Raw genomic sequence first — 1,153,433 nt, forward strand, 5'->3', positions numbered from 1 at the left:
TCTGTTTGCATAGCTCTACAAAGTGGGGTTTACAAATGGGGAAACTTGAGGCTCAAAAAGGAGAAATGAACCTCCCCAAAGTCACACAGTAAGTAGTAATGACCAGAGTCAAACCTAGTCCTATCACACCCGATAAACCCTTATTACTTCAGAGTAAGAAATGACCATTGGATTTTAGTTCTGCTAGTATTCAATGATGTATGAGAAAGGACAAAAATGAAAAAGGCAAGAGAGGAAGAGACTACAGTTCTGTGCTACATTTGTTCTCTGCCAGCAGGGTGAGGAGTAAATTGGCTCTAAGACAGAGAAGATCAGGCAAAGTTTGGGAATTTTCCAAAACAGTAAGAGTGGTTATTAAATAGGATTCAAGTGTGGTAGAGGGTGGGTTTTCTAAGTGGGGGAGAGTATACCTAAGAAAGAGAACTTTTGTTTCTAAAGAAATCTGAGATCTAGGAGGGCAGAAGGCAGATAAATGGCATAAAATTTTACATTGAGATGTTCCCAAGAGCCTGAAGGATTGCCTTCAACTGAGACAGAAGGTTGTGTTTTCACCCTTTTCCCCAAGGATAGATATTAGAGTTGTGACGTTCGTGGGGAAATTTTACCAGATTAGTAACACAAGTTAAAATAAACACCAAGGAAGAAACATGGATTTTCAGATAAACAGTTAAGCAGTCCAGGATGGGGGTGGGTAGAGGGGGCTGATAAAGTGGGAAAAATCAGGGTCTAGTTCATCTCTGTGAAACCAGAATCCCTTGCATAATAGGAAGCTCTGATAAACGTGTCTGCACTGAATGCCGGACCTCTTCCCTCTCTACTTAGCTACTACCTGGATTAGGAAACAGTGACTCCAACCTCTCCTGAAACACAGGCTCCATAGTTACTGTCAACGGTAACAATGACAGCACTTGCCCGTCTTTTTTACCTTTAGCATTTAGTTTTTTCCATTTTTCATTCCTGTTATTCTTACAAGTTGTCAGGTTTTTCCCCCTCATATAGTCAGTAGCTCAGGACAGGCAACAGTTCCATCTAAGTTCATCAAAATGTAAATTTCAAATATACAGTAGAACCCTGTTTTCTTCCCCAGTGCTCAGTATGGCCCAGCATGTCACAGACAGCAGTCCAAAACATCAACAGAAATGGTGCACGTTGGTGAAAAATGCTTTGGCGTACTTAGTATTTTGTTCATACCTATAAACAAAGCAGGGAGATACCCAACACAAGTAATTTTAACCACGTAATCTCATCCATTGCATATAAATAGAGGTCATTTTTGAACATTAAAGACTAGTTTCAAATCTTAAATGATATGTAAAAAGCATTGCAGGCCCCCGAGTGTTATTTAATTTCTACATTTTCAGGTGATGGAAAATGAACATGATTGAAATATGAAAGTCTTATTTTTTAAAACTTTCATTTTTCAAAGGTTAATTGACAAGCAGTTTGAGCAGAGGGAATGAGCTGCAAGTAAGTTTCCAATTACCAGAACTGGGACATGGGAGAATGTATGAAATATATAAGTCTTGAAATGCTAACAGAACTTCCGTTTACTAGGTTGAGGAATGAGCAACATAGATTTGAAGACATTATGGCTCCCTTTATATAGCTATAACTATCTATATAAAGATAAAATAAAATAAATATCTTGATTTTGATCTCAAGGAAAAATTACTTAAAATTTTTCCACAGGAAGCATCAATGACTAATAAAAATGAGACTTTTTTTCTGTTAATGAAAACACATGGGTACTGTTGTATGACTGTGTGAATCTCTGTATATTCATATATAGACACAGATATGTAAATTCACTGCCAAATAGATTAGCAAAATGCTAGTAGTATGGCAATCTTGGGGAGAGTCTATCTTGTTGCAATTTTTAAATTTCTCAATCCATCAGTTAAATGTAGATTCAGGGCACAGACTCATATTTCCTTGTCAAATAAATTATGTCTTACATCAAAGACCACACAGATTCCTACTTAACAAAACAGGAGAATGTCTGAATAGACCATAAATGTGAAATATGAAAGAGAACAAAATGAGACAGCCAATAAAATAAAAGATTTGTTAGTCAGCTAAAAACTATCTACAAAATGGTCCTACTGACAATCAGAACTGGCGATTAAAGAAATGTTCCTTTAAACAGATGCTAATTTTTTTCCATGAGAAATGAGCTCTAGTGATAATGCAAAATAGTAAAATTGCTATGCATAAAAAGTTTTTAATTAGACAACAAAGACTGAGATGGTGCATGTATCTATTCTGCTTAACTATCAAAATGTTACATACATAGAATAGAATGAAAGAAAAGAACAAGTGTTTTCAGTCTTTAAGAAATAAACCAGGTACTAAATTATGATATAGTTGTAAATCCATGGGTCAATAATATTTGTTTTATTAACTTGATATTCTTCCCTTTCCAAGTAATTTATAGCAATTAGTTCTTGTTTATAGATACGTTTTCTTCTCTGGTTTTTCCCAAAGATAGTATTAAAAGCGCCGTCCCCATCTAGAAGCCACTACCAGAGACGTTATTTGGTTTAATGATTTTGGTAAATTAAATTGTTTGAAGTCCTTAGATTGGAACTGTCTTGAAATGTAATAGAATATAACAAATTATAAGATAAAGAAATTACTTACAACTTTTCTTTAAATCAGCTTCACTATAATATTGAGTTTCTTAGAGAAGTCTGACCTCCAGAGGATTTCAGAGGATTTAGCTTAACAGTTAAATGAGATGATACAGGTAAAGTGCTTGGCACAGTATCTAGCACATGGTAAGCACTCTTAGGAGCACTATATAATTAGATGGACTCAATTAATACTCCAGAGAATTAAGAGCCTTTTGTTTTGCAGGACTCCATCATGTAGTATTAGTTTGCTAGGGCTGCCATAAAAAAATACCACAGACTAGGCGACTTAAAGAAGAGGAATTCATTCTCTCACAGTTCTGGAGGCTTGGAAGTCAAAGAATAAGATGTCATCAGAGCTGGTTTCTCCTGAGGCCTCTTTCCTTGGCTTGAAGATGGCCACCTTCCCCCTGTGTCCTCACGTGGTCTTTCCTCTGTGCACTAGCATCCCTGGTGTCTCTTTGTGCGTCCAAACTTTCTCTTCTTACAAGGACACCAGCCAGATTGGATTAGGACTCATCCTAAAGACCTCATTTAAACTTCATCACCACTTTAAAGGTCCTATCTCCAAATACAGTCACATTCTGAGGCACTGGGGGTTAAGGCTTCAGCATATGAATTTGGAGAGGAAGTAATTCAGCCCATAACAATGTAATAAGATCATAAGGGAGGCACCTCCCAATCCTGGGCGAGGATGTTGGGAACCAAAGTGCACAGAAAAGTGGGATTTAGGGCAAGCGTAGAGGAGAAGGGCTGATGTGGTGGAGTTCCAGCAACCTCTCTTATGCTTTTTTCGTCTCCTGGACATGCTCACCTTCTCTTCTGCTGCAGCATCTTTGCATTTTTTCTATATCAGCATCAAAGCATCTTCACCCCAAGTCAGGTACTGATTTGCTTAAATAAATACTATATGAAAGTGAACAAAAAGCTTAGCACTCTGAAGAGGTGCTCTGTATCCCCACAGAGGACCTGTTGATACCAAAAGAAGCTCCAGTTAATTGACTGGGGGAGGGAGAGGAGTGAGTAGGGAAGACTCCCTGCTGTCCTTAAACTGCCTGCTCAGGATGCTTTCATCCTGCTTCCTGACTTTTTTTTTTTTTTTGCAAGTGGCTCTGTGCTTCTATGGAGTGAAGGAAAACCAAGTCGTGGGGTGGGGAGGGAAGGGATTATTCCAAATAAGGAGGGGGCCGGTGGAGTTGGGGTGGGGAAGTGAAATAGGGAAGGGGAGGGCAGGGAGTACCGTATATTTAAAGGGACCTGAAGAAACTTGAACAACAGATACTTGTCTCAGTGTAAGCAAAGTGTTATTTTACCCTTGTCGTTTCATCCGTGTGATAACTGCAATTTATGAAACTATATTAATGTGCTAATCAGGAAAGAGTCCTCTTTTCCTTAACAGAATGTCATTGATAAGAAAGAACGTCCTGGCGTGAAATCATTTCACTAGAATATGGAACTAGCTACAGTATGAACTTTAAGGGGAGGGAGGAGATAAATATCTCTTCCCTCTTTCCCTTCCCTCCAAGTTACAGGAAGGAGGGGGTGTGAATCTGAGAGTGTCTGCAGTTTAAGCCCTGGCATAATGTCTAGTACAGTGCTCTGCTCTGTGTTCAATAAACAGATGTTGTCAATTGACAACCCCATTGTAGAGTAACATTTGTTTCTTCAGCCAAATTCACTGTATCTGCATAGTTCCATTGTTCTTTGGGGCTCTCTCCTTAAAATGATGGATTGCCAAGTAATAAAAATGCTTTCACCTTTATCTCCACCTATCTCACCAACTTTACCTCTTCTTTTATTGCCAGGCTCCGTGTCACGTGATCCATCCCCCCATCTCTCATTGGCTTCCTGGTCTCAGCAGCTCAGAGCCCTTCTGGTTTTAAAATATCAGCAAACCTTGCATTATAATCATTGAGGTTTGCCGATTAGAGATGTGGATTGTGTTTTAATTGTTCAGAAATAATAGCATCCTGACTGGCATGAGTCAGGAAAGTCTTCCCTGAGCAAAGGTGACCCAGCTGGGAAAAATTAAGAGGCAAATTTAGCAATAAAATCAGGAGGACTAACAGGGGGGTTATCAGCTTCTTTGCCTAACCCTGAGATTAATCTCCAAAAACAGAGTCCTAAGATTGAAAGGGGTCACTTATTCTTTAAAAATACCTAGGAAATTAATGGTTTTGGCAAATAACATTTTTATCAAAAAAGGAGATGCATGGTTTCTCTTGTCTCTCCATGTACCATCTATTATCATGGTGCTTTCTGTGACCCACGTTTCCCTCTATCTGCAAATCAGAACCTGAAAACACGCAGCACCTGGAGGAAAAGGCACTCGAAGAATAACAAGTAATGTTTGTCTTCTCTGCATAATTGCAAAGTAGTATGAATGTTCCCCATGATAGAACCAGAAAGATATTACACATAAAATTCATTGAAGAACTTTGCAGCTCAGGATCACGTTTAATCAACGAGATGTGACCTGTACGAATTCCATTTCCAAATGGGTACCCAGGAAGTTTAGGACTGTTAAATTAGAAATCTGAGTCCATGATTTTGTAATTTTCCCCTGCATTTTATAACCGTTACAATTTATGTATCATTTATGTTTAAGGTTAGTTAATATTAACTTTGTTCTTCTGACTTTTTGGCTAAATTATAACTCAGTAGAGTTACTAGCAGACATTGTGAGTCATAGCACAGTTACCGTCACTATCGTTTTTGAACCATAAAGTTTTAAATCGAGTCCACTTGGACCTGTCCCCGCACCCCCAAAAATAGTCACAAGTCCCTACAAGGTGGTGTAGTAGAAAGAGCCCTAGAAGAAAACCCAAGAGATCAGGATTCTAGAGCCTGACTGCTCTTTGGATATTGTTACTTCACGAGTATGAGCGCAGGGACACCATGGGTTATAGATGATCTCCTTGTAGAATGCAGCAGCACATGAATAAAACAAAGTAAACAAGTTACGGAAATTTCTTTAGCAATGTGCCGCTTAATTTACTTCAACAAAATAAGGTTTGAACTTTTTCCTTTTTACAAATATTTTACTAAGAAATATGAAATGTGAGGCTTTTATTTCCAGCAATTTATCTGAGGACTTTCCAGCATTACTTACAAAGAAAACTCACAAATATCCATTCTGTACGGCATTAGTTTCAACTTTGCATATCTTGCCTTTTTTTTCAATGGAACGAAATCATATGATGGAATCCTTCATTTTGCAAAGCCCAAATCAATTCTTTATTTATAACAAGCCAACTCAAAAACATACTCAAGGCTTTTATTCCACCGTGAAAGAAGCAGCCAACTGGCTGACATTACACTGTCATTGCAATTTTTTCCAACGAAGTGTTTAAGTGAGCTAAGCTACTATACATGTGACTTTATTTTGAGAGCTTCAGTGAACACATAGTTTTCACCTTGAAGTGAACTACATTTGAAGGGACCAGTCGTTTTGGAGTCCTGGGTTTCAGAGCTGGGACGGCTGAAGGAGGCGTGGCTCCTTCCTCCTCCATCAGCTCGGTGCTCGCCCCTCTGTCAAAGCACACAGCGCGCTGAAGCCCAGCCGTCTTTGTTCTACGATTAGGGGAGCTCCTTGAGGAGAGGAATATCTTATTTCTTTTGTTATCCTGATATCTAACTTGTCTTTTCAAACGTGATCAATAAATTGTAAGTGAATAAATAACTCCTGACCCGATCCCCTCTTGTCACAGACGATAAAAAAGAAACCAATAAAAGAACAATGATATGTGTTAGGTCGCACAGTTGATTTGAATCGGGACGGGACAAAAACTCAGATCTTTTGATTTTCATGCTGTGGAAATCTCAGCCGGCAAGTCGAACGCAGGTACCAAAGTATAGAAAATGGATTGAATGTAGTTTGCGGCTTGTGATGACTGACTTCTATACCTTTTTATGAAGCTGTTGCCCTAAGTCTTATGAAAGTAATAAATTATTATTGTCCTAGTCCATAGAGATGTCTAGCATGAAAGTCCAGTGCTTCAGAGCACAGTAGATTCAAATTCCAGGTCAGACACGAGCTAAGTGAACTTGCTAAATTCCTTAGCCTAATCCTCGGATCCTCCTCTGTGATGTGGACAGAATAGTAGCTATCTCTTAGAAGTTATAAGGACCAGACAAAATAATACATGTAGAGCACAGAGCCCAGGGCCTGCCGCATCGTTATCAACATGGCAATAATTTACTTTGTAGGGATTTGTTAAGCCATCACTTGAATGGAGGAGAAAAACAGATCCCACCAAAATATATATTTAAAATATGTACATGTATAAATGCATACCTTTAAACATATCATTTAATATGCATATACTTTTATATTTTAAATACTTACATATGTACAGTATATATATATATACACACATACACAGAGGGGAAAATTCTGGAAAATGTACAAAATATTAAGATGATTGTGTCTGAGTACTGGAATATTTTTTATCTGTATTTGCATACACTTACTACAATAAGCACGAGTAATAAGTGTGTAAAATAAATTTAATATATTTTTAAACAGAAATATTGGCTTTTATCAATCTGGTTTAAAATCTCATTTACTGGGGATAAATTCTAAAATCACTTTCCAATGTGAGCAACAGCTAAAGCCAAAGTTATTGGAATTTTCCCCAAAAATATTGCTGGGGTTTTTGATTTTTGATTAATTTTTACAGTTACTTATTTTACTTAACATATACCATGTGCCAGGTCCTGTTCCAAGTGCTTTATAAATATCAACTCAATTAAGAAAGAGCAATAACATCTTACCTGAGGAGAGAAATAGCTAAGTGTAGAGGTAAAAAAAAAAGCTGGAATACAAATTTTTTTAAAAGATGGTCTAACTTCTGTCTTTTAAGATCAGAGTAATGAAAAATACAGGAAAAATACAAAATTCCTATAACTTGCTTTACTCATATATACATAATAGCCACCAAAATGATCTAGCTTAAGTATATTCTGCTAAGAAATTAGTAATGATTTTCTAAATAATTTGGACATGGTTTTATAAGACATAATTTTACAAGGAAATCATCAAAAACTACATAAACCATGTAACAGTCCCCTAATGTATATTATTCTCTCTCTAACCAAATCTACCAATTGCTGTTCTCTAAGTGAAATTCAAGTACGAAATTACAAAGATGATAATAAGATGAAGAACTAGTTCTCATTATCTCCCCATCATCCTCTTCTCTGCGCACACAAGGTCCCCAGGAAGCCAGCAGGCAGGACTCAGTAACTGTGGAGGTCACAGAGGGGGCACAGCAGTGGGTAAGACTCGAGCTGGTAGTCAATATGATATACCTCTAGAATCAGTATAATCACCCTGAATAACGCGGGAACATCATGGTAATATATGGTGGGCTATCATTTATCCTTGCTGTTCCTTATGTAGCTCTGATGACCATAACTCAACAACAGATTTGTCACAGAACCATCAAAAGGGGCAGGGGGCCCGGGGCCCGGGGCGGGAATCAGCTTGCATACGTCTGTTCTGGGAACATGAGATTTTTTCTAATATAAATCCAAATATATTCATAACCATATTTGTTTCCCGTGTTGAAATGGCTACTCTTAAATAGCGGTGCTCCAAAGGCACCAAACTTGCCGACTCGGACATCTGAATGCGGAGCAATAGAAAGGAGGCTGAAGCCCCCTAGGAACAGGAAGAATCATCATTCGTCTTCCTTAGCTGGGTGCCACCGAAAAGCCACAGCGAAAGTCAGCGGCCAAAGCCCAACCTGGAGAGGGTAATTGTTTCCCAACCTGCCCTAATGTTCATTTAGCACCAGAAGATGTGCCTGTGTTCAAAGCTTTAAACTATAAGTATTTTGATTAATGAAACGGCAGAGCCAGCCTTAGTTTTCCCAATGCTCACTTTCTCTGTGTGCGTGTGTGTGTGTGTGTGTGTGTGTGTGTGTGTGTGTGTGTAGGAGCGAATGGCTGCACTGGTGATTATTTTCACATTGAGAAAGAAGAGAGCAGAGAATTATTAAGCCATCTCTTTCTAGGGGTAAGACAAAGGAGCTTTTGCAACTCCATAGAAAAAAGCAGAAATTCTTAGAAAGTTTTTCTTAAATTTCTTTGAAAATCTGTATACATGCCAGAAAATATGCCATAGTTCAAAGACCCCTGAGTCTGCAGAGGAGTAAGGGCTCTGAAAACAGAATAATAATGGAATAGAAAATAGGAGCTCGTGTTTAGAATTCACCACACCAAACCCCCAACCTTCTAACCCATTACTGACAAGGAAACAAAGATCCAGAAAACGATCCCAAGTCTGACAGTGAGTTTCAGGCACAGCCAGGATTAGAAACCTACTGCATTTCCATGGTAGTCCGTGCTGTTCCAGGACCCAGCCTGCAGACTCTCAGCCCAGTGTTCCTTCTGCTACAAAGGGCTGTGTCATAGTAGGGAATGGGGAGCCACTGAAGGTTTTTGAGCAAAGGAATGACATGATTGTCTCTGTTCGGGGGAAGATTGATCTGGCAGTCCCTTATGTAAACTGGGTTAAAAGATCAGTATTAGCACAACATAGCATTAGTGCAGGGCCATTGGAACAGGAGCTAAGGGAGTAGAATGGAAGGGGCAAGAAGCAAGAGATATTCCAGACCTGCTTGTCTGCTGCACAAGAGCAGGGCCAGTTGTATCCCCAGTTCCTAATACAGCCCTGGTGCATGAAAGGGACATAGCAGCTACTGTTAAATGAAGAGATGAATTAAAAAAGTAGAAGCAGTCAAAAATTACCTCGAGTTTGTGGGCTACATGACTGAGAGAATGTTGCAGAAATTGGAACAGAAATTGGTGGCTGAGCAGTGGGGAGAAAGTGGAATGTTGGGGATCATCCAGGGTGGACCTAGAAAGGGCTTTCTAGAACCACTGACACAGAAGTTATCGATGAAGCCCTAGAATTAACGAGAATGTCATCGAATTACAAAAATGGAAGGAGGGCTGGAGACATTCTTGGGGTTAATCTGTGAAGCTATAGTGTGCGCCTGGGTCTGGTGTTTTAGACTCATGGTTCTCCACAGATGGCTGACCGATAGAACCATTGAGACGGTGTTTCGCAGAAACAAGAAGCAGCGCTTCAGACCCAAACTCAGTGTCAGTGTGAGATTTTCGAACAGGAAGACTCAAGCATATGCTTGCAATAGCAGTGAGAAAATTTCAACTTGAACTTGGAACTTGTCCAGAATTTTACAATGAGGAAAGCTTAATAAAAAAAAAGAACACAGTTTTCATTTTAGAATGTGTAAATTTTGAGTTTCATGTAGAGGAGGTATTTTAATTTTGAAATACGTACAAAGATGGGGGTGGGGCAGGGATCATAATCTTTGCAGTGATTGAGCCAGATGGCAGACAAGCCCTGACATCCCCCTACCCACCCCACACACCTCCAGAAGTGGCAGTGCGTATATATGCATCCTTTCTGTAGGAGCCCTGGGGGGCAGTCACCTACATACCTGCTGTTGGCCACAGCAACCTCCTCAGTGTAGCTTTTCTGCTCCTTCCATCCACCTGGCCCATCAAATAGAGGCCAGACCTTTGAAATGGGCCTTTCATGTTCTGTGGTTACTACTTCTTAAGGTTTTATACTCCTAGAACCATAAAAATCAAAATTCATCCACTCTTAGATCTGAGCATGACCTTGGAGGTGAACTAGTTAAATCTCCTTGAGGGAACTGGGAACCAAGTCTGACCTCCCCTCCAAAGATAGAATGGCCAGCTTGTTGGCCAAAGCTGGCCTTCCAGGATCTGAGGCTGAAAGTGGGACTGAGTGTGGATCCTGCTGTAGAGCGTTCAATCAGGAGGACAGCGTAGGGCAAGGAGCTCGAGAACCAGTTCCTCACAGTTGTCAGACACAAGTACAAACAGGTTTCAAGTAGGAAGTGAGACCTGGAGAAGCATGATAAGGTGACTGGACAATCTCTGGCGTGTGTGTGTGTGTGTGTGGGGGTGCTTACAGACCCTTGAGGGTGAAGTCCCCCCCTCCCCCGCAGTAACCTGGTTCTGCTGTGAGCTAGGGGCACCCACTTCCCCTGGAGAGAGATTTCTCCAGCACTCTCAGGATACTAGAGTTAACTCCCATCATTAGTGGACATAAGGGTTTTGGAATAAAGGGGAAAAATACAAAAAGATCACAAGTATTAGCTAAACATGATGGAACTATGCGCTTATTATAAAGGATTGTAATATTAATTTGCCGAAAAGGAAAATTGGATCCATCAACTTGTGTTGGATATGTATAAAGGTATCTAGCTAGCTTTCAATTATTTTTTCTATTTGCTTACTGACTTCTCTACCCACCTCCATTTCAAAAAATTCTGTATTCATTTGTTCATTGTTTACTCAGCAAATCAGCATTGTTTGCCTAATATGTGTTAGACCCTGGATATACAATAGTTCCGTTTTCAAAAAATGATTTTAGTCTACTACTAATATGAATCCATCTCATTTCATCATTTATTCTTTCTTTTCCTAAGAACAACTCTACTTTCATAGGAGAAGAGTCATTTCACTTAAGCTGAAGTATCTCTTTTTGGGAAGAGTATCACTGACATTTCATGTACATTCATCCTCAGAGTAAGCAGGAATTTATAATCTGTCCCTTAGGAATCATCAAAAATAATTTGAAAATCACCCTAGCTTATCTTCGCTTCTGACAGGAGTTTGTTTGTAATATCTTTATTTTCCCTGTTCAGTTTGCCTTGGGTTTCAACATTATTCAGTCCTTACACTCGACGCCTTCCCAGCCTCCGTTCCATACCACCTTCTTTCAACACTTAACCGAACCGTGGATGGTGATGTTACGTTGACTTATTCTCAATGTGATCTTCAATAGGGTCAGCAGGCAGTATTTTCTGCAAAAGGCATTTTCTCCTAACTGAAAGAAGAAAGCTAACTCTAGTTTCCTGTGGGCCAAGTCCCTTGTGAATTCCGAGAGGGAGAAAAAGGTTAATTGTTAACAGGTCTGTGCCTGTGTCGCTTACAACTCACCACTGGATCCCTTCAGTCTCACACCCTTTCAGCAGTAGCGTTTAGCACAATGAGACCAGACTGAGTTTTTTATTGCTTTCTTCAGTAAGATACAGGGTGAGCTTAAAGAAGGCGATCTTTAAGATTTATCTCTGGGTTCTGGCGTAAGAGTTCAATAATTCCTTTAATCTGTGTTGTCATCTCCCTTGGCCTTTTGCTTTACTTTAGTCTTTTAACATCTCACCTTACTTTAATAGCAATTATCAGAATCCATATACTAATTCAACCTAACAAGAACTCTAGTAGTATGAACCTAGTCTAAGAAAGGCACTGAACCTGGCATGCACATTAGACTTCATAATGATACCATATTTCACAGGCAAATGATCTGTCTTCAATAACTACAATTTAGCTGTAATTTATCTTTAGAAGATCTCTGACAATAAATCAAAAGAGTTAATTGGATTAATTTTCCTTAAGAGAGAATTAGAGTCTTATAACATCCCTTAGTACTAGTTGAAGCAGTGGGCATAAACTTGCAAATGTACCATAGAAATAATTTAAATTTAGTGAACAGGATCAGCAGAAGTAAAAGCCAGGCTTTAAATGGAATTCATGTATTCTAAATTTCTTCTAGAATCTTTAAAACTATATATTCATCTAGCCATCAGTCTGTCTCTTATCTATCTCTATATATCTGCAGATATATTTTTAAATACACCTAGTTCTTAGAATTGTCATTGATTTTCTATTTCAAGAGGCACTACACACAGACTGTATTTCTAGGATGTTTTGGGTTAGAGCAACAGCATAGCATTTCTTGAAATTTCACAAAATCTCTACCTATCATAACTCTAGATAAACAGCAAAAGAGATGTGAACATTTCAATACTTGTATCTTCACCATCCTGGAAATAAATCAGCAGAATCACTTGTCTTCATTTCATAGGTTTATCCTGTGAAATGGGATAGGACCTCCATACATCATGTGGTTCGTCCTATATCTGAAATCATAACCATCTTTAGAATCATATACTTGGTATAATTTTCAATTCAAAAGTTTCTTAGAAATCCATTCGTCCATTTTTTCTGAACCATCTTCCAAAGAATATTCACATACTTCAACATACTAATAGGTGTTTGGGGAAAAAGCTTCTGTGTGGAAATAGTTGGAAATGTCCCCTCTGAAGGCTCACAGTGGACATTCGCATATTAAAGGCTCAGCAGACCTGCAGTAAAAAAAAATAAAAACAAAAAAACTGCAGGTTGGGGAGGGTGGGGACTTCTTTATTTTATTCTCTAAATATATTTTTACTTTTTTCCTATTTTATACAAAAATATATGGTGTGCTATCTGAGAAAGAAAGGAAGAAATAGATGGCAAAGAAAGTGGAGAAAAAGAAGAGAGATAGGGAGAGATTTGATCAGTCCCAGTGAGGAATGGAACTTTAAGGATTAAGAGACGTGTCTGAAGAGCATTTTTGTAAAGTTTTGTAATGTGCGGTACTGTATATCTCTAATGTGACAAGAGTCACATTACTTGTCAGGGCAAGAGAAGGAAGAAAGGGAAAAAGGAGGGAAGAAAGGAAAGAGGGCAGGAGAAAAAGAAGGGAAAGAGGGGCACAGAGAGGAGGAAGGAGAGAGAGATGGAGAAACCTTGTGTTTACAAAACCTATTTGTAGAACTCTTGATTCAAAGAGTTATCTACAAAGGCTAGCGGAGTGCTGGTAAATGTTTAACAACCAGCTCTTGGGAAAAGGTGGGGCCCTGATTTGGAGCATTTACCAACTGCCACGGTGTGAACACTTCCTCCACGGCCAATGTCAAACACAACGTGCACTGCCTCACAAGCTTCTGGCTCCAGCACACCCCTGCCAGTGAGCCTCGAAACAGGGTTTTAGAAGCACTGAGCTGGCAAAACTTCTCCTTCTTCCAGTCTCCCTCCTGGACATAAACATTTTCAAGAGGAGCAAACTAGGCCTAGAGAGGTTATTTGACTGTCGAAATTATACGGCTACTCATCTTTAGTGGTATCTAAGCTCTAATTTCTAAATTCGATGATGATTTCATACTATCTAATGTAAAAATCTAGCTATGTGAAAGGAAGTATAGTATCATAGAGCCCAGTGATAAGGAAGACCCTTCCCTTAGAAATACAAATGATATCTTTTAGCCGCTCATCTCCTCTGCCTGCAGATGGCATAATTTGGATACTGTGTGTCTATTACCCATACCTTTTAAGAGTAATAATAAATGTGGGTTCATTCATTCATAAATACTTTTAAATCCTTAGTCAAAAGCAGCTGTATGACAATTTAAAATGTTCTGAAGTCATTCAAGTCTCATTCAAATTGTGAAATCTCTCAGATCTTGGTCTTGAACTGAGGTCAGAGGAAGGACGCTATTTTAGAAACAAAGGAAAGTTAACTGTAACCTTTCAGTGCTTTTGTTGTTCAGCTTTTCCTCTCAAACCATAATTCATCTTATATTTTTTACTTGCCTCATCATATTTTCAAAAGACAAAGATTTGTTGAGATACAGGCTTTTAAAACATAGAATTGTTTTGATACATATTTACACACATATATATAAATAAACTTGATTTTGTCTGTGGAAGATGATGCTTCCTTTGGGTTCAAAGATGAAAATATACATTTGCTTGTACTGAGAGTCATTATCCTTTGTGGCAGAGACATCCCTGTGAGCCCTTCTATAAAAGGATTTGTTATGTAAATCCCAGATTCTTCCCTGACTGGCCTCCACTGATCTTAGACAAGTCCCTTAATCTCTTATAACTTTGATTTCCTTATTCATGAAAAGAATGGGATAATAGTAATCTATACTTTATGGGGTAGTTGGTTTCAACTGCACAAATTTTAAGAACTGGTTATTAAGTTTGTGAATTTCACTCTAACTTTTGGCCATTTTACAACATTCTGACTCTTTTCGACAAAAGCTTGGTGAGAAAAAGAAAACTAGAGCTAAAATTTGTTTTCTTTAAATTGTCTGCAGATTGAAATCAGGCTCTGGCTGAACCACATTTTACACCTCAAGGAATGATATGTTTAACATTTTTCTGTGGTCCCTTTTCCATAATGATGCATTTCTGATTTTTCAGAGACTCTAATGAAATTCTGCAAATTTTCAGAGGTTTTTAACTTGAATTTTCCTTTCGCTCCAAGTTTCTCCATAGTTGCAAAGTGATTGGTCCTTTGACAATGCATATGCATCATTCAGGAAGACAATTTCCTGAGAGTTACCTAGCTTTGCTGGAAAATTCTGAACAAAATAGGTAACTGTAGGTACAATGAGCCCTCCTAGGATTGATATTCTGTGATCATAGTCATTGCTCCATTCATGTGTACTCAAGTAAGTTTATTAGGCAGCTTGTGAGTGCATATATTTTAGAAGAGAGAATTTTGGTGAAAATTCTGTAAATGATGTTACATTAAGAAGAAGAAAAACTGTAATTAGTATTTAAATAGGACTTTATGGTTTACCCAGTATTTCCCCATGTTGTCTCATTAAATCCTCACAACAACCTCCCTAAGGCATATCATCCCCATTTTATGGATAAGGAAGTTGAGGTTTCAAGAAGTTGCCTTATTCAGGTCAGTGGAAGCCTGTCAGGGAAGTTTGGGACTCAAATGCTGTGAGGACTAAATGGGGTTAAATACAAAAAGCAGTTAGTACATAGGAAGCACTCAGTAAATTCTAGCTTTAAAAAAATAGATTTGTGTGGCTATATGGTCCCCTTTGTTGACTAAAGGAATTAATCAGACTTAAAACTCTGCTCATGCAGCAGAGGTAACAAATTAAACATATATGAAAATTCCACAGTCTCTACCATCTCTGACACCAAAAACACTATTGTCAAACAGTGTTAGAGTATTGGAAAGTATATGTATAAATATGTATAAAATTCATGATACTTGAATTTAAACATTAATCCCTAAGACTCCAGTCCAAAAATTCTATGACTCTATAATAATTTGGTACTAGATATTTGATATAATGAGTTTACCAAAGACAATTACTCAGATTAGTTATCTCGGTTTTTTTCCTTTTAATCTCAACATAAACCTAGTCTAAAATTAAAATTTCTACGTTAACTCCAGGCACACACAGAATGTCCACATAAGGCCCATCTCTTGGGGCTTAACCGTTCACTCCTGTCTGCAGAAATCTACAGGCCACCCCAGGCCACCAACTTAATTATAACCAGGATGCGCACCAGAGGTGAAAAACCTCCTAGAGCAGTTTTTCAATCATCATCTCTCCAACTGACCTGGACTAGTGACACGAAAACCAGCAATTAAAAGCCTCAAGTTCAGAAATACATTCAGTTTCCCAAGTCCCCAAATGGCAAAGGTTAAGTGAATTATGTGGAGATAATTCGCCAACATCCCAAGGGAGGGTCCTGCTGACTTCAGATTGCTGGCTGTTTCAGTCTCATTTTTCCTTCCCAACTGATATGCTTCTTGCAGTAGTGCTGCCAATGTAAATATCAGAAAAATGAGAAAAGTTGCAGACAGGGAAAATAAAAACCCTACAATATGTTTTCTAGGAGGGGCCATGTGATTAACACACTGTGTTTCAGTTAACACTGAAGGCTTTTTCCTCTAGCTGTTTTCAAGAATAATAGTGAGTAAATTTACACTCGCCTCCATTAAAAATATTTAAGATCTTTATGGTGTTGCTTTGCTACTTAAATTGGAGAGCGTCGCCAGGCATCTTACTGTGTGAGACCATAACGGGAGCCGCAACTCTCCTTCAGGCTGAATTAGAAGCACCCATTACACCTCGAGTTGTGTGGTAACACCTCCACAGTGTTTCCAATTAACTTTGTAAGTTTTTAATCAGTGACAAATGCATCTTTGTAAATTCAATTTACCTTTTATTGCAGCGCTATAAACCGTCTTGCTGCATTCCGGTACTTTGTGAACATTTTACTTGCTACTGACATAAGACAGCTGTTGGACCTACAACAAAGGCTAAGCTTTATGAGTTACCTGAATTAGGATGTAGGTAAAGTAATTAAACCCCAAAGAGAAAGAAGGAGGAAACAGATAGCCCTCCACAATCCACACACACCAATACGAAGGCAGGAACTCCTGAAACAACTGTGAAGCTGAAACATTCAAGATTAAATTCCCAGAAACTCCCTTCTTTGATTGTGAGTTGAAACTCACGTTATGTTGAAAGAGGTAGATAAGTGAAAAGGTCAGGCACATTTTATTAATAAATCCATACTGATATTTGTTTTTCTTTTTAATCAGATTCAAATGCATCCTGTTAAAGGGCCACGGGTGATTAGGTCATAAATCTGAACAACCTTGAAGATGATGAAGGAAATGCTTGTCTGTAAAGCGATCATCATGCTGCCTGTTTCATCATTTACACATTTTTACAGGTGCAGGGAAAATGTTTAATTTCAAATTGCTTGCAAGACTCAGAATAAAATATTACTTTATAGGATCTTCAGATAATAAAGTAAATGAGCTAATAGCACACCTGAAAATACAGGTTTTTTTGTTTGTTTCTATCTTTGTTCCTAAAATAATAAAACGGCAAAAAATTAGGGAAGGATTAGTGTGTTTGACCTCAGCTATACTGACTTAAGGATTCTAGCTTAGGTTTTCTTTTGTGTGAATATTACTAATGACACATTCACTCACTGCCCCTTGATGAAATTATGTCATAGTGAGTAATACGGTCATGAGACATATCTTTTGTTTCATATTTAATCAAAAGTCTGCATTTTTATAAAGGCAGGAAATTTATAGATGACATTTACCATTTTTTTCCTTAAATACTGAAGAATTCTTTTGTCTTATTTTTAGATTCATCACTCAACCATGAGACATTTACATCTGTGGCTTTCTATTATCCCATTGAAAATATTGTAAATGTTGTAATTTGTCAGGAGTTTTTGGACCCTGGCATTATTCTAATTTATTTATTCATTCATTCATTCATCAATTCACTTATTCATCAAGTATGTAATCTCTGCCTAGGATAAGCAGTGACTGAAGATGTGGCCCCTCTCCTGAAGATCAAGGATTATAAATGAGCCTTTTGGCTTCCGCTTCTGGCCCATGTGAGATACAGGCTGGTGAGATGAGCTCGAGTCGGGCTGCGAAGAGCAGCCTTCTGGCTTTAAACCAACAGGAAGAACTAGAGGATTTGCCAAGAGAGTACCCCTTGAGCACCAGTGAAGATGAGGGGGACAGTGATGGAGAAAGAAAGCATCAAAAGCTTCTGGAAGCAATCAGTTCACTTGATGGAAAGAATAGGCGGAAATTGGCTGAGAGATCTGAGGCTAGTCCGAAGGTGTCAGAGTTCAGTGTCAGTTCTGAAGGATCAGGAGAAAAGCTGGTCCTTTCGGATCTGCTTGAGCCTGTTAAAACTTCATCCTCATTGGCTGCTGTGAAAAAGCAGCTGAATAGAGTCAAATCGAAGAAGACTGTGGAGTTACCCCTTCACAGAGAAGAGATTGAGTGGATCCACAGAGAAGCGGCATTCGATAAAACCTCACAAGTCCTCTCTAAATGGGATCCCGTCGTGCAGAAGAACCGGCAAGCAGAGCAGCTGGTTTTTCCCCTGAGCAAGCAGCAGTCCATCTTTCCTCCCATCGAACATGTGGTCGGTGGCTGGAAGGCAAGAACTCCCCTGGAGCAGGAGATTTTTAATCTCCTCCATAAGAACAAGCAGCCAGTGACAGACCCTTTACTGACTCCCATGGAAAAGGCCTCTCTCAAAGCCATGAGCCTGGAAGAGGTGAAGATGCGCCGAGCAGAGCTTCAAAGGGCCCAGGCCCTGCAGTCCTACTATGAGGCCAGGGCTCGAAGAGAGAAGAAAATCAAAAGCAAAAAGTATCACAAACTTCTGAAGAAAGGAAAGGCCAAGCAAGCCCTAAAAGAGTCCGAGAAGCTGCAGAAGGTCAATCCTGCTGCAGCACTGGAAGAACTGGAAAAACTCGAAAAGGCCAGAATGATGGAGCGAATGAGCCTTAAGCACCAGAACAGTGGGAAATGGGCAAAGTCAAAGGCGGTTATGGCCAAATATGACCTGGAGGCTTGCCAGGCTATGCAGGAACAATTGGCCAGGAACAAAGAGCTGATGCAGAAGATCCAGGTGGCCTCCGAGAGTGCGGAAGAGGAGGGAGGTGCGGAGGAAGAGGGTTCCTTCCTCCAAAGGGTTCTTCCAAAGAACCCTTTGTCCCTGACGTGGTGAATGAGGTGCAGGTGAAGGCAGACAGACCGAACCCCTGGATGTTCAGGAATCACTCAGGTGACACAAAAGAGGCTGAGGTCCAGGGGGACCCTGAAGAACTTGCAGAGCCTGCAGCCCGGAGGCTCCTGAAAGTGAGGAAGAAGGACCAGTGGTGGCGGAAGAAATTCTGTTGAAAGAATTTGAGGAAAGGCGATCACTTTGACAAAAGTCTGGGCTCAACCAGATCGCCAAGCCGGTGGGCAGTCAAGAAGCAAAAGATCTTAGCAGCCAGGAGGTGCTGTCTGAATTGAGGGCACTGACTCAGAAACTCAACAGGGAGAGCCATCAGTCCAGGAAGCAAGAACTGAGTTCAACGAGGAGAGTTCTGGCGGTCCAGAGAGAGGAACCTGCCGGGGAGGAAGAGGAGCCTCTGTTGCTGCAGAGGCCGGAGAGAGCACGAGCTCTGGAGGAACTGGAGGAACTGGGCAAAGAAGGATGTTTTCAAAACAAGGAGCTTCCCAGAGCTGCGGTAGAAGGGCAGCAGTTGGAGAGGAACCCAAGTAATCATCTTGGTGTCCCCAAGGAGAAGAAAAGGAAGGAGCAAATGATTGATCTCCAGAACCTCCTGACCACAAAATCTCCTTCCATGAAGTCCTTGGCAGTTCCCACGACAGTAGAGGAGTTGGAAGATGAAGAGAGAGATCAAAGGCAGATGATAAAGGAAGCTTTTGCTGGGAATGATGTCATCAGAGACTTCTTGAAAGAGAAGAGGGAAGCTGTGGAGGCGAGTAAGCCGAAGGATGTGGACCTGACTCCGCCTGGCTGGGGCGAGTGGGGTGGTGTGGGCCTGAAGCCCAGTGCAAAGAAGAGACGCCGGTTTCTCATTAAAGCCCCTGAGGGTCCTCCAAGGAAAGACAAGAATTTGCCAAATGTGATTCTCAATGAGAAGCGCAACATCCATGCAGTGGCTCATCAGGTGCGGATGCTTCCATATCCATTCACACACCATCAGCAATTTGAAAGGACCATTCAGACCCCTATAGGATCTACATGGAACCCCCAGAGGTCCTTCCAAAAGCTGACTATGCCCAAGGTTGCCACCAAGCCGGGCCATATCATTAAGCCTATAAAAGCAGAGGATGTGGGCTGCCGGTCTTCCTCAAGGTCGGACCTCTCTGTCGTACAGAGAAATCCAAAATGACTCTCCATACGTCACAAAAAACAGCTGAAGAAAAACTCTGTAGATTGAGTTGCTGGAGTAGTGACACCTTGGTGCCCGTAACTGGGAGCCCTGACTGCGCCTCCATCGGCCCGGTTTTACTCCGAGCTGCAGGATCAGTTCCAAAACTGGCTTAGCACACCGCGGGTGTAGTTAAGCCACATTTTAGAAATAAAGGCGTTTTTTTAATCTAAAAAAAAAAAAAAGGATTATAAATGAAAGAAAATTTTCAGACCTATATATATTTATGTGTTGTTTATTTCAGATGTTGATTTAGACTTTATATGTTTTTTAAATGTTTTTAAAAATCAGCCACAACCTAAAACTTTTCATTGAATCCATACATTATTACCATTTCTAAACTGTAGGCTTGTCTTTCTTTGACCTTTTCTAAAGGGCATACTCTTTGAATACTGTGTTTATTCTTCTGTATGTATCGTAGACACTTTTGATAGCATATGATTTCTTTCTAATACATCTACAAACTAGGCAGAACACAGTTTTGATTTCATTACCCTATTTTTCCCCATTCTTTATTACAGGTATTAAAGAAAGAATAAAATTCTTGACAGGTTACTGTATAGCTACTTTAGAATGTAGGAACTAGACATGAAAAGGGCCCTTTCAACTTGCTATCAACTGATCATTAGTTTCTCACCATTTCTTCTGGGTGCTCAGAAAAATATGGCCAGGTGTAGGAGAGGAGTTTTAGCAGACAGTATTGAGTTTATGTTCTATATCCCACAATATGATTTTCACCCAGTTGCAGGAGCACTCCAGTGATAGTCCCGGGACATGGAGGACAAGAAGATTTATGCCCTAGCACAGCACAGTCCTTAGATAGGGAGGCCGTCAAGGGGGTTACTAAGCGTGGTTCCCCACCCTCAGTTCTCAGCCCAACCCTAACAAAACCAACCCAGGGATGTTCCCAAAGAGGTGGAGAGACAGGTGGCCTCCCAGAACTCAGGCTTTCATGATCATCTCCCAGGATGTCATCTGACACCCCAACGCGACACCAGAACATGCCTTAAAGTTGGGGCAAATCAAAGACGAGATTCAAAGGCTTTGCAGAGGTGCCCTGGTGCAGTGAGCAAACTGTAAAAAGCTGCCGCTTACTGATAGCTTGAAATACACAAGCAGGCATGGCGCTGTCACAACAGCCCTACGTGGTTGATAAGGAAGCAGAGGCGCAGTGATTTACCTGGAGGGAACAAAACTCTGGAGCTGGAATTCATACCCGTGTTGGCCATGAATTCCACAGTTATGGACAGTATTGTAGACAGTATAACAGCCCATACTCTTAACCACTATACTAACCTGCCCACCAGATGCCAAAATGTTACACCAACTCTGAAGCCTAAATCCTTATTCTTTAAAATAAAATTTTAAATCTATGATATCTCTTGAGTAACAAAGTTTACACCCCAGAAACCCATCCTTATGTGAAAACTAAATAATTGTTGCTATAGTTCAATGCCATTTCTTTTTACTTTATGCTGCCAAGCTATGTTCGATAGACACTATTACCGCTGTAGTAAGTATGCATTAGAATTAAAGACGCTCTGTAAAACAGCAACGAGTCTGCCCTGTTTCGTTGCAAAACATGCCTCTATTTTAGAAAAGTAGATTAATTTTCCCCCCACTGGATTGTTTCCGTTTAAACCATCTTACAACCAAAGCTACCTTACCGTAATTTATGTTTAGCTTTTTTAATAAAAGCCTTCTAATAATGTCTCTTGCATATGAAGGACTTTATAGTATTGTATGTGATATGCAAATTGTTTCCACCAAAACAAACTAAAAGCAGGTTTGTACATATTCTGTATTATTTAATGATGTAAAACTCTAGCTCTTGAAGTAATTAATTAGGGATCATTAGGAATTATCATTTTGGATCATGGTCAGGGAACATTTTAAAAATCAATGAACATTGAAGGCTTCACTCTCTCCACACCCCAAAAAACAAAAATGATTAAGAACAAATTCCTCGGGTATTGTCAGCACCCTCGGAACACTCATGTCTGGTATCTTCTGCAACAGCTCAATCAATAGGGAAGAGTAATGTAATAATTGCTGCAACATTTTCTGTAATTCCTCATTGTGATAGCAACAGCGTTTCAGTGATATTCAGAGAGACTATTTATGGTGCTTAAGGTAAGAAGATTCTGCCATGTGCAGAATAACAAGTAGATCAGCGTGGATATTTAACCCTTAATGTGAAAAACTCAGTGAAAGTAAAGAAGCAGTTGAGCACTTATCGCAAACTTAAGTTATCAAATTCTCTCTATGCCAGACAATAGTCACAGGACATGGAGCCACAGGGCATTTGAACAGGCAGAATAGTATTTGATGACCATTAATTAATAGAGGACCAGTTGAATAAAATATGGTATATCCACACAACAGAAGATTATGCAATTGTTAAATAAATTGTTAAAAGATGAGGAAGCTTGCTGTGTACTGATATGAAAACTTCTCCAAGATATTTTATTGAGTGGACAAAGCAAACTGCAGGATATTTTGTATATACTAGTCTACTTTTTACATATAATCGGAAGAAAATTAAGCACATACATTTGTATTTACTTCTATATCAGTAAGGAAACTCTGAAAGCTATATCTAAAACTAATAACGTTTTTACCTGGGCGTATTTGTGGTAAGGTGAGGGTACTGGGGTGGATGGAAGACATTAATGAATGCAAGCTGTTTATATAATTATCTTTATATAAATATCATTATATATTTTATATATATAAATTATTTATATACATGTAATGAACATGGGAATGTATTACTTATTCAATAAATTTAAAGTTGCTTAAGTGATGTATGTACCGTCAACAGGAAACTAGTTAAGTAAATATGGCAGATTCATAGAGTGGAATATTATGTGGCCATAAAACAGAATAAGGAAAGTCTTTATGTGTTGATAGAGAAAGATCTCTCAGATGTGTTACTGTGTTTAAAAGGATATTCACGTGCAGAATAATGTCCTCCACATGCTACCATTTTTTTGGAAGGAGGAGGAATATAAACTTGTACTTGCTTGTGGATGATTAATTAGCTCTAAAGGGACATACACAGAATGAATATCTGTGGTTGGTTCTGTTGAGGGAAACAACTTTGTGGTGTAGCTTGAGGGTAAAAGGGAGACTTTTCACTGAATAGCCTGTTATGCTTTTTTTAAAAAAAACCATTTGACTGTTATTATCTTTTTATAAATATAAAATTCAAGCATTTAATTTTTAAAACAGTATTTAATTATAATTACTGCTTTTTCCTAAAGAAAGAAAAGAATGAATCAATAAATTGATCTCAAAAGTACAGAAAAGAAGAAAACCAAGCTCTAATTTATCAAACTAATTTATCAAATTATTAATCCAACTACTATCAAACTACTAATATTTCTCCTAATTTTCTTCTATACTAGTTTGACTGTAGTGTACTACTTTGATTCAAACTTATCTTAATAAACTTAACTGGATTCATATTTTCTAGACATGTAAATACATGTCATATTTGTCTCTCATCCACCCCACCTCCCACTCCAGGAAGGGAAGACTAAACGGACTGAGATTGCATAATTTAAATTTTACCTGGTTCATTATCACTTTCAAATAATTTATGCATATTAAGCAGCTGCTTTTCTTCTCCTATGTGTCAATCATGCAAATTAGCAAGACCTCAAAGAAACTAGCCCATAATAAATCAGTTGTTAAGCTAAGTCTTTCACAGGGTTATCTTTCCCTGTGCAGATGTTAACAGCTGTAGAGCACCCACACTTCCACATTGGAAAGTAGTGGAATGATCATGAGTTTATAGTTAAACACATGTAAGGTTTAATCTTGCCCTGCCATTTATAATCTACATGTCCTTGGACAAATCATTTAATGCCTTTATGCCTCGGTTTTCCTTATCTGTAGAATTGGAATGCAAATGCCTATGCACAGGGCTGTCATTTATATAAGGTAGGAGACTAAAGTGTTTAGTAGAACTTTTGTTACTGGGATGACCAATTGTCCCAGTTTCCCTGAGACTTTTTCCTTCAGCCCTGAAAGTCCCACATCCTGGGAAACTCCTTAGTCCCAGGCAGATCAGGACAGCTAGTCACCCTATTTGCTACAAAAGGAATATTCAGTGTGAATTAAAATTTTGAGTGCCCAAACCTGGGAGGGCAGTAGTGTCCACAGTAGATTATTTTTATTCCTTCTTGAGAGGCTTCAGTGAGGACACAAAAAGTCAGTTCTGAAAGTTTTAGGCAATTAAAGTACAAGATTGGAAAAAAAAGAAATTAAGATTTCACTACTTGTGAAGGCAATATGTGGTTCTATGATAATAGAAATACTGTAGGACATTTGATGAGCGCTTATATATGTGTATGTGTATATGTATATATGTGTGTGTGAATGCATATGCCAGACACTGTTCTAAGCACTTCACATCCTTTATATCATTTAATGCTTACAATCCTATAAGGAAGGTACTGTTACTCTCATTTTACAGATGAAGACACTAAGGCACAGAGATGTTGAGAAATTTGCCCATAGTCACCAAAGAGGAGATGATCAAGGTGCGATTCAAAAACAGTAGAATGGTTCTGGAGCCCATTCTCTATTAAACGTGCCTCTAAAGGACCCTCAATATTGAGAACTTCATCGTTCATTTCTATTGTAAATGCTATAAACAGAAGTTCATCAGAGAACATTGAGGTAGGAACTCCACAAGGAGTTCTCAACTGAGCAGGAGAGAGATGCAGCTGCTGCCTCTGGGAACCTTAGGAAACTCTGAAGAAGAAGGTGGAGCAGCCTCAGCTATTCATCATGGACACACTGACACTTTTGAGTATTGGAGGGTGACAAGGGGGAGTCAGACTCCTAGTTATTCCCTTTTTCCCCTGCTTCCCTCAACTTCTAGGAGACCTTAGCAGTTAGCTGAAGCAGTTCACAGAAAAATCCACCCACGTCTTTGACCACGGCAACACTATGAAGATTAAAGGGAGAAGTGTGTCCATTACAAAATGAAGACCCACCTTCCCAAAACCTACTTCTTTGTTACCTCCTGCCACTAAGCATGGACTCTGCTGAATCTCCTGTCCCCAGTATGGAATGGACTGGGAAGAGCACTGGCCTGGAGAGATTTTTAAACAACCTGTCCAAAAGCACTACCTCTTAGCCATTCTGTGCCTCGGTTTCCTTGTCTGTAAGATGGGTCTTATAACATTATTCCTGTCTACATCACTCACATTATTGTGAGGATCATGAAATCTTGGTCTGTATAGCAAATATTTGTGGAATGCCTAATACGTACAAGGTTATAAATGAGAGAAGACAACAATAACAACAAAAAGAAAGTACAAGATAGGCAGGGAGAGGTGAGTAGTGATTTGACTTGGGAGCCAGATGGCCTGCATTTTAGTTCTGGTTTTGTTGGAGACCAACTATGTGTCTGGCCTCAATGCCACTGGGCCTTGGGTTCATCATCTATAAGTGAGAAATTTAGATCAGCTCTTTCTTAGCTCTAAAATTCTATTTTAGGGATAGTCAGAAATCCCCAACTGCTGTGAAAAATCTCTGCACACCACTAAGAGGAGATGAAAAAGCTCAGCACCCCTTGTCTTTTCAGTCCCTCCAACGCTATGAGCATGTATCGAGCACTATCTACTGTGTGGAAAACTTTCTGCTGAGTAGGAACAAGGTGAATGAGACCCAGCCCGTGCCCTCCATTCACATAGGACTGAGTGAGAATTATTTTTGCCTGCCAAAATCTGAGAAATCTCTGGCAGGAAGTGGGTTACCAGCTGGGGCTGAAGGTTGGGTAAATCTTTAATGGGCAGTAGATGACCAGGCACTGAGGGCAGAGGCAGCAGCCTGAACAGGGCAGGGAAGTGCTAGTTGTCTAGAATCCTGCTGCAGACTGCAAAGAGAGGTCACGGGGCTTGGTGAGAGCAGATAATAAATATTACAGAGAGCTCTTCTACTAGGGTCACAGCTACCCAGACTGCTAAGTGGGAACGAAATACCACCCAGACTGCTAAGTGGGAAAGAAAACGGAGGCCGTGGGTAATACGGGGGAGCAGAGAGAGGAGAACCTGAAGTGGAAGCCTAAATGCAAGGCCCAGGAAAGGCTTCTTTAGAAAAGGCGGGGGTGGGATTTGAACAGGTTTGTGAATATATGACAAATTAGCAGCCGAAAGAGAGCAACATAGAAAAGTTCACTTTGGGAAGGAGCAGGGAATTTTATTCTTTCCAGACTTCAGCTACGGAAAGAAAAGAAAACTTCAAGAAAATGAAAATAGTTGATAAAGGGTGGGGAGAGGTGGAATTGGAGGAAGGTGGTCAAAATTCCAGTCATAAGATAAATAAGTGCTAGGGATGTAATGTACAACATGATGACTACAGTTAACACTGTTGTAATCATATATAGGAAAGTTGTTAAGAGAGTAGATCCTGACAATTCTCATCACAAGGGAAAAAACATTTGTTTTTCTAAATCTATGAGACGATGGATGTCGACTAAACTTATTGTAATAATCATTTCACGATATATAAGTCAAATCATTATGCTGTACACCTTAACCTTATACAGTGCTATATGTCAATTACATCTCAATAAAAGTAAAAAATAAGTGCATTTAATAATAATACTACCAAAAAAAAGAAAATAGTTGGTGGAATTTGTGTTACATGGTCTCAATCAACAGAGTAAAGTAACAGTCAACAACACTGCACCAGCCCTTAGTTGACTCCATTTTCACCTCAGTTTGGTGAACTGTTCTTCATGTTTCTATAACAAGGACAGTGGTACTTAATTAGTGGGATAATTAATGTTTTGGTTAACTGAAGGCTTATTGAAGATTTCAAACAGAAATTCTACCTTTGTTCCAACTTCTGTTTTTAAATTTTGTAAAAGTCTATTATTCTACTCTCCTTTCTTGGAAATTAAAATGTAAAAATGGGCTTAAAGTTAGGATTTATTGGGTTTTTTAATAAAATATTCTCAATTTTAAAATTGATGATTATAGAAAATATGGAAAATAAGAAGAGTGTGAGGAGGAAAAATTTTCACATAGCCCACAGCCCAAACATTCCTAATACTTTGGGGCTAGTATTTCCCTCTAGTTTTTTTTTTCTAGGCATTTTTAACTGTTATGGTCTGATGCAAATAATATATATTGGGTTTTTTTTCCATTTAATCATAGAAAACAGGAATTTTCTCATTATTACAAACTCTGTCAAGAGTTTGCCTACACTCTTCATTTTAATATCTGAATTCTATGATGAAACTATGCCATTAATTATTTAGTCACTCCTCTATTTGGACATTTGGGTTGTTTTTAATTTTTCACCATGACATATAATGCAGCAGTATGCAAATTAGAAAGGAGTTTTCTAATTTATTTAGGATAATTTTCTTAACTTTGATTCACATACCATACAATTCATCCATTCAGAAGTGTTTTGAATTAAGTTTTAATTCTGTGATTAAGGATCTGGCTGTTACTAATGGTCAGTTGTTTCCCTGGGAACAATGATGTCCCAAAGTAAAAGCCCAGGACAGTGTTGTCCAATGGAAATATAATGCAAGTTATATAGGTAATTTTAAATCTTCTAGTAACCACATTTTAAAAAAGTAACAAGAAACAGGTGAAATTCATTTTAATAATACAATTTTATTGAACTTATATCTAAAATATTTTCAGCCTTTTTTTTTTTGGCTGCAAAAAGCTTTACTGTTCCCATTTGGCCCAAGGCTTGGGAGAGGGCCCCAGGGTGCTTACAAAGCTGCCTAGTGGCTGCAGAGACGGGCTTCAGGCAGAAGCTCTGACGCCAGAGGGGCTCCTCAGACGCCGCTGTGGGACAGGCTGGGACCTGGGACCTGGGACCTGGGACCCTTTACTGGAGTGCTTGCACCTGGACAAATGTCTCCTCCAGCAACAGAATACAAAGAAACTATAAGGGACTAAAAATAACTGCCTGCTTGCACAGTTGGGGCAAATTATGAACAAAGAGATACAAAAAGGCCAAAACCCAACTGACACTTCAGAGGTGTGGGGAGCAAAAGCAGGATACTAGGCATGATCCCTGCTCACAGCACCACCAAAGGGATGGGCAGACCACCTAAGCCGCCCCTCCAGCCCCACCCACCGATCTACCCCTACCCTCACCTCATTTAAGGGACCAGTGCAACGCATCCTAGCTATTCCCAGGAACGAACGAGGGCACCTGTTACTTGCTTTTGCTCCCTCATGCTGCAGCATGAGTCCCAATAAAGCCTTGCCTAAATTCCCCCTCTGGCCTCTTATCAATTTCTATTGATTAAAGAGTCCAAGAACCCAGGTTGGTAACAGCTGGGCTCCAGAAGGCCATGCCTGAGGGTGAGTGTTTGTAAGAGAACTCGCCCGGCCCAGCCTGGGGACCAACCAGCTTGCAGAGGTGAGTCACGTGGTCCTCATCTTCTCGGTGAGTTTCAGCTGCTCAGCCAGGTCGCGGCTCTCCGGGAAGTCACAGAGCGGGGCGTCTGGCGGGCAGCTTCCACAGAGTCCTGGGTTTTACCCCACTCATCTTGGGGTGGCTTCTGCACGTCCAGGAAGGGGGCCGGCCCGCTGGCTTTGCATTTTCAAGAGACGGCTGGGCACCCTCGCGCTTCTCCTCGGCCAATTCGTGGAAAAAGTGGCCCACGCTCTCCAGAGCCACGTCGTCTCGGTGGAAATAGGAGCCCAGAGAGAGGTAGGTGTTGAAGGCCTGCAGATGCAGGTTGCCCGGGCCGTGGACGGTGACCTCCACCTCGGAATAATTGTGACGAATCTGGGAGCTCATGGTTGATTGGTAATAAGGCGCTAAGCTCAAAAAATGGTGTTGGTTGGTCCTTGCGGCTGAAGATAGCTCAGTGGTTGGTTCTGAAGGCTGCGACTGGAAAAAGGTTGGAGCTTGGTCGGAGGCTGGAGCAAAGGGCGTCCCTGGGCCTGTTCTGTCCAAATACTGTTGAAGCAAGAGACAGATCCGCGGACCACCAAGCTCACTGCCTCAGACTTTAATCAATATAAAAAATTATTACTGAGATACTGTCTTTTTTATCCACCTTCAGTTTCCAAAAATCTAGTATGTATTTTAAACTTTAGCAAGTCTCAATTTGAACTAGTCATATCTCAAATACTTGACAGCCTCATGTGGCTAGTGGCTACTATGTTGGACAGTGCTTCAGGTCTAGGAGTTTGGCTGACCAAATCTTTGGAAGGTAGCAGAAAGTTGCTTTAAATATATCTTCTGATTTATTTCCCCTTATCTTCCTTTTTTAAATTAAAAAAAAGTGAAGCAGGAACAAAATTTAGGTAACTGAAAAATCCTCCTAGAGAATGGTTAACTAAGTACTTACTGTTTTCACATACTACTTCATACTGAATATTTCTACCTCATGAGTAACAATTTATAATGTGTGAAAAAAGATGGTTTTAAAATATCTACTCTGTTATTCCAGTTGGAGGCTGGAGCTATTTCTGTTTATAGAATCTATGTGATTGTGCTGAATGCTAAAGATCAGTGCTAACGTTCTCCCCAAGTGGTAAATACTTTCCTTTATTGGGTCTTTAATGATGAAATAAACAGGAAAGAAAAAAAACATAAATGGATTTCACTATTCTATGCAGGTGAAAACCATGTTTTTCAATGTATTCTTTTCACAATAAGTATTTGATCTGAGGGCCTCTATAATCCCAGGACGCACAACCGTTCTCTGTTGTATGACAACTTCCTGCCATGAATAATTATTTTCCAAAAGCGTATCAGGTCAGAGATGAAGCAGAGAGTGGGGGAAAGAGTCCATGGTGACCTCAGGCAGATTTTTTTACTAGTAGGAATCAGTCGGCTAGTTATTACCACCTGGCGCTGCTAATGAGTCTAGTTGGGGAAACAAAGCTGCTAAGCGTTCCACAGCAGGCTGTGCTGTGGTCCAGGTCTGGGGAGTCCTTTGGGGTCTGGTGAGCATGTGAAGATACATTTTAAGGTGTTTTGATTATTACAGAAATCGAACTCTTAGTTCTTCAGTTTTAAAAGAAACTTGTTGGGAATTCCCTGGAGGTCTAGTGGTTAGGACTCGGTGCTTTCACTGCAGAGGGCAGGGGTTCTATCCCTGGTTGGGGAACTAAGATCCTACAAGCCGCACAGTGCAACCAAAAAAAAAAAAAATGTTGCTGAGAAAACATTATCAGTTATTGATTCATTTATGCTTCTGTAACCTAAGTATTTTACTGTATTCACAATATAATTTAAAAAACTTAAATATATCTGATACATTAAAACCCATTTATTTGTAGTATTCTCAGAGGAAGTATACTAGCTCTTCCAAGAAAGTATTTCCACTACTAATTCAAATTGCCTCTGACAATCTAAATAGACAATATAGTGCAGTTATCCAGAGCAGGAAGGCTATTGTCAGGGAATCCTAGATTCATATCTGACCTCCACCAGTTACCAGCCCTGTGACCTGAAGAACATTATTTTTCTGTGCATAAGATCTTTTCTAAAAATAGGAATAGTGAGAGTTATTTGAAGGCTCAAGTGAGATAATGCATATGTGGTACTTAGCCAAATGCCCATCACTGCTGTCATTGTCGTAGGGATTTTGGGGGGAAAAGGGGTTATTATTATCACATACATCTCACGTATTCCAAGGTATCACAGGGTAGAGAATAGCAAATAAAAAAGCCAGGGGAATAGCAAATAATCAAGCATCAATTATGTGACCCAACTGCTGTGCTACATGAGAGGAAAGCATGGTTATCCCATAAGTTGTGAGAATGAGGGGAAAAAAGACTGGAGTGATGGGAAGAGGAAGTAGTAGGAAATATTAAAGTAACTTATTTACCAAAAAGATGCTTTACTAAAACACTTCACATGTTGTTAATTAATGAATTCAATATATATTTGTTGAACGGTAACCATATGCAAAACACTGTGCTTGGTATTGGGGTTACAAAGATTTAGATAAGTTCCCTGCCTTCAGTAATTTCAAAGCCCAGCAGTGTGTTGCCTTTATTATTGTACTGCAGTATGTACCACCTTGCCTTGTAGTCCTTGACTTGTTCGTCAGTGTTGGCCTCTTGATTGCTGTCTCATTCACATTTGTACCTCTGCACTCAGTACCGTGCCTGGCTCATAATGGGTACTCAGTAAGTGTTTGCTGATGTGAATTCCTTAGCGTGAAAAAGGGATTCAATCGCTATTGAATTTCCAGCTGTAATAGATAAGCTCCTTGAAGGCAAAGACCCATGCTTGTAAACGTCTTGATGCAAAGAAACTTCTTGATATTAGGTTAGCAGTTATGCCAAAATTAAAATACCATTATTAAAATGAGTTTGTGTAATATTAAAATGCAGTTACTGCAGTCTCAATTTTCAGCAGGTTCGTTTAGTCACAGGTGCATAAAATATACAATTGCATTGCACTCTTACCTAATTAAGGGCAATAAAACAATGCAAATATGCTCTCTGATAAATAGGTTATACTTGAAGTTTGGAAAAACTTTTATTTTTCAGTGAGATGCTGTAAATAAGCTTTTCGCTGAATCATAAATGCTGGGACTTCATCATTTGTTTTCCCTTCAGATTACTTTGGTCTATTTCCTATTTTTAAAAGTAATAAAATTTAAGTAATAAATATGTTTAAATGAGGAAAAACTGATTACATCATATGTGTGTTTTCCAATTCTCATGTGGATGTTATGTAGTCAATGAGAGCAATTCATAATACTGTTGCAGTGTATTTGATAAAATTATGTTTTGAGAGTGCATCCTTTCTGATGTCCTGTGAAGTTGCGCATTGTGATATCATTACTGAACTTTGATAGATTGTGGAAGTTTGTAACTGATGCCTTGATAGGATGAGCAGAGACAGGCTATAGATATTCCTAGTCTATTAAAGCTCATTATAATCAGTAGTCAAATCAAATTGTAATCTACAGCCTAATCCAAGAATGATGACTTTCCATTAATCTGTGATGGATTTTTATTTCTTTATTATGAGCTAAATGTGTAAACACAGAAGAATTAACAAAGCCATCTTGGCACAATCTAATTCTCAGGGCTCCCTCTGCTGGTAGTGAAAGACAACAAATTTACAGAGAGTTTAAGAATAAGGGTATTATCATTATTACAATTTTGCCATTTATATTAAAGCTAAATTTAATGTTGGACCCTTATGCAATGAAACCAAATGTTTTGGTTTACAGCTAGCTAATTTTCCCACTAAAGATTAAGTGATATTTTTGTGGTTGAATTAGTCTTTTCATCATAAAAAATTGAACTATTTTGTATCTAAAATAAATATTCACCAGAGTTATAAAGTATAATTTATAATATAACTTACACAAATGATTACCAGCAACTTACATAAACAGGATCAGAACACTTAACAGAGACATAGTGAAGATTTAGTAGCTACCCAAACTACTTCATCCTCCCCTATATAATTTCTATAAAACGTAAATACATACCCCACGTACCAGCTGATAAAACAGTTACGTTCTGGGCCATAATATCTCAACATAATACATAAAAATACAGTTTAAATGGAAAAATATATTTAACTTGCAATTCTCTGAGACCAAGCAGTTGTATATAGAGTGCCCTTTTTACTTTGAAAAGTACATTCACATTTATCATCACATTTTATCCTAACATCCCTGAGATGGAGCAGTTTCTATCATCCCTATTTAACAAGCATAGTAACCAAGGTCAGAGAGGTTAAACAGTTGGCCCCAAATTACACACTAGTTAGTGGAAAAGAGCCTTGGGCTCTTTCAATAAGGCCTCAGGCCTCTCTCTCTTGAGGACTACTTAATTAAAAGCACCAAGAAAATTATGTAAATTATCTCATTTTTTATTAACCATGTTGTCTTGAATTGCCTGCCCGTATTTATGCTTCACAGTATCCTATTCAGACTATCTCTTAATAAACCCATATCTGAGGGCTGTAGACAATTTTCAACTAACCTTCTGGCGGTGAATTAGAAGAGAACTGGCGAGGAGAGATCATTTCAGCGTTATCCACTGTGTTGGTGATAAAGGGTGAGCTGTGTTCTCCTGGCTCTGAGTTCCCAGATTATTTGGGAAGTGGTGAGAGTTCTGCCATTTTATGGGATCATAATCTGGGTTCTAATTGGGTCAACCTCAAGATGAAGCGAATATTCAAGTTCCCAGGAGTCACCCAGGCCTAGAAGCAGAGGATCTTTTGAGACCAAATCACGAACTTAGCTTTTTTTCCATGCATAAGTGAACAACGTTTCAGCAAAATTTAATGACAGAGTTGAGACCAAAGATTATGGTCTAACTAACAATCCTCAATGAAATAGGTTTGATGGTTTCAGTTCAGTGCATATCATGAAAGCATTCTGGCACAATTGATAGGATGTTCATGAGGAGGTAATATACAGATCCACAGATTAAATTACTTTTCACCCCAAGAGATGTTTATAGGGGTGATCTATCAAGGTTACAGGGAAGAGCAGTGACATGACAGTAAGAATGCTCAAACTAAGCTTATATGCTGGAACATAAAGACACCTGCAATTGTGTCCTTGTTAACTACTGCAATGTGTCCTTGTAAACTACCACAATTGACAACTTTTCATTAAAAAGTGTTTTGGGGGCTTCCCTGGTGGCGCAGTGGTTGAGAGTCCGCCTGCCGATGCAGGGCACACAGGTTCATGCCCTGGTCCGGGAAGATCCCACATGCCGCAGAGCAGCTAGGCCCGTGAGCCATGGCCACTGAGCCTGTGCGTCCAGAGCCTGTGCTCCGCAACGGGAGAGGCCACAACAGTGAGAGGCCCGCGTACCAAAAAAAAAAAAAAGTGTTTTGGTGTAGGAATCAGTTCTAAAGATTTATACTTGTTTTTCAAGTTGAATAAAAATGCAAAAATATATCTATTTTATTATAGAAACTACCTACCACTTAAGATATATGGAATTACTTTTTCTATAGCAAAAAAAGGTCAATTTATTTTATTATAGAACAGATGCTACTTATATCTTAAAATAAGGAGTAAAGACCAGAAATGTAAAATTAATATGTTTTCACAACCATAAGTCCATTCAATTGCAAAACATCATTTTTCTGAATAGAAACTTTAGGAAACATTTTGCCTTCAGAAAGGCAACTGGATTTCAGTGTTAGATGGTACAGATAGATGAAACTGTCATCTTCTACCCCACAAACTTTACTCCAGTAACTCTTATTGTGATGAAATGTGGTCCACCTGACCTTAGAATTCACACACACATTGTATTATTTCCTTGACCTTGTCAACAATTGAGAAAATAAACCTAACTATGCTTTCAAAAGTACAGTAACACTTAAACTATATGTCATGTATCTGATCACTTCATTCTTCAGAATACAACACCCAAGGAACTAGAAGAAAACTGAAAAGACATCTAAGACATAAAAATAAAATCAGGCCAAAGTTCATCCCCTTTCTTCCTGAGAAAATTCCTTGACCCCTCTTTTAGAGTCTATTTACTCTTTTATATATATTCCAATAAGCTTGGTTACCCTGGAAGAAAAGTATTTCTAGAGGTGGGCAAACTGACATTAAGAACAGCATTATGCATATGCACATATATATACCAGATACAAATCAAATTACCACTCAGGTCCGGACAAAGGGAGAATTGTGAAATGCACGCCCACAAATCCATCTCTAGTCTAGTCATAATATCAGAGAACAAGATTGAAATGTATATTTTATAATCTCTAATGAATGATGAGCTGAAGAATCTATATTGCCTGCTAACTCAAATAAGGAGTATAGGCTGTATAGGCTGTCACAAACCCAGAAAGAGACCCCTGAGAAGATTTACACTAGGGAGGGAAGGACAGGCCTCTTCCTCCATGCCTGAGTGGAAGCCCAGACCAGGGCCAGCCAGGGAGGGGAGCAGCCAGAGTTGGCAGCCCATATAATAGGTATTCATGTCTCTAGGTAGGGCCACTTCTACAGGGTCTCCATGGTAGGTTCTTCTGCCCTACTTGTATTTCAGCACAGAAAAGCTGTGTCCCCTGCCATTCCTGGGCAGCATCTAACGGGGGTGGGAGTGAAGGAAGATTTCTTTCTTCTGGTTTTGAGGTATTCTGACAAGAGCAAGAAACGGAGACTCGGGGTCACATACTTGGTGACCAGTGGTTCTCCCAAAGCGATAAATCATGGTTAAAACAGAAAGTCATGTCAAGTACATTTTGCCAATCAACCTTTCAATACTGAATTGAAGCCCCATTTTTCCCTGCATAAATATAACCTTGATTTGAGGAAGTCATAGGTCCTGTATTTCTTTGGTTCTCTCCCGAATTGTTGAGCCCAACAAAAATCGAGATATTCTACAAAGACTATAAAATTTGTAATTTTGAGTGGATATCTTGAGTCTCTTTAAGTGAACATTTGAAAGTAGTGATTATCTCAAAGCCATCATTTGAAACTCGGTTTTTAACCTTCTTAAGTATGAGAATCCCTTGTTGAAAGTCCTTTAACTTTTAGTATCTGCTGATTAGGAAGCTACATAATGATGACAGGCTACTGCCAGGTTAATGATTAATTTAATTTTAAATTAACTTACATTCACTCAATCACAACATATACATATATTTGGAAAGTAGCAATGCCTATATGTGGGAGACACAAATTCAGAATCCGTTCACACACCTTTTACAGTAACTCCAAGGGCTCCTAGAAACTAAGATCCATAGGCTGGAAACTATTTCTTTAGAAAAACTAAACTTATGAAAATAAGTAACTGAAGGAACATCTGACCATTTTGAATGTGGGCATATTTTAATTTGGCAGGAATCTTAAAACAGATCAAACTGAGCACACTCCCCTTTTTCTAGATCAAGTGCATTTTGAATATGAATAGGATAAACTGAAAAAATGAATATTTGGCGCTGAGACAAAAGAGACTTTATATTTTAATACAGGAAGGGATGGCAGTAAAAACCAATCGTTGTGTGAAAAAAGAGTTTAGGGTTTTTGGGGTTTTTTTTTTTTTTCCTTTTTCTCTTTTAATCCAGAGGGGGAAGGGAAAAGGCAGAAACATGTAGTGGCCAAGCGCTCATTTTTCAGAGCCAGATAAACCAGAGTGTGAAACCAGGCCTCACCCGTAACCAACTGTGGAATCTTGAGTCTCTTCACACCTATTTTTCATGTGTAAAATGGGAATAGTACCTACATTAGAGAATGTGATAAGAGTTGAATGAAGTAAATGTCAAGTGCTTGGTCCATAGTAAGAGCTCTAACAGTGGTGGCCATTGGTATTACAGTGAATTTTGCATGGAAATGGATGTTCCAGTGAGGTTTAGCTTTAGAAATCTAATATTTTTTAGTACACCCAGAAAGGACAAATTGCAGACAGATCTAAAAGCTAGATCTCCAAAATGCAAAGAGAGGGCGCTCAGGTAGGTATCATCACTCTACTAAGTCAACACTAGGAGATGAGAAAACGAGAGCAGGAATTTTTATCACTGTTTATTCTGTGCTTGGGCTCTTTGCTGAGGCCACAAGTACTAAATGGTCTCTGTACTCTTGGTATTATGGGTACCACTTGCAGAAGAATTAAAACCATTTCCTTGCTAAAAACAAAAAAGCCCTGTAGATTTAACAGAATATCTGAGACAAGGGTGGATTATGACAGAGACATAGCTTTCAGACATTCTTATTGTCTGAGTGAAATTTATAATCGTCACTTGTGAGAGGAAGCCAGGTTTCCATGTTTAGATAGGCATTGTGTATCCCACTGCTAGGTTTAGACATTGCTTATTGTCACAAAGGATCTTAGGTGGGCTCATATGCTGACACTGCATTTTTTCCTTAATAAAACATTAATTCCATGCCACCACCCCTTCAGAAGAACAGGTGTAAAAAACTACAGATCACAAATATGCTGTGGCTTTAAGTTGGAAAACCGAACTTCCACTTCTCGTATGACTCTGAATATTATGCATTTCTTTTACCCTGACAATAAATAAAGATCGATTTCTTTGCATTTGGTGGTAAGGGGGCAAGGACTCTCAACTTAGAATACTCTTTTTTCTTGAAACTTATTAAAGTACTCAGGAGCCAAACATTTAGCTTCAGTTGAAATAAGGATTGTAACACCAAGAAAGTGTCTTTGGCCCTTCAGGGACTTTCTTGAAGTCTGCGAAAACTCATCCTGATAGCACCTGAAGGACGAGGAGGGGATAGTTCAATTACAGCCGGAAGGTGCTGCAAAGAACTGCACATAATTCGCACAGTGCTCATTACCTCTGGCTTTCTGCCTTAGCAACCGCCATGTACTACGTCAAGCGTGTAAATGTTCTATGCAGAACTCTTTTTTGTCACAGCCTGTGGGCCCCTGGGGCACAGACGGAGCTAAGAGAAGATTAGCATAAGACATTCAGGACCCAGTTCCCTAAAACTCTTCCAAATATTGAGGTGTTAATCATGAAACCTATGATGAATAAAAATATCTAGATGTACTAAGCAACAATTAGTTGGCTAAATCGTACAACAATTTCGTGAAGGATATAAACACCGTTACCATCTTAATCTGGGTTTCTTTGATGGGTTGCTTTCCCATATAAGGTTTAAGAATTCTTTCAGTATCGCCCATGAAATTAGGCCCACATGTCCTAATCCATGTAATCTGTTCCTGAAGTCATATAAGGTCCGGGCATCAGAATTCTATCACCCAGAATCCTATCAAGTTCTCAGTTTCCTGTTCGGTCCCTATTCATAAACCCATTCATCCATTCCACAAGTATTTCTTTTTATGCTAGGCACTAAGTATACATAGGTTTGTACTCCCTGCCCTTGGGTAGGTTACAGTCCGTGGGAGAGACCAACGATACACAAATAGATACACAGCTACATGCTGTGAAGGAAGCAAGTAGGGAGCGGTGATGGTCAAACAGAGAGGGCCTCTCTGGGATGACACTTAAGCCATAATCTGTAAGAAGTGCCCAGAGCTCTCCAGGGAGGAGGAACAGTGTTCCAGGATTCCTGGGTGTTCCCAGAAACACAGAAGGCCCGTGTGGCTGAGGCAGAGCAAGGGAGAGGCAGTGTGGGAGCAATCGCCTTGGAGAGGGGTTGGGGCCAGATCACGTACGGCTTATTAATTTGGGTTTTCTGAAGTGTGATGAGAAGCCTTTGAAAGGTGTTAAGCAAGGGAGTGACGTGTTTAAAAGCCCTTTCTCTAACTGTGTGTGTAAGGAGGCATTTGCAATCCGCCATGCGACTGTGGTGGTTCTCTTCATTTTGACTTCCAGAGAAGGTATAACTGCAGATGGAAGGTAAACTCCAAGGCAAGTCGGCACTGTGCTGCTGAACAAACTTTGTATAACACTTATAAGCTATGTCTAATTACTTTATTTCCCTGAGCACTGGTTTTTCTGGAGAAACTCGCCAACCTTGAAGCGTTAGATTGAGGATTCAGAGACATAATTCATGAATGTGAAGTCTCTAATACCATGCCTGGCACAGAGCAGGTACTCAGTAAGTTATATTGTTATTTCCATAAAGTAGTACCTTCTTATGACACATAAAATATCCATTTACTAAAATCATCAATATCTTCATTTCTAAACTTAAGACATAGAAATTACCTCATTTAAATGGTTTTCTATCTTCTTTCTTTTCCTTTTACATCTTGGAGTAGAAGCTGATTTTGAAAATGAATAGTCTACTAAATATATGAACACCCATCAGTTCCTTAAGAATGCAAAGTATGTTCGAAGCCATCCTAGTAGTGACTTTCTTTTAATTTCTGGTTAACATGTAGGACATATTTTATATTCCCATCTCTGTTTATATACAAATGGAGAAAAAGTATTTCAAAGATGAATTCATATCCTATTTAAAATTCTGCTTCCTATTTTAAGCAGTTGTTCACTAAATCTGAATTATATTTTGAGTCAGTATTTGTCATTTAATAACAGTGCATTTGAATTTGATGTCATGGAGTCAAGTTCAATTAATAATTTAACTCACTAATATTTATAATTAAGATATTGGTGTGTCCTTGTCAGCAAACGATTATCCTTTACAATAAAGAAATATAAACAGTATTCTCACATTATCCATATTCTTTCTTAGTGCTTTAATCTGTGTTCAGTTTTTAGCTATATGAACAGAAAGATACTTGGCCTGATTTCAGGAAAAAAGGTAAAATTCTGAATTTGGGAATGTTGGATCAAGAATAGCTTGAGGAGTATCTGGAAAGCACTCCAAGAGGATTTGTGGCCCAGTCATAAGAGAGAGAGTCAGAGAAGCCTGTAGCCACACAGGGCCCTAACCTGACGACATCCAATCTTTAGATTTTCTCTGCATCTTTTCCCCCTCAACTGAGCCACACGCAAAGAGAAAGGCCAGTTTGTGGTTGGGCAGATGTTTGAATCTAGTGCCAATTATAGGGTCTTCTATAAAGGAATATGTTATTAGGTTGATAGAATATAAGTCAGATCAAAAGAGGCTCCCACAAATATCTCCAGAAAAAAATTGGATTAAATTATTGTTGGTGAATAGCAGGTTCTAGTTCTATTCCCCAGCACTATTATCCCTTTTTAATGAAGAGGCTTTTGCTTCTAATGTTGACTCATGAATCAGGTCAATCACAGGATTCCCATTAACATCGAATGCAGGTGAAATACGGAATCAACAAGCACTGCAGAGAATAACCGCAGCTTGGCTCAATCTTTCTTGGAAAACGACTTCAGAAAATGAAGCGGAGATACTAATGATGCATTTCCTCTGGCTGCAGCCCTGCAAGGGAACAGGGACTTTGTCTTTCCCCTTCTCCCTCCCTGACAGATAGAAGTTGGGTCTTCCAAGCTCCAAAATACAAGCTGTAAGCACCTCCAAGGTGTGAATAGTGAGAGGTGATGGGACTCTGAACCACAAGAAGGAGCTAGAAGCATAAGAAGTAGTGCTTCTTCTTTGTAGGGGAAATGGAGGCAAGAGAGGGGTTTATAAAGAGGGAAATGCGGAGAGGTTCCCACATAAACTCTTTTTTTTTTTTTTTTTTTTTGGCGGTACGCGGGCCTCTCATTGTTGCGGCCTCTCCCGTTGCGGAGCACAGGCTCCGGACGCGCAGGCTCAGCGGCCATGGCTCATGGGCCCAGCCGCTCCGCGGCATGTGGGATCTTCCCGGACCGGGGCACGAACCCACGTCCCCTGCATCGGCAGGCGGACTCTCAGCCATTGCGCCACCAGGGAAGTTCCCCACATTAACTCTTAAAACCTCTTACCCCAACCCCTGGGAAAGCTGGCGAATGATGGCAAGTGACCTAGTTATGTCCCAGGTAGAGGCAAGAGTAAGATGAGGGCAGAAGTAAGCTTGATCACAGAGAGAGGGGAAAGGAAGGGGAAAAGAGTAAATGCTTAAGGCCAACCACCCAGTGAGGTGTGTCCCCAGGTCCACATGACAGTAATTAATGCAACGTAAGCTAAAGTAAGAAAAACTGGTGGCTTATCATGTTTTTTATGTTGGTTTTAGATGAGATGTTAACTGCTCAGTTTCTGTGCTTCTCAGAGGTTGGCAGCAACATGGATTGATTCTCACTGCTAAATGTGATTTTCTAGACTCTGGTACCCTCATGAAGAAAATAAGGAAAAGCTTATGTTTCTACCAGATTTATGTACATTATCTTTGAGGATTTTTAAGGGATTTTTTTTTTTTTTTTTTTACAAATTTAAGATGCAAACTATATCTCAGAGTTCCAATAGTGAAGGTTGGGAATTATCCAATGCTCTTTTCCTGTCTTGACCATATGTCTCAGCCCCCGGTACAGATCTGGCATGTGGATAGCTCTCAAAAAATACCTGCTGAGAAGATGATGATAATTCTTGCAATTAGCACCTCTAGACTTCACAAGTATAATAATCTTACTATGACTATAATGGGCACCAACACATTCAGAGAAGAAGAAACTGAAAGATTAGATTGGCCATACCCATGATCGCAGGACTACTAATCCAGATCATGAAAGAAAACAGATCACAGAAAATATTTTGTTGAGAGAAAGATGTTTTTTAAGTTTTTAATAAACTTTATTTTTTAGAGCAGTTTTATGCTCACAGCAAAATTGAACAGATTCATTGCTAATTCATTACTGGTAGGAATTCAAAATGGTGCAGCCACTTTGGAAGACAGTTTGGCAGATTCATACAAGACTAAACATACTCTTACCATTCAATCCAGCAATTTCACTTCTCAGTGTTTACCCAAATGAACTGAAAACTTATATCCATACAGATACCTACACACAGATGTTTATAGGAGCTTTATTCATAATTGCCCAAACATGGAAGCAACCAACATGTCCTTCTGTAGGTGAATGGATAAACAAACTGTGGTACAGCCAGACAGTGGAATATTATTCAGCAGTAAAAAGAAATGAGCTATCAAGCCATGAAAAGACATGGAGGAAACTTAAAAGTGTATCACTAAGTGAAAGAAGCCAATCTGAAAAGGCTACATTCTGTAGGATTCCAACTGTATGACATTCTGGAAAAAGAAAAACTATGAAGACAGTAGAAAAGATGAGTGGTTGCCATGGTTAGGTGGGGAGGGATGAATAGGCAGAACACAGATTTTCAGGGCAGTGGAACTACTCTGTATGGTACTGTAATGGTGGATACATGTCGTTATATATTTGTCCAAACCCATGGAATGTACAACAGGAAGAGTAAGCCCTAAGGTACTCTATAGTCTTTGAGTCATAGTGATGTGTCAGTGTAGGTTCATCAGTTGTAACAAGTGTCCCTCTGGTGGGGGACGTTTATAATGGGGGAGGCTGTGCAGGGGTTATGTGGGAAATCTGCTAAATTTTGCTGAGGGCTTTTGATAAGTAGCTTGCTCACAGTGTCTTACTATTTGATAATTGCTGACTGCTGAGTTCTTGCTATGTGTCAGGTACAGTTATACACCCGGTCACATTTAATCCTGAACACAACTCTGTAAAGTAGGTACTATTCTTATCATCCCCACTTCATAGAGGAGGAAATGAAGCTTGGAGAGGTTGAGTAACTTGCCAAAGGTCACAGTGTCACAATGGATAGAGCCACACTTGTCATTAGGCCAGGCTTTCTCAGGCCACAGACGCTAACTGAAGTCAGTGCTTTGTCACAGGGACATTGTGACATGAGGCACAACTCATAACTGTGATGGGGTAGGAAAGACTGGACCGAAATTTCGCACAAAGCTATTTATAAATAAGTTGTAAAGATCACATAGATTGCCACCATGTGAGTGATCCAGGGAGGATCTTTGCACGATCCACTTAGCATCTGCGGCCTTAGCACCAGGAAACACGCAGATGCATGCGTTTGTGTGTGTGTGTGTGTTGAGGTAAGATTTGCGAAGGTTTGTCTGTCAAAGAAAAGCAAAGCAGTTAAAAGTCTTCTGGTGGCAAAGTTGAAATAGATTCTAATGATTTATGCTCTGACCAAGAAAAAATGTTCTGCTCCTTCATTATGCCTAGAATAAAGTAAAAGATGACTTTCTCACTTTCTAGTGATTTATAGGCCGTACCCCACACTGTGCCCTCACAGGGCATGTACAAAGGGAAGACTGAAATCATTAATAATGTAAAGGACCTCCACATCTGGTTGATCCTCCCAGGTGAGTGAAGCCGAAGCCTGATTTAACAGATGGACATTACACTCTTTCCTGATGGTAAAATCGCCAGATGTTTAGAGATTCTGGAAGTACAAAGGCAGAAGGAAGTGCGCTAATGATGAGGTTTCTAGCATACCTTTGAATTTTCTTACTTTTCACACCACACTTTCTTGCACATCGGGTATATGTGCGTGTCATGCTATTATTCAAATTTTAATTAAAATAGAATTTTACTCCAGAATATTTTATGCTAAAAATAAGGAACAAGGGAAATATTCTTACATACCGCCACTAGACAATACCAAGCATTATTCACAGCTTGGAAAACTCAGTTGTTTTATTTCCCATTGATTTTTTCTTTTTTTTTTTTGCAGAAGCTCTTGAAGGGGCTTGGGCCCTTGTGACAATGGCTTGTCTGTTCCTCCCTGGCTTTACCTCCCTGGCTATGCAGGGGGACCATAGCAGATTTGCTTAGGTTGTGTCCATTATTTTTAAGCCTCTGATCCCAAAGGGAAGTTGAGCCCACCCTCACTCAAGAAGGGGAAATCATAATCCCCATAATCATAGGGAACTGAGATGAAGACCTTGGTGCCAGTAGCGCTGCAGAGGGAGATTATTCCACTGTGGGGAAGAACATAACAGCAATAGCTGTGCAGAGAATGAGACCTGAGTTCGAGTCCTGGCACCCACATTTCCCAGTCATATGGCCTTATCCTTGGACCAGTTCTTAACCTCCCTCCGTCTTGGTTCTCAGTTTTCTCCTCTGTACAATGGGGATTATAATGCGTACCTCATAGGATTGTATTGATGATCAAAGAAGATAAGGAATGGAAATGGTCTTTGCACACTACCTGGTAGAGAGTCAAGTCCTTAAATAAGAAATCAAAGAGAGAGAGAGAGAGAAGCTGTGCATCATGAATTTCCAGGTACACTGCCTCTGGTAACACATCCTTCCTTCCTTTTGCATCTGAGTATTTCCGAATTGATGCCTAGGATGGACTAGCTTCAGCTTGTTTGTTCCAAACCTGTCTTGATCATTCCAGTAATCAGAATTCTGGGTCCTATGCGTGGTGTAGTTTATATGGATAACAATATTGTATTATAATCATCAAACTTGCTAGGAGACTAGATCTTAATTATTCTTACCCAATTATTCCCACAAAAAAGAAATTATGCCACGGCAGAAGGGACTAACCATCACTACAGTAGCAATCATTATTACAATATATGTATGTATCAAATCAATGTGTTGTACACTTTAAATTGACACAGTGTTATATGTTAAATATATTCCATTAATAAATGAATTAATAAAGAAAAGCTCAGGGCCCTGGACTTTCCGCAGATGGAGCTCCTTATTTCAGAACTGAGAGCAGGCTAAGGGGCCCACCCAGCACTACTCACTGGTCATGGTTCCTCTTTCAGATGCTCAGAAATTTGGCCTTCTGAATCCATCTGGATACAAACTACAAAAATAGAAAACAAGACAAAACAAGTAGCTTTCTCTAAGAATCTTTTCTGTGTGTTTTCAACGGGATGAAGCTGCCCTAGGGTTAAGTACTGTGCTATCAACTGACCAAAGACCTGAAAGAGTAAGGCCCAGCTTCCCTTTTTCAAATTCTCTCTCAAACTACCTGCTGGATGATTGTTTCATTAGTGGGCAAACAGCAGTTCCCAAAAATGATGGGGTCTTTTAGTGTTCACAAGCATATAGTTCCTGATGTTTCTTCCCAGCAGCATATACAACCGTTTCCTACTATGAAATAGTAGACTAATCTGAATATTAACTATCTTCCGATTTCAACACACCTCTCCTATAAACATTCCCTTCCTGGGCAGGGAGGAAGCCCAAATGATGTGGTCCTGTGTAGTTCTTTAACTTTCTTTTTTAAGATTTGTGCAGAACATCTGATTATTTCCAGGTGTTTCAGATTTTCTCGTGGTCTCCTTGTTATTTCTCCCCTCTTTGAGCTCCTCTGGCAATGAACGTGACCATGAGGTCCAAAGCCATAAAAGATGTGTTCACCACTTCCCTCTTATGTCTGTCTCTTTATTTAACCACAAGTTCAGTGTCTTTATCCATGTTAATTCCCCGAGGTATTCACACAGCGTTTGTGTCGACTGCCTTAATTTTGACCTTCTCTAATCATTCCCTGCCAGATGGTAGTTAAAGTTTAATGGCCCCCGTAAAAATAGTTCCCTTTCTTCTTTCATCAGTCATGTGTGTTTACTTAGCTAACTGCTGGATGTTCAGAATGAACGCAAAGTGACCACCAACAAAATGAAATCAGCAAACACATTGGCTTAATACTTTTCATGGTAGCAAAAGATGTTGCCTGCCATTATCCACTCAGCCATTAACCTTACCTTTTGTTGTCTTTCCTTTCCTGTTTTGTTAGTTTTCTTTCCTTTTTACCTCCCTTCTCAGGTTGTTGGATGGAAAGCCAGAAGACCATGGGGCCTGGCAGTCATCTGTCGGCAACAATTAAAGTGTGTGGATAGGTCCGGCTGCAGTAGCGTTAAGTGCTAGAGAGATGGCATTTGGCAGAGCCGGAGAGCTTTCCTTGCCACACCCATGCGAGGTGGGTAAGCACCCTTCCTTGCGTTCAGATAAAGAAGCTGCGATGACTCTCAGTGGGCCACACAAGAGGCTGGTGTAGAAACTTGGCATTCTTGAGAAGCAAAATAAAGAAGCAGATAGATAGAACAAATTCATCTCGAGATACATGATATGCCCTTTGTATCTTTTGTGCATCCAACTATCATTCCTGAGCCAGCTGGTTCAGAAAAAGCAACTAAATAAGGATGATACAATAAGCCGTGCTACAGATGAGGTAACTGAGCTGAGTCGTATTACACGACTCTTGTCAGGACACTCACATCTCTAGAAGTATCCTGTCACTTAGATTTACATTCAACATATTAAAATATGTAGGAGCTATTTTAAAAATAAATAAAACTAACCAAACTAAAGATTATTAGCATTTTTAGAGCAAGCATTCTGGGTGACTTTATATACACACACCACTTAAAGCCTATAAAATATAGGACTCTAGGGCAGGGGTCTGCAAACTACAGCCTGAAGGCCAAATTCAGCATACTGCCTGGTTCTGTAAATAATGTTTTATTGGAACATAGTCCCACTCATTCCTTTGCATATTGTTTATGACTGCTTTCACACTGCAATGGCATTGTTGAGTAGTTTTAACGGAGACTATAGACCTGCAAAGCCTAAAATATTTACTATCTGGCCTTTTACAGAAAATGTTTGCCAAGCCCTGCTCTAGACCTTTGCATTATGGCATTGCATGTTATTTCTACTTAAATAATTTATTTCTTTTTATGAGTTAGGAATGCTATTTGGTATTGTTGCTGAACATGGCTTAAAATGACGTGGCTTTTAAATAACATTTCAAATGCAGAAGGATTCTAAAATCATCTACCAAAATGTCTATCTCAATCGTACTAACCACCTTGAAGAGTTAGGAAACTATAAGTGTTCCACAACTTCTTGGTAATTTGGGAAGCATCCGATGACCACTGTGCATTCTATAGCTGGTAGTATTTTAGAATGTGGGCAAAAGATATCCCAACTTACTATTAATCAAGGAAAAAGTCAATGTTAATATTTGGCCAGCTTTGTAATTTGCGGCAAGAACCATAATCTCTCTGGACTTCTGCTGTTTTATCTGTGAATTGATGCTGTGTGTTAAATCATCTCTAGCATCCCTTTAACACTTCTGTTCTATTGTTCATATTCTCCCCAAAGTGTAAGTGACCTCCTACTCCCCCAGCCCCCTCCAAAACTAAGCTTCTAGGCTCTCATGGGAATCTAGTTAGTCCCAGTTTTTAAACATCCCCTGCAGGAAGATTTTAATTCTAAGCAACTTTAACCTGAATCTCAGGGGAGTGAAGGAGAAGTGATGCTCTGAAATGAAGAGCATTAAGTTACTCTCATGCCAAATATCTTAACTATGAGTATAAAAATGGGAAACTTGGGGACTTCCCTAGTGATCCAGTGGTTAAGACTCTGTGCTTCCACTGCAGGGAGCACGGGTTCGATCCCTGGTAGGGGAACTAAGATCCCACACAGCGTGCGGCCAAAAAAAAAAAAAGGGAAACTTGTACCCTTGTGGACCTGAGGAAGTGTATCCAGACACAGGACAAATAAGGCATCAACTTTCCACAAAGATTTTGAATGGAGACTTAAGAAATTTAACTGATGACTTAAAAGATTCTTTTTATGTTAAAAGAAGTAAAGCCATGTTGTAGGGTAGCATGCAAAAATCAGCAAGAATTTTCAAAGTAAAATACAACCGTTCAAAGATATTTTGCTCATGAGGCAGGAGCTTTAGATTTTACACCCAGAACCCTTCTCTCACCTTGTCCCCTCACACAGAGAGCTTGGTCACTGGGGAACTGCAAAGGAGAAGTTGGAGAGGCATTGTCTTATGGAAAGTAAATGCTCATCTTCCAGGGTGAAGAAGAGCACTCATGCCTTTGAGTCACTGTACCAGAATTTATAATCAGACTTATTACTGTGTCTCGAAACTTCTAACTAGCTCCGAGAAGTTTATTCCAACAATAATGTGCGTAAGTGAACATTCAGAGTGGCCCATAGTTATAAATTCCCAGGAGCGTGTGTATCTTTTCCTGATGTTTCAATAAATTACTGTGGGCAGAATTGAAGCATCATACATCAACCAAATTATCTCTAAGCTCCCTTCCAAGCAAGGGAGGCAGTGGTAGGAGGTGAGGAATGAAGTAGGAATGAACCAGGAGGCTCTGCCACTAATTCACAGTGTAAACTTAGCCAAGTACAATAACTTTGGACTGTGGTTTCTTTCTCTTTTTTTAATTGAAGTATAGTTGATTTGCAATGTTGTGTTAGTTTCTGGTGTACAACAAAGTGATTCAAATATACTATATATATATTTTTTCATTTGCAAATTCTCCTCCATTATAGGTTATTACAAGGTACTGAACAAGATCTTATTACAAGATACTGTTCCCTGTGCTATACAGTAAGTCCTTGTTGTTTATCTACTTTATATGTAGTAGTGTGTATCTGTTAAGCCCAAACTCCTAATTTATCCCTCCCCCTCCTTTCCCCTTTGGTAACCATAAGTTTGTTTTCTATGTCTGTAAGTCTGTTTCTGTTTTATAAATAAATTCATTTGTATCATCTTTAGATTCCACATAAAACTGATACCATGATATTTATCTTTCTCTGTCTGACTTACTTTGTTTAGTATGATAATCTCTAGGTCCATCCATGTTGCTGCAAATGGCATTATTTCATTCCTTTTTATGTGGGCCGTGGTTTCTTAATCTGGGAATGAGAGGTTGGAACTAGAGGCAGGCCCACATGGGCCAGATATGAAATTCTTAGTAAATTATAACTGCTGTGAAAATGTTGTTTGTATAATCTTCAATTCACTATCCTCTATCTGGCAGTTACAAAAACTTACAGTATTTTCTTTATTTCCTAAATACGAGTGAAAATTACTATTATTTTATACTTACTCCTAATCCCTTAATTAATAAATATAGTAATAAACACCATGAACAATGCAGGTACTAGAAAAATTTGGAACATAAGAAGTGAAAAAAAAAGATGATTACAGATCTAAAGGAGCTGCCATAATGAAACTCAATAACAAAAAGGCTTAAGAAATAAGGAAGTTGATTTCTCTCTCAGGTAACAGTCACAGGTGGGTGCACGGCTCTGTTTGGAGACTGTGGCTGATGACAGCTCTCCCTCTGCCACATGTGGCTGCCAAGGCCATATTGGTTGTTGCCATTCCAGCCACCAGGAAGTCCAGAGCCAGGAATCTGTGAGAGGCAAGTTGCTCACCTCACTTCTGCCCACCTTCCATTGGCAAGAGTTTAGTCCCACACCCAGTGGCTGCAAGGGGGACTGGGAAATGGGAAGTCTCACCCTCGCCACAGCTCCATTATTATGGAAGAAGAGGAGGACAGAGAATCCCTTAGGATCATTGGAATGAAAGGAGGCTGAAGAGGCAGGCTAGCCAGTTACTCAATGTATAAAAGGTATATATTTATAGAATTTTAAAATATTTTAATATTTCATATTTGATATATGAAATACCTAGACATGGATAAAAATTCTAACAATAAAACAAATTAGTGATACTTACCCAAGCTTTAACAGCTCTTAGAATGTGTATCATGGAAGACCTCGAAGCCTCTCTCCTCTCTTACCAGGGGGAACACACACCTGAATTTAGCGTGAAGTCTTCCCTTCTGTGTTTTTTTAAATTTTGCTACATTTTTAAATCAGTAAAGAATATTTCTGTGTTCCTTTAACTTTACATAGAGTGGTGTCACACTGTATCTAAGATGATACAGCTTGCCTTTTCCCTCCAAATTGTGTTCTTTAGATTTATCCGTGTTGATAGTATAAACTCAATTCCTTCATTCTGACTGCTTTACGGTATTGTTTGCGTGACTACAACTTGTTTCTGAATTTCTATTAATGCAAATACTGCTGTAATGTGTATCTTTGTGCACAAAGGCAAGCATTATGCTAGAGTTTTGCTGTTCAATAAAGAGCCACTAGCCACTGTGTAGTCATATGGATACTTAAATTTAAATTAATTAAATTAATTAGAATTAATCACATACAATTTAATTTTAATTCCACAGTCACACTAGCCACATTTCAAGTGCTGAGTAGCCACACATGGCTAGTGGCTAGCATATTGGAGGGCACAGTCATCATCGTAGAAATTTCTACTGGACAATGTTGCTCTAAAGTATATATGCAGCAGTGGAGTTGCTGAGTTGTAGGGTATATACATAGCCTCAGTTTTAATAGACATTGCCAAATTGCTTTCCACATCAGTCAAGAGTCTTAGTTATAAGCAACGGAAAGCCATTATGGGTCATTTAAACAAGAAAAATAATTTTTAAAAGAATGTCAGGTAGCTTACAGAATCTCAGGAAGGGCTTGAGAACCAACCTGAAGATAAACTACCTAACATCACACCATGGAATTGATCTAATAAGGACAATGCTGCTCTGCTTAAAGGCACAGGTACTGCCCCTTTTATTTCCAAATGACACCTGCTCGATGCTTGTGCTATTTCTAGGACTGTACTCATTGCCGACTCCAGAAATTGTACAGAGGTGCTGTCTCTGCTGCCACCTTCACGACAGGGGTTCCGCTTGGAACCCCTGTTTTTTGATAAAAAAAAGCTTTTTGATAAAAAAGCTTTATTGAAATATAATTCACATACTATATAATTCACCCTTTTTTTTTTTTTCTTGTGGTACACGGGCCTCTCACTGTTGTGGCCTCTTCCGTTGCGGAACACAGGCTCTGGACGCACAGGCTCAGCAGCCATGGCTTATGGGCCTAGCCGCTCCGCGGCATGTGGGATCTTCCCGGACCAGGGCACGAACCCGTGTCCCCTGCATCAGCAGGCGGACACTCAACCACTGCGGCACCAGGGAAGCCCACACCCATTTTTTTTTTTAACATCCTTATTGGAGTATAATTGCTTTACAATGGTGTGTTAGTTTCTGCTTTATAACAAAGCGAATCAGTTATTCATACACATATATCCCCATATCTCTTCCCTCTTGCGTCTCCCTCCCTCCCACCCTCCCTATCCCACCCCTCTAGGTGGTCACAAAGCACCAAGCTGATCTCCCTGTGCTATGCGGCTGCTTCCCACTAGCTATCTATTTTACATTTGATAGTGTATATATGTCCATGCCACTCTCTCACTTTGTCACAGCTTACGCTTCCCCCTCCCCATATCCTCAAGTCCATTCTCTAGTAGGTCTGTGTCTTTATTCCCGTCTTGCCCGTAGGTTCTTCATGACCATTTTTTTTTTGGTTTTTAGATTCCATATATATGTGTTAGCATACGGTATTTGTTTTTCTCTTTCTGACTTACTTCACTCTGTATGACAGACTCTAGGTCCATCCACCTCACTACAAGTAACTCAATTTCGTTTCTTTTTATGGCTGAGTAATATTCCATTGTATATATGTGCCACATCTTCTTTATCCATTCATCTGTTGATGGACACTTAGGTTGCTTCCATGTCCTGGCTATTGTAAATAGAGCTGCAATGAACATTGTGGTACATGACTCTTTTTTTTTTTTTAAAGAAGATGTTGGGGGTAGGAGTTGATTAATTAATTAATTTATTTTTGCTGTGATGGGTCTTCGTTTCTGTGCGAGGGCTTTCTCTAGTTGTGGCAAGCGGGGGCCACTCTTCATCGCGGTGCGCAGGCCTCTCACTATTGCAGCCTCTCTTGTTGCGGAGCACAGGCTCCAGACGCGCAGGCTCAGTAGTTGTGGCTCACGGGCCTAGTTGCTCTGTGGCATGTGGGATCCTCCCAGAACAGGGCTCGAACCCGTGTCCCCTGCATTAGCAGGCAGATTCTCAACCACTGTGCCACCAGGGAAGCCCACATGACTCTTTGAATAATGGTTTTCTCAGGGTATATGCCCAGTAGTGGGATTGCTGGGTCATATGGTAGTTCTGTTTGTAGTTTTTTAAGGAACCTCCATACTGTTCTCCATAGTGGCTGTATCAATTTACATTCCCACCAACAGTACAAGAGGGTTCCCTTTCCTCCACACCCTCTCCAGCATTTATTGTTTGTAGATTTTTTGATGATGGCCATTCTCTTGGTCCCTACTTTTTAACGTCATTTTCAGATTCAAAGTTTGGAGCTGATGTATCTGTTTGGCAGACTGGGTCAGACACTTGCATCCCATCTTTACCGAAGGTGAAGAAGGCAAGTGTCTTGTAATTTTTCATTTCTGGGAGATGTGCAGATTTTCAGACTTACTGTTACCTAGTTGGTCTCCAAAGTGGATATAAAAATTTTAATTCCTACGAAGGCAAGGGACAGTTCCCATTTCTCCACAAAGTTTCCGGCATGTGGTATCATCTAGCATTTTAATGTTTGCCAAACTAATAGTTGTGCAAAGATATCTCAATGTGATTTTAATTTTCATTCTTTTGATTAGTGGTAAAGCTGAGCATCTCTTAATGTGTTTCAGAATCATTAGAGTTTGTTCTGTAAACTGCCTATTCATATCCTTTGCCCAATTTTTAAGTTGGAATTTTGGCCTTTTTCTTATTGATATTAATAACTTCTTTTTATATATTTGTTTTTTTTAAGTTCTAGGCATTAAATATCTCTTCCCAGGTGGTAGATTGTCTTTTCAGTTAAAAACAAAGTCTTATTATGGAAATCTTCAAGCAGATACAAAGTAGAATGATATAAGGAATCCCAGTGTACCCATCACTGAGCTCATCAGTTTTGTTTCAGCTACATCACCACCCTGCACTCCCCACAGGTTATTTAGAGGAAAATTCTCAGATATCATATTACTTCCTGCGTAGACTCTCCGAAGGAAAGAACTCTTTGTAAAACCAGATCCATAATGCCCTCATCAACCTAATAATATGTAGAAAATATTGTCCTAGTATCAAAATTCTCCAGTGAGTGTTCACATTTCCCCAATTGCTTTATAAATGTTTCCAGTTTGTTTGGGTCAATTTCCAAATAACCAATTACAGTCAATATCCAATAGTCAATATTCAATAAGTGTTAAAATTGGTTGATATGCCTCAAGTACATTTTAATCTGTAGTTTACTCCTCCTTTCCATACTTCTCTCTTTCTCTCTCTCCCTCTCTCTTTCTCTTTCTCTTTCTCATTCTCTCTCTCTCTCTCTTTCCCCCTCTCTCCCTCTTTCTTCTCACCCCCACCTTTTGGAAATGTTTTTGTTGTTGTTGAAGAAGTCAGGTTTTGGTCATATAGGCTTCCTAAGGTTGGATTTTTGCTGTTTGAATGTCTGTGGTACAGTGTAACATATTCCTCTGTCCCTTATATTTTCTATAAATTGGTAGTGATAGTGAGACACTTGAATGGACTCAACTGTTTTGTGGCAAGATTACTTCACTGTTGGTGTAGTCTGATTCCATCAAGAAGTACATAACATCTAGCTGTCTCTCTTTTTGAGATGCTAACAACCATTGGTGATCATTGCCCAGGTCCATTAATTCAAAACGGAATGGAAAATAGTGATATTCTAATGATACCAGTCCATCTTCTTTTGTTAGTTGAAATACTTCTATTGAAAAACAAAACACAGAACAGAAAAACTTCCCCTTATGAACTGTTGATATCTTGAGGTACAGTTCAAATGGAAAAGGCAATATAAATGCTATTTTCCCTGTAACAGTTTTCAATATAAGTTAGTTCCCTAGAATCTTACAAAGGGGAAGAGGTTGTGGACTCCAAATATTGTTTTCCACTGAACAGACCAAAGATCCTTGGGGAAATAGCTGTCTCCTGATTGGAACAGGAAATGTACAGGATGAGTCTACATATCACAACTGAAAGTGAGGAAGCTATAGAGTTAGAGTTGCATCAACAGTTCTCAGGAGCCAACCTGAAAGGTTTCCACTGACCAAAGACAGGGTAATATGAGCATTCAGAAGAATAATCATTAAATGTTTAAAACACAACTTATATGTAAAAATTCACATCACAATGACACCAGACAAAACACTCTTTTTATATTTCTAATGGCATTCTTTTTTGACCAGATTTTTTTTTAACCTGAATCTAGTCAGAATCATTTGCATTTTTCTAATTATAACTTCCAGACTCCTGCCTGTTTAACTCCACCACTAGAGATGAATGAGACTTCTCTTTCTAGATCCTATTTGAAATATCCCAGCCAAAGGCTCTGATTAGCCATGCTGAAGTATTATTCCCACTCTTCAAGCCAATCACAGTAGCCAAAGAGATGAAGAAATTATGATTGGTCAAGTTTTGGCAGGTGGAGTAAGGTAGGGGAAAGGCTGTTACCATAAGGGAAAGTAGAGAACAAAAAATAATAACAAAGAGGAAGAGGCGGAGGAGAAGAAGAGGAGGTCTGTTCTGAACGCACAGTTTACCTATAGCCCCATCCTTTAAATAATGTGTTTAACTCACAGCCAAGAATCTTATTCAAACGTTCCTAACCAAAAACACTTGACCCTGAGTGATGATAGACTAGGCTCTGGTTCACAAGTCAACATACAGGTGCCCATCTTTAAATGAGTCTGGCCAGCTATCTCTTAACACAAACCTATTATAAGTCTTGTGTTCCAGTGGGGACTATTCCTGTTGGGTGGTACAAGATACAAAAAGGTTACACAATTGCATGATTTTGTCTGACTTGATCGTGACGTTTATGTGATTGCTTCTTGACAATGACCAGGGCCAGAGTCCCTCCAATAAATTAATTTCCCTTTATACCATCCTTAATCATTCTCTTCAGAGGCTCATGTACTTCAGAATTTACTTGTATTAATTCACCTCCATAAATTTTTTTTTCTTTAGCTTCACATTCATTGTGCTTCTTAAAGTCAATTTTCTCATCAGAACTTCTGCAGTTGCCAAAGTACAGAGATGAATGTCAGAATGTCAAGGGTTTTTTAATGAATTCTGACAAGACAGAAAAGGTCAAAGCAGATTTCTTCAACATGTTTTTATAAACATGTTGATTATAAAGGTTTTTATGAGTATTTAGGCTATTCCTTAAAATGACTGCAGTGTTCTGCTATACTTGATGGGTTAAATTTTGCCTGGAACGGTCTTCTGTCTGTGGCCCCCACCTTCTGCCCTGATCACCTCCCCATCCTTCCGCTGTTGGATGAGATATTCTCTTGCAAGAAGTCTTTCCAGGACCCCCAAGATATAGCCAATTGCCACTTCTAATACCTTCTTCATGCTCAGAGTTTACCTCTATTATAGCACTGTAGTGTAATTACACTAGATTGTAATTACCTGTTAATTTGTACATCTCTGCGCCTCTTCACTGTAAGACCAGCTTCCTGGGGGCAAAGACTGAACCTAGACTCAGGCACCCCAGAGACTAGCACAGCTCCTACAAAAAGTATCTGCTATGCATTTGTAAGATGAAGGGACATTCTTCAAAACAATTGCCCTGTACTCTGTAAAAGTGTCAAGGTCATTGAAAGACTGAGAAACTGTCCCAGATTGGAAGAGATTGAAAAGGCATGACTCTGATCCTGTATTGGATCCTGGACCAGAAAAGGAACATTAATGGGACAATTGGCAAAATTTGAATAAGGCCGGTAGGTTAGTGAATAGTTCTTGATAAATATTGATTTCCTGGTTTTGATCACTGTACTGTGGTTTTGTAAGATAACATTTGAGAAGCTGCATGAAGGGCATATGAAAGTTCTTTGACGTGTGCAGTCTTTTTTGTAAGCCTGAAATTATTTCAAAATGGAGAGTTTTTAAAATTTTTAATAGGAAAAAACAAGCATATGTTGACTCAGGGATAAAATGGAAGGCAGGAAGGGAGGGAGGGAGGGAAGGAAAGAGAGTAGGAGAAAAGAAAGAATGAAAGCTTAAAAGCTAGCTGGCTTTTGGAAGTATAGCTAGGATGATAAAAGGATACATTTGAGAGCTTTTATAACCATAGGCACCTCAAACACCAAATTATTACCAAATTCTTAGCAGTTTAATTAGGAAATGCTGTTCACGACCACAACCTTATGTAATCCTTTCTTTGCTGTTTACTCTTGAGCTTGGTTCCATCTGCTTTCAGATTATTCAGTTAGATTTAGCAAGCACTCCCTGAGTGCCTGCTATGTGCCAGGCACAGTGACGAGCACTGAGGGTAGATGCCAACGTGGTAAGATATGTTCCTCGTCTTCTCGATCCACAGGCGAAACCAAAGCAAAAGGCAGACGAAGAATGGCGATACAGGGAGAAACGTGCAACTGTTCCCCAAATACCAAATTGAGGCAAGACTTTGAGGGCGTCATGCTAAGTAAAATAAGTCAGATAAATACAGTATGAGCTCACTTATATGTGGAATTTTTTAAAAAAAACTTATAGATACTACAGAGAATAGATTGGTGGTTGCCAGAGTGCCAGAGGCAGGGGTGGGGGGTGGCGAAATCAGTGAATGGGGTCAAAAGGTACAAACTTCCAGTTATAAGATCAGTAAGTCCTGGGGATGCAATGTACAGCGTGGTAACTATAGCTAATAATACTGTACTGTTTATTTGAAAGTTACTAAGAAAGTAGATCTAAAAAGTTCTCATTTTCTCATCAATGTGTGGTGACAGATGTAACTAGACGTATTGTGAGCACTTCACAACATATACAAATAACAAAACATTATGTTATACACCTGAAACTAATATATTATATGTCAATTATATCTCAGTTAAAAAAAAGAGGCAGCCCGGAAAAGTGCTTACTTTCCTGGGAGGACTGAGGCTTCCCAGAAGAGGGGATGTGCAAACTGGGTTTTGGGAATAAATCAGGATTTACCGGTGGCAAAACTGGGGAGAACATTCCAGGCACACTATGTATAAGATCTCAGAGGTGGGAAACAGCAAAGGGAGTTCAGCACAGCTAAAATAAAAAGCATTCACAGAAGAATGGATTCCTTTTTCGCAGCTTTATTGGGATATAATTCACATCTCATAAAATTCACCCATTTAAAGGGTACACTTCAGTGGTTTTTAGTATAGTCACAAAGTTGTACAACCATCATCACTGTCTAATTTTAGGATATTTCATCAGCCCCCAAATGAAATACCATGTCCATTACCAGTCACTCCCCATGCCCCACCCCCAGCCCTAAGCAACCACTAATCTATTTTCTGCCTCCACAGATTTGCCTATTCTGGACATTTCACATTAAGGAATCCTACAGTATACGGTCTTTTGTGATTCTTTCATTTAGCATAATGTGTTCAAGCTTCATCCATTTTGTAGCATGGGTCAGTACTTTATTCCTTTTCATTGCCAAATAATATTCCAGTGTGTGGATACGTCTCATTTTGTTTATGGACATCTGGGTTGTTCCCACTTTTTGGCGTTATTAAGAATGCCTCTATAAGCACTAGTATTTTTATCTGGGCATAAGTTCTCATTTCTCTTGGATATATATTTAGAAGTTGAATTGCTGGGTTTCATGGTAACTCTGTTTACCTTTTGAGGAATTGTCCAACTGTCTTCCAAAGTGCCTGCACCATTTTACATTCCCACCAGCAATATATGAGGGTTCCAATTTCTCCACAGTTCCACACTTCTTACTGTCTATCTTTTTTATCATAACCATCCTAGTGGGAGTGAAGTGGTGTATTAGCTTATCAGGGCTGCTATAACAAATTAGCACAAACTGGGTGCAGTAAGTCTCCTATGTATGGACGAGTTCCGTTCCGAGAGCACATTCGTTAGTCCATTATTAGTTAAGTCCAACAAAGTTAGCTTAGGTGCCCAACAAACACAGTCGGCTGTAATAGATTTATAATACTTTTCATACAAATAATACATAAAAAACACAAAAAATAAAACATTTTTAATCTTACAGTACAGTACCTTGAAAAGTGCAGTAGTACAGTACAACAGCTGGCATACAGGGGCTGGCATCAAGTGAACAGGCAAGAAGACCTACTGACTGGAGGAGGGAGAGGAGGTGGGAGGTGGTAGAGCTGAAGGATCGTCAACAATAGGAGACGGAGGGCAAGCTGCAATTTCACTCATGCTTGACATTCATGACACAGGTTCTGATTCCTTGCTGGAACCAGATGCACGTTCGCATCTTTGAAAGTTCCCAATGTGAAGGTTCATATGTAGGGCACTTACTATAATTTAAAACAGGAGAAATTTATTCTGAGGTTGTGATAAGGAAAAGAATGAACAAACCAAGATTGTATTCAGGAAGGAGTATCACTAAAGATGAGAATAATTAGCTAGAAGGAGGAAGTCTAAAGTGACTCTTGGGATTCTTAGGGCAGTGAAACTGCTCTGTATGATACTGTAATGGTGGATACGTGCCATTATACATTTGTCCAAACCCATGGAATGTACACCACCAAGAATGAGCCCTGATATAAACTATGGACTTTAGATGATAGTGCAATGTAGTGTCAATGTAACAAATTTCTACTTTGGTACAGGGTACTGATAGTGAAGGAGGCTATGAGTGTGGAGCGGGGGGGGAAGGGGAATGGGTAATATTGGAACTCATAATTTTGCTATGAACACAAAACTGCTCCAAAAAATAAAGTTTATTTAAAATGAAAACACTGTTTAAATAATAATAAAATGACTCGTATTTGAGACTGGAGTGACTAGATACATGCTGTGACCCAATTTGGGCCAATCAGGGTCTTGCCTCCTGGAATTTGAACCTTGAAAAAGCAGTGAGCAAAGCAGTGAGGGCTGACCTACACTTCCACCATGCCTCAAAGAAACTGGCCTCCTACTTAGAACCCAGAGCTGCCCCAGTTTTTCATCCAGACAGAGCCTGGGGGTGAAGTAAGCGAGGCACTGACCTGGAGCACAAAATTTAAGAGGTGCTCCAAAAAACTCAGTAGTCAATATAAATAATAATTTAATGCAATATTTTTAAAAATCAAAATTCATGCAAATTTCCATGATGAACAAAATACCAAAATCTTAAAGATAGGATCAGTGTTACTGATTTTTTTCTTTTGCCTCAGGCTTCAATATGGCTTGAAATGGCACTACACGGTCCTGGTGGTTCACATTTTCCTTTTTTTCCATAAGCCAATCCTATCTCTCCAGTAATTCCTCCTTTCTGTAAGTTAACCAGAAAATGTCTCCTTTACTCACAACCCAAAACCCAACTGAGATGGACTCTGATATTATAAATAAATGTGACTGCCTGCTAATTCCTTGGCTACACGGATTCCAACTTACAATTCCAATTGATTGGCCTTCTATTGGACAGAGCCTATGTCATCCTAATGCAAAGCTAAATCTCACTTGACCTAAAGACTATTTGAAATCAGGGATAAAAAGCCACCAACTGAGAAAGACTCTCAATAATTATGCTGAGTGAAAGAATTCAGACAAAAATGAGTACACACTGTTTGGTTCCATTTATATAAAACTCCAGAAAATACAAACTAATCAGTAGTGACAGAAAGGCAGATCAGTGGTTGCTTGAGGGGAGGGGGTGAGGGTGGGCAGGGAGGGATTACAAAGGACATCAAGGGAACTTTGGAGCATGATGGATGTGTTCACTGTCTTGAAGGTGGTGTTGCATTCAGGTGTATACATATGTCAAAACCTACCAGAGTATACACTTTAAATATCTGCAGTTTATTGTACGTCAATTATACCTCAGTAAAGATGTTTTCAAAAAGCCACCAATTGGCCTTTAGACTTTGCAACTTTACTATAAAATAATTTTTACCTTTTGAAATTTTAAAAGTTTTGCTTGAATACTACATAAAATGTTTTAAATTGATGTTTCAGATGTTTGATATATTTGGCTTTTTCCATTTCTTCCTTTCTCTATACAGAAGTGGATTTATTCAGATAATTAGAAATTGTTCCAAGAGAATGTTTCCCTAAGGTTGCAATGGAATAGTAATTTAGTCTCTGAAGTGCATAACATCCCAACTGAGAGTGTGTGAAAAGTATACCGAATGTGCTGACTTCCTATTGAAAACCTCCTGTGTGCAGATGATTCTCAACTTTTGAACAGATTGTCTGCCCAAGATTTTTGCTCATTTCTAAGCTGTGTACTTCTCTCTTGGATCATACTTTCTCAGAGGAAAGATGTTGTACAAGCTAGATGCATCCGTAGGCACATTCCCCAAATCCTATTTGAGTTTAGCCACAAATCCAATCTTGAAAGTACAAAGGAATAAAAAATTTTTCTTGAAAAATAATTACTAGTGAAGAAGATAATATTTAATTATAATAAGGCTTTTTTCCCTTAATTTAACTTCAAAACTTGCCCTTGAAAGGAAGTACTTGTATACAGAAGTTGGAGGGATGGTCAATGGAGACTTCAGTGGAAATTCTGAAGGAAACGTCTAGACCCTTCCAAGGGCTTTAGAGACTAATAGGGGCCTATCATTTCTAAATCCAATTTCCTCATTAAATTAGGTAGGAACAGTTGATAAAAATGATTTTCCATAGTCACAATTCATTATTCTGCCTTGCTTTAGGTCTCATGGCCAGAGGTTCCTTCCCCTGGAATTTGGGGTACATAATGCTTCAGATCCTGACTGCTCTTTCTAGCCCACTTAATCAAATATAACATCCAAACCATAGGGCTTCCCTGGTGCCGCAGTGGTTGAGAGTCCGCCTGCCGATGCATGGGACATGGGTTCGTGCCCTGGTCTGGGATACCACATGCCGCGGAGCGGCTAGGCCCGTGAGCCATGGCCGCTGAGCCTGCACATCCGGAACCTGTGCTCCGCAACGGGAGAGGCCACAACAGTGAGAGGCCCGCGTACCGCAAAAAAAAAAAAAAAAAAAAAAAAAATCCAAACCATGGTAAAGAAAGAGGGCTGTCTCTTCTCATTTTTCCTTGCCCCTTCATTCTCCCAGCCCTAGTTTCCCTTGTATAATCCCAGCATAATCTGTATGATTTCTTAAAAGATTTTGCAGAAATCAGCGGGTTTCTTTCTTATAAATCAATGAATTTCTTTTTTCATTGTTTTACTTTGTATTTATTTTAAAGTGGTCAAGGAATTCTTAATCTGAAAACTAATGTTTTAATCTAAAAATGTTCAAAGATCTCTTCAAAGCCCAGGTTTGATCGTGGGACAAATGAAATAATAAATACACTTTGATTTATAATCAATGTAATCGATTTATAATGTAATTGGAATTCTGCAGCAGAAACTCCCCCACTCCCGGTTTAACTTTTTAATAAGACACTTCCATACTTTAAAAGTCAAATCAGAGACTTAAGAAAACTGGTGATAAAAGGGAAAAAAGCCTAGCTCAGAAACAGAGTGAACACCTTTATTTAAAAACAAAGAAAAAAGATAAAGAGAAATAAATTTTAAAATTAAGATAAAGAAAATTTTAAATAAAGCAAAAAAAAACCAATGATGACATTTACAAACAAATACATGCAGTTCATCCAAATCTTGCTGTTTTCAAGCATTACATATGTAAAGTACTTAGGAATGGCTTCCAGCTCACCGAAGGGAGAGTGCTTCTCTACATGCCAAATTACAATACTAAGGCAGATTGAGGGAGAAATATAATCAACCATTTGTTGATTATTTTTTTAATCATGTCCTCAAGCACCTACAGATGTAAGGAAGCATGAGGCCCCAGACTGGAGCTGTTTGCAAACAGCAGGATTGCCTGGCCCAAGAAACGGCGCTCGCTGTGTGCTGAAAACCATCCCTACACAACCGTGTTTGGTTAGCACCTATGCCCTGCTGAAATTGGCATAGCACATTCTCTGTGGGCATGCTGCCAGCCTAACAGATGGGCATGAATGTAGCCCTGCCAAAGAACCAGTGTGTGCAGTGAGCTCACAACTGTGGTTAGATTCCTTTCCAAGGATGTTGCATCTACTTAAGCTGCCCAGCAAAAAAATTTATGACTTACATGTCTTCAGATGGCATTAATGAATATGTAAATAATTCTCCAAATCAGTGGTTCTCAAAATGTGGTTCCCTGGACCAGCAGCATTGGCACCATTTGGAAGATGGCTAGATCTACTAATTCTCAGGCCCCACCCCAGACCTACTGAATCAGATACTCTGGGGGTGAGAACCAGCGAGCTATGGTTTAACAAGCTCTCTAGGTGATCCTAGTGCAGCTCAAGTTTGAAAACCACTGCTCTGAACAATGTTCTCAAATGTTCAGATGACTTGAGAAATTTTTTAAAAGACTGATGCCTATGTCTCAGGCCCAGAGATTCTGATTTAATTGGTATAGGGTACAGCCTGTGCCGCAAGAGTTTTAAAAATCTCCTCACTTGATTCTAAGGGACAGCAAGTTTGAGAAGCCCTGTTCTAACTACCTGGGATATGTGGAGCGGGCTTTGAGGAGAAATACTTCAGACCTTCTCAAATGCAGATAAGTCTTTATTGGAAGAACATTTGTATAGATCTTTGCATAAATAATTCTTTGGTTGATTGCTTTCAGTTCTTGGCTAAGATAGAGTTTATGTAATCTGGATTTTTGCAAATTCCTGTGTGCTCTGTGAGTCACTTACCTTCAAGATCACCCTCTCGTGCAGCACCGTATTGAAGTTTACTTCCAGTTTCAATGTGCTTTTTTTTTTAACATTTTAACCATTTTTTAAAATTGAAGTATAGTTAAATTACAATGTTGTGTTAGTTTCAGGTGTACAGCAAAGGGATTCAGTTATACATATATTCAGTTATATATATTTTCAGATTCTTTTCCACTATAGGTTATTACAAGATGTTGAATATGGTTCTCTGTGCTTCCAGTAGGCCCTTGTTGTTTATCTGTTTTACATGTAGTAGTGTGTATATGTTAATCCCAAACTCCTAATTTATCTCTCCCCCCACCTGTGTGTTCTTTTAATCTCAATGAACTCAACACCTTCTAATGTAATATCCCAAAACTCTATTCTACTGGTATCTCACGCCTCTGTGTCTCTTAAATACTGAAACCTTGCCTTTTTCCAAGCCAGGAAAAAATCTAATTTCAGAAAATTAAAACTTCAGATGGTCTAAATTGAGATAATAAAAAGAGGGAAAAAAGCCCCTTTAAGCCGCAAACTTACCCAGCACATTTAGTATTGAAGTATTCAACAAAGAAGGCAAGAGCAAGAAAACTTGAAACACCCATTAATTTGCTGTGCTTTCACTACCAGTGTCACATCAAGGCACCCGTAGGCATGATAATATTTGCACATTCCACTGGAGTGAATGGGAGAGGTTACTGCCAACTAGCCAGTCTGAGGGCAAGAGATCAGGATCTCACACAGACCAACTTCACTGCTGGGAAGCTCTGAATCAATGAAAACACAGATTCAAGGATGAAATCAATATAATTCTTTGGAAAATGAGACTTATCCAACAAATATTTGGTTTCCCTTCCATTTTTCAGCAACTAATCTGTTGTAAGATGATAGTGATGGCCCTTTGCACCACTCGGGACTCTGTTGAAGTCCATTTAACACTGAAAAGAAACAATGTTAAGGGGAGAAGTTAAGTGATGGGACTTTTTTTTCCTGTGGTGGAATCTCAATTTGGGCAAGTAACTTAATTGTGTTTTACCTCAATTTCCCTACCTATAAAATGGAGGAACGATAGCATCTGTCTCATAGGGTTGTTATGAAAATTAAGTGAGCTCATTAATGTATGGAAGCACATAGTAAGTCGTGATTAAGTGGTCACTATTCTTATTAACAATAGTTACATCTAACGATGCTGTTGTGTGGACCTATTCTTAGCGCTGGGCCTCATTTCCCTTGTCTCGGTCTCCCCTGGCCCCAACAGATGGACCTACTGAATGAGTGGCCATTCAGCGATCCTAACGGATGAACAGAACAGAGCACAGCAACAAACAGGGAATTGGTGAGGCATGCTCTGCCCTCGGACAACGAGGTTCCACTCTGCGTTCAGCACGAAGTCCGGCACCCTAGGAAGGTGTGCAGACAGGGTGGTTTTCAAGTAGAGTGGCACGACAAGCTTGGGGGATTGGAAATATTTGGAAACATTTCTGGCTGTGCGCAGCTGAGGAACGGTACTGGCATTTAGCCAGCGTTGCTCAGTGTCCTGAAATTAATGGAAAGCAAATGGCAACAGCAACCGCATAGAGAACGAATCAGAACAGGACCAGCCCCCAGTGTGATGACTGGGGCATAAGACAAGTCACCAGTACAGGGACTTGAGAACAAGAACTAAGAATGAGCAGCAACATATAAACTGAGGCCCATGGCAAGGAGGTTTACAAAGGAATACCCTCGAGGTGGGCACCTGAGGAAGGAAGGGGGCTATCTTAGTCTGTTCGGGCTGCTATAATAAAGCACCACCAGATGGGTAGCTTATAAACAAAAGAAATTTATTTCTCACAGTTCTGGAGACTGGAATTCCAAGATCTAGGCACCAGCATGGTCACGTTTTCTGGTGAGAAGCCTCTTCCTGGTTCATAGCCAGAGCCTTCTTACTGTGCCCTCACATGACAGAAGGGGCTAGGGAGCCCTGTGGAATCTCCCTGTAAGAGCACCAGTCCCCTTCATGAGGGCTCCGTCTTCATGATCTAGTCACCTCTCAAAGGCCCCACCTACTAATACTATCACTTTTTTTTTTTTTTTTTTTTTGCGGGACGCGGGCCTCTCACTGTTGTGGCCTCTCCCGTTGCAGAGCACAGGCGCCGGACACGCAGGCTCAGCGGCCATGGCTCATGGGCCCAGCAGCTCCGCGGCACGCGGGATCCTCCCGGACCGGGGCACGAACCCACGTCCCCCGCGTCGGCAAGCGGGCTCTCAACCACTGCGCCACCAGGGAAGCCCAATACTGTCACCTTTGTGGTTAGGATTTCAACATATGAACTCTGGGGAGACACAAACATTCAGACCAGAGCAGGGACAGAAGTAAAACTGGGCAAAGGGAGAAATCAAGCTGCCTCAGGTGACTCTGTGGGAAGTGCCGGAGCTAGAATAGCCCTTCAGAGTTGCCTCAAGTTGGGCCAAGATGTCAGTGTCTTTATATTCCCCATTGGTCAATCATTGGATATGGGCTGTCTCAGAAAGGGTGACCTCAGGCATGGCTGTTTCTCCTTTGTTAGGTCATTCATGAAGGGGCTGGCAACTGAAGGCTGTCTGCTGACAAGGCTCTTAGCAGCTCGGTTAACAAGATCCACTAAAGGAGGATCTGAATGCCGTGTAACAGGGATGGACAAAGTATGCAGAATAACATGGAATCCCAGTGGCCAGTGCCACAACACCATCTTCCAGGTCAGCTTTCAGCATGAGTGCCTTGATCAGACACATTCGTTCTATGTCCGGAGTTTGGTTGCTGGTCTACGAAGTAGGGAATTTGCACGTTCTCAGGACAATGCCTGCTTAGCCTTACTTGGATGGTCTGAAAGAGGGGATCAATCAGTAAAGCCATGGAACTCCTCTAGACTCCCGGGCAAGATGCTGATTGTCACACTCTCTGTTTTGTGTGCTCAAGCCCAGATATGGGCAGTTGACATGTTCAACCTTCCGGCTCAGTCCCACCCTGTCGTTATGCTAAAGAGAACCAAACATAACTATAATTAGGTTCTGCTTCTCTCTCCTTTCATCAGTCTTACCTGGAAGGGAGGAACAGCAGCCTTCTACACGAATCCCTGTCATAGATATTCAGTTTGAAGGAAGAGACTATTGACACCAGTTCTGGTTTATTCACTGGTCCAGCACTGCCTTGAATGTGTTTGTCTGGCTGGGACTCTATCAGTCTACCTAGTTCTGGTCAATCTATTTTTCCCAGGATTTGGACCATGTCCTGATCCCCCCCCCCATGCTGTCTAGGATCCTGTTTTCATGAGAACCAAAATGACATCAGCCATTGAGTATCATCAGCATAGCTACTGCTCAGGGAATCTAGCTGCAGGATCCCAGCTCCCCTTATCTGATACCTTAATTTGCATTTTGTGATTTGGACTTCTGGACCAGCTTCCTCAGAAACTGGTCAGGTCGATCCCCCCAAACCCTTGTTCCCTAAAAGCTTAAGCTTACTCTCATCTCCTCATAGACCCACACTGTTGAGGGTCCAGGACAACCACTGGCAAAATATATAGTCTATGACACCTTGAAGCCTCTTAGAAGGATGTCTCCAAAGTAGTCTTCAGGAATCAAATTGGTATAATAATTCTATTCTAGCCGTATAGAGATGGCCGACTTTAACCCACAATTTCCTTGGCCTCCTTTCTTCCCAGATCTCAGTCTTTCCCTCCCAAGGAGGGTCATTTTGCTTCATACATCAAGGAGTGTTCCTCGAAACATACCAACCCCTTTGCTAGAACATGGCTAAAGACATTGCTCAACATCCTAGACACTTTCCTGTGTGATTTGTATTCCTTATGCAGTTAATTGCACACAATCAATAGTCTAAACATTCCAGGCTATTTGGGATAACTCCAGCTCCCCCAAAACTCGGGGCAGTGGTTTTGTCCAGATAAATAATATCTTAGCCGTTTAAATAAAATAAATATCTTAACCATAAATAATACGTATACATGTATTATTATAACAGATATATTAAATATATGTACTTAACTATTTAATACCAATAATATAAGTAATATCTTAAAAATCTGATACCAATATTTTAAATGAATCCTAACTAATATAAATATAATTTATATAAATTATAAATAATAACCATTTACTACCAGTATTATTCATTCAAAAGGGACTCTGCACAAATTCATACAGACAGAGGTAGAGTAGTAGTTGCCAGGGGCTGCACAAGGGGACAGGGGGAGTTATTGTTTAATGGGTACAGAGTTCAGGATGATGAACAAGTTTTGGAGATGGGCAGTGTTTATGGTTGCACAACAACATGAATGTGCTTAATGCTTCTGAACCGTGTACTTAAAAATGATTAAAGGGGTAGATTTTATGTATATTTTACCACACGTTTTCAAAAAGGACTCTGGAAGCAGTAATACTTTTCTCTCCCATTACTCCTATTCTGGTTAGTTTGGTTAGAGAGAGACAGATATTCACTCAAGTTTGCACAATTAACGGCTGTTTATTATAAGACTCAGGATGGAGCCAGGATCTCATGGCAGTCAAGGAACAGGGACCAGACTGGACCAGAAACAGGGATCAGACTGTTCCCAAGGACCCTCGGGAACAAGAGCCATGACTCTCCTCTAAAGTGCTCCATTTCCACATGGCTCAGCCTCTCCCTGTCTCTGCTTCTCCTCAAACTTCTTGCTACTCCTCCCGCAAATGACTGGATTTCTCTTCTCTGTCTTCTCCTTCTCACAGCTTCCACTTAATTATTCTCATCTTTTTCACAGCTTAGCTTCCTCATACTTGGCTTTGCTCTTGGCCTCTATTCTACACTGTACCCCCCTCTATACTCCTTCCACATCAGTTCCTACTGTTACCCACTTCGTGTTTCAGTTTCCCAAATCAGATTCCTGCAAGCGAGCACATGATTGGTCCAGTTTGTCCCTCTTTGAGTAGTGCTTTTTGAGCCAGATCACCCTGCAAGCTGCTCTCCAGTCGATATTTTGGCCCCCTCTAGTGCAAGGCAGATTTATATGGTACGAAACATAGCCACCTTCATCTGCCTCTTTAGCAGAGGCGGTGGGTATAAAAGACACTGTGATAGCCACGTCCAGTAGAATCTCGTTTTCCATATCTTCTCTCCTTATGTTCTAGAATAATAATCCCTTTCTAGGCAGTCTTGGCAACTACATCTGGGTCAATGACATCTTTGACAGTATATTTCAGGAGCATCTCTACTATCTGATACAGCTGAAGACCAAATGACTGACCTAGAGATTATATTAGCAGTAACACCTGTAGAAGCCCTCCATGCTCTAGAGATCACCAGAGAGCATGCCTCAGGTGAACACACATGCAAAATCAGTTTGAAACATTTAGCTTGATTTTAGGACACATTTTTACCCCTGCTGTTTATGTTTACCCCTGTTAATTATTATGTGCCTAATGTTGGCATAGCATAAATCCAAAAACCCCTTTGGACAAATATATCATTTTTAATCAGCAATTATTTTTAGGTCTTGGTCGTTAAATCCTAATAACGTATCTAGTACATTTGGCCTGTAGCAAATGCACTAATTATTAATGTTTTAAATAACACATAACAATGTATTGTTCAGGCAACAGGCTAAGGAAGATATTCTCCCCACTTGGAGATACAGGAGACACTTCCTTGAGACATTAGCTCCTGCTGTCTGAGTCCTGTACAGCAGCCTGAGCTCATCAGCTAGCTCAACTCCAGCTCTGCAGGGCTTAAAGCTTCTGGGCAGGAGAACAGGCAGAAAAGCTGCATTGTGGGTGCCCCCAAGTGGGTACATTTTGATGTGCACGCCGAGGATTTTCTGGCCAGTAACTCTAGCATTAGGTCATGTCTGTGAAGCATTTTTAAAGATGGAAAAAAGCTATACAAAAGTGTGAATGTTTTTCAGCATGTACCTCTTATTATATAATATCTACTGAAACAATACTTAATATTTCAGGTTATCACAGATCATTTATTTTCTAGAAAATATCTTACGGGAAAATGTTCAAGTAATGCTGCCATATAAAACTGTGGAACTGAAGAGGGATGGACTTTAGTGTCAGACACAACTTGACTTTGAACACTCAGCCCCATATTAGTTGTGTGACCTTGGGCAAGCCACTTAACCTCCGTAATCCACAATCGTCTCATTTTCAAAATGGGACTCAGGAGTATTTGAAAGAGTATCTTATAGGGTCATGTTTTGGGTAAGACAATACTTATAGTGTAATAGGGACAGTAGCACATTAGAAGTGCTCAATAAATATCACTATTTTGTGTGTGTAAACAATATGGTTTGATGTATATATATATATATGCAAAATAAAATGTATTTATTGAGATATGTCAGGGAGCTCCCCAATACCTTTTTAATAAATTCCTTTCCTGCTCAGTCAGCCATAGGCAATTTCTGTTATTTATGATGAGAACTGAGTAATGTATATGGTTATGGCAGGAAAAAATGAATGAAATTGACCTGGATTCCTCAAAAATGTCAGTGTCATGACAGAGCAAGAAAGGCTAAGGAAGTGTTCTAGATGATAACAGATTAAGAGGCACAGTGACTAAATGCAGTAAGTGACTTTGGACTGGATTCTGTATTAGAGGGGAAAAATTCTCTAAAGGACCTAATTGGGACAACTGATGAAATTGAAATGTGGGCTGTAGGTTGAATAAAAATATTTTATTAATGATAGATTTTCTGAATTGATAACTGTGATTATGTAAGAGAATCTTCTTGTTCTTAGGAAATATGCACAGAAATATTAAGGGGCATGAGGCATGAAACCTACCCTCAAATGGTTTAGGAAAAATAAATAATATATATAACACCTGTGTACAGATGTGGATAGAGAGATATAGACATATCTATGTATAAAGACAACACCATACATACACATACACCATACATGTGCATGTGTGTGTGTATACAAACAGAGGGAATAAGAGAGAATATGAAAAAGTGTAGAAAAATGATAGAATTGGTGAGTAGGGTAAAGGGCAAACAGTAGTTCTCTGCACTCTCCTTGCAATTTTTCTTTGCTTAATATTTAAAGTTTAAAACTATAGCTTAGGGCTTCCCTGGTGGCGCAGTGGTTGAGAGTCCGCCTGCCGATGCAGGGGACGCGGGTTCGTGCCCGGGTCCGGGAAGATCCCATATGCCGCGGAGCGGCTGGGCCCGTGAGCCATGGCTGCTGAGCCTGCACGTCCGGAGCCTGTGCTCCGCAACGGGAGAGGCCACAACAGTGAGAGGCCCACATACCGCAAAAAAATATATATATATAGCTTAAATTTTTTACATAAAAATTTTAAAGATAATGAAGTAGTCCGCCAAAAAATATCAGCTAACTCTCCAGTACTTTGAGATAAACCCACAAAATTATTGCCAATTATTTGGCAAATAAATTATGCTATATGTTAAAGGAATGTCTTACACTCTAAAGAACATTAGAATATATTAACTAATTCTTTACAAAATTAAGAAATAAAGCATAAATGTTTTTCACGAATAAGAAAAATTTTGAGTTCAGACGGACCTTACAGGTCACCTAGAACAGGCTTCTTTCAAAGACAGAAATCATCCAAATTTCCTTAAAGATATATCCCCCACTCTAAATCCATGGGCTAAATCACTCTTGTATTCATTTCCTGATGGTTTAAAATTACCTATGACTCATTATTCTGAAAACTGTAATAAAGGGAAAGAATCAACAATTTCTTCTGCCTTTTCTGTCCTAACTAACACAAGATAATAAAAATAGTTGATATGGAAAAGTTTTTCTTTGTAGAATAATTCCAGCTAAGTGAAGAAGAAATAATAGAAAAAGAATATCGCCATATTTCAATCCTAATGAAATAATCATCAATGAGCACTAAACTTGTTTAGTAGGAAGCTGATGGGGAGCTTTATAATGGATAAATCAAGCTGAACTCATTGATCAATTTTAATATCAGAAAAAAGACAACCAGACATCATGTGCCTCCAAAATGGTGCACATAGGAAGTACACAACACAACCTACAAAAGCTATAAGAAGGAAAAAAAAAAAAATGACCAAGCCTCTAGGTCTATCTACCAATTTTCAGGAAATACAGAGTTCAAATGAACATGTTCAATGACACCATGAGGATAAAATTAGCAAAATCCAGATTATGGGAAACACTACGTAACAAACAACTGAGTTTCTTCAACTAATAAAGGCGAAAGAAGAGTGATGGAGAGTCTATAGATGAAAAGCGACTTAAAAGACATATAACTAATTACAATGTGTAGAACTTGTACAGAGTCTTAATTTCAACAAACCAACTAAAAAATATTATAATACAATCAGGCATATCTGAACACTGGCTGCATATTTGTTGAGATTAAGGAATTATTAAATATTGTAGGTGTGATAATGGTATTGTGGTTATGTTTTTCAGTAAAGAGTCCTTATACAGATTCATACTTAAACATTCATAATTTAAATATTATGACTTCTGGAATTTGTTTCAAAATAACATGAGGTAGAGCAGATAGAGGGGAAAAGGAGTAGATGAGAGGGAGAACAGAAGAAACGAGACTAACCACGCTTTGATAACCATTGAAGCTGGGTGATGGGTGGGAATTTAGTATACTATTCCCTTTGCTTTTTAATATGTTTGAATTTTCCGTTATAAATTTTTTAAATTTATTTACGTATTTATTTTTGACTGCGTTGGGTCTTTGTTGCTGTGCGTGGGCTTTCTCTAGTTGTGGTGAGCAGGGGCTACTCTTTGTTGTAGTGTGCAGCCTTCTCATTGTGGTGGCTTCTCTTGTTGCGGAGCACGGGCTCTAGGCGTGTGGGATTCAGTAGTTGTGGCATGTGGGCTCAGTAGTTGTGGCACTCGGGCTCTAGAGCGCAGGCTCAGTAGTTGTGGCTCGCGGGCTCTAGAGTGTAGGCTCAGTAGTTGTGGCACACGGGCTTAGTTGCTCCGTGGCATGTGGGGTCTTCTCAGACCAGGGCTTGAACCCATGTCCCCTGCATTGGCAGGCGGATTCTTAACCACTGCACCACCAGGGAAGTCCCTCCATTATAAAATTTTAAACACTATTTTTAAAAGATTGAGGTAACTGTGTGTTCACTGAAATTGAAATAATACTAACAGGTATTTGTTGAAAAAGCAAGGTATAATTTGGGGGGTTGTTTTATTATATTTATCATTATATATTATACTTATTTAGTTAAAATGTACATAATATAAAATTTTATATACAAATTTATATTAAAAATTATTTCATTTTAAAGTGTGCAGTTCAATGGCATTAAGTAAATTCACATTTTGTACAACAATCACCACTATCCATTTCCAGAACTTTTTCAGCATCCTAAAGAGAAACTCTGTACCGATTAAACAGTAACTCTCTATTTCCCTTCCCTTCAGTCCTGGTATCCTCTATCCTACTTTCTGTCTCTATGAATTTGCCTATTCTATGTATATCATATGATATTCATCCTTTTGCATCTGGCTTATTTTAATGTTTTCAAATTTCATCCATGTTGTAGCATGTATCAAAAAAATGTTTTGCTGAGATACAATATTTTTGTCATAATTTTTGTTTTATTAAAAGCTCACTTTTCCAAAGCCTGTTTCTTATTTTTTTTGGAATTGAGTATAGTTGATTTACAGTGTTTCAGGTGTACCTCAAAGTGATTCAGTTTTATTTATATACATATACATATATTCTTTTTCAGATTCTTTTCCATTATAGGTTATTACAAGATATTGAATATAGTTTCCTATGCTATACAATAGGTCCTTATTGTTTATCCATTTTATAGATAGTAGTGTGTATCTGTTAATCCCAAATTCCCAATTTATCCCTCCCTCCCCCTTTCCCCTTTGGTAATCATAAGTTTGTTTCCTATGTCTAAGAGTCTGCTTCTGTTTTGGGGGTTTTTTGTTTTTTTTAATTTATTTATTTTTGGCTCCGTTGGGTCTTCGTTACTGCGCGCGGGCTTTCTCTAGTTGAGGTGAGCGGGGGCTACTCTTCTTTGCAGTGCGCAGGCTTCTCATTGCGTTGGCTTCTCTTGTTGCAGAGCACGGGCTCTAGGTGCGCGGGCTTCAGTAGTTGTGGCATGTGGGTTCAGTAGTTGTGGTTTGCAGGCTCTAGAGCGCAGGCTCAGTAGTTGTGGCGCGCAGGCTTAGTTGCTCCGCAGCATGTGGGGTCTTCCCGGACAAGGGCTTGAACCCATATCCCCTGCATTGGCAGGCGGATTCTTAACCACTGCACCACCAGGGAAGCCCCCTGCTTCTGTTCTGTAAATAAGTTCATTTGTATCGTTTTTTGGATTCCACATATAAGTGATATTATATTTGCCTTTCTCTGTCTGACTTAATTCCACATGTAAGTGATATCATATGATATTTGCTTTTCTGTGTCTGACTTAGTTCACTAGTATGATAATCACTAGGTCCATCCATGTTACTGCAAATGGCACTATTTCATTCTTTTTTATGGCTGAGTAATATTCTAGTGTGTGTGTGTGTGTGTGTGTGTGTGTGTGTGTGTGTGTGTGTACCACATCTTCTTTATCCATTCATCTGTTGATGGACACTTAGGTTGCTTCCATGTCTTGGATATTGTAAATAGTGATGCTATGAATATTGGGGTGCATGTATATTTTCAAATTAGAGTTTTCTCCAGATATCTGCCCAGGAGTGGGATTGCTGGATCATATGGTAATGCTAGTGTTGGTTTTTTAAGGAACCTTCATACTGTTTTCCATAGTGGCTGCACCAATTTACATTCCCACCAACAATGTAGGAGGGTTCCCTTTTCTCCACACTCTCTCCAGCATTTATTATTTATAGACTTTTTGATTATGGCCATTTTGACCAGTGTGAGGTGATACTTCATTGCAGTTTTGAACTGCATTTCTTTAATAATTAAGCAATGTTGAGCATCTTTCCATGTGCCTGTTGGCCACCTGTATGTCTTCTTTGGAGAAATGTCTATTCAGGTGTTCTGCCCGTTCTTTTATTGGGCTTTTTTTTTTTGATATTGAGCTATATAAGCTGTTTATGTATTTTGGAAATTAATCCCTTGTCAGTTGCCTCATTTGCAAATATTTTCTCTCATTCTGTGTGTTGTCTTTTCATTTTGTTTATGGTTTCCTTTGCTGTGCAAGAGCTTTTAAGTTTAACTAGGTCCCATTTGTTTATTTTTGCTTTTGTTCCCATTATCTAGGAAACGGGACAAAAAAAACTATTGAAGCAATTTATGTCAAAGAGTGTTCTGCCTATGTTTTCCTCTAGGAGTTTTATAGTATCTGATCTTACATTTAGGTCTTTAATCCGTTTTGAGTTTACTTCTGTATATGGTGTTAGAGAAGTTCTAATTTCATTGTAGTGTGTATTTTGTTGTAGCATGTATTAAAATAATATTCATTATTTTTAAGGCTGAGTAATATTCCATTGTATGTATATACCACACTTTGCTCATCCATTCATTGTTGATGGACATATATGTTGGTTCCATCTTTTGGCTATTGTGAATAATGCTTCTATGAACACTGGTGTGAAAGTATCTGTTTGAGTCCCCGCTTTCAATTGTTTTGAGTATATATACCTAGAAGTGGAATTGTTGGATCATATGGTAATTCTGTATTTAACTTTTTGAAGAGCCATCACATTGTTTTCAACAGCAGCTGTACCATTTTACATTCCAACTATTGGTGCACCAGGATTCCAATTTCCTTACATCCTCACCAACAATTTTTTCCATTTTTTGGATAATAGTCATTCTAATAGGTATGAAGTGGTATTTTGTGGTTTTGATTTCCATTTCCCTACTGACTAGTGATGTTGTACATGTTTTTATGTGCTTATTGCCCATTTGTATATCTTATTTGGAGAAATGTCTATTGAAATCCTTTTTCATTTTTGGATTGGGTTGTTTGGGGGGGGTTGTTGTTTAGTTGTAGAAGTTCTTTACATAGTCTGAATATTAATCCCTTATCAGATAGATGATTTGTAATATTTTCTCCCATTCTGTGCGTGTGTCTTTCACTCTCTTGACGGTGTCCTTTGATGCATACAATTTTTAATGCTGATGAAGTCTAGTTAATCTATTTCTTGTTTTGTTGCCTGTGCTTTTGGTGTCATATCTAAGAAATCATCATCAAATCCTTTGTCATGAAGATTTTCTCCTATGTTTTCTCCTAAGAGTTTTATAGTTTTAGATCTTACACTTAGGTGTTTGATCCATTTTGAATTAATTTTTGTATTTGGCATAAGGTAAGGGTCGCACTATTTTGCACATATATATCCAGTTTTCCCAGCACTATTCATTGAAAAGAAGATACACATTTTTATTTAAGAAAATGTAAAACTATATTCATAAATTTGTATACTACTATGTAAAAATGCAGTGAAAGATTTAGAAAGGTATACACTATGTGGTTAATAATGGTTACTTTGAGAAGGAAAACAATATTGGGGAGGAGGATATATAAGAGCTATAATTTTTATTGTCTATACTTTTATACTGTTTAGATTTTTACAAGCCTGTAGTCATATATTATATAATTTTAGAAGGATAGTTTTGGTGGGGTTTTTTTTCTTTTTGTTTTTAAGAGAAAATTGGTTAGATGTCAAAGCATGGGATGTGTAAGCCAAGGGTCTATATTCTGGTACGCTAGAGGTCCAAATTAAATCAGAACTCCAAGGCAGGTGCACTGTAATGTGGCAAGGAATTAGCAGATCTCAGGGGAAATGCTGTTTGTCCAGATATCTTGGAGCAACAATAGCAAATAGAGACAGTTAAGAAAACTTGGTCCTAATTCTTAACATTCCACCTAGCCTGCCCCCTATTTATTTTGTTTTAACCTTCACTTGTATTTGCACAGCATATGTTTTGTTGACATATGTAAGAGGTAACTGAAGAGGTCCCTGTGAGCTTTGCCAAAGCAAAGCAGCCAGTTACAAAGAGGCTCTTATGCAATGGCTGTTTGGAGGATGGTTGTTTGGCCAGACCAGAGGATTTTAATAGCAGACTGAGTAGCAGGGTTCCAGAAAAAAATGAAAGCTTTTAACTTTACATTCATTACTATATATTTTATTCTAGAATTCTCAGCAAAGAAAATATCTATGGAAAGGAGTCTCACAATTATACATAATAAATAAAATGCTTGTTGAATGAATGAATGAATAACGTATGAATCTGAAGGACCAAAAATGAAGACAAGTAGACTAGGTAAGAGTAATATGGGAGTTCCCTTGTGGTCTAGTGGTTAGGATTCGGCGCTTCCACTGCTGTGGCCTGGGTTCAGTCCCTGGTTGAGGAACTGAGATCCCTTAAGCCGTACAGCCAAAAAAAAAAAAAAAAAAAAGTAGAGTAGTACTAGTGAGGTATTGGCCTAAATAGGGTAGTCTCAGTGGGGGAAAAGAAGAAAGGAAGGAATGTGTCTAGACTTAGTTCATAGTACCACCTAGATCAGACCTCTGAATAGTCAAAAAGTATGAATTAGGAAGCCTGTGACTTTTACTGTGCAATAAGCTATCAATGACCCTGACTCATCATTGAATTGACACTGGCCCACGTTTCCTGACCCTCCCTCTATTCCCTTTCTGGCCAACAGCCTATCATTAGTGATTCTCCTGTAGCTGCACTCTTGCTGCAGGTTTTCTAACCCTAAGAGCAACTTGGAGGCCAACCTGGAAAGCTATTTCTAGTCTTCTAGAAGTCACTGTGGTTCAGAAAGTATATTTTGTTGCTTTATGCTCAAGAGCATTTCAGCAGCACTGTTATATACCAGCTTCCTATATCTGCCTGCCTAGAGATATCAGTCTTCTCTTTTGATATACTTCTGTCCAGTTTCTTGGGTACCTGGCTTTTTTTCTGTCCTCCAGTAAGCTGGCTAGTATACCTACTATGCTCTTGGAGATCATGTCCTCTTCTGTCAGAGCACACCCCTGCTATTCATCTCCCAGGCCTTGTACTAAACTAAGATCCATAATGAATGGCCCATGCCACATAACACTGGGCACCTTGGCTGCCTGGATTCCAAAGTCAAGGCCCCATCCCATCTCCTTGATTTGACCCATGCCTGGAATCACCACAATTTGACCTCTGTATTAGTTTTCTACTGCTGCTGTAACAAATTACCACAAACTGGGTACCTTAAGAAAAAACAAACACAAATTTATTATTTTACTGTTTTGGAGGACAGAATTTTGAAATGGGTCTCACTGGCCTAAAATCAAGGTATTGGCAGGGCTGCATTCCTTCTGGAAGCTCTGGGAGAGAATCCATTACCTTGCCTTTCCAGATTTTGGAGGCTGCCTGAATCCCTTGGCTGGTGGCCTTCTTCCATTTCCTCAAAGCCAGTAACAGCCAGAGTCTTTCTCATGCTGTATCACTCTGACTCTGCTTCTAGGGTCATATCTCCTTCTCTGACTATCCAGCCTCCCTGTTTCACTTATAAGGACCCTTGTGATTACATTGTGCCTACCCAGATAATCCAGGATAATCTCTTCATGTCAAAACCCTTAACCTAACCACATCTGCAAAGTCCCTTTCACCATCTAAGGTAACATATTCACAGATTCTGGGGTTTAGGACATGGACATCTTTGGGGAAGGGCATTCTGCCTACCAAAAGCACCCTCCAAATTTATCTGAAAAAGTCACAGCCTTTGTATGGGGGAAGAAGTTACCACTTCAGACCCTGAGTTTAACCTGAACTCCTTATACCTGGTCCCTCCCTTCCAGTTCATTCCCCAGAGCTCTCAACATGCTGTCGTGCTGTTGATCAGATGAGGTTAACTGATGCTGATCAGACATAGGATGTAATGTAAGAAACACTAAGATATTTTGCCAAGAGGTTGAAAGATAGTGAGGAAACAGTGTAGTGGAAGGGTTTGATTGAAGTTAACTCTTGAGAAATTAAAATTGTTAGGATCTTAATAAAAGGATTATATACAATTTGCCAGTTTAGTTTTCAGAAAGGTGGACTATCTACCTGGTATATAATACATACCATATTGTTGTGTATTAGCGTACCCTCTGTTAATGTACCCATGGCCACAGGCCATGGGTTGAGCAGACCAGAAAGAGGAAGGTCTGACAATAAATCCTTCCTCCTAAAGCTGAGGTCCTTGCAATCTTGAAGTAGGCAATGGTTGGGTAAGAAGTGAGCAAAACCATGCTTTCCTAGCACGACCTATCTCCTGGTACATCAGTTTCACTGAAGAATAATAAAGGGGAGAATTAAGTAATTTAATTGGTAATTTAAAGCATTTTAAATTATCTCAATTTCTACAATAGAGTATCATATAAACATTGCAGGATTTTTTTAACATAAAATAGAACAGGGCCTTTTGAAAAGTTTCCCTGATCCTTTAAGGCTGTACTCCTATAGCGGGTCTGCTTGTATTCCTCAGCTGGTAGGAGTTCTCTGGTAGAACAAGCTGAGAGAACTCCCTTAAATGGTCAAGAAAGGCAGATGGAATCTCACCAAAGAACAACCTGGAGCAACTGGTAGAATCTGCAGTTCAATAACCTGTGTCTACCATGAATATATGGCCATTCTCCTGAATGATTGACCAGCCCCATAATACTGTATAAGACTGAGCAGAAAATATGACCAGATAAAAGAAGTTCCACGTGTGACTTTCCAAACTGGAATGTTCTCATCACAATGAGGGAATAGGACCCTCTAAATTAAAGATTTTATCTACTATGAACTTTGCTTTTCCTATAGCTATTGACCACTGGTGTTTTTCTGGCCATGTTTTCCACTTCAAGTTCAAATACAAGTTGCTATATTTAAAACGTACACATTTTGCTTATGCTCTCCTCTAGTTCAAATCAAGAAAGGCAATTTCAGCAAGCCCTGTAACTTAATCCTTGAGGTTTAAATGAACCTTAAGGTTTATAGACCCCATTTTGTGAAATGTGTCTCCTTGATATTTTGCCTCTGAAAACAATGCTTCCCTTAAAATTAATACAGAGCCCTCACTACTTTAAGCCAAGTTCCCTGGCTTGGGGACATGACATAGGAAACTAACCTTGGTAGTAAAGCCCATAGATCAGAAATGCTTAGATAGGTGAGATTGGTAAGGAAAAGCCTGAGACTATTTGTCTGAACAAACTGGAATAACTGACTAAAGTAATGGAATAACTGACTAAAATCAGTGATGTAAGAGGTGGCCAAGGAGAGTGACTCGTGCCGTGTAACCATATTATTCTTACACAGAGCCACGATAATCCAAAGGTGGAAAGAAAACAAAGCATTACTCAGCATGGGGCACTTGTACCATATGGAAACCCTGTAATTCCCTAAATTGATGTAAGACCTTCATTTATCACATAGCACTAGGACTAGAAATATGACCCTTAAAGACCTCACTGAGGCTAGAGTAGCAAAAAAATTGATAAGCAAAAGTCCTCTCAAACATTTTGTTAGTGTTGTGAAATCTCTTATCTCTTAACAGTAAGTTCAATATCTGGGTCCATTGATTATGAATGGATTTAATTTCTCGAAGGAGAATAAAGACTTACATTTGCATTTGGTTGTCTTAAAATATAGCCGAGGGAATTCCCTGGTGGTCCAATGGGTAGGACTCAGTGCTTCCACTGCTGTGGGCCCGGGTTCAATCCCTGATCAGGTAACTAAGATCCCACATGCCGCGCAGCACAGCCAGAAAAAAAAAAATTATACACACACACACACACACACACACAGCTGAAACTGACAATATACTTTCCTATCACATACAGGAAACTCCAGCCAACATATAGATAAGAAGGTATACACACCCACACCCACACCCACGTGACGCTTTAAAACAGGAATAGCCTTACCATGGAGAGGTTAGAGTTTGAATATAAAAGTACACCAAAGCCCATCACCAAAAACTGAAATTCAACATTTAATAATGCTTCCCTTTGGTTTCATTAATACAAGTGCCATAGAAGGGATAATATAATACATTTATCAATTATTATGAAGTATTAAAACTTTCCTAACATATTGGTTTTTTACATTTTAAAGTAATGCTTATGGTAACATATCAAATAATACAGAGGTATGTGAAGAAAATTTAATAGTTCCTTCCAACCTCATTGCTCAAAAATGTACTGAGTACCTATTAGTGGGCCAAGCAAGTTCTAGGCTATGTGGATACAGCAATAAACGAAACGAAGTCCCTGTCCTCATAGACTTAGAGTCTAATGTGAGCTACAAACAAACAAGCAGTAAATAATGCCAGGTAGCAATAACTGCTATGGAGAAATATAAGGTTAGGTAAGGGATCCAGGAAGGTCTCTCTTAAGAAGTGACTTGAGCAAAGACTTGAATGAAGTGGAGGTTAAACCATAAACATAAGGTGTTCCAAACTAAAGGAATGAAAAGTGCAGTTCTGTCAGGGGATATGGTTGGCAGGTTGCAGGAATAACAAAGAGGCTGGCGTGCATAAAGCAGACGATCTAGGAGTTGCTTGTCTTTTTATCCATTTGTAGGCTCTTTTTACTTACCAAAAGTAAATGTGTGGTTATGTTACCGACTAGATACAGTTAAATTCAGTTGTTTCATTTACTTTCAATTTGTAGGGATTTAAATTTTTTTTACTTCTATAAATGGTTTGCATGGTTCCAAATTCAAATCCAGAAAGCAAAGCATATTCAAAGAGGTTTAGCTTCTATTCTTGTTCTCTCTAATCTATTCCTTCCACCATAGGTAACCATCGATAAACCTTCTATTTTTTAAACACAGGAAATGCATTTGTAATTCTCTCCCTTTCTTAGATGCATTCACATCCCTCCCCACCTGTGAGGGAAATGGTAGCAAATTATTAAAACATGGAATACGTGATAAATTTGAGTGTCATCCATGCACAGGTGCCATGTTAGTCTTCTCTGTATCATTATAATTTTCGTATATGCACTGCTGAAGCAAGCAATAAGTTAGATTTTACATGGATAAGAGTTCAGAAGCTGGACACTGCCTGGAAAGAGATGGCTTCAGTAGGTGCCACCATGGAGAGCCTAACATAGCCAGGAGACACCAAGAAGGTACGAGGTGCCGGCAGAGAGAGTAAGTTGCCGAAGGATGGACCAAAGGCATTGAGAAAAGAAGTGAAAGTTTGACCACAGACAGACCTTGCCTACCTCACAACCCAGCCCAGGGCCTATTATGCTTCAGCTGATGTCCCATTCCTGCCAATATTCTATTGTATCATAGAACAGGTCAATAAAGGGCTTTACTGTTTTGTTTTTTAATGAATTCTTTAGGCACATGAGAATATACACACAGAATCCTTCTTAGGCACAGAAAAAATGTTTGTTTGAACAAATTCATGCCACAAAGCAAAAATATGTTCCTCAAGTTCTCTAAGTTTGAATTTTGCAGTATGAGCAAGAAAAAGAAATTCTAGAGGTCATTCCAATTTTTCCCAACAGCCTAAAATTTTAGTTAAAAGAGAAGAATAATAAAGTTTCTGCAAATTACTTCGAATATACTAAGTACCCTATTTATTACTGAGCAAACTTTACTGAGTGACTACTATGTTTAATACTCTACATTAGGTGCTGTGGAAGACATAAATACAAATTAGACCTAATCCCTGCCCTTGAGAATCTTACCATCTGTGCTAGTTAGTAATTTATGACTTCTCCACTAGAAATCCATCTTTCTATGCCTTGTTTCTGTTCTACAACTGGACCCAATAGGCATTTCTGCTATGACAACTGGCAAAATGTTAGGCTTGGCCAATAGAGGGCACTGGAAAGACACTGTGAGGCCAGAAGAGGAGGAAGGACTTTCCTTTCTCCTTCAGGTGGGTTGGCTTGCAGCAGAGGCCTGGTTGTGTTCACCTCGGCAATCCTCATGGTTCACTTGTGGCCCGTGCCTTCAGCAAGTTTCTTCACCACAAGTGAACTTCAAGTTCCTGTGACAGCCATGTCCTCTCCTCTAAATTTCTAAGTTTTTCGTTACTATTCACTCTTACTCAGCCAAAGGTAGTAGCTATTCCTATAGTTCCTATGGTTTATCTCTAGGCTTTCTATCCTGTGCCATTGATCTATATTTCTGTTTTTGTGCCAGTACCATACTGTCTTGATTACTGTAGCTTTGTAATATAGTCTGAAGTCTGGGAGCCTGATTCCTCCAGCTTTGTTTTTCTTTCTCAAGATTGCTTTGGCTATTCATGGTCTTTTGTGTTTCCATACAAATTGTGAAATTTTTTGTTCTAGTTCTGTGAAAAATGCCATTGGTAGTTTGATAGGGATTGCATTGAATCTGTAGATTGCTTTGGGTAGTATAGTCATTTTCACAATGTTGATTCTTCCAATCCAAGAACATGGTGTATCTCTCCATCTGTTTGTGTCGTCTTTAATTTCTTTCATCAGTGTCTTACAGTTTTCTGCATATAGGTCCTTTTGTCTCCTTATCTAGGTTTATTCCTAGATATTTTATTCTTTTTGTTGCAGTGGTAAATGGGAATGTTTCCTTAATTTCTCTTTCAGATTTTTCATCATTAGTGTATAGGAATGCAAGAGATTTCTGTGCATTAATTTTGTATCCTGCTACTTTACCAAATTCATTGACTAGCTCTAGTAGTTTTCTGGTGGCAACTTTAGGATTCTCTACGTATAGTATCATGTCATCTGCAAACAGTGACAGCTTTACTTCTTCTTTTCCAATTTGTATTCCTTTTATTTCTTTTTCTTCTCTGATTGCTGTGGCTAGGACTTCCAAAACTATGTTGAATAATAGTGGTGAGAGTGGACATCCTTGTCTTGTTCCTGATCTTAGAGGAAATGCTTTCAGTTTTTCACCATTGAGGATGATGTTTGCTGTGGGTTTGTCGTATATTGCCTTTATTATGTTGAGGTAGGTTCCCTCTATGCCCACTTTCTGGAGAGTTTTTATCATAAATTGGTGTTGAATTTTGTCGAAAGCTATTTCTGCATCTATTGAGATGATCATATGGTTTTTATTCTTCAATTTGTTAATATGGTGTATCACATTGATTGACTTGCATATATTGAAGAATCCTTGCATTCCTGGGATAAACCCCACTTGATCATGGTGTATGATCCTTTTAAGGTGCTCTTGGATTCTGTTTGCTAGTATTTTGTTGAGGATTTTTGCATCTATGTTCATCAGTGATATTGGCCTGTAAGTTTTCTTTTTTTGTGACATCTTTGTCTGGCTTTGGTATGGGACATTCCATCTTATCTTCTCAGACTGGGATTTATATCATTGGCCTCCTTGGTTCTCAGGCCTTCAGATTCCAATTGAATTATACCACCAGCTTTCCTGAGTCTCCAGCTTGGAACATCAGCTCATGGGACTTCTCAGCTTCTATAACCACATAAGCCCATTCCTCATGGTTATCGTGTCAGTCTGTCTGTCTCTCTCTCTCTCTATAAACAATAGTGCTCTGTACTACTCAGGGTTCTCCACAGAAGCAGAACCTGTAGGATCCTACTGAGGGAGGTCAGTTTTTCTTCCAGCTGGTTCTGTTTCTCTGGAGAACTCTGACTAATACAGAGCATTATTGTTTATTCTACTTTAAGCATCACAGGACATCTTACCACATACTTCAGGCAAGAACTGAGTACTTGAGAAAATATACTAATAATTTCTCTTTGAACTGCACGTATGCATTATCTCTATTTTATGGGCTAAAGATTGAAACTGGGGACTTCCCTGGTGGTCCAGTGGTTAAGAATCCGCCTTCCAATGCAGGGGATATGGGTTTAATCCCTGGTCCGGGAAGATCCCACATGCCACAGGGCAACTAAGCCCACATGCCTCAACTAGAGAGCCAGCACGCTGCAACTGGAGAGAAGCCTGCGTGCTTCAACGAAGATCCCGCGTGCTGCAACTAAGACCTGACACAGCCAAAAATAAAAATTAATTAATTTTAAAAAAGAGATTGAAACTAAAATGATTAGCTCGTGTGTGATTTTGAAGCATTTGTCTGTGAAGTTAGATCAGTGACAAAGTCTTATTCACTCTTCAAATTTTAGTTCTGAGGGCTTCTCCCCAGGATTACTGCTAGATGATACTGCACCTTTGTGCCAACTAGAAGAAGAAGTGATCCTCTGGGTCCATGTTGTACCAGGGCTCTAGACCAAGTGGGTAGGATTTCAGTCCCCAGGCATCCCATCATCTGGGCACACTAGATATTTATTCTTTTATGTTGACTTGTATCACCTCTGATAGCCACTTGTTAGAACTATTAAGTCAGATTTACAGAATTCAAGGACTTAACAGAAGTCCAGAAAGAGCCATTTTTCTGAGACATTTCTGTATTCATCTGAAGTCCAAAGTTACCAAAAACAAGTGTTAAAGTTGGGTCAGTTTTGAAAAAACTCAGACTTTCTTTAGTCCCTGGCCCTACATGAAAAAACATTTACAATCCCTTAATTCTCCCAACCATGGGTCTGGGATTGAAAAACCGACCTGCCTCACTTTACCAAGAGGCAATTTTGTGCCCAAGTCACTAAGCTCTTAGATCTATTCATTTGCTTATTCCTTTGTCCCAGTAGGTCAGGCCCACTTTCACCCAAAAGATTATTCCAGACTCTGGAACCTTTTCCAGATTCCTTTAAAGAAATGTATTTTCACTTTGCTGGGAACCCTAATTGCTTCTGCCAAGCAGAGAATGAACCGTTTCCCCACACTGAGTCCCATTTCACAGAGGAGAATGACCAGGAAGGGAGCTCCTCTATGAAAGGAACCTAGAAACTGATAAAAGGCCAAATCTCATCAACTGAAAGACAAAGTCCCACTATCCTCCGACCAGCCTAGATCAAAGGCGAAACAACTTGTTCGGTTCTCTCTGCCTGGGCTGGTCTTTATTTCTTCTTTTTGTCTCCCCGCCACCCTCTGCTCCTCAGTCCGTCTCCGGGCGGTTGTCGCTGCCTTTCCCGACTGGTTACCAATAAAGTTGTTACACAGTGACCTTGAGCGTCTTCCCAGCTGTACCCGATTCCCCGCCTTCTGCATCCGGGTGCCGCGGCGCGGATAAGAGCCGGACCGCGCCTGCGCACCCAGCCCCATTCCTTCGACCTCTGCTGACTCGGCCGCTGCCACCTCCTGGGAAGGTAAGCGGAGGGTGCGGGAGCCGGACCTGGCCGAGGTGGAGCCGCGCCCAGGAGGGACCCATTCATTCTGCTGTCGCCTCGCTTGGCACGGGACCCGAGCTGACCGCGTGCACGGGAGCCCGCGGGACCTGGGTGGAAGGACGGGCCCTCGGAGGGCACTTGACCTTAAGCCTCTTTGCCTCCGCAGAGAGGAAGCGGGAGAGGAGCCCTAGCCGCTTGTCACCCAAGTCCTCCAGCCGCGCCGCCCCGAAGAGTGCAAGATGTTCGCCTGCGCCAAGCTCGCCTGCACCCCAGCTCTGGTGCGTAGCCCAGGCTGGGCCGGGGGCTCGAGGCCCCGACCACTTGGCCCGGGCGTCCACGTTGTTGAACGGGTCACCTCGGGGCAGGACACCCCGCCCTCTCGGGACAGCTCTCCCTAGCCCCATAACCTCTGTGTCCTTTTCTCCCTTTCCTCCTCTTCCTGGGGCTTCTCATTCCGCTCCTTCCCTCCACTCGCGGGGTGGAGAGCCGCCGAGGCCTAGCTGTCAGGCCCAGCTCGGTGTAGGTCAAACCCTCCTTGCCCCTCGTTCCGGAGCGGCCCCCCACCCCACCTCCTCCGACACCCTGTTGGATCGCGGCCTCGCGAGGGTTGGGGTGCAGTGGAGGGTGGAGGGGGCCCCTGAGGCCTAGCGTTGCGGCTGCACTCTCACTTGCTGATCTGTAGGTCAGTCTCGCTGCTGCAGAGGGAGGGACTTTCCTCACCCTGTGTGGGCGGAGGCGGCTGGTGCAGGACCCGAAAATCTCTCCTCCTGCTTCTGGGATGTTATTTCCAAAACCATTTTGGACACTTTTGATGACGTGAAGATCTCGGGGGTTTGTCTTAGAGAATCAGGTCTTGGTTCTGAAGGGGTTTTCTGTGACCTTAATTTAGTGGACACTCAAGGGCGGAGAAGGTGGACTGGAATGTGTCCTTATGGTCAGAGTATTTCAACGATTGTTCTTCCACTGATGTGGAATTGCTTAAGCTGCTTTTTAATTCTGTGATTAATGGACATATAGGAATATCCTAGAAATAGCGGGAGCTCATGTTAACTAATGGGCTATTTAAAATGACACGCTGTTTATAGTGCTGTTGTACCTACTTGTTGATCCACTTAAACTTAACCAAAGAATGTGGGGTGTTTATTGCTGGTTTTCTGATCTGAATTGTGGCGCTACAATAATTGAAATTTTAAAAGCAATACTTATTCTTTTTAACTAATTGTTCTTAGAAGTTTTGTTCAGGATATCACAAATACATTATGAAGCAAGCTTTAAAATTGCATTAACAATTTTATTAAAATTGCTTTGTGCCTTGAAAAATGACCAAACAGACAAGATAAGAATCAATAGAGGAAAGTCATAATTTTTCTTACTCATTTTTGCAGTTTGCCTTTTTAGAATTCATGGTGCAAGAAGGGTCATTGAAGTTTTATCTGTATTTTTACTTAATACATGGAATCTTTTTTCATTAACAGATCCGAGCTGGATCCAGAGTTGCATACAGACCAATTTCTGCATCAGTGTTATCTCGACCAGAGGCTAGGACTGGAGAGGTAAATGTAGTAATAATAGAAATTAAGTAACACTACCAAATAAGCCTTATGGTTTCGATTAAAGTGAAGGGGAAAAACCTCATTAATGAGTGGTCTGAGAGGGTCCTTTCCACCCTTTCATCCAAAAAATTTGCAGAGAATGAGCCAATGAAAGAAACTTCTGTATCCAAAACTTATCCACCTGAATTGGCTAAGAAATATAGTCAGTATATATACTTAAGTATATGGTTTTGAGTTGCCTGTATTTAAGATTATGATAGCAACAGTTACTGAACAGCCTACTCTATTAAAAAGCATATGCAGGGCTTCCCTGGTGGCGCAGTGGTTAAGAATCTGCCTGCCAATGCAGGGGATATGGGTTCGAGCCGTGGTCCAGGAAGATCCCACATGCCGTGGAGCAACTTAGCCCGTACACCACAACTACTGAGCCTGTGCTCTAGAGCCTGCGAGCCATAACTACTGAGCCCACATGCCACAACTACTGAAGCCTGCACACCTAGAGCCCGTGCTCTGCAACAAGAGAAGCCACTGCAATGAGAAGCCTGCTCACTGCAACGAAGGGTAGCCCCTGCTCGCCACAACTAGAGAAAGCCCATGTGCAGCAATGAAGACCCAATGCAGCCAAAAATAAATTAATTAATTCAAAATTAAAAGCATATGCACGTACACCGTTTCTTAATTTTCAAAAACTTTATGCAGTGTGATATTGCTGTTCCTATTCTGCAAGACGGGAATTGTTCTAAGCCCCAGATTTTTCTGTTGTGCCACACCACCTATTCAAACTCAGCTACAAAAATAGAGAAGTGGTTATCATTTTGACAGTACGGTAATTAAAATAGGTAACTGTGATTGCTGATTTGACCTTTGCCTTTATTTCCTGTTCTCTAGAGCTCTACGGTATTTAATGGGGCCCAGAATGGTGTGTCTCAGTTAATCCAAAGGGAGTTCCAGACCAGTGCAGTCAGCAGAGACATTGATACTGCAGCCAAATTTATAGGTGCAGGTGCTGCAACAGTAGGAGTGGCTGGTTCTGGTGCTGGTATTGGCACAGTCTTCGGCAGCCTCATCATTGGTTACGCCAGGTAATTCCTGTTGCCGAATAAACTAGTTTAAAAACATGCTTGAAATAATTGGAAACTTAGGAAACTAGTGAAATCATCATAGCTACTTTGTATTAAGTGCCTGTCTGTGTCTTGCATTATACTTTGAGGTCTTTGCATGCAGTTATCTCACTGCTCCCAACACGCCTTGGAGAAACACTGGTTTACCTGTGAAGGACTAGAGACACAGAGGTTATACGGCTTGCCCAAAGTCAAAGCCAGTGTCAGAAAATAAATTATAACTCACTTTGACTTCAGAGTCTGCACTCTTTAATTTTTAAGTTGTAGTGGGAATATAATTAAGAGAGCTCATGCTTTAAAAATATCAGCTTCCGTTTTATTACTTAAGACCTTATTTTTAAACTAACAAATCTTAAAAAGTATAGAACATACTTTCATGGGAATAAGAAGAATGTCAGAATCCCTCAAAATGGATGAAGACTAACCACTTATATTGATATAGAGAGACAGTGCCTCCCTTTCCCCATATGATTAGGAATGAGGAGAAAGGAATGTCAAAGGCAGAACCAAAAGAGAACTAGGCAAAACACTGTTCCAGTACTTTCCAATTTACAAAGATCCTCATGCTAGTAATCTGGTTTTTTAACATTTACCAACCATGTTAAAATTCAAATAATATTTCAAAGTAACAATGATATGTGTTGTCTCTTTTAGAAACCCTTCGCTGAAACAGCAGCTGTTCTCATATGCTATCCTGGGATTTGCCTTGTCTGAAGCTATGGGTCTCTTTTGTTTGATGGTTGCTTTCTTGATTTTGTTTGCCATGTAACAGAAATTACTGCTGGAAATGTTGGCATTCATGTTAATTACAGATGTAATTCTGTGTATCTTACTGTGACTCCAAAAACTGTAGCATTGGTGTCATGAAAATGTACGTTATTTCCAAAGTCATTAAAGATGAAAACTTTAATTTTTGCTGTGATTTGTACTTACCTAATTTAAATTTAGATCATCACAAAGAAGAACATGTATTCAGGCAGAGGCTGTACAAGTCAGAGGAAACTACTGCAGTTGCCCTGGTGATGGAAAAGATCCTAATGTAATTTTTATGGGAATTCTTTTATATAGTGTTCTGAACATTGTAAATTATAGGGCTTTTGTTTATTCGTGTAAAGGGGAAATGTTTGAGTGCTTTGAGCTTCTATGAAATATGATTAATTAAATCAAGATATTAATTACTCAAGATGGTTTTGTGTTTTTAAGGGCTAATAACGTGAATTACAATACTTGGAAGCAGGATCACCTTCCAGGACTAACCTGGCTGGTCTTAACACAGCTGGATCTAAAAATAAATCATGTCGGGTTTTTAGGAATTGAAGCCTTATTAAATGGGTGTTGGGATTAGGGAGGTGATTTTTACTTTTCAGTAGGTCTCACGTTAAGCAGTTGTGTGTCTATAGTGAATCTTATCTGTCTTCTAAGAAGAAACTCAATCTAACTAGCAGCTAGTTTCTTGCTTAAACAAGGCTCTCATTAAAAACCAAATATCAAAAAGTAAACTGAATTTAAATTTAAAGCCAAAAGTTGCTAAAGCATTGCTCATCTTTGATACCAACAAATGTTTATAATAGCCTTGGGAATGACAATTGGTTCAATAGTATTCTGTTTCTAATACTACATGTTGCTTATTGGTCAAATTTTGCCTATTAAAATGAAGAAAGGGGTGCTACTATAGAAAGACTGAGCTTTCCCCCTAGCAAATATATTGTACCATTACATTATTTGTCATCACAGTTTCAGGGTTTCTATAAAAGGTTAGGCTGACAGTTGGAAAGCTTCATTTTATTCCTTTAATCCCTTCTGCCTAATTTGATTTCAGTTAAGAGCCGTCAGCTACAAGGGTTTGTCAAAGTGCAGTGGGAAGACCCATCTCCATCAGAATCACCTAGGATGTCTAAAGTACAAATCCCTACGCTCCAGACCTACTGAATTAGAGTCTTTGGCCTTGAAACTCAGCCATCTGCATTTTTAAAAAGGTTTCTCAGGTAATTTTTGAGCACATTATTTGAGGATCACTAACTTATCTGTATCCTTCCCACTCTCTATAAAGTGTCAGAAACACTAAAGAGCTAGAGCTACTACCACTTTCTGGTTGGTTAATCACCTAGTCTATGTTACATAATTTCCTGGAACCTTCACCTTTTTCTTAAAAGTACTACTCAGTATTTGAATTTAGCAATGTAAAGAAGTATTACATGTATTATATGACCTAGCAATTCCGCAGCTTGGTATATACACAAAAGAATTACAGGCATTCAACAAAAACTATATACAGATGTTCATAGCAGCACTATTCACAATAGCCAAAAGGTAGAGACAACCAAACTGATGTTTGGATAAACTGATGATAAAATGTGGTATATCCATATAATGGAATATTATTCAGCCATAGAAAAGAATGACGTACTGATGAGCGTTACAACATGAGTGAACCTTGAAAACATGAAAGTGAAAGTGCTTTCACTTGGCTAAGTGAAAGAAGCCAAGCACAAAAGGCTGAATATTTACATGAAATATTCAGAATACACAAATCTGTAGAGACAGGGGAATTCCTTGGTGGTCCAGTGGTTAGGACTCTGCGCTCTCACCACCGAGGACCCAGGTTCAATCCCTGGTTGGGAAACTAAAATCCCACAAGCTGCGCAGTGCCACCAAAAAAAAAAAAAAAAGTCCATAGAGACAGTAGATTAGTGGTTACTAAAGGCTAGTGGGAGTAGAGATTGGGAAGTAACTGCTTAATAGGTGTGGGAGGTCCTTTTGGGGTAACCCGTGTTCTGGTGATGGTTGTACAACATTGTGAATGTACTGAATTGTACACTTTAAAATGGTTAAAAGAAAATACATATCTTACTACAATTTACAAAGAAGTACTGCACAATTAACACAAAGTCCATAGTGTAAAATCATATGACATTTTTTAAGTCCTAGGGAAATACTTAGATTAACCAGTCCTCTGTTACAAGTTCATTTTAGGCCAAACAAACAAAAAACCTGCTCTTACTGCTGGTTTGGTGTTTAAAGAGGCCTGAAACATTGATTCTGGAACAGGTTTCTTATAAGACATGCCCTTAGCTGAGGATATCCCCTGAGAATGAAAAGGAAATTGTGCTGTGGCTGCCTGGCTTCCAAGTTACTGAGGAAAAAAGAATTCTTTAGAAAATCAGTATAACTTAGAAGTATAACCACAGGCGATCTTACCTTACTTGGAGTAACAAGTTTCTGACGTTGAAAGTACATCACTAGAATACATCTATTTGACAGCAGAAATGTTTATTGTACGCCATTTTTGCAGCAAGTACTACCAGCCTTATAAGCAAATATTAATGGTGTATGCTTTTCACTAACTTCTTAGTTTCTGAACAGAGGCCAATAAAGATATTTTTGCATTGAAGACCAAATGAGTTTTCCATGTTGATAAGTTTGGTCTGTTTAAAAACTCCAAGAGACAAGAGCACCCAAGAGTGGTAGAGTGCTAATTCATCTATTTATTTAGAATACCTAAAGGTATTTCAGATTTCCAGGCATACTTCTTATTTGGTAACATGTTGTTACCTTTCTTCATTGCAGGAATGTGGTATTTTTAATGCCTTTGGGATTAACCCAAAATACAGATTTGAGTATGAAGTGTATGTTTGAACTAAAGAAAAACTTGTCATCTAGCCCCAAACACTAGACATGTATGGAAATAACTAAAACTCAAAGTAGAATGGTGAGTTCCAGAAGAGTGGCAGGAAGTACTAAGATGTTCAGGGGAGTAGAAAGAGTTTTCTAGCAATGGAATCACATGAAGAAGAGTTATTTTTCTACAAATTAATACAAACCTTGAACTGGTGGAATGAAGAAAGGCCAGAATAAGAGGGTATCTTAGCTAGTGAAAGCATGTGGTAAGGTTCGGGAGAAACAAGGAGCTGCCTGGGTATGGAAGGGAAATAGTGTAAGATAAGGCTGCAGAGGTAAACAGGGGCCAAATTATGTAATTTGTCAGATGTAAAAGTGTGGGTTTTATTCATTTGACCACAGCCAGCCATTGAAGGTCCAGAGCCAAGGAAGTTTAATACAAGAACAGTGTAGGATAGACCGGAGGCAGTAATGGTCAGTGGTTGCTATAGTAGCTTTGCTGAGAGGCAACGAGGGTCCAGTCTAGGATGGCGGCAATGAGTACTTTTTTTTAAAAGAGTCTACAAAAGTTGTATCAGTAGGATTTGATGGGAACCAGTTGGAGGAGGAGAGGGTATGTGCATCAGATAAGTGCCATTCCCTATCCTAGTGACTTTGTATACTATGTCATTTAACTTTCATGACAACCATGCAAAATTGGGATTGGTTTCCAAGATGTAGAGTAAAAAGGCTGAGAGGAGTTAAACAGTTCCCCAAATTACATAGCCATTAAGTGGCAAAGTCAGGATCCAAATTCAGGTCATCTTTGATTGCAAAGCCCATGCTTTGATTTTTAGTATGATTATCTTAGGGATGACAAGGAAAAAGTTGATTTGGGGGAAATTGGTATGTTGTTTTGTTACAGAATTCTAATACAAGATTGAAGCATACTCCTGAAGAGAGACTTGTGGGCTTGAAAAGGGGAAAGGTATGGTATATGATACAGAGTACATGTGAATAAAAGAAGTGCAGAGCAGGAGTAAGGACAGTGACCACTTGTGCCCAAGGGAAGTCAAGGACTCAGAAAAGACCTGAGAAGACCTTATGTTTACACATCAGGTTGATCCTTAGCACAGAGACAGCCTACAACAATAAATAAAAATAATAAAAAGTGCAAATCTTGGGGAAGAAGGAGAATCTGATTTCCAGAGATCCCACATTATTAGATTCAAATGTCCAGTTTTCAGCAAAAAATATCACAAAATATTCAAAGAAACAGGAAAGTGTGGTTCGTTAAAAGGAAAAAAAGATCAACAGAATCTGCCCCTGAAAAAGACCTGATGGCAGATCTGCTAGGCAAAGACTTTTAAACAACTGTCTTAAAGATGATCAAAGAACTAAAGGAAGATGTGGAGAAAGTCAAAAAAAGAAAAGTATGAACTTTCTGATTTCAAAACTTACAAAAGCTACAGTAATCAAAGCTGTGTGGTGCTGGCATAAAGATAGACATAATAGACCAATGGAATAGAATAGAGAGCCCAGAAATAAACCCTTGCATATATGGCCAAATAATATTTTTACTCTTTTTTTTTTTGGTATAGGATAGTTGATTTACAATATTGTGTTAGTTTCAGGTGTACGGCAAAGCGATTCAATTATTTTTTTCAGATTATATTCCATTATAGGTTATTACAAGGTATTGAATATAATTCCATGTGCTATATAGTAAATCCTTGTTGCTTATCTGTTTTATGTTCAGTAATTTGTATCTGTTAATCCCATACTCCTAATTTGTCCCTTCTTCCCTCCCTCTCCCCTTTGGTAACCATAAGTTTGTTTTCTATGTGAGTCTGTTTCTGTTTTGTATGTAGATTCATTTGTATTGTTTTTTAGATTCCACATATAGGTGATATCATATAGTATTTGTCTTTCTCTGTCTGACTTCACTACGTATAATATTCTCTAGGTCTATCAATGTTGCTACAAAAGGCAATATTTCATGCTTTTTTATGGCTGAGTAATATTTTTTTGTAAAATAATTTTTGACAAAAACGCTAAGACCATTCAATGGAGAAAGGACAGTCTTCAGCAAATGATACTGGGAAAACTGGCTATCCACATGCAAAAGAAAAAAGCTGGACCCTTATTTAACACTGTATACAAAAATTAACTCAAAGTGGATTAAAGACTTAAATGTAAGACCTAAAATTATAAAACTCTTGGAAGAAAACAGGGCAAAGTTTGCAGGACATTGGATTTGGCAATGATTTCTTGAATATGACACCAAAGGCACAGGCAACAAAAGAAAAATTAGATAAATTGGACATCATGAAAATTTAAAAAAATTTGTGCAATAAGAAAACCATCAACGGAATAAAAAGGCAATCCACAGAATGGGAGAAAATATTTGTAAATCATATATCTGATAAGGGATTCATATCCAGACATATAGAGTACTCCTGAAACTCAACAACAAAAAAAACAACCCAATTGAAAAATGACCAAAGGACTTGAATAGACATTTCTCCAAAAAAAAAGATAGTCAAATGGCTAACAAGCACATGAAAAGATGCTCAACATCACTAATCATTAGGGAAATGCAAATCAAAACTACAATGAGATACCACCAAGCACCCACTAGAATAGCTACTATCAAAGAAAAATGGAAAATAACAAATGTTGGCATTGATATGGAGAAAATGGAACCCCTGTGCACAGTAAGTAGGAATGTAAAATGGTATGGCTGCTGTAGAAAACAGTATGGTGTTCCTCAAAAAATTAGAAATAGAATTACCATATGACCCAGCAATTGCACTTCTGGGTATATACTCAAAAGAATCGAAAGCAAGGTCTTGAAGAGATACTTGTACACCCATAGTCATAGCAACGTTGTTCACAATAGCTAAAATGGCAACCCAAGTGTCATCGATGGATGAATGGATAAACAAAATGTGGTATATACATACAGTGGAATATTTTTCAGCCTTAAAAAGAAGGAAATTCTGACACATGCTACACTGCAGATGAACCCTGAGGACATTATGCTAAGTGAAATAAGCCTGTCACAAAAAGACAAACACCATATGTTTTCACTTATATGAGGTACTTAGAGTAGTCAAAATCATGGAGACAAAAGATAGAATTGTGGTTGCTAGGGGCTGAGGTGGGGGAAATGAGGGGGACGGGCAGCTATAGTTTAATGGGTATAGAGTTTTGTTTACTAGATGAGAAGAGTTATGGAGATGGATGGTGGTGATGGTTGCACAACATTATGAATATATTTATTATAATATGACTGAAATGTACACTTAAAATGGTTAAGATGGTAAATTTTGTGTGTATTTTATCAAAATTTTTTTAAAAGAGGGGGGATCAAGGGCTCAGAGGTTGCAATAAGGTTGAAGATCCATTTCAGTAAGCACCAAAAACTAGACAACTTTTTTAAATTTCAGAGTTCAGATCTTAGAAGTAAGGTAGGTCCAAGGAATGACCAAATTTTGTGGTCAAGTTGTTAAGCGGCTAAAGTTGGGTAGAAATTAATGTCCTTGAAGTTAAGTTTAAGGAGAGATTGTAGAGAAATGGGAAATAACATTTAATAACCAAATAAACTATCTCATGCTTCTACTGCAAGTTTTAAAGTCTGTTTGATAGGCTTCCCTGGTGGCGCCACTGGTTGAGAGTCTGCCTGCCGATGCAGGGGATACGGGTTCATGCCCCGGTCCGGGAAGATCCCACATGTCGCGGAGCAGCTAGGCCTGTGAGCCATGGCTGCTGAGCCTGCACGTCTGGAGCCTGTGCTCTGCAGCGGGAGAGGCCACAACAGTGAGAGTCCCGCGTACCGCAAAATTGTGTTTGATAATTTTAGCCAATATGGTTTGTTTTGCATGTTAAGTAAGGAGAAGTTTGTATTATTGCAGTACTATCCTCACAAAGCCTTTTAAAATATGATTTCTACACATGAAATTATAAATGAGTTGTTGAATTCTCTACATGCTGAGCATATATAAATTGCATAATTTCATGCTGTTGCTCTACTGCTAATACTATGGACTTAAGACTCTAACACATAGTTCATCAATTACTTGCCCAATCCTTTACATTATTAGGGGAAAAAATTATTTTTTTTCAGATCTAATACCATTCTCCTCTGCCTCAACAAACATAGCAACATTATGCCTTAGTTTGCTTTGCTGGTTGACAAGTAGTAGTGAAAATTTGTCATAGTATAGGATTTATAAAAAACGATAGTATCTTTTAAATAGTTTTTTAAAAAGTATTGGTAGATAGCATGCATTTATTTATACTTCTCTCTTTCCTCCACCTATCCCTATCCTACACTTCCCTCACACACACACACACACACACACACACACACACACACACAAGCTTACTTGTGCATTCTCCTGTAGGTTTTCTGGTGATGTGTATATCATAATTTACTAGAGCATTGCTACTCAAAGTGATGTCCATGGATCAGCACCATTGGCATCACCTGGGAGCTTGTTAGAACTATAGGTTCTGTAGCCTCGCATCAGATCTTTTGAATCAGAATCTGAATTTTAACAAGGAACCCAGGTGATCTGTATATACATAAAACTCAAAGTTTACAGTGCTTCTCAAAGAAGTACTACCAGAATACTATGATTCCCGGCATGTCATGACTCAGACTCCTTATCTTTCAAAAAGCTGTCAACTCGTTCATTGGAAGACTTGTTTCCTCCTCCCTATTGCAATGTACTGCTAATCCAGTGATTCTTAAAGTGTGGTCTGAGAATTCTGAGGGCCCCAAGAGCCTTTCAGGGAGTTCATGAGGTCCTCCCTTTTCCATTTACATAGTTCTGTGAGGCTAGATTTTCATCATACACTTCAACCAAAACATATTGCAGCAGATCAAATGCAGAAGCAGATACAATAATGCAACTATCTTCTACTAAGCCATGACATAACGATTTGCAAACATGAAAACAATGTCATTCTTCTGTTTTTGTTTTAGAAAATATAATTATTTTTCCCCAAAGTGTTATTTATGTTAAGATGTTGTTATCAGGTGTAGGGTCCCAAAGTCAAAAAGTTTGAGAACCACTGGTCTAATCTGTCAGTGAGAAAACAGGCTGCAATACACATCTCACTTACAAATCAATAGAAATGTCAATTTTGTAAATTGAGGGTAACCTGTCTCCCTAGGTCATATCCTTTCAGCTATCAATCTGTTTATAATCTCTAAAAATTGGCACAGGTTCTTGGCAAGAATCTGTACTTCTTTCTCCCAAATGATTTAAGTACTCTATCTCCTCTTATATGTTTTGTAACTTAGAGCTTCTTTCTCAAAGGAGCTTAAATTTTGAAGAGAGAGGGCTTCCCTGGTGGCGCAGTGGTTGAGAGTCTGCCTGCTGACGCAGGGGACACGGGTTCGTGCCCCGGTCCGGGAAGATCCCACGTGCTGCGGAGCGGCTGGGCCCATGAGCCATGGCTGCTGAGCCTGCGCGTCCGGAGCCTGTGCTCTGCAACGGGAGAGGCCACAACAGTGAGAGGCCCGCGTACCGCAAAAAAAAAGGCCTATCTACTTTGAAATGCCATGACATTTATAACTCATTTGCGCACATTTTAGTGAATATATTCTAGACCGAGCAATCTGTGATCTGTCAGTCACACGTTTTGTCCATCACCATGTTCATCATCAGTAATCTGAACTGCTGAGGTTTTAATAATCAGTGCTACACTACACTAACACTACTACAATGTTACTAATGTTATGTAGAGATGGTACTTTCATTTTAACTTGAGGCATAAACAGTGTCAATTCGGCTTCTTTCAGGGCTCTTGAGTAATGAAATTAGTTTTAAAAGAGGGGTGAGTTGGCTCACATACATGTATAGAGGCCAGAAACCTGCTAAAAGGTCCAGTGCCATTACAATGTCACTTTTATGGCAGATACCATTATTGAACTGTAGGTTCATTAACTCTCAAATACTATGCCCCACAATCTAACAACAATTTCAGTTTCATTTGAGTTTGGAGATAACGTTTGAGTGCATTTAATGTTCATATGTAAACTTAATACATAATTTTGCTATAGACTAGAAATCATCACTTAATAAGTGGAAAACAAGGCACTGAAAAAAACGTGCTTTTTTAAAAAAATAATTAATGCAAATTTTCGCAGGGTCCCCATCATACTTTTCAAGGGCGCTAGGGTGTATTTATTGAACAATCAATATCCCTACCTTTAACATTCGAAACATTTAAGTTGTAAAGAGAATCATAGAACAACATTAAGAAATATTTTCAGCACTTCTCTTTGTTTGTAGGAATGTATCTGTGTCAACTGAAGAGCAATAAATACGGTCTTTTTTGTCCTTTATGTTAATCAAATGATTAGCTCCCCCGCCCCGCATTCTTTTTAAACAGCTACTTTCAAAGCTTGACAGTTATTTCCTAGGCATTGCATCGGCCTATTAAGCAGTAGGACAGTATTACGGAAAGAGTGCTATTTCTACGCCGTATTAATTTGGTGTCCTTTGGTCCTCTCAAGTGTTAATACGGAGTTGCTGATGTTTTAAAGGTTTGGAATTCTCTCTACTAAAATTGATATTTTTTATCTATAACTGCTAAGTAAAGGAAAATTGATAAAATAGGATACACCATAATATGGAGGATTTTCCTCTTGCACTATTTTAAGTTAGGGAGATATAGTGGAAGGCACTGTATTTCCTTTTAGTAAGTTACTTAGAACATAATTGTATGCTAACATCATACACTGTACTGGGCGCTGAGAGCCGGAGGAATCAGTTCCAGCTACAGCTTAGTAAAATTCGAACAAACGCCATTCATGGTAAAGGCTTATTTCATTTATTTCGGAACTGACATCTTGCTTCCCCGTTTCAGGCGCGTAGGGGGCTTAGGGGGTAATTTCCAGCAAACTCCGCGGCTTCTAAACCGAAGCTCTCCTTCTCAGGCTTCAGTGCAGCCGGAAGGTGGGTTTCGGTGCGCGCCTCCCTACGCTTTACCCTCCTCCCTACCAAGGGCCGGGAAATGACAGCAACGGAAATACCAGGTTTCCGGAGCTGGGCTCAGAGGATTCCTCCTGCTTTCTCTCCCGCCACCGGCAGCCTTCCCAGAGTTCACCTTTCCTCCCTGCACACCATCAACCTCCTCACGCGACCTCAACATCCACCTGCTCCAGCGCCCTACACTCGCGCCCACCTCCAGCCGGCTGCCAATCACAGCCTTCTGCAGCTCCCGGGTACAGAGACGCCACTCTACTAACTCCCTGGTCCCGCCCCCTCCAGAACTGCTTCCCGCCCTTCGGGTTCTGTATCCAATAACCAGCGCCCGAGTATTCTTTGGTTCCCGCCCCCTTCCTTAAGCCTGACTGAACCACCTGATCCGGAGGCGCTCTGTCAGAAGGAAGGCAAGAAGGGGCGTGTGCGTGGAAAGGAGGGGCGCGAGAAGAAAGGAGGGATGTCGGGAGGGGGGCGGAGAGAAGGGTTGTCAGTCCGATCTCGCGAGAGAGGACGGAAGCCTGTGGGAGCCCGTGGCCTTTAAAGTGCGGTTCAGTCCTTTCCTCCAGGGGTGGTTTGTAAACACCGCTGAGCTCGGGTCTCCCCAGCGACCGAAAGAAGCATGAACTAGTGACCTGGAAAGGTGAGTAGTGATGAGGAGAGGGCCGCAGGACTGGAGACTGTAGGGATACAGAGAAAGAAGGCACTAACATGGCGACGTCGCTCACCATAGTCCCCACCCCCCGCTTCCCATCACCTCGGGCGCTCCTGCCCGTGCCTGGCCCTCGGGGCGGCTGTGGCTGTGCTGCAGCTTTAGCGGCCCGCGCGGCGTCGGCTTCGGAAGCCCGGCCGAACAGGCCGGACCGTTAGGTAACTGGCATTTGTTGTTCCGGCCCCTCCCCGCTCGCGCGCTTTCCTGACGAGGAGGAAAAGGGAATAACGGCTCCTCTTAGACCCCTCCCCCTGCTATATCGTCCCCTTGTCTGGTCAGTTTGGAGATCCCTGGGGCACACGTCGGATTTGCCGAGGGTGCAAGGAGAGCCCCCTTCAGTCCTTGGGTTGAACAGGAAGAGGGCCGGCTCTGGTCTCCCCACTCAGTGGTTGGGAACTGTATGTGATGGTGGCGAGGGGGAGGATCAGGAGGCGCGGCAGAAAACAGGGTCAGGGTCTCTGGCTGCGGTGGGAGCTGATGGAACAAATGGTATGCAGAACCTGGGAGCTGGAAGTCTCGGCCTTTTCTGTCCTTTCTGCCCCTTCACACTCCCGCCACCCCCCACTTTTTCAGATGGGGCGGGGCTGAGGTGCGGGTGCAGATTGATTCTGGTATTTTACCCCCTTTTTTTTTTTTTTTTAACCTTCCTGGGTGGACTGCAAACGTTCTGTAGGGAAATCACCTGTGTTTTTTTTTTTAATTGATATCTTGGGGACCAGAGCCGAGAGTGTGTTTTCTGTGTTCGCTGGTTGAACTGACGCTAGAAGGAGGCAGAGGACGGAAGAGATGGGGACTATTTTTGTGCCTTTAAGTGGTATAAAATTGTCTTTGTTTAATGAAGAGTTTTAAAACTGGTCAGGCCAAGAGCAAAACTATTGTGAATATGATGGAGTAAAAGGGGTTACTCCTGATGGACCTTAGGCCTGTTGACTAATCTGTAAATTATTATGTGAAAGTTACAATTTCTTAGGAATTTAAAATTTTGGAGATAGTAACAGTAAATAAATTTAATGTCTATATTTGAAATCAGATCAAAAACTGTTCCTCTGAGCACGTTTTTTGTCCTATCTGAAGAAATTTATAACCACTGCCAGTAATAGTTTTTCTAGGCATAATCGGAAAGCCTATATGCTTGGTCTGTTGTACCAAAACTGTGAAGGTGAGAAGCTTGTTAAAAAGTCATCCCAGTACGGTTAAGTGCCCTGAAAGACAAATGCAATAGCAATGATATTTTGTAATTAAATTTAAATTTGTTACAGTGACTTGAAAAATCCACTGTAAACACTTTTCAAAACTGCAGGAACATCGTCGTAAAGTGTGTTCAAAAATAGAGATGCCCTTCTTCAGATCAAGAAATAAAAAAGTTCATGGGTCTTTAAGGTCATTGATAATTGAATCCTAATCTTTGTAAAATAGTTTGTAAGAATATTCCAAATTTACAGTGCTGTGTATGCTGCTTTCCTAAGACATGTTTAATCTTGTTCTGAGAGGATGCTACTGCCATTAAGTTTTTAATTATTTAAACTATAATATTGTGGTAATTTAGAACATAGGTGTTTGTTTTTTATTGATTTGTTTGTTTATTTATTTATTTTTGGCTGCGTTGGGTCTTCCTTGCTGCACGCGGGCTTTCTCTAGTTGCTGGAGAGAGCGGGCGCTACTCTTCTTTGCGGTGTGCGGGCTTCTCATTGAGGTGGCTTCACTTGTTGCGGAGCACGGGCTCTAGGTGCGCGGGCTTCAGTAGTTGTGGCACGTGGGCTCAGTAGTTGTGACACATGGAATTAGTTGCTCCCCGGCATGTGAGATCTTCTCAGACCAGGGCTTGAACCCGTGTCCCGTGCATTGGCAGGCAGATTCTTAACCACTGTGCCACCAGTGAAGTTCCTAAAATTGCCTCGATTTTAAAGGTCCAACAGGAAAATAACTTTCAGTTTCTGCCTGTTTTAACATTGAATTAAGCATCTCTGTGCATAGATCTTTTGTTTTGAATTATTTCTGTAGATACCAATCTCTATTGAGATTCTAGGTCAAAGGATATAAATGTTTCTACAGTTGCCAAATTTTTGCCTCCCCAAAGAGTTGAGCAAGTTTACACTGTCATCAGAATGTTACTGCATCAACTTTGTCATAATTTTACCAACTTTGGAGTTGTGCTTATTAAAAAAAGTAGGATTACTTAGCTAGGAATTATTATTTTTTTTTGCGCGCTATGCGGGCCTCTCACCGTTGTGGCCTCTCCCGTTGCGGAGCACAGGCTCCGGACGCGCAGGCTCAGCGGCCATGGCTCACGGGCCCAGCCGCTCCGCGGCCTGTGGGATCCTCCTGGACCCAGGCACGAACCCGCGCCCCCTGCATCAGCAGGCGGACTCTCAACCACTGCGCCACCAGGGAAGCCCAGGAATTATTAATGTAAGTGACATTATTTAGAAGTTTTATTTAGTTGACTATATCAGTCTGTAGTTATTTGTCTGCCAGTGATCTGTGTGCTGGGACAGATATGTATATTTCATATTTTCTGTCATTTCACTGATTTTATTTCTCTTAAAGATTACTGAAACTTTTGACATCCAAGTAGCAATAATCCTTAAATTTTCTGCAGTTTTACATAGTTTACACATTGGATGTCTTATGCTAGTTTGTTTTAATATAAGAGCTTCTTTCTGAACTATACATTTGTGAATTATTAAACTTCATAATGACATTCCATATAGGTAACCCTTCAAATAAGGAATGTGTATGTTACAGCCAAATTGACTGTGTTTTTTCCTCAGTATTATCTTCTGGCTCATTGTAAGTATATAATCAATGTCATAGGGTAGTTACTAATCAGGTTGTCATGAGTCTACCACTTATTATCTGGGTCACCTTGGGCAAATCATATAACTTCTCTGTGCCTCAGTTTCCTTATCTTTAAAGATAATACTTAACTCATAGTCTTGTTGTGAACATTCAAATATTTAACGTATATACAATGCTTGAAACAGTGTCAGGAACTTAATGAGTACTCAGTATATGGTATGGTAATTATAATTGTTAAAGTTCATTCAAAAATAATAATAATCCATCACAACCCCAACAGGCATGCATGTGGTGTGGCTTGAAGACTACAGCAGTCATCTATTTGGTAGCTTTGGCAATAATGTTGAGTTTTCCCTAGGAACTTACAATTTGTGGTGGAACTTATAATACTACCTCAGAATTTTCATAAATCCATGTGAGAGAATAGCTTGTAGTTTTTGTTCCATATACATCCCTTCTTCCCAAGTGAGACTTTTTCTATATAAAACTCGTGCAGTATAGCATATCCACATTTTGAGATGGTAAAGTCATGATACTGTGATTTGCATGCATTCCAGTTGTCATTTTCTTCTGCTCCACCAATCCCACTATAAACATTTCTGTGAGACCTTTCATTTCTTCCTCTCTATAGTGGAAGAGATGATTAAATTAAAACATCATACTTCTAATGTTTGTTCTTTTGATTTCTTTACTAATTATTTAATATAAGTATAGCATCATTTCTCAGTCATGGTGTTGAGAGTCACTAGTATCTGTTATCATTGTAAGATAGGTTTTAATGATTGTTGAAGTGTGGATGTTGGATTGAGGGTTACTTCTGAGGTAATATCTCTTTCATTTACCTGAATTTTGATGGACTTTGCATGGTGTGGGGGGAGGTAAGCTTACTAGTGTTGTAATGGGAATTGTACATAATCTGTATCTTATTGCCTTCTTCATGATGAGAAATTATTGATGTACTCCTAAGCGGTGATTATGAATTATTGTAATTCTTGGTGAGCTGTGAGTTTCTATATTACTTTTACAAAGACAAGTTTTTAGTGAGGAAAAGCAATGATCAATAGGTACATTTTATACATCTACCTTGAGCAAAATTAATGCTATGGACACTGTTTTGTATAGCTGATATGATTACCAAATCTAAAATGATGTTATTAGTAAAAACTTTCATTAGCACTGTTCATATTCATAACCATTAATCTGTAAATTCTGTGTATTTATATATTTCTAATGTTCTGTTGTAATTTTAAACTATAAAACAAGAACTTGCTTACCTTAATTCACCTAGGAATTAAAGGTCTGGGAATAATCAAGACTCACGTGAAAAAATGAAGTTTGACTTAAAAATTGGACTACTGATATTATTAAATAATATTTTGATATATTGGGCTGATTTCACTATTCACATACAGTCATCCCTTGGTATCTGTGGGGTTCGGTTCCAGGATCCACTGCAGATGCCAAAATCTGTTGATGCTCAAGTCCCTTATATAAAATGGCACTGTATTTGCATATAACCTAAGTACATCCTCCCATATTCTTTTTTTTTTTTTTTTTTTTGCTGTACGCGGCCTCTCACTATTGTGGCCTCTCCCGTTTCGGAGGACAGGCTCCGGACGCGCAGGCTCAGCGGCCATGGCTCACGGGCCCAGCTGCTCCGCGGCATGTGGGATCTTCCCGGACCGGGGCATGAACCCGTGTCCCCTGCATTGGCAGGTGGACTCTCAACCACTGCGCCACCAGGGAAGCCCTCCCATATTCTTTAAATCGTCTCTACATTACTTATGATACCTAATACAATGTAAATGCTTTGTAAATAGTTGCCAGGCAGGAGGCAAATACAAGATTTGCTTTTTGGAACTTTCTGGAATTTCTTCCCCCCAAATATATATATATATATATATATATATATATTTTTTTTTTTTTTTTGCAGTACGCGGGCCTCTCACCGCTGCGGCCTCTCCCGTTGCGGAGCGCAGGACTCTCAACCACTGTGCCACCAGGGAAGCCCCCCGCCCCCCCAAATATTTTTGATCTGAGGTTTGTTGAATCCGGAGGGCCAACTGCACTCATAGTGTACTTTCATGAATACAGTATTGAGAAAAGTCTGTGATGCTCTTCATGTATCCCATCAACTTTGAGGAATATCATCAAAACTTTGGTATATTCTTGGGAGTTGTGATATGTATGAAGAACATCTGTCATGTCTCCTGTGAGTAGCGAACAATTAAAAACTGCTGCTTTCCTCATTAAAGCGGAACTTATATTTTTCTCACTTTCTTACATTGATGAAGTAAAACATTATATACCAAATAACCTTATGGGATAACATCAAATTCATGGGTTAAAGATTAATGTAAAAATCTTCTGTCTAAAAGTTAAACTATGTAGTGCTCAGCTTCTGGCTTTAAAAATAAAGAAGGTAGTAAGATTTAGATTAATTAAATATTAGGAAAATGTACATTTAAAGTCAAAATACAGTAAAACTTCTAATAAACTGAATAGATACTATATGAGTGCCATGCACTGTACTTGATATATTTTACATATACAGTATTGTTTTCTATTATTATTATTTTTGTGTGTGTGTGTGTGTGTGTGTGTGTGTGGTACGTGGGCCTTTCACTGTTGTGGCCTCTCCCGTTGCGGATCACAGGCTCCGGACACGCAGGCTCAGCGGCCATGGCTCACGGGCCCAGCCGCTCCGCAGCATGTGGGGTCCTCCCCGACCGGGGCACGAACCCGCGCCCCCTGCATCAGCAGGCGGACTCTCAACCACTGCACCACCAGGGAAGCCCTCAATTATTATTTTTGACAATCCTGAAACTAGTATATTTTTTCTTCCTGGAGAGGATAGGAGGTGAAATCATACCATTTAAATTTTTCCTAATTTAGAAACTCAAAGGGGAATGAATTCCTACTGGCTTATAGCTACAGGTTTTCAACTTCTTAGGTTTAAGTTCGTCATTATGACCATATTGCTCTTCCTAGTGTGAGCTCTAGGATCATTTCTTGGCATTTTGTGGCACTTACCAAGATATGAGAAGGAAATTAGAGCACAGAGAAAACTCTGAATCTGTGCGGTTCCTTGGGCTACAAGCCTGTCCTCCTGAGTACATTAGCATTTTTGCTTACTTTATTTTCTATTCCTGTTTCACAAATCACTACAGACTTTGCATCATAAAACAACCCAAATTTATCTCATAGTTTTTGTTTGTCAGAAGTCCAGGTGGGCTCAGCTGGGCCCACTACATAAGGTCTTACTAAGCCAAAATCAGTATGTTAGCAGAGCTGCATTCTTTCTTTCTTTTTGGAGTCTCTGAGGAAGAATCCATTTCCCAGTTCATTTGGATTGTTGACTGCATACAGTTTTAAGACTGAGGTCCTTCTTTCCTTGCTGTCAGCCAGGGCTAGTCTTCACTCATAGAAGTTGAAATGCTTTCAGTGCTGCCCCCTCCAGTAATGTCAGGCAAAGTCTCTCTCATGCTTATCTCTGACTTCTGCTACTGCCAAAAGCTCTCTGACAGAGAAAGTTCTTCACTCTTACTGGCTCATGTGATTAGATTGGCCATCTGGATAACCCAGGATAATCTTCCTATTTTAGAATCTGTGATGATTTTTACATCTGCAAAGTCCATTTTGCTATGTAACATAACCTATTCATAAGTTCCAGGGATTGGGGTGTGGACATTTGTGGGGGGCCATTCTGCCTAGTACACTCATATATATACTCCTGAAAAGAAATTTGATAAACTATGTACTCTTGCACATTTCTAAGTTGATTCCTAAAATATTTCTTCATAAGTTTAGATAGTTGAAAAAAATGTAATTTCTGGCTTTTCAAGATACACCATTCTTTTATAAGTACAGTTGATCCTTAAACAACATGGGTTTGAACTGCATGGATCCACTTATATGTGGATTATTTTCAGTAGGAAGTACAGTTATCCCACAGAGCCATTTGTCCTTTGGATTGCTGCTCCATTCATAGTCCCAAATTTACATTTGTCTAGCTAAATGCCCTGTTCTGGTCCCTTTTCCTTTAAGGAGCAGTCTGTATATAAGACAATTTCGTTGCCAATTTTGAAATGAGAGTCCTTATAGCTTTTGGTATTTGCATCAAAAGTTTTAAACATATTAAGGCTGTTTTGGCCAACCTTATTCAAGGTAAAGTGCAACTCTTCTTTTCAACAGTCTGTGCAATAAGGAAATCTCCAAGTTCCTACTTGGCCCTCATGCATGGGAGCTCAGCCCTCAGGTAAGGGAAGGTCAACTTTCCCTTTAACATCTTGCTCCTGGGATAGCTGCCTTTTCCTAATGCAATTGGTAACTGAACTTTCTGCCAAGTTCTTACCCAATCTCACCTTAGGCACTCCATTACTTACCTAACGGTCCCATGTAATCATTCCTAAGTTTTGTGGACTGCCTAGTGAGTTTATCCTCCTAAACTACAACTATTTAGGTTGTTGCTTTACTCTTATATTGTTACTCTGGTCTTCAGATAGTTTTTCTTCTTCCTCTGTCACCTACAGATTGGTCTTGCATATTTAGAGAAGTCCTTATTAACATTGGTCTTGCTCCTTGGCCACTGGCAGGAGTTTCTGCCTTTGAAAGCTCCCTTCAGTGGACTGATAAGACATCTCTACAAGATATCCAACCATCTTACATTTTAGAATGAGCTGCATATGATGACAGAAACAACTAATTGTCCACCAATATTCATTCTCTTCTTTTTCCTTATTGTAGATGCTCCAGTTTTTTTTTCCAAGCATGTGGTGAAATAAAGAATGTATTTCTCAGCTTCCTTGCTAGCTATGGCCATGTGATTTAAGTTCTGGCCAGAATAGAAGTTTCCTGTAAGATTTCTGAAAAGTATCCTTAAAGGGAGGGTATCTCTCATCTCACCATTTTCCTTCCTGCCATTGATGTGATGGCTAGACCTTGAGCAGTTATTTTAGACTGTGAAGGGGACGCCACATGTTGAGGATGGAAGAACAACAAGACAGAAGGAGCCTGGGTTCCCAATGATCATGGTTCTGGACTGCCTGTGTTCTTGTGAGAGAAATAAACTTCTGACTCATTTAAGCCATTGTTATTTTGAGTTTTCTCACAGCTGAACCTAATCCTAACTGATACAGGCATAAAAAAGTCATTTCCAAATAAGAAGCACATAAACAGTTGTGTGAAGCACACTGGCACAAGAAGAGCCATTAACCTTCACTCTTAAGAATTTTGACGCTCAAGATTCAGCGCTGCCGTTTCGCGGATCAGCTGTGACTACCTCTTCCTTCTGTTATATTAAAAAGTTTTATTTTTCCCTTTTCACCAAGATTCCATTGCCGTGCTTCCATCTTTGAAACTGTTACACATCTGATAGGTGGCAGTGTGCCAGGAGTTTTGGGAGGCCACAAGGTAAACATCTTCCTGGAGCATTAAAGATTTTGCAGGGAACCTTAATTTTTATACTAAAAAATAATGGAATAGAAGGCAAAATACACATGCATTTTAAAATATAAAATAAACATTTACAAATTTTTGTAGTGGAGTTATTTATTTAAATTTATTTATTTATTTTTGGCTGTGTTGGGTCTTCGTTGCTGCGTGTGGGCTTTCTCTGGTTGTGTTCATTGCACTGCGTGGGCTTCTCATTGCCATGGCTTCTCTCGTTGCAGAGCACGGGCTCTAGGCGCGTGGGTTTCAGTAGTTGCAGCAGGCGGGCTCAGTAGTTGTGGCACCCGGGCTTAGTTGCTCCACCGCATGTGGGATCTTCCCAGACCAGGGCTCGAACCCATGTCCCCTGCATTGGCTGGCGGATTCTTAACCACTGCGCCACCAGGGAAGTTCCTGGAGTTATTTAGATTTTGCAGAGTAATGAATTTGCTCTTTTCTGCTTCTCCTTTGCGCTAGGGATACTTAGATGGAAACTTGAGAAGCACTGCTTACTTGATTGGAGTTGAGGGATTCCTGGCAGAAGAGTAAATAAAGCTCATGGCCCACCAGCTAGAAAGGTAAGAAATTTTAAGCTTTTGCTGCAAAAGTGGTCTTTTATTTTGTGATTGTCTCTCAAATATTATTAAGTTCAAGAGGTGTTTCCATACGGTAATCCTCAGAATGCTAGTTGTCCTACCATATTGATAATGTTCAGTAAAAGAAATTTCTAAGGTTCAGCAAATTTGGAAATATCCTTTTGGAGCTACAGTGCATAACAGCATGTAAAAGCACACTGAAGACTACATAAAAGTATGTAATTTTGTTTAACTCAGAGGGTCCTAAACTTGTCTGACTAGGGAGCCCTCTGTAGCAAAGAGTTCCAATATGAAAGTCCCAACTCTCCTAGGATTTTGTAAGGATTAACTCCTACCCTCTTGCATGTGCTCGATAAATATTTATTGACTGAATAAGTAAATGAGACATCCGAATTTCAGGGTAGGGGGATAGTGGATGGAGGAAGATCAGAGGTGAGTGGTATTAACTAAGAAAGGAACAGATGAGTGGGAAGTAAGAGCACTCTAGACTGAGAGAGGGAGCTGCCTAACTACAGCCAAGAGATCAAGGTATCATTAAGACTGGGGTGGGTGTCAGAGGTCAGTCCACGCAAGGGTCTGCAGACAGTGTTAAGGATTAGAAGCCTTATCATAAGAACATGTTTTTCCGTAACTTGTCCTTTCCTCTGATTTTGACTGGCACTGCTTGAGTATAAACCATCATTCTCTTTCCTGAATCTAGTTGTAACGTGTACTGGTTTTCTTATGCATAGTGTTACTCTCACCAATCCATCCTCCACACTTCCATTAGAGATGTTGCAAAAATGCCCCTTTGATTATCTAATTCACCTATTTAAAATCTTTCCATTTTTTACAGCAGGATTAAGCAAACTTTTTCTTTAAAGAGGCATATAGTAAGATTTTTAGGCTTTATGGGGGTCACATATAGTCTCTGTTGCTGCTTCTTCCCTACCCACTGACCATTTAAAAAATGGAAAAACTTTCTTAGCTCAACATTTTGGTGCAGGACCATAGTTTATAACCTCAGGGTGCGGGTGGGATGGGGGAGTGAGGTTGGACTTCAGACTCCTTACTGGGGTATTAAAGGCCCTTAGAGATATGTTTCCTTCTCTGGCCTCACCTCTCTTCCCTTCAATCATATATCCCATGCTTTAGCCATCAGAAGTTCTTAGAGATCCTTCAGTGTACTCTGCTTTACTGTGCTTCTACATGCTGTCTCCTCTGCCCAAAACATCATCTCTTATTTCTTTGAGAAGACTAAGCTGAGGCATTACTTCCTTCAGTACCCTTCACAGACCCTCTCTTCAGGGTTGGCTAGGTACTAGTCTTAGTTAGGGGGTAGAAAATCAGATAAATTCAACCTAAATAAAAAGCTCATAATCAGGATACAGAAGATTCTCAGATGACCCAATCACAGAAAGCATAGTCAGGCATTGCAGAAACTTCTTTCCTTCATCTTGGCTACATGGTTTCTCGTCCCTGTTTTTCTGTGCCTACTCCATTCTGGCTTTCATTAATTTTTTAAAATTAATTAATGTATTTACTTTTGGCTGCATTGGGTCTTCGTTGCTGGGCGCGGGCTTTCTCTAGTTGTGTTGAGCGGGGGCTACTCATCGTTGCGGTGCGCAGGCTTCTCATTGCGGTGGCTTCTCTTGTTGCAGAGCACGGGCTCTAGGTTTGCAGGCTTCAGTAGTTGTGGCTCACGGGCTCTAGAGTGCAGGCTCAGTAGATGCGGTTCACGGGCTTAGTTGCTCCGCGGCAGTGGGATCTTCCTGGACCAGGGATTGAACCCGCGTCCCCTGCATTGGCAGGCAGATTTTTAACCACTGTGCCACCAGCGAAGTCCCTCATTAATTTCTTATCAGTATGAACGTGGCAGAAAATGTCTGCCAGTCCTGAGTATGATTTTGAATGTCTAGTGTATACCTCTGTTTGGCTGATTTATTTATTTTTTTTTTCTTTTTACACGTTTCCTGAAGAGGTAATCTGATTGGCTTGACTGTTCAGGTGTCTCCTCTGGTTCACCTGAAACAGGTATGTCAGGCCATGGAGATACAGGATTGCCCTTTACTGACAGTCTGGCTCTAAGAGGGGATTATGGCTGCGGAGGAGAGATGACCAGCTCCAGTATACCCTTTATTGCCCTATGTTCCCATAGCACTTGTGTATATCTATTATTATATGTATATCACTGAATTAGTATTACTATTTTCACTTATTTGTTTTCCTTACTAATCTGATTTTGAGGTCAGGGACCACCTTTCTTATTCTTAATGTAGTATCGGGTACAAAATAGTCAAATGTCTTCCAAATAAATTTCATAAAATAAATTATTTGTATTAGAAATGTTTGGGAATTCTGTACATTGTGTGTAACATTTAGTAATATCCATATTTTAAAAATCTGCTTTGAAACTTGAGTACATGCTTTAAATGTAAGAGGTTACAGCATTTGTAGTTCTATAATTAACTAGAAGATCAGTCAAATTTATATTTTAGACTCTAGTGATTTCTGAAATTAGTCACCAGAAATTGTTTCATTTCCCCCACCCCTATTTCCAAAGATTCATTTACTCACACTATTTTCTTTTTTTTGGTGGATGGGGGGATTAAAATACCAGCTGTAATATATTGTTAAATGAAAAAGCAAAATTCATAACAGCATGTATAGTATGCCACAATTTGTATAAAAATGTGATATACACATATATAATATACTTGTAAATACATGGATTATCTCTGGAAAAATACATAGTAACTGGTAAGAGTGGTTATCTTTGGAAATTGGGACTGAGGTCAGGGATGGGAAAAAAGGAAGGAGACTTACTTTATACTGTATATCCTTTTGTACTGTTTGATTTTTACCAGGGGCATGTGTTTTTGTCCAAAAATGATTTATATGTTAAAAATTTTAAAAGAATAAAAATAGATACCAGCTTTATTGCTGATAGGTCTGGACTGGAGAACATGTTTTGGACCTAAGCCTGAAATGAACTTTTACCCCAAGTGTAAAGACAGTGGATGCCCCACCCCAGAGGGTTAGGGAGGTCTACAGATTAGATGTTTACCCAGCCATGTAGTGAAGGACTGTAGTCTTTCCCATATATTTCTGTGAGAAATGAACTCAGGAGCCAAGAGGGCCCTAAGTTACATATCCATAATAAGCCTTTTCTCAAGTTCACCAAGTTATTTCTCCTCCTATTTGGGAGACTGAATGAGTGGATAGTGGAGATGGGTAGAAATTTTCTTCCAAATATTTTTGAGAGTCACAAGTCCTTTGTTTCTTGGTCAGAAACATGGAGAGAGGCAGAGGATAGATCCTATCATACCTTTGGACATTTTTGTCCACATTGTCAACACCCAAGACAGACAGGGCTTGGCTGTCCACTTCGGGGGAGACCAGCAGTATCTTAGGAATGTCCTGCTCCCACTTGACTCGCACTGTTTTCTGTGAAGTGAATTGGTTTCCTGCCTACTTGTTTTTGGTGAGATGTAAGAAAAGCACACATTTTTATCAGCTGCATCATTTGAATGATATAATTCAAAATGGCATGGGAATAGTGATACTACAGCCTAAAGGATTGTTTATTTTGTTTAATAGGTTTAACTCACATTTCAGATTTTAAACAAAGGAGTTACCTATAGGACAAATAATTGTCTAACACTACCCTTTGAGTCTTTATTCAGGTACAGAAATTGTTCTACTAAGTTTGCTCTTAACTTTTCAGTACAGAACAGTTTTTCTGTTCTTTGACATCTCTCTCTCTCTCTTTTTTTTTTTTTTTGGCCACATGGTGAGGTATATGGGATCCTAGTTCCCCGACCAGGGATTGAACCCGTGCCCCCTGCATTGGGAGCACAGAGTCTTAACCACTGGACCACCAGGGAAGTCCATGTTCTTTGACATCTCATAACATGAAGGTTATAAACTGGAAGCAAGCAGAGAATTGTTAGAGAATCTGTGTGTTTTAGTATTTTTCTCAAAACTACTGCTAAAAACTACGTGATACTAATTATATAGTGGTTATATATTGAATTATTACAGTGCATGTTATTTATATATAATTTAAATTCATTCTGTAAGTTTTTTTTTTAATTTATTTTTTGGCTGCATTGGGTCTTCGTTGCTGCGTGCAGGCTTTCTCTAGTTGTGGCGAGCGGGGGCTACTCTTCGTTGCAGTGCACGGGCTTCTCAGTACGGTGGCTTCTCTTGTTGCGGAGCATGGGCTCTATGCACGCAGGCTTCAGTAGTTGTGGCACACAGGCTCAGTAGTTGTGGCACACGGGCTCAGTAGTTGTGGCTCGCGGGCTCTAGAGTGCAGGCTCAGTAGTTGTGGCGCACGGGCTTAGTTGCTCCGTGGCATGTGGGATCTTCCCAGACCAGGGCTCGAACCCGTGTTCCCTGCATTGGCAGGCGGATTCTTAACCACTGCACCACCAGGGAAGTCCTTCCCTCTGTAAGTTTTTCCTTTTTTATTTTTAAGTTGTTTAGTCCAGACCCTTTTAAGAGTAAGTTGCTAGCATGATGTCCCATTCGCCCAAATACTTTACTTTCTACAATAAGACACTCTCCTCCAAAACCATAATACAACCATGAAAATCAAGAAATTAACTTTGAAATATTGCTACCATCTAATCTGCAGATTACATTTAAGTTTTGCCAGTTATTCCAATAATGTCTGTCCTTTATAGCAAAAGGATTCAGTCTAGAATCTCATGTTGCAGTTAGTTATCATGTCTCATTGGTCTTTTTCAATCTGAAGCAGTTCCTCGATCTTTCCTTGACTTTGATGACTTGGACACTTTTGAAGATTATGGCCCAGTTATTTGAGGAGTTTACCTCAATTTGGTGTTCTGTAATGTTTCTTCATGATTAGACTCAGATTATGTATCTTTGGCATGACTATTATGAAAGTGATGCTGTGTCATCCTCATTGCAACCGAAGGGTTGCAATGATATTGATGTTGATTTTCCTGATGTTTAGTGTTGTTAACTTGGATCACTTGAGTAAAGTGATATTTGCCAGGCTTTTGTACTGTATATTACTGTTTTGCCTTTAGTAATTAAAATGTATTTTATAGGGAGATACTTTGAGAGGATGTAAACATCTTGTCTTATCAAATTTTCATTTCTACATTGGTATGCTTTATATCAGATTAATGGAATCCTATTTTATTCACAGTATGATCTATTACTATCATTTATTTTGAATCTCAAGTTGTCTGAGATTTGGCCACTTTCTGGCTAAATCCATAAGTCCTTCTTTACTTTCTTGCAGAAGGTATTCAAGGCCCATCCTGTATTATTCCTGCTTTAGCCTTGGAATCAGCCAATTCTTCAAGGATCCCAGGTTCCTTTTGGTGGAGAATAGTATTTTGACATCAAGGTCTAGAGGGCTTATTGCTATTGGGGTATCAGTGCTCCCAGGCCTTCTCAGTGACACAGCTAAGGAAGTATTTGAATATATATGCATGTATATACACATATTATCATCTGTATTTCTATATCTGTATATTTACATTGAAAGTCGTCAGTGCACATGAATATCTCCAGATCTCATCCAGTACCAGAGTTCATTCTGTGTAATTACCTTCACCTGTAGTGTGAATTTACCTTCATCTACTATATCCTTGATAAATTCACTTATTCAATTAATACCTGCATGTATATGTAATGAATTGCCTGTTGCCACCAGACCCCCTCCTCCTCATCAAGTAGACATCTTCCTGCTTGGGCCCTGACATCCTGTCCTGGGCTGGTGCCATCCCTATTCTTTACCTCATGTGGGTGTTATGCAAAGATTTGTCCTCAAAGATATTCACTGATGATAAAAATCCAGTGGTAAAGAATTAGTTATAAATATGTCATATCTGTATTGTGGAATACTATATAGCCATAAAAATGACATCTAATATTTGATGATGTGGCAGAATTTAGATAATTGTGTTTTAAAGGAAGTTATAATGCTCTTTTTACAATTAAAAATTTTTTATTTATCTTTATACATTAATAAGACTGAATATGTACTCTGGAATATTAGACAGTAGTTATCTCTGAATGATAGTATTTTGGGTGGCTTTTTTTTTTCTTCTGTATTTTTTCTGGGAGCAAATTGAAAGTTCCTTACAACATCTTAATTCAGTAAGCATAATCTAGTTCATATTATCCAGAAATAACAATGACCTCTTTCTGAACCCCAATTAAACTTGAGCTTTAAAGGTTTTTTAGAATTATGTAAGATTGATCATTTATGTGGGATACCTAGTGGTGAATGGTTCTATGGCTATGTTATAAAAAACAAAATTTAAAATATACCTTTAACCAAGTTTGGAGTTCTAAAATAAAATGCCTATAGCAATGAAATAGAGAAAATATGAGGAACATACACGTGTTTATATGTGGAATTGTCTTAGAAACTGGAAAGAGGAGTCTGAGCTGGATGCTTGATTAGCTAGCATAAGCTCCTTCACAATCCGGGAAGCTTCTTGAGGGCAGAATCTATATAATTCACCACTGCATCCCTAGCATGTAGCATAGTGCAAAGCACAAAGTAGATACTCAAATATTTGTTGGTTGAAAGACAAAAGGGGGAACTTTGGCACTAAATCATTAGGGTAGGGAAGATGAAGGAGTGTTAGAAGAAGAGTTAAGAGAGATTAGAGAAACCAAAGAAACTGGCTTCTTTTAAATCTTGCCTAGAACCCTCCTGTGTATTCTTCATGACAGTGATTTTCCTACCAGTATAGGTTGTGGATGCTTGCCAGAGAGTGGTGTGGTATAGTAACAGTTCACTATCTGCAGTCATTGTCTTCTCTGAGTTTATAGTTGAACAAAGCCTCCTTCCCATGCTTTGCTAGGAGCATATTTCCACCCTTGATGTAAAAGGGAGATAAACCTCGATTTAGAGGCTTGAGATTCAGTTAGTTAGCTTAAAAATGCTATCTCTTTGTTAATCCTCCCAGAAGAACTCTCATCATTTATGTGCCAAGGTGCTTTGACTTATATTTACAGACCTCAGCTAGGTATTAGGAAATAGTATAAGGAATGGGAATTTTTATTGGTTGGCTAGGAAATAGTCTAGTTCCTAGACTGTAGGAAAGGAACTATAGAAGTTGCCTCCTGCAGGTAAGGAACACCTTTTGTAGAAGAATGGGACAATGGTAGTCAGGGGGGTGTGGAAAAGATCAGAGAGGAGGATACGAAGAGTTAATTCCCTCAAAGCTTTTCTAGAACTATCGGATTGGTCCCTGCACTACCTGTATATTTTTATTTATTTATTTTTTATTTTTTTGCGGTACACGGGCCTCTCACTGTTGTGGCCTCTCCCGTTGTGGAGCACAGGCTCCGGACGCGCAGGCTCAGTGGCTATGGCTCACGGGCCCAGCCGCTGCACGACATGTGGGATCCTCCCGGACCGGGGCACGAACCCGTGTCCCCTGCATTGGCAGGTGGACTCTCAACCACTGTGCCACCAGGGAAGCCCCTACCTGTATATTTTTAATATTTTAACTGTTATTCTTACCAAATTGAATTGAAATTATATTTCTGTATTCTTTCTTCTGCTTGACTGGAAGTTTCTCAAAGTGGAGGGACTGTTTGTTTTGTTTTGGTTTTTTTTGGACTGTTTGTTTTTTCACCTTTGTGTCTTGGCATGAGTTTGGTGTTTAAATGTTTCTTGAACTTAACTGAGTTTAAATATTGCTTTGATTTTTCAAAGCAATATGAACTGCATTTATTAGTTTTAGAAATTTTTTGAGTTAGATAACTTAAACTAAATTTATCTGACTTTTTCATATCATATGGCTGTTTATTCATTCCTTAATATTTAATGAGTAAATGCTACTATAAGCTAGGCACTGTTTCAGGTAGTTAACCCAAAGATAAGTTCCTTGTCTTCATTGAGTTCACATTCTACTGGTAATGACTGAAGCATAACTTTTATAGGTTTCCTTTGGATTATTCCAGTGCTTTTTCCCCCTCTTCTCACAGGCAACATGATAAAGTTGAATGTGAATGATGAAATGTAACCTTACCAGATAGATAGAAGTTTTGCCTGGGACCAGGAAAAGAACTTTCTTCTTCCTTTCTCCTATATCAGACCATCTCTGACTCTAGGACTCAGAAGTGTAGCTATTTACACATTTCCCCACAGGAATTACCCAATTTTCCTGAGCAGGACATTCTTGACACCACATTTATAAGCAAAATTATGTAAAATAAAAATTTTCTCTGTGTACCATTGGTTTATTTGCATAAGCATATAGTTAACTCTGTTTGCCACTACATGGGGTTTCAGTGAATGTAATGGAGGATTAGCAGAGTTTAAAGATGAGGCACTGACCCTCATAGTTTAAACATAGTTTAAGTATGTTGTACTTGTCCTTAAGCTAATGTCAAATAAGTAAACTATAAAGTTAGGGAAGAGGGAACTTCTTATAAAGATCAACTATCATTACATTATGGGACAAATAGTGATGAATTAGGCTGAGAACCAGACCATCACTGACTACATTTTTTAAAACTTAAAGCTTTCTGAATAGATATTTTGAAATACTAGATCTCATCTTTTCATCAGACGTCAAAAGTCAGGATTTTCACTTTTTTAATCACTGCTCTTCAACCACAGTCCTAAAGGCTAAGTTAAATGTTTCTCTTTTACCCTCTTTATCGTGGAGTTGGATATATTAATACCTATGTTTAAGACATTTATATGGGTGTTCATATTTTAGGAGCAGTGCTCTATTATAAAGATTCTTAATAGTGAGTGGGTTTTTGGATGACAGTAGTGTTACAAAGAGTGTAATTATTTGAGTGTTTTTATTGTTTTACTATGTTTCAAGAAATGTTTCAAAACTATATTTAACAGTGTGAAACCACTTCATTTTTCAGTATCCTTGCCATGAAAAAGAGGACGTGATAAGTTGTACAACTTATGAAATTCAAGTTACATGTGAATTCTGCCAGGTGTGTATGCAATATTTGGTATTTTGTGCTTTTTTCATATTTTAGATTATAAAAATTCTCATAGGTTATTTCTAAATAAATATTTCAAGTGTTTTTCATAAAAAAATACTTATCTAGTATGTAGTTTAGCTACTACTTCTATAGTATTTTAAAGTTATCAAATAGAGTATCAAAATACACTTAACTATGACAAGCATAAACATATTTTAGGGTTTTGATTTCTCCTAAAATGAGTTCCAAATAATACTAGTCCCATGAGATGTTCTAGTATTGTTCTAGTGAAAAAGGTTCAAATAGAAAATGGATGTGGCAAAAATGCTGTATTCTAGGTGCTCTTCTGGTCATTTCTCTTGAACATATAAAGTCTGAAAAGTCCTGCCCCTAAAAAACAGTATTCTAGCATTTCCCAAATTTGGCCATAATAGTGATTGTCATCTCTGTTCCTGAAGAGAAACTTATTTCCGAAAGGTTAACACACTAGTGTTGAAAAAGAAACAATGTTACAGTATTTTTAGTTGTCAAATATAGTTCATATATGTAATTTCTATGAAGAAAGCAAAAACAAAAACCTACAAGTTAACGGAAGGAATAATTGGAAACTTTAAGTCTATATCAAAAAGTAGGAGAACAATCTTGACTCAAAAATGTCTTTTTGTAGTTGTTTGGTTCAAATCTGGATCCAAGAAAGTCCCCATATTGCATTTTGTTTAGTATGTTTATTAGACCTCTTTTAATCTAAAACAGTTCCCCTCTACCTCCTCTTTTCTTTAGTTCCCCATGACATTTATTTCTTGAAGAAACCAGGTCTTTTGTCCTGTAGAATTTGGCTAATTCCAGCTTGGTGATGTTGTTTGACATGTTTTTCTTTTCTTTTTTTTTTTTTTACGTTAGAGGATTCTTTTTAAAATTTATTTTTTTATACAGCAGGTTCTTATTAGTTATCTGTTTTATACATATTAGTGTATACATGTCAATCCCAGTCTCCCAATTCATCCCATCCCCACCCCCACTTTCCCCCCTTGGTGTCCATACATTTGTTCTCTACATCTGTGTCTCTATTTTGCCTTGCAAACCGGTTCATCTGTACCATTTTTTCTGGATTCCACATATAATATGCATTAATATATGATATTTGTTTTTCTCTTTCTGATTTACTTCACTCTGTATGACAGTCTCTAGGTCTGTCCACATCTCTACAAATGACCCAATTTTGTTAATTTTTATGGCTAAGTAATACTCCATTGTATATATGTACCACAACTTCTTTATCCATTCGTCTGTCGATGGGCATTTAGGTTGCTTCCATGACCTGGCTGTTGTAAATAGTGCTGCAGTGAACATTGGGGTGCATGTGTCTTTTTTTTTTTTTTTTGGCGGAACGCGGGCCTCTCACTCCTGTGGCCTCTCCCATTGCGGAGCACAGGTTCCGGACGCACAGGCCCAGTGGCCATGGCTCACGGGCCCAGCCGCTCCGCGACATGTGGAATCCTCCCAGACCAGGGCACGAACCCATGTCCCCTGCATCGGCAGGTGAACTCTCAACCACTGCGCCACCAGGGAAGCCCGCATGTGTCTTTCTGAATTGCAGTTTTCTCTGGTTATATGCCCAATAGTGGGATTGCTGGGTCATATGGTAATTCTATTTTGAGTTTTTTAAGGAATCTCCATACTGTTCTCCATAGTGGCTATATCAATTTACATTCCCACCAGCAGTGCAAGAGGGTTCCTTTTCTCCACACCCTCTCCAGCATTTGTTGTTTGTAGATTTCCTGATGATGCCTATTCTAACTGGTGTAAGTGATACCTCATTGTAGTTTTGATTTGCATTTCTCTAATAATTAGTAATGTTGAGCAGCTTTTCATGTGCCTCTTGGCTATCTGTATGACTTCTTTGGAGAGATGTCTGTTTAGGTCTTCTGCCCATTTTTTGATTGGGCTGTTTGTTTTTTTAATATTGAGCTGCATGAGCTGTTTATATATTTTGGAGATTAATCCTTTATCCATTGATTCATTTGCAAATATTTTTCCCATTCTGAGGATTGTCTTTTTGTTTCGTTTATAGTTTCCTTTGCTGTGCAAAAGCTTTTAAGTTTCATTAGGTCCCATTTGTTTATTTTTGTTTTTATTTCCATTACTCTAGGAGGTGGGTCAGAAAAGATCTTGCTGTCATTTATGTCAAAGAGCATTCTTCCTATGTTTTCCTCTAAGAGTTTTATAGTGTCCGGTCTTACATTTAGGTCTTGAATCCATTTTGAGTTTATTTTGGTGTATGGTGTTAGGGAGTGTTCTAATTTCATTCTTTTACATGTAGCTGTCCAGTTTTCCCAGCACCACTTGTTGAAGAGACTGTCTTTTCTCTGTTGTATATCCTTACCTCCTTTGTTGTAGATTAGTTGATCATAGGTGCGTGGGTTTATCTCTGAGCTTTCTATCCTGTTCCGTTGATGTATATTTCTGTTTTTGTGCCAGTACCATATTGTCTTCATTACTGTAGCTTTGTGGTATAGTCTGAAGTCAGGGAGTCTGATTCCTCCAGCTCTGTTTTTTTCCCTCAAGTCTGCTTTGGCTATTCGGGGTCTTTTCTGTCTGCACAGAAATATTAAGATTTTTTGTTCTAATTCTGTAAAAAAAAAAAAAATGCCACTGGTAATTTGATAGGGATTGCACTGAATCTGTAGATTGCTTTGGGTAGTATAGTCATTTTCACAATGTTGATTCTTCCAATCCAAGAACATGGTATATCTCTCCATCTGTTGCTATCATCTTTAATTTCTTTCATCAGTGTCTTATAATTTTCTGCATACAGGTCTTTTGTCTCCCTAGGTAGGTTTATTCCTAGATATTTTATTCTGTTTGTTGCAATGGTAAATGGGAGTGTTTCCTTAATTTCTCTTTCAGATTTTTCATCATTAGTGTATAGGAATGCAAGAGATTTCTGTGCATTAATTTTGTATCTTGCTACTTTACCTGATTCATTCATTAGCTCTAGGAGTTTTCTGGTGGCATCTTTAGGATTCTCTACGTATAGTATCATGTCATCTGCAAACAGTGACAGTTTTACTTCTTCTTTTCCAATTTATATTCCTTTTATTTCTTTTTCTTCTCTGATTGCCGTGGCTAGGAATTCCAAATTTATGTTGAATAATAGTGGCGAGAGTGGACATTGTTGTCTTCTTCCTGACCTTAGAGGAAATGCTTTCAGTTTTTCACCATTGAGAATGATGTTTGCGCTGGGTTTGTTGTATATGGCCTTTATTATGTTGAGGTAGGTTCCCTCTATGCCCACTTTCTGGAGAGTTTTTATCATAAATGGGTGTTGAATTTTGTCAAAAGCTTTTTCTGCATCTATTGAGATGATCATATGGTTTTTATTCTTCAATTTGTTAATATGGTATATCACACATATTAATTGATTTGCATTATACTGAAGAATCCTTGCATCCCTGGGATAAATCCCACTTGACCTTGGTGTATGATCCTTTTAATGTGTTGTTGGATTCTGTTTCCTAGTATTTTATTGAGGATTTTTGCATCTATATTCATCGGTGATATTGGTCTGTAATTTTCTTTTTTTGTAGTATCTCTGTCTGGTTTTGGTATCAGGGTGATGGTGGCCTCTTAGAATGAGTTGAGAGTGTTCCTTTCTCTGCAAGTTTTTGGAAGAGTTTGAGAAGGATGAGTGTTAGCTCTTCTCTAAACATTTGATAGAATTCACCTGTGAAGCCATCTGGTCCTGGACTTTTGTTTGTTGGAAGATTTTTAATCACAGTTTCAATTTTATTACTTGTGATTAGTCTGTTCATATTTTGTTTCTTCCTGGTTCAGTCTTGGGAGGTTATACCTTTCTAAGAATTTGTCCATTTCTTCCAGGTTGTCCATTTTATTGGCATAGATTTGCTTGTAGTAGTCTCTTATGATGCTTTGTATTTCTGCAGTGTCCATTGTAACTTCTCCTCTTTCATTTCTAATTTTATTGATTTGAGTCCTCTACCTCTTTTTGTTCATGCGTCTGGCTAAAGGTTTATCAATTTTGTTTATCTTCTCAAAGAACCAGCTTTTAGTTTCATTGATTTTTGCTATTTTTTGTTTGTTTCTATTTCATTTATTTCTGATCTGATCTTTATGATTTCCTTCCTTCTGCTAACTTTGGGGTTTTTTTGTTCTTTCTGTAGTTCCTTTAGGTGTAAGGTTAGAGTGTTTATTTGAGATTTTTCTTGTTTCTTGAGGTAGGCTTGTATAGCTATAAACTTCCCTCTTAGAACTGCTTTTGCTGCATCCCATAGGTGTTGGATCATCGTGTTTTCATTGTCATTTGTCTCTAGGTATTTTTTGATTTCCTCTTTGATTTCTTCAGTGATCTCTTGGTTATTTAGTAACGTATTGTTTAGCCTCCATGTGTTTGTGTTTTTTGCGTTTTTTTTTTTTCCCCTGTAACTGATTTCTAATTTCATAGCATTGTGGTCGGAAAAGATGCTTGATATGATTTCAGTTTTCTTAAATTTACTGAGTCTTGATTTGTGACCCAAGGTGTGATCTATCCTGGAGAATGTTCCGTGTGCACTTGAGAAGAAAGTGTAATATGCTGTTTTTGGATGGAATGTCCTGTAGATGTCATTTAAATCTATCTGGTCTAAAGAAAAAGCTTGTGTTTCCTTATCAGTTTTCTGTCTGGATGATCTATTAGTGTAAGTGAAGTGTTAAAGCCCACCCTATTGTGTTACTGTCAATTTCCTCTTTAATAGCTGTTAGCAGTTGCCTTATGTATTGAGGTGCTCCTATGTTGGGTGCATATTTATTTATAATTGTTGTATCTTCTTCTTAGATTGATCCCTTGATCATTATGTAGTGTCCTTCCTTGTCTCTTATAACATTCTTTTTTTTTAAGTCTATTTTATCTGACATGGGTATTGCTATTCCAGCTTTCTTTTGATTTCCATTTGCATGGAATATCTTTTTCCATCCCCTCACTTTCAGGCTGTATCGGTCCCTAGGTCTGAAGTGGGTCTCTTGTAGACAGCATGTATATGGGTCTTAATTTTGTATCCATTCAGTGAGCCTGTGTCTTCTGCTTGGGGCATTTAATACATTCACGTTTAAGGTAATTATCGGTATGTATGTTCCTATTACCATTTTCTTAATTGTTATGGGGTTTTTTCCTAGGCCCTTTTTCTTTTGTGTTTCCCTCTTAGAGAAGTTCCTTTAACATTTGTTGTGGAGCTGGTTTGGTGGTGCTGAATTCTCTTAGCTTTTGCTTGTCTGTAAAGCTTTTGATTTCTCCGTTGAATCTGAAAGAGATCCTGCCGGGTAGAGTAATCTTGGTTGTAGGTTCTTCCCTTTCATCACTTCAAATATATCTTGCCACTCCCTTTTGCCTTGTAGAGTTTCTGCTGAAAAATCAGCTGTTAAGCTTATGGGAGTTCCCTTGTATGTTATTTGTCATTTTTCCCTTGTTGCTTTCCATAATTTTTCTTTGTCTTTAATTTTTGTCAATTTGATTACTATGTGTCTCAGCATGTTTCTCCTTGGGTTTATCCTGCCTGGACTCTCTGTGCTTCCTGGACTTGGGTGGCTGTTTCCTTTCCCACGTTAGGGAAGTTTTCGACTATAATCTCTTCAGATATTTTCTCGGGTCCTTTCTCTCTCTCTTCTCCTTCTGGAACCCCTATAATGTGAATGTTGGTGTGTTTAATGTTGTTCCAGAGATCTCTTAGGCTGTCCTCATTTTTTTTCATTCTTTTTTATTTATTCTGTTCCTCAGCAGTGAATTCCACCATTCTGTCTTCCAGGTCACTTATCCGTTCTTCTGCCTCAGTTATTCTGCTATTGATTCCTTCTAGTGTAGTTTTTTTTTTAAACATCTTTATTGGGGTATAATTGCTTTACAATGGTGTGTTAGTTTCTGCTTTATAACAAAGTGAATCAGTTATACATATACATATGTTCCCATATTTCTTCCCTCTTGCGTCTCCCTCCCTCCCACCCTCCCTATCCCACCCCTCCAGGCTGTCACAAAGCACCGAGCCAATATCCCTGTGCCATGCGGCTGCTTCCCACTAGCTATCTACCTTACTACGTTTGTTAGTGTGTATATGTCCATGACTCTCTCTCGCCCTGTCACAGCTCACCCTTCCCCCTCCCCATAACCTCAAGTCCGTTCTCTAGTAGGTCTGCGTCTTTATTCCTGCCTTACCCCTAGGTTCTTCATGACATTTTTTTCCCTTAAATTCCATATAAATGTGTTAGCATATGGTATTTGTCTTTTTCTTTCTGACTTACTTCACTCTGTATGACATACTCTAGGTCTATCCACCTCATTACAAATAGCTCAATTTCGTTTCTTTTTATGGCTGAGTAATATTCCATTGTATATATGTGCCACATCTTCTTTATCCATTCATCCGATGACGGGCACTTAGGTTGTTTCCATCTCCGGGCTATTGTAAATAGAGCTGCAGTGAACATTTTGGTACATGACTCTTTTTGAATTTTGGTTTTCTCAGGGTATATGCCCAGTAGTGGGATTGCTGGGTCATATGGTAGTTCTATTTGTAGTTTTTTAAGGAACCTCCATACTGTTCTCCATAGAGGCTGAACCAATTCACATTCCCACCAGCAGTGCAAGAGTGTTCCCTTTTCTCCACACCCTCTCCAGCATTTACTGTTTCTAGATTTTTTTGATGATGGCCATTCTGACTGGTGTGAGATGATATCTCATTGTAGTTTTGATTTGCATTTCTCTAATGATTAATGATGTTGAGCATTCTTTCATGTGTTTGTTGGCAGTCTGTATATCTTCTTTGGAGAAATGTCTGTTTAGGTCTTCTGCCCATTTGTGGATTGGGTTGTTTGTTTTTTTGTTATTGAGCTGCATGAGCTGCTTGTAAATTTTGGAGATTAATCCTTTGTCGGTTGCTTCATTTGCAAATATTTTCTCCCATTCTGAGTGTTGTCTTTTGGTCTTGTTTATGGTTTCCTTTGCTGTGCAAAAGCTTTGAAGTTTCATTAGGTCCCATTTGTTTATTTTTGTTTTTATTTCCATTACTCTAGGAGGTGGGTCAGAAAGGATCTTGCTGTGATTTATGTCATAGAGTGTTCTGCCTATGTTTTCCTCTAAGAGTTTGATAGTTTCTGGCCTTACATTTAGGTCTTTAATCCATTTTGAGCTTACTTTTGTGTATGGTGTTAGGGAGTGATCTAATCTCATACTTTTACATGTACCTGTCCAGTTTTCCCAGCACCACTTATTGAAGAGGCTGTCCTTTCTCCACTGTACATTCCTGCCACCTTTATCAAAGATAAGGTGTCCATATGTGCGTGGGTTTATCTCTGGGCTTTCTATCCTGTTGCATTGATCTATCTTTCTGTTTTTGTGCCAGTACCATACTGTCTTGATTACTGTAGCTTTGTAGTATAGTCTGCAGTCAAGGAGCCTGATTCCTCCAGCTCCTTTTTTCGTTCTCAAGATTGCTTTGGCTATTCGGGGTCTTTTGTGTTTCCATACAAATTGCAAAATTTTTTGTTCTAGTTCTGTGAAAAATGCCAGTGGTAGTTTGATAGGGATTGCATTGAATCTATAGATTGCTTTGGGTAGTAGAGTCATTTTCACAATGTTGATTCTTTCAATCCAAGAACATGGTATATCTCTCCATCTATTTGTATCATCTTTAATTTCTTTCATCAGTGTCTTATAATTTTCTGCATACAGGTCTTTTGTCTCCTTAGGTACGTTTATTCCTAGATATTTTATTCTTTTTGTTGCAGTGGTAAATGGGAGTGTTTTCTTGATTTCACTTTCAGATTTTTCATCATTAGTATATAGGAATGCCAGAGATTTCTGTGCATTAATTTTGTATCCTGCCACTTTACCAAATTCATTGATTAGCTCTAGTAGTTTTCTGGTAGCATCTTTAGGATTCTCTATGTATAGGATCATGTCATCTGCAAACAGTGACAGCTTTACTTCTTCTTTTCTGATTTGGATTCCTTTTATTTCCTTTTCTTCTCTGATTGCTGTGGCTAAAACTTCCAAAACTATGTTGAATAAGAGTGGTGAGAGTGGGCAACCTTGTCTTGTTCCTGATCTGAGTGGAAATGCTTTCAGTTTTTCACCATTGAGGATGATGTTTGCTGTGGGCTTGTCATATATGGCCTTTATTATGTTGAGGAAAGTTCCCTCTATGCCTACTTTCTGCAGGGTTTTTATCATAAATGGGTGTTGAATTTTGTCAAAAGCTCTCTCTGCATCTATTGAGATGATCATATGGTTTTTCTCCTTCAATTTGTTAATATGGTGTATCATGTTGATTGATTTGCATATACTGAAGAATCCTTGCATTCCTGGGATAAACCCCACTTGATCATGGTGTATGATCCTTTTAATGTGCTGTTGGATTCCATTTGCTAGTATTTTGTTGAGAATTTTTGCATCTATGTTCATCAGTGATATTGGCCTGTAGTTTTCTTTCTTTGTGACATCCTTGTCTGGTTTTGGTATCAAGGTGATGGTCGCCTCATAGAAGGAATTTGGGAGTGTTCCTCCCTCTGCTATATTTTGGAAGAGTTTGAGAAGGATAGGTGTTAGCTCTTCTCTAAATGTTTCATAGAATTCGCCTGTGAAGCCATCTGGTCCTGGGCTTTTGTTTGTTGGAAGATTTTTAATCACAGTTTCAATTTCAGTGCTTGTGATTGGTCTGTTCATATTTTCTGTTTCTTCCTGATTCAGTCTTGGCAGGTTGTGCATTTCTAAGAATTTGTCCATTTCATCCAGATTGTCCATTTTATTGGCATAGAGTTGCTTGTAGTAATCTCTCATGAACTTTTGTATATCTGCCGTGACAGTTTTTACTTCTCCTTTTTCTTTTCTAATTCTATTGATTTGAGTCTTCTCCCTTTTTTCTTGATGAGTCTGGCTAGTGGTTTATCTATTTTGTTTATCTTCTCAAAGAACCAGCTTTTAGTTTTATTGATCTTTGCTATTGTTTCCTTCATTTCTTTTTCATTTATTTCTGATCTGATTTTTATGATTTCTTTCCTTCTGCTAGCTTTGGGGTTTTTTTCTTCTTCTTTCTCTAATTGCTTGAGGTGCAAGGTTAGGTTGTTTATTCGAGATGTTTCCTGCTTCTTAAGGTGGGCTTGTATTGCTATAAACTTCCCCCTTAGAACTGCTTTTGCTGCATCCCATAGGTTTTGGGTCATTGTGTCTCCATTGTCATTTTTTTCTAGGTATTTTTTGATTTCCTCTTTGATTTCTTCAGTGATCACTTCATTATTAAGTAGTGTATTGTTTAGCCTCCATGTGTTTGTATTTTTTACAGGTCTTTTCCTGTAATTGATATCTAGTCTCATGGCGTTGTGGTCAGAAAAGATACTTGATACAATTTCAATTTTCTTAAATTTACCAAGGCTTGATTTGTGACCCAAGATATGATCTATCCTGGAGAATGTTCCATGAGCACTTGAGAAAAATGTGTATTCTGTTGTTTTTGGATGGAATGTCCTATAAATAAGTCCATGTTGTTTAATGTATCATTTAAAGCTTGTGTTTCCTTATTTATTTTCATTTTGGATGATCTGTCCATGGGTGAAAGTGGGGTGTTTAAGTCCCCTACTATGAATGTGTTACTGTCGAGTTCCCCTTTTATGGCTGTTAGTATTTGCCTTATGTATTGAGGTGCTCCTATGTTGGGTGCATAAATATTTACAGTTGTTATATCTTCTTCTTGGATCGATCCCTTGATCATTATGTAGTGTCCTTCTTTGTCTCTTTTAATAGTCCTTATTTTAAAGTCTGTTTTGTCTGATGTGAGAATTGCTACTCCAGCTTTCTTTTGGTTTCCATTTGCATGAAATATCTTTTTCCATCCCCTTACTTTCAGTCTGTATGTGTCTCTAGGTCTGAAGTGGGTCTCTTGTAGACAGCATATATAAGGGTCTTGTTTTTGTATCTATTCAGCCAATCTGTGTCTTTTGGTGGGAGCATTTAGTCCATTTACATTTAAGGTAATTATCGATATGTATGTTCCTATTCCCATTTTCTAAATTGTTTTGCGTTCGTTATTGTAGGTCTTTTCCTTCTCTTGTGTTTCTTGTCTAGAGAAGTTCCTTTAGCATTTGTTGTAAAGCTGGTTTGGTGGTGCTGAACTCTCTCAGCTTTTGCTTGTCTGTAAAGGTTTTAATTTCTCCATCAAATCTGAATGAGATCCTTGCTGGGTAGAGTAGTCTTGGCTGCAGGTTTTTCTCCTTCATCACTCTCAGTATGTCCTGCCACTCCCTTCTGGCTTGTAGGGTTTCTGCTGAGAGATCAGCTGTTAACCTTATGGGGATTCTTATGTGTTATTTGTTGTTTTTCCCTTGCTGCTTTTAATATGCTTTCTTTGTATTTAATTTTTGACAGTTTGATTAATATGTGTCTTGGCGTATTTCTCCTTGGATTTATCCTGTATGGGACTCTCTGTGCTTCCTGGACTTGATTAACTATTTCCTTTCCCACATTAGGGAAGTTTTCAACTATAATCTCTTCAAATATTTTCTCTGTCCCTTTCTTTTTCTCTTCTTCTTCTGGGACCCCTATAATTTGAATGTTGGTGTGTTTAATGTTGTCCAGAGGTCTCTTAGACTGTCCTTAATTCTTTTCATTCTTTTTTCTTTATTCTGCTCTGTGGTAGTTATTTCCACTATTTTATCTTCCAGGTCACTTATCCGTACTTCTGCCTCAGTTATTCTGCTATTGATCCCATCTAGAGTACTTTTCATTTCATTTATTGTGTTGTTCATCATTGTTTGTTTCATCTTTATTTCTTCTAGGTCCTTGTTAACTGTTTCTTGCATTGTGTCCATTCTGTTTCCAAGATTTTGGATCATCCTTACTATCATTGTTCTGATTTCCTTTTCAGGTAGACTGCCTATTTCCTCTTCATTTGTTAGGTCTGGTGCATTTTTATCTTGCTCCTTTATCTGCTGTGTGTTTTTCTGTCTTCTCATTTTGCTTATCTTACTGTGTTTGGGGTCTCTTTGCAGACTGCAGGTTCGTAGTTCCCGCTGTTTTTGATGTCTGTCTCCAGTGGCTAAGGTTGGTTCAGTGGGTTGTGTAGGCTTCCTGGTGGAGGGGACTGGTGCCTGTGTTGTGGTGGATGAGGCTGGATCTTGTCTCTCTAGTGGGCAGGTTCACGTCTGGTGGTGTGTTTTGGGGTGTCTGTGGCCTTATTATGATTTTAGGCAGCCTCTCTGCTAATGGGTGGGGTTGTGTTCCTGTTTTGCTAGTTGTTTGGCATAGGTTGTCCAGCACTGTGGCTTGCTGGTCGTTGAGTGAAGCTGGGTGCTGGTGTTAAGATGGAGGTCTCTGGGAGATTTTCGCCGTTTGATATTATGTGGAGCTGGAAGGTCTCTTGTTGACCAGTGTCCTGAAGTTGGCTCTCCTATCTCAGAGGCAGAGCCCTGATTCCTGGCTGGAGCACCAAGAGCCTTTCATCCACATGGCTCAGAATAAAAGGGAGAAAAAGTAGAGAGAATTAGTAGAAGTATGAGGAAAGAAAGAAGGAAAGGAGGGAAGGAAGGAAGCAAGGGAGGAAGGAAGAAAGAAAGAAGCAAAGAAGGAAAGGCAAGAAGGAAAGAAAGGAGGGAGGGAGGAAGGAAGGAAGGAGGGAAAGAAGGAAAGGCAAGAAGGAAAGAAAGGAGGGAGGGAGGAAGGAAGGAAGGAGGGAAAGAAGGAAAAAAGACAGAAAGAAAGAAGATACAGTAAAAATAAAGTATAATAAAGTTATGGAATTAAAAAATTCTTATTTAGAAAAAAAAAGGGACGGATAGAACCTTAGGACAAATGTTGGAAGCAAAGCTATACAGACAAAATCTTACACAGAAGCATACACATACACCCTCACTAAAAGAGGTAAAGGGGGAAAAATCATAAATCTTGCTCTCAGAGACCACCTCCTCAATTTGGGATGATTCGTTGTCTAAAGGAGGGAAGGAAGGAAGGAAAGAAAGAAAGAACGAAGGTAAAGTATAATAACGTTATTAAAATTAATAAGAAAAAATTTTTTTAAAAAACCATGGACGGATAGAACCCTAGGACAAATGGTGGAAGCAAGACTATACAGACAAGATCTCACACAGAAGCATACACATACACATTCACAAAAAGAGGAAAAGGGAAAAAAAATCATAGATCTTGCTCCTAGAGTCTACTTCCTTAATTTGGGATGATTGGTTGTCTATTCAGGTATTCCACAGATGCAGGGTATATCAAGTTGATTGTGGAGCTTTAATCCGCTGCTTCTGAGGCTGCTGGGAGAGATTTCCCTTTCTCTTCTTTGTTCTCACAGCTCACCGGGGCTCAGCTTTGGATTTGGCCCTGCCTCTGCGTGTAGGTCGCTGGAGGGCGTCTGTTTTTTGCTCAGACAGGACGGGGTTAAAGGAGCCACTGATTCGGGGGCTCTGGCTCACTCAGGCCGGGGGGAGGGAGGGGCACGGAGTGCGGGGCGGGCCTGCGGCGGCGAAGGCCGGCGTGACTTTGCACCAACCTGAGGCGCGCCGTGCGTTCTCCCGGGGAAGTTGTCCCTGGATCCCGGGAACCTGGCAGTGGCGGGCTGCACAGGCTCCGTGGAAGAGGGGTGTGGAGAGTGACCTGTGCTCGCACACAGGCCCCTTGGTGGCGGCAGCAGCAGCCTTAGCGTCTCCCGCCCGTCTCTGGGGTCCGCGCTTTTAGCCGTGGCTCGCGCCCGTCTCTGGGGTCCGCGCTTTTAGCCGCGGCTCGCGCCTGTCTCTGGAGTTCCTTTAAGCAGCGTTCTTAAACCCCTCTCCTCACGCACCAGGAAACGAAGAGGGAAGAAAAAGTCTCTTGCCTCTTCGGCAGGTGCAGACTTTTCCCCGGACTCCCTCCCGGCTAGCCGTGGTGCACTAACCCCTTCAGGCTATGTTCAAGCTGCCAACCCCAGTCCTCTCCCTGCGCTCCGTCCGAAACCGAAACCCGAGCCTCAGAGCCTCAGCTCGAAGCCCCGCCCGCCCCGGCGGGTGAGCAGACAAGCCTCCCGGGCTGGTGAGTGCCGGTCGGCACGGATTCTCTGTGCGGGAATCTCCCCGCTTTGCCCTCCGCACCCGTTGCTGTGCAGTCCTCCGCGGCTTCGAAGCTCCCCCCTCCGCCTCCCGCAGTCTCCGCCCGCGAAGGGGCTTCCTAGTGTGTGGAAACTTTTTCTCCTTCACAGCTCCCTCCCACTGGTGCAGGTGCCGTCCCTATTCTTTTGTCTCTGTTTTTTCTTTTGCCCTACCCAGGTACGTGGGGAGTTTCTTGCCTTTTGGGAGGTCTGAGGTCTTCTGCCAGCCTTCAGTAGGTGTTCTGTAGGAGCTGTTCCACGTGTAGATGTATTTCTGGTGTATCTGTGGGGAGGAAGGTGATCTCCGCGTCTTACTCTTCCGCCATCTTCGTCTCATTCCTAGTGTAGTTTTTATTTCAGTTATTGTATTGTTCATCTCTGTTTGTTTGTTCTTTAATTCTTCTAGGTGTTTGTTCTTTAATTCTTCTAGGTCTTTCTTCAATATTTCTTACACCTTCTTCATCTTTGCCTCCATTCTTTTTCCGAGGTCCTGGATCATCTTCACTATCATTATTCTGATTTCTTTTTCTGGGAGGTTGCCTATCTCCACTTCATTTAATTGTTTTTCTGGGTTTTTATCTTGTTCCTTCATCTGGTACATAGTCCTCTGCCTTTTCATTTTGTCTGTCTCTGTGAATGTGGTTTTCGATCCACAGGCTGCAGAATTGTAGTTCTTCTTGCTTCTGCTGTCTCCCCTTTCGACATGTTTTTCTATCTCCTGTATTTCCTGTAGTTGGATCTAGAGAGGCTTGATTAGATTCAGGCTTGACTTTTTTCCCCCAAGAATCCTTTGTGTGCTTTCTAGCATCATATCGGGGGCACATAATGTTTGTCTCACTTTTAGTGATGTTAATTTAAGACTGACCTGTGAGTTCAGATGCTGTCACCCTGACCCAGCCATTATAAAGTTCCCATCACCTTTGTTCCTGATTGTTTTATCAGACACTGATGATAGTTACCTAGTCCATTATTTCATTGGGGTTTAAAGTGGTTATCTTCTCATTATTTCATTTCTCTGCACTTATGCTACTGAACAGGAAAGATTTAGACTGATAGATCAGGGTTCCTAATATTTTTTTCTGTAGTGTAAAATCTGCATGTTACATGTTTCTGTTCGTAATAAGAAAATGGAAGGTGGGGTTAAAATGTCAGTAAAAGTGTTTTACTTCACATTCAGATAGAAGGTGATAAGCTTAGTGAAAATCAAATAATATTACATTTTAAGTTGTTCTTTATTTGAAAATCTATACTGTGAAACATTTAGCCATTTCTTAATGTTTTATTATAGGCAATACAAGGACCTGTGGAATATGAGTGATGACAAACCCTTTCTATGTACTGCCCCTGGATGTGGCCAGGTAATATATAAATTGTTTTGTATATTCATATTTAGTAAAACACTTATGACAATATATGTTGTCATTAAAAGGATTCTTTTACAATGTTTTGTACCATTTTGGAGTTAGAATGAAAATAACCCAGAAAAATTTGGGGAAGAAATTAATTTTCCTCAATAGCACATCTGAGTTTTAAAGAATACAATCTAATATGGAAAAAAAAAAATTAAGTCTTGTAAGGGAAAGATGGAAAACCTGGAGAAAATCCAAGATTTAAAAGTATATTCATTTGACCATTATTGGTTGAAAATCATTGTGAACTGCCTAATTGGAAATCAGATATACATTATCTTTTATGAAAATTAGTTTACTTGCTGAACTCTTATGAAAAAAACTAATGTTTACCTCTGAGCATATCACTAATAATATATTAATGTTCTTAAGTATAACATCTTTAATATAGAGCATGTGTGGAAGCATTTTTAGAAAATAATATTTTAGCGTTGTTACAGAAAATAATATTTCAGTGTTTTTTAATAGGCCGTTAAATTATTAATCTGTTACTGTTATAATAATCTTAAAATAGCTATAGACACTAAGGAATGAAAGAATAAATTTAATGTGTAGTAAAATTACAGAGTACTTAAATATACAAACTCTAAATCATAAATAAGTATTAAAGTGTTTCTTTGGTTCTCATTGTTTTCTTTAGCTGATATTTTAAATGGAGGTATAATTTATATACAATAAACTGCACATACTCATAGTGTACAGTTTGATACATTTTAACATATGTATGTATCCATAAAACCACCACCACAATTAAGATAGTGAACATATTCATCATCCCCAAAAGTTTCCTCATGCTTATTTGTTATACCTCCCTCCCATCCCTGTCAACCATTGATCTGCCTTCTGTCACTATAGGTTAGTTTGTATTTTCCAGAATTTTATGTAAGTGGAATCATACAGTATGTACTTTTGACTGGATTCTTTCCTTCCACATAATTAATTTACAATTTCTGCATGCTATGTGATTAGTAGTTAATTCCTTTTCATTGAGGAGCAGTATTTCCTTATTTCACCATTAGTTTATTTATTCACTTGTTTATGGACATTTGTCTTATTTCCAGTTTTTAGTTGTTACAGATAAAGCTGTTGTGAATATTTATGTATAAGTCTTTGAATGAATGCATGCTTTCTTTTCTCTTGGGTGAGTACCTAGGAGAGTAGTGGTGGGATCATATGTAATATATAATAGGAAATTGCCAAACTGCTTTCTAAAACAGAGGTGTCACTTTGCATTTCCACCAACAGTCTATGAGAGGTCCTGTTGTATCATATCTTTGCCAACATTTGGTGTCAATCTTTTAATTTTAGCCATTTTCATTGTGTGTATACTGATATATAAAGTGTTACTTTGCATTTCTTTGTTGACTGATGAAAAAATGAGCACTTTTTCATGTGCTTATTGGCTATTCGTATACTTTATTTTTTGTGAAATATCTTTTCAAATCTTCTACTTGTTTTTAAAAATTAGGTTGCCTGTCTTTTAATTATTGAGTTGTATGAGCTCTTTAAATATCCTAGGTACCAGTCTGTCATCAAATATTTCTCCAGGTCTGTGGTTTCCAACTTGATTTTCATAATAGTATCTTTTGATGAACAGATGTTTCTAATTTTAATGAAGTCTAATGTATTAATTTTTTCTCTTCTTTGGTTGTTGGTTTTTGTGACTTATCTAAGAAACTTTTGTTTAACCTTAAGTCACAAAGATATTCTCCATTGCTTTCCTCTGAAAGCTTGGTTTTTCATTTCGGTCTCTTTTGTATCTTGAATTAATTTTTGTGTATAGCGTGAGGTAGGAATTGAAGCTCGCTTTTTTTTCCATATGGTTTCTCAGATATTCCAGTGTCGTTTGTTGAAAAGATTTCCCTTTCTCCATTAAATTGCTTCATCCCCTTTATTGAAAATCAAATGATTTGTGTAAGTGTGGATCTATTTCTTAGCTTTCTATTCTGTTCCTTTCATCAGTCTGTCAACTTTTATGCCAGTACCATACTGTCTTGATTGCTTTAGCTTTACAGTAAGCCTTCCAGTCAGGTAGAGTAAGTTCTCCAATTTAGTTTTTTTTCAGGATTGTTTTGGATAGTCTTTTAATTTTAATCATTCTGGTGAGGGTATAGTGGTATCTAAAGATTTTAATTTACATGGTGTCCATGATGTTGAGCAGGGTAAAGGTAGGAGTTACCAGGGTTGGTGATATTTTAGATAGGTTGGTCAGGGAATGCCTCTGTAATAAGGTGACATTTGAATAAAGATGTGGGAGCAAACCCTGCACATACCTGGGGGAAGAGTTTTCCAGACTGAAGGAACAGCAAATATAAAGTCTTGTAGGGAAGAAATGGATTTGGTGTGTTTAAAAACAGAAAGATGACTGTTGCAGCTGGAGCATATAGTGATTAATGAGGATAAGGGTAGGAGATGATGTCAGAAAGGTAGGGGAATAAAAAGAGTCCATAACCTGTAGGGCTTTTGTTGACTGTGATAAGGTATTTGGATTTTATTCAGAGAGCAAGGAAAAGCCATTGCTGAGCTAATAGTGAAAGTAGAGACTGGCAGCAGTCAGAGAGATAGTGGTGGCTTTGACTAGGTGAATAATGGAAAAATAGAGAAATAGACTGATTTGACATATATTTTGGAGACATATTTTGTATACATTTTTCTATAAATTCAGGAAAGCTAAAAATTGCAATTTCTAAAATCCTTTTCAGCTAGAATTCTGGATATGATTTTAGGTTCCACCAACCAGATTTACTCATTCTGGTAAATTACATTTACTCCTTGGATTTGGGACCAAGTTGAATGGAAAGGTGGTATTACTCAAGTCCTCCATTTTGCTGGAATGGATTGGACAGACACAGTATGAATCTTTAATCCCTGGATTACAGCTAATACAATATGTTTCTAGAGCCAGCCTTTGGACCATGACCAGTTTTGCTGTGTTGTTCTAGGAATCATTCGTGGAAACTCAGTCTCAAACTAGTCCCTAATTCCTTGTCCTATCCTTTTCTGCTTAAAATAGTTGGAATTGTTATTTTGTGATTGAGTCTTTAGTAACATACATGCCATTTTAAATAAAAAGAATTACATTTAAATTCACTTAAGAGAGCTTCCAAATGAAGCCAACAAAAGATCAGGGGGGATTTGACTTCAGGATGAATCCAAGAAGTCGAATTAGTACCATCCAACCTTCCCCGTTTTTGGTGCCTCTGCGCCAAAACTATCCCTTCCATCTTCTGCCTCCACCCCAACTCCCAAGGCCAGGCTGTCGTTTCTCCCTATCTGGGAGATAGAACCAGTGAAAGAATGACTCAGTAAAATTAGGAGAAAAAGGCAAATGGAAATGAGATAGTCTTTAGGTCAAGAAGATATTTTAAAATTGCTGAGAAAAATTACACAATCTGTTCAAGCATATCCAGACTGTTTCTAGACACTATTAATGGTTTGCTTCCTTAGCTGATGGGGTGAGGCAAATGGAACATTACACAGTACATCCCCGGGGTAAAGTAAGAGTTTATTCACCTCAACACCAGATCCAGAAAGTCTGGGAACTTTTTAATATTCATTGTTTAAGTTCTCGCAGCAGACTGCCTTGCACATGCCCAGTCCGTGTCCATGGCACAAATGGCCAAGAGACTGAGAGGTAGACTACCTCTTAGCCAGCCAAGAAGAGACCCTTCGTAGGGCTAAGGTCTTCTATGAACATAACAAGGGTGTTCCAGCACTTTATCAGGCCCCAAAGTCACCCATTGTTCTTCCTCATAATATATATCAGCAACATTTCCATCTAATGATCCTGCCTATAAATCAATCTGTGCTTATTTTGACATTTTCTACCATAAGAATGTTTATACTTTCGGCAAAGCAGCAACCATTTTACTTCAGTGATATTAAAAGTACTCTTGCACTCTTATTCATTGCTGGTAAAAGTGCAAGATGGCACACCCCCTAGAGGGAGTTTGACAATATCTAGCAAAATTACACATGCATTTACCCTTTGACCCAACAATCCTACTTCTGGGACTCTATCCCAAAGGTGCACTGTCAAAACTATACAAAGACATATGCCCAAGGTTATTAGATATATGTTCAATATATTTTGTTACTTGTCAGTCTCTGGACAGTAGTATTCCAGGAGAATAGAAGCAAAAGCTATAAAGCTTCTTGAAGCTTCAGTTTAGAAGTGACAGGTCATCACTTCTGCAGCATTCTGTTGATCAGTGCAAGTCACCAGACCAGCCCAGACTCAAGGGGTGGGGAAATAGATACCCTCCTCCGGATGGGAGAACCAGCCTTACCACATTGCAGAGGAAGGAGGGTACATATCATAATGGAAGGAATTTGTGGCCATATTTTACAATCTAGCACAGACAAATACTGAAATACTTAACAGGTAAAATAATTTCTGGGGATGGCCTCAAAAAAATCCATTGGGTGAATGGTGAGTAGAGATGAAATGAGATGGATCATAGGTTGATAATTGCTAAAGCTGGGTGAATGTGCAAAGGGGTTTATTACACTATTTCTTTTTAATTTACTAAAATGCAACAGAAGAAAAAGAAACCTATTGCTGAATGTAAGAACATATGTATGTATGTGCATCAGAGATTGTTTAAAAGACCTAATATTTTTTAAAAATATGAAAAACATTAAGAAGTTAGAATTGTTTTTTAGACTCCCTGTTATGAAAGGAGTTAACATTCATTTTTCCTCCTACTTCTTTCCTCTCCCTTGATGTCTGATAATAATTTTTCCATTGTCAGGGTTTGTAATACATTTTGTCTGATAATCTATAATCCCCATATTTCTTTAGTTTTACTTCTGTATTTAAATAGTATAGATAGAGAGGAAGGGTGAGAGCTAAGCTTTAAGGCACTCCAGTGTTCAGAAGTCAGAAAGAGGGGGAGGATGTAGCAGAGGAGACTGAGAAGCAAGCAGACAATGAAGAAAATTGTGTTCTGGAAGTCAAGTAGAAAAAGTATTTCAAAGTGTGGGGGAACAATGTAGTCATATAGTTGGTAGGGTAAGGTGAGAATTCAGTATTTATTATCGGATTTAGAAAAATGGGGATTATTAGACACCTTGCTAAGAGTAGCTTCAGTGAAGCAGCAGTGACAACAGTGAGATTGGAGTTAGCCTGACAAGTAAATGTGGAGAACCAGAAGTGGAGACATCATAAGATACCTTTTTCTTGGAATTTAGCTTAAAGGGAACAGTAAAATAACTGCTGGAGGAGAATTGAAGATGGAGTTTTTTTGTTTGTTTTGAATTTTAAGGTGGGACTATCACAGCATATTTGACACTGCAGAGAGAGGGACTATTGCAGGAATGGGGTCCTTAAGAGAGGATGGGATCCGGTGTTCAAGTGAAGGAACTGGCCTTAGAAAGGACCATAGACAATTTATCCATAGTAACTGAAAGTGAAAAGGCGGGAAGAGGTGTGGAAGGTTTGAATAGAGAAAAGGAAGCATATCAAAACTTAGACATACAAACATTTCTTCGATATGGTCACCATAAAAAACTACATTTCTTTTCATTCCATTACACAAAAGAAATCACCTTTAGAAGCTATGGCACATTGTTTTAAAGAGACTTGTATTACTTAGGATGCTGGCTGAAACAAAGACTCAACCTTAATAGATTGAGCAGTTTGTTCTTTATGTAATAACTGGGAAGTAGGAGTCCCAGGGCTGGCTGATTCTATAACCCTCAACATGCTACTTCCATTTTTAGCTCCATGATGACTGTTCCAGCTCCTCACTCAAGTCCATATTCCAGCAATAAGAGAGGGAGAAGGGGAAGCAAAACACAGCATGTATACACCCATCATTTTAGGAGCATTAACTGGAAGTAATGCATATAATTTTCACTCATTCTTTTGGTCCCAGCCCAATCATATGCCCACCTAACTGCAAAGAAAGCTAGAAAATGTGGCCTTTGTCCTGGGCAGCCAAGTGCTCACCTAAAATTCAGAAGTTCTTTTATTGAAAGAAAAAGGGTAATACATATTGAGGGACAGCTGGCGGTCCTTGTCATAGTTTTCAGAGATGATTTTGAATTTGGTAACCTAACAAAAAGTCATTTGGAGTCTGAGTCTGGTTAAGCTGGGTAATACTGAAATTACCAAAGTCTTGAGTTTAGTTAATAGTAATATATCAATGTTGGTTTCTTAGTTTTGATAAACGTACCACAGTAATGTAAGATGAGAACATTGGGGAAACAAACTGAGTAATGAGTGTGTGAGAACTCTCTGTACTATTATTACAACTTTTCTGTAAACTTAAAGGTTTTCCAAAATAAAAAGTTTATTCAAAACAATAACAACAAAAAGCTCTACCTGAGAAACACAAAAAAGTTGCTTATGAACCACAGAATAGAGCTTTCAGATATTTATCAAGTGTATATATACCATGTCTATTTATTTGTGTTCCAGCTTGTTTCAAAAAGGATTTGAGGAATTAAAGTTTCATATAATAGTTGTCATAGTAATAAAAACAGTTATAACAGTAGTAACATTTTTTAACTTAGCCAGTCACTGTGCTAAGAAGCTTATGTGGGATATGTCACTTAATCCTGCAAAAGCCCTATAAAATAGGTGCTACTGGCCTCATTTTATAAGTGAGCAGTTGAACTTAAATATACTACTGAATGTCTCTCAGTCACAGAGCCTGAAAATATTGAAGATAAGTTTGAACCCAAGCCTGCTCTTGTGTTAACATTTATAGCGAAACATCCCTAAATAGAATGTTCAGGCTTCAAGGTATATTTGAATACAGGTCTTTGTATATGTTTTTTTTTCAATTAACATTAAAGGTTTTTATTTTCTCATAATTACAAAAGCATCACTGAAAATGTTGACAAAAGGAAAAAATAAAATCCAGAGAGGACTTCTGTTAACATTTGGTGTATTTCCTATATCCTTCCCCCCTTTTATTTATTCAAACAAAATTGGGATCATACTGCACATATAGTTTTGTATTCTATTTGTATGCAGATGACACTATATGTATTATGGGCATTTTGTGTGTTAATTGAAAACATGGGTTTGAGTTCCTGTGTAGTATTCTGTTGCCAGAATGTGTCCCATAATCTATTTACCCATTCCTCTTTTATGACCTAAAAATTAATTATTATGGCCTTAAAAAATCACAACATTGTGATGAGTATTCTTCTGTATTACCCTTTATATGCATCTCTAATTAATTCCTCAAAATACATTTTTAGAAATCAAATTATTGGGTGAAAATGTATACACATTTTTAAGGTTCTTCATACATTTTGCATATTGTTTTTAAAAGCTAAAACAATTTATTTTCACTAGTAATTTATCTAAGCACCGTTCTCATCATGAACACTCCAATCCTAGGTATTATTAACTATTTTTTGGCTTATATTTGTTCCCTAAGATACTTAAAATAGTCTAATCTCTATGTTATAATAATACCTTGTAACTGTTACTGGCCAAAATGATAATCTGGCTAAGGTCAGCATCATCCATTTGTTAAATCTTGCTTAGAACAGAAATGGTATAATCTCTCTCTAGATTCAAATAGTATTTCCTAGGAAATCAGAAGTTCTAATAAGAATTGATTTTAGAAACACCAATTTATTGGTGGTATTACAAATTATTTTTTGTCACTAGTAGGTGATAACATTATTCCAAATTTGAATTTCACCTTTAAAAAACTTAATGGACTTAAATTTTCAAATAGGTTTTTAAAATTTTTAATACATTTTGTTGATAATGTCATTTCAGAGATAGAGACTTATAGAATTCAATGCAGAGGATTTTAACTTTTGACTCTTTATATTACAATTTTTTTCATATGCTCGCTCAGTCACTATTAGGTATTTCACAAAGAGTCCTGTTCATTTCATTTGTTTTAACATGGTGTTCCATTGAATTCAGTAAAAGAGACAAAGTTGAGATAATTTAGTGAAAGATTCATTTAACATTGAAACTCATATTTTATTGATAGTATCTTTGCTTTTGGTGATACTCTTATTGAAAATTCTTTCTTTGGTAGAATGTTAATACATTATAAGCTGTTTTACAAAGGAGATAATCATTTTATTTAACCTAAAGTTTCAGTGAAGGTGTGAGAGTGGGAGTGTGTATGTGTGTGTGTTTAATTAGTAACTTCCTGATGTTGAATAAAATAATTCAGCTAGTTAGGGCTTCCCTGGTGGCACAGTGGTTGAGAGTCCGCCTGCCGATGCCGGGGACACGGGTTCGTCCCCCGGTCCAGGAAGATCCCACATGCCGTGGAGCGGCTGGGCCCGTGAGCCATGGCCGCTGAGCCTGCGCGTCCGGAGCCTGTGCTCCGCAGCGGGACAGGCCACAACAGTGAGAGGCCCATGTACAGCAAAAAAAAAAAAAAAAAATTCAGCTAGTTAAAGAAGTAGTAAAATGGGCTATTGGCCTGATGGCTTTATAACTTAGTGCCTATTTAATCTATTTTAAATAGGAATAATAATCTATATCATAGATATGAATGCATGTATTAAATGTAGAATGACTGATTTCTTAGGAAGTTAATTCTGGTAAGAGTGTTCAAGTCTTGGAAACACAGATTTCTCAGATACCAGAGCTTAAATTAATTTATTATGGAAGCAACTATTTCACCTCCCTCCTACCTGTCAGGTTACCCATCCTTTTTAACCTTTTAAGAGAGATGGTTGGCCTATCCTACCTTTCTTGACTGCCTTTCCCATTGTTTATTCAGCTGTATGCTCAAAGTCTTCTTGTTTAACAAAACACTACACATCAATAACATTTTGCATTGGAGTTGTGCTCTCAATTGCCTGGAAGAAAGAAATTGTATGAATTCAATGTGTTATCACTAGCAGTATCATTATAATTTTTCTACGAAGCTTATTTTTAGAATAAAATTCTTAATTTGTCTGGGAAAGCAGTTCAAAGAGATTCTGCAAAAATGTTAGCTTGTAATAGCTACTTTATGTGTTTGTTGAAGAAAGAATGCGTTTTACAATATATATGTTCCTGGTGACTGCCTTTTGACACTGTCTTTTTAAGTTTCTTGTTAGAGATAAATAAGTTTTCTCAGATGATAGCCAAGGTTAAACTCACCTGTATCAAGTGTCAATTTCAGTGTATTTTACCCGTGTATATAAATAATATCATTATATGATCAACAATTCCTTTATAAATAGCATTCAGGTAAATTTGATCTGTACATTCTCCATGAGACTTTGTAAATTCATATTCGCCGCATTTCTCCTCTTACTATTCATATGATCCTAAATGTTTTTTAGGATCCTTTTAGCTGTTTCTTTTCACTTAGAATCAATCTCGGTGCCGTTTTCACATGTTTTGTATAAAGCATAATGTTACTTATTCTATATGTAGTTGCTGTTTGATTTGGATATTTGTGTTCAAACCAGAATCTAAGCAGAGGATACTGTTAGGATAAAAAATTCTTAGCACATAACTATCTGTTAATTATGCTGACTGCTGTTTTAAAATCTAAGACCTCTACCAAAACGCATTCATTTGCAAATGTTTAATGATTGCCCTCAATGGAGAAAGCCACGTTGTTAGGTTCTTTGGAACATAAAGTGAACCTTGCTTTAAGATACCTGTAAGACATTCAAGCAAAAAAAAAAAAAAAAAAAAAAAAAAAAAGATACTTGTAAGACATTCAGAACTGTAAAGTAAAAAGCAATGAAGTAACACAAGTAAACGCTATAGCTATGTTCATTCTCCAAGAGCTTTGTTATTCGGTCTATCAAAGGATGACTATTTCTTATTTCTCCAATTTGTTTTTTTTTTAATAAATTTGTTTTTTTATTTTTGGCTGTGTTGGGTCTTCATTGCTGCGTGTGGGCTTCTCCTGATGCAGAGCACGGCCTCTAGGCACTTGGGCTTCAGTAGTTGTGGCTCGCGGACTGAGTAGTTGTGGCTCGCGGGCTCTAGAGCGCAGGCTCAGTAGTTGTGACGCACGGGTTTAGTTGCTCCGCAGCATGTGGGAATCTTCCTGGACCAGGGCTCAAATCTGTGTCCCCTGCATTGGCAGGTGGATTCTTAACCACTGCGCCACCAGGGAAGCCCTTATTTCTCCAATTTGGAAAGGATTCTTACAATGATGAAGCAATAGGAAAATAGCACTTGAGTGGGGAGGAGCTGGATTATGATCCCATTGCCTATAGTTGGTACTCAATAAATGTTTGAAGAGTAAATGAATAAGTCAAGGGGTAGAGGTACTGTTTGCATCTGGACACTCACCTACAATGGGAATACAAGCAGGTTTTGAAGAGGGGTCATATAATAATAATTTTCCACTGGTGTACAGTAACTTAAAGACTTAATGGTAAGCATACTTACATGAGAGCACTATACAGCCAAATTAAATTAAAGGCTTAATTCATCTTAAGGAGCAGTCTGTGGTTTGGTGGGTTTTTTGTTTTTCCTTTAGACTGAGCTTGAAGATTCAATTCTTTAATTGTAAGGAGTTCTTTCTTTCAATTGGCATTTATTGACTACTTACTATATGCTAAATTTGGGAGAGCTCAAATAGTAGGAGCTCAGCCTACTTAAAAGGAAATACAAAAATATCAGTATCATATTGATAGGTGCTATAACCAGGCACTGTGCAGAGCAAGATGGGGTATATATGAGAGGGATTAACTTTTACAGTGGGCTTGTGGGCTGGCCTAAGTATGATATAGGTCATACTTTTAATATTTAGAATAAAAAACATAATGGAAAGAAATATTTCATTCTTTTACGTAGTTTTAAGGTTACCCTAAAGCTATTATCATTTGTTGCATGAAAGGATGTAGTGAGTTGGATAGTGGGGTGGTGAGACCAAAGAGAAAGAATCCATTTTTGGTGGTTCAGAGGAACCAAGTTCAAATATATATAATTTTAACATCCCATTTGTAAGGATATAGACTAGAGAGTGAGTTTAGATCTCTTAATTTGGCATTTTATAATTATTGCTCTGAAATAACAAAAAGTAAGTGCTCTCTATTTTCAGTTATAAATGTTACTAAAGATAAGGAAGCATCTTCATAAAGATTGATGTCCAGACACAGTCAGGAGGTATTTAAACAATGCATTTATTATATTGTAATCATAAATGTCACCTTTGGCAGGCAGGATGTATCCACACTAAGTGTAGTTTTAAAAATAAATTTGCTTCATTCTTTTATATAAGAATGCGATAATAAAATGAAAAATCACTTTATTCTAAGTTAAAATTTTAATTTTATTTTATTTTACTTTTAAAAAATTATTTATTTATTTACTTTTGGCTGCGTTGGGTCTTCCTTGCTGCGTGCAGGCTTTCTCTAGTTGTGGCCAGCAGGGGCTACTCTTCATTGCGGTGCACGGGCTTCTCATTGCAGAGCATGAGCTCTAGGCGCATGGGCTTCAGTAGTTGCAGCGCGTGGGCTCAGTAGTTGCAGTGCGCGGGCTTCAGTAGTTGTGGCTCTTGGGCTCTAGAGCGCAGGCTCAGTAGTTGCGGCGCACGGGCTTAGGCTTAGTTGCTCTGCGGCATGTGGGATCTTCCCGGACCAGGGCTAGAACCCGTTTCCCCTGCATTGGCAGGCGGAATCTTAACCACTGTGCCACCAGGGAAGTCCTTAATTTTATTTTAAAGTAATTAATTGCTTTATTATTGTACTGGCCACTATTTCTTTGCTGGATTATAATCGAGGCATTCTTTTTTTTATGTGATAACATAAAGAACCTGATTCATCTCTTAATTTGTCCAGGAGCAATATTTTTATAAGAAAGTTTTCGTTTTAAAAGTGGTAAGTAACCTGAAATCTAAGTAAAATACAGTGCTTTCTTCAAAAGTCATTATGCCATGGAGTATATATTTCTACTATGATATGGCAAAAATTAATAGTGGTCTATTTTTAGTGTCCAAATGAAATTTATATAAAGTTTCTTTGCCTCAGGTTTTGTTTTTAAATGCTCTAAAATGAGTTATGTGACCTAGTATTACATCAGAATTGCTTGTTCTTGGGTAATGTGTTTCTCTATGATTGTTTGAGATCTAGTATGTTTATCTATACTAACAGTAGGTTCTTTATAGTTAACAAACTGCTATTTCTTTTTTAATGGTGGTTTTACATGTTGTGGAAATGAATTTCCTTATCATTTAACTTATTTGATCAAATTGAAAATCTTAACTATATTTTAAAACTTTTTGCCACAGCGTTTTACCAACGAGGATCATTTGGCTGTCCATAAACATAAACATGAGATGACACTGAAATTTGGTCCAGCACGTAATGACAGTGTCATTGTGGCTGGTTAGTATATGCTTTTATTAATAGCTTATATACATATTTCACCTGGAATGTGCACAATTTTTGTGTATTCTCTGTAAATAATATAGTCTGGTGATATTCCAATGACTTCATTTACAATAAATGTTGGCAACATGTATTTTACCCATTACATTTTTATGTTTCCTTCTGACCATTCATTTCACTCTTTTTGTGTGGTTTTCAAATGTAGATTTTAATGTCATTTTTTGTGGAAGTTAATTAGAAACCTGGGAACATTCATACCATTTCCAAAATTTACATTTAACTGATAGTTGAACTAATGTGATGTTTAGTCAATGTTTCTTTTAGCTGTTTACACCTGCTTTACAATGCTATGCGAAGCTAGATGATGATCAAGCTCTTCCTGTTGGAGAAAGAGCAATTAGCAGACTTGTTCATTAGGATTTTGTTTGTTTCTTTTTGGACTAAACATCTGTGTTAGTAAAATACTCTCAATAAAGGGGGCTAAAATTCAGTCAGTGCTTTTATTTTTGTATGTTGCTCCTATGAACATGCAGTATCACCTAAGCAGATGATTATCTTACAGTATGCAAAAAGAGAAACCCAATTCATGCATTGGTTTATTGTCCTTCCATGCTATATCAGCTACCCCTTTTTTGGTATTTAAATATATATATGTACATATCTCTGTATATGTACACACACATAACATTTAATTTCATTGCATTTTGTATATTTTATAAGTAGTGTGGTAAGAAAACAGTTTTATATAAAATTTAATATACTTAAATACATTTCAGTCCTTCTTGTGTCATAACCACAGATTCACATAAATATTCAAATTAACTTAATTTTTTTCTCTTGTAAAGCTTAGGTTATACTATTTGTAAGTCTAGAATTATATACCTGTATACTGAATATTATTAATACTTTTAAATTATTACCCAACATAGAGATCAAATTGTCATATGCAGTGGTTTGGAGAGATAATGAGGAAAAAAGACGGTTCTTGTCATTCGGTATCAAGATTTTTGCATTGAAAAAACTGGAGGTAAAAATGTTGATAATTTACCAAAAAACAATTTGTTTAGGAAAAATGTAGGGTAGCATTCAACATATCTTCATTTCTGTAAGTAGAAGGAAGTAGACAAGAGTGAGGTATGCATTTCTTTAAAACACTATACATCAGATACTAGGAGAGAGAACCAAAAACACAAACAAAATAACAACAGCCTGAAGTTTCACTCTCCTAGGCACGAAGGCCTTTGCTTCTCTAGAATTTCTTGCCTTAGAGCCATATCTCTCTCTGTAACATTTAACTCAAAAATATTTTAAGATTGGTTTCTAGAACTTACTTTCCTATCTGTTTACATTTAATGCAATAGAAAAGTAGAACACACTCAAACATAGCACTTGACCATTTTTTTACTAATATATATTGAGATGAGTAGTTTAGCATTACTGTATAAATATAGTGCATGATGTGTATGGTATATATTTGATGATCAATAGCCATAAGCCATGTGCATGTTTAAACAATTGTGCCTGTGTTGACTTTTCTCTTTTCAAGCCTGATCATTATAGTAATCACTGATAAAAGTGATTTTTCCATACGTATTTTATTTTTAAGACTTCTCTCCCTTTAATACAAAATAGCCTTCTCTTGGGCTTAGATAGACAAACCCTTTGGGCATGAACAGAAGAGTCAAATTTATGTTCAGTTTACTAATTCAGTCATGATGGACCTAGGTTGATACAAGTATGCTGGGCCCTTACTATAATACCATTTTGAAGTCTTTTTTGGGGTAGAGGTTATATATGTTGCAGACTAACTATTAGGTAAAATGAAGACAAAATAAAAGTCCTTCAGTAATTTTGATAATACTAATAGTGTCTGAGGTAGGCCTACATTATATCTAATGTGTATGACAAGTAGGTCATTTTAGTGTTAAATATATTTATATGTAGTAAACATATTAATACTCTGGGAATATGTTGAGGTGAGGGTGAAGATAAAACAGTAAGTAATGCCCACTCTGGGGACCCAGTAGTTAACAGAAATATGTGAATTTTAATTTCACAGAAGGTTTTATGAGTATTTTATCTTAAACCAGGAGTCATCCTTATACTTTCATTTAGTTAAAGCTTGATCCCTGATATAACCTATAAAATTGATGCCCTAAAATATATAAAATGTGAATAGAATTTGAATGTGCTACGAACTCTAATCAATCTGAGTAAATAGCCTTGAAAATAATAAGACTAAACAGGCAAAATTCATAAATTTGCTCTTTCAATTCAACGTGGACCTTAAGTGGCACTTGTTCTGTAACTAATACATGCTCACATGTACATTCAGTACATGTTTTAATGCACCTAGTGTGAGTACATATTCAAATGTAGTTAAAATGTTTCAAGTTTCCAGAAAGCAGAGTTTGACTAATTCTCTCCTGCCTAGGAATTAAGCTAGAACGTTAGACATATAACTCTTACATAGCCCCTCATACCAAGCTTGAAAAATGCTTTAAAATAGAAAATTAGCTTTAAAAAGGAGGGTTTTGTTTTAGTTTTCGTTTGCGGGGGGCTCTTGTTTTAACCTTCTTTTTCTTCTAGTATTTTGATCTACCTACTAAAGACTGTTTTATCTTAAGCTTGCTTTCATAATAGATTATGAACACTAGTGGAAGGGCAAAGTTAAAGCAAATATACATGCTGTTGTCCTAGTTTTCCCCAAATTGCATGTATTTTATGCATTTGTAAGTTTTAATAGTGTAAATTTTTTTTTAATTTTGTGTTAGATAACGACAGTAGTTGATCTCTGAGTAGCGGGTGTTTATGTCACTCAGAGAGAACGTGTGGCCTAAGGAACAAGAAGTACTTCTTTTCATACTTTTATGGTTCATAAAGTTGGAGGAAATACCTTAAACTGCAACAAAGACTTAACCAGATTTTGTTTGCTTTAAAGGAAGAGGTCTTTCCAAAGAGAATTAACAGCTGACTGAACCAGTCCTGCTAATTTGTTAATTTACTAGCTATATTTTAGGGTCCTATATGATATTTAAATATATGTGTTTACTTCTTGACATTTATTTCAGATCAGACCCCAACACCAACAAGGTTCTTGAAAAACTGTGAAGAAGTGGGTTTGTTTAATGAGTTGGCAAGTCCATTTGAGAATGAATTCAAGAAAGCCTCAGAAGACGACATTAAAAAAGTATGTTGTTAACTATGAAATTAAAACAGTGCTTCTGACAGAACAGTAATCATAGTTTTCACTCCCTGCTCTCTTATTTTAGATATACTGATTGGCTATTTTTAAACTCCTAACATTTTCTTTAACGTTTGTGTTTTAGATGCCTCTAGATTTATCTCCTCTTGCAACACCCATCGTAAGAAGCAAAATTGAGGAGCCCTCTGTTGTAGAAACAACTCACCAGGATAGTCCTTTACCTCACCCAGAGTCTACTACCAGTGATGAGAAGGTTAGAAATTTGTATTTATGGTAGAAACACAAACTAAGTGGAAAAAAAATCAGCTAAGTCTAATATTTGATCTACATAAAATGTTAATGTAATAAATTATACATAAATCAGTGTCAGGTTGTAATAGTCTTATTATATGTGAAAGCCTGTGAATACTCAGAAATTTCAGGGAAAGAAGACTGTACCTTTATAGATAATTCGTTTTTTGTTACACACAGAAAAATTATTGGGGAGAATAGAAGAGCCATGGCAGAGGAGCTAGAAGTAAGGCAGAAAAAGTAACTATTTACCTAGGAATAAATGCTTTGACCTTAGGTGTTTTGTGTTTTTTTCATTTCCTTGTTATAAAGGTACATTCTCATTATAAAAAGTTTAAGAATATAGAAAAATACAAGAAAGAAAAAAAAACTACCTTTTAGCCCATAATTGACTGATAAGAATTACTAGTATTTTGAAACGTTTTTCCTAGATATATGCATGCATTTATACATAAAAATATACATATATAAGTGAATAGTTATAGGATACAAAGAGGAATCTTGGTTTTTTTTTTTTTTTTTTTTGGCTGCTTTGGGTCTTCCTTGCTGTGTGCGGGCTTTCTCTAGTTGTGGTGAGCGGAGGCTACTCTTCATTGCAGTGCACAGGCTTCTCATTGCACAGGCTCTAGGTGCGCATGCTTCAGTAGTTACAGTGCGTGGGCTCAGTAGTTGTGGTGCGCGGGCTTCAATAGTTGTGGCTCTCAGACTCTAGAGCGCAGGCTCAGTAGTTGTGCACGGGCTTAGATGCTCCGCAGCATGAGGGATCTTCCCGGATCAGGGATTGAACCTGTGTCCCCTGCATTGGCAGGTGGATTCCTAACCACTGTGCCACCAGGGAAGTCCCAGTTTACTTTTTTATATCATGCTTTAGACATTCAGCATTAATGTACATTTTCCCATGGCATTAGAAAATTTTCCAAAGTCATAATTTTTAATGTTTGCACTTTATTTTATCATTACCTTAATGTATTTACTTACCTTGTTCTTGTTGGACATAAAGGTTGTTTCCACATTATCACAATTATAAGAAACGCTGTTAAATCTTTGATATAAATATCTTTTTCCTAGAAAGTATTTCAGTCCCTTCACACTCAGCAGTTTTTTCCTGTTGATTGCTGCTTTAGCCTCTTTTAGGGGTATTTCTTCTTCCTGCATTCCTCAGTCATTAGTTCCCCCTGGGCATGGCATAGTCATTCCAAGTTGTAAAAAGCAAGTTCTGGGCCCCCTTCTCTTTTCTTTCTCAATTTTTTTCTTAAGTGCTCTCATCCAGACTCATAACTTTAAAAACCATCTTTGTGGTTTTCAAATTTATATCAACCCGGATATTTCCCAGATTTCCATATTCATATCCAGCTCCATCTTGACATTTCCTTTTCTGTGTCTAATGGACATCTTAAACATAGTATGTCTAAATTAGAGCCCTTGATTTTTTTTCCCACAGTTTTCCCTGTCTCGGTAAAACAGGGAAAACTTCTTTCCATCCATCTAGTTGCTCAGGCCAAGAATAAAGAATACTTAATTCCCTCTTTTCCTTCACACTGAAACCAGTAACAAATCTTACTAGACCTACTTCCTGAATATATCCTTAATTTATCTCTTTTATCTTCAGTGTCACCACTTTAGTCCAATCCATCATCATCTTTTACTTGGATTGTTAACGATTACCTTCTAATAATTGTTAACAATTATTATTTGTTAAAATACAAATAATATTAATATAATAATTTTAATATAATTAATATATTAATAATGTTAATATAATTTTTAACAATTACCTGGACTTTCTACTTCCATCTCCAACCTATTTTCCATAGGCTATTTTATTTTTAATACATTATGTCACTTCCCTGCTTAAAATCCTTCAATGGTTTGCCATTGCATTTAAGGTAACACACTCCTTCTATAAGTCCTCATTGATCTGGACTTACCTACCCATCCAGCCTCACCTCATGCCATTCTCTGGGATGTTCATCAGGTATTCTAAGCTTTTTCCTACCTCAAAGACATTGCTCTTGGTATTGCTTCCTTTTCCTTAGAATGCTCTCCTCCTTATCTTTTCAGTACCTGTTCAAATGCTGTTTTGCAAAGAAGCTCACCTTACCTCACTATGCTATCAAAGGAGCCAACTCCAACCTTCCCTCAGTTGATCTTTCATGATTTCTTATGTTTTGCTGTTAGTCTGTAACACATTACAGTCTGAAATTTTCTTGTTTGTTTTACTTGTTTATTGTCTCTCTTCCCACTAGGCCTTGAGGGTGTGTTGTAAATTCTCAAACTTGTCAAATAAATGAAGTCCCAGTACTACTAGTTTATCTTTCTTCCTGTATAGCTTAATAAGATTTTGATAATAAATGGCAGTATAAAGGCCAATTCAAAGAACATAGTAGACCCAATTTTTACAGTAACTAGTTACAGAGTCCTGGATAATCTCTGTTTTCTAATCTGTAAAACTGGGGAAAAGACCATCTATGAGGTTCTGTGTTTTCCTTTACTTTGGAAAGATGTTACTCCAATAGTTATTTATTTTTACATTCAAGGTATCAATATTACTCGGCCTTTTGATACTGAGAAATTATTGATAATGTAGAGATAGTTACCTGAAATTAGCAAATATTTGTATTAAAAAATTTTTAACATTTTTGGGCCCTTACTATAGTACCATTTTATAAGTATTCTATTATTGAATTTGTATCAACTATAAAACAGTCTCCTGGACCTATTTCTTCTTTATACAGTATAATGATGGAGTAGGACTAGGCAATCCCTTCTGGATTTTAAGTTCTATGCTTCCATGAGAATGGAGTTGTATTTCTGTTTTTTAACTTAAATTCTCATGGAGTTATATAGCCAAGTTGCCCAGCCTAACTTATTTCTAGATTGATGGTAAAATAAATTGTACTGAAAAAACCACTCAAGATGTTTTTAAATTAAAATATGAACATTGCATCTGAAACTTTACAGTGGCTTCTACAATTTTCTTTTAATTAACTTTAAATATTAATATACTTTGGGGTATATTAAGTATTATGTTTGTTTTTAAAAATGTGTTATATTCTGTTGACTTGCATTTTTAAATTACATTCTTTCTCTATCTCATTATTAAATAGGAAGTACCATTGACACAAACTGCACAGCCCACATCAGCTATCGTTCGTCCAGCATCATTACAGGTTCCCAATGTGCTGCTTACAAGTTCTGACTCAAGTGTAATTATTCAGCAGGCAGTACCTTCACCAACCTCAAGTACTGTAATCACACAGGCACCGTCCTCCAACAGGCCAATCGTGTAAGTGATTTGGGCCAATCATTGAATTATATGAATTGTTAAGTTTTTCTTGTTATGATTTGTCCTAAGATATTTAATTATTCTAATTGTGGCCTTTGTGTGTGTGTTAATAGTATTTTGCATGCTTTGATTTTCGGAAAAAATGCTTGGGTAGTCTTTTTAATAAATATAAATAGTATCTAATAAATTAGAAAATAAATATCTAAAACTTAATTTGAAAAACAAATCAACATAGAATGTGATTTTAAGATGGTCTCTTATTTTCATGCTATTTCACACAAAACACATAAGATTATTTTTATCACCAGGTAACATTTCTTTCATTTCTTACAGGTAGTTGATAAGAATTTTTCTCAACTAACATGTTGGAGATTGTCCTAAGTAAATTCATAACTTTTTCCATTTTTTTCCTCTTTTTCTCTACACTGCTTACGTACATTGTGCATTTAAGATGCAATTAAAAACAATTAAATATTACGATGTGCTTTGCAGTGATTGGAAGATTTTTGTTTTGTTTTTAATTACTTGAGTGGTGTATATATACCATGAATAATTTTCTGTGGGTATTTTATTCATGTTATGAGAAAGATGGTATCAAGTTTCCATCTGTCACATAGGCATTTTCTTGGGCTGGAGCTGCAGTTCTTTTTTCTTTTTTTTCCAGTTTTATTGAGATATACAGTGGACCCTTGAACAATACCAGTTTGAACTGCGTGAGTCCAGTTACACACAGATATTTTTCAACAAGTACATACTACCACACTACACAATCCACAGTTGGTTGAATCTGCAGATACAGAGGCTGACCATAAGCTACACTGGGATTTTCGACTCTGCATAGTGTCAGTGCATCTAACCCTCTTGTTCAAGGGTTAACTGCAATTGACATACAGCACTGTATATATTTAAGGTGTATAGCATAATGATCTGACTTACATACATCATGAAATGATTACCACAGTAAGTTTAGTGAACATCCATCATCTTGTACAGATATAAAATAAGAGAAAAAAATATTTTTTCCTTGTGATGAGAACTCTTAGGATCTACTCTGGTAACAGCTTTCATATGTAACATACAACAGTGTTAACTATATTAATCATGTTGTACATTACATCCCTAGTACTTATTTATCTTATAACTGTAAGTTTGTACCTTTTGACCACCTTTGTTACTGTACAAAGACATAACATTATTAATGACTGTATTCCTCACACTGAATTTCATCCCTGTGACTCCTTTATTTTGTAACTGGAAGTTTGTACCTCTTAATTTCTCTCATCTCTCCAACACCCTTCCCTCTGGAAACCACCTGTCTGTTCTCCGTTTCTGTTTTGTTATGTTTGTTCATCTGTTTTGTTTTTTAGATTCCACATATAAGTGAAATCATACAGTGTTTACCTTTCTCTGGAAAATTTACTTTTAAATGATATAATAATAGGAGTAAAAATACTTTTGTATTTTTAGAGATTATTGATAGGGATTTCTTTTCTCTAATTGCCCTACTTTTGTTTTCCATAGTCCTGTACCAGGCCCATTTCCTCTTCTGTTACATCTTCCTAATGGACAAACCATGCCTGTTGCTATTCCTGCATCAATTACAAGTTCGAATGTGCATGTTCCAGCTGCAGTCCCAGTAAGTTTGAAATTTAGACTATTAAAATTTTTTCTTTATAGTAAAACCGATCTTTGTAATCAGAAAATACAGCCCAAGGGGGGGCTGCTTGATTAGTTTATGAAACTGAATTCAACAAAATACTTAGTGGTGAGCAATATTTACTCACTGATATTTATTGTGATAGCATTTACCTTTCAAGGCAAACACAATTGGATAGAAAACATTTTTCCATCCTAAAAATCTTGTTTTCCTTTTATTTTTAGTATTAAGAACTTTATTCCATATTCAACCCATTTCAATTTGCTAGATTTGTAGAATTCAAATATTAACATAGATTTCTATTCTTTAAGAAGACATTTATACTGGAACACTTATCAGGTAACTCCATGTTATTTTGATTACTATAGAAATTGTTTATAAAAGCACTCTGTGAAATATTATGGTCAGGTTGGGTTTACAAAATTCCTTTGCTGTCCCAAGCGTGTGAAAATCTAAATGGTCTAGTAGAATGGGCAATAGATAGTCCCCACTTTCCTAAAGAGAAGATGCATAAGAAAAGTTTTTTGAGGGCATGTTAAATATATAAATTTTGAAAGACATAGACAGTAGTTAAATATCTACTTACAATATTTAATAACATAGTGAATATTTAGAAGCACATTCTTTGGAATAATATGTTAGAAATAATCCTTTTTTCCTGTTCTCACATTTCGTAAGTTTATTCAGACTCTTCAAATGTGTCTTCAACATTCAAGTTTTCATCATTAGAACCACTTTTTAAGAAATCTCACACAATTTTCCAAAACACATTGTTTTCATCCTCACCCAAGTAGTTTCAGTATAACACTTTTGTGTTAATCTATTAACACAATCTATTAACACTTGTGTTTAATCTATTATTGTAATCCTGGGAATCTTACACCAAGTCCTAATATTCATTCATGTAATAAAAAGACAGTTTCTTCTTTTACCTTGTAGATAGTTGTTTCTGATCAGTACAATATAATCACTTATTGTATAGCTTTTAAAAATTAGTTTTAAAAGCCTCTTTACAGTAACATCTAACACTTTGGTGAAATTATATCCTCAGAAATAATACTAAAATTAATGTTAAATATTTACTTTTTTATTAACTAGTTCTTCCAAAGTGACCTTTCTAAGTATCCAAAATTAACATTGATTGAAATAATTTCAAGATAATATGTTGTCTTCAAACAGAACTTTGTTGTTCAGAATGAGATATTTTATAAGGACTCGAATATAAGGTGATTACTTCCTCTTTTCTCAGGATATTTTCAAGGGGGAAACATCCTTGTCCTGTATCTGGGATTGTATGGTTATCCCGTTAAATGTAACTGTGATGAGAGAAACTGAAATGAAAAAGAGGTATACTTTAGGTACATAATAATTAATCATTCAGTGTTGATATTAGGTTTTTTAAAAAAGGCAAAAACCAGAAAAATCTGTTACATATTATTATTATTAGAGGAATTATTAGAGGTAATCAGGTTCTTCTTTGTCATACTTTATATTAATATATCAAAGAACTTTCATTGTATATTTTAGAAATTTTATATGTATATATTTTAGAAAAGCAAAGTTCATTGTTGAAATTACTTTCTATGCCTAGTTATACATTTTATAACTTATATTTATTTATTTATATAACTTTATTTATTTATAACTTTATTTATAACTTTATAACTTATATAAGTTATAAATTAAGTTATATAAATATAACTTATATAAGTTATAAATAAAAAAAAGTTATAACTTTATTTATAACTTATATTAACTTATATTTATAACTTATATTTATAACTATAAGTTTTAACATTCTTTCCTTTCACATTCAAAATGGAAGGGTGACAGATCTGTGAGAAATCCATCACTTTAAATATTATTTTCTATAAGAAGTCATTTAAAAAAAGGAATTATGAAAATTGAAGATTAGGAAAGTGAGTGTCTCAGAACAACTGACAACTTTTTTTCTTTTTTTTTTTTTGCGGTACGTGGGCATCTCACTGTTGTGGCCTCTCCCGTTGCGGAGCACAGGCTCCGGACGTGCAGGCTCAGCGGCCATGGCTCACGGGCCCAGCCGCTCCATGGCATGTGGGATCTTCCCAGACCGGGGCGTGAACCCGTGTCCCCTGCATCGGCAGGCGGACTCTCAACCACTGCACCACCAGGGAAGCCCCAATTGACAACTTTTGAAGGATAAATCAGGATTAAGATCAATAAGGGTTCAGACAGAGATACAGTTTTCTAATTCTGAAGTCTCAAATAATTATACCAATTATATTTATATTAATATTAATATACATTTTCTATTAATGTATAATATATTGTCATGTAAATGTTAATGCATTATATTGATTATAATATGTAAATTATTATAGCAGCCATTGTGCAAATAAAAGTACAAATCTCATTTTGAATATATTCTCTAGCAATTATTTTTCAATATCTTCTGCATAGCTTGTTCGACCAGTCACCATGGTGCCTAGTGTTCCGGGAATTCCAGGTCCTTCTTCTCCTCAACCAGTACAGTCAGAAGCAAAAATGGTAAGCAAGATTTTATTTGTTCTATACATTTCTTGAGCCTGTTTCGAATTAGTTTTTTCCATTAAAGCCCACTTCAAATGCACAATTTAGATCAAATTTTATAAAATCGTGGACTGTATTACATTACAGAAGAACCAGAAAATTTGGACAAGGAAAGCTTTCATTAGCATAGTGACAAGCTACTGATACTTTAAAGCAAATGAATGGATTGGGAGTAAAGTTCTAGTTCTTGTCATTGGTTTGTCTGATTTTTGGTGTGGCTTTTTAGATAAATCCTCCCCCTGCTGGAGGCTAGAGATATTGCAGCTGAAACTAGAAGTAATCATCTGAAGGCAGTGCTGATATAATGAGTGGTTGTATACAGTCATACAAATGAGTAGAACAGAATTAACTAGAATTCTGAAATAGTATATGAGTTAGTAAACATTACACATAATATATAAACGAAAACCATATTTTTGAGTTATGTTTCAGACACTAAGAAATTGGTGGTAAGGGATGAACTATAGAGTAGGAATCAAGAGACGTATTTTCATTTTAATCCTGATTCTGCTATTCAGTACCCCTAATCAACCCACTTTAACTTTTCTGAGACTCATTTTCCTCATCTGTGAAATAAAGGGGTTAAACTTTGATTTCTGGGGTCTCTCTTAGCCCCAAATCCTACCAACTTGCTAATTTTCTTGGTAGAAGATCTGAAGCTGCTGCTGTGGGATGGGGAGTGTGGGGGGTTGGTTTTATTCAAATAAGTGTAATTCTCCCTTCTATAGTCTAACACACTTTAAAGCTAATTCTTCTTAACTACAACCAATGAATCGATAGATAGTTTTCAGACACCTATTATTTGTTTCAGTTCTATGCTAGGCACTATACTAATAATATAAATCTGTACACATGAAAGCCATTATGTATCAATATTATCGCAAGGCTTTAAATTTTTTACTGCTATTCTCCATTAATGCAAATAATCAATCTGAAATTGGCATGGGATAACTTTTTTTTTTTAACAGCAAAACTTATATACCATCTGAATGAATAATAGTTGGTTGAAGAGTATTAAAATTAGCTGGTTATTGATTGTGGTGAGGGAACTTGAAAACCCAGGAGAGGAATTTTTCACATACCAGCATGTTTAGGTCAAAGGCATGGAAATAATAACTAAGATGAATCTTTTCCACTTAATAGCAGAAGAGCTTCACTGGGAATGTGTTTTACACTTCCTACTTTAAACATAACTGTTACAATGAAAAGTTCAATTAGTGAAACTGAGTAGAGTAGAAATAGAAGTTAAAGAGATCCTGTTGTTGTACACTGTATCTAAAAATATTTTTACATATTCAGTGGACTTTTTTTTCCCACAAATTAATTCCAATGGAAAAAATCAGATTTAAAGAAATACTTTTGGCTATAAGAGATTAGGCCATATTTGTAGAAACTAGTAAACTTCCCTGAATAACTTTTTCTTTTAATCACTAAGAAATTTAATAAGAATAAAAGTGTTTTGTATGCTTGTATATTAAAAAAAATACCAAAGCTATATTTCATAAATTTATATATGAAAAAGTTATTGGTTGAAAGCCCCAAAATAGCATGGGGAGTCACAGATTGCCCCACTTAAATTTAACAGTCCAATTAAATTTCTTACTAGAATATTGTTAACATATAAAATAGCCATATTTAGGTGATTGCCTATTTTAATTGGGATAGTAAATAAGATTGTCCTGTTTTTAATTTGAAAAGACTCAGAAATTAGTCCATTTCCTTTTTTTTTTTAAGCTTTTTGTTATGGAAGAATTCAAACACATACAAAATAAATAGGTTTCTATAATGAACCCCCATGTACCCATCATCCAGCTTCAATTATTAGCGATATAACTGCCATTCTTGTTTTATCTGTACCTCAGACCACTCCCTACCCTCACTCAATTTTTTTTTTTTTTTTTTTTTGCGGTACGCGGGCCTCTCACTGTTGTGGCCTCTCCCGTTGCGGAGCACAGGCTCCGGACGCGCAGGCTCAGCGGCCATGGCTCACGGGCCCAGCCGCTCCGCGGCATGTGGGATCTTCCCAGACCGGGGCACGAACCCGTGTCCCCTGCATCGGCAGGCGGACTCTCAACCACTGCGCCACCAGGGAAGCCCATAAGGCTTTCTTAATGTAAAATTTACATAGATTGAAATGGACCGATTTTATCTGTACAGTTTAAGTGCATTCATGTAACTCACACCCTTATGGTATAGAACATTAACATCTACCCATCAAGTTTCTTTATTTCCCTTCCCAATCAGTCCACCTCCCCCAACTGTTCTTGCATTTGTCACCAGCAATGTAAATGGAATCAATATATACTCTTGTGTTCAGCTAAGCATATGTCTATGTGATTTATCCATGTTGTTGCGTGTATCAAAGTTTGTTTCTTTTTATTGCTGAGTAGTTTTCCATTGTGTGAGTATACCACAATTTCTTTATCCATTCTCCTATTGGTGGACACTTGAATGGTTTTTAGTATTTAGCTGTTGTGAATAAAGCTCATATGCACATTCTTGTATAACTCCCTTTGTAGATGTATATTTTCATTAAGTTTATCTACCTAAGAGTGGAATTCCTGAGTCAGAGAGTAGGTATACATATAACTTTATAATAAATTGCCAGACCTTTTGCCAAAGGTTTACATTCCTACCAGCAGTGTATGGGAATTCCAGTTGTTCCCACATTTTTGCGGACATTTGGTTTTATCTATTGTTTTCATTGTAGACATTCTAGGAGATTGTGGCAGCATCTCTTGGTTTCAATTTACATTTCCAATCAGCCAGACATTATTTGTGATATTTTTTGCTCATTCTTTAAATTTGGTTACTTGTCTTTTACTATTGTGTTATAGGAATTCTTTATATATATTCTAGATACAAATTTGTATATAGATATGTATATATATATATCATGAATATTTTCTCAGTCTGTAGCTTGCCTTTATTTTTCTTAATGGTATACTGTATTACCGTTGATTGCTACTTTTATCTTTAATATTTTCTTTGTCTACTTAATTGGGTTTAATTTGCTTATCTTTTTTTAGCTTCTTAAAGTAGAAGCTTAGATTATTGATTTAAATCTTTTTACCTTTCTCATATAGGCATTTAACGCTATAACTGTGCACAAATTTTGATATGCTGTACTTTTATTATTTATTTTCTAATTTCCCTTGTGATTTCTTCCTTGAACTGTGGGTTATTTAAAAGTGTAGTATATAATTTCCAAATATTTCAGGGCTTTTTATCTGTTTCATATTGATTTCTATATTAATTAAATTACATTGTGGTTTGGTAATGTACCACCTTTAGTATATTTGATTGTCCAGTGAATCAGTTTGATTGAAGAATTTTCAGTGCTTGAATTTCATTATCATTATCAAGTATACTTATATATTGGTATAAGTACAAAACAAATCTACCAACCTTTGGGAATAACCCGGAAATAGTTTGGGTTTTGTAGTTTAATTCATGTTCATTTATTTTGCATCAGCCTCATTTAACAGTTATTTCTAATGATTGCTGTTTATTTAACAAACATTTCTTGGGTACTAAGAAATTCATCAGACGTGATCTTAAGTTTTGAGATTTTTCTTGCAAATGTTTCCAATGATCATCAAGAGAGTAAAAAAAAGTCTTCTTATCTTTTTAATATGCCATTATTGATTTTTTTTTCCCAACAGGTATGGCAGTTAGGATTATATTGTATCAATGAGGTGTTTGGCTCTTGTTTTCAGTTTTTTGATACCCTTGATGGTGACTTTTGTGCACAAAAACCATTATTGAGAGTCTCCTTTTTAAAAATAAAGTTACAAATTCAAAAACTTATTTCTTCCCTAAGTTCTCAAGGCCAATTTATAAATCGAGTTGTACAGCGATCACTTTTAAAGGGCTTAAAATAAAATTAAACATACTAAACTTCATTTTAAACTTAATATATCCTGTTTTCTCTATAGGTACCTCATTGTCTAACAAACTTCCCCAAGTACTTCAATAACTGAAATAATTAAATTATAGATATAATGAGGGTTTGGTTCTCTTCAATATTCCTGTATTATTAAGAGGCTTAGTAAGATTATCTTAGTTCTTCCAACTAAAATCACAGGACTAAATCAATCTCAAACATTTAAAACTAAAATCCAAGGGCAGTCTCTTACTCTATGTGGCAAGTTATTTTAGATACATTTGTAACATAAAATACAAAATAGTTACAGATTGTTTCTAAATTTAGATTAAAATGTCAGTGTCATTGATTACTTAATTAAACATCAAAGGGCTAAAAAAAAGATTTACTAAATAAATAATTGTATAATTCTAACTGGAGAAAGTTGAGACTAGGTTCATATCCCATTGCACAGAGGTTTCTTAATGATCAGATAAACGATCATGGGACTTAATTCTTTCTCTATCAGTGATAGAATTCCAGTTCCATGCTCTCCAAATGAATGGTTCCCAGCTCACATCCCCTAGATTCACATTACACATTAAATAATTTTTCTGACTGTTTACCAGTCTGTAGCACCCCAGCAAAACTTATAATTTCTTCTTTCACTGCTTCAAGTGGATTTTGCTTTGTTGTTTTCAACTCTTTGAAGATATTTTAAATATCCTCCCTGCTTGATTCTGCATTTCTGTTAAGGATTTGTTGGACTTTTGTGGTCACAGTCTGTTAACGACATGCTAAATAGTGCAGCAATGGTGATTATGCTAAATAGTGCAGCAATGGTGATTGTGCTAAAATGTGGTTAAAAAATAATGTTTGAGAAATGGCAGCATTGGAACACATAAGAATGGGTAGCGCACTACAGCTGAAGAGAAACTTATTTGTATCCTAAGATAGCCAAGGATGCTTTTGTGGTGCCCTGATTTTCAGATGCCCAGTGCTCACAGGAAGATTTATATGCATTGTGTTTGTGTCTACTATAAATATTTAAATAAGATCCTTCTTTTTTGCTAAAGAAATTTCTTCAGGACAAGTTGTGTTTGTTATGTTTTGTTTTTTAAAAACGTTAAGTCTTTGGAAAAGTAAGCACGTAGTTTTTAAAAATATATATATATGGTGGTCCACAAATACAAGATTACCTAGTATTTTTTAATACTCTAGGAAAATTCCTATTATCTACTATTTTCACAAAATTTCACTGGATCTCACCAGATTTAGGTTTAGGGGTTTTGTTGGTCATTAAGCACATTAAACCACAGATATTTGCTATCTGTGTTACTCTTCTAATAAAACAAATTTCCTATGTAATATTTGTAATCAAAAAGTAACTTCTGGGGCTTCCCTGGTGGCGCAGTAGTTGAGAGTCTGCCTGCCGGTGCAGGGGATACGAGTTCGTGCCCCAGTCCGGGAAGATCCCACATGCCGTGGAACGGCTGGGCCCGTGAGCCATGGCCTCTGAGCCTGTGCGTCCGGAGCCTGTGCTCTGCAGAGGGAGAGGCCACACGGTGAGAAGCCCGCGTACTGCAAAAAAAAAAAAAAAAAGTAACTTCTAAATAAGAAAATGTTAACCATCCAGGAGTTTTGTTTAAGAAGATTTAGTAAAGTATTTGAGTAGTATTCCCCAGAATCATTCCTTTAAGACTTGTGTGACAAACTGAGAGAGATCTTTGCACACAGTGGGTAGCCAGTAGGGTTTCTGCAGGGGGTTTCTACTGAGCGCTGACAGAGGGCATCTTGGCAAATGTTCAGAAACCTACATTAACTTAGTTGGGCCCTGCATGGAACCTCATGTTCAGCAGAATTCTTCTGACCTGCCTCTGCACGCCAAGCTAATCAGCAAACACCTAACGAGCCCACTCCAAAGAAACAGACTCTCTCCCAACGTACTTCATTTTCATATGTTCTCTGGGGGTGGGGAGACAAGATTTCACGAGGACTGATGATGCTGCAAAGACTACAATAATGATAATTAACTTGCTGAATTTAGAAGATTATGCTGTTAATTAGTTGCAAAATAAAGATAAGTAATAGAGCAGCAGATGGTAGGATAACACCCCAGAGAAGGAGGGTTATTACTCTGATGAGCTTTTGTGGCACATATGAAATATGGATCTGACTTTTTCATACATTGTTTCTAGAGAACATTGTGTTTTTTCTTTGAACTGTGATAGAGTAGTTTCTTCCTACCAAGTTCTGACAGATGTGATAAAATTTGTTTTCAGGGGTACAACATATAACATAGAATTTGAATAACAAATTATTTTTAGCAGATTACCTCTTAAGATGAGTGTCAGATTGGTCAGCACAACAGACTATTTACTCTTTAATTGACACAATCTCTAAGAAAAAAGTTTTCAACATAGTAGTTGAATTTTACAACACTAAAATTTTAACTCTAAACATTAAAGCACTAAGTCTGCTTAGAAATGTAGTAATAAAGATTTTAGTTTTCTTTCACTGTATACCTTTAGTTTAAAATTAAAATTATGCCTAGCTTTTATTGTACATGTTAGAGAATATAGACTTGTTAAATCTTACTTTCTCTGAGTATTCAATCTTTATTTACTTAACTAGATTTCTCTATTGATAGAAATTTTGATCTTAGTAATGGACTGACCAATGTCTAATACTCTTCTTAATGATTATTAAAATATACTTAGAATACTTAATATTAGACAAAAGCTCTAGTTTGGAAAAACTTTTATTTAAAATATGTTTGTTCAGTGAAGTAAGAGTCAACAGACAGAATTTCTGGTCCTAGCTCTGTTTCTTTTATAACTACCTCTGTGCTTCTGGGAAGTAACTTCACTCTTTGGGCCTTAGTTTCTTTATCTGTAAGATGGTAATTGGACTAATTGATTAGCTCCAAATTTCTACTGTAAAATAAATATTATATTTATATGTTTTCATTAATTTGGGGGAGGACCAAATAGTTGCCCTTCTTTAAAATATCTCTAACATATATGTGGGTGGATTGTAGATATCCTTATTGTAAAATGTATATGAATAATGACAACTTCCTTCACCTAACCCACTGTAATTTCTTTTAGTGTATGTGTGTTTTTGTTGCTGTTTTAAAAAAAAAATCTGCAGTTCAGAGCAGTGTTAATTAACCCTTGAAAACCTTTTTCTTACATTTTGTACCCAGTGGCACACTTTTCCAAGTAAGACCCATCGTAATCAATGTAACAGCATGGAGTAAACATTAGAGCTTCCTCCCTGGATGAGTACTGTATACCCTAGGGCAGTCAAGAGAGGATAATGAATGCTGCTTTTAAGTGCTCTATAAGGTAGTAACTTGCCCTACTAAAGATTATTCAAGAGAGTGATGTTTATGTACTTCAGACTCCCCTAGGTGCAGTTACTGTATTTCATTAATTCTAAGAGTTAAGCTCTTCACTATAAAACTTTAAATGCTCTTCTTTGTTTTCTACCTAAGGACTTAAAAATGTTTTACCAACACATAATTTACCAAGCTTCACATCTCAACCAATATGTATATTTATGTACATTTTATATGCAGAAATGGAAGCCCACCTAACGCTATAGATTGGTGGGTTTTGTTTTGTTTTGTTTTGTTTTTTTCCGGTACGTGGGCCTCTCACTGTTGTGGCCTCTCCCGTTGTGGAGCACAGGCTCCGGACGCGAAGGCTCCAGACGCGCAGGCTCAGCGGCCATGGCTCACAGGCCCAGCCGCTCCGCGGTATGTGGGATCTTCCCGGACCAGGGCACGAACCCGTGTCCCCTGCATCGGCAGGCAGACTCTCAACCACTGCACCACCAGGGAAGCCCCATATAGATTGGTTTTTAAAAGATATAAGTATGCACACTCAGATCCTCCTCCTTCTGTTTATATGACCCATACCTTCAGACTCCTCTCTTTTTACTTTAAGTTCTTTGACCATTTAGCCTAAGTATTCCTACCTGATTACAGCCAACTACTGCTTTGGTCACCTACCTAATTTTTAATCCATCCACTTCCACATTAGCCCATCAGTTATGAGTGTCCCAATTTCCTGGATCTTAGCTGCTAATGTGGTCATTTCTGCTTGTTTAAAAAAGAAGGAAGAAAAAAAGCAACCAGGAATCTGACCTGGATTCTGAAAGATGCAGTGTGTCACATGGTCTTGAGAATATATTTTCCATAATAAAATATGTCTGAAGCTAAACCAGTCCTTAAGATGAACCCCTAAATACTTTTTTTCCCTCTAAGTGTATTTTGAAAATACAAAAGTATAGGAACTTTCCTGATTCTTTGGTGTCCTCACCCTGACACCTGTGCTAAAAAAATAGAGGCCTCAATAGCTGTTTTTGAAAAAAGTAAGGAAGGGACTTCCCTGGCGGTCCAGTGGTAAAGAATCCGTCTTACAATGCAGGGGACACGGGTTTGATCCCTGGTCAGGGAACTAAGATCCCACATCATGCCTCAGGGCAACTAAGCCCTCACGCCACAACTACTGAGCTCACGTGCCTCCATTAGAGCCCGCGTGCCGCAAACTACAGAGCCCACGCACTCTGGAACCCACACATCACTACAGAGCCTACGCACCCTGGAGCCTGTGTGCCACAACTGGAGAAGAGAAAACCCACATGCCACAACTAGAGAGAAGCCTACACACAACAACAAAAGATCCTGTGCGCCGCAACAAAGACCCAGTTCAGCCAAAAATAAATAATTGTTTAAAAAAGAAAAAAGTAAGGAAGTTGATACTTAAGAAATCCTTTTATGAATCAGGTAATTTTGCATATTATATTTAATCTTTACCTTATCCCTGCAAGGAAATTACCATTGTTCCCAATTTTACAGACAAGGAAACACAGACTCAGAGATTGAAATGATTTGTTCAGAGTCACACAGGTTGTTTGAGGCAGAGTTAAATTCTAAACAATAAAGTGTCTTCTCAGCTGTATACATTATGTATGCTAATATGTATACAGTATACATTACATATACTAACCTATTGTGGTGCTATTTGCAATTCATAAAGAAGTATTCAGTCAGAAAAGATGGAAAAAACATACCTGATCCTGGAGTGACAGGACTTTAGCAGTTGCAGTATCAGACTTGGCATTCCTAATCCTTTGTGATTGTCTTTCATGCTGCGTGGCTTGCGAGATCTTAGTTCCCGGACCAGGGATTGAACCTGGGCCCATGGCAGTGAAAGCATGGAGTCCTAGCCACTGGACTGCCAGGGAATTCCCTTGTGGTTGTCTTCTGAATCATCAAGCCATCCAGCCTTAATTTCCTTATCTTCCTTAATTTTTAATCTTAATTTTTTCCTTTTTCTTTCTTGATTTTTCCTTTTCCGTTTTTTTTTTTTTTTTTGGTAGGATAACATATGTAACATGGTGCCATGGAAAAACTGTGCACTTTGAAATTAAGGAGATCCATGTTCAAATGTAGGATTTTAACTAGCTTAATGGCTGTGTGACCTTGGGCAAATGATCTCTAGTGTCCTAATCTGTAAAATTGGAATACTGTTTATTAGAAACTCATTGAAAAACTACTGATAATGCAACAACAGGGATGGATCTCAAGTGCATTATGCTAAAGGAAAAAAGCCAGATTCAAAAGGCTATATACACTGTATGATTCCATTTATATGATACTCTGGAAAAGGCAAAACTTTGGGGATCAAAAAACAGACTAGTGGTTTCCAGGGGCTGTGGGTGGGAGGAGAGTGACAGGAAAGAAGCATGAGGAAAGTTTGGGGGGGGTAATAGAACTGTTCTGTATCCTGATTGTAGAGGGTGGTTGCACGACTGTATGTGCTTGTTGAAACTCACAGAACTGTACACTAAAAAGAGTTCATTTTACTGTATGTAACTTATACCTCAACAAAATATTTTTTATACTACTGACTTTGTTTTTAAAATCATACCCAGATCTACAATGATTAGCAGTAGAAAATGTCCATTAACACTTGTCTAGTTAGAATTACTGCTTCATTGGAAATTTTGATCTTTTCTTGTATGCTTGTTTTTTTTTTTAATTATTATTTTTTGGCTGTGTTGGGTCTTAATTGCCACGCGTCACTTTCTCTGTTTGCAGCAAGCGGGGCTTCGCTTGTTGCGGAGTACAGGCTCTAGACACGCGGGCTTCAGTGGTTGCAGCACGTGGGCTCAGTAGTTGCGGTGTAAGGGCTCTAGGGCACGTGGGCTTCGATAGTTGTGGCTTGTGAGCTCAGTAGTTGTGGCTTGTGGGTTCTAGAGCACAGGCTCAGTAGTTGTGGTGCACAGGCTTAGTTGCTCTGCAGCGTGTGGGATCTTCCCAGACCAGGGATTGAACCCGTGTCCCCTGTATTGGCAGGTGGATTCTTAATCACTGTGTCACCAGGGAAGTCCTGTGCTTCAGTTTTTAAGGGATCTGGATCAATTATAGATGGTAAGAAGATATGTATAGGTGAAAATAAAGAAATTACAAATTTTCTAAATTGTTCTTAGTTGGAATAAATGAAAACAATTGTAGTAGAATCATTTGGGAGACTTTTTCTAAAGCTCTTCTCTACTATCTACCCCTTTATGCTATTTCCAGGGAAAGAAGAGAGGAAAGGTTGCCAAGAATCTGTTTTTAGCATGTGATACCAAGGCAGTTAATTGACTTCTAGGAAGTGTGGGAAGCACTGGGTAGACTGCAGCATAGTTCTTATATCAGTATTTGTAACCTCCCTCCCTGCCACATGTGCACCTGAGTGTGGATCTTAGGAAAATGTAATGACATATCTCTTCACCAGATTTTGTTATAAAACTATATTTTGAGCTCAAGGGCTACTTCTGAGTTATTAAGAACAATATCATCAATAATAGTCCCAGGTCTCTCAGATCCCTGAGATCCCTTTCATTGCTAAGATACTATAATATGACTATTTTGTGTTAATTATTTCATATTTATAGAGCATAACAATAAAACACCCCAAAGATCCCATGTGCCATTTTCAAAGAAACCAATTTCTGTCCATTAGCAAATATATTTGTTGTCCATCTCTGTAGCAAATCAATGTACCAGTTGCTAAAAGGAATGCAAGGAAATAAAAGGCAATCTCTGCTCTTAAAGAGCTTACTGTTTGGTTGGGGAGATAGGATACTCATATATTTTTGCTGATAGAATAATAAGCCTTACTCAAATGGTGTTTTTTTTGTTTTGTTTTAAAGAAGTAGCCATAAATGTCTAGAGCTTCATTGTAACGCTAGATCTGCCATACTCTGACAGTGAGTTGGGTGCAGTTCACTGGCAAAATGGAACATAGTAGAAGGGATAGACTTGGAGCTAGGTCTGCTTACTGGTGACAGGGAAGACCTAAGGGAGGCAAACCCAGCTGTGGGTTCTAGCAGGAGGTTCAGTCTGACAGTCAGTACAATGGCCTAAAAAATGCAACATCAGGTCATTGTCCAAGTAAGCAGTGACATCAAACCTGCAAGCAGAGATCAAATGGACTCAAATCTGAAAAAGAAGATATTTAGGTCTAAGAATCTAGGCAGAGCCTGAAAAGACTGGGATATGGGATATAGGAATGGGGTAGGAGAAAATAGGTGAAACATGCATAATTAACTTGTTTTGCTTATTTTAGTTGAACAAATCTAGTTATTTTCAGTCAACAGTGTTTTTAGTTTCCACTCTTTTCTCAAAATTGATTAATTAGGAATAGCAAAGTATAGAACCCTCTAGTAGTACTAGACAAAAAAGACTCAGGCAAACTTTCCAAAGGTCCTGTTCGTCTTACTGATATTTAGGAATGCAGTGGAATATGATAAAGCAAAACTAATATTAAAGCCGAATGTATTTATGTATTCCTTAACAAATAATTTCTTTTGGTTAACCAAAGAGTATGCTGGGAGTTGGATTTGGGTGGAAAGCAGGAAACGTTTTTTTTAAATTGGTGTTTGCATTTCAGAGATTAAAAGCTGCTTTGACCCAGCAACATCCTCCAGTTACCAATGGCGATACTGTCAAAGGTCATGGTAGCGGACTGGTTAGGACTCAATCAGAGGAATCTCGACCACAGTCATTACAACAGCCAGCCACATCCACTACAGAAACTCCGGTATGTGTGTTGTTTTTATCATTCAGTGTTCAGTTATCCTTAAAAACAAACAAACAAACACAGTGTAACTTAAATGACTATATGCTTTGAAAAAAATTTTCTGGTAAAATTTTATTCCAAAAGTGTATAAAAAGCCTTAGGAAAAGGTAGTTCAATGTAAAAGTATTGATACAAAAAATAATCAAGCAATTGTTACTGCTCATGGCACCCTGTAAATGTTTCTGTGAGTGTCTGTATGTTGGTTTGACATGGCATAATGTCCATCAATACTTTTTAAAGAAAACTTTTTTCTGTTGATTGTATTCAACAAGAAATGTATATAGGTATTATATTACTAATATAAGTCAAACGATTCTTGAATTAACATTTGTGAAATACACCAAAGGAGCAGATAGGCTTAATGGCAGCTATTTATACCAGAGGCCCTTTTCACTTATCTTTAATTTGTTACCGCCCATTAGATGATTGATATTTCTATATGTCTGCAGTATATTTCTACAGTAAGCATTACTATATTTCTGTTAAATGTTTCAGAGCTCTATTTATACCTTTTATCTTCTCTACTTAAAGAATATTCACATTTAAAAGTAAAACTTTCCAATTAAAGAAACACAGTTACACAGCAACTTTTAGACTGCCTACTAAGCATAGGTATTTAGATTACTGTATTTTATCTTTGTGAAACTTAAGATAAAGTGGAATGTAGTTGTGGTTGTCATCCACTAAGCAACTTTACTTAGGGGCCAAGAGAGGGGAAAAGTGAGTATGTTCTCATGTCATAATTCAGGGGTTAGCAAACTAGCTCGTGAGCCGAATGAATGCAGCTTATGGCTATTTCTTTGTACGGCCTGTAAGCTTAGTATGGCTTTTACATCTTTAAATGTTTATTTAAAAGAAAATAAATGAATATAATTTATTTTCTTATACTAACTGTAGTTTCCCTGGATCTAGTTTTCATCTATAGCTTTATATTTTATTGTATTGGAATGAAGCTCCATGAGGGCAGGACTTTTATCTGTTTGTTCACTGCTGTATCACTAGCATAGCTCCTGTATTTTTTTCAATGAAGTGGAATGAATGAATCACTGGAATGAGGGAGAGAAGGAGAAATATATGCTTCTAAGTAGCCTCAAATCCTTGTTAGGGGTAATGATATACAAATATAACTCTGTAATAGTTTCTGCTTACAATACCTGTGATTAGCCTTTGCTGTAGTAACCAAGTTGTCAATTAAAAACAAAAACTGTTCTCCCCTATTCAGTAAAATTTTAAAACCTGCTATTAGTAAGTTAAGAGGATAAAAGAATATATTTCAAAGTTACCATTCTTGAAGCCAGCCATAGAAAGATTTTTCTAAAAGATTAATTGCAATTATATAGGTAAAAGAATCTGATTTAATTCTTGATCTTAATTACAATTAAAATACAGTATAAATGAAATAACCCTCACAATATTTAATGCTAGTTACTTGGAAAAGGAATGATAACTTTGATTTTTGGAGTTTGTAGAGTGAGAACTAATTCAGGTTATTTCCCTGCAGAACTTATCTTAAGTTTTTAAGATTTTTGTTTATTGTATAGATTAAGAGAAGACAGAAGTTTTTGTTCACATCGTTTTAAAATACCATTAAGTAGAGGTTTTTCAGGCTGCTTCTTTGGATCATGTGTCTGTGGCCACAAAGTGCTGTTTCTTTTGCACTATTTCTAAGGGTTCATATACTGTCTCCTGTATTCAAGTGTTGTGTGGCACAATTTTGGGATTTGTGAGAAGCTTGAAGATGTTATTCTGTAGTCCTACACACTGGACTGTATCACTAGTGACTGAAGATTCCTGTCTCTGGCTGATCTGGCAGGGCAGGGGGACCAATTAAAATGAAAATCTAGACTCTGGGATTCTACCCACCAGGAAAATGAGCATTAATAATTATATGAACCTGACCCTTAGAAAAAGACTGATCCCAAATTTCAAAAACTGAAGAAGAGCTGAATACACTAAAATATGTATGTACTCTCAACTCCTTAATTTTAGAGAAACCAATTTTTAAAGAAAATTTAGAGATTTAATGCTATTTTTTATTTCAAAAATATCATAGAAAACATGGTTTCTCATAATGAATTTAAATAGGAAGTTATTTTTATTTTAGTACCTTAATAATTATCAAAGGATTGAATAATACCACAATGTTTGCTTAAAAGTACACTTGGAAAAATACAAGATGGAAAACTACAAGATCTGTACATGATCATTTGTATTGCATTTTAAATTTCTTTGTATTATTTCTATAAAAATGAAAATACTATACAAACTTTAAAGAATACATTCACTGTGATAGTTAATTAGTGAGAATCGTGTTTTAGCAATGCTCATTTATTTCAAGGAATTTGTTAAACCACAGGGTGATTTTCACATTGCTCTACAATATTGATGTATACAATGAGACTTAGAAAATAAAATTAGTGGCTCTCACCTTTGCCACCCTTTACTGCCTGTGTTAATTTAACCACTAGGTACAAATATAAAAAACTTTCATTTGTGTCTATTATAGGCTTCTCCAGCTCACACAACTCCACAGACCCAAAATACAACTGGTCGTCGAAGAAGAGCAGCTAACGAAGATCCTGATGAAAAAAGAAGGAAGTTTCTGGAAAGAAATAGAGCAGCAGCTTCAAGATGCAGACAAAAAAGAAAAGTCTGGGTTCAATCTTTAGAAAAGAAAGCAGAAGACTTGAGTTCATTAAATGGTCAACTGCAGGTATGGTGCATATATGTAAATTGTTTTATTTATTTATTTTTAATAATTATGAACACACATTTTCCCTATTTTTTCCTAGTTAGCCATCCAGGCATTTTAGGACACAATATTGGGTGTGTATGGAATCTATAGTAAAGCGCAGATTTATAAACCTATTTGAATACCGAGATGAAGTAATATAAAATTTTCAACACTGATACAGTGAAGAAATTTTTAAATATAAGTGTTTACTTGTATAGTACAAAAGTACCTAAACTGTCTGGCTTAAACTTTATAAAGTTGTGATATAGCGTTCAAACAAAGAATCTCAAAATGTAAGATATTACTGGTATTTTACTTTTCTTATTTGTTGGTTTATATCACAACTATAAAGTTGCTGCAATTTGTAGTTTCTGTTTTTAGTTCTTTTGTTCTTTGAATTATAAATTTTGTTTTGTTTGTTTTATTTAAAGTGAATATAGTGCTCGTGAAAGGTGCCAGATTGACAGCTTTGGAAACTGAAGGACTCTAATTATCCACAGAACAGGTACAATATGGCCAGTGGCAATAAAAATCATTTCATAACTGCCCTGCCAGTGTGCCTCAGATACATTTCTTAGGAACCTTATGGGGTATAAAGGTTTAAGGCTCCTTCCTGTTCAGTCTTTGGTAAGATTTGCAATGATGGTATTGGGCAGCACTAAGTCTGTTTCCTTCCTTCTGTTTTTTCTTCCTTTTTTATTGTTGTTGTTAATGTTGTGAATATTCTCAAGTAAAATCTTCTAAAATACCAACTGATGAGCATCAACTAGAAAATTGATGTTAATGGACTGTAGTTGTTATTGGTCAACCTTCTGAGCTATCCATTCCTAGTTAAAAATGAATCTTCTGTGTAATCAGAATTGATGATGAGACCTGCTCTCTTCTTATATCTTTAAAGATGTCACCAATATAAGTGTCTTGTTAAATGCTTAGGAAGAAGCTTTTTAGCACCAGGTGTAGCATTTAATCTAATGTAAATTTTATAACAAAATTTTTTCATACGTGAGGCTGACATCTTTTAAACTCTATGTTGGGGGCTTCCGTGGTGGCTCAGTGGTTAAGAATCCGCCTGCCAATGCAGGGGACATGGGTTCAAGCCCTGGTCTGGGAAGATCCCACATACCGCGGAGCAGCTAAGCCCGTGCGCCACAACTACCCAAGCCTGCGCTCTAGAGCCCAAGAGCCACAACTACTGAAGCCTGAGTGCCTAGAGCCGTGCTCTGCAACAAGAGAAGCCACTGCAATGAGAAGCCCGTGCACCGCAACAAAGAGTAGCCCCCGCTCAAGGCAACTAAAGTAAGCCCACATGCAGCAACAAAGACCTAATGCAGCCAAAAATAAATTTAAAAAAAAACTGCTGTGCTTTGAATATTGACATGTTAGCTTTAGGACAAATATTATTATTTCGCAAAATTTACTTTTAACCATTTAGAACAAAATTAAACATGATTTACCATATCACAGAAACTTCAGATATGTACTTGTATACTAGGATATGTTAAGAAATAATATATTATCTGACAAATGAATTCTTATTCAAGAACTGTTTTCATAATGTTTAAGAAAAAAACTTGAATTTTTCTTCTTAAAGTGAAACAGATTATAGATACCAATTTATTTATATACTATAAATATGTCTATTATTTACCAGATTTCTCTGTTAGAATATTAACTATCATCATTTAAATTTTTAAATGTTCATATTACATTAACAAAGTGATTTAGGAGGACCTGTTTTTTTCTTTTCTGTTCTTAACTAACAAAATCATTCTTCTGAATGACTCGGCTATTTTACAGTTACGTGATGTTAGAGATATTTTTGTTAGCCTCAGTTATCTTATCCATAGAATAGAGATAATAATACTTGCTGGTCCTACTGCTGTGGGTTGTTACATACATCAGTGGAATTAGAATGTTTGCAGATATTTTTAAATATATTGATTTTAATAGGATAAATGTATCAGTATTTTAGTAATTTGGCTTATTATGCCTTTTTAAGAAGTAAAAATGTTTGAAAACTATAAAGTGGTATATAAGTATATGGTATTATTTTCATGGTATTGGACTTTATTTAGGTTGGGCCAGTTTCTGTTTTGACCCAAGGCATAGCAGTGTTAACAGCTTTTAATTAGACATTGCTATTTCTTTAATTATACTGCAGCACTGGTCACCATTATGAATAGCAGCAGTGCTTTATTATTTCAGAAAACCTTGGAAAATTCAGCATTCAAAATAAATGTAAAATTTACTTCATTGATCTCTTGCTTTTTCTACCATCCAAACTGATTAAAATATCATTATTGTAAATTGTGTTACATTTTTATATTTCCTAATTTGGGTAGAAATTTCTTGATTAGAGGAATAAAGGCAAGATTTATCACCTAGGTAAAAGTTACCTAACACTTTAGTTTTGAAGCAAGTGTGAAACTTTTACTTTTTTTTTTTTTAAGACGTTATTTATTTGGCTGTGTCGAGTCTTAGTTGTGGCATGTGGGATATTCGTTGCGGTACGCGGGATTTTTCCTTGCAGCACACGGGCTTTTCTAGTCGTGGCATGTGGGCTCCAGAGCATGCAGGCTCAGTAGTTGCAGCACACAGGCTCTCTAGTTGTGGCGCGCAGTCTCTAGAGCTTAGTTGCCCCGTGGCATGTGGGATTTTAGTTACCTGAACAGGAATTGAACTTGCGTCCCCTGCATTGGAAGGCGGATTCTTAACCACTGGACCACCAGGGAAGTCCCAAAATTTTTAAATGGAAGTCAAATTCAAGAAATCACTAAGTTAAACTCTACAGTTGAACATAACTTTAGTTAATACCTCAAATTACAAACAGAACCAGTAAAGTCAGTATATGTTTTAAATTGAGGTATAGTTGATGTATAATATACACTTATATAAGTTTTGGTGTACACATCGTGATTCACAATTGTTAAAGGTTATACTTCATTTACACTTATATAAAATATTGACTATATTCCTTGTGCTGTACAATATATCCTTGTAGCTTATTTATTTTACATATAGTAGTTTTTACCTCTCAATCCCCTACCCCTATCTCGCCCCTCCCCTCTTCTCTCTCCCCACTGGTAAGCTCTGTTTTTCTCAATATCTGTTTCTTTTTTGTTATATTTACTAGTTTTGTTTTTTAGATTCCAGATATAGATGATATCCTACAGTATTTGTCTTTCTCTAATTTATGTCACTAAGCATAAAAATCAGTATTTTTAATCATTAATAATTGAGTGATGATGGCATCATGGTTAGATAAGAAAGTGTTCTTAGTTTTAGAAATGCATACCAAAATATGAAGATAGGTGAAATGATGTGTTATCAGGGATTTTTTTAAAAAAAATACTTGTGCAAAAAAGAAAGAGAATAAGGTCCTTCTGCATGTATTAACCTGGAAAAATGTCTGTAATATATTATTATGGGCAAAAAGAAAGTTGCTGGAAACCGTCCAATGTCCATCAATAGATAAATTGTGGCATATACATCCAATGGAATATTTTTCAGCCATAAAAAGGAGTGAAAGTACAATGTGGATGAACCTCAAAATGTTATGCTTAAGTGAAAGAAGCCACACACAAAGTCATGAATTATATGACTCCATTTATATGAAATATCTAGAACAAATGAATCCATAGAGACAAAATGCAAATGTAGTTTCCAGAGACTGGTGGGGAGGAGGAAATAGGCAGAAACTGGTTAATGGATAAGGGGTTTTACTTTGAATGGACAGATAGAGGGTGGTGGTAACCCAACATTGCAGATGTACTAAACCGTACTGGTTCAGTGTACTGAACCGTTCACTTTAAAATGGTTAATTCTATATTATGGAAATCTCACCTCAATAAATTAAAGTTGCATACTAAAATGTGTAACATAATTCTTTTTCATTAATGAAAGGTTTATAGTTAGATGGATAAATGTGTAGGTATGGAAGTCAGTATAGAAATGATTCTTTAAATAGAAGTAAAATTTTAAGAATGACATGTACCAGCTTGTAACAGTGAGGAAGAGGGGGTTGGAAAGCATGGGTGGTTTGGGAAGAAAGGGTACCTCAATTATGACTTTATTGTTTCAAGTGGATATATGATTTTTTTGGTTGTTAGTTATTTGTCAAATAAAATAAAAACAGTTCTTAAAGAGTAAGTGACACATTCTAGTTTTCAGAGTATGAAGAGTTAATGTGCTTATAATAGATTCTGGAGAAAAATTTCATTCGGTTCGCCAACAGCAAAACGGTTAACTGTGAAGAACAGAATGACTTGTAAAGAAAATTGAATGTCAAAGAAATAATTAAACTCTATGTGAAAACATTCATCAATTCTACATTTCCTTAATAATCCTTCACGTGACATACAGGCTTAGCTGATCAGTGTAGTGGGCAGTAATGACCCATGGTTGCTTACATATTATATATAATAAAAGGTTTAATGAGTGTTGAGGTGTGACTCTTCATATTTTTACCAAATATATATTAGGTTTCAAAGAAAATACTAATTATTCAACCTTATTGCCCCACTCACTGAATTTAGTTATATTTTAGCTTTCTAGAGTCATTGCTTTAAAAGAGCAATTTTATCAAATTGTATTAGATACATTTGTGGTCATCTAGACGAAGAATTGGATACTGTTGGTTATAAACTATTATATTTTTAAAGGTAATATATGATTTTTGTCTTTTACTTGAAATGGTTTTAACCTCGTTATGTCTTTGTCTTTCAGCTATACTCATCTTGGGGGTTAGTTTTCAGTTTAGAATTTCAGCGTTTCCTTTATGAACAAAAGGCTGACTCGTCTCTTTACTAATAGGAGCTCCTTAACAATCTGTGGATAAAACTTGGAGAGTTTGTTGTGGATTTTGCTTTTAAAACTTAGGTATTGCAAAATGTGTGTGGAGTGGAAGCTCAGTAAATTAATGGAAGCATTCTTTGATAGCAGGATATGTGAGGAGTTTTCATTCATAAGATAATATGGAAAAGGTTTTGCTTATTGGTCCATTGACTTAAGGGGAATGGGATCAAATATTTTATTCCTGGTACCTAAACGATATTTAACTTTAGTATTTATCACCCGAAATAGAAAGGAATGGCAGAAGTTGGGAGATGGTATACAATATCTGTTTAATTCCTGAAAAAAAATAGAACTGTTTTCCTTTTCCCCCCTGAGTTTTTCACTATATTCTAGAGGGGGAAAGGTAATAGTGATGCCACCTCTACCTCATGCATTTTATTCTGAGTACTTCTTTTTACTAGCCTTTACTAAAATCTTCCCAAGCCTTTACTTCCCCATCTGTCAAACTCATAGAATAAGTACTATTTTTGAAGATCAAACGAGAGAGGTAATAGAAAAGTATGTTGTAATTACACTATGCAAATGCTAATTATTTATTATTCATTCTGTCATTAAGCATCTATTGTGTGCAGGGCATGTTATTAGACACAGGATAGAACTGAAAAAAGACATTGTCCTTAACACTTGCAGAATTTGTGGTCTGGCAGAGAAGACAGATGTGAAACAAGTAATTAAAGTATGAGAATAGGAAAAGAGTCATTCCCATTAATTTTGCAGAATATTTGCAAAATATTATGAACCCTGTCATCTTTTTTTCTGTTGTTGAAAATAAAAATTAAAGAACTATTCTGTTTTCAAGTATAAGGTTTTGCATCCATGACAACCCTTAAAACTTGTGGTGGGAAGTTAAGATATTTAATCATTGATTTTTGTGAAGACTGGCTTATCTTTAGCAATGAGAAATTCCCCAAAGAAGAAACTATCCAATATTATTTCTTTAATTTGGGGGGTAGTAGCTGAACTAGAAAGTCAAAGATCATGAATTTATGGAGTACCTGGTCATCAATCTGTGGCCAAATATCAGTGAAAAATTTTGACTGATTAATCAATTAGCTATCCTGTCATTATTTCATCAGGCTGATGTGCTTCAGACAGACTGTTAAAAAAATATATTATTTGTTCATCAGTATGTAATTAACCTTTGACTAGATACAAATAGAGTAGAGCAATGGTATAGACAGTGCCAAAATAATTACATTTTCTTTTAGACCATAATAATAATTTTCTTCAGCATCTACTTTATCTTACCAAATACACTTTTCTTTGACAAAAATAGCAGTAATTGCTCACATCTGAATGGGACTTTAATGTTTTCCAAATGTTTCCGTGTCTCTTATTTCACTTTATCTTCAGAATGATCCAGGAAGACAGTTAACATATTCTGCAAATATACTAAATAACAAACTAACCAGAAAGGCTTTGGAGGCTAAATCCAATTATAATCCAATCTAAAATAATCCTCAGATAGTAGAGGTATAAATATTTCTTTTTTCATTTAATATTAATTCTGTTTATGGCTTAACATGTATCCCCTCCAGATTCACTTTGGCTTAAGCAAACTGGTTTTATATATTTATATAAATACAAATATAGATAGATAGATAGATATGGTCTGTTACGGCTTTCTTTTTTTTTTTCATTCTGAGGTCTCTCCATAGACTCTTCAGGACTCTTATTATATGTATTGAGGCTTTTGTCTCTGATTCTACCTGTCTTCCGATCTTTCTTTGTCAAAACATTTCAGAGTTAAAGTCATGATTTATGTAACTACCTTATCTAAATATTGTCTATATTTATGTTTAAGTCCTTTCCTTTATACATACGGGTATGAGACTATAATTCTTGAATGTTTGGATTAATTTGTTGAATTTTGCTACATTTTATCAAACGATTTTAAAAATGCTGGCCGGGCTTTGGCAAACTCCTACAATTCTGCCTAATGTAAAGGTTATATACCATAATGAGCCTCCTGTTTTCAACCTCTGCTTGACCTGATCTTGACCACAAGCTTATGCTCACACTTAGGGCTCTACAGCTCAACTAAATCCACTTCCTTCAAGGTTTGGCCTTCTCTTATTCCTAATCAGCACTCTACCTGTGTGCTTTGCAGTATTTCTAACAGTCCCAATTCTTTGCTAGCAACCATGTCCCATTTGCTGCTTTCAGTCTAGTGCTTGATACCAGTTTTTAAAGAAATTGAATATTAGGATACAATAATAATACAAACTATTGATTTAATTTAACCTTTCAATCAAAAATCACTTGAGCTTCAGGATTACCATTAGGAAAATCTCTTACCATTGTACAACATTTTAGATCAGGATGATGTAAAAAATTAGACTAAATTTGTATTGAGCATAGCTTGAGTTTGTTGGGGGTTTTTTTCTTACAATTTCTGTCATTTAAAAGGTGTAGGGGGAAAATTGGGTTTTTGAATTTTGGATGAAGACTAGCATATTTGTGTACTGTTATCACTTAGGTATTATATAAATTATAATGTTAAAACGGTTTTATTTTCAATTTCCTCCTCTCTTCCAGTTTTTTTCCTTCCCCAAGTTGTTTGCTCTGTTAAGTGTGACTCCAATTAAATTCAGTTAACACAAATATAAGTAAGTTGTTGTAACAGGAATCAAATACCTTACCTCTGAAGTCCTTAATGTTCATTACCCATTGTTAGCTAGTGGCATCTTTAGTTTCTTCACTTGTCAATGGACCAGGAAGTCTAATTAGATGAACAACCAAAACACCACCAACTGTTGTTTGAATATAGAAACTGATATTCCATTCCATCAGTTTCAAACCTGTCATTTAAAGAGAGATTTTAAATGTATACATTTAATTTTGAGTGCATAGGAATATTGTTTTATTGGTTAATCCCCAGAATTATTTAAATCAACTATTTTGTCTCAGTTAGATTATCAACTTGTAACTGCTCAGCAGTTTTATCTAATACAGCATTTTGTTTCATAATATGGTTTATAATGAATGTCCATATAGAGTATTTAGTTGAGAAGGCATTTGTGATTTTTAAAATTCTGTAATTGAGGTGATGCTATTAAACACGCCAATTTTCATTTTCTGACTGAGAAAATTAACAGTGTGACTATGTTGGTGAGGTTGTTGGCAATAAATAATGAAATTAGGACCCCTGACCAGTTTTATATTATTCAAGCTATTTCATTTCACCTTCTTTGGTGTTTTTTACTCCCTGAAAATAGATTTTAGAGAAGACCATGGTAATTCTGTGTACTCAGTCTGTGCCAGGCTGTGGGCTATGCTCTGGGGATACAAAAAGCAAGATAATCCCTGCCCTTGAGAAACCTCAGTCTGGCAGAGGTGGCAAATAAGTAAACTAAAAATTACAATCCAGTGTGATAAGTACTATGTAAATACACACATACAAACACACATACAATACATACATGTATATACGGCTGTGGGAGCACAGAAATTGACACCTAACTTTTCCTATGCATATTTGTACTGAGTTGACGCTTAAAGATGAGTGAAATAATTAGCAAGGCAAAAAGGTTTTCTAGATGGAAGCAACAGTATATATTTAGTTAGCCATATGAAATTTCTATTTTTATAGGTCAAAATGATTAAATATTGATTATTAGGTTCAAACTAGTGAGAAGGGTGGTCACAGTTACCAGATTATAAAAGATTGTGTATTCTTGACTAAAAATACATATCCAGCCCTATTTCATATTATAAAAATTAATGAGCGAAACTTGTAGATGTGAGTCTCAAAATCAAGCTGACACAGCAGAGAGAGAAACTTTTTTTTTGGATAATATACGTTGGATTATTCATAATATGGGTTCCCATAAATAGTGTCATTAATAAAGAGCTATAATTAGCGGTATTGACACTAATGACAAGTTCAGTATTCCATAGAAATTAGTTTTCTAAATAACAGCTTGTTTTTTAAAGCAAACTTTTAACCTTTTCTTTTTGTACTTTAATCACTATACACCCATTTTTGTCTCAAATACAATATTCTAAACATAATTTAACCTTTTTATGAATGGTTCAGAGTTCTTGTAAGCATCAAGAACAAGCATTTGTTCTGTGCTTTAATACAGTGTTACAGTTTATTGTTATTGGGGTGTGAGGAACTATTTGACCCGACAGACTTGCCTTTGGATTGCTTAACTTTTATTCTTTTGATTTGTATGTTTCTGTCATTGATCACTTAAGGAGGCGTAATGAGTCTAATCTACTAAAGTATTTTACCTTCAGCTTTCTGGTTAAGAGACTGAGGGATGGAAAAAGAAGTGCTTGAGCTTTTATGTACACCTTTTTTGCTGTATTTCATTTAGTTTTGGGTTCATGGATAAAATGTGAATGGTTAATGTAAGTCCAAATAAGTAGAGGTGTTTGTAAGTTAAGATCTTTTAATGTTACCAATTTATTAAATTCATATTATTTCTATCTCTTGAGTATTGGTAATTATCACTAATTTATGTGTTAATATTTGGGGGTGACCCAAAGGAATTAATTGGACTCTCTCAATTTGGAACTTTTACATAGAATCTATCAGATTAATGCATCCAAAACAAAGACTGAACTGCTCATTCTGTGATAAGGAGTAGGATAGATCACCATTGATTTACCAGATTTAAATTTAGATGTGTACAAATGGCCTAGGTCAAAGGCAGTTAAGCCATTTCAACATTACATCTGCTTTCACTGGTTCCGTGTCCAACACAATGCCTTGCGATGCATTTTAGGTATCCATGATTCTTTGGTTGTTTGTGTTTTCCCCTATGGAGCTTTTCCTAGTTTCTAGAAAACTGCTTAACTTAGTTTCCAGGACAAAATTTTTACTTCCAAGTGAATAGAGTCAGTGAAATTTTATTCTGACTCCCCTTATACTTCTAATTGTTCAAATAATCAAAAAGAGCATGTGGGCTTCCCTGGTGGCACAGTGGTTGACAGTCCGCCTGCTGACGCAGGGGACACCGGTTCATGCCCCGGTCCGGGAAGATCCCACATGCCGCAGAGTGGCTGGGCCCGTGAGCCATGGCCACTGAGCCTGCGTGTCCGGAGCCTGTGATCTGCAACGGGAGAGGCCGCAACAGTGAGAGGCCCACGTACTGCAAAAAAAAAAAAAAAAAAAAAAAAAAACAGAAAAAAAAGAGCATGTAACGTGTAAAAAATACCTTTGATAGGTAACCTGTAGTATATAAGCAGTCACAAGGCAAATGATAATGTAAAAAGTAACTTTGAAATATGCTATCCAGTTGTGGTGTTAAATTTTTATGTAAGTTTCAGGGTCTATATAAATGCTAAAATATAAAAGCTAATGTATAATGATTAAACATTTAAACAGCATATTTTGTTTATTCCTTGGTGTTCTTTTAAAGATGTCCAATTTTCATATCTTAATCTTCACTTGTGTTAAACAGTAAAAATTGTTAGTCTGAGGCTGGTAAGGTACATAAGTTGTTTCTTCCCCAGAGTGAAGTCACCCTGCTGAGAAATGAAGTGGCACAGCTGAAACAGCTTCTTCTGGCTCATAAAGATTGCCCTGTAACCGCCATGCAGAAGAAATCTGGCTATCATAGTGAGTAATGTTCCATTACCTATAGCCTTAGGCTACATCAGTGAAATACTGCCAGAGTGAACCAAGCTACCATTAAAAAAGTGGAGACTGCAGTTCTGATATTTAATGTTAAATATCAGAAGTTCTGCAAGTTTATTATGGAATGGGGGATATACTTAGAATCTAGAGTTTTAAAGTTTTCCTACTTCTAGCTTTTTTCTAGAGATTACTATAAATAAAATGGGTTGGTTAATAATTTAAAGTATAGTGTAAGTACTGATGATACTTTGTTTATATTCTCAGAGTAATACTTTTCTTGGACTGACATAGTGAAACACTACTTTTCTAGCCTCCGTTTAGTAATTTTTTTTGTCTTCACTTAATCTGTAGCACATCCTATTGTTCTTTCTTAGATATCAGCATTGTGCAATTTTATTGTTCTGAATCTTTAGATTGAGTCTTCTAGTTAGTCATAAAAATGCTAAAATAGAACAGTATTTAAATTATTTGCTTGTAAGTTTCCTTTTAAATATTTACCTTCAAAATGAGGTTCTTCTGTTTTCAGCATTTTAGAAGTTAATTGTGCTTTTCCTTCTTGTAATGTCCTTTTTTGATAAGGTGCACAATGTTGGAACCAGCTGTTACTCTTGAATAAATGGCCAATTCTGTCCATCGTACACAAATTTGTAACAAATAACAGAGCTGGGAATGCATTAGGCAACATTCATAATATATAACCCACAGCTTTCATTTTTATGATTTAGTGATATTTCAGGATATTTGTAAATGTGAAAATTGTTTCAACCATATGTATCCACTTCGTTTTAATTTGCCAGTGTCAGTAATTCAAAAGAAAGAAACATTTTGTATTGGATGCAAACAGTTCCTCAGGTGCTCACGATAAAACTTAATGGCCACCATCTTTACTTGTAGTCATTGTAAGCAGTTTCATCAGAATGGGCAATATTTTTTAATTTAAAAGATTCAGTAGATTGAGCAACTCTCTGTTGCCATATATATTTAGAACATTGATTTTTGTCAGTTTTGAGCAAATAAATCTCAGTCCTTTGATATCTAGTCATTTTGACAGGATTGTGAAACACATTGTGGAGTAAATTGAAACCGTATAGAAATATGTTTGGGGTTTGTATTAACAATGATTGCTGCAGGGATGAGGCCATTATGGCTCCCATCTGACTTAACAACATAATTTCCTTTAGAAGTTACTGAGTTCAGCATTATGCATACATGATTTTCTTAACAAGAGAGCTCTCTTGAATTTTGATAGTTCAGAAAGAAATATACAAGTGATACTATAAAATTAGAAGGAAAATTCACTCTTAAATTGCATTCAGTTTTAAATTATCTTCAATTTTTTAATCTTAGTTAATTTATTGGATAACCCCAACAGTTTTATCCCTGTTATCCAGGCAGTATATGCTCAGCAAATGCAAGCCAATTTTTTATTTTAAGCAATAAAGATATTTTTAAGTGTATATGTGTATGGTTTTATATGCTACATCCTCAAACTGACTGAAAATCTAGATTAATAAGTTTTTAGTGAAGGTATACGAGGTTGTGAAAATGTAAGAAATGAATAAGACATTTTTGGGTTTGGGAACAGTTCCTATCTTTTATCCTGTCCGGTTATCTAGATAATCATATTGACTGAGGTAAGTATAGTTCTTGCATAAAATTAGTTCTCTTCAGCTCTTGGGAGATAATTGGACTTTGTAGAAATTTCAAATTTTTTATTTTCAAATTTGAAGTCTTTGGGAAAAATCTGACTTCTCTGTTTTTAATAGTCAAGGTAAATACAAAGATTGTTTAAGTAAATGTTTAAATCTTGGAGAAAATGTGGAGAAATTCACAAATACCTAACACTATTCATCACATTGTAGCACATAGCAGTTGCTAATAGTGGTGAGCTATAATACTAGTTAACTCAAAACATTGTATATAGAAAACTAAGGTTTAGTAGAAACTAAGGAATCTTACAAAATCTTGCAGGTAAAGGTGACAGTATAAAGTCACACAGTCATAGGGTCTCTTTTTTAACACTGGGAAGTCCCACGTCCTAGGAAACCCCTCAGTCATGGGAAAACCGTGACAGTTGTTGACTTTAAGGGTCAAGTAGTATATAAAATGAGAATGAAAATATGAAAACATTTTTAATGTTTGGGTTCCTTGAAGAGTAAAACATAAGAGTAATCTTATTGCCATTAATTCATATTCTGTAGATCTCTGGGCATAATTAACATTGTATTATAGTTGTTGCTGTAATCCTAAATGGGAAGAAAAGCTTATTGGGCCCAAAATTGTGAGCTTATATTTTCATTAATGAAAATATGTATAAACATTGGTGGAACTTCAGAGAGAGTGAATTGTCAAACAGCTGATTTCTTTTAAGTAGGGCCAAAAATGACTCTGTGAGTGCAGTAAGATCTCTTGTATCTTTCTAGAGCTTGTGATTATATTAGTAATTTTTCTCCCCTTACCATCTAGAACTGGACATAGGTGCAGCTGTATCACATTATAAAGGTATTTTATACATAAAATTTATAATTACATAATTTATAAGTGAGTACCTGCTTCTTTGTACAGCCTAAAGATTTGTTTTACCAAATTCTGAAAGCCTGGAGGTAGATAAGCACTTGTCCCTTACAACTTAACTGTTTCATTTTGAGTCATCGCCTCCACAATATATTTACATTTCCTTATACCGCTCATCACAGATCAGCCTCTTTATTTCTGAAAGCTGTTATATCCCTAGAACGTAACATTGAAAGGGCATTTTGTTGTCATGTTGAATAGTGGTGAAATAGAGGGCTTTTTACTGTTCTCTCTAGTTAAACTGTCATTTGCCAGTGTTTTCTGTGAATGTATAACAATTGTATTGGCTATATAACTGAATTGTAAATATTTTATAACATTCATTATTGCTTGATCAGAACAGTATCCTTTCTGCTTTATATAATTTTAAAAAGGATTACTGATTGTGCTTTTTTTTTTTAACTGCATCTTGAGGTCAGATTTTTATCCAGTGGTGTAGTTTTGCATTTAAAGCAGAGTTATAGAGAGGGTGAGATTCTATCACATTAAAATTCTGTAAGAGCTACTATATTTCAGAAAACCCTCAAAATGAAGAATTTTATTTGAACTAGAGTTGTACTTGCCAGATTCCTCCCCCTCTATCTTCTACATTACAAATCATGGGGTAAGTCCTACTTCATGGGGTCCACAGTCTTTTAATAGTTGACTTTCAGAATGAGCACCTGGCCATCAGTAAGCAGGCCAGTATGTATTGTCAGATTTGATAGGAAGCCAGCTTATTATACTTCTAAACACTAAATAAAAATTATTTTAGAGTGTTCAGAAAGAAACAAAGCTAAACAGTACTGTTTAGGGATATATACCTATTTGGTAAAACTTCAAAGAAAAAACAAGGGAATGGTAAAAGAAATACTTATCAGAATGGTGATTGCCTTTGGTGAAGAGAGGAGCCTCCAAGAAGCACGAGTGTTACTAGCAATTTTCTCTTTAAGTTGAGGGCTGGGTTCACAGGTGTTCATGCTATCATTGTGTCTCATAACTTGCGTACACTATAATTATTTGTGTGTGTTGTACTTATCAGATTTTTCACTAAATGAAATTATTGGATTAATAAGAAAGTTGAAGATTTGTTATTAAAGCCTAAACAATGGTAGATATATTTTCATTAATATTTAGAATGCCCTTTCCTGAATATCTTTTCAATTACAGTATCTTGAGTTTTATATGGATTTTTATTTGAATCTCAATTAATTCATGCAACTATAACAGCTGGTGGCATTTAGATTCTAAATATTGCTTATTCTCAAGTGTATGCATCATTAGAATCAGGTGTTATAATCATCCATTGCTGCCTTAGATGGAAAGTCAGCCAGAATAAAAATAGTTCTGCAGAGGGAATTATTTGAAGATATAATTTGTATGTTAGCATTCATTTTGTTTATGCATATGGTTATAAATTTTTTAATCTTTTAATAAGAATGGCGTGTAGGCAAACAGACTGGTTTTGTTAAATGTGTTGCTGGGGTAAGTGTTTGATTATATCTATAAGAGACCTATCTCCCAAATTCCCACCCAATTTTCTTCCTTAACACTATTTAGCAAATAATTCTTCAGCTCTCTTTTATGTGGCACTGGGCATTGAGGTGTTTCCATGTGCATGCTTGTGCCTTGTTTAGCCTGTACAGACAAAATTGCCTACTTCGTGACTTCTAGCCACCTTTCAGTTACTCAATTCCAGTCATACCAACTTCTCTAAACTGATTCTGTAAAATGCCATCTAACTTTTTATTCTGTGCATTGACTCAACCTGATAAATTCTTACAACTATTTTAAGAAACTGAGTAGTTTCCTTTTTTCCACTCAGCTGCTGATAAAGATGATAGTTCAGAAGACCTGTCAGTGCCGAGTAGTCCACATACTGAAGCTATACAGCATAGTTCTGTCAGCACATCCAATGGAGTCAGTTCAACTTCCAAGGCAGAAGCTGTAGCCACTTCAGTCCTCACGCAGATGGCGGACCAGAGTTCAGAGCCTGCGCTTTCACAGATTGTCATGGCTCCTTCCTCCCAGTCACAGCCCTCAGGAAGTTGATTAAAAACCTCAGTGCAGCAGTTTTAGATACTCATTAGTGACTTCAAAGGGAAATCAAGGAAAGACCAATTTCCATTTATGCGAAGTCTGTGGTTGTAAATTTTTTTTTTTACTTGAAATTAAATTTGGCTCTAAAGTTGGTGTAGCAGCAGTTGATGATCAGACTGAACAACAACAGTTTTTAGTCTCTGGAAAAAGACTGATTTTGCTTTTTTTATAAATATTGTTAGATTTATTCATTTTTCTGTGCTCAATGTGTAAATTGTATTATAATTCATTGTGGTTTATTTCACTTTTAATTTTGTGGTGTTTTAATAAATGGGGGTGTTACTGAATCTCTCTTCCCACTTCCATTTCTTTTGACCACCTCTTAACCCTCAACTGTGATGGTAGTATTGTTATATCATTTATACCAAAGTTCTGCATAGTCCCTATTGACTTTGTAGTGTTAACAAGGTCATAAAGCACTAGCAAGAAAAATATAGAAATTTGCTTTTAATCTTTTTGCCTTTTATTTTGCACATTATGCAAAAGGAAGAACATTATCGAACACTTTTTAAGTGAGTGAAACATGGTAAAAGACATACAGTGCTTTTATGCACACTTAAACTAAATGAAGATCAGTAACAGTGCGTTTCCTTTTTTTTTAAGATTTTAAGTAGGCATGAATTTTGGAATCCTTTATCATTTCAAAAATGACTTTTTTAAGGCTTAAATTCAGTATTTTAAACCCTATGTTTTGAGACTAACAAAATATGAAATTATATGATGTACAATACAGGGTTATCAGATATCTAATAATTTTTTGAAATTAGTTTTTTGTTTTGTTTTGTTTTGTTTTGTTTTGCAGATTTCAGGTTTCAAACTGAGAAGTTTATGCATAATCAAGTAAGGTATGGTTGCCAGAAAAGCCTAAAAATTACTACTTAGAAAATTTAAGACTGTTTACCCCCATTGTCTTGTACTTGCAAGTTAACTTGTACTTATTCTTGTGAAAGCACTGTCATCTTTTAGTAGCAAATTTTGATAACGTTTCTCGTGGGAAAAAAATCAGTATCTATCTTTAGAACAATGTAATTATAATATGGGAAACGAGTGAGTGAGAGAGAGAGAGTGTGTGTGTGTGTGTGTGGCGTGTGTGTGTGCGTGTGTGTGTGTGTCTTTCAATAGTTCATGCCAGCAATCTTTGCTTGAATGTTTAACGATGCCTTCAGTGTGATGCTGGCCAATAGATGATTGCAATTTAAGATGTCATTACTGTGCAGGCTTGGATAACTAACATTCCATGATGTAGTTTGTTTCTGATGAGATGATTGTAGGTACACTTTTCTCATTATCCAGTCATCTGTGGGATACTGAGTTTTCTAATGTGCCATTATCTATTTTTATTCTGCAGTTATGTTCAAAATACAGTACAATATTTTAAAATAGACAAAATTGTTAAAAAATAAAAATGTAGTAGACGTGTGTAAGAAAACTTTGTAAAATAGTTATGAGTCCTCCCCAGTAGCAACTTCTGGCATTCGAGCAGGATCCATTATGTAAATATCTGTCATGCATTTATAATAAGTTGTGTAGTTTGTTCTGCATCCATACTACACTGTTTGCTAAAGTCTCAGTGCCATCTCCTAATGAGACTGACATTTTAAAAACCGGTATGGAATATCCTTGGTAATTCAAGGAAATATTCCACTTGCCTAAGTTCCAAACTGGGAAACGTTCAGATTATACAAATGACATTTCAGGACTTTTAATTATGAAGATAATAGGAATTTTATTGTTTGGCTTATTAAAAATACCATTTTGGGTTGATAATCCTACTTCTAAAATTTTTTTATTTTTAACTGATTTTATAATTTTCCAGTAATCAATTTCTAATCATGATTTTGCCATAGTTATGCTAAGGAGTTGATCTCAAAGGCACAAAATATGAAAATATATCTCAAAGGCTGTTTTTTATTGTAGTTTGGATGGATTAGGAAAAGCCTCTGTTTATCACTCTCCTGGGTCATTCAGTGCATTTTCCTTAAATTTTATTATTTATGCAAGTTAAAAGTTCTTTGGTAACAGGAATTCTTGCAACTGTAAAATAAAACTACATAGATGTAAGAAGTTATGTAAACAGTTAATGAGCTTATTACCAAGGTTAGCAAAACTTTCATTGTAAATCAGTCTGTACTCAGCAAATAAAAGTCATTATTAGTTGTATAAACACAAATTCCATTTTGACTTTCAGGATGTCACACTACTTCTGTACCTAGCATTTTGAGTCCTTATATTTGCAATGTTACCCAAACTGTACTATTTTCTTTTATGTGCAGTTTGCATGAGTAAACCATCAGAGAATAAATTTTATCTTTAAATTATGTTCATAATTTGCTTGTTCTTACCTATCCTTCATAAGGTAACATCACCTGATAATGATGTTTTTCTCCTTCAGGGTGTTTATTACCTGAGAAGAACCTGATATTCTTTTTATTTCTGTGATAAAATTCATTCCTTCTCAAAGAAGACCTTTCAGCTGCAAGGGTGTTCAGGCCTCTTTCCTCTTCTCTGAATTCACTTTAAGCCTCGTTCATACAAAATGAACCTTTAATCTATGTCTCCAGCCCAGAATATTGCCTGAGCCACACACGGATGCACCAGCCTTCGGTTTATCTTAGTGACTGCCTGACAAAACATAGAGTATCTTCAATACTGAACTCTAATCTTCTCTCACCCTACCTTCAAACACACTGCTCCCATAATGTTTCATAAATCAGTTGATTACAACTCTGTCCTTCCAGTTGCTTAAATCAGAACCACCTTGATTCCTCTCTTTTCTCACAACCCGCGTCCAAGACATCGGGAAATACTGTTTGCTTTACCTTCAGAGTAATACAGAATTCAGCCACTCCTCACCATTTCCAGGGCTGTCACCCTGATCTGTGCCCTCATCGTTCCTCACCCAGATCCGTCTCCTTTCTCCACCCTGCCTACTACAGCCCATCCTCAACACAGCAGCTAGAGTGAAGCTTTTCAAACACGTATCAGGTTATGGCACTCCTCTGCTCCAAATTCTAGAATGGCTCATTGCATTCAGAGCTGGAGTCATTACAGTGGCCTACAAGATGATCTGTTCCCCCATCCACATCTCTGACCTCATCTATCAATCACGTTGTTTTATTCAGTGAATATTTGAGCACTACTAAGTGTCAGTTTTTGTTCTAGGCACTTGGAATACACCAATAGCCAAAAGACAAAAACCCCTGCCTTTGTGAATCTTACATTCTAAGTGGGGAAGGGGGGGTGCTGGGAAACACAATTAACACAGTAAATAAGTACATCTTACTATGTTAGAAACGATAAGAAGTGCTAAGTAAAGAAACAGACATACCAGTTGTGGAGAGCACTGGAGTGATGTTTCAGTCTTCTCTCTCAGATAGATAGAACCAAACTGAAAAGATGTAAAGAATCACATGGTTATTTTTTATTTTAAGGTATACATTTCAACAAATGTGCTTAATCTAACTTACATGATATTAGATAAAAGATTTCACGAAGACAAACTGATGTGTTTCTGTAACAAAGTTTGACTAATGATACACTGAAAGACCACATCTGCTTTGACTTATTGCAGAGGACAGGAAAGATAAACTCTTGTCTATGGCATGTACTTACCGTTAAGTGTAGTTTTGCTAATTCTCCATCTCTGAAACTATAGAGTTTGATGCTTGACATTAATAATTTATTTGTGAGACTAATTATGGGAGAATCCTATTAACTGCTGGGACTTCATCTTATAAAAATATACACATGTACAATCACACAGACAGACACACACAAAATACCTAAAGAACACAGAGTTATCAAAGCAATTCTAAAATAAAGACATTTAGAAGAAAATTTTAATCTGACATTTCTAAATAGATTACCTTGACCACAAGATAATACTTTTGAAGCAATTAAAATTTTATTACCATTTTATGTCTGATATAATTATGAAAAATCATTTCTTTAAACTATCAATAAATACAAATAAATTTTTTCTGTAATTCTCATACTTTTTTTTTAAGTGCAGGTCTTTCTGGCTATGTGTAACTGTAGATTGAGATGGGTTTTCACTGAAGCAAAGTATTAAGATCCTTCTGTGTGGGAAAAAAAAATCATAAAATGTAGAATAAAGATTTTTCTGGAGAAATAAATAGCCCTACCATTTAAGTAAATGGTGAGTTGCCAATTATACATTGCCATAGAAAAAGTACAATCAGTGAAAATGTTTCTAAAACTAAAGGATTTATTAGTTCTGAAATAACCAAGGCCATGTGACATTGGAACTTACAAGAAAAACTATGCATAGTTCCATTCTACTGTAGCAATCCGAAGCACCAAATGTTAATTGTAAAATTATCAAATACGTCACAGTACTCTACTCAAACTAGGAGGATTCTGTTACTCAACAATGGGCCAGTGAGTTGTATCTTTTTCCTCAAATGCACATGCAAATTTTTCCAGTGGCTTTATGAGAAGAGAATGTCATTAGTACACTCTTGTCATGGTCACAGTGCCTTCCTTGCCTCATTTTGCATTAGATTTTACATTTAAATAATTCATTGAGCTAGAATTTTTTGAACCATGGTTTTATCATGTGTTACCTCAATTATTTGAGAAAGTATTTCTCATTGTGAATTTCATTTTTAACTATCAGTTAAGTCAAATAAAGGTAGGTTTACTTTATTCACTTAGTTTTACAGTAGATTTTGCTTTCTATGAAAGTAGACAGGAGAGAATGTTCCCTCAAAAGAGCTCTTTTAAAATTATTTTTGCTTTAATAATTTTTTAAAAGCATGTAAATTAAATGCTATTTTCTATAACTTCACACAAAAAATATTTAATAGCATTTACTTAGCAGAATTTAAGATGAAAGAGTTGTCTATAATGAGCTTCTCATAACTGGGAAGAAATGCATTATGTGATGTTTGAGGAAATGAGAAAATCTGTGAATACCATTATCCTCAAAAATAAACCCTTTTGCACAATACAGTATTAAATGGATAATCAATTTTGTTTATTTTTTTCTCAACAATAACTTTTTTTTATCTCTGTGTAATTAAACATGTAGCTAAGTTCCTCTATTTTGGGGAGGTGTGCTTGTTAAAATTCTTTGTTATAGGGTCTAATAACATCAGTGAAAAATAAAATGAGTTAGGTAATACAACTATCCTAGCATAATTAATTTGAACATTTAAAAATTATTCAACAAATAATTATTGACTTTCCCCAGTTATTAAATTTTTAGAAAAATACTTCCAACATTACATCTTAATTTATTTGACTCAGCTAATGTTTTCTGAGGTAATTGACTTCCAGCACTGTGAGGCAATCTGCTAAATTATGAACAATCATGTTAATATAGCCTACGTTAACATATTGCAAGCAAAGATCTTCAGATCTTTTTCATGACACTGAAGACCAATTCAAATAAAACTGATCGCAGTTCTTTTCTATGGACTAGAGTTTGTGACAAGGTAACACTAGATAACAATTTTGAAAATAAGATTTGCTTCCACTGTCATTTTCATTAATGTGTCCTATTTATCTGTAGAAGCTGTTATAAGTGCCTCAAAAGTAGTGAGCTATTGAAAATATTATTGATCTATAATTTAAGAACTTGCATAAAAGGTAATTGTTGCTGTAACTAGTAGTACATAAAATTATGTATAATTTTAAATTATTTATAATTTAAAAATACTTTAATCTCATGCTTAAAGTTTTCCCCCAATTTTTTATCAGAATTCCTAACATAAAAGAATTAATTTAGGTGTCTCTTGCTGGTGAAAGTACTTAGGAGTATTGGCCCACTAAAATGACAGGCCATGGATGAGAATTTGGTTAGTAAGTACATAGTAAGCACCTACTTTGTGCTGAGGTGTTGGACTGTAGGGACCACAGTAAAAATAAAAAGACCAGGATCTTACCCTCAAGTAGGATTCATTTGGAAAGACAAAATACTTGTTACACCTGTGACAGGAAATAATCACAATCTACAACTTCTGAAACAGGTTTTATAAGTTCACCAAAGGAGACAAACCACATATTTGAACTTCACCTTAAATTATGAATGAGATTGGGATAGAAAGGAAACAAAGGTAAAGACGAAAGATTAGTAAACAAATGTATTACGTTCATAAGACAGTGGAAAGACGGGAAGAAGAGGGTTAGGAATGAGAAAAATTGCATAGCTAGAATAGGGCTAGATTATACAGGGTCCTAAAAGTTGATTTAGACTAGGAAACGGGAAACTACTGACTTTCACAAGAGGGACATGAGAGTGGCTTTAAAAATGTGCAGCAGGGCTTCCCTGGTGGCGCAGTGGATGAGAGTCCACCTGCCGATGCAGGGGGCACGGGTTCGTGCCCCGGTCCAGGAAGATCCCACATGCCGCGGAGTGGCTGGGCCCATGAGCCATGGCTGCTGAGCCTGGGCGTCCGGAGCCTGTGCTCTGCAACGGGAGAGGCCACAACAGTGAGAGGCCCGCGTACTGTGCAAAAAAAAAAAAAAAAAGTGCAACAATAGGAAGGCTGGCCCACATGGAAACCAGCCTACAAATTGCACTAATCCAAGCATGAGTTGTAACCAGCACTAAGGAAGGAGAGCCAATTAGGAGCAAAAGGAATAGGTGGAAGGAATGTCTTTTAAAAAATATCTGTAGAATTTATAGACTAGTAAGGAAGATGATGAAAAGCAAAAAGGTCAGAAGACTCCATTTTTCAGGCTTGACAGACTGGGGAATAGTGGTTATCACTTGTAAGAACAAGGAAGCTGGGAAAGGAAGCCAGTTTGGGAAGGAAAGATGATCCATATTTCGAAGATAAATGCAAATGTCCAAGAAGCACATAAAAATGTAATAACAGCCTCTATTGAGTATGTATTATTTACTAAGTTGCCTGCATTTATTTAATCATCATCACAACCTATGATAGTAGCATTGTTTTAGTAAGAAGAAAGAAATGATGAAAGATTTAGAAGTTGGTCATTAAAGTCATGAGACTGAATTATTTGAAAGGAGATGTAATGGGAGACAGGCAGAAAATCACGTCTTGAATCATACCAAATGATTATAATAAAAAAGGCATAATGGTCAGAAGAGAACGAAGATCGTATGATAATTTCTATAGTGGTCTATAATTTATTAAGTGCTTTTATAGATATTAACTTATTAGAACCTCTGAATGCTATGAAGATGGCATTATCCCTATTTTAGATAAGAAATCAAACTCAAAAGTTATTTGACCAAAGTCACACAACCAGTAAGTGGCAGCAACATGCACACCCATCTCCTAACCCAAATGAATGTGTTGTGTACACCACAAACAAGAAAAGCAAAATTTAAAAGAGAAGTGGTTTACATGCAACAAAAATGTCAAGGGGTGTAAAGATTTAAAATGCCACTTAATCTGGCAATATAAAGGTCTTTCATGACCTTTGGGAACATTTTCAGTACAATGATTGAGGTAAGTGACAATAACCTGTATAGGCACTTGGATTTTATTTCTCATCTGGGGATAGGAGGAAAGTCTTGGGCTCTCTGATTTCTGGAGCTAGACCCCTACATTAAAGTGGGATTGTACCCACAAAGAAATACAAAAGGAAGCTTGTTTGTTTCTGCCTAAGTTCTGAGTTAAAAAAAATCTCCCCTGAAAAGTGGAACCCTCCTGGGACTTCCGTGGTGGTCCAGTGGGTAAGACTTCACACTCCCAATGCAGGGGGTGCCCAGGTTCGATCCCTGGTCAGGGAAACTAGATCCTGCATGCATGCTGCAACTAAGAAGTCCTCGTGACGCAACTAAAAAAAAAGATCCCGTATGCCGCAACTAAAAGATCCCACATGCCACAACAAAGAGCCCATGTGTCACAACTAAGACCTGGTGCAGCCTGAATGAATGAATGAATGAATAAATAAAAATATGTAAATATACACGCACACACACACATATATATATATATACACATATATATATGAAAAAAAATGGAACCCTCCTGCCCTGTGCAGTTCAGTTGCAATGTGTTGGGTTTTTAAAATAATTTATCTTTTTATATTTGGCTGTGTTGGGTCTTCGTTACTGCACACGAGCTTTCTCTAGTTGCAGCAAGCAGGGGCTGGTGGCTTCTCTTGTTGCTGAGCATGGCCTCTAGGCACGCAGGCTTCATTAGTTGTGGCACGTGGGCTCAGTAGTTGTGGCTCACGGGCTCTAGAGCACAGGCTCAGTAGTGGTGGTGCACGGGCTTAGTCGCTCCGCAGCATGTGGGATCTTCCCAGACCAGGGCTCGAACCCATGTCCCTTGCATTGGCAGGAGGATTCTTAGCCACTGTGCCACCAGAGAAGTCCCTGGTTGCAATGTTTTAACGTGCATTATCCACATGATCTAGGAATCCAAGCTGAAAAATGAATGGGATAGCTTTGGGGCACAAATGCAGAGTCTCTACAAGCAAACATTCCCACAATCCAGGTCATACTTAAATGTCACAGGAAAAAAGTTTATCCCACTAAAAATGAGTATATGTTTTAAAAAAAAAACTATCATAAACCAGGATTAACAAACAGGAGGATTAGAGCACCAGGAACTTGAGCTAATAAAACAATCAGAAAAAATATATAAGTATGTTGAAATGATTAACAAATAAAAGAAGAAATCAAAACCCTAAGGAAAGAATAAGATACAGCTGGCCCTCCATATTTGCAGGTTCTGCATTTGTGGATACAGAGGCCTGATTATGCTATGGCATTTTATTTAAGGGACTTGAGCATCCATGGATTTTGGTATTCAGGAGGGGCCCTAGAACCAATACTGTGGACTGGACTCCAAGGGATGACTGTACTGTGAAATATGAACAGGGAGATTTGAAAAATAATCAACAGAACTTACAAGTGAAAAATAACACACATTGAAATTGAAAGGTCAATTAATATGTTAATTGTAGACTAGAACCATAGAGAATAGTAAACTCAAATTAGACCTGAAGAAATTACACAGAATGTAGGAAGGAGAGACAAAGAAGGAAATATAAGAGAAAAATTAAGAGACAGTAGAATAAGAAGCTCCTACATGTGTTTAACAGGAATTGCAGAAGGAAGGACTTTCTAAAATGGGAGAGATTGTATTAAAAAATAATGATTGAAAATTATCTAAAATAAATGAAAAACATGAATTCTCAGATTCAAGAAACAGTTTACATAAAACTAAATCTCTACCTGAACACATCATGTGAATACTGTAGAACTTCAAAGACAGAGAAAATCTCAAAAGCAGAGAAAAGATACTAATACACAAAGGACTAAGAACCCTCCATCCCCCACCCTCCCCAAAAAAAACCAAACAATGCTAAAGAAATACTGATAATTGTTAACCCTGCATTATTTTCTCTACTTAGTGTTTTTTGAAAATTTCCCCCGAAAGAGTGTATATTAAAAACCTTTAAAATCACTCAGGGAAAACTGACAGTCAATCCAGAATTCTGTTATTTAACTGTTGTTTAACAGTGAGACAAAGACAAGAGATTAAAAACCTGACATGTCACGGGACTTCCCAGGTGGTCCAGTGGTAAAGAATACGCCTTACAATGCAGGGGACGTGGGTTCAATCCCTCGTCAGGGAACTAAGATCCCACATGCCACAGGGCAACTAAGCCCAAGTGCCACAACTACTGAGCTCGTGCATCTCAACTAGAGAGCCTGCATGCCACAAACTGCAGAGCCCACGCGCTCTGGAACCTGCATGCCACAACTACAGAGCCCATGTGCCCTGGAGCCTGCACACCACAGCTAGAGAAAACCCGCACGCCACAACTAGAGCAAAGCCTGTGTGCCACAACAAAAGATCCAATGTGCTGCAACTAAGACCCGGTGCAGCCAAAATTTTTGTAAATAAATAAATAATAAATAAACTTTAAAAAATAAAAACCTGACATGTCAAAACATGTACAGAGGGAATTTCATAAACTTAAATAGGAAAGGAAGAAAGGCTGAAAATGAGCTAAGTAACTCAAAAAGTTACAAAAACAATAACAAAAAACCAAGATAATAGAAGATTAGAAAAAGGAAAATACAAGTAGAAATTAATATTTAAAAAGGACAGGAGAGAGGAGCAATAACACCCCAAATTTGGCTTTGAGGAAGGAAGGGAGGGAGGAAGAGAGGGAGAGAGGAAAAGACAAGCTCCTGAGGGACAAATGATTTAAAAATTAAAAAGAAGGGATATGGTCAGCATGATTTTCTATATGTAGTATTTCAATAAAGTTTTAAAATTATAACCAAAAAAGCACAAATAAACAGGAAGGGGGATTAAATTCAACAGAGACATAAGACACAGTAGAATACCAACTTCACAGTGCTAACTTAAAACTTGATAAAAAGAGAATTTTTAGAGAATTAACATCAAAATACACAAATATATGGAAATTAAACAACACGCTACAGAAAAAATAGCAGGTCAAAGAAGAAATCTAAAGGAAATGAACAAACAACAACACAAAAAACCTTGAGACAAAATGGAAATGCAGCATACCAAAATTTATGAGATACAGCAAAAGCAGTTCTAAGAAGGAAGATCACAGTGATAAATGCCTACATCAAGAAACAAGAAAAATCTCAACCTAACTTTATACCTCAAGGAACTAGAAAAACAAGAACAAAAGAAGCCCAACATTAGTAGAAGAAAGGAAATAACAAAGATCAGAGCAAAATACATACTAAAAATAAAATAAATCAGTGAAAGAAAGAGCTGGCTCTCTGAAAAGATAAACAAAATTGAAAAAACTTTAACTAGACTCACCAAGGAAAAAGAGAGGACCCAAAATCAGAAATGAAAGAGGATATGTTAATACTGATACCACAGTAATACAAAGGATCATAAGAGACTATATGAACAATTATATGCCAAAAAATTTCACAATCTGTAAGGAATGGATACGTTCCTAGAAACATACAACCTACCAAGACTGAATCATGAAGAAACTTAAAATCTGAAGAGACTGTTTACTAGTAAGGAGATTGAATCAGTAATCTAAAACCTCCTAACAAACAAAAATTTACGACCAGATGGCTTCACTGGTAGATTCAACCAAGTATTTAAAGAAGAATTAATACCAATCTTTCTCAAACTCTTCCAAAAAATAGAGGAGGAGGGACTACTTCCAAACTCATTTTACAAGGCCAACATTACCCTGATACCAAAACCAGACAAGGACGCCACAAGAAAAAAAAAAAAAATTACAGTCCAATATCCCTGATGAGCACAGCTGCAAAAATCCTCAACAAAATACTAGCAAACTGAATTCATCAATACATTAAAAGGATCATATATCTTGATCAAGTGAGACTTATTCCAGGGATGGATGGTTCAACATCTGCAAATCAATAAATATATTATGCCACATTAACAAAATGATGGATAAAAATCATATGATTATCTCAATAGCTGCAGAGAAAAACATTTAACAAAATTCGACATCCATTTATAATTAAAACTGTCAACAAAGGTGGGTATAGAAGGAACATACTTCAACATAATAAAGGTAATATATGATAAGCCCACAGCTAACATCATATTCAGTGGTGAAAAGCTGAAAGCTTTTCCTTTAAGATCAGGAACAAAACAATGATGCCCACTCTTGCCACTTTTATTCAATATAGTATTGGAAGTCCTAGCCAGAGCAATTAGGCCAGAAAAAGAAATAAAAGGCCTCCAAATTGGAAAGGAAAAAGTAATCTGTCACTATTTGCAGATAGCATGATATTATATATAGAAGACCCTGAAGACTCCACAAAAAAATTGTTAGAATAAATGAACTCAGTAAAGTTGCAGGATACAAAACCAGTATACAAAAATCTGTTGCATTTCTATATACTAATTATATACTATCAGAAAGAGAACTTAAGAAAACAATCCCATTTACAGTTGCATCAAAAAGAATAAAATACCTAGAAATAAACTTAACCAAGGAGGTGAAAGACTTGTATACTGGAAACTATAAGATACTTATGAAAGAAGTTGAAGATACAAATAAATGGAAGGAAGTTTCATGCTCATGAATTAGAAAAATTAATGTTAAAATGTACGTACTACCCAAAGAAATCGACAAGAGTCATTGCAATTCCAATCAAAATTCCAATGGCATTTTTCAGAGAAATGGAACAAACAATCCTGTAATTTGTATGGAACCACAAAAGGCACCAGATAGCCAAGGCACTCTTGAGAAACAAGAACAAAGCTGGAGGCCATCACAATCCCTGATTTCAAACTACACTTAACTCTTGAACAACACGAACTTGAAATTCATGGGTCCACTTATACACGGATTTTTTTCAGTAGTAAAAACTGTGCTACTAAATGATCTGCAGTTGGTTGAATCCACAGGTGCAGAACTGTGGATATGAGGGACCCTGGATACATACGGCCAACTGTAAGTTATATGTGAATTTTTGCACAGAGGGTCACTGCCCCTAACCCCAGTTTGATCAAGGGTCAACCATATACTACAAAGCTATAGTAATCAAAAGAGTATGGTATTGGCATAAAAATAGACATATAGATCAATGGAACAGAATAAGGAACCCAGAAATAGACTCATGCATGTGTGATCAATTAATTTACAACAAAGGAGTCAAGAACATATAATGGAGGGGGAGGAGTCAAGATGGCAGAGTAGGAGGACGTGGAGTTCACCTCTCCCCACAAATACATCAAGAATACATCTACAGGGATTTCCCTGGTGGCACAGTGGTTAAGAATCCGCCTGAAAATGCAGGGGACACGGGTTCAAGCCCTGGTCCAGGAAGATCCCACATGCCATGGAGCAACTAAGCCCGTGCGCCACAACTACTGAGCCTGTTTGCCACAACTACGAAGCCTGCAAGCCTAGAGCCCATGCTCCACAACAAGAGAAGCCACCACGATGAGAAGCCCATGCATTGCAACTAAGAGTAGTCCCTGCTCGCCACAACTAGAGAAAGCCTGTGCACAGCAACGAAGATCCAATTCAGCCACAAATAAATAAATAAAATTTTTTAAAAAAGAATACATCTACAAATGGAACAATTCTCACAGAGCACCTGCTGAACAATGGCATAGTACCTCAGACACCTAAAAGGACAAGAAAGATCGCCACGTAACTGGGTAGGATGAAACAAAGGAAAAAAAAGAAAGGAGGAAGCAGGATGGGACCTGTGCCCCTGGGGGTGGGGAGGTGAAGGACAGGAGAGGTTCCTGCATCCGGGGAAGCCCCCTCACCAGCAGGGAGATCAGCTGGGACAGAGGGGAGCTTTGGGGGCCCAGAGGAGAGCACAGCAACAAGTCTGTGGCAGGTAGCACAGAGTGACACCTACACAGATAGTCCATGCCACAGCCCGGCACGCCCCAGCCTGAGACATGTGTCTGCTGGTGTGCATGGGGGCTGGGTGCTGGAACATGAGGTTTGGAGAGTAGATCTGGGAAAAGCACTACTGTTGGCTGTGAGGAGACAGCCTAAAGGGACAGGAATGAGGAGCTCTGCAACCAGAAATAGTCGTTGGAGAAGCACGGGGTGCCATAGAAGTGAAGCACCATTGTTGAGTGACACGTGAGAGGTGGGGCTGCCACTGCAGCCTCTTTCCCCACATGCTCTCCCCTGCCTCTGTGGGCCCTATGAGGGGCTCCCACCAGAGAGGGTTCACGTACCCTAGGTCACCACATCTGCCCCCTCCTGCTTGGGCAGGCTCGTGCTCTGGGACAGCATCAGGAGCAGATGCCGGTGGGGGGCCCACATGCACATGGAGGCTAAACAATATGTTACTAAACAACCAATGGATCACTGAAGAAATCAAAGAGGAAATCAAAAAATACCTAGAGAGAAATAACAATGAAAACATGACGATCCAAAACCTATGAGATGCAGCAAAAGCAGTTCGAAGAGGGAAGTTATAGCAGTACAATCTTATCTCAGGAAACAAGAAAAATCTCAAATAAACAACCTAACCTTACACCTAAAGCAGCTAGAGAAAGAACAAACAAGACCCAAAGTTAGTAGAAGTAAAAAGAATCATAAAGATCAGAGCAGAAATAAATGATACAGAGATGAAGAAAACAATAGAAAAGACCAATGAAACTAAAAGTTGGTTCTTTGAAAAGATAACCAAATTTGAAAAACCTTTAGCCAGGCTCATCAAGAAAAAAGGGAAAGGGCTCAAATCAATAAAATCAGAAACGAAAAAGAAGTTACAAGTGACACCACAGAAATACAAAGGATCATAAGAGACTACTACAAGCAACTATACACCAATAAACTGCACAATGTAGAAGAAATGGACAAATTCTTAGAAAGGTACAACCTTCCATGACTGAACCAGGAAGAAACAGAAAATATGAACAGACCAATCACAAGTATTGAAATTGAAACTGTGGTTTTAAAACTTCCAACAAACAACAGTTCAGGACCAGATGGCTTCACAGGCGAATTATATCAAACATTCTGAGAAGAGTTAACACCTATCCTCTGAAACTATTCCAAAAAATTACATAGGAACGAACACTCCCAAGCTTATTCTACAAGGCCACCATCACCCTGATACCAAAACCAGACAAAGATACCACAAAAAAAAAGAAAATTACAGGTCAATATCACATGAACATAGACACAAAAATCCTCAACAAAATGCTAGCAAACCAAATCCAACAGCACATTAAAAGGATCATCCACTATGATCCAGTGGGATTTATGCCAGGGATGCAAGGATTCTTCAATATCTGCAAATCAGTCAATGTGATACACTACATTAACAAATTGAAGAGTAAAAACCACATGATCATCTCAATAGATGCAGGGACTTCCCTGGTGGTACAGTGGTTAAGAGTCCGCCTGCCAATGCAGGGGACACGGGTTCAAGCCCTGGTCCAGGAAGATCCCACATGCCACAGAGCAACTAAGCCATGCACCACAACTACTGAGCCTGTGCTGTAGAGCCTGCGAGCCACAACTACTGAAGCCTGCAAGCCACAACTACTGAAGCCCACGCACCTAGAGACCATGCTCCACAACAAGAGAAGCCACTGCAATGAGAAGCCCGTGCACTGCAACAAAGAGTAGCCCCCACTCACCACAACTGGAGAAAGCCCACACCCAGCAATGAAGACCCAACACAGCCAAAAATAAAATAAATTAATAAATTAATTTTTTTAAATCACTTCAATAGATGCAGAAAAAGCTTTTGACAAAATTCAACACCCATTTATATAAAAACTCTTCAGAAAGTGGGCATAAAGGGAACATACCTCAACATAATAAAGGCCACATATGACAGACCCACAGCTAACATCATTCTCAATGGAGAAAAACTGAAAGCATTTCCTCTAAGATCAGGAACAAGACATAGTTTTGTAACTCCTAGCCACAGCAGTCCGAGAAGAAAATGATATAAAGAGAATCCAAATTGGAAAAGAAGTAAAACTGTCACTGTTTGCAGATGACATGCTACTACACATAGAAAATCCTAAAGATGCTACCAGAAAACTACTAGGGCTCATCAATGAATTTGGTAAAGCTGCAGGATACAAAATTAATACACAGAAATCTCTTGCATTCCTATACACTAACAATGAAAGATCAGAGAGAGAAATTAAGGAAACAATCCCATTTACCATCACGTCAAAAAGAATAAAATACCTAGGAATAAACCTACCTAATGAGGCAAAAGACCTGTACTCAGAAAACTATAAGATGGGCTTCCCTGGTGGCGCAGTGGTTGAGAGTCCGCCTGCCGATGCAGGGGACACAGGTTCGTGCCCCAGTCCGGGAAGATCCCACATGCCATGGAGCAGCTGGGCCCGTGAGCCATGGCCGCTGAGCCTGCGCGTCCGGAGCCTGTGCTCCGCAACAGGAGAGGACACCACAGTGAGAGGCCCGCGTACCACAAAAAAAAAAAAGAAAACTATAAGATAACTGATGAAAGAAATAAAAGATGATGACACAAACAGATGGAGAGATATACCATGTTCTTGGACTGGAAGAATCAATATTGTGAAAATGACTATACTACCCAAAGCAATCTACAGATTCAGTGCAACCCCTATCAAATTACCAATGGCATTTTTCACAGAATTAGAACAAAAATATTTACAATTTGTAGGGAAACACAAAAGACCCTGAATAGCCAAAGCAATCTTGAGAAAGAAAAACGGAGCTGGAGGAATCAGGCTCCCTGACTTCAGACTATATTACAAAGCTACAGTAATCAAAACAGTATGGTATGGACTTTTCTGGTGACGCAGTGGTTAAGAATCTATCTGCCAATGCAGGGGACATGGATTCAAGCCCTGGTCCGGGAAGATCCCATATCCTGCAGAGCAACTAAGCCCGTGCACCACAACTACTGATCCTGCACTCTGGAGTCCACGAGCCACAACTACTGAGCCCACGTGCTACAACTACTGAAGCCCATGCCTGTACAGCCCACGCTCCGCAACAAGAGAAGACACTGCAATGAGAAGCCTGCGCACTGCATTGAAGAGTAGCCCCTGCTCACTGCAACGAGAGACCCCACATGCAGCAACAAAGACTCAACGCATCCAAAAATAAAATAAATTTATTTATTTTAAAAAAACAGTATGGTGCTGGCACAAAAACAGAAATATAGCTCAATGGAACAAGATAGAGAGTCCACAGATAAACCCACGCACCTGTGGTCACCTAATCTATGACAAAGGAGGCAAAAATATATGATGGAGAAAAGACAGTCTCTTCAATAAGTGGTGCTGGGAAAACTGGACAGCTACATGTAAACAAATGAAATTAGAACACTCCCTAACACTATACACACACAAAAAAAAACTCAACACGGATTAAAGACCTAAATGTAAGGCTGGATACTATAAAACTCTTAGAGGAAAACATAGAACATTCTTTGACATAAATCACAGCAAGATCTTTTTCAATCCACCCCCTAGAGTAATGAAAATATAAACAAAAATAAACAACTGGGACCTAATTAAACTTAAAAGCTCTCGCACAGCAAAGGAAACCATAAACAAAATGAAAAGACAACCCTCAGAATGGGAGAAAATATTTGCAAACGAAGCAACTGACAAGGGATTAATCTCCAAAATATACAAACAGCTCATGCAGCTTAATATCAAAAAAATAAAAACCCAATCAAAAAAGGCAGAAGAGGGCTTCCCTGGTGGCGCAGTGGTTGAGAGTCCGCCTGCCGATGCAGGGGACACGGATTCGTGCCCCGGTCTGGGAAGATCCCACATGCCGCAGAGCGGCTGGGCGCGTGAGCCATGGCCACTGAGCCTGTGCGTCCGGAGCCTGTGCTCCGCAACGCGAGAGGCCACAACAGTGAGAGGCCAGCGTACCGGAAAAAAAAAAAAAAAAAAAGGCAGAAGATCTAAATAGACATTTTTCCAAAGAAGACATAACAGATGGTTAAAAAGCACATGAAAAGATGCTCAACATGACTAATTATTAGAGAAATGCAAATCAAGACTAGAATGAGGTATCACCTCACACCAGTCAGAATGGGTATCATCAAAAAATCTACAAACAGTAAATGCTGGAGAGGGTGTGGAGAAATGAGAACCCTCCTACACTGTTGGTGGGAATGCAAACTGGTACAGCCAGTATGGAGAACAGTATGGAGGTTCCTTAAAAAACTGAAAATAGAGCTACGATATGATCCAGCAATCCCACTCCTGGGCATATATTCAGAAAAAAACCATAATCTGAAAAAATACATGTACCCCAATGTTCACTGCAGCACTATTCACAATAGCCAGAACATGGAAGCAGCCTAAATGCCCATCAACAGAGGAATGGATAAAGAAGATGTGGTACATATATACAATGGAGTATTACTCAGCCATAAAAAAAGAACAAAATAATGCATTTGCAGCAACATGGATGGACACAGAGATTCTCATACTGAGTGAAGTAAGTCAGACAGAGAAAGACAAATATCATACATCACTTATATGTGGAATCTAAAAAAAAGCCTACAAATGAACTTATCTACACGAAATAGAGTTACAGATGTAGAAAATAAACTTATGGTTACCAGGGAGTAAAGTGGGGAGGGATAAATTGGAAGATTGCGATTGACACATACACACTACTATATATAAAATAAATAACTAATAAGGACCTATTGTATAGCACAGGGAACTCTACTCAATACTCTGTAATGGCTTATATGGGAAAAGAGTCTTAAAAAGTGGATATATGTATTTCTATAACAGATTCACTTAGCTGTACACTTGAAACTAACACAACATTGTAAATGAATTATACTCCGATAAAATTTTTTTAAAAAAACTACAATGAGGTATCTCCTCACACTGGTCAGAATGGCCATCATCAAAAAATCTATAGACAATAAATGCTGGAGAGAGTGTGGAGAAAAGAGAAACCTCCAACACTGTTGGTGGGAGTGTAAATTGGTACAGCCACTATGGAGAACAGTACAGAGGTTTCTTAAAAAAACTAAAAATAGAGCTACCATATGATCCAGCAATCCCACTTCTGGGCATATATCCGGAGAAAACCATAATTTGAAAAGATACATGCACCCCTATGTTCACTACAGCACTGTTTACAAAAGAGAGGAAATGGAAGCAACCTAAATGTCCATCAACAGAGGAGTGGATAAAGAAGATGTGGTACATGTATACAATGGAACTTACTTAGCCATAAAAAAGAATGAAATAATGCCAATTGCAGCAACATGGATGGACTTAGAGATTATCATACTAAGTCAGAGAAGGACAAATATTATATGGTATCGCTTAAATGTGGAATCTAAAATAATGGTACAAATGAACTTATTTACAGAACAGAAATAGAGTCAAAGATGTAGAAAACAAAGTTATGATTACCAAAGGGGAAGGGAGGGGGGAGGGATAAATTAGGAGATTGGGTTTAACTGTAAATAAAATAGATAAGGACCTACTGTATAGTACAGGGAACTCTACTCAATATTCTGTAATAACCTATATGGGAAAAGAATCTAAAAAAGAACAGATACATGCATGTGTATAACTGATTCACTTTACTGTACACCTGAAACTAACACAACATTGTAAATCAACTATATGCCAATAAAAATATTTTTTAAAAAAGAACATATAATGGAGAAAGGATAGTCTCTTCAATAAACAGCATTGGAAAACTAGATAGCCACATGCGAAAGAATGAAACTGGACCACCATCTTATACCATACACAAAAATTAACTCAAACTAGATTAAAGACTTGAACATAAGACCTGAAACCATAAAACTCCTAGAAGAAAACATAGGTGTTAAACTCCTTGAAATTGGTCTTGCCAACAATTTTTTGAATTTGATACCAAAAGTAAAGGCAACAAAAGCAAAAATAAACAAGTGAGACTACATCAAACTACAAAGGTTCTGCACAACAAAATGAAAAGGCAACATACCAAGTGGGAGAAGATATCTGCAAATCATATATCTGATAGGAGATTAATAGTCAAACTATATAAAGAACTCATACAATTCAACAGCAAAAAACAAGCAAACAAATTCAATTGAAAAATTTCATACAGAGGAAAATGATAAGAATCACAGCAGACTTCTTGTCCACAACTAAACAAGCCTCCTTAGTGTCTCCTTAACCTGCTGCAGAGAAAACTGATGAATCTAGATTTCTATATTCAATGAAAATATTTTTCAAAGTTGGAGGAAAAATAAAGACTCTTTTAGACAAGCAAGTACTGAGAGAATTTATTAACTTCAGAATTGCACTGCAAGAAATGTCAAAGGAAGTCCTTCAAGAAGAAGAAATATGGTCTATGAGGGAGGGAAGGCGGAAGATGGCGGAAGAGTAAGACGCGGAGATCACCTTCCTCCCCACAGATACACCAGAAATACAACTACACGTGGAACAACTCCTACAGAACACCTACTGAAGGCTGGCAGAAGACCTCAGACCTCCCAAAAGGCAAGAAACTCCCCACGTACCTGGGTAGGGCAAAAGAAAAAACAGAGACAAAAGAATAGGGACGGCACCTGCACCAGTGGGAGGGAGCTGTGAAGGAGGAAAAGTTTCCACACTCTAGGAAGCCCCTTCGCGGGCGGAGACTGCGGGAGGCGGAGGGGGGAGCTTCGAAGCTGCGGAGGAGTACACAGCAACGGGTGCGGAGGGCAAAGCGGGGAGATTCCCGCACAGAGGATCGGTGCCGACCGGCACTCACCAGCCCGAGAGGCTTGTCTGCTCACCCGCCGGGGCGGGCGGGGCTGCGAGCTGAGGCCGGAGCGCAGGGAGAGGACTGGGGTTGGCGGCTTGAACATAGCCTGAAGGGGTTAGTGCACCACAGCTAGCCGGGAGGGAGTCCGGGGAAAAGCCTGCACCTGCAGAAGAGGCAGGAGACTTTTCCTTCCCTCTTTGTTTTCTGGGGCGTGAGGAGAGGGGTTTAAGAACGCTGCTTAAAGGAACTCCAGAGACGGGCGCGAGCCGCGGCTAAAAGCGCGAACCCCAGAGACGGGCGCGAGCCGCGGCTGAAAGCGCGGACCCCAGAGACGGGCGCGAGCCGCGGCTGAAAGCGCGGAATCCAGAGACGGGCGCGAGCCGCGGCTGAAAGCGCGGAATCCAGAGGCAGGCGCGAGCCGCGGCTGAAAGCGCGGAATCCAGAGACGGGCGCGAGCCGCGGCTGAAAGCGCGGAATCCAGAGACGGGCGCAAGCCGCGGCTAAAAGCGCGGACCCCAGAGGCGGGCGGGAGACGTTAAGGCTGCTGCTGCCGCCACCGAGGGGCCTGTGTGCGAGCACAGGTCACTCTCCACACCCCTCCTCCGCGGAGCCTGTGCAGCCCGCCACTGCCGGGTTCCCGGGATCCAGGGACAACATCCCCGGGAGAGCGCACAGCGCGCCTCAGGCTGGTGCAAAGTCACGCCGGCCTTTGCCACCGCAGGCCCGCCCCGCACTCTGTGCCCCTTCGTCCCCGCCGGCCTGAGTGCGCCAGAGCCCCCAATCAGCGGCTCTTTTAACCCCATCCTGTCTGAGCAAAAAACAGACGCCCTCCAGCGATCTACACGCAGTGGCAGGGCCAAATCCAAAGCTTAGCCCTGGGAGCTGTGAGAACAAAGAAGAGAAAGGGAAATCTCTCCCAGCAGCCTCAGAAGCAGCGGATTAAAGCTCCACAATCAACTTGATGTACCTGCATCTGTGGAATACCTGAATAGACAACCAATCATCCCAAATTAAGGAAGTGGACTTTAGGAGCAAGATCTATGATTTTTCCCCCTTTCCTCTTTTTGTGAATGTGTATGTGTATGCTTCTGTGTGAGATCTTGTCTGTATAGTCTTGCTTCCACCATTTGTCCTAGGGTTCTATCCGTCCATGTTTTTTTTTTAATTTTTTTTCTTAATAATTAATTTTAATAACCTTATTACACTTTACCTTCGTTCTTTCTTTCTTTCTTTCCGTCCTTCCTTCCCTACTTTAGACAACGAATCATCCCAAATTGAGGAGGTGGTCTCTGACAGCAAGATTTAGGATTTTTCCCCATTTACCTCTTTTAGTGAGGGTGTATGTGTATGCTTCTGTGTAAGATTTTGTCTGTATAGCTTTGCTTCCAACATTTGTCCTAAGGTTCTTTCCGTCCCTTTTTTTTTTTTTTCTAAATAAGAAGTTTTTAATTCAATAACTTTATTATACTTTATTTTATTTTTACTGTATCTTCTTTCTTTCTGTCTTTTTTCCTTCTTTCCCTCCTTCCTTCCTCCCTCCCTCCCTCCCTCCTTTCTTTCCTTCTTGCCTTCTTTCCTTCTTTGCTTCTTTCTTTCTTTCTTCCTTCCTTCCTACCCTCCTTTCCTTCTTTCTTTCCTCATACTTCTACTAATTCCCTCTACTTTTTCTCCCTTTTATCCTGAGCCTGTGGATGAAAAGCTTTTGGTGCTCCAGCCAGAAGGCAGGGCTCTGCCTCTGAGGTAGGACAGCCAACTTCAGGACACTGATCAACAAGAGACCTCCCAGCTCCACATAATATCAAACAGCGAAAATCTCCCAGAGACCTCCATCTTAACACCAGCACCCAGCTTCACTCAACGACCAGCAAGCCACAGTGCTGGAAAACCTATGCCAAACAACTAGCAAAACAGGAACACAACCCCACCCATTAGCAGAGAGGCTGCCTAAAATCATAATAAGGCCACAGACACCCCCAAACACACCACCAGACGTGAACCTGCCTACTAGAGAGACAAGATCCAGCCTCATCCACCACAACACAGGCACTAGCCCCCTCCACCAGGAAGCCTACACAACCCACTGAACCAACCTTAGCCACTGGAGACAGACATCAAAAACAGGAGGAACTACAAACCTGCAGCCTGCAAAAACGAGACCCCAAACACAGTAAGATAAGCAAAATGAGAAGACAGAAAAACACACAGCAGATGAAGGAGCAAGATAAAAACCCACCAGACCTAACAAATGAAGAGGAAATAGGCAGTCTACCTGAAAGAGAATTCAGAATAATGATAGTAAGGTTGATCCGAAATCTTGGAGATAGAATGGACAATAGATTGGACAAAATGCAAGAATCAGTTAACAAGGACCTAGAAGAACTAAAGATGAAACAAGCAACGATGAACAACACAATAAATGAAATTAAAAGTACTCTAGATGGGATCAATAGCAGAATAACTGAGGCAGAAGAACGGATAAGTGACCTGGAAGATAAAATAGTGGAAATAACTACTGCAGAGCAGAATAAAGAAAAAAGAATGAAAAGAACTGAGGACAGTCTCAGAGACCTCTGGGACAACATTAAACGCACCAACATTCGAATTATAGGGGTTCCAGAAGAAGAAGAGAAAAAGAAAGGGACTGAGAAAATATTTGAAGAGATTATAGTTGAAAACTTCCCTAATATGGGAAAGGAAATAGTTAATCAAGTCCAGGAAGCACAGAGAGTCCCATACAAGATAAATACAAGGAGAAATACGCCAAGACACATATTAATCAAACTGTCAAAAATTAAATACAAAGAAAGCATATTAAAAGCAGCAAGGGAAAAACAACAAATAACACATAAGGGAATCCCCATAAGGTTAACAGCTGATCTCTCAGCAGAAACCCTACAAGCCAGAAGGGAGTGGCAGGACATACTGAAAGTGATGAAGGATAAAAACATGCAGCCAAGACTACTCTACCCAGCAAGGATCTCATTCAGATTTGATGGAGAAATTAAAACCTTTACAGACAAGCAAAAGCTGAGAGAGTTCAGCACCACCAAACCAGCTTTACAACAAATGCTAAAGGATCTTCTCTAGGCAAGAAACACAAGAGAAGGAAAAGACCTATAATAACGAACCCAAAACAATTTAGAAAATGGGAATAGGAACATACATATCGATAATTACCTTAAATGTAAATGGACTAAATGCTCCCACCAAAAGACACAGATTAGCTGAATGGATACAAAAACAAGACCCTTATATATGCTGTCTACAAGAGACCCACTTCAGACCTAGAGACACATACAGACTGAAAGTAAGGGGATGGAAAAAGATATTCCATGCAAATGGAAGCCAAAAGAAAGCTGGAGTAGCAATTCTCATATCAGACAAAATAGACTTTAAAATAAGGACTATTAAAAGAGACAAAGAAGGACACTACATAATGATCAAGGGATCGATCCAAGAAGAAGATATAACAATTGTAAATATTTATGCACCCAACATAGGAGCACCTCAATACATAAGGCAAATACTAACAGCCATAAAAGGGGAAATCGACAGTAACACATTCATAGTAGGGGACTTAAACACCCCACTTTCACCCATGGACAGATCATCCAAAATGAAAATAAATAAGGAAACACAAGCTTTAAATGATACATTAAACAAGATGGACTTAATTGATATTTATAGGACACTCCATCCAAAAACAACAGAATACACATTTTTCTCAAGTGCTCATGGAACATTCTCCAGGATAGATCATATCTTAGGTCACAAATCAAGCCTTGGTAAATTTAAGAAAATTGAAATTGTATCAAGTATCTTTTCTGACCACAACGCCATGAGACTAGATATCAATTACAGGAAAAGATCTGTAAAAAATACAAACACATGGAGGCTAAACAATACACTACTTAATAATGAAGAGATCACTGAAGAAATCAAAGAGGAAATCAAAAAATACCTAGAAACAAATGACAATGGAGACACAACGACCCAAAACCTGTGGGATGCAGCAAAAGCAGTTCTAAGGGGGAAGTTTATAGCAATACAAGCCCACCTTAAGAAGCAGGAAACATCTCGAATAAACAACCTAACCTTGCACCTCAAGCAATTAGAGAAAGAAGAACAAAAAAACCCCAAAGCTAGCAGAAGGAAAGAAATCATAAAAATCAGATCAGAAATAAATGAAAAAGAAATGAAGGAAACAATAGCAAAGATCAATAAAACTAAAAGCTGGTTCTTTGAGAAGATAAACAAAATAGATAAACCACTAGCCAGACTCATCAAGAAAAAAAGGGAGAAGACTCAAATCAATAGAATTAGAAATGAAAAAGGAGAGGTAACAACTGACACTGCAGAGATAAAAGAGATCATGAGAGATTACTACAAACAACTCTATGCCAATAAAATGGACAATCTGGAAGAAATGGACAAATTCTTAGAAATGCACAACCTGCCAAGACTGAATCAGGAAGAAATAGAAAATATGAACAGACCAATCACAAGCACTGAAATTGAAACTGTGATTAAAAATCTTCCAACAAAGAAAAGCCCAGGACCAGATGGCTTCACAGGCGAATTCTATCAAACATTTAGAGAAGAGCTAACACCTATCCTTCTCAAACTCTTCCAAAATATAGCAGAGGGAGGAACACTCCCTAACTCCTTCTACGAGGCCACCATCACCTTGATACCAAAACCAGACAAGGATGTCACAAAGAAAGAAAACTACAGGCCAATATCACTGATGAACATAGATGCAAAAATCCTCAACAAAATACTAGCAAACAGAATCCAACAGCACATTAAAAGGATCATACACCATGATCAAGTGGGGTTTATTCCAGGAATGCAAGGATTCTTCAATATACGCAAATCTATCAATGTGATAAACCATATTAACAAATTGAAGGAGAAAAACCATATGATCATCTCAATAGATGCAGAGAAAGCTTTTGACAAAATTCAACACCCATTTATGATAAAAACCCTGCAGAAAGTAGGCATAGAGGGAACTTTCCTCAACATAATAAAGGCCATATATGACAAGCCCACAGCAAACATCATCCTCAATGGTGAAAAACTGAAAGCATTTCCACTAAGATCAGGAACAAGACAAGGTTGCCCACTCTCACCACTATTATTCAACATTGTTTTGGAAGTTTTAGCCACAGCAATCAGAGAAGAAAAGGAAATAAAAGGAATCCAAATTGGAAAAGAAGAAGTAAAGCTGTCACTGTTTGCAGATGACATGATCCTATACATAGAGAACTCTAAAGATGCTACCAGAAAACTACTAGAGCTAATCAATGAATTTGGTAAAGTGGCAGGATACAAAATTAATGCACAGAAATCTCTGGCATTCCTATATACTAATGATGAAAAATCTGAAAGTGAAATCAAGAAAACACTCCCATTTACCATTGCAACAAAAAGAATAAAATATCTAGGAATAAACCTACCTAAGGAGACAAAAGACCTGTATGCAGAAAATTATAAGACACTGATGAAAGAAATTAAAGATGATATAAATCGATGGAGAGATATACCATGTTCTTGGATTGGAAGAATCAACATTGTGAAAATGACTCTACTACCCAAAGCAATCTATAGATTCAATGCAATCCCTATCAAACTACCACTGGCATTTTTCACAGAACTAGAACAAAAAATTTCACAATTTGTATGGAAACACAAAAGACCCCGAATAGCCAAAGCAATCTTGAGAATGAAAGAAGGAACTGGAGGAATCAGGCTCCCTGACTTCAGACTATACTACAAAGCTACAGTCATCAAGACGGTATGGTACTGGCACAAAAACAGAAAGATAGATCAATGGAACAGGATAGAAAGCCCAGAGGTAAACCCATGCACATATGGACACCTTATCTTTGATAAAGGTGGCAGTAATGTACAATGGAGAAAGGACAGCCTCTTCAATAAGTGGTGCTGGGAAAACTGGACAGGTACATGTAAAAGTATGAGATTAGATCACTCCCTAACACCATACACAAAAATAAGCTCAAAATGGATTAAAGACCTAAATGTAAGGCCAGAAACTATGAAACTCTTAGAGGAAAACATAGGCAGAACACTCTATGACATAAATCAAAGCAAGATCCTTTCTGACCCACCTCCTAGAGTAATGGAAATAAAAACAAAAATAAACAAATGGGACCTAATGAAACTTCAAAGCTTTTGCACAGCAAAGGAAACCATAAACAAGACCAAAAGACAACCCTCAGAATGGGAGAAAATATTTGCAAATGAAGCAACCGACAAAGGATTAATCTCCAAAATTTACAAGCAGCTCATGCAGCTCAATAACAAGAAAACAAACAACCCAATCCAAAAATGGGCAGAAGACCTAAATAGACATTTCTCCAAAGAAGATATACAGACTGCCAACAAACACATGAAAGAATGCTCAACATCATTAATCATTAGAGAAATGCAAATCAAAACTACAATGAGATATCATCTCACACCAGTCAGAATGGCCATCATCAAAAAATCTAGAAACAATAAATGCTGGAGAGGGTGTGGAGAAAAGGGAACACTCTTGCACTGCTGGTGGGAATGTGAATTGGTTCAGCCACTATGGAGAACAGTATGGAGGTTCCTTAAAAAAGTACAAATAGAACTACCATATGACCCAGCAATCCCACTACTGGGCATATACCCTGAGAAAACCAAAATTCAAAAAGAGTCATGTACCAGAATGTTCATTGCAGCTCTATTTACAATAGCCCGGAGATGGAAACAACCTAAGTGCCCGTCATCGGATGAATGGATAAAGAAGATGTGGCACATATATACAATGGAATATTACTCAGCCATAAAAAGAAACGAAATTGAGCTATTTGTAATGAGGTGGATAGACCTAGAGTCTGTCATACAGAGTGAAGTAAGTCAGAAAGAAAAAGACAAATACCGTATGCTAACACATATATATGGAATTTAAGAAAAAAATGTCATGAAGAACCTAGGGGTAAAGCAGGAATAAAGACGCAGACCTCTTAGAGAACGGACTTGAGGTTATGGGGAGGGGGAAGGGTGAGCTGTGACAGGGCGAGAGAGAGTCATGGGCATATACATAGTAACAAACGCAGTAAGGTAGATAGCTAGTGGGAAGCAGCCGCATGGCACAGGGATATTGGCTCGGTGCTTTGTGACAGCCTGGAGGGGTGGGATGGGGAGGGTGGGAGGGAGGGAGACGCAAGAGGGAAGACATATGGGAACATATGTTTATGTATGACTGATTCACTTTGTTATAAAGCAGAAACTAACACACCATTGTAAAGCAATTATACCCCAATAAAGATGTTAAAAAAAAAAAAAAAAAAAAAAGAAGAAGAAATATGATGACAGACAGAAACTTGTATTGACAAAAAGAAACGTTTTCCAGAAACGGTTAAAATGAAGGTAAATATAAAAGACATTTTTTTCTTATGTCTAATCACTCTAAAAGATCATTGGCTGTCTAAAGCAAAAATAATAGCAATGTATTGTAGGTTTATAGCATATGCAAAAATAATATATATGACCGCAACAGCACAAAAGATGGAAGGAGAAATTGAAATAATACATTGTAAGGTTCTTATACTGTATATGAAGTAGGATGACACTGTTTAAAGATACAGTGTGATTACATAAAGACAAATGTTATAAATCCTAGGGCAACTACTAAAAAAAATGTGTAAAATCCTCTTTAAATAACTTCTATAAACTATAAATTAATAGGAAAAAACAAATGTTACAACAAAAAGTAGACAAGGACAAAAAAAGACAAACAAAAGGAAATCCAAACAGCAAACAAATACAGTATGTTTTAAAAGATTCAACCCAATAATAACCAGGGAAATTAAATAAAAACAATGATATAAAAATTTCTCATCAGATGTGACCAAGTATTGAGGGAGCATGTGAGAACACTGGAACCCCCACACATTGCTGGTGGAAGCATAATTGGTACCATGACTTTGAAGAGCAATTTGATAACACTTTTTTTTTTTTTTTTTGGTGGGGGGCTGGTATGCGGGCCTCTCACTGTTGTGGCCTCTCCCGTTGCGGAGCACAGGCTCCGGATGCGCAGGCTCAGCAGCCATGGCTCACGGGCCCAGCAGCTCCACAGCATGTGGAATCTTCCCAGACCGGGGCACGAACCCGTGTCCCCTGCATCGGCAGGCGGACTCTCAACCACTGCGCCACCAGGGAAGCCCTTGATAACACTTTATAGAGCTGACATCCTACTGCTCAGCAATTTCACTTCTCTTGTCTAATTTTCTATAAATGTTTAATAATGTAAAATAAAATATTACATAAAAACAATTTTACTAAAATTGCACTGAACTTTTTGGAGTAGCTCATTGCCAATTTTTCTCATAACAACCTGCTTTTTAAAACACCATGATCAAATCCCAGTCCCTGTGTGTTACTTCTCTTGAGGCTATTCAGAATCTTAAATATAGGCAAATATTTACACCAAGAGCAGATTTAGTTGACCAGTATTTGAAACAAGTAGCCAGTGATTTATACCCTAAAATGCCACTGCTGACCAGTTTTTCGCATATCCATTATGCTTCTGAGATTCCAGGTCATACATTTGCGTGAAATACTCTTTTGGATAGAGAAAAGATATTGATATACTCCTTCAAGACAAACCAAAATGGACCCAATTTAAGCAATTCATCTTCAATATATACCAGAACCTCTTTCTGAAACTAAAAGAACAAATATTGTATCTTCCCAAATGGAAAGTCTATTAAGAAAATTGTATTTAGAAGAAAAGTCATAGTTAAGAATTTTTACAATTTTTTTTAAGATCTTACCATCAGATGTATCTGACGGTAAATTAGTGTATTATATTTATGTTCTACTTGATGAATAGCAAGCAGAGGCCACTAAGAAATTCACTACAAAAATATTGTATGGAACCTAATGAATGTTATGCAAACATTAAGATCATGATTTATACGGTAATTACAACAATGTAAAGAGATGCATAGGATAAGGTGAAATAAATATATTTTAAAGAATAATAAATAAAATTAATGCTTCTAATTCCTCAATGATTTAATTCAACATTTTTGGAACTTTGGAATTTATTTTTTGGATGTTTGCTGTTGTTTGGGAGAACTTTAGGATGGCAGACAGAGCTAATGTGGAATGCAACCCTACCTCCTCCAAACACATAAAAATGCTATATATAATATTTGAAATATTTTAATATATAGCTGAGGTATAAAGCAAGAGGAGTGCCATAAATAAAGAGGACGTCCACAGCACAGTTGGATTTGAAGTTAGATTTCCTTGGCAGTGAGAGGCTGCCCTGGGCTTCTCTTATAAAGCCAGAGCCAGGAAAGCATAACCCCAGTAAAACTCATGCCTGGCAGAAGAACTGATTCTACGTCTTTCCAGCAATATCTCTACACTATGGAGATAGAGCACAATTTTCAATGGGAGGTGGCCATCTCTACAGCAGTCCACCCCTTTGGCTACCAGATATTGGGCACACTCTCCTTCCCACACTGAACATGCTGTCATCTCCCAAAGGAAGAAAAACCAAAGTCCCATCAAGTTACTGCATCCAGTTCAAAGTCCAGGGCTGATGAGGCACAGACCTCTTTAGATCTGGATGTGCCTCTGTGGGACCTCACAACACATGAACTAATGGACATGCTATCTTCCCTCAGACCCCTAACACTCCCACTGTACCACTGCAGATCAAGGAGAGGATAATTATGACAGGAACTTCCCTCCAGAAGAAGGCCTGATGGAGGACACACAGCAATCATTGGTCTGTAGCAATTATGAAATCTGATGGGACAGGCATTATGAGAATTCTCTTTTCTGCCAGTTGGGGAATTTCCTTGATTAGACCTGATTCCACTTGTTGAAGAATTTCTCGATTCTTTGTGGCCCCTGCATCACCTTTCTGGAGGTTCTTCCACGTCCGTTATCCTCCTTGGCCACATTATGGTGTGTGTTAGAGATTATGTCCTCCTTGGGAGCCTCAAGATTTCACAGCCTACTTCCTGCCTATGAAAGATTGGGGGCCAGAGATTGTTTCAATCTGTTTAAAGCATTTTAGTCTAGGCTCACGGATTCTTCTGCAATAAAACTTTCTCAAACTCTCAATTGGCTTATGTTCTATTTGCTTCTTTAGTGTCATGAGCCAGGAGGCACACTCAACTTTCATTACTATTCATACCTTTCCAAAGACATCAAGTCTAGTTTACTATATTAATGTCTCATTCCCAGGCCTCTCTCTAATCACTGGCAGTTTGAAGCCATCAGACTTAAATGAGAACTCAATCCTTTATTGCTGGGTTTATTACTGATTGGCCTTTGATATTCAAACCTTTTCTTAATGTCTCTTACTCTTTAAAGTTTAGGAGCAGGTGGCTTCTCCAACTCTGCCACTCTAGTTCCCCCAGACCTAGACAGGAGGAGCTACTGCCCTTAGCTCCATATTTTAGAGAGCCTCTGTGTCACTCAAGATCTGATACTCAGCCCTGGCACAACACAAACAGCTGCTCTCATATCTTACACCATTCAGGCCCCAGGAATACACTTCTCTATATCTCTTTCATATGTCATCAAAACAAAATAACTAGGGAACTCCCCGGCAATCCAGTGGTTAGGACTCCACATTTTCACTGCCGAGGGCCTGGGTTCAATTCCTGGCCAGGGAACTAAGATCCCGCAGCTGTGCAGCGCAGCCAAAACAAACCAACCAACAGAAGAACAAAGTAACTACATTGGAGTGTAATGTACCTTCATAGCCCACAGGCTGTCACTGCTGATGTCAGAGATGAACACTAATTTGTAGTGGATGGAAGACTGGAGTAATTGAAGTGAAAGAAAAAAGACTAATTTGTCAAATCTTTTCTCTCAACATGAATGCAGTAGATTCTTGCACAACAAAGTATCATTTCCCAGTAATGTCAAATGCCCATTTTCTTTTCCTGTTCCAATTTGTAGTATTGTCAAAAGTTGCACATACTGTCAGAGAAACATTTTAAAATATTAATAATTCATATTACTCTTGAATTTGTAAATATAAGGTCTAGATGCATGCATAAAGTGATACCAATATCCTTTATATTGGCAACTAGATGGAAACTGAACACTAAAATTGCAATAAAAAGTATAAAGTATCAATAATATTAAAGTTTTGAAATATTAAATTTATGCTTATTTAATTTTGATGTATAAGTTTGATATTCATTAATTATAATTTTATTTTACCTTTTCATAGATAATTTTACTATTATGGGAGAAAATGTTTTTTGAAAATAAAATAATTTTAATTTTTGATTTTGCATCTATAAAATTTTCCATTTTGATAAAATTCTATTTAAATTTTGTATACTTTGAATAATTACTTTGCTTTTAACACTTAATATCACTAATGTCAAGAGAACAGAATGTAAATTCTTATATTCACATAATTAGTGATTTCATTAAAATAAAATTATATCAAATGTCATAAATTTTGTTTCTTAATTTTCTTACTCATGTAAATATTACTGACCCACCAAAGACCACCTAAAATATGTGCAGTAATTATTAATACAGTCATCTGTGATATTTTGTTGATTCTCAGTCATAAAAATAGCTTTACATTATTTTAATTTTTTTGTTATGGAAATATATTTGTCAAGGCAGGAGGGTAGAACAGATTTTATTTAATATTTTATCTCAGTTTATAACTTTCAAATATCTAGACAACTGTATACACACCTCCTTTGTGCTCTGGCTCCAGACCTCAGAAATGTTATGGGCAGGCCTACCCACAAGGCCTCAAATTTCAGATGCTTTTTTTTTTTTTTTTCCAGATGCTTTTTATTCCCTTTCATTTGTGTGTGCAAACTGGACAACTCTTATCATCTTATACATTGTTTATCACCATGCCAAAGTGGGGAGGTCGGGGGAGAGAACTCTTGAGGGTCTCAAACCAGCAATTCCAGATATCACAAATGTCATTTCTACTCACAACCAAGAACTAGTCACCTAGCTTAACCCAGGCACAAGGGGACCAAAGCTGGATAACTGGAAAGATGTGGTCAGCACAACTGATGTGTTATTTTCCCATTTTACAGATGAGGCAATGAAAGTTTAAGAAACCAAGGTCACATGGTTACACAAGCAGCAGAGTCAGAATTTAAACACAGGCAGTTTAGGTCGTGAGCCTATTCTCTTAAATACGACATGAATCCCCTGGGAATCTAAAGAAATCTTGGGTACTGCTCTGGACATGCACAAGATGTGAAATCAGGGTTCAAGTTGATCTCAAGGACGTAAGAAACCCTAGCTGATATCTAAGAGTATTCTCACCCTAGAACTGCACACCCAGCCAAATTATCTTTTACAGGTGTTAGTGCCAACATTACCAAGAAGATAAACATCCAAGGGCTCTGGAGGTTCATTCCCTCACCTCTCCCAGTGGCTTAACAAGAAGTCCATTCAAACGGTAATCACATCTACAAAATACCTTCACAGCAGCAACATCTAGACTGGTGTTTGACCAAACAACCGGGCACCATAGCCTAGCCAAATTTACCATAAAAAACTCACCATCACATTGGTTCAAGATGGCAGAGTAGAAGGACGTGCTCTCACTCCCTCCTACAAGAGCACTGGAATCACAACTAACTGCTGAACAATCATTGGCAGGAAGACACTCGAACTCACCAAAAAAGATACCCCACATCCAAAGACAAAGGAGAAGCCACAATGAGACGGTAGGAGGGGCGCAATCACAATAAAATCAAATCCCATAACTGCTGGGTGGGTGACTCACAAACTGGAGAACACTTACACCACAGAAGTCCACGCACTGGAGTGAAGGTTCTGAGCCCCATGTCAGGCTTCCCAACCTGGGGATCCGGCAACAGGAGGAAGAATCCCTAGAGAATCAGACTTTGAAGGCTAGCGGGATTTGATTGCAGGACTTTGACAGGAGTGGGGGAAACAGAGACTCCACTCTTGGAGGGCACACACAAAGTAGTGTGCGCATCAGGACCCAGGGGAAGGAGCAGTGACCCCACAGGAGACTGAACCAGACCTACCTGCTAGTGTTGCAGGGTCTCCTGCAGAGGCGGTGGGGGGTGGCTGTGTCTCACTGTGAGAACGAGGACACTGGCAGCAGAAGTTCCAGGAAATACTCCTTGGCGTGAGCCCTCCCAGAGTCCACAATTATCCCCACCAAAGAGCCCAGGTAGGCTCCAGTGTTGGGTCGTCTCAGGCCAAACAACCAACAGGGAGGGAACTCAGCCCCACCCATCAGCAGACAAGCAGATTAAAGTTTTACTGAGCTTTGCCCACCAGAGCAACAGCCAGCTCTACCCAGCACCAGTCCCTCCCATCAAGAAAACTGCACAAGCCTCTTAGATAGCCTTATCCACCAGAGGGCAGACAGCAGAAGCAAGAAGAACTACAATCCTGCATGGAACAAAAACCACATTCACAGAAAGATAGACAAGATGAAAAGGCAGAGGGCTATGTACCAGATGAAGAAACAAGATAAAACCACAGGAAAACAACTAAATGAAGTGGAGATAGGCAACCTTCCAGAAAAAGAAATCAGAATAATGATAGTGAACATGATCCAGGACCTCAGAAAAAGAATGGAGGCAAAGACCGAAAAGGTGCAAGAAATGTTTGACAAACACCTAGAAGAATTAAAGAACAAACAAACAGAGATGAACAATACAATAACTGAAAGGAAAACTACAGTAGAAGGAATCAATAGCAGAATAACGGAGGCAGAAGAACGGATAAGTGACCTGGAAGACAGAATGGTGGAATTCACTGCTGCGGAACAGAATAAAGGAAAAAGAATGAAAAGAAATGAAGACAGCCTAAGAGACCTCTGGGACAACATTAAACACGCCAACATTCACATTACAGGGGTCCCAGAAAGAGAAGAGACAGAGAAAGGACCAGAGAAAATATTTGAAGAAATTATAGTAGAAAACTTCCCTAACATGGAAAAGGAAATAGCCACCCAAGTCCAGGAAGCACAGAGTCCCATACAGGATAAACCCAAGGAGAAACACGCTGAGACACATAGTAATCAAATTGGCAAAAATTAAAGACAAAGAAAAATTATTGAAAGCAGCAAGGGAAAAATGACAAATAACATACAAGGGAACTCCCATAAGGTTAACAGCTGATTTCTCAGCAGAAATTCTACAAGCCAGAAGGGAGTGGAATGACATATTTAAAGTGATGAAAGGGAAGAACCTACAACCAAGATAACTCTACCTGGCAAGGATCTCATTTACATTTGATGGAGAAATCAAAAGCTTTACAGACAAGCAAAAGCTAAGAGAATTCAGCACCACCAAACCAGCTCTACAACAAATGCTAAAGGAACTTCTCTAAGTGGGAAACACAAGAGAAGAAAAAGACCTACCAAAACAAACCCATAACAATTTAAAAAATGGTAATAGGAACATACATCAATAATTACCTTAAGCGTGAATGGATTAAATGCTCCAACTAAAAGACACAGGATTGCTGAATGAATACAAAAACAAGACCCATATATATGCTGTCTACAGGAGACCCACTTCAGACCTAGGGACACATACAGACTGAAAGTGACGGAATGGAAAAAGATATTCCATGCAAATGGAAATCAAAAGAAAACTGGAGTAGCAATACTCATATCTGATAAAATAGACTTTAAAATAAAGAATGTTACAAGAGACAAGGAAGGACACTACATAATGATCAAGGGATCAATCCAAGAAGAAGATAACAATTATAAATATATATGCATCCAACATAGGAGCACCTGAATACATAAGGCAACTGCTAACAACTATAAAAGAGGAAATTGACAGTAACACAGTAATAGTGGGGGATTTTAACACCTCACTCACACCAAAGGACAGATCATCCAAACAGAAAATTAATAAGGAAACACAAGCTTTAAATGACACAATAGACCAGATAGATTTAATTGATATTTATAGGACATCCCATCCAAAAACAGCAGATTACACTTTCTTCTCGAGTGCACACGGAACATTGTCCAGGATAGATCATATCTTGGGTCACAAATCAAGCCTCAGTAAATTTAAGACAATTGAAATCATATCAAGCATCCTTTCTGACCACAATGCTATGGAATTAGAAATCAGTTACAGGGAAAAAAAAGTAAAAAACACAAACACATGGAGGCTAAACAATACACTACTAAATAACCAAGAAAACACTGAAGAAATCAAAGAGGAAATCAAAAAATACATAGAGATAAATGACAATGAAAACACGATGATCCAAAACCTATGGGATGCAGCAAAAGCAGTTCTAAGATGGAAGTTTATAGCAATACAATCCTATCTCAAAAAACAACAAACATCTCAAATAAACAATCTAACCTCACACCTAAAGGAACTAGAGAAAGAAGAACAAACAAAACCCAAAGTTATTAGAAGGAAAGAAATCATAAAGATCAGAGCAGAAATAAATGAAATAGAAACAAAGAAAACAATAGCAAAGATCAATAAAACTAAAATCTGGTTCTTTGAGAAGATAAACAAAATTGATAAACCATTAGCCAGACTATTAAGAAAAAGAGGGAGAGGACTCAAATCAATAAAATTAGAAATGAAAAAGGAGAAGTTACAACAGACATCACAGAAATACAAAGCATCCTAAGAGACTACTACAAGCAACTCTGTGCCAATAAAATGGACAACCTGGAAGAAATGGACAAATTCTTAGAAAGGTATAAGCTTCCAAGACTGAACCAGGAAGAAATAGAAAATATGAACAGACCAATCACAAGTAATGAAACTGAAACTGCGATTAAATATCTTCCAACAAACAAAAGTCCAGGACCAGACGGCTTCACAGGTGAATTCTATCAAATATTTAGAGAAGAGCTAACACCCATCCTTCTCAAACTCTTCCAAAAAATTACAGAGGAGCACTCCCAAACTCATTCTACAAGGCCACCATCACCCTGATACCAAAACCAGACAAAGATACTACAAAAAAGAAAATTACAGACCAATATCACTGATGAATATAGATGCAAAAATCCTCAACAAAATACTAGCAAACAGAATTCAACAACACATTAAAAGGATCATACACCACGATCAAGTGGGATTTATCCCAGGGATGCAAGATTCTTCAATATACGCAAAGTCAATCAATGTGATACACCATATTAACAAACTGAAGAATAAAAACCATATGATCATCTTAATAGACACAGAAAAAGCTTTTGACAAAATTCAACACCCATTTATGATAAAAATTCTCTAGAAAGTGGGCACAGAGGGAACCTACCTCAACATAATAAAGGCCATATATGGCGAACCCACAGCAAACATCATTCTCAATGGTGAAAAACTGAAAGCATTTCCTCTAAGATCAGGAAAAAGACAAGGATGTCCACTCTCACCACTATTATTCAACAAAGTTTTGGAAGTCCTAGCCATGGCAATCAGAGAAGAAAAAGAAATAAAAGGAATAAAAATTGGAAAAGAAGAAGTAAAAGTGTCACTGTTTGAAGATGACATGATACTATACCTAGAGAATCTCAAAGATGCCACCAGAAAACTCCTAGAGCTAATCAATGAATTTGGTAAAGTTGCAGGATACAAAATTAATGCACAGAAATCTCTTGCATTCCTATATACTAATGATTAAAAATCTGAAAGAGAAATTAAGGAAACACTCCCATTTACCATTGCAACAAACAGAATAAAATACCTAGGAATAAACCTACCTAGGGAGACAAAAGACCTGTATGCAGAAAACTACAAGACAGTGATAAAAGAAATTAAAGATGATACCAACAGATGGAAAGATATACCATGTTCTTGGATTGGAAGAATCAATATTGTGAAAATGACTATACTACCCAAAGCAATCTACAGATTCAATGCAATCCCTGTTAAAGTACCAATGGCATTTTTTACAGAACTAGAACAAAAAAATTTTATAATTTGTAAGGAGATGCAAAAGACCCCAAATAGCCAAAGCGGTCTTGAGGGAAAAAAACTGAGCTGGAGGAATCAGACTCCCTGACTCCAGACTGTACTACAAAGCTACAGTAATCAGGACAATACGGTACTGGCACAAAAACGGAAATATAGATCAATGGGACAGGACAGAAAGCTCAGAGGTAAACCCATGCACCTATGGTCAACTAATCTATGACAAAGGAGGCAAGGATATACAATCGAGAAAAGACAGTCTCTTCAGTAAGTGGTGCTGGGAAAACTGGACAGCTACATGTAAAAGAATGAAATTAGAACACTCCCTAACACCATACACAAAAATAAACTCAAAATGGATTAGAGACCTAAATGCAAGACCAGACACTATTAAAACTCTTAGAGGAAAACACAGGAAGAACACGCTTTGACATAAATCACAGCAAGATCTTTTTTGATCCACCTCCTAAAGTAATGGAAATAAAAACAAAAATAAACAGATGGGACCTAATGAAACTTAAAAGTTTTTCCACAGCAACGGAAACTACAAACAAGACGAAAAGACAACCTTCAGAATGGGAGAAAATATTTGCAAACGAATGAATGGACAAAGGATTAATCTCCAAAATACAAAAACAGCTCATGCAGCTCAATATTAAAAAACAAACAACCCAATCCAAAAATGGGCAGAAGACCTAAATAGACATTTCTCCAAAGAAGACATACAGATAGCCAAGAAGCACATGAAAAGCTGCTCAACATCACTAATTATTAGAGAAATGCAAATCAAAACTACAATGAGGTATCATCTCACACCAGTTAGAATGGGCATCATCAGAAAATCTACAAACAACAAATGCTGGAGAGGGTGTGGAGAAAAGGGAACCCTCTTGCACTGTTGGTGGGAATGTAAATTGATATAGTCACTATGGAGAACAGTATAGAGGTTCCTTTAAAAACTAAAAATAGAACTACCATATGACCCAGCAATCCCACTACTGGGCATATACCCAGAGAAAACCATAATTCAAAAAGACACATGCACCCCAATGTTCACTGCAGCATTATTTACAATAGCCAGGACATGGAAGCAACCTAAATGCCTATCGACAGACGAATGGATAAAGAAGATGTGGCACATATATACAATGGAATATTACTCAGCCATAAAAAGGAACAAAATTGAGTCATCTGTAGAGACATGGATGGATCTAGAGACTGTCATACAGAGTGAAGTAAGTCAGAAAGAGAAAAACAAATATCATATATTAATGCATATATGTGGAACCTAGAAAAATCGTACGGATGAACTGATTTGTAGGGCAGAAACTGAGACACAAATGTAGAGAACAAACGTATGGACATCAAGGGGGGAAAGTGGCGGGGGTGGTGGTGGTGGTGGGATGAATTGGGAGACTAGGATTGACATATACACACTAATATGTATAAAATAGATAACTAATAAGAACCTGCTGTGTAAAAAAATAAAATTAAAATAAAATTTAAAAAAAGAAGTCTCTTCAGCAGGCTTAAGTGAGCCCAGTAGAAGAACAAGTTAAAACCGAACGCTGAGCTCTGGAGGCTTTTTATCAGCCTCCCCAACCAGGAAACCCCACTGTTATACCCACTAAGTGTTCCTCACTTCCTCCCATCTTCCCTATAAATATACAAAGTACTTTGAGGCCTCCCCTCCTGAAAACTGGTCCATATGCATGCAGTCCACCTTTCTGTGGAGTAATCACCCTTCTGTGGAGTAATGAGTGCTCAGGGCACTGGTGCCCTGTGCTACTTCTCTTTAAATTTTTCTCAATAAAATAATCTTAAATCTATATTACATGACACTAGTGACATGTGGACCCATTCACCATAAGACACATTTTTGAATACCCAGGAATCCAGAATGTATGCTACACACATACATTTTTTTCTAAAAAAATATTACCTAGGGAAGGAAAAAGAATAATAAATAACTTACAAAACACGAAGATCTGTTATATCAAAAAGAGTTATGAAAAATAAAACCAATAAAATGTGTTAAGTCCAAATATTGATACTATGTCTGTGAATTTAAGTAGAACTGTTTAAAGAAGTCTTTAAATGTTATAGGCATAAACTACAAAAAAAATTAATCAACTGGAACAAAAGCTCAACATGGTTTCAACAAATCTTGAAAGCTACGGTGGGGTTATGCACCCACAAGAATGAAATTGTACTAAAATTCTTGTTTTGTTCTGAAGACTGATAGTTCTCCCCAGTATCCATTCTCCCCGACTTAAATAGCATTAGAATTTTTAGTGGCATTTGGCCATTAAGCTACAGATTAATATATCAGGCAGGGTCCATTCAGGAAAGCTGAAACCATACTAGGTATTTAAACAAAGAGAATTTAATATAGGGAATTAGTTTAACAGATGTTGGAAGACTGAAAAGTCAAAGAGGGAATGTGGCAGTAAAACAGAGGTAATAACTCCAGGAAGCAGCTACAAGTCCTTGGGCTGGAGGAACAAAGAGAAGAAATTGAAGTTGTAGAACCTAAACGTTCAGAGAAAGGGTCCCCTGGAGCTGTGACTCAGACCTCTGAGGTGAGGGCGATGAGGCTGGTTCTGGGAGTGGCAAAAGAAGTTGGAGATTAGAACCAATTGGTGCTACTGGGGTGCATGACCATTCCCAGAGTGACATGAAAAGGATAGCCAGCAAATAAGGAAGAAACACTCCCCTCTCCCCTTCTCCTACCTTCCAGCGTCCCTGCACGGCATCCTCTTGGTGGAACTTATCACAAAGTCAGCTGACAAAGAAGAAACGTAGTGTGCAGAGTCCCAATCCCAGCATCAAAAACCAGAATTTAGGGCTTCCCTGGTGGCGCAGTGGTTGAGAGTCCGCCTGCCCATGCAGGGGACACGGGTTCGTGCCCCGGACCGAGAAGATCCCACATGCCGCGGAGCGGCTGGGCCGGTGAGCCATGGCCGCTGAGCCTGCGCGTCCGGAGCCTGTGCTCCGCAACGGGAGAGGCCACAGCCGTGAGAGGCCCGCGTACCGCAAAACAAAACAAAACAAAACAAAAAAAACCCAGGGGCCTCCGTGGTGGCGCAGTGGTTGCGGGGGGGGCCCGCCTGCCAATACAGAGGACACGGGTTCGTGCCCCGGTCTGGGAGTATCCCACGTGCCGCGGAGCGGTTGGGCCCGTGAGTCATGGCCGCTGGGCCTGCGCGTACGGAAAAACTCCAGAATTTAGAAGGGTGGAAATGGATCTGAGAGACAAGCATTCAATAGGCGCACAATTGCTTTTCCCAGCCTCCCTTGCTACTGGGGCGGGCAGGTGAGGACGTTCTGGTTCACTGAATGAATGGAAATCACATGTGCATTTGTTTGGTCATGCCCTTCCTTTTTACCCTTTTCCCTGGCTGCGATTTTCACATGGAGGTGAGCCATGAGGACCATGCAGATGAGGTTAACAACTTACAGGTGGTGGAGTAATAAATTAAAAGGGGCTGAGTCCCTGAAATCACAGAGCCATAGTACATTAATGCAGAAAAATGTTAATTCAGCAGAAATCGTGAAATTGAGTGAAAAGGGAAAAAAACAATACTACATAATAGACAGAAAGTTGGGTGAAATAGCAACCAACCTCCAACTTTATTCTCTGTACAAGAGATGCATATAAAACAAAAAGAGAGAAGGTTGACAATAAAGACATGAAAAAAAAGGTATGCTAGGGAAAAGCAAACTAATAAAATTGGGGGTTGGGGAATGTTCAAAGTCTAAAGTATTAAATGAGACAAAAACATTTAAAATAGTAAAAATTTATCAAAACTATAAATAAGCCTTCTATTCTGAGCAACACATCACCAAAATATGTTGTAGCAAAGTGAACCATGGATAAACTGGATCCCAAGAATTTTTTAATTCTTGAAGAGAGACTGCAAAGGAATTGGATTTCAGCTTTTGAAATCCAATTCAATTCAGCTTTTGATGTTCCAAACATACTCTTATATTAGATAAAACAGTCCAGAATTTGAGAAATGTATTCATAATTATCGGGTAATTATTCATTTGAGTCTATGAAGCCTCTGTGAGGAGACTGGGTTTTGCCTTGATCGGATGGATACTTTCACTGTCAGTCATTCTGGGAACAGCTCAGCCCACGCAGAGACAAAGCTTTGGGTTGGAGAGAGGAGGCCGTGATCTGTGGTGTGGAGATGCCTGGTGTGAGCTACTCCTTGCTCAGGTGGTCTGAGAGTGAAGCAGGCTAGGGACCCTGGGAAGATCTGGCCTATTTAGAAGTTGTTGTTCCTTTGTGCTTTTTTATTTCTGTATGGTACTTTTTCCATGATCCCTGTGGGCCTTTGGGACCGTCTGGAGTCTTTTTAAATGTTCCCCCTGACCTCAGCTTTCACTGTGGGTGATCGAGGCAAAGCTGGCGCAGGGAGATCAGCAGCCTGAGAGCACACTCCAGCACAGCAGGCTGGTGGCCAGTGACCATCCGAGTGTCTGTTCAGCCTCTCGGTTCCCACACCACCTCAGCACTCTTTGGGCTCCTTAACCAGATGTGGTTGCCACTGGCAGCTGGCTGGGCCTGTGTACACTGGGTCTGCAGTTGCCTGCCATCACCCTGGCCAACGAGGCTCCAGGCCCAGGACCTCATTACCAGCCCACCTCCTACTCCAAGAGGAAGGGCCCCCAGGCTAAGTGCCCACAGTCCTGGGCTGGGGCTCCTCCTGTAGCCAGATTTTGTTCTTTGCTTATATTGCGGGGAGGTGGGGGAGGGTAACCTTTAATCATCGATTTGGAGGAGCTCTTTAAACTGTGTAAAAGTGGCTACTGGGTTCACGGGAGGGAAAGCCCCAAGACCACCAAGCTGTGGTCATCAAGTAGAGTCCTAGGTTAAACGCTTGGTTCCCAAGGTTCTTTGGTTTGTTTCTTGCCAACTGATCCCAAATTGCCCCCTGCTCCAATGTCTGCTGTGGGATCTTAGGGGGATAACTGTCAGTGGGGTTAGGTAGGGAGTTGGCCTAAATGTGGAGCCCACTGGGTGACTTCAGGACTTTGTTGAGCCTGTTTGTTTTCCCACGGGTCACAAGATGAGATGATTTTGAGCTGTGATGGGTGCTCCAATCAGAGAAACACTGGGAGCAGGTGAGGTGGATGACGTGAGATGAGAGTTAATGGGGGCTCATTTGGGAGCAGGACAGGTGTTGGGAGGCAGTACAGATGGCTGAAATCTGGGTGGCATGCTATGGGGTCCCTGCTGTGTCACTCTCACTCTTCAGCAAAGTCAAAGAGCATCACACAATATCGAACGTTTTTGGAGTCCTTAGGACAATGCAGAGGGCTGGAGCTTCACGTGTGGGTCTGATCCACACCTGAACCAAGGAGAGCTGGACTCATGAGCACAGAAAGCAGCAGGAGAACATAGTGGAAGTAGTGGGGAGGCTTTCAAGTACTCATAGTTTCTCGAATTTGGGTTCGGTCCAAGTTTCATCAAGATTTCTGGAGAAACACAGAGGCCTCAAGCAATGAAGAGTCTAAGGATATTTCTTGTAGTGGCCTCCAAATTAGCAGAGGTCCTGGATCACAGAGACCCAGCAGGAAAAAGACGACACACTTAAATTACGTAATGTGAGGAGCATTTAATAAAGGAATTATATACAAAGAGCAGGGCGTGGAGGTTCTGCAAGTTCAGTGACTGGGGCTAGTCACTGTGAGGGCAAAGACAGTGAGTAGTTACTGAAACCCAGAGAAAGAGAGAGAGCTGTGTGGTGAGGGCTGCCTGACAGATCCTGGGAAATTCAGTTGAGAGCTGCAGCCAGCCCCCAATGACCCCACAGGAAGGGACCTGGATGAACAAATATCCCAACCTCTTTTTCCACCTCCCTCCAATCTCCTGTCCACTGGCCAGACTCAAACGGAAGCCAGAGGACAAAGGAAACTGTCCATCCAATCTACACAAGTCAACTCCCCGGGGCACAAACCAAGATGGAGACAAGATGGAGACAAGGTGGACATTGGGCCTGGGCTGGGGGAGGGAGAGCCAACAGCAGATGTCCTGCACAACTCCTGTATGGTATTTAGTTTTCTAACAGAAATAGCAATGAACTTGAAAGAATGCACTTGTACTTAATCTCTGCTATTTATCAAGCATTCTGTACCAAAACTTCACAACATTAAAAAAAAAATGTTCTGTTTGCCATAACAACCCTGGGGGTAGGGGTGGGGGGCAGATACTGGTATTACAGGTGAGATAGCCAACGTTCAGAGAGGTCAAGAGGTGTGCCCAAGGTCACAGAGGTGATCAGTAGCAGGATTAGTGTTCAAACCCAAGATGCATAGAGAGCAAAAGGAAGGCTTTGGGTTGATACATAAAATCCTATCTTACCGCTTCTAATGAGAAAGAAAAAATGTATTTATTTTACTTAAATAGCTGTTCTATTAGCTTGGAGTATCATAAGAGATTGATAATTTCGGTTGTTAACAGAGTGTTTTTAGTAATGAATTTGCAGAAGACCTGGTATGTCTAGCATAGGAGTGATAGGCACTATTAAATGGGACTAAAAAAGGCTAGTAAGCACCTTTAGTTTAAAGGGGAATTTGATTATGTTTTAAATATGAAATTTTAATTTTTTTAAAAAAGGTGCAAGAATTGCAAATACAAAGTGACTTCTCAGTCAGGCAAACATTCATACTTCTCTCTCGCATAGGACCTGCTTCCTGCATCACTACCTTCCCCAGGTCCTTTTGAGGGGAAGAAAAGAAAGACCTACTCATCTCCATTTCGTTCCAGGACAAGCAGGACATTATGTAACACTCAAGAAAAGCAAAGTTTTCATTTTATACCATAGCTGGTCTAGAGAATTGGAATGAGTTGGAAAGCAAATATTAGGACTGAACTGCAGCTGGTAGCATGTTTACCTTACAGTACATTTCCTTCTGAAAAGGTGAATCAAAAGAATTTTACTTTTGCATGAATTGAACAAAACACCACCTAGGGGCAGTCAAAAATATTTTAAAAGTGAAGAGAACATAAGTTCCTTGTAGAAAATTTGGATTCAATTCACTATCAGCTTATTTTACCAGGTAACTTTAGTTAAATATTAAAAAAGGGCTTACATAATTCGGGTTTTGGGGGGCTATAACTGTAAAATGTTGGGCAGATAAATTCCTGTTGCACCCAAATATCCCTGAATACTCCTTTCTTAATGCATGTGTTCCAGTGCATATACACAGGCAATGGGACACAGTCTCTGCTTGGAAGCCCAGAAAAATACCCTCCCCACATTTCAAATTGTTCATTTTCAAAACTAGCAGGCGATGATACTTTGCTTCACTGGATGTACCAATGAGCCCTGCAGTGTCCCTTCTCTGTGTAGCCCCAAGAGTCACCTCCACTCTTCTCAAAACTTTTATCCATATGCCCACCTCTCTGAAAGAGATCCTCTGCCTACGACTTCACAGAGAAAAGGGGAGTCGTCACATGCGAACTCACTCGACTTCCTGCCACTGAAGCTACACACTTCCCTCCTGCCGTGTCCAGGTCCCTCCCTGCTGACTCATTCCCAGCCTCGTTACAATGAGCTGTCTCTCCCATCCTATAAGCAGACAAACCTCAAACTTATTCAGTGACTGCCTCTACCTTTAGTCCTATTTTCCTTCTTTACAGGCTATCTGCCTTTGCTGTCCCCAATTCTTTATCTGCCATTTGTTCCTTAACCAAATGGAATCTGGGCACTTAAGGCTTCTCTGCAGCATTGACCTCCAGTGGTCATTCCTTCCTCACTGAAGTGATTTTTGTCCCTTGGCTTCTATGGCACTGTCCTGGTTTCCCCTCCACACTCACCTCCCACTTTCCTCTTCATCTGCTTGCCCTTCAAACGTTGGTGTGCCCTGGGGATGGCCTTCAGCTCTGGGTGTTTAACCCACTTCCTTGGCTTAATTTTCTGGTGGACTGAAGGAGTCTGCCACCCAAACACCTACCTCATTGTTGTTCAAAGTATTTAGTACATTCTTTTAATTGTTCATTTATACTCTGCCTTGTTGCAAAATAGAATTGAAGTGTAACTATGTGTCTATAAAAGCAAGAACTATGTGCTATGTATTATGCCCAACAACTTTAAATGATTTATCTCATCTAATTCTCACAGCAAACTCATGAATCAGGTTCTACTTCTTTCATCTATTTTGCAAATTAAAACACCAAGGCTCTGAGCAGATAAATAATTTTTCCAAGGTCATACAGTTAGAAAGTAATAGAACTAGGATTCTACAATGGGGTAACGTTTTAATATTAAATTATACAATTTTTATTTCTTTACCTACTCCTCTCACCCCAACCATTAAGCAGTCATTGTTTTCTAGGTGCATGACCTATGGAAACAGTCTACAACAAAGAAGTTATAGCTCAATTTTGCCTATCAAAACAGACATTTCTAAAGCCTGTGGTAGAAAAAAAAAGTAATGAGAGGCCTGGCTTTCTACTGTAAGAACTAAGCATTTGAATGAGACAAGGATTCTTGCTGTACCTCCAAACACTGAGAATTAAGCTTGGAAATTTACAGAATGTACCAAGAACCACCGAGAAGAGAAACTGCAGAATGTGACATACAGGTCATGCTTCCTGAGTTGGGGAGGAACTTGGGAAGATTTGGGGGGATGAGTACTTAAGACATGTGAGAGCCTGTTCCTTGAACCCCACTTTGGGGCCAACATTCTGATATAAGGGAGTGATGATGTCCAGGAGACAGATGTGGGGAAATTCAAAGCAGATGGGCTTGTTTCCTGCTTTTTAGTACATGGCAAAGAAAGTCTGCAATTCTCCCAGAGATGCCCTGTGTTGGAATGGTGCCAGAATAACACGACCCCAGGAGCTGGATTAGCAGTGCATGTGAGAGCTGTTTAGATGGATGTGTCCCAGGATAGCTTCACAGAGGCCTGGACCCTCCAGAAGGGGACAGGGAATGCAGCTAAGAGATCCTGGACTCCAAAGGAGGGGCACAGAAGTGCTGAGAGACTTGGGAGCCTGGAAGAGATATAGGGTCAGGACAATGGGGTCTCAAAAAAGCTGGAGGCAAGACTCACCAACCTCAGCAGCGAAGCCTGTGTACAGCGATCAAAACCCAGGTGGCTCTAGCCCACTAGAGGGACTAGACTTCAAGGGATACCGCAAAGACAGAATGACAGCTTGGGGTCTGGGCCACCCTTCCTCATTGCTATTATGTAATTTGAGGTTCCCTCTGAGCCAAAATGTCACTGGGGAAGAACAGAATGGAAGCAGGCACATCCCCTGAAAGATGGAATACTCACACCAAAGAAACATAGTAAACTTAGCGGAGACTGGGGCTTAGGAGAGAGGAATTTAGGAAAGAGTGAGGTGAGAGTCTAGGCACAGAACTGTCAAGTCATGGAAAAGTTCCCCATGTCACATGTCCCCCGGAGTTGTCTCTGTTTTTCTGCTTTGTCCCTTGGAGTGACTGGTCACAGCAAGCCTGGTGGCCAACTGGCCTGGACGTAGTTGGAATGGGACTCTCATCACTGCTGCTCATATTATTTTGGCTTTTTTCCTCATTTTATTCGTTTGGCAGATTGGGGGTCAAAAATACTTTGGGGAGTAGTAAGAAATAAAGTTTAAAAGCTAATTAATTTGAAACCATGGTTGTGAGAGTTTGTCTTTGCTGAATATTTCTGGATATAATCAAACAACTCAGGATAAAGCAGAAGGGACAGGCTCCTTCTCTCGGTGCCCATGGAGTTCTTCCCTAAAACACGAAGTTTCTCTTCTAGTTATGTTCTGGGGTACCCTCACCAAATTTTTCATTAATGTGTGTAATCTGTGTGTGTGCATTCCTCAAGACCCAGTGGAACCTGAGTGATGAGAACAACGCAGAAACCAGTATACTGAACAAGTCATAAGGAACAGACCCCTCAGGCGGTGCAGCAGACACCAAGGTTTTCTCCCCACTCGCATTCCAACCCTCTTCTTGGTCCCTTCAGTCCTGACTTTGTTCAGGAATCAAGCGTACGTGTGCTTCAGGGAACTCTGGTCCCTAGCTAAATCAATCCCTATAGTCCCAGGCCTCTTGCCAGTGATTAGTGTAGTGATGGACTAAATTCTTCCCAAGAATACAGAAAGCAATAGCTGCTGAGTAGGTCCTGGGAGAGCTTGGGAAGGGCATCTATTCATTTGCCAGGGCTGGTGTAACAAATTACCACAGACTGGGTGGCTTAAGTAACAAAATATATTGTCTCACAGTTCTGGAGGCTGGAAGTCTGAAATCAAGATGTCAGCAGGTCTGGTTCCTTCCTGGGGCTGTGAGGGACAATCTGTTCCCGGCTTCTCTCCTTGGCTTGTAGATGGCCGTCTTCATGTTCACATGGCTTTCTCCCTGTGTCTTCACGTTGTCTTCCCTCTGTGTGTTTCTCTGTGTCCAGATGTTCCCTTTTTATAGGAGAAGACATAGAGATAACAGAGAGGGAGGCCATGTGAAGCCGAGCCAGAGTGGAGTGTTGCAGCTACAAGTCAAAGAATGCCAAAGACTGCAGTAAACCCAGAAGGCAGGAGAAAGGCACGGAACAGATTCCCCCCTCAGAGCCTCCAGAAGGAAGCAACTCTGCTCATACCTTGTTTCAGTTCTGGCCACCAGAACAGTGACAGAAGACATTTCTGTGTTTTAAACCACCCAGTCTGTAGTAATTTGTTATGCCAGCCCTATCGCACAACCTGTGTGGCCAAAAGCACTGCATTCACACAAACAGAAGCTCCTCTGAATTGGCTGAAAACTGTCATACCTGCGATAAAATCGCCAAAAAGTAAGCTGAACGCTGACTCTCAGCAGACATGCAGGAGTCACCAGGAAAGCCAGCTCCTGCACAACCAGGCTCAGCCACCCACAGCAGGATCGACGTGCTGGGTGCAGAGCCTGCTGTAGCAGTGATGACTGCTGTCCCTGGGACCTGGGGAAAGGAGCCCAAGTCTCACAGAAGGGGAAAGTGGACAGAAAGCACTAAAGTGGCCAGAGGAGACCAAGAACAGAAACTAGCCCTGGCTAGTTAGCTGACAACATCACACTTTAGGACAATGGGGCTAGGAAGCTGCCACAGGTTCTGCTACCCCTGGACACTTAACACTGCACTGTTGTCCCAGTAAATAATTTCTCATTGGTCCCTTCATCTTTGAATTATTGCACAAGAGTTAAAGCCGCAGGTGGCAGCATCTGACTGGCTGAGCCCAGGTCCCGAGATGCCCATGCTAACTCCTGAGGGATGGAGAGAGAGAGAGGTTACCTGTCGGCTCCCGGTTCTGTCGTGGGAGGGAGGCCTTTTCCCACCCAGCCTTATGCAGTGGAAGACTCACCCAACATAGAAATAAAGTTTGGATGCTGAGTGGGCAAAGGAACTAACAAGCAGCCCCCACAGTGAAACTACGCAATGGAAGCATCAGAAATAAAACCGAGTAGGAGCTGGAACCAGAAATGCGGAGGTCTGCTTCTCAGCTGAAATGGTCTGGGAAATGAAGGGAAACTTCATTGATTTAGATAGGAATGACTGTAAATTTGTTTCCATTTCACTGGGCAAGGGCGGACTGAACAATACCTTGTAGGGAGCACTTGAATGAAAAACTTCAGGTTTGGCAACGCTCCCGAGGCCCCGGACAGCACACGCAGCTCTCAGAACTCGCGCGGCCGGGAAAGGGGCAGGCAGCGGTGCGCATGCGTACCGCGGGGCGTGGACTCGGAGTCCCCCTGCTGGCGCGGATTTTCTCCAACTTCCCTTTCGCTGAGCCTTCAGTGCGCAGGGCTCACAGTGCCCAGCAGCCTGGGGATTAGTAAAAGTGGGCCCAGCTGCAAAGTCTAGTGTGGGTTCCCCAAATAAGAGTGGAGAAGGGGTGGTTAATCAAGAACGCAGTTCTTGGTGGGTCGGGATGGGGACTGGAAGCTGGGTGTTTTTTCATTTCAGGATGCAGAAGACACCTCAGGGCTGAAGCAGAGAATTTCTGTGGTCCTGAGACTGGGTGCAGAGCTGACACTGTGGCTCTCAGGAGTCTGCCCCTTACCCCGATGGCCAGGACAGGGGACAGATGCCTGCTAGACGCTGTGGCCCTGCAGGGCCCTTCCTGGCCCATCTTCTTCCTCCCCCTTTCTCACGCTCCTCCAGCATCTGTCAGCAGAAGAGAGGCTGTTCTCAGCAGGTCTGTTCTCGCCACTTGTGTGACTCATGGCTTTTTGGCCACGTCTTCTCTCTTGCCCAAGACTTGTATATACGTGTAGCCTGGATCAGCTGAGTTTTATCACTGCTTCCTAGATTTCCCCTGCTTCCCTTCTCCAGCTTGAAAGCCCAGAACTTCCTCCCACCTGCTGCCAGGTGTCACGTTAGGGCTTCCTGTGTCTGTGCCACACATCTCGGAGACATACACAGGATGATACGGAACAAGTTTAGATTGTTGCCTGGGGACTAATTCACTGCTAAGCAATGTCAATAAGTCCCTTTGGGGTTGCTGTGAACAGGCCTCCTTGGCTGCGGGTACCATCTAGGGATCACTGGTTAGAGAACAGTGCTTCTGTGGCCACGGTCCCTGGGTCTGACACCCTCATTTATGGGGACAAGCCCAGCCCCAACCAGCCTTCTTAGAAATACAGTTTGGCTGTGAGTTAAAAGAAAAAAAAAAAATCTAGGCCTAATTAAATCCACAAATCTTAAGTGTACAGGAGAGTTTTTATGAATTTATGTCCCTGTGTAACTGCCACCCAGCTCCAGATACACATGTGATTGGACTTGAGAGGGTGAGTCAGAGCCAATTCCCCATTGGGTGATGGGGCAGCCTAAGGCAGTGGTTCTTAAACTTTAACAGAATCACCTGGAAGACTTGTTATAACACGGATTGCTGGGCCCCACCCCAGAGTTTCTGATTCAGCAGGTGTGAGATGGGCCGAGAATCTGCACGTCTAACAAGTTCCCAGAAGATGCTGATGCCGTTCTTCAAGGCCACACTTAGAGAACACCACCCCAAGCCAGGATCAAGGATTGCCAGTAAGTGTTAGTTAAGCATACAAAGAAGGAAAGTCCATTAGCAGAATAATTTTGATTAAAATGAATCAGCCAGGTGCTTAGCAGGTGGTTTTTAAATTCTGGCATTCAGTTGTCTGGCCCAGAACACTTTGATCCAATCTTTGTTTCCAGCAAAGGGGTCACCAAAGTTATAAGCATAGATTGCATCAGCACATTACCTCTTGAGACTACTTACCAGGGAATTAATCAGTCCAAAGAGCTCAAAGGATCGTATGCTTTTTCTTTTTTTTAAATTTATTTTATTTATTTATTTTTGGCTGCATTGGGTCTTTGTTGCTGCACACAGGCTTTCTCTAGTTGCAGCGAGCAGGGGCTATTCTTCTTTGTGGTGCGGAGGCTTCTCATTGTGGTGGTTTCTCTTGTTGTGGAGCACAGGCTCTAGGCACGTGGGCTTCAGTAGTAGTGGCATGTGGGCTCAGTAGCTGTGGCTAACGGGCTGTAGAGTGCAGGCTTAGTAGTGGTGGTGCACGAGTTAGTTGCTCAACGGCATGTGGGATCTTCCCAGATCAGGGCTCGAACCCGTGTCCCCTGCATTGGCAGGCAGATTCTTAACCACTGCACCACAAGGGAAGCCCGGATCATATGCTTTTAAAATCTAGAAGACTCACTATACCCTTTTACAGTCAGAGAAGGGGTATTGACAAATTGCTCTGAGATCCTTAGAAGGAGATTAACCAGTCAGTACCTACTGTTAGGGCATTTAAAACATTTTTTAAAGGAGCACTGTGGCATAATAAGAAATATATATCAATATTTGGTCTTCGTCTCCATTTCCTGACACACAGTTCCTAAAACCCTTGGAAACTCTGGAGAGGGATAAGTATCTTTTGTATGCCCATGAGATGACTGGTACCTGGAGCCCCCTAGATGGCTTCTGGATGGAACTCCAAGGCACGAGGAGAGGGTTGGAACTTTTAGTTCCACCAACCTCCCCTCCCATGACTGGAGAGGGGCTGGAGATGGAATTCATTCACCAGTGGCCAGTGATTTCACCAATCATGCCTACATAGTTAAACTTCCATAAAAACCCCTAAACCAGGGGTTTGGAGAGCTTCTTGGTTGATGAGAACATTGAGGTGCTGGGAGGGTGACCTAAAGAGAAGGCATGGAAGCTCTGTGCAAGATCTTGCCCTATGCGTCTCTTCCATTCAGCTGTTCTTGAGTTGTATCCTTATAATAAACCAATAATAGTAAGTAAAGTGCTTTCCTGAGCTCTGTGAGCCATTCTGCCAGATTATTGAACCTGAGGAGGGGGTATCATGAGAATCCCCTATTAATAGCCAGATGGTTAGTCAAAAGTACAGGTGACAGATAGTCTGGGATTTTGCCTGGGCAGTCCTATAGGGTCTGCATGCTAACTCTGAATAGTTAGGGTCAGAACTGAATTGAATTGTAGGACACCCAGTTGGTGTCTGGAAAGCAGAAGAATAGATTGGTGTAGAGAAACATCCAACACATCTGGTGTCAGAACTGTTGTGATTAGGCTTCCCTGGTGGCACAGTGGTTAAGAATACACCTGCCAGTGCGGGGGACATGGGATCGAGCCCTGGTCTGGGAAGATCCCACATGCCGCAGAGAAACTAAGCCCGTGCGCCACAACTACTGAGCGTGAGCTCTAGAGCCCATGAGCCATAACTCCTGAGGCCTGCACGCCTAGAGCCCGTGCTTTGCAACGGGGGAGGCCACCGCAATGAGAAGCCCTCACGCCACAACGAGGAGTAGCCCCCGCTCACTGCAGCTGGAGAAAGCCCACACACAGCAACGAGGACCCAACGCAGCCAAAAATAAATAACTTAAAAAAATATTTGAAAAAAAGTGTGATTAAGGACAGCTCAAGCACATTTAATAAATGTGACACCAACCACCTAAAATGCACATTTCTTTGTTTTCATTATCATTTTTCTGAACCTAGAAAGTTTTTCAGGACTTTCCATATGTTCCAGATTTTTAAACAATGATTATATATTGCTTTTATAATCAGAAAAAAACAAACCCCTGTCAACAAAAATTCAATTAACTATAAAGAAGAAAAAAGGGAATTTTGTTCAAGCCAAACTGAGAATTATAACTTGGAAAACATTCTCAGAAATCTCTGAAAACTGTTCCACCTGTTAGAAGTCAAAGGCATAGTCATATACATTTTTGAGACAAAGGATCGTACATCAAAATGACACACTGATACCTTACATAAAGGTCACCAAGGGTACATAGTCCAGGTAAGCTTGTGAAAAGTGAGCAGCAAGTCACCATGACCCCCTACAGAGCTGGGAAAGAACACTATTCTTTTAAGAAGTTACACTGCTAGCCTCACAACAAAGAACAAAAACTGATCTTTATGGTTGAGCAGACTCTCCCATCTTTGAGGAGCTCTGGTTAATGAGTAAGGCAGATGCACACGGCACATTACGGAGAGAGGAGGCCCAAACAAACACACAGAGAGAATTTTATGTTTAATTTTTTTCTTGTCCTGCCTTAAAATATAAATTTCATTTCATCACCCCCAGATAAAAAATTTCCAGGGAAAGCAACAATAGAGATCCCAGGAGTTTAAATGATTCGCCGACTGACACCTCTTGCTGCCTCTATTTGGATAAACAGCTGTATTTAAGAATTTCTGTGTTACAAGACATTTACTTTTCTTCCTACAAACACATATATATGAAAGTGTCCACGGGCTGTTTCTCAGTGCTATTTGAATCTACGATGTAGAAGAAATAGGTTTTTAAACAATAGTCGTTTTTTAAAATACACCTTTACTGGAGTATAATTGCTTTACAATGGTGTGTTAGTTTCTGCTGTATAACACAGTGAATCAGCTATATGTGTACATACATCCCTATATCCCCTCCCTCTTGAGCCTCCCTCCCACCCTCCCTATCCCACCCCTCTAGGTGGTCACAAAGCACCGAGTTGATTAGTCTTTTAATATACTATCTTTCTATAGATTTTTCTTTTTGAAAAAGCAGCATGGAGGTAGAGCAGTGTTTAGATATAGAATGAAAGTTTTTTTTAAAGAAAAAGTAAACCACCGCTTTCACTGTGGAGTAATTCTGGTCCCCCTGATTCATTTTAATCCCGTGTTTACTTAGTGTGGGCTCTGCTTCAGCCAGTAGCTGTTCTGTGAGCAAGCCTTCTGGCAACTTTTTCTTTAGAAAGAAATGCACTTGCAGACAGGATCTGCACAATCAACCCTGTCTTCCAGGCCTCCAGGGCTGAAAAGGAAGTGACCAAAGTGAGAAACTACACTCAGATGGATTCGCAAGTCCTCACCTTAACATCACACTGGGGCGGGGCTTCCTCTGGGTCCTTCTGAGGCTGTGGCCACAAGCGTCAGCGGCGGGGAAAGCAGACTCCTTGCTAACCACACGTCATGGTCCTGAAGACAGGACCAGCTGGGGGCAATCTGCCGTGGGGGGCAGGCGTGGCTCTTCCCACTCCCATTAGGGCAAATGGCAACCAATGTATGCAGCTGCTTCTACTTTTCCAAAATCGCAACTCATCGGTCGAGTGTTTGATCTCCTTTAAATCTAAAAAATAAACTTAAAAAAAAGGCATGTTTTTTCAGAATGTGAAATGAAATAGCGTAGTTATGGATGACCCATCCCTCCTTGGGTTCTTTGTTAATATGTCCCTAAACTCATGTTCGCCCGGCTCCTCTCAGGGGCAGGGGCTTGTAGCTTTGCAAGGCGGCGCTCTCCATCACTAGACAGCTCTCCTGGGTAAAGAGCGTGTACTCACTCTGAGCTGGGGTCTGCCACCGGTGCCTTCCCCAGCCCCCCAGGCTTTCGGAGCACGCCGGATGCAGTCCCATCCCTCCCAACCCTCCGCCACAGGACAGCACTTCAAGTCTCTGTTATTTCATTTTCTCTGAGTCTCCTGTTTTTCAGAGCAAGCATTTTGAAGGCTCTCAACTGTCCTTCAAATTCTCGGGTTGCTACGTGCCTCACTTCGGGCTCGCTCTCCACCAGACGCTCTCCAGCCTGTTCAAGTGCTGAATCTGTACTCCTACTTGAACGCTGAATGAAGACCCAAACATTGTACTTCCTTAATTGACATTGCTGATAGCAAGGCTGTCTAATCTTTGAAAGTTTTATGACAGCCTTGCCTTTCTTCTAGCTCAAAATGAGCTTGTGGTCAGCTAACCCCATGCCACTCCCCAAACTCAGGGTCTGTATTATATGAACTTCTGTTAAATCACCTGTGTTTAATTATTTGAGCCAGAGTAAGGGACTTTCTATATGCCTGGTTAAATAGTTAAAAACGGATTCTCAGGGAAAGTAGCCATTTCATCTAAGATTCCAACTAGTAACTGAGGTGTTAGCATATTATTCCTTGAGAGCACATCAACATCTTTTTCATTCCTGACTGTATCATTCAAAAGACTGTCAGCATCAAAACAAAACAAAAATGTTTTAGAACACTTGCATGTATCAGGCATTGTTTAAACGCTTTTTGTAAATTAACTAATTCAATCCTCATAACCACTTTATGAGATAGGTTCTATTATCATCCACGTTTTATGGATGAAAAAGCTGAGACACAGAGAAATTAATAACTTGCCCAAGGTCACAGAGTTGATACGTGGCAGAGCTGGGATTCACATTCAGGCAGTCTGGCTTCAGGAGAGGTGTGCTTAACCCCTGTGCTGTGCAAAGAAACATTTCCACTTTTCTGTCATCTGCAGATTTATAAAAATGTCTTGGATTTTAAGAATGTAGTAATTTATTTACTCAGCACTTGCTGACTCCCAGGCTTCATGCTTGGCACTTGATACGCATACACAGAACAGACAAAGGGGAGGTTGGGCACAGGGTGATTTCAGTCATAAGTGACAGAAAGCTGGCTCAGGCCAGCCAAAAAGGAGGGTCTATTGGCTCATAAATCCAAAGTGTAAGAGGAGTAGATCTTGGTTTACAGGTGATAGAATCTAGAGGCAAAGTGGTTAGAGGATGGGTAGGATTTGTTCCCAATAGAAGATGAGAGGCAGCCAACCAGGCAGAAGTAAACAAGAGCCACCTGTAGCAGATGGAGGTCTTTGGTTACAAGCAACAGAGGCCTATTCTAGCTACCTCAAAGGCAAAGGAAGTCTTAGAAGGCATGGGGTAGCTTTTAGATCTGTTCTTTTTTTTTTAAATTAATTAATTAATTTATTTATGGCTGTGCCGGGTCTTCATTTCTGTGCGAGGGCTCTCTCCAGCCGTGGCAAGCGGGGGGCCACCCCCCATCGCGGTGCACGGGCCTCTCCCGTTGCGGAGCACAGGCTCCGGACGCGCAGGCCCAGCAATTGTGGCTCACAGGCCCAGCCACTCCGCGGCACGTGGGATCCTCCCAGACCAGGGCCCCGAACCCGCGCCCCCTGCATCGGCAGGCAGACTCTCTCAACCACTGCACCACCAGGGAAGCCCCTGGGGTAGCTTTTAAAATTATAAAATCAACTGAAGATCCAGGCTGACCACGAACAAGAACTAGGGCAGCTCGAGGGATCCCAGTAGCATGAGATTAACTGACACGCATCTTCCCTAGATGAATCTGCACCAATCTTTTTTTTTCCCTTCATGTCTCTCCACCCAAGATTAATGAGATTAATGAGATACCTCTGCACACCAATGGCTAAAATTGAAGATTGTACCACGTGTTGATAAGCATGTGGAGGGATAGGAACTCTCATACATTATTAGTGGGAGTGTAAGATTGCACAACCACTTTGCAAAAGAGCTTGTTTTTTTTTGTTTTGTTTTGTTTTTGCGGTACGCGGGCCTCTCACTGCTGTGGCCTCTCAGGTTGCGGAGCACAGGCTCCGGACGCGCAGGCTCAGCGGCCATGGCTCACGGGTGCAGCCGCTCCGCTGCATGATGGGATCTTCCCGGACCGGGGCACGAACCCGTCTCCCCTGCATCGACAGGCGGACTCCCAACCACTGCACCACCAGGGAAGCCCTAATTCTTTTTATTTTTGACTGTGTTGGGTCTTCGTTGCTGCGTGCGGGCTTTCTCTAGTTGCGGCGAGCGGGGGCTGCTCTTCGTTCTGGAGTGCGGGCTTCTCACTGCGGTGGCTTCTCTTGCTGCGGAGCTCGGGCTCTAGGCCCGTGAGCTTCAGTAGTTGTGGCTCTAGAGCGCGGGCTCAGTAGTTGTGGCGCACGGGCTTAGTTGCTCCCCAGCATGTGGGATCTTCCTGGACCAGGGCTCGAACCCACGTCCCCTGCATTGGCAGGTAGAGTCTTAACCACTGCGTCACCAGGGAAGCCCTAAGAGTCTGGTTATTTCTTTAAAAAGTTAAACAGGCATCTATCATCTGATCCAACCACTCCACTCCTAGGCATTTACCCAAGAGAAATGGAAGCATGTGTGTCTACTAAGACTTGTATACAAATGTTCCTAGAACTTTGTTCATAATCACCCCAAACTGGAAACAACCCCAAAACCCATCAAAAAGTGAATGGATAAACAAACTGGAGTATTCATACGATGGATGCTACTCAGCAATAAAAAGGAACAAGCTGTTGATACACGCGACATGGATAAATCTAAAATAATTACGCGAAAAAAGGAGGCAGTTAAAAAGGGTTACACTGTGTATTAGCCAATTTATATAAAATTCTAAAAAAATGCAAACAAATTTATAGTGACAGAAAGGATATCAGTAGTTTTCCAGAGGGAGGAGCTAGAAGAAGAAATTACAAAGGAGAAGAAGAAAACTTTTTGAGGATGATGGATATGTTTATTATCTTGATTATGGTGGTTTCACAGGTATATACCTGTGTCTAAATGTAGCAAACTATACATTTTAAATCTGTACAGTTTGTCATATGTTAATTAGACCTCAAAAAAGCTGTTAACAACGTTCTCTACAAAGTCTCCACTAAAGATTGGAAAAGAGATGATAATTCCCCTCCTCTCCCAATCACCACTATTGGATAAATTATTAAATGTACGCTAATTTCTTAACGTGTCTTTGGTAAGTTAGTCTTTGGCGGTGTTGGTTATAGTGGATGCGAAATGCCTTGGGGGAATACAGCATTTTATTAATGGTTTCATACAGCCCAATACATTTGTACACAGGAAACTAGTAAATTAGTAAATCAGAATTTTTAGATTTGTAGGAACATTAGAAATCATCTAGTTCAACTGTGACGTTTAGTAAGTGAAAAAATTCAGATTAGAAGAAAGAATTTGCCTTTAGTTATTTGTCTAGTTTAAAAAATCATGATACAATTAATTAATTTAAAATTTATCTTACTGGGCAAATGATAATCCCCCTCAAAATAAATACTAACATTAATCTTGCCAGATGTTTTCATTTGTTTGGCTGGTTTCTGCTTCTTCAATAATCTGTGATTTATCCAATCTAGAGACACTCCATTTCACAGAAAAAAAGCATGGGAAAGATGTGGCAGTCATTTGACTGCCTTTCTGAATTCAACTGTTTCCCCACCAAGGTCTGGAGAAGATACATGCCTTTCTGTGTATTGTGATGAAATCTCCGCCATCCTGCTCCGTGCTGCTCAGTCCTGCCTGGGACAGGAATCATCCCTTTGTCCAGCATATCCCACCTGTTAGTCACTCAGGAGCTGGCTCACTTATCAGATCAACTGTTGGGATATCGCAGTGCTTGTGTCCAGGTCTCCCTTATCTTCCTTAATAAGGTCCCAAAGTGCAAAGGATGCTGGCAATTTGGATATGTCAAAGAGAAGCCATAAAATGCTTCCTTTAAGTGAAAAGGTAGACGTTCTCAACTTAATAAAGAAAAAGAATCATATGCTGAGGTTGCTGAGATCTATGGTAAGAAGGAAAGAAAGAAATTTATGCTAGTTTTGCTGTTGCACCTCAGACTGCAAAGTTGCAGCCACAGTGTATGATCGGTGCTAAGATAAGATGGAAAAAGCATTAAATTCATACCATAAGATATTTTAAGAGAGAGACTACATTCACATAACTTTTATTACAGTATATTGTTATAATTGTTCTATTTTATTATTGGTTATTGTTAATCTCTGAATGTGCATAATTTATAAAACTTTATCCTAGGTATGTATGTATGTATAGGAGAAAACCCAGTATATATAGGGTTCAGTACTATCCGCAGTTTCAGGTATTCACTGCGGGTCCTGGACCATATCCCCTGAGGATGGTTGGCCGGGAAGCGGGGCCGGCGGGGGGCGGGGAACTGTAGTCTTTTCTTTGCACAGCAGCCAGAGGGCGCCTTTTGAATCATACGTTGAAATGTGTCACTCCTGTCCTCCAATCTCTCCAGTGGCTCTCCATCTTGTCTAGAGGAAGCCACAATCCCTAGGACCACATAGCAGCTCCCATTACCTCATTAACCACACCTCCTCTCACTCTCCTCTTTGCCCCTCCCACCTTCCCTGCTCCAGCCTCTGACCTGGTTGTTTGAACATACAAGTATTATCCAACCACCAGAACTTGCTGTTCCCTCTGCCAAAAATGCTCTTCCCCCAGATATCCCCATGCCTTGTGTCTTCACCGCCTCCAAGTCTTTGCTGAAAAGTCACCATCTCAGTGGATGACTTCCCTGACCACTGTACTTGAAATGGACAACCTTACCCCCTGCACTGTCTTCCCCTTTCCCCTGTTTTCTATGTCTCTGTAGCACTTAACCACTTTCCGGTATACAATACAACTTACTCACTTATTTTGTTAATTGCCTATCTTTTCATACCTAAATGCAAGCTTCATGAGGGATTTATCCTCAGCCCTCAGTACATAGCAGGGCACAGAGCAGGCACTCAATAAACATCTGTTGAATAAATGAATAAAAAGAATATCAGTGTTGTGCAGAGTCTGGGAAATGATTGCTTCCATATACTATCGATGAAACTGTAAATGGTGCAATGTTTCTGAAGAATGATGTGGCAATAGGGATCAAAAGTCTTAAAAATGTGTACCTCTTGTGTAACATTAACTTTACTTCTAGAAATTTATTATAAAGAAATAATATATTACCTTAGAACCCTTTGGTTACAAAAACCAAGAAACCACTTCTAGGTCAAATAATAATGATGGAGTGATTTATTACAAGGATGAAAGGGAGAATATGTTATGTGGAATGTTTAGACATCTCTGCCACACCCACTGTCTTAAGTTAGGCTCCCCAGGAAACAGATGGAGATAGGGCTTTGCATGCAGAAAGTTCAGCAGAGGGTGCTCTTTGAATCAATACCTGTAAGGGAGTGAGGAAAGGAGGATTGGGCAGAGGGCAAAGTTGAACTGTGAAGTTATAATCAATGCCACAGTCAATGCCATGAGAGCTCTGGAGTTGTCCCATATTGAGGCAAGGAGCCCAGGCCTTTACACCCACATATCAACCAATCATTGGATGTAGGCTGCCCCTGTGTGGAGAAGGTGTGTGACCTTGGTCCAAGCAGCTCTTTTAGTCCAAGGACAGGTCCTGGGATTGACTCAGCTCTGAGCCATCAGCAACAGACATTCCTGGCATCTGAGGGAATGGGTACTGCACTCCTGATGGGAAGGATCTGGTCAGCACACCACAGCATCTACTCTACCTACAGAATTTAAAGAAAGTTTATGTTCTTCCAAGACTTAGAATAATTGGAACCAGACACGTGGATGCTGTCAGGGTCTCTCTTATCTTTTTTTTTTAATGCAACTCTTAAATGCTGTACTGTTTTCTGTTTCTTATTCTACACAGTCAAAGATTATTTCCAGCAGCCCCTAATTTAAACATTTTAACTTCATCCTCAGAGAGAGGGTAATTCTGAATGACCCAGCTTGGGTTGGTGTTCATCCATAGACCTACCAAACAGCTATGGTAGAGGGTAAAGTCACACGGTACTAACATGTTGTAACCATTTGCATTCCAGGAGGCAGAGAATGGTGCAAATCCATGCTTGCACGTGCCGCATCTATAAAGTCACAGAAAAACATTTTCAAAGAATATAAACTAAAATGTTCGTGGCTATTTTTTGCTAGTGGAATTAACAATGGTTTCTCTTTCCTCTTTTTCTTTTTGCATATATATCTTTGTAATTGTTATATGTAGAAAAACAATATTTTTGTAACTGAAATATTTTTTAAAAGGAAAAAGTAGGCACCTGTCTCTGGCCCTCTGTACAAAAAAGGCCACTAGGTGTAGGGTATAGAAAGACCTCATATAAAGTAAGATTTTCCGAGAACTGGTATGAAGAAAATCTGGCTTGACTTTGCAAAGCTTATTCCACTGAACTGCAAACAAATGAAACATGGAAAAGCCAAATATTCAGCAGTTACAATTAACCTTCTTACCTTCTGGTGCTCCTTAATCCTCCATCATGAGTCTATGCTGTAAGTGCAAACTTTAAACAAAACCGTCCATTTGCTTTTGCCAAGATACAGCATGGAGCACGGCAATGTACACCATTGACAAGAATGTCATCAATATCCTAGCATGCTCCCCACCAAGAGGTCCAGCATGGAGGAAGCCTATTTGAAATCATTGTACTAGCTTTTATATTTACATTAATATATGCAACTGACGTTTGCTGAGTATCTATGTGCTGGGAAATATAAAGAAAAACACAACAGAACCCTACTCTTAATGAACTAAGGATCCAATGGGTAGAAAGGTAGAATATGTGTGTGTGTGTGTATTATTCTCAAATATATATTCACAAGTACCTATTTTATATATTTGCATATATATATTCAAATAATTATAATAAAATGTAAAGTGATTTTAGACCCACACTTGAACTTAAAGCACAGAGTTCTCTGGAAGTAAGGATTGTTACTTCTGGTTGGGATGACTTCATAGAGAATTTCAGTTTAAATGACTGTTTTGAGACCTCAGCTGAATAATTTCATTTTATATATATATATATATATATATATATAATATTATTATATATATTATTATTATTGTATTTAATGTATCATTATATAATTTAACATTTATATATACACACACACACACACACACACACACACACACACAGGTTTTGCTTTCACCAAGCGTCTGTATTAGCGTATCCCTATACTGCCATGGGCTACACACACTTGAAAACTAATAGGAGGCCCTAAAGAAGAACTGGTATTAAATATGTTCAATTAAATGAATCTCTAACTCCCAATTTTGGGGGAGGAAAAGGACGCGTGCAGTTTCAAGGCCCTGAAGGTCTGGATGGCCGGGAAGGACCATAGAATGTACATGCAGTGCAGCCCGACCCCCTCACTCTAAGAGGTGCCTGAGTCTGACCCTGATTGCAGTAAGAGGAGCAAACACCACTCCTTCCCTGAAGGAGATTATATTGTTAAAAAAAGGAAAAAACAGCTGGAGAAGTCAATTAGTCATTTTGTGACATTAAGTAATGGGATAAAAATGTATGTTGAATGGTAGAAAGCCGAATATTTCCCATTGTAGTTTTTGGGGAAAAGGCTTTTTGGACTTTGGGAGACTTCGGTTGAAATTGGAGGGACAAATTTACCTTAGTGCTCTGAGACTGGAAAGGGGTGGAGAACACAGAGGCAGGGTCAAGCTGAGTGAAGACCGGGTATGAGAGCTTTTTCTCATTCTGGATGTTTTCTTCTCTTTGTTAGGACTAGCACTTTATTTCACCCTGTCTCTGGAGGTTATCATTCTCCAATTTGCATTGTTCCTCAGAAGAAACACAGGAAACACAGGAAGACATACCCTAAGACAGCTGGTTTCCCTTAACAGCTTAAAAGGTACTGGGCACTTCCAATGTTTTTAAAGCCTAGGAATCAGGCTAACCCAAGCCCAGAAAATAAGGAGTATTAACGAAGTCACTCATCGCTACAATCAATACTCCACAGGAAGTTGATTATTCTACCTCAGGTTGCAATTTTAAAATCTTGTCAGTAAAATAAATTTCTTCCTGGCACTCATCTTCTGAAGAACCTATTATATTTCGACCCCTTGCAATTCCTGGGCGAGCAGTGTCTGGGCACTGTGGTGGCACTGATTGGTCCCATGACAGGAAAGTTCTAAGGACCTTTTCCCTTTCCTCTTCCTCTCTCTCCTGCTTAGCCAGCTGTCTCCCCATAGAGATTTGATGGCAAGAACTACAAGTTCACCCACCTCCAGCATTTAAAAAATTTAACCCCACTCTAATTCAATAATATTTCTTTTATTTGGTCTGCCCCAAATACATATTAAACAGCTATGTGTTTTATAAGGCTATGCTTCCACTCATTATCAAGAGTAAACAAAATATTTAAAAAACACTTTCTTCTACCATGCTTAGTTCCTTAGTTGTGGAAGGGTCCACTCTAGTGCTAGTCTTTCATCTTTTTATGGCTAGTGTTCTCTCTCTGTTCTCTAAGGCCTCTCTCTGAGGCCTAACTCTCTAAAGTTTAGCCTCATTTCCCCTGGATATTAGGGGTTTTGAGTGATATCCCCTGGAACTTGCTGAAAGCTAGGCCCGCTCAAAGTTGAGACCAGAAATCTTAGAAGTTGGAACTGACAATTGCAATATCAGGTGGGTAGAGCTTGAACTAGGAGCCACTCTCCTCTCTCTGTCTTCAGCCTATTCTACACACAGATCTCAGATTCATCCTTCTGAAGGTCAGCACTGACCATAGCACTGCACAGATATTTGCCCTGGTTTCCCAGTATCTATACCAGCAATCTCCAAAGTAGAGTGTGCATACCCCAAGGGATATGCAAGACTTCCACTGTCTCATGGAAAGAAAAAGTAGGACTTCTATGTATAGGTATTATTTTTCTAAATGAGGAGAAAATTAAGCTTTATTAGTATTTTATGTACAGAGTAACACAGATTCCCTTACTCAGTTTGTATGTTGGAAAACCCCATATCACATGCATTATGTGCAAGTTATCTTGAGGGAGGAAAGGGAGTTCCATGATGAGGTGGGGTTGACAGTGCAGTTGACTCATCTTTTCTCATTTGGCTCATTGCAACTTACTACTATTTACGTGACCAAGTTAATTGGATTTATGGGTTTGTTATATGCTTTTTAACTAATCTTTACCAAGTGGACAGCTGTCTTAAAAAACCCTTTCAAAGAAACCATGCTTTGAAAATCATACTAACAATACTAGCACAAGTAAACATAAAATAAACAGCAGAACCTACATGACTCCTATACTTGGTGCAAGCCCTTTGTCAGCCAGAAGTAAAATAATGATGACATAGTAAGATCTCACTGGAAGTTGACCAAAAAATCAGAAATTATCAAAAAGACTTTATTTATTTTTAATTTTTATTTTTGGCTGCATTGGGTCTTCATTGCTGTGTGTGGGCTTTCTCTAGTTGCGGTGAGCGGGGGCTACTCTTTGTTGCGTTGAGCAGGCTTCTCATTGCAGTGGCTTCTCTTGCTGCAGAGCACGGGGTCTAGGCGTGTGAGCTTCAGTAGTCTTGGTGCATGGGCTCAGTAGTTGTGGCACGCGGGCCCTAGAGCACGCGGGATTCAGTAGTTTCAGAGCATAGGCCCAGTAGTTGTGGCTCGTGGGCTCTAGAGTGCAGGCTCAGTAGTTGTGGCACATGGGCTTAGTTGCTCTGTGGCATGTGGGATCCTCCTGGACCAGCGTTCAAACCTGTGTCCCCTGCACTGGCAGGGGGATTCTTAACCACTGCGCCACCAGGGAAGTCCCTCAAAAAGACTTTAAAATATGGATTTATATCATTAATGATAAACCTCACCTTAAGAGTAAATTGTGCTATTACGCCTTAAGTTGTAAGCTTACAGCAATATCACACACACACACACACACACACACACACACACACATTGGTGGGTACTCAATTTGTTACTGGAAAATAAGGCAATAAAAAATTTGAGACCAGGGACTTCCCTGATGGTCCAGCGGTTAAGATTCCATGCTTCCACTGCAGGGGACACGGGTTCCATCCCTGGTCGGGGAATTAAGATTCTGATCCCACATGTCATGCGGCGCCACCAAAAAAGTAAAAAAAAAAAAAAAATTGAGACCAGAGTTTTACATAATGCATTTAAACTTCTTGTTGCCTCAAGTTCTTGTAAAAAGCTGGCAGGATTCAGATAACATAATAAGCATCAGTGCAACAGCTTGGCCTTCTACGTATGTCTCTAGCCTCTTCTCCCGTGAGTCCTTGCTACAGCTAAACTGTCCTGCCTGCCATTCTTCTCTTATGATTGCCTACCTCTTTCCTCTTATCTAAACCTCACCTCTCCCTTTCTTTCTTCTGGTTGCCTAATTCCTGTCCATACCTCAAAGCTTCATTCCTCACGAAGACTTCATCTATCACATCAGCTGGAAATAATCTTTCTCTCTTCTGAACTCCCATGATATTTTATCTGTACACCTCTTGTGGCCCTGTCATTGTCCCATTTATGACTCATCCCCAGGGGCTGCAAATTTTTAAAGATCTAGATACATGTTTGATACATTGTTGACTCCTTTGCTAGGATCTAGCATAATGCCTGGTATATCACAAGTACTCAGTAAATATTTGTTGATTGGATGAAGGATGGATGGATAAATTCCAATCAGTACATTGTCTTAAATGTTTAATACAAGTCCTATTTTACAATAGTATACAAAGGAGCTTTGCGAAAAATCCATCACTGGGGTAGACAAGGTTTGAGCCCAGACTGTGTTTTTAATCATGGAAATACACTTCCCTCTTTTTCAGCTCTGTTATTCAATTAGAGATTATGTAATTCTCACCCAGAGTTCATAGCTATTTTGCTGATTTATAACTCACAATGTAATCAACTTGAATAAGTCATCTTATTGTGGACACCCACATTAACCCGAAAAACCATGGCCATGTTAGGGATATGTGATTTGTAGCCGAATCTTCTTATACCCCCTTGAAAACAAAATTTGGCAGAAATCCAACTGCTCAAGTCAAATAGACTTTTAGCTACACTGTGCATTAGTTATGCCTGGTGACCTCGAAAAATACACACAAATGGAAATGCTAGCTTAAAGTACTATAACATGATTATAGTTCAGAACAAAAACTTTTACTTGAGAGGAGCCATAATTGCTGTACTTTTTATCTGGTGTGTATTGGAAAACGTATTTGACTTTAAACCCATAAAAAAATTTCCAAAAGCTCTGCTATACTATTTACCAGGAAATAAGTATTCTTTTAAACGTGTTTTCAAAACAAAAACAGACCTCTTTTACCCTTTCTTTTTTCCTGATCACTTGAAACCAGTGGTCACTTTGATCTGTCAAAATAAATTCTACCACAAAATTTAAAAAATAGGACCAGTGGCTTTCAGAAGATTCTAACCTAGGGTTCACGGTAATATCTGTGGTCCTATCACCTACTGAACTAAAATTTCCTCTTCAAGCTGAGCAATTAACAAGAAATCCATTACCCAGGGTCAGGGATAGAAAACCTTTTCATTCTGCTTTTGAATTTCAATTTCCTCTCTCTTCATACCCTTACACACACACACACACACACACACACACACACACACACGGCCCTTCTACAACATTGGAAGTGATATAATGAAGACTGAGCAAACACTGTTCTGTAATGTGCAACTCTTCAGTAATATGCAATTCCAAACTGGTGCCCCACCGGCCAATAGCCACCTCCCCCTTTTAGCATAATTTTGGTGGGATTATCTTCTGCTACTATAAGAAGCACTATGGAGGGGAACTGAAAAAGTTTTCAATTCATAAGGAAACTTATGTATTTTTCAAATTTTACTTCATTTCTAAGATCCAAAATTACTCTTATGGATAAAATTTAGACACCCTCTGGTGGTCAGTAGAACACAATTAACTCTCGTAAACATTAATTTGAATTATCTAAGCTTGAAGGCCAATTTTACAGCTTATGACATAAATATTCTTTTTTTTCCCTAAATAGCTTCATGGTCTCAATCCTTAAATTCAGAGTAAATGCTGCCTCTGTTACAAAGCAAATGGCCTTGCCCAGTGAAAGTGCTATTTATGAATCATGAACTTCCATGCAAACATCAGGTAAGCCTCAGATAAAAGGGGGGGGGGGTTCATCCAGATTAAGTGTTTAAGGAAAACATTATTAAAAACAGACCAGGGGGCTTCCCTGGTGGCGCAGTGGTTGAGAGTCCGCCTGCCGATGCAGGGGACACGGGTTCGTGCCCCGGTCCGGGAAGATCCCACATGCCGCAGAGTGCCTGGGCCCGTGAGCCATGGCCACTGAGCCTGCGCGTCCGGAGGCTGTGCTCCGCAACGGGAGAGGCCACAACAGTGAGAGGCCTGCGTACCGCAAAAAAACAAAACAAAAAAACAAAACAAAACAAAAAACAGACCAGGGCTTCCCTGGTGGCGCAGCGGTTGAGAGTCCGCCTCAGGGGACACGGGTTCGTGCCCCGGTCCGGGGAAGATCCCACAAGCCGGAGCGGCTGGGCCCGTGAGCCATGGCCACTGAGCCTGCGCGTCCGGAGCCTGTGCTCTGCAACGGGAGAGTCCACAACAGTGAGAGGCCTGCGTACCGCAAAAAAACAAAACAAAAAAACCCAGACCAAATCTACTCTAAATGAATCTACACTATGGAAATAAATACTTCAACTGGTAACATAAACATAGGAGAGAATGTCACATCTTGTGAATTTTTTATTTTTTAAATTTTTTGGCCGTGGCTCATGGCACGCGGGATCTTAGTTCCCTGACCAAGGATGGAACCCATACGCCCTGTAGTGGAAGCTTGGAGTCTTGACCACCGGACCGCCAGGTTAGTCCCTATAGTGAATATTTTAAATAAATAATTTAAACCTTAATCAGTATAACTGAGGAGGAATAGAAGAATTTTCTATCACAGCAGAAATACACTAATTTTTTCAACAGCAAACCTTCTGCACTATTTTGGGAACTGTGCTAATAGCACTGGTATTCCTGGTGCTTAAAGCTGTGTTGACATGATAAAGTGCTATAATTTTAACTTGTTATTGTGAGGCAGAAACTGCCTAATTAATTTCTGTTTCATTCAAAACTGAGGAACAAATCAATGTTTACCAATGGGAATGAAGCTAAATGAGTAACAAAAAGAAAACCCAAAACACTTGTGATAAGTCATTAGTTTAAAATGTAGAAAAAAATTTTCAAGGGTTGTCTAAGTTCTGTTTAGTCAACAAAACTTAAATAAAAATGAGAAACCGTTTTTAGTAGATTTGAAATGGATTGTTTGGTGCATCTTTTTAATTTTAATCTTGTTAAACCTGAAAAAAAGTTGCTCTCTATACAATAAATATAACATCGGTATAACAGTGCAGATGAAATCACAGTATCAGTGTTTTAATAAAATATAACTTCTTAGTCATACTAGGTATTTATGAAACTGTAACATAAGATGCTTAAATTCAGTAGATATACCAACACTGAAATATATTGAATATTCAAATAAAAAAGTCTTCTTCTGTTTTATCCATAATCCAGTTGATTTATATATTTTTAAAATGTCATAGAATGACAGCCAAACCTAAAAGTCCCATTCCTTTATTTTACAAATGAGGAAGATAAGAAAAGTATAACATAGGTCTGAAAATCGAACAACTATTTAGCAACAGAGCAGACAAATCTGGCCCTTCTAGATGCTTACATTTTAAGCACAAAATTAAATCTTTGAATGGAAACATAAATGTTTTGAAAAGTCCATTCATTTTTTGCCCTGTTAATAAACAGTCTAAGGCACCACCCATTATAATCACCCCCAAGTGGTTAACACCCTTCCTTACATTGAATCTGTAGCAGAAAGCCTACTCCTTAATTTCCAGCTAAGTGAGAATAGAAACACACTCTATTCCTCATTGGATAATACAATATTATAAAAATGAATACTATTTTCAAGACATAGCACTTTGATCAAGTATAGAAAGCATTTTGTTAGAGGATAAAACCATTAGGAAGTCAACTGAAAGAAAGACTTGTGGAAAGCTAGATGCTTAAAAAGGGAAACACGGCAACATTCAGCTGTATTGTTTTAAATAGTACAGTATCCTAAAAACATCTTGGGGTGTGTGTGTGTGTATGTGTGTGTGTGTGTGTGTGTATGTGTTGGGTGTGGGGGTGATAAGACTTGTATGGAAAAGAGGAAGGGGAGGGGAAGATGGTCCCCACCTGAGCCCAAGCTGAGACTGTCACTAGGATTCAGCTGTGATCAGCCATAACTAGTGAGTGCAAAGGTGGTCCAGCCAAAGCTTGGCTGTACAATGGGAGGCTAAGTCTGAGCACAGGACTGTTAATTTCCCTCTGACTCACCCCTAGGATATCTCTCCAAAGCATAGAGAGAATTACCAACAAGCTGAGCTGTAGCATCAAAACCCTGATGCTCTGTTACCTCTCAAAGAGAACTTAACAAAGAGGAAGAAAAGCGTCTCTTAGCCTGATTGGGCACATGGTTGGGAGTTGAAGAGCACATGAAGAAAGATTCTTTTGGACAAAATTCAACTTCCCAAACTACAAGAAGACCCAAACATGTAAAATGGTTGAGGAAAAAACACCCCCCTTGCAACTCTGCTTCTAATACTAAACAGATTTTTCTTTTAAAATTCAAACCATGTACCCTGTATATAGGTGGGGGGTGGAGAGTGGGAGAGGTGGTCAGGGAGAACACCAGATGCCTAAGATTTTCCTATTAGTTTTGCCACTATATAGGTGTACACATCTGGGAAACTCTTTTGACCACTGCACCCTCAGATTCCTTACCTGTATATTGGGGGGTTTGGTCCCTTTCTGTTCAAAATTCCATGCTTCTATATGAAAGGGGAATTTTTAAAAAATTTAATTATAAAGGCAAAAACTTTCCTAGATTAAAAAGGGTATCTGGAAGCTAACCTAAGGTCCCTGAATAGTCTATAATCCCCCTGAAATTGTGTGAAAAAAGTTTGGTGGCTGTATGTATACACATAAACATTTTTCTAGGAAGAGAGACAGTATTTTCATTGACCCTCAAAGGAAAATTAGGTACCCAAAAGTCTGGGGACCTCTGATTGAGAGAGTAAATGGTGTTTTTAGTTTTTGCTTTATCTAGTTGTGAGCAGATCAGCAGCAATCTTTACACGGTTCTAAAGTCTGTCCCACAAAGCCTTCTTGAGTGTCTCATTTATCTTCATGAGCTGTGTGTTTGTAATTTTTCACGAGCAGAAAGCCTGTTCAAAATCGAGTCCTTTTCATTAAAGATTTAAAATTCTGGGGATTTCAAGATTTATTCTGATATTAGTGGCTAAAGGAGAGCCCTTTTACTACATCAGAAAATTTCAGACATATAGCATCTTAAATATTTGCCCACTGATGTTGAATTATTTTACTATTTCTTTTTCTCTTGAGGTAACTGACGTGAAACAAAAGGCTGGCTCCTCCTTCCAACCTGCTTTTCTTTTTCTTCTGATCTTTGAGTCTGCTGTGAAAGGATGATGAATTAACTGTGGTTCTATTTGAAGTAGTAATTTTCATTTTTATAACGATTTTGATCCTCAAGACGAATTAAATAGAAGATATTGATATAATATTCTTAAAAGAATTAGTTGAAAAGAATTAGAGAGAAGAGGAAAATGACATTAGGGAACCTGAGGAACTAAAAGAGGAAAGATGCAGCCAGGAAGAAATGGGAACCAAAGAGAAAATCTACATGATTAGATGCTGAAATAGTATCAAATCCCTAAGCAGAGAAACAAGAAAAAAGGAGGGTTAAAAACAAAAACAAAAGCAAAACAAAACCCCCCAGGAAACAATCATAGCAACTAGGGAATACTGAATTTTTGAATACATTCAATGAAAACGACAAAAACCATCATAACCGAGCTTTTCAGTAACATCTTTTGCCTGATAATCTCAAGGCGTTATATGGCTTCTCGTTTAATTAAGGCAAGGACAGAGGCGATCAGAGAACATCACAGAAAGAGGGATGCTGCCAGTGATTAACAGATAAATGCAAAAAGCTCAGGGGAACAATCTTTTGTGGTAAAGAAGTGCCAATCGGCGAGAAATGTTGATTTTTCCCTGAGGCAACATCAAAGAGGTGTAAAGTAAAAAGAAGGAAATTAGGTTTAAACACTTAAATGATTTTAGGTATTCTCAGATGCTTTTTAACCGACGACAGTCTGACCAGAACTACTCTTAGTGACTCCTAAGTCCAAATGGAGAGGAAAGCAACATTCAGTGCTTCTGTTCGACTCTAGGCTCCCTTCCCGGAGTCCTATAGCTTCACGTCAAGGGCTCCAGACTCTCCGTTAACCCCGGAGGCGCCGGGGGAGAGAGATATCCTCAAACGAACCCGATCCCCAGATGACCCTGGCTGGGTCCTTGTGTTCACGGAGCATCCTCCAGTGACTCTCCTTTCGAGTAACAGCTCCTCTCTGCGCCTCTACAAATCCCATTCAAGAAAAAACCGGGGATTTCGGCTAAAACGCACACCGCCCCGCCCCTCCCTGGCTCCAGGAGGCCGCCTCCCGGGCTGCTCAGGCGGCTCCCAGCGGCACGGGGCAGGAGGGGCGCGCGCCCCCGGCGCCCGCGCGCGCCCGTTGCCATGGGAACGCACGGGGCTACGCCGCCCTAGGGGGAGACGGGAGGAGGCGCGGCGGCAGATCCTGTGGGAGACGCTATCGCAAGATGGCGTCTGCGAGGCCGCGGGATGCAGAGTGAGCGCGCCCCGCCGGGCGCTCTGCGAGACTGCTCCTCTCCCCACCGCCGCCGCCGCCGCCGCCACTGCGGCGCCGCCTCTCCTCCTGCCATTGCGCCGCGGCCAAGCTTCCCCGCCTCGCAGGTACCGGCGCCCGCGCGCGCTCCGCGTAGTGCACAGATGGCAGCGACAAGTGCCGGCTCGCCGAGGGCTAGCGGGTCCCCCCTTGTCCGGGTGCGCCTGACAATAACGCGTAAATAACTTTTTCTTGCAGCGGTGCCCTGCCTCCCGGCCTGCAGCCTCCTCGCGCGCCAGCGCCCCCACCACGCCCCTCCGACTCCCCGCTCCCTCCGAGGTGTGAGCGCATCGGGCCGATGCGGTGATCTCCGGCCGGCCTGGGAGGAGCGCGTGGACCGGCGGGCGGCGGCGAGCAGTTGCCAAGCGCCTTTACAATGGCCCTGACCCTGTTTGGTAAGTGCAGCCCTTTGGCCGCGCCGCCGCAGGTGGGCGGCGCCGCGGGGCTCGAGGGCGGGGGCCGGGGCGCCTGGGGAGGGGACGCCACAGGCGGTGTCGGGCGCGGGCCGGGGCCGCGGACTTGGGCCGCTCGGGGCGCCGGGCTAGCTCCCTCGCGCCTCTCCCATTGTTTCCTCTCCAGGCAGGGCCGATGGGCGTGTGCTCCCCTTGCCAATTCTGGGCAGGGAGGCTCTGAGGTCCTGGGTGTTTTGTAAACGGAAGATTCTCTAAGATGCCAACTTGGGAGCGAAGTTAGCTGGTTGTTTCCAAACCTATGTTTCTCAAGTCTGTAAATAAAGGTCCTGGAAAGTTTATTCATTTTGAACAAGATGTCTGTGCATCCCAACCTCCCTGGAATTGTCAAATGCCTGTGTTGATTCCTGTTGGATTTTGGGGGAAGTTTTTGGACTCGGTATGTTCCTTTGGAAACAAGAATGAGTGGTGAATTTATTTTAATATTTGCTAAAATTGAAAATGTTGCTCTAACAAATAGAGTAGACAGAAGAAAGTTGGTACCGAAGATAAGTAGTCTCAGGTGAATAAGTAGTCTCAGGTGAATATCTTTGAGTATTTTACGAAAGTGTTATTTCTGTGGTGTAATTACTGTAACATTATTTCAGTGATTAAGACTTAAAGGTTTTTTTGTTTTGTTTTGTTTTTCCCCAGAGTCTGTAATGACAATGGGTTGGAAAGAAGGACTGAAAAAATTATTTTCTTTTACAGAAACAAACTGTGGTACTTACGTACTTTGCTTTAAGAAAACTCAATATGTGAAAATTTAGATGATCAAAGTATTCAGTTTTTCAAAGGAGGAAAGTCCAATGATATGTACCTGATAGCTACAAGGACAGTCTTAGTGAGTTACTCACAATATCAAGTTTCCAGTTACATTTTAATAATGTCATTTGATCAAGCACTTTACAGGCATCACATACCACAATGCTTTTTGATGTAAATACTTCAGAGTGAATTAATCTGCTGAAATTAAAGAATTACTTTTAGTTAACAATCTTATTTTTCAAATTAAATTTAGACCCAGAGAGGTTATTTCCCAAGGTCACATGGCCCTTTTGTGGCAAAACTGAGCCTAGGACATAGTCTGTCAATCTTCAGTCTGGGACTATGCTTACTTGGCCCAAATACCCACAGTACTAGAAATGACATTTCTTATTTGGTGGTTCTCCATGAGTGTTTTAAAAATGTTTCTTCTTTCTCTGAAAGAAATAATAAAAATCTCTTGTTTTTCAATACCTTGTATCAAATATGCATTACTTAGTAGAAGCATTTCCTTAAGTGTGGACTTTTTTGGTATAGAAGTTAAAAATGATGGCTTTACTAGTAGTTGATATTTTCTTTTGAAGAAGCATTTATCTTACATTGTTGTAGCTAATACATAGTAGTAAAATCTACTGCAGTAAATTCTCTTTAAAACTGTTTTTGACTTTCCTTCCTAAAGAGAGTCTGCATTTTCAAGGTTTGTTTTCAAAGATAAGATTTACAAATCAACGACTTTTAAAAGACTGACATTCTCAATGAATAAAACAGATAAATTGGGGAGACATGGAGTATGTGATGAGGCTCTTTTAAATGGATTCCTAAATTATTAAATCTTTAACTACTGAGGTAGAGGTGAGGAATGGAAGAGCATGGAATTTGACCTCTAGAAGAAGGTATAAGAAACCACTCCCACCCCTCAGGATGAATAAAATATCTTTAAAATTTTAAAGTCATCTTGTGGGAATATAGAATTTAGTTTGCAAAATCCAATTTGGTTACAATTTTTAAGAACATTCCTCTGTTGTAAAGCAAAGTATATCTGTGTGCAGAGGCTATTTTCTCAGTAATGATAGAGCAGCAGTTGATCTCAAGAGTGTGGCTGCACACCACCATCAGTCATCTGAGATGTCGGTTAAAAATGTAGATTCCTTTGCCCAGAGACCCACGGAATCTGCATTTTTATTTTTATTATTTTTATTCATTTTTTATTTATTTTAACATCTTAATTGGAATATAATTGCTTTACAATGGTGTATTAGTTTCTACTGTATAACAAAGTGAATCAGCTATACATATACATATATCCCCATATCTCTTCCCTCTTGTGTCTCCCTCCCTCCCTCCCTCGCTGTCCCACCCCTCTAGGTGGTCACAAGGCACTGAGCTAATCTCCCTGTGCTATGCAGCTATGTATATATGTCCATGCCACTCTCTCACTTCCGTCCCAGCTTACCCTTCCCCCTCCCCGTGTCCTCAAGTCCATTCTGTACGTCTTCGTCTTTATTCCTGTCCTGCCCCTAGGTTCTTCATAACTTTTTTTTTTTAGATTCCATATATATATGTTAGCATACGGTATTTGTTTTTCTCTGACTTACTTCACTCTGTATGACAGACACTAGGTCCATCCACCTCCCTACAAATAATTCAATTTCGTTTCTTTTTATGGCTGAGTAATATTCCATTGTATATATGTGCCACATCTTTATCCATTCATCTGTTGGTGGACACTTACGTTGCTTCCATGTCCTGGCTATTGTAAATAGAGCAGCAATGAACATCTCTGTGTCATTCCAATTTTAGTATATGTGCTGCTGAAGTGAGCACGAATCTGCATTTTTAGAGGAAGGGGATTTTAAAGGAACTCCTCTGTGATTCGAAGGCCCATTCAAGTTTAAGGACTATTATATTAATGATAAATACTAGATTTGCTCAAACTTGCCCAGTTCAAAATAGCTTTTTGAATATGTTAAGAGCAGTCCCCAAGGACTGCTAGAAGAAATAGATTTTATTTTAGATATTACTATTTAACTAATTGGTCTTAGTCAGAAGTACCTCATATCCCTTCTTAATAACCAACCTAGAACCGAGGAACAATGAAATAAAGTTCTAAGAGCTGGTGAAGAGAAGGTAGGAACAAGAAACTAGACAGGTGTGACTTTTCAGCCATCAAGGTCAGAGCTCCATAGAGTTTCTACCTAAGCCTCCCCAAAGTAACCACTGCCAGAGCTGAGGAAAAAGCATCCTGTCGGGTCATCCCTTGGCAGGAGTTTCTGTCATTTATAGCTAAACAGAGCTCTGGTTTATAGCCCAGCCAACTGATGAGATTGGGAACTCAGTTGCACTTCAGCTAGGCTAGCTAAACCTGAATAACTCTCTTCTCCACCTGGGTAGAATTGGCTCTGACATTGCCCCTGCTCCCTGCCTTTTTTTCTTCTTACCATTTATTTACCGTCATCACTGCCATAGATCACTTCTAATATTTAGGATTACACTGTAATTTCTTACATTCTTTCCTCACACTTTTCTACTGCCATGGAAACCTTTCATTATGCTGCTCTTTTTGGCATCTTTCACTATCCTGACACACCTGCCTATGGGCATCTTGGCAGAGATCCTTTGGAGCAGTTAAATGGGAATGGAGTATTCTTTGTGGTACAGTTAGGAAATGTTCTGATTTCCATTACTGTCCTGGCATTAAAATGTATTTTTAAAAAGACAGCTGTATATTTTCAGTATGATTTATTTGACAAAAAGCTAATTTTATAGGGAACTCCCACTTGAATACACTCTCTGCTGAAATTTTAATTTTTCAGACGTTGCTCATCAAGGAATATGAGAGGGAGTTACCTAAGCAGCAGGGTGCTCCGATGGTGAGAGCCCAGCTACTTTTTTTTAGAATGTTTCATCTTTTCAGCTGTCATTAAAATCACCATCCTTATTTAAGTACTTGTGCATATTCCTTCTTTAACTGGTGTCAAAAAGTTAACATCTCAGCTTAAATTTTTTTTCTTTTAGTGTTTGCAGACTTGGCACTATGTAAGAGAGATAAAAGAATTATAGTTGTTATACCTCTGATAGTCACCATCTGTGTACAGTGTAAGAGGAATGTTGGTTATGCAGTCTTTTGAGGCACATCTGCCCCTGCAAATAACCATCCTACAAGCATTCTGATCTTTGAAGATAGGAGATAGTGATATGTGTAATTACAAACATTTGACACAGTTGTCAAGAAGAGTTTCAGTTTCTTTTAGATCAGTGTTTTTCAACCTTTTTTTAAAATCACCCTCTGTAAGAAGCCTTTTAGACATTTTTTCTTAATTGTTCTCCCCATGAGACTCTGTTTATGGACTGTATGTTTGTCTGCTTTATGCATAAAAAGAGTCAAGTTTTTTGACTCCCAGAAGCTAAGTTTTGCTCCCTTGAGGGCAGTCTTACCCCCATTGAGAATACATGTTTTAGACTAATCTAAAGCAATCATAAGATAGTTAGGCAGAAAAATACTGTTTGGTTGTGCTTTATATGTCATATAATAATAGTTCTGAAGGAATGACTTAAGGACAGTAAGCTATATGTTTTTCACCAGATTGATTTAACTTCAGTATTAGCAGTTTGGTCCATCTTTTTTTTTTTTTTTTTTTTTGCGGTAAACGGCCTCTCACTGTTGTGGCCTCTCCCGTTGCGGAGCACAGGCTCCGGACACACAGTCTCCGGACGCACAGGCTCAGTGGCCATGGCTCACGGGCCCAGCCGCTCCGTGGCATGTGGGATCTTCCCGGACCCGGGCACGAACCCATGTCCCCTGCATCGGCAGGCGGACTCTCAACCACTGCGCCACCATGGAAGCCCAGTTTGGTTCATCTTGAGAGCAGCCGTGACACAGAGTTCCTTGCTGAGGCTGGGGTTTGTGTGCAGCTTTTCTCAAAAGTCCCTCTAGTAATGATAATATCCTTTGATATGGGTAATTGATGTTTTCTCAATCTTATAAAGTATCAGTAACAGCACCTTTAAAGAACTTTTTATCTGCAATATATAATCTAAAAGAAGTCAGTGAACTTGCTTTGCAAACCCGATGAAAGACAAATTCTCGAGTCTGGCCTTAACAACCAATTACCGGTCATAAGTCATTCTTACATAGAAAATGATTCCCATAAACTTTGATTTTTTTATTAATATCCTACTGTACTTAAAAAACAGAGTAGGAGAAACTAAGAAAGCAGAATGATGTAACCATATTTTATACTGAAAACTGATATTAAAAAAAGAATCATGTCTGTCAAAATAAAGTTACAAATATACATTCCTAATTTAGCTCCTTATATTTAAAAAGCAGGATGAGTACTTTGTGAACATACTAAAACCACTGCTTTGTGTACTCTAAAAGGGTGAATTTTATGGTATGTGGTTTCGTCTCAATATAAGATTGTATTAATAAAATGATGGGGGAGGGTAGGAAATCAGGTTGAATAGAAGGAAAATTTACTTCACTTAAACTGTAAAAACAGAAAATACTATTTTTATTTATTTTTAATTTGTTGTTATTGTTGTTGAGTAACAGCTAATTTGTTCAGGATATAAGGTGATCACTTTTGTTCCAGCATCTTCTTTTGCACAGAATCTTGCACACATTAGGCAGTCAAAAGATACTTGCCAAATTGAATTAATGCTTCTCTTGTAACTTTCTATATTATATTCAAAACCATAAAATAATGTCTGACGCCAAACCGTTAGATTAAAAGAGCCAGACACCATGGATTGCAAATAGAAAAAACTTCATTCAGAAAATACTATTTTTAAAAGAGTGGTTTTACAACAGGAAGCTTTAGAACTCTCCATGTTTTTAGAAAGTTTTTTTTTTAATTTTTATTCCCCAAGGAACAAATAACAAACTTAAAAATTGATACGTTAAGATACCCCTACCTGTTTTGAATGGTTGTTTTAAATTTAGAAAAGCAAGCACTTCTTGGAAAGACTTATTGCCAGACAATGGAGTAGTTTGGGGAAGAAGGGAAGATGAGTCAGGCCAGGCCTGCCGCCAGCAGCTTGGTGGCGTGGGACCACCTCATTGTGTTTCATCCAGCTGTGCTGAAAGTGGTTCCTTTCCCTTTCCACTGGGACTTTTTACCTTTGGATTTCATTGGACCTTGTATATTTCATGGTGTAAAGCAAGCAGAAAAAGGATGTTGTCCAAGAAACATGATCTCCACTGGAATAGATTTTTATGACCACAAACTTGACATTTCAGAAACGGAATGTGTCCTCTTTAAACTGCTAATCTTTCCTGATTTTCCCATTTCTGCGATTAACACATAGCTTCAGCCTTTATTCTTTCTGTCATATACTTTTTATACAGAATGTTGTTTTTCAGCTCCTTAATGGCTGTGAGATTACTTTGTCAGAGATGATTTTAGGATTTGAAGTAGCTTGTAATAGGTGGGACAGACAACAGGTATGTGGATAGATGTGCATTTGAGGGTTATGTAAACATCTGCCTGACTGAAATATTTCCCCTGCAGGCCTTTTATGGTGAATGAATTTTACACCATTATATTAAAATTAAAGCATGTTTTTTTAGCCTATTACCTGTAAAGAATAACATGCTAAATATAGATACTTATCTTCATATAGCATGGAAGAATGATTTTAATTTATGGACTGAAGATCTTAAAGTAGTAAGACAAACAAGTGATTTGACCGAGGGAGCTACACTGTAAGAGAAAAGAAAGTGGTGGAAGTGTTTGTTTGGAGGGTGGGGCACTACTGAGAGGGACTTGTGTTGTAGGTGGTGGTGTAATAAGCAAAGCAGTATAAAAGCTCAGGACATCTGGGGTGAGGGCGAAAGAGTGGATGATACAGTGGGAAAAGGAAGCAGAAACAAGAAGCCTACTCTTTCATAATTTTCCTAAGGAGTAGCTGTGTAGCCTGGGGTGTGTTTTCCTATTTAGTGATTCATTTACTCATCTGTTTGATGAATCGAGAGCCTAATATGTGCGAGGTATATATTAGTTCCTGTCCTCAAGGAACTTATATATGCAGTGGATGGTGACAGAGAAAAATGTATAATGTGCCAGGGGGCTAATGCTGTGAAGAAAAATGAAGCAGGGTGAAGAGGATGGGGCTAGCTATGCAGCAGAGTGGTCAGGGAAGGCCTCACAGCAAAGGTGGATTTTGAGCAGAGACTAGAAGGAAGTAAGAGAAAGAGTCCTGTGAAAATGGGGAATCACCTCGTGGAACAGGATTTAAGGCAGGGATGTGCTCAACAGTTTTGAGAAACAGGAAGAAGGGCAACGTGGCTGGAGCAGAGTGAGCTGGGGAAGTGCTAGGAGGTGAAGGCAAAGAGACACCTGGGGGAGGAGGAGTGTTGGGGTCACAGATTATGTAGGGCTCTGTCCGTAAAGCATGGTAAGGACTTCAGATTTTACTCTGAGTGAGATGGGAAGCTCGTGGAGGATACTTCCGTAGCATGAAGTGCAGAGGAAAGGGCTTCGATTTTGGAGTAAGAGAGCTACGTTTAGTCCTTTCTCTGCCAAGTGTCAGCTCTAAATCCTAGTCTCATTTTCCTTATTTGTAAACAGGGGCTATTAATTCCCTTAACACGGTGGTTGAAGATACATAGTAGCTAATATTGTTACTAATATTATTATGATAACTATTAGCAAAGATCCAAGATACCAACAGAGTTTCTCTGTTTTTTTCACAAGTCTGTTGACCCACTTGAAAAAGTGGTTCTGCAATATTTCTGTTTGTATGTGTGGCTAAATATATGTCACATGCCACTGTAGACTTTGTCTGAGAATGCTCTGGTAGAGATCTGGTTCAGGGAGGTACAGGGAAGAGCAGAGAGATTTCTGATAGTGCTGGGCACTTGGTACTTTCTAGTGCACTCTGAAAATGTAAAAAATACACTGGCCAAGGCTTACTTCTCTCTTGGGAGGTAATCCAGAATATAGTCAGGTCTAGCCCCAGCCCCCATGACACTTAAAGTATATCAAGGACTGTGAGCTCAATGGCTGGCACATAGTAGGTGCTCAATCCAAGTTTATTGAGTGAATAAGTGAATGAGCGAAGAATAAACATGTGACAGTGGACTGTCACTCTATACACTTATCCTGTAAACAACCTTGAATCAGTTTAAACACTTATCTTTTTTCTTCCTCTATTATTTTGGGTTATTCTTGCTTATTGTATTAGCGTCCATAATTGGAAACTCAAACCTGCCTCTTAGAAATTTATTAGTCTAGCAATTCACTTCCCTACCTGAAATCCTCCAGCGAGTACCCATCACCATTAAGATTAAGTCCAAATTCCCTAGTTTGCATATAAGGCTGTCAGGATAGGACTGCTGCTGGGAGTTCCCTGGTGGCCTAGTGGTTAGGATTCCGGGCTTTCACTGCGGTGGCCTGCGTTCAATCCCAACCACAAGCCACTCAGTGAGGCCACAAAAAAAGGTAGGACTGCTGCTTATCTACTTATTTGGCCTCATATCTTATCCCCTCCTCAGAGGCTGTGCTTCAGGCATGCTGAAGGACTTGAAGTCTCCAGAAGGGACTGTACCCAACGTGGCTTTGGCATCATTGCTCAAGCCCTTCTTTGCCCCACTCCCCTCTACACATCTCGCAAAACTCAGCTTGAATAGTCATCTCTCCTGTGTGGTCTTTGTGAGTTAGTTACACCTTTTCTGCATCCATAGTGCTGTATATATGTCTCTGCCCTGCCACTTTTCATGTGGTGATATAATGGTTAGTTTATATTGTCCTATCTTCCCCATTAGGTGAAGTTCTTTAATGGGAAAGCTATGGATTTCTTTCTGTCCTTAACAACTGCCACTGTGATGCAGCCACTCAAGAGCTAAACAATAAAGGTTTCAATGAATGTATGATGTCACAGTAGTCTACTGTATTCCTTAAATTTGGAAGTTAATTTTAAGGCCCAAATCCGTATGGTATATGATACACACTCTCTAGTTTTCATAATTCTTTTGTTCATTTCTTCATTTTTAAAAAACTTTGGTAAATGTGCCATCATACCATCCCTTGGTTCCATGCTCTAATATGGAGCCCCAGCTGGAAGCTCGCAGAAGCCTGAATAAAACGGGAGCAGATTCTTTGAGGTTTAAATATAGTATTACTAAGCACCCGCAGATGTTTCTAAATTATTTGGTATAATTAGATAACAAATTCCGCTTCATTAAACTATTGTTCCTTTTCATTTCAGTATTACAAAGGAATTGCACATAAATTAGCTTGGTTTGTTTGTGCTTTACCCTCACAGTAGCGAAGGTAATCAAATTGAATAGGAATTCAGTATGCAAATGGCTAACTTAACCTTTTAGAGGTCAGAAAATAAAAACAATATAATCCTTCTCTCATAATAATAAATTTGTGTGCTACATGAGCATTCCTATTAGTTTTCGTATATTCATTAGAAGAGCAGATATAAGCAACAGTTTCAGCATTCATATTTTTAAGTGGAAAGAAAAGGAAAATTTTACTTATTAACACCTCTCATTGTTCCAGAAAGAATCTGAGGTGGTTTCCAAAAAGATACAATGCAAGAGGATTAAAAACAGTTAAGCGTGGGAATTCGTTTTTCTCTGTCTTGTATCATTAGTTCCTTCCTCTCCCCTGAATCCTGGATCGTTTCCCTCTGATTACAGCCATGCTTTCCTATTCTATATGAGGGCGTTAGAACCCTCTCATGCCATCCTGAGTTATTGGTGGCCCTCTTCTTACCAGAGGTTTGTTGAAATGGCATTCTGTATACACCCCCCCCCTCCTCTACACTCTCTCTTCTCAGCCACCATATTTTATCATTATTGGTTATGAGACATTTGTGAATGTCATTAATCTCTAGTGAAAAAAAGATTGACAACTGTGAAAGGAGAAACTTTTCTGACGTTTGTTGAAACAAGGAAGACTTTCTTCAAGACTATTGCAATAGGTGTCAAGACCTATCACAATAGGAGAGAGAGATCAGGCTTAACTCCAAATATAAGAACAAGTGGGGATTTATAGTCAAGGAGCAGATTGGTGGGGGGGTGATCAGTGGATGGAAAATTACTAAGAGGAGACAAGGATGGGGGAGTTCTTGTTAAACTGACCTAACAGGATTCTTGCTGAGGGCAGGCCAGGTGGTCAAATATCAAGGGCCGGGGGTGAGGATTTTTTTTTAAATTAATTAATTAATTTATTTATGGCTGTGTTGGGTCTTCGTTACTGTGCATAGGCTTTCTCTAGTCTAGCCCTCTCTTTGTGTTGAGTGGAGGCTACTTTGCGTTGCGGTGCGAGGTACTCTCATTATGGTGGCTTCTCTAGTTGTGGAACATGGGCTCTAGAGTGCAGGCTCAGTAGTTGTGGTGCATGGGCTTAGTTGCTCCGTGGCATGTGGGATTTTCCTGGACCAGGGCTCGAACCTGTGTCCCCTCCATTGGCAGGCAGATTCTTAACCACTGCGCCACCAGGGAAGTCCCGGGGTGGGGGGGGGGGTGAGGAATTTGATTAGGTATCAGGAGGGATCAGGTATCAAAGGTGTGGGATTCTTTCTAAAGTGACTTAGAATTGCTAAAACTGGGCAGTGCAGGCCTGGCAAGGCCAGGGGTCAAGGTTGAGCCCTTTAGAAATGGGATTAGAGGAGCCTAACTAAAGTTTGGTCAAGAAGAGCCTCCATTCTGCTTCTGTTTGGAAGTGCTTTATCAGTTCACAGCCAGTAGACAGTGGCTTCTCCATTGTTGTCATGTTTGATCTTTTTGCACTATTTGCTATTTTTGATTGCCTCTTTCTTCTTGAAACTTTTTTCTCGTCTTTCAGACATTGTATTCTCTAGCTATTCTTTTCTTCCCTTTCACTGTTCCTCAGTTCTCTCTTGTTCGCTCCCCTGTTACTGCTTTTCAGGAATGGACCTTCCTTTCTCACTTGGGAATATATAGGCTTCAGCAGTGAGTACTGTGTGGGTGATTCCCAAGTCTCCATCTCCAGCTCTGCCCTTCCATGCCCTCCAAATCGCTATCAGGATTTCCTGCGGACATTTCTGACTCCACACATTTCCAGCCCCAAATCCTTAGCTTTTGTCCTTCTGTCCTCCCTCCCCTTGCCTCTAGTACCCAGTCAGCTGCTAACTCTTGCAGCTTGATCTCTGCAATAGCTTCCGTTCTGTTCCTTTCTCTTATTTCCAGCTCTTGCTCTGCCTTTCGTTTCAGTACCGCAATCCATACCCTCCGCCTCCTGCCACCCATTCAGAAGGAATCCCTTCATCTTCTGAATTCTTTATCATTTTATCCATGAATCTCCTGTGACATTTGTCAATGTGTTCCTCTCACAGTAGTAATGTATCTTTATCATATGTTTTCTAGGCTGATGGTTCCTATAAGGGAAGAGTCATTCTCATTTCTGTACTTGGCACATGTGCTTCACATATAGCAGGTGCTCAAAAAATATTTAAGTGAATAAAAGAGTTATTAAACCACAGTACTTCCATAGTTGAACAGTTTCCAGGGTAGAAATATAAAGCATTCTCTAATTTTTTCTATAACTTTATAATACTTTAAACAAGTTAACAATAGTAAGCATATCTCAAAATCTCTCATATATTGTTTTTGTTGTCTGATGATCTTATTTTCAGTCTTTAAAGGAAGAAATGCATATATTCCTGCAGTATTGATACATGTCAAAGGCAGATATGTCATTTACTTTGTGATTGGTTGCTTTTGTTAGCTTGACTTTTTCCAAAAGTTTCTGGTGAAATTCTGGTTGAATTTATACTGCTTTTTATTCTGTAGAAATCCTCTTAATCCTGGAGAAGGGGCACTAAACAGTAGATACTACACACACAGGGCTTGTTAATTTAGGTTGTTTTGCTGGTCCCTTTAATGTTGCATTGTGTCCAGTATTCACCTGAAAACAGAATACTCTCCCTCCTTGTGGAGAGACCGTGCTAAAAGTAAGAGAAATGATGGGTTCTCCTGATTTCATACACGTTCTCTGCTCTTTTAGACTTTCTCAGGCCATTAGCAAGGAGATGGTGAAGAGCCCTGCCTTGTTCAAGCTCCCTTTCAGGACTCGGTGGGTTAGCCAAGTTCATAGGACATTTGTATATTAGTCCGCCATTTGGAAACTGGCTTATGAAGTGTTTCTAAAGTTGCTGAATAGAAGTCACTAAGCAGTGGACCAAAAAGCTAATGCTAGTGATTGTTTTTCAGAGTGTGCTGAAACCCAAAAAGAAAGATGAAGTCTGTGGTTTATAGAACATTTCATGTATTGACAGTAATACTTCATTTAATTGTGAAAAATTTTTTTATGAAAATGATTTTGCCACTCCTATAAGTTGCTTTTGGTGAGCCTACCTATTTAAGTCTTTGGATGACATTTGTTAATATTCTCAGATTTAGATGTTATAAAAATGCTCATTATATATGTGTGCAAAATATGTAGTTAAAGATGAGAGCCATAAAAGCAAAGTTCGTGTGTTTTTTCTTCATTATAACGTTGAAAAGTGAACCAGAGACTTTTAAGTTATATTCTTTGAATGAGAAATGATTCTCAACTTGCCAGTTCACTCTTTTAGTTGAACTTAAAAGGATAAATTATTTCTAAAGAACAAGAAAAAAGAACAAGATGGATTAATTATACAGTAATAAAAAGAAAGGAGGAAACAGACGTTGCTCTACAGTAGGGAGACTTGCAGAATACTTCGAGGCCTGTCATCCTGAATTTTCCAGACAGATGGCTCTGCAGTTCTCTGGAGAGACAAGAACCTCTTTCTTGGGCTGCCCCTGCCCCACCTGCTGTTCTGCGTCTCTCCAGACAGAGGAGCTCTTGCTCTCTCTTTTTTCTCAATCTTTCACACAACCTGGGGAAGGATGGGAGGGAAGGAGCAGTGATTGCACACGCAGATCCCTTGTTTCTCTGGGGTGAGACCTCATTCAGCTCCAGGTGCCTTTTGACTTCACTCCTCTAATCAAAACTTTTCTCCTTTCATCTTGTTTTTCAGTTATCATAATTGACCTTAGGGAAAACAGAGGCATTTGAAAACTTAAAAATGATATTTTGAAGTAATTTTCACTTAATCAAAAGTTAATAAAAGTCTCTACAGAAAATATCCAATGTTTCAGGTCCTGTAATAAGCTATTTTCCGTTACCAGGAGAAGAAGGAACATTAACGTATGCTACGTGTATTAATGTTAGATAATTTGCAAAAGATCTGTCCCAAGTAGTCTTTTTCATTAGTAAGGTTACATTTAAAATAAATGGGCACTTTTTTTTTTTAACCAGGAAATGAGAGAGATCTTAACAAATGTAAACTACAACTCTTTGATGAAATAAATTTAAAAAAATTTTATTTTATATTGAAGTATAGTTAGTTGATTAACAATGTTGTGTTAGTTCCAGGTGTACAGCAGAGTGATTCACTTATACATATACATGTATCTATTCTTTTTCAAATTATTTTCCCATTTAGGTTATTACAGAATACTGAGCAGAGGGATAGATTGGGAGTTTGGGATTGACATGTACACAGTGCTATATTTAAAATAGGTAACCGCAAGGACCTACTGTATAGCACAGGGAACTCTGCTCAAAATGGGCACTTTTAATATGTTGCTTACTATGTATTTTCAGCCGCCATAATTAGATGGCAAGGTACAATTTTTATTTATTTTAAAATTTAAACAGAAGGCTTATGGAAATATAATTAAGCTCCATTTAATTAGTAATCCCTAGATTGAGAGATCAAGAATTTATAATATCTAAATTTTTTTTATTGAGAAAATGCAGCCACTTTTAATAATAAATTCTCTCAATCAGCACTTTTTCAAACTTACGTTATGATTTTAAGGCAGACTTAGAAATGGTAATATAAACTGAAATGAGTGAAGTCTACCACTTTAAACTCTCATGTTCTATATTTCCGATCTATTTCCTTAAGTTATATCCATCTGAAACTTTTTCCTAATTATAAAAATACACTGTTAATGCTGAAAACTTGAAAGAACTGGTATATTTAACACCGTATTATCATTTTACATACTCTTTTCTAAAGAAAGCAAACCAAAGATGAAATTTAATAGTCTTCACGTTTTATTTTCCAGTGCCTTATTATAAAAAGATGCATAGCTCCTGAGAAAGCTGCTGTAGAAATAATGTTATCTATCATATTGTCACAAGGCAACTAAAATATTATGGTGGTTATGTTGTAAATAGTCATTTATAAAACTCTAATAAGAAAGAAGTCATTGTGGTGGGCCAAAGAAAACATATTTTGGGGTTGGTGGTGAGGCAACTCTAGGCCACTATGTAAATTTAGAATATTAATATTTCATCTTTAATATTATATGAAAAAATAAAACGATGCTGTTTCTAAAGTCTAAAGAGGATCATATGAGCATGACCCTGGGCCATCTTCACATACTACGTACCTTAACTCCTAACTCAGCTTGTAAACTTTTGCTTATAAGACACACACACACAGGATCTATGGATGTATCTATTTATTAGTTCCACTAAACTTTAGAATTCTTGTTAACTTTGCAATTGAGTTTTTATAAACAACAAAAGGCCTCTATTTTGCAAGGTACTATCCTAAGACTATTTGCTACATTACAAAATTAGGAGAATTATTCTAACTTCTCCACTGACTAAATGCTCGTAAAATCCTTTTGGTATATAAGATTCTCAGGCTTCATAGTTGCATAATATATCTTACCAGCCTAACTCCTGAGGATGCTCTTAAGATCAAATGTGATGGTTTGGCTATAAATATTCCAAGTGCTTTAGAAGAAGGATCATAAATTCACAAATGTACTTCATTACAGTTATTGGTATTTGGGCCCTGGAAAACTGAATACTTTGATTTAAATTAAAGTAACATTTTGAATATTGAGAACATTGTATTGAATATTAGAATGATTTGCTTCTGGAACTGTACTGATGAATAGAGTGAAAACATTTTCTAGGGAGTCCACAAGATGGCGCTTGCCAACCTGTTTCCTTGGTTTTTCCTTATCTTAAGGAAATTTGGCAACAATTTAAGAAGGAATATCTAAATATTAATGTATTTTAAATGCTAAAGCTTAGATTTCCAGAAAGCTTGACTCCTTAAAATTGATGAGCTTCAATTTAACGTTTTGAAAAGTGCTCATTTCTAATATCGGAACTAAGAGTCTTTGCTAAAGTTTAAGCTTATTTTGAAAACACACTGGGATCTGTATAATACAAGGGCTGCCTCCATTCACCTCTATTTTTATTCACACCTATTTTTAAAGAATATGTGATTCTTTAATATGTGATTTGTGAGACATCTAGTCTAGACATCTTAAGCGATTGATGTTTATAAGGACCTGGCCAGTAGTAATTGTTCTAAAATAAACAGGAAGGTGTAGTTGGAATATAGTTTAGAATTTCTAATTATGAATGAGATTTAATAAGTGGAACAGTAATGAAGGGTAACAGGAATCCACCCAGTCATAATATGGATTACATTAGGCTTCATTTTTACTCTTGTGCCTTTAGCATTTAATTAATACTGTTTTACTTGTTTACTGTTTACATTAACATTGTTAGGGAAGGGAATCGTATTAAAATTATGTTGGGGTTGGTAAGGGAAGTTTTATATTTGTTTATTGTTTTGTGAAATCCTGTGCATAATTTCAAAGAAAAGAGCTATATTCATAAAAAACTTAAGAAAGTATATCCAGTAAAATTTAGAGCAAATTAGGTTTAGGTCTGTAGCATTCCATAAGTCTGATTTTTTTTTAGCCTCATCATAAAAGTAGTCAATAGAATCAGAAGAGTCGTCAGTAGGATCAAAGGCCTGTCATGAAATAAGAACAGTAAAAGGAATTTTCTGTTGAAAACGAGGTCAAACTTGGAAAATCTAAATTAAAGCTTACAATCAGATATTTTAGATGATTGGGAAAGTAGTCATTTTTCACCATTCTTATGAAGGTTTGTGGAAAAAGAATCTTGTATATATGGAGAAAGAATCACTAAGGGTTTCTTTTCAAAAACAATTATCATAAGTGCTGGCTGCTAAGCTTGCATAATGAATGTGTTCCGTGGGTAGGCTGCACATTGAGACCATTCCTTTGTCAGCTTTCCCTTTCCTATATCAAGGCTTCAGTGTTCGGTTTCAGGTTGCCATCATTTACATCATACTGTTTTGCACAGGATCTCCTTTAAAAAGGCTTATATAACACAATCTCTTTAAAATTCAGTAGTTTTCATTGAATTTACGTAAACATTGAATCTAAGCTAAATTAGTTTCTGAGCTAAGGGGCTTCCTGAGAAACGTTGGTCAGAGAAATGTAACATGGGAACAGATGTAGGGGATGTACACATAGCGCACAGGGCTGATTCATCCATTGGCGTCTTTGAATGCTGAGATCTTAAGATTTCATTTTTAAAGTGCTTAGATTGTTTTTCCATTGATAAAATGAAGATTGTGCTTTCAAGTGTGCCTGTTTCCACGTTTTTTCCTAGAATTCTAAAAAAGTTCTGAAAAAAAATCAAGCAATAAAATTCCTTTCTTTATGTCTTTAAATTCACAGTCCACATTTGAGACCAAGTGAAAATGAAATAGCTCAAACTGAAATGTGTTCTTTGTGGGTCTTTCCCATCACATCTTTAGAAAATGTAGACATGGATATAATTGTCAAGGAAAGGATTTGTCTTTTCAGTTGGTTGACTGATTGACTTTTTTTTTTGTTTCTAGAACACATGAGTTCTAAAGCTTGATTTAGACTTAGATACATTTTACTCATTTCTTCTTCTAATCTCTTAACAGTGACCTGTTAAATTTGAGATTTTTGGCCCTGAGATTTTTTGGCCCATGACAAACACTATTTGAGATAATTATTGCACCCTCTGATCAAGTTGTACTTTATCAGCAGAACTACTGACGTTATCCTAATAACAGTGGAACTGTAAAGGAGCCATATTTATTTATTCCCTAAGGATTATTTTTCATTTTAAAGTGTCATATACATACAGAAAAATGTACCATACATAAGCATATTTAAGTAAAATACACAAATATCAATAAATAAAAATAGTAAAATATAGATGTCATAAGCTTGATGAATTATTACAAAGTGAACATACCTGTGTAACGACTACTCAGGTCAAGAAATACAACATTGCCAGCATCCTAGATAGTCCCCTTTGGAACCCTTCCTAATCGCTATCCCCTCCAGCCTCCCCAAAGTTTATTACTATTCCAATGTCTAACACTATAGATTTAATTTTGCCCGTTTTTTTTTTTTTTTTTAACAGCATTTTTTCTTTTTGGTGGTGAGGATGAAATGCTTTTTCATACTAGAGTCTTTAGTAGAGTCCAATTCAACCTGGTAAAATGCTTCTGAATCTCATAGAAGGGGAGGGAATTGTGTACGTGGGGAAACACTGTATTTTTAAAATACATTTTAAATTATAAATTTAAAAAATGAACATGGTATTTCCTGGTATATAACTATCTATTTTAAATTTATTTATTTATTTTTGACTGTGTTGGGTCTTAGTTTCTGTACGAGGGCTTTCTCCAGTTGCAGCGAGCGTGGTCCACTCTTCATCGCGGTGCGCGGGCCTCTCACTGTCACGGCCTCTCTTGTTGCGGAGCACAGGCTCCAGACGCGCAGGCTCAGTAGTTGTGGCTCACGGGCCCAGTTGCTCCGCGGCATGTGGAATCCTCCCAGACCAGGGCTCGAACCCGTGTCCCCTGCATTGGCAGGGAGATTCCCAACCACTGCGCCACCAGGGAAGCCCACTATCTATTTTAAATTGCTAAAAGATGTCAATGGCAGGTGAAGGTATGTGCCGTTGCCAGCAGAAAAAGGGACCTACAGTAACACAACCTCACATTTGTTTTTCACACTTGCTGCCAAAGGCAGAGGAGAATAAATAGGTGGGGTTAGGGATTGCTGGGGGACATTTGAGGGTCATAAACTGATATAACCATAAGCGTGGCATTTCTTTGAACTCAGAAAAAATTATTTATTACTGCTTTGCTTAGTTAATGGACAGAGTGCTGATGAACTGAGATGTCACTTTTGGAAAACTGCGTTGAATTAAGGAGTGTCGGACTCATAAATTCTTTAACACAAATGGGAAGAATTTTTTTTATTACTTTGGGAGATATGTTCAGGCAGTCATAGAAAAGATGCTGAATAGCCTGGGCAATGTTTTTGTACTTCACTTAGTGGGAGTTTCAGTAGGTGTGACCTTATTGAGAAGTTAAATTGCTTTGTCATATGAAAATATTTGTTAAAGGGACGTTTTCAGTGACAAAAGATAATGGTCCTGTGAATGATACAGTAGCTTCTGCAGTGCTTTATAGCCTTGATGCTGAGAATCTTCACATAATTTTACCTGTCTTCTTTTTAGCCCAGTCTCTTAGATATATGCCTGTGGAATTTTTTTTATTTTTATTTTTTTTCCAGTACGCCAGCCTCTCACTGTTGCGGCCTCTCCCGTTGCAGAGCACAGGCTCCGGACGCGCAGGCTCAGCGGCCATCACGGGCCCAGCCGCTCCGTGGCACGTGGGATCTCTTCCCGGACCGGGGCACGAACCCGTGTCCCCTGCATCGGCAGGCGGACTCTCAACCACTGCGCCACCAGGGAAGCCCCACCTGTGGAATTTTTTAGTTTATCTCAGAACTCTTGCTTTATCATCACTTTGCAAAATGACATGTCTACATAGATGTTATTATTATAAATATATGAACAAAGGCCAAATTATTAGAATTCTTATCCAACTTGAAGTTAAAGAGCCAGGTTAGCTTCCTCAGCCAGTTGCTTAAACAGATCTTAGAGCACATTAAGAGGCATCATTTGATGATGGCACCTTTCTCCAGTTGGGTCCCTCCTCTTGCCGGATGTGGATTAGCCTATATCCAAGGTGCAAAATTTGGCCAAATTTCACATTCCAAGATGATTCTCAAACCAACCTGTATGGAACTTTTAAGCTTTTTTTCAATTTGCAAATTAGTTTGAAGTCGAGCTGCTTACTTTACTGTTCCCACCTAGGACGTGTCTTCTTTTTAGTTGCAAAATATATTTGGGGCTTTTCCTTCAAATTTTACATGATTACAAATCACTGGAAGAGTGATAATTTCATTACAGGTATTTCTTATATAAAAAATATAGGGGCTTCCCTGGTGGCGCAGTGGTTGAGAGTCCGCCTGCCGATGCAGGGGACACGGGTTCGTGCCCTGGTCCGGGAAGATCCCACATGCCGCGGAGCGGCTGGGCCCGTGAGCCATGGCCGCTGAGCCTGCGCGTCTGGAGCCTGTGCTCCGCAACGGGAGAGGCCACAACAGTGAGAGGCCCGCGTACCGAAAAAAAAAAAAAAAAAAAAGAAAAAAAAATATATAAAGGCTTAGGTTCATTTGCTAGTTCACAACAGTTAACCCATTAAAAAAATAATTATTTTAGTACATGATATGCTTTTTGGATGATGACTGCTAATTGTTACTGATTCATTAGTTGTGGTTGAGGAAAAACAGCATCCTAATCACTTTTAGAAAACCAGGTATACCTCATGTGAATTTCTTTTTTTTAAATCATTTGTACTTTCCAATGTACTTTAAGCTTGATTATTCAGCCCTTTTCTTTTAAACCAATGATGCATGCTCCCATTTGGAAACAGTTTTAAAATCATAATAAATAAAGGCTGTAAAATTTCACATGGAAAGAACACGACATCAAGTATTTTTATGTTATGGAGACTCATAATGTCAGAAGAAACAGAACTAAATGTAGTGCTTACAAATGTGATCAAATACAACTACAGCAGGAAATTTAACTGATATGTGGGGGGTTGTGGCCTTTTTTTTTTTTGCATATCAAGTAAATAAGCAAACAAACCAAACATTTGTTCCTAGGGTGAAAGTTTTTTTTCCTTCTAAATCTTGATGTTGGATGTTTCTCCCTTCTGGGTGAAATGAAGATTGCAGAAGTTGTGTTGGTCAGTGTTACTAGCCTGTCTTTTTCTCAGAGCATTAGCTAAAAAGCATTAACTTTTATTAAGTGTATTTAGACTTGACAATAAGAATAATGTCCTAATAACATAAAAGTTATGTTATGCTAGTAACAGCCAACAGTTCGAGTTTTGTTTTTTATTTTTTTGAGTAGAAGCATTTCTACTCTTAGGGCTTTCATAACTTCCCCATCCCAGAGGAAAGCGTGAGTCAGCTGGTAATACAAAAATTCCAGAATTTTAAATCTTGGCATAAAATTGCTGTGAAAGGATGCGCCATGTTAATCCTGTGTGCATCCTAAGTGTTGCTTTGTACCCCTTGGGCTACAGGTGGCCAGAGCCTGCCACTAGACAGGTTTCCTGGGTTGACTGTAGGAAAAAAGGAATGGAAGACTGAGATTCTGGCTTGAGTGATATTATTAGGTTGATCTTGCCTTCTTTTAACTTAAATACTTAGCTTATAATCCACAAAACCTCCCATTGCTCATGAGTATTTTATCAAATGAAATAATTACTGTGTGTATCAGGAACAAGTTATTATGGTTGATAATAATACCTCTCATTTTTCTACATCACTTAATAATTTTGTTTCCAAAGCTCTTTCTCTTTCATTGTAACTCCACTGAATCCTCTGTGAAATGTGCTGTGGGTGTTCATAAAATTTAGTAAATGGCAAAGTCTGGGCTTGAAATTGGCTCTCCTGGTATCCATTAGCAACTCTATTCTAGCATTTCTCATACTGCTTTATGATTTTTGTAATGTCTTTCTTCAGCCCTCAACTATGGAATTCTCAAGTACAGGGACAGTGTCTTACGCCTGTTTATTTCTATATAACGAAGTCCAAGGTCCCATCGATAGTTGGTACTTGATACATGTTTGGTGGGTGGATGAATAGATGAGATTTTATCTGATGGTAATATAGATTTTCATCTTTGGAGTCACTAAAAGTTTACATACCATGTTGATTTCCAGGGTATTTTGAAAACATTTTATTGTTGTAGCCAGTCTGTAAGGATAGGAGATATTATTCTGGAAACAGTTTCGAATTAATGTGTATCATTAACTACATTTCCCACTAGCTAGAATTTATTTGAGATATATTTGAAATCTAGACTCTTTATTGTATTTTGGCAAATGCAAATGCAAGAAGAACCAGAGGTAATGATAAACTAACACTAATTAGAGATGTATTTGAAGCCTGGAATTAGCATTTACAAAATGGTATGTGTCCTCATGTGGTGCAGTGGGAAGTATGAATCATCATCTATGTAGTAGGCTTGCAGAAATGTTTAATCTGAATCAAGGCTGGCTTCATGGGGGTGTGACCCATGTGGTCACACAGGATTTGCGGTCAGAAAAACCTTGTTTTTAGTTTAATGTTCCGCTGTTGCCATGTTGAAATTCTTAATAACTTTTTAACAAGGGACTTGAAAATTATGTAGCAGGTCCTGACCTGAATCATGGGGAAATAATCACAGAAATACAGAATGTCAAAATTCTGTAAGAAAAATTCTCCTGATTTTTTTTTTAATGTCATTGTCATGGAAGCTTTTTTTTTTTTTTCTTTTTTCTTCCTTTGCGGTACACGGGCCTCTCACTGTTGTGGCCTCTCCTGTTGTGGGGCACAGGCTCCGGACGCACAGGCTCAGCGGCCATGGCTCATGGGCCTAGCCGCTCCGCGGCATGTGGGATCCTCCCGGACCCGTGTCCCCTGCATCGGCAGGTGAACTCCCAACCACTGCGCCACCAGGGAAGCCCCCATGGAAGCTTTTTAAAAAGGTAGAGGAGCAGGAAATGTTCTCAGTTAAAGAATACTAAGGAGAGATGGCAACCAAATGTGGTGCATGAACCTTCATTGCATCCTGCATCAAAAAAGCAAAACAAAACAAAACAAAAGGACATTTTCCACATAATTGGGGATATTTGATAGCATGTTTAACCCTAGATATACCATGAGGGTCCTTTTTTACTCGCTATTGATTTTTGAATTTCTTTTTTGAGCAGTTCTAACTATTTGTGATAGCTAATTTTTTAAATGGAACAGTATCTTGCAATTATCATATAGTTTGTTTCTTTATAAATCTAAGGTACATTAAGGGATTTTTATGTTTTTACTTTTCCTGTATCTTGAAACGTTTTGCCACTTCATCATTCTGGGAATTATTTCATTATTACTTATCAGTTATTCCCAATTATGCTAAAAGAAAAAAACTAAAATAATAAGAAAACAGAAGAATGCTGCAGTTGTGAAATACATGATCTCTATTTTGTCATCCTTCAGTTTTCTTATTGCATTGTCCAAAGTATTGAAACTGAGCAGGACCCTGCAGGGCCCTCCTGGGTACAAAAGCCCCTCTTTGTCCCCCATTTCTTATTTGTAGAAAAAGGCTTTAGTCTCCTAGGCCTTCCCAGAGTTCCAACGAGCAGACTGAAGCAATTACTAATTAGAGAAGTGATGGAATGCAGGAACAAAGGAAAAGCAGAGTCCTAGTTCCTTCTCAAAGGGTATACACAACAATCTGACACATATCTTTGAGTTGTTCTGCATAGATTAAGACTCCTACCCAGGTGGAGGATGGTGACTACATGCTAACCACAAGCACTAGACCCCAGACTGGTTGGAACCAGAGGTTGATGATTAGGATTCTGGAAACATCATCTTGTAACCTCACCACCAACCAGTCAGAAGAAAGTCCACAAGCAGCAGCCCTCACCCCAAATACTGCCTTTAAAAAAAGCCTTCCCTGAAAGCCACTGGGGAGTTTAGGCCTTTTGAACACTAGCTGCCTGTTCTCCTTGCTTGGTGCCCTGCAATAAACGCTGTGCTTTCCTTCACCACGACCCAGTGTCAGTAGACTGGCTTTGCTGTGTGGCAGGAGAGTGGACCCAAGTTTAGTTAGGTAACAGTATTGCATCATCTTCAAGAAGGTATAAAAGAAGCTCAGAGACACTATCTTTGTAGTTGGTTTTATTAAAATTCCATTGCACACATTTCATTGAACACAGTTGAAAGTTTAGAATATTTTATTTTCAGCCTATAATGGCAAAGATTTTTCAAAATCTTTTTATTTTGCCAGAGGAAGACGTATCACAATTATTAGATAAATCAGAAGATGAACAGATAAAAGCACTCTAGACTCTAATGATGACAGTTAAATTTATCATACAGAAGAAGTCTCAATATAAATCATTAGATGATGATAGGTACAGGGTCAGCGAGCTGGCTTACCTCCTGTTTTCATAAGTGAAGTTTTATTGAAAGCCATGCCCCCTCATGTACATATTGTCTATGTCTACTTTCCCACTATAATGGCAGAGGTAACTAGTTGAGAGAGGTGGTTTGGCTTGTAAAGCGTAAAATACTTACTGACTCCTTACAGAAAAACTTTGCCAGCTAATGTCTTAGGTGAAGTTTCTCAACCTCAAAAGCTGACAGTGAACAATTTGTCTAAGGAAAAAAGGGAATAATGTATTTAAATTCAGTTAGTCATTCAACAGGAAGGATTTCATGGCATCATATTTTGCAGCAAGAATCTGGACCATCTTATTTTACTAATTTTAAAATAATTGACATTATTTTTCCATCTTTCATGATGTTTTTGTACCAAAATATGACTGATACAGTTCTTAAGTGGACAAATGCCAAAGGCAGGTATGTTTACAGAAGTGACAGGCAGGAAATAGGTGACGTAGAAGTGAACAAATTTATTGGCTTGGCCATTTTAATTAGTTTCTGTAAACCTAAAAATGAAAATGTTTTGCAATTATGGAGCAAAGAAGATGGCTGTCCTCTCTTTGACAAAATGTATGAGCCATCCAAGTTTTCAAGTGTTATGTTTTGAAGATGCAAGTGCAAGACGAAAAACCAGAAATAACAATAAGCTAGGACATTAACAAAATATTTTTGAAATATGAAATATTTATTGCACTTAGACAGTATAAGTGCAAGAAGAACCAGAGCAGTGATAAGCTAGAATCCATTAGAGATGTTTTTGAAACCTGAAATCAGTACTCACAAAATGGATATGTCGCAGGTTCACGCACGACAGTTGGTGAGCAGTTGGTTGCATTCAAAAGAATGCTGCCTATTTTGGCCATATTATCTTCAAAAGAGAAAAATGCAGGATAGAATTTGGGCTTGCATGTTTAAATTTTTATTAAACTTCTAATACGTTGTTTTTCCACCATCCTTTTATTCCTACATCTATAAATTATTCATACAGTGACTTAAATATACAAAAATAAAGTTTCATGGACCTGGGTAGTAAACGGTGTTGACTTTTTTCCTGGCTCACAGAGAGTTAATTTCTCAGGTGTGATAATGATCTTGTGGTTGGGTGGGGGAATGTTTTTATTTTTAGGAGACACATGCTGAACTACGTATGAGTGAAGTTTTGTGATACCTGCAACTTACTCTGAAATTGTTTTGGGGCTGTATATAGAGAGACGAGGGAGAAGGAGGTAACAGAGGGGCAGAATGTTAACAATTAGTCAGTTTAGATTAATGATACAATGGTGTTCCTGTACTGTTCTTTCAACTTTTTTGTAGGTTTGGATATTTTCAAAATAAAAAAACAGAGAAAAAAGTCACAGAAGTGAAAATTTGGCTTCCAGATAGGTGAAAAAAGGAACATTTTCCCCTTAATACACTTTCCTTTTAGAGGGGACACTTGCATTTATACTATAAATACATATTTTTTAATGGTTAGTTTAGCTTGCTTCTGACTGTATCAGCATTTTACTGCTGAGCAATAAAGGAATAGAATGGTGAATTTAATAATATGCATTCGTTTGCCACCAGGGCTTTTCTTAGAATTTCTCGTGCTTTCAGAAAATACTACATTTACCAATAAAATGCAGAAATTATTTTTGTTATGTATTAGGCAAGTTTGTTGGAACAGTTAACCCCAGTGGGTGATCCAGATTGCGTCAATATGTTCTGTGTCATTTTTATCATTTCTTATGGCCTGTTTACATAGAAAATCAAGAGAATTTCATCTAAAATTGCAGGCATATGTTTTGTACTGAGAACTCAAGTTTTCTGAAATTGTTTACTTCCCATATATATATTATATGCATGAAAGAAACCTGTCTCATGTATGTGTAGGTATTAATGATGAATGAAATTATATTACTTTACCTCTGTTTTTGGCATTTCATGGTTGCTGGGAAAACATTTACTACTAGCATATTTGCATTGACTTTCAAGAGCACACTATATTTAAAAATTTATGAGGAAACAATTTGATCTAATTGTTACTCATGAACTGTAAAAATTCGTTTATTTTTGTTATGATATATATAAGAATTTTAAGTCTGATTAGAGATAAATAATTCTCTCTTATTGACTGATAAAGGCACATGAAAATGTTTTTCCATTGCTGTCATTTCTCTGTGGTCGATGCTGGTTTGAATTTGATAAGTCTTTTTTCATTTTCCAGTGACAATGACCTTTTGTTCTCCAATTGTAGTATTCAGCATCCTTGAGGGCATTCTAACAGTGTTAGTGCAGTGAAGCATGCAGACAGTACTTTAAACAAAATGCTTGTTCACAGCTGCATGACATAAATCACTCAGTCTGCTTTTTGAATAACAAATATATTGCTTATTAGTAAGGTGCATCAAGTCTGGAGTTAAACAAAAGAAAACTCCATTTAGATGTCTTAAGTAAACTGATTATCTACCTTTTTATTTTGGTAGAACTATTGGACTGTAACATTTCATGTCTGAAGTATGTTAGACATTAGTACAGCATTCTTTCTGAGTACTGAAGTAGAATTGGGGAAAAAAAGAATTGATGTCTTTTAAATAAGGATATTTTGGAACATTCTTTAAAGTATGGCCTCTTGAGAGACTTCTAGATATTCTGTTTACATGGTAGTCCTCACTTCCCATTAGAGCTGGTCGGACTTCATAGAGCTCTAGCTATGTTCATGTGAGAGATCTCTTGTACTGCTTTAACTCATATACTTCTTCATAAGGCTTTAACCAGTACCTTTTTTCCCACTGTTCCCCATCCCATGCTTGATATTTTATACATATATATGTGTATATATATGTATATACATAAACGTAAAATTGTCAGATATGCCATGTATTTATATATATATATATATGTCATCTCTATATAATTGTTATGTGCATGGGGGATAAATGTTGGCTGGAATCAAATTAGACAACTTTGACTCTACATCAGTCACTCTTATTAAACTGTTTGCCATTCATTCTACAGAAAATGCTTAGTAGCATAGGAAATGCTCATTGTGGAATGACAAAAAAAGAATGTTATTCTGTAATGGCTTAGGTTATGGCATATAACATGTTCTGAAGAATGTCTTTGAAATGTCTTACTAGTGATATCTACATTTCTTTCCCTGGAAATTTCTTTAATGTCAAGTACCTAAGGAATCAAGTTAAACATTTTTTTGCTAATAATAATATCAGATTACTATGTGAGTTGACTTGCCCAAGATGAGACTCACAATTAGTAAGTGCTGCTAGAGGCAGGTATCCAAACCCCCAGAGCCCACGCTTGTAACCACTACCCTGCACTGCCAAAGCTAGTAGTACAGAGTGGGGCAGGTCCTCACAGTCAGTCCTAAAACTCATGCCAGCCTGGCACACAATGTATCATTCATCTTCCTCCTAAGAACCCAGGGGTAAAGCACTCGGGCATCCTCGTTCTTTCACTTGTCTGATATGTTTACAGAGACATATCCCAGAACATTGTTTCCATCATTAATTTTTTTGACCCAGTTGGATATATTGTCAACTTCTGCTCTAGGTTTCTGCCCTTCTTAAGAAAATTGTGTTCCGGGCTTTGAGTGGTCTAAGTTGGTGCATTACTGCCATGCAGAAAGACCACGGGACACTGAGGAACCTAAAACACAAATAAATGTGTTTCATATACATGTTTTCTATTTTATGATCTAGCAAAGTGTTGAGTCACTGTAGTTGGGTATACCATATGTCAAAGCATGGGCTGCGGTGGGAAGGAGGCATGCTGATCGGATGACAGCCTGCTCAGCTCTGGAACCTACCGGAGAGCATAATAATCCTCACCTAGCATTCTCTTTCTAAAACCTAGACTTTTACTTCGATGACCCCGTGTAGGAGAACTTGTGGTTGAGCAACTTAAGGGTTCCAGGCAAAAATAGCGTTAGGGTAATCCTGGATCACTAGTGGAGCTATGAAAGCCCTTATAGTTTTCTTTTCATATTCACTGATAGAAAAAGAAGACAGAAGACTAGAGAAAGAGAATGTCGGTAATCATTTATCATTCCTTGTATATCAGAATCTTTTCAGAATTTCCCTCATCCAAAGTTTTGAGACTGTGCTTATAAATTCATTTTTTCCATTGCCACAGTTATTATGCACACCAAGAGGTTATATTTTCCTATTTCTGACCTTCTGTATGCATAGCTGAGTCAGAATTTTTCTCTGATAGGGTTATACAGCCTAACTCCTCATGGTCTCAGCACTGAACACATTACACTTAGGTGAACACTCTAACCTGACGTTATGGCCTCCCTCTCAATAGCGTGAGGAGAACGGTTCCAAGATCTCACTTTACTTCCTTTGCCCTAACTTCCATTATTTGTCTGAATGGTGCATTGCTAAAACTAGGATTACTGCTCTGCCACCTACTTCATCTCCTTTTTTTTCCCCAGTCCCATATCGCTCATTTTTAAATCATCCTTAACAACAAGAGTGAGTCATGGTTTAAATATTACAGGATGTAGAAACTTCAAGCTTGAGAGGTATGTCTGCATATTCTAGCAGGAATTTTTAGCTTAGGGAAATTTGAAATTGGAAAGGAATTACTGTTCTTGACCTTATAGGACTCCTTCGTAAAATGCAGACATCTTAATATCTTAATGCCCTTCTTGTCACTAATCCAGTCAGGATGATGAAGCTTCAGGGTATCACCCTACTGTGGGCCAGAGAGGAGCCACTTCTTAGAGTGGGTAGATTTAATGAGGTGGAAGCTCTCTTTGGACATGGGAACCGCAGAATTTCATTGAAGGTTATACTCAAGCTTGAGATACAGGGAAACCAACAGCAGCAAGAAGACTTTAACAGCATCATGAATGAACCTGACCATAAGGGATATCAGCTTGCCTGTACTATCCTTGGAAGCTGGTCTTGAAGCTAAATAGACATCTTAGGATTTTTATTGTCTGTTCTTCAGCCTAGTGGTAGTTGTTGTAACCTTGTGAGCTATGCTTGGAATATTTCCTCAAACATCTGATTCTGCCTCTGAGAAGTTGTTCTGGTCTTTCTTCTGCTCACATGAACCTTCTGAGATTGCCTTTCTTCAATCCCCACACCATTTGGCTTTGTATTTTGGCTCCTTCTTATGCCTTGAAAGTTTTAAAATAGTCACCTGGCTTTGCACCGTTTGCCTTGTTTCTAACCCAGCATGCCTTTATCATAGTGTCAGGAGTGGTTAGGAGCGTGCGATCTGGAGTCACCTGATCTCAGCTGCTGTTTGTGACTTTAAACAAATGCCTTGATCTCTTTCAAGTACCAGTTTCCTTACCTGTAAAATGGTGATAGCAATAATACTTACTTGATAAGATTGTTGTGAGGCATAAATCAGTGTAAAAGTATTTAACAAGAGCCCAGCACATGGTAAGTGTTCAGGATGACAAAATTTACTACTATTTACTAGTTATTGTTTTAGGCCAGTGGTTCTCAGACTTTTTTTTTTTCTTTTGTGGTACGCGGGCCTCTCACTGCTGTGGCCTCTCCCGTTGCGGAGCACAGGCTCCGGACGCGCAGGCCCAGCGGCCATGGCTCACGGGCCCAGCCGCTCCGCGGCATGTGGGATCCTCCCAGACCGGGGCACGAACCCGTGTCCCCTGCATCGGCAGGCAGACTCTCAACCACTGCGCCACCAGGGAAGCCCAGTTCTCAGACTTTTTTAATCTCAGGACCCATTTACACTCTTAAACATTATTGAGGAACCTAAGGAGCATTTGTTTATGTGGGTTATATATATTGCTGTTTATTGTATTTGAAAATAAAATTGAGAAATTAAAAAGCTATCCGTTGATTTAAAAATAAACCATTGCATGTTAGCATAAATAATGTATTTTATGAAAAATAACTATTTTTTAAGGTAGTGAGAAGAGTGGCATTCTTTTACATTTTTACAGTTCTTTAATGTCTAGCTTAAAAGAAGAAAGCTCAGGGGCTTCCCTGGTGGTGCAGTGGTTGAGAGTCCGCCTGCCGATGCAGGGGACACGGGTTCGTGCCCCAGTCTGGGAGGATCCCACATGCCGTGGAGTGGCTGGGCCCATGAGCCATGGCCGCTGAGCCTGCACGTCCAGAGCCTGTGCTCCGCGATGGGAGAGGCCACAACAGTGAGAGGCCCGCGTACCGCAAAAGAAAAAAAAAAAAGATTGAACACAATTAATATTTTTTAAATTGCTTCATCAAGGACATTCCTAAGTGAAACTGAATTTTTTAAAAAAACTATAAATGTATGTTGGCTAATGACAGTTAAGACAGTTTGGTGCCACTGCATCTTTCTGTGCTGAAGCACCAGCAGTTTTACCCACCAGAGCTTTGGCACTACCAGAGCAAATGTCAGTGCAGTGAAAAAGGCAAATTTCTTAGTATAGTTATGAAGATAGGCTTGACCTTGTGTACCCCCCTGAAAGAGCCTCAGTGAGGCACAGAGGTTCACAAACCACACCAAGGGATACAGCAATGTGAAAAACAGACAAAAGAATCCCTGCCCTCGTGAAGTTCACATCCTAGCGGAAAGAGACAAACAAAAACCAACGTAGTTTGGCAAAATGTTAGTATTTTAGACAGTGATATGTACTAAAGAGAAAGAATACGATGACAACTAATGAAAACAGAGGAGAATATGAATTGTCAGGGGGTTTTGAGCATTTTAGTTCGGGTGACAGGGAAGGCCTCATTTTGAGTAAAGAACTGAAGCAGGTAAAGGAGCAAGTCAACAGAGATTCTTGTGGGGAGAACATCCCAGTCCCAGGGAACAGCTAGGTGAGAATGTTTCTCTTGTGTCTCATGAATGGCAAGGAAACCAAAGAGACTGGCAGAGTGGGTGAAGGGGAGAGAAGTAGGAGGTGAACTCAGCAAAGTAAGGAGGACAGATCAGCTAGGGTCTTAGAGGTCAGTGCTTCTGGAAAATCAGGTACATGCACATCACCTGGGGATCTTGTGCAACTGCAGATTCTGATTCACAGGTGGGATTGGGGCTTGCAGTTCTAATGATTACCAGGTGATGTCAGTGTTGTGGTCCTCTTTGAATAGCAGTTTTGTAGACTGTTGTAAAGAGCTTGGCTCTAATTCTGAGTGACATAGGAAGCCATTGGAGAGAATCTAGCAGGAGAGTGTTGTTATGTTCTGACTTAACGTTGTAACATGATCAGCCATAATATTAATAAGAGTAGTGGGTTTGGAATCCTTTATCCAAAACCCTTGGTAACAAATGTATGTTAGAATTCAGAATTTTTCAGATTTTAGAAAGGTAATACGTTTCATGTATACATATATACTTATATGTATAACACCCTAGCAGTGACTGACACATCACTTTATAATCACACATTAATATTTCTTCAGTGAAATGAAGTCACATTTCCATATAATAAATAAGGACTAAATATTCTCACATCCATTTAGGTGAGGTTTTTACCATCAAACGAGTTATACAAAACTATAAAGATACTCTCAGGTTCAGGTCAGACTAGAGTTTGCTGCCAGATGAGTTATAAAAATGCTTCTACTCTTGAAAGCATTCAGATTTTGAGAACTGAGAAAAGTGGGTCTTTGTTGCTATTATACTTTCAGTTAGTTGCTCCTTGTGTCCTCACGCTGCAGGAACTTCTTTAAAACAAAGAAGTCCATTACATGTTCATTTTAGGCATTGCTGGATGCAGTTGTTGGCAAGAGACACCACAGCCCCAGATCTTTCATGCCCTGGGTTCTCCTCTCAAAGGAAGAAACATAGGTAACCTATCAATTTGGAACACAAGTTCTCATTTGCAAAGAGTTTTTGCCTCTTGGCAGTCCATACTGTCATGTGCGCAGTCAAAGCACAGTTAATTAAAACATGCTGAGTGTTTTATTATACCTTGGGACAGTTAGCATGTGCTTAGAATTATCCCAACTCTGCTCATTTGTGGTTTATACAGTATTACTTCCATATCTGACTCTGTTTTCTTCCTACAGCTGTGAGCTGCCTTATTCCACATTTGGCTCCACATCTTGTAATCTAAAGCAAACTTTTTTGTGTTCTTCAGAATCTACTTGTGTGTGTGAGAGAGAGAGAGAGACAGAGACAGACTTTGATTGGTTTTCCCAGAGAAGTCCAGTTTAAAAGAAGCACATTTGGAAATTATCATGATAAGATGAGGAATGTTGTGACCTTTTCCTGTCTCACTTACCTGTGATGTCAAACTATTAGTAATAGGAACATTATCCCTCTTTTTCCCCATAGAGTTAAATATAAGGGTTAGTATATCCTATTTTCTGAGTAGCTGTCCTCTTGATAAAGCTTGAAAACGCTGATGTAAGGCAAGACTTTGAAAGGTAGCTTGTTGGCATGGGGGAATCCTAATTATTCTATGAATCTGCGTCAAAAAATAATGTACATTCTAATAAACACATTCTACTGCATACTCTGAAGCCTGAGATTCCTTTTCCAAGGGCAAGGATCCAAGCGAGACATTGCTATAAAACTATGTAGCAATGGGAAATGTACGGATTAGGAATAATTTGTCCCAAAGGATGAATAACAAGGAGAAAAAACATTGTTTGCAACTTTTCCTTTAAGAAAAGAACAAGGAGGATACTGAAGGAGGTGAGGGCATTTGAGACAACTGAGTTATAGTTCTTAAATAACTGACTAAGAAGATCCCCACTAAAAGTGTAGTTTTAGTTGATTATTTTCTAGAACTTGTATTTATAAAAAGTAAAATTGGCTGTGAAGAGTTTTCATGGTTACATTTTTAATATCTGTAATTTCAAGTGCTCTGGAGTTGTTGGATTTGGAAAAAGTGTTCCCCAGGTGTATTCTTTTTTTGTGTGTGGTAAAATGTATATACCACATGATATACTCTTTTAAGGATGTAGAATTACAAGGATTTCTTAATTTATTGCAGTTTAATTTTAGATATGTGAGATGCAGAGAAATCAAGTAGAAGGGTCTATATTGTATTCGTTGAGTTTTGTGTATTCTAGTTTTTTTGTGGTAGAGGGTTTTAGGAACTATCATGTTAGTAAAGCTGAATATTTTTACTTAAACAAAATCCAAATGGGAGCCATTTGGGCATGTTGAGAGGCTTTATAGGAGCTAAATCTCTTCTTGAAGTTTTCTGTTAGAAACCTTGTGTTAAGTGGGCCTGAGGACTTTCTGTTAATATGCCAACATGTTGGGCTTCCCTGGTGGCGCGGTGGTTAAGAATCCGCCTGCCAGTGCAGGGGACACATGTCCAAGCCCTGATCCAGGAAGATCCCACATGCCGGGGAGCAACAAAGCCCGTGCACCACAACTACTGAGCCTGCGCTCTAGAGCCCGCGAGCCACAACTACTGAAGCCCGCATGCCTAGAGCCTGTGCTCTGCTGGAAGAGAAGCCGCCACAATGAGAAGCCCGCGCACCACAACGAAGAGTAGCCCCAGCTCACCGCAACTAGAGAAAGCCCACACGCAGCAACGAAGACCCAACGCAGCCAAAAATAAATAAATAAAAGTTATTAAAAAAAAATGCCAACATGTTAGGATAAACATGATCAGAAATGACCAAACCTTTTAAAGAGAAAACTTCAGAGACATATGACTTGTCTAGAGGAGAAATAGTAGGTTGGAAAATGACAGCCCTTACCTTTGAATTGAGCTGAATGACCCAGTTCCTGTGTATAGCTTTTTGTTCCAGGAGTACTGTATTGTGAAAAGACTTGAGTAAGCAGAAGGCTTTGTTTGTGTAGTCTGTTTGCTGGGTCTGCCAAGTTGGTTAGAGGAACCATTGCTTAGGTCTTTAATTAAAGGCCAAGCTTGAGTTTTTGAAAGAAGAGATTTCCAAGTTTGGCTCGCATTTAATTTAGGAGGCTTTGTTGGCCTATGCTGTGGGTCCATGGTGAAGAGTTGAGCACTGCACTTGCAGAATATTTGTTTTGGGAGATCTTTGATGAAGTTACATGTGAGCACTCTAGTTGCACAGTCTCAGAAGTTCTTTTTCCCATGTATTAACAGTTCTGGGTCACTATTCTCTGAAGAATTAAAAACAATTATCTTTGGTTTTAAAAATAGTTTATTTCTGTCAGAATTGTATCATGACACATCACTTTTCAACTTGGAGCAGTTTTAAATGACTTTGTTTCTTCTAAGGTTGAACTTAACTGACCTGATTTGGCCATGACTTTGCAGAGTGAATATTAATTATCTTAGTTAAAATGCTTATTCACTGTGTTTTGGAGCATCTTCTAAGAAAGAAATGTACAGATATGAGTTACCTAGAAACCTAGCAAAGCTCTTTTTTACTTGGTTTCTCCTTAGTTTAGAGTTGTGAATGTTATTATGAGCCTTTTAATTTTTACTGTGAATTTTTGTTTTCCAAGAAATGTATTTTTTTTAGAGTGAGAAGTTGGTTTGTTTTCTTTATGACTCTTGCAAATATTAACTGTAGTAATTGTTTGGTTTTTATTGTGAATTTTATGCCCTTGTTCTTTTAGAAGATCACTTTATAGTAAAATAGAGTTTTATGGTCACAAGCATCTCATTATTTTGGTATGCCAAAATTTGGTACACAACAGGTGGGGATTAATCATTAATGCCTTGTATTTTCTGATTAAAGCAGGGCAGGGAATCTCATGCAAGTAGGTTGAAAGTAGAGTCTTCATTTCAAGGGAAAAATGGCTTTGTCTTATCAATAAACGTCAATTTTTTACAGAATTCTAAATTGTTAATTTTCAAACCAAAGGCAATCTGAAACATGCTTTAAAACATTAATCACATAGTTTTTGAGTGTGAGTATGTCATTAGTCTAAACCTCATTTAAAATGCAACATAATCCTTTTTAAGAAAACTCATCATATTGTTAAAAAGTTGTAAAAGCCTTTTTGTTTTGAGCCTAAAACAATGAACAGCTTAAATTTAACATTCTAGTCTGTTCTAGAATGAACTATTTATTTATTTTTATTATTTTTTAATATAAATTTATTTATTTATTTATTTTTGTTTGTGTTGGGTCTTCGTTGCTGCGTGTGGGCTTTCTCTAGTTGTGGCGAGCAGGGGCTACTCATCGTTGTGGTGTGCGGGCTTATCACTGTGGTGGCTTCTCTTGTTGTGGAGCACAGGCTCTAGGCACGCGGGCTTCAGTAGTTGGGCACACGGGCTCAGTAGTTGTGGCTCGCGGGCTGTAGAGTGCAGGCTCAGTAGTTGTGGCGCATGGGCTTAGTTGCTCCGCGCCATGTGGGATCATCCCGGACCAGGGCTTGAACCAATGTCCCCTGCATTGGCAGGCAGATTCTTAACCACTGCGCCACTAGGGAAGCCCTATTTATTTTTTAAAATAAAAAGTTAAGCAGGTTTAAACTTCGTCAGTGGAATATTATCCTAATCAAAGAATTTGTAAGACATAACTATATAATGATACACAAAACTGTATAATAGAAAGAAGGAAATAAAATTTTTTCTGTTTTCAGAGGTCAGTTGTTTTCAGTGACATCCATAGCTAGACTGGACCTAAATAGGATCTAATTAGAGAAAGCGTAAACATTTACTCAATCATACAATGTTTTAAGTTAATCTAAAAATTCAGAACATTAGGGTATTTATGAGCAGATTTAACCTTGTGAATCAATAAGTGAATGCTTTGAGTACCTCCCAAATAGTCCTAATAGTATACATTATAATCTATCATATCTAAGATATTATCCTAGATATATTTTACGAAGATTTTTAAAGTCATTGCCTAAAGGTACAGATAAGTGTCTTGAAGTTTTTAATATTCAAGGAAAAAATGAATGTCCTGAAAATATTAGTATTTACAGAAAAAAGTAGCATAAGGGAAACTTATAGGCAAAAACAAGTTTAACACTAAATCATGCTTAAAATCTTTATCTCTGAGTTTAAAAAAAAGCAAGAAAAAATTGAAATCATTTTCATAAACATGATAAAATATGTAAAAGTAAGATTTTCTCGGCTCATAATTCTTTTTTTTAACATCTTTATTGGAGTATAATTGCTTTACAATGGTGTGTTAGTTTCTGCTGTATAACAAAGTGAATCAGCTATACATACACACATATCCCCATTATCTCTTCCCTCTTACATCTCCCTCCCACCCTCCCTATCCCACCCCTCCAGGTGGTCACAAAGCACCGAGCTGATCCTGTGCTATGTGGCTGGTTCCACTAGCTATCTGTTTTACATTTGGTAGTGTTTATATGTCCATGCCACTCTCTCACTTCGTCCCAGCTTACCCTTCCCCTCCCCGTGTCCTCAAGTCCATTCTCTACGTCTGTCTTTATTCCTGTCCTGCCCCTAAGTTCTTCAGAACCATTTTTTTTTAGATTCCATATATATGTGTTAGCATACGGTATTTGTTTTTCTCTTTCTGACTTACTTCACTCTGTATGACAGACTCTAGGTCCATCCACCTCACTACAAATAACTCAATTTTGTTTCTTTTTATGGCTGAGTAATATTCCATTGTATATATGTGCCACATCTTCTTTATCCATTCATCTGTCGATGGACACTTAGGTTGCTTCCTGTCCTGGCTATTGTAAATAGAGGCAATGAACATTGTGGTACATGACTCTTTTTGAATTATGGTTTTCTCAGGGTATATGCCCAGTAGTGGGATTGCTGGGTCATATGGTAGTTCTATTTTTAGTTTTAAAGGAACCTCCATACTGTTCTCCATAGTGGCTGTATCAATTTACATTCCCACCAACAGTGCAAGAGGGTTCCCTTTTTCTCCACACCCTCTCCAGCATTTATTGTTTGTAGATTTTTTGATGATATTCTTGGCTCATAATTCTTGCAGTTAACCAGTAGTGAAAAACATTTAATTAAGAAGCTGTTCTCTTTTCCATTCAGCAAATTCATTTAGAACAGGGAGAAGAGGTAAATGAAGACCTCCACAGAGGTTCTCAGGGGGAATTTGAGGACTTTAGAAGAGGTGGTGTTATTTATATGTTTGCCACAAAGCTTGGGGATATTATTTCTCTGGTAAGGTATTTATTTCAGGAGCCCATTCAAAACAATTATAATTTCCTGTGGAGTTTGTTAAACGGTGCTTTTCTCTATCTGAATCAGTTTCCATGTTTTTCTCTTCTTATAAATAGTTAACTTATACTTTTAAAAAAATTTATAGGTGATTTACAATATTGTGTTAGTTTCAGGTGTACAGCAAAGTGATTCAATTATACACACACACACATTCTTTTTCAGATTCTTTTCCATTGTAGGTTATTACAAGATACTGAGTATAGTTCCCTGTGCTATACAGTAGGTCCTTGTGGTTTATCTGTTTTATATATAGCAGTGTGTATCTGTTAATCCCAAACTCCTAATTTATCCCCCCCCCCCGTTTCTCCTTTGGTAACAGTTAATTTTCTATGTCTGTCTGTTTCTGTTTTGCAAATAAGTTCATTTGTATCATTTTTAAGATTCTACATACAAGTGATATCATATATTTGTCTTTGTCTGATTTACTTCACTTAATCTGATAATCTCTAGGTCCATCCATGTTGCTGCAAATGGCAATATTTCATTCTTTTTTATGGCTGAATAAGATTCCTCTGTGTGTGTGTGTGTGTGAAGATGTGTGACCACATCTTCTTTATCCATTCATGGATAAAGTTGAAGGACACTTAGGTTGCTTCCATGTCTTGGCTGTTGTAAATAGTGCTACTATGAACATTGGGGTGCTTATATCTTTTTGAGTTAGAGTTTTCATCTTTTCCAGATATATGCCCAGGAGTGGGATTGCTGGGTCATATGGTAATTCTATTTTTAGTTTTTTAAGGTACCTCCATACTGTTTTCCATAGTGGCTGCACCAATTTACATTCCCACCAACAGTGTAGGAGGGTTCCCTTTTCTCCACACCCTCTCCTGCGTTTGTTATTTGTAGACTTTTTAACAATGGCCATTCTGATCCGTGTGAGGTAGTATCTCATTGTAGTTTTGATTTGCATTTATCTAATAATTAGTGATGTTGAGCATCTTTTCATGTGTCTGTTGGCCATCTGTATGTCTTCTTTGGAAAAATGTCTATTTAGGTCTTCTGCCAATCTTTTGATTGGTTCGTTTATATACTGTTTGTTTTTAGTAGTTGTTTTTTCCCCCTTAGCACAAATGAATCTATGCATTATATAATTTTTAAAAATACACAGATATATAAGAAAAGTAAAAATCACCATCAAGAGAATGCTTTCTCCTGGTTCTGGGGAAAGAATGATGTCCCAGTGGCCCAGCACATCCACTATATGTAATAAGTTAACTTCTCTCCTGCTTCTAGAAAGACTCTGGTTATCTACCATACATGGGAGAACTGAGAAAATACCACTCAAAACATTTTATGTGCTCTGTGGTTCAAGTGAGGAGCCTGGGTGAGGAGGGCCGACCTAGAGATCACTACTATTACTTAAACTAGCGTATGTCATTCTGAATCTTTCATATTCTCTCTCCTTGTCTCTGTGCCCCTCCCAATGTACACATTCACATACACATTTATATCTTTTGTTTAAAAAAATGAGATTATACTATATGTGCTAATCAACTAGGCCTTTATTTATTTTCCATATAGTTTAACAATCTCATTTTTTCTTTTGTTTTCCTGAATTATTTGTTTAGATTTTTACTTAGAGTCACAGAAGAGAATGTCTCAAACAGAACCCGCCTTTTTACCTCCCCAGTTGATTAGACATAGAGCCATGTCTCCACCTTCCCAGGCCTTGTCCACCACCTGTGATTTTTGAGTCCATTACTTCTCCTCCTCCGAGTCTTTGCTCCATCAATTTTTTCTCTTACCTTTGGCCTTCCTGCTGCTTGGCTTGTTTTCTCTGACTCATGAGAATTGACCTGGGCCTAACATAGTATTCCTCTCAGACATCTGAGTATTTAATACACAAAGCAGAGGAAAACACATGGTGCATTACTTATGGATGCCTCCTGGACAACACAGCCCAGGTTCCCTCCAGGACCTGAATCTCAAGCTTTCCTCAACATGTCTTCTATTTCAACCACTCTGCATTTTTACTGTTCCTCAAATACATTCTGAACTTTCTTGTTCCTGTGTCCTATTCACTGTGTTCCCTCTGTTTAGAAAGTTGTTCTGTCTTTTATTTCCAGTCTTCTTCCCTTGGCCCCTGTACTTTAAAAATCATCCGTCCTGGGCTTCCCTGGTGGCACAGTGGTTGAGAGTCCGCCTGCCGATGCAGGGGACACGGGTTCATGCCCTGGTCCGGGAGGATCCCACATGCTGCGGAGCGGCTGGGCCCGTGAGCCATGGCTGCTGAGCCTGCGTGTCCGGAGCCTGTGCTCCACCGCAACGGGAGAGGCCACAACAGTGAGAGGCCCGCGTACCACACACACAAAAAAATCATCCGTCTTTCAGAGCCACTGTCAGATGATATCACCTCTGATTTGTCTTTCTTGACATTCTGGCCAAAAGTGATTCCTTCTTCCCTTCCATTCTTTCATCAGCTCAGCAAATACTTATTGGGGACCTATTCTTGTCAAGCATTTTGACAAGATGATGGTTTATGAAACTCTCATTATGTGGAAGAGTATTACGTATTACTCTTATACTCTTATGTATTACTCTTATTATATTACCTTGTTAGTAAGTAATCACATCCATCTTATTTTTCTTACTGCCCTTAAAGGTGTAAACTACATCTGGACCCACCTTGTAACTGACATTCTTACCCATAGAAGGTGTTTAATACATATTTATTGAATGAATGGAACTTTCTGATTGTTTTAACGTTTCTGTATGGCAGCATAATTTTGATATTTATATAAAATTCTTTTGTGTAGTGAATGAAAAGTATTACTGACACATAAAGGCAATGGAGAAAATGGATTTTGTGGGTATGTACTTAATTTAAGCACTCATCTATACCACGTGAAGATTATTTTAAGCAGCTGTCCCTGAATTTAAGTTGGTTTTAAAATTAGCTGTCACGGAGTTATAGGTTGTCAGGCTGTCGTTCTCAGTCATGCTCTAGAGATGGAAGTCTGTCATGTTGATATGCTTGGCTTGGGTGGATTTTCTGACAGAATCAAAAAGAAGTGATGGGAGTCCTTGAGACCTCTAGCTGAAGGCTCTTGCTAACGTCCTTTGAACGAGCTGAAAGGACTTCGTTCTGCTAAAGGAATTCATGATTTCCTCTCTTTTCCTGTCTTAGTTAACTTTTGTATTTCTTCTATTAGATGAAATGTATCTTATCCCACCTTACCCCATACCCTAAATGTGCCAAGGAAATCATGGTTTGAAACAGTTGTTCTCACAGCATGTTCTAGGGACTCCTGGAAGTCTCCAAGTTTTTTCAGAGTTTCCACGAAGTCAGAACTATTTTAAGTAATAGTAGTAAGACATTATTTGCCTTTTTCACTCTCATTCTCTCACAAATGGCTAGTTGGATCTTCCAGACTGTACATGGCATGTGATATCACAACAGATTGAATGCAGAAGCAGATAGGAAAATCCAGCTGTCTTCACTTATACCGGACATTAAAGAGATGTACAAAATTTAAAACAAATGTTTTGTCTTGAAAGCTAAAGTTATTTTTTCATAAAAATGTTAAGATATAATCGGTTTATTATTTTTAATAAATTAACAAATATATACTATTAAAATTTCTGTTTTAACTTCTAATATGGTTAATATCAGTAGATATTAAAAGCTCTTTAGAATCCATGTTTTTGAAACCAAAAAGTTTGAGAGACACTGTTTTAAAAGATTAAAAATATTTAAAATATCTGTCAGACTTTCTAACAGATTAAAAGGTGAAATCTTCTTGATGTAGTCAAGGTGTCTTCAAACTGGAATCTATCATCATTGATTCTATCAGTTTCTAATTGTTAGGCATTTAGGTTGAATCCAGTTTTTTAGTTTAAAAAGAAATATTTCAGTGGTATTCTTCTATATTAATATTTTTCTAATATCCTTAATTATTTTACAATAAATTCCTAGCAATAGAGCTGCTGGGTCAAAAGTATGCAGAAGGAACTGAAGACCTGTTACATAAATGCAGGAGCCAAATATGCTCCCACACTTTCTCCTCTTAATCACTGCCCCAGTTAGCAGGAAATTTAGTACCTTCCTCTTCAGGCAGTCTCCTCCTCCAAGTTTGAACTTCAGGAGACTTACTCAGTCCCAGAGTAGTCCCATTCTCTTACAACTACCCAGAAGAAAAGTGCAGTAAGTATAATTGTACACTGTTTATCCTTCTTCTCTTTATCACTTTCTGTCAGTGTTGAAGACCAGCCCTTTGTTGATAGTTGCTTGTCTGAGTGCTACTAGGATACCCGTTTAGGTCAGACCTGGCCCAGGTCAAAGTAGTGACCCCAGTTGGAGGTTAAGATTGCAGTTTATTAGTTCACACGCTTATACTCAACGATTCCATGTGCCAGGGAGGCTGAGGTCAGAGACGCTTCTGGCCTCTGCCTCATGCTGGGCCAGAATCTGTCCTTCCTAATAAACGCATAAGCCCTCTGTATGACCCTGGATCACCAGTTTCAATTAATCCATCTTCAAAGTCATTTTCTTTCAGGAGTGTTTCTGCCTGTTCTTGCCAGTGGAACTTGGTTTGGGCTATAAGTTTTTTCTATGACAGAACTCCTTAAATTTGAATCTGGGGAATCAAAGATTGGGGTAATGTTTCTTCCCTTCCAGAAGGATTTAGGGTACTGGAAAATTGGTCTCAGCAACTCTAGCAATTAATTTTGCACATCAAGAGTGTAAGGTATGTTTTTCTAAGCCATGCAACTTCCCCCTCCCAGTGAGCCCCTTTTCCCCGAGTCCTGAGGACGGTGGAGCCTACCCTTTGCCTAACTTGTTCAACAGAATGGCCCATACCAAGGTGACCTCGGGTCTCCACCCCTAAACATAAGAGAGACTGTCATAATTTTTAAACGTTCCCTTCCAAAGAGCATCTCATTTAATCTCTGCCTTAACAGATGCCTGTTACACACTTTTAAGGCTTATGGTATGTATTGCCAGTTGTTCTCTAGAGAGGTTGCACCAGTTTACACTTCCACCAGAAAAAAATAGATTGCTAGGAAAAGACTTTTAAAAGCCAAACTGTGTTGTTAAATGTCACTGATAATTAGAATTGTTTTAATATTAAAGGAAACACAAACTTAAATCCCAATATTTCTTGGTTATTTGCCAGATACTCATTTTATTTGGCCACAGAATTGTGATCTGTAGCATCTCAAATAATGTCAGTCAGTCAGTCAGTCAGTCAGCCAGTTATTTATTTATTTATTTATGGCTGTGTTGGATCTTCGTTGCTGCGCGTGGGCTTTCTCTAGTTGTGGCGAGCGGGGGCTACTCTTCACTGTGGTGCACAGGCTTCTCATTGTGGTGGCTTCTCTTGTTGTGGAGCACGGGCTCTAGGCGCGTGGGCTTCAGTAGTTGTGACATACAGGCTCAGTAGTTGTGGCACACAGGCTTAGTTGTTCCGTGGCATGTGGGATCTTCCCAGACTAGGGCTCGAACCCGTGTCCCCTGCATTGGCAGGCAGATTTTTAACCACTGCGCCACCAGGGAAGTCCCTCATTGTGTTTTTAAATTCGCTTTTGGTGAGGACAGGAGAGGGTACTCATTTACTAAAGGTCTCCTGAGTGCAAGGTGCTTAATGTATGATACCTAATATAATCCTCACAACAAACCTGTGTTGTTACTATTCCCATTTTAGATGATATTGTTACTCTATTTTATAGATAAAGAAAAGAGAGGTAGTAAATTTCCTAAAGTCACACAGCAAGTAAAGGTTGATGTTCCCCTAAGAAAGCCCTATCTAGGACTAGATGAACAATCCCCCAGAGAAACAACTTTGATTATTAGCCTTTTACTCTCTTACCATCTCCAAAGTGAAAGCAATCTCCAGGGCCTCCTGCTCATAGGTGCAGGCTTTGCGCAGAGTTTGCAAGGAGTTAGGGCCAACTGCAAAGGGAGAGGGCACAGTCTTATACACTTCTTTCACTTCTGACACCAATTGCAAGTTGGAAGGGGTTCCCTCAAATCACGCTTGGGTTCGATGATTCTCTAGAAGGACTCACAGAACTCACTAAACACTGTTATCCTGAGAGTCATGATTTATTACAGGGAAAGGATACAGATTAAAATCAGCCAAGGGAAAAGCGCATAAGACAGGGTCCGGGAGAAGTACAAAACGCAGAGCTTCTCTTATCCTCTGTGGAGTCAGGACGCATACTCTTCCGGCATTGATGCGTGGTGATACACATGGAATACTTCCAACCAAGGAAGCTCTCCCAGTCCTGAGTTCAGAGTTTTTAATGAGGGCTTTATGATTGATGGCCCACATGGTTGATCTCATTCTCCAGCTTGACTGACACTGTGACCCAAAACCCCACCCTAAGTCACATTGGTACTCTCTGGCTAGCCCAAGGCTCCCAGACAAAGAAAATTACCCCCTAGGAGCTGGAGGCAAAAGTCAGACCTCTTCTGGGGCGCAAGATTAAATTCTTTTCTACACTGGGTCTCAGCCTTGTTGAGTGCCCTTCCTCTTCTTGGCCGCATGTGCCATCTTCCGCGTGGTGGGTCGCGAGGTGCCTGGTCCCTGCAGCTTATGCTGTTTGGACGCTGGCAAGGAGGCTGAGACACACATGTGAATATGGGTGAGTGCCAGGAGAGTGAACGTCTACTCTCCTGTTAAACCTGGAACTGTCCTGGGATTGAATGGCAATATAGCAGCATCCACATGGCATCAATGAAATCATTAAATGACTTGAATGCTTAGAGGCAAATTTTTCCTCGTATTAAAAATATATAATTCAATTAACTTATTAAGATAAACATCAGTATAATTAACCCTCCAAACATACACACACCCCACCCCCACGCAAAGTAAATATGTATATATCTATATGTCACTGTGCTGAGGTCATATTTCATCCTAATGTTATATCATTCCTATGTGAGTTTACCTGAGTTGGTAGTTTTCCTAAATAATTGCTCATTCATATACCGACAGTCCTCATTATTCTTGATTCTGTTTGTGTTTGCAGATTTGCTTACTTGCTAGCATTTATTTGTAACCCTTTTAAAATAAATACCTGTGACACTTTCATAGTCATTCGCTAACATTTATAGAGTGGCAAATTGAGTTGCATGACCTGAATATTCCGGGCTGGGGTTGAGCAAGGCCACTCTGCCTTCTTTGTTTTAGCTTTTATACTGTTAACAAGTGTTCTTTTCATAGCCTATTTAGTGCCACATTTTTTGCATTTTTGTGACTTTTTATTGGTGATTTTACTTTTTAAAATGGCCCCTAAGCATAGTGTCAAAATCCTGTCTGGTGCTTCTAAGTGCAAGAAGACAGTAATGTTATCTTGAAGACAGTAATGTTATCTTGCAGAGAAAATACATGTGTCAGGTAAGTTTCACTGAGGCATGAGTTATAGTACAGTTGGCTGTGAGTTCAATGTTTATGAATCAACAATATATACTAAATAAGGTGTGTTTAAACAAAAATACACAGAAAACAAAGTTATGTATTGATTGGTTGATGAAAATGTTGTGACCAGAGGCTCACAGGAACCTAACTTGTGTTTCCCCAGGTGCAGTGGTTCAGTATTGGTTAATTCAGTGTTTATGGTGATGTTGTAGAATATAACTACTGTGAATAATGAGAGTCAGCTGTATTTGCTGCATTACTTCATTCATTTATTCATGTAATCTTTTATTCATTCTTTGAGAAAACATATATGAAAACTTCTCCTGGGTGCCAAGCAATTTCTACATGACATAGAATTTCCCTTTTATGTTCTTTTGCCCATCATCAGTAGTCTTACTGTAGCCCTCTGACTCAAAGTATTTGTGTGGTTTATGATAACACATCATAAATGAAGTGTGAGATTGCATTTTAAAGGTTGGGGGTTGGGGGCTGAATGTTTCGAGTCTGTGACCATTTTAATGTGAGCTACCTATACAAGAAATCACCCTCCTCAATAAACTTCCCAGTTTTCTTGCCTCCTTGGAGACCACGATTTTTAGGATCAGATTCCTCAGTGGGTTTCTGTTGGATGCCAGCAGAGCCAGGTGATGTGTCTGGCCACACCTCCCCACACCAAAATGCTGTGTCTGCTGGTTTGGCTACATGGCCTTGCAGGCAGGGCTTTGTGCTGGCAAGATTATTCCTCAGCTGTGCTTCACAGATGAGAAGCCAGACCACGCTGTCCCGTCTCCTTTCTCCACTTCCCCCGTCTCCCTCGTGTGCTTGTATTTCCATCTCTCTCCACTGCCTCTTCACACTGTCTCCTAACTCACATTCAAGCAGAGTGAGGGGAAATGGACCTGGAGAGCACATGTTCACCTCATGTTCTTTGCGGCTCTCTAGATACACTGTCCTACATTGAAGTGCTGCTCATTTCCTGGTTTTGATTGTCCAGGATGTATGAGGACTAAGGTCTGTACCTTGCTGTTCTTCTCTCTTGATGTTAGTAAAAGTTTCACTGGACTCCCCCAAATGTGATGGAGGGAAATATAGAAAAGTTCCAATGATTTCAGGGATCTTTCAGTGGAATGATCATAGAATTAAGCCCAAAGACCTTGTTGATATTACCTCAGTGACAGCAGTAAAAATTAAGCGTGATGTTTTTATGTGATAAGCAGTTGAATAAATACAGTAACTTTCTTTGAACATCTTTGTGAAATTGTCCTCCAAGGAAGGGAGGAGCAAGATTAAAAAACCTTTGAATGCCCTTTAGTGCCTAGTACGATGCCTAGAACAAGTAGACCTCAACAAATATGTACTAAATGAATTAATGATTAAAATATCTCATTTAAAATATAACTATTCAATAATGTTAATTTGATGTTTATTCTTTCAGATACAGATGAATATAGACCTCCTGTTTGGAAATCTTACTGTAAGTATACAAATAAATTGGGTGGGTTATAGTGCTTTATAAGTAATATAAAAATATCAGGAACATTAGATATGAAGAGTCATTCCATTTTGTGTCCATTATTGAAAAATTAATTCACAACAGAATTTGTGAATAGCACAGAAAAAGAAACTGGGGAAATAGGAGCATTTCCACAAAGTCTGTCATGGTTTGCATGTCAGGAATGCATCTCATCCCTCTGAACTCGCATGGAATTCCGTGTTATGGAACTTGAGACCACTTGTTGACAGTGGCTGATAAAACTAATGCAAGGAGAAGCTAACTAAGAATTCAAGGAATCTACTATTCTTAGATCCTGTTTTTTATATTAAAAAAGGAATAAATAAATAATGATAAGTCAGGAGCCTATCTTACTAGAAAGAATGAGTAAAAAGTGGTCTTCTTTTTTAGGAATTGCCTTCCAAAATATAAAAGAGAGACACTGAATCTATATTGTTCTTTAAACTTGGCATTAGAATACAGATTTTTTTCTGAAGAGTCTAGGTTCTCAGTCCTTTATTTCCCCTTCCTTGTTGCCTAGAGAATATTATTGCATCAAGTAAAAGCTACTTCAGAATTTTAAAAAATGGAAATAGGGTTAATATAATCAGAGTTGTTTTTTAAAAATCCATGAATGCACTGTTGCAGAAACCAGTACTGTAAACTTTTGTTTGTTGTCTGTAGAGTCAAATAAGCAACCTAAAAAACCTGTACTTTAAATACAGATTATTAGCATCTTTGTAAATGTTGAGTTATTCTGAATTTTGATATTTGTAAGTTGCTGAAATCTGCTGACTGAAAGAGCAGCAATTCAGATTCTTACTTGGTTTTATGTTCCCAGAGCAACAGAGAGTTTATTGTAATAGGTTGCCACTGGGGGCTAATTATAGTAAGCAAAATATGAACAGTCTCTAAAAATATTGCCATAGATGCGTTTTCCCCCACCCCTGCTGCTTCTGTTTTGATTCTGGGGAGTATAGTTCAAAGAATGTATAAAAATGACTGATGATCTTTACCTCTCAAAGATTTTGTCTCATAACCTCATTGGCGGGAAGCCTGTTTAAAATTCTTCTCTGCATTTTCTGGTTTTCAGTTTACCTTTATTCTCTTTGCTCTGATTTGTGCCTTGCACATTTTAATGTAAGAGCATTTATAAAACCTCAGACTGTTATTGAATCATGGTGGTGATTTTTCCCCCGAAGAATATTGATTACTAAATGTGGTGTATGCAATTTGTATTTTCTGTATCTTCCTATGTCTTATAGTAGCTACCATTTGTCTTAAAAATGGCATATTTCTTTTTTTTTTTGGTGATAATACTGAGTTTTATAGTTTCTTTTAGTGACTTCAGTGCCTGAAGAACACTGCCACCCCCCATCATTTTAACAGTAGAAACAGGGAGGAAATTATTAGAATAGACTTTATTTTCTGACCATCAAAGGCAAAAACTTCCAGTTCAGTGAAATTTTATGATTAAACTGTGCTAAAGCCACGCAGAAAGGTCCATATTTAAAACTGGTCATGTGAAATTTCCTTATGACATCATGATGTTGTCTTCTAAGAATTTGTATATGTGCAAATTTTAACTAACGAGAAAACATGTAAAAGTTACATTGTCACATTGAAATAATTGTTGCGATGATCATTTAGATTGTTAAATGTGTTTGTCAAAATTCTGATCCTAGAAAAAATTGGGATTGAATTTTTTTTTGAGGTTGGATTCTTTTTTCTTTTTGTTTGTTTGTTTTGCCTTTACCACTCAGTCAGTTTTATAGTTTTATGTCTAGCTAGCGGTAAATAATCTCCAGTAAGGTATTTATTAATAAAATTCATCTTCATTAATGAAGTTCATCTGTCCCAGAGTCTGTACGTTTTAATAGGAAAAAATTTTTAAACTGACAAACCTGTGACACCTGTATTTCATCAATAGTGACTGAAATTTTAAGTTACTGGAGTAGTAGGCCCTGCCCAGTACCCTCTGTAATTGAGCCATGACATTTTGTTTAATTCCTATATATGCCTTGATCAGAGTTGATAGTTAACAAATTCTGTTTGATCGTCTTTGGGACTGACAAACCATAATGCATTCGTCATCTTCTCTGTATTGTGACTTAAATTTTTGTAATTAAAATACTCCTCAAAATGGTGATAAAATCTAAATGGATTGAGATTTTAAAAAAATCAGGTATGTCAGTCCACATAAGGAGATACAAGCAGAATGAAAGCTATTCAGAATGTTCTGATTGTTCACTTCTATTCTGTACTACATCTGTAAAACTGAAGGGGACAGTTACATTTTCATGTCAAAAGTTGCAGCATGTTAAGGATTTTTTTTTTTCTGTCTTTAGCTTGTTGGGGTCTGAACAGCTTTTCACAGTGTGATTCTATGAGAAACTTATTTTCACTGTGATTCTATAAGAAACTTATTTTACCCATGCCTCTCTTGTGCTTTCTGATTTTGGTTTAGTTGAGCTTGTGAAAACATAATTCTAAAACCTTACAAGTTGAAACCAATAATTAAATAGAATTAGCAAGATTCTAAGTTGAGAACTCTTTTAAGACAAGTACAGTTTTGTTGCTTTTCAATATGTATTGCTTGAATTAAACCAGGGGCCAAACATGTAATAAATGAGACAAGTGAGGCAGGTGGGGACTGTGAGAAAGCAGAGAGAGGATGCCCTGTACGTAGGGAGTAGCTCATAGTTAGCTCCCCTTTACTGTGGGTATCTAACACTCTGAGTCCAGTGCTGTCACATCTTCTAAGTTTTCAAGAGAAGCTGGAATTCTCTTTTGCTTTTGTTGTTAAATCTCTTAATTTTTAAATGTTAAAAACAAATTTGAATTTGGAAAACAGCAAACCAAACAACACATGTGAGCCAGTTTTGACCTCAAGATACCAACTTGTGATCTCTGAACTTGATTAACAATGTATTGTCTCTAGATACTGAGAATTTCATTAATAAGTGCATAAACATTGACACTTCTAAGGTGATTGAAAAATGTTGAGTACTTTAATTATATGTCTTCTCATCTTGAAGTTAGCTATTAATTTTTGGTGAATCATTTAATGATTGTGCAATTTAAATTTTCAGCTGAGTTCTGGTTTAAATGACAAAAAAACTATAAATTGAGAAGGGCCTGAATTAATTACTCTTTATTACAATGTATGATTTTTTAATGATCCTTTTGATGGGTATTCCCTGAATTCATGTTATATTCAGTTATACAATATCCAAAGGCCCTCCCTTTATATATATTTTTATTAAAAGTGAGTCTTAAAGATAGACTAACCATTGGTAGCCAATAAGGAGGCATTTGTCTAAAAATTACTCCTCTCCATGAAATAGAACTATACTCGTTGAAACTCTGATTAAAACAAAGGGTGAAATTCTCACGTGATGATATTTCACTCTTTTTTTCATACTGGCTTATCTTAATATTTGCTTGCTGAATAGGTATATGCATTATTGGTGATAACCAGATACTACAGTATTTGTGCTTTGAATCAAAATCAACATTTTACTTTCTGTAGTAACTTTTAATGTCCTTCTTGACCACCATTCAGTTTTCGTAATTCAGTTTCTATAGGTGACCCTACTTTCCAAAGCATTTGCTTGACAAAGGGAAACAATTGATCTTTTGAGAATTGCTGGTCAAAACAGAAATGTGAACTGGATTTTCACATCTTAGAGTTATAGTTACCAGCAGGGAGGAATGGACCTGAAGCATGGACCTTTTTGCATATCATGATTTGCTTCTCTTGGGAGGATGGAGATTTACAAATATCTCTGAGTGGTACACATGTGCTCTCCCTGTCAGGGCCAGACAAATTTAGTTTCAGTGCTTTCCTTCTTCCCTTCCCCATCTCAAAATTATTCCCTTCATATCATCTCTTTAATCCATACAAATATATTCACAGTAGTATTTTTGAAAAACTAACTCTCACAGTAAAATATGGGTATCTAAAACTATTTTAATATGTTACGTCTCGTAGGGATTTTTGCAACCAGGAGGATAAGGCAAAGGAATACATTTCTCTCAGTAGATTCCAAACATTATTAAATGAGAAGTGGTTTGTTTATTTTTTGATTCTTAAACAGTAAAGCTGTATCTTCTTAGCACCTTTTAAATTATAGCATTACCATGTTGTTATGTTTTGGTGATGAACTGTGGATGCATCCTGGTACCCAAATATCATTGTAAAGAATTTTATGTATTAGTATCAGTCACCTACATATAATAATAGCTAGTCTTTATTGAGTGTTTACCATGTGCCGGGGACTATTTTAAGTCTTTCACATATAGTATTTAATCCTTTCAGTAATCTATGAAGTAGAAACTATTTTTATCCCCATTTTCAAATGATGAAAGCCGAGGCTCAGTATGCATTGTTAGAGGCAGAGCCCCAGTGTTCAGACCCCAGGTGGTCTGGTTCAGGAATTCAGATTTGCAACTGTAGTACTCTGTTGCCTTTACATAGCAATACAGAACAGTGATGTGTGTCTGTGTATGTTCTCAGTATATTTAGTGTATGTATACACACATATACATATACATAGTCTAATTGTATATGTTTATATATGTCCCTATACTATATATGAATGAATATGATCAGAGGTGGAGTCTATATAATGACAGTTGAAATGTGAGCCATACATTGTCTGACAACCCCAGATGCTGGGTAGTTTGATGTTATATTGACCAAATGTCTATGTATTTAAATACAGTATTAAATTCAATTATATGTGATTATATGTGTAGAAATAGAAAACAGATTTTCTCCAAGAGATAAACTCAGACCTACGTAAACACAGTTTCTCTGATAACTACACGTTCTATTCATTTTTTCTTTATTTTAAGCCAAGAAGCCTGAAGTGAGTCTTAGAAGGACATGGTATTGGTATAATTTTCACCAATCCATTTTCAGATACCCTAAAAATTATCCTCTGGCAAGCTATTTAAGTGTCTGAATTCTCTCTTTTGCTGCATTTACCCTAGTTGAATAAGTGGTGGTAACTTTGGCTCAGAAATTTTGTTTCTAGGGGAGATTATCTTTGAAGATAGATGTTCACAATATAAATAGGGGAGAAAAACAGTGTATGTGTTACATCTAGCCTATAAATCCTAATTTTAGTTTCAAGTTTGACACTTAATAATGTACTTTTAACTAGTTAATGTACTTTTAACTAGTATTTGTTTATAGCAGAGGCATGCTTTATGTAATATATCCACAAAAATTGGGGAAACTAAATGACCAGATTATGGAGAACAGAGCCAAATATCCAATACTGATTTGTTATAACACTTCTGTGGATTATGATTTTCTTATTTGTGTTTGCTCCTGGGCTTTCACTAAATTTAGTTTGGTTTACTTTCTTTGCTTCATAGCAAAATTTAATTTAATAACAAATAGGACTGTACCACAGTTTTCTTATGAACATAAAAAAGCAGGCAGGTTTTGATTCCTAATATATTCAGATGCTCTACATAAGGGAAACTGACATGTTTTATTTTCTAACTTCCCAGTATATCAACTGCAACAAGAAGCCCCTCATCCTCGGAGAATTACCTGTACTAATGAGGTGGGTGTAATGAAACCATTACAACGAAATGTCTCTCAATCATTTGTTTCCCAAACTTTGACCTTCCTCAGTGACATGGTTATTTGTGGGATTAACTTTTGATGCTACTTAGCATCATAAAATTGTAACTTGAATGCATTTTTCTTAACATTCTTCTCACTTGAAATAACTACCACTTTTTAATGGACTGTTTGGAACACAGGATAGAATAAGACAGTATAGTTTTAAGTGACGTTAGTATTCTTTTCAGTGAATTTTTACATTCTTCCATTTTTTAGTGTTTTATTCTTTACTTTTTAAAACAGAGTTTGAAGGCATCATTGTAGCATTATTGAAGTAATTTTTCCATTAAAAAAAGATCTAAATCATGATTTTAAAAAGCAAAAGTCAAAAGCAAAATCATGGACAGTTCACCAAAAGAGATATGACATATATGACATGACAGTATATGAAAGGATGTTCAACTTCATTAATAATAGAAATGCAAATTAAAATACACAGTGAAAATTTTCACTTTTCAGATTGGCAGAAGTTCAAAAACATAGAATATACCCCTTAGCTGGTAAACCTGTGAGGAAATAGGCACGCATATATTGCTGATGGGAATGTGAAATGCTACAACTTTATGAGAATTTTGTAATATCTAACATCTGCATTTACCCTTTGACCTACCAGTCCAAATTCTAGAGATTTACTCTGATGAATTGCCTGTACAAATATGGAATAGCATGCGCTCAAAGTTTTTCATTGTAGGATTATTTGTAATAGCAGAATATTGGAAAAAATCTAAATGCTCATAGGCGACTGATTGAATAAATTATAATACTAAAAAGAAGAAGGAAGATTTCTACGAGCTGATATGGAATGATTTCCATATGCAAAATGTATATATAGTAATTATGGTCCCTTTTTAGTAATAAAGAAGGGAAAATAAGAGAAAAAGCTTATTTTTGCAAAAGAGAAACAGGAGAGTTAACCCAGATACGAGTGAAATAGTTTTCCATAAGGAGTGGGTGAGGATCAATGTAGAGGGGATAAGGATGGAAATGAGATTCCTCTGAGGGTGTGTTTTTATATAGTTTTGACTTTTGAACTATGCAAGTGTTTCACATATTCAGATAACCAAATTAAATAAAAATGATTTTTAAAACCCTAAAATTGAATACAAATAGAAACAAATGAACCTAACAAATTCATAACATAATCACTCAAAATTAATTTAAGTAGTTTTTAAACATATTATTTTGGCTATACAAATACAGAGGGAAATATTCTAAGATCCATAACCTACAAAAAGATCTTTTAACTATAGTTATTAGATTTGTTGTTTTTAGTGGTACTTGTTTAGAAATTCTGCAGTTATTTTGTTATAGGACAGAGCAAATAAGTAATTATATTGGATTTTAGGGAACCAAGGTTTTTAGGAGATATTAATATGGAATAGGGGAAATTGAGAGGCACACTGGTATTGAATTTGAATTGGAGGTATTAATAAATACCTATGACATCATAGATTTTTAAAAATGTATTTTCCATCTCAGTTTATGGGAAGGACTTAGAAGCAGTGATGCCCCAGTAAGAACGAATAAACCCAGTGTCCAAATTTTAGTTTCCAAATACTGTTTGCTACTAAAAGGAGCCAGTGCTCCTTAGAGAAATTCCTGATTGTAGAATATGGAGCAGAGAGGTCCAGGAACATCTTATGTCAGAAAGCAAGAAGGGCTCAAAAATGGATGAGGATGTGTCAAAAACACATAGGAGCCCACTTGAAGAGTTCCCAAAAGCAAAATTTGGGACCATTTGACATCAAAAAGAATAATGATAGTAATGAATTACAACACATTGAATGAAAAAAGAATGTGTAAGTCTATAATGATACTTACAAAAAAAACCTATCCCAATACAAAGAGGGAAAAGAAAGGGGAGAAAGTTGTTCTTTCCAGCACTAGTGCCTAAAAATGTAGAAAGAATGATAATGATTTGCACTGATAATTGAGTCAGGCAAGGATCACCACTAGACGTTAAAACATTGAATAAAAGGTTGTAGGTAAACAGAATAATCACATGGTCTTGATTATTTATGAACTGCAAAGAGAAAAATATTTTCATCTTTATAGTGGAGAAGTCTAACAGTCACACCTTTAGTCAGGTGATCAAATTTAGCATTACCTGCAATGGGACAGACTGACACGTGTCTCCTAAATGATGCAATGAAACATACACAACATCATTTATGTAGTATTTCTGCCTAAAATGTTTAACTTAAATCTGTTTATGAAGTATAAGTCAGACCAATCCAGAATGTGTACATTCTGTAAGACAACTGTTCTGGGCTTTTAAATAATTTCATTTTCATAAAAGAAATAACAGTTGTGGGACGATTCTAAAGTAAAGGAGACTAAAGAGGCATGCCAACCAAATGCAATGCATGCACCTTGATAGAGTCCTGGTTTTATACATATATATATGTTTTGTTTTTTTTTAAAGCTACACATTCTGGGTACAGTTGGAGAAATTTGAATGTGGACTATATATTAGGTAATATAAAGTCGTGGTAACTTTCTTATGATACACTGTTGAAAAGAATTGCATCTTCATTGTTTAAAAAAATGTTGAAATGGATTTTGTTATTGTGACATCTGGTTTAAAAAAACATTAAATAACTCTGAAAGCACATAGTTAGTCACAAAGGAATGAATTTACAAAATTAGGCAGGGATTTCATGAGATTACCTTTTATTTATTTATTTTTGGCTGCATTGGGTCTTCGTTGCTGCGTACAGGCTTTCTCTAGTTGCAGTGAGAGAGAGGCTACTCTTCATTGCGGTGTGTGGACTTCTCATTGTGGTGGCTTCTCTTGTTGCGAAGCACGGGCTCTAGGCACGCAGGCTTCAGTAGTTTCAGCACGAGGGCTCAGTAGTTGTGGCATGCGGGCTCAGTAGTTGTGGCGCATGGGCTTAGTTGCTCCGAGGCATGTGGGATCATCCCGGACCAGTGCTCAAACCCATGTCCCCTGCATTGGCAGGCAGATTCTTAACCACTGCGCCACCAGGGAAGTCCCGAGATTACCTTTTTTTTTTTCCCCCCCCTGCACCTACCTCCTTAACCACGCCTTCTCAATCCTGGAAGGGCATCAGAATCACCTCTAGATCCTTTAAAAACATACATATGTTCAGGCCCCTTCTCAGACCTTTTGAAGTATGATCTTTGGTAACGGAGCTCAGAAATCTGTATGTATAGGAAGCCCACAAATGATTCTGACCTACAGAGATGTTAAGTCAGCACACTTTTCTTTAAAATCTTTGAAAAAAGAGGATACTTCATGCATGCCCTGGTATGGAGTAATCTCCTGGAGGGAGACCTGGAGTACTCAGCCCTCCCACAGAGGAGTCATCACCAGCTAGGTACTGAGGCAGCACAGAGACCAGACTCCGTTTGGCCCTTTACTCATCTTTGAAGATTCAACTGTGTTGCCCACTGCTGCTGAGACTGGTATATGTTTAGCACTGCAAGTCTTTAGTTATGATATTGCAAAAAATAACATCTTGAAGATGTTTTGACAAATAAATTTGACTTTTGAGTTATTCCTGAGAGAGTTAAAAAGAAAGTTCCAAGGAGTTTCTGAGGAGAGATTGTTCAACTAAGCTTCTACATTGCTGATTTTGCTTTAGGTAGTTACTTGTCCTACTACTTTATCTGCTTATTAGCAAATTGAAGTTTTTCTTCTTCACTTATCCTTGTCTGCTATGCTTGTCATTTTCCACCCGTACAGGTTCTGATGACTTCACTTTACTCATCCTCTCAAATATTCATCTTTGAACTAAGATGAGCTCTTTATTCATGGGCATAAAGAGAGACGATTAGTAGAAATGGACTCGTGTTTTTCTGTTACATTTCTTTTTTGTTTGTTGTTTGTTTTTGCGGTACGGGGGCCTCTCACTGTTGTGGCCTCTCCCGTTGCGGAGCACAGCCTCCGGACGCGCAGGCTCAGCGGCCATGGCTCACGGGCCCAGCCGCTTCGCGGCATGTGGGATCCTCCCGGACCGGGACACGAACCTGTGTCCCCTGCATCGGCAGGCGGACTCTCAACCACTGTGCCACCAGGGAAATCCTCCATTACATTTCTTAATCATGTCTTAGTTCACTATGATGATCCACCATTTTCTCTGTTTCAGAGAACTGTCAAAATTGTCAACTATCATGTATTGAGGGCTATGATTTGTATAGGACAAGTTTAGAAGCTTGAATACCAATAGTTTGTCTAAGGTCCTGTTTCAGTAGAATCATAGGATGTTTTAAGAGACCATCCAGTCCAACATCTATACCGTATCTCTGAGATAGCTTTGTGCCTTCCAGGGGAATTAATGACTTCGTTGTAGCCATTCTGTCTTCAAAGAGCTCTAGCTGAAAGAAGGTTTGTTCTTCAGCTGTATTAAATGCTCTCTCTCTGAACCTTCTAGTTTCAATTCTAGTTTTGTCCTTGGACTTTTGCAGAATCAGTCAAATCCTTCCCCACATAACAACCTTAGGAAACTTTAACTTCAACCTTCAGAAACTTGACGCTACACCTAAATTTCTCTTCTCAAGCTACAAAATGAGTTACTCATAAGCATTGTTTTCCAGAATAGACATACCAATCACAACCACATACGTTATTGAGAGAGTTGGCAAAGACCTGAATCATAATCACTTGTCTGAAACTGGGTCTTTTCCTGTTTCCTTTCCCCTCTTCTAGTGCCAGTTCATTTAATTCTGTTCTGTTCCTGGCCTCTTAGATAAACTTAACTTTACATTTTATTTTATTTGATAAGAATACTGGTGAAAGACAGCAGAATCTTCTAAGAGAGTTATTTAAAATAACTAGAAAATAATATTTCTGAAGGACGCTTTAAGGTCCAAAAGCCACCTTTAGTAAATGAGTGCACAAAGGCATCCTGCCAAGCATTTAGGGAGATCCATAACTGTTGCAGTGCTTTAAAGCAATTCTGTGATTAGTATTACAGAAAGATAATCTATCCTGAAACTACATCATTAAAATAATCTCTGCCTTATCTTGTTTCTGTATTAAAAGTTATCTGTGTTCACTTCAAGATGCTCTTAAATCAAAGATCTTTCTGAATCTAAAGGCTTTTGTAGGCAGTCTCGTCTCAGTAATTATAAAGTGTTTCATGTTACTAATTTTATTTTTAATTTATTTTTTTAAATTTTAAACATTTTATCAAGAAGGCACTTTTTTTTTTAAATACAGCAGGTCCTTATTAGTCATCAGTTTCATACACATCAGTGTATACATGTTAATCCCAATCTCCCAATTCATCCCACCCCCGCCCCCCTGCCGCTTTCCCCCCTTGGTGTCCATATGTTTGTTCTCTACATCTGTGTCTCAATTTCTGCCCTGCCAACCGGTTCATCTGTACCATTTTTCTAGGTTCCGCATATATGCGTTAATATACGATATTTGTTTTTCGCTTTCTGACTTACTTCACTCTGTATGACAGTCTCTAGATCTATCCATGTCTTAACAAATGACCCAATTTCGTTCCTTTTTATGGCTGAGTAATATTCCATTGTATATATGTACCACATCTTCTTTATCCATTCATCTGTCGATGGGCATTTAGGTTGCTTCCATGTCCTGGCTGTTGTAAATAGTTCTGCAATGACCATTGGGGTGCATGTGTCTTTTTGAATTATGGTTTTCTCTGGGTATATGCCCAGTAGTGGGATTGCTGGATCATATGGTAATTCTATTTTTAGTTTTTTTAAGGAAACTCCATACTGTTCTCCATAGTGGCTGTATCAAATTACATTCCCACCAACAGTGCAAGAGGGTTCCCTTTTCTCCATACCCTCTCTAGCATTTGTTGTTTGTAGATTTTCTGATGATGCCCATTCTAACTGGTGTGAGGTGATACCTTATTGTAGTTTTGATTTGCATTTCTCTAATAATTAGTGATGTTGAGCAGCTTTTCATATGCTTCTTGGCCATCTGTATGTCTTTAGAGAAATGTCTATTTAGGTCTTCTGCCCATTTTTGGATTGAGTTGTTTGTTTTTTTTTTAATATTGAGCTACATAAGCTGTTTATGTATTTTGGAGATTAATCTTCTGTCCATTGATTGCTTTGCAAGTATTTTCTCCCATTCTGAGGGTTGTCGTTTCGTCTTGTTTATGGTTTCCTTTGCTGTGCAAAAGCTTTGAAGTTTCATTAGGTCCCATTTGTTTATTTTTGTTTTTATTTCCATTACTCTAGGAGGTGGATCAAAACAGATCTTGCTGTGATTTATGTCAAAGAGTGTTCTTCCTATGGTTTCCTCTAAGAGTTTTATAGTATCTGGTCTTACATTTAGGTCTCGATCCATGTTGAGTTTATTTTAGTGTATGTTGTTAGGGAGTGTTCTAATTTCATTCTTTTACATGTAGCTGTCCAGTTTTCCAAGCACCACTTATTGAAGAGACTGTCTTTTCTCCATTGTATGTCCTTGCCTCCTTTGTCATAGATTAGGTGACCATAGGTGTGTGGGTTTATCTCTGAGCTTTCTATCTTGTTCCATTGATGTATGTTTCTGTTTTTGTGCCAGTACCATACTATCTTGATTACTGTAGCTTTGTAGTATAGTCTGAAGTCAGGGAGTCTGATTCCTCCAGCCCTGTCTTTTTTCCCTCAAGACTGCTTTGGCTATTCGGGGTCTTTAGTGTCTCCGTACAAATTTTAAGATTTTTTGTTCTAGTTCTGTAAAAAATGCCATTGGTAATTTGGTAGGGATTGCATTGAATCTGTAGATTGTTTTGCGTAGTGTAGTCAGTTTCACAATATTGATTCTTCCAATCCAAGAACATGGTATATCTCTCCATCTGTTGGTATCATCTTTGATTTCTTTCATCAGTGTCTTATAGTTTTCTGCATAAAGATCTTTTGTCTTCCTAGGTAGGTTTATTCCTAGGTATTTTATTCTTTTTGTTGCAATGGTAAATGGGAGTGTTTCCTTAATTTCTCTTTCAGATTTTTCATCACTAGTGTATAGGAATGCAAGAGACTTCTGTGCATTAATTTTGTATCCTGCAACTTTACCAAATTCATTGATTAGCTCTAGGAGTTTTCTGGTGGCATCTTTAAGATTCTCTAGGTGTAGTATCGTGTCATCTTCAAACAGTGACAGTTTTACTTTTTCTTTTCCAATTTTTATTCCTTTTATTTCTTTTTCTTCTCTGACTGCCGTGGCTATGACTTCCAAAACTATGTTGAATAATAGTGGTGAGAGTGTCCACATTAGTGGACAGAGTTTTTCACCATTGAGAATGATGTTTGCTGTGGGTTCGCCGTATATGGCCTTTATTATGTTGAGGTAGGTTCCCTCTATGCCCACTTTCTGGAGAGTTTTTATCATAAATGGGTGTTGAATTTTGTCAAAAGCTTTTTCTGCATCTATTGAGATGATCATATGGTTTTTATTCTTCAATTTGTAAATATCGTGTATCACATTGATTGACTTTGCGTATATTGAAGAATCCTTGCATCCCTGGGATAAATCCCACTTGATCATGGTGTATGATCCTTTTAATGTATTGTTGGATTCTGTTTGCTAGTATTTTGTTGAGGATTTTTGCATCTATATTCATGAATGATATTGGTCTGTAATTTTCTTTTTTGGTAGTGTCTTTGTCTGGTTTTGGTATCAGGGTGATGGTGGCCTCCTAGAATCAGTTTGTGAGTGTTCCTTCCTCTGCAATTTTTTGGAAGAGTTTGAGAAGGATGGGTGTTAGCTCTTCTCTAAATGTTTGATAGAATTCATCTGTGAAGCCATCTGGTCCTGGACTTTTGTTTGTTGGAAGATTTTTAATCACAGTTTCAATTTCATTACTCGTGATTGGTCTGTTCATATTTTCTATTTCTTCCTGGTTCAGTCTTGGAAGCTTATGCCTTTCTAAGAATTTGTCCATTTCTTCCAGGTTGTCCATTTTATTGGCACAGAGTTGCTTGTAGTAGTCTCTTAAGATGCTTTATATTTCTGCGGTGTCTGTTGTAACTTCTCCTTTTTCATTTCTAATTTTATTGATTTGAGTCCTCTCCTGCTTTTTCTTGATGAGTCTGGCAAATGTTTTATCAATTTTGTTTATCTTCTCAAAGAACCAGCTTTTAGTTTTATTGATTTTTGCTATTGTTTTCTTTGTTTCTGTTTCATTTATTTCTGCTCTGATCTTTATGATTTCTTTCCTTCTGCTAACTTTGGGTTTTGTTTGTTTTTCTTTCTCTAGTTCCTTTAGGTGTAAGGTTAGATTGTTTATTTGAGATTTTTCTTCTTTCTTGAGGTAGGCTTGTATAGCTATAAACTTCCCTCTTAGAACTGCTGTTTTTTTTTTTTTTGCATCTTTATTGGAGTATAATTGCTTTACAATGGTGTGTTAGTTTCTGCTTTATAACAAAGTGAATCAGTTATACATATACATATGTTCCCATATCTCTTCCCTCTTGCGTGTCCCTCCCTCCCACCTTCCCTATCCCACCCTCCCTAACCCACCGTCCCTATCCCACCCTAGAACTGCTTTTGCTGCATCCCGTAGGCTTAGGATCGTCGTGTTTTCATTGTCATTTGTCTCTAGGTATTTTTTGGTTTCCTCTTTGGTTTCTTCAGTGATCTCTTGATTATTTAGTAACATATTGTTTAGCCTCCATGTGTTTGTTTTTTTTACATTTTTTTCCCTTTAATTCATTTCTAATCTCATAGCGTTGTGGTCAGAAAGGATGCTTGATGTGATTGCAATTTTCTTAAATTTACTGAGGCTTGATTTGTGACCCAAGATATGACATATCCTGGAGAATGTTCCATGTGCACTTGAGAAGAAAGTGTAATCTGCTGTTTTTGGATGTAATGTCCTGTAAATATCAATTAAATCTATCTGGTCTACTGTGTCGTTTAAAGCTTCTGTTTCCTTATTTATTTGCATTTTGGGTGATCTGTCCATTGGTGTAAGTGAGGTGTTAAAGTCCCCCACTATTATTGTTACTGTTGATTTCCTCTTTTATAGGTGTTAGCAGTTGCCTTATGTATTGAGGTGCTCCTATGTTGGGTGCATATATATTTATAATTGTTATATCTTCTTCTTGGACGGATCCCTTGATCATTATGCAGTGTCCTTCCTTGTCTCTTGTAACAGCCTTTATTTTTATTATTATTTTTTTGCAGTATGCGGGCCCCTCACTGTTGTGGCCTCTCCCGTTGCGGAGCACAGGCTCCGGACACGCAGGCTCAGCGGTCAGGGCTCACAGGCCCAGCCGCTCCGTGGCATGTGGGATCTTCCCGGACCAGGGCACGAACCTGTGTCCCCTGCATCGGCAGGCGGACTCTCAACCACTGCGCCACCAGGGAAGCCCTTACAGTCTTTATTTTAAAGTTTATTTTATCTGATATGAGTATTGCTACTCCAGCTTTCTTTCGATTTCCATTTGCATGGAATATCTTTTTCCATCCCCAGACTTTCAGTCTGTATGTGTCCCTAGGTCTGAAGTGGGTCTCTTGCAGACAGCATATATATGGGTCTTGTTTTTGTATCCATTCAGCAAGCCTGTGTCTTTTGGTTGGAGCATTTAATCCATTCACGTTTAAGGTAATTATTGATATGTATGTTCCTTTGACCATTTTCTTAATTGTTTTGGGTTTGTTTTTGTAGGTCCTTTTCTTCTCTTGTGTTTCCCAGTTAGAGAAGTTCCTTTAGCATTTATTGTAGAGCTGGTTTGGTGGTGCTGAATTCTCTTAGCTTTTGCTTGTCTGTAAAGCTTTTGATTTCTCCATCGAATCTAAATGAGATCCTTGCCAGGTAGAGTTATCTTGGTTGTAGGTTCTTCCCTTTCATCACTTTAAGTATATCATGCCAGTCCCTTCTGGCTTGTAGAGTTTCTGCTGAGAAATCAGCTGTTAACCTTATGGGAGTTCCCTTGTATGTTATTTGTCATTTTTCCCTTGCTCCTTTCAATAATTTTTCTTTGTCTTTAATTTTTGCCAATTTGATTACTATGTGTCTCAGCGTGTTTCTCCTTGGGTTTATCCTGTGCTTCCTGGACTTGGGTGGCTATTTCCTTTCCCATGTTAGGGAAGTTTTCGACTATAATCTCTTCAAATATTTTCTCGGGTCCTTTCTCTCTCTCTTCTTCTGGGACCCGTATAATGTGAATGTTGTTGCGTTTAATGTTGTCCCAGAGGTCTCTTAGGCTGTCTTCATTTCTTTTCATTCTTTTTTCTTTATTCTGTTCCACAGCAGTGAATTCCACCATTCTGTCTTCCAGGTCACTTATCAGTTCTTCTGCGTCAGTTATTCTGCTATTGATTCCTTCTAGTGTAGTTTTCATTTCAGTTATTGTAATGTTTATCTCTGTTTGTTTGTTCTTTAATTCTTCTAGGTCTTTGTTAAACATTTCCTGCATCTCCTTGATCTTTGCCTCCATTCTTTTTCCGAGGTCCTGGATCATCTTCACTATCATTATTCTGATTTTTTTTTCTGGAAGGTTGCCTATCTCCACCTCATTTAGTTGTTTTTCTGGGGTTTTATCTTGTTCCTTCATCTGGTACATAGCCCTCTGCCTTTTCATCTTGTCTGTCTTTCTGTGAATGTGGTTTTTGTTCCACAGGCTGCAGGATTGTAGTTCTTCTTGCTTCTGCCCTTTGGTGGATTAGGCTATCTAAGAGGCTTGTCACCTTTTATTTTTATTTAGGAATTTTTTGTTCTCCTCATTTCCCATTTTTTCTACCCATGATATGCTATCATAAAAGAAATGTTACCTACTAAATATAGAAAATTAGAGAAAGCAAAGCATATAATTCAGCACAAGTACTAATGTAAAATCATGTCTTACTTAGTCATATTGACTTCAACCAGTTTTAATCTGAAAAAAGTTCATTGACTGTTATTATGCACTTTAAAAACTTAGAAATAAGCATATTAATGTTTATATGCACATAGCATAGTTTTATTATTGCATATAACATTTAAATTCCCAGTTTGATCTATTTGCAGGTAAACTCGTTTGTGATCATTCATAATCATTATTTGTATGATTTCAATTGAATCAATTTCAAATTGGTTGTAAGGTGGTTATATTACTGACTAATCCTTTATTTTGATTATTAGTGTAATGCTGCACTGTCTGTGATTTTGAAAAGACTATTCCAAGTCAGTTCTTAAATAATGATATCTAAGACATCCAAATGCTGTAGTTGGGGAGGAGAAACTTCTCCACCCTCTTAAGTTTAGTGGCTGGGGCCTACAAATTAAACTTACAAAAGAGACATTAACAGGAGAAAAGATTTATTTCATGTGCATTTGGGTAAGGAGGGGCTCACAGCAGGTAAATAAAAGCCCCAAAGAGGCAGTTACACCCAGGGGCTTTTATGCCATTTTAATAAAGGGTGATAAAGTGTGCACAAGAGACAAAGGAAAAGGGAGTCTAGGCTTCTGAGGGAGGTGGTAAATTGTGGGAAGGTGATTAGGTAATGTATAGTAAATAAGGGTTGTTTAGTAAGGGTTATTATGCAGATTCAAGTCATCTTGGGTGTCTCTCAAGTCCTTCTGTTCTCCTCCTTCTGCTTTGGGAGAGGAGGACACCTTTACAAGGGGAAATTAAATCTATGCCCTACTTTTAGGCCGAAATGTGGAGGGCAGATTGCTCCTCCTGTGTTTGCTCTTTCTTAATTGCCTTCAGCTCAAAATAATCCTTATGCTAAAGAGGCATATCTTGGGGTGGCATATTCTGATCCCCTTCACTATCTAGATATGAGAAAAAAAGAATTATTTTAAATTGGAGTTTTATTTGACATTCCCGTTATAAAAATGCAGAAAAGATATAATTGGTGTGTGAATTTTATTTTGGACTTACTGCTTATTGTAACAGTACTGTATTAATCAACAATGTTTACTTAATTTCTTTTAATTCAAGATTCTTTTGCGTAAAGGAATATAATTATTCAGCAATATAAGGCCAAAATCAATTGTGTCATCAAGATGATTACTTAGGTAATCAATGGAAACATATTGTGGACCAATGCAGGAGTATCAAATAAATAATCAGTATTTGTCTTGGGTTGTAACACTATTACTGAACCAAACTTGGGTCCACTCACCCACATAGCAAAGCCACCTTATTGACACTGGGTTGTGGTAAAGAGAAGTACAACGTTTACTGCACGGCCAAGCAAATAGAACGGGCACCTCATGGTCAAAAGAACTGAACTCGCTGATGGCTTTCAGGGAAAGGATTTTAAAGGCAGCATTTTGGGTGAGTGCTGCAGGGTGCATGGCTTTCTTTTGATTGGCTGGTGGTGAGGTCATGGGGCGGTGTTTCAAGAATTTTAATCATCAACCCTCTGATTCCAGTCAGTCTAGGGTCTGCATGCTTGTGGTCAGCACATAGTCACCATCCTCCATCTGTGTATGGGTCTTAGTTCCTGTAGAACAACTCAAAAATATATGTCAGATTGTTGTGTATATCCTTTGAGGAGGAACTAGGACTCTATTGCTGAACTATGTTTGTTGACTGCTTTTCCTCTGCATTTCTTCACATCCCTAATTAGTAACTGTTTGAGTCTGTTCCTTGGAACTCAGGAAAGGGCCTGGGAGACTGAAGCCTTTTTCTACAAACAAGAAATGGGGGTTATGGAGAAGCTTTTGTACCTGGGAGGGCCCTGCTCAGTTTCAACACCATTGGGCTGCCACACACCACTTGGGGCCACCACCAGCCCCTCAGCCTTCACTGCTTGTCCAGGATTTTCATCAATGAGTAGAGTGTATTCAAGAACTTTCCTCTTTTTACCTCAGTCACATAGGCCTGATAAAGTATTTTACCTTCAACCACCTGCAAAGATCTCGTGATTTGACGGAAAGGCCATGATCTCGTCTTCTCAAAATGTTGGGGGCCCCCATCCTAATGTGTCTGAGACTCCACTGTTAGGTTGTATGGAAGTTAATCTTGATTTCTGTTTTTTTAAAGGTGACGTTCTTTATTAAAAAAATTTTTTTACAGACACTACTAAAGTCCCTTTTTTACTATTCCCTTGGGTCCCTCAGTTCAGTTACCTCCCAGCTTCCTATAGGTACCATTTGAATTTGGTATATATTTTTCCAGATATCTCTCTATGCTATAAATATATATTATTGCATGTGCATGTGCTTTTCCTAAGTGGTGTCGTACTGTATTACTTATTTTATAGCTTATAACTATACTATTCAATAGTTTGTCTTGGTGACCTCTTCATGTTAGTTCCTGTAGTTCTACATCATTCCTTAAAACCATGCATGTTATTTATACTATAAAGCAGTTTAGTTATTCCCCTATTGGTATATATTTACTTCCATTTTTAAAATGACTGTGAACAGTGCTTCAGTGAACATTCTCATATATGTTTACATGTGTACATGTGCGAGTGTTCCTGTACAGTAAATACTGAGGGTTTGCACATTTTTAGTTTGAATAGACACTGCAAAATTGTTCTTCTGGATAACATTTCACCATATAATACTGTAGAACCGTAAATTAATTATTTAAGACCTAAACATTGAATTTTTTTCTCAAAAGCAAAAGTTTGCTTTCAAACAAAAGTAGATGCATGACCCTACTCTAATAAGCTCTGGACCTAAAAATAGAATAGCCATCCTCTGTAGCTATAGGGACCAACTGGTATATTTTTAGTACACTGAGTTTTATGAGCAGAGAAATTATGCAATAAGACCAAATCAGGTGGAATTTACTTTGAGAATATAAATAACCTGACTACAACCTCAGCAGACAACAGAAGATTCCTGAAGGGTAAAGTATTATTTAAATATAACGTTCAGGAAGAGGTAAAGTCGTGTCTCTCCTACAGAAATGAAGATGAACATGTGTTAAAACTGTATTTTCTCACCACAACAAGAGAGAAGCCCGTGAGCTGCAACGAAGACTCAACGCAGCCGCCCCCGCCATAAAAATGTATTTTCTCATGTGATATGAGGGAACCAGGCAGATGTTAATAATCAGTTCAAAGGGAAAAGTCAAAATAGCGTATATTTATAGGAATTCAAGGAATGTTGAGATGAGTTGTAGTTAAAGACAAAACCTGTTTTTCCCCTGAGAAGAAGTCAGTAAAACCACTACCACACAGGAAAAGTGTGTGTGTGTGTGTGTGTGTGTGTGTGTGTGTGTGTGTGTCAGTTACCTACGTCTTACAGAGTTCCAAAATAGCTCAAAGACAATGATCTGGGCTACATAAGCCAGCAGTGTATGCTATATATCCTGCATTTCATTGAAATACAAAATTTATTTATTCAAGACGAATAAATATCTCAAGTTTGCTGAAGCAGTACCAGACCTTGATGACCTGTGGATAGGTAACCTAGACTTGGTAGTCAGGCTCTGTGTAGAGGTGAAGGGAAGACAGTCACTGAAAGGATAGACTTTGAGTTTAGCTTTGGGAACTGCCATATTTAACTAATTCAGATGAGTCAGTGTCAAACAGACAAAGGGTTTGGGCCCTTCTTGCTATTCCTGAATAAGAATCCCAGTTTTACCTTAGGCTCTACCAAGAAACCTTGAACAAGTTCTCTAACCTCTCTGATTCTCAGTTTTCTTCATCAATAAAATGAGAATGATAATACTATCTTAATGAGGATGCAGTAGAATAATTCATCTCATTGTGAGGATTAAGTGATCTCCAAATGTAATTATAGCACAAAGCACAAACTCAATAAATGTAGTGCATGGTGTCACCCAGGTACCTCCTCGGGAAAGCTTATTCCATTCCTGTCAGGACCCAGTTTAAATGTCGTCTCAGAGAGGTCTTTCCTGACCATCCAACTTAAATACCTCGTTAGTCCTCACTTTTCTGTTACTCATTCTTATTTTCATTACAGCACTTATTTGTGTTCGTTTGTTTTATTTCTTTAAACTTATTTATTGTCTGTCATCATTAGAAAGTCTCAAAAGAGTAATGACTTTTTGTCATATTACAAGTAGGACAATGCTTATCACTTATTTGCCACTAAATAAATGTTTCTTGAATGAACAGGGCAAATATTTTAAGTCTACCCTAGTAAAAATTCCTTAGAATCTATTCTCCTGGACCTTTCTTTAGGTACAATGAGCACACCAGCCATGAAAAGCTATGGGAGATAAACTGTGGTGAGGGAAGAGCTGATGGGAGAACAGAAGGGCAAGATTATATGGAGATGTTAACAGAATGGAGAATATGGTGTAACAGGAAGGGAGAGGATGGGAGAGAAAGCCACAATCTGTTCTGACACAATCGTGGCATTAAGTTTATGGATGTTTCATTTTACCTTTTGGATAAAGTGATGTAAGTATTTTTTCAGATTCATAAAATCCTAGAAATGAAAGATAATTTAGTCTGACTCTTTCTACACACACAGTGTTTTGTAGATAAGAAAAAGGTCTGAGAGATGAAGTGACCAGTCCAAATGGCACAGTCAATCTGCTGATAGGACTGGAACCCCAGACTCTGATTTTTCTAATCTTATTCTAATTCTTTTTCTTAATATATGCTTTAGTTTGTCACATATTCAGAATGTTGAGTTATGTTCTGAACATTTCCATTTTCACAAATATCCTTTCTTCTCTTTCCCAATAGGTAGAAAATAGACCAAAGTATTACGGAAGAGAGTAAGTATGGATTATCAGAAAACATTTTGTAGATTGGAATGTATAAGAGAGACAGGTAAATGGATGCTTTTAGTAAAAAAATAAAAGCAAGAGGAAGGAGGTATTCAAGTTTGAATGAGTTAAATTATTTTTCTGATTATAAATGTAATTGTTGTAGTTGGTGAAAATATAGAAAATAAAGATAAGTGTAGAGAAGAAAATAGCATGGGAAAATGTGTACGTGATAATGTTAAAGATGCAAGCCATATATGTAAATAAATAATGCTAGATGTATATATATGAGGAAAAGTATATATTTGATTGTATGTGTTTATTAAGCATATAGATACATATACATACATGTATGCATGTAGTAAGGTATGGTGGTTTATTCTACATTTATACTTTTATTTTCCAAATTTTCTGTAAGTAAATTCATGCTACCCAGAAATAACTAATGTTAACAGTTTGAAGTATTATCTTCTGAAGATCTATTTTCTTACTGGTTTTTACAAAATTGAGTTATTATACATATACTTTTTATAGCCTGACTTTTCCATTTAATATTAATAATGAGCATTTTTCTATTTTATGAAAAATGTAATAATTTTTAAAGTCCTTAATTCTTCTGATTATTTAAAAAAAATAGAAATATAACCCTTCGAGGAAAAGTATAAAAATCACCTATAATCCCATCATTCCCCAAATAAAATCATTTGTTTTTCATGGCTGAAGATCATATCAGATAAACAATAATGTATATAACAAATATTTTTAAATTATCTAAAATTCTGTTTGAGTTTTCAGGACTCTTATGAGTAGAACCTAGGTGCTTAGGAGTTGAGGGGAGCCACTGGTGTTCTTTATGGTTATACCATAATTTAGTCATTTCTCTGCTTTTGGCATATAGGTTGACTTTAAACGATAGTATTAAAAGTAACACCGTAAGAAATACCTTAGTGCATTAATCTTTTTCTGGGGTGGAAATTTTGGGTCAGCTGGTATGAATAGTTTTAAAAGTCTTTAAATACCATCATCAAGTTGTGTTCCAAAATTTGTTTCCTTGAATGAGATTTTCTTCTGAATTAATTGGGTTTTTAAAAACAAGGAGATATTAAATTTTACTAACTTTATTAGTTGGTGTCATGTAAACTTAAAATAATATACCAATATGCTAATCTAATATATGTGTTATTACCACAGATAGGTTACTGTCTTCTTACTCCTACAGAATCAGAGTGGACCTGGTTTTGAAAGATTGAGGAATTTAAGGAGATAAGAAATTCTAGGAGCCCATTGTTAAACCTCCTTGTTCTAATTATCATGATTTGAGCGTATGTACTACAAACTGCTTTAAGACTTAAATTGAGAAAGACCGAACCTTTCCCATGAGAAAAATTTCAAAAAGTTGCCACTTGAGCCCTCGTAAAGTTCTTAAATTATTAAGGTGCTATTTCAGGGCCTTTTCAAAATATCATTCCAAATTCAAGGGACTGTTGGGTTTTTTGTACCTTTAAAAGCTACGGTCTCATGTGAGCAGTTGTTCAATTCAGTTTTCTCTGAGTTAATGAACGGACATAATATTTGTGTAAGTTCTTTATAAACTGTACATCACCATACGAATATAAGGTGGTTTTATATTTTTAGTATTAATCATTAGTTACCATGGCTGTTTTTTAATTTTTCAGTGTTTTATGTCAGAATGTTATAGGTTGAATCTACTGTTTGTATAAGGAGTGTGTTATTTTTGTTTACTCTTCTTCTTCCTTTTTACTCTGTTAATCAAAAATAGGGTTTTAGCAGGGAGTGAAAGCAAGTATTACAGTTGTTTGCTTTTGGCTTGAGTATGCAGTGATGCAGATTATGCACATTATTGAGCAATCATGCCAATTAAGGGCAACCCAGGGTACCTGGAAAATTGCCAACTTAGACTCTGAGCCAGAATTTTTGGAGCAATGCCACTGGTGTGAAGAAGGGAAGTGGGACACATTGCTGAGTGTTTTTTAGCATGTCCATATGGTCAGGCAGCTACATAAGAAGGGAATTGTCCTCTTGAGACAGGTGGTTGGTCTTCGGTAGATGGATGTGAATTTTGATTCCGTGATTGTTAAATGGATTGGAGAGCTACTTCGGTGCTGTTCTTGTCACCACAGAGAAGCGGGCCCCGGGCCAGGCCCAGAGAAACACAAGCATAGTTAAACCCAACTGCTCCCCTTCAATTTTATGGCAGTACTTTGTCTAGAAATCAACAAGAGAAGGTGGGAGGTTTTGTTTTATCTTGTTTTATTGAAAAAGGTGGAAAGCATGCAGTTTCTGAATTGACTTTGTTTCTTAGGTTTCATGGCATGATCTCCCGAGAAGCAGCAGACCAGCTCTTGAGTGTAGCTGAGGGGAGCTACCTCATTCGGGAGAGCCAGCGTCAGCCAGGAACCTACACTTTGGCTTTAAGGTTGGTCATGGACCTGTAATTATAACTGTGCCTCATTTAAAACCCTCTTAATAGAGGGCTTTCAATTTTAAAAGCATCCAGCATGTAATTGAATTGGTTCTTGTTTTCTTGGGACCTAATTACCATTTTAATAGCTTTGAGACTCTTAAAAAGTTCCTCATGAATGGTAGACTCAGTAATTAAGAACTGAAAAACTTCTAAGGCATTTTTATTATAGCTGCTTTCTTCTATGTCATCTTACCCATTCCCTCCCATCTGTCCTGCTGTATCAGCTCCCATCTATTTCTTGAATAAGGAAAGGAACTAAAGAGAAAAGACCTTTGTAACTCGTAAAATTAAAGCCGATGTCATTTCTCTTGGGTTGGCTTTTGGTTCAAGCAGCTTTCCTTGGGAACTCCTGGCTCTTTCCTATCTACTGAACTTTGCCTAGCATTTTGGCTGTTCTTAGCTTACAACACAGTGGCCAGAAACAAGTATTTCCATTAACCCTGCAATAATAACAGAGCAATAATACAATAGCACGCTTATCCATTGGGCTAACCTCCTTCCAGGACTCTAACCTCATTTAATCTTCACAACAGGTCTAGGATGTGTGTACAATTTCTATCTCCACTTTACAGATAAGGAAACAGAGGACCTAGAGGTTGAGTAACTTGGCCAAGGTTATACATTTAATAATTCGTGTAGCTGGTATTTGAACCCAGACAATTTGGCTTCAGAGTCTATGCTCTTAATCACTCTACATTGCTGCCTCTCTAGTTTTGGAATAATTATCCATTGTCTTTGTTCATTCCTTCATTTGTTAATTCATGCATTCATTTATGCATTGTTTGGAAAAGATTTAAAAGTAGAAACTTTGAATAAAGAGGTCAAAGAAATAACATTTCTTTTGGTAGCCACAGAGAGAGAAGAGAAAGGTAATATTATTGCTTAGGACTCTGATATGACCACGTCCAACTCCTTCTCCAATCACTTATGCCTGGGTGAGTGAGCAGGGACTGTTCTTACTCCCATCCACCAGATTCATTATTAATCTTTCTGGCAAAAGAATGGTATAATTTAGTATTTCTTCATGCTGAATTCTGAATCAATAGCATACTTGGACAATAGAGCTTGTTAACAGTTCCTGGAAATCTGCTTTTATGGAAAATTATAAAGCGTAAATCCCCCTTCAGTTACTTAATTATGTTGCTTTTTCAGGTTTAAATTGTGGTATATAGGGGAAAAAATCTGGGCTGAGAACTTAAATACCTATTCATTTTGCCACTAAATGAGCTAGACGACTAATTTGGAGCAAATCACAGGTATTCTTGAAGCCAGCTGCTTCATCTTTCTATTCCTAACATTTTATAATTCTAGGATTCTACAATTCCACATATCCAAATAGATGGTCATCTGAGTGTCTGGGGTAGATAAGCCTTGATGTACAGGCTAGTGGGCCAAGATAAGCAAGAAGGAGGTGGGGTGAAAGGAAACAAAGCAATCTGTATACTCTCTTCCTTTTCCCTTTGTTGCCGTCTCCCCACCTTCTTCTGAGATCACTGGAATTTTAACTCAATTTCGCCTCATTGCAAAGTTCAGGTACTTTCTATTATACTACATCGCCTCATAATGTGGTCATCACGCTGTTTTTTACTGAATAACACCAGCAAACGCCCTAGGGCCAAGGATTCAATGTGGAGAAAAGTAGCACCCAGATCTTCCAAATTCTTCCTCATTCCCACCCTCTCACCCTCTCTCATGCTACTCATGACTTTATAATCACTCACTGTCCACTTTGGCCCAGGAAATCCTAGAATTGGATTGAAGAATAGAGCAACATGGGATTGATGACAGTGCTTTTAATGTATAAGTCTGGGGTAACATGCAGCTTTCCTTTTGTTTTTGAAAATCATCATAAAGTTTTTACATGGAATAGAAATAGTAAAAGGGCTTGTAGTGGAGGTAGGGAATTTGTGAGTATGCGTGAGTAATTTACATGCTGAAATATGATTTTCTTTGTTTTGAACTAGATGTATGGTAGGGAAGTGTTAAACAGAATGTGAGATAGAAGTTGTATTGATATATCTCTTAATCTTATCTGATATTCCCCATTTCAACTAATGATTCTCCCAGTTAACATCAGTCTGTTTTTAACAGAATTCATGATCCACTGCGGTAGGGAGGCAGTTGAATTTACAGCCATCATTGTTTATTATGCATTTGCTGTGTTAAACAAAGGCCCTAAAATTAGGAATAAGTCCTTGATTTCAAGTTGTTCCATAGTCACCTCAACCTCACAATACGTCCAAAACCGAACTCGATCAGTTTTCCTCCCAGATACGCTGAAACACCTGTATCCCTTTAATAGCTGGTGACGCTGTTATTTAGCCAATTCGCAAGACCGAAAACAAGACATCATTTTTCTTTTATCTCAGTTCTGTTTTAAGATGTTTGTAGGCCTGGCCTTATTCATTTCGAGGCCTCCATCTTACACCATATCAAACACTATATCCCATATCAAATATATATATTTTGCTGTTAACTTCGTTTTTTTAAATATAAATTGCTTTTGAAATTAACTGTAGATTTCCTTTTATGTTTTGGAGCCACATCTTTTTATTCATATTTTATACCTTTTCATAGACTCTGGAAAGCCCAAGGTACTGTACCTATATTATCTAATGGTTAAAAGAACTTTTTCTTCTTGCTCATCTCACACAGCCAAGCCCAACAATCTTTTATTTCTTAAGTAATTTTCAAAATTTCCCCTTCTTGGGGCTTCCCTGGTGGCGCAGTGGTTGAGAGTCCGCCTGCCGATGCAGGGGACACAGGTTCGTGCCCCGGTCTGGGAAGATCCCACATGCCGCAGAGCGGCTGTGCCTGTGAGCCGTGGCCGCTGAGCCTGCGCGTCCGGAGCCTGTGTTCCACAACAGGAGAGGCCACAACAGTGAGAGGCCTGCGTACCGCAAAAAAAAAAAAAAAAAAAATTTCCCCTTCTTTTCAAGCAAGCCACCTCCTGGATTAGTTTCATGAGGAGGTTACCTGTATCCAGCCTTACCCCTCTAATGTATCTTCCATGGTATCATGAGTGATCAGTCTTAAAATCTGATGCAGTGATCAGCAAAGTCGTAATGTTGAGTAGGACACAAGGTTTCAAAGGCCACACCTCCCTCTGTCACTGGCATCTCCCCCATACCTGGGGAAGCCTAACCTTTACTGATGATCTTTGTGTATAATGTGAGGTATCAGTTCGGCAAGGATGTATTGTATATGTGGTGTCACAGTATCAATTGTTTGCAGTCAGCAAGGAGATTTTCATTGCATGGCATGGAAGGTCGTCTGTGGTTGACATCTCACTTTCTTCTTCACCATCTTCTCTTACACGCCATCTCAGCCTGAATTTCTGGCCAGGCCTTGTCCTGCTTTTCTGCCTTGCCCACATGGACCCCTTGGTTCAGAACAAATGATTGTTCCTCAAAGTCTTTTATACAATGAAACACTAGACAGACATCCACATAGTTGGAGTGTGCAGTTGAAGATAAGATGCTCTCCCAGGCACTAGATTATTCCTCATGAAGCATGAAATGTTTCCTATGACTTCGGGGTTTTCTGTATGTTGATTTTGACAACATTTGTATTAGTTATAGTTTAATGAGGTATCATGGCAAGTAACCTAAAATAATTTAGCTGCAAGTAACCTAAAATAATTTAAGAAGTTTTGTAGAAAACATTTTTCTTTGTATGATTTTCATAGTTTTAGAACTAATTCTTTTTAAAAAAAATTTTATGTCGTTCTGTAATTTTTCTCACTAGAAGGAAAAATTGTTCAGTGTTGTACATATGGAGTGACAAGTGAAAAAGATAGGACTGTGCATGTTTTGTATTATCCTTTTTATTAAATGTTAAGTGTATACAAAAGAATAGTTATAAGAAATATAAAATTATTAAATATCATGATACTATAACTGTAGGTTTATTCATCATAAATTATTTCCTGAATTTTCCAAATTTTTTTTCCTCTGAGCTTCTCACTTCCTGACTTTCATCTCTCTGAGCTTCAATTTGGACATTTTCTATTGACCTGTCTTCCAGTCCACTAGTCCTTTATTCTGCTCTTTTTGATCGGCTGTAAATCCATTCATTGAGTTCCTAATTTCATATACTGTGTTATTTAGTTCCAGAATTTCCATTTACTTTTTTTTTTTTTAAGGTTCTAATCCTCTGATGAAATCATTTCCTGCATTTTCTCCATCTTTTCCTATATATTCTTGAACTATAACCTATCAAAACAGTTGTTCACTATAAGTAACTGTTAGAATTACATAAGCACCCCATGAATTCTTGGAAATAGTGAAATAAGAAGGTAAAAAGACTAGTGGAGAGCTAGTGTAAGTGGTCATGTGAAATGACCTTTTAAATATTTGGTATCTGTTTTCTCATTGCCACCACTGTACCTGATAAGAATCTGGTTCTTATCAGATAAAAATCTGGTTTTCTTTTCCTGTTTTAAAAGAAGGAAGAAGGTTGGAGTGAGGAGGGAAAATGGATACCAGTTACACAGTATAGCATCATCAAAAACAACAGCACATCATCCCAAAATATTTACTTTGTAACTATGAAAATAGGAATTTTCTTCACATGGTAGAAACTATAGCAAAATCAAATAAAAGAGAACCTGTTATAAAAGAGAACCCATACAGATTGAAAACATCAATAAGAAATAATATTACATATGATTTAGGAGCTTTTGTTGAGCTTTTGAATTCTGCCAGATATTATCCAGTGGGTCAATAAAGGAAGACGTTTAAGCTGCCTCATAAAGGTAGAATATAGGTTTGCCAGGTAGAGGATAGGATGTGATTATAAAAAAACGAGCATTTGGGGAAGAAGAAAAAGCCAAGGAAGGAATATATAGAACAGCATGGAACATTTGGTGTATGGCAGGCTGCTAGGACTTGGGGGTGCAGGAAGTTTTAGCAGTAAGTATGCCAGGAAAGGCTGGTATTTCATGCTTAAGAACTTGGACTTTATCTGTAGGAAATGGGAGTCACTGAAGACTTTTAATAGAAGAGAGTAATGGTTGAACATTTGTAATTTTAAAAGATCATTGTGGGAGCAATAAGAATAAATAAGTGGATAGGGTGGTGGGAATTAAGTTTTACCAGAATTATTTGATAATTAATTTAGTAAGTAGTTTTCCTTGGGCAATGGAAAAGTGATCTTCAAAAGAGATTCTAGATACCTTATAGATTTTAAAGGGTTCCCTTTGAGGAGAAATGTTAACTCCAAATTTGGCAACCCTAGGGACATTTCTGTTGAGTCTGACTCATTTTAGCTTCTCTAAACTTGGAGAAGAGCAAGATGACACACGTGTAAAAGAGTCTTGATAATCTCCAAGTCCTGTGTCTAGATATTCCAGAACAGATTTTGGAAATATTCCAGAGAATGTTTCATACCCACAGTGCTTGGCACTTCCTGTTGATTTTATGCTGACCATAATGATAAGAATTATTTTGAAAAATTTTAGGTACTGGAAAACAAATGAGAATTAAAAAACTGAGAAAGCATGATGTTTGGACATATATTTTCTTTAAACAATATTTCTTATTTGATAAGTTCTGAAGTATACCCTATGTTAATCTACAAAATAAAATTCATTATACAGGACAGTATGTAGAGTATCATACTATTTAATATACGTGTGTGTGTGTGTGTGTCTGTCTGTATGTATAGGGTATATATGTAAGTAGACAGCTGTCTAAAAGAATGATTGCCAGTGTTCATAGTGTTGTCTCTGAGTTTTAACTTAAAGGTGATTTTTGCTTCTCTGTACCTTTCTGAGTTGCCTGATTTTTTTTTCACAATGCCATGTGTATCATTTTTACAATCAGACAAAAAAAATCAATAGGGTTATTTTCATTTTGGGAAAAATTGAAGACACTAGCTGCAACCTTGGGTCAAAGTGAAAGACAGTACCTCCTAAGTCTTTGAAGATATGACTCCAAGTGAAATGTGTCACCTTATTTAAATCATTGATCAGAAGGAGAGGGACAGCCTTGGGGGCAATAGAAAGGGAAGTCACAGAGGTGTGTTCTAGAGTCCAGGGTCTGTGGGAGAGGGGAGTCTTGACCAACATTGGCAGTGCTATCTCTAGTATGGAGATGCTCATAAAGGAGCTGTGTGAGTCTCCCTGCCACTAACCATAATCAGTTGGGTTTCTTTGATGCAGTATTTCTCAGAGCCTGTGAGCATTTTTAATAGAACTATGCTGCATTTCCCAAACTCATTTGATTATGAGACCCTCTTTTTGTGGAATCTCTCTGTGAAACACTCTTTGAGAAATAGTCTATTAAACATTCGATTCACTCAGTTCCTCTTGCTCTGGACTCCATGTTCACCAAGTAACTTTCTTTTCTCTTCTTTTCTTTTTTTTTGAGGGTCTTTTTAAACTATTTTAAAAATTGAAGTATAGTTAATTTATAGTGTTGTGTTAGTTTCAGGTGGACAGCAAAGTGAGTCAGTTTTATATATATACATATATATATATTCCTTTTCAGATTCTTTTCCATTATAAATTATTACATGATATTGAATAGAGTTCCCTTTGCAATACAGTAGGTCCATGTTGTTTATCTGTTTTATATATAGTAGTGTGTATATGTTAATCCCAAACTCCTAATTTATCTCCCCCCATAGCCCCCACTATCCCCTTTGGTGACCATAAGTTTGTTTCTGTCTGTGAGTCTATTTTTGTTTTGTAAATAATTTCATTTGTATCATTTTTTTAGATTCCACATATAAGTGATATCATATGGTATTAGTCTTTCTCTATCTGACTTACTTCAAATCTATCCTGTTCCATTATCTGTATGTCTGTTTTTGTGCCAGTACCATACTGTTTCAATTACTGTAGCTTTGTAATATAGTCTGAAGCCAGGGAGCATGATTCCTACAGCTCCATTCTTCTTTCTCAAGATTGCTTTGACTATATGGGGTCTTTTGTATTTCTGTACAAATTTTAAAATATTTTGTTCTAGTTCTGTGAAAAATGCCATCGGTAATTTGATAGGGATTGTATTGAATCTGTAGATTGCCTTGGGTAGTATGGTCATTTTAATAATGCTGATTCTTCTAATCCAAAAACATGGTATACCTTTCCATCTGTTATGCCATTTTTTTTTTTTTTTTTGCGGTACGCAGGCCTCTCACTGTTTTGGCCTCTCCCGTTGCGGAGCACAGGCTCCAGACGCGCAGGCTCAGTGGCTATGGCTCACGGGCCTAGCCTCTCTGCGGCATGTGGGATTTTCTTGGACCAGGGCACGAACCCGTGTCCCCTGCATTGGCAGGTGGACTCTCAACCACTGTGCCACCAGGGAAGCCCTGTTTGTGTCATTTTTAATTTCTTTCATTGTATCTTACAATTTTCAGAGTACAGGTCTTTTGCTTCCTTAGCTAGGTTTATTCCTAGGTATTTTATTCTTTTTGATACAGTGGTAAATGGGATTGTTTCCTTAATTTCTCTTCCTTATATTTTGTCATTAGTGTATAGGTGCAGGATTTCTGTATATTAATTTTGTGTCCAGCAACTTTACTGAATTCATTGATGAGCTCTAGTAGTTTTCTGGTAGCATCTTTAGGATTTTCTGTGTATAGCATCATGTCATCTGTGAACAGTGACAGTTTTTACTTCTTCTTTTCCAATTTGGATTCCTTTTATATCATTTTCCTCTCTGATCACTGTGGCTAGGACCTCCAAAACTATGTTGAATATAAATGACCAGAGTGGGCCTCCTTATCTTGTTTCTAATCTTAGAGGAAATGCTTTCAGCTTTTCACAATTGACTATGATGTTAGCTGTGGGTTTGTCATATATGGCCTTTATTATGTTGAGGTATGTTTCCTGTGTGCCCACTTTCTGAAGAGTTTTGTTTTTCTTTAATCATAAATGGATGTTGAATTTTATCAAAAGCTTTTTATAATCTTTTGAGATGATCATATGGTTTTTATTCTTCAGTTTGTTAATGTGGTGTATCACATTGATTGATTTGTGGATATTGAAGAATCTTTGCATCCCTGGGATAAATCCCACTTGATCATGATGTATGATCCTTTTAATGTACTGTTGGAGTTGGTTTGCTAGTATTTTGTTGAGGATTTTTACGTCTGTAGTCATCAGTGATGTTAGCCTGTAATTTTCTCTTTTTGTGGTATCCTTGCCTGGTTTTGGTATCGGTGATGGTGGCCTCATAGAATGTAACTTTCTGATTAATGGCTTCTGATGTGGTTCATCTACAGGGAGAAAAAACTTAAAATGTATAGGCTGACTCTTAAGAGCCTTTGAGTTATTTCTCACTTTCAGTTAATAAATTAGAACTAAATGTTGGGATTAAAGGAGAGAAAAGAAGGATAAAAATTTACCAGGTTTCTTCTGTTTGGTAAGTCAGATAGACACCCTCCCCATTTTTTTAAATATTTTTTTCAGACCCCTTTTGGATAAATGAACCTAAAAGACTTCTTGTTAAAGTGTTCAATTGATAGAGGAAAAAAATTTTAAGACGTAGTTACCTCACCAGTTCTTTTTCTTCCTGTTTTCTGATTCTTTCCCCTGTACCAAAAAAGGTTTACCTCCTATCCTAAGAGTGTTCTGAAACATGTACTTATGGCAACCAAGCACTGTTTCTCTGTATTAACAAAAATTCAGCCTTTTTCTTTTTTTCTAACTTTATTCCCAAGCTTGGCTTTTGCATGTGTTGTATCTTAGTCTTTTTTTTTTAACTTTTCCCTTCTTTTAGTTATAAATAACATACCAATTCACCCATTTAAAGTGTACAAATCAGTGGTTTTCAGTGCATTCACAAAGTTATGCAACATAATCAATCTTAGGACATTTAATCACCCTAAAAAGAAACTGCATACCCATTTACAGTCATTTCCCATTTCTCCCAACCCTCCCAGCCTCAGATAACCATTAACCTACTTTTTTATCTCTGTAGATTTATACATCCTGGATGTTTCATAACTGTGGAATTGTGTATAATATGTGTTCTTTTGTGAGTGGCTTCTTTCCCTTAGCATATTTCCAAGGTTCATCCATGTTGTTGCACATATCAGTACTTTATTTCTTTTTATTAATAAATATTTGAATACTGTTCCAGTATTTGGATATATATCATGTTTTGCTTATCCATTCATCAGTTGATGGACATTTGAGTTGTTTCCACTTTTTGGCTATTACGAATAATGCTACTATGAATAATGCTGTGTACAAGGCTTTGTGTGTACATATGTTTTTATTTCTCATGGGTATATACCTAGGAGTGAAATTGCCGGATCATATTGTAACTCTGTGTTTAACATTTTGAGGAACTGCCAAATTTTTTTCCAAAGTGGTTTTACCATTTTATAATCCCACCAGCAATGTGTGAGGGTTCTAATTTCTCCACTCCTCGCCAATACCTGTTATCATGTCTTTGATTTAAACAGTGGGTGTGACATCCTAGTGGGTGTGAAGTGGTATCTCATTGTGGTTTTGATTTGCACTTTACTCTCAAATGGTACTTCATTTTTCAGATTTTATGCACAGCATGGTTTTTATTAACTGATGTTCTTTCTATTCAAACTTCAGTTCCCTCTCAAAAAGTATGCATCTATAGCAATGGGTTTAAAGCAGAAGGTAGAGAAATCAAAAAAGCGGATTTCAAGATATTTTTGGGTTTTGCATTTTTAAGGCACAGCATAAGGCAGATTCCACCAAGCAGTTCTTTTAGGGTGGAATTGAGTTTCAAGTACATTTTCTGGCTAATCAACAGGAACTTTGATATAGGAGATAAAATTCCAACTCTGGCTGTCTACTCTGAAAGAGAAACTGGAATCTGACTTGTATATCTATCTACTTTAAGGTGCAGTAGGAGACATACCAGGTTCTTTTAATGTAAGGTCTGTTTCTTGGTAACCGGAGACAGCTCCAGAATATGTTGATAACATGCCTCCTTTCCTATGAACGAGTTGCATACCCACGTATTTTATTAATGGGCCTACTGGGTTTTTTTTGTTTGTTTTTTTTTTTTTGCGGTACGCAGACCTCTCACCGCTGTGGCCTCTCCCACCGCGGAGCACAGGCTCCGGACGCGCAGGCCCAGCGGCCATGGCCCATGGGCCCAGCCGCTCCGTGGCATGTGGGATCCCCCCGGACCGGGGCACGAACCCGCATCCCCTGCATCGGCAGGCGGACTCCCAACCACTGCGCCACCAGGGAAGCCCGGGCCTACTGGTTTTATACATATGATAATAGTTAATGTTTACTGAATATTTACTGTGTCATGCACTGTGGTAAATACCTATGTGGATTATCTTTCAGTATTTTCTAATGCTTTTTCCTGTGTGGCACCCATTGAAAATTATGCTGTTACGTGGCACACTGAGAGTAAATGCAGGGGGCTGACTGTGGCCAAATGTGGCCAGTGCCAGGACTTGAGCTGCATTAGACCGTCCCGGCCTCTGAAAGGGCTGACAGATTTGATATCGTGTAGCCTCTAACCTCTGTTCCTGACAAACAGGTTGGAAAACTCAGTTTTATCTACAAAATAAGCCCATGGAGTAGATACTATATTTTCTGCGTTTTACAAGAAAACTGAGGCTTAACTTGCTCAAGAAGAAAAAGCTAAGAAACAGAAAATATAACCTGTTAAAAACAACATCCAAAATAATAATAAAACATGTAGCACTATGTAAGTTGAAAAGGGGTGTGGCACAAGAGTAAACCCGTAGCTTTTAAGTCAGTAAGTTTTTAATAAAGATTTTTAAGTTATCAATACAGTACCATTTTTAAGCAGATAAACCTTTGTTTAAAGCCTTTAAGGATGAAATTTCCTCCAACTAATTCTCAAGGGTTAACTTTCTACCCCTCTCTCTCCAAAAAGAGAAAAGCCAAATTAAGTATATGTAAAGTTTAATTATTTAAGCTAAAATTACATTATAAAATCATTTGGTGATCATATGTGCTTATAAAAATAATTTTGTAGTGAGTTTGGACAACTTTTCAGAGAAAAACAGCAATAATAATCTGTAAAAATAATAGTATACTTGCATCCATGTCATTTACCACATCTCTATTATGACTATGAAAACAATGCATGGCTGTTGTAAAAAAATATTTTTTTCAAATAAGAGAATTGTATATAATGATAAATTACATTACTTTCCCTCCACATACTTCTAGTTCCACTCCATAGAGATAATGCCATTCACAGTTATTTGTCTATCCTTCCAGAAATTGGTTGTGCATAAAATATACATATATTTTTATGGCATGTATGTACATTGTATTTTATTACATGTGACAGTTATTTGGTAGTGGCTAACCATAGCAGCAAAGATCATCTCTAGTCTTTCCAGAAGTTTTGCCCTGTTGTCTGCCTGGCTGTATAGTTATGTAATAAAAGCCATCAATACCTTGTTTATTTAGTCTTAGCTGATGGTTGGTAGTTTAAGAACACATTGAGCTACATTCTGTGAGTTTAGCTTCAGTTTCTATGATAGGGGTTGATGATTGGTAGTAGAATGGGCAACAAGATGATAAAATGGGCTCCTTCCTATTATGTAAATGCATTTGTGATTTAATTTATTATGGCTTTGAGTTTAGAATGCTGGTAAGATTCTATTAAGGAATTCCTGAGAGAATGTTACTTAATCTTTACAACTCTGAGATTTAGTATGAAGAAACTATTGCTACTGTATTAGAAAATGATAAGATGCCATGAAGTAGGAAATGTAATTTGCTAATGATTGAAAAAAACAATTTCTAATTGAATCTCAGATCATTAGGTTGACTTTTAAAGTGAACCCAGCCAAAGAATTCCTGGGTAAAGTCATGGTACAGGGGCTTTCACATTTTTAAAATATGAAAATTAGTTGAAAGCTTTTTTCATGTTTAGGAAGAAGGATCAAAAGGAACTGGGGAAAGATTATGCTTCTGGTAGGCGTTGACGTGTAATGTACTATGTGTTCTCTTGATCTGGTAGCTCATGATAGGTTTAGTTGTTACCATGGTTTCATTTCATTTCCTGCAAGCCTCTTTGTTGTGCTATTTGGAATAAGTGGAAAATAGTGTTCTGCAGAATAATTTTTCGAAAATGCTTTTCTGCTTCTCTTAGTTAAGCTTGTGAATCACTTTGGGGACATTTTCTGAATATAAGAGTAGGTGACAAAACACATAACAACCATAGAATTTAGTAGTCCTGCAATGTCAGAAAATTAAAATTGATAAAAACAATAGCATGATTTACTTTAAAATGCAATACCATGTTGTCAGTGCCATAAGCTTTAAAAAAATATTGGTGTAGTAATTCTTATCAAGGACCTTCTGGTCAAGTAGGCTTTAATAAAACAAATTATAGAAAGTAATTGATATGGCACAGTAGGGAATGGGTAGTTTAATATAAAGCATCCCTTACTTGAAGAAAATAGGTGTATTCCTAAAAATGGGTTGCAAATTGAACCGTATTGTAAATCCACAAGAGTGCATAGCTGTTTAAAGAGATTAGTTTTCCCTAACATATATATATAATACAGAAAACGATATTTGGGAAAAAACAGAAAAGCAGAAAGAAAAGCAAAAAATCACCTCTAATCCCACTAGTCAGAGATAATCACTGTTAAAATTGAAGTGTATGAAATTCTAGTACTTTTCTGGGTTGAATAGAAATGGTTTCATACCAAGTACACTATTTTATGGCATATGTTTTCAATTAGCTGTATATCATGAACATTTTCCATGTCAATAAATATGTCAGAAGTTTGTTATTTGAATTAATTCTTCATAAGGTCTGGTTTCACCTCCTGATTTTTTAAAACTCTGGTTTTCATTAGTTATATTTGTTTATTTAAATTTAGGTCCATCATAAACTTTTGTTTTTTATTAACATGTATGCTACAGAAAATATGTAAAATGCAGAAAAGTAAGAAAAGAAAAATATTACCTGTAGTCTTACTGCCCCCAAAATAAATAACATTTTTGGCATTTAAAAAAATGTATTTTGTTATTGTTTTGTTTCTAAAAAAAATTGTAATGTTACTCTTCTGGGTGCTGGAGATACAAGGCTGAACAGGACAGTCAAGATCCCTGGCTTAAAGAGTCTGTCAGATGGTGAGAGGGTTAGCCTTTAACGAAATTGTCCCACAAATATAGAATTAAAAACTGAGGTGAGCACTGTGGAGGGAAAGCACAGGTGCTATCACTGTGTAAAGGAGAATCTGATTTAAATCCAAGGAATCACAGTCAGGGAAGGCTATTCTGAAAAAATAGAGTCTGATTTGGAAACTGAAGGATGTCTGAGAGTGAAACAGGGTTTTTGTTTGTTCTTTTTTCTCTAGTTGCTTTAGGTGTAAGGATAGGTTGTTTGAGGTTTTTTCTTGTTTCTTGAGGTAGGATTGTATTGCTATAAACTTACCTCTTAGAACTGCTTTTGCTGCGTCCTGTAGGTTTTGGATTGTTGTGTTTTCATTGTCATTTATCTTTAGATATGTTTAGATTTACTCTTTGAGTTCTTCAGTGATCCATTGATTGTTCAGTAACATATTGTTTAGCCTCCATGTGTTTGTGTTTTTTACAGTTTTTTTCCTGTAATTGATCTCTAATTTCATAGCGTTGTGGTCCGAAAAGGTGCTTGATATGATTTCAGTTTTCTTAAATTTACCAAGGCTTGATTTGTGACCCAAGATGTGATCTATCCACATAATCACTCATATTGTCTGGAATATTATCTAGGAATAGGATTGCTATGTCATAGGTATGCATGTATTAAATTTTACTAGATATTTTAAAACTATTTTGTTAAACAGTATGCCTGGTGTTGGTTATATTAGTGGCTCTGTATCCTTGCCAGTTCTTGGTATTGTCAGACTTGTAAAATTTCATCATTCTAAAGATATAATTTCTATTTACTGGACTGCTCTTTGAGCATCTTTTCATGTTTACCCTCTTGGTGTGGGCCTATTTTTGTCTATTGTATAAACTTATAGTCTTCAATTGTGATAAATTTTCTTGAATTACCTTTTAGATTTCTTCCCCTTCTGTTTTCTCTTTCCAGACCTCCTATTATCTAGATGTTGGACTTCCTGGATCGATTCTCTATCTTTTTTTTTTTTCCTCTATTTTTCATCTTTTTGCTCTTCTTAAATATTTTCTCAACTTTATCTTTCGTTTCTTCATTAACATTTTCACTTATGTTATATTTCCTTTTTTTAACTTATTTTTCTATGTATTCTATATTTACTCCTTTTCTTATAGCATCCTAACATTTCTTGCTGAATCCTATTCAAGAATAGAAATAGGAAACATCCCATTTTTGTTTCTTTAAACATCGATAATTTAAAAAAATATTGTCATGTCTTTGCATGGTTTGTTTCCTTCAGCTTGGTTTAATTCTGTTTGTTTATCTATCTTTGTCCTTCATGAGAGAGATTTTCCTCAGATGTCAGGTGGTCCTTAGCTGCTTGCTCATATTTAAGTTTATTTGGCACTAAATGGATAGAACTAGACAGATCAATAAGAAAAAGAAGGACTTGAACAATGTTATACGTCAGTTGGACCTAACAAACATATACAGAACACTCACCCAACAGCCCCAGAATACACATTCTTCTCAAGCACACATATGGTGTGTGTGCATTGAGAAGAGGGGAGCATTCACATTGGTCACAAAACAAGTCTTAATATATTTAAGAAGATTGAATCATATCAAATATCTTTACCAATCACAATAAAATAAAATTAGAAGTCAAGAGCAGTAGGAAAACTGGAGAATTCACAGATATATAGAAATTAAACAATACACTCTTGAATAACCAATGGATCAAAGAAGAAATCACAAGGGAAATTAGAAAATTTCTTGAGGCAAATAAAAACTAAAAAGTTGACTGGTAGTTCTGGGAGCTTGAGAGAAGCCTCCCAATTATAGGGCGATGTCTCTATTCTTGTCTTTTCAGTTGAGCTGATAGGATTTCCCAGAGAAGAATCTCCCACTCTTATAAGGAAAGGTACTACAAGCCTTCTAACCTGGTGGTGTAGAGAGATGAAGTCTCAATCTTCAGTATTTAAAACTTTCACTTAGTTTTCAGGATGGTATCTCTGCCTTCAACTCTGTCTGGCATTCCTCAGTTCAAAATCTCCTTGATTTACTATCCAGAGAATAGAGCTCAAGTCTTCCACCAGAGTGGGGAAGGGGTTGCACTGGGGACAGGATTAGGGAGTGTGGGGGGATGTCTAACTGTTTCTTAAACAGACTTTCTTCAACTCTTCTTCCATATCAGTTCCACCTTGCAGAGCTGCCTGGTGCCACCTTTGAAAGTTTAATTAGGTACATTGGTTTGCTTCTTTCCTGAAGATGATTTATTTTGCCACGGGAATATCATCATGAGTTCACATATTTTAATATTTTGCCCCATTTTGCCATCCAAAATTATACAGCAAGATAGAAAAAAGTAGTATCCTAACAAAATTTTAGATGGAGAAAATATTGTGAAATTGTATATAGCTAAGTTCTGTCTCCCTTAGCCTTTCTTAGTCAATCTAGATTCATTTTTTAGTATTTAAGTGAATGCCTCATCATATTCTTGTCTCTGTTTTAACCCTTGTTCCGAGAGTTTGTTTATGATTAGAAGAATTTATGAAACATTTTTATTTCACCACTAGGTTAGGTTCTTTGACTCTGCTAAACAATACACAAATACATATTTGTGATAAATAAAATTGTTTTCCTGTGTTGGTTTCTGGAAATAGTTCTAACATTTTATTGTTAACTTAGACAAGTGTGTTGTATATGTTTTGTTTTCAGTTTGTTGACAGAAAACCTCTGTTAGCTTGGAGCTTTCCTTTGGAGATACTTCCAAATACTTTGGCCTCAAATCAGAACTAATTCTTGGTTTTAGAAAAAGAAAGGAGGATCCCAAAGGTTATTCTCTGTATATATTTTCATCACTTTGTACCTCTGGATTGAGTATTTATGAGTGCGATTTACTTGCTAAAAAATAGAAAGGATGGTATTAAGAGTTTTGTTCACTTTTTAAAGCTAGCTGTTAGAATTATGTATTTTGAAATTCATTTGAATGCAGCTGGGCACAGCATTAAACAGTTTTTTAAAACATGAAAACCAAAACCTGGAATCACTGGAGAAAAAGACATTCTTTGTAGAAAGTGGTAATTATATACAACAGTAGCAGTTCAGAGCAGATTATCCCAGTCTTTCTATTTGTTAGCTACAGTACCACTTTGGAGAAAATGAATTTTCATCTTGTTGAACTCTATCTAGGTGAGGGTTGGACCTATACCTATACAGCTTCAAACATATTCATCAAAAGAATGAACAGATATGTAAAAGAAAGGGCAGAAGCAGGAAATAAATATAAGAAAAAGTGAAAAGAATATTTTCCTATAAAAATGCAGGGAAAATGGTTTAGCATTAACCGTTTTTACAAATCAGTACTCTGCCTTCAAGAGTTCAGTAGTCGTCACTAGATCCATTTAATATGTCCTGCTTTCAATACAAGTATATTTACTGACCTTTCTTCCTTGAAATCAGAAACCTGACTCTCAAGCTCCTGTGGAAGGACTCTCCCAGCTTCTCTCCTCCCCTCTTTGCACTCTGTTGTATTTCCACTCAGTTAACCACATGGTATAAACATACTCAGGGGTATCCTGAGTAAAAAAAAGTCACAAAGAACTCCTTGTCTTTCACTGACTGTAAAGTCAGCCCGCGCAGAGATGTTCCTATACAACCAGCATTACCAATTATTTATTCAGCTGTCTTCAGTGCATATTTATCGAACATCTTTTGTTTTACTTTATTGTTTGGTAATCATTCTGTAATTCTCTGCAGAGGTCTAAGCTAACAGAGGAGAAAGGGGACTACTGTTGAACGTACTATATACAGTTGACCCTTGAACAGTATGGTGGTTAGGGGCACCTACCCTCTGCACACTGGAAAATCCGCATATCACTTGTAGTTGGCCCTCTGTATCCATGGTTCCAGATCTGTGGATTCAACCAGCCACAGATAGTGTAGTGCTGTAGGATTTACTGTTGAAAAAACCCGTGTCTCTAAGTGGACCAGTGCAGTTCAAACCTGTGTTGTTCAAGGGTCAGCTGTACTTAGCTTTAACTTAAATATTCTTATGTAATCTTCACAGCCGTGTAATGTTATTATTGTATAGGGTAATGTTATTCCTCTTTTCTAGATGCAGAATCTGAAGAATAATATTCCCAAAATCACGCAGCTAAGTGGCAGATCCAGGATTTAAACTTAATTTGTCTGATGCTGAAGCCTGAGGTTTTCTGTTAAACACATAGGACCGGGGACTTGCCTGTCCCTGTCCAAACCGTATTTCAAGACTGCAAAGGTCTTTTGTACTGGGACATAAACAGTAGCTCTGAGATCTTATGTAGGCTTAAGTGTAATATGTCAGATCTAGTTAAACAGTGAGTTTCTTGGTTTTCTTAATGTGAGGGAGATACTGGATTTACTTGGTTTCATGTATCACTGTAGAGAAATGTAACTTTTCTGTATATGAACAAGGCTATACACATTATTATAATCATTTTTTAGAAATCAATCTAAAGATGAACTTTTTAAAATTCAGCAATTTCATCTTGTCTTTGTATTGACTTGTTTTTATGTTTGTTTATTTCCCATTGAGGTTATCGAGGAAACAGGAACTTTATTATGAACTACCTAACATTTAAGAGTTCCTGGGTGTCTTGTTAAATGTTGTATAAATGACAGTCTGTGAGTGATAAGTTTTATAAGGAAGGATTCTTTATTTGCCCTTAGATTTGGCATCTCCTTTTTATGGCTCCTTTTTGTAGAATAGACACACTCATTCCCCACCTTGCTCAAAGATTCTCTGTCATGCCTTTTCAGATCAAGGAAGGGGAGAAATCTCTCTGTCAGTCTGTAGGGCGATGCTGTTTTTTATGTAGCTTCCAAAATAAAAGAGAGGGATGTTCCGAGTAGGCTTACAAAGCTTACAGTTCCTTTAGTAAAAATAATGCAATTTTTCTTAAAAGTTCAATCATAATTGTCATAGTTCCAAAATGGAAATTCATTTTCTTGTCCTTTGACATTGTTTTAATCAACCCATATTATGAGTTATTTTAGTTATCTGATCAGCTTCCTTAAGGCTGGAAGCTTGATTGGACTGGAAGTCTAGAGCTCAAGTACAGGCTGAAGAGGAACTGGGAATTGTGCATATGGTCTCTTAAAGTCACTGAGTTGAGAAAGAGAAACGGACAAACTTATTTAGACTTTTTTGCCCAATAACCTAGAGGTAGCCAGGAAACTCTCTTCTTGGATGGCTTAGAAACAGCTCCATTGTCAAGTGCCAAGAAATCTAACCTTAGATTTCCACTCTTTTGATTAACCATCCCAACCCATGTAGGCCAGTTCAGCCATCTTCCCTTCCACCCTCTGCTCCCATACTTCTCAGATTTCAGAAGACAGTTGAGTGACAAATGCCTGCCACCATTACTTAGATAGTCTTTATTTTAAGTGCCATACCCATTGTGAAACTGCTTATTGTAAAATCTTAAGCCCCTGCAGGAGTAAAATGGTCTAAATCCCTTGCTGAAATGCCTCTGAATACAACTGAAATATAAAGGAACTTAATGTTAAACAATGTTGTGTTTATTGCTATATGAACCTTATAAAATGTATGAAGTGGCTATGTTTATTTCTCAATAACAAATGATGAAAATTAGTGAAAAGGAAATAGCAGTATATTAAACTGACAAAAAGTTTATGTTTAACTTTGGTGTAGAAATTTTACCTTCCAACTTTTTAGACCTGCATTATAATGAAAATTTACTTAGGAGAAATGTGTCTTTAACATTAGAGGAAAATGAGAATGGGAAAGTGGAATTATATGGATCATTCACTTGAGTATAAATCAAAATTTAATTGCTTTTAAAGAACCAAAAGGTAGATCAATTTTATTTTAGAAGAAGGACCAGCATGGATAGAATATTGGGTTCTAGATTAAATAACTATTAAAGTCTAATTTGAACGACAGAAACAGAGATACCTCAGGCCACTATTAAAAATTTTTTTTGTTTCCCTTTTTTAGGGCACATTTAAAGTGAAATCTTAAGAAGGTTCTAACTCCTGTCCTCCTGAAATGTAACCTATACCAGAATAGTATTGTTGCATAAGTTTGCAGTTCTATTTAAACACTTTACTTAAACAGCTATTAATTTAGTATTTTAGTTCATCTCTGTTCTGTGTATTTTTAACAGTGAAATTAAATATATCCTGTCTGATTTGTTTAGTTTTAAATTAAGCTCACTCGGAGCTAGCTTCCAGAGACTGTGACTTGGCCCTTGGTGCCTTTTGGCATCAGCTTTTATTAAAGTCAGTGCATGTTCTTGTCTTTGTCATCTTGGAAGGACGCTGATGCTAGTCATGCCAACTTGGATCCATTTCCAAGGTTTGCCACAGGAAGCAAAATACTGAAATTATCATAAAAGTAAATCATTCTTCAGGTTTTTAAAAATGTCACTGAAAGATGACTCGAAAGTGAGAACAGAATTTCTAGAGTTTAATAGTTGATAACTTATATGCCCTATATATATTGCAAGCATATCTTGCCCAAACTCAACAAGCAGACAGAAGAATGACTATGTAAGAGGGAAGAGCAAGTCCTTGACCCATGGCTAGAAATAGCAAAAGTGTGTTTGTGTGCCATCCTGCTCTACTGTATAACTCAGGTTCTGGAATCAGCTCTGCTTTAAATGATTGCTGGCATCACACTCAGGTGAGCCCTAAAGGGAGCTTTCCCATTGAAAGACATGAATGTTGGGGTCTGAAGTACATTGAATACTTTTGTTGATCAACTTGGAGAGAACATGCTAATATAGAAATTTCATACATTATGTAGTTGACCAGTTGATTATTGAATGTGTTCTAATAGTATATGAGGTTTATTTTCCCGTGTTTTTCCTACAGGCGTAATGAAGTGGCTTAAAAAAGATGAATAAGAGCAAGGTTTTCCTTCTAGGGTAGGCATGCTTTTGGCTAGTTATCCCTAGTTGTTGCAGATTCATTCTTTGTGTTCAAAAGTGTAATTTTCCATATTCCAGACGACTCATAGAGATTAGCCACAGTTTGTTTAAACAAAGAAGACACACACAAAGCAATAGTTTTAAATATTTTTTCAGAAAGAATTCACTTGCTTACTTTTCTTAAAAACATCTTTCCCATTTCATTGAGGCAGATTTGGAAGTCAAACCAGAAACTTCAGGCTCTACTACGATGGAAAGCACTTTGTTGGGGAGAAGCGCTTTGAGTCCATCCACGATCTGGTGACTGATGGATTGATTACTCTCTATATTGAAACCAAGGCAGCAGAATACATTGCCAAGATGACGATAAACCCAATTTATGAGCACATAGGATACACAACCTTAAACAGAGAGCCAGCATACCAAAAACATATGCCAGTCCCGAAAGAGACACTTGATGAGAAAGATTCTACAGGCCAGGATGGGGTATCAGAGAAAAGGGTAAGCTACCATGAAACCACACTTTGTCTTCTTCTGTTTGGGGTTCTTATAAGAAAACCATTATTGCCAGAAGAAATTGACTTCTCCACAGTGCTTTGGAAAGGATATGCATTTTCCTTAATGTCTAGTTTCTGTGATGCTGAGCTTTGATATATCTAATTCTTGTTAAGTTAAAATATGTCAGGTATATCTTTGTACTCCTGATTATTTCCTATTTTATCAGTTTCACAGTTTTAAAAATTTGTTGGAAAAATGACTCCTAGTAAAGAAGTTCAGGGGTTTTGGTCAGAAGCATAACTTACACTAGCTATATTACATAAAGAATTAAGGGCGTCACATTATCTATCAAACTTACTTTGTTTCCCTTAAAGATAATTTACTTTATGAAAGTTCTGTTCTTTAGCAAATTGATAGATAATATGTATTCTCAAATACACATGATTGAATTCAGTCTATCAATAACTGTTATACTGTTTTGAGAATCAGTCAGTCTTGAGTAACAGGAGAATTTATCTCTTTATGGACTTATGAAGTAACTGAATCCGGAAGATATACTTTTCTTTCATTATGAAAGACAATTTAAGTTTTTCATTTGTCATATTTTAATTGTAATGTGTTTAAGGTTAACATCAGAAGTTTTAATTCCTTGGCATTAAGATAATTTTACTTTGAAAATTGTCCCGAGCCTCCCTTTCATCCCCCAAGAAAAAGTGAGAATTTTCTCATGTTTTATATCGTGTGGGATTTAGTTGGGATAATTTTATGTATTTTAATTGTAATTGTGTTAGCTAATTCTTATATTCTCGAGTATCTTAAGTTGCCATATTAAAGAAATGTAGTATTATATAGTCATTGGAGCTTGATTCTGTCACCAAATAGATTTGTGCTCAAATTCTATCATTTTACCAGCTGAGCGACTTCATCAAGTTACAGAGGCTCTGTGCTTTAATGTTCTTATTTGTCAAATTGTAATAACAATCAACTTCTGAGGATTGACTGAATGAGATAGTATGTATAAAATAATCAAAGAGGGCTTGGCACAAAGTAAGCACTCAATATGAGTTTGGTGGTAATGTTACTGTGACAGTCATATTACCTCATGGTAGCATCCTAAAATACTTCCCATTATCTTGGAGTATTTAGGTACAGAATGGAAATTTCAGATGTTCATTGTCCATTTCAAATTTTAGTTTCTGGCAGATCTTACTTAGAGTGGCATTTTGTGGCTGCAGAGAAACCAACATTTTAAACTATAGTCTGTAGCAAATAGTTTTTCATCCACTTAAAGTTGTTAGGAACTACACATCTTTTTTGGAAGTAACCAGAATTTAGAGTCCTAAATGCATGCTGTATTTAATATTGTTCTTTTCACTCTAGTTCCCATTTTCTCACTTTTGGTTATTTTTCATTCATGGCATTTTTCAGTAATGCTTGTATTTAAATACCTAATACTGATATTATATGTTATGAAGATGTGCCTTGAATATTCTAAGTTAACATCTGTGAAATATTGTTTTAAATACGTACCTGTGAGTCTTTCAAATTTGATCAGCCTAATGATAACCTTTGCTAATGTGTTCTGTATACATTTTTGTACGTTAAGGGACTCAAGCTACAGACATTTAGCTATTTAACATTGGGCTAGTCATTTAACCTCACAGGGGCTTAGTTGTCCCTCCTACAAAATGAAAATAAATATTCACAGAGGCAAGAGACTGAGGTAGCTAGTGCCTAGAGGACGCTTTTAACTCTGGGATCCATGATGCCCTATGTATTCTGGCAACATTACCCGTTAAATTACCTGGATTTTTTTGTGCTGAAGGCCAGTGACATAGAGTGAAGTAGCTAGCCCAGAAAGTGTTTCTCTTCAGCAAGCCTTGATTAAGAATCATCTCTTAAAAACTACTCTTTGCTTTAAACTGCATGCATCTTAAATCTAGTTGGCTTAAAATCTACTCACTCAAAACTAGATTTATTTTATTTACAGGTGTCATCCAACAGGACAGGGATGATGACCTGTTCAACAGCTTGAAACATTGATTCCCTGTCACAGTGGATGACATTTGTAAGTAAAGACAATCATGTTTAACTGATTTAAGATACCTACTGACATTTATTAAAAATATTTAATAAATATTTTACTGGGTCCTGCATAGCTAAATCCCCTCTCATTCATCAGTCCTTTTCCTCAGAGGCAAAAAGTGTTGGCTTTCCAGGAGCTAGTATGCTGTTGTGGAAAGGATAGTAGCATTGGAATTAAGAGCTGGGTTCTACTACAGGCATTGATTTTTCTGTGTCACTTTCTTTTTTCCTTCTCTGTCACTTTTCAGTCTCTCTGTGGAGACTGTTTCCCACCTTTAAATAGGAGGGCTTTGGACTAGATGACATCCAAGGTCTGGTTTATATAGTCTGTGATCCTTCAGGGAATGCAGGTTTTGTAGGAGAGAGAACACAGCACGAGGAAGAGCACTGAGGTGGGGTCTAGAAAGGAGAGATCTGTTTTTTCGTATCTACTAAGTGTATGACCTTGGGACAATCCCCTAGCCTGTCTGGACTTCACTTCCTCTGTATATAAGACAAGGGGTTTCTACAAAACATTAATTTTACAGGATTTTAATAAATACTTACTGCAGAAAGGGTTCTGTGCTCAAATAGGTTTGATAAAAATTAAGTTTTTTTTAAAAAAACTTAACCATTTCTTTTCTGTAGGCTTCTCAGCTTTGCTGATGCCTAATGTACATTACGACTCTCAAGAGTGCTCCCAAACTTATCTGAATCACCTCGCCACTATTCAGAACATTTTGGGAAAATAATGTTTCACGAAACCAACTTTGGGAAATTTTGAACCAGATGATCTCTTAAGGTCTTTCCTTGTTATAAAATCTAGGGATGAGAATTCTACGCATATTTTTTTTTTCAGTCCTTAAGGTATAAGTTGAGTGTCTGAGCTTTTGTGGAAGGTTGGCAGGTTTTATGGCCACAAAGTTTTTTTGCCACAGAAAGTGAATCCTGAAGACTCTTTGTTGTCCCTAGGAAATCTGGTGGCCTGTTGTGTGGGGAAAAAAATTTTTTCCAAGAGTTATCTATCATTTTTCTCATTAACTATTTTTTTAAGATTTTTTTTTGATGTGGACCATTTTTTTTAAAGTCTTATTGAATTTGTTACAATATTGCTGCTTCTGTTTTATGTTTTGGTTTTTTGGCCACGAGGCATGGTATCTTAGCTCCCCAACCAGTGATCGAACCTTCACACCCTGCATTGGAAAGCGAAGTCTTAACCACTGGACCGCCAGGGAAGTCCCTCTCATTAACTGTTAAAGTTGCTTCTTCAGCTTCAATATCAATTAGAAACTTGTGTGTGTGTGTGTGTGAACGCTTTTTTCAAAACATTCTTCTCTTGTTTACTCATAAAATTTGTTGTGATTCCTAATCATAAATCAAAGAATCATGGAGTTGGAAGGGGCCTTCAAGGTTACCATGTTTCAGAAGCAATTTAAGCATACCCTCTGATGTTGAAATTCCTTCTTTGATATCCCTCTCTCTCTTTTTTTTTTAAACATCTTTTTGGAGTATAATTGCTTTACAGTCAATTAGGAAGTTTAAATGTCTCTCAACATTTTTGAAAATATTTTTTATTCATGAAGCTGTAGCATGTTGAAAAGCCAGACTTCCTTCTCTTCTAGAACAGCTTACCTTTGGCAGTCTAGATTGGCCAAGAGCCCAACTTTTATTAGTTAATTTTTAAAAATTTATCTTGGAACTGTATTTGAATAGTTTCTTCCAAGTAGTGAAGATAGTACACTTGCTTCAACAGATACTGGACCTATGGCAGGATGCAATGGTTTTATGATAATTTTACACTTATTAGTAACGTAACTTTAAATCTGCCAAAACCATGCTTTTGAAAATGTCTCACGTGACTGTTAGCAATATAAACTGTCAAATAAAATATATAATTTGCATTTCAGAAACCATACTGTGAGTCAGAACTCTGACTCTAGCCAAAACCTCTTTACTTTCAGACTTAGTCCTCCAAGCTCCAAACCTGACTCACGTGTAAGAATGGCCTGTGATGCCGAGGGGCGGCAACATCAGCTTGTTGGTTTTATGGAAGTTCACCAAGCTAAATAAGCTACGTGTGCCTGTGTGTGTGTGTATATATGTTTTGTTTCCCTGGAAGTTTGGAGTGAATGCAATTCTTGGCATATTTTCATATTAATTTATTCTTAAGGAGTTTCCTGTACATTTAAATTTCCTTCATCAAAGACTTCTTTGGGGATCGCCAGGCTGCGTATGTATTGAAAAGCCTTGTGAAACTTGAAGTTGAAATGAAAGCCCTGCCAAAAACTGCCATAACTACTGGAATTCTTTGGTTACCTCCATAAAATGACAGGAGTCTTCGTCCCTGTCAAAGGAGCACGGGCTGTCTGTCTGCTAATTGTCTTAGTCTCCCACAAAGCCACTCTTCTAAATGTTTTTACTTTGCTTAAAAATACATATAACACGTTTTCTGTTTCTGTATCATCTCAATGTAGAAATCAGCAAGAAAAATACTTAAATTTAATCATTATAAAAATAACAATACCAGAGGAGTGGGTAGCATGAAGCAGTCTGAAGAGAACTGTGTTTGGTTTCTGGATTTTGTGTTTTCCCAGTCTTTTGGGCCTTTTTTTTCTCCTTCCTTGTTCCTCCCCGAGCTGTGCTCCGCTTGTTCTCCTTAACTCTGCCTTTATCCACATCCATCCCTCTTGCCCTTCGTCAGATTTACATGCCCAAGTCTCTCTCCTCTGTGGCTTGTTCAAGGTTAGGATCAGTTGTTCAGGGTGAACAGGCCCTTAGAGAACTGCTAGATGTGCCCAAGTTCACTTATTTGTATTAAAAAATCAATTTAGTAATTTATGAGGAGACTACAACTTCCATACAGAACTTCTAATAGTGGGTTTGTCCTCCTCTGTAACTGTCCTTCTTAAGAAATCAAATACAGTTTAAAAAAAAAGAAAAGCCTACATGGTCAGTACATAAGTACATATTAGTCTGTGTGCTCTTAGCAAGCCCTTAACCACCCTGGGTCTCAGTTTGCCTCATCTCTAAAATAAGGTCTATGGATTCCATTGCACTGGTGGTTATGAGTATTAATGAGATTTTGTAAAGTGGCCTTCCTTGTATGTGATGCATTATTGCACTCTAGGCTCAGAGCGATCACCAACCAGATGTCCCTTCATGGGTCTCAGTACTGTTCCCCCGCCTTCGCTAGAAACAGCATATTCAGGTTTCTCTTCAAGATCTGTCTTTTCAGTGCTTCAGTTTCCCTCTGAGTTCACAAGATAACATCAAAAGGTTCCTACTTGCTTCATCAAAAAGTGGAGTTTCTCTTAACAAAGACTGTGATACCTCTAATTGTGTCCAATTAAGAAGCATGTGTCTTTGCCCAATAATGTGCTAATGACTTTTAAGGCTAAAATATGTTATTTGCCTGTCATATTTACATTTTAATATTGACCAGTATTTTAACTCTACTTCCCCTAATTGTAAGACAAGTAAAGCCTTCTGGTCCTCTTCCTGTTAGTGAACTATTATTGAACCTGCACTCCTTGTTGAGACTGTTAGGATCTCTCAAATCTCCCCTAACTTCTAAGTCTGTTTATTTTCTTAACTCCAGCTGGGTAAACCCTCTCCTTCTTTGCCTTAATGTCTTCACACTTTATTTTCTAAGTAGTCTTTCACGAGCTATCTATATAAAGAAATTCTGTTAGTCAAAAGTTGTCTTGGAACTTAAGCAAGTTAAGAGCACAGCAGAATATCATCCCCATTTCTTCTTTGGTTTCCATGAACTAAGTCATCTCCTGTCAAAATTAATTGCATTTAATTCAACCTCCTATTTGTAAGGAAACAGGCCAGGCTCTGGAAGTAAGAAAAGATGTACAAGATTTAAGCCCTGCCTCAAAGAGCTTATATTTTAATGTTTTCATTGTTTCTACCCTATTTAACACAGACATCCTGATAGCAAGAGGCAGGCCACCTGTATAATCTATGTAATATTACAGGTGTTCATCAAATATTAAGTTGGACTTACTCTGATTTGAGCTTGCTACTATAATAGCCCAGCAGATCACCGGAAACACTTTTGTAGATAAGAATGCTAATTTTTCAGAATCATGAATCAGAAATTAATATGACATTCTGGCATCTACCCCGGTTTCAAAGGCTTTAATCCCTCAATATTGTTTCACTTCTGAATCAGCACCTTGAGTTTTACATAAACAGTTGTTGACTAAATGAACAAATGAATAAATTACTATATTTTATGAATTCAGCCAAATCCAAGGCCCTAATATAATTCAGTCCTAAGACTGAGAAAGAAAAGTGTACTAATTCAACTTGATACTCTATATTTTTCCCTTTAAGAGCTAAGAATCTTTAGAATGTCCCTGTGAGGCAGGGAGGGCCATTCCTCTTTCCACAGATATACCATTTGAGTTACAGAGAAATTATCTTTGTGATATGCAATAGTTTGTGAAGGGTGGTGGGTAGCTGCACCTCCTTAGGGATATGCTCAAAGAAGCCAACGTGGCAGAGGGCATCTCCCCAAACTTACATTGTCAGTCGTGTGTCAGGACAACCTAGACCCCATCAGAGAATCATACTTGAAGTGATTAATGAAGACTCAAATGGGGCCCAGGAAATTGTTTGCATGAATCTCAGCTGTCCTTCCATCTTATCACCCACAGAAAGGATTAGTAATTGAAAGCCATTAGGGAAAACCAGATGGAAAGAGGAAGATGGAAGATAAACATCAGTTCCTCAGCTCCAAAGAACCAGGCCAACGGAAGACCAAATCGTAGTTTTCCAAGCCAGCCGCAGTTTTGGAAGATTTCTGTATATGAGCCAATTAAATAAATAACTCTTAATTTACTGGTTTGAGGGTTGGAAAAGGAAGCTGTTAGAAATTCTTTCATAGTTGCTATTTCAGAGCCTTTAGCATTTTGGTGGGAAAATAATTGATGGCAAGATCCCCGTCCATTAACTTTGTGAAACAGAAATAAACTCTAGTGGCTTTATGATGGTAATAGCATTTTGGGGTCCCAAGCAAGTAGAGACTATCAAGCAATAATCTGGCCTTCCATGTTGCTCACAAACTAACTTTGTGGGCAATTCTAAAAGAATCAGCTCTCTAGTTTTAGTAAATCCTTACATTAGATCTTATGCTTAATGACTTGGACCTATAATTTTCATCTTCTGCTTTTTGCTCCATATTTCCCCCTTATATTTGGAGTCATTTCTCTTTCCCCCTAATATTTAGATCTCTCAGAGACTGATAAGTCAAAGCCATGCCCTGAGCCTTTTTGTAAGTTATGAAAACTTAATGGTATTTTTTTTTCTTTTTTTTTTGCGGTACGCGGGCCTCTCACTGTTGTGGCCTCTCCTGTTACGGAGCACAGGCTCCGGACGCGCAGGCTCAGCGGCCATGGCTCACGGGCCCAGCCACTCCACGGCATGTGGGATCCTCCCGGACCGGGGCACGAACCCGTGTCCCCTGCATCAGCAGGCGGACTCTCAACCAATGTGCCACCAGGGAAGCCCAACTTAATGGTTTTATCTGGCCTCATAAGTTAGTCCTGAACTCTTCTTGGGTTTCCTTCAAGTTACTATAACTGGTCAAAAATGCTCAAACCTGAACTTTATATTGCAATAATTAGATTCTTTCAGTAAGAAATTATAGACATCTCTAGTGGCTACTATTTGTACCTTTATTTATATGTCTCCTTTTAAGTTTAGTGCTGCTACGTTATTTTCACTGTGGTTTGTTCAGTAACTTGAATGAATCAGCCCTGTTATCCTCTATTTCCTTAGCTTCTGAAACCATCCAGTGAAAATCCACTGATGCTGTAGGTTTGCTGATGACCTATTTTATATTATTAAATTTTACATCTCATACAGCTTAAACATTTTCCTTGATAATTTCTAAGTTACTATACTTACTTACCAGCAGTGTTTGATAAAAGTTCACCTTTGCTGTAAAATTTCCCTCCAAAAGCAGAAGCTTTTGTATAAGCTGCAGATTGTTTAGCACGTTGTTAAGAGATTTACACCTCCCTTCCTTTTGCCCACTCAGCAGGAAGAGATCCCTGATTGTGGATATAGTTTGCTTCATAACTTTAGAATGATTTTGGGCTGCTGCCCAAGTTCATAGTAAGGAAGAAACTGGTGCCCTATCCCTTGAGAAAGTTCTGTTTTTCTATATAGCGGGGAAAACTCTACAAATTAGCCCATACCTGTTTATAGGTTTGTTTTCCGAGAATTCTTTATAAGTGAAATTTATTGAGTATAATTTACATACAGTAAAATGTATACAGTTACATGTACAGTTTGATGAGCTTTGACAAATGTATGCACCTGTGTAACCACCGCGTACAATCAAATATAAAACATTTCATTACTCCAGAAAGTTCCCTAGTGCCCCTTTGTAGAAAATCCCACCTCTTACCCCCTGCCTAAGGCAACTACTGATTAGATTTCCATCTGACAAGAAATTTGTTTAATGGTTGATATGACAGGTGACATCCTATCTAATGTTTTAACTTTCTATATTTATAGCACTTCTGACCTCCATCTTTTTTCTTTTTATTTATTATAAACACATCATCTTAATATCTTTAAATACCTATCTTCATTATCCCTGATTTTAGATGTAAAATTTCTCAGGTCATGTATTTTTAGGGAAATATGAGCAACAAAGGAATTGTTGGTATGTAGTAGTGCTCGCAAAATACTATAACTTGTTGAAGTTAAGCCCTATCACTGGACTCTTCACTTTTTAATCTGTATTAAGGACTTTAATAAATTTGGGTGCACAATGAAAGAGGGTTCTTAGGTGCAGGGAGAGAGATCTGCTGGGGTCTTGGACCTGAGCCAGAAGAACTCAGTCAGCCCTCCTTTAATCACTGGCTGTTCTCCTTGCCATTCCTCTCTGACCTGGGCTAGGTCCCATGGCAGGGTGTTAGTCACGGTCAAGTTGATGGAAAAGAAGGGTGTCCCCTGCTCTCTGAATGTGAACTGTTACTACATGGTACCAGATATCACAATGAGAAAAACTACCATTTCTGCTTCATCCTCCCAGTCTACTCCAAGGGAAAAAGGCATTCTTTGTGGCAATGATATGATTCCAGAATTCCCTGTGGAACACCACTAAAGCATTTTTTTTTCAGCTTCATTGAGACCACTAAAGCATTTATATTTCTCTCCCTGTAATCCTTGAAAGCATGCAGGTGCAAGCCACTCAGGAATCCTGTAGACCAGAGTTCTCTGCCCAGTCCCAGGTGAAGAGGGACATTCTCTGTGTAACAAGCTCCCATGGGAGGACTATGGGTCGTATAAAATTCCTGGAGAAATGGTTATAACTTTTCTCCTGTCTCCCTCAAAAAAGCCTATTGGAATGTGAGTGAATGAGAAAACAGTGGAAAACAATAAGAACATAAAAATCCCACCAAATCCTACTATTGACGGATAACATAACCAATAATATTCTGCTGTTTATCCTTCTAGAGTATATGTGTGTGTGTGTGTGTGTGTGCGCGTGTGTGCGCGCGCGCGCGTGCATGCGCACGTGAGAGAGCAAGCGAGAGCGCACACCAAACTTGTTTATCATTTACAGTTACCCAGTTCTAAATTAACAAAGCTTTTTGAGATGAAAGGATTTCCATAAGTTCCATCTGCAGCGTACACAGAGGGACTTAGTTGGAATTATTATTTAAACCAGAAATATTTTGCTATCTTGTGGACGTAACGTTCTAATTGCCACTTATTTCAGTGTGAATAGTAAATTTCCATTGTTTTCTTTTAGATAAAGCCCCCTCACCAAAATGCGTTTGCCTAATTAACGATTATGACAGATACTTTTATTTGGAACAGGGTTCATAGTTATTGCAAAGGGGCTGATTTTTTTTTCATATTTTTAAATTCATAGTGATATTGGATTGTAAACAAAGGATTTTAATCTTTCACTTTGAGTTTCATACAGAAATATTCTAAACTTTTAAGCTAAATTAATTTTTTTGCTCTAGGACAGAATGCGTAAATAATAATGGATCTTTAACATTTGATCTGGTCTTAACTCATAAAAGAAATTCTGTACCCCTCTGGGCTAGTGTTTGGTCATTCCTTTGGAGCAGTCCACAGCATCTAGTTCAAATGCTCTCTTTAGGCTACTCCCTTTCTCTCTTAATTCCTTATTTTTTGAGATTTGTTTTCCACAAAGATCCACCTTTACTCCGCAAATAAAAGCACTTCAAAAGGAGCTTTGATTATCACATGTTGTCTCTTATTTATTCAGTCATTCCCACACACACCCCCAAAACAATTTTTTTTAATTGGGCATCTCCTTGGGAAAGATCAGGATCCTCATCTTATGACTTTAAGTAATGATGTCACTTTCAGCATGTCATCAACCTCTCTGAGCCTCAGTTGTGAAATGAAGGACTCAGCTTCACATGTGGCATTCAGGTCCCTTCTAGCTGTCACCCATAAATTTTCGTTAACCCTCAAGAGGTTTCTCAGACGTAAGATTCTGTACTTCTGAGAACTTATTATTTAAGAAGTAGAACAGACTGAAAACATGCAGATTTTTAAAAAATTTTATTTTATATTATAGTATGGTTGATTTACAATGTTGTGTTAGTTTCAGGTGTACAGCAAAGTGATTTAGTTATACCTACACATATATCTATTCTTTTTCAGATTCTTTTCCCATATAGTTTATTACAAGTATTGAATAGAGTTCGCTGTGCTATACACTAGGTCCTTCTTGATTATCTATTTTATATATAGTAGTGTGCATATGTTAATACCAACCTCCTAATTTATTCCTACCCCCATCTTGACCCTTTGGTAACCATGTTTGTTTTCTAAGTCTGTGAGTCTATTTCTGGTTTGTAAATCAGTTCATTTGTATTATTTTTTACATTCCACATACAAGTGACATCATAATATTTGTCTTTCTCTGTCTGATTTACTTCACTAGGTATAATAACCTCTAGGTCCATCCATGTTGCTGCAAATGGCATTGTTTCATTTTTTATGGCTGATTAATATTCCATTTGTGTATATGTGTGTGTGTGTGTGTGTGTGTGTGTGTGTGTATACCACATCTTCTTTATCCATTCATCTGTTGATGGACATTTACATTGCTTCCATGTCTTGGCTATTGTAAATAGTGCTGTAATGAACATTAGGGTATGTGTATCTTTTAAAAGTATGGTTTTCTGCGGATATATGCCCAGAAGTGGGATTGCTGGGTCATATGGTAACTCTATTTTTAGTTTTTTAAGGAACCTCCATACTGTTCTCCATAGTGACTGTACCAATTTACATTCCCACCAACAGTGTAGGAGGGTTCCCTTTTCTCCACACCCTCTCCAGGATTTATTGTTTGTAGACTTTTTGATTATGGACATTCTGACTGGTGTGAGGTGATACCTCATTGTAGTTTTGATTTGCATTTCTCTAATAATTATCAATGTTGAGCATCTTTTCACGTGCGTTTTGGCCATCTGTATGTCTTCTTTGGAGAAATGTCTATTTAGATCTGCAAATTTTTCTATTGGGTTATTTGCTTTTTTTTTTAACATCTTTATTGGAGTATAATTGCTTTTCAATGTTGTGTTAGTTTCTGCTGATAACAAAGTGAATCAGCTATATGTATACATATATGCCCATATGCCCTCCCTCTTGCATCTCCCTCCCACCCTCCCTATCCCACCCCTCTAGGTGGTCACAAAGCACTGAGCTGATCTCCCTGTGCTATGTAGCTGTTTCCCACTAGCTATCTATTTTACATTTGGTAGTGTATATATGTCCATGCCACTCTCTCACTTCGTCCAGCTTACCCTTCCCACTCCCGGTCCTCAAGTCCATTCTCTATGTCTGCGTCTTTATTCCTGCCCCTAGGTTCATCAGAACCGTTTGTTTTTTTTTTTATTCCATATATATGTGTTAGCATGCGGTATTTGTTTTTCTGACTTACTTCACTCTGTATGACAGACTCTGAGTCAATCCACCTCACTACAAATAGTTCAATTTCGTTTCTCTTTATGGCTGAGTAATATTCCATTGTATATATGTGCCACATCTTCTTTATCCATTCATCTGTCAGTAGACACTTAGGTTGCTTCCATGTCCTGGCTATTGTAAATGGAGCTGCAATGAGCATTGTGGTGCATGTCTCTTTTTGAATTATGGTTTTCTCAGGGTATATGCCCAGTAGTGGGATTGCTGGGTCATATGGTAGTTCTATTTTTCGTTTTTTAAGGAACCTCCATGCTCTTTGCCATAGTGGCTGTATCAGTTTACATACCCACTAACAGTGCAAGAGGGTTCCCTTTTCTCGACACCCTCTCCAGAATTTATTGTTTGTATTTTTTTTTTTGATGATGGCCATTCTGAATGGTGTGAGCTGATACATCATTGTAGTTTTGATTTGCATTTCTCTAATGATTAGTGATGTTGAGCATCCTTTCATGTGTTTGTTGGCAATCTGTATATCTTCTTTCAAGAAATGTCTGTTTAGGTCTTCTACCCATTTTTGTATTGGGTTGTTTGGGGTTTTTTTGATATTGAGCTGCATGAACTGCTTGTATATTTTGGAGATTAATCCTTTGTCAGTTGCTTCGTTTGTAAATCTTTTCTACCACTCTGAGGGCTATCTTTTTGTCTAGTTTATGGTTTCCTTTGCTGTGAAAAAGCTTTTAAGTTTCATTAGGTCCCATTTGTTTATTTTTGGGTTTATTTCCATTTCTCTAGGAGGTGGGTCAAAAAGGATCTTGCTGTGATTTATGTCATAGAGTGTTCTGCCTTTGTTTTCCTCTAAGAGTTTTGTATTGTCTGGCCTTACATTTGGGTCTTGAATGCATTTTGAGTTTATTTTTGTGTATGGTGTTAGGAAGTGTTGTAATTTCATTCTTTTACATGGAGCAGTCCAGTTTTCCCAGCACCACTTATTGAAGAGGCTGTCTTTTCTCCATTGTATACTCTTGCCTCCTTTATCAAAGATAAGGTGACCATATGTGCATGGGTTTATCTCTGGTCTTGTTATCTTGTTCCATTGATCTATATTTCTGTTTTTGTGCCAGTACCATACTGTCTTGATTACTGTAGCTTTGTAGTATAGTCTCAAGTCACGGAATATATATATATATTATAGTAGACTATATAGATTATTATATAGACTATATAGTAGACTATATAGATTATTATATAGACTATATGGTATAGTCTCAAGTCACGAAATATATATCTGACACATATTTCTCCATTTTTCTTTCTCAAGATTGCTTTGGCTATTCGGGGTCTTTTGTGTTTCCATACAAATTGTGAAATTTTTTGTCCTAGTTCTATGAAAAATGCCATTGGTAGTTTGATAGGGATTGCAGTGAATCTGTAGATTGCTTTGGGTAGTATAGTCGTTTTCACAATGTTGATTCTTCCAATCCAAGAACATGGTATATCTCTCCATCTGTTTGTATCATCTTTAATTTCTTTCATCAGTGTCTTATAGTTTGTCTCCTTAGGAAGGTTTATTCCTAGGTATTTTATTATTTTTGTTGCAGTGGTAAATGGGAGTGTTTCCTTAATTTCTCTTTCAGATTTTTTTGTCATTAGTGTATAGGAATGCAAGAGATTTCTGTGCATTAATTTTGTATCCTGCTACTTTACCAAATTCATTGATTAGCTGTAGTTTTCTGGTAGCATCTTTAGGATTCTCTATGTATAGTATCATGTCATCTGCAAACAGTGACAGTCTTACTTCTTCTTTTCCAATTTGGATTCCTATTGTTTCTTTTTCTTCTCTGATTGCCATGGCTAAAACTTCCAAAACTACGTTGAATAGTAGTGGTGAGAGTGGGCAACCATGTCTTGTTCCTGATCTTAGAGGAAACGGTTTCAGTTTTTCACCATTGACAATGATGTTGGCTGTGGGTTTGTCATATATGGCCTTTATTATGTAGAGGTAGGTTCACTCTATGCCTACTTTCTGGAGAGTTTTGTTGAATTTTGTCGAAAGTTTTTTCTGCATCTATTGAGATTATCATACGGTTTTTATTCTTCAGTTTGTTAATATGGTGTATCACATTGATTGATTTGCATATACAGAAGTTCCTTGCATTCCCGGGATAAACCCCGCTTGATCATGGTGTATGATCCTTTTAATGTGCTGTTGGATTCTGTTTGCTAGTATTTGTTGACGATTTTTGCATCTATGTTCATCAGTAATATTGGTCTGTAGTTTTCTTTTTTTGTGACATCTTTGTCTGGTTTTGGTATCAGGGTGATGGTGGCCTTGTAGAATGAGTTTGGGGGTGTTCCTCCCTCTGCTATATTTTGGAAGAGTTTGAAAAGGATAGGTGTTAGCTATTCTCTAAATGTTTGATAGAATTCACCTGTGAAGCCATCTGGTCCTCAGCTTTTGTTTGTTGGAAGATTTTTAATCACTGATTAAACTGATTTTTAATCAGTTTCAATTTCAGTGCTTGTGATTGGTCTGCTTATATTTTCTGTTTCTTCCTGGTTCAGTCTTGAAGGTTGTGCTTTTCTAAGATTTTGTCCATTTCTTCAAGGTTGTCCATTTTATTAGCATATAGTTGCTTGTAATAATCTCTCATGATCCTTTGTATTTCTGCAATGTCAGTTGTTCTTCTCCTTTTTCATTTCTTATTCTATTGATTTGAATCTTCTCCCTTCTTTTCTTGATGAGTATGGCTAATGGTTTATCAATTTTGTTTCTCTTCTCAAAGAACCAGCTTTTAGTTTTATTGATCTTTGCTGTTGTTTCCTTCATTTCTTTTTCATTTATTTCTGATCTGATCTTTATGATTTCCTTCCTTCTGTGAAGTTTGGGGGTTTTTTCTTCTTTCTCTAATTGCTTTAGGTGTCAGTTTAGGTTGTTTATTTGAGATGTTTCTTGTTTCTTGAGGTAGGGTTGTATTGCTATAAACTTCCCTCTTAGAACTGCTTTTGCTGCATCCCATAGGTTTTGGCTTATTGTGTTTTCATTGTGATTTGTTTCTAGGTATTTTTTGATTTCCTCTTTGATTTCTTCAGTGATCTCTTGGTTATTTAGTAGTGTATTGTTTAGCCTCCATGTGTTTGTATTTTTTACAGTTTTTTTCTGTAATTGACATCTAGTCTCATAGCATTGTGGTTGGAAAAGATACTTGATATGATTTCAGTTTTCTTAAATTTACCAAGGCTTGATTTGTGACCCAAGATATGATCTATCCCGGAGAGTGTTCTGTGAGCACTTGAGAAGAAAGTGTATTCTGTCGTTTTTGGATGGAATGTGCTATAAATATCAATTAAGTCCATCTTGTTTAATGTATCATTTAATGCTTGTGTTTCCTTTTTTATTTTCATTTTGGATGATCTGTCCATTGGTGTAAGTGGAGTGTTAAAGTCCCCTACTATTATTGTGTTACTGTCAATTTCCCCTTTTAAGGCTGTTAGCATTTGCCTTATGTATTGAGGTGCTCCTGTGTTGGGTGCATAAATATTTACAATTGTTATATCTTCTTCTTGGATTGATCCCTTGATCGTTATGTAGTGTCCTTTTTTGTCTCTTGTAATAGTCTTTATTTTAAAGTCTATTTTGTCTAATATGAGAATTGCTACTCCAGCTTTCTTTTGATTTCCACTTGCTTGGAATATCTTTTTCCATCCGCTCCCTTTCAGTCTGTATGTGTCCCAAGATCTGAAGTGGGTCTTTTGTAGACGGCATACATACAGGTCTTGTTTTCGTATCCATTCAGCCAGTCTGTGTCCTTTGGTTAGAGCATTTAATCCATTTACATTTAAGGAAATTATTGATATGTATGTTCCTATTACCATTTTCTTAATTGTTTTGGGTTTGTTTTTGTAGGTCCTTTTCTTCACTTGTGTTTCCCAGTTAGAGAAGTTCCTTTCGCGTTTGTTGTAAAGTTGGTTTGGTGTGCTGAATTCTCTTAGCTTTTGCTTGTCTGTAAAGGTTTTAATTTCTCTGTCAAATCTGAATGAGATCCTTGCTGGGTAGAGTAATCTTGGTTGTAGGTTTTTCCCTTTCATCACTTTCAACATGTCCTGCCTCTCCCTTCTGGCTTGCAGAGTTTCTGCTGAAACATCAGCTGTTGACATTTTGGGGATTCCCTTGTATGTTATTTGTTGCTTTTCCCTTGCTGCGTTTAATATTTTTTCTTTGTATTTAATTTTTGATAGTTTGATTAATATGTGTCTTTGTGTGTTTCTCCTTGGATTTATCCTGTATGGGACTCTCTGTGCTTCCTGGACTTGACTATTTCCTTTCCCATATTAGGGAAGTTTTCAACTATAATCTCTTTAAATATTTTCTCAGACCCTTTCTTTTTCTCTTCTTCTGGGACCCCTGTGATTTGAATGTTGGTGTGTTTAATGTTGTCCCAGAGGTCTCTGAGACTGTTCAATTCTTTTCATTCTTTTTTCTTTATTCTTCTCTGGTAGTTATTTCCACTATTTTATCTTCCAGGTCACTTTTCCATTCTTCTGCCTTAGTTATTCTGCTATTGATTCCTTCTAGAGAATTTTAAATTTCATTTATTGTGTTGTTCATCATTGTTTGTTCATTCTTTAGTTCTTGTAGGTCCTTGTTAATTGTTTCTTATATTTTCTCCATTCTATTTCCAAGATTTTGGATCATCTTTACTATCATTACTCTGAATTCTTTTCCAGGTAGACTGACTATTTCCTCTTCATTTGTTTGGTCTGGTGGGTTTTTACCTTGCTCCTTCATCTGACACATATTTCTGTCTTCTCATTTTGTTTAACTTACTGTGTTTGGGGTCTCTTTTTCACAGGTTCGTAATTCCCATTGTTTTTGGTGTCTGCCCCCAGTGGATGAGGTTGGTTCAGTGGCTAGTGTAGGCTTCCTGGTGGTGGGGACTGGTGCCTGTGTTCTGGTGGTTGGGTCTTGATCTTGTCTTTCTGGTGGGCAGGACCGTGTCCAGCAGTGTTTTTTGGGGAGTCTGTGAACTTAGTCTGATTTTAGGCAGCCACTCTGCTAATAGGTGGGGTTGTGTTCCTGTCTTGCTAGTTATTTGGCATGGCGCGTCCAGCACTGGAGTTTGTTGGCCATTGGGTGGAGCTGTGTCTTAGTGTTGTGACGCAGATCTCTGGGAGAGCTTTCGCCGATTGATATTATGTGGGGCTAGGAGGTCTCTGGTAGTTCAGTGTCCTGAACTAGGCTCTTCCACTTTGGAGGTTCAGGCCTGACACTAGGCCGGAGCACCAAGACCCTGTCAGCCACACGGCCAGGTCCGTGGGGATTTTCTTGCCTTTTGGGAAGTCTGAGGTCTTCTGCCAGCATTCAGTAGGTCTTCTGCAGGAGTTGTTCCACATGTAGATGTATTTTTGATGTATTTATGGGGAGGAAGGTGATGTCTTACCCCTCCGCCATCTTGAAGGTCCCCCTACAATAGGAAACTCCACTGAAGACACCAACCGCCTCAAGAGCTAGAGGTACATAGGCATTTTTTCAGAGGGTTTACAACTTGATTTTTTTTCTTTTCCTTTGTGCTTTGTCTAGTTTCACTTGTTCACAGGGTACCTCATGCAGAGGCCTCGCACCCAGCAGTTCACATTAGAGTGCCTAGTGAGAAATGGCTGCCCTGCCACCTCAGCTCGGTGGGTCGAGCCCTGTGCAGAAGCGCTGCCCCGACACTGCAGCTCAAGATGGCAGTGGAAGGCCTGGGTTGTTTGTTTTTTTTCTGCATGAGCTGTTTGTGTATTTCGGATTTAATCCCTTGTTGGTCACATCGTTTGCAAACATTTTATCCCATTCTGAGGGTTTTCTTTTCATTTTGTTTATGGTTTCCTTTGCTGTGCAAAAGCTTTTAAGTTTAAACATGCACATTTAAGTATAGGCTTGACTCTGCTACTGACTAGGATTTTAAGTCTTTGAGCTGGTCATATAATTTTTTTTGGCCTCAAGAAATTGAAGGTCTCCTCTTGCTCCTCAGTATAGATCCTCTAAAAGTTGTAAAACTAAGAATAATAACAGTAGTAACTAACGTTTATTGAGCCTCTTTATGTGAGAAAGTCAGCTAAGTACTTTACCGGATTATCTCCTTTAATCTTTGTAACAATCCTTTTGAGAGTAGGTATTATAGTAACATGGGTATCTTTGGGGATGATAGGTTTATGGTGAGTTATCAAGGGATTCTATTGGTGTGTTTTAATAGTGCATCCTTTATTTTTAAATATGAAATCATGGAGGACAACCAGACCCTTCCACAAGATGCCCTTTGGTGTCATTGTGGAGACTGAACACTGGACTGTGTTAGTATTTAGACTAAGTGGATCACTGTATTTTGAGTAATTGGCTTACTCAAAAGAGAGAAGTTAAAACATCCTGGAATCTGTCCAAAGGAAGTTGCAGCATAGTTCAGATGGGCCCTTCACCCATTGAGGCATGCCACTCTAGAACTGCAACTCTTATGTTCAGTGTTTAAAATAAACCCTTATCAAATATTAAAAGAAGTTTCCAGATTACAGAATAAGAAAGCCTATGTTCAAATTTTAAATATAAAAAACTAAAACAAACTATCTTTTCCTATAATGTAGCTTAGTTCTCTAATGGTTGCTTGTATCAAATGCTACCCTCCCTTCTTTAAGTACCACAGAAGTGTACAAATCCAAATAGTCTTGTTCCTTTCATAGGGACAACAACACCACAAATAAATAAGAAAGGATTTATACTTATGGGATGGTGTAAATTTTACATAAATGTGCAAAGCTGCCAATAATTTAGCATGTATATTTTCTTTCTTTCTTTCTTTCTTTTTAATCTGTAGGCTTCTTTATAAAAATTTATTTATTTATTTTTGGCTGCATTGGGTCTTCCTTGCCGCGTATGGGCTTTCTTTAGTTGCGGCGAGTAAGGGCTACTCTTTGTCACGGTGCATGGGCTTCTTATTGCGATGGCCTCTCGTTGCGGAAAACAGGCTCTAGGCGCGTGGACTTTGGTAGTTGTGGCACGTGGGCTCAGCAGTTGTGGCACACGGGCTTAGTTGCTCCGCGGCATGTGGGATCTTTCCAGACCAGGGCTCGAACCCGTGTCCCTTGCACTGGCAGGCGGCTTCTTAACCACTGTGCCACCAGACAACCCCACAGCATGTGTATTTTATTTTATTTATTTTTTTATGTGGGTGAATAATTATTTTATTTTATTTTTTAACATCTTTATTGGAGTATAATTGCTTTACGATGGTGTGTTAGTTTCTACTGTATCACAAAGTGAATCAGCTATACATATACATACATCCCCATATCCCCTCCCCCTTGCATCTCCCTCCCACCCTCCCTTATCCCACCCCTCTAGGTGGTCACAAAGCACCGAGCTGATCTCCCTGTGCTATGCAGCTGCTTCCCACTAGCTATCTATTTTACATTTGGAGGTGTATTTATGTCCATGCCACTCTCTCACTTCATCCCATTTTACCCTTCCCCCAACCATGTCCTCCTGTCCCCATGCCTAGGGGCAGGACAGGAATAAAGACGCAGACGTAGAGAATGGACTTGAGCCATGTGTATTTTAAATCGCAGTACACTTAATAGAATGAGATCTGGATTAATTTCTTTAAAGTTTTTACAATGGAACCATATTAAACGATTAACATAATTTATCTAAGTATTAATGATATATAATGGTAACTAAGATTTATAATATAAAGCATATATATGCTTATATGTATATAATATAAAACATTTATAATGATATAAATTAATTATATTTAAGATGTCAGCACATTTAATACATTTTCAATAGTTGACTTAAATTTAGGTTGACATCTTCAGGTTTTCATCATTTCAGTCTTCAGAGTGCTTATTAGCATTTTATTGTCAAAGTTGAAGCTTACTTAGCTCTTTGAAACTGACAAAAGACCTCTGAGTTGACAGTCATCTCCTAAATAAACAAGATTTTGAAGGCAGTTGAAGTGTCTTTCAAATCAGTACTCCAGAGACTATATGTAAAACTTACTGAAGAGAATTTATTATGATTTAGAGGCAAAATGAAAAATAAACAAACAAAAAACCCTCTCAGCTTTTTAACACAATTCAAGTTTACCATTTTTCATGGTATCTCTCAGAAGTAGGGAAACCAATAACAATGAATAAAGATTTGCTTCAGAACTATAAAAGGAAAAAATCAAAGATACTATTACTAATGTTAGTACTTTTGAGAAATAAAATAATGAAGAAAATTTTTAAAAATAACTTTAATGTAAAATAAACTTTTGGGAAAGTTCTAAAATATGCAGTCATAGCGGCATGGATGTATATACACTACCAAACGTAAAATAGCTAGCTAGTGGGAAGCAGCCGCATAGCACAGGGAGATCAGCTCTGTGCTTTGTGACCACCTAGAGGGGTGGGATAGGGAGGGTGGGAGGGAGGGAGATGCAAGAGAGAAGAAATATGGGAACATATGTATATGTATAACTGATTCACTTTGTTATAAAGCAGAAACTAACACACCATTATAAAGCAATTATACTCCAATAAAGATGTTTAAAAAATAATAAAATAAAATATGCAGTCATGAATAGTTTTTTTATTAAAGGGCCAAGTCAGATCAGTGTGCTCACCAATTATGCTTTATATACAATAGAGATACCTGCAGAAATTTTGATTCAGTAGAATCAACACAGGGCCCAGACATCTATTACTATAATTGTCTTTCTGTGTGTATGTGTGAGATCCTGTTGTAAAGGTTACAACTAATGGATTAGATCCATGATTCTCAAACTTTTTGGACTTAGATCCCTTTACACTTTAAAAATTGTTGAAGAGGGCTTCCCTGGTGGCCCAGTGGTTGAGAGTCCGCCTGCCGATGCAGGGGACACGGATTCGTGCCCCGGTCCGGGAAGATCCCACATGCCATGGAGCGGCTGGGCCCGTGACCCATGGCCGCTGAGCCTGCGCATCCAGAGCCTGTGCTCCGCAACCGGAGAGGCCACAACAGTGAGAGGCCCACGTACCAGAAAAAAAAAATTGTTGACGATCTCAAAAGAACTTTTATTTATGTGGGTTATATCTGTGATATTTACTATCTTGTAAATTAAAAGATTTTTGAAAATACCTATTAATTCATTTTAAAAACAATAATAAACCCATTACATGTTAACATACTAGCATTTTTATTAAGATAACCATATTTTATGAAACATATATAGAAGGGTGGCATTTATACATTTCTGTAAATCTCTTTAATGTATGTCTTAATATTAAGAAAACTGGATTCTTGTAAATGCTTGTGTGCATTCAGTCTCTGGTAGTATCTTATTTTGGTTGAAGTATATGAAGAAAATCTGACCTCATACAAATACACATTTGGTAAAGAGTATCTTAAGAGACTTTTCAGATAATTTGGTTGTTTTTTTTTTTGCGTTATGCAGGCCTCTCACTGTTGTGGCCTCTCCCATTGCGGAGCACAGGCTCCAGACGCGCAGGCTCAGCGGCCATGGCTCATGGGCCTAGCCACTCCGGGGCGTGTGGGATCTTCCTGGACCGGGGCACGAACCCGTGTCCCTTGCATCGGCAGGCGGACTCTCAACCACTGCGCCACCAGGAAAGCCCCTTTACAGATAATTTGGATATTTCTCTTTGCTATCACACCAAAACTGGTTAAGTGGTAGTTTCTTAAATACTACTTGCAATGTAGAATCTGAAATGTTATAAATAAGCATTTCGTATTCTGTTACACTGAAATCCATTGGTCTGTCTTGAACTCTGAATGGATCTTTCAACTATGCATTATTCTGTAACATCATGCATTGGTCATTTGGAAAATCTTGGTTCAGTGAGTTATTTAGGTCTTTCAAACATTGAAACATTTCTGTAAATGATGAAAAAAATCACATTTGTTAGTATCATCATTAATTTCATCAGAAAACTCATCTAAGTAGTGGGAAGCTGTCGCGTTCAGGGTGGCAGATACAGAATTTCCAAAATTCTTATTTTCACATGAAAGTTTGGACTTTATCACTCACTGGCAGTTATTTTCCTTCAGGTGGCAGGCTCAAGTTTGTTCATTTTTGAGCAAATGCCCAGTCTCAATAACCAGAATTTATGTTAGCTGTTCTTCCAAGAAAAAAAAATGGTATTCCATGGGAAAAGCCGCCAGCTCAGCTTTCACCTCAAACAATACTTCTCCTAAAGAAAACGATCCCCACAAGGATCCCAGATGTCTTTTACATCATTTGGTATGACGCTAACGCTTCCTCTTTTGGAGAGTTTTTCAAATGTGGAGGTGCACATCTCTAAATGTAATCCAGATTAGAAACAACAGAGGAAAACAGAGTTAGGAAAAAACTGTCTAAATATGTGACCCACAGTAGCTAATTTAATATGCCATTGTTCATTAAAAGCAGTACCACTGGTATAAAATAATGCATTAAATTCTATACTTAGTATCTGAAAGACCAGGTTCTTTTGAAACTGAAAACAACAGAGAAACACTGTTCAACTGATGATGTGATTTAATATTTCTGACACTGAAAAATGCAACCAGAGCATCCACTTTAAAAAATCTACAGCTGATCCTGCAGGAGGAGATATTTTAGGCAAGTTATTTTTTTAACATCATACTTCTTATTTTAATGTCTTCCTTATTAATTCATGCATTTGAAAATAGTTTCATCTTGGAATTTTACAGCAAGTTATGGTTTGAGTTTATGGGAAGAAAAATAATCAAACTTTAGGCTTACAAATGGTAGATATAACCAAATTCCCTTTTCCTTCTAACATTTTCTTGAAACTCATCAACACAGAGAGTTTTTATTCATCCATAAATTTTCATGGCACTTTGCACTATTCCTCCCATAATAGTTGTTTTGGTCCTGCATATTATTTTAAACCACGATTCAACAATCTTTAGAATTGGAAACTGCAATTCATGAATCCCAAGCATCCTTTGTATTTCAGGTGGCACCTGTTCTCTTCACACAGCAAATGCTTTCAATTCAGTCTCATCCTTTAGTCCGCTATGTTGCTAAGATGCCTACGTTGTCACACATTTTCTCTTTAACATGTTTTCAGTTCATATTTGCATACATTTTGGCCATCAAATGAGGAAACAATATTTAAGATGCACTGCTTCCTTGCACCTCTGCCCAGCCGTTACTTTTTTTAAAACCATTAAGACATTTTTAAAAGTGGCCATTTTCTTTGTATTGATATTAAATCTATTCTGACCATATCATAAGAGCAGGAAGCTGGAGCCATTCAGACAGGCATTTGTCTATGAGTCTGAAGAATTCAGCAAGGCTTGCAAATGTGCCATGACTTTGTGAGCTGGTTGCTTCAACATTTAGCACCTACTTTGTTCCAAGCATTGTATTAGGTGATAAGACTGATGCAAAACAAATGATGTGAGCAGTGTCAACATCACTACCACCACCTGGTCTTTGAGAGCTTTGAGAGCTCTCTGTATGCTGGGTACTCAGGATAGGGGTTTACATATATTCCATTCATTATCTCATCCCTATGAGGTAGTTTTTATTATCATTCCAGTTTTACAGATGAAGAAACTGAGACTTCTCCTTAGATCCTGGAACTAGTAAGCGAAGCTGAGATTCTTTTACAGAGGAGACAAGCTCTTAACCACCTAACTATAGATAACAATGAACTTTAAGTTTTTTTTAATTGTTTTAAGGCTTTATGGAAAGGGTGATTAGGCAGACTGAGGAGGAGAGTTTATAAACAACAGCTCTCTCTTTTTTTATTTTTTTATTGAAGCATAGTTGATTTAAAATGTTGTGTTAGTTTTGGGTGTACAGCGTAGTGATTCAGTGATACATATATATATTCTTTTTCAGATTCTTTTCTCTTATATGTTATTATAAAATATTAAGTATAGTTCCTTGAGATTCTTGTGCTACATAGTAGGTCCTTGTTGGTTATCTATTTTATATATAGTAGTGTGCGTATGTTCATCCCAACCTCCTAATTTATCCCTCCCCCACCACTCTCCCCTTAGGGAACCATAAGTTTGTTTTCTATGTCTGTGAGTCTGTTTCTGTTTCACAGATAAGTTCATTTGTGTCATATTTTAGATTTCACATATAAGTGATATCATATGGTATTTGTCTTTCTCTTTCTGACTTCACTTAATATGATGATCTCCAGTTCCATCCATGTTGCAGCAAATGGCATTATTTCATTCTTTTTTATGGCTGAGTAATATTCCATTGTGTATATATACCACAGCTTCTTGATCCATTTATCTGTCAATGGACATTTAGGTTGCTTCCATGTTTTGGCTATTGTAAACAGAACAGCAGCTCTCTGTGTGCATTATTTCTGATAAAAAAGACTATATGAGGTGTTCAGCAAAATTCCCTGTGGTTTGGGCATTAGAAGGCTTAGGAAGGCACATCCATAGGGGAAGGAGAGCAAGAGAGAGCTGGAATGGAGAGTGTAGAAGTCACCAGTTAGAGTCTCAGAAGGACCATGAGAGCAGGAAATAGCTTGGAAAGAGGGCATAGACATAAATTTCATGAATTAATTCCACCTTTGTAAGAAAATGTGATTGTTAGGATTAAAAATACATCACCCATCCACCACTTAATTATTATTAATTCAATAATATATATCTATTTGTTTAATTACTGGTCCTGTTGAAAATAGCATAGTGCCCTATTCTCTGGTGTTCACCAGTTTCACTAATGTGTGGAACATAGTAGATACTCAATAAAATATTTATTGAATGAAAATTTTTTGAGAGTCTGTAATGTACACGTATGCATTGACCATTCTGTACTTTATTCTATTTTTTTTTTTTTTTTTTTTTTTTTGCGGTACGCGGGCCTCTCACTGTTGTGGCCTCTCCCATTGCGGAGCACAGGCTCCGGATGCGCAGGCTCAGTGGCCATGGCTCACGGGCCCAGCCGCTTCGCGGCATGTGGGATCTTCCTGGACCAGGGCACGAACCCATGTCCCCTGCATCGCAGGCGGACTCTCAACCACTGCGCCACCAGGGAAGCCCTCTGTACTTTATTTTAATGAATTTGTGGGCTATATGAAGTATTTACACTTTTTCAGACCACATGTCCAGAACCTCAAATTCTTTTAAAGATAAAATGCATCTTAATTATGTAGTTACTCACTGCATCGGCCATTCTGGAATCTCTGTTATAAATACAAGGCTTAGTTGATTGTTTACCCATGAGATTGGAATGGCTTTCCACCTTGTAAATTATGTTTGTCTGGTGAATTTTAATGGAAAGTTTAATTACCTGTTTCTAAAGACAGCTTAATTAGTTGCTCAAGAGACCCCTCTCTCAATTCATGTTTGGAGGATAGTTTTGTTGATTTGTTTTTAATTAAAAAATATATATAAAAGGAAAAGTCAATGCAAAAACAAAACCAGGCATGCTGCTCAGTAACTTTCCTTGAAGCCCTGGTAGGCATTTGATGAAGGAGCTGCACGTATCTAAGAAAGAGCATAATATCATTTTACCCACTACCCTCAAAATAATTAAAAAGGCTTTTAAAATGCCAGAAATTAATCACCAGGGCTGACCTCACTTCTCTGGATGTTGTAAACCATTTGTCAGGTTTAGCACTGAATTGGGGAAGGTCATTTTCAGCTGCGAATATTTCTGCTTGCTGATGGTCCCGGGTCTTTGCAGCCCCGGGCCTTACTAAAGTAAGAGTCAGTTTCCTCACACTTCTAGTAATCTTATTTCCAGGTCCCAGGAAAGCAGGTGGAGTGGACAGAGGAGTAGGTGTGAAGTCTGGAGGCCTGGGTTCCCACCATTGCTCCTTTGCTTAATGATTTCTGCCCCTGATCAAGTACCTTAACACCTTTGCACTGTCATTCTGAAGAAAGGGAATGTGAGGATACAGTGAAATAGTGTATGTGACAAAGCAGTTTGTAGAATCTAAAACTCTGACTAAATAAGTGCTCCTGATTTGGAGGCAGTGAAAGAGTTGGGCCTGGGTGGTTTTTTTTTTCTAAACAAAACAAGTAGAAGAATACAGTAATTAAAACTATTGTAAAGTAAGACTGGAACAGGATTATGAAGCCATTTACCTCACAGATTACTTCTTGCTGTGCACCATGGTGACAGAATCAGGCCTGCTGCTGGAAGGGATTTTGTAAGACTCCCCCAGTCACCCAAACCTGCTTTCCTGAAACTAGATGATAATTTCCTGCTAATAGGCAGGGACATGCTAAACCTAAAGATTAACTGTGACCCATCTTCCCAGAGCATCGATCTTACTCAGTGGTCATTGATCGAAAACATTTTTATTTTAAACATTTTATATGGGCACATTTAGGGGAGCTTGAAGAGCCACCCCTGGATCCCTGCACACCCCTGTTCACTGTTGGTTGCTATTGGGGACATTTTGGTAGAAAGGGTGGTAAAGCACTAGCTGAAGCTGGCCAGATAGCCTTAAATAACTTTTTTTTTTTTTTTGCGGTACGCGGGCCTCTCACTGTTGTGGCCTCTCCCGTTGCGGAGCACAGGCTCCGGACGCGCAGGCTCAGCGGCCACGGCTCATGGGCCCAGCCACTCCACGGCATGTGGGATCTTCCCGGACCGGGGCACGAACCCGTGTCCCCTGCATCGGCAGGCGGACTCTCAACCACTGCGCCACCAGGGAAGCCCCCTTAAATAACTTTTGACCTTATCAACCGAAGATCTTCAATTGCTCCTTAAATTATCTCCCATTAACCTATCCTTTGTGGAGGAGGAAAATGGCAAGGTAGATCCCTCTCAATACATTAAAATGTCACTCAGAGATAGATGTTAAATCATCCTTTAATCTTTCCTTCTTCCTTCTTAAAGGAAGTTGATTGCAGTCTGACTTTCTGTGTCTTATTTTCTAATGTGCTAATCATTTGTGGGCCTGGTGGTCTAGATGCCTCAAATCACTCATAAGATATCAAGGTTCAAATGGAACACAGTATATATATATGGAAGAATCTAATTATATATAGATTTCATATATATCATATATATGTATGATATATATATGAAAGAATCTAATTATCTCTTCTATGAAAAAGAACGTTCAAGTTAGGGGAATTTCAATTTCATTAGGAACCTTTGAACTAACAGGAATTTCATAAGATGAAATACTATGGACACGATATAAAGTTTATATTAGAAAAATGCCGAGATGCAAGCTATTTTTACTTTTTCAACCTCATTATCTTAATGTAAAACATTCCATGTGGCAGTGTCATTACAAAGAAAAGACAATATTTGGCAGTGAGGTGAACAATTAACACATCTATGAATAATTCTCATGCTTATACTTCTTCTCAGGGAAATTATTTATGAAAGTTAAATCTGTTACCTTCAGGCCACTATTGCCATTTTCAAACATTAAAAATAGGCTTTCAAAAGTATGTTTGAACTTCACAAGTACACTTTATACTGTGAGCCCACGTTGCCATTTTCAAATATTAAAAATAGGCTTTCAAAAGTATGGTTGAACTTCACAAATACACTTTATACCATGAGCCCACGTTTATCTTTATTGAGCCTTAAAATAAATTACATTTGGAATATTCTAGTCAAATTACACATATAGGAAATAGCTTTTATAACTTAAGTTTTAAGAAATTCGGTAACAGGTCCTTTTTAAAATAACCACATCACACAGACTTCATCTTATCCTAATCAGTTGAAGTCAGTGGTAGAATGAGAAAACTGAAAATATAGTGCCTGGCTTTTATTCTGATTCACTGGCTTGCTTTTGTTAAATTGGTGATTGTGAAATGTTCACTGAACTGCAATAACTTGAAATAACCTCTAGTGGCAGTTTAAAATCTGAAAATACTCCTAATGTCAGTCTGAAGCTGCTTTTCAATATGTATATATATGCATATGTGTATACATATACATACATATGTATATTACAGTGAAAAGCTCTCCAAACAAGTGAAAACATCTATGATCCCAGAGTTTTGCACTGGATTTAAAGTCTCTAATTGTTGATATAGTGTTAGAGCTTCTTTAATCTCATCTCCTCTATTGTTACAGAACAATAAGTGTTTCTTTAAGTCGTGCAAGTAATAGGTATCAAAATTTTGGGTAAAACAAAAACCAAAAGGTAATGACATATTTCCCTAATTAGCCCTCAACTTCACTTAGGGGGGAAAATTGAGAAAAAGTTCCTGTGGGGGCCAGTTTCAGCTTTTCATTCGGAAGAGCTGAGAAAGAATGTTATGATCATGATCATACAACCATCACTGCGAATGGCCAAATACTGGAGTGTGTTAGACTAGAATACTTTACTCTTATTATGTAATTTTATATATAATTACATGTATATATTAACTTGTTAGATGATTCAGGGCAGGAAAACATCTGCCATTTATTTTATTTTATCTTCCCAAAGCACTTATTATATAAATTGTTATCAGTACACCAGGGCTACAATCTAGTATCCATTAAGAACTTGTAAATGAAAAAATAAGACTGTGTCCTATGAGTTAACTTTAAGATCACCACCTGAGATATTTGGACAGAGATATGCAAAATCATCATAAAGAGACACCTGGAAAAAGGAGACTCAAAGAGCTCAGAGCTGCTTATGCCCATCTAAGCACTGACTGAAAATGAAGGTGCCTCTCACTAAATGGGCACGGAGCATTCTAGTCCTGTGGCAGGGCCATCCTAATTGTAGAGGACTCAAAGGATGTCTTAATTCTATGCGTTAAATATTCAGTTCATCTAACACACTCCACTTGTCTGATTCCATTCTCATCTGCTTCCTAATTATTTTTTGTTTCCAGTGTAGATATGCTGCCCCAAAAAGGGCATGTTGGTCACCCACTTTATGGTAATTATATCTCATATCTTAGTATAAACTAGACAGCCATCATTCTGCTTTTACTTGTCAGTTTCATGAGCGTGGTATTATAATGTCATTCTCTCCCCTTGAGAAATAGACATGATCTCCTTGCTGACAAATTAAGTTTCTGAGCCTGCAAAACTGAGTACCACACAAAAGCCTGTAGTAAATTAGCCAGAGCTACCTTGAAGGGACTCACTCCTAGCCAAGCTGGCCTCTCCTACTTAGACACACTCACATCTTCACATCCCTATGTGCTAAATGAGTGTGAACCTTCCTTGTTTGTTTTGAATTTCTGTTAAAAATATAAAGAAGACCATGGAGTTCATTTAGTCCAGCTGGGACTTACAAAAAGTTCAGTGACTTCGTTGGTATCTGTCAGAACCAGGCTTGGTAACCGGGCTGTGTGCCACTCTGCCCCCTCCTCTCTGGGTCTGATGTGCATAACACTTCCTCAAACTGTTGCTCGGAGAAGTTGATCGTTTCTTTTGTTTCTTGAAAGGGTAAGGAATGCGGGGCTGTGCTTTTTTGTTCGCATTGTGTTTTCAAATGTTTTCTGTTTATAATTATTGCATGTAAGTCAGGGAACATGTTAGAGTGTACAGAGTTTGGTAGTGTGAGTGTTAATATAGAGTAATTTAAATTTATTATACACTGAAGTGAATGCATTGATGTGCCTTATTGTTACCTGTTTAGAGAGACGTTACGTTAAGGCTAGGGCAGCTATGTAATGAAGACTGAGTTAGGAATTATGATGTGACTGATGCCAGGAGCATAAAAATTTAGAGCCCTGGCCGGATTTAAGAGTTTCCTATGCAACATAAAAAGTTATTTATCCCAATGTTAACTTAAGGAATTTATAGAGTTCTGTATAGAAATCTCTAATGTTTGACTTAAAATGCATTTGAAAATTTTGAGGAGGTGATTAATCTGGAAGATGCTATAAATTAAATATAAGCAGTACTAAATTGGCTAGTGATCAGAGAGGTATTAGAATATAAATGATCCAGAAACTTATTCAAATGATAGCCTTTCAAAATTGCATGTTAACTATAGGTAATATGAGGGGCAGGAGAGTCTAGAGGAAAGACACAGAATTTGAAGTCACGTAGACCTGGGTTCAGCTCCTATTCTCACCACGTATTAGTTAGGTGACCTTAATCTCTCTGAGCTTTTGTTTCTTTATCTATAAAGTGACACCGGCCCTATTGTTTTAACAACTAAACTACATCATACATGTATAGCATTTACTAGTATAGTGCCATGTAGTTGTCAGTTAATAAATGTAAACTGACATATTGTTGTTAAGTACCTTGAATATATTCTACTTTTGGCTCTAATGGTGAGAAACTAGGTTACAAATGATAATTCAGGGGACAAATGTATGAATAATCTGTGTATCTAGAGTGAGCTGAATTTGCTTGGATCTACAAATTTTGATAGTGGAAGAGCTGGGTTTATATCTCAATTTTAGCATTTTATAGAAATTGCAGGATTTGCTAAACCTGAACCAGTGACGCAGATCACCCAGTAGTAAGTAAATCCAGCTACTCTTCTTCTCCCGGAGCCTCAGGGCCATGCCAGCTATAACAATCCTTTATGGTGCTTTTTGGATGGAATGTTGATTTAGCTTAGTTAACTGGGGCATTGAGATCATGAGTCTGTGATGTCATCATGATGGTACAAAGGAGGTGGCTGTTTGCCTGAGGTCCCTCCAGTTAGAGAACACTCTTACTATTAGTGTGTCCTGACATTCAATAATTGGAGATTTATTCTTTTGACTTAAGTCTTGGTCCCATATTAAAAACCAGTTATTCATAGAGAAGGAAGTGTAATCAGTCATTTGCACCTTAGTGTAAGTGAGTAGATAAGACCCTTCCCTGTAAGCAGGGTTTGAGGCAGGAAGGAGGAGAGGACAGGGATTACTCAGAGTTTGAGCCCAGGGGTTTAGGTTACCAGGACAGGGGAAGCTAAAAATTGCAGAACGGTGATGCCTATGGTGTGTCCCTAAACCACCTAGTTACAATTTGACCTGAAGCTCACATTGCTTAGGACAGTGGCCTTGGGCCTTTAATGTGTATCACTGTCACATGTTATACTAACGCTGATCTTGGAAAGATGGGGTCTTGGAAGGGAAGCAGGGGAAACTTCTATTTATTGATTACTTTCTGTGCTGGGAATAATGCAAAATACTTATTTAATTCTTAATAATTCTGTAATGTAAGTACTTCTAATCCATTTTACACATAAGGAGACACACAAATTAGTAGCTTGACCAAGGACACACCACAGCCAATAGGATGTGATTTTAGATTTTGTCTGGCCCTGGTGCCCATGATCCTGTTGTGCTACACATGGTGAAAATGAGAGGCTAACTCAGCACAAATCCAGTATTATTACTAGACAGACAACAGGGTAGTAGGGTCAGTGGTGGAAACTTCTTTATTCGAACAACAGCAAATGCATTCCTTTCCAAGGTCACCTATTTCCCCCTTCTTTTCCTTATTCCTCACACGACACCCCTCCCCCCCCATCATTTTCCCGGTCCTCTTCTCTGTACTACAGATGGTATGGATGAAGGTGGAAACAGAGAGCGTTGTGGAATCTGCTCCTTCCCCATCTCTTTTTCCAGGCCAGTTAACCCTCATCCAGGCAAACAATACAGAAGTGATACCTATATGGAGGATGGCAAGAGTCAGGTCCAAGACAGGCCAAAGATTCCCAGTCAGAATAAAAAGCTAAATACTGCTGGTGTTTCTAGCTAGAATGACCTCGTGGGACATGTACCCTGCCAGTTCAGACCCCCACCCACTGAAGCCGTTTTCTTCTCTTTTATAGAACCAGAACACAAGGGGGCTCTATCTGTAACACCTCGGGTTTATCTCCTACTCTCATTACAAGGTAGCAGAAAGAGCTGCCAGGCTTTGGGGACAAAAGACAGGGATTCAGACCACAGAATTTCCACTTCCTGACTGGGACCTTGAGCAGTTCATTCTGTGAGTGTTTCTTCGTCTATAAAATGTCCATTATACAACACATCTCAGGATATATGACCAAGAAATAGAACAACGATATGAAGTATTGCACATTGTTTCTGGTTTCCTATGCTGATAATCTTTCCTTTTCACCCTGTCCCAACCCTGCTCCCTCAGCTAACATTAGGTGTCATTCTAGGCCTTTTAAAAGATAGGATCTGAACTAGAATTGGGGGAATTTGGTAGAGACCATAATATAAAGGGAAGGGCAGGCATTTCTAGGCATGTGTGTATGTATAAACCAAAAGCAGATTAGTCTACTAGCTCCTTGGACAGGAGCCTATGTCTTATACTACACAGCGTGACCTGCAGCTATACAGCGCCCTGTAATAATATCATTTATTGAGTGCCCACTGTCTTTTCCTCTTTTACATATCATCCCCTCTAAACTGCCCAGTAGTAACCTATAAGCGTTATTGTCCGTAGTATGTAAATGAGGTAATAACCAAGGCAACAAACAAATCTCCCAAGGTCAGGATTCAGATTTCAGTGTCTGTGATTTCAAATCTCACTTTTTATTATAACACACTGCCCCCAATAAAAATAGCTGCCTTCATTTGGTTTTATTTTTATTTATTGAACCTTTATTTGTACAAGCTACTGTGTTAGATTCAGGCTTTATACTAAGATGTATAAGACCCAGTTCTATATAAACAGCTACGCAGGCAACTGTGATATGAGGTAGAAGGTGATACATCTCATAATCAATGAACAAGTGAAGGACTCCGATGTTCACAGGTGGATGAGGTCACGTCTAATTGCCGCAAATGGTTAAAGGCATCATGAAGGAGGGCGTGTCTGAATGGAGCCTGAGGGCTGCATTTCCTACTGCAGGTTCTGCGTGGTAAACTTGAGATCTAGATATCTTAGTGCCTGTTACTTTTTCTTACCATCCATTGTTACTCATTGCTTACTGTGTCTTACTATCTATTGCTACTCTTCAATATGAAAGAAGATAACTAGAGAAACCACCTTGAATAGAATCAGACTACCCTCAGACTGCATGGTTTCCTCTCATTTTCTCATCTGAGTGGATATAGCATAGTGTTTAAGAGCCTAACTCCTATCCACCACCTAATGTAACAGCTGTACAATTTTGGGAAGTTAACTTCTGTAGGCCTCAGTTCTTCCAGCTGTAAAATGAGGATAGTATATGCCTCACAGACATTTTTCTGTGGAATTAACGGGATTCTGTATGTGAAGTGATTAGCTGGGTGCTTAGAGCATAAGTGCCTAATAATCAATGAACGATAGGCATAATTAATAGATGCTGTATCTATCTAAGTAGATAGATATGGCCAGAAAAAATATAAGGAAGTGTGGTATACATTTGTCTGGAATGTCAGAACTTTGATACTGGTTCTGAATTCGAGAGTTAGCAGTTCTGACTTGAGAGCTCCTCAAAATTAATGCAGAAATGCAGCTGCAGTTATGGAAGGCGTAATAGTGACCAAACCCCCAGCCACCTGAGGGGAGCTAAGAAGTTTTTCATCCTAAACCATTGTTTCCTGTCTCCTTAGTGCCCTAGATTGTTGCCCAAGTTGTAATTATTCCAGTATTTCTTGCTTAGGTAGAAAAATTACTCAGGAAAGACAGTATGACTCTGCAGAGTCTGCAGTAGACCTGGCCTCTCAGTGACAAAATGTTCACTTTTACTCAGCCATGAATTTTCTGGATAAATCTACCATGAATATTTTTATGCTTTGGTTGAATTTTAGTTACTACAGCTGAAGGACTGGGGTGATATATAATAAAGGACCTTGATCAGAAATACTCGGGAAAAAAAAGTTAGTTGGGTTACATGGGTGATTGTTTTCTTTAACTTAGTCACTTTAACATTCAGTGTTAAACGTTGTGGAGAAAAAAATTACTGTTAAATTTGCCTTCAGAATCTGTTTTTTTCTGGGCCCACTGAGAATCAGATAAACTTCACTTTAGGTTGTTTGTGACTAAAGAGTTGGCTGGCCTTTATATTTTTAGTCATCATGTGACAAACTAAGTCTAAGCTGAAGAGTAATTTAGGTTAGGCAAGGAAAGTTCTTTCCATCGTATTTCTTCTTGGGAAAAAAAATTTTTTTTGTCTCATACTAATCACTTTAGGATATAAATTTGTGGAAATGAAACATCTGTAGATGTATATATTAACTTTTGCCTTCTATTTTCTTAGAAATGTTTTTAAAAGAATAAACCGTTTTAAAAGTTGGAACTATATACTCAAAATATTTGGGGGTGTTTAGAAAATCAGTCATTCAGTATCATCAATATCTAGCATGGTTTAAGGACCACTTCATGCCCTGATTAAATGAGAATCTGCATTGGGCCCATAACCCCTGTAGATTATGAAATCTGAGATAAAATCTTTGCAATTACCTACGCAAATAGACTGAATTCATTTCAATATAGAGTTTTAGATTCTTTAAATACAGTGTAACCTTAGAATCATAATGGGTTAAACTTAATTACTGTAGCATGAGGAAACAGATGGGAGGTGTTTAAGGAACCAATATGAGAAAACTTAAGCTTATATAGCACCTTAGTAAAAAAGTATTGTATAGGTATTGCTCTTAAATGAAGCTGGATTTGAGTCTCTTGCCCTGCACCTGCCTTTCTACATCAGCAAACAAACACCTAAGGTCCAACAAGCACAGTTACACTACATCTGGGACCTGTGAACATGAGGAATTATTCCCAACCGGCTTGCACTGTGACCTGGCTTGAAGCTCTTTGAATGAAGAATGTTGAGACTAAGAATGAAAATAGTGGTTGGACCTATTTAAGCATAGATCCACAACAAAACTACTCACGGCAGGAAGTCAGAACTGACCACCCCAGGGTGTTGGCAGCATTATGTACATGCTTCTTGCTCTCCATGAAAATAGAATGATAACTAGTTAAACTCCTTTTCTTTTTCATCAAAATACTTATCAGCTTTTGCTCATCTTTAATAAAATGGGGTTTTAGTTAACTAACCTCAGTCCATATGCACAGAGGTAGATTATAGATCAGCCTTTCATAATTTACCTGGCAGTGGTGCACTCTTTTCAAAGCATTCTTTTTAAAACCTACTGTTGTATGTGTTAATTTTCCTTTACTTTTAATAGGTTAAAAAAAAAATCCATTTTGTAATGATGCATGACTCATTCAGTGTTCATTGTCTTCCCACTAATATTTTTTTTTTTGCCTTGAGCCAGCAAGAAAATCTTACATGAGAGGAGGGAGAAACAGACAGTGAGTTGAGGAATACAGTACTTAAATACTGTTGCTTGATTTTCATTGGTTATCTCCTTTCTTAACGGTGACCAGTCTAATCCAGACTTCCTTGTCAAATCCCTCCCCTCCCCCATCCTCTGCCAGGGGCTTCACAGGGTGTCAGTTGCTAGAAACTGACTGCAGGCAGTATGTAGGCATCTTTCATTTAGAATGGACATTAATATATTGACTAGAAAAAAAAGCTTTTAGAAATGTGTCATTTGTCAAAATTGCATGGCTTTTTAAAAAGGATAGAGAAATGCTGAATGTTTTGTATGTTAGCATCGACTCTATTTCTGTTCAGACTCTTAAGTTTTCAGAAGCTTAAATATAGAGCCCTTTAAAAAAAAAAAAGGAAGAAAGAAGAATTTTTCTGGTTAGTCGACCTCTTTTTAAGAAGTGCTTCATCATCCTCCTCCACCTCTCCGTGATGTTTCTCTGCAGCTCTCTGTAGGGTAGGGTTCTGTGCTGGCTGGCAGAATGCTCATTTGTTAGCTGAATAGAGTTCATCGACAGACATAGATCAATATAGGTTTTCTTTATTTCCTGTGAATTCCAAAATGCCATCCAAAGAGTCTTGGTCGGGTAGGAAAACTAATAGAGCTACAGTTCACAAATCAAAACAAGAGGGCCGTCAGCAAGATTTATTGATAGCAGCCTTGGGAATGAAACTGGGTTCTCAAAAGTCGTCTGTGACAATCTGGCAACCTCTGAAACTCTTTGCTTATTCGCAGTTGACATCACTTGTTAGAAGAGCAACTCTGAAAGAAAACGAGCAAATTCCAAAATATGAAAAGGTTCACAATTTCAAGGTAAGAATATTTATTTTTAACCTTTTGTTATAAGAAAGGAAATGCACATTTCTTGAAATATACAATATTAAAGTGTGTCTTTTTAAAACTAGGACGACTGGACTAAAATGTTCTTGCTATTCAGGGAATGAAGATGTTTTAAGCAAGATTTTTTTTAAGGAATAGCTTAATAAAGGTGATAGAATCCAACCCCATTTTCTCTGATGCTGATTTAGTATTCTGTTTGATCAGTGTATACTGAGTGGTAAAAGTCTTGACTGACATTTAAAAGATCTCATCTAATAATGATTTGGGTGTTATATTTATTTGTGATGCAAATATGTCTAACTACCTTCGTGGGATATTTTGTGAGAGGATTAGATCTTATCTCCTTCCGTTTCTGGTAAAAAGCTTTGGCTATAAGAGGCATGTGCTGTTGCCTCTGGATTGAGCAGATGGTGTGCATTTCCCATAGTTTCTGTCTTTTCTCCTCTGCTAATGAATTGACCATGATGAAAGGAGGATGGCTACCATGGGACCGTTATGCTGCTGACACTAGCAGCTTCTCTTCACTTTTTGAGTATTTTCTTTCACTCTGTGTGTGTGTGTGTGTGTGTGTGTAGTTCTTAATTATTGTGTTACTGTGTTTTACCAACTATATTTTTCATCAAGATGTGTGTGTGTGTGTTGATTCAAGCTGTGTGTAGATCTTTCCTGTATTTAGTAGCATGATATAAGACCTTGAAGTTCAGTCCTTTGCAACCTAATTCAGAGAACATACAATGTGAGGTTGTGCGTAAGGAGATCCAGTTACACTTCATGGGTAGATGCACTAGCATTTCTATAGTAACTTCCCAATAGTTATACAACTTTATGATGAAGTTCCTGAGACATGAATATTGTTAATGTAGACAAAATGGCATTAGTTTTGATGTTAGCGGGTATCTGTTTTCAAAAGATGATAAAGCTGGAAACCCTGATCTTCCTTTTATTTATTAATTTATTCAACATTTATTCAGCAGATAGAATGCACCAGGCTCTGTAGTAAGACATTTCATTCCAAATTTGCAATTTATCCTGATTTTTAACACTAGCATTAATTTTACTCAGATGCTAAATACCCAGCCCCCAATATGCTCTGCTTTTTCCATAGTGAAAAAGATTTTTATGAACTTCCGATTATTTGAGGATAAAGGATACATTCCAAAATGTATGGGCTGTGTAAAGATTGCTAATATTTCAAGGTAAACCAAATAGAGTTTTCTTTTCCCTCTCTAAACATATTATTAAAGACTTGATCTTTCAACCAGTATCTTTGATGTAAAATGAAATTGAGACCATTCAGTGTGTGCATCCAGTCTCAACCACCTCTTCCATTTATGGACCTAAACAGTCCATGCGGTACTAGTCCTCAGTGTCTTCTTGCATGATATACAACCTGGTCTAACAGGATTTTTATCAGGAAAATGGCCCCAAATACATCCTTTTGCAAATATCAAGTTATGTGCATGTTCGGACTCAAAAATAGCCGTTTAGGTTCCTAAGCAGGAAACTGCAAACTTTTTAGAAATGGCTGAGATTTTAAAATATATCCCTCTGGTATGTTAAGCAGGAACAGATTGACCTATTAGGGATGCCATTTTAGTGCTAAGTTCATTGTACATGCTTTCTGTCAATATTGATAAAAAGCAAAGGGTAGAGCTGTTCAAGGATTTGCATAAACAAACACATTCTCTAATTTTTTTTGGTTGTGTCTTCCAGTAATTTCTCAATTTTAATTTAACACATGGCTTTCATGAGCAAATTTTGTATAACCAGAAAGTACTGACTATGGGACCAATTGTGACTCATAGCTTGGTACCCACGCTGTTTTAAAGATACTTTTTTTTTTTTTTTAAAGAGGCGTGTGAAACAGTAGAAGCCTGCTTCCTTCTCTGGAGCTAAGATATTAAAACGAGCTTGGGCTCACTGTTTAAAAAAAAGTAAAATATTTATGCTCAGGAAGAGCTCATGTTGGACAGTGAATTGCATTACATTTTTTTTTAGAGTTGCTAATAAGGTCAAAAGTCTTTGACTCTCAAAACGATTTGACTCTTTCCATTGAAATTACTCTTTGTTTCTTAAAAACTGTTTCTGTGGGGTGGCATTATAAAAAAGAGAAGGAGGGGTCATACTTGACTTCCGGGCACATCCCTAAAAGAATTCAGACTCTGTGGCAGGAGCAGTGCTTTCCCACACAAATGCTCACTTAGAAGGTCACTGCCTGTGATATGTAAGTATGTCCAGTTCAGAGATTTATTGTAGGAAAAATCTGGAGCATTTACAAAATGATAATTGTTCACGTGGCCTTGCCATTGACTATTTTCTATGTTGGTGAAAGTGTACTCTGCCTAACCACCAACCCACTCACCAAACTCATTTCAATGTGGTTTTCTTTTTTGCCTCTTGAGCTGCCTTGTTATATAACGTTGCTCTGTGGTGTCGAACAGCTGTCAAGTCTCATTTCAGAAGGTGAAACCATGAGTGTCATATACCTTTGGTGAAAGCATTCACCAAGGTGAAATCCAAAAAAAATCAACTGGGCCTAACTCCAGACTCCAGGCAGGTGTTTGTTTTTTGTTGTTTTTGTTTGTTTTTAATAGAAGGAGAAAAAAAACCCAGGAAGTCTTCCCATTTTGCTGTGTTATATAACACAGTCTTTTTTTTCCCCCCTCTTGTTACTTACAAGGATTTGATAAAGCATCTATCACAAGAAAGATAGTTGTTTCTCTCAGGGAGGTCATCATTTTAAAAATAAATGTACCACATCCTTTAAAAATGATTACCCTGTAAGTTGTCAATGTAACTTAGAGTAAAAGTAATTTTAACTGTCTCCTGGATCAACCTCTCATTTTAAGAACTGCCCCATCCTAACACAACAGAGAGAGTGAGCACACAAGTGCTAATTTCTTAAACCAACTTAAAAACTAAGCAAAATAAGACAACCTCTGCCATTAAAAGTCAGACACAGGCACCCCACCAACAGTGATTGCATCCTACATCTGAGGCTCTCCAGATAGGATGATAACTAAGAACCAGCCCTTGCCCTGAGGAACTTGCTTGCTATTTGTATGACCTTGGGCAGACTGCTTCATCTCTCTGAACCTCTGGTTCTGCATCAGAAAAACTGAATTCCTGGTATGTGTAGGTACTTGGTACCCACTGTTCTTGTTATTACAAATTATTGTAATTGATAACAATTATTATCTTGTTATTACAAATTACCCCTAAGTGGATTTCTGAATCCATGTCAAGACTGTTTCTTGCCCAGTAGCAGAGAGCATGATGCAGTTGAGAACCCTGGCGTGATTGTGGTGCTAAAGAAAGCTCTTGCTTCTTTCTTAGCTCCCAGGCACAGTTAGATGTTATGTAAGAGCAGTGCATTTTCACGCACCACAGAATACAGTGAAATCCTCTGTATTTCTTTTACTCCCTTCAAATTATTCAGTGTTCCATTTGGTATGTTTAATTCAAACAGCTCTATAAAACAAAATCAAGATTACATATAATATAATAATAATAGAAACCTGGCCACTTAGGCAGATTAAATAAGTAAAAGACATGAATTATAGACACTTTATTTTTTTAATTTTTATTTTATATTGGAGTATAGTTGATTAACAACAATGTTGTATTAGTTTCAGGTGTACAGCAAAGTGATTCAGTTATATTGCATACGTATATTTTACATGTATCTATTCTTTTTCAAATTCTTTTCCCGTTTAAGTTATTACAGAGTATTCAGCAGAGTTCCCTGTGCTATACAGTCGGTCCTTCTTGGTTATCTGTTTTAAATACAGCAGTGTACATGTCAATCCCAAACTGCCAATCTGTCCCTCCCCAGCACCCCACACCCGTAAACATAAGTTCGTTCTCTAAGTCTGTGAGTCTGTTTCTGTCTTGTAAATAAGTTCATCTGATCCTTTTTTTTAGATTCCACATATAAATATCATATGATATTTGTCTTTTTCTGTCTGACTTACTTCACTTAGTATGATAATCTCCAGGTCCATCCATGCTGCTACAAATGGCATTATTTCATTCTTTTTAATGGCTGAGTAATATTCCATTGTATATATGTACCACATCTTCTTTATCCATTCATTTGTTGATGGACATTTAGGTTGCTTCCATGTCTTGGCTATTGTAAACAGTGCTGCAATGAGCATTGGGGTGCATGTATCCTGTCAAACCACGTTTTTCTCCAGATATATGCCCAGGAGTGGGATTGTAGGATTATATGGTAGTTCTATTTTTAGTTTTTTAAGGAACCTCCATACTGGCCTCCATAGTGGCTATACCAATGTAAATTGCCACCAACAGTGTAGGAGGGTTCCCTTTTCTCCACACCCTCTCCAGCACTTATTGTTGGTAGACTTTTTGATGATGGGCATTCTGAATGGTGTGAGGTGATATCTCATTGTAGTTTTGATTTGCATTTCTCTAATAATTAGTGATGTTGAGCATCTCTTCATGTGTCTCTTGGCCATCTGTATGTCTTCACTGGAGAAAGGTCTATTTAGGTCTTCTCATTTTTTTGATTGCGTTGTTTGTTTTTTTGATATTGAGCCATATGAGCTGTTTTTAAATTTTGGAGATTAATCCCTTGTCAGTCACATCATTTGCAAATATTTTCTCCCATTCTGTAGGTTCTCTTTTTGTTTTGTTTATGGTTTCCTTTACTGTGCAAAAGCTTTTGAGTTTAATTAGGTCCCATTTGTTTATTTTTGTTTTTATTTCCATTACTCTATAAGACAGATCAAAAAAGATATTGCTGCGATTTATGTCAGAAACTGTTCTGCCTGTATTTTCCTCTAAGCGTTTTATAGTATCTGGTCTTAAATTTATGTCTTTAATCCATTTTGAGTTTATTTTTGTGTATGTGTATGGTGTTGAAGAATGTTCTAATTTCATTTTCTTACATGTAGCTGTCCAGTTTTCCCAGCACCATTTATTGAAGAGACTGTCTTTTCTCCATTGTATAATATTGCCTCCTTTGTTGAAGATTAATTAACCATAGGTGCATGGGTTTATGTCTGGGCTTTCTGTCCTGTTCCATTGAGCTATATTTCTATTTTTGTGCCAGTACCATACTCTTTTGATGACTGTAGCTTTGTAGTATAGTCTGAAGTCAGGGAGCCTGATTCCTCCAGCTCTGTTTTTCTTTCTCAAGATTGCTTTGGCTATTCGGGGTCTTTTGTGTTTCCATACAAATTTAAAACTTTTTTGTTCTAGTTCTGTAAAAAATGCCATTGGTAATTTGATAGGGATTGCACTGAATCTGTAGATTGCCTTGGGTAATATACTTATTTTGATCATGTTGATTCTTCCATTCCAAGAACATGGTATATCTTTCCATCTGTTTGCGTCATCTTCAGTTTCTTTCATCAACATCTTACAGTTTTTGGAGTTACAGATCTTTTGCCTCTCTAGGTAGATTTATACCTTGATATTCTTTTTGATGCGATGGTAAATGGGATTGTTTATTTCTCTTTTTGATCTTTCGTTGTTAGTGTATAGAAGTGCAACAGATTTCTGTGTATTTATTTTGTATCCTGCAACTTTAGTGAATTCATTGATGAGCCTAAGTAGCTTTCTAGTAGCATCTTTAGGATTTTCTATGTATAGTATCATGTCGTCTGCAAACAGTGACAGTTTTACTTCTTTTACAATTTGGATTCCCTTTCTTTTTCTTCTCTGATTGCTGTGGCTAGGACTTCCAAAACTATGTTGAATAAAAGTTGTGAGAGTGGACATCCTTGTTTTGTTCCTGATCTTAGAGGAAATGCTTTCAGTTTTTCACCATTGAGAATGATGTTAACTGTAGGTTTGTCATATATGGCCTTTATTATGTTGAGGTATGTTCCCTCTCTGCCCATTTTCTGGAGAGTTTTTATCACAAATGTGTGTTGAATTTTGTCAAAAGCTATTTCTGCATCTATTGAGGTGATCATACGGTTTTTATTCTGCAGTTTGTTGATGTGGTGTATCACACTGATTGATTTGCAGATATTGAAAATCCTTGCATCCCTGGGATAAATCCCACTTGATCATGGTGTATGATCCTTCTAATGTGTTGTTGGTTTCAGTTTGCTAGTATTTTGTTGAGGATTTTTATGTCTATCCTCATCAGCTAGTGGCCTGTAATTTTCTTTTTTTGTGGTATCTTTGTCTGGTTTTGGTATCAGGGTGATGGTGGCCTCATATCATAGAATGAGTTTGTGACTATTCCTTCCTCTGCAATTTTTTGGGAAGAGTTTGAGAAGGATAGGTGTTAACTGTTCTCTAAATGTTTGATAGAATTCACCTGTGAAGCCATCTGGTCCTGAACTTTTGTTTGTTGGGAGTTTTTAAATCACGGTTTCAATTTCAGTACTTGCAATTAGTCTGTTCATATTTTCTATTTCTTCCTGGCTCAGTCTTGGGAGATTGTACCTTTCTGAGAATTTGTTCATTTCTTCCAGGTTGTCCATTTTATTGGCATATAGTTGCTCGAAGTAGTCTCTTATGACTCTTTTTATTTCTGTGGTGTCTGTTGTAACTCCTCCTTTTGCATTTCTAATTGTATTGATTTGATCCCTATCCCTTTTTTTCTTGATGAGTCTGGCTAAAGGTTTATCAATTTTATCTTTTCAAAGAACCAAAGGAGTTTCATTGATCTTTTCTGTTGTTTTTTTCATTTCTATTTCGTTTATTTATGATTTCCTTTCTTCTGCTAACTTTAGGTTTTGTTTGTTCTTCTTTGTCTGGTTGCTTTAGGTATAAGGTTAGATTGTTTATTTCAGATTCTTCTTGTTTCCCGAGGTGAGTTTGTATTGCTATAAACTTCCCTCTTAGAACTGCTTTTGCTGTGTCCCATAGGTTTTGTATTGTCCTGCTTTCATTTCCATTTGTCTCTAGGTATTTTTTGATTTCTTCAGTGATCCATTGGTTGTTCAGTAGCACATTGTTTAGCTTGCACGTTTGTGTTTTTTACATTTTTTTTTCTTGTAGTTGATTTCTAATCTCATAGTGCTGTGATCGGAAAAGATGCTTGATATGATTTCAATTTTCTTAAATTTACCAAGGCTCACTTTGTGGCCCAGTATGTAATCAGTCCTGGAGAATGTTCCATGTGCACTTGAGAAGAATGTGTATTCTGCTGCTTTTGGATAGAACGCATTATAAATATCAAGTCCATCTGGTCTAATGTGTCATTTAAGGCCTGTGTTTCCTTATTGATTTTCTGTCTGGATGATCTGTCCATTGATGAAAGTGGGGTGTTGAAGTCCACCACTATTATTGTGTTACTGTTGATTTCTCCTTTTATGGTTTTTAGTATTTACCTTATATATTGAGGTGCTCCTATGTTGGTGCATATATATTTACAATTGTTATATCTTCTTGGATTGGTCCCTTGATCTTTATGTAGCGTCCTTCTTTGTCTCTTGTAACATTCTTTATTTTAAAGTCGATTTTGTCTGATATGAGAATTGCTACTCCAGCTTTCTTTTGATTTCCATTTGCATGGAATAGCTTTCTCCATCCCCTTACTTTCAGTCTGTATGTGTCCCTAGATCTGAAATGGTTCTCTTATAGACAGCATATATACGGGTCTTGTTTCTGTATCCATTCAGCCAATCTATGTCTTTTGGTTGGAGCATTTAATAGATTTACGTTTAAGGTAATTATTGATATGTGTCTTCCTCGTGCCATTTTCTTAATCGTTTTGGATTTGTTTTGTTTTTCTTCCCTTCCTCTTTTGTTCTCTTCTCTTGTGATTTGATGACTAACTTTAGTGTTGTGTTTGTATTACTTTTTCTTTTTTGTGTATCTATTGTAGATTTTTGGTTTGTGGTTACCATGAGGTTTTGATACAGCAGTCTGTATAAAAACAAGATTGTTTTAAGTTGTTGGTCTTTTAATTTCAAATCCATTTCCAGTATACTGCATTTGTTCTCTCCTCTTCTCTCAGTTGGTCATTTTGATGTCCTATCTGTGTACAGATGATTTTCTACCTTTACTGTATGTTTGCCTTTACCGGTGAACTTTTCCATTTTAATTTTTTGTTTCTAGTTGTGGCCTTTTCTTTTGTGCCTAGAGAAGTAAGTTCCTTTAGTGTTTCTTGCAAAGCTGGTCTGATTGTGCTGAATTCTGTTAGCTTTGGCTTGTCTGTAAAGATTTCTCTGTCGAATCTGAATGAGAGCCTTGCTTGCTAGATTATTCTTGGTTGTAGATTCTTCTCTTTCATCACTTTAAATATATTGTGCCACTCCCTTCTGGCTTGCAGAGTTTCTACTGAAAAATCAGCTGATAACCTTATGGGAGTTCCCTTGTACATGATTTGTTGTTTTTCCCTTGTTGCTTTTAATATTTTTTTGTTGTCTTTAATTTTTGTCAGTTTGATTACTGTGTGTATCGGTGTGTTCCTCCTTGGGTTTATTCTGCCTGGGACTCTCTGCGCTTTCTGGACTTGGGTGACTGTTTCCTTTCCCATGATAGGGAAGTTTTCAGCTATTATCTCTTCAAAATTTTTCTCAGGTCATCTCTCTCTCTCTCTTCTTCTGGGACCCCTATAATGCAAATGTTGGTGCATTTAATGTTGTCCCAGAGGTCTCTTAGACTGTCCTCATTTCTTTTCATTCTTTTTTCTGTTCAGTGGCAGTGATTTCCACCATTCTGTCTTCCAGCTCACTTATCTGTTCTTCTCCCTCAGTTATTCTGCTATTGATTTCTTCTAGTATATTTTTCATTTTAGTTACTGTATTGTTCATCTCTGTTCTTTAGTTCTTCTGGGTCTTTGTTAAACTTTTCTTATATCTTCTCAATCTGTGCCTCCGTTCTTTTTGTGAGACCTTGTATCATCTTTACTATCATTACTAGGAATTCTTTTTCAGGTAGATTGCCTATCTCCACTTCATTTAGTTGGTGTTCTGGGGTTTTATCTTGTCCCTTCATCTGGGACATATACCCTTACCATCTTATTTTGTCTAACTTTCCGTGATTGTGGTTTCCGTTCCACAGGCTGCAGTGTTGTAGTTCTTCTTGCTCTGCTGTCTGCCCCCTGGTGGATGAGGCTAAAAGGCTTGTGCAGGCTTCCTGGTGAGAGGGGTGGTACCTGCCCACTAGTGGGTGGAGCTGGGTCTTGTCCCTTTGGTGAGCAGGGCTGGGTCAGGGGGTGTGTTTATCAGGCAGCTGTTTACTCAGGAAGACTTTAAGCAGCCTGTCTGCTTATGGGTGGGGCTATGTTCCTGCCCTGTTTGTTGGTTGTTTGGCCTGAGGCATCCCAGCACTGGAGCTTACAGGCTGTTGGGTGGGGGCCAGGTCTTGGTGAGAAAATGGCAGCCTCCAAGAAGGCTCACACCTATGAGTACTCCCCAGAACTGCCACCACCAGTGTCCTTGTCCCTGCAGTGAATCACAGCCTCCGCAGGAGACCCTCCAATACTAGCAGGTAAGTCTAGCCCAGTCTCTTATGAGGTTACCGCTTTTTCTTCTGGGTCCTGGTGTGCACGAGACTCTGTGTATACCCTCCAAGAGTGGAGTTTCTGTTTACCCCAGTCCTGTGGGATCACACACTGCTGGCTTTCAGTGCCAGATTCTCTGGGGTCTCCTCCTCCCATTGCCAGACCCCCAGGCTGGGGAGCCTGATACAGGCCTCAGAACTTTCGCTCCTGTGGGAGAACTTCTGTGGTTAATTATTTTCCAGTTTGTGGTTCGCCCACCCGGCATGTATGAGATTTGTTTGTATCACGGTGTGCCTCTCCTACCTTCTCCTTGTGGCTTCTTCTTTGTCTTTTTTTTTGATAGGTTCCAGCATTTTTTGGTCGGTGGTTATTCAGCAGTTAGTTGTGATTTTGGTGTTTCCATAAGAAGGGGTGAGCTCACGTCCTTCTACTCCACCGTCTTGTCTCCTCTTTTTTTTTCTTTTCCTTCATGCTGAGTCTAGTGTCACTTGCTCATTGGGGGTGGCATGAAGAGGCTTTGCGTGCTTCACTTCAGACCAGAGTTCCTCGGGCAAAAAGGCTGCTGAAGAATTACAGATACTTTAAAATATGAGTTTAGTTCTTTTCTAAGGTAGTCTTGATGTGGTGACTGGTTGAATTTAGAGTTTCAGACACTTGCATTCTACACAGAGATGAAAGATGTGACATATTAATAGATTTAATGTTGCCAAGATAATAGGTAAGCAATGAATCCTGAAATATTAATTGATAATGTAATTAAATTAACTCTATAACATGAACCTTATAATATTTAAAAAATTACTGATTCAGGACTTGGAATATAGTGGTAATAGTTAACTTGTCAATCCTGGCCACCAGACCAGATGTTCTGCTCTTTGATAAACTGAAGGTTAGAAATGGCAAGCACTCCTGTGGAAAGTGGTCCTTCCTTTCCTTCAAAGGACACAGACAAATCTGAGCCCTATGGTCTTCATTTGATTCACATTTGAGAAAAAAATACAAGATGAAACAACAAAAATAGATTTAGTATAAAATGTGGAGTTAAACTACGTGATCTGTAAGTTCTCTAACAGCTCTTAAATTCTCTGATTAAATTATATTGAGAAGTATTAGATTTGTTAATGTAATTATTCTCTTTTCCACTGTTAAAAAAATATTCTTTCATATATAGTTTAACTAGTTATATTAACAGTGAAATGTCATATTCCAGGACCGTTATCTACCATGTCCTTTGTATTATTTCCACCAACCATCATAACACCACCTCCTGCCATCTTTTCTCCCTTTGTTCTTCCTTCCCTTGTCCCCATATCTAGTAACATGACTTGTAGATGCTCAAGAAGCATCCACTGAATCACTAAATAAATGAGCACACAGTGTGAGATGGGGGACCGTTGTTGTGGTGGTAGTAGTTATTTTGAAACTACTTTCATGCAGCAGGAAATTTTGACACAAAAATAGATTTTTCTAATGACCTTAAAACCTATATTACAAAATTTTTTAAATCAAATTCACGTGAGTTTTTAAAATGAAATAAAACCCAAAATATCATGTTATATTTGACTGGAGAATGTTCACATTTTAGGTTCTCAGAAATTTGAATATTGTTTTGAATTAATAGTAATTTAAAAGAAGTTAAATGCAACATGACAAAATGGAAATGGTAAACCTGGAATGTCTCATAATTAACCTTCAGCAATAATGTCACTCACCATTGCTTCTCCCGTGGATAGGAACATGGAGTGCCCAACAAACATTTTAAAAGAATACATAATGTTTTTCTCCAAGTAGGAGATTAAACTGAATTATATTATAAATTTCTGTATTATACAGGGATATGGATATGTATACACACACAGAGTTCCTGATTCTTAATGTGGGCCCATTGCAAGGGAAGATAAAAATAAATATCAGAGCATAGTGGGAGGTTCTCTCTGTCTAGGGCAGTCAAACTTGTAAAGGGTGATGGAGAGAAACTAAGAGATTAGACAAGATCATCTGTAAAGTCCCTGTAGGCACTGTGTTTCTGTTGCTATCCAGTACAGTACTTACCAGATGATATGGAAGCCAAAAAAAAAAATGAACACACATTGCTCCACTTTTTACTTCTGCCGCTGCTCGTGGTGAGTAGGACCACAGAGACTCATCATGCACTTCCATCCAGGCCTGTACACTGCACCCCAGCACTGTGGCCCTCTCGACCTCAGTCCTGTCTATCCTTCTTGTGTTTTGTAATGCTGGCTGGGGAACTGGTTATGACACCTTGAGTGTAGATCTAGATCGTTAAGGTCATTGGAAGGGTTCCTGCCTAATATTAATACTCCAAAAGGAAACATTTCACAAGGTTTTTGTTGGTTTGCACATAGTTGCTTATACTTCTTCATAGCCACTTTATGGAGCTAGAGAACTTTAAATATTGTACTTAAGAGAAACTCATCATTTCATGGATTAGAAGAATATTGCTAAAATGTCCATACTACCCAAAGTGATCTACATATTCAATGCAATGCCTATCAAAATCCCAATGACATTCTTTACAGAAATAGAAAAAGACATCCTAAAATTCATGTGGAACCACAAAATATCCTAAATAGCCAAAGCAATCTTGAGCACAAACAACAAAACTGAAGGCATCACCCTTAATGATTTCAAAATATATTACAAAGCTCCAATAATCAAGACAGTATGGTACTGGCATAAAAACAGACCTGTAGACCAATGGAATGAACTAGAAACCCCAGAAATAAATCCATACATCTGCGGTCAACTGAACTTCAACAAGGGTTCCAAGAACACTAAATGGGGAAAGGATAGTCTGTTCAATAAATGATGTTAGGAAAACTGAATATCCACATGCAAAAGAATGAAATTGGCCCCTATCTCACAGCATTTATAAAAACCAACTCAAAACAGATTAAAGACTTAAATATAAGCCCTGAAACCAAAAAACTAGTAGATGAAAGCATAGGGGAAGAAAACGTTCTTAACTGTGGTCTGGGCAATGATTATTTAGATATGGCACCAAAGCATAGGCAGCAAAAGAAAAAATAGACAGGTGGGATTACATCAAGCTAAAAACTTCTGCACAGTAAAGGAAACAGCAGAGTGAAAAGGCAACCTATGGAATAAGAGAAAATATTTGCAAATCATATATCTGATAAGGGGTTAATATCCAAAATATATAGGGAAGTCATACAACTCAATAGCAAAAAAACCAAAAACGAACAAAAAACTCGATTTAAAAATGAGCAAAGGACCTGAATAGACCTTTCTCAAAAGAAGATATACAAATGGCCAACAGCTGTATGAAGAGGTGTTCAGCATCACTGCTCATCAGGGGAATGCAAATCAAACCACAGTGAGATGAGATATCATCTCACACCTGTTAGAATGGCTGTTGTCAAAAAGACAAAAGATAACTGGTGTAGGCGAGGATGTGGAGAAAAGGGAACTCTTGTACACTGTTGATGGCAATGTAAATTGGTACAGCCATTATGGAAAACATGGAGGTTCCTCAAAAAGTTAAAACTTTATTATGATCCAGCAATGGGTTGACTTTTCACTGTTGATTATTTCCTTCGCTGTGCGGAAGATTTATCGTTAGATATAGTCTCACTTGCCTATTTTTGTTTTTGTTGCTTTCAAATTTGGAGGGAGGTTTGGAAGTTTTTCTTACTTGGAGACTGTTAGTGGAACTTATTAGGTGTCCTATTTCTCTTATGGAATTAAGAAACAAAAAATATTAGAGAGTAATTTAACATTTGGGGAGAGATTTGCAAGTTTGTTTTCACTAGGAGACTGTTAGTGGAACATACTAGGTGTACCATGTCTTTTATGAAATCAAAAAACAAACAATTTAAAAATAAAACAAAACCTGAGGCCACCCTTTAAGATGTTAGGGTTGCCACTTTTAAACACCTTAAGGAGGAGCCTGGCACTCTCTCTCACCAGCACCTATCCTAGTTCTTATTTTCAACCAGTATCCTAATTTGAGACCCTTTGGTAGACAACTGCCTCTAATGTGGTATTGATGATTTCCATCATGTATGTATATCCTGCTGATTTAATGTTTTAGAAAATTTGGTTTCTCCAAAATTTATCCCAAAGTAGAGAATCAGCCTGGCATGTGACTCCTGACACAGTAACAAGCTAAGGATGTAAATAAATCCTTAGGAAGAACACACAATTTTAAAAAGTCACCTCCTCCAGAATTCTGTTCTCTTAATACTTTAGTTTTTGTTCACACAGTAATCTAACCTTCAAGGATTTGGGACATGTTAGTACTTTAAAGGCAACTTTTTACAGTCATTTGTATCATATATCCATCCCCCCCCAGATTTAACTGAGGATTAAGTCTTAATTCTATTCTGCTTATTTTGTAAGTTAATAGGAGAGATACATGTATAATATTTCATTTCTGTTTTCCAAAACCTTGTTCAACAAATTATACTTTTATACTTCATCATCTTTGTGACACACTATCAAAGTTCCTCGGAGGACAAAGAGTCTTAATAGTGAAGCCTATTGTGGCTTTAATAAAATATTCCTCAAGCACATGCTTTGACTATGTACATTTCATAACATCTTACTTCCCTGTATCTCAGTACAATTATTATCATTATTAGTCAGCATTCATTATTCGTATGTAATAGTATCTGACACAAAAATATCATTGCCCAGGGCTTCCCTGGTGGCGCAGTGGTTGGGGGTCCGCCTGCCGATGCAGGGGGTGCGGTTTCGTGCCCCGGTCCGGGAGGATCCCACGTGCCGCGGAGCGGCTGGGCCCGTGAGCCATGGCCACTGGGCCTGCACGTCCGGAGCCTGTGCTCCGCAACGGGAGAGGCCCGCATACCGCAAAAAAATATGTATATCATTGCCCAAAGGGCAGAGAAAAAAAGAGAGACATGCATAAACACTAAAGGAAGTGGAATATAAATCTAGGAAAGAATTTTTTAAGTGAAGAGAACACATGCAGATATTGATTTTTCTTTCTTAGATATTTTACCACAGCACTGCTGGTATCTGAAAACCACTACAGATTATTTTCCTGATAAATACCATACCAATAGCTTTTTTTCAGGTTTACTAACTTCTCATATTAAATTATCTTACTATTCTTCTGGCTGCAAAATAGGAAAGCTAAAAAGAAAAGGGGAAATAGCCCAGTGGTGTTACACTTCTGAAGAACATTGTCAACTGCTTATTTTCTACATGTTTATATTTTGGGGGGAGCAAAAGTAGAACTGGGTGTTTTTTTTAAAGTGTCGTCCAGACAAAAATTTAAAAGAAAAGAATATATTCATTTTTAGGTCATGGGAGCCAGAGGATTCTCGACATGGTAGATGATATCCTACAGACTGTTGTAATAGAGATGACGTTTTTGGCTATGTGAATGGATTTGCCCAGATCAGGCCTGAAATGTCAGGCTCGTTCTTTCTCTGTTGTAGAACTCCCTTTTCTTGGAGTTCTAGCCCTTACATGTTCCACACCCTGATGGCTGCTTGTGGCTCTGCCTTACAAGCTTGCACAGTGCATTCATAAAGAGAAGGTCCATCTCTTGGAGGTATGTGATTTTGCTTTGATGGTTTGCTATTACAGCTCATTACTCCACAATTGCATGACATTGCTTCAGTGTGTCTTTTTAAAAAATCCACTTGGAACCCATGACTGATATTTACCATTTGATGGAACAGATGGGAAACTTTACATTGCAAGTGTCAGAAAGCCCAACCCATGCTCATGGAGGCAAAATGGGAAATTATTAACTCACCTAGTAGGAAAAGTTCAGTGTTACTTGAAGGTATCCCTTAGCCCAGGGGCTTAAAATGCTACCAGAATCCTGCCTCCCAGCTCTGTCTTCATTTTTTAGGCTCCCTCTGGTGACAAGATGGCTGGCAAAGGCTCCAGCTGTGTATGTTCTCAGATTCTAGTCAGCTCCAAAAAAGAGACTATTTGAGCAAAAGGTCTAGGCCTGGTAGGCATTCACACAGTTATCTTATATGCCCATCTGTGAACCATTAGCTATGGTTTAGGAGAGTGGAATGTGCTTATTGGCTTAGATCTAGGTCACATACCTTCCCCTGGAGCTTGGAATAGGATCAGCTCCATACAGTTCACATGGATTGAGGACCGTTATCCAAAGACAAGACATCTATTCTGCATGGCTAAAAAATAAGAAATGCCCACTACAGCATTAAATGACAAATGAAATCACCAGTTACAAGACCCTACTATACAGCCTACTGAATACAACAATGTTAATGTAACATTTTGCTGAGAGAAGCATGCTTGTAGAGCATGAGAGTAAAAGAATCCTGAAGCTGTTCAGCCTATATAAAGGGCATTGAGAATTGCTGATTAGGTTAACGTCAGGTTCAAGCTCACATGAAAGATCAGTTTTAGAAACAAGAATATAATCTGAACTCCCACTTTCAGCCATGATGGAAGAAATAGATATACCTTCCCATCTTACACAACTAGCAAACCATAAAAAGTATATAAAACAACAGTCAGACATTGAACAACAGGTGTTACAGTTCTGTGATACCTAAAGAAGGAACACAAACAAGATGAGTCTTAAGAGTGCTCTCACTGCCTGGAGGCAGTTTCTAGGCCACAGCACCTGGAGCGGGAATCCAAAGAGGACCTGCTGGTCTAACCAAGTTGAGGACACAGAGACTGGAGTTTGGCAAGACAAAGCAGCTAAAATTTCTGGGGCAGGGTACCTGGGGGACAGAGATGTACACAGAAAGTGCTCTGGAGATCTGCATAGGAGTCTTCATGAGTCTTTGGTACTTATCTACACCTGCATGAGAAAAAACTATCAGAAAACCACCAGAAAGCAATAGGCTGAATAATTACTGAAATTGTCCCTGGGCTGCGTATAGTTTTGCCCACCAGTCAGAGTAGAAAGACATCATAAAACATAAGGCATTGTTTAAAAGTCCTCAAAATGGTATCATCATCTTACTAACATGACTGAATTAGCAGTAAACTAAAGGTTGCAGTGAGGAAAGAAATGGAAACTATTTAAAACAATCCAAATGGAATCTCTAGAGATGAAAAATATACCTGAAATTTAAAATACATTGGATGGTATTAATGGCATATTAGGTACCACAGAAGACAAGATTAGTGAACCAGAAGACATAGCAATAAAAAATAAGCAAAATGGAAGACAGAAAGAATCAAAAGTTCACGGTGGGGGGGGCACAGCATCAGTGACCAGTGGGACAATGCCAATCAATCTAACTTCAGTGTACTTGGAGTCAGAAGTACATTTTTATAAAAGAAGAAAATTACACTTTTTTATTAACATCTTTAAGTAAAGATTATTTCAGTGTAGGAAAAATATGTCAACAGAGAAACATGGATTATTTTCCTTTGTCACTGGTACTCTTACATATTTTACAAAGTTCTTTAAAAAGCAGCAGGGGAAGTGGGAAGAATACTTGTTATATACAGATGAATAAAGAATGAGAGCAGGACTTCCCTGGTGACGCAGTGGTTGAGAGTCTGCCTGCCGATGCAGGGGACATGGGTTCGTGCCCCGGTCCGGGAAGATCCCACATGCCGTGGAGCGGCGCCGCTGAGCCTGTGCTCCGCAACAGGAGAGGCCATAACAGTGGGAGGCCCGCGTAGCGCAAAAAAAAAAAAAAAAAAAGAATGACAGCAAAATTCTCATCAGCAACTATGCAAGACAATGGAATAATATTTTCAAAGTACGCAACGACAACAACAAAAACTATAACCTAGAATTCTATATCCAGCAAAACTATCTTTCAAAAATGAAGACAAAATAAAATATTTGTTTTTTAAACAAAGAAAAACTGAGTGAATCCATTACCAAGAGACCTATGCTATAAGAATATTAAAGGAAGTTCTTCAGACAGAAGAAAAATAATTTCAGATGGAAATTTAGATCTGTACAAAACAATACAGAATGCCAGAAATGGTAAACATATAGGTAAGTGTAAAATGTTTCTTTTCCTTCATTTTAGTGTTTTTTAAAACATAAGTTTACTGTTTAAAGCAAAAATAGTAATATATTATGTAGTTTGTACAAGTAAAACAAATAACAATATCATAAAGTACAGGGTGGGAGGAGTGGAAATGTACTGTTGTAAGATACAGTACACGTGAAGTGGTATAATATTGAGGGTAGACTATAATATTGTTAAAGATGTGTACTGTAAACCTTAGAAGTCTAAAGAATAAAATAGTTATAAGCTAATAGAGGAGGCAAAATGGATTCATAAAAAGTATGTAATTTATCCAAAAGAAAAGAGAAAAAAGAGAAAAAAGAACAAATGGAATATATAGAAAGAAAAAGCAAGATAACAGATTTAAACCCAATTATACTGATAGTTACATTAAATGGAACTAGACTAAACACTCCATTGAAAGATAGAGGTTGTTGTCAGATTGGATTTAAAAACCAAGACCCAACTATATTCTATCCACAAGAAACCCACTTTAAAGACACAGAGAGGTAAAAAGAAAAAGATAAACCATATAGACAGTAATTCAAAGAAAATTAGAATAGCTATATTTAAACATAGTAGTTTTCAGAATAAATATTATTGGCAGTAAAAACATTAAAATTCATTAAGAGGGGACTTCCCTGGTGGCACAGTGGTTAAGAATCCACCTGCCAATGCAAGGGACACAGGTTCAATACCTGGTCCGGGAAGATCCCACATGCCGCAGAGCAACTAGGCCCGTGTGCCACAACTACTGAGCCCGCATGCCACAACTACTGAAGCCCGTGCACCTAGAACCCGTGCTGCACAACAAGAGAAGCCACCGCAACGAGACACCCTCACACCGCAACAAAGAGTAGCCCCCGCTTGCGCAGCTAGAGGAAGCCCGCGTGCAGCAATGAAGACCCAACACAGCCAAAAATAAATAAAATAAAATTCATTCAGAGGACATAATTTAAATTTTATATGCACCTAAAAACAGAGATTCAAAATATGTAAAGCAACAACTGAACTGAAAAGTGAAATGGACAAATCCACAATTATAGATGGAGATCTCTACACTTCTCTCTCAGACATAGGACAAATAGACAGACAAATACAAATGGAAAATTAGTAAGGGCTTAGAAGACTTGAACAACAGTATCAACCAATTTGACCTGATATTTGTATTCTACTTGGCAACAGGCGAATACACATACTATTCAAGTGAACATGAAAGATTCACCAAGATAGACAATATTCTGGGCCATAAAACAAGTGTCAATAAATGTAAAAGGATTGAAATCACACAAAGTATATCCTCTTACCATGACAGAATTAAATTCAAAATCAATAACAGATATCTGAAAATGTTCCCACATATTTGGAAATTAAACAACTTACTGTTAAATAACTCATGAATTAAAGAAGTAATCACAGGGACATTGGAAAATATTTTGAACTGAATAAAAAGAAAAATACAACACATCAAAATTTGTGGAATGTGGCCGAAGTAGTGCTTAAAGTGAAATTTATACCATTAAGTGCTTATTTGGGGAAAGAGTAAAAAGGTCAAATCAATTAGCTTCCACCTTAGGAAACTAGAAAAAGACCCAATTAAACCAATAGAAAAACAATGGAGAAAATCTGGATCTCTTTTACTAGAGCTTTAAAAAGGGTTTGAACTACATAGTTTAATAATTTTTTTGCACATTTTAATCAAACCTTTTTCCAGGTGTATTAGAGAAATACTTTATTCATAATATAATATGTTTTAACAGCAGACTGCTTTAGATGACATTTTTACAACCAAACCAAAGAGAAATTGAAATCTGGTTTTGTGGAAATGTTAATATTAGTACAGGCTTGGAGCTTTGTGGAATTATGGATCATAAGATAATGTGGATTAGTCTGAGGCTTTTTTTGTCTCTCAGTGTTCAGTTTACATACTGCAATGTGGTATAGAGATTATCTGTCACTCAGCTGTGTATTATACAGTGGATTTTATTGCACAACCAGGTTGATTCATTGATTTTATTTTCCTGTTATATCAATACCTTCATAATACAACTTTAGGAGACTGGTATTTTGAAGTATTGATTCACTGTGTCTATATTTTTTTATTACTGGTATTTGAATGCAAACATTATTCCAAGTAATGAAACTAAACTGTCAAAGTAGAAGTGTTTTAGGTATGGCATGTGACATGTTGAAACTTTAACAGTTATTCACTTTAGAGGTAAAGCTCTCATTAGAGCTCCGATGAAAAGAAATTAAAAAGAAATTTGCTTCTGAAACCTGGAAAATGGCTAAACATTTTAGTTTTTTTTAATACTTTAAACACCCATATTTTGAAATGGAAAGTGTTTTTTAATTACTGGGTGATATTTATTGTTATATCATTTATTATACAAACTGTACCTTGCAATGTGATAAATAAATAAAATAAATACCTTGATTACTTTGGTGTTTCCACTGCCTGATGCCTGGATTTCAAGTCGATGGTTTTGTGCAAGGGGCCACTCTTGCAGCTTAGAACAGAACCTTGACACCAGAAACTGCGTTCGTGTTCCGGTGTTAATGTGGTTGTGTACGATTCTGAGCAAGTTCATTTGCACCACATCAGCTCAGCTGTAACTTATTTATTTATTTACTTTTGGCCGCACCACAGGATCCTGACCAGGGATCGAACTTGTGCCCCCTGCAGTGGAAGCGCAGAGTCTTAACCACTGGACCTCCAGGGGAAGTCCCTCAGCTGTAATTTTAGAGATATTTCCCCTTCATTGGGCTAGTGTTGATAGGGAAATGTAGATCATGAAGGAAGCCATAAAGAAATTTAAACTTTGTTAATAAGGCCCTGTATAGGATTATGGTGAATGGACTGTGTGAGTAGAATTGATAATAATTCATTATTTTTTCTGTGCATGTTGAAAGTACTGTTTTATATGCCAATTAATAAAAACCATTTTTATGTTTTTCATGTGGAAGAAGAGTTAAATTATTAATGTTGTCCTAGTAATTGCTCTACTAGTAAAGTAGGACTAGTGTTGTCATAGCCTGACCAGGTTATATCAGCTTTTTCCTGTAGTTATTTCTCATATTTAAGGGGATACCACTTATTTGTGGTATGACCATGGTATGTCCAGCAGGCTTTTATAGTTATCTCCCTCAATTTTGAACAGTTTTCTCACTCTTGAAACATTAGGTCACTGAGTTTTCTATCATTTGTCATGCTTTTCACAGTAATACTTCTGATGGTGTTAACTACTTGTGAGGTGAAGTCTGTGCCTCACAGAGTCCCTGCACAATCATGTGTAGCAGCCAGTTGTAGAAGCTGTTATTAGCACCTGCGCCCCTTCGCCAGCTGTCCAGTGCCCCCAGGCACACAGAACCTCCTAGATTCTGTCTGCCGCTGGCCAGAGGGTGTGCCCCTCCTATACCAGGCACTCACCAGCCCCAAGTACTGCTCGAAGCCATGTTTCAGCAAGTGCTCCGGGCATTCCTTCTGCCTTTCCTGCCGTGGGCACCACCTTTCATGTCATTCCATCAGGACAAGAGGGGGAGGCATAGTCAGCGTGATATCAGTGCTGCTGGCTTAACCGTACCCAAACCTTACTGTTTGTTATAGGTTTTTCCTGAAGAATGTTAAGGCCACTAATAGTTTAAATAACAAGGCAAAAAGGTATTGCTTTGATACTAAAGATACTCCTATTTTTAAGTTCCCCCTCCCTACCTTTTTTTCCTGTAGGGAACCTCTATACAATTTTATGTATTTGTTGTTAATGATCATAGCCAATGTTCTACATTCTCTTCTCATTATGTAGTATAAATCAACATATACTTTAACTGAAGAGGTCAAATTAGGACCCAAATTCTAAATTCCAAATCTTTTGGATCAAAATCAAGCCATCTTGGTGAGGCTAAAATTGGTTACTTAAAAGAGTACATTCTGGTTGCCCTAAAGATAAAAATGGAAAAGAAAAAAAAAAAAAGAGAGAAAGCCTTTCCTGCCCAGCTGCCTGCCTACCTATGTTCCTTTCGTTTCGATTTGGATCATCTGTTCTCTCCCTTCATTGCCCAATACCACGCTGGAGAACTGACTCATCAGGGCCTCCCAAATTAAGAGCAGCAGCTGAAATGTCATTCCCACCTTTTCAAGCACAATTTCATTTCCCCCAACGTTCTTACTGCGTCCAACGGAGTTTCCATTTGCAGCAGGCTTTGCAGGAATGCTGCTTGGCTGTTTGCATTCATGCTTATTTCTACAGGTAGTGTTATGGCCTGGAAGGGATAATGAAGATATGCTGGATTTTTCTTTCTCTTCTAATAGCATGGAATTCTTTTCCATTGTTTCTGTTACTGACATTCAAACTGGAGATGTGAACATCAGAAACATGAGACGCAGACATGCTGGTTTTCTTATAGAAGCCAGGGTTTGGGTCAGTATGACAGTAGGCCCAGTGAGCATGGCTTCAGTTTTTACCTAGGTCAGTACACCAGAGATACAGGACCCTTGGCCTGTGCCACGTGGGCCTCTCCGTAGCCCACCCATCTCCCTCACTGTCTGTCCTTTTCAGCCTGCTTCTGACCAGTGCCCTCCCTGTAACAGACTCTTTTGGGTCCATTAGTTAATCCAGTCTTTCATCCCCAGTTTTAAGGTGATTGATGTGACAGGAGGTATTCACAGGTGAGAGCAATCTCAGATGCCACGGTAATAAAGTTGTCCTTTTTCCAGTTGCAAAAGGGAAGAGGTCTTTAAAACAAGTTGCTATGCCCTTTGTTCATGAAGGTATAATTCAAGCCGTGTACTCTGTCATTTTCATTTGTCGAGATGTACCAAAAGCTTTGGAGGTGGCCTAGAGAAAACATACTTGTGGCCAACTTACGAGGTTACTTTTCTCAGGACCATCTCTGACCTCACTGATACTGTTATATGATGATGCTGATTGATACCAAAACATCCCCCAGAGGAATCCCTTTTTTATAAAATGATCAAGTGATTTGTTTAAATAACTCTAAGGAAGAAACAGTCCTCTTTATAAAGGAATTGGTTATTTTCCCACCTTATGAAGCCAATGTATGTCATTATGGTCATACAGTAAACAGCAGAAACAGAGGTGGCTTCTGCTTATACGAAACAGTAACTAGAGACTAAAGAATGTCACAGAATAAAAAGCAAGGTGCTAACACCTCCTTTCTCACAAGACCACCGTGCCTCAGCCTCAGCTACAAGAAACACAGACAAGGAACCAGAAATTCGGTGGGTTTCGTTTGGTTTGGTTTCTTAACACCTTCAAGAGGAAGACAGATGACACATTTTCTTGATTTATATCCAGTGCTAGCAAAGTTATCAGATTTCCTGGTCCATAAATAAGAACTGGTGGATGGAGAAGGGAGAAGGGTTAGGAGGAACGAAAAAGAGCCAACAACTTTGGAGAATAAGAAGAGGCAGGAAAACTAAAACACAAACTTACAAAAACATAAAAATCTGGGGCAATTTAGAATTGAAATCCCCTAAAAATGGAAAATGTCACTTAATGAGTGTTCGTTGTGTTCTGTTATGAAGACATCAGTAACCTTGATTCCCTGGGTGTTGACCTGTGCAGATGTCTAAGGGCGTCTGCTACACTACAGGGAATCACAGGCACAGGTCACTCTGTCTTATAAACCAGGACTTGGCCCAAGCTGCACTCCTTGTGAACCACTCAGGCCTCCTTTCTACCAGATCCCACCCTAGCTCTTTCTTAGCATTCTCCTAAGCAGAAAGAACCCCCAAGATGCAACTTTTGACCTTTTAATTGTTGCGTTTTGAATACCTGTTACATTCTAATTTGATCATTCTGAGATGGGTAATCAAAATGCAACCATATCTAGGAAGCAGAATTATCTGCAGGTGTCAGTGCCCTAGAGCCTCATGTGCAGGAACAGCGCCCTGTTTCCATCGTGCTAGGTAGAGGACAACAACTGCAGAGCTATTCTAAGTTGTACAATTTGTGCAACTGACTTGTTAAAGATACCTTTTTCTGAATTGGTAAAATATGTGATAAAAACATCACTGATAACGTAAAACTGCATATAAAATAAAACATTTAGGTAAAGCTCAAATATAACACAACCACCCTTTTTAAAAGAAAGTATTTGTCACTTTTTCTTTAATGCACTTGACACTGTTATAGTATGATTGTAATGACATCCAGGAAAGAAACTTGCTTTCAAGTCCAACAGCCCTTCTCTGAATTTCTGGCCAGTTCCAGTTCCTATTCCCCACTTTTTCTAAACTCTTCATTGGCTCCATGACTGAACTTACTTCCTAACACACAGAAACTAGACCATTGGGTATGAACTCCCTTAGCCTTCTGCCTCCAGGCCCCCACCACTCCTGCACTGCACAGCCATCCTCTTCCCCTTCCCCTTGGCGCTGCCAACACAGGGAAGGGGAAGAGTTGAGTTTTCTTTTATTCAAAACTAATCCCTCTGCCCTGGCTCCCATCTCCATTGGTTGCCCTCAGGAACCTTACTCCATGGGTTACCTCCTCTTTCTCAGGAATCTTCAATCAGCCATTTCCATCTCTTCCACTGTTTCCCTCCCACCTCACTTCCAAACCTGTTCTGCTACTTCTCTTCCCCCTGTTAATGCCATCTTCCCCCTAAGAGTTAGCCCTCGTTCTTCCTCTCTCCTTTGCCTCCGATTCAGTTAGTCACCAAGTGCTGTCGATTCTGCCCCATGTTCTCCATCGGTACACTCTGAGTTCAGATCCGTGTCATCTGTTACCTGGACTACTGCTGTAGCACCCTCGTCTGTCTTCCTCCAGCCTTGTCCCCTCGACTGTGTCACTTTCCTTAAAAATCTTCAGTGGCCCTGCATTGCTGACTGAACAAAGTATACATTTGTAGGCGTGGAAGAGGCCCTGTCTGCCTCTCAACTCCTGCCACGCCGGTCATTAGCGTCACCTAATGCACCCCGCTCCAACACGCCTACCCCCATTCAGGCCTGTTCTGCTCACCTGGCTGACCCTGCTCATCCTGGAAGCTGCAGCTCACGCATAATACCCGAGCAGTGCCCACCCCAGCTACCCTCACACTTTGCAGACACTTTCAGAAGAGGCTTTTCACGTTATATTTAACAGGAGAAACCTATGGTGAATTCCTTGAGCCAATATTTGGTTTAATCTTTGTATATGTCATCACCTAATAACTGTTTATGAATGAATAAAAATAATTAATGAGTGATGTCTATTTGTTTTGATGACCTCTAGGGGAATAAAAAAGACAAAAAGACTACAATACTCCATTTTTACAAATACAATCCAGCCTCATGAAAGTCACAAAATAAAATTTAAGAAGTAACAAATTTTAGATACAAAAATTCAAAAGGGAATCCAGTAAAATCCTGTTATACAAATACAAGTTTAGTAAGCTTCCAGGGCTTCAAGGCCTACTTCTAGAACCATTTCCTGGAGAGCTACATAACCTGCCTTACAAACAGTTTAAAAAAACGAAAGTAAAAACACCACCACCACTAAAACCAGCCCCCAAGATGCCTTTATAAAAACCTGTCCAAGAAGGAAATGTATAAAGAACAATTTCCTGAAGATTTACTTTCTAAGATACGTGTGTGATCCTCTGATTAGAGAACATTGGGCCGCTCGGACAGTGAAACCCTTCCTTCAGCATATGTAATATGAAGAAATGCCCCAAGGTTTTCAAAAGGCCACATTCATTACTACTTTGTGAAGGTGAGGAAGGGAATTGGTTCTATCACAACATCTCAATACCCAGTTGTGTTTGCCAAGAGCCCTTCTCTGTTTCAGTGGTTTACATACCAGTAGAACTTTACACCCTTTATCATGAGTAACTGGCAGGTACAAAACCAGACTTCCTCCACACTTCTAATCCAATTTATTAACCTTACCAAGTTAAGTAAAACTGGATTATCCTGAGACTTCCCCTAAAAATAACTTCACAATTCTCTAGCTATTTCATGATTATATAACTTTTAAAATATGAGTCAGTGCTATCTATTTCACTCATTCACCTCAGATTAAAAGCAAGATTACATACTTTATCCAGTTTTATTCACTCAGAGGAACACAGAAGAAAATAAAGACATCACAGACTGTCTGAAAGTTGATCTTGAGCTCGGCTTCAGGAACTCCAGGAAATGCTTTCAGTTTACAGGCTGCGAACATCATTAACAATCCAGAAGCAACTGTATCTGCATTCCTGACCCTTTTCCATAAAAGACATAGAAGGGATTATGGCTGCCTTTTCAAAATCAACACAACATTTTGTACTTGAGCTTACTTGGCAGTGATCAGAGTCACAAGCACATACCTGCTTGGAATGAACCCTGGGTTATTCACTGCTACCATATATGGATATTTTGGCCAGTAGTAGTATTTCGAATTCTGATATACCATATTTCATTGATTCTACTATATGCTTTTTTTTTCATTTTAACATCTCTGAAATTGGGATTAAGCTTATAATCAGTGGCATGTCATAAATTAATTGGCATGGTTTTTCTAAATGGAATATATGTATCTTACATTCAGGGTAAGTCTTATGTTCAGTAGCCTCTTAAATTTGAAGTACGTTTATTTATTTATATATATATTTATATATATATATATAAAAAACCACTTACTAATATACAAATAAGACCTAATTAAACTTAAAAGCTTTTGCACAGCAAAGGAACCATAAACAAAATGAAAAGACAACCTACAGAATGGGAGAAAATATTTGCCAACTATGTGACCGACAAAATATACAAACAGCTCGTATAGCTCAATATCAAACAAACTATCCAATCAGAAAATGGGCAGAAGACCTAAATAGACATTTCTCCAAAGAAGACATACAGATAGACAAAAGGCATATGAAAAGATGCTCAACATTGCTAATTATTAGAGAAATGCAAATCAGAACTACAGTGAGGTATCACCTCACACCGGTCAGAATGGCCATCTTTAAAAAGTCCACGAACAATAAATGCTGGAGAGGGTGTGGAGAAAAGGAAACCCTCCTATACTGTTGGTAGGAATGTAAATTGGTGCAGCCACTATAGAGAACAGTATGGTGGTTCCCTAAAAATCTAAAAATAGAACTACCATATGATCCAGCAATCCCACTCCTTGGCGTATATCTGAAGAAAACCATAATTCAGAAAGATACAAGAACCCCAAAGTTCATTGCAGCACTATTTACAATAGCCAAAACATGGAAGCAACCTAAATGTCCATCAGCAGATGAATGGATAAAGAAGACATACACATACACACACACACACGATGGAATACTACTAAGCCATAAAGAAGAATGAAATAATGCCACTTGCAGTAACATGGATGAACCTAGAGATTATCATACTGAGTGAAGTAAGCCAGACAGAGAAACACAAATACCATATGATATCGTTTATATGTGGAATCTAAAAGGAAGGAAAAGACACAGATGAACTTATCTCCAAAACAGAATGTTTACCAAAGAGGAAAGGGGAAAGGGGGAGGGATAAATTAGGAGGCTGGGATTAACATATACACACTACTGTGTATAAAATAGATAAGCAACCAACAAACAAAAAATCACTTATATAAATAGAACAGTAGTAAAAATGACGGTCTTAGCTGTGAATTTCATTATTTGCCATAGCTGTTTTGGCAGATATTTATGTTGAAATCAAATCGTCACACTTTGTGATTTTCACTCTCTTGTATTACTGTTTTCTGATGGAGGAAATCATATATATGTAAGAAATTATCTCAAGCAAATGCAATTTGATACAGATCAGTAACTTCCTTGTTCCCTGTCCCTCCCTTTTCTTTTGACGATGACTTTTTTTTTTTTTTTTTTTGCGGTACGCGGGCCTCTCACTGTTGTGGCCTCTCCCGTTGCGGAGCACAGGCTCCGGACGTGCAGGCTCCGCAGCCATGGCTCATGGGCCCAGCCGCTCCGCGGCATGTGGGATCTTCCCGGACCGGGGCACGAACCCGTGTCCCCTGCATCGGCAGGCAGACTCTCAACCGCTGCGCCACCAGGGAAGCCCTGACTTATTTCTTGAGTACATTTTTAGCCAATATTTGCTCAGAAGTCTTAAAGTGTTACTGATAATATTCAAGATATTTTTTCTTTTATTCTTTAATGTTTGGGGTTTGGATTTATTGCTCTATTCTACCAATATTTTTTCATTTAGGTTAAGCTAGAATGGCTTCTCTTTCCTATCCATAAAGTCTATAGGTATCTTGGCATTTGAATCCTTCTTCTTTGGAGGTTCCTTTCTTAGGGATAAAAGAATCAAATGTGGTAAAACCTTTATGAGCTGGAAAGATGAGTGAATAATTACTGTATTCAAACAGGGTTTCTGATCAACTGTAGCTTCTGCAGTTTCTAAAATATATTCATTTTCTTTTGCTAACATAGTATCAAATGGTTCTGAACAGATATTAGCCCTTTTTGATGATTCTTTTGTAACCAGCCACTAAATACCACCTTCACCACCCATGGCCCTGACTGTGGTCACAGAGGACAGGAGATGGATCATCTGACAAAATCCTTATAGACAGATTCTGTCTACATCACTCCTCATCCCCATGCATGCCGCAGCGCTCAGAATATGCCCGTACTTGTATAGCGCATAGATGAGACTGCTTCCAGCTGGAGGGGACCAGTTGGAAAATTCCACTGTAGAAATTGTTTTCAAAAGTAAATAGCAGAATATTGGTTTGATTTATCACCATTTCTAAAACAAAGAGGAAATCAAGCTCTGAAGGAAATTGTAACTGCTTGGCAGTTCCACTCAACCAAGGTTTTTCTAACTGTAACCATATTGTGCCTCTTGATACTGACTATGGCTTGTGTATGACTGCTTGGAAGGGAAATAATCTCGTCTGTAATCTCCCCTCGGGCCACTTTGTCACTACTCTTTTTCAGGTCCACACATTCAGGGGGCCGCACTGGTGTGAATACTGTGCCAACTTCATGTGGGGACTCATTGCTCAGGGAGTGAGATGTGCAGGTAAGAGCTCTTCCCTTTTCGCCTGATTGTGTAAGTTATGAAGCTATAAGGAGTAACTCATGAGGAGCTTTGCTCTTCTGCACATATAATGGGCTGGACCCCCGTTTGCTCTTAACATGCAACAGGCTGGATTTCTCAGGCAGCCAATTTGACTATTGATATTTTATCTGCCCTTCACCTTCTTGTACTTAATGGGCAGCAGTCTGGTCCTTTAAAAAGAGAGAAGTTGTCTTGTTCAGAAAGTCTGATAAAAGGAGATAAAAGTAAGGCAGTTATATTTGCCTTGCCTTTGATGTTGCAGCAACTAAATTTATAAGAATGATTTTTTTAAAGCAGTGTACAGGGACCTATGATTGTTGCCTTAGAAACTGAATTTTAAAGATAACTTGTTAAGCTGAATTGTCCTTACTAACTTTTGTGAAATCAAATTGAAGCTTTAAAAATCTGTGAATTTATCTTAAAAGATGATTACCAAATTCTGAAAAACCACTTAGTCACTAATATTTTGTTTGTGACATTTTAAAATCTTGAATATGCCATATCCTCTTTATAAAATATGACCATAGTATTTTAGATTTAAATTTAGAAACTTGAAGGTTTCCACATAAAGAAATAACCAACTCAGGGATTTATTGAAATGCTTTATGAAATAAGTAGTTATTCGCATAATGTGAAATTCATTTGTATAGAACAACTATACTGAGTACTGGCCACTTATTCAAACTGCTCTAAATTCTGGTATAGGCTTAAAAATAAGTATTTAAATTTCAGATGTGTAATGTTAGGTCATAGAAGTTTCTTTCTGCTATTTAAATTGTAAAACTAAAAGATACCTTCTTACATGTCTTTTTGCCTGAAGCTTAACTCTAAAAATGTATGTGAAGAGTAAAGTATTTCAAAATGGTAACTGAAGTAATTCTGTCAAATTTAGCACTGTAAAAATCCACATTTCTTTTGTGGCATGATTCCTAATGGAATATTTTCGTTGTCCATTATGTGCAGAAACTTCTGGGGTTTGATTTTTCTTATTTCTAAATTGCCTTTTCTTTGAATAGCAAGGTGTGGTATGCGTTGCATGTGAACGTTCCAAGTCGCCCTTCCTTCAGTTATAACTCCCTTAGCACCACTAAGGCATGATAAGATTCCAGGCATGTATCACTAGCTAGATCCATTCAGGGACCTCGCTGCCATGAGGAGGGGGAAGAATTCCTCACGTCTTGACTTTGAACTGTGCAGAGGTGTCCGTCAAGGAGAGCCTCAGCTCAGAGCCAGTCTTATTCCTCCAACATCCTAGAGGGCTGACAGCCCCATTTGCAGTTCTCTGCCCAGAGAATAAATGAGGACAACAGTGTCTTTCTGGCTGGTGGTTACCCAGAGTCAGGATGAGGACCCATCACTAGGAAGGTTGTGGTTGAGCCTTTGAACTGGAGGAAGGTTGTGGTTGAGCCTTTGAACGGAACGTAGTCGTGTAGTTAAGAACATCCACATCGTTGTGGTGTTTCAAAGGCAAATGGAGTACCCTTTCCAAAGCACAGATCACCTGCTCGAAGAATGGTCGTCTTCATAAGCCTGGTTTGCCTTTATGACATAGCCTTGACCAGCTGAGACTGCAACGGTTTCTTACACATTTTAAGACTGTCACTAATTCAAAAGCTTTTCTTTTACTAGAGTGATGATGTTTATCGTTTACATTTTGAAAGAGTGAAGGCCACCTACATGGAAATTCTGAGTCAGCTATTAGCAGAGAACTAGCACAGCACATGTGAATAATCTTTGGCCATATGCTACAACCCCATATCATGTTTAGAAGAAATGTTTTGGAATGTTTATGATAGTGATAATGTGAAGGAAAAGAAGAAAGAAAATGATTCACCCCATCCCATAGCCACCCACTTGAATAGCCTCCACTTTTTATTGTGAGTAAATGTCAACAATGTAAAGAAAAGCCTTTTCATTTTATGTTATATCTTGTCTTCAAAAGCGTTATATTCTATGTGATTGGAACCCGATTACTGAGCAATATAAGAAGAAGTCAACCCATTTTTTTGAAATACGGAAGGTTAGGATTTGAATTACTTCTGTTTTCTATGACAACTAATTACATTTAGATTGACGGTGGGATTCTTTCATCTGAAGTGGCTCATCCTGACCTTTGAGCCATCTGCTTTATATAAAACAATGCAAAGAATTAAGAACTTCGAGAGAGAGAACTAACTGTGGTAGGGTGAACGTTGGCTCCCCAAAGAGGTCTACTTCCTAATGCCTAGAACCTGTGACTGTTTCCTCTCATGGCAAAGGAGAGTCTGTGATTAAGTTAATGAAGTTGAGACGGGGAGATTACTGTGGACTGTCAGAGTGGCCCAGTGTAATCACGATCAAAGCGTCCCTGTAAGAGGGAGGCAAAAGAGGCTGAGTCAGATAAAAGGTATAAGAACAGAAGCAGAGGTCAGAAAAGAGCAAAGATGCTATGCTGCTAGCTTTGAAGATGGGGGAAGGGGGCCATGAGCCAATGAATGCAGGCAGCCTCTGGAAGCTGGAAAAAGCAAGGCAAGAAATAGATTCTCCCCTGGAACCTCCAGAAGGAGGTCTTAGGCTTGCTAAGGCCTTGATTTCAGTCCAGTGAAGCTGATTTTGGGCTTCTGACCTCCAGAACTGTTAGATGACACACTCATGTTCTTTTAAACCACTGAGTTTACGGTTATTTGTTACAGCGGCAACAGGAGACTAATACATTAGCCACTAAGCATTAAAGCTTTTACTTCCAAAGAAAAATGGAAGTAACACTGCCTATCAGAAAAGAGATGTATTTATCTGCTTTTGATCCCTAAGACAGCTTGCTTTGTTCTGGTTTCTTTTTTCAAAATCCACCAAGGCAGAAGAGAGGCTGTCCGGAATTTTTAAAAGAATGTTTGCCAAAAGCAGCAGTTTTGTATCCCACCACCCCCCTCTTTTTTTTTTTTTTTTTAACATTATGCGAAGTGTTGGGTGATGTTCCAATCACCAGGCTGGTGGCAGAGTAGCTGAAGGAATCAGACTGAATCCAGCTAATAGCAAGCAAGCTGTCCCTTCAGTACTGAAAGCTCTAGGCTTGCTCAACACCCACCGCTGACAAGGACAACTGAGGGAGCAGCAGGGACAGTCATGGGGATGCAGTCATTGCAGACATGATCTTCCCAAAACTCCACAACATGAGGTTCCACAGTCGGCATTAAATGTCTCACCTACCACAGTCTCCCTTACGTTAGGCTTCTATAAGTGAGTAAAATTACGTTGCAAGAGACCAGCTAACTGCAGCTTGGGAGTGGTGCTCCTTTGCGAGCAAAGTAAGTGGCCTTCAAAAGTTAAGTGCAAAGGATCATTGTTGTTCAGATGGAATAATTTTCCCAGACCATTTTTCCTTTCTTTATGAAATTTAAGCTTATAGGTTAAAGTAATCTATTATAAGATCACCAAACATCTCTCTCATGAAAAAGACCATTATTCCACCAGCATTCCTGAATTGTTTTCATTTTAGCCTTCCCAAAATATTCTAAGAAGTTAAGCCGGATAATAATTGTAAATCAGACACATCAACTTAGTGTTGGTTATTTATGAAAGTGACTTCATTTTTCCAGTGTATCATTATCATTGCTGCCGGCCCCCAAAAGGAAATGGCAGCAGTTTTTTTTCCTAATAATAAAATGTATTTATTGCTTTGCATATACAAGCACTTAACTTTTAGGTTGGAGAAGGGGAAGTAATGTCTTCGATTTTAATTACTGCTTTGATTGTACCTAAAAAGTTATGTTTGTCCTTGTAACCCAATGAGAAATTGGTTAGACTTGCTTACGACTTTCATGTAGCTCCTTTTAATTGAAAGCAATGTTTTCATAAATATCCCAAAGAACAAAGTATTCTTCTTAATTTTGCTTCTGAAAATAATGACTTCTGATGCATGTTAGAAATGGGCTAGTCCCACTTTTCCTGGGTGGGCGTGGAGGTGGAGGTAGGGACAGCTAAGAGACATGTTTTAAAATAAAACTTCTATTTGCAATTAATTTAAAATAGGAACACTCATAGAAAAGAATGAATGATTACCTTTCCTTTCAAAACACACATTGACATTACCCCTTAATCCTATCAATAGAATATAAATAATATCAGCTATTTATTTCAAAAAATAGGTTTCTGTGCTTTTTAGATATAAACCATGCATGTTTTTTAGAGAAATCAAGCCCAGAAAATCTGAAAGTAACCTCAAGTTAGTATTCTAATAGGAATACTTGATTAATAAGGACAGAATGAAATACGATTTGAATTTCTCATTCCTCCTTTCATGTGTTTATTCTGTGCTTATTAACTTGAAGAATTGGGAGGGGGCAATGTGATTTAATTGTAACATAAAAATAACCCACCAAACCAAGAGATGCAACAAATGAGATAATCTTTTATGGAGTTTTTTTTTCACTTATACTGTAGAGCTTCCCTGGGAGAAACTGAACTCTATAGGAGTTATATGACTTTAATAAATAAGTATGAAAACCAAATAAAGTCTTAATGGCAACCTGAAATATTGATATATTGCTAGTCCCTGAAGCAGCAATTTTCAGAGCAAGCGCAGAGCTGGTATATTGCACTGTGAACTTAAGGGTATAACGATACTTCATTTTAATGCCTTTACCCTATCCTTTGGTCTTTTGAAGGACTTCATATCCAATCCTGCCAAGAAATTTGGCCTTTGAAATTTACTTCTAAAATTGAGCATAATATATTGTCCCATAGTTTAATCTTATCCAAATGTAAGAAAGAGTATCAGTTTAGGAAACATTTCCCTTCTTGTTAAATACCTAAATCTGAGCTCAGTCATCTCTTTATCCAGTTTTCACTGAGTCACAAATAAATTAGGCATTTGCTGATGTGTAAAATGGGAGATAACTGCAGACGTTCAAAGGAAAAACATTAATATTAGTATCAGACCATTAGTGCCATTCAGATGTTTTGATATTCTGTGGATGCATCTAAATTTTACTGTTTTACCTTCTAGTGGATTTCCACTTACTTAGGAAAGAATGTGACAAAACAAGAATATAATGGGTAGGTTTTATCGCTGCTTTTTAAAAGTGCTTGCCAAATCACATATAGATTTCTGTAACGGTAAAATACAGCAGAGCCTTTTAAACTCAAGTGTATACAACAAATAATAGGTACAACATACATTATTGAATAAGAGGTTGAAAATAGCAAGTTCATCTTCAACCCTGAAAACAATAACTCAGCGTACATGGTGTACTGCTGGTGAAAAGTGGTGTATATATCACTCAGTGGGACGAGCACAGGCTGGGAATTAGGAAGCCAAGGTTGAAATCTCAGTTCTACCAGTTTCTGGCTGAGCAACTTGAACAAGTCATTTAGCCTCTCTGAGCTTCGTTGTCTTTGTGAAAAGAAGACACTGGGGTAGGTTGTTACTAACAGCCATTTCCAGCTGGACCTGTGACTTCCGTGTACACAGAATATGAGGCACATCAACATTATTTTTAGATAATGAAGCTCTGCTGACTTTTATACTTTTAAAATATTATGTAAGAGTTCTTCCAGTTCTAGACAAGTTGAATAAATATATTTTATTCCTCACAATAATGATAACAAAAGACCCTGGACAGAATATATACATCAATTATCAAAAGACTGAAAGTTGGGTAAAAGAAGGAAGGCTGATTAGGGACCTCAGGACTCAAGGAACCCAGAAGCGAGTTGCCTGGTGGTATTTTGGATTTTGGGGTTTTTTGAAACTCCTGTGTATCCCAGCCTGAGCATTAAAGATACCCACAACCCATAAATGCCAATAGGCACAGACAAACCCCAAGAAAAGCTGGCTCTTCCTAGCCAAAGCCCTGGGAAAAGGGCACCCAAGCCGGACAGAAGTCTTTTAGCCGTGTCTACCATTCTCCAGGTGAACACCATGATAAAGCCACATTGCTACCCCTACCCACGGACTTCTGCTGGATGCTGCAGCAGAAGGCTGTGGGTAGAACCCTATTTTCCATCCCACTCTGCAGTAACAAGGTTGCACTTCTCTCCTGTGAGTCTGTGAGTAGAGCCCTGTCTTCCATCACCATCTTGCAGGAAGAAAGTGGAACCCCTCCCTGGCTGAGACTGTGGGTGGAACCCTGACTTTCATCCCACCCCGCCTATAGTAGAAGCAGCACCCACTCAGCCCAAGTCTACGGGCAGAGAGCCCTGTCTTCATCCCTGACCTGCAGTAATGAGGGAGCTGAGACCATGATCGGAACTCTCTTCCGTGCCCACCCTGCAGTTCCATGCAGCACAGCACTCCTCCCCGACCAGGTTTGTGAGCAAACCCTGACTTCCATCCCTACCCTGCAATAATAACTAGGACATGGCCCTCTTCCCTCCCCAGAATGTAGGGTAGAGTCCTGCCATAAGATACATGTTTGGTAGGCAAAATAGCACTGCAGTAGCATTACAAAGGCTTTGTTACCTAGTTTGACATTTGAAACACAGCCTATGAAAGTATGCCAGGATTTGCATTCTAAATCTAAACAGGTTAACTACCTGCTAAAGTTGAAAATTTCAGTAGGAACCAGAGTCTTATAACACTCAAAATATCCAGGATGCAGTTCAAAATTACATTTCATACCAAGTACCAGGAAAATCTCAACTCAGATGAAAAAAGATAATCAACAGTCGCCAATATTGAGATGACAGAGATGTTGGAATTATCAGACAAGGAAAGCAGCTATCATAAAAACGTTCCAAGAAGCAATTAGAAACACTCTTGAAACAAATGAAAAAATAGGAAATATCAGAAAAGAAATAAAGATATAAGAAAGAACTAAATGTAAATTTTAGAACTGAAAATTTTATTAACAAATAAACCCACGGGATGGGCTCAATGGTAGATACAATATGTCAGAGGAAGGAATCTGTGAAGCTGAAGATAGATCAGTAGATATTATCCAATTCAAATGAGAGCAAAAATAGGTTTTTAAAAGTGAACTGAGCTTCAGAGACCTGTAGAACAGAAGATTTAGCATTTGTGTTGTTGGAGTCCCGGAAGAGGATAAAGAGTGAGAGGGTGGAAGATATTTGAAAAACTGGTGGCTGAAGACTCCCCAGATTTGGTGAAAGCAGTCAGAGAAAAATGATGTACCTATTTGGAGGTACGTTTATGTAAATGAAGTGTATAAAGAACAGTGTAGATGAGGAAGCAGCTATAACCCCAGCATCCAAGTCCTTTTCAGGACCTGGCATTCACATCTGACGAACACAGAATTGGCCTAGAAGTCAGCTTAGCTCCTGACCTTAAGCTGATTATGACAATGCCTTGCAGTGAACCCTGGGGCACTACCTAGGAAAGGCCTCTCAAAATGTTTCATTCTTCTAAATAATAACAGAGTCATGGTAAACAATTACAATTTACTATGTGTAAGCATTTTACGTGTATTAATATTTAAGCCTCACATTAACATAATAATAGAACCTAATAATAGATCTAATATTAATGGATAAATACTATTATTATTCCCATTTTATATAACTGAGGCACAGAAAGTTTAAGTAACCCCCTCAAAATCACACAGCTAATAGATTCTAGATCTAACTCTAAATTACGGAAGTTATACAAAACATTAAAATTTCAGGGGAAATGAGGTCCTTTAAGTGGCCATTGCCATTGAGTTCCCTCATGATTGAATCAGAAATCTTATTTATATCTAATATAGAATAAAGAGGAATTTGGGGTTCAGGTTATGTATTCATTTGGACATCATTTAACTACACAGAACAGTGTTGGGTCATTTCTTCAGATGGTACAGATTCAGCTCCTTGCCCTGGCAGCCTTTACGTATTCAAAGAAGCACCTGTTCTTCTTTAGTGATGACGATGTTTGGACACTATTAGCATGGGCTGTGCCATTGCCAGTGCTGTTCACTTACACACACATGTTCAAAGACTCAGCTTCCCTCAACACCTAGCCTGTTTTTGCACATGGGAGGTGCTCAGTACACGACTTCTTCCCTTAGAGTCACCACAAGCCTTAAGTTCTTTTTTCAAGTTGGTAATATCTACATATTTAATGAAAGAACAATTCTATTTATAAGTTGTGGCTAATTTTCCTTGTCTTTGTTAACTGTTACTGCCATATATATAACTAGATTTCAGCTTTACCAAAAGTCATAATAATGATGATGATCATCGGTATTTGTCTAACATTTTATAATATGCAAATCACCTCGAATGCATTGGCTTATTAATTCTCATAACAATTCTGTGAGGTAAGTGTTATGCTCCTGTTTCTGCCCAAACAGCAAGCAAAACTGAAGCTTGCCCAAGGACCACAGACAGTGGTCGTGGGACTGTATGGTTTTCAAATCCATTAAGACCTGGCTATAAATTGTGTGTACCTCAGTTGGATTGGATTTATGGGAGGTCAGCATCAAGTTTTCATGAACTTAAAAACAAATGGGTAATATTTTAAACAAACATAAAGGTGACATTTATTTTTAGTTAAATTATTCAGGTATGGTCCATGTCTCTTAGGTCCAATTTAGCAAAATATTTGTATCCCTCTCTATTTCTTCTAAAATGCCATTGTGCTCTTCTTGTTGAAAATAAAATACCTCAAAATATTAACTAGAAAATATTTGGGTTCTGGCATCTTAGAAGCTATAACCCAATAAAATGACAAAGCAAAGGAACAACTTCAGTAGAGGCAATATGGTATAGGTGTTAAAATCGTGGACTCTACAATCTTTGTAGACTTGAATTTCAGCTCAAATGTACTAAATGCCATGGGTAAGTTACTTAACACATACGTGCTTGGTTTCATCAGGTTTATGAAAGAGAAGAATAAAAGTACCTGGTTTATAGTTTTCTGTAAATAATGTAAAGCACTTGGAATAGTGCTTGGCATTAGTAAGCTGTTAATAGTAGTAACAAATAATAACTGTGGCTATTTTTAGCTACTAGATGTATTCTATATTCATTATCTTATACATATATATAAAGAGTTAGGAGTAGATACACATATGAGCAGCATCAACGTAAGAGGGCCCTGGGATACTCTTACTTTTGGAGGTTCAATTCCACCTCATATCAGATTTATTAAAATGCAGTTATATCCACATTGAATATAATTTTTTATATAACTTTAAAGAAATGGAACTTTAAATTTTTAGTTGGCTAGTTGGTGTAATGTTACATTTTGTAGACATTTAATTGAACACTTACTAATTTTGTTTGGCCTGGGTTGGTATTCTCCTGAGACCATACAGCAAGTAAATGACGGAACATGAGCTAGAATTCTAGTCTTCTAACTTAAAATCAGGATTTTCCTAAAGAATGAGAAGAATGTTTCCCCCACTCTGCAGGCTGGAAGCTAGTCCCCTTTTAAACCTAATTCAAGTTGGAGTGTCTTGCCAAAATAAACCTGCAGAATGCTCAAAATTCTGAAAATAATAATGAATTTTTCCTTTCTTTATTCTTCAGATTGTGGATTGAATGTTCATAAGCAGTGTTCCAAGATGGTCCCAAATGACTGCAAGCCAGACTTGAAACATGTCAAGAAGGTGTACAGTTGTGACCTGACAACACTCGTGAAAGCCCACATCACTAAGCGGCCCATGGTGGTGGACATGTGCATCAGGGAGATTGAATCTCGAGGTGAGGCGTTTCCAGCAAGGTTCAGAGCAGTCGTAACTCACTGCACAACCAGGTTTTCTTCTCCAAGTTTAGGGGGAATTATTTCAGATAACAAATGATCTGAAAGTCTGAAATCAGTTAACAGATAATTAACCAGCATGATTTCAAGGTACATTTAACCAGTTATAAGAAATATGCTTAAAATATATTTATGGTTGATGCTTCCTGTCTGTAAAAGTTGATATGTAGGTACCAATTCATTTCTCAGTTTTTATATTTTTTCTTAGGTCCAAAAAGCAAAGGTATAAATGCTCTGTTTAAAACTATCCTAGGCCAAAAAACCAAAAACCAGAACTGCATGCACCCTAATTATTCTTTGCCACTTGGGAAAAACTGCTATATGCCTATTAATATAGTTTATCTTAGTCTTCCATTATGTACAAGAATTTATGGTGTAAAGGGGGTGATGAAATAATTTCCCTTAAGACCTAAGGTATTTGATCTAGTTAGACAAAATGATGAGCCAAATTACAGATATTCAAGTCACAGTAGGTCAGAATTAAAGAACTGTGAGTGAAATGGTTTTATTTTAGGAGAAAAGTGCAAAGAGGTTTCTAAACATGTATATTTCATCATTCTTCCTGACACATTACTTCCCCAGCCTAAAGTATGAGAAGTTAAAATTTGAAGAAAAGGCATAATCCCAAAGAAACTAATTAGCTTCCCTGCTTTATTTCTACAGGTCTTAATTCTGAAGGACTGTACCGAGTCTCAGGATTTAGTGACCTAATTGAAGATGTCAAGATGGCTTTTGACAGAGGTGTGTTTTCCAGCAGGTTCATTAACTTAGGACAATAATTCTCTGCCAAAAAAGGCACAATTTCTTATGTTATTCTTTCCATTATTTTTCTAAATCATTAATGATTATTATGCCAAATGAAAAGACTTAGCTTATAATTTTTATTATTTTTTGTATTAGTTGTAAGTATTAAACTGTTAAATTTCAGGGTGAGAAATAAGCATAAAATTTAACTGTATTACCAACATTTGAGTATCCAAGCCTGGTCCACGTTCACCAAAATGTATACATAGCAGTTAAATTTACCAAGAACCATGGAGAAAACAGTGGAGGTGGATGTAGGGGAAGGAATCTAAGTCATTGCAGATCTCAGATTCTCCAGGTTTGCGGTGGCCCACCTAACTCTGCCTGCCGTGCATGCCTCCCTGGCATCTCGTTATCAAAGTCTGAGCTCACGTCAGGGCAGGAATCTGAGAGGAACTGGGGACCTTCTGGCATCAGACCTCCCACTGTGGGAGGAAGGACCCAGCCAAAGAAGAGCTCAATGGGACTTCTTTTCTTTTAACTAACGTTTAAATTAAGGTTTGTTGCCATGGTTCTCCAATTTGTCTTTGTTTTGAGCACTGGAGTAGGTGGGACCAAGGAACTGTAAACTTGAATACAGGAAGTGAAACAGAATAGGAGTTGTGATTGTAAAGAGCCTCTTTCCTTTGCAAGTACAAATTTCTAGTTCCATTACACTCCCCTCCCATCACAGACTTCTTACAGCCAACAGAGACAGAAGACAAAATAAATGAGATATTATTACCAACCCAGTAGGAGGAAATCTAGGTCAGCCCACATATTTGATAAGATTGAAGAAAATGACATGAAGTAATGGCATCAGGAACAACCCTGAATCTATGCCAGATTGAATGTTAGGCATTTCTTTTTCTCTGAAAGGTAGCAACTGAGCATGTCCATTCCCAGCCATTGGCCATGGGAGATTTTCCATATAATCCCTCCTCTCCTGCCCCTGCCCATAGTTTCCTCTGTTAACATCTCTCATTCATACAGTACATCTGTTATAATTGATGAGCCAACATTGATACCTTATTATTGACTAAAGTCAATAGTTTACATTAAAGGTCACTTTTTATGTTGTACAGTTCTGTGGTTTTTGGCAAATGCATAACATCATGTATCCACCATCACAGTGTCATACAGAACTTTCACTACCATAAAATCTCTACGTTCTACCTGTTCTTTCCCTTCCTCCCCTGAACTCCTGGCAACCACTGATCTTTTTACTGACTCCATAGCTTTGCCGTTTCCATAATATCATATAGTTGGAATCATACAGTATGTAATTTTTTCAGGCCAGCTTCTTTTACTTAGCAACACGTATTTAAAGTTCCTCCATGTCTTTTCATGGCTTGAGAGCTCATTTGTTTTTATCACTGAATAATATTCCTTTGTCTGGATGTACCACAGTTTCTCCGTTCACTAATTGAAAGACCATCTTGCTTCCATTTTTTTTGGGCAATTATGAATAAAGCTGCTGTAAACATTTGTGTGCAGGTTTTTGTGTGGACAAAAGTTTTCAGCTCCTTCGGGTAAATACCAAGGAGTGTGATTTCTGGATTATATGGTAAGCATTTGTTTAGCTTTGCAAGAACCTGTCTGTCTTCCGAAGTGGGAGTTCTACTTTGCATTCCCACCAGCAACCAAAGAGAGTTCCTGTGGCCCCACATCCTTGCCAGCGTTTGGCGTTATCAGTGTTCTGGATTCTAGCCATTCTAATAGCTGTGTAGGAAAGACGTTGCTTTTTTTTTTTTTGACATTTATCATGGTTTATGTTATTTTTGAATACATGTTTACTTTTTTTTTAACATCTTTATTGGAGTATAATTGTTTTACAATGGTGTGTTAGTTTCTGCTGTATAACAAAGTGAACCAGCTATACATATACATATATCCCCATATCCCCTCCCTCTTTTTTTTTTTTTTTTTTTTTTGCAGTATGCGGGCCTCTCACTGTTGTGGCCTCTCCTGTTGCGGAGCACAGGCTCCAGACGCGCAGGCTCAGCGGCCATGGCTCACGGGCCCAGCCGCTCCGTGGCATGTGGGATCTTCCCAGACCGGGGCACGAACCCGTGTCCCCTGCATCGGCAGGCGGACTCTCAACCACTGTGCCACCAGGGAAGCCCTCCCCTCCCTCTTGCGTCTCCCTCCCACCCTCCCTATCCCATCCCTCTAGGTGGTCACAAAGCACCAAGCTGATCTCCCTGTGCTGTGCATCTGCTTCCCACTAGCTATCTATTTTACATTTGGTAGTGTATATTGATACAGCCACTATGGAGAACAGTATGGAGGTTCCTTAAAAAACTAAAAACAGAACTACCATATTACCCAGTAATCCCACTTCTGGGCATATACCCTGAGAAAACCATAATTCAAAAAGAGTCATGCGCCACAATGTCATTGCAGCTCTGTTTACAATAGCCAGGACATGGAAGCAACCTAAGTGGCCATCGACATATGAATGGATAAAGAAGATGTGGCACATATATACAGTGGAATATTACTCAGCCATAGAAAGAAATGAAATTGAGTTATTTGTAGTGAGGTGGATGGACCCAGATACTGTCATACAGAGTGAAGTAAGTCAGAAAGAGAAAAACAAATACTGTATGCTAACACATATATATGGAATCTAAAAAAAAAAACAAACATGTTTCTGAAGAACCTAGGGGCAGGAGAGGAATAAAGACTCAGACGTAGAGAATGGACTTGAGGACACAGGGAGGGGGAAGAGTAAGCTGGGACAAAGTAAGAGAGTGGCATGGACATATATCACTACCAAATATAAGAGGCTGCTTTTTAATCATTAAAAATCTTTCATAAGCTAAATGGAATAAAAGAAAGCTAGTATAAGATCTAGCTCAGAGTAGACGCTAATTAAGTCTTTAGTAGATGAAAATTCAGCTGTTTTAACAAAGTACTAAGTGCAGGGGGAGGGCAGAAGGGGCCACCCTGAAAGAATGCCAGCTTTACTTGAGAGTCATAAGGCCCAGCAACTCTAAAATTTCCTCTATTTTGTAATTTCTTCTCTTGTTATATCAACACTCTGAAGTTTTGTTTTGCTTTTTCACTTCTCACTACCTCTCCTACCCACAGGGCTCAGGCAAGATCTCACGTTAGGTCTGGGAACCTGGGGTGAATCAAAGGTGGCCTCTTGTGCTGGGTCTTTTTTAAGTTGGGAGGACCTCAGTTGTTATTTTTCACATTCTCTGTGTTTATTTTAAAAAGGAAAAAAAAGTAACCCCACATTATTCCCGTAGGAATTCTCAAGTACTCATGAAATTTAAAAATATTTCTGTTAACCTCAGTCATCTCCTACTTTTCCCCTCCATCACTAAACATGGAAAAATAAGTAACCTCAGAATATAAAATTCAAAACAATAGATTGTCTTTCACAGAAAAATATATATGTGTTTCAGCACAGTGAATTTGATGTTAAACACTGAAGCATTGCTCATCTTTAAAAACAGTATACAAAAAAATGTTATTTGTTAAAAGTGCTATGAATCCAGATATTTACTTCTGTTTCTTTTAACATCCTTCAAAGACGGTGAGAAAGCAGATATTTCTGTGAACATGTATGAAGATATCAACATTATCACTGGTGCACTGAAACTGTACTTCAGAGATTTACCAATTCCACTCATCACATACGACGCCTACCCTAAGTTTATAGAGTCTGCCAGTAAGTATGAAGGCGTGCATTTGTAACCTGACAAATCGCCACTTCTTGGTAATCACATCTCCTGTTTTTTCTGCTGAGTATCTTGAATGCATTTTATGAAATATTTCTCCCTGGCCTCTCTCCATGGCTAATACACTCACAAGAATTTTGAACTCTTCTCTAACATAGGTTGTTTATGACTTCTACCATCAGAAGCATCTTTGCAATGTATTTTCCAAAGTAAGGCTTATACCAGTTCTCCTAGATATGGACCAGTACTTTTGTAAAATAAGATAAAAATAACTAGAAAAATAAAATTGAAAAAACAAGACCAACTATTTGTTATTAGATTCAGCAAGTGTGAAGATTACTCTGTCAGAATGCTATAAAATATATAAATTCTTACTCTCAATTTCTGCCCTTATCCTGTGACAGGCCATTAATAAGCAGTTTGCAAAATGGCACGGCTTCATAGATTATACTTTAAGGAGCACTATTTTAGATCAAAAAGTTATTTTTTAAGTTTTAGTTAAGATGAAAATGAGAAAAAGCAAAGGCTCATTTGCCAAATTTTATTTATGGTGCAAAAATCATACCTGTAACTTACACTTGTTTCTTTAAAGAAGGGAATTCTTAACAGACTTTAAGTGTTGGCATTACCATTTTTTAGAAAAGATAGGCTATTTCTGTCATTTACTTTTCTCTCTTAAAAACCATATGCTGTGTTAATCTTTAAATAATAACATCACTTCCTGAGTAACTCTGATTTGCTTTCTGATTTTGAAATTTCACAAGTACAAACTTGCTTTGTTCTAACTTTCAGTTTCTCCTTCAGAGCTTGTGTTGAGAATTTTTGTGGTTAGTTCCATGGAGCCCTGATTTCTCGCGGGTCAGCTCAAGCTCTCACGTAGAGAACAGCTGTGAGAATTACACTGGTTTTTACAAACGTTCACGTTAGAAGCCTGAAAAGACTCTAGATCTCTTCCATGGGAATTGGGGATTCAGGGCAGATCATGAAAATTGTCTGAGGGAGCTTACGGGTTCTTCTTTGGTGGGGCAGAGGTTTCCTCCCCAGAGAGATAAGTCAGATCGCCACTAACCTGGAAGGCACTTGACATACACCTGTATCGCAAAGGGCTGCTCAGACCTCGGTTTGCTCTGACCCCCGGCACAACTCTGGGGGCTCCATTGGATGGTGTTCCTGCCCCCTGTTGCTTGCTAGTAAAATTGAAACTCAGCTCTGTGGCTACCCCAAGGGCATCCGATTAGCACAGGACAGAGCCAGGATTCAAACCCCGGGTATGAACGCTACACAACCCCTTTATCTACTTAGAAGAAAAATCTAAGCACTCCTTACGGATTTTAAGGCCTTTTGCCCCACACCCCCAAACTACCTCACCTTCTTTCCCCACACCCACCTGAGTTGCTGAGGACAATCTCCCCTCTTTATTATTCTTCCAAAGCATTTGTCACTGTTCTTGGGTTTGTGTCTGAAACAGCCCTCCGGTGTGAAATCAGCAAGCCCCCTTATGTCACCCCTCAGAGAGCTCTTGAAAGCACATCATAAGAAAGAAACTTTCCTAAATCAAGGTAGAAATTCCATTTCCTTCTAATATAAAACTGTTTTGATGTGTGACATCAAAAACCCTGGCATAATACTTACACACAATATAAACGTATACTGTATGTGTTTGATACTGATATCAAAAAGTTTGCGGAACACTGTGTCCTTGTAACATGTCTTTCCTAGTAGTAGAGTCTGTTTTATTCTTTAGATGCATAGATATAGCCATTCTCTTATCTGTATAAGCAGATAAGGAAGATGAGTGAAGCTAAGATTTATAGAGCATATACTAGGTGTCAGGAATGGTGCTAGGCACTTTACACCCATGATGTTGTTTTAGAAGAAATGAGATGTTACAGGTATAAGTAAATTGTCCAGGGACACATGGTGAGAGGAGGTGGCCCTGGCATTCAAACCCGTATCTGTCAAAGCCGTGCTGTCTCCACTCTACACACAGCCTGGCTCGCCTGATGGAACAGGGTACAAAAGGCTTCAACGGAGGAGGAAGATAGGAGGGGAGGGGCGGAACCCTTTCCAAACAAAGGACAGGGCTAGCTCACCCCTCCCGATGAGCTTTTTGTATCTCAGAACTTTTTTGTATCTCAGCCACTAAAACAACTGGGGCCGTGTTTTTCAGGTCTCAGGTGTCTGGCATTTATTAGCAGCCCTTGCCAACAAAAAAATCAGAGTTTGTGTTAAAGCTTTCTCCTGCAAAAGCTGTTTGAGCTCTGCTCGTGCAGCCTCCCTTGGAGAAGCTGCTGGGTGAAAGCTGGAAGGGAGTAGTGGCAGGAAATGAAGAAAAGGATTCAAGGGTGGAGGAGGCCAGGGCAACCCAACCAAAATCTTGAAGAGCTTCATGATCCCCTGGAAACTCACTTACGAACCACCTAGAAGCCTTGGTCTACCCAGCACTTCTTCCTCATTCCCTCTCCCCAGTGAAGAAATCGGTGTCCTACAGTACAAAGGCCCAGAAGACAGATGCTTCTCACAGGCCGTGCTCAATCACCCAGCATGCACAGAGGCTTCCCAACCACCGTGGAAACAGCACTGCCACAGTTGAGCTCCTGGTCAGGCTGAATGCAGAAACCTTCCTCTGGCCAAGGAGTCTAAGAGCTCTTTCCAGAAGATCTTAGAAGCTACATGACTCAGTCAGTGTGTAACCTTGAGCGAGTCAGATCAACTCAGAGAGAAAACCCAGAGTTCTTTGTCCTCAGCAACTTAAAATGTCCTGAAGAGAAGCCTGGTAGCTTGCCGAGTTTCCCCTCAGCTCTGCCACTGATTCACCCCTTTTGCTTGCCTAAGTTTTATTCTTTTTGTATTTGAGTTTCTCTGTAAAGAATTAGACACTACATTCTTTCAAAGAGCTTGTAACTAGATCTGATGCAGATTCGGAGCGCTCATTTCCTGCCCTCACAACGTCCACATCCCCAAATCCTCCAGACCTTCCCTGGACCTCGCAGCCATAGGCTGCCTTTCTCCCCTGGATTCCCATTGTGCTGGCTGGCCTTCTTTCACAGCCTTGTTCCTTCCTGCCAAAGTTATAGTCATGTCTCATCTTCCCTAGTAGACTGTAACTTCCTCAGAGGCAGGGGTCCTCTCCTGTTTGTTTTCCCTCAGTGCCCAGTCACGTAATAGGTGCTCAAAAATATTTGTTGAGTCAACATAATTTTATATTAAGAACCGTAGAATCTTAGCGTTTTTAGATACTCTAAGGGGTCACATAACTAGACTTTCTTCTACAACAAATTCTTTTTTAAATACCCTGTAACTGCAAGATCATTGCTTCTCTAGGCGGCCCGTCCGCTGGTAGACAGATGTCCACTGACAGATGCGCAGGGAAATCTGCCTGCTTTTAACTCCCTCCCATTGGCGGTAGTGCCAGTGTCACCCTCTCCCCCATGCAAGCCTTTCGTATACTTGAACAACTGATGGTGGCCATTCATCTCAGAGTACCTTCCACTGTGTCTGTCTCGCTCTTAAATTATGCTGTGGTTTTCTTAAGGCTAAAGATTTGTGTTCTGGGAAGAATTGATCATGGGCAAGACTCTTCTAAGTGGGGAAAAAGGAGAAATGAATTCCAGGGAAGAATTTTTGTCAATTTAACATCCATATATTCAAATGCATTTTGTCATATGTTCCCAAATTTATAGCTCCAGTCTGGACCTCTCCCTAAACCCCAGATCAGTCCACAGTCGGTATGTCCACTTGGACGCCTGAAGGACATCTCAGTCAGAACTCTTGACCTTCCCCCCAGACTTCCTCCATCCATGATCTTCCCCATCTCAGTTGATTGAGGCTCCATCCTTCCAATTGCCTAAGCCCAAACCTTGGCTAATTCTTGATTATTCTCTTTTTCATACATCCCTCATCAAGAAACCCTCTGGACTCTACCCTCAAAATATACCCAGAATCCAGCAACTTCTTACCACCTTCACTGCCACCACCTGGTCTAAACGAGCGTCATTCCTCACCTGGATTTTTGTAATCACGACCAGAGTGGTCTTTCTGTTTTCACTCTTGCCCTTCCGTAGCCTGTTTCCCACATAGCAGCCAGAGGAGCAATACTGTGAAAAGTGTACATCAGATCCTGACCCTCCCTCATGCAGAAACTTCCCATTTCTCTCCGTAAATGCCGTGTTCTTAGACTAGCCCGCAGCACCTGCCGTGATAAAGTGCCCTGTTACCTCTCTGACCTCACCCCCATCTGCTCCTCTCTGCTCAGCCTCCTGCAGCCACACTTGTCTCCTCGCTTCTCCTCAGACATGACAGGCACACCCTCCCCTCGGAACCATGGCTCAGATGTCCCTCTGCCTGGAACCATCTTCACCCAGATCTCCATGGGTTGCATTCCCTCCCTCCCTCAAAGTCTGTACACGAGACTTTCATTCTCATTAAGGCCTATCCTGACCATCCCATGTAATACTGCACGCTCGCAGCCCTCCCAGTGTTTCTTACCCTGCTGTTTTCTGCGTAGCGCTCATTCTAATCTAGTATAAACTGTAAGATAGAATATTTATTGTCTATTGCCTCCAGTAGAAAGCTCTCTGTGAACAGGGAATTTTGTTTCTTTGCTAGGCCACCTACACTGTCCTTAATTTCACACTATCTCAAGAGTCTCCTTATGAAGATTAACTACAGAAGTGAAAAGGAGACTAAGTTACTCTTTTTTTCAATTTCCAGAATACTGTAGTTTCAAATTAATTAGTCCAATCATAAAAACTATAGCTAAGTAAAAAATAAATAGTACTTTTCTATAGTAAATGGAATTTTCTTCTGTTCATTCTAGAAAGTAAATGATTGGATTTCAGTGTCTGAGATGTTATTGCTGTGATGAATTGGCACTTTGAACCTTAATGCCCCATGGTTTAAAGACTATGCATTATTTATCATAGCAGAAGGCAAACAATACATTCTTTATTGCTAAGAAATGAACCAAGAACTCTGGGGAAGCTTTGGGCAGAAACTGTAAAATGGCCAAAGTTTCTTTGAATTAAAAAGCTTCAGTCACTGTTCACATTCTGAAATTTATCACATCTGCTCTGCCAATGCTAGGAACTTTTCACTTTCATCTTATATCAGTTTTCACCTGACTCCAGTACATTGCCGTTGAGTTGGTTTGTTTTATAAATTAGAAAGAGTAGGATTCTTGGTCTTGTGTCTAAAATGTTGTATTCTGGTCAGATATGGCCTTCCAGCATCTCAGGGCTGCTAACCAACACTTAAAGGCAATTGCCCTGAAGCCCAGCGTTTAAAGGCACCCCATCTTCTTGACGTTTGGGTAGAAGCAGGAATGTGCTATGGTCCTCTTTTTGAGAGCATGAAATTCCGAAGATGTCTATTGTTTCTGAATATGTAAGTGATTGATGAATTAAACGCAGTCTGTGACCTCAAAGGAATGTGGTTTTTTGGCCAAAACAGAACTAAAATATCCAAATGAAGATTGTCCCCCTCAAAGTTACACCTTTGTAAGAGTCACATTTATTTCAGGGGTCCTGTTGTCACTCAGAACGTTTGGAATTACCTTCAAAGTCTGTACTGCATTCTTCTGAATATCTTAAGTAGAAGAATTGTGCTTTGAGCGTAGAATTGACTTTTTTATATAACAAAATAATTTAAAACTAAGTCTAATGAATAAAGGAAGTAAATATGGATGATGCATTTCTTGGTCTACAAAGAAAAAAGCATGAATATCAATTAATAAAACTTTGGCAGGGGTTGCAGTGGGCACTGGGCTAGCATCGCTTGTATACCATTGCTGAAAGGAGATTTTCAAGATATTCTGAACAGTGCAACATATGTCTGTAATATTCTAAGATGACCTTATTTGAATATATGTTTTTATCCTTGCATATGTTATTATGTGTCTGAATTTTTTATAGTTACATCCTATACATCCAATATCCAATTTTCATATTTATCAGACTTTAGGACCCTCAAGTGAAAACACTAGGTGCTCTCCCCAAAAGTCCAAGTAAATGATATTGCCACATTGACACTAAACTTTTGGAAATCTGAGACTTGAACCTTAAAAATACTTTCCAAAGCTGTGGGCGAGGGCCTGTGAGAAAGCACTTCTTGTCAGTTTTAGAAGATCACCACAAGAATAGAATGAAACGGGCCTTTTGTACCAGTTGTCTATTAAAGTTTCTCTCCTTGGTGTTCATCTTGCTACCGTAGAAATTATGGACCCCGATGAGCAATTAGAAACCCTTCATGAAGCACTGAAACTGCTGCCGCCCGCTCACTGCGAAACCCTCCGGTATCTCATGGCGCATCTAAAGAGGCAAGTTCCCAACTCGGACGTTTATACTTGTACCACATCCAAATGTTAAGAATCAAATGAAAGCAAAGGTGAAAGAAAGGACAAATGATCTATTGAATGAATGAATAAATACATAGGTATCTTGTCTTCTTGTGTAAAATCGCACACATTGAGAAGGAATGCTAAAAAAAATGCACTACAATACTGAGTGCAGACTTGACACCAACATAAATGTATCCGCAGTTCAAATATATGTTCCAAATATGTTAGAAATACCAATATTCTGCCAAGGACATGCATTAATTTTTGTGGAAAGGGAAAAGTTTGCAGCTGTAAAGACACTAGCGTTAGTAATAATAAAGCAACTTGCAAGGAAGCTCACTTATGTCTTGCTCCAAAATAGGCACTTCAGACTTGGCATTTTAGATTATTGAATTAATGTTGCCAATATTGAAACCTGCTGTAAAAAGTGATGGAGTAAAATAAGGAGTAAAGAGAAGAATGGAAAATAAAATATTTCAGTTACTTCCGGTTGAATGTTTTAAAGTGATTGACGGTGATACAGCTTTATTTCCCCGCTTGGTCACCCTCCATCTCTCCCAGTTGAAGCAAAGTTTTTAAAATTATATGACCAAGTTTTAGTGGCTTTAGGATTTCCAACTATAGTACCAAACAGAAACCAAAAAACCCAGCAGAACTTGACATCTATTTTGTATGCCTTTAGGTGTGAGTTACCCAGAAGTGAATATTTAACTCACGGTGCTTGTAAGGATTTACATGGTTTCCCTCCTTAAAAGCACCATGAGTTAAAACTTTTTTTCACATGCTTCACTTGTAAATTCAAGTTTGCTGTGTATGTGGATGCAGTTAAGAACTCCACACTAAAACAAAGGAATAACTCTCAAATTATAGTCTCTGTGCCTTTTCTGTAGCAGTAAAAAGAATATAAATACACTCCCTGACGAGGTTGCTTAGCTTGAGCCATTTCCTATTAATATGGCTACCACTCTCTCCCTAACTACTCAATAAACCATTCAACTTGGCAAAAATGCTCTATAGGAAACAAGCTCTCGCCAAAGTGGAGGGAGAGCTGATGGAATTATCAAGATGACCCTGTCCCTTCTCTGTTTACAAACACACCCCTGCAGCTCTAGGCTGTGGCAGGCGAATCCACAAATAGAACTGACCCCACACAGGCCAGCACATCAACTCAGGCTTCAGCTCCAGTGATCACCAGACGTTTAAATTATTTACTAACATCATTTACGTTAAGGAAAGTCAGTACTTTGAAGTTAAGGAGAAGTGCAGAGAAATAACCTAGCGAAAGAGCTGATCAGTGGGCACAAACCTTTACTGTGAATCTTTTGTTATAGTGCTTCAGCACGCCAAAGACCCCCGTAGCCTACGTGAAGTCACCCTCCCTTCCTTGTATTTTTCAGAGTGACCCTTCACGAAAAGGAGAATCTGATGAATGCAGAGAACCTTGGGATTGTTTTCGGCCCAACCCTCATGAGATCTCCCGAACTAGACGCCATGGCTGCCCTGAACGATATACGATATCAGAGACTGGTGGTGGAGCTGCTTATCAAAAATGAAGACATTTTATTTTAAATTTTTAGTTTGAAGGAAAAAAGAAATGTTTTACTGATGAAGGAATGTTTTATAGTAATTTAATTGGCTCTTATAGCTGAATTATTTCTTGGTTAGAAGTTTGGGCATATAACCAGATTAAAATGAAGGAACTTCCCATTGTTTTCATAGCACTGCTCCGCTGTCCTTGTAAAACAGTGAACACATGCTTTCCAGTTCTAGTAGTCCTGGGTGTTTATCACGTTAAGAGAAACTCAAGCTAGTGCATGATTAGCCCCCTGTTTGGCAAGGGAACCCCACACAAAGGAGACACCAAGCCTGCACCACCCCTTCGTCCTGGGTCGCCTGTGGTTGTAGTCCAGCATGTTTCACAGAGTAACTCTGTCGTGACTTTGCTTTTGGGTCCTGCGTCACTGGTTTCTGATGCTTCCATAAACATGCACACAAATGGAGAAACCAGCACCTCTGGCTGCCGCATCACCATAGACTATAACATATGCCTGCTTTTCTCAAATGCTTTATTTCTGGTTTCTCTTAGTTCTTCTCTAGCATAGTACTTTCTTTCCAGCAAAAGCAAAATGTGTTTTCAGATTTGTTACTTTAGTAAATTATCTCTACCAATAAAAAAAGTACAACGCAGAGCGTTTTCTGTTAAATTATTATTGGTTTTCAGTTGTAATTTTGTGTTTTTATCTGGCATGCAGTTATTAATTTATTAAATTTGGCTTTCAGAAATCAAAAATATTGATAGCTCACTTTTTTCTCATGACTGAGAGTATTTGGAAAAATGTGTTTGGCCATTTATTTAATACTGAGTACACCCTCTCACCTCTTTTGTTTACTGTTGAAAGTTTTGCGTTGAGCTCCTAAAAAAATAATTTTAAACTGCTTAGAAATAGAATACCCGTTCATTGAATTTATTTTTCTTCTTGCATACTCTGGCAAAAATCTAGAATATTTTCTCAACTTTTTGGGGCAGTGGGGAGCGCAGGCGGGAGTTCCTTCTAGAGCCATCAGAAAAAGAAAAAGGGCTAACTAAAAAGAATTACTTTTAACGCTCGTGTTAAACTAAGCAACTAAGCCCGTGTGCCACAACTATTGAGCCTGCACTCTAGAGCCTGCAAGCCACAACTACTGAGCCCACATGCCACAACTACTGAAGCCTGCGCGCCTAGAGCCCGTGCTCCGCAACAAGAGAAGCCACTGCAGTGAGAAGCCTGTGCACCACAACAAAGAATAGCCCCGGCTCGAAGCAACTAAAGAAAGCCCGCATGCAGCAACGAAGACCCAACACAGCCAAAAATAAATAAATAAAATAGGTAAATTTATTTGGGGAAAAAAAACTGAAAAAGTAATACAAGACACATTTCCATGTTTGCCATTTCGATCCTTAGTGCTTTCAAGACTGTCTCAAAGGGCTTCCCTGGTGGCACAGTAGTTGAGAGTCCGCCTGCCGATGCAGGGGACGCGAGTCCATGCCCCAGTCCGGGAAGATCCCACATGCCGCGGAGCGGCTGGGCCCGTGAGCCATGGCCGCTGAGCCTGCGCGTCCGGAGCCTGTGCTCCGCAACAGGAGAGGCCACAGCAGCAAAAGGCCTGCGTGCCGCAGAAAAAAAAAAAAAAGACTGTCTCAAAGATAACGGAAACTGACAGAAATATGGAGTTTTTCCATATTTTTACCCTTAGGCTATAGTAGGAAGTTGATCGTATGTTTTATTAATGTCTATATTCAGAAAACTGTGGTGGTGCAGTTCATTACAGCTATCTCCTCAACCACAGTCACCTATATGAAAAATGTCACTGCACTAAGCAACATGGGATATATAAATTAATAAAGTACAGAGATTTGTTTTATATAATATAGACATTTTCTTTAAAATGGAGGTCACTGAAAAGCACTAAACACTAAGGGGATGCTTTTGACTCATGAAACACATTTGTCAGGGAAATCTGATCACATGGGTCTATCCCTGGGTTAGGTACATCTGTTGAACTACTGCTACGTGCTCAGGACTGAAGTTCATTTTGTACAAAGTCCTTTTGAAGGAGAATTCAGTTGCCTTGTTAGAATATAATCACCCTAATTTCTTCCTGAAACTAACAGATACGGTTTTTAGAGCAGCTACTTACTGGAATTACAGGTGTATCTGTATTACAGGAGCAGTGCCTGAGCATAGTACATAAGCAGCAGATGTTCAGATAAAATTCCGAGTAAATCTTCAGACAAGGTTACTATTTACCAGGTTTGTGAACAAGTGCACTGGGCATGTTTTTAAACAGATGGATGTGTAGTTCATTCACCCAGGACGTGCGGATACAAATCACAGCTACGTCATCTGTGAGCACCTTTGGACTGGCGGGTGACACTTCTTGAAATGAAGGGACATTTTTCAGTCACTTAGGGAGGCTCTTACTCAATAATTTACCAGAGTCTTTTATACATATCTTTCTAAGACTACTTGGAGATTTCTCAAATCGTGACCTTTTATAAAATGAGGCAGAGGCTTCAACTTCTATCCCATCAGGAGCGGGAGAAGGGACCAGAGAGCCGCTCCACCATCACCCACAGATTGGGCAGCACTGCCCATCCTCCGCCCTGACGCAAAGTCCATTTCTTCTCAACTCTCTGTATGTAGTTTTAAGGAAATTACTGAGAAATGGAAGATTTTCCCTTCTCTACATTCTTTGTTAGTTTTTAATGCCAGTTATACCAGCTGGCCAGAGGAAGTAGTTCTTCACTGAATCGAGATGAAAAACGTGTCCCTAAGTGGAAGAATGGGTATTTATCAAAATGTTTCTGGTCACTTAATGAGCTCAAATAGAAGGCCTCTGAATAAATTAGGTTCAGGGCTCCAACACTGTTCATTTTTAACAAAATATTTTAGAGTTTATAGTCCCAAACCTGATTATGTATTATTGGTGAGTCCACCTAAAAAGCCAAAAGTGTTTTTGCTTTTAATGCACCTTGGAAAAGCAGAATACTCCAAACTCTTCTCCCAACTATATATTTTTGTCGTTGGGAGGATAACTTCTTATGGAACTCTTAAAGCGTCTTAACTTCATGTGCCTGTAGCAACTGTACCGCATTCATTTGTCTCCTAGTGTTAAGTGGGAGGCATTACTCTTATGAGCGGGAGTAGCCATGCTCTTTGCATACATCATTACCGCACATCACACCTCCAGTGGACACTGGGCGGCTCTGACCCTTGATCGGCACGCGTTGTGTGAGGATATAGAAGGCTGAGAGTAGTATAGCGTTGTCAGGGATCGGCCAGCGTCTCCAATTTTTAGCAATCTAGTTCTCACTTGCATTCTCTCAACAAGTGAAGCCCAGACCTGCATCCCGATATATCCGCACGCCTCATTCCACACCCATTTCCTGCCTGCTCCCTCCCCACAGGCCAGGCACTGTGCTAGCCTGGGAACAAGGTCAGCTCCAGTTCTCAAGGAACTTACCAGATCATTTTGGCCTAGGGAAATTTGAATCCTGTCCTTTTCCTCACTGTCTTATTTCCTATGGGCCTCGGCACTAGCTGCCTATCCCTGTGAAGAGGGTGTGCAGTCTGGAATGGGACAACAGAGCATGAAAGGGCCCTGTCATGCCATCCTCTGCTGTGGATTCACTAGCCTCTAATTCCCCTGCATCACACAGAGCTCGGCAATGATGGTATCAGTCTACTGCAGCTGAGTGCACTTAGCTCATTTTGGCCAATTCCATGCACAGCTGGCAGTCTTTCTGGAAAAAGCTGTCTCAACCTGACAGCTCAGAGTCACCATTTATCTAAAACAGACTGTGACAGCCCTAGCATTTCCCAAATAGTAATGAAGGGAAAAAACTGAAGTTTTCTCTAAATTTTGTATAGTCAAGGACTTAGGTTATAACTAGTATACCAAATCCTATTTAAGACCAATTAGCAATTTTACTAGAAAAGGTTGTATTAATAATGCTATTATAGATTCAAATATTTGTTGCTTTCAACACATTCTTCCACCTTATCAAAGTCATTGGGGCCTCTCAGCAAATGCTTAAATACCTTTTAAAGTAAAATTATTTCACCAGTCTGGCATATCACACAGGCATCTCGCATCAATTGATATTTCATGTGTTGAAACCAAAAATCAAGAAAGAGCTAAGCTAAAAATATGATTCATTCATCAACACACAGTGTAAGGAAACTCCTGGTTTATGAAGTTTTTTTGTTCTTTGCTGAAGAGAGACTATTTTAATATAGTCAGTAATAGCATATTTGACAATGTAAATTTTTTCCATTATTGCTTATTCCACAGGATAGCACAAAACAAGAAGTATAAGCATGTTGCTGACCGAGTTTTTGGAGCTCTGAAAGTGTTAGGGTGTTTATTATTGTTCAGATACAGTCACGATTAATTGTAGCAGGTAACGTCAGCATGTGAAGCAAGATGCATTTCTAGTTCTGAAACATAACTACTTAACCGCCCATGTCACTGTGGTAACACAAAAAGCAGAGGAGGTAATGTTTAGAGATTAAAATGAAGAATATTAGCAAGAAGGGCCCTCCAGAGGTAAAATGTTGTAAACTTGGAATGTTCTGAAAACAGAAAAATCTTTTGATTTTCACTGTACCAATCTCAGACCAGTGAGTTTCCTCTGATGTGTCTGTAGGTAAAATGTGGCCACAGGCTGGGGCTTGTCTGTGCAAAAAATCAAGGCCTGGCCCGATATTTGGATGCCTCTCCCTAGGAATGAACATTTCCCTAAGACAGTTTTTATTCTTACCAAAGAAAATTCATAGTTTTGAGGAATAATTTGCTCAAGTTTTTTTTTAAATAGTATCCAAACTATATGAGAGAGGAGATGATATGGGCATACAGAGATTAAGTTCAACTACATCAGTGCCAGCTCTGTCCCAAGATTCTAGGAACACTGTGACATCGAAAACATGGGAGGGAGTAAAAATGTAGAGCTTTAGAATGCACTTAAACTTGTTATCATCTTAAAACAGACGTATAAGTTGTTTTATGTAAGCCTCATGGTAACTACAAAGCAAAAACCTATAGTAAATACACAAAAGAGAAAGGAATCTAATCATACCACTGCAGAAAATCATCCAGTCACAGAGGAAGAGAGCAGGAGTAGAAGAAAGGAACAGAGGAAATAAAAAACAGCCAGAAAACAATTAACAAAATGGCAATAAGTACAGAATTATCAAAAATTACTTCAAATGTAAATGGACTAACTTCTCCAATCAACAGTCATAAAGTGGCTGAATGGATAAAAAAATTCAAGACCCACCTATATGCTGCCTACAAGTGACTCACTTCAGAAGTAAGGATACACACAGGCTGAAAACGAAGGGATGGAAAAAGATATTCCATGCAAATAGAAACCAAAAGAAAGCTGGGATAGCTATAGTTATATCAGACAAAATAGACTTTAAGTCAAAGACTATAATAAGAAACAAAGCCATTACATAACAGTAAAGGGGTCAGTCTAACCAGAGGATATAACATTTATAAATATTTATGCCCCTAATCTAAGAGCACCTAAATATATAAAGCAAATTTTAACAGGCCTGAAGGGAGAATAGCAATACAATAATAGGAGGGGACTTTAATTCATCAGTGGATAGATTCCAGACAAAATCCATAAGGAAACATGGGCCTTAACGACCCGTTAGACCAGACAGACTTAACAGACATGTATAGAACATTTCACCCAAAAGCAACAGAATACATATTCTTCTCAAGCACACATGGAACATTCTCCAGGATATGTTAAGCCACAAAACAAGTCAATACATTTAAGAAGACAAATCATATCAAGCATCTTTTCTGACCACAATGGTATAAAACTAGAAATCAATTATAAGAAGAAAACTGGAAAATACACAAATATGGCGAAACAAAACAACATGCTACTGAACAACCAATGGGTCAAAGGAGAAATCAAAAGTGAAGTTTTAAAAATACCTTGGGGCAAACAAAAATGGAAATACAACATACCAGAATTCATGGGGTGCGCCGTGATTCTAGGAAGCGAAGAAGTGGAGGAGATGCACGAGGAGATGGCATTAAATGTAGTCATAAATGTAAGGGCTCCAGGCCCTCAGACCGCTGGTGGCCTGCTTCTCTGACTCTGCCCTGCTTTAGCCCATGCAATGGTTTTCAAACTTTAGCGTCTTTCAGAGTTACCTGGAGAACTTGATAAAGGCCTTACCGCCAGAGGTTCCGAATTAGGAGCTCTGGGGTGGGGCCCCATAATTTGCATTTCTAACAAGGCCCCAGGTGATACTGATGCTGCTGGTCCCAGGATCACCCTTTGAGAACCACTGGCTCAGTGCTTCTCAGACCTGGCTACACATTAGAGTCACCTGAGGCCCTACTACAGGCCAATTAAATGAAACCCTCTGTGCGCAATCACTTCTCAAGTGATGCTAATGGGTTCCTGGTGTGCAGACTGTTGCGTTTCCTGTTGGTATGTTAAAACGCGCCTGGGATTTGTTTTAATCAGGTATGGTAAGACACACAGACATGGAAATGATGATCCCTAGGAACAGGGGCCATGCAGGGCCACATGGGGATGGACCAGGGTCCGTCAGGAGCAGTAGGGAGACAGCAGAGCATGGCCCAGAGTCTTTATCGGGGTTCTCTTGGGAAGGAGCAAACAAGGCAGCGTGGGTTCCCTGAGTTGGTTTAGGTTGGATAGTTTGAATAATTTCTATGGGCTCTGGACTATAGGGGTGGTCCCTGGTTGTCCAGGACCTGACACTAGGGTGATTAAGGCAGGGGAAATATGGGCTTGGTCTGTGAGAGTTTAATAAAGGAGATAGTTGGGGATGTGGGCTCTGGATTGGTTGGTTTGCACATCAAACGTGCAACTTTCCTAAGAGTCCTTTGCAATCTCTAGGAGTCAGCTAACCCTGGGTCAGCCGGTCTCTCCAGGATGAAGGCCTCAAATGCCAGAACATCAAGAATACAGAAAATTGGGCTTCCCTGGTGGCGCAGTGGTTGAGAGTCTGCCTGCTGATGCAGGGGACACGGGTTCGTGTCCCAGTCCGGGAAAATCCCACATGCCGCGGGGCGGCTGGGCCCGTGAGCCATGGCCGCTGAGCCTGCGCATCTGGAGCCTGTGCTCCGCAACGGGAGAGGCCACAACAATGAGAGGCCCGCGTACCGCAAACAAACAAAAAAAAACAGAAAATAAGAAAGAATAGTCCAACATATAGTTGGCTTCATGTGCTCTCCTTCAGAGTCTCACCTCCTAGTTTCTGACCTAAGACTGATTCTGTCCTCAATATTTTTCTTACTCAAATTTTGTTCAGAATCGCATAGCCTAACCTAAATTAGATATTAAGTCAGAAGGAGAAGATGGGTTCTAACAGGAACCATATTAAACCACTTTAAGAAGGAGTCCATATTTCTCAGACCACATTTGATGAGACTAACATTCCACAAAATACAAATTGTTCTCAGAACTACGACAACCTGCACCAACCTCACAGAGGTAGAAGGCCTAAGAGCTTGTGTCAACATGACTTAGCTCTTTGTTCCAAGAGACCTTTGCCTGAGGAAGATAAGTCTTTGCTTCGGGGAATTCCTGCAGATCACTTTACCCGAGACAACGGACTCCTCACCTGGGCAAACAGCTTGCTTATCAAACCACAGCCTACCTCTCAAGACCCTTGCTATGTTCACCAGGCTTAAATGACTCTATTCCCCCACCTTGAAATACACATCTTAAACACTCGAGCCCAGACCCCCAAAACCCTGCAAAGCCCCCCTCTGACATCCCCCTTCTGTAACACTGCTCGGCTGCCGTGGTGCCCTGCTTCCTGCCTTCAATTCCAGTTAGCTTAGTTTGGTTTTATTAGCAGCCAAGGCAGTCTGATAATACACTGGGGAGCTCAACAGTTATTTCAAGAGTAAAGGGCCATACTATATGGTTGACCCTTGAACAACAGGGATCTGGACTGTGCAGGTCCACTTCAATAAATACTTACTACAGGATTCGCGGTTGGTTGAATCAGCAGAAGCAGAACCATGAAAATGGAGGAAGCGCAGATACAGCCACCTATGAGTTACGCTCAAATTTTCGACTGTGCCAGAGAGTTGGTGCCCCCAATCTCCGCATTGTTCAAGCAACAACGCCACCTTTATTAAGACTGCAATCATGGGGTTTCCCTGGTGGCGCGGTGGTTGGGAGTCCGCCTGCCAATGCAGGAGACACGGGTTTGAGCCCTGGTCTGGGAAGATCCCACATGCCGTGGAGCAACTAAGCCCGTGCGCCACAACTGCTGAGTCTGCGCTCTAGAGCCCGCGAGCCACAGCTGCAGGGCCTGTGCGCCTGGAGCCCGTGTTCCGCAATGGGAGAGGCCACCGCAATGAGAAACCACCGCAACAAAGAGTAGCCCCGGCTCGCCACAGCTAGAAAAAGCCCGCGCGCAGCAACGAAGACCCAAGGCAGCCAAGAATAAATAAAGATTGCAATCACGTTAGCATAATAAGGAGTCTGAAAAGATTTGCCTTAAAAAAAAAAAAAAACGAGATCAAGTGAACTGGCAACTTGTACATGGAAATCCTTGTTTTTCTACAAACTTACTAACCTCTTTAAGAACATTTTCTCCCTTAACATCTGTTTTCAAAACATTGATTTAGGTAAAGTCATGAATGATTGGAGAGAAATTAAGAACTACTAGGCACGTATCAATAATATATAACTCTGACATCTTGAAGCTGCTGGTGAGGGAGCTGACACCAGGCTTCCCTGCCTGGAAGCGTCCTCACCCACCATCAGCACCTCGGTGCTGGGCTGGCTGCCAGGTGAGGGTAGTTGGCACATTATGAATGGTTTCTACATGATTAGTGAGGGAGGGTTCACTGGCATCCACCAGCCTGTCTACAGAGGACCGTTCCCTGAGGCCCGTGAATAAGGCATCCATCCACTTAAAGCAGGAGGAACCAGGATGCCCTCTGGCTTTGGATTCCCAAAGCCACTTGACTTTGCACAGAATGAGCCTCAGTGAATGCTCACCAGGTAACAACAATTCCTCTTCCCGGGTGGCACTGCTGAAAGATCAGAGGAGACCCCCCCCCCCCACCGAGTCCCTTCACAGCCTCCTCAGAGGTGGGAGGAGAAATCAGTCAGGGCAGCTCACTTCCCCACTGTTTCTGCTCTGAAAACACCCTGGTTTTGTCCCAGATCGAGGAGGAGAAATTAACACATTATCAGAGAATTCTGGGATCCGATGCATTGTCTGTGAAACAGGTGGCCAAGCCAAAAGGACGATGGCCTCACACAATCAAGGTTATTCAAATTACCAGTGGGCATTTTTGCCAGTGTGTTCCTTGATATGTCCTCATTAAAAATTAATCACCATTAATATTAATTACAGTGATTAAAAGGAAACATCTGTGAAGACAGACTTGGATCCTTATAGCTCTGGCTGGGTGTAGCAAGATAAAACAGAGCTGCCAAAGGGAAGAAGCTTCATCTTGTAAAGAAAGAAAGAAAGGGAGGGGTGGGGAGGGGAGGAAAAGCCAGGCGTTACCTAAAAATGCTTGGGCTAGGCGTCGGGCCTGGATGCCGGAGACACTGATCCTCTCTCCCTCTTTCTCCCCGCTTCTCTCTCCCCTCCATGCTTTTTCTTTGTCTTGCTGCTCACTTCTATTTGATAGCTATCTGTCTACAGAGGAAAGCCAGAGCTTTTCACTCTGCAAAATCAGATTCTTTTCCCTTCTAAGTTATTACAAAATATTGAGTATAGCTCCCTGTGCTATACGGTAGGTCTGGTTCGTTATCTATTTTATATATAGCAGTGTGTTCATGTTAATACAGCAAAGTTATTCAGTTATACTTTTTGTTTTTCAGATTCTCCTTCTGCAAAGTCCATACCACTCCATGTCTACTGAGCTGAATATGGGTTATGTCAAAGATTTTTTTCTTGCCTACACCCCATAAACCACTGTTCTTTCTTCTTTTTCCAGCTTTATGGGGGGGGAAGCAAAGGGTTTGGTGGAAGGTCACTCTGAGCGGGGAGCTGGGGACATTGCGCGAGGAATACCTGCCGAGTGCCCGCCTCTGTGGCCGGTGTTGCGGAGCCTCAGGGAAGGCCCAGCAGAGGACTAGCCCGGCCCAGCTTTAGCCTAAGATGCAGAGAAACTCTGCCTGTTAGGAAGCACTTCCCCCTCCCCTACTTTGTACTTTCTCAAAGGCAAGGGAAAGTAGTAAAGGAAAAACAAACAAACAAACAAAAAAATCCTGTGATCCACCAACAACATGAACAGTTGCTTTCTTTCATGTATGTCTTCCTTATACTGGAAGTCTGACCCAATCAAATATAACCCAAAGGGCAAACATACCAAGTCGGTTCTCAGAGGGCCCGAAGCTTTCTGCAATTTTGTGGGGAAAGAGACTCCAGGCCTGGAATCTCAAAACTCGCTGATTATAAAAACTGAGAGATGAGGGGGATGCTGGCCAGGAAGGGGCTGGGGACCCTGAAACATCAAAATCGCAGGCTTTCATTTCTACCCACAACCCCCTGCAAAGGTTTCCTTGTGTCAGCAGGGAAGGGTGACTGTGGGGGAAGACAGGCCCCCGGCTACCCCCCTGAGGAAGGGGAAGGTGGCCTTATCATAGGTCAGCCATTGCGAAATGCTATTTGAAAATGGTACTGAGAACATACATTTGAAAAAAGTACTTGTTCTGAAACATCAAAGGGAAGATGACATGGAGACCCTATAAAGGGGTCATGATTTCTGTTCAAGGGAATAAAGCATGAAGGATCTAATTATCAGCTGAGTCTTACTGAATGTGGGACTCGCAGTTCCTGTGATTACCAAGGGGCTGATTTTCCAGTCAGCAGCACACCCCTCATCCCCACGCTCCAAACCCCTGAGTAGGCTGCAAGGGCCTTGCGTTTCCACAGGGTGATAGCTTCCCCCAGAGTTCTCTGTCTCTTAATGACTTCCAAGAAGAGCTGGTCCCTGCCCCAAGTTAGATGGGTCTCTGGGAATGTCCCTTACAGATTAGAACAAGCCCTCACCAGCAATCCTGGAGGCGTGGAGCTACCGCAGTGGGTGGTATCATTTGGGCCCCATGTGTTTGACAGGAGGGGCTTGAAGAGCTGAGGCTTACAAATGGGTGGGTGACCTGGCAGAGATGCGTGGTCACGGTGGAATGTGGTTGCCATGGGGATGTGAGGTTTTCTGCTCAAGCAGTCTGAGAAGCAAAATTTCCATTGGGTATATGTAAACACGTTGCAGCATCTTTAAATTTATTTTCCTTTTCAAGTAGCGTCCAGGGTGGGCTCACACAATAAAAGAAAAAAAATTTTTTTAACATCTTTGAGTATAGTTGCTTCACAATGTTGTTAGTTTCTGCTGGATAACATAGTGAACCACCTATATGCATACGTATATCCCCATATCTCCTCCCTCTTGTGTCTCCCTCCCACCCTCCTTATCCCACCCCTCTAGGTGGTCGCAAAGCACCAAGTTGATCCCCCTGTGCTATGCAGCTGCTTCCCACTAGCTATCTATTTTACATTTGGTAGTGTATATACGTCAATGTTACTCTCTCACTTCGTCCCAGCTTACCCTTCCCCCTCCCCGTGTCCTCAAGTCCATTCTCTACGTCTGTGTCTTTAGTCCTGTCCTGCCCCTAGGTTCATCAGAACCATTTTTTTTTCAGATTCCATATATATATGTTAGCATACGGTATTTGTTTTCCTCTTTCTGACTTACTTCACTCTGTATGACAGATTCTAGGTCCATCCACCTCACTACAAATAACTCAATTTTGTTTCTTTTTATGGCTGAGTAATATTCCACTGTATATATGTGCCACATCTTTACCATTCATCTGTCAATGGACACTTAGGTTGCTTCCATGTCCTGGCTATTGTAAATAGTGCTGCAATGAACATTGTGGTACATGACTCTTTTTGAATTATGGTTTTCTCAGGGTATATGCTCAGCATTGCTGGGATTGCTGGGTCATATGGTAGTTCTATTTTTAGTTTTAAAGGAACCTCCATACTGTTCTCCATAGTGGCTGTATCAATTTACATTCCCACCAACAGTGCAAGAGGGTTCCCTTTTCTCTACACCCTCTCCAGCATTTATCGTTTGTAGATTTTTTGATGATGGCTATTCTGACCGGTGTGACACCTCACTGTCCTTCTATTTATCCTTCTATTTGTTAATGTGGTGTGTCACATTGATTGATTGGCGCATACTGAAGAATCCTTGCCTTTCTGGCAAGGACCCCACTTGATCATGGTGTATGATCCGTTTAATGTGCTGTTGGATTCTGTTTGCTAGTATTTTGTTGAGGATTTTTGCATCTATGTTCATCAGAGATATTGGCCTGTGGTTTTCTTTTTTTGTGACATCTTTGTCTGGTTTTGGTATCAGGGTGATGGTGGCCTCATATAATGAGTTTGGGAGTGTTCCTCCCTCTGCTATATTTTGGAAGAGTTTGAGAAGGATAGGTGTTAGCTCTTCTTTAAATGTTTGATAGAATTGACCTGTGAAGCCATCTGGTCCTGGGCTTTTGTTTGATGGAAGATTTTTTTTTCTTTCTTTCCTTCTTTCTGGCTGTGTTGGGTCTTCGTTTCTGTGCGAGGGCTTTCTCTAGTTGCGGTGAGCGGGGGCCACTCTTCATCATGGTGTGTGGGCCTCTCACTGTCGCGGCTTCTCTCGTTGTGGAGCACAGGCTCCAGACGCACAGGCTCAGTAGTTGTGGCTCATGGGCCCAGTTGCTCTGTGGCACGTGGGATCTTCCCAGACCAGGGCTCGAACCCGTGTCCCCTGCATTGGCAGGCAGATTCTCAACCACTGTGCCACCAGGGAAGCCCCCTGTTGGAAGATTTTTAATCACAGTTTCAATGTCAGTGCTTGTGATTGGTCTGTTTATATTTTCTATTCCTTCCTGGTTCAGTCTTGATGGTTGTGCTTTTCTAAGTATTTGTCCATTTCTTCCAGTTTGTCCATTTCATTGGCATATGGTTGTGTGTATTAATCTCTCATGATCCTTTGTATTTTTGCAGTGTCAGTTGTTACTTCTTTTTCATTTCTAATTCTGTTGATTTGAGTCTTCTCTCTTTTTTTCTTAAGTCTGGCTAATGGTTTATCAATTTTGTTTCTCTTCTCAAAGAACCAGCTTTTAGTTTCATTGATCTTTGGTATTCCTTCCTTCATTTCTTTTTCATTTATTTCTGATCTGATCTTTATGATTCTTTTCCTTTTGCTAACTTTGGGGGGGTTTTTGTTCTTCTAAAAGAAGAATTCTAAAAAGTACTTTTTCAAGGGATGGCTCCTTGGAGGGTAGCTGGGGTTGGCCTTTATTTAGGCATGAGTGCAGGAAGGAGAGAGCTGGGCTACTTTTCAAGAAATGGCCAAGTCTACCCAGTCACTGGTCATTTGGGTCATCTCTGATGTTGACGCGGCTACAGGAGGAGCTCCAGAAACCCACCAAGGACAGTGTTTTCTTCTCCTTCTTCAGCCTTCAACGAGGAAACTTTACCTTGTTTTCTGTCTTTCCTGCTATTCAGAAATGATTCCACAGCCCCGGTCTCTCTCCTCTACCTCAACATGCAGGAACAATTTTTTGAGCCTTTCTAAGTTGGCTGAGGTTGCTAATACAAATCACCACAAATGGGGCTTAAACAGCACACATTTATTTCGCACAATTCTAGAGGCTGGAAGTCCTAGATCAAGGTGCCAGCAGATCCAGTGTCTGGTGAAGTCCTGCTTCCTGGTTGACAGATGACTGCCCTCCTGTATCTGCACATAGCTAACAGCAGAGAGAGGAAGCAAGTTCTCCTGTCTCATCCTATAAGAGCATGAATCCCATTCATGCAGGTTTCATCCTCATGACCTAATTACCTCCCAAAGGTCCCACCTACTAATACCATCACACTGTTTGTTAGGATAACAACATATGAATTTAGGGGGACACATTCCATTCATAACAGCCCCTATAGGCTTTTCTCCAAGTGCATGGTAAAATATACATAACACAATTTACCACTTTAACCTTTTTTCTTTTTTTTTTTTTGGCGGTAGGCAGGCCTCTCGCTGTTGTGGCCTCTCCCGCTGCGGAGCACAGGCTCTGGACGCGCAGGCTCAGCAGCCATGGCTCACGGGCCCAGCCGCTCCGCGGCATGTGGGATCTTCCCGGACCGGGGCACGAACCCAGGTCCCCTGCATCGGCAGGCGGACTCTCAACCACTGCGCCACCAGGGAAGCCCACTTTAACCATTTTTAAGTGTACAATTCAGTGGCATTAAGAACATTCACAAGGTTGTGCAACCATCACCACTCTCTATTTCGAGAACTTTTTCCACCATGCCTAACAGAAATTTTCTACCCATTAAACGATGACACATAAGTGGAATCATACAGTATTTGTCCTTTTGTGTCTGCCTTGTTTCACTTAATGCAATCAAGGTTCATGTATGTTATGGCATGTATCAGTACTTCATTCCTTTTTTAAGGCTGAATTATATTCCGTTGTACGTATATTCCACACTTTGTCTATCCAGTCATCTACTGATCAACACTTGGGTTTTTTCCACATTTTGGCTATTGTGACTAATGCTGCCATGAACATGGCTTTACAAGGTATCTGTTTGAGTCTCTGTTTTCAATTATTTTGGGTATATATCCAGAAATAAAATTGCATATAGTAGCTCTATGTTTAACTTTTTGAAGAAGTGTCACGCTGTTTTCCAGTCCCTGTGGATTTTTTTTTTTTTTTTTTTGCGGTACGCGGGCCTCTCACTGTTGTGGCCTCTCCCGTTGCGGAGCACAGGCTCCGGACGCGCAGGCTCAGCGGCCATGGCTCACGGGCCCAGCCGCTCCACGGCATGTGGGGTCTTCCCGGACCGGGGCACGAACCTGTGTCCCCTGCATCGGCAGGCGGATTCTCAACCACTGCGCCACCAGGGAAGCCCCCCTGTGGACTTTTGATCAATGTGTTTCCTGGGGCAGATGAGAATTTTTTCCTTATGGCGTTTGGCAAAGAGCATCATTGTATTTATATTTTAATTCTCTCATATTCACTCACCTATTTTTCTCTCAGGGTTTCTACATGTCTTCTCAGTTCAATTCTCTTCTATTGATTGTTTAGACTATAATGTGCCTGGGGGCAGCAGAGTGATGATCTATTGATTGACTGACTGACCTAGACTAGCAATAAGGTGGGGATGTGGGGGAAATTCATCATCCTGGTGCTCTAAACCCTCCCGAGCCACCCCATCGCTCCAGCAATACTTGGCCTCCCCTACACACCCATGGGGACCTGGCCATCTGGTCAGGCAGGCCTCGTTGGCCTCCCCGACACTCCACAACTTCCTGCATCTTTCGTGACATCCTTTCCTTCGTCACAACACCCTCTCTCACTCCCCACCCTCCCCACACCCACTGCTGTCACCAGCCAACCCATCCTCGGGAGCAGCAGAAGCTGATGGTCAAGCCTTCACAGAGCTCCGTCTCCTAAGAATTGCCCTGGCGCTGGAAGTCGCTGTAGCCTGGTCTGGTGTTTTCACTGTTATTTATAATGTTTTGTCGTCTTCGAGGCAGCACATTCCCCACGCTGACTCCCAGCAGTATCTGGCACAAGGCTAAGCTCATAGAAGAACTTGGGGAATAAGAGCCTACTGATGTCTGACCCTGGTCAGAGACTTGGACAAACATGCTGCTTGAGGTCCTTGAAATAAAGGGAGCCTACAGGTAAAAAAAAAAAAAAAAGGCCATTTCTAGACGTGGAGGCTGGAAGATCCCTTTGCTACATTTTGCTTTTCCTTTTCTTCTTAGTATTTTTGTTGTGAAATATAACATATATTCAAAGAAGCACGTGAGATGGAATTGATGGGTTTAATGAATAATTGTAAAGCAAACATCCTTGTCACCAGCACCGAAGTTAAGAAGGAGAACATTGCCAGGCACCCTGGGAGCCCCCCTCCCACCCTGGGAAACCCTGGCTGATTCTAACTTCCCTTCCTCCAGGGGTAACCCTATCCCAACTTTTATAATAATTTTTCTTGACTTTTTTTCATATGTTCACCACTTTTATATGCAATCCCTAAAAAGATGGTTTAGTTTTGCTTGTTTTTGAATTCTGCATGAAAGGACTAAGGCTGTATACATTCTTGAATTTGCTCCGTTCGCTCAACTTTATGTCTGTGAGTTACATCCACGTCATTGCACCTATTTGTAGTTCGTTGATCTTTACAAATGTATAGCCTTCAACTGTACAAACATAGCTCGGTTTATTTAGGGCATGTATGCTATCAATGTTGATGGACGGTGGGTTGTTTCCAGTTTGGGGATCTTATGTAAAACACTCCAATGATCATCCTTATACATTTCCAGAAGCACAGCATTCACTGGTCACAGCGTCTGTATATCTTCCCCTCTACTGGATAATAAATGCCAGCCTGCTTTCCTAAGTGGTTGTCGTTCTCACTCTCAGCCCAGGTGAAAAAGTGTCTGCTGCTTCCCAGCTCCCCAATACTCAGAAAATGCTCTGCAAACCCGTATACAAGGAGCGCCTGCCTGGCTCTTCTATGGAGCTAAAAACATTTAACAGACGCATCCTTGACTTTGGCAACCTCCAAACCCAGGGACCCTTGGAGATCCCTCCACAGAAGCCCCTATGCCAATTTCAGGGTAACTGGGGTGAGAGAGACACCGCACAAGAATGAGACTCTTAGGGGCAGAGGGACCCGGGGGCTTGTAGCTGCCACCCTGGAGCTGTGAACCACAAGCCCTAGCCAGCTACAGACCCAGCCAGACGGGCATAAAACGTCGATCAAAGGCTCAGGATGCCACTGGCTGTGGGTTTTAAACAGAGCTCAGGTGTCACCTGCATCTCCCTCTTGGCTCCCTCCCTGCTGAGCTGCACACCTGCCATACTAGGGCTTCAGCAGGCAGCCTCAGTGTCACTAGAGAGCAGGGGTCCGAGGTCAGAGTCTTGCTTGGCCTTGCCTGCTGGGAGCGCTCACCTGGGCTCTGTGACCGGGGCTCACCCAGGAATAGAACAGAGATGCTCTTTTTAAAAAATGTACCTCATTATTACAAATTTCAAGTAACAGAGGTAAGTATGAAGAACACAAAGGCATTTGAAATTTCACCACCCAGAAGTAACCATCACAAATATTTGGTCAACACAATTCCAGATATCTTCCTGTGCAAATACACAGATGGAAGGATGGATGGATGGATGAATGAAAGATGGATGGGTGGGTAGGTGGGTGGATAAATGGATGGATGGGTGGATGGACAGGTAGATGGACACAGAAGTTATACATATAATTCTAGAAAAAATATCCTACTGTACATGTTACTTGAAAATAAAAATTCGTTCCTTCTCTTTACAAACTAATATTTGTGGCCTTCTTTCTTTAATCACAATAGTAAGCTATTCTCAGAGCAGAAACCTGCAAGTCACAGAACATGAAGAAAAAAATTCACCCGCATTCCACCACCAGAAGATTACTTTTTAACATATCTGCATACATGTGTCTATATAATACATATGATGTAACATTCGCCTACTTGTGATGTCTTCATCAAAACAGCATAACAAGGCACGGCTCTCACCCACCTCCCTTAGCCCACTTCTAGGTTTTTAGACTGCCCAGTGGCCAACCACCCTCTGGCAATGCTGGCTTCCAGGTCCCAAGCTGGGCCCACTCAAAATGACGCTCCCACCCAGGCAGGGCTCAGTAATAACCAAATATCACGCTTCCTAATAAGGAGCCCAGACAACCAAAGGATCAGCCCTTACTTGTTAATGGTGAGTGGCAATAGTTTGCTTCTCAGGTTGGCCAGAAACACCAGTACACACATGAAGCAAACCAAAGCCAAACCTGCCCATTACTTCTGGTGATAAGCAGTATAGAGATAGAGGTGCTTAGCCCCATCCACAGCAAAGACCAATGACAAGAATGTTTCCATAGTAGCTCACACTATAGCTAGACTGTTATCATCAGCGTTATAATTTTATAACCTGCATTGATGCTCTCAGAGTACAGACACTGCAGCTCAAAGCAAGACCAGATGTGGCAGGCCCTTGTACGGTTCCTGAAAAAACACAAGATGAGCCAAGTGGAGACCGAGTATCTCGTCTCCATAACTACAAGGCCTTGAACCAGATTTTAAAACAAACCATTTAGAAAATAGAAACAATAAATGAAATCCTGCTTAAGTCTGTCCCTAGAGCCGGCTGGGAGAGTTACTTCTCCCTGAGAAGTGAACTGGCCTCTGTGCCCCCTCCACCACCTCCACAGCCAACACGCAGCCCGAGGGGCATCTGGGCATGTTGTCCGGACCCAGGCTCTCGTGAGAGGCTTCAACAGGGCTTAGGAAAGCTGGAGCAAAGCTTTCTAGCTTCTTCCTCAAGCTACAGAGAGGTGGGGCTGCATCTTAGTGGCCACGAGGCCACGAGTTGATTATCCTGTCCCCAATCCCTTGTCGCTCACTCATTCCAATCTCCCTGGTGCCCCCTTGTTATCCAAGAGCCTCAGTGACCCCTATGCCCAGAGCACTTGCCACTGTGTACCCTCCCCCCTCCCCTTCACTAGCATTGAAATCTCTCACCCACCCCTCAGTAACCAGCTCTGCAGAGGGGATGGAGCTAGTCATTACCGTCCCCAGGCAGCAGGACTGTATTTCACCTGGGTCTGCAGGAAGCAATGCTATTCTCCAAAATCACGGCCCCCATCAGAAGCTACATGGCCCGGTTTGGTTGGTGGGGCTCTGCTTGGGGCGTGCTGGCTGTGGAGACCCTTGGATCCCACCGTGTCGGGGGCTACCTACTCCCTCCATCCTGATTTCAAGGAGATGGGGGAAGGGATAAAGAGAGGGGGCACCTCTCCTTCCTGTCTGGGCCCCTCTCTGTGGGTGCACAGAGCAAGCTCGCTGTGCTCAGCCCCGCAGCACCAGCTGGTGAGCTCGCCAGATCTTTCTCTATCCCCCATGCCACCTCCTCCTCTCACCTAAAATGGGAGGAGAGAGGGGGAGGAAATGCTGCCTCTTCCTCCTGTGCTGAATTTATCCCAACTGCAGACCGGCTGCAGAAGCTAGGGAGAAGATAAACAGAGAGTCTTGTACTCTTTCAAAACCTCCCAATGTTCTCCAGCCCACTCCGTTTCCTTCCTACCTGGCTGGGGGACGAGCTCTCCTGGCTCTGGCTCCATCCTGCAGCTAGAGACATCTCCTTGCTCGCGGAGCGTCTCCCCCTCCCCGTGGAAGCCGCAGACCCCAGCTGAAGCCCCCAGCTGAAGGTTTGTTCCACGTGCTGGGAGTTCTGACAGATGCTTAGCATTGTCTAATCAGTTCTCGCCTTTGCCTCGGCCGCTAGCTGGCCACTGGTTCCACCCTGCCCCCCTAAACTTTCTGCAGAGCAATGGCACATTTGATCTTGACCCACAACCCGCCCTCTCGCCCGATGCCATTTCTAAGGCGAAAAATAAAAATGACAACAGCCTGAGAAAGAGAAGGGAAGGGCATGGATATCCACCAAGTAGAATACTAGGCTTGGACCAGAGGTGATTGGGTGTAGGGACAGGAGAGGAACCTCCAGGGCTCAGGAGATGTCTCCTTTCGTCTTCATTAAAGCCCATTGACAATAAAAGTGGGAGATCCGGCATCAGAACTCAGGCGTACAAGCAACGCGATAAACATCTGTGAGGCACAGGCAAGTGGCCGGTCTTGACCGTTTGGGGCAGCTCTGGACTTGAGTGAGGAGCCAGAACGGTGGCAGGAGCCAGGAAGGAGCCCTGTGGCCGCGTTCTGGGGTCCTGTGTCTGCGGCCCGAAGTCAGCTGTTCAGCCACAGTGGCCGCGTCCAGTCCCAGTGCTGCCTGGGGGGCTGCGATGCCCCGATATCCCCAGCAGGGGGCGCAGTCATGGAAAGACTGGGGTTGGGAGTTGCTTTGCCTGTGGGCCTGTGACTGAACCCTCAGGCCTCTGTTTTTCCAAGCTCACTCTCCCACCTCCCTGTAACCCTGGACCATCCCGTCACCATTTAAGAGTCCTTTTCTGCCTTTTCTGCCATTTAAGAGTTGGCTTCCGTTGCTTACAGGTGAGAGTTCAAGCTGATTCCCCAGGTCTCTGATTCCAGAGACTTCCACCCTACTTCTTTCCAAATGTTCTCTGCTGCCAGAGGCCAGAGTAGACCCAACTCCACGGAGACAAACCCAGCACAGCACATGTCAAATAAAAAAGAGAAATCTGGTACCAGCCCTGCAGTCCTACCCTAATAGCCGGGCTTCCCCCACCCAGTGGGCTCTTCCCATCAATCGCTGGGTGGGAAAAAGAGGAGTGACCCGTCCCATGGGCAGTGGAGAGCGCCTGAAACGACCAGACCACCAATCAGGGTAAAGCATGACCTCCAGAGAGGCTCTGTGTCAGCCTCCTGCATGGCTGCTGGGCCAGTCGATTTGAGCCCAGCTGCTCTAGTCAGAAGCTTATTTCTAAATGGGAATTTGATTACTAGGAGCGAGGTGCCCGGAGTCTAGCGTGCCTCTTCCAGCTTATGATCCCACATGGCAATGATTAACGATCACCAGAGTCCCGTCATAATAAGGATTCCAAAACTAGGCAAGTATTTCCTTTGGTCTTGCCCTTTTGCATTAATATTTTTCTCTCTGCACATGCTCTTAGCACCTGCCTGCCGGCATTAGATATTTATTTAAACTGAGATAGGGGTGGGCCAGAGCATCCTTCCATGCCTTGAAATTATGTATTTGTTTCGTCTCTCAGGAGTCAGAACGTACGATTCCTTAGTCCTTGGGAGGAGGGTCAGATCACAAGAAACAAAGGGTTTCTTAAATCCATCCAGATTTGTGGGGAGGGACTTGTGGAGAGGACTGAGGGGCTGTGCTTGAATTAAGACCTAGATGACTCCTTTTGAATATCTCTGGCCTCACAGTAAAACTGTGGTGCTCCCAGACCCAGACGCCTTGAGCAGACAGAAGCCGGTCTCTGACTGTTAATCCCTGAAGACCGTGTAATTCACCCAAAAAGGGGGGCTCTGCGAGAACCCAGCCCCCTGTGGTCCCCGGATCCCACCTTCCTGAGGACAGGGATATGCGCCACCATTCCACGGGTCTGATTAGCTGTAGAACGTGCGATTTCCATGTTCCCAGGAGTCATCGGAGTTCACTGCTGCTAATTGGGTTTGTATGTGGCAGTGGTGACACTGAGAAAAGGTTTTGTAGCCAATTATGTTCTCCTAGAACACACAGGAAGGGGTTGTCCTGTCAACGCTGAGGGGTCTCTACCTTAATAAGCTGCCCCAGACAAAGGCACAAAAGGATATTATCATCCCTGAGTATTCATCTTCAATGGCTTCTGTTGAACAAGAAGTGGCGCTCTATCCGGGCACCTTGCAAGCTGGCTTTATGGCATTTTCAAATCACCCGCTTCCCACGGAACACATCTGAATGTGATCAGGTGCGTTACAGCCCCTTTCAAAAATCATCCCCGAGGAAATGAAGTGCACAAATGCTCTCTCTGTGGCCTGTTGACGAGGGCTTGGTGTAACTGCACCAAAGCCAGGAACTGTACACTTACAGTCCCCACCGTCCCCATAACCCAGACACGTGGTACACACCTGGTGGAAGAGGAATGGAATTCTTCCTGTAAGGTTTTTTCTGGCCCAGAACAAATCATTTTTCAAATGTTTTAACATCCTGAGTGTGGGTGGAAGCGATGCTTACTTATGTCTCATGGAAAAGATGACGTGTTTACAGAAGAATCTTCTAGCTGACTGGGTGGCTGCTGGAAAAGCCAGTAGTCACTCAGAGAAAACAACAAAGCCTTGGCTTTTTTTTTTTTTTTTTCTTTCCTTTGCTTGAGTCTTGGTGGGTCAACTTCTGCCACTTTTTTAGGATCCTGGGGGTTTGCAAACTTCTGCCCTGGAGATCTGGGGCACTTCCTGTTCGCAGGGAAAGCTCCACATTAATCGCTCAGAGACAGTCAGGCCACCCGGGCCTGGGAGTGGCTGGCAGGAAGTGGGCTGGCTCTGGGGCACGCCCCTCGGGGCAGTGGGGAGCCCCAGTGCGAGTGACCTTCCGAGAAGGTGGCTTCAGCCACAGGCAGTAGTGGGAGTGAGCAAGGCTGCCGGCAGTCCGTGGTGAGAAGGGGTTCCGTGCGGGGGGTTCGGCGCCCAGTGAGTGCAGTGCCTGAGGTCAACCCGCGCCGAGTTTGCCTCCAGGATCCCATGACCGGCCTGGAGATGTGATGCAATGTGGTCTGACCACTCCTGCTATGGGAACTGGAACTGCCCATTTCCTGCCTTTCATCTTGACATGTCGGGGATGAATACGTCAAAATAAGCAAACCACAGCACTGGCACTGGGGCAAGGGGCAAGGGGCAGGGCCGTGGCTATGGGGTGCGGGAAAGACTCAGAAGGGACACCAGAGATGAGCCTGGGGGCATGCTGTTCCGGGCACCATCTGCCCCCACCTGACCGAGCCATCCTCCTGCTGGCCGGGGACAGGGATGCTGCTCAGACGAGATGCACAGCCTGTACAGGGACATAGGCTGCGGTTTGCAGAGCCAGATTGCTAGTTCCGGATCCTTTCTGGGTAATGCTGGGAAAGCTTCACTGTGGAATTTTATCATTAGCTGAAGAACATCGGGCCCTACCCTTGATCTCCTGCCGGAGCGGATTTTTGGAGAAGAGCCTGGCTTTGAAAAGGCAAATTCAGAGACCATAAAGGCAGACCATGAATGCACCAAGCATAACTTTGGGGTGATGAAACTAATTTTTAAAAAATCAAACATATTAGAATTTATGTCCCCAAACAAGTGTCCTTATATCATCTTCTTGGGGCTGGCAGGGAGAGAGAAGGGGTATACATGCATCCCATTCTAATGCAGGTGGGAGAGTTACTTTATTGATGTGTGAGAAAATTTAGGACCCAATAAACGCAGGCCAGTCACATGTTCCTGTACAGGTCAGCACTACCTGGCTTGTCTGAATTTCTCCCTTATTTCTTTCTCCATTTCCCCACAGCCCACACCTTCACCCTCTCCCTGCTCACAGCCAGCCAGGATTTTCTGCAGCCTCTCTTCCTTGAAGTCATGGGTCTTTCTACCCTGATACCAGGGCCCTTTTCCACATTCCTAGGCAGCTCCCTGGTGCATCTCCCTCAGTCTCTGACAGTAACCTCTCGTTCCCCAAACCTGCTTCCCAGTTCTTCCCTAGAATTAAGCTGACCCAGTTCCGTGGTTCTCGCTTTCTTACCTTCGTTCCTCTGAATCTTTCTTTGCCCTTCCTAAGCCATCTGGGGGAAGGCAGATGCTCTGCCCCCGTCTCAGGGATGAATTTCCATCTGCAAAGTCTTCATGCTTATGGTACAAGAGAGAACTCTGGTTTAGGACAAAAAGGGATACACAAACCTTGTGCAGCTGGGAGGGTGGGGATGTTTGTCCCAGAGCCAGACCCTGGAGACACACTGCTAAGGTGACCATTCTAATAAATGCGCAAGAGCCTTCTTAACCAACGTGCTAATTAGCCACCAGAGTAGAAATGAATACGTAAGTATAATTCTCCACATTTGCCAGTTATTCTCTAGGAAACACAAACCAAAGACCAGTCTCTGGGAAATTATGTTTTAAGAGGTTGTGAAGGAAGGGCTCTCTGAGAAGGGTCAGACCCTCAATCTTAACCCAGAATTAACTGAATTGGGCCTGGAACCAGCCTGGCTGGAACCAAAGACTCTCACAATCAGATCTCCAATGAGCGACCCCCATGGTACACTTCTTCCCACCCAAAATGCATCCTGAAAGCCCTCAGGGCAGGAGAAAGGAGGAAAGGCCAGGTAAGGGACAGCAGTCATGTGTCCAGGAAAAGGTCAGCCCAGGACCTCTCCATCCAGAGACAGTCACATGCTCAGAAAGGCTTCTCATTCCTGCCTGGGCTCCCCAAGCTTCTAAGGGGCAGGGAAGAGGATGGAGCCCAGGCCACGTGCTCTGGTGCAGAAATCATCACAAGGAAGCCACAACAGCCCCTGATCCGACCTGAGCTCTCTGAGCTCAGCTTCCCCAGCACCAGCCAAAGCTGCCTTTGTCTTTCTTGAAACGAAAAACAAGCAACGTAGAGCTGAATTTCACCAAAACAACTTCAAATACTTCTGAAAACAGATTTACAGAAAACGAGAGAAAAGGACCAGTCTGCACAAAATTGGCACAACTTGTGAGCCCACGAAGAAGGAAAACTGGTTTATTTCCCTGACATTTTGCACAGATTGGCAGGAGGGGACAAAGGCATTGCAGGTGTTCAGTTAGGAGGCTGGATATCTGGAACTGTATGCAATTTTCCCTGATTCCAGCAGCACACGTACCCTCTGGAGAGCACTGTCCCCAGTTTGGGGTGGGAGGGTAGGACATCACAGATGCATCCTTCACCTTGCTGTGATGTCCCCTGGAGTCGTGCCTCTCAAATGTGCACACTGGTGGCACTCTAACAGCAGAGGAGGATGAATGCACCCCCAGGGACCGCTCAAAGGGGCCACAAACAGCACCCATCTTCTTTGAGGTCTTCACGGTCATATGAATTTTGTGGTCATATTTATTTTCACAGAAAAATCAGGCTTTAAATGATTCAGTCCTTATTCCTGGGAATGGACCACACAAAGACAGGAACTCAAAGCCTGGACCAGGGACAAGGACTGGATGTGAGCGGGGCTGTGCTGCCCAGAGTGGGGTAGACAGGTGAGGGCAGGGGTACAATGAGGGTGTGCTATAGGGTGGTCCCCATTCAAGATGCCATCCATGGCACCTCAGGCACAGGAGCTGGGAGGTACCATAGCCAGTCTGGGAGAGTAATGGGGACAATTCTTGGAGGATGTCCTTGTGCCCAGTGCAGGCCAGGATGAGGTGGGAGGGAACTTCTCTAATGGCTCTGCCCACGCTTAGCTGGTCCAGGTTTTTCAGGACTTCACGTAACAGGACGGGTCCTGTTTCCTCGGGTTGGAAACAGTAGTCCTTAGAGTTCCTGTCCAATGACAGAGGACTCTGATGGGAGATGAGAGCAGCAGGCTTTGGGCTGCCTCACCTTTGGGCCAGGTGGGACTATGGCCCGTCACTCTCCTAGGACAATTGTCATCATATTTTTTTTTTCTCCATGTCACCAGTTCTTTTCTGGCTGGAACTCCGCCAGCTAAACAGACACACTTCTTGGTTTACAAGTTGTTATTCTCTCATTGCAAGTATTAGCCAATATTTAGTTTTTAATCATAACATAGTTAATGCATAATTCTGCGTGCTTCACAGCAAATTAAATAAAGAATTGGCAGCACATTAAATAAATGGTTAAATTGATTACTTTTGTTTTCCACAAGGCTTCATGTAAAACTGAAGCTCCAGGCAGATACACTGTGTCTATCTAGGAGCTCCAGACACCCCAGGGACTGCCACTGTGCCCAGAGCTGTGACAAAGCCAAGCTAGTGCACTGATGCATTGTCAGGGCGCACAGAAGGGACGCACAGACCTCGGCAGTTTAAAGAGTACCAATCATGGCCATACAATAGGCTAAAATACTTAAAATTAGTGAAACTGAGTCTCCCTAAAACCAAGTTCCCCTGCTGAGTTTATGATTAACCTCTCTATCCAAAAATGTATTCCCTTTCTTGTGCCCTCTGACCTCAATCCTCTGCTAACTGCACACTAATCCACCAGAGTCAGAGGACTACAATTGCTGTTGTCAGTAACATCATTGACGTACACACTCAGGTTGTTTCTCCAGGGCAAGATGAGCTAACAGACACACCCCGTCCCCACCGCCCCCGTCACGGACCACCAGACCAGAGACATAAAACACAGGCATCCTGACTCCCGAAACTATGAATAAGAAATGTCACAAGACGATGATTAACCCCAGCTTCTTTGTTCTTCCCCTTTAAGAAAACCTCTAGCTCGAAGACCAAGTGGGAGTGGATCTGAGGCTTGTCACCCACTCCCTTGCTTGGAGCCCTGACATAAACCCTTACTTTGCCACAAACACCCACTGTCAGAGTTTGGCTTTCTGCCCTGTGGGCACACGAGCCCTTGCTCGGTTACATCAGTATGACAAATGAAATAGTGCTTGAATACAATTCAGTCTTGGCTAGCCCATCCTTAAAAGTCTGTCTAGATCATGATGGCGCTGACACACGTTTTAATTTGTTGCCAGAACTCTATAACAAAAAGAAAAGGTAAAACTCCATAACTATTCGAGCACATCTATACTCTTTTCACTGAACTGCAGAATACTAAATAATTCTGTCAGTTGTCCAGTAACATTCAAGCTCCCTCCTTCTAATCTGTAATTAGCTAAGTGGTCCCAAGACCAAATTACATAGTACTTAAGAGCATGATGAAGATGAGATCGTAGACAGGATCACAGGTGATTGCTGCACTTGGCGAATTTACCCCGCAGGTCACAGCCTTTCACTAAAGAGACCCGCTCGTGCATTTATGACTTTATAGGTTTTTGGACTAAACTAGAGTATGCTTCGATTAGTCTCATGGGCGGAATCCTCATAGGATATTCCACTGATGTATCAGAAACCTTTACTAAATTCTCTGTGATCTTTGCCAGATTTTTACCCAAAAGGGTTCAGAAGGCCTTGCTCGTTTTGGGAAAAGGGCTGACCCCAAGATGAGTAGCTCTTTGATATTTGGCTACTTTTTAGCCAAAGGGGTGTGCAAGTCTTTGTTAAAATTATGCATTAATGGTTAGGGGACCACTAACACCATTGTCCTAAAGGACAAGGGAGGGGAGAGGAGAGAGTTGATTAAAAAACCCCAACAACATTTTGAAATTTCTTGTATTGTCTGCTTTAGGATATTCTGAGAGCCCTGACAAGCTTTTCTCTTTGGCAGTTTTTTTTTTTTGTTTTTTTTGTTTTTTTACAGTACACGGGCCTCTCACTGTTGTGGCCTCTCCCGTTGCGGAGCACAGGCTCCGGACGCGCAGGCTCAGCGGCAATGGCTCACGGGCCCAGCCGCTCTGTGGCATGTGGGATCTTCCCGGACCGGGGCACGAACCCGTGTCCCCTGCATCGGCAGGCGGACTCTCAACCACTGCACCACCAGGGAAGCCCTTTTGGCAGTTTTTTAGGTGAAAGTGTCATTGCTCATTGTTTTCCACTGTGTAATGAAGGCAATAACTATCCAACTCCACATGACGTTTGAAAGGCTACATACAGTTGCTGATTTGACTGCATTTCTTCCACTAATGCAGTTAATTTCATTGAAAGACAACACAAAAATTCCATTGTGAAAGATGCTTGAGAAGTGAAAGATGCTTGAGAAGTGAAAAATAAGGTTTAAGTAACCTCTTTCCAATGCAATCATTACTTTGAAGAAAATCATTAAAAAACCAACATTAAAAAATTAAAATTATCTGTGTCTCTGCTGAGATAGATATGATAAAATACTATAACGTTAGTGCAAGTTTTTTTCTGGAGCTCCTTATTAATTTTACTTTTGATAATTCCTGTCACTATGTCAACAGTGGAACATTCCTGGTCCAAATTAAAACTAATTAAAAGTTATTTAGGGAACACAAGTGAACAACAATGTTTAACAGTTTGCACCTCTCAGAATAGAAACTCAGGCAGCTGACAAAAGGAAATTGAAAAATATGCATGGTTTTGACTCTTCCAGACGACAGCAAAGACTGAAGTTTGCTTATGTAACCGATACAAACCCAGAATCCTACACGGTCCAGTCTTGGACCCAGCCCTGCAGGAAAATATAATTAAAACAATTCAAATCTTTTCTGTCTCTTGAGAAACTGCCAAAGGTAGAAGTGTACTTTAAATCTCCAGCAAAGTTCCTTAACAATACCATTTGGACTCCTCTCTGACTAGCACTCTCTCCTACTCTCTCTCCCTTCCCAGCTCCAGAGACCCCGCCAGAGGCTTCTCTCTCTCCACCCCCCTCTTTCTGTGCCCCAGTTTTTCACCTGTCATTCAACTTGGCCTCACAGGCTTCTTTAGTTTTCCTTCAGACTGCTATTACCCAGACTCTGGGTGACAAAGAAAAGTTCAAAACACACCCTTTGTTACAGGCAGAGAGTGGGAGTGGGACACATTTGATTTTGCATCAGATTCATTTTCCTTCATTTGTGTTTGTCCCAGAGAATGTGAGAAGCCAGTTGCAGAAGGATTTTGTCATCAAAGCATTTCCTGAATTAATCAAGTGGTTAGACCCTGGCGCTGCAAGGGCCAAGGCCTTGCTGCCGTTCCTGTGAACTTTGCTTTGTCTTATAGCCACAGTGCACATGTCTGCCATGAGTCACGTGTCAGAATGCACGCTGGAATCAACATATCCTGTGAGGCTCAGAACTTCTGCTTATATTTTATATAAGTACATAAAATATTATGTAAGCTTTCCTTTTAGAAGGAGAATATATACACACACACATGCACACCCATATGTATATAATTTTTTTCTTTTAAGTCCAAGTGCAGTTGCTCTAGATGAAGCAAAGGTGAGACGCCAAGAAGCTCCACCGCTAGGCCACGTCTCCCCTCTGAGGGGCCTCTGGGAGCACAGTTTGGACCATGACTGTAGTGGCCAGAGCACCATATATGGAATTAGAAATACCTCTGCTACTTAGACCTAAGTGGGCTTGGACACACTAACATACACCCACCCCTCTGGGTGACTGTGAGAGTGAAATGGTAGACGGCTGGATCTCGGCAAATGGTGATTTCCTCCCTATCATTAGTTTCAAGGGGACAAAGCAGAGAGAGTAAAGGTGGATGGGGGCAAATCCATCCCAGCCTCTGGAATAAAACAGCACCAAGATAGGGTGGACCCACGGCGAGCGGGCAGCAACCTGTTTTGTACGTCATAAGAAGCATTTCTGTAACCCAATGATTATAGATCCAGTAATTCCTACAAAACTGTCAGCCTGAGCTGCCGGGCACTGAGCTTGGCCGACAAAAAACTGAATTAAAAGAAACTGACCATTTCAGGCAGACTGAGACAATGACAGAGGCGGGTCGGTTGGTGTGAACTGGATAAAATCTCAGAGCCAGAAGAAGTCCAGGTTTTCAAATGAGTTTCATTTAGCTCTTGAGCTGTCCAGTAAGGATTCCTGGGAACTGTGAACTATAAAATAGACTCTGTCGGGGGCGCTGAGAGCTGACCCCTCTTTCCCAACTCTCCCGAGGGGAGACCACCGCTCCGGGGTCCCCAGGAACACATCTGAGCCTCCTGCCTTCAGGTTTCCGGGTGGACGGCACCCCGACAGGCCCTGGGGACCGCGGGCGGTGCTCCAGGCAGGAGAGCCGCCCCACCGTCACTTCAATGACCCACTGTTGCCACCTGCTGGCCGCTGGAAGGAAGAGCTCAGCGCTGGGAACAGGAGGGTTTGGCTAAGGGGTAGCCAGGCTCCTGGGATAGGCACCAAAATACAGACACAGACTGAGGGTTTTCTCCAAAGAAGTGACCTTGGGAGGATCCACAACTATTCCATTCACTAAGCCACACAAGAAGGTGGACTTTTGTAAAAGCAGTACCCTTCATTCGTGCATTATTTAATTAGTCAATTACAAACACTTTTGTAGCTGTGTACCAGGTACCCTGAGAGGCGCTGGAGCAATTGATTGCCATCCCTCATTCTACCTCCAAATGACATGATCAGTGTGATCTTCTCCCCTATGCATTGAACTAAGCTTTACATTTATTCATTCCATCACCAATAATTATTAACCAAATGCCTACCATGGGACGGGCTCTGGGCCAAAAGCTGAGGATACAGCAGTGAGCAAAATCAGGCGCTGTCTCTGCACTCGCTGGTCGGCAGTCTAGTGGAAGAGACAGACATATATCAGATCATCACACAGATAAATGTAACAGTACACAACTGTGATAGGTATAACAGAAAAATATAATTGTGATAAGGGCAGACCTGAATGGCTTTGATCACTTCTAAAACAGGGATTTGGGCTATTTGATATGCATTAAAATCATTTAAAATCTTTTCATTCTTTGACCCAGTACTTCCACTTGTAGGAGCTTATCCTAAGGCAACAATCAGAAAATTACCTGGTTTATAAGGATGTCCACTGCATGATTGCCTGTAACAGCAAAATAAATAAAGGAAATCATCCAAAAGTCCAGTGATAAGGGGTTGGTTAAACAAATTATCATACACTGAAAAACTAGAATAGTCTACAGCCATTAAAAATGAAAATGTAGAGACATTATTTTACTGGGAGCCTATTATATACTCTGTAAGTTATGGAAAAGCATGTATAGTAAATCTCATTTTTGAAAACATTTATATGGGTGTTTTCTTCCAGCTCCCTACTACACAATTTTTTTTTCTTGTTACTGTTGGGTCATCATGATCATCATGTAAATATGCTGTTATTTTTCCCTTCCCCAAAAAGGGCACAAAACAAAAAAACTTCTATTGATGACTTCTCTCAGCAGCTACAACCTCATTTCCTTGTTATGCTCTGCAGTAAAGCCCCTCTAATTCCTCCCCTCTTAAACCTACTCCAGTCAGGTTTTGTACATGTCAAGGTCACAGTGGCCGCCATATTCCTAAGCCCTGTGGTCATTTCCGTCCTCGTCTCATGGGCTCCATCAGCAGCATTTAACACAGAGGGCCACACCTTCTTCCTTGCAGAGCCCTTCGCCTGGCTTTCAGAACCCCATCCTCTCTTGAATCTCCTCCTGCCTCAGTGTTTCCTCCTTCTCAGTTTTTGCTGCATCCTCCTCTTCTTCCCAACTTTTTGTTTCAATTGAGATATAGTTAATTTACAGCATTACGTAAGTTTCAAGTGTACAACATAGTGATTCACCATTTTGAAAAGTTATACTCCATTTATAGTTATTATAAAATACTGGCTATATTCCATTTGCTGTAGCTCATTTCCTTTACACACAGTAGTTTGCACCTCTCAATCCCCTACCCCTATCTTACCCTCTCCCTTCCCTCGCCCCACTGGTAACCACTAGTTTGTTCTCTGTATCTGCTTCTTTTTTGTCATATTCACTAGTTTGTTGTAATTTTTAGATTCCACCTATAAGTGATATCATACAGTATTTGTCTTTCTCTGTCTGACTTATTTCACTAAGCATAGTATCTTCCAAGTCCATCCATGCTGCTGCAAATGGCAAATTTCCTTCTTTTATGGCTGTGTAGTATTCCATTGTATATACATATACCACATCTTCTTCATCCGTTCATCTGTTGGTGGTCACTTATGTTGCTCCATATCTCGGCTGTTGTAAATAATGCTGCTGTGAACATTGGGGTGCCTGTATCTTTTCAAATTAGTGTTTTCATTCTCTTTGCATATGTACCCAGGAATGGAATCACTGAATCATATGGCAACTCTATTTTTAGTTTTTTGAGGAACCTCCGTACTGTTTTCCACAGTGGCTACACCAATTTACATTCCCCTCAACAGTGCACGAGGGTTCCCTTTTCTTCACAACCTTACCAACATTTGTTATTTGTGGTCTTTTTGATGATAGCCATTCTGACAGGTGTGAGGTGATAGCTCATTGTGGTTTTGATGTTAGTTCTCTTCTCTGTCTATACTCATTCCTTTGATCTTATCCAGTCGTGGTTTTAAGCACCATTTACCCTAGTCTAGACCTCTCCCCTGAACTCCTGACTCCTAAATCCAACTATTGGCTCAGATTTCTAATAGACACCTCAAACTAACAGAACTCATGATTTTCATCCCTTTTAATCTGCTCCATCCACAGCCTTCCTTAATTCACTTGTTGGCACATAAAACCTTCATAATGTTCAGGCCAAAACCCTGCAAATCATCTTTAATCATCATCCTCTATTTTTTCTTTTTTTTTTTTTTTTTTGCATCCAGCTCCAATTCTTCAGGAAATCCCGTTAGCCCTAGTGTCAGCATATAGTTCCCAGATCCAACTACTTCTCAGGGCCCTCACTGCATCCACTCTGGTCCCATCCACCACCATCCACCTCCTGGATTACTGTGTAGCTCCTAACTTGTCTCCCCTACAGCTCTTGTCACCACAGGAGCCAGAGTTGCCCTTTTACAACATGTGTCAGATCATGTCACTCCCGCTCAAAACCATGCAGGGGCTCCGCATCTCACACAGAGTAAAAGTCTACAAGGTGTGCTGAGGCCCCTCCGCCCCCAGGCTACTCTCTGACTTCATCCTCTGGCCGTCTCCCCATTGCTCACTCTGCTCCTGCCGGGCTGGCTCCTTTGCTCTGTCTTCAGCACACCAGGCCCATTCCCCCTGGGGACCTCTACTGGTGCCCAGAATGCTCATACCACAGATGTCTGCGCCTCCTTCAGGTTTTTGCTCAAATGCCTCATCCTCATTGAAGTGTACCCTCAACCTACCACGTTTACAATTGCGACCCCCTCTCCAGCTGTCCCGATCCCCCTTACCCTGCTCTACTTTTTCCATAGCATTTTGACCTGTTAAGATACTAAACAATTCACTTATTGTCTGTATATATATTTATTTTTTAAATTGGAGTATAGTTCTATATATTTTTTTATTGATAATCTCCGCCAACTAGAATGCATTTTTCCTGAGGAAGAGAAATCTTCATTTTATTTACTGATGTATTCCAAATGCCTAGAACTGTGCCTGGCACATAGCAATGCCCAATGACAAATTTTTTTTTGCGGTACACGGGCCTCTCACCGTTGTGGTCTCTCCCGTTGCGGAGCACAGGCTCCAGACGCGCAGGCTCAGCGGCCATGGCTCACAGGCCCAGCCGCTCCGCGGCATGCGGGATCTTCCCGGACCGGGGCACGAACCCATGTCCCCTGCATCGGCAGGAGGACTCTCAAACACTGCGCCACCAGGGAAGCCCCGACAAAATTTTTAATAAATGAAGGCATGGGCGGAATCCTTTCACAATGTATATGGATGTCAAATCATCACATTGTACACGTTAAATATCTTACAATTTTATTTGTCAATTATACCTCAATAAAACTGCAAAAAAATTAATCTTTTCCTGAAAATATCATTTCCCTAGCATAAAAACCTAAAAATTAAAGGAAATCTTTTGACTTCAAGTAACATAAAGTAGGGTTTGGGGTCAGTGAAAATAAATACACAAATACATAAAACATACATAAATGCATGGAAAGAGTCTGAATGTATATAAAATAACCCATTAACCATAGATATTTCTGGTAGAAGGATCATGGATAAAAATTTTTCTTTTTGTTCATCTGTTTTCCAATTTTTCTATAATAAAATTGAATTACTTTAATAATAAACTTTCCAATGAAAAAAATAGGTTTACTCCTGTGGATGATAGCAGTTTTAATATATATATTTTTTTTAGTCTGCAGTTCGCCCACAGAAGAGAATAGGTAAGATGGTGGAAACGTGGGAAAGGCACCCACTCACGTCATCGTGAAAACCCCCTGCCCAGACAGTGCAAGAAATTCTGTCTCGATTTGCGTTTCCCCAGAAGCAGACCCAGCAAGGGGTTATCAGAGAGGTGGCAGGGTAGGGACACTGAGACAGAAAAGAGATAGAAACGAATAAAGGCAATGCTGTCAGGCCACGTCCACTAGGGGCAACCAAGACTCCATCCCATGGACGAACCCCTGGGACGCAGTGCAGAGAGTGCCTCAGTTATCCCATCCTAGGCGGGAATTTATCCTCCGACAGTGGTTGAGGGCTGTTTTGCGGGGCATTAATTCCCTTGCACTTCCGTCGTGTCCCCTGTCCTACAGCCAGGAAAAAAAAAAAAAGTCTCAGGTAGAGGGTTGCAGGTGTGGGCAGTCAGCAGATTTCTCCAAGTCGAGGTGAAAGCCAAGGGAACGTGGCTGCGCGCTGAGAGGGTCTGCAACAATTCCTTGGTTAAGTCTCTGATTTTGCTCTCTGGGCAGAGCTCCCTTGTCCATTGCCCTCCGTGGCTCTTGGATGTGCCCTCTGCCGGGGTTCTTCCTGGTCCGTTATCTCCAAGGCCGCATGTGAGGTGAGCAGTGTGGACAGTGCCCTCCTGCAGAGACTGTAGCTTGCTTTCCCCCAGTGCGTCTCTGGGCACCCAAGGACTGATTCAAGGCTTGGGCAACCAAAGTTTTTGTAGTCTGAGTTCAAGAACTCTTTGGCCCCCTCCCCGTGTCCTCAAGTCCATTCTCTACATCTGCATCTTTATTCCTGTCCTGCCCCTAGGTTCAGCAGAACCTTTTTTTTTTTTCGATTCCATATATATGTGTTAGCATACGGTTTTTGTTTTTCTCTTTCTGACTTACTTCACTCTGTATGACAGACTCTAGAAGAAGTGAGAGAGTGGCATGGACATATATACACTACCAAATGTAAAACAGATAGCTAGTGGGAAGCAGCTGCATAGCACAGGGAGATCAGCTCAGTGCTTTGTGACCACCTAGAGGGGTGGGATAGGGAGGGTGGGAGGGAGACGCAAGAAGGAGGGGATATGGGGATTATGTATACATATAGCTGATGCACTTTGTTATACAGCAGAAACTAACACAACATTGTAAAGCAATTATACTCCAATAAAGATGTTAAAAAAAAAACTCTTAAAAAAAACCCAGAATTCTTTGGCCATACAATTCCCTCAAATATTTAGTAAGCTTCTGAAATCTTTCTTTGCAGTCATTTGCACGTGACAGTATGCACACCTAGGGTTCTTTACCAGACACAATTCCCAAGCCTGATTTACCTCTTTGCACCCTAACCCCTAGACTTCTCTCCTCCAACTTAATGGAAACCATCTTGAAGCCCGCTGGGAAAGAAATTGGCCTGAGCGTGAAGAGAGCAACCTTAAACGATTTTTGCTACAGTGGTGAGACCAGGTATTGAGAAGTCCTAACGGGCTTTTGCTGCTCAGAGCCTTTTTTTTTTTTCTCTATGTGATCACTTACTCTTAGGGCTCAAAGCGGAAGGCTCCAGATTTCTGGACTCATCCTATCCCTTTCATTTCTGTTCTTGAACCAGCCAATAGTTTCCTGAGCTTGACTCTTCCTTGTACAGACTCCCTAAGCAAAGCCAATAAGAACAGGGAATTCCCTGGAGGTCCAGTGGCTAGGACTCTACCGTTCCACTGCAGGGGCCATGGGTTCGATTCCTGGTCAGGGAACTAAGATCCTGCAAGCCACACCGTGTGGCCAAAAAACAAAACAAGCAAACAAACAAAAAAACCCCAAAAAAACCCCTAACACTGACTTTGTGTTTTCCAACCTCTTCTAGAGCCACCGGCTTGGTACATACTTTGCTCATGAAGAAATCTAGGACAACAGTTATTTTAAGTAATTTGCTATTATCTTCATCTTTTCTGCCTCCAGTACCAATTTTCTTACCTTCCCCACCGTGCTACATGTTTTAGGATCCCCAGTGCAAGGGAGTACATTTTGTATTAACGATGATAAAACCACCTTCTGTACAAATAAACCCAAGAATTTTGATGGCTTGACACAATCAAAGTTTTGTTCTCTCTCATGAAATAGAGCTGGGTGGCAACCAGGCCAATGGGGCGCCCTCCTCCCTGGAGTCATTCAAGGATTCAGGATATCAAAAGCAAAACCCCCTTCAACATGTGGTTTCCAAGGTCACCCTGGGGGTCATGTCCATTCCATGTCCATTCCAGCCAATCAGAGACTAGAAGAGCATGGACGAGCTCCAGTGGGAGGATGGTGAGTCTCATAAAGTTTCCCCTCCCATCTCATTTTCTAGAACTCAGTCCCATGGCTCCATGTAGATGTAAGGGGCAGCGTGAAAGGACGTATTCCTGGCTTTGTAGTCACAGTGCTATGCTATGGAAAGGAGGGAACCAATTTTTCTGTTGACAGCACATCTCCCACAATTTAAAGCAAAAAATATATAAATAATGCAGACTCTGAGCTCTCTTCACTACACTCCCAGCCCTTTCCCTAATTATTTCTTTGGACTCACTGGAATGGGGGAATTGGTCAGGGTGCTGTCCTTGGGCTTGAGGTGAGGGACCTTCTTCACCTGATTCAATCTGAGAAGGAAGCAAGGAAGGAACCGGCAGGGTGTCTTTAAATAACTGCTCCCTTTTCTATTTTGGTAAAAATCTTTCTCTGACTGAGCAATTACTAACTACTGGCTTTCAGGATCGTTTTTTTTTTAAACAAATAAATTGAAAAACGGAAGCACTTTGCTTCCCTGAGAGTAGGCAGAGGAATGACGGCAGGAAGTAGGAGCCTGGAACGGCGCTTATGCAGTGGGACAATTTTCCCATTAATTACTTCTCACTTGAATAACAGGACATGGGAGGTGGGCTGTTTGCTGTCGCTAATGGCACACTGCAGGATAGCTATTGCCTGATACAGAGACAGAGCTGGAGACAGCCACTCCGGGGGCCATCGTAAAACCAGTTTTATGGACGAAGCCACTGAAACCAAACCCAATCAAACATGGAATTCTCTCCAGCGGCACCAACCCCACTCTTTTCAAATTCATTCCCTCACAGAAGCCCCAGGCATTCTCAGCCTAGAGGGAACCAGAGCAAATAAATTTTCCTCTCTGTAGAATGTGGACTTTTGTGATTTAGATGATCAGTGTCTTACACACACAGCTGACTATCTGCTCAGACCCAGTGACCCTGATCAAATCAATCCACACGGATGAGGTTCTGGTTTATACAAAAGGGAGGGAGTTGCTCACCGGGCAAAATAATTCATTCCCTACTCTAACGTGTTTTTTTTTTTTTTTTTTTATGAAGACCTGACTCATGGTGCATTGAAAACACAGTGCAGTTCACCCTCAACTTGTCAAAGTTCCAGCAGTTGTGTAAAGTGTCCGCCCTGCAATAACGTAAGGACCTCAGCCCCAGGCTCCAGGGCTCCGGGCCGACCAGCTGTCACTGCCACAAACAGGTGGTGTAAACAATAGCTTGGTTCAGCTCACTCACTTGCCAAACTCTCCAGCAGCTGAGTGTCCAGCCAGAGAGCGGCCCAGGCGAACACCCCACCACCAGCCCATGGAGCCCCGGCCACTGTTGCTGTTCCTTGGCCTCTGCTCAGGTAAGTGCCAGGGCTGCTCCTTTGAGGCTAAAGCACTAGACGCCCCCAAACCAGAGTCTTGCTTCTCTGATGGGAACACAGAATGGCAGGACTTCACCAGCCCCAGGCTGCTCTGTCCGTTTCTCACCGATGTTGGCTTGATTGGGTTTGTGGATAAAGAGTTTTAGTTGGGTTATCCAATTAAAATAGGAGCTGCCTGGTCAAAAGCTACAGAGTAGACATGCAATCTCTCTTTCCTTCAGTGCCTGCATCTTAGTAAATCCGTATGATCTGATTCAGCACCTCTTCTACCATCCCGGAGCTGCTATCGTAGTTGAACAAATATAGGAACATAGAAGGGTGACTTATAATCACAAGCAGTATGGTTAACAAGTCTTTTTATGGCTCTAGGAGAATTCTGAAAATGAAGAGGATAGATTGACAGCTCCATGTGCTGGAGGGAGAAACCTTTTCATAACTGTAACTAAACTCTCTCCATGAGAGATGAAATATTTTGTAATTTTTTTAACTTCTGAAGCTAAAAAAAAATTCATATGAATGCATTACGGCCTACTTTTTTTTTTTTAAAGGACACTACTATATGTAGGTTTGGGTTTGAATTGAAACCATAAAACCTTGCACAGCCCTTGACCTGCGTTCAATTCTGGAATGTGTCACAACGCAGCAGCTGAAAAGCTATCCTGAATCCCAAACTTCCGGTCGAGGGAAATAGATGTTTGCTGACTGCTTCATATAAAAGTTTACTGGTGATATCATCTCAACTGAGAAACAAGGCGACTGACATTCTGTGATTTCTCTTCTCTAATACTGCTCTGACAAACACAGGTCTTCTGGGCAAGAGAGGTGAAGAGCTGTATTATAAATGGTTTTCAATAGCAGAGTTGAACAAATAGCCTAAACTCTGATAAACTATATCCTCTGGGATTTGGACTCGATCCAACCAAAGCTGGCTTGGTGGTAATGGTGGTGGTGGTGTGTGTGTGTGTGTTTGCAAACACTACACTCAATGGAAATTCTTAAGTGATATGTTTGTATATAAAAATCCTTCAGAGATCTTTTAGGACACCAAAGATCTCCAAAAATGCAAGTTTAGCTCTTTTTTGAAGTATGTGATGTGTATTTAGATCAAACCTAGAGTTTGCTGGTGTCAATTCACACAGATAGTTAACAGAAATTTAGAGCAAGACGAGGCAATCCAACATCTTCAAATTTATATTATAGGGAAACTGAGGCTAAAAGACATGAACTGACCTTCCCAAAGTCACTTCATGTACAAACTTTGGAATGTGATCAGACTCCATTTTTTTATGTGCATGGTCAGAAAACACAGCCTGAAATTGAAAAGGTAGCAAGAAACACAGCACCAAGTTGAGATAAGAATTACCCAAGGTGACTATTAACAGGACAGAATTCCTTTTGTCCAACCCACCAAGGTGTTCCCCACATAAAAATACAGATTGGACTAGTATGGGACAAAAGAACACTTTAAAATTGTGGCTGGGTTCCCCTACTTAGATTCAGTCCTTTGGGGGCAAAAGTGAGGGACACTTTTTCCCGTGTTAGCGTAACACATAATGATCTCTGTTCTATTTTTATAGCACGTTCATTATAACCTTTCCTCTCCCCCAGCTCAGGAATCCCAAGCACTTCATTACCACCTTTCTTATGGCATATTACTTTCCAGCTTGTTTACAGTTATTTATGTAAATGGAAAATATCAATGTCCATGAAGGAAGGAAGACAGGATCTGTATCAGATTCATGTTGGAAAACCTCAAAGCTACTCAAACAATGCTTTGCACACAGCAAATGTTCAACGAATATGTGAATGAATTAACGTTACCACCATCTGAATAGGGATGACCAGCATGATTTGGCTGAAAAGGGAGACTCTGACATTACGTATGTGTTTGTCTGTGTTTGTTAATTTACATCCTGCCTTTTAAAGAAAGTATTTACTGTGATTTATTGAATCCGTGAAGAGATGGTCCAATTCTCCAGACCATACTGGAGTTGGGAACAGAATCCTAGAATTCTGAGTTCAGGTCCTATAAGTTTTCTATCACTCTACCCTGCTTTGGGGAGGAAAAAAGAAAAGAATACCAACGAATATGGTCTAAGAAATGGAGACCTCCTTGGAAATTCCTTAGAAGTTCATTACGAAAGGCACAAGGTCCCTTGGCCTTGGCGAGGGTGCAGAGGAAGAAGTGAGTATCCCTGGAACCCCCAGCGTGCCTGGCTCCCCAGTGGTCCCTACTCCCTAGCAGAACTTAGGGTTGGCCTGCATAGTTTTCCTGTCACAGAACGCTGAGCATCCGCTCTCTCTGTTGCTTTCTAGTATGTTCTTCCTGTCAAACTGGAATAAACGGTCACTTAAAAATAAGCAGCCCAAGGTAACACCAAAGCGATAACCTCAAACCCAGTGGCCAAGGCACTCAGTGATCCACCCCAGTCCCCCACTGCTCCCACAGTGGGCTAGGTGGGCCCCAAGATAGACAAGGTGTGGAGGACAGAGGACAGCTGCATCCCAGGGGCTCAGTGGGGCACCTGCAAAACCTGGGTCTTTGGACAACATGCTGCTCTAAGGGTCTTCAAATGCAGGTAGTTTGGGCGAGATGCCACATGAAAGCTCTGCACAGACCCTTTTAGGTTCAGAAAATTTGGGAAACTAGAAATGAAGAGGTAGGCTAGGTAAGGCATTCAGTATATAGAGTCCAGGAAGGTCATAATAAAGATATCTGAGCTATACTGAAACCTTCAAAAATCCGAATGGACATGATACATTGGCCTTTAGGGAGGTGGTGAAGAGCACAGGCCCTCTCGTCAGACGGCCTCCACTTATAATCCCACCTCTAACTAGCTGGGAGCCATGAATACATGACTCAGCTCTCCAGACCTCAGTTTTCCCATCTGTGAAGTAGGAGTAAAGACTGACCTCATAGGATTTTTATAAGGATTCAATAAGGTAATACAAATACAGGACCTTTAATAAAGCTCTACAGGTTAATTAAAACACATACTTTCGGGAGCATGAACATGTTTCAATTCATTCCATAACATTGGTTGTTTCAAACTGATATAAAGTTCTATAGATGAGAAATAGTGGTTGAGAGCATGGGCTCTGGGTGTCAATCCTGGCTCCACCATTTATGAAATCTGGGCCTCAATTTCCTCATCTGTAAAGTGAGGACAATTATAGTACATACCACACCCAGTTATGAGGATTGACAGACTTAGTACATATAAAGCACACAGAAGAAAGTCTGGCACAAAACAAGTTGGGTGTGTTTGTTATTATTTTTGTTGATCAATAAAGATAGAAAACAGAATTACTTTTTACTTAATAATTATTTTGTTGGCAAACACTTCCAAACTTAGGATCGAAGGAGAAAAAAAACACAACCAATCACCTGCCTTAGCGGTGATCGGTTAACACAACTGGGAAAAAAGGGAAAGCATCTCACTTGTTTCATTTTTAAAGTTGCCTTGGCCCAGGGAAAAAGTGTAGTTTCAGCAACAACCTGCGGAAAGGGGAGATCTGGTTACACGAATCCGGACAAACGGATTGTGTGTCTACTTCCTCTCCCAGCCCTGAACAGGCAACCTCCAGACCACAGCAGGCTTGAGTTACAGAGATCCTTCATAAGGAACTTGTTGGAATTTGGAACACATTTTCTCATAGGAATAATGGCACATGTAGCTGTACAGTTTCCAGCATATTCATAACATTAAAAGGGAGTACAGGAGCACGGCACAGAATGACCGGCTCTAACTTCAGCTCTGCCCTAGCCGCATGACCTCAGACAAGTCAGCCCACTTCTCGGAATCTCAGGCGAGAATGTCTGCCTGCCTGCCTGCTGGTAAGGAGCACATCACGCTGGACACACAAAGCCTGTGGGCTCTGAGAATACTGGATGATACTGCCCTCCATCCCGAAGGAAAACGTAGTAAAGATTCCTTGGAATCATTCATGCTCCAAATAGGAGCCCCAAACCCAGGTCAGCAGAACATGTGGTTTTCACTCTTAGCAACTTAATTGGGACATGGGCCCATCAGCAGTGATTATTTTTTTTATTTTTCAAATTATGGAAAAATACGTAAGTATGTAAGATTTACCATGGTAAAATACACATTACATAAAATCTCCATTTTAAAGTACACAATCCAGTGGCACTAGGTACGTTCACAATGTTACGCAAGCATCACCACTAATTCCAGAACTTTTTCATCACCCTAGAAGGAAACCCTGGGCCCATTAGCAGTCACTCCCAGTCCCCAGTCCCCACAGTCCCTAGTAACCACTAACCTACTCTCTGTTCTACGGATTGACCTATTCTGAATATTTCATATACATGAAATCATACAATACGTGCCCTTTTTTGTCTGACTTCTATCCCTTAGCATAATGTTTTCAGGAGTCATTCATGCTGTAGCATGTATCAGAACTTCATCCCTTTTCATGGCTGAATAATATTCTACTGCATAGATACACCACAATTTGTTTATCCATTTATCCATTGATGGACATGTGGGTTGTTTCTACCATATCGCTATTGTAAATATTGCTATGAATATTCATGTACAGATTTTTTGTTTGCTTTGGGGGTTTTTTGTTTGTATTTTTTCTTTTTTAAATTGAAGTATAGTTGATTTACAATACTGTGTTAGTTTCAAGTGTACAGCACAGTGATTCAGTCATATATATATGTATGTATATTCCTTTACGGATTCTTTTCCTTTAGAGAATATTGAGTGTAATGCCCAGTAGGTCCTTGTTGGTTATCTATTTTATATATAGTAGTGTGTATACGTTAATCCCAACCTAATTTATACACCCCCCACCCCATGTACAAATCTTTGTATGACCAGTTCGTTTGTGGATATGCCCAGGAATGGCATTGCTAGGTCATATGGTAGCTCTGTGTATAACTTGTGTGAGGAACCACCAAACTGCTTTCCAGAGCGGCTACACCATTTACCTCTCAACAGCAACATATGAGGATTCCAGTTTCTCTGTAACCTCACCAATATTTGTCAATTTTAATTTTGTTAATTATGGAATAACATCTTAGTGGGTGTGAATCAGCATCAGTTTTGGGCTGTTCATAGCATCAGGAGCTCTGAGGCCAGCCAATCTGAGATTTCATTGCATCATGACCAGATTCTGAAATACCAAGACCGACTTTGTGTGGACCTTTCTTCTTGTGTGTGCGTGTTCCTAGCAAACTTGATGCAGACAGATGCTGGATGAAGGAATGTCATCTGTCCAAAGTACAGGTGCATGATAATCTGGCATGCCCCACTGGGAAGGGACCACATTGGCAGCTGCACTTGGAAAGGAATTCAAGGCAATAATAGCTGCGTCAGGGAGCCCTTCAACAAGGGGGCCTGCGTGCCTTCCATGAGTTGGCCACACCTCAGTTACTGTGTGTAGAGGGTGGGAGCAGACACTGACAGTGAGTGTGTTGTTTGCTGTCTCAGCTGGCCTCGTCCTGGGTTCCGAACATGAGACCCGCCTGGTGGCAAAGCTATTTGAAAACTACAACAGCGTAGTACGGCCCGTGGAAGACCACCGCAAGGCCGTGGAGGTGACAGTGGGCCTGCAGCTGATACAGCTCATCAATGTGGTGAGACAAGAGAGCTCCAGGCTCTCCACACCTCCCACCCCGGACCATCCTCCCCTGGCTCCCCTCTTGTCCTCCTAAAGATGGGGCCTTATCTTTTTTGCAGGATGAAGTAAATCAGATCGTGACAACCAATGTTCGTCTGAAACAGGTAACTCAGCTAGATAATTGCATTCATGTTGCTTTTATTCACCCTGAAATTTAACATGGGCCCAGAGGGAATCAATTTAGGTAACAGGGATATGTACCAAAATGTTAAAAGTAGATATTTTGGGGTAGTGGGGCTGTGGATCATGTTTTGGTGTTTATTTTTTATTGTACTTTGTGCTTTTTCTGTGTGTATTAATTTGCTAGGACTCCTGGAACAAAGTCACAACCTGGACAGCTTAAACAACAGAAACTTATTGTCTCACAGTTTTTGAGGTCAGAAGTCCAAAATTAAGGTGTTGGCAGAATTGGTTCCTTCTGAAGTTTGTGAGGGAGAACCTGCTCCAGGCCTCTCTCCTTTGCTCAGAATTCGTTGTCTTCATGTTCACATGACTTTATTCCTGAATATGTATCTGTCTTCAAATGTCCCTATCTTATAAGGACACCAGTCATATTGGATTAGGGCCCACCTTAATGACTTCACTTTAACTTAATTACCTCTGTAAAGACCCTAACTCCAAATAAGGTCACATTCTTGGGGGTTTAGAACTTCATATTAATTTGGGGGAGACAATTCAACACTGTGTTATCCAAATTTGCTGCATTGGGTATATGTTACTTTCATAATGTAGAAGAAAATATAATACTTTTTAAAAATATGATGTTGCCTGCTTGAGGAAAACATTCCCGATAGGGTCATTCTCCTTTCCTAAGGTGGGAGTATACCTGGTAGATCTGCTACCACTTGGTGGCGTTACTTGGGGCTACCTTTGTTTTCTCACCTGTAAAATGGGGTCAATAATCACTCCTACCTCATGGGAACATTGTGAGGACTAAATGATGAATATGGGTAAAATGCTTACAACAGTGCCTGCATGTACTCAGTGCCCTGTGTTGGCTCTTACTTGTTACTAAGGGGAAAACTGAATTCTGAATCAAAACCTTCTTACTGGAACACAATTTCTGTCCATACCTGAATTACCATGCTCATCAGAGCTCTTGATAAGCCTAGATTTTAAAAATATTTTTAGTTTTTTAATCGACTAAATGTCTTCATTTCTAGCAATGGGTGGATTACAACTTAAAATGGAACCCAGACGACTATGGTGGCGTGAAAAAAATTCACATTCCATCGGAAAAGATCTGGCACCCGGACCTAGTTCTTTATAACAAGTAAGCAAAACAGACAGGATTAGAAGGCGGACATTACGGGGGCAGGTGGAGCCCAAGTGCCCTAACGGAAGGGCTGCCACTCTTGGCATGCGTCTCACCACTGTTCACATTAAATAACCCTTAAAAACCAAGAGCCAAGTTGACATGCTAGGGGTGCCATATGGTGTCTCGTGTTATGAATAGAAACAATTATCAGAGCCAAATTGAAACAGGGCTGCAGGGTGGGGGACATTTAATCCCTGAGAGCTCCTGTAGGGTATATGGCAACTATCCAAGGAACCCAAACATCATATAATTGAGTTCCTTGGAATTAAATGTCCTTCCGACCAATAGGTCTGAACCTCCTGGGGTTGTTATTCATCACATCCTCACAGCATCCCAAGATGCCGCGTGCTGCTGATGGCCTGGGATGCCTATGTAGCCCATCCACTGGGCTCTGTGACAGACTGCATGTTGTGAAATTATAATGTGATTCAAGACACTCCAATTTAATGACACGTTCATTATCATACGCCCTTCATTTGTCAGGGAATGTTCATTGCAAAGAGCATCCTTCCCAGGCAGGAGCATTCAACACTGGCCTAGAGGATTTGTGGTCTGACATTCTATAGCACGTGTCTGGAGCGAGCAGGCTGTGCGTTCTAGCAGACTCACCAGGCAAGGTGGCCAGGGCTAGTGAGCAGAAATGATACCTTTTAAGACGACCCTCCCCAACTTTGATATTTTATTACATATTTTCCAATCCGACCTGGGATTCAAACTTGAGTCAAAGTACATAATCATTTGTGTAAACTTTTGGACAAGTATGCTCATAGGACAGAGTGTCTATCTCTCAGAGTTAAGTTTCTCTTTCACTTAGAATCTGAGGGAAGCAATTAAAATCCTCAGGTCCTTTTGATAAGCTCACTCAGAAAGACCCTCATGGGGGAAAGAATCCTGTTTCACCTGCTTCGAAGGAGAGACATAGACCATCCTTTCCCTCTGCTCTGCTGGGAGGGTCTCAAGCTGCATAGTTTTCTGGATAGAGCCTCTTCTCAGTCCCAAGGAAAAATTAATGAGAAGAAAATCTCTTGATTTATGAAGTGAGGCACAATATATACCGCATGTCCCTGAAAGCCCAGCAAGGTAGACCCCGCCCACTTTTCAGCACCTATTATACCGTCCTGCTCTCTGCCAAGGCCCTGGGGCACAGGCTGTTCTGGAATGAGCAGACCACCCACTGAACAAGACCTGCAGAAATAGTTTGTTATTTTTTTAGTATCTACCATGTTGCCTTTTTTAATGAGAAATTATTGCCAACATTTGAAAATTGGGAAATATATTAAAATCTGAATTTTTAACTTCTCTAGAAAAATCCAACTTTCAAAAATATGGCAACTTTGGGGCTTCCCCGGTGGCGCAGTGGTTGAGAGTCCACCTGCTGATGCAGGGGACACGGGTTCGTGCCCTGGTCCGGGAAGATCCCACATGCCGCGGAGCGGCTGGGCCCGTGAGCCATGGCCGCTGAGCCTGCGCGTCCGGAGCCTGTGCTCTGCAAAGGGAGAGGCCCCAACAGTGAGAGGCCCACATACCGCAAAAAAAAAAAAAAAAAAAAAGGCGACCTTGGATTAAAAGTCTTGATTCCCAGCTTCCAAGGAAGAATCCAATATCAGGCAACATGGAGCCTTCGCTCCCACGCAGACACCACGGCAGAGCTGAGTGGTGCCTTCCTCAGGGGAGAGAGGGTCTCTCCCCATGCCAGGCTCAACCCTCCCTCCTTCCTTGCCTGCCTGGCCCTGGAGGCATCTGAGTTTGTGACCCCACCCCACTGCGGTCTAAATAGTTCTTTAAAGGTAACAGACCCCTTCTTTAACGTGCTTGTCACCGTAATGAGCCACTAGACGTGTTTTTCTTTAAAATTCCTGGGTTTTTTCTCAATTAACTTTCAAAGTATATCAGAGAAGGGATACATGGAGATTAACATCACAAATACTACTGAGGACTGGGAAGAAGAATCTGGGACGCAGTGAATCCATGTCACCTGTTATTCCTTTAAAACTGTAGATTCTCGGGTTCATCCCTAGATATCCTGATTCAGCACTCAGATGGTGCTCAGGAATCTATATTTTGTTTTACTTTATTTTTTACTGAAGTGTAGTTGATTTATAATATTGTGTTAGTTGTAGGTATAGAGCATAGTGATTCAGATTTTTTGCAGCTTATATTCCATTATAGGTTATTACAAGATATTGAATATAGTTCCCTGTGCTACACAGTAAATCCCTGTTGCTTATCTATTTTAACTATAGTAGTTTGTATCCGTTAATCCCATACTCCTAATTTGTCCCTCTCCCTCCTTCTCCCCTTTGGTAACCATAAGTTTGTTTTCTGTATCTGGGAGTCTGTTTTTGTTCTGTAAAGATTCACTTGTATTATTTTTTAGATTCAGGAATCTATATTTTAAACAAGCACGCCAGTGATCTTTATTATCAGACAAATTTGAAAAACATTGCCACAGATAAAAAGCGATGCAGTGCAAAAGAGAGCTTCTATAATTAGCACCTGAATAATTAACAACTGTCTCCCGTTAGCATCCCCAAGCAGAATTGAAGGCTCATCTGTCACTTGGATCCCTGTTCCTCTTTTATCCCAATTGTAGTGCAGATGGTGACTTTGCCATCGTCAAGTTCACCAAAGTGCTCCTGGACTACACTGGCCACATCACGTGGACACCTCCCGCCATCTTTAAAAGCTACTGTGAGATCATCGTCACCCACTTTCCCTTTGACGAACAGAACTGCAGCATGAAGCTGGGCACCTGGACCTATGACGGATCCGTGGTGGCCATCAACCCGGTGGGTGGTGACCTACTGTGAGGAGGTTGGATGCAGGAAAAGCGTGATTCAGGTCTCCAACTCTGCCCCTCCATTATCATAGGCTCTCAGCACCCATTCGAACTTTGGGGATTGTCTAGTTTGATGGTTCTCAATTGGTTGGGAAGGTTCTTGATGCACTGCATAAGAGAACCACCTGGGGCTTAAATAATTCTCTATGCCCAGGCTCAGGCCCAAGAATTCTTATTTAATCAGACTGGGGTGGAGCTAGGGCACCAATATATTTTAAAGCTCCCAAGTGACTTGAATGTATAGTCAACATGGAGAATCCCAATAGTCCAAACCCCCTTATTTTACAGGAAAGGAACCTAAGACCCCAAAGCGAAGGTGACCCAGGGTCCCTCCTGGGTATGTGACAGTGCTGGGATCGGTTGCCTTGTCACAGCTGATTAGGAAACCCTCCCCCTCCTCAGGGTGATGAGGCTGGGAATTCAAAGTTTCATTCCATCTTCTCAGGAAAGCGACCAGCCAGACCTAAGCAACTTCATGGAGAGTGGGGAATGGGTGATCAAGGAGTCCCGGGGCTGGAAGCACTGGGTGTTCTACGCCTGCTGCCCCTCCACCCCCTACCTGGACATCACCTACCACTTTGTCATGCAGCGCCTGCCCCTCTACTTCATCGTCAACGTCATCATTCCCTGCCTGCTCTTCTCCTTCTTAACCGGCCTGGTGTTCTACCTGCCCACGGACTCAGGTGGGTGCAGTTGCCTGCCGTGGCAGCAGCTGCTGACCCTGATGGATCTCGGGCTACTATCTTGGGGGAAGCCAGAAATAACCATGGCTAATAAACAAATACAGGCAGACAGACCCAAACCATCGTCCCTGGGAGGATGCGTGTACTGACTGGCCATGTGCAGTGGTGACATTCCAGCTGGGGCCGACTACAGGGCAGGCAGAGAGCTGAACGGGACTCCGAAGATGCGCATACACAGCTCAGTCCGGTTAAGTGAATAACCACCGGCATCTATTTGCTGAATACCTGCTGTGTGCCCCGAAGTGTGCTGGGTAAGGCGTGTATCACAGGCACTACCGGTGCCTCACACCCCATGAAGTCACTTGCTGTACGTGACTGCTCAGGTCTTGCCTCCTTTGCCCACGGCTTTGCCCCTTGAAAATAGCTTTTGTGTATCTATTCTCCAGATGGCAGTAACTTTACACACAACCCCATACTTCCCAAGTGGCAATTCTTTCTCCCATATCAGCCTGGACGACTTACTTACCTCCTACTGAGTAATCACATCTGTGACATAATTTCACCAGACACCAACAATCTACAGAAAAGGGGGAAAGGGAACACATATGCCTGCAAGCACGTCACTGCTCTTAAATGATTTACGGCAGACAAGCAGGGAAAAAAGAAAGATGGTAAGGTGGTCCTCAAACTTAGGACAGATAACAATTTTATCAAAAGGCCAAAAAAAAAAAAAAAACCCACAAAAGTCTAAATCCAACTCTCCAACAAGAAAAAAAAAAACGTACACATTCACTCACTCAACATGTACCGTTTAAACAACTGTTACAAGACAGGGATAAGGTAGAGAACAAGGCAGAATGTTCCCCACAGAACATATGTTCTAGGGATTGTACTCATTCTTAAACAAATCATCACAAACAAATATCTTTTCACCTTTCCAATCAAATGAAGCTTCTTAAAGTGAAGATAGAACACTCTAGGCAGGGCCATATGGAAACTAATCAGAGTTTCTATAAATATTAAATGATTTATGCTTGAAAAGCATTTAGAACAGTGAGACTGCTTGATAACTGTTAGCTATCGTTATTATCATTCATCAAGAAATTGGATGGACCTTGATCAATATTGGATATTTATAATTCTGTTTTCTTTTTTACCTTTGAAGACTTTCCTACCCACCAGAAACGGACAATTTCTTGTTTGCATCCACTCTGGGTCCTGTGTATATTCCTAGCATCTGGACACATCCAGAATGGGAAAAGCTCCACTGGAAAGCAGGACCACACGAGGGGTTTCCCAGGACACAAACACCAAGACCAGCCCAAGGAAAGTCCCTCCCAAGGGCTCTCTACTGCATCTGAGCTGGTCAATCCCCACAAAAATATTCCAGTGCCATCCAGCCCCTGGCTTTCTTGTTTCCTTGTCCAACCAGGACACCATCCGGGAATTGTTCACCCTGAAAGTGTAGGGCCTGGAGAAAAGATTCAGGAGAAGGGGAATCCCTCATCCCTTAGTATGAAAAACAAAAAAAGTCAAAACAAGAAAAAAACCCCAAATCATCCCCTTCGATGAAGATGAGAAAGCGAGTGGTGTGAAATCATGGATGTTGTCCTTCTCGGCTTGGGTCTTGCAGCTTTTTTTTTGCTCCCACAATGAGAAAAAGATACACGTACTTCTGGGCTGCCCATCATCTGCTGGGTAACAAGTAGGCCAGGCTGCAGTTCAGTTTTGTGAGGTTTAAGACATTCTGCTGCGGACGGAAAAACTGCCATCTGGGGTCTCGATTACCACCCAGAACCTCTCTGCGTTCCCTGAGTTCTGCCAAGAAACGGAATGCTGGGCAAGAGGTGAAGTAGCATCCCCTGCTTGGCAGCCTCTAATGGAAATGCCTGCCACCTGCCATCACCAGCACAGTTAAGGTGCCAAGGTCTCACAGGAAATTCTGCAGAAAAAATTCCCCACAACGAGACCTTGAGAACATGCCAGTCACAGTCCTCTCACCCTTGGGTTTTGGTGGTGTGCTCGTTTGCTAGGGCTGCCTTCACCAAGGACCACAGACTGGTGGCTTAAGCAACAGAGATTTATTTTCCCACAGTGCTGGAGGCTGGAAGTCCAAGATCAAGGAGTCAGCAGGGTTGGTTTCCTCTGAGGCCTCTCTCCTGGGCTTGCAGATGGCTGTCTTCAGCCTGGGTCCTCACATGGCCTTTCCTCTGTGTGTGTCTGTGTCTTAATCTCCTTTTCTGATAAGGACACCAGTCATATTGGATGAGGGCCCACGCTAAGACCTCATTTTAATTGAATTACATCGTTAAAGGCCTATCTCCAAAACAGTCCCTGAGATGCTGGGGCTTAGTGTTTCAACACATAAATTTGGGTGGAAGAACAATTTAGCCCATAACAGGTGGGTTGTGTTTGTTTCTTCTTTTGTCCAGGAGAGAAGATGACTCTGAGCATCTCTGTCCTGCTGTCCTTAACCGTGTTCCTTCTGGTCATTGTGGAGCTGATCCCTTCCACCTCCAGTGCGGTGCCCTTGATTGGGAAGTACATGCTGTTCACCATGGTGTTTGTCATCGCATCCATCATCATCACCGTCATCGTCATCAACACACACCACCGCTCCCCCAGCACCCACGTCATGCCCGAATGGGTGCGGAAGGTGAGCGAGCAAGGCCCCGGCACACTTTGCCCAGGGCTGCCCCTCCCTCAAGGCATCCGCAGGTCTACTCTTCTGTGTGGCCAGTGGCCTCCTAGGTAACCCTTGTGGGCACTTAGGAACGGAAAGTCCTTTCTGGGCTGTAGGGGTTTTGGGGAAGGAACTTTCTTTGGCTTCTTGCTGGGTATAAATAACTCAAGCAACCGGCCCAGGGAGATAAGAAAACCAGAATTAACAAAGCCCATTCCAAACTCAGCCTTAAAGAATCTCTGATTAGAGAAGATGAATAAATCACTATCCTTTTATTCAAATGCTGTGAAATCTTGAGATGTCTGTTTTTATGTCTTCCAGTTTGTGAACAGACTGCTTATTTTTTTGCTGGTAGAATCATCTGCTGAGACTAGAATAAGGGCTAGAAATTGGGAGTGGGGGTAGGGAGGGGGCTTGATGAGAGATTGTCAAAAAGTTTTAGTGAGGAACTTGGTCTCCAATATTTACATTACTGAATTTTAAAATGTGTTAACATTTCCAATATGTTGGTTCTTTTATACATCTTCACAGAGACACTAACATCCAGTCTTTTGTGCACAATGCAAAAGATTTGTTATGAATTGACAGAGAAACTACCGCTTGCAATGTATTCTTTTGGGAGGAGAGACAGTCCCTGCTTCTCTAAAGGCCAAGTGACTCCTGGCAATACCTATGTTGCATTTCTTCAGGAACACGAAACAGAAGAAAACAGTCTAGCTGTTTTGTGGGGCAGGAAGCTTATATATATATTTTTTTAACGGGAGGGGCCCTTTCTTTAACCTTTTGATCATGAGGACACAGGCCTTGAAAGAAGTGGGTGCCTACAGGGGGTCTGGAAGTTTAAGCTTCATTGGTTTCTTGAGTCAGTAGCTGCACACAGGCTCCCTCCAGTGGCAAGCTGCTGGCATTACAGAATCATCTCTGTTAGCCTTAGTAATTTGACAGGTCACAGGATACAGATGAGCAAGCTTTGAGAAAATCTAGTAGAGTCCTTTTGTTTTAGGGACAAAGAGGCTGAGGCCCAGAGAAGCTGAGTAATTCGCCTAAGGTCACATTGTTTATGCAAAATCAGAGTTTGATGCTTGCCCTGCTGACAATAATTCCCATACGTGGACTTTATTTTATTTTGTTATAGGTTTTTATCGACACTATCCCAAATATCATGTTCTTCTCCACGATGAAAAGACCATCCAGAGAAAAACAAGACAAAAAAATTTTTACAGAAGACATTGATATTTCTGACATTTCTGGGAAGCCGGGACCTCCACCCATGGGTTTCCACTCTCCCCTGATCAAACACCCCGAGGTGAAAAGTGCCATTGAGGGCATCAAATACATCGCAGAGACCATGAAGTCAGACCAGGAGTCCAATAACGTAAGCTCTGTGGCTTGAGATCTGCACCTCTTGTTTAAATGGTCAAATGCTCGAGCACAGAGGGATGGGTTTGGCTTGATGGGAAGGTTGGTGTTCAAGGGGCAGCTACTGATGTAAGATGTGCCCAGTGATCCCCTAGGCCATCTTAGCAAGTCATCATATTGTGAATAACCTATTTAAAAAATAAAGATCATAATGCCAGTGGAGGGATGATCAACAGACTGAAGGGCCCCTAGATGATGGATAGCACAAACATCGTGAGTCCATGATCGTCTTACGGAAATTCTAACATATTCCTCTCTCCCAGGCGGCCGAGGAATGGAAGTACGTTGCAATGGTGATGGACCACATTCTCCTCGGAGTCTTCATGCTCGTCTGCATCATCGGAACGCTGGCTGTGTTTGCAGGTCGGCTCATTGAATTAAATCAGCAAGGATGAGCAGAAAGCTGAGCTGAACCTCAGCGCCAGGGAAATTCGTCTACTTGGATACATGCTCACTTATCAAACATTTAATTTTCTGTATTTATTATTTGTGACAAAAGTTTCTGTTTACATAAGGTTATGGCCTCAAAGTGTCTTCACATTGCTTCTCCCTTCACTCCTGCTGTGGCTGCCGGGAGAATGAACCCTTTGCAGTAAATGAATCTGGATTGCTACATGAAGCGTTCATTTCCAACAGTGTCCAGAAGAATTTTGCCCAGGATAACTGAGCTTTTCTGTTAGTTTTTGAAATTTTTAAATTTTACGCAGAGTCTATCCTTTGCTTAAAAGTCAGTTTTGTACCTTCTACAAAAGCCCCATCTACCAGTCCCAAAAAGATGAAACATTTGACTTGGAGAGAAAGCAAGCAGTAGAAAGACAATAGGAAAATTCTAGAGTGGTCACCACAATGCAAACGGCCTCAAAAACTCATGCTTTAAAGTAGGTTTCTAGAACTTGGAGGTGAGGGGAGGTCTTCCCAGTCTAATACAGCACCTGAGCTTGATGCTCGGGGTTTGAGGGAAAAGAGGTCCTAACCTGTATTGAGCGTGGGCCCAGGCACTGTGGGAAGGGGCTCGCAGGCATGTTTTTATTTATCCTCAGAATTCTCATGACTGTCCCTGTTTTACAAATGTGGAAACTGAACTTGAGGGAGGTTAAGTTCACGGCCCAAAATAACAAGGAGAACTGACATTTGAACCTAGACCTTGTAGGTTCAAAGCAGCTCTGGGCTGGGCCAGTTCATCTGCTCGCTTGCTCTTTGGATCAACTCTGGCTCCATCTGGGCCATTCTGCGACTCTGGTCAGTGTTTCTGAGAGGTTCAGTCCTAGTGTCAGCCATCTTTCTGCCTTCCCAATTAAACCGCCTGCCTTTTCCCCCAGTCCTTACCCCACTCCTGTTTGGGGTTCTAGTTCTATAAATGAAATCCGAAATGTGTGCACATATCATCATCATTTCTGCAATTCTGGACAAGGAGAGAAAATTATTTCCTTTCTCCACAGCAACCTATAAGCCACAAGGCAGTTCACCCCAGAACTAGAATATGTGCAGCCCTGGGCTCAGTAATGACCATCAGATCCCCAGAACACATCCGATCCACATCAGTACCAGGGAGAACGGGGAATGGCAGTGCCAGGCAGCCCGTCTGAATGCAGGTGGGTTCGATCTGCATCTCCATGGGACTCCCCATCACACACCCGTGGCAGGACTGAGTGCCTTCATTTAAGAGTAAACTAAAGGGAAAAAGGTTTGGCAATTCCTCAAAAAGCAAAACGTAGATGGGAGGGAGGCGCAAGAGGGAGGGGATATGGGGATATACGTGTGCATATAGCTGATTCACTTTGTTATACAGCAGCAACTAACACAACATTGTAAAGCGACTATGCTCCAACAAAGATGTTAAAAAAAAAAAGCTGAACGTAGAATTGTCATATGATCCACCAATTCCACTCCTAGGTATACACCCAAAAGAACTGAAAGCAGGGACTTGAACAGATACTTGGACACCAAAGTTCACTGCAGGATTATTCACAATAGCCGAATGGTGGAAACCACCCAAATGTCCATCAATAGATAAACAAAACGTGGTGTGTGTGTGTGTATATATATATATATATATACACACACACATACATACATATACATACATTTATAATGAATTATTCAACCTTAAAGAGGAATGAAATTTTGATAAATGCTACAATACAGATCACCCTGGAAAACATTATGCTCAGTAAATAAGCCAGATACAAAAGGACAAATATTGTGTGACTCCACTTACAGAAGGTACCTAGAGTAGCCAAATTCATTAGACAGAAAATAGAATAGAGGCTACCAAGCTCTGGGGAAGGGGAGAGTTATTGCTTAATGGGTAGCGCTTCAGCCTGAGATGATGAAGAAGTTCCGGAAATGGACAGTTCTGATGGTTGTGCAACACTGTGAATGTACTTAACGCCACTGATTGAACGGTTAAACATGGTTAAGATAGTAAATTTTATGTGTATTTAACCATAATTCAAAATAAAATAAAAATGAAAAAAGATGGCCAGTTTCACATTCTGTATATTTTACTTCAATTAGCCAAAAAAGAGAGAGGGAGAGAGATTCAGCACCTAAGTCTGCTGCTTGCCTAACGTATCACAGTCCCCCAGGACTCACTATTCAGAGGAGGAACTTAAAAATCATGTTGTCCATTCTAAGGACAAGGAAACTGAGGCTCAGAGACGTGACCTCCCTCAGGTCACAGAGCTAGTTAGTGACAAGCCAGGTCTCAACTCCTGCCCTCATGCTGTTTTCTTTACATCAAATAGCCCATTTCTCCCCTAAAAGTGAGGCCCTCCAACATGTTCCCTGCTCACCACCTGTCCGGGAAGCCAGCAGGGTGGCCCTGAGTGGGTACAACGATGTCACAGTGTGAAGCTCCACCAGCCCCTAAATACCTGTTGCATCAATCTGTCACCAGGTCAAGGACTTTCACCTTTGGAATCTCTTCCCTTCATTAAGGGCTGATCTCCTGATGAAATGGGAGGGGAGGCTGGGATCTGTCTCCCCCCGCTAGAGGTGAGCGCCCAGCCCTGTCCTGCCCCATGTGGCTTTATTGATGAATGTGTCTGGGTAAAGGGGTGACTTCTTGGGAAATAAGGAGCATCCTCAAACTGGAACAAGACGGGTAAGTTTTCCTGGGGGATGGGGATTATAGACCGAAAAATGGAAGCAGAAATTATTCAGAGCTCGAATCCCTAAGTTATTTTTTTTTTCTTTTCTGGTTGTCAGAACTGGGGTTTTATCAAATTGGAAATTGTATTAACAATCAAACAAATCACATGGGGAGACGTTTCGAGGCTGAGGTGGGAGGTATTTGGTTTTGCTCCCATCACTGTGGACCACGATGCCATCGTGTTCACCCTGGGGGGACGGGCGTGAGGCAGAGGAGCGCAGGCGGCTGCCTCTTTCCTCGCTGCCCGAGGTCTCTCCTCACACTCCAACAGATGGGTCTTGCTTTGAAGCCTGAGTTCCCTTGCTCCTAGCTTTCAACCCACCATTTTCAAAGTCATTTCTCCCACTGCTACTGCTCGAGTCCTAGCCCTGCTCCAGTTCTTCAGCGACCAAAGCCACTGCAGTCTCTCTCCTTCACCTGAGTGCTTCATCTCTTGCTCCCCCAAATCACCTGTCACTGTCTCTAGCTGCCAATCACTGTGACCCATGGTCTCCACTTCTGCCTGAGTTCTACCTCTGCCGTTGCTTTAATTCTCAACCACTACTGTCCAAGTCCTTCCCACCACCCCTGTCCAGGTCTGTGCTGACTGCTCCGTGAGGACACTTGCACTCTGCTGCCTGAGTTCTCCAATTGCTCCAGCCCACGGTCGGTCTCAGTGCTCTGCCTGATATCTCTTCTCCCCGTTCCCACCCGCCAGTGTACCCTGACCCCGCTGCTGGACCATCCAATCTATCCTTTCGACTCACGCCCGCACCCCCGCAGGGGCTGTCACTACTGCTGCTGCAGAAGCTAGGCTTGTCATCCTTTCCTCAGACTCAGATGTTCCATGCTCAGAAGAGCCAGGCGAGGAGGGGGTGGGCAGGAGCAGGGCTGCCCCAGGGGGTGCACACGCGTACCTGGGGGCGGCAGGGCCCAAGCCTGCCCTCCGGAGAATCTCCCACCAGTCAGCTGCTTGGGTCTCCACTGCCGAGGGCAGGGAGCTCCGGCCTCACGTGGGTTCTGGTTTGTTGAGGTCAGCTCAACCTCCTGGGAGCAGCTGGACCATCTCTGCATCTTCGAGGATGACGGAGTGTGGAGTGGGGCGTGGCCCTCAGAGTTTTCAGACCAGAGCTGCAGTTTCTAACCCTCCTCACTCTCCGCTTCTCTAAGTAGGTTCCAGGTACAAGGCAACTGAGGCATTTGGTGCTGGGGTGTGGTCAGGCCCTGACTGAGGCAGGCGTGGGTAGCTCCTCTGCGCACCAGGTGGGCACTGGAGCTGCGATGTGGCAGAGCAGGTGTGGCCCCACCTTGTGCAACCTGGTGACTGCCACATATGACTTCTGCATCCTGGATGCCTCCCCAGGACGGCTGCCGGGTGCAGGGCTGTGTGGCCCAGCTCATCTTGCAGGCCCAGGCCACGAGCCTAGGAGGAGATCCAGGAGGGCCGGGTGCAGGCCCAGGCCACAAGCCTAGGAGGAGATCCAGGAAGGGCTCCTGCTGATGAATCACCACCAGGTGCAGTGCCAGGTCCCCCTCCTCCGTGATGTAGCCGAAGACGAGGGGCACCCGTGACAGCCCCCAGCTGCCCAGTGCCAGTTCTCAGGGGCACTGAGTCTGGACCCAGAGAGTCCAGGCAGTGTCACACCATTCATCCACACCCTCAGCTTTCCCCAGGCATGCTACCTGCCTTGGCCCCGCTGTAAGTCTTCTTTTGGACTGCTGGTCTCACTGAGGAGGGTGCCTAGGGAAGTGGGGAGGACCAGTGTCTCAGTTTCCTAAGGCTGCCATAACAAAATGCCACAAACTGGGTGGCCTGAAACAACACAAAGTTATTCTCTTACAGTTCTGGAGGCCTGCTATGGACTGAATTGTGTGTCCCTCCCGCAAATTCACATGTCGAAGCCCTAACCCCCAGTGTGATGCTATTTGAAGATGGGGCTTTGGGGAGTTCAGGTTTAGACGAGGGCATGAAAATGGGGCCCTCATAATGGGATTAGTGCCCTTTTAAGGAGAGACACCAGAGCGCTTGCTGTCTGTCATTCTCTCTGCCGTGTGAGGCCACAGTGAAAAGGCAGCAGTTGGCAAGCCAGGAGGAAGGCCCTCACCAGAACCCAACCATGCCGGCACCCTGAGCTCAGACTTGCAATCTCCAGAACCGTGATAAAATTAATTTCTGTTGTTTAAGCCACCCAGTCTGTTGTGCCTTGTTAGGACAGCCGACGCTAAGACAAGGCCAGAAGTCCAAAATCAAGGTGTTGACAGGCTGGTTCCCTCTGGAGGCTCTGAGGGGGAATGGCCTCCACGCCTCACTCCTAGCTTGTAGTGGCTGCCGTAACCTGTGTCGTTCTGCGGCTTGTGGCAGCATAACTACAATCTCTGTGTCTGTCTTCAATAACCTTCCCCTCTGCCTGTGTTACCTCCTTTTATGTCTCATAAAAACACCTGTCATTGGATTTAGGGTGGGCCTAAAAGATGATCTGATCACAAGATCCTCAACTCGGTTACATCTACAAAGACCCTATTTCTAAAGAATGTCACATTCACAGGTAGCAGAGGTTAGGACCTTTTGGGACCCCTGTTCAACCCACTACAAGCACTAACCAAGAAGCCATGTGGGAGAGAGTGGACATGAGCAAACGAGAGATCCTTCCAAGAAGCCCCAGAGGGAGCCAGGAGTGGAGAGAGCATGCTGAGCTCAGCTCCTGCAATCTCTCAAACCAGACTCAGAATATCACCCCTGCACCCTCAGCCCACCACCCTTCCCCGACCCCAACCTGGAGAGAATGAAAAAGCAGCTGAGGGCTTCCCTGGTGGTGCAGTGGTTGAGAGTCCGCCTGCTGATGCAGGGGACACGGGTTCGTGCCCCAGTCCAGGAAGACCCCACATGCCGCGGAGCGGCTGGGCCCATGAGCCATGGCCGCTGAGCCTGCGCGTCCAGAGCCTGTGCTCCGCAATGGGAGAGGCCACAACGGTGAGAGGCCCGCATACCGCAAAAAAAAAAAAAAGGCAGCTGAGCCAACTCATGGTTTCCTCCTCCCTCTGTGGCCGGAGGATAGCCCAGTGGTCATCTCAAATGCCCAGGGAGAGAGCTGAGCCTGTAACCTCCAGCCTCTCTCCACCCCCAAAGTGTCAAGATGCCAGCACCTGGAGGAGCTTTATAAACACACAGGAAGCACTGGGAAGAGGCCCTGCCAGAGGCCAGAGCCCTCAATCAGGTCAGTGCCACCTACAGGGCCAGGAGCGCCAGGACTCCTCTGGCCAGGGCAGGCCTGGTGGCAGAGCCTCCTTCTGACGGCCTTTGGCAGCTCAGTCAGCAAGAGGCAGAAGACCTGGTGCAGGGCAGGGAGGCCCGTTGGTGAAAGGAGGAGGCTGCAGGCTTCAATGATAATCCTTTCCGTGGGCATGAAGCTTTACAGCCCACAAAACAGTCTCACTTCTTCTATCCACTCAGTCCTCACTGTACCCTGTGGGTAGAGGTTGCTATTATCATTGTTCACATTGGACACGTGAGAAAACTGAGGCTCAGGGAGGAGAGTGTCAGAAGGGTCTCAGCAAATAAAAAGCTGCTGAGCTGCTGCACAGCAATGGAAACCATCAACAAAATGAAAAGGCCGCCCACTGAATTGGAGAAAACATGTGCAAATCGTGTGTCTGAAAAGGGGGTAATATCCCCAAAATATAAAGAGCTCATATAACTCAATAGCAAAAAACAATCTGATTTTAAAATGGGCAGAGGACCTGAATAGACATTTTTCCAAAGAAGACATACTGATGGTCAACAGGAAAAGATGCTCAATCACTAATCATCAGGGAAATGCGAATCAAAACCACAGTGAGGCATCACCTCACACCTGTCAGAATGGCTATCGTCAAAAAGACAAGAAATAACAAGTATTAGAGAGAATGTGGAGAAAGGGGCACCCTCCCACACTGTTGGTGGGAATGTAAATTGGTGCAGCCACTATGGAGAACAGTATTTTAAAAACTAAAAATAGAGTTGCCACATGATCCAGCAATCCCATTCCTGGGCATATATCCAGACAAAACTATAATTCAAAAAGATACATGTACCCTAATGTTCACAGCAGCACTATTTACAATAGCCAAGACATGGAAGCAACCTGTGTCCATCGACAGATGAATGGGTAAAGAAGATATGGTATATATATAATAGAATATTACTCAGCCATAAAAAAGAATGAAATATTGCCATTTGCAGCAATCTGGATGGACCTAGAGATTATCATACTGAGAGAAGTAAGCCAGACAGAGAAAGACAAATATCATGTAATATCACTTCTATGTGGAAGCTAAAAAATGATACAAATGAATTTATTTACAAAACAGAAACGGACTCACAGGCATAGAAAACAAACTTATGGTTACCAAAGGGGAAAGGGGAGGGAGAGGGATAAATTGAGAGTATGGGATTAACAGATACAAACTACTATATATAAAATAGATAAATAAAATAAACAGTAAAAAGATTTACTGTATAGCACAGGGAACTATATTCAGTATCTTGTAGTAACCTATAATGGAAAAGAATCTAAAATATATATATATTTATATATATATATACACACACATACATATATATATAACTGAATCACTTTACTGTACACCTGAAACTAACACCATATTGTACATCAACTATACTTCAATTAAAGAAAAAAAGAGAAGAAATAACAAGTGCTAGAGAGAATGAGGAAAAAAGGGGCCCCTCATGTACTGCTGGTGGGAATGTAAATTGACACAGTCACTATGGAAAACAGTATGGGGGATCCTCAAAAAATTAAAAATAGAACTAACCTATGATCCAGCAGTTCCACTTTCGGAATTTATGCAAATAAATCAAAAACACTAACTCAAAAAGATATATGCACCCCAACATTCACTGCAGCATTATTTACAATAGCCAAGATATGGAAACAACCTACATATCCATCAATGGTTGAATGAATAAAGAAAATATCACACAGGGGCTTCCCTGGTGGCACAGTGGTTGAGAGTCTGCCTGCTAATGCAGGGGACACAGGTTCGAGCCCTGGTCTGGGAGGATCCCACATGTCACGGAGCAACTAGGCCCGTGAGCCACAACTACTGAGCCTGCGTGTCCGGAGCCTGTGCTCCGCAACAAGAGAGGCCGGGATAGTGAGAGGCCCGCGCACCGTGATGAAAAGTGGCCCCCGCTTGGCACAACTAGAGAAAGCCCTCTCACAGAAATGAAGACCCAACACAGCAAAAATAAATAAATTAATTAATAAACTCCTACCCCCAACATCTTTAAAAAAAAAAAAAGAAAAGAAAATATCACACACACAGAAGAATATTATTCAGCCATAAAAAGGAACGAAATCTTGCCATTTGAGATAATGTGGATGGCCCTTGAGGGCATTCTGCTAAGTGAAATCAGTCAGACAGAGAAAGACAAATATTGAATGATTTCATTTATATATGGAATCTTAAAAATAATAATAATAATTTATAATAAAAACCCAAAACCAAGCTCATAGATTCAGAGAACAGATTGGTAGTTGCCAGAGGTGAGGACTGGAGGGGAGGGGGACAAAATGGGTGAAGGGAGACAAAAGATACAAACTTCCAGCTATAAAATAAATAAGTCAGGGATGCAATGTACAGCATGGTGACTATAGTTAATAATACTATACTGCATTTTTTTTTTTTTTCAGTACACGGGCCTCTCACTGTTGCGGCCTCTCCCATTGCGGAGTACAGGCTCCAGACGCGCAGGCTCAGTGGCCATGGCTCACGGGCCCAGCTGCTCCGCAGCAGGTGGGATCCTCCCGGACCGGGGCACGAACCCGTATCCCATGTATCAGTAGGCAGACTCTCAACCACTGCACCACCAGGGAAGTTGATATTCTAATGCCCAAAATGGTGGTATTAGGGAGTCAGGCCTTTGGGAGGTACTTAGTCATGAGGGCGGAGCTCCCATGAACGAGATTAAGAGGCCCTCGTTCAAGACGCAGCTTACTGGCCCTTTCCACCAGGTGAGGACACAGCGATAAGTCTGTAGTCAGCAACTCTAAAAAGGATCCTCACCAGAACCCAACCATGCTGGCACCCTGATCTGGGACTTCCAGCCTCCAGAACTGTGAGAAATAAATTTCTGTTGTTCACCCAGTCTATGGTATTCTGTTATAGCAGCCCAAACAGACTAAGACTACTATCCTTGTCAATTTTCTGTAAATCTAAAATTATTCCCCTGTAAATATTTTATTAAAAAGCAGAGCTGGGAAGGGAAGGGAGGAAAAAGGAAAAGCCAGAAACGGTACTTGACTTCTTTCAACTCAAGTTCAGGATCCTTTCCACATTCTTCTGCAGTTGCTATTGATAAGGATGTGAAGAAATTGAAACCCTTGTGCATTGGTATCGAGAATGTAAAATGGTGCAGCCACTATGGTAAACAGTTTGGTGGTCCCTCCAAAAGCAAAGCAGAATTACCATATGATCCAGCAATTTGACTTGACGGTATAAACCCAAAGGAATTTAAAGCAGGAACTCGAACAGATACTTGTACACCAATGTTCAGAGCAGTGTTATCCACGATGGTCAAAAGGTGGAAACAAGCCAAGTGTCCGTCAGTGGATGCATGGATAAACAAAATGTGATGCACATATGCAACGGAATAGTGTTCAGCCTTAAAAAGGTATGAAATTCTGACACATGCTACAACGGAGATAAACCTTGAAAACATTATGCTAAGTGAAATAAGCCAGATGCAAAAGGACAAGTATTATATGACGGCCCTTAAATGAGATACCTAGAGTAGTCAAATTCATAGAGACAGAAAGTAGAATATGGTTACCAGGGGCTGGGGGAGGGGCAGGGTATTGCTTAATGGGGTACAGAATTTCAGTTTGGGATGATGAAAATGTTCTGGAAATAGAGAGTGGTGATGGTTGGACAACCTTGTGAACATACTGATGCTGCTGAATTGTATACTAAAAGATGCTTAAAGTGATTAATTTTATGCTATGTGTATTTTACCACAATAAAAAGTATTGTTTTTTAAAATCACCAACTGCTCCTTTCTTATCCTTGAAAATAGTCCCTTGAGTGAGGGTTGGGTGAAAGTGAGGCCCAGATAGAGAGACTGCTTTCCTCTTGGGGAAGATGAATCCTATCCTTAAGGGGCCTGGCTCCCTCCTCCAACCAGGCCCCAACATATCTTCCCTCAGGAAGTCACTCGGAAAGGTAGAGCAGAGAAATTGTCCCACTTTAGATTTAAAACCACTTTGGGGCAAGTGGCCCACCCACCAGCCAGGGAGCTCATAGGAGCAGAGTGAGGAGGGGTCTCCTGTCTCTCTCTAGCCCTGGGTACCTCTTCCCCAAGCCTTTCTTGTCCTTCTATCAGCTGGGAAAGGCCCTGTTAAGGTACTTTGCAAGAGTATACGTGTTAGCCAGAAAAATAAACCTCTTCAACAATCTTTATTTTTTGAACATCAACTGAACGTAGTGTTTCTAAGTCTGTGTTTCCATTCACCTTTCTATAGCCCTTTGCTATATATCACTTATCACTTTATTTTCTTGTATACCTATCTGATGTCAACTCCTAGCTTGGAATCTTCCCGAAAAGCAAAGATTGCATTTTATTTCTGTTTATATTCTCAGATATTAGTCAGGTAGGCGCTCAAAAATAAAAAATAAAAAGTACTGAATAAATGACGAAAGAAGCAAATGGGTGGTGAGTCAAGCAAATTAAATTGTGTTTAGATCCTCCTGTTTTCTCATTGACATCCTACCTTGGTGTCATTGGTCCAGACAAATGCCTATGGCTTCAGCTGTGTCAGCCGAATGTCTCATATGTCGTGTTTGTTAACATGATCACTATAAGAGGCTTTCAACCTGAGAATATGCATAATTCTAGGAAAAGCAGGTCAGGGAGCACTTCTTACACATCTAGGATGCCTACTCCCACTGTGACTCACATGCACAGATCTCCCCCTTTTATAAAGACCCCTCTAAAGGCCTTTGCCTCCAGAAAACCTTCCCTACCACTGGCTGCTCCTTTTGATTCTCCTTATCCCACATATTGGGCCTGATGACCTCCTGTGATGTTTGCTTCACTAGTTACTCTATAGATGTAAATCATCTGTCTTCAACAAGACTGTCCCTACCTGAAGAAAGCAGCTGGGCTCCTGCTACCCATGTTTCCTATGGGACCTTGGGCAAGCCGCATAACCCTTCTGAGTCTCGGTGTAAGAAACGTGGAGAGTGACGTCCTCCAGAAAGCTGGGGAAGGTGCCGATGACACTGCAGATGCTCCTTAAACAATACCCTCCAGAGCAAAGATTACGTCTTAAAGTGCTTTATATCCTCCACCGAGCCCAGGTAAGGTTGAGCATCTATTATGTGTCCATAACTATTTGTTGAATTGAATTTTTCTCCATTACATTTTTGTAATTGAGATATAATTCGCATACCATAAAATTCACTATTTGAAAGTACACAATTCAGTGGTTTTTAGTGTACAAGGCTATGCAACAATCACTATATAATTCCAGAACATTTTCATCACTCCATCTCCGTTACATTTTTTAAAGCTTTGTTTGGCTTTTAATGAACAACGTACACTTTGACTACATCTCAGTCAATATAATTATTCTATTTTATAATCACTAATAGTATTTACTGTATGTCAGACACTGTTCTGCACATTTTATAAAGAATAAACCCTATGTGGGAAGATTCATATCAGCATCCGCATCATCCCATGTTACTGAATAAGAAACTGAGACACGGAAAGGACAGGAATCTTACTCAAGAACACACAGCTAGAAGAAGCTGAGCTGTAATTTGAACCTAAGATGCCTGAGTCCATGCTCCTCACCACACCTGCTACCTCTTTTTTTTTTTTTTTTTTTTTTTAGCGGTACGCGGGCCTCTCACTGTTGTGGCCTCTCCCGTTGCGGAGCACAGGCTCCGGATGCACAGGCTCAGCGGCCATGGCTCACGGGCCCAGCCACTCCGTGGCATGTGGGATCTTCCTGGACTGGGGCATGAACCCGTGTCCCCTGCATCGGCAGGCGGACTCTCAACCACTGCGCCACCAGGGAAGCCCCCCTGCTACCTCTTGACTGAAGCATTAAGATTTAACAACCAATCAACCAGAAATAAGCAAACACGTAACCCTTAAGCATTAAGACCCCATTTTCTTCCTCCTTTATTTATTTATCAGTTACGCTTGGCTGTGATTTTTTTCTAAACGTGAATGAAGAGCCCACCACTGGCCCTGGGCTAGGCTTTGTAAGTGACATAAAAATCAAGAAGCCCTGGTCCTTGCCCTTCAAGTGTGAAGAGCATGGAACAACAGTACAGATAGAAGGTGATGTACAAACACGGGCATTCAGACATGGGAGAGTGTGGCCACTGGTGACGGCAGAAATCTGGGACTTACAGTTCCACAAAGAATCATAAATAATGAAATAGTTCTGGGAAGACCAGAGGGATTGTTTTCTTTCTTTAAGATGAAATTCAGATTTCTTTACATAGGTTGAATTTGCTCATGAATTGGGCAAATATTCTTTCACTTTAAATTCTTTCTATTATTTCATTCGCAGGTGACTAAAAACACATTGCTCTCCTTTTACCTTAATAACGCTACCTCCTACATTTAAATTTTCTATACACTGTCATTTATAGGGGCTGTTTTTAGATAGCAGCACACTTTGACAGAAACAATGTCACTGAAAAATAGTATGTAGATGTGATTTGGGGAATTCAAATTTTTTTTTCCTAAATGTACAGTACTAGGAACAAAAAAACAAACAACCCAATCCAAAAATGGGCAGAAGACCTAAACAGACATTTCTCCAAAGAAGATATACAGACTGCCAACAAACACATGAAAGAATGCTCAACATCATTAATCATTAGAGAAATGCAAATCAAAACTACGATGACATATCATCTCACACCAGTCAGAATGGCCATCATCAAAAAAATCTAGAAACAGTAAATGCTGGAGAGGGTGTGGAGAAAAGGGAACCCTCTTGCACTGTTGGTGGGAATGTAAATTGATACAGCCACTGTGGAGAACAGTATGGAGGTTCCTTAAAAAACTACAAATAGAACTACCATATGACCCAGCAATCCCACTACTGGGCATATACCCTGAGAAAACCATAATTCAAAAAGAGTCATGTACCAAAATGTTCATTGCAGCTCTATTTACAATAGCCCAGAGATGGAAACAACCTAAGTGTCCATCATCCGATGAATGGATAAAGAAGATGTGGCACATATACACAATGGAATATTATTCAGCCATAAAAAGAAATGAAATTGAGCTATTTGTAATGAGGTGGATAGACCTAGAGTCTGTCATGCAGAGTGAAGTAAGTCAGAAAGAGAAAGACAAATACCATATGCTAACACATATATATGGAATTTAAGGGGAAAAAAAGTCATGAAGAACCTAGGGGTTAGACAGGAATAAAGACACAGACCTTCTAGAGAATGGACTTGAGGATACGGGAAGGGGAAAGGGTAAGCTGTGACAAAGCGAGAGAGAGGCATGGACATATATATACACTACCAAACGTAAGGTAGATAGCTAGTGGGAAGCAGCCGCATAGCACAGGGACATCAGCTCGGTGCTTTGTGACCGCCTGGAGGGGTGGGATAGGGAGGGTGGGAGGGAGGGAGACGCAAGAGGGAAGAGATATGGGAATATATGTATATGTATAACTGATTCATTTTGTTATAAAGCAAAAACTAACACACCATTGTAAAGCAATTATACTCCAATAAAGATGTAAAAATAAATAAATAAATGTACAGTACTAGGAAGCTTGCTATTGGAAAAATTCTGTAAAGAATCCGTTAGTAAATTAAGAAATCCTTTGAAATCATGTACACAATTATTTGCTAATTTTCCCCCAAACTCTGATTACTATAAATATCAGGTGTTCTTATTCAAGACACACCTGAATTTTGGCTACTTCGTAATCTACACTTTGTAGCTCCTTGCAAAAGAAATTGCGCATCCTAAGTTCAAAGGTCTGGACTAAACTAAGATCTCTCCTAGACTTTGATCCTCATGAAAACTTGGGCATGTAGAAGTGACTGTTATCTCAGATTTGTTGCCCACATATGAGGTCCTAAAGCATTTTTATAAGCAAAGCTCCCATACTGGGAAACCCTGGATTATTTAGGGCTCTGAAGAACAGTCCGCCTGGTCTAAGGTATTGGTTTATAAAACTTTTAAAATATATTTTATATATTTTAAATGTATTTTTTCCTACTAATCATGTAACAGGAGAAATTCTTTTCAGAAAATAATGCACCATCGATAATAACTTTATTGTATTGATAGGAAATTTGGGGTTGGTGGGCTATTTGGGGGGAGGGTAGTTAAGTGGCACAATATATTACACTGTAATTTGAGAAAAAAATGGGCAAACCTAGAGAAATACTGCTATTTTAGTTAAGTAAGCTGTGCAGCAGCTCCCTCTTGTGCTGAAAAGTAAGTACTGCAGCCACTGAATTGAAATGGGAGAAAGCATTCCTTAGTAGATACACATAAAACTTGCTTAAACTAAGCTTTCCCCAAATGCTCTAAGCCCAAGAAAAACATAGTGTTTAGTAACTCTTTATTTAAACTAGCACATATATCACCAGTAATACTTATTTAATGAATCCTTCAAACATTTATTGAGCACTTACTGGGTACAGGGATCTAGGTACACTCGGGTGATTACACAGTTGCAGCTCCCACAGTGCTCACATAGTTTGGTGCATCTAGATGTCACCTTTCTCATAATGCTTTTGCTGGTCCCCTGTCAACTGTGACCTCTGCCTCCTCTGAACTGTTCCCCTTTTCCCCACCCCACTCCCCCGAGACTGAGTCATCTCATGCCTTTCCCCCACTGTCCTCCCTTTACCACAGTTGGTCATTTTCTTATCACCCTACTGGGTTGTAACCTCTTGGAAGGCAGAAGTCACATCTGATCCACTCCTAGTTTTCCCACAGCCCCTCATTCCATGTTTGTCCAGTTAGGATTCAAATGTGTATTTGTTCAATTTAACAAAATTACAAAGCAGTAGGCCTAATTAAATTTAGGATCCGGTGGAGAATGTATTTCACCGGCTTTGTACACGTAACTCTCAAACACGGCAACATTTTGCTGCCAAAATGCATGTTGAATTTCTCATCAGTTTCTGTGGTATAATAAGGACACCAGTGGAAGGTTAGATTTATTCTACCCTAGAATCCATGATGTCGGAAAGAGTCTGCTCCGTCACCTCCCTGCCTGTCATGAAAGGATGCTGCAGTGCAGAGGTGTGCCTGTGAGTGCCACGTCGGGTACCTGAATGTGAATGCTTGCTCTGGCCCAGCCACCTGGGGCGCCAAGGTCCTAGCTCAGTGTTGCCCAGACTTCTGAATTTCAAGTGTAAGCATAAAATATTTTAAAGAAATTGTTTTCAGGGACTGACATGAGTCTGCTAACATCTTATATTGCTAACTATGAACAGTTTTAAAATCATCATTCATTATGACCTTCATTTTATGGGGAAAAAAAGAACTTTTAACACCAAAAGTTAGGAAGGGCATAATCTCAGAATAAAGAAGTTTTTTTTTTCTGTTGAATACATTTAACTCTAGTTCTGGACCGCACATGGGAATCCAAATATTGGAGAGAGAAAGCGGAGGGCAGACGCGAGGGAACACACCTGACACCCATCTTCTGCCCACGTTTCTCCTAACTGGCTTCATAGTTTCTTTTCATTGGATAATCCTCTCACTCAGGTTTGCCTTGTTGTGTGTGAGAATGAGCAAGAAGCCACATCCCTGCGGAACAGGAGCTAAAGTGGAAACCAGCTGATGCTGAAGCCCGAGTGAGGGGATTGTCAAATGAAAAACTCTGAATCCGATAGAGGAGAAAGGCGGGCGGAAGGTGGGAGCCAGGTGATTGCCTTCGGTGCCACCTCCACTTCTCTCCAATGTCTTGGTCCCAGTGTGTGGTTTGGTTGGCTGGATTGTAGGGGAGCATGCGGACGGCCTCGTGTGGGTTATGGGGAGGAAGGGGAAAGAGAGAAGGAATTGACCCCAATTGCTGGGAGCAAACTTCTCTCCTGACTGCGAGGTAAACAGCCGAGTAAGAGCCGAGTAAGAGCCTGCAGCTGTCTTGTGCTCTGCTTCCTAGAAAGGCTTTTCAAATAGCCTTTTCTACTGCGTCACCTCCATACGACCAAGCCGTCTGATCTCAGGAAGGGACTGGTGGTGGAATTCTCTCCCTCCCACTCCAGGACTCAGATTAGAAAGGGGAAAGGCTCTCAGTTGCTCCTCTCACAACCAGAAAAAGGGGATGCGTGCGTGCGTGTGTGTGTGTGTGTGTGTGTGTGTGTGTGTGCAGGGGCTTAACCCAGACTGAATGTCTGTGGGCAGCAGTGAGAAAGAAACCTATAGCTTGCATCCCTCGCATCACTCCTTAAATTGCCTTAAACATACCACCCCCTCCCAAAGAGGGGGAGCCCATCAGTGAAGGGTCAAAGGGGCTGATGGCCCACCGAGACAACGCCCCAGCCAAGAGGACAGTCTTCCCAGGGCTCTTCTGCAAAAATGACAGCCTCGGTGCTCACATTAGTCCTGGCTCTGCAGAGTCCAGGGGGAGCCCCGCCACCAACAAGCAGGTGTCCCTCTGAGTCAGACAGGACCACTGCGGAGCCCTGGCCTTGCCGGTGGACACCTCTTCCCAGACCCACTCCTGCCCGCAGCACAGCCCCAGGACTGATTCTCACATGCGCCTGCAGCACTCAGTGTGTAAGACCATGGTTCATCTCCCTCCTTCTCTTACCGTCTTTTCTCACACCAACAGGAGAGAGAAAGCTCTCAAATCACCTTTAAGGTAAAAAAGAGAGCAAATGAAGAAAAAGCCCTGCTAATCTTCTCTGCACATTCTGGGTAAATAACATACCGAAAATGTCACGGTTGAAATAGACAACACCTGAAACTTTACACCAGTTACCAGTAACCATCCTCCTGCCTTCAGGGCATGGGAAGTACAACTCATCACCTCACGCTGAGCTTTCCAAACTCCTCTTTATCTTTTCCCCAAAGGGCTCATTCTGTCCTTAATCTCTTAAAGCTCCACGCCCTGAAAGGGTCTAGCATTGTCTCCATTTGTTCCTCAGGAAATCTTGGTCATCTTCCCTCCAGTTTCTCTGGACCTTCCATCACCTTCCACCATTGCCCTCACCCTCATTTGGTTTCTCTTCCCCCTTCTCCTAAAGCCGGCTCCAAAATAACCCCAGTGACTGCTGGGAGAAAAGAACCAATGCAACAGTTTGTTTCTAAGAGGCAATCGCTCTTCATGGCATTGGCTGTAACAGAGTTTTACTTCTATAACTTAAGTCCCTGTGACCTAAGGCTCTTAAACAAGAGTTGCCAGATAAGGTACAGTACAACCAGTTAAATTTGAATTTCAGATAAACAACTGACTTTTTATTATAAGTATATTCCATGCAGTATTTCAGACCCTGTGTTATGATGTGATTTCTTTCATGTCATGATTCCTACTCATCTGGTGTGAAACTCATAGGATTTAAGCTGTGTTAAGTAATTCAAGATGGAATTGCAGTGGCCAACACGAACTTCCATATTAGTTGTTCTGGAACATCCAGTATAGGACTGTGGTGTCTTCGTGTGATAAATTGTTACTTTAGATAAGGAAATTGTTTGGTAATGTCCTCGGAAAAACTTCACTGGAACAGGAGGAGCAACTGATAGAGACAAGACCCCCTGGGGCGCAGTCTCATTCGCTTCTGACAGACTCCTTAACATGGGACCACTGAGTCCAGTGACTTGAAGGCTCTTCGCTGGAGAACCCAGCTCCACACTGCTGAGACCTGATCCAGGGACACCGGAGGCCCTGTCAGAGCAGAGGGTGACTTTCTTTTTTTTTTTTTTTGCGGTACGCGGGCCTCTCACTGCTGTGGCCTCTCCCATTGCGGAGCGTAGGCTCCGGATGCGCAGGCTCAGCGGCCATGGCTCACAGGCCCAGCCGCTCCGCGGCATGTGGGATCCTCCCGGACTGGGGCACGAACCCGCGTCCCCTGCATCGGCAGGCGGACTCTCAACAACTGCGCCACCAGGGAAGCCCCCAGAGGGTGACTTTCTATTCACGCTTGTTGCAAGACCTGTTGCTGGACCAGAGACCACTGCCTGTGTTAGACGCCTCCTTCCCAAACTTCTCCTGGGACTGGTTTATTACCCACCCTCTTTTCCTCCCTACTTTGACTAACCTGTGTTTCATGCTAATTGTGTGCAATAATCCCAGTGATTCATGAATTGAATCTTGGCTACATTTACTTTATCACTAACCCTGTAATTCTCACCTTACTGCTGGGCCCTGTGACACAACCTTTCTTCGCTAATCTGGCAATCCTGTCTTAAGTAGATGTAACAATAGAAATGACCTACCACTCGCTGAGCACCTAGCATGTGCCCTTTAATTAAGGAGACCACATGTGCCACTTTGTCGGGGACAGTGCCGCTAGGCGGGCTCCTGTGGAATTACTAATAACGTCCCGTTCACGCTCTCAAGTGTTTCACTTTGGATCCTTATAAAGTATGTTCCATTTTCATTCCCATGACAATGCTACACAAGGACGTTTTATTACCTTCATTTTGCAGACAAAATTGATTTTCAGGAGAAATAAATAATTAGCCTAACGTCATGCGGGAAGCAAGGAAGTAGCAGTGCCAGGATTATGGCCCAGCCTGCCTGCCCACTCAAGGCCCTTCTCTGGGCAGACGCAGCCCCTCTTGGGAGGGAGGCCGTGGAGCTGGTGAAGAAGTCCCAACTTCCACAGGGCTTACTCCCTTAGTCCCTTCTGGACTTGGAATCAAAACTGTGCCCACCTACAGAAGATCTAAGTAGACATTTCTCCAAAGAATACATACAGATGGCCAACAGGCACATGAAAAGGTGCTCAACATCGCTAATCATTAGAGACGTGCAAATCAAAACCACAATGAGGCATCACTTCACACTAGTCAGAATGGCCATCATCAAAAAGATGACAAATCATAAATGCTGGAGAGGGTGTGGGAAACAGGAACCCTCCTACACTGTTGGTGGGAATGTAAATTGATACAGCCACTATGGAGAACAATATGAAGTTTCCTTAAAAAACTAAAAATAGAGCTACCATATTATCCAGCAATCCCACTCCTCAGCATATATCGGAAGAAACCTCTAATTTGGAAAGATACATGCATCCCAATGTTCATAGCAGCACTATTTACAATAGCCAAGACATGGAAGCAACCTAAGTGTCCATCGACAGATGAATGGATAAAGAAGATGTGGTAGGTGTGTGCGTGTGTGTGTGTGTATATATATATATATATATATATATATATATATATATGAAACCCCTTTTACAATCTCAGACAGGGTCTGTGGGTCAACTTTCTTCGTAGCCACAGGCTTCCATGGATTACATTGGAATCCACCTTTCTTATCGTTTCCTGCGCCAACTAAAATTCCACTTCACATCCAACCACCACTTCGGCTTCGAAGCTGCTGCTTGATACTGACATTCTGTAGATGTTGTATGACTATTTCTTTACGTATCTATTTATTGATGAGGCTCATAGGCCTTTTAGTATTAATTAGTACAACTGACTTCCAATCAGTTAGTTTCGGTACACCTCGAAAAAGAACAATAAACCTAATACTGACCCTATTAACAAACACAATACTAGCCTCATTACTCCTACTTATTGCCTTCTGACTTCCTCAACGAAACATCTACGCAGAAAAAACAAGCCCCTATGAATGAGGATTTGACCCTATAGGATCTGCCCACCTACCCTTTTCTATAAAATTCTTCCTAGTAGCAATCACCTTCCTTCTCTTCGACCTAGAAATTGCCCTCCTACTACCCCTCCCCTGAGCAACCCAAACAAACAACCTAGAAACAATACTTATCATAACCCTGTTTCTAATTTCAGTACTAGCAACCAGCCTGGCCTACGAGTGAACTCAAAAGGGCTTGGAGTGGGCTGAATATGGTATTTAGTTTAAAATAAAACACGTGATGTCGACTCATTAGATTGTGATTAAACTCATAACTACCAAGTGTCTCTAGTACATATAAACATTATAATAACCTTCACCATATCCCTTATAGGTTTACTAATATACCGATCCCATCTAATATCCTCACTACTTTGTTTACAAGGTATAATGTTATCACTGTTTATCCTAGCAGCCCTAACAATCTTTTTTTTATTTATTTTTAATTAATTAATTTATTTATTTTTAGCTGTGTTGGGTCTTCGTTTCTGTGCGAGGGCTTTCTCCAGTTGCGGTGAGTGGGGGCCACTCTTCATCGCAGTGCGCGGGCCTCTCACTGTCACAGCCTCTCCCATTGCAGAGCACAGGCTCCAGACGCGCAGGCTCAGTAGTTGAGCCTGTAGCCTCAGTAGGCCTCATGGGCCTAGCCGCTCCGCGGCATGTGGGATCTTCCCAGACCAGGGCTTGAACCCGTGTCCCCTGCATTGGCAGGCAGATTCTTAACCACCGCGCTACCAGGGAAGCCCCTCTAACAATTTTAAACTCGCACTTCACCTTAGCCAGCATAATACCAATCATCCTACTGGTATTCGCAGCCTGCGAAGCAGCTCTCAGATTAGCCTTATTAGTAACAGTATCGAATACATATGGGACCGATTATGTACAAAACCTCAACCTTCTCCAATGCTAAAAACTTATCATCCCCACAATCATACTAATACCCCCAACCTGGCTATCAAAAACAACATGATCTGAATCAACTCACAACCCACAGCCTATTAATTAGCTTCACAAGCCTACTTCTTCTTAATCAGTTCAACAATAGCCTCAACTATTCAATAACATTCTTCTCCGACTCCCTTTCCACACCACTACTAATCCTAACAGTATGACTCCTCCCCCAATCTTAATGGCCAGCCGATCCCACCTACTCAAAGAACCACTAATCCGAAAAAAACTTTACCTCCCAATACTAATCACGTTACAAACACTTCTAACCATAACATTTACGCCACAGAACTAATCCATTATATTATACTTGAAGCCACACTACTCCTCACCCTTATTATCCTTACCTGCTGAGGTAACCAAACAGAACGACTTAATGCAGGACTCTACTTTCTATTCTATACACTAACTGGATCACTTCCATTCCTAGTGGCATTAACATATTTACAAAACATTGTAGGCTCCTTAAATTTCCTATTACTCCAATATTGAACCCAACCACTACCCATCTCCTGGTCCAACGTCTTTATGTGATTAGCCTGCATGATAGCATTTATAGTAAAAATGACCCTCTGCAGCCTCCACCTTGGACTACCCAAAGCACACGTAGAAGCCCCTATCACAGGCTCCCTAGTCCTTGCAGCCGTACCACTAAAGCTCGGGGGTTATGGCATGCTGCAAATCACATCAGTACTTAACCCTCTAACAAAATATATAGCATACTCTTTCCTTATGCTTTCCTTATGAGGAATAATCATAACTAGCTCTATCTGCCTACATCCCACAGACCTAAAATCACTCATCGCCTACTCCTCAGTCAGCCACATAGCACTCGTTATCGCAGCTATCCTTATTCAAACCCCTTGAAGTTATAGAGGGGCTACCGCCCTAATGATTGCTCTTGGCCTCACATCATCTATGTTGTTTTGCCTAGCAAACTCAAATTACGAGCGAATTCATAGTCAACCATAATCTTGGCCCGAGGCCTGCAAATTCTTCTCCCACTGGTAGCCACTTGATGACTACTAGCAAGCCTAACAAACCTCGCCCTACCCCCTACCGTTAACCTAATCGGAGAACTGTTCAGTCATGTCAACTTTCTCATGATCAAATCTCACTATTATCCTAATAGGAACCAATATTGTAATTACAACCCTGTACTCCATGTACATACTAATCATAACACAACGAGGCAAACATACACACCATGTCAATAACATTATACCCTTCTTCACATGAGAACATGCTCTTATAACCCTACATATCTTTCCACTTCTACTCCTATCACTAAACCCCAAGATCATCTTGGTCCCCTGTACTGTAGATATAGTTTAAAAAACACACTAGATTGTGAATCTAGCAACAGAAGACTAAGACTTCTTATTTACCGAAAAAGAATTGCAAGAACTGCTAATTCATGTCCCCATACCTAATAGTATGGTTTTTTCAAACTTCTAAAGGACAGTAGTTATCTATTGGTCTTAGGAAACAAAGAATTGGTGCAACTCCAAATAAAATAAACCTATTCTCTTCTTTTGCCCTCATTACATTACTAATACTAATTATTCCAATCATGATAACTAGCACGAACTTCTACAAAAATAACAAATACCCATGATATGTAAAAAATACTGTCTCCTGTGCTTTCATTACTAGTCTAATCCCAACAATAATATTCCTTCACACAGGCCAAGAAATATTCATCTCAAACTGACAGTGCATTACCATCCAAACCCTCAAACTAATACTCAGCTTCGAAATAGACTATTTCTCAATCATAGTCGTACCATTGTTCATCACATGGTCCATGATAGAATTCTCAATGTGATACATACACTCTGACCCTTGTATCAACCAACTCTTCAAATATTTACTCCTCTTGCTTATCACTGTGCTAATCTTTGTTACAGCCAAAAACCTCTTCCAACTTTTTATTGGATGAGAAGGAGTAGGAATCATATCTTTCCTGCTTATCGGATGATGGCTCAGGCGAGCAGACGCAAACACAGCTGCTCTTCAAGCAATTTTATATAACCTCATGGGAGATGGCGGATTCATCATATCAATGGCATGATTTTCATCTAACACAAACGCATGAGACCTACAACAAATGTTCATGCTCAACCAAAACTCTTTAAACTTACCCCTCACGGGACTCGTACCAGCCGCAGCCGGAAAATCAGCCCGATTTGGACTTCATCCCTGACTCCCTTCAGCAACAGAAGGTCCTACCCCAGTCTCGGCCCTACTCCACTCAAGCACAATGGTTGTAGCAGGAGTTTTCCTACTTATCCGATTTTACCCTTTAATAGAAAACAACAAACTCATTCAAACAATAATGTTCTGCCTAGGAGCCCTTATCACCCAGTTTACAGCTATCTGCTCCCTCACCCAAAACGATATTAAAAAAATTATTGCCTTCTCTACCTCCAGCCAACTAGGTTTAATTATAGTAACGATTGGCCTCAACCAACCTCATCTAGCATTTTTACACATTTGCACACACGCTTTCTTTAAAGTCGTGTTGTTCCTATACTCTGGGTCTATCGTTCACAACCTAGACAACAAGCAGGACGTTCGAAAAGTAGGAGCGTTATTCGAGACCTTACCCTTCACTGCAACAGCCCTTATCATTGGATGCCTAGCACTAACAGGAATACCTTTTCTCACCGGATTTTACTCTAAAGACCTAATTATCGAAACCGCCACTACGACTTATACCAACACCTGAGCCCTATTAGTAACTCTAACCGCTACCTCCCTCACAGCCATCTATAGCACTCGCATTATCTTCTTTGCACTACTAGGACAGCCACGCTTCTCTTCTTCAGAGACAACCCCTCTTAATCAACTCCATCAAGAGCCTGTTTATCGGTAGTATTTTTGCTGGCTTCCTCATCTCCAACAGCATTCCTCCAACAACCATCCCCCTACATTTAAAATTGACTGCCCTTGTAGTGACAACCTTGGGCTTTGTACTAGCATTCGAAATCAACCTTAACACACAAAACTTAAAATATATACACCCATCAGACTCCTCCAAGTTCTCCACTCTCTTAGGATACTTCCCCCCCATCATACACCACCTACCTCCTCATCTAAATCTATTAATAAGCCAAAAATTAGCAACCTCCTTACTAAACTTAATCTGACTAGAAACCATCCTACCAAATACAGCCTTCATTCAACTAAAATCTTCCACATTAGTCTCAAATCAAAAAGGCCTTATCAATCTCTCCTTTTTATCATTCCTCAGCATACTCCTATTGAATTACCCCGAGTAACCTCCACAATAACCACAACACCAATAAACAAGGACCAACCCGTAACAACCACCAACCAAGTACCATTACTATGTAACGCCGCGATTTCCACAGCCTCTGCACTGAAAAACCCAGAGTCACCAGTAAGATAAACAACTCAATCTCCACATCCTCATCCTTTAAAATATAAAGTCCCATTAAAAACGCTACTACCAACCCAAAACGAAATGCTCCCAGTACAACCTTATTAGAAACCCAAACCTCAGGGCACTGTTCGGTGGCCATAGCCGTTGCATAACCAAACACAACCAATATTCCCCCTAAATACATCAGGAGCACCATTAAACCTAGAAATGAACCACCAAAATTTAACACAATCCCACACCCAACACCACCCCCCACAATCAACCCTAGACCCCCGTAAATAGGAGAAGGCTTCGAAGAAACCCCACAAAACTAATCACAAAAATAATGCTTAAAATAAATACATGTCATCATTATTCTCACATGGACTTCACCCATGACCAATGACATGAAAAATCATCATTACCATTCCACTACGAGAACACCAATGACCAACACCTGAAAAACCCACCCGCTCATAAAAATTCTCAACAACACATTCACTGACCTCCCCACCCCATCAAATTTCTCCTCATGATGAAACTCTGGCTCCTTACTAGGCATCTGCCTAATCCTACGAGTCCTAACAGGCCTATTCTTGGCAATACACTACACACCAGACACAACAACTGCCTTCTCATCAGTAACACACATTTGCCAAGACGTCAACTCCGGCCGAATCATCCCGTACATACGTGCAAATGGAGCTTCCATGGTTTTTATTTGCTTTTATGCCCACGTAGGACGCGGCCTACACTGTGGATCCTATGCGTTTCAGGAAACATGGAACATTGGAATTATCCTGCTACTTGTAGTCACAGCCACCGCATTCATAGGCTACGTCCTACCCGGAGAACAAGAATTCTGAGGCGCAACTGTCATCCCAAACCTACTTTCAGCAATCCCATATATCGGCGCCACCCTTGTCAAATGAATCTGAGGTGGTTTTTCCATAGATAAAGCAACGCTAACGCGATTTTTTTTTTTTTTTTTTTTTTTTTTTTTTTTTTTGCGGTACGCGGCCTCTCACTGTTGTGGCTTCTCCCATTGCAGAGCACAGGCTCCGGACGCGCAGGCTCAGCGGCCATGGCTCACAGGCCCAGCCGCTCCGCGGCATGTGGGATCTTCCCGGACCGGGGCACAAACCCGTGTCCCCTGCATCGGCAGGCGGACTCTGAACCACTGCGCCACCAGGGAAGCCCCAACTAACACGATTCTTTGCCTTCCACTTCATTCTCCCTTTCATCATCACAGCACTAGCGGCCGTTCACCTATTATTCTTCCATGAAACAGGATCCAACAACCCCACAGGAATACCATCCGATACAGACAAAATCCCATTCCACCCCTATTATACAATTAAATATATACATTTACAAAATACATCTTGGGCACTTTATGGTTAATCTTAGCCTCATTCATACTAGCACTATTCTCACCCGACCTGTTAGGAGATCCCGACAACTACACCCCTGCACACCCACTCAGCACGCCACCGTGCATCTAACCAGAACGATACTTTCTATTCGCATGCAATTCTACGATCAATCCCCAGCAAACTAGGAGGAGTCTTAGCCGTGCTGCTCTCAATCCTAATCCTGGCATTCATTCCAATACTCCATACATCTAAACAATGAAGCATAATATTTCGGCCCTTCAGTCAATTCTTGTTCTGAGTATTAGTGGCAGACTTACTGACACTAACATGAATCGGAGGACAGCCTGTGGACTGTCCATATATGGCTGTTGGACAGCTTGCATCTATCCTATACTTTCTTTTAATTCTAGTATTAATACCAATAATTAGTCTCATTGAAAACAAGCTCCTGAAATGAAGAGTCTTTGTAGTATAACACAATACCCTGGTCTTGTAAACCGGAAAATGGAGAACAGCACATCTCCCCAAGACTCAAGGAAGAAGTACTATGCTTCACCGCCAGCACCCAAGCCTGAAATGCTATATACACTATTCCCTGAAAAAGGATGTAAGACATTCACAAAACTACAGTGCTATGTCAGTACTAAAAATAATTCATTTTACTACACACATGCTATGTACACTGTGCATGTCTGTATATATATATATATATACACACACACACACAATGGATTACTCAGCCATAAAAACGAATGAAATAATGCCATTGGCAGCAACCTTGATGGACCTAGATTACCATACTAAGTGACGTCAGAAAGAGAAAGACAAATATCATATGATATCGCTTATATGTGAAATCTAAAAAAAATGATACAGATGGACTTATTTACAAAACAGAAATAGACTCACAGACATAGAAAACAAACATGTATTACCAAAGGGGAAAAAGGGGGGGAGGGATAAATTAGGAGTTAGGGATTAAGAGATACACACTACTATATGTAAAATGGATAAACAACAAGGATTTACTGTATAGCACAGGGAACTATTTTCAATATCTTGTAAAAACCTATAATGGAAAAGAATCTGAAAAAGAATACATATACATGTATGTATAACTGAATCATTTTGCTGTACACCAGAAACTAACACAATATTGTAAATCAACTGTACTTCAATATAATCAAAAACAAAAACAGACAAAAAAAAACTGTTCTCACGTTCATTGTGGAAGTTTCTTCTCCAAGCAATGAGATCCCCACCGCCAATTTAACTGAAGTAGGTGAAAAGCTCTCCACTAACTTCAGAGAAGCCCACTGGAGTTTCGGGTTCATACCTTGAAAGGACACACTTCTTGTGGTGACACCAGAGTCACTGAGAGGAACTGTGAAAACAAGGGGTTAGAGGCAACGATGAGATGGGAAAACATACTGGCCTTTCCTTCAATCCTAACAGCGCAGGTTGGCAGGCCCAGAACAGACAGAGATGGGGATGAGTCTCCCGTCTGGTCATCATGTTTATACCTCAGGACTCTTCTATTCTTTAGCACATACACTCATTATGTGGAGGCAAAACGCTGGACGCTCCCCAAACTTGCCGCTGAGCCCCACCCTCACGGGCTTAGGGGCTAGGGGAGAGTCCAGGTGAGTCTCCTGGGGAGGCGTCAGGCTGGTTTACTCACCTGGCCCAGCCGGTCCTCTCTCTCTCCTTTGCCTGGAACGGTTTGGGTCCTGTCCTCCCTGGTACCCAGGGAGTTCCTGCACCTGTTGGTTGGGCAGCAAGAGGGTCAGGGACACACTTGAGCCTGGAGCGTGGACTCCAGTCAGTACGCGCCCATCGATAAACCCAAGCGCGAGCCTTGGCCCGGCCCTTTGCCGCACGTCTCACTCAATGCTTCGGCATCCCCAAGAGCTAGGCACAGTCACTGGTCCAATTTTAACAGAGGGAACACTGAGACTTGGAACAGTCAGGTGGCTGTCCAGGTCACACAGGCAGACCTTTCTCCAGGTTGGGGAGCCAGCGCGGGAACCTGGCCGTCTGGCTCCGGCTGAACCATGGCCCCAGGTGCAAGGCTCTTGGGGTTGGGGGGAGGGCTGGAAAACACAGCAGCAAAGGCTTCTGGGCAGGGGCGGGGTTGGGGTGGGGCCAGAGAGCAGAGCAGCAAATCCTGAAGGGCGCTTACCCCGTGCAGACGCCACCCTAGCTACCTGGCACAGATTACGCCGTTTAACCACCACCTCGGCCCTGTGAGCCAGGGTTTTATAGATGACAAAAGAAGCACGGGGAGATTAAGGAACCTGCCCAAAGAGACCTAGAGAGTTAAGTGGTAGATATGTCAGTGCTTCTACGTTCTTGCTTCCTGAACTTTAACTTGAATATGAATCACCTGGGGACCTTGTTAAACTCACTAGGGCTGGTGTTGGGCCCCAATCTCTGCATCGCTAACAAGCTCCCCCCCATGCTGATTCTGCTGACTCACGGGCCAGTTTTACGCTCTCTTGCCTTTTGGTAGCTCAGCTGCCTTTTTATCATCAATTAAACTCGTCCAAATGGCTCAAGGGTGTGAGCAATCACTTTAGCTGATTTTTATTGAGTGCTTACTCTATAGCAGGCCCTGTACTAAGAGCTTTCTGTGGATTATCTCATTGATTAATGGAAGTAGTGTCCCGTTTGACACACGAGGAAACCGAGGTGCACAGTTTAAAGAACTTGCCCAAGGTCACAAAGCCAGTGAGCAGCAGTGCTGGTCCCGTTTGTTCTTGCAGCGCACCTGGGAAGCAGGGAAAGCGGAGCTTGCTAGCTCGTTCTATATATGGAGAGATTGTTCAATATTTTAAAGCAGGGCCTGGGATCCATCTGGTTCTCATAATACAAAATCCAATGCCTTTTCCCTTTCCCCCTCCCTAACCATGAACAAACAATTCCAGTAAGAGATTTCTCCCTTCAGACAGATCTGAAGGAGTCCTAAACCAAACCATTATCATCCCCCCGGGACTTGAACGAACCTTTCCTTGCTCAGCTGTCTCCATTTTCTTAAGAAATCCATTATGCTGGTTAGAATCCCTGGAGGCCTGCAGCATCTCGGGGAAGGAATCAAAAGCCTCCAGAACTCCTGGGAAGTCCCTTCTATTGCAGACAAGGGTGCATTTTCCCAGAGTTACTTATTACCAGGTTTAATTGGCAGCAGTGGTGCCAGGTATGTCAGGCCCAAAACGTGATGTAAACTTTCAGTGACTTTATGCAAAAATCCACAGGATGTGGTTGTTTTCCCTCCAGCCCCTCAGTCCTCAGCTCCTCTCCCTTCTGCTTTCAGGTACTGTGCCCCTCCCTCCCTCCCTCCCTTCCTTCTTTTTTTTTTTTCCGGTACGCGGGCCTCTCACTGTTGTGGCCTCTCCCGTTGCGGAGCACAGGCTCCGGACGCGCAGGCTCAGCTGCCATGGCTCACGGGCCCAGCCGCTCCGCGGCATGTGGGATCCTCCCGAACCGGGGCACGAACCCGCGTCCCCTGCATCGGCAGGCAGACTCTCAACCACTGCGCCACCAGGGAAGCCCCCTCCCTCCTTTATTACACATTCTCTTCTCCAACTTGCTTTCCAGAAAGGAGTCTGGTGACTCCTTTCTAAACTGCATTCGAAACTGATGACTGATAATGTTTAAACAATTGTATCGGGACTTCCCTGGTGGCACAGTGGTTATGAATCTGCCTGCCAATGCAGGGGACACGGGTTCAATCCCTGGTCCGGGACGATCCCACATACCGCGGAGCAACTAAGCCCATGCACCACAACTACTGAACTTGCACTCTACAGCCTGCGAGCCACAACTACTGAGCCCACGCACTGCAGCTACTGCAGCCCGCATGCCTAGAGCCCGTGCTCCGTAACAAGAGAAGCCACCGCAATGAGAAGCCCGCGCACCACAACGAAGAGTAGCCCCTGCTCGCCGCAACTAGAGAAAGCCTGCTCACAGCAAGGAAGACCCAACGCAGCCAAAAAATAAATTAAAAAAAAAATTGTATCAATTATTCCAAGTGCTGGGAATGGGAATGGAGGACTTAGAGATTCAAACGATTCCTGCACTTGGGAAGTTTACAGTTTAGTAAGGGTAACAGATACAGAAAGAATTTCAGTAGAAAGAGGTAACTTCTCAGATGTAGACATCTCAAGGGCACTATGGGAGCCCAGAGACCTTATCAAAGGAGATGCCATCACAGGTGAATTCTGAAGACTGGGCCAGAGGCAGCCAGTGGAAAGACATTCCAAGCAGAAGGAACAGCATTAGCCAAAGCACGGAGGCATGAAACAGCTCAGATGTGTGGGAGCAATGCTATACTTTGAGGCATAAAACGTAAAGCAAGGAGTGCCCGAGGACAAGACTGGAAGGAAAAATAGAAGGAATGTCAAGGGGCTTGGAGTTGCTTCTCTAGGCACTGGTTCTCAAATTGCGCCTCGGGGTTCATTTTGGAAGCCAAGCATGGACAGACGTCTGAGCTCCCACCCTGCAGCTCCCCTGCCCTTCCACCAGTGCAGCTCGGCCTTGGCTGGCTTTATATATTTGGTGTTGTGCATAAAGAAAGAGTTCTGCTGTCAGAAGACATGTGCAACCAGTGCTGTACCTGACGGGGCACCATCACAGAGGAATTCGGGGCTTCAGGGATTGGGGAGAGGCTGAATTTGGGGTTTCCTCTAGTTGGCAGATGGCCAAGGAGCTCTTTCTCTCTACAGGCCAGGAAGTGGCCGTTTCATTTCCTGATTCAATTGTGTGATGAGGAAGGAAGTGGGAGCTGCTTCCTTCTTCCCGGCTGAAGGGAAGGCCGAGCTAGCTAGCCCAGCCTGCCCCACTGACCCCTCAGCCCTCACTGGCTCCACCGGCCACGCTGGCCGCATCAGCCCTCCGAGTCCAATCTCTCGAGTCCAGCCCACAGGGGCTTATCACTCCAGTGACCCTTGATACCAAGTTATGACTATGGGTCTGACAGGCCCCACCGTGCTGCCAGAACTGGACTTGCTGATGGAATCTATCCATTTGAAAGTCTTGCTGGCTCTCCCCATGACCACCATGACTCACCTCATTGATGAATAGCCCACGTAGGCCAGTCTTATCTTCCCCTCCTGCCAGAGGACCTGGCTCTTCCAGCGCTCCACACCAGGCTCCCCGGCCTGCCGGTCACTTGGCCAGGTCATGAATATTCTGGTTCTTTTACGTTCTCCACATAAACCAAGTCCCTCAGCCCCTAATCCTGACTGCTGCTCTGCGGGACACCCTCCCTTCAGGCTGCCTGACTGGTACCACCCCGGCCCCAGGAAGGCAGCCTCAGTAATTCATCCTCCAGCACCACCTTCCAAGAGTGCTTCCCAAGCCACCGCCAGACACTCACTGAGCCACGTGAAGCTGACTTTCTCCATGGGAAAGCATTAGTCCAGAGAGCAACAAACATTTCCAATGTGCATAGCATCAGCACAAATGTTTGAGGGTGCAACTCCCCGCCATAGACTGATGATGACTTACAGATTATAATCAAGTGTTACTGTGATACTCCATTGTGTACATTATTAAACATACACAAAAATATAAAGTGAATGAGTTAGAGGTAAACAGTATTTTTAAGTGCTTTATTTATTAATGGTACAAAATTTTTGCTGTCACTTTAAAAATGCAACAAGAATATTCTTTCTAAGAGGACTATAATTGAATATGTTTCATTTTTTAAAAATTAATAGACTTTATTTTGAGAGGTAGTTTTAGATTTACAGAAACATTGAGCAGAAAATACAAAGAGTTCCCATATACCCACTCAAAACCCTCCCCTCCCCAGTTTCCCAGATTAATAACAGCTCATATTGGTGTGGTACATTTGTTATAAAACAATGAGCCAATATTGATATATATTATTATTAACTAAAGTCTGTAGCCGGCATTAGAGTTCACGCTTCGTGTTGTACATTTTATGGGCTTTGATGAATGCATAACGACACGATCCACCATGACAGTATCATACACAGTAATTTCATTGCCCTAAAAATTCCCTGTGCTCCGCCTATTCATCCCTCTTCCCTGCCCCCAGCCCCTGGCAACCATAGATGGTTTTTTTTTTTTTTTAGCGGTACGCGGGCCTCTCACTGTTGTGGCCTCTCCCGTTGCGGAGCACAGGCTCCGAATGCGCAGGCTCAGCAGCCGTGGCTCACAGGCCCAGCCGCTCCGCGGCATGTGGGATCTTCCCGGGACCGGGGCACGAACCCGCGTCCCCTGCATCGGCAGGCGGACTCTCAACCACTGCGCCACCAGGGAAGCCCCATAGATCTTTTTAGTGCTCCATTATTTTTTACAACCTTGGTTTAACCCTTTGTGATAAAATTGGATTGGGAGGTCCAATTCCAAGTACACTACTGGCTTTTGAACCACGCGGCTGGCATAGCAGAAGAGGCCTCCCAACGAGTACCTGCTCCCCACGAGGAAGAGGAGCACTGGGTGCACTTAGGAAATCACAGTAATTGTTTCAGTCCCACTCACCTGTTATGTAAAGGTCTCTATTGAGGCAGGGCTCTGCCTCTGAGGTAGGAGAGCCAACTTCAAGACACTGGTTCACAAGAGACCTCCCAGCTCCAGATAATATCAAACGGCGAAAATCTCCCAGAGACCTCCATCTTAACACCAGCACCCAGCTTCACTCAATGACCAGCAAGCCACAGTGCTGGACAACCTGTGCCAAACAACTAGCAAAACAGGAACACAACCCCACCCATTAGCAGAGAGGCTGCCTAAAATCATAATAAGGCCACAGACACCCCAAAACACACCACCAGACGTGAACCTGCCCACTAGAGAGACAAGATCCAGCCTCTTCCACCACAACACAGGCACTAGTCCCCTCCACCAGGAAGCCTACACAAACCACTGAACCAACCTTAGCCACTGGAGACAGACATCAAAAACAGGAGGAACTACGAACCTGCAGCCTGCAAAAAGGAGACCCCAAACACAGTAAGATAAGCAAAATGAGAAAACAGAAAAACACACAGCAGATAAAGGAGCAAGATAAAAATGCACCAGACCTAACAAATGAAGAGGAAATAGGCAGTCTTCCTGAAAAAGAATTCAGAATAATGATAGTAACGTTGATCCGAAATCTTGGAGATAGAATGGACAATAGAATGGACAAAATGCAAGAATCAGTTAACAAGGACCTAGAAGAACTAAAGATGAAACAAGCAACGATGAACAACACAATAAATGAAATTAAAAATACTCTAGATGGGATCAATAGCAGAATAACTGAGGCAGAAGAACGGATAAGTGACCTGGAAGATAAAATAGTGGAAATAACTACTGCAGAGCAGAATAAAGAAAAAAGAATGAAAAGAACTGAGGACAGTCTCAGAGACCTCTGGGACAACATTAAACGCACCAACATTCGAATTATAGGGGTTCCAGAAGAAGAAGAGAAAAAGAAAGGGACTGAGAAAATATTTGAAGAGATTATAGTTGAAAACTTCCCTAATATGGGAAAGGAAATAGTTAATCAAGTCCAGGAAGCACAGAGAGTCCCATACAGGATAAATACAAGGAGAAATACGCCAAGACACATATTAATCAAACTGTCAAAAATTAAATACAAAGAAAGCATATTAAAAACAGCAAGGGAAAAACAACAAATAACACATAAGGGAATCCCCATAAGGTTAACAGCTGATCTTTCAGCAGAAACCCTACAAGCCAGAAGGGAGTGGCAGGACATACTGAGAGTGATGAAGGAGAAAAACCTGCAGCCAAGACTACTCTACCCAGCAAGGATCTCATTCAGATTTGAGGGAGAAATTAAAACCTTTACAGACAAGCAAAAGCTGAGAGAGTTCAGCACCACCAAACCAGCTTTACAACAAATGCTAAAGGATCTTCTCTAGGCAAGAAACACAAGAGAAGGAAAAGACCTATAATAACGAACCCAAAACAATATAGAAAATGGGAATAGGAACATACATATCGATAATTACCTTAAATGTAAATGGACTAAATGCTCCCACCAAAAGACACAGATTAGCTGAATGGATACAAAAACAAGACCCTTACATATGCTGTCTACAAGAGACCCACTTCAGACCTAGAGACACATACAGACTAAAAGTAAGGGGATGGAAAAAGATATTCCATGCAAATGGAAACCAAAAGAAAGCTGGAGTAGCAATTCTCATATCAGACAAAATAGACTTTAAAATAAGGACTATTAAAAGAGACAAAGAAGGACACTACATAATGATCAAGGGATCGATCCAAGAAGAAGATATAACAATTGTAAATATTTATGCACCCAACATAGGAGCACCTCAATACATAAGGCAAATACTAACAGCCATAAAAGGGGAAATTGACAGTAACACATTCATAGTAGGGGACTTAAACACCCCACTTTCACCCATGGACAGATCATCCAAAATGAAAATAAATAAGGAAACACAAGCTTTAAATGATACATTAAAAAGATGAACTTAATTGATATTTATAGGACACTCCATCCAAAAACAACAGAATACACATTTTTCTCAAGTGCTCACGGAACATTCTCCAGGATAGATCATATCTTGGGTCACAAATCAAGCCTTGGCAAATTTAAGAAAATTGAAATTGTATCAAGTATCTTTTCTGACCACAACGCCATGAGACTAGATATCAATTACAGGAAAAGATCTGTAAAAAATACAAACACATGGAGGCTAAACAATACACTACTTAATAATGAAGTGATCACTGAAGAAATCAAAAAATACCTAGAAACAAATGACAATGGAGACACAACGACCCAAAACCTGTGGGATGCAGCAAAAGCAGTTCTAAGGGGGAAGTTTATAGCAATACAAGCCCACCTTAAGAAGCAGGAAACATCTAGAATAAACAACCTAACCTTGCACCTCAAGCAATTAGAGAAAGAAGAACAAAAAAACCCCAAAGCTAGCAGAAGGAAAGAAATCATAAAAATCAGATCAGAAATAAATGAAAAAGAAATGAAGGAAACAATAGCAAAGATCAATGAAACTAAAAGCTGGTTCTTTGAGAAGATAAACAAAATAGATAAACCACTAGCCAGACTTATCAAGAAAAAAAGGGAGAAGACTCAAATCAATAGAATTAGAAATGAAAAAGGAGAGGTAACAACTGACACTGCAGAAATAAAAGAGATCATGAGAGATTACTACAAGCAACTCTATGCCAATAAAATGGACAATCTGGAAGAAATGGACAAATTCTTAGAAATGCACAACCTGCCAAGACTGAATCAGGAAGAAATAGAAAATATGAACAGACCAATCACAAGCACTGAAATTGAAACTGTGATTAAAAATCTTCCAACAAAGAAAAGCCCAGGACCAGATGGCTTCACAGGCGAATTCTATCAAACATTTAGAGAAGAGCTAACACCTATCCTTCTCAAACTCTTCCAAAATATAGCAGAGGGAGGAACACTCCCAAACTCATTCTACGAGGCCACCATCACCTTGATACCAAAACCAGGCAAGGATGTCACAAAGAAAGAAAACTACAGACCAATATCACTGATGAACATAGATGCAAAAATCCTCAACAAAATACTAGCAAACAGAATCCAACAGCACATTAAAAGGATCATACACCATGATCAGGTGGGGTTTATTCCAGGAATGCAAGGATTCTTCAATATACGCAAATCTATCAATGTGATAAACCATATTAACAAACTGAAGGAGAAAAACCATATGATCATCTCAATAGATGCAGAGAAAGCTTTTGACAAAATTCAACACCCATTTATGATAAAAACCCTGCAGAAAGTAGGCATAGAGGGAACTTTCCTCAACATAATAAAGGCCATATATGACAAGCCCACAGCAAACATCATCCTCAATGGTGAAAAACTGAAAGCATTTCCACTAAGATCAGGAACAAGACAAGGGTGCCCACTCTCACCACTCTTATTCAACATAGTTTTGGAAGTTTTAGCCACAGCAATCAGAGAAGAGAAGGAAATAAAAGGAATCCAAATCGGAAAAGAAGAAGTAAAGCTGTCACTGTTTGCAGATGACATGATCCTATACATAGAGAATCCTAAAGATGCTACCAGAAAACTACTAGAGCTAATCAATGAATTTGGTAAAGTAGCAGGATACAAAATTAATGCACAGAAATCTCTGGCATTCCTATATACTAATGATGAAAAATCTGAAAGTGAAATCAAGAAAACACTCCCATTTACCATTGCAACAAAAAGAATAAAATATCTAGGAATAAACCTACCTAAGGAGACAAAAGACCTGTATGCAGAAAACTATAAGACACTGATGAAAGATATTAAAGATGATACAAATAGATGGAGACATATACCATGTTCTTGGATTGGAAGAATCAACATTGTGAAAATGACTCTACTACCCAAAGCAATCTATAGATTCAATGCAATCCCTATCAAACTACCATTGGCATTTTTCACAGAACTAGAACAAAAAATTTCGCAATTTGTATGGAAACACAAAAGAGCCCGAATAGCCAAAGCAATCTTGAGAACAAAAAAAGGAACTGGAGGAATCAGGCTCCCTGACTTCAGACTATACTACAAAGCTACAGTTATCAAGACAGTATGGTAGTGGCACAAAAACAGAAAGATAGATCAATGGAACAGGATAGAAAGCCCAGAGATAAACCCATGCACATATGGACACCTTATCTTTGATAAAGGTGGCAGGAATGTACAGTGGAAAAAGGACAGCCTCTTCAATAAATGGTGCTGGGAAAACTGGACAGGTACATGTAAAAGAATGAAATTAGAACACTCCCTAACACCATACACAAAAATAAGCTCAAAATGGATTAAAGACCTAAATATAAGGCCAGAAACTATCAAACTATTAGAGGAAAACATAGGCAGAACACTCTATGACATAAATCACAGCAAGATTCTTTCTGACCCACCCCCTAGAGTAATGGAAATAAAAACAAAAATAAACAAATGGGACCTAATGAAACTTCAAAGCTTTTGCACAGCAAAGGAAACCATAAACAAGACCAAAAGACAACCCTCAGAATGGGAGAAAATATTTGCAAATGAAGCAACTGACAAAGGATTAATCTCCAAAATTTACAAGCAGCTCATGCAGCTCAACAACAAAAAAACAAACAACCCAATCCAAAAATGGGCAGAAGACCTAAATAGACATTTCTCCAAAGAAGATATACAGACTGCCAACAAACACATGAAAGAATGCTCAACATCATTAATCATTAGAGAAATGCAAATCAAAACTACAATGAGATATCATCTCACACCAGTCAGAATGGCCATCATCAATAAATCTAGAAACAATAAATGCTGGAGAGGGTGTGGAGAAAAGGGAACCCTCTTACACTGCTGGTGGGAATGTGAATTGGTTCAGCCACTATGGAGAACAGTATGGAGGTTCCTTAAAAAACTACAAATAGAACTACCATATGACCCAGCAATCCCACTACTGGGCATATACCCTGAGAAAACCGAAATTCAAAAAGAGTCATGTACCAAAATGTTCATCGCAGCTCTATTTACAATAGCCCGGAGATGGAAACAACCTAAGTGCCCATCATCGGATGAATGGATAAAGAAGATGTGGCACATATATACAATGGAATATTACTCAGCCATAAAAAGAAACGAAATTGAGCTATTTGTAATGAGGTGGATAGACCTAGAGTCTGTCATACACAGTGAAGTAAGTCAGAAAGAAAAAGACAAATACAGTATGCTAACACATATATATGGAATTTAAGAAAAAAAAAATGTCATGAAGAACCTAGGGGTAAGGCAGGAATAAAGATGCAGACCTCCTAGAGAACGGACTTGAGGTTATGGGGAGGGGGAAGGGTGAGCTGTGACGGGGCGAGAGAGAGTCATGGACATATACACACTAACAAACGTAGTAAGGTAGATAGCTAGTGGGAAGCAGCCGCATGGCACAGGGATATTGGCTCGGTGCTCTGTGACAGCCTGGAGGGGTGGGATAGGGAGGGTGGGAGGGAGGGAGACGCAAGAGGGAAGAGATATGGGAACATATGTATATGTATAACTGATTCACTTTGTTATAAAGCAGAAACTAACACACCATTGTAAAGTAATTATACCCCAATAAAGATGTTAAAAAAAAAAAAAAAAAGGTCTCTATTGAAATTCAGCTGGTAAATTTCTCTGGTCCCTGCAGTCAATAATTTATTCTTGAAAGGTTATTAGAATCTGATGCATTTTACAAGTTTAACAAAGGGCTCAGCTGTCCGCCTCTCTTCTAAAATACGTTGATAGGAAGGTTTTTAAGCAGATCTAAAATTCTTCTCCAAGTTTTCAAAGTAAATAGATATAAAGGTTTTTATAGATAATAAACTTGATTTTTTAAAAAAACAAAACCATAGGATGATGGAAATACTTCCAAATACCTCTTTTCAAAAATACTTTCTAGAGTACAAATTTCTTTTCAACGGCTGTTTCTCTCACATCATTAAAATGTCACTTTACATTAAAGGGATAGATTAAGAGAACTTATTTTTTTCTAAACTATTAAATAGGTAGCACACTGCTAACGACCATTTATCATCACAGAAAAGAAGAGCAAATTTAGAACGCTTGCCTTTTTTGAAAAGAAAAGGAATACACACACTTGAAGTTTTAAAAAGTTTTAGGTTCAGTAACATCTTTAAGTACTTTCACACAGATAATGTCTTCTCAAATTACAGATTTTCAGTCAACCCCATCTCAGATTCTACTGTTTAATTTTATTATCACTATTTTGATATGTTTTATATTTTTACATATATTTAACTTTTGTAATTTTTAAAACCTACTGCAGAAGGTTGAGTTCATCACTTGCCTGGGTCTGTGACACATTATCATTCTTCAGAATACCCTTGGGATATTTTAGCAAGTGCCCTCCTTACCTTTTAAATGGCTGTCTTCCAGATCAATCATCTTTTGACAGCATCTTCATAAAGTGTTTTTTTAAAGTGAATATCAATTTGCCACAATAAATACACAAATTCAGCCTTCCCTGCCCCCTTCCAGCATCCTCCACTTCTGCAGGTGTACAGCATGGAATAACCATCCCAGCACGGCTACACTTCCACAGGGACTCCCTGTGAATGCTGAGACTGGGAAGAAAAAGGCCCACTCTGAGTCCTGGGGGTCACCCCACTTCCTGGTTATGGTATTAAGGGTCCACTTCTCGCTGGTCCTCCAGCTGTGCCGCCTCATCTCACCGAAGTTAGGCGCCTGGATCCTTGTTACAGGAGGAGGACATTTGGAAAACCTTGTGCCTTTGGAAGCTCCTAAGGTCTTCGCAGGTACCTGCCCTGGCACCTGACCAATGAAGCAAGGCTTAATCATCCATCAGAGTCATCAGAACAAACGCCTTTCATGCCATTAAGTCCATTCCCCACATAAATAAAACCTACAGCCCACATGATCTTCCTGAGACACTTACTCGGGACCTGCCTGCCAGTTGTGAGTTTCAATCCTCGTACCTTCCTCACTGCTCCTGTAGGGGCACCAGAAACCAGCAGTTGGATCAAACTCCTCTGGACTTGTGCTCCCTGCCACCACCCTTTCCTGCCCCCTGTGCTGGACACTGAGGGTTAACTGCCTTTCAGTTCCTCTTTTATGTGAAGGGACATGATGTCAGGTCCCCGGGAAACATCGGTTAGTGAACAGCTGTGCCTGCCTGTGCTGGCCATTTTCCATTCCTCCCTCCAGTCCTGGGGGGCTGACCTGTGCGGACAGCATGGCAGGTTTCCTTGTCCTCTGGCTCCTGACTGGGTTCACGTGGTGGTGACACTGGCAGGAGAGAAGTCAGGGTATTTATGGCTCCAGTCCCACCCCAGGGTCACCGTGGCTTGACACCATTCTTCATCTGAAGGTCACAACTCCTGCCAGCAGCCCCCTCCCAGAGCTGAAGCTACCCTCTCACATTCTGTCCCCTTCAGGCCTGGGGGCAGTAATGGCAGCGTCCCTTGTTCCTTTTCCTAAACACCTTTGTAAACAATTCCTTGATTAAGCTTTCCTATATTACCTCATTTGAGAAGATTTCTGTTTCCTGATGGAAACTGCCTGCTGTACTGTCCAAACAGCAGCTGTGGTGTAATGCCACTCTTTTGTTCTTGATGTGATGCTGGGTCAAATAGGAAAATGGGGTGAGTAATGAACAAGGATGAGGATAAGAACAACAATAATCATGAACTTTTCTTGAGTGCCTGCTAAGAATCAGACACCATGTGTATTCTTTTACATGCGTGAACTCATTTGAACCTCACGACACTTTCATGAGGAGAGTGGTAGGCAGCCTCTAGTGACTCCAGTGACCCCTGACTGCTAATATTCACACCCTTGTACTACACCTTCACCCCAAGTGCAGGCTGGATTTAGTGACTTGCTTCTAATGGCTAGAATGTGGCAGAGCAATGAGATGTCCCTTTCAAGATTACAAAAAGACTGTGGTTTCCATCTTGGGTGCTGCCCGTTGCTCACTTACTCTGAGGGAAAACAGTTGCCACGATGTGGGCTGACCTATGGAGACATCCATGTGGCAACGAACTAATGTCTTTAGCCAACAGCCAGTGAGTGAACTTGAAAGTGAATCCTCCTCCAATCAAGCCTTGAGATGACGGCATCCTTGCAAGAGACCCTAACCCAAAACACCCAGCTAAGCTGCACCCAGATTTCTAACCTCTAGAAATTATGAGATAATAAGTGTGTGTTGTCTTAAGTCATTAAGTTTTGAGGTAATTTGTTACACGGCAACTGATAACTAATACAAAGGGATGCCATTTTTATCCTCTCTTTAGAGATACAGAAACTAATGCTTAGCCACCTGCTCCAGCTCATGCAATTAGGAAATCGAAGAGTCAAGACAAAAAACCTGACAGAGAGTCTGTGCACTTAACCATTACACTTATGGCCTCCTGATGAAACAGTCTATGAAGGGAATTTAAGTGTTTATAAGAATTAGCTATTTCCATTCTTCAATGTTGTCATTCAAAGTATAAATTGGTATCACGTTTTGGAGAGCCATTTGGCAGGATCTATCAAAAGGTGCAAACCCTTCCACCCTGCACCTTCACTTCTAGGATGCTAATTTACAGACGGACACAGGTGTGCCGGCATTTAAGCGCATGAATCTTTATTGTGTATTTCTAAAAGGCAAATAACTGGAAGCAACATAAATGTCTGCTAATAGGGGATTTGGTTGGATTATGATTCATCATACAGTGAAAGACTACATAGCTATTAAAAAGAATGAAGTAGATTTATATTTAGGGAAATGGAAAGGTAAACCTATGTATCTACAGTAGGTAGGATTCTAGGATGGTCCCAAGATTTCTACTCCCGGTACACACATATTTTCTCCAAGTTGTTCAATCAAGCACTAATATAGATGCTGCTGTAAAGGGATTTTGTAGATGTACTTAAGGCCCTAAATTAGTTGAGTATAAGATAGGGAGATTGTGCTCAATGGACCTAATGTAATCAGCTGAGCTTTTAAAAAGGATTGAGATTTTCCTGGTAAAAGACACTGAAAGTGTGAGAGGGATTCAATGTGAGGGAATTCTCCATTGCTGGCTTTGAAGATGGAGGAAGCTAGAATGCAGGTGGCCTCTAGGAGCTGAAAGCAGCCACTTGGTGACAGCCAGTAAGTAAATGGGTACCGTAGTCCTATCACCATAATGAACTCAATTCTGCTAATAATGATTTGAATGAGTTTGGAGGTGGATTTTCCCCAAAGCCTGCAGAGAAGTACTCAGCCCTGGCTGAAACCTTGATTTCAGACTGTGATGCCTTGAACAGAGAACCCAGTCATGCCATGTCCAGACTTCTAACCTACAGAACCATGAAATAATAAATGGATGTTGTTTTAAGCTGCTAAATTTATGGAAGTTTGTTATATAGCAACAGAAAAACAATGCAATAGATTATTTAGTGGGAAAAGAAAGGCAAATTACAGAAGAAAAGGTGTAATATGGCCCCATTTATTTGGCTTTTCATAAATATTTGCTGATTTTTTTAAAAATTAAGGATATATAGGAAAAATATGGAGAAGAATATTTATCCTACTATTACAGTGGTTATCTCTGGAGAATGGGATTGCAGGAGTCTTTAGCCTTCCATACCTATGCTTATGGAATACCTGAATTATTTAGAATGAGAATATATTTTTAATAAGGAAAGAAGATGATTAAATTTGCTAGCTTGGACTAAGGCTTAAATTCATCACACCCAATTCTCACTGTCTTAAGTTTTTTTGGAATAAGGTGTGATACTAAGCACACCCTGATTCTCTGCAGCACCCCTTGACCTAGCCTGGTGCTCTTGTCCCATATAACATTCTATGTTCTCCCTGCATTAAGTCAGAAGAGAGAACCCAAATCACTTGTCAGTATAGAGCCTTTAACCAGATATACCTGAACCCCAAGAAGTCTGTTCAAAGATCAATAAGTTTTCTTCTTTTGCTATTTGGTACCAAGGAACCTGTATGCTAGTCAATTCAGGTCATTCGCACCAGCAGAAGCTCAGAGGTGGAACAAACACAAGAAGTAGGGTCAAGAGACAGTATGCACAGTAGTTAGAGTCAGGGCGTTGCTGTCAAAATAATCTGGATTCTGATGTTCACAAGTTGAGTGATCTTGGGCAGGTTGCCTAAGTTCTTTAAGTCACAGTTTCCTCATCTGTAAAATGGCGACAAATATCTATTCAGTTAATTTGCCTTGAGAATTAAATGAGATACTATATGTAAAAGGACCTAGCTTAATGCCTGGTATATTCATTCATCCAGTGGTCATGAGTACTAGAAATGTGCCAGGTGTTGGGAGTACTGTGGTGAACCAGTTGCCTTCACATGCCCCTCCCCCCAAAGGGGACTACTGCCTTGGGGGAGGGGTGAGGAGACAGGCATTTAAAAAGTAATTGCAATAAACAAATAATTGTTATAAGAGGGGAAGTTCTAAAACACCACAGGCCTAGTTTAGAGGTTAGGGTGAGTCCCAAAATGGTAGCTCTGAAATGATAAGCACATATATATCATTAATAATATTGGGTTCTGGTAAATTTGTCTTAATTTTGCCAATCTCAATGTCCTTCTATCTCCCTCCCTTTTCCTTCTTTCCCAAGATCATTATAATATTCCTAGCCTAACTTTGCCTTCAAGCAGCATTCAAGAAGTCATTTTTCTTCATTCATTTCGAAGTGCCCATGACTGCAGAGGTTTCGCATGATACCTTTGCCTGGTGCCTGGTAATAACTTCATTCATTTTTTAAAAAAATAATTTTTTTTTTTTTATTTTTGGCCGCATTGGGTCTTCATTGTCGCACACGGGCTTTCTCTAGTTGTGGCAAGTGGGGGCTACTCTTCATTGCGGTGCACGGGCTTCTCATTGCCGTGGCTTCTCTTGTTGCAGAGCATGGGCTCTAGGAGTGCAGGCTCAATAGTTGTGGCTCACAGGCTCTAGAGTGCAGGCTCAGTATTTGTGGCACACGGGCTTAGTTGCTCTGTGGCATGTGGGATCTCCCCAGACCAGGGCTCAAACCCATGTCCCCTGAATTGGCAGGCGAATTCTTAACCACTGTGCCACCAGGGAGGTCCCCTAACTTCATTCTTCATTTTGTATCTTTTTTTTTTCCCCCCTCTTTGGCCAAGCTTTGTGGCTTGTGGGATCTTAATTCCCCGACCAGGGATGGAACCCCAGCTCTCAGCAGTGAAGGCGCAGAGTCCTAACCACCGGACCACCGGGGAATTCCCTCAGTATCTTAATTTTAAAGTATAATTTAACATCACGCAAGGGAAGAAGGTATCTGTTGTAGAATTTTAGGTTTTGATCTTTTTAAGATGAAAATTTAACTTTTTCAACTTGAAATTATTTGAAACTTACAACTAAGTTGTGAAAATAGTAAAAAATGTTTCCATGTACCCTTCACTCAGCTTTCCTAAATGTTAACAACTAACATAACCATAGCCCACTCACGGAAACTAGAAAATTACCCCTGATAAAATACTATTCAGGTTTTGACCTTACTGAGAGAAATGCTGTCTGAGGAGAGAGAGCCAGGGGACTCTGGACAACTGATCACTGACTTTATAGGTGACTTAAAACAGTAGACAATTCAGAATACCATTTATTTTTGGCTTCCAATGATGAAATAATGGGAACGGACATATATTTTATCTTCCTAATTTTTTTTGTGTACGAATGCAAAATTTTTATGGATTCTTGAAAGACACACACTCCAGAGAGTTCTTATCCCAACCAACATTTCATCAATTCCTTAGAAGTTGCCAGGAGCTCTACTGGGCTTTGGGGAATTAAAGATAAGTAAAAATTCCTGTTCCACTTGTGTGCCGCTACTCTGCTTACCTTTAGAGGCACTATCACATTTAATCCTTACAACAATCCTAAGAGGTAAGAGCTATTGTTATCCCTATTTGACTGAAGCAAAAATTGAGGCTTAGAGGGCTGATAGGAGCCAGCTCCTGGACTTAACTTCCATGATACACAGTGGTAAGTGCTACTGACTTTTTTTTTCCAAGTCTGGAATAATATACTGATATATGAAATCAATGGTCTTCATTTTATATAAAACACAGCAAGCATATGCGTATCACTATAGAAATGGTTGAAAAAGAAAAGCTTCGAATGATGAAACACGTAATGAACCTTTAAAAGATGGGTACACTTAGGGACAAATTTTGTCGCTGGAAAGTTTATCCATGTTACCGACCTCTTTCCCAGAAGAATTATTGTATCTGTTAAGAGCATGCGTGTCAAGGTACAAGTATGCACATGGAAACTGGCATAGGAGCAGACAGCCTAAAGTCGAGGATGAACCACCTTTTCAGCCTAGGACATCAATTCTGAAGTGCCTATGTTCCCACCTTTTCTGCTTTTATTTAAGGGGATACGCAGCCTTGATATTTTAACAATATGATTAAATGGTTATTATATCGATCGTAACTTGTTCTTTTCAAACGCACACGTTCTAACACCTGTGTCGTCTTAGTGTGTATTAACTTTTCTTTGGAGCCTGGAGATGGCGGCTTTCAGAGCCGGTCAGTAACAGCTCCGGCAACAGAGTAGAGCTTCAGCTTTCTCCAAATGTTTGCTGTTGATGCCACCGTATTTGAGGATGTGGGTGGCTGATGACAAATCCATCCCCACTAAGAGCAAAACCATTCAATCCCAGCCGATTCTTGGTGCTGGTGGGAGGCGGAGGGGGAGGGGCGGGCATCTCTACACGAAAGGAGTAGCAGTGCTGTCCCCACGCAGTGTTCAGGAAGACATGTGGATGGACCCTGGGCCTCTGTGGGCGCCACTCCATTTTAAAATTTATTTTTAAGTTGAATTTCTATTTAAGATGTCTCAAAGCAGGCCCCTTCTTTTGAGAACAGAGGAGAAGGCGATGAGAAAAGGCTTTCCCTCGGGGTTGGGGGGTAACCCCGGCAGCGGGAAGCTGGAGAGCTTGCAGTCCTTGGGGGAAAGGGCCCTCGGCTGGACACCCCTTCCAGTTCCCGCTCCTCTGCAAACACAGGGGAGGGAGACGGAGCGACACACGAGCCCCAGACTCCTAACCGCCCCACAACTGCCACGTTCCTCCAGGGTCCCGAGGCCACGGGGCGCAGAACCTCGGCAAGGGGCAGCGCGGGCGCGGCGCGCAGACAGGAGGGCGAAGGGCAGACGGCTGCCTCGCCGCGCGTCCACATGTGGCAGGGCCGCTGGGGGGTGGGGACCGGCAGCCGAGGGGGAGGGTTTACATCCCAGCGAAGTTCCCGGATGGTCGCAGCCTCCCGGCGCTGAGCACTTTTCCTGCCCGGCTGCTCAGCCCTACGGACTGGGGAGAAGTTTCCCAGAAAAAAATGCCCGGCGCGCCGCGAGGCCCTGGAGCCCCACGGAGCCGCTGCGCGGTAAGGGACGCGCCGCCGCCGCCACCGAGGGCGCGACCGGGTTCCGGGGACTCAGGGCAACGCCCGTGGAGACCCTGGCAGCCGCCGGGGACCCCGGGGAGGGGCTGGGCGGCGCGGCGCGGCTCGGCGCCGGGTGGGCACGGGCGGGGGCCGCGGGGACGTCGGGGCTGCGTCCGCTGCGGGCGGGGGCGCGGGCGTGTGGTCTCCTGGGGGGCTCGACTCGGGTCCGGCGGCTCGCGCGTCCTGCCGGCTGGCCGGCGGGCGGGGGAAGAAGGGGCCGCGGACCGATGGGCTCCGGACGCGGGCGCCTCTGGGGCTGGGCGCGCTGCTTGGCTCCGCCGAGCCTGGGGCCGCCCGGGGGGCTCGGCCCCGCTCGCGCTGTGGGTACCCGGGGCAGGGGCTTCGCGGGGATGCGCTGGGGCGCGTCTTCCCCCTTGCTCCCCATCCCCAGCGCCGGCGGATGGGGACTTTCGGGCATCCCCGGGGCCAGTTCCTGCTCTGGAGCCGCTTCGCTTTCTTCGCTGGGGAATCGTACCCATCCCGCAACTCGGCTTCCCAAACTCTCTTCCCGCCGGGTGCCCCAGGCTGCTGCTCGCGCAGTGGGCGGTGTAGACGCGCGCGTTCGATGTGTGCAGTGACCTTAGAGGACTTATAGTCCCCGTCAGCGATTTTCTCCCGGGGCCTCTCCCGAACTTTCCGGACAGCTTCACTGCAGTCTCATTCCCTCTACATTTTCTTTTTAAAATAGAACAGTTAAAGAACGTTGCAAGGGTAAGAGAAACCAGCTGACCCAGTCAGGGGGACCCTAAATCTTCAACTCGTGTTTAGACTTTGAACTCTTTGAGATTAACAAAGGGTGCTTCTGCGAGGGGCCCAGCCTGGCCAGGTCCTTGGTCCTGCTCAATCCCGGAGGAATACATATTCCTTCCTGGGCCACCGGCTCCTGACTTTATCTCAGTTCTCTGGGAAGCCTCTCAGGTTGTCAGCAGTGACTGGATGGACTTGGTACCTTTTTCTGAAAATTGCGTGTCACTATTGTCCCCTGCATGGTCACTGGACCCCACCCCCAATCGCTGGCCGTGGGTAGTCCCAGACTTTAGGCGGTGCAGCCGCGGAGCCCCTGGACAGAGTCCCGCCCTAGGTGGGTTTTCTTTTGCCAGTTTCCCAAGGCAATTCCAAAACAATACTGCAGCTTCATTTTGAGTCATTGGCATATTTTTTCCTCCTCAAAAAAATGCCTTTTTCTCTAGCGGATAAAATAACTCCGAAGAATTTTCCTTTTCAGTTTGCATAAAATACTTTTTGACTTCCGGAGGTGAGAGATCCCGCATAGGCCAGCAATATTTACATCTTAATCCCTCTTTACAGTGCTTACAACTCTGCCTTCACTCTTGCTGTGTATCTTTACCTGCCTGACATCCCCACAAGGTTGAGTTTCTCAGGGACCAAATCCGCCGCCACCTGTAGGAGCCCATTACCTGTTGAGTGGAATTGTGCAGACTAGACTCTGCAGATGTTATTAAAACATTTTAATATCATCTTCTTCCTTGGGACCTACCCAACCTCTGCCATCATTTTGGCTCCCTGAGCAGCACATAAGCTCTTAGGTTTGTGTGCTGTAGAACAGAGAGATTTGTAAGCAAGGTAACATCAGATTCTGGTACACTTAGAGACAATGAGATTACTTCCAGGTGGAGAGATTCATGCCTTCTTTCATTTGTTTGTTCATTTCAGCAATTAAGTGTCTACTGTGTGTTCAACCACTTTTGGCCCCTTAGGCATATCATGCATATTGTGTACCTTGAGCCTCACTTATCTCATCCAAGAAATGGGGTTGATAACCTTTGCTTTTCCTCCATCTCATCGTGTGAGGATCAGGTGGGATAATGGCGTGTGAAACAGCAAAAAGCAGCACAGCACAGGGCACTGGAGGGCCACACAGACACAATAAAGGGCTAAAGTTGTGGGACAGGGGCAGTGAGGAGGTGGGATGCCTTTACTTTTTAAACGCACTGCCTTAGTTGCTCTGGCCAGGGATGAGCCCGCTTTTGTGGGAAGTATTTGTTACTGGGTCTGCGTCACTGTCTTAGATATTTCAGGGTGTTCCTCACTACGGTTGTAATTTTAGGAACATACATGGTTTTTACAGTGCACATCAGGAGAACAGAATTAAAGAAAAGTGCCTTTTGTTGTTGTTGCTGTAACCCCTTCAGTTTTCAGCATCTGTTATTTGGGATTGTGTGTCCCAGAGCCGTCATCTTCCGGAAGCCTGCCCTCCCGTGAGGTCTACCAAATTCCTAATGATTTTCATACAGAGGTTTCTCTGCCACTGTGACCCAGCAATCCACAATTATGTTGCAGTGCTGGATGGTTTGTTAGGCCTTGTGAATAGCCAGGACCCACGTATGTGAATCGGCTCACAGTTGAAATCAAGCAACATGCTCATTTGGCATTGAGGGTCCCTTTTAGGGGTCACTGTTGTGCCCTGTGCCAGGGTAGAAGGGGAGACCTAGCTCAGAAGCAGATGGGGTTTGGTCCCTGAATGCTTACCTCCTGGTAGAGATGAGACATGGTTTTGAACAGCAGGAATGCAGGGTAGAATGTGGTAAATAAGATGAAAAAAAGGTACAGAGCAAATACAGGGAATTTAGAGGAAAGTGAAATTACTTCCAGCTGGTGGGAGTCAGTCTTCCCTCATTTGTCTATCTAACGAGTATCTACCAAGTGTCTTCCATGTGCCAGGCATGGGAAGATTCATAGGCACGTGTACATTGTGTTCCATCTTCCCTGCTCCAACTGAGGAGCAGTTCAGTTTCCTCCTCCCTGGGAGAAATGAATACTTCCTTACCGGCCTCATTGCCCAGCCCAACATTTATCAGTTGTTCTCACCTTGTAGGGATTACGGTCAGGTTAGAATAATTAACTCTGCCTTTTATACTTGGAAGTAATAAAAACTCTGAGGCTCACCATATTCCCCAGAATACCTTCCATTAGTTGAGAAACGCTATCTACCTAATACGCTTTAACCAGTATTGAAGTACGCTGGTCCTTAGGCATGGGTGTGACTTAAAAAGGCTTGATTCTGTAAGGCTGGGGTGAGGCCCAGGAATCTATTTTTGAAAGCTCCCCCAGGTGATACTGATGCACTACCACCTGCAGAGTCCCTAAAGGTAAAACCGTGAGCCAGGGGGTCAGGCAGATCTTCCATTCCCAGCTCTGTCTTCCACATGTTCTGCGACTTCTGTTTCTTTATCTTTAAAATCGGAGTACTGTAACCACCTGTACTACGGGGTTGTTCTGAGGGTCGGATGAAGTCATGGATGTGAATCACTTGGCGGATTATCCAGGACATGCTGCTGCTAGGTATTTGTGGGCCATTATTATTATTATTTTTCTTCAGCGAAGACAGCAAAAGAGATGATTTATTGTACACATGTTACATTCAGCCACAGCTGAGAACAGAACTAGTCCAGAATGTCACAAGTCCAGGGCAAAGGACTGAAAGGGACCGTTTTGATACCAGCAAGATGGGCCTCTCAGAGGTGGTCGAGGTGATCAGAATGGCCATAAATGTTCTGGATCCATTGAGACAAGTTCTAGACAGTTGGCATGCAGTCCGACGACTTGTACCAGCGTGCCTGGCCTCTGGCTTCCCTTGTTTCTGCTCCTGTGGCTTCCATGGGTGTACGAGTTTACTTGGACCTCTGCCCCATCTCTCTTCTTTTGCGCTTCAGCCTGCGCCTTTGCTTCTTCCTCCACCACCACCTCCTCTGCTTCTCCCCAAACTATCCTTCCTCTCCCAACAGCTCTTGGGCACCCTTGAGAACCCAGTGATCCAGAACGATGGCGGCCTTCCCTTGCCACGTCTACTCCCACAGTCTCCAGTTCTTACAGCCTCAGCCCACTGGCAGGGACTGCTCGCCTTCGCTCGTGGTGCGGAGGTTTCTCAGAAGATGGCGCCAAGGCCGAGACTGGGGGTCATTGTTATCATCAGTGTTAATTTGCGCAAAACACTGTGTAGGTATTCCTCTTCCCATATGGAAATTAAAAAAGAGCCTAAACATAGGAACTGCTTTTGTATATAAAGTAACACATAACGATCCCTCAGCTGTCTGTAGTTTATTGAGCATTTCACACTGATCACCTCATGTATTCTCTCAACAGCTGAGGAGGAGGGATATCACAGAGGAGAACATCAGTGTGGGGGGTGAGGGGAGGGCTACCAGCCGGTGGTATCTGCTTAGCCAATCAAGCTACTTTGTTGAGACGACCAGGGCAGATAAAGGGCCAGGGGAAGAGAGATGTGCTACTTTCCTGTCCCTTTGGCACTAGGAAGTGCTGGGGTAACATGTTGTGGTGGTCGCACAGGGGCCCTCATCCGTGTGGGGTGACCAGGGGGACCGCCTGTCCCAGGCCAAGCTGCTTTGGTCACAGGTAGAGCGCCCACGCCCACCGGATGGGAGCAGCTCTGCTCTCGTGTTCTCTGGCGGCCAGGAGTCAAGAAACGTTGGCTGATTCCTGGGGAGCCGCTCAGCATTGCAGCCTTCAGGTCAGGCGTCCATACTTGGTGAGAAGTCAAAAATAATTGACTTTGCTAATACTCAATAAAAGGCGAACGTAGCTAAAATAAACAGGCAAAACAATCACCTACAATTTTCATTAGTTTAGAAGCTTCAGAAACATGGTTCATATTGTAAAACCATGTTGCTGTGATGTTATACAAGTAGTCATCCCTTGGTGTCCGAGGGGCATTGGCCCAGGGCCCCCTGTGGATACCAAAATCTGCAGATGTATAAAAATCTGCTGACTATAACAAAAGCTGCTGACTATAACATTTTAGCATTGCCTACGAGGGATATATTGTTTCTCTTCTAATAAGCCATCTTTCCATTGTAACTCAGTAACTTCCTTTTAATTTCCTTTTATTGCTTAGTTATATTAATTTAAGTGAATCAGATTTTCAAAGCTTTCTGTGATCTGGCCCAAGCTTTACAAAATCTCTCCTTCCTTTCCTTCCTTCCTTCCTTCCTCCCTCCCTCCCTCCCTCCCTTCCTCCCTCCCTTCCTCCCTTCTTTCCTTTCTTTAACATTACCACTTACTGTGTGTCATTTAATTGAATCATTTAATAGTCACACAGCCCCGTGAGGTAGATTCTATACATGTATGTGGAGCCTGAGACTGAGAGAAGTTCAGTAACTTGCCCAAGGTCACACAGCTAGTGACAGAACTAGTATTCAAGCCTGGGGCAGTCTGATTCCAAGCTCTGCACTTTTAACCCTTAACTTCACCTTCTGCTGTATTATACACGACTTTTCATTGCTGTGGACTCCAGCCAAAGATTCTTTTCCATTCCCATCTGTATGCCTCTGCTTTGCCATTTCTTCTCTTGACACTGCCCTTCTCCTCACTTGTATGTTGAATCCTATAGATTCTTCATATTGGCCACAAGTACTGGTTGAGAAGAAAAATAGCAGACTTTGTTAATACTCAATAAGAGAAGAATACAGCTAAAATAAACAGGAGACACAATCACCTACAAATTTTGTTAGTTCAGTGGCTTCGATGAACATGGTTCACATTGTAAAAACATGCTTCTTAAGAAAAGTCGAAACGCTGTCTTCTTCTGGAGCCGATTCATCCCTCTTCTTAGTAAATTCTCATTGCTGTCTGTTTGGGCCTCACCTGTGGCTCGGAATCCACTCTATTCCGTATTGGAGTCAGTTGCATGTGTTTTTTTCTCCCTCATTAGATTGTAAACTCTTTGAAGGAAATAACTTAATTTTTTTTTTTTTACATTCTCTCAGGAACAGTAGGTTCTTGTATAGTAGGTTCTCAATTAATGTTTGTTGAATGACAGTTTATTTCCACCACTCTGGTTGTAAGGTTTGAGGTGAGTGAATTTTTTACGAAGGCAAAATCGATTTTGATTTTGGCTTCTGAAGATGCTGGGAAACAAGTTTCATCCTAAGAGTGATTTCATCCTTCACCATGATTGATATGTATAATACATTACTTTTCATCACATACATAATTATCTTTAAATGCTGTTTATCTTTATTTCTTCCAAACTGAAAAATAACAATGATCCTAATAATAAAGGAATGGGATTTTGTGTTCTTGTGGGGAATGTGGAAATTATTATTGTAGAACCTAAGAAGTAACATTTCCTGATCTAATGCCTGTATGTGGTTCATTTCCACATTAGTGAGTGTTCAGGCTCTCCCACCCACGGATTTTCCATCTTTTTCTTTGAGCTAAGAGGTGATGTACAACTTGAGAAAGGAGTTTAAGCAAAATTGAAGGACATTAGCCTCTCCCCAGACTGCCACAGACTCCTTTGTATTTGGAGGATAAATAGTTCTCTCAGGTAAGAGGTGTCTGCAGGAGGAAGGAAATGGTGAATAAAATGGAAAATTGAGGGCCAAATAGTTTCCTTGGCCAGAGGAGTCGATTACGATTTAAAATAAAAGTTAATTTTACATATGTTCTATTTTTCTTACATAGGCAATACACACACACACACACACATATATATATACACACACACATTTACATTATTTAAATATATATTTTCTTTCATAGGCAATACTTGGTTACTTTAAATACTGAATATGTAATGTGTACACCTTACCTCATTGTAACAGCTAAACACAGTTTGATTACATTCCTCCTATTCTCCCTCCTCCACCCCACATGTTTGAGACTGGGTTATTTGCATTTTGCTTGCCTGATAGTTTTAGCGTTTCTTGGACATATTGCTACTATGTTCTTAATAGTTGCATGGCATTCTGCTGTCCGGCTGGATATATTTTCCTGTTCAACGACCATCTTCTCATCTGTTAGCTCTTGCTAATGATGCCCAGACAGCTAGTCCATTGAGTCAAGTCAGACAACCAACCAATTCAGTGACAGCATCAATATAATCATTTAGTTGGCTTACACAGACCAAATGGGCAGTTGGTTGAATTTCTTGCTTTTCAACCACTTGTGTGTCACCCAGCCCGTTTCTGAAACTTCCCGAGCATTTTTCTATAGACGTATGCAGATTAGGTCTGTTGACTGAAGAATTTAGGCCTGGGAGGGACCAAGAAAGAAATCTGGCCGCATCTTTGATGCAATTTTGAAGTGTTGAACATGTTATCTAATAATATTTCAGGAAACTCTGAGACTATTTTCTGCCCTAGGCAGGATAGATTTTGAAAGCAGAGAACCTTTAGACCTTGGAGAAGATCTTGAGAAAACATGTACCCTAGCTATTTTTTTTAAAAAAATGTAAACAGTGAGGTCAGTGTCTTCACCACAATAGACTTGTGTTATGGGGATGGATATTTAAATAGAGGAGACAGATCAGCCAGACATAAAAGGGGAAGAAATGGGTATTCTGGAGCAGGCTCATGTAATGTAAGGAGCACATGTATGTGCTGCGGGAGGGTCTTTCAGGAAGGACCAGGGTGATGGATTGAGAGAAAAGGGTGGGGGCAGGGAGAATACAACAAGACGAAACCAGTTATCTTTCCCAGGCCCCAGAAGGCAGGCTGGGGGACACTAAGACAAGTTTTCAGATGGTACTGACATTTCTAATTCAATTTTTGAGGGCCTAGAAAAAGGCAAAGTAGTTGAAGTCTTTTTAAAAATCTTTAAAAAGTAGTGATTTACTTTAGCAGTGCCTGTTCTTATCTATTAGAGCAAGAATTTGATTGCTGCACATGGTTTAAAATTTAACCCAAAGCATCCGTTTAAATAATCCCAGGTTTTGTGAGTAAAATTCCACATTATTCTTTTCCCTAGAGTTTTAGCACTGCTTAAAAAGAAAAAGCCTCACGTGTTGTTTGAGACAAAATAAAAAATTAGATCATTGTTAAAATTGGGGATTACTTTACGTGGTACTTTACAAAGATGTTGGAGCTAGAACCTTATTAATTAAACATTGTAAACCTTTCCCCCCCTTAATCTTCTCCCTTTGATGAGGAACTGGCAGAAGAAAAAGAGAAAACAATTCTCAGTTGGTTAAAGGACTGTGCATGGGGTATTATGGTATTACTTTAACCACAACATTCCTTTCTGTATGGAATTTTTGCATACATCATCTCTACTTTGCTGTGATGAAACATGTCCCTTTTGTCAACCACCAAGCCAGGTGCTCAGTCTTTCTAATTCAGTCTTTGCTTCCTAGTTTTTGCTGAAAATGTGACTCTTATCACTTAAAAAAAATTAAATTATAGTTTTTACCTTGTTGAGATTACAAAAGTATTATGTGCTTGATATAAATAAAACAGAAGAGAAAGACATATACAAAGAAAAAGTTAATTTTTCTCCTATGTCTCTCAAATCTAACCACTCGAGGTAATCAATATTACCAGTTTGGGGTGTGCCCTTCTTTTCTCTTTGCTTGTAAAACTATGTACAAATATATATGCACATATATAGTTTTTCTATTAAAAATAGAAACCTTATACACATTAGGCTACATGATTTTTAATTGCGGCATAATTGACACAAAACATTGTATAAGTTTAAGGTATACAACAAGTTGATTTGATACACTCATATATTGTAATATATTACCACCATAGATTGGCTAACCTCCAACATGTCACATAATTATCATTTCTTTTTAGTGATGAGAACAGTTAAGATCTAGTCTCTTAGCAACTTTCAAGTATTTAAAACAGTATTGTTAACTGTAATCACAATACTGTACATTAGATCCCTAGAACTTATTCATCTTCTAACTGCAAGTTTGTACCCTTTGACCAACATCTTCCCAATTCTCCTACCTCCCCCCACCCTACCCTGGCCCTGGTAACCACCATTCTAATCTCTGGTTCTACAAGTTCGGCTTTTTTAGATTCTACATTTAAGTGAGATCATACAGTATTTGTCTTTTTCTGACTTATTTCACTTAGCATAATACCTTCCAGATCCATCCATGTTGTCAGAAATGGAAGGATTTCCTTCTTTCTCTTGGCTGAATAATATTCGTGTGTGTGAGATATTTTCTGTATCCATCCATTGATGAACACTTAGGTTGTTTCCTTATCTTGGCTGTTGTAAATAATGCTACCATAAACATGGGGGTGAAGATATCTTTTTTGATATCCACAAGATTTATTTTTTATTTATTTACTTTTGGCTGCGTTGGGTCTTCATTGCTGCACGTGGGCTTTCTGTAGTGTGGTGAGTGGTGGCTACTCTTCGTTGCGGTGCGTGGGCTTCTCATTGCAGTGGCTTCTCTTGTTGCGGAGCATGGGCTCTAGGCACACGGGCTTCAGTATTTGCAAGCGTGCGGGCTCAGTCGTCGTGGCACGCGGGCCCTAGAGTGCGTGGGCTTCAGTAGTTGCGGCGCGTGGGCTCTAGGACGCGTGGACTTCAGTAGATGTGGCATGCAGGCTCAGAGGTTGTGGCTCGCGGGCTGTAGAGCGCAGGCTAAGTAGTTGTGGCTCACGGGCTTAATTGCTCCGCTGCGTGTGGGATCTTCCCGGACCAGGGATTGAACCCATGTCCCCTACATTGGCAGGCGGAGTTTTAACCACTGCGCCACCAGGGAAGTCCCAAGATTTTTTTTTTTAACATAACAAAACATTATAGCCATTCTCTCCAAATTAAAAACTCATTTATACTATGGCTGACTGATATTCCGTAATTTAACCATTCATATTATTTCAAGTTTTGTGCTACTACAGTTCTTCCCCGAATATCCATGTGTTCAGAACATACTAGCATACAGAAGCTTTGATTTCTGTCACAGTCCCTAAAGTGGTATTACTTTCTAAAAGTTGTAGTAATTCATAGTCCTACTAAAACTATTTGAAAATATCTGTTTCCCCACATCCTTGCCAGTGTAATTCATTTTAGAAGTATAAACTTTCTAATCTCTTTTTCCTGTTTTGTTTCACATGATTTCTTTAGGGAGCACTTGTCACTCTCTTTACCTTTTTTTCTTTTTTAATTCCATTCATTTGAATTATTCATGCCCTGTCTTTTCCTTAATTTTCTAATGTGCATATGGTTTGTCTTCTAGACCTGGAGAAGAGAAACTTGAGCCTAAGCTCACTGAGCTTAATTGTTCTGTATCGAAATGAAACAAAACACTTGATAGCTACATATAACAAAGTAAATACAGAACTTTTGATTCCAGTTTTCTCTTTCTGAAGTCTATTATGTAAGAAATGTCTCAGGAAATATAAATGTCTTACCAGGAAAAATGGAAACTTATAAAACGCAAAGATGGGAAATTTTCAAGGAGTTTTAAGCTTGCACAGCTAACTGGGTTTCCCTCTTGAATCTTAAAGTCTGAAGACAAACATTCTTTGAGAGCATTAGTTATAAGTTATGCTGAATTACATCAAGAGGAAAAAGTGAATCATAGCAGATAGGAATTTAAACCTGGAGTGTGGTTGAAAGCCCCTGCCCTTGTTGCTCCTGCTTGTTTTTCTGGGAGGTGAGACTAGATTCCACTGCTCCTGTCCTTGTAGTTGCTGAGTTCACTATAAAATTATTTGTATATAACTCCAGCAGTACATTGGTTAATCAGAAACAGCTGTACAACTGGATTCATTTATATGAACAGAATAACTAAATCAATCTGCAAAATTTCTTGTATCTGGGTAGGTCGGGCCAACATTGTGTAGCCCAGAATAATAACAGTGCTTTGTAACTAACCTGACACAGATGGCAAAAAGATTGTGTCTGGGCAGCAGACGTTGGAACTGAAAACTAAGAAGCCCTGTGAGTCCATGATATCTGCCATAATAAAATGTTGCTCTCTTTTTAATGTGAGTGTTTTAAAGGCTAGGAAGCTTCATAAAGGGATGTCCTGTTTAAGAAAGAACACATCAGAGTTGGACCCTCTGAGAGTTGGATCTCCTGAATGAGGCTGAATTGTCCAGATCAGTGTCCCCGGAAAGATCAGTTTGTACCTCCTGCCAAACTGTCGGGGCTGCGACAAGCCAAGGGCCTCCTGCTGGGAAGAGGCCACAGACTAGACGGGCAAACTGACGTGTCTGCCTGGAGGGAGCCAGGCCAAGGCAGGGAGAAGCACGAGGTTCCAGGCGAGACTGAGGCTGAAGTCCGGGCATAATGGAGCCAGAGGAATTCCTCAGGACGTGTGTTCTTGTGCAGAACCCTAAGGTCCACGGGAGCTGAGTGAGTTCAGTTCAGAATGCAGCCTTGTCCATATGCCTCTCACAGTCAGTCTTTTTTTTTTTTTTGCGGTACGCGGGCCTCTCACTGTTGTGGCTTCTCCCGTTGCGGAGCACAGGCTCCAGACGCGCAGGCTCAGTGGCCATGGCACACGGGCGCAGCCGCTCCACGGCATGTGGGATCCTCCCAGACCGGGACACGAACCCGTGTCCCCTGCATCGGCAGGCGGACTCTCAGCCACTGCGCCACCAGGGAAGCCCCACAGTTAGTCTTAATGGAGACTTCAGTGCAGTAAGATGGGAGGTCTGATGAGAACAGGAAAATCTCTAGACCTTGAGTCTCCATGGGTGGCCCAGTCCTGCAGGACTGAACTCTCCACCACTCAAAAAAACAGGTTATTCTCAAGGCCAGAAATCCACTGGCCCTCAACTAGCCAGAGTCCTAAGTCTGGACTGGGTTCTGGGTACCTGGTTGGCCTTGGTAGGTAGCTGTATTAGGTATTAGCCAGAGAGTGGCAGTGAGGGAAAGTGGTGCCCAGGGGGAACTGGGCACAGACCATAGTTTTGGCATTGGGATTTGCAAACACTCAGCTTCTTGGGGTGCTCATATACTGTTGCCTGAGGGCATGTGTCCCCTCTGCCCTGCCTTCACTTTCACTCTGCCCCTGGTTTTGGATGTCCATCAATCCTCAGAAATAGACTCTTGAAAGTCAAATCACTTTCAGGCTAAGACCTGATATCAACCAGCTTATTACTTAATTCCTTTTGCACTGAATCCTCTGCTAAAGGTAGAGTAGTAAAGTGAAAAGTGCAGAAGAGCCGTAGACTAGGAGTTTACCGTTGTTTTATAATCCCAGCTTTCTTGCCTAGTGGTCACATGACCTTGACAACAATAAAACACTGTGCAAAAATAGAGTAGGGGAATTTGTAAGAATGGGAAGAAGGCTGAGGCTAGGATGTCTGTGATGCCTGTGGTGGGACAGACCCGACATCTCCAGATAAGGCACTGTCTAAACAGTGCAGTTGTTAACAGTTTAACTTATCAGTCAGAAATTTGATAAGTCTGAAATGTTACTTTACCTGTTTTTGACTAAGTATTAGGTAAATAAGGGAGAGAAATAGATGTTTATCTCATTCCTCATTTAGCTAAAATAGTGTGGCTGTGTGACGTGGAACTCATAGGGTTCTTCATTAATACTTGAATCTTACTGTATGCTTGAAAAAAGACCATTAGCTATTATCCCAAGATTTTCTTGTAATGTTATTTGTGGGAGTGAGACGTGAACCAGGTGAATCCAGGTATGCCTGGCAGATCTTATTTTATTTACATCCAGTGAAAATCACACTAGCTCGTGTGTACCTACACACATCCATTATACTCACTTTTATTCTGTATTAGTGCACACATGGTCCCAACCCTGAAACCACATGTCCTTATCATCTGCCACCCACGGGTGCATGTGTACACACACACACACACACATACACACACACACGTGCACACACATGTCATTGGCTTACCCCTTTTAAAGAACACTTCAGATAGAGCCAGGAAGTACCAATTCTAAATGTTGCTGGGAAAGCACATGGATTGCTGAGTTTTGTACACATCTGCCTTTGCAGTGTCTTAGAAAGCAGAGGTCATTGCTCACTAATGTGCCCTTTGTACAGTCTCAGACCAAACACCAAATGCAGGTGACTGTAAGTGTGCGCTTTGGAGGATGTTCACTACGATGGTGGGGATTCCCGGGGGTGGAGAAAAATACCCACTTGGGGCTTTGCCTTGGGAGTTCTGCAGTGACCATTGATTGGTGGTTGTGACCATCACTGGGTGAGTGTCTTGTTTGTGTTTCTTAATCCTGGTCTGAGGAACAACACATTGCTGTTTTGGCTCAGAGGCAGACCATCTTGGATGGCATCCAAGAAACTGCACACTGCTCTTGCTTCTTGAGATTGGTGCTAACATTACAGGGTCTCCAGTTGTGCATAGAAAGATCCTGGACCAACACACTTGTAAATGGTACCCCTGTGGACTCTTTGCTTTACAGAGAGGTTAGACAAACTTGGCCACCCCGGAAGCTGAACCTTAGGACTGGTGCCCGAGGGAGCCCAACCACCATTTGTAGATAAGGTTGTGACTAGGAGAAGATGTTTTCTGAGTTCCAACCCAGATGCCCATGGAAGGATGGAGGCCTAGTAGAAACTTCCCCTTTGTCCCCTTCAGCTCTGGCCCCAGCAACACAGAGGGAGGAAGGAAAAGGGAGGATGTTCCTGGTGGTGGAGAGAGTACAGAGGTCAGCAGTGACAACAGGGAAAGGATCTGGTGGTGCTGAGCTACGGGGAGACGCCTCAGCAGTGGGAGTGAAGGGACTCGGATCCTAAGCGTCCTCTGCAGGGTAAGAAGCTTCCTGACCTAAGGATGTTGCTGGGTGGGGGCCCTGGAAGTGCAGGGAAAAGTGGTGAGCTGCACTAAGCGGTGGCCGCCCTTACTAAGAAGTCATTAGGAAACAGAAGCAAGAGGGTGCCTGCCTGCTCTCGCTTACAGACAGAAGTCAGGAATGAATTATTCCTCTTCAGATTTCTAGTAATGATGTTTGGACAAGGAGTAATAATAACAGCATCTAATAACATAGATATTGCTTAGTATGTGCCAGGTAATGTTCTAAGTGCTCTGAATTAACTCACTGAATCCATATAACAACCCTATGAGGCAGACACTCTTATCTTCATTTTACAGATGAGGAATTTGAGGATGGTCAGCTTGTCCAAGTTCACGTGGCTAACTTGGCAGAGGTGAGATTCAGTCGAGTCCGTGTGGCTTCAGAGCCTGCTCTGAACCACAGTGCCCACCTGCCCCTTCAGTAAGGGACATTCAGTTGTAAAGGACCTAGGTGGCCCCAGCTTTCTTCATGTAGATGGTTGACCATTGATCCATTGTTCTGGGGAAGTAACCTGGACTTCCTGTTTCTCTGCATACTTCTGGGTTAGTGTCACCAATGCATTGCAAAAAGGACAGCCAGAAAAAATAAAGACCAACAGCTGACCTGTCAGCAGAAGGGCCTGCTCTTTTCATGGTGTTTGGAGTACCACATTAGCTTTACTCTGAATCACCCACTTTAACACCTGACACCCGTCACAGCCATACATTCTAAATGACCCCTAAGACTTCAGCAGTCTCTAATGAGGAAGAAAATCTTCCTAGAGTGTCACAAATGCTGCCTAGTATCATTGACTAGTGACACATGATGTTCTCAAGAATAAATGAACAGGGGCTTCCCTAGAGGCACAGTGGTTAAGAATCTGCCTGCCAATGCAAGGGACACGGGTTCAATCCCTGGTCCAGGAAGATCCCACATGCCATGGAGCAACTAAGCCCGTGCATCACAACTACTGAACCCAAGTGCTACAACTACTGAGCCCAAGTGCTGCAACTACTGAAGCCCGCATGCCTAGAGCCCATGCTCCACAACAAGGGAAACCACCGCAGTGAGAAGCCCGTGCACCACAACGAAGAGTAGCCCCCGCTCGCCACAACTAGAGAAAGCCCGTGCGCAGCAACAAAGACCCAACACAGCCAAAAAAAAAAAAAAAATTAATTAAAATTAAAAAAAAAAGAATAAATGAATGACATTCAACCTGTGGGGAAGGAGTATAATATTCAACTATAAAATGTAGAATCTTTCATAAAATCCCAGAATGTTGGACATGGGAAGCCAAGCGAAGAGGAAGACCATTTTGCCTAACCTCTCAGTAGAAGGAGAACCCCAGAGAAGTTATGCGACTTGCCCAAGGCCAGTGTCTAGTTGGTAACAGGCCTGCTGAGTTCCAGTCCAGTTCTCTTTCCTCTGCCTGAGACTGTATAAAATATTCTGTAAGTGATTTTCTTACTAAATTACAGATGAAACAAAGAATGGTCTATTTCTTTGCTGGGCAGGGCCAAGGTTAACCCTGACTTAAAGATGTGAGGGATGCAGCTGGACACCTCCTTCAGGTACAGGACGCAGTAAGCCCAGGTGAGGAAAAGGCAAGGCAGGGTTCCAGTGGCAGCTGCTCCCAGGGAGTTTGCAGTACTGAGCCTCTGCCTTCTAGAAGGTCCCTGGTACCCTCTGCTCAAGTCTGTTTTGGAGGTTAGGGAATCAAACTGACTCGGCTTATAGCAGAGTTCAGTGAGGGACGTGAGGGAGAAGAGGAAATGGTCACTTCCTATCCATAGAGAAAAATGTTTCTCAAAACCCTGCTGCTGTCAGGCAGCCAGGGCTTAGCCAAGCTCTGGCCATATTGGCCTTGGGGCCCGAGAGGCCTGCCCACTACAGGGCTCTTTCTTGCTCCACTGCTGGGATGGAGAACATCGAGCCCTTCCTGGAAGAGGCTCAGGCAGCCTGCGGAGGCCTGCCCAGGGGGCTCTGGGCAGCCCTGCCCCTGTCTGCAGCCAGGACCACAGGGCTCGACAGCCATTTCTGCGGACAGGGACAACTACAGGTCACCTTCGTACCTGCAGAGCAATGACCCAGGGATCCCCACAGGCAAGAATGGAGAGGAGGTCACATAAAGACAGAAACCCAGGCCTGGAGGGGCATCCAGAGCTGTTTTCCCCACCTCTGGGCTGCACTGCCTCCAAATAAGCCCAAAGTGGGCTGTAAGGTAAAATTGTCAGGGCTGATTTCAGCCCTGGTCAGTGTGATCCCACCCTCAGCAGAAGCGTCTGGGGGGAATCGAGGGGCATTCTCCACAGTGCCTGCAGAGACCGGGAGGAGCAGTCCCTAAAGGTCCCCTCCCCAAGGGGCAGGGCTGCTTTACTCCTTCAGGCCCCGCTGGCCGCTTATCTGGCCACCTCATCAAGCCCAGGGAAGGACAGAATAGAAGAGCTCTCCAGAGAGCAGGAGGTGAAACAAAACCCGCTCCATTCTCAAGCCCGTCCGATGTGGGAAGCTTTTCAGGGAGGTGTGCTGCTCTGAGCCCCAAGGGGCCTTTCCAGCCTCAAATCCACAGGTCACCGCTCTTGGTCAGAGGGTAACAGGGTCTTTGTGTTTTTCTGATGTGACCCGGAGCCCTTCTGTTATAGAATTAAGGAAGAAACCAGAGGCAGAGCTAGGATTCAAATTTAGAAGGTTGTGCTGTCCAGTTCTGTGGTCTCCGTGCCTTGGCTTGGTTAGAACGACAGTTTTTTGTTTGTTTGTTTGTTTGTTTTGTGGTACGCGGGCCTCTCACTGTTGTGGCCTCTCCCGTTGCGGAGCACAGGCTCCGGACGCGCAGGCTCAGCGGCCATGGCTCACGGGCGCAGCCGCTCCGCGGCATGTGGGTTCTTCCCAGACTGGGGCACGAACCCGTGTCCCCTGCATCGGCAGGCGGACTCTCAACCACTGCGCCACCAGGGGAGCCCAGAACGACAGTTTTGGTGAGCTGTGCTGTGCGAGCAGCAGCCACCCCCGTCCTGCGTCCCTGGCACATGCGGGCTGCTGCCTCGTTGCTGCGTCTCCCCCTCCTCAAGCCTGGATGGTGTGCAGAGTGGGAAAGTGGCTTCCGGCCCTCCCTCTGTGTGGTCGCGGGGTACGGAGGGGACTGCTGTGGGCCAGCCCTGGTGGGTGCAGGTGGGACCCACCTTCTCCTGATCTTACCATCCCAGCTCCAGTGTAAACTGATGAACTCTCATGAAACCAGCAGTGGCCTGCTTGCCAGGAGGAACCAGAGGGTAGCATGTGCTTTAACTGACCCTGTTCAGTAAGTCAGCCCAGGGAGTTCCTCCTTTTTCCCCCCATGCGGTACCTCAGAAGGGCCCAAGGCACGAGAGCTGCACGAATAAACTCGGTCCTAGTACAGAGGCCACAGGCAGGAACCTTGTACTGTGAAGATTCTGGGGTCTGGGAATTTAAGAGACTACACGTGGTTTAAATTTTAAAAAACCAGCAAAAAAGAAGCATGCTTAGAGTGCCTTATTCCTTGAATGACAGATGTGACAGATCACAATGTCAGATGCCAGATGGCATCTGGGCGATATTTGAAAAGAAATCTCTCTGTGAACAGTGAGAACTCCATGTAAAGAAGCATTATCTAAACTAGCGTTTCAAACCTTTTTTGACCATGACCCACAGTAAGAAATGTATTGTTCTTTGAGATCCAGTATAGATAGATGGATTGATAATAGAAACAAAGCTTTATAAAACAATTCCCATCCTTCCCACGTGCAGTACATTTTTATTTTTATTTTTTTTTAAAAAAGAAGCAACAGCTGGTTGCAACCCATTAAATGGATTTGACAGCCAGAGAATAGGCAGCAATTTGCAGTTTGAAAAATACTGATTTAAACAGAAATGTATCAGGCGTGTAGAAACCAATTCTCGTTGTAGCTGTGGCAGATCTCTGCAGAAGGAGATCCAGTAACAGGCCTTGTAGTCTTTGAAGAGGTTTTCCTCGCGCTTCCAATCGCTGGAAGTTGGTGAGATGGTGATGGAGATGGAGGACCAAGGAAGGGAGGAGACGAAGCTGAGTTTTAATTCTGCTCATACAGAGAACACTGAGTGTCCCTGATGCCTTGTCCTGGCGCAAATAAGACAGACCCTGCTTGTTCTGTGAGGGCGCTCACAGTTGAATAAGTGGACACTCATCACCATCCAACATGGTTTATAGTGAAATGGAAGCATAAACAGGATGATACGGGGCAGCTGAAGCCCCTTCGTTCCGAGTTCCCTAAATGGAGGAGCCATGATACAGGGAAGGGTATATTCAGTGTTACATCCCTAGTTCTGTGTCTCACATATGATAAGTATTCAATAAATATTTATTGAAAGACCATGTTATCTAATTAATACTTGCAATGAGACTAGTAATACTCCTAATTATCTATGGTAATATTAAGAAAACATTTTTGAAGGGCACTTTAACACACTTGATTCATAATGGAGCATAAGAAGGGACAGGACAGTTTAAAAAGACCCCAAGAAGTTGAGGTTAAAGAGCAGAACTGCTAAACCCCACCCAGGCTTCAGGTCCTCCGCATAGCAAGCCTTTAAAAAGTTGAGGTTTGTCTGCCCTGACTTGTAGGTGTGGGCGACTCATTGGTGGGTCTTGGGACAAGTTGCTCTGGCTCTTTGCTTGGAGGTGAGAAGTCAAAGCGGTGAGGCGCACGTTGCCCCTGGCCAAGCGGGGAACACAGGCAGGAGTGCCTTCTGACTTTCCACCCCTGCGCATCTGAAACGGCTGCGTCTGCCCACTCGGGTCAAGCAGTTCAAGAGGATGTGATTCAGGCCCAAATCACCCAAGGTTCTGGGTGGTAGGTTTCTGGAGAGAGGAAGGTGCTTGCAGACCACTCTCTGTCGGGTCCTAAATGGAGTCTTTGTTTCAAGTTCTGGACCAACCCAGCACTAACCAGGCATTAAGGCTCTGAAGTGGTCAGGAGCCGTGGAGCCCCTGGTGTGGGTGCCCCTGCACGGTGGGAGGAGTTCCCTGGCGCCCTCTGAGCTGAGCTTCCTGTAAGGGTCCAGCCCCTGGGGCCAGCCTTCAGTATCTAGCTGGGCCTGTTGGTCCAGACCCCAGCCTGCCATCCTGCTGCTACACTGAATTAGCTACAGGTCCTTCTTTCAAGCAATTGTGGGGCGAAGAGTGGGGGAGTGGGGAGTAGGCAGGGAAGCAGGGGTGTGAGGAGAGGAGAGGGAAAGACATGTGACCTGAGAAAAATACTTGAATAAGGGTGGTTTCCGTCCAAATGAGGTCACCTCACTTGAGCTTGGACTAAGGAGACACCCGTAAAAGTAGACAAATTTAACCTCGGGGTGACTGCTGTCCATTTTAGACATGCGTTCAAGTTTTACATGACCCGACCCCAGAGAGAATAGTTAGGGATGACCGGGAACTGGGAACCAGTCACAAAGAATAGGTAGCCCTTCGGCCCTGGAGCTTGAATACGGCCTTGGGACCTTGGACGCGTGAGGGGCTTCACAGGATGGCAGGTGCACCTAGCAAACTCCGTCTGTGTTTAATAATTTGCCTAGTTATTTACACCTATTTACGATAAAAAACGTTCTTGGATAAAACCAAATCTAAATGCAAAAGAGCATTAAAAAGAAGAAAGGCAGCCCCGGCACCCCAGCTTCTAGCTCCAGCTCTGTCCCTGTCTGTGTGACATTGGGCCTCAAGAGTCCTCATGGGTAAATTGAGGGGGAGGGGGGATTTGGAGATGCTTCCCCATCTCCCTCAGCTCAAACACCCTGTGGCTCTCTGCAGCCCGAGACACGTTTTCTGGCAGGAGAGAGGCTGCCAGAGCTTCCTTCTCAGGCAGCCAATGAGTACATTCTTTCCTGTGCCCACATATGGAAGCAATTTCTAGATTATCCAAGGCACTTGTGCCGCTGAGCTCAACCAAAACAGAGGAGCTCGGCAGTGGAAAGTGGAAAAAGAGAAAAAAACCTTGTGTGCGTTCTCTTACCTACGTACACTTTCACATCTTGAATCCCCCATGCAATTTGCCTATCCGTGCTATCTCAGGGGTGTGCCAGTGGGTTTGGGGCATTCCACAGATAAAATCAAAACTAAATGAGGGTTGAGCTCACTGCTTCTCCCCTGAAGCCGAAGGCCTCTGCCTTTCCCCTCTGGAAGCTTATGGCCGGAGGCTGGGGAGGAGTGCAAATTCCAGAGTTTTGTTCCCACATTTATGGTAATCTTTCTCTCCAGTCTGTTAATAAGGACTATTAATGGCTGCTTTCAAGGTTCTCTGTGAAGTTGAATTGGCAAACATTAGCCAAGTGCTTTGAAGGGGAAAATGTTTGATTAGTTCCTTTTCTGCCCAACCCTTTACTTACCTTGCTCTTCTGAACTCTTCAGGGGTTTTGGTAGTGGTTGAATGGTAGCTCTTTCACCTGTAAACCGGAGGCACGGGGCATTTGCTCCTGAATTTAGGTCAGGAGAGTGACTTTTTCTAGGACACGACCTTATTCAAAAAGTCTCATCTGTGGTCCTGGTCCCCATAGATGTTCCTAAGACCCTTATTTCCTCCTCCTCTCTCTCACCCTTGACCTTAATTCCTGGGAAAGAAGGTTACTGAAAAGGACATGTTTATAGAGAAGTGCTTTTTGTTCCCCTTTCATTTTGTCTCTAACTTCTCTACTGCCTAATCCCCCACCAACGTTAAAATTTAATCTGTAAAGCAGTGATATTCTTCCTAGGTATGAAATTCGAGTAATTAGAGCTCTGTAAACGTTTACCAACGCTTGTTAAAACCGTTGCATGGATGTTCTCATAACAATCCAGGGTACCACCTCCAGATAACTTTCTGGAAAAAACTCTCAAAATCAAGACAGTAGGCTGATGAATGCCAAAAGACTCTTAGCGGGAACCACATTCTTTTTTGTTGTTCTTGCTGGGTCTCCAGCTTAGAGCCTTCTGGTCAAAGCAGCCGTCTTTTTCCCTTCAGAGAGCATGTTTACGGCTCTGGTTTGCTTCATCTGGGATTGCTGCTCTGGAGGGCCAGAAATCAAACATGACGTGAAGATAGAAACACTTGCGGGAACCTCACATGCCTGGCTGCCCTGTTTCAGGACGCTCAGATTAGCTCTGCTTGGCTGTGAATAGGGTGGTGATTCCACACATAGATTATCCCCCATGGGATTCTTGCTTGTTTTAAAGCAGCTAAACTTTGCCGCTCTGTAGAACCATCATCAGGAATGTTTATTTGAAGCCCCGTCTCTGCAGGACTCTGTGCTCGATTCTCCTCAGCCCTATTCAGGAAACGTCAACCGACCTGCCTCTTGTCTGCTGGGTGCTGAGGGCCTGAAACCACACTCCAGGAGAAGAGTTACTGAGTGCAGGCCTGTTCCTGCCACACACATGTGCAGTATTAACTCGGGGCCGGGTTAGGTACCTGTGCCAGCCAGAGTGATGCCACTCCCTGCTCTGCTGAGAAGGTGAAGACCATTCAGTTCATCTGTCCGTTCCCTCCAGGGATTCCTTCCCCTTCCCAGGCAACCTCTTGTCTCTAACACAGCCACAGACACACCCACCCAGACCCCAGGCTCCCACTGAGCAATACAGTTGAACCCACCTCTCCAGGTCGGTCAACCACAAACCTCCTTACTACTCTGCAGCCTGTTGTTTTTTTTTTGCGGTACACGGGCCTCTCACTGTTGTGGCCTCTCCCGTTGCGGAGCACAGGTTCCGGACGCGCAGGCTCAGTGGCCATGGCTCACGGGCCCAGTGTGGGATCTTCCCGGACCGGGGCACGAACCTGTGTCCCCTGCATCGGCAGGCAGACTCTCAACCACTGCGCCACCAGGGAAGCCCTGCAGCCTGTTTTTGCTTCATCTCTTCACTCAGCAAACATTTGCTCAGTGCTCACTGTTGAAGCTTGCAGAAGGCAGGCTCCCTATCTCTGTGGAATGTATGTTCTAGGAGGGAGAAACAGCAAACAAGTAACTCAGACAAATTAATGAATGCTTCAATAATTAACGCTTAGTTAATTACTTAGGTAGATTAGTAGTGATAAGGGCTATGAAACAAGGCTGACAGGATGATGGGATGGAATGGTAGGGATGCTACTTGAGGTACAGCTGTTAAGGGAAGTTTATGAGAGTTGAGATATGAATGACAAGGGGCCAGACGTGAAGATCTGGGGAGAAGTGTGCATCAGGCAGAGGGAATGGCAAATGCAAAGGCCCTGAGGTGAGAACAAGCTGGACAGGTCCCAGGGAAAGAAGGAGGGCTGTGAGGAGAGGGGTGGGGACGAAGTCAGAGGTGCAGGCCTGGCCAGGTACTCTGCAAGGACCATACTGTAATCTATTAGGGTTTTAGCCCATGGAGTGATGCCGCCTGCTGTGTTTCAAGAGAATCACTCTTGCCTCCATCCCATCTCCACCCAGCTCTGAGCTCGTGGCCTCACACCCTGACTCACCCCTGCTTGTTGGTTAGGGTGCCCTCAGCTCTGCCCACTGCGCCCTGGCCCAGCTCTGGCCCTCCCATGCCCGCTGCCCGTGTTCAGGCCCGTCACTTCTGCAGCCCCAGCACCAACTGACCAACCGTGCCTGGGGATTCAGAGGGTGGGTGAGTCAGTCTTCCCTGAGCTGGACTGAGCGCTGGGCAGAGAAGAGAGCGAGGTGCTTACTGGGCTGTGAGCCCTTGGACAGACTCCTCTGTGCTGGGCTGTACTTGTATCACACTCACTCCTCTGAGACTGGCACTGTTGTCATGCCCATTCTACAGTGGAGGACACTGAGGCACAGAGAGGTTAAGTAACTTTTCCAGAGTCCCCAGCTAGCATGTGGTTGAGCCAGGATTCAAAGCAGATGGTCTGATAGCCCCATGTTCTAAACCACTACATTCCACTGCCACGTGCAGTGGGGATGGCTGTTCCTTCCCAGCCGCCTGACAGTCCTGAACGAGGTCCTTTTCCAGAGTGCTCAGCCCAGAGTGCTGCCCTCACTGGGGACACCAGATGCCCCCTGCTGACACACTCAGCCTCAAGCCGTCAGCAGACCCGTTGAGTTCACCGAGTTAGGGCGGCATCTCCAACCTCAGTCAAGCCAGTGCTGACTGTCCTCTCCAGGAGAAGCCCAACAGCCCTTTCCTCGTCCACCTGTGAAAACCCCACTCTGGGCACATCCACCACCTGCCAAGTAACAGTCAGGAATAGTAATAGGAGCAAGCGATTACGGAGCACTCCCTATGGAATTCTTATTTTACCGATGGAGAAACTAAAGCACACCCTGCTTAAGGTCACAGAGCTAGTAAATGGCAGAACCGGTATTTGAACCCAGGCAGGTTGGCTCTGGAGACCCTTTAGAGTACAATTCTTATTCTTTTTTTTTTTTTTTTTTTTTTTTTTTTTTGCGGTACACGGACCTCTCACTGTTGTGGCCTCTCCCGCTGCGGAGCACAGGCTCCGGACACGCAGGCCCAGCGGCCATGGCTCACGGGCCCAGCCGCTCCGCGGCATGTGGGATCTTCCCGGACCGGGGCACGAACCCGTGTCCCCTGCATCGGCAGGCGGACTCTCAACCACTGCGCCACCAGGGAAGCCCTAGAGTACAGTTCTTCATACTGAAGAATTCCACTCCTGTGGTTTCCACGTTGTGGTCCATACTCTAATCCTTGTAGCCACAGATGGTCTAATTTTATTAACATAAGACAGACCTGTCAGCATTTGAAGACAACTATCACATCTCTCTCGGTTCCAAACCACCACACCAAGCTCTCAGGGAGCAGTTCTACCCTGAGTCCCTTTCTTTCTCCCAGAAAAGCACAAAGAGTGCTTTGTAATTCTCCATCCAAATCCAGATACTTGTGAGAGGCGAGGGAGCACAATTAATAATTATGCTGGGACAACAGGCATAAATGTGGACTGTCCTGGGCGAACCAGGAAGTGGTTCTCCCTACCCCCAGGCCACAGCAGAAATACCACCACTTGGCATGCCTTCTGAGCATTCTGTTCAAGTGGATTATCGGGAAGTTGAGCTAACTTTACACAGATACGTTATTGATGGGACATCAGGTTTCAGGAGTCTGCCATTAGTCAGACTTCTTGCAGTGGAAAAGTGCTGGATGTAAGGTCAAGTCCCACAGTTGCCACTGTGAACTTGGATGAGTCACCTCCCATCCGTGCTCACTGTTTTCTTGTCTGTAAAATAGAGGTTGATCACCCTGGAGTCCCTTCTAGTTCTAAATCTCTGATCCCACGTCAGCCTTCCCAACACAAGCAAAGGTCTAAGCTCTCACTTTGAAGCCATGAACATGGAACTTGAAGGTTTTAACCCATTTTCTGTCAGTTTAGCAGCTCTTCTACCAGCTTATTTGCCAAACCCCAGAGGTAGATTTTGAGAGTAAGATCCCCTTATCTTGTCTACTCTGGGGGTGTCAGTGAAACTGTGCTGAGCACTAATTATCTTTAAATAATGCTTTTCCTCCGAGACAGCCATGGATTTTGTCGATACAAACACAGGAGATAGAAAATGGCGTCCAAGGAAAGTGCCTGTTGACTTACTGAGCAATTTCTTTATTTTAAAAAAAGAAAGAAAGCCTTTTATGTTCCCTAAACGCTGTACCTCTGAAATAATTTCGAAGTGTTTTCACATAATTCGTCACATTAGATCCTCAAAATGGCCATGTAAGATAGGTGTCGTCTTTGTTGTCCGGATATTGAAACAGAGGCTCAAGGAGACGAACTGGCTGGTCTGAGGGCACACAGCTGGTTAGTGGTAGGGCTGCAACTCACATTCACGTCTGCAGGATCCTTTTCTAAGAGTTTCTGTGCTGCACCAGTAGTTCTCACTTTGTTTGAGTCTTTTAGCAGAGAACTCATTTTTTTCAAGCAGAAGGGAAGCTTTTCTGGGTAAAGTCGAGTGTACGTGCCTTCCGTGGTGCTCTGTGAGGGGGTCCCCGCAACCCGCACAGAGCATGGCTTGAACAACCCTGCACTTTTCCAAGGTGCCTCACGCTGTTTTGCCCTTTTCTAGGGTATAGAGTGCTTGTGGGATTAGGTACAGTTTCACTGTACATGAATTTGTTGCATTTAATAAGCTTCACCGTGATTCTCGGTTACCTGGTCACACATCTGGGGGCTTGTGTCAGCTGCATGGACACGGTCTTTGCTAGGAGGTTTGACTCCCTCCTTCCCGCCTCCCTCCCCTAATCCCCAAGGCTCAGTTATAAACCTCTCCACCCTGTTTTTCCACCTTGCTCTGTGGAATCCCAGTCCTACCTGTACCATTCACAGACTCCTGTGGCCTTTCTGGATAGGACTTGCCTGCCTTCGTCATTCATCCACCCACCCAATAAACACATTAAATACATACTAAGTAAAATCATGTGAAAAGGCCCAGCCTAGCAACTGGCACATAAGGAAAATGAGTTCCCATCCCTACCACAAAGCGTGGTACCCTTCATTTCCTTGTATCTGAGATGACCGGCTTCCCCATGACAATCTCCCAGGTCCCGTCTCTTGAGAAACGCTGTTGCTGTTCTGCCAGCCTTTTCTCTTCCCTCGAGGGTAAAAATGGGGCACTGGGCTTATTGTCACGGCCTGCGTATCCTGTCCTCTCCCCACAGTCAAAGCACAAGTCTGTGCCTCCACCAGAAGTTACCCCCCAAAAGAGGAAAATTTAGAGAACAAGCTTTCCATTCTCTGAGGTTGCTGGGTTGCAGGGAGCAGCTAAGTGGCATCTATTCACAGAGCCCCCCTATCTAGGAGAAAAAAAAAAGAGCGGGAAATAGTTCCCATTTTTTAAGTCTAGATTTTGCTCTCCCTCAGCAGCGTTTAAATGCCCAGTCTCACCAACTGACAGGACATGTAATAAATGCTGAAGGTGTATGTTTATGCTTAAGGTTCTGTTACTCTTGCTTAGAGTCCGGAGCTTTGCACACACTGGGAACTGATCCTTCTCTTTCAAAACACGCAGCATACGTGCTGCCAGATTTTTCTTAAATCTACTTCTTCAGTCTCCACCAGATAAGGTTTATTAATTGGAGATAGTTTTAAAAGACATGATAGGACTTCCCTGGTGGCGCAGTGGTTAAGAATCCGCCTGCCAGTGCAGGGGACACAGGTTCGAGCCCTGATCCGGGAAGATCCCATAGGCGGCGGAGCAACTAAGCCCATGCGCCACAACTACCGAGCCTGCGCTCTAGAGCCCATGAGCCACAACTACTGAAGCCCGTGTGCCTAGAGCCTGTGCTCCGCAACAAGAGAAGCCACCACAGTGAGAAGCCCACACACCGCAACGAAGAGTAGCCCCTGCTTGCCACAACTAGAGAAAGCCCACACGCAGCAATGAAGACCCAACACAGCCAAAAATAATAATAAAATAGAAGACATGATATATTCTCAAAAATACATTGATAATTTTACCTTCTATAGATCATTCAGAAATGTCAAAGCATTAGTCCAGTATGAACTGTTAGAAAATATTTCTGACATTCTGTTTTTTGGTTTTTGTGAAAGACAGATACTTAGCTTAGACCCTATTTCTTTTACGATGATCCTTTTTCTTTCTGAAAGAGAAGTAATTATGAGAAGCATCAATCCAAAGTTCCACCAAACCGCTGTAAATTTAGCACTTTCTCTTCATTCTGCCTATCTACGTGGGTCTTTAAAAAGAATCTAGCCATATCCTGGATTATGTAATAGTGCCTCAGCTGTCTCCATGGGACATCAGTATAGTATGTGTGTGTATGTGTTTGTGTAAGTGATCGGATGCCTGGGCTAAAGTCATGGGTGGCTGTCTGTTTTACTTGTAATGATCATTTTAGTTTCTAGTCAAAATTGGCCGTTTTGTTCTTTGGCTGATTTTCACACTGAACTGAGCATCTGATGCTCAGTCCAGCTAAGCCAGGAGCCCCTACAATGTTCCAGTCTGCCCTGAACACAGCAGCCCCCATGCCCTCATCCACAGCTTTGGATCTACCCTACTGCTAAGTAAGAGGAAGTGGAACAGCAGGATGGGCTGGTCACCTGCTAGTTTCCATTAGTGTCTTAATGTTCACATTGCATCCTTGGTTGGACTCCTTAATTTTTAATGTCAGACCAGGAATCCTTTAAAAAAAAAAAGTAGGGAAATCTTTTCATTGGAAAATATCTTAAAACCGAAGAAAACGACAGAGGAAAATTGTGATGTATTTTAAATGGAAGCTGGTGGTATGAGTTCCTCCATATCCTTTTAATGCTGTTGCTCTTTTCTTAGATCTGCCTTTTAGAAACTTCGACTTGTCTTTGCATAGAAGTTATTCTGTGATTTTTGTATTCCATTTTATTTATATATTGAATTTATTATAGTTATGTGTTGGTATGTAACAAACCACCCCAAAACTTAGTGGCTTAAAAACACAATCATTTAATTGCTTACAATTCTGCAATCTGGGCTGGGCTCGGCTGGGCAAGTCTTCTGCCATTCTTGCCTGTGGTCAGTCTGGGGCTGCATTCAGATGGCAGGTTAGCTGCGGCAGGACTGAGCTGGGCTTCTCTTTTTCTCCAGGAAATGTCAGGACCTTTCACTTTCCAAGTGGCCTCTCCAAGTGGTCTTTCCATATGGTCTCTTCAGCAGGATTGCTGGACTTTTTACATGGTAGTTAGAATCAGAAAAGCAGAAGCTGCCAGGCCTTCTTAAGGCTCAGGCCCAGAACTAGCAGGTTCTTCACTTTCTTTTTTTTAAATCAAGTCACAGGTACAGCCCAGTTCAAGGGGAGGGGACTACGCAAGGTGTGAATACCAGGAGGCATGCTTCATTGGAGGCCAGCAGTGGAACAGACTACCCCACAGTCATTCTTCAATCACATGACACTTACCAAGTGCATGTCATGCACCAGGCAGTGAGCATACAATGGTGAAGAAGCAAAGCCTTGTCCCTGCCCTTATGGAGTTTATTAGTCTCTGGGGAGCACAGGAAATGAGGAATCAGAAAATTACCATGCCAGCGCTGAGTGCTGGGATGGGAGGAATGCTAGGGGCCCTGAGAGCACACCTGGACTTCATGGAAAGACAGAGGAGGCATCCTGTGGAGATGGCTGAGAGGGCTGCTGGGAAAAGAACAGCATGCTCCCTGGCCAAGAGACAAGAGAAAATATGGCTCTTCCGTGGAGCTTAAGAAGTTTTGTGTGGCTAGCGAGTGGAGTGTGGAGGGTAGAGCTGGGTGGGAATGTTCGGTGGGGGGAGGGGAGGAGTCACACCTCGGGTTCAAACAAAAGGCCCAAGAACTAAGCAGGAGCCTCCTCACTTACTGAGAGCCTGGTAAGCCAAGTTTGGACTAGACTTGATTTCAGTTGTGATAGGAAGAGAATTTTAAGCAGATTTGCCTTTCAGAGAGATCATAGCTACATCATGCTGAGAATGGAAGGACCTGGGCCTGGAGACCCCAAGAAACTGTTCTGGGGCCAGGCAGGGGAGAGTGCTGGATGGCTCAGGGGACGAGTCCAGAGATACTAGGAAGTAGAATCTGCAAGTCTTGGTCATTGGTTGATTGGTTATAGGAGTGAATGAGAGGGAAGAGGCGAGGGTTACCTTCAGGTTTTTGGCTTGGGCGGCCAGTGATAGTCTCATCTGCTCCAGTAGGGAGCCCTGGAAGAGAGGCAGGGTTGGATCCCATCGAGGTGGGCTGGAAGTAGCAAGGAGAGCCAACTGGAATGTACCAAGTTTGATTCCTTTGGGTTTTAGTCCACTGCAAACCTTTTTCAGACTAACATGTTGTGAGAACCTTATTAGAACCTGCTTCTTCTGCTTCCCTCCCCCACCTCTCTCACCCACTGTGTTGCTTTCTGCTTCTCTCCTTTCCTCCCACGGGGAAGAGTAGAATGGCCAGGTCTGAGGCAGGAGTGTCCAAGGATGGCACCTTCTTGAACCTTTCACTTTGAGGGCAGTGGGTTGGAAACACTGGTGATGGAGAGTTATAGGATTTGAGGTTGGCAGCTTACAGAGAGCAACTCAGGTCACAGGGTTGAGAAGTGCAAAGGTGAGGGGATTTAGGACAAAATTGGGAAAAGGAGAAGAGAAAAAAAAAACATGCCAGTTAAGGCAAGGAAAATGAATCATCTGAGGAGGAAATACTGAACAGAATAGAAAAAGCAAAGAGAAAGAGGCAGCCCCACAGCTATGACCTCTGTCATGGAAGACTCTAGAATCTTGTTCTTTCATGCCTCCTTTTCACATCCACAGTCTAAAAGTTAGAAAAGTAAAATAAGCCTTTTTCCTGAAAGCCTCAGTGGGCCTTCAGATAAGCTTTCTTGTAATATATGAAAAAGGGAAATGAGCAGTTAATACACTAAGGTAACCTCTAGTCCTTTTGTGGAAGAAAAGGAACCCTAAGAAAGGGACATGCATACAAACCGTTAAAGTCAATTTTTAAAAAATTATTGTCTATTCTCAAGCGATCTGACAGAAAAATATCTGTAGCCTGAGAAGATGGGGAGAGAGCATGTCCCTGTGATCAATTTTTAATAAACGTAAATGGTATAATAAATTATGCATTGAGGAGTGGTATAAAGCATTAAACAATGAAGGATAAATAATTTAAATGATTAAAAACTGCCTCTGTCATATGTTTGATGTATGAGAACTCTATTTGACTTTTCAAGGAAATAGAGGAGGATTTCTTTTTTTAAAGGGGATTTTTCAAAATAGATTTTTTAAAAGGAAAATCATGTGATGGTCTGCCGAGAGAGGGTGTTGAGCACAGAAACACCAATTTCCATGATCCCGTGTCTTGTGCTCCTTTGATAAATACGTGAGTTGTGCCTTGCTAGTGGATGGGATTCTATCAGGTGATCAATGGTGGAGGTACTGCCCATCTTCTAGAAGGCTGAGACTCCAGATCTCTTTCCTCGTGTCCAGAGAGACGTGGTCTGGGTGTTGGAGTACAGTGACCTTATACAGTCTTAAACTTCCAGTATTCTGTGTAGGAGGAACTGTCTCTGCATATTCAGTGCCTCAGGTAAACTTCCATTTCTATCCCAAAATCAGAGTAACTGGATGGGTTATAACCAAAGAAGTGTTGACCAAGGCTTGCTCCCTTCTTGGACACCACTCACCTGTGGTTTAGGGGAGCCGCATTCATCAAAAGCACCATATTATAACATGCAGTGGCTAAGAGCACAGTATCGGGGTCAGACCTGTCTGGGTGTGAACCACTGTGTACCACTCAGGAGCTTTATCACCTTTGTCAGGTTAATTAACCTCCTTGAAGCACCATTTCCTTATTTGTAAAATGGGTTCAGTAATACCCCAAAGGACTGTTGAGCATTAAATAAGGAACAAATGTCAGTAGCTTAGCTCAGTGTCTGGAACATAGTAAATGCTCAACACGTGTTTATTAACTACATAATTATATATTGAGGGTTTATTTTCTGGTCTCAGAGGAGTGCAAAATAGACCAATAGAACCAGAACAAAAACCGTAAACCTAAGAAATATCCACCATGTAATCTCAATCAAAGATCGTAAGCTGTGGTCTAAGAGCCATTTCTGGAAAATGCAGTATCTTTTAAAAATCAATCAGATACCTTAAGGCAAAGGACACATGTGCTCCAGTTAACCCCAGTCCGCAGTATTTCCATTGGCTTTTACTTCTCTACTTGCCCAGCTCTGATAGAAGTTTGAATTTGCCACCTCAAACTGAATAGTTAGTTCTATAAAGTTAAATTGGTTTCCCCTAAGTTTCCTTAGGTGTTTTAATTTAGCTTGGGGCATCTGATTGCTCTATAGCCTTAGTGGAAATAGGGGAAAAATTTTTTTTCCCAACAGAATAATTTTGATAAAATTAAAGGCAAAACAGGCCAACAAATCTGCCAGTTGTATACTTTGTTGTTCTTCCAAATTAATATTTTCCTGTTGTTCCAAATTAATATTTTCCTAAGATCCATGTAGGCATTTTATTGCCTCCATGGCAATTCAGAATCTGATTATCCAGAAATATAATTGCAGGCATTTATGGTTGATATTCTGAAAACACAAATGCTGATCAATAAAAGTTCAAGTTCCAAATATTGGTGCACCAGACAACGGGAAACTGAAGGCTCACTCTAGGTATTTGAAATCATGGCTGCAAATATGTTGACACTTCTCCCGTTGAGAGGTGGGTCTATGTCCCCTTCCTTTGACTCTGGTGGGGGAAGGGGATTGTACTTCTTTTACTAAGAGAGTAAGACAGAAGTGGCCCCATGTGACTTTCAAGGCTAGGTCATAAAAGGCCGTACTTCTGCCGTGTTCACTGGGAACACAGAGACTTGAGCCACCAAGTAAGAAGTCTAACTAGATGTAAGTGCTGTGGTGGACAGTCTTGGTGAGCCCATCCTTTAGCCTTCCCAGCCTTGCGTCAGACATAAATGAAGAAACCATCAAGGAAGTGGATTCTCCAGCCCTAGCCTTCTCGCCCCCAAGTTATCAATGATCCCAGCTAAGACCACAGATAATATGGAACAGAGACGAGTTGTCTTCATCATGACCCTTCTAAATTCCTGACTCACAGAATCCATGAGGATAATGAAATGGTGGTTTTACAAAGCTGAGTTTTGGGCTCATTTGTTACACAGCAGTAGATAACGAGAGCACTCACCCACCATGGTGGGCTGGCTGTATAGCTGGGGTAGTTACAGTATCACATCATTGTGTTTATAAGATCTTGACTGTAAGAACCACCTGGTCCCATCAAAATGTACCATATTATTGCTAGGTTTTTTCCATACAAGATAAACATGGAAGAGTGAGCTAATCAGTTAATAGATATGTATTGAACTGAGACCCAGTAATAGGTGACAAACCAAGCTCTTCTGCAATTTTAGAGCTTGCTCAGAGGAGTATGTTATTGTTTTTCATTTAGCAGTAAGTCCGTGTCACCACCTCTAAAGTAGAAATAACAGCTTTCTTCAATGATGATGAATTAGGCAATGCATTAAAAAGCACTTAGGGTTTGTTTTTTGGTTTTTTTTTTAAAGAAAAACATTGTTAATACATATAAACACTTAATGTCATAATTATTTTAGGTTAATGGATAACGCTAATAGTTCGTGCTATTAAGAGCATTTACAAAGCAATCTGAGCATATACAGGAGAATTAGGCTATTAGGGCCTGAGGTAGCATGTGCTTCAGAAGCAGCTGAACTGGAGTAACAGTCTTAGTACTTACACTTGGAATTAGTTTAGTGGTCTTTTTATGAAAAGTCTGAATTCAGTCTGAATTTTGAAAATCAGGGTATGGCAGGTCACAGGGCAGATCCCTTCTGAGAGGCTGTGTGGAGAAATCTTTATTTTTTCTAATCGCTGCCTTTTCAGCCCAGCCAGCAACAGAGAAAGCCAGCTCCTTGTGGGTCAAAACGCATATTCCTAGATCAGGGGTAGCACATTCACAGCACAGTGCAATGCCAGTAAACCAGGCTGTCTCTAGACACGTTAAGTTCACCATAGTGCTGGTCTCAAGTGTGCTTGTGTGGCCATCACACGTGAGTCCTCATGGCAGGCACCTGCCTGGCCATTTCTCACTGCCCATCCTTCTGAAGAGAGCCCATGGGCACCTTGAACCAGAACAAAGATCACTAGCACAGGTATGACTGAAGATAGATTGATTGCTTTCTATTTGTCAAAGACTTTCTATCTTGTTTGGACACCACTCTGTTAAAAATACTGTCAGGAGGTGTACTATTTATGTTTAATCCTAGAAAGAAAACCGAAAAGCTAGGAGATTTTAATTTTTTTTTTGACTGCTAAGGAGAGCAGTCGAGATGGTATTATGATTCAGTGAAAGTAGAAGGTCCAAGAAACACTAGTACAGGAGATTGTAGAAGGAGGGACAAAGGGAATTTTATATCCAGTTTCACCTTAAGATCTATAAATTACTAGGCAGGTTAACTTAGAATTGGAATCAGCATTTTTCATTTTCAAGCTTTTATACTTTGTGCATACACAGAGTGGACCGTTTATAAAACTGGTAAACTGGACTGTGGATTTGAGAATGAGGAATTCCTCTGTTCTTTGTTTTGGGGAGGCAGTGATCGTTCATTCATTCAGTAAACACCTGCAAGGTGCCAAGCCCCTTTCTTTCCCCTAACCTCCAGATGGGCTGGTAAGGAGTGGTCTAGGGGATGACTGGTCCAGTGGAGTGAGGGGGTGAGACTCTACTGAGAGGGTTGAGAGGAAGAAGGAAGAAAGGAAGGGAGGGAGGGAGGAAGGGGCTGACCTTCGACCAAGGCCAAGATTGGCATCACAGGAGACAGAACACCTCTCTCTTGAGGTGCTTATTGCCTTAAGTTTCACTCTTTACTTCAGAGATGTACTGAGAGATGGAAAGTAATTTCTTTGTTTTGCTACATACTGTTCCAGACTTTTTGTAAGGGCTGATAAAGCAGACTGCGGTGGGGAGCCTGTCATTAGCACATTGTCATGTGTTAGGACAGTCACTCACCTCTGGGTATGCCTCCTCTTTTCCTTTAAAAGGGCCAGTAATGTTCCAAACTTCCTGTCTCCTTTCGAGAGACATGAAACTATCACAGGTACAGGACAACAGTAAAAGGTTGTTGTTGGTTTTTTAAAATCCGTCTCAAATCTTTCCTTCATCAGCTTGGCATAAGGAGAACGTGAGGGAGGGACTGTCCAGAAGGAACGGTGGTTTATAACCGAGCCTTGGAGTCACTGCAGCAGCAGAGCTTCTGAGCTGCCGTTGTCAGGATGGGGAACCACGTTGAGATAAAGAAGTATCTGGTCCAGTGCAGTTCAGTGACGTTTACAGTTGTGGCTAAGGTAGCAATTTACTCTATTCGGAATTACTCTTGATCACTGTCTCCTTGGTTGACATGAACTGGCTGGTTGCCATTTATGAGCCCTGGCATGTGAAAAATATGTGTTTTTGAAGATGGGCATTATACCCAGTGTGGCATGCCCGTGACAACCACAGATTCACATCCCTCATCTCAGGAGACTCTGGGCGCACTCATTGCACGGAATGGTGAGTGAAATGGCTGTCACTGTGTATATTGTTTTTTCTCTCTTTTTCCTTCAAGCATAAAGAGTTGGATTTCTGTAAGTAAAATATGCCTGTTATTGCAACTGCACAAATGAGAAACATAATCCTAAGATGTGTCTGTGCACCGTTAGCACAGTTTGGTCGTGGGTTCCTAGATTTTTTTTCTTTACAATTTGGATAGCAAATTGGATTGCAAGACAGTTTATCATTAATGACAACCCAGGGTTGTGTTGGTGTTGCTTTGCTTTATTTGTTTTTGTTTTTGTAACCCTAAATCCTTGTCTTTAATCAAGCTAAATGAATTATTTTTAACCTGAATTTATACATTTAGTTGTACACTTAGTAGGACACTACTTGTTACAGCTTATCTTCCCCCTGCATATTCCTTATTATTTAAGAAGGCTTTACACTTATGAAGTCTAGTTACTAAAAACGTTAACGTATTTTGATGAATATTACAGTTCATGGTGTTCATTTTCCAGTAAAAAGGGAAGTATAATTTATTAAAACAGTTCATCATAATATTCCATTAACTCCTATTCTGCCTATACTTCCAACAGTGTTATTAATGATCCACAGTGCCCCTGAGGTTAAAATGCAGTTTATGTAAAATGTTCAGGAAACATATTTAAATAAGTACACTTATGTTATTAGATGCAGAGATGTTTGATCATTTTTGTGTGTACGTTTGTCCTTGGAAGTTAGTAGCTGCTATGTTGCTTTTAGTACAGTAAGTATATCATTGAGAGATGTGCAACAGTAATTTAGCACATAGCACCTTGTTTTATTTTAGGTACCTCTCAGAGCACCAACTTTATTTCTAGGCAAAGAAAATAATAGGTAATCATATATAAAATATATTGTTACTCATTCAGAATGACTGTGAGTAATTAATAAAATCTTGAGAGATGTTTATCTTTTGAAAGTTTATCTCATTTATAGAATCGTGTAATTCAGCCTGTCTACAGCCACTTCAAAATCCAAATCATAATCCAGAAAATACGTGATAAACACATGTGGTTGGGTTTGATGTTGCTCAGCTGGATGTGACCCACACTCTAATTGTAACCTGAATAAATCTAGAGGCCCCACATGGTCCAGATCCTGCTTGGAGTCTCATTCAAAGAAAACATCAGAAAGCCAGAAAGCCTTGAAGAGTAATGTATCTCTTTCATCTAAGGTTTTCTAAAAGGCATGGCTTAAAGCTGTTACAGTTTGCACCACATAAACAATTTCTCCAAAATTCTGTGTAGCCATCTGTTCCTCTCCCTACACTCATGGCCACTGCTAAACCTCTCTAACTCATCCACATAGTTTTTCACTGGCTATGCAACCCTTCATCATTCAAAAAAAATTAATGGAGATATAATTCACAAACCATTTTCCTCCTAATTTTTTGATCAGACACAAATACATCCATCTCTTCCAAATTTAGAAGCATAAATGCTACACCACTTCCAAAGTTAGAGTATGCAGATGGATTTCCTGTTCTACTTCCTGGATGGACTGTGCCTCTCTAGAATGACTGGAGGACCTGTAGCTCCACTGCCTCTGATTTCTGAATATTTTTTATTTCCTGTTTACCCAGCACCCTCAGAAGTAAAGCCCATTGCCTCACTCTGATTGCATTTCTTTTTCTTTTTTAATAAATTTATTTATTTGTTTATTTATTTATTTTTGGCTGCATTGGGGCTTCGTTGCCGCGTGCGGGCTTTCTCTAGTTGCCGCGAGCAGGGGCTACTCTTCGTTGCAGTGCGTGGGCTTCTCATCACGGTGGCTTCCCTTGCTGTGGAGCACGGGCTCTAGGCGTGCAGGCTTCAGTAGTTGTGGCACGCGGGCTTAGTTGCTCCGTGGCATGTGGGATCTTCCCATCAGGGCTCGAACCCGTGTCCCCTGCACTGGCAGGTGGATTCTTAACCGCTATGCCACCAGGGAAGTCCCTGATTGCATTTCTTGTAAGAAATTCTAATGTAGAATTTCCTAATAAAATTTCCACCTACTAACAGTAACAGGAGCCACCGTTTATGCACTGCACTGGCTAAGCTCTTTGAATGCAGCGTCACACTCAATACTCAGAAGGTTATCTGCATGTTACAGATGAGTAAACTGGGACCTAAAGAATAAAGTAATTCACTGCAATTAGTAAGTGATGGATCTGGGATTTGAACCCAGGTAGTTTGATTCCAGAATCCTTCCTTTTAGGAACGACATGGGCTTGTTTACCCATTCTACCGTATTCTATGTGCTCTTCAATGTGGAAGGGAGGGATGCATCTGAGTAGGAAGATTGTGAAAACAGGCAATTAGTTAGCTGTTCTCTTGGTCCCATGTTATGTATACGTGTGAGAAAAACACAAATCCTGAATCAGGGCTACAGATCTGCACAATACCCACTCATGATCTCTCCCAGTAACCTTGGTTCACTTCTGAATTGTAAGATTGCCTTATATTCTTCTTTTCTCTATTCAGCCTAAAAGAAAGGAGCAAGAAATATGTGAGAGGGTCTTGGTTCTCAATACTGTCTGCAACCTCTGGAGTTCTGTGTTTATGAGCCTTCTTAAAACTCATGCTGGGTGAATGTCAAGGCTTTCTGTGTGCCCCTAGCCAGTCTTTTTTTGAACAAGGGAATTTGCCATATGCTTTCAATGTTTTGATCAACAGCAAAGATGAGTGAGGGGCCTAGTTATTTGGAATTAAGCTGTGTGAAATTGGAAACAGCCAGTTTGGTTGTTGGCCTCAGGTCCCGTAGTATGCCAAAGAATGACTCTGTCAGGTAGGGCTCTGGCTTTAAAGACAGCTGGCCAGAGTGCTTGATGATTCTGGCTTAGATTACATTACAATGGCATAGTCAAATGTACCAGAGTGCGGTGCATCATCAAGAGAACTTTCTTGACTTTTCATCTTCTTTTTAGCTGTTCCAAATGCTCAGAAATGTGGTGCATGGTGTCTTTTTGCATGACTGCTAATGAGGAAAGCCTTTGGCATGACATAATGCTCCCAAAACCCCTGAGGGTCAGTGTAGAAACAATTGCTCTGGGGTCCGGCTGGACTGTTTGACCTACATGGTGAAGCACTGACTGCCAAGGGTGTGCCTTGCTGCAATTTCTCTCTGCAAAACATGCATGTGGTGTGCATGGGTTTAGCTTTCTCTGAAACAGAAGTTTTGGTATATGTTGGAAATGACACTGGACTTGTAGTCAGAAGCTTTGGGTTTAAATCCCAGTTCTATTACTTATTTACTTGTTTGAACAAATCCCTTCAACTCTTGGAATCCCTTAGTCTCCCCTTTTGTATTATGAGAATGCTTAAAAAAGGATTTACTTCATAAAATTTTATGTGGCTAAATTAATTTTTAAAATATGTTAGAACAGAAACACTCTTTTAAGGTATTTAATCACTTCTTCTTTGTGATCCAAACCAGGATCTCAGTCCAGTAAATTGAGAGTTAATGGCAGGTCTTCAAACAGTTGCTTCACCTTTATCCCTCTTCCCTCCCTCCCACTGGGATTCTCCATGAAAAATTAAATATGGAATTTTAATGTTAACCTTTATTCAAACACATGCACTTATAGAAACACATACAAAGAATACACATACATAGGTATTTATGGCCAGAATTTTCTCCATCACCCCTGCACCTATATCAAAGTTTTAAAAAAGTGGAAACCACCTCATTTTTAGGGGAAAAAAAACGGTGGATTCTTGTTGATTACTGAGCTTTCTTAACTAGACATTAAGAAACTCAGAATTCTAGCCTCCTAAGCAGGTCTAGCAACATTTATTTTCTCATTTGGATTCTTCACCTCTTTAGAGGGTATGTTTACATTCTTGTGGTCTTACTGTTGCACTCTTAGCTAATTCTAGATTAGATTTCTCAGCTGATGATGACTTCTAGAGACTGGAAGTGAAGTAGCAGGAAACTCACCCTGACAGCCTCCCTTCTACAGATACTTCTACAGATCTCCAAAGTGCATGTATATCTCAGAGTCCAGAATTTGCAGAAGCATTCCTTAAGATGTTCATAGCTGTATCCCAACCACTAGGTTCTTGACTGCCCCTCTACCCCACACTCATCCACAAGATTTGTGAAAGCTGTAGTAGCCAGTCCTTGTTGTAGGAAGGGAGAAGGGAAGTGAATGGAGATCTGGTCACATACTCTTTTAGAAGGGTTTCTAATACCTATTTAGTGTCATTCCCATATATACACAAAATCTATTATTGCTACTGACATGAATCTACCATTAAATTTCCCAAAGCAATGGACTGACCTTACCAATTAACAGGGTCCTACTATGCAGTTATCTGATGTTCACCAAGAAAGGTCACATGTATTTGATCTTTAGAAAAAAATATAGGTAGGATTTCTAAACCATTAGATATTAAAACACACACACAGAGCTAGGGGTGCTACAATAATAGAAACCATAGTCTATCAGCAAAGGTCAAGAAAAGAGGGAAAAAAAGTAAGAAGAAAACCATATGATAAAATAGCAAGCATAAGATAAACATATAACAATAAATGTGACTAGGTTAAATTCCTATGTTAAAATCAGTGACTCTCAGATTGATTAAAAAGATAATCCAGCTAAATGCTGTCTTTAGGAATCTTTGTATACCAAAATTACACAGAAAGGCAGAAAATAAAGGGATAGGTTGGTGAAGTCTAACTAACAAAACAAAAATAGGGATAGTAATATTAATTCTAAAAAGTGTGGGATTCAATGTAAAAAGAAATATTGAACGAGACATAAAAGAATAGATATAAATCAAACAAGATTCAATAACAATGAAACTTTATGTACTGAACATTTAGCACTGAATTAAATTAAAATTTGTTAAAAATACAAGCAAAATAATGCAAATAAAAATAAATTAAAAAATTTAAAGCGTAAATAAACTTTTCCATAATCATAGTGGGAGACTTTAACAAAATACTTTCAGAATTTTATCAAGTAAATAAAATTAAGTAGGAACAGAAGATTTGAATAACATAGTTATTATTATTAACCTAACTCAACAAATAGGAAGTATACACAGTTTTTTTAAAAGACCATGGATCATTTTCAAAAATTGATGAAATACTACACCACAAAGAAACTTAAACTAACCAAAAAGTAGACATATAACAATAACATAGCATTGAAAGTTACACAAGATGGCTCCTGCCCCTACCTCCATCCAAGCACTTGGAAACTAAGATATGGTCCTTTTAAATAATTCTTGGATCAAAAAGGAAATCACTACTGCAACTATAGACTATTTTAAAATTAACAATGAAAATACAGTGCACTGAATTATGGGGATTGTACTAAAAATATAGTTAGATAAAAAGTTAAGGCTTTTATTTAAAGGACTGAAAAGAAAATAAGCTTAGAATTTAAGAAGCTAATAAATGAAAAACAAAATTAAACAACAAAGTAGGGGGAGGGAAATTATGATGTTAAATTATTTACCTTTATGAGAAAAATTGTGAATTTTTTCCAATAAGAAAAATTTGATTGGCAGTTAGGCAAAAGTTCAGAGTTAACAGGAAAGCTGCTGGAATGAGACTGGAAAGCTGAGTTAATGGGCTAAAAGACACTGTCCCTGTCCTCACTGTCACTTAGGTTTGGCTAAGGTGAAAAGCATGTGCAAAAAATAATTAGAGAACAAGACTGTATTCAATAAAGTGCCCGTTTGTGAGTTATAGATGGTAAACCATCTATAGCAAAGAGAAGCATTAGGCTCTGAGTCTCTGGCTTCAAACTTATCAAGGGCCTCTGGGTGGTTATTTAGCTCCTCTGACGTGGCTACTTATCTGTGAAGTGGGGATCACAGTACCCACCTCAAAGGATCGCCGTGAGAATTAAAGTACACTGGGCCCTCTGTATCCACCGAAGTGGAACCTCGGATACACAGGGCTGACTGTAAGGGACTTGAGCATCCGTGGATTTTGGTGTGTGTGTGTTGTGGGGGGGCGGTCCTGGTACCAATCCCCTGAAGATACCAAGGGACAACTCCGTGCATGTGGTAAGGGCTGCCAAAAAAAGTCAGTGTGGCATCTCTTGCAATCTCTTCTGGATGCTGGTGAGATGGTTAGGGCACGGTCAGTATGTTAGTATATTTTACACAGGAGTAGGACACGTAATGATGTTTAGAGTACCCAAGTTCTATCTGCCTGGGTGAAAAGACTGGGCATTTTATCTGTGACTGTCTTGAAATATGCCCATGGTGATTAGATAAACAAGTCTCTGTCCATTAAAAGAGAAAAATCTATAAAGCATGACACTCCCAAAGCAGCGGCAGTTCATGAGTTCCTGGCCACAGAGAAAGAAATGACCAGTTTTGCCATTATGTAGTCAGATGGCTTCCCCAGGTAGGAAAGGGGGGGACCAAGGAGTCCTTCCTGATCTGCTTCTGACCAGTAAGCACTTTTAGTCCTCATGTGTAAGAGTGAGACATCATTCTTGCAACCATTTAGTGTCGGCATTAGGCTCCTCAGGCATGATGATGGATTCTGAGATCTTGAAAAAGTGACCTGGTAAACATAAAAGGAATCAGATAGTAAACCCATAAAAAATTGAAGAGAATTTAATGCTTGATGAGCATATGTGGTTTGAGGTAAAGTTAGAATGTGGCTGGGAGTAGGTAAAAATCTGCAGATGCTACACATCAAACCACTTTAGTCAAAATATTTGTTCAGTGGGGGAAAAATATCAGTGAAAGTAGTTAAATGACGTCTACGGTCCAAACAAGAATTAATCGTCTACTCTACTTCCTCCATTCCCAAGACACCATCAGCTGTAAGGTGTACCATCAACTTTATGACAGGTGAGGAGGCAGGGGCAAGGACATGGTATTAAATGTATACTTTGGTTCCAGAAATGTTAGAATATGAAGGCAAAAAGCACTATCAACACAAACATGCATCTTGGAATTAAGGAAATGCAGAATTTCACACAGTTGATGTTTTGGTGTTTTCTTGCTGGTAGAGGATAGGACTAATTTTATAAAAACAACTTTTAAAATGTTCACTAATACATGGGGCAGAACTATGACAACTGAAGGCAAATTTAAGTTTTCTCAGGCCCATAGATTTATTTTCTTTTATTCTCTTGTCAAGACAAAATAAGCCATGGACCGTTGGGGCGGTACTATACGTGATAAGCGTGGAACATATTTTAGTGCCAGAAAATAATGAAATGCTCAAAAACAAAAACCAAGACACAAAATATTGGTGGGAGAATGTCAAAGGAGCACAGGAGCCAACTGAAAGAGGTCTCACCAGTCAAAGGTAGAACAATTTGAGCAACACAATTAGTAAAATAGTGTTGAATTAGAACCCAAAGTATAAAATGAATACCTATGAGGCCATACTGATGTAAATACACGGTTGAAAACATTGTTGAATGGGGAGAAGAGAGAAATCTTCCGTGAAGAAGAATTCAAAATAATTTATATAGATACTCCACCCTCAAGCTTTTCCTTCCAAAGTGTATGGTATGGAAGCGGGTAAGGAGCAACCTTCCAGTGGAGAAACCTGACAAACACCACCTCGGGTGATCAAGGCCAACGTCAATAGTATTAAATTATGTTGATAGTATATGTGCTTGATCTGATGTGATTAAAATGGCAGTTTACCTCTGTGGTCTTCCTCCAAACAGCCCATCACCCCAGTATCATGAGAAAGATCCCCATTGTGGGACATTCTACAAAATACCTAACCAGTACTCAGAACTGTCAAGGTCATCAAAACCAGGGAAAGTCTAAGAAACTGTCACAGCCAAGAGGAGTCTAAGGAGACTTGATGACTAAACGTAATATGGTGTCCTGGATGGGATCCTGGAACAGATGAAGGACATTGGGGGAAAAAATTAAGGAAATCTAAATAACCTATGGCCTTTAGTTGATGATAATGTGTCAATATTGGGTTTCTTAATTATTTATCTATCATATTAAATGTAAGATTTTGATAGTGGGGAGATTGGATACAGAATGTGTGGGAACCTTACTATCTTCTTGATTTTTCTATAATTACAACTGTTCTAAAAGATAAAGTCTATTAAAATTCTTTTAATGCCTAAACAGAAAGAAAAAAAAAATTCATGCACAGGAGGCCAGATTCTAGAGTTTAAAAGGAAGTTATAAGGCATTTTGTTGAGACCTTTAAAAATTCCACACAGAGCATGGCTGCAGCAGAACATATGTAACTGCTTAGCTGAAAAAAATGGAACTGGCAGCTGAGCCCAGAATGTGACACTTCTGAATAAATTTAACTGGACTCATTATTATTTATCATCGATGGAGTATTCTGTTTTTCCAAGATGGCAAAGTTCTACCATTATTCCTATTTTAAAGCGAATGCCGTGCTTTCAGCCATCTTGACTCACTCAACTGGCTAATCTAACTGTACAGTTCAATCAGAAAACCAGCCATCAACTGTCAAAATGGTAAAAACAGTTATGCATGTTTTCAAAGCCAGAAATGTAATTATGTGGTGAGACTTCAGGGTTTTAGTGTTCTCCAGGGTTCTGACTCCCGGGGTTCGTTCCCTTACTCGGTAGAAACTCACATGGAAAAATTCTTTGAGGGAATTATAGGGTAATATTTTCAAGACTTGGAACAGTGAGCTTGTCTACGGTTACCTTCCTAAAAAACAACTAAAAAATGCCTTTAAAAGCATTTTTTAAAAAAAGAATTGTGCCAGCGTAGCCAAATAGAGGCAACGTTGGGGTTTCTGCACTGAGTCAAGTTGCACAAACTGCAGAATATTCCCCTCTGTCCAGGACATCGTTTTACTCCCACATACCACTTCCTACATCCACAAATTCCAGTGTGTTGGACCTCCAGAGAGCTAGAGGAATTATAAAAGGAAAGAGGCGGGTACTGACCACAGGGACAAGTAAGCTAGAATGGCAGCCCTGGACTTCTCGCTTGGTCCTGCCTCAGCTCTTCTCCAGGCCTCCCCGCTCCAGGCCTCTCCCAGGTGCTCTTGCCAGGCCAGCATCAGGGTCCCCCGTGGCCAGGGCTCACGGGCCGCCAGGACCCCCCCACCATCCCACAGGAAGACAAAGTCAGCCCTTTCAGGGGAAACCAAAAGGCTGGCATATTTTGGAGACCAGCAGGGGGGAGGCATGTGCCAGTTATTTAGCCCTGGGAGGCAGGGAGTACTGGGGCTTTGTTTGCTGAGCCCAGAATTAGGGCACACAGTCCGTCAGCAGGACTAGCTAGACGGGATGTGAACTTGAGACTGTCCCCGGAAACTCAGGGTGAGTGGCCCCTGTCGCTGCAGGGTGCAGAACCACGAGCCAGGCCCTGGGTGTGCTCCTCCGGGCTGGTGCCCTCCAGAGAGCGTCCTGGGGACACCCTGGGTGCAGCACCACGGCCGCCCTTCCTCAGCAGTTCCCAGGGCAGTAGCACCAAGGCCTGCCTGTCCTGGTGATAGGACAGCGCCTAAGCCCCAGTGAGCTCAGACGCCCCTACCCCAAGATGGGCAGCCTGGGGCCCAAGAGTCTCTGTCTCTCCCTTTCTCCCCCTCCCTCCTTGTGGAGTCAGAAGAGCCAGGAGCCCGGATACTACTGTCCCCGGCCCCCCACCCCCTTTGCTTCTCTCCTCTTTACCTGAGCCCTAGGGATGCCTGAAGCCAGCTGGGGACCCCTGCGAGGACACAGCATTTCTTCAGACACAGGATTACCCCAGCGTGAAGCAGGCAGGGAGATGGTCTTACCACATGCCTCTGACGGCTCCTTGAACGAGTCAGAGAAGGTGCAGTAAGGAAGTATAATGTCACATGCCACACTTACAGGAAGCTGGCCAGAAGACAGAGGGGGAACTTGAGAACCTGGGTCATTTCAGCGGATTAAAACAACACAGGTTAGTGCCTTTTTTTTCTCCCCCTGAAAAATCTTTCATAGCCATTCTAAAATACCTAACTGGTTCTCTTTCCTTAAACCATCTTTAACTCTTTGCAATGTGGAGAAATTGCTCCGGCTTTGGATGTAAGAGCCAGGGCGTATCTGGTAGCCACATGTTATTAGAGGAACCAGCAGCAAGCCATTATTATGAAAATGAAATTCTCAGAACCTCCCGCTTCCCTATTCAGAACTTCTGTACCCTAAAAAACAAACCTTCAGATGGTCATTAAATTACTTATTTCATGGAATCCAGCTAAGCCTCTCCTCGAGTTTACCTATTAGCGTACATTGGGACACATCATTTTGTGTTTGGAGGCAGACGCTGGGTGCTCAAAGGGCGGTAGAAAGTGCAGCAATAGTGTGTGGACAAACTCGCTGCAAGGCTGCATGCAAAAGTTTGCTGTTTTTATGCACTTTTTGCCTGGCAGAACGAATCTTTTGGCTTGTGTTTCCTGTTAAAATAATTTCTTGTATCTTTATAAATTCTTAAGTTCCCTTTTCTTTTATATATTTTTTTCTGCCCTCTTCCTTTCTGTGTTCTTTTTTTTTGCAGTTTTCCTTCTTTTATTAACAGAAAATGGGAGTAGAGGGGTGTGGGCAGTTTGAACGTGGGATGAGGAAGTCCCCTGCCTCCCCCTGCCCCAGGGTTTCAGAGCACAGCCTGGGGCTGTCATGGGCAGGGTGTCTAGAAGCCACGAGGTCTGTCACTAGAGCTTTGTGTCTTCAGCTTGTTCTTCCTCTAGAAGGGAAGATTTGAGGAGTCTAGAAAAGAGCCCAAGAGATGGTCAAAGCATTGGAAATTAGAGCCCAGAAACAGCTAAAGGGCCCAAGATTATTCATCCTGTGGTCCTCCAGGGACACTTTAATAAAGAAGTTCAATAAAAGGCTCTTACACAACGGCCTGCCGCTTTCAGACCTGTATGACAAAGGAAAGTGTCTCAAATCTGAGTGAGAGGAAGGAAGTCACCACCTTCTTGGGCTCTCGTTAAGCACTAAAACAGGTTAGCCAGAGAGGTTGCCGAGCTTTTTTTCTGGGCCATTTGAAAACAAACTAGCCTTCTTCTGTGGCTGTTCACGTGTTAACAGAAGCAGGGAGAGAAAGGCAGAGAAGAGCCCAGGTTTGGGAGCTTCTTGTTTCCTTCTCTTCATTCCAAAGTGTACTACAAAGTGTCTGTGCTGGAAAACAGAACGACAGTGGGGTGAGGGGTTAGTGGACCCGTGTGTTGTTTATGTCCCAGTACTGCAAAATAACCAAAACTGTGAGGCAAGAGGAAGAACATCATTGTTGATGATGTCCTCAGATTGCCACATTTATTTCATGTTTTGCTACCACGTTATGCAAGAAGATGGAGAGGAAGCTGACAGACTATGGGAGGATTCTAAGTTGGAGTTCTCAGCCCAAGTGGTTTCAGAAACCCTGCACTAGCTCTGACTGAGGCAGCCCACGTTTCCACTGGGGGTCGGAGCTGGAGGGGAGATTGGACTTTATTTGATGTTTGGAGCCCTTTGCACAAATAAATGCCTGGAGGAGACACATGGAGGAGCACTGCAGTGGAAAGGTCTCTTGCACGTGGTACCAGGAGCTCTCCTGAGCACCAGAAAGAGGCTTACAACTTAGCCATGGCTGGACATCCCTAGAAGGAGCTCTTCTTTCGGTTTTGTTTTGATTTTTAATTGGTCCTAGAGGTTTGTTGATCAGGGAGTTTTGTATTCTGCTAATCTGCTGCTCATAGCAGAAAAGGGCTTTTTATTTTGTTAAATACTTTCCAGATGGACCTGACATCTTTTTTCTTGGAGTGCATCCTTCCAAAAGCTGTTTCCCTTTCTCCTGGGGGAATCTGTTCTCTCCCCAGCCATTTCTCCAGCTTCCTACCGTCACTGTGCTCCTTTGTGTTTGAGATGCAAGAGAAGGTTTATAAAGTGTCATTATTATGCAGTGCCTTTGATCCCCCAATCTGGAAGTGGTTCCGGAAAAGAAAAAAGACAAAAAGAAGAGGTCTCAGAATGGCAGAAGGTGGTAGATCGTGTTGGATGGTGGAGAACACCTGGAATATTAATCTCACGTGTAATTCTTAGACAGGAAGTACTGCCAGTTCAGTGTGAAGGTCAAAAGTAGAAAGAGAGAAGTGGTCATCTTTTATCTGGAGAAAAGATGCTGAATTTTATGGGGAGGGACTGCATGGGCATGTTACTGAATTCTCTAAATAAGAAGAGGAAGGGGGCTTCCCTGGTGGCGCAGTGGTTGAGAATCTGCCTGCTAAGGCAGGGGACAGGGGGTCGAGCCCTGGTCTGGGAAGATCCCACATGCCGCGGAGCAACTAGGCCCGTGAACCATGGCCGCTGAGCCTGCGCGTCCGGAGCCTGCGCTCCGCAACAAGAGAGGCCGCGATAGTGAGAGGCCCGCGTACCGCGATGAAGAGTGGCCCCCGCTTGCCGCAACTAGAGAAAGCCCTCTCACAGAAACGAAGACCCAACACAGCAAAAATAAATTAATTAATTAATAAACAACTTTGAGGAACTAATTCATATTAAGCAAACACAGAGGAACCTGATTTATACACCAGAATGCCAATTTACAATATTAATTTAAAAAAAAAAAAAAAAGAAGAGGAAGGGGGTTGACTTCACATATCCCTCCTCTCCTGGACCCTGACATTTAGGCAGGCCTCTTTTCCCCAGAATCCCAGATAATGCAGAGGAGCACTTCAGAATCGGCATCCACAGATGTTTGGGTGGCCTGAGTTTCAGAGGAGTGTAATGGTGAGATATTCAAAATATTCATGTTAGTGGAGAAAAAGAAAATAAAAAATAAAACTCCGATGAGTGCAACCATGTAGTTGAATTTACCCTCGGCCGTCTTTTTGAGTTGGCATCAGCGAGTCTGTAGGCCAGCCATCTGGGCCTCTCAGAGAGAAGTTCCTGGGTGTGTCTGAGGTGTTATTGTTAACATCACTAGCATACTGGGAGCCAGAGATTTGGTTTTTTCAACTGTGGTAAAATACACATAAAATTTACCACCTTAACTATTAAATGTGTGGTTCAGTAGTGTTAAATATATTCACGTTGTTGTAAAACTCCAGAACGTTTTCATTTTGTGAAATGGAAACTCGATAGCCATGAAACAACAACTCTCCACTTGCCCTCCCCCAGCCCCTGGCAACCACATTCTACTTTCTGTTTCTATGAGATTGACTACTCTAGGTACTTCATGTAAGTGGAAGCATACAGTATTTGCCTTCTTGTGACTACTTTATTTCACGTTGCATAATGTCCTCAGGGTTCATCCATGGTATAGCGTGTGTCAGAATCTCCTTCCTTTTGGAGGCTGAATAATAGTCCATTATACGTATAGACCACATTTTCTTCATCCATTCATCTGTGGATGACATTTGCATTGCTTCCACCTTTGGCTTTTGTCACTAATGCTGCTGTGAACATGGGTGTCCAAATACCTCTTTGAGACCCTGCTTTCAATTCTTCTGTATATATATCCAAAAGCGGTATTGGTAGATCATATGGTAGTTCTATTTTTAATTTTCTGAGGAATTGCCATACTGTTTTCCATAGCAGCTATACCCTTTTACATTCCCACCAACACTGCCCAAGGGTTTCATTTGCTCCACAACCTAGCTAATAACGTGTTGTTTTCTGTTTGTTTGGTTTTTTTGTTGTTGTTTTTTTTGTTTTTTTTTTTTGTGGTGTGCGGGCCTCTCACTGTTGTGGCCTCTCCCGTTGCGGAGCACAGGCTCCAGACGCGCAGGCTCTGCGGCATGTGGGATCTTCCCAGACCGGGGCACGAACCCGTGTCCCCTGCATCGGCAGGCGGACTCTCAACCACTTGCGCCACCAGGGAAGCCCTGTTTGGATTTTTAATAGCAGCCATCCTGATGGATGTAAGATGATATAGTTTTGATTTGCATTTTTCTAACAATTAGTGATATTGAGCATCTTTTTATATGCTTGTTGTTGTTTGTATATCTTCTTTAGAGAAATGTCAGTTCAAGTCCCTTGCCCATTTTTTAATGAGGTTATTTGGTTTTTTGTTGTTGAGTTTTAAGGGTTCTTTATGTATTCTAAATATTTAGGGAACTGTAGATTTTTAAAGTATTGTATGTGCAGGTTCTAATGTTCACATTACCTACTAGGAACCAGCTGCCTCCTGTGACCTACACCCTTGGGAAAGAGCATGAGTTTCAATAATATGGGTTTTTTTTCCCAACAGTATGATTTTTATCCTAACTCTGGAGTGCTATACAAAATCTCAGTCATTTGCAGCTTATAAGCGGTTTGGTTTTTGAGAACTGACAAAGGTGAAGAGAAGGAAAAGAAAGCGAAGAGCTTGGGGTAATGCTTTTTATTCCTTCCATAATTTATACTTTTTCAGCTATGTAAACGTCAGGAGAAAGCCTTATCCTCAATTCTGTTGACTAAAACTAGACTCTGTGCAAGAAGAGACATACTTTCTGAGAATCATCCAGTAATTATGTCTTCTTATACCACCCTCCCTCCAAACCCACAGACTTGAATTCACCTCAGATTATGAAACCATTATCATTTTCCTTCATGAATGCCTCAAGCAAAATGCATTTAGCTTCTGAGTAGTAAGGACCCAAAGAGGACTTGGTCTGCTGTCCCAGGAAAAGGAGCAAGAAAGGCGGGACTCTTCTGGAGCTGTGGCCAGGGGGTTGTGTAGATTTCAGATTTTCAGGAAGGAACTGGTAGGGAAGATGTGATGGACAGGCGGGCACAGTGCTGTGGTAGGGCTGCTTTTGCTGGAGGTGCTACTTCTAAATGGAGTATCATTGTGGTTAGGGAAGGGATTGCCTATGTGCCCGACTGATTCTTCACTCTACCATTTCAATTTCCCTCCACTTCCTCATCAGTTACAAAGTTGGTGCTATTTCAACCCCCCCCCCAAAAAGCCTTAGTGTCCCTCCTCTCCTCTCCCACACCCACCCCCCCAAAAAAGCAAGCTATCAGGAAATGACAGTAACATGTATTTGTTTGTTGATGAAAGGACAGAGAAAGCTTTGTCTTGAAAAGAATAAGAATAAACTGGGAAAATATGAGTCCTGGAGGCGGAACCCTGTTATGATGCAACAAACCGACAAACTTCAGAGGCACCTCTTCCTAGTGTACATGACATCCTACGCCAGTGCCACCCGGAGGTATTCATACAACACCAACATTGTAATTTCTCCATACTAATTCGAAGTTACTGCTTTGAGACTGTCAGACTAGCTAGATACTTACCAGAATGTCTGTTTTTGATACTTTCTGGTATGAATTAGGCTACCTTTCTGCTTTTGTTTGTGCCTGTGTTTAAATAATATGTCATATTTTAGGTTCACTCATTGTATTGGTTTGTAATCCTAGTGTGACTTAAAAAGAGAGACTTTTTTTTTTTATAGTAGGATACATGTTTGCACACATGCATGTACCCACCCCTCCTAAAAATTCTTTAGGGCATATGCGTCCTCAGTTAAAAGTCATTAGATGACATCTTGGCACCTACAATTATTTAGAATATGCTGCTAACTTCAGGCTAGGCAGTTATTCATGTATGATACCTATAGATGCGTTTGGAGGGTCTGCTAGTGAATTGCTCTTCTTTCAATAAATCACTGACTTATTAAGTGGTGGTTTGGAGCATCTTTGATTTCCAGGATGGCTACGGAAAGATTTGGTCTTCCTTAAAGGCTTTAGAGACCTGTAGAATGATCCTGGCTCCTGGAAACTGGGTGTGGGACCAGTAGCGGGGCTGCCCAATACCTCACCAGCTTGCTACGCAGACAGATGCACAGAGAGAGCTGCTAAAGGACAGGAGTTGGCGTTCCAGCTCCGCCCTCTCACTGTGGTGTGACTTCGTAGGAAAGTCCCAGTTCCAGAAGCCATTTAACCAACTGAACATTCTTGATGGGCTGCCACCAGGGCTTCGCCTAAAAGCTCTTTCAAAGCAAACAACATGTGCCTTCACTCTTTCTCTCCTTCCCTTTGCGTTCCCCCTTCCTGCCCATCATCTCCTGAAAACTGAGACCGGAACTCACCTGTGCAAGACAGCTTGCTTCCTCCCCCAGCCCCGCCTCTAACCTTTGTGTTCCATTTCCTCAGAGCATTTAATACCCTTCCCTGCAAAACAGGGACAAATCAAGGCTGATGAGCATAGTTGCCACAATGAAAGTGTTTGTGTGGTTTTTCATAGGAAAAATAATTGGGGGGGGAGGGCGGGGGGAATAATGTTATTATGAGATAGATCCTGATGAATATGGAAGGGTGGATAGTTTCCTTTTTTAAAGCTTTTTTTAAGGCTTCATAAGGAGGTAGCAGTAGGGGAAAGGGAATTGAAAAGGCCAGAGGATAATTTGCTCTAAAAGACAAAATAGTTAGGTTATTCAAAAACTATTTTTTTCTCCTACTTCAGTGCCAGGAACATCTGGCCTTGGGAAAAGTTTCGGAAACAGGGTTTCAGATGCTGTTGTCATTATTTAAAACTTAAAGAGGTAGGTAAAAAATAGAACTCTGGGTTTTTAGAAATAGAAGGGATCTTCAAGGGTTCAATCCCCTCATTTTTACTTTTTGAATTGATTTTTTTTGGGCTGCATTGGGTCTTCGTTGCTGCACACGGGCTTTCTGTAGTTGTGGCGAGCGGAGGCTACTCTTCGTTGCAGTGCAGAAGCTTCTCATTGCGGTGGCTTTTCTTGTTGCAGAGCACGGGCTCTAGGCGTGTGGGCTTGAGTAGCTGTGGCACACAGGCTCAGTAGTTGTGGCTTACGGGCTCTAGAGCACAGGCTCAGTAGTTGTGGCTCACGGGCTTAGCTGTTCCGCGGCATGTGGGATCTTCCCGGACCGGGACTTGAACCCGTGTCCCCTGCATTGGCAGGTGGATTCTTAACCACTGCGCCACCAGGGAAACCCTCCCCTCATTTTTAGATTTGGAAACTGAGGCCCCGAAAGCTTAGGTGATTCGTCTTGGCCAAAAGAGCTAATTAGTGAGAGTGGTGAACATCAGTCACGGCTCCTGGCTCCAGCACGGGCTGCAATGTTGAGAGCTCCCAAGGACTTGGACTCTGGATGTTCTACCCCTCTGGGATCTACAGAGGCCAGACCCATGCCTAAGAGGGGCAGGCCAGGCGACTGAGGAGCTTATGAGCTCACAAAACTCCAGCCAAGTGACCTCTGTTTCTGGAAGGTGGCACAGCAATATGGGTGTAACCTTACCAGTAGACCCCTAATCCGTCCTACCTGGAGAAAGTTTGTGTGCAGTGAACGGTGATGGTCCCCTTGGAGCAAAGAAGACGACAGCCCAGAAAGGAAAAATTCCCAGCAGTTGCCCAGGATTGGCCAGTAAAAGAGACCCTCAATCTGGCGGACATGACTGTGGATTGAGAGGGCTGTCCGTTGAGCAGTGTGGCTGAAGATCAGGCCCAGATTAAGTAGCCTTTCCAGTGACCATGGCCCAGATTAAACAGCCTTCGAGAGGCTTACCCATCCTTAGCCCTGATTCCAAGATCCCTGAACCACCTTCTGAACATTAAATCAGTTTCCTTGCTACCACTGTCTCAGAAGAGTATATTCTGGGCAATGGCCATGGTCACTGGAAAGAAATGCCATCATTTGTGAATTCTGGTGTGCCGGGGAGCCTCTCGTGAATTTGTAAGATGGGTCGGTCATTCTGAGTCTGATCCCTCTGACTCCCAGATAAAAAGGAGATTTGGGGACCTCTATGGCAAAGTCCCTATGCTGGAAGTGTGGTGATCTACCCCTCCCCGGGAATGCCACTCCACAGGGTCTTTCCTGGGCAAGCAGCATCCTTTCCTCAGTGTCAGTCCTACTTCTTTGTCACTCCTCTTTAAAATGCCACAGCATTATGAAAAGAAGAAAATGGGGCTTCCCTGGTGGCGCAGTGGTTGAGAGTCCGCCTGCCGATGCGGGGGACACGGGTTCGTGCCCCGGTCCGGGAGGATCCCATGTGCCGCGGAGCGGCTGGGCCCATGAGCCATGGCCGCTGAGCCTGAGCGTCTGGAGCCTGTGCTCCGCAGCAGGAGAAGCCACAACAGTGAGAGGCCCGCGTACCACAAAAGAAAAAAAGGAAAAAAAGAAGAAAATGAAATATAATATGTGGATCCTGCAGTTGGACATTACAAGCCCTTTTTTGGACTCTTGATATCTTATGGGGTCTTTTATCTGCCCTTTGGGGGGCATTTTCCCTTAATTCAGAAATATTTACCAAGCCCCTTCCATGTAGATCTTAAATTCTAGGTGGGGGATGTGGACAATAACAATAACCCTAATAAAATAGTACGTCACGTGGTATAGGACAAGGTTAAAAGTAGCGAGGACTGTGGAAGGAGTGCAGCAGGGTAGGAAGAGTGGCAAGGCAGGGGTGGGTGTATGGATTTAAGTGGGGCAGGTAGGGTGATTGTCACGGAGAAGGTGGCATTTGAGTGAAGTCTTTGAAGAGGTGAGAGAAATCGCCTTGCAGTTACTGGGGAAAGGGCACAGGGGCCTTGAGGCAGGAGCAAGCCTGGCATATTGAAGGAATAAGGAGGAGCTGGTGTGACCAGGCAGAGTAAGTGAGGAGGAGGGAAGTAGGGGGAAGTCCTGGAGGGCCTTGTAGGCCCTTGTAGGACTCTGGCTTGGGAGATCAGCTCGGTGCTCTGTGACCACCTAGATGGGTGGGATAGGGAGGGTGGGAGGGAGGGAGACGCAAGAGGGAAGAGATATGGGAACATATGTATATGTATAACTGATTCACTTTGTTATACAGCGGAAACTAACGCACCATTGTAAAGCAATTATACTCCAATAAAGATGTAAAAAAATATATATATATATATCCTGCTGAGTAAGGTTTACGCTAGAACACGTTGCCACAATTATTTTGAGATTTTACGGCTCTGAATTTGAAAACATAAAAAAAGAAAGAGTGAGAGGGAGCTTTGGGATCCCTTTGAGCCATGGAGAGACGACGGTCTGGCTTTGTTCTTTAAAGGATGCCTCTGGCTACTGTATTGAGAGTACCGCACAGGAGAGTAAGAGTTGAAGAGAGAGACTATTCCAGTACCCTGGTGAGAGATGAGGGTGCCTTGGACCAGGGTGGCAGCACTAGAGGTGACGGTGAGGAGTAATCAGAGCCTGTTTGTTTTTTTTTTAATTGAAGTTTTATTGATCTACAATGTTGTGTTAGTTTCGGGTGTACAGCAAAGTTCATGTTCTTTTCCATTATGGTTTATTACAGGATATTGAATATAGTTACCTGTGCTATAAGATAGGACCTTGTTGTTTATCCATTCTATATATAATAGTTTGCACCTGCTAGTACCAAACTCCCCATCCAACCCTCCCCTGCCCCTCCCCCCTTCGCAACCACAAGTCTGTTCTCTATGTCTGTGAGTCTGTTTTGTAGATATGTTCATTTGTGTTGTGTTTTAGATTCCACATATAAGTGATAGCATGTGGTATTTGTCCTTCTCTCTCTGACTTACTTCACTTAGTATGATAATCTCTAGGTCCATCCATGTTGCTGCAAATGGCACTTTTTCTTTTTTTTTTGTTTTTACATCTTTATTGGAGTATAATTGTTTTACAATGGTGTGTTAGTTTCTGCTTTATAACAAAGTGAATCAGTTATACATATACATATGTTCCCATATCTCTTCCCTCTTGCGTCTCCCTCCCTCTCACCCTCCCTATCCCACCCCTCTAGGTGGTCACAAAGCACTGAGCTGATCTCCCTGTGCTATGCGGCTGCCTCCCACTAGCTATCCACTTTACGCTTGGTAGTGTATATATGTCCATGCCACTCTCTCGCTTTGTCACAGCTTACCCTTCCCCCTCCCCATATCCTCAAGTCCATTCTCTAGTAGGTCTGTGTCTTTATTCCTGTCTAACCCCTAGGTTCTTCATGACATTTTTTTTCCCTTAAATTCCATATATATGTGTTAGCATACGGTATTTGTCTTTCTCTTTCTGACTTACTTCACTCTTTATGACAGACTCTAGGTCCATCCACCTCATTACAAATAGCTCAATTTTGTTTCTTTTTATGGCTGAGTAATATTCCATTGTATGTATGTGCCACATCTTCTTTATCCATTCATCTGATGATGGACACTAGGTTGTTTCCATCTCTGGGCTATTGTAAATAGAGGTGCAATGAACATTTTGGTGCATGTCTCTTTTTGAATTATGGTTTTCTCAGGGTATATGCCCAGTAGTGGGATTGCTGGGTCATATGGTAGTTCTATTTGTAGTTTTTTAAGGAACCTCCATACTGTTCTCCATAGAGAACTGTTCTCCAATGTTCTCTCACATTCCCACCAGCAGTGCAAGAGTGTTCCCTTTTCTCCACACCATCTCTCTTTTCATCTTTTAGTGTTTATATTATCTTGATTTGAAATTGCATTTATTGTGATTGAAACAAATGTTAGCTAGTTATACGAATATTAATGAATTAATGTATGTTAGCTATTTTCCTGGTTTTAAAAGGAGGTATGTTAACTTCATTCAGTAGGGAGAACGCTGAGTTCTTATAGCTTGGATCTAAGTCTGTGCCAAACCTATTGAGTACATTTGACCTCTAAATTCGCCCTTTGTCTGCTTTTTAGTCAGCTTGAGTGAACAAAAAAGACCTATTTAAGAAATACTTAAATTGGTACACTGGAGTAACCCTGGAAGTTCCTACCCCAAACAGAGACTAGAAGTTTTTATTCTCAATCTTGTGCTCAGTTTATAAGAGTATCTATCAGTTTTGTCTTTGTCTCGTTAGACCCTCGACCAACCTACAAGACAGGCTCTGTGTGAGCCCCGTTTACAGAAGTTTTTACGTTGCCTCAGAGGGGAAGTGACTGGGCTGCAGTCCCCTGAGCCAGAATTCAGACCCAGGGCTACCTGTAGCCAAAGCCTCCCCTCCTCTGTTTACCAGAAGCAAGAGCAAAGTAGACCAACCAGAGCATTTTAGCAAAATAATATAGACCAAGAGGCACTGCAGAATGACCTCTTTTATGAAAAAGTGAAACGTGAGCTCCATTCAGGAATTTCAGGTAGTTGCTAAACCAGTCCTTGAAATGAGAGGGTACACGAAAAAGTCTCTTTTTTCATCGCTGCCCCGTACGGTGGTGGGGCTGCTTGGGTGGTGTGATGCCTGTGGACTGCGAACATGCCCCTCCATCAGACTTACAGGAAACACCCAGCCCTCTCTTGCGTAGAAGTCCCTCGGTGCCAGCTGGCAGCAGCTGTCCAGGCTGCTCCTAGAAGGTGCCTGGGAGCTGGGAGACTGCAGCCAGCCAGCCCTGAGAAGACATGAGCAGGGGGTTCTGAGAGCCTTGGAAGTGGTCCAGGACCTAGAGGCACTGACCTCAGCTCCAGGCGCAGAGAGAAGGGCTGGGCTCTGTCCCCACAGTACCAGCCAGACAGAGTGCCGAAGGGCAATAGGGTCAGCTCCCACACTGGAACCCTCCATGGGGACCCTTGGGAGGAGCAGCCTCCCTCTGCAGCAGATGCTATTCAGACTGTTAGCACTGGTGCAGCCGCGCTGGTTGCTAAAATACCGAGATGCTTCAAAACCCGTTGGTGACTCCTCACCAACCTCAGTCACCCGAGTGCACCCCCAGCACCCCAAGACCTCTGTCATATTTCAGCAACTAAGGATTAATGCCTGGCACAGCAAGGGGTGCCCCAGGACCCTGCTCCAGCATCAGACATTGTTTGGATTGGTTATTGCCTGTGCCTTATTGGTTGTCAAATATTTTGAATATAACTCCTGTCTCACCCCCAATACAGTGGAACACCTAGGCATTTCTGTGAGCAGGCGATGACGAGTTTTGATTGGGGTCCAGGAGGGCAAAATTGAAACTATAATTGTGTACAAAGGTCACTGGTTCTCTGCCCTGGGCCTGTCGTTAGCATCCCAGGCTATTCTTCACCATCTAGAAGGAAAATACCTGCAGTGGCTGTGCCTGGAAAGGTCATAAGCAGAGGTCAGGCAGGGCCCTTAGAAATATAATTTTGATTCATGTTTTCAGAGGGCCCCACGTTTAAGAAGATCGGATTTTTTAGGAATACAACATCTCTCCTCTATTCGCTTTCTACTCCGATCCTACCTGTCATTAGAAAAATGGTTATCCCTTTGAAACATGACTTGTTTGTCCCAGTAGATCAGTTTCTCCTCCTGCCCAGAGGAGGTGAAAGTTTCACTATAAGCCGAGCTCCACTAATCCTGATTTATTAGTGCCCAACACTTGCTTTTTGCAGCTGTGGGAACAGTTTTCAAAGTTTTCAAAGTCGATTTATTTCTGAGTTGGACTAGCAGTACCACAAGGTTAAGGGAAAAAAAAAAAAAAAAGGATTCTTTCACAAACATGGTAAATGCCCACACAGGGTGGTTCCAGGGGTATGTGAGGAGTCGTTGTGCCCATCCACCAAGCAGCAGACTGATTTCCAGGTGGTGCGAGGTACGCTGAGTTCTTTAACACAAGGGGGTTTGAGCTGAAGTCTGTGAACATAATACACCTTTATTTTCACGAACCTCTAACTGAAAATGTGCATGTCCTACAAGTATGAATGTAGCCAACAAACTGCAGTAGTTTTAGCAGCACTTGTGACATCATCACCAATAGAGGTCATTGATATTTTACATCATTACCTGGTAGGCAGCTTCTAAGATAGCCCCCAAGGGTCCCCACCTCCTGGAATTCACACCCTTATTTAAATCCCTCCCCTTCACGTGGGCTAGATTTAGTGATTCATTTATATCGAACGGGATGCAGCAGAGAGGATGGGATATCACTTCTGAGATGGTTTCCATCTTGGGGGCTTTCTGTCACTCTGTTGCTTTACTGTGAGGGAAGCCGACTACCATGTTCTGAACTACCCCACAGACCCACACGGCACAGAATAGAGGGAGGCTTTGACCAGTAGCCAGTGAGGAACTGAGTCCTGCCAACATGTGAGTGAGCTTGCGAGCGGGTTCTCCCCTAGTTATCATGTATGCTAGAAAACATATCTAAGAACACATGAAATCCATGGTTTCAGGGATCTAGTCACTTAGGATGACACTACATTATGTATTCAGATTTTTTAAGGTTAGTTGAATTAAATAAAAATATTAAGTAAATGATATCATTTGGGTGGTATGCAGCCATCCCAGAATTATGAAGTCGGTTTGCAAATGTTTGATGTTTGGGAACCACTGCCTTAGGAAACTTATTGGGAGACCAGACACATATACAGATTAAGAGATAACCAGTTCAAGTTCAGGTGGATCTGAGTTCAAAAAGATTGCTTCCCAGATGTTTGATAACCTAATAAGTAACGTTTAGAGGGGTAATCCCTATCCTTCACCCCTTTCAACCTTCCGTCACATGTGACGCTGCCCCTTTGCCACTGCCTCTCAGAGCACGAGAAGGGGGTGGTGGGTAGTGATCTGGGGGGCTCAACAGGCTCCTCATTGTTCTCTCATCTGTAAAATTAAGTTCTGTTTAATTTAATTCCACAAATTCCAAGGCCTAGAGAAACGTCATATTGGTGCCTAAATCACCCTTGTGGTTCACCATCTAGTCCTGCATATAGTCCCCTTGAAATGTCGCTGATCGGAATTGATATGGGCTGGGCTGTAGGTGTAAAGGATACGTAGGATGTGAAGATTTAGTATGAAAAGATGACTGTAAAATATCTCATTAGTAATCTTTATATTGATTCATTTTGAAATGATATTTTAGATATACGGGGTTAAATAAAACATTCTTAAAGTGAATTTCCCCTGTCACTGTTTTTCACGTGTCTACTAGAAAACTGTAAATTGTGTATATGGCTGGCATATTTCTAACGGGCAGTGCTGCCTGCAGGTGAGGGGAAGCACGCAAGTGTACGTGGGGGGATGTTGGAGTGGGAGGGGTGGTTAGCCCCGTGCTGCTTATGCTGACCTGTGGCCTGTGCTTGTCCCTCCCTGACCTCCAGATTGTATTTCCATTTGCTTTCTGGGTATACCTGATATCTCGCCAGGTCTCAAGGTCAATGCGAGCAAATGCCTTCCCTCTAGAACCTGGACCTCCTCCTGCCTTCCCCACCTCATTAGTGGCACCCCTGTCTAATCAATCTCTGTGTCATGTTATTTCTCAAATAACATTCAGCATTACTCGATTCCATGTCCTCTTTTATGTTTCCTCTGCCTCTTCCCTGAATTATACCTTCAAAGCCTGTGGGCTGGACTAGTGCAGATAAGTTCTCCTGCCTTCCAAGACTCCAGCCCTTCCCCTCGCTGCCATCAGAGTGAGCTGATAAAGCACAGCTTTGACCGTGGCACCACTGCTTAAACGTCTTTCATGGGCCAGGCACCTCCAGTTTGGGAGTCCAAATTCCTGAACACTGCCCGACCCCAGAATGCCTTTCCAGCCTCATCTCCCCAGGCCGCCATGTTTCAGCCGCATCTGACCAGCAGCCTTACTCTCTCACTGCCTGGGAGGCTCCTCTCCTCCTCTGCTCAGTAGACTGCTTTCAAGTACAAGCACAGCTCCTGGCCAGCTCCTGTGTGAAGCCTTCCACATCCATCGCTCTGCCACCACCACAGCACCCGTGCACTCCTGTCACCACCCAGTCACGTGGACTATGATTGTTTGCTCACGTCTTCCTGCCCACCCCCCCCCAAGAATGAACCCCTCGTTTCTTACCTTGGGCCACTTCCCCCCCTGCTACCCCAACACCTAGCACAGCCCCTGGCCACAGTATCTTTTTAGTGAATGTTGGTCAGATGAGAAGGTAATATAGATCAATGCTGAATATTTTAATGCTTGCGGGGGAAAAAAATCTTATTATAGATTTAAACAAGGATCTTAAGAACAGAGTAGTACTTAGATGTGAGCTTTTGCTTTTGTCCATAAAACAAGTTATTCTGACTTGATGTCAAAGATAAAATAGAATTTAGATCAGTAATGGTTTCCTTTTCAAATATTGTATGCTGTTTTTTTCCTTTATACTTTCACTCTGTTGCTTCTGTTAGGTTGTCAACCTGTTCTAAAGAAATGACTCATGGGGCAAGACAACTAGATTCTAGTTCTAACTCGAATACATGCCCAGGTCCCTAACCTCTCTGAGCTTTGGTTACCTTATTTATAAACCAAAACAGTTTATTCACTGATCCCTAAAGTGATTTCCATTTATAAAATTCGACAGCATTTTAAGGCTCCAGGGGCGTGAAGTTGGGGACTGATGATCATAGGCTTATTTTACTCTTGTTCGTAAGTGGCTCTTCTGAAATTTGCTTTGGAGCATAGAGTTTCAATATATACTCTGTTCTGACCCATTGAAGAAACCAAATTAAGCTATAGCTTTTCTAAAACTGCAATATTCAGCGTTGGCAAGAGTACGGTGAATGGGGCATTCCTTTATGATGCCAGAGGAAATGGGAGCCTTCCCAATGTGTGTATGCACTGTGTATCAAGAGAGTTTAAATTATTCAAACTGTTTGATCCAATACTTCTGTTTCTATAATTTATTCTATTGCATAGTCCTAGCTGAGCACAAGAATCTGTATATAATGATATTGATATTGGCGCACTTATAAAAAGAAAGTAAGAGATAACTAGATGACCAGCAATAGAAGAATGTTAAATAAATTTTGATATAGGATATCATGCAGTCATTAAAAATCAAAAATTGGTTTCCAAACTTACATACATCACAATCCTAATTTTAAGACATTTCATGTATGTATAAAGACCAGAAGGAAATAATCCGAAAAGTTAACAAATGTATATTTCTACCCAGTAGGATTATAGGTAATTGATCTTCTTTAAACTTATTTATGTTCACCAGTTTGCACGGTAGACTTTGGAATTTGGGGAAGACAATTACTTAAAATGTATTAAAGGCCTGTCGATGCAGAGTAGCGTGGTGGTTGCTGTAGGGTTCGACAGATGAGACAGTGTGACACCCGGCGTCTGGGAGCACCCACCTTGCAAGTGCTACAGACATATATGAACATCGTTTAGCGGCGATGGGGCCCGTACCATGAACAAGTGGCCGACCCTGAGCTTCGGTAGGACGGAGAAAAGGCCGTGGTTCGTACTCCTGAGATGCTGCTCTGCAGTGTCTGGGGGGAACATGGCAGCCCCACCTACAGGCACATATTCTTTCTGAGCGAGTCCCAGCCAGCATGAGCATAACTGTTGCCCTCCCCACAGCCTCTCTCTGACCCGGAATCCTAGGAAGGGAAGACCTCTTAAACTTAGGAAGGACGTTTGAAATCCTAGGAGGGAAGCCATCTTCAACATGTCTGTTTTTGTTCTGGTGATTTATTTTTCATTTTTTTTGTTGAAGTATAGTTGATTTACAATATTATGTTAGTTTCAAGTGTACAGCAAAGTGATTCAGTTATACATATGTGTGTATATATTCTTTTTCAGATTCTTTTCCATTATAGGTTATTACAAGATATTTTCCCTGTGCTATACAGTAGGTCCTTGTTGGTTATCTATTTTATATATAGTAGTTTGTATATGTTAATCCCAAACTCCTAATTTATCTCTCCCCCACCCCCGCTCCCCCATCCCCTTTGGTAACCATAAGTTTGTTTTCTGCTTCTGTGAGTCTATTTCTGTTTTGTAAATAAGTTCATTTGCATCATTTTTTTAGATTCCACATATAAGTGATATCATATGATATTTGTCTTTCTCTGTCTGACTTTACTTAATATGGTATGATAAGCTCTGGGTCCATCCATGTTGCTGCAAATGGCATTATTTCATTCTTTTTTATGGCTGAGTAATATTCCATTGTATATATGTACCACATCTTCTTTCCATTCATCTGTCAGTGGACACTTAGGTTGCTTCCAGGTCTTGGCTATTGTAAATAGTGCTGCTGTGAACATTGGGGTGCATGTATCTTTACAAATTAGAGTTTTCCCCAGATATATGCCCAGGAGTGGGATTGCAAGATTATATGGTAACTCTATTTTTAGTTTTTTAAGGATTGGTGATTTTTTTATTTTTTGTGGTACGTGGGCCTCTCACTGTTGTGGCCTCTCCCGTTGCAGAGCACAGGCTCCAGACATGCAGGCTCAGCAGCCATGGCTCACGGGCCTAGCTGCTCCATGGCATGTGGGATCCTCCCGGACCGGGGCACGAACACGTGTCCCCTGCATCGGCAGGCGGACTCTCAACCACTGCGCCAACAGGGAAGCCCAAGGATTGGTGATTTTTTAAATGTGCTTTTTTTAGACATTATTTTATCAATGAGCTCAGGATACAATACAGTATTGTGCAAAAATAAGACACAATGTGTACAAAGATAGGATATCATAGTATACATATCACGCATAAGTGATATAGGCGTGTTACATATGGAAGTGTGACCTTACAGAGTAGACGCTGGAAGCGCATTCTAGGGGGTGGGGTTTGCAGACCAACTCTCTTTCTACCAAAGATAAGGTTCCCGAAGCTGGAACAGCTTCCAGAGCTCATAGCAGTTCCTGGCACGTAGTAAGCCTTAAATGGTTCTTGAATTAATAAATATATACTTAAGTTACTGAGATTCATGAGTGGCACCAAGAAAAATGCTAATCTTGAGACAATAGGGGAGCAAGAAATAGACACTCTGTCAGGCCTCCCTAACAGAGGCACTTTATTGCAGGAAGGGCAATAAGGAAACAGGGCACCCAGGACTAGCCCCACAGGGAGACACATGTTGATTAGAAGCATGGACTCTGGGGCCAGGCCATTTGAGTTCAGGTTGTGTCTCTACCACTTAAAAGCTGTGTAGCCTTGGTCAAGTTACTTAATTCTCTGTGCTTCAGTGCCAACATCATCATCATCATCTACGTCATAAAATTATTGTGAAAATGATCGGATTAATATTTGTAAAAGGGCCTATAATGCTCCTTAACATAAAGTGAGCGTGCGATGAATGTTAGCTAGTATTGTTGTTCTTGTTACTGTTAATACTGTTAAAATCGTTGAAGACGGGGATGCCGTTTAGGGACCTGAAAAACCATGATGTGCCAGGAGATGGATCATCTCCTCTGTCTTCATGTCCACTGCTTAACTGGCTCAGCTGTTCCTTTCTGTCTCTTGTCTGGTGCCATCAGCCGACTGCCCCTCCCTCTCCATGATTCCCAGTTCATCCTTCTGAGACTGGGAGGAACCTGACTGCGCTATGTGAGTAGAGTTTTTCATGCCCGGCCGGCTCAGTGTGCTATCCAGCCTGAAGACTGGCCACTCCCCGCCAGGGACCTGCTCTCGTCCAGCTGGCCATGGCTAGGGTGGGTCTAGCTGCAGTTGGTCTCAGAAGGGGAACATAGGCACAAAGGAAGCACTTGTAATTATGGAATTTTAAATTACTCTGAAAAGAGGACTTTAGAATAAAGAAAGGGTTAAAAAAAAACTTAACACTGTTGAAGAGAGCCATTGACCTCTGGCATTTTCCACCTAGTACCCCATTCATTTTCTAAGGCCCATTAGTCACTGGTAAGATCCAGAAAGGAAATTTATGTGACTAAGAACTGTGGAAATGAAACCTCAGAGACTTTTTTTGAATCCTTGCCCTCCTAAGTCATGCCCTTTCCTCCTCTGCATCAGTTCACTTTGTAGCTCGTCTACTTTCTGGGATCTTATTCAATTCTTTCTATGCCCACGGACCAGCCAAGAAAGCATCGTATGATGTGTAAACTACACACAGAGATGTTGATGGGCCTTTTAATTGTTTTCTGAAGCTGAATGATGCCTTTGGGAAAGCTCATAGGGAAGATACTAACATCACACGGTGTGCAATCTCATGGCGCACACTTCCTTCTCTCACTGTCACTGCCATGGACCCGCATCTTTTCACCACTCCCTGTATCCTCACGGTGATCAGACAACATTTCACTCCCTAGAAGTCGACCACTGCCCTTTAAGTCCCCCCTATCACTTGAGTCAAGTCTGATAGAAATGGCTCTTTGCTCCAATGCTTGTAGCTCCACAGGCAGCAGACAGCAGGAGACGAGCCTTTAGGGGGTCACCGCTCACAGGCTGTGTAAGACCATTGTTTTTTCTGGGCCATCTCTCTTTTCCAGATGCCTATGATTTGGTATTTCTTCTGGCCAGAGAATAGCACAGGAAACATTGAACAGAAAGCATTCTGTCCTTTATTACTCAATGTGTTTTTACCAGAGAAGCCCAAAAGGTTATGTTGGGTTTTATGAGCTTCAGAGGATTGCTGACGTGTGTTCCACCTAGAAAGACAAATGTCGAAAACTGTAGCATGGAGCTGCTCTTGTGGGTGGGCTCCTGAGCTGAGACAAAATCTCTGCTTCCTGCGCCCAGCCTGAATATTGTGAAGGGGAAGGGAAAGCATCCTTTAAAATACTTTCATTGTCCCCACATGTGACCTGGGTACTAAAAGTTTTAAACTAAAAATCTTACTACCCAGTTGACGGTCAATGGCACGTTTCTGATATTAAAATTCAATCACTTTTTCCTGTCTTCCTCTCACAAAAATGAAAATCAAATCAAATAAATAAGCCTTCAGCTGTGAGATGAATTTCCTCAACTGATCAGAACTGAAGGGCTTTTGGAACTTCCTTCACCCTATCAGCAAGAAAGACGTCAAAGTAGTGATACAAAACCAGGATTGAAAAAACAATTTAAAGGCTTTTGCTGACATAGCTAATGATCTTCTCAAATGAAAGTTATTTGAAAATAAAAATAAGGATCTTTTTAAGATTTTGGTAGCAATCTCCATCTATTCTGTCAGAAAAGTAGCTGCTTTTACAGAAAATTCCAAATGGTTTTCAAAACCAAATATAAATGTGATCTTTGTTGTTGATGTGTTGGCTTAATTTGAAGAATATTTTTAAATGCTCAAAAGTTGAAAATTCAATATTGTTCATTTTAAAAGATTGTAGATGTATTTCAGCCTAATGTTGACACACACACACAAAAAAAGTTTTAGGTGCCCTGCTCCTTTCTTAGCTCTGTAAGGACAGCATTGTGGAAGGAAAACCCATGGAAAGGCTTCAGTGATGGAGAGACCATATGTTAGAGTCTCAGAATGGCTTCTGATCTACTACTGGCTTCAGGGAGGGACGTCAGATTCTAGGGCCCACCGGTCTCATGGAGAGAATGGTGTGAAGTCCCCTTACATACATGTGAATCTGTGTGGGAAGCCATGTGGGGTGGGGTATCGTCTCTTATTCCATTCTGGCCCCAGGATGGATAATCTTCCCCTTTCATCCCCTTTGGCATAGAACAAAATCACTGGATAATTGCTGACCCTCAGTTTTCCTGCGTGTGTGTGTGTGTGTGTGTGTGTGTGTGTGGTTATAGCCAAGGTAAACTGGTCTCTTGGGTTTATTTTGAGTTGAAAATTAGCTGAGCTGTTTGTTTCCTCTGAGCCATATACAGATGCTTTTTGAACTATCTTTGTGTTTGAGGGATTTTTTTTTTCATGGTATCAGCACACCACTTCCTCCAAGTCATTACTTCGAAACAGTTTTGCAGAGGGAGATATTCCTGCCGGCAGTCAGCCTAGCCAAGCAAAGCGATGATTGAGGGATGGCAGCAAACCTTTACAGTCTATTTCATTTTTGTGTATGACTTCATGAAATGATTCCTCATCCACTAATTTTGGCAGACAGGGTGGGCTGTCATCTGACCTTACCCGTAGAAAACTGCATTTTGTTAATATCAGGCATTGGCTGCCCTGTTTGAATGGTATTCAAAGTTTAGGCTAAAATAATGTCCTCAGATGACCCTTTGCCTGCTCTCTCTTTCTGAGAATTCCATGGAACTCTCTTGAATGTGGGTTTCTACTTAATCTTTGATACGTCCAGGCTCTCTGGTTCTGATAAATTTTTAGAAACTGCAAGTTTGAGTAAAGCAATTCTTAACTTTCCTTTAATTATACTTTAAATATTACACTTTAATTTTTGTTTTTTTTTTGGATACGCCACATGGCATGCAAGATCTTAGTTCCCTGACCAGGGATCAAACCCACGCCCCCTGCAGTGGAAGCCTGGAGTCTTAACCACTGGACCACCAAGGAGGTCCTCAATATTTTAAAATAAATGACCTTTGAATACTTTGAAATGTTGATATGCAAACATATGCAAGTGCTTTTACTAACATGTTTTATAAATATTATTCCCTTTTCCATAAATTCATGAATTTCTTTTGTTACGAAGATAGTAATATTTTACATTATCTTACAAGTAAATTCTAAAGCTTTCAATACTTTAATACTTATGCTGAGGAAAATAGAACTAGAGATTTTAAATATATTACCATGATAAACTTATAGTGATTTTATATTCCCAGATTTATGGATTAAAAAAAAACTGATTTGACTTTCATCCAGTTCTGATTTTATATTTTTTAAAATGTAATTGCTTGCTTGTGTGTGGGAGGGAGTGGGAGGGGTTACACTTAAGGAAAATACCCACTGAGTTGATCCAGTCCTTCTGTGGACTTTATTTTTGTAAAAGCCCAAATGCTAGCAAAGCAATAACAGGTCCCAGTTACTTCCTAAGTAATATATATTGTACACTGCCTTTTACACTGTTTTTAAGGAATTGTTAGTGAATCCAGGGTATAATATGTGTTGTTGTTCTCCGTTGTTCAACCTTGTGCGTCTTTATGCCTATGAAGACTTTGAGATACCTCAACTTTATGTATCTCTCAGCGTTTCTGAGAAACTGTCATCTGTATTTGCAAGATGTAGGGAGAGGGCGGAAAGCAAGGGAAGAAAACCTAATCTCTGCATTGGTGCATTAGAGGCCGAAGAGAATTCAGTAGGCACTGCTGATGAAGAGTATTAGAAATGTGCCCCTACAGAGCATTTTGCACGAGGTAGGAGTAAACCCAGGATGACTAGAAAGTTCTGTACTGTACTTTGGAAAATAAAATTTCACACCGGTGATCTTCATATTGATTTTCCGTGAATTCCCTGCCAACGAGAGTTGGCTCCGCAAAGCGTTTTCTGTGTGGTATTCAGTTCTGCTGAAGCTTGACTTGACTCTGGGCACAACTGTGTTTCACGTCTGAGTCCCTCATCTTGTGGTGGCTGAACCTGGGCATAATGATAGGAATCATTTTGTTTTCTCACTTGTTCAGAGACCCCAGATCTTGTCTCAAGGCCTGCTTTCTTTCAGTTCATTATGTGCCACCTCTGAAAACATTCACAGACCATTACTGTTCTTTCTGCACTCCTCAACCACTAGAATAAAGCAGACTTGAAAAGAAGTTCTTTCTTCCATTTCCCAGTTGGGTGAGACAGTCCCCAGGGGCTTTGGGACATTTTCTTAGTGCACTGAAGATAAGCCTGCTCTCTGAAGTGGAGGATTTGGGGTCCCCATCCTCCTGGAACTCTCACCTGCAGTTGGCAGGGAGCCTCTCCAGGTGAAATGAAAACAAGGCAGTGAACATAAACTCAATTTATGAATCCCTATTTCTCCTTAACTTTTAGGAGAAATGGTATTTTTAGGAAGTTTCTGGGGCATTTTTTCTGAATTTGTGTTCATTAAGTCTAGTGATATTTGAAATTGCACAAAAAAGCAGAGGCATTCATAAAAGAGAATTGTGTAGGTCAATGCCATCTTTTTGAAATAGGCCTAAGCAGACTTGAAAACGAGCTGTAGAACCAATATAAAATGGAGACTCTGAAATTACGAGTACCCAGGTTTTCTCAACTATGACATAGAGTAAATTCTTTATTCTTAAATTACATTGAATTATCCCTCTATAAACAAAAAGAGCCACTTCATCTGTTGTGTTCCCTCTTTTACCAAGTAGTACTAACTGGGGAGAAGTTTAGCTCACTTAACAATAGTAATGATAGCTGATGTTGCTGAGTGTTTAGCGTTGTGCCAGCATCTTCTAAGTCCAGGAGAGAAAACTGTACCAAGTAAGGAATAGCTCTTGACTTGGGAAGACACAGGTGGAAAGGAGACCGGAGAATGTCATTCCAGCCCAGGTCCTCCGGTGAATCATCAAATAGATAACTGTAGTTACTTTGAATGACTTAGGCTCAGAAAGGTTTTTAGCATCAAGTTTTCAATCAAAAAAATTCTAAGTTAGATTTTACTTTTTGCAGAATATTTGCAGAATTACTAAGGAAAATGGCAAACATAACAGAAGCTTGGGTGCTCATTAGGTCAGCCTAAGTTACTCCTTAGTTCCTGGGAACTTTGGTCTTGTGAAAAATGGAATAAGGTGACTCAGGGTCATAATGGTTGTTTTCTGTACTCAGACTTTAGAGGTTTACACATGTCTGCACGTGTGTAGCATAAATCAGGGTATTCCTACTTCTGCTTTTGAGACAGGAAGAACCGTGGTCAGATGTGCCCGGATGTCCTGCTCCTTCCTCCCGGTATGGGATGGAAACATTTCTTAGATGTTGAACATTCTCAGAGGCTGCACAAAATTATCCACAGTTGCAATCTCAGGGAATTCTTTTGTAAATGTATATCTGTTGGGAGTAGGGGTGACTCTGGATTTATGAAATTTTATTTATAAACACACAGAAATGGTCACTGCTATCCACCCAGTCCCCCAATGGTCAGAACATTTTATTTTGTCTATGAAAAGTCATGGAGCTTTTAGGTGGTCTTTAAATTCAAAAGTGGAAGAAATAAGGGAAAAGATTAAAACCCTGTGATTTAAAAAAAAAATCCAGATAACTAATGGAGAAAGATATACTAATAATGGAGAAGACAATAAATATATATAAAACATTGTTAACCTCATTAATAATCAAAGAAATGAAAATTAAAATGGCTCATACATACAATTTTTTTGTCTATCAAACTGGCACATTTTGAAAAGTGATAAAAGCAATGTTGAAAAGAAATGAAATGGGTGCTAGTGAGAATATGAATGCGAAAACTAAGAAAACAGATAACAACATGTATCAAGGGGAAAAAGGAAAAACTTCCTATCTTCCATTCTAGTAATTGTACTCTAATAAATTTATCCTAAGGAATAATCTGAAAGGACCACAAACATTTGGATACAAGTGTGTTAATCATAGTAGGATTTGTAATAATAAATTGGATGCAGTTTAAATATCTAACAACGAAGAGTATTTACATAGGTAATGGAACATCTATAAAAATGAAATATGCAACTATTAAAATTGTGTTAGGATAATATTTAATAACATGGGGAAGTGTGAGAAAGAAGAGTATGAAACTATATATATATACAGTATGATTCCATTTCAGATGCACACACAGAGAGGAAAAAAGACTGGAAGGAAATTCCAAAATGGTAACTGGTTTTCTCTGAGTACTAATGGGTCACTTTAAAAATTATATTATTCCTATTTTCTAAACTTTTCATGTATGACTTTTTCATAAGAAAATATATATATATTTAAGTGAAGGAAGAAAACTATAAAAAGTAGGAGAAACTTAAGAAAGTTTACCCTAGACAGTGTGACTGTACTGTACAGCACCTCCCTCCAACCAAATGGCTTCCTTTCTCTCAACAAAATGTCCACTAACTCAATGTCGTTTGGGTTAACAACTCCTCTGTCTTTAAAGATAAAAGGCAACAAGTCGATTTCCTCCTGACATTTTGATGAGGTCATCTTACCCTGTGGAGGGGAATTATGACTTCTGGGTAAGAAGTACTTAGGGACAGGAGCCCCTTATGTCCTGAGTGCGGTCAAGGGAAGGTGTAGGGCCGGCTTGGGGATGGGGCAGAGGCTGAGGCTGGCGCAGCAGAGAATCATGAAGCCCTCTCCCATCCATCACTTCTGAGTCCTCTCCTTTGAAGCATTGGAACTAAAGTTTTAGTTTAGTCATGTTATGAATTAAATAGACTTTTGTGGGCTGGCCTGGCAGTGCGCCCTCAAGTACGTTTGTACGGAAATGGTTCTCAAATCGAAATGATTACCCCAGGACTTTGGTGCACTATACGTTTACACTAGAGTCTGCCTGAATTAGCCCTTCCTCTGGCACTGACCTGGGTACTCTGTAACACCTGTGCGGCACGGAACGGGGGGTAAATTGTTTTCCTTCCATCACATCATCAACTCAGATATGAACGTGAGCTCTGTGAGGGTGGAGATCACTGTGTGATCTCACCTGTCTGATCCCTGTGGCATCCGCGACACCTAAAACAGCACTTGGCACACAGTGGATTCTGAGTGTTGAGTGACTGCCTGGGAGCCCTCGCAGCGTTCCGGCACCCTAGTCAGCCGTGAGGTCAGAGACAGGTACATGGGGAGAGCAGGTAAAAGATCATCGAAGATTTGATTCCTAGGAACTAGTCTTCTTTGTGCGTTTTTCTTTCTGGTTGGAGAAGACTGGCCAGGAGGTTGAGCATGGGGCCAGAGGAGCTGGAGTTGGAGAAGCGACTCTGGAAGGAAGCAGCTGTGATGACCGAGAGGGGCGGTGGCCGGGCCGGGAGGAGCTCTGGCCCCGGCGGCCATTATGCTTGACCTTAGCCGTGGAGCCCAGACAGCTACATATTTGCCTTGTTCGACAGAGCTGCCACCCCGAGGCCAAGAGTAACACCCAGATTGGGTTCTGTTTAATTGCTGTTTAGTCTTATTTTGTTTTTTATTTCTTAATGGTTGTAGGTAAGGGTGAGGGAGAAACCAGTTTGATTTTTTTTAACTATGTCCATTTACCTTCCTGAGGGTCTCCTATAAAACATTAACCACATGTGGTTTTTACACCTCAAGTCTTTGTGGTTTGCTCTTCTCAAACTAGTAAATATTTAAACATAGTCCTGGAGTTGCTTTTTACGTAAGCCATCATTCTGTCCATTCTGTTAGAATGGTTCTCAAACAGGAGGAAATGATCCAAGACTGAATTAAGCAGCTTCCATGCAGCAGGGGAAGAGTCATTTAGTCAGCACTGAGCAAAAACAAAAAAACCCAATAAAGCAAAACACACACACAAAATGGTAGAGCAGATCACCTTGTGGTCGCACCTCTTCTGGTCTCTTGCCCCTGGACCTATATTTGGAGTTGAGGGAACACATACGTGCATTTGGTCCAGCGGGAGGCATTTCCGTCGTCTGATAGGGCGGCCATCCCTTTAGAGACAACCTGGAGGTGTTTTTCCAACAGTCTGTTTTCCCAGTCAGTCATTTGGAGATTCCAGAGCAGCCAAATGGGAGGCGGAAAGTTCTTGAAGTGGCAAAATCAGATGGAATCTGGGGTCATTCGAGTAGAACAAATTGTTTGAGCCAAGCCACTGAGAGAAGCAGGGCCTGCTGAGAAACAGGGGCAAGAAGCACCGCATGCAGCTGTGACCGTTGGGAAACGAAGTGTGAGATTCCCTCCCAGGATTATAGGTGAGCAGCTGTGATGGTCCCCGTGGGTTCCTCTCTTTATTTCCCAGGCTGGACAAGCAGAGCCATCAAATGACCGTGCCTGACTTTAAAGGAGCTCAGTCAGGGGTATGCACGGAGGCGGTGGCTTGCAGCCCTGTCTGAGCCCGGGCTCACTTTGAATAACAGTATTTTCTAATGCCCCTTTCACAAGCTTCAGTGAGCCTTCACCGGGGAAATAATCTGACCTCACACATCATGTCCCCCCAGATCCATGTAATCTTTATCTGTAATTAAAAAGAGAAATGAAAGGAATGTAATTTATTATAAAATAACTTCAATTTGGAAGTGATCGGGTACAACTGATTAGCAAACGGGTTTGCAGCTACACTGATAATCACTGTGAGTGGGACAGCTGCAACTGCAGGCTAATTTGGGTAAGAGAGACTTAGGTACCGCAAGTGGAGGCTAATTTGGCTAAGAGAGACTTGGGTACCGCAAGTGGCGATACCTTGGGACACATTTTCCAGCAGAGGTGAGCAACCCTGGGTAAAGAGCTGAGCAAAACATAGTATTTCATTTCTATGACAGTTGCATTACTGGAAAATTCAGGGACTAATACAGCAGTGCAATAATTACTTTGAATTGTATGTAAAATGGAGTTAAGTTCTCGGCTCAGATAACTAAGCAGTTTTTTCACCTACAGCAGTGTCCAACAGGACCTCTGTAGGTCATGCGGGTCAATTCTTTACTGAGTGGGACAGTCTGGCACATTGCAGGTTGTCTAGCATCCTTGGTCTGAATCCCAGACGGGCCCTCCCTGTTGTGACACCCACAAACACCCCCATTTCCTGTCCCTGTGCAGAGGATCTGGGTCTGCTTCTCCACATAGCAGCTGCACTAGCCTGGTGCTGCTTCTTTGGCGTCAGGGGGCACCGGGGGAGTCTCGGGTCAGTGAGCCCTTCCTTCAGGCTTCAGATGAGTGCCATCAGGCCCAAAGGTGCAGAGCTGGATAGAGCCTTTTTTCCTGAGAAGCCCAGGGAAGGGCTTTCTTGTCCACATGGTTCTATTCTCCAGCAGGAGACACTGAGTAACCAGCCATATGGCTGGAGAGAAGACTGAACAGGGAACAATATAGCTGTTGTCCCCACCCCAGAAATCATTATAGAGGCCCCATCCTGGGCTTCATACCTAATGATTAGCAACCAGATTAGCAGCCAGAAGGAACACACAGCTATCCATATTCCAGCAGCTTCTCCCTGGGTGTGTGCGCAAACAGATACATGGCAGGATGTAAAAACAGGGCTTTCCACCCATTGGCCCCTTGAATTGTAAGAAACATTTTTCTATATCTCACGTGGTTTTTTCCCCTGGGGGGCCACTTGTATTGAATGTCGGTGACCACCTGGGAAATGTTTGCATTTTAATCAAATCATTTAGGATAAGACGGGGCTCCTTCCCACCAGGCCCTCACCATCTAGAGAAGTGTTGTCCAGTGTGGTAGCGGTTCTTGAGCATTTGAAATGTCACCCATAGTAAAATACACACTAAAATAGTAAAATAGGAAAAAAGAGTGCAAAATGCCTAATTAATAGGTTTTTTATTGTGAGTACATGTTGTAATGATATTTTTGAAATAGGGTGTTAAATAAAATGTTATTAGTATTTCACTTTTTTTCCTTTTTAATGTAGCTAGTAGAAAATATAGAACTGCACATATAGCTCAAATTATTTCTACTAGACAGTGCTGATCTAGGAGGAGCGTTGCTTTCTTTTGTTCTTTGGTTGGTTGGTTGGAATTTAGATTTTTGCTTTTTTGTTGCCATTAAGAGGGTCTCCAATTTTGAGTTGAATGCTTTTCTAGGAAGAGCTACTTGGGTTCTGAATCAGTATAAGGGAGCCCTCAGTCTGTCCCATTTCATCTATCAACCAAAGAGATCATTATGAGGAGAAAAAGGTAACTTCTGTAACTCCCAGGTCTGAGCATGATTATAACAGAGTGAGCAAACCCCTTTAACAGCCTCTAGTGGATGAAGAAGGGAGTGAGCCTCGAGTCATTTTTATTTTACTGTTTAAACTTTTTATTACAGAAACATTTCAAATGTATATGAAAAGTAGTCAGAACATTATAACAAACTGCCACGTGGGCCTCACACAGCTTCAAGAATGATTATCTCTGGCCAATTTTGTTTTCTTTAAACCTTTAGCTATTTTCCCCCTTTTTCACTTCAGGGCAAACCTAGACATCATACCTTTCCATCCACAAATATTTCGGTATGTATCTCGAAAAATTTAAGGACTCTTTGTAAAAAACAACATAACCTCAATAACATTATCATGCTTAAAAATTAGCAATAATCTTTTTTTTGTGGTACGCGGGCCTCTCACTGTTGTGGCCCCTCCCGTTGCGGAGCACAGGCTCCGGACGCCCAGGCTTAGCGGCCATGGCTCACGGGCCCAGCCGCTCCGCGGCACATGGGATCTTCCCGGACTGGGGCACGAACCCGTGTCCCCCGCATCGGCAGGCGGACTCTTAACCGCTGCGCCACCAGGGAAGCCCTGATTCAGTTTTATATATCTATGTACATATTCTTTTTCATATTCTTTTCCATTTTGGTTTATTACAGGATATTGAATATAGTTCAATAAGATATATAGGTATAAGATATAAGATAGGACCTTGTTGTTTATTTTATATATAATAGTTTGTATCTGCTCATCCCAAACTCCTGATTATCCCTCCCCAACCCTCTTCCCCCTTGGGTAACCATAAGTTTGTTTTCTATGTCTATGAGTCTGTTTCTGTTTTATAAATAAGTTCATTTGTGTCATTTTTTAAAGATTCCACACATAAGTGATATGATATTTGTCTTTCTCTGACTTAATTCACTTAGTATGATAATCTCTAGGTCCATCCAAGTTGCTACAAGTGGCATCATTTCATTCTTTTTAATGGCTGAGTAGTATTCCATTGTGTATACATACCACATCTTCTTTATCCATTCCTCTGTCACTGGACACTTAGGTTGCTTCCACGTCTTGACGATTGTAAATAGTGCTGCTGTGAACATCGGGGTGCATGTATCTTTTTGAATTAGAGTTTTCTCCAGATATATGCCCAGGAGTGGGATATAGTAGTGTGTATCTGTTAATCCCAAACTCCTAATTTATCCGTTAGTCTCAGGCTCCTCTCACAGCTTGTTCACTGCACGGGCTTCATTCTCAGTCTCCATGTGTGTACAGCGTGGCTGTCATACCACCAGTCCCAGCCCCACACGTCTTAGAAAAAGTCTCATTGCATCTCCTTGGTACGAAGTAGTCACATGCTCATCTCTGAACCAATCACTGCAGCCAGGGAACCGCAGGCTCTAAGTGGCCAGGGCTGGTCACTTTCCATTCCTGGAGCCCGGGTGGAGTTAGCCCAACTGAAGCCAGAAGAGCAGGAGTAGAGATCAGTGGATGTCTCTCTCCCCAGATCTGAGGCTCTACTGTAATTCAGAAGAATGGATGCTGGACAGCCCCAAAGCAACCAGTGTATACTCTATTTACCTATGCAACACACACACATCTTCCCACACATACAGTTTCAAAAATGCTCCCACATAATAAATCACACTCACCCTCCTCCCTAGAATAGGTGGCCAATCCAGGTCCAAGTCCAGCGCCGAGTGCACACTTTCCACAGTCTTGTCCGTCAGTGCTGAAGGTAGTATCTCACGGTCCAGTGCTAAATTAAATTTAACACCCAGTATACGATGGTGGAGGGAGAGCAGTAGAAGAATTTCACAATTAAACTTCCATTTGGGAAAGGAGCGGAGACATTGCTCTCCTGTCTCTAGCATGTTTTATAACCCACTGAACAGATTCTAGCTGTGTGGCAACGGAATGAGGACTTTGGTCATCCAGTGGCTTAACCTCCTGCTCTCTGGGTGGGCCTTCCTTATCTGTTGCCTTCAGAGCCATCTCTAAGAGCAGGGCTGCCCCTGTTCCACGGCCTACACCCTGTTCTCCTGGCTTCGGGGATCTAGGGGTTGACTTAGGATCTGAGCAATCATAAACTGTTTTCGACCATTCTGGGGCTTTATCCTCTAGTACTTAGAAACGTGGTAGGATTCTCTAATGCCTGAACTCCATGGACTAGTGAACAAAACTCAGGATTGCGTTGAGTCGTACTCTTTGTATGTGAAGCCAAGCCTGGGCATTTCTGTCTCCCAGCAAATGAACCATCCTCCGCTCCCAAATTTTGTGGCCTCTGATTAGGTACAGTTTGAAACAGTGGCCTGAGGTGGTGAACCCACTAATAATTTACTCCTCGCTCCTGAGATGGAAACCAGTGTATCACAATGAATGTCACGGGCCTTCTGCTCAGATGAGAGACCACAGTCCTTTGGAGAGACGATGGGGAATCGGGCTTCTCCTAGGTTTCAAACCTCTTTCCTGATATTGTTCTTACCGTCAGGCCTTGCTCTATCTAATGTTCGCATAGTGTTGAGAATTTGGGTTTTTAAACCCACAAAGCTCCAGATTTTTTGACTCTTCAACCATCTTGGTTGCACCTCACAGGAAAAAAAAAAGGCCTCTATTAACAAAGCCCTTTTTCCCTGCCTCTGGGCTTCCAATCAGTTTCATCCTATGTTTCTCTCTTTCCTGTGGCTCTCACTGAAGGCTGCAAGTAGCCGACACACTCCAACCTTCTAAATTTCATCTCCAAATCCTTTAACGGTGCACCTTCAGGAGGCTCGTGGTCTTAGACCCAGGATTCGATAGGTGGCACCATAACCAGCAGTGTTGCCATCACATAGCCGGGATGGTCAACCTCCTAGTGCAGGAAGCCTGCACTAGCTGTCATCCAACCTTAAATCAGCCAGTTGCACATTTTAGGGTTAGTCACATTCAACATTCACTTCTAGTACTGATTTCTGTATCACGTAAGAGTGTTTGTATTGCCAGTGATAGAAAACCTGATCACACTAGCTTAAACAAAATAGAGAATTTATTTGCTAGTGTAAGTTAAAAGTCCAAAATAGAGCTAGCTTCAGGTATAGATGGATTCAGCCAACAACGTCAACAGCTGGGTGTTCTCCATCCCCAGCTCCCCCACTTTGTTGGTCTCATTTTCAAACCCCATGTGGGTGAGAGGATGAGTGAGCCAATTCCAGCCCCTCCATCTTCACAGATCCAACTCCAATCTCATCCCTCAGGAAGAGTCCTCTCCTCTGGCCACAAATTCCCTTGGTTCTGATGAGGTCACAGGCCATCGCCAAAAAAGTCTCTGGGGCCACATGAATGCAAGGATCCCATGAGCCAGCTCTTCGTGCATCTGGAATGGAAGTGAATTTCTCTGGACGCACAGGGTCTGGGAAGCAGGGAAGGAGGGAGGGAGGGATGGATGTGTCTCCAAACGAAAACTGAAGGACATCATTGTAAGTAGGGTCAGTGGAGGCTGAGCTGCCAAAACATAAGGAAATGTATTGCAAATATTTCCCCAAGTAAAATTATACCAATTTATATTAGCAGGACATAGAATAGGACAAAATTTGTTTTTAATTTCTCTGTTTCTGAGATTATTTTTAAATGATCATCCCTCTATGTAGCTGTACTGATAAGTTTATGGGGAAGAAGTTAATTCCTTTGTTTCTGCTCTTTTAAATCACATAATTCCCATGTTTTAACAAGTTGCACGTAGAATTTCTCTTACAATAAATGCATACATTTAATTTGGTACTGTTTCCTTTTCCCCCGAAAAAGCTATAAGGGGGGTATTTTGCTATTGAAGAAGGTGGTGTTTTAGAATGGAAGGAATACAGTATTCTAAAATATGTTTCTACTACCAGGGAAATACTGAACCATAACAGGTAGTCATGGAAACACAACTTGAAACACCAGAATTATAAAAAACAATTGTTCTTACATTTTATACATGTCACTGCTGCCCTTATTCAGTCTCTGTTGATTTGGGGTCGCCATAGGAGGGTCGCTGGCTGTGATTCTTTACGGCTTTACCCAGACTGGTGAGAACCACCGTGTTGTACTATAATCTCTGTCCGTCCTTCATTTTCTGTTTCTGTAGATTAACATGGAGGCTTCTTCATCTGATTGGTCCGGAGACTGTTGATTATTGTTTTACTCTGTCATTAGGCTGGGACTGGTCTATGTATTGAATAGGGTGATATATGCATTTAAAATTCTCTTTGAAGTCCAGGACTGTGATTATCTTTATTCGCCTCGGGGTCTCAATCCACTTTTCTTCGGCCTTTGATTATAATAACATCCCCAACAGCAATACAAACCCTACCCTCAACTGCTTCCCTCCACATCACAGCCTTCTCTCTACCCCTCTTCCTTCCACCTCTTCTTATGCTTATAGAGAGGAATTAAGTGAAATCCTCCTCTGAACTTAAAATGAGGCTTAAGGCCATAATGACACTGGACCATGGAGAGAGAAACCGGGCTTCTGGCACCAGCTCTGCTGCTGCCTGCTGTGTGACAGAGGCAGGTCACTTAACCTCTCTGGACCCCCGTTTCCTCTTCTGTAAATGATGGTGTGGACTCTGATCTCTGCAGTCTCATTCGTCCTTAAAATTCCTTATTCGGAGAAACTGACGCGGATCTGGGAACACCTGGGCACAGAGGAAGGGCAGAAAGCACTTTCACATCCAACACCTACACCCACTGCGGAGGGTGGCCTCCAAGGCCGCTTTGTCAGTGATGCAGTTGGAACCGGCCCCCCGCCCACCATGTGATCTCACCTTTGTCTCCATCTTTTCCTGCCTTATTTCCTTTATCTTTTAATTTCTTCCCCTTCCTTTCCGATTGGATTATTTGTTTTTAACTTTCCTGACCCATTTTTCTCTTCCCCACTGCCCAGTGACATGAGCCACTTGCACTGCATGAGACTCTGCACACACTGCCAAGCCCCCCGGTTGGCTAAAGGGTTTACTGCTCATCTCCAGTGTCCTTTCCCTGGCAGATTTCCCTTTAAGCTAAGCCTTCCCGAGAAGAAAGTGCAAGTCTAGCCTTGGCATTCCTTAGTCACTGCTTTAGGGGGAACAGCCTTAGGCTCTTAAACAAATGTTATGTTCTGGTAGAATTTTTAAGAGAGATTGATTTTCTTTTTCATTCAACAAATAAATTTGTTGAATTTACCAGGAGTCAGATGCTGCTCTAGATGCTGAGGCGACAGCAGGAAACAAGGTCCTATGGAGCTTGAATTCTAGTGGGGAGGGATGTACAAGTAAATAAACAATTAAATGAAAACATGTCAGGTGGTGACATGTGCAATGTATAAAAGAAAATGGGAGTAGAGATGGGACATAAGAGGGGGCATTTCTGCTGACAACTGGAAAATGAAAAGGAACCAGGGAGGTGAGTGTACCAGGTGAGAGGGCTTACAAGTGTCAGGGCCAGGATGCAAATGAGCTTGTGCATTTAAGGAACAGAAAGACCTGGAAGGAAATTAGCAAGAGGGAGTTTACTTGAGATGAGGTCAGAGAGCTGGGTGTGCGGGGGGACGCAGACCTTGTGGGTCCTTGTGAGCCTAGGCAGAGCTTGGATTTTTAAAGTGAAATGAGAAACCATTGGAGGGTTTTAAACAGGGAGGAACATTGTCTGATTTATGTCCTATGGTGCATAGTGGACACCTCATAAATGTATCCAAAGTTGACTGTGCTTACAAGTTCTCATTAAAGATGAAATAGACCCAAACCCTAGACCAACTACTCCCTTGTGTGTCTCACAGGCTCCAGACTTCTAAGTGACATACCCCCTTCTAGTTGAGTTTTTCCTAATGGGTGAGAATAGTCATGAACTGTAGTGTCCTAGGAGGGTGTGTGTGTGTGTGTGTGTGTGTGTGTGTGTGTGTGTGTGTGTGTGTGTGTGTGTGTGTGTGTGTGTGTGTGTGTTTGGGGCACATTACTTATTAGAGAACTTCAAAGTAATTCTGTAAATACATAGAGAAATCACCCTATTGCCCATGTTCTCTTTTTAGACCCAACTATAGTTAGACTTCCCCAAAGAGTCACTCAGACATTTATTTACCTGGTAGGTGATCAAGTTCTGTGTTTTCCCGAGGTTAGTGGAGAGCGAAGGAGATAATAGCTGCAGGCCTCCACCTCTGTGCAGCCTCAGGCCTGCATGTATTTATTCATGTATTGAGTGTCCCTTGGACTCCAGGCCCTACGTTAGTTGAGAAGAATAGAGTCTGTACCATCAAGTGGCACCAGGCAAAGTAGAAGACTCTAGGTCACTAATCCTTGGAAGCTCCACTTCCAGGAATTCTGCCATGGCTTGGCATCATGAAACTCCTTGTAAGGCTAGACTCGTATCTCAAAGAATTGAGAGTTAAAAGAACCTTGGACGTCAGCTATCCCAGTACTTCTCCAAAATGTGCCTCTGTTTTTCATTCTTTCAGCTGGTACCGTTTTCTCAGAGGTACATGGTGTGTGTCACAAATATAAGTCTGAACCTTTCAGGTGGATTGAGAAAAAATTATGAGCATGTTCAGATTTTTATACACTTCTCAAGCTTTCGGTATAATATTTTTTGCCTATATTCCATTGCCTACCCACCTCTTAGAGTCCTTTGAGAGTGAGGAATCTGAGTTTCCTCCTTGTGTACTCATCATCTCTGTGCTTCTGTCAAGCATCCTCTGGAAGAGTTATTGTTACCCCATTAAGCGTGGCGGACGGAAACAAAACATTTTGGCTTAGAAAGCTCTGATCTTCAGCTGACTTGAGCTGTACAGGCTTAAGAAGATTCTGTTCCAGGCTACTGCAGTAAAGCAAATACCGCAATAAAGCAAGTCACACCGATATTTTTGGTTTCCCAGTGCATGTACAAGTTATGCTTATACTCTACTGTAGGCTATTAAGTGTGCAGTAGCATCATGTCTAAAAAAATGTACATACCTTAATTAAAAACTACTTTATTGCTATTGTAAATCAACTATACCTCAATTTAAAAAAACTTCATTCAAGTGGTAATCATCATCTGAGCCTTCAGCGAGTCGTGGTAGTAACATCAAAGATCAGTAATCACAGATCACCATAACCAATATAATAATAATGAAGACGTTTGAAATGTTGCTTGAATTATCAAAATGAGACACAAGGTGAGCAAATACTTTGGGAAAAATGGCGCCAATAGACTTGCGTGACTCAGGGTTGCCACAGACCTTCAATTTGTTAAAAAAAAAAAAATGTACAGTCTGAAAAAAGATAAAGAAAGGCTTGACACTAAATGTAAAGAGACACACTGAATCAAATAACCCCACTAACCCATATTCTACCTTATAATGAGGTTTGGAGGAAGAAAGCCAAAACCAATAAAGTGCCAGTGATTTTTATAACTTTGCTCAATACAAACAGTAGAAGTGAAAACAAACAAATATAAAGAGCCTAGAATATTAAAATGGGCATTTGTGTGTGTGAATATTTATGGCTTTTGTTAGAAAGTCCTTAGACATACTTAATCCCTGAAGACCATAATCTCAAGAGAATAAATTACTTCCATAGAGTCAAACCAGTGATGGGCCAAGGTTTAAAAATCCCACGTTCCAAACAGTTTAAAGAGGGAAACAGGATTTAATGAGAATTTGTGGGACTACAAAGAGATGCACTGAAGTTATTAACCAAATTATTGGAAATGCCTTGAAAGTAAGAGTTTTCTCAGTGTAATATGAATTTTAAATAAATACAATTTTGGTACTTTAAAAAAAATAAAATAAAATGTAATATCTGCAAAGCACAATAAAGCGAAGCACAATAAAATAAGTTGTGCCTGTGTATCATTTATCCTGACTTGGGCACCAGAATCACGTTTCAAAACTCATTTGCCTTCCTACACCTGACTAGCTCTCTTCACCTGCGTTTATAACTTACTCCCTACCCCGCTCTGTAGATGAGGGAGGATCACTTATGTTATTTATTAGTGCTGCTCAGAGCTTTTAGTTCTTGAGTGACTCTTTCCCTTAATCCTAAATGTTATCATCAATATCGAGAGTGACGCTTTAGAATGGAATTTCTTGAAGGAATCTCACGTTCCGTGAGCAGGTGTTTTTGTGGAGGTGTCTAGAATAAAGTTGGGCTGTTGACCAGATCGAGGTGCTCATCTCCTCTTGTCCCTCTTGTCTCCTCTTGTACCAAAAGGTATGTTACACCTGGTGGGAAGGAGAAACAATTAATTTTCCAAATTTAGGGGTTTCTTCTTGCTTGCTTCTGAAGTAAAACCTATCTAGCCTTTTTTTCTGCATAAAAGGAGGAAGGAACAAGCAACAAATTAATCAGACAGGAAGTGAATAACCACAGAAGGATGTCTGCCTCTGACTCAGTGTGTCACATTTAACGAGAGGCCAGAGCTTGTCCAAAACGGCTGTCCAAAAACGACCCCACGTTTGCGTTAGAAGATGATGCCTTTCTCAGGGACGGTTTTCTCTCTCATATCTTACTTGCTCCCTGTCTGCCTGTGTCCCTGATCATGCCTTCCTGCAGTATCCTTTAACGGTAAGAAAGATTATATTCAAACTAAATGTATTTCCTTTATTCAGTTAGAGGGAAGGACTCGATGGCTTTTGGTGGACCATAGTATGTTGAGATAAAGTTGTTTAATTTTTCAGTAGAGTACCATGTGGTCGAGTCCTGTTGCACACAGGACTAGTTTCACTGCTATAGTGATTGTGGGCAATTTAGAACTTGCGTTTTGAACCAAAATGTAAGCGAGATTTTCAGGAGAATTTTTCCTGACCACTGGGCAAGTTTGGATCCACAGGAATTTCTTCTGCCATTTAAAATGGGGGTTTATGTCAGTAACTGTATCCTTTCGGTGGATGGTGCAATTGTCCACATGACTGCCTTTGAATTGTCACTTTGGCCGACAACAGTAAGTGCTTTTCAAGCAAAAGGAGCCACTGGAAGCTTCAAAGGAAAGTACCGTGGAGCTAAGCTCTTGCCAGTCTGTTGCTACAAACCTGTTACTTAAGTTCAGATCCCAAACCATTTCTAAGCAGAGTCTTTTAGGACAGTTTGTCTTTTAGAATCATTCTGTTCAACATCCTAACAGTGCGGTGCACGATTACTATTGCTAATCAAATTCTGCAGCATTCAGTGTAACTAGTTACATTTAATATGATTAATATTCTGACATAAAATAATTGTAATTTTCGTATTTCAAACGGTGTACCCAGAGATCTACAGAGCAGGATTAAGGAAACTTTTTTGTATCAAAAAAATGCTTTTTTTTTTCTTTGGGGCATATATGAAAAAGCAACTTGACTTATATTCCTTTTACCCCATGGAGAAATGTAAAATAAAGCTTTAAAAAGTTAAGAGGGGGCTTCCCTGGTGGCGCAGTGGTTGAGAGTCCGCCTGCCGATGCAGGGGACAAGGGTTCGTGCCCCGGTCCAGGAAGATCCCACATGCCGCGGAGCGGCTTGGCCCGTGCGCCATGGCCGCTGAGCCTGAGGGTCCAGAGCCTGTGCTCCGCAACGGGAGAGGCCACAACAGTGAGAGGCCCACACACCTTAAAAAAAAAAAAAAAAAAAAAAAAAAAGTTAAGAGGGCACAACTTTGGTCAATAAGTATAAGTTCTTTTAAATAATTCAGTGGCATAACTAGTGTATACAGTAGAAAATAGACAAGTGGTAAAACGAAGAAAAGACTATAGGAGGGTTCTAATTAAGAAAAGTAGGACAGCTTGGTAGAGAGAAAGATAGTGGGAAAGCAGGATAAAGAATAAGACAGGATAGTGAGAGAGGAAGATGAGAAGCCTGAAAAAGATTTTGAGGTCCATTAGTGTGGAAACCATACCCTTACTAGTCACTTGGGCTGTGGGTCTAACATTATGCGTTAACTTCATAAAGTTATGTTGCTTCTGAACTGGAACATCATTTAGTCGAAATTCTCCTTTTATAGTCTAAAGAGGTTAAATGATTTATCTAAAATCATAGGTGGTTTTCTGGTGCTCTTGGAAAAGTTCACCTGTTGGTTAATTGCTCACAGCTCTTCAATTACTCTAATATCTAAACTTTTAAGGATTACACATACTCTGAATGAACTGCAGTATTCAGAGACCTTCCCATGGTGAAGAATTTTCCCTGGGGTCCAGCAGCAATTTCACTCTGATCGTTGACGAAATCAAATTCTAGATCTTCCCTATAGGCTGGAAGTTCCCCAACCTGTGCTAAAATGTAAGAGGAAGTGAGCTACCTAATTCCTGGACCTTTCAAGTTTTACGCACTTTTGGAGTCCGCTTAACATTTCATGAACACGTCATTTTCGTTGGGAGTTTCTGGCTATTTAAATTGTGATTCGTTCCTGCTTTAAGGTTTGACTCATTTTTGTTTTTCCAAATTGTCATACATTTACTTATTGTTGAAAAGAGCATTTCCCCTGGACTATCAAATACCTCTGTCTGTATTTTGCAACCCTGAGTCCTGAAAATTAAAACTGAAAAAAAGAATACTAGAATAAGTAATGCCTTAATTAGTGTGCTTTTCTGAGAAATTTAAAGTGCACTTTATATGCACCTCCCTTTGCCATCATTTGTAATGCAGAAGTTTGCATGGGTGTGCACATGTAGGCTACATCATCAGCTCGTGGTTTCTCTTTCTCATGGTTAAAAAAAGGAAAAGACAGTGTTTATTGAGCGCTCACTGTATGTTAGGCTCTTGACTTTTGCTTATTTTATTTTTTTTAAATGCTAATACTTAGTTAGCACTTGCCTCATTTAACTTTTTTTTTTTTTTTTTTTGCGGTACGCGGGCCTCTCACTGTTGTGGCCTCTCCCGTTGCCGAGCACAGGCTCCGGACGCGCAGGCTCAGCGGCCATGGCTCATGGGCCCAGCCGCTCCGCGGCATGTGGGATCTTCCCAGACCAGGGCACGAACCCATGTCCCCCGCATCAGCAGGCAGACTCTCAACCACTGCGCCACCAGGGACGCCCCTCATTTAACTCTTGAATAGTCCTGTTGAGTCGGTACCCTTCTCGCCATTTTATTGTGGGAACTGGACTTAGGCTAAGCAATTTGCCCAAGGCCACTAACAACTAACTGTAATTTCAAGAGCTTTTTTCGTAAGTACAGTTAGGAAGCCACAAGATGTCCTTTTCTAATCCCGAGAATCTGGGATTGTACAAATGCTTTGTTTTAAATGTCACAGGCACAGTAAATATCTTTACGTGAATAATCTCAGGTAAGACCATTTCCTTTCTAAGTCTCCTGACCTTTTCAGAAGTAAATGTGGTGACTCTTCTACTTATATTATGAGGCTACACTTTCAATGGTTAAATGAATAAGATATGTTGAGTTTGTTGACCTATATGCTGTGAGTATGTGTGTATGAGTGTGTGTGTGTGTGTGTGTGTGTGTGTGTGTGTGTGTGTGTGTAGTGGAGAACAGGGAGGGGCAGATCTTAATCATCTGGTAAAACTAAATGTGGTGCTGAGGATTTAGGGAAACGTAGTTTTGAGATTTGAGGCCCTTAAAGAGAGTACTAAAAAAAAAACAACCACCAGTACTTGTTAGAGATGGGAAGTTGTGGGAGGCAAATTGGTACTTTTTAGTTAAGTGCATAAAGCAGAAAAGATTTCTCTTCCCTTTCCCATAGTTAAACAAGGACAAGTAGGTGGGTCATTGAACTTACCTTCATTTTCTCATTTTTGAGAGGGTTTAGCTGTCTATGAATCTGCACTAATTTTTCAATTAAACATGTAGGACAACGTATTAAAAAATAATTTTACTTCATAGCAACCTTTATTTCCCCAGCAGTTACTCTTACAATAAAATTGTGGGTTTGTGTCCAAGCTCCCCTCTAATCGTAATGACATTGTAATGCTTCAAAATGTCTTCTCTGAAAAATCCCCCCTACTCCCCAAATTATCCAACTCTTTATCTAAAAGAAGTGTTTCTGAAATAGCCAGGGACCCTCCAAGTACAGCAGAGACACAAACCCTTACCATTGAGAAGACAGCCCGTAAGCAGAATTCACTTAAGCTATTGCCTTAAATGATGATCAACGGAGAAAAGAGCAAGTACATTTTGAGAAATGAGGGGTCCCGTGTACAGCTCAGATTGAGAAAAACAATGATTATGAACTAGGTGAGGCAGTTGCTTTGCTTATAAAGGAAAGCTTGTTTCTCTTCTCTACCTTTGGCTTCTTCTTGGGTTGAGCAGCCTTTTCTGCTTCTCCTCTTGCATTGATTGCCTCATTGCCTTCAGCCCTCTGGAGCTTGGACTGAGGAGAGGAAGAGTCACAATAATAGAAACAAACTTTATGCAAACGTATTAAAAGTTGCTAAAATGGCCAAAAATGACATGCCGGGCTTGGGGGTGGGGCACTGAGCTGTTGCACTGGGCCTGGTATCAGAAAATAGAAACTACGGGCAACTGCAGCTGTGAAAAGACTGCTAAAGAAACAGGATGGCTGTGGTTTGCTGTGAGCATCAATTTTCCTGTTGAGCATTTTTACAGGAAGTTGAAGAACAAAGCCAACTTCATCTTAATTAGTTCTGATGGTTTGCAGATCTTATACACATCCAACTAAGTTTGTCTCTTGGAGGAGTTTCTAAAGAATAGAACCCAAAATAATCATGAGTAGGAATCCCCAAACTACCAGTGTTAGCAGCAATTTGAGTTTTCGCTAAATGATTTTATTTTAACGGTATAACTTGGAGTAGATTCATTACCTTTATAATGAATGCCTTTGCAATCTTTTTTTTATGGCTGCAATAACTCGATATGAATTTAAGGGCCTTTCCTTATTAAAACACTGTCAAGTTGTATGTATTATAAATTTCCTTCTGTTAATATTTATTGGTCAAACAGTTGTGCATGTGTGTATTTATATAGATACAAAGAGGTATGTGTGTGTTTGTGTATAAAAGCTGGAAAAACACACATCAAAAAGTTAACAAGAATTATCTCTGGGTATTATCAACCCCAACCCTTTTTCACCTAATACTTAATTATTATCAAATGCTTCCTTCAACGGTTAAATACAACTGTCGTGTTTTATTTTCATCTTTGTATTTTTATATTGTTTATAATTTTCTAAATGAATATATGCTACTTTTGGAAGCAGAAAAAAAATTCTCAAAAATCTAACCTGAAGACACCAAGAGCACAGAAGAAATATATACATGAAAAAGAGTTAAGAGCATTATATATAAAGTAAAATATCAAGGAATATAAATAAAAATAAGATAGAGAATAGAAAGTTATGAGGGCAAGAGAACATTGGACGTTAGGATCTTTTCAGTTGTATTATTTCTATTATGTCCTTTCCCTGTACCCCACCCCCCCCACACACACACAGTGATGAATTCAACCTTTTCTGAACAAAAAGTTTACTTTTCTCCCATTCATTTTAGGTAGAATAGTATTTAAGGGTGACTTTTGGCAAGATTTGCATAGCAAAATGCTTTATATTTTTGAGTGGTCCAAAATTGTGATAAAACATAACTGGATAAACCTGCTTCTTATCTTCTCTGCTAGAACTTGGCCGATTCACACCCACGTCTTCAGGATTAGAGGCCGGCCTTCTGAGGATTATTTCATTGGACAGTGCTGGAAATCTCTCCCCTCTTCCTGTCATTCTGTAGTGTGGGCCTCACATGACATAATCTAGAATGAATTTGACATTGGTTGGAAGAAACTAAGAAACAGTTTATTTAAATAACTTGCCAGTTCTCTTGATCATTTTACCTTCAGAGATAATTCTGCTTTCTTAGATGAGCATATTGAAGAAGAAAGCATAAGTTTCCTGGGGCAACTCTGGACTGAACTCTGGGCTCTGACTGAGTGTCCAGTTGTCCATGCTGTTGGGGGACTACGTCACAGTAGGGTGGGGAGCAATTCACTCTCTCACAAGGTGTTCCCCATAACCAGTATTACACATTGAGCAGATGGCTCGGGGCCACCAGCTACCCTGGTTGATCTAGGGTCAGTGTGTGATGCTGTCCACTGTCCAGCATCATTAAACCATGATGCTGACCTACTAGAAGTGTAGTAAAACCAACAAAATCATCCATGTCTCTCACAGAACTAGGAAATTCCAGAATTTCTAAATATTGATGTATATTGTGTGTATATATGTACGTGTGTGTAGGTGACAAAGAAGAGCCAATTAGTGGATTTTTAAAAATTTATTAATTTATTTATTTATGGCTGTGTTGGGTCTTCGTTTCTGTGTGAGGGCTTTCTCTAGTTGTGGCAAGTGGGGGCCACTCTTCATCGTGGTGTGCGGGCCTCTCACTATCGCGGCCTCTCTTGTTGCGGAGCACAGGCTCCAGACGCGCAGGCTCAGTAGTTGTGGCTCACGGGCCCAGTTGCTCCGTGGCATGTGGGATCTTCCCAGACCAGGGCTCGAACCCGTGTCCCCTGCATTGGCAGGCAGATTCTCAACCGCTGCGCCACCAGGGAAGCCTCAATTAGTGGATTTTTGAAGTCATTTATGTAAAATATTCTACTCTGTTCTCTCAACCCAAAGAATCAATTCCTTTATGAAAGGTTTATTGGTAGATCCCTCCCCTCATCTCAATAGTTTCCACCAAAAATTTGTTGACTTTTTTAGGGATTCAGTTATTAAATAAAACTTTGGTAATCACTCATGTTCCCTAGGGTTCAGGATTTTTTTAATATATGTTTTATCTATTTATTTATTTAGGCTGTGTCGGGTCTTAGTTGAGGCATGCGGGCTGTTCATTGTGGCACGTCGATTTTCTCTTCTCTAGTTGTGGCATGTGGGCTCCAGGGCATGTGGGTTCTGTAGTTTGCGGCCTGCGGGTTCCAGTTGAGGCACGGGAGCTCAGTAGTTGTGGCATGTGGGCTTAGTTGGCCCGCAGCATGTGGGATCTTAGTTCCCCTACCAGCGATCGAACCCACATCCCCTGCATTGGAAGGCAGGTTCTTTACCACTGGACCACCAAGGAAGTCCCCCCTCCGGTTGACTTTTAATTTCTTTAACGTATGACAGACAATCCAGAGATAGTTTGGGTGAGAAATCAATTGATGGATTTTATTCAAAAGCTATTATCTTATAATTTTCACTGTGGATAGCAGACATGATAGATAACATGTATTGTTGAAACTGTGTTTATCATTTCCTAGGGCTGCCATATCAAAGTACCACAGACTGGGTGGCTCGAACAGCAGATTTTGTTATCTCACATTTCTGGAGGTCGGAAGTCAAAGATCAAGGTGTCGGTGAGAGCGCCCACCCGCAGATCCTCTCCCTGTTGTTTATCGGAGGGGGCGGGGCAGGGGCAGGCCCAGCCTCTGTGCTCCAGAGGTTTATTTATAAGTCAGTTAATGCACAGAGAGAGCCATAATAGCAACGACAGAAAACTGTAAAATACTTAAAGAGGCCTTACAGGGTGGCAGTCCCCTGAGAGTGTCCCTGTTCCATCATCTGGCCCCTCAGGCGTACAGAAGTTCAGTTTTATCTTTGCAACCAGAGACTGGTTTATGAGAACCAAACCCGTAAGAGGTTCCCGGTAGCTGATCGGAATCCACTTCTTCCTCAGTATTAGGATTAACAGGATGGCAGGTTAGCTGGTGAGCGTAGAACCTGACACAATGGAGTGTTGAGGGGCCTTTCATCCACTGAGCACGTGGACAGCCTGTCCCATGGAGCCCATCTCTCGGGCCCTCTGGGTGGACCCGGCCACCCCTTACTTGGTTAGCTCCCTCCTCAGCTGTTCAGACCATTGCTTTGGCCATAGCAGCTCTGACAGTTAGTTGGGCCTGAATCCCGTTTCAGATCCCCGTCCTTCCTCCTGGTCCTAGGACACAACCCTGAGGCTTCTGGAGGTGCCCCTGCAGCTGGAGCACCCCCTTCATAGGCCTCCAAACACAGGCCCCCCCCAGCCCTCCTTATTACACTGCCCGTGTAGCCCCACGGGGGACCGATTGGTGTCACCCAGAAAAGACCAATGTAAGGAACAGATTTTAAAAGAACCCCTGTCTGAGACAGGCTCTTATTGAAAACCAGATTCTGACCGAGTTTACAGGTGAGCTGCAGTACTAGTTAGCCCTTTACCTGCCTAAAAATGCTTATCTAAGAAGAGCAGGGATCAAAAGGACTTGATGTGAATGAGTTTCGCGGGTCTTTTAGCGAGTTATTAATTTCTCTGAGTCCCAGCGTCCTCCTCTGTAAAATGAGTGGAATTATGCTAGTTTGCAGTGTGGTCATAAGTATTCAAGACGACAGAAATAAAGTGCCCTTTATCATCCACTTGACTGTTAATAGATGAGAGCAGCTCTTGCTGCTCCAGAGTTTTTTAAATTTCATTTTCTAGATGGCACTCAGAATAGAACTGTCAGAAGCTCTCTTGATTCCTGTCTTCCAGTAGCTTTGACAAGTTTGGCCATGTCCTCTTAGCTTTTCCATTCCGTTACTGTCACAGAAAGCAAGCCATCCATCCAGCAAAACTTCTATGGAAAGTAACAGCTGACCCTTGAACGATGCGGGGGTTAGGGGCAACGACCCTCTGCACGCAGTCAGCCCTCTGTATCCACGGGTCCTCTGCACCCGGATTCCGCATCGTCGGATTCAACTACCCATGGATGGTATCGTACTATGATGTTTACTGTTGAAAACAATCCACATCTAAGTGGACCCGTTGTTCAAGGGTCATCTGTATTTGTTTCAAGGTATAAGTTTTCCACGTTAACTTTCAGTGGTTGAACTAAGTTAATACTTTAAATTGTTTTTTCTTTTGGCCATGCCATGTGACTTGTGGGGTCTTGGTTTCCCGACCAGGGATCGAACCTGGGCCCCCAGCAGTGGAAGTGCAGAATCCTAACCACTGGACCCCCAGGGAATTCCCTAATACTTTAAATTCTAAGAGGTTGTTTTCTGCAATTAAGAGACTATTGAAAATAAAAGATAATTCTGAGGTTTGAAATTCAGGACACATGTTCCACAGAAACAATGTTATTCAGGTGGTCAGTGTTCCAGGCTGCTCACTTGGTTTAAGGCTCTACCACCAGGCTTCTCAAATGCATATGAATCACCCAGGGATCTTGTGAAAATGCGGAAACAAATGCAGTGCAGGCAGAGGGACTGAGATTTGATGTTTCTAACAGCTCTGGGTGATGCCCCGCTGCCAATCCGGGAGCGCTGCTGATCCAGGAGTGGCAAGATCTGGGTGGGAGAAGCTGGGATACTGAGGGGTGAGTAGGTGGGTGAGGGCTGCGGCCTGGGGCTTCCGCTTAGACCCAGGGATGGGACTCCGAGGACTGGGGGAAAGGGAGACAGGGTTCATTGCTGGCACAGCTCTGGGGGCACGTCCTTGCCATTGTTTCTTCAGCCCCTCATGTTTGCCAGGCTGCCCCCTTCGCCGCTGCTACCCACCAGGGCTTCCCTACGCTGTCTCACCGCCGCGGAGTCTGGCCTTCCCTTTGTCCCCAGAGCAATTAGACTATGCAGAAATCCTTTCTAAGGAAGCCTTTTGGTAGTAAACAGCCCAGAGTCAGAGGTTTGATTCCTCCTCTCTTTTTTCCCCCCCTTTTTTCCACTTGGATCCTGTAAGGAAATGCCAAGTAGCATAGAGGTAGGAATCCAGCCTCCTTGCCCATCTTATCTTCCCGTATTCCCATCTCCTTTCCCCGGAGGACTGTAAGAACTTTGAGGGCAAGTATAGAAATATAGATTCATCTTTGCATTCCTGGGTGCTACCCAGACCTAGACAAATGTCAGGAATCTCAGAGAAGAAAAGCAGCGGAGTGGAGAAGAAACGTCAGGAATGTTGGAGAAGAAAAGCGCGGGCACGGAGTTGGCGGGAGAACGGGAGAGGGCTGCGCCATGGAGATGAGGGAAGAGGAGCCACTTGAACATCGGACTTGGCCAGGATACATTTCTAGCCGTTTCCTAGTAACCTCCCAGCTTACTCGGGCGGCAGGCCAGGGTCCTTCCCCCAACCTGCTTTGGTGGTGGTGGGATTGAGCAGCATGAGGCACTGGGTTTTGCTTCCAGTATCTCCAGGCACTTCGGCTGAGAAGCCTTCCCTGCTGACCTCCTTCCAGAATAGTAACATCCTAGCCATGCCGTAAAGCAATTCCACCTCTTATAAAAGGTGGGCTTCGTGAATAGCTGCCACTTTGACGGGAAAGCGGGAAGGAAGATTAGGATGGAGTATTACTAAGAAGTCTAATACGTGATGGTGCTTTGTTTCTTTTTGTTTTTACAGATTTGTCAGCCAGACTGCTGAAAACGTAACTATCCAGGATGCCCGTACCGCCCCCTCCAGCACCCCCGCCACCGCCCACGTTTTCTCTGGTGAGTGATTCTCCCCATCCATGGCCCATGCACGAAGCAAGCTAAACAAAATTGAACCTGGCACACGTGTATTTGTTTTCAGTGTATTCACATTCTGGCTTAAATATGAATGATATGGTAAGCTTTCCAGGTGCTGCAGTAAATAAGCCAGAGCCTGAGATGCAGCAGATAACAATACGAAAATGTTTTGTAGTCTAAGGTCTCATGTGATGCATAGGACACGCGTGGAATGTGGCTTAGTTAGGTTTCCTCTGCCTCCTCCATCAAGGAGACACGTCCTGTTCATTTGAACATGCTGGCCCAAGACGGTTGGCAGGAGCGGTTCTGCCCAGCCTGCACTGTTTTCAGCTTCTAGCCTTTAACATCTGGGCAGGATAGTCCAGAGACCCAGTCTGCCTGTCTGAAAATGCATCCATTAAAGTGTCCTCCAGACTCACTTTCTTTTTCTCTGCCTTTCGCCATCTTTCTTCCCTCTCTGTTTTTGACAAATAACCCCCATCTTCCACTCCCCCCTCCCCCCCTCCCACTTACTTCGCCCTTTAAATCCATCCTCGCAGTTCCGTGTGTACTTTCCTAAGGAATTTCTTCTCTGGGCTCATCCTGGCCCCCTGATGGACCCATCCTCAGAAGTTAGTGCACCCTCTTCCAGGAAGCCGGCAGCCCTCCCCGCAGTGATACGGAAGGTCTCCCAGACGCATCCCCCCAGTATGTGAGGCCTTCGCTGCTAAGGAGCCTCCCAGTGATGGGCCCTTCACTTTTCACTTGAGGAAACTGGAGCTCAGAGAGGAAAAGTCTCTTGCCTGGGCTTCCATGGTACACATTTTTTATAACCCATCTAAGGCTGGAACCTAGTTGGAAGAAGAGACCATTGATTAGCTCATTGCTATTCCAAGTGTGATCCTCCAACTCCTGGTTAGAGTCCCCAAAAAATAAGTACAGAAATTTAGAGTAAGCGCTTAGAAACACTTATAGCAATCTGATAGTGGTGTTATGTCTATTGTTTCTAAGATTGTATTTTGTGTGTCTTTTTTAAACGGATTCATTTTTCTAATAAGTCATTGTTATTTTACAAAATATTGGTCCATGACGGATTGGAAATTTTTTTCTTAAAAATTCGTCCTTCCCTTAGATAAGTTTGAAAAGCTGTGATCTGGCTAGCATAGAAGGACTAGTTTATATTTCCCCAAAAGTATAGGTTTTGCACCACTGCTGAGTCGTATGTGCCTTGATTTTTTTTTTTAATTTTAATGCTCGTGTTTAATATGTATTCTAAAAGTTATAACTGGCACACCCAGGGTTTAATAGTGAGTTAATTTAAAAGAAATGTTCACTGAGAAATAGTATAGTAAATAATATAGTGAATTAACTTAATGAAAAATATTAAATAATAACACAGGTAGCATGAGAAGATGACAAAAGTCACAAAAGTTGTACCAGAATGGTTGAAGTTTGGGACACCCTGGTTTATCCTATCCACTCATTTCTATCCATTATTACCTGACTAAAAGCAAGATCCTAGAGAGACAGGATATAGAGACGAGAAGATGGAAAGGTTGGTGGCCATCGTAGGACACCATCCAGTGGAACAGCACAGTCAAGAGATAAGTCAGCACCCAAGGAGGTCAGGTGTCAAAATAAATTTTGAGGCAGAACAGGAGGCCAGGGAGGGCTGCTGATCCAAAACCATGAAGAGAACCAACGTGGACGTGGCGCTTAACCTCTAGACGCCTCAGGATTTTTAATCCTTAAAACGAAGACAATAGGTAATTCAAAAAGCTCTTTCTAAGATGTCCAAGGCATGTTGTTAAGTTATAAAAAGAAGTTTCAGAACAATAGAGGATGATCCTATTAGCAAAAGCGAACTGTATATGCAAAGAGCGTTTCTGGAACTGACTGCCAAGAAGCTCTTAACAGGCTTGCTTCAGAGGAGGGTTGGAGGCCAGTGGGGAAAGGGCATTTTATTTATTAATTTTTTTTCAACTGAGATATAATTGACATATAACATTGTATAAATTTAAGGTGGACAGCACATTGATTTGATACATTTATGTATTATAATTACCACCATAGTTTTAGCTAATGCCTCTATCACATCACATAATTATCATTTCTTTTTTGTGGTGAGAACATCTAAGTTCTGGTCTCTTAACAGCTTTGAAGTATATAATACAGCATTGTTAACTATAATCACTATGCTGTACCTTAGATTTCCAGAACTTATTCATGTTTTAGTTGCAAGTTTGTACTCTTTAACACCTCCCCATTTCCGGGGAAGGGCATTCTAGACCCCGCGTTTATCCTTCTGTCAGGTTATAGGGAAGGCTCCGGAGTCAGGCTGCCAGGCTTTGAATCCGAGCTCCTCCTCTTACCAGCTGGGTAACTGGGTTGATGATTTAACTTCCCTGTGCCTCAGTTTCCTTGACTCTAAAATGAAAGTCATGACTCACAGGGTTGATGAATTAGTATACTTAAAATGCTAAAAACGGTGCGTGACCCACAGTAAAAGCTATATAAATGTTAGCTGTTATTATCGTGAGCAAGTACTACTTTGTAATTTAACTAAGACCCTTTCAGTTTCATACACAGAGATTCTGTTTAGCCTGCTTCAGGGTTTTTCTTAGCTCTCTCTCTGCCTCTAATAAATAGCTGGGTCAGGTATCAAGCTAAACTTGCCCAGGTTTACTCCTTGTGGCCCTTGCTGGCATCTGTGAAATCAGAGCCTTTCAGAAGGGCTGGGGCGAGCCTCAAAGGACTCTCACGGCTGCCAGAAGTACCACTGGGTTTGGGGAAGACGACTCTCCCCAGGACCAGGCCAGACCAAGCCAGTTTCCAAGTGTGACAGACACACGCCTACTTCCGAGTCCATTTGCTGGCGTCTTAGTGTTCCCACTCCCTAAAAGAACCCTGAAAAAACAAAATCCCAATTTCACAGTAAGAATCTTTCCCAGGAATTCTGAAATTATAGAAAATACCCAAAGGTTTTATTTATTTATTTATTTTTTATTTTTTGGCTGCTCATCGCAGCTTGTGGGATCTTAGTTCCCCGACCAGGGATCAACCCCACACCCCTGCAGTGGAAGCACGGAGTCTTGACCACTGGACCGCCAGGGAAGTCCCCCCAAAGGTTTTAAAGCAGCACCATTGTCAGCTGTGCAGTCTCTGTGGGCTAAGCTTTCAAAGGGATTAGGGAACTATGTTCAATATCCTGTAATAAACCATAATGGAAAAGAATTTAAAAATAAAAAAAATTTTTAAAGGGATTAAACATCAGGAACACCTTAGCCCAGAGGAACATGAAGGGAGTTGGGGGGTAATGGAAATGTTGTATATCTTGACTGTGGCGGTGGCTACACGATTGTATGTGTTTGTCAGAATTCACAGGACTGTACACTAAAAGGGTGATTTTACTATTTGTAAATTATACCTCCAATCTGCCTTAAATTAAAAAGAAAAAAATCTCTTGTCAGTGTAACCAGAGGGAATTATTTTCTAAAATTTTGGTGGATTAAAAAAAAATACAGCTGAGCCTTTTTGATAAAGACAATTCTCCTCTAGCACCAGGTTAGTTCCAAAAGACAAGAAAGAGATGTTCTTCAGAGAACATTCTAGAGGATGAAGCCTCATAGTATCCTGCAAATTCCTCTCAGACTTAAAATTCCCTGCTCGTCTCTAGCCATCCACCCCTTGCTCTGTTGGTTACGGCCAGATTGTGGTCTGAATTTTCAGAGACTTTTATCAGGGAGTGACTCTTCCTGCATTAAAAATGGATGTAATGTATTGCTGCATCTGCTCCCAAATGTCTGGGTCTTAAAAAGAGTGACATCGGGTCTAAAACTTGTAGAGAATTTACAGCCTATTGCCAAGAATCTTAATAACAAGCTCCCAATGCGCTAGCTGTCCCCACCGAGTGTTGTACTACACGATTTTAATTCAAAAGATGAATACGAGTTTGCGTGTTTCGTTTCAGGCCAATACAGAAAAGCCTACCTTGAATAAGTCAGAGCAGGCTGGGAGAAATGCTCTTCTCTCTGACATCAACAAAGGGAAGAAACTAAAGAAGACAGTCACCAATGACAGAAGTGCACCGATATTGGACAGTAAGTGAAAAAAGTTATTTTCCATGGAGATAAATGGTTTATGACCTAACAATCAACTCTACTCTTCCCACCAAAAAAAAAAATTTTTTTTTTTTTTTTTGGTTAACAACAGCTGCAAAGCTAGCAGAATAAGGGACTGTATCACTCATTGTAGGCCATGGCTCTGGCTTGGGTTCCCTCTAATGCTGCAGGAAGCCAGTATAATAATTCTTTGTCCAAGACACACACAGCAGCAATTCTCTGAATTATTCACAACTCTTTACAGCACTTTCTGGAAATTAACCCTTTGCTCATCTTACCACAGCGCAAAAGGCAGCATGAAATATGGAAAGAGCCCTAGTCTTGGAATCAAAGGATGTAGGTTCGAGCCCTGACCATCTCCAACCCTTTGTCTTCATTTGTAAAATGGAGATAATACCTGTTCTACTACCCTCACAAGCTTGTTGTGAGCATCAAATGAGACAATGCTTCTGAAAGTGTTTTGTTGCCTGGAATGTATAATTCAAGTGTAGTTATGATTATTAGGGGGTTAGAGAGAGAGGAAATGAGATCACAGCTTTGCTCATTGACCCATCATAAATCTGAGATACTTTCTGGAACAAGGCAGGGTATGTGTAAACAAACAAGTACCCACCATACAGGGCTACTTATTAACATTTACAACAGAATGAAACATTACAGATGGCTAGAATCTACCGGAAGTTAATTATCAGGCCTCAAGACTATCATCTCACACTCCTCACACATTTCCACTGCCAGCCAGATGTGCCCAGAATTCATCCTCGACCACAGATGCCACTTGGACTCAACAGGAATTAGACTGTCCTAAGCTCACCAGAGGGAGTTTGGAGACAAGTGAATAACGATGTAGGATTTTAGCCAAGTGGAGGAATTTCTAGGAAAAGTGCCTAACGAGTAGAAGAGAAAGATCAGTGTTAGGTGAGAACATTGGTGAGGGAGGAAGGTGGAAAAGAGGAAGACCAAGACAAAGGCCTTTGAGTTTTGCTCTGTTACCAGGCAAGGTGGTGCAGATGGAATGCACCACACCTCAGTGGAACTAGAGGGTCTTTGACTTTCGATGAAGTCTTACCTCTGGGTCAGAATGCCCACAAAATGGTGTGGTTATTGTATAGTCAATTGCTTAGTTTTCCTGATCTGTGTCACAAGGTTCTCCCTGGGGTTGCCCAGCCCAGTCGCTTCTTTCTGGGGAGCTCTGGTCCAATACCCATTGAATCATGGTGCCTGGGATGGGGCCAGAGGAACTCCACAAACTGCCAACCTCTAGACCAGAGCCCAGTGGTTCTCTCCACTACGAGAGGGAGCCTAGGCTCTGGAGAATTCCCTAGATGTTGAAGGAGAATGGACAGTCTGGGGCCTAGTCCTGAATCCACTAGTGGAAGTTCATTATATTCTTCAAGATACACTTCTCTCATTAAATGGAAAAGAGTGTTAGTTCTCCCTCCCATCTGCTCAGTGATGTTTAAGAATGCACTTTGCCTTGTGGACACCAGATGCAACCCAATGCATGCCCTTGTTCATGAACTTAACTGGACGCTAACACTGTTGTTAGAAGCTCTTTGCAAGTGGCAAAGTCCATCCATGGTTTTGTATTTGTTTGCAGGTGAAACCTCCCTGGGTTCTATGTCAAAATGTTGACCATGGTTATACAGGATATAACTCTTGAGGTCAGCTTTGTCCTCCAATTTAATTGTTAGCAGAGTGACCTAGAGCCAGTTAGCTGTCCTCAACTAGTGTAGCTTCTCTATCGGAAAGCTGTACAACTGTTGCAAGTTAAGAACACTAGTGGACGATGTCTGATAGAACAAGTTCATCGATCTCTTTGAATGTTCAATACCAGGTAAAGATGTCCTATGAAATGCAGTATTGCAGAATGCATCATTCATCAACCAATAACATTTTAATGTCAAGGGCATTATTAATATTATTGGCAATAATTTAAATGAGTAAAACTTTTAAATTTTATATGGAAGCAATTTTGCATGCACTTCCAGAAATGGTTATTCTAATTTGATATAGCGTACTAGGCGAAGTAATTCTTGTGAGTTCAGTATCAGATTGTTTCTTCTATCAGCAGAGTTCCCATAAGTATCCCAGAAAGTTCCACACCTAGAAAAGATACAGAGCTGACACAGACTTATGATCAATCTAATCCAGAAAAAAAGAAAACACAAATGAATAAATAGAGCTCAGAAAGCAGATTAAATAAAAGATTCAAAGCAGATTTTCTAAAATTAAGGATGCTACAATGAAGTTATTCTTAAAGAATTTAACTTTTTAAGAAAAGTACAAATTTACCAAAAATCATTCATGAAGCTTCAGTGAGCAAGGAAAAAGTTGAAAACTTTATCAAATTACTTTTTCTCTAAAAAGCTTTAGAGCCAGATGATTTTATCAGAAAATTATTTCAGATTTTAAGAAACAACAAATTCAAATGCTATATAAATCATTCCTAAATGTAGGAAGACATGGAAAGCTATCTGTTAGGTATAATGAGATTGGCATGATCTTAATATCAAAACATGACAAAGGCAGCATATATACAGAAAGAAAGCTGGTGTATCAGTGTCTCAGGGGACACGTGGCAATGCCTGGAGGCATTTATAGTTATCACAACTTGGTGAGGGAGGGTTCCTACTGACACCTAGTGGGTAGAGGCCAGGGATGCTGTAAACATTCTACAGGGAACAAGATGGTCACCCACAACAAAGAATTATCTGACCCCCAAATGTCCGTAGTTCCAAGGCTAAGAAACCCTACTATAGACCACTTATGATCACAGATGAGAGGATACTAACTAAAACTCCAAAAACTCTAATTCAATAGTATGTTAAAAAAAATAATTCACCAAATCCAGAGTTTGTCTCATTTTTAATGTTAGAAAGTCTATATATCCATCATATCAAATAAGGAAAACCATATAATGATCTCAGCAGATCCTGGATAGGCATTTGATAAAATTCCATGCCATAAGAAAGTCTTAAAAACCCAGAGTGGAAGGATCCTTGCTAACCACGAATACTTAGAAAAAAAAGTTATTTCAAAAGTTATTTCAAAGTATGTAACTTGGGGGTTTCCCTGGTGGTGCAGTGGTTAAGAATCTGCCTGCCAATGCAGGGGACACGAGGTCGAGCCCTGATCCAGGAAGACCCCCACATGCCGCCGAACAACTAAGCCCGTGCGCCACAACTACTGAGCCTGTGCTCTAGAGCCTGTGCTCCGCAACAAGAGAAGCCACCTCAATGAGAAGCCCATGCACCACAACGAAGAGTAGCCCCCGCTCGCCACAACTAGAGAAAGCCCGCACACAAGAACGAAGACCCAGTGCAGCCAAAAATAAATAAATAAATTTATTTTAAAAAAAATGTAACTTTGAAACATTAGAGGCATTCTCATTAAAATCAAAACATGATTTCCTTTATTTTTAAAATACTAATAATGTTAATAATTTATGTTTAAGATAAATATATAAATGTATATTTATTCTTTATAATTATTTTAAAATAAATTGTCTTTAAATTAATAAAACATTAATAACTTACACTGTTATGGAAGCTCAGTCATCAAAGTAATTTCTTATATAAAACAGAAATAAGATACACAACTCCTAGAAAAGAAGGCATACACCTTACCTTTATTATTTGCAGAGCATTTGTCTACTAGAAAATCCAAGGTAAAAAATAAATTTTAATTCTGAAAATGCAGGAAAGTGATTTATTAGATATCAAATGAAATTTCCTGATGCCAATAATAACCAAATCCAAAATATAGTAGGAAAAACATTCCTTTCATAATTTCAACAAACAAAAATGTATTTGAAGTGACTCTAAAAGAACTATGGGTGACCCACATCATGAAAATTACAAAACTTTACTGAATAAATCAGAAGACATGGGAAAATATACCAGGTTTCCATAAAGTCTAAATATCATGAAAGTGTCAGTTCTCCCAGATTAATTTGTAGATCTCGTGTAATACTTACCAAAGACTCAACAAGGTTTTCCAGGGGTAGAACTTTAAACAGTACTTAACCTCATAAAACATATATACATACATAAATTGTTAAGAGACAGTTTTTTAAAGAGGGTATAATCATGGCTCTAATACAGATATAAAATAAACATATATCAAAGATTTTATTTAGCTCATTAATTAATGAGGGAACCAAGATAATGTTATCAATTCAAAGGAGAATTCGAAGTACCACACATATGTAGGCAGGTGAGTGTTGAAATGAATTTACAAATAGGTGCAAAACAGGTCAATCAATTGCATGACACTGAACACAACCAATATGCATTTCTATGGACAAATATCATTTGCATTATTATCAGTTTTGTACAATTTAATAGAGTTGCAGACTAGCTCAAAGGCAATGGGAAATAACCCAGAAGGCTAGACTGGATACTTAGTAATCTTTTTCTTTCTTCTTCCTTTTTTTTCTTGTTTTCTTGTTTGCCTATTTTGAAATCTTTCACAGTTTTTTGGCAACAAATGCAAAATAAAACAAAATCTTTGCATCGTCTCAAGTTGCAAAGATTTAAAAAATGTTAAAGTCTACTGTTGGGTTTTATGATATTAAAAAATTGAAATCAACCCGGAAGGCCATCAAATAGGTAGATGGATAAATAAATTACAGTACATTCAGTGTTCTAAAACACAATGCAATCCTTTAAACTCATGTTTTCAAAAAATATTTAGTGACATGGGAAATGCTAACAATAAAGTATTGACTGAAAAAAGCAGGCTGAAAACTATGTAGTGAATTTGGTCGTGAGAAAAAATATGTAAAATGAAAAAACAAAAAAAAACACCAAAACCTGGCAGGGAAAAATACACCAAAAAAGTGGGTATTTCAATGAAGCAAAATTATGGGATATTTTATTTTCTTCTCCTTTATTTTTACTGTTTCCTTTCTTCTCACCTTTTATTGCGTCTCCTCCCTTAAGACTTTCTTTCTTTGAAGATACTTTTATTTACCAAATCCTATGATACACAATGGATATTAACTCATGTGGCAGCCAGCCAAGCAGGGGAAAGTCATTATCTATTACTGATTCTTCTACCTCTGGGCTTGCGACTGCCCTGGAGTAGAAAGAACCCTCTGCTTTTCTGATGGAGGATAGGGTGAATCCTTAAAGTCCTACCCTTTAATGAAATTCCAGGTGTCCACCATGGGCTTAGGTTCTGCCAGCTCCCTGTTATATTGTGATTGTTTACTTGGGCGAGGACTGGTAAAGTTCTCTGGTGGTGTCTTCATACATGTGTAAAGGCTGTGTTTTCTTCCTTCTGCAGAACCTAAAGGAGCTGGTGGTGGTGGCGGAGGCGGCAGTGGGAGTTTTGGAGGGGGTGGACCACCCGGTTTGGGAGGACTGTTCCAGGCTGGGATGCCAAAGCTGAGATCCACAGCCAACAGGGAGAGTGGTAAGGAGAGTTTCCTTCCTTAGTTACTGAAGACCAGGCTGAGTCTGGCGGTTTTGAGACTTGGCATCCCCTCTAAGGCATTGTGCCCTGTGAAACATTTTAGATTTCTTGAAATGTTAACACTGTTTTATAAGAGGGACTCAAGGGACTTTCCTGGTGGCACGGTGGTTAAGAATCCGCCTGCCAACACAGGGGACACGGGTTCAAGCCCTGGTCCAGGAAGATCCCACATGCCACAGAGCAACTAAGCCCGTTCTCCACAACTACTGAGCCTGTGCTCTAGAGTCTGCGAGCCACAACTACTGAGCCTACGTGCCACAACTACTGAAGCCCGCACACCTAGAGCCTGTGCTCCGCAACAAGAGAAGCCGCTCTGCAATGAGAAGTCCGCGCACCACAACGAAGAGTAGCCCCCGCTCGCTGCAACTAGAGGAAGCCTGCGCACAGCAACAAAGACCCAACGCCGCCAAAAATAAATGAAATAATTTTTTACAAAAAGAGGGACTCTATTTAGCATCTTTTTTTTTTTCTTTTTAAATCAGGATCAGACAGCTCCATCGAGCTGTTAAATATTTGCCCAGTGTCCTTGGGGTAACTTGTACTTTTTTGTACTTTCCTAAAGGGTAAGCTAGAGTGGGAAGAAAAGGAAGGAGCAAATGGGACTTGCCACCCCTGGAAACTCTGCCTGGTGACCTGGCAGATTCAGCTTTCTTTGTGAGGTAGTCTGACCCACCTGTTGAGTGTAGTAAATACTTGTGGGTCTCTTTTCAAATACACAATGGAGCATGTCATATGAAATATAATTACGTATCTCACAAAACCTAAAAAGGTGTTTTGCCTGACATTTGGCATTTTAGAACTAGTGATTCTAAGTATTCTCTGCAGGAAGCCATGGAAATGAGTCCTACAGGATTGTCTGTGAACACGATGGCACAGAAAAAAGTTAAACCTGGTCATGCCTAAATAAAATACCTTACAGAGTGTGTGAGGCTCTCCCCTGACTATGACAGAAGCTCAAGAAATTTCCCCATGAAACTTTACTTTTTAATGTTTACTGTGTTAGAAGAATTTTATTTCTAATTCCATGGTCTTTTAAAATGTCCACTGGGAAAGTGTGAAACTGTCACATTCATATGAAGATAAAGTCACTGAATCCTCAGGGTTACCTGGCTATTTTAGTTTTGGATTGTCAACATCTAGAAGGAGACTCAAGAATATGAGAGATTCTATCTTGCCAGGCCTGCATTTAAATCTGTTTATTTAAAACCCACTGAAAGGACTTGAGGCCACTGACAAATGTATACATTCAGTACTTTAACAGTAGGTGAAGAAATTCAGGCAAAAGACAACTGGAAGTAAAACAATGAAATGAAGATGGAATTTAAGTTAGTACACAAAATGCTACAGTATTTGCATAGTATACTATCTGCATAATGGGTCCCATCCCTGTAACATATATGTGGATAGTAACTGCACCTTTAATCCAAATTTGGAAGGTAAAACTTATCACAAGCTGGTGACATAGAACTATACCACACAGTCAAGGAAAATATAGCTCATGTCTAGTGCTAAAGTCAAAATAAAAAATTCTTTCTAGAGTTCACATTATTCATAAATCCAGCCAGATGTCTCTCATCGTGCCTTGGATAAAATCTGAACGCCTTCTGGCCGACAAGGCTCTCTATGACCCGGCCCCTGCCAGCCACTCAGGCTGCATTTCGTAGGGTTCTCCTCCATGCTCACTGTGCCCCACACACATAAAAGCCTTGGTTTTTTAACCTGAAGCTCATTTCCACCTCAGGGTCTTTGCACCTGCTGGCCCTGACTGAAGCACTTCTCTTCCTCCTCTCCATGGCGGGCCTTAGCTCAAATGTCACATCCTCAGAAGGGCCACCCCCATCTAACCTGGCCTCTCTGGGCATTCTTCATCTCATCAGCCTATTTTAGTTTCTTTTTAGTCCTTATAACTATCTGAAAATATTTATGTTTACTGGTTTTTTGTTTATCTCCCCCAGAAGAACATAAACTACAAGAGAGCCAGATCTTTTCTGTTTTGTTTACTCCTCTGCCTCTAGCATCTAGAATAATGGCTGACGTATAGTATAGCAGGTTAATATTTGGTATATTAATTAGCTCATAGTTGAACTGGGTAAAGTTTTTTCAGACTAAGCATTTTACAAGAATTAGTTTAGGTTCTAAGAGACTCTGGGGTGGTGGTTTGGGTTTTTCCATAACTTTGGTTCCTCTTTAGCTCTTCCCTTTGTTGAACCAAAGTAGTTGAATATTAATTGTGTATTAATAGTAGGGTTGTTCTGTCCTGTCAGTATTAAAGTGGAAGTTGACCTAGTAGGGAAAAACGTTGTATAGTTGCCTACTTGTTGGTAGATTAAGACCATCCACTGGTGTCAACTCTTTTAAACTTTGACAGTTTCTTTTTCCTTTGACAGTTTCTTATTTCAATCATAACTCTTCCACTATATTTTTCCATTCTCTCTTAGAAATTTACCTTTAAAGGTTCTAGGTAAGCCCTCCCATACAGAAACTTATATTGGGATAACTAATTTCTTCATCTAAGAAAGCTACATTATTTTTCAAACCTGAGAGGTACAGGGTGGGGGGACAGGGATAGTGATGGCGAGAAAAGAAAATCATTAGCAGAAATCCCATGTACCAGTGCCATCCTGTTCTCGACCTCTTGTAATGAACGGATGTCTCCAGAACTCTTACCAACCTCATCCTGGTTCTTGTCCATCCATAATGCCAAGAGAGCTCTCCAGAATCCCTTTGAAAGCTGATGGGTTGTGGAATCTGGGAGTAGAAGAGAAACAGAGAGCTGTGATCTGTCCCTCTGCTTCCAGGAAGGACACAGAAAACCTAGTTTATATAAGTAATAGTTACCTGTCGTTTGCAGCATCTAGGAAAGGGCTTCCAGTAGCTGGCAATTTACTCTAGTTCTCTGATTGCCTTTAAGGTTCCTAACTTTCTGATTTTTTTTTTTTCTGTTCTTCAGATTCTGGAGGGAGCCGACCCCCGATTTTGCCACCAGGAGGAAGACCGACATCTGCCAAACCTTTCTCGCCCCCAAGTGGCCCAGGGAGGTTCCCTGTGCCTTCTCCAGGCCACAGAAGCGGACCTCCAGAACCTCAGAGGAACCGAATGCCTCCCCCGAGGCCCGACGTGGGCGCGAAGCCTGATAACATTCCGCCTCCAGTGCCTAATACTCCAAGACCCGTTCAGTCAAGTCTGCACAACCGGGGGTCCACCCTAGTGCCCGGGGCCCCCAGGCAGCCCAGCCCCGGGCCGACTCCTCCCCCTCTCCCCGGAAACCGAGGGGCTGCTTTCGGGGGAGGCTCCACCCGCCAGACCCCGTCAGGCTCCTCCTCGCCCTTCTCCAACCGGCCTCCCCTCCCCCCTACCCCGAGCAGGGCCTTGGATGACAAACCCCCTCCTCCGCCCCCTCCAGTGGGCAGCAGGCCCCCCATCCACAGGGAGGCCGTCCCTCCGCCTCCCCCTCAGAACAGCAAGCCCCCGGTGCCCTCCACCCCGCGGCCTTCCCCCTCCGCGCAGGCCCCGCCCCCGCCCCCCAGCCGGCCGGGCCCTCCCCCAGTGCCCCCAGGGTCCGGTGGCGGGGGCGGCGGCGACGAAATCCCGAGGCTCCCACAGCGGAACCTGTCCCTCTCGTCGTCCTCGTCGTCGTCATCATCCGCGCCTCCCTTACCTTCACCTGGGCGGTCGGGACCTCTTCCTCCCCCGCCCAGCGAGAGACCTCCTCCTCCAGTGAGGGACCCACCGGGCAGATCAGGTATGGCCAGAGCGCGGTGAGTTGTGCCCCTGTGACCCAGCCAGCCCAGAAGTCACTACCAACTGCACACGAAGAGAGCCCAACAAAAGCTTAAGTGAACTCTTGGGCTGCTTTGACCTTGGAAGTGACACATAACCCATATGATTTCCTCTTGGCCTCACATAACCTCTGAAGAGAGTGGGACCCATACTTCTGTCCACGTTTCAGAAGTGAGGAGACTAAGTAACCAATGAAGTGAAATGATCCCAAGCGAGTTAATAAAGAACAGGCCACTCACTCACCTTCCATCTCACCACTCTACCTGACATCTCCTGAAAGGGAATTTCTGCTGTCTTAACTGGGAACTAAATACCCATCTCCTGCAGGAGGGCCCATTATTCCAACAAGAAGGGCAGTTATTTAAGAGTGAATGCACTTCCCCTGTACTTCTCTTCATCGGTCAAGTTTTGACACATACTAGAGTCCATTTTGCTGTCTGTTCACATCTCTGACACATAGATCCCTTGGAGAATCAGATAAAGGTATAATAAGGCCTTCTCTCCATAAAAATGCTCATAAGCATAAACTCAAAATTGCCTGCTGTTTCATGGATTGAAGGACCTGCTGAAGCCCATCTGTGTCCCCACCCAGGGCTGGAAACCTGGATCTAAGGGGAGAACCTGCACAGTGTGAAATGAAGTGTGAGGAGTCTGTACTCTCTCTCCTACTTTTAATAGGTGCTTGTTTGTTTTCTGTTTGTTATTGATGGATTCAGAAGAACTATCTAGTTTTGGAATTTAACCTTACCATACCTACAGGATGTCTGGAAATGGGGCATTTTGTGCTCTGTGAGAAGCTAACTGACCTTTGACCCCCTGACCTCAGGAACCTAATAAACACTTTTTTAAAATAGTCCTCAAACTTGACCACATACTGGAATCACCTGGGAGCTTTAAAAACCACCATGCCTGGGTTCCTACCCCAGGATTTCTGGTTTCATTGGTCTGGGTTACAAACTGGGCATCAGGATATTTGGAAGCTCCCCGGTGACTGTAATGTGTAGCAAAGTGAAAACCACTCCTTCAAACCACTTTGCCAGGGAGAGTCAGCTACAAATATAAAAAGTCGGTAGTCTATTCAGTCTAGACATTGTGGCAGCTCATTAAGTATGCTTCAATGAACAAATAAGAACAAGTAGTCAGATGAATGAAATGCATCATTTTCTTCTTATCCAACAGGTATGGATTTTCCCACAAAATGGCTGAGGAGCTGTTTGCTTGGTTCTACCAAATGATTTAATCAACAGATTAAATATTCCCCCAAATAGGATAGGCAGTGATATATATTTGTTGTTTCTTTCAATTACATTAAGTCATACCTGTTTATTGTACAAAATACATAAAAGTATAATGAAAATAAAAATCATCTATAATTCTGCCACCACCATCATCCAGATATAACATTGTTTATATACCCTTTCAGTCTTTTTTAAATGCATATATATACATGTTTGCAAAATTAGTATCATACTACATATATTGTTTGCTAATTTTCTTTTTATTTAATTTAGCTCATTATTTTCTGACATGATTAACTCTTCTTTTACAACCTGACTTTCAATGGCTGCATAATATTAAATCCCACAAAAGTACCTTGGCTTATTTATTAGTCACGTGGTCATACGGGCCATTTCTAGAGTTTTGCTATTGCAGATAATGCAGGGATACATTCTTGTAGCCAAATATTTGTGCACGTCTCTGTGTATTTCTTTTGGATGAAGTCCTAGGAATGGAATTCCTAGGACAATGGATGTACACAGTAAACTATGGATTTCATAGGTATTGCCAAATTAGCCTCTAGAAAATTCCCACCAATTTACATTTCCATAAGGAACCTATGAGAAGTCATCAAGGGCCATCTATATTTTGAGAGGTGGCTTGGCTTCATTGTTAGGGGAGTGTTTTAGAATTTGACAGAATGGAGTCAAATCCTATTCTTCCACTCATTAGTGTACTGATTTGGGCTCTTTAACCTTCCAACACCTCTGAGGCCTCACCTGCTGTCCTGATGCTCCTCGGGGCTGTTGTAAGAATTAAATGAGACCAGTGTGTATAGTGGTTATCTTACTTCCCCCCATGTAGTAGCATTCAACAAATGATCGTTTTCATTATTATACTGCCAACAGGAAATAGAAATCTGTTTTCTGTTATGCTTGCCTAGGTTTGGAGCAGAGGGCTGGAAGGTTGGAGAGTAAGGAACATGAACAGTTACTTTAAAAGAGAGAGAGATCAAGTTGATCAGGTTACGTAGTACCAGGCCCCATAGTATTGGAAGTCTAGTTTGCATTCAGTGACAGTTATGTGGTGGTACTACCACTGCCATTAAGCCCACAGCGTGTGAGCCACTTCTCCCCCCAGTAAATCTACTCATACTAACTAGGACTCCAGCAGTGAGAAGTAGATGGGGCAATGAATAAACCCTACCAGATTAGGCACTGAAGACTCCTTGGGAGACGAACCAGGGCTGGGCATGCCTCCCACCTCCATCAGAGATCTGGGTGGGTCATTCACTTTAAGGTCCTCTAGTTGGATTCTGAATCTGTAATTAACAAGACATATTTATACTTATAGCACCATAAGACATTGTGTTTACATAAAGATGTCAGCATGTTGCTAGTGGAACACACCACTGAAGGTCAGGAATAATTACTAAGGCCATTTTGATTTGCATGAGAGATGCTCAAGTTCTTTTTTTCTTTTTAAAAATTTACTCATGACCCAAACAGCCTCTGCATTTGGAGGATGGGAAAAGCAAGATATGTTCCTTTGTACTATCAAAAAGAAGAATTTACTTTGAATTATTTACTAAGAACTTAAAATTTTCTGATTATACCACACCACTGCATTTTTAAAACATGGTTTCAAATACTATATAATACTTTTTATTTGCTTTTTGACTAAGTATTTCTGGCAACAGTGCAGTGAGAAAGGTGTTCTTTCATAGACAGGAAATCAAGTTCCACAGGACAACCAGCCTGCACAGGGTCAGGATACTGCACCAGCATTTACAGCCATGCACATCGATTAGCTGATTGTCACTCCCTCTGTTAATCTGACTCCCCAGAGAGGAAGAACCAAGAAGGAACTCCTACTGTTCTCGGGATAACTGATGTTTGGTTTCCTGATCCCCCTTCTGCCTGGAAACAGATCATATGCATCACAGAAACATGCTTGTATAATTAGCGGTAATACTATGCATTTAAAGAACTTAGTCCCTCTGGAGACCTAAAATAAGTTCATAACTATCTTATTTTTAAAACAGCATTTACTTAATAAGTAACATGTCACAGTAATTAGTTCAACAGCTATTTAAAAGGAATTTTAAATGTTTTTTAAAGTATACAGTTGTCAATATAAACAAATGATTACCATTGTCAACTGCATCACCTCCAATCTCAACTCAAAGCCAAACAGCCATTTAGCTATCAATGTGCACTTGTTCCACGTATGTGTGTACATTTGTGCATTTCTGTGCTTATATGCGCCTAATCATTTCTTGGCTAAACCTCCTAGGAACTCTCCACCATTTCTCCACATTCCCTAGTAAAAGGGCATGTATCCAGCAGGCACTCAATAATTGCATGTTGATGACCATGATGATAGTAATGTACAGTGTAAGGTATAGCACTAAATGTCATTTTTCTTTTGCTCCAGGCCCTCTCCCACCACCTCCTCCAATGAACAGAAATGGCAGCACATCTCGGGCCCTGCCTGCCACCCCTCAGTTGCCATCCAGGAGTGGAACAGACAGTCCCAGAAGTGGGCCCCGGCCTCCGCTTCCTCCCGACAGGCCTGGCACTGGGGTGCCTCCCCCACCTCCACCATCAACATCAATTAGAAACGGCTTCCAAGACTCTTCATGTGAAGGTGAGGTGTGGTCCCGGCTCCTTGGAAATGTACAAGCTATAGTAGGGCAGCAGTTGAATGGCAGGTGTGTTTGTGTCTGTTTGTATGTTTGCATTAACATTTCGTGTTTGTGTGACCCTCATTGTTATCATACTGCACAGCACTAATCTAAGCACTCTAGGGCCCACCATGATTTCAAATGAAAAATACTAATCCCCCTTCCTCCACTCCCCAAAAAGGCAGATCATTTTTCTCTGTTCCTTGTTTGAGTCTCATTTTGGTTAACTTTCCAGAGGTTCCAGAATTCTGAAAAGAACCATTTTTGTAGCTAACCTTATACCTACCTTTCTGAACAGTTCATGGTGGGTAAGAGGCCCAATGGCCTGCAGATATTGAGCAGCTTATCTCTGCCATTGTTATCAGAGGGTCCTAGTTATTCCTTCCACTGATGAAGGAATAATTAAGAAAGGCATCCCAAACCTTAGTCCCCAGCTCCTGAGAGGGACTGGCTGGGTCCTAGTCACTCTAGTTAAAGTCACCTGGATCTGTCTTTGGTTTGATATGCAGACCACTATATTTTATCGCTGTGCTAATCAGTGACATTTGTAGCACTTCCGGCTTTTCTCTAAACTTCTAGACATAAAACCAGAAGCGATCTCTGCCATTCTCTCTGTATTTCATTCTGTGCCTTTCGTTACATAAGTCTTCCGAGAAGATTGTCTGTTACTGAAGATATTGTTTCTTTCTCTCCCTCAGATGAGTGGGAAAGCAGATTCTTCTTCCATCCGATTTCTGATTTGCCACCTCCAGAGCCATATGTACCAACAACCAAAAGTTATCCCAGTAAATTGGCAAGAAATGAAAGCCGGAGTGAGTATTTCTACGAGGGCAATTGGATGCCTTCATACTTGAGTAGCCTGGGTTATACACAACTGAGGGTTGTATAGGAAATCCAGGTCTCTTGCCTGGAGTCGGGCGATTTCAGAGAAATCACTCCTGGATTTGGAACCATATAAACTCTAGTAAACTCCCTTTCTACACTCACTGAGGAAAATGGAGACATCCAGAATGCATATGAGAAATGATTATTTTAATGTGTCATTACAAGCTCAAAATACCTTGAGTTTGCTAGTAGGTTAAATTTTATTATTTTGCTTGTTTGGACAATCTTTCCCCATTTTGATCTTCCTAAGATGGCACAATTAGAGCCATCTTCTATTCCTACTAGTTTTGAGACTGGCAGAATGTCTAATTATAACAAAAACTCACTGTAACTGCCTTGATCGTTTAAATATAATCATAACTTTACAGAGCATTACATGAAAATTTTAAGTATACCCATAATCTCTCTACATAACATAACAGATATTTTCATTTTACTAGGTTGTCTTCTAATTTTTATCCATCTAATTCTGATTAATTTATATAGTTTAATAATTATAGAGTATGGGTTTTGCTGATGAGATTTATATAGCATTGCTGAGTAAACACTTCCCTATTTTATCACATGGTTTTTATTCTACAGAATTCCATCAAGTCAGCATATAATAATTTAGTTTACCATTATTGGACATTTAGATTGTTTTTTTCCTTATAGATGTAATGCTACCATAAAGAAGTGAATCAGTTTTCCCCTACTGAAAAGAAATACGTGAACAAGAAGAGGAAATAGAAAAACTGATATTTCACAACAATAAATGTATAGAACTAAGGAAGAATTAGCATGAAATATACATATATCACTGATGAGGCCCCATCTTGGAACAGCCTTAGCTTCAGACCAAACTCCCAAGCCAGAAATGAGTGGAGAAAAAGTGTTTGAGCATGTCAAAGAACTGTCACATGATCCTAGTCTTGTCCTCATTGCCCAGCAGAGTTCCTTCATGTACTCTGAGCCTAATGACTCTTTCTTAACACACAGTTCTTAATTTTTGCTTGGTTGGTTCCCAGCCTTAGAGCAGATTAATATCAGCTGAAGTCAAGGTTGGTTAGAAGCAAAATCACTGACTTCGGGGAGAAGAGATAGGTGGCAGTCTTGGGTTAAAGGAGGAGCTAGGAACACAGAGCTCTGCTAGGTATCACAGCACTGGACAATACAGTTGTTTCTGTTGGGTTATTAAGAACAAGACGAATTGTGCTTTGTGCTTCTGTTGAAGAATTCAAAGAATTAGAAAATATTTTAGAAAAATTTCCCTGAAAAAAATGCCAGAAGTAAATAGAATATTGCTGCTTGAAAGGACAAGTTTAATTCCTAGAAAAACTTATTTATGTGGAATACTGCATTCTAGATGATGCCTAATAAAAGAGGTATAACTGTAATAAAATTATCATACAAGAGTTGGTGGTTGAAATTTTTGGTGAAAAAGTCTTCACGTGGGAACAGCATCCTCGAGTTCTCTTCCCCCACCCCACTCTGTGCTATTTGTATATTTACGTCAATAACAGAGCCATCCTCCCCAGCCCCTCTAGATTTTTAATTTAATAGCTGAACACATTCCTTCCCCCCAACTTCCTGTCTTTATGACTGTCCACAGCTTGAGAACTGGAACTAGGCCCTGCTCACTACTGCATCTTCTGAAAGTGGCACAGAGCTTGAAATACAGCAGCATTTAAAAATATTTCTTAGATCGGTAAATTAATTTCCACAGCCCTCCAAAAATGTTTTTGTAGCTTTAAAAAAATATTTCTAGCATTGGGCATGTTTAATATTTTATAATGATAATGGATCATCTCTCTAACACAAAAAAAGTACTATGGAGTGGTTTTATCCTGCTCCTGTACCTGCCTCAGCCTCCAGGCCCACTACCTGGTAGGGCACCCAGACAGCCCTGAACAGTGCCTCCTAATTGCAGCTTTGCACAAGGCCAGCCCTTGTTTTGCTCAACATTTGTGGTGTGTCAATTGACAGTCAAGTCTCCATGACAGATAGCTGATTTACACACAGATGAGTCTTTCCTCAGGTCCCTGCCCAAGAAAAGACTTGGTTGGGATAAAAACAGGAAGAGGCAAGGTAATGGACTGCCACTGTTTTCCTCTAACTCCTCCCCTTGCTCAGAGATTTGTTCTAACTCAGGAATCCCTAAGTGGGCTACTTTGGTTGCTGTCAGGGAAGTGGTGGCCTGCTGAGGAATCCATCAATGCCAGTCCACCTGAGTATCAGAACTGTGGCCTTAGCAGACCTACTCCATTGACTCAAGTCCCTGGTAGACCTACTCACAGCATCTGAGCACCTGGTTTCATGCCTAACACCTGTTAGATCCTCAAAACAAAATGTGCATGGGACAAATGAATTTTTTAATTGTGAATGGATTTTAAACCTAGTTATGGCATGCTGACAGCCCATGAATATGCATAGTTTTTAAAAGAACACTATCAATAGAGTGAAGAGAAAACCCATGAAATGGGATAAAATATTTGCAAATCATATATCTGATAAAAGGTTAATATCTGGAATACATAAAGAATTCCTACAATTCAACAACAACAAAACAACCCAATTTTTAAAATGGTTGAATACCTGCACAGATATTTCTTGAAATAAGATATACAGCTTGCCAATAAGCACATAAAAAGATGCTCAACATCACTAATCATTAGGAAAACACAAATAAAACTACAAATAAAACTACCACTTTACACCTATTAGGATGGCTGCTATCAAAAAAGCATTGTTTAGAAATTAGAAGATATCTAAATGCCCCAAAAAAGGGGAATGATTAGATAAATAAACTACAGTATACTTATATAATAGAATGCAATGTGTCATTAACAATTATATTTGTAAAGAGTAATGACTTTGAAAAATGTTCAAATGGACTATATATGATCCTGTTTTTGGAAGGAAAAAGGGAACTGTTTATATATGGAAAATATACATATAATGTTATTGGTTATCTCTGGGTGGTAAAAGCATTGGTGAATTTTTGTTTTGTTTTTCTCATCCGTATTTTCTCAATCTATAATATATATATTATATGTAATGTATAATCACACATACTACGTGAAGAGAAAAAAAGTGACTTTTTAAAAACTTTAAGTTCGCACAAGTACTTGGTAGCCAGTGGTAGGTCATCCTTCTCTAGTAAAATTTGTTCAGATCCTTACTTGCTTCTTCCCCTCATCTCTCATGCACATGTGCAAGTTATTTACAGCCTTGATCATGGCGGGGGGCGTGTAGTGGGTTCTTTTGCAACCATTCTTAAGTTTTACAGTGAGAACATAAGCTTTCTAACCAAAATTTATATTTTGTCTATTTTTTCATCAAGGTGGATCCAACCGAAGAGAAAGGGGTGCCCCACCCCTTCCTCCTATCCCGAGGTGATCCTTGCCTGCTCTTCTCCACCCAAGCCCAAGAGCTCCTTCTGCTGTTGCTGTCCAAGTCGCACACCCTCCTTCTCTTGCCTTCCCTTGTCCCCTTCATGATGGCAATAGGGAAGAAGGGAGGTGATGTGGGAATGCATGTGTGCAGGGTGTGTATGCAGTAAAGAAATGCACCTCGCTTTTTATATTGTGTATATTCTTAAAGCTATTGCTTGCTTCAGCTATAGCCTGTTGGCTGCTTTGGGGATCAGTATAGGCTTTTGTGGCAAGTAGGCAGCGATGAATTGTGTCCCAGCTTTCAACCCATGAAATTCAAACATTCACTGCTTTTTTGCTACAGATCACGATATTAAGGTCCCTGAGAGCTGTTTGCTTCCATGCCTTTTTTGCATGTTTGGCCTCCTGTTTCCATGAACCACAGACCACCTAAGCAAGTTGCTTATATGAAATGTTTGCAGTTACAGGCTGTCCAATCTTTGGCCGTCTTGGACAGAGCTGTCCAATAGAAATATAGTGTGAGCCACATATACAATTTTACAATTTCTAGTAGCCACATTAAAAAGGAAAATAGGTGAAATTAACTTTAATATATTTTATTTAACCGACATCCAAAATATCATTTCAAACTGCAATCAATATAACAATTTTAATGAGATATTTTATATTCTTTTTTTGGTACTAAGTCTTCAAAATCTGGTATGTATTTTACACTTAGAACACATCTCCATTCAGACTTGTCACATTGCAAATGCTCAATAGCCACACATGGTTGGTGGCTTCCATGTTGGACAGCACAGGTCCAGAAGATAGAGGCTAGTGCAAAAACCTCTTGTTTAAAAAACGAAAAAGCAAGATGAGCTTTAGCAATTCAAGAGGTAACTAAAAATAAAGTTAGGACCCAACACCTTGTTTGGCAAACAGCTTTCCTTAGATTTTTCTCCCTTATTTCCCTCTTCCCTGGAAATCTGTATGCAGATGTTGCTTCACAGTACCAAGGTCAGAAATTGATATAATAGGGTTTACAGTCATGTGGAATAAAGCCATTGGAGAGAAACTGAAAGCCAGTTGGGGCTCTGGGGCTTAGAAGCAGCTGCCTTGAGCTCATCTGTCGGTTGGCCTCCTGCCTTATGCATGGGAAGTGGCTTCATTCCTCTCCAGCTCAGCGTGCTCCTTAGGGCAGGAGGCTCATAGGCTCCATAGTTGTGGGGAAAGTCAGGGAAAGGTAGCAAATCAGAAATGTGGAAGAAGGGGACAGTTTTGAGTTGATGGACAAAACTCTAAAAATCTAAATCTGGTGATTATGGGGTTGAGAGAAAGAGACTGCTGCAGGAAATTGGAGGGAACTTGTTTTGAATCTTTCTGGGAGAATCATTTGCCTTGGATCTATGCAAATAAAGCTCCCCCAGAGGACCATAGGGATGAGCCAGCCTTGCCCTTTTTGTATGGTTTTGTTTACAAAACTTTACTGGGACTTTTAAATCTAGCTATACACTTGGAAAAAAAGATTTCCATTTAGATGTTTTATATGGTTAATTATGTTTAAAATTTACCATTACTTATTTTTTTAAAGTTCACAGCTATATATGTATATGTATATCTACCTAAACTTTGTATTATGGTTTCAGTGAATTGTTCATGTATTACTGGGAGATGCTAACAAGAAATCAATCCAAAGAAAAATTTGAAAGAAGCATTCCTATTTATAGAATAAATGTTTCATTTATATAAAAGCAAAAGAACTTAGAGTTCTAATAATGGGATGTCTAATAACTTATGAAGTTGCCCATTTGAATCTGTTGTATTTTTATAACTTTCCTTGCCAAAGTCCTGGGCTTATTAAGTACATTAGAGAATTTGGGTTCCCCGCCCACCACCATTAATTTGTCTTTCATACGTTCACTTGAGGGCCTTTACCCAAAGAAAATCAAGAAACATAAAGGTGTAACAAGCTTGGCAAAGTATTTTCAAAAAAAGTTTTTAATCTCTAATATTTTGGTAATATAGCAGCAGCATCTTATTTTGAATTCTTTGATCAGATATCAATAGTTGGTAAAAATCCCTATGATAAAGCCTAATGACCCACTTCAGAAAAGATGGAGTTGGGCCTTCCTAGCAAATATGGCAGAGAAAAGTCTGACCCAAAGAAAATGGGTCTGAATTTTGTAAAGTGTAGTAAGTATGGCCAATTTCCTTATATATCCCAATTTTGCAGATACCATCCTAAGTTTGAAGCAGGGTCACAGCTCAAAGTTGCTATTCATCCAGGATAGAGATGTTTTAAAATGTATTTTTTAAGTGAATATTCCATTAATACATGTACACCCTTTCTTTGAAAGTTAGAAACCTAATCACATCCCAAAGTTTGAATGAGGTTCTATGCTAAAATCGTCAACTATGGCAGATCACAAAAATTAATAGTTACTTCCCTGAAACCAGAGCTTACATATGTTTTTTCCCCATAAAATTTCCAGATAAATGTATTCAAGATGCAATACAGTATCTTAATATTCACATATTTTATAATGAAATGTATTACAGTATTAAAATTCAGTGTTCAGTATTTATTTCAATATGCATTTTATTTAGTAAAAACCAAGAAAAATGTTTAATCCAGTGGTGCCTTACTTGGTGATTTGCAAGAAATTGACTTTTTATGTCTAAGTAGCAGATTATTTGCATATTTGTAAGAACTGTTAGGCCTTTATAGTTTAACTTGTAATACCAATTTTGTTATTTTAGTAGCAGAAATGTGATGACTGTTAAAGTGCCCAAAATTTTCTGGCATGAAATTAATTTTTCCCTATTTATAGTCAGGGGCTGTAAAGAAAGAAAATGTTTTTCATACCACTGCATTATGTAAACATGCACATTTTGGTACCTATGTCATCAGGGTAGTTTATATGGTGGGGTAGGACCTACCCTAGACATCTGTGTCTTTGTAAGTTAGCCAGACAATAAATAAATGCAGAATGATAAGACTGTCATCTGGTGGGTTTTATTTTAAGTACTCTCTATACAAATATAAATAAATGAAAAAGCAAGTGTCTGTTTTCTGCTTTATACTCTGGTAAAGAAAGACAAACTCAAAAAAAAAGAAGAAGAAGAAGATCCACAAAGTAAGTAAATATTCAGTGCATCCACTTTCTAATCCCCTTGATTTCCTGAGAACTTGCATTTTAGTCAAAATCTGTAGTCTGCTTCCTTGAGGCAAATGCTGCTTCTACTCTGAAGTAAAGGATGGATGGTGGAAGCAATGGAAGATGTAATTACAAAGATTATCACTGACACTGATAAACAAGGAAAGGCCAATGGGAATTTAGGAGGCCTGATAGTTTTTCTGTTTTGGAGGGTTTTTTTGGACAATTACTGTATTTCTAAAATAAAAAAAAAAAAAATGATTTGCAAACTGAACTTAAACATTTGTAAAAACTGAGATTCTTAATTTATAGCTTCAATAAATTCAGTACTAAGCTGTACTACAATAACCTTTCTTTCTGGACACAAAAATTCTCTTTTAAAAACTCCATTGATCATTCCCATTGTGATCTCAGAGACACAGTAACCTACTTCAGTGCTTGAGATGGAAAAAGCACAGAGAAAACCTTAAGTTAGTTGTCTTTGACTTCTAAAATCCCTCTCCAATCTCCAGGTTAGTGTAGCTTCCTTCAGTCTTGGTAATCTTGACACTGAAGCATAACTGACTTGACCTTTGCCCCTTTCCTCCTTGGGGATGCCACTGGAGGGCAGGCAGAAGCACAAGATATAATTTCCGCCACCTGTCTTCCTAGACAGGAATTAATTGTAAACATCTCTATTCCTTTCCTAACTTTATCTCTTTTGTTGGCTTTCCAACCTCACTCTTCTCCTGCAACTATTCCCAACAAGCAATTAATTCACTTAGAGAATTTCTCAGGGTTCAAAAAAAGGTATCCAGAAGTGAATTCAGGTAAACCCAGAATTCTGCATTAGGGACACATGCAGTGGGGGAGGTGGTATGCATCTGCTGTTCCTTGTCTCTATGACTACGATGTCCTCTCTTCTCTTGGTCTAACTTACTCCTCAGTTTTCAAAATCTCATCTTTTGCTGACTGCTTGAATATATTTTTCAGGGACATACTTTACCCGCCTCAACATTACTGAGGGACTTCCCTGGTGGTGCAGTGGTTAAAAATCCACCTGCTGGGCTTCCCTGGTGGCGCAGTGGTTGAGAGTCCGCCTGCCAATGCCGGGGACACGGGTTCGTGCCCTGGTCCGGGAAGATCCCACATGCCACGGAGCGGCTAGGCCTCTGAGCCATGGCCACTAAGCCTGCGCGTCCAGAGCCTGTGCTCCGCAACGGGACAGGCCACAACAGTGAGAGGCCCGCGTACCGCAAAAAAAAAAAAAAAAAAGAATCCACCTGCTAATGCAGGGGACACAGGTTCAATCCCTGGTCCAGGAAGATCCCACATGCCATGGAGCAAATAAGCCCGTGTGCTACAACTACTGAGCCTGCGCTCTAGAGCCCACAAGTCACAATTACTGAGCCCATGCCCCATAGCTACCGAAGCCCACATGCCTAGAGCCTATGCTCTGCAACAAGGGAAGCCACCACAATGAGAAGCCCACGCACCGCAACAAAGAGTAGCCCCCGCTTGCCGCAACTAGAGAAAGCCCACACGCAGCAACAAAGACCCAACGCAGCCAAAAATAAATTTAAAAAAGAAAAAAAAATTACTGAGACTTCTTCATGCTGCTGTCCACGGCTATTTGTTAGTCCATGCTATGACTATATCACATTTATTCATTTCACTGTTGATGGAAATTTCAGGTGGTTTTCAGTCTTTTTATTTATTACAAATAATGCTGTTATAAATAATTGTATACTTGTCTCCTGGTGTACATTTGCAAGAATTTTGCTAGTGTCTATAAGTGTGTAGGAATGGAATTGACGGGTCAACTTTAATAGGTGATGCACTGATTTCTACCGTGCTGCAGCATATGTGACATCCTCTTGCTCCATGTCTTTATGAACACTTGATTATCGGCAAGGTTTTTAGAGAAGTTTCTTTAGCATTTCTCTTTTTCTTATAAATTTATTTATTTTTATTTTTGGCTGTGTCGGGTCTTCATTGCTGCACGCGGGCTTTCTCTAGTTGTGGTGAGCAGGGGCTACTCTTCGTTGTGGTGCGTGGGCTTCTCATTGCAGTGGCTTCTCTTGTTGGGGAGCGTGGGCTCAAGTAGTTGTGGCACGCGGGCTCAGCAGTTGTGGCGCACAGGCTTAGTTGCTCTGTGGCATGTGGGATCTTCCCGGATCAGGGCTTGAACCCGTGTCCCCTGCATTGGCAGGCAGATTCTTAACCACTGTGCCACCAGGAAAGTCCCTCTTTAGCATTTCTTGTAAAGCTGGTTTGGTGGTGCTGAATTCTCTTAGCTTTTGCTAGTCTGTAAAGCTTTTGATTTTCTCCATAAAATCTGAATGAGAGCCTCACTGGGTAGAGTATTCTTGGTTGCAGGTTTTTCCCTTTCATCACTTTAAATATATTGTTCTACTCCCTTCTGGCCTGTGGAGTTTCTGCTGAAAAATCAGCTGATAACCTTACAGGGATTCCCTTGTATGTTATTTGTTGCTTTCCCCTTGTTGCTTTTAATATTTTCTCTGTCTTTAATTTTTGTCAATTTGATTAATATGTGTCTCAGTGTGTTCCTCCTTGGGTTTATTCTGTATGGGCCTCTCTGTGCTTCCTGGATTTGCGTGAGTGTTTCCTTTCCCATATTAGTGAAGTTTTCGGCTATTATCTCTTCAATATTTTCTCAGGCCCTCTCTCTCTGTCTTCTTCTTCTGGGACCCCTCTAATGCGAATGTTGGTACATTTAATGTTGTCCCAGAGTTCTCTTGGACTGTTCTCACTTCTTTTTATTCTTTTTTTCTTTATTCTGTTCCACAGCAGTGATTTCTACCAATCTGTCTTCCAACTCACTTATTCGTTGTTCTGCCTCATTTATTCTGCTTTGATTCCTTCTAGTGTGTTTTTCATTTCAGTTACTGTATTGCTCATCTCTGTTGCTCATTCTTTAAAGCTTCTAGCTCTTTATGAAACATGTCTTGTATCTTCTCAGTTGGTGCCTCCATTCTTTTTCTGAGACCTTGGATCATATCTACTATCATTACTCTGAATTCTTTTTCAGGTAGATTGCTTATCTCCACTTCACTTAGTTGTTCTTCTGGGGGTTTATCTTGTTCCTTCATCTGGAACATATTTCTCTGCTGTCTCATTTTGTCTAACTTTCTGTGTTTGTGGTCTCTCTTCCTCAGGCTGCAGGATTGTAATTCTTCTTGGTTCTGGTGTCTGTCCCCTGATGGGTGAAGTTGGTCCAGGGGCTTGTGCAGGCTCGCTGGTGGGAGGGACTGGTGCCTGCCCACTGGTGGGTGGAGGTGGGTCTTGTCGCTCTGGTGGGCAGAGCGATGTCAGGCAGCTGTTAACTCAGGATGACTTTAGGCAGTCTATCTGCTGATGGGTGGGGCTGTGTTCCCACCCTGCTGGTTGTTTGGCCTGAGGTGTCCCAGCACTGGAGCCTGCAGGCTGTTGGGTGGAGCCAGGTCTCAGTGCTAAAATGGCAACCTCTGGGAGAGCTCACGCCAATGAGTATTCCCTGGGGCATCCGCCACCAGTGTCCTTGCCCCCCCAGTGAGCTACAGTTGACCCCCACTTCCCCGGGAGACCCTCCAAGACTTGCAGATAGGTCTGCCCCAGGCTCCTATGGTATCACAGCTTTGCCTTGGGTCCCAGTGCACATGAAATCTTGTGTGTGCTCTCCAAGAGTGGAATCTGTTTCCCCCTGTCCTGTGGATCTCCTGCACTCAAACCAAGCCAGCCTTCAAAGCCAAATGCTCTAGGGGCTCCTCCTCCTGATGCCAGACCCCCAGGCTAGGGAGCTTGACATGGGGCTCAGAACTCTCATGCCTGTGGGAGAACCTCTGTGATATAATTATTTTACAGTTTGTGGGTCACCCACCCAGCAGGTATGGGTTTTGATTATATTGCAAAAGCACCCCTCCTACTGTCTCCTTGTGGCTTCTTCTTTGTCTTTGAAAAGAATATCTTTTTTGGTAGGTTTGAATCTTTTTTGTTAATGGTTGTTCAGCAGTCAGTTGTGATTTTGGTGTTTTCATGAGAGAAGGTGAGCTCAAGTCCTTCTACCCACCATTGTGTCTCCAATTCTGATAGTTTTTTAAATTATCTGCTCTGTGTTTGTATACATACCTTACTATAGTATAATGGTTAAGAGATTAGGAATACCTGCTTTCACCTCTTCCTTCAAGTCACTTAATTGCTCTAAGCCTCAATTTCCTTATCTAGAAAGTGAGAAACTATCTTATATTAATAAGTGCATTAAATGAGATAATGTAATCAGTGCTTAGAATAATGATTTATTCTAAGCACTCAGTAAGTGATGGCCACTATTAGTAGAAATAAATATTTATATAATGATCCCAAATTAACTGGAACCAAACTGACCAGAAGGGGATGAACTAGTGTACTATTTATTTTTGGCTGAGTTGGGTCTTTGTTGCTGTGTGCGGGCTTTCTCTAGTTGTGGCGAGCAGGGGCTACTCTTCGTTGGAGAGCACAGGCTTCTCGTTGCAGTGGCTTCTCTTGTTGCGGAGCAGGGCTCTAGGTACACAGGTTTCAGTAGTTGTGGTACGTGGGCTCAGTCATTGTGGCACACGGGCTTGGTTGCTCCACGGCATGTGGGATCTTCCTGGACCAGGGATCGAACCCATGTCCCCTGCATTGGCAGGCGGATTCTTAACTACTGCACCACCGAGGAAGTCCCTAACTAGTGTACTTTTAAAGGAAAGGGGCAATATCAGAAAAAATATCTGTATCAGAAATGTAAAGCAAACTCTAGACAGAGGTCACTTAATGTGCTATCAGTCCCTCACACCTCACGGGCCTGGGAAATGAAAATTCCTATTGCTTCAGTAATCAAAGAAACGATTAGATTCAATTTGAAATCATAGAAATTAAGACCTGGAATGAATCTCATATATAGGGCAGCCTTAGACTTTACGATCCACAGTGGAACACTTTTGAAAGTGGAAGGGAATGCTAATTATAGTCACCTTGGTACAACTGGTATAAATCAGGGCTGCCTTGGCAAACTGGGCCATGTGGTCACCCCACTCAGAGGTCATCAACTCCAGTCCTCTGATCTTACAGATGTGTAATTTAAGACCCCAAGTCACATACTACCGATGGCTAAGCAGCATAACTCTGCACCACACCACACTCCCTTCTTTATAATCCTTCCTCCCTCTAGCTAAAGTCTCTGTTTCATGTGTCTTTCACATTTGCTGGAAAGAAAGGTCAAATGACAAGTTAGAGTCAGAGAATGAACCCTGGACACAGAAACTTGGATCTGAATCCTAGCTCTGCCACTTGCTCCCTGGAAGGCCACCGACAAGTTATTTTAGTCCTGAGATCTAGTTTTCCTCCACTGCAAAATGGTTACAAGGCTTAAATAAATATACAGACATCAGCAAAATATCTGGCATATGTCAGGCGCTCAGTGAAAGTTCCATTTCCTAATCCTTTCGCTGTCAAACCTAGGCCATATTCAGGAAGAAATTTTCAGTGCATTCAAAAGAGTCTGATAAAATTTAATTACAGAATTCTTAGGAATAAAAAATGCTTTCAAAACTGTCCTTATCTGTTCAAACTGGAACCATTCATTTGGTTCATTCATCCATTCAAGGAATTTTTATTGAGCACTTACAGCTACACCACAATCAAACCAATGTCCCCACCATAATTCTACCGGTCAAATGACCTCTGAGAGGCAGTTAAGGAGGCCAGCATTCCTGTTCCCACCAGGCACGGGTGCTACTTCAGTCACCCAAGCAACAGAGGACTTTCTATTAAGGCAGGAAGTGAATACTTTATTTTCCCCCTCTAAGTAATTATTTGGTTTCTTTTCTCCTTAAACTCAGTGGGTAAATTACATTGATTGATTTTTTTCTTTTAATTCTTAAACCTACAGGAAAATTGGAAAAAAGAAAAGGACTGTATTTTTAAAAAGTTCTGATGGCCAATAAATGATAGGGTTTTGTTGTTGTTTTTGATTAATTTGAAAAGTCAACTCAAGGATTCCCAGCTCCCTAAGCATTCCAATTAACTGAAGGCTTCCTGAATGCATAATTGACAGTGGCCCCTTCTCTGCTGTCTTCCCTACAACCCGGCTTCCCTCCACTCTGAGCACTTGGCACTTAATGTCTATCTCTGGAGCTACATTTAGCATATACATGTGTCTCTTACTGGTAAATGTTTGGAAATGCCCCACCCATCAACATTCTATCACAAATCCCTTTGTCTTAAAATGTTGCTTCCAGTATTACAGAGGCACATTTACAGGAAGCTAATGAAACCAGCTTTGTGACCTCTACTTGCAAGGACTGATCCCTTCTAATTACTCACTTTTATATCAAATATTTAAATTTATGATTGTATGGGTTTTTTTTAACAATAGAGCACCCTAAATTGTCTAAAGCTTCAGGCCTCACAAAACCTGGATCTGTCCTTGCATTATGGCCCTCCCTAGCTTCTGATGTAGAACCTGAACAAAGTGGATGTCTTAAAAACTTTAAGCCACCAGCTTTCCGTAAGAGTGACATGAGAATCCCAGATAAATATGAGACAGCAAAAGTGTTTTCCTCCTCTCTACTCATAGAGTGGCCTATAGATATCAATATTTCTAAAATCATTCAGTCATTGCACTGCCCACATTGCATTATTGTCAGTTAAAGGTCCCACAATGTCACCTATCTAGGAAAACATGTTCGACTTTTTTTTTTTTTTTTTTTTTGCGGTACGTGGGCCTCTTACTGTTGTGGTCTCTCCCGTTGTGGAGCACAGGCTCCGGACGCGCAGGCCCAGTGACCATGGCTCACGGGCCCAGCCGCTCCGCGGCATGTGGGATCCTCCCGGACCGGGGCACGAACCCATGTGCCATGCATCGGCAGGCAGACTCTCAACAACTGCGCCACCAGGGAGGCCCCCATGTTCGACTTTTGAGGTGCCTGGGAAACAAGTCTGGATGTTATTAGACATCGAGCTCAAATTTAACTTAAATCTTGACCAGGAAGATGCCTGTCAGAATACCTGTAATACCCATCATGGACTTAACACAAATGTGTCTTAGTCAAGAGTAATTCCCACCCTTTTCCTGTTTTCTGTTTTCTTAAGTTAGTAAGTTAAAGGTCACCTGTGAAAATGCTATCTATTTCAGATAGGTCCCTGAAACAAATAGCAGCAGATAATTGAGAAAACCCTAATGCTTTATGGACCTACTGTATTCCCCTAGGTGCATTTTCACATTTATTCATTTAAATCATCAACAAACACTGATAAACTATGATTTATTGGACTTCCCTGGTGGCGCAGTGGTTAAGAATCTGCCTGCCAACGCAGGGGACACGGGTTCGAGCCCTGGTCCGGGAAGATCCCACATGCCACATGCACCAAAACTATTGAGCCTGTGCTCTACAGCCCGTGAACCACAACTACTGAGTCCGCGAGCTGCAACTACTGAAGCCTGTGTGCTGCAACTACTGAAACCCGCATGCCTGGAGCCCATGCTCTGCAACAAGAGAAGCCACCGCAATGAGAAGCCCGCGCGCCGCAACGAAGAATAGGCCCCGCTCACCTCAACTAGAGAAAGCCCACGCACAGCAATGAAGATCCAACGTGGCCAAAAATAAATTAATTAATTTTAAAAAACTATGATTTATTAAGCATTGGAAATACAAAGATCTGCATTGTACAATAGGAAATACTAGTCCTAGAACCAAAGAGGTGAGTTTAAATTCTAGATCCAACAAGAACTTCAGCCAGTAGGCACAACCTCATTCTACCACTGGTTCTGGAATGCTCCTCACAGCTAACACAGGTCTGTTTGGTTGGCTGTGTGCATGAAAGGAAAATTCCCCCTTGATGCTTACTGCTTAGACGTACTCTTGGAGCCAAAAGAATGGATAGGTCCCAAATGAAGCCACCATGGAAAAATGGAAAAACTTAGCTAACACAGTGGTGTAAACATGGTAAGTTTATACCATCAATACACTCCTCTTAATTTACTTATCTGGATGATGACACTTATCTATTGTCTTTATTTTTCATATAACTACCACAAATTATTGATCATCTACTATGTACTACAAAGTGTGCTAAGGTCTTTGCAAATATGTTATTTGCAAATATTACATGTGTTATTATGAACCTCTGTGACTTTACATGTGGTGAAATCAAAATTAGAAATTTACCTCAAGCCACTTATCTTGAATGGATCCAGAAGTCAAACTCAAGGCTGAGTAAATACATTTGAATGAGGAGACATAATATCATTGTCCACTTTTTCTTTGCCAGTTTTAAAAAATACTTATATTTCATAGAAGCAAGGACATTTCAATAAGCCAAAGCAAGGGAAGACCTGATCTTAGAAAAAAAGACAGACTCAAGCAAATACCTCGACCCTCCTCACTCCACTCCACAGTGTGGCACTGGATCTAGGGTGGTCAGGACCTGGGTAAAGACTTGAGCTAAGGACTTAGAGGCAGCCCAGGACATAGTCCAGGTGGGGCAGTGGCAGCCACTGTTGGTGCTCACTCAAAGCAGCACTCCAGAAGCAGCTCAAACTTCTGACAGCAACGTGGCTGTCCAGATTTTCCACAGCTGCCTCACTGCATGCCCCAGCCCAAGCTGAGCCAATGCTCTGGCCCCGCTCCAGTCCCACTCACTCCATGGCAGCACAGCACTAGATCTGGGGCAGCCAAGACCAGGGAAAAGATGCAACCATGGGCTGCATCGAGCAGAGCTGCAGACTTCTACACAGGCAACACACTGGTCCTCTATAACAGCACAAGCCCCACTTGCTTCAGCACTCCACTCCTTCGGGGCAAAGGTCCCAGTGCGGGAGAAGGAAAAATACACACTTAAACAGAACAGAGCCAATGCAAGCCTGACCCTCAGGGCTTCTGCTCCAGCAACTAGGGATCAGACCCCGCCCCTGACAGGACGATGACAGCCAGCGAGCAGAGAGGAAGTCCCACCTCAAACTGTGAGCCTCTAGCTCCTCCATCACCAGCCACACTGCCTACCAGGTGACAGCAACCAGCACAACCTGAGGAAAGACATGACTGGCATCCACATAACTTCCAGCCTTCCCACCAAAGGCACTGGGCACACGCGCTCTGCATAGGGAGGCTTCCACATGAGAACACCTCTTTAAGACCACAATAGGTAACGGTTTACCTAAATTCATAGACAGAGAAAGTTAAGTAAAATGAAAAGGAAAAGGAACTACCCTCAATTGAAAGAACAAGAGAAAACCCCTGAAAAAATAATGAAACAGAAATAAACAATTTACCAGATAAAAAATTCAAAACAGGGTGGCATTCTGGCACAGAGTGGGGCCGGCACAGCTAGTGGGAGGGGGGCATGGAGTGGGGCCCCTTCCCTCAGCCACGAGTCCCACCCCACCCCCCCCCCCCCCCCCCCCCCGCCGGTGAGGCCCACCTGACCAAACTATCTCCTGTGGCACAAGCCCAGGGTGGCTCCAGGCGACCCTCCAGCAGAACCCCACCATGGGCAGCCAGAGCTCCAAGGCTCCCCAGGGCAATGTAACCGCCAAGGAGGCAGCAGGCACTTCCCCCGCAAAGGTCAATGGACAGGAGAACAGCCACAAGAACGGCTGCGTGAAAAGCAGTGGAGACTTATCCCCCAAAGGTGAAGGGGAGTCGCCCCCTCCCCCATGAATGGAACAGAGGAGGCAGCTGGGGCCACTGGCATTGCCATCAAGCCAGCACCCCCTAGCCAGGGCACTGAGGCCAAGGGGGAGGAGACCCCCAAGAAGAAGAAGACATTCTCTTTCAAGAAGCCTTCCAAATTGAGTGGCCTGGCCTTCAGGAGAAATTGGAAGCCGGTGGGGGGGATGATCTGTCTGCCTCGCCACCCACAGAGGAAGGGCAGGAGTGGGGGGAGTTGGTGCCTGCAGCGAGGAAGGCACTGCCCAGGGAGGGAAGGTTGCCGCTACCCGAGAGCCAGGAGCCCCAGGCCAAAGGAGCAGAGGCTGGCGCTGCCTCCAAGGGAGGAGACACAGAAGAGGCAGGGCCCCAGGCACAGAGCCATCCACTCCTCGGGCCGGAGAGAGGCCCTACACCAGTGGGCAGGCAGAATGAGTAGCTGGGTGGGGGCAGATGGGTGATCTCTAAGCTGTCCTTGCTGTCCTTGTGGTCACTGCCTGGACCTGGTGCCCTGGTTGCCTTCCTGTGCCCAGAAGGGAAGGGGCTGTTGCCCCCTAGCCACGTTCCCTCTCCTCCTCTCCCTCTCGTGGATTCTCCCATCATCCATCTGGTCTTCCTCTTAAGGCAGTTGAAGATGGTCCCTTGCAGTTTCCTAAGTTAGGTTAGTGATGTGAAATGCTCCTGCCCCTGGCCCTACCTCCTTCCCTGTCCCCATCCATGCAGAAGGCAATTGCTGGTTTTCGTCCACAATTCTTTTCCAGGCAGGTTTTGTTTACTCCCCAAATCCTTGAGCCAGAGGTGGGGGTGCCTACACTCCCAAACCCTGAGTGTCCAGCCTTCCCCTGCTGAGTTTGTAATCTCTTGTGCTGTGCCTAGTGGCCCCTGGGCTAGGGAGGACACTGCCCCTGTCTGGGTTTTTATAAATGCCTTCCTCAAGTTCAAACCTCCAGCTTGTGAATCAACTGTCACTTTTTTGACTTGGTAAGCAAGTATTAAGCTTTGGGGTGGTGGGGAGGTCTGTAATGGGAAACAACTTCTCGTCTTTTTTTTTCCCCTCTCAGTGTTGTAAATTACTTTTAATGGCCAAACTCCAGCTGTGTACTTTTTTTTTCCTAACTGCTAAAACCATTTTCTTCCACCTGGTTTTACTGTAACATTTGGAAAAGGAATATATGTCGTCCCTTTACAAAAAAAAGTTCAAAACATTAGTAATAAAAATGCTAGTCAAATTAGGGAAGAGAATTGATCTAAACATAAATCATTTTAACAAGAAACTAGAAAATATAAAAGACCCAATCAAAAATAGATAATTCAATATATGAAATAAAAAAACACTCTAGAAGCTATGAATATCAGACTAAATGACACAGAAAAACACATAAGTGATTTGGAAGATAAAATAATGAAAATCACCCAATCAGAATAGCAGACAGAAAAACAAATGAAGGAGAAAAAAAATGAAAGTAACATATGAGATCTCTGGAATAATATTAAACCCACCAACATTCACACTATAGGGGTTCCAGAATAAGAGAGAGAAGGGTATAGAAAATGTATTTGAAGACATTATGGCTGAAAACTTCCTAAAACTAAAGAAGGAAACATATATCTAGTTACAGGAGGCACAGAGGGTCCCAAACAAGATGATACCAAATAGACCCACATCAAGACATACCATAATTAAAATGGCAAAAATTAAAGATAAAGAGAATTCTAAAGGGAGCAAGAGAAAACCAAAGAGTCATGTACAAGGGAATTTCCATAAGGTTATCAGCTGATTTCTCTGCAGACACTTTGCAGTCCAGAAGGGAGTGGCATGATATATTCAAACTCCTGAAAGGGAAAAACCTGCAACCTAGCATACTCTACCCAGCAAGATTATCCTTTAGAATAGAAGGAGAGATAAAGAACTTCTCAGACAAGCAAAAACTAAAAGAATTCAGCAATACTAAACCTACCCTAAAAGAAACCTTGAAGGATCTTCTCTAAATGGAAAAGAAGAATCTAGAGGAAAGGGTAAATCTCATTAGGAAAGGCAGATATATAGCAAGAATTGAAGATTATTTGAATAAGCCAGTATGTAGATTATAACACAAAAAATTGTAAAAGCAACTATAACTACAACAAACTGTTAAAGGGATAAGCATGAAGATGACATTTAAAAAAACAAAATGTGGGGAAGGAGAGTAAAAAATGTAGATGTTTTAGAATGTGTTTGAACTTAAATGACCATAAGTTTAAATCAAATAGATATAATGATGGGTCAACATATATGAACCCCATGGTAACCACAAATGAAAAACCTACAATGGATACACAAAAAACAAAAAAACAAAAGGAACAGAAGCATACTACTAAAGAAATTTATCAAACCACAAGGGAAAAAACAAAAAGAAGATGAACAGAAAAGGACTACAAAAACAAGTGGAAAACAAATAATAAAATGGCAATAAGTACATTCCTATCAACAATTACTTTAAATATCAACAGACTAAATGCTCCAATCAAAAGACATATGGTGGGCTTCCCTGGTGGCACAGTGGTTGACAGTCCACCTGCCGATGCAGGGGACACGAGTTCGTGCCCCGGTCCAGGCAGATCCCACATGCCACAGAGCAGCTAGGCCCGTGAGCCATGGCCACTGAGCCTGTGCATCCAGAGCCTGTGCTCCGCAATGGGAGAGGCCACAACAGTGTGAGGCCTGCGTACCGCAAAAAAAAAAAAAAAATAGACATATGGTGGCTGACTAGATTAAAAAAAAAAAGACCCTTCAACATGTTGCCTACAAGAGACTTACTTCAGGGCTAAAGACACACATAGACTGAAAGTGAGGGGATGGAAAAAGATATTTCACATGAATGGAAATGACAAGAAAGCAGGGGTAGCAATACTCATATCAGAAATAATAGACTTTAAAACGAAGGCTATAACAAAAGACAAAGAAGAGCATTATATAATGATAAAGGGATCAATACAAGAAGAGGACATTACACTTCTTAACATATATGCACCCAATATAGGAGCACCTAAAGCAAATATTAACAGACGTAAAGGGAGAAACTGACAATAATACAATAATAGTAGGGGACTTTAACACTCCACTTAGAGCAATGGACAGGTCATCCAGACAGAACATCAATAAGGCAACAGCACTTAAATGACACAACAGACCAGTTGGCAGGGAGATCAGCTCGGTGCTTTGTGACCACCTAGAGGGGTGGGATAGGGAGGGTGGGAAGGAGGGAGACACAAGAGGGAAGAGATATGGGGATATATGTATATGTGTGACTGTATCACTTTGTTATAAAGCAGAAACTAACACACCACTGTAAAGCAATTACACTCCAATAAAGATGTTAAAAAAAAAAATGGAGGGGTACTTAAGCAAAATAAAAACCATTCCAAAAAAAAAAAAAAAAAAAAAAAAAAGACCAGTTGGATTGAATAGATTTATCTACAAGACATTTCATCCCCAAACAGCAGAACACACAATCTTTTCAACTGCACATGCAATGTTCTCCAAGATAGACCACATACTATCCTGAAGAACATACTGGGATACTAGGGCACGAAACAAGCCTCAACAAATTTAAGAGGATAGAAATTATATCAAGCATTTTTTCTGACTATAATGGTATGAAACTAGAAATCAACTACATAAAGAAAAATGGAAAAAGAACAAACACGTGGGGACTAAACTACATGCTACTAAAAAAACAATGGGTCAATGAAATCAAAGAGGAAATCAGAAAATACCCCAAGACAAATGAAAATGGAAACACAGCTTTCCAAAATCTATGGGATGCAACAAAAGCAGTTCTAAGAGGAAAGTTTATAGCAATACAGGTCTTCCTAAATAAACAAGAAAAATCTCAAATAATCAACCTAAACTACCATCTAAAAGAATTAGAAAAATAAAAAACAAAGCCCAAAGTCAGCAAAAGGAAGGAAATAATAAAGATCAGAGAGGAAATAAATAAACAGAGATAGAAAACAACAGAAAATATCAGTGAAACCAAGAGCTGGGTTTTTGAAAAGATAAACAGAATTGAAAAACCTTTAGCCAGGCTCACCAGGAAGAAAAGAGGACTCAAACAGAATAAGAAGAGAAATTACAACCGACACTACAGAGATATAAAAAATCATAACAGAATACTACAAACAGTTACATGCCAACAAATGGGACAACCTAGAAGAAATGGACAAATTTCTAGAAACATATGGCTTGCCAAGACTGAATCAAGAGGAAACAGACAATTTGAAAATACTGATCACTAGAAGTGAAATTGAATTGGTAATTCAAAAACTCCCAGCAAACAAAATTCCAGGATGGGACAGCATCACAGATAATTCCACCAAAATATAAAGAAGAACTAATACATATCCTTCTCAAACTATTCCAAAAAAATTGAAGAGTATGGAACACACCCAAATTCATTCCATGAGGCCACTATTACCCTGATACCAAAACCAAACACACTACAAAAAAAGAAAATTACTGGCTAATATCTTTGATGAATATAGATGCAAAAATCCTCAACTAAATGTTAGCAAACTGAATCAAACAATACATAAAAAGGATCATACACCATGATCAAGTTAGATTTATTCCAGGGTCAATATTCCCAAATCAATCAACATGATATACCACAATAACAAAAGGAAGGATAAAAATCACATGATCATCTCAATAGACAAGAAAAAGCATTTGATAAAACCCAACATCCATTCATGAGAAAAACTCTCATCAAAGTGGGTATAACAGGAGCATATCTCAAAATAATAAAGGCTATTTATAACAAAGCCACAACCAACATCATACATAATGATGAAAACTAAACTTCCCACTAAACTCAGGAACAAGACAAGGATGCCCACTCTCACCACTTCTTTTTAACATAGAATTGGAAGTCCTAGCCACAACAATAAGACATGAAAAAGAAATAAAAGGTATCCAAATTGGAAGGGAAAAAAGTAAAGCTGTCACTATTTGCAGATGACATGATACTCTGTATAGAAAACCCTAAAGCTTCCACCCAAAAACCATTAGAACTAATAAATGAATTCAGCAAGGTCACAGGATACAAGATTAATGTACAAAAATCTGTTACATTTCTATACACTAATAACAAAATATCAGAAAGTAAAAAAAAAAATCTCATTTAAAATCTCACCAAAGAGAATAAAATACCTAGGAATAAACTTAACCAAGGAGGTGAAAGACCTATACTCTGAAAAGTTTTGATGAAGGAAATTGAAGATGATATAAAGAGGAAAGATATCCCATGCTCTTGGATTGGAAGAATACTGTTAAAATGGCCATTCTGCCCAAAGCAATCTACAGATTTAATGGAATCCCTATCAAAATACCCATGACATTTTTCACAGAAGTAGAACAAATAATCCTAAAATTCGTATGAAACCACAAAAGACGCTGAAAATAATCTTGAGGAAAAAGAACAAAGCTGGAGGCATAACCCTCCCAGATTTCAGACTATACCACATAGCTACAGTAATCAAAAAAGTATGGTACTGGCACAAAAACAGACCTGTGAATCAATGGAACAGTATAAAGCCCAGAAATAAACCCATGCACCTATAGTCAATTAATCTACAACAAAGAAGGCAAGAATATACAGTGGAGGAAAGACAACCTCTTCAACAAGTGGTGCTGGGAAAACTGGACAGCCACCAATAAGATTAGAGTATCCCCTCACACCAAATAAAACAATAAACTCAAAATGGTTTAAAAACCTAAATGTAAGAATGAAAACCAAAAAAATCCTAGAAGAGAACAGAGGCAGAACACTCTTTGCCATATAAATTATAGCAAAAACAAATGAGACCTAATTAAATTTAAAAGCTTTTGCACAGCAAAGGACACAACAAAAAAACAACCTATGGAATGGGAGAAAATATTTGCAAATGATGTGACTGACAAGGGATTAATATCCAAAATATGTAAACAGAGAATACAATTCAATATCAGAAAAACAAACACCCAATCAAAAAACAGAAAGATCTGAATATTTTTCCAAAAAAGACATACAGATGGCTAACCGGCACAAGAAAAGATGTTCAACACCACTAATTACTAGAGAAATGCAAATCAAAACCACAATGAGGTATCACCTCACACCTGTCAGAATGGCTATCATCAAAAAGTCTACAAACAATAAATGTTGGAGAGTATGTGGAGAAAAGGGAACCCTTTTACACTGTTGGTAGGAATGTAAATTGGTGCAGCCACTATGGAAAACAGTATTAAGGTTCCTCAAAAAACTAAAAATGGAGGCAGAGTCAAGATGGCAGTGTGGGAAGACACAGAGTTAGCGTCTCCCCACAACTAGGACGCCTGCCGGCCGTTGGTGAGGGACTCTGATGCCCAAGGAGGTGGGAGGAACCCCAAAGTGAACAAGTAGGATGTAGGGGGACTGAGGGGGGAGGAAAAGTGGAGGCCAGACAGGATTGGCGTCCCTGAGGCTAGGGAGATGAGAAGAGGCAGGTGGAAGGAATTCTCCGGGAAGAGTGGGAGAGGAGCGAAGGCAATTGCCCCACCCATTCGGGCCCGGGGAGCCTGCGGAGCTCCCAGGTCGATCCCCGGCCCTCCAAGGCCCCCTCCAGGCCGTGTGGGTACTTGAGGGCATAGGATGGAGGTCAGGGTGATCAGGAGAGTCAGGCAGGAAGAGCCATCCAGAGGAACAGGAGAGGAGGGAGGGAAACTGCCCTGCCCACTTGGGCACAGGGAGCCTGCTGAGATCCCAGGCCAGTCCCCTGCCCTCCAAGCCCTCCCCCTCCCCCCTGGCTGCACTGGTCCTGGGGGCATAGGAGGGAGGCCTGGGAGATCAGCAGAGGGAGCCGGGAGGGGCCCTCCCAGACCAGAGGAGCAGGAGAGGAGGGCGTATGCCCTGCCCACTCAAGCCCAGGAAGCCTACTGGGCCCCAAGTGAGGTCCCCTGCTCTCCAAGACCAGGGCTGGGGGTCACGCCTGGGCACCTTCTGTTCCTTGAGCTTAAGCCCAAACCCCCACAGTCCCCAGGGCCTTTTGCAGCCATGTGGGTCCTGAGCATTGGCCCTGCCCACAGCCCAAACTCGACCTTGCTTAGGCCCCACCCTCCACAGCCAAGGCCTTTTCCCCTTGTTTTGTTTTTCTTTTCTTTTCCCTCCTCCTCTTTTTTCCTATTGTGGTACTGATGTACCTTCCAGTTGTTGATTCGTCTATATTTTTATTTTTACATTCTTTCTAACATATCTGATAGTTTCCTAGTCTAATTTTATTTTTTACTTTGATATTGTTTCTTTTTTTGCCACCCCACGCAGCTTGCAGGATCTTGGTTATCGAGCCCACGGTTGGGCCAAAGCTCCGGCAGTGGGAGCTCCGAGTCCAAACCACTGGACTAACAGAGAACCTCAGACCCAAGGGAATACTCATCAGAGTGAGGTCTCCTGGAGTTTGGAGTTCCTCATCTCAGCACCAAGACCCAGCTCTACCCAATAGCCTACAAACTCCAGTGTTGGAAGCCTCAGGCTAAACAACCAGTAAGACAGGAACACAATCCCACTCATTAAAAAAAAAAAAATTAGACGGCAAAAGAATGTCACAGATTAAGGAGCAGGTAAAAACCTCCAAGACCAAATAAATGAAGAGGAAATAGGCAGTCTACCTGAAAAAGGATTCAGAGTAATGATAGTAAAGATGATCCAGAATCTAGGAAATAGAATGGAAGCACAGACTGAGAAAATACAAGAAATGTTTAACAAAGATGTAGAAGAAATAAAGAACAAACAAACACAGGTGAACAACACAATAACTGAAATGAAAAATACACTAGAAGGATTCAATAACAGAAAAACTGAGGCAGAAGAACAAATAACTGAGCTGGAACACAAAATGATGGAAATAACTGCTGAGGAGCAGAATAAAGAAAAAAGAATGAAATGAATTGAAGATAGTCTCAGAGACTTCTGGGACAACACTAATTGCACCAACATTCGAATTATAGGGGTCCCAGAAGAAGAAGAGAAAAAGAAACAGTCTGAGAAAATATTTGAAGAGATTATAGTTGAAAACTTCCCTGACACGGGAAAGGAAATAGTCACCCAAGTCCAGGAAGCACAGAGAGTCTCATACAGGATAAACCTAGGAAAAACACACCAACACACATATTAATCAAACTAACAAAAATTAAATTCAAAGAAAAAATATTAAAAGCAGCAAGGGAAAAACAAAAAATAACACACAAAGGAATTCCCATAAGGTTATCAGCTGAGTTTTCAGCAGAAACTCTGCAAGCCAGAAGGGAGTGGCAGGATATACTTAAACTGATGAAAGAGAAAAACCTACAACCAAGATTACCCAGCAAGGATCTCATTCAGATTCAATGGAGAAGTCAAAAGCTTTTCAGACAAACAAAAGCTAAGAGAATTCAGCACCACCAAACCAGCTCTACAACAATGCTAAAGAAACTTCTCTAAGTGGGAAACACAAGAGAAGAAAAAGACCCACAAAAACAAACCCCCCAAAACTAAGAAAATGGTAATAGGAACATACATATCGATAATAACCTGAATGTAAATGGATTAAATGTCCCACCAAAAGACACAGGCTCACTGAATGGATACAAAAACAAGACCCTTATACATGCTGTCTACAAGAGACCCACTTCAGACCTAGGGACACATACAGACTGAAAGTGAAGGGATGGAAAAAGATATTCCATGCAAATGGAAATCAAAAGAAAGCTGGAGGCTTTCCCTGGTGGCACAGTGGTTGAGAAGCTGCCTGCCAATGCAGGGGAAACGGGTTCGAGCCCTGGTCTGGGAAGATCCCACATGCCGCAGAGTGGCTGGGCCCGTGAGCCACAACTACTGAGCCTGCACACCTGGAGCCTGTGCTTTGCAACAAGAGAGGCCACGATAGTGAGAGGCCTGTGCACCGTGATGAAGAGTGACCCCCGCTTGCCACAACTAGAGAAAGCCCTCGCACAGAAACGAAGACCCAACACAGCCATAAATAAATAAATAAATAAATATTTTAAAAAAGAAAGCTGGAGTAGCAATACTCATATCAGATAAAATAGACTTTAAAATAAAGCCTGTTACAAGAGATAAGGAGGGACACTACATAATGATCAAAGGATCAGTCCAAGAATAAGATGTAACATTAATAAATGTTCATGCACCCAACATAGAAGCACCTCAATACGTAAGGCAAATGCTAACGACCAAGAAAGGAGAAATCAACAATAACACAATAATAGTAGGGGACTTTAACACCCCACCTACACCAACAGACAGATCATCCAAACAGAAAATAAATAAGGAAACACAAGCTTTAAATGACACAATAGACCAGATAGATCTAATTGATATTTATAGAACATTCCACTCAAAAGTGGCAGAATACACTCTCTTCTCAAGTGCACGTGGAACATTCTCCAAGATAGATCACATCTTGGGTCACAAGTCAAGCCTCAGAAAATTTAAGAAAACTGAAATCGTATCAAGCATCTTCTCTGACCACAACGCTACGAGACTGGAAATCAATTACATGAAAAAAACTGTAAAAAACACAAATACATGGAGGCTAAACAGTGTGCTACTAAATAACCAAGAGATCACTGAAGAAATCAAAGAAGAAATTAAAAAATACACAGAAACAAATGATGATGAAAACACGACAACCCAAAACCTGTGGGACATAGCAAAAGCAGTTCTAAGAGGGAAGTTTATAGCAATTCAATCTCACCTCAAGAAACAAGAAAAATCTCAAATAAACAATCTAACCCTACACTTAAAACAACTAGAGAAAGAAGAACAAAGAAAACCCAAAGTCAGTAGAAGGAAACAAATCATAAAGATCAGAAATAGGGGCTTCCCTGGTGGCGCAGTGGTTGAGAGTCTGCCTGCCGATGCAGGGGACACGGGTTCGTGCCCCGGTCCAGGAAGATCCCACATGCCACGGAGCGGCTGGGCCTGTGCGTCCGGAGCCTGTGCTCCGCAACGGGAGAGGTCACAGCAGTGAGAGGCCCGCGTACTGCAAAAAAAAAAAAAAAAAAGATCAGAAATAAACAAAACAGAAACGAAGACTACAAAAGCAAAGATCAATAAAACTAAAAGCTGGTTCTTTGAGAAGATAAACAAAATTGATAAACCCTTAGCCAGACTCATCAAGAAAAAAAGGGAGAGGACTCAAATCAATAAAATTAGAAATGAAAAAGGAGAAATCACAAATGACACTGCAGAAATACAAAGGATTTTAAGAGACTACTATGCACAACTATATTCCAATAAAATGGACAACCACAAAGAAATGGACAAACTCTTGGAAAGGTACAATTTTCCAAGATTGAACCAGGAAGAATTAGAAAATATAAGCAGACCTATCACAAGTAATGAAATTGAAAGTGTAATTAAAAATGTTCCAACAAACAAAAGTCCAGGACCAGATGGCTTCACAGGCGAATTCTATCAAACATTTAGAGAAGAGATAACACCAATCTTTCTCAAACTCTTCCAAAAAATTGCAGAGGAAGGAACACTCCCAAATTCATTCTACGAAGCTACCATCACCCTGATACCAAAACCAGAAAAAGATATCCCAAAAAAAGAAAAGTATAGACCAATATCACTGATGTATATAGATGCAAAAATCCTCAACAAAATACTAGCAAACAAATTCCAACAGCACATTAAAAGGATCATACACCATGATCAAGTGGGATGTATCCCAGGGATGCAAGGATTCTTCAATACACGCAAATCGATCAATGTGACAGACCATATTAACAAACTGAAGAATAAAAACCGTATGATCATCTCAATAGATGCAGAAAAATCTTTTGACAAAATTCAACACCCATTTACGATAAAAACTCTCCAGAAAACGGGCATGGGGGAACCTACCTCAACATAATAAAGGCCATGTATGACAAACCCACAGCAAGCATCACACTCAATGGTGAAAAACTGAAAGCATTTCCACTAAGATCAGAAATAAGACTATTACCACTCTTATTCAACATAATTTTGGAAGTCCTAGCCACAGCAATGAGAGAACAAAAAGAAATAAAAGGAATACAAATTGGAAAAGGAGTAAAACTGTTTGCAGATGACATGATACTATACATAGAAAATCCTAAGGATGCCACCTTAGGATTGCACAGAAATCCTGTGCAACGCACAGAATCTCTGGCATTCCTATACACCAACAATGAAAAATCAGAAAGAGAAAGTAAGGAAACACTCGCATTTACCACTACAACAAAAAGAATAAAATACCTAGGAATAAACCTGCCTAAGGAGGGAAAAGACTTGTACTCAGAAAACTATAAAACACTGGTGAAAGAAATCAAAGATGACATAAACAGATGGAGAAATATACCATGTTCTTGGATTGGAAGAATCAATACTGTGAAAATGACTATACTACCCAAAGCAATCTACAGATTCAATGCAATCCTTATCAAATTACCAATGGCATTCTTCACAGAATTAGAAAAAAAAATCTTACAATTCATATGGAAACATAAAAGACCCCCAATAGCCAAAGCAATCTTGAGAAAGAAAAACGGAGCTGGAGGAATCAGGCTCGCCTACTTCAAACTATACCACAAAGCTACAGTAATCAAGAAAGTATGGTACTGGCACAAAAACAGAATATAGATCAATGGTACAGGATAGAATGCCCAGAGATAAACCCACACACATGTGGGCACCTAATTTATGACAAAGGAGGCAAGAACATACAATGGAGAAAGACAGCCTCTTCAATAAATGGTACTGGGAAAACTGGACAGTTCCATGTAAAAGAATGAAATGAGAACACTACCGAACACCATATACAAAAATAAACTCCAAATGGAATAAAGACTTAAATGTAAGATCAGACACTATAAAACTCTTGGAGGAAAACATAGGATAAACACTCTTTGACATAAACCACAGCAAGACCTTTTTTGACCCACCTCCTAAAGTAACAGAAATATAAACAAAAATAAACAAATGGGACTTAATTAAACTTGAAAGCTTTTGCACAGCAAAGGAAACCAAAGACAAGACAAAAAGACAACCCTCAGAATGGGAGAAAATATTTGCAAATGAAACAACAAACAAAAGGTTAATCTCTAAAATACACAAAAAGCTCATGGAGCTCAATATCAAAAAAAACCAAACAATCCAGTTAAAACATGGGCAGAAGACCTAAATAGACATCTCTTCAAGAAGACATACAGATGGCCAAGAGGCACATGAAAAGTTGCTCAGCATCACTAATTATTAGAGAAATACAAATCAAAACTGCGATGACCCCACGCCAGTCAGAATGGCCATTATCAAAAAATCTAGAAACAATAAATGCTGGAAAGGGTGTGGTGAAAAGGGAACCCTCCTGCACTGTTGGTGGGAATGTAAATTGATATAACCACTATGGAGAACAGTATGAAGGTTCCTTAAAAAACTAAAAATAGAACTACCATATGACCCAGCAATCCCACTACTGGGCATATATCCTGAGAAAACCATAATTCAAAAAGAGACATGTACCACAATGCTCATTGTAGCTCTATTTACAATAGCCAGGACATGGAAGCAACCTAAATGTCCATCGACAGATGAATGGATAAATAAGATGTGGCACATATATACAATGGAATATTACTCAGCCATAAAAAGAAACAAAATTGAGGGCTTTCCTGGTGGTGCAGTGGTTGAGAGTCCACCTGCCGATGCAGGGGACACGGATTCGTGCCCCGGTCCAGGAAGATCCCACATGCCGCGGAGCGGCTGGGCCTGTGAGCCATGGCCGCTGAGCCTGCACGTCTGGAGCCTGTGCTCCGCAACGGGAGAGGCCACAACAGTGAAAGGCCCGCATACTGCAAAAAAAAAAAGAAACAAAATTGAGTTATTTGTAGTGAGGTGGATGTACCTACAGTCTGTCATATAGTGTGAAGTAAGAAAGAAAAAACAAATATCGTATGCTAACACATATACATGGAATCTAAAATAAAAAATGGTCTGATGAACCTAGCTGCAGGGTAGGAATAAAGAGGCAGACACAGAGAATGGACTTGAGGACATGGGGTAGGAGGGCGAAGCTGAGGTGAAGTGAGAGTAGCATCGACATATATACACTACTGAATGTAAAATAGTTGGCTGGTGGGAAGCAGCAGCATGGCACAGGGAGATGGGTTCAGTGCTTTGTGATGACCTAGAGGGGTGCGATAGGGAGGATGGGAGGGATGCTCACGAGGGAGGGGATATGGGGACATGTGTATGCATATGGTTGATTTGCTTTGTTGGGCAACAGAAAGTAACACAGTATTGTGAAGCAATTATACTCCAATAAAGACCTATTGAAAAAATTTTTAAAACTAAAAATGGAACTACCATATGATCCAGCAATTTCACTCCTGGGCATTTACCCAGAAAAAAACAAAAATGCTAATTCAAAAAGATATATGCACCCTAATGTTCATAACAATACTATTTACAATAGCCAAGACATAGAAGCAACCCAAGAGCCCATCAACAGATGACTGGATTGAGAAGATGTGCTATACACACACATACATACACACACACACACACACACACACACACACACACACACACACAATGGAATACTACTCAGCCATAAAAAAGAATGAAATTTTGCCATTTGTGGAAATGTGGATGGACCTAGAGAATACTATGCTTAGTGAAATAAGTCAGAGAAAGACAAATACTGTCTGATATCATTTACATGTGGAATCTAAAACCTAATACAAATGAATATATATGCAAAACAGAAACAGACTCACAGATATAGAAAACAAACTTGTGGTTACCAAAGGGGAGAGGTAAGGGGAGAAGGACAAATTAGGGGTATGGGTTAACAGACACAAACTACTATGTATAAAATAGGTAATAAGAATTTACTCTATAACACAGGGATTTATAGCCATTATCTTGTAATAACCTATAATGGACTATAATCTGCAAAAATACTGGATCACTATGCTGTACACCTGAAACTAATAAAATATTGTAAATCAACTATAATTTTTTAAAGTTACTAAAATAATAAATACATACATACATTAAAGACAGTAGGCTCAACTGAATAAATAGCTTCATGGAAAACTCACTACATTGTCCTTATTTTCCTCATCGGGATATAAACTGGCTCCAGTCCTGGACCAGCATTTACTACCCAGGGCACATCACCTCTTGTAAGTGACCTAGTTTCTTTCAGTTCTTTGGTTCTTTACAGCTTGAGGGGTAATCATAATCTCTACCTTGAGGTTTTGAAAGGGATGTTATATACTTGTACTTTTCAGCTCATCTTAGCAGATAACTGTTACCTTTTATGGTGATCTTAGGGGAGCCACTAAAATTCAGAGATCATTTCATTAAACACAGGTATCTGAAAGTCCCCATCTCAGAATCAAACATCAATGTGAATAGTTAATTTGCTCCTGTGTACCTCCCTTCCTTTGTACTGCCCATTATTTGTGGGGCAGTTATTCCATTTACATTATAAATTTTTAGTATCGAATTTATTTTTCACTCTCCTTGAAGTTGGAAAAGTCATGTAGTTCTTTTAAATTCCAAATAATAGAATTTGCTTCCCCATAATGGCCAGAAGTGAATGTTGTGTACTTTGCCCCAGTCATATAACCTTGCACTCATTCACAGGAAAAAAGGTTAGAAAAATAGACAGTTGCACTCTAAAAAAATGAAAACAAGTGGCTCTGCAATTTCAAGGAAATTTTAACATACATTATATCATTTTTACCCCGCAGAAGCCCTATGAAGGAGGAAGAAACTGATCTCTCATGTAACAAATGCAGGGCTGAGACATCAGGAGATAAAGTGACTCTAAGGTCTCATAGCTAGCTGGTGGGTGAAAGGAGGCCAAGACTAAACCCCTCTCTGTTTCAATCACACTCTTTCAATTACATTTATACCCTTATTGTCTTCATTCATTTAACAAACATTACTGAGCATCTTCTCAATAAGAAGGCAGGGGGTGAGTCGAGCTGAAGATACAAATGTCAGTATACCACATAATTCCTGTGTTTCAGGGAGCTTACAGTCTTTTGGGAGTGGAGGCAAGTGTACAAATAAGTTTAGAACTAGGCAGAATATACATGCTGTTCAAAAGCTTTATTTATTGAACCACTGGGATCCAAAGAAGGTGCAACTCATGTGCAATTGGTTCAGCCCTACTGCCTCACACTCACACGTGTTTCTCTGCTTTTTCTGAGTGAGATTTGCAGTGTTTCTCACAACGAAAGATAAGGATCACCTGCACCAGAATCACCTGGAGTGGTTATTACATACAGATTCCTGGGCTCCACCTCAGACCTACCAAAATATATATGTCTTGGAACCCAGGAATTTTTTTAAAATATGGAATGCTTCAGAGATTGGTTCAAGATGGCAGAGTAGAAGGACGTGCACTCATTCCCTCTTGTGAGAGCACCAGAATCACAACTAACTGCTGAACAGTCATCAACAGGAAGACACTGGAACTCACCAAAAAAGATACCCCACGTCCAAAGACAAAGGAGAAGCCACAATGAGATGGTAGGAGGGGCGCAATCACAATAAAATCAAATCTCGTAACTGCCGGGTGGGTGACTCACAAACTGGAGAACAATTATACCACAGAAGTCCACCCACTGGAGTGAAGGTTTTGAGCCCCATATCAGACTTCCCAAGCTGAGGGTCTGGCAACAGGAGGAGGAATTCCCAGAGAATGAGACTTTGAAGGCTAGTGGGATTTGATTGCACGACTCTGACAGGACTGGGGGATACAGAGACTCCACTCTTGGAGAGCACACACAAAGTAGTGTGTGCATCAGGACCCAGGGGAAGGAGAAGTGATCCCACAGGAGACTGAACCAGACCTACCTGCTAGTGTTGGAGGGTCTCCTGCAGAGGCAGGGGGTGGCTGTGGCTCACTGCAGGGCAAGGACACTGGCGTGAGCACTCCCAGAGTCTGCCATTAGCCCCACCAAAGAGCCAGGTAGGCTCCAGTGCTGGGTCACTTCAGGCCAAACAACCAACAGGGAAGGAACCCAGCCCCACCCATCAGCAAACAAGCTGATTAAGCTTCTACTGAGCTCTGCCCACCTGAGCAACACCCAGCTCTACCCATCACCAGTCCCTCCCATCAGGAAGCTTGCACAAGTAACTCACCCATCAGACAGTAGACAGCAGAAGCAACAAGAATTACAATTCTGCAGCCTGCGGAATTAAAACCACAATCACAGAAAGATAGACAAAATGAAAAGGCAGAGGACTATGTACCAGATGAAGGAACAAGATAAAACCCCAGAAAAACAATTAAGGGAAGTGGAGATAGGAAACCTTCCAGAAAAAGAATTCAGAATAATGACAGCAAAGATGACCCAGGACCTCGGAAAAAGAATGGAGGCAAAGACTAAGAAGATGCAAGAAATGTTTAACAAAGACCTAGAAGAATTAAAGAACAAACACCTAGAAGAATTAAAGAACAAACAAACAGAGATGAATACAATAACTGAAATGAAAAATACACTAGAAGGAATCAATAGCAGAATAACTGAGGTAGAAGAACAGATAAGTGACCTGGAAGACAGGATGGTGGAATTCACTGCCACAGAACAGAGTAAAGAAAAAAGAATGAAAAGAAATGAAAACAGCCTAAGAGACCTCTGGGACGATATTAAAGGCACCTCTAAACACATTCACATTATAGAGGTCTCAGAAGGAGAAGAGAGAGAGAAAGGACCCGAGAAAATATGTGAAGAAATTATAGTCGAAAATTTCCCTAACATGGGAAAGGAAAGAGCCACCCAAGTCCAGGAAGCACAGAGAGTCCCATGCAGGATAAACCCAAGGAGAAACATGCCGAGACATAAAGTAAGCAAATTGACAAAAATTAAAGACAAAGAAAAATTATTGAAAGCAACAGGGGAAAATGACAAATAACATACAAGGGAACTCCCATAAGGTTAACAGCTATTTCTCAACAGAAGCTCTACAAGCCAGAAGGGAGTGGCACAATATATTTAAAGTGATCAAAGGGAAAAACCTACAACCAAGATTACTCTACCCGGCAAGGATCTCATTTAGGATCTCATTTAGATTCGACAGAGAAATCAAAAGCTTTACAGACAAGCAAAAGCTAAGAGAATTCACCCCCACCAAACCAGCTCTACAACAAATGCTAAGGAACTTAAGTGGGAAACACAAGAGAAAAAAAGGACTAACGAAAACAAACCCATAACAATTAAGACGATGGTAACAGGAACATACATATTGATAATCACCTTAAATGTGAATGGATTAAAGGCTCCAACCAAAAGACACAGGCTCGCTGAATGGATACAAAAACAAGACCCATATATAGGCTGTCTACAAGAGACCCACTTCAGACCTAGGGACACATACAGACTGAAAGAGAGGGGATGGAAAAAGATATTCCATGAAAATGGAAATCAAAAGAAAACTGGAGTAGCAATACTCGTATCAGATAAAATAGACTTTAAAATAAAGAATGTTACAAGAGACAAGGGAGGACACTACATAATGGTCAAGGGATCAACCCAAGAAGAAGATATAACAATTATAAATATATATGCACCCAACATAGGAGCACCTCAATCCATAAGGCAAATGCCAACAGCTATAAAAGAGGGAATCAACAGTCACACAATAATGATGTGGGGCTTTAACATGTCACATACACCAATGGACAGATCATCCAGACAGAAAATTAATAAGGAAACACAAGCTTTAAATGACACAATACACCAGAGAGATTTAATGGATATTTATAGGACACTCCATACAAAAACAGCAGATTACACTTTCTTCTCAAGTGCACACGGAACATTCTCCAGGACAGATCACATCTTTGGCCACAAATCAAGCCTCAGTGAATTTGAGAAAACTGAAAACATATCAAGCACCTTTTCTGACCCCAACACTATGAGACTAAAAATAAATTACAGGGAAAAAAACGTAAAAGACACAAACACATGGAGGCTAAACAATACGTTACTAAATAACCAAGAGATCACTGAAGAAATCAAAGAGGAAATCAAAAAATACCTAGACACAAATGACAGAAAAAACACGACAATCCAAAACTATGGGATGCACCAAAAGCAGTTCTAAGAGGGAAGTTTATAGCAATACAAGCCTACCTCAAGAAACAAGAAAAATCTCAAATAAACAATCTAACCTTACACCTAAAGGAACGAGAGAATGAAGAACAAAAAAACTCAAAGTTAGTAGAAGGAAAGAAATATAAAGATCAGAGCAGAAATAAATGAAATAGAAAGAAAGAAAACAATAGCAAAGATCAATAAAACTAAAAGCTGGGTCTTTGAGAAGATAAACAAAATTGATAAACTTTTAGCCAGACTCACCAAGAAAAAGAGGGAGAGGACTCAAATCAATAAAATTAGAAATGAAAAAGGAGAAGTTACAATAGACACCGCAGAAATATGAAGGATCATAAGAGACTACTAAAAGCAACACTCTGCCAATAAAATGGACAACCGGGAAGAAATGGACAAATTCTTGGAAAGGTAGAACCTTTCAAGACTGAACAGGAAAATTAGAAAATATGAAGAGACCAATCACAAGAAATGAAATTGAAACCACGATTAAAAATCCTCCAACAAACAAAAGTCCAGGACCAGATGGCTTCACAGGTGAATTCTATCAAACATTTAGAGAAGAGCTAACGCCCATCCTTCTCAAACTCTTCCAAAAAACTGCAGAGCAAGGAACACTCCCAAACTCATTCTACGAGGCCACCATCACCCTGATACCAAAACCAGAGAGAGATACTACAAAAAAAGAAAATTACAGACCAATATCACTGATGTATATAGATGCAAAAGTCCTCAAAATAATATTAGCAAACAGAATCCAACAGCACATTAAAAGGATCATACACCATGGTCAAGTGGGATGTATCCCAGGGATGCAACGATTCTTCAATATACGCAAATTAATCAATGGGGAAAACCATATTAACAAATTGAAGAATAAAAACCATATGATCATCTCAATAGATGCAGAAAAAGCTTTTGACAAAATTCAATGCCCATTTATGATAAAAACTTTCCAGAAAGTGGACATAGAGGGAACCTACCTCAACGTAATAAAGGCCATATATGACAAACCCACAGCAAACATCATTCTCAATGGTGAAAAACTGAAAGTATTTCCTCTAAGATCAGGAACAAGACAAGGATGTCCACTCTTGCCACTATTATTCAACATAGTTTTGGAAGTCCTAGCCACAGCAATCAGAGAAGAAAAAGAAATAAAAGGAAGACAAACTGGAAAAGGAGAAGTAGAACTGTCACTGTGTGCAGATGACATCATACTATACATAGAGAATCCTAAAGATGCCACCAGAAAACTACTAGAGCTCATCAATGAAACTGGTAAAGTTGCATGATATAAAATTAATGCACAGAAATCTCTTGCATTCCTGTACACTAACAACAAAAGATCAGAAAGAGAAATTAAGGAAACAATCCCATTTACCACTGCAACAAAAAGAATATAATACCTAGGAATAAACCTACCTAAGGAGGTAAAGACCTGTACTCAGAAAACTATAAGACACTGGTGAAAGAAATCAAAGATGACACAAACAGGTGGAGAGATATACCATGTTCTTGGATTGGAAGAATCAATATTGTGAAAATAACTATACTACCCAAAGCAATCTACAGATTCAATGCAATCCCTATCAAATTACCAGTGGCATTTTTTTTTTACAGAACTAGAACAAAAACTCTTAAATTTGTATGGAGCCACAAAAGACCCCAAATAGCCAAAGCAATCTTGAGGGAAAAAAAGGGAGCTGGAGGAATCAGACTTCCTAACTTCAGACTATACTACAAAGCTACAGTAATCAAGACAATATTGTACTGCCACAAAAACAGAAATATGTATCAATGGAACAGGATAGAAAGCCCAGAGATAAACCCACGCACCTATGCTCAACTAATCTATGACAAAGGAGGCAAGGATATATAATGGAGAAAAGACAGTCTCTTCAATAAGTGGTGCTGGGAAAACTGGACAGCTCCATGTAAAAGAATGAAATTAGAACACTGCCTAACAGCATACACAAAAATAAACTCAAAATGGATTCAAGATCTAAATGTAAGACTGGACACTATAAAACTCTTAGAGGAAAACACAGGAAGAACACTTTTCAACATAAACCACAGCAAGATCTTTTTTTGACCCACCTCCTAGAGTAATGGAAATAAAAACAAAAATAAACAAATGGGACCTAATGAAACTTAAAACCTTTTGCACAGCAAAGGAAACTATAAGCAAGATGAAAAGACAAGCTTCAGAATGGGAGAAAATATTTGCAAACAAATCAACGGACAAAGGATTAATCTCCAAAATATATAAACAGCTCATGCAGCTCAATATTAAAAAAACAAACAACCAAATCAAAAAATGGGCAGAAGACCTAAATAGACATCTCTCCAAAGAAGACATACAGATGGCCAAGAGACACATGAAAAGCTGCTCAACATCACTAATCATTAGAGAAATGCAAATCAAAACTACAATGAGGTATCATCTCACACCAGTTAAAATGGGCATCATCAGAAAATCTACAAATAAATGCTGGAGAGTGTGTGGAGAAAAGGGAACCCTCTTGCACTGTTGGTGGGAATGTAAATTGATACAGCCACTATGGAGAACAGTATGGAGGTTCCTTAAAAAACTAAAAACAGAACTACCATATGACCCAGCAATCCCACTACTGGGCACATACCCAGAGAAAACCATAATTCAAAAAGACACATGCACCCCAATGTTCATTGCAGCACTATTTACAATTACCAGGTCATGGAAGCAACCTAAATGCCCAACAACAGATGAATGGATAAAGAAGATATGGTACATATATACAGTGGAATATTACTCAGCCATAAAAAAGAATGAAATTGGGTCATTTGTAGAGACGTAAATGGAACTAGAGACTGTCATACAGAGTGAAGTAAGTCAAAAGAGAAAAACAAATATCGTATATTAACGCATATATGTGGAATCTAGAAAAATGCTGCAGATGAACTGGTTTGCAAGGCAGATACAGAGACACAGATGTAGAGAAGAAATGTATGGACACCAAGGTGGGAAAGTGAGGGGGGGTGGGATGAACTGGGAGATTGGGATTGACATATATACACCAATATGTATAAAATAGATAACTAATAAGAACCTACTGTATAAAAAAAACTAAATAAAATAAAATTCAAAAAATAATATGGAACGCTTCATGAGTTTTCATGTTATCCTTGCACAGGGACCGTGCTAATTTTCTCTGTATCGCTTGAATTTCAGTATATGTGTTGCCAAAGCAACCATGACCACGGGAATTTGTTTTTTGTTTTTTTTTTGGGAATTTGTATTTTTAACAAGCTTCAAGGTCATTCTGATACACATTCAGGATTTAGAATCACTGTTTACCCTTGCATTTGGGTCTTTAAAAGAATATATTCATATATATATATAAGAATATATTTTTATATAGAGAATGTATAAAGTAATATGAAGATTAAATCATAAGATGGCAATTCACTTTTTGTCATACTCTTCTACTCCATTTAACATTGCCCCACGTATGCTGATTCATTAAAATGCTACTTGTCTCTAAAATATTTTCATTAAAATATTCTCTCTCAATCTCCCTCTTTCCTTCCCTCACTCCCTTCTTCCCCTTCCTCCCCCTTTTTAATCCATTACCAAATTCTGTGATACATTTCCTTTACACCGAGAGCTATTTTAACCTCTCAAAGAAAAACTGTGTCACTGACAGCACTGCACAGTCCTGGTTAGTGAGCATCAGCATTTGTACTAAGTATGTTCTACCATGTTTTCTTGAATTAAGTGTGCTTGCAATGTGTGACAATTCCCTATACCATTTTCTGGTGAGTTACGGTAAATAATTTTCACTCACAGTGCTATCAAAAGATAGAGTGCATTTCTTATGGTACTGCCATAAGAAATATAAAGGGCATCATGTTGGATGTTAAAATTTTTTAAACAACTCAAGATGACTTTAGGGAAATGGTTGTAACAAAGGGAAAGGATCAGCAGAGGTTCAGGGTGGTGGAAATCTTGTCATTAGAAAGGATATCATAACATCCCTCTACCAGGGAGGATAAACTAACAATTACGAGTGGAATGGGAAGAAACTATGGCTTGCGACATCTGGGGATTTAAAGAGAAGAAAAAAATCCACTTAAGAGGAACCTCTGCACTCAGGAATTTGACCAAAAGAGCCTGTTCACTTAAGCTGCCCTGGAACACACACTACTGCAGTTAACAGGGAACACCTACAGTGTTGCTGGGACTGCCGCGTCCACACCTGGCAACGTTTCACTGCAGCCAATGGGAATAGCTACAAGATGCTACAGCAGTGGTTCTCAAACCTCAGAGCATCACCTGGAGGGCTTGTTAAGACAGAGTCCTGCGCTCCACGGCCAAAGATTCTGACTCAGCAAGTCTGGGGTGGGGACCTGAGAATTTACATCCTTAACAGGCTTCTAGGTGATGCCTGATGCTACGGGTTCTCAGAGCACACTTCGACTGGCACTGACCACTATTTGTAATAATGCAACAGTTTTTTTCTTTGCATTAAACTAATATGTATTCATCAAACCTAAACACTGTGTCCATTATTTGCATCATGGGTGAAGAAACTTAGGCAAGAAGAAAACTCGTTGGACGGGCACTATTGTACCTGAAACATAATTATGTCTTACAACTACCTAATCCTCTCCCTTTGACTATCAATCATATCTATTAATCTTTTGTTGGTGTGCCTTGTCTACATATCATGAGGGGTGGGGTGGAATCCAAATGTTAATAAGTGTTATGGAGTTTTAAAAATCAAATCAAAATAGCAAAAATCATGAAAAAAATAATTCATGAAAGCTGACAAGCCTTCACCCTTATCATCTCAAGGTTAAATAATGATCAGAATTCTTTCAGCTGAAGTATTTACGTTGCATCTTGATGTCTGACTATCATAAATATACAACTGAGCTATTAGGCTCTATTTTTCATTGCAGATGAAACTGATGCATCTTCGTGTGGTGTAGTCTGACATAGTAAAATTGTTACTCTCTAGGTAGGATATTCATAAAAATGTAATTATTGTAATCAGAACAGTCTTGAAGCTCATGAGAGGGGATTGCCAGATTCATGATTGGCAGTTTTCAATCACTTCACACATAATAAAGAAACTTCTTAAAGAAGCCCTAGGAATCACTAATGTCTTACCGGGGAAACTATTCTGAGCAAACAACAAAGGGTGTTGGGGGATGGTGGTGAGAACTCAAGTTGGCCTCCTCTGCCTGGCTTTGGGCAGGACTGGATGGAGTCCTTTAACATATTTCCTTAAGTTTACTCACCAACAGGTTTAACTAGCGTGCTATTTGCTGGGAGAGTGCTTTGAAAAGAAAGAGATCATGGAAAGACCATGATCTATCTTTTTATGGCTCTCCTCTTTGGCTTGTCACGTATTTTATCTTGATGTCTCAGTAAGAACTTCTTATTTGACATCCTGAAATGTGTCAAATGGGAAATAATTAGCTAAAAGTTTTTAGGGTTTCCTTGAGGAGTAACTGATAACAACTACTTGATGGTATATATATAGCCATGAAATGAAGATCTTTTACATAAAACTTTAAAGTATTTCGGGAAGAAAAATGACTTTCAAGGAGACTCAGATTCTTTCTTGGTTTTGCCAAAGATGAGCTATATATGATCTTGGGTAAGTTGCTCCATCTCTCCAGACCTACGGTTTTTCACTTATAAAATGAAGAGTTTGGCTTAAAAATCTCTCTGGTCCTTTCCCACGTATTACAATGAACCTGTGAGACCTTGAAAGGAAGTGGGAGAGGACTTTCCTGGTGGCACAGTGGTTAAGAATCCTCCTGCCAATGCAGGGGACACGGGTTCGAGCCCTGGTCCGGGAAGATCCCACATGCCGCAGAACAACTAAGCCCGTGAGCCACAACTACTGAGCCTGCGCTCTAGAGCAACAACTACTGAGCCCATGTGCCACAACTACTGAAGCCCTCGCACCTAGAGCCCATGCTCCACAACAAGAGAAGCCACCGCAATGAGAGTAGCCCCCGCTTGCCGCAACTAGAGAAAACCCGCGCGCAGCAACGAAGACCCAACACAGCCAAAAATAAATAAATAAAATTTATTTTTTTAAAAAAAGGAAGAGGGAAAACATCTCTGTTGCTCAGCAGGCAGCGCTGGTGATATGGGGGGAAGGTTAACACCACAGGCTCCCATGGTATTCATGAATGTGGCCCTTGCTCTGCTCACTCAGACATAAACGCTTACTGTGTACATCTGTATACTAAGACACCTGGATGTGAAAGATTTAACCCTGTGATTTAACTTGTGAACATGAAGGAGAAGCTACACTGTTCACCAATACTGCTAAATACTTGATGTTTTTTACGCAACAAACATTTACTGAGCACCCACCATTCTTTGTACAGAAACGTGAGATTGGGCTTGGGGTGCAGTGGGTACAGAGTTTCCTCTCAGAGCACCACAGTTACATATGAGGGACAGACCTACAGGAAGCCCATAATCAGGATGGGTTGAAAGTAGAGTGAAGGCCCTGTGATGGTCCACACCCTTGGTCCTGTGCTTCCAGAGACAAAAGATATTTCCATTAGGAGAACGACAGTAGTGCTTCTCTTTTCCCTTTCCTTTCTTTTTTTTTTTTTTTAAAGACATGACTATCAGTCAGGATTCAATGTGTTTACAGCTTGACTACTTCATAGAAAAACGTGTCTATAAAACACCTGGTAGTTGTGAAAAGGGGTAAGGCCCACGCACGGAACAAAATAAATATATTTATTCAGCTGTCCCAAGCCATTACCAATCTCCTTACACCCAAGGATTGTCTGTCCCCTCCTAAATTTTATTTCTAATATTCTGGCTATATAGGTAAAAAAAAAATTTTTTTTCAGAAAATCAAAGTCCTACCCCCATAACTATCCTTAAGTACAAACACTCTTTATGGCATTTCAGACCAGCTTTGATACTCTGAACCAGAAAGATGGCTGCAAGTGTATCTCGTGTATCAAACACAGTGATGAAAGAAAAAGTTACTTGTCAATGCAGTTCAACAAGTATCTCCTGAGCACCTTTCGTGTACCTGGCTCACTGAATTAAGGACACCAAAGATAGCAGAGATGCTGTTATGTTCTCCAAGCCACAATGTCAGAGTAAACAGTGAGCCTGCTGCCTGACCCACAACCTATAGACAGCAAGGCTGCCCCCAGTGGGCTCTGAAGTTACCCTTTGCTCCTATCTCATCTCCAAAGCTGAATTCTAACCCTGCCCTCTTCCTTTCAGTGACTTTTCCAAGATAAGCTATGCTCACCTGCTTAAATGTATCACCTTATGCATTTTCAAAGGCTTTGAATTTTATTGTGCTAATGGACATTTAATTCACTCAGAATTCTGATCAGGTAGCTTTTCATAGGCAGGTAGGCTCTGCCTTACTGTGTCTAAGTACTGGTTATGTTGAAATCCCTTCTAGACAGGATCCCTAAAGGAGGGTATTTCCATTGAACACATGGGTAATTTTGCTTATTTAGCGAAGGAGAAGGGACACCGCCTGAGAGGTATCCCAAACAACGAGACATGTTGGGAAAACCTCCAAGCAGGCAGAGAAGTTGGAAGCGGTTGTGCCATAATTAAGGTGATCATATTTTCCTAATCAGACACAAGGGCAGATAGCCTGACACATGGTCTGAAAACAGGACAGATTATTTGAAATCTGGGATGTATGATCACCATCTTCACAGTGAATGAAGCCAGTGAGACCGGCAGCTGTTCAGAGTGCAAGTCATTACCGATGAGTCTGTACACTGAGGGATCCAGAGGAGTGGGTGGAAGCCTGCTGATGTCATCCACTTATGAGCCAGGGCTTCCTCACACAGCACAAAGAAGGTCTGTTACCAAGGGTTTCATGGAACTACTTGCTGTCATCACCTTGTCTGCAAGGACAAAGGTGCAATCTACTGACCAAAAATCAATGAAGCTTTGCTTCCAAATAACAGTCTGGGAATGCAAAATACAGGCAGGAGCATACTGTTATATGTCAATTATATCTCAATTTAAAAAAAACACAAGCAGCAGCAAGCACAGACAGCTCATAGCTATCCTTCACGTGTTTGGTTCTATAGCTGCTGCTTAGACAGATTTCAAACATCATACTATTTTTAAAAATTAAATCCTCATCACTCTGCCTGCTAATCTTGTGCATTCAATTTGAAACTTGGGAATTGTTTTGCTGCAAAGGAGGAGATTCAGAAATTCCAGTTCTCCTGCTTAATACAAGTATTATGTCCAGCATAATGTAATAGGAGAAAAGTCTCCCTTTGTTGCCAACACTCAAAGTCAACTCTTAGTTATGTGCTTTGAGAATGAGCCTTGGAAAATATTTCAACTCTAATTCCTATCACCAACATAGAACATTTAGGCCTCTATCTCCACTTTTAAGTTACTGTATGCTTTTTCAACTTGTATCTTATCAAAAAACTGATTTTATTTTTTTAAAATGACATCAAAACAAGTTTATTTTGATGATTCAATGATTTATGCTATGTGTATCACCATTTTAGCTCTATTAGAGTGGTTAAGAGAGACTTTGATTTTATAGGAAACTCAAGGTCAAAGTCTATAGGGTTTTTTTCCCTACATCAGGGCTTTAAATAGTAAGCAGAAACACAAAAGAAGTGTATCTGAATATACCTGGTGTGTTGTTTATAGCTGCAAATGATCAATGAAAAGTGGGTGAAATACCCCTTTTTTATAATCTCACATAAGAAGTCTGGAGGTATGGCATTTGCAAGGTTGGCTATTTCAGGGGCTCAGTGACTTACTGAGCATCTGGATTCTTCCCACATTTCCATCCCATCATCCTGGGCACATTGGTGTTAATCCTTTAGCCTGCTCCCTATGGTCAGAGGACGGTCATTGCAGCACCAAATAACAACCTCACACCCCATGTAAAGAACCAAAGATGACAGTATCCTCATAAAGAGGGAAAGAAAGAGTTTCCCAGAAACCAGGCACTTTGGAAAGTGGTCAGCCTCTTTAATGGGAAGTGGGCTCTCTGTCAGCACATGAAAAGGGTGAGAGGGATGGCAGTTGAATAGACAACCAACAATATCACCATAGGTGGGAACTGAGAGAATGTTTATTTACATATATTGAAAGTTAATGGAACCTTCTGATTATTTTCCAAGGAGATTATGTCTGTGAGATGAGTTTACAATCAAGTAACGATTTTCTAATCAGTTAAAACAGTACACTATTGATACTATGTATAAAATAGGTAACTAATGAGAAAAAAATACAACATTTAAACCAACTATGCACATGGCTGATTTACTTTGTTGTACAATAGAAATAACAGCATTGTGAAGCAATTATACTCCAATAAAGATGTATAAATTAAAAAACTATACTTCAATAAAATAAAAACAAAACAAATAAACAAAAAACAGTCATAGGTGCTTTTACAAAATTAATCTTCCTAGTGTCAATGGGAAGAGTAAGATTTCAGGATAACAGATGCCAGTGGCAACACGTAAGCATCAGATGCAAAGTATACATAATTATCATAATTAACAGCGAGTGTGGAGTATCAGGCAGAACACCCTGACCTGCAGGGATCTGCAGTGATGGTTAATAGACAATGGTGTTTTTAGAGATGAGAAAAAAAAAAAAAACAGTAAAAAGGAGAGGGTATATGTGAGGTGTGTCTAAGGGTGTGTATAGCTTGATGGTTGAGTTGAGGGCGGTCAAAAATGTACAATCTTCTAGACAATGATAATTAATGCCTGTTACCATCATATGTTTCCTACGGAATTATATAATGCCACATATAAAGTGTTCTTGCCAAAAAAACCAAGCCAAGTCAGATTAAACTTCCAGATCTAACACTCAGCTTATAGGATGTACAGGAAACAGGAATTTGTTAAGCAACATCTCAGTGAAATAATCAGCAAAATCCAAAAATGATGCAGGAAATTTAAACCTGATTAGATATTTGATACTAAGGAAATTTTATCAATATTTTGGGGAGTTATAAAGGTATTGTGGTTATATTTTGTTTTGCAAGCATCCCTTTTTATTTTGCTAGTCACTTAATCCAAATATGCAGTTATGTTTTTAAAAAGAGTCCATATCTTTTAGAGACACATGCTGAAATGCTTACAGCAGAAACGAAATGACATCTGAGATTTACTTCAGATGCCTCAAAATAACCCAGTGGGGGGACTTCCCTGGTGGTCCAGTGATAAAGAATCCGCCTTGCAATGCAGGGGACGCGGGTTCCATCCCTGGTCAGGGAACTAAGATCCCACATGCCATGGGGCAACTAAGCCTGTTTGCCACAACTACTGAGCTCAAGAGCCTCAACTAGAGTCCACGTGCCCTGGAGCCTGTGTGCCACAACTAAGACCTGACACAGTCAAAAAAAAATAAATTACCCAGTGGGAGCATAGGTGGAAGTTAAAGTGGGAGGAATGACATGCTATGAAGATTTATAGTCATTTACTCACTATCAATAAAGCCTCCGTTCATTTTGAGAAGGTATAAATCTGGTGCACTTAGAACCAAGAAACTTAATTTTTAGACTTCATTTGCTTTCTATAAGTACAGCAAAACCAAAAATCAAACCTCTTCACAGCAATAAGCCAGTTTTGTTCCAATAGGAATTCAAATTCAAAAAAACAAATGCAACACACACATACACTGAACAGCACAGACAGGATTCAAATTCTCAAAACTATGAGTGATGAAGACACCCTCCAAACTCCAGATGGTTTGCAAAAGTTCCATGAGCACCGCCCCCAATAAGGCATCTAAACAATACAGGGCAAAGCTGTGATCTGATACATGTAGGTATTTTCCTGGCTATATCTAAGCATCTCCTAGACTTCTACTTAAATGATCTTGAGACTACCTCAAGAAACTAGTTTGGTTCTCCCTTTTACCAGGATGAAATAATAACAAGAGGTAGGGAAAAATTGGAATGGGAATTGCCCAGCAAGGACCATAAAGGGTTGAAGGAAATAATTGTTATTTTTGGTGTTGTTCTCCCTTCTACAATCTTCTTATTTTCTGACTCCATCCCTCTTCATCTCCCACCTGAGCTTGTATTGTGCCCACGTCCTCTGGCTTCCCTGAGCCTTTCTCATTTCTGCCCTCTCTCTAAATTTTCAATGCTCCCAAATTCAATTATAAATTCCGAAATTAAGGTTTCAATCACAGCAATATGTAATAAAACACTACTAGAATTTTAGATTTGTTTGATCCCCCAAAGCCATCTTCCATCAGAATTCTAATTCCCGTTCTCTCCGTGTGCTGACCTAATCTAGCAGTTAGGATTCTAACTACTTCTAATGGACGTTCTCAGCTACCAGCTCACAGTCCTAAGGACCTATCATCCTTATGTTCTCTCTCATCAGAATGCTCAGCAGCTGCATCCTAGAGAGGTAGTTATTAATATGCCTTCAATAACAAGCTAAGGAGGGGCTACAGAGAAGAGAAAAATATGCCTGATCATTCTAATTTACTTTAATGTAATAAAAATTCCCAATTACACGTACAGTTTAGTTAGTGTTTGGAAATGAGGGTCGTACCAATTGCTTGAACAAGGTACTGGTAAGCTTTGTTCTTCTACCCTGATGAAAATTTTGTCACAGAAATCAAGATGTAGGCTTTACAATGTATGTGATAAAGGTTCATGTAATCTAGACAGTTCCACAAAAGTTTTTTCCTTCGGGGTAGTCAAGGTGACTCATGACTCCCCCAGTCCTATTTTTTATGCCCCCCACTGAGATAATATGGAAATGTTTTAAACTATTGGACTTTCCTAAAACTCAAGACCCATGCACTGCGTTTCTGTTCTTAATGCCATGAAAGGGTGCAGGTGACCTGTTACACTTCTATTTGGTGCCAGGGGCTCCCATGAAGCTTCAGGCTCCAGACTTGCCTGTTAAAGTTCCATCTGTCTCCTCTTTTACCCAAATTCACTGTGTGGGGCAATGATATTAAAGACTTTCCTCAAAGCTGAAAAAATAAATAAACTATTGGACTTTCAGGCAAGAATATATTTTAGAACAGGTCTCTAAACCTTACTAGTCAGCAGAATCACCTGGGGATTTTTTTTTCCTGAATCAGATTCTCAGCCAGAGTGGGAGAAAGTAAGTGGCTGGGTAGGAATGTTTTTAAACTCTCCATGAAATTCTAATGATCAGTCAGGTTCGGGCACTATGTTGAGAGTACAGGGCCACCTCGCAGTACCTCCTAAGTCATATCACTTACCTGCTTGGAACCATAAAGAAAAGGGAGAAAAGCCTTTCTGAGCTCCAGCCTGCTTCCCAACTACCTGGCAAAGTGCATCGCTTCTCTGTTCTTGGAGCCCTGTAATCCAGGCCACCCAGTTCAGCTGTTCCTACTTCCATACAAGCAGGTGATTCCTCCTGTAGAAAAAAAGAAAATACACTCATTAGGACCCTAAGTATAGAGCTTTACAAATAGCTAATTTACCAATGACAACAACTTTGCAAGGTTGGTATTGTCACCATTTTGTAGCAGAAAAAACTGGGGCTGAGATGATTAGAGTGCGATTTTGCCAGGTTTTCCCCATGGTTAGTCTCAGAGGGCAGATTTGGAACCCAGTGCTGTGGGACCGGAGAGATTACTGATGTAGTCATTTGTGCCTTGCTCTTACTTCTATTGGAGACTTACTTGGTAGAGGGAAAGGTGATTTCCCCCTTCCTTTCCTCTCTGGAAGGAAACCTGGCTTTTTGTTCTGAGGCACAGGACCCTTTTATGCTCAGTTGTAAGAGCTTTAAGAGCTTCTTTGTGGTTAAGAACTGGAAAAAGCCAGACTTACTTTATTTTTTTTTTATTTATTTGGTTGCACCAGGTCTTAGTTGTGGCTTGAGGGTTCTTTAGTCGTGGCATTCGAACTCTTAGTTGCAGCATGCATGTGGGATCTAGTTCCCCAACCAGGGATGGAACCCGGGCCCCCTGCATTGGGAGCACAGGGTCTTAATCACTGCACCACCAGGGAAGTCTTTTTTTTTTTAATTTACAGACTTGGAGAATTATTGTCTTTTCAAGAAAAGAAGCTGGAATTACCCTAAAAAGGGAGGAGATGGAAGGCAATGTTTCACAGGTAAGACAGCTATGCCCCTACCCTGAGAAGATGGGTTCCCAGAGGCTGGAGAGAGGTGTGGACATTACTTGCATCCAAGTGTGTAGAACAATTCAGAGTTTTCCAATGCACCACTATAGCTGCAAAAGGGCAAAGAACGTGCCACCCTCAACCAAACTCAGGCAGCTGTCCCATCTCAAAACCTGACTCATGGGGAATCCCAGAAAGAGGAAAGGAACTAACATTCACTTCATAGCCATAGCATACCTAGAACGTTTACCCTTGAGCCCAGGGCGTCCTGAGAGCCTTCAGGTGTGGAGCCAGTGGCAGCCCTGCCTGGGCAAGTTTTCCTTCTCTTTCCCATCTCCCACAGCTGGCTACTGAGATGCACAAAAGGCTGTACTTGTGTACAGAGCCCTTGGGGTAATGCTCGGAGCTTAGCTACCTGCTCATGGAATGTAGTCATCTGCTCACAGATCCAAAGCATCTGGTTCTTTATCAAAATAAACAGACTGAGTGAAAGAAGCCAGATATGAGAGAACAGAAACCATATGTTTGATTATATGAAGTGCAAAACAGACTAAACTGACCCATAATGACAGAGGTTAGTACTACTAACCTTTGGCCAGGTATTGACTGGGAGGGAGCACAAGGGAGCCTTCTAGGGGGCTAGAAATATTCTAGGGGGCTAGAAATATTCTATAGCTTGATCTGGATGGTGATTACACAGGTGTAAACACGTGTGAAAATTCATTGAGCTGTGCCTTTAAGATATGTGCACATTACTGTTACGTATTATGTGTTACCTCCACAAAATAAGTACATAATAAAAGCAAATAAGCCAACAAACTTGGATACTAAACAGTAACCTACAATGACCTACCAGCTCCAGCTTGCCTATTACTGGGGCCACTTAATCCTCTCTTGCTGACTCAATCCCTTCCTAATTCCTAAAATTAATCTGGCTCCCTCCACCAAAACCACACAGGAAATTTTAAACACCAGAGGAGAGCACTCAGCCCAATAGCCCTCACCCATGGGGGTAACCTGTAGCATGATGTGTGTGTGCAGAGATGTCAGCCAGACTGCCCAGGTTCAAATCCCTCCTCTGCCACTTTTTGATTACAGCCTTAAGCAGCTTACTTAATTCTCTACACCTCAGTTTCCTGATCTGTGTAACAGGTTTAAAAATCAGGATTAAACAAGATTAATCCAGGTAAAAGCACTCAGCAAATACCCATTATTATTAAATGCCAAGCCTATGAAAAGCACTTTACCAGTATTGTCTCATTTAATTCTTAGAGCAACCTTGTCTGATAGCTGGTGTTATCACCATTTTAAAGTGAAGAAACTGAAGTTCACAGAGGCTAAATTTGCTTAAGCTTACATAGTTGGAAAGGGGCAAAATCAGGGTTTGAACTCAGGTCTGTTTTGTCTTTTCCTGTCAAAGGGCTTCCCCAACCCCCACCTGGGCCCTCCCAACCCCTGTGTTCCATTGGCTTCCTCCTGGGCCTCCATGCTGCTGAGACTAGACCACACAGCCCACTCTTCAGGGAACTTTCTAGTCCTTCAGATTCTGTCTGAGCCCCGGGTTCAGAATAATCAGCCTAAGTAATAGGCAACAATTGGATCAAGATGGTGAAATGAGCTCATAAGATCATGTCCCCTTCCACCCAAATTTTCTTACAATGACAGGTGCAAAATGTTGTTTTTTTGTTTGTTTTTAAAGGATTAATTTATTTACTGTTTTCTTTTTTTTTAATTTTTTAAAATTTATTTATTTTTGGCTGCTTTGGATCCTCGTTGCTGCGCGCGGGCTTTCTCTAGCTGCAGCGAGCGGGGGCTACTCTTTGTTGTGATGCACGGGCTTCTCATCGCCGTGGCTTCTCTTGTTGCAGAGCACAGGCTCTAGGCGTGCGGGCTTCAGTAGTTGTGGCGCACAGGCTTAGTCACTCCATGGCATGTGGGATCTTCCCTGACTAGGGCTCGAACCCATATCCCCTGCATTAGCAGGCGGGTTCTTAACTACTGCACCACCAGGGAAGCCCCAAAGAAATTCACATGGTACTGATAAACAGGAAAAGGCACTATTATCAGAAAGTTCTGAAATACTTAAAAGATAAAAGTTAATCAACATTTACAAGAGGGAGGAAAAATCACATCCCCAAACTGGCTGCAGAAAACAAACCAAATAAATGATTAAAATAATGGAAAGAGCAAATCCAGAGTTTCCATACTCAGAGAGACATTTACAATAATACAGAAGGCTCTGAATCAACCAGCAGGATAATATATTAAAGAACTTCCCTGGTGGCGCAGTGGTTGAGAGTCCGCCTGCCGATGCAGGGGACGCGGGTTCGTGCCCTGGTGCGGGGGGATCCCGCGTGCCGCGGAGCGGCTGGGCCCGTGAGCCGTGGCCGCTGAGCCTACGCGTCCGGAGCCTGTGCTCCGCAGCGGGAGAGGCCACAACAGTGAGAGGCCTGCGTACCGCAAAAAAAAAAAAAAAAAAAACTGTATTCAGGGGCTTCCCTGGTGGCACAGTGGTTAAGAATCCTCCTGCCAATGCAGGGCACACGGGTTCGATCCCTGGTCCGGGAAGATCCCACATGCCGTGGAGCAGCTAAGCCCATGCACTACTGAGCCCGCAGGCTACAACTACTGAAGCCCGAGCACCTAGAGCCATGCTCCGCAACAAGAGAAGCCACCGCAATGAGAAGCCAGCGCACCACCACGAAGAGTAGCCCCCGCTCGCCACAACTAGAGAAAAGTCCGTGCACAGTAATGAAGACCCAATGCAGCCAAAAACAAATAAATTTATATATTTAAAAAAAAGCACTGTATTCAGAACATGGGGCCCAATAGCCTTCCCCTGCCCCTGAACTAGCAGAAAGAAGCCATCAGGAGTGTTTTCACAGGGACAGAGGGGGATAGGAAGCGAGCACCCAAGAGGAAGTGTTAGATGACAAGGTAGCTCTGCAAGGAACAAAATGCTCACAGGTTGCCGCCAGAGTGAGGCCTTCCTGGCTTTAGTATCAAGACAAAGAAATACTACAAATGCGTGGTGTATTGGTTTTCTATTGCTGCCATAACGATTTTCCACAAACGGTGGCTTAAAACAGCACAAATTTATTACTTTACCGTTCTGTAGATCAGAAGTCCAGGGCTAAGCTCAAGGTGTCAGCACTCCTTTCTGGAGACTAGGGGAGAATTTGTGTTTTGCATTTTCCAGCTACCAACAGCCATCATATATCTTAGCTCATGGCCCCCTTCCTCCATCCTCAGAGACAGCAACTCTCTGACCCTTCTGTATTAGTCACAGCTCCCTCTGATCACAGGTGGGAGAGCTTCTCTACTTTTAAGGAATCATGTAATTGGGCCCACCTGGATAATCCAGGCTAATCAAGCTAACTTAATCACATCTGCGTAGTCCCTTTGCCATTTAAGGGAACGTTCACAGGTTCCAAGCATTAGGCCATGGACATCTTTGGGACCATTTTTCTGCCTACCACATGTGGTTATTGGGCACTTGGCAAATAACCCCGCTTTCAGGTTTGGCAATTTGAGTGTTAGCTGTTCCACCCAGGACCTGAATCTGGAGTGATACCCACAAAGACTGGTGGCAATGACCTAACCAGACTGTTCCTACAAAGTATCCTTGGTTGTTGCCCCCTTGGTTCCTGCTGGCTTTCCAAGCCTGATTTTCAGCCTTCTAGGTAATTCTGTGAGCTACCCAATAGCCTGCCAACAAATTATTTTTCTGCACAAATTAGCCAGAGCCAGTTTCTGTTACTTATGATCAGAGAAGAAGCAGATTAGCATCAGACTTCTCATCAGCAATGTTGGGTGCTAAAGACACCTGTGTAATACATTCCAAATTCTGAAAGAAAAATGATTTTGTACCTAGAAATCTATACCAAGGGAAATGCACAATCAACTGTGAGAGCAAATTGGAGACATTTTTAACACACAAGGATTCAGGAGTTTTGCCACAATCACACTATCTCTAAAATAATTATGGCTCTCAAAAATGCACTCGAACAAAAGAACAATGACAAAAGGTAACCCAAAGAAAAAGATAATATGGAGTAAAAGGAAAAAACTGAGTCAAAACAAAAAGTAAAACTTAACTAGAATAAAACTAATTTGGTAAATTGCTTACACCTATAGAGGCAAAAGGAGGAAGTCAGAGTAAAAATTTCTTGTTTAATGGGAAGACATGAAGGTGGATTAATTCTAGATGCTGATAAAAAACATGTAGAACCATGAGAGTTCAAATTTTAAGTTAACTATCTAAATAACCAAAACTGAGCTCATAACTTTGCCAACCCCTGAAGAAAATGGAATAAAGAAAACTTGCTCAAACAAAAGACAGCAAGAAGAAACAGAAAAAAACAAAAACACCTGAATAGAAAACATAAGCCAAGAAAACATGAGTGTATTTAAACATATTAACAATACAAAATGTGAATGAGTTAAGTTCCCATATTAAAAAACCAAGTTTTAATTTGGAGTAAAAAAAAAGTCCAGCTACATATGCCATTACAATTAAAAGGAAAGAAGGCTATTTTCAAGTGATAAAAATCACAATTCACTAACAAGACATGAGAGTCAAGAACAAATACTCTTAATACAGAATTTTAAAATTCAACAAGGAGAAATAAAAACCGATCAATCTATATTGATGGTGGAAAATTTTAATATATCTATTGGAGAAATTAATAGACCAAAAAAATATTTTAAGCTAGTATATTTGAGTAATGCATAAAACCACTTAGAACTACAAACAACTTTGTAAAGATCACAGGGATTTCCAACGCACAAAATCCAACGGTCTTCATTTTACTCCATCTCTCAACGGTAATTGACACTTGGTGCGCCTCTCCCCAAAATGCTCTCTACCCGAGCCCCAGAGATGCCACATTCTCCTACTTTCCCACCCTTTGTGGAGCAGTGTGCCCACCCTGTTTTGCTGGCTCCTCCTCCTATTCCTGACCAGTATCAAGGCAGTCCAGGCTCAGTCTTTCCTTTCTTCTCTCCCTACACTGCCTAGATGGCAGTTCTCACCCAATTCTCAGTCTTTAAATATCATCCCTATGCTAATGACTCCCAGATTTATTTCTCCAGTCCTGAACTTTCCCCTGAGCTCCAGCTTCCTTTATCTAGCTCTACTTGAATATCTAATAGGCATTTCACATTTAACATGTCCCAAACTAAACTCTTGAGTTTCCCTACATACATCCTAAAATTTTTGTTGTTGTCTCAGATTTTTTTACCGTGGTAAAATACAAATAACAGTTACCACTGTCGCCATTTTAAAGTATAAAATTCCATAGCATTTAGTATATTCACAATGTTGTGCAGCCCCCTCTATTGTCTAGCTTCAGAACTTTCTCATCACCCCAAATGGAAACCTCCATTAAGCAGTCACTCTCCAGTTCCTCCTCCCACACTGAGTCCCTGGCAAACACTAATCTATTTTCTGACTCTATAGATTTGCTTATTCTGGATATTTCATAGATATGGAGTCATACAGTATGTGGGCTTTTTTGTCTGGTTCCTTTTCACTTAGTATAATGTTTTCAAGGTTCAGCCGTGTTGTAACAGGTATCAGTATGTCATTTCTTTTCGCAGCTGAATAATATTTCATTGTATGGATATACTACGTTTTGTTTATCCTTTCACCTATTGATGGGCATTGGGTTGTTCCACTCATACACACCAAGGTTTTTCTTCCAGTGCCCCCCACTGTCTCCTTCAATCATCTCTGTCTCAGTTGGCAGCACTGCCACTGACCCAGTTGTTTAGGCCCCAAATCTAGGAGTCATCCTTGACTCCCTTCTTCCCCCAGCCCCACCCAACCCCTGATAGCCAAACCGTCAGCAAGTCCTAACTGTTATAACATCCAGGTATGTCCCAATTTTGGTCACATTTCAACACTTCCCCAGCTACCACCTAGTCCAAACTACTGTCCCTCTGGCCACAACTAAAGGTCTTTTTGCCCCATTTCTTTCCCCTCCAATTCATTTTCCCAGAGCAATCAAAATTATCTTCTATAAGTATTAATCAGATCATGCCACATCAGTGCTGAAGGGTCTGGGAGGATCCCACAGCTTCAACAGCTTCCTATTATACTGGAATAAAATCTAAACGTCTTGCTATGGCCAACAAGGTCAGCACGAACCAGCCCCTGCCTACTTCTGTGAGCATCTCTCCTACACTCTCCAGCCACATTAGTCTCTCTTGGAGTCTCTCCCACACCAAGCACTTTCCTGACCTGGGGCCTTTCTACTTGCTGAGCTTCTGCCTGGACACACACCTTCCCCTTTAACTTTGCTTGGCCGCCTCCTTCTTACCTCTGCAGAGAGGTCTTCCCTGACTCTCCTATCTGAACTAGAGCCCTCACCCCTAGTCTTTCTAACCCCTTGCCCTGTTGGGTTTTTCCCTCATACAACTTAGAACCCTATAAAATTATATTTTTTGTATCTGTTTATTATCTCTCCGCACCCTCCTCCCACCCCGCCAAGAATGTAAGCTCCAAAAAAGCAGGTACTTTGCCTTCAGCCAAGTCCCCAGGGCCTAAAGCAGTACCTAGAATATAGGAGGCATCTAGGAAATACCTGTCACTTGAATAATGAAGGAATTGCATTATACAGAAAGAGTACTTTGTGCTCAATAAACAGAATATCCATTCTTTGCAAACATCCTTGAATATTTATATGATTAGGCCATGAAGTGCTCTTCAGCCATGTTGGTGAGTATAAATTAGTGTTAGTTTTCTGGTGAATAATTTGATAATATCTATCCAATTTTAAAATGCAAATACCCTTTGAACCAGTACCATATATTAAAAAGTCTCTCTTTCCCCCATGAATTTCATTGGCACCTTTGTGATAAATCAAGTGATCTTCTATATGCGGGCCTATTTCTGGACTCTATTCTGTTCTGCTTATCTATTATCTATTTGAGCACTTTCAATTATGATATGGAGCTTCACATGGATCTAAGGAAAGTTCCTTTTCCACAATATAATTTTTTTCTATTGTTCTATGTCCTAGAACTGATTACTCTATAGAATAATAGATTTAGTAAAGATTTAATGTTATGGTAATACAGAGAATAATTTTGGTTTTGGTAGGAAGATTTTTACCATATTTAGAAGAATATTCTAGAATATTTGTGTGTCTGGAGGCAGGGGGTAACATTTTTTTAAATTAAAGGTACTGTCACTTAGCTTTTTTTTTTTTTTTTTGCGGTACGCGGGCCTCTCACCGTTGGGGCCCCTCCCGTTGCGGCGCACAGGCTCAGGACGCACAGGCCCAGCGGCCATGGCTCACGGGCCCAGCAGCTCCGCGGCATGTGGGATCCTCCCAGACCGGGGCACGAACCCACGTCCCCTGCATCGGCAGGCGGACCCTCAACCACTGCGCCACCAGGGAAGCCCCACTTTGCATTTTTATATTGTTGTTCAATATTCCTCTCCCCTCCCAAACTTCCTGAAGGACACTGAAATGATACAAATATGTTGCAAGGAACACTGAAAAGGTGACTTTTTTTTTATTAACATCTTTATTGGAGTATAATTGCTTTACAATGGTGTGTTAGTTTCTGCTGTAGGTGACAGGTTTTGAATAGTACTCAGGTATTAGAAGCAAAATATCTTATAAAACTAACTTTTGGGGCTTCCCTGGTGGCACAGTGGTTAAGAATCCGCCTGCCAATGCAGGGGACACAGGTTCGAGCCGTGGTCTGGGAAGATTCCACATGCCATGGAGCAACTAAGCCCGTGCGCCACAACTACTGAGCCTGTGCTCTAGAGGCTGCGAGCCGCAACTCCTGAAGCCCAGGTGCCTAGAGCCCGTGCTCTGCAATAAGAGAAGCCACTGCAATGAGAAGCCCGTGCAGCACAACGAAGAGTAGCCTCAGCTCACCGCAACTAGAGAAAGCCCGTGCACAGCAACAAAGACACAACACAGCCAAAAACAAATAAATAAATTAATTAATAAAATTAAATTAAATTAAAAAAAAACTAACTCTTGGTTTGAGAAATTGTCGCTGTGTTCCATGGTGCTGAAGCAACTGAATATACAACCATGTGGAAATGTAAATGGACAAGACTCAAACTCTTCGTCATGCTAAGGACTCTAGCAAAGTAGACTTATTTGTCCATTATGCAAATAGGAAGAGGAGAGAGCCAAGAATCCTCTTCTGATAATGTTTACACCACTTGGGAACACAGGTGTCAACTACAACATTATCACCAGGACAACAAATAAGACTATCCTTACAAACCATAACAAGTAAAACAGGTATCACTGAAGGTTATGTTCACATGACATGGCAATAATTTTTAAAATCTCTAGCATCTACAAGACTCCTTTGCTCAAATAATAATTCCAATGATAGATTTATATTAGAGAGAAGAGAATGAGCTGGTAACAGTTATGAATATTTGTACAAGACTTCATACCACATAGGAAACAAGAGTGGTGTCCTTGTGAGAGTACACATTTACCACCTTCCTCATCAGATCCCTTGACCAAGTTTTAAGATGAGGAAGAATGCCTCTCCCTTTGTAGCTGCAGTAGAGAAGAAACATTTTCTTCATCTCTTTACTAGACTTTTTTCTATATTTTCAAAGTCCATCTCTGAAATACCATAAGTTAGCATTAAAAGCAGAACACAGACCTGTGGGGCTCAGGTTTAAAATGGAAAAATGGATTGTTAGGATTTGACTTGACAGTAGTGAAATAGTAGGAATTCATCTTCCACATTACAGAAGAACGAGAGTCAGACTGACATCAAACTTCTTATCAGAAACTCAGGTACTAACACACGGTGAGGAAACAGATACCAAGCTCTTTGGTAACATGATTATAAACTAGAATATTGTATCCAGACAAACACAATTAAGTGTGAAAGTAGAATGAAGACATTTTCAGACATGCAAGAACTTGGAACATTTATTTCTTAACATGCTCATTTTGGGGAAGTTGCTTGAAAATATTTTGCAGCACAACAAGGAGGAAAAAAAGGGGAAGACCAGTGACCCAGGAAACGGCAAAATAAATCAAAAGAGCAGGAAAGGGAAGTTCCCAATATGATTTGCCGTGGAGCAAGATGAAAGAGCAACCAGGAGAGATTGGAGGAGAATGTGATGCCCAGGAGGGAGGGTAGTAGGAAAAAAAGGGGTGGGGAGGAGAATGGTAATAAGTGATAGAATAACAATATAATGAAATAATTGGGAAAAGTTGAAACTAAGCAAACAGCACAAAAGACCAAAAAAAGAGTAGAAATACCAGAAAAAAAAAAACCCCACACAATTTAAAAAAGGAAATGAAAGCATAGTGTGGCCCTTGGTTTCAAAGTAAAGACAGAACTACCCCTTGGGGATAAAAATTTCGTGTTGGGAGCGTAGTGGCCCATCAAATTGAATGGACAAAGTCCATGTAAATTACAGAAGGCCTTCAAAGCTGGACTCAGAGATTTGTGCCCACGGTCTGAAAAGCACAGAGAGCCATACTGGTTCTTGAGGAGGAGAATGAAAAGATAAAGGCAGCACTGCAGTGATGTTAGCTGGCAGGAGGAGAAGCAGGGAGCCAAAGGATAAACCTGTTGCAATTTTCCAGGCATGAGGTGGAGGAATAAATGGACAATAGAGGAGGAAAAGAGAACAACCAGAAAGGCATTTCCGACAAGGACTACAGGACTCTGGTATCAGGAATGGGTAAAGGCTGGGGATAGTTCCAGTGATTTCTGGTCTGTGAACTGGGAAAGCGGTGATGGCTGTTATCTAGTGTTGCTGTTTTACTATTATGCTCATTCTTCTCCTCCTCCTCCTCCTTCTATTCCTCTCTCCAAGCTGACATTAAGCTCCTTTGACTCTAGAGACTAAAGCCTGTGTTTGTTTCCTTGACGGCAGCACTGGGTCCTACAACAAGAGTCACTCCGCTGGTGCTTGTGATTGTGTGACTGTAGGTGGTGGTGGTGGTGGTGATGGTGATGATGATAACAATGATGTTTCAGTGCCTTAAAGACAGTGGGGAGGAGGAGTGACTTGGGGCATAAAATAATGATGGTAGAATTAGAGCTTCTGAGAGATATCAGCTCCTATTGGAAGTTCAAAGAAAGTACTTTTGAAAATATTGCTGTTACCTCTGTAGTGAAATACCTTCATTTTTCCTTTCTTTAGTACCCTTTACTTAACTCCATCTATACAGGGATCCCCTGCTTTTCCAAACTTTGCTCTATGCCACTTCGCTTTTACGAAAGACCTACATTAGTACCTGTTTTCACTTATTAAAAGAAATCTGAAAAAGATTTTCACTTCTACAAAACAAGGCAAAAATAGTGTTCAGTGCTTGTTTTGCAGCAAGCCATTATAGAGGCAGCGCACACCCTAAGCAGTAGAGTAGCACTGCCAACCTCCTTCCCCGGTAACTACATACACTCAGCATCTCAGCATCAAGCCTCCATGGCTTTGAGCTGTGTCTATGAGCACTTCTGCTTTATCTCAATTTATTCTGTGCATCCTTTAGCAAGAAGTGTCCTAAGGTAACTGCTTCTTTGCTTTACGTCATTTTGGCTTATAAAAGGTTTCACAGGAACACTCTACTTTCAGAGAGAGAGGAAACCTGTACTTATGTAGAAATAAAACCAACCAGTATTGGAAGATCTAACTACAGTCAAACTTACTTCCGTATTCTTCTTTCATATCCTTTTTTGACTGAAAACAGACTCTTTTTTAGGAAGCAGAGCTATTTAAACAGGCTGTGCACTGGGAGTAAGGGTCTTTCACATCTTGTTTCATTCTTCTTTCTGAAGATTAAAAAAAATGTTACTTTCCGGGCTTCCCTGGTGGCACAGTGGTTAAGAATCTGCCTGCCAATGCAGGAGACACAGGTTTGATCCCTGGCCAGGGAAGATCCCACATGCCGTGGAGCAACTAAGCCCGTGCACCACAACTACTGAGCCTGCAAGCCACAACTACTGAGCCCACATGCCACAACTACTGAAGTCCATGAGTCTAGAGCCCATGCTCTGCAACAAGAGAAGCCACGACAATGAGAAGCCCGTGTACAGCAATGAAGAGTAGCCCCCGCTCGCCGCAACTAGAGAGAGCCCGTGAACAGCAACAAAGACCCAACACAGCCAAAAATAAACAAATAAATAAATAAATTTATAAAAAAATTAAATGTTGGGGCTTCCCTGGTGGCGCAGTGGTTAAGACTCTGTGCTCCCAACGCAGGGGGCCCGGGTTCGCTCCCTGGTCAGGGAACTAGGTCCCACATGCATGCCGCAACTAAGAGTTCGAATGCTACAACTAAGGACCCTGCCTGCCACAACCAAAACCTGGTGCAACCAAATAAATAAGTAAATAAATATTTTTAAAATAAATAAATAAAATAAAAATGTTACTCTCACAGAAAGCACTAGGTGGCACTTGTGATGTATTCAATAGTTGCCTCAGATCCTTTTTGGAAAAGGTTTGGTAGGGAAAAAAAATGCAATAAATATTAAAATGGGAAAATCTTCATTATAATAATGAAAATCAGTATCTTATGATTGTGTTTACTGTGTTACTGTGTATGAGCAATATCTTTATGCAGCATTTGCATTTAAAATCTGGGCTTTGCTTCCTTTATAAAAACTGCAAGAGGGGAACCAGCATTTCTATAGTATGTGAAAACCCCAAGTCACTAAAATAATAAACAGGGGGGTAATATTTGATTTGCAAAAAAACTGACTACAGGTGTTCTTTGAAACAGTCAGTTTCTCTATTGTATTTAAAATATTTTAATCTGTAACAAAAGATTATAAAATTAAGTTTTCCAAGATCCATCTATTATGTAAAGCAAAATAAATTATCACCAATTTAAAATAAGGCACTATAGATTAAAGGTTTTTTGAGTAATATTAACCCAAAAAATAAATAAATTTAAAGCTGATGTTTTAGGACTTTTTTTCTTTTTTTACCATCTTTAAACTGATAACACAATGACTTTAAGCAAATTCACTGTCTTTTCTGGTATTTGGCAGTTCCTATTTGGCAAGTTGCTTAATTATCTCATGGTCCCACTTTACTATAAAGAGATTTCAAGTTTTTTTTAACAGAAATGTAGGTTGAGAAGGTATTATTTCAAGTAGAAAATACTGTTGCTCAATACCATAGCAAAAACAGTAGCCTGTGGACCCTCTCATGTTATTGCATCTTTTCTCTACCTATTGTCTAGGTCTTCTCAGTAACCATTTTATGGATTAGGTTCACTCATGGCCCCATCTCACTTTTCTATCCTATTCTTCCCTTGCCTCATTTTCATTTCTTATTTTAAATGTACTTTTCCTTGCTTTGTAGGATAATTTAACACAATGCAATCCTTTTGGAACAAGACGGGTTATAAATAAATTAATAATAATGCTAATATGCTGTCTTGTAATTGCACTAATTTGTAGGTTTGAGATGAAATTGACATTTTGAAGGTAGTATCTCATGTAGTAGTAAACTCAGCATGTCAGAATTCAGAGCTAAATATGCAAAACTGCACCAGTACCGAACAAATCTGGATTTCAGTGTAACAGTTGAGTTTCTTTGGTTGCAAATGATAGGAATGGATTCTGGCTAACAAGCAAAAACGGACTTTAACAGAGTACTAGCCAGGAACTCATGGGATGGACAGGGGGCTAGAGGGCCAGACCTGGACACAAGACAGGAATGAGGACAGGCTCCTGGGGTCCAGGCAGCAAAAACAACTTACAGATCTTGTCAAGGTGCTGCTGCTCCGATGTATACTCACACTTTATCTCCCATCCTTGTACGTCCCTAACTCAAGGTTAAAAGTTCTAAGAGTCTAGATTGTTTAATGTGTTCTGTGAATTCACAGATTTCTAGTGCTACAATCATGGGAAATTTAGTATGGAGTAAAGGCTCTGTTGTGAAAGGCTGCCAAAGTACAAAGAAACATAAATTTGGAAAAATAAAAATCCCAGGAGTCCAGTTGCCTTCCCTTGGGTCACATGTGGCTCCTTGGTTACACTGGGATGAGAAATATTGATTTACATCCCTACCAAGATTGTCCACAAAAGGGGAGAAGTAATTCCCCAATAAGAAATTGGGGTGTTCCTGGGAAGGGAGATGATTGCTGGCCACTCAAAAAACAACCTAGGTGCACTAAACTAGAGGAAGAGTAGATTGTTAATTTCTGTGTCATATTGTAGACCCCTGTAATGGGTTGAACAGTGTCCCCCCCCCTCCAAATTCATGTTCAGGAAGGACTTCAGAATGTGATCTTACTTGGAAATAGGGCAACTGCAGATGTAATTAGTTAAGGATCAAGATTAGATCTTACTGTATTAGAGTGAGCCCTAAATCCAATGAGAGTGTCCTTATAAGAGACAGAAGAGGACACAGAGAGACACACAGAGAAAATGTGATGCGAAGATGGAAGGAGAGATTGGAGTGATGTGCCTATCAGTCACAGGATGCCAACGATTGCTGCAACCACCAGAAGCTAGGAAAGAGGCATGGGAAGGATTCTCCCTCAGAGCCTCCAGAAGGAATGAACCCTGCCACCACTTCTGGCCTCCTGAATGGCGAGAGAATAAAGTTATTTAAGCCATTCAGTTTGTGGTAATTTGTTACGGCATCCCTAGGAAACTAACATAGCCCCTAAGAACAGTTTTGGCAAAACCCTAAGTGGTAAAATGCATTTACTAAGCATCATGAAAGTAGGGGCTTAGTAAATGCATTTTAATGAGAGTGAACAAAAGTCTTTTTTTCCTATTTCAAAAGAAAATAAATCTACGACCACAAAGAGCTACTGAATACCTCTTATGCACCAGGCACTGTTCTAGGGGTTGGAAATATAGCCATGAACAAATTAGCAGTGAACAAATTAGGTAAGCTCATGGAGCTGCATTTATAGGGGAAACAGTTAAACAAGTAAACAAGACAAATTTTGTCAAGATCAGGGCAATGAAGAAAGTGAAGCTGCATGCTGTGATATATAGTGATATACAGGAAGTGAGGAGTCAGTACAGATTGGGTGATCAGGCAAGGAGGAGAGAGCTGAGACCTCAATTATGAAAAGCCAGATGTTCATGACCCAGAGGGAAGTATTCCAGGCAGAAGGGACTGCGAGAACCTAGAGCTGAGTGACCACCGACAAGCGAAAGGAGATGAAAGGGCAGATCTAGGCAGAAACAGATCACAACTTCTCTTCTAGATATGTCATGGAAGTGGAGGATTTTAAGTAGGAGAATAACATCATCTGATTTAAATATTTACAGTCAGTCCGTTTGCTATGTAGGGAGAAGACTGTATGGGCTAGAAGGAGCAGGGGTCACTTGTAAGACTGTAGAATTAGGCCAAATGAGAGGAGGGGGAGCTCAGATTAGGGTGGGAGAGGGATGCTGAGAAGTGGACTAATTCTGGGTATGTGTGAGGCGGAGTTTGACAGGACTAGTATGTATTAGTTAAGTGCCTTCTCTTGGTCCAGTATTGCTTGAATTTCCATAAAAGACACAAAAAAATATTATTTTACCAAGACTCTAATATCTAGGAGTTTTGCTTTTAATTGGACAGATGTGTATTTATCTGATATATTTATAAAACATATACAGACTCAAAATGCTTCAGAGTGTGATAGAGGCAATAAATGTAGGAAAGAAGGCTCCAGTGTGGGTGAAGTTAAGAAAGAAAACTTCATGAACTTGAGATGGGCCTTCAAGGATACATAAGACTGAAGGAGAACATTCCAAGTTGGATAAGCCAGGAACAAAAGAGAAAAGTGAAGAATGAACATGCACTATTTGGGGTAGGTGAATAAACTAATCTGACTGGATTAGAGAGGTTGTATACAGTGGATAATGCCAATTAAATAAGATCAGTAGAGTGATAATAGATGATAGAACACTTTGAAATCCAGGATGAGTTTAGATTTAATCTCTCAGGCCAAGGCTCAGCAAACTTTCTGAAAGGGCCAAATAATAAATGCTTTAGGTTTTGCAGGTCATAGGGTCTCTGTCACAACTACTCAACTCTCCATTGTGGTGTGAAAGCAGTCATAGACAATACTTTTTAAATGAGTGCAGCTGTGTTTTAGTAAAATCTTACAGAAACAGGTGGCAGGACAGATTTTGTTCTTGGACTAGAGCAGCAGAACAATAAAATAAAACTGGTGTTTTATCAATTTTTAAAGTAACCATGTAAAGGTTCCGGGCATTTCTTACTCAACATCCATTTCCCTATTCCGCCTTCCTCAGAATTTCCAGACTTTCAGTCAGATGTCTCTCTCATGTTTATCAAGAAGCTGACTGAACTCCCAGCACTAGAGGAGTGGTCTCAGATTGGTCTAAATTCATTAGGTCAAACCATTCCTCTTTCTACAATGACTGGATCATATAAGCCCCAGCTAAGCCACACAGTGCATGCCATTTCTCAGGCACACATGTCAGTACAGGAAGGGCATCTGGGCTAATTTTGTCCAGTAACACATAATGTATCCTTTACAGTAATGGGCTTCTAGGAAAGAAGCTTTTTCAGTTCTCTGGAAGAGCCACCATAAGGGAGACTTCTTCCCTTTCTGGGCAGAGTGATATATAGATATGAAATTTGAATTTCTGGATTCATTTTGCCACTCGGAGAGAAGCCAGTTTTGGAACGAGGCTGACAAGACTGAAGGCAGAGCAGAGAAAGGTAAAGAATCCAGGTCTTTGAGGACATGGTTGAACTATTAAATCAAACCAACCCTGAAGCCTATACTACCTTGGACTTTTTCGTTCTATTAGCCAGTAAACTACACTCATTGCCTAAAAATTGTCTGAGTTGAGTTTTTAGGTACTTGAGATTAAAAGTATTCCACTGTCTTAGAAAAATAATATGGAATGGGGAGACACTGAAAAGAGTTAGACCAGGTGGGAGACTAGGTCTGCAGTGATAAGGCACAAGGCAGCAGTGAGAAGAAGAGTCATTGGAAAGAGAGAATTGATGTGTGAGGCAAATCTATATCAATACAACTGGAATTCTTACACTCAATAAAAGGCTAAGGGGAAAAATTTAAGGAATATAGTGAGTGAAAGTTTGAGCCCACTCCCAAGGAAACAGATGTAGAACACAAGAGAACTGGAAGGTTGAAGATGAAAGAGACATTTATTTGAAGATTCAGCCCAATCACAGTCCAACAGATGATATCCGCTAGCAACAAAAGATGTAAAGCCATAAGTATTTAAAATATATAAAGTACTCACTCATCACAAAAACGTACAACCAGGTTCCATAAAGCAGTGTGTAAAACCATTAAGTATAGTAAAAAGAAAAAAATAATAAACATCTGTGAAAATAAGATAAACTAGTGAGAACTGTTGGGTTATTTTTTGGAATGTAAGAGGGGTCATTAAGAACCAAAAGGAAGTGGGTAGGCTTACTGAATGACAGATTGGGAAAACCTTATTAGAAAGGGTAGGACTGATCAAGCCATTCTAGTTATTCACTTTTTCATCTATTTTGGCCAGGGGACATTCTGTCAATAGAACATGAAGTCCACTGACATATAACTTCTGGGAGCCTCAGTAAAATAATAGGGTAAACAAGGGAAACAGATAAGAACTGCTGGAAGAAAGAGGCCTAGCAATGATTCATACAAAATCACTAAGCCTTTTCATATTTCAGTGATGAAAAGGTAAAAAGAGACTTTTGGTTTCTAGTCCAGCACATAAGAAGCTTGGAAGTTGCCGCTCCAACCTAACAATAAGTAAAAGGCAAAAATCAACACATCTTCTTAGACCCAAAAGAGAAGTGAAGTCACAGGGCAAAATGCTGCTCCCAAAATTGGAGAGACCAACAGGCAAATACTGAGAATCACAGCTCACTGGAGCAGCAACCTCTGTGGGAACCAGCACCGAGGTAGGGAAACCTGAACTATGATTTACAAATTGCTGGAGGCTCAGTGTGGAGAACTCTGAAAACTCAAGGGGGCCCCAGTCATTGGGGGCTTCCACATATTTGTGAGTTTTACCTTCTGGATCTCCACCAGGTTCTCACAGTAAACACTGAAGAAAAATCCCACCACAACCTGCTTCCCCACCATGATTCTGGCAGAACTATTCTGCAGGAACTATTTTGGAATAAACCAGAACATTCAGTTCCTAACAAGGTCTGCCTTCAGGAGAAACTATTTAACCAGAGCCTAACCTGGTGGGGTTTTATCAGAGCCTAAATGGCCTAGGGAGGGGAAATACCCAGTTCAAGCCCCCTCTAGCCATCCTGTTCCATCTCAGCGTATCGGTGGGGGGACTGAGAAGCACATGTGAAGTTCACAGTCCAGAGGCACAGTCTCACTAAAAGACTGAGACTTAATCATAGAACTATAAGACACTTCCCTACTTCCCCCACCCCCCCACAAACCCAGGCTCCAAGTGGGCTCCCACCAACCTAGGCTCCTGGCTGGGCCCAGCACCAGGCCGACTACCAAAGACCAGGCTTTTGACCCAACCCAGCACCAGGCCAGCTCCTATAACCCCAGGCCCCCATCCCACCTCAGTGCCGTGCTGGCCCCCATGGATACAGACTCCAGATAGGCTGCTACAGACCCAGGCTCCTAGCCCACCCCATCACTAGGCCAGGCCCTGAGGCCCTACCCTCAAGGCTGGCTCCCATGGACCCAGGCTTGCAGTCTGCACCAGAACCAGTCTGGACCCACAGACACAACCTCTAGGCTGGTCCTTGAGGCCCCAGGTGACAGGATGCCTCCTATAGCCCCAGACTCCAGGCTTGCCCTAGTGCCAGGCTGGCCCTGTGGCTCCAGCCTCCAGGCCAGTTCCTATGAAATCAGGCTCCCAGTCCATCCCAGTACCAGATAAGCCCCATACAGATTCAGATGATGGGCCCATCCACTGGTCCTTGGCACCTGGTTGGCTCCTGTGGACCCAAGATCCAGGTCTGCCCATACAGACCCAGGTCCCAGGCCCATCAGTGCAAGACTCAAGCACCAGGCCTGCCCCAGTGAGCCATCATGGACCCAGACACCAAGCTGATCCCCATTTACCCAAACACCAAGCCTTTCTACCTACTAACCCAGGCACCAGACCTGCCTGCCCAAGGAATCCAGCAGCAAGCCTGCCCATAGACACACCAGATGATCCACCCAGAATCTCTGGATAGGCTGACAGGCTCTGCCTGTCAAAGTCAGCCTGTAAAGACTGGAAGAGGTGACTACTTCCTCAAAATCACAGGTACCAACGCAAGGCCAGAGGGATCATGAATAATCAAAGAAACACAACTCCACCAAAGGAAGCTATTAAAACTCCAATGACTGACCTTAAAGAAATGGAGATCTATGAACTGTCTGACAAATAATTCAGAATAATCCTCTTAAAGAAATTCAGTGAACTAAAAGAAAACAGACAATTAAATGAATTTAGGAATATAATGCATGAAGAAAATGAGTTCAACAAAGAAACAGAAACCATAAAGAAAAGAAAGACAGAAATCTTAGAGTTGAAGAACACACTGCCTGAAGAATTCAACAGTTTCAACTGAGTTGAAATAGACTCAATCAAGCAAAAGAAAGAATTGGTTAACTAAAGGGCAGGTCATTTGAAATCATCCAGTCAGAAGAGCAAAAAGAAAAAAGAATGAAAAGAAGGAAGACAGTTTATGTGAATTATGAGATACCATTAAAAGAAACAATCTACACATAATTGGAGTCCCAGAATGAGGAGAAAGGGAGGAAGGAGCAGAAAGCTTATTTAAAGAAATAGTGACTGGGCTTCCATGGTGGTGCAGGGGATAAGAATCCCCCTGCCAATGCAGGGGACACAGGTTTGAGCCCTGGTCCAGGAAGATCCCACATGCCGTGGAGCAACTAGGCTCGTGTGCCACAACTACTGAGCCTGTGCTCTAGAGCCCGTGAGTCACAACTACTGAGCCCACGCACCACAACCACTGAAGCCCACGTGCCTAGAGCCCATGCTCCACAACAAGAGAAGTCCCTGCAATGAGAAGCCCACGCACCACAACAAAGAGTAGCCCCTGCTCGCCGCATCTGGAAGAAAGCCCGCGCGAAGCAACGAAGACCCAACGCACCCAAAATTTTTTTAAAAATTAAAAAGGAAAAAAAGAAACAGTGACTGAGAACTTCCCAAATCTGAGGAGATGTCTGGACATCCAAATTCATGAAGCTAATAGGTCATCCCAAAATTTCAACCCCAAATGATTTTCTCCAAGGTACATTATAATAAAACTATATAAAATCAAAGACAAAGAGAGAATTTTAAAAGCAGCAAGAGAAAAAACTTCTTCATATATAAAGGGTACCTGCAAAAGGCCATAAGCAACAGATTTCTCAGCAGAAAACTTGCAGGCCAGGAGAGAGTGGGATGATATATTCAGAGTATAAGAACTAGAAAATCTGCCAACCAAGAATACTTTACCCAGCAAAGTTGTCTTTCAGGAACGAAGGAGAGATAGACTTTCCCAAACAAACAAAAGCTGAGGGAGTTCATCACCATTAGACCTGTGTTATAAGATATGCTGAAAGGAGTTATTCAAGCTGAAATGAAAGGATGCTAATTAGTAACATGAAAACATATGTATGTAACTGAAAGACCCTCAGTGGAAAGAACCTACTATAAGAATATAATAATTGTAGCAAATATTTATTGACAACTTACTAGTGCAAAGGTACTGTTCAAAGGCATTAATTTATTTAATTCTCACAGCAATTTGATGAGGTAGTTACTATAATTATCCTGATTTTATAGACGAGAAAACTGAAGCACGGAAAAGTTAAGTCACTTATTCAAAGCCACGCAGCTTTCAAGTGGCAGAACTAACAGTCTGATGGAGGCAGTCTGGCTTTGGAGCTTCTGCACATCGCTGCCACTTCCAGAGCCCAGGTGGGGAGGAGTCAGATTCAGGAAAGACTAGTGAGCACAGAAATTAGTAAGAATGGGTGATATGTTTTCTAAACTTTAATGAATTGAATTATTCTGTGGTTTTTCAAAGAGGCAAAATTAAAATTCTGAGCAATACTAATAAGGAAGATTGTAGGGTGATAGGGGAGGCGAGCTGTGTTCAATAGTGAAGTGTTTTAAATTTCTTTTCTTGTCTAGGAAGGAGCCAGAGATTAATTTCAGACCTTGGGTTTTTTTTTTTTTTTGGTTGTTTGTTAACTTTAAATACATGTGTTAATAAAAAAATAAAGAAAATATTCATGAAATTTACTGAAATTCCCATTAGAGAATTAAGTAAATGAACTATGACACACATATATAGAATAATATAACCCAGTTTAAAAAAAGGATGTGCGAGTTGAAATGGAAAAATATTCTCAATATATTGAGTAAAAAAAAAGAGGTTATAAAATGTTTGCATTTTAATAAACATATATGTGCTTTTGTGTATATATATATATATATGTATACATGTTTCTGCATATGTTAACTAAGATTGTTTCTGTTGTCGTTACTGAATACTTTTTGTCTTCTACTACATAAATGTTGGTACATTTTTTAAAGTGTGCACACATACTGTCCGTTATTATAATCAGAAAAGAAAAAGAAAGGTTGTGATTTGGGGGGAAAAGAAAAAAGAAAATGTCATGTTTTGCTCTGTCTGGCCATTCCACTATTTTTGGATATTTTGTCCCTATTGACCTCAAATAGCAGTTTATATGAAACATTCTTTGTGGATCAGGATTCTCTGTGTTACTAGAAATACTTATAGCCTTCAACATCACTAAAAGCAAACAAAGAAAAGCATGGTTGAGGGAGGGGAAATAAGACAAAAATGCAAGCACATCTTGACATGTAGTCCAACCCCAGGTGCGTGATCAAGGGGAGGAGGGACCCAGGCCCCGTGCACACAGGCTGACGTCCTGCTCCAGCAGGATAGCTTCGTTTTTTCCTCAGATGACAATACCCATGATTGTGGCTAGGGAAGGAAAACTGCGTTGAGGAAAAGAATGGCTCCCTATGACAGGAAGTTTGACCAGTGTGGCAGTCCCACGCTACAGGTTGGCTTTAGCAGCACAATTGCTCTCACTCAGCATTTTGGCACATTGGTTCATTGTATCCTCTACCAGACGTCACGCCCAATCAGACCAGTTTGTCCAATGATAACTCTGACAACTGACTGCAGCCCATATTATCATGTCTGCTACCATGAACCTCCGCTGTCCCCAACACACACAGAGACAGACTTGTGCCCCCTCCCCCAAGACTGGGCATCCTTATTCTTATAAACGGAGCTCCATTGAGTACTTACAGTATTCAGGGAACTGAGCTAAATGCTAGGAACCAAAAACAGGGGTTTATAATCTGTCAGGAAGACATACACTAGGGGCAATTAGGCTCTTACAGGATAGAATTAGTTTGTGAATAATCTGGTTTGTTGGTGTTCCTATGAAAATATGTGTGGTAGCCGAAAGTGGCCCTCCAGAGATGTCCCTGTCCTAATTCCCAGACCCTGTGAACATGCTATCTTACACGACCAAAGGGACTTGGAAAAATTACACAAAGCAAATGTGTGTTTAAGTAAAGGACCTTGAGAAGGGGAGAGTATTCTGGATTACCCAGGTGGACTCAATCTAATCATATGAGTCCTTAAAACTGTGGTCAGAGGGAGATGTGACTACAGAAGGAGGGTCAGGGAGATGCAACATTGCTGGTTTTGCGTATGGAGCAAGGGGTTCCCAAGCCGAGGTGGCCTCTAGGAGCTGGGAAAGGCAAGGACACAGATTCTTCCCTAGAGCCTCCGGAAGAAACCTTGACTTTAGCCCTGTGAGGAGGATTCTGGACTTCTAATCTCCAGAACTATAAGAAGTCTGTGTTGTTTTAAGCCACTGTGTTTGTGGTTAATTTGTTACAGCAACAATAGGAAACTTATACAACATGCATAATACGCATATTTTCCCAGGTGGAGTAGGACCCGAAAAGCCTACAAAGGTTCAGTGGTCCTGAAGCGCACATTAAGGGCTACGCAAAGGCCAGCTTCCTCACAATAGGAACATCAGCGAGGGAGCCTCACTGAATGCCTCTCTACTAGAGTTGGGGACTGCAAGGGAGGCAGAAGGTCCACTCACACTAAGCTTCACCTGGGCCATGGGCACATGCTGACTCCTGGCACAGGACAGGGAACACTACTGAGGATGTACCCAGGGCGTGATGGTGCCACTCCTAAGTGATCTAGTCCGCATGCCCAGGACAGAGCTGTAAACTCTAACTGACCGGAATTCTTTGTGGAGCTGACAGAAATGCTGTAACTCAAGGGTTGGTCAGGTTGAGGTTTATCACCAGGGAGGGGACACTGGGAATTATCATAGCGCACCTGGGACTGTGAAGAAAGTACAAGGGAACCCAGGCCTACGATTCTTGAAGGGAAGCTAAGCAGGGCCCTAGGCTGCTACAGGGACTTTGGAGACACACAGGATCCTTGTGGCCTGCTTCAGTGTCGAATGCTAACCAGGACTCCACATCATGGCACAGATAAGAGCCCAAAGGCAATGACTGTAGGAGAGAAGGGTATTTGGGGGGATCCAAGATGACAGGGCCTCAGATTTTTGGACTCACCAGGGCAGAGGGCATTTGGAAGTGGCAGAAATGAAAAAATATCAGGCTGTGCCTTTTTACTGAGAGGCAGACTAGGGGAAGGCACACAAAGCAGTGAGGAAGGAAGGGGCCATTAGCCTAGCCCGCCAAGGCAACTGAATCAACCCTGTCAGTTCCCCCTCACATCCAGAGGCCCATCCAATCCTAGGCAAGGCTGCAGGGACAGCAGTAACACTTCTTACCGTGGAGAGTAGGGAAAGCTGCTATTGGTGAGCAGCAGAATCACCCCTTGGGCCCACCCAACTAGCAGACTCACTTGATGAGAGGGAAACAGGCCCTCCCACAAAGGGTGGTGCTATTCTGCACAGGGTAACCTAACACAAGTCACACCTTTGAAAATGGACTATTTTTTTATCAGTAGAGATGCCTCCTTTGTTGGGACAATTGTCAATTAGATCATTTGAGTATATGGAGAGTATCCTAAAGGCTTGGCTTTGTTAATGCAAATCTTAGTCAGTTGGAAAGTGGGGGCCAGAAGCTCATTCTCATCAGCTTGAGATGACATTAAGGATCCTACACAGAGGCCCTATGACTCTGATTAGATAGAGCAGAGTATACAACTGAGCCAAGTCAATCACAGGTAGGCCCAACTGGATATCTGACACAATCCTGGAGGCAGGTGGAAGACAGTAGACAACAGACGTTTATAAAGCAGTACAAGAGCTGGAGCCCCAAATCCAACAGCCAGTTCCAAAACTGAGCCAAGAACCTGAGGGAGTAGTTGGGTACGGAATGCCAGAGCAGGGGTTCAGATATGGGTTATCTTCTAGGAATTTTATCAAAAGATCACTTTCTTCGAAGTAGTTGGTTTTTCATTAGAGCTGACGTGGAGCTGTACAGTGACTTTTAACTCAAGGACATCTTAAAGGCCCTGCTAGACATTTGACAAACATGAGTATATCCCTGCTAGACATTTCACAAACATAAGTATATCCCTGCTAGACATTTGGCAAACACATAAGTATCCCGCTGCTAGACATCTGACAAACATGCAATAAGTGTAACCACAGCATGATTACCAGTCATTAGTCCACACGTCCTGCATTTGCTCGCTCTTCTCAAGGCTTAAGGTCTCATCTCTTCAGTATCTCTAGGGGAAATATACACTGACTTTAAGATAATTTATATTTCCGTTAGCTGATACTACTCTATCTTCTTTTTACCACATTTGATAGATTTTTATCTCTGTCCATTCCTACTTTATTTTACCCTGCATTGAGGATTTTTGGATCTAGACTGTAGCAGGAGCTATAGAAGCATTCTTCCTTCTCTGTGCTGGGCAGGAACTTTCTACACTTTGAACCTACAGTGGGGCTCTAATAGCATTTGGAAAATGGTACAAAGAATAACAATTTTGAAAGACATTTAACTTTTAGAAGAAAATGTAGGTGAATATCATTATGACCTTGATGCCGGTGAGGATTTCTTAAATAAGACACCAAATGCACAAACTATAAAAGAAAAGATTAGTAAAAAGCCGTATTTTAGAAAATAACATCTCTGAAGAAAGATAAGAGGAATTATGATTGTTTCTCAAAAACTGAAGCTTTAAGAGATGATGAAATGACTGCACTGGGGTTTTGCTACATAATCCATGATACAATAAATATATTGGTTTAGTTACTGAATGTGCCAGAAAATTACTTGACCCAGTTTTACCCCCAACATGAACTTTCTGACTGGAATTTGCTAACGGCACTACAGCGAGGACATGGTGTACATATACAAGAAACGAAGACGGTGGTCAGTTTTATTTTGTTTTGCTTTTGTCCACAAACCAAAAAGAAATGGGTCTCATGTGAGAAATATGTCCTGATAGGAAAACTGCTATTGACATGGATTTCCAAAGGAAGTTACCAGACTCAATGTGCCCTTTTTCGTATAGTAAGAACACATTTCTCCCCATAGAGTACCGAGACTCTGGAAATTTTTTCTGCCCTCCTCTGAGACAAATATTCCTGCCTGCCCTTGAAACAGATTTCTAATTTCTAGTTTATTCCCTAAATGAGTAGCTCTCACTTAGAAATTTGCATTAGAATCATCTGCAGAATCTTAAAAAAAAAAATACGGGTTTTGGACCCAATCCCAGTGATGTTGATTTAGTAAGTCTGACAGGGACCCTGGCATCTATACTTTTAAAAATTATATTCCCCAAGTGATCATTTCGCAATGCATACAAATGTTAAATCATTATGTTGTACACCTAAAATTAACATAATATTGTAGGTCAATTACGCTTCAATTTAAAAAATTTTATTCCCCAAGTGATTCTAGTGTGAAGCTGACTGAGCACTGTGACAGACCTTTGGGCTCCTGACTATGATTAATCGTTCTACTTTTTACCCTCTGTACCTCAATTCTTATGATCCTGCCCCGTGTTATTCCATCTGTTTGTTCACATGACTCTCCTAAGTCCTTGATCAGTAACCTATGCACAAAAATCATACTGAACAAATAATGTGTGGTGCAAGCAGGTAGCCTGTTAGCACCAAATCGCTAGCATGTACAGGCATACCTCGTTTTATTGCATTTGGCTTTACTGCACTTCACAGATAATCGTGCTTTTTACAAATTGAAGGTCTGTGGAAATCCTGTGTTGTCACATGACGGTTAGCATTTTTTAGCAATAAAGTATTTTTTAATTAAGGTATGTACATTGCTTTTTAGACATAATGTACATTTGTATGCATTGCACACTTAACAGACTATAGTGTAAACATCACTTTTATAGGCACTGGGAAACCCCAAAGTTCATGTGACTTACTTTATTGCCATATTCTCTTTATTGTGGAGGCCTGGAACCAAACCCACAATATCTCCAAACTATACCTGTAATAATAGTGAAATGAGAAGATGAGAACATGCTGAGAAAGAGAAAGAATGATAGAGTGCTTGAAAGCACATCAAGACTGAGGATTAAAAGAGGAAACAATGGAACAGCTCTTGTCAAATTGGAGGAAATGTCTAAACTCTAACCTCCGCCCTCTATCCTTTTATAGAAATTACCTACAGCATAATCCCTGCACCAGCTGGCCCCTTAGCAACAGCTTCCCATTGGTTGCCTCCCCTCAGAGGGACTTATATAAAGCTTCTCTTATTTCCCTTTCCAAGAGTGGAGGAGACAAATTTCTCTTCTTCAGGTTACTCTGTAATTACTTTCATGAACCCTCTACATTTCTGAACTAGCCACTATGAAAAGTCATGAAGGCTTTTTCCTCTCCAACCTCTTCACACAGGCTAAACTCCCTGTAACAGAGGTCATGCTTCTTTCCTGCTTCCCACCTTCCAAAGTTAGCAGAGGAATTTCGGACAAACAAGAAAAATGGTCATTTCCTTCATACTCCCAATTTCTGACACACATGGTTGGATGAGTGAGATTAAAGTGGCTGAGAAGAAAGATTCAGGGAGATGCTTCTGAATTTCTCTGGGGTCACTGCCTGGGTTTGAAGAGTTCTAAAAACTGTTTCAATTGCGCTCAGGGATAGTCTCCTTTTGTCTCTAAAATAAACAATTACATTCACTATGGCAAATATTGGGCTTAAACATTTTTTTCTTTAAACGAAATTCACATTTTATTTAGGTTGAAATAACCTATACAAAATTGATTTTCTTCACCAAAAATAACAGCAATATTTTCTGTATTATTCCTAGATAAACCACAAAACACTTATTTTTGTAGGTTTTCTAGGTTTTGCTTGTAAATCAAGATGAGGCAGTAGATACAGTCATGGAAAAAGACAGAAGAAAACAGACAAATCAGTTGTCAGTATCCATGGCCTCTGATCCTGTCTTGACCATGAAACAGAAGTGTTCAACATATACCTGCCAAAAAGCTTATGAAGATGTAGGCTCAATAAAGGAATGCAAACAGCAACCACCGGATGTGGAACAAGGGAAGGCTCTTCCATTCAAACTTCAACTTGTTCCTTTAACTTCATTTGATAAAGACAAAGTCTAGGGACTTCCCTCGTGGTGCAGTGGTTAAGAATCTGCCTGCCAATTCAGGTGACACAGGTTCGAGCCCTGGTCCGGGAAGATTCCACATGCCGTGGAGCAGCTAAGCCCATGTGCCACAACTCCTGAGCCTGTGCTCTAGAGCCCGCAAGCCACAACGACTGAGCCAACCAGCTGCAACTACTGAAGCCCACATACCTAGAACCTGTGCTCCACAACAGGAGAAGCCACCACAATGAGAAGCCTGTGCACCACAACAAAGAGTAGCCCCTGCTCACTGCAACTAGAGAAAGCCTGTGCGTAGCAACAAAGACCCAACGCAGCCAAAAATAAATAAATAAAAAAGACAAAGTCTACACTAAAACTCTTGTTTGGTGAGCTCACATGTTTCTCTTACAGTCTGATAATTTTCTTAACTGTCCTTTACAGATTTTCAACAGCATACTTAAAACTCCTACCATTCAAAGGTCAGTCATGAGCTTCATGGTAACGTTTTATAAAATGTATACCTCTGGGCTTAAACTTTTAATAGTAGCTCTTTGTTTGACAAAAACTATTATGTTAAAATACAAAATCCTTGACCAGTTACTGAGGCAACATATGAAATTAAATTTCTAAGACTTTTCTAAGAATTTTATCAAATGTTAGCATTACTATAAACATCTTGTCTCCAAAATGTTGATGTACACCCATGGGAGAGGGCTTGAGTTAGGCCGTTAGAACTAATAAGCCAGACTTGAGGATATAGTTAATAGTGGTATCAGCTATAGGCTATAGAAGCCTAGGTGCCAATTAATACTGCACTGAAAAACTTACGTTTATCAGTTTTATTCTCCAAGAACAACTGTCTCCAAACCTAGTGCCCAGGCCTCTTTCTGACCTAGTCTGGGTAATGTTCTTGTAGTTCAGAAGTCTTAAGTTCTCTTTCCTGTTTCAACTTTTTGGAATGGCTTAGGGAAAGCTTGCATAGAAGTTAAGGTAAAAGGAAAGTCTAAATAATTTTTGGAATTCTGAGGACATTTAAATATTTGTAGAATTGATTCTTGGGACATTATCACATTTATGCTATGTCACAACCAATGATAATTCCTCATGATTTGGCTTTTCCAGCCACTGTCAGTCACAAAACCATCTGGTTCCTCTGCTGCTACACAGAGACTTGAGTTCTGATACTTCTCCTTCAGTTACTTTTTTTTTTTTTTTTTTTTTTTTTTGCGGCACGCAGGCCTCTCACTGTTGTGGCCTCTCCCGTTGCGGAACACAGGCTCTGGACGCAAAGGCTCAGTGGCCATGGCTCACGGGCCCAGCTGCTCCGTGGCATGTGGGATCCTCCCGGACCGGGGCATGAACCCGCGTCCCCTGCATCGGCAGGCGGACTCTCAACCACTGCACCACCAGGGAAGCCCCTTCAGTTATTTTTGTTAATAGTTGAAAGAAGCAGCACAAGAAAGAGCAGGTGTTTCCGTTCTAAGTTCTCTAAATACAGAAATTTCATAAACATGTTTAGCTGGCATTCCAAGAGTTGGTAGGTTAACATTTACCAAGTGCCTACTATGTGCCAAGCACTGTTCCAGGTACTGAGGATACTATGGAAATCAACACAGATAGAGTGCCTGCCCCTTCAAGGAGGGAAGGACAGTTGAACTCCTGAAACACATACTCTACTGGAAGAGTGCTTCTGAGGTCTGTGCTTAATTGTTATGCTGAGGATATGATAGATAACCTTTTTTTGAATTAGCTATTTACTCAAAAGTTCCACCCAGGTTTTAACTAGAATCAGCTAAAGAACTTCTTACTCCAAAGTCAAAACTAAATCTGAGGGTTTTGCCACTTCCTCTTTATATCATACAAAATTTGTTAGTTCTATGGTGTTTCATCTTAGACATAATTCAAATCACAAAATGTTCTGCACATTTATAAGATTCTTTGTTGAGTGACTGCCTATTACATAAATTTGTGAGCACATTTTTAACTGAACAGAGTAGCAGTAAAAACAGGAGTATTTTTTGTTCGTTTGTTTTTCATACCCATTTACTTGATCTCTAACCCCTTTACAAAAAAAAAAGATCAAAACAAAACCACAAGTATCAAGCTGCTAAATCCTGAGACAAACGGGATGGGCTCCAAAGTCATCATCTTGCTATTGCATGGTTTCTCCACCCTTTCTTATCTAAGTCACTGATTTAACTTTCAGTTTCATAATCTAATTCCGGTTTCATTGTTTTTCTGCTTAAAACTTCTTAAGTGCTGGCCCAGACAAAAGCCCTTGCCTACGTAACTACATTTGAGCCTTACCTGAAGTCAATAAGATCAATAACAAGGTGAGATGTTTAGATTCTATTTTCCCTCACTGCTTTTGTAAGAATATATATATAATACACATATTACATGTGTATATAAAATCTATATATATTTATTTTTACCAGTTTATTATAAAAGGATATGATGAAGGAACATCCAGATGGAAGAGATGCATAGGGCACAGTATGGAGCTTCCATGCCCTCTCTGGATGAGCCACTCTCCAGGTACCTCCATGTGCCCACCAACCCAGAAACCCTGTAAGAATATTTTAACAGCAAATTGAAAAGGGGAAAAAGTTATTATGTATTTACAAAAACACAATATTAAATTAAAAGATAATTTTCAGGGTTTTATCTTGACAGATCAGAAATTAAAATAATTATAGCATTTAAAATAACAAACAGGGCTTCCCTGGTGGCGCAGTGGTTGAGAGTCCGCCTGCCGATGCAGGGGACACGGGTTCATGCCCCGGTCCAGGAAGATCCCACATGCCGCGGAGCGGCTGGGCCAGTGAGACATGGCCGCTGAGCCTGTGTGTCCGGAGCCTGTGCTCCGCAACGGGAGAGGCCACAACAGTGAGAGGCCCGCGTACCGAAAAAAAAAAAACTTAAAAAAATAACAAACAGAAGCCATAGTTTCAGAGAATGTTTATATAAAGATATAAACCTGGGCCAAGTGAAAAGCTGGAAAAAATAAGAAATCCAGCCACTATAAAAGAGCTATACCACAGTTGCTTGTATCAAACAGCTTCTTGTGGGGGAAGAAAAATTTTCCTTTCCCTTCTAGGTTCCTTCCACTGGTCTAACAATCAAATTAACATAAGGAAGATTAACAAGAGAAAAACAAACAAATTTAACTTCATACATACCTAAGAAGAGAACAAAGCAGGCTGTTTACATACCTTTTTAGAAAAAGAATCAAACATTTGTGAAGATTTGACAAAACAAAGGGGTTTTTGCTTGGGGTAGCAAATTAATGAAGGAGTAACAAAGTTTGTTTATACACCTTTCCCGGACTCAAATTCCCTATCTCAATGCCTTTCATCCTCAGGGCATACGGAGGATACCTTCATATGGGAGCTTTGTTTTCTGCTTTCAGGGGAAAAAAGGAGGGTCAGAGTGTTCTTATACAAGCTGTTTCTCGAGTAACTTTAAATCAAAATAATCAATATGCCACCTTGGCATTATTTGGGAACGGCCTGCCCCAAGCCCCATCATTCCCATTGAATACAAAGAAGGTATCTTGGATAGCTGGCAGGCAGTTATGTTTTATTCAGTCATTCAAAAACCATTTACGGAACAGCTGCTGTATGTCATGGAATGCACTATTATAAACGCTAGGGATACACAGATTAACAAAAACAAGGCCTTAGCCTTGTGTAAGTTCATATATGGCACTGTATCAGTGCTCTTAAATTGTTCTATTTTATAGGTGGATTTTGTACACCTATCTGGTTTAATACTTAGCAGTGAATTTTAGAAACATATTTACTATTATGGTTCAACATTTCCATATAGCCAAAATATACACTTTATGACTTATTTCAGACTTTTTCCTGATAAAATACATACACATTTTTTGGTAGAAATTTTGGGAACTTTTCTACACAGAAAAAAAAAAGTGTATTTTTATCACTCAAAGATAATTACTATTGGCATTTTCTTCTAGAATTTTTTTATACATTTGATTTTAAGTAACAGAAAACCCAACTCAAACTTGTTTAAACAATAAAGAAAATTGATTGGCTCACATGAGTGAGAAGTCCACAGGTTGACTGGCTTCAGGTGAAACTTGATCCTACAACTCAATATGTCATCAAGGCCCTGTTTATTTCCTTCCCTCTGCTGTGCTTTCCTTGGTGTCTGCATCATTCTAAGACTGGTTCCTCTCATGGTCCCTAGATAGCTGCCAGTATCTTCCTGGCAGTAGAAATGAACGTCAGCATTCTCAGCAAATGTTCTAAGAGCCATTCTATCAAAACACCTTGGTGCCAATGCCCATCCTGACTCAATGATTGAGTCCAACGAACAGAACATACTGATTGGTTAGCATAGGTTAGTTACATCACCTTTGAAGGCGGAGTGAGATTAGCTTCTCTGGAATCATATGAATCTCTAAGGAGAAATTGGTACTGACAGGAAGGGGACAGGCAGTTTTAAAGAAACTAGAAATCATTTTAGACATATTCAAACAACACATTTTAAGTCACTCTAAACACTTGTACTATTTTATCTTCCTCTTCTTTACTCATCTTTGATTAGACTCTATGGATGGCCCAGAGTCCAAATTTTTCAAGGGAGATCATCCTCAAAATTTTGATACAGAATATTAAATAGGTATTGAAAATTATGACACAGATCTATATTTCTGAATAAAAAGGTTATATATTAAATGAAAAAGGTTACTAAAAATCATCTATATGAAAATAATGTGTATTGTATGACCCTATTTTTCTTCACTGATTTATATATGCACAGGAAAAAGTGATACATATGTAGTAAAACGTTAACAGAAGTTATCTTAGGTGTTGTGCTTTTCACTTCCTATTTTCAGTTAACAGTATATATAGGTCAGCATCTCACAGAATGACTGGCAGACATGATAGTGGAATTAAATTAGTACCTTATGGCATTCATCAGTAATTGCTTATCTAAGAATGACTTTTTAATGAAGTCCTTCAATTCCGTAAACACTTTGTTCCTAGAGTCACTGTCCGCCCTGCCAGCTGCTCTTACTTGTCCACTCCATACAAATGTCTCCAAACCACACCTTTGGCTCTGTTTTTTCTCTCTTGAGCTTCTGTTTTCTCTTTAGGTGTCTACTAGAAATCTCTACTTACATGTGCTGATACCTTCATGAGCAGTTAGTTCACAGGACAGTAAGCACTTAGACTCTCATTCACTTGCTGGCTGTTCTTAGATCAATGACTTAATCTCCAGGACCTTAAATAAAGAAAATGACGATAACTTCTTCAAGAGAGGAGACTAAACTAAGTTTCTTGAGGTTTTAGATTTTAGGCCTAAAACCAAATTCATTATCTTCTTGTAACCACTTCCCTCACTTGAAACATTTCTTCATCTTCAGATAATAGAACGATAGGAAACAGCAGAACTTTAGAACTAATAAGGATGTTAGAGTCTCCCTAGCTCAATTCCTTTTCTTTAGTATGATGGATGAACAAATACATACCTTCATTATCTCCTTCCTTTTCTTGCCCTATCAGTAATCCAGTCCCCTCAGTTCTCCTTTTGTAATGTCTCTCAAGCCTCTTTCATTCTTTTCATTACCACCACCCCAGAGTACATCTTTATTTCCTCGTGGCTTGGTTTTTCCCAAAGTCATGTTTTTCCTGCTTTCAGTCTTTCAGCTAATCCTGGGAAAGCTTCCAGATTGCATATCCGAAAATAGTGTGATCACTAAGACATGTTTTCATGAAAAAAGAATTTGATGGTTTTACTGTGGTCAGAGGATAGGTCCAAACTGTAAGGCTAACCTAAGGAACTTCCTAGAGGTTCACCCTAACTTACCTTTCCAGGTCTATCTTCCAGTATTCCGCTAAAAGTCAAAGCCGAATAAATATTTATTTAATTGAATTAATCTCCATACTTTCTAAACACAAATCCTTTTAGCTTTGAGATATAATCAGGAGATTTAAAAAAAATAGCATCCAGGTTCAAGGGAAACAGGGAAGCTGTTAAAAGTTAAGAAGATAGAGAACAAGGGTGAAGTGAGGAGAACAGGAGCAGAATTCATGTTCTATATATTCAGTTCCTGCTCTGTAAGTTTTCCACCAATACAGTTTCCGCTCAGTACACTGAGGGGATATGGATGTCGTTCCCCCGACAATAGAAAACACAAGCAGTCAGGGTCTGGATGCTTATTCTAAGCCAAGCACAGGGCTAAAGCTTTACAGACATTTTAGTCTCTGATTTAGGAAGGTCAAGGTCACACTGCCTTGAGAAAGATGAAAGGCAGGAGTCTGACCCACGATTAAAGACCTTGCTTTAAACTGTGCTATAAAAACGACTAGGCTAATCAAGAGAGGACTTGACAGACCACACGAGGCTGGGGTTAGGCGGAAAGGCAAGACGCTTCTACACCTGAATTTACGGAGAGGAAAACGAAACGGCAGAGCCCTCACGGCGGCCGCCATTTTGCGGGAGCCGAACGGCCGGAAGTCCCGCCGCCGGCGTCTAGCGGCTGGGAAGCTCGCAGCCTGCGGCTGGAGGCTGGCGTAGCGGAGGACCTTGGGCCTCCGCGTCTCAGCGGTCGGGGGCGGAGCCAGGGGCGGGGCCGGGGTCGCGCGGCGTTGAGTCTCGCGGCGGGAGGCGGAGCCTGAAGGCGGGGCCTCGGACGGCGCGGCTCTGTGGTTCCCCCGGCCGGGGGCGGGGCCAGGAGGCGGGGCGGTGGCTCAGGGAGGAGCTGACCCGGTCCCAGTTTATGAGCGCCTCACTTTTTCGGATTGTGAATGAGCTGCTATAGTGGGCAGCTGGCAGCCGGCAGCTCTCGGCTGGGAGGGCTGGGGTGGGAGGTGACGGTGATTTCCTCCCTGCTTGGCCCACCTCGAACATCGACTCCCTTCTCCCGCGGCCCCGGGATGCAGCCGTAGCAGGTGAGATGGGCCCCCGGGGCGCCGACCTGCGCGGTCCCGGCTCGGCTTTGCGGGCCCTTGGTGACCCCGCTCTCGCCCCTCGAGTCTGAGCAGGTGGGCAGCGCCCAGACCCGCAATCCGCTGCCTGCGCCTGCCCGCCTCTGCCCCGTAGCGCCCGCCTTTAGGACGTGCGGGGCCACCCGGGAAGACTTACGTAGGGGAAGGGGCGGCTTGTCCCCTTTGGTGACGGAGCTGCCATCCCTCAGTTTGAGGAGCACATCACTGTACGTGCGTCCACCCTACCATTCTCAGACTCTTCCCTTTATTCCGGGGGGGTGGCCTCAGTGAATGCCATCGTGGGAGCTTCTGCCCAGGTACCTGGAGCGTTCCGCCAAATTTTCTCCCTTAGCCCTTTTTGGAGCATTTCACTTACCATGCTTTGTGACTGCCATGCCCTGGGGAAGCTGAGCGACCAACTTTGTATCCCAGGCACAGAACCTAGGCTGCCTTTACACTTCCACTGCTGCCTGCCCAGGCATTGGGTGGCAGCTGTTCTTTAGGCGGCCTATTTGGTTACGGATTCTCTACATCCTTATCTTAGAGGGCCAAAGTCTGTCCCTGCCGACAAGAGAAGAGGCAGTGCTCAGCACTCCCTCCCCACTCTGGGTCTTTAGGGAAGACGTTTGGTCTCCTGCAAGTAGGTGGGAGTGGGTGGATGGTGTGACTCCTGGTGTTGAAGTGTGCTTGAATAGGCCCACACTGTATTATGCTTTTCCCACCGGCTAAATGTTATTGGGTGTTTGAGAAATAGCTTAAGAGTTTAAAGCTTTCTCTTTGAAACCCGTCAGAACCCTCCTCCCCATTTTCACTTAATAGCAGTTGTTTACAATGTTAGTGGTTCCTCCATGTTATCTAAACCAAATATGAGTGGCCAGAAGTGGCTGGTGTATAGCATTTCTCTGCTCCCGCCCCAGTGAGTGGTCTTTTACTGTGACAAGGCAACTTTTTTTTTTTTTTTTTTTTTTTTTTTTTGCGGTACGCGGGCCTCTCACAGCTGTGGCCTCTCCCGTTGCGGAGCACAGGCTCCAGACGCGCAGGCTCAGCGGCCATGACTCACGGGCCCAGACGCTCCGCGGCATTGTGGGATCTTCCCAGACCGGCCACGAATCCGTGTCCCCTGCATCGGCAGGCGGACTCTCAACCACTGCACCACGAGGGAAGCCCGCTCCTATTTATTTTAAAAGAATGCTTTAAGAAGTATATTCTCGGGGCCTCCGTGGTGGCGCGGTGGTTATGAATCCACCTGCCAATGCAGGGGACACAGGTTCGAGCCTTGGTCCGGGAAGATCTACATGCCGCGGAGCAACTAAGCCCGTGTGCCACAACTACTGAGCCTGCGCTCGAGAGCCCACGAGCCACAACTACTGAAGTCCTCGCGCCTAGAGCCCCTGCTCCTCAACAAGAGAAGCCACCACAAGGAGAAGCCCGTGCACTGCAACGAAGAGTAGCCCCCGCTCGCCGAAACCACAGAAAGCCCGCGTGCAGCAACGTAGCCAATAAAATAAATTTATTTTAAAAAAAGAAGTATATTCTCTTCCTGTTGGAAAAAAATTTAAGATGAGATAAAACTTTGTATTTGTAAGTCCTTTTTGGTTATTTTGACTGCCCCTCAATTAGCAGATATTGCTTTTAAAATATCAAGGAACATTAAAAGAAGCTTCATGGGAAGGGGAAGATTACTTTCCAAAGTTTTTCTCTTAATTTTTGACTAACTGAAAGTTAAACCTGGGCCTTGCTACAGCTATTTGACCATCACCTTGAGGGAAATAAAGAGCTCTCCCTTCCCTGCTGACAACTAAGATCAAACTAAATTAAACTGAACTCCTTAATTGTTTGGTATAAAATGAAAACTGATAACCTTACAACCCATCCCATCCCTCTGTTTTAGTTGGAGGCTCTTTAATACCAAGTATGTTTGAAGAACTGCATAGAACAATGAATTATATTTAATTTACTACCATTCTTCTTACCATTAGGACACACAACTCCTAACAGCAACTGCTACCACTTCTTGAAGGCCTACTTTGTGATAAGCTGTGTATAAAAGCTCCAATCCTGGGGCTTCCCTGGTGGCGCAGTGGTTGAGAGTCCACCTGCCGATGCAGGGGACGTGGGTTTGTGCCCCGGTCCAGGAAGATCCCACATGCCGCGGAGCGGCTGGGCCCGTGAGCCACGGCTGCTGAGCCTGTGTGTCCGGAGCCTGTGCTCCACAACGGGAGAGGCCACGGCAGTGAGAGGCCCGTGTACCGCAAAAAAAAAAAAAAAAAAAGCTCCAATCCTCACAGTAGCCCTCTAAGGAGGTTTTTACTCTCATTTTACAGTTGAAGAAGCTATGGTGCAGAGAGGCTGAGTTACCCGAAGAGTTGATAAGTGATAGGCCCCAAATTGGGTTCAGGCCATTTGACTCTTTTCACTGAACAACTGCAAGTTTAGTTAAAACTGTTGGTTTAAAAATTATTGGAATACATTGATATGCAAGTGTGGTACAAATAAGGGGTAGGGAGCAGTGTAAGTTATAATGCTCCAGGCAAAGAAATATAGGGAACTTTTAAAAAATAACAGAAGACTGGAGTAGTTTATCACCTTAATCTTTAGCACTGCCTTTTCAAGTCCACATCTCTCAGGGGCTCCAAATGTTTAACACCTTTGTTCACTTGTTTACCAGCTCCTTACTTCAATTATGGGTACCTATACCAATCAGTAGCCTTTTCAGGATATAATTTGATGCTTATTTGGTAAACTTCAAGTATGTGAGTATTACAGGTTTTGTGTATATTGACCACTCCTGTCTAATCCTAGGAGGAAAATATTTGTCCTGATCCAGATTAAATGTAATGTTTTTAAATGGTTCAGTTTATACCAGGGTAGCACAGAGAAAATTATCTCATCCACACCCCCAGTTGTATCAGTTGTTGGTCTTTGGCCTGCCATCTGAGTCCTTAATGTGATGTGGGTGTTTGAGAACTTAACCTGGGCATTATACATTTCAGGAAGCATAAGCTTTTTTACTTTCTACCTTATATAAGGCTACTTTAGATGGTTAACCCAGAATAATCACTTAGGAATTGGCAATTGTCACTATGTCAATTTCAAGTTACTAATAAAAGCTGGTTAGTTGCAGAGTTGTTCAAACCTAATGTTCATTGTGTCCCTGGCAGCAAGAGGAAAGTCTGGTAAGTATTGTCATATTAACGTAAAGTTTTCCTTGCTTCATTTTCTGAACATCTTTAGAACATTTTACAAGACATTTTGTGTTCTTTAACATTTTATGAACAGCTTTGGAACATTTAGGAACACATTTTGTGGTCTTGGTGAAAAACTTAGAATACTTAACATTCAGGAAAAAACAAAAAAAACAAAATTCTGTCCATGAAGTAGATAGTTCCTAAGAAAGAACATTGATCCACTAAAGGGTGAAAGGTTTATTTAAGAGCAGGTAATTATTTTAGTCTCCTAAATCTCCTGTGTGCTCCAGGCATGGTGCTAGGCATTAGGGACACAAAAGTGAGCAAAAACATGCATAGTCCCTGCTTCTATGGCACTTAAAGTCTAGTCAAGGAGACAGACATAAATCACACAGTCACTCTAATACATAGTATAATTATAAACTGAGAAGAGTGGCCTGAAGTTAAGGAACATGATTCTATTTGAGAAAGACTCCTGGCCTGGCTATGGTGTTAGAGGAGCCTTACCTGATACAAGACTCCTGAATTGATTTGGATATGATTCGGAGGATGGGTAGTTGTTATGTGGGTGGGCAGGGAAGAGAATATTTTAGTGTGAACTGCATGGGCAAAGCCCCTGTGGCACAAAGACTATGGGGAATTCAAGACAGCCAATATGTCTGGCTGGTGTAAAAGGAACTAAGAGTAGGCTGGTGGGATGCCATCATTTTTTCTTTCATTCTCTCTCTTATATGCCACCAGAAGTTATATTTAACTTTTGTTAAGTGATTTATTTGTGCCAGATGTGTTTGTAAGGACTTGATATTGAATAATATCAAGTTCCTATGAGGTACGATTTCACAGATGAGGAAATGAGGTACAGAAAAGTAAGTTACTGGTTCAAAGTTGATCAGTGATATTCTATTTTACTCTTCTTCCTATCCTATAGTCAAGTCCTTCCGCGGGCTGGAAAGGACCTTCCTGTCCATTGTGACTCTTAGATGTAGCCCTGAGAACTTCTGAAATTTCTGGAAAATTTGGCTGCAGGTGGACATTCAGTAGACTCTGTGGGTGCCATGCTCTTATCCACTAGGCAGAGCTTGACTGTGGAGCACTGGAGAGGACCACAGGGCATCATATTACAGCTGTAAAATCTGTGGATCTTATTTTACTCATATGTGATACTGGATATCGGAAAGCAACATAAATATTTTGAGCTGACCCACCTTTGAGAGTCAAGAGGCTGTTGTTAGCAGACACTTCCACCCATTTTATTTTTCATTGTATTTTTCTCTGATGGTTGTTGAAAAAAGTTTGTATATTTATTTGGCCATTTAATAAATCTATGTTTGCCAGTATATCCTTTCAACTAGAATTCTTCTCATTGATTTCACACTGAATCTTTCTTCTTTCTTTCCAGAGATCAGGTTGCAGTTGGAGGGTGAAAGAAAATGAATTCTTTTTCTGATATACCTGCCAAGAACTTGACCGTTGCTGTCAATATGACCAAGACTTTGTCCTCACCGGTAACACATGGATTTAATTCCACTAATGACCCACCTTCAATGTCAATAACAAGGCTTTTTCCAGCCTTACTAGAATGCTTTGGCATAGTCCTTTGTGGCTACATAGCAGGAAGGGCCAATGTTATAACATCAACACAGGCAAAAGGACTGGGAAATTTTGTCTCCAGGTTTGCACTTCCAGCTTTATTATTCAAAAACATGGTTGTACTTAATTTTTCCAATGTGGATTGGTCATTTCTATATAGTATCTTAATTGCCAAAGCTGCTGTATTTTTCATTGTATGTGTATTAACCTTATTGGTTGCCAGTCCCGATAGTCGATTTGGCAAAGCTGGACTATTCCCTATTTTTGCTACACAAAGTAACGACTTTGCATTGGGATATCCTATAGGTAAGTTACTTTTTATTTTTTAAGTTTTAAAAAATTTCAGGTCTCTTAGAAGGTAACAAAATGTAAGGCTTTAATTTGAATCTTTTAACTGAGCATTTGTTAGTGATTTATACTTATTCTTATATCTAAGAAATCTTTCGTATTTTTTTCTTAAATATGTCTTAAGTTAGATGAATTATATTTTTTCAGAGTTTGAGGCACCTTCAAACATCTACCTGAAATAAATGGGCATATCCAAATAAATTTTGTGAGTCATCTTTCTAATAGTATTTTTTTTCTTCTCAATAATCACATATGAAAGAAATATAATTTCCAGAAGAGATCAGATTCTGATTTAAATTATGTAAAAAGCATAGGCATACACCTGTTTAAAAACTGTCATTATTAAACGTTAGCAGTGGAAATTTATGAGTGACTTTTTCCCTTCCTTATTTTTCTTTCCATCTAGAATGTATATTATTTTACATTAATGCTTGTTATTGAGTTTTTTATTCAAAATATCAGTGTACTTTGGTCGAAGTTAATTTCTTGTTTAAGGACAAAATGAGGACTTTTTCTACCTTTCCAACTTTTCCTTCTTTAACTTTCCAACCCTTTAAGCAGCCTAATTTTATGTTTCTATGTGTATATGTTTTCCTGATGAAATAGTAAACATACTAGTTGGGGATGTTGAGATATCTTAGAAATATATTCTATTTTCCAGAACTCTCTGCCACCAAGAAAATGTATACTTAGTAACTACTTGTTTTTTAATGTTTTTTTATTGTGGTAAAAGTCACATAATATAAAACATACTATTTTAACCATACTTAAGTGTACAGTTCAGTGTCACTAAGTACATTCACATTGTGCAACTCTCACCATCATCCATCTCCCAAATTTTTCACTTTCCTAAACTGAAACTCTGTCCCCTTTAAACACTAACTCCCCATTCCCCCTCCCTACTCCGCCGCAAGTCCCCAGCCCCTGGCATCTACCAGCATACTTTCTATGAATTTTTAATATTTTTAAAGTTTATGTTTTGCTTTGATCATGTATCCTAATGTAGGGATCTGAATATTATGGATATAGTCATTCATTTATTCCTTCATTCATTCATAGGAACCTGTTAGTACCAGTGACTGTGCCAGCTGCTGGGAATACAATTGTGAACAAAGTTCTTGTACATACTGAATTTACATTTTAATGGGAAAATAAAATAAAAACAAAGATAATATCAGGTAATGACAAGGGCCATAAAAACAAAGTAGTGTTATTTTACAAGGAGATGGCATTTGAGGTGGGGAGCAGGGTCAGTGAAGGCCTCTCTGGTGATATAACTTCTGAGCAGAGACTGAATGAAACTTAATGAAATGGACAATTGAAATCTGCCATTAACTTTCAAATTTCTTATCTTTTAACTACCCACTCCCCCCAAAAAATTATTACACCTCTGGCACGAAAAGGATTCTAGTGGACTATACTTTTCATCATTCTCTTCCTCCATATTGCTTACCAGAAATAGAAATATACCTAAGAAATTATATAACTATGAATAGGAGGTTTATGAGAGAGGAAAAACCAGGCTCTTAGATAACTGAGCTGTGAATAGTCAGAAAGTAGATAGGTGTTCCTTTAAGGTTAATCAATTTTAAAATTAAAGGATGAGCCAAGCATTTAAATAAAGACTTTGGAAATAAAAGAGCAAGGAGTTAATGTGTTGTCCCTCTCTCCAGGAGCATTAATAATGTACATTTGTCAAGGTATTGATGGTATAAGGACCTTAGAAGTGGCTAAGTATCATAGTGTTAAATATTTAATAAATAGTGCTATATCTTAATTTGGACATGAACTGTAAGTTTCATGCTGTCATAGAGTAGTAAGCCCATAACTAAATAGAACTAACATTTGTAACTTTATAAGTGTATTTTCTTATATACTTATCTCATTTGAGGTAGGGCAGATATTATTATCCTCGTTTTCAAATAAGAAGGCAGACTTACAGAGATTTAATTGTCTTACCCCAGGTCACACAGCTAACAGGTGACTGAGACCCAAACCTAGATTTAAATCCTGGGCATTCTCTTATGCCACACAGTTATATAACATGCCCATTTGATCATCAGAAGACCCAGCTAGCCCTTATAATACATTATTTTCACAGAGAATCAAAGTTTTTCATAATCTTTACATTATTCAAAAATATTCATAAAATGAGTAGCAGTGGAAAAAGACCTGTTAGATGAGTTTATCCATTTTCATATTAAGGCAGAATCTCCAAATAAAAAATACAGTCAGCCATTTTCATTGCTGCTTTTCTCATGTCCCACATTAAATCTGGTAATAATCATGTTCCCAGCAGTGTGCTAGCCCAGTTCCCCTGATGATTATGCTTGCAGATTTTGAGTTGTAATTGTTTGTTTGTTTTTAAATCACAGATAATGTAAGAGCTCTTGTGACATTAGGTTGTAGACAATAACTTTACCAGAAACCAACAGTATACACAGAAGTGCTTTTTCATATATCTGCAGATTGGAAGAGGTGGTACAGAACTAGGGCCATGTATCTGCTCCAATGAGTTTATTTATTTCTGCTGTTCATAGCCATCTGCCTTCTGGCTATGCTCAGGGTGAACAGAGAAGACTATGTCTTTAGAGAGAAGACCATTCTTTCTGTTTGTTATGTAGCCTCTCCCAAGAATTCCTACTCTCTAGTTCACAGATAAGCATGGTAGCTTAAAGGAAATGTCCTTTTTACGACTGCATTTGTTCTACAACTTTGGTCCAATTTACAGGTGACTCAGAAGAGATAAGTTAGTGATTAAAGAAAAAGGACAGTCTTTGTTTACTTTTCCTCTATACTATAATTATAATGGTCTATGAAATTGCATTAAAATGATTTATCTATACTCAAGTGACATAATGCTACATTGCATTATTGCAGACTAAAAAAATAGCAGTACGCGGGCTTCTCACTGTTGTGGCCTCTCCCGCGCAGGCTCAGTGGCCATGGCTCATGGGCCCAGCCACTCCACAGCATGTGGGATCCTCCCGGACCGGGGCACGAACCAGCGTCCCCTGCATCGGCAGGCAGACTCTCAACCACTGCGCCACCAGGGAAACCCATTTTTGCTATTTTTAAAAACAATTCTTTTCAGAGGTACTTTAAGAAATCCGAGTATGAGAAGAAACCAAGACTCCATTGAGGTGAAATGTGGATTTTAGCAAATTAGAATGGTTCCCTGCCTCTGTCATTAAAAGATACAATAGGGCATAGTTAAGTGCTATAATTCATTCTTAAACAATGCTGATAGCATAAGCACCCTGACTAATCATAATTATGCTCTAGTGCTTGAGCTGTAAACAGAAAGGAAATGAAGCATTTAACTATATGCCATTAAATAATAGAATGGTCTTGTCTGGGTCTTTGTGTTATTTGCTAGGGATTGAAACCCTGCAGTAATCAAAATAGGAGCCACAGTGGGTGGCTAATTTTGTCTCTTAGTTCTTCAAAGCTATATAATAATTCCTCAGAGTGGGATTCTCCCCTCCCCCCAAGAGCCTTATTTATAAGTATTAATTAGAACTTAATAGTTGATACAATGATTATAAATCTAATTTGTTAATATGGGTCACCGCTTTCAATTATTTTTCAGATTTGAAAAACTGTACTCAGATTGATAACAAAAGAATAGTGCTGCGGGGGAGGGAGGGTGGTGGGATGAACTGGGAGATTGGGATTGACATATATACACTAATATGTATAAAATAGATAACTAATAAGAACCTGCTGTATAAAAAATACATAAATTAAATTTTAAAAATAGTGCTGCCTATTTATAAAGATGGAATGTTAAGTAATTATGCAAATGAATGGCAGAATGAACTGAAATTCCCATATGAACCCTATTCTAGTAATTAAACAAGTATTTATTCCCAACTTTTTGCTTTCCCGCTAGACTATACTTCTTTTGCCTTTGTATACCTGTTCAACTGACTTAAAATACCCCAATAGTAGCCTGCTTTATAAATATTCAGAAGATGAAAAAAGAAAAAAAATTGGATATAAAAAGAAATGGGTTCATGGATAACAATTAGTTATAAATTGCTATGTTACAAAACACATTTTTAGTCTGTCTGAAACCTTTGACATTCATTGATGTGTTAATTCCATTCAGCAAGTATTTTCAGATTTTGCTTAGCACTCAGCTGGGACTGGGGGTTATAAAATGATACCTTCAAGGAACTTAGAATTTGTTAAGATGGCACTGATACAAAAAGTTCACAAAGTACCAGAGCCATCCAGGGAAGGAGAGATCCATGACGCAGACTGAAGACTCGGTGGAAGAAGTGGTACCTGAGACAGGCCTTAAATAGTAGGCAAGATTTGGATAAGAAATGAGAGATTTCAAGAAGTTGGGGGATGATGAAGTTGGGGAATGATGATCAGCATGTAGAACTAGAAATTATGAACCTGGTATTTATCCAGCATTACAGTGATATAAACTGGCTGATAGAGGCTTTGCACTAAGGTATAGTGAGAGGTGAGCTGGATAAATAAGGAACAAATTGTGGCGACTAGATTGTGAATGTCAAAAGAAAGATTTTATATGTGGTCTTGTGGGCAGGGAGAGCTGTGGGAAAATCTTAATTTTTGAAAGTTAAGATTTAGGTGATATTGTTGGTAGCAAGTAAAATGGATAACGGGGATGGTCAAGAAAAACCAGAAGAGTATATGTTGGTAAACAGAGTAGGTAACCCACTTTTGAGATTTTTGACTAGTGGGAGTAGCAGGAATCAAGATTCCAAGTAGGAATCAAATACAAAAGATCATGCAAAAGAAGAAAGGACTTGGTGATTGGCTAGGCCTAAATATAGACTTTTGTTCAAATTTGCATTGAGCATTTAAAACAACCCGAAGTCCATTATGTAATGGTGATTAAGTGCTACTATACCAGGAAAGTACATTTCTGGTAAAAAGCATTAACTTAAGAAGCTTTGTGTGCTGTAAGTTGTCAAAGGAAATACCTTATGCATTTTACTTTGGCTACTCGGGAAAATTCTTAGGCTCAGACTGAAAACACAAGGCTTTTCTAAAATATACTCTCTATTTTAAAAATTGAGGGGTGGGTATAGACACCTTTCTCTTTGAGCTAAAATATCTAGTCAGAAGAAGTGTAGCTAACTAGAAATAGTTATCAAAAGTGCTGCTTTTTTTTTTTTTTACTTAAAGGATGAAACCTTATGAAACATGAAAGAGAACCACAGAGTTATAGAGCTATATATCTAATTTGGAAATCAGTGGAAAGAATTGGTGAAATTTTATGTAATCAAATATATTTTGTTTAACATTTCAAAGATATTAGAGACCTCTGTATGTGCTTAGTTGAAAAAAAGGGAATTGAATCTTACAAAAAGTGGCTTTTAGCTAATGAGAACAAGGCATTCTAAAGGTTATATAATCTAGTTTCATAACTAACGGGACATGTGCTTGACATTAATTGAACTTATGTATCCTGAGTAAGCAAACAAATATATTTTCCTACCTGTGTCATTTTATCTTAATGTAAATTGAGAAACCTAATCTTTTTCATTTTTTCACATGATTGCCTCTCTTGTGAAGCAAGTGATTGTGAGTGATTGTGGCTGTTCTTATTTTATCTGTCTTTCTCAACTTGAAATCATTTATGAATCAGGCTTTGCGTATATTAGGTTGAATAATTTCAGAATTCATTGCCAAAAATGTGCCTTGAGACCAATTTGATGCTGCAAGGCTCTAAGTTGCCCTGATCAAGCCAAGACCAGGCCACCAACCCTCACATGAACCAAGAAACTGCTAGAAGTCTGATCCAACCCATCCCCTTCCGAGGAGACTCATCTCATGCAATGGTTAGGTTCTAAAGTCATCATATACAGCTGAACCTTTGAAAAATCCCTCAAATCACCCACAAGATGCAGCACACGTACTTTGTGTATATTGTACCATTTCTCATAAGTTTAATAGCCAGATTCTTCTGCAGGCATTGCTCTTCTTCAATGAACAAGTAATTAGTTTGCACTTGGGAACATGTTTTATGAAAAAGAAAAATGAAGCCTATGTTTTCCTAAGAAAGTGTAGTTGAATTTGCATTAAATGTGCATTAACGTGAATTTACTGTATTCTCCTCCCAAACATTGCTTAGATCCACCTTTCCATCTCTAATTCTTCAGCGTCTTCACTGGTCTTCCTTCCTGAAGGCATTCATTCCTCTCCAATGGAGACTGCTCATTTTCTTATCGCCTGCATACCATGTGAGCAGTGGGTAGGCAGGATTGGCATCCTCATAGCCACTGTGTACCACTGCTAGGCCATTATTCTCTCTCTTCTGTAAAAACTGCTTCTTTGAGGTTCCTGCTGCCTGGCTAAACTGCTCATCCTCGTTGCTGTCATCTGCTGACCTCACGCGTCATTCCTCCTCATTCATTGAAGACCAATATCTGGCCCACTGTCATCTTCTCTACTCCCAAGTCTTGCTTGTTATCTTGTTTAACTTTAGCATCCATGTGAAGTACCCACCAAATTCTCTGCTCTCTCAGTTCCTTGACCTCCTCACCTCCAATGATGTTTTCCTGTACTCCACTTCAGCCACCAACTCCCATGGTCACATCCTGGACCCAGTCATCTGGGAAATATTAAATCCAATAGCTCAATATCTGACTTACTGTGAAGTCCTAAACTTCCAGCTACGCCTACTTCTTGAACTTCACAGGGACCTCCAGTCTCTAACCACTCTGCTATCTATCTGTTAGCCATCTCCCATCTTCACTTCTTTTCCTATATAGCTTGGACTCCATCACCTCAGTGCTCTTTTTTTAAAAACATTTTTAAAATAAATTTATTTAATTTTATTTATTTTTGGCTGCGTTGGGTCTTCGTTGCTACACACGGGCTTTCTCCAGTTGCTGCGAGCGGGGGCTCCTCTTTGTTGCAATGCACAGGCTTCTTATTGCGGTGGCCTATCTTGTGGAGCACGGGCTCTAGGTGCACGGGCTTCAGTAGTTGTGGCACGTGGGCTCGGTAGTTGTGGCTCACGGGCTCTAGAGCGCAGGCTCAGTAGTTGTAGCACATGGGCTTAGTTGTTCCACAGCATGTGGGATCTTCCTGGACCAGCATGTGGGATCTTCCTGGACCAGGGCACCTGCATTGGCAGGTGGATTCTCAACCACTGTGCCAGCAGTGAAGTCCCTCAGTGCTCATTTTTTAGTCTGTTATCTCCTCCTCTCTCCTGCGTTCTCTGTGCTCTGATTTCTGCCTCACCACTCCAATGAAACTTCTCTCTCAAGAGAACCAACAACCACCTTATTGCTATGACTACTTAAACATTTTGTTAGTAGATTTTTACTTTGAATTGTTTTAAGAATTCTACAGTTCTGCCCCTTTATTGAGACTAGTCTTAGCCTCTAAGTAGTAACAATTAGTGGGTTTTACTAAAAGTACTTTTTAAAAGTTGATTATCATTTTATAAGCTAAATGTCATTTAATATAGTGGGGTTTTTTTCCTTTTCAGCTTTATTACTAAAACATACTTTTCCAAAACTAGGGTAATGAGGTCATTCTACACTATTTAGGTTAATTTACAATATGTTATAATTAAGCATGGAAAACATTATATTCATAATTTATTAATATATTTCTGTGGTAACCATTTAAAAATCAATTTTAATTTGTATTTTGCAGTTGAAGCTTTATATCAAACGACATACCCAGAGTATCTCCAGTACATTTACTTAGTGGCGCCAATATCTCTTATGATGTTAAACCCTATAGGGTTTATCTTCTGTGAAATGCAGAGATGGAAAGACACTCCAAATGCTTCTCAAAACAAAGTGAAAATTGTGGGACTTGGACTTCTGCATGTGTTACAGAACCCAATAGTATTTATGGTTTTCATTGGCATTGCTTTCAATTTTATTCTTGATCAAAAAGTGCCCGTATATATGGAAAATTTTCTTGATGGACTTGCGAATTCTTTTTCTGGATCAGCTCTATTTTATCTTGGTCTTACAATGGTAGGAAAAATAAAGAAACTGAAGAAGTCAGCATTTGTTGTACTAATTCTTCTCATCACAGCTAAACTGTAAGTTTCACTTATTTAACTTGGGGATTTGTACTTTGTGAAAGCCTTATTTAGCCCGTTCGTTGGGATATGTCTCTATTTTCTCCATTAAATAGTTTGATAGTAGTAATCCCTCCTAATTGAGTAGTTACAATTTAAAGGAAAATGTGATGTTGGTATATTGTGGAAAGTCATTTCCATGTAGGTTACTCTTTACATTTTACTGTCAGAGGATAAAGACTATTGGTTTACCTTCAGCTTTTTTTTTTTTTTAATTTTGCGGTACGCGGGCCTCTCACTGTTGTGGCCTCTCCCATTGCGGAGCTCCGGACGCGCAGGCTCAGCGGCCATGGCTCACGGGCCCAGCCGCTCCACGGCATGTGGGATCCTCCCGGACCGGGGCACGAACCCGTGTCCCCTGCATCCATCGGCAGGCAGACTCTCAACCACTGTGCCACCAGGGAAGCCCTCCTTTCAGCTTTTATATAATTTTACTTAATATCTTCCAGTGTCCTAGTTTGATCATATTTTTAAAGGAATTTTGCAGGATTTCTGAGTTTTCTAAATTTATTAAAATCCTATTGGCCATGATGAAAACAATAATTTTGAATATAAACTTCTATTTCATGAATTTGAGGGAAATATTCTAAAATTCTGAGGGTGGCTGAATATAGGTAAGTCAGTAGGAATGATTATTATTAACCATCTGATCCTAGCCTGTAAATGAAAAGTTCTTAGCTCCTTAGTTGATAGTTCCTTCAGCCTCCTTAGCTCTTTAGACGTGGAGTTATACTTCCTGGTAAAGGTGACATAATTTTACTACAAGATTATCCCAAGGCACTTGGGGCATATTTAACTATTGAATTTAGCTCTTGTATAGACAATTAAATTCATGAGACCAGTGCAATATGAAATAGTATCTATATTTTCAAAATAATAAAAATGAATATAAATTCTGAAGATTATTAATAGTGGTGTTATGCTCTTGGAAATAAAGTATTATTTAGTTTTTTTGTTTAATTTTTGGCTGCACTGCATGGCATGTAGAATCTTAGTTCCCCGACCAGGGATTGAACCCACGCCCCCTGCAGTGGAAGTGTGGAGTCTTAACCACTGGACCACCAGGGAAGTCCCTTATTTAGTTTTTCACAGCAATAAATATGGTTCTAACAATAATAGTAATACCAACCATTACTTATAAGTATTTAAATATTCTCATTTTAAAAATCTTTTTTCTGGTTCTTTGATCCCTATTACGTAATTTCTTCTTCTTTTAATTAAAAAAAAAACACATAAGAGTAGTTCTTTACTCCATCTGAGAGCATGTCTGTAGGTGCTGCTGTGACAATATTAACCTTGGTTTTGTTCTTTCTAAAGGAAAGCTCCATTAACTTGCTACTGTTGATATGGTCTTTCTATGGAATCCTGGAGGATTTGTTTAATAATTAACTCTTCACCAGTTCTGGATTTCATTAGTTTTCTGCTCTACCTCAGTTATTTCAGTTCCCTTTGCTAAACGTTTTTTCTTTATTAAGATAAAGAGCTAATTGTAAGATACCTGTTTCTCTACTGGTTTTTGAAATCTGACTGAGTAGCATTGTTATCATTACCTGAACCATTTAAACCTCTAATCATAATAAAGGTCCACTTATTTATTTTTCCAAGAATGAGTTTAGTAATTTTCTTGAAAAAGTTTACTCAGATTGTCAGTCTTCTTTTTTTCTTTTAACATTTCAATGAACTAATAGGGAAAGCAAGAAACAGCAGTTATAATTACAACTTTTACAGATTTTTTGCAAGAAAATTATTCATAGAACAAAAAAAATTAGTTTTTTTCCTCCTAATTCCTGATGTTTGAAGTATTTCTAGAATATTGTTTTACTTTAAGTAGCTCCAAGTTGAATTTTTTATTCTTTCAATAAAATGATACTTTCCGGGCAGGAGAAGAATAACCTAATGCCAAGTTCACTAGAGCAATTTACTATTTGGGGACCAGCATACTTTGATACCAAGCAAATGATGCCTTTCTTGTTTCTTCAGCCTGGTGCTGCCACTTCTGTGCCGAGAAATGGTGGAACTCTTGGACAAGGGCAACAGTGTAGTGAACCATGCAAGTGTATCGAATTATGCATTTTTGTATGGTGTCTTTCCTGTAGCTCCAGGAGTGGCTATCTTTGCAACACAGTTCAACATGGAAGTAGAGATTGTATGTATATATTACTTTCTAAGTTTGATTGTTTGGTTAGTAGAAAAATGAATTTTTAAAACACAGAAATCTACATTCTTTTATGAGAATCTGATATCTGTAAATTGCCTCATTATAAATAAAGAGACATTATGTAACATCGTGTAACAAGTGAGTTATTTAATCTGGGGTCTTTATTCAGCCATGACTTTTTTCAGTAGTCTTTTTTAGTTTCAAGTATTTTAATGCTGTAATTTTAGTTAAGCCTAAAGGTTATTTACAGAAGGGTAACTTTCAAAATTTGAGGGGAAAAAATCTGATTTATTCATTGATAATCCAACCACCAGATGCAAAATACCACATAATCAACTGCAATAAATAGCTAAATCAGTTAACATCGATTAGTGTCTAAGCATGTTATCTACAGCATTAGAGCAGATGTTTTTGAAATATAACATGAAGGAACTAAATTGTTGACCAAAGCTTAGTTCCATTATTTAATCGGTAGAATGTTTGCATGGTAATTTTTCTCTTTTTGAAATTGCTTTTATTGCCCTATATTTTATGAAATAGTATGGAAGGAAACTGGTCATCAGTTTAAGTAGATCATTGATATGGTTTACTTTCTAGAATCTAGGAGATAAACATCAGATGTGGGATTTCTAGCATTGTTATATGCAAATATAAATTGAGCATAGACTGGAAGAGAAGCCAAGGGAACTTAACTGTGTTTTCTTTTAAGAACTCTAAGAAAAGGGGAATATGATATTAGATAACATGCTGGATTCTGTGATGTCTCTTTACTGACTCCTGCTTTTATTTTAGAATGCCTTAATGTGCTGTGGCTAAAGTTTACGAGAATTGTTTAAGTGAGTCTGTGACTCTTCCTCAATTTGACTTCATTTTTTGCAGATAACCTCAGGGATGGTAATAAGCACATTTGTGTCTGCACCAATCATGTACGTCTCTGCCTGGTTACTGACTTTTCCCACCATGGACCCGAAGCCATTGGCATATGCCATCCAGAATGTTAGTTTTGATATAAGTATTATCAGTCTGGTCTCCTTGGTAAGTATGTTTCAGTGTAAAAATGAATGAGAATCACAGAATGAATTTGAGAATAGCTTGGTAACAGAAAGTTAGGGAGTAAAAATATAATTTCTTATGCAATACAGAAAGCTAAAGCCTACCCATAAAATATAGTATCAGCCTTCTGAGTTTTGTCTTTCCAGTTGGGAGTTAGAGTTATATAACAGACAAGCCATGAGATTTAGTCATACTTGGATTTGACTCCTGGCCCTGTGACAAACTAGCTGCTATTTCTCTGTGGAGTTACCTAAGCCTCTCTAAGCTTCAATTTTCTCAACTATAAAATACAGATAATAATTTAACGTATTTCCATGGTTTGTTTTAAGGATTACATGAGACAATATATGTAAAAGGCATTCTGAAAATGGTGAATTGCTATATAAATACTAGCTATTGTAGAATCATGTTGTAGGAAGGGATCTTTGGGATTAAGACCAAACATCCATTTAATGTTAATGAAACTTTTGGATATATCTAGCTCAGATTAAATACTTATACACTTGGCAACTAGAGTATCTTGTAGATTGAGTTGCCTGTTGAATTCAAACAGTATTCTGGCTGAAAATAAAAAGACAACTTTTGCTGTTAAAAGAAAGGAGATAGGGATGAATATGTATACTGGCAACAAATAAATGTGTGATTAATGTAATTTTTAAGAAATTTTGCTTCTGTTACATTTTCTTAAAAATGATGCCCGTTGATAAGAGGGCAGTTTCATAGGGGGAGAGACAATATAAATTTTGATGGACAATGAGGTGAGAAGAAAGAAGGAAATCAAACCAGCATACGTAGCTGACTACTGGGTATCCTTTTAAATATAAAGAATGCAGGAAAATTAATCTTAAGGTGGATGACGTGTGTTGTTTGAAGTAAGACAGCCTGGAATGTAGATACCTCACGAGCCAATGTGGTGGAATCAAAAAGGGAAAATTCAAGATAGTAACTGTGTCTCCCGCGCCTTTCCTGAAGAGTTGTCTGTGAGCCTGTGTCCCACCCTAGCCACCAAAGGTAGGGATAGTTGGAACGTGGCCCTCCCTGTTCAAGGACTAGTTCTTAAAGACTCTGTCATTTTTGGAGTTAATTTACCATAGGATCTCTCCATGCTTTCTATTTTACTTTACTTTTACTATTAGTTTACCTTAATGCCCTTTTGAGAGCTACACAAGTTAAAGTAAATAAAATATTGCAATTCCTTTTTGAACCAGGATAAGAGAATTCTTTAAAGAGGCTAATAAGTAATTAGTAAAGTAATTATAAAATAACAGTTAGTAATTAATAAGTGATTATAAAGATTAAGAAACCTGAGTAACTTTTGAACCTCTGTGTTTAAGATCTGGTCTTTGGCTATTCTCCTTTTGAGCAAGAAGTATAAACAGCTTCCTCATATGCTTACAACTAATTTACTCATCGCTCAGGTTAGTAAACCTACAGATAATTAAAGCTGTGTTTTTCTCATTGGTTATATTACTATAGAGGAAAAAATCGCTTTGTTGGGTTTTTCCAGGTATAAAGTCAAAAGTATTTTTTTACCAAATACAATCAATTACAATTTGGTTACAACTAATTTATGCCGAATTTATTAAATACTGCAGTGTGTCTTAAACTATACAAAGTTGAGGCTAATACAGTTGGCCCTCCATATCTGTGGGTTCCATATCCTCAGAGTCAACAAAAATGGATCGAAAATATTCAGAAAAAAAAATTCCGGAAAGTTCCAAAAAGCAAAACTTGAATTTGCCATATGCCGACAGCTATTTACATAGCATTAACAGTGTATTTGGTATTATAAGTAATCTGGAGATGATTTAAAGTATACAGGAATATATGCATAGGTTATAAGCAAATACTACAGAATTTTATATAAGGAACTTGAGCATCCTTGGATTTTGGTATCTGTTGGGGGGGCGAGGAGGTGTCCTAGAACCAATCCTCCATGGATACAGAAAGACAACTGTAATGACATTTAGTGATAGTTTTGCATTTTTTAATAGAAATAATTGAATCATTACAACTTAAACTCTCTCATAATCTTACTTTTCTAGTTAAATCTTTGCATGTCTCAAATCATAAAGGAAAGAAGTTTACATTTTCTATGTAAACCTTTTCTAAATATAAGGTTAGTATTTAGAATGTTGTCATTATCTACTTCAATTAAATAGAAGGCTTGTTAAAGGCTCGGTATAAAAAGTTTTTTAATCATAAAACTCGAAGTTTTAGTATAACTAGAATGAAATAGTTAATTACTCAGTAATAATTTTAAGTGAATAATTATAGTTGCTGTGAATAAAACTCATGAGTATGAGTCATATGAGTATGACTGACTGTTTTTTAATAATTTTTTCTTCAGTCTGTTGTCTGTGCTGGAATGATGATATGGCATTTTGTTAAAGAAAAAAATTTTGTTGGACAAATTCTGGTGTTTGTTTTATTGTACAGCTCCCTCTACAGCACCTACCTGTGGACAGGTAAGTTGGATCATGAAGAGATATTTAGGTCCCCCTCTCCTCCATCACTTGAGGCCTCAGTTTCTAGTTATCTAGTTGAAGTCTAGTAGTACAGGATTAGGGCATTCACTTGGGCAGTTACACCCACTAACATAGACAGTCTGCAAAGCTGAGTTCTCTTCCCCAATCACTGTTTCTTCCTGGGCTCAGGTGGTTTCCAGTCACATGTCCTTTTTCTTCCGGGTCTTGGGTTCTAGGCCACAGTCAGCACAGCTCCCCTTTGGAGCCATCAAAGGGGAAAGGCACTAGAAGCAGGTAGGGAAAGGAAAGAATGGGCAGAGAGGGATGGGGCATGTGAGGTGTGTCGCAGAGCTCGCTATTAGAATCCAACTGAACTGAATGAAAAATTCTGGCTCTGCCTTAAGCCAATGACTTAACTTTTGCGGTCTCAGTTTTCTTATCTGTAAGCCTGGATTATCACACCTTACAGAGTTATTTTGAGAATCAAATGAAATATGGGTGTTTATGCCTGGTACATGGTAGGCACTCAACAAATGTAACTATATTATTAAATAGAGGGAAGAGCAGTAATATGAGAATGAGAAAAACAAGTGAACAAAAGGGTATGGAAAGAGAAGAATACCCAGGAAGAAAAACTATTTTTCATTTCAACTGGCCCCATAAAGGATATTCAAAATGTTTTAGCACATTGCTCTTTTGACGTATAACATTTATTTGGGTGTGTACATTCTGGTATGTTTGTGAAACATTCAGTCTGGCTGATTTGTATTCATACCACAAATGCAAACCTATAAAATGGCACATAAAAGGAAACTGTAGAATGGTAGCACTGGTTATAGACCCTGTTAGGAGGCAGATGTCAGGAAGTGGCTGGGGGCGGGGTTGGGGGGCGGACAGGCCTTTGATTTCATGCCTTCAGGATCAAAGCAGGACCCATCTCAGTCAACAGCCTTTTGAAGTGAAGCAACAATGTGGCGAGGAATTCATACAAAATGAATTCAGTGCAAACAGGAGAAGGTTTGCTTTTTAAAGGCAAGTACACGTACACCTTGCAAGGCATAAGAGTTTTCACGAGCTGTCAAGTGAAAAGAGCCTGAATACTTTATTTCCAAATACAGATGAACCAACTTGATCTCTAATACTTAGGTTTATTAAGGTTAAATTTATAATGAGAATAAGAGAGCAGTATATAGATCAATCTGTCAAAAAGCCCCAAGTTTCTCTGATATCCTCTTCAAGCATGCATACCAAAATCTCTCCAAAGAAGCTGTTCTGAATTCCTTGACCTCGATGAAGAATAACCTTGAGATTATTGTGATATAACAGAACTTTAGACCTAAAAGGTCATTTTAAATCATCCTGTTCAGCCATTTTCAGTTTTACTCATTTGTAAACCATCCTCATGAATTTTGCCATATCTGCGTACCACCTGTCCTTTCTTTCCACCTTAAAATTAACTCACTTTTTTTACTTTAATAAATTTAGCCTTATCTCAGTAAAATCCCAGGTTTCATGTGTTAGTTAAAAATTTTTCAAGCACATGTTAAAATAAACACATAATTAGTCAAAAAATGTTCCCCCCGTGCCACCTACAGTCACCGCACTTTCGGAAACACGGGTCTAGTTTAAATCTTTCATTTTGCCAATGGAGGAAAATAAGGCCCAAAGAGTTTAACTGATTCAGGCAAGAACTCTCACAGCTTCCTCAGTGAGACATCCAGGCCTAGACTAAGCCTGTTCTTCATATGTCAATACTTTCACAAGGCAGGAATGAAATGATAAACGTTGGAATTTTAAAGAGTGCCCTCACTACTATGACACAGTTGGTACTCTTTTGTGATTGGTTACTTGCTTCCCTGGCACTTTAAAAACCTGAAACAGAGTGTGCAAATGCATTGGGAGGAGCACTGGTATTACAGTGTCTCTTGAACTTGAGTACTGTGTGGGTCCTCTATAAAGAAAAACAATTCTCAAGGATCTCAGTGCTGATTTGTATTATTTCTAGCACGGTGTTACTTAATCTGTATAATCTTAAATCTAGGTATGAATTCCTTATATACAGCTAATATACAATTTTAAAACCAAAGCAAATTCACAGATTAGATTTAAACAAAACTACAAGCTCAGTAACTCTAATTAGCAAAATTAATTGACATGACAAAGGATCTTATTTTGCTAATCTGAATCACAGCTTGAAATGTAAAATGTAACTCATTTTTCTCTGGGTAGGGTTTTTTTTGGTTTGGCCTGGCTCTGCTTTGATGTGTGGGTTTATGACCTGGTTATCTTGCTGCTTTTCTCTTCTTCAAACTACCACAGAATGTTCATCTGGACTATGTGTTGTGATATTATTTGGCCTTCACTTGGCTCAAACTTCAGATAAAACCAGATGTAAGCCCTGAAATAACGAGACTGTACTTTGGTTGTAAGATGGTCATCCAGATGATTATCATTGCAAATAAACCAAAAAGACTTAACATTTCTCACAGAAATTTCCAGATCCCTATGGGTCCACAGATCTGAGTTTTAGAAACACTGACAGAGTTGAAGGACTTAACCTTCTGGCAGAAGGCTGGGTTTCTAGTCTTGCTGTGCCCTCTGCTGGCTGTGTAGCTTGGGCAAACCCTTGTTTACGTATCTATAAAATGAAGGCATTAAAAAAAAAAAAAATGAAGGCATTAATTTAGAACAGTGGTCCCTTCCAGCCCTAAAGTTCTAAGCTTCTATAGCTATGTAGAATTTATTAAATGTTACTTCTATAAATAATTGGGTATAAGATATAAGGAAAGCTCTTGAAATATTTGTTTTAAAACATTTGTTTAAATGTTTAAGACATTTGTTTTTGTGTTAACTTTATATTATATTCGTATTAAGGTCCATCATTTAGACTTGGTGAATTTTCCCAAAACAAAACCTGTATAAGAATTGCCTGTACTTTCTTAGCACCAGCAAAGTGGGGGTGTTTTTATTTTTAGAATCGTTCTGTATCCAGTTAAAAAAATTTTTTTTCCAAATATACTTCGATTCCAAACACATCAGTCAAAAGAACAAAATGATTTGGGCTTTTTGAAAAAAATCTTCATGTATTAAACAAGAAGATTTCAGTAAAGAAGCAATGTAGGAGGGAAAACATGAATGATTCTGAATTAAGAAAACTTGCTTCAAAATATTGGGAAAAGCATTTATTTAAAAGGAGCGAATTCTAGGGCAAGAACTACAGACTACTATTGAAATAAACTTGGTTAAAGTTCCATGAAGTCTGATCAACATCAAGAGTAATCACCTATCTTTCAATCTCTATTTTTTATTCTTAGGCCTTCTAGCAATTTCTTTGTTTCTTTTGAAAAAGAGAGAAAGGGTACAAATTCCTGTTGGAATCCTCATAATATCTGGCTGGGGGTAAGTTGGTAGTTTTCTGTTTGCTTACACGTTCCCACATACACAGTTACTATTCATCCTCTCTTTTTTTCTCTCTCGCTCTTTTTTTCTCTCCCTCTAAACTCTTGTTATTATAGGATTCCTGCTCTCCTTGTTGGTATTCTTTTGATAGCTGGAAAACATAATGGAGACAGCATTGACTCAGCCTTCTTTTATGGAAAAGAGCAGGTGAGAAGAGTTTATTGACAGTTCTGTTCTTGAGAATGTCTCTCTTTAGCTTCTTAATGTGTTTTGCTATACTTAAATTAAAATTAATTTTGAAAGTCTATTCCAGTTTATTGCCTATCACACTGGTGATCCTATGTCACTTTGTTAACTCACACCTCAAAATGCAGTAAAGATTTTACATGTCTATAAAAAGGAAAATGAAATTGAAAAAAAAGATTTCACATGTTTAAGTCTGTTTGTAGCTGAGGATTTCCAAATATTTGAAACTTAACTGGGTCTTCTTAAGCATACTTATGAATTATGTTCCCTTTATTGGAGGAAAGGGTGATTAATTTAAAGCCATTTAATAAGTTAGCAGTAATAATAAAAGCCAAGTTCTTGACTTTCAATTGTATCATACATACAAATTTCAGAACAAAAAGTATTTGGGGAAAAAGTGTGCTTGAAAAGCTATTGAGTAGGAGGCTTCTGAGACCTGCTGAATCAGAAATTCCCAAGGATTTGTGTGGTTTTTGTTTTTTTTTTTAATTGAAGTATAGTTTGGTCTACAATATTACATTAGTTTCAAGTGTATAACATAGTGATTCAATATTTTTATAGATTATACTCCATTTAAAGTTATTGCGAAATAATGGCTCTATTTCCCTGTGCTGTACAATACACCCTTGTTGCTTATCTATTTATACGCAGTAGTTTGTATCTCTTCATTCCACATCCCTACCTTGCCCCTCCCAAAGATGTGTTTTTTAAGAACTTCCTAAAATGATTTTGATTTCTTACCCTTTTTTTCTGTTTTGTAATTTTGAATTTTATTGGATTGTTGTGAGAATAAATAAGATTATCCATATAAATGACTTAGACTAGTGCTGGCATATAGTTAGTACACAATAAGTATTAGCTATAGTCACTTATTTTTAGTATTATCACCATAACAAAGTTTCTAGTTGAAATACACTTGAACTGTGTACTAAAGCAAGCAAAATCTTTGAAGTAAAGAAAAAGTCTCTAAGTAATCATTTAGATTACTTGTAGAGGAAACCAAGGACATGATGCATAATGAAAGAAGCATCTAGAAATCTCGTTTGATTACAAGCAAACCCTAATTTCTCTTCAAGTAACTTACATTCCTTCCATACTCTTCCTCTTTTTTAAGAACTACTATTGTAGAGCATTTATAGCTATGGAGATAACGCATTTTCAACCAAAAAAGTGCCCTTAACCTCGTATATTAAGATTTCAAGCTGGAATTGTGAAAAGTGGCCTAACGTCTCTTTGCAACGTTGACAGATGATCATCACGGCAGTCACCCTGTTCTGCAGCATTGTGATAGCCAGCGTATCACTCATGTGTATGTACCGCACCTCCCAAGCAGGACGCTATGAAGTTTTCGACCAGTCTCAAGACCACAAAGCAGCAGAGCCTGGAAGCACTGCTTTCGAGGACAGTCCAGTGCCGATAAATGAACATGAACCTTTTACAAGTTCTATCCCAGAAACAAGTATGATCCTTAATTATAAAGAAACTCTTACATGCCTGTATAGCCTGTATCCTAAATGTTTTGTTTAAGGAAACTTCCTTGAACTATCTTGAATATCACAGGTATTTATGAAATGAGGAATTTGAATCATAGTCAATAATAGAAAGAGCTTGCAAGTTCATTTATTAGATTCTTGTTTATAAATCTTTTGTGAGGATAATCTTTTTTTAAATCCTAAGACTTCCTTGGTCCTGAGAGTTTAGAGAAGAGTAACAACTGAAGGAAGGCCCTTTCTAGGAAACTAAGCACCTGTGTCTGTTAATTTAACAACATTGTATCGGGTAAGCACCATCAATAAAATGAACTAAAGAGGATTGATTGAAGCAGGGTTAATGGTGAAAGTTGGGAGTTGGCAAACTACAGTGGGCCATCTGTTTCTGCATGTTTCAAGAGCTAAGAATAGCTTGTACATTTTTAAAGAGTTGAAGAAAAATTTTAAAAGACAAATATTTTTTGACACTTGAAAGTTATATGAAATTTAAATTTCAGTGTCCATCACATGTTATTGGAACATAGCCATGCTTATTTATTTATATATTGCCTATGGATGCTTTCACGCTATATTGGTAGAGTTGAGTCGTTCAACAGAGATTCAATGGACTGCAAAGCCTAAAATATTTATTATCTGGCCCTTTATAGAAAATATTCGGCAATCCTTGGTATAAGTGAAAATATGACCCTAACCAGTGACTTTGTTAATGTGTTAACGGTTATCGGGTTTGCTTCAATTCGTGAAGGGAACTCAGCAATAGAGTATGCATTTTGGATTCATTGGTGCATGTGGAGATTTCATAGACATAGACCACTGTGCTAGGAAGTGTAAATGATGGTACCTATTTTGTTTAGAGAGTGTGTGGAGTAGAGAGATGACTAATCTTAAAACTATTAGTTGTAAATAGCAATAAGTAAAGAAAGAGCAAAAATAAATATCTTTTTAAAAAGAGATTTTAAAAAGCATTTTAACTAACTTAAAAGGAAGAAGATCCCACAAAACTTACTGTCTTACATTGCCTTCCTTCCTCTCTCCTGTCCTTCCTCCCAAACTGCAAGTAGATGGCATGGGGGTTAGAAACACGGATCTGGAGCCAGTCTGCCTGGGTTCAAATCTGACTCTACAATTTACTATTATTTGGTCTTAGGCAAGTTCTCTGTGCCTTGGTTTCCATATTTAATGCTGCTAATACCAACTACATAGGACTGCAGGTTCCCACTACATAGGACTGTAGTTTGCCAACTAGTGATTTACATTAACCCTGCTTCAATCAGGTCTCCTTTAGTTCATTTTATTGGTGGTGCTCACTAATTTCTTTGTCAGATCCTTTGTGATTATGTCATCATCATTTCATTCTTTTGAGTCCTCTTGACTATTTTCCCTTTTAAAACAGAATTTCAAGGATTATGTGTATGCTTTCCCTAAGATTTTAAAAGCCTCTTTTCTGAAGTCTCGAGTACTTTTCTGATCATGCCCAGCATCCTTTCCTTCCTCGCTTTCTTTGTGTACTCTCACATTTATCCTATAAATCCATCTACTTTATGTTTTCAGACAGGGCGTAAAGACCACCACTCTCTACATCTTCTTCTCCTGCGAGGGTTTTAGAACTGGCCACCAAAGGCCTGCGAACATGTGTGGGGAGTCCTAAACTAAGTGTCTTAAGCCCGGAGACTTCTGCTACGTCTCTGCTGTCCTTTAAAAATAGCAAATAAACAGTACCATAGATGTTCTTTAAATCCTGTCATCGTCATCTCTAGCAGGAAAACTGGCTTGCACCTTTTGTATAAGTAAATGGAGAGCCAGAAGACAGCTATGGCTTATCTCAATAGAAAACCTTCTGCAGTGTTTATACTTCCCTCTCCTCTTATCTCACTGCTTTATAATTGCTTTATAAATTTTCAGTATAACCCACTAGAGTGCAAGTGCTGTGACTGACTTGCCCATCATTATAGCCTCAGCACCTAGCATGGTATCAGGCTTCCTATACATGTTTAGTAATATTTGTTAAATGAATGGATAGATGCATGGTCGATAAGATGCGCCATGATTTTCTGAAGCTACCCTGAAAACTCCTGTGGCAAAGCACTTGTTTATTTGCCTATTCACCCACGTTCCTAGGAAAAAGGTTTTTAAACCTGTCTGGTTATTTTCCTTCCCTAAAGCCTGCTCTCTTCTGCTTTGCTAGTAGTATTAACACATAACACATTAGCTGTCCAGCCTGGCCTCCCCAAATCTCAGTAATCCAAAGTAGTTCACTCCCTTCTGCCCCTCGCTACACATTTGTCAGAGACACGTGATTTGCTTACACTCTTAAGTGTGGAATTATAATCGAAAGGAAAATTAACCTATTTTATTATGAGAGCAAAGGTTCAGTTAATAAAAGAGAAGGCCATATCATCTCTCTTATATATGGAATCTTAAAAAAAAAAAAACCAAGCTCATAGATTCTGAAAACAAGATTCGTGGTTGCCAGAGGCAGGGAGTAGAGGGTAGGAAAAATGGGTGAAGGGGGTCAAAGGGTAAAATAAAAAAGTAATAAATAAGTATGGTGTATTACTAAGCAACATGCAAACATACATACATAAATGAGAAGGCTAATGGGGCACTTACACATCCTTCTTACATTTGAAGGGAAAAACTGCCACGTGTGTGTGTTCCCTATACATATGTCATTGGAATGGGCTGGCTTTGTATCTGTTTTCTTAACAATTTTATCTTAGTGAATTTAAGCCTTCAAATTTATGAAGGTAAGAGGGCAGGGCCAGCTGATTTCTGTATTTTCTTTTCGATTATTCTGTGGCATCGTTATCTTAAATTTAGAGAGACATTTGTCATAGCTTATTATAGATTATAGTCTTTATACTTTGAAATCTTTTTTTGTTTTGTTTTTAAGAACACTACTGAAAAATTAAAGCACATTATCAATGAAAGTTTCAGCCTATGAATTGTTCCTTTTTAGTACATTAAGTTTTAATACAGTTTATCACTGAAGTTATTCTATTATAATCCATGTCAAGGAGCACCGTGTCCATATATATGAGATGTTTTAAAGGACACTGCATGCAGTTCTCTGACTATATAGAGGTAAAATTACAGCTCTATAGCAGATGTCTCAGTATGACTTGTGTAAACCAGTTTACCTATAAACCAGCAAGAGGCTTTCAGCAGTATATATCTAAAAATAAAAAAAGAATACAACTGCTTTTACTGCATCTTCTAAACTAGTAGGAAACATGTTCTTGAAAGAAGTGAGTTTTGAGCTAAACTTAGAGGAGGAGAGGGTTTGGATGAAATCTATGTCAAATTAGGCCAGGAGACTCAAACATGAAGTTTGTGGAGGACAACTAGAGAATTGTCCTGAAAGAAGGGAAGGGCCTTTGTTGAATAATGGGAGTGGTTGGATAGGGGGAGAGGGGCCGAGTCCTAGAGAGCTTTCAAATTCAGGCTAAGGAGTTTGAATTAGCTGCAGTTAGCAATAGAGCATTAGTGCATGTTTTCAAGGAGAGATGAAATCAAAGCTGTATTTTAGGAAAGTGGTCAAATTCTTATTTCCCAAAGCACAGTGGAAACTAATAAAACAGCATGGATAAAAACATTTTCCTTAAAAAAAAATTAATTAATTATGGGAATTCCCTGAGGGTCCAAAAAAGATATCAGCTGGAGAACAAACAAACAAAAACATTTTCCTTATTTTCCTTGTCTCACACAAAGGAATATGTAAAAGACTGATCCTTTGTCTGCCACTCTTTAAATGTTAGCTTCTGTATAAGGACATTTGAATTTGAATACTTTTTTTTTTTTGCGGTATGCGGGCCTCGCACTGCTGTGGCCTCTCCCTTTGCGGAGCACAGGCTCCGGATGCGCAGGCTCAGCGGCCATGGCTCACGGGCCCAGCCGCTCCGCGGCATGTGGGATCTTCCCGGACCGGGCACGAACCTGTGTCCCCTGCATCGGCAGGCGGACTCAAGCACTGCGCCTCCAGGGAAGCCCCTGAATACTTTTTGATAGATACCCATACAATGTGGCTGTATGGAAAATTTGTGTGTGTGTATGAATGAGTTAGGGGTTTTTTTTTGTTTTGGGGGGTTTGGTTTGCTTTACTTGGCATCTCTTCATGCTGTCCATTCCTGTTGTGCTTGGACTCTTCCCTCACATGGTATTTTGTCTATGTAGGTTGCTGCTCCTGCTCCATGGGAAATGGTGAATTATGCTGCTCATCCACAGAACCAGTAGCAAACATAAGCACCAGTGGCTCTGTGACTCCCTCGTTTGAGGAAAGTAAGTGCCTCTGGCAGGGAGTTCAGCTCCGTGCTCTGTGATGACCTAGACGTGCTCTGTGATGACCTAGACGGGTGGGATGGGGTGGGTAGGAGGGAGGTCCAAGAGGGAGGGGACGTATATATACATATAGCTGATTCACTTCATTGTACAGCAGAGACTAACACATCATTGTAAAGCAATTATACTCCAGTAAAAAAATAATATAAATATATATTTAAAAAAAGAAAGAAAGAAAAGTAAGTGCATCTGGGCTATGAGGATGGGCCTAAGGAACAAAAGATTCCTTATTCTTATGCCTTAAAAGAACTCTATATAGAATTTCTATAGAAGCTACTGTTTGAGAATATTCTCAAAGAAAGTACAAATAGTATAATAATTGTGCATACATAGGGTACTGATTTTTAATTTGCGTGGAAATCTTCCAATAAATTTAACCCAAGTGATAATTCCAAGAAGTTTGCCCTAAGGACCATTATTTTTTGGGGGCTCTTGTTTTAGAAGCTGAGACTTTTCCCCTACTCCATTCCCCCAGGGCCAGGACTAATTAGGTAGTGCTTAATTACATTTGGAATCCATGTGCTTTAAAATATGCCCTTTCTTATAAAATAAGAAAAATCTTTACAGGTAATAACCTTTTGGCATATAGACTAAGAGACTAAACCACATTTATGGTCTGAATTCCAAATTATTTAAGACAACCGAATACATTTATGTGAAACTGCAGTGTACCTTCAGTTGATCATCCTTATTTTTAATCAAAGTAGAAAGGGAAACCCTAAAAAGTCCTCTTTATGATGGAGCATACGTCAACTGTTTTGCTGTCATTATGTTTTTATATAAGAAATGTTGTGAGGATTATAAGAAATGATGTGTGCAAATCACTTAGCACAGTGAGTGGTATACAAACTAAATGCTTATTAAACATAGTAGCAGCAGCAGTAGTTGTTATTATTCAGGCGGGATTTGTACTTGACTGCTTTCTGCTGGCTAGGAATGAATCTTAAATAGTAGAATCCCTATTTCCATAGAAAGAAGTAAAAATACATCAGATGTTGAGCCTTCACTGACTTTCAATAGGAAACCCCTCCTGGCACTCAGATACATGTGTTTCAAGTTTTGTGTGCCTCTTTTCTAAAGCTAATATCTCTTTACATCAGAATTCCCAAGGGTTTGCCTTGCTTTTTCTTCCCTATACAGTATACCTAATAGTAAAGTCCATTAGCAAACTCAACATGTGATTTGATTCAACAACTTTTTTTACCCCCCCAAAATCCCCTTACAATTTGCTTATCTATCATTTCTCCATTAATAATGCTGATTCCTGAAAAATTTTTTTAATTATAGGGGCTTCTTAGATTTTCTGATCATATTTTACAAAAAATGAGAGCCATCATATAAGGACTTCATCTGCCCACATAATTTAGTACCATTCCTAAGCCTGAAATAAAGAAAGTCTAAAGGAAATCAAACCATGGACAAATGAGAATTTTTAGAGTTTAACAATGTGATTAATTCCTTGTCGCCAAAACAGTGACACACCACAAAGGCAAAATAAATATCGCAATGTGTAAAAAAGGCAAATAAAAGATAGTAAAATTTATTTTTACCCATTTTTATAATACTTCTACATAATGTTTTAAGACCAGGTTTATTATATATACTGCTAGAATTTTTCTACACCAGTATGTACCCAAACAATTGTTATAAAATAGGATCATACTACAGAAACTGTTTGGCAGCCTGGTTTCTTTTTACTTTTAACCTACTTTTATTGTGAACATTCACCTATGCCATTAGCTATTGTGCCAGACCATGTTTAATGGTTGTGTATGTTCTTTTCTAAGAAGAGCCTTTAGGAAGTATAAATTTTTGTTCACTTAAAGGTAAGAGCTGTAAAGTTGTGTTTTTTAATCTCTGACTTTTTGTAATAAGACTGTATGTTAGACTAGCATCTATTTTGTAAAAATGTTTTCCCCTGCATTTGATGCCTTAGATATAGTGGAGCTGAGGTGGGAGAATAAAGGTTTCTTGCGAAAGGCCCCTCACTTCTCTTTTAGGCCAGAGAAGAGTCATGTTGTGATTTGGACTTAGTTCCATATGCGAACAGAACAAAGTGTATAATATTTTTTATTTAGTTCCTTAAAGATCTTTTCTAAGGCAAATTTTAAACTCTTTAATGAAAGGCAAGTGGTAGTAGTAAATTTGTTTTGCTCTTAGCCAAAATAGGGTATTCGTGACCTATTTACACCAAGGTGTAGATTTTTACATTTTTACAAAATGACCCCAAGGTGTAGATTTATCACAGGTGAAACTTGAGTTATTAATTTAGCCTTAAAAAAGTGTGTGTGTGTGTGTGTGTGTGTGTGTGTGTGTGTGTGTGTGTGTGTGTGTGTTACATTGTTAAATAATGTAGAAGAGAACTATTGCGTACTACTTGTATTTTTGGGGGATAAAAACATTCTACAAGTAGAACTCTCCTAAAACAACATGAAGGAGACTTCCTTGGATTTCAACTAAAATAAAATACTGATTCTGAGCTGAATGTGCATATGTGGTGGTTTGTTTAGGAAGTCATTATGAATTTAAAATGCATTCAGATAAAAAGCTCTGATTACAAATTATTGTACTTACTGTTTTATAGATGAACATTGTGTGAGTCGCTGTAACTCCCAGAGCTGCATATTAGCCCAGGAAGAGGAGCAGTATCTACAGAGTGGAGACCAGCAACTGACTCGACATGTGTTTTTGTGTTTACTTCTCATCATTGGCCTGTTTGCTGTAAATGTTTCTTCTGATTTTGTTTTGGGGCCATTTCTTTAAATGTTTGGCAAAGGTTTTTTTCAGGCATCTGGAGAAACTTAGTTGCTCCTTCACAGGGGGGTGGCAGTTCAACCATCTGAATCCTAATCTTGAGCTAAATGTTTATGGGGGGGGGAAAGAATGAATAATTCACATTACTCTGTTGCCTAAGTGCTTCAATGGCTTATTTTGCTTAGAATACTTACTCATCCTATGCCTTGAACCTAGAATTTGGGGTAAAACCAGGCATCTCCATGATGTGTACAGGACCACTTACTCCTAACATATTCCTTGACTGACTTCTGTGGATAAATGACTACATGGTCTCTCAGAAGATAGTCCTCAGATAAATAAACTTTTAGAAATAATTTTATATTATGAAAATAACATAACCACTTCATACAATGGATACTTACAAAATAGAGAAAAGAGGAAAAATATCCATCATACTACTGCCTTCTCTTTTTCAATACATTTTTCATGGTTCTAATAATACATTCAGATTTATGTCTTGCTTTGTGACTTATGTCAAGCATTTTCATATTGCTGCAAAGTGTTCATAACCGTTACTTTAAATGGCTCCTCAATAAACCATAGAGGAGAAGCATTATAATTCACTCAACCACTTCCTTATGGATCTATGGATCGTTCCTAGTTTTTCAGAATGCTCTAATAAACATCTCCGTGAAATATATTTCCTTATGATAGATTCTCAAAGTTGGGAAACCTGGATCAAAGAATATAAATATTTTTGTGCCTTTGGATGCATTCTACTAAGTTGTTTTCCAAAGAAGTAGTATAGGTTTGTAAAGTACTCTCACCAACATTGAATATTATAAATTTTTTATTTGATAATTTTATAAGTGAAATATAGCACTTCATTTTTTAAATGCATTTCTTTGATTACTAAAGGGTTTTTTTTTTTTTTGCTGTACGCGGGCCTCTCACTCTTGTGGCCTCTCCCGTTGCGGAGCACAGGCTCCGGACGCGCAGGCTCAGCGGCCATGGCTCACGGGCCCAGCCGCTCCGCGGCATGTGGGATCTTCCTGGACCGGGGCACGAACCTGGGTCCCCTGCATGGCAGGTGGACTCTCAACCACTGCGCCACCAGGGAAGCCCTACTAAAGGGTTTTTTAAAATTAGTTCTATGTCCTCTTTAGTGAATTACCAGTTATTGTATACTTCTTTGTGATAGTTCAAGTGTAACTTGCCTAGCGATGGGAGATGGACCATATAACCCATGAAGAAACCCCCTTACCCTTTCCAAACTGGGATGCTCATTACATAGAATCATATCAGCCAGCACCATTTTAACTGCTGTTTAAGAACAAAAATCAAGAAGTAAGAAATGCAGCCAAGAACTGCTGCTCAGTGATGTGATTGTTTTCACTGTGTAAAACTAATTTTAAAATCAGACCTGTCTTCGGCTAGTCGAAGTCCTGATGTATTATGTAAGCTTCTGTATTATGGCTCATGTCTTCTTGCTTCAAATCTGATCAGAATAGATGCTGCTTGAATGACATCTGTCAAGAAGAGAGGTTGAAACCTCTTGTTTGAAAGACAAAGCCTCTATATTCTCTTGGTGTTTTTCCCTTTAGTTCTTTTCTTCCTAATTGTTAAGTATATAAGTTATTGTACTATGTTCTGGATAGAGAGAAATGATTAGCTTACTTCATTTTAAAGTACTATTTTCTCCTTCCTTTACAGAATCTTTCCAGTTGTTTATGGTGGCTATTCAACCAAGAGCCTGGGAGACTATATGTTGAGTTACAGTTTTTCTGTGCTGTGTTTAACTTTGGCCAGGTATTTACTTACTGAGAACTTTGAGGGGTTTTTGTTGTCCTGGATGGTTTGATGGTGGGGGTGGGGGGATGGTACGGATGTTGTTGTTTTCTTTTAAATCAAAAGGGTTTAGTTTGTTTGCCAGCTGCTGGTATGCGTGACAGCTGACAGCTGCTGCCTATCTTCTAGTAGAGATGAATTATTATATTGGTTAAAGTCATCAGAATGCACACTGAGTGTTTCAATCAGAAATACCAAATAGTTTTTTGCTTTGGTTTTGAGATAAAGAATGATAATTTAGCAGGGACAAGATGTTCCAAGTTCTTTTTAAACTTTGCTGTGGCCTTAAGAAGTTACTTTGGCAAAATGACTTAACTTCTCTGAGCCTTTAGTTTAGCAACTTATTTTAATGCACATCATTTCATTTACATTTTGATGTTTCTTGAACTACAGGTACTTAAATCCTTTAAAAAAAATCATGTGGTATATAAATAAAATTTGACCAGGGATAGTAGATACCATTCCTTGAGAGTTTACTATATGCCAAACATTTTTAAGCTCTTTACATTAATTATTTCACTTAAACATCACAAGAATATCTGCAAAGTAGACTTGTCACCCCCAGTTTAAAAATTAGAAATTAAAATTCCATGAAGAACTAATATGATAGGTGCTGTTGTCTTTGTTTATGTCACTATTAAAATGGATATTTAAGGGTAAATAATATTTTAGATATTGGGAAAATATTTTGATGTAAAAATTTAATTGTCTTCAGTCCCTTACTTTTTTTTTTTAAGATTTTTTTTTTTGGATGTGCACCACTTTTTTTTAAGTCTTTATTGAATTTGTTACAATATTGCTTCTGTTCCATGTCTTGGTCCCTTGGCCACAAGGCATGTGGGATCCTAGCTCCCCGACCAGGGATCAAGCCTGCACTCCCTACATTGGAAGGCGAAGTCTTAACCACATCCCTTACTTTTTAATTAAAGAATATTAGTCCCAAGATTAATTATCAGGTTGAAAAAACTACAGTACTTGAAATCATTACGCTTGCCTATTAAACCTGAAATAATTGGCCATATGAGTTAGTTAACATTTATAAGTAGACGCTCTTGCAAGTTTTTCCCTAACGTTAATTTCTTGAAATATTTCCAGTTTGCTTTGCCTTTATTATGGGAGCAAAAATGGCTATATTTAGACAGACAAGTGACCTATCAGTTTATTATAGACAGACACGGGCATCCCAGGGCTACTTGATGCCCACCTCACTCTGTGATACTGTCCAAGATTTGATTTTGTACCCAAGAACTATAAAATACTAGGTTGAAAATCTTAGTCTCACTCAGCATTTTGCATTCAGAAAGCCCACTCCAAGCTGAGCCATCCCAGGACTGGGACGGACAAAGCTCCGCAAACTAATGCCAGGAATGTTGCATTTGAAATATTGTCCCCACAGCTTATGGCTGAAGTGCTTCAAAGGAGGGAGACAGATACAAAACCTGCTCCCATTCCATTTTTCTCTTGGGGAGTTGTGGTAGTAAGATCATTCCCTTTAGGTGGTTTATAATTTGAGGTGAAGACAGGTAGGTCCTTCATGTCATTGCATTTTCCATCCCACCCACACCAACCTGCTCTAAAATCCTTACCCCACTGTGCCTGACAGATGGCAGTTCCCAGCCTCCCATCTCCCCAAGGCAGTCCTGATTGTCCTGATACGTGGCTAATATCTGGTGCTAGTTTGCCTCATCACTCCCAAATTCTTCAAACCCTTTCCCTAAACACTAGCCAATTTCATTTCACATAAATTTTTTTCAGTTACTTCATTATAATCAGAACCTATAGCGCTTGTTAATTCTATAGTTTCTGAAGTTTTAACAGAAAAATAATAAAGAAGTACTTAAGCATAATAGGAGATATTTTATTTTCTTTTTAGAAAGGGGAAAAAAGTCATATAGCCCTTAAATGTTTTCATTTTTCTCCAGTAAGCTAGCTTGCCAGTGTGGTTGTTCAGCACTCACTTTTTTCACCCGTCATAATTAGTAGGAAAGATGATTGGGAAGAGGTAGCCAAGGACCATACGATCATCCCTCAGTATCTGAGGGGGACTGGTTCCAGGACACCCCTCAGGTACTAAAATCCATGGATGCTCAAGTCCTTCATATAAAATGGCACAGTATTTGCATATGACCTATGCATGTCCTCCTGTATATTTTAAATCATCTCTAGGTTAGTTACATCACCTTAATTGCTAGGTAAACACTTGCCAGTATGCGGCAAATTCAAGTTTTGCTTTTTGGAACTTTCTGGAATTTTTTTCCCAAATATTTTCAATCCACGGTAGGTTAAATCCATGGATATGGAATCTGTGGATACAGAGATTGACTGTACCTGCCATCAGGCACTGAACTTTAGAGGTACTGCCTGTGTGTTCTATTTAAAATGTTGCTCTAATCACTAGAGGTTTACTTCCCCAAGCACTAATATTTTGGCTTCCATCATTTCTCTGTCTTAAAATTTATTTTAGAACTCATAAAATATAACTTTTTTTTCTTCCATAGGGATTTATTTCCTTTGGCATCTTTGGATTGGACAAACATTTAATCATCCTACCCTTCAAAAGAAGGTACTTTTAGTTTTGAAATAAAGCTGTAACTGTAAAGGTGATGACAAAGCCATTCTATTAAGATACTTATATTTTTAAACCTTTAGAAACTACTAGGAAACCACAGAAAGGTTATCTGCTGATTTACATATTTGTTGTAAATAATTGCAGAGAAAATGACAGAAGAGCTGTCATTAACCCAACATTTTAATTTGTATTTTAACAAGAATTGATGGACACTGACTTCTATCTATGCCATTAACTACATAAAGTAAAATGAAACTTGAAAATGTATTTAGAAATGGAAATAGTAGGTGATGTGCCCCCAAAGGTCTATATTTGATTGTCTTTCTTGTTTGACAACAGGATTTCTCTTTCTGTCAAACCGACAATTTATAGAAAACTCAAGTTTTCTTCTTTCAAAATTTCAATTTTTTAAAATTAACTTGGTGAAGAGTTTCTTTGAATTCAGATCAGGAATTTCTTTATGAAAAATAATGAAATGAGAACACTTCACCTTGGGGGTGGGAGGAAGTGGTGGAGGTAGAGGGGTGAATCCGTACTTCCTCATTTGTTTTCAAAGTCAAAATTAGTAGAAACTAGAAGTGCTAGTGGAATTTATCCTATTGCCTATATAAAAAGTGCCCAGTAAATGGTCCCTGGGCATTTAGCAACTAAAATATAGTTGCTAGGGTCACAGTCCTTTCATAAAAGAAGAAAAGCACAATAGGAAAGTCACTGCACTTAGTTATTAGCTTCATAATGTTGATTGGTTAAAAGAGTCAACAGATCTATTGTCTGGGCTGGCAAAACAGAATTGTTTTGTACTCCAGGTCCCGCTATTTGTCTCTCTGGTACCAAAATTGGAAAATGATTAAATAATATACTTGATCTCGATATGTTATTTTTTGCGTTTTAAAACAGTAGAATGTAGAATGAGAAACTTCATTTTTTGGTAGTTACTGAAATGTGTCCAGCATGTCTGGAGGGTTTATAAAATGTTCAAGTCCCCCACCCCAGCCACCAAATGCAGGTTAAATATGTTTCTGCTTCAGAGACTAAGGATGTCTGGGTGTTGTAGATGACAGCTGTGGTGAGTGACAGTTTTGGAACAGCCATGTTGATGGGGTGATAAGCAAGAAGGGGCTCTCTCTCAGGGCTTTTCTTTCCTTAAAAATTGCATCCTTAAATTTTGGTTTTTAGACTTGAATTCCTATGGAACAATAAAGAAACAGCAGAAAATAGGGATTCTTCTGTTCCTGAGGAAATAAAAATGACCTGTCAACAGTTTATCCATTATCACCGTGACCTCTGTATCCAAAACATTGTGAAGGAAAGAAGGTAAGTACAGGTTCTAGATAATTATATTTTAGATGATTAATTTTGGCTTGTAATCAGCTAAGTAATGTGCTTGTGACTAACTTTATTATTGTTATTTTCAATAACACATATACACATAAAAGTTAAAATAGCTATGGGTCAGTTTATAGTTTAAGAAACAGCATATTTAGGAGCCATAACACTTTGATCTTTACATTTTTAAATGCCATATAACTTCTGATTTCCATGTAAAACATGAAGACTTTAGAATGAACCAAAATGTAGCAGAATATGAACATTCACTTCATGTTGGCCATTAGTACCTCTCAAAAACCTTTGAGATACATTGTATTTAGAAGTGATTTTATATTCCCCATCTCCTAGGAGTATGCTAGTCATATGCTATTTCATATTACTAATGATATTGTTAAGAAAATGAAATGAAATTTCTATCTCTTAATTAATTCTGCTGCTTATTTTTCACCTCAAGTCCTAATCTTCAGTCTGTGACAGCATATTTATTCTTCTAATCCTGTATGGAGTATACAGCAGGAAAAGAATAAACAAATGTTTTAGTGCCAATATTTTTGGTTGTCAAAAAAAGAGAAAAAAACAAAACATGATATTAAGAATACTTTTATGTCTATAACTGAAAAATTGAAAATTTATGAAAATTACCATTCAGAATATGTACAAATATTATGCCACTATATTTCATTATAACTGAGGTATCCTGGTATAGCTCGTAGAAAGGGGACTCACTGGGTGGGGACTAATACTAGAACTCAATTACTGGATCTGCCACTTATTAGCTCTGTGACATTGGGCAAGTTTAAGTCTCTAAACCTTAGTTTTCCTCTTCTTTAAAATACCTGGCTCTTGGGGTTGTTTGCATTAGATAACAAAATCTATATGATGCGCCTAGCCCAGTTTCTGGAAATGGTAAGCTATGAAAAAATATTAGTTTCCCACCCTTAAAGGCCCAAACACAATTATTTCAAAGTACCATCTATGGATAGTTTCAACTATTTAAAATTGCTTTTTAAAATTTAAAAAAAGGAACTCTGTGTTACCTCCACCAGGCCCACTGTGATTGCCGACTGGCATAGCCCTTTGCCATTTGCAGGGCTGTCAGGCTGCCTCCATCCCAGATGGCAAATGGGCACAGGCTGGTGATGGGACTGCTCTGCATCCTGCATAGTGGCTAATCCTCTGCCACTCTGCACAACTCCGTGGGCTGTGGTTGTAGCTGCCTGATCAGTCATCAGGAAGCAAATATTAATCACTTGGTATCTGGATTAGAAGGTGTAGGGCTATAAATTTAAAATCAATGAGGAGGAAAAAGGCTCAGGCTCCGGGTGTAACATTCAGGCTTTTGTTTAAAGTGATGTTTGTAGTTGCAAAGCATAAATTAAGATATCCTATTACTAAGTAAAATACTGATATTACAATATTGTGATTTTGTGTACTTGAGAAATTTTTTCATGTATATTAACCTCTTTTCTAATTTTTATATGAAACGCTAATGTACATTCATTTGTGGTTAAATGCTTTAAAATTTTTGTCACCTATTTCTCATTTCATCTTGATATTCATCCACTGTTTCCTATTATCAAGCACTTAGGTTTTGCAGCTTAACTAATGCTTGTGGACAGATTCATGTTGTCTATTGCATACTTGTATAAAAATGAACAGAATCTACTTAATTTGTTTTTTTACATTTCTTTTTCCCTTGTCTTTTTATTCATACCTGAGGCACCCTCACATTTGCATTAGGAAGACAAATTTTAAATAATTAAGAAGCAGATTTATTATCAAAAACTTTTTAAATCTGAGGAATCTGGGATTTCCCTGGCAGTCCAGTGATTAAGACTCCGCACTGGGGCTTCCCTGGTGGCGCAATGGTTAAGAATCCACCTGCCAATGCAGGGGACACGTATTTGAGCCCTGGTCCGGGAAGATCCCACATGCCACAGAGCAACTAAGCCCACATGACACAACTACTGAGCCTGCACTCTAGAGCCCGCGAGCCACAACTACTGAGCCCACGCGCCACAACTACTGAAGCCCACGTGCCCAGAGCCTGTGCTCCGCAACAAGAGAAGCCCCTGCAATGAGAGGCCCGCGCACCACAATGAAGAGTAGCCCCCACTCGCCGCAACTAGAGAAAGCCCGCCTGCAGCAACGAAGACGCAACGCAGTCAAAAATAAATAAGTAAAATAAATAAATTTATTTTTTAAAAAAAGTCTCCGCACTTCCAGTGCAGGGGGTGGGGGTTTAATCCCTGGTCTGGGAACTAAGATCCCACAAGCCATGCAGCATGCCCAAAAAAAAAAAAAAAAAAAAAAAAAAAATCTGAGGAATCTTATGGAAATTCCTCAAAATATTAAAAATAGTACCATATGATCCAGCAATTCCACTGCTGAGTATTGACCCAAAGAAAATAAAAAACACTGATTAGAAAAGATATGTGCTCCCCTTTGTTCATTGCAGTATTATTTACAATAGGCAACATATAGAAGAAACCTAAGTGTCCCTCAGTAGATGAATGGATAAAGAAGATGGGGTATATATATAGAATGGAATATCACCCAGCCACAAAAAAAGAATGAAATCCTGCCATCTGCGACAAGGTGGATGGACCTAGAGGGCAATATACTAAGTGAAATAAGTCAGACAGAGAATGACAAACACTGTATGATTTCGCTTATATGTGGAATCTAAAAAAACAAAACAAATGAACAGACATAACAAAACAGAAACAGAGTCATAGATACAGAGAACAAACAAGTGGTTGCCAGAGGGGAGGAGGTTGGGGGGAAGAAAGAAATAGGTGATGGAGATTAAGAGGTACAGACTTCCAGTTGTAAAATAGATGAATCACAGGGGTGAAATGTACAGTGTGGGGAATATAGTCAACAACTATGAAAAACAAATCTTAGATTTATAGCAAGACAGATCTCACTTACCCTTTGCCTGCTTCTTTTTTTTTAATAGTCATTCTTTTTTTATTTTTTTTATTTTTGGCTGCGTTGGTCTTCGTTGTTGAGCGCGGGTTTTCTCTAGTTGCGGCGAGCAGGGGCTACTCTTCATTGCAGTGTTCAGGCTTCTCACTGCGGTGGCTCCTCTTGTTGTGGAGCACGGGCTCTAGGTGCACGGGCTTCAGTAGCTGTGGCATGCAGCTTCAGTAGTTGTGGCTCGTGGGCTCTAGAGCACAGGCTCAGTAGTTGTGGCTCATGGGCTTAGGTGCTCCGCGGCATGTGGGATCTTCCTGGACCAGGGCTGGAACCCATGTCCCCTGCATTGTCAGGCAGATTCTTAACCACTGTGCCACCAGGGAAGCCCTGCCTGCTTCTTAATGGAGCAAATTCCTAACATATCAGTAAGATTATCTTGCTCAGGGCATGAAGAAAGGTATTGTGATAAGCAGAAAATAAAAAGTTTGATTTCAGTAATTTAATAAAAATTGTCACTTCTTAAGAGCTTGCAAAAATATTAGTTAATGCTCCTGAGACAATTAAATTATTTATTTTAACTGAGTATAACTTATAAAATATATAATTGCTATCTATAGAATGCATCTGACCATAAAAGACCATCTACTCTATAAAGAATATTTATTTGTTGATGCACTTACATTATCTAAGTCATTTGTTTTAAGTGTTTCTGTTTTCACAAGCATTATTGGCCTATTTTGTTTTTCTCTGGTGGGTCTTTCTAGGTTCAGGTAATTTAATAAACCCTTTGCATTCAGAATAGTTTCATCCCTGCCACCTTTTAACTGTCATGCTGTCTTTCCCTGTCTCCTTCTATTTTTCCTTGCTTGTCCTCCATCATGCAGTGCTGATACCAGATTTACAGAACATATGGCTGAATCATTCCTTTGACATACAGGTGTGGTGCAAAGACTTCTGTCGGGACCTTCTGTGGCTGTGACCTGGTGAGCTGGCTAATTGAAGTTGGCCTTGCCTCCGACCGTGGTGAAGCTGTGATATACGGAGATAAACTGGTGCAAGGGGGAGTCATCCAACATATCACCAACAATTATGAATTTCGGGATGAGTACTTGTTTTACAGATTTCTTCAAAAGAGTCCTGAACAGAGTCCTCCTGCTATTAATGCAAACATTCCCCAACAGATACAAAGATACAAAGAAATTGAGCATTCATCCCCATCCCTTAAGACCTAAGTTATAAAGGAGACAAGCCCACATGGAGTCATATTCTAGCCCCAGATCTGTTACTTATTAGTTAGGGGACCTTGGGCAAATCACAACCTCTCTGAGCCTCAGTTGCCTCTTCTGTAAAATTTGACAAGACATGTTCCCACCCCCCGTGCTAATATTCTGTGATTTCATGTGTATGTAAAACACACAGGAAATTGACTTAGAAAAAAGAGAAACAAATTTAAAGTTCTGATAATGAATATAATAATTACTATAAACTATGCCAATATTTTAAAACATTGTTCCCTGCAGTTGCGTGCTGTAATTTCAAAATCAATATCCAATTTACTATTCTTTCAAATTGCCAAATTTGGCAGCTGTTGGGAGGATATGAACCTTAAATTATGACCAGTTTGCACGTATTGATAGCACTAAAAAAGATTTCATTGATTCTTATGAGAGGCCTTCTTATTCTATTTTTCCATTCCCTTGAAAAAGAGTACTCATTAAAAACTAGAAGCACTTTTTTAAAAAACAAGTGCTTCATCTCCTCTTGCTTTTCTATCCAACGTACTAATCTGTGCCATTAGGAGGGAAATAAGAACCTCCATAAATATTATTATCTCTAAAATTCATCAACAGAAGTATAGTCTAACCTTTAGCTTTTGTACTAAAAGTAATAATTTGAGCAGATCCATTTAAATTTATCAGCAAAATTATTGCTGTGTGATATATCATTTCTGGTGTTTGCACAAAGCATCTCTGGGCAGAAGGACAGAGATTACCTTATTACCTATTACCTTATTCCCTGCAGTTAAAGAGAAGAAAAAACTATGTAATTCAAGCCAAGATTTTAAAATTCTATGCCTAACATCCTATTTTTACATTTACAATTTAGTTTTTTTAAGTGTCCATGTATAAAAATTTATAAATTTGAAAATTACTAAATGTTGCCCTCTACTTAATTATTAGCTGTTAGTACTGGTTTAACTTATTTAAAACCATTTCAAATATTTATTTGTCTCATACTTTTAGTGTCTTATATGTAAAAACCATTTAGAAAACAATTTATAGGGTTAAATCATTGCCCTTTTAATGCAACAAAAATGTAATTAAAAAAAAAAAACCTGCATGGAAGCCTAGTGTACTTAACAAGTAAATTACACATTAGTGTGTAGTATTAACCTATACCAATTTTAAGTTATAACTGGGGAATGGGGTTTTTCAGCAGAACTGTCTGCTACATAACTTAAAAAAATATATATGACCACATTATTATAACTCTTAGAATCCTCAGGAGTAAGCATAAAGCCTCATTGCTGTACCAAGAGAATTTTATAGTTACAGCAATAAAGATATTAATTCATATGCATGCAAGAAACTCAGACTCAAGTGGGGAATTTGTTTTGCTTGTGAACAAGTCATACTACACATGTTCTGTTATTTGCATGACAGGAATTGGCAGCATCTTTTTCCATGGAAGACACTAAAAGAAAACCCTGACTCAGAATGATCTGCAGTTTCAGATAATGAAAGCTTTTAAGAGATGTTTTTAGAATTAAGGATATGCTAATTTTATTAAATAAAAATATTTGTAACTTTTACTCACTCACTGACAAAGCAAGTTTCTCAATAAAATATCTATTTTAACTTGCAGTGCCAATGTCTTTTCTTTGAGTAATCTGAATAATGCAGAAGCCATCAGAGAGATCTTTTCTATACGTTTTCAATGTTTCCTTAAATGGGTCTCCTGAGATTGTTCTATTCTTCATGACCCTATGGGATCTGTGCACAAGGCCTTGCGCAATTATGCACTCAGTAAACACATTTTATTCATGAGTCAATATGACATTAGAGTCCTCACATATTTCATAATTTTTAATATGCAGGGTCACAGATGAGAAAATTATCCAATACTGTTTTTATTAAAATCTACCCCTTTTATACCAATCTTCAGCATGGTCAATTGTTCTTTTTCTTTGTTCTCAATGAGTAATTCCATGCCTAACTTGTATTTAAATTTCAGTATTTTTAGAATAAGGTAAACTGTGCTTGGCATTTTAGGAATAACGATTAATGATCAGTCAGCTTCTAAAAGCAAAAAATAATGTAAAACTATTATGTTACATTTGCTATGCAGTAGAATACAGCTTGGTTTTTACCCCATCATACCTCATATCATGTAAAATATTAAATTACTTTAGATCACTAAACTAGGTAATGAAGTAATGAGTTATGGTTGGAAACAGTTCAGATGAGAAATGTTACCACCATTTTTCAGGAAAAGATGGGATGATAAATTTCTACAGTTGTTATGATAAAAGCCTAAAATCAATTAAAAAGAGAAAACACTAACCCTGTTGAACCTATTTGGGAGCAAATTTTACAAATAGGAACTAGATTTCCAAAATTCTAGACTGCAAAATTATTTCTAGGGCAAATTTTTTTATTGAAAATTAATATGTAAATGGATGTTTTCATCAAAGATCAAATCAGCTTTTTTTAAAATACTCAGTTTATTAGATTATTCCCTTGGTTTATTATGTAATGGTAAATAATAAACCACATCATCTAAGGATTGACTAAAAAAAAACCTTAAATTTCAGCTACTATATTTTTTTTCCATAGTTTTAACACCTTTATTAAATCTAATAACTTTCTTTTTTTTTTTTTTTTGCGGTACATGGGCCTCTCACTGTTGTGGCCTCTCCCATTGCGGAGCACAGGCTCCGGACGCACAGGCTCAGTGGCCATGGCTCACGGGCCCAGCCACTCCGCGGCATGGGGATCTTCCCAGACCGGGGCACGAACCCATGTCCCCTGCGTCGGCAGGTGGACTCTCAACCACTGCGCCACCAGGGAAGCCCTAAATCTAATAACTTTCATAAAGAGCCTGGCACACCTTAGGGAATCATGAGCTTATTAAATATTAGCTAACCTCATTTTATGACTAAACCTCTCTTTTCCTGTTACTCTTTTATCAACTGTTATTATTTCTTTTAACATCTTTATTGGAGTATAATTGCTCTACAATGGTGTGTTAGTTTCTGCTTTACAACAAAGTGAATCAGCCGTACATATACATATATCCCCATATCTCCTCCCTCTTGCATCTCCCTCCCACCCTCCCTATCCCACCCTTCTAAGTGGACACAAAGCACCGAGCTGAACTCTCTCTGCTATGCAGCTCCTTCCCACTAGCTATCTATTTTACATTTGGTAATGTATATATGTCCATGCCACTCTCTCACTTCATCCCAGCTTACCCTTCCCTCTCCCCGTGTCAAGTCCATTCTCTACATCTGCGTCTTTATTCCTCTCCTCCTCCTAGGTTCTTCAGAACTTTTTTTTTTTTAGATTCCATATATATGTGTTAGCATACAGTATTTATATATATATATATATTTTTTTCTCTTTCTTACTTATTTCACTCTGTATGACAGTCTCTAGGTCCATCCACTTCACTACAAATAACTCAATTTTGTTTCTTTTTATGGCTGAGTAATATTCCATTGTATATATGTGCCACATCTTCTTTATCCATTCATCTGTCAATGGGCACTTAGGTTGCTTCCATGTCCTGGCTATTGTAAATAGAGCTGCAATGAACATTGTGGTACATGACTCTTTTAGAATTATGGTTTTCTCAGGGTATATGCCCAGTAGTGGGGTTGCTGGATCGTATGGTAGTTCTATTTTTAGTTTTTTAAGGAACCTCCATACTGTTCTCCACAGTGGCTGTATCAATTTACATTCCCACCAACAGTGCAGGAGGGTTCCCTTTTCTCCACACCCTCTCCAGCATTTATTGTTTGTAGATTTTTCGATGATGGCCATTCTGACTAGTGTGAGGTGATAACTCGTTGTAGTTTTGATTTGCATTTCTCTAATGATTAGTGTTGTTGAGCATCCTTTCATGTGTTGGTTGGCAATCTGTATATCTTCTTTAGAGAAATGTCTATTTAGGTGTCCTGCCCATTTTTGGATTGGATTGTTTGTTTTTTTGATATTGAGCTGCATTAGCTGCTTGTAAATTTTGGAGATTAATCCATTGTCAGTTGCTTCATTTGCAAATATTTTCTCCCATTCTGAGGGTTGTCTTTTTGTCTTGTTTATGGTTTCCTTTGCTGTGCAAAAGCTTTTAAGTTTCATCAGGTCCCATTTATTTATTTTTGTTTCTATTTCCATTTCTCTAGGAGGTGGGTCAAAAAGGATCTTGCTGTGATTTATGTCATAGAGTGTCCTGCCTATGTTTTCCTCTAAGAGTTCCGTATTGTCTGGCCTTACATTTAGGTCTTGAATCCATTTTGAGTTTCTTTTTGTGTATGGTGTTAGGAAGTGTTCTAATTTCATTCTTTTACATGTAGCTGTCCAGTTTTCCCAGCACAACTTATTGAAGAGGCTGTCTTTTCTTCATTGTATATTCTTGCCAACTTTATCAAAGATAAGGTGACCATATGTGCATGGGTTTATCTCTGGACTTTCTATCCTGCTCCATTGATCTATATTTCTGTTTTTGTGCCAGTACCATACTGTCTTGATTACTGTAGCTTTGTAGTATAGTCTGAAGTGTGGGAGCCTGATTCCTCCAGTTCCATTTTTCTTTCTCAAGATTGCTTTGGCTATTCGGGGTCTTTTGTGTTTCCATACAAATTGTGCAATTTTTTGTTCTAGTTCTGTGAAAAATGCCATTGGTAATTTGATAGGGATTGCATTGAATCTGTAGATTACATTGGGTATTATAGTCATTTTCACAGTGTTGATTCTAACAATCCAAGAACATGGTATATCTCTCCATCTTTTTGTATCATCTTTAATTTCTTTCATCAGTGTCTTATAGTCTTCTGCATACAGGTCTTTTGTCTCCTTAGGTAGGTTTATTCCTAGGTATTTTATTCTTTTTGTTGCAATGGTAAATGGGAGTGTTTCCTTAATTTCTCTTTAAGATTTTTCATCATTAATGTATAGGAATGCAAGAGATTTCTGTACATTAATTTTGTATCTTGCTACTTTACCAAATTCACTGATTAGCTCTCGTAGTTTTCTGGTAGCGTCTTTAGGATTCTCTATGTATAGATCATGTCATCTGCAAACAGTGACAGTTTCACTTCTTCTTTTCCGATTTGGATTCCTTTTATTTCTTTTTATTCTCTGATTGCTGTGGCTAAAACTTCCAAAACTATGTTGAACAATAGTGGTGAGAGTGGGCAACCTTGTCTTGTTCCTGATCTTAGAGGAAATGGTTTCAGTTTTTCACCATTGAGAACAATGTTGGCTGTGGTTTTGTCATATATGGCCTTTATTATGTTGAGTTAAGTTCCCTCTATGCCTACTTTCTGGAGGGTTTTTATCATAAATCAGTGTTGAATTTTGTCAAAAGCTTTTTCTGCATCTGTTGAGATTATCATATGGTTTTTCTCCTTCAATTTGCTAATATGGTATATCACACATATTAATCGATTTGCATTATACTGAAGAATCCTTGCATCCCTGGGATAAACCCCACTTGATCATGGTGTATGATCCTTTTAATGTGCTGTTGGATTCTCTTTGCTAGTTGTTGAGTATTTTTGCATCTATGTTCATCAGTGATATTGGCCTGTAGTTTTCTTTTTTTGTGACATCTTTGTCTGGTGTTGGTATCAGGGTGATTGTGGCCTCATAGAATGAGTTTGGGAGTGTTCCTCCCTCTGCTATATTTTGGAAGAGTTTGAGGAGGATAGGTGTTATCTCTTCTCTAAATGTTTGATAGAATTCACCTGTGAAGCCATCTGGTCCTGGGCTTTTGTTTGTTGGAAGATGTTTAATCACAGTTTCAATAGTGCTTGTGATCTGTCTGTTTATATTTTCTGTATCTTTCTGGTTCAGTCTTGGAAGGTTGTGCTTTTCTAAGAATTTGTCCATTTCTTGCAGGTTATCCATTTTATTGTCATATGGTTGCTTGTAGTAATCTCTCATGATCCTTTGTATTTCTGCACTGTCAGTTGTTACTCCTTTTTCATTTCTAATTCTATTGAGTCTTCTCCCTTTTTTTCTTGATGAGTCTGGCTAATGGTTTATCAATTTTGTTTATCTTCTGAAAGAACCAGCTTTTAGTTTTGTTGATCTTTGCTATCGTTTCCTTCATTTCTTTTTATTTCTGATCTAATCTTTATGATTTTTTTCCTTCTGCTAACTTTGGGGTTTTTTTGTTCTTCTTTCTCTAATTGCTCTAGGTGTAAGGTTAGGTTGTTTACTTGAGGTGTTTCTTGTTTCTTGAGGTAGGACTGTATTGCTATAAACTTCCTTCTTAGAACTGCTTTTGCTGCACCCCACAGGTTTTGGGTGCAGCAAAAGCTGGGTTGTTAAAGTGGGTTGTTAAAGTCCCCTACTATGATTGTGTTACTGTCAGTTTTCCCTTTTATGGCTGTTAGCATTTGCCTTAGGTACTGAGGTGCTCCTATGTTGGGTGCATAAATATTTACAATTGTTATATCTTCTTCTTGGATTCATCCTTTGATTATTATGTAGTGTCCTTCTTTGTCTCTTGTAATAGTCTTTATTTTAAAGTCTAATTTGTCTGATACGAGAATTGCTACTCCAGCTTTCTTTTGATTTCCATTTGCATGGAATATCTTTTTCCATCCCCTCACTTTCAGTCTGTATGTGTCCCTAAGTCTGAAGTGGGTCACTTGTAGACAGCATATATACACGTCTTGTTTTTGTATCCATTCACCCAGTCTATGCTTTTGGTTGGAGCATTTAATCCATTTACATTTAAGGTAATTATTGACATATATGTTCCTATTACCATTTTCTTAATTGTTTTGGTTTTGTTATTGTAGGTCTTTTCCTTCTCTTGTGTTTCCTGCCTAAAGAAGTTCCTTTAGCATTTGTTGTAAAGCTGGTTGGTGGTGCTGAATTCCCTTAGCTTTTGTTTGTCTGTAAAGGTTTTAATTTCTCCGTCAAATCTGAATGACATTCTTGCTAGGCAGAGTAATCTTGGTTGTAGGTTTTTCCCTTTCATCACTTTCAATATGTCCTGCCACTTTCTTCTGGCTTGCAGAGTTTCTGCTGAACCATCAGCTGTTAACCTTATGGGGATTCCCTTGTATGTTATTTGTTGCTTTTCCCTTATTGCTTTTAATATTTTTTCTTGTATTTAATTTTTGATAGTTTAATATGTGTCTTGGTGTGTTTCTCCTTGGATTTATCCTATGTGGGACTCTCTGCACTTCCTGGAGTTGATTGACTATTTCCTTCCCTATATTAGGGAAGTTTTCAATTATAATCTCAAATATTTTCTCAGTCCCTTTCTTTTTCGCTTCTTCTTCTGGGACCCCTACAATTTGAATGTTGGTGCATTTAATGTTGTCCCAGAGGTCTCTGAGACTGTCCTCAATTCTTTTCATTCTTTTTTCTTTATTGTGCTCTGTGGGAGCTATTTCCACTATTTTATCTTCTAGGTCACTTATCCGTTATTCTGCCTCAGTGATTCTGCTACTGATTCCTTCTAGACAATTTTTTTTTTTTTTTTGCGGTACGCGGGCCTCTCACCGCTGTGGCCTTTCCCATTGCAGAGCACAGGCTCTGGACACACAGCCTCAGCGGCCACAGCTCACAGGCCCAGCTGCTCCACTGCACGCGGGATCCTCCCGGACCAGGGCACGAACCCGCGTACCCTGCATCGGCAGGTGGACTGCCAACCACTGTGCCACCAGGGAAGCCCGTTCTAGAGAATTTTTAATTTCATTTATTGTGTTGTTCATTGTTTGTTTGCTCTTAATTCTTCTAGGTCCTTGTTAAACGTTTCTCATATTTTCTCCATTCTGTTTCCAAGATTTTGGGTCATCTTTACTGTCATTACTCTGAATTCTTTTTCAGGTAGACTGCCTATTTCCTCTTCATTTGTTTGGTCTGGTGGGTTTTTACCTTGCTCCTTCATCTGCTGTGTACTTCTGTCTTCTCATTTTGCTTAACTTACTGTGTTTGGGGTCTCCTTTTCGCAGGCTGCAGGTTCATAGTTCCCATTGTTTTTGGTGTCTGCCCCCAGTGGGTAAGGTTGGTTCAGTGGGTTGTGTAGGCTCTCTGGTGGAGGGGACTGGTGCCTGTGTTGTGGTGGATGAGGCTGGACTTGTCTTTCTCGTGGGCAGGACCACATCCGGTGGTGTGTTTGGGGATATCTGTGACCTTATTATGGTTTTAGGCAGCCTCTCTGCTAATGAGTGGGGTTGTGTTCCTGTCTTGCTAGTTGTTTGGCTGGTCATTGAGTGGAGCTGGGTCTTAGTGTTGAGATGGAGATCTCTGGGAGAGCTTTCGCCGTTTGATATTACTTGGAGCCAGGAGGTCTCTCTCCCAACTCAGAGGCTCAGGCCTGACACTTGGCTGGAGCACCAAAACCCTGTCAGCCACACAGCTCAGAAGAAAAGGGAGAAAAAAGAAAGAGAGAGAGAGAGAGAGAGAAAGAAGGAAAAAAGTAAAATAAAAATCAAGTTATTAAAATAAAAAAGTATTAAAATTAAAAAGTAATAAAGAGAGCAAGCAAACCTAAAAACAAATCCACTAATGATAAAAAGTGCTAAAAACTATATCAAAAAAAAAAAGGACAGAACTCTAGCACAAATGGTAAAAGCAAAGGTATACAAACAAAATCACACAAAAAAGCATACACATACACACTCACAAAAAGAGAAAAAGGAAAAATATATATTTTTTTAAAAAAGGAAGAGAGTATCCAAATCAATAAATCTACCAATGATAATAAGGTAAATACTAAACTAAGATAAACATAAAACCAGAAATAAATTAGATGCAGAAACCAAACCTCAAGTCTTCAGTTGCTCCCAAAGTCCACCTCCTCAATTTTGGGATGATTCGTTGTCTATTCAGGTATTCCACAGATGCAGGGTACATCAAGTTGATTGGGGAGATTTAATCCACTGCTCCTGAGGCTGTGGGGAGAGATTTCCCTTTCTCTTCTTTGTTTGCACAGCTCCCGGGGTTCAGCTTTGGATTTGGCCCTGCTGCTGCATGTAGGTCGCCTGAGGGCATCTGTTCCCACTCAGACAGGACAGGGTTAAAGTAGCAGCTGATTAGGGGGCTCTGGCTCACTAAGGCCAGGGGGAGGGAGGGGTACGGAATGCGGGGCGAGCCTGCAGCGGCAGAGGCCGGCATGACGTTGCAACAGCCTGAGGCACACTGTTCTCCTGGGGAAGTTGTCCCTGGATCACGGGACCCTGGCAGTGGCGGGCTTCACAGGCTCCCGGGAGGGTAGGTGTGGACAGTGACCTGTGCTTGCACACAGGCTTCTTGGTAGCTGCAGCAGCAGCCTTAGCATTTCATGTCCGTCTCTGATGTCCACGCTGATAGCCGCAGCTCGCGCCAGTCTCTGGAGCTCGTTTAGGTGGTGCTCTGAATCCCCTTTCCTCGCGCACCACGAAACAATGGTCTCTTGCCTCTTAGGCAGTTCCAGACTTTTTCCCCGACTCCCTCCCAGCTAGCTGTGGCGCACTAGCCCTCTTAAGGCTGTGTTCACGCAGCCAACTCCAGTCCTCTCTCTGGGATCCGACCTCCGAAGCTGGAACATCAGCTCCCAGCCCCCACCCGCCCCGGCGGGTGAGCAGACAAGCCTCTCAGGCTCATGAGTGCTGGTCAGCACCGATCCTCTGTGCGGGAATCTCTCCGCTTTGCCCTCTGCACCCCTGTTGCTGCACTCTCCTCCATGGCTCCGAAGCTTCCACCCCCACCCCTACCCCCAGTCTCCACCAGTGAAGGGGCTTCCTAGTGTATGGAAACTTTTCCTCCTTCACAGCTCCCTCCCAGAGGTGCAGGTCCCGTCCCCATTCTTTTGTCTCTGTCTTTTCTTTTTTCTTCTGCCCTACCCAGGTACGTGGGTAGTTTCTTGCCTTTTGGGAAGTCTGAGGTCTTCTGCCAGCGTTCAGTAGGTGTTCTGTAGCAGTTGTTCCACATGTAGATGTATTTCTGCTGTATTTGTGGGGAGGAAGGTGATCTCCACATCTTACTCCTCCACCATCTTGAAGGTCTCCCCAGCTACTATGTTTTTTACTCTTAAGAAACACATGAAATTTAAGAAAACCTTAAATTTTCTAAAATATACCACAAGGTATTAATTACTCACTGAAGTACCAAAGCCCAATACCATATTGGATTTATAGAGTGAAAGTCTCCCAAAATGTTTTATAAATTAATTGGCTGTTTATAAATATAATAATCCTTATCTTTATCTGGGGAGTTATTATTCCTATTTTGAATATGGAAAAAGGGAATAGGTTGACCTCAGCCTTATAAAAGGCTATCAAGTTGTACGGATAGATTGTCTAGCTAATTTTCTCAACTTTACAAGCCGAGAAGAGGACTGTGTAAATTCTCTCCATCAGTCCTTGAATGTTAATTTAAATGTTTATTGAGCATCTAGCTTGTGCCAGACATAATGTTGAACATTAAGCACACAACAGTGGGAAAAAATATGGTTCTTATCCTCATAAAGCTTCTTCTGCTGTGAGAGACAGATGTTAAACATTTAATTACACTTGTGATCAGGATCACATGTGGCTCTCAGAGTATGTATCAAGAGGCTTGATCTTGAGTGGGGAAAATTTCCCTGAGGAAGTCATGTTTCAGCAAAACTCTAAAGGATGGAAAGAACTACTTATATTAAAAGCACATGAAATGAATGGTGCAAGCAGAGGGTACAGTCATGATGAAGGAACTGGGCACATTCAAGGAACTGAAAGAGCAGAATAGAAACTTTAAAAAAACAAAGTATAGGGCTCCCCTGGTGGAGCAGTGGTTGAGAGTCCGCCTGCCGATGCAGGAAACGCGGGTTCGTGCCCGGTCCAGGAAGATCCCACATGCTGTGGAGTGGCTGGGTCCGTGAGCCGTGGCCGCTGAGCCTGCGCGTCCGGAGCCTGTGCTCCGCAACGGGAGAGGCCACAACAGTGAGAGGCCCGCATACCGCAAAAAAAAAAAAAAAAAAGCATAATAAGATATAGATGGGGGAGATTGGCAGGATCTTGTTGATAGTTGTTAAGGATTGGGACTTATCTCATTGACTCTTTACAGTTTTAGACACAATAGGAAAATTAACAACTTGATTTTTTAAAATGAGGAGAAGATCTGAACAGATTCCTCACCAAAGAAGATAATATAGATGGCAAATAAGCATATTAAGAGGTGCTTTGCATCATGTCATTAGGGAAATGCAAATTAAAACAATGAGATACTACTACATACCTATTAGAATGGCCCAAATCCAGAACACTGACAACAACAAATGTTGGCGAGGATGTGGAACAATAGGAACTCTCATTGACTGCTGGTAGGAAAGCAAAATGGTACGGTAGTCACTTTAGAAGACAGTTTGGCAGTTTCTTATAAAACTAAACATACTCTTCCCACACCATCCAACACTCATGTTCCTGGGTATTTACCCAAATGAGTTCAAACCATGTCTACACAAAAACCTGCACATGGATATTTATAGCAGCTTTATTCATAATTGCCAAAACACAGAAGCAACCAGATGTCCTTCAGTAGTGGATATCAGGAGCCAGGGTATCCAGACAGTGGAATATTATTCATCACTAAAAAGAAATGAGTTATCAAGCCATGAAAAGACATAGAGGAAACTTAAATGCATATTACTAAGTTAAGGAGCCAATCTGAAAAGGAGGCTACATACTGTATGATTCCACCTATACAGTATTCTGGAAAAGCCAAAACTGTGGAGACAGTAAAAAGATGATTGCCAGGGGTTAGGGGAAGGGAGAGATGAATAGGTGGAGCACAAAGGATATTCAGAGCAGTAAAACTGTTCTGTATGATACTATAATTGTAGATACACGTCATTATACATTTATCCAAACCCATAGAATGTACAATGAGTGAAACCTAATGTAGACTCTGGATTTTGGGTGATAATGATGTGTCAGTGTAGGTTCATCAGTTATAACAAATGTACCACTCTGGTGGGGGATGTTGATGGTGGAGGGGAGGATAGAGGAACAGGGGTACGTGGGAACTCTGTACTTTCTTCTCAATTTTGCTTTAAGCATAAAACTGCTCTAAAAATAAAGTCTATTTTTTTAAAAAAGTTTTAGGAGGGAAATTCATGAACATATTTAAAATTTTAATAGATCACTCTAGCTGCAGTGACCCATGTGGATGAAGATAAAGAGCAAAAATCAGTGCAGAAGAACTTAACTGCAGTGGTCCAGGTGAGAGCCTGGTACTAGTTTGGTCTAGCATGGTGTCAAAGGAGAAAGTGAAAACATGCGGGCCCTAGAGAGAGGCACGTTTCTGTGCCTGAATAAATCAATGAACTGCTTACCCTTAGTTTCCTCACATATTAAAAAAGGGGGGGGGGCATTTGGGGGTTGCCCAAGGGGCTTCATGATTTAGGAAGAAACTATGACTGAATTATATGTAAGGCAAACCAGAATTAACTGAGCATTTGATACAGTTTTCTTTTGTAATGGCAGCCCTGCATTAGACAAGAGCCATCAGGCAGATTATGATTTTTATGAGAGAATTTAAAAAATAATTTCTGAGTACTCTTTAAATATAATGATCCATTATTTTAGTAATAATCCTAATTGCAGTGATAGTGACCAATAAATATCATAATGCAATCAAACACCTAAAATGGAAATTTCTAGAAACCAATAAAAACATAGTGTTATTTTGAGTTGGATTTTTCTTTTGTTTATATTTCCAACTTTGAGTCTTACTTGGTAATCCCTGTGTAACTTTAACAGAGTTTTTTTTGTTTGTTTTTTGCGGTACGGGGGCCCCTCACTGCTGTGGCCTCTCCCGTTGCGGAGCCCAGGCTCCGGACGCGCAGGCTCAGAGACCATGACTCACGGGCCTAGCCGCTCCGCAGCATGTGGGATCTTCCCGGACCGGGGCATGAACCCGTGTCCCTTGCATCGGCAGGCGGACTCTCAACTACTGTGCCACCAGGGAAGCCCTTTAACAGAGTTTTATAATCTTTGGACAGGTATTATTATTCATATATAATGTTCATAATATATATTATAACGTTCTTAATGTTCATAATATGCTAATATTTCTATTTCATCACCACTGTCTCATTCCTGTTCCTGTTTTCACTGAATGAACAGAAGTAAAAGATGAGAGAGATTTGAGACACCAAAATAATATCTCCTAAGGTCTTGGCTTATTCCATTTCCTAATCTCCCAGGAAAGCTCTTCTAAAAATATTAACATAAAAGTCTGTTAAGGGGTATGGGCGACAAAATGCTAGACAATTAGAGCTAAAAGCTCACTGGTCATCTAAGTCTTGACAAAGAGCAAGTCTGAGTTTAATAAAACATTTGCATAATTAAAAGACTGGAATAAGACAATGTGTAAATCTAGAAAATTTTGCTAGAGCTGGCTAATACTTGCCTAAAGCACAAAAAACTTATTAGTTGAGACAATATTTTCCATTACTAAAGAAAAATCTGCTTTCTGTTGTAACAGAAAATTGAGGACAATATATAATTATAATAAATGTATACATTATTTTAATGTTTCATGCTTTATGCAGAATTGGATATTTAGTTACTGTGATTTTTAAAAAGGTATTGTGGCTAGAAAGAAAAATACAAGTCGGTACCTAAAGTGATACCTGGCTATCCATGATATATGTGTCCAATTCCAATGTTATTTTCTTTCTCAATATTTCATCAAGGCTACATGTAGTTTTAATAGCCAAGCTATCACCTGAATGCTATTAAAGAATAATCATATCTGCTCAAACTTAATTTATATTATTTACCAAGGTAACAGATTCTAATTTTGAGGAAGATTGCTGACCATTTATGCGATCACTAAGAACTAATATTTGGCTTATAAATTCTAATTTCATCTTTTGTACACTGAGGAAAAAGATTAACAATTTTATCCACATCAAGATGCTTGTTTTGAAGGATTGATTCCATCTCTTTGAATAGTTCCTTCTCCAGTTTGCTCATGTTGTCCAACATTGTTTTGGCTTTTTCCTGAACAATTAAAAAATAAAAATAAATAAATACACAGATACACATGTGTGCATGAGCACACATGCACACACACGAGTCTAACAAAATTCCAAACCACCTCTACAGACAAGGTTTGTTCATTCTGGTTTCAACTTCTGGTTCGGTTCCCCTTCTCCTATTCTTTAGATAAAGAAAGAATGAAATTCTTTGGGAAAAATCATTGTTCTAGATTCAGTTAATCTATTAACCACAAACTATAGTTATTTTTAGTAGAAAATACAATAACAATTATGTAGTATTAGTCTATAAGCAAGAAACTTAAAAGACAAATAACAGGTCAGTTGAAAATTTGATATTAATTGTGGATGGGGAAGGTTGCTGAAAACTGAAGCTGAAATATTTTCATGAATTTGGATCTTCTACATTTAAAACCAGCATTATCAGATTAAACAAAGGAAATAGAACAGTGACGTTCAAGGGAAAGAGCAACTAAAAGAAAAGTCATTTTCTCTATGATTCCTCCTTGTATCAACAAGGGGGGGAAAGGTCATGATTCTTATAGAAAGGAGCAATTTTTAAGTTATTAATGAATTACCATCACCAGTTAGAGGGTAGGTACTGACAGAAAAAGTGTATAAGAAGAGAGTTACTAGAAAGTGAGCATAATTTTTAAAATTTGAACCATAATGGGGCAGAACTCCACAAAACAAGGATTCTTAACTTTGACCTATACTTCAGTATGAAATTGTATGCAATTTTTTCTGAAGAAACACTGCACTTCGTATCAGTGCAAAAAATGTATTTTATCAATAAATGGTATTAGAATAATTGGTCATCTCTTTGGAAAACGAAGTTAGAACCCTACTTCATAACACCCATAAAAATAAATTCCAGATAAAGAACTAATTTTTTTTCAAATATGCATATATGTATTTGAAAGAAAATACAGAAGTTATATTTATTTTGAGGTGAGGCAGCCCTTTTGAAGCATGAAATCAAGATGCCTTAAAGGAAAAGACTAACAAATGCAACTGATTAAATTTTAAACTTGTCTGACAAAAGAAGTTAAATAAACAAACTGAGATTAAAAATTTGCTACACAACAAAGTTATTCACATATTTTTGCCTCTTTAAGTCAAAAGACAAAAACAACCAAGAATCAATTGAAAAACAGACTAAGGAAAATAATAGGCAAGTCATTTAAGAGGAAACACAAAGGCCAATAAACATATGAAATTTTCAACCTCATTAGTAATCAAGAAATGTTAACTAAACTACCAGTAGGACTGACTCTCCCTAAAACATAAAAGTAGTTATTTACAGAGCCAGGACTAGAACCCAGGTCTTTGACACTTCTTCCCTCAAATCCCATTGTCTTTCCACTACTTCATGTTGTCAATCAACATTTAATACCTATTAAATACAGCCTAAAATAGTAACTGCTTTTAAATTTTATTTCATTATTACTTAGAAAAATGTCAATCAGCAATTTAATTTAGTTTAACGGGCATTTAGTAATAAGTCTACAAAACCCACCTCCCAGAAGCAGTATTTAAGGGGAAAAGGGAGCTAACAACTCTTGAGAACTATCATGAGCAATGAGAGCAGTGCAGAGGCTGCTCGGAAAGGAGGGGAAGTCCCTCCAGAGCAGACATTCATGAAACATATCACTGAAGAACTTGAGCAAAGGCAAGAAGAACCAGGGGCTCATCATTTTTCACAGCACTGTGCTGAGTCTGGAGGATGGGCCAAGCCCATGGAGGGAATGACACTTCTGGCCCGGTGCACTTAATAGGCTCCTAGAACAAAACACTTGCCTCTCACTCCATGCCACTAGGCTACAAAAAGGTGTTTACACTGTAGGTCAGAAGTAAAACAAACTGGTCTCAGAAAAAAGCAGTAGTGTCAAGAATCTATAGCAAATAGAGGATCTGTACAGAGCTCTCTGCTTTAAGCATAAGTACAGGGGTGGGCCGGGGGGGCGGGAGAGAGAAAAGCATGGCAACTATGTAAACATACTACAGAAAAAGGAAATAAGTAAATAATTGCCGGGGAGGAAAATTCATCTAATTCATTTAACGTAGAAAGAATGTAAGTGTATATACCTTCACAAAGTAAAAGTTATTATAGGCAATAAAAATCAGAAGCGAAGCTGGTAGAAGCAGGTGAGAAAAGGTATAAGATGACCAATCTTTTCCTTCATTGCAAGGAATAAGTTGAGAGTTCTGAGAAAGGCCTTTAGGTAGCCCTTCCATTTCCTTCTAATCTATTTTTTTAATCTCTGGGGCAGAGACAGAAGAGGGCAGGAAGGCTGAAGAGGTATGAACATTATAAAATTATTTGTCTACCCATCAATCTATCTGTCCCCCCAAATTATATATCTACTTGTTTCTGGAGATGAGATTGTGGGTGATGTGTTTAATCTTTTATTATGCTTACATTTAAAAATAATAAGCATTTATCTTTTATTAAAACTTCAACTCATTATAATAATTATTATTTTAAGTCTATGGGGTGTCACGTCACTTTCAATTAAAATTAATCTGAGGGTATATGATTAAGAACGTTATTTTAGAGACCAGGTTAACTCCCCTCTAGAAGTTTTGTAATTTTTGGTGTGAGATACACTAAAAAAGCTACTTAAACTCTCCAAGTCTCAGATTTCTTATAAGTAAAATGGAAACGATAATAGTACCTACCTGGGACTTCCCTGGTGGCACAGTGTTTAAGAATCTGCCTGCCAATGCAGGGGACACGAGTTCGAGCCCTGGTCCAGAAAGATCCCACATGCCACGGAGCAACTAAGCCCGTGCACCACAACTACTGAGCCTGCCCTCTAGAGCCCGGGAGCTGCAACTACTGAGCCCACGTGCCACGACTACTGAAGCCCACATGCCTAGAGCCCGTGCTCCACAACAAGAGAAGCCACTGAAATGAGAAGCCCACGCACTGCAACGAAGAGTAGCCCCCGCTCACCACAACTAGAGAAAGCCCGCACGCAGCAATGAACAACCAGCACAGCCAAAAATAAATAAATTTATTAAAAAAAAAATAGTACCTACCTGATGAAGTGGTTGTGAAGATTAAATGAAATATCCCATGTAACAGTACCATGGTGCTTGGTGTATAATAAGTGTTCAATAAATGTTAGCTATTGTTATTATGTTTAATATACTAAATTTCTCTAAATTCGCAATATATTCTTAACCATTTTTTTAACCAAAGTTCAAAAATAATATAGCTCTATTATAGTCTAAGCATCTAAACTATTTTTAAACCTATTTTTATATAAAGGAAAGAAAGCTGAAATTTCAAAGTTCAAAATATGGATTGAATCATATTTTAAGTTATTCTTAATGATAAAACAGAGAATATAATCTAATCATACCTCCTTATTATCTAGTATTTCCAAGGCCTGTTGATGTTTTTGGTAGAGTAGGTGTCTTCTGTCAGGCTTAATGTTAAACTGTGGCTTCTTTTTAACTGAATCTTCAAATGTGGGTGAACTGGTGTCCAATAGTTGTGAAATATTTGGTATAAATATGAAAGGCTTAAAAACAGATCTAGAAGAAAAAGTATTAAGTTTGGTATCTGGGGATATAAAAATATTCAGCTGAAAAAAAAATATTCAGCATTATTCTAAATCTTCTAAGATTCCCTTTAATTTCTACTAATTTATAACATACTAATTGTTCCTGTCATACTACTTATACCCATGCCTGTCTTCCCTGGTACACTGGGATCTCCTTTTGGGGCAAGGGATCATCCTTTATTTAGCCTTATATTCCCACGAACCTAACAAAGGGCCTGGCATATAAACAGTGTCAAGTAAAATTATAGTTCATCATTTTCTACTGCAAATTCCACAGTTGGAGGGTAAGAACAATCCTCAATGTAACAGATTGAGCATTAGGATTTGGGATGAAAATAAGCAGCTGTGTTAATAAGGGATTCACAAGTTTTATTCCTTTTTCTGGAAGATATCTTTAATAATATGAAAGATTATAATACTAAGAGGTAGTGAATATAAGATCACTTCTAAATGTAATGTGCATTAAGTTTTATGAGACACCAATGATTTAAATCAAGGTAGTCTGTATATATCCTACTTAAGATATAACTTTATTGATATTTTGTTTTACATGTATGTATTTTCTAGATCATTTAACCTTTTAACTCTTACTCATCATCTAATATTTAATACTGAAATCTGCATTAGAAAACCAATCTACTTTTTTTTTTTTTTTTTCTTTTTGGTACGCGGGCCTCTCACTGTTGTGGCCTCTCCCCGTTGCGGAGCACAGGCTCCGGACGCGCAGGCTCAGCAGCCGTGGCTCACGGGCCCAGCCGCTCCGCGGCATGTGGGATCTTCCCAGACTGGGGCACGAACCCCCGTCCCCTGCATCGGCAGGTGGACTCTCAACCACTGCGCCATCAGGGAAGCCCCAATCTACTTGTTTTTCTTGACAATTTTAAATATAGTTAGGGAAAGAGGGAGTAGGGATAACTGCGTACCAGAAACTATAAACATTTTCGTCCCATATGAATGAGAATAGTTATGACAATGATACACATAGGAAAATGGCAGACTAAAACCTGAATAGAAAATGCATTTAAAAGACTTCTCTGGTGGCGCAGTGGTTAAGAATCCGCCTGCCAATGCAGGATACAGGGGTTCGAGCCCTCGTCTGGAAAGATCTCACATGCCACGGAGCAACTAATCCCGCGTTCTAGAGCCAGCACTACTGAGCCCATGTGCTGCAACTACTGAAACCTAGAGCCCAAGCTCCGCAACAAGAGAAGCCACCGCAACGAGAAGCCCGTGCACCGCAATGAAGAGTAACCCCCGCTCACTGCAACCAGAGAAAGCCTACGTGCAGCAATGAAGACCCAACGCAGCCAATAATTAATTAATTAAAAAAAAAAAAGAAAATGCATTAAAAAATTATTGTGGTATTTGTGCAATAAAAATTTAGCCTGACAAAATCATCACCAAACTAATGACTCTACCCTACCCCTGACCCCCTGCCTGGTTTATAGTATTTTGTGACTTTACCTCTCAGGATCAGGAGTCCCTGTAAGGAAGTGGATGCAAGGAACGTTGGAGTCTTGAGGTAAAATAGAAACCATGCTTGCAGTGGTCAGGAATTCTCCCTCCATATTAATGCCACTTGGTTTATCTCGGAGAATTTCCATCATTGTTTCAAAGGTTATGTTTCCTAGGGAAATGAATTTTAAGACGATCAAATACATATGCATTTGCAGGTTGGCATCCTGCAATTATGAACTGCTTTCTCTATTGATAATACATAATATGAGACACTGGTCTAGGTATAAATTAAGTAAGACTGACTATAAGCAAATCTTGTACCATAACTGTTAGACTCACTGCACTGTCCCAAGGAAGATTTTTTTCTAATATAAAATATACAAAATCTCAAAACATTATAACAGGTTAAATCTGTTATTTCCTAAGAAGATGAAATCAATAATGCAAAATACACTCAATCTCACTGCCCTTCCAAAAATTTTTAAGAGGTATGTAGTTAACAATTAACTAATGACAATAATAACTATTATCTGAGTCTATCCATTCTGGGAACCAAATATTAAGAGAATATTGTGCTTAGTTTCCAATATTATACCAGATGTTCTTTACAAAATAACAAATTATTTTTCCTGTAATATAATTGCTATGCCTGACATTAATACTCTTGTATGAAAGTGTGAACTGTAACCTGAGTGGGAATGAAGGAGGCAAAAGACATTATTGGCTAATGGAATTTGTATGTACATAGCTCCACTGGACTACTTTAAAAATTTAAATGTCCATCATGTGTAATGAAAATAAATGGCATTATATTCTGTTTTCTGCTTTCATAGGTAAAGTTTGATATTTTAAGGAGATTTTTTTGAGAAAAATAGAAGAAAATCTATCTCTTTAGCAAACACAACATGTCCATGGTTACAGAGAACCTCAGAATCCCATATTTGGAAGGCATTTCCACCAAAAAATTTTAAAAGCCAATCATGCCCTCAGACAGCTCTGTTTCTTTCTATATATATCCATAGTCAAAGATGTGATTTAGGATCTATCTTATGACAAGATGAATAATCTTACCCTTCCACAATGCAGTCCTCCAAAAGTAGCCAAAATATCTTCTTCTCACATGATAATAATTCTCTTCTCCAAAATTTATGACTCAATTCTCCCTGAATCACATTAGGACTCCTTCAAATTAAAACTTACTACTAAGCTTAACTTAAATAAACTTTTTCTCTCCATCTGTCTTTTGTCTGTTATTGGTCCTATCTTTTTTTATCTTGATCCTATCTCTGCCATCAGATTATAAATTCCTGATCTTTTGTCTGTATTGGTCATATCTCTGCCATTAGATTACAAATTCTCTCAAAACAAGAATGGGATTTTCTCTGTTTAGTTCTCATTCACTCAACAAATATTTATTGAACACCTATTAAATGCCAGGCACTGTCCTAGGCAATGGATAGATAGATAGACACAGACAGACAGAAAGACAGATATTGATAGATTTAGACATGGATATACAGCTCTGTGAATATAAAGAAATGAAAGTCCCCTGATCCAATTTCAATTAAGGTAACCACAGTTAACAATTCAAAAAGGATTTCTCCTGGGACTTCCCTGCTAAGACTCCACGCTCCCAATGCAGGGGGCCCAGGTTCGATCCCTGGTCGGGCAACTAGATCCCACATGCATGCCACAACTAAGAGTCCACATGCTGCAACTAAAAACAAAAGATCCCACATGCCACAACTAGGACCCGCTGCAGCCTAAATAAATAATAAATAAATAATTTTTTTTTAAAAAAAGATTTCTCCTGAAGAGTTTCAGAACAGGTCTGAAAATTTTTCTTTGAATAAATGCAAGAAATTCTCATTATCAGAAGAAAATTGGTACCAGAAAATAGCCACTTAAAGCAACATATTTAAAATAAGAATCAAAACTTCATGCTATGTAGTCGAGGAAAAGGACTGATTGGATCTTTAAAATGAAATTAAGATACAAAAATAAGTTTACATAAGCTTATAGTTAACAAAATTTAGGTTAAAATTTTAATATGCTAATTCTTAGAACAAAGAATGAAACAAGTGTAATTTTTACAACAAAATGGTAAGAGAATTCGACTTTGACTATTGCAGAATGATCATACAGATAATGATTGCAAAAATATATGAGGACTTCATCAAGTTTCTCAAGTCCCTCTCTTAATTCTTTTTTTTTTGTATAATAATTTTATTTTTTTCCTTTTTAAAAATTTTTTTGGAGTATAGTTGATTTACAATGTTGTGTTAGTTTCAGGTGTACAGCAAAGTGAATCAGTTATACATATACCTACTTTTTTTTTTTTTTTTAGATTCTTTTCCCATGTAAGCCATTACAGAGTATTGAGTCGAGATCCCTGTGTATACAGCAGGTTGTTATTAGTTATCTATTCTTAATTATTTAACATTCAAATCATTTTCTTTTGAAGCACTTTGTTGTGTTACTGCTCTCAGTTTTTCTTCAGTTGTCAATAGGTCTAACTCTCTGTTCATTTTTTATTTGCCAATGGCTTTGTATGTGACCTAATCAGTATCTAATGTTAATTTCATGGGCTTCTGGAAATCTTGCATCTTTTGTAAGACTTTCAGTTTGTATTTTATTTGTATTGTGTTAATAATCATTAAGAGACATTAACAAAAATATTGATGCAAAGAAGAGGAAGGATAGTGTTAAATTGGGAAAGATATTTGAATGAGGACTAATTTTATAAATAGATGGTTCATCAGTGATAATCTTTATGTTTAAGACTACCTTTGCTTCCTTATGCAACCCCTGTAACTTTGGGGCATCAGACTGAAAATTCAGATAAAATGGACATCCCTCCTACCATCCATCACAACTTGCTGCAATCTTTGCTTCATTAGCCAGCTGCTATATGACTAAAATGAGGTCATTTTTTTAAAGTATCTACATCTCCCCAATTTTCTTATACGACCTCCTAATTTTTCATGCTTGTACAAAGTTTATATTCCCCAAAGTATAATTCGACAAGAAAATTAAAATAGGATCACTAACATATAATTACTTACCTGAAAAACCAAAGAGAATAGATTTTAAAACTATGAAAAAAATAGACTATCAATGAGGTGTCCCATTAAATAAGTAAAAACACTCAACAGCTTTCTTATAGATCAAAACCAACCAATTGGGATAGGGAGGGTGGGAGGGAGGGAGACGCAAGCGGGAAGGGATATGGGAACATATGTATATAAATAACTGATTCATTTTGTTGTGAAGCTGAAACTAACATACCATTGTAAAGCAATTATACTCCAATAAAGATGTTAAAAAAAAAACCAACCAATTAACAAACATAATAGAAAAATATTCCATTCATATTACCAGTAAAAAAATATTAAATATCCAGAAAAAAACTTAAAAGTCAAGTGGAAATCAGTAATCTAAGCTACCACCTTAATAAACTAGAAAAAGAAGAGCAAAATAAGCTCAAGGCAAGCAGAAGGAAGAAATAATACAGATAAAAGCAGAAATCAATGAAATTGAAAGCAGAAAAGTCAATGAAACAAAAAGTGGTTCTCTGAAAAGATCAATAAAATTGACAAACCTCTAGCTAGACAGACAGAAAAAGAGAAAACACAAATTACAAAATTACCAATATCAGAAATGAAACAGGGGTATCATGACAGACCCTGCAGACATTAAAAGCATGATAAAGGAATACTATGAACAACTCTATACCCATAAATTAACAACTTAGAAGAAATGGACCAATTATTTGAAAAGCACATATTACTAAAACTCACTCAATATGAAATAATTTGACTAGCCCTATATCTCTTAAAGAAATTGACTTTAAAACTTCCAGAAATCTCCAGGCCCAGATGTTTCACTGGAGAATTCTACCAAACATTTGAGGAAGAATTAACTCCAAATCTACACAACCTCTTCCAGAAAATAAAAAAGGAGGGAACACGTCCTGACTCATTTAATGGGGCAAATATTACCCTTATACCAAAACCAAACAAAGACAGTACAAACAAACCAACACAGACCAATATCTCTCATGAATACAGATGCAAAAACCCTCAACAAAATATTAGCAAAGAGAACCCAACAATATATAAAAAGAATTATATACCATGACCAAGCTGGGTTTATTCCCAGGATACAAGGCTTGTTCAATATTAGAAAATCAATGTAATCTATCATATCAACAGGCTAAAGAAAAAAGAGAATCATATCAACTGACACAGAAAACGCATATGACAAACCTCAGTATCTATTCATGATAAAAACTCTCAGCAAACAAGGAATAGTGGAAAACTACCTTAACTTGATTAAGTTGACAAAGTACAGCTACAAAAAGCTACAGCTAATACTATACTTAATGGTAAATGACTAAATGCTTTCCCCCTAAGACTGGGAACAAGGCAAGGATGTCTGCGCTCACCATTCTTATTCAGTATAACACTTGAAGTCCTAGCCAGCACAATAAGGCAAGGAAAGGAAATAAAAAGCATACAGATTGGAAAGGAAGAACTAAACTGTCCCTATTTGCAGGTGGCATGATAGTCTATACATAAAAATCCCAAGGAGTCTAACCAAAAAAAAAAAAAACCCCAAAATAAACCTCCTAGAACCAGTAAATTCATTTAGCAAAGTCACAGAATACAAGATCAACATACAAAAAAGTAATTAAAACAATCTGAAATTTTGAAAAGAAGTTCTTATTAAGAAACAATTTGTTTAGGCTCTATAGAAGAGAACTAGAGACACTGTTTTCTCATTTAGGTTGAAACTGCAAATTTTGTAGGTCCAACTTCACTTATAGAATCTATTCTAAAGAAGTAATTTTGAAATGCAGACAAACTTAATAAATAAGATGTTCACATGATTTACAGTGGTAAAAGGGAAACAACCAAATAGTGAACAATACCATTTGTGTCCTCCCCTCCACCAGTTACTATGTTCCAGAAGGTCATAGACTGTATCATGTCTGCCACTATGTGGCCCCATGCCTAGCACAGAGCAAGTGTTTATAAAAGATTTCTTTAACAACAACAAAAAATGTCAATATGGAAAACCTAGACAAATAAAATTACAAAAGTCTACTTAGAACAGAAAAGAAAAATTCAATAAATGGACAACTATATCTTGTTCTTGACTAGGAAGGCAATATTATTAGATGTGAATTCTCCCCTAAAATAATCTATAGTTTTAATTCAAATCCAATCAAACCTCAAAAAGATTCTTCGGGGAGAAGCTGGAAAAATGATTGTAAAATTAACCTTGAAAAATGAACAGTCAAGGATTGTCAGGAAAATTCTGAAAAAGCAGAATAATGAGGAAGTATTTGTCTTACCACATTAAAAAAAAAACCCTGTAAATTCATTCATATCGTCCTTTGGCTCATAAAGCAAGTATTGAGCACTTATTATGTATACTTACACGGTTCTAAATGAAACTGAACAAATACAGTAATCTAATTTACACTTGGGTTTACTTAGGAATTTAATATTTGATAAAGTTGGTTGGCATTTCAAATCAACAGAAAAGATAATTCATTTAAAATGTGGTGTTGAGATCACTGGGTAATCATTTGAGAAGTGAGGGAAAAAACAGTAATCCTAATTCATATTTTATTTTAGTATAATTTCAGAAGAATTATAAATTTTAAAAATAAAACTATAAATATAAGATGTAGATAACCATTTCTGGTACAGTGAAATGGCCATTCTAAAAGCATGACATCAATGCTAGAAACCATATAAGAGCAATTCCACATGGGACAGAATCAACCATTTTATTATTACTTTTCTATTTATGCCAGCTATTGTTTTTCCCTTTTTATCCTTTCTTGCCCTCTTTTGAATTTAACAAGTATTTATTATTCTATTTCTCCCCGTTAGCTTATTACTTATATATTCTTTTATTATTTTATTAGTTTCTCTTGACTTATTACAGTCTGCCTTAAATTAGTTCTTCACCACTTAGTTAACGCAAGGACCTTGTAACACTTTAACTCCAATTATTGCCTCCTGTTTTTAGTGCTATTCTCATACATTAATTCTGCTGTGTTCATCTGGGTCCTCTGAGAAGCAGATGCCACAACATGAGATTAAATGTACAAGGATTTTATGAGGGAAAATGCCTATGAGAGAAAATGGGGAGGAAGTTGGACTGCGACAGAAGTCCGAGCCTGGCTTTACTAGAGAGGGAAGAAAGATTGGGTGAAAGTGACCTAGACTGCAACGCCACCTAAGGAAAGCTTTGCAAGGCCCTTAGGGAGTCTTTGACCCAGAGTCGGCCATCAGAGGAGTCCAATGACCCCAGGAATGGGCCTACCTTAGTCTCCCTGCTGCTTTCAGTCATTGGCCAGGAGCAGCCTGTGGGAAGGCAGCCTTGGTACTACATGAATTCAATGCACAACAGAATTTGAGCACTGCAGCTATGGCCATTGGTCATAAAATTATTATTATTTTAAACACACAATATTCATTTAGTTTCACGCACGTATTTACTGTTTCTGTTGCTCTTCATTCACTCCTGCTTACCTTGCCTCTATCAAAGATCATTTTTCCTGCCTGAAGAATGGCCCTTAGTATTCCTTTTAATGCCAGTTGGCTAGTGACAAATTTTCTCAATTTTATTTCAACTTTACTTTTGGAGGATATTTTCAGTGGGTATAGAATTCTAAATTGGTAGTTATTATCTTTCTCCATCACTTTACAGATGTCATTTTATAGTCTTCCAGATTCTTTCTCTTTTGAAAAGTTACCTGTCAGTCTTATAGTTGTTCCTTTGAAGATAATATATATTTTCTCTCTGACTGCATTTAAGATTTTCTGTTTATTTTCCCCCTTTAGCAATCTCACTACGATGTGCCCAGGTGTGGTTTCCTTTTATTTATTCTTGGGATTTGCAGAGCTTCTTGAAGCTGTGGCTTGATGACTTTTATTAGTTTGGAAAAATTCTTGGCCAGTATCTCTTCAAATCTTGCTTTTGCCCCTCCATATTCTCTCTCTCCTTTCCTGCTGGGACTCCAACTACATATATATGAGACCTTTTCAGTGAGTCCTATATGGCTCTCACACTCTTGTCGATATTTTCCAAACTCTCACCTCTGTTTCAATCAGGGAACTTTCTACTGATCTTCCAGTTCACTAATTTTTTTCTTCTGCTATGTCTAATCTGTTGTTAAACTAATCTATTGAATTCTTTTTTTTTTTTTTTTGCAGTACGCGGGCCTCTCACTGTTGTGGCCTCTCCTGTTGCGGAGCACAGGCTCCGGACGCGCAGGCTCAGCAGCCATGGCTCACAGGCCTAACCGCTCTGTGGCATGTGGGATCTTCCCGGACCGGGGCACGAACCCACGTCCCCTGCATCAGCAGGCAGACTCTCAACCACTGCGCCACCAGGGAAGCCCCTAATCTATTGAATTCTTAATTTCTGTTATTAGAAATTTACAGTTCTATTATTTCCATTTGGTTCTCTTTTATAGATTTCAGTTCTCTGATGAAATTCTCCATTTTTTTGTCTAATTTTCTTGAACATATAAAACATATTACTTTTAAATTCTATATCTGATAAAACTAATTTGGGGATAACCAGTGGGTCAGTTTCTACTGTCTGCTTTCTCTTGATTTTCAATCACTTGGTCCTATTTCTTGGCATGTCTGATAATTTTTTATTGAATGTTGGACACTATAGATTAAAATCTGTAGAGGCACTGCATGATATTTTCCTCCACAGAGTATTTAATTTTCTTCTGGCAAACAGATGTAATATAGGTAGATTACCTATTGATCCAGATGAGACTGGTCTATTCTGTTTGTTCTTATTCCTAAAGTGTAGCCTTTCTGGGGTTTTAACTGAAAGCCTGGGGTATTTCCCAGGCCCCTTCTTCTTGGTTGTCTAATGTTCCACCCTCAGTTAATCACGCAAACTTCCGTTTTATGTTAATAGCAAATTTTCACTTTCTACATAGTATAGCTATGACTTCAAATTCAAGAAAAATAATGTATAGATAACTTGTTACAGGAGCAATATCTTTCTGTTAGTTTTGAAAAAACGCAGGAAGAAAAAAAAAGGATACACCTGAAAACAACCCTTAATATTAAAACTAAACAATAAAGCAAAAGCCATCCACATCTATCTATCACACACATAGCTGCTGCACCTAGTGAGATTTTAGAATGATTCAAATATAAATTCCTGTAAATGGCAAGTTTTAACAAAAACAGTGTCAGAACCATAACACTGCAGTAACACAGGTATTATGAAAATGTTTTCTGTAGTCAAAACCTACAATTCTCAAAATGAAAGAAGGATTTACATGATCACTTGAGTAGGATAACTATATGTAATCCACTTGTAAGCACTGAATAAGTACTCAGACTGCAATGGCAGGGTTCACTACAATGAATGCAAAACACAGGGTACAATTTCACTGCAATTTAAACTAGTTATTTAAAATACAAGAGTGAATATAGATACAATCTGGATATACATGCAGCACAGTTAATAGCTATCAGGTAGGAATAGTTGTAAAGTACAGAGGTAGGCTCTTCCATCTAGAAGACTCATAGGAAGAATTAGCCGTAATGTACTAGTAGACAATTTTCTATAAAAGTACTGGAAAGACATTTATTCTTTTGGCAAAGCACAGAAAGTGGGATGAACTATACTTCATACTTAGCGGAAAAATAAGTTTCATGTCAGATGCATCTATTACTATAATATTTTATGCATTTCAAATCTATAATTCAGTTATTTTGTAGTTAAATATAACAGAATTAATTATTATGATACAGTGGCTAATTAATTTATAATTATTTCTACCTATTTTTTCTTCCTTTCGTTCAATCACCCTAAACCTTATGATTCTTGACATTTTCCTCTCCGCCTTAATTATGTGTTGTTATTCTTCATTTTTTAAGAATACCTGCTAATTTTATGTCTTAAGCCTTTAGGTTTATTGCCAGAAAAAAAGGATACAACAATGATCTTTGTTAAACTACCTGCAAATTACAATTTAATTCAATTCAACTAATAATCCTTTGTTAATTTAACAAAAAAAAGAAACTTATTAAGCACACACACACTAGTGCAAGACACTGAACTAGGTGCTGAGAGGAATATAAGGACAAATGAGAGTCCATTTTTTTTCAGTTTCATACAGGAGACAAATGAAGAGCACAAACACAACTTCCTCTTTTGTAAAATGAAGATAATACCTGCTTCACATGGTTGCTTAAAGAAAATAATGTAATCACTTAGCACAGTGTCTAGCCTTTGATACACTTTTTTTTTTTTTTTTTGCGGTACGCGGGCCTCTCACTGCTATGGCCTCTCCCGCTGCGGAGCACAGGCTCCCGACGCGCAAGCTCAGCGGCCATGGCCCACGGGCCCAGCCGCTCCGCGGCATGTGGGATCCTCCCGGACCAGGGCACGAACCCACGTGCCCTGCATCGGCAGGCGGACTCTCAACCACTGCGCCACCAGGGAAGCCCTGATACACTTTTTTAATAAATAGGAGTAGGTGTTGCTACAACCAGTACTCTGTCTCTACTTTTACAACAACGGTAAGCCTAAAATCAAAATCCTTAGAATAACATATTTTAGCATTTTCTACATATGTATCTATATGAAAAAAGATAGTTTAAACAACCTACTTATAAAATGGCAAACTAATATTAAGAAACTTTATAGGAAACTTTTCAAATGATGACATTCTTCTGGAAATTAAAATATAAGATATTAAATACTTTGAAAACAATGATGTTAAGGCATTCTAAAAACATTCTGTCACAAACTTTTTTCTGCTATACATATAATTAATTTGTTTAATGAATACCTGAGAAGCAAGTATCAATCACTGACTTATCTATCTCTGAGTAGTTGCTTTCTGATTGATTTATAGAACCATTTTATCCTTCAAGTGAAGGAAGATAAATCAGTCACAGATTTTTATTAGTGGAAAGACCCTTTTAGCATTTATCTGCCACCCAATAATCTTCTAAATAAAAGTTATTTTTCTGGAATTATTTGGAGGTGAATAGACAAAGGTACATTACTAGTAATTTTTTAAGAGTTAGTAGTAACCAAATATAAAAATGGGGAAAACATATATTAAGAACAGGAAAGTTATTTAAAAATTATAAATTAACATAAGAATATGGTTAACCTCACTAATAGGAGAAATATATTTTAAAGTAATAACATGCCAATTTTGCCTAAAAATTTAACAAGATGGAATAAAAACAATATCCTATATTGGTAAATATATTAGAAAATGGGCACTCAAATATTACTGGTGGAAATTTAAATTGATGCAACTTTTCTGGTGGTCATTTTGGCAATGAGTTTCAAAAGCCTTAAAACATGCACATGCTTTGACCCCACATTCTACTTGTAGGAAATTATTCTAGGAAAATAAACATGGATGTGCAAATAAAGAAGCTATAAGCATATTGTATAATTTTAAGTGGTAGAAAACTAAAAACAAACTAAATAACAGAGAATTTGTTAATTAAAGTATGATTCATACAATCAATCTTTACTATATAATGATAAAATACAACCACATGGAAATAAATAATATACCAAAATAATAGAATACCATGCATCTGTTAAAAATGAGAAAGTTCTATATATATTAAAATAGAATGATCTACATTATACATTGGTAACTAGAGAAAACTTATGTGCAGAAGAGTGTGTATGGCATGCTACCATTTCTATAAAAAGGAGAAGAATATCTATACATATTTGTTTCATTAAGCATACATCATCTCTGAAGGCATATACAAGGAAATGCCTGTAGGAAAAAGGACTGAACAGGGGCATGTTAGAAGGGAGAGGCTTCACTGTATACTCTTGTATACCTCTGAATTTTGAATCATGTGAATATATTTATTTTTATAAGTAAAAGAATGTCATAGAATATTAAATGACATGGGAAGGAGTTCTGCTTTCATTTAGGCTGAGTAAGCTTCCATCATACTAACCCTCCCTCAGATAACTATAAACTTGGGACAAAATACACTAAGGCTCTTTACTGTGAGCAAAAGCAGGAAAATTCTGGAGGAGAGATGACACTTGGAAGATGGGATGAAGCACAGAATAAATTTCCCATTTTTGTTACGGCTTTAGCCTGAGGGAAGGCCACGGTCAATGCTGTGCAATGTGGCACAGGTAGTTATAGAAAACCTTGGTCTTTCTGGCCTGAAGAACCAGAGGCCAACTACCGGTACTAGAAGGTGAAGGGAGAATCGCAGAAAGGAGAGAGTTATAGAGAGGAACCCCCAAATTCTTTGTAAAAAAAAAAAAACTGTGCCCAAATCTCCATCTGTTTCATGAATCAGCATATGTGGGGGAGAATGATAGCAGCTCAGCTAAAGATAAAAGAACAAAACTGGAATTTGAGCTGCTGACCAGGAGACAGACTTTGCAGACAGAACACAACCAATTCAATTGCTAAATCAAAAGTTATTGATATTTCTTTCTAGGTGAGTTTTGGTGATTGGTGGCTTTCAAGGAATTGGTTCATTTCCTCTAAGTTACTGAACACACTTAGAGCTGTTTATAGCGTTTCCCTATTATCCTCCTAATGTCTATGGGGTCTATAATAATATCTGTTTTCCTGACATGTAACTTGTGTTTTCTTCCTTTTTTTTTTTTCTTTGTGGAGCTGAGTGTTTCAATTTATTAATCTTTTCAAAGAACCAGCTTTTAGTTTGATCCATTTTCTCCACTGTTTTGTTGTTTTCAATTTTATTGATTTCTGCACTTTATTATTTCTTTCTTTTCTTTCCTTGGGATTTCTTTTTTCTTTAGTTTATCAAGGTGAAAGTTTACATTGTTGATTTGAGACCTTTCTTATTCTCTAATATAAGCACTTAATGCTTTAAATTTTCCTGTAAACACTACTTTTGCTGCATGCTATAAATTTTGGTATATTGATTTTCATTTCATTCCACTCAAAATATTTTCTAATTTCCCTGGAGACTTCTTTTTTGACCCATACATTTAAAGTGTGTTGTGTGGACTTCCCTGGTGGTGCAGTGGTTAAGAATCTGCCTGCCAATGCAGGGGACACGGGTTCGAGCCCTGGTCTGGGAAGATCCCACATGCCGCGGAGCAACTAAGCCTGTGCGCCACAACTACTGAGCCTGTGCTCTAGAGCCTGCGAGCCACAACTACTGAAGCCCGCGCGCCTAGAGCCCGTGCTCCACAACAAGAGAAGCCACCTCAATGAGAAGCCCGTGCACCGCAACCAAGAGTAGACCCCGCTCGCCGCAACTAGAGAAAGCCCGTGCGCAGCAACGAAGACCCAATGCATCCAAAAAAAATAATTAATTAAAAAAAAATAAAGTGTGGGCTTCCCTGGTGGCGCAGTGGTTGAGGGCCCACCTGCCGATGCAGTGGACGCGGGTTCATGCCCCGGTCCGGGAGGATCCCACATGCCGCGGAGCGGCTGGGCCCGTGGGCCATGGCCGCTAGGCCTGCGCGTCCAGAGCCTGTGCTTGGCGGTGGGAGAGGCCACGGCAGTGAGAGGCCCGCGTACCGCAAAAAATAAAAATAAAAAAATAATAAAGTGTGTTGTGTGATTTCCAAGTATTAGGGATTTTCCAGATATCCTTATGTAACTGATTTCAAACATAATTTTATTATTGTCAAAGACTGGACTTTGTTATGTCTCTTTTTAAGATTTGTTTTATGATCCAGGATATGGTCAACTTAGTGTATGTTCCATGTGCACTTGAAAAGAATGTGCATTCCACTGTTGTTGGGTGGAGAATTCTATAAACACCAGTTAGATCCAGTGGTTGATATACTGTTCAATTCTTTCATATCCTTGCTGATTTTCTGTCCACTGGTTCTTCCCATTACTGAGAGAGAAGCATTGCAGTCTCCACCTATAATTGTGGAACTGTCTACTTCTCCTTTCAGTTCTGTTAGTTCTTACTTCATATACTTTGAAGATTTGTTGTTAGGTTCATATACATTTACCATGGAGAAAATAATAACCCTGAAATGACCCTTTTTGATTATGTGATATGTCTCTCCCTGGTAATGTACCTTGCTCGAAAGTCTACTTCATCTAATATTTATATAGCCAACCCAGCTGTCTTTTGATCAGTGTTTACATGCTATAACTTCTCCCATTCTTCTACTCTTCGTCTACTTAAAGTGAGTCACTCATACACAGCATATAGCTGAGTCATGGTTTGTTTTTTTTACTTCAGTCTGACACACTTCATCTTTTAATTGGTATGTTTAGACCACTTAACAATTAATGTAATTATAGATATGTTGAACTTTAGATCTACATTATATTGTTTTATGTTCGATGCTTCTATTTTTATTCTTCCATTTCCCCTTTCCTGCCTTCTTTTTGAATATTTTCTTAGTATTCCATTTTAATTCATGTGTTGGGGTTTTTTTTTACTGTATCTTATTACATAGCTTTTTAAATAGTTGCTCTAAGGCTATAATATACAAAATTCAATTATCTGTTTACTAGAATCAATATTTTACAGCTTTAAGTACAATGTACAAACCTTAACACCATATGTACTCCCCTCTTTATACTGTGATTATCATGTGTATTATAGGAAATGTAATTTTGGCTTATAACTGTTAGACATATTATTAAGGTCTTAGGAGGAGAAACATGGTATTATATTTACCCCAATATTTACCATTTCTGTGGCTCTTCCTTCATCTCTGAAGTTCCATGTTTCACTGTGCTATCACTTCCCTTCTATCTAAAAAAATTCCTTTAGCATTTCTTTTATAGCAGGAATACTGGCAACAAAGTCTCTTACTTTTCCCACATGTCAGGATGTTTTTATTTCACCTTCATTCCTGAAGAATATTTTGTCTAGATACAGAATTCTTTTCTTTCAGAGCTTTAAAAATGTTGTTTCACTGCCTTTAGGCATCTATGGCTTATAATGAAAAACACACAGGAATCATTTTTTACCTATACATAATGTGTTACTTTTCTTTAGCTGCTTTTAAGGCTTTTTGTCTTTGGTTTTCAGCAGTTTGTGCATTTAGGCATGGATTTCTTTTCATTTATCTTGTTTGAGGTTTGCTAACTTTCCTGAATCTGTAAATTTAAGTCTTTTGCCATTTTGAGAAGTTTTCAACCATTATTTATTTAAAAACTTTTCTGCATCACACTCTTCTCTCCTTCTGAGACTCTACTGACTCTAGATGTTTAGATATTATCCCACAGTCCCTAAGGCTCTGTTCTGTTTCTTTGTTTCAATTTTTTTCTCTCTGTGTTCATATTAGATAATTTCTACTGATCTATCTTCAAATTCACTGACACTTTCCTCTGTCATATCCATTCTGCTATTGAGCCCATCAGAGGAATTTTTTACTTTGGTTACTGTGTTTTTCAATTATAAAATTTCCATTCAGTTCATTTTTATAGCTTCTACTTCTCTGCTGAGATGCTCTACTTTCCCATTCATATTGGGAGTGTTCACACTTAAAATAGCTGCTTTAAAGTCTTCATTTGAATGGCACAAATGAACCTATCTACAAAACAGAAACAGACTCATGGACATAGAGAACAGACTTGTGGTTGTCAAGGGGGAGAAGGTTGGGGGAGAGATGGAATAGCAGGTTGGGGTTAGCAGATGTAAGCTATTAAACATAGAATGGATAAACAACTAGGTCCTACTATATAGCACAGAGAACTATATTCAATATCCTATGATAACCCATAATGGAAAAGAATATTAAAAAGAATATCTATATATTGAGATATATATACGTTTAACTGAATCACTTTGCTGTACAGCAGAAATTAACACAACATTGTAAATCAACTATACTTCAATCAAAAAAATAACTGAATAAAGTCTTCATTTGATAATCCCAACATCTAGATCATCTTGTGGTTGGTATCTATTGTCTTTTCCCTTCCAAGTTGTTGAGATTTTCCTGGTTTTCATATATTGGGTAATTTTGGATTGTATCATTTAGATTATAACATTATGTTATGACATTTTGGGCCCACTTTCTGTCCACACCCAGTGCATAGTTCCAGCAATCATACTGTTTGAAACCAGGCCAGGTGATATGGAAGGAAAAAAACCATGAAACTCACTGCTGGATGAATTCATACTTTGGGTTCTGGTTTCTTTCTCCTATTGCCTGTTCCTTTTTACATTTAAAGGCCCTCAGATAACTGTTCCATACAATATTTCCAGGTTTTTGTTTATATTCAGAAAAAGAGATAGAATAGAGTTTACTTACAGCATCTTATCTGGAACCTGAACCAGCCTACATTAAATGTTAATGAACTATAGTTTCTAATTAAAAGGCAAAACTTATCAGAATGGTTTAAAAAAAAAGATTAAACCGCATTTTTTTTAACAAGAAATGTGCTTTAAATATAAAGATACAGATAGTTTGAAAGCAAATGGATAGGTGAGTATATGTCATATAAGCAGTAAACAGGGGCTTCCCTGTTGGCGCAGTGGTTGAGAGTCCGCCTGCCGATGCACGGGACACGGGTTTGTGCCCTGGTCCGGGAAGGTCCCACATGCCACGGAGCGGCTGGGCCCGTGAGCCATGGCTGCTGAGCCTGCGCATCCGGAGCCTGTGCTCCGCAACGGGAGAGGCCACAACAGTGAGAGGCCCGCGTACCGCCAAACAAAACAAAACAAAAAAAACAGTAAACAGAAAACTGGGCTAAAGTTGACTTCAAGACAAACAGTATTAACAGTGAGAAATAATATTTCATGAAGAAAAGGGCCTGGGCTTCCCTGGTGGCGCAGTGGTTGAGAGTCTGCCTGCCGATGCAGGGGACGCGGGTTCGTGCCCTGGTCCGGGAAGATCCCACATGCCACAGAGCGGCTAGGCCCGTGAGCCATGGCCGCTGAGCCTGCACGTCCAGAGCCTGTGCTCCGCAACGGGAGAGGCCACAACAGTGAGAGGTCCGCGTACCACAAAAAAAAAAAAAAAAAAAGGGCCAATTCACCAGAAAGACAAAACAATTATAAATGTGTATGTACCTAATAACAGACGTTTAATATATATTAAGCAAAAACTGACAGAATTAAAGGGAGAAACAGACAATTCCATAAACATAATTGGAGATTTTCACACTCCTCTCTTAGTAATATATACAACAAGAAAAAAAAATCATTAAAGATGTACATGATCACAGTAACCATCTTGACCTAACTGACCTAATTGATATTTATAAAACTCTATACCTAACAAGTGCAAGGTGCATATTTTGTACACCAAAATAGATCATATGCCAGGCCATAAAATAAGTCTCAGTAAATTTTAAAGGACTGAAGTCATATAGAGTATGTTCTCTGAGTTCAGTGGAATTAAATTAGAAATCAACAACAATAAGATATCTAGGAAATGCCCAAATATTTGGAAATTCGTTAACACACTTCTAAATAATCCACAAGTCAGAAATCACGAGGGAAATTTTAAAACATTTCAAATGAATGATAACTAAAGATGTGGAATGATATTCCAAATATAACATCAACTAAAAAGTGGATTAAAGTAGAATATATTCAGTATTGACCTATTTTTATTTTTAAAAATAAGCTGTATATGTATACAGGGAAATATGGCTACAAAGAATATCTGCTAGCAATGATACATTTTACTTTTGCAATTAAAAATATTTAAATGTTAAGTGAGTGCTGAGTACTTATTATGAGTAATTTTTGTTCCTCTTTGTTTACCTGCATTTTCCAAATGCTTAACTTTGAACATTTGTTACAATGTTCAATTTTGGTTTTGTTTCAGTGACTATAATTTTCATTTTTAGAATTTCTGCACATTTTAGAATTTGCAAATTTATCTGTTTATTTTTCATAATCTCCTACTCTTGCTTTATGGATTTCATTCCTTCCTTTATATCTTCGAACATTTTAACTTTATTTTTTTAACTTTTTATTACAAAAAATTTCAAATATATAAAAGTTCAGAAAAATTATATAATGAATCCTCAAATATTCATTACTGTTTCAACAGTTATCAAATCCCTCCCATCAAATTATTTTGAAGAAAATACCAGTCACGTCATCTCATCCATGATATTTCAGTACTTATCTATACAAAAGGAATTTTTTTATAAATATAGCTAAAATACAATGACCACATCTGAATTTTAAAATAATAATTCCTTAATATTAACAAATACCTTTGATAGTTTTAATCATTAGCTAACTTTAAATCAGCTAATTTGTTCTTGGGTGTGAATTTCCCGTATTTGTTGGGTCTATGGATTGTTTCGCTTTTAGTACTGTATTTGCTCATGTGTTTATAATTTTTTTCCTGTGAAATCATCTTCAAAGGGAATTTCTGGGAGAGTCCTGGCAGACCATGGATAATGAAGGCTTCCATATGGGTGGTTAATAAAATACATACAGCCTCCTTACCTGAATCTAAACTGTTATAAACACTGAATAGCAAGAGCCTACAACCCATTATTTTAAATGGAAGAAATAATAATGTATTCCTAGCCCATATTTAAAAACTCAATCAATTTCCCCAAATATTACTAAATACTTGTAAAACCTATGTAACAATCAACCAAGAACTTCTGCATAATGGGAAGTGTGTAAACACTAATCATCTATTTATTTAACTCTCAATGAATGCCCAATAATTGTGCTTGTGTGCAGTTCAAAATAATAACATATCTTACTGGATATGAATTGCATTTCTCTTCTATACTGCAAAAAACACTCAGTATAATGTAAATAGAACTTCTGCTTCCAACCATGAAGGAACAGTAGGGTCTAGAATTACCCTCCTACTGTAGACAAACAGAAAACTGGACAAAATATATAAAACTGTTTTTGGATATTGGACAACAGGTAATGTAGGATTATGATCGCTGAGAGAAAGGAAACAAATAAGGTAAGCCCTACCATTGTGTTGACTCCAGGAGCTCAGTGTTGTTGGAGGCAATTTTCAGACAACAGTGCAGGGAGGGGGACCCAGACATAGCCCAAAGATCACTCTAAGTTGAAGAAACAGAGGTGGAAGTTCAGGGAGGTCAGGGTGGTAGAATTTGCAAAGCAGAGCACCAAAGAGGAATGAGCTACCTCTCAAAAACTTTCTAGCAACCTGTACAGAGGGTCCATTGAGCCTCTGGCTGAATACCAATTTGCACACACACATAGGGTGAAACTCCACAAGACCAAACAAAGAACAAATTATAAGGAAAGAGCAATTATTGGAAACTATGAGTTTTTAAAAAAATCCATAAAGCTAACACAGGGCTGGGAATCTTTTGAGTTCCCACTAGCTGGAGTAACAAGATCTCATTTAATACACAAGGCATTCAGCAGAGATCCCAGAAGGATCACATGCCTTTAGTGGGACTAAACTAGCCCTGGTATAATAGCAACTCTAGAGCTACCCTAGAAAAGCAAATAGGCCTAAAAGAGATGAAACTGTTCCCTAAATAATGAAATTAACTGATAAAACAAAGTCCAACACTCATTAAAGGAATAAAACAAAATCCAGAACTCAATGATTAAAATCTGCAATGTCCACCATCTAATCAAAAATTATTAAACATACAAATAAGCAGGAAAATGTGACCCAAAACCAGAAGAAAATCAAATCAACAGAAACAGACTCAGAAATTACAGAGATAATGGAGTTAGAAGACAAGGATGTTAAAACAACTATTATAAAACAGCTGTCTGCTAAATATGCTCAAGGATTTAAAGAAAAACATGAAGGTAATGAATAGAGAAATGAGAGATATACAAAAAGAACCAACTAAAGCATGTAGAGATGAAAAATATAATAACTGAAATGAAAATATTACTGAGATTAACAGCATATTAGATAATGCAGAAGAAAAGATCAATGAACTTGAGGACATAATAATAGAAACTATCCATAATAAATGTAGAAACTACATCCTTTTATCTGAATGTCCATGTTTTTAATAGCAGTTACATGAAGATTCATTATAGCAGATTTCTCATCTGGATGGGAAATTTGAGTAAAATCTGAATATTTGTCATATATTCATAGAGACACAGGTATGCTGGAATTCTGCATACCTGTGGTTCGCAGGTTACAAACCACTTTGTTTCTCAACACAGCACAGGTAGCCTTAGCTGAGTCTACAAAATACATGTTGCTCAGAGTTCAGTCACTCACAAGAGAATGTACTGACCCAGAGCCTGGGACAGCAGACAGCTCAATTCCAGGCTGGGACTCTGGGCATGGAGCAGAGTACTAATCTTAGTAACTAGTCCATTTCCTGCTCCCCAAATAGGTCTTTCAGCTAGGCACCTACATTCTCATGGATGTTAAAACTAGCCTCTAAGAATGATATGTGGTCCACAATCTCCCCTTTGACACAGAGAGAAGGAGGACTGTATGGAGAAGAGACACCTCAAATCTTGCTGACACTATGGGTTCTCTCTTCATTTTTGGTGCCTAGTGATTTCCTCTTCTTGTCTTTAAACCTATCTATATATGTCCTTAATGTTTAAATATGTTATTCAACATTTCTAGAGTTTAAGAGTGGAAAGGGAGAATTCTTATATCTGCTCAGTTTGTCTTCTTGACAAGTTATAGATATAACTTTTGAAATTAGAAAATAACCAATAAGGGTACTATCAAAAGATAAATGAAAGAAGCAGCAGCAATAGTCAAAGAAAACCATCTCCATGTTCCAATGAACTCTGAGAAGAAAAGTAATCCAAATTTGGCTTTAAGAATATTACTAAGAACTGAAAAAAGGGTTTGAGGATAGCAAATCTGAACTTGTCTTTCAGAAAGAATTATTACCATCTCACAATTATATAGCACTTCACTCATCTCAAAAAACAGCTTACAGGGGCTTCCCTGGTGGCGCAGTGGTTGAGAGTCCGCCTGCCGATGCAGGGGACGCAGGTTCGTGCCGCGGTCTGGGAAGATCCCACATGCCATGGAGCGGTTAGGCCTGTGAGCCATGGCCGCTGAGCCTGCGCGTCCGGAGCCTGTGCTCCGCAACGGGAGAGGCCACAACAGTGAGAGGCCCGCGTACCACAAAAAAAAACAGCTTACAGTATCACAATGTTTTCAGTTTTTTTTTCTTTTTTTTTCCCTTTGGCTGTGCCACACGGCCTGTGGGATCCTAGTTCGCCGACCAAGAATCGAACCTGTGCCCCCTGTAGTGGAAGCACGGAGTCCCAACCACTGGACCACCAGGGAATTCCCCGTTTTCAGTTTTAATAAAACTATATCTTACTTAGAATATTTTTTCAAAAAACAAACTTTATTATACCCACATTATATTTACACAAAATACCATTTTCATTCTAATATTATTTAAAATTACCTTTATGTTTATTCAGAAGTTTGTAGCCTTCACAGTATCTGCCTGGAGAAGTCATCATCTTGGTTGTGTCAAGATAAGAGTATGTTGCAGCAAAATCAAACTCCTTTTTACCATCCCACCAACCTTTCTGCTTAGCATAGCTTCTCATGTCTGGGTGTTCCCGATCAATCTTGGTTGTTATAGAAAGCTGATTAGAAATATTACGAACTCCCTCTATTTTCAAAGAAGAGAGGAAGGGAGAAGAAAAGTCATATTTCATGTAATATATCTATCTCTGTACATTATGATCTTTAATCATTATTTCAATGTAAATATAGGCTTCTAAATGTTGTACCATGTGCATCTATTTATTACATACTCAAATAAATAAATTACTTTTTAAAATTAAACTTTTTATTTTGAGGTAATTATGGATTCACATGTAGTTGTAAGAATTAAAGAGAGAGCTATGCACCTTTACACCATCTCCCCAAATGGTAACATCTTGCATAATATCACAAGCAAAATACTGGTATTTATACTGTCAAGGTACAGAATATCACAAGGATCACTCGTGTTGCCCTTTTATAGCCACACCCACTTATCTCCCACGCCCACCCCTTCATTAACCCCGGCAACCATCTGTTATCCATTTCTATAACTGTCATTTCAAGAAAATCATATAAATGGAATCATACAATATACAATCTTTAGGCTTTTTTTACTCAGTTTAATTCCCTAAAGATTATTCCAGGTTATTGTATGTATCAACAATTCATTCCTTTTTATTGCTGACTAGTATTCCATGTTATAGACATTCTATGGTTTGTTTAAACATTCACAAGTTAAAGGACAGCTAGGTTGTTTCCAGTTTTTGGTATCATGGGAAAAGCTGCTCTAAAAATTCATGTACAGGTTTTTGTGTGCATTTAAGTTTTATTTCTCTGGGATAAATGCATAAGATTGCAATTGCTACACTGTATAATAGTTGCATATTAAGGTTTTTTTAACTGCCAAACTGTTTTCCAGAGTGACTGTACATTCTTATTAGCAATGTACCATCCTACAGATTCTCACTAGCATTTGGGAATGTCATTAAAAAATTTTTAGCCATTCTGATAGAGGTAGAGTGGTATCTCATTGTGGTTTTAGTTTGCATTTCCCTAATGGCTAATGACGGTGAACATCATTTCATGTGCTTTTGTGACATCTGTATATCCTTTTAGGGGAAATGTCTCTTCGTGTCATTTGTCTTTTTACTGTTGAGTTTTGACAGTTCTTTATATATTCTAGATATTAGTCTTTTATATGAATTACTGTTTAAAAAATAGTCATAAGTTAAGTTTAGAACAGAAATATAAGGCTTCTAAAAATATCATGGCACTAAGTTATAACAAAATTTTCAACTAAAATACAAAACAGAAGAAACAATAAAAGTCTGTTCTAAACAGATCAGAATAAATGAAGTAGATCATGATAAATGAAAATTAATAACATTTTAAAACAGATTTAGAGTGATAGTCTGCCAAGTAGAAATCAATTTAATTACTCTAATGAAATCATACTTGGGGTATTCTCACTACAAAAATAGACTTAAGTCATGATAGAATCAAAGAGAAGAGGAATTTTCCATGAGTAGATAATTCCCTATAGTTAAACTACTTAGTTCTTGGGCTAATTTAGTAATAGGAAGAGAAACAAGTTGGCAAAGTTAATCTACAATTGGATAATCAGACTCAGTGAAGGTGTTTGTTTTGGATGGCTCGGTGGGGCTATCTTTTTCAACAGAATTTGTTTTTCTCTTGGATGTAGCACACTTGACAAAATAAAAAGTAATTAATGGTATAATCAGGCCAATTATCACAATAATAAAAAGAGTCTAAATTCAGTTTTGTGTATTAATAAACATACATGCAAAATATAAAATAAAATGTCCATCAAAACAACTGTCAATGACCTGTTTTGAAAAATAACATCCAAATCCTCCAAAGCTCAAGGCTATCTTCATGAAGACTTCCCAAATTTCTCCAGCTCACGATGACTTTTCCTTTCTCTAAAGGTTCATTGCATATGTGTGTGTGTGTTATTCACTTGCCATTTAATATTTTCACATGTGTATCTTATCCCCCCTGTAAAACTATGACATGCAGGAGGTAATTACACAAGAAGTACATGATCATGCTTAAGCACAAGGTTGTACTCTAGTGAAAGAATACTGAACTGAGAGTCAGGATAGAAAGATTTAAATTCTAAGTCTCTCATTCACTGCCTTGAGTAAATCACTTCATATCTCTGGATCTCCTCACTTGAAAAATGAGAGGAATATATGGTTACAAAGAAATCAAGGGGAAAAAAAGCAAAGCATTCTAAAACAATCAACTGTGTTATTTACTCAATGACATCAAATTTTTATACTTTACTATTGTATCAATATATTCTTTCTAACGACTAAACCCACAGTCACCAATCCCCAATAACACTACCCTGTCCTCACCTCCATATCCACACATGATAAAATTTTGGAGTTCAGCCCAAAGTTAAAACAGGAAAAAATGGTAAAGAAATGGTTTCACTTCATAAAAAAGTGAAAAAGGGGAGGGGTTTAAAAAAAGTGAAAAAGTACAATAAAACAGCCAAGAGCTACTGCACAGAAAATGTATACAGGTTATATGAAATTAATATCATATATATTAAAAAGAGATAACACCACCTTTTCCTCTTTTTCAAGAAAGCCCTTTATAGTGCTCTTTCAATGTATGTTCTTTCAAATTTTTTCATTTCCCCTTCAGTTTTCGACTTCATTGCACTGGAGTATAAATCTTGAAAAACAATTAAATGCAACTAAGAGGTTTTTTATTAATTGTAAAACAAATTAAATCATGAAAAGTTGTCCATACCTTGTACTTTTTCTGCTGCCCAGTACTTCCCTGCAGTCTCCAGAACCCAGGCCTCATTCCTATCAGCTATCAGGAAACTGTTGTGATAGCTAAATACCATCTTGCCCTCTGAACAATTTCCACCCTGGCCATACTTTTCTAATAAATCAACAATGACATTGAGGGCTTTTTCAGCTGTATCAGCTCTTTCCAGACCAAGTCTAAAATAAAAACATTAAAGTTCTCAGATTAAAATAAATTTCCATTATGTTTCTTAAATAATTTCATGCACATGAGGTTTTGTGTTTATATTCCAAGTAAAAATCCTTTCAAGTTAACAGATACACTGAAATCCAACTTCTAAACTATTCCTTGTGAAGTAGTGAAGTCAGTTTGGAATCATGAAAACAAAGATCTGGAGTCAAAAAGATCATCGTTTAAATTCCAACTTGGTAGTTTAATGGCAAATCACTTTATCTCTGAACCTTAAGTATCTCATCTGTAAAATTAGGATAATAATAATAATACCCCACAAGGTGACTGTGAGAATTAGTTACAGTCTGACAAAGTAAGTTAGGTACTTCCAATGAATCATAATTTTCAACTCCTTCCCTTCTCCTAATTAATGATATTTGAGAGTCTTGAAATTGAATGCCTGTATTCTGAAGCATTTTTAACACCAACTAAAGTATCAAAGTCCAAAAAATGAAAAAAAAGGGAAGATAAAAACATGTTAAGAGTTAACAACAAATTTTAAATTTAGACAAGTTCTACACTGCAAAAATATAACAAAAAAATAACCTGACAAGGTCCATGCCCAGTAGTGCCTCTTCATCACAAACTTCTTCTCTTCCCCATACAGCTTCATTCCCAATGCAAACTCCATGCTCATTGGCTCCCATTTCTGCCCCCCATAACCAAGCTGGGCGACTAAGGACAATAGCATATGTTTCAGGAACTTGATCAATTTCTATGTAAGTACACTGTAGAGAAAGTCATAACAATAACAATAAAACCAAAAAAGAAAAGTTATCAAAGTCTAGAATCTTAAAATCCATCAGAAGACATGACGATTATGAAAGAGATTATAACTAAATTGAAAATTTCAATAATAGAGGCATTACACTTAAAACATTGTCCCTAGAGCATTTATTCATTCAGATATTTGCTAAGCATCTCCTACGATAAAACACTACTAAGAGATATATTGGTTTCAAAGATGAATCAGATGCAGATCTTGCTGTCAAGAAACTAAGACTTCTACATTACCTAAGATACAATGAAATATAAAGTATAAAGACTATGAAGAAAAGTGAAGATGGGGTGCTAATGGAAGCTCAGGAAAGGGATAGTTTCTAGCTGTGGAATCTTGAAACATTTTGTAGAGAAAGATGTATCTGAGTTGAAGTGTAAGGAAACAGATCTCAAACTCAATGTCAGTGTTTCTTGATTGGTGATGTAAGTTCCATATGGTAGCCCTTAAATATATAGATGCCCATGTCACATGTGGGAATCACCGAGTATATCCACAGCAGTGAAAAGAATAAGAACCACTGGCTTAGAGGATAGGTGAGACTTAAATATGAAGAGATAAAATACAAATGGATCCAAGGGACTTTCCTGGTGGCACAGTGTATAAGACTCCATGCTCCCAGTGCAGGGGGCCTGGGTTTGATCCCTGGTCAGGGAACTAGATCCCATATGCATGCCGCAACTAAGAGTTCACATGCCACAACTAAGGCGCCCACGTGCCTCAACTAAGGAGCTGATGAGCTGCAACTAAGGAGCCTGCCTACCGCAACTAAGACCTGGTGCAACCAAATAAATAAAAAATAATAAAAAAAAGAAATGGACCCAAGATGAATAAATAAGCTCAGCAAAAGAAAAAAACTGGCCTAGTAAAGTCAGCCCTCCACACACACAGGTTCCACATCCACAGATTCAACCAAACACAGATTGAAACTATTCAGGAAAAGAAAAAACATTCCAGAAAGTTCCAAAAAGCAAAACTTGAATTTGACATTTGCTGGCAACTATTTAGACAGCATTTACATTGTATTTACAACTATTTACATACCATTCACATTGTACTATAAATAATCTAGAGATAATTTAAAGTTTATGGGAGGATGTGCATAGGTTATATGCATTTATATGCTATTTTATATAAGGGACTTAAGCATCAAAGGATTTTGATATCCTAGGGGCTCCTGGAACCAATCCCCCACGGATGTGGAGAAACAACTGTATACATAAAATGTCTAATATTTAATATATTTTTGTATTAGAATATCAATAAAACGGAATCTAAAAACTATATAACTTAGGAATAAAAGCATAGTATGAAATTTTTACTTTAAGTTCCATGCTAAATGGATTTTTTAAATAAAAAATTTAAAGGGTCCTTTAATTGACCTGTATACTATCAAGTGACTGCATAAAGTGTATAGTGTTGATAGTGTTACCACTGGATCCAAAAACCTTTTTCGAAGATAAAACTGTTACTTCCAGAGTCTGGAATGATTTTTCCTATTCTACACCAATCAGAATCCTTTTTGCCCATCAAACTCCAGCTGAAACCCCAACTCCTGGTGAAGCCTTCCTTAATTCCTAGTCTGAATTGCTTGCTTCTCCACTGATGTCACAACTTGTTGCCCTTACTTAAATTTAGCATTTAAACCATCCTTTTTTACAATGCAGTTAGTTACATACACATCCTATTCCTCTACTAGACTCTAAGCTCCTGGAAGACAGAACTAGTCTTGACAGCAGGCTTTGCCCTATTCGACGTGCTTGCATATGGTAAGCATTCAAATATCTGATCAAAGAATTAACAATTCTTATTATTGTTATTTCAGCTTCCTCAAAATCATTGAAATTAAAGACCAGAAGTCTAGTTCTAATTCAAATTATTTTTCAAATTTAAATTTTTAACTTCTATAGCCTCTGCCAAATGGCTAATGATTTTTAAAAACCTGTTTATGATATTTTTAAAGAAAAATATTGCTAACAAAACATGCATTTCACCTACCTTAAGATGTTCCTTCAGATTGTCATGAACTGCAGCAGGAAAATAAACTACCTCCTGTACTTCATCACAGGGTCTATCTGAATTTTTTCCAAAAATAATCCTGTTATTAACTGTTGCTGGAGGTAGTGCCACAAAAGTGTCACAGGAACAAGGTTCCATTTTTTTAAAACTAAAAATCATATGGAAGATTCAAAATAAAAAGAGAAAAGCATTTTTAGTATATACAAAACAAAGAGTTTTACTTGATGACCAGGGGATATTACTGCCATATCTAACATAGGATATTCATTAAAGTTTCAAATTTCGTATCAGTAAGAAAATGACTTGGGAATGAATCTAGTACTACAAGATTTAGTAAGAAAATAGGAATGACAAGTACCTTCTTCTAGTCTATAGGTCAAATTTAGTCTCTAAGCTCTTTCTCTCCTGAAGTCTTCCTTGAATCTCCTTTCACTATTTCCATATTTGGGAACACCTGTACCTAGCTCTACTGTTATAAAGACTATATTTGTATATGTATGTCTTCTTAGTGGACAGTGAGATCCTTGAGAGCTGAGAGTATGTCTTATTAATCTTTGTATTCTCATCACTGGCACTTATGGAAAAGTCACAGTATTATATACCCAGTGTTTCCTCAAAGATGGGAAGACGGGGTCTCTTTTGAACTGGTTACAATACTAATAAGACTGAAATTTTGAAACAGACTCACTGAATCAGACAAATACAAAAACATGTCAATAAAATTCCAAATTGTTGTTATTTCCAGGAAGACGTTCACATTCAACTTGTGAATCCTGATTGTATAATTTAATATCAAGATCATGTCTTCATTTGTAATTTGGAAAATCTTAAATCCTCAATTTAGTCGAATTTGTTTGCTTCCAGAATGGCACATTGTTTTAGTTTCAGATTTAAATGTAATAAATGATTCATTCAAAAGAAAACAAAATGACTCAAGTAAGAAAGAAACAACTTCAGCCTGAAACACCTAAGGGTTTTTCTATTTTCCTCAATGATGGAAACAGAGCGGTCACCATTGCTTCTGTTCTTTTCCGTGTGAATTTCAACCTTTATATCCTAGATCGCCTTCTATTTGTGTTCCAAAACTAATTCCACCACTACCTAACTTTGGCAGGCTATTTAATCTCTAAGTCTCCTGCCTCGTCGGTAAATATCTTGGGGGCTGTTAGGAGAATTTAATAAGACAGTGTGTAAACCGTTTTTCAGTTCTTAGAACATACCACTTAAAGCTCTTATTATTATTCATCAGAAGAGTCAATTTCTTACAAAAGGCTTATTCTTGACATCACGCTCACCCCCTCTCGCGAGAGGATTTGGTTGGTGGATCCCCTACAGCCACGTCCACTCAAAACCGTGAAGAGCCATCAAGCTTCACTAGGTGATCTAAGCTAACTGCGGTAATAAGGAAAGCTAAGGAAACATGCGACCTAGTTAGACACCTAGCCCATTTAGGAGGGGAAGCCTTGAGAGCCTTTACTAACTCCTAAAATGTATTCGTCATTTAACAAATGTTCATAAATATCTTTCTGCACCAAGCACCGTACTGGTAACAAAATAGAGTCCTCGCTCCTTTGGAGTTGACATTCTACTTTATGTGTTTTAGTTCACCAAGCGGTTTCAGAAACATCACATCGTTTGATCCTCACAAACGTGCTACAGTTAGGGCAAGAATTACTACTTTAGTAACACAGATGGAAAAAATTGGTTTAGAAAAGTTTATGCAACTCGAAATGGAGTTCACAGAGTAAAGGGCTCGGACTTCAAGCACCTCCTTGCAGAAAAGCCGCCACCCAGCCCGCACTCCTCACCCAAACTGGCTGCACCCAAACTGCAGCCCGCGCCGCGGCCCGGACCCCTCCCAGGAGCCCCTCCCTGCAGCCCCCCCCCCAGGAGCCCCTCCCAGCAGCCGCTCCCAGGAGCCCCTCGGCGCCGTCGCGCCGCAGTTCCCGACTTCCCGCTTCCAACAACTACTATGCTCGCCCCACCCCCGTGCACGCCCCTCACCTGGCCTCCGAGGGGCCCAAAGTGAAAGGAGGAAGGGGCGAAGAGGGAGCACCGCAGGCGCTAATTGCCGGAAGCTGTCCCTTTTGACCCCGGAAGTTCCCTCTGCCACGGGAGGCGCAGTTCCGGTTAGGCAGCCGAGTTTGTTTACGCTGCTCTCAGCTCTAGCGGCCGCCTTCCCCAGCTCAGGCGCCAAAATGGGAAAATCCTTCGCCAATTTCATGTGCAAGAAGGACTTTCATCCTGCCTCCAAATCCAACATCAAGAAAGTGAGTACGGGGAGCAGGCCCTTGGCGCCTGGGTTCCCAGGGGTTCCTGGAGGTGAGAGTGGTGGAGCCTCTGGGATCCCTGGGACAGTCGCCTCTTCTCCATGCCTAAAGCCCTGGCGTTCTCGTCCCTTCTCCGCTGGCCCTCGTTTATTCTGTTGTACATCAGCCAGGAGACGGGCGGCTCTGTGTGCTCTTTCGCTTTTGTCAGCTAGAATGTAAATCTTTTAAGATATGAAGACCGATAACCGGCTTCCTCATAACTTCCCGCAGCAGATTCTGATGTTGACTTTTCGAATCCCAGAGATCATGGCTTCTGAGCTCTGCTGTCCTGTACAAAGAAGACTCCTTGTCTATTTAAGATAGATCTTAAAAGGGAAATAAAGCCACACCTTGCTTACTCTTTTTATCCCACTTGATCATGTACCGTCTGTCTGGTGACCTCATTGAACTTTGGCTTTTTAAATAACCACTTACAGGTCTACTATGTCCAGTACAGAAAAACTGAGTTGAGTATTATAGTAGTGGAAAGCAGAATGGTGAGGTAGGAGGAGTATGAGCATTGAAACCAGACCTAGATTCTGTTTTTCCAGCACAGTCACTTTTAGCCCTGAGACCTTACACAAAATATTTAATGTCCCTGATCCTCAGTGTCCTAATCTATAAGTTAAGAATAATTAGTATCAGTTGCCTTGACTTGTGAAAATTTTTATGAGGACTAAATAAGATGGTGTAGATAAAGACTTTGAAATAAGTACCACCACCTAGCACATTGCCCAACACATAGAGCGAGTGCTCAATAAAATGTTAATTGCCCCTACACACACCCTTATCCTTAGCCTGCTCCTAAAATACAGGTGGTAACAAGAGTTTCATCCCTGGCCCATGTCTTGCTTACTCTGTATGCTTTCCCAAACAATCACAGCCAATTTTATAGTTTTAACCGCCCCTTATTTACTCCTGACTCTCAAATCTACAGTGCGAGATCTTTCCCCTTAGCTGGAGGCACCTGAAGACAGCTATATACTAGACAGTTTCATCTTGATATCCTACAGGCATCTCAAACTCAGCATATTTGAAATGGAACTTACCTTTTATCCTAAATCTGCTCTTCTTTTTATACTTCCTGTTCTCATATCAGTAGGAAATACAGGTAGTAACACAACCCTTCATCCAGTCACCCAGGCCAGAGACTCAGGATTCGTCCTTTCCCATCACTCCTTTATCTTGTCAGCTAATAAATTCTATTGGTCTTACCTCTCAGATATCTGTTGAATCCATCTCTCCTCCTTGTCACTACTGCCTGTATCTTAGCTTAGACCCTCATCATCTTTCACCTAGACAGTTATATTTCCTAACTGGTTTTTCTGCTGCCAGTCTTGACCCCTCTCAAATCCATTCTCTACCCATCTAGCCATCAGAATAATTATTTTTTTATTTAGCAGTTTTATTGAGGTGTAATTCACATACCATACAATCACCCATTTAAAGTGTACAATTCAGTAGTTTTCAGTATATTTATGAATTTTATCATCACCACAAAAGTTCTAAAAGATTTTCATCACGCCCCCCCAAACCCATATCTATTAACAGTCACTCCCCATTTGTCCTTAATCCTTCCCCCTCCCCAGCCCTAGCCAACCACTAATCTGCTTTCTGTTTCTGTGGATTTGCCTATTCTCGACATTTCATATAAATGGAATCATGCAATATGTTATTTTTTTGTGACTGCCTTCTTTCACTTAGCATAATGTTTCAGAGTTCATGTTGTAGAATGTATCAGTATTACATTCCTTTTTATTGCTGAATAATTCCATTATATGGATATAGCACATTTTATTTATCCATCATTTGATGAATATTTGGGTGTTTCCATAGAGTAGTCATTTTAGAGCACAACTCTGATTTCTTCTAGCTCCTTATTAAAATACTACAGGATTAAGTCCAGGTAACCAGGCTCCAGTTTATTTTTCCTTCTTCATGCCTTACTGCTATTCTCACACCATAGGTTTTATACTCCGGTAAAATCAAGCTACTTAATTCCTGTTTTACACTTCTGGATCTTTGTCTGAGTTGTTCCCTCTGCTGGTAATATCTTACCCTGTTTTTCCCTTGGCAAAATTTTGATCCGCTTCAAAATCCTGTTTAACATGTATGAAGCTACTTGTGTAACAGGGTTATTTATTGCAGCTGAGTTTGTAATAGTAAAAGATTGGAAATTTCTTAATGCCCATCAGTACAGCAGGAGATTGGTTAAATGAATGGTGGTGTAGCCCCACAAAAGAATGATATTCTTCAGCACCCCATCCCCCAGGAAACAAGAAAGCATTTTGTTTACTGATCTGGGAATGATCTTCATGGTATAGAATTTTATTTTATACATATTCTCTGTGTACAGCATATTGTATATATATGCTGTATATGTTACCATTTATGAAAAGAGTGACCAAAAATGCATGTGTGTATATTATATTATGTATATTATGTGTATGTCCATGTGAACATCTTTGGAAAGATATACAAAACAGGAATAATATTGGCTACCTGTGAATATAGTTACTTCACTTAAAAAATAAAGAACTTCTAAAAACCAAAACTTGGCTATAAAGCATTCCATTATACCAACCTTCTTCCTTGCCCCCTAGAACACTGTCTTGTTCTATTTCTTCATGTTGAACATACTCTGTTCCAAATATCAATTTTTATTGTTACTATTTTTTTTCCCAGCTGAGGATTTATTGGCGTAAATGCAACCATATAAAAACATAAGTTATGAAAAACACAGTCACCATATACCCCCCTCCCCTGCCCTCAGCCCAGGCCCAAATATTGTTACTGTTTATTTACACAATTCCTGTCTTTTTTATTATGAAATATCTTAAACATACAGAAAAGTTAGTATGATTTTCTATTAGCAGATTCTGAGCATTTTGTAAGCAAGAATATGTTTTACTACTTTTTATTCTAGTTCATCATAAATATTCATGTATTTAAGCTCTTGAGCAATTGAGACTAGTAAAATAACTTTGTAAAATCTAAAGCTTTAAATAAATGGTAGTTATTGTTAGAATATGTTAATCATTAGAATGTTATTATTAATGTATTATTTGACCAGGCAATGACACCTTGCATTTTTCTATTGCAACTGTTTGCATTTTGAGCTACAGTGAAAATTCCAAACATGTGCCTTTTACTGCCCATCCCAAGTGTAGACTTTTCTTCTACTATAACATTACATTGGTAATGTTATGTTGGTTATGGCATGTATATTATGTTATGAAGGCAGTGGAAGAAACTTTCAGAAACTTATACCAAAAGAAATTTCTGGTATATCTGTCCCTGAAGGGTTCTCTTTTCATTGCTATTTTTGCTTTTATCTCCATATTAATCTCAGATTGTGGTGCCCATAGAAGCTTCCTATCTGAGCACTATTAAATACTGATAACTACTGTTTTGCATCTAAAATTGAATAATGGCAGTCTTGTCCCCCATCCTTCTCCCCGCACTTACCTGCCCCCACCTACATTTAATAATTATAATTTTATCAGTGTAAATATTTTTCCTTGAATTTACCTTCTAAAACTTAGCTTGTTGGGAGAGAAAGTTTTGCCTTGCTGTTTATGTTGAATGGTTATCAAACATTTTGTCCTTTACTTTATAGGAGGTGGGAAGTCACTGATACCTTTTAAACCTGGAAGTAACATGATTAAATATCCTGCATAAGTTGTGTGGGCTTTTTACCGTCACCACTTCTACGATTCTGAGAATTTCACACAGGGACGCATTCAGCCTGTGGTGGTGGTGCCCTTGAGCAACTGCAGGACGTCAGATGCATCTCTTTGATTCCTCTCTTGTCTCTTCCCTTTTTTCTACAACTACCTTTCATCTCCTTTCCTTTTTTTCTCCTATTTGTCTTCCATTTCTCCTCTCTTGGGGTGTCAGTGACACCCACTGGCATCCATGGGCACCATTTAACCTTACTGGTTGTGCCCTGTATGTTTTTTGGACTAGACATATTCCATGTAGAGAGATGGTTGTTCTCATCTCTGAAACAACAACAGAGGGATTGAATGCAAGAAGCATTTGTACCCCAAGTGCTCAGCGTGGTTATCAAGTTTGACATTTTTGCCTGAAAGTTTAGCTGTTTTGAATGATTATATTTAAGGACTTATATAAAAGCACAAACCAGATTTTCAACTGTTGTTTTGTGATAATGACATTATGACCAAAATAGATGATGTTGTAAACTATATACAATAGCATTTTATATTTTATTATAAAAGAGAGCAAACTTCCTACTTAAGTTTTGTACTTTACTAATTTAGGTATGGATGGCAGAACAGAAAATATCATATGATAAGAAGAAACAAGAAGAATTAATGCAACAATATCTTAAAGAACAAGAATCATATGATAATAGGTAAGAAATTCCACTATGCTGGTGTTTTTAGAATAGTCAATTGCATGAGAATATCCTTTCCTGAATCATATATTAAATTAGCTTTATTGAATTGAATGCCCCAATGATAGGATTGTATTCCCTGTGAACTGTCTTTACTCTTATATTGATAGATGGGCACTTTTTCCAACCTTACCCATAATTCACATAAAATATTGATTGATGTGACTCCACATACAGTTTATAGAGAAGTCCCAACTTATACAAAACTTATAAGAAAAATAAATGTCTATACTTGAACTACTGAGGCCTCTTACAAAGATATTTCCTCAACATACACTGAAATGAAAAGGTGCACAGGACAGCTTCAAGAAGTGAATTGAAGTGTCTCTACTTGACCTGCATGTCATTGTTCTGTTAATGGCAGGATCAGAGCTAGAGTTCTTCATTGGTTTACTACGGTACAGTACCTGCCCTTTAGCTATTGTCATTTATGTTTGTATTTGCAGGTCTAACACTGAAGCTGATTTCTCTTGGTTAATCAAGCAAATGAATAGTGGTGCTTTAGTTAGATAGGTCATATTTTCTCTTCCACTCAGTCGTATATTTCATCAAAACATGGAACTTAAGTGAAGTAATACTAAACTATTACTAAATACTCTCTTTAAAATATAGTATATCAAGAGCAAAATTAAAGAAATAAAATGTTTAGTTTAATTAAGTACTTTTCTCACTAATTTATTTAATCTTATTAACTTTTATTGAGTGCCTACTTCATGTATGACAACAAATGGTATTGTAGTGGCCTATAAAATTGTGATGCATAGTTTCTCTCTACCCCCAAGAAAATTTAATAAGGGATATGTACATACATACAGTTCAAGGCTGAAGGTAATAACTGATTGAAAACACACTTTATAAAAACTGTGGCATGCTAGCATAAGAAAATAATTCCATTTGGCATAACAAGACTTCATAAAAGAGGTGACATTTAAGCTGAACTGTGAAGAATGGTAAGGATTTAGATCTTTGGTTCTCAACTGAGGGCCATTATTGCCCCTAGGAGACATGTGGCAATGTTTGGACACATTTTTTTTTAATTTAAAAAAAATATTTATTTTGGCCACATCAGGTCTTAGTTGCGGCATGCAGGATCTTCACTGTAGCATGTGGAATCTTTCGTTCCGGCGTGTGGGCTCTAGAGCATGCAGACTCGGTAGTTGCAGCTCGCCAGCTCTCTAGTTGTGGCGCGCGGGGTTTAGAGCACACAGGTTTAGTTGCCCTGTGGCATGTGGGATCTTAGTTCCCCGACCAGGGATAGAACCTGTGTCCCCTGCTTTGGAAGGCGTATTCTTAATTACTGGACCTCCAGGGAAGTCCCTGGACACATTTTTTGTCACAACTCAGGGGTTGGGTGATAACAGCACCTAGTGGGTAGATTCTAGGGATGCTGTAAAACAGCCTACAGTGCACTCAAAGAATGATCAAGTCCAAAATGTCAGTAGCACTACCGTTGAGAGACTGTGATTAACATATAGTAAAAGCTTATTAAAGATGATCACGGTGGGAAGATGGAGAGGATGTTCAGGAAACAGCCAATACAGTTGAGTTACACCAATGAAGAGATAGTGGAGGTGGAAATATTTGAAGCTATGCACATATCCTTAACTTTGCCCACTGATGTCAGTATTCATTGATAGATCTTGCCTGCATCAGTTATTACTGTGGTATTCTAATAGTGATTTTCTATTTCAGTCCCTATACATTGTTTAATTTGAATTCTTCTGGAAAGAGGATTTTTCCTTTTCCCTCACTTATTTATTTAATCATTTATTCCTATCAGCCTGGACTCAGATGTTTATTTAATCGGTTATAATCTAATACTCTTATTTATTTTTTTGCTCAAATTGTTCCAGTTGGCCTTTGCCTGCTCTGTCAGCTTGACTCCTATGTCCATTTAACATGCCCCATCCTTTTTAAAAAAAAAAAAAAAAAGTTCTTCCTGGCACTACAGGATCATCAAAAATTTGTCTTTTATTTTTCCCTGCTCCAGCATTGGAGCAGTTTTATTGGTTCTTTTTATTGAAGAAAGATATTTACATACCAGGATCTGGACACTAGGTGTGTTCATTGCTTTTAGGTTTGTTTGTTTGAATTTATGAGTATATAAAAGCAAATTTATGAGTATTTGGAGTGATTTGCTACATTTTTCTTTTTTTTCTCATTCAATAGTATTGTCCTTGATAGCCAGTTCTGTTCCTTAGTACTCTGTTTTTTTCCCTTTTAAGTTTTTAACTGTCCTAGATGTTTCTTAATGTTTGTGGATATTGATCCCTATGTACATTTTTTTAAAGATGACAATCACATTTATTATTCTGACTGGACAAATAAAAGGATGCCCAAAAATCTGTACATTTCACTCAGCTTAGAGTCAACAGCAAAAAAAAAAAAAAAGAATCTGTACAGGTTTTTAGTTGAAGTTAAAACAGAAATGCCAATATCATAGCTTTTCCTTTTATTTTGTATACCTGTTGAGTTTTGCACAAAATGAAATTGATATTCCAGTTTTGATTTTGTTATTTTTGTTTCAATATAAATGAAATGCTTTTTCAGGGGTGGGAATATATAAAACAAAATTTGCCATTTTTAAGTGTGCAGTTCAGTGGCGTTAATTACATTCACAGTGTTGGTACCATTACCACTGTCTATTTCCAAAATTTTTTTCATTACCCCAAATAGAAACTCTATACCCATTAAACAATAACTCCATTCCCCCTCCCTCCAGCCCCTGGTAAACACTATTCTTCTTTCTGTCTCTATGAATTTGCCTATTCTAGGTATACCATATAAGTGGAATTACACAGTATTTGTCCTTTTGTGTCTGGCGTACTTCACCTAGTATAACATGTTCAAGATTCATCCATATTGTAGCATGTATCACAGCTCATTCCTTTTTATGGCCAAATAACATTCCATTGTATGTGTATACCACAGTTGGTCTACCCATTCATCCATCAGTGGACACTTGAATTGCTTCTACCATTTGGCTGTTTTGAATAATGTTGCTATAAACATTGGCATACACATATTGTTCAGCTCCCTATTTTCAGTTCCTTTGGGTATTACCTAGGAGTAGAATTGCTGGATCATCTGGTAATTCTGTGTTTGGCTGTTGAAGAACCACGCAACAGTTTTCCATAGGGACTGTACCATTTTACATTCCCACCAGCAATGCAGTTTTTCTACATCCTTGCCAACATTTGTTATTTTCCTTCTTTTCTTTTCTTTTGATAATAGGCATCCTAATGACTACAACATGATATCTCATGGTTTTAATTTACATTTCCCTAATAACTAGTGATGTTGAGCTTTTCACGTGGTCCATTTTTTTAAATGGTGTTAATTTAATATAAAATATAATTTATATACTTTAAAGTATATGTTGGTTTTAAGTGTATTTATAGAATTTGGAGCCATCACCATAATTCATTTCAGAACATTTTCATCATCCGAAAAAGAAATCTTGTACCCATTAGCAGTCACTCCCCATTTCCAGACCCTGTGCCCCCTAATACCTCTCAGCTCTAAGTAACCACTAATTTATTTGTCTCTATATATTCACCTATTCTGGAAATGTCATATAAATGGGATCATACAATATGTGGTCTTTTGCGATTGGCTTCTTTCATTTAATATAATTATTTAAAATTTTAAAATTAAAAAATTTTAAATGTATTTTTAAAAACATTTTTTTCACTGTTTTTGAAGTTCATCCATGTTGTAGCATGTGTCAGTAGTTCATTCCCTTTTATCGCTGAATAATATCCAACTGTATAGAGGTAGATCCTGTCATCCTTTTGCCCTCTTCTTCTTTTACAATTCTTTGTAAACACCAGTGGGAATAAGAAGTGAGGAACTATAATCATGTAGGCTATCCTTTGTGATAGCCTTTTCCAAATAAGAGGAAATTCTGTTCACTCTTTAGCCTTCTTCTTTATAATCAGTACTTTACTTGGATCTTATGAATTAAAGCTTTAACTTGACCGTTGATTCAATTTGTAGCAGAGCTTTTTTTCTAAAAAGCACAGCATATCTCTCTAAACAGAACCCAAACAGGGAACTTTTGGTGTTAAAACAGAAATGATAAAAAAGAAAATGAGGGGCTTCCCTGGTGGCGCAGTGGTTAAGAATCCACCTGCCAATGCAGGGGACATGGTTTCGAGCCCTGGTCTGGGAAGGTCCCACATGCCACAGAGCAACTAAGCCCGTGCACCACAACTACTGAGCCTGCACTCTAGAGCCCGTGAGCCACAACTGCTGAAGCCCACGTGCCTAGAGCCCGTGCTCCTCAACAAGAGAAGCCACAGCAGCGAGAAGCCTGCGCACCGCAACGAAGAGTAGCCCCCACTCACTGCAACTGGAGAAAGCCCGCACGCAGCAGCGAAGACCCAATGCAGCCAAAATAAATAAACAAAATAAATTTATTAAAAAAAAAGAAAGAAAATGATTTTTAAGATGCAGCAGTCCATCATAGTAATTAACCTGTTGTAGATTATCTTTATTCTCTCTTCATTGGCCTCGCTAAAGAATTTGATTCTCTTATTGCCTTTGACTCTTTTAAGAATTAATTGGATTTGCCTTCCTAAAGAAATTCCAGAGAGACTCATTTTTCTAGAACTGTTTGATTCCTCACAATTAATGAAAAATGTTGGCACTATTTAACTTAATTCCAAATTTGTGTTGGCGTATAGGATTTCAAAGTTGTCCCTATTTCCACAGCATTTCAAAGTTTAAGAAAAGCATGTGAGGGGAAGCATGGCATTTTTTCCCTCATTTCAGTTGGGAGTGCCGGGATCTCTCAGGTAATGAGGAAGTCTCAGAATTTACAACTAGTTACTAAAGAGGCAGCACTGTTGGAATTTCCAGTCAGATATTTCAGATGTCATCTAATCAGTGGAGTAAACTTCTGGAACTTTATCTCTAATAAAAATAGTTTATCCTAATTCCCTTAGGATTTAGGGGTATGGAGGGACAGTTTTTCTGTAATATTTTCCTCCTACAAAAAACTGCTAACTTTATGTCTTGTTTTATTTAGATTGCTTATGGGAGATGAACGTGTAAAGAATGGCCTTAATTTCATGTATGAGGCTCCACCAGGGGCTAAAAAAGGTACGTGGTCGTTTCCTTTTTTTAAGTCTTTGATGTGTTTGCAAGTAAAGATTGAGAACTGTTATGACAGACATTGTTTAGAAGTTGCTCTTCATCTTTTAAAATTGCTATTATTTTTGTAAAATAATTTTTTAAAATACTGCAATCAATACAGTAGAATAGGGCTTCCCTGGTGGCATAGTGGTTGAGAGTCCGCCTGCCGATGCAGGGGACACTGGTTCGTGCCCTGGTCCGGGAAGATCCCACATGCCACGGAACGGCTAGGCCCCTGAGCCGTGGCCGCTGAGCCTGTGCATCCAGAGCCTGTGCTCCGTAACGGGAGAGGCCACAACAGTCAGAGGCCCGTGTAGTGCCAAAAAAAAAAAAAAAAATACAGTAGAATAAATACTAAAAATATTTGTCTAATCTAGTAATAATTTCATGACTTGTCCTTTGGGGAGGAAAATAATCTCAACATCACCAGAATTACATTTATTCTTTTATAATTTGTGTATTTAGTCCTTCTTACTGAGTATACTTGTAAATACAAAGCATAATATTCACTGTCAATGAAAAATATAAAAGTTTAAAGACTAGAAATAAATGTGCTTATTAAACACTATTTCTTATTCACTGTTTTTTATCCTTCAGTGATTTGAATTTTATCTTATGAAAGAAAAAAAGTCAAACTAATACATTCTTACAAGTTACAATTAAATACCGTGATATCATAGTGTCGTATATGATAGCAGACTTTTATGTTGAAGTTTTTAACTTGACCTACCTTTTTTTCCTCCCATGTTTTTGATATGCAATCAAGAAAACAAAGAGGTAAAGTACTGTTTTCTATGTTTGGATTTATTTGCAATAGATTGTAATTTTATGGAAAAATTGAAAGACTTTAATGAATGTTTTTAGAAAGAAGAAACCGAAGGAGAGACTGAATACAAATTTGAATGGCAAAAAGGGGCCCCACGAGAAAAGTAAGAGCTGGTTTTCTTTTAAGATAAAATGTGTATCATTAAATTTAGATAATATCCCATCTTATGTTGCCTTTTTATTCATTAGAGAAAGCAACTAATGTGAAAAGTTATTTTTAATGATTTGTCTTATGCAACTCATTTGGTTGATTATAGTCTTTAGTTCTATTTTTATTTTTTTCATTTTTTTAAATCACAGATCATCAGACTGGATACTTAATAATGAAGTGGTGTTTGCAAATACTAAATAGATTTTATTGTTCTATTTATTTATTGAAGTCGTACATTTCATAATTTACTCAGAACTATAAAACTATTTTTAGTTTAATTATTAAATTGTTCTTAATATTGAGTTTGTACATTTTCTCTCCTTAATAGATATGCCAAAGATGACATGAACATCAGAGATCAGCCCTTTGGTATTCAGGCAAGTGACACATATTTATACTGTAAGAATAAGTTTTTTTTATAAACACTTCTTTATACTGTTGTCCAAAAGGTATTTAAGCTGAAAAGGGGCTCTGTGGTTTCTATTTGTATCAGATAATAGAAGGACTAGGAGAGAAAATACTAAATATACTAAACTGATAAAAGATAGGATTCAAAGTTTTGTAGTAAGGGTTATAATGATAATGGTCTCTGTGGTTTTCAAGGAATTTGGAGAATTAGCTCAAGTTAAAAAAAATATATAAAACTGTCTGGAACCAGAACAAACTATCATCAGAGGGCCAGGTCCTTGTTATAAATAACATTTTTTTTGATCACTGCCTTACTTATTCATTTATATATTACTGCTCTATTGGCAGAGCTGAGTAGTTGCAACAGAGACCTTTGGCCCATAAACCCTATAATATTTGCTATCTGGCCCTTTACAGAAAAAGTATGCCAGCCCCTGGTTTAGGAAATTGAAACCTCAAAGATTAATTTTTTTAAATGAGAGGATTTAACATTAAGCCATGAAATCATTCTTTTTTGGTATTTTACCATTTCTTTTTGGATGACAGTGTTTTATTTCCACAAAGTAACACACAAAAAGAAATAGGAGGGACTTCCCTGGTGGTCCAGTGGTTAAGAATCCGCCTTCCACGCAAGGATTCTTCAATATACGCAAATCAATCAGTGTGATACACCATATTAACAAATTGAAGGATAAAACCTATATGATAATCTCAATAGATGCAGAAAAAGCTTTAGACAAAATTCAACACCAATTTATGATAAAAACTCTCTACAAAGTAGGCATAGAGGGAACCTACCTCAACATAATAAAGGCCATATATGACAAACCCACAGCCAACATTGTTCTCAATGGTGAAAAACTGAAACCATTTCCACTAAGATCAGGAACAAGACAAGGTTGCCCACTCTCACCACTGTTATTCAACATAGCTTTGGAAGTTTTAGCCAAGAAATCAGAGAAGAAAAAGAAATAAAAGGAATCCAAATCGGAAAAGAAGAAATAAAACTGTCATTGTTTGCAGATGACATGATACTATACATAGAGAATCCTAAAGATGCTACCAGAAAACTACTAGAGCTAATCAGTGAATTTGGTAAAGTAGCAGGATACAAAATTAATGCACAGAAATCTCTTGCATTCCTATACACTAATGATGAAAAATCTTAAAGAGTAATTAAGGAAACACTCCCATTTACCATTGCAATAAAAAGAATAAAATACCTAGGAATAAACCTACCTAAGGAGACAAAAGACCTGGATGCATGAAACTATAAGACACTGATGAAAGAAATTAAAGATGATACAAACAGATGGAGAGATATACTATGTTCTTGGATTGGAAGAATCAACATTGTGAAAATGAATCTACTACCCAAAGCAATCTACAGATTCAGTACAATCCCTATCAAACTACCAATGGCGTTTTTCACAGAAATAGAACAAAAAATTTCACAATTTGTATGGAAACAAAAAGACCCCAAATAGCCAAAGCAATCTTGAGAAAGAAAAATGGAGCTGGAGGAATCAGGCTTCCTGACTTCAGACTATGTGACAAAGCTACAGTAATCAAGACAGTATGCTACTGGCACAAAAACAGAAATATCGATCAATGGAACAGGATAGAAAGCCCAGAGATAAACCCATGCACCTATGGTCACCTTATCTTTGGTAAAGGAGGCAAGAACATACAGTGGAGAAAAGACAGCCTCTTCAATAAGTGGTGCTGGGAAAACTGGACTGCTCCATGTAAAAGAATGAAATTACAACACTTCCTAACACCATACACAAAAATAAGCTCGAAATGGATTAAAGACCTAAATGTAAGGCCAGACACTATAAAACTCTTAGAAGAAAACATAGGCAGGACACGCTATGACATAAATCACAGCAAGATCCTTTTTGACCCACCTCCAAGAGAAATGGAAATAAAAACAAAAATAAACAAATGGGACCTAATGAAACTTAAAAGCTTTTGCACAGCAAAGGAAACCATAAACAAGACGAGAAGATAACCCTCAGAATGGGAGAAAATATTTGCAAATGAAGCAACTGACAAAGGATTAATCTCCAAACTTTACAAGCAGGTCATGCAGCTCAGTATCAGAAAAACCAACAACCCAATCCAAAAATGGGCAGAAGACCTAAACAGACATTTCTCCAAAGAAGATATTTAGATTGCCAACAAACACATGAAAGAATGCTCAACATCATTAATCATTAGAGAAATGCAAATCAAAACTACAATGAGATATCATCTCACACCAGTCAGAATGGCCATCATCAAAAAATCTACAAACAATAAATGCTGGAGAGGGTGTGGAGAAAAGGAAACACTCTTGCACTGCTGGTGGGAATGTGAATTGGTACAGCCACTATGGAGAAAAGTATGGAGGTTCCTTAAAAAACTACAAATAGAACTACCATATGACCCAGCAATCCCACTACTGGGCATATACCCTGAGAAAACCATAATTCAAAAAGAGTCATGTACCAAAATGTTTATTGCAGCTCTATGTACAATAGCCCGGAGATGGAAACAACCTAAGTGTCCATCATCAGATAAATGGATAAAGAAGATGTGGCACATATATACAATGGATATTACTCAGCCATAAAAAGAAACGAAATTGAACTATTTTTAATGAGGTGGATGGACCTAGAGTCTGTCATACAGAGTGAAGTAAGTCAGAAAGAGAAAGACAAATACCGTATGCTAACACATGTATATGGAATCTAAAAAAAAAAAAAATGTCACGAAGAACCTAGGGGTAAGACGGGAATAAAGACGCAGACCTACTAGAGAATGGACTTGAGGATACTGGGAGGGGGAAGGGTAAGCTGGGACAAAGTGAGAGAGTGGTGTGGACATATATACACTACCAAACGTAAAATAGATAGCTCGTAGGAAGCAGCCACATAGCACAGGGAGATCAGCTCGGTGGTTTGTGATCACCTAGAGGGCTGAGATAGGGAGGGTGGGAGGGAGGGAGACGCCAGAGGGAAGAGATATGGGGACATATGTATATGTATAACTGATTCACTTTGTTATAAAGCAGAAAGTAACACACCATTGTAAAGCAATTATACTGCAATAAAGATGTTTAAAAAAGAAAAAAAAAACCACTTCCTAACACCATACACAAAAATAAGCTCAAAATGGATTAAAGACCTAAATGTAAGGCTAGACACTATAAAGCTCGTAGAGGAAAACATAGAACACTCTATGACATAAATCACAGCAAGATCCTTTTTGACCCACCTTCTAGAGAAATGGAAATAAAAACAAAAATAAACAAATGGGACCTAATGAAACAAACTTTTGCACAGCAAAGGAAACCGTAAACAAGATGAAAAGACAACCCTCAGAGTGGGAGAAAATATTTGCAAATGAAGCAACTGACAAAGGATTAATCTCCAAAATATACAAGCAGCTCATGCAGCTCAATATCAAAAAAAACCAACAACCCTATCCAAAAATGGGCAGAAGACCTAAATAGACATTTCTCCAAAGAAGACATATAGATGGCCAAGAAGCCCATGAAAAGCTGCTCAACATCAGTAATTATTAGAGAAATGCAAATCAAAACTACAATGAGGTATCACCTCAACACCAGTTAGAATGGGCATCATCAGAAAACCTACAAACAGTAAATGCTGGAGAGGGTGTGGAGAAAAGGGAACCCTCTTGCACTGTTGGTGGGAATGTAAATTAATAACAGTCACTGTGAAGAACAGTGTGGAGGTTCCTTAAAAAGCTAAAATTAGAACTACCATATGACCCAGCAATCCCATTACTGGGCATATACCCTGAGAAAACCATAATTTAAAAAGAGCCATGTGCCACAGTGTTCATGGTGGCACATAGCCAGGACATGGAAACAACCTAAGTGTCCATCGACAGATGAATGGATAAAGAAGATGCGGCACATATATACAATGGAATATTACTCAGCCATAAAAAGAAACGAAATTGAGTTATTTGTAGTGAGGCGGATGGACCTAGAGTATGTCATACAGAGTGAAGTAAGGCGGAAAGAGAAAAACATACCGTATGCTAACACGTATATATGGAATCTAAAAAAAAAAATGGTTCTGGTGAATCTGGGGCAGGACTGGAGTAAAGACGCAGACGTAGAGAATTGACTTGAGGACATGGGGAGGAGGAAGGGTAAACTGGGACGAAGTGAGAGAGTGGCATGGACATATATACACTACCAAATGTAAAATAGATAGCTAGTGGGAAGCAGCTACATAGCACAGGGATGTCAGCTCAGTGCTTTGTGATCACCTAGAGGGGTGGGATAGGGAGGGTGGGAGGGAGATGCAAGAGGGAGGGCATATGGGGATATATGTATACATATTGCTGATTCACTTTGTTATACAGCAGAAACTAACACAACATTGTAAAGCAATTATACTCCAGTAAAGATGTTAAAAAAAAAAGAATCCACCTTCCAATGCAGGGGACAGGGGTTCGATCCCTGGTTGGGGAACTAAGATCCCACATGCTGCTGGGCAAGTAAGCCCGTGCACTCTAGAGCCCGCGTGCCACAACTAGAGAGCCCACACGCCGCAACTGCTGAGCCCGTACGCCACAACTGGAGAGAAGCCAGCGTGCTGCAAAGAAGGGCCTGCACACCGCAATGAAAGATCCTGCATGCTGCAAGGGAGATCCTATGTGCTGCAACTAAAACATGATGCAGCCAAATAAGTAAATAACTATTTTTAGAAAAAAGAAATAGGATTCAGCTTAGCTTTTAGGCATAATTTATGATAAAAGATTTTAGTGTTTGAATTACATTACCAAATATAGTTGTAGAGTCTCTTTCCCTGGAGATCTTTTAAAAACAAGACTAATTTAACTTAAACTCTGCTAAGGAGCGGGGAGTTGAACATGGGTTAGATTATTAGTATTTTAGTAACCAAAATAATTAACGTTTACTATTTCTCAGGTTCGAAATGTGAGGTGCATTAAATGTCACAAATGGGGTCATGTCAATACAGATCGAGAATGTCCTTTGTTTGGTCTTTCTGGAATTAATGCAAGTTCAGTTCCCACTGATGGCTCAGGTAGGCACTAGACATAATTTATTTGTTTGTTTTAGAATTTATAAGAGGGCAAACAAGGGAAGCTAAAATAACTTTTTTTTTTTTGTCTCTCTGGGTATTGGTTTGATTTGGTTTGGTTTGGTTTTTGGGGGTTAGGTTATATTCCCAAAATGTGGTGGTCAACAGGAAACTCTGATCATATGTTTTGAATTTGAAATGCTGTATATTAGAATTTAATTTTTTTAGCCAAGGGCCCTGTGAAATTGATTTGAAAAGTAACAGATGTGTTAAACATAGTTTATCAGGTTGGTAACCTAAAAATAGAAGGATGAAATGGCTATTTCTCATATTCATGTCCTTCCGAGTTGTAGAACTGGGCTGGACAAAAGCTTCAACAATTGTATTTTTTGTTTCCGAGATAAAATCAAAATTGAGTTTTAAAAGATGTTAGATATATTAAAATTAATTTCTACTTGAAAGTTATTTACCTTCCTGCATGTTATTGTCTACTTAAGAAAAATTGGTCTAATTTGGTTTGGATCATTTGGGTTCTTTTTATAAAAAGATACTAAAACTGAGAACTTTTAAGTTACATTTATCAGTGCCTTGTTAGTATGTTGTTGAGACAGCCACACTAATCCAACAGTAACTCATAGTGAATCATAATAGCAATAACCTGCTTAACCCTGTAACCTTAAGTCATTTCACCTTTATGAGTTTCAGTTCTTCATTTTAAAATAAGGATGATAATATAACTTGAGATTTTCAGAATTTTTTAAGCAACTATAGAACCTTTTTTTAATTTTTTAAAATAAATCCTACACGTAATCCCAGTGTATAGAACATATGAAGGCAGAGCTGCTGCATTGAAGCAAACGTTCTGGGCGTGAAGCCCCAACCACTCAGCTAATCTAGGCCTGTGATGCACCTCTTTAGGCTCCCTGAGGCTTCCACTGCCACTTCTGAGCCCAGGGTTCACCCTCAATCAGCATATGACCTTCAGCCCTCTTCTATAGCTAGACATTGGGCTTCTTCCAGCAAGCCAGATGCAGGCTGTAGGATTCAAGATGCCAGTTCTCATATTAGGAGTTTAGGAATTTGATCCATTATCAGGTTTGACACTGTCTCATTAATGGTGTTACGAGTGTCAGGATGGCTAGAGGAAGTACAGACACAATATTGCAACTGATTTTTTTAAAATCCTTATTGCTCTTTAAAAAAGTTTAAAAACCAACATCTTAGGTAAAGGGAAAACTGCTCAGTAGTGAGAAAATAGCCATACAGACCTTGGTCTGGCAAGCTCTGACAAAAGAACATCCTGTTGATGCCTAAGTGCAGGTACTCTTAAAACCCACATACTATGCTCCCTCTCCCGTGCCCTCACTCAGCTGATGAAAGATGGGAGAGAAGCTCCCAAAGAAATAAAGCCCCAAAGAAAATGAGGGCAAAGTAGGATGAAGAACCCACTGGCGCAAATATCTCTGACCAGTTATTTTGGTAGTCACAGGGATCTGTTGTTATGTTTGAAAGGTATATTCTGTTTGCTGGAAGGGGTTGCATCTTTCTTCATTCTTTCTCCATCCTTGTGGTGTTCTTCCAGCTACATGACCCCTGTGTTGGCTAGGGGCAGGCAGTGGCAGTTGCCGTCTTTGTTCCTCAGCCTTGTCTTACTTTGATTCTGCTTGGAGAGAATGAGTAGGATAGACTCCAGGATACTAGGAGACTAGGATGTAGACTATACATAGACTAGGATAGCCCTTTATTTAGTAACTAACAGACCTGCTTTCTCTTGAATCTGTATTAGAAAGTCTACTAACAGCAACAAAAAGAACGAGCGCTAAAGGTTTAAAAGAAAAACACATACAGTGTTGGAGCAAGTATGATAAAATGAACATTTTAATCCACTATTGATAAATTGGAGCAGCCTTTCTGAAGAGTTATTTGATGATATGTATCAAAAGCCTTAAGAACATGCATATCGTTTTACTGGAAATTCAACGTTCAGGAATTTATAGTAAGAAAGTGATAAGGTAGATGCTCAAAGGTTAATAGTAGTAAAGATTAGAAATAACCCTAAATGTCTGTCAATAAGGTGTTGGTAAAATAAACTCACTCATTTATTCAACAATACGTATGGAGTGCTTACTCTGTGCCAGCCATTTTTCTAGGCTCTCGGAACACAGTAGCAAGACAGAAGAGGTTCTTACTTTCATTCTATTGGGAATGACATAAAATAAACTAATAAATAAGAAAGTACTAGGTATTTATAAATTCTGTGATTAAAATTACATTGGACACTGTGATAAGAACTAAATGGGGAATAACTAGATGAGGTGGTCAGGAAGGGCCCCTCTGAGGAAGTGATGTTAGGCTGAGACCTAGAAGACAGAAAAATGCAACCATGCAGGATCTGGGAGAAGAGCATTTGGTATCTCAGGCAAAAGGAACAAGCTCCCACACAGAAGGAACCGTAAGTTCAGACTCTGGAGGTGTGGAGGTACGTAGATGCCTGATTTGGAACCCCTGCTCTCTACTTAGTAGCCATGTGAGTTTAAGCAAGCTGCCTAACTGCTCTGTGCCTCAGTTTGCAGTGTCTGTAAAATAGGTATTATACTAGTACCTACCTCATAAGGTTGTTAAGAGAACTAAATGAGTTAATACACGTGTAGTGCTTAGAATAGCACCGGGCACATACACTTTATTGATGTATTTTTTTACATATATAAGTTTATTTTATTTATTTATTTTTGGCTGCATTGGGTCTTCGTTGCTGCGCACGGGCTTTCTCTAGTTGTGGCAAGCGGGGGCTACTCTTTGTTGCAGTGTGCAGGCTTCTCATTGCAGTGGCTTCTCTTGGTGCAGAGCATGGGCTCTAGGTGCGTGGGCTTCAGTAGTTGTGGCTCGCGGGCTCTAGAGCACAGGCTCAGTAGTTGTGGCTCATGGGCTTAGTTGCTCTATGGCATGTGGGATCTTCCTGGACCAGGGACTGAACCTGTGTCCCCTGCATTGGCAGGCGGATTCTTAGCCACTGTGCCACCAGGGAAGCCCTATTGGTGTATTTTTAAAAAATTAATTATGGGGACTTCCTTGGCGGTCCAGTGGTTAAGACTCCATGCTTCCACTGCAGGGGGCACAGGTTTAATCCCTGGTTAGGGAACTAAGATCCTGCATGATGCGCAGCGTGGCCAAAAAATTTTTTCTAATTTTTAAAATAAATTAATTACGGAATTAATTGGAATACCAATATAGCCAAAATGGAATACCATATAGCCATTAGATATAGATATATGAATCAAGCTATTGATCTATATTGACAAGCTATTGACACATGAGGGTATACCAGGATATATCAAGTAAAGAAAAAAAAATTAAGAAGCAGTATTTTAAATTTCTTAAATCCTGTGTCTTACTTTTCTAAGAATACCTCAAAGCACTGAACTCTATGATAAGATTATGGTAAAAATAGATCAGTAACTTTCACCATCTGTGATACCACATAAGATGATGAAAGTTACTGATCTATTTCTGATGCACTGTCAGCGTTGAGAACCATCAGCTTCAGCTGTATGTAAGAACAACAGAAGATTTGGGAAACAGGACCTTGTTTTTTTGTTTAAATTATGTTTTACTAATATTACACAGTCATAAATTTATCCTACAGAAATAATCATCGATACGTCCCAAGATTTTTGTCGTAAAGCATTGTGTATAATAGTAAGACAGGTAGAGAACCTAAATATCTAATAAAAGGATGTAAGTGAATAATTATGGGATATTGCCACAGGGGAATACTATACTATGCAGCCATTAAAAATGACAGGAAGATTTCTTAATGAATGGATGTTGTTTACAACATTTGGTCAAATAAACATTATAAAACAAGGTAATTACATGGATTCCATTCATGTTTCTTTTTATATGTTTAGGTAGACATATAGAGAGATACTTTTAGAAAAATAAAAATGCCTGGAAGGAGATACACTAAAATATTAACAGTGGTTATACATTTATAGTTTTTAAAGGAATATTAGAGGAATTAAAACTTATACATAGAAATAAATTATTTTAAATGGTTTTGCTCACTTAATACCTTCTAAAGTTTGACCTGAATTTAGCGATACCACTTAACTAACATTATTAGAAACTCCTAAAGGTTTCTCAAAACCAAATCAAAAATACTCTACTGTATCAAATAGGAAAGCAAATAATGATGTTATATTCAAAATTTGAATGCAATGAATAATAAACTGGCCAATTTCCTAATCCACTTGCTGATTCAAGCTAAAAACTTTTCATTTAAAAAAATCACCTATTGAATAATGTCTCGCCAGTGAATAGAGATTATTTTTGCAATAAGGCAATTTCAGTGGATACGGTTATCATGGGATAATCACACCCCTGGGGTACGGCCTTGTGCCTGTAATCTCCCAGGAGTGTAATTATTTCATGATAACTGCACCCCCTGCTGTTACATTATTTCTATTATGAAATTCTTAGTTTAGTACATAAAGTAACTTACTTTGATCACTGGAAACTGCAAGGTGCTGTTAGAACATTCCAGCTGTGAGGTTTACAGAGACCAGCTATAAGATTTACTTCTCCTTTACAAAGTTAAATTAGGCAATCAAAATGCTTCTTTTGGCTAAGCTGGTTTAGAATATCTTTTCTACTGATAAGATCATCTTAACTTTATAAGTTTTTGTCCACTCTAGATATATCAAAATTATATATAAAACTTATAAGCTTCAGTGGTGACTGAATTTTTATAAAATATTTTTATATTACAACATAACTAAATGCCTGACCCACCAGCCTTTTGTTTATACTCTGTAGCCCTTACTCTTCGTTGTTGTTGTTGATGTTCTCTATTGTATTTTATTCTCTATTTCATAAATTTTCACCCCAATATCTATTATTCCTTTCTTTCTTTTTGCTTTGGTTTTAGTTTGCTTCTTAAGGTTAAGATTAGGTTATTGTTTTTTGTTTTTGTTTTTTTGAAATAAGTTTATTCATTTATCCTTGGCTGCGTTGGGTCCTCACCGCTGTGCATGGGCCTTCTCCAGTTGCGGTGAGTGGGGGCTACTCTTTGTTGTGGTGTGCAGGCTTCTCATTGTGGTGGCCTCTTCCACTGCGAAGCACAGGCTCTAGGCGCGTGGGCTTCAGTAGTTGCAGCACACGGGCTCTAGTTGTGGCTCGCAGGTTCCAGGGCGCAGGCTCAGCAGTTGTGGCGCACAGGCTTAGCTGCTCCGTGGCATGTGGGATCCTCCCAGACCAGGGCTCGAACCCGTGTCCCCTGCATTGGCAGGCAGATTCTCAACCACTGCACCACCAGGGAAGCCCAGCCCTTACTCTTATCATTGCCTCTTACCTTCTGTTACTTACTCATGTTTTTAATGTATATTGAAATTAAACATCATTTTTTAAATCCACAGTGGGGGTTTTCAACAAGGCAAGTGGGTGTTTTTGTTTTGTTTTGTTTTGTTTTGTTTGGCTTTAGTAGATTTAATGGTCACAGATATCTGTATGTCTACTACTTAATCTTTTTGTTTGTTTTGTTTCAGTCTTATTTGTGTTTTTTCTTAAAAGACTTTTTTTTAAGAGCAGTTTTAGGTTCATAGCAAAATTGAGAGAAAAGCACAGAGAGTTCCCATATACCACCTGCCTCCACAAATACATAGCCTCCCCCATTATCAGCATCCCCCATCAGAGTGGTACATTTGTTATAGTTGATGAACCTACATTGACACATCATTATCACCCAAAGTCCACAGTTTACCTTAGGGCTCACCCTTGGTGTTGTACATTCCATGGGTTTGGACAAATGTATAATGGCATGTATCCACCATTATAGTATCATACAGAGTAGTTTCACTGCCCTAAAAAATCATCTGTGCTTGGAGTATCCATCCCCCGCTCCCCTCTAACCCCTAACAACCACTGATCTTTTTACTGTCTCCATAGTTTCACCTTTTCCTGAAGGTTGGAATCTATAGTATGTGGCCTTTTCAGATTGGCTTCTTTCACTTAGTAATATGCATTTAAGGTTCCTCCATGTCTCTTCATGGCTTGATAGTGTATTTGTTTTTAGTGCTGAATAATAGCACATTGTCTGGACGTACCAGTTTATTGATCCATTCACCTGCTGAAGGACATCTTGGTTGCTTCCATGTTTTGGCAGTTACGAATAAAGCTGCTATAAACATCTATGTGCAGGTTTTTGGAATGTGATTGCTGGATCATGTGGTAAGAGTATATTTAGTTTTATAAGAAACTGCCAAACTGATCCAAGGTAGTTGCACCATTTTACGTTCCCATCAACAATGAATGAGAGTTCCTGTAGCTCCACAGCCTCACCTGCATTTGGCATTGTCCGTGTTAGGAATTTTGGTCATTCTGGTAGGTATGTAGTGGTATCTCATTGTTCTATTTTTCATTTCCCTGATGACATGTTATGCAGCACATCTATTCATATGCTTATTTGCCATCTGTATATCTTCTTGGAGAGGTATCTGTTAGGCCTTTGGCCCATTTTTTTAAACTGGGCTATTTGCTTTCTTATTGTTGAGTTTTAAGAATTCTTTATATATTTGTGGTATCAGTCCTTTATCAGATATGTCTTCTGCAGATATTTTCTCCAAGTCTGTGGCTTGTCTTTTCATTTCCTTGAGCAAGTGTTAATAGCTTTATTGAGTTATAATTTACATACAATACAGTTCATCCATTTGAAGTATGCAATTCAATGGCTTTGAATTTGTATATTCACAGAGTTGTACATCCATTACCACAGTCAATTTTAGAACATTTTCATTTCCTCAAAATGAAATGCCACGCCTCTCAGTTCTTATCCCCAGTCCCCAGTCTCCCCCAGTCCTAGGCAATGAAAAATTTCACACTTTAACACAAAATTTCCTTGCCTCTCCCTACCCCAAACACATAGCTTCAGTGTCCTCTCTCCACGGGTCTGGACATGTCATCTTCCTTACCTATTGACGTACACCAATATGCACAGAGTATTGTTAATGAGGGAAACTCATCCAGGCTGTCCAGAGTTTTTATTAGGGTTTAATTACATGGGCATGACTCATTGAATAATTGGCCATGTGGTTGAACTCAATCTCTCGTCCCTTTCCCTTCCCCCAGAGGTCAGGCTGATATGTGGCTCAAAGCTCCAACTCTTTAATCACATGGTTAGCCTTTCTGGTGTGGCCAGCCCCATCCTGAGTCATCTCCTTGGCAAAACCTATCTAGGGGCTCACCATGAATAACAAAGACACTCCTATCACTCAAGAAAACTGATATCTAGAGGCTCCCTTCCACGAATTGGAGACAGAGTTCTTTATTATACAACAGTTGTATTTTCATTTTCATTTAGTTCAAAATATTAAGTTTCTCTTGAGACTTCTTCTATCTGAGTGTTATTTAGGAGTGTGTTTATTTAATCTCCAAATATTTGGGGATTTTCTGGCTATCATTCTGTTATTCGTTTCTAGTTTAATTCCATTTTGGTCTGAGAGCATTCTTTGTATGATTTCTATTCTTTTAGTATTAAGGTATATGCTAAGGTTATGGCTCAGCATGTGGTCTTGGTGACTGTTCCATATGACAGGGGTCCCCAACCCCTGGGCCGTGGACCAGTACCGGTCCGCAGCCTGTTAGGAACTGGGCCACACGGCAGGAGGTGAGTGGTAGGTGAGCAAGCGAAGCTTCATCTGCCGCTCCCCATTGCTCCCCATCACTCGCATTACCTCCTGAACCATACCATCCCACCCCCCACCCCCCGTCCGTGTTAAAATTGTCTTCCATGAAACTGGTCCCTGGTGCCAGAAAGGTTGGGGACTGCTGCCATATGAGCTTAAGTATGTGTATTCTGCTGTTGTTAGCTGAAGTACTCAATAAATAACAACTAGATCAGGTTGATAGATGGTGCTGTTCAACTATATCCTGCTGATTTTCTGCCTGCTGGATCTGTCCATTTCTGAGAGAGGAGCACTGAAGTCTCCAACTGTAGTTGGGGATTTGTCTATTTCTAAAAACACTTATGTTAGTTTTGGCCTCACATATTTTAATGCTCTGTTGTTAGGTGCATATACATTTGGGATTGTTATGTCTTGGAGAATAAGCCCCTTTTTCATTATGTAATTGTCTTTCTTTATCCTTGATAAATTTCCTTGGTCTGAAATCTGCTTTATCTGAAAATAATGTAATACTCCAGCTTTATTTTATTAGTGTTAGCATGGTATATCTTTCTCCATATCTTTCCTTTAATCTCTCTCTCTGTGTCTTTATATTTAACTTGGGTTTGTGTAGACAACACAGAGTCAGATCTTTTTCTATCTATTATTGACATAATTGGATTAAAATCTGCCATATTTATAATTGTTTTCTATTTGTTGTCCTTGTTCTTTGTTTTTTTTTTGCGGTATGCGGGCCTCTCACTGCCGCAGCCTCTCCCGCCACAGAGCACAGGCTCCGGACACGCAGGCCCAGCAGCCACGGCTCACAAGCCCGGCTGCTCCATGGCATGTGGGATCTTCCCGGACCGGGGCACGAACCCGTGTCCCCCGCATCGGCAGGCGGACTCTCAACCACTGCGCCACCAGGGAAGCCCCCTTGTTCTTTGTTTTTGTCTTCCACTCTCTGCTTTCTCTGGTTTTAATTGAGTATTTTATGTGATTCCATTTTCTCTCCTCTCTTAGCATATCAATTATGCTTAATTTTTAAAAAATGTTAGTTGTTGCCCTAGAATTTGCAGTATACATTTACAGCTAATCTAAGTCCACTTACAAATAACACTGTACCACTTCATGAGTAGTGCCAGTACCTTATAACAGAGTAAACCAATATCTGTTATATAACACAGTTCCTTTCTCCTGTCTCTTATAACATTACTGTCATACATTTCATTTATCCATAAGTTATAATGCATCCAGTTGATTCTTGCTGTTATTATTTTGAATAGTATCTTTTATTTCTTCTCAAATGCTCTTTCTTTATGTAGATCTAAGTTTCTGATCTATGTCATTTCCTTCTTTCTGAATAACTTCTTTTTAATATTTCTTGAAAGGCAGGTCTACTAGTAACATGTTCCTCAATTTTTGTTTGCCTGAGAAAGTATTTCTTCTTCACTTTTGAAGGATAATTTTACTGGATACTGGATAATTTCTATGTTGGTAGGTTTTTCCTTTCAACCTTTAAATATTTCACTCCACTCTCCTCTTGCTTGCATGGTTTCTTAAGAGAAGTCTCATGATTCTTATCCTTGTTCCTCTCTTGGTAAGGTTTTTTTCCCCCTCTGACATCTTTCAAGATTTTCTCTTCATCTTTGATTTTCTGCAGTTTGAATATCATATACCCAGGTACAGATTTTTGGTATTTATCCTGCTCCATGTTCTCTGAGCTTCCTGGATTTGTGGTTTGGTGTCTATCATTAGTCTTGAGAAATCTCAGCCATTATTATTTCAAATATTTTTTTCTGTTCTTTTCTGTCTTCTCTCTTTCCCTTCTGGTATTCCTGTTGTACATATGTTACACCTTTTGTAATTGTCCTACAGTTTTTGGATATTCTGGGTTCCCTTTTTTTTTTTTAATTTTCTGTTCAGTTTGAGAAGTTTCTATTGACCTATCTTAAAGCTTACTGATTCTTTCCTCAGTTATGCCTAGTCTACTGATGACCTCATCAAAAGCATTCTTCATTTCTATTAGTGTTTTTTATTTCTGTCATTTCCATTAGATTCTTTCTCAGAGTTTCCATTTCTCTGCTTACAGTACCTATCTGTTTTGCATGTTGTCCACTTTTTCCATTAGAGCCCTTAGCATATGAATCTTAGTTATTTTAGATTCCCAATCTGATAATTCCAGAATCTTCATTATAGCTGAGCTTGATTCTGATGCTTGCTTTGCTTTCCCGACTGTGGTTTTTGCCTCTTATCATACTTGTAATTTTTTGTTGAAAGCCAGACATGGTGTATCAGGTAGACAGAACTGAGATAAATAGGCCTTTAGTGTGAGGTTTTATGTTTATCTGGCTAGGAGTTAGGTTGTATTTACTCTTTGCTATAGCTGTAGATTTTAGAGGATAAATATCCTCTGGTGTCATTGTTTTGGTCTCCTCTGTTATCTTTGGGTTTCCCTACAGACTCTGTTAATAGAGGCTGAGCCTGGCTTCAGTTGTAATCTTATGTTATTTTACAGGAGCCCTACTGTTGTAGTGGTAAGATATGAGGGGAGGGGAAGCATTCTATAATCCTATGACTAGGTTTCAGTTTTTTAGTGAGCTTCTGCCCCTGGGCTGTAACCTTCACATGTGTTTCTCAGCTTTTTTTCCCCCACTTCTCAGCTTTTTTTCTTCACCCACATAGGTTAGGCTCTGGTGAAATAGCTTCCTTTGAGGGTAAGCATTTGTTCAGGACAACAAAATGCTCTGGGCGTATTTCAAGATGATTACTTTTCCCTTCCCACTGTTGGAAGTACAAGGGGATTGTTATTTGATGTTCACAGTGAGAACCTAGTGGGGCTTCTGGAAGTAAAACTCACAGAAGTGTTGGGGCCCCTTTAAGGTTGAGCCCCCAGGAGTTTTCACCTCTCAAGCTAGTCCTTGCTCAGTCTCCAAGAATAGTCAGTTATCCTTTAAGTATTTCTACCAATTGCTGGCTCTGTTGGTTTCTGGTCTCGGTAAACTGAGTCTCTGTATCACCTGTCTCTCCCATTTGGGGGCAGTGATTTGCTCTGTGATCTCAATTCTCCGATAGATCTATAAGATTTATTGATGTTCACTTTTTTCAGCTTTTTTCTTGTTGTGAGAATGGGAGGAATTTCAGGCTCTTCATGTATTGGACTGAAGCCTAAAAGTTGTAAAAGCAAAAGTGAAGAAACATTGATTCGAAATTTGTTAACATAAGATTCATATTGTACTAATTATTTGACTTTTGTTTTTTTAGGTTTAAGTTGCTATATATTTAAAGTTACTTTGCCATTTTTTAAAATGATCTTTTAAATTTATTTATTTATTTATTTATTTTTGGTTGCGTTGGGTCTTTGTTGCTGTGCGTGGACTTTCTCTAGTTGTGGCGAGCAGGGGCTACTCTTTGTTGCAGTATGCGAGCTTCTCATTGTGGTGGCTTCTCGTTGCAGATCACGGGCTCTAGGCGCACAGGCTTCAGTAGTTGTGGCACATGGGCTCAGTAGTTGTGGCTCACGGGCTCTAGAGCACGGGCTCAGTAGTTGTGGTGCATGGGCTTAGTTGCTCTGTGGCATGTGGGATCTTCCCAGACCAGGGCACAAACTTGTGTCCCCTGCATTGGCAGGAGGATTCTTAACCACTGTGCCACCAGGGAAGTCCCTGCCATTTTTTTTTTTTTGGGCAGTACACAGGCCTCTCACTGTTGTGGCCTCTCCCGTTTCAGAGCACAGGCTCCGGCCACGCAGGCTCAGTGGCCATGGCTCATGGGCCCAGCCGCTCCGCGGCATGTGGGATCTTCCTGGACCGGGGCACAAACCCATGTCCCCTGCATCGGCAGGCGGACTCTCAACCACTGCGCCACCAGGGAAGCCCCCTGCCATTTTTTTAAACTTAATTTTAAGAATATTTGGAACTGACTCTATATGATAATATGGTAAATTTCACGTTTTTAATCAAAGTAAATTTTAAATGCAAAATGGTATCACTGCATATTCTTGACATACAAAATTTCTTTTTCTTTATAACGCTTAAGTATGAGATCCAGCCATACCACTGACAGCTAAAATGATGATTGGTACTTAATGTTTCAGGTTTCTCTAACCAGTCTTGTGTATGCCACAGGTTTTAGTGCATTTAAACAATATGAAAATTAATAATAGCTTAAATTGAGGAAAGTATTATTTTATACTTGTTGCAAACATTTGTTTACATATCAGTGCTCTTTTCCTTGCCTTATTTCCCCTAAGTCTTGATTTAATTTTTGTCGAAGAATATTACACTAAGCTGTAGTACTAATAGCAGTTTCCTGCAGTAGTACTCCCACATGCTGCTCCTCCATCTTTCCATCAACCTATCATGTTGGAGGAATTTTTGTTGCTTGAGAATATGTTTGGGAAATTTAACAAAATAATTGTCTGATCATAAGCTTGTACTAGAAGGACACCTAGGAGCATGCTGGAGCATGCTGGAGGGACTTTGTTTAGAAAGAAAGATGATAAACTCAGTTGCCCTTCTGGCACATCCCGCCCTTATCTGTTACGGAGTTCTTTTATGTAACTCCTTGAAGAAGTTGAATCCTCCCAGGATAGCTACTGAGATAGCCCTACATCTGATGGCAGAATTTTTTTTAAATCCTTCAACGTAATTCTACTGCAGAAAAAGTATTTGTGTTACCAGAATCCCTTTAAAGCTAAACTCTTCAAATAGGTGGATATTAAAACTAATAAAGGATCGACCTCAAAATAAAAAGGAAAGTTAGGCAGGCACCACTTCTCCTCTCCTTTAATATGTAGTTGTGTGGTTTTTTGTTATTGAGATGTATGAACTCTTTGTATATTTTGAAAATTAAGCCCTTGTCAGTAGTTACTCAGCCATAAAAAATAATGAAATAATGCCATTTGCAGCAACATAGATGGACCTAGAGATTGTCATACTGAGTGAAGTAAGTCAGAGAAAGAGAAATGTCATATGATATCGCTTATACACAGAAACTAAAAAGAAATGATACAAATGAACTTATTTACAAAACAGAAACAGACTTACAGACTTAGAGAACAAACATATGGTTACCAGGGAGGAAGGGAGAGAACAAACATATGGTTACCAGGGAGGAAGGGTGGAGGAAAGGGATAGTTAGGGAGTTTGGGATTGACACGTACACACTGCTGTATTTAAAACGCATAACCAACCAGGACCTACTGTTATAGCACAGGGAACTCTGCTTACTGTTATGTGGCAACCTGGATGGGAGGGGAGTTTGGGGGGGAAGGGATACATGTATGTGTATGGCTGAGTCGCTCTGTGGTGTACCTGAAACTATCACAGCATTGTTAATCGGCTATACTCCAATATAAAATAAAAAGTTTTAGGGACTTCCCCGGTGGTGCAGTGGATAAAAATCCGCTTGCCAGTGCAGGGGACGTGGGTTTGAGCCCTGGTCCAGGAAGATCCCACATGCCGCAGAGCAACTAAGCCCATGCGCCACAACTACTGAGCCTGCGCTCTAGAGCCCGCGTGCTGCAACTACTGAAGCCCGCGCGCCCAGAGCCTGTGCTCTGCAACAAGAGACGCCACCGCAGTGAGAGGCCCACTCGCTGCAACCAGAGAAAGCCCGCACACAGCAACGAAGACCCAATGCAGCCAAAAATAAAAATTAAATTAAAAAAAATATAACATAAAATAAGAAGTTTAAAAAAAATTTGATAAGTCGGGAACATACATGTTTTTAAATGCATGAGAAAACTAATTATCTAAAAAGAAATATTGACCTATTAAAGAGATTATTCAGTAAAACTTGTCAATTCATAGTGTTTCAAAGGTCAAATTGATGTTCTTGATTAGTACTTTAAATTTTGGCTATTTTAAGTGACTACAGATGGTTACTTATTTTGAACTATTTATAAACACTATTACAATTCAGTGATTAAATGTGTTGTTAGAGTGGCTATGCCTTGAAATTCCATTGACATTAACAAATTAATTGCAATCCTGTTCTGTCAGTAAATGGCTCTGCTCTGTGTTAAAGGCATATGTGGGGCTAGTGGAGGCTACACCTCCCCTAATCTCAAAGGGGTATTATGATTCTCAGATCCCAATCATAACTCTCTTTTACATGACTCCTCCTGTTAATATCATTCTATCTACTCAAGGTCTGCCAACTTCAAGTAAAGGAAATTAACTACTGATTACCTGGGTAAAGGAGAATGAATGAAATGTAGTCTACCTAGTAAATATTAATTCTACCCAAATCAAACTTAAGTTAACATGAACCTTCGTCATGTTCCACTCATTTATAATGCCATATTTTTTACCTTTCTCTAAATCCTATGAGTTTGAAAGTCAAACTCAGTTTCTAGTTCTTTCCTAGAAAGTATTGCTTTTCTGAAATATGTAATGTATCTTATTTATCTTTGTATTCCCAATGCTTTCCACAATGCACATGCTTACTAAATAATAGTTTAGTGAGTGGCTGAAGAGTTAGGCTTTGCTAACTATACTAAACATCACTGTTTATCATCTTATTCTCTGAATATATCTTATAACACAAATTTACAATTTATATTTTTCCTATTCTTTTATATTAACTAATTTTCCCAAAAAAGATTATAAGCTTGAAGGCAAAAACCAAGTTCTCCATTCTTTATTTTCAAGTACCTAGTGAGATAAAATAATAAGCCCTCAATAATACATATTGATTTGTAAAATCACTTTCTATGTTATATACTAGGGAAGAATAAGTTGAAATTCCCTATGCAGGGCTCTCTTCATAGTTTGAGAGAGATCTAGTATAGAAATGTAGTGAGAGTCTATAGTAACTCAGTCATTCAGTAATTACTGTTGACTGATTTAATTTATTTTTAAGTAAAATGCACTGGTCTTAAGTGTAGATTGAGTTTGACAAATGTATGCACCCATGTAACCAATGTTTCTGACAAATACAGAGCATAGAGCATTGCTGTCACCCTGGTAAATACCCTTCTATCCCCTTCCAGTTGGCATCCTCCACCTACAACTACTACTCTCATTTCTAATCCCATATATTACTTTTACCTGTTCATGAAGTTCATATAAATGGAATCATACAGTATGTGTTCTTCTGTGTCTGACTTCTTTGACTCAACATACTGTTTTTGAGGTTCATGGATGCACAACTTTTCAAGAGCGTTCATATTCTCATAACTTCTTTAGAACATAGTGCTGACTTCTAATACTTCATGTTCATCACAACACAAATGATTTTTCTTAGTCCTCTAGGACTATGAATTCACTTTATTATCTTTATTCACTTTAGTATTTAGTGATAGTTGTATCATCAGTAAAATACCTGCATGTAAATTAAGTTGAAAATATAAGTGTGAAGACATAATCAGATATACCTCAAATATCTTTAACATTATTGATTCTGTAAGGCAAGGTTGTTTTTTATAAAGTGTTTTTCACTAGCATACAATAAGGGCAGTTTCATCTTTCCCTGCCTTTGTGTATTTTCCAGACACACAGACAAAAATGAAATGTTTAATTTTTCTTTTACATTGTATGTCTTAATAGAGATCAAATTAGCTTTCTTCAGTATGAACTCAGGATAAGGGCAATAAGAAACCTTATTGTTTCCAGCCTCCACTAAGATGAACTGGCAACGTGTCAGGAAAATTCTCAGTATGGAGCAGTTTTATTACAATTCAGTACAATTGGTTCTTGCATAACCTTTAGAAAATCATACATAAAACATTCTCATCTATATAAATAAAAATCACCCACACACTTTATTAATAGCTTTGTTCACTTTTTCCCTGGGACTTGTGCTGCATGCTGTGCCCCCCTTTTCGGTCTTTTTTTAAGGTAACTTTCTATAAGCTTTCTTTAAAGCAAAAAGGTTAGGTAATGTTAGGATTCAAATACAAATGTAAGATAACTGTGATAATTCTCCCTCTTGATCGTGTACTATTACTAGTGTTTCTAAGTGTCCGTTTTACATTTAGTGACAGGGAGTGGCTTTTTCACAATATATAGTCAGTTTAACTGTAAGAAAGAAGGAAGAAATAAATGTCATACTTTTCATGGAAATAAGAATCATAATTCATTTGTGATGTGTTTGGGGGTTTATTTTCAAACCCACGCATTTTTAAGGTTGTATCACTGTTACTGTGACTACAATAAATACATGATGAAAGCAAGAACATACCAGGTTGAAGTCTCAGCCTTTTTTCCTTAGTCTAGTTCATTAGCAAAAATGTGTTTCTTTTCAGGTCTCATTTTCCTGAATCCAAACTTTAGAAAACTTTCCATTATTCCCCTAAAGTATGTGTTATAAAATACCAAAATAATGTAATAATAAGCCTCTAGATCTAACTGCTCATTTACAGTAAATACAAGGGCCAGAAGAACATATTAAATGACATCACTGCCCAGAATGGGGGAGATTCTACAGTACAAATGACCCAGTTTCTTCAACAAATGAATAGCAATAAGGGGGCAGTGGAGGAAAAGTGGCTACCTTTTTTTAGATTAAAAGAGATTTAAGATATGTGTCATTTGTACCTCAAAAGTAGAGAGGGAGAGAGAGACTTAAGAGATACATAAACCAAATGCAATGTGTGGAACTTGTTTGGATCCTAATGTGAACAAGCTAACTGTAAAAAAAATTTTTTTTGAGATAATTGGGGAAATCTGAATGTTGACTGGATTTTATAACTGTCAGTATTAATAAGTGTAACAAAGGTGTTAGGGCTTTATTTTTAAGAAATAGCCCATATTAGTGATTTATATACCAAAGTGATGTCTGAAATTTTATTTAAAATACTCTATCAAAAAAGAAACAAAAAACCCTGGAGGTAATAAATAAAACAAGGATGGCAAAACATTGATAATTGTTGAAGCTGTGTAGAACTCTGTGTAGAACTCTTTGTAGAACTCTTTATTCTCCCTAGGTTTGAGATTTTTTCATTGTATCAAGTTAACATACACACACAGAATGAGAAGGAAAATAATTAATCACCACTGTCATCACAAACAAAATGATATTCACTCTAGGAATAGAATTTTAGTCTCAGGAAGCAGTAGCATCCTATAAATTAAATTAGTGTATTAAATTTGGGGGAAGGAGGGGAAAGTATTTCTAATACAGCCATACTTAACCTGTAACTCAGTGTCCTTTTTCCCACTGAATACCATAAAACTGTAGAAGGTAATGCTTCATTTGAAAGGAACAGTGAACTTTGGAAGGAAGATAGCTCTGTCCTTGAGAAGAGCAGATGGGCCCAGGCTAACAGTGAGACACAGGAATATCTCTTCCTTCAGCATTAGTCTCCCTCCTGTGCCATTTGTGGGATTCACGTGGGACTGCTGTCCTCTAATTGGGAAGTCGGCGACAGGGCCTTTCTCACGGCCAGCACTTTTGACTCCTATATTATTCTCTGATAAAATACCTATCTTACTAAAGAACATTTTTTACCTTCTGTTGCTTCGTTCTATAAAAATGAATGCTCTTAATGAATAGATTAAACCCTTTACAAACATAATTTTGTACGACATAATTTGCCTTCTGAGAATTTATTTTTTCTGTGACATTGACTTCATGTTGTTTTTCTAGTAGAAAATAGTCTGGGTCTAATCAGGGCATAGAACTGAATACCATAGTCACAGTTAGTATTTTGGTGCTTACCCACATCACAGCAAAGAAAGTTCGCAAAATTAATGAATGTTGAAAAACAGTTTCTTCAGTGGACCAACTTTTCTAAGTTGGAACACTGGTTTTCAAGCTGTGGAGGCTTAACCCAGCCTGACTGAAGTGATCTAGAAAGGAGCCTTCACAAATCTACATTTTAAAACAAATGCCCTTTTTCTGAGTTCTCTAGAATCATTCTGCCATAGCAAATTTAAGAGCAAACCAAACCTTCCTGAACCCCAGCTCCATCTGTAATTTAAATTATAAAGGCATCCAAAAAAAGTAGTCATTTTGCATTTGAACATATTGTAAAATCTGTCTTCAACATACCTATATAATCTATTGATATTATGTCAATTAAATTTTGAGTTCTCAGAGAGCTGGAGTCATTTCTGTCAGGTTAACTCTGCATAGCCACTACCACAGTAACATGAAAGTATAAAGATACCTTGCTGAATATATCTTAATTAAACCTGACTTGTCATATCTTTCTAGAAGTTTTGATGATAGAAGGAGAAAGTTTAAGTACAAAAAGAAGTGAATAAGACTGGATTTTGAAAAATGTTACTATTAAGAGCATTTTTTGTGAAAAATATATAATAATCACAAAAGTTTTATAGCTACTGACAAAAATAAGAGTTACTATTTGTTAGGTACTTCACTAAACATTGTTTAGAGTCTTACAGTGTGGAAGTATATGCTAAGCATATGTACTACAAAATTTCAGTTGAGATTTTGGAGAAATATAAATGATGGAAGAGTAATGTTTGTTTTATAGTCTGAATAATCTCTGTCAGCCTGGGGAAAGAGAGATCATTTTCTTGAAGTAGTTGGAAGTACTGTAATGAAAAATTTTAAAGTATGTTTTCTAAAGCATTTTATTAAAATTACCCATCTTTTGATGAAAACTGATGAAATCAGTACCCTTTCATCATAATGGCCAAGCTCTTTAGCCCTTTACTGGAGTGGTTTTTATCCTAATTCTTAGCATGTTTGCTTTCTGAATTCATTGAACATCTAAAAAAGTTGTTGACAAGGAAATGTAGTTTTGACACTTCAGGAAAGACATTTTCTACTTTATAAAATTAGGTTACTACATGTGAAGTTTGAGAAGCCACCAAAGTGAAACACTCTATAATTAATTTAAAGCTATTAATTATATTAGCACTTCAATGCCATTTAGAGGCACTCCATACTAATATTTAAAGTTCAATTTTTGGGACTTCCCTGGTGGCGCAGTGGTTAAGAATCCGCTTGCCAGTTCAGGGGACACAGGTTTGATCCCTGGTCCAGGAAGATCCCATATGCCGTGGAGTGACTAAGCCCGTGTGCCACAACTACTGAGCCTGCTCTCTAGAGCCTGCGAGCCACAACTAGTGAGTCCGCGTGCCACAACTACTGAAGCCCGCACGCCTAGAGCCCACCGCAATGAGAAGCCACCGCAATGAGAAGCCCGTGCACCACAACGAAGAGTAGCCTCCGCTTGCCACAACTACAGAAAGCCCGCGTGCAGCAAAAATATTTTTGCAGCCAAAAATAAATGAATTTATAAAATGCAGTTTTTTACTTAACATATTATTATCAGTATTATCAACCAAATTGAATTTTTCTAGAAGTCATTAAAGTAATCCACAGGAAATTAAATTAATTGTATAAAAGAAAAAACAAACCAAAAATCCAGTGTTGTTTTAAAATGAAATATTAATATCAGTGAAATAAAGATGGTGCTTTATGATGTTTTTGTTTTGTTTTCAATTAAATAAGGCTTTTTCCTGCAGGAAATTAAAGCATCATATTATTAATACTTCCCATACACCAGTAATAGGCAGTTTTTTCTAATTATCTCCCTAATACCTATAGCCAACTTTCAATTGTTTTTGGTAATATGAGTAGAATGGTAAAGCCCAGAGTCCAATAAAAGTTATTAACCTACACCTGAACTTGTCTGACCAAACTTTTTACCAAAGATGCTATTGGCAAGAGAACAGATTTGAATTATATTGCCTATTGCCTTTTGTTTTTTTATGGTAACATGTAAGTGAGCATGCAAAATAAGTAGTAAAAGACCAATAAATCAGGGAAAAGGTAAAGAAATTAGATGACGTATTTAATCAACAAACTAGAGTATCAGTTTCTGAATATTTCTCTATCCCCCACCCTCCCTTATGAGTTCCTTGTTGGCAGGAACTGTCGTATTCTTACCTGTATTCCAGATACATTGCCCAGTACAGTTCTTTTAAGCCAGTGTAATGATTTAGGCCAGAAACTAAAAAGCTTCCATGAAATGTTGTCATTATTTGCTACTTGCAGGGAAAACAAAATGAAACTGGAATATACAAAAGAAGGAGGAAAGAATCTTTCCTATCTTATGTAAACATAATAATGTTTGAGGGAAGGGTGCAGATGTTTAAAATTTTTTAGTTTTAATTATATCTATGTTTAGTCCATATTATTTGTCTTTAGAGCATATTATGTGACCAAAAACAAGCTCACTTTTCAAAAAGTTTGGGGATTTTGTAAAAGTGGAAACAACAGCTTGTAGAAAATATAACACATACACACCTATAGCTAGCCTAAAATTGCTTGTCACCAACCCCAAACTAATGACTAGAAGTTTCAAACTCTGAAAATGTATATATGCAAGATTAACTAAAGTACTTGATTGTTACTGATAGCATATGTGTAAGTATCTCTTTTCAAATTGAATTCTTACTGAGAGAATAACTATTAAAAGTTTAATTGCAGTCTTTTATCATTTTGCTTTGATTTTATACTAAAAACTGCCAAGCAGATAACACTTAAGTGTATCTTTTTCAATATGACAAAGTTACATAAGAGAATCCCCTAGCACGTAAGAAAAATGCAATTATTTTCTATTCTGAATCTCCAGACTGCTGTTTTAGAAAATCATATCTGATTATTTGCTCAGCAGAAGATTATTGAGTTGATTTAGCTGTGATTTTACTTAACAAAGCTTCAGCTGCATTCCTACTGTGGAGTCCGAAAAAGGTAGAGTTATAAATGATACATTCAAACTGTGATTTTTGTGAACAGGACCATCGATGCACCCCTCAGAGCTAATAGCGGAGATGAGAAATAGTGGGTTTGCATTGAAACGAAACGTACTGGGGAGAAACTTGACCGCAAATGATCCATCACAGGTAATGATCTTTTTATCAGTAAGCTGAAAATGTCTATAAATCTAAATGTGATTGCTTGTGAATTGCTACTTAATGTTTTCCAATATGTATATATCCATAGGAAGGCAAGGTAGAGCAAAGAAAATGCCTAAAACGTATTTTGATTTTGCTTATTATTTTAACCTAAATTAGCAATGTTTTTAAACCTATATTTTAATAAACGAACCTGCTCCTCTGGGTTTATATGGATAAAATATCTAACTGATCTGGTGATACGGTTGTTACTTTTTCCTTCCTGCTAACTTACCCATGAAGTGACATTAAACAGAACCAATGGGAAGAAGTGTATAAAAGCAAACCCCTAAAAAATAGGGAAAATATTTTAAACAGTTACTTGATTAAAGTGTACATAGATCCAGAAAATGGTTGCGTTTAAAGGGTTAAATGCAGATGTTCTAATACAAACCATTTATTTCATTTAATGAGGAAACTGGAGCCCTCAGAAGTTAAGTGATTTCCCTGAGATCATGTGGCTTTTTAGAGACAGAGCTGAGACTAAAACCCAGACTCCCACTGGCATAAACTTGTACTGCTCTGAAAGAGTCACATTCCTTCTCAAACATTGCTAGGGATTGTACGTATAACGTATATATCATGTATTTGTACTGTTTACTATACTTGATAATGTACTGTTGAACTTGTAAAGGCGAAAATTGTGGATGTTTTGACCTTCTCCTAAAGTTCATGATCTTCCTGGTTTTTATGTTCCATTAAATTAAAAAGAAAATTGAGAGAGTAGAAGCCATGCTATAAACATTTTGTCTTTGCTTCTCTATCGTCCTCTCCTGATAAAGGTTGTTAATGGTGGCAAAGCAGTCATCTTAACCTCTTAGGGCATTATGATCCTCCTTGGCAGGTAGACTACAAAAATTTTTTAATTCCACTTTCCAATCCAAAATGTCATACTCATTTACAGTATGTCCCTAATATAAAATTTCTTATTTGTAAATGTTTCCTTTCCTGTCTGATAACTAACTTGTCTTATAATCTAGCAAATTAATGATGTCTTTGTTGACTTAGGAATATGTTGCAAGTGAGGGTGAAGAAGATCCAGAAGTTGAATTTTTAAAGTCACTAACAACCAAACAAAAACAGAAACTTCTCAGGTGATTAAAAAGTGTCTGTTTAATGAATTCAACTACATTTTTTCTTATGTTTCATCTTAGTGTCATATTCAACTCTGATCCTAAGTTTAAGGTACTTAAACCATGTATCACATTCATTTATTGATTTATTCTTCAGCTATAGTAGTACAATTTTATCTTTCTTTCAGTAATATGAAAATGAATGTAAGATTATATACTCAGTTTATACCGCAAAGTCACTGCACTTTTCAGAACATTTAATTTGGAAATAGATTTATTTGTAGGTTTTAGTTTTCATAGATTTGTATATATCTTTGCAGACGGTTTGTTCTGAGAAAATTGTGGGCCATGTATTACTCTTCTTACATTTTGTACAATTTTATGAGGAATGCCAAAAAATGCGTAAATTTAAAGTCAGTGTGAATCGTGTTAAACAGACTACCTCTGGATTAAAGAATCCAAGAAATGTCTGCTGAGTCCAACAGAGGGAGCTCATGATGTTTCAATATGTGGAGTTTTGAGAATGGCTGGACAGAATCCAGTGAAGACATTTTTATTTCAGAGTAACTCAAACATATCATATAAACAAGTTACTCTTCTGAGAATGTGAAATACTCTTTAGAAATTCAGAATGCCATAATAGAATTGTCCTAATTATTTATTTATAAGTAAACGATTGTTGAAAACTAATATGTGATTATTTTATTTTATGTAACTAAAATAGAATATTAAAAAAATGTAAAATGTATTATACTTATTCAGACTTTCTGGAGAAAATGCCCTTGAAATTTGATAGTGTAATGTTATTGGGTATTTCCATATTTAAAATAGTACATAAAATTAATGTTTCATCTGATTAGAGCTTTATATTTCAGTTTGCAGTTGGTCCAGCTAATGTTACAAACTTTTCTTTATGCCAGGATGACCATTTATTTAGGGTGCTATATAATTACAAATTCTGATTCAGTAAGAATTTTTTTAATAGTTATTACTATTGAGGAAAGTATACTGAGACAGTTAATGCATTTTTTAATTTAAACTTATAGTATATGTGACTTGAATAATTTACAGGGAAGAAAATGATTTGTCATTTAATAAAAGTAAAGAATGTATTTGTATTTGAATACCACTTTTAATAGCTTCTAAGAAACTATATTGTCTATTCAAAATTTTATATTTGTCAGCGAAAGGACTGTTTTTACATAGCCTGTCACTGTTTTTTCCCAATAACAGGAAATTGGATCGACTTGAGAAGAAAAAAAAGAAAAAGAGAAAAGATAGAAAAAAGAAAAAGCTTCAGAAGAGCAGAAGTAAACACAAAAAACATAAAAACAAATCCTCCTCCTCTTCCTCTTCCTCCTCTGGTGGCACTTCAGAAAGCAGCAGTGAGAGTGACAACAAAGAAAAAAAAATACAGAAGAAGAAAAGAAAGAAAAACAAGCGTTCAGGGAATTACAACAGTGGTTCTGAAGAGACGGACAAGTCTAAGAAGAGAAAACTTGATGAAGAACGTTCTAGCAGTCACAGTAACAAGGAAAAGCCTAGGTTTTTAAAACAAGAGAGTTCTGGGGAGAAGAGCAAATGGAGGCATTCTGATTCTGACAGAAAGCCCAGAAGCCATAACCAGAGTCCAGAGGAGAGAGGATCTGGAAGAAATGAGAGAGGCAGCAGGAGCCAGAGCAGGGATGAGAGGAGTAGGAGAAGCCGAAGCAGAAGTCATGGTGGTTACAAGCCAGGAGAAATAAGAAGACGGCCACGGCCAAGTCCCAGTGAAGAGTGGGACAGAAGAAATGACACCAGAAGCCATGGCACAGATAGACACAGAGGAGGGAAAATGCACAGAGCATTATCAGGAGACAGGCGCACTAGAGTGATGCAAACAAACAGAACGGAGACGTAGAGAGCAGAGACTTGTATGTGATGGTTACCTGGAAATAAAAATATCTCCACTTTCTTCTTGAATACCTTTAGCAAGGGCTAAATTATGTACTATTGTCTTTCTAATAAAACTCTATTTTAATTTTTCATCTCTGTAAACTGTTATATCAGGTACAAAACTACATGAATCCCATAAGAATGAACTTGGCAAATATTTGTAAGTGATCTATTTTGGGGCTGTAAAAATATTTTCTGTTGGGCTTCCCTGGTGGTGCAGTGGTTGGGAGTCTGCCTGCCGATGCAGGGGACGCGGGTTCGTGCCCCGGTCCGGGAGGATCCCACATGCCGTGGAGCGGCTGGGCCCGTGAGCCGTGGCCGCTGGGCCTGCGCGTCCGGAGCCTGTGCTCCGCAACGGGAGAGGCCGCAGCAGTGAGAGGCCCGCGTACCGCAAAAAAAAAAAAAAAAATTCTGTTCATTAATGTTTCTTGTGCCCTATACTAAAACAAAAACCCCATGTAACTGCGTGACATTTTCTTTGTTCTGAAACATCATTAAAAGAATGACAGTACATTGAATGGGTATAGTTTATTTTTTTTCAATTCAAATTTATTACTCTTAAGATTTGAATTTACTTGAAGCCAAGTGTAATCACTGTAGAAATTCACTGCTATGAATTAAGTAATGGATTGGTCAGTATTTCTTTAAGACTTTAAATTCCCTTCAGTTTTGCTCTAGGGTCAGAAGCTATTTATATTTGGATGATGTATTTTCTATGCTGCCATAACAAATAACCTCAGTCTTAACGCGAATACAGTTCTGGAGATCAGAAATCTGAAATGGGTCTCGCTGGGCTAAAATCGGTGTCAGCAGGTTTGATTCTGGAGGCTCTATGGAAAATCTGTTTGCTCGTTGCAGCTTCTAGAGGCCACCTGCACTCCGTGGCTCCTGGCCCCTTCTTCCATCTTCAAAGCTAACAAAGTCAAGTTCTCACATCTAATCACTCTGACACTTTCACATTCTGCATTGTTTTCCACTCTTTGGGACCCTTGTGATTACATTGGGCCCACCAGGAGAATCTCCCTATTTCAAAGTCAACTGATTAGCAACCTTAATTCTATCTGCAACCTTAATTGCCCTGTGCCATGTAACCTAACATCTTCACAGGTTCCAGGTATTGGGATTGCTATGTCATTAAGGGACCATTATTCTACCTAGGACAGATGGCCCTTCTACTACTGACATTCAGCTATTACAGATTTTACTTCTAAAGGGGAAGCATTTACATAACGTCACAAATGAACCAGTGTAAACTGTTTAGATATATTTCATAAGTATAGGTATATAAGGTATGTTTAAATTTAGCTGCAAGGTTCCCCTTGTGTTTCAAAGCATATGGTGAAGGAAAACTATAGAAAAAAATCATTTAGTTCAAATTACAAGTAACATGGAATTCCAAAAAATATATACTAACCATCATGGACACAAGTATTGTTATCAGGGTTCCACATTTTAAAAACACCTCTTATTTAATACAATACAAATATTGATTAGTTTGGATTGTTTTGAGAATGGAAGTCCTAATTTCATAAATTTTATAGGAAAGAAGTTTGAAAGAAGAATTAAGTAAAACCTCTCTGTGTAGTCTGGTATATGTATCTTTGTCTTGTATATGCACACACAGAGATGTCCTCTGATTTGCAAGCAGCTAACTAAAGGCATAAGCAACCGTTTGATTATTTATATTTTTAAGAGAGTTGGGAGGGGAGAACTTGAATTCATTCTACGGTACTCTTCAATAACTTACAGTGCACCTCAAAGATCCCTTTCCCGCTTCATTTAAAAAAAGCATGCATTTGAGATTGATAAAGACCGCTAATTTACACCTTGAGTTCATCAGTGTTGCACTGATTATTTTCTATCTTATGCCTTTTTAGACTTTATAATTTTTATAATGTCAAAACCTATGCAATATTTACTGCCTTAAAGGATTTCTGAACCAGTGTTCATGAAGAGAAATGTTGAAAAGCATCCTGTAATTAAAGTGAATTATATACATTATCATTTCTTAACACTTTGACTTCCACAAAAGTGTGGTCCCCTTTTAACTTTATAAGTGGCTGCAAGAATTTTTCAAATCTCTGGTTTACTTATCCTTCACCGTTAAGATTGAGAAACTATAAAGTACCAATAGCCCCAACATTCTTATCTATCCAATGGTGAGAAAAATTCCCATGTAATTATAGGAAATGTTGGTTTGCTGTTTGGCTTTCAGACTTGGTCACTAAAGGATGCTACACAGCCCCAAGGGGCTAGCATTCCAACTTGGCAAACTTAAAGACTGAAGGGAGGCATTTTCACATACAATCATAACATGGTAATAAATAGCTTTAAAGAGGCTCACCTGACTTGTTCTGCACACTCTAATGATAAGGGTAAAAGGAATTGAAAGTGATTTTTAAAATAAAACATTAAGCATCTAATTATACTTTTGCTTTTGAAATACAAGGTAAAAACCAAAGAGATAAACCTCATAATAAAAAAGATATCTAGTTGTAAGTGTAGAGGTTCCCCTAAGTACTAACGCCAAAAGAGAATCCTCCAAGTTTAATGAATATGATTCAAGAACAAGAGTCCCCAACAGTGAGTGACTTTTTTTTAGAAAAACCACAGGAAAAGTCTGGTGATATGTCCTTCTTCTTACCCTTAATAGAGAAATTCTTTTAAAGAAATCTGGGTGTGCCTGGTGACATTTGTTCAGTGGCCTGGCACTGCACTGGCCAACTTGGGAGACATTATTGGGGTCCCCTCCTCCCCTTTTCCCTGGCCTAACATTTAACATAATTTAACACTAGCAAATTAATTCCTGTAGGAGGTGCTGTCGATTTACAAATGGTCAGGCACGATCAGGTTACTAGGTTAGGACTTGTTTATCTGAACGTCTATGTGGTAAGTTAGTCATAATTTCATCTAATAAATGTGCCAAAATAGGCAGAGGTTGCTGCAGCACAGCGGCAGGTCTGCTTACCTTGCAGTAGGAAATGGAGATCTTACTTTGTATCACACGGTTTTAATCTGAAGAAAGCTTTTTATCTGAAAGGCTTGGAGAGACCTTCCTTGTTCTTCCAAGAGATGGCTTGCTGATAGTGAATCACATCCGTCCACGCTGTTGGGAGCTCGGCGTTTCCCAGTTTCCATCAAATATTTACTATGTTTTAGCATTGAATCGCAAAGATTCCAAATCCACCTGAGCCATTCCACTCTCCTTACCTAACGACCACTCGGCCAAGACGCAGGTGGAGGCCGCTCAACAAGGCCGCGTCCTCCACACCCTGTGTTTAAGATCAGGGAGAAGGCTGCATTTTAGCTTCAGTAGCTGAGGGGTATTAAGAAATCTTATTTCGGTTTTCTGAAAAGAAAACCTTGATAGTTACCACTTCTTGAAAAGAGCTAAAAGTATGCAATAGCTGCAGACCTTGGGAGCGGGTTTTTCGGATCCAAAAGGAGAAATGCTTTTTTAAAGTTGTGAGGAACAAATAAGACCGAGGGAACTCTTAAGTTTTGGGAAATGCCATGGCAACTGAGAGCTGATGAAGCTCCTCAAACCCCGTTCCTGCTGACAGAAAAGGAAGCAGATCCTCATGCCCTTCCCCCTTTCTCCTCCCTTCACGCCACACTTAACATCACCCTCAGAATGTAACAGTAATAATGAAGCGAGGTGTGGGGTGAAACATAGGAACGGCTTGTCATGGAAAACGCACACTCTGGCCCAAATTGCCCGTGAGTCGCCTTTCCGCGACTCGTAGGCACGGAAAAAACCCAGTCCTTTCGGTTCGAAGGTCCTCCCGACGGGGCGGTCAGAAGTGGAGGTCCAGCGGTTTGGGTGCTGACCGGACCGAGGCTTCCAAGGACCTCGCCTTAGACCGGAGGCCGGAAGGGGGCTGGAGTGAGTCCCGGGCTGGCGTGCCCCTTCCCATCCCCACAGGCGCCTCCACCCCTGCGTACGGTGGTGCTTTCCTTCTAGACGCGTGCCTGGCAACCTTCTGAACATACCTCAAACCCATATGAAAGCCTGAGAATTAGGGGGAGCGTCTCCCTCCTAGAATAGGCGCCTCCCGTACGAGGAGGCCGCTGGACTCCCCACCGACAAAGTGTAACGGGAAAGGATGCGGGCTAGCTCACGGCAAGGGTCTCCGTCCCCCCACCCCCGACCCTGCCAGTGGCCCACTCAGAAGAAATTCCAGGCTGCGGACCACGGGAGCTGCGCCCTGGGGACCAGCACTCCCGGGCCGCCACGCGCCCTCGCCTGCCAGTTCCAGCCTAAGCTCTCCCGGCCTCCAGCGCCTTTCGCCTACGCAGGTCAGAGGGCGGACTTGCCTTCACTAGTTAGGAAAGCGAGCGAATTTCTCTCGTCTCTCGGGCTCCACAGGTGAAGAGGGCGCTTTAGGGCGCCGCTGCTAATCTCTCGCTCCTGGGGCAAAAGTGAAAATGTTGACTCTCGCCAGCAATCTGCAAGCAGAAAACAAATCGGGGTTGCCGAGGAGGGGGTCGGGGGGGACAACACATCACTTTGCATTTCTTTTATAAATGAATCACCCTGAAACGGTTAGATGTTTGCAAAACAATGCAAAATCCCTGGTATGAGTGCAAGGGTCTTGGAAAATCTTAAACCTTGTTTTTCTTTCCCGGGTCCCTGAGAACAGGCCCTGACGGAACATGTTTCCACGGACCTACTGAAACCTTCCCCTTAACTGGAGTTGCAAACACACTGTATATATTTATATCAATAACATATAGGGTAGGCATGTCTGTATGTATTTACCTCATACATATTTCTATAAACTCCAGCATCTGGAAAGGGTGGGGGTAAATAACCCCGAACGGTTAAAATTATGGAGAAGGGATAATAACTGATTACTAATTTGAAAGTAAATAAACAGGTGACTTTTTCAGATCAAATCCCTCCTTGGATCGTTACAATAAATATCTCTGAAGGAAGCTCTCTATTTATGTTGTCATTGATTAATTCTTCACTACCTCATTTGATTTCGATTTAGAACGATTTGATTCTAATTTAATTAGCATGTAATTTGGATGTACATAATTACTGTAATTATGACATTCAGGTAAGGCAGCTTTAGGCTGAAAGGCAATTTCAAATTTTCTAGCAACCTACTTTGTACTGGGAAATGGACAAGGACTTTGCGCCCTGCTATCCAAGTAGTAATTAGCACATCTTTTTGAAACAGGCAGTGCGGCGGGGTTTGTATTAAAACAGCAAATACAAACCCAACCGAGTTACCGGCTGCAAAGGTGGCTGCGAGTTCCCGGAAATGCACGGCGTTTCCCTGGCGCGAGATCGGGGAGCCCGGCGCCCCAGCGCCTGGGCCGGCTCTAGCTGCTGCGGGCTCCGGCGCCTCTGCGGCCTCTGGCGCGGGATTTGGAGATGTAGCTTTCAAGATTAAAATACAATAAACGTGCGGGGAGGGTGGGGGACAAGAAAGGAGGGGAAGAAGCCACTGCACGACGTCTGAAGACGCGGGGTTGGGTAGTGGACTAGGAAGAGGAGGGAAAGGGGCGGCGGGAGGAGGGCGAGGCAGAGTGGAGAGAAAATTGATCAACGCTCCCAAGTGTTACCCGATTTTAGATTTGGGTTTCAAAGGGAAAAGGTGGGGGCCAAAGGGGTCAGTTTGCGCCAGCAGGGAGTGCGGACCCTTCGCAAGCGTCTGGAGTCAGGGGTTTCGGGACTTCTGACAGCCCTAGGGGGCCCTGCGCTCCCCGCAGGGCCCCGGCCTGCCCAGCAGCCCCCAGCACCCGACTCGGGCGGGACGGCGCCTGGAGGACAGAGGCGAGGCAGGAGGCTGCTTCGGCCATCCCCGGGTCCAGGCCGGAGAAAACTGCAGGTCCCTCGCTTCCTCCCCTTCACAGGGGGCGCCTGGGGACCTGGGACGGTCTGCTTGCCTGGTTTAATCAGCTTGGTTCGGTCGGTCCCAGATAACCCACGTGGGTCCCGCCGACCGGGAGCCTTCAGATCCGGGTAGTTGGGGGAAGAGCGCAGGGGCGCTGCAGCCACGGCCGGGTCCCCATGCCGGGGTTCACGTCGCCGCCAACAGCGCCCAGCGTGCTCACCTCCAAGTTGGAAGACCCTAAAGTTGCCTTGAAGGAAATGCTAAATGCGCCAATTCTAAGACTAGGGCCAAGCAGGGCGTTATATTGTTTCGTTTGGATTTTCAGTTAGCAAGTTCCAGAAAAGACTTCCTTTGTCTGGGAGCATTTAATACCGGCCATTACTAAGCAGTGCCGCCCAGTAGCGGGGCTTGTCCCCCACGAAGCACAAAAACTCGCTTTTCTTTGCTCGATTCGCTGGGTTGCTGCAGCTCGCGGCAGACGCCGACTTCCCGCGCTCGAAGCGGCGAGCAAGGGCGGACAGCGCGGCCTTCCCGGCCCGGAGCTCTAGATGGCGCCAGCGAGCCGCACTCGCCAAGCTCCTCTTAAGGGAATCAAGAGCGACTGTCAAACATAAAAGCAAATCAGAGTTTTCAGTTTTTTTAATGTGTTAAGAATGTTATTCCTTAAGAAAATTTGTAGCTAAATTATTCTCACTTAAAATAAACACTTAGTATACCAATTACACAAATGGGCGGGATTTATGTAAGATTTACTTCATCTGCATTTTTGTAGTGGGAGAGAGCCTTGGTGAATACAGATAATAGATGCAAATAAGATTAGAGTTAAAACAAATAAAGTTTCCATCTGAATAAAAAGAAATTCAATTTTACACGACTTATAATGATTTGACGGAATGTCCAGACAAGCCGCTCAGGTGCACCATCTAATCGTGTCAAACTAATGTTGTTTTCCCTCCTTGAGGAAAGAAAAATCTTTCTTTCTTTTTTCTTTCTTTTTTCTTTCTTTTTTCCCCCCTTCATCAGGTAGGATCCAATTCACTCCGCAGGGGAAAATGTAAAGCCAGAAAAGGAAATCGCCGGGGGAGGGTGTGGATCGGCGCTGGCTAGGCGAAGAGCCGAGGAAAACTTGGTCTTCGTTCCTCTACTACGCAGGAAACTACAGCACAGGAAACGCTGGGAGAAACCGGCTGAAACGAAATCGCATTTCCCCTCACCCGGGCCTGAGCGGACTCAGGACCCCTGTCTGCGCCCCTCGCCCCACACCGGCCTCCGAGCAGCAGCCCCTGTCTGCGCCCCGACCCCTGGCCGCGGCCTCCCGTTTCTCCCGGGCCCAGGAGCCAGATTGGCCCGGGCCCCGTAGCCCCCAGGTGGCCCAGGGGAGACGCGGCTCCACCTCGGGTGGAGACCGAACTCTTCCCGGGTTCGTGGACTCTCCTCCCACGCACGCTCTCTCCAATTTGCTCGGCCGCAGCGGGTGGCTGCCCGCTCAAGACAAGGTATACCCGCGCCCCCCAGAGGCCCCTGGGCCTGGGGGTTGGGTAGGAGCGCGGGGGTCTGCCTTGCCTGCTGGTTTCGGCTGGGGGCAGGGGCCCGCTCCCTCCGCGTGCAGGTTCCGCGAGCTCTGCCCACCCCCCGACTGGACGCTCGGGCCCGGCCGCCGCCCGCCGTTCCCGGGAGCCGCGGTGATGGACGTCGGCTGACCCGCGGGGCAGAGGCAGCGCGCAGAGGCCTTGATCACTGGGCTGCGGAGGGAGCCGCGCGGCGAGCGGGACCTGCACGGCCAGGCCCTTTGATCTGCTTTTATTATCCACGAGAAACAAAGCTGCCTGGGACAGACGCCCGGGCGCCCTCATTCCTCGGGAGACCCCACCACACCCTCACCTCCGCGCCGCCCGCCCTCAGCCCCCAAACACACCGGGCACCCTCCCGGCCTCCAGCACCTCGGCCTCGAGCCCCCAGGGTGAACGTCCCCCTGGCCAGCTGCTCCAGGCCAGACCTGGACCAGAGGCGCGAGGAGTGTGGGCTGGGGCGCCCGGTGATAAACTGTTTGAGCGGGGAGCGAAAATGGCCAAAGAAAAGAAACACTCGAGGAAGAGAGGGGCAGCCGAGGCTGCGGGGACAGCAAGAAGGAGGAGCGGGAAGAAGCCACCCAGCGCCACGCTGCAAACGCCCCTCTGGGGACCTTCGCTGTACGTTTTACCGCTACTTTGCTAATTGGCTTTTCACTGCAGTTTGCGAGAAAAATTTTGTTGACTATTAATAACAACAATTTATTTTTCCCCCATAAAAATAAAAACATTCATTCAAGTTCCCAAGGCAGTCATAATAATAAAAAAATTCCCCCCCACTGCGGCTGACTTTACTTGCATTTCCTATTGTGTGGGGAGCTTTTTAGAAATATTTTTATTCTGTAAATATGTACTTTATTTTCTAAACTAACATTTTTTCGAATTGGGAAATTATCTCATTTACCAATTTTCTTTTCGTCTCTCCCTCTCTTCTCCCTCTTTTTTAAACTGGGGCTGTTAAGTTGGTGGTCAGAAGACAAAGAGAGTGAAAATAATTTTCATTTCAATAATTGCCTTCTGGTCAATTTAACTGTGCCTTATTTTGAAAGAGACTGTCTAAATGAGATTCCTGTCCCAAATGTGTTCCCAGGCCTGATCCCAGCCTTTAATTATTCCTGAGTTTTTTTTCTTCAGAATAAGACGCCGCACTGAGTAATCACAAAGAAGTCAGAGAGCATCCTTGAACCTTTTCAGAAGCAGCGCCACTGATATTCAAATAACCTGCGAGGGCCATTTGACGGCGCGGGGACCTAGGCATTTCCAATTCACTATTTGCATAGATCAGCCGTCTTTGAAAAGGAAAGGAGCAGTTGTCTTCCATAACATTAAAAAGCCTAGTTATCAAATCAAGTGCTTAGTTTGGGGGCTTTTAAAACGTTTACATTTTATCTCAGGTTGCCCTTTACCGTTTGACATGCAAATTTGGTGCAGTTAATTTAGACAATTAAAAAGATCTTCAAGGGAGCTTTGTCACGGAGAATATTTGGAGTTTTCCCCGTGGACCAGCTGAGATAAAGTTGGCCAGAACAAATGATGTCTAGGAGATTAATTAGATATTTGATAAGACATGAATCCCTAATAAGGGAATACAAGGCACAGGGGGCTGCTGTGTGCTCTAAGTCAAAATTAATAACATTTAACAAGATTTTCATTTAGGCATGAAATGTCTTTTCCGGGGTATTGACTCTAGCGATTTATTCCCCTGAGTCACCTCCCAACGTAGAGGGTCTTGGGAGCTACGACTTCTTTTAAAAAGCTTTTTCCTTTCAAAGATTGTTTTAAAACCGCTTTACAAACAAACCCACTGGAGTTTCGTCAGACCCCTCCGGGAGGGGTAGGCACCTCCCCAGTTAAAGCTGCCAAGGACCTTTGCTTTTTTGAAGGGGCTCCAGAGTTTTAAAATGTCACCTTTTGAGAGCTCTCTCGTTTAGTAATACAACTACACCTTCTTATAACCTAATTTAATTTACGCTGTTAATATACAAATAAATAATTTGTGTATATACAAATAAATAATTCTCACTTCTCAAAAACGTATCGCTTTTATAACTCACATAAACCTCACATCACCTAAAACTAACTTAAGGGATTTTTTTCCCAACAAAAAAAAGTCGGCCCACTTAAAGGTTATTGAGGGGGTAACAGGATCAAAAAAAAAAAAGAAAGTGTATTGTTCAGAGTCCTTTAATAATACCAAAGTGAAAATATGATGTCAAGATTTTCTTCATACAGATAAACGCATTTAATTTCTTCAGATGACCTTAACTTACGTGTTTGTGAGTGAAATGATAACTCAACATTTTAAATATCTTTTACATATATACTGACTTTCACAAAGTGCATCAGAAAATTAAAAAAAAAACTCCCTGAATTTCAGGAATTCACCAAAAAAACTCTATTCGAATGAACATTTACAAGAAAATAAAAGAGAACACAACCTTCTGAACCCTATTTATACAGATGTTATGAAATACAGAGAAACTGTCACTAGACTTCCAGTTTAATTTCTCACCTTCGGCCTTTTTTGATGCTTCCTTTTATAAGAAAAAAAAGTCTTATTGTAAGTAGATATCAAGCAGGACTTGGAGCATTTTATATATAATATAATCCACGCAAAGGGTCTGTTTTTATAGGTCCCGTTTGTTTTCAAATGTTCTGACAGTCCTTTGCAGGGTGGTGACTTGCTTTTGGAAAAAAGGACAGAGAAGGGTGGTGGAAGGGGGTGGGCGGTGGGGGAGGAGGGAGCGTTTCTGTGTATTGCTCTTCGCTCGAGAAGTTTGTGCGAGTGGTAAGTGTGTGTGCGCGCGCTCGAGTGTGCGTGCTTGTGGTTGTAGGTCTCCGGTGTGTGTGTGTGTCTGTGCGTGCAGCTTTTTAAAGTGTTGTGTCGAAAGATGCTTCGCTTTTGTTCCTGGACCACGCGTTTGATTCTCGTCTGGGCTCGGGCAGCAGAGGGGAGCTCCTAGCGTGGCAGGCAAGCGGCGGCCCGCGAGCCGGATGCCGCTCTACCTCGAGCCGGCCCGGGGGCGGCCGTGGAGCTCCCGCCCGTCCATACCCCGCTCGCCCTCCGAACCTCTCGCTCGCTCGCGCTGTCTCTACTCGCTCGCTCGCGCCTCTCGCCCGGCCTCTAAGAGTCGTTGGGGCCAGACGCGGCTTCCTTGCCTCCTGCCGAGACCGCCGCCGCCGCCGCTGCAGCCGCCGCCGCCGCCGCCGCCCGGGCGGCACTGACGCCGGAGTCGTGCAGGATGAGGTCGGGGGACTCGGAGCGGGGCGTCTCCAGGTTGCTGGCGTCCGTGTCACTGTCGCTGCCCTTTTTGCCCCCGCCGCCCCCGTTGTGCGTCTTAATGTGTTTGCTCAGGTGGTCGCTGCGCATGAAGCGCTTATTGCACACCGGACAGGCGAAGCGCTTCTCGCCCGTGTGAGTCCGCAGGTGCCGCTGCAGCTCGTCCGAGCGCGTGAAGCGCTTGCCGCAGAAAAGCCAGTTGCACACGAAGGGCCGCTCGCCCGTGTGCCAGCGCAGGTGCGCCTTCAGGTGCGACGTCTTGCCGTACACCTTGCCGCAGCCCGGGATGTGGCAGCTGTGCAGGCCCTTGCGCCGCAGACTCGCCCCGGCCGGGCCCAGCCGCTCCGCCTCCTGGCAATTGGGGCAGTCGCAGGTGGCGCGGCCGGAGTAGCGGCGGGCCGAGCGCGCCGAGCTCCCCCCGGCGGCGGCGGCCGCGGCGCCCGAGATCATGGCGCTGGCTGCGGCGGCCGCCACGGCGGCGCTGGAGTCCGAGTAGGAGGGCAGCACCGGCTTGAAGCCGTCCTGGGCCAGCAGGTGCTGGCTGGTGGAGAGCAAGTGCGAGGCGGCGGCGGCCGAGGAGCCGAGGCCCGTGGAGCTGAAGGCCGAGTGCGTGAGCGAGCTGAAGTCGGGATTGTAGGTGCCGAGCTGCGAGTGCAGCGAGGCCTGGGGGGCGCCCGAGTGCAGCGAGCTCTGGAGCCCCCCAGCGGGGTTCTGCACCTCCAGCCACGAGCCTGGGCTGCTGTGCACGTCCCACCACGACGACGCCGCGCCGTTGGTCACCTCGCCCGCCGCCAGCGTTGAGTGGAAGCCTGACTTGTACCACGACTCGTACGGGTGCGCCATGCCCACGCGCGGGTACAGGCCGTCGGCCGCCGTCGTGTGCACCTTGGAGATGAAGGCCGACTGGCCGCCCGCCTCTTGCGGGGACACCCCGGCCGCCGCCGCCGCGGCCGCCGCCGAGTTGGAGAAGAGGCCGCCGTAGTCGCTGCTGAAAGCGGACGACGTGGGGGACGTGGAGGCCAAGCAGAAGGCGCTGTTGGCTGCGCCAGAGCCGCCCGCCAGGCCGCCTGAGCCGCGGCCGCCGGTGGCCACGGCGAAGCCCGAGAGGCTGGAGCCGAGGTTGCAGCTGGACGAGGAGCGCTTCCAGGGATGGAAGCCGCCCTTGGCGAAAGCGCTCGACTCCGGCAGCGTCGTCAGCGGGCTCGTGTTGCCGATCTTGTTGCAGGTCGCCGCCAGCATGGCCAACGGGGTCGTTCCGAAGCGCGGCTCTTCCTAGAGTGGGTGGGGTGGGGGAGGGAGCAAGGAGGAGGAGGGCAGGAACAAGTGGGAGGAAGACACAGAGTGCACCCGTGAGCAGCCTCGTCCTCCCGCGGCTGGTCCCGGGGGGTCGTGGCTCCCCGGCTCGCGCCTCCTCCCCGCACGCTCGCCGAGGATGCGCCGCACCCCGCGCGGGGCAGAGGCGATCACAAGGGCGAGGGTCCCGGCGCTGGAAATTTGTTCTTCAGTGGGACTACAAATCAAAGCTGTCTCGGTTCTCCCCGCCTCAGTCGCTGCAAACCCTGCCCCAAACCGGACTCGAGTCGCTCGCCTTCCGTTCGCCATAAGCCTGCTCGTCTCACAGGAGCCCCCAAATCGCCCTTCGGGGTGAAGCACGGAGGTAAACACATCGACAACAAACGCCAGGTGAGGGCAGAGGCGGCCGAAATAGCGACCCGGGGGTGGGGGAAACTTGGGGCACTCTTCCCAAGGGTGGCTAGGACTTGACTTTTTAACAGAAAACATTTTAAATGTTTACACACACACACACACACACACACATAGACACACAATTACGAAAAGAAGAAGTCCGAGTAGAAGCGACCCCCGCGATGGATTTCAGAGTCACAGACAAACTGGGGATCCGCAAAAGTGTAAATGTTTGTTAACGTGACTACACGGACTGCAAAACAATTAACGCTGTTTTCTGGAAACACCAATGTCGCGTAATTGCAACAATCCCCGAAGCAAGGGGGGATGGGGTATAAATCACGAGGGGCAGAAAAGAAACCTCTAAAACCGAATATTAAAAGGACTTGCTTAACAAATCCTTTTCTTACAAAGACACCTCCTGGGTTCCAATAACTTGGGAAGAATCAGTCCTGGAAATGTGGAAAGTGCTAAAAGAAGCTGAGGCTGCAGTCGGGCAGCAACAGTTTCTCCTGAGCCGCGGACCCGGAGAAGCCATAACGAAAAATTACTCCAGTTAAAACAAGCAAATGCCGCACTTCCGACTTACCCCAAGTATAGACGTGGCCATAGCAGGTCCCTGGGCGGCGCGGCGGGGCCGGGAGCGGGGCTGAACCTGGCGGCTGCTCGGGAGAACTGTTCGGGTACCGCACGGCTCCCGTGTCCCCGCGCTCGCGCCGAGCGGACTCCGGGCTCCCGCCGGCTAAACTCAGCCTAAGTGCTAGGAGCACCCGCTTTGAAGTGCCGCTGGCGGCGCCTCTCACCCAATGAGGGCGCAGGCAGAGCAGACTGGAGCTGCCCCGCAGCCAATCAGACGCGCCGAGGGGCCCGAGCCCGGGCTCCTGGCGCGTGCCAGTCACCGCGGCGGGCGGGGGGGGGGGAGGGGGGGGTCGCGGGCTAGAGATTGAAGAAATTACAGCGCAATTAAAAATTTACACACACGCACCAAGCCAGGTTTAACTATCGTTGAGACCGAGCCACAAGCCCCCCGAACCTCCCCGAGATGATGCAAGTTAAGACTGACAGTCCTCGACTCTCCACTTGTGGGAAAGGAGGCAGGAGGGGAGGGGGCCCGAGGCTGAGGCCGCACCAGCAAGACCCAAGTGGAGACGGAAATGTCAACGCTCACTTTGTGTGTCCAGGCTCTCGCCCGCGGAGCACAACTTCAGCTGGAATCCATCATTCTCGCTTGCGATTTTATCATTGTCATTTATCTACCTAGTTCCTTATTCCCACTGGATTCAGTTTTACTCTCAGAGTCACATTGAAGAGAAGGGGGCGAAGGGACAGCTCCTCCGAGAGGAGAGAAATAGGCCTCTCCGTCCAGGTCTACACCCACAGACTTGCTGGGAGGGCCCGGAGCCTCCCGCATCCCGCCATTTCCCTTAGCGGCCTAAGTGACTTCCTAATTGTCGCTCTGGCCTCTGACCCGGGGGGTAATACAAGTGCCACTCACACCAGAAGCTTCTAGTGGTAATTACGGGCACCCTTTGTACCGTTTCGCCAGCGGCTAGATACCAGGCTAACCCAGTTGTCAAATATGACTAAACAGTGGGACGTGCTGTCTGCCGGGTTTCGCTGGGGGCTGGCGTGGGGGTGGGAAGCATCAGCCCATACAACACGCTGCACGAAGCTGCTTATTTTCACAATGTAACGACTTTGGAAACACAGACCCGCGCGAGCCGCGTCCGCCCCCATAGCCACCCCCGCTGAAGCTGAAGCTTGCTAGGCTGTTTGTTTAACCCGGTGAAAATTTGCATGTCACGTTTCAGCCTGGAAGCGAGTTTTCTTGCCCCAGCTCCAGCCCACTCCCACTCCAGACCGCCTAGGCCTAGAGGCTGCTTTGCAGGGCAAGGGCGCCGGGTTGAGAAGTGGGCTTGCCCCTAGCCCTGCTTTCGTGGACGTGCTCAGGGAGATTCTCTCCCGGACCTCTGTCCACGAGTGCCTGGGACGAGGCCACACGTGGGCGCCTCCACATTTTGCAGTCTGGAAGCATCCTGAAGTCCTCTCCGGATCCTGTCGGTGTGAGGAGACACGTCCTTGTACGGACAACTGAGCGTCCTGGAGCCCCTCGGCACCCGCTGAGCTGTTTTTCTTCTTTCTGGGTCTCCCTTTCTCTTTCTTCTTCAGGGCAGCCAGGGGCAGCTTTTGAACCAGAAATACCAGTGCCCTCGACAGACCTGGGTACTGGTTTTAATGTACCACATTCTCCTGAAAGCCCACAACCTGCTTTCAAAGACATTTTAAACCACGAACCTCAGATGCTTGGGTGCAAAAGGCGAGTTGTTGAGGAGGGGGAGCATGTGAGGAGGACATGGAACTATGCCCCCAGCGTTTTCTTCCTTCTTTTGCAATATCTCTTGGCGCAAGAGTGCGACCACCGTGGCTCTTCTCTCGGCACTGAGATGGAGCCTGCGTGTATCCCGGAGCACTCCGTAGGTGGAGAAGGCTATCTGGGTTGCTTTCTTTGCTAGTCGTTAGAATATCTTTGCTCAAAATGCCTCCCCCCGCACTTTGATCTAAGGTGGCGAAAGCACCGAGGCACGTATGACAGAGAAAGGGGAGAGAGTGAGAAGACCGGCGCGGCTATAATGAAACTCTGTGCCCTGGGGGGTTGTGGTAGCAATCGGCGGGGGAAGCGGGGGGGAAAGGTGTGAAAAGCCCCCGGGACACTCGGGGTTGAGGGGTGAGGGGGAGTCCAAGCAGCCCGGAAGAGCCAGAAAGCCCGGCAGTGGGACCCGGGAGCCCTTCCCAACAGGTGACTTCTGCCCTGGAAGGTCAGACTGGTGCTCGGCTTCGCGTAGAGTCTTCGCGTCGATTTACTAATAGAGGGATTGTTAAGTGGCAGCCAGGCGTTGCCGACTCACCCAGTGCAGCCCCGAGGAGAAGCGCGGAGGTTTTCCCCATCCACATCCTCCCTCACCCCCAACACACGCTCTCCTTAAGGAAACCTGACAAAGTAATAAATAAGACAATCCGAAAAGCCATTTAGCACTCGTGACATTTTCAAGTCAACAATTTAAAACAATTCACGCTGGCACCTCGGGCTCCCGGCGCCTTGGTTGCCTGTCTCTTCTCCTCCTCTTCTTCCTCCTTTCCCCTGCCCCTCCCCCTCCCTCCGTTTTCAGTGTAGTTCCAGCTGTCAGACTCTCTACGTGGGCACTCGGATATTCCTTTAGATACACATCACCGGATCACAATAAAAGTTAGGAAATCTTCCAAACGATCGCAGGCAGACGCTCCGGGCACTTCAACTCTAAAGTGGGCCCCCATGGAAATCTTTCAGAAGAAGTCCAGTTTGTGTGTGTGTGTGTGTGTGTGTGTGTGTGTGTGTATGTGTGTGTGACAGTTTTTTTCATTCTCTAAAAAATCTAGTTTTTAAACAAAGATCAATGTGTTATGCTGAAGTGTTGAGCTGACTGTTAAAACATTTGGGGAAATAATGACAATGTAACAAAGGCCTGGTTTGGAGTGAATCATCACCCTTTTAAAAGTTAAAGCAATTTTCAGGAGAATAGCTTTCAGCAAACGCTTTACATTATTCAAAACGGCCAAATAATGCTCTATTATAGCGCCTGAATGCTGCCAGTCAGCCTCTAAGTGCAATTTGTGCAAAGGCCCCGGTGCCTTATCTCCACTTCTTTATAAAGAGGTGAATATAAAACAATTTCTTCCAAACCCAGACAGAGAGCACGAAAATTGCTTCCCTTTCTGCAATCAGGGCAATTTAACTGGAGTGCAATTAGCACTATTAAATGTCGATTCTGCATAAACAAATCTGACTGAGCAGCGAAAGTGGGGTGAGAACCTCATATACACTGAAACTGATTTTTTAAAATTATGTATCCGGGTCCTTTACAATTGATCCATGACGTTTTCATCTTGGAATATATTTACATCGTAAATACACTATGGTTAAATCAACATAATTTTTTTACAAAAAATTTCAATAGGAATCCTAATAAAGAAGAATGGGGTAATTAAAGGAAAGAGTTCACTTCCTTTGAACAAATATTGTTTCCCCCATCCTGCCTCTCCCGAGAGCTTTGATCTGAGCAACTGCTCAAGTTGCTGCATTTAGTGGGCAAAACCGGGGAAACAATTCCGTCATTAGCGCGGATCCGAAGGATTGGAGCTCCTACGCCACAGGAAAAAAAAAAAAAAGCTTCTCCCTGATGCACAGGGAGACGGGGGAGGAACAGTTATCTTCGGAATAACTCGAAATATTAGGTGGCTGCCCAGTCTCCCAGGGGCTTTGGCCAGTCGCAGAGTTGAGCAGCGGATATACTGCACAGGGGTGGGGTGAGGTAGAGTTGGGGAGACTAGAGGATGTGGGCGAGAGGGGAGGAGGAACCGAAGGTTCTCACCTGGGCTCTGCTAGCTGCTGTCAAAGCCTCGGCCACCAGGACCTGGGTGCCCGGGAGCAGGGAAAGGAGAAGGCAGGGAGAGGAGCCCGTAAAAAGCATTTATCTGACCTGTCCTCCTCCCGCATGCCTTTATTTATTTGCTTAGCCACCGCTCTCCCTTTCTGGATAATTTGCGCGATTAATTATGCTTTTCATTTGCATGATCTACACTACAGCAGTGATTATCAGGTCAGCACAGTGTGGGATTTGGGGAGATACATTAATAATGAGTTAAAAAACAAAACAAAAAAACCACACACACGAAAAGCTGCCCTTGTGTACCACAGTCACCTGCCATGAACAGGGGCTGAGGAAGCCAATACAGACTATAGCGCCTGTTGAGTCCAATGAGTCTTTTCCGCAGTTGGAGTTTGTCAGTTATGGGTGAAAATGAAATGCAGCTTTTGATTACAAGGGAATCTTTTATAGTTAACATATCTATATTTTTAAAAGCACTAGCCTTGAGATCATCTGGGTGGAGAAAATAAATTGAAAACTGAGGAACTCTCCCACAATTTCCATTGAGCTTTCATTTAGTATTTGTTCTATAACACCCTCATTCCATCCCAGCCCTTGCAAATAAAAGAGCCAGGAAGGATCACCAGGCCATTGGAACTTTCATCTTTTCTCCATCTCAGAAGTGTTACTGCTATTTAGAGATGGCAGGAGATGCAAATCCGTTTTGTCTATAAGGTCTACTGGAGAAACTGAAAACGCTTAGTCTATTAAGTACACTCCAAACATTTGCTACACAACTAATTTTCTGCTGCTAGATGTATCTGGGCCATATATTTTAAGCCTGCCTTGATCTGTTTATCTGAGCCAAAAATGCATGAACAATTAAAGGAAAGACTCTGGTGTGTCAAAGGAAGGAAGGTGACTGTAGACTGTGTGATGATTTTAATGACTGCAATTATTGGAAGATTATTCGACAAGCATCATAGATTTGTTTACTGCCTTGCTTGGAAACTACGGGGGGCCTATTCGGCTTGGGGTTTTACCTTCCTCCCTCCCTCACCAACTACCACAGAAGGGTATTAGACCTAAGCAAATGTGCCATTCACTGTTGGCTTCCTCCTTCTCTTTTAGGGCATTTCTACCAAAATGGAGCACATTTGTGTCTCAGCCAACTCTAATCGAACCATCTTTGGAGATATTAAAGCAATCTTTTCACTCAGACCTTAAGCTAATATTTTTTAAAAAGCCAAAGGCCAGGGAATTCTGGTCATTCATCAGCTTCTCCCAGCCAGGGTACCAGTTTCCTCAGTTTTACTCTTTCATAGGCAGGCTTTGAAGAGACTTCCAACTCTCCCTCCTCCTTTCAGGGTTTGAAGGAGGCACAACTGCAAGTTGTGAAACAGGACTTTAGGCATATGTCCAGGACTCCATCCACACTGGAGAAAGTTTGGCTTTTTCTTCCTTCCTTTAACAGTTTCCGCCTCCCCCATATTATTTTCTATCACAATTCCTAATCTTACGCTGTGAGAAATAAGTAAATAAAAAGAAAAGGTATGACTAAGAGCGGTTCGTGGCTAAGGAATTTTTTTACTGTATTATATACAGACACAAGGAATGCCAACAAGGAAGATTTCTTGTCTGATAAAAGCAAAATCATCCTGTCTACACTAATCAATAAATCACAGCCTGGGCTTTGCTCATTAGTGCAATTTGAAAGAAAGAAAGAAAAAAAGGTATAGCAAATATCCCTAGTAAGCCCCCTTTCCTCCCTCCCCTGAGGCTCTGAGACTGCAGATGACCTGGTCACCGTGGTGCTCTTCCTTGGTCTGGAATCGAGAACCTTCCCCGTTCAAACCGGAGCCTTCAGAACTCTGCAAGTGGCAATTAGGAGCCTATTACAAGCCATTAGATTGATCAATGTACCTTAAACAATGCAAATGATTTATATGGCTGATTTATATGGAGAGGAAAAAGAAAAGGGGTGCGGGGGGGAGGACGACTCCATATCCTTCACATTATCGCAATGTTCTGGAGAAAACACGGGTCCAGCCTCTCTTCATCACTGCTTAGACCCACCAGAGCGATTTATTCTGAAAACTTTTCAAGCAAAGACACAGGCTCCCCTGGCTCGTTCGATGGATGGCGAGGTGCCCATTCTTTGCCCCTTTTCTCTTCTTTTTAAGGAAGAGCTTAGAAGGACCGAGGCCGGGGTTCACAGCGACGCCACTCCCCCAGCGGAGGACACTGCCGCGAGCAGTCCCAGCTGCCTCCTTTCCCCGGGTCTGTCCCCGGAGAGGGGGAGGATGACTTACAGATTTGTTTTAACGGAGTGTTCGAGTGCGGTGTGGCCTCCTAATTACGGCAGGAACACACAACCATTAGCCCTTGAAGTTTCAGGCGCGACTCGGGGAGGAGCCGCGACCCAGCTCCCCGCTTGCACACGACGCGGGGGAGGGGGCGGTGGGGAGGGAGAGAACTCCTCGGAACCGACCTCCTCGCTCGGGCTGACTATTTCAGCTAATCTAACTGGCGAAGACAAAATTACAACAGAGCCAAAGCGATCAAAGCAGGCCCCTGCCAGCCCCCTCCTCCCGCCCTCCTTCCCGCCCCAAAGTCTGTTTGTAGTTGTCTCCTGAACTGCAGACTCGTCGGTCTTCTCACGACAAGGAAATTCCAGCCAGTTTTTCCAGAGCCTGAAAGGAGAGGACAGACGCACTTCACACTTCCCAGGGGAGAATTCCCTTTGTCTTATCTCCCCCTCCCCCAGTCCGCCCTCAGCTCTGAAATGGGGGACAGGCAGCGGGCCTAAAGACCCTGGGCGCGGAGGGGGCGATAGTAACCGAACCCCACGTCCAACTCTGTCCCAGTAGATCCCCTCCCCCTTTTCTCCTCTCTCTTCTTCTCTTTCCTAACCTTCTCTTTTCCTTTCTCCCTCCCTTTTTCCAATTCTCTATATCCTCTTACCACTCAAGTCTTCTCGCGGGCTCCAGCGCCTAGAGCCTGGGCAGGCGCAGTTTATTTCCCGGCCTTAGTGGTTTGGCGGGAAAGGGCTTCGTCCTGGCTTGTCCATGGGTGTCTGGGACAAATCATTTTATTTGTGTCTATATGTGGAATGGGAAGCATTCCGGGTTGATAATGGGGCACAGAGGGAAGAGGGGAAAAACAGAGAAACTACATGCATTGGGAGAGTTGCCACCTGTGTCTTTTGCAGCCAACCTGCGATGGGACCCCAGGAAACGGAAACTCTTCTAGGCGGATGGTGACCTCACACACACACCCCTCTCCCCACAACCGCTCTCATCTGTCCTTTATTACCCCATATCTTACTCTCCTGAGTTCTTCCTTGAGTTGCTTCCTTTCATTCCCCACCCTGCCTCCCTTCCCAGGACTTCTCAGGGCTCTACAGCTTAGTGAGAGATTGAGAAAGAAGATCGGTTAAGAGTCCCACCAAGCACCCAGGTACTCCTGTGACATCTCCGAGAACAGGCCTGTCCTGGGCCGACACTTTCATGCTTTCTGAATTTCAGCCACTCTAGCGTCCTCTCTTGTCACACCCACCCCCATCGAGAGGCCAGACTGACACCTCCACCCTGACTCGCCTCTTGAAGTATCAAGAGCCGGGTACACGGAGGGGCAGAGGGAGGCTCCGCACACATTAGACACGTGCGCCTCCTCCTGCCCCTCCCACTTCCCCCGCTGCCGCAGGCAGAATGCACATTGATGACACTGACACACTCACTCGGGCACGCGTCAGCGGCGTCGATCCTCCTTCCCTGCCAGGCGGCAGCAGGCGAGACGGCCTTGAGGCAGGTGACATCGCCGCGGGGAGGCAGACTCCGCGCTCCAGATGCCACCCTGGGAGTGGGGATGTTCGGGTCCCCCAAAGCCAGCTGCGGGGCTCCCCTGCCGCGTGGCCGGAGGCCTCGCTGCTGCTGGTCCTCCCCTCCGCCTCTTGCCGCGCTCCCCGCGCCGCCCCCTGCTCTGCGTCCGGCTCCGCACCTTCACCGCCGCAGCCCCCGAGCGCCCGTCTCCAAGAAGCCTGCCGCCCGCCCGCCCGCCCTCCTCCAAGGCTCGGTTACATCTGGGATGCATTGCCCCTTAATTGTCAACCCCATTATTGTGATCAAGTGAACGTTGCTAATCTCTACATTTGTTGTTTAGGTAAATAGAGGCTGCGTTTAATCAATACGCGGGGCCCCAGCCCTCGCAGCGCCAAGTAACTTAAGTCAACGGTGAAGATTTCACTGTGTGTGTGATTACAGAGCACACGGAATATTCACTCCAGCCTAATCCCACATCTCTTCTCCCACCCCGGGGAGCGAGCGGAGGGAACGTGAGGAATCTCCACCCTCCGAGGGATCGAGGGCCGGCTCCCTTCGGGGAGGAAAAGGACTTCGTGGCTGTGACCCCGCGCGCCGGGCGCGGGGGCCTGAGGCTGGACTGGGGACCGCCCTTACATCCGAGGGGCTAAATCCCGCGTTCCGCGCCTTCTCCCCCAGGGCTTCTGGCCCCTCCCCTCCAAATCTGCAGCAGTGAAGAGGGTGGTTCCCCACCCGGCAGGTCCCCGCCACACGGAAAGGCTGAGGGCAGGGCCCCGGGAGACGGGTCGGGCTATTCCTGACGCCCAGGCCTCCGCAAGCGGGCTCCGTCTCTTCATCTCCCTCTGCTCTGAGTTGCCGGGTTCCTCGCCCCGCGGGAGCTCTCGAGAATGCCAGGCTTGGGCGCGCAGAGCTCGGGGTATTTGCGCTTCTTCCTAAACAGCTATTGTTTCCTAATTAAGAGGACCTTAGCCCAGCGCTAGGCGGAGAGACCCGGATTCGCAGCAGGGAATAGGCAGGCCTGGGGAGGTGGGCGGTCCTCTCTGGCGAGGGGTGGTGTCGACTCCTTCCTGCAGCCCGGCTGCGGGAGTGGCCTTGAGAGTGAGGGCCTCTGGGCTTTGCAGGGAAAGGGTTAATTAGCTAGGCCACTTCCCGGCGGCGTTTGGAAGAACCCAACCCCTCCCGACGCCCTGGAGCGGGGCCCAAGAGGCTGAGCCTCTAGTTTGAGGCACTATCTCCTTGGGCACTTGGTCGCTGGAGTTTGTTTCTTCTGGTGTCTCTTTCTCCGCTCCATTCCCGGGAATGTTCGATATAAACAACCAATAACTCCGGTTGTAATCAGATACTCTCCTAGCACGGAATTGACCCGCTTTCAATAAGCTGGATTCTAAAGTCAACTGATGATTTGCAAGTTTAGGGTGTCGGCGTAACCACGGAACTAAATGACAGCTGGGGCTTGAATTGGGGCCCACGGTTTTGGATGGTAGCTGCCTGGTTTTAATTTTTGGAATTGCATGCTCTCGTATAAGGTATCTCTCTCTGCTTTCTCCTTCCCATAAAAGTTGAATAGCATTTAGAACAAGAGGAAAATTAAACACAAATGTCAGGGCAATCCTGAAGTCCTTTTTCTTTCTAATACTTCTTCCTGAGAACCCCCTCTGCCAGCCTCAAGCTCCCACCCAAGCCTGTGACTCTCCTTATCAGATGTGCAGTTCTTTTACCACCCTGCGGCAAACCAGCCTGCCAGGAAGTCCACAGGACAGATAAATACGGTATCGGACTCCTTTGACTGGGGACAACTTAACTTTTTCTGGATTGTGGTTGTTTTTAAGCGAGGACAAGGAAAGAAAGGCAAGGAGGCTGATGGCCAGGGCTCCTGGATAAGCACAAGCCCTTTGGGGCTCTCAGGAGCTGAGTGTGAGTTAAGGTCCACCACTTAATGCTGTGACCTTGGGTGGGCCAGGAAGCTTCTCAGTTTCTTCCTCTCGAAAATGAAGCTAACAATTTCGACTTCGAAGGATTTTTTAGAAAGGTTAAATAAAACTGTGTAGGGAAATTCCTAGCAACTGCTCAATACTTATTAATAGTTGCCTCCCATTTTCCATTGAAATTCCCAACTAAAACTTACTGTGGAACTAAAAGCAAAATCAACAGCAACTATAATACAGAATTTTAGTGCGTGTGGAAAGTACGGGGCCTAGTACAAAATCAGGCTGGAGGAGGACGAATGCAACAACAGCTAGCAGCTGCCTGTTCGGGAAGGAGTGAGGTTAGCTGCTCCAGTCAGCAACACATTTTATGGTCTGGTTTTCACAGGTCTGCACATGGGAAACAGGAGATGTTGTCTCTAACAATAATAGCTGACATTTATTGAGCACCTATTATATGCCAAGCATTCTGCCAAGTGCTTTACACACAGCATGTGATTTAATGAACACAATAATCTTATCAGGTAAGTATTATGAGGATTATTGATATCTCTCTTTTTAAACTTTTATTATGGAAAATCTCAAATATGTATTTAAAACTAGAGAGTATATTATAATGAACCCCTCTATGTTGATCACCCAGCATCAATAATTGTCAGCTCATAGCCAGACTTCTTTAACCCCTACACCATCCATTTCCTCCTCCCTTATTTTAAAGCAAATCTCAGACATCATATCATTTTACTCATAAATATTCCATTACTATCAAAATATCAAAAGACAACTAAAAAAGAAAACCCAAATCACAATACCATGTTATAATCATACATAAACATATTTGAAATAATTCCTTAATATTATCAGACATCTGATCAGTGTTCAAGTCCCCCCAATTATCTCATAAATGATTTTTACAATTGCTTTTTTTTTTTTCAAAACCAGATCTAAGCAATATCCACACATTTAGTCTCTCATGTCTCTTTTAATCATAGGTCCCTCTCCCTCTTTTTCTTTCCTTGCAATTTGTTTATTGAAGTAACCTAGTCATTTATCCTTTTTGTAAATGAAGACACAGGCTCATAGAGGTTAAAGGAATTTAGTAAGAGATAGAAAAGGTATTCAGACCCAGCCATGTCTGACTCCAGAGTCCAAGTGCTTAATGGCTTTATTGTAGTCCCTTTAAATCAAATGATGAAAAGCAAGACACAGGAAAAACACAATCACCCATAAAAGATTTCGGAACATGTCTAACTCCCCTAAGTGACTAGTTCCTTTACTAAGCGTCCACAGAAATCTGTTCATTTCAAACCCAGGCAGGGTTTGAATGTGGGAAGAGAAATTGAAAACAGGATAACCCAGTATCCTCCTTCTGTTTTGAATCTGACTAAATAATTCCTGCATTCATATGTATCTGTAACATGGTGAAAGGATTTTTATTTGCAACAAATATTTAGCAAAGCAAAAACATTTCTTAAACGAATCTACCAGTTTCCTTTTTCTTTCTTTCCTCCTTATTTTCCTCCTATATTCCCCTTTTCTCTGTTCTCCATAGCTAGATAAGGAAAAAAACATCTCTTTTAAGTAGTTATTTTAAAATACCAGTCAAATTAACAATTTGGTAGTTTGATATGTGATATCTGGCTTTTGTTACGGTAGTTTTGAAACCACAGTTACCCTAGCAACTGAATACATTTTTTTCTTTAAAAAATTTTTTAGCTGTCTGGAGGAGAAAAAAAAGAAAAAGAAAACTTATTGCCAGAATTTTCCTGTAATAGCCTCCATTAACTGCAGTGACTTCTATTGGAGAGGCCAGCACTGCTGTCTCCTGCTGTCACCCGTCATTCACTGATCTAGCAGATGTTTTGTTTGATAAGGCCAATTTGAGCTTTATAAAACATTTATTTTTTTACCTCCGAGGAGCAAATACCAGTAAGGATGGGATTCAGCATCTATCACTGGATACCATACAAGGGCCTCAACCTGCCAGTGGAGCTTCTAGGTGAGAGGAAACACTAAAACAAACCTAAAGGCTTCATTTATTTAAAAAAAAAGAGGGAGGATGGTTAGAGGGCATTAGATCAGTCCCTTGAGACTTAGCAAGAGGGAAAAAAAAAAAAAGTGAGTAGAAGAGCCAATATGGAATTGGCTATGCCAATATGGAATCTACTATGGAATCTTTCTGGAAACACCTTGGTAGGTGAGCAGTTGCCAAAGTGGGCAATGATACTAGTTAGTGAGATGATGGAATAAGAGAGGGGGTGATGCACATAGCGTTGAGTTTTATAGATTTGATAAAACATGTGTTAGTATTTCAAGGAGGTGAAGTAGAGAAGAATCAGCAAGGAAAAAAGCTCTACATTAGGGCTTTTTGGAGCAACTAGACTATGAGCATTTGTAAGAATATTCATGCATTTGCTTCAGAATAAAATTCCCCTAGTAATCATGCTTCTAATGCACACAACTCTAGATTCCTTTTTCTTTACAAAACAAACAAACTGACTTTATAAATTACAAATATCCAAATCCTTTTCTCTTGACTAGAAGGAAGATTGGTTTCAAGACCTGGGGCTATGGTGTGAGTAAGCCAAAAGGTAGCAAAAGAAGTGCTGGGCAGTTCTGCTCCTGTTGGTAAGATGCCTCCTCTTATGAGTCTCCTGGGCCAGGAAGTCCTCCCTTGTAATGTAATGGCTCGACAAAATGAAGGTTCCAGTCCTTCCTTTTTATTTTAGATGGCCCTACCTATGTAAAATATTTTGACTTGAGGAATTACATTTTGAGCCAGGGTAAGAACTAAAGAAAGAGAGGAAAGAGAGAATGTTGCTTCCATTTGCAGAAAATGTAATTTCTGTACAGTAAACTTACCCTGAACAGCAACAAAATTTTTTGCAAACATATGCACATTCCTCTCTAGGTCAAAATAGGGGGAAAAAAAAAAAAGCAGAAACAGAAATATCAGCTAGGGCTTTTTCTTAACCACTTGAATCATTAAAGGAATCTACTGCTTCTTTCCCCCCAGCCCCCCCACCCAGCTTTTTTGAGCTATAACTGACACATAACGTTGGGTAAATGTAAGGTATACAACATGTAGATATGATACAAATGTATATTGTGTAATGATTACCACAATAGGGTTAGTTAACACATTCATCACCTCACATAATTACCTTTTTTTTTTTTTTTTTTTGGTAGTGGTGATGGTAAGAACATTTGAGATCCACTTTCTTTTAAAATAAATTAATTATTTGTTTTTGGCTGCATTGGGTCTTTGTTGCTGTACGTGGGCTTTCTCTAGATGCGGTGAGCGGGGGCTACTCTTCGTTGCGGTGCATGGTCTTCTCATTGCGGTGGCTTCTCTTGTTGCGGAGCACGGGCTCTAGGAGAGCGGGCTTCAGTAGTTGTGGCACGCAGGCTCAGTAGTTGTGGCTTGCGGGCTCTAGAGCGCAACTCAGTTGTGGCGCACGGGCTTATTTGCTCCATGGCATGTGGGATCTTCCCAAACCAGGGCTCGAACCCGTGTCCCCTGTATTGGCAGGCAGGTTCTTAACCACTGCACCATCAGGGAAGCCCTGAGATCTACTTTTTTAGCAACTTTCAAGTACACAATACAATACTGTTAACTATAGTCACCATGCTGTACATCATTAGATCCCCAGAAATTATTCATCCTATGACTTGGAAGTTTGTACCTTTTGACCAACATCTCCTTGTTTCTCCTCCCCACAGCCAGTCCGGAATTCAGATTGAGTACAGTGGGTATAGATGGCTTGTCTCTGCTCCACCATATTTGAAGCCTCAGCTGGGAAAACTCAAAGAGCAGGGACTAGACTCATCTGGATGAGTCTTCTTCATTCACGCATCTGTCAGTGGATGCTGGTCGGGACATCTATACATGGTCTCTCCACATGGTCTCTCTGCATGGGCTAGTTTGGACTTCCTCACAGCATGCATGTGAATTCCTAGAACCAGTGTCCAAGAGAGCAAGATGAAATAGCATGGTATCTTTGTGATCTCTTGATTGGGACAGTCACAAGTATTTGCCCAGGTTTGAGGGGAAAGGACATAAACTCCATCTCTCCATGGGAGGAGTGTTAAGATCACATTGTAAAAAGAGCACTCAGGATATAAGATACTGTTTCAGTCCCTTTTGGAAAATACTGTCTGCAATAATATATGTATATACATGTAAAGGGAGCTTCCTAACAGAGTGCAGAGAGTTAACATCTGAGAGCTATTTTTCACTGTCTGTGGCAGTTGAAAATTAAAGTCTTTCTGGGACTTCCCTGGTGGTCCAGTGGGTAAGACTCCATGCTCCCAATGCAGGGGGCCCTGGTTTGATCCCTGGTCAGGGAACTAGATCCCGCATGCCGCAACTAAGAGTCCGCATGCTGCAACTAAGACCCCGCATGCTGCAACTGAGACCCGGCACAGCCTAAATAAATAAATATTAAAAAAAAAAAATAGGGCTTCGCTGGTGGCGCAGTGGTTAAGAATCCGCCTGCCAATGCAGGGGACATGGGTTTGAGCCCCGGTCTAGGAAGATCCCGCATGCCACGGAGCAACTAAGCCCATGTGCCACAACTACTGAACCTGCGCTCTAGAGCCCGTGAGCCACAACTACTGAGCCCATGTGCCACAACTACTGAAGCCCGCACACCTAGAGCCCACGCTCTGCAACAAGAGAAGCCACCTTAATGAGAGGCCTGCACACTGCAACTAAGAGTAGCCCCCGCTCCCCTCAACTAAAAAGAAAGCCCGCACGCAGCAACGAAGACCCAACGCAGCCACAAATAAATAAATAAATAATAAATAAATTTATTTTAAAAAATGAAGTGTTGAAAATAAATAAATAAAATAAAGTCTTTCCTCCGCAGCTGCTCACCAAACATGAACACCCATTTTGGAATTCATAGAAGTGAGAAATAAATATTTTGTGTTATCCATTAAAAAATAATAAAGTCAGTGTGAGATATAAAGCAGGATTTTACATCTTCCCTATGCTTTCTTTTTTTTTTTTTTTTTTTTTTTTTTTTTTGCGGTACACGGGGCTCTCACTACTGTGGCCTCTCCCCTTGCGGAGCACAGGCTCCGGACGTGCAGGCTCAGCGGCCATGGCTCACGGGCCCAGCCGCTCCACGGCATGTGGGATCTTCCCGAACCAGGGCACGAACCCGTGTCCCCTGCATCGGCAGGCGGACTCTCAACCACTGCGCCACCAGGGAAGCCCCCCTATGCTTTCTTTATTAAGAATTATTTCCTACTAATTTCTTGCAAGTGTAAACTTTGCAGTGTTTTGATTTACATTTTGCTCTCACACGCATAATTGGCAAGTGCATTACAATTCTTTAAACTTCTCATCAGCAGATGAACAACAGCAAGTACAGAATTTCAGTAACTACCAGAGTTTCTCTTTTGGCTTAAAATACTGTAATAAAAGTATTGATCTCATAACTCGATCACTTGCATCTCTTTAAAGTAAAATGTGATAGACTGCTTTAATAGAGAATTACTGATAATAGAAAAATATAATGCCCAGTCTCTCAGTTGTGCATTCCTTTTTATTAGCTTCTATTTGATTACATAATGCAAAGTTTTGGAATATTCGAAATTAGCGGGCACCTTTGAAAGAAACTTTAATACTTTTCTTTGTTACTACAAGTCTTTTTTTTTTTAATATGAAAAAAGACTGAGGAAATGTCTTAATGTTTGGTTAACAAATTAAAAACCCATGTTTAAATGCTTTAATATCCTGGTCCTATTTCACTGTGTCATCAGGGGTTGATTTATCTGCTGTAAAATTCCGTAAGAAATCTTTTAAATGTAGAACTGTTAACAATAGTTCAACTTCTGTACATATACCGTGATCTTCTGATAATGACAATATCAATTGTGACAGATCACTGCAGCTCACCCAGACCAGCTCTGAAATCAGTGATGCATTTTCAGAGATCTGAGACAGGTCACAAGGCTGGACTTGATTTCACTATCCCATGCTTGCTATGCATACAATAGTTCAGGCCCTTTCCACTCTTCTCCAAATCCTTTCTGCAAATCTTATGAACAAAACACTTTTTTCAAGAACCAAACAATTGGTGCGTTTGGGTGATCTTTCAATTAAGAAGACAGAAAAGATGTTGATCATATTACAAGGACAGACTCAATGGAAAGGAGTTTTGGAAGTTGACAATTTGTCATTTTAAAACATCAAGTTGAATGGAATACACCTCAGTGAATAGTTAAATTAGATCTGGAGGCATTAGCTCAGAGCTAACCCCTTTTTCTGTGTGCTGGTTCCATCATATTTGAGGGATGGGGAAGATGTACACAGAAGTGTATAGAAGTTAGGATTCATCTGGCTACATGTGTCAAAACAACCAGAAACCAAGATAAATAACATTGGCTTGAAGTTTACAAAATAGAAACTTACTTCTAAACTGATATGGCAGCTCCATGATCATCAGGGATCTTCCGCCTCTCTTGATGTCTCACCTATTTTACTTAGGACACAGCCTTATAGGTCAAGATGTAAGTTCCAGCTACTGATTCTACATTCTAGTCAGCAAAAAGGAGGAAAGGAAAAGAAAACATAGTCTTTCCCCTTAAGAATGTTACCCAGGGGACTTCCCTGGTGGTCCAGTGGTAAAGAATCCACCTTACAATGCAGGGGATGCAGGTGCAGGTTCGATCCCTGGTCAGGGAACTAAGATCCCATATGCCGCGGGGCAACTAAGCCTGTGTGCCCCAACTAGTGAGCTCGCACGCCTCAACTAGGGCCCATGCACCACAACTACGGAGCCCACGCGCCCTGGAGCCTGTGTGCCACAACTAGAGAGAGAAAACCTGCACGCCACAACTAGAGAAAAGCCTGCACACCACAACGAAGATCCCGCATGCCGCAGCTAAGACCCGACACAGCCAAAAAATAAAGTAAAATAATAATAAATAAATCTTGAAAAAAGAAAGAATGTTACCCAGGAGCTAATTTAACACTTCACTTAACATCTGTAGTAGTAGAATTTACTCACATGGCCACATCCAGCTGCAAGGAATGCTGGGAAATACAGTCTTTATTCCTCATGACCAGATTTCTAGATAACAAATCTATAAGGAAAAGGGAGAGATGAGACATTGGAGGCCAAATAGTATCCTCTACCACAAGATATGTGCTTTGGGGGAGGAGGGATGATCTAGAATCCAACAAACTGTTGTGATGAGGCAAATTTGTACAACATTGGGCTAGTCAGTATGTGACTGAATAGCAAAATGATTTTTAAATTTCATTCTATTCCAAGTAAACATCAAAAATTGTATCTAAACGAGACAAAGTAATTATTATTGATATTGTTAAGTGTGAAAATGGCATTGTGGTTATGTTAACATAATGCCTTACTTTTTAAAGATTTATGTTGAGTATGAAGGGATGAAATAACATGATCTCTGGGATTTGCTTAAAATATTTCTGCAAAGGAACAATGGGGGAAAGATGAAGAAAATACGGTCAAAATATTGATAATTTAAAATTTGGAGTTTTAGGTATATAGGATCTATCATCCTACTATTTTTAGTAAGTTTGAAACATTTCATTATAAAATATTTTTTTGTAAATAATCAGGATTGAAATTTCTAGATCCTAAGTGATAATATGAGTTCCTTGTAGCCTTGGCCAAGTTACTTAATGTTACTGAGTCTCAGTTTCTTCATCTGTAAAATGCAGATGATAATAACTTGTCCTAACCATTTAACAGTGCCACAGCGAGGGTCAAACATAAAAATGCCTGTGGAAGTGTTTCGGAACCTATAATGTAGTATGGCATCAGTTATTGTTAATGATATGCTTGCTGTCATTTTTGTTATCATTATTAATGTGAGGGCAAAGGCCATGTCTCATTATTCACTGCTGTATCTCCAGTGACTAGTAAAATGCCTGGCACATAATAGATATGAAATAAATGTCCGATGACTGAGAACAAAAATTGGTAAGCAAAAAATTTGTATCTGCAACTGACATGGGCTAGAAGAGACATGAGAACTTATCCATAGTACATATTAAATGACTGGCTTAAAGTGACACAGGATGGCAAAGGGTCAGTACAGTGGAAAGGCAAAGGCATAGTCATCCTTAAAATTACAAGGGAAACACCAGAGACCCAGAAAAGAATGTTGTTTTCTTTTTAACTACCTTGGGAAAAGCATGCCGTAATATAATCAGGTCACTTCTTGTTAGAGTCCCAAGGAACAGTGCATTTTCTAGCAGTACTCAGTTTTGTTTTGTTAACTACTATTTCTAAACAGGAGGCCAACCAGAGGGGACTCAAAAGTCCTTTTGTCATGCAAACATTTCGGTTCTAACGGTCACTATTGGAAGAACTGGTTTTGTAAATGGAATGACTACTTACCTTTTTTCTTTAAAAGTTCTCATAACACTGTTACATGATCTCTGTAGCCAAGAGCTGTGACTTCTGTCCAAGTCTTTCATGGGAAATTCTCTACTTGAGTATGTATCTGGATCAATCACTTCAGCAATGTCCTGACACAACAGGGTTGAGTTAGGACCACATTTTCGGATTATCACTCTAGTCCTATGTGTGAGATACGTATGCTCGACACTCCCCTAGCAAATAACAGCAGAGAGCAATCATTCAGTAGCCAAGATTTCAGTGATAGAAATTATCGGACATTAATTTATTTTGACATACAATAAATATGTATTTTTGCTCGTGAATGTATACATTGGTTAGGTAGTTCTGCTGATCTGAGCTGGTCTTGGTTGATCTCAGTGGGCAGGTCAGCTGGGAGCTGATTGAAGCAGGATGTTCATGGACGAGACAACTCATCTCTGCACTCTTGTTCTCCGGCAGGTTATCCCATGCTTGTCGTGGTGAAGGCAGGGTTCAAAAGAGCAAGCAGAAGTGTGTAAGTCTTCTTGCAGGCCTTAGCTCAGAACTGGCACATTCACTTCTGCTGCTTCTACTGGTTAAGCAAGTAACAAGGCCAGTAGAGAAAGGCAGGGAAAATAGATTCCACTTCTACATGGGATGCAAAGTCACATCATAAGAGACATGCATACCTAGAAGAGAAGAATTGGGGCCATTTTTTTTGCAATCAGTCTACCATAATAAAGATGAGATTTTGCTAGGGATACCTTAGTGAGGTTTCCTCTTGGAGTGTCCCCAACTAATCAAACAAAGTATTTTACCTCTTGAGTAAGAAGAAGAGAATTTCTTTGGAATAGTGGAGAGAAACTTTAAGTTGGGTAGGCTGGTGACAGATATTGGACTTTATTTTGAATGTTACAAAAACAGGCATAGATCTAATTATTCTGTGCTTTCCAAAGTTTGCCCATGCCCAATAACAACACGGATTTCTATGTTCTGGGTATTAAGCTCTTTACATATTGCAGCTCATTTAATTCTTACAACTACCATATAAAATATCATTATCCCTATTTTATGGATGAGGTACCTGAGGCTTAGGAAGGTTAAAGGTTAGGAAGGTTTAACAGCCTGATCAAGGTCTCTCAGCTGTAAGTGAGAGAGTGTGGATTCAAACCCAGGACACTCTGACTTCAAGGCCAGTGGGAGATATTAAACACTATGATATTCAGTCTCCCAAAATGAAGAAGTTCCCTCTATCCCTGCAAATGGCATTGTACATCCATTTGGAGGTACAGAAAACCCTAACCATCTCAAGCTAAAAAAGTAATAGAAGTTTCATTTGCGGTTTATATGCTAAAGCAGGTTGGTGTCATATCGTAGAAGAGGAGTCAACAAACTTTTTCTATTAAAGGCCAGATAGTAAATAGTTTAGGCTTGTGGGTCAAATGGTCCCTGTTACAACTGTCAACGCTATATGTAAATGAATGAACGTGGCTGTGTGCCAACAAAACTTTATTTACAAAACGAGTGGCCAGCTGGATTTGTCATAGAGAATTTGATACCAAGCCAAGGCTTAGCAAAAAGGCACTTTGTTCCAAAGTCCAGTTTGAAGTGTTCTCCAAATCCTCTCAAACATGATAAATAGAGTAATAATGCACATTATAATAATTCATATATGCTATTAATAAAATATACTTAAAAATAAGGCAAAATCATGATTGTCATGTAAATACAAAAACACAGGTCAAAGATCTTATTTAATTTATTAATAATTAATGAGAGGGCTTCCCTGGTGGCACAGTGGTTGAGAGTCTGCCTGCCGCTACGGGTTCGTGTCCCGGTCCGGGAAGATCCCACATGCCGCGGAGCGGCTGGGCCCGTGAGCCATGGCCGCTGAGCCTGCGCATCCGGAGCCTGTGCTCTGCAACGGGAGAGGCCACAACAGTGAGAGGCCCACGTACCGCAAAAAAAAAAAAAAAAAAATTAATTAACTAATTAATGAGAGAAACAGTGAGAGGTTAAAACTTTTTCAAAAGAGAATTCAAAGAACAAACACACGTAGTAGCAACCAGGAATGCTGAAATGAAATTGCCAATAGGTGATAAAACAATATTTACAGGCAATAAAATGTAATGTTTGGAATCATCTCTTTTACATGGTGACAGTCAATTGCATCTTCACCAGAAACAATTTATTGTCACGTCTACAGACAAGACTCATTTGCGTCAGTTTTATACAACTTAGAGTTGGATGTAAAATTGCCTGAAGATCATGAAAACCACACACACCTATATAGTCAGAAAACCCCAAAGGATCACCTAGACAACATCCATTGAGAAGATACCTAGTAATCTTCACCCATTCTGAATTTTCCCTGATGAGCTATTATAATTTTTCTTAATACTATACTTTTTAAAAATTGAAGTAGAGTTGATTGACAATATTGTCTTAGTTTCAGGTATACAGAAAAGTGATTCAGTTATACATATATACACACATATATTTATAATTTTTTGATTCTTTCTCATTATAAGTTATTACAATATACTGAATATAGTTCCCTGTGCTATACAGTAAATCCTTGTTGCCTGTCTGTTTTATATGTAGTAGTGTGTATTTGTTAATCCCAAACTCCTAATTTATCCCTCCCCCCACACAGTTTGTTTTCTATGTCTGCGAGTCTGTTTCTGTTTTATAAATCAGTTGATTTGTATTATTTTTTAGATTCCACATGTAAGTGATGTAATATAATATTTGTCTTTCTCTGTCTGACTTACTTTACTCAATATGATAATCTCTAGGTCCATCATGTTGCTTCAAATGGCAATATTTCATTCTTTTTTATGGCTGAGTAATATTCCTTTGTGTATGTGTATATATATATATATATATATATATATATATATATATATATACACCACATTTTCTTCATCCATTCATCTGTTGATGGACACTTAGGTTGCTTCCATGTCTTGGCTATTGTAAGTAGTACTGCTATGAACATTGGGGTGCATGTATCTTTTCGAATTAGAGTTTTCATCTTTTCTGGATGTAGGCCCAGGAGTGGGATTGCTGGATCATATGGTAACTCTATTATTTTTAGTTTTTTAAGGAACCTCCATACTGTTCTCCATAGTGGCTACACCAATTCACGTTCCCACCAACAGTGTAGGAGGGTTCCCTTTTTTCCACACCCTCTCCAGCATTTATTATTTGTAGACTTTTTGATCATGGCCATTCTGATCAGTGTGAGGCGATACCTCACTGTAGTTGTGATTTGCATTTCTTTAATAATTAGCGATGTTGAGCATCCTTTCATGTGCCTGTTGGCCATCTGTATGTTTTCTTTGGAGAAAGGTCTATTTAGGTTTTCTGCCCACTTTTTGATTGGGTTGTTTATTTTTTTGATATTGAGTTGTATGAGCTGTTTGTATATTTTGGAAATTAATCCCTTGTTGGTTGCATCATTTGCAAATATTTTGTCCCAGTTTGTAGGTTGTCTTTTCATTTTGTTTATGGTTTCCTTTGCTGTTTAACACTATGCTTTAATCCAAAGTTTTCCAAAGGGTGGAAGATATAACACTAGTGGTACTAAAGATGATTTTAAGTGGCATGGATAAATGTTTTATATCTTAATGATCATATATTTATTTTATAAGGGGTTGTAAAATTAAAATTAGTTAACTCATGATTTCACAGATACTATTTTTAAAAAAAACATATCTAGACAGATCACTTTGACCTTACAGAACACTGTAGGTCAAGAGATGATTCTAAAATCCTGTAGAAAAAATATTTACAAAGGAACAAAAATGAAACAAACATCAGACTTCCCATACACACCATTGGATGCTTAAAACAAGGGAAAAATGTCTTCAGTTTGTAGTGAAAATTATATTGAGTAGAATTTTATTTCAATCCAAACTTTTCAATCAAGAGTGAGAGCAGGGACTTCCCTGGTGGCACACAGGTTAAGACTCCAAACTCCCAATGCAGGGGGCCCGGGTGTGATCCCTGGTCAGGGAACTAGAGCCCACGTGCATGCCACAACTAAGAGTTCGCATGCCACAACAAAGGATCTGGTGAGCTGCAGCTAAGGAGCCCACCTGTCACAACTAAGACCCGGCACAACCAAATAAATAAATAAATAAAATATTAAAAAAAGAGTAAGAGCAATGTACAGTTATTCTCAGAAATTCAATAATTCAGAAAGTTTAACACCCACGTCAATTCCAGGTAACTTAAAAATGTACTCATTTCCAGTCAAGATGGGGTAACAGAGACCAGATTGACCCTCCTGCCTGAAAAAACTAAAAAAAAAAAAAAAAAATCAGATGAAATATATGAAACAATGGTTTTCAAGACATTGGCCATAAGATAATGAAGGACAGTGATCCCTGAGAGATGGGAAACACAGCAAGCGACCCCAATGATTATCACAGCTTAGTACCTGGGGACAGTTTCCAGGCTGCAGTGCAGGAGGGGGAACCCAAGCAGAATGCAATGATCTCTGAGTGGAGCAGGTGGAGCTGGGAGTTGAAGAGATGAAGCTGAGAGAGGCCAAAGCTGCTGGAGTTTGAAGAACAATGAACCAGAGAGGAGAAAGCTTCTCAGAGAGAAAGAACCCCCAAATGTCCAGAGGTCCTCCCTGAAGTATTCACCTGAGAGCTTACCAGCACATGTGTGTGAGGACACTATACTAGATCATGTAAAGAACCACCCATGAGGACCTCACACAGGGCCACGAATATGCCAATGCCCACCAGCCATATTGGGAAACCTTATAATTCATGGGGTATTGGGTAAAGCGTGCAGAAGCGTCTTGCTTCTGTAGCAGGGCAAAATTAGCCCTAGATTAAATGCTGTTCTGGTCTTACCTAATGAAGCTTAAAAGCAAGACCTGAAAGGATCAAGTTTTTTTCCTGGTAACTTAGTTGCATCCCAGAACAAAGCTCAAGAATATTTATAGGGATATGAGAATATCCATAACCAACAAAGTAAACTTCACAATGTCCAGCATATAATAAAAAAGGTATCGGGCACGTGAAGAAGCAGGAAAATTATAAGGAGAAAAATTAACAATAGATATTGGAGAAAACTGATACAGATGATAGAATTAATAGATAATGACATTAAAATAGTTATCATAACTGTATCACATATGTTCCAAAATCTAGAGCAGTAGTTTTCAAGAGAGGACTGATTTGTTTTCCCCCAGCCAACATCTGGCAATTTCTGGAGACAGTTTGATTATCACAACTTGAAGGTAGTGGTGCTACTGGCATGTGGTGGGTAGAAGCCAAGGATGCTGCTAAACATCCTACAATACATAGGACAGCCTCCGCAACAGAGAGTTATTCAAACCAAATATCAGTAGAGCTGAAGTTGCGAGATCCTGATCTAGAGGAAAGATAGAACATGTTAAGTAGAAACACAGCAAATGTGAAAAAGACACAAACTGAGCTTCTAGAGATGAAAACAACAATGACAGAGATGAAAAAATACACTGGATAGGATTAAGTAACAACAGATTAGACACTGCAGAAAAATCAGGAGTGAATTTGAAGACGTGGCGATATAAACTATACACAATGAACACAGACAAAAATAAGTCTGGGGGAAGAAAAGGAACAGAGCATCAGTGAGCTGTGGGCCAGCATCGAGCGGCCTAATATATATGTAACTGGAGCCCCGATGGAAAGGTGACAGGGGGAGGGGTTTACAGAAAAAATGTATTTGAAGAAATAAAAGCCCCAAAATTTCCAAATGTAATAAAAACTAGACCCAAGGAGTTCAACCAGCCCCAAGAACAAGAAACACTACACCAAGGTAACATCATAATCAAATTCATTAAAACAAGTTACAAAGGGAAAATATTAAAAGGAACCAGAGGGGGTGGAAAAACATGACATATATGAAGAACAAAGGTAATAAAAAAAAAACAAAAAAAAACAAAGGTAATGACAGAACATTTCTTGTCAGAAACAATGTAAGCAAAAAAAAAAACAAGACAAAACAAACAAACATACAAACCAAAAACCCTGTGGAGCAACATCTTTAAAGTACTAAAAAATGAAAATAGTCATATATATACTATACTAGACTATATTTTCCAAATGAAGGCAAAATAAAGAACTTTTCAGTCATTAAAAAGCTGAAAGAATTCATATCCACATTACAAAAAATGTTAAAGGAAATCTAGGCAGAAGGAAAACATTATCAGTTGTAAATATGGATCCACCAAAAGGAATAAAGAGCAATTGAAAGGGTAAAAATGTAGGTAAATGTGTAAGATTTTTTTCTTATTATTTCAATCTTTTAAAAAGATAATTGTTTAAACAACAACAAAATAATGTAGTGTGGGGTTTACAACATATGTGGAAGTAAAATGCATGACAACAATAGGACAAAGTGCCAATTTGCTTCGAGGGGAGGCAAAGCGGGGTGGTCCAGGAGCTCTGTCTGTGACTGACTGATTTGTTAAATTTAGTAGAAGTATTAGAAAACCTGTCTGGCCTAGAGGCTGAGTCAAGCTCTCCATTGGTAAGTACAAAGCCAATATTTTCTTTCCTAAATAAAAGGAAAAGGAAAAGGAAAGAAGGTATAGACTGATTTGTACAGGCATTTGGTATGGATTTCCTCAGCAATGATGTAGGTCAGTGTTTGAGTGTCCCTTTGAGTGAAGGTCCCCTTCACTCGGTCCCCAGGCCACCAGGACAGCAGGCCCTGCGGGGAGGCCTGGCCGAGCGTAGGCTGAGATTGGGGAACAGGCATTCAGGAAGGTTCCTTTTTAGGGTAAACGGCAAGGAACAGACCGGCAAGTTGTCCTTCCTCAAGCTAGGAGGACCTGGCTATGCCAATACTCAGATGGCAAAGGCTCAGATGGCTTAGTGGAGCTGCCGCCCCAGGTGACGCTAGTGGGCAGGGAACCACCCTCTACAGAGGCCTGGCTGCACTTCCCTAGGTCTTCTTATTTGATCCCCAATATGAGAACCCAAAGAAAATGATACATATCGTTCTAATCACAGGAAAGCAAAGATATTTCTAAATATAAGACCAAAGCCAGGAATAAGGACTTACTCTGTGCCAACATTATATCAAACAACTGATTTGCCTAATATTTTCACTGATTTCACCAAACATTTTGACATTGTGCAGATACAGAACTTGAAATAATTTCTTTCTTCAAAAATTGAGGCTGCAGTATTTGGCCTTAAAGATGCCAAGCCTAGAAATTCTAAAAGATGGGTTCTCATGATAACATACAACTGAGAGAGGAACTAATTATGGTCTGGAGCTTCACTAGCTATAAAAACCCATAGAAAGTCGTCTGGCTCCTACTGCTTTTGTGCTCTGTTCTAATATATGACTTTGCTTCTAATACTGTTTGGAATGTTGCAGAGCAATTGAATTATTTATTAAAACTCATAAACATAAATTCATTTCTTACTCTATACAATTATACTGGAAATTAGTAATATTTTGTCCTAAAATGAAGATTCCCTTAAAGGTCAGTATGCGGTTTTTAATTTTATTTAATTAATTCATTCATTCATTTATGGCTGCGTTGGGTCTTCGTTGCTCTGTGCAGGCTTTCTCTAGGTGCAGGGAGCGGGGGCTACTCTTTGTTGCGGTGCAGGAGCTTCTCATTGCAGTGGCTTCTCTTGTTGTGGATCATGGGCTCTACGTGCGCGGGCTCAGTAGTGGCACACGGGCTTAGTAGCTCCGCGGCATGTGGGATCTTCCCCGACCAGGCTCGAACCTGTGTCCCCTTCATTGGCAGGCAGATTCTTAACCACTGTGTCACCAGGGAAGCCCCAGCATGTGGTTTCTATTTGGAGAGCTATTAGGCTGATAACAGTCTTTTTTTTTTTTTTCCTGTTGGCCTCCAACAAATTTTATCACTCTTTTCTTTTTCTTATTAGTTATTTATCTTATAATATCAGTGTATACATGTCAATCCCAATCTCCCAATTCATCACACCACCATAATCCCCCACCCGCCACTTTCCCCCCCTGGTGTTCATACGTTTGTTCTCTACATCTGTGTCTCTATTTCTACCCTGCAAACCGGTTCATCTGTACCATTTTTCTAGGTTCCACATATATGCGTTAATAGACGATATTTGTTTTTCTCTTTCTGACTTCACTCTGTATGACAGTCTCCAGATCCATCCACGTCTCTACAAATGACCCAATTTCATTACTTTTTATGGCTAATATTCCATTGTATATATGTGCCACATCTTCTTTATCCATTCGTCTGTTGATGGGCATTTAGGTTGCTTCCATGACCTGGCTATAGTAAATAGTGCTGCAATGAATATTGGGGTGCATGTGTCTTTTTGAATTATGGTTTTCTCTGGGTATGTGCCCAGTAGTGGGACTGCTGGGTCATATGGTAATTCTAGTTTCAGTCTTTTAAGGAACCTCCATACTATTCTCCATAGTGGCTGTATCAATTTACATTCCCACCAACAGTGCAAGAGGGTTCCCCTTTCTCTACACCCTCTCCAGCATTTGTTGTTTGTAGATTTTCTGATGATGCCCATTCTAACTGGTATGAGGTGATACCTCATGGTAGTTTTGATTTGCATTTGTCTAATAATTAGTGATGTTGAGCAGCTTTTCATGGGCTTCTTGGTCATCTGTATGTCTTCTTTGGAGAAATGTCTATTTAGGTCTTCTGCCCATTTTTGGATTGGGTTGTTTGTTTTTTTAATATTGAGCTGCATGAGCTGTTTATATATTTTGGAGATTAATCGTTTGTCCATTGATTTGTTTGCAAATATTTTCTCCCATTCTGAGGGTTGTCTTTTCATCTTGTTTGTAGTTTCCTTTGCTGTGCAAAAGTTTTAAGCTTCATTAGGTCCCATTTGTTTATTTTAGTTTTTATTTCCATTACTCTAGGAGGTGGATCAAAAAAGATCTTGCTGTGATTTATGTCAAAGAGTGTTCTTCCTATGTTTTCCTCTAAGGGACTTATAGTGTCCGGTCTTGCATTTAGGTCTCTAATCCATTTTGAGTTTATTTTTGTGTATGGTGTTAGGGAGTGTTCTAATTTCATTCTTTTACATGTAGCTGTCCAGTTTTCCTAGCACCACTTATTGAAGAGACTGTCTTTTCTCCATTGTATATCCTTGCCTCCTTTGTCATAGATTATTTGACCATAGGTGCGTGCGTTTATCTCTGGGCTTTCTATCCTGTTCCATTGATCTATATTTCTGTTTTTGTCCCAGTACCATATTGTCTTGATTACTGTAGCTTTGTAGTATAGTCCAAAGTCAGGAAGTCTGATTCGTCCAGCTCGTTTTTTCCCTCAAGACTACTTTGGCTATTTGGGGTCTTTTGTGTCTCCATATAAATTTTAAGATATTTTGTTCTAGTTCTGTAAAAAATGCCACTGGTAATTGGATAGGGATTGCATTGAATCTGTAGATTGCTTTGGGTAGTATAGTCATTTTTGCAGTATTCATTCTTCCAATCCAAGAACATGGTATATCTCTCCATCTGTTAGTGTAATCCTCGATTTCTTTCATCAGTGTCTCATAGTTTTCTGAGTACAGGTCTTTTACCTCTTTAGGTAGGTTTATTCCTAGGTATTTTATTCTTTTTCTTGCAATGGTGAATGGGATAGCTTCCTTAATTTCTCTTTCTGATCTTTTGTTGTTAGTGTGTAGGAATGCAAGAGATTTCTGTGCATTAATTTTGTATCCTGCAACTTTACCAAATTCATTGATAAGCTCTAGTAGTTTTCTCGTGACATCTTTAGGATTCTCCATGTATAGTGCCATGTCATCTGCAAACAGTGACAGTTTTACTTCTCCTTTTCCAATATGTATTCCTTTTATTTCTTTTTCTTCTCTGATTACCGTGGCTAGGACTTCCAAAACTTTGTTGAATAATAGTGGTGAGAGTGGACATCTTTGTCTTGGTTCTGATCTTAGAGGAAATGCTTTCAGTGTTTCACCATTGAGAATGATGTTTGCTGTTGGTTTGCCACATATGGCTTTTACTATGTTGAGGTAGGTTCCCTCTATGCCCACTTTCTGGAGAGTTTTTATCATAAATGGGTGTTGAATTTTGTCAAAAGCTTTTTCTGCATCTATTGAGATGATCACATGGTTTTTATTCTTCAGTTTGTTAATATGGTGTATCACATTGATTGATTTGCATATACTGAAGAATTCTTGCATCCCTGGGATAAATCCCACTTGATGATGGTGTATGAGCCTTTAATGTGTTGTTGGATTCTGTTTGCTAGTATTTTGTTGAGGATTTTTGCATCTATATTCATGGGTGATATTGGTCTGCAATTTTCTTTTTTTGTAGTATCTTTGTCTGGTTTTGGTATCAGGGTGATGGTGGCTTCATAGAATGAGTTTGGAAGTGTTCCTTCCTCTGCAATTGTTTGGAAGAGTTTGAGAAGGATGGGTGTTAGCTCTTCTCTATATGTTTGATAGAATTCACCTGTGAAGCCATCTGGTCCTGGACTTTTGTTTGTTGAAAGACTTTTTTTCTGCAGTGTGCGGGCCTCTCACTGCTGTGGCCTCTCCCGCCGCGGAGCACAGGCTCCAGACGCGCAGGCTCAGCGGCCATGGCTCACGGGACCAGCCGCTCCGCGGCATGTGGGATCCTCCCGGACTGGGGCATGAACCCGTGTCCCCCGCATTTGCAGGCGGACTCTCAACCACTGCGCCACCAGGGAAGCCCTACTCCACCATCTTGAACCAGTCTGATAACAGTCTAAATTTGACTTGAGTACAATGAAAATCTTTTTAATGAAGATGGAGAAGCTGGATATATTATACTCTACAACCTGTTATCAACCTTCCAAATAAGTGAAAAATTCCTAGGTAGAAAATTAAGATTCGCATCAATTATACTTCTTTGTGAGGCATGTTTCTATCTAAGCTCTTTGGACTCTAGCACTGCAAAATATATATTGCATAGTTGACAACTATTGTTAATGGATAGCTACTGTACTAATTTACTTTTTTTTTTTTTGGCCATGCCACGTGGCTTGTGGGATCTTAGTTCCCCAGCCAGGGATTGAACCCAGGCCCTTGTCAGTGAGAGCGTTGAGTCCTAACCACTGGACAGCCAGGGAGTTCCCTACATGGTTATTGTATGAATGAGTTTTGATAGTTTTACTGCAATAAGAAACATGCACAAATCTCAGTGGCTCAAAGGTTTATTTGTCACTCATGGAATGTGTCAGCTGTGGCTGTGCTCAATATGTGTTCATTTCAGGATCCAGGCTGAAGAAGCAACACCTATTAAGGACACTCATTATTGTGGCAAAGGGAAAATGGTGTAATGGTTGACCTGTGCAATGGCACTTAAGCTTCTGTTTATATGTACATGTCGATTACACCTCACATTTCATTGGCCAAAGCAAATCACATGGCTAAACCCAATGTTAATAAACTGAGGAAGTATGTGTCTCCTATACAAAGGGACTGCAAGTCACATGGAAATGTGTAGGATATATAACTCTCTTACAGGAGGTGTGGTGAATAGCTGAGAACAATAATGCAATATTCCACCATTATTAAATGGGATGCATCAGATGAAGAAGTAATTCAAGAGACTGTTCTGCTCTGATCATTCAAATAAGACCAACCTGATGGTTTATAGCATCCTTTGAAATTTTATCATTGCACTTTCAACTTAAGAATCATGGAACTTCTAGTGAAATACAAACCATTGCCACTCAGTGCTATTGTGTTGTGTTTTTTGTTGTTCTTGTTGTTTTTGGTGGAAACATGGGGGAGAAAAGTCTCCTTAACAAGATCAATCACTAACTAGTTATGCCAAAGATAGTGACTCTTCTCTAATAACAGCTGTGTTGTAAAGCATTTCTTCCTACATATGGCTCACATGTTCTTTTTTTAAAAATTTATTTAATTAATTTATTTTTGGCTGTATTGGGTCTTTGTTGCTGTGCAACAAAGCCCTCTCCAATTGTAGAGAGCGGGGGCCACTCCTTGTTGTGGTGCGTGGGCCTCTCATTGCGGTGGCCTCTCTTGTTGCAGAGCATCGGCTCCAGAGTGCAGGCTCAGTAGTTGTGGCACGCAGGCTCAGTAGTTGTGGCGCACGGGCTTAGTTGCTCTTTGGTATGTGGGATCTTCCCGGACTAGGACTCAAACCCGTGTCCCCTGCATTGGCAGGCAGACTCCTAACCACTGCGCCACCAGCGAAGCCCAGGCTCACATGTTCTTGTTAAAATGTATGGCAGCCACCACCATTCACAGTTCCTATTACTGTCTATAACCCTGTCCTTTAAAATTTGTCCCCTACTCAAAATCTCTCCTCAGGAAGAGCTGTCATTGATTTTTCTCCAGTATTCCACTGAGAGGCCACATTGTTTGAAGCAAAATGTCAGTGAATATCCTTCCAACAATTCTTCTGGCTTGTAATCATCCCCACACCTTCACTTTGGCTCATCATGTAGGAGCTAGTTTGTTCTGATGCCACACACATGTCCTGGGCAGGGAACTGTTTTTGAAGAGCTCTGCTACCATATGGTTTTTGTAAGTCTTCATTTGTGATTCAAGTATTTTGGCGTGATGTTGAATTTTATATTTTTTTGAGAGAGACTGAGCTCTGCCAGAATTTCAAAGACCTTAATTTTTGTCTGTAGCTTGATGCTGCCCTGTTTTTCAGTTTCCATTATATGATGGTCTTCCTGATATTATTGCTAAATTTTCTTTATTAGTGCACGTAAGAGAATTATCGCCATCCCACCCCACCCTGCTGCCTTTATAGAGAAATTGGTCATTATTTTTGGATGAGCTGAGTCATCAAAGAGATTCTGGATAATGGACAGATCTGATAGTGTATATAGGTAAAGGTAAGATTATTCATTTTGTTTAGAACTCGCCTCTTATCTTTGCCAAGCACTTGAGTGGGGAGTTCGAGGTTTCCAAAAGAAAAACACATCAACTGAGTGGAAGATCCAACAGAGAGGCATAAACTTTGAACTTGAAGAGTCAGAAATTCTTCTGCTTGCCCCTGGTGGGATGCTGCCATAAGATGGAACTCATGCTTTGAGCACTACGATTAATGGAATTGCTGAAAAAGCAAATGTTTCTTTTCTTTTCTTTTTTTTTTTGCAAATGTTTCTTAAAAGCCTCTATAATTCACCAACAAAAGGGATTCAGAAATCCTATAAGGGACTGAGAAAAAGGTCAAGGTTAAAGGCCCCATCTTCACCGATGTGAAAGAGATGACTAGTCAATCAATACAGGATTTCTGCAAGGAATTCTGAAACCAGAGAGGGAAGTCTCTCTTCTGTCTCTAGGCAATTAGGAAAAGGCAGAACTCAAGAAGCAAAGTGTCTGATGGTACCGGTTAGGGCATTGGGCCCACATCCTGTGATAAGAACCAGCAGATGGTTCCTGGAAGAGACAAGAATTCTGTCAGTTCTGGTGTTGGTGCCTGCCCAGATATTGCTCAGGGTAACATTCTGACTGCTAAGTATCTACCTCACCAAGTATCTAACTCAGACTGGAGCAAGGCATGGAGGTGGGCGCTCTGTCAGCCAAAGCCTATCTGGGGCTGAAAGCTAGTTTCTTAGATAATGATTTTGTGTTCTGTAAACTATAAAAAGGGAAAGGGAAATCTGTCCGTTTCTCCACGGACAAGGAGTTGATACTCTTGTCAGAAGTCAAGAAACTTATTAGACTACAATTACCTGTGGGCAGGGTCACTGTGATTAAAGACATGGATTTTCTTCTCTTCCTCGCTTTCATGTAATGAGATGACACGGCTTCTGCTCAAAACATTCAGATAGGGACTTCCCTGGTGGCACAGTGGTTAAGAATCTGCTTGCCAATGCAGGGGACAAGGTTCGAGCCCTGGTCTGGGAAGATCCCACATGCTGCAGAGCAACTACACATGTGTTGCAACTACTGAGCCTGTGCTCTAGAGCCGGTGAGCCACAACTACTGAGCCCGTAAGCCACAACTACTGAAGCCCGCGTGACTAGAGCCCGTGCTCCGCAACAAGAGAAGCCACCGCAGTGAGAGAAGCCCCCGCTCACCCTAACTAGAGAAAGCCCGTGCGCAGCAACGAAGACCTAACACAGCCAAAACCAAATAAAATTTAAAACAAACCAACCAACCAAAAAAACCCATTCAGATATTTTGCTCCTTTTTGGTACTTTCTGCTGGCTCATGCAGCAGAAGGAATCAGATGATCTGCAGCCTGCCTCCTTAGGGAAGGCTGGGTTATCTTTCTCTCTCGTTTTTCATTAGATGTTTTAGTTCCTGGGTTAAGTCTCCTGCAGGGGAAGTGTGGCCTTGCTTGGTCCAGGTAAAACTACCCATATTCTTAAGCAATTTAAGAAATATTTCTTGTAGTGGCCAGAAGACAGACTGTGCATTTCCAGACAGCAGCAGTGTTGGTCGTGGATATCCTGAGCAGCGCCACCAGTGGTGTGGGTGAGAAGCGATTTGAAGTGAAAAGATGCAATGAAAAAGTGGAAAATCTGGGCCTGGGATATTGTGGTTGATAACTGTGCCACCTGCAGGAACCACATTATGGTTCTCTGCATAGAATGTCAAGCTAACCAGGCATCTGCTACTTCTGAACAGTGTGCTGTTGCATGGGGAGTCTGTAACGTTCTTTTCACTTCCATCGCATCTCCCGCGGGCTCAGAACATAACAGGTGTGTTTGTTGGACAGCAGAGAGTGGGAATTCCAAAAGTATGTGTGCCAGGAAAGGAGAATTCTTCCATTAAGCTCAACTGTTTGTTATGCATTTAATGACTTGCCCTCCTGTTACATAATTATAAATTATGTAGAACCATGTCTTTTCTGCTTTGTCTTTCCAGTTTTCTATTCCTGAAGCTATTTTGTATTCTGTGTAAAAGAAAATCCAGGAGGATTCTTTAAAAAAGGAAAAAAGAAATCTTTCTTGTGCCCTGGAAATTTCTGTGAAGAACAGGATACACCAGCCTGAACCTGTTTCCAACCCTGCTTCATTCTATTGCTTGGAGAGAATTAATTCACTCTTCATGGGCAACATCAAAGAAAAAACAGGCAGGATTTTCAGGGCTACCAAATGTGTTCAGTGGTGTTCAGATTCCAGGTCTACAGATGCTTGGCTTTCATTTGTTTCAAATGTTTGCACAGGTTCATGACTGGATAAGCAATATACTGGGTAGTGGACTTACGGTAAACATATCAGATAATCCATGCTCTACAGGTGTTTTACATATAGGAGTCTTTTATGGGTGAAACTGGGGAGAAAGCTGTTCTACAGCCCTTATTTCAGCGGGCCTTTTCTTTTTAAGAATAATGAAAGTATATAGTTCCCTGCATATTTCCTATTTCTGCTTTCACAAAGATTGTATCCAGGAAGCATGTGATTCCAGAAAATCCATTTGATGGTGGGTGAATACTACAAATTAATTTGGCTGAATTTCTGGAAGTTGAACACAACTATCCTGTCCCCTTTGAAGTGCTGCACCGGATGGCAATTTGCTGCTGGCCTTCTGCAGACTCTTTTGTGGTAGATGAAAAGACCGGCTTCATGTAAATCAAATCACTAAAGTGTTTAGGCTCTCTGCATATATTGCTCCCTCAAGGAACAGGGCTGTGTTGGCCAGAAGGTGACCCATAAATCATAATGGGAACAAAAAAGTGTGGGAAGGATAGCAGCACGATATGGAACTTGCTTTCAGGCTTTCAGACAGTGGTAGGAAACAATAAGATAGGCTATCATGATGGGGAGCTAACTGCTAGGATCTTTGGAGGTACATCCATCAGGAATCTATCACCTTCTGCCAAGATCCATGAGACCAGATGTAACCTTAGAATTAAGCTGCTCACCAGAAATTGTCCTGGTAATTTCATGGCCTTGTCTGTTGGGAGCAGGAAGAGAGCAAAGTAACACTGAATTGAGAGCACTCCTGGGGACTTCAGAGGAAGATCATGAACTGGGAGTATTTGCCACTTTCTGATTCTTACCTGATTTATAACATGATTTAAATCCAAGAATTCTCAGAATATGAGTTATGGATATGATTACTTCAGGTAAACTAAGTAATCAGTTCTGATCAGAACTTAGTGATTTTTTTTTTTCTTTTTTTTTGCTGTACGCGGGCCTCTCAGTGCTGTGGCCTCTCCCGTTGCGGAGCACAGGCTCCGGATGCACAGGCTCAGCGGCCATGGCTCACGGGCCCAGCCGCTCCGCGGCATGTGGGGTCCTCCTGGACCGGGGCACGAACCCGTGTCCCCTGCTTCGGCAGGCGGACTGTCAACCACTGCGCCACCAGGGGAGCCCGATTTTTTTTTTAGTTTAACTGAAATATATTTCAACATTCAATGTTATTGTAGCATTATTACACTCTAGATTCAGAAGTAAAAATGTCTTTTCCCAGGGTTTCTTGCTTTGAGTGATAATTGGAACTCAGTATTATATAGATGAGCCAGTGACTATGTCAACACTTATAGCTCCACATATATTTACTGCATATTTAGTATTTGAAAAGAATCAAATAATGGATACGGTTGGGAAAGAGATTAAGTCTAAATATCAAAATATTCTGATGAAATGTCAAAACTGTAATGTCCAACATCCAGATGTTTTCAAATTGAAAATTTATCAGAGTATTATCTTCATGGGACAGTGTGAATGTGGCCTTCAAATACTGATTTACACTCAATGCCCAATTCTGTTACATTCTTCCAGCTTTAAACAATCACCTCTATTTGACACAAATAAAAAATCCATGTTATCCATATTAATAGAGTATTTCAGTTCTCAGAATAATCTGCTTGATAAAGACACTTTTCTGGTATTTTTCTCTTCTTTTTAAAAAGAAAATTCATAAAGAATTCAAAAAAGAAAAATCAAAGAAAAAAATCATAAAATTCACCCTTCTAAAGTGTACATACAATTCAGTGGTTTTTGGTATATTCATAAAGTTATGTGACCATCACCATTATATAGTAACAGAATATTTTTATTACTCCAAAAAAGAAATCCTGTGCCCATTAGCAGTAACTTCCCGTTCCCTTGTGTCCTCATGGAATGAGAACCACTGGCAACCACTAATCTACTTTCTGTCTCCATAGATTTGCCTATTTTGAACATTTCATATAAATGGAACCATATAATATGTAGCCTTTTGTTTCTGGCTTCTTTAACCTGGCATAATGTTTTCAAGATCTGTGCATGTTTTAGCATGAATCACTACTTCATTCCTTTTTAATGGCTGAATAATATTCCATTTTATGGATATACTTCATTTTGTTTATCCATTCATTGCTTCATGGACATTTGAGTTGTTTTCAGTTTTTGGCTATTATGAATAATGCTGCTATAAACATTTGTGTACAAGTTTTTGTATGAAAATGTGTTTTCAATTCTCTTAGGTATATACTTAGGAGTGGAATTGCTAGGTCCTATAGTAACTCTGTGTTTATTTGAGAAACTGCCAGACTGCTTTCCAAAGTGTTTGCACTATTTTTTTTTTTCAATGTTGGGGGTGGGAGTTTATTAATTAATTAATTTATTTTTGCTGTGTTGGGTCTTCATTTCTGTGAGAGGGCTTTCTCTAGTTGTGGCAAGCGGGGGCCACTCTTCATCGCGGTGCGTGGGCCTCTCACTATCGCAGCCTTTCTTGTTGTGGAGCACAGGCTCTAGACGCGCAGGCTCAGTAGTTGTGGCTCACAGGCCTAGTTGCTCCACGGCATGTGGGATCCTCCCAGACCAGGGCTCGAACCTGTGTCCCCTGCATTAGCAGGCAGATTCTCAACCACTGTGCCACCAGGGAAGCCCATTTGCACTATTTTACATTCTCATCATCAGTGTATGAGGGCTGCAATTTCTCCACATCTTTGTCAACACTTGTTATTGTCCATCTTTTTCACTGTAGCCATCCTAGTGGGTATGAAGTGATATCTCATTGGGGTATTGATTTGCTTTTCCCTAGTGACTAATGATGTTGAGTAAGCATTGTTCATGTGCTTATTGGCCATTTATATATACTCTGTGGAGAAATGTCTATTCAAGTCTTTGCTCATTTTTTAAAAATATTAATTAATTAATTTATTTTTGGCTGCATTTGTTCTTCGTTGCTGCGTGTGGGCCTTCTCCAGTTGCAGCGAGCAGAGGCCACTCTTCGTTGCTGTGCATGAGCTTCTCATTGTGGTGGCTTCTCTTGTTGCAGAGCATGGGCTCTAGGTATGCAAGCTTCAGTAGTTGTGGCTGCGGGCTCTAGAGCACAGGCTCAGTAGTTGTGGCACATGGGCTCAGTTGCTCTGCAGCATGTAGGATCCTCCCGGACCAGGGCTCAAGCCTGTGTCCCCTGCATTGGCAGGTGGATTCCTAACCACTGCACCACCAGGGAAGTCCCTGCTCATTTTTAATTGGGCTGTCTTTTTATTATTAAGTTGTAAGAATTCTTTATATATTCTAGCCACTAGAGCCCTATCAGATAAATGATTCGTAAATATTTTCTGATATTTTCTCCTCTTCTGTGGGCTGTCTTTTCACTTTCTTGATAGTGTCCTTTGAAGCACTCCAATTTTTAATTTTGATGAAGGCTAATTTATCTATTTTTTTCTTTGGTTGCTTTTTCTTTATGTGTCATATTTAAGAAACCAATTCCTAATTCAAGGTAATGAAGATTAACTCCTATGTTTTCTTCTAAGAGTTTTACGGTATTAGCTCTTGCATTTAGCTCTCTGATCCATCTTTTTTTTTTTTTTTTTTTTTTTTGCGGTACGTGGGCTTCTCACTGTTGTGGCCTCTCCCGTTGCGGAGCACAGGCTCCAGACGGGCAGGCTCAGCGGCCATGGCTCACGGGCCCAGCCGCTCCGCGGCATGTGGGATCTTCCCGGACCGGGGCACGAACCCGTGTCCCCTGCATCGGCAGGCGGACTCTCAATCACTGCGCCACCAGGGAAGCCCCCATCTTTTTTTTTTTTTTTAACATCTTTATTGGAGTATTATTGCTTTACGATGGTGTGTTAGTTTCTGCTTTATAACAAAGTGAATCAGTTATACATATGCATATGTTCCCATATGTCTTCCCTCTTGCGTCTCCCTCCCTCCCACCCTCCCTATCCCATCCCTCTAGGTGGTCACAAACCACCGAGTTGATCTCCTTGTGCTATGCGGCTGCTTCCCACTAGCTATCTATTTTACGTTTGGTAGTGTATGTATGTCCATGCCACTCTCTCACTTCGTCCCAGCTTACCCTTCCCCCTCCCCATGTCCTCAAGTCCATTCTCTACATCTGCATCTTTATTCCTGTCCTGCCCCTAGGTTCTTCAGAACCATTTTTTTTTTTTTTTTTTAGATTCCATATATATGTGTTAGCATATGGTATTTGTCTTCCTCTTTGACTTACTTCACTCTGTATGAAAGACTCTAGGTCCATCGACCTCACTACAAATAACTCAATTTCGTTTCTTTTTATGGCTGAATAATATTTCATTGTATATATGTGCCACATCTTCTTTATCCATTCATCTGTCGATGGACACTTAGGTTGCTTCCACGTCCTGGCTATTGTAAATAGAGCTGCAATGAACATTGTGGTACATGACTTTTTGAATTATGGTTTTCTCAGGGTATATGCCGAGTAGTGGGATTGCTGGGTCGTATGGTAGTTCTATTTTTAGTTTTTTCTGATCCATCTTAAATTAATTTTTGAATATCATGTGAGATAGAGGTCCAACTTCATGTGGATTTTGCATGTGGATTTCTATTCCATTTTCTAGGCATTTTTCCTTCTATTTTAAAATATGGAAAGTATTGATAAAGGAACTGATATAATTCTAACAAAATGTATTAACAATAAACTGAGAACTCAAAATTTCTGATTTCTAGGTTTATGTCCAATTTACAGTGCTTTTCATCTAAAGGAAACCACCAGATTTCTTTTGCTTAATTTTGAAATCATTTGTGCATCATAAAGTTGTAAAACTCTGAAATATCAGCTGTGTATAGGTTTTAGTAGTTTCTTTTTTTAAAATAGATTTATTTTATTTATTTATTTTTGGCTGCATTGGGTCTTCGGTGCTGCACGCAGGTTTTCTCTTGTTGTGGCAAGCTGGGGCTACTCTTTGTTGCAGTGCGCAGGCTTTTCATTGCAGTGGCTTCTCTTGTTGCCGAGCACGGGCTCTAGGTGCACGGGCTTCAGTAGTTGTAGCATGTGGGCTCAGTAGTTGTGGCTCGTGGGCTCTAGAACGCAGGCTCAGTAGTTGTGGCGCATGGGCTTAGCTGCTCCGCGGCATGTGGGATCTTCCTGGACCAGGGCTTGAACCTGTGTCCCCTGCATTGGCAGCCAGATTCTTAACCACAGTGCCACCAGGAAAGCCCTTGGTAGTTTCTTATAGGGCATTTTCAAAGAGCAAACTGCTTGTTGATTTTGAATTCTTCAGTTGGTAATTGGTATTCTGAAGCAAGGATAGTTTTTAACCAATAGTGAACAGTATATTTTGTTATCTTATTTTAGCATTACTCTCCCTCTATCATTTTACACTAATGGTTACACAGCCAATATTTTTAACTTTACTCTCTTATTTCTTGGCATTTATTGACTTGGCTTTAGTCAGTTGTAGTTGTTAAATTTAAATTCTGTTCTCCTATCACCTTTAATGTTCCCTTGCCTATTTGTAATGAGAAGTATGGAGCTATTTTATTCAGAAATTGTCAATGAAATTACTCATCCTGGCAGACAAAAATAACTCAAATGAGTAAAGTTTGGCTTCATCTACCTCATTTTTGAAATTAGTGCAATTTCCAACTTAGCATTCCTGATCAAGGAAATACTGACTGCCTTTGAAAATTTATGGGAAAAAAAAAAGCAATGCACCTATATTCCTCAAAGACATTCAGACTTAAGGCCATCCTCCAACATGGCTTCTGTGGAACTGCCATTCTAACAAGCAGATGCTGTAAGCAAGAATGTGAATTATTAATGCAACATAGCATTGTCACCAACAGACCACAAAATCTATTTAAAAAATTCTTTTACTTACATAGTACAGATTCTGCTGTGGCACTGTGTGCTCTAAAGGCTGCAGGTACATTTTAGAAAACACCGATGAAGGCATTACTGCTCTGTCCATTTGTTCATAGCATATATCATTATTCAAGAAATTTAAGAACCATAATGAAGGAAAATCACACAGAAAGAAAAGAAAAGGAACATGGACTCTGTCAGAAACAAGGACTACATTTTTATTCAAGAGGTCCGTAATGATGGAAAATCACAGTGAAAGGCAGAGGCGAAACCAGGATTCCATAAAGGACCTGACACACACCAGTAGTTCAAGTAGGAGAACAGTCATAGCAGAGGCATAAAAATAAAGAAAAACAAAATTAACGAGAGACAAGCTGTACTGGGGCTGATGTACCAAACAGCAACAAATCACAGCAAATTCTGAAGATTAATTTCAGAATCTTCTGAAATAAGCAAGGAGACAGACAGCATCAATATTAATGAAGCTGAAATAGAACTCCAAAAGAGCCACAGCATAAAATGGCACATGAATGTTTTGTTTTTAAATGGATTGTAGATTGGATCACAGGACCATCAGGAAAATGAAGGGACATTCACAAGAACATCATAACAGGGCCAGCTGTGTGATAAGCAATTACAACATCAGTGCTAAAATCTCCAATGTAAAAGAAAAACATCAGTGGTGAAATAAAAGAAAATGTCAACAGTCTGCAGATGAGGTAAAAGAAAGTGAAGAATAGATTTTATTGAGACTCAATAGCCTGCACTGTGTCAATATCGAATGTCTTTGATAAAACAGACAATAGACATTCAAAGAAAGATCAGAATTTGATTCTGTCTTGTAATGTACTCAATTTCCCTTCAAATTGTTAGCTAAGGCAGCCCTGGAATCAGCCCAATGCTTCCACTGCTTAAACCACTTGCTGGTTGTAAATTAAATGCTTTTGGAAGCTGTATAACTTTGACAGGCTTCTAGAGTTCTGCAGAGGTCTCATGCATCCCTGTAGATCAAATTTTAAAATAAATAGTTTAAGCGCTGGTTACTGAAAGGAATGTTACAGTCCACATTTTTATAAAATGAAGGATTTGTTATTAAAAGGCAAGTTGTCAATTATCATATCCCTGTTGGTTTTATGGAGTGCTGTCCTCCAGATGGACAGGTCCAGGGGCTATGTCTCAGAGTAGTTGTGGCAATTCCACTTGGCATTTCCATTGCTATGTGGTACCACAGAGGGAGAAAATAACACCCACTTCAAGCTTTTTCTCTCTTCCTATAGCTCTATAACATTTATGATTGCAGGTTGTTGAGCTATTTTAACCACTAGCTGAGCCAAAGCCTGTTTGCAGGGGAAGAAAGAGTATAGGGGGGGTTCATTTCCCATCCACAATTAGAAAAGCAAGTCATGTCTGGCATAAAACTGCCTCTGTAGGGTTGGGTTCTTTGCCAGTCTCCCCCTAAAAAATGGGTGGGAAGTTGTGGGCGTTTCTGGGGAAGTTAAACCAAGGCGCCCTTTCACACAGATCTGCTCTCTGTACTACCATAAAGAAATATTAGCACTGTAGTAATTTACAGACATGTCCACAGATTCTTTGGTATTCTTCCCTTCAAGAGCTGGCGCTTAATTCTCCTCTCCCTGATACTAGGCTGGACTTAGTGACAAATAGAATATGATGAAAATAATGGGGCATGATGTTGGAGACTAGGTCATAAAAGGCATTAAGTTTTCCTCCTTGCTCTCTCTTGAATCATTCACTCGGGGGAAAGCACGGGCCATCTCATGAGGTAATCTCGAGGGCATTCAGACAATCCTATGGAGAGGCCAACTGGTTGAGAAACTGAGCCTTCCAAACGGCAGCCAACAGGAGTAAAAGGACGTCACTGTCAAGAACCATGCGGGTGAGCCATCCTCTTGTCCCAGTCGGCCTTCAGATGGCTGTAGCCAGGGCCGTCTGGAATGCAACCCTGTCTTGGATGCAACCTCGTGAGAGTCCCTGAGCCAGACTCCCTCAGCTAAACCTCTTCCAAATTCCTGACCCACAGAAACTGTGAGGTAATAAATGTTCATTGTTTAAGATGCTAAATTTGGGGGTGATTTTCTTTTTGGCCACGTCGTGCGGCTTGTGGGATCTCAGCTCCCCGACCAGGGACTGAACCTGGGTCATGGCGGTGAAAGTCTGGAATCCTAACCACTAGGCCACCAGGGAACTCCCTGGGGGTGATTTTCTATGTGGCAATCGATAATTAATACAAGCCCCTGCCATTTACTTATGGTAACTATGTGCCAGGCTCTGTTTGCCAGACAAAACTTCTTGTAAGATAATGAGCTTCTCTAAAGAGGTCTAAGATTGCTAATTTCCATACGGGTATGAATCAGCCTGTTAAAAATGCTATTTTCTGTGGCTCATTCCCTAACATGGACCTATGAATCTGTATTTTAGCTAGCTTCCCAGGTGATTCTGATGCAGTTGGCTAGAGCATACTATTTGACAAATATTGCTTCAAGCTTTTATCCTTTTCCTTCAGAAAATGCACATCTTTTAAATAAGACTCTCTGGGCATGTTGTTCCTTTTTAAAAATTATTATATTACTATTTTAAAAATACTACCCAAAGACTGTATGGAGTTTCTGGAAAGAGAGGGAGATGGCATACCCTGATGAGAAGGTATTTTTGGAGACCAACAATTCCCCAAACCAGACCCTTTAAAAGATTTGTTTGGGTGGGATACTTGTACTCCCCAAGGAATTTTGGAGTTGCATTTATTTATTCTATAGGCAAAAACCTAGGCCTCACTTTGCTCGCAAGTTTATCTAATTTTTAGGAGATAAAGACAGAACCATCTCAGAGGAGCAGAGAGTTGCCAACATGTAGATCTGAGGGTGTCCAAAGGCCTTTCCCCAATAGAAATCTCCTTTAGTCTCATAGGATAAGATAGAGTCATTCTCTTATCTCAACCATCTCTTTTTAAACATAAATACTTTGGGGATAGGTAACATTCTTAACCATCAGTCCCTCAAAAAGAGTGACTGCATCAAACCTTTTATTTTTTTTTTCCTGTCAGTCTTAGAAAGGAGTAAGGGAGTGAAGAGAAAAAAGGTCTATTTCATGGGGCTTCCCTGGTGGCGCAGTGGTTAAGAACTCGCCTGCCCATGCAGGGGACATGGGTTTGAGCCCTGATCCGGGAAGATCCCACATGCTGCGGAGCAACTAAGCCTGCAAGCCACAACTACTGAAGCCTGCGCTCCTAGAGCCCGTGCTCCACAACAAGAGAAGCCACCGCATTGAGAAGCCCGTGCACCACAACAAAGACCCAATGCAGCCAAAAATAAATAATAAATTAATTAATTTTTTAAAAAAAGGTCTATTTCATGGAATCTATGATGCTATCGGTCATAAGGGCCACCTATGTTTGGTGTATTTTAAAAAAATATTTCCAATTATAATTGGAAGATGTCTTCAATTGTAAGATACCCTTTGATTTCTGAGCTATTGAAATGTGAAAAAAATATGTATCTTAGAATAGATGAAATAAAAGTAATTTTATGGCTGACATCAGTGGTTATCAATTACTTATCACTGGTAGAGGAGAGTCTAGATAATGAAACTGTTTCTCACCTTTGAGTTTCAAAGTGCTAAAGATTTGATAGAAAGTAATACTGAAATTTTAAACTATTAATGGAATTATTATATTGGTTTGTGCTTAAAATCATAGGAACAAAAATGATTCCTAATACTTAATTCTTATGATCTTACAATGTAACTGGAAATCATCAGAAAAATCACACTGCTTATATACATACAATTTTTTTTCTTAAAAGATGAGTTTTTCATTCATTTATTCATGGTCTCTAACATCACTGGGTCCTCAGTGGCACTAGCAAGGGTTTGCAAAGGGTTTGGCAAAGTTTTGGGGTGTGATTGTTGAGGGGAGGGTAGAAAAGGAATAATTTTGTAGCCTAAAGATATAGTTATCATTAATAGGAGATGATCTAGAATATGATTCTTTACTGGGACCCTCCTACTACACCTTCCTGTTCTCCTTTCTTACTGCTCCACCTCTCACTCTCAGAGGAAGTGGATGCCATCACACCCAACTGCCTCAATGTCTTGGCGACACCCCTTCAGCCTACACTGTAACCTTTATTCCTCCAGTTTCAGAGGAAGAGGCACCTACCCTGCTCCCGTGTAAGGCCAACCCTCCGTCTGTGCCCTGGACGCTATTCTCTTCTGATTTTTCAAAGAATTCACTTATACTATGACTGCTTTTTCCTGTTCTCAACTTTAACCAACACACCTCTACTGGCTCCTTCCCATCCATCCACATTTAAGCATCCTCAAGGGTCACATTGTAAAAGTTCTTTGAAATAAATACAAAGTAGTGAGTACAAACAAGTTGAGTGAAATTATAAAACCCAGGCAGAGCTTAAGTGAAAGATCCTGACTCCTTCAACTGCAAAAAGCATCTTCCCAGAGAGCCTCTGTGCCCCATATGCTAACTATTCATTCCTTCAAAACAAATATTTGTTAAGCACCTTCCAGGATCGTGGCAGAAAGCTGGAAATGTTTTCGTTCACCAGAAAAACAGAACTTGGCTCCAAAATTGCAACTTGAATATATATATTTTTCATGGGTTTCCTAATTAGAAAGTTAGAGAGAGAAGCATGTTTTCTTTGTAGCTGGGAAGGAATAACCATAAATAAGGACTGAAATGCTTAGCTATTTGGATGAAGCCTTTCCACAAAGACTACTTATTCTACTCCTAGTCAATAAGAAACAGAACTGGAAGTATGGTAAGTTTTACAGATTCTTTACGTTAAAACATTTGTATACTCAAAACAGACAGCCATATTCTAGTATATGCAAATATTCTATAGTTAAAGATGAATTAATACAGTCTAAAGACTCAATTTCTTAAGAAAAGAACATTTACAATAGCATTGAAAATATGAAATAATTTTCTGATTAAAGATGCACGGGACCTGTACACTAAAAAATATATAACATTGCTGAGAGAAATGAAAGAAGGCCTGAATAAAAGGAGAGCTATATTTTGTTCATGGGGTTGAAGACTCAATATTGTTAAGACATCTGTTCTCCCCCAATTGATCTATACATTCAATGCAATCCCAATAAAAAACTCAGCAGGCTGTTTTATAGAAATTGACAAACTGATTCTAAAATTCATATGGAAATGCAAAGGATTTAACATAACCAAAAGAACTGAAAAAGAAGAACAAAATTGGAGGACTAACTCTATCTGCTTTTTAAAAATTTATTTATTTTATTTATTGTTTATTTTTGGCTGCATTCCCGTGTGAGGGCTTTCTCTAGCTGCGGTGAGCGGGGGGCTACTCTTTGTTGTAGTGCACGTGCTTCTCATTGCGGTGACTTCTCTTGTTGTGGGGCACGGGCTCTAGGTGCGTAGGCGTCAGTAGTTGCAACACGTGGGCTCAGTAGTTGTGGCTCTCGGGCTCTAGAGCACAGGCTCAGTAGTTGTGGCACATGGGCTTAGTTGCTCTGTGGCATGCGGGATCTTCAAGGACCAGGGCTCGAACCCGTATTCCCTGCATTGGCAGGTGGGTTCTTAACCACTGCTCCACCATGGAAGTCCCCTATCTGGTTTTAAGACTTTGTAAAGCTTCAGTAACCAAGACAGTGAGGTATATTGGCACAAAGATAGACAAACAGATCAATGAAAAAGAATAGAGAGTCCAGAAATAGGCCACATGTATATGAACAAATGATATTTTGACAAAGGTATACAGGTAATTCAGTGAAAAAAGGATAATCTTTCCAAAAAATGGTGCTGACATGTTTGGATATCCACATGCATGACAGTGAATGGATATATACATATGTCAAAGCTTGTCAAGTTGTACACTTTAAGTATACATAATTCATTGTATGTCATTTATACCTCAATCTAGCTGCTTAAAAAACATTAAGATTTATTTCTGAAAAACCAATGTATAACTTTTCAGATGATGTTGTTAGATGTCTCCCAAATCATAAGTGGAATACCATCTGGGTTAGGATCTCCTACGGATAGATAAACATAACAAGAGAGCAACCCTCTGCTCTGGTAAATTCACACCAGGCTACGTTAAGATACTGCCATTGGATTATTTTCCTTTAAACTTAAAAAGTTTCTTACTATACTGGATTAGAATTGGTGATCAGAACTGTCATTTTTGCTAAAAGAATAGATTTTTTTTCTCTTATCAGTGTTTTTAAAGAATAGATTTTTAATTTTGAAATGAGAAAAGTAATTCTTCAAAATAAATTCTAATTTTAGAATGACACAATTCATGCAGATATCTTTTTCTATCATCCTTGATAATCTGAGTTGGTACTATTACATTAGGCAAGAAATCCTATTAATGTCTAATTATGCTAGGGAAATTAAATGGTTCCTAGAATCACCCAGAGTAAAATCTTAAGGGCAACAGTTTAGCTTTTAGTATATTTTGACAACGTAATAGCTATTAAAATAAAAATTGGGCTTGGCTTAGTGGTTAAGATGTTTGTCATTCAAAAGACGTGAGCTAAATGTCCATCAAGCAATGCATGGTTAAACAAAATATGGTATACATTCAAAGGCATATTATTCAGCCTTAAAAAAGAATGAAATTCTGATACATGCTACAATATGGATGAATTTTGAAAACATGCTATAAGTGAAATAAGCCAGACATAAAAGGACAAGTATTATATGATACTACTTACATGAAGTACCTAGAATAGTCAAATTCACAGAGACAAAAAGTAGAATAGTGGTTACTAGGAGATGGGAGGAAGGGGAAATGGGGAGTCGGTGCTAAAAAGTTGCAGTTTGGGAAGATGAAAAAGTCCTAGTGATCAATAGTGGTGATGGTTGCACAACAATGTGAATGTACTTAATGCCACTGAATTGTACACTTAAAATGGTTAAAATGGTAAATTTTAGGTTGCATATATTTTACCACAATAAAAATAAATTACCTTTTTAAAGCCTGGGCTAAGAACCAGTTCTACCACTTAAAAGTTGAGATCTTGAGCTATACATGTATAGAAGCCAAAAGTTCCTCCTACGCAAATAGGGATAATAATACCTACCTCATAGCCTACCTGAAAGAGCTTTTGTGAGAATTAAATGAGATAAATTATGTAAAGTATTTAAACAGCTTTTCTGGACAAAGTAAAAGTGAAGAAATGGTATATGTGTGTGTGTGTGTGTGTGTGTGTGTGTGTGTGTGTGTGTGTGTATGTATACATATACACATATATATATATTTACCTCTCCATCTCTAAGGTCAACAGTTTGTTGAATGAGTGAAGAAAGGAATGAATTGCAGCGCACTTTTCCCCAGTATATTCGAAATGTTAGAACAATGACAATAAAAATGACTATTAATATTTCCATAATGATTTAGAGTTCACAGAGACCTTTCATATACATCACCTCATCTGAATGTCATAATAACAGAATGAGTAGTGCAGATGTGAGACTGCTGTTCTTAACCACCAGGAACCTACAGCAAGGCAGCAATTGGGGTGCTTAGTACAATGGAAGAGTGAAGAAGCAAAGTTAAACTTTAAACTCAGGTTTGGAGCCCAAGACCTTTTCCATAGACACAGTACAAAATGATCAACAGGACGGGAAAATGTGCAGACCGTAAGATGACGTGAAAAGTTGGTAGGTAGTACCATTGTTTGGTAGCTTTGCCGCAGATACCCTTCCTTCCCTCACACCTAAACATTAGCTACTATGCCTCTGGCAATTAGGGGTTAAATTGGGACTTCAGTGCACCTGAGATAAGATACCTTTTTTTTTTTTTTTTTTTTGCGGTACGTGGGCCTCTTACTGTTGTGGCCTCTCCCGTTGCGGAGCACAGGCTCCGGACACACAGGCTCAGCGGCCATGGCTCACGGGCCCAGCCGCTCCACGGCATGTGGGATCCTCCGGGACCAGGGAACGAACCCGTGTCCCCTGCATCGTCAGGCGGACTCTCAACCACTGCGCCACCAGGGAAGCCCAAGATACCTTTTGATGGTGAGTAAGAGCCAGAAACGGTGGGAAAGAGAGGAATCTGACACTGATAACCCCAGAGCAGGAAGGAGCAGTGTCCTACAATTTCATTCCCATCACTGGAAAAAAGCCCTGGGAGGCTGTTCCATTTCTTGGCCAATGAGTTCTCCTATTGCTTAAGTCATTGTCTATACAGGATGGAATATGGATAAGAAAAGTTGGAAACAGACAAGGAAATAGAGTTACTGCAAACTGGACCAGATTAGATTTTGACTGTGATTTTTTCTAGCAGTTAAGAATAGTGACTTAAGCAATCAGTGAGGAAGGTACCAGCCAAGAAATGGGACTATCTTCCTTTAGTGCTGCAGAGCATCTGGCAGCAATGAAAATGAGACTATGGAGTCTTCCGTGCATTATACTGTCTGTGGCGACTCTTCCTCCATAATTCCCTGGGCTGTCTTTTTGTGTTTGTTTTTTCAGACTAGATTTTTGGAGGTGTTATCTACTACCTACAAAATACAATCACTGCCCTTAAATTCTGCACCTGAAGTGTTTACCACATTTTCATTTCCTTTAAAATGTTAGAACTGAGTCATAATAAAGCTGGATAGTCATACAATAACCCTGAAAAGTGCTTGAAGCAAGCCTTACTGAGATGACTCCAACCTCCAACTATATGGCAAGCACACAGTTCTCCCAGTGCCTTCATCATGATAGAGGTGATCTTCCTGTAGTCTCTTTTGTTGTCTGCCTGCCTAAGATGCTCTTCCTGGCTCTAATGAGTGAGGATATAGACACATGTCACTGCTCCTTTCTCTCTACTCCTTTGACCTTTGATAGCATGCAGCCAGATTCTGTCTCCATCGTTACTGCAGAGAGTGCCATCTTTAAAGGAAGATGCCTTTTGCAGTCTTGTAAGAACTCCAGCTGGTCTGGCAAAGGTTGTAACCTATTTCACATCTTCAAGGATTACTCTTTTTTGGGGGTGTCTTTAAAAAGCAACACTCTACAACTACCTGTTTCCTTACGTAAAATTCTCCCATATCCTTTACCCCCATGCTTTAAAACACACTTTTAGGTGGCATAAATACTACAGGTAAGATCTGAAAAGCTCAATGTTAAAAATCATTAAATGTCATTAATTGTACATGGCAAGAATCTTTAAAATACACAGAAACTTCTTGAACAAACATCCGTGTGACACAATATACTTTCAGATCATGTCAGGTTGTTGGTCTACTAGGAGATACTGAGAAATTTTCATATGGATGTGAAATTATGATGGTTTCTAGGCTACTGGTGTCTCTGAAAAGAAATATCTGTTCCTAATATTTCGTGTCTAGAGTTTGATCACACAGTAATATAGATGCTACTCTCACTATTTCTGCGTTAAAGAAGCAACTGAGGCATATAGAACCTTGATGACTGATGAGGGTGACAATGTAATGGAGCCTGTAGGTAGCTCAGGACTCCCTGGAGGAATGGAGCTCAAGGTAGGAGGGGCTGTGTGCTAATACGAAAAGTATCTTAGAGAAGAGATGGGATTCACAAAGTTTGAAGGGGGCAGTAGGTATTTAGAAGGAGATTCTGGTATAGTACATAGGAAGTATATTAGTTTGTTCGGGCTGTGATAACAAAGTACCACAGACTGGGTGGCTTAAACAACAGAAATTAATTTCTTCACAGTTCTGGAGGCTAGAAGTCCAAGGTTAAGATATCAGCAGGGTTGGTTTTTTTCTGAGGGTTTCTCTCCTTGGGTTGTAGGTGGCCACCTTTCTGTGTCTTCGTATGGCCTTCCCTGTTTGTCTGTGTCCTAATCTCTTCTTCTTACATGGACACCAGTCATTTTGGATTAGGGAGCACCCATCTGATCTCAGTTTACCTTAATTACCTCTTTAAAGGCCCTGTCTCCAAAGAGTCAGTTCTGAGGTACTAGAGGTTAGGACTTCAACACATGAATTTGGGAGGAGGGACACATTCATCCCATAACAGAGAGCAATCTAGGCAGGGATATGAAGACATGAAAAGTATATGATGATGACTGGGTGTTTGCTGTAGAAGACGTGTAACGTGCTCTTTGGGGAGTGGGGAGAGATGCAGCTGGAGAGGTAGATGGGGCTCACAGGATGAAGGGTCTTGTCTACCAGGCTGTGGAGTTTGGATTTTATCCTGGAGACTATGAGAAGCCATGGAAAATTTTATTTTATCTTATTTTTTAAAAATTTATTTATTTATTATTTATTTTTGGTTGCATTGGGTTTTCGTTGCTGTGTGTGGGCTTTCTCTAGTTGCGGCAAGCCGGGGCTACTCTTCATTGTGGTGTGTGGGCTTCTCATTGCAGTGGTTTCTCTTGTTGTGGAGCACGGGCTCTAGGTGCATGGGCTTCAGTAGTGTGGTACACGGGCTCAGTAGTTGTGGCTCGTGGGCTCTAGAGTGCAGGCCCAGTAGTTGTGGCGCACGGGCTTGGTTGCTCCGCGGCTTGTGGCATCTTCCTGGACCAGGGGTCGAACCCGTGTCCCCTGCATTGGCAGGTGGGTTCTTAACCACTGCGCCACCTGGGAAGCCTGAAAATTTTAGATTATGGAAATGGCACAACCACATTTGTGTTTTTGGATACTCTGTCTGCACTGGGGATTGGATTGTAAAGGGGGAAAGTGTTTGAAGGCAAGGAAACTAATTAGGAAGTTAAGGGTGAATCCAGAGAGATGAGGAAGCTGGAAGGAGGTTTTCAGGGTGCTATGTAGAGACTTCAGGGGAGGAGATGGTGTGGAAGAACCCAAAGCTCTTATGAGCAAGTGGACAGGATGAGGTCTTGAAGGAAGCCAAGGGCACAAAAGGCACGGAGAAGGCGGTCAGTGAAGAAAAGAAGAAAGATGTAAGGATGAGGAAGGATTCAGAGAGCTTAACAGATGTAGGGGCATTAAAGGAGTCCCTGCCTGATGCCTCTGTTTTTGCTTTTGTTTCTGCTTCTGTTAAGAGGATGGTGGATAAAGTCTGGGACTTGAGGAGAATAGTAAAGATTTGGAGTGACCACCGTGAATAGAAAGGGAATAAAATAATTTCTGAGCTATACTCAGTGGAGTGCATGGCTTTCACAGGAGTGTGGAGGGGCGGGAGGGTAGTAGTCCTGGAACAGAGAAATTGAACGAGGTGAGTTTCTATTTGGATGGCTGAGAGAGTTGATGAGGCCAAAGCCCCAGGCTGAGGGAACTGGGGGGGCTGGTGAGAGAGTGGCTGATATTTTGGGATCCAGGCCAGGGGAGAGAAAAGGAACTGGGAGAGGCTAGAAATCTGACAACTTAGGACGTTTGAGGTAGAGATAAGGCTGAAGAGCTGGTTTAATGAAAGAGAGGACACATGAAGTGCAGGTGGAAAGGAAGCGGTGGTGAAGACAAAGAGGTTTCTAATGAAAAGTTTCAGGGGAAAGAGAAGCTTTAGGTAGCGACAGTGTCCTGAAGTCAGTGTTAATGAGTGGAGATATGTCTGAGATGACACAGGAGAGTTTGATATTAGACCCGAAAGGAACATTTCCTAAAAATGCTGTCAACATGGCTCTGTTGTTTGGTCTTTTTTAAACTTTGGGCTTGGGGAATATTGGAAACCTCTGTTCCCTAAGGAAGACGAAAGTGAAAAGATAGAGCTCTGAGAAACAAGTACATCTGGGGACCATTAATTATATGTAAAAACAAAAACACCCTCAAAACAAGAAACAGGACAGGAGAGGTAAGCACTCTGCCTTTTTCGATGTTAAATAACTAGCTAGAAAGAATTCTTTGCCTAAATCTTCATAATAAGGCAATTTTATTTGGTTTATAGTGCCCGTAAATCTTGAAACCAGAGAACTTTTATTTAAGTTTTGTTATATAAATCCCCCCTACCCTTGAAAAACAGCTTGAATTCTCTTTTATGTTCTTGTCATCCTCCTGGGGTTATGAGTTTGATTAGTAAAGTGGACCTGTAATTTCTAACTTCACACTCTGCACTTTATCTAACTATTCATTATTTGCCCTAATTTCTCCCTCCAGAAATCAGTTTTCTTTTAGACAGCTTTCTTTTCCAAACTCTCTATAATATTAAAATAAAAACTAAAAAAAGAAAAAGCATTAACCTTGTTCACTTAGGATATTCTATAGGAATCTTTAAAGTGAATAAAGCTGTAAACAAATGTTCATAGTATTATTCGTAATAGTCAAGAAGTGAAAACCCAATTGTCTATTAACTGATGTATGAATAAATAAAATGTGGTATTATCCGTATAATTATATACCATTTGACCATAAAAAGTAATGAATTACTGATATATGGTACTGCTATGAAAGAAGCCAGACACAAAGAGCCAATGGGTATATGCTAATGGGTATAGGGTTTCTTTTGGGAGTGATGAAAATATTCTAGAATTAGGTTGTGGTAATAGTTGTACCTTGTGAATATACTAAAAAACAGTGAGTTGTACATCTTAAAAAGGTGAATTTTATGGTATGTGAAATATATCTCAACAAAAAAATAAAGTGAATAAAGCTACTAGAGACTAAAGTAAGGTCTATATGACACAGTGGACATGCTACATAGAAATAAACCATTTACTACAATTTTCTGCCCCATGGCTAGTTTATTTTGCCTTGCTATACTTGTCTATCACCCTTAAGCTATGAAGTTATCTGACTTAAGGTTTTAAAAAAGAGAGTCAAACTTAATCTTTTAATCATTTGGTCTTATTTCCTTTTTGTTTGAATTTAAGAGTTCTACATGCATTGAACATTTCTTATTTATGCCCATTGTTTAAAAGTCTCATTACACATACTGCACTCTTAGTGGTGAGTCTGAGTCTCTAGTCTGTAAGTCAAACAGCCAGGAGTGGAATCTACCAGTAATAAGTAATGTACTACTTGACACACTCTCTTATACTGCTTTGGGAAAACCAGTCAAATAGTAATTGATTGAAATAGCATTTTATAGTTGAAGAAAAGGTGATTGAGTCAAAGGAAATATTAATTTGACTTAGAAGCAAGATTAACTTCTTTACCAAGATCATGGCCTCTTTAAGAAAAAAAAAACAGGAAAGAGAAAAAAGAAAGAAAAAGCGGGAGGGAAGGAAAGAGAAAAAGGGAGGGGGAACTCAGCAATCTTCTAATGTCTGGCATAACATTCCCCAATGACCTGAATCAGGGTTTGAGGGTGAGAGTGGCAGCGCTTATTCTAGTCAGAGATCTACCTCCACACGTACATGCACTAACATATAAGAAGTCAGACCCCAGACTTCCTGCAATTTACTCTAAACAAGGCAGCGCTAGACTTAACTGTTGTGATAAAATTGGGGCTACAATTGAGCCCCAACAGTTCCTCCCCTCCCTGAATGCACATTTTGTTCCTCCTCTTTAGAAGTGAAGCGTAGTCACTTCTTAGCTTAGTCATTCCTTAGTCAGATCGGGCTGCCATAGCAAAACTGCACAAACTAACTTATCTCTCATAGTTCTGGAGGCAGGAAGTCCTGAGATCGGGGTGGCAGCATGTTTGGGTCCTGGTTGAGAGCCCTCTTCCAGGCTGTAGATGGCTGACTTCATGTGGTATCCTCCCCACATGGCAGGAAGAGAGAGCTAGCTCTCTGGCCTCTTCTCAGAAGAGCACTAAACTCATTCAGAAGGGCTCCATCCTCAAAACCTACTTACCTCCCAGAGGCCCCACCTCCTAATACCATCACACTGTGGACTAGATTTCAACATATGAATTTTTAGGGGTATGCAAATGTTCAGTTCATGACATGGAGTTTATTTCCACTTCCCTTCCATCTGCGCTGGTCTCATGGCTTGCTCTGCCCAACAGAACACAACAGAAGTGGCTTTCCGGGACTTCCAAGCTCGCAGGTTAAGAGAGCTGGTACTTCACCTCCTGCACTTTGGAACCCTGAGCCATCATGTAAGAAGTCCTGACTATCCTGCTGGAGAGATGTCTGCCTCATATGGTGACCTTGGAGGATGAGCTATCATGTGGAGACAGAGGCCAGAGGAAGAGCACTGAGGGACCAAACATGTGAGTAAAGAAGCGTGTGTATGTTATAGATCCAACCACTATGACTGCAGTCATTTGAAGTCACTAAGTTTGGGGCTGTTTTTTTCTTTTTAATATAACAATAGAAAACTACAACAGAAATTGGAATCTGGAAGTGAGGTGCTATGGTAATAAAAAGCTAAAAACGTGTGGCATTGGCTTTGGGACCAGCTGGAGGGCAGAGGCCAGAAGGGCTTTGAGGAAACTGTAAATGAAGTTGGAAGGAGGGTGATAACAATGTTATTGTATACTGGAGAAAAGGCAACCCCTGTTAAGTAGTGGTGGAAAGTCTGGCAACCCTGTTGACTATAGTAATACATCAATACAAGATAGAAAACATACCTCATGAACTTGTCAACATGGCTAAGGAGATTTGCAGGCAGAGTATTGTAAGTACCAGTTGGTTTCTCTAAGCTGCATATGATGAAACAGGAATATAGAGTCCCAGCCAGGACTTTGCTGGCAAGAATCAAATCCAAGGTGCTGCCAGCTAGATGACAGGGCTTCTAAGAATTTTAAGTGCACACCTCTTGGATTTTCTTTGCTAGACAAAAGGACCCCTGGGAATCTTAAAGGCATTGTCCCATAGCACCTGACTCTAAATCCAAGATAGAGGGAGCCTGTCTCACAGAGATTTGAGGGTGTGGCTTTTATCGAATAGAGTGGATTAAAATTTGATACACTGGAAGCCCTTAAAGATTTTAAAAAAGGAATTATATAAGCATGGCCTGAAGGGACAGAGATAGTGTAAAAACAAAAGAGGCCTCTGAGCCCACAACTTCCTCTGGACAAGAAGCAAGCAGAGACTGCTACTCAGTTGCAAACATGGACCGTTTCTTGTTTTTTTTTTTTTTTTTGGCGGCACTGGGTCTTCATTGCTACGCACAGGCTTTCTCTAGTTGTGGCGAGTGGGGGCTACTCTTCGTTGCGGTGCACGGGCTTCTCATTGCAGTGGTTTCTCTTGTTGCAGAACATGGGTTCTAGGTGCGCGGGCTTCAGCAGCTGCAGCACGTGGGCTCAGTAGTTGAGGCACATGGGCGCTAGAGCATGCGGGCTTCAGTAGTTGCGGTGCATGGGCTCAGTAGTTGTGGCTCGAGGGCTCTAGAGTGCAGGCTCAGTAGTTGTGGTGCACGGGCTTAGCTGTTCCACAGCATGTGGGATCTTCCTGTATCAGGGATCGAACCCGTGTCTCCTGCATTGGCAGGTGGATTCTCAACCACTGTGCCACCAGGGAAGTCCCTGGACAATTTCTTATGGAAAATGAAGAATGACTCAGAGGGCAGAGCCAAGGGCCTAGAGAATCTGATACTCCCAGCACGTGGAACTGGGCCTTAATTAAGGCATGTTCTCTGATCTCAGAGTTGGAGGAAATGATAGTATGTGCTTGGCCTAATTTCAGAATTACTATAGTCTGGTGACTGCTATGTACCTCTTATCCCTCCCACCCCTTAAAAATTTTTTTTTTAAATTGAAGTATATTTGATTTACAACATTGTGTTAGTTTCTGGTATACAGCAAAGTGATTCAATTATATAGATAGATAATATATATGTACACACATGTACATACATATTCTTTTTCACATTCTTTTCCATTATGGTTTATTACAGGATATTGAATATAGTTCCCTGTGCTATACAGTTGGACCTTATTATTTATTTTATATATAGTATTTTGTATCTGCTAATTCCAAACTCCTAATTTATCCCTCCCCTACTCCCTTTTCCTTTTGGTAACCATAAGTTTGTTTTCTATGTCTGCAAATCTGTTTCTCTTTTGTAAATCAGTTGATTTGTATTATTTTTTTCAGTTCCATATGTAAGTGATATATTTGTCTTTGACTTACTTCACTCAGTATGATAATCTCTAGGTCCATCCATGTTGCTGCAAATGGCAGTATTTCATTTTTTATGGCTGAGTAATATTCCATTTTATATATATATATATATATATATATATGTATATATACCACATCTTCATCCATTCATCTGTTTTTTTTTTTTTTTTTTTTGTGGTATGCGGGCCTCTCACTGTTGTGGCCTCTCCCCTCACCGTTATGGCCTCTCCCATTGCAGAGCACAGGCTCCGTACGCACAGGTTCAGCGGCATGTAGGATCTTCCCGGACCGGGGCACAAACCTGTGTCCCCTGCATCGGCAGGCGGACTCTCAACCACTGTGCCACCAGGGAAGTCCCCATTCATCTGTTGATGGACACTTAGGTTGCTTCCATGTCTTGGCTATTGTGAGTAGCACTGCTATGAACATTGGGGTGCATGTATCTTTTCGAATTAGAGTTTTCTCTGGATATACGCCTAGGAGTGGGATCGCTGGATCATATCTATTCCCCTCTTTTTGAATGGAGGTGTCTATTGTGGTTAACCTGTCCCTTTTTCACCATGGTATTGCTGGATGCAGGTGGGACAGATAAGTTTTCTTTTTCACAGGTCTTTGCAAATAAGGGCTGCACTTGAGAGACTTCCCTTGAAGAGCTTCAGTTGCTCCTGGACCTTATTTAACTGACAAAGTCCCGGACTTTGACCTGATGCCATAAAAGTATGAGATTTTAGGAGCTCTGAAGAGTGTGTATATTTTGCACGTTGGAAGGATGTGAATTGTTGTGGCCAGAGGGTAGACTAAAGTAGCTAGTTTCCAAAGATTGTCCCCCACAAATACTTCTCCTACAAGTATACTTGCCACTCTTCACATTAAGAGATGGAGCGTATTTCCCTTTCCTTGAATCTAGACTAGCTTTGACTAGTAGGATATAGACAAAGTGACATTCTAGGTCTTCTGGAACTAGACCTTAAGAGAACTGACAGCTTCCACTGCCTATTGCTACTGAAATGCTCCCTCTTTGAACCCAGCCGCCACGCTCTGAGATGCCTGAGTGACAGAGAAAGGCCATGTAGAGAAGGACTGAGGTGCCCTAAGCAACAGCCCTGTCTGACTAGCAACAAATGTCAGCCAAATGAGTGAGGTCATTTTGGATCTTCTAGCAATCCCAGTGCCTAGCCTAGCAATTCCACCCAAAGCAGAACTACCCAGATAACCCACAGAAATGTGAGAAATACTAAATATTTGTGTTAAGGCACTACGTTTTGTTTGTACAGGAGACTATAGTTGAAGGGAACTAATAATATCTGAAGAATGCTTTCATCTTGTGCCAGGTAACCTGGTTGCTGCTGTACACACCATTTTCATTAGACCTCATAAAACCTTTGTGAGGAAGATGGTGGTAGGATCAGGAAACTGAGGCTGAGACAAATAAGATGGTCCAAATGACATAGCTAGTAAGCAGTAGTACCAGAATTCAGGTCTAGGTTATCTGGCTCCAAAGCCTGTATTCTTTTTAGTATGCTGTGACACTCAACAATATTTTATAATTAATGGGCAAACCTCAGGTTTAACATAGAGAAAAATATGATTGGTGATTTTAAACAATATTACTCTGGAAACCTTGTTTATATTAAGTCCTAGAAAATTCTTATTTTATATACCATGCTAATGCATAGAAAGCCAAATCTTTGCTTTATCATAGTCTCAATTAATAGACTTTTATTGAACTTAATTTCCTCTTTTAGCATGTATTATTCAAGTAACAGGGAGATATGTTCCTTGCTTATATTGGTAATACATTTTAATTATATTTCTATGGAAAACTCTTTCATTTTGTTACTTATGGAATTCTTCGATTGGTTTAATGCTGTCAAAAATCTATTCAGGGCTTCCCTGGTGGCGCAGTGGTTGAGAGTCTGCCTGCCGATGCAGGGGACACGGGTTCGTGTCCCGGTCTGGGAAGATCCCACATGCCGCGGGGCGGCTGGGCCCGTGAGCCATGGCCGCTGAGCCTGCGCGTCCGGAGCCTGTGCTCTGCAGCAGGAGAGGCCACAACGGTGAGAGGCCCGCGTACCGCAAGAAAAAAAAAAAAAAAAAATATATATATATATATTCATTACATTTCACTTTCTTTAAAGTTAATATAGAAAATGCAACAGAAGATAGTTATATTTGATAGGCACAACATTCCTGAGATTTTGACTTAAAAAAATAATGTGGATTAGAACAATAACACTAAAAAAATCTTCAAAGAGCTTGAAATACCTGCTTCAAAGCCCCATATCTAAGATGGAATCTGTGGTTAAAGAATAGTGACATTTCTATTCTTTCCCAAGATAGCTCATTTCAATTTATTCACAAATGATTAGGTAGTTATATTTAGCTAACAATTCTATACAAAGGAGTCTCTTAGCATTCTTTTTAGCAGTATAGTTCTATACAAATGTGAGCAATGGTTTTAGGCCAAATTTTTCCTTTCATTTGATTGCTCCAGACTTTCACAATTTCATAGTCTGGCTCTTAGGATTATTTTCCAGTTGCTAGGGATTTTACTACATTTTGTGTACATTCACAGAAATACTGATGGAGACAACAGTGGTGAAAAGTCTGGCAGGCTGGTTCCTTTAGGGTCTTGTCTCTGTCCACGGCCGCCATGAACCCCTTGCTCTGTCCTAGCCACTGGCAGCTCCTTATTGTGACTTTGTGAGTGAGTGGTATTCTTGCATGCCTCTGAGACTTGCTCCCCATCTCATTAATCTCAACTCAGCCTTTACAGTTCAGCACAAGTGTCCCCTACTCCAGTAAGCCCTCCATCATTGTCGGTCTTGGTGCCATACCGCATTTACTCACCCCCAGTTTAATCCTCACTTATTACACTGCGATTCCTTTGTCTCTTTTCCCCATTATGCTATGGAAGCACTGAGGAAAGCAATTGCATTTTATCCATCTTTATCTTCCCATCCCTCAGCAGAGTACCTGGCACAGCATTAGATTCAATAAATGCTTATTAAAGGAGAGAATGAAAGGGAAGCCTGTCTTAGAAAAAAAAAAAAATACAAGCCTTAGAAAGGCACCTTCAAGGAGATCCACAGAAAAACACACTAACTTACTTTCTCTGTCAAACAGCTTTATTGAGAGATAATTCACATGCCCTGTAATTCACTTCTTAGGGTTATTTATGCTATGACAAACCCCTGCAGGTAGTTACAATTTATTCTCCTTCAGACTCTTGCATATACCACAAATGCTTGTGTTTTTTTTTTTAACTTTCTTTTTATAATAACAGTTTTCAAACATACTGAAAAATATTCAACACTTAAAATTCTCAGACCTCCTTTTGTCCAGCACAGTGGTTCTCAAACTTCAGTTGCATCAGAATCAACTGGAGGGTTTGTTAAACTATAAATTGCTGGGCCCTACCCTCAGAGTTTAGAAATTAGCATTTCTAACAGATTCTCAAATGATGCTACCGCTGCTGGTCTGGGGACTACTTTTGAGAACTTTTGGCCTAGCAGTCTCAACAATTATCAACATTTTGCCATATCTATCATTTATCACTCCCTCCCTTCCTTCCTCTTTCCTTTCTCTTCTGTATTTCTAAAAGCAAATGTCTGACGTTTCTCTATCATTTCACCCTTAAATACTTCTGTATATATCTAAACAATAAGGACTTAAAAAAACATATTATAATATCATCACACCTAAAAGTTAACACTACTTCATTAATATCTCTCATTGATAATGATCACATTTTTCTGATTATCTCAAAAACACTTTTTATGGTTGGTTTGTTCAAATCAGCATTAAAACAAGGTTAACACATTCCATTTTGTTGTGATTAAGTCTCTTTTAATCTAGAACAGTCGTCTTTCCCTTTATTTTCTCATGCCATTGACTTGTTGACAAAATCAGGTCAGTTACCCTGTAGAATGTCTTACCTTCTGGATTTGGATAACTGTTTCTTCATAGTGTAATTCAACTTGTCCTCCCATCCACTGTATTTCCTGTAAACTGGAAGTCAGTACTAAAGGTTGAATTAGATTCAGTTTTAGCTTCTTTAGCAAGAATATCTTGTAGGCGATGCCACATAAGTTATGTTGAATCACATCAGGAGGCATATAACATCTGGTTGTTCTACTTTTATTTTTATTTTATTTTAATTTTTTTTTGGTTATTCTACTTTTAGTGATGCTACATTGATTGGTAGATTCAAGTGGTAACAGCTTAATCATTGTAAAGTGAACTACCAACCTTTCTCCTTAATAGTTTTAATCATCCATTGATAAGCACTGCCTGTACCACAAAATAGTGTTTTTCTAACTCAATCATTCTGTTTACATCTATTTTTATTTTTTAAATTAATTAATTAATTTTTGGCTGCTTTGGGTCTTCATTGCTGCGTGCAGGTTTTCTCTAGTTGTGGCGAGTGGGGTCTACTCTTTGTTGAGGTGTGCGGGCTTCTCATTGTGGTGGCTTCTCTTGTTGCAGAGCATGGGCTCTAGGCACATGGGTTTCAGTAGTTGCGGCACGCGGGCTCAGGAGTTGTGGCGCGTAGGCTTAGTTGCTCCAAGGCATGTGGGATCTTCCTGGACCAGGGCTCGAACCTGTGTCCCTTGCATTGGCAGGTGGATTCTTAACCACTGTGCCACCAGGGAAGTCCCTCTGTTTAAATTTATTAACTGGGTTTTCCTCCTCAATTAGGGTGATTTAGTGTATTTTGTACAGGATGGGCAGGATACATTCTTTTCCTTTATTTTTTAATTTTTTAATTAAAAACAAATTTTTTTTTGGCCACACTCTGTGCGGCATGCAGGATCCTAGTTCCCCGACCAGGGATCAAACCCACACCCCCTACAGTGGAAGCATGGAATCCTAACCACTGGACTGCCAGAGAAGTTCCTCTTTTCCTTTAGTTTTTAATTTTCAAAGTAAGGACTCGGTGCCTGTTGTTACTAAATTGTGTTGTTACTCAAATTCATATGTTGAAGTCCTAAGCCCCAGTATGTGTTTGGAGATGTCTTTAAAAGGCAATTAAGATAAAACGTAGTCATTAGGGTAGTCCCTAATACAACAAGACTGGTGTCCTTACAAGAAGAGGAAATTCAGACACAGATATACACAGAGGGAAGGCCATGTGAAGACACTGGGAGAATGTGGGCCTCTGCAAGCCAAGAGAGGCCTCAGAAGAAATCAACCTTGCTGACACCTTGATCTTGGATTTCTAGCTCCCAGAATTGTGAGGAAAAAAATTTCTGTTGTTGAAGCCACCTAGTCTGTAGTATTTTGTTATGGCAGCCCTAGTGAGCATACAATGCCCTAGCTACTTGTAATGGTGACCAGTAATTTTTTGTATATTTATGTAATTAATTAGCTAATTAATTAATTAGCTTTCTTTCTCTTTTTCATATCATTATGAATGCATGGATTTTATACATCCAACATGTTTCAATTTGTTGCAATCATTTTTCTTTTGGATGTTTAAATTGTTCTGTATTTGGCTAGAGGGAGCCTAGAGGAAATTGACTTTTGTGTCATTTTGATATGATCCCAACAGTCTTTGACAACTTCCTTGCTTTCAGGTAGAAGGCATCCTGGGCGCATTTTATACATTTTGGATCCCAACACATTAACGTAATCATTTGCTCTATAATGTCCATAAAATAGTTTCAGAGTAATCCAAGTATTTTTCACTAATTAGACTACTAGATGAAATTTAAAATTTATCTTTCTTTTTGTCCTTAGAATACCTATTTCTAAGAATATATACTCAAAGTCTTATGTTCTAGAGACTTCCCCGGTGGCGCAGTGGTTAAGAATACACTTGCCAATGCAGGGTACATGGGTTCAATCCCTGGTCCGGGGAGATTCCACATGCCTCAGGGCAACTAAGCCCATGCACCACAACTACTGAGCCTGCGTGCCACAGCTACTGAAGCCCGCGTGCCTAGAGCCTGTGCTCTGCAACAAGAGAAGCCGCTGCAATGAGAAGCCTGTGCACCGCAAGGAAGAGTAGCCCTCGCTGGCCGCAACTAGAGAAAGCCCGCACGCAGAAACGAAGACCCAACGCAGCCAAAAATAAGTAAAAAATTAATTAATTAAAAAAAGACAGGCTGCAGAAGCAGCAAAAGAAAAAAATAGGTAAATTGGACCATATCAAAATTAAAAAAAATACTTTTCTTCAAGCTGTAATGAGAACTGAAGTTAAAAGACAGATGAAATGGGAAGAAGCACAGTTCTGGGATTTCATCTTCCTACTTATATGCATCATTTAATAGTTCACCAATGATTTCACAGCATTTCATCCAGGATTCCCTGAATATACTGTTTCCTGATGGAACATTTTAATCACTGCATCAATTTAGATAATTCTGGTCATGTCATAACCACTGAAGCCTTAATGTTTCAGGCTCTTGTTTGTCCTTGAATATCAAAGCCTACAGATATGCTGAATATGTCTTCCAGTAATGTTAATAGTCCTATTTACTGAACTGAAATATTCATGATTAAAAAAAGAAATCCTAGCCAGAAGTTCCCTTTGAGGTAAATTTTTTTTACATGAACTATTTGAGTTAATCTTTTGCTCCAGTTAAAAGCACACACAGACATGGGTGCACACGAACACACATATACACACCCCTTTCTTCTTTATCTATACTGTTCGACTGCATCATTTACTATATGTAAGACATCATTTGGCTGTTGTGTGACAAGCATGTTTAAATACAAAGTGCATCTGGAATCAGATGGAATTGGTTTTTTTCTTGCCTAATAGTTAGGTTATTGCCTAACAAAGAGACTGTAATAAAATTGCCTAAACTTTTATGGATTTGGTGTCTTTAGCTACAAAAGTAACACTTACCTATAGAATTAGTAAATTAGGTCCCAAATATAAAGTGGCTAGGACAGTATCTGGCACACAATAAGGGTTTAATAACTATCTTCATTCTCTACCTAAAAACCTCTTAGGACAAATGAAAGCAGAAAAAAAATCATTTGATCTTGAAGATGACTGTGAGTACAGTGCTACTTCCTCTCTTGATTCTTAGATCATTGTGTGTAATCCGGCTCTACTTTAAAGGAGCGCCAACATGAGCTGTTATTGCTTCAGTTGGCCAGGAAGGCAAAGTGTTAAGCAGTCTTTTAAGTCCTGTTAATTTGTATAAGGCACAGAGGTAATATAAAACAGTGGCTGTCCTAGTCACGGGTTCTCCTATCAGCTGTCAGACAGGATATCCCAAAGATACCTTCTAGAAGGAGATTCCTCAGTAATTTTCCAAGGTCACTCAAGAAAACCTACATGTTTCATCCCACTCTTTGGAGATCTTGCCCTCCTTGTGAAAAGGCATTTTTTCATCCAGAGTAAAATGAAGCATAAGACTATTAATTCTAAACTTCATCTTGGTAGTGAGACATCTGGTGGGAGCAATGCTTTCCTTAGGTTGGTACTCACTTTTTTTTTTTCCTCGTTAAATAATCATTTTTGTCATTAGGTAGCTGTTAAAAAAGCAAGGGAAGAGAGCACTGTTCAACAGATTTCTGCTGCAGCAAAAAGTACTCCTCCTAAATCACTACTTAATAGCAACTTTCAAAGAGTTGATCTCCTCAGAGCACATGCTCCAAGAGGTTTTAATGTGTATTATATGAAAATGCATGTACCCATCTGGTAATGCTGGGTTAAGGAGATTTAACAGGTCTCTTTATTGCAGAATTTCTCAGACCCTTAAATATACTAATGTATATTACTGTCTCCTAAGGGGGGATGCAGGATGCAGCACTTCCTAAACTTATCTGATCCTAGATCTGTTGTTCCACAGAGCAGTGTGGAGGATCACTGTTGCAGAGAATACACTCTGGGAAATAATGTCCTATAATTTAAAACTACAGGTAAGAGGAACATTGGACCAATGGGCCCCTAATGTACATTAATCATTTTCAGGACAGTATAAGTTATTCTTTGCTTTGGCTATTGCAACTGTTGTTTGGCTGTAAGAAACAGAAACCCATTGCAAACCAATTTAAACAGAAGATGGAAGTCTTGGTAGAACACAGTGCTTTCGCACAGAGTTCAAAGTCAGAAAGTATACAGAGTTTTAGGAGGACTAGACTGTAACTTGAAAGTCAGAACTTGTGATTAAAGGACCATGTGGGTGATTGATTACCTATGCTTTTTTCCTGCCTGCCTGTTTTTTTCTTTCTTTTGAAGAGCTTTGTCTATATTGTCAAGAAAGTGTGTGACATAGCCTATGTCCCGTTCTATGTTCCCGTTAAGTTGTCAATATTATTTATTGCTATGTCCTAAGTCCAGCTTCTCAAAAGAAAGAGAATCTTGATAGCCCAGCTTGGATTGGGCTTTCACCCAACCCTAGAAACAATCTGTTGAGGCTAAAATTCATGTGCTATAAATATGAAGGTCTAGGCCGGCCCCCTCAGTTGGGTGAGGGGGATGGATTTTTCTTAGAAGGAAGGGGCCATGGGATGAGTAGGCACCACCAAAGTAACATTAGTCATAACTTCTTTATAAGAATCATTTTAGAAAGAAGGGCAGCCTTGATTGCAGTATATCATATACTGACAATAGCAAATCGATTTAGAAAGAATGTGCTTCATAGAATCTATTTGTGAATCTATTATGAATATTGTGTTAGGCATTATCACTATTTATTAATAACTAATTCTCCTCTACTGCTGGGTACAAGTACGGATCCCCTGCCCCTTGAAGTTTGATGTGGCCATGTAACTTCACTTGGCCAATGAAACGTCACTTCGTGGGGGGAAATACTTTGATATAGAAGGATTTAGAGACCAGGGCAGCCTGCAAGTGCCAAGCCAACTCATGGACAGCTAGCAGAGCTCCAAGGGACTTCCTGTAAGAGAACTATTTTATTCTGTAACCCCTCTGACATTTTGGAGTTGTCTGTTATTGTATTATAATCTAGCCTATCCTGACTAGTACAAATATTCCCTGAAATGAACCACACAGGTTCAACAATGTAATGAAGGTGAAATATTATCCTGAGCTGGTGCTAATCTGAGAGGCCATAAGTTTGGTGACCTAGGCCTATGGACAAGATTCCCCAGTTTCCAGTTCAATTGACGGGACTCTTGTGATACATTTTGGTAATCTTCACTTCTCATGACTAGAATTTTAAGTATCCTTGTGAAGGTTAATAGAAATATTATTTTCACATACTCTCATTATATAACACCATTAAGTGTTATCAGAAGAGGAGCAATTTTCTTCAGTGTTTTCTCAGTGAACTAGGTGTATCAACATTTATGACAATTATGTACATTCAATCAGATGACCACCAATGCCACTGATTTGTTTCAGAATTATCATTCTGTACTCAAGCTGTTATCTTGAAAAAATGGTTCAGGAAGTGTAAGTGGACATAGGTGCGCTTTTCTTATACAACCCTGATTTTGCTCAGAGACCTATCCATAGCCCTCACAATCAGATGCCTCAGAGGAAGCTGAGCTCTACTCCAGTCCCAAGGTTGGGCTGAATGGTCTCAGGCTAACCCCATTTCCCCTGCCAGTGTTCGGTTTAAATACAGGCATGAGACCCTACTTTGCCCAGTGGAAGAAGAAGTCTGCTAGAGGGTTTCTAGGGCATATTTCCTTTTTTCTAAGAAAGAGTTACAGGAAGAGATGGTTTCTTCCCCTTACCCTCTCTGAATATTGTCATTTCAGGATGTGTTGCCTGGAACTGCCACAGCAGTCTTTTTGCTGTTAGCCTGAAGATGAATCCAGAAAATGCCCAGAGAAGACAGAGCTGTGATACAGAAAGAACCAGGATCCCTGAAAATAGTGTTGAGCTACAGAATCTATCAATCCTGAAGTTCTTCCTCTCTGGACTTTCTGTTGCATAGGACAAATTTCCATTGAATCAGAATTGCTATTACTTGCAGCTAAAAGCATCCTGGCTAATACATTAATAATATATTTGCTCTTTTAGGTTAGCATATGCCTTTTATGTTGCCTCTGAGAAAACAGCATGTAAAATTTTCTTTTAAGACTTCCTAAATCTTTATTCATGAATTACGATAGAGATTAGATAACAAAACTCCAGTAGTTTCTGCGATAACTGGACTCTTTAATCAATCAGCATTCTTTCAAACACTATGAGCAATTCCAGAATACAGAGCAGATGATTAAGCATGTTTTACTTCACAGGTAGCTTATGGTCAAATTTCAAAGATTCAAAATAATGTTCTGTCAAGTGGAAGAATGAAAATTTAAAATCTGTTTCTTTGCTGATGCCTGACAGGGTCTGGGTACTGCTGGTAATAGAACAGGCAAAGGCAAGGATTAAGCACTGCCTGGAACATAATATCAGAAGTCCTGCAAGTAAGTGAAAATCAAGGTGGTGGTGTATTTTAAATCGTGAAATTGTAATCAAAGTACTTAGGTATTCTATAGATTTTTACCAAGTTCTTAGATAGTTATTTGTGTAGTTACTTGTTTGCCTGCCCTGTTAGATTGCAAGCTCCTTGAGGGCAATGACCACGTTTATCTTGTTCTTCACTGCACCTCCGTCACACAATTGTCATTGTTTTTTGTGATAAGAACATTTAAAATCTAGTCTTTTAGCAACTTTCAAGTATATGTATATAACACAGTATTGTTAACTATAATGACAATGCTGTGCGTTAGATCCCCAGAACTTATTTATCTTCTAACTCCAAGTTTGTACCCTCTGACCAACATGTCCCCAACTCCCCCCCAACCCCCAGGGTACTTATTTTTTTTGCAAGCTGTTCCCTTCCCCTGTAAAGTTATTCCCAGGACTCAATTTCCCTCTTAGTGTAGTTATTACTATTATTTTGTTATCTGTTATGCCTGTAACAGATGTGGATGAAGTTGACCAATACGTGTAGTCCAGCCTTGCCAGCCCATGATGAATGTGTCACTACTCCATTTTCCTCCTTTCCTCCTTAGACTCTCTCTAAAGTCTTCCTGTCTCCTGTCCCCTAGCTTTCTCTACAAGATCATTAAATCTCTGGATTTCCAACTGAGCTAGTCTGTATAAATTACTGACTCCAAACCACTCCCTAGATCCTTTGTGACCTTTGGTCAACTTACTTGATCCCTGGTCATTTCTTACCCTAGTAAGGTAAGAAAAATTCTGAAAGCTAATAATAACAAAGAACAAAAAATATGAGTTCTACTTATTTTCATCCCATTGATATCTCCTTGGCAGCATCCTTATGTTGAGCTGATCTGATGGCCTATTCTCATCCTTCCTCTGACAGAGATCTTTTGCTCAATTTCCATCCTAGGGATTTCCCTGGTAGTCCAGTGGTTAAGAATCCGCCTTCCAATGCAGGGGACACAGGTTCAATCCCTGGTCGGGGAGCTAAGATCCCACATGCCGTGGGGCAACTAAACCCCGTGCCGCAACTACTGAGCCTGTGTGCCACGACTAGAGAGAAGCCCACAACGAAGACCCAACACAGCCAAAAAAAGAAAAAAAAAAATTTCCATTCTAGACCACTTCTGATTCTTTCCTCTAGGCTTCACTTAATCACTGAGCCCAACAGATACTAAATAGACTTCCCTTTGTGCAAAAGGCTCAAGGACAAGCTTTCCTACGTTCAAAGTCATTTTCTTAGGCTTGGCATTAGTGTTAACTCTTAATATCCTGTCTGTCTCACTGAATCTTCATTTATCATGTAGAATAAAAGATACCTACTAGGCTTTTCTCTGAGACATGCCTGCTTCATTAGTAGAGGGAGGTCACGCACACAGATGTTTCTACTATGTGACCTCTACCCACCTGACCAAGGCTGACTGGACCCTTGGTAGAACTTTACCTAAACCAGGCCAATCAGATCCTCTTTCTCATGAATATGAATTGACCCCCCGTGAGTGCGAGTGTGTGGCATTTCCCCCAGTGAGTTGGAAATGGAGTCTTATTATTGGGCAACTGTTAGCAGCAGCTATTGGCCACTCCTGAAACTTCCTAGCTCACTGACATCTGTGTGACCTGCTTTGTCAAAGCACTTTAAAGGTGGTGAAAAGTGCAAGTAAAAGACGTAGCTGCAAATAGAGAAACAGGTAACTGACTCAAGGACTTGATAGTGTGAATTGAAGGGAACAGGTAGATCGCAGAGATATTGAGATTGAAGAAAGAGCAAGATCTGGCTAAAAGACAGTGATAACTTGAAGATAATTCTACTTCTCCAAGACTGGGGAACATTTTCAATTACTATTGGAGTGGCTGGTTGCTGGGCAGATTGGGCTCTCTGGGATTCTTGAGCTTTTCAGGTAATGGTTCCTCTCTTTTCACAAGCAGCAGTGTGAAAGCCAACTATAGAACTTCACTACTGAACAGTAAACAATTTAGGAATTACTTTGTTAGGACTATTCATAACCGTTTATACTGAGGCTGGGTACAAAATGTGGGCTATTTAGCTTCCTTCTGTTTCGTACCTACTGTGTACTCACACCCATTTTTATAAATACAAGGTATTGGTGACAAGGGAGCTAGATTGGGAGAATTTAAACGGTGCATATTTACCAATGACATAATGAAAAAATAATACAAAACCAAAATCAAATCAAGTTGCCCATGTCCTTGAGAATTTCCAAACTTATAGAAAAAGCTTTTTAACTTATCTCAGTAGATCACTCTCATAGGAAAGAGGAAAATGTTATGCAATTTTATTATCAATAATGGCTCCGTTGCTGCTTATAAAAAGTCCCTATTAGAATTTTGGCTGAAAGGGAACAGATTTTTCCGTTTGATTGGGGCTTGAAATTTGGCTTCTGCCATTTGCCAGTTAGTTGTGTGACTCTATCCAAATTATATAACCTTTCTGATCTTGTTCCCACATCTGTAAAATGGGCATACCCATACCAGCCAACTCAGAACTTTTCCTTTATTAGAAACTAGTCTCTTTGAAAGAAGCACCTAAAAAAAGTGTCACAATTTTTGGACAAGTATTGCATTCACTGCAACAAATACTTGAATGCTGACTGAAGGCCAGAACCTAAATGAATGAATTCCTTCTACAGATGGAGCTCATGGTGTAGTCAGGTAGGGGTGAGATGAGATGAAACCCTAATATTAACAATAGCCTTTATTACTATTTATGAGCCTTTCCTATCTGTGTTGGGTACTGTTACTACAAGGTTTACACACATTATCTCATTTATCCTCAATCCTCACAATAACCTCTTAAGGTGGGTCTCAGTAGCCTCATTTTATCCCAGAGGAAACTGAAGCCCAGAGAGATTATTTTGGTCAGGGTCAAACGGCTAATGGGTAGTGGATTCCAGATTGGAACCAACGTTCCCCAAATTCCAAAGGCTTCTGCTCTTAACCTTCCAGAGGAAAAGGAGCGGGATGTGTGTGGAAACTGGCTGTGTTAAACGCATTCTGGGATCCAGTGCCTGTAATACGCCTGAAAAATAAGGCGACAAAGGACTCCTTAGATCATACCCTTAACCCTTTTTTCCGTTAAGAAAGTTTGACAGCTTCTCACCATCTGGATTGACTGAAGAGCGTTATAGGAAAAGGAGGCGAGCTGGGTCCGTGGTCCCCGAGGACTCAGCTGGCGGCCAAGCGGGGCTGGCGCGGCTGATCGCCAGACCTCAGGCGACCCGCCTCCGCGCGGGCGGTCAGGCCGAGGGTGCTTCGAGGTGAAGCGGCGGGTGAAGTGTGGGGCTGGAGGGCGGCAAGCGAGCGTGTGCGGGAAACGCGGGGCGCGCACCGGTAAGGAAGCGGAGATCCGGGGCCGAGAGGCCCCACGTGTAGGGATGGCGGAAGACGCGCGCTCCTGCGTGACCGGCTCAGGCCTGCAAGGATGGTTCTCCAGCTCCCGCCAGCTCGGGCGCCGCGCGACTCCTCCCACCCTCTCCCGCCTCCCGCGGCCAAACCAATGGGCGGGACGGGATGGGGGGAGCGCGGGGCGGAGCGGGGTGGGGCGCGCGGCTTGCGCGCAGGTGCAGCCCGGCGCCCGGCCCGCCTGTTCCGCTGCCGCCGCCGCCGCCGCCGCCGCCGCCGCCGCCGCTGCCGCCGACGTGCATTCCGCTCGGCGGAGGGGCCGGGCCTGCGCTTTCTCCTCCTTCCTCCCGGCCTCCGGCTGCCGGTAGGACCCGTTTCCCGCTGCCGCTGGGAGCCTGTGTCATCGTCCGCCCTGAGCACGGTGAGGTCTTCAGGGAGCCTGTGGTCGCGACCCCCGTCGCGTCTTTGACTCTGGCCCATTGCTCTGAGGCCGGCGTCCCGCCAGGGCCGGGTGGCCGGCCTGGGCGGAGGGCGGCGTGGAGCGTGTGGATGAATGAGGCGCTCTCGGACTAGGCCGCGTGTCCCGGGAGCGGCCCACGCCTCACCCGGCACGCTATGGGGAAAGCCTTCTCCGGAGGCGGGGACTGCCAGTGGCCCAGTCCAGAGGGGGAATATGTTGGGTGGGACCTCGCTTTGGCTGGGCGGCCAGCCACTCCTTGGTAGGAGGCCAGAGGACTGGAAAGTCTCTGCTCGTGCAGCTGTGCTTCGGAGACCTGGGGTTTGGCTGGGAACAGCTGTGAGTTACGACCCTGAGAAGGGAGATTCCTGGCCCTCGGGGTCAGGGATCAGAGGCTATCACTTCATGAGCAGGGCGTCAGCGTGGCCCCGGGAGGTTCAATTGGAGCCAGAAGACAGGGATAGTGTTAGTTCCCAGCTTATAAAACGTGAGGTTAGCAGTCCTCATGAGTTCAGTTTGCAGTCGGCTCAATTTTGCCCGGAGAAACTTAGAGCCAGATTGTCAGGGACCGAGAAAGTTTCGACCTGTAAATAAAAAGGCTTAGTAGATCCATTTACGACTAGAAGTAACCAAAGGGTGGATTCAGGAGGTTGCTTATGAGGACTGATGAGTCGTAACTACAGTGCCGAAGGTGAAAGAGACTTGTTGGAAAGACCTTGATACCGGCGTGTGTTCATTCATGCGAAAAATGGTGCTTGTGGGCGAAATGGAAAAGAACAGGTTCCAGATTGAGGGAATGGTTTGGTGGGAGGTGACTCGGTTGCTAGTGGTTCTAGAATGGATTTTCTTTGACACTCTTACCTGTGCTCCTGCTTCCAAATGCTTTCATTCATATAACCACATGTCAGGTTAAGAAAATGTTTCGTGAACAGTCTGGATGGAAGATTGGCAGCTAAATTTTATTTTTGATTTCTGGTGCCACATATTTTTAGATCAGTTTTCCAGGACTTCTCAGGAGTGACTGCTTTGACAACTATCAGAATCAGATCTGTTAACAGAACTTTTTTGTTTTCATTTTTGTTGAAAAATAAAGTGTGTCAGTTTTAGATTGATATATACAGTATGCTGTATTCTTAATCTATTATTCAATAATATATTGTGTGTGATGAAATGTGTTTTTGGTCAATGGGGACAGTAAAAAGTTTTGTTCATATGTGTGTTTGTTTTGACATTTCAGATGCCCCCCAAAAAGGGAGGTGATGGAATTAAACCACCCCCAATCATTGGAAGATTTGGAACTTCCTTGAAAATTGGTGTTGTTGGGTTGCCAAATGTTGGGTAGGTGAATGTTGGGCTTTTCTCATTTTCGTTTTGTAAATACTTTGGGTCTTGTTGTAGAAATGGGAACTCATGAGGTAATAAAAATTTAAATTGAAGAAAAGAGGCTAGGAAGCTGGACTATTAATATGTTGCAAAACAAGGTTTTCATTTACACTTATCTTATTTTTGCTTTTCTACACAGATATTGGGTTGAAACTTGAGTTACTTATATTGTTTGTTTTGCTAAACTCAGAGGAAGAAGCAGTGGGAGTTTAAACATCAAGTTGAACCAGATCAGCTCTGGTTCGCCAGAAACACTGTTGGGAGATACACAGTATTGAATTTATGAGGAATTAGAGTAGTTTAAATTAGATTTTCATGCTGGCTGGCTCCGTAGGGTACTTAGGCTGGCTACCAGAGGCCATGCAGTAGGATACTTTAGGAAATAGTTTTAAAAACCCCATTATAAATTTGATTAGATTTTTGGGAGATCAGGGATCAGATGGCTGAATTTTTACTAGAAAAGAAGGTGACAAGTTTGAACTTAATATTGGAAGTTGTGTGCTAAAAGGGTATCTTATAAAGTGGCTAAATCTGAAAGTTGTGAGAATAAAATTTTGAGTTTTGTAATGTTTAAAATTAAAGTGAATTATTACTGCAAATAAGACTAATTAGGAAATATTTGTGGGGTTTATTATATAAATCTGTACACATGCAACTTGGTTGTTCAAAGTCTACTTTTTTCATTATTTGCCCTTCTATTTTAATACCTTTTACTAACCTTAAAATGTAAAATGTCTCAGAAGTGATTAGGGTGTACTAAGGAGTAACAGATCCAATATGGATTTATTAAGAGGACGGAAAGTATTTTGGAATGTGCTTTAGGCTTTTAGATTGGTGGCAGGTAGGACAACTATGTTCTTTCACGTGTTCCTAGGAGCCCCTGTCATAGAGATTGCTTAGTGAATGGAGCATGGTGTGACCAAGTAAGGCAGTTCTGAAATTCTTGTAATGTAAAACATGACAAGTGGGGCTGTCCTAATTTCAGTCTGGAGCTGGAGAGGTTGGCATTTTGAGGGGGTTTCCTGCTGTGATATAGGCTGCTTGCAAAGTAAGACTAAATAGAGAGTGGGAATCTAAGCAAAACAAATAATTAAGCAAAGTACTGTAGGGTGCTGTCAATAAACTTGAAAGCAAGATATGATCGTTATGTATGTTGTGAACTTTATTGCGTTAGTAAGCAAGACATAGTTTTTAGATATTAACATACTTCTCTCATTCTAGAATCATTGCAGTCAACGCAGCTTGACTTTACATGGGACTGATTTAAAATGGGCCATCTTAAAAAATGTTTCCTGTATGAGTTTTTTAGCATAGAGCATAATAAAGTCAATATATAGGAAAATAACCTAGGATATTTTATTATCCAGTATAAATGTGCTATTTATGCTTTTAAATTAAATACTCCTCCCACTTTCCCCCAGTTTTATTGATGTATACTTTATAAACAGTAAAATTCACTCATTTTAATAATGTGCAGTTCAATGAGTTTTGGCAATTGTGTTTGGTTATGAACACTCTTTTTTTTAGAATGCTCTTACATTGCCTAACTGTATCAGGTAGGGTTCTTCGTAAGCAACACAAATTCTTGCTGTTTTAAGCAAGAAAAAGAGACTTATTGGAAGGAGAGCATTGAAGGACAAGCTGAACAGCCAGGCCTCAGGAAGGACAGCAGCCTGGGTAGTGCTGGCAGAGACGGGTCCACGTGGAGCTCAGCCATATGAACTGAACTTCTGGGTGTTTCTCATCACCTGCTGCCTCTCCAGTGATATAGATTCCTGTGTAAGGAAATCTTACTGGGCATGTCTACCTCTGGATAGGCCCACAAGAAATGGATTGGGGAGAGGGGACAGTTCTCTGAAGGATGGCCTGCTGATCAAAAATAAGGACATTTAGTGCTGAAACCATCTAAAGAATCTCTTGGTTTTTAGAGAACTGGATGAATAAGAAGGTTTGCTGATTATCTAGAAACATAGAGGGATATTTATAGCTAACAATAGTTGATATTTATTTGAACACTTATTTAGTGTATGCCTATCACTATTCTGAGCACTTTATGTGTATTATCTAATTTAATCAATGTTTAACATCCCTGCCCTCTTCTCATTAGAATTTAAATTCCGTAAAGGCAAGGATTGTCTTGTTCTTGTTTATTGTTGTATTTCTAGCACCTAGACTGGTGTTAGGAACTTAGTAGGTAGGCACTCAGTAATTATCTGTGAATGGATAGTTTTTCTGCCCTTGATGCCATGTGTAGGTTTAATGATAAGGAGGCACGTTTTGATGGCCACTTTTTTTTTTTTTTTTTTTTTTTTGCGGTACGCGGGCCTCTCACTGTTGTGGCCTCTCCCGTTGCGGAGCACAGGCTCCGGACGCGCAGGCTCAGCGGCCATGGCTCACGGGCCCAGCAGCTCCGAGGCATGTGGGATCTTCCCGGACCCGGGCACGAACCCGCGTCCCCTGCATTGGCAGGCGGACTCTCAACCACTGCGCCACCAGGGAAGCCCAGAAGTTTCTTTTTTATGTAAAAGTGTAAATTTTGCAGTCATAGATTGGTATATTGACCTTGCTTTATGAACTTAGAAACCCCAGCTCCTTGCACCTCATGCTTCAGCAATCCCAAGGGAATGGCCTTTCATTCTCATGGACCAAAGTGTTGTGAATTCCAGACAACTGGTTATCCAAGGGGTGAAAGGACCAAACAACTTGCCCTGCAGTCTAAGAGGGATTTTTTTTTTCCTGTAAGCTGCCACACCATACTTCTGGTAACATTCCTTTGTCCAGATATAGTCATAAGAATTTACTTTCAAGGAAGGCTAGGATATGTAGTCTTTATTTTGATGGACATATGTTCAGTTAAAAATTCTGTTACTATGAAAGGAGGAAAGAATGAATATTGGGGGACAACTGTATACTCTGTTCCATTACTCAGCAACTGCCTCAGGAGAGTATTTGTCTTGCTTAGTTGATACTTCCGGGAATGTCCTTTGGTTGTTCCTACAGCTTGCCTTTTCCCAATTTGCCAGAGTCCAGCCACAAAGCTATGTACTGTTGTTGAGGAAAACATTTTTTTTAAATGCTTTAAAAAAAATCACAGGGTAATTATGTTCAATGTTTTAGTTATCTATTTTTATGTAGGAAACCACTCCAAAAGTTTGTGGTTTAAAACGATGAATATTTATAATAATATTTCTCATGATTCTGTGGGTTAGCTGGGTGAGTCTACTGCTGGTCTCACTTGAGATCCTTCAGGTGGCTGCATTCAGCTGATGGCTAGTGAGGGTTGGAAGGTCCAAGATGGCCATACCCACAGGGCTGGGGCCTTATCAGGCTGGAAGTCTAGGGCATTTCTATCTTCCCTTACTTGGCTTCTTTCTCTCCAAGTGGTCTCCAGCCCAAACTTTTTTATAGCATGGTGGCTGATGCCCAAGAGAGTGAAAATGTGCCAGTGGTACAAAACACTCCCACCTATTTCTTTTAGTCAAAGCAAGTCGTGACACCAGCCCAGAGATAAGGAGGGAAGGGAAATAGACTCACCCTCTTGAGGGAAGGAGTAGAAAAGAACATGTGGCCATCTTTAATCCATTGCATTCTACTATTTTCCTATTTTCCTAATATAGTTTTATATGACACCCATTTGTTCCCTGGAGAAGTCTTCCTGGCTCGTTCTTAGCTTCTTGTTCTTACTGAAGAGGCTCCATTCTTGACTGCTTCGAGAAACTCACTGGAGGAAGATTAATCTCTAGGTGCTCAATTAATAATGCTCTTTTTAATGCATATATTTATTTTTCATGCTGGCCAGTTTTTTTTTTCCAATATTTGATTATAAAAAATTTCACGTACAGAAAAGCCACTCACTTTTTATACAGAATAGTGTTTATTATATATACATTATATATAGGAAACAATAAGCAATTATGTATATTCTATCCTTGGGATAGATTATATTTTTCTTTTACAATTTTAAAGTCTTAATAGTAATCTTCCACTGATGACTATTAATAATTTGTTTTTTGCAGATTGCTTACATGAACTAGTTTGAAATTGATGTGGAAATGAAGGTACAGCGTGGTACAGATTGTGTATTTTAACTCTTTTGTAGGTCATTTAAGACCTTTTAAAAATGTTTGCTTTTGACAAAAACTATAGCAAAAGGCAATAATGATCTGATTGTCAAAGCTGGTACGCATTTTTTGTCCTTAACTTACTTAACCTCTCTGCCCTATTTGGCACTGTTAGTAACTCCCCACCTCTCTCAACTCTTCCTTCAGTCTTTTGTGCTTGCTACACTTCCTGTGTTTGCGCTCTATATTAGGTTTCTGTCCTTGGCTGTCTTCTCTTTTATACTTTCTCCCTGGGCAGTCTCATCCTCTCCTAATTTTAATCATCTGTTGGCTTCTCTTTTCTAAATTTATATGTCCTGCTCAGGTTGCATCTGAGTTCCAGATTCATATATCTAACTGCCCTGAATATCTCCAGTTAAATGTCTACACCCTACATGTCTAAAACTGAACTTATTGCCTCTTGCATTCCCTATCTTGGTTAATAATACTACTTTCCACCCAGATACTTGAGAGATTTATCTTTTCATCCTTTCCCCTCAGCTGTATTTTTCAGTAGGGCACCAAACCTGGTACCTGAATATCTCTCTGATCTATTTTCTTCACATCTTTTTGCCACTCATTTCTTACTTGAATTATTCCAGAGGCTTCTTAAGTGGGCTTTCTGTCAGGGCATTATCTATAGTAAATCTTTTTTTGTTTTGCCCAGGTGTTTTTTTGTTTTTGTTTTTTAAATTGAGGTATAACATACACAGTAAAATGCGAAAACTTTAAATGTACATATCAGATTTTTACATTTTAATTCACCCATGTAACCAGTACCCACATCAAAATCTAGAACAAATCCAGTGCCACAAAAGACTTCCTTGTACCCCTTCCCAGTTGGTACTATCCTTCCTAGGATAACCATATTCCAACTTGTATTACCACATTGATTAGTTTGCCTGATACAGATGGAATCACACATTATGCACTCTTGTTTGTTTTTTTTTTTTTCTTTTTTGCGGTACGCGGGCCTCTGACTGTTGTGGCCTCTCCCGTTGTGGAGCACAGGCTCCAGACGTGCAGGCTCAGCAGCCATGGCTCACGGGCCTTTCCACTCCGTGGCATGTGGGATCTTCCCGGACCGGGGCACGAACCTGCGTCCCCTGCATGGGCAGGCGGACTCTCAACCACTGCGCCACCAGGGAAGCCCACATTATGCACTCTTTATATCTTTTACAAGTCATTATGCCTGAGAGAATATACACTATATTTACCCTTTTTGCTATTGATGGGCATTTGGGTTGTTTCCTTTTTTTGTCTATTATGAATAGAGCTGCTTTGAACATTCATGTACATGTCTTTTGGTGGGTAGATATAAGAACTCATTTCTGTTGGGTGAATGGATACACTTACCCCACTCACCCTGTCCCCCGAACTCCCCACCTCTAGGAGTTAAATAGCTTTAGATACTGCCACATAATTTTCCAAAGTGGTTATTCTAATTTATAGTGCTGGTATTGTAAAAAAGAGTTCTAATTTCTCTTCATCCTCACTAGCACTTGGTATTATCATTCTTTTTCATTTTGGCCATACTTGTGTGCAGTATCATGATCGTTTTGCATACCTGTGATAGCTAATGATTTTGAACATCTTTTAATATGTTTACTGGACATTTTTTGTGAAGGATATTTTTTCTTTTTAGTAATAATTAGGTGTTTTTTATTCTGGATATGGGTTCCTTGTTGGATATGCATTAGAACTACCTCTTCCTAGTCTGTGTGACTTTTTGCTTAAGAGTAAATAAAAATTGTTTTTGAAGTAGTTTCGCAATTAAAAAATTTCATACTTGCAAAGCTAGTTAAAAAAATTCCTATATGAGGTCTGCTTACACTCCCCAAATGTTAACATAGTACAGTTATAAAAATCAGGAAATTAGCATTGATTTACCAGTTGCCTCACTAATGTCCATTTTCTGGTCCAGGATCTAATACAGGATTACATATATGTTGCATTTAATTGTTGCTGTGTCCTTAGTTTCCTTTAACCTAGAACAGTTTCTCACTTTGTCTTTCATGTCCTTGACACTTTTGAGGAGTGCTGACCTCTTATGGTAGGCTCTTAAACCTTGGGGTTTATCTAATATTTCCTTGTGATTAAATTCAAATTATGCATTTTTGGATGCAGAAGTGACATGTGCTTCTTAGTACATTATATCAGGAAGCACACAATGTTGATTTGTCCTGTTACTAGTGATTTTAACTTTGATCACTTATCTAAGGAGGTGTCTGACAAATTTCTTCACTGAAAAGTTTACTGTATTTTCCGTTGCAATTAATAAATATATCTTTTAGGGAGATACTTTGAAATTATGTAAATACTGTGTTTCTCATACTTTTGCCCCCCAGTTTTGGCGTGTATTAATGATTCTTGTTTGAAATAGTTATTATTGTGGTGTTTACCAAATAGAGATTTAAAAATTTCTGTTGGTCTTCTACATTTATAGAGGAAACAATTTATAGAAGAAACAATGGAAATTCTATTGTTTAGAATTCTATTGTTTAGAATTCTGTTGTAAAGAAGAACCCCCCATTTTCTCATGTAAATTACTTATAATTTGTTTATATCAGGATCAGTTTTTACTTTGCTGGTTATAATGCGTTACTATTGTTATTTATTTTGTTGCTCAAATTGCCCACATTTGGCCATCAGGAGCCTTCCTGTTCACTCGTGTTACTTTTGATGTGTCCTCCATTTTTTGAGTATTTTCTGGTTTCTAGCTCCACATTATGTTCCAGGCTTATTTGTACCTTCTCTGTCCCAGCTTTGTAATAAACAAATTTTTCTGTTGACATATGTTTTCATCTCTCTTGGGTGTATACTTAGGAGTGGAATTTCTGGGTTGTATGTAACCGTATATTTAACTATTTGAGGAACTGCCAAACTTTTCTAAAGCGAGTGTGTCATTCTGTGTTCTTACCAGCAATGTATGTGGGTTCTACTTTCTTCACATTCTCACCGGTGCTTGTAATTATCTTTATTAAACATTTTTTATTTTTTTAAAATTTTATTTATTATTTATTTATTTATTTTTGCGGTATGTGGGCCTCTCACTGTTGCAGCCTCTCCCGTTGTGGAGCACAGGCTCCGGACGCGCAGGCTCAGCAGCCATGGCTCACGGGCCCAGCTGCTCCGCGGCATGTGGGATCTTCCCAGACCGGGGCACGAACCTGTGTCCCCTGCGTCGGCAGGCAGACTCTCAACCAGTGCGCCACCAGGGAAGCCCTATTAAACATTTTTTAAATTGAGGTTTAGTTGATTTACAATATTATAGTAGTTTCAGGTGTGCAGCATAGTGATTCAAAATTTTTATAGGTTATACTTCATTTATAGTTATTATAAAATATTGGCTATATCCCTTGTGCTGTGCAATATGTCCTTGTAGCTTATTTATTTTATACATATTAGTTTTTACCTCTTACTCCCCTACCCGTATCTTGCCACTACACCCTTTCCCTGTCCTCACTGATAACCACTATTTTGTTCTCTGTATCTTCATTTTGATTTCATTTTATTTCAGATATTTTATTTTTTATACAATAGTTCTGTCTGGATAGTTTTCATATTTTTTCATTCCTCATTATCTTCACCTGTGAGTCTGTTTATTTTTTGTTATGTTCACTGGTTTGTTTTGTTTTTTAGATTCCACATATAAGTGATAATATACAGTATTTGTCTTTCTCTGCCTGACTTATTTCACTAAGCATAATACCCTCCAGGTCCAGCCACATTGTTGCAAATGGCAGAATTTCTTTCTTTGTTTTTTAATGGCTGAGTAGTATTCCATTGTGTGTGTGTGTGTGTGTGTGTGTGTGTGTGGTGTGTGGTGTGTATCTCATGTTATCTTTATCCCTTTATCTGTTCATGGACACTTAGTTTGCTTCTATATCTTGGCTATTGTAAATAATGGTGCTATGAACACTGGGGTGTATGTATCTTTTAGAATTAGTATTTTCATTTTCTTTGGATATGTACCCAAGAAGTTGAATTGCTGGATCATATGGTAGTTCCACTTTTAGTTTTTTGAGGAACCTGCGTGCTGTTTTCCACAGTGGTTGCAGCAATTTATGTTCCCACCAACAGTGTACAGGGTTCTTCTTTCTCCACATCCCAGCCAATATTTGTTATTTGTGGTCTCTGATTGTTATCATCTTTTTAATTATAGCGAAGGCATGAAGTGGTATCTCATTGTGGTTTTGAATTGCACTTCCTTGATGCCTAATAATATTGAGCATCTTTTCATGTGCTTATTATGCCTTCATTTTGGAACGATTTTCGTTGGGAATTCCAGGAACAGTTTTTCTTTCAGCACATTGAAGGTATCTTCCATTTTCTTCCAGCTTTCTAATGAGAAGTCTGTTGTTGTTGTTATCTTGGTTTCTTTGTACATAATGTGTGTTTTTTTTTTCCCTATAACTTTCTTTAAAATTTTCTCTTTACTACTGGTTTTCAGAAATTTGATTTTCATATGCATTGATGTGGTTTCCCTTATGCCTCTTTTGCTTGGGGTCTGTTGAGACTTTAGGCTTGTGAGTTTATGATTTTCATTAAATTTGTAAAATATTTGGCCAGAGCATTTCTTCAAATGCTCTTTTCTCCCCCTCTCCTCCTTTCCCTTCCTCTCCTCCTGAGACTTTTATTACATATGGGTTAGTCCGCTAGGTAATATTCTACTGAAGCTCTGGTTATGTTTTTGTCCAATTTTTTTCCCCTGTGCTTCATTTGATAGCTGCTGTTGTTCTGTCTTCATGTTCACTGATCTTTTGTGCAGTGTCTAATCTACAGTTAGTCACATCCAGTGTGTTTCATTTCAATTCAATTTTTTCATATACTGTATTTTTTATACAATAGTTCTGTCTGGATGGTTTTCATATTTTCATTATCTTCATATTTACCTTTATATCCTTCAGAAAAATTTTAAAAAATCTATTACATTTATTTTAAGGTCCTCGTCTGCTAATTCCATCATCTCTATCATTACTGTGTTTGTGTTTATTGACTTTTATCTTGCTTTGGATCTATATTTTCCTGCTTCTTTGCATGCCTGTTAATTTTTTTTTTTTTTTTTATGGTACGCGGGCCTCTCACTGTTGTGGCCTCTCCCGTTGTGGAGCACAGGTTCTGGACGCGCAGGCTCAGCGGCCATGGCTAATGGGCCCAGCCGCTCCGCAGCATGTGGGATCTTCCTGGACCGGGGCACGAACCTGTGTCCCCTGCATCAGCAGGCGGACTCTCAACCACTGTGCCACCAGGGAAGCCCGTGCCTGTTAATTTTTATTGGATTCCAGATGCTGGATTTTATGTTGAGTGCTGAATGTTATAGTATTCCTTTAACGAGTGTAGGACTTTGTTCTGGCATTTAGTTTTTGTGTATCATTTTGATTGTTTTGAGGCTGTTTATTATATTTTCTTATCATGAGTTCATAATATTTTTTGCTCTGGTGCTACTTTAGCTCTGATACTAAGACGTGACTCTTTGAGGACTCTACCCAAGTTCCCTTATATTATTATATCTTTCTCTGCTCTGCTGGTGGGGATGTGAACTGTTCCAAGCTCCGTGTGAACCTGAGAACTGTTCACTGTGCTGCTTTTGAGTGTTTTTTTCTCCTGGCCTTTGGAGACTGAGCTTCCTCATGTACAAATATTACTGAGCCATATTCTTGAAGATACCTTCTGCTTATCTCCAGAGCCCTCTCTCTGTGCAACTGCTTCCTTTCTAGTATACTGTCCTGTAAATTTTAGCTACTTTGGCCTGCTCAAACTCTCATCTCAGTCTCTTTAACTTGGCATGACTGCCGGGTTCTATTGGTTCCCCCTCCCTGTGCTGTGGCTTTGAAACCACCTTTAGGCAGTAAGCTAGGGTAGTTTTAGAGCTTAGTTCATTGGTTGTTTTCACAGGGAACACAGTCCTGTGCTACATACTGTCCCCTGTTTGAAAACTGTTTATTTCATGTTTTATCTGATTTCCTAGCTCTTTGTGTCAGGAGGGCAGTTCCATAAATAGAAGGGGAAGCAAAATTCCCCAATAACATTTAAATGAACTTAAATCTTATTGTATACTTCTCAGTATTGCAGGGTGCCTCCTCTTTCATGGAAATTCGTGAGTTGGGAATTATTTGTTTTCTTTTTTAATATGTTATGAATAATCTTTTGGACAATGGATATGCTCTCCCACTCACTCTTTCCTGTTATCAACAGTAATTGTGTACCTTAAAAGTACTTCATAATTTACTTTCTGTTAAATCTTTTAATTTTCATTGTTTATTTTTCAGAATTCTGGTCACTTTTTTTTTTCTATTTTCATAATTTTTTTTTGCATTTTTTAAAATTAGTTGTCCATTTTATACATATTAGTGTATATATGTCAATCCCAATATCCCAGTGCATCACACACCACCCCCCACCCACCGCTTCCTCACTTGGTGTCCATACGTTTGTTCTCTACATCTGTGTCTCAATTTCTGCCCTACAAACTGGTTCATCTGTACCATTTTTCTAGGTTCCATGTATATGCATTAATATACAATATTTGTTTTTCACTTTCTGACTTACTTCACTCTGTATGACAGTCTCTAGATCCATCCCTGTCTCTACAAATGACCCAATTTCGTTCCTTTTTATGGCTGAGTAATATTCCATTGTATATATGTACCACATCTTCTTTATCCATTTGTCTGTCGATGGGCATTTAGGTTGCTTCCATGTCCTGGCTATTGTAAACAGTGCTGCAATGAACATTGGGGTGCATGTATCTTTTGAATTATGGTTTTCTCTGGTTATGTGCCCAGTAGTGGGATTGCTGGGTCATATGGTAATTCTAGTTTCAATTTTTTAAGGAACCTCCATACTATTCTCCATAGTGGCTGTATCAATTTACACTCCCACCAACAGTGCAAGAGGGTTCCCTTTTCTCCACACCCTCTCCAGCATTTGTTGTTTGTAGATTTTCTGGTGATGTCCATTCTAACTGGTATGAGGTGATACCTCATTGTAGTTTTGATTTGCATTTGTCTAATAATTAGTGATGTTGAGCAGCTTTTCATGGGCTTCTTGGCCATCTGTATGTTTTCTTTGGAGAAATGTCTATTTAGGTCTTCTGCCCATTTTTGGATTGGGTTATTTTTTTTTAATATTGAGCTGCATGAGCTGTTTATATATTTTGGAGATTAATCCTTTGTCCGTTGATTCATTTGCAAATATTTTCTCCCATTCTGAGGGTTGTCTTTTCATCTTGTTTGTAGTTTCCTTTGCTGTGCAAAAGCTTTTAAGTTTCATTAGGTCCCATTTGTTTATTTTAGTTTTTATTTCCATTACTCTAGGAGGTGGATCAAAAAAGATCTTGCTGTGATTTATGTCAAAGAGTGTTCTTCCTATGTTTTCCTCTAAGAGTTTTATAGTGTGCGGTCTTGCATTTAGGTTTCTAATCCATTTTGAGTTTATTTTTGTGTATGGTGTTAGGGAGTGTTCTAATTTCATTCTTTTACATGTAGCTGTCCAGTTTTCCCAGCACCGCTTATTGAAGAGACTGTGTTTTTCTCCATTTTATATCCTTGCCTCCTTTGTCATAGATTGGTTGACCATAGGTGTGTGGGTTTATCTCTGGGCTTTCTATCCTGTTCCATTGATTTATATTTCTGTTTTTGTGCCAGTACCGTATTGTCTTGATTACTGGCTTGGTAGTATAGTTTGAAGTCAGGGAGTCTGATTCCTCCAGCTCCTTTTTTTTTCCCTCAAGACCGCCTTGGCTATTTGGGGTCTTTTGTGTCTCCATACAAATTTTAAGATTTTTTGTTCTAGTTATGTAAAAAATGCCACTGGTAATTGGATAGGGATTGCATTGATTCTGTAGATTGCTTTGGGTTGTATAGTCATTTTCACAATATTGATTCCTCCAATCCAAGAACATGGTATATATCTCCATCTGTTTGTATCAGCTTTAATTTCTTTCATCAGCATCTTACAGTTTTCTGCATACAGGTCTTTTGTCTCCCTAGGTAGGTTTATTCCTAGGTATTTTATTCTTTTTGTTGCAATGGTAAATGGGAGTGTTTCCTTAATTTCTCTTTCAGATTTTTCATCATTAGTGTATAGGAATGCAAGAGATTTTTGTGCATTAATTTTGTATCCTGCAACTTTACCAAATTCATTGACTAGCTCTAGTAGTTTTCTGGTGGCATCTTTAGGATTCTCTATGTATAGTTTCATGCCATCTACAAACAGTGACAGTTTTACGTCTTCTTTTCCAATTTGTATTTCTTTTTCTTCTCTAATTGCCATGGCTAGGACTTCCAAAACTATGTTGAATAATAGTGGTGAGAGTGGACATCTTTGTCTTGTTCCTGATCTTAGAGGAAATGCTTTCAGTGTTTCACCATTGAGAATGTTGTTTGCTCTGGGTTTGTTGTATATGGCTTTTACTATGTTGAGGTAGGTTCCCTCTATGCCCACTTTCTGGAGAGTTTTTATTATAAGTGGGTGTTGAATTTTGTCAAAACCTTTTTCTGCATCTATTGAGATGATCATATGGTTTTTATTCTTCAGTTTCTTAATATGGTGTATCACGTTGATTGATTTGCATATATTGAAGAATCCTTGCATCCCTGGGATAAATCCCACTTGATCATGGTGTATGATCCTTTTAATGTGTTGTTGGATTCTGCTTGCTAGTACTTTGTTGAGGATTTTTGCATATATATTCATGAGTGATATTGGTCTGCAATTTTCTTTTTTTGTAGTATCTTTGTCTGGTTTTGGTATCAGGGTGATGGTGGCCTCATAGAATGAGTTTGGGATTGTTCCTTCCTCTGCAATTGTTTGGAAGAGTTTGAGAAGGATGGGTGTTAGCTCTTCTCTAAATGTTTGATAGAATTCACCTGTGAAGCCATCTGGTCCTGGACTTTTGTTTGTTGAAAGACTTTTTTGTTGTTGTTGTTGTTGAAAGACTTTTAATCACAGTTTCAATTTCATTACTTGTGATTGGTCTGTCCATATTTTCTGTTTCTTCCTGGTTCTGTCTTGGAAGGTTATACCTTGTAAGAATTTGTCCATTTCTTCCAGGTTGTCCATTTTATTGGCATAGGGTTGCTTGTAGTAGTCTCTTAGGATGCTTTATATTTCTGTGGTGTCTGTTGTAACTTCTCCTTTTTCATCTCTAATTTTATTGACTTGAGTCCTCTCCCTCTTTTTCTGGATGAGTCTGGCTAATGGTTTATCAATTTTGTTTATCTTCTCAAAGAACCAGCTTTTAGTTTCATTGATCTTTGCTATTGTTTTCTTTGTTTCTGTTTGATTTATTTCTGCTCTGATCTTTATGATTTCTTTCCTTCTACTAACTTTGGGTTTTGTTTGTTCTTCTTTCTCTAGTTCCTTTAGGTGTAAGGTTAGATTGTTTACTTGAGATTTTTCTTGTTTCTTGAGGTAGGATTGTATTGCTATAAACTTCCCTCTTAGAACTGCTTTTGCTGCATCCCGTAGGTTTTGGGTCATCGTGTTTTCATTATCATTTGTCTCTAGGTATTTTTTGATTCCCTCTTTGATTTCTTCAGTAATCTCTTGGTTATTTAGTAACATATTGTTTAGCCTCCATGTGTTTGTGTTTTTTACATGTTTTTCCCTGTGCTTGATTTCTAATCTCATAGCGTTGTGGTCAGAAAAGATGCTTGATATGATTTCAATTTTCTTAAATTTACTTTGGCTTGATTTGTTACCCAAGATGTGATCTATCCTGGAGAATGTTCCATGAGCACTTGAGAAGAAAGTGTAATCTGCTATTTTGGATGGAATGTCCTATAAATATCCGTTAAATCTATCTGGTCTATTGTGTCTTTTAAAGCTTGTGTTTCCTTATTAATTTTCTGTTTGGATGATCTGTCCATTGGTGTAAGTGAGGTGTTCAAGTCCCCCACTATTATTGTGTTACTGTCAATTTTCTCTTTCATAGCTGTTAGCCATTGCCTTATGTATTGAGGTGCTCCTTTGTTGGGTGCATATATATTTATAATTGTTATATCTTCTTCTTGGATTGATTCCTTGATTATTATATAATGTCCTTCCTTGTCTCTTGTAACATTCGTTATTTTAAAGTCTGTTTTATTTGATATGAGTATTGCTACTCCAGCTTTCTTTTGATTTCCATTTTCATGTAATATCTTTTTCCATCCCCTCACTTTCATTGGGTATGTGTCCCTAGGTTTGAAGTGGGTCTCTTGTAGACAGCATATATATGGGTCTTGTTTTTGTATCCATTCAGCAAGCCTGTGTCTTTTGGTAGGAGCATTTTTTTTTTTTTTTTTTTTGCTGTACGCGGGCCTCTCACTGTTGTGGCCTCTCCCGTTGTGGAGCACAGGCTCTGGACGCGCAGGCTCAGCGGCCATGGCTCACGGGCCTAGCCGCTCTGCGGCATGTGGGATCTTCCCAGACCGGGGTATGAACCCGTGTACCCTGCATCGGCAGGCGGACTCTCAACCACTGCGCCACCAGGGAAGTCCGGTAGGAGCATTTAATCCATTCACGTTTAAGGCAATTATCGATATGTATGTTCCTGTTACCATTTTCTTAATTGTTTTGAGTTTGTTTTGTAGGTCCTTTTCTTCTCTTGTGTTTCCCAGTTAGAGAAGTTCCTTTAGCATTTGTTGTAGAGCTGGTTTGGTGGTGCTGAATTCTTTTAGCTTTTGCTTGTTTGTAAAGCTTTTGATTTCTCCATCGAATCTGAATGAGATCCTTGCCGGGTAGAGTAATCTTGGTTGTAGTTTTTTCTCTTTCATTACTTTAAATATGTCATGCCAGTCCCTTCTGGCTTGTAGGGTTTCTGCTGAGAAATCAGCTGTTAACCTTATGGGAGTTCCCTTGTATGTTATGTCATTTTTCCCTTGCTGCTTCAATAATTTTTCTTTGTCTTTAATGTTTGCTAATTTGATTACTATGTGTCTCGGTGTGTTTCTCCTTGGGTTTTTCCTGTATGGGACTCTCTGTGCTTCCTGGACTTGGGTGACTATTTCCTTTCCCATGTTAGGGAAGTTTTCAACTATAATCTATTCAGATATTTTCTCTGGTCCTTTCTCTCTCTCTTCTCTTTCTGGGACCCCTATAATGTGAATGTTGTTGTGTTTAATGTTGTCCCAGAGGTCTCTTAGGCTGTCTTCATTTCTTTTCATTCTTCTTTCTTTATTCAGTTCCACAGTAGTGAATTCCACCATTCTGTCTTCCGGATAAGGTCACTTATCCGTTCTTCTGCTTCAGTTATTCTGCTATTGATTCCTTCTAGTGTATTTCTCATTTCAGTTATTGTATTGTTCACCTGTGTTTGTTTGTTCTTTAATTCTTCTAGGTCTTTGTTAAACATTTCTTGCATTTTCTCGATCTTTGCCTCCATTCTTTTTCCGATGTCCTGTATCATCTTAACTATCATTATTCTGAATTCTTTTTCTGGAAGGTTGCCTATCTCCACTTCATTTAGCTGTTTTTCTGGGGTTTTATTTTTTTCCTTCATCTGGTACATAGCCTTCTGCCTTTTCATCTTGTCTATCTTTCTGTGAATGCGGTTTTTGTTCCATAGGCTGCAGGATTGTAGTTCTTCTTGCTGCTGCTGTCTGCCCTCTCATGGATGAGGCTATCTAAGAGGCTTGTGGAAGTTTCCTGATGGGAGGGACTGGTGGTGGGTAGAGCTGGGTTTTGCTCTGGTGGGCCGAATTCAGTAAAACTTTAATATGCCTCTCTGCTGATGGGTGGGGCTGGGTTCCCTCCCTGTTGGTTGTTTGGCCTGAGGGGACCCAACACTGGAGGCTACCCTGGCTCTTTGGTGGGGTAATGGCGGGCTCTGGGAGAGCTCTTGCCAAGGAGTACTTCCCAGAACTTCTGCTCCTAGTGTCCTTGTTCTCATGGTGAGACACAGCCACCCCCGCCTCTGCAGGAGACCCTCCAACACTAGCAGGTAGGTGTGGTTCAGTCTCCTGAGGGGTCACTGCTCTTTCCCCTGGGTCCTGATGTGGACACTACTTTGTGTGTGCCCTCCAAGAGTGGAGTCTCTTTTTCCCCCACTCCTGTCAAAGTCCTGCAATCAAATCCCACTAGCCTCAAAGTCTGATTCTCTGGGAGTTCCTCCTCCCGTTGCCGGACCCCCAGGTTGGAAAGCCTGAAGTGGGGCTCAGAACCTTCACTCCACTGGGTGGAGTATAAGTATTCTGTGGTATAAGTATTCTCCAATTTGTGAGTCACCCATCCAACAGTTATGGGATTTGATTTTATTGTGCTTGCGCCCTTCCTACTGTCTCATTGTGGTTTCTTCTTTGTCTTTGGGTGTGGGGTGTCTTTTTTGGTGAGTTCCAGTGTCTCCCTGTCGATTATTGTTCAGCAGTTAGTTGTGATTCTGGTGCTCTTGCAAGAGGGAGTGAGAGCCCGTCCTTCTACTCCACCGTCTTGAACCTGAAGCCTGGTCACTATTGCTATATCATATAATTTCAGATTTTTTTTTTCGCTCATTTATTTATTTACTATTAACTATAGCCTGTTTTGGATTTCACCAGTTTTCCTGCTAATGTCCTTTTTCTTTTCCTGTATAGACCTTTTAAAGGTCATGAAAAATTTCATTTACTTTTGAAAAGTTCTATTCAGGTATTTTGTATAATGTCTCTCAATTCCAGTTTGATGTTTCCTCATGCTGTGGACTTTTTCTTTATCCACTCCTCTGTCAATAGACATTAGGGCTGCTTCCACCTTTTGGTTATTGTGAATAATGCTGAAGTGAACATGAGTGTGCAAATATCACTTTGAGATCCTGCTTTTAATTATTTTGGGTAAATACCCTGAAGTGGAGTTGCTGGATCACATGGTAATTCTATTTTTAGTTTGTTGAGGAACCTTCATACTGTTTTCCATAGCAGCTGTACCATTTTACATTCCACCAACAGTGTACCAGAGTTCTAAATTCTCTACGTCTTGGCCAACACTTGTTTTCTGTTTTTTTGATAGTGACTGTCTTAATGGGTGTGAGGTGATACCTCATTGTGGTTTTGATTTGCATTTTACTGATGATTGGTGATGTTGAGCATCTTTTCGTATGTTTCTTGGCTATTTGTTTATCTTCTGTGGAGAAATGTCTATTGAGGTCCTTTGCTACTTTTTAATGTTACTTTTTACAGTTACTTTTGTTGTTGTTGTTAAGTTATACTAGTTCTCTATACATTCTGGATATTAACTCTTTATCAGACATGTGATTTGCAATTATTTTTTTCCCATTCTATAGGTTACCTTTCACTCTGTTGATTGTTTCTTTTGATGTGCAGTTTTTAAGTTTGAGGTAGTCTCATTTTTTTTCTAATTTTGCTTTTGTTGCGTGTCCTTTTGGTGTCATATCTCAGAAATAATTGCCAAATCCAGCGTTACAAAGTTTTTCCCCTATATTTCCTCTGTGACTTTTATAGTTTTAGGCTCTACCTTTAGGTCTGTAATCCATTTTGAGTTAATTTTTGTGTATGGTGTAAGGTGAGGGTCTTCATTCCTTTGCATGTGGCTATCCAGTTTTCTCAGTGTCATTTATTGAAGAGACTGTCTTTTCCCCATTGTGTGGTCTTGATACTCTTGTCAAAGATTATCTGACTGTATATGGGAGGATTTATTTCTGGGCTCTCTATTCTGTTCCACTGATATATGGGTCCATCTTTATGTCAGTTCCACACTATTTGGATTACTGTAGTTTTATAATATATTTTGGTATCAGAAATCATGCAGTAGACTTTTGGGAAGAACACTGTGGAGGTGAAGTGCCTTTCTCATTGTGTCATATTGAGGGGCTACATGATAGCAACATGATTTGTCACTGGTGATGTTAACCTTGATCATTTGGTTAAGGTGGTGTCTGCCAGATTTCTCCACTGTAAAATTATCCTTTTTCTTTTTGATAGGCTGTTCCTTAGAAGCAAGTCACTAAGTCCAACCCATGCTCAAGGGGAGGGGAATTAAGCTCCACCTCCTGAAGGAATAAGTATCAAAGAATTTGTGGACATTTGTTAAAATCACCACAGTAATTAATTAGTATTATGGGGGAAAGGTATCTTGAGGCTATTTAAATATTCTGTTTCTTCTTAAAGTTTCCCCAGCTAAACTTTATCACTTCTTGGTGGATTTTGCCTGCAGCAATTATTAGTGTGGTGTTCTAATGGTGATATTCTACTTCCTTTATTCCTTTTACATTTATTATTTGGAATTCTTCTGTATGGAATGTTTTTTTTTCCCCCTACAATTAGTTATTTATTCAATCATTTATATAGTTCTATTTAGACTCAGTGAAATTTTTTTTATTCTTTGGGTTTTAATCCAATATTATCAGTATTTATTTTGTTGCTCAAATTGTTCAGATTTGGTCATTGGGAGCTCCTTTAAGTTGCGTTTTATGTCCTTTTTACATGCCTCCATCTTTTTTTTCCATTCTTTTTGTTTTTTCCCTTTCTTTTTTTTTCCTTTTTTTTTTTTTCTTTTCAAGCATTTCCTTACTCTCTGACACTGTATGATATTTCTGGCTAATAGTGTATTTTTTGTGTCCTAACCTTGTCTCCAGAGAGCCTTGGTTTCTTTTATCGAAGAATGGTATTTAGAAACTAAGATCTGGGCTCTAGATGTGATCCTACTGCTGGGGTGTTACTTCTTTTAAGCCCTCTCACCTGATAGAATTAGGAAAAATATGTGGTTATACTAACTTATGTATACACACATTGGTATTTATTCCTGTCATTTCTGTTTTCTGTATCTAGCAGATAGATACTTTTTAACAGTTTAGTTATATGTAAATTCAAAACATTTCGAAAGAATATTCTTTTTTCCATGCTTTTGGTTGTGTGTTGTATGAATGGTTAATTCAGAATGCTGGGGGAGTTTGCATTGGTATCCTGACTTCCCTATACATATTGTAATTTTGCATAAGGTTTTAGATAAAACATATATTCAGTCAGATTTATTTATTATAGTAAAATATATAATTTCAAAAATAAAGTATTTAGGTCTTAAGTGGAGGGGGCATACATTAAGTCTAGCCACTCTTTTTTTTAATGATATCATTGCTGAAATAATATTTATGTAAACCTGTTCTTGCATAAGAGAGATCCCTACAATTTTGAATCTTATACTTTCAAGCTTCAATAATAACCTTATAAGGGATCTGAATGTGTGTGTGTGTGTAAAATTCTCATTTCACAAAAAGCCTTATGGGCTTTACCACTCCAATTTAAGCCAAAACTTTAAAATTCTTTGCTTTTGCAAGGCTTTTCTTTAATAGATTTGAATAGATCAAAATGTCTTAACTTGCCGCTAAAGGCTATACTAATAATCCTTAGAAAATTTTCTTTTTCCTTCTTCCTTTTTACTTTTTTGTACTTACAAAGCTATTGGAAGGTACAGATTACTTGGACTTTATGAAATTTAAAATCCTGTCCAAGATGAGTTGATCTGTGAAAATGGAGATGTCTTCCATGTTTAGTTTGACTGCATGTAAGAATTTTTTTAGCCTAAGAGATAATGGGACTTTCTTTTCTATATTTTTACTGTATAATATGTTTTAAGGGATAAACTTTTTTCTTTAGTATTAAACATATTTTTGTCCAGGTAGGCAGTCAAAAATGTAGTACTTAATAAAACCAATAAATTTGAAAATAACTCCATGAACTCCCTATGGACTTTTTCTTTTCTTTTTTTTTTTTTTTTTTTTGCCGTATGCGGGCCCCTCACCGTTGTGGCCTCTCCCGTTGCAGAGCACAGGCTCCAGACGCGCTGGCTCAGCGGCCATGGCTCACAGGCCCAGCCACTCCGCGGCATGTGGGATCCTCCCGGACTGGGGCACGAACCCGTGTCCGCCGCATCGGTAGGCGGACTCCCAACCACTGCACCACCAGGGAAGCCCCTGGACTTTTTATATTGCAATTACTGTGACTGTGGTAATAGCAATGAGCAGTTTTTTATCTACAGTGTACAAAAATACAACTGCACTTTTTTTGTCCCCCAAGAAAGGCACAAATGTCTTGTAAGTGGATTAATTAATATATTTAAATTTTCCTTGAAGTATTTTTATTGTACCATTATTTTGTAATATTTTTATTGCAGGTATGCAATATTTTAGTTACATTTTATTTTTTTAATTTTTTATTTTTATTTGTTGGCTGCACTGCGCATCTTCTGGGATCTTAGTTCCCTGACCAGGGATTGAATCCGCGCCCTTGGCAGTGGAAGCGCAGAATTGTAACCACTGGACCGCCAGGGAATTCCCTTTACTTACATTTTCGGTAAATAAGGACTTATGGATTGTTTTGGCAACCTAAGTATCACTTTTTATGTTTTATTTTTGTGTAGGGAGGGGAATAAGGTATGGAGCATATTACTCTCCAGTTCATTTACTTCAGTACACTTTTGTAATTCTCCCTTTTGTGAGCAATATCCTGAGGGGAAAACTGGTCGTGTTCTTGAGGTCCATCCTCCAAGTCTTCTAATTCTTTGCTGGGTTCCCTGTACTTCAGCATCAGCTTACGCGAGTAAAGCTGTTCTTGCATAAGAGAGATCCCTGGATTCTTGGCCGCCTTACTTTGCCTAGAATGGGCAAATGTCCCATTTCCAGATTCTTAGCCCCTTCAAACAGATACTTTCTGTATCCTGCATTTAAATGGCTTTTCTAGTTTTGGGTGAGAGTTCTAGTCTGCTGTTAGCTTTTGCATCTCACCCAGAAGCAGAATTTCCTCCCTCCACCAGTTGACTTGTTAGAGAAATCTGGATGTTAGTCTTACAGAATTTTCCAAAGTCCAAATTTTCTTAATTGCATCTATGTGGTGTCATTTAATATGTTCTCCTGTCCTCTGTATTTTCTGTTAAGTGATAGTAATATCTAAAGGCTTGATCAGGTAAGTTTCAGATAATTTTTGATCATATAATTTTTTTATGTCAGGAATACTTGAAAGATGGTGTACATAATTGTTAGGAGGTACTTTTTGGGGGGGAGACAGTTAATGATCATTGGTGATAATTACCCAATTCATTAGTTCCTTAGTGGTTGCAAAATGGTGGTATTCTAAGTTTTTTATTCTTTTTTCATTTATTGGCTGGAATATGTCTATAAAAGAATCTTTTCTTCATCAACTCTTTGTTACTCTAAAAGTGCAGTTTATATAGGAAAGACACAATGAATGTTTTACTCAACGGTTATCAGAAGAATCAATCACCTAGCATCATTAAAAGGTAGCCAGAGAGGGTTTTTTTTTTTCTTTTTTTTGATTTTGTCTTGTTGAGGATTATTAACAGCTCATGGATATGAAGTTATTTGATTTGTTATAGTTCATTGTAGCTATCCTTAAAGATGCTCAGATTGACCCATCTTTGGCCTGTGGGCCTATTCAGATTGGCTCCAGAGTGCTTTTGATAGGACTCTATGGCCTTCACTAGGTTCCTTGTTTTCCCTTGGGGAAAAATTGTTTGAGATTCATCTTGTATACTTCTGGTCCCAGACCTGGAACTAGTAATTTCTCCAAGAAGTCCTCGTTATTTTTAATGGACATGGCATTTAAAGCTCATAATTTGAATGTGAGTTTTCTTTTTAAAAATTATCTGCCTTATTTTATATATTAATTTTTAAAATTGTATTAATCTTCAGTGTCTTTCTTGAAATAGATGGACTATAACTTGATAAATATACAGACTATTTTAAATTAAGTACTATGACATTTATCTTAACAGGATTGAAAAGAAAAGCTATCTCTATAGGAACTAGTAATTTCCTCTTAATCATCATTCCTAGAGTTCTGGGATTGTTACCAGGCTCTTAGAGGTTACCAATATAAATTCTACAACAGTCAGTATTATTCAGTGAGTTGTTAGCTGAGTTAAAATACTGGGGCCTACACCAAATCTGGAAAGAGGCCTGGTAGTGCATGCCTTTAAATTCTCAGCTGAGTCTGTTCTGGCAAGCATTTGAAAGCTACTGATTTGACCATTGGTACTCTAAGTAACCAGTAATGATTTAAGTGTCTGTTTTTGGAAACTTTTCTACTTTAATCCTAAATATTTAGTCTGAATGTGATATAAGAGCAATATCTTAAAGACCTATGGGCAGGTTCAAGTTAATATATCGTTGCCAAACCATCCTTCTCACCAGTAGTATTTAGGTAAGCCTTCCTTGTTGCCTTTTGTTCATTACTATTTTATTTTATTTTATTTTTAGAGGGTGTCTTAGAGATGGCTTTTTATTTTTTTTATTTTATTTATTTATTTATTATTATTATTTTTTAATTTATTTATTTATTTGTTTATTTATGGCTGTGTTGGCTCCTCGTTTCTGTGCGAGGGCTTTCTCTAGTTGTGGCAAGCGGGGGCCACTCTTCATCGCAGTGCGTGGGCCTCTCACTATCGTGGCCTCTCTTGTTGCGGAGCGCACGCTCCAGACGCGCAGGCTCAGTAATTGTGGCTCACGGGGCTAGTTGCTCCGTGGCATGTGGGAACTTCCCAGACCAGGACTCGAACCCGTGTCCCCTGCATCGGCAGGCAGGTTCTCAACCACTGCGCCACCAGGGAAGCCCAGAGATGGCTTTTTAAAAAAATTTTTATATTTGGCTGCGTTTGGTCTTAGTTGTGGCGCACAGGCTCTTTGTTGTAGTGCGCGGGCTTTTCTCTAGTTGTGGCGTGTGGGTTTTCTCCTCTCTAGTTGTGGTGCACTGGCTCCGGGGTGTGTGGGCTCTGTAGTTGTGGCGTGCGGGTTCCAGAGTGGGTGGGCTGTATAGTTTGCTGCTTGGGGGTTCTAGTTGAGGCATGCGAGCTCAGTAGTTGTGGTGGCGTGCTGGCTTAGTTGCCCCGTGGCATGTGAGATCTTAGTTCCCTGACCAGGGATTGAACCCACGTCCCCTGCATTGTAAGGTGGATTCTTTACCACTGGACCACCAGGGAAGTCCCTGTTCATTACTCTTTTAAAAGGGTCTCAGAATTTAAAAAAAAAAAAAAAGGACTGGTTCTCTGATTTAAAATTCAGTCAGATGAACTAACTGTAGCAAGTATAAACTTCTGATGAATATAGGGTTAGAGCTCATCTGGGAGACATTTTTACCTTAAAAAGTGTTTGGAAAAGATAGAATAGTAATACGAGTTGGCATTCTCTGAGTGTGTATTATCTGATAAAAATCAGATAACAGAAAATTAGTGAACAGTTCTTTCATTTTTAATAGCTTTTTCTTGATTAAAATTATACCTTGGAAAAAATTCACATTTTGACTTTCACAATCCACCATTCACAGTTCTAGATTACCAGTAATCCTTATGCACTAACAATTAGAAGGGAGTCTGAGCTCCAAACTCCCATTTCCTATTAGACAATTAGCCAATGCTTGTGAAGTGATTGACCTAACTAAATGAACACCTCTCTACATTTATGCCAGAGAAGATTATACTAGATACAGGTGAAATGATACTGGTATTCCAGGTACTTTAGGAGTAAAATAGATTTTGTGGTGTGTTGTGAGACTAGTTATCATTTATAACAAAGATTCTTTGGGGAGATGCTTTTCATGTTCCAAATAGACTGAGAGAGGAGCATAACTTAATTGTAAATCATGAGCTGCATTGTTGTAAATTTCATTTGTTTCTGTTAGTAAAAATGTATTCCCCGCCCTACCCCCCACCCTGCATTCCCAGATTGGTTTTATAATCCTTATGGATTTTATTTGAGCATTGAAATTGGAGTGAGATAGATTTTTCTCAGTGTTAGCCTAAGAATTGATTGAAATCGTTTTTATTCATTTTAGGAAATCTACTTTCTTCAATGTATTAACCAATAGTCAAGCTTCAGCAGAAAACTTCCCATTCTGCACTATTGATCCTAATGAGAGCAGAGTACCTGTGCCAGATGAAAGGTTTGACTTTCTTTGCCAGTACCACAAACCAGCAAGGTAAGAAGAATCTTTATGCCATTGTTCATGTGGTTGGCCCTGTATAGATTGAGTAAATATATATAAGTGATATATTTAAAATTATGTAGAAGGGTTGTGTTGTTTATTTCAAAGTTAATGTAGCATTATTGTTTTGGGTGATTATAAAAGTAACCTAGAACCTGGAGAAGGGTGAGGAAGGATACATCCATTGTTAACATTGAAGTTATTTTTTTCTGGGGAGTGTGAAGTAGAGGGAGTAATTAGTCTGTATTATGTGATTCCATTCATGTAAAATGATACATGTATGTGTGTATTCATAGGAAAATGTATGAACTGAAGATCACAAACTAATTGATGGTTATCTCTGGGGAATGGGATTTTTAGGTCATTTTTTTCTTCATTTCTTGTAGTTCTCTCTGTTTGAAGTTTTTATAACAGCATGTATTATATCTTTAATTAGAAAAAGTAAGATAATACAGTTTTATTGTAGGAAGTTCAGACAATATGGAAATGTATAAAGAGAGGAGTAAAAATCACCTATACTTCTACCTTGATATAATAGATATAAATACTTTTGAGGTAGATCCTTCCATACTTTTGATATATTTTTACTTGGGGTATCGTTAATATTTTTCTAGATTAAAAAGTACAGATTTAAATAAATAATAATTTCTAATATAATGTTTAGTACTATGTTATATGAATGTGCACAGATTATTTACCATTTCCCTATTATTGAGAATTTAGTTTGCTTTTAGTTTTTCACTATTTTGAATGTGGTGATAAATCCCCAATTTTTGTCTCCAGCCCTGAACTCTGTTGAACTCTAGATGTGTATCTAACCGCCTGCTTGACACTGACACTTAGAAGGCTAAACAGGTGCCTCCGATTTTACATGTCCTAAATGGACTTGATTTCACCCTGCCTGTGTCAAATTTGTTCTTCCTCAAGATGTTTAGAATTCAATAAATAGTACTATTATTTCTTCAGTTGCTTAAGTTAAAGCCCAAGATCTATCCTTGATTCTTTTCTTTCCTCACCCCTACATCCAATCTATCAGCAATTCCTATGAGTTCTAACTACAGAATATATACCAAATTTATTTACTTCTCTTACTTTCATCCTCTAGTTTTAGCATCTATTGATTTTTTTATGAATTAATTATTACTGTGATGATTGTCACATGATGATTTTGTAATTCCACCATTTCTTCTTCATTTATTAGTTGACATTCTGCTGTAAGAAGAGCTTTCTTGTTTTCATTTATTCATTCATATCAGTGTTACTCACTTGGTTATAATATGTCACAGTCATTGGATATAGCTCAAATTATATCCCTCAAATTGGCTCCTCAAGCTGACTTCTGAATCCTTTTTAAAAACTTTTTATTTTTAAATGATTTCAATTTTATATAAAAGCTGCAAAATTATATGTAGAATGTTTGTATGCCTTTCACTCAAATTTCTCTGAACCTTTGAAAATAACTTGCAGACATGATGCCACATTGCACTTTAATTCTTCAGTTTGTATTTGCTAAGTATAGGCACTCGCCTACATAACCACAGTAAGCCATCATAATCAGGACATTGACAATGATCTAATATTATCATCTAATTCACAGATTCCATTTAGCTTTCTCCAGTTGTCCCCATAATGTGCTTATTTGCTCAGTCCCTTTATATGTTGCAAATCCCTTGAACCCACCAGGTTGTTGCCCAGGTTGGACACTCTCCTGGCTTGGGCCCTGCCTGTTGCTGGGCTGCTCTCCTGCCCAGATGCCTTCCTTGTCCAGGCCCCAGCTGCTGTTGTGCTGCCTTCTCTGCCCACTCTGACTCTCTCCTTGTGTGAGCCTTTGCCACTGAGGGGCTGTGTGGTCATGTGACATTGCTGAAATTCTCCAGAGATATGAAGAGAACAACAACAATAATAAAGCTCTTGGAGGGACTTCCCTGGTGGTGTAGTGGTTAAGACTCTGAGCTCCCAGTGCAGGGGACCTGGGTTTGCTCCCTGGTCAGGGAACTAGATCCCACATGCATGCCGCAACTAAGAGTTCGCATACCACAATTAAGGAGCCCGCCTACTGCAACTAAGGAGCCCGCCTACCACAACTAAGGGACACACGTGCCGCAACTAAGGAGCCTGTGAGATGCAGCTAAGGAGCCCGCCTGCCACAGTTAAGACCCAATGCAACCAAATAAATAAATAAATAAATAAATGTCATGTTATTAAAAAAAAATCAATAATAAAGCTCATGGACTTCAAATTTATTGAAATTTTAGGCAGTGAGGGAATTAATTTCTCAAAATTTCTTTTGCTTTACTGGTAAACATTGATTAAACACCTTTATGGAAATACAAAAGTTGAATGGGAACCCATCTTCATTTTTTCCATAACTTAATTTTGTCCTCTTTGTGGTCAAGCAAATAAGGAAGAATTGACAGTAATTCATAGTTTTTCTTCTTGCAACCCCAAACTTACCTGTTATATTGCAAGTTTCCAGGTTTTTTGTTTGTTTTTTTGATGGAAGAAAAATCCTCCTCATCATTTTCATTTGTTTCTATTGAAGAAAGACTTACAAATGTTTTTGGTATTCTGTGTTCATTATATCATAGTGATTAAAAAGATTTTAAACCTTATTTTAATTTCAAGAAAGTTTCATAAGGTCTAAAAACATAAAGTAGTCTTAAAATCATTGGTACAGTATATAGAAAATCTTTGAATTAGGGCTCAAGTTTTTATTTTTTGCGATATATTAATGGTTTAAACCTTTATCCTGGCCTTAAATCAAGAATCAGAATTAAGAAGCTCATTTTCATTAGAAAACAGAATCTCAGAGCTATAGATTGTCCTGTGTGGTTTCCTTATAAAAGGAACGGAAGCCCAGAAAGGTGAAATGATTTGCTCAAGGTCATACAGATAGTTAATGTCAACCAGGGCTAGAACCCCAGACTTCTTCCTTCAACTTCAGGGCCTTTCCTCTCATATCTATGCTACTGTACTTTGTATTTATCATATGGGTGATATGTTTTAGTTGTTATATTATTTAGATGAGTTTGGTTGCACCTAACATATGGACTTAAAAATTGATTTATTGAGTTAGTAACAGGTAGCATGGTATTTTGTGTTGGTTTCAGCACCTCAGTTGTGTCATCAAGGATCTGGCTTTGTTCCCCTCTCCATTTTACTTACTTTATCAGCTTGATCATAAGATCGCCTTCCCCTTTGGTCATCTCAAATGACCAAATCATTTGGAACTCTCAAATCTTGGAACTGTATACTTTCTCATCCTTGTTCAGAGTGAAGGAAGAGCGGTTTGCTTCTAGAAGCCCTGTCAGAGGACTGACGATCTTCTATTCAAGAATCCTCTTAACCCTCTCTGGCAAATCTCTCCTTAAGCCTTTCTAGGCAAATGGGGCAAGGCAGAGGTCCTAGAATCATTAATTGTGCCTAGGGAATGAGATTAAGCTGCTTAGTATAGGCCCAAGCTACATGCCCCCTTCTAGAGTTAGGTGTAGAGCCAGCTTTTTCAAAGCTCCAGGCTACACTGGCGAGGTATGGCTAGCCAAATGACAGTCAATAGTCATCAAGAGAAAGGGCAAAGGATGCTGGAGAGGCAACCACAGTAGTCACCAAAAACTTAACCCCATCTTATGTATGTTTTCTGTGGATTTGCTGGTACCAGTTATGAAGTAATTTCTATTTGTATAAAAATTTTTTATAGAACAGTTATTTTAAAAGGACTCAGTTTCCATGCAGATAATAGGAAAGCATTTTGTGGAACTTTTTTCTTTTTTTGCGGTTTGCGGGCCCGTCACCGCCGTGGCCCCTCCCCGCCGTGGCCCCTCCCGCTGCGTAGCACAGGCGCCAGACGCGCAGGCTCAGCGGCCATGGCTCACGGGACCAGCCGCTCCACGGCACGTGGGATCCTCCCGGACCGGGGCACGAACCCATGTCCCCCACATCGGCAGGCGGACTCCCAACCACTGCACCACCAGGGAAGCCCTTGTGGAACTTTTATGTTGTATTTTATCATGTAATAAAATTGACATTCTGAAAAATGAATACTCTGAAAATTGACAAAGGATACATAAATGCATATACCGTACACCTTTGTCATATGACATTGAAAGTAGCTTTATTTACTCATATGCTTTAATCTCCATTTCTACATGGCTGACTGGTTTTCTTGTTTTCTAATTTGTGTTAACTGTTACTTTACTGTGTCTAATTCTGCTGCTGTTGTTAACAGCTACGTTATTACTATGCTGACAATTGGTTCACATCATTACATGTGCATTTTGGGGCTGTAAAACCTATATGGTGATTAAATGCAAACCCAGATATCCTATATTTGAATAGCAGTTTTGGTCACTATTAGCTGAGTGATCCTGTGTGCAATAGATTTCTTAACTCCTCTATGGCTTAATTTCCTCATCTGTAAAGTGGGTTTAATAAATAACACCCATCTTATAGAGTAAGTTTGAACTTTAGAATGATAATACATGTAAAGCACTTAGTCCAGTTCCTGGCACAAAGTATCTGTTGAGTACGTTGGCTCATTCTATGATGATTACCTTGACTTGTATCAGTATACTGTTTAAATGTTCTCTGCTTTTGTGTATGTGTGCATGTGCCAGTATAATAAAATTAATGATATGAGTTTTAGTTTTTAGAGTAACAATAAAGACATCTGTTCTGCTTTAAAATGTTTTCCCTTCACTTTCCTAGGTAAGAAAGTCCTAATTTTTTTTTTTTTTTTTTTTTTTTGCGGTACGCGGGCTTCTCACTGTTGTGGCCTCTCCCATTGCGGAGCACAGGCTCCGGACGCGCAGGCTCAGCGGCCATGGCTCACGGGCCCAGCCGCTCCGCGGCATGTGGGATCTTCCCGGACCGGGACACAAACCCGTGTCCCCTGCATTGGCAGGCGGACTCTCAACTACTGCGCCACCAGGGAAGCCCGAAAGTCCTAATTTTTTTTTGTTTTGTTTTTTTGCGGTACGCGGACCTCTCACTGTTGTGGCCTCTCCCGTTGCGGAGCACAGGCTCCGAACGCACAGGCTCAGCGACCATGGCTCACGGGCCCAGCCGCTCCGCGGCATGTGGGATCTTCCCGGACCGGGACACAAACCCGTGTCCCCTGCATCGGCAGGCGGACTCTCAACCACTGCGCCACCAGGGAAGCCCCAGAAAGTCCTAATGTTTTAAAAGATTATTTCTTGTTTAAATTTTTTTAATTCATTTGAGAGTCTAATAAACATTGTTCTAGAAAGGAAAGAATTAATTCATGTAACATGTTTGGGAAAGCCATTTGGTTAATAAACAGGTTCTTAGTACTATTTTATATTAAAATCATCTTTTGTTTTTCAGCAAAATTCCTGCTTTTCTAAATGTAGTGGATATTGCTGGCCTTGTGAAAGGAGCTCACAATGGGCAAGGCCTGGGAAATGCCTTTTTATCTCATATTAGTGCCTGTGATGGAATCTTTCATCTAACACGTAAGTACAGTTGTTTATTTAATTGATTGATTTCATTATGATCCGTGTTTTCTTTCCATTATTGTGAAAGTAAAATTAATAAATAATTAATAAAATAAAGTTTGCTTAGCTTCACAAGGTGAATTGTGGATTTGTCTGTTGATTGTGACTTAATGTGATTAAGTATCATCTCCATATGAGAAGGCTTATTCCATAGTAATATGCTGTGTTGCTGTCATTTTGTAATTGAATTTTATCCCATTCTGGATTAGACCCATTGAAAAGTGTTTTTATGCAGAAGTACTTTTGTTGATTGTAAAGGCATTTTGAAATTTTCTTAACTTGTGGAATTTGTCTGCATTTTTGCTTTTCCATGTGTTGAAAAGGCAGAATTGATAGAGGAGGGGATACCGTTACTTCAGAGGAAAGAAAATCATCCAGGTTATTTACTAAAGATGAAAGGATTAAGGAGAGACTATAGATCAGCTAGTCCTTGATGGAGAGAGGGATATAAAGCAGAGAGAAAATAAGTAGAACTATATGTTGGTTTGTGTTCTTTTGACTGTAGAAGTGAACCAAGAACAAAGTAATTCTCTGACAAAATAGAAAGTTTTAGGTTAAGGCTCAGGTCAAGACTGTACTTTATGGTAATAATATTAATAATATTATAATGAGCAAACGAAGGAAACATAAATTAGAGGTGGGGTCTGGTTCAGTGCTTTTGTTTGTTACTGGCCCTTGACAGATAACTATAAACAATTGAGAGTGAGCATTTAGAAAATTTGAGTAATTTTTTGGTCATTTGAATTTAATTAAAATATTGTGCTAGTATTTATGTATGTCTTTTAAAAAATTCATTTGCCTAGTAATTCATTTTTATTGTATTTTACAAAAGCCCATAACAGGTAGTTTGAGAAGCACTGGTCTAGGTAGCTTTACTTGGATGAAGGTTTGGAGACACCTTCTGGAAGGGTTTGGAATGTAGGCAAAGAATAAGGTTATATGTTTGTGTGTGTGGGGTTTCAGTTATGTTGAGTAGTGTTACCTAATGTCTGTACATTGGCGGGAGCCTCTGTTTTCCTGACAGTTTGTTTTTTCACTGGTTCTGGTGACTGATGTGAGAGTTTCAAAGAGAGGATAGAATCAAGTGTGACAACTGGGTTTCTGGACTGGGCCAATTGAATGACTCTTGATGCTACTCACTGAGATGTTAAATACAGAAGGAGCAGCAAGTCTTGGCAGAGTCAAAGAGTTCAGTTTGGGACAGTTTTTTGAATGTGTACCAGGGACATCCAGATAGGGATGTCTTTAAGGAAGTAGTCTTGATAGGGCAGGTATGACAGGAGGATGGGGGCCAAGAGAACTGAAGGTTGGGGTGTGAGTGATTGAACTGATGTGTGGGATAGAGCTTACCATAGGGTAGCAGTGAAGGTAGGAAAGGACTGAAAAGTGGAAGGATCTATTTCCTGATGAGGTTCAGGAACAGGTATGTTGGCTGTAAGCGGGTGTGTGGTTGAGAGGGATATTTGACTTAAAATTTTCAGAGCTGGAGCAGTTTCGGGTGATGATAAGTTCCTGAGAATAGCCTGAAACCATTCATATATGTAATAAAGTCTTTGGTTTTGTTGTCTCTTGTATAATATTCATCTGATATGTTTTTCTAACCTTTAGGGGAAAATGAATTTGGTTAGGAGCATACATACTTTATTGTATTTCATTCAGGCTAAAGATATTGTTGTTAAGAAAGGGAAAAAAATCCAGTTAAACTAGGTAACATGCTTTCTTATAGTGATTGATTTGAAATATGTTAAACTGTGAAAATATGCACCTTAGAATTGATGAAATACAGTATATATTATTGTATAGTGCACAGAACACAGAATGATACATTTATAACAAGAATTTTTTAAAAACCTTTGTAGAATTACAGGCAATAACAAAGACTTGAAGAGAATAAAAGGATAAAGTGATTACTTTGAAGCTATGAAAAGTGAGAATTCTTTAATTCCAAATTATGGTATATTTTCATCTTCAACTGGTTATTAAATATGAGTGTGAAATAAAATTTTATCTTTAATATTACTCTTTATAAAGGTTATTTTCTTCAAACGTCTTAAAGTCACCAGAAATGCAGTTCATTTGTTTATTTAATATTCGTTAATTAAATAGTAAATGTTTTTTCTGTTCTGGGTGTTGGAAATATATAGTGGGTAGCAGAATCTAATACAGTTTCTCGTTTTATGAAGCTTCTAGTCTAGTGGTGGAAACAGATATTGATTAATAATGTTAATAAATGTGTAATTACATTATTGTATTTGGACTTAAAAAAAGACGTACTTGTGAATTGTTTACTTATTTGCTTATTATTAGCATGTTTGAAACTTGTTTTATTTCTTTACTTCATTTTAATTTTGGTGTGAAAAATCCATTTTTTATGTTAATATCTTTTAGTTTCTCTATTTTTAAAAATTAATTAATTAATTTACTTTTGGCTACATTAGGTCTTCATTGCTGCTCACGGGCTTTCTCTAGTTGCGGTGAGTGGGGGCTACTCTTTGTTGTGGTGCGAGGGCTTCTCATTGCAGTGGCTTCTCTTGTTACGGAGCACGGGCTCTAGGCATGCAGGCTTCAGTAGTTGTGGCACGTGGACTCGATAGTTGTGGTTCGCAGCCTCTAGAGCACAGGCTCGGTAGTTGTGGCGCACGGGCTTAGTTGCACCATGGCATGTGGGATCTTCCCAGACCAGGGATCGAACCTGTGTCCCCTGCATTGGCAGGCGGATTCTTAACCACTGTGCCACTAGGGAAGTCATCTATTTTTGTTTTATACAGTTGGTTTAAACTACTAAGGAAAGGGACAGTGTAGGATGATATGTATTCGTGTGTTCAGGGCACTGTAAAGCTTTTCATTAGAACTTCTGAAAACAGAGAGAAAAAATTTTTAATGGTAAGTTGTGGTTATTACAGAGTTTTAATTTATTAATGTTATGTTTCTCTCTGTTAGTTTGATTCTTAAAGGTTAATTTTCCCCTCACCTTGTTTATTTCCCTTGGTTATTAGATGGATGTAAATATATACCTTGCATCAAAAATTTATACTTGTTTTAAATGTAAATAGTTATTCTGACAGGTTTGTTGGCTTTAAATCTTTTTTTTTAACTTTTAAATCTAGTTATTTTAACAAGCACTCTTTTTAATTGAAGTATAGTTGACTTAAAAAATATAGTTTCAGGTGTACAATATAGTGATTCAATATTTTTATGTATTACACTTCATATAAAGATATAAAATACTGACTATATTCCCTGTACTGTACATTACATCCTTGTAACTTACTTATTTTATACCTAGTTGTTGGTACCTCTTAATGACTTTGAATCTTTAGACCACTCTGTTTTATTCATTTGACACATTATTTGTGGAGCTTCTCTTTTTAGTGTGCTAGATTCTAAGGGATGTAATGGTGAGTAAAAAGAAAATGACCCTCCTTTATGGAGTTTACAGTCCAGTGGAGGAGACAGACATTGAATAAATGGTCACATGAACACTAGATGTCATTCTCCAGTTGCGTACAGAGAACAGAGACAGTATATGTGTGTGTGTGTGTGTGTGTGTGTGTGTGTGTGTGTGTGTGTGGTGTTACCTTGAGGAAGTGATGATTTTGCTGAGAGGTAAAGGTTGGGTGAGGGCTAATAAGTTAGCAGCAGGAGGGAAGGAGAGATTGATTATTCAGAGTAAATGGCTTGTTTCAAAGGCCCTAGCACAATGAAGGAATTGTCAGCGTGGATAGGATTAATAACGAGGAGTAGAAGTGATGGAAAAGATCCTGGGAGGTAGCTGGGGATTCACCATGTCCACTATATTAAGGATTTTCTTCTCTGATGACTTAAGTATAAAATTTTGAATGGAGACTTGGGGCAGGGAGGCAGATTAAAGTGTTTACAGGAGTTATTCAGTTGAGTTGCATTTTTAATGTTTTTTTCCATACTTTTGTTTTATTGTATTTTTAAAGTTTTTTTGAGGTCTCATTAAATTTCTTTAATTTTTTATTGAAATATAGTTGATTTATAATGTGTTAGTTTTACGTGTACAGCACAGTGATTCAGTTATACATACATATTATACATGTATATATATGTGTGTGTGTGTGTGTGTGTGTATATATATATATATATATATATATACTTTTTTAGATTCTTTTCCCTTATAGGTTATTACAGAATATTGAGTATAGTTCCCTGTGCTATACAGTAGGTCCTTGTTGGTTATCTGTTTTATGTATATGTTAACCTCAAACTCCTAATTTATCCCTCTCCCCCCACCCCACTTCCCCTTTGGTAATCATAAGTTTGTTTCCTATGTCTGTTGATCTTTTTTTTTTTTTTTCAAGTTTCTGAAGACATTTATTTCCAACATAAAGGCAACATTTAACAGTTTGAAAATTCTTGGTCTAAAATTCACGTGACTATAGCTTTGGTCTCACAATCCCTGGTTTTAGAAACTTTTTGCATTGCTCTGTTATCTGTGGGTCTATTTTTGTTTTGTAAATAAGTTCATTTGTATCTTTTTTTTTTTTAAGATTCCACATATAAGCAATATCATATGATATTTGTCTTTCTCTGTCTGGCTTAACTTCACCTAGTATGATAATCTCTAGGTCCATCCATGTTGGTTGCTGCAAATGGCAATATTCTTTATTTACGGCTGAGTAATATTCCTGTGTGTGTGTGTGTGTGTACACACACACACACACACACACACACACACATATATATATATATACACATAGATACTATACACTATATCTTCTTTATCCATTCATCTGTTGATGGACATTTAGGTTGTTTTTATGTCTTGGCTATTGTAAATAGTGCTGCAGTGAACATCGGGGTGCATGTAGATTTTCAAATTATGGTTTTCTCTAGATATATGCCCAGGAGTGGGATCGCAGGTTCATATGGTAACTCTGCTTTTAGTTTTTTAAGGAACCTCCATACTGTTCTCCATAGTGGCTGTACCAGTTTATATTTCCACCTGTAGTGTAGGAGGTTTCCTTATTCTCCACACCCTCTCTAGCATTTATTATTTGTAGACTTTCTGAGGATGGCCATTCTGACTGGAATGAGGTGATACCTCATTGTAGTTGTGATTTGCATTTCTCAAATAATTAGCGATGTTGAGCATTTTTTCATGTGCCTGCAGTTATTTATCTGAGGTATATATTCCTTTCTTTGGTCTAAGTGTCAAACTGTTTTTGAATGTTGATGATGTTCTAAATAATCATCTTCCTACTTAATTATTCCCCCTTTCCCAAAGTATTTTGAACTTTTGAAATTCTGCAGAAATTATTTCTTGATCCAGATGTGTTACTCTTCAGCTGACTGCTTTTCAGGTTTCTTGAACCATACAGAACATTTTTTTAATGGTTTGCATGATTTAAAAAACTAAAAACTTTTAAAAAGTGGGAATTTCTCCATACTTTTGCCGTGTGGCACCTATGATTTTGGATAAACAACTCTGACTAGATATGGGTATGTTATACATTGCTAGTTATATGTATTAACTATAGAACAGAAATTCTTTATGAATTCATAATTTTCCTTTTTTTTTTTTGTTTTTGCTTTTCCTTACTTGATCATGTCATTGAGAAAGAAAAATAACAGTTTCCAGTGTTTGGGAAAAAATAAATAGAAATTAACATTCTAAAAATTACTTAATGGATTAACTGCTTTTGAAAACAAAACAGATACCCATTATACTTAGTATATATCACTTTTATGGAAAATTTTGTTGTGAAGATTTTGTTTTAAAAAGCTAAATACCGTGTTTGTTTATTTTAAAAGTTTTTTGAAGCAAACTATCCACATTTCCTTAATAGGTTAGTTATTCACATAAGCTGAGTTAGCTTTTTTATGAACCAAAAAAACTAGCCTTCATTCACTTTGAAGCAGAAACGCAGAGGTATGACGTTCAGGATATACTTTTCAAAGTGGTCTGTTAAAAATTAGTTACTGTTTAAATGACATTAAAGATAATAATGAAAGGGAAAATAAATCAGAATCATGTTAGCATAAAGCAACTATTTTATTTTTCTGCTATTTCAGTCTAGTGCCTAGAGTAAAGTGGAACGAATGTGGGTTTTAGAATCAAACCTGTGTAACTGTCAGTTCTTACTTTCTAGCTGTGTAACTGTGAAAAAGTAACACCTTGTCTTTGAACCTCAGTTTTCTCATGTAAAATGGGGATTGTAATACTGTACTTAAAGAATTATTTTGGAGTTTAAATAAACAATCATTCTGTGTGAGTGCAAATAGACTGTTATTTTTAATGCTGCTTCATTGTTTTTCTTGTGAACTTAGATTTTTAATTTCTACATTTTTTAAATTATAAATTAAAAAAATTGTGGTAAAGTGTTCATAACATAAAATTTGCAGTTTTAACCATTTTTGAGTGTACAATTCAGTGATGTTAAGTACATTCACATGTTGTGCACCCATCACCACCATCCATCTCCAGAACTTTTTCATTTTCCCAAATTGAAACTCTGTACCTATTAAACTGTAACTTCCAATTCCTTCTTCCCCCAGCCCCTGTCAGCCACTGTTCTACTTTCTGTTTCTGAATTTGACTACTCTAGGTACCTCATATGAATGGAATCATACAATATTTATCCTATTGTGACTGGCTTATTTCATGCTTCATTATTTAATTATTTTTTAATTTTTTGCGGTACGCGGGCCCCTCACTGTTGTGGCCTCTCCCATTGCGGAGCACAGCCTCCAGACGCACAGACTCAGCGGCCATGGCTCACGGGCCTAGCCGCTCCGCGGCATGTGGGATCCTCCCGGACTGGGGCACGAACCCGCGTCCCCCGCATTGGCAGGCGGACTCTCAACCACTGCGCCACCAGGGAAGCCCCCTGCTTTATTATTTTTTAACTGCTGCACCATTGTCCACAGTATGAAAGTACCAGAGTTTCTTGAATTAGTACTTCCTATTTGTGGGCATTTATTTATTTATTTTCCCAGCTTTATTGAGATATAATTGACATATAACATTGTCAACGTGATGATTTGATATATGTATGTATTGTGAAATGATTACCACAGTACGGTTAGTTAACACATCCATCACATCACATAATTAACATTTTTTGTGTGTGTTGAGAACATTTAAGATTATTCATTTAGCATCTTTCAAGCATGCAATAGAGTATTGTTAACTATAGTCACCATGCTTTACATTAGACACCAGAACTTAGGCATCTTGTGACTGGAAGTTTGTACCCTTTGACCAGCATCTCCCCATTTCCCCCACCCCAGCCCCTGGGGTCTACTCTCTGTAGCCACCAGTCTACTCTCTCTGTTTCTTTGAGTTTGGCTTTTTTAGATTCCACATGTAAGTGAGATCATACAATATTTGTCTCTCTTTGACTTATTTCACTTAGCATACTGTATGGGCATTATCATTTCTGACTTTTTTTTTTTTTTAACAGAATGTTGTTAATGGAATTCTTATACAGGTTTTTTTGTTTGTTTTTGGTACATGTCTGGGTATTTCTCTAAGAGATGCCTAGAAGTGTAATTACTAGGCCAATGGGTATATACACTTAGAATTCTATCAGATACATCCAAATTCTCCTCCTTTATCTCCAAGGGGATAATAGTGTTTTAATTTTTTGAATAATTTTAGACAGGTCATATATTGGAATAGGTAAAACATTTACATGGTTCAAAAAGAAAATTGATGTAACATTGGGGTATACATTGAGAAATCTTTTTCCTACTCACATTCTGATTCCTCTGTCTTGCCTTTATAAGTGAGGCATTTATTAGTTTTTTGTGTTATTTTTTAGAGCAAGGCTTGGGGAATTTTTTTCTTTAGTGGGGCAGATAGTAAACATTTTGCTCTGTTGCATGTTCTTTGTGTCTGTGTGTGTTTGCAGCACTTCAAAAAGTGTAACAATCATTCTTAGCTCTAAGGTCATACAAAAATAGGGCACAAGCCTTAGTTCGCTGATCTCTGTTCTAGAGTTTGTTCATACAATGCAGACACATGGGGATATATTATATGTGTCATCTTCGTGAAAATACTTTTATCAGTCTTTTCCTTTGATTTCTTCTATTACCTTTATACTTAGAAAGTTCTTATCCTTCTCATAATCAGGTAAATATTCACAACTGTTTTTTTCTAGTTGATTTTCCATTATTTTTTTTTGAGATAGAAAATACAGTAAAGTATAAAATTCACAAATCTGAAGTGCATAGCTGGATGCATTTGTACATGTATATACACTTGTGTAACGACCACATAGATCAAGGTAGAGAACATTTCTGTCACCCTTCCCAGTCAGTTCCCCACTCAGGGTAATCACTGTTCTGACTTACATCATCATTGATTAGTTTTGCTTATTCTTGAACTTCTTATAAATGTAATCGCACATTCTGTATTCTTTTGTGCCTTCCCCCTTTCTCTCGCCATAATGTCTGTGAGATTCATCCCTATTGGGTATATCGATATTGATAATTTGTAGTTTTGTTAAGTTAGAAATTTGGATTTTATCCACTTCATGGATAATATACAGGATTATGTCACTTAGTTAACAGAGTTGATGCTCTATCAACTATGTATGAACACATTCTGAACAGATTTTAGTGGGAAGAAGTTTGGGGCAAAAAGAACTGCCAGGAGGTTCTTATAGTATTTCACGAAAGAAATAATGAGGACTGGATTTCAGAAAACTGTCAGTGACAGTTGAAGGGAAAGCAAATTTGAGAGACTTTGTGAAGAAGGGATAGGCTTTTCTTACATCTCGCGTAAACAGGAGTCTCTTCAAATAAAACTGTTTGCCAAAGATTCAGTGCAGAATAGGGAAACAGTGACAATATTATGGGAAGCAAATTCTTTTGAAATTCATATACATGCAGTAACTTGTAACAGGTTTTCTATTTAGAAAAATGATTATTTTTTTCTCTAGGGTTTTGTGAGCCGTATGACTTGTTTTAGAAGGAATGTAACTTCCTATTGTTAAATTTTTAAAGCTTTGAACATGACGAGGCTATTGATTTCACTGAATCCTTAGCTTTTTAAAGCTGGCATTAGAAGTTTTGAAGTGATTTTTCAATAGGAAGCTAAGGTGTTTGTGTGTTATCTGAAGGACAGCACCTTTGGCTCTATCGTTGCACCTACTGTCAAGCTGTTTATAGATAAAACTTGTTAGTTTCTCAGCAGCTACTTAGAGATAAGACCTTGTAGACTGGAAACAAAGGTTCTGTTTTCTGAGGTATGGGACAGTTTTGTTCCCAATTTAGAAATATATAGGAGGTCCAGATTTATAGAACTGCTAATTATAAAGTATGTAATCATTTATAGTTATAGGAAAGAAAATTTCAAATACAACTTGATTATTTTCAGCTAAATTGGTATGTGTTTGCGTGTGCGTGTATTATGTTGGTAGTGATGATGGGAGGGTGGGGTATGTGGTGCCCTGTTCTTTCCAGAGTTCTGTTCTCCAGTTGCTTGTTAAAGGGATAAAATGTAGGGAACCTGGGATGACTATACAGCCAGCATGTTTTTAAACTACCTCTTCAGGGTATGAACAGGCAGTTATGGCATGGCAAGCACTTCAGCATTAACATTATTAGCCTGTCTGAATTGTTTTGGCATTTTATTTTGATGTCCAGAAGAAGAGACGTGATTATTCAGTACCTAGTATGAATTAGGTACTATGGTCGATTCGTTCTAATATATTATTCTATTTAATCTTAACAATTCTGCAGGATTGGTGTTATCCCAGCTGTACAGATGAGGATACTGAGAGAGAGAGGCTAAGCAGTTTTGCTAGGGTACATAGCTAGTATACTGCGCATAGAGTCCATCCTTATTCTCTCTCTTTATTTGGCCGAGCAGCGTGGCTTCTGGGATCTTGGTTCCCCCACCAGAGATAGAACCCGGACCCAGCAGTGAAAGCGCCGAGCCCTAACCACTGGGATGCCAGGGAACTCCCCCATCTTTCTTCTTTAAGTCCTTTTTTCTTTCCAGGTTTTCACCATACCACACTGCTTTTGTACATTTTTAGATCTAAATGTTTAGGATCTGTGGGACTTCCCTGGTCGTCTGGTGGTTAAGACTCTGCTTCCACTGCAAGGGGCGTGGGTTCAAATCCTGGTGGGGGAAGTGAGATCCTGCATGCCGCGCGGTGCGGCCAAAAAAAAAAGCGTTTAGGATCCATATAGTAAACATGTTCAAGATCCATGTATTTGTGTGTGTGTGTGTGTGTGTGTGTGTGTGTGTGTGTGTGTGTGAAAGAGAGAGAAAGAAAATTCAAGTGCTTGGTATACATTGTTTTTCAGAGACTACCTGCTCTGCACAGTAGTGACCTACAGGTATAACTGGAGACTTTTCTGAAGAGACAGGTGCCGTATAGTGATTTTAAAAGAATTAGGTTATAGTTTTATTCTTTTGTTGCCAGGAAATATTATTAAGTACTTACTATGTGCCAGGCTCTGTGCTAAGTGGTTTTTGTGAGGAATTTCATTCAATTCTCAGAACAAGTCAGAAGTAGGTACAGAGGGGTTAGAACATCTGTCCAAGGTTACATAGCTGGTAGATGGTATAGTTGGGAGTAGTACTCAGTAAGGCAAGTCTGACTCCAAAACCTGCACCATTAGCCTTTGTACCAGTGCTGACCAATAGAAATATAATGTGAGCTATGTATCTAATTAAAATTTTCTGATAGCCACATTAAAAAAGTAAAAAGTGAAATTAACTTTAATAACATATATTTAATCTATCAAAAATATTATTTCAGCATGTAGTCAATATGAAAAATTATTGATATATTTTTGGTGCCATGTCTTTGAAATCTGGTGTGTAATTTATACTTAGAGCACATCTCCGTTTGGACTAGCCACATTTCAAGTATTTTATAGCCTCATGTGGCTAGTGGCTATAGTATTAGATAGCTCAGCTCTACACTATATTCATAGAAAGAAATTTGAAGAGATACATCAAACTGTTCATAGGTTTTTGGGAGAATAGAATTGGGATGGAGAGAGAGGTGGGTGACTTTCCTTTTTAGATCCTTGGCTTTTTAAAAAGTGAGCATGTATTACTCTGATTTTTAAAACATGAGGAATTTTCTTATTTAAATACCAATATAAGGTATGCACAAATGATTCAAATAAAATTCTCAGGAGTTCTGTATTAAATTAAGGAGAAGATGGCTTTGGCTTAGAATGCAGTGATTCAGGAGTTGTCAGTGATCTTCTGCCATCTCTGTAAAATGTTTGATTTTTAAGCTGGGCTAATCAAGTTAGTTCTGCCAGGATGATTTAGTTAAGAATTTTACTCTCAGGTAACTAAATTAGTGGGTTCTGTTGTTAAAGAAGTACTTCATTGAGAGCTCCCACACATTATATTTGTATGGTCTGTTCTGCCATAAAAATACTTGCGTTTCACAGGGAGATCAGCTTGGTGCTTTGTGACCACCTAGCGGGGTGGGATAGGGAGGGTGGGAGGGAGACGCAAGAGGGAGGAGATGTGGGGATATATGTACACGTATAGCTGATTCACTTTGTTAGAAAGCAGAAACTAACACACCATTGTAAAGCAATTATACTCCAATAAAGATGTTAGAAAAATAATTTATACAACATCTATACTGCATAATATTTTGCAGTCTTTAAAAATGTTAATGTAACTCTGTGGTCATTGAATGAAAATACCATCACCATATATTATTACATGCAGACATAAGACTGCGAAAGAACATTTATAATGTGATCTTATTTTTAGTAAAATACAAACACATAGAAAATCTGCAAAAATATATGCAAAAATGCTAGCAATAGTTACATTTTGTTAGAGGGAATATAAGTAATTTTCACTGCTTTTTTTCCTGCCTTTCTGTTGTCACAAATGTTCTCAAACTAAATATATTCTGGCCAGGTATTATTTTGTAATTAGAAAAATAGCCTGTAAGCCTGGTTTTATTTTGAAAGAAAAGAAAGATAATGTAGTTCTGAAAATTAATTTTGATTATTTTCAAAAATATTTTTCTCTGTTTGAATCTTTAGCAGACAAAAAACCCCTGTAAGTAATTTAGAAGGAAAACAAAATGAAAGAATTTCATAGAGTAAAAATACCTAAGATTTTCCAGTTTTATTTTATTTTGTTTACATTATATACTAATTCCACATTCCATCACTCCCTTTTTCTTTCATGTTTTCCACAAATCCTACTGTCTCTGTCACCTTTAAGTGAATACATTTTGGGTAAGAAAAAAAATGTGCATTTCTAAGATACCTTACTGTTATGTAGTGAAAGTGTGTGTGTGTGCGTGCGTGTGTTTGTGTGTGTGTGTGTGCGTGTGTGTGTGCGTGTGTGTGTGTGTGTGTGTGTGTGTGTGTTGAGGGGAGAAGAGGAGGCTGTGGGGAAGTCAGGACTGCCTTTATACCTTTTTGTTCTAATAACAAACTAATTCCTTTTTGTGCAGGTATCTCTTCCCCCATTCCATGTATTCTTGGTAAGGCGATATTATCCAGCTTCCTCCTTCTACCCTGGGAGGTTGTGGGAGCTTTATCTGTGCCCTTGCCAGGTAGAGCCAGGAATTGGCCCCCTAACCTGAGCTGGGCTTTGAACGATGAAAAGATTGGGTTAAGGTCATTGAGAGCTCATTATTTCATTTCATCTGGGTTTTTTTCCCCCCAAGAGTAAGAATGATAATAGGAAAAGAAACATGGTCTTCTAAATAGATTCTTAACATTTTTATTGTCTTTACACCAGTTGTTTTAATATGCCCAGTGCAGTCCTCTAAACAAAATTCCTTTGTTAATTTGTCAAAGCAAAGGGAAACCCTTGCTAGCCATGCCAGCCCATTGTTGTTTGAGATATAATCAGTAGCCATCTACTTGATATCAAAAAGTATTCCCTTAAAATAGATTGAATTATGTGCAATTTAGGTACAAAAACTTGTGCTTTAGAAAAAAATTAGTGTCATTCCATAGTCCACATAAAATTGTAAGTTAATTATGTATTTATCCTCACCCCCTTTCCATCATCTCTAATAAGAAGGCAGTTTTGGTTTTATCAGATTTCACTCTATTTCTTTTCTTTTCTTTAAAATCTGAAAGCATATATGCTTATTTTCTTCTCCTGATTACAGGGAGGAATTTAGTTTCTATTTGAATTTACTTTCCAATGTTTATTTTCCTTAAAAAAAGGAGTCTACGTCAGTAAGTAGAATATTTCCATTTAGGGAATAATTGCTAATTGTAGTTCGATTTTGATGTCATTTCTTTTTATTTTGAAAGATCTCTGCAGTTTTATAATTCTTAGGAAGTGTGTCTGTCATTCCCCCACACCCCAGGATGATTTTAAACCCTTGACCGATTTTACTTCTCTTTTGGGCTTACCGTTCTCAAACTGGGCAGACAAATTCTTACGGGATAGAATTAAGATTAATCTATGTAGATGATTTCTGTGCAGATGGTTAGAATTTTTGGCCAGGAAAAATAAAGCCTTATCCTTTCTCCTTTGTTATCAATGGCAGACGCGTCTTCACTCAGTTTTGTATTGCAGTTACTCTATATCTGTTTAAATTTCATATGCCTAAATTGCTTAGTTAGAGCTTTAACAGTAAGATTCCAGAGGGCTCCTATAGTTTTGTTGCCTGTGTTTGCTAAAAAGGGATGAAGGTAACATTGATGGAAGAAATAGGTTTTAAGTTGCCTTTCTAGTTGTAACCCTCAAGGCACTACCACTTTATTGAACTGCTAAATGAGAAGGTGAAAAGGCTTTCATTTAATTGCCATCCCCCCTTTTAGGTTAAGTTAGGTGTTTATATGTTTTGTAAATCACCTTTAATTACCATGAACATAAATTACTGTTTTTCAAGAGACCACCTCCCCCCTTCCTCACAAGCACGTCATTTAAGAGTTTAAAATGAGTCACGCATTTTTGCCTAAACACAAATTGCCAATATAAAGCTGTCTTTGATTGTATCCTAAAATAATGGGTTTTTTTTCCTTTGGGTCCTGTAATTTTCTTTTTCAGCAGTATTTATTAAATTAATCTAGTATTGGATTGCAGTAAACAATCTGACCAAAAAACATATGTTTCCTTTGTTTCTTCGGTACAAATTCAATGGGTTAAGTAATTATGCAGTGGTTCTCATCTACATATACAATGCATTCTAATAATCAACTTCTGTTTACTGTGGAAATAATGCAGCAGTAGGAAACAGTTCCTTCTAGTTTGCATTGTAATATTGTATACATTGTAATGTTGTATGCAGTAATCTACTAGCTGTTTACAATTTAATTGCTTGAACATATCCTCATATTCATGGTGGTCTTATATCTACTTTAGGTGCTTGAGGCGTTCTCATTTTTTTTCTAGATTGTCTTTTCCAACATGTTTTAGAGGTCTCCTTTCCTGTCCTCTGCTCAAAATAGCAACTATATGGATTCTTTTTAAAACTCTTCTCTCACTAACGAGTTGAAATCACTCAGGGATGGAAGGGCAACTTCTAAGGTCCTGGAGAGTCTCTTGATCTTTTAAACATTAAATTTTGAACCACATTTTTCTTAGTTGTCAGAACATTGTCATTATGTTAAGTTAAAAATGTAAGTTTGAGACTGATTTGGTTTTGAAAACCAGTGTATTCATTGTTATACTTGACTTGCATGAATGAAATCAGATGAACACTTGTTTTTTATCACAGTGTGAGTCTTCAATTTCCTCATAACTTGTCCCTCTGCAGATTTGACATTGACACCCATAACCGCCCATTGTGGACCTGATACAGTTTTCCTGCATCAGTGACTTAAAATTTTGAGGTTACGGGTTGCCAGCCGAGGCAGTTGAGGGAAAGGCAGGGCTTCCTCTAAGGACTGTAGGTTGTGTAGCAGCACTAGTCCTTTGGAACTGGAAGATTCCTCTTCTCTCCACTGGTGAGGTCAAGGTGTCTCCTCAGAACCCCCAGGCTGCCCGTGAACCTGGAATTATCTTGTCCAGGTCTGTGACGTCTCCTTCCTGGTGCATCTTCTCCTCCCACCCTAACCCTGTCTTTGCTGTCCTTGCTCCCAGTGTAGGAGGGAGGAAGGAACGTTGCCTGGCTGGCCTGGATTTGACTGACTCAGTTCTTGCCATTGGGACCTAAAGAAGACCCCGTTGTTCCACCAGACGTTTAGATATTTTGCACATCACATAGGAAAAGAGTTGGGTCAGGTGAAGGTGGTTTTGTTCCTCTTCCCCCTTCCCTGAGTTGAAAGGGACAACTGTGTCCACCTTCTCTTTAGGCCAGTTGTGAAGGTCTTCTCTTGTATGCCAGGGTGTCAGATGGATAGAACTGAAACAATGGTTATACATTAATTTATAGCTTTCTGAGAATAGTGTTCTCCCTCACCCGCAACTAAATTTATTGTTCACATTTTAATAAAGCTTTAGTGTGAAAATGTAGGGGGTTGAATGTACTCCACCCATTTTCCTAATTTGTTTTTTCCATTTTTGTGTATTCAGACTGAATTCTGATTTGTGTATTATGAGTAAAATGTTTGGGAAAAAACTAATTTAAATTATTTTGAATACAATTTTTAAAAACAATTGAAACATTGGTATATTAAGGGTTACAGTCAGACCAAGTGCTGATATTTTATTTTAAAGAACTGAGGAAAATAAAGCCCCATTAAGGAACTTTACTGCAGGTTTTGATTTTAAATATAGAACCCCAGTCTTATTATAATCACCATTTAGATATGATCTGCTATTTATAAACTCATGGTTGTATTAATAGGAAGGAATCAGTTGAGTAACAGGGAAAGGAATTTATTGAGTTAGGAGGAGGCGCTTTACAGCGCTCTCATTTGATTCTCCCAAGAACCCTATGAGTTAGATCTTATTAGCCCATTTTAGAAATGAGGAAACTGAGTCTCAGGGAGTTTAAATAACTTTGGAAAATCACACAGCTACTGAGTGGCAGAGTGAAGATTTTTAGCAAAACCCATACTTTAATTGCTACCCTATGTTTACTTCCTAAAGCTATTTTATTGCTTAAAATTATATCATAAAATATTTTTCTTGTTTTAGAATAGCTTTAATATTAATAATTTTTAATGAGAGGATAATATTGTCAGTGATCTATGATTTATCATTTCCTAGATACTGAATATGTTTTCAGTTATTCTACTATGATAGATAACTCTCAGTGAGTGAATATTCATGTCTTTTTGCCTTTATTGTATTATTTGCTTAAGAAATATTTATTGGAGAGAAATTAATGAATCAAAGGATACACTTCTTTTACATTTCATTTCTTGCTAGCCATTGCCATGTTGATTTTCAATAGGGTTTCTTGAATTTGCTTTTTATAGAGATTACCATACCCCATTTAACCAACTGTAAATACCCGTTGTACAGCGTATATTGGGAACAACTTAAAGTGTACATAAATCAGTGAAATAAGATTACATGGTAACTATTTACCCTATGGAGAGTAAAGGGGAAAAGCTGAGTGACTTTGATAAGAAAACAGTTGGCGAAGCCCCAAGAGTGGGACTGTTCCTAGAGAACAGTTGTTGGAAGAGAATGGAGGAGCTTGAACGCACTGGAATTTACCAGGGGATTGGTTTGTACCTGGTTTGCTTTTCTTGGCAGGGTTTTGTGGTTAATCTCTGAGTTAAATTTGATGTAAATTAAGACCAGACTATAATTTGAATTTGAATTTGAATCCTTCTTTGTTATAATCCGTTTTTGTTCTTTCTGTCAGCCTTTCTTTGCTAACATTGTAATTCGTGGATGAGAATTTTAAAGTTTGCTTCGTTTGACTTGAGAGGCATTAGGAGACTGGCATATTTTACTTGCAAATAGAAGATTTAGACTGAGTATTTACATAGAAGGATTATGTTATAAGCATCACTATGTTTTTTCACTAAATGACTTGTTAGGTAATATTTTATTAGGAAATAAATGAAGGAAACAAAGTTAATGTTATTTCAGATGGTATACTTAACCCTGGTGTCTGTGAAAATATATGTACATATTTATATATTGTATTTTCCTATCATTTTTGATAACTGTCCCATACCAGCTAAGGCAGAGTGGTAGCTAATCTTTACTGGCCTGATGATGATATCCCTTGACAGTGGTGGAAGGAACTGTTCTGCCCAGCATTTTCCTGTCATCTCCTTTCTTTCCCTTTACATGACATGAAGAATTACAAGTACTATTACCAGAAGCTTTATTTATTGAGGATTAATATGTTATAGGCAGCATCTGAAAGCTTTATTATTACATCTGTTACCTCATTTAATTTTTCACAAGGTTTACTTGAAGTATGCACTACTATTCCCATTTTACATACTAGAGAAACAATTAGAGAGGTTAAATAACTCAGGTTAGTAAATGGCAGAACTGGAAGTTGAATTTGGGCTCTTTGATCTAAAGCCCTTCCTTTTAACCATTATCTCATGTACATTTTTAGTTAAATTGACTATAAATGGTACCATGTTTCAAGTCTTTAGTCTCCTTTGCCTTAGAACCTAGTTATTTCAAGGAAATCTTCACATTCTGTTTTTGAACAAAGTACTCATGGTAATTACTTTGAGGTTCACAAGCATTTCTTAGGGATAGAGTTCAGAGGGAAAGAGAGATCTCGTTTAGTCAGAGAAGTTGTGATTTTGCTTGGTTCGTAAAGATAGATGTTTTGTGTGGGTTTCTTTGAAGGTGATTTATGTATGGTAAGGGAAATACGGTTGGAAAGTGCATGCTTACTGTTTATTAGCATCAATGTATCAGTATTTTATCTGGACTTTAAAAAATGTATTTAAAGGTTACAGGATCTTATTTTTACTAAATAAGAATTCCATTGAAACACTTTTCTGACTTGAGCTTTTTCCCCCCTCTTGGGCATTTGGGTGGAATACAAAAAAATTGGGATATATTGGCATTTTCCTAGGATAAAGTTGGCACAATAGTGAGATGGTTCATTGGCATCCTCTAAAGGCGATTGGTGATACTTTTTGGATCTCTTTTGATACCACACTAGTAGTCTTTGATAGTTTTATGCTATCTGGTATGATATGAAGGATGTTCCTGGCTTATCTCTTCTATTTCCTGCCCCAGGTCTGGAAACAGCACAGTGTCCAAAGAATGCTGGTTCCTTTTTCTAACTGCTGTAGTCTTTCTCACTCAGCTATCTCTCTTTATATCCCCTAGAGAAATTCATTTTTTTAAAAAAGAATGCAATTCTTTGTCTCCATGTGGAAAGGTGGAAAATTATCTTTAAAAGAGTGGGGATTAATAACCTCTAAAGCAGCAGTTCTCAAACTTTTTGGTCTGAAGACTCTTTTATATTCTTAAAATTATTAAATATACCGAAAACTTGTGTTTATGTAGGTTAAGATCAATCAGTATTTACCATATTAGAAATTTAAACTAAGACTAAAAAATTTCTTCTTAATGCATTTTAAAATAACAGTGATAAACCCATTATATGTTAACATATTTTTGAAAAATAATTATATTTTCTAAAACAAAATACTTAATAAGAGTGGGATTATTTTATATTTTGCAAATCTCTTTAATATCTGGCATAATAGGGGATAGCTGGATTATATTTGCTTGTACACTTAATTTTTTGCAATATGTTGATTTGGGTGAGATGAAGAAAATCTGGCCTTATACAGATATGTGGTTTGAAAAAGGAAGAATACTTTAATAACCATTTCAGATAATTGTGAATATTATTCTTTGATACTACATCAAAGCTTGACAAATAGAAATTTCTTAAAAGTTAATTGAAATGTAGAATCTTCAACTATAGCAATGGACTCTTTTTCTCTCACATTAAAGTCCATTGGTCTATTTTGTACTTTGAATGACTCTCCTACCCATGCATGCCTTGAGTCATTTGGAGAATACCAGTTCTCAGTGAGTGATGCAGATCTTTTAAATTATGACACATTTTATTATACAACAGCACAAAATCACGTATGTTAATATCGCCACAGATCTCATAAGAAAAGTCTTTAAATATTGGGAAGCTGTCCGGTGCTTTGTGACCACCTGGAGGGGTGGGATAGGGAGGGTGGGAGGGAGGGAGACGCAAGAGGGAAGAGATATGGGAACATATGTATATATATAACTGATTCATTTTGTTGTAAAGCAGAAACTAACACACCATTGTAAAGCAATTATACTCCAATAAAGATGTTAAAAAAAAAATTGGGAAGCTGTCAAGGTCATGGTGGCAGTTACAAGTTTTCCAAAATTTTAATTTTAATTTGAAAGCCTGACTTTTATCGTTTATAATAAAATGGCTGCCATATACTAAAGATTAAATAACCATGGTTTGAATGTCAGTTGTTCTTTCGAGTAGAAATGGTGCTCCATGGAAAAAGTGGCTAGTTCAGCTGGCAATTCAAATGCTTTTCCGTGACAACTATTGTACTTTGGTATGTAGCAGAAGTGTTTTATGTGTACTTCTGTGTCCTTACCCAGCATATTAAAAAGATGTGTACCCAAAGCTGAGATTTAATAAAATTAATAATTTTTACTCTCATTAAGGACATTGTTAAGTGAAACTTGATTACTGTTTTTGTATGTGTGTGTGAAGTAAACAATGATTATTAGTACAGTTTGGCATCACTACCTTGATTCATGCTAACATCCTGGTAGTTCTTAGCATTGATTTTGTACCATGACTACAAATGTCAACACAGTGAGAAAAACCAATAGCATCTTATTATTATTATGACATAATGCTTTAAACTTGCACACCCCTCAGGGGTCCATGGACCACACTTTGAGAACCACTGTTCTAAATTCTTTGAAAATGCCCAGAAGTCTTCGTTAGTCTTTATGAATCTACCTACATCTTTTGTTCATACAACCTGGATTTCTTCAAGTTCCACTGTTCCAGGTACATGTAAGTAATTTATCACTCAACTTTATCATTTTCGTTTTGCGAGCATCACATACAAAAGTTTACTGCAGATGTGCAGATGTTCAGCTACTTGGTCATTTGAAAGGGCTTTGAATAATAGACATTGTGTATATCAGCCTACAAATGAATATTTGTATGTAAATATTTGTGTGTAAATAAATTGGATGTTACATATATATCCTAGAATTAAACAGTTGTAATGTGAATTTTAGAGATAATTCAGTATTCCTTGGTTGTATTGATATTAATGTGACTCTAAGGGATGTCGTAGATCACACTTGCCTGTTTATTTTTTCCTCATTTTTTAGTGACTTAAGTCTACCCTCTCCATCCCCAGTTGTTGCTCTTTAAACTAGAACAGTTAAAATCATTTAAGACGAATAAGGATCCTTTGTGTACAGGAATATTTGGGAGTAGGAGAAATCTTTTAATCATAATCCATTCCTAATCAAATCTTTTTCTGTGATTAGTTCATTGCAGTGGCAGAATTGGGGTAGTGAGTATGTCTTAAACTTGAAGTTTTATTTCATTCTACTTTGCCTTATTCTCTTTTAAGAAACAACATCAAAAACAACATAGCTTCTAGTGCTCCAGTAAAAGTTTAGATTTTTAGGTTGGGTGGTGGTGGTAGTGAGGAATGCTAGTCATTTTGGACACCGCCATCTGTTTCACTTTTCTCCATCAATGAGAAAACACCTCTAACACTGATAGCTAATTAGGCCTAAAGAGCTTGGGTGTTTGTTTCTTGCTTTTATGGGGAGGTTTTGGTCCAGCACTGAATAATAGTACTCCGATATCAACTAATAAGAATAGATTTTTTAAAAATTTTGAAAATATTTTAACCTGTTACTAAACTATGAAATACACTGGTAATATATTAACACATTGGCAATATATTAATATACTGTCTCATATAAATACTTTTAGCCCAGTATTAATCTTAGTTTGTCTGGTTCAACGTCTTTTTTATGTTGGGAATACTGTATTTCCCTGTAGAAGAAACCTTTTGGCTATTCAAAGATTAAAACAGATATTCTGGCAAAACATTATAAAAATGTTGATTATGAACAATTTAAGAGCTTCACTTCAGTATTTTCTTTTTATAAGCCACCTGTTGTCTTATGTGCCTAGTGTATACATTTGAACAAAGTGCTCATCACTTGTCAGCCATCAGTGGCAGCATAGAAATTACTTGTGGTACTTGCTTTGCAAGAAGTTCTTTTGTATTTGTGACATCAGCTTTGTTTTATACAATTAAAGTATTACACGCTAGAATAATCTAAATTGCAACCACTAAATGGTGATTTAATTCTTCTTGCCTTGAACTGAATTTGTTTACTGATTATATGTAGCTATTGACTACTGTTTAACATGACAGATTCATAAAAATTTCCCCCCATTTTGATAGCAAATAAGGTGGTTATATTATTAAAGGTTTTTCTCAATTTAAAAATTTGCCTTCAATAAATATTACATAAAGGGATAACATGTTGAAAACCCTGCGTGTGTGGATAATCCTTCTCATATGATTTGATTTTCAAATGAAGTTTAATACTTCTGATATGATATATTCATGATCACTTTAATAGTATTGTTCTAATTTTTAAATTCCCAGTTAAAAGTGTTTGCAGTCATTTTTATTCATTTTCTTCTGTTAAAAAAGAACAAAGTATAACTGTTTGATTAAGACTTAAGATTGATACTAGAATAAATATTTAGACTGTTAGATAACTTCTCTTATACTTACAGTAACATTAACTCTACACAGCAATCTGGATGCTTAGATAACTTTACCAGTGGATTTTAAGTAATCTGAATATTTCCTTTTTGTTGTCTTGTTAATAGTCCTGGTTATAATTTTTTAAAATAAGTTAACAGCACTAATACATTGACATTATTTAAAATGACAAATATTTTATCCAGATCATTTTTTTAGTGAACAGATTTCAGAACTAATGGAATAAAATTACTCACTTAAAGCAAATTTATCTTGTATTTTGTATAAAGCTTAGGTAGGAATGCCACTATTCAGTTATATTATAAAGGTAAAGTATAGTATAAATATATTTTCCAAGGTAGCCAGTGGTATATTTCTGCAATATAATTGGCTTCCTACACCTTGACAATAGTTTGTATACAGAAACTCTACATGAACTACTACAGAAAACTACTCACAAATAAGACTTTTTTGTTCTTTTCAGTAACAGTCTGAAACTAAATGGGAACTTTATGTTTGCAGGAACAAAATTTGGAATTTCTTTTTTACTGCATGGTTGCTCTGATGTAAATGATGTAATATAGTGGACATTAGTATATAAGTAAATGATCAAATGAGTCATAAGATGGAACATCTGCCTCAGAAGCCCTTTCAGACAGCATAAGCTATGCCGTTGAAGTCTCTAATCAGTGCATCTGTCCCTGAGACTTCAGTGGTGCAAGGATAGTTTTCTATTTTGGATTAGTTACTATATGAAGACAGTATATTAACAATTTTTTTTTTGATGCATGCAACTGGAAAATTTGTGCCTGTGATATCTGAATAAAAAATTAACAGTGATTTTTTTAAAGCATAGTAATAATTAAGGGATGGCAATGAACATATAAACTTTTACTTTTACCTGCCTTAAAGTGGTTATTTATGATAGGATTTTACATTGCAGACCCGTAGATGCTTACTGGAGGAAATTTTCTTGCAAATACTGATGTAACAACAGGAGAGAAATCCAGATGGAACCTGAAGCACAGCAGGATTCAGAAAAGATATTTAACTAAAACAGAAGCCTGTATTTTGGGTCCATTCTGAGCTGGAGAATTCCTATAGTTTTAAAATTGCCACCAGAGAGAGTTGGGATGGCGGGGGGAGGAAGGGTGGGCAAAGGAGGGAGGGTATGTGCATGTTCATGTGTTTCATACAAAGTAAAAACTTTTAACCAAATGCACTGTAGAATACCAGATGATGATAATGACATACAGAGAATTGTGGTATATGTATGTGTATTTTATTCTTATAATCAACAAGCCACAGAAGATGAATTCTTATGATCATATTTAATTTTACTAAAGGATATGATCTAAAGTAGAAGTCTGCCCTCTTCCCTTAGAAAATTTATACTTAGCCATTCAATTAATCCTTTTTAACAATAGAGAAACAAGTGTAATTAGAGTAGGGTTTTTTGTTTGTTTGTTTTTTGTTTTTTTGCGGTACGCGGGCCTCTCACTGTTGTGGCCTCTCCCGTTGCGGAGCACAGGCTCCAGACATGCAGGCTCAGCAGCCATGGCTCACGGCCCCAGCCGCTCCACGGCATGTGGGATCTTCCCGGACCGGGACACGAACCCGTGTCCCCTGCATTGGCAGGCGGACTCTCAGCCACTGTGCCACCAGGGAAGCCCCAATGAAAATTTTTTTTAAAATGAAGGAGAAATAGTTTTTCTTAGCCAAACAAAAACTAGGCATTCATTGACAGCAGATTTACTGTATAAGAAATGTTAAAGCAAGTTCTTCAAGCAGGAGGAATATGATCTATACAAACTTAGATCTACATAAAGACCACTGGACATGGAAAAAAAAGTTATTACTTATTTTTAATTTATTTGAGATAAAGGTCAGCAAACTTTTTATATAAAGGGCTAGACAATATTTTAGGTTTTAAGAGCCATACACTCTTGCGTCTACTCAGCTCTGCCACTGTAGTGTGAAATATATAAGTGAATGAATGTGGCTGTGTTCTAGTAAAACAATTTCTAAAAACAGGCAGAGGGTTAGAGTTGGCCCATGGGCTATTGCTGGCTCATCCCTGCTCTAACAGTTAACTGACTATCTAAGACAAAAGTAGTATTATATGTTTATAGCATTTATAAAAGATATGACAATAGCATAAAAGATGGAAGAAAGGAATTGGAAATATAATATTTCTGTAAGTCCTTGTACTACACATGAAATGGTATAATATTTGAAGGTGCCCTCAGATTAATTAAAAATGTGTATTGGACAACCACTAAAAATTTTGAAATAAGGGCATAAATAATAAATCTATGGAAGCAATGCAATGGACTTGTAAACAATCCTCAGCATAAGAGAAGTTAGAGAAAGAGGAATAAAGAAAGAATAGATGGAACAAATAGAAAATAGTAAGATGGTAAATTTTAATCTAGTCATATCAGTAATCACGTTAAACGTGGATAGTCTAAACCAGGGAATGGCAAAGTACTTCCAACCACAGTTTCATTTCTTTGTACATGTGTGCCATGATAAAGGAAGTTCCTGGACCTATTGGGCATCTAGAATTTAGATACTCATTTACTTGCATAAGGAAGAATTCAGATACTGTCCTGTGATACCCGCCTGTTTAATGGTAATTTACTTCAAGGAGTAATTTTCATTTTAGGGAATAAAAATTGACTTGGGTATGACTAGAGATAAGAGGGTACATTGTATTCCAGACTTTAGAAACACCAATCTGAAATAAAGGAAAAAAAGTATTACAGTAAATACACATTAAAGCTGTTCTGTCTTATCAGTTACCTAAATGACATTGGATTAGGAGTTAGTTTTTAATGTAGGAAGTTTTCAAAATTCATTTGTGAACTATAATCTGTTATTAGGTACACATCCATTTCTAGGGCTAGCTATACTTTTCCCTTTGGAATATCGCTGACTATATATACTACAGTAAGAATGCTTACACATTACTTGTTGATAAATACTAATGTGTTGTAGGTTAAAATCTGTGCTTAAGGGCTTCCCTGGTGGCGCAGTGGTTGAGAGTCTGCCTGCCGATGCAGGGCACACGGGTTCGTGCCCTGGTCCGGGAAGATCCCATATGCCGTGGAGCGGCTGTGCCCGTGAGCCATGACAGCTGAGCCTGCACGTCCAGAGCCTGTGCTCCACAACGGGAGAGGCCACAACAGTGAGAGGCCAGCATACCGCAAAAAAAAAAAAAAAAAAAATCTGTGCTTAATATTTTGTTGGTAACTTTCATGTAACTAACTTGAAGCAATACTGCTTGCCTTTGAAAATAATTCAATGTTTGGAAAGATATTTGTGGTTTTAAATTCCAGCTTTGTTACTAACTAGTTTTGTACAAGCAGTAACAGTTAGGCTGTTTGAGTAAAGTGGAGATTATTATCATACCTCGTTTACATAGTGAGGTTTAAATGAGATATAATGTATGTAAAAGACTGAGAAATATTAAATTTAAATCTCAAATTAATTGTTTTGAATATGTAATTATATATGTGGCTCAAAAGTAAAATGATATCTAAAGATAAACACTGAAAAGTCTTCTTCACCTTGTCTCTATCTACCATGCCCCCTCCAACTCTAGTATTTAATTAATTAATTAATTTATGGCTGCGTTGGGTCTTTGTTGCTGCATGGGGGCTTTCTTTAGTTGCATCGAGTGGGGGCTACTCTTTGTTGCGGTGCGCAGGCTTCTTATTGCAGTGGCTTCTCTTGTTCCCGAGCATGGTCTCTAGGCACACGGGCTTCTGTAGTTATGGCACACTGGCTCAGTAGCTGTGGCATGCGGCCTCTGGTGCGCAGGCTCAGTAGTTGTGGCGCACGGGCTTAGTTGCTCTGCGGCATGTGGGATCTTCCCAGACCAGGGCTCGAACCTGTGTCCCCTGCATTGACAGGCAGATTCTTAACCACTGCGCCACCAGGGAAGTCCCTAGTATTTATTTTTACTAGTTTCTTGCTTATTCTTCGATAGTTTTTTTATACAGTTACAAGCAAATACAGTTAAATATTTTTTCTTTCCCTTTCCTAAACAAAATGCCTGCCATATAAACTGTGATGCACTTTGCTTTTGATATTTAAAATGTCCTGGAGAGCTCTCCATATCAGTGCACAGAGATTGTTTTCATTTTTCTTCACAGATACATTGTATTTCATTGTGCGGCTGGGTCATCATTTATTCAGGAGGTTCAGTATTGCTGGATACTTGGCTTATTTCCAGTTTTTTGCTGTGATTATGTTATAATGCCACAATGAGTAATCTAGTACTTATGTTATTTCATAAATGTGTAAGTTTATGAGGGAGATTCCCAGAAATGGAATTGTTGAGTTAAAGGGAAAATGCATTGGTAATTATGGCAGATACTGCCAGATTTCCTTCATAGGGGTTGTGCAGTTTTTGTACTGCTTCCAGCAATGTATGAGAATACTTGTTTCTCTATAACCTTGCTAGCAGAATGTGTGTTAAACTTACAGATTTTTTGCAGGTCGTTAGGAGAGAATTGGTATGTGGGTGTAGTTTTAATTTGCTGTTCTCATTATAAGTGAAGTTGAACATCTCTTCGGATGTTTAATAGCTGTTCGTGTTTTTCTTCAGATTGCCTGTTTATGTTGCTTGCCCATTTTCCTATTGGGTTGTCCTTTCTTCCTTCCTTCCTCCCTTCCTTCCTTCTTCCCTTCCTTCCTTCCTCCCTCCCTCCCTCCCTCCCTTCCTTCCTCCCTTCTTTCCTTCTTTCTTTCTTTCTTTTCCGTAATAACTAAGAATTCTTTTATGTTGGGAATATTAGATCTATGAGTTGCAGATATTTTTTCCCAATTAGTCATTTGTCTTTTTCTTTATGGTCCGTTTTGCTATACAAATATGTTTTGGTAGTTGAGCTCAGTTGTTATCAAAGAGGCCTTCTCCAGGGAATTCCCTGGCAGTCCAGTGGTTAGGACTCTGTGCTTCCACTACAGGGGGCATGAGTTTGATCCCTGGTTGGGGAACAAAGATTCTGCAAGCCATCTGGCTCGGCCAAAAAAAAAAAAAACAGGCCTTCCGCAACTCAGGGCTATAAAGTAATTCATCATATTTTCTTTCAGTATGTTTATGGTTTCATCTTTTACTTGTAAATCTCTAATCCATTTAGAGTTTATCTTTGTGTACACTGCAACACATCGATTCTACTATGTGTATATATTTTTTAAGTATTCCTTTCATAATGTTGTCAAATAATATTTATTAAAGTCTGTTCTTTACTGACTTGACACCTTTGGCATATGCTAGATTCCTATAAGTACTTGGGTCTATTTCAGATCTTTCTCTGTTTCATCAGTGTGTCAGTTTATTCATTTCCTAATGCGACACTTTTAAAAAAATCATCAAGACTTTGTACATATTGTAGTATCTGGTAGGGCTGTTTCCTTCATTTTCATAGTGTTCCTGGCTAGTTTTGCTTATTTATTTTTCTGTATAAACTTAATAATCATCTTTCTTCATCACAGAAAATAAATCTTGTTGGCATTATTATTATGATGACATTCAATAAACTTAATAATCAGCTTTCCTCATCTCTGAAAAAGAAATCTCGTTGGCATTATTATGATGACATTAAATTTATGTTAATTTTAAAAGAATTTATAATCTTTTCGTTCAGAAACATGGTGTGTTCTTTTACTTGTTCATGTCTACTTTTGAAGTGTTTGGAAAGGTCCTCTTTGTGTTGGTTTTGTACATTTATTGTACAGTTAATTTCTGGGTTTTTTATCTTTTTTGTTGCTTTTGGTATTATAAATGTGGTCTTCTCTTTCGTTATGTTTTCTGTTGTTGTTTGTATATTAAGAATACTTTAAAAAATCAACCTGTTCACGTGATTCTTTGTTAGGTACTGTAGGAAGGTCTTAAAAATGGATAAAATATAGATTAAGGGAAATTGGATATAGCACATTAATTCAGTGGAATACTGTGCAGTTTATATTAAAGTGGACAGGTGCCTGTGACTCATGAAATGAAAAAGTAGGTATTCTGGTTTTGTTTAAGCCCTATGGAAAAAAAGCCTCAAAAATGTATTCAAATGTTAACAATGGTTTTTTGGGGATTGCTAGATAATTTCTTCTTTTTGCATAACTTTTCTGGTGGCAGTTACTAGTCCACAAAAATCCATGTTTTCCTTCCTTGTACATGTCCGTTCATCTTTACTACATTTCCAAATCCACCATGAGAATGGACATGTGTCTGCAGTTTTAGCAGTGGATTGTGAAAAGAAGTGATAGGTGATACTTGTCCTAGATTTTAAGGCATTGACTATGCCTCCTATAGTAGTTGCTTTTCTCCTTTTATGCTGATTTAATTGGAAGCACTTAGACCATGCAGATGATGGTGGTGCCTTAGAGGATGGTTGAGTCATGTCTTGGAAGGAACCTGGATCCATGAATGACTGCAAGGAGCAGAGCTGCCTCGCTAAGCTGGACCATTTGTTTCAAGATTGAAATTAAAGAGAAATAAACTTTTTGCTTGTTAATTCACTCGAATTTTGGCTCTCTTTGTGTTCTGGTTTTACTGTGGCTTATACACTTGTGTAGGGCTTCCCTGGTGGCGCAGTGGTTGAGAATCTGCCTGCCAATGCAGGGGACACGGGTTTGAGCCCTGGTCTGGGAAGATCCCACATGCCGCGGAGCGACTGGGCCCGTGAGCCACAAACTACTGAGTCTGCGCATCTGGAGCCTGTGCTCCGCAACAAGAGAGGCCGTGATAGTGAGAGACCTGCGGACTGCGATGAAGAGTGGCCCCTGCTTGCCGCAACTAGAGAAAGCCCTCGCACAGAAACGAAGACCCAACACAGCCAAAAATACAATAAATTAAAAAAACAAAAAACCAAACAGAGTTGGTAAAAGACCACAGGCATAAAGACGATCATTTAAAAAAATAAAAATACACTTGTGTATTCTAAATATGTGAACACATTACTTTTATAATTAAAAAAATCCATTTTCAAAGAATGTAAGATCATACTATACTTATTTTACTGAAACTTGATTTTCTCATTTAAAATATCCTGAATATCTTTCCATGCCATCAAATGCCCCTTTTTGTGTAAATAAACTTTTTATTTGGAATAATTATAGATTTACAGGAAAGTTTCAAAGATAGCACTGAGAGTTCTCATATACCCCTCACCCAGTTTCAGTTTCCTCTTATGTTATCATTGTTTCAATATCCCCTTATTTTACCATGGTGCATTTGTAAAAACTAAGTACATAAAACATGGTACATTTATTAAACCAGCATTGGTACATTACTATTAACTAAACTCCAGACTTTATTTGGATTGCACCATTTTATCTACTGAAGTTCTTTTTCTATTCCAGGATCCAATTCAGGAGACCACATCTTATTTACTTGTCATGTTTCCTTAGCCTTCTTTGGTCTCCTCTGATAGTTCTTAGTCTTTCCTTCTTTTTCATGACCTTCACAGTTTTGACAGTTGAAGTGTTTTGTAGTTCCCTCAGATTGGGTTTATCTGATGTTTTTCTCATGATTAAACCAGGGTTATGGGTTTTTGGAAAGAATACCACAGAGGTGAAGTGCCTTTCACATCATATCCAGGAATACATGGTATCTACATGACATCAGGGATATGTAAAGCTTTATCACTCGATGAAGGTGGTGTTTGCCAGGTATTTTCACTGTAAAGTTACTATTTTTTCCTTTTCATATTTTTCCTTTTCTTTGGAAGCAAGTCAAATCTAGCCCACAATAAAAGGGAAAGGGGAAAATACCCATTTTTGAAGGCTGAATTTAATTTGATAGATATCAAACTTGATGTCCAAAGACCAGCTTTGGATACTTGAAATTTTCTGCTTTGCTTCTGTGGGCAGCTGACCAATCAGCATGGAACCAGGCTTGAATTTCCTTCTTTAATTGCACATTGTATAGCCTACAAGTTGGGAACAAGAGAGGAATAAATGGGATTGGAGAATATACTTGTGTCCCTCCCCAAATGCCTCATTTTTTTCTATTTGTCATCTTGATCTGGAAATCAAAGTTAAATTCCCTATCTCTGGAGATCTGAACATTTCTGGTAGTACAATGGGAAGATTTAACTGAGTACCATTTATTGAGTTCCATTTAGGGCCAGTACTGTGCTGGGCCTTTCACATGAATCATAGTTAATCTTTAGAACAATCTTAAGAGGAAAGTACATTTTACCACAAAGAAACTGAGACTAGATTTTGACTTGCCTAATGTCATTCAGCTTATAAGAGGTAGTATCTAGGTCAAAACCATTTCTTCCCCCACCTCCTTTTTTTCCATCTTATATATCACAGTGCCACCAGTTCTTTTGTCTCTACATCAATAAGAACAACCTAGTTATCATTAAATATAGGTATATGATAGCTATTTGGTGTACTTAACAGGTAGTATGAAAAGATGAAAACTATTAGTGCTGTGTGTTGTAATCAGATTTTCAAGTTAGGATTCTCTTTTCCCCAACCTAGATCATGTGCTGCCCTATTTTCTCTGCCCTAGTGTATACTTCCTGAATACCTGAAGAAACCCGTAAGAGACTGGGCTCTCCTGGTCTCAGTTCCAGCTTGCTGTTGCACAGCTGATGGTTGGATTATCAATAGTTTGACTTTGCCATTGGCCAGTTCATTCTGATGCCAGTGGCTGATATAACTGATTTCTCCCTCAGAACTGATGATGGTAAACTTTTTCTGAGAGTATGTTAATATGCAGATATAGTAGTCATATTAGCAAAGATTGACCTTTTGTGGTTGTTGAAGTAGTGTCCCATTTTCTTAAAGAGATGTCAGAGTTTTTAATGGTATCTTTAGAGATTTGTTATAGGCAATAAACAAAATGTTTAAAAAAATTATGCTGTATATTTGATGGTAATAAATACTAAGGAAAATAAAGTACAGAAAGAGAATAGTAAGTGTTTGGGTGGGGATTGCAGTTTTAAACACTGCAAAGGAAGGCTTCACTGAGAAGTTGTCATTTGAGTAAAGAACTAAAGGAGGTAAGGGATCAAATTATTTAAATTTTGGGGGCACAGTAGGAAATGCAAGGGGCCTGAGGTGGAGTAGGGCCTGGTGTTTTTGAGTTCTGTTCTTCTATATCCACCTGTATCATATACTCTTCTTTTCCTTTTAGTATAACAGGTGAATTGTCCCTGCCAAGGCCAACTTGTTAAATCTGCTTCCCTCTCACATGTGATTGTGATCCTGCTGCCCTGCCCTCTCTTTCCTGTATCATGTTTCCTCTCTATTGATTTGTTCCCATGACCGTGCAAACATGGGGTAATGACCCCATCCAGCTACTACTCTCTGTTCTCTTTTGCAACGAGACTGAAAAGATGTTGTTTGTACTGTGTCCACTTCTTTGCATTCCATTCTTTTTTTTTTTTAACTTCAGTGAGGTTTTGCCCCCCAAAAGAGCATTTGAGAATGCTCTTGTCTAGGTCATCAATAACCTCCACGTTGCCAAATGCTCCTTTTTCATCATTCTCTCTGAGTAAATAATAGCCAGTTATCCATTTATTATCTGTTTCTCCTTCTAGTATGTAAGTTCCATGACAGTATGCACATGGGTGCCCCTCGATATTTGTTGAATGTGTGGGTATGTGTTGCTACATACGTCCTTGTACATACCTTATATACACCATGGTCCACTTGCCTGAGGTTTTTTTCCTTAGGGTAAGTTGCTAAAAGTAGAAATTACTGAGCCAAAGAGTGTACACATTTTAAAGGCTTGTTAGTAAGCTGCCTCCTTAACCAGAACATACTGTTAGTATTTGTTTATCTTTAAGGCTTTAGCATTTATTATGAACACCTCTTAAATGCTTTTGATATTTTAGATTTGTATGGTTTCCCAGATAGCCAAAATTCCAGTGTAACTTACAGTTTTTTTCTTTAGTATTCTGTCTATAGTCTAATAGAAAAAGGTGCTCCTGAAGTTTTGTGTCCACAGAGTATTGGAGACTTAGAATATCATCGAAGCAGTATGACTGTCTTTAGGAAAGAAGTTTTAGCCATTATACTGCATCCTGCTGTCTTATCTGAGGAGTAACACATTTGCTAGAGGTATTTTCCTTTAGATTGCTGCCCCAGTCAGAGGTCAAGTACTGTGGTAACTACACTTTTGCTATATTGATTGAAGAAACAGCACTAACACACAGACACACACACACCAAATTTGTACTCTGATCATATGGGTGGATTTCTGATTCTGGACTTAAAAGTCGAATAGTTTGATTTTACTCACATATTCCCAATACTTGTTAAAATGTAGGCATTTGATAAGAATATTGATAAGGCTATTGATAAGAATAAAAATGGATACATTTGCTCTATAGTTGTAGTGTTATACTGAATGTAAATTTTTTCCATGTAAATATTATATTTATAACAAACAATATTTTATTATGGAATATTTAGATTTTTTCCTTCATTGAAAGAAATGTTTCTGCTATTATTAGCTAGTAGCTGCTGTTTTCAGTGTGCAGTTTGTTGCTTGATTATATGTTATAAAATAAACTTAAGTTTGCCCTAGACTGCTAAACTCAATAGTTGCATGTTAGCTTATTGTTAGGAATAGGGTTCTTGTAAATTTGGAAGGGAAGAGTAAAATTAATGTGAAAAATAAAGATATCAAGATATCTTCTCTTTCATTAATCTTTCACAACAAATTAATTTTCTTTTTCTGGTTCTTGTTATGTGACTGGCAAGTGAAATGTAAGTTTAGTTACCAGTCCAGAATGTTTTAGGAACATGGAGTTTTTGAATTATAACCATCACTGCTATCTAACAAGTGATAGCAAACATTTATTAAATACCTACAATGTAAAGCCCTTAGGGCTAGGTTAATAAAATTCATAATATATCTGTCCTTAAAAAATTCACAGCCAAATTGGGAAATTAAGACAAATGATGGCATTCATAATAACTCAGAATTAGTCAATAAATGGAAGTTTACTATAATGTTGTTACCACCAATAGAAATGTCTATTTAACCTTTACATATTGTCAGGCATCCCACGTGAGCTTCTGTCTGTTTTACAGATAATTGAGTAAAAATATTTAGAGGTTCTATAATTACTGATAGTGAAGATTTTTAAAGTATTCCTTTAGTTAAGGTAGGGTGCCCCTAAAAGAGCCTTGTAGGCCAGCAAAGATATATATTTGAATATCTAGCATATCGACATGAAGTTTAGAATTTTTAATAAACTGAACTCAGTATTATGTAACAATGTTCATACGTAACTACTTTGAAAAGTTTCTGTTCTTTTAAACTTTGAAGTACTAATAGCCTGCAATTTTTCACATTGTTGTCATACTGTAGCCATTAAGTTGCACTTTGAGAATTTGGGGTATTAGTGAGAATTTTATTAGTTAAGTTTTTAAATTATCCTCTTGGTTGTGTTTTCCCCCCACCCCCGATATGGGTAAAATAAACTGTCAATACTTACAGTTAAAAATAGAAAATGCAGGGCTTCCCTGGTGGCGCAGTGGTTGGGAGTCCGCCTGCCGGTGCAGGGGATGCGGGTTCGTGCCCCGGTCCGGGAGGATCCCGCGTGCCGCGGAGCGGCTGAGCCCGTGAGCCATGGCCGCTGGGCCTTTGCGTTTGGAGCCTGTGCTCCGCAAACGGGAGAGGCCACAATGGTGAGAGGCCCACATATCGCAAAAAAAAAAAAAAAGAAAAAAGAAAAATGCATGAACGTATATGCTTATAATCTGCTCATTATTTTTTAAATTTTAAAATTTTTTTTTGTGGTACGCGGGCCTCTCACTGTTGTGGCCTCCCCCGTTGCGGAGCACAGGCTCCGGACGCGCAGGCTCAGGGGCCATGGCTCATGGGCCCAGCCGCTCCGCAGCATGTGGCATCTTCCCAGACCGCGGCACGAACCCGTGTCCCCTGCATCGGCAGGCGGACTCTCAACCACTGCGCCACCAGGGAAGCCCTCATTATCCTTTTAGTTTAAGCATTATCCTTGGTTTAAATTTAAGTCATATACCTCAGATCATAAACTAAACCAATCCAAAATAAGGCAAATAAGGCATAATGTTCTGGCATCTTCCTTACACTTCTGTATTTCCTGGTAGAAGTGGAGATTTTGAAAATAAGAGGAGATATTCCTTAGAAGGAGATTTTAATGTTGCTGTTATTTAAAATAAGTTAAGTTGCTTATTTTTCCTTTAAAACTTTGTACCAGTTTTCAGAAGTCAGGAGTTTATCTAGCTTGTACAAGTTTTGGGGAACTAATTCTACAACATAAAATAATTTTGCTATCTTTTCTCTTTGTGATTAAATATTTAAACCAAGTATAAAATTTAGGTTAAAGATATTAGGAAGAAAATAAAATATATATGTATTTGATTTGAAATATACTTATTTCATAGGCTCATATAAAGACAATTTAAATTAGCTGGCACAATTTATGCAGAAAGTAATAACAGTTTGATCATATGAAGTGTGTTTACGTCTGTGTTTCTGTTTGTCTTAAGGAAGTAGAGTAAGTCTATTAAAATTTTTGTTTGCTAAATTTAAATAATTAAATTTAGATCTTTTTCCAGAGCGCTGAGGAACTGGTATTTGTTCCTTTGTGGAAGGAGGTGGATTCATAAATTAATAATGGGTTATTAGTTCAATAGTGGTAGTTTGAAAAACCATGTATATTTCCATGTTCTATTTTACATTTGAGGTTATGCAAAAGTAGTTAATATTTATGTTCTGATATTTTAAAAAAATTATCTGCTTTGAATTGATTTAGTGATTCATAGATTATAGTTGTTGTGTTGTTTTTTGTTTTTCTTTTTTACACCGGTGTTTAGTTTATCCTTAAAGTTAGTTTAGTTCTTCATAGGGAACTGTGTTTTTTTTTATATATATAAATTTATTTATTTTATTATTTTAATTTTTTTTTTTGGCTGTGTTCGGTCTTCATTGCTACACGCAGGCTTTTCTCTGGTTGCAGCGAGTGGGAGCTACTCTTCGTTGTGGTGCGCGGGCTTCTCATTGCAGTGGCTTCTCTTGTTGCAGAGCACAGGCTCTAGGTGCGTGGGCTTCAGTAGTTGTGGCACATGGGCTCAGTAGTTGTGGCTTGCGGGCTCTAGAGTGCAGGCTCAGTAGTTGTGGCGCACGGGCTTAGTTGGTCCGTGGCATGTGGGATCTTCCTGGACCAGGTCTCGAACCCGTGTCCCCTGCATTGGCAGGAGGATTCTTAACCACTGCGCCACCAGGGAAGCCACGGGGAACTGTGTTTTGATTTGATTAGTAATTAGAAAATAGGCATTTAAAAATTTTGCATAGGCTTCTAAAATGCCACTAAATATCTCTAAGAATACTGAAAAATACCTATATTTGGTTTGCATGTATAATAAATTCTGAAAATTATTTAATGAAATTATTACGTATAGTTGATATTTCAAGTATAAAAGGGTTTGGATAAAACTGAAGTGAATTTATTAGCAATTTGAAATGTACAGCTTTTTAATGTGATTGAATCCAGTATTTTAAAGAAGGTTAGTATATTCTGAACCCATTAGAGAATTGGTTAAATTGGGGTAAGTCAAGGACTTTTTGTAAATTAAGATTTTCTTTAAGATCTGTCTTTTTCTTTTAAGTGGTATTAATTTCTTGAGGAATTCATATTTTCTGATTAAGCATGTTAGGGTTTGCCTGAAAAAAAATTTAAATGATCCAGATGTACTTGATTTTATTAAACTGGCTGACTTTATCGTAAGTCCATTGCCATTTGCTTATGGTTTCTGGCTTTTACAAGCGGTGAATAATAGTGCTCTTAAATTGGATTTATGCTGACTTTTAAGAAACATATTTGTTCCAAGCAGTCTAAGAAGCACAGAGATCCATGTCAATATTAAGAATTCATATTTTCCTTGAACAGAAGGTTGTGTTAAAATGGTACATGGTATGTTTTCATTGCCTGTTGAAAGACTTTCATGCAGTTAAAATAAGCATTTTGATGGTGGTTGAATTAAGAGTTTTTGTCAGTCTCTTCTCATCATGGATGATTAGACTAAAACGTCTGCTTGTCTTGACTTGAGATCACCACAGCTTCAGATAACACGCTTTGTGATTGAAGGTCGAAATATTTTGAATTCTAATAGGCTGCCAGATGAATTGCTTGAAATAGACTGTAAAATTTCAAGGCTTCCTTTTCCATCTGCTGTGAAAAGAACCATTGGGAATGGTTGAGCTTGATGATCATAGAATTACTGTATGGTGATTCTAAAACCCTCAAAGGGAAGTTGCTATGGAGATCTAGTTCCAAACTGAAATGATTCACCTTTGAAAGGCTGCAGGGTCTGAGGAGCTGAACACATCATTGTTCAGGTGGTCATTGGTTAGGAAATTGCTGGTGCCTGTGTAATCAGCATTCCTGTGGTAGTTAACGATCTAAAAAGGTTTGTTCTGAATGATGTGGGACAACAGCAATGTGCATAAGATGGCTTCTCTCAATCATGGTTTGCTCAGCCTGGGGCTTGTAAAAATACAGTACTAAATAGCACAGAAAGGAACTGCTTCATTGAGGAAATCTTTTGAAAACAAAATTTTGCATTGATGAGTTTGACATAAAAAAAAGAAGGTTCCTTTTTAAAATAAAGTTTTTTGCAGAAACATACTTTGTTTTCTTCGTTTTATTCCACCCTGCACCCCCATTTTGTGATAAGAAGCTCTTTATTTCTCTAGGCCCAGGACCGTGGTGAAATATTCAGCTTTTAATATCCTAAGTACCTTGTCAAGAGCCTCTTCGTATAGCCACAGGGTCACATGAGGAGTTTAGAAAAGCCCCAAATCGTGGAGAATGAATCTAGGAAAGTCCCTAAGTTATCAGGAGTAGAATGCAATTAATCCCTCTATAGCAAATTGATCCCCTCAAATTTTTTATTTTTTGTGATAGCATTATTTTATTTTATTATTTTTTAGTTTATTATTTTAAATTTTATTTTTGGCTATGTTGGGTCTTTGTTGCTGCGCGCGGGCCCTCTCTAGTTGCGGCGAGCGGGTGCTACTCTTCTTTGCAGTGCATAGGCTTCTCATTGCGGTGGCTTCTCTTGTTGTGGAGCATGGGCTCTAGGCGCACGGGCTTCAGTAGTTGTAGCTCACGGGCTCTAGAGCGCAGGCTCAGTAGTTGTGGCTCACAGGCTTAATTGCTCTGTGGCATGTGGGATCTTCTCAGACCACGGATCCAACCCGTGTCCTCTGCATTGGGCAGGCAGATTCTTAACCACTGCGCCACCAGGGAAGTCCTGGGCAACACAATTTTAAATTGATATTGTTTACAATTTTTTCTTCTATGATTTTTAGTAAAAATTTTTAATCACCTTTCACTTTTATTTCTAGAAACCTGAGACCAGAATAATTTTTGAAATTCGTTTGACAACAAATCATTGTAAACTGCTTTTCTCCCATATTAAGATTTCAAAATATGTGAAATTCAGTCTTAATTTCCTAAGAGCCTATAATGTTGAGCTTCTGTAATCAAGTATGAAATCTTATCAAAGATAATTTTATATATTGTTTCTCTAGATAAGAAGTTTTCCCCAAACATTATTGAGGTATATTTTACATATAATAAAATCACCCATTCTTACTGTACAGCTTGATGAATTTTGTTTATTGTATACAGTATGTTTCCACCATCACAATCAATAAATACATTTTAATCATCCTAGAATGTTTCCTCATATTCTTTTGCAGTTCCTCCAACCCTTTTGCTCTAGAAACCACTAGTCTGCTTTCTATCATTATAGATTTATCATTTTTAGAATTTCATATAGTATCATATGGTATGTTTGTGTTAGACTTTTTTATACTAGCATAATGTTTTTGAGATTTATCCATATTGTGTGTTAACATTTTGTTCTTTGTTATTGCTATGGTAATGATAGTATGGATATATCACAGTTTGCTTATCCATTTATTAGTTGATGGGGATGTTTGAATTTCAAATTTCCAACTTTACTGTTATGAATATAGGTATTCAAGTCTTTGTGTGAGCATATATTTCTATTTCTTTTGGATAAATATTATACCTAGAAATGGGCTTGCTGAAACATATGGTAAATATATGTTTAGCTTTATAAGATACTGCCACATACTGTTTTCCAAAGTGGCTGTTGGAAATTCCCTGGTGGTCCAGTGGTTAGAGCTCCATGCTTTCATTGCCGAGGGTGCAGGTTCAATCCCTGGTTGGGGAACTAAGATCCCTCAAGCTGTGCGGTGTGGCCAAAACAAAACAAAGTGGCTGCAATTTTCATTTCACACCAGCAATATGTGAGTTCCAGATACTCTTCATCCTCTTCAACACTTGATATTGTCAGTCATTTAAACTTTAGACATTCTAAAGGGTTTCTCATTGTGGCTTTAATTTCTGTTTTCCAGATGATTAATGATGAACATCTTTTCACGCTCATCTTTATGTCTGCTTTGGTGAAATATCTGTTCAGACCTTTTGCCTGTATTAAATTGAACTGTTTGTATTATTTTGAGCTGAAAGAGTTCTTTGTATGTTCTGGCTACAAGTCCTTTATCAGATATATGTTTGTGAAATTTTCTCCCAGACTGTGGCTTGCCTTTTTGTTTTCTTGATTTTGTCTTTCAAAGAGCAAAAGTTTTTCATTACGATGTTCATTTTATCATTTTTTTCTCCAGTGACTCATTGCTTTTTGTACCCTGTTTAATAAATCTTTACCCAACTCAGTGTCACAAAGGTTTTCTTTTATTAAAGTTTAATAATGTTAGTACTTACATTTATGCCTGTCATCCAGTTTAATTTTGCATATGGCATGAGGTAAGGGGTTAAAGTTAATATTTTTCAATACAGATAGCTAGTTGTTTCAGAAACATCTGATATTTTCTCTCAGTGAATTGACTTGGCACCTTGTCAGAAATCAGTTGACCACATTTTGGGGTCAAATATTGGTCTATTTCTGGACTCTATTCTATTCCATTGTTCTGTTTGTCTATTCTGCCAATACCACACTGTTTTGATTACTGTAGCTTTAGTAAGTTTTAAAATCAAATAGTATAGGTCTTCCAACTTTGTTCTTTTTCAAGATACTTTTGGCTTTTCTAGGTTCTCTATACAAATTTTAGATTCAGCATTAATTTCTACAAATTAAGAAACAGCCTGCTAGCTTCCCTGGTGGTGCAGTGGTTGAGAGTCCGCCTGCTGATGCAGGGGACACGGGTTTGTGCCCTGGTCCGGGAAGATCCCACATGCCGCGGAGTGGCTGGGCCCGTGAGCCATGGCCCCTGAACCTGCGCGTCCGGAGCCTGTGCTCCGCAACAAGAGAGGCCACAACAGTGAGAGGCCCATGTACTGCAAAACAAAAACAAACAAAAAAACCCCAACAAACTCAGCCTGCTGAGTTTTTATTGATTTTTGACTTTGTATTGAAACTAAGTATGGAGACTACCACTCTGTGAACATGATAAATCTCTTAATTTACATAGGTCTTCTATCAACAATATTTTGTATTGATAGGTTATAGTATACAGGTTTTGTACATATTTTTAAAATTTATCCTGAAGTATTTAAAAATTTTTTCTTGCTATTGTAGGTTATTTGTATATGCCCTTAATCAGGTTGAAGAAGTTCTCTTCTATTCATAGTTGCCTGAAGACTTTCATCCTGAATGGGTACTGGATTTTATCAAATGCATTTCTTTTTTTTTGGCTTAACAAAAGGAGTTTATTTGTCTTACATATGAAAAAATTCAAGGGTTGGTTCAGCAACCCAACAATGTCATAAAAGCCCAGATTATTTTTATCTTTTCATGTTTCCACCCTTAGTATTTCCATGATATCCTCTCTCCAAGCCTCATATTATTACATGATAGCAGCTAAAACTAGGAAGTAATTGGCAAGCTCTCCTTAAATTTGTATTTTTTTTTAACATCTTTATTGGAGTATAATTGCTTTACAATAGTGTGTTAGTTTCTGCTTTATAACAAAGTGAATCAGCTATACATATACATATATCCCCATATCTCCTCCCTCCTGTGTCTCCCTCCCACCCTCCCTATACCACCCCTCCAGGTGGTCACAAAGCACTGAGCTGATCTCCCTGTGCTATGCGGCTGCTTCCCACTAGCTATCTATTTTACATTTGGTAGTATTTATAAGTCCATGCCACTCTCTCACTTCGTCCCAGCTTACCCTTCCCCCTCCCCATGTCCTCAAGTCCATTCTCTACGTCTGCGTCTTTATTCCTGTCCTGCCCCTAGGTTCTTCAGAACCATTGTTTTTTTTAGATTCCATATATATGTGTTAGCATATGGTATTTGTTTTTCTCTTTCTGACTTACTTCACTCTGTATGACAGACTCTAGGTCCATCCACCTCATTACAAATAACTCAATTTTGTTTCTTTTTATGGCTGAGTAATATTCCATTGTATATATGTGCCACATTTTCTTTATCCATTCATCTGTCAATGGACACTTGGTTGCTTCCATGTCCTGGCTATTGAAAATAGAGCTGCAGTGAACATTGTGGTTCATGACTCTTTTTGTACTATGCTTTTTCTCAGGGTATATGCCCAGTAGTGGGGTTGCTGGGTCGTATGGTAGTTCTATTTTTAGTTTTTTAAGGAACCTCTATACTGTTCTCCATAGTGGCTGTATCAATTTACATTCCCACCAACAGTGCAAGAGGGTTCCCTTTTCTCCACACCCTCTCCAGCATTTATTGTTTGTAGATTTTTTGATGATGGCCATTCTGACTGGTGTGAGGTGATACCTCATTGTAGTTTTGATTTGCATTTCTCTAATGATTAGTGATGTTGAGCATCTTTTCATGTCTTTGTTGGCAATCTGTATATCCTCTTTGGAGAAATATCTGTTTAGGTCTTCTGCCCATTTTTGGATTAGGTGGTTTGGTTTTTTGACATTGAGTTGCATGAGCTGCTTATAAATTTTGGAGGTTAATCCTTTGTCAGTTGCTTCGTTTGCAAATATTTTCTCCCATTCTGAGTGTTGTCTTTTCGTCTTGTTTATGGTTTCCTTTGCTGTGCAAAAGCTTTTAAGTTTCATTAGGTCCAATTTGTTTATTTTTATTTCCATTTCTGTAGGAGGTGGGTCAAAAAGGATCTTGCTGTGATTTATGTCATAGACTGTTCCAAATGTACTTCTTTTTGTTATTGAAATGATCATATGGTGTTTCTTTTTTATTGTATTAATATGGTGACTTTCATAGACTGATTTTTGGATAATAAGCTGCTCGTATTGCCAGAATAAACTCAGTTATTCATGATGAATAATTCTTTTTGCATTATGTTTGATTTGATTTGCTAAGATATTTTTTAAAGGATTTTTACATCTGTGTTAATGAGGGATCATCAGTTCTGTGGTTTTCTTTTCTTTCTTTCTTTCTTTTTTCCAGATCTTTGTCTGGTTTGGATATGAGGGTTATATTAGCCCTATAAATTGAGTTCAAAAGTATTTCTTCCTTGATTTTCTGAAAGAGTTTGTGGAGGATTAGTGTTATTTTTACCCTAAATGTTTTTGTTTGTTTGTTTATTTTGTGTTTTTTTGCGGTAAGCGGGCCTCTCACTGTTGTGGCCTCTTCCATTGCGGAGCACAGGCTCCGGACGCGTAGGCTCAGCAGCCGTGGCTCACGGGCCCAGCCGCTCTGCAGCATGTGGGATCTTCCCAGACTGGGGCACGAACCCGTGTCCCCTGCATCGGTAGGCAGACTCTCAACCACTGCGCCACCAGGGAAGCCCTACCATAAATGTTTGATAGAATTTACCAGTAAAGCCGCCTAAGCCTGGAGTTTTCTTTCTTTTTTTTTTTTTAATGTGTGTGTGTAAATCCATACTTTATTACACTGAGTTGGCTTAAAGTGAATTATAGTTGTGATACAGGGCAGAGCAACGTTTAGGAGTGAATTCAGAGGTAATGACTCTCTCTGAGCAGATACAACAATTCAGAACTTTGTATGAGATGATTTAGAGGAGGAGTTGCCAAATAAGTCTGGTGAAAGGCACTTCTTAGAGAACACTGAGCATGAGCAAGCTTTCTACACCAAGATCCTGACAGTGTGGTTGGGGAAAGCCAGCAAACAAGCTCTTATGACATCATCAGAAAGTGTCATCTAAAGATGACAATGGTCATCTTTAGATCTTTGGCTATCTTTTTAAAGAAACATTTTTCCCTTCATTTCCTTGTTATTATTTAGTTGTTTTATTTATTTATTTATTTATTAACATCTTTATTAGAGTATAATTGCTTTACAATGGTGAGTCAGTTTCTGCTTTATAACAAGGAACTGACATATACATATGTCCCCATATCTCTTCCCTCTTGCATCTCCCTCCCTACCACCCTCCCTACCACCCTCCCTATCCCACCCCTCTAGGTGGTCACAAAGCACTGACCTTATCTCCCTTTGCTATGCGGCTGCTTCCCACTAGCTATCTGTTTTACGTTTGGTAGTGTATATATGTCCATGCCACTCTCTCACTTTGTCCCAGCTTACCCTTCCCCCTCCCCGCATCCTCAAGTCCATTCTCTAGTAGGTCTGCATCTTTATTCCCATCTTGCCCCTGGGTTCTTCTGACCCTGGAGTTTTCTTTGTGGGAAGAATTTTGTTTGCAAATTCAGTTTCTCTAATTGATATAGGGCTATTCATATTTTCTATTTCTTCTTGGTTCCCTTTTGGTAATTTGTGTCTTTTCAGCATTTTGATGATTTCATCTAGACTGTCAAATTTTCTTTCTACGTATTTGGTTTAAATCTGCTTTTCCTCTTTAATTTCTTTCATTTTTTTTTTTAAATTTAATTTCTTTTTTGGCCACACCAAGAGGCTTGTGGGATCTTTGTTCCCTGACCAGGGATTGAACCTGGGCCCTCCGGCAGTAAAAGCACAGAGTTCTAACCACTGGACTGCCAGGGAATTACTCTCCCCTTTAATTTCTTTTTTTTTAAATAAATAAATTTACTTATTTATTTATTTATTTTTGGCTGCATTGGGTCTCCGTTGCTGCGCATGGGCTTTCTCTAGTTGTGGCGAGCGGGGGCTACTGTTCGTTGGAGTGCATGGGCTTCTCATTGTGATGGCTCCTCTTGTTGTGGAGCATGGACTCTAGGCATGTGGGCTTAGTAGTTGTGGCATGCGGGCTCAGTAGTTGTGGTTCTTGGGCTCTAGAGCGCAGGCTCAGTAGTTGTGGCACATGGGCTTAGTTGCTCTGGGCCATGTGCGATCTTCCTGGACCAGGGATCGAGCCTGTGTCCCTGCATTGGCAGGCAGATTCTTAACCACTGTGCCACCAGGGAAGTCCCTCCTGTTTAATTTCTTAAAGTGAGAACTCATATCATTGATTTTAGAGCTTCTTTTTTTTTTCCAGTTTATTTTTGGCTGCATCCGGTCTTAGTTGCAGCACGTGAGATCTTCGTTGAGGCATGCGGGATCTTTCGTTGCAGCGCGTGGGCTTCTCTCTAGTTGTGGCATACGGGTTTTCTCTTCTTTAGTTGTGGCGCACAGGCTCTAGGGCACGTGGGCTCTGTAGTTGTGGAGTGCAGGTTCCAGGGTATGTGGGCTCTGTAGTTTGCGGCACACGGACTCTAGTTGAGGTGTGCAAGCTCATTAGTTGTGGTGCGTGGGCTTAGTTGCCTTGTGCATGTGGAATCTTTGTTCCCTAACCAGGGGTCGAACCCTCATCCCCTGCATTGGCAGGTGGATTCTTTACCACTGGATCACCAGGGAAGTCCCTAGAGCTTCTTTTTTAATGTAATCATTTAAAGTTACACTTTCCTCTAAGTACTGCTTTTACTGCATTCCACGTATTTTGATATGTTGTATTTTTATTATCATTTTAAAATATTTTCTTATTTCTCTTGTAATTTCTTCTTAATTCTTAAGAAGTATGTGTGTTTCTGAATGTTTGGGGTTTACCTGTTATGCTTATTGTTACTGATTTCTAATTTAGTTTCTTTGTGGTCAAGGATCATATTGTGTATGGTTTTAGTTTTAGTCTTTTTATGTTTATTGAGACTTGTTTTTTGACTCAGTGTGTAGTATGGGCCAACTCAGCTGTGTACTCTTGAAAAGAATGTATACTTTGTTATTATTAGGTATAATGTTTGATAAATATCAATCATTTAAGTGAAGTTGATTGATAGCATTTTTCATATCTTCTGTGTATTTATCGATTTTTTTTTTTTTTGGTCTGGTCTATCAATTGAGTTAAGAGAAGGGTATAAAAAATCTCCAACTCTTGATTGTGGAATTGTCTATTTTGTCTTAATTTTGTCAATTTCGATTTCCTATATTTTGAAGTTTTGTTATAAAGTATGTACACATATATGAATATGTTCCTTCCTAATGAATTTACTTTTTCTCATTATAAAATATCCTTTTATCTTTAGGAATACTTTTAATTTTGAAATCATAAGATAGTTAGAGCCACTATAACTATCTTATGTTTATTGTTTTCCATTCATTTACTTTCAACCGATCAATGTCTTTATATTTAAAGTACATCTCTTGTACAGAGCATATAGTTATGTCCTGTTTTATTAATTTTGATAGTTGGCAACTATTAAAATGCATCGTTTAATGTACTTATTGATAGGTTTAGATCTGTGTGCTTCTCTTTGTGTTCTCTTTGTTGCTTCTGTGTTTTGTTCCTCTGTTTCTCTTTCTATGTATTATTTTATTATTTGAAGATTTCTTAGGGTTTCATTTTAGTATTCATCTTGGTTTTTAACTAGACTTCACCTTTTTTCTTTAGTTGTTGCTTTTTCATTTACAATACACATCCTTAACTTTTCACAGATAGTGTGTAGATGTTTTTAAGTTTCTTACAGTTTACATAGCTTATATCGTATCATTTCATGTAAAATATAAAAACCTTGCAACTATATAAACCCATACTCCCTTCCAGTCCTTTGTGCTATAGTTGTTGTATGTAATACTCTACATATATAAATGCAACAATTAAAAAATTGAGATCAAATTCACATAAAATTAACTATTTAAAAATGTACATTGCAGTGGCCTTTAGTACATCCCACAAACGGCTTTTGCTTTAAACATATGTTTGTATTATAAATAAATCAAGAAGACAAAAACAGAAAAAATTAGTCTGTTGTGTTTACTCAAATATTTGCCATTTCTGATGCTCTGTTTTTTTTCTGAGAATCTGAGGTTCTATCTATTGCATGTCCTTCTACTCTGCCATCTTGAAATGTGTCTCCTGAGGTTCTACCTATTATCATTTCCCTTAAGCTTGAAGACGTCTTCCAAATGTTTAAGTGCAGGGCTGTTGGCAATGAATTCTCTCCGTTTTCTTTCATCTGAAAATGTCTTTATTTCAGTGTCATTCTTTAAGAATATTTTTGCTGGGTATAAAATTCTTAGTTGACAGGTTTTTTGGTTTTCCTTTTTGTACTTTAAAACTATTGCACTCTTCTGGCCTTAGTTTTTGATGAGAAATCAACCATTAATTGAAACATTTTTCTTTTTCTGCTTTCAAGATTTGCTCTTTATTTTTGACATTTGTGTTGTACCTCTGCTATTGTGTCTGCCATTGAGTGTGTCTCTTCATGGACTTCTTTGAGTTTATTTTATTGGTATTCATTGAACTTCTTCAATCTGTAAATTTCTGTCTTTCAATAAATGTACATACACTTTTACTCATTAATTCTTCAAATATTTTTTCTGCCCTCCTAGGACTGTAATTACATGCATGCTGGACCATTTTATATAATCTTATAGGTCTCTGAGACTGTTCATTTTTGCTTAATCTATTTTTCTGTGTTACTCAGACCAGATAGTTTGTATTGATTTATCTAAAAGTTAACTCATCTCAATTTGGCTGTTATATCCATACAGGGTTTTTTTTTTAAGGTATTGTCTTATCAGTTCTGGGTTTTTTTTTTTTTTTTTTTTTGCGGTATGTGGTCCTCTCACTGTTGTGGCCTCTCCCATTGCGGAGCACAGGCTCTGGACGCGCAGGCTCAACGGCCATGGCTCATGGGCCCAGCCGCTCCGCAGCATGTGGGATCTTCCCGGACCTGGGCATGAACCTGTGTCCCCTGCATCGGCAGGCGGACTCTCAACCACTGCGCCACCAGGGAAGCCCAGTTCTGATTTTTTTTTTAATCATTTTTATTTCTCTGCTGGCAGTGCCTGACTTTTGTTCATCATGTGCATATTTGTTTTTATTTACTGAAGATAGTTTTAATAGGCACTTAAAATTTTCCTTAGCTACTTCCAATATCCAGTCATCTCAAGTTCAGTTTCACTTGTTTCTTTTCTCTTAACAATATGTTTGATTTTCCTTAGGTAATTTTGGATTGTATCCTGGACATTGTGAATATTAAGTTATAATTCTGGATTCCATTGTTTTTCTCTGCTGTGTGTTGTTTCCTTTGTATTAGTAGGCAATTGGACTTGAACTACAAACTCCATTTCTCAGTTTGTACCTCCCGTTTCACTTCAGATATTTTGTCTTTAACTAGTCTGCTTTGAGTCTGCCCTGCCCATGCATGGTTCTGGCATCAGGTAAAGAGATGTGTGTACGGAATTTGGGGATTCCCTCTATTTTCCCTTGCTCTCTCCTGTCCCTTTGCATTCTTTCATTGCCATAGTTTCCCTGGCTTTACTTTTCTGGTTCCCCAGACCAGACAATTTATCTGCTTCTTGTGCTGTGCTGCCTACACTTGGCTCCAGAGAAAGTCTTGAAAATAGGAATCCACTTCGTATAACTCCCCTCCTTTAAGAATGTATTCTCAACTAGTCTCTCTTTGTTGTTTAGTGCCTTTAGGTAGCTGCTTTTTTTGTATCTTGTCTTGTTCTGTAGCACTTTTCCCCCCTAGAGTGGGGAGTGGTAGTTTTCCAGTGAGGTTTTACCATGCCATTATTGAAAATGGAAGCCCTGTGGATGGAGTTTTAGGCTACCTAATAACTCAGTGGCACGCCAAAACTGGAATACAATTTCTTTTCAGATTTGTACACCAGCACTTCCTATAGTGATAGCATGCATATTAAGGCAGTGGGTTTTGAACCTTAAGAAAAACGTATTTGAGATTTATAGTTAAATTCAACTTCTTACCAAAATATAGTTGAATCCTGAATTGATTATTATACAGTATTTATCCTTAGTAATAATATATTATCATTATACCTTGATTATTATATAATAAAATTCTTTTGAGTGAATAATTGATAATTATAAGTATTACATTTCTGAGGATTCTGAATTTACTTGTGCTGCAGTGTTATCTCTCATATAGCCTTTGGGACTAAATTGAAGAAGATATAAAAGATTCAGTCCAGTGTGTTAGTGACTAAATGGTAACTAATTTATATTTACTGATGGGAATATTTTTGTTGGGGATAGGCTAAATATTGTATTGACTTCTGGGTTTTTTCCCTGTTTAAAAAAAAAATTACTTAAGATTCTTCAAGACATGATTGTTGATACATTTTAATGTGAGCTTGTATAACAATTAAAATGACAGTATTATAAAAGAAGACATAGTAAGTACATTCTTAACTAAATATTCACAGTAGGAGAAGGGAAGAGAACCTTAAAATATTTTTCCCTTAAATAAAATCTAAATTAATATCTTTTAGCATGGTAAATTTGGGCCATAAATTGGAGTTAGGAGGTAGATAAATCAGTAGTACAAGAAATTAATTTTACTGCATCTTTGTGCCCATTATTTTAAAGGTAGTACTGATGATCATCACTAACAGAAGTTTTATAGCAGACTGTATTATTACAGAACAGAATTTTGCAGATATTTAAAATTATATGGATGGAGATACTTCACAAAATGATAAAGGACTGCTGTTGTACTCTGTAATAGTAGCAATAAAAACAACCTTCCTCTTGGGGACCAGAACCCCATTCAAATAAGCTATTCGTCTGTTTGTTTGTTTGTTTGGTTTGAGATTTTCTAGTTCATGTTCAGATCATGTTTCCCAGGTATGTGAACTGGCACTGCCACTCCCACAGTTGGGTTCATGTCAGAGCTTCCTAGTCTTTTGTTGTGTCTGTGTGCTCATAAGTGATATAGTGATAGCTGTCTTCACTCTGTGTAGGAAATTGCTTCTCAAAGGCTTTGTTATATCTTCCTATTCAGCAGGAGGGAAATTTAGGTTCCAGTTGTGTAAGTACATTGGCTTATTTTTAGTATATGAATTGAAATTCTTAAAGCTGGGTCAAAAGTAAAATGTTCATCAGGTACATTTAAAAAATATCAGATATTATCTTCTGATAAATATTAGGTGACATTTAAGCTGTGAGTGATAAATTATTTGCTAGACAATGGAAAGAGGAAAGACATTCTCAGTATCTTATAAGGTACAGTTTAACTGAAATTATTTGACAAGCTAATCCAATTTCTTTGTTAGGAGGTACTCTTAAATACAATCGATGAGGGCTTAAACTCATTTAAGTGAATCTTTTTTAAAAATTAATTAATTAATTAATTTATGGCTGTGTTCGGTCTTCGTTTCAGTGTGAGGGCTTTCTCCAGTTGTGGCAAGCGGGGGCCACTCTTCATTGCGGTGCGCGGGCCTCTCACTATTGCAGCCTCCCTTGTTGCGGAGCACAGGCTCCAGACGCGCAGGCTCAGTAGTGTGGCTCACGGGCCCAGTTGCTCCGCGGCAGGTGGGATCCTCCCAGACCAGGGCTCGAACCCGTGTCCCCTGCATCGGCAGGCAGACTCTCAACCACTGCACCACCAGCGAAGCCCAAGTGAATTGTCTTATGTTTAAGGGAGAAGTAAAACTTGAACTGGATAGACTTTGGCTAGGTGAAAGGGGATAGTACCAACACTTGTTCTGTACCGTCTGTGTATCAAAGATTTTGCTATGCAAAAAAAAATTTTTTTTAATTTTTTTTTTTTTTCAGTAGATAGCATCCCTGTTTAGAGAGGAGGAAACTAGGAGCCAGAAAGATTGTTGTTAGCTACATGACCTTAGGCAAGTTAATGGCAGAACTCATAATTTCTGAAGCCAGGACTGTTGGCCTGATGACACCTTATACCAAGTGGATGCATTAATTTTTAAATATGGGGTAATAGATACTCATTATTCTATAATGCTTCATCTATGGTAGGAAGCATAATATCTGAGTTGTGATATTTCCTGTTACAATAGAATTCCATTTCAAAATGGCATAAAAATGAAGATTATCTCTCAGCTTGTACTATTAAGCAGGTAAGATATGGTTTCGGGCAGTATTTGATCCACTGACTCAAAACTGTCCCTAAAGACTTAATCTCTTTCTGTCTTTGCCCTCTGTCTTGACCAACTTTATCCTAAGGCTGATTACTCTCACGATCTGAAGATGGCTTCCAGCATCTCACTGGCCACGTGGTTTCTAGTTCACACCCATCAGGGAAAAAGAGTGACTTTGGCCCAGCCTCCCAGTAAAAAGCTTTGAGATTTACTCCACTTGGACCTGCTTTGGACATGTCCAATCTTTGACCATTCATTGTGGGCAGATAGAATCATCTAAACTCCCTAAACTCCTAAGTGGTTAGAAGAGAGGGGGCATAGATAGATGTCGGGGAGTTGACAATAAATCTGTATGTTCCAGTGTCAAACTTGAACATCGTTATTTGCAGTTTTGTTAATTGGAGAGGAGAGAAAATACCTGTTAAATTTTAAGTTAAAAAATTTTTAGGAATTAATTCACTTTGATACTTTGATTCTTGACTGGCTCATATCATTGTTCTTTTCATGGTAATACCTCATAATACTGGTTTAAAACATCCCATTATTATGAGTTAAAGCAGTATAATTCTGATGAAATTTCATTACTAGAGTGGTAATAAAAATGTTTCCTCTTCATTAAATATGTGAAGTTTATTATTCATGAAAATGAAACTGATATATTACTTTGTGAGATCACCAAACATGAAGCAGAATGGTGTTATTAGAGCCTCCTCATAGTGCTCTGTATCGGTTAGTGCATATTTTATTTAATTCCATGTTTTAAAAGTTTTATTTGTTTGTATTTATTTTTAAACAGAGTTTTGTTCTCCAAATGAAAACCTTTTTTTTTTTCCCCACTTTTTTAGGTTAAAAGTTTTCTTTTGATTTAAATTTTTGATCAGCTTCCTTAGTAGTCACCCATACTTTTGTTTAGAGGTAATGTTTTATTTTATATTATTGCTATAATCAGTATCACTTCAGTTGGTCTTTTCTGGAAGTGCATCTTCTGTTTTTCTACTTCATTTTATTTCCACTACTATTTCCTAATTCAGGCTCTTATGCGTTATAACTGTCCTTTGTAATAAATTCTTGCTGGGCCTCTCTTTTTCTGATCAGTGTGACCCAGGGACCATTTGTGTCAGACATGTTTTGTTTAAAATGCAGAATCCTAGGTGGGACCCTGGTGATCCAGAATCAGGGAGAAGGCTGGGAAGGCCTAAGAGAATATGCAAAGTGCAAATGGATATGTTTTTATTGTTTTTATCCAAACTGTGGATTAAGCAGTAAGATTTTAGATAAATGAAAAAAAAAAAGATTTTAGATAAATGAAAATAAAATTCTTGTATTTTAATGTTTACATTTATTGCTAGGCCTCAGTATATTTTTTCTGTATGCTAGTCACACATGCAGATTTATATATGGCATATGTATAAATAAGCCTATACATATAATACATTCATGTTTATATTTAAAATTTGCTTTTATTATTATACTTAAGTGTTATATTATCTCTAGTATTAATACTTTTATTCAGGGTTAAAACTTAGCAAAATAATATATGATAATATATATAGTATGTGTTTAATATCGTTGGATGCATTCTTATAGGTAAAAATTTATATGACGGAAAGGAAATCTTATTTAAGAAATGAACCGCACTATTTAAAATAGAAATCTGAGATCTTTTTCACGTTGCAGCTGAGTTAAACAAATAATCTTTCTACCATTGCTAAGAAGTGCATGTAGTTAAAAATATGTATACATTTATACATATTATTTTTAAAAACCTAGTTAACTTTAAAATATGTAAGTTTTCTTGTCGTTTAGGGTTCTGTGAAGCTGATCATCAAGAGGGTTGCAAATCATTGGTGGTTTCTATTTTCAGATTTCCACATCCCGGAGTAATTTGCTTTAATTTCACCCAATTTAACCTATACTTCACACCATCACCATTCAGCTTTAATAGCTATGTTCTATGCATAAGAAAAGCAGATAAATGTCCACAATTAGGCTGCAAATGATTACAACTAGTTAGGGCTTTATGAAGACAAAACTTAAAGGACTATGGCGCCAAACAAAGCCACAAAAGACGGCTGAAAATGCTGTCTCGAGAAGTCAAGTCTACCATGGCATTTGATTTATCACTTTTGTAGTTGATTTTACTTATTTTTAATATATTGGCAGGTGTGCCTACTCTGAGAAATATTCAGCTTTAAAGAATATTAGTTCCCTGTTGTTTAATGTATTTTAGTTTTTGTTTGCTTCCTTGAATTTCAGCATAGATAACAAGATTGAATCTTCTTTAAAAAATATTAAAATAATAGCATGTTTTTTGAAATTAAGCAGAATTGGTTTGAAATGTACTGGCATCTACATACCTTGTCAATGCATTTGTGAAATTAAGACGTCTGAAATGTTTGTGTATCAATATATGGTACTATCAGACATATGATGGAAGTATAATTTTATAATTCTGTCTAGAATTCCATTTCTGGATGGGTCTTAGCATGTAAAAGGTATACCTTTAGAGTATTACTTGTGTAATGTATGTGCACATATATAAAAGATTCAGAAATTATTTTAATCCTATATATGTGTGGGTGTTATGTTTTCCTCTATGTAAGTTCTTCTTGATGGTTACTGCACAGCATTATTTTAATGTATAAAGAATTTGTTTATCTTTCAAGGTTTTAAAAAAGCCAGACTATTCATTTTACTATAAAGCATGTCTTCCTCCTGCAAAATAAAATGTGTCCTTTTTGTTAATGTTTTTCCATATTTAGCAAGGTAAATCTGAGTTAAAAGACTGGATCGCGTCTCTCTTCAAAATTTTCGGTCCAGGTTTTGACATATAAATCTTTTCTTATTTTTTAGTGAATAAATAAAATTCAAAGTTTTAGTTTAGTATTTAGATTTTATTCTTTGGTCATTCCGTTAAATATTCTCTCAGAAATTCTGTATAGATAAGAGTAACAATACTGATGGATAATAATTTCTTTTTACAGCTTTTGTGCACCCAAAATTATTCATGTAAGTGAAATACACCCATTCTAGAAATGTCACCTCCACCGTTTTATTTATTATATGAGGGGTAACATGTATCTATTTAAAACATGTACCTATTGTAGATAATCCTTATTTTCTGAACTAATAATCAAATAATGCCTCTTTAGTTTATTGCTTAGAAGCCAAAATAAATGTAGATTAAAAACCTAAGCAGGGCTTCCCTGGTGGCGCAGCGGTTGAGAGTCCGCCTGCCGATGCAGGGGACACGGGTTCGTGCCCCGGTCCGGGAAGATCCCACATGCCGCGGAGCTGCTGGGCCCGTGAGCCATGGCCGCTCAGCTTGCGCATCTGGAGCCTGTGCTCCGCAACGGGAGAGGCCACAACAGTGAGAGGCCTGTGTACCGCAAAAAAAAAAAAAACCTAAGCAGTTGTGGGTTTTATGCACATGTAACAAACACAATATGCATGCGTGCACAGAGTTGCTAACTTTAAAAATAATGCTCAGGAAATAATAGCTTGTTGCCTTTATAAAAGGAATGTATGTGGGAAAGTATACTGAAACTTATTTTTTAAAATATATTTATTTTAAAGAAAGCAGTCTACCCTACAAAGTAGACCAGTATAGCCATGGTAAGACAATATAGCTACACAGCTTCGCAGTTGTATTAAACTAGTTTCATACGCTATATCATAAAACTTTCAGTCCAATCAGCAACTAAATTTAAATACTGCAAATTGTAGCAGCAAAACAATAATTCTGCTGATTAGCCCCTTTCCATTTCTTGTAAGTGAACTGTTTATGCTGTTGAGTACCTTTTGAAAAAAGAAAAAGCCAAAACAGCCTTGATTAGTCAAGGAGTAATTGGATGACTTGATTTTAGCAAGAGAATGAATTGGTTGATGATAGCCTGTAACTAAGTGTAGTGGTTCTGTTCAGATGAATACATAACATACAGTCATCAGATCTTGACAGGTATAACATATAAGCAGTGCTAAAATCTGGTGGTAGTGGGGATAAGGTGGAGATGGAGGGGAATAAGTTTGCCATGAAGTCTTTTATTAGACATTTTAAGGTGATTCTTAAAGGAATTAAGAGGAACTAACTTTTTTTTTTTACATTGGGGAAGGGGTAGGGAGATTTGTCTTACTTTAATACTATAGTCCCCATGTTTTATGCTCTAAAGACAAAATAGCTCTAAAGACAGAAGAGCTGTAGGATCATTTAACTTTCTTTAGGGGCATCAGCAATATTATATCTTTTTACTCTTGTTGAATATCATGGTTCATTAGCGGAGCCATGTGGGAAAGCCTTGAAGCATTAATTGTGTTGCTATTTAACTATTTAAAGTCTTGATAAGTCAGAACTTTTTGTAGATGGCATTATGATTTCCTGATTATTTTAAGGCTTTATCTGAGTTTACATGAATGAAAACTGGCATAAAACAAAAATTTTTTTTTTCGAATTTATTCCTTTGTAACTAGTCTTCTTAAATAAGTCCTGGTTCTCATCTTCCTCCTCCCCCCACCCCAAAGAATGTATTACAGTAACGACCCCTCTGCTATAATGTTCTGCTGGGGTCCAAAAGTTTCAGCTGCATAAAATACGAGGGCAGTTTATTGCCAGATGAATGGAACGGCTGGGGTGAGCCCACACACCTAGTTGCAGGGGCTGAGGGTGTGGCAAGGTGCGGGCCCAGCCAAATCCCTTTTGGTACTGGCTTTGATTTGGCACCACCTGGTGGTGATTGTTTGCTCTGACTTAACTATTGATGGTGATCTTTAGGGTAGCAGTAGAATTCTAGGAATTTCTCAGGTAGCTGGTACCAATTTTGTTGAACCAATTCGGGTGGATTGGGTTGGAAGACTACTGGGTATGCGGTGACCTACCTTACACAATCTGCTTCAAAAGGTTCAGTTGCTTTCCTGTCCTTAATCTTCCTTCTGTGTTTCTGGTCTCATTTTAGAACTGTGGATTATTGCATTTAAGAGCATAATTATTTTATGAGGTATGTTATTTGGTTTTATGACATCTACCTTCGCAGTTTGGACCCAAGAATGATCCCTATCATGTAATGTGGATTTAGTCAAACCGTTATTTTCCTATTCTAACACCAGATGTTCTTGGTGAGTCCTTCCTTTTCCATTCCTTCTATCCCCACCCCTACCCCACCATATCTTAAAAAAACTAGGTAAAAGTTATAATCCATTGATATTATAGATAAAGCTAAAAATAGTTATCTAAAAAATTAATAGCCAGTCATTTATTTAACTGATTAATACCTGTCACATGTTTACATTTTTCAGGTATTTAAACACCAGTATCAAACTCTAGCAGAGGCAATATTATCTCTTATCAGAGCGTCCATGTACTTAAATACGAGATTAAAAAATAATTTATACTTCCATCAAAACCTGCACACATATCTTAAAGTTTAAATGACGTCTATGTAACACCAGTGTTCCAGTTTGAAACCTTAAGGCTGACTTTCCATCAGCTTGTACTGAATACTGACCCCCTCCCTACTTCCCTTCATCCTGGATTTACTTTCTTGTATTTATTATATGCTGACCTATTTCTCTCCTAAACATCTTTAAAGGCAGAAACTAATCTTATTGAGCTTTCTCTCACCTCTGAAATTTGCCTTCCAGCTCTTGGCATCATTCTCTTTGTGATTAACATTCAGTACACTTTTTGTCAAATATGTCTCTTAAACTATGCATCTTAAACATCTCCAATTTTATGACTGGCCACATTTCATTTCTTCTCAATTTAATGTCATTCTTCCTACCCACTAGACAAAAAAAAAATCTTCGTAAAGATTTAATTTTTTTTTTAGATTTAACCACTTTCTTGTTATTTCTATAACTAGTACCCAACAGTCAGCTGCACTGTTTGTGACTAGTAGTCTCTTTCCAAGCTATTATTAGATCTTGTATATAACTGATAGAATCGTTTAAAGAGTGTGAGTGAGTAAGCGAGCAAGGGCAAGATCACAAGAGCACTCCTCTGAAAATCTACATAGGAATTTTATAATCAAGGAGATTAAATTTTAATTTAATCTTTTCATCAATTGACACCACACATTTGAACCTATGGCAACATCTTCTGGTCGATACATAGCACAACCTTTGTCTTTTCGTGTTCACCGGTGGTTCTCAACTGTGAGTTAGCAACGCCTAGAGACAGTTTTGATCTTCACAGCTGGGGCGTGTGCCTGTGTGCATGTGCGCGCACACTCACGCGGGTGGTGTGGGTGTGTGTGTTACCGGCATCTGGTTTGGAGAGGCCAAGGGTGCTGCTGAAACATCCTGCAATGCACAGGTCGAACCCCCGCAAAGAAGAATTACCCGGCCCCAGATGTTAGGACTGCCAAGGTTGAGAAACCCTGGTATACACCTTGTCTTCAGCTTTTCATTTATAAGTGTAACTAACATATTTTGAGTGTTTACATCCTAAGATCTTGACATATGTTACCACTTTTAATCTTCAGGGCAATCTTATGAGGTAGGTATTATTCTCTAGATTTTAGACAAGGAAACTAAGGCACAGAGAAATTAAATAATCACACAACTAATGAATCAAACAGTCTGAAATCCAGATTTGAATCTAGGTAATCTGATTCCAGAGTCTGTGCCCTGCATCATTTCTGCTCTATTTATACTTCTATCCTGCCTGGAATTTCCTCTTGACTCTCTGCTTCCCTTTGCTAATATCTGTCCCTAAAAGTCTTAATCTGTACTCAAGCCTTCCCTCCTCAATCTTGATTCACGCTAATCAATCCCTTCTCTCTCTTTTTCTTTTATGGCTGCATTTATTTGTCTTAGTTATAGTGTATAGGTTTGCCCTCTTCTTAATTTGATTTATACATTTAAAAAATTATGCCATAATATGTAATCCAGTGCCCAAGAAGTCCTCAGAAAATAATGAAGTGAATATCGTCACTAATAGCCAAGCAATTCAGAGGTGAAGAGATGAAACACAAGAAACGTCTCACATCTGTTATTTCAGTTTGCCATGTTTTGTGCGTTACTTACCCTGTTACTTTATGTGATTGACATGCTTAGCACTGGTTTCTTTGAAGTACTTGCTAAATATCTTATTGTGTGCTGTGAAATTGATCCTTTGCTGTTGTGCTGCATGTCTAACTTCGTCTAGAATCTGTCGTTCTCCTCTAACAGTTTTTCATTCTGAGTGCTAAAAAGTGCTCGAGACATTCATTCATTCATTGATTCCTTTACTCTTCACTTCACCTTGTACCTAATTGTATATCAGCTCTGATTAAGGCACTGGAAGGAACAAGAAAGGCATTTAAGACAGAATCCTAGAACTTAAATAAGTAGAAGATAGAATCACATATTCTAATATTAGATATACATGCTACAGGTCAGGATATGGTTAGAGAAGGCATCATCGTGGAGATACCATTTCAGTGGCATCTAATTAAGGTCGTGAAAGATATGTAACTTTTTTTTGAAAGGCAGAAATGGGGAGGAAGAATACTCCATGCAGAATGATGAGTAACAGCACTGAAAATGTAAAATGAGAGCATTGAATGTAGGTCAGTTTGATTGAAAGGTGTGGGATATTAATGGGCACCAACATTAGAAAAATTAAAGCTCTGATTTGTCATTTAGTTTATTTCTTAAAGGGCAGAGAGTTCACATGACTCCTTTTATTCATTGCTTACAGTACTGGTAATAAAGTTAGAATTCTAGTTCTGTGCATTACTCCATTTGCATTTTCTCTCCTTACAACATTATTCTTTAAAAAGATACAAAAATGGATTTTCCCAGGAGTCATATTTAGGGTAATATATTAAATCACCAGTTTTACCACACCTTATTCCAAACAAGTGTCTTCAATTCCTATTCTGACCCAAGGATGGTAGAGATCTCTTAGACCTGGACTCCTAGAATTGCTGTGCTGATGAGGGGAAGTTAAGCTATGCATTTTAGGGATGGATGTGATTTGTAATAGAAAGAAAGAATATGTATCTTTGAGGCCCAGGGATGGGAGTGGGCAAAAGTTTACTGACAGTTGAATATTAAGAACTTTCAGGGCTTAGGAAGTCAGTACAAGAGTTTGACTTTAGCTGAGGATTTGTGGAGAGTGAGGGTAGGGCAAGGTCAGTTTATAGAGCACCTTTTCTAGTGACAGAAGGCTAAGTGATGTTTTAGAAATTAGGAAGTTAGTAAGATTAAATACAGCAAAAGCAGCTTGCTCAACATTGGAAGTAGAGCAGAATCGCAATAAATATTAATTCAAAATACCATTGATTAAATTTAGCTTTTATACATCTAAGTATCTATTATATAGAATAAGAAGTGAAAATCTTGTTCAGAGATGAATGTTAGTTCTCATTAAGGTACTTTTCTGCCTGCTTCTTTGGAAAGAGTTGATATGTTGCAGCGACTAAAAATGTAAAACCCTTGAGCAATTGAATATAATTAAGTACAGGTGTTGACTCTGGGTTATAATTCATAACTTTTAAGTGACTTTAAGGATTCCTTAATGGTGTGAATATCTAATTATCTACAATATAAGTACAATACCAGTAACCGTTAGGTAGAGTTTTCTGGTGTTCTGTACATTTAAAAGAATTATATTGTAAAATATTGTAATGTGTTGCTTCTAATCAGCAACACATGTATGTGACTTCCTTGGTGGCACAGTGGTTAAGAATCCGCCTGCCAATGCAGGGGACACAGGTTCGGTCCCTGGTCCGGGAAGATCCCACATGCTGTGGAGCAACTAAGCCCGTGCGCCACAACTACTGAGCCTGCGCTCTAGAGCCCGTGAGCCACAACTACTGAGCCCTTGTGCCACAGCTGCTAAAGTCCGTGCACCAAGAGCCCATGCTCCACAACAAGAGAAGCCACCGCAATAAGCAAGCGTACGGCAATGAAGAGTAGTAGCCCCCACTCGCCGCAACTAGGGAAAGTCCGTGCTCAGCAGCGAAGACCCAACACAGCCAAAAATAAATAAATAAATAAAATTTATTAAAAAAAAAAATTGTTGCACTGGGTCTTAGTTGTGGCAGGCAGGCAACATTTTTTCTTTTCTTTTTTTTTTAATTGAAATATAGTTGATGTACAATATTATGTTAGTTTCAGGTGTACAACATAGTGATTCAATGTTTAAATACATTACAAAATCATCACCATGATAAGTCAACCATCTGTCCCTATATGAAGTTATTACAATATTATTGACCATATTTCTTATGCTGTATATTACATTCCTATGACTTACTTATTTTATAACTGGAAGTTTGTACCTCTGAATCCCCTTCACCTATTTCACCCACCCAGCCCCCTCCTCTGGCAGCCCCAGTTTGGTCTCTGTATCTATGAATCTATTTGCATTTTGTTTTGTTTGTTCATTTGTTTTGTGTTTTAAGTTCCACATAAGTGAGGTTATATGGTATTTGTCTTTGTCTGACTTATCTCACTTATCATGATACCCTCTTAAGTTATTCCATGTTGTTGCAAATGGCAAGATTTTATTTTATTTTATTTATGGCCATAACTACCCCTTTAAACTACTCTTCCCCCATACAATAAAGAATTTTTGTCATGTCATTTATAAAAAATAAATAGGAACTAGCATTTTTCAGTGTTTATGAATAAAGCTGTAGATGTTAAGTGAATTGCCAATGCAAGTTTAGCTCTCTCCCTTCTCTTTAAATAGTAATGAGCTATAGAATTATAAGTAAGTTGGGAATCATAGTTCTGACATAAGGTAGGTTTTAAAGAACGGATTAGAAATGTGAAAAGATAGAGATTTTTTTGAGGAGGATATCCTTGTCTTGATTTCTAACATTGTATTTAATAATTTATTTTTTACTGGTTTAGGATTGTGGCCCTTAACCATTCAGTGATTTTGGTGGGACTCTGGATTAGAATATAGATGCTCAGAACATTTATTATTTACCACATAGGACACAGGATATTTTGCTGTTGTGATTTAAGATTCAGTATATTTGTATAATAATTTTATTTCTTTTTTTCTAGAGTCTGTTTAAAAATTTTTTATTGGAGTATAGTTGATTTACAATGTTGTGTTAGTTTCAGGTGTACAGCAAAGTGAATTGGTTATACATATGCATATATCCACTCTTTTTAGATTCTTTTCCCATATAGGCCATTACAGAGTATTGAGTAGAGTTCCCTGTGCTATACAGTAGGTCCTTATTAGTTATCTATGTTGTATATAGTAGTGTGTATATGTCAATCCCACTCTCCCAATTTGTCCTTCCCCCCCCCTTACCCCCTGGTAACCATAAGATTGTTTCTTATATCTGTAACTCTATTTCTGTTTTGTAGATAAGTTAATTTGTACCCTTCTTTTAGATTCCACATATAAGCAATATCATATAATATTTGTCTTCCTCTGTCTGACTGACTTCATTTAGTATGACCATCTCCAGGTCCATCCATGTTGCTGCAAATGACATTATTTCATTCTTTTTAGGCTGAGTAATATTTCATTGTATATATGTACCACTTCTTCTTATCCATTCATCTGTCCATGGACAGCTGTCCACATCTTGGCTATTGTAAACAACACTGCAATGAATATTGGGGTGCATGTATCCTTTTGAACCATATTTTTCTCCAGATACATGTCCAGGAGTAGGATTGCTGGGTCATATGGTAGCTCTATTTTTAGTTTCTTAAGGAACCTCCATACTGTTCTCCATAGTGGCTGTACCAGTTTACATTCCCACCAACAGTGTAGGAGGGTTCCCTTTTCTCTACACGCTCTCGAGCATTTATTGTTTGTAGACTTTTTGATGATGGCCATTCTGACTGGTGTGAGATGATACCTCGTTTTAGTTTTGATTTGCATTTCTCTCATAATTAGCGAAGTTGAACATCTTTTCATGTGCTTTTTGGCCATCTGTATGTCTTCTTTGGAGAAATTTAGACCTTCTATTTAGACCTTCTGCCCATTTGTTTTTTTCTTTTGATTGGGTGGGTTTTTTTTTTATATTGAGCTGCATGAGCTGTTTGTATATTTTGGAGAGTAATCCCTTGTGTTCATTCATTTGGAAATATTTTCTCCCATTCTGTGGGTTGTCTTTTTCATTTTGTTTATGGTTTCCTTTGCTGTGCAAAAGCTTTTAAATTATATAAGTCCCATTTGTTTATTTTTGTTTTTATTTTCAGTACTGTAGGAGGTGGATCCAAAAAGATACTGCTGCAATTCATGTCAGAGAGCATTCTGCCTATGTTTTCCTCTAGGAGTTTCATAGTATCTAGCCTTACATTTAGGTCCTTAATCCATTTTGAGTTTATTTTTGTGTATGGTTTTAGAGAGTGTCCTAATTTCATTTGTTTGCATGTAGCTGTCCAGTTTTTCCAGCACCACTTATTGAAGAGACTGTCTTTTCTCCATTGTATATCCTTGCCTCCTTTGTCATAGATTAGGTGACCATAGTGCATGGACTTTCTATTCTGTTCCATTGATCTATATTTGTTTTTGTGCCAGTACCGTACTGTTTTGATTACTGTAGCTTTGTAGTATAGTCTGAAGTCAGGGAGTCTGATTCCTCCAGCTCCGTTTTTCTTTCTCAAGATTGCTATGGCTATTCGGGGTCTCTTGTGTTTCCATACAATTGTAAAATTTTTTGTTCTAATTCTGTGAAAAATGCCATTGGTAATTTGATAGGGATTGCATTGAATCTGCAGATTGCTTTGGGTAGTATAGTTATTTTCACAGTATTGATTCGTCCAATCCAAAAACATGGTATGTTTCTCCATCTGTTTGTGTCATCTTTTATTTCTTTCATCAGTATCTTAATAGTTTTCTGAGTACAGTAGGTCCCCTACATAGGGACAGGTACCGATCCAAGAGCATGTTCTTAAGTCCAATTTGTTCGTAAGTCCAACAAAGTTAGCCTAGGTACCCAACTAACACAGTCAGCTCTATAGTACTGTACAGTAATAGGTTTATAATGCTTTTCACACAAATAATACATAAAAACAAACACAAAAAATAAAGAAAACATTTTTAATCTTACAGTACGGTACCTTGAAAAGTACAATAGTACAGTACAACAGCTGGCATACGGGGGCCGGCATCAAGTGAACAGGCAAGAAGAGTTACTGACTGGAGGAGGAAGTGGAGGTGGGAGATGGTAGAGCTGAAGGATCATCAGCAATAGGAGATGGAGGGCAAGCTGCAGTTTCACTCATGCCTGACATTGATGGCACGGGTTCTGGTTCCTTGCTGGATTCAATTCTATCTACCTTTTTGAAAAAATGATCCAGTGATGTCTGGGTAATATCTCTTTTTTTCCTGTCATAGATGACATGGTAGCACCGGATTGCATTCTTAATGGCTGCTGCAACCTTCGTGTACCATTCTACGTTTGGGTCCTGTGCCTCAAAAACTAACAGTGCCTCCTCAAATAAAGAAAATCCCCTTGCCATTTCCTGCTTCGTGAATCTCTTCGGTTCATCATTTACTTCTTCCTCTTGTCTCTCTTCGTCCTTTCTGTGGGCCTCCGATTCCATCAGGTCTTCATTAGTAAGCTCCTCATGTTGCACAGCAAGGAGTTCAGTGAAGTCGTACTCTTGCAGATCTAGCTCCAGCTTCTTGCCGAGGGTCACTAAGTTGCTGAAGACCTCTTTCAACTCCTTATCCGAACGCATGTTCGCATCTTTGAAAGTTTGCAACTTGAAGGTTCATATGTAGGGGACTTACTGTACAGGTCTTTTGCCCCCTTAGGTAGATTTATTCCTAGGTATTTTATTCTTTTTGATGCAATGGTAAATGGGATTGTTTCCTTGATTTCTCTTTCTGATCTTTCATTGTTAGCATATAGGAATGCAAGAGATTTCTGTGTAACCTGCAACCTTACCAAATTCATTGATTAGTTCTAGTAGTTTTCTGGTGGCATCTTTAGGATTTTCTATGTATAGTATCATGTCATCGACAAACAGTGACCGTTTTACTTCTTCTTTTCCAATTTGTATTCCTTTTATTTCTTTTTCTTCTGATTGCTGTGGCTAGGACTTCCAATACTATGTTGAATAATAGTGGTGAAAGTGGACATCCTTGTCTTGTTCCTGATCTTAAAGGGAATGCCTTTCAGGTTTTCACCACTGAGAATGATGTTTGCTCTGGGTTTGTCGTATATGGCTTTTATTATGTTGAGGTAGTTTCCCTCTGTGTCCACTTTCTGGAGAGTTTTTATCATAAATCAGTGTTGAATTTTGTCAAAAGCTTTTTCTGCATCTATTGAGATGATAATATGGTTTTTATTCTTCAACTTATTGATGTGGTATATCACATTGATTGATTTGTGGATATTTCTAGAGTCTTTGGTTATATAATACTTTTTGCTTCCATACTTGATTTGGGCTCTTAAATCTTACATGTACCGATGTTACCTTAGATGCAGATAAAAATCTTTTGACTTGAAACCTTGTCATGATATCTCCCCCACACCTCTCTCTGTCTTTCTCTGTCTCTCTCTTTCTCATTGCTTTTATGTAGATGACATTATTTTCTTTGCTAAAGTTACACTATGTATCCTGCCTTCATATCTCCCATCAGTATTCTAGTGTACTTCTTTATCACCATATTTGGAGTACAGCAGTTCTCTTTTAGCTGGTTCCCTACTTCTGGTTAGTCTTTCTAAAATGCCACTTTTTGTTTGTTACTCAATAACATAAAAACCAATGTTGCCTCCCTATTGACTAGCAGATGCAATCCAGACTTACCTTGCTATTTGGACTTCCCTATTCTTTACCCTACTGGGTGTACTAAGTTTTTGTCTCCTACCACTCCTCAATACAGTGTCTCACTATAGTCAGCTTTCCAGTAAGCCTTCTTTATTTCAACCTTCATTTTTTTATCTGATGCTTTTTCCTGTTACTTGTCATGCCTTTCTTTATCTTCTTTACCTATACCAAATTTCTGTATTTAAAGGCCTTGATGATTCGTTATTATTAATTGAACCTATATTTAAGGTCCTTGCTAGTGAGTATTGTTCTCCTTTTTTATTGGCTTAGATTTGTTTTCCCAACCAATTGTCTAATTATTAAGACTAAGGTCCTCATATTTTGATTTTTGTTTTTAATTCTTAAGACTTAGCACATTGTTATGTATAAGCAAGCTTTCTTTAAGTGGGGAACTTACGTTTAGCAAGGCATATTGTGGTCTGCATATGTTGAGGAGGTGACAGTTTATGCATTGATTGTATAGTGGTAGAGGATGGAAAGAACTTAAGTAAAATAGGCCCATCTTGACCACATACCCTCTTATTTCCAAGTAAACTCTAGACATACAATTTGGAATATCACGTTTTCCATGACAGGTAGTTTATAAAGTACCGCTGTGAAGCCTGTACACTTAAATACATCATGTGTTTTAAAATCTATTTCTGTATAGCTAGGGATGCTTCGCTTCTGAAAGCTGAATATAACCCAAATTTAAGTAGTAATATAGCAAAGCAGTTCACTGAAGTGCTGAATTTTCAAAGTATATTTTTATTTCTGAAGTCTTTTCCAGTTAGATTAAGCATCCTAAAAGTATGGATTTATCTGTCTTACTCAAATCTTTATGGAATAAGGTAGGATTTGAATGAATGAATTAATGAGTAAGTTGGTCAATCTTCAGTCCATTTATAATTGAAAATAGCCAACTCATTTCTGCCAAATCATACCAAGAAATAAATATGATGCAGAGTGTTCAATACCACGTGGATAGTCAAATGTATCTCACCAAGTCTGTATTTTGACTGGCTCTCAGTAAAGAGGTACACAAATTTTAAAAGTCACAGCTTTAATATGAGCATTGCCATTTTGCATTCACTTAGTGAACACATTTTATAATAGAAATGATTTATTTAATAACTAAAAATACATTTTTTGTTCATTTTATTTGCTGTTACCTCAAAGTATACTGGAGTCAATCAAGCGAGTTTGGGGCTGGAAATTCTGTGAAAGAGTGTGTAATAGAGGGTTAAGAGAGAGAGCTAAGAGAGATATCAACATTTATGTGGTGGTTAGAGCAAGGAAAGGAATAGCCTGAGAAGAAATGGCCAGAGAAAATAGAAGAAAATCAGGAGAATGCAGTTGAAATGAAAGAGACGTCGTCAGTGCTCTGAAGTTAGATGCTACTGAGAGGTGATTCAAGATTCCTGAAAAATGGCTGTTTGATTTAGCATCATGAAGGCAAATCATTGGTGTTCTTTTTGAGATCGATTTCTGATAGCCTGGTGGGGGCACACTCCAAACTGTTGTGGGTTAAGTTTTGTATAGGAAGTAAAGAAGTGGCGAGAGCAGGAATGGCTTGGAGCCAAGAAGTTTGGCTGGAAAGGGAATTGATGTCTGAGGGTGACTGACCTGACTGATTTAACATAGAATCTTAAACCTCCTTAAATATTGATGGAAATGGTGGTGGTACAAATATAGGAGAGAGAGAGGCATAATAGATTGAGGTCTCAGGAAATACAAAGAACAGTCTGTGGAGCAAACTTCCTTGGAAGGGGATAAGATCCAGAGCAGAGATAGTAGAGATTGGACATAAATAGTAGAAGGTAATGCTTTCCAGTTTACTGCTGGCAAGAAGGAAAGATTGGGTAAAAACAAAAAGGGGGTTTGGTATTCCAAGGTGACATGCATTTTCTCTGTGAAGTGAGAAAGATTAGGTCTCCTGGGTAGCAGGAGGGAAGAGGAAAGATCAGAAATGTGAGAGAAGTCAAGAAGGTTTGAAAAAGGTGCTTTATTGGGAAAGGAAACATTGCAGGATTGCTGGGTGAAGAATCTTTGTGATGGAATCCAGTCTGAGCCTAGCTTATGGTTAAATTTCTCTTATAACACATTGTTTAATAATGAGACTTTATTATAGTTAGTATTATTTTCAGTCACCATTTTTATATGTATATAAAGAAATGTACAGATATAAAATAATTTTCATGATTATGGTGGTTTTCTCCCTGTGGCTAGTCACTGCAAAACCAAAATTTTAACTAAAATTTGTGTAAGTTTTTCTACAAGTTAAACTTGTTTATTGTGTTTAAAAAAGAATGACTTTTTAAAATGACTTGTTTTTATGAACAATGCATGTTCATTATAAAAAGTTTAAGCAAGACAAAACTGATAAAGAAGATTTAAAAATTACTCAACACCTCCTTGCCTAGGAATTACTTTTATTAGCATTTGGTCTGTGTTATTAAAAGAGAGAAACAGTTTTATTAAAATGTGATCATTAATGTATATACTGTTTTAAATAGAATACTATATTTAGTTGGAAAGAAAAAGAACTGAAGTAATACAGAAGAAATTAATGATTCTGTACCAGTTGGTTGACCAACTTGAGGTTGGTCAATTTTTGTTTCAGTGTTTGTTTATGCTGGCATACTTAGAATGTGAAACTTCGAAAGTGGCTATGATTTCTAAGTGGGCCACCTTCTTGACAGAATCTCTTTCAAAGGCCTTGACAGTTAGAATCTCTTTCAAAGACTGAGAAATCTTATGGTGTTTTACCTTGTATAATTAATCTACTCAGAGTATATATAGAGAGGAATATTTTCAAAACCAGAATGAGCTTAGCAATGCTAAAATTTAGCTCTTTCGTACTCTTCAGTTATAAGAAATAAGAGGAGAGGTCCATGTTTACATCCTTGAGTCATAGTAGTCTCATCTCTGGCATATGGAAGAAATAGACTCTAATGGAAAGGGACATAACTATTATAAAATATTTCTCAAAGAACTACTCTTTGCCAGAAGCAATGATCATCTTTCTCTAGGAGAAAGGAGAATACTCCTTTCTTCTTGAAACATTTTCTTTCCCCTACTCCTGGAAGAGCATATTCCTTGTTTTTCACTGACTTTGTCACCACTTCGTAGTCTCTTTTGCCAAATCCTTCCCTATCAGACACCTGAGTTTTTAGTGCTCTCTCTGTATGATGTCATCCAGCCCATAACTTTAAACATATCTGATAATTCCCAATTTTGTATCTCCAGTCATGACCTTCCAAACTACATCTAGTCCATTCTATCATATATTCTCAGTACAAACATTCTCATCTTCTCTACAGCAGCAATTTTATTTCAGGTTACCACTCATCTGCACCACTGCAACTACCCCCTAACTTAGTCTTTCTGCCATCACTCTTGTCCCCTCCCTTAAAGTCTGTTCTTTTGAGAGTAACCAAAGTGGCTTCTTTAAGTCATAAATCATATATCATCATCCTACTTTCCCTTTATTTAAAGCTCCCTAATCAATGGCTTCCCATTATAGCTAGAATAAAATCCAAACATCCATGGCTTACAAATGTTTGTGAACTGCTTTACTTCTCCAACTTAAACTTTATTTACTATCCTCTGCTGTGGTTCACCCACACTGACCTTATTTCTACTTCTTAGAACTCTCTTCCTTCAGGTCTTCTCATTACTCCCTCATTCTGGCCATTCTATTCTCAGCTCCAATACCGTCTCCTCAGAGAGGCTTCTCTGACTATCCTAGTACAAGTATTGCCCAGCAAATGTAAATTGATACAGCCACTATGGAGAACAGTATGGAGGTTCCTTAAAAAACTAAAAATAGAACTACCATATGACCCAGCAATCCCACTACTGGGCATATACCCTGAGAAAACCATGATTCAAAAAGAGTCATGTACTACAGTGTTCATTGCAGCACTATTTATAATAGCTAGGACATGGAAGCAACTTAAATGTCCATCAACAAATGAATGGATAAAGAAGACGTGGCACATATATACAATGGAATATTACTCAGCCATAAAAAGGAACAAAATTGAATTATTTGTAGTGAGGTGGATGGACCTAGAGTCTGTCATACAGAATGAGGTAAGTCAGAAAGAGAAAAACAAATACCGTATGCTAACATATATATATGGAATCTAAAAAAACGGTACTGATGAACCTAATGGCAGGGCAGGAATAAGGACACAGACGTAGAGAACGACTTGAGGACACGGTAGGGAAGGGGAAGCTGGGATGAAGTGAGAGTGTAGCATGGACATATATACACTACCAAATGTTAAATAGATAGCTAGTGGGAAGCTGCTGCATAGCACAGGGAGATCAGCTCAGTGCTTTGTGACCACCTAGAGGGGTGGGATAGGGAGGGTGGGAGGGAGGGAGACGCAAGAGGGAGGGGATATGGGGATATATGTATACATATAGCTGATTCACTTTGTTGTACAGCAGAAACTAACACAACATTGTAAAGCAATTATAGTCCAATAAAGATAAAAAAAAAGGTTTGCCTAGCGATGCCACCCCCTCCCCCCAGCACACACATGCTCTATCACATTATCCTATTTTATACGGAATAGTACCAAAATAGTTTTTAAAAATCAGATGACATCCCACCACCAAAATGACCATAGTTAATATTTTCAGACATTTCTTGATTTTACAAAAAAAAATTGTGATCTCACATTTTTGACTTAATTTATTTAAATAGGAAATGTTTTCACTAATGTAAGTGGGAAATTGCCAAAATTGAAGATAATGAAAATAAATACAATGAAAACTACATATTTAATTTTTTAGCCTTTAGAAGCTCTGAGGCTGAGGCCTGTTCTGTTGATAAAAAGTTATCAAAAAAAAGTTATCAACATTTATAAATTTATAAATGTTAAACATTAAAGATCAATGGCATCAAACCAACATTTTCTCCTTGACATAGTCAGGACTAAACGAGAATTGAAAGAGAAATAACTTTCTCATCAAGCAATTCAGTATGATATAGTCTTCAAGATGACTCTAGTCATCTTCTTTATCAGTAAAGTATTTCCCCCAAAAGGGAATTGTGATAATAATTGTAACATTTATGATACTAATTGTTTTAGTTAATGTGAAGTTGAAATAAATAACTTTTGCCATGGACTAGGGTAAAAATGTTGTGGTGAACTAGTAAGAATTAGTGGGGGGAAAACCTGTAAACTCACAAAGTTTATTATAAACTGTTCCAAGGTGACTTGAGTGACATGAAATGATATTATTCAAAATTAATGTTTGAGTATATTACTATGGAGTTTCTTCTAAATTACTAATTCCTACATCATAAAAAAAATAGTATATGCCCCAGTTACTGAAAGAGTTCTCTGTTAAGCACTTCACATATATTATCCAATTTAATCATACCCATCCTCTGAAAGGTAGAAATATCTTATTTTAAAGATATGATAATGAGATCCTTAGAGATTCAGTGATTTGTCTAAGATTTTATGACCAGCAAGGCTGTTAAAGCCCTTATTCTTTTAAAAAAAAAAAAAAAAATTATTTATTTATTTGGCTGCGCCGGGTCTTAGTTGCAGCACTCGGGATCTTCATTTGCCGCACTTGGGACCTTTAGTTGTGGCATGTGGGATCCATTTCCCTGACCAGGGATCGAACCCCAGCCCCCTGCATTGGGAGCATGGAGTCCCAACCACTGGACCACCAGGGAAGTCCCTAAAGCCCTTATTCTTAACCAGTAAATCTTGTACTAAAAAAGATATGAAAGAATGTTATGATGTGAGTGTACAGTGATGTCTGTTGACCCAGGAGCATGTCTTTGGAAATTAATCTCTGATTTTTTAGTTGTAAGAAATGGGAAGTTGCCCAAATGGCCGCCAAATTTTCTGTAAGCTTACATTTTACAGCTCTTTTAGGCCCCAGTTGATCACAGGGCTATTCAGTTTTGAAGGATAACTTTAATGTTCCCTTCCGTTCATTTTTATCTTAACTTTTGGCACTATTTATTTTTAAAAATAAATTTAAGTTATTTGCATAATACGTTACCACCTCATATACAAATGAATAAAATAGGAACACTAACTTTCAGGCATAGGAACAACTACGCAATTCAGTTTCTGTTATCCACTTAATTAAAATTGAGGGCTGGGACTTCCCTGGTGGCGCAGTGGTTAAGAATCTGCCTGCCACATAGAGAATGGACTTGAGGACACGGGGAGGGGGAAAGGTAAGCTGGGACAAAGTGAGAGAGTGGCATGGACATATATACACTACCAAATGTAAAATAGATAGCTAGTGGGAAGCAGCCGCATAGCTCAGGGAGATCAGCTCCGTGCTTTGTGACCACCTAGAGGGGTGGGATAGGGAGGGTGGGAGGGAGACTCAAGAGGGAAGAGATACGGGGATGTATGTATACGTATAGCTGATTCACTTTGTTATACAGCAGAAACTAACACAACGTTGTAAAGCAATTATACTCCAATAAAGATGTTAAAAAAAAAAAAAAAGAATCCACCTGCCAGTGCAGGGGACACGGGTTCGAGCCCTGGTCCAGGAAGATCCCACATGCCTCAGAGCAACTAAGCCCGTGTGCCACAACTACTGAGCATATGTACTGGGACTGCTGAAGCCTGTGCACCGAGAGCCTGTGCTTTGCAACAAGAGAAGCCACTGCAATGAGAAGTCCGTGCACCGCAACGAAGAGTAGCCCCTGCTCACCACAACTAGAGGAAGCCCATGCAGAGCAATGAAGACCCAGCACAGCCAAAAATAAATAAATCAATTAATTAAAAAAAAATAAATTTTAAAAGGAGGGCTGAAATTAAGAAATTGCCATTTAAAATCTGCTGATGCATTTACTGTAGGGATGTTGTTGAGGACATCACTATAGTTACTCATTAGCCCCTACATCAAGATGACTATATAAGAAATTTTTCATTCTAAGTGTCATAAAACGTTTTTTATTTCTATAACTGAACTGACCACGTTTCCTTTGTTGATCTGAGTGCCAGGAAACTAACTTTTATTTTCAGTTTTCCTGTTTTATTGTGCTATTTGTGTAAGTTGCCTCATCATGATAAGAAGTAAATAGTATTGTGCTTCCAGGGAAACTTTTTTCATACTTTTCAGATATTCAAAAAATTTACCTAAACCATTGTCTGTTGTGTTTACTAGTAAGATATAATGTACCTCCTCATTTCTTACTAATTTTGTTCATATGAATCAGGTACTATATAACATCGATTGTTTGCCAAGAATACTTAAGTATTATTTTAAATAGTTATATTAAATGTAATAATTTACTTTTATAATTATTATTACCAAATATTTCCACGTTAAGATATGAACAGATTAATTATTTTAATTCTGGGGAATTATATTTAAAAAGTTTGCAACCTGTAATGAGAATGTCTTGGTTTTTTTGTATGTAAGAATGAGCTGTAGTCAGTTTTTCTCTTATCAAACTCAATCAAACTGTCATGATTCCTATGATACCTCTATCTAAAATAATAGATACTGTATGTTTGAAAGCATCTCATTTTGGGAATATAATCTAATTGGTAATTTTAATTAAATTAACTTGTTTATAAATGTGTTTATTGTTTGGTGGGTATATCATTGCATTCTGTTTATAATATTTCTTAGTATTTGTTCATTTTTGTGATACTGTTATCTGATAATTTGAGTAAATCCCAGTTGAATTATGTTGCCACATTATGTCTTCAAAAGGGCATAAAGTCAGTACACATGCTTGAGTAATGTCTGGTTGTTTTACCCTTATGTTTCCAGTTGGCAATTTGAAATTATGGCTTCAACTGCACTTTAAATATGTGATAATAACATGTGTTTCTAATAAGGGCCAGCACCATTTTGTTCAGATAGTGTGAATGGTTGTCACTCATATATGACGAATGCACCTTCATCTGCTTCTTTGATAGTCCCCTAAAAACCATACCCTCAAATCAGGCCGATGAAATTAGCTGCTGTGTAAATTGTGTGTCTGAGTGGTTCATTATCTAATCACCGTCAGAACCACAGTGATAAAGTAGATTGAAGCAGGGAAGAGGTCTGCCAGATGATTTCACCACCACCACCACCCCCCGCCCCAAATCCAGTTTCCCTTGGAAACCCTAATAGTGCAGTTTAGAACTTCAGGCTCTCATGCCTGGAATACGGTATCTTTTAACGTACCAAACCTGAAAATACCAGTAGTTCTGGAGCATAATTTTCTTTCTTTAAAGATCATAATTTTATTTATTTCAATCAGTTTTTGAAACGTTGAGGCTCTTGAATTACTGTTTTGCTGCTAGTGCCCTAAACAGTACTAAATAGGAAAAAAAATACTCTGTCCTACTTGTAAGAATTCAGAATAACTTGAATAAATTGTTAACCTTCTAGGAATCTTGGCTCACTCTAATAATGAACTTCTGTGTTATTTGTTTATTGAATTGCTTCCCTTTAATTTATTTTAGGTGCTTTTGAAGATGATGATATCACGCATGTTGAAGGAAGTGTAGATCCTATTCGAGATATAGAAATTATACATGAAGAGCTTCAGCTTAAAGATGAGGAAATGATTGGGCCTGTTATAGATAAACTAGAAAAAGTGGCTGTGAGAGGAGGAGATAAAAAACTAAAACCTGAATATGTAAGTAAAATCTACAGCTTCTTTAGATATTTGAGTTCATTTTCCTTGATTAAATTTTTAAAATAAAGCACATACAATAACTAATATTGTTATGGAATTTTAGGATTCAAGGATCATTTCTGTTAAAAAATTGTTGAGAAACCTTGTTTTCTCTTGGCAGCGAAGGATTGTGGTGACAGGCTGTTTAAGGTGTTCTTAGGAGACCATATATAGCAGTAATATTGAGTATTTTATGGTTACTATGTATATCCTCAAGTTTTGGTGTTGGAGATGTGGGGTTTTATGATGAAAACTTACTGGATTTAGATAAAGGACTGAATATGAGTTTTGTGGATTTGGAAGAAGTGATTTACATAAGGAATTGGTCTTCCACAGTGATTGACCGAATGAATGCACTGTTAAAGTAGACAGATAATTTTAATCTTTTATGGTGTGAAAACACATGTCATTGTCTTTAATATTCAAATGTGTTTTCTATCACATTGTAGTGAATAATTATTAGTAATATTGTAGGAAATGTTTCAAAATCTGTTTTGAAGCTTTTAGTTTAAGTATCATCAAATTGTCTTTTACCTTAAAAAAGCAGCCTTAATTATATATTTTCTCATTAATTAACATCTTCCACAAACTGTTCTTGATTTTTATGTTTTTTTGTTATAGGAAGAGATTTCTTTTCTTTTTAACTTTTCATGTGTTTTTAATATGTTTATTTTTTATCTTCTCATTTTTGGAAACTGATTATCTTTTTGCTTTCTCATTTATTTTTAATAAGTTTGGAAAACATACCTTTGATTAGGGAACTCTAATAGGAAGAAATCAATTACAGAATCAACCTCTAAACAGTCACACTACCAATAAATTATGGTCGAAAGTGCCTGGTCTTGGAACAGGGAGACCTGTATTGTGCTACTGATTTCCTTGAGAGTCTGGAGTGAGCCCAAGTCATTTTACTTTTCTTAACATCATAGTTACTTCACTTTTTCCCTGTTCAAATAGAATGGAGAAGGGAGAGCGATTTGTCTGAGGAAATTGTACAAGATTTAGGATGGAAAAGGGGATTTCACATGTGGGTATGAAAGATATCCCTTTCTGTAAAGGGGGAAAACGTCCTGAGACAGATGTTGGGATTGAAGGCAATTCCTTTGCCCCAAACAGCATGGTTTCTGATTAGAGTAAAGCCTTATGCAGTCATCCTTTAGTTAATTGAAACTTACTGACATCCATATATATTTCAGAAGCATTAACTGTCTTCAAAATAAATTTGTCGATCTTACTTTTACTTAAATGGGGAAAAGAGGCATCACGTTCTTCTGAAATTCTTGGGCTACCATTTCCTGGCCTTTCTTCTCAAAGAAAACTAGAATGCTGAGTGTTATTACTCCTTATTTCCCCAAACTGTGATTATTTCATCATTTTCTTTCCTAATATTAGATTCAGCTGCTTCAGAATAAATTATAGATTCATGTTTCTCAACCTTTTTTTTTAAATTATCACTGTCCCTAAGGAAAAAAATTGAATTAAATTTCAATTAATTAAATTTCTCCCTAATGAGAGAAATTAAATACTAACAAGTAAGAATTTGTTGGATAGACTTGAGCTTTGGAGGGCCACAAAACATTTTAATAACGAAGTTTTTTTTCACCCCCAAGAACCAATTTTTGCCCCTCTGGGAGTAATATTACCCCTATTGTGAATTCATGCTATAGATTATCTTGTAGCAAAGCCAATACTGGTAAGTGTGGTAAAACAGATGGCTTTTTAGAAATTTTTTTTCAGTTTGTTGTTAGCAAAAATAGGATTCTGGTTGGGTCTATAACGCAATTTGGAAAGAATTAACATCTTTACAATACAGAATCCTTCAGTGTAGGAACATCTTATATTTCTATTTATTGAGCCAAGCACTGTTGGGCACTTTTTATATATGTTATTTAAATCTCACAACATGCAAGGTATATATTATTATCTCCATGTTAAAACTGAGGAAGGCCAAGTTTCAAGAGGTTTTGTGAATTGCTCAAGATTTCATACTTAGTAAATTGTAGATCAAGTTTTTCAACCATATTAGTCCAACTACAGGGCCAATATGTTGGGGTTTTTTTTTTTTATGCTTTTAAAAATTGTAAAGCATTAACCTCATATGTATAGTTTAACAAATAGCTGTGATACAAATGGGAGTAAAACCTACTTGCAGGTCAAGAAATAGAATATTGTTTAGCACCCCAAAGTATCTCCATCACTTACCAGTCTTAAAACTTTCTGTCTTCCCACAGCTAACCATAATCCTGAAATTTATAATAATATCCTTATCGGTGTATGTGCCACCTGCAATGATATGAATTATTTTCCTGAGTGCAAACTTTATATAAATGGTATATAAAGTGCAGACTTTATATAAATGGTATCATGTTGTATCTATTTATATGAGCATTTTCATTCAGCATTATTTTGTACGGTTCATTTATGTTGCATTTATCTTTAATTCATTTGTTTTTCTTAATGTAAAATATTTCATTGAAAAAAAATACCATAATTTTAAGATCTGTTCTACTGTCAGTGGGCATTTGAATTTTCCCTCAAAGTTTTTTATAATCATGAGCAATGCAGCTGTGAACATTCTTTTACATCCTGATGCATGTAAGGATAAAGTCTTATATTTATTATAGAAGTCAGTAGTATATGTATATCTTCGACTTTACTAGATAACACTGTTTTCCTAGTCTGTGAGAGTTTATCCTGTTGTCAGTACTTGGTATTATCAGACTTTTTCATTTTTGCAGTTTGATAGCTGTGTAATGGTATTTGGTTATGGTTCTCATTTGCAGTTCTCTAGTTATGTAAGATTGGAGACCTTTTTAAGTATTGATTGGCCCTTTAGGATTTCCTCTTTTGTGAAGTGCTTGTTCTAATTATTTTGCTCATTTTCTATTGGATCAGTGTCTTTTTCTCAATAATTTGTGAAAGTTACTTATATATTTTGGATATTAGTCATTTGCTTTGAATGGATTGCAAATATGTTCTCCAATTCTGTGGCTTTTATTTTTAATCTTTTTAATAGTATCTTTTGATGAACAGGTGTTAATTTTAAAGTTAGTGTTTTCCTGTCTTGTTTAAGAAACTTTCCTACCTTAAGGTCATCAAGATAATCTCTTGTATTCTAAAAGCATTATTGTTTTATCTTTCACACTTAGCTCACTAACCCACCTGGAAATTATTTTTTGTAAGTAGTTTAAGGCAGGCATCCAATTGGACTTTTTTCCCCCATATGGAAAACCTGTTGGTCCAGCACCACTTAAAAAAAAGACTGTCCTGGGCTTCCCTGGTGGCACAGCGGTTAAGAATCCGCCCGTCAATGCAGGGGACGCGGGTTCGAGCCCTGGTCTGGGAAGATCCCACGTGCCACGGAGCAACTAAGCCTGTGCACCACAACTACTGAGCCTACGCTCTAGAGCCCACAAGCCACAATTACTGAGCCCGCACACCACAACTGTTGAAGCCTGCACACCTAGAGCCCATGCTCTGCAACAAGAGAAGCCACCGCAATGAGAAGCCCGTACACTGCAACAAAGAGTAGCCCCTGCTCGCCACAACTAGAGAAAGCCCGTGCGCAGCGACAAAGACCCAACGCAGCCAAAAAAAAAATAAAAAAGACTGTCCTTTCCCTACTCCAGTGAGGTGCCTCCTCTGTCATAAATCAAAGAGCTTTGGCGTCTTAGCTCTTTCCTGAGGATCGGCAGATGAGTCTAGGTAAAAGTGGCCAAGAGCAGCAGTGGGATCCCAAACCTGCTGAGGTGAAGGTGAGAAGGGAAGATGGAATGAGGAGTTAATATCCCATGGATTCTATGGTCTTATGTGTGTTCCTTACATCATTTTTATACTTTCCTCATCCCCTGCTGTCCCAGTCTCTAGTCTAGATCAGGCACAATTAAAAGTGTGGTCCTCACACCAGCAGCATCACCATCACCTGGGAGCTTCTTAGAAATGCAAGCTACAGATCTACTAAATCAGAATCTCTGGGGGTGTGTTTTAACAGGCTCTCCTGTTATGCACGCTACACAAAGTTTGAGGATCACTGCTTTAGAGCAGCCGCCAGCCCTCTACCCTCCACCCCAGGGTAGAAGAGTCTTAGGCCTTCCCCTACCCTTTTCTTGGTCTAGTAATGCCTCACTACCTTTTTAGGTCCTTGGTACTATTAAGAAGATAATATTTTTCTCTATTTAGGCCTGCTTTATTGTTGTCTTTATAGGCACAGTTACTCTGAATCACTTAGTTCATTAGTAGTGAAAATGGAGGTCTCCTCGATACAATTTTACCAACAGTTTGCTTGATATCATAATATAACAATCTGACAGTTCATGGGGAGAACGACCAATGTTAAGCAGGGAAAGACATTTTAGGATGAGTTATTTTAAGTAGTTTATTTATTAGTGAATATTTTTACATTATAACTACTTTTGCCTTAAAAAAAAGTAAGTTACAAACAACAACATTTATAGTATAATCCGGTTTATGTAAAAAATGATAGCTGTATTTTTATAAGTGCATCCAAAGAGGTATGGAAATATGCTCAATTGTTATGTTTTAACAGTAAACATTTGGAAACTAAAAAAGGTTTTTAACGGTAAAGTGTTTGGAAAGGGACTAGTGGCTGTGAGAGAGTGAGTGATTGGGGTGGGCACTTTGACTATTTACCCTCTATACCTCTCTGTTACTTGACTTTTTTTCATAGCAATGTGTTATTAATTTTTTTAAGGAAATAAAAAGGTCTAAGGAAATTATTTCCTTTAGGTGGCCTCCAAATAAAGAGGTAAATGCATATATATTGTCCTTAGCTGTTTCTGACCTATATTCATCAAACTATAATTTTAGCTTTGCACTAGAGAAAGGGTTTTGAAGTTTCTATCTGAGATTGGAAAAGGAATGTGGTAGGAGATGTGAAACTGGAATAGATGCATACATGAGAAGTCATAGGCTTTAGGATCAATTTCATCTTCACTAACGTGAAAATTGGGATAGGCAATGTAATTTATGAAGATTAAGAAGAAGCTCCTTATGTGTTTTCTTAACACTGTGACAGTTTGAGTTACAAAGCCATTTTGAGTCATATCTCAAACTCTTTGCCTTTTAATCTAAATTTTGGTTGTGTCTCCTCAGAAGTAGACCTTGAAGCAAGAATTGGAGTGCAGGTAGTTTTCTTGGGAGTTAACTCAGGAGGCACACATCAGGGAGTGGGGAATTAAGACCAGGAAGGGAAGGAAACCAATACAAAGTTATGTATATGAGCAGGCGGAAAACCCTGAGCAGAAGGGGATCAGCCCTTCCAGGGATCTCTAGAAAACAGTGTAGAAAGTGTCTTGTAGTTTTTCTACTGGAAGGATGAGGAAGCTGGGGTAATTAATTATTAACTAATTTCCATCAGTCATTGATTGTGGGCTGCTCCTCGGAGTGTTAACTACCTGCCTGGCGCCTGATGCCTGTGTGGTCTGGGCATGGTGCTTAGGCAGTTGCAGATGCTTAGAGTAAGAAGCCATTCAGCATGTACCGGATCTGTGAGGGCAAAGGGCATGGGGGCAGGGCACCAAACAGTCTCTGCCAACATTTCTTCATCCAATGTGCATCTAAACTTTGTATCCTAATCATTCTATTTAGTTTTGGTGGTTCTTTAGTATCACAAGTTTAATTTGGTGGTGTTTTATATTCCCTGTTTCTGATTTATCTTTAGTTTTCCTAATACAAAGAGGGTATCTATGTGATTCTGGTACTAACTAGTTCTCGTAGGGGAGTTGTCTGTTTTTAACATTTTCTTGTATTCTCTAACGAATGGTCTAAAGGTATAAAATGTGATTGTCTTCTTTTCTTCAGTTTATGTTTGTAATCTTGACTAACAGAATCAGGGACTTTAATTGGATGTAGATCCTAGGCTATAAAAGCTACTTGGAAGTTATAAGAAAAATAGGTATTTTGGTCACTAGGTATTTACTAATTATTCCTTAATACTTGTTCAAATGTGTCTTTATTTTCTGGGTAATCTTTCAGAAATTTAACACTCAAGCCTCTCTTCCTATGAAGTTTCCATTTTCTAGATTTGGTTGTTATGTATTTTTATGTAAATAAGCAGGAAAAACGTGAATTAGATATACTCTAGCATAAAACATGAGACAACTTTTTAATGCTAAAACAGAATCTTCCTGACTACAATGTTCATGTATTCTGTCATAAAGATACCTTTTATAAAGTGGGTCTTGGTGTTGTGTTAAAACGGAGGCACTAAAGAAGGGAAGAGTGGGATAAACATTTACTATTGGTGTTGTTAGCTAGGTGTACTAGTTTCCTAGGGCTGCCATAACAAGTATCACAAACTAGATGGCTTAAAATAATAGAAATGTATTCTTTCACAGTTCTGGAGGCTAGAAGTCTGAAATCAAGGTGTTGGCAGGGCTGTGCTCCCTCTGAAGCCTCTAGGGGAGAATCGTTTCTTGCGCCTTCAGCTCCTGGTAGCCCCAGGCATTCCTTGGTGTATGGCAGCATAATTCCAATCTCTGCCTCCATCTTCTCATGGCCACCTTTCCTCTGTCCAAATTTCACTCTTCTTATAAGGATACTATCACTCTTCTTATAAGGGATTAAGGGCCCACCCTACTCCAGATAGGCATCTTTAGCTAATTCCCAGCTAAGGTCCTACTGAGGGATTAGGACTTCAGCCTGTCTTTTTGGAGAACACTTTAAGCCATAACAAGGCATCAAGTTCAAGGTTGATTTTAAAGTGTGTATACATTGTATTTGGAAAAACAAAATTTGGAAAATGAAGGTAGAAAGCTTTAAGAAAAATTTTATTTTGTATTCATAAGTATTTGGAAATATTCATACTTAAAAAATATTTATAGAACTAATAGTTACTTAATTAAACAACTAAATAAGGCAACCAGGAATTGTAATTAATGGATCTTTTTTTCCTCTCAGTCTCTGAATGAAATAATTAACATCCACCAAACATATGGCTATTAGCAGATTTCTTCTCATTATTCTTATGGCAGTTTTTAAAGTTGATTTTGTACATAACTTAAAAAACATTAAAAATGTTTAAATATGTAACGTGTTTTTCACTAAAATCAAAAGATTCAAAAAGAGTATACTGTAAAAACATAATTCTCCTACCCACTTCTGTCTTCTCATTTACCCTTTTCTCCTCTTTAGATTCTTATGTATCTTTCCAGAACTAGTCTTACATGACTTACAAAGATCGTTTCTAAAAGAACAAGATACTAAAAATACTGAATTGCATTCATTCACCTTTCTCCCCATATCCTCTCTGTTCTCGTGGTCTCGCAACTCAGTGGACCCAAATTGTTTGAACTGAGTATCAGTATCTTTGACTCCTCTTTCTCGTGTACAATTTATATCCCGTCCTGTTGATTTTATCTCCTGAATATTCCTTGTATCTCTTCCTTCCTCCTTATTTTAAAAACTTCTTTAGTTTGGGCCTCATTTATGCTTAAACTGATTTCTTTACCTCCATTCTTGCTTTTGTTCTCCACAATTAGAAACTGCAGATCTCACTATGTTATTCCCTTGATTAAGATACCTCACCATCTTCCTGTAAGATACTGCCAACATAAAGTCCAAGGCTTACAAATTTCTTTGTGACCCGACTTTGCCTGACTTATACTTTCTCAGCTCTCCTAACAGTGAACTAAACATTTTGCTTTCACATGAGCTCATTAACTACAACTCTACCCTTTTGCTGCCCCTTCAGTCCTGTTTCCTAGTCATCCTTTGAGACATAGCCTAAAGCAGAAGCTTCTTACTCTTTAAAAAAAACATTTTATTGTGGAAAACTATACATAAAATAAAATTTACCACTTTAATCATTTTAAGTGTACAATTCAGTGGCATTAAGTACATTCACAATGTTGTACGATCATCACCACTATCCATTTCTGGAACTTTTTCACCATCCCAGACTGAAACTGTATCCTTTAAATAATAACACACCATTTCCTCCTCCTTCCAGCCCCGGTAACATCTATTCTACTTCCTTTCTCTATGGATTTGCCTATTCTAGGTACCTAATGAAAGTGGAACTATACAATTTTTGTCTTTCTGTATCTGGCTTATAGGTCCTCAGTTCTCAGTATTATTTATTTGAAGACAGCAATTAGGAAGTGCAAAGCTGTTTAAGACTAGCATGATAACACAAAGAATGTATTGTGTTTGGGGCAAGGCTCACAAGGATTAGGCTCATTTGAGACCAAACTACTTTAGTAGTATATCAATTTATATATACGCTGAGGGGAATAAATTCATATAACAGCTGATGTTTTGGTGCATATGCTATAGGCATACTTTCCTGGATATTTCTATCTGTCCACTTTCTCCTTGCCTGTCGCCAATGGAACACAGATGGAGAAAATTAAAAATACGACATGTTAGTATCCCCATAAACTCATTATTAGCAACCTCAAGTGGGTCCTCAGCTATATCCAGCTTTCCTAGTTGCTCCCCTGCTCTCTGCTGCAACTGCTTCCCTACTCTCCTCAAACCTCTTATTTATGTCCATTCCCCACTTTCATCCATCCCTACCCTTAGCAGACAACCTTGCCTCCTATTTCAAAGATCAGAATAAAAGCCATCAGACATAGGAATTCCCTCATTTTCTCTCTAATTTTCCACTAGCCAAAACTAAAGCCTACTGTTCATTCCTCTTATCTATGGCTAGTTATTCCAATTCTTTGAATCTTATCACTTACTAACTTTCTAGAAATCTTACACTATTAGTCATCCCTTGTTTTTTTTCCCTTTGTTGCTTTTAAGTGATTTTATTGAGGTAAATTAACATAGCATTAAGTTCATCCTTTTCATATATATAATTCAGTGGTTTTTAGTGTATTCACAAAGTTGTATTTCATTCACCAGTAGTTCCTTCTTTCTTGTATATACAACTCGTCCCTCTCAAACTAGACCGTTTGCATCAACTATTTAAAGATGTCTTTTTTAATCTTAAAAAACACTTCTTACTGAATACCACACTTCTCATCCTTCAATTACCATATTTTCTCTATTCTCCTTCTTTAAAACCTCTTGAAAGAGTTATTTTTTCTACCTCCTAATAACTCAGTTCTATCTATCTGGTTTATCTGCTCATTAAACTCAAACAGGTTTCACCAGGGTCATTAGTGGCTTTTGCATTGTTAAATCCAAGGAACATTTTCAGTCATCTTGTTTTGTCAGTAGTATTGGACACTGTTGTATCATTGCCTGAACTACTCTTCCCTTGGATTCCATGACCACATTCTCCTGGTTTCCCTCCTACTTCTCTAGCAACTTCTCAGTTTCTTTTGCAGGCTCATCTTCTTAATACCTTTTGCTATTAAATATTGGCATTACTTAAAGTTGAGTCTTAGGCTGTCATCTCTTCTCTCAATTCTCTTTCTATGTGATGCCATCCATATCCATTGATACAATTACTATTTAAATACAAATAGCTTCCAGATTTGTATCTCTAACCCCATCTGTCCTCTGAACTCCAGGCTAGTATATTTAATTCCTGACTTGACATCTCATGTGTTTCTCAAAGACAACTCAAAAGTTAGCACATCTGAAATCAAACTCCCTCCCTCAAACCTGATTCTCTTCAGGGTTTCTTAGCTCAGTGAATTGTACCACTGTCTGTTAGATTATGCAAACCAAAAACTTAATCGTTTTTGACACATTCTCTTTCCATCATTTCTCATATCTAATCTATCACTGAATTCTGGCAATACGTTTGGCAATATACAGATGTAATAATATGCCTATATTTTCTTGTGTATATGCATACATATAAAGATAAAGGATAAAACAAATACGGCAAAATGATACTTTAATGAATATGTGTACAGACATTCTCTATTATTGTAGTTTTTCTTTAAGTTTGAAATTATTTCAAAATAAAAGGTAAAAACATAGCAAAATTAAAATGTCTTATGACTTTAATGTATAGAGGTACAGTTAAAATATATGACAGGGCTTCCCTGGTGGCACAGTGGTTGGGAGTCCGCCTGCCAATGCAGGGGACACGGGTCCGGGAAAGATCCCACATGCCGCGGAGCGGCTGGGCCCGTGAGCCATGGCCGCTGAGCCTGCGCGTCCCTCCGCAATGGGAGAGGCCACAACAGTGAGAGGCTCCCGTACCGCAAAAAATAAAAAAATTAAATAAATAAATAAAATACATGACAATAATAGCACAATGGGGGTGATAATGACATAATTTAAAATGATATAATACTCCAGTTAAAAGACAAAGAGTTCGGCAGTTTCTCAAAGAGTTAAACATAGAATTACCATGTGACCCAGCAGTTCCACTCCCAGATTGATATTTCCAAAAGAATTGAAAACTGGTGCTCAAACAAATACGTGTACATGCATGTTTATAGCAGCACTATTCACAATAGCCAGAAGATAGAAGCAGCCCAAATGTCCATCAGGGGTTAAGTAGATAAACAAATTGTGGTATATGCATACAATGAATATTATTCAGCCTTAAAAAGTAAATGAACGCAGATGCCAGATGTGGATCAACCTTGAAAATATTATGCTAAGTGAGAGAACCCAGACATAAAGGTCACATATATTGTATGATTCCATATGTGTAAAATATGCAGAGTAGGTAAATTCATAGAGACAGAACTGAAGATTGGTGGTTGCCAGGAGCTAGTGGGAGGGGAAAGTGGGGGCAAACTGCTTAATGAGTACACGGTTTTACTTTAAAGTGATTGAAATGTTTTAGAAGTCGATAGAGGTAGTGGTCGCATCACAGTATGAAGGCTTAGTACTAAATTACTTTAAAATGGTTAATTTTATGTTTATTTCATCTCAATAAATTTTTAAAAAATTAGTTAAGACAGAGAATGTCAGATTGGATTTTTAAAACCCACCTCTATGCTGCTTATAAGGTACATCTTAAATATGAAGACATGGAAAAATTGGAAGTAAAGGATGGAGAAATATATACCACCCCTCTCAAAAAAAAAGCCACTGTATTGTAATAATATCAAAATAGACTTTGAAGGAGTTATAAGGAAGTATTTCATAATGCTAAATGTTCAATCTACCAGGAAGATAAAATAATTTTAAGTTTGTATATACCTAATAACATAACTTCAAAATATATAAAGCAAAAACTGATAGAACTAAAAAGTTTTTTTAAAAAGACCCAAATCTACAGTCATGATAGAATATTTTAATACTTCTTTTAGTAATTGATAGAACAAGCAGACAAAATTTTAGTAAGAATATATAAAACTTAAACGATGTGATTAAGGAGTGTGACCCAGTTGACATATAGAATACTGCACCTAACAACCACAAATGTATGTTCTTATCAAGTACCAATTTAACATTTACCAAAATTTTCCATATTATTAGCCATATAGCAAATGAACAAATTTCAAATGATTGAAATCATAAAGAATATGTTATCTGACCACTATGGAATTAAAATCAGCAATCATCTTTCACAGAGTGAAAGAACATATTTGCAGTATCTAATAAAGAACTTGTCTACAGAATATGCAAAGAACTATAAATAAGAAAAAGGCAGCCCGATAGAAAAATAGGCAAAAGACTTGAACAAGTACTTCATAAGAGATGAAATCCCCCAGTAATCATTAGGGAAATGCAAATTCAAACTATGAGATACTACACACTTACCATTAAGAAAACTGACAGTACTGAGTGTTGGAGGAAATGTGAAGCAAATGGAATTCTCAGATAGTGTTGATGGGAGTGTAAATTAGTACATCTGCTTTTGAAAACTGACCAGCAGTGTATATGAAGTTTGAGTAAATATGTGACCTGAGACTGGCGCAATTCCAGTCTTAGGTATATACTCAAGAGAAATGCATACATAAACTTACTGAAGTACATGTATAAGACTGTTTATAGAAGCTTTATTTGTAATAGTTTTAAAGTATAAACAACCTCAGTGTCTACCAATAGTAGAATAGGCAAATTGAGGTATATTCCTACAGTGGAATATTACATGGCAAAGAAAGAACACACTACGACTATATCTAACAACGTGGATGAATTTCACGAACGATGTTGAATGAAAGAAGCTGGACACAACAATACGTATTTTATGAATCTATTTCCATAAATTTCCATAACAGGCTAATTTGTAGTGTAAAAAAGCCAGGATAGTGCTTATCTCTGGAGGGGAGTGGCACATTGTGACTGCATTACTGGTAATATTCTGTGTGTTGATCAGGTGGTAGTTACATGCATATGTTGATTCTGTGATACTTCATCAAGCTGTACACTTATGTATGTTACACTGAGTATATGCTATACTTCAGTATAACCCCTTTTCAAGTTTGACCTTCAAACCACTGATTATATTCTGCCATATCAGGTGAATCTCCAATTTGGATTTTTATTTTCCGGCTTTGATTTTGCTTCCTTAAAAATCTGTCTTAGTTCATCAACTCTCTTGACATCTCATCCATTTTTTCCTAACCTCACTCTGTTCTCTATTTATGGCCTCATGCTCTTGTTTCATAGGCGTTCTTTTTGCATTCTACCAAGTATGCCAAATAATTCATTGAGAGAGTGGTGTGTGTGTGTGTGTATGATCATTTTCCTCTTCCTTTATGACTCTCCTTATTCAGTAGCCTTTTTATTAAAATCAGATTTGTGGGCTTTTCCTCTTCCCTTTGTCCTTCCTTGAACATGGTGAAATCCATTCAGACTTATTTATAGAAATCATAGGGACAGTTGCCTTCTTCTTAGTAATAGTCAAATCCTCCGCTGAGATCTATACCTCAGAAATAAATGGGTGTCCATCCCGGTTGCCACTTTATAGCCGATGGGCTAGGAACATTGCTGTTTTAAGTTTCCACTGTTTACTTCAGTGAATCACATAACTGAAAACCAACAACTGCCAACATACATTCTAACAGGTGATTGCTAGAATTAACCGATCATTTTAATTCTTAGAGGACATTTCCCTCCCACCCTCCCACACATACTCGCTCAGCCATCAGAGCATTGCTGCCAGTGTCTTAGTTTGCTTCTGTGTTGCCTGACTCTTTTCTGGAATTTTTAGTCACTGAAGTATGTAGAAAGATGGTAGTCAGTGATCGCTACTCTGGTCTCCATAAACAGCAGCATTCATCTAGTAGAGAAACAAATGCTTAATATTCTGATTCAGGCAGATGTTTAATTTCAACTTAGAATGCAATGGAGGTCTGTTTCATGAGTGAAAGTGTAGTTAGGATTTTCCTCTATTTGGGTTGTTTAAAGGGGGTATTTGGTTGGAGCAGGTGGAAGCTGTATTAGTGGACTTCTAACCAGACTATTTTGAGCTGGAGGCCTTGCCCGCCATTCTTTTGGTCTGAGTGCATTGTTGGCTGTGTGTGTTAAAGCCACCCAACCAGTATAGGTCAGCTCATCTGAGTGTTAACTTCAGGTATTAGGGTAGTGGGTTTGTCTAGAGAGAAGTACCAGGCTTGGAAGCTATCATTATTGCAGAGTAAGAGTGAGAAACTGCCAAGCCTATCCAGTTAGCCACCAAATTTTAGGATTGCAGATGGTGGGCAGAGGATAGATGAAGTCCTCCCTTCCCCCTCACCCTGTGAATATACCTTTATTTTTTTTCCTATCTTAAAGATGATATTTATTGGTTAAAAATAAATAAAACAGCATTATATTTTTAAAAAAGAAGGCAGAAAGGGAAAGTCTCTCTGGGATCCAATCTTCCTGATTTCTATTGCTACCAATTTGTTAAGGCATCTATCCAGTTTCATTTTATGAGTACATTTATTTATATGTATTATATATAGTTTCAGAACCACAAATGGAATCACGTTGTGCATTCTGCCATAAATAATAATACTTAATATCTATGGAATATTTACTGTGTACCTGGAACTGTGGCAATTACTTTACATGTATTTTCTCATTTAATCCTCACAATCACCGTATATTGAATTGGAGTTACTATCCCAATTTTACAGAGGCAAACTTAGGTTAAGTAGCTGCCCCAAAGTTACACAGCTACAAAGTGATAGAGCCAGGGCTTGAGCCCAAATCTGTTTGACAACAAAATCCATATTCTTAACTTTTTTCCATTGTTTTGAACCTGCTTTTTTTACTTAGCAATGTATCTTGGACATTTTCCTATGCAAATATATATACAGATATGTCTTGTCTTAATGGATAAAAACTGTTCTGTTGTATGGATGTCCCATAATTTATTAACAAATCTCCAGTTTATGGGTTTTTAGGTTGCTTCTAATCTATACCTCTCTTCTTGTGCTAGTATCACACTGTTCCAATTACTGTAGCAGCTTTATGATTTATTTATATAGTAAAGCAAGCTACATATTTTTCTCTCTAAACATATTTAAGTCTCAAGTAATTCATTCTTTTAGGATAATGATATATTTAATTTGTAATGTTTTCCAACAACCCTGTTATGATTTTAACTGTAATTGTGTTAGATAAACATTATAGTGGCTAGAATTTTTATCTGCACGGTTTTGATAAGAATAGATGAATTTTGAGTGCAGAGTCTGGCTGAACCAGGTTTTAGGTCAGTGTTTCTGGACCTCAAGTATGGGAGTCCATGAACCTAGAACATATACTTAAATTGGCTGTCATTGGAGCATTTGGGTATTGCCATGGAGTCACATAACCATGGTTCTTGGATTTTTGGATCGTGAATCCTTTTTAAAAGCATTTGGAAGATATGTGCCATTATCCCTCAAATGCACATAAACATAGAACTTTACATACAATTTCAGGGTATTAGGAAACTCCTGAAATCCATTTATGGATCATGGATTAATAATTTCTGCTGTGGGAACTAGAAAATACCAAAATAGAGAAGTCAAGTAGTCTTAGAAAGTCTATATGGGTTATATAACATAACGAGGTTATGTTAGTGTTTGCAAAGAAAATATTATTTTTGTGGTTCATGGATTGACAATCAGATATTTTACCCACATAGAAAGAATATAGAATTTTCCTGATGACCTTGGAAAGAGAATGAGGACTTTGAATAACAGCCTTGGGAATGCCTAGGCTAAACAGGAGTAATTAGAAAGGCAGTAAGGAAGACAGGCCAGGGTGATTGGACAGAGCGTGAATTTCCAAGTCACTTAGACCTGAATTTGAATCTCAGCTCTGCCCCTTACTGGCAATAGGAATTTAGGCAAATCATACATCCTCTCTGAGTCTAAATACATTATAGCTGCTGTTAACAACAACAGTAATAAAATATATCAAGAACATAGAGCATTTCTAAAGGTTAAATGTGAGGCTATCATCAATAAGAGTCACGGCAGAAGAGCAAAGTATTCAAGGTGAGTTTGGATTAAGTTTTTTTGGAGTTTAAAGGTAGTTGTTCAGCAAAAGCTAGTCCTTATAGAATGTTAAGGATAGAAGCCTGAATTGAGATTTCACTGAGAGCCAGTATTGTTGGTAACTGTCAGAAATTTGAGGAAAAGGACTAATAAACAATTATTCCAGTTGGAGAAGATGTGTGCTTTAAAGGAGTACTCAAGAGACTATATTGGCATTTTGTAGATCACTAGTATTTAATCTTTCAACAATCATAAAAACAATGACAAAACTCATATTTATCGAGAGCTTACTCTGTGCCAAGAACTATGCTAAACACCTTATATGCATTATCTCTTTTGATCTTTACAACAACCCGCAGGAGGTAGATAGCATCATTATCTGCCTTTTATTAATGAACTAATAGGTCATAGACCTGGTAAGTGGTGGATCTAGGATTTATTCCCACATTTAAACATAAAGTGGTTACTTCAAGTTAGATACTCATGTTGTTGCAATATAACCAAAAAAGTTCAACTGACCAGGAATTTTTGCACAGTCTTCATCATGTACAGAATTTATTTTGGAAATGAGGAATTTGTTAAAGTTATCAGAACAGTCCTCCTCCTACATCTGTATTTCTATATAACGATGTTACTAAAGACACAAAATTCTAAAGTAACTTCTGATGCATCAAGCATTAGTGTTTCTATTTTATGCTTTTATTGTATTCTAATTCGTTAAAAGTAGGTTAAGTTACGTAATAGGTTGTTTTTTCAGTTAACCAAATTCAATTAAATGGAATATTGTTCTAACTATAATTATTAATATATATGTTTATATATACAAGCATAGGAAAAGTTCAGTCAATCCATTAAGTAGTTTATACAAATAAGTCCAAATGTTTTCTTTCATTTGATCAACAGTTTTTCAGGTAAGGAACATAGCATCTTTAATTTTGCTAAAACTAAATATTTTTACTTTATGTAAGAAAGACAGCACTTTGCAGCTATACCATATAATGATCATTTACATAAGGTAATCTTATCTGAAAGCAATCTATTTTTGATTTGTCTTAAGTAAAACTGGCATCTTAATAATCTAAGGTGTCTTTTCTTGGCTTTTAAATCTTTTGTAGGGATAATTAAGAGAGTACTGAGTATAAAATAAAATATTTTAAGTTTTAAAATATTTTTACTTTAAACTGTTTAAAAACTTGGTTATCTTTAAATTCTTCTAAAAGGATTTGAATGTGGCTTTAGTGAATATACTTCTTTAGAACTTTAATTATGAATTAATTCTCTTTACCTAAAATTTGAGTGCTCCTAATTTGTAATATAATATGGTGGTGTGAAGGGGGAAAGAAACTAACGCCTAAAAGATTTTGTGATAGGCTCTCTATTTCTGAAGTGGTGCTTTAGTTAATTTAAAATGAAACTGAAATACTGAAATTCCTTCACTAGCAATCAGCATTTATGGAGGCCCTTTGGTTTTGTGAAAATGTTTATAGTTAAAAGTATTTTATACTTTTTATATGATTAAGATTTAATTTCCTTCCTTATTTTTGGTTTGGCTTTCCTTTGTCTATTTTCTTTTCTTTTTTTAATTGAAAAAAACTAGTGGAACCAAATGTAAGATGGTACCACTGTTTTCTCCTTCTTTTGTATAATCTTGTTGCGTGTCTCCACATAAGCTGTTCTGGCCTCTCATCATAGTAACCAGCTGGGCCATTTCACCTGCTGGAGCCATTAAAGAGGACTCTCTCCCCCTAGATTAATCCCCTCCGACATTAGTTTTTTGCACTGACAACTGGAGCAGGCATTCAGAATTTGCAGGTGGCCAGTGTGACGCACATAATTGCCTACAATTTTAGGCAATGAATAAAAATGGTCTACATTACTTGTCAAAGGTTGTATATGCAGTGCCAAGTGAGATCTATGGGAAGCCTTTTAGGGTTTAAAGAACAGTTAATAGCAAGGCTGCACAGGGCTTTTTTAATCATAATGCATTTGTAATATAGCACTTTGATCTTCTCCTTGTAGGAAATGGTGTTACATTAGCCACTTTTAAACATTTATGAGTGAAATAGAAGAGTAAAAGTGATTATTCTTAAGCAGACCATGTTAGATTTCATTAAAAGTTTTCGGCTTGCCCCTTCCTTGTTGAAGTCTGTGGGAAGTCCTTTTCCTGGAGGGTTTCAAATCAGGATCTAAGGATATAGGGCTTTTTCCTTATTTTTCCTGTTGGTAACAGCAAGATTTGGAAGGAAGGTATACTAAATACTGAGGTAATTTACCAAGTGGATATTTATAGAAGACTAATGATTTATGATAAAGTAAAATACATCAATGAAAATCTAAGAAATCTGTTACTAATAATTGTGTATTACAATAAATTTTGAGAAATGCATATTTAAAACATACCCATAAGTTATCTTTAACAACAACAACAACAAAAAACAGATGACTCTCAAACGCACTTCTTCTGGAAGAGCTAAGTTTGACCTTTCAGACCCAAGAGCCTTTTATTAACACCTGCCTGTAAGGAGAACCTTGCCACACGCAGCTTTTAGATTCAGAACCACAAAACTGATGAGGAAAGGCTTGAAGGGTTCAGTTTGTGTCACTTGCTGTTTGCCGTTTCCATTTCACAGATGATTAATCTTTCTGTGAAGAAAGGCCAGAGAAACAAAGCACATTGGGCTCTTCCTGCAGTTACTCCTTCTGAATGCACACTAGCTTGCTAACTAAAAGGCCTTTAGATTTCCAGCAGAGAGAGATGTTCTGAAAGTGAATGCAGCTGGTTGGAGGTCACCAGTGCAGGGCTCTTGCCATTGTGTAATGGAGGCTTTGGCAGGTTGGGGGGGGTGGGTTGGAGCAGGGACAGGAGAAGTGGGCAGGGAGAAGGTGTCAGCAAAAAATTAATTCAGAATAAAAGGGGTTTTGGTCAGTTGATTTAATATTTTGGAGGGTAGATCATCAATAATAGGCTCAATTTCATCTATTTTGTTTTCCTTTTTAAGGAAAAAATTATAATTCAGTCTTTCTCCAGTGTTCCCCCACCCCCCCGTTTCCTAATAGCATGTTTATCTTGCAGTTTACATCACTAGATAATGTTGAGATATTATTAACTCTTGTAGTCTTTGGTATGTTTTAATGGTTTGAAATTTTTAAGATTGTTACTAATTTTGCTAGTATTCCACATTTCATATGGTAAAATTTTAATGCCACATTAATGTTTCATTTCGTATTTTAATGAGATATTGAAAATAATTTTCTGTGCAACTTAGTTCTTTCATAAAAAAGTTGCCTTTATTTTTATAGTCAACTTTTAATTGAGGGTTTGAAAACTTTTAATTTTAATATTTAGTATCTAAATGCTTAGTATTCATCTTGTATTTACTTTTTTTCTCAATTGTGTATAGGACATAATGTGCAAAGTCAAATCCTGGGTTATAGATCAAAAGAAACCTGTTCGCTTCTGTCATGATTGGAATGACAAAGAGGTAAATTATAAATATGATGCGATCTATTATTACCTTTGCTTCGATTTCTTAGAGAACAAAATTGTCATTATTTTACACTTATTATTATATCTAGTTAAACTTTATTTCTCTCAATGATTTCTTATACCCAGCCTTGTTATTTTTTCTTTTCCCCTACTCCTGATATTTTGTGACAACTAATCTTTTAGAAACAAGAATTATAAAAATGGCTTCCTGTTTAAATAGTTTTCTTTCAAGTTCTGTAGTGACTTAATATTTACTCAACTTTTAAAAAGGACTCTTTTTCTATCTCCCACTTTAGATTGAAGTGTTGAATAAACACTTATTTCTGACTTCAAAACCAATGGTCTACTTGGTTAATCTTTCTGAAAAAGACTACATTAGAAAGAAAAACAAATGGTAAGTTTTTTTTCTCCCCAGATGTACCCCGACATATCATATCTGAGCACACACAAACACACATACATATGTACTTACTGCTATGTTTGATTTAAAATTTTTCTCCTTATTATTAAAAAGTTTAAAATGGATGAGAAAGCTTTGCCTAGTGTTAACATTCCGAGATGAATCTCCTAATGATTTACACTGAGAGAACTTAAGAGGAAAAAAAAAGGAATTACATTAGGCAATATTGAATTATACATATTTAATTATCAAATTTATTGAATAGACAATATTTCCTTTGCAAAATGAGAATAAATCTACTTAGAGCAATAAAACTTTTTAAACTAGGAAATTCTAGCTTTGTTGATTTTATATGTGACTTTAAAATATCTACTTGGAATTGTAGCTGGGCATAAGTTTTAAAATCCAGATTGAATACTTAAAAAACATTTTTTTTTTTCTGGTACGCGGGCCTCTCACCGTCGCGGCCCCTCCCATTGCGGAGCACAGGCTCCGGATGCGCAGGCCCAGTGGCCGTGGCCCACGGGCCTAGCCGCTCCGTGACATGTGGGATCCTCCCGGACCTGGGCACGAACCCACGTCCCCTGCACCGGCAGGCGGACTCCCAACCACTGCGCCACCAGGGAAGCCCTTAAAAAACATTTTTTTAATTAAAAAAAAAGCTATGGTGGAGGGAAAGACCAGGTATTTGTTTCAAAATACTTTAAAATACACAAAGGTAAAAACTATGCATTCATGTATTGATTGTCATTTTTGACATGTAACCAAAATGTGCCAGGTTTCCTTTAGTTCACTAGTAACTTCAAAAAATGATATGTTTATGTAACATAAGGGCATGTACACATTTGGCATGGTACTCACTGGACCCTCAGTATTTTATACTGTTAAGTCATACAAACAAACCAAAACTATCCAAAGTAAAATATCTGAATTCTCCTAAAATATATTTTCATTTGTTTTCCCCTGTACTTCATTAAGTACTTAGATGCACATGGTTTCAATTTTCCATTAAAAATTCTCATTTCCATATGATATCAAAGAGTGAGAAGCTTTAAACTGAAAAATAAACATTCATAGACTGGAAGCCAAAACAATAATTAATGTCAGATGGTTAACTCCAATAAATCATTAGAATAAATTCTGTGAAATTACTGCAACTAAAAATGCCCTGTTGATATTACTATAAGACATTTTGTGTTCCTGATAGGAAACTGAATTTGGCCTCTTAATTTGTAATGTTCTAGAAAGCATAAACCTGACATGAAAATTCAGTTCTGACTGGTCAGTGTCTTCTAGTAGATAATTAACTTTAAAATAAACAGTTCTGTCTTGTTTCTTATATAAAATTCTTATAAATTTTGTGATTGATATGTTAAAAATTGTTACCTTTGGGAAGGAATTTTAAAATATATTATTTGACTTCAGTTAATAAATCTCATTGTAGTGTGAATGGTAAGGTTTCCCAGGGCTCCGTGAAACAATACAGACATCAAAGTTTACATGAAAAGGGATGAGTCAGTTTCCTTGCCCAAAGGAGCTTCTCACACCTGTATTTGGATGATTACAGGTAGAACTCCCTGGCTCTAATTGTACAGTAAATACTATTTCCCAGACCCTAATGGTAGACAGACTGCTTGGGAGACGCCAGTCTGTGATTTAGCTGTCGCCAGACACCCCATGTTTTTTGTGAGACCAGTGGTGATGATGATATGGTTATAGCCAATTGAAAGTAAACTCTTGTCTAAATAGCACATTTTAATTTATAAAAATGTAGAGGTATGGATGATCCTATTTATAAAATCAAATTTTAGATTTTATGTATGACTGATGATCTGGTTTGGGGTAGCGTGTATGTTTGGTGGGGGTGGGGGGAGTCAGATCTTGTGGAAGTTAGTGTAATTGTAGCTGAAAGATCAAAGACTGGGTAACTGAGTGATGTTCCAGAAGAGAATTTACCACATAGCCATTTTCTGTACAGTTTCTGCCGCCTGCTGTTCCTATTTTCCCTCAAGCTAGCCATTGACTACCCCCTGTGCATCCCTGCTTGTAAAAAATGATTGAGGAAGTATTTGTCATGTATTTATGAGTGGGAAACATTGTGTGATAGGGAATGGCATCTACTGGAGCCAGAAAGATTGCCATTCTCCTTTCATTCAGCCACTCTGCTACAGCTTTAAATCTGTTTATGCAACATAGCCTTTGTATTAAAGTGCAGAATAAATTTTTATTATGAAGGATATGAACACTAGGTTTTCATCACTTATAACATTGCAAGCAGATGTAAATAGTTAAAATATATTTTAATTACTAAATCCTTTAAATTTGTGTTAGCATCTTGTTTTTTGGTAATGTTTATATCTCAGCTCCATTTGCATAAGTTGCTCCTTTAGCAAAAGAAAAAGGTTTTGTTTTTTAAGGTTATTATGTAATGTTACTGTAGCAAATTAAGACTGATGCAGGAAGTAGTAATAAATATTTTCATGGGTCTTTTAGATCTAGAAAGCTATTTTAAATGGTCAGGAAAGAGGAGGAGGAGTTTGTGATTCTGGCCACAAGAGGAAGACAAATATATTTTAGGGGGTCACCATTTCAGAAGTAATGAACATTTTAATTACTAAAGTTCACTTTAAATTTAAATGGAAACATGTTAATTTTTAAGTCCTAGAAAATAAGGAAGCATTTTGAAAGACAAGTCTGTTGTGTTACTGAGTAGGTGTATTGACCTTTTTGAAAGATGTAAAAGCCGGAATGGTTCCAAGCATCTACTCACTGGTTTTAACAATGTTGAATTAGTCATTTCATTGATTTATGATTAAGACCTAGCCCCTGAAGAGAAGCTAATAACATGGCAGCCGGGTTAGTTACACTTGTGTTGTGATTAGATGACAGTAATCAAGATGTTGTAAGGGGAATCCACAGAAATTTTTTTTATTATTATATATTGTTGTTCTTTGAATGAATAAAACTATGCAGAAATTGTTGTTGTGTTGTCGTCGTCGTCATCTCTGGCAGATGTCAATGATTTTTGAACACTTGAGAATTTCATATTTTAAACATGATCAGTTACTTATAACTAAGATCCTATTACATGTAGTATTAATTTTCGTTTGAGATCGCCTAATGAGTCATGGTGTCAAGCAGGTATAGGACATTAGACCTGCCAAACTGTTGCTTAATTAGGGGTGTAAATTTCAATCTTTGCACCTTTGCTGCTCTGTTAGTAGTATATCCTATCCAATTATGAAATTGGTAGAACTAATTTTGTACACCTACATAGCTTCCAATTTTGTTTCTTTTTTGTGTTCTCTTGTTCCCATCCTTCTTAAAACTGTTGATAAAGGATAATTTTATTTTGTTGTTTATTATACTACATATTCATATTCAACTGAAAAGTATAACTAAAATTTAAGACATTCAGACTTCTTGTATGCATGTGTGTGTGTGTGTGTGTGTGTATGTGTGTGTAAAACATGTATTTGCATATGCCCTGGTGGGCTTGTGGTCACTGAACATTATTCTCTAATATTATATAAGAGTCAATTAATCTGAGTGTTGAAATTGATTCAAGATAGGTAGACAAGTAGTTGCAGTCTTTTAAGCTGTTTTGTAATCAAGGGCAATGTGTCAGGTTCACTAAATGAATTTTAAATAGAAAAATGTTTTATTAATTCATATTTTACTATGATTCTGTCTGCCCTACCCCAACTTTTCTGTTTTTGTTAGTTTTCCACATAATTTGTACATAACAATTAAATGTAGTTTGATGATACTGTATATTGTATACCTGGCTAGGGGGAAAATCATGGAATAAGCCCAATATATTCTTGATATCTTGAACTGTATATAAGAATTACAGATACTATATCTCAGCAACTATTTACAAAGGGGAAGTGTGAACATTTTTTGCCTATAATTTTTAATGTATGTATATATAATATAAAATTATATTTATATATGTTATATACTATTCAGGAAAAAAGTACCTTTCAGGTATATAGGGATAGTTTGAGCTATAATATCGATTGGTTCTTAGGCTTTCTTGTGCAAGCGCATCATTTATTCACAATAAGTATAGATGTTGACACATAAGCATACTTTACACATCTACTATAGTTATTGCTATTCCTATAGGAGTAGAAGTATTTAGTTGATTGGCAACACTCCCCAGAGGTAATGTTGAGTGATCATCTGCCATACTGTGAGACTTAGGTTTTATTTTCTTGTTTACAGTTGGAGGTCTGACAGAAATTGTTCTACCTAACTCATCCTTGGACATTGTTCTCCACAACACATGTTATGTAGTAGCACATTTCCATTACGTCTTATCAATAGGAGCAGTATTCACTATTATAGGTGATTTCACCAATTTCTGTCATTCACTGATTTCCATTATTTTCAGGCTGTACACTTAACTCAACGTGAGCAAAAGTCCACTTCACAATTATATTTGTAGAAGGTTAATATAACCTTCTTCCCACAGCATTTTCTTGGCCTTTCAGGAATGCCATGATGTATTCTGTAAAACTACTATAAGAAGTCATCAATTTCTGACAAGATTATTCATTGAAGCTAGAAATTTAACGCAGATAATGCTGCTTTGAAAAAAATCACTTTGTTATACATTCGATTTACTCGAAACAAATAAAATGGGAATGATTAATTATTCTTAAATAAATTATTCATTTTAGTTCAGAAAGCTTCCCAAGTAGATTTGAAATTAGGTTCAATTCATATAAAGTTTTCAGGAACATACACTAGTATATAAAGCAAGATTCACATGTATAAGGTTTTTTTTAAATGTTTCACTTTATCATCCACTAGTCTGGCAAAGTAAAAGCCCTGAAATATCCATGCAGTGTTTCTTTGGGATTATAATTTCTGTTTTTTTAAAAAATCACTTGTGGTTCTTATGGTTTGGGGGCAATGTTGTGTCAGCTTCATCTTGAAGTACCTAACATTATGAAGGCTGTGAGAAAACATTTTTTATTGTAAGTGTGTTCCTACCTTCTTGAAATCACAATGTAATGTTGGTAAGTTTGTTTTAACATGTGAGGAGTTTTTTAGCTGAATTAAATTTTAAAAGCTATAATTTGTAACTTTTAGTGGAGATTGCTTTATGAGGACTAGTGTTTATTTGCTTCTTTGCCAGATATAAAAGGGTGATAGAACAAGTTAAGGATATTCTGGAAGCCTAAACTGAGCGATTCTTTTTTTAGTATGAGATTGATTAAATTGGTAAATCCTATACAAAATATTCTTTCGTTTTTTTTAAATAAATTTATTTATTTATTTTTGTCTGTGTTGGGTCTTCGTTTCTGTGCGAGGGCTTTCTCTAGTTGTGGCAAGCGGGGGCCACTCTTCATCGCGGTGCGCGGGCCTCTCCCTATCGCGGCCTCTGTTGTTGCAGAGCACAGGCTCCAGATGTGCAGGCTCAGCAGTTGTGGCTCACGGGCCTAGTTACTCTGCGGCATGTGGGATCTTCCCAGACCAGGGCTCGAACCGGTGTCCCCTGCATTGGCAGGCAGATTCTCAACCACTGCGCCACCAGGGAAGCCCCAAAATATTCTTAATTTTACTGAAGTAAGTTGTAAATAAATTCAAAAAGAAAAAATTTTCTTAAGACCCCTTCTCTGTTTTATAGTTTCTTATTTTTGCTCTTGGATAATTATCAATTATTTATTTTTAATTTGTATTATGACAAAGCTTTGAAACAGTACCATATGCACTATGAATTAGGATTTCAATAATTTCTGGTGAATGGATTTTGTGGAGTTGAATATTTCTTAATTTCTCTGGCCAAAATCTTGAGAGTGAAAAAAAATATACTAAAGCAAGACAATCTTTTTATTACAAAAGATGGAAGGCTGAAAGAAGTGGGAGGGAAAAGACCTTTGGCCATTCAGGAATCTTTATTTGAATGTCCTTTAGCATTTGTATATGTATGTACATGTAATAATACTTGTGTACTTTTCTGGTTTCATTAAGTGGTTTTTGGTTACTCTTTCAGCAATTTCATAATTCCTGTCAAGAGATGTTAGTGCCCTAGAGCACGTAGTCATAATGTAACCAAATCACACCTCTGATTCCATGTTTGAAAAAGATAATTATAGGGCTTCCCTGGTGGCACAGTGGTTAAGAATCTGCCTGCTAATGCAGGGGACACGGGTTCGAGCCCTGGTCCAGGAAGATCCCACATGCCACAGAGCAACTAAGCCCATGCGCCACAACTACTGAGCCCACATGCTGCAGCTACTAAAGCCCATGTGCCTAGAGCCCGTGCTCCGCAACAAGAGAAGCCACTGCAATGAGAAGCCCGCACATCACAAGGAAGAATATCCCCTGCTTGCCACAATTAGAGAAAGCCCGTGTGCAGCAACAAAGACCCAATGCAGCCAAAAATAAAAATAAGTAAATAAATAAAATTTTTAAAAAGATAATTATGGAAGAAAGCACATCTTTTTATATGGATATAATGCTATTGACCCACCATATTAGGCATGTTAGGAATTTCCCCTGGCCTATTTGCCTTTTTGCCCAATACAGTTTATAGGCAATAATTTCTCTTTGCAAGATCGTTCACTGAATTTGAGAAAGTGATACTGTACTTTTGGGAGTCAGTTTTTATCTTCATTAGCACCATCTGTTGACTTACTAATTTATGAGCAATATAATTTATGAGATGTGTCAGGACTTTCATCTTTTTTAAAGTGGCTGAAGAATTTCACTGCATATAATAGGGAGAAGTTTTACAAATTTTCTTCTAGCTTTAAGAGCCTAAAGCTCTTTCACAAAAAACAAGTGTTCTCTAGGATTCTTTCATGAAATTAAAACATATATCCCCCATACATGCACACACATATATAACCTAGGAAATGAAAGACAAACTTTGGCATACAGCTATATAATGTTCCTCAAATCACGAGTGATTCATGTACACAGAGAGTTTCTCTGCCTCTCTACCCGACTCACTTTGGTGAATACTTCAAGGTCTATTAATATTCTTAAAAATCTGTGTCCCAGAGGTTAAGGACTGTTGAGTCAGATTTTGTTTCTAAAACTATGAGTTGAGATGAACTACACTCATAAAATGGGAGTTTTGAGTAGTAGTTGGTATAGACAGAGGCGACTGTTGAAGCCCAGAAATCTTAGGACTGTTGGTGATGAGAGATAGGGCAGGGCCTTGTGAAGGCTGAAGAATGGAGTCTAACTGTAGTATATGCGATCTCAATAACAGTGTTTTCCTGGGAGAAGGCTGCAGAAAAGGAAAGGAGAAAGTGCCATTTGGGGCAATTTCAATGTTTTGCCTAATATCTCCTGCTTATGCAGGATAGGAGAGGAGTATTATTTTCTGTGCCCCTGTCTTCTGTGGTCTCTCCTGTTCCCCAGTCACTAGATCTACCTTTGGAGATACTACTGTAGTTCAACTACATTATAAGTTAAATAGACTTCTGAAGGCTGGACCAAAATGCTGGATACCGTTGATAACATTGATTCTGTAAGGAAAGTGAATTCTAAGAAACTTAGAGCATATAGTCTATTTGTAAATTAGGTAGTGTATGTTATCAGGAAGTTTGATGTATTAAGAATACAGCTGCTTTAGAATTTGAAATGCTAGTTTTGTGGTCCTTATTTGCTGCTAACTAGTTCTTCAACCTCAGGCAAATTATATAGCCATTCATGTATTGAAGACAGTTCATCAGAATGTTCACATAAAATGTGTTCTGTATAAACAATATTTCTGAAATTTAATTAACATAACTCAAAAAGAATACAGTAATAGAAAAAGAACTTGGTAAGTCTTCTAAATGTATCTTTGGGATACATTCCCTTGGTTTTTCTTTCCATTATATCAATAAAGAAACAAAATGTATCATGTATATGTTTACAGCTATAATTCTATGCTTTGAAACAGTTGTCATCCAAAAGAAAAACAAACTGAGAACCATCTCTATTGCACAGTGGCGGTAGCGATAAAACTCCCATGATATCACCATCTTCCATAGGACTCTGCCCTCATCTCTCTCTCAGGTTAGGCCCTGTGGCTTCATCATTTGAAGCTTAGAGGATTTTATTGTCACTCCTGGGCTTCCATTAGAGTAAATCATTCTTTAATTATGATAGCATAATTTTTTTAAAAAAAATGGTGTTTATTCTTTAAAGCCTTTTAAAACAGTTCCATTATATCACAGCTTCTCTATTTCTGAATGTTTATATGTGTGTTGGGGATGAGGCAGTGAAGGTTAATAAAGAATTAAAGGAGATCATCTCTAAGGTTCCCTTCTAGTGCTAGAATTTTATGATTTTAGTGAATTATAGCAAATTCACAATGAAAAGATGCCCATGCAAATGTCTAGTACCTTCTCAACCCTCATATGTAGGTTTGTCATGGTAAGATGTTTTTGTGACCGTGGGACAATCCAGAGCATTCCTGAGGTTGGCAGATACATAATTCATGAGCAACTTTTCTGGACTGAATTGAAGATAAGACCTGGTCTTTCCCCCTCCTCTCATTCCTACTCCCATATCTCTACCCCTTGAAAATAAGTCTTTTCTGGATCTTACCATGCTCTTATCTTCCTCATAGTAGCTATTGCTCTGTCTAGAATGAGAACAAAGTGGAAATAAAACTTATTTGTAGAATTGGCATATCTATATTTGAAGGTAGTTACGTTACTCAAAATATTGCATTTCCTTATTCTAAATTGACCTAGAAAGCATTTCCCCATCAAAAACATTTGATTATAAAACACCCTCAAAAGCTTACTTAATCCACCATGTAGTAAAAATAGTACAGTTTGGGTGAGACATATTTTGGTATCTGTGACCATTTTTATTACCAATTTAAAAATTCTGCTAAAAAATGTGTTTCAAAATAACTGACTTAGGAACTCTGAGTACACCCCTGTCTATAAATTTGGGGCTGCACATTGGTACCTGGTTCAGTCTTTTTAATGCTTATTATCAAGAAGACAATTAACTTCATAAAAACTGTCAATATGAATATAAATTTCAAGTTTATGTATTCTTATGAAGACTGTGAGCTCAGTGAAGAGATAGGTACTATGCTTCCTTTTTCCTTTTCTAAGCAAATAAACATTGAGACTGATTTAAAAAAGCCTTTGCCCCCATAAGGGTTATAGTCTCATGGAATAATAGACAACCAACAAACAAATATTTAATATAATGTCAGGAAATGATTAGGATCACTTTGCTGTACATCTGAAACTAACACAACGTTGTTAATCAACTATGTTCCAATATAAAATAAAAATTTTTAAAAAAGAAAAAAAAATAGATTACCTCAGTGGCTTAACTTATATCACTATTTCACTTGATCATTTTTATTTCCTCATCTATGTTTATGATACCATCATTATACTAATCTGCATCTTTGAAATCTCAGAATTAATATTTAAGATTTATACTTCTTTTTCTTTAAAACTAAATATTAACTCTTGGTAAACTTTTTTCATAATATTTCTCACATTTTAATATATTTTTTTCCATTTCCTTTGCCACAGCCCTCTTTATTGTGTATAATTTTATTGCTGAAAGACTATCACTCTATCTTCTTTTTTCAAATAAACCTAGCACATAGCATAATGCATAATTAGCATTTAGTTAGCAGCCAGAGGATGTTTGTTGAATGAATAATGTGCTGGTAAAGTTTAAAAGCCAGATATAAAATTCTGGCAGAAAATTAGGCTGCCAGAATTTTATATCTGGCTTTTAAAGTCTATCTTTTGGAAATTTTACCTTTCTCATTTTAAAAATAAAAATAATAACTATCTTCCTCATAAAGTTGGTATGACTGTTATATGAATTGATACACTTGATCACTTAGGGTAGTAATTGGTACATAGTAAATTCCCAAAAAACATTTTCGATTTTTACAAATGAATGAAAGAATAAATGCATGAATAAAATAAATAAATAAAGCAGGGTAGGAGGGTGCTATTTTAGTTAGGCTGGTCAGGAAAGGCCTTTAAGAAGCAAGGGAGTGCACCATGAGAGAGGGAGGATCTGAGGAAAGCTTAGTCCAGGGAGAGGGAACAGCAAATTCAAAGGCAAATGTGATGGAACATCGAAAAAGAATATAAAATGTGAAGACAACCACTTGAAAAGAGCTAATAAGTTTTTATTCAAATACATTGCAATTAAAAAGCATATTAAACCATCCTAAATGTGTTCAAGTAAAATTTGCAATTATATAGATTTTGAATTTCATGTGCCCCACACTACTACTCGTAAATCACTTCTTTTAAAAGTCCCTTGATGTATGCCCTCAGATAAGTAGATTGAACTTTACTAAGAATAATAACAACCAACATTTATCAAAACTTCACAGTGTTTCAACTTAGGTTACTTCATTGGATCCTCAGACAAATCTCGAGATGGCCTCCATGACACTATTATTTGGCCTCGAATTGAATTTTTACTAAAATGAAGCATTTTCATAGTTGAATTAAGAGATCTGCATTTTAGTTTAGGAATGTGTTCAGCTAGCAGAGAGATAAATAAGATTGTGTTTCCATTAATACAGATACAAAGGTGCCTTTTTAGTACTTTAAGTATTTGTCATTAATATCAAGGGAGTACTCATCAATATTCCTAGGTGATTGTCAACATTTTCCTTAGAAATTCTCTAAAAAGAACAGTCTGTGGAAATTATCTTTGGGTTTAGTCCATTTTGAAATGTAAAAGGAAAAGATCGAATAACATCTGTCTGTTGATAATTGTTTTTTAGCTTTTTTTTTTTTAAGTGATGTTTCATTTTTTCCCAAAGAGCATATCTGGATGTTGGAAACATGAAGGTCACTAGTAGTTTTCATACATAATTTATACTTAAAATTGTTACCTTTTAAATTGTGCCATTTTTCTTTTCTCTGTCCTGCCCCCACCCTCCCATTAAGTGACAGTGACTTAGCTTTTCATGTACCAAACCCAAAGACATACATAGTAAACCATCATTTATTATTGAGTTCCTGCTGTGTGCCAGGCATCCTTTAGAGGTTAGAAATTGGTGAGATGTTAATAGAAGAATAGATGAAACATGAAAAATTTAAGGATATTTATGAAACATAGATATTATCATGCCCATTTTACAGATAAGACAATTGGAGAGATTCAGAACATGCCCAAGTTCTTGTAGTAGAAGAAATAGACCCATTTGACTTGAATGTTTGTGCCAGTTCCACACGACACTGCAAGATATATTTGTGAATCTTCAGAGATCTTTGAAAATATTGCTTTAATTAACTTTGTGTTCTGCTATGTTTTATCTCAGGAAATAACATCTCCACCAAATTGTTTAGGGTTTTAGTTAATAAAAGGAAACAGTTCTCAAGATGGCAACTATCTGCTCTTCTTAGGATAATAAGTTTTTTGCTGCTGCCATTTTTCTCTTGCCTTGTAGTTTTGTTAACTATATGTTACTGTTACAGCAAAATATTTTAGTACCTGCTTTAGCATCCATTTTTAAACATATTAATACCATATATGAAAATTTTGGTGGCGAAAATACAACTGTTCTCATTGAAGCCGATATAAAAATTGCATCAAGTTGCCAAGTCTAAAATAATACTACAGACCAGACCTCAGAAAACAGCTATAACTACAGATCAGTTTTTATATATTAATATGATTAGCAAAATTTTCCTTTTTTCTTTCTTCTAGCATACCATACAGTTTGTTAAGAACAATTCTTCACTGCTGGGGTAAGGAAGTTGGTGTGTAAATGAACAGGGAAATGAGAGAATATCATGAAATAGAACAACAACGGATAATTTATGCGCCTAAAGTGTTGTTGTTATGTTAGTAGTAGTCAGCAGCAGTCAACATGTACTGAACACTTAACTATATGCATTACATTTAAGACTCCCACCAACCTTATAGAGTAGTAAGTACTATTAGTATTTTAAGGAAGTCAAAGCAAGTATAGAGAGACTGAGGAAATTAGCCAAGAATGGTGCCAAGCTTCAAACCTGAGCAGTTTATGTCCAGAGTTCTCGTTCTTTACTACTGCGCCATGATGTCTCAGCATTGGTGCACTGGTGATGTTGGAAAGGTTGACAAGGCCTGAGAAATAGATCACACACTTGCCACATTCCCTATCACTATACATTTCATTTAGACATAGTTCATGCACTATAAAATTTGAGACTAAAATTTCACTATAACCTGATTAGAGAATGCTAACTGAAGGTAATATAAAAATTTTACCTGAAACCTTATCTTTATTATCATGGACTTATCTCTGTACCAATTTAATAATCCTTTGTTGGGTCAATAATTAAAATATTTTATATATTTTTACGTGGAAAATACATGTTATCAATTCTTTTTTAAGATAAGTACATTCTTCCACCACTTGGTTTTGTTTGTGTGTTTGTTTTTAACCACATACTGATTTGTTCTGTTTCCTTGCATTTTCAGTTACTTGGATGTGTTTTTGAGACCTTTCTGGGTTAGGGAATTGTGCATGTATGTGCATGTGTATGTATCTCTTTTATTAGCTGAAGTGCATGCAGGTAATTTGTATAATATTCTGTTCAGATGCTTCACTAACACATAGCAATATAATTGAAAGAACATTGTATATGCATATTCATATGTATGTATGTATATGTACACATAGATCCAAGTCTTGGGCAGAATAATGACTACTATTTGTTCAACACCTATTATATGCCAGACTTTGGGGCACTTACATATGTTGTCTCATTTGGTTTAATCCTCACAACAAGGCAAATATCTACCCAAATATCTATCTTTCTCTCAAGCTCATGAAAGTATAAAACATCTTATTGCATTTATAGCATGCTTTTCATGAAACAAAAAGTGCAAAAAAGAGTTGTCTATGTTGGTTGTATCCTGGTAAACATTACACAGAAACCCCTACCAGCTAGAGAGCAAACATTTATGCAGTGTTTTTATATAAGCAGGACTCAAGATAGTTTGGTTGGTGTCCTTATAGCCCTTGTTTCCTCACCTGTGAAACAGAAGAGTAATAACTTTCTTACAGAATAATGAGGGTTAAATAAAATATTTTACATATATTAAGTGAAATTATTCTGTGGTAGATAGGTCCATTTGTCTTGGAATTTAATTCTCATAATTTGATGAAAACGTATATATGATAGATCTATATAGTTAATTAGTGTCTGGCAATTGTAATTGCACAATAAATTCTCTTAACTAATTTGAGTCCTGCTTACATAAGCCACTGCAATTATGTTTGCTTTCCAACAAGCACGCTTTTCTGTAATTTTCACTGGTATACAACCAACATAGCTCTTTTTTTGCACTTTTGGTTGCATGAAAAACATGCTATAAATGCAGTAAAATGTTTTATACTTTCCTCTCATGAGCTCAAGTTAAAACAAGTCTTTAAAACATTTTGTTAACCTGTTAATTCTCAAGAAATAAAGAATAGCAACTTGCCATTTTCTTCTATTTCTCCTAATTATACATATTTTTATTTTTTATAATATTGTAATGTTCTGCCTTCTGAAATTTACAAGGATAAGGTCACTTGCATTTCTCTTCCTTTCACTGTATTTTTGTTTCCTCTCTGCTTCCCCTACCAAAAAAAATTTTTTTTAAGTTTGTGATTCAGTTAGAAGTCTATTTAGAAATATAAGTACCAGACTTCATATTTGTAGAGATTTTACTGTTTCATGAACACTTTTAAATGGAACAGTAGCAGTTAGAAAATCTTGCTGTGTTTCTCCTGTCATTAATCAAGACTAATCCCTATACCTTGCCATCTCTACCCAAATGGATTTTTCCTTAGTCTTGTCAGCAGGTATGTTGTAACACGTACGTAGCTAAGAAAATCAGTGGTTTACCAGACAGTTCAGGTAGATGTAGACTGAAAAAGAATAATTTGTAATAATGTTTTTATTATTTAAAAGTGTTTTTTTTTGGTGAGTCTTTTAAAAAAAATATCGTATGGAATAGTTTGCATGGGATATTTCTTGCATTGTAGAACTTTACTTCAGGCCAAATCTGAGACAAAAGAGAAAAAGAGACCAAAAGAGAATACCAACAATTTGTTTCCTTTCCTATATTCAGAGGTAAACATCTTAGTTGTCTAGATCTCTTGAAATTAGTACTTTTAAAAGCTTTTAATTGGGCTTCCCTGGTGGCGCAGTGGTTGAGAGTCCGCCTGCCGAAGCAGGGGGCACACGTTTGTGCCCCGGTCCGGGAAGATCCCACATGCCGCGGAGTGGCTGGGCCCGTGAGCCATGGCCGCTGAGCCTGCGCGTCCGCAGCCTGTGCTCCGCAACAGGAGAAGCCACAACAGTGAGAGGCCCGCGCACCGCAAAAAAAACAAAAAGCTTTTAATTGTTACTAGAATAAATAGTTCAAGTCGTTATTTGGTTAAAGTTTAATGATTAAATATGATTAAGTAATTATGTTTCTACAGTTACCCATTTCGTGATTATGATATATGATGAGACATTATTTTAAATCTATTATTAAGTGAAATTTGTATTGGTGGCCAAGTATAAGGTTTAATATGACTTGGTATTACTTAGACATTTTGGCTGTATAGTTTAAAGACCACCAAATTACTTTGCGAAATTCTTAACAGCTTTACCATCTTGGAGAACCAAAACAAAAGAAAAAGCAGTGCCTATTAAGTATTCTTAGCTATATGCATGGGAATGTATGTGAGTGTGCTTCAGCTTAATAATAACGACTTTCTTATTATGTATCACTTTATAGGATTTTTTTTTTGTAAAATATTTACTAGTTATATATTTGCTGTCTTATGGTTATTTCAGTGCCCTATTGACATCAAGGGTTACTGATTGTTGTATTAGTAGTTCCTGACAAATAGAAATTATTTGATATGCTAAGCCATTTCTGACAGAAGTTACAAAGTTTTGACAAACACGTATGGCACAGCAAGTGTCCAATTCTAAAGAGTAAAATAAATGCAAACCACCATTACGGTGAACACAAACAGCCTGAAAGCAAGTTATCAGTAAGCAAATAATTGTTGAACTGTTATGAATGGAATAGGATGTTGAAATAGGGCATGATTGGCTGATGTTACATATGTCCTTGATTACCTTCCCTGTGCTTTTATCCTAATAAGTGACATTCTTTGTATTCCCTTGGATGGCTAGACAGTCTGACACTGAAGAAGAATAAATATTGCATGTGGTACACATTAAGCTGTCATCCAAGACAGCATTTATAAAAAGTAACTGGAGAAATTCATAAGAAATTCTGTACTGCTACAGTTTCCTGGCTCCAGTCATAATTGTCAAAGTTCTTGACACATTCAGGTCTTCAGAAATGATTTAGGTTTACAGTGGCTTGGTGTATGAATAATTATTATGGATTTGTGTTCCCATATTGCCTTAGGATGTTAATGTTAGTTACCCAAATGTTATATTTTACAGTAATTCTTTTTTAAGGGAACTTTATTATTTTTATTTATTTATTTTTGGCTGCATTGGGTCTTCATTGCTGCACAGGCTTTCTCTAGTTGCGGCGAGCGGGGGCTACTCTTCTTTGTGGTGCGTGGGCTTCTCATTGTGGTGGCTTCTCTTGTTGCGGAGCGTGGGCTTCGGTAGTTGTGGCTCGCGGACTTTAGAGCGCAGGCTTGGTAGTTGTGGCACTAGGGCTTAGTTGCTCCGTGGCATGTGGCATCTTCCCGGACCAGGGCTCGAACCCGTGTCCCCTGCACTGGCAGGCAGATTCTTAACCACTGCACCACCAGGGAAGCCCATACGGTAATTTTTATTTTAAGAAATGTCTCCACATTGGTGTTAGTGACATATCTTCCATCGTATGATTTTTCTTAAAAGGATTTTAGACAATTCATATATTTGAAAGGAAGAACCGGAATTTTTTTTTTTTTTTTTTTTTTTGCGGTATGCGGGCCTCTCACTGTTGTGGCCTCTCCCGTTGCTGAGCACAGGCTCCAGACGCGCAGGCTCAGCAGTCATGGCTCACTGGCCCAGCCGCTCCGCGGCATGTGGGATCTTCCCGGACCGGGGCACAAACCCGTGTTCCCTGCATCAGCAGGCAGACTCTCAACCACTGCGCCAGCAGGGAAGCCCAAGAACAGGAATTTTTAAATGCTTAGTTTATCTTTAATCTGTTGGAAAATATTGCTTGCTTGTGTTTAGTGCTAGCAAACAACTTTCAAAATAAATATTTTTCTTTTTCTTCTCTAGCAGCATTGGAAAGCCTTCAAATGGTCCAAATGAATACTATTTTAAAGTTATTTCCAAAAAGCCAAATCACTACTTGGTGTTTTATTTTTAAATATTGCTTTTATTCACATACTTTCGTAATTTTAATATAGTTCTTTAAGGCAGGGTAGTGTTTTATTAATTCCAGTCACTATTATCTCTTAAAATTTCCTTTTGGAGGAAGATGTGTAGAAGATATAATATTGTACAAAAATAAACATACATAAATAAAGAAATAAATTATGAATGCAACTTTAGCAAGCATTTTTTAAACTCTTCTTTCTCTTGCTAAACTAAAAAACACTTCTTTTTATCCTGTCTATATGGTGTGTCACATCGTAACTGAAGGATGCCAGAAAAAAATTTTTTCTTTATATTTCTGTAACCTGACACAGTTATTCTAAGCCATTTGAAATTAAGTAATTAGTATTCCCATTCTATAATCTAATCAAGAATATAACATATTCTATCAGCTGATTACTAGGAGAATGTGATTAAGTATCAGAATGATTTAGGATGCAACACAAATATGAAAATAAAATACTGTGTTGAGTTCCAAATTATGAACTCTATCTTTGGGGAGGACAAGAGGTCAGTCAGGGTTTCTGTGACAACTGTATTTTCTGTTAGTTTTAAAATTATACAATTTTAATTTGAGGCAATGTTTTTGGGGGTACTCTCTTTACTTTGAAATCTAAACCATCCATTTGAATTGAAGAAACTTTTCTCCAGGTATAACACGGCTCAACTGTTACCTATAGCTTTTAACTCTCTGGCCACTACAGAGCACAAAATATTTGCCCAACTGGTAAATTGAACTGTAAGTCCCACTGTGGGAAATTGCTTTGCTGTGCTCCAAACAGCAGTTATCTTAGTAATTGTACCTGAATTCTTTGTGGCTAATAGAGCGTAGACGTCCATTTTACAAGCAGAAAAATTTCTCTTAAATACTTCTAATTATAAATCCCCCAAGTAAAATGTGAATCAGTAGACTATAGTGAGATGTTAAACTGTATCATTTTTAATTGTTAGTGCAGAAAAGTGAAATTCTTTTTTTCTTTTTAGTGTAAAACTGTACATACCAACATTTCACATTCTAAACTGGAGCTCCCAACAAGGAGCTTATCGGCACAAATTGTCTAGTCTATCCCCTTCCTCACTCAAAACCTAATGACCCTTTATCATCATGGTTTAGATTGCTGGACACAGATGTGAGAAAATACAAGTAATCTACAGGTAACTACAGTAGCTGCGCTGATGTTCTCAGAGAACTGACTGCTGGGAAGATAAAGAGCTTCCCACAGAGTCTGTGACTTTCCGGCAGCAAAGCACATCATGAGCTCATACATGAAGTTTTATTTGCTGAAGATTCACAATAAGATGCATTAGAACATTCAGCAGGGACTCTTTTTAGATGAGCACAGAAATTCTGGAGGGTTATTAGTTGATACACCATTGCATAGCATCACACTAAAATTTTTTTGAATTTCAACAATATTAATTCTTTCGAGAAACACCAAAGATTATGACTGCAATGCAGCGTTAATTTGAACTTCTTGATATTTAAATAATCTACTACAGACCCTAATCTCTTTCTCTTCACAAAAGACTGAGCTTCATGCTGAAAAGTAGTTTGGTTATGATTTTTAATATGAAAGCAGAACGGCAATTTCTCAAACTTCATAGTAAATTGTATTTCAAAGGACTTGTTTGTGGCCAGGTGCTCTGCTTTTGTTAGCTGCTTAGATTGTGATCAGTGAGGTAAACTCATTTATCCATTTGCATGCAATTGAGTAATTTACCATGAAAAGGATGATCGTTTATTTTTTGTTTGTTTTGTTTTGGTTTTCGGGTTGGTTTTTTTTTTTTTGACAAAGGTACTGCACCTGTAGCTTAAGTTTTATAATTGTTGGTTTAACTATTATTTGCAATAATCATAGTTTCATGCAGCTTTAGAAAAACTACAATGCAAAAAATATTTACATAATCTTTTTTTATGTATGAAGTGTTTTGTTTTTAGTCATTGAATTTGGTTTAAGTTTACTAGGTTGGGGTGAATCAGTATGAATTAGACTGTCTGAACTTCAGGTGTGTTCCTTTTCAAAAATTGTTTGCTCTTCATATTTTTCTAAAAGCGAATTAATTTTGTTTCTGTAAAAACTGTAGCTCCAGGATTAGGAATAGACATATTTCCTTCATATGTCAAAATGAATTACAGTCCTCAGATCATTTTTAGAAATTACCATTTTAATAGCTGAAAGATAAAGATGATTTTCAGCAACTCTTGTTGGTTAAGCAGCTGACAGCCAACAAAAGAAGTAGTGAGATACTTGACTCATTCATTATATAGTTATATGGGTTATGTACCTAGCTTATTCTTTTCAGAAAATATTGAAATGCCCAGAAAATTAAAGAAGATACTGGCTAAGTCTTTTAGGCTAGGTTCCAAGTCATTTTCACTTCAAAAATATTATACTTTTAAAAACAATTCTTTGCAAGCAGAGCACCAAAATTACAGCAAATATACCTGCCATCTTACGTAGTTAATTTAATATTATGTTTCTAGTATAGAATGACTATGAACAAAGTAAATTTCTTATCAGAAAACAGAAAAAACAAATTATCTGTAAGGAGAACTTGTATTATTCTTACAGCAATTAGCATCATTCTTTTGATATATTTGAAATATTCTATGTTGCATGGCATAGATTAATCTAAAAAACAGGACATTGAAGAATTGCTTGAGGCAGTATTATACATTAATTCTGTTTTTAGTTTGCTATAAGATCTAAAGAAAAAACTATATTTGTTTCCATTTAGCAGTAAATAGGAAACACAGAACTCAGAATTCTACAAAGTGTATTTTCTTACCATCTTCATGTTTAAAGGGAAAGAAACCAGGGAACCATGTGCAGTATAAGATTGTTTTGCATTTTTGTTTTTACATCACCAGATTAAGTATAATGAAACCCATCTGCAAATTGTAGGAAATACTCATTGGTTTTTGTCAAGGACTATAGTATGGTTTTTTCCCCTTCTTTTTCTGCTGTAGTTTTTTAAAAAAATAAATTCAACAAGATATACGGAAAATTAAAAACCTTGTCTGTTATAAAGTTTTGTTTGAGCGTTTTAAACTGAGTGATTAGCAGAAATAATGACCCTGTCAGCCTTAATCACATTAAAATGTGGTTAACATCATTTAATTTTTTCTACTTAATATGCAAAAATTTCCAGTAGATTTGCAGTGAAGGCCATTGAAATTCCATTAGAACAAGAATAAAAATTTCAGGCATCATTTATTCAGAGAAGGAATAAAGGTCTCGATTGAGAACTGCTGAATCTTTCTATTAGAGAGACTATGAATCATTACATTGAATGTACCTTACGTTTCGATAGATCTGTGTGTCTGGATTTTCAAATAGTTGAAAGTCATGTTTTATCATTTTTCATGAGGAGAAATAAACTAGAATTGCATAATTTTATAAATACCTAAAAGATTACTGAACATTTTATTTTGTACTCATTCAACCTGCTTAAATTTTAAGTAGAAAGTTATTTGTGCCTTAAAAACAAAATGAAAGAATTGATTATTTTAACATGGAACAAACTACATAACCAATCCACAAAATGGACAGGTTGTGTTTTAAATAGTTAACTTGCTATATGCCAAATAAGAAATTTAGAATTAAGCACCAAATGACGCTCTTTCCCAAAGTCCGTAGCTTATCATTTGTCAAGCTTCAACTGGTATGTTATACTGCATTAGCTATGTATAAATTACAGCTGAAGCACGTTCTGTGGTTTCTAGTATTGTTTGTCCTTTTATGATCATTTCTGATATTTGTTGTGATGTAGTAGGAAAAGCTTAATTTTATTTTAAGCAATTAAGAAATGCCTACCATTTATACTTTCTTTGGTACGTTTGCATTTGCCAGTATCCTGTAAAACTTACATTGTGTGGAATGTTTCTCCCCATTTAAAAAAAAAAGACTGTTACTCTATATACCTGATAAGCAGAAATGGCTTTCTGGACCCATTCCTATCTCTCGGGTAATTAAGTAATTACACAGTGTTGTTGTTGTTGTTTCTTTTTTTTAATCTGTATTTTGTTCCCAAACCATTTGAACCCGTTATATAATTACTCTGTGTGTACTTTGTAGTAAAAATATCATTGGAAAATTTATCAGGGAAAGTGTTCCATGCATGTGCTACTCATAATGTATAAATTTCTCCATCCTGGCATGTTTCTGTGTCTGGAAATCTAAGAACATTTAATTGTCTGCTTCTCCTGTTCACCACACCCCTTTTCCCCACTGTGGCTGGCTCTTCTGTCCTCCTCAGAAACCCCTTCCCTGACTACCTTGTCTAGAGTAATCCCCAGACTCCCTTTTGTTCAAAGCATCGTGTGTATTTGCTTCTGAGCACTTGGCATAAGTTATGTAATCTCACTTACTTGTTTCTCTTTCTGTCCCATAAGAATTTACATTCCATGAAAATGAGGGTCATGCCTGTTTTGTTCATTTTATATTTCCAGTGCTTGGCACCAGACTCAGTAAATTTTGTGATTGATTGAATGGCTGGCTGGATGAAATCAGTTGACTTTATTCCATTATGTTTCAACTCTGACTTTTAGTCTTCATTAATAGAAATATGTAGATCACTTGAAGTCTGTCTATTCTGGTTAGATACATCAAAGGTTTAGAGCACAGTTAGATGGATGTCTATGCCAGGTGGCAGTGGATGATTTCCATAATGGGTCAGAAAGTAAATATTTTTGGCTTTGAGGACCACACAGTCTCTGTTACAGCTACTCACCTTTGCTGTTGTTCTGCAAAGGCAGCTATAGACAGTATGTAAACAAATGGGCATGGCATGTGCCAATAAAATTTCATTTATGGACACTTACATTTGAATTTCGTATAATTTCACTGTCACAAAATAGTCTTCCTTTTTTGTTGTTGTTTTTATGAGAAATCATTTTTAAATGTAAAAACCCTTCTCAGCTTGTGGGCCATACAAAAATGTGCAATGATTTGCTGACCCCTGTTCTATGCACTTAGCCAAAGACAACCTTTCACTTGTACACGTGATTATATATCCCCACTCACCTACTGAAGTAGTTCCTCCTCTGTCTCCCGCGTCATCAGTTTTTCCTTTCCCAGTGGATGTTTCGCATCAGCATACAGGCATGCTGTCATTTCTCCAATCTTTAGAACAACAGCTTATTTTGACCGCACTTGCCTTACACACTACAGCCCATTCTCTCCTTCCTCTGGAAAGAGTTATATAAGTATTAAATGAAATTACATATATAAGATGCCTGTCATTTTCTCCTTTCATTTTAAAAGAAACGGAGTTTTACAGTTGTATTTTTTGCGTTACTTTGTTTGCAGATTTTCCTTATTTAAAGGAAAACTAGACAATATGACCCCATTGGGAGGCAAGGTGGGGAAGAAGAGGTATATAATAGATGGAAGAAGGCTCCATTTTGTCTTTCTGTCTCTTTCTGAATAAACTGTGCTTAGAAACTTCATGACATTCTCTTGCTTGGCTTTTGGGTGACAGACATATTAGCCTTCCACTTCTAATATCTTTCCTTTACTGATTTTCTCTTTGCCTGTTATGACTCTTCCCTGGCAATTAGTAATTGAGTGATTCTTGTTAACGTTTTTCACTTGCCCTCTACGCTCATGCCTTCAACTCTAACCTGGATATATGCTAGTGGTTCTCAAAGTTTAGTGTGCACCAGAATCCTCTGGAGGGTTTATTAAAACACAGATTGCTGCCTTTACTGCCAGAGTTTCTGATTCATTAGGTCTGGAATGGGGCCCTGAGAATCGTCAAGTCCAACAAGTTCCTAGGTGCTGCTGGTGCTCCTGGTACATGGATGTTACTCTGAGATGTGCTGCTCTCTGCTAATGATTTGCAAATCCATAGCCTTACTTTTTCCTCTTAGCCCTTTTCAAGTTTCATTATTCCAGACCGGCAACAAGAAATCTCCATTTGGCTATTCCATTATCATTATGAAGCTTAATATGTACAAAACTAAACTCCTTATTTTTTCCTACAATATATCCACAGTAGGAACTACTTTCAAACTTTTTTATCCTTGTTAGTAGCACTGGTACTCTTTGAATCTTTTAAGCTCATCTCTTCAAATCATTTTAACATATGTCCTTTCATACATATTATTCAGTTAATCACTAAGTTCCATCTTTTTTCTTCTAAATCTGGCCCTTACTCATTCCTTCCTCTTCCATTACACTGCTTATCAACCTAGACCAAAACTTTATCACTTCATTTTTAAGTTGGGTAACAGCCTCCCAGCTTATCATCCTTGACTTTGTAGGTTGTTTTCCTATGCATGGCATTCTGATTTGCTTTAAACATATTCACGCTGACATTTTCTCAATGCATGATCCTTCATTGAAACGTAGGAGAATATCTTTACAACTTGGGATAGGCAAAGATCCCTCGGATGAAATAGAAAAAACACTAATATAAAAGAAAAAATTGGATTTCATTATAATGAATAGCTCTGTTCACCAAAAAATACTGTTAAGAAAATGAACAGATTAGCCACAGACTGGAAAAATATATTCACTATACATATATCTGACCAAGGACTTATATCCAGAATATATTTTTAAATTTCTACAAATAAATAATATAAAGACTAGTAACCCAATTCTAAGAATGGGCAAAAGACTTAGACATACACTTCACAAAAGAAGATACATGAATAAACACGAAAAGGTACTCAGCATCTTTAAGTCATCAGGGAAAGACAGTTTAAAACCACAGTGAGATATGATTTCACAGTCACTAAAACGGCTAAAATCAAAATAACTAACAGCACCAAAAGTAGACAAGGAAAGGGGAGCAGGAATTGTATCACCTTGGAAAATTGGCAGTTTATTTCACGTATACATTTATCCTCTGACCCAGTAATTCTAACTTTTAGTATTTATCTAAAAAAATGAAAACATATGTTCATATCTTATAAATGTTTTTCTTACACAAAGTAATAATAGCAGCTTTATTCATAATGGCCCAAAACTAGGAGCAACTCACATTAGTAGAAAAATGGATAAATAAATTGTGGCATATTTATGTGATGGAAATCATATACCTCACCAATAAAATACACAGAGCAACATGGAGAGGCAGGGTGGATTGACTGGGAAAGGCCATAAGGGAATTTTCTGGGGACATGGAAATGTTCTCTGTTTTGAGGTGGTGGTTACATGTGTGTATAAAATTCTCAAAATTCATTGAAACATACAAGATCTATACTTTTTTTTAAGATTTATTATTTATTTTATTTATTTATTTTTGGCTGTGTCTGGTCTTAGTTGTGGTGTGTGTGCTCTTTGTCTCGCAGCACATGGGCTTCTCTCTAGTTGTGACACGCAGGCTCCAGGGTGTGTGGGCTCTGTAGTTTGCAGCATGCAGGCTCTCTTAGTTGAGGCGTGCAAGCTCAGTAGTTGTGGCGTGGGGGCTTAGTTGCCCCATGGCATGTGGGATCTTAGTTCCCTCACCAGGGATCGAACATGTGCCCCCTGCATTGGAAGGCAGATTCTTTACCACTGGACCACCAGGGAAGTCCCAAGATCTGTATGTTTTATTTTTTGTTAATTATACTGCAACAAAAAAATAATTTTTTAAAAAGCCAGCAATGGCTTCTTGTTCCCTATCAGGTGTATCCAAATATACATTAAAATACCTAAAGAGATAACAGGCTGACGTGATAAGCTCTGTGAAGACGATGACAATGTTTATCTCATTTATTCCTACCAGCCCAGCACTTTGCTAGCACCTAGTAAATATTTAATAAATACCTCTTGTGTGAGTAAATAGTCTTAACACACCATGAATGTTTTTGCACATATTTTATAATAGTTTTTCTAATTACTGTATGATACGCTATTGTATTGATGTGCTATATTTTATTTCTTAAAGCAAACTATAGTGACATACAATATTATGTTAGTTTCACTGTACAGCATAGTGACTTGGCAGTCAAATACATTATGAGATGGTCACCATAAGTCTAGTAACTGTTTGTCACCGTATAAAATTATTATAGTATTATTAAATATTCCCAATGTTGTACATTACATCCCTATGACTTATGTATTTTATAACTGGAAGTTTGTACCTCTTAATCCCTTTGACCTATTTTACCCAACCTCCAGTAACCACCAGTTTGTTCCCTGTGAGTCTGTTTTCATTTTGTTTTGTTTTTTAGATTCCACGTATAAGTGAGATCATAGGAATTTGTCTTTCTCTGACTGACTTATTTCACTTAGAATAATACCTTCTAGGTCCATCCGTCCTGTCACAAATGGCAAGATTTCATTTTTAATGACTGAGTAGTATTCCATTGTGCGTGTGTGTACGCGCACACATGCGTGAGCACACATGCACACGTGTGTGTTCTTTATCCATCTATCAATGGACACAGGTTACTTCCATATCTTGGCTATTGTAAATAATGCTACAGTGAACATAGGGGTGCATATATCTTCTCTAATTAGTGTTTTTGTTTTCTTCAGGTAAATACCTAGAAGCAGAATTACTGGATCATAGGGTAGTTCTATTTTTAATTTTTTGAGAAACCTTCATACTTTTTCCGTAGTGGCTACACCAATCTACCTTCCCACCAACAGTGCACAAGTATTCCCTTTTCTCTACATCCTCACCAACACTTGTTATTTGTTGTCTTTCTGATGATAACCATTCTGATAGATATGAGGTGATACGTCATCGTGGTTTTGATTTGTATTTCCCTGATGATTAGTGATATTGGACATCATTTCAGGTGTCTATTCAGGTTATCTGCCCATTTTAAAATCAGATTGTTTGGTTTTTGATACTGAGTTGTATGATTCCTTTATATAATTTAGATATTAACCCTTTTCGATTATCCAGATCCCCCAGTGTTTTCTATTGAGGTTATTTGACTTTTTTTTTTCTGGTGAGTAAACTACAATGAACAACCTTGTAGCCATCCAAGAAAGTACATTTTTCCTTAACCCCAGCCAACACTGGGTGTTACTCTTTTTTTTTTTTTTTTTTTGCCGTACGCGGGCCTCTCACTGTTGTGGCCTCTCCCATTGCGGAGCACAGGCTCTGGACGCGCAGGCTCAGCGGCCATGGCTCACGGGCCCAGCCGCTCCACGGCATGTGGGATCTTCCTGGACCGGGGCACGAACCCGTGTCCCCTGCATTGGCAGGCGGAGTCTCAATCACTGCGCCACCAGGGAAGCCCCTGGGTGTTATTCTTGCTTTAATCTTTACTAATTTGACAGATAAAAAGTGGTATATTATTTTAATTTTTATTTCTTTGATTACCATGTAAAGATAGGGTACCTTTAATAACTGTTAGACTAATTATTAGAGAAAAGATGTATCTCCACTAGGAACAGAATTAAACATGGGCTTAAGTCGGTTGCATAGCATTTAATTTCTCACTTATAATTATTATTTTGATGTATTCTAAGAGCAGAAATTTTATTGTAAAGTAAGAGAAACCACTCAAGAATATACTTTAACTGTAATATGTCATTAATAAAATTACTTTTGGCAATTTCTTTTCAAGTGAATTTATTTAAAACAGTAGATAAGTGTAGCAGGCAATGTGTAAAGGCAGTAGAGAGAAACCTTTGAACTAAGAATGGGAACAAAGGAATAAAGGTTTTATTAATTTTGTGTCTCCCAGTATGGCCAGGGAACAGGAAGTGAGAAGCTGCTTTTCATACTCAGAGGCAAGTAACAAGTGGTTCCTAGACTGACTCCTTTGATTCATATTGGTTTAGAAATTATAGCAAAGTCAAATATACTTCCTACTGGTTCACTTCAAATCTATTTTTTATATATTTGCAACACTAGGTAATTTTTTGCCCTTCTTAGAAACTGCCAGAATATCACTCAGCAGTGATTTTAATGAGTAGCAAAACTTGCCGTTTTCCTATACAGCAGACAGGACAGTTTAAGGAGAAAGTAAGAAAGAAAAGACATCCCTTTAAATAAAGTTTGAAGTGGTTAGTGTTTAGACCTGCCTTCTCAGATAAATTTGATTAATAGCCAGATCACAGATAAATATACAGCACACTCCTGTTTAAGAAATTTTGTTCTGAACGTTGAGGTATTCGAAAAAGGCAAAGCCGTTCTTCACTTTATAAATAATAAATGTTGAGCACTTACCTTGTGTCAGATACTATGCTAAGCATATTACATGAACTTTCTTATTTAATCTTTACAGCAACGCTCTGATGTAGATGCTATTATTATCTCCATTTGTTGATGAGAAAACTGAGACCTTAGAAATGTTCCATGACACAGCTAGGATACTTCCTCTCTCTGGCTGCAGTACTCTGTAATCATATTCTATACTGCCTCCCTTTGCAAAGGGATTATGTGTGGGAATCATTTAATTATAGGATTCCTTTCATTAAAATAAATTAACTTTTGTATTTTATTTACAAAAGTTCATTTTGCATACAGTGTCTTTTCAGTAAAATAATGGACTCTGACCTATTATTACTTGCCAGGACAAACTACAAGCTATGAAACCAACTACAGATTTTGCTAGCTGTGATTCTACTCCCACATTTCCTAGTTATCCCTTTTCTTGTATAAAAATATTCCACTAAGCAAATTGGCACTTTGTATAAGACTATGCATACCAAATTATGTCAAAATAAATATTCCTATAACAGAGAATAAGTCTTCTTTCAGAAGCAGCTGGAAGTTTTACCACAGATTACTTACCACTGTCAGGGAAAAGGCATTTCATTTCTCATCTAACATGGTTCCATTTAGCATCTGTGAAAATGTCTGTTAATAAGAATAGGTGCATGTATCTATTTGCAACTACTGAAGTTTGCATTGAGAGCTCTTCTCTTTTTTAGTGCTTCTTGCTTCTCCACTGTCCCCAAATCATTGTTCTCCAAAGATACAGAAAGAGTGACTTTCCTTTTTTTACAGTGACTATTTGCCTTGGGTTTGTATCCTTCTGATTTGCTCCTTTATGAAATTCACATGTATCCCACATGGTAAATAGAGGATTTGGATAAACGGGATCATGAGGGAATGGACTTCTTTGTTAGAATATGGAAGCACCCTCCAGAGGCTGAATTAAGAACAACTTCAGGAAGAAGAATCCATATGGGAAAGGAGGTCTGTGCAGATTGATTCTGACATACATACCCATACTTATCTTTCCCTTGGGTGTTTCTTACTTTGTTACTGGCCCACAAAATCCCAGCTCTGTCATGAACAAAAGCCCCTTTCCTTTTCTGCTTTTCCTATTTTTTAAAAAAAGCTATATAACTGAAAAGACCACTAAATGTATTGGTTTCTTTTTCTAAAAATTCTTGAGTTTAATGAGGCCAAATTCTTCCTTTATTGAGATTATGCATCCCCTCCTCTTTGTCGTGCCTGTGGCACATTACTTCCCCTATCACAATGCTTATCATGCTGTTTTTAAACTATGCATTTGTCTGTTTTTCCTCCCCCATCCCTTACACCCCCTTTTTCAAAGTTGCTTGCCCAAGGTTTAATATAATGCTTATTAGTACACATAGTTATTTACTACATATATTTGCAATCATTGTGCTTTCATTCTTTCCAGTTACTTTAATTCTACAGTAACTGTTGAGAATGACCCCACTCACTGATAGGAGACAGCTAAGTTTGGGGGCTAACCTTTGAAGACCTCCTTTGTTCTAGGCACTTTAATACATCAACCTGTGAGGATATATTATTTGTGTTATTGATGATTCAACTGAGATTCAGGAAGCTTAAATGGCTTTCCCAGAACCTTATAGCTGGTATGTGATTAAGCTGGCATTTGAATTAGTACTTGCTTTACTCCAAAATCTCTGCTTTTTCTGTTGATCCTTTCTATCTCTGCAGGAAGGTTAGACATTATAGGATCATAATGTGCAGAATATTCGCACTTTTGTTTTTTATCTTTTTTTTTTTTTTTTTTTTTGGTACGCGGGTCTCTCACTGCCGTGGCCTCTCCCGTTGCGGAGCACAGGCTCCAGACGCGCAGGCTCAGCGGCCATGGCTCACGGGCCTTTCCACTCTGAGGCATGTGGGATCTTCCCGGACCGGGGCACGAACCCGTGTCCCCTGCATCAGCAGGCGGACTCTCAACCACTGCGCCACCAGGGAAGCCCTGTTTTTTATCTTTATATTCTCAGTTCAGCTTTGGGTTTTTTATTTTTCAGATAATTAATATACACAAAATTTTCCCTTTTAAAGTGGGTTTTAGTATATCCACAACGTGCCACCATCACCACTAGATCCAAAACATTTTCATCACCCCAGAAAGAAACCCTTTGTCCATTAGCTGTCCCTCTCCATTGCCTCCCCCACCTAGCCCCTGGCAACCACTAATCTACTTTCTGTCTCTTTGGATTTGCCCGTTGAGGATATTTCATATAAATTGAATCATACAGTATGTAGCCTTTTGTGTGTGGCTTCTTTTACCTAGTATAATGTTTTTCAGGGTTCATCTATGTTGTAGCATGTATCAGTACTTCATTTCTTTTTATGACTGAATTGCTTTCCATTGTATGGATATACCACTTACTGTCCATCTTTTTAATTTTACCCATCCTAGTGGGTGTCGAGTGCTATTTCATTGTGGTTTTGATTCGTATTTCTCTGATGATTAGTGATACTGAACATCTTAAGTGTTGGCCATTTGTATATCTCCTTGGGAAAAATGTCTGTTCAAATCCTTTGCCCATTTAAAATTGGGTTTCTGCCTTTTTTTTATTGAGTTGTAAGTTTTAATTATTATTGTGTGGTGTTTTTTATTGAAGTGTAGTTGATTTACAATCTTGTGTTAGTTTTAGGTATACAGCAAAGTAATTTAGTTACATGTATATTTTTTCAGATTATTTTCCATTGTAGGTTATTATAAGATATTTAATATAGTTCCCTATACTATACAGTAAATCCTTGTTGCATGTCTGTTATTTAATTTTTTTATGTAGTCTCTCTACTTGGCTCTTATCAGATGTATGATTTCCGAACATTTTTCCCCCCATTCTATGGATTGTCATTTCACTGTCTTGACAGTGTCTTTTAGTGCACAAAATTTTTAATTTTGAAAAGTTTGTGTTTTCTTTGGTTGGTTGTGCTTTGGGTGTCATATCTAACAGACTATTGCCTAATCCAAGGTCATGAAGATTTCCACCTGCTTTCTTCTAAGAGTTTTATAGTTTTAACTCTTACATTTAGGTCTTTGGTCCATTTTAACTTTTGTTTGTGGATGTTCACTTGTCTAAGCCCCATTTGTTAACTGTTATTTCCCCATTGAATTGTGTCGGTACCCTTGTCAAAAATCAGTTGACCATATCATAAACTCAACAACAAAAAACCCAGATAACACAATTAAAAACACGGGCAAAGAACTTGAATAAACATTTCTCCAAAGAAATGTCCATCACAGAATGAATGGATAAACAAAATGTGGTATATACATCCAATGGAACATGATTCGGCCTTTAAAAAAAGAAGGAAATCCTATCATCTGCTATAACATGGATGAAACTTGAGGACATTGTGAAGTAAAATAAGCCAATCCAAAAAATGACAAAAACTGTATGATGCTACTTATAAGAGGTGTCTAAAGTAGGCACACTCATAAAAACAAAGCACAGTGATGGTTTATAGGGGCTGGAGGTGGGGTGGAGTGGGTGGGGTGGTAGAAAACAGTGGATATAAAATTTCTGTTTTGTAAGATACAAAAGTTCTGGAGATCTGTTACAGAACAGTGAATATAGTCAACACCACTGAGTGGTACACTTAAAAATGGTTAAGATGGTAAATTTTGTGTTATTTTTAACCACAATTACAAAATTTAAAAAAAATCAGTTGATCTAGCCGTCTGGGTGTATCTGAACTCTCAAGTCTGTTGCATTGGTCTCTATGTCTAGTCTTTTGCCAGTGCCACATAGTCTGGATTACTCTAGTTTTATAGTAAGTTTTGAAATATGGAAGGGTGAGACCTTTAATTTTGTTCTTTTTCAAGATTGTTTTGGCTATTGTGGGTTCTTTCATTTTTCATATGAATTTTAGGATGGGCATGTCAATTTCTGCACAAAAGGCAGCTGGAATTTTGATAGATTGCATTGACTCTGTAGATGAATTATTAACAATGTGTTAGGTCTTCTAATCCGTGAACACGTATGTCTTTCCATTTGCTTTGATATTTAATTTCTATCAATGATGCTTTATAGTTTTTGTTACAAGTATACTTCTTTTGTTAAATATATTCCTATCTCAGTTTAGTTTTATTTATCATCTATAAGCCCTTCATAAATTTAGACCAGTCTCAAAAAGACTGGATGCTGAAGTTTTCATCACCTTTATGATACTGTATTTCTTTGGCACACGACCACGATGACATGTGTTGTCACACATGCTCTCTCTCTCTTTCCCCCCACGTATACACACGTTCTCTTATTCCAAGGATCTTCTCTATCTTTCCCAATCTGTCAAAGATAGTCTTTTTGATTTTCTTCATCTTCATAAGTAGTCTGGGTATGGAAGTCCCATTTCTGATACCATCTACATTAAAAAATTTGTGTCTGTGATAGTTAAATCAAGATTTGCGGCTCTCCCTGTAAATTTATGTTTTGATTATAGATTGAATCAACCTTTGCACAGAAGTGGAAGAAAAGATAGTTTATCCTGGGGCACCATGGCCAGAAGTAATTAAATCTCATCTGTAGGATCATAATATAGTTGGGAAGTTTTCTTGTAGCTAACGGAGTTTCATAGTCTCAAGCTACAAATATTGATTTATACCTCATGACAACTATTGTTACAGAATATTTCTATGTGTAACGTTTAAGATTAGAATATCAAATTGCAAAGAAATGGCAGAGATTCACAAATAGTGGCTCTCAGACATCAAAGTACAGAGTGTTGTAAGGGTTAGGTGCAAATCCCACTTCTAGCGATCATAAATCTAGGTTTTTTCGTAGAGTCCTTAGATTCACAGGTGGTCTAGAAACTATATTTTGAGAAACACTGCCCTAAAGTATCAAAAAATGTACCCTGGGGCTTCCCTGGTGGCGCAGTGGTTGAGAGTCCGCCTGCCGATGCAGGGGTCACGGGTTCATGTCCCGGTCTGGGAAGATCCCACATGCTGCGGAGCGGCTGGGCCCGTGAGCCATGGCCGCTGAGCCTGCGCGTCCGGAGCCTGTGCCCCGCAACGGGAGAGGCCACAATAGTGAGAGGCCCGCGTACCACAAAAAAAAAAAAAAAAAAAAAAAATGTACCCTGCTTGGGACCACTTAGTATATGAATGCAAATCCTAACCTGGTAGCCTTGCAAAAGGTAAGAAGCCTGAGATTCAGGGAACATTTTGGAATTTAAGGTGCTCGTTTTGGTACATTCTCAGAGAACCTTGATGGTTCTGACTTGAATTACAGTAGTTCAAGCCACAGATTTTACCTTGGGAATGAAAATAATCCCACTATACTATGATTTTTTCTTTGTATAGCCTTACCTGAATTAGGTGTACTTCACCTAATGTTGGTATAATTTTTCACTTCACCATTCTAGTAAATGTGCATACCTCCAATGGTCAGGTCAACTATAGCTTACTAATTCCTAAAGGTTGACTCTGGCAGAAGAGACAGATAGCTAGGAAGTACATACTTACTTCTGAGTGTTCATTACCTAATCTTTTAGATTAACTTTCAGCTTTCCTATTTATTGATCCACCCAACATTTATTGAGCATATGCTTGTGCCAGGTACTGTCATAGTGGTTCTGGAGATATTGCAGTGAACAAAGTATTCAAAAAGTTCCTTTCCCTAATAACTGAGTAAGTGGGTTTACCAATAATGGGTGGAAGATAATAAACTTTAAGAACATATGGGACTTCCCTGGCGGTCCAGTGGTTAAGATTCCGCATTTCCACTGCAGCGGGGCGTGGGTTCGATCCCTGGTCGGGAAATTAAGATCCTGCATGCTGCAAGGTATGGCCTAATTAATTAAGTAATTTGTAAAAAAAGAACATAATATATCATGTGTGATGAAGAAATAAGTCAGGGTGTGGGAATAGAGAGTGACAGGAAATGGAAAAGGAAAGGCTTCTTTTTTAAGGTGGTGGAAAGTAACATTTAAGCAGAAATCTGAAGTGCCTAAAGATTTCAGCACTTGTATTTGTTCAATTTCTGGCATATGCCATAAAATGGTAGAATTTTCCACCTTAAAAGGATCATTTAATCATTGCACTTCAGAGTTGTTAAAAACAACAGAACTATTTCTTCTGATGAAATCTGATGCAAAAATCCAGCATATAAAGAATGACGCAGCTCTGGTTAAAATGCAAAAGTGGAGGGTCGAGAACCTCCCTATTCTTCCCCTCTTGCTGTCTCCACCATTTCTCCTCCTAGCACCTTGGGAGCTCCTATAGGGAACCCGGAACGATTTGAAAACTACTCAGCAGTTGGCAGGTGGGTAAACTAAAGCTAAGAGAACTTAACTGCCCGTAGTCCCTCAGCTAGTTATTAGTCAAAGCACTTTGCATCCATTATATAGCAGCGCTGTGCTAGGAGAGTTCTGTAGATATATCAGGGAACAAAGACAAGTCCCTGACCTCAAGAAGTTTTTATTATAGTGGGAGGAGATAACCAAAAAATAGGCAATTTATAGTGTAGGATGGAGTGTGGTAATAACATCTGTCTGTGTGGAAGCTCGGGGAAAGCTCTACGGGAGCTGGTTTCTTAAAGAATACATTGAATTTAGACCAGTTAAGAGGAGCTGCTATCATATACTTAAATGAAGATAACCCCCAAATGTGGTCATTATCAGTATCAAGATGCTTTTAGCTACAAATAACAAAGACAATCCCAACATGTAATAGTTAAACCCAAGGCAGTTTGTCTTCAGGTTTGGTTAATTCAGTGTTCCTGTGACAGTTTCAAGACCAAGGGTTTTTCTCATCTTTCCCTACATCCATTCTTTTGGTCAAAGTATGGCTGCTGGAATTCTAGAGGTAAGATCCAGACATAGTGTCCAGCAGAGACAATCTTCTTTTCCCTTTTTAAGAGCCAAAGGAGCCTTTCAGAATCTTCCTGAAGTCCCTAGCAGGCTTCCTCTCATGCCCTATTGACCAGAACTAGTTCACATGCCCACTGTCAGACAAGTTGCCAGCTGGTGAATGGGATTTCTGTTATTTACACAAAGTAATTAGGACTCACCCTGATGTTTTCTCCTGTTTATTCATTGCAAGATCATTTTTAATATAAATTTATTTATTTATTATGATTATTTTTTAGAATTTATTTATTTTATTGATTTATTTTTTTGGCTGTTTTGGGTCTTCGTTCCTGCGTGTGGGATTTCTCTAGTTGCGGTGAGAGGGGGCTACCCTTCTTTGCTGTGCGTGGGCTTCTCATTGCAGTGGCTTCTCTTGTTGCAGAGTACGAGCTCTAGGCGCGCAGGATTCAGCAGTTGCAGCACACAGGCTCAGTAGTTGTGGCTCAAGGGCTCTAGAGCACAGGCTCAGTAGTTGTGGCGCATGGGCTTAGTTGCTCCGCGGCATGTGGGATCTTCCCAGACCAGGAATCGAACCCGTGTCCCCTGCATTGGCAGGTGGATTCTTAACTACTGCGCCACCAGGGAAGCCCTGTGGTATTAATTTTAGTGCAGGTTTCTAGTATTTATTGCCATTTGTAAAATAACTGGATTAATACATAATGTTTATGTCATCTTTAAGAAGATAGCCTTACCTTCCATAAGCCTTACCCTTTTTTTTTTCTTTTAGAACACTGCAAATTGACATTAATTTGCAGTGATCATGTTTGGAAAATGGAAAAGAAAAATGTGATATCTTAAAGTCATTATTTGGGACTTTGAGCGGTTTTAATAGAAATGGCAGTAAACCTGCAAGGGAGGAGACTAGTGTTTATCAGTGCCCCCTGGATTTTTGGTATATCTATACCTTGAACAACATGAGTGGAACTGGCTTAGTAAAGGTCATGTCTTTAATAACATTGACTGAATCATGTTAAGTCACTGCACGAACCAGCCCTGGATCCTCTGACGTATAAGTTGCCTCATTTTCTGAGTACTGACATATGGCTCTTGCCAGCATTTATATTCAGCCAAAAGCAAGATATCAGTGATTTTTTTTTTTAAAGTTAAGACCTAGATTCACACAGGAAACCATACAAGGTGTGTATAAGGACCTGATATTACCATATGTAACAATTTTAAAGATTTTAAATCTACTTTGACGCTGGAAAGTAGAATAAGCAGATTTGAGAGAGTTCTGATGTTCAACAAAGATAGCATAAATGGTAATATAACTTGGCTTTAGAGCCAAATTGAGCCATCTTTAAAGGATTTTTAGAAAATCAGAATTTGAGTAGCTGGGGATAGTTGAATGGCTGGATGGGCATGAAGTGTAGGAAAGAATAAATTAAAATTCTTATTAAAGTATATTAGAGAAAACTATTTCAGGAGTTTAAGTTTCAAGAATTTAGTTTTATGCAGAATATCATACCATTGAGATATCATCATACCATTGAGATTCCCATTATAAAGATAAGTATTGTCTTGTGAAACCAGTCTCAGTTTGGATATGTATATGAAAATAATGTGTGTATGTGCACCATATGTTTGAATCAGGTATAAAATCTATTTCTTCTTGTGGGTGATGGTCAAAAAAAGTTTGAAAGCTGTTGTATTAGGACACAATAAAATGGAGGATTTAACTCTAGTATGGAGAGCTTCCAGTTAAGAGGGTAGACTGAACCAATATAGGGAGCTCCCTTCTTGTTTCTAATATATAGAAACACCAGAGGAAATAACCAGGAAAGATAGTATTGATGACGATGTGATATTTTTAGAACGCGGCAGGACTTGAAAGCAAGAAAAAGGATTCTCTAGGTGCCAGAAACAAAGAGGAAACTCAGTGATAGTCGAAAGTGTACTCAACAGTGTATGGCCCTCAGGGAAAACTGAGCTCATGGCTTAGAGGCCTTAGTTTCCATATAGGAATAAGACTCAGAGCACAAGCCCAGGCTGCAGGTGCTGGAACAAGGCTCACTCATAAAGCCTAGAAAGAGCTGTCCTTTCCATGATCAGATACTAGAAAATTGCACCCCCCAGCTCCCACCCCTTCTGGAAAAGGGAAGAAACTGTTATTCTCAGGAAACTAGAGACTGGGACTGTACTATAAGAAGAAGCAGGTCAATTTGCATTACCAATGACCTAGTGCAGAAACTCTGTCAAAGTGATCTGGAGCCCAAGACCTTCCATAGGTCTTTCCCTGGAAGAAACAACCACAAAACTATGACAGCAACCCAGCAGTTGACCACAGATTCTCTTGGAACAAAATGGCTCCTGCCAAATGACCACACATCCAAGAACAACACAGCACATACACAGGAGCCAATGGTTTTGAGAGGTCATAAGCAGATGGCATATGATGGGGCGGTGGGGACAGAGTTATACACAAGAAATTAGAAATAATTAGAGCAGTCTGAAAGGAACTTTTAAGTTAATCTTTTAGAAATCTTGAAAGAGAATAAGAATTCATTAAACAAGTGTAAAATGTTACCCCAAAGAACAGGTAGATTTGAAAGAGAAACAAATACAATTTTTAGATAAAATTTGTACCTGGAAGAGAAATATAAACCATGTAAATTAACCCTAGGAAAATCAAATTATGGAATCTGGAATTTCAAGATTGGATAAGAAGGTCAGTTTATAAGACCAAAGGTATATTTGAGACATAATCTTTTAGAAATCTAATGCTAGTTTAATATTAAAGATCTCATTTGTCCAAAGACACTAACAGATCATAACCTGCCAGTGCGTCTCAAAGCATAACCCTTTAGCCTGAAAACTGATTGTCCCTGCTTAGTCTCCTTGCTGTGGAATCATTACTAGGAAGAAAAATACAACTAATGGCAGTTCCTCTTTCCATTTGTCACTCATAAGACTTCGGGGAAATCAGTGTGGCTCTGGCTCCTTATTAGTAATCTCTGGCTTTGTGCAATAATCTATTTATATAAATTTATAAAACGAATGCTCTGAAAGTCTTTACAGTTTAACTCTTTAGGAGTGTACTGTCTTTACTGTTTCTTCTCCCCTCATATAATTTGATATTCTATGACAATATCATTATTATTTTGGTTACTAACAGTTGGATAGTTTTCTTTAGACATTTGCTAACATTTGTGTATGGAGATTACTGTTCAGTCACTTTGACAGAATGTACTTGAAATTGTTTTTCTAGTAGTGGTACTGAGCTCAACTTTGATTTTCCATATCCCTCATGTGCCAATAGCTCACATTTTTTAGATGACTACTATAGTTTGGGGTATGGTTTGTAGCAATAGAATAGACATCTTTCTGCAAAAGGTAACTGGTCCCAATGGGGTTCAAACTTGTGATCTTGGCCTCATTATCACACTTTTGTAACCATAAGACCTAACAGATATATTATATGTATTTCAGTCTATAATCTTGAAATCAAGTCGTATTTTTAATTACTCAAGGCTTATTTCAAATATGTAATTAAAAATCACTTTGGGACATTTCTCGCTTTTGTTTGATAGTAAAAGTAACAAAAGTAAAGCAGACAGCCAAAGAACCTAACTCACTTTTCATCTTCCCTGTGTTTTCTATGACAGTGAAAGTCACAAAAGTGAAGCTTGCAGGCAAAGACCTAACTCACTTTACGGAGAGTGCTACGGTACCTTTTTCTTTTAGTGAGGCTATAGCAGGTCTGATGTCAGTCACTTTAGAGACCTTTAGACCTCAGTGCTCATTTATTGCTAAAATGTACCAGCTCTGCTTCTGCATTATGAAGATCATCTGTCAACACTTTGAGATATTCTCCTTTGTTATTAAGCTTGTGATGCTCTACACTGTCAGGTTTTTTGCCAATTATAGTTAAGGTACAATGGTGTATTCACCAGATCAAAGTCTCACATTGGCGGTAGAGGAATGATTTGTAAGTCTTTATTCATCTGAATTGTACAATAGAACACCTGAGGAATGCAAATAATCCCTCTGAGGAATCTGCAGGAAAGGCTGTTAAAATGACAGGGTAAAACTATTGTTATTCTGAATTGATGTTTCAGCCAAAGTAATTATTTCTTATCTTGTTGTCTCATAACAGTTCTAGTTTTATTAGTTATGTTGACCATATTTATGAAACAAAATGTGTATTTTATATATATGTTATCCTTTTACATGGGCTTGTTTTATTTTACTTTATTAAATCTATATTTGGTATGTGATTTTCCTTTTTTTAAATTACATATTTGATTTTGACTTGTATAATAAATGTATGTTACTAAACCATTGATGGTAAATTTTAATATACAGTTTTGTTTGAATAGTGTAAGTCTATAAACTAAGTTAGAATCTCATAATGTTATTATAGGAAGAAGTATCAATTTAAATTTTTACTTTTTTCTTTAACCTTTCCTTCATAATTTTAGATAAGAAAATAGCTGGTTTGGATTCCCTATTTTAAAGGACACATACTTTATTCCAAAATACATTTTTAGGGATTGGTTCGTTATTTTTAGGATGTGACCAAAAGAGGAAAAAAAATATTATGAAGACCAAAAACCACTGATAAATATTAAATAAGTAAATTATAGGTTAGCCTTGTATAACAAACATGTATGAACTATTGTGTGAATTTTTCATTCCTTTATCCCATTCTACTCAGTAGACCATATTCTTAATTTTCTAATAACTCTCATCCCTGCCATTTTCTTTGATGGGTGAGTGTTGATGAATTTGTGCTTTAGTTCTTGTGTTTCTTATCCACTGTAGTGACATTTGCATTGTTTATTTATGGATAACTTCCTCACTTTTTTTTACCATGATAGTTATTAAAACCTGGGTCTAAATATGGGAGACAAGTGGAACTATATGAGACTATGATATATATTGAACTATGAAATCCATATCCAGTTCTATACTAAGCTCTATTCCAGAATCATAGGCACATATGCTGTGATTATCTGAGAATAAAAATTAACATTACTAACTGCTGTTAATATTTGTTTACTATATGCCTCGCTTTACTTTTCTAGGTTCTTTACCTACATCATAATATGTACTGTTATTATCTCCATAGGTGAGGAAACTGAGGCTTAGAAAGGTTTAGTAACCTGCCCAGGAATAAAAAGCTAGAAAAGTGGTAGGATCAGAACCTGGTTAATATACTCACTACAGTTATCTCATTTATGTTCTAACTACCACTTGGCTAAAATACTCCACGTTTTGGAACAGATCACTCAATAATGTCTTTTCAGGTAACACTCGATATCAATTTCCTAACTGATTTGGCTTTCCAAACCCTTTTGCTATTAAAGTACTTTATTTCCTCTGTAGTTCTATTATTCATGATCCTACAAAAGTGAGATTCATAAGAACAATGTGTACACAATCAACTAGGTTTTTGTAAATCTATATTTCCGGACTTTTTTTTTTTTTTTTTAATTAACAAAAATCTCCCTCAAAACCAGTGACAACTGTAAAGTCTTGTTAGTCCAAGAAGGAACTGAACCAGGCATATAGATATCTGGGTGGAACAAATTCTGTATTTGTCAGAGCTCTTCGAAATTAGCTGACACTTTTAGGTGTGATTCCTATAAATATAGAACTTTGTGTTTTTGCTTTTTAAAAATATACTTTGTGAAGTAAGGAGAATAATAAATCATAACATTGAGGTTTTCAAGGTCACAGTTGTTAATGCTGAGCAAATTTAGTGTAACTGTAAAAAGTTTTAAAATATTTGTATTAGTTCCTATAGATAATGTGTTAAAGTAAAACTAGATTACAGTAAAATATTATGGCGTATACCTGAAGCAATTGCTGCCTGTTAATGCCTTGACCTTGGAAAGCTATACACAAAAAGATGGCATCATAAAACTGTGCAATTCTTATGAATATGTATGTGCTACTTGATAATAATGAATGTGGTACAGTCATGCATGCACTACAAGATAATGTTGTGCCCTTTTTTGTCTACAGGTTGATAAAAATTAAAGAGTGGGTGGACAAGTATGACCCAGGTGCCTTGGTCATTCCTTTTAGTGGGGCCTTGGAACTCAAGTTGCAAGAATTGAGTGCTGAGGAGAGACAGAAGTATCTGGAAGCGAACATGACACAAAGGTTAATTAGCATTCATTTTCCCTACACTTTATTATCAACTATTTCCTTGCAGTAATTTAATTGCTTGCGCTGATAGAATAATAAATGACAGAGTAATTACCATTATAAAGAGGGAATCTTCTCCTTTCTTTACCATGAGACAGAGTGAAAAGATTTATTTTAAATTAAGTTTTTAACTGTCATCTGTCATCTCCGTACAGTGTTTTAATTATAACATAGGTATTAGTTATGTATATTTTTGAGAAGGAATGATCGCCAAAACTCTTTCGTCATGTTCAGTGGGGGAGGGGAAAGGGTGAATCAGTTGCCTTAATTTTTTCTGAGTAACAGTAATATATTGTTTAAACATTGGATTTCAATCAAATAATTTTGCTTTCATGACCCACGTCCTGGAAATAATTGATATTGGAGGAAAATAATCATAGAATGGGTAGATCAAATTTTTCTTTTTTTTTATAATAATTCAAAATGATATGTTCAGACTAGTACAATTAAAACCAATTTTAGAAAGGATTTTTTAGGAATAGTTATGTGCTTTCTGACTTCTTCAAGTGTATTATGAAAGATGAATGGTCATTTACTAATATCTCTAACATTTTCTGCTTGAAATGAATAATTTTAGCTTTGTACTGATCTCTGGCACAATCAACTTATATGTTGAGTGAATTTGTTACATTTTATTTCAGCGCTTTGCCAAAGATCATTAAGGCTGGGTTTGCAGCACTCCAACTAGAATACTTTTTCACTGCAGGCCCAGATGAAGTGCGTGCATGGACCATCAGGGTAAGATTCATACTTATTCATCAGCTATATCCAGTTCCACACTATTGAATTCAGATTGATATCACTGACTTTGAAGTTTGTCATGGTGGCGGTTAGCTAGTCATTACAGATGAGGTTTTTGTCCAGGATAACTTTAATTATTTGTGAGCTGCTGAACAGTGAAAGTGGAGCGGCATTGATTGAGGCAGGTAACAATTGATTCTGCCTATTACATAGTCTGAATTTCTTCATCCTGTAGAATCTGTCTACCCTCCTCCTGTGGTCAGAGATAAGACACACCAGTATTGTGCTTGCTTAATCTGTGTGACTGGGTTTGTCTGCAGTGAAATTGATGTTGCTTTTCATTTTGTATTCGCTAAGTTTGTTTGGGTTGCGGGTGGTTCTTTCCTCCTTTGCTTTGCTCGGATTACATTTTCAGCAATAAAAGCAATATGACATCATTATGCTCTTCATAGATATACAGTTGGGCTCAAAGAGCTAAACTCAATGTGTAATAATTCATGGCTTTTTAAATTTGAATTCATAAAAGTAGTGTTTATTTTTGCAGTGTTTTATATTCAATCTTCTTTAATAATGTGATATGTATTTTAAATATTGATGTATAACTGATTACCACCAGAAAGAATGACTAATTTATTCCCAGAGGACAATAGAAACTGAACTGTAATGGCTTGCTTTTAAATGAAAATATATTGTAATATGGTAGTTACTGTTGAAAAATATTTTGAAATATATGTAATCCGAAATTGTGTTACAGAATATAAAAATAATGTCAGAACTTTTAGAAATACTCAGTGTCTTATTCATTCTTTTATTATGCTTTTTTAATGTATGCTACATGATAAATTTTAGGGCTGCTTTGATTTCTGTTTTCACTGACTACCTTAATTTATTGTTACATCTATTTTGATTTAAGATGGATAGGAACATGGAGTCAGTTGAACATAATGTTAAATGTGTTTTGTGAATGTGAGATTCACTTTTCTTTGATCTCCTCTTTCCTTTGTAAAAAAAAATGTTTGATTGACTTAAAACTAAGGTCCTTTTATATAGACTTACAAAATAATGTCAAAGCAAATCCAGGTTGGTAAACAAATTGCCAGGGTTTATTTTTACTATATATTTTAAAGCCTTAAAACTTCCAAACTTAAGTATGTACGGCAGGAAAGATAACATATTCTGGGCTTGAAAATATGAAAGCTGGTTTATTTTAAGACTGATTGTAAGTATCCATGATTTAATGTGCTAAGATATTTAGTCAGGTAAGCATCAGTGAGTAGCCATATTAACCCAATACATCTTTTATTGTAAAAACTGTGCTTTATAGTGTCAGACTCCTTACCACTTTAACATGCTTTATTAAGCAGCCTTTAGGTCACCCATTATTTCTCAAATTTCTTTCCATGGTTGTGTGTGTCTGGAATGTACGTCCTTGTAATTTAACATATGGGGTAATTATAAGACATTTCTCTTCCTGTATCAACTTGAATTTTCCTTTATGATGGTTAGAGGCAGGGTGTATTATGTAAAGTGTTCAAAATTCTATTAAAATTTTATGAGGATTTTAAAATTATTTGCTGAACATATATTGTATGATTTGTTGGAAATATCTTAAAAATATCCCTTTATATATTGATTTTTATATGTTCTTTAGATGAGCTGAAATTTTCAAGGCTTTTTATCTTTTTGAAACCTTTGATAATTCAACTTGAAAGCTATTTAAAATCCTTACTTTTTTCCACTGTGAAGAATAGAAAATCGAAATGCAACCTACGCCGAAACCAGACCACTGCATCTAAATCGATAAATCCGTGGATGACTATTAGGAAAAACAAAGCTACACTTCTTTAATATCTACTGATCTGTCTGTGCTAAATCTGCTGCACAGATAGTGCCCAGTGTTGAAAATGTTCTAATTGTATAGCTGACATCTTAACTGATATTAAACTAAGTTTAAGTTGAGTCCAACAGCAGATCAGAGAAAAGAAACTCTACGCTTTCAGTCAGTCATCTTAAATGCAATTAGTTTTCTCTGGTCTTTCTATTCAAAGAAAGGGACGAAGGCTCCTCAAGCTGCAGGAAAGATTCACACAGATTTTGAAAAAGGATTCATTATGGCTGAAGTAATGAAATACGAAGATTTTAAAGAGGAAGGTTCTGAAAATGCGGTCAAGGTAAGGAATTATTTTCTAGTTTCACACTTTATAATTTTTGCTAATATGAAGATACTCAGGATTAAAATGAATAACTGTCTTTTAAACTGTGTGTCAGCATTAGTTTTACTATCAACTGATTGAAGAGCTGTAGATGTTTACATGCTTTTTAGACAATTTTTTAAATGTGTAAATTGTCAGTAATTTTGTGGTGTTTTTCTAAAACAAAAAAAAATTTTAAAGCTAGCTTTAAGTAGTTATAAATAATTTCAAAGAATTTGTTCACTGATGACCAATGAAAAATTATACTTATTATATTTGATAGGTGAAATAGAAGTAGTATGTATATGTTTAACATTAATTCAAAGAAAGCAATATAAATTTAGTTAAATAAAACCTGTTCTTGCTGAACTTCATGGTTGTACGTTTTTTTTTAAAGATCTTTGGGAACTTGATTTGCTTTCTCAACACTAGAGGGCAGGTCCAAAATTGTGCTTTATTTTAGCTAATTAAGTATAATTTGATTTGCATCCACTAATAGTGAAGCTGTGTTATACATGAGTAATAAATGATTTCTTTTAATGTAAATTCTGTTGCAGACTTGATTTTGTTTGACTTTATTAGGTTTACTTAGCAAAGTCCAGGGGGTATGTCATCTCTCATCAATAAATAGATAGGTCAAGGGATTAAACTAACGTTGTAAAAAGGTTTCTTTATCATTAACTTAATTTGTTATTTGAAGACTACTGTAGAAAACGTTAAAGAATTTAAAGAGGTCTCTTGTGTTTACTATTTCATAATTTCAAAGGAATGCAAAAAAGTTTATTTCAAGTTTAGTTTATTCTCACTGTTATCATTGGAAAGATCATACTGAACAGCAGGACTATAATAGAATTGTTGGAACCCCAGGAAGAGAAGGGAAAAATCTTGGTATAATTGGTTCAGTGTGGAATGAGAGCTATTTTGTTTTTTAAAAAGGAATGAAAGAAGTTACAATTTACAACTAAACAAAGTCATTAACTTTCCAATAGTGTCATCTGTGTCGATAGATAAATATGCAAATATAATGTATTAAGATTGGACTTTGTCAAGAATACTAATTAGACTTGAAAAATCTCAGATTATTTTTCAACATGCTACATGATGCTGGCATATATTTTTTTCATAAAGATGATTAAAATAAGGATATTTTTCTATTACTAGAATTCAGGAATCAGCTGCTTCTTTTTTATACTCTCAGGGGATAAGCCTGTTTTACCAACCCTTAATAGATGTCTATGTTGTAATAAACTTGAAGATATATAAATTGTGAATACTTCCTTTAACAATACAGGGAAATTTTTTAATATACAATAAAATAATATTGCCTACTTGTAGAAATGCTTAACACTAACTGGGAGCTTTTATACAATAAATTGGAAAAGATTGACCTCTGGCTTTTCAGCTTAGAATACCATGATGTATTTTATGTGGTTTTTAATCTCCAAAACTAACATTTTGAAATTTGAACTCCAAATAAAATGAAGCATTTATGAATTTCTTTTATTCAACAAATACTTACTTGCACATTATCAAGTAGATTTTAGGTTTGAGAGCAAGATTGTGTATATGTGTATGTATGTATATGTATTTCGAACACCAGTACAGCATAACTAATTTAATGCCAGTGTTGTGAACTATATACTGAATAGCTCTGTGTGGGCTTTGTAGTCTACAGGGATATCACATTATTAGCAATCATATCTGCTTAGGCAAAGCTGGCTTCTACAGATGGCTGCTTTCAAGTGCAAATGAACTGGTTAGACGTGTCTTGTTTAATACATACTCAAGATTCACAAATGGGTATTGATTTTTTTTTTCAACCAGTGTTTCTGATAGCAGTGGAAATGGATTAAATGGTCTCTAGAGAATTTAAAGGAACACTGTCACCTTTAATTAGTAGTAAACTTGAGTGATAACAAAGTATATAAACTTACATTAATATGTCATGTCAATATGTATTTGATTTAAGTTGTCTATATAGTTTTATAACATTGGACTTTAGATTCTCAAAACAAGTAGCATATGGCCTTCCATACATCACAGCTTTACAAAAATCATGTGTGTGTGTGTGTATGCCTTTTAGAATGTTAGGGTATACTGGCTTTTTAAAAATTAGCTTCATTTTTAAAAACACTTATTACTAGGTATTTTTTAATATGTGGTCTAGATAATTGAAATATGCTTACTAGGGCTCTATGACCTGGTTTGTTGATTTTAACCTCAGATGTATGATCTTTCTTAGTCTTGTTTCTAATTAGTATAATTGCATTTGACTTTGAACATTCTTATCAATATCTTCGAAGGGAAGTACTAATCTGTTGGGCAAGGTTTCATGTTCTCAGTAAATTCCAACAGAAGTAAAATACTTTTGAGAATTTTTTCCAAAAGCTCATCAAGTCCTCAATGTTGAGTGGTCAGTGTGGGGTCATGTGGGACTGGGTTGGTTGTGTGCAGTGTTAAGTGAGAATATGTAGATGTTGAAGAGCCTGTTGTGCTGAGGGTGAAGTGTGTGTGCTGTGCCACGGGGTGAACCTGGGTCTCTGTAACTGCCGCTTGTTTATGTTAGAATTACCGGAGGATTGCTGTCTTGATCTACATGCCAGCGGGTGGAATCAGTTGCTTTGCTGACTAATTTACAAGTGGAAAGTATATCTGTCTTTGCAGTTCCAACCTATTAGAGTCTGCTTATAACTAGGGCCATTAGTCAGTAAACTTCTTTGTGTTCAATTCTAGTATACACCACTATGTATTGTCATTGTCAAGATCAAATTAAAAACTACAAAGAAATAGTTTAAAATCTGTACATGACAATTGATAATGGTTTTCTTTGTAGCAAGCTGTCTTTTTGGCATCACCAGTATCACCAAAGAATTTCTTTAAGCAAATAAAGCAGCTTTAACCTAGTTATATAATCTTTTTTCCTGCCTGGTTTGATCTGTTTGTTACAGTGACTTGCCGGATGTTTGCAGACACATCAGAAATGTACCATAAACACCATGTAATGAAACTTAATGATATTGGTATAATTACATTTATGTACCAACAATTTAGTGGAGAATACATTATGATTATGTATGTATGGAAAATCTAGTGCTGCCCAAATCAGGAGTACTTTGCTCCTCTCCAAGTCTAGTCTTGAACTGTGTGCCTTCCTGTATTTCTTTTTTTTTTTTCCTTTAATATGACCCAAGAAGTATAATACTTTTTGTGTGTGTTCCTACCATTTACCTTATATATTTAATTGTAAAAAAACTCATTTCCTCTGTGTTTCCTGTTTACAGGCTGCTGGAAAGTACAGACAACAAGGCAGAAATTATATTGTTGAAGATGGAGATATTATCTTCTTCAAATTTAATACACCTCAGCAACCGAAGAAGAAATAAATTTTAGCCATCACTCAGATAAACGTACAACTTCCAAAAGGCATATACTTTTTTTTTTAATTAAAATTTCTGAAAACTGAAAGGGCAAATAAAGTTGGGGGGATGGGAATCTTCTACAAACAGAATTATTTTTATTTGTTTTAAAATTAAAATACTGTGTACCTCCAATGAAGTGCAAGTTCACTAAATGTGAACAGCTTTGCTTTTCACGTGATTAAGACCCTACTCCAAATTGTAGAAGCTTTTCAGGAACCATATTACTCTCATGATACTTCATTAATCTCCATCATGTGTGCCAAGCCTGACACATTTGACAGTGAGGACAATGTGGCTTGCTCCGTTTTGAATCTACAGATAATGCATGTTTTACAGTACTCCAGATGTCTACACTCAATAAAACATTTGACAAAACCAGCCTTGGTGTGTTTGGGGATGTCTGTATTGACTGACTGTGGTGTGCTGAATGCGATACGGCACCTGGCGGTGGCTGATTACAGAATTTTAAGGCGTGTGTATGACACAGCAACTAGCTTGTGGGGCAGCTGCAATTGTATCTTAAAAGTGGGTCTTTCATAGGAATCAGAAGAATAGTATACCAGGGATTTGTCTCAAGAAAGTTAATTAATTTGTAGATGGACATTTATAAAAAGATGATGGTAATGATATTACAGAGGATATAACATAGGTGACTGTGACCAAAAAGAAAATAATGCTGGAAAAAAATTCTGCTTCAAAAATTAAAGGATTTTTGTTGTTGTTGCTGTTGTTCTGACCATACTGAATAGAATGTTCATTTTTAATCATTCCTTTGAAATTATGAAATTATTGTGAAAACTAACCCTTTCATATCTGGTGGGTTATATTTTTGTTTCAATTCAGTAGTGAGTGTAAAAAGTTCATTACTAAAAAGGTTAGACCTTGAAAATTACAAAACTTCTTAAATACTTGCTATTAAAATATGTTAAGACCAGTTGAAATTTTAGTATGTATAAGTTAAGCACTTTCTAAAATTGTAGCAGAAAGTTCTGAAAGAAAATAATGATAAAATAGTTATCTGGAGATCATTTGCCGCTTAGCCGCCTTCTTTTATGATGACAGTCTTAGAGTTTCCTCCTCCCTGAGCCCTCCCATTCTCTCCCATTTCACACTCCTGCAAGACTGCCCTTGTCCCCATCCATGGCCCTTTTGTGCTCCTCTGTGATCAGAAGACCATTGCAGTGGAGTGCAGACTCCCACCTAGGCCAGCCCTTGCCTCTCTACTGTGTTACTTTGTTACACTAAAGATAAGGAAGTTTTAAAACACACACACATAAATTTAACATTGAAAGTTACTTAATGTAGCACAAAAAGCAAGAAAAGAAATGATTTTAAAGGCAATTTGCTATACAGAGGAAAGGTTGTTTAAAGAGGATTCAATTGAGTAATGAATACAGTTTAGAAGCTCTTTAGTGAGTATGTTGTTTTTGAGAATCAAATAGTGATATTCTTTTGCTAACATAAAAATTAGTAAACTTCAGCAGGGAAATAAGAATAAAATGAAGTGAAAAGTTGTTTTTTTATTTTTATTTTTTAAGAACTGAGTAAAACATAAATGAAACTCAGGTACAGGTGCAGTTAACCAAGTTTGCAGTGAAAATTCCTGTTATATTTCTATACTGGAGGAATGTAGAGATGAGTGGCTTGTTAGGGGTGTCAGCAGTATAAGAAAAAAGCCAATCTCTTGCTTTTGAGTCCTTTCCAAAGTAAATTGCATAGACTTCTTAAAGAAGTTTGGAATCTCATTAAAGATCCTTTAAGATTGTGTAATTTTACTTTCTCTAATTTCTAATGTGATAATTGCATATTGTAGAACAGAACCATTAATAAGAGAAAGGAATTAGTTTTGAGGTAACTGCCTTCATTAGGGGCTGAAATTAAATGCTAAAGATGTTTAATTTGGTTAGAAGTTCTGTAACATTCTATATATGTATACAAATTTGTATATCAACAAAAGTTGAGAATTCCAAGAACTTTTGCATATAGATAACTGGGTATATGCCTATTTCTTCATGTTTTCCCTCCTTTAATATTAGTGATAGTTAATGTAGTTTTAGGATAATAAGTGAACATTTTTCACCTAGCTGTAGATCCGTCTTAATCAGATTTTTAGTTAAGAGAAATTTTATTTGAAAAAAGTCCGTGATAGCATTTTAGTTTAGTTTTATCATATTACCTTCATAACTTCACTTTGGGCATGGCTCAGGTCAGAACCCCCCAAAAAGCACAAATGCTTTTATCGTTAACATATTTGTGTGAAGCTTCTGTTCACTTATAATCTGCCAGCCCCATTTGGAGAGTAAATTTTCTAACTCGTGATTAATCAGTTTTCCTGCATCAAAATCCAGATTGATGTTTATCTCTAGTTGTCTCTTAGTATTATTTTCTCAAAGCTCCTTTGTAACATCTCTGTCCCCTCTGATTCAAAGTCAGAGACAGAAAATCTCTTCATTTCCTGTCCCTTATATTTTAATGATTAGTCTACACGTAATGGTCTTTTGTTACTTTGCCAGAGACTTCAGAAATGTTGGTTCTAACAGCACAGAACATTAACTCGGAAAACTGATCTCATTTTAAGCTTGTAAAAATACACGATTGTGATAGAATTAAAGAGCTAGGCTTGACTTTTGAGTGACTTTGTCTCTGAACTAATTTGGGGCCTCATATAAAAACTGACAGTTCTTGGTTTGCCTTCATGGTCTGTGAATATCCTGAGCCACTTGTAAATTAGTATCTCAGTGGAAAGCCCCATGATGCAATTAGGAGGTATAAAAAAGAGGGGACTCACTTGACCACCATCACCCCCCCGACCCCGCCCCACCCCACCCCGGGTAGCACTTACAAGAGTTCTCAAACCACCTATCCGATCTGGTCCTTGGCTTTACATGTCTAGGGACTTGATTTTTTAAGCTCAGCTGATGCTGTATGTGACATTTTCCAAATTCTATGAGTCTAATTTATAAACTAGAATGCCAATTTCTTTTGTTTACAGTAAAAGATGTTCCAGATATATAAATAAGAAATGGTAGTGAAGGCCCATACTCAGGAGGCCAGGGTTTGACTCCTGACGACACCACTTCCTAGTTGTGTGACCTCAGTTAGGTAAGTTACTTGACTACTCTGAGCCTGTTTCTTCTGCTATAGAATGGGGATAATGGACCACCCTCATGGGGTTGTTGTGAGGATTAAGTGAATTTGTATATGTATAAGCATACCTCAGAGATATTGCGGGTTCCAGACCACTGCAATAAAGCTAATATCTCAAGAAAGCGAGTCATACAAATTTTTCATTTCCCAGTGCATATGAAAGTTGTTTACATTATAGTCCATTAAGTGTGCAATAGCATTACGTCTGAAAAAGCAATGTACATACCTTAATTTAAAAATACTTTATTGCTAAAAAATGCTAGCCATCATCTGGGCCTTCAGTAAGTTGTAATATTTTGCAATAGTAACATCAAAGATCACTCATTACAGATCACCATAATAAATATAATAACGAAAAAGTTTGATATATTGCAAGAATTACCAAAATGTGACACAGACACACAAAGTGAGCAAACGCTGTTGGGAAAATGGCACCGATAGACTTGCTCGACACAGGGTTGCCACAATCCTTCAATTTCTAAAAAACACAGTATCCATAAAGCACAATAAAGTGAGATATGCCCATAAAAAGCTAAAACTGCTTAGTAACTACTAAGTACTTAGCCAATGTTAACAATTCTTTTAATTTATATTCTTTTAACGTATATTCGGAGTGGTCCCTTCTAGCATCTGTATCCATTCACGAGGCAAAACTATAGTATGAACAGTAAATTGCTTGGTGAATGTAAAATTAAAAGAGAGAAATGTAAATGTTCATTAGGAAATCACTTCCAGGACTTCTAGTGGTTGTCCCCAATTGAGGATACTTCTGTCTACTTGATCATTAGGTCATTTTATTAGTCCTGCCTCTGTATGGTCACAGTAAAAAGATGGGAACAAATAATTATGATATTTCTTCTAAAGACACATAAAAATGGGAGATAATAGGGGGATTTACTCTTTTAGCATCATAGACCTCCAAGCTCTAGGGTGTGCAACAAAGTTCTTAATGAAACATGAAAAAAACTCACGTCACATGAGTTGGAATGCTCAGATCCAGCTGTTCCTTTGACTTATGCTTCCCAGCCCAGAGAGTGGTTTATTTTGATACCATTCCCGGGGAGCACTTCTGTATCTGCTTTCTTATATGGATAGCAGAGTTGCTTTCATGCTTTGGCAAGCAACCAAGGAGGGAAGAACCTGTCATAAGGGGCCTGTGTATGTGGCTTGCATTTGAGGGCCCACAGAGTCCATCCAGTAAGGTCAGAGCAGTCTCTTGCCACAGGAGTTGGGGAGAGAAAGGTAAATAATGATATGTTCAGTTCTTGCACTCTCCTTCAGGTCTTCATGCAAATTGCATTTTTTTCTGATGAAATAAACCATCTTGGTTGCCTTAGAGTATAAGGAGTAGATCTCATCTTCAGTTAATTAAGTTTCAGTCACATTTTCCTAGTTGTCTTAATATTGTTTCATAAAACACTTTACTCTCCAGATCATGACTATAAACTATTTGTTTGAAAAAGGTTATTTGCCAATTATTTCATCCATCCTATGTTGATTTTACCCTGAGAAAATGACATTATACGAGAGTATGCTAGTTTTCTACCAGAATGCGTTCTTCTTTCTTCATAGTTTAAATAGAGTATAGCTGGACACCTGGCTGTCCTGCTGCAGACTCTGTGCAGCTAGGTGTAGGTTCCATGACTAAGTTCTTGTCAGTGGAATGTGAATGAAGGCCTTAAAACCTTGAATATGTGCTCACCTCAGGAGCTACTTTCCTTCCAGGGAACCCCTTGTTAATAATGCAAACAAGGACACCTTAGGGCACAGCGGAGCAACAGTATAACAGAAAGCTGCATCTCTGAAGGACTCTGGCGAGCAGAGCGCCCAGGAACCTGACCGCTTCCCTTGGGACTGGTATGTGAAAGAGAAACTGCAGGGTTCTTTAAGCTACTGTATTTGAGCTACCATATTTCTGTTGTAGCAGCCTAGCTTTTTACCCTAGCAGATATAGACATTTTCTGTTCTTGTCTCCATTATACCTTCTTTGGAGTTTATACCTTCTGTGTTATGAGCACAGCTTTTATTGGGTGGAAAGAGCTAATCCAATCTGGATCAGGTACCACTTCCACTGCTTCCGCAAATTACTCCTCCTGTCTTACATTCTTCACACGTATAATGAAGATCATAGACTAAATGGCCTAGTATGAAAGGACTAAAGAGCATTCCAGATATACAATAGCCACACAATAAGTGTAAATTCCAGATTGTTCCCTTTAACATCACCCAAAAGTAAGCGCTCCTAATAGGCCCAATCCTTATGTACCACACTCAAGAAAACTATAGAGCATGTTTTTCTGGGGTTATTTCAATACCTGTGCTGTAGAAGAAATATTAATATTTTAACGTTGCTAAAGAATATTCCAAAAGAGGAAATAGTTGAATTGAGGGATAAATGTTGACATTTTGCTAATAACATGCCAGGACCTCATATAAATCATTGAATTCCGAGACTGAAAATGTCATTTCTTGCTTAACCTATCCTATAAATAAGAAGTAACTGAGGGGACCTTCCTAGTGGTCCAGTGGTTAAGACTCCACGCTCCCAATGCAGGGGACCTGGGTTCGATCCCTGGTCAGGGAACTAGATCCCGCATGCTGCAATGAAGATTCCGCATGCTGCAACGAAGATCCCACGTGCTGCAACTAAGACCCAGCACAGCCAAATAAATAAATAAATAGTTAAAAAAAAAAAGAAAAAAGTGAGGAGCAGAAAGATTAAGATTAACCATAATGACAAGTCATAAAATAATAAACTGTTGCAAAGATTAATTGATAAAGTTGTTATTTGGAAGTTGAAATTAATTTTCACACGGAAAATGGTTATTACATTTTCAGAGTAGCCACAAAATCCTATTCAACACAGTGTAACTGAAATACTGTAGGGGGTTTTGGACAGCCAAGGGAAAAGAAAGGGTAAGGAAATCCAAACATCTCAACTTGGCAATTGAGGCCATTGATGATCTGGCCACAGCCTATTTCTCTCTCATTATTCCTTTTTTTGGTAAAGGCACAAGGAAATTAAATCCCTTAACCAATTACACAGCTCATTATTTTCTCTGTCCAAAAAAAAAAAAAAAAAAGATGATCATAATTTTTAAACCAGTACAGTAGAGCATTATTTGCATTGAATGACCCATTTTGGCCTTAATGAATAGAAACAAGTTTGGGAGGGTAGAATGAAAATCCTGCCAGCCTGAATCATATAAACGCAAAAGGTTTCAGCAATCCATGATTTCCCCATTAATCCAGCCTAGGATATCCACGAGCTGTTTCTAAAAATAAATAAATGATTAGGGATGAGTAGAGATGAGAGAATACCTAACAGACCCTTGTGAAGCCTCTATTCACCTTACCCTCTTCTTCAAATTATTGTTACCATGAGAATCATAAAGGAGTATTTATCCTAAATAAGTGAAGAATGTGGAAATTTAAAGAAAAAAAGGCAGTTTAAAAAGTATTCTACTTGGGACTTCCCTGGCGGTCCAGTGGTTAAGACTCAGCACTTCCACTGCAGGGGGCCCGGGTTCAATCCCTGGTCAGAGAACTAAGATCCTGCGTGTGCTGCACAGCAAAAAAAGAAGTATCCTATTCAGTGAAAATGTGCTGTCCCTCTCTACTTGCTAAGGTGGAGGACATGCTCTATGCTTTTATTTGGGGAACAGTTACTCAGATGTACATATATGTAAATTTTCATCCAGCTGTACAGTCAAGACTTGAGTCCTTTACTGTATATAAGTTATACCTCAATTTTAAAAAAAAAAGAAATGCATCCCTCAATTAAATGATTGGTTGGTACGGCCCTTATGCCCAAAGTGCAATATTGAGGGTTCGTAAAGTGCTTATATACTTAAAATTTTTAAAGATGTTGGCTAGTGATAATATCAGTATATAAACCACAGACCAAAAAAGTTTGTTAATGCTTAAGACGGACACATTTCACAATTGAACAGGAGGTATTATTTCAGAAACTATGATAAAAGACTCATTCCCACAGATGAGAAGGTAAATGATTTTCTGTGGTCAAAATTGAAATCCATGTCAGCTGTAATAAGATTCAATTGTAATAGCAAAAACAATTGGAACAATTTAAATATTCATCAATATAGGAAAATGGTGAAACGAACTATAATACATCCATAGAAAAGACTACCTTCGGCCATTAAAAAGAATAAAGTACATCAATATGAGCAGCATAGAAAGATTTCTTGTTCATTTTGCTTTGTGAAAAAGTAAGTTGCAGAACAATATGCATAGTATGGTCACAGAGGTACCCTCAGTTAACTGTTTGGTGTGTATCCTTCCAAATAGTTATTGTTGTACTTACATATATGTATACCTCTACATATGTTTTTACATAAATGGGATTATAATCATTATGCAATGTTTTCACTTAAATAACTGAATTAAAGATTTGAAGGTAATGTAAAAAATGCATCTAGAATTACATCATATTTGAGAACTTTCATGTATTCCTTTAAGCGAAGACTTGAAGAATGAAAAGTATGCAGCCATCAAAACAAGTAGGGTGGGGCTTCCCTGGTGGCGCAGTGGTTGAGAGTCCGCCTGCCGATGCAGGGGACATGGGTTCATGCCCCGGTCCAGGAAGATCCCACATGCCGCGGAGCGGCTGGGCCCGTGAGCCATGGCTGCTGAACCTGTGCGTCCGAAGCTTGTGCTCCGCAACGGGAGAGGCCACAACAGTGAGAGGCCCGCGTACTGCAAAAAAACAAAAACAAAACAAGTAGGGTACAAGATTCCCAGGCAGAAGGAACAGCAAATGCAGAGGTTGTGAGGCAGGAAAGGACCTGGTGTTTTGGAGGAACAGGAAGCTGGAGTGGCTAAAGTGTAATAAGTAAAAGGTTCTTGGTTATGCAGGATCTTGCATGCATGAGAAAGTTCTGGCATCTTATTCTGACTTAAATAGATAATCACTAAAGAGTTTTAAACGAGAGACATGCAGTCTGATTCATATTTTTAAAAATCACCTGGGACAGCTACATGTAAAAGAATGAAATTAGAACCCTCCCTAACACCATACACAAAAATAAACTCAAAATGGATTAATGGTCTGAATGTAAGGCCAGACACTATAAAACTCTTGAGGAAAACATAGGCAGAACACTCTTTGACATAAGTCACAGCAAGATCTTCTTTGACCCACCTCCTAGAGTAATGAAGATAAAAACAGAAATAAACAAATAAGACTTAATTAAACTTAAAAGCTTTTGCAAAGCAAAGGAAACCATAAGCAAGACGAAAAGACAACCCTCAAAATGGGAGAAAATATTTGCAAATGAAGCAACTGACAAAGGATTAATCTCCAAAATATACAAACAGCTCATGCAGCTCAATATCAAAAAAATAAACAACCCAATCAAAAACTGGGCAGGAGACCTAAATAGACATTTCTACAAAGAAGACATACGGATGGCTAACAAACACATGAAAAGATGTTCCACATCACTAATTATTAGAGAAATGCAAACCAAAACTACAATGAGGGGACTTCCCTGGTGATCCAGTGGTTAAGAATCCACCTTCCAATGAAGAGGACATGGGTTCAATCCCTGGTCAAGGAACTAAGATCCCACATGCCATGGGGCAACTAAGCCTGTGTGCTGCAACTACTGAGCCTGCGCGCTCTGGCCCACGCACCACAACTAGGGAGAAGCCTGCATGCCTCAACTAGAGAAGCCCGCACACCACAACAAGGAGCCCACGCACCGCAATGAAAGATCCCACATGCCTCAGCAAGGATCCCGTGTGCCGCAACTAAGACCCAATGCAGCCAAAAAAATAAGGAAAATAAGTTTTTAAAATGTTAAAAAAAATCAACCTAAAAATTACTAATAAGATGGTTTCAATTTTTTCTTTCATATTGTTTTCAAAATTTGAAGTGTATTTTATACCTACAACACTTCAATTTAAACCTGCCACATTCCCAGTGTTCAGCAGCCACATGTGCCTTAGTGGCTACTGTAGTGGATAGCACAGGTCTAGGGCTTTGCCCTTCCTCCTAAGGAATTTAGCCAAAACTCTCATCCCCACCTGATTTCAACAGAGCACATAAAAACCCACTTTGCTCAGACCGGTTGTGTTTTCATTTAAGGCTGAATAGAAAAAGTATATGATAAATCTTCATTCCTGCTTTTTTTTTTTTTTTGAAGAAAAGAGGGTGAGGGGGCTCACTGACTGTAGAGGATACATGGGAGAGATCAGTTATAAGAGGTACCAATGAAGTTGACTCTAGACTTGAACTATGAAGAAATGGAGAGACGTAACTTGATTCGACCTGCTTACTGGAGGAAGAGCTCACAAGACGTACTGATGGAATGGATGAGAGGTGGGGAGGGAAGAATCAAGAATGACTCCTAGGTTTTTAGCCTGAGCAGGTAGATGCATGATGGTGCCACTTCCTGAGATGGGAAAGACCTGGGGGAGGAGCAGGTACAGGATGTGTGGGGGGCATGGGGATCAAGAATCTGTTTTGAATGTAGGTGACACTGCCCAACTTGAAGACTTACTATAAAGCTACCATGATCAAAACAGTGTGGTATTGGTGAACGAATAGACAAATAGATGAATGAAACAGAATGGAGAGCACAGAATAAATACAGTCAACTGACCATTGACAAAGGAGCCAAGGCAATACCAATGGAGCAAAGATTTTCAACAAATTTTCAAACAAATGATGCTGGAACCAGTGACGGCCACATACAAAGAATGGATCCCTACACAGAATTATACCCTTCACAAAAAGTAATTCAAAATGGATCACAGACCTAAATGTAAAATGCAAAACTATAAAAATGCTAGAAGATAACATAGGAGAAAATCTAGATCACCTTGGATACAGTGATGACTTTTTAGATGCAACACCAAAGATAATCCATAAAAGAAAGAATTGATAAGCTGGACTGCATTAAAATTTAAAACTTATGCTCTGTAAAAGACACTGTCAAGAGAATGAGAAGACAAGCCACAGACTGGGAGAAAATATTTGCAGAAGACATATCTGATAAAGAACTGTTACCCAAAACATAAAAAGAACTCTTAAAACTCAACAATAAGAAAAACAGCCCAATTAAAAAATGTTTTAAAGGTAGGTTCAAGATGGGTAGATATGAAGTTGGCCACTAGCTACAAGTATCTGAAGCTCAGAGGAAAGTTTGAGGCAGCAGATATATAAATTTAGAGTCATCACTATATGGATGGCATTTAAATCCTGGGGACTAGAGTAGATCACCCAGATTACATAGAGTGTATAGAAAGAGAAGAGGAGAGGACCAAGAATGAGTCTGGTCAGAGGTCAAGGAAAGGAGCAGAGATCAGCAAAACAGACTCGAAGAAGCGACTAATGAAGTAGGAAGAAAACAAGGGGGTATGGTCAGAGCAGCCAGGAGAAGGCAGAGTTCCAAAAGAAAGCAAATGCTGCTGAGCAGTTGGAAAAAAATGCTGGTTGACAAGTTGTTTCATTTGAAAGCAAGTTTGAATTACTCTTTTGAGAAGTTTTTCCACAAAGGAGACAAGAGAAACGGGGTAGAGGCTGGAGGCTTTTTTGGTTGGTTGGTTGTTGGTAGGTTTTTTTCATTTTGTTTTGTTTTTGTGTGATGGAAAATGCTAGAGCATGTCTGGGTGTTGATAGGTATGCTCCTGGAGAGGAGAGTTTGAGGCTGATGAGGTAAGAGAGAAAGGAGAGGACAGAAGAAGTGTAGTTTTGAGAAGCTATGGGGTGGGGGGGGTTCCATCTGGAACCCAGGTGGAAGGACTGGCCTTTAGTAGATGCAGGAATGCTTCTTCCACTGGCATAGAAGAGAAGACAGTGAGAACATGAGTAGAGATGTAGCTTGTTTTCCCAGTGATGTTTAAATCAAAGCCATAGCAGAGGGTGTGTGAAGAGAGTAGGTTTGAAGGGTTAGTAGAAGCTTTTCCACAGCTCTCTTCAACTTGCCTTTTTGATTTTGTTTCTTTCTTTTTTTTTTTAAACCAAGTTTCCATGGGCTAGCACAGAATCCTGGAAGCCTCCATTTATTAACCTTTTATTTATTGGATCATGAAGTGGAGGAGCACTTGGGGTTAGTATCAGAGGGGACAGTGTACCAGCTGAGTGTCAGTCCTGGGGGAACGGGTACCTTCTCACTCCTTGTGAGCCTGCCCTTTACCTTGTTCCAGGAAATAGAAAATACCGGCATTTAAGGTAATCTCTCATGAGGCTCTGCATTTTATCTTTCTATTTTGTGGTAAAATTCCTCACTTCTTTCTCTTGTGAGGCCTGCCCAGTCTAAGCAGTTTCTGTTTAGGGTAACTACCCTCTTCAAAAAAGTTTGTCTCAGTAGAGAATAGCAGTCGCAGCTGCTGCTACAGTGATATAAATAAGAGTGTGGGGAGTGTACAGTTCCTAGCCTTTCATTTCAGTCCTTTGAAATCTCATGACAGTGCAGACCAGAGAGTACCTCTTGGACTTTTGTGACTCTTGCCTGAGTGGATTAACTAACCCTGTTTACTAATCTTTCAGCCCCCTCTTTTTTTTTTTTTTTTTTTTTTTTTTGCGGTACGCGGACCTCTCACTGCTGTGGCCTCTCCCGTTGCAGAGCACAGGCTCCGGACATGCAGGCTCAGCGGTCGTGGCTCACGGGCCCAGCCGCTCCGCAGCATGTGGGATCTTCCCGGACCAGGGCACGAACCCGCGTCCCCTGCATCAGCAGGCGGACCCTCAACCACTGCGCCACCAGGGAAGCCCCTTTCAGCCCCCTCTTGAAGACCCTCATCTTTAGAAACCACTGCTCTCGTTACTTTGAACAAAGCCTCCAGTTTGCTGCTCTTCTGATCACAGCATGAGAGCAAGCATATTTGCTTTGGTCAAATTTTGTGTGTAAGTGATTTCAGCCATTTGGCTTATTGTATTTGTATCATTTGGGGGTGAATTCCAGGGACCTCAGGACATCATTCCTGTTTTTACTTGAAAATAGATGTAATGAAGAACTGTATTAGATTTGGCCAAGTTTTATTTCCGAGGAAGGAGCCTGTCTTGTGGTTTAACTCATCCAAAGGTACATCTGATGTCTGGTTTGACTAACATCTTTACTCAGTTTAAACAGTGTAACAAAGGAAAGATCTATTTCCTTTCTTATGCATGCCTTGAATAGTGATGCCCAGCTCAGACATTAGAACCAAAGTCCCACCTTTTACCTGCTAATGCCTTCAAATCTCACAAACACTGTTGATTATTTACCCGTAACCATTTCTCATACCCAGCACACCCCCTTTTCCTTGCAACAAAATCTTTTTTTTTTTAACATCTTTATTGGAGTATATTGCTTTACAGTGGTGTGTTGCAACAAAATCTTAATTTTGTTCAACAGACAGTAAGTGTGCCTAGCTCCAGGAAGTACATTATTATTGGTCTAAATTCACCATGTAATCTCGTTTCTCCTCTGCCAGGGTTAGGGATAGGCAGGTGATCCAGTTCTGGCCTGTGAAATGTAAAGAAGTCTGGGGAGGGGCATGACAGAGCTTTGGGGGAAAAATTCCTCCCTGATAAAAAGAGGGAGACAAGAAGACATTGTCACTCTCTTTTCTTTCCTGCTACCAGGGACTTGGGATGAATTCCAAGGCCCTCTGTACATCATTCCTTTGTTATTTGAAAATCGATTTAATAAAGAACTGTGTTTGGAGTTGTGGAAAAGGAAAGCCAAGAGATGGGCAAAGAAGCATCCCTAACTGTTAGCCAATCTTGGGTCAGCCTCCCTCCAGATTCTTGTTTTGTGCAAGAATTAAATGCTCTCGTTGTTTAAGCCACTTTTAGTTGAGTATTCTGTTACTTGCAGCTAAAAGCCTTCAGACACATCTGACTTCACAGAACTTACTGTGCTTCACAGAGCATCTTTAACACTCTTTATCCTGACTGAACAAAAACAATTCCCCATCTTCTACTTGGCTGTTAAACCATGGTTCCTGAGTAGCTTATTAAATATAGTTGAAGATCCAAGAGTATTATAAAAAGCAAAGTGTTTTAATTCTTCTGATTTTTCTAATGTACTTTGGCCAAGTGGAATAATATAAATAAAATGATTTTTCATTAACTGATCTATAGAAGAAAGAATGTCAGTATTCCCAAATAGCCATTTTAGAGTTTTCTTCTTTTTTTTCCTCAGTGTAATCACTATATATTTTTTAATTTTATTTTTATTGGTATATAGTTTTACAGTGTTGTGTTAGTTTCTACTGTACAGCAAGAGATAATTGGATAAAGAAGATGTGGTACATATATACAATGGAATATTTCTCAGCCATAGAAAGGAACAAAATTGGGTCATTTGTAGAGACGTGGATGGACCTAGAGACTGTCATACAGAGTGAAGTAAGTCAGAAAGAGAAAAACAAATATCGTATATTAACGCATATATATGGAATCTAGAAAAATGGTACAGATGAACCTGTTTGCAAGGCAGAAATAGAGACACAGACGTAGAGAACAAACGTATGGACACCAAGGGGGGAAAGGAGGGGTGGGATGAATTGGGAGATTGGGATTGACATATATACGCTAACTAATATGTATAAAATAGAGTTTTCTTCTTTAAAGTGTTTTTCAGGCTTTCTGGTTCAGAATTTGAGTTCTTTTCATTTTTATTTTTTTTATTTTGGCTGTGTTGGATCTTCATTGCTGCACGCGGGCTTTCTCTCGTCGTGGCGAGCGGGGGCTACTCTTTGTTGCGGTGTGCGGGCTCCTCATTGTGGTGGCTTCTCTTGTTGTGGAGCACAGGCTCTAAGCGCACAGGCTTCAGTAGTTGTGGCACACGGGCTCAGTAGCTGTGGCTTGTGGGCTCTAGAGTGCCGGCTCAGTAGTTGTGGCGCACGGGCTTAGTTGCTCCGTGGCATGTGGGATCTTCCCGGCCCAGGGATTGAACCCATGTCCCCTGCATTGGTAGGCAGATTCTTAACCACTGTGCCACCAGGGAAGCCAGAATTTGAGTTCTTAATTGAGCCAGCCTTTGGAAATTATTGGAAATCAACCATAAACAGCCTCTGCTATTGCCTAAGGCAGTCACTATGGGTTTATTATTATTATTGCTATAAAAGCTCACCTGTGTTATTAAAACCCAAAATATTCTTCATTCTTTATGGCTTGGCATTTTTAACCTTATTTGTCCATAACTTTAGCACTTTATCCACTTTTTATTACTAGAGACTTAAATTTGTTCTGCATTTAATATTCTTATCACAGTTTTTCTCCTTTCCAGTCCATTCATATCTTTATACCTTTTGTCCCTGAAAATGTGGGAATATGGCCAAATCTCATTTTGGGGACGGCTGGGTCAAATCGAAGATGATGATACTGTCATTTATAATTAACTACCAAAAGTACATCTCCAGTTTACCAGGTTTTCTGTTTTCCATATCTTTACCTGAGAGTACCATTGAGGTGTTTGGGTTAAAACCAGCTCCAGGAAATTGACATTTTGTAATAAACAAAAACAGTCATAAACTAACATTTCTCAGAGCCTGAAACAAACCATGCAACAAGCCTGGAAGGAATAAGCACAATCTTCTCTTCATTCAGAGTTTTAGCTTTTATGTTGGCCAAGTCGGATTTAGTTACTGACAGTAGGTACAAGCTTCTTTTCTAACTAAATGAATTGGGGTGAAAGTGGGGGAGAGGGGAGGGAAGAGTGACAAAACTACAGTGACCAAGTTAGGACATAAGTGCTTAGTAAACTCAGTGAAGAATTTGTAGGCCAATGCACATTTCCACAAGTGGTTTGTGGAACTTATTTTCAAATTCCATGTAGAGTGCTGATTGCATCAAGCAAGATGAATAATTTATCTCCTGCATCACTGGAGCAATGACTGTAAACTTGTTCATTAAATTCAACAAGCATGTATGAGCCAGGCTTGTGCCAGCTAGTAAGGACTATCACCCTTTTGAAACCTAGACCCATGGAGGAGGGGTTTTAAGGTGGTCTTGGTTGTACCCACAGGATTTTAATTTATGGAGATGACTGAGAGGCTAATGCCATTGAAAGAAGATTGTGATTACTTACATTTCCCAAGAGAAGGGAGCTTGCCATACCATGCAGGGCCTCATGGGGAAGCACCAGGTTTGGTCAGAAGGCAGAAGCAGCAAAGGGAAAACATGGCCCAGACTTTTATTGTTTTCCTCGGGAAAAGCAAAGCAAGGCAGGGAAAATAGCTTAGGATTGGCTAGTTTAAATAACGTTGGCAAGCTCTGGGCTATAGGGATGGTGTCTGGTTTTGTGCTACCTAGCTCTGGTGATTAGGGGAGAGGAATGTTGGGTTGGTGTGTGAGAGTTAAATAAAGGAGGTGGTTGGGAGTGTGGACTCATGATTGTTTAGAGGCCTTGTAATATGATTTTTGTGCATCCACAAAAGCTAGCTCACAGGGGAGATGTCAACAATGGTGGCCATCGGTTTGGCCCTGTGAATAATGAATGCCAACTAGACAAATATAGAATCTAAGAAAACACAGAACAAAAATCCACATGATCAGGAATTCTCAGTGCAAATCAATCCTCTTACATAAAAACATAATTTAGAAACTATACTACGTATGGACAAGCACATGGGAAACAAACCACATAGCTATTGCAGGTTTTAATTATAAAAATGTGCAGTAAAGAATTTGGCCTTGCCCAAAGAGAGGTCTGGCCTTTGCCCTCAGCTTACAGGATTAATCTGTGTCATACCTGATAAGACCGTCTTTGTGTAGGGCCCATGATGGCCACACTGGATTGTAGCGTGGGGACTGGACTCTCCAGAAAGACTAGCTGTAATTTAAGGTAGGGCTTAGGTCACACAGTATCAACCTACAGGCTGAGTTCAACCATGTGGGCACTCAATCATGCCTACATAGTGGAACCCCAATAAAAACTGGACACTGATGCTCAGATGAACTTCCCCAGTGGGCAGTACTCCATGCATACATGTAGATGCCAGGAGGGAAATGGATCCTAACTCCACAGGACAGGATGATGGAAGCTGCACATCTGGAACCCTCCCAAACTCTACCCAATGCCTCTCTTCCTTTGATTTTAATGTCTCCTTTCCCAGTAATAAACCATAGCCATAAATATAAAACCTCTCAGTGAGTTCTGGAGCCCCTCTAGTGATTTATCAAACTTGAGGGTGGTCTTGGGAATCACTCCCCACAAAACATGCAGTTGGTGTTAGAAGAGAAGGCAGTCTTGGGAACTGGGACCTCAAACTTTGCAGTTTGTCTAACTCCAGGCAAAAAGTATTAATGTATACACATGCATTGTACATAAAGAAATAAAATTTAAAAGTAAAGAAGGTATTAATTTAAAAAATGGAAGGTTTTCCTCCCCTCTCTAGCTTCACAAGTCCCAGTTCCCCACAGAATCCCACTTGAACTGTTTCTTTCTGGTTTATCTTTCTAGACATTTTCTGCACAAATATAAACATATATACATACTTTATTATTCTTTTAATCATAAATGAAATTGTGCTCTATAGACAATTCTGAAATTTCCTTTTATCCCTTCTATTTCACGAATAGTCTTTGTGTCAGCACATCTGGACCTACCCCTGTGCTTTTGGCTGTATGATGGCTGTACAATCATAAGAAGGGAACCAACTGTCAGGGTTCCTGTGAGATCACATGATTTCACACATGTAGAGCTCTTAGAAGAGTACTAACACAAAACAAGCAAGCATTCCATATGTTATCATTTATTTGTTTATTCAGCCTGCCCTCTATTGGGTACATTGCTATTTCTAGCAATGTACCTATTTTCCCATTATTTCTAACAAGGCCAGAATGAATTTCCTTGAGCTTGTACTTATACATTCACATCTGGGATAAATTTCTAGGAATGGAATTGGTATGCCAAAGGCTATATGCATTTAACATTTTGCTAGGTGTTGTCAAATTGCTGTCTAAAATGGTTGTACCAATTTACATTCCAACCCCTGGCCTGTGATCTGCCTGATTCCCCTTACTTCCAATTACTGAGCATTATCCAACTTTTTAGTCTTTATCAACCTGATAGGCTTTTAAAAATTGCATCTCCTTTCAGTTTACTTTGCATTTCTTTAATTATTGTGAGGCTGGGTATCTTTTTCTTTTATATTTATGCATTTATGTTATATTTATAGTACTTTTTTCTTCCAGCTGCTTAATTCATGTGCTTTAATTTTCTATTTGATTTAAGCAAACTTCCCATGCGATTTGAAACTACTATTTTGAATAAGACTCAGGCAAAATGAAAAGATACCAAGATGCTTTCCCAGCCAGCATTCCACACCATCATGACTTCCACTATGGTTTTAAACTTCTTTAAAAAAAAAAAAAAAAAAAGCTAAGCTAAATGAAAAACGATATACTGGAAAGAAGTACTTCTTGCCAGTGGTTGATTGAAGGGCTTTTGCTTATTTGTTTATTCCTTTCAACTAAATAGAACTCATTCCCTTTAATTCAGCTTATATCCATTTCTCCAACATGGAAACCAACCCACCAAGAACTGAATCTTTTTATTTTTTAACTTAAGCCAACCTAATAAATAAATATTCTACTATTTCTCACCCAACATAAAAGGTGATAGAGAGCAAACTGGTAACAACTTTTGTGTGTATTGGTACATTTTTTGCACTTTTTATAAGAGTGAATTACTTCTCTAAAAACAAGTTGACTTGGAGGATGGTGGAGTAGAAGGACATGTGCTCATCTCCTCTTGCAAGAGCACTGAAATCACAACTAACTGCTGAACACCCATCGAAAGGAAGACACTGGAACCCACAAAAAAGATACCCCAAAGACAAAGGAGAAGCTGCAATGAGATGGTAGGAGGGGCACAATCATGATAAAATCAAATCCCATACTTGAAGAGATAATAGCTGAAAACTTCCCTAACATGGGAAAGGAAGCAGTCAACCAAGTCCAAGAAGCGCAGAGAGCCCCAGGCTGGATAAACCCAAGGAGGAATATGCTGAGACACACAGTAATCAAATTAACAAAAGTTAAAGACAAAGAAAAAATATTAAAAGCAACAAGGGAAAAATGACAAATAACATACAAGGAACTCCCATAAGGTTATCGGCTGATTTCTCAGCAGAAACTCTGCAAGCCAGAAGGGAGTGGCATGATATATTTAAAGTGATGAAAGGGAAGAAACTACAACCAAGATTACTCTACCGAGAAAGGCTCTCATTCAGATTTGATGGAGAAATCAAAAGCTTTAGAGATAAGCAAAAGCTGAGAGAATTCAGCACCAGCAGACCAGATTTGCAACAATGCTAAAGGAACTCCTCTAGGCGGGAAAGAGACTAGCAACTTAAACAAACAAACCCAAAAAAACAAAAAACCTTGTACGCATATAGACTGTTATATCAAAACCTCATGGGAACAGCAAACCCCAAAACTACAAAAGAAACACACAAAAGAAAAAGTAACCCAAACACAACACTAAAGATGATCATCAAATCACAAGAGAAGAGAACAAACAAGGAAGGGAAGAAAAAAGACCTACAAAACCAAAACAATTAAGAAAATGACAATAAGAAGACAGATATCAGGTCCCTGGTGGCGCAGTGGTTGAGAGTCCGCCTGCTGCTGCAGGGGACACGGGTTCGTGCCCCGGACCGGGAGGATCCCACATGCTGCAGAACGGCTAGGCCCGTGAGCCATGGCCGCTGAGCCTGCACGTCTGGAGCCTGTGCTCCACAACAGGAGAGGCCACAACAGTGAGAGGCCCGCGTACCGCAAAAAAAAAAAAAAAAAAAAAGACAGATATCGATAATTACCTTAAATGTAGATGGATTAAATGCACCAACCAAAAGACGTAGACTGGCAGAGTGGATACAAAAACAATACTCGAATATATGCTGTGTACAAGAGCCCCACCTCAGACCCAGGGACACATACAGACTGAAAGTGAGGGGATGGAAGAAGCTATTCCATGCAAATGGAAATCAAAAGAAAGCTGGAGTAGCAATTCTCATATCAGACAAAATAGATTTTAAAATAAAGACTGGTATAAGAGACAAAGAAGGACATTACATAATGATCAAGGGATCAATCCAAGAAGACGATACAACAATTGTAAATATATATGCACCCAACATAGGAGCACCTATAACAATAATAGTGGGGGACTTTAACACCCCACTTTTATCAATGGACAGATCATCCAGACAGAAAATCAATAAGGAAACACAGGCCTTAAATGACACATTAGACCAGCTGGACTTAATTGATATTTATAGAGCATTCCATCCAAAAGCAGCAGAATGCTTTCTTCTCAAGTGCACACAGAACATTCTCCAGCATTGACCACATGCTGGACCACAAGGCGAGCCTTGGTGAATTTAAGAAAAATAATTTTTTTCACATCTTTATTGGAGTATAAATGCTTTACACTGTTGTGTTAGTTTCTGCTGTACAACAAAGGGAATCAGTTATATGTATACATAAATCCCCATATTCCCTCCCTCTTGAGCCTCCCTCCAACCCTCCCTATCCTATCCCTCTAGGTTGTCACAGAGCATTGAGTTGAACTCCCTGTGCTATGCAGCAGCTTCCCACTACCCATCCATTTTACATTTGGTAGTGTATATATGTCATTGTTACTCTCTCACTTCATCCCAGCTTCCCCTACCCCTCCTGTGCCCTCAGGTCCATTCTCTACGTCTGCCTCTTTATTCTGTATGATAGATTCTAGATCCATCCACCTCACGACAAATAACTCAATTTCGTTCCATTTTATGGCCCACTAATACTCCATTGTATATATGTGCCACGTCTTCTTTATCCATTCATCTCTTGATGGGCATTTAGGTTGCTTCCATGTCCTGGCTATTGTAAGCAGTGCTACAATGAGTATTGTGGTACATGTATCTTTTTGAATTATGTTTTTCTCAGGGTATATGCCCAGTAGTGGGATTGCTGGGTCATATGGTAGTTCTGTTTTTAGTTTTCAAGGAACCTCCATACTGTTCTCCATAGTGACTGTATCAATTTACATTCCCACCAACAGTGCAAGAGGGTTCCCTTTTCACCACACCCTCTCCAGGATTTATTATTTCTAGATTTTTTGATGATGGCCATTCTGACTGGTGTGAGGTGACACATTGTGGTTTTGATTTACATTTCTCTAATGATTAGTGATGTTGAGCATCTTTTCATGTATTTGTTGGCCATCTGTATGTCTTCTTTGGAGAGATGTCTATTTAGGTCTTCCACCCATTTGGTGTTCGGTTGTTTGTGATATTGAGCTGCATGTGTGGCTTGTATATGTTAGAGATTACTCCTTTGTCAGTTGCTTAATTTGCAAATTTTTTCTCCCATTCTGAGGGTTGTCTTTTCATCTTGTTTCTGGTTTCCTTTGCTGTGCAAAAGCTTTTAAGTTTCATTAGGTCCCATTTGTTTGTTTTTGTTTTTATTTCCCTTACTCTAAGAGGTAGGTGATAAAGGATCTTGCTGTGATTTATGTCATAGAGTGATGCCTGTGTTTTCCTCTAAGAGTTTTATAGTGTTTGGACTTACATTTAGGTCTTTAATCCATTTTGAGTTTATTGTTGTGTATGGTGTTAGGGAGTGTTCTAATTTCATTCTTTTACACATATCTGTCCATTTTTCCCAGCACCACTTATTGAAGGGGCTGTCTTTTCTCGATTGTATATTCTTGCCTCTTTGTTAAAGATAAGGTGACCATAGGTGCATGGGTTTATCTCTGGACTTTCTATCCTGTTCCATTGACCTGTATGTCTGTTTTTGTGCCAGTACCATACTGTTTTGATTGCTATAGCTATGTAGTATAGTCTGAAGTTAGGGAGCCTGATTCCTCCAGCTCCGTCTTTCTTTCTCAAGATTGTGTTGGCTATTTGGGGTCTCTTGTGTTTCCATACAAATTGTAAAATTTCTTGTTCTAGTTCTGTGAAAAATGCCATTGGTAATTTGATAGGGATGGCATTGAACCTATAGATTGCTTTGGTTAGCACAGTCATTTTCACAATATTGATTCTTCTAATCCAGGAGCATGGTATAACTCTCCATCTGTTTATGTTATCTTTGATTTCTTTCATCAGTGTTTTATAGTTTTCTGAGTACAGGTCTTTTGCCTCCTTAGGTAGGTTTATTCCTAGGTATTTTATTCTTTTTTTTGTGATGGTAAATGGGATTGTTTCCTTACTTTCTCTTTCTGAACTTTCGTTGTTAGTGTATAGGAATGCAAGAGATTTCTGTGCATTAATTTTGTATCCTGCAACTTTACTAAATTCATTGATAAGCTCTAGTAGTTTTCTGGTGGCAGCTTTAGGATTCTCCGTGTATAGTACCATGTCATCTGCAAACAGTGACAGTTTTACTTCTCCTTTTCCAATATGTATTCCTTTTATTTCTTTTTCTTCTCTGATTACCATGGCTAGGACTTCCAAAACTATGTTGAGTGGCAAGAGTGGACATGTTTGTCTTGGTTCTGCTCTTAGAGGAAATGCTTTCAGTGTTTCACCATTGAGAATGATGTTTGCTGTGGGTTTGTCACATATGGCTTTTACTATGTTGAGGTAGGTTCCCTCTATGCCCACTTTCTGGAGAGCTTTTATCATAAATGGGTGTTGAATTTTGTCAAAAGCTTTTTCTGCAGCTATTGAGATGATCATATAGTTTTTATCCTTTAATTTGTTAATATGGTGTATCACATTGATTGTTTTGCATATATTGAAGAATCCTTGCAACCCTGGGATAAATCCCACTTGATCATGCTGTATGATTTTTTTAATGTGTTGTTGGATTCTGATTGCTAGTATTTTGTTGAGGATTTTTGCGTCTATGTTCATCAGTGATATTGGTCTACAGTTTTCTTTTTTTGTGATATCTTTGCCTGGTTTTGGTGTCAGGGTGATGGTGGCCTCATAGAACAAGTTTGGGAGTGTTCCTCCCTCTGCAATTTTTTGGAAAAGTTTGAGAAGGATACGTGTTAACTCTTCTCTAAATATTTGATAGAATTTGCTGGTGAAGCCAGCTGATCCTGGACTTTTGTTTGTTGGAAGATTTTTAATTACAGTTTCCATTTCATTACCTGTGATTGGTCTGTATATATTTTCTAATTTTTCCTGGTTCAATCTGGGAAAGTTGTACCTTTCCAAGAATTTGTCCATTTCTTCCAGGTTGTCCAATTTATTGGCATACAGTTTCTTGTAGTAGTCTTTTATGATCCTTTGTATTTCTGCAGTGTCAGTTATAACTTCTCCTTTTTCATTTCTGATTTTATTGAGCCCTCTCTTGATGAGTCTGGCTAAAGGTTTATCAATTTTGTTTACCTTCTCAAAAAACCAACTTTTAGTTTTATTGATCTTTGTTATTGTTTTCTTCATTTCTATTTCATTTATTTCTGCTATGATTTCTACTCTGATTTATTTTTTCTTTTACTAACTTTGGGTTTTCATTGTTCTTATTTTTCTAGTTGCTTTGGGTTTACAGTTAGATTGTTTATTTGAGATTTTTCTTGTTTGTTGAGGTGAGCTTGAATTGCTATGAACTTCCCTCTTAGAACTGCTTTTGCTGCCTCCCATAGGTTTTGGATCATTGTGTTTTCATTGTCATTTATTTCTAGGTATTTTTTAAATTTCTTCTTTGATTTCTTCAGTGATTGCTTGGTTATCTCGCAGTGCACTGTGTAGCCTCCACGTGTTTGTGATTTTTACAGTTTTTTTTCCTGTAATTGATTTCTTTTTTCAGTATTCTTTTTTTCTGTTTTTTAAATTAAATTAAAATAATTTATTTATTATACAGCAGGTTCTTATTTGCAATTGATTTCTAATCTCACAGCATTGTGATCAGAAAAGATGCTTGATAAGATTTCGATTTTCTTAAATTTTTAGGTTGATTTGTTGACCCAAGATGTGATCTGTTCTGGAGAACATTCCATGTGCACTTGAGAAGGAAGATTATTCTTCCGCTTTTGGGTGGAATGTCTTAAAAATATCAGTTAGATCTGTCTGGTCTATTGTGTCATTTAAAGCTTGTGTTTCTTTATTTATTTTCTGTCTGGATGATCTGTCTATTGGTGTAAGTGGGGTGTTAATGTCCCTACTATTACTGTGTTACTGTCGATTTCTCCTTTTATGGCTGTTAGCATTTGCCTTATGTACTGAGGTGCTCCTATGTTGAGTGCATAAATATTTATAATTGTTATGTTTTCTTCTTGGATTGATCCCTTGATCATTATGTTGTGTCCTTCCTTATCTCTTGTAACAGTCTTTATTTTAAAGTCTATTTTATCTGATATGAATATTGCTACTCCAACTTACTTGTGATTTCCATTTGCATGGAATATCTTTTTCCATCCCCTCACTTTCAGTCTGTATGTGTCCCTAGGTCTGAAGTGGGTTTCTTGTAGACAGCATATATAAGGGTATTGTTTTAGTATCCATTCAGGCAGTCTATGTCTTTTGGTGGGAGCATTTAATCCATTTACATTTAACGTAATTATCAATATGTATGTTCCTATTACCATTTTCTTAATTGATTTGGGTTTGTTTTTGTGGGTCTTTTTCTTCTCTTGTGTTTCCCACTTAGAGAAGTTCCTTTAGCATTTGTTTAAAGCTGGTTTGGTGATGCTGAATTCTTGTAGCTTTTGCTTGTCTGTAAAGCTTTTGATTTCTCCATCAAATCTGAATGAGATCCTTGCTGGGTAGATTAATCTTGGTTATAGGTTTTTCCCTTTCATCACTTTAAATATGTCCTGCCAGTCCCTTCTGGCTTGCAGAGTTTCTGCTGAAAGATCAGCTGTTAACCTTATGGGGATTCCCTTGTATGTTATTTGTTGCTTTTCTCTTGCTGCCTGTAATATTTTTTCTTTGCATTTAATTTTTGATAGTTTGATTAATATGTGGCTTGGTGGGTTTCTCTTTGGGTTTATCCTCTCTGCACTTCCTGGACTTGATTGACTATTTCCTTTCCCATGTTAGGGAAGTTTTCAACTATAATCTCTTCAAATATTTTCTCAGACCCTTTCTTTTTCTCTTCTTTTTCTGGGACCCCTATAATTTGAATGTTGGTTCATTTAATGTTGTCCTAGAGATCTCTGAGACTGTCCTCAATTCTCTTCATTCTTTTTTCTTTATTTTGCTCCTTGGCAGTTATTTCTACCATTTTATCTTCCAGCTCACTTATCCGTTCTTCTGCCTCAGTTATTCTGCTATTCATTCCGTCTAGAGTTTTTTTTTTTTTTTTTTTTGCGGTACACAGGCCTCTCACCGTTGTGGCCTCTCCCGTTGCAAAGCACAGGCTCCGGACGCGCAGGCTCAGCAGCCATGGCTCACGGGCCTAGCTGCTCCGCGGCATGTGGGATCATCCCAGACCAGGGCACAAACCCATGTCCCCTGCATCGGCAGGTGGACTCTCAACCACTGCGCCTCCAGGGAAGCCCTAGAGTATTTTTAATTTCAGTTATCGTGTTGGTCATCACTGTTTGCTCTTTAGTTCTTCTAGATCCTTGTTAAATGTTTCATGTATTTATTCTGTTTCCGAGATTTTGGATCATCTTTACTGTCATTACTCTGAATTCTTTTTCAGGTAGGTTGCCTATTTCATCTTCATTTATTTGGTCTTGTACGTTTTTACCTTGCTCCTTCATCTGCAACATGTTTTTGTTGTTTCATTTTTTTCTTTTTCGATGTGTGAAGCTGTATTCCTGTCTTACTGGTTGTAGAGCCAGGTTTTGGCGCTTAGATGAGGACCTCCGGGAGACCTCACTTGGATTAATTTTCCCCGGGGTCTGAGGTTCTCTGTTAATCCAGTGGTTTGGACTTAGTGCTCCCACCACAGGACTTAGCGCTCCCACCACAGGAGCTTGGGCCTGACCTCCGGCCTGGGAACCAAGACCCTGCAAGCTGTGTGGTGCAGCAAGCAAAAACAAAAAAGAAAAAGAAAAAAAGGAGCAGTACAATAACAAAAAATTAAAAATAAAATAAAATTAGAAAGGTAAAAAGTATAAAAGTGTGGTGGGGAGGAACAAGCCAAAAGGAGCAGAACAATAACAAAGTGTAAAGAATAAAATTAGAAAAATAAAAGGTTTATTGAAAAAATAGAAAGTAAATGCATCAACAACGTAAAACAGAACCCCAACTTAAAGAAGAAGAAAACAAACGGCCTTGGCTATGGGGGGGTCTTAGTTTAGGTGGCGGGTGGAACTTAGGCAGGGTGGGGTTTAGGGTGGGGGTGGCCTAGGTGTGGGGGGGTGATATTCAAGCGTGGGGTGAGGCCTCTGCTTAGGACCTGCACGGAAGGGGAGAGGCAGCACCTCCAAAGGGGGACCTCCAGAGTGTGGAGTTCCAGAGTTTGAAGCTAAGGCCCTGGGTGAGGGTGTGTGGCTGGGGTTTCGGCCCAGCGTAGTTGGAGGGGGTCTCAGATGGGGTCTCCAAGTGTAGAGGTGGGGCCCTGGGTGGGGGTGTAGGGGCAGGGCTTGGGCTCTGTGCAGCAGGAGGGAGGCTCCAAGGGCAGAGTATTAGGCCTGGGAACCCAACAGTCTCCCTGATGCCTAAGTGGATAGGGAAGGTGCTGGCCATGTTCCCTTCTGTTCCTCTGCCCACCCTCCCAGGGCCCACCCCGTCGCCGCTGGACCGCTCACCATGGCTGGGTCCCACTGAGTGTAGGAACTCCTCCCCTCCCCCAGCCTCCTCTCAGGGGTGCCAGCCCTGTAGGTCCGGCCTTTACTTTTGCTCCCCCTTCCCTCCCTCCCACTGCCTCAGGACTCGCATGGCTGGAGGGGGCCTTGGTGGGCAGAGGATCAGGCCAGGGATCTCAGCAGGCTCCCAGGGGCCCAAGTGAGTAGGGGAAATGCTTTCCATGCTCCCTTTTGATCCTCTACCCTCACAATGGTCCCCCGCTTTCCCCCTCTGGGCGTGGGATCCCTTCCCCTCCCCCAGCCGCCCCTCAGGGGCACTGGTCTCGTCCCACCTCCACTTCTCCTCTCCCCTCACTCTCCCCCATGCCACATGTCCTACCTGTTTGCTGGGGGTTCCTCCCATCCCCTTAGGTGTCCATAGTCCCCCACTGCTGCCCGGTAAGTGCCCTAGTTGTGTGGAGACACGAATTCTGTGTCCTCCTAGTCCACCATCTTGACGCCGCCCCTCAATTTAAGAAAATTGAAATCATATCAAGCATCTTTTCTGATCACAATGCTATGAAATTAGAAATAAACTACAAGAAAAAAACTATAAAAAAAACACTGTGGAGGCTAAACAATATGCTACTAAACAACCAATGGATCACTGAGGAAATCAAAGAGGAAATAAAAAAATACCTGGAGGCAAATGACAATGAAAGCACAATGATTGAAAACCTATGGGATGCAGCAAAAGCAGTTCTAAGAGGGAAGTTTATAGCAATACAATCTAACCTCAGGATACAAGAAAAATCTCAAATAAACAACCTAACCTTACACCTAAAGCAACTAGAGAAAAAGAACAAACAAAACCTAAAGTTAGTAGAAGGATAGAAATCATGAATATCAGAGCAGAAATAAATGAAATAGAGACAAAGAAAACAATAGCAAGGATCAATGAAACTAAAAGCTGGTTCTTTGAGAAGATAAAATTGATAAACCTTTAGCCAGATTCATCAAGAAAAAAAGGGAGAGGACTCAAATCAATAAAATTAGAAATGAAAAAGGAGAAGTTATAACTGACACCACAGAAATACAAAGGATCATAAGAAACTCTTACAAGAAACTGTATGCCAATAAAATGGACAACCTGGAAGAAATGGACAAATTCTTAGAAAGATGCAGTCTCCCAAGATTGAACCAGGAAGAAATAGAAAATATGAACAGACCAATCACAAGCACTGAAATTGAAACTGTGATTAAAAGTCTTCCAACAAACAAAAGTCCAGGACCAGATGGCTTCACAGGCGAACTCTATCAAACCTTTAAAGAAGAGCTAACACCTATCCATCTGAAACTGTTCCAGAAAATTGCAGAGGAAGTAAACTCCCAAACTCATTCTATGAGGCCACCATCACCCTGATACTAAAACCAGACAAAGATACCACAAAAAAAGAAAATTACAGGCCAATATCACTGATGAACATAAACACAAAAATCCTCAACAAAATACTAGCATTCGAAATCCAACAATACATTAAAAGGATCATACACCATGATCAAGTGGGATTTATCCCAGGGATGCAAGGATTTTTCAATATCCACAAATCAATCAGTGTGATACACCACATCAATAAACTGAAGAATAAAAACCATATTATCATCTCAATAGATGCAGAAAAAGCTTTTGACAAAATTCAACACCCATTTATGATAAAAACTCTCCAGAAAGTGGGCACAGAGGGAACATACCTCAACATAATAAAGGCCGTATGCAATAAACCTACAGCTAACGTCATACTCAATGGTGAAAAGCTGAAAGCATTTCCTCTAAGATCAGGAACAAGACAATGATGTCCATTCTTGCCACTTTTATTAAACATAGTTTTGGAAGTCCTAGCTACGGCAATCAGAGAAGAAAAGAAATAAAAGGAATACAAATTGGAAAAGAAGAAGTTAAACTGTCACTGTTTGAAGATGACATGATACTATACGTAGAAGATCCTGAAGACACTACCAGAAAACTACTAGAGCTCATCAATGAATTTGGTAAAGTTGCAGGTTACAAAATTAATACACAAAAACCTGTTGCATTTCTATACAGTAACAAAGATCAGAAAGAGAAATTCAAGAACCAATCCCATTTACCATCACATCAAAAAGAATAAAATACCTAGGAACAAATCTATCTAAGGAGACAAAAGACATGTACTCCTAAAACTATAAGACACTGATGAAAAAAATTGAAGAAGACACAAACGGATGGAAAGATATACCATGTTCGCGGACTAGAAGAATCAACATTGTGAAAATGACTATACTACCCAAGGTAATCTACAGATTCAATGCAACCCCTATCAAATTACCAATGGCATTTTTCACAGAACTGGAACAAAACAATCTTAAAATTTGTATGGAGACACAAAAGACCCTGAATAGCCAAAGCAATCTTGAGAAAAAAACCAGAGCTGGATGAAGTGTGCTCCCTGACTTTAGACTATACTACAAAGCTATAGTCATCAAAACAGTATGGTACTGGCACAAAAATAGAAATATAGATCAGTGGAACAGGATAGATATCCCAGAAATAAACCCACGCACCTATTGTCAATTAATCTACAACAAAGGAGGCAAGACCACTCAATGGTAGAAAGAGGTCCTCTTCAACAAATGGTGCTGGGAAAACTGGACAGCTACATGTAAAAAAAAATGGAATTAGATTATTCTTTACCACCATACACAAAAATAAGCTCAAAATGGATTGAAGACCTAAATGTGAGACCGGACACTATTAAACTCCTAGAGGAAAACATAAGCAGAACACTTCCTGACATAAATGGCAGCAGTATCTGTTTTTTGATCTGTCTCCCAGAATAATGGAAATAGAAACAAAAATAAACAAATGGGACTAATTAAACTCAAAAGCTTTTGCACAGCAAAGGAAACCATAAACAAAACGAAAAGACAACCCACAGATTGGGAGAAAATATTTGCAAATTATGTGACTGACAAAGGGTTAGTCTCCAGAATTTGCAAACAGCTCATGAGGCTTAATACCATCAAAACAAACAACCCAATCAAAAAATGGGCAGAAGACCTAAATAGACATTTCTCCAAAGAAGACACACAGATGGCCAAGAGGCACATGAAAAGATGTTCAACTTTGCTAATTATTAGAGAAATGCAAATCAAAACTACAATGAGATATCACCTCACCCTAGTCAAAATGGCTATTATCAAAAAGTCCACAAACAGTAAATGCTGGAGAGGGTGTGGAGAGGAGGGAACCCTCCTACACTGTTGGTGGAAATGTAAATTGGTACAGCCACTATGGAGAATAGTATGGAGGTTCCTTTAAGAGCTAAAAATAGAGCTACCATATGACCCTGCAATCCCACTCCTGGGCATAAAAACATGGTCTGAAAGGATACATGCACCCCAGTGTTCATTGCAGCACTGTCTACAATAGCCAAAACGTAGAAGCACCCTAAATGTCCATTGACAGAGGAATGAATAAAGAAGATGTGGTACGTATATACAATGGAATATTACTCAGCCATAAAAAAGAATGAAATAATGCCATTTGCAGCAGCATGGATGGACCTAGAGATTGTCATACTGAGTGAAGTAAGTCAGACAGAGAAAGACAAATATCCTTTGATATCCCTTATATGCAGAATCTAAAAAGAAATGATACAAATGAACTTATTTACAAAACAGAAACAGACTCAAGACTTAGAGAACAAACTGTGGTTACCAGGGGGGAAGGGTGGGGGGAAGGGATAGTTAGGGAGTTTGGGATTGACATGTACACACAGCTGTATTTAAAATGGATAACCAACAAGGACCTACTGTATAGCACAGGGAGCTCTGCTCAATGTCATGTGGTAGCCTGGATGGGAGGGGAGTTTGGGGGAGAATAGATACATGTATATGTATGGCTGAGTCCCTTTGCTGTGCACCTGAAACTAACATTGTTAATTGCCTATACTCCAATATAAAATAAAAAGTTAAAAAATAAAAACAGGTTGACTTGTATGTTCTAAAATATATTTTTAAATATATATTTATACTTATAAATATATATATATTTTTTGGCCACACGTAGCATGTGGGATCTTAGTTCCCCAACCAGGGATGGAACCAGGGTCCCCTTCAGTGAAAGCATGGAGTCTTAACCACTGGACTGCCAGGGAAGTCCCAAAAGCTATATTCTTGATTTTCAAGTGAATTTCACATTTTGCAAAGAACATTTGCATCAACTCCTCAGGAATTTGGTTTCTCCAAAAAGGAGAAACCCCCAAATATGGTCCTGCCTTTTGTCAAACCTCCTTTTCTTCCAAAACTGACCTCTTGAAAGCTTCCCAAATGGGGCTCCTTATTTTTCAACTGTACAATCTCATTCCCCTTCCTGCCCTCCATTTTTCAGAACTTGTAACAGTCAGTATATGATTATACCCATACTGGCTTCACATATTTGGATATACCCATATCTATCTTTTCTCCCCTGCTAATTATAAAGCTCCTATAGATTAAGTACTCTGTTAGTTATAAGTTAGAATAACAAATTACCTCCAAATTTAGCAGCTTAAAACAACAATAAACATTTATTTTCTAGCATAGTTTCTGCAGGTCAGAAGTTCAGGAGCTGGGCTGCAGTCCCATTAGCAAAGGCTTGACTGGAGCTGGAGCATCTGCTTCCAAGATGGTGCACTCTCAGACTGGCAAATTGATGCTACAGAGTTTCTCACCACGTGGACTCCTCCATAGAGCTACTCAAGAGTCTTCATGACATGGCATTTGGCTTCCCCCAGTATGAGTGATCTAAGAAAGGACAAGACAAAAGCCACAGAGGCTTTTACGACCTAGACTCATAAGTCACACATTCATTTGCAAAATATCCTACTGGTTACACAGATCAGCCCTTTTTAGGGATGTGAATAGGCAAGAATCATTTGTGGCCATCCTGAAGCCTGGCTACCATGGGGACCCTGTCATTTATTCATTCTTTATGTTGTGCCTCATAGGTCATAGATCTTGGCATTGGTATAATCATTTAACCCAATTATGCACAAATACAGTAATGAATCAGGAAACTGTTTCCTTTAATCAAAACTGATGACACATGTATAAAAGGACAAGTCCCAGGTCAGGTCTGCAAGGCAGAGATTTGCATGCAAGCATTTTATTGTGGAGAGCCCTCTGGATCCCCACACGCCCACTGTGGGGAGTGCCAGCTGAAGGATTGGGATCAGGGAGTTGTTGAACTACAACAAAGGCCTCAGCAAATGCCCAGGGGAGCTCTGGAGCTAGGATGGCCCTTCAGAGTATTTACACCATGGAAATGGGCAAAAGCTACAAGTCAGAGTTTTTAATCCCCAATCTGATCCTTGAGTCGGTTATTGACCATTTACCAGCACACAAGTGATCTACTGAATCCCTTTCTCTGAGGTCCAGAATGTATTATTTTAGAAAATTAAAATTCTGAGAAGTCCTACAAAAAGGAAAAGTATTTAACTTTGTGAAATGAGCATTTCCCAAACATATGGCATGGATACAAATCTTAGGCACAGGCTCAAGTATACAAGAAGCTATTTAATTTCTGATTCTGAATCCCTTTCTTTCAGATTGATGAGAAAACAAAACATAACCTCCCTCCTTCCTGAAATTCCCTCACCACCCCTACCCCCTAGGGTTGTACACTGGTTCCAAGTGGCAGGAGAGGTGCCCTTGAGTGGTTCTGGTTCTCACTCACTGGTCCACCCAGGTACTGCTCAGATGCCCCACATCCCTGCCCACAGCCCGGCCAGGTCTGAGGTCTGAGCTAGTCCTTCTGTGACAAAGTAAAGGAATATCCTGTCCTGTAGGCGGGAGGCACTTTCTCCAGCTCACCTGTCAGCACCACTTCCGTCACCTCGGGCTGGTCTCCCCCATTCTCCAGGCTCCTGAAAGCCTCTGAGCTGCAAACCCTGGTCTCCGGGCTGTGCTGACCTTTTCCTTCACCACCTCCCTGGGCTCTGTTGCACAACACCACAGACACAGGATCCCTCCCTACCTCCTTCTCTTCCCGACTCCCCCTTCCAGTGCCCCGTGCCTCCACCCCCCACCCGGCCCCCCACCACTCTCCCCTCTCCTCGTTCCTTCCCTCCTCCTGTCCTTCTCTCTTCCCCAACTCAAATACTTCCCCGGCTGGGGAAATCCCTCTCTAGTCAACCAGTCTCTGCTTAAAAATCGGCTGAATTCTCCTAAGGATTTAGGTTTTAAATAACAAAAGCCATAAAGGCTGGCTGTTTTGTTTTCTATCCTAACAGAAGCCTCTTTTAAGGCACTGTACCCCCTATCTGTTTATATGGGTAAGAAAGTATGAAATTGGGGGAGGTGGGGTGAAGAAGTTCATGTCTGAAAATACCTTTCTTTCCATCACACCTCTTTGAACTTTGGAACATTTCAGGCAAAGTCTGCCAGCAGCTTCCCACGTGGCCTATTGAGTACCCTGCCGGGTGCCCAGCAAGTGCCATGGGATGGCCTCAGGGCTCAGTCTGCAGACGGACACAGACAGTAGGGAAGGCTTTCATCTCCGGACTCTGTCGGCCATTCTGGAGCGTAGGTGCAAAAGAGGAGGGAGGGTGGAGGCCAGGGAGTCCCAGTTGATCGGGAGGTACTGAGTCCCAGGACTGCAGAAGGCAAGTTAGGGGAGGTTGCTGTTCTTGGTGGCTTTTTGAAAACTTTCTTACAAGATTGCATCTTCGCCGCCGTTACACTTGTGTTTACACCGGTACTGCTTTCTGAGGCGCCGATGGCACTTTTGAAAAGGATGCTGATCCCCACAGAGCTCTGAAAGCATCTTAATATCCCTTGGAAAATTAACATATTGACTTAGAAGTGATGCCAAAATGCAAAGACTCCACCAGACTAAAATAAACTCAAACCTGGTTAAACGGTCATGATTTAATAGCAGGCCACTTCTACACTGTTTATTTCACATAGCATTTATATTGGTGGCAGCTATGATAGCAGGTCCTAGGGCCTCGATAAGATCAACAGATTACCAAGTGCTAATTGTTTCTGCCAGGTGTAAGTGAGGCGATAAATAGCTTATGGATTAAACAGCAGTGCCCGAGGGTACCATTCCCGGACTCCAGGCTCTTCTGCACCCTGGCAAAATAACTTCCTCTTATCCCATAATTAGACACTTTTACCTTTAAAAACTGCACTCATTAGTGAATATGTTATCCTTCCTCTGCCACATTTAGAAGAGAAGAAAAAAGATAAGGGGGGAAAGTAGTCTAATAAGTTAAATGTCAATGACATTTCATCCTTTTGTCATCATTGAAATACAGACTATCTTGGATCATATCTGGTCATCTATGTAGTTTTTGCATAAGGAGCGACTTTCCAGTGCTGAAGTGCGGTAATCATCACTTCTGGTCCTCCGCGGCCCGGCGCATTTCAGTGCCCGCTGGCCCACTGCAACTGTTTGCTACCATTTATGGTTCTGCCTCACATTCACTTACAAGTGTTATGATACCATCACACTTATTCAATGCCAGTTAATGTGTCTTAACTTTATCACGAATGCAGTTGTTCCCTTCACAGCTTCCCATCTCAAGTGAGAATCGTATGGGTTGAATATCACTACCACATTATTTTACTAGAAATGCAGACACAGAGTGCAGACACAGTGTGACAGTTTTTGGTTTTTAAAAAAAATATATTTATTTATTTTTGGCTGCTGCACGCGGGCTTTCTCTAGTTGCTGCGAGCGGGGGCTACTCTTCCTGGCGGTGCGCAGGCTTCTCATTGTGGTGGCTTCTCTTGTTGCAGAGCACAGGCTCTAGAGCACAGCCTTAGTAGTTGTGGTGCACAGGCTTAGCTGTTCCGTGGCATGTGGGATCTTCCCGGACCAGGGATCAAACTCGTGTCCCCTGCATTGGCAGGCGGATTCTTAACCACTGCACCACAAGGGAAGCCCTGAAAGGTGGTTTTTGTTTTTTTCCTTTCTTCTTCAGCCTCTGAACATCTGGTTGGAACAGTGTTACCTGGATAATGTTATTTTTCACTCTGCTTTAGTCATGGTATGTCAAATGTGTTGGATATTCTAAAGACAAAAATGTGTCCACTTCTTGTTATTTCATCCATCCATTTGTCCATACATTTACTTCATCATTTATTCTTTGCATGTTTACCAAACTCTTTTGTTTCAGACCCTGTGCGGGGCGCTAGATGAAAGACAAATGTGAGTCCGGCACATGTCTTTCTGCTGAGCTCAGAGGGAGAGGCCGAAATTGTAAATTCTGACTACAGTATAAAGCTGTGGGCAGGCCCCACCCAGCTTGGGCTTAGGCCAGAAGATTCCAATGAGGAGATGATAAAGCAAAGAGGAGCAGCAGAGAGCAGGAGCAGGGACTTGTAGGCCCCTCGCTGAGCTCCCCTCGGTAGCATGTAAGAGCCCACTGTGTCTGGGGTATGAGTGCAGGCTCGGCCAGGAGGACCCTGCAAGGATGAAACACAGAGCTTACCAAGGTTCTCCCATTTTATTCTCCCAGTAACCCTGTGATTCGGGTACTGCCCCAGCTGCTCCGTAGTGGGGAGCAAGAGGGATCGAGGAAGAAATTCCAGCTGCCCCTGCTTACTGTGACCTTGGAGAAAGGAACTTAACCTCACTGGCCTCCGTTTCTTCATGTGTTAAATGGGGATCAAAACAGTTTCTACCTCTCAGGCTTGTGAGGCTGAAATGAATTTATACATGTAAAGCACTGAGAACAGTGCATAAGTTCAATAAATAATAGCTATCATTACTAATCTCGCTGATTAAGTTTAGTGACTATAATTAAGTGACAAAAATCAGCCAGCTAAAAAGGGGTAGAGCTAGGGGTCAAACCACTTCCTCACCCACAACACGGCGTAGTGTACCGTGGGACCGCATAGGTCAAGCCTGGGTGCAACGAAGGAAGGCTTTCTGTGGAAGTGGAATCCAACCTGAGTTTGAAAGAAGGGCCAAGAGTTTGCCAGTGGTGGAAGGCATTTCTGGGAGATGGAGCTGATTGTGTGAAGTCCCCCTGATGGTGTGAAAGCATGACCGGTATGTTGGGGGAACTGAGGTACCTGAGGTATGGGGGGCAGGGAGTGGGCAAAGCACACAGGAATACCAGCTGAGGAGTTTGGTCTGGATCTTGAGGGCTTGCAGATTCTTTGTCTCATTTTTGGTGTTAGTTATGTGCTTATATGAAGAGTGGGAAAGAGTGAAAGAGAAACTTTAAAATATAGGTCATCTGTACTTACAATTTACTTACTGTTTTTCTTTAAATGACTTGCTCTTTTAACTTCAGTTTATTTTTCAAAGAAACTTTATATCACAGCCATAAGTGGAAAGCTCAAAATGCCAGAGGTGTTTTGAAATTCAGATTTGTTTTCTGATTCAGAAAGGTGATATAATGCATATACTTAACGTTAGTTAACACACCCCAGGGGGCAAAAGAATCAATGAATATTTCTGCAGAGAAATGTATGAATATTTACACTAAGATGAAGACTATATATAGCTTGCCTTGAATCAACTTCGGCTCCAGACTTACAACCTTTCGTTTTTCAGAGTTTTTTGCATTTTAGAATGTGGATGAGTAGTATCACTTGCCGGAAATGGAAGGTAACAGAAAATATATTCATTGCAAAGGAAACCGTGTGATTCAAGTCCAGCTCACCCTCCCTGCTGTAGGTGTTCACAGCCTCCCCCAGCAACGTTAACAGTGCCGGGAACTGGGTGTAGGGTAGACAGAAACTCTAAGTGATATTCTTTCAACTTTTCTAGAAAGTTGAAACTATTCTAAAATTAATTTTGTTAAAAGTCAGCTTTCCTTGACATTGATAACTGAAAGAGAATAAAAAGCAGAATCACCTTGTCATTTCTGGGTTTTTTTTTTTTTAATTTATTTTTCTTTTGATGTGGACCATTTTTAAGGTCTTTATTGAATTTGTTACAATATTGCTTCTGTTTTATGTTTTGGTTTTTTGGCCAGGAGGCACGTGGGATCTTATCTCCCTGACCAGGGATTGAGCAGGCACCCCCTGCACTGGAAGGTGGAGTCTTAACCCCTGGACCGCCAGGGAAGTCCTCGTCATTTCATTTTTTAATGCTCCCTCCTCATTCCACCTAAAATCAACCCATGGATTTGCCAGTCCCCAGGGCAGGCTCCCAGCCTTGGGAAACCCTGGCTGGCTCTGGGCTGGGCCATGCTCTCTGAAGATCAGGCCAAGGGCTTGGGCTTTTTTTGTGGATGATGAGGTTTCATTAATGGTGTTTAAGTAGGTTTGGGGGTGCCTTTGAGAGTTTCACCTGGGAATGGGGTAGACAGTTTGGCTGAAGCGGGAGAAGCTGGGCAGGGGGAGGGAAAGGTTGGTGGTCATGAAGGGACGGATGTGGGACAGCTATGGGAGGACAGGAGGGTTCAAAGGGGTAGGGATCCACGCCCACTAGAGGTATTGGGAGCTTGGATCTCAGCTAAGGGAAGAGCTTGGATCTCAGCTAAGGGAAGAGCAGTGCTGAGCAGAGGCCCCCTGCCCCTGGCCTGCCCCTACAGCCCTGGCCCCCGGGGTCAGCCCCCTGCCCTCCCAGGGTGGGCTGACTGGCAGCCGGCTGCGGGCCTGCCTGGGAAGCCGGTCAGCCTGACATCCCCAGCAGATGTCAGTCTGGGAACAGGAAGCAGCTTGTTTGGGGCTTCTAAAAATAAATAAATAAATAATAACCACAACCACAAGAACGGTCTTTTATTCCAGAGTTAAAAAATGCTTTAATGACTAGAGCATTTAGCACATCGGGGGTTTTCATTGTTTTCAATTATGTGCAATTCTGAAAGGAGAGCACAAATTCTGAGCCTGAATGGAGAATTGTGGGGCTGTGGATTGGTGCTGTTTTAAACATTTGCTTTACTACTTTAAGAAGAGAACTGTAAAATGGAAATAATGATATAGTATTACAAGTAAATTACACTGTGGAATAGCATTAATATTGCAGTTGAAACCTAGAATTTGAAGTAAAGATGGAAATATTCATTTGTACATAGTTTTTGTTCTCAGAAAAATGATTTGGAATTAGGCAAGAAGCTTCCTTCCCCGTGTGTGCCCTCGGTCTGCTCCCTGGCCCCCACCCCTGCCTGGGCCCACAGCAGGGCCCAGGCACCCACCCGCTGGGACAGGAGACCAGGAGTTCTTAGCCCTCTGGAGCGCTGGCACAGGTGGGGTTCTCTGTGCTTCCCCCTGCAAGGGGGAATATTAATGCATTACAGAAACGTGGGATTTAGAATGTAGAAATCCCTGCTGTCTTGGGTGGTGGGTGGTGCGTGGACCTAACGGTCTTAGGTGCTTGGGGACAGAGGCTGGATAAGGGGTTGGCAGCAGACGATGTGACAGATGAGCTTTACTCTTCGGCAATCACTTTCTCTCTTCCCCTTCGGAGAAAGGGCTGGGAGAAGGGCAACAGGGAAAAGGTTAGAGTCCATAACTTCCTTCTGTTTGCCAATTCAAGTGTTGTGTTCCCTGCCACCATGGGTTGCGTGATCTTAGGTCCCCAGCCAGGGATTGAACCTGGGCTCTGGCATTAAAGCGCCACATCCTAACCATTGAACCACCAGGGACTTTCAACTCAAGTATTTTTAATTTTTATTTTATCTTATTTCTTTTCTGTATTGGGGAACTGTCCTCCAAGAAGTGTTTTGTAAACTAATATAATACAGCTGAGCTCTGCTGGTTCTATTTTCTGAACCAAACATCTAGGCCCCCGTGGTCAGTGACAATAAAAGATCTTTGGAAACGCATCCTTTAGGGGCACCCCATCATCCTAGACCAGGGCCCACACGGCTCACAAGCCCCCACCACCCATTTCCTGACCTGGCCCTTCCCACTCTGCCCAACTCTCTTGACCCTTTGTCCCTGAGAGCCCTCCGTGCAGGTCACTCTCCTTCCCCATCATCCACGCAGGCCACCAAGCTCACCGTTCCAGAGTGCACTGCCTCTGTGAAGTCTTCTGGGGAAGCCCCTCACCCCCCACTACGTACCCCACGTGCTCCTGTCACAGCCAGCACTGACATTTTAGTATTTATGTGCCCCCATCCGCATTTGACCATGAGTTCCCTAAAGTAACTGGAGTCATATTTGTATCCCTTGCTCATTACAGGGCATGGCGATAAATGGTTATTGAATACATGAATGAATGAATGAATGATTTGACAGGTTGGGAGGTGTGACTAGGAAGTATTATTTATTGAGTACTCCTGCAGGGTAGGCATGATCTCTCTTTTTACAAATAAGAAAACTGAGGGTCAGAAATGTTTAGTAACTTGCCCCAAGTTAACACAGCCAGGAAGGGACAGAGCAAGGATTAGAGCAAGTCTGTCTGACTCCTTAATCCACCTTTTCACCCACATGATGGAATGAGGATTCATTCAAAGAACATACACTGGGCACCACCAAGAGACCTTTGTAGTGCTTATCGGTTCCTTGGAATCTTCATTACAGCCTAGCAAATACCAAGGGTCTTCTTCATAGAGATTTGCACTGAGTTCCTTGTAACTACTCCTCTCCCCCACCCTGTCTCCCACCCCCATAACCTTTTATTTGGAAAACTTTAAACCTGGAGAAAAGTTGAAAGAGTAGGACAATGAACATGAGTATACCCTTCATACTAGCAAATATATATATATACATTCATATATGTATTTACACATTAGCGGTTTAGGGTTTTTGTGTGTTTTGTTTGTTTTGCTAAACTATTTGAAAATAATTTGCAGACTCCTAGATATTTTGGCATGCTTCTGTTAAGGAGAAAGATTCTCTTCCATAGTCACAACACCATTATCACGCCCAATCAATTAACATATACTTAACAGTTAATATATAGTCTATACTCAAATTCTCTAACTGGTTCAGGAATGTCCTTTTATAGCTATTTTTGTTTTTTGATCCAGGATCTAACTGAGTTATCTTTTCTCTTTGCTCTTCTGTAACCTAAAACAGTTTGACTTTTTTTTTTTTCTTTTTCATGATACTGACATTTTGAAGTACAGAAAATTTTCTTGTAGAGTGTCCCACATTCTGGGTATCTCTGTTTTTCCCTTGTATTTTTTCACCAAGAGTAGTACATAGTGTCATTGTGTATCTCCTGCTGTATTGTATCAGGAGGTATAGAATGTCAGTTTGTCTCATTATTGGTGATATTATTATGTTTGATTACTTGGAGTGATGGGCAGCCTCTAAGATGGTTCCCAATGGTTCCTACCTCTTGGTATTCACATCCTGTGTGTCCCCCTCACCTTGACTGTGATCTGGATTTAGTGGCTCACTTCTAAAGACGAGACTATGGCAGGAGATATAGAATGTCCCTTCTGAAATTAGGTTATAGAAAGACTGTGGTTTTCATTTGGGGAGCTCTCTGTTTGCATCACTTGCCCTGGGGGAAGTTAGCTGCTGTGGTGTGTGTGTGTGTGTGTGTGTGTGTGTGTGTGTGTGTGTTTTGAGGTGGCCATATGGAGAGACCCACAGGAGTGATCTTGGAAGTGAATCTTCAGAGGGCTGCCACCTGAGTGATATAATCGACTATCATAATTTCTTTCTGGTAGCCAAACTGTCCCAAATTGGTAGAAGTTCCTTCAAGCTGAGGTCTGTATCCTTTTGACAGGTTTCCATCCGTCTTTGAGCACTTTCTTACTTTCTGGCTCACTTTTTATTTTCCCTGCCCCAGACCTGGAATCAGCCATCTCACCAAGGTTTCTTTTAGTGGAGAATGGCATTCAGAAACTGGGCTCTGGTCCCTAGGTTTGCTCATTGTTACTAGGATATCATTGCTTATAGACCTTTTAGTGGACAGAGGTAGGAAATGCATTTTTTCTAAAATAAATGTCCTCCAATTCAAATCCAACCCTGTAGGGTTCTTCCTCGCCTTCCCATTCCAAATTTGTGTCTCTCTTCCTCCACAGTGAGAACCCTGATTCAACAGCAGTATATTTAATCATTTGCTCTGTCCTACAACATACTCAAAATAGTTTCAGAATTACTATCCCAATACCATTTCCAACAAGAAGACTTTTAAGAAAAATTCAAGACTTTGCTGTTCTATTTGTTCTTAGAATGTATCCCACTAAATGTATACAGAGGACAGTATTCACAAATCATTGAAATTGACTCTGTGTATGGGTGGGGCTCCATACTGATCTGATAGGCAGTTAGGTTTCTTTGTTTCTATTTGCATTTAGTTTCAGGATTTGCTTCTTCAAATCTTTTTTTTTTTTTAATTTATTTGTTTTATTTATTTATTTTTGGCTGCGTTGGGTCTTTGTTGCTGCACACGGGCTTTCTCTAGTTGCGGTGAGCAGGGGCTACTCTTCATTGCGGTGCGCGGGCTTCCGTTGCAGTAGCTTCTCTTGTTGCAGAGCATGGGCTCTAGGCGCCCGGGCTTCAGGAGTTGTGGCTCGCGGGCTCTGGAACGCAGGCTCAGTAGTTGTGGTGCACGGACTTAGTTGCTCCACAGCATGTGGGATCTTCCTGGAGCAGGGCTCGGACCCGTGTCCCCTGCACTGGCAGGCGGATTCTTAACTGCTGCGCCACCAGGGAAGCCCTTCAAATCTTTTAAAATTTTATATTTTTTATAAAAGTTTATAAAACTTTTACATGGTTCAAAAGTCAAAACTCTCTATAAGTATACTCAGAAGTCTTCCTTCCATTTTTATTCCTTCCACTCCATTCCTATCCATCCACTGTAAGCAACCATTTTTATTAGTTTCTGATTTATTCTTCCTGTGTTTCTTTTTCTTATACAAAAAGTAACCTACTAAATCCACCCTCTAGCACCTTGATATTTTTACTTAATATATCTTAGAAGTCACCACATGTTAATTCATCGAAATATTTCTTTTTCAGCTTTATATTACTCCACTGTGTGAATTCATCATAGTTTATTCAGTTAGTATTTACCTAACAGATAAGCATTTAAGTTGTTTCTAATATTTTGTTATTATAAATAATGTCTCAGTGAATTTATAAATATATTGTTTTATATTTGGGGAAGTGTACTTTCAGGGTGAATTTCTGGAATTAGGATCGCTGGGTCAAAGGGTGAACGCATATGTAGTCTTCTAGATATTCCAGATTACCTCCATAGGGGCTGTACCATTTTGCAGTCCCACCAACCGTTATGAGAATCCCCTTTTTCTTACAGCCTCGACAACAGAGTGTATTACCAAACTTTTGAATTTTTGACAATTTGATAAAGGCTAGTATCTTATTATAGTTCAGATATGCATCTGTATCGTTACGAGTGAAACTGAACATCTTTTCCTATTTTAAGGTCCATTTACATACTTTTTATGTGTGTAAACTGTCTATCCACAATTTTGCCCAATTTTCTATCAAGTCTTAGCCTTTTTTCCCAATATTTAAATGTTCCTTATATTCCTAATATTACAGACTAGCCTGTATCTATGATAAATGTTACAGAGCTTTTCTCTCAGTTTGCTTTTTCTTGTTTTTGCCATGCAGCAGGGTTTTAAAAAATGTTGAATTTATTAATATTTTCGTTTTTTGTATCTGGATATTTTACTTTTCATTAGAAAGCGTTTATTTGGGAGTTCGGCTGGGCTTGGACTGGGTTTCCGTGCATGTAGGTATTGTGTCTCCCTTTTGTGAGTCACCATGGTGAGACCTCTTTCCCCTTTTGCCGAGAAGATGGGGTCTGTGAGCTTAGACAGTCTGATTAGTTTTTCATCTGTTTCTCTCTGAGGAGTTCCACATCCCTCCTTTACCCGAGGAGCCTGGGTTGGGGATAGTCGCTTAGCTCTCATTGGGAGGGGTGGATGCTACGTGGGAGAGAAAGCTGCCTCACATTTTCTCTCTCAACTGGAGGAGCAGGTACCCATAGCTGCCCTTGGATTGCATGGGGTCTGAGTCAGAGAAAGACTTTTCCCACACCCAGGGTATAAATAAGTCCACCGTATTTTCTTCTAATACTTGTGTGGTTTCATCTTTTACATTTAGATTTCTGGTTCATTTGGCGTTTATCCTGGTGGTTGGTAAGAGGTATGGGTCCAATTTTCTAATCGACAAGGTGCCCCTGGAGAGCTGCGGGAGAGGGTGGCGGTGGCGGTGTGGGGAATAAGCGGCCATCCCTATGGTCTTGGCCACTAGGTGGCGCTCCGCTAGACTCTTTTCTGCGGGACTGTAGGAGGAAAGGATGTAAGTCTTCAGAAGAAACAAGGAATGACTGGTTAGGTTTCATTGGCCAAGAGGAAGCCTCTAGTGGGAAGTTCCCCTCCATCCACACAACCTTGACTTCTATAGGCAGCTCCGTGCTTCTTTCCTCATGTTAGAAAGTATCATTTCCTCCGAGTCTCTGTTTCCCAGCAGGAAGGCTATGTGGGCCAAGAGTGTGTGTGCATAAAGATTACCTCCTCGGTATCTTCAGGCCCTGGGGTGAGGCAGTGGGCAGAGAGGTCACGATGGCCCCTGCCCTGACCTGTACTTCTCTGGTAGCCTGGGCCTGGGAGTGACAAGACCTTGGTTCCTGCCCAAAGCCACTGCCAACTGGCATTATTATCACAAGCATGCCACTTAGCCTCCTATTCCTCAGTGTCCTCATCTGTAAAATGGGACAACAACGCCTTCCCTACCTGTGTGCCAAGGATGTCAGTGGGATAAAATGATATAAGTGGAAATGGGTGTGCAAAGTAAAAAACACTGTACAAATGCATTTTTACTATCATCATGGTTATATCTTATCATATATGGATTTATCCCTCTGGAAGATAATATGGTCAAAAGAATTTGTAGTGATAGGCTACTTTGCTATATAAGGTGATTTTTCCACATATCCTCTCATGGAAGTGACACAGCCTTAATGAGAAAATGGACAAGGTTAGCGTAAAAAGAACTGCCGAAGTAGAAACCCTAGAAGAGGTCCACGATGAGCTTTCCTAAGGGTCCCTAAACCCCCTGAAATTGTGTACAGAATTGCATACCTGTGTATTTTTCACAGCTTGTATCAGATTGGTAAAGGAGTTCTTAGTCGAAAAATGGTTAAGAACCACCTGAAAAAAAGGAGCCACGCTGGCCCCAGGGCCCTCTCCCCATTTGGCTCTGAAAGGACTGAACTGGTTCTAGCTCCTTCCTCAGCCCCAGATTGGATCTTATAGCTACTGGTCTCACTTCCAAGTGGAGCTGGTCTGGAGAGAAGGAGAAAAGAGATGTAGGAAGGGTCTACAAGAGGTCTGAAGTGTCTAGAAAGCAAGGATGAAACCCTAAGGCAGTGTGGGTCCAGGGACAGCTCAGCAAATAGGTCAGAAAACAATTTTGTCTTGCAAAACTTGTCGTGCCACAACGGTCTTCCCTCTGTTCCTGAAATGAGCCAAGGTCATGCCCATCTTGGGGCCTTCTGCAGAGGCATTTTTGATTACCTAGAATGTTCTTTTTGCCCTGGGTCTTCTCCTGACTGGCTGCTTCATATCATCCAGGTCTCAGCTGGAATATCAATTCCTCAGAAAAGTCCTACCCAGTCACACAATTCCCCCAGCCCAAATTATCTTCCAAGAGCAACCATCACCATGTGGGGTCATCTTTTTTATTTGCTTACTTGTTTGTTGTCTGCACTGCCAGCCCCCCACCCAGCAGAGGGAAAATGTGATATGGGCAGAAACATATTATTCCCAGAGTCTGCAACAGTATCTGACACAGGGAAGCGCTCAACACACACTTGATAGGTGAGTGGATAAGTGGATGCGTGCTGTATTAAAGAACCGTGTTCTCATTAGAAAGGGCTGCATCAGCATCTTCCTCTTTCTTCCTCTTCCTCTTTCCTTGGTGCCCATGTCAAAGTCATCAGGTCCTGCCTGTGTGCTCTACTTCTGAGAAATGCCTCACAGCTGTCTGTCTGTCCTCTCCTACTCCCCAATCCCCCGTAGCCACTGCTTGCTTACCCTGTCTCTCTCTCCCTGCGGCCAGACTTTCCTGAAACACAGGTGTCCCTGTCCCAGCTCTGCATCCTCCTTCCTTGCTACTATTCACCGCCCAACTCCTGTGATAGCCAACCTCCTCGTGTATCCTCCATTTTGGGGGCTGTACTGAAGTGTCTTTCCCACAGTAACTCCAGGCCCTGCTTTTCTAGCCAACAGATCTTGCCTTTCTCATTAGTGGAGCCCAAGCATGGTGGTGTAGGCAGCACCTTGGTAATCCCTGGAGAAGACATAAGTGTCTGCCTCTGAGGTGCACAGGGCTTCTGAAGGTAGCAGGATGGGTGGGTGGGTGAGAAGGGGCGGGAGCTGGGGCAATAGCCAGAGAGAGATTTCTGAGGATGTCTCAGAAGCAGACAGAGAAGGGCCCCCCACAGGGCAGGCCTGGGGCCCCTAGACAGCTCTTGGGGAGCCTGTGGGCAGAGATGCTGGAGCTGGCCTTCCACAAATCAGTGAAGCCCTTGGAAGGCCTGGAATGGAGCTGCACCCAGGTGACGAGATGGCCTTGTCCCTGCCTGTTTTGCAGCTGTGGAGAGCCATCCAAGGGTGGGCAGGTGGTTGCGTAACACTTAAGAGGGGAGAAAGCAAACCCAGTGAGACAGGAGGTCTTGGCTTTGGTGACGGGACAAACACTGACCGCAGTTGATGAGGTGGCCCTTCTCTCCATCTACAGCTATTGCTTGCCCCTCAGAAGAGCCCACGCCGGAACTGAGGTGGGAAAACTTTACATAAGGTAGCACCGTTTAGAGACCTTTCTTATGAAAGACACTCTATTTCCTGTGAGTTACTGCCATGAAGAATATTTATTTTTAATATCAAGTGTCTAAATTCATCTACCCTCTAGAGATCATTTCATCTTGTACTGTGTGCTATCTCAGCAGAAAAAATGCTTTCCCCAAATGTGTCAGTTCTATTTTTAAAAAGGTTCAGTGACCTATTTCTGTTATTCTCACAGACACCGAAAGAACAGTAGAGTCTATTTAGGCTCAGCTCTGTCACCGAAAAGTTACCCCTGCCAGGTGTTGCCTACAGAGGCACCATCTTGCTTTGCAGTAAAGAAGCATAAATAAATGAGAGGAGTATTGTCAGAGTGAGATCATGGGAGCGTAAACACACACACATACACACACTTCTCCATTTTTGAACAATGTGATGATGACTACAGTCCAACCTCAGCCAAACTCACATTAGGAGATTGCTTAAGAGTCAACCATTTACTGGACAAAGAACTTGAAAAGACAATTTACAAAAGAGGAACTACAGTTCATCAACTAACACACGGAAAAATGGTTAACTCCTCTAGTCATCAAGGAAATGAAAATACTTAATAATGCCACTTTCCAACACTAACCTACGGTGTGAGAAGTCAGGATAGCAGTTACCCTTGGCTGGGGTAGAGGAGGGTGAACGGGGCACAGCAGGGGCTTCTGGGCTTCTGGTAATGTTCAGTTTCGTGATCGGGGTGCTGGTTACTTAGGGGGTGTTCGCTTTGTGAACATTCACTCATGATTTGTATACTTCTCTGAATGTATGATAAACCACATTATAAAGTTTACATAAGAAATAAGCTCACTTTCTACCTATTAAGTTAGCAGAAGAAAAAACATTAGTGATAATAGCCATGCCGTTGAAGCCATCAGGTAGCTGGACTTTTTATGTATTGCTAGAGGCAGTGTACATTAATACAGTCCTCTCTGGGGAACAATTCAGCAATATGGATTTGAACTCTTAGAAATATTCATATTTGTTAACTCAATAATTCCACTTCTGAGATCTCTCTTAAGAAACAATCCTAAGTGTCAAAAAAGGTTTAAATTGCAATACCACTGAAAATAACAAAAAAACATGTATAATAGCAAAACATTGAAAGCAATTTAAATGTTTGACTATAGGGCAATGGTTAAGAAAACTTTGATAAATCCCGTGATGACATTTTATGTACCCTTACTGTAAACTGAAGTGAGTAATGACAGAAGGAAACACAATACAGTAAGTAGGAAAAGCAGGATATGAAATAGTAGGCACAGTTACAACTACATTTAAAAAAAAAAAAAAAAAAAAAGGAACGACTCTTTGCAGAGAAAATCACCAGAAGATAAAAAAGTGAGCAATGCTTGTGTTTGGCTAACAGGTCCAGGTGGGATAAAATTTCTTTAATGTACTTTCCCATGTTATCCAAATTTTATTTAATGAGGCTGTATTACTTTGGTAAAGGAGGGAATGTTTTAAAAGTCAGCCTTGTGCCTTCCACTCAGTTTCAGAAGGTGCTGCCCTCTGTTTCCCCCGGGTCCCCTACACCCCTGCCAGTCTGTGTTTAGGTGCCTAATGTCACCATTCTGGGTGGAATGGAACCAGCACTGAAAACTGTCACCTCTGGGGAGAGCATAAAGCCAACTGTCCTTTCTGTCCTGGCTGTTGAGGGCTTGTCTCTGATGACCCATGTATTCCCTAAGTTTATCACCAGGGCTACAAATGTGCCAAGGTCTTACTAAGACCCTTGTAATCTGGAGGAGCGGGGGTGGGGAAAGCATGGACTCAAAAAGATAAGAAGAAAAGTGCAAAATTAAAATTTACAGATTTTTATTGCAGTGGCTACTCTCCCTGAGAGTAGGGACCACTTTGTAAAGATCTTTCTTAACCTCGTGAATGCTCCAGAGCGTTGAGGATTGAATGTAAATTATGTCAGCTCCTTTCATCGTTACCTTTGATTTCATAAAAATGTCATTAAATTTGAGATCAATTGTAGGTTAAATTTCTCTCCTATCCAAGAGTTTCGGACTATTCATGACCTTTGAGAGAAATTCACAGGTAATAAATGTTAAATTCTTTTTTTGGTAGCTATATAATTTTTATAAGCAAAATGGTAAGAGATCTCTCAGCAACAGCAATATACTTGTTTCCTGTGGGATAGACATGTATTTAAATGCCTGTTCTAGGACTTCCCTGGCGGTTCAATGGTTAGGACTCTGCACTTCCACTGCAGGGGGCGTGGGTTTGATCCCTGGTTGGGGAACTAAGATCCCGCATGCCATGGGGCACGACCAAAAATAATAAGAATAATAAATGCCTGTTCCGAAGTAGGACAGAGTCTCCTCAGGCGAGAGTGACGAGGGCCTGGAGGTCAGTTATTTCTTCCCTCAGGTAATAAGCAATCGATTAAGAGGCCTTCCACCACACCCTTGCCCTGCTCCTAGATGAAAATTTATTCAAGTCTGTTCCTGCTGAGCACGCCCTCTTAAGAGACGTCAGCCCGGACCCCGGAGACTAGATAGGCCCCCTCCTGCCCTCTCTCCTAAGTCCTGTGCTTCCTTCTGTCAAACCTCTTTCTTCTTTGAATTGTAATTATCTGCCCCTGACCTGGGAGAACCCTGAGAGTGGGGACCACTTTGTAAAGATCTTTCTTAGCCTTGTGAATACTCCAGAGAGTTGAGGATTCAATGAATGAATGACAGGATGGGAGAGAGGGAGTGGAAAAGACAGACGGGGATTGGAGAAGGTAGGGGGTTGGTGGTATGGAGTTGGAGGCGAGGGCAGTCTGAAACAGGTTTGGATTGAGTGGACTGAGAGACAGGTGCTTGGTCCACAGGAATACTCCGGTCTGGAGGGCAGGCGAGGGGCTGGGATAGAGAAATCAGGTGGTGGCCAGCAACATATATGGGGAGGGAGGGAATTGAAGCCACTGCTATGGTTGCGAAGAGGCCACGTAGGAAGTTTGGGCAGAGAGAGCCTGGGAAACCTCAGCACTCATGGGGTGGGCAGGAACGTGATAAAGAGAGCAGGGGCTGTGAAGTCTGAGTGGTTCCAGCAGAAAGAGGAAGAAAGCTGTAACAGGAGGCATGAAGCCCAGGCGGGAGGCCGGTTACAGGGCTGAGCACTCGTGTGGGTCGACTGTGTGCCAGGCCCCAGCCCTGTGTTTTGTGTGGATTATCTCAAGTGAGCTGCAGGACAATGTTAGGATAAACCCCTTTCTATAGATGTGTGAACTGAGGCACAGATAGGCTGAGTTGCCCAAAGACATAGAGGAAGGAAGTGAAGACTCGGGGACTCCGCTCCAGACTCCATCACAACGCCGGATTACCTCCAAGTGCAAGTGGGGCTGGAAGAGTGTCCCTAGGAGAAGGTATTAGAAAGGCTCAGAGCAGTGTCTGTGATGAGGGCCCCGGCCAAACTGCAGGGGAACTAGTGAGTCAGCGACAGATCAAGGAGACAGCAAGCGACTGTATAATGAAGGGTGGCTTGCAATTTCACGAATGTGTTTGTTATCAAGAAGCGATTGCCAGTTAATACGTTTCTAATTTTAATGTCTTTTAAAAATTATCTTAGCTGGTTTTGGGTGGTGTGTAGGGTTTGAGAGCTGCTTCTGCTGCCAAAAACATGGAGACTTTGTCCTGAGTCCCATGCTTAGTACTCCGATGTCCCAACTTGAGCTAAAGAAGCCGCCCTGGGTTCCTGGCCACGGCGGCCTGCGCGCTGGTATTTTACGTCTCATCACCAGAGGATTAATTGATGACATCACTGTGGAACCTCCCAGTGTTGGCTCCGTGACTGATGAGCATGGGCCTCGGAGGCCTGCTGGTTTCTTGGCCTACAGAGCAAATGGACGATATACTATGAAGGACCGCAGACAGCTTCCTGTTTACAATGGGAGGTTTAGGTTTCACAATCCTGGGCCGATCCAATGCAGCAAACGTTCCAACACTCAATAGATTTCTTGTTCTATTCGTTGGATTTGTGTCCTATTGAGTTTTTCATGGCTAGAGTATTCATGAGAATGAAACTGCCGGGCTATCTGAATGTTAGCCTGCCTTTTGAGAAGAAATCAGTGGATAATGGATTTGCTCCTGTTAATGAAGTTTTAAAGGCTGTATCAATCCTCTAACATGAAATGTGGGAAAGAATGAAAAGCAGCAGAAAAAGAAGCATCTGTGAAAAGATAGGAAACATTAAAGCTTGGACTAGAATGCTTTCTGTGTATGGAAGAGATAAGCTTATCACAGTATTTTTGTCCTGCTGACCTATGGTGACATACTGATGATGTTAACTGGCATGTTCTTAGTTTTTTGTTTCTTAAAGAAAATAGGCTCCATTTCTACAACTATGCTACTAAATACAATGATCTTTCTAACAACGCCCTTAACGTTTTTTGGAGATGCCATTTCTGATTTTCAGAAATTAAGGTAAAATCAGGAAGCAAGATCCCATATGCTGAGAACCCTGGATGGCTGATCAACTTTACCTATGGTGCTTTGCCTTTAAACAGTGGGTGGTAGTACATGACTTCAGACGTGTATCTAAGACTCTTTCCTCAACAGTAAGAAAGGAGCAGAAATAAATAATTTTTTTCGAATTAAAAAAAAATTACCTCTGAACCTATCAATGAAAACTGAAGCACCTCTCCATTGCTTTGCTGTCTCCTTCCTTAATGCAGAATTGGCCACAACAAACACTGCGGGCCTTTCTGTTCAATATTTGACATTATGGATTTTCCTACATTTCCTTTGTCTACAGACACTCTTCCAGAGCCATATGGCCTGCAGAACCACCTAGAAAGTGAAGAGGAAGCAGGGGCCCTCCATCCCTCCTGGAGACTGGGTGGCCCTGCCTGGGGGCCTTCGCGCTAGATGTGCCCATTGCCTAGAACCCTCCCTTGTGGCGTCTCCCTAGCTAACTTCTCTCCTCCCTCGAGTCTTCCACCATCACAGTAAGACCTACTGTGACCATCCTGTAATACTGCAGCTGGCCCCCGCCCCCAAACTGCAGGGGCTCCTATCTCCCTTTCCCTGCTCTATTTTGTTCTTTTTTTCCATAGCAACGGTCACTAGCAACTGTCCATAGCAACTGTCATAGCCACTAAGCCAGTAATACTACTTATGCAATATCTTTAGTGTTTGCTGCACATTTTCCCCCTGACTACTATATGGCAAGCTCCTTGAAGGCAGCCATCTTTATTTTGTCCTCTGACTTATTCCAGGTGCCTAGAGCACTTGTGGGCATCTAGCAGGCCCTCCATTCATATTTTTGGAATAAAAACAAGGGAGTTCTCCCAGGTGGCTGTGACTCCTTCATAAAACGGGAAGGGCTTTTGCCAAGCCTTGGAAGATGGGCAGGCTTTCCATAGGAGAAACAGGGGAGACAACCAGGTAGGGGAGCAACATGAGCAAAAATGCTGGAAGAGAGGAGGAAGGAAATCATTTGGGAAGCAGTGAGTAGACCGATTTGGTGGTACCCAGGGTGTGTGACATCAAATACCAGGATAAGAGGTGTGGATTTTCTTTCATAGACAGTGGGAGGGAAGCGAAGGACTATGGAATGGGTTCTGAGCAGGGAAGGTACTTGATGCCCGTAATATTTTAGGAAGATGAATCTGGAGGTGGAGTGCCTTTGGGTGGGAGTGGCCCCTTTCGGGAGATTTTCCTAGATCCCCACCCCCTGTGTCCCCCACCCCATGAGCCCTCTCCATCAGTCTGAGGATTTTCTGTGCCCCCATTTTCTTTGTGTTCTCACTGCTCCTTACTAAGCAGAATCAGAATCTGAAGGTGTGTTGCACAATCTTAGATTTGGAGAGAGGCAGCTTTAGCTCTGCCTACTCTCCTTTTTCTAGGTGAAACTGGGGGAGCCATTACCCATGGCCTCTGGTTAGAAATGGCATGCAGCACTTGGAATCCTTCCTCCTGCTTCTCCATCTTCAAATTCATGCCATGGTCACCAAGAGGAATGAGTGAAGGCTTTGAGATTTCCCTAAGCAACACTGAAATTCCAAAGGAGGAAAGGCACAGAAGACCTTTGCCCGGTACATCAAGAAGGTGGACAAATTTAGAGCTGGAGCCTTGTGTTACAATTGCAAGTCAGACTCCAAGAGGGGTAACCAGCTTATTAGCGCAGGCACCTGGAAACTGACTTTTCTGCCATCTCTCCAAGCACACACACACATGCATGCACGCACACACATGTGTGCACGCTCTCACATACACACATCTACTGGGCCATAGAAAGATCAAGGCCAACTGCAAAGCACCCATTCCCCAAGACTCCTAATTTATATTGGGAACTAGCTGTAAAGCTCCTCCTGGCCCCCAGCCTTCCCTTGCAATGATAAAGAGCATGTCGCATCACACTAAATGTGACACTTAATCAAAACCCATCTTCTTTAACAAATCCTTAACCTCCAGCACAGGAGAGTCACCAAGGCCAAGGGACGAGACAGGGAGCCGACTCAGGTGGCACACGCTTTGATCAAGATGATACAGATTTCCTTTTATTTCACTTTCATCAGAGTTGTAAAATTCCAGATCTGTCCCCTTTTTGATTTGACAACAGCACATTTCAGTAGAGGTTGACACCAAAAAAAGACCAGGACTTGTTCTCTCTTCAACTGGGAGTAGGCGATAATTTCTCTGAATCCTCTTCAGTAATGATCGCCAGAGCTTCTGATCTTCCCATAAGCAAGTTTTGCAGGGAATGTGGTTAAACTGAAGCGCAAACCTGGCTGGCATCTGGTTCCTTTCTTAAGTGGTATCTAAATACCCTTAATCTATCGGCCCTGGAAAAGACCTCCCCTTCTCTGCTTCCTTCCCTCGGTCTTTTTTTCTGAGACTTAAATCCTCGAGTGAATTCTTTCGCCAGATTTCTGGGGCAGGAAATTTACTTCCCTGGCACTCAGTACGTTAGAAACTTCTGGGGTTCCAGCAACTGTTCATTTCTATAGCATGGCCCGTGGCTTTTCTCATGACCTATGTGGGATTTTGTTTTTAAATTATTTAATCACTAGCTAGTTCCCAATAGAACATATTTCCATCTGTTCAATGGACAGTTATTGAATCCTAATTATGGATGATGTAGGTGTTATGAATCAGAAAGATTTACTTCTGCTTCCGAGAAACTTTCCATCTTGAATTATGATGACATAATGGTAATAGTAATGGTAGCATGTGACAGGTGGCTACAAGAATTCCAAAGCACAGATCGTTCATGCATCCAGTAAGTATTAAGCATCTACCATGTGGCAGACCCTGTTCTAGACACTGGGATACTGCTCTGTACAAAATGGATAACATTCCTGCCTGCAAGGTGCTTATATTCTAGTTGGGACTGGGCTGAAAATGGGGCAACATTTTCAACTTTTGTATATTTGGCTTTGAATGGCTTACAACTTTATCCATTGTCCTTCCCCAATCACCTTTTGTAGACTGAATTTGGACTTTCATGTACCCACCGACAAGTGAAATGTCTGAGCTATTGCGTGATGTCACACCAGCCCCATTTGTGTAGTGTCAGTACCCTTATTATTCACTAAAAATGAGCAGAAATTTGAAAAACGAAAGTGTATAAGTTCTCGTGAACTTATTATAATTGAGACAAAGATGGAAACCACTAGAATGGAAAAAAGGAAAATGAGAGAACCTATTTAAAATGTTGTAGGAATATCACATATTGAGTCTCACAAAGTAGAATGTATTTTTTGTTTCTGTGAGAGTAGTCTTCCTTATAACATGTGTTAGCAACAGCTTGGGCAGGTTCTCGGCAACAGCACTCTCTAGGCACCACCTCTACACGGGCAGGCCTTTTTCTACTCAGGAGGGCTGGGTCTGGGGCGGGGACCCAGAAAGGACCAGGCATGGCCCGGCACCAGGAAAATGCACTCACCTTTTACTCGGGACTTAAAGGAAAATAGAATATCCAGCATATTTCAGAGCAGGAGGAAAAAGATGGTTTTCTAGAAAGGACTGCATTTCAGCCAGAAAGAGGAGATCAGAAACTAGCAAAGAACCATCTCCTTCCCAAGACCAGGTTAAGGCTAAAGATTGTAGACTAACCTGGAATGGGAAGGTAGAAGCTGGGAAGGTGGCAAGGGCCAGAGCTAGGAAGAGAGTAAGTGTCACATCTGCTTTGACTCTTCTAAGTAGAGGCCTCACCCCCTTTGCCCCTGGAGGAGAGGAGACAGGCAGAAGATTATTCCTGAATACAAGTCTGTGAGGGAGTCAGCGCAGGACGACAGTCAGCACACTGATGGGATGGTGTGGAATGTTGGAAGTGAGGGCAGCAAGAGCCATCTGAAGCTGGAACAACCAGAACTTTACTTTGTGGTTCCAGTGGCTTATGATCTGTGTCCTACTTTCCCTCCTGCAGGCCCCAAACTGCTCATGTAGCAATGCAGCACACACGGAAGGAAACCACAGCCCTAAAAGCCAGCAGGAGCTGGAGCGAAGGAGGCTGCATTTGTCCTGGGAGACAAGCTCCCTCCACTTCTGACCTGGCAGACGAGCTGGGAGGTATGCTACAACCCCTGGTCAAAGCTTATAAGGGTCATCTTCCACTGGCCCCTCTCTGTCATCTCCCCATTATACCTGAGACCTGACTCCTGGTTTGACCATCGGATTAAGAAACTTAGTGCAGAATTCAGCCACCATCAAGGTTGGTAAATAGGTGTTTGGTTCTGTGAGTTGTTGCGATAAAATAGTGTCTATTTTAAACTTTTTATTATAAGAAAATTTTCAACATACATAAAAGTACAAAGAATCTCAAGTTGTACACCTTAAACTTACACAATGTAATATTTCAATTACATCTCAATTCTAAAAATTAATTTAAAAAATACAATTAAAAAAAACTCCTCTTCCACCATGTGATAGACTACTATGCAGCCATTAAAAACTTAAAACTCATTTTACTAAAAAAAAAAAAAAAAAAAAAGACTCCCCTATACCCATCATCTAAATTTAAACATTAACACCTTGCTATATGCTATAGACTGAATGTTTGTGTCCCATCCCAAGTCATGTGTTGAAACCTAATCCCCACTGTGATGATATTAGGAGGTGGGGCCTTTGGGAGGTGATTAGGTCATGAGGGTGGAGCCCTCATGAATGGGATTAGTGCCCTTATAAAAGAGAACCCAGAGAACTCCCTCACCTCTTCCACAGTGTGAGGTTAAGTGAGAGGACAGTCATTTATAAACCAGGAAGGGGGCTCTCATCAGACATCAAATCTGCCAGCACCTTGATCTTAGACTTTCAGCCTCCAGAACTATGAGATATAAATGCTTATAATCCATTTATATCTTATAAATGCTTATAATCCAATTTCAGCCTCCAGAACTATGAGGTAAAAACATTTATATGAGATATAAATGTTTATAATCCACCCAGTCTATGGTATTTGCTACAGCAGTCAAAATGGACTAAAATGCCAATTTGCTTCATCAGTTTTTTCTTTCCTTAAGTATTTTAAAATAAATCCCAAAAAAAATAAAAAATAAATCCCAGACATTGTATTTCACCCCTGAATATGCAGTATATGCTTTTGAAGAGACGAGGACGTTTTCTTATAGAATAACCATAGCACCATTATCACACATATCAAAATTAACAATAAATTCTTAAGTATTTTCTAATACCCAGTCCAGATTCGAGATCAGGCACATTCAAGGTGGTATGGCTGTAGACATACCCAATCCAAATGCAAATCTTCCTGATTATCCCCAAATGTCTTCTTATAATTGGTTTGTTTGAATCGGGATCCAAACCAGGTGCACAGTTGCATTTGGTTGTTATTTCTCTTCTGTTGCTTTAATTTAGAGGATCATTCTGCAGCACTAACCAGTGGGTTGTTCTTACCACCCACCCCTCTGTCCTAGGCTTCTGTGACTCTTTCCAAGTGTACTCTGAGGCCCCTCTGGAGCAGTTCAGTTGACCAGATCAGAGTGACCACGATTTGAAGGTATCAGCCCTGTCACGGAACCAGAATCGCAGATTTTCAAAATTCCAGGTATGAGACCATGAGATTTGGGGAAATGTATGATGCAGTTTCTGTCCCTGGCTCCAGACAAGATACAGCTTCCACCTAGAGGAGGAAGAGGAGGAAGCTGGAGGAGGGAGAGAGAAGAGGGACCCCAGGATAGAAGCAGAACTGAGGGGGGAGCGCTCCACACACTGAGGGTCCAGGCAGAGGGGCTCCCTCTGCGGCTTGTGCTGAGGGGCTAGGCAGCCACCCTCCTCGGGGTCCTCTGGTGAGCACTGCCCCTGACTCTCCTCTTGTGTGTTCAGTGGAAGGGACGCCCATAGCTGCCGGGAGAACTTTGCAGTCAAAGGCCCACAACGCAGGGAAGCTCCTTCATGGGGTTCGGGGCCCTGGCTACCTAGAGGGTTAGCGGTGCTTGGAAGGAAGCCCCTCACCCACCCCAAAACTGGCCAGCACCGAGTTGAGGTCATCCATGCAGCTGGGCCGAGTCACACAGGCCCTCTCTTACATCTTTGTACAGCTGCCTTGTCACTGGCATACTCTCGTGCTCCCTCTGAGAGTTCAGCCTTATGCTAGGCTGATTTCCCCTAGATGTGAAACTTTGATCCAAAGAATAGCATTTCTTACATGAGAGCAGGAAGTGCCTGGAGCCTGAGCTTTGTCCTCTAGTGCGGTATTGCAGCGTTAAGTGTGCCTCTGGACCTCTTGGACCAGAGCTAGACATGCTGGTGAACAGAGTGGAGAGGTGTGAGCCAACACCCAGATGACAGCTGTGCCCCGGGCCTAGGCCATTCCAGAGCACTGGGCTGCCTCTCTGCTCGTGTCTGTGTGGAAATGTTCCTGCCGAGCGCATTTGGGGGACATTCATATCTTCTTTGATGACCCACTTAGCGCTCTTTGGGCTCTTGTCTTCCCTTTATTGGCTTTGGTGACCACGGCGCTGGGAGCACTCTGCTCTCAGACAGGCTCCCCGGGGGACCCCAGACATTCTGACTGTAACCAGGACAGTGGGAACTTTGGGGGGATGCTGCTTTGCTGGCCCCCACATGTAGCACAGAGATCCTGGCAGCTGGAATCTGGTCTGCATCTGATCCATTTTATCTGCAAAGTATTCAGAAAATTTCTCCCCCAAAGAACATGCTGACTCTCTGAAGGAGGGAGTGCAGGGTGGGTCGCTTGTTTGAAGACATTCTCGGTTTTGATGAGGCTTGTGCAGAGACCCAAGATAAGCCTCAGAACGTGAGCCAAGCGGGTGGGGAAAAGGCTCTCTAGTGACACTCAGCATCTTCCCCTGCCTTCCATTTTACATGTTTACCAATTGTGAAAGCAAATCCAGCTGTTGGGAGGGATTGCTTCCAGATGACATTATGGGAAAGGAAAACACACTTTATAAAAAAGCTGCAGAATAAAAAGCAGAACATGTACGCTCTGTGGGCCAGGATTTCATATGGACTATTTCCTGATATTGTGCAATAAGCCAGCTCCTGGGTAATAATCAGAACGGTGCAAATGTTCCCTGTACGAGAGTAAGGAGACCAGAATTGGGATCAAACGTGGCAGAACTTGGGGAAAATCACTTGACCTCGCTGGGCCACCATATTTGTCTCCTTTTGGAGAACTGCTTCCCACCTTCACCGGGGATCTTGTGAAAGCCTCGGAAAATATTTTCTGTATGCTGAATAATGTAAGAGAAACCATGGGAAAGCAAAGACATTTTGCTTCTGAATCCGGGATGGGTTTCTCAGCCCCCAGCACAGAAATTTGCTGTGTTGGCTTTCTCAAAGATTTTAGAAGCTCTCTAATGAGCTGGAATTAAAGTGTCCCTTTACTAATTTGGTTTTACAGGTCACTGGATAAAACCTACTTAGAGTGGTTTGGAAGAGGATTAGGACATTTGCATCTCTTCCAAGTTGACTTTCCAGGCAGGGTCAGTCAGCAGCTGGAGACTCCCTTGGCTAGGGGCCAGAGCTCTTTTGTAAGCTGCAAGTTTGCAAGGGCTTGTTGAGCACACTATAACTCTATTATCCAAGGAACAGAAAGTTTGCAAGGAAATAAAAATGTAAATATATAAAAGCAAGACCTACGTTCCCAAGTTTGCCAGCCTAGAGAGAACGCCGGAAAGCCCAGCGCTGCAGCTACCCAGGGCAAAGGAATCAGCCAAGGCCCTTGAATTACTCTTGTTCAGCCCCTGTTGGGGCAGAGTGGACCTCAGTAGTCAGACAATTGCTTTGAGCTCAGGAAGTCTCCTTAGACCAGCACTGTAGCCACTAGCCATGTGTGGCTGTTAGAATTAAATAAAATTTAAAATTGTTTTTCAGTCGCACCAGCCGCATTTCAAGGGCTCCGTAGCCACATGCAGCTTAGTAATTACAGTAAGGATAAAATGAACACTCACTTATTTACTCAACAAATATTTTCTTCACAGCAGTGAAGGAAGCATACAAAATCTCTGCCCTCGTGGAGTTTCTGTTCTAAAGGGCAGGATAAACAATAGACAATAAACACATCAGTTGTGGTCTCAGCAGGAAACAGATGATGCATTCAATTGAGTAACTGAGAAGAGTTTAATAAAGGGAGGATTTACCAAGATGTGGGCTCACTTCAAGGAAACCAGCAAGGAATGGTGCCGGACCCCAGAATTACCCACTGTGGGGAAGCACACCCACACCTAGGCTGGACGGGCCGAGAGGAGAGGCGATCACCAGAACCCAGTGAGAGCTGTGGGGAGGAGCTGTAACCTGGCCCAGAGAGGCCACAGGCGGGGAGTCCCCTGGGGCACAGAGCAGGGCGGAAAAGGGTGGAGAGGGAATCTGAAGGGGCAAACGGAGTATCTAGTAAAGGCAGCAGGTGCAAGAGGAAGAGGAGCAGGTAAGAGGGATGAATTATGGGTCAGGGCAGCCATGTAAAACAGATCCCCTGAAGCGCAGGGTGTCCTTCATTTGCTCTCCCACCAGCCCTCCTTTCCCTGTTTGCTTATGACTAATTGTGTCCTCTCCTCCACGTCCATCTATCATCTCTGTGGTTCTTCTGCCACTTGTCCCATCCTCTCTGTGGCACCGTCACAAGTCCTTGGAGCCAAACCAGGGCAGCTCTGCTGAACCTTCGGTGAATCTTCATGCTGTTTACCTTAGGAGCACAGGCAGGGCAATTTTTTTTATTTTTTTTTTATTTTTGGGTGCGTTGGGTCTTCATTGCTGTGTGTGGGCTTTCTCTGGTTGTGGTGAGTGGGGGCTACTCTTCGTTGTGGTGTGCGGGCTTCTCATTGCGGTGGCTTCTCTTGTTGTGGAGCACGGGCACTAGGTGCGTGGGCTTCAGTAGTTGTGACACTTGGGCTCAGTAGTTGTGGCTTGTGGGCTCTAGAGCACAGGCTCAGTAGTTGTGGCACACGGGCTTAGTTGCTCCACGGCATGTGGGATCTTCCCGGAACAGGGCTCGAACCCTTGTCCCCTGCATTGGCAGGCAGATTCTTAACCACTGCGCCACCAGGGAAGCCCAGGCAGGGCAATTTTTAAGTTTTCATTTTAAATAGGCTCTATTTTTTGAGAATAGTTTTAATTTTCCAGAAAAATTGAGAAAATAGCACAGAGAGTTCCCATATTATCCTCACCCCCCCAACAACTACCCTTATTATTACTCTCTTCTGTTAGCATGGCACATTTGTTACAATTAATGAACCAATAATGATATATTATTAATTGAAGTCCATACTGTATTCTGATTTTCTTAGTTTTTGCCATCAACCCAAGCTTTCTCCATGCCCACTCTGTACTCCCTAATCTGGCTACCTGTTTCCACACATCTTCCTCCAAGCTTTCAAAAGCTAATAGAGAAAATCCTGAAACTGGGTGAGTTGTTCCAGTCTGAGGAGAGAACATCTAGAAGCACTAACAGTCACAAAGCAACTTACAGGTGCAAGGGATTATCGACAGCCTCGACCCAGTCCTCAACCTCTGGGCACTCCCCTCCCTGAAGCCATCACATAGGGGTCCCTTCAGCCCTTCATCCAACTTCCCCTACTGTTAATACCTTACATATCATGATATACTTATCAAAACTGAGAAACTAGCATTGACAGGGGACTATTAACTAGACTTTGTTCAGATTTCACCAGTTTTCCTGCTAATATCTGACTTTTTCTGTTCTAGAATCAAATCCAGGATACCACGTAGGATTTACTTGTCCTGTCTCAATTTTCTCCAATCTGTGACAGCTTCTCAGACTTCCCTTGTCTTTCACGACCTTGACACTTTTGGAGAGCATTGGTCAGGAGTTTTGTAGAATGTCTTTTAATTTGGTCTTGGGTTTGATGTTTTCTCATGACTAGACTGGGGTTATGAATATTTGGGAAGAAGACCCCAAAGGCAAAGTGCCTTTCTCATGACATCATATCAGGGGGCTCATGATATGAGCATGACATATTACAGATGATATGAACCTTGGTCACTTAGTTAAGGTGGTATCTGCCAGCTTTTGCCACTATAAAGTTACTAATTTTCTTTTCCATAACCTTGTTACCAGTATGTCACTAAATCCAGCCCACACTCAAGGGGAAAGAAATTAAGCTCCTTCTCTGGAGGAAGGAGTAGCAAACCTTTGTGGGTATATGTTAAACACACCACAGTAATTAATTAATATCTTTGGGTGCATGCGTTGAGGCTATACAAAGATCCTGTTTCTCCTTAAAGTTTCACCCACTACTTTGCACATTCCTCAGTGGATCCTGCCTACAGCTATGGGGCTTTAAAGGTAATTTCTGATTTCCCTCATTCCTTTCACATTTATAATTTGGAATCCTTCTGTGAGGACAGTTCGTCTCTTCTACTCATTTATTAATGAATTCAATCATTTATTTATACCACTATGGACTCATGGATCTTTATTTTTTCTTTGAGTTATAATCTAATAATATTATTATTAATTTTGTTGCTCAAATTGTTCCACTTTTGGACATTAGGAGCTCTTTCAGATTTGCTCTTGTGTCCTTTTGGCATGCCCTCATCCTTTTTTGTGTTTTGCTTTGTTTTAAGCAGTACTTTACCTTCTGTGCCCCACAGTCTCTTTGTATTTTCAGCCCCAGCTACTCCAGCTATAGAATCTGCCATTTTTCCAGAGCGTGTTCCAGGGCATTTTAAATTTCCCTGCTGATATGCTAGTGGCTTTATTTAGGGCCTGCTGCTTTGCCAGGATCAGAATCCTTTCCTTACAGGCAACTCTCACAATGGTAAAGAGTCTGACAGAATCATTGTCCCTACCCTGGCACGTAGTAGTTGGGCACACAACTATGTAATCCTCAGTGTTCTCTTCCACAAAATGGGGAATAATCGCACTTCCTTATGGGGTTTGTGTGAGAATTAAATGAGAGAATGCATGTGAAGCTGTTCACTTGCCTGTCATAATTATTCAATAAATATTTTTTTATGATAATGAAGATGCTGCTGCTTCTGGTAGGGGCAATCAGTTTTAAGGGCATGGACTCATGGCAGATGCCCAGCTATGTAACCTTA

At 39.5% G+C, this 1,153,433-nt stretch overlaps 13 protein-coding genes, 5 long non-coding RNA genes, 2 other non-coding genes and 3 pseudogenes across 78 annotated transcripts; 13 read left to right on the forward strand and 10 right to left on the reverse strand.

Moving 5' to 3' along the window:
* Positions 1-17,675: 17,675 nt before the first annotated feature.
* On the forward strand, positions 17,676-20,093 carry LOC101317071 (UTP14A small subunit processome component). Its single transcript, XM_033859993.2, is given in 3 exon segments — positions 17,676-18,796; positions 18,799-18,964; positions 18,967-20,093. Coding segments are annotated over 3 exon segments (2,391 nt in total). The 5' UTR covers positions 17,676-17,683; the 3' UTR covers positions 20,079-20,093.
* An 8,271-nt stretch (positions 20,094-28,364) lies between these two features.
* Positions 28,365-28,865, reverse strand: LOC117313001 (ferritin light chain pseudogene; annotated as a pseudogene).
* Positions 28,866-45,221: 16,356 nt separating this feature from the next.
* LOC141279079 (uncharacterized) lies at positions 45,222-55,454 on the forward strand. Its single transcript, XR_012332831.1, has 3 exons — positions 45,222-45,264; positions 47,649-47,706; positions 55,428-55,454. It is a non-coding gene; the product is annotated as an uncharacterized lncRNA (long non-coding RNA).
* A 24,096-nt stretch (positions 55,455-79,550) lies between these two features.
* LOC117313127 (U6 spliceosomal RNA) lies at positions 79,551-79,655 on the reverse strand. Its single transcript, XR_004527588.1, has one exon. It is a non-coding gene; the product is annotated as a U6 spliceosomal RNA (small nuclear RNA).
* Positions 79,656-83,701: 4,046 nt separating this feature from the next.
* Positions 83,702-87,691, forward strand: ATP5MC3 (ATP synthase membrane subunit c locus 3). Its single transcript, XM_004327837.4, has 5 exons — positions 83,702-83,813; positions 84,001-84,112; positions 85,310-85,387; positions 86,276-86,469; positions 87,163-87,691. The coding sequence occupies exons 2-5, from the start codon at positions 84,074-84,076 to the stop codon at positions 87,275-87,277; spliced, it is 426 nt and encodes a 141-aa protein (XP_004327885.1). The 5' UTR covers positions 83,702-83,813; positions 84,001-84,073; the 3' UTR covers positions 87,278-87,691.
* Positions 87,692-97,591: 9,900 nt separating this feature from the next.
* Positions 97,592-185,524, forward strand: ATF2 (activating transcription factor 2). Of its 9 annotated transcripts, none has more exons than XM_073807546.1 (15): positions 97,604-97,749; positions 105,948-106,029; positions 106,525-106,625; positions 129,963-130,032; positions 142,263-142,359; positions 145,434-145,552; positions 145,692-145,820; positions 148,966-149,144; positions 150,666-150,780; positions 153,241-153,327; positions 165,187-165,336; positions 167,882-168,088; positions 178,430-178,535; positions 181,020-181,055; positions 182,932-185,524. In XM_073807546.1, exons 3-15 carry the CDS (start codon positions 106,606-106,608, stop codon positions 183,156-183,158), a joined length of 1,542 nt encoding a protein of 513 aa, XP_073663647.1. In that variant the 5' UTR covers positions 97,604-97,749; positions 105,948-106,029; positions 106,525-106,605; the 3' UTR covers positions 183,159-185,524. The 9 variants fall into 9 exon arrangements, with proteins under 9 accessions (XP_073663646.1, XP_073663647.1, XP_033715886.1 ...); XM_033859995.2 differs by lacking the exon at positions 105,948-106,029 and adding an exon at positions 115,512-115,586 and having other exon boundaries at positions 97,606-97,749; XM_073807544.1 differs by lacking the exons at positions 97,604-97,749; positions 105,948-106,029 and adding exons at positions 108,602-108,656; positions 115,512-115,586.
* Positions 142,353-232,036, reverse strand: LOC109547888 (uncharacterized). 4 transcript variants are annotated; one of them, XR_002173859.3, is made up of 5 exons: positions 231,920-232,036; positions 230,578-230,765; positions 186,535-186,594; positions 175,606-175,764; positions 142,353-143,465 (listed from the first exon to the last, which is right to left on the reverse strand). It is a non-coding gene; the product is annotated as an uncharacterized lncRNA (long non-coding RNA). The 4 variants fall into 4 exon arrangements; XR_002173857.3 differs by lacking the exon at positions 142,353-143,465 and adding an exon at positions 150,774-152,132; XR_012333072.1 differs by lacking the exons at positions 142,353-143,465; positions 231,920-232,036 and adding exons at positions 150,774-152,132; positions 231,116-231,466.
* On the forward strand, positions 231,625-238,675 carry LOC109547889 (uncharacterized). The gene is made up of 4 exons (XR_002173863.3): positions 231,625-231,806; positions 232,283-232,514; positions 233,175-233,353; positions 236,545-238,675. It is a non-coding gene; the product is annotated as an uncharacterized lncRNA (long non-coding RNA).
* A 15,588-nt stretch (positions 238,676-254,263) lies between these two features.
* On the forward strand, positions 254,264-430,630 carry CHN1 (chimerin 1). Of its 7 annotated transcripts, XM_019922598.3 has the most exons (13): positions 254,264-254,402; positions 299,264-299,302; positions 304,847-304,902; positions 320,512-320,543; positions 322,858-322,971; positions 343,216-343,504; positions 379,392-379,469; positions 407,826-407,910; positions 417,397-417,570; positions 418,292-418,369; positions 421,959-422,096; positions 428,317-428,422; positions 429,841-430,630. In XM_019922598.3, the coding sequence occupies exons 1-13, from the start codon at positions 254,384-254,386 to the stop codon at positions 430,010-430,012; spliced, it is 1,380 nt and encodes a 459-aa protein (XP_019778157.1). In that variant the 5' UTR covers positions 254,264-254,383; the 3' UTR covers positions 430,013-430,630. The 7 variants fall into 7 exon arrangements, with proteins under 7 accessions (XP_019778157.1, XP_073663650.1, XP_073663651.1 ...); XM_073807549.1 differs by lacking the exon at positions 320,512-320,543; XM_073807548.1 differs by lacking the exons at positions 254,264-254,402; positions 320,512-320,543 and adding an exon at positions 254,794-254,856.
* Positions 374,812-509,318, reverse strand: LOC109547850 (uncharacterized). Of its 2 annotated transcripts, XR_002173793.3 has the most exons (5): positions 508,952-509,318; positions 508,491-508,654; positions 460,035-460,066; positions 459,711-459,793; positions 374,812-379,418 (listed from the first exon to the last, which is right to left on the reverse strand). It is a non-coding gene; the product is annotated as an uncharacterized lncRNA (long non-coding RNA). The 2 variants fall into 2 exon arrangements; XR_002173794.3 differs by lacking the exon at positions 460,035-460,066.
* Positions 466,654-483,306, forward strand: CHRNA1 (cholinergic receptor nicotinic alpha 1 subunit). The gene is made up of 9 exons (XM_019922603.3): positions 466,654-466,978; positions 472,459-472,604; positions 472,708-472,752; positions 473,812-473,921; positions 476,560-476,755; positions 477,251-477,488; positions 479,921-480,144; positions 481,307-481,546; positions 481,854-483,306. The coding sequence occupies exons 1-9, from the start codon at positions 466,936-466,938 to the stop codon at positions 481,983-481,985; spliced, it is 1,374 nt and encodes a 457-aa protein (XP_019778162.1). The 5' UTR covers positions 466,654-466,935; the 3' UTR covers positions 481,986-483,306.
* Positions 509,319-527,038: 17,720 nt separating the features above from the next.
* WIPF1 (WAS/WASL interacting protein family member 1) lies at positions 527,039-641,695 on the forward strand. 9 transcript variants are annotated; one of them, XM_073807551.1, is made up of 10 exons: positions 527,060-527,195; positions 570,534-570,601; positions 613,995-614,090; positions 617,078-617,166; positions 621,134-621,263; positions 626,577-626,705; positions 629,716-630,507; positions 634,200-634,412; positions 635,148-635,261; positions 638,657-641,695. In XM_073807551.1, exons 4-10 carry the CDS (start codon positions 617,116-617,118, stop codon positions 638,710-638,712), a joined length of 1,485 nt encoding a protein of 494 aa, XP_073663652.1. In that variant the 5' UTR covers positions 527,060-527,195; positions 570,534-570,601; positions 613,995-614,090; positions 617,078-617,115; the 3' UTR covers positions 638,713-641,695. The 9 variants fall into 9 exon arrangements, with proteins under 9 accessions (XP_019778100.1, XP_073663653.1, XP_073663652.1 ...); XM_073807552.1 differs by lacking the exon at positions 570,534-570,601 and having other exon boundaries at positions 527,047-527,195; XM_073807554.1 differs by lacking the exon at positions 613,995-614,090.
* LOC117312969 (uncharacterized) lies at positions 565,526-570,448 on the reverse strand. The gene is made up of 2 exons (XR_004527412.2): positions 570,349-570,448; positions 565,526-567,266 (listed from the first exon to the last, which is right to left on the reverse strand). It is a non-coding gene; the product is annotated as an uncharacterized lncRNA (long non-coding RNA).
* On the reverse strand, positions 597,140-715,843 carry LOC141279176 (uncharacterized). 26 transcript variants are annotated; one of them, XR_012333078.1, is made up of 9 exons: positions 667,677-668,492; positions 667,389-667,438; positions 629,437-664,363; positions 611,035-612,509; positions 606,933-607,052; positions 605,464-605,665; positions 604,934-605,360; positions 602,808-603,516; positions 597,140-602,344 (listed from the first exon to the last, which is right to left on the reverse strand). XR_012333078.1 is itself a non-coding variant. In XM_073807558.1 (7 exons), the coding sequence occupies exons 3-7, from the start codon at positions 681,975-681,977 to the stop codon at positions 602,014-602,016; spliced, it is 624 nt and encodes a 207-aa protein (XP_073663659.1). In that variant the 5' UTR covers positions 681,978-682,057; positions 714,435-714,537; positions 714,785-715,786; the 3' UTR covers positions 597,140-602,013. The 26 variants fall into 26 exon arrangements, 5 of the variants coding, with proteins under 5 accessions (XP_073663659.1, XP_073663658.1, XP_073663660.1 ...); XR_012333089.1 differs by lacking the exon at positions 667,677-668,492 and having other exon boundaries at positions 611,035-611,121; positions 617,698-629,513; positions 632,970-664,363; positions 667,389-667,624; XR_012333086.1 differs by lacking the exon at positions 667,677-668,492 and having other exon boundaries at positions 611,035-611,121; positions 617,698-629,513; positions 629,604-664,363; positions 667,389-667,623.
* Positions 651,334-651,931, forward strand: LOC117313002 (MARCKS-related protein-like; annotated as a pseudogene).
* On the reverse strand, positions 672,778-672,881 carry LOC117313124 (U6 spliceosomal RNA). The gene has a single exon (XR_004527585.1). It is a non-coding gene; the product is annotated as a U6 spliceosomal RNA (small nuclear RNA).
* Positions 715,844-716,048: 205 nt separating the features above from the next.
* Positions 716,049-758,881, forward strand: GPR155 (G protein-coupled receptor 155). 3 transcript variants are annotated; one of them, XM_019922779.3, is made up of 16 exons: positions 716,049-716,207; positions 720,831-721,327; positions 729,023-729,422; positions 731,442-731,607; positions 732,499-732,654; positions 734,007-734,090; positions 735,023-735,140; positions 738,455-738,539; positions 738,656-738,746; positions 740,034-740,244; positions 744,449-744,553; positions 747,198-747,334; positions 749,063-749,158; positions 751,696-751,760; positions 752,943-753,080; positions 756,902-757,021. In XM_019922779.3, exons 2-16 carry the CDS (start codon positions 720,862-720,864, stop codon positions 756,945-756,947), a joined length of 2,364 nt encoding a protein of 787 aa, XP_019778338.2. In that variant the 5' UTR covers positions 716,049-716,207; positions 720,831-720,861; the 3' UTR covers positions 756,948-757,021. The 3 variants fall into 3 exon arrangements, with proteins under 3 accessions (XP_019778338.2, XP_019778339.2, XP_004326632.3); XM_019922780.3 differs by lacking the exon at positions 756,902-757,021 and adding an exon at positions 754,815-756,060; XM_004326584.4 differs by having other exon boundaries at positions 716,050-716,207; positions 756,955-758,881.
* An 8,370-nt stretch (positions 758,882-767,251) lies between these two features.
* SCRN3 (secernin 3) lies at positions 767,252-804,625 on the reverse strand. 5 transcript variants are annotated; one of them, XM_073807565.1, is made up of 9 exons: positions 804,519-804,625; positions 802,494-802,662; positions 800,264-800,445; positions 799,484-799,683; positions 796,608-796,820; positions 776,264-776,426; positions 774,596-774,770; positions 768,458-768,539; positions 767,386-768,132 (listed from the first exon to the last, which is right to left on the reverse strand). In XM_073807565.1, the coding sequence occupies exons 2-9, from the start codon at positions 802,650-802,652 to the stop codon at positions 767,879-767,881; spliced, it is 1,428 nt and encodes a 475-aa protein (XP_073663666.1). In that variant the 5' UTR covers positions 802,653-802,662; positions 804,519-804,625; the 3' UTR covers positions 767,386-767,878. The 5 variants fall into 5 exon arrangements, with proteins under 5 accessions (XP_073663664.1, XP_073663665.1, XP_073663666.1 ...); XM_073807563.1 differs by lacking the exons at positions 767,386-768,132; positions 804,519-804,625 and adding an exon at positions 767,252-767,271; XM_073807564.1 differs by lacking the exon at positions 804,519-804,625 and having other exon boundaries at positions 767,382-768,132; positions 800,264-800,392; positions 802,494-802,630.
* A 3-nt stretch (positions 804,626-804,628) lies between these two features.
* CIRSR (corepressor of RBPJ and splicing regulator) lies at positions 804,629-844,890 on the forward strand. The gene is made up of 10 exons (XM_019922681.3): positions 804,629-804,784; positions 809,107-809,201; positions 814,276-814,349; positions 815,149-815,159; positions 815,247-815,311; positions 815,687-815,735; positions 820,721-820,838; positions 841,214-841,320; positions 842,380-842,465; positions 843,678-844,890. The coding sequence occupies exons 1-10, from the start codon at positions 804,713-804,715 to the stop codon at positions 844,342-844,344; spliced, it is 1,344 nt and encodes a 447-aa protein (XP_019778240.2). The 5' UTR covers positions 804,629-804,712; the 3' UTR covers positions 844,345-844,890.
* An 8,840-nt stretch (positions 844,891-853,730) lies between these two features.
* On the reverse strand, positions 853,731-857,468 carry SP9 (Sp9 transcription factor). The gene is made up of 2 exons (XM_033860405.2): positions 857,352-857,468; positions 853,731-856,348 (listed from the first exon to the last, which is right to left on the reverse strand). Exons 1-2 carry the CDS (start codon positions 857,370-857,372, stop codon positions 854,921-854,923), a joined length of 1,449 nt encoding a protein of 482 aa, XP_033716296.2. The 5' UTR covers positions 857,373-857,468; the 3' UTR covers positions 853,731-854,920.
* A 56,666-nt stretch (positions 857,469-914,134) lies between these two features.
* On the reverse strand, positions 914,135-926,375 carry LOC109547955 (uncharacterized). Its single transcript, XM_073806953.1, has 3 exons — positions 926,167-926,375; positions 925,654-926,032; positions 914,135-916,174 (listed from the first exon to the last, which is right to left on the reverse strand). Exons 1-3 carry the CDS (start codon positions 926,373-926,375, stop codon positions 916,139-916,141), a joined length of 624 nt encoding a protein of 207 aa, XP_073663054.1. The 3' UTR covers positions 914,135-916,138.
* On the forward strand, positions 926,183-1,093,850 carry OLA1 (Obg like ATPase 1). Of its 2 annotated transcripts, XM_033860010.2 has the most exons (12): positions 926,183-926,316; positions 927,590-927,690; positions 951,593-951,736; positions 957,086-957,213; positions 959,694-959,729; positions 1,028,262-1,028,437; positions 1,047,180-1,047,260; positions 1,047,562-1,047,659; positions 1,086,935-1,087,075; positions 1,087,762-1,087,858; positions 1,089,910-1,090,032; positions 1,093,335-1,093,850. In XM_033860010.2, exons 2-12 carry the CDS (start codon positions 927,590-927,592, stop codon positions 1,093,434-1,093,436), a joined length of 1,227 nt encoding a protein of 408 aa, XP_033715901.1. In that variant the 5' UTR covers positions 926,183-926,316; the 3' UTR covers positions 1,093,437-1,093,850. The 2 variants fall into 2 exon arrangements, with proteins under 2 accessions (XP_033715901.1, XP_019778125.1); XM_019922566.2 differs by lacking the exon at positions 959,694-959,729.
* A 47,716-nt stretch (positions 1,093,851-1,141,566) lies between these two features.
* On the forward strand, positions 1,141,567-1,146,312 carry LOC109547849 (oligosaccharyltransferase complex subunit OSTC pseudogene; annotated as a pseudogene).
* The last annotated feature ends 7,121 nt before the right edge of the window (positions 1,146,313-1,153,433 follow it).

This window comes from Tursiops truncatus, chromosome 7 (assembly GCF_011762595.2).
Source record: "Tursiops truncatus isolate mTurTru1 chromosome 7, mTurTru1.mat.Y, whole genome shotgun sequence".
NCBI classification, from domain to species: Eukaryota; Metazoa; Chordata; class Mammalia; order Artiodactyla; family Delphinidae; genus Tursiops; species Tursiops truncatus.

What these genes read in the sequence shown, in the direction of transcription:
- ATP5MC3 (XM_004327837.4), top strand. Translation starts at nt 84,074, where the DNA reads ATGTTCGCCTGCGCCAAGCTCGCCTGCACCCCAGCTCTG. An exon ending in TCGCCTGCACCCCAGCTCTG is followed by an intron (nt 84,113 to 85,309) that starts GTGCGTAGCCCA and finishes TTTCATTAACAG; the next exon opens with ATCCGAGCTGGATCCAGAGT. An exon ending in CTCATCATTGGTTACGCCAG is followed by an intron (nt 86,470 to 87,162) that starts GTAATTCCTGTT and finishes TGTCTCTTTTAG; the next exon opens with AAACCCTTCGCTGAAACAGC.
- ATF2 (XM_033859995.2), top strand. Translation starts at nt 115,555, where the DNA reads ATGAAATTCAAGTTACATGTGAATTCTGCCAG. An exon ending in CATCCACTACAGAAACTCCG is followed by an intron (nt 165,337 to 167,881) that starts GTATGTGTGTTG and finishes TGTCTATTATAG; the next exon opens with GCTTCTCCAGCTCACACAAC. An exon ending in CATTAAATGGTCAACTGCAG is followed by an intron (nt 168,089 to 178,429) that starts GTATGGTGCATA and finishes TTTCTTCCCCAG; the next exon opens with AGTGAAGTCACCCTGCTGAG.
- CHN1 (XM_019922598.3), top strand. An exon ending in TCAGGGAGTGAGATGTGCAG is followed by an intron (nt 407,911 to 417,396) that starts GTAAGAGCTCTT and finishes TTTATTCTTCAG; the next exon opens with ATTGTGGATTGAATGTTCAT. An exon ending in CAGGGAGATTGAATCTCGAG is followed by an intron (nt 417,571 to 418,291) that starts GTGAGGCGTTTC and finishes TTATTTCTACAG; the next exon opens with GTCTTAATTCTGAAGGACTG.
- CHRNA1 (XM_019922603.3), top strand. Translation starts at nt 466,936, where the DNA reads ATGGAGCCCCGGCCACTGTTGCTGTTCCTTGGCCTCTGCTCAG. An exon ending in GACCTAGTTCTTTATAACAA is followed by an intron (nt 473,922 to 476,559) that starts GTAAGCAAAACA and finishes TCCCAATTGTAG; the next exon opens with TGCAGATGGTGACTTTGCCA. An exon ending in CTACCTGCCCACGGACTCAG is followed by an intron (nt 477,489 to 479,920) that starts GTGGGTGCAGTT and finishes TCTTTTGTCCAG; the next exon opens with GAGAGAAGATGACTCTGAGC.
- WIPF1 (XM_019922541.3), top strand. Translation starts at nt 617,116, where the DNA reads ATGCCCGTACCGCCCCCTCCAGCACCCCCGCCACCGCCCACGTTTTCT. An exon ending in CCAAGACTCTTCATGTGAAG is followed by an intron (nt 634,413 to 635,147) that starts GTGAGGTGTGGT and finishes TCTCTCCCTCAG; the next exon opens with ATGAGTGGGAAAGCAGATTC. An exon ending in GGCAAGAAATGAAAGCCGGA is followed by an intron (nt 635,262 to 638,656) that starts GTGAGTATTTCT and finishes TTTTTCATCAAG; the next exon opens with GTGGATCCAACCGAAGAGAA.
- LOC141279176 (XM_073807557.1), bottom strand. An exon ending in TGGACAAGAACCAGGATGAG is followed by an intron (nt 611,122 to 629,436) that starts GTTGGTAAGAGT and finishes TCCTCTCCTCAG; the next exon opens with TCCAAGCTCCAGAGGGCTGA. An exon ending in AACCCAAGAAGAAGCCAAAG is followed by an intron (nt 602,345 to 611,034) that starts GTAGAGAAGAGA and finishes ATGTTTTGGCAG; the next exon opens with CTCAGCCTCCACTGACCCTA.
- GPR155 (XM_004326584.4), top strand. Translation starts at nt 720,862, where the DNA reads ATGAATTCTTTTTCTGATATACCTGCCAAGAACTTGACCGTTGCTGTC. An exon ending in CTTCTCATCACAGCTAAACT is followed by an intron (nt 729,423 to 731,441) that starts GTAAGTTTCACT and finishes TTGTTTCTTCAG; the next exon opens with CCTGGTGCTGCCACTTCTGT. An exon ending in CTAATTTACTCATCGCTCAG is followed by an intron (nt 734,091 to 735,022) that starts GTTAGTAAACCT and finishes TTTTTTCTTCAG; the next exon opens with TCTGTTGTCTGTGCTGGAAT.
- SCRN3 (XM_073807565.1), bottom strand. Translation starts at nt 802,652, where the DNA reads ATGGAACCTTGTTCCTGTGACACTTTTGTGGCACTACCTCCAGCAACA. An exon ending in ACTTCTGAATAAACATAAAG is followed by an intron (nt 776,427 to 796,607) that starts GTAATTTTAAAT and finishes TCATTTCCCTAG; the next exon opens with GAAACATAACCTTTGAAACA. An exon ending in GATTTGGGCCATTCTAATAG is followed by an intron (nt 768,133 to 768,457) that starts GTATGTAGTAGT and finishes TGCGGAGCACAG; the next exon opens with GCTCCGGACGCGCAGGCTCA.
- CIRSR (XM_019922681.3), top strand. Translation starts at nt 804,713, where the DNA reads ATGGGAAAATCCTTCGCCAATTTCATGTGCAAGAAGGACTTTCATCCT. An exon ending in AAAGGGGCCCCACGAGAAAA is followed by an intron (nt 815,312 to 815,686) that starts GTAAGAGCTGGT and finishes TCTCCTTAATAG; the next exon opens with ATATGCCAAAGATGACATGA. An exon ending in AGTTCCCACTGATGGCTCAG is followed by an intron (nt 820,839 to 841,213) that starts GTAGGCACTAGA and finishes TTTTGTGAACAG; the next exon opens with GACCATCGATGCACCCCTCA.
- SP9 (XM_033860405.2), bottom strand. Translation starts at nt 857,372, where the DNA reads ATGGCCACGTCTATACTTGGG. An exon ending in TGGCCACGTCTATACTTGGG is followed by an intron (nt 856,349 to 857,351) that starts GTAAGTCGGAAG and finishes CACCCACTCTAG; the next exon opens with GAAGAGCCGCGCTTCGGAAC.
- LOC109547955 (XM_073806953.1), bottom strand. Translation starts at nt 926,375, where the DNA reads ATGGGCCAGAGTCAAAGACGCGACGGGGGTCGCGACCACAGGCTCCCT. An exon ending in CGGCAGCGGCGGCGGCGGCG is followed by an intron (nt 926,033 to 926,166) that starts GCGGCGGCGGCG and finishes TGGCCGCGGGAG; the next exon opens with GCGGGAGAGGGTGGGAGGAG. An exon ending in CTCTTCAGTCAATCCAGATG is followed by an intron (nt 916,175 to 925,653) that starts GTGAGAAGCTGT and finishes ACTGACTTCCAG; the next exon opens with TTTACAGGAAATACAGTGGA.
- OLA1 (XM_033860010.2), top strand. Translation starts at nt 927,590, where the DNA reads ATGCCCCCCAAAAAGGGAGGTGATGGAATTAAACCACCCCCAATCATT. An exon ending in ATTAGAAAGAAAAACAAATG is followed by an intron (nt 1,047,660 to 1,086,934) that starts GTAAGTTTTTTT and finishes TTTTGTCTACAG; the next exon opens with GTTGATAAAAATTAAAGAGT. An exon ending in GTTCTGAAAATGCGGTCAAG is followed by an intron (nt 1,090,033 to 1,093,334) that starts GTAAGGAATTAT and finishes TCCTGTTTACAG; the next exon opens with GCTGCTGGAAAGTACAGACA.